This window comes from Mustela lutreola, chromosome 8, assembly GCF_030435805.1.
Source record: "Mustela lutreola isolate mMusLut2 chromosome 8, mMusLut2.pri, whole genome shotgun sequence".
NCBI lineage: Eukaryota > Metazoa > Chordata > Mammalia > Carnivora > Mustelidae > Mustela > Mustela lutreola.
Genome location: NC_081297.1, coordinates 32,482,038 through 33,605,605, shown reverse-complemented (window position 1 = coordinate 33,605,605; position 1,123,568 = coordinate 32,482,038). Strand labels below are relative to the sequence as shown.

The following is a 1,123,568-nucleotide window of genomic DNA, read 5'->3' as shown; positions in this document are numbered from 1 at the left end:
AATACCATTAGGCACTTCTTAGAACATGATGCTAGTTTTAATGAGTTCAAATAAAAATGCACCAAAACTGGTGGAGGAGGGGCAGGACATTGACATCAAGTCTGAAGTTAATGGCAGCCCCTGGAGCTGTGCAGCCTAGAGTCTATGAAGTTCCACACCCAGGCCTTGAATGTGTCAAAGTGACAGAGAGAGTAGGACCATTAGGAAGTTGCTCTACTGTTTCTTTTTCACCCTGAATCCTGGAACCTGCACTCAGTGGTTCTGAAGAGGAGTAGGAGGAGAGTTGCCCCCTTGGGGAAATTATACTTGGCAATTACATTTGTGGTGTCATGACTGGGGGTGGGAAGACGCTACCTGCACCTACTGGGCAGAGTCAGGGACACTGCTAATCATCCTGCATGGACAGTGCAGCCCCCACCATCAACAAAGAATTATCCCACCCAAAGTATCAATAATGCCAAGGTTGTGAAACCCTGGCACAGCTTCAGAACTCTGCTTTACTGAAAAGGTTCCAGAATTTTATGCTAAGAAGTTAGGCTCAAGTGAATATACTTTCACACGTGAATGTGGCTAAACAAGACAAAAACCCATTTATGAATGCTACTTTGAGGAATAAAAAACTAAAAACTATACAGGCAATTTACAGACTATTCTTCTTGACAGGACTTCAGTATTGTGGTTTGACATCACATTTCAAACCATGTTAAAGTCAGATACAGAGAGCAAGGGGAAAACACTCATTTGATGCCTTGAACTTCAACCTCCCATGTCCAAAGTGAATGCACAGATCTAGTCTGAGGACACAGAAGACTAGGGCAGCAAGGACAAGGCTGCACTAAGCCATGCCTAAGAGGAGGTAGCTGGCTGCCATCTAGCAGACTAATGTCCACACTCACCCACATGAGCCCTTTGCTCTCAAACTTTCACTTCGGCCCAACACTCCTTCCCACAATCCCCTTCATTCCTTCCTTCTAGTCCTGTCACAGTGTTGTCTTAGAAATATCCAGGAACAAGAATAAATTTTATTGTCAAAAAACCCCACAAATGGTCCTCAGAATATTTACTACTTAAAGATTTTATTTATTTATTTATTTATTTATTTGTCAGAGAGAGAGAGAGAGCGAGCGAGTGCAGGCACAAGCAGGCAGAGTGGCAGGCAGAGGCGGAGAGAGAAGCAGGCTCCCTGCCGAGCAAGGAGCCCGATGAGGGACTCGATTCTAGGATCCTGGGATCATGACCTAAGCCGAAGGCAACAGTTTCACCGACTGAGCCACCCAGGCGTCCCAGAATACTCACTACTTAAATGAGAGAAGAAAATATTGTCTGGATAGCCAGTCTCCTGGTTTCATGTCAGAATTCCACAGGACCTCTCCCAGCAGAACATCTCTATCAACTCTGAAAGTCACTGCCATGCTTGCTATCCACCCCAAATCGTTCTCAGGCATGCAGAGGTGCCCAGACATCACCCAATATAAAAGCAACCAATCCACTACGGAGGCCTATTCTTTATCACTCAGGGCCTTGCTGGGCTGTTGCAGTGCATGCCATGTTGTCTTGTATCTGGGTGCCCCCTGACTTGTCCCACCTTAACAATGCTATCACAGCTCCTCCTCACCTCCTCTCTTCATGTACTTCACTTCCAAACGCCCAGGGGCTGCCAACAGCTTCATAACATGAATTACCAAGTAACCCTCCTACTGCAGAAGAGAGCTCTACACACAGCCAAGTGTGCTCGCAGAGCTTGCACGGCGCTTCAGATACATGGCCTGGCAGAAAAAGCCATCTTCCACTGAAGCAAATGGTTTGCAAAGCAAGAATATGCTCCCCACCCCTTAAATTTATCCCTGAGTGGTTAATAATTAAAGTCACACTTTGAATACTGGCTTTACCAGGCTTTCTCTGCACTTCCTACAAAACATAAGAAATGGAAAAATCAGATATTAGATTTATTTTATAGAAAAGATATGCTAAAATTAAAGTGAATAAACAATTTCTATCTCTTCAGTAACCTCCCAAGAGAGGGATGACTGGGCGGCTCAGTCAAGTCCAACTCTTGATTTTAGCTCATGTTATGATCCCAGGGTGCTGGGATCAAGCCCCACATCTGGTTTCCTGCTCAATGGAGAGCCTACTTCTCCCTCTCCCTCTGTTACTGCCCCCCACTTGTGCTTGCTCTCTCTCTTTCACTCTCTCTATCTCAAATTAATAAATGAAATCTTAAAAAAAAAAAAAAAGAAAAGAAAAGAAAAAAAGGAATTATGTAGAAACAACAATAATGAAAAACCAGTAGGACAGATCAATGAAACTAGGAGCTGGTTCTTTGAAAGAATTAATAGAATTGATAAACCCCTAGGTACACTTATCAAAAAGAAAGAGAAAGGATGCAATTAAGGAAAGTTAATTCATTAATGAAAGAGGAGAGGTCACAACCAACACCAGAGAAATACAAAGAATTATAAGAGAATATTATAAAAAACTGTATGCCAGCAAATCGGGAAATAAATTCTTAGAAACATAAAAACTACCAAACTGAAAGAGGAAGATACAGGAAATTTTAATAGACCCATAACTAACCAGCAAAGAAACTGAATCAGTAATCAAAAATCTCTCAACAAACAAAAGCCCAGGGCCAGATGGCTTCCCAGCAGAAATCTACCAAACATTTAAAGAAGAGTTAGTACCTATTGTTCCCAAACTGTTCCAAAAAATAGAAATGGAAAGAAAACTTCCAAACTCATTTTGTGAAGCCAGCATTACCTTGATTCCAAAACCAGACAAAAATCTCAATAAAAAATTAAAAGGATACAACAGTATCCTTATTAAAAGAATTATTCACCACAATCAAGTTGGATTTATTCCTGGGCCACAGGGGTGGTTCAATATTCACAAATCAACCAATGTGATATACCACATTAATAAAAAAAAGGGTAAGAACCATATGATCCTTTCAATAGGTGCAGAAAAAGCATTTGACAAAAGCATTCGACAAAGTACAATATCCATCCTTGATAAAAACCCGCAACAAGTTAAGGATAGAGAGAACATACCTCTGCATGGTAAAGGCCAGACATGAGCGACCCACAACTCATATCATCATCAATGGAAAAAAATTGGGAATTGTTCCTGTAAGGTCAGGAACAAGACAGAGATGTCCACTCTCACCATTGTTACTTAATATAGTACTGAAAGTCTTAGACACAACAATCAGACAACATGAACAAATAAAAAGCATCTAAAATGGTAAGGAAGGGGTCAAATTTTCACTACTCGCAGATGACATGATAATCTATGTAGAAAACCCAAAAGACTCCACCAAAAAAATTGCTGGAACTGATACATCAATTCAGCAAAGTTGCAGGATATGAAGTCAATGTAGAGAAATCTGTTGTATTTCTATACACCAATAATGAAGTAGCAGAAAGAGAAATCAAGGAATCAATCCCATTTATGATTGCTCAAAAACCATAAGATATTCCTAGGAATAAACCTAACCAAGGTGGTAAAAGATTTATACTCTGAGAATTATAGAACAATTATGAAACAAATTTAAGAGTACAAAAACAAATGGGAAAATATTCCATGTTCATGGATTGGAAGATAAAATATTGTTAAAATGTCTATACTATCCAAAACAATCTATACATATAATGCAATCCCTATCAAAATGTCACTAGCATTTTCACAGAGCTAAAACAGCAATTCTAAAATTTGTGTAGAACCACAAGACCCTGAATAACCAAAGTAGCACTGAAAAAGAAAAGCAAAGCTGAAGGCATCACAATTCCAGACTTCAAGCTATATTACAAAACCTTAGTCATTAAGACAGTATGGTATTGGCACAAAAACAAATACATAAATCACTGGAACAGAATAGAGAACTCAGAAATGTACACTCAACTCTATGGTCAACTAATCTTCAACAAAGCTATCCACTGGAGAGAATATCCAATGGAAAATAGTCTCTTCAACAAATGGTGTTGGGAAAACTGGACAGCAACATGCAGAAGAGTGAAACTGGACCACTTTCTTATACCACACTCAAAAATAAATTCAAAATGGATGAAAGACCTCAGTGTGAGACAGGAATCCATCAAAATCCTAGGGGAGAACACAGGCAGCAACCTTTTTGACCTTGGCCACAGACACTTCTTACTAGATATGTCTCTGGAGGTGAGGGAAACAAAAGCAGAAAGAACTATTGGGACCTCATCAAGATAAAAAGCTTCCACACAACAAAGGAAACGATCAACAAAACTAAAAGGCAGCGTATGGGATGGGAGCAGATATTTACAAATGACATATCTGATAAAGGGTTAGTACCCAAAATCTATAAAGAACTTATTTTGATACGTTCTCAACACCCCGAAACTAAATAATCCAGTTAAGAAATGGGCAGAAGATATGAAGACATTTTTCTAAAGAAGACATCCAAATGGCTAACAGACAAGTGAAAAGATCCTTAACATCACTCATCATTAGGGAAATACAAATCAAAACTATGATGAGATACCACCTCACACCTATCAGAATGGCTAAAAGTAACAACAAAAGAAACAACAGATGGTGATGATGAGGAGAAAGGGGAACACTTTTACACTGTTGGTGGAAGTGCAGACTGGTGCGGCCACTCTGGAAAACAGCATGGAGGTTCCTGAAAAAGTTAAAAATAGAACTACCCTAGGACCCAGCAGTTATACTACTAGGTATTTACCAAAGGATACAAAAATACAGATTCGAAGGGATACATGCACACTGATGTTTATAGCAGCACTATCAACAGTAGCCCAGCAAGCTGTGGAGAGAGTCCAAATGTCCATTGACTGATGAATGGGTAAAAAAGATGTGGGATAGGGGTGCCTGGGTGGCTCAGTCAGTTAAGTGTCCAACTCTTGATTTTGGCTCAGGTCATGATCTCAGGGTTGTGAGATTGAGCACCATTTTGGGCTATGTGCTGGGCATGGAGTCTCTTTAAGATTTTCTCTATATCTACAATGGATAGCCACCAAAAAGAATGAAATCTTGCCATTTGCAACAGTGTGGATGGAACTAAAATGTATTATGCTAAGCAAAATAAATCAGCCAGAGAAAGACAAATACCATATGATTTTACTCATATGTGGAATTGAAGAAACAAAACAGATGAACACAGGGGAAAGGAAAAAAATAGAAGGAGGCAAACCATAAGAGACTCTTAACCATGGAGAGCAAATAGAGTGTTGATGGAGAGAGGTGGGCAGGGGATGGGCTAAATGGGTGATGTTATGGAGAGTGTTATGGAGGGCACTTGTGATGAGCACTGGGTGTTATATATAAGTGATGAATCACTAAATTCTACTCCTGAAACCAATACTACATTATCTGTTAACTAACTACAATTTAAATAAAACCTTAAAAAGAAAGTATGGAACAATGATGGCTAAAAGTAGCTAGAGGCTGCAGGGAGGAATACTAATAAGAAACAATTTGAGGAATTTCAAAGAGTCTCAGAATAACTAGGTACCAGGTACTTCAGAAGATGGGATCTGAAAGTAGGATTCAGTTGAGAATTTGTAGGATGAAGTATGCCTTTGGATTCCTCTTCACACAGACATCCTTATGCATTTGAGTGAATGGATCCCCTCTTACTATAAGTTCAACTTCTAGATAGGAGATGAAGTTTGTACTCTGCTGAAAGTGAATCTGAAAATTTAAAAAAATTGGGGGGAACAGTATAGTATCTGAAACACTGATGATTCCCAAATGAATCAATATATAGCTTTAGTTCCTGGGCTTCAGGCACACCTGTATAGCTTTCTATTTAACATCTCTATTCAAATGCCTAATAGAGATTGCCATGTAACATGTTCGAAATAGAATTCTTGATTCTTGTTTTCCCAGCAGATTTGTTCCTTCCTCAGTCTTCTTTATCTCAGCAAATGGCAACCTGGCTCCTTAGGCCAAAAACCTGGTAATAATTTTGGATAATTTCTTTCTCTTACTTAGAGGTAGCAAACTCATTTATGCTACTTCTAAAATAATTTCCCAATCCAACACCTCCTCACTATTTCCTATGCTAAAAACCCTAATCCAAGCCACTAGCATCTTTAACTAAAACATCGCAATAGTATCACAACCAGTCTGTTTCCATTCTTGCTCCCCATTACGGACAGAATTGTGTTCCTCTCAAATTCATAGGTTGAAGTCCCAACCCCAGTCTGTAATCATATTTGGAGATAGGGTCTTTGAATTAAAGTGAGGCTATTAAGGTGAGGCCCTAATCCAATAAACTTATGTTCTTATAAGTAGAGGGAGAGATACCAGGGGTGTGTGCATAGAGGAAAGATCATTTGAAGAGACAGCAAGCTATCTGCAAGCCAAGGAGAGAAGCTTGGGAAAGATTCTTCTCTTATGGCCCTCAGAGGAAACCAATCCTGCTAGCACATCCATCCTGAATTCCAGTCTCCAGAACTGGGGGGAAATAAGTTTCTCTTATTTAAGCCAACTCAACCTATTGTATTTTTGTTGTGGCAGCCCTAGAAGACATGCCCCTTAGCTCTAGGGAATTTTTAAAATATGGTAAACCAGATCACCTGATTGCCCATACTTAAAAACTTCCAGTGACTTCCTAAGTGGTTAAAATGAAATTTAACCTTTTACTATGGTTTATAAATTCCTAGAAGATCTGATATTTGTCTCACTTTTCAGTTTCATGCTGCAATACTCTCCTCTTTGCTATGTTCTGGTCATACTGGGCATCTTTCTATTCCACAAATGTACCAAACTTATCTATTCTTCCGGCTTTTTTCACTTGCTGCTCCCTCTGCAGTTATGTTCTGCACATCATTGTGTGGCCACTTCTTGCCATTGAAGTTCAAATGTCACCACCTCAAAGTGGCCTTTACTAATTGCCTTAGCTAAGCTATCACCTCTTTCTCACCATATTCTATTACTATGTTTAATATTTTCTTTAGAGTATGAATTACTAGATTGAATTATCTTTTTCATCTGTTTACCGAGTTTTTATGTCTCTTCCCATTAGAATGTACAGTAATTGAGGCCAGGACCCTGTGAATGCTGTGCTCAACACCTAGAACATTGCATGGCACATTATAGACATACTATAATGATTCAGTGAACCAATGAATGAAAAAAATGGGTACATAGATTTATAATTTTACCTGCTTGAAATGTTTGGTTATTTTTTAATGTTAGTTCAGTAAACACTGAATACCTGTATGACAGCAGACATGTTATGAGAAGACTCAGGCAGTCCTTTGGAGAGTACTGCATGGACCACATGGAACTGAGGCCTCCTCCCAACAGTCTCTGAGAAATTGTTGTGCTCTGCCAGCACCAATGCAAGTGAGCTTGGAAGCACATCCTTCAGCTATGGTTAGTCCGTTAGATAACTCCTGCCCAGGCCAATATCTTGACTGAAACCTGGTGAGAAACCCTGATGAAGAACAATTTAGCTAAGCCATTCTGAAATTCCCAACCCACAGAATCTGTAGAAAATAAATGGGGATAATTTGGGCTTGGGGATAATTTGTTGCCCAGCAATAGCTAACTAATATGCTCACAGATCTGGAAACTAGGATTCATCCTTGACAGCTTTCTTCTCCCTCAATTCCAATATTGAAGCCATCTCAGTACCTCCCAAATCTTCCATTTCTCCCTGTCTTTCCCACCACTCTCCCATTCCAAACTGCTGTCAGTTCTTCATTAGGCAAATGCAATAATCTCTTACCTGGTCAGCCTGCATCCATTTTGGCTTCCCTTTAATCTGTTCTCCACTCTGAGGCTAACATGTTCTTTGCCAAACATATAAATCTCAAGAATTCCTCATTTCCTCTAAATAAATTACAATGAACTATGAAAAATTCTAAGGTAGAGATAATCTCAGAGACTATAAGTCAACAGAAAAGGAGCAACAAACTTATTAAGAGTAGGAACAAATTCTTCTACCTGTTTTATGAACAGTTTTTAGTAGATGGGGCACCTGGGGGGCTCAATCATTAAGTGTCTGCCTTCGGCTCAGGTCTTGATCCCAGGGTCATAGGATCGAGCCCCACACAGGGCTCCCTTCTCATCAGGAACTTTGCTTCTCCCTCTCCCACTCCTCCTTGCTTATGTTCCCTCTCTTGCTGTGTCTCTCTCTATCAAATAAATAAATAAAAATCTTTAAAAAAAATTTTTTTTTACTAGATAACACATAACTTTGGGACAAAATTCAGATCCCACGAAAGAGTACACAGTGAAGATACAACTCTCTCCTATTTCTGTGTGCCTAGGTCTCTCCAAAGGCAGCACTTAGGCAGCTTTTCTAAATAGACTCTATACATACTGGTTTATTGGCAATTATGGGAAGTGCTTAAAGTTAAATCTACCCTTGTCTCTAAAATCTTGGCCTCCACCCTGCTTTCAGACACACTGCCTATAATCCCCTTTTAACCACTCTGCTTTCAAAACCAGATAAGGTCGATGCAGACACAATTTATCTTTTTTGTTGTTGTTGCCAAAGGAGTTTTAATGATAACACAAGATCTACACATTTTGATTTAGCCTCCAACTCTCTAACCCATTAATCCTTTGTGTCAGGAAGTGTCATCTTTCATAGCTATCTACATGCACAATACATTGTCCTGTGCCAATAGCTCATTTTTTGTAGGTGAAGTTTTTTTCTTACAGTGTTTATTGACATTTGTTGACCTTTTCGCAGATTTTTTTTTTTTTTTTTTAAGGAGGCTGCCTCTTTCTGGATGGAGGTTTGTGGTTTTTATTAAAGCTTGTGGCTAGGGGGATGCCTGGGTGGCTCAGTGGGTGAAGCCTCTGCCTTTGGCTTAGGTCATGGTCTCAGGGTCCTGAGATCAAGACCCTCGAGCTCTCTGCTCAGCAAGGAGCCTGCTTCCCTTTCTCTCTCTGCCTCCTCTCTGCCTACTTGTAATCTCTCTCTCTGTCAAATAAATAAATAAATAATCTTTAAAAAAGGGGGGGGGCAAAAAAAAAGCTTGTGACTAGGGATGGCTGAGTGGCTCAGTTGGCTGGGCATCTCCTTTTGGCTTGGGCCATGATTGAATCCGGCACCAGGCTCTCTGCTCAGTAGGGAGTCTGGTTCTCCCCTCTGCCTGCAGCTCTGTCTGCTTGTGATCCCTCCCTCCCTCTCTCCATGTATAATAAATAAAATCTTAAAAAAAAAAAAAAAAAAAAGCTTGGGGCGCCTTGGTGGCTCAGTGGGTTAAGGCTCTGCCTTCAGCTCAGGTCATGGTCTCAGGGTCCTGGCATTGAGCCCCACATCAGTCTCTCTGCTCAGCAGGGAGCCTACCCCTCTCTCTCTCTGCCTGCCTCTATGCCAACTTGTTCTCGCTCTGTCAAATAAATAAATAAATAAATAAATAAAAATAAAGCTTGTGACTAACATTAATTGTATTCTCTCTGTTGTGTGCAATTACTTAATTTTTTTGAACTTTTTAATCTTTAATCTTTTAATTACTTTTAATCTTTCCTAAATGTCATACTGTTTGTTTCAACCCATTTCTGGAGCCTGAGTATATCTTTAAGAATCTTGATTCTGTGTTGACCTATAAATTGAATTAATTTGACGTTGATTTATTGAGTGCCTAGTGTTTGCCTTTCCTAAAATTTCACCTATCTTTAACACAAGAACCAGAAAAGAGAGCCAGCAATCTCTTCCCTCCTACCACATCTAGTTTCTAGGAAGCACAATAAAGAGAAGAAAAGCCTGATTTGGTGAAGAGGGAGGGGAGAAAAGAGAAGGAGACCAGAAAATCAAGTGGTAAAACTTGGTGGGAAAAGTAAAGAAATCAGAGTAGGGGTGGGGGTTGCCGGCTGGCTCATTCGGTAGAGTATATGATTCTTAATCTTAAGATTTTGAGTTTGTGTCCTACACTCCGAATAGTTTACCCCCCCCAAAAAAAAAAAAAAAAAAAAAGTAAAGAAATATCTGACGCCATCTTCTGGATTTGTATATCCATGGGAGTGTGTGTGTCTCATAGAAACATTGTTTTCTCACAGCTAATGGACTGTACTTAAGCTCTTCTAAATGTTAGGGACAGAAGTGGTTTACTATGAAGCTAATGAAGCCTAAATTTCCTTCCAAGACCCTCCTTCTTGCCCTAATGTTATTATCTGTGATTTTGTATTCTTTTTCTTAAAGAGGAGTTTTCAAGTCCTGGATTTGGTGGAATTTCATTTCATTGTGAAACTTTAAACACAGTCAGGGAATGGTGAATAAGGGGCAGAATATGAGAATATTAGTATAAACAGGCTGGAGAAAACCATGCACTGATACATATATTTTGGGGCAAGTAGAGTTGGGGTTGAATACCTGGAAATCTTGGTTTCTGGCTTAGGTTATGTACAAAGAGCCAGCAGCTTAGACACCAAATGAAAAAAAATATATTAGAGAGCTTTTCATACTGATTTTATAGCTATATTTTCCCCATAATAGATAGTGTTATTAAACTTAGATTTTATAGAATTTCAACAGTTTGGGTTGGAACTAACACTGAAAATACTAGTTCAAGTTTCTTATTACCAAGGCACAGACCTTTAAATGACTTGTGTGATGTCAGAGCTACAACATAGATCTCCTGTTTCTCGTGGTCTGTTATTACTACTCCCTCTAATTAGACACCATTCCCCTCTGCTGTGCCAGAATTAGCGCAGTGAGCTGAGCACAAGCCATGCTACTACCAATGTCAAAAGCAGCTGCTCTATGTCTGGACTTACCACATCTTCCAATCATGCTTCTGTCACCAGAGTAGAACTGAGTTACGCAAAAGATTGGTTTGGAGTCGAGGTATTATAGGGTAAGTAGGAGTTGATTCAGAGGAAACAGGAGTGTTTCTGAGAGTAGTGATGACTGGGCTGTAAGAAGATCCTGCATGCTTTTACCTGAGGGGCTGAAATCTTGGTCTCAGAGTTTCTACACTGGGAATTAGTTGGCACGAATCTATTGTTGATGTTTCCATCACTTAACTCTTCATTCTAACCTGCAGAATAGCAGCAATCATTACCGGCCCTAAAAATCAAATCAGTGACTTTGACTGAGTTAATCTAATAATATTTAAAACAATTTCTTGGGGCGCCTGGGTGGCTCAGTGGGTTAAAGCCTCTGCCTTCAGCTCAGGTCATGATCCCAGGGTCCTAGGATCAAGCCCCACGTCAAGCTCTCTGCTTGGCAGGGAGCCTGCTTCCCTTCTTCTCTCTCTGCCTGTGATCTCTGTCTGTCAAATAAATAAATAAAATCTTAAAAAAAAAAACAAAAAAACCACACCAATTTCTCACGTATGGCTAGACATGGTACTAAGGAGGTCAAAATTTGATCTTTGTTTACACCAGTTAACTCCATGCTGTGAGCAACTGGTTCTAGAGCACTGGGCTGTCTTTCCCACAATTTTAAGCCACCATTGCCAAGAGAGATGAGATGAAGGAATATCTGTTGATGGCTTGATACCTCTGATCTTTTTTTTTTTTTTAAAGATTTTATTTTTATTTGACGGACAGAGATCACAAGTAGGCAGAGAGGCAGGCAGAGAAAGGAAGAAGCAGGCTCCCTGCTCACAGAGTCCGATGCGGAGCTCTATCTATCCCAGGACCTTGAGATCATGACCTGAGCCGAAGGCAGAGACTTAACCCACTGAGCCACCCAGGCACACCATACCTCTCATCTTTACTGGGAAAAAAGAAAGGTCACAGTACATGCCCAATTAATTAGTCATCCAAAAATGCTTTTTTGATATTGTAATAGTGACCCAGGAACAGACTTTTGAAAGATGGTGAGGTAGAGAATTTAAGATTCTAGGTTAGTACCAAGGTTCTCATCTCTGATGAAGTTAAGTCTTTTAGTCTCCCTAGACTCAATTTTCTCTTTTTAAAAATGGGATAATAATACTTGTCCTGCCTACTTCAGAGGGCTGAGCAACAAAACTGGAAAACATGAACTCATACTTTTTCTTTACATATTAACTCATACTTCTTTGTTCTTTGTAGCAGGGTAGGGAAGATTAACATTCAAAAATAATTAGCATGGGTCCTTCTTTTCTTTTTTTTTTTTTTTTTTTTTCTTATTTTCTTTCCCTGCTTTCGGAGGTCTTCAGCCCTTCATTGGAGGGAACTGGAGTAAAATTGGAAGGGAACATTTTTCTGAATAGAATAAAAATACCTTTTTGTGTGTGTGCTGGTGATTTGGGTTTGATTTCCCAGAAGGTGATCAGGAATTTTATCAGGGAAATGAAAGAAAATAGAAATTTAGGAGGAGAGAGTAAAAGAGGGTGGGGGTTAGAGTTAATGGCCATGGGAAGCTATAGAAGAATATTTAAAATTTGTGATACTCCCTATTAGGAAAATGTGGACGAGGAAAGTCTCCCAAGTCCAGAAGGTGTCTAAGCCTGGAAGTGACAGGTGGCTGTTGAGATACTGCTCAAGTGCCTGCAAACTATGGGATCAGAGTGTTGACGAACTGACTGCTAAGCTTATAAACTGATAAGCATCAGCTTCTTCTATGTATATACAGTCCAGCAATACCCCAAAGAAATCTGGAAATCTAAAGAATCCCATTTTATTAGCACAATCGTTTATGAACCTCTACCATTTGTTGAAAAGACTATCTTCCAAGAAATAGACTCTTTTTTTTAAAGATTTTTTTCTTTTTTTTTTTGTCAGAAAGAGATCACAAGTAGGTGGGGGCCTCGGGGAAATAGGCTCCCTGCTGAGCAGAGAGCCCGATGGGGGGCTCGATTCCAGGACCCTGAGATCATGACCTGAGCCGAAGGCTTTAATCCACTGAGCCCCCCAGGTGCCCCTAGACTATTATCTAGAGAACAAACTGATGGTTACCAGAGGAGATGTGGATGGGGGATGGGTGAAATAGGTGGTGGGGATTAAGGAGTGCACTTGTGGTGAGCGCTGGGTGATATATGGAGGTATTGAATCGGTATACACCTGAAACTAATACTACACTGCATGCTAAATAACTGGACTTTAAATAAAAACTTAAAAAGATGGAGACACTATAAGGGGCACCTGGATGGCACAGTTGGTTAAGTGTCTTGAGTTTTGATCTCTGTTCAGGTCTTGATCTCAGGGTTGTGAAACTGAACCCTGTGTTGGGCTCCATGCTGGGTATGGAGCCTACTTCAAAAAAGTGGGCGGGGGGGTGCCTGGGTGGCAGGTGCTAGAGCCTCCAATTCTTGATTTCTGCTCAGGTCAGGACCTCAGGGTCCTGGGATCAAGCCTGGATCACATTGTCACAGATGGCAGGAGTTCTTTCTTTTTAGAGTCTGAATAATATTCCATTGTATGCATATAAAATACTTTCTTTACCTGTTCATCCATCAGTGAACATTTAGGTTGTTTCCATATCTTGCCCATTATGAATAATATGGTAATGAACGTGGGAGTCTTCAAAATCCTGATTTCAATTCATTTGGATAAATATCCAGAAGTGGGATTTCTGTATCATATGGTAGCTCAATTGTTTATTTTTAGAGGTATGTCCATATTAGTTTCCTTAGTGGCTATCCCAATTTGCATTCCCACCAACAATGTGCCAGGGGTTCCTTTCCTCCACATTCTCACCAATGCTTGTTATTTTCTGATTTTTTGGTAATGTGCATCCTAACAGGTGTGGGTGATATCTCCTTGTGGTTTTGATTTGCATTTCCCTGATGATCAGTGACAAAACCTTTTCCAGTACTTATTGGCCATTTGCTTTTTATTTGGAAAAAATGGCTATTCAAGTCTTCTGACCATTTTTAAATTGCATTCTTTTTTACTGTTGAATTGTACAAATTCCTTATATATATTGGTTATTAACCCTTTATCTGATATATGGTTTTCAAGTACTTTCTCATATTCTATAGGTTCCTTTTTCATTTTGTTGACTGTTTCTTTTTATTTGTAGAAGTTTTTTAGTTTAATGTACTCTCATTTGTTTATTTTTGCTTTTCCTGCATGGGCTTTTGGGGTCATATCTAAAAAATTCATTGCTAAGACCAATGTTATGATTTTCCCCTTATGTTTTCTTCTAAAATTTTTATGGTTTAGGTCTTCTATCTATTTTGAGTTGTTTTTGTTTGTGGTATAAGATACGAGTCCAGTTTCACTCTTTGGTATGTGGATATCCAGTCTTCCCAGCACCATTTATTTAAAGACCATCCTTTCCTCATTTTGTATTCTTGGTGTCCTTGTCAAAAATTAGTTGACCATATATGAATGGACTCTCTATACTCTTCTGCTGTTCTCTGTATGTTTTTATGCCAGTTATCATACTGTTTTGATTGCCACACCTTTGTAAAATAGTTAGAAATCAGGAAGTATGATCACTCCAGCTTTGTCCTCCAGATTTCTTTGGCTATTTGGGGGGCTTTAGTGCCACTAGAATTCTGACAGGAACTTGTATTGAATATATAGGTCGCTTTGGGTAGTCTGCACATTCAACAATAATTATTAATTCTTTCATTCCATGAACATGGAATATCTTTCCATTTATTTGTATGATCTTCAGTTTCTTTATTTTTTATTTTGTTTATTTGTTTAAATGGAAGTATCATTGGCATACAAAATTACATTAGTTTCAGGTGTATAACAGTGCTTAATATGTATTTACATGATGAAACGATCACTATGATTACTATACTTACCATTTGTCACCATACGAAGTTATAACAGTACTATTGATCATATTTCCTATGCTATGATTTACGATCCTGTGACTTATTTATTTTATGACTGTCAGTTTGTACCTATTAATCCCCCTCACCTATTTCACCCATCCCTCCACCCCTCTCCTATCTAACAGGCAACTACCAGTTTGTTCTTTGTTTTTGGGTCTGTTTCTGTTTTGTTTTATATTTTTTAGATTCCACATATAAATGAAATCATATGATATTTGCCTTTCTCTGTGTTATTTCACTTATCATAATGCACTCTCGGTACATTCATGTTGTTGCAAATGGCAAGATTTCATTACTTTTTATGGATGAGTAATATTCTATTTCCTGTGTGTGTGTGTATTATATATATATATATGTATGTATGTATATAGCACATACATACACTATATGTGTGTATGTATATACACACACACCACATCTTCTTTTTTTTTTTTTAAAGATTTTATTTATTTATCAGAGAGAGAGGGAGAGAGCGAGCACAGGCAGACAGAATGGCAGACAGAGACAGAGGGAGAAGCAGGCTCCCTGCTGAGCAAGGAGCCCAATGTGGGACTCGATCCCAGGATGCTGGGATCATGACCTGAGCCGAAGGCAGCTGCTTAACCAACTGAGCCACCCAGGTGTCCCCACATCTTCTTTTTTGATTCTTCTATTTATGGACACTTATGTCACTTCCCTGTCTTGGTCATTGTAAATAGCAATGAACACAGGGATGCATATATCTTTTAGAATTAGTGTTTTTGTTTTCTTTATATAAATACCCATTGCTGGATCATATGATATTATCTATTTTTGAGTTTTTGAGGAGTCTCTATACTGTGTTCCATAGTGTCTGCACCAATTTACGTTCCCACCAACAGTACTTGAGGATTTCCTTTCTCTACATCCTTACCAACATATGTTATTTTTTGGCTTTTTGATACTAGCCATTCTGACTAGTATCACTAGTCAGAAGTATCACTATTGTGAGGTGATACTTCATTGTGGTTTTGATTTTCATTTTCCTGATGATTCATGATGTTTAGCATCTGTTCATATTGGCCATCTGTATGTCTTCTTCAGCAAAATGTCTTTTCAGGTCATCTGCCCATTTTTTTAAACTGGTTTGTTTGGTTTTTTGGTGTTGAGTTGTTTGAATTCTTCATATATTTTAGATATTAACCTCTTTTTTTTTTTTTTTTTTAAAGATTTTTATTTATTTATTTGACAGAGAGAAATCACAAGTAGACGGAGAGGCAGGTAGAGAGAGAGGAAGGGAAGCAGGCTCCCTGCTGAGCAGAGAGCCCGATGCGGGACTCGATCCCATGACCCTGAGATCATGACCTGAGCCGAAGGCAGCGGCTTAACCCACTGAGCCACCCAGGCGCCCAGATATTAACCTCTTATCAGATATATTATTTGGAAATATCTTCTTGCATTCAGTAGGTTGCCTTTTCATTTGTTAATGGTTTACTTTGCTGTGCAAAGCTGTTTATTTTGATATAGCTCCAATTGTTTATTTTTGCTTTCATGACCTTGCCTAAGGAGACAGATCCAAAAAAATATTGCTAACACTGATGTTCAAGGAAGCCTATGTTTTCTTTTCTTTCTTTCTTTTTTTTTTTTTTAAAGATGTCTTATTTATTCATTTGAGAGAAAGAGAGTGAGCAACAGCATGAGCAAGAGGGAGGGTCAGAGGAACAGGGAGAAGCAGACTCCCTGCTGAATAGGGAGCCCAATGGAAGGCTCCATCCCAGGACCCTGGGATCACTACCTGATTGGAAGTAGATGCTTAATTGACTGAACTACTCAGATGCCCCAGCCTATGTTTTCTTTTAGGGGTTTAGTGGTTTCAGATGTTACATTTAGGTCCTTAATCCATTTTGAGTATGTTTTTATTTATGGTATAAGAATGTGGTCCAGGTTTGTTTTTTACAGGAAGCGGTATGATTTTTTCCAAAACCATTTATTAGAGAGATTCTCTTTTTTCCTGTTGTATATTCTTGTCTCCTTTGTTGTAGATTAATTGACCATATGAGTGTGAGTTCATTTCTGGGCTCTTTATTCTGGTCTATTAATCGATGTGTCTATTTTTGTGTCAGTAGCTTACTGTTTTGATTACTATAGTTTTGTAGTATAGTTTAAAATCTGGGATTGTGATACCTCCAGCTTTGTTTGTTCTCAACTTTGCTTTGGCTATTCAAAGTTTTTTTGTGACTCCATACAAATTTTGGAATTGTTTATCTAGTTCTATGAAAAATGTTATTGGTATTTCAATAGGGATTGCATTAAATCTGTAGATTGTTTTGGATAGTATGGACATTTTAAGAATTTTTTTCCAGTTTATGAGCATAAACATTCCATTTGTGTCATCTTCAATTTCTTTCATCAGTGTTTTATAGTTTTCAGAGTCTTTTACTCTTCAGGTATTTTACCTCTTTGGCTAAGTTTATTCCTAGATATTTTATTCTCTTTTGTGTAATTTAAAATGGGATTGTTTTCTTAATTTCTCTTTCTGCTACTTCATTATTAGTATATAGAAATGCAAAAGGTTTCTGTACATTGATTTTGTATCTTGCAACTTTACTGAATTTGTATAAGTTTGAGTAGTTTTTTGGTGGAGTCTTTAGTGTTTTCTATATATAGTATCTTGTCATCTGCTAATAGTGACAGTTTCACTTCTTCCTTATTAACTTGGATGCCTTTTATTTATTTTTCTTATGTAATTGCTTTGGCTAAGACTTCTACTACCATGTTGAATCAAAATGGTGAGAGTGGACATCTTTGTCTTGTTCCATATTTTTGATATTTGAAGTAATTTTTTCATTTTTTCACCATTTCACTCAGTTTTTCACCATTGAGTATGATGTGGGCTGTGAGTTGTTTTAATACAGTTTTTATTACGTGAAGATATGTTTCCTATAAACCTACTTTATTGAGGGTTTTTATCATCAGTGGATATTGTACTTTGTCAAATGCTTTTTCTGTATCAATTGAAATGATCATATGGTTTTTATTTTCTTTTATTGATGTATCACATTGATTGATTTGTGAGTATTGAACCACCTTGCATCAGGAATAAATGCCACTTGATCGTGGTGAATGACCTTTTAAATATATTTTTGGATCTGGTTTGGTAATATTTGTTGGTGATTTGTGCATCTGCCTTCATCAGAGACCCATAGTTTTCTTTTTTTGTGGTATCTTTATATGGTTTTGGTATCAGGGTAATGCTGGCCTCATAGAATGAATTTGGAACCTTTCCTTCCTCTTCTATTTTTTGGAGTAGTTGGAGAATCATAGGTATTAACTCTTCTTTAAATTTTTGGTAGAATTCACCTGTGAAGCTAACTGGTCCTAGATTTTTGTTTTTGGATTTTTTAAAATTACTGATTCTAATTCATAGCTATTACTTGGTCTGTTCAAATTTTCTATTTTTTCCTGATTTCTATTTCTTCCCAGTGTGGGGAGACTGTATGTTTTTAGGAATTTAACCTTTTTGTCTAGGTTGTCCAATTTGTTGGCATATAATCTTCCCTTTATATTTCTATGATGTTGGCAATTATTTCTCTTCTTTTATTTCTGATTTTATTTAGTTGAGTCCTCTCTTTTCTTTCCTTTCTTTCTTTTGTTTTGTGTTTTTGTTTTTTGTTTGGATGAATCTATTTAAAGGTTTACCAATTTTGTTATCTTTTCAAATAATCAGCTCCTGGTTTCATTGATCTGTTCTATTGTTTTTTTCTAGTTCATTTATTTCTGCTGTAGTCTTTATTTTCTTCCTTCTACTGGTTTTGGGCTTTGTTTGTTTGTTCTTTCAATAGTTCCTTTAGGTATATTTATTGGTTAAGTTACTTATTGGAGATTTTTCTGACTTCTTGATGTTGGCTTGTATAGCTATAATCTTCCCTCTTAGAATGGCTTTGCAGCATCTCAAAGATTTTGGCGAATTGTGTCTTCATTTTTATTTGTCTCCATATATTTCTTTTTTTTTAAGATTTTATTTATTTTATTTGACAGACAGAGATCACAAGCAGGCAGAGGCAGGCAGAGAGAGAGGAAGGGAAAGCAGGGCTCGATCCCAGGACCCTGGGATCTCAACCTGAGCCCAAGGCAGAGGCCTTAACCCACTGAGCCACCCAGGCGCCCCTCCATGTATTTTTTTATTTCTTCATTGATTTCTTGGTTGACCCATTTATTATCTAGTGACATGACATTTTATTTAATCTCCATGTGTCTTTCCAGATTTTTTTCTTGTGGTTGCAAAAGATGCATGATATTATTTCAAACTTTTTGCATTTGTTCAGACTTGAAAAAACTGTGTTGTTTTTTTTTTCTACTGATGTAAGGAAGAGAGAGGGAAGAGTGAAAATGGCAGCTCTATGGTATATTTCAGTTGCTAGAAGACATTCACAAATTGGAGGGTATAAAATATTCAAGGACAATGAAAAGCAGAGACTTCCCCCCACAAAGCAGATAAATAAGAAAAATGTGCTATAAATAATAACTGGTTTTCCTTTGAAACAAGATTTTTCCCTGTAATTGCTCATCTTGTGATCAAAACAATCTTAAAATAAAAATTATTGTTTATCACAAAATAAGGCCAGTTTTATTAGTTTTGGCCTGATTGTATAGGTATAGTTTACATGTTATTTTACCATATAGGCCTTTTAAAATTGCTTAATTGTGCATTTACTTATTTTTATTCAGTATGTGTGTCCAAATCTAAAAACCGTCTATGTGTTGTATTTATATTTAAATTTATATTTATCTCTCCCTGCATATTATTTGTGCTCTATGTGTAATATATTTATATAAAATTGTACCCTTTATCATTGTATAATTTGGTCTTTATCTTGCTAGTGTTTTATATACCCATTATTTTATCCAGTAAGATGCACTATTTCACCCATGGAGGAGTCTCCTTTACCCCAATAAAATGAAGTCCATAGAGTACCTTCATTCTCCCATGTACTATTTTTCCCTCTGCCCACTGCTCTTTCTATTTTTCCTTTTCATTCTATATTTCAAGTCATGTAATCCAATCACTCACTGTTAGGTTGTAGAGTAGTTGTATGTTCAGTTTTTAAAGAAACCTCCAAATTGTTTTCCAGAGTGACTGATTCCATTTTTTATTCCAACCAACCAGTGATGTATGAATAATTGATCAAGTTTTTCTGCATTCTCACCAGCAGTTGGTTTATCACTATTTTTTATTTTAGTCATTCCAAAAGATGTATAGTGATAGCATATTCTGGTTTTAATTTGCATTTTCCTGAGAGCTAATGCAGCTGAACAACTCTTTTGAGTGTTTATTTTTCATATGTATATCCTCTTCAGTGAAATGTTTCTTCACATCTTTGTCTGCTTCCTATTGAGATTTTTTGGTTTTCTACTATTGAGTTTTGAGAACTCTTTGTATATTCTAGGTATGAATGCTGTCTCGGTTTATTCAGACTGCAATAACAAAGTACCACAGACTGGGTATCTTAAATATAAGAGAAATTTAGCTTACCTCTCACAGTCCTGGAAGCTGGAAGTCTGTGATCAGGATGCCAACATATTTGGATGAAGGCCCCCTTTTGTGTTGCAGATTTCTCATTGTATTATCACGTTATGGTGGCGGGGGTGGGGGGGGGACACTCTAGGGGCCTCCATGGAGCCTTTTTATAAGGAACTCATCCCAATCATGATGATGGAAAGTTCATGACTTTATCACCTCCCAATGCTCCCACCTACTAATACCATTTCTGGGGATTAGGGTTTGAACATACGAATTTTGAGAGACCACAAACATTCAGACCATAGCAAGCCCCTTGTCATATGTATGGTATGCAAGATCCCACACTGTAGCTTGTCTTTTCATCCTCTTTACAGAATCTTATGCAGAATAAGTTTTTAAGTTTGATGAGACACATTTATCAATTTTTTCCTTTCATAGGTCATGTTTTCATTGTCAAGTTTAAGAACTCCTTGATTAAACATAGATCTTGAAGACTTTCTCCTTTGTTTCTTTCTAAAAGTTCCATATTTAAGTCTGTTACTCATTTTTGTGTTAGTTTTTATATAATGTATGAGACTTATATTAAGAATCTTTTTTTTTCTTTTGTCTATAGATGTCCAGTTGCTTCAGCACCATTATGGAAAATGGTCTGCTGCACTTCTTCTTCTTTTTTTTTTTTAAGTATTTATTTGAGAGGGATGGAAAGGGAGAGCAGGCAAGTGGGGGGAGGTGCAGAGGGAGAAGAACAAGCAGGTTTCACACTGAAAACGGGGCTCAACATGGGGCTCAATTCCACCACCCTGAGATCATGACCTGAGCCAAAATCAAGAGTCCAAAGTTCAATTGACTGAGCCACCCTGGTGCCCTTGGTTGGCTGAAATTTTTTTTTTAAGATTATATTTTAATTATTTGAGAGAGAGAGAGATTGGGAGAGACCACGAGAAGGGGAGGGCCAAGAAGCAGACTCCCCACTAAGCAGGAAGCCCGATGCAGGGCTTGATTCTGGGACTCCAGGCAGTCGCTTAACTGACTGAGTCACCCGGGTGCTCTGCTGAACTTTTTAATTAAAAAATTATTTATAGGGGCACCTGGGTGGCTCAGTGGGTTAAAGCCTCTGCCTTCAGCTCAGGTCATGATCCCAGGGGTCTGGGATCAAGCCCTGCATTAGGCTCTCGGCTCAGCAGGGAGCCCGCTTCTTCCTCTCTCTCTGCCTGCCTCTCTGCCTACTTGTGATCTCTGTCTGTCAAATAAATAAATAAATCTAAAAAAAATTATTTTTAAGTGTTGCACTTGAATCCCTTTAGGTACTTTTGTTGTTTTTCCATTTTTTTAAAATCAGATTTTTATCTGTCCTTTCCAGCATTTTAGTTTAATCATTATTGAAAACTCCTTGTGCTGCCTGGCCCTTTCTCACCCTGGGAGCTAGAATGACTATCGTTTCTCTTTATTTTATCATTGAGCTTCAGGTCTGCTTATCTAGATATACGAATGAGGAGAAAGGGTCGAGGAGGTGAAAGACAAAGAAGTGTTTAGCCTGTGGTAGTGCCCAGGCAGGCTAGCAGTTCCTTGCTAGGATACCCGAGAGAAGTTTCACTTTTCCCCATATCCCCTGGGTTTTTCTAGCCTCTGAGATGGGGGAATAAAATGTCTACTGAAATAGTAGCTCTTTTTTAGCACACTAATATTGGTATTCACCAGGGAGTTCTGAGCTCTTAACATGAGTCATCACTCCCAATAAAGATGAACAGCTCACCCAGCTGCTTTTGATCCCAGGAACTATTTGGCGTGGGAGAAGAAAATAGGCTGCAGTTGGAAATGCAGGGGAAGGAAGGTCTATTTAGTTCCCAAGAATATGCGCTTCACGAAGTGTCTTTTACCTTATTGTTTTTAACAGCTGCATAGTATTTCTCACGTGGGAAATACTATGTTTCTAGTTTTGTCACTGAAGTGTCTTTGCAGTGGTGTTATCCTGTGTTCCACCCGTGTTTGACTAGAACAGTCTCACATATATCCCTAATACTCAAATTTTAGTCTCTAATACTATTCAGTCCTATAGGGAACCAGTATTCCTTGTAAAGTTTTTTGATTTCTCATCTCCATACAGGGAACTTTTAAATGGGCAAAGAAGATCTTATTACCAGAATCAAAATTCTGGAGTACTAGTGAACAGGCATAAGAACAACTAAGATCTCTCTGGCCCAACCATGATAATTTGAACATTCAAAGAATGATAATTATGCTTTATTGGAATAATTTTAATCTATAAAAAGCTATGAGTACATAAAGTTACTCCAAAGGAAAAGCATTAAGAACAATGTGCCAGACTAAAATGGCAGCATAGCAGATCCTTGCCTCTGTCCCCCTATAATGATCAACAGTTAAATAGTTATCTATGACCAAAAACAGCTCTGGGAGAGATGTGGAGTTCACTTAAAAATTCTAACAACACAGTGGAACAAGAAGCTCAAGAATTACTACACAAAAAGAGAAGGAAAACAGCTTCATTTTCCTGCATCATTCCATTTTCCAAGTGGGCATTACTTAATGCCCACCGGGAACTCCCAAGCTAGAAGTAGTTCCCTTCATTGAGAAAGGGAGAGCAGAGCGAACAGCTTCCCCATCCTTTCAAGGCATGTGCCCCCTACTGCCCACGAAGGACCTGCTTTGGTTTCATCCCATGCAGAGACAGGCAAAGCTGAGATGTATAGAGATTTCTAGGAACAAGGAATAAAAACAGGAACTACCAACATCAGGTTCTCAGTGGGATCAACCTTGGTTCCCAGCAACCAGTACTACAGGGTATTCTAGTAGGCTCACCACAAAAGAAACCAATGACCAGAGCAGCTGCCATAGACCTCCTGCAGATTTTACCAGCTTTCCATCTTGGAGGTATTCCCATTCCCAGATACAAGATACCTGAGTCTCTCCTAGCTCCCTAAACATTCTCCCTACCCCTACACTACCGACTACCCTGTGCCTGCTGTAGTGTAGGCCTCTACAGCTAACAAATGCACAATGTCAGCCAAGACCCCCACAGCTGTCTCCCACCAATGTGTGCGCCCTTGAGGTTAGTCCTTCCAGGTGTACGCTGCATGCCAGTGGCCGAATGCCTGTCACTGGCCGCCGCTGAGGTGTACGAGCACATGGCAAGATACTGTGGCCAAGGAAGTGCATGCTGGCAGCCAAGACCCTCATAGCAGTTTATGGGTCTTGATTCAGCCCTTTCTCCTATTACTGGCTGGCACACTACTGGGCTCACCTATAGCCAACCCAGCCCTGCTGTGCACCTGAACGTTCCTGCTTTGACACATCACTGGCCTCCATTTCCACACACCTGTGGAGAGACTATGAAGCCATAGGAGTGCATGCCCACAGCCAGGGGCCCCACAGCTTCTTGTGGTTGCAGACTGGCGCTGTCTCCTGCCACTGGCCTGTGCAGTAGCCAGCTCTTCCAGCTGTATACCTGCATGACTCCAACCTGACTCCCAGCACAATCCTCCTTTGCTGTGCGTCTGTGGCAAGGCCCAGCAGCCATGGAAATACACGATGACAGCCAGCACCCCTCTAGCTACCAGTGTCCCCACAGTTGGCTCCAGCCTTTGCTGCTTGCCCTACAACTACATTTGTATCTGCAACTGGCTCTTGCCACTTCACAGACACCTACAGCTACCAATACTCAATCATTAATTAATAGAAAATCAGAATAGACCAATAACAAATAAGGGGATTGACTAGTAACCAACAATCTCCCACAAAAGAAACCCCCAGGACCAGATGGCTTTATGGGTGATTATACCACACACTAAATGAAGAACTAATACCCAAACACTTCCAAAAAAATTGAAGAAACAGGAGCACTTTCAACCTCATTTTATGAGGCCAGCCAGACAAGGACCATGTAAGAAAAAGAAATTACAGGCCAACTTCCCAGATGAATATAGAGGCAAAAAACCTCAAGAAAATACTAGCAAACTGAGCTCAACAGTACATTAAAAGGCTCACACACCATAATCAAATGGATTTACTCCAAGGAGGCAAAGATGGTTCCACATATGGAAATCAATAACAGTGATGCACCACATTAATAGAATGAAAGACAAAAACCCTATGACATCTCAACAGTTGCAGAAAAAGCACTTAACAAAATTCAACATGCATTTATGATAAAAACTCTGAACAAATTGGGAATAAAAGGAATGTGCTACAATTTAATAAGTGCCATATATCACAAAGCCACAGCTATATTGTACTCGCTGGTGAAAGGTCAGAAGTTTTCTCTCTAAGGATCAGAAACAAGACACTCTCAGTCTCATGAGTCCTTTTCAACATGGTACTGGAGGTCCTGACCAGAGCAATTAGGCAGAAGAAGAAAAAAGGCACCCAAATAAGAAAGGAAGCAGTAAAATTGTGTCGCTTAGCTGATGATATGATATATATATATATACATATGTATATATATATGTATACAAAATCCTGAAAGAACTATAGCAAAAACCCATTAGAACTAATAAATGAACTAGTCAAGTTTCAGGATACAAAATCAATATACAGAAATCAATTGCATTTTTTAAAAGATTTATTTATTTGAGAGGGAGAGAGAGAGAGAGCACAAACATGGGGAGAGGCAGAATGAACAGAAAAGGGAGAAAGTCTCCGGCAGACTCCCTGCTGAGTACAGAGCTGGACCAGGCTCAACCCACAACCCTGAGGTCATGACCTGAGCCAAAACCAAGAGTTGGGTGCTCAACTGACTGAGGCACCCAAGCACCCCAGCTGCATTTTTTTACATTAGCAATAAATATCTGAAAAAGAAACAAACAAACAACAACAACAATAACAACAAACCCAACCATCCCTTTTACAATAGCATCAAAAACTACCGAATACTTGGGAATAATAAATCAAGGAAGGAAGGATTTAGACATTTTAAACTATAAGACATTTCTGAAACACACTGAAGGCACATAAATGGAAAAGTGTTCCATGTTCATCGATCAGAAGAGTTAATATTATTAAAATGTCCATACTTTTCAAAGACATCTACAGATTCAAAAATCCCTATCAAAATTCTAATGGCATTTCTTTACAGAAATAGAAAGAGCAATCCTCAAATCTATGTGGAATCACAAAAGACCATGTATAACCAGAGCATTCTTTTTTTTTAATTTTTTATTTTTTTTAATTTTTTAAAGATTTTATTTATTTATTTGACAGACAGAGATCACAAGCAGGCAGACAGTCAGGCAGAGAGAGGGAGAGGAGGAAGCAGGCTACCTGCAGAGCAGAGAGCCTGATGTGGGACTCGATCCCAGGACCCTGAGATCATGACCTGAGCCGAAGGCAGCGGCTTAACCCACTGAGCCACCCAGGCACCCTAACCAGAGCATTCTTGAGAAAGAACAAGGCTAGAGGTATCACACTTCCTGATTCCAAACTATGTTACAAAACTATAGTAATCAACACAGCATAGTACTTGCGTAAAAACAAGCAGAGAGACAATGGAACAGAATCAAGAGCCCAGAAATAAACCGTGCATATATGATCAATTAATATTTGATAAGAGAACCAGGAGTTCATGCATGCAAAAGAATTTAAATGGACCTCTGTCTTATAGCACTCACAAACGTTACCTCAAAAAGGATTAAGTACTTAATTAAAAACTGGAAACCAGGGGGTGCTCCGGTGGCTCAGTGGGTCAAAGTCCCGGGATCAAGCCCCACATCAGGCTCTCTGCTCCATGGGGAGCCTGCTTCCTTCTCTCTCTCTGCCTGCCTCTCTGCCTACTTGTGATCTCTGCCAAATAAATAAAATATTTTAAAAAATAAATAAAACTGGAAACCATAAACTTCTAGAAGAAAATGTAAATGATAAGCTCCTGACATCAGTCTTGGCAATGATTTTTTTGTATATGACACCAAAAGCACAAGGAATAAAAGCAAAAAAAGAACAAAAAAGAATAAGTGGGACTACATCAAACTGAAAATCTTCTGCATGGCAAAAGAGACAATAAACAAAATGAACAAGCAACATATGGATCAGGAGAAAATATCAGCAGATCATGTATATGATAAGGGGTTAATATTCAAATGTATAAAGAACTTCTATAACTCAAAGCAAAAAAATCCAATTACAAAGTGGGCAGAGACCTTGAATAGGAATTTTTTTTTTCCAAAGAAGACATTTAAAATAGCTCATAAATACACGAAAAGGTGTTCAACATGACTAACCATCAGGGAAATACAAATCAAAACCACCATGAAATATCACCTCACACCTGTTAAAATGGTTATTATCAGACAGAGAAGAGAGCAAATGCTGGCAAAAATGTAAAGGAAAGAAACCCCTGTGGGCTGCTGGTGGAAGAGTCACTGCGGAAAATGGCATGGAGGTTCCTCAAAAGGTTAAAAGTAGGTTTTAAAAATTAAAACTACCGGGGTGCCTGGGTGGCTCAGTGGGTTAAAGCCTCTGCTTTCAGCTCAGGTCATGATCCCAGGGTCCTGGGATCAAGCCCCACATTGGGCTCTCTGCTCAGCGAGGAGCCTGCTTCCCCCTCTCTCTCTGCCTACTTGTAATCTCTGTCTGTCAAATAAATAAATAAAATCTTAAAAAAAAATTAAAACTACCATATGACTCAGCAACCCCAGCTCTAATTATGTATCTGGAGGAAATAAAATCACTGTCTTAAAGAGGTATCTGTACCCCCATGTTCATTGCATCATTATACACAATACCCAAGACATGGAAACAACCTAAATGTTCACCAATGGATGAATAGATAAATAAATCTTGATACATACATACAACAGAATATTATTCAGCTATGAGAAAGAAGGAAATCCTCCCACTATAGCAAAATGGATAAATGGACCTTGAGGGCATTATGCTGAGTGAAATAACCTTAAAGACAAATATTGTGTGATTTCAGTTATATGTGAAATCCAAAAATATTAAATCCTAGAAACAGAGTAGAACGGTGGTTGTCAATGGCTGAATATTGGGACAAACCTCTGGTGTTAAGATGAGTAAGTTCTGGGGCTGTATCATACAGCTTGGTAACTATAGTTAACAATACTGTACTGTGTACTTGGAAGCTGCAAGGAGAGTAGAGCTTTAATGTTCTCATTATAACAACAAAAACAAAATGATAATTGATGTAGTTTTTGGAAAGTTTGGTTGGTGGGGTCTGGAGCCGATGGCAAAGAAAGAATTCTTGAGATGTCTTTGGTGCAAAATGGTGGTTTTATTAAATCTGGGAGACAGGACCCGGGGCAGAAGGAACTACTGCCACAGCTGCCTGCTGTCTCCTGCTGCCCCAAGGCTGTGAGAAGCGAGTGATTATATTCCTTGGGACTGGGAGAAGTAAAGATAAGGGCATTTCCAAAAGAACTCTCATTTTTTAAAAATTTTATTTATTTATTTGACAGAGAGACAGCAAGAAAGAGAACACAGGCAAGGAGAGTGGGAGAGGGAGAAGGAGACCCATGTGTGGCTGGTGGGGGACTCTGGGGTCACGATCTGAGCGGAGCAGACACCTGACTGGCCCTGCCAAAGGACTTTCATATGTTAAAGAAGGTTTAGGATCCTGAAGAAATGTCATAATTTGCCTATCTCAAGTATTTATCAAAGGGCTGCAAGTTATAAAGACATTTAATTTTATCTACATTTCCTTCTACCTTTGTTTCCCACATCAGTAATTATGTTAGGTGAATGACGTGTTAACTAACCTTATTGTGGGAAACATTGCACAGCACATACATGTAGCAAGTTACTACACTGTACACCTTAAACTCACACAATGACAAGAAAGCTAGAAAAAGAAAGGAATAAGTAAGTAAATAAAATCCTCTCCAACCCCCACCCCGAAAATCAATGTGCCAAAATGTAGTTGTAAAATTAGAACACAAAGAAAGTGACTCTGTTAGGATATAGTAACATTAAATCTTTTAAAAAATTAATCCTAAAATTTATATGGAACCAGGAAAGCCCCCAAATATCCAGAGGAATTGAAAAGGAAAGCCCAAGTTGGTGGCATCCCAATTCTAGACTTCAAGCTCTATAACAAAGCTGTCATCATCAAGACAGTATGGTACTGGCACTAAATCAGACACATGGATCAATGGAACAGAATAGAGAGCCCAGAAATATACCCTCAACTCCATGGTCAACTAATCTTCAACAAAGCAGGAAAGAATGTCCAATGGGAAAAAAGACACAGTGTCTTCTACAAATGGTGTTGGGAAAATAGGACAGCTACATGCAGAAGAATGAAATTGGACCATTTCCTTACACCACACACAAAAATTGACTCCAAATGAATCAAAGACCTCAATGTGAGACAGGAATCTATCAAAATCCTTGAGGAGAACATGGCAGCAACCTCTTCAACCTAGCCACAGCAAATTCTTCCTAGAAACATTGCCAAAGGCAAGGGAAGCAAGAGCAAAAATGAACTACTGGGACTCATAAAGATCAAAAGCTTTTGCGTAGCAAAGGAAACAGTCAACAATACCAAAAGACAACTGACAGAATGGGAGAAGATATTCACAAATGACCTATCAGATAAAGGGCTAGTATCCAAAATCTATAAAGAACTTATCAAACTCAACATCCAAAAAACAAATAATCCAATCAAGAAATGGGCAGACATGAACAGACATTTCTGTAAAGAAGACATCCAGATGACCAACAGACACATGAAAAAGTGCTCCACATCACTCGGCATCAGGGAAATACAAATCAAAACCACAATGAGATCAATGTCCACAACAGTAACATTAAATCTTGTTATCTACCTTGTTTTTATTGATTAGTATTAGTGTTTGTTTTGCTGCTTTATGCTTATTATAGATGAACAATACTGATTATTATGTTAATTTTTGCTTTAAAAGTCCAAATTTGAAATCAAAGGACAATAGGAGCAGAATTATCAATAAAATAGTGATGAAATGATGGTTGATGAGATCTCTAGGGAACATGTAAAGAAGTCACAATGTGTCTTCAACATAAATCAGGCATGCAGATACACATTGTAATTCAGATAAGAATGCTAATCTGATCCAATTTAATCATGTCATATGAAATTGTATAGCAAACTGAAGTAAGAAAATGAGTAAGGTTGAAACTTTAGATATACCCAGAGGACACACAAAAGTTATACAAAATCCAAACCTACCCTAAAATCCTCACTGGGAGTCAGGGGCTTGGGTGGGATCCTTTGTTACCAAAGCAGGTAGATGATAACAACAAGAAGGGATGGTGTGTTACTGTGAACTAAAGCAGAATCATCCTGGAAGTAGCCTTCTGAACCCATGAATCCAGAGTCTACTGACTATAAACTAACTCTCCACCTGTGGTACAATTCTGAATCACAGACAGGGTGACCTTAGCAAGACTGACAATGCTGCTACTCTTCTAAGCTGAGAAAGTGACTTTGGAAGCCCAGGAAGAGGTAGAAATAAAGATAGAAATGTAGAAAAAGTAAAAGTAAATTAATGCCATGGTGTTAATATTTTATTGCTTGGTTTAAGAATAAGCTTTATTACAATTGTAACTTGTCTGTGTAATTTTTGTACTTTAAAATATTTAAAACTGAGGGAATATAGTTTTAATTTGACATATTGAAGAGAATGTGAGTATGAGGCTCTGATTTAGTTAACTGCTATGTTTAGAATAGGTTTGTAAAAGTATTCATGTCCTAATGAAGATCTGTCATTATTGCTGTAAAGTTGGCATTGCTTTCGTTACTGTGTGAAATGCCTGAACAATTTTGATATATGGAATTTGTGATGGTGGCTTAAAAAGTTAATAAACTATTAAGAGAAATTGTTTATTATAAATAATTATTTTTAAGAGAAATAAATTATTTATTAAGAGAAGTTACTTAATAAAACTTGTATGTGTTTGGGGGCGCCTGGCTGGCTCAGTGGGTTAAGCCGCTGCCTTCGGCTCAGGTCATGATCTCAGGGTCCTGGGATCAAGCCCCACATCGGGCTCTCTCCTCAGCAGGGAGCCTGCTTCCCTTCCTCTCTCTCTGCCTGCCTCTCTGCCTACTTGTGATCTCTGTCTGTCAAATAAATAAATAAAAATAATCTTAAAAAAAAAAAAAACTTGTATGTGTTTGGGAAAGATTTAGAGAACTTTAGTCTGTCAAAATTATCAACTAATTGAGCATTAATAACAAGAAGTGAGGGTGGGTATTTTTTAAATTTTAATACAAAGTATACTTGATTTATAAATGAACTAAAATTTGTAAGTTGAGCATAAAGCCTTCTGACAAAGTCTGCTATTGATTTCAAGGTTAGTAAATGAAATTAGAATATGAAGTTAAACACAAATAGCATATTGTCTTCTCCCTTTGCCTGGTTAATGTCTATTTAGTTTTTTGCTTTCAGGTTATGTATTTTTCCATAAGGAAAGCATCTGTGTTGGTTAGAAATGCATTTGGCTGGGAGTAAAATAAAATCAACAGGAACTTAAGATGTAATTGTTTTATTTGTCTCACAAAATAACAAATACAGGGATGGTATAGTTACTTAAAGATATTTATAAGGACCCTGGGTTCTTCTATCTTTCTGCTCTGCCATCCTTAGGGTGTGCCTTTTGTCCTTAAAATCACTAGTCGAAGCTGCAACGGTGTCTAAAAGCATTGTGCCCCACTTCAGGCAGAAAGAAAATGATAAGAGACAAAGGGCAAAGAACAAAAGCCTCTTGTGAGACATTTGTCTTTTTTATTCAGGAAAGATCATGTTTCCCTTGGGACTTTTGTCTGCCTCCTCATTGGCCAGAAATGTGTCACATGGTCTTCCCAAGCTGCTAGAAGAAGGCAAAGGGGGAAGAGATTTGGAATGGATGCTGACTGACTTTGTATCTCTGATCTCTGAGACTGGCTTAGATGCCTCCTTTTTTATTTTCTTCATAGCACTCAGTAAACAAAGAGACCAATTAGAATACCTTTGAATGCAATAATTAGTGCAGATTTGAAGAGTGGTGGATAAAAAAAATGCAAAGAGTATGTTCTATTATATTTTTATCAACTTAGGTGCTCTTCCTATATATTAATAAGTGACCAGATTGAAAACTCCTCGAGAGCAATATATTGCATATATGATGGTTGCCTAGCCCCCTTTTCTTTTTTGTTGCATTTTTTGAGGTATAACTGACATATAACATTATATCAGTTTCAGAATGATTTGATTTTTTTTTTCTTGTGATGAGAGGATTTCAAAGATTTACTTTCTTCGTGACTTTCCCAGGACCTTTCCTTTTCTTTCCTTTCCTTTCCTATCTTGTTTGTTTGAGAGAGAGGGTACATGCTTGAGCCAGAGGTGCAAAGGGAGAGGGAGAATCTCAACCAGCCTTCTCTGGAACCCGCACTGGGCAGGAGTCCAACACGGGGCTCCATCATCTGACCCTCCAGTCACGACCTGAGCCAAAATCAAGAGTCAGATGCTTAACTGACTGAGCTGCCCAGCACCCTTTCCAGCACCTTTTTTTTTTTTTTTAAGGTTTTATCTATTTATTTGACAGAGAGATAGAACCAGAGAGCACAAAGGAGAAAATGGTAGAGGGAGAAGGAGAAGCAGGCTTCCCGTTGAGCAGGAAGCCGGATATGGGGACCAGTACCACGACCCTGAACTCATGACCTGAGCCCAAAGGCAGATGCCCAAAGTACTGAGCCACCCAAGGGCCCTACACCTTTTTTTTTTTTTTTTTAAATAAAGACTTTATTTATTTATTGGAGAGAGAGAGTGTGAGTGAGCACAAGCAGGGGGAGAGGGTGAGGGAGAAACAGACTCCCCTGCTGAGAAGGGAGCTTGACATGGTGCTCAATCCCAGGACTGTAGTATCATGACCCAAGCCAGAGGCTGCCGTTAACTGACTGAGCTACCCCACCACTCCTCTAGCACCTTTTCTTTTTCTTTTTTTTTTTTTTTAAGATTTTATTTATTTATTTGACAGAGAGAAATTACAAGTAAGCAGAGAGGCAGGCAGAGAGAGAGGAGGAAGCAGGCTCCCCGCTGAGCAGAGAGCCCGATGCGGGACTCGATCCCAGGACCCTGAGATCATGACCTGAGCCGAAGGCAGCGGCTTAACCCACTGAGCCACCCAGGCACCCTCTAGCACCTTTTCTTGAGGAGCTTGCTACTCAAAGTGTGGTCATGGACCAGTAGTGTCAATATCAGGGGCTTGTTAGAAATGAGGGGACTGTTGGAAATGTAGAATATCTGGCCCTTCTCACATCTATAAATCAAAATCTGTATTTTAAAAGATCTCTAGGTCATTTGTTTGGACATTTGCTCCCTGGACTTCCAGTTACATAAGCCAATACATTTCTTTTGTTCTTAAACTTGTTTCTACCATTTGCAGTTGAAAGAATCTTGAGTGATCTAGACAGTTACCATACACCATTAGGTGCTTTATTCTTTACTGTGATTCATACATTATTATTGATTTGGATTTATAATGGAATCAATCATTTGTATGCTCTTGGATCACAAAACAGATACGTAAGGAATAGCAAACACGGGGCGCCTGGGTGGCTCAGTGGTTTAAGCCACTGCCTTCGGCTCAGGTCATGATCTCAGGGTCCTGGGATCGGGTCCCGCATCGGGTCTCTGCTCGGCAGAGAGCCTGCTTCCCTCTCTCTCTCTCTGCCTGCCTCTCCATCTACTTGTGATTTCTCTCTGTCAAATAAATAAATAAAATCTTTAAAAAAAAAAAAAAAAGAATAGCAAACACATTTTAACACTCATGATAACCTTGGTCAATAGTTCATGGCTCCCTGGCCACACTCATTGTGTTTGCATAGGGGACATTGATGCCACCTTTTTTTTTTTTAATGTTTTATTTTTATTTATTTGACAGAGCACAAGCAGGCAGAGCAGCAGGCGGAGGGAGAGGGAGAAGCAGGCTCTCTGCTGAGCAGGGAGCCCGAGGTGGGGCTCAATTCCAGAACCCTAGGATCATGACCTGAGCCGAAGGCAGTTATCTAACTGACTGAGCCACCTAGGTGCCCCGATTCCACCCTTTATCTCAGGGGCAGATTCACATTTCATAGTGTAGTGAGGGGTGGTAGTGATAGGTCAGCTTCAGTGTTGCTCCTCATTCATGGATTCAACAGTTCATATATTCTCGTCCTGGACAGACAGGTAAAGCCTGTGCGTAGAATTGTAAAATGTGAAATCTGGAAGTAAACTTAGGACTCTTCTAGTTTAGTATTCTTCTGCTACCTGGACTTAAGTATTCTACCACTAAAGGTAAAAAATAATTGTCATAATAAAAAGCTTTAAGCTAGTAGTCATCATCTTTCAATTTTATATTTTTCTTCCTCCAAATGTTTACACAATTTGTGCTTCCTATTTTAAAAAATAGAATCTAGATAAGAGAACATCTGAATTAGAATAAAATTACATATTAACTTAAAATTATAAAAGAATTCTTTTATGGTGTATGGTAGGAACATCTTGAATTCCAGGTGCTGTGTCTCTTACATAAGTTTTAGCTCTCAACTCCTTAATTTCATGGGTAGGGAGGCTGAGACTTCCTTGGTTATGGAACTTGTCCAGATGGAAGCCTGTAAACTGTGTTCTGAATATGTTTCCTGCTTTTCCACTACCCAGAGGGCTTCCTCTCCAACCCTCTTTTTCTTTCTTTTTACTGCCAGATACACATCCCCAGATAAAGACATTGTCCTTTACCATTTTCTTTGCTAAGGTCAACTGGTCAGAAAACACAGATGAGAGAAAAACTTAATTGAGAAAAGACTTGGATGAGAACCCAAGATGACATGGAAAGAAAACAAAGTGATATAAAGGAATAACATGAAAGAGCTTGTTGGGGGTGATGAAACTCTTCTGAGTTCCAATTGTGTTGTGGCTACACAGATACTACAGGTGCTAAAATTATTAGAACTATATATCCCTCCCCCAGTTTTACTGTGGTAATTTAAGATAAAAATAAATAAATGAAATCAGAAAACAAAGTGTTGGGGCACCTGGGTTGCTCAGTTGGTTAAGCATCGGTCTCTTGTTTTCATGAGATGGAACCTGCTTAAGATTCTCTCTCTCCCTCTTCTTCTCCCCCTACCCAACTCTCTCTCTAAAAACAAAAAAGAAAAGGAAACAAAGTGTCAAACAGTGCATAGAGGCCGTGCCTTCAGTCTTTCCTATCTTCCTAAATAGTCATAAAGGAAATGTGATGAGGATCTAGGCTACAAGATGAGTAACTAATTATAAATAGTATAGGTTACAAGATCTACTAAGTTTACACACATGCTGATTTCTAAGACTATATATTGTGAATGTTTCACTTTTTTAAAAAAAATTTTATTTATTTATTTGGCAGAGTGACAGAGAGAGAGCATGGGAGAGAAGAAGGTCAGAGGGAGAAGCAGACTTCCTGCTGAGCAGGGAGCCGGAAGTGGGACTGGATCCCAGAACTCCGGGATCATGACCTGAGCCAAAGGCAGTTGCTTCACCAACTGAGCCACCCAGGCGCCCTGTTTCACTTTGTCTTTTTCTTTTTATACTATATCTTTTTGTACCCAAAGCACATCTTTTTGGTAGAGAGAGGTTGGTAACTTTTTTTTAGTTTGGTGTGATATATGAATTGTTTTTACAGTATGTTTTATTAAATAGTAAACTATTTTGCAATTCTTATTATAGTGTTAGTCTTATTTGCTTTCCACAGAGATCTGGCCAAGTAAATCATATGTTAATAAGGGTGTTTTTTTGTTTGTTTGTTTCTTTGCTTACTTGACTCATGTATGCTATTTATTGGAAAAGGCATTGATGCCCAGCTAAGGCTCTTAATCTTGCCGTACCTCAATACTCTATTTTAGAAATCTGGTTGCATAATCTTGCATAGTTCCTTTTTCCGACATTGATGCTGAGCATGCTTAAACATTTAGGACCCACTTGCACAAATTAACACTACTGATAGACCACCTTCCTTTGCCTGAAGGCTGTGTCGTTTAGCCCATCTACGCTTTCTCTAAATTAGCTTGCTTCCAGACTTGCCACATTTGATGTTCTCTGCTTTCTTTGTCCCTTTGTCCTCAAATGGGATGGCCTACATTACTTATTTTTATTACGTTGCAAGTTCTCTCATCTTCATCACACCTTTTTGGGGCGGATCATGATTCATGTTCTACTCTTAGTGACATATGTATTTTTGATATGAGCTAACACTTGAGGAAAATGTCACCTCTCCTTCTTTCACCTATCACATATTATTTATTGTAATCCATTACTCAGATTCACTCTCCGATTCTGAGAAATCACCTTCTTTTTTTTTTTTTAAGATTTTATTTATTTATTTGACAGAGAGATCACAAGTAGGCAGAGAGGCAGGCAGAGAGAGAGAGGAAGAAGCAAGCTCCCTGCTGAGCAGAGAGCCCGATGCTGGACTCGATCCCAGGACCCTGAGATCATGACCTGAGCCGAAGGCAACGGCTTAACCCACTGAGCCACCCAGGCGCCCCGAGAAATCACCTTCTTAAATATACTATCTCAAATCATGAAATTGAGTATTTCTGTAAAATGAGCTCTCTTTTAACACAGCTTTGTTCCTGTTAAATTACTTGTCCTAATGTGACTGCAAAGAAAATATAAAGGATTTACAGGCATTTTCTTTTTAAATTTAAGAGAATGCTTTTTCTTTTGATAGCTTTCAACCACAATTGTCTAAGAGAGACAAAGATATAACCTGTTCATCTGGATCCATCCTCCCATACAGGGATCTTACAGGCTCCTAGATTTTCTGATTAGAAACCCCGTACCTTTTTTTTTTTTTTTTTTAGTGTACAGTTGTGAGAGTTTTTTTTTTTTTTTTCAATTGATAGGCTTTTTATTTATTTTTATTTTTATTTTTTTTAAAGATTTTATTTATTTATTTGACAGATCACAACTAGGCAGAGAGAGAGAGAGAGAGAGGAGGAGGAGGAAGCAGGCTCCCTGCTGAGCAGAGAGCCTGATGCGGGGGCTCCATCCCAGGACCCTGGGATCATGACCTGAGCCGAAGGCAGAGGCTTTAACCCACTGAGCCACCCAGGCACCCCTTGATAGGCTTTTTAGAAAAAGATTTTATTTATTTAACAGAGTGAGAGCGCACAAGCAGGGGGAGAGGCAGAGGGAGAGAAAGAACCAGGCTCCCCGCAAAGCAGGAGAAGCCCGATATGATCCCAGGACTCTGAGATCACAACCGTGAAATGCCAATTGAATATTACCCCCACCTTAAAAGACCACCAGCCAGCCTCCTGCTCCTTCAACCGGAGCCGAAGACAGTGGCTCAACCAACTGAGCCACCTCAGCACCCCATGGGCTTTTTTTCTTTTTTAAGAATAGTTTTAGATTTACAGAGAAACTGAGCAGATAATAGAGAATGCCTATATAACCTCTTCCCCACACCACCCCCCTTCAGTGTTCCCTGTGAACATTTTACATTGGTATGGTATGTTTGTGACAATTAATGGATCTATTCTGATAGACTGTAATTAACTAGAAATCCACATGATTCTGATTTCCTTAGATTTTCCCTAATGTATTCTTCTGTTTGAGGATCCTCTGCACGATACCACATTACCTTCAGTGGTCATGTCAACTCTCGGCTGACAATTTCTCAGCCTTAACTTTTTTTGATAACCTTAACAGTTTTGAGGAGTACTGGTCAGGTATCTTGCAGAGTGCCCCTCTAATGAAATTTCTGATAATTTTTTCATGATTAGACTAGAACTGTGCATTTTGTGAAAGAAAATCACAGAAGTGTAGTGCCATTCTCATTACTTCACTCCAAGGGAACATACTACCCACAATGAGTTATCTTGTTAATGTTGACTTTAATCATGTGGCTATGTGACATTTGTCAGGTTTCTCTACTGTGAAGTCATTCTTTATTTTTTGGAAGGAAGTCACTTTCATGGTACACAGCCAAAAAGTGGGGAGTCATGCTCTCTTTCTTTTAGGTGGAGTATCTGCAAAATTTATTTGGAATTCCTGCATGAAGTAAGATAATTTCTTCTCCCGCATTTATTACTTTATTCCATAATTTTTTATATTAGTATGAATCCATGGATATTTATTTTATACTTTGTGTTATAATCCACTAATACTTTACTTTCTTTCTCAAATCGTTCAGGCTTTGGCCATTGGAAATTCTTTCACTTGGCTCTTGTGCCTTTGACATACTCCAGTCAATGTGGATGTTTTATTTTTGAGTACTTCCTTCCTTTCTGACATGACAAGGTGCTCCAGGCTCATCTTGTGCATTTTCTGCCCCAGTCCTCCAGTCAGATATTTCTCCAAAGAAGAGCTTTGCACTTTGTAAGCACAAAGTAGCTCCTTAATCAGCCACTCCAAACATGAAAACTGTTCTCCAAGATCTCATGTTTTCTTATTTGCTAAAAACAAAAGGTGTAAAAATATTTAATAAATTATATAACCAGGAAATGCATATTCCCAGTAAAGATTTAAGGAGGGATGATTCAGATTGAGTATATAGAATGTAAAAATGAGACAAATTGTTTGAAATAATAAATGTCCAGGAATAATAAGGCCTCTTCGGGTTTTATGTTATAAAGGAAGCTTATAAAGATAGAAGATGATTCTGGTTGGGCTCCTCAAATACTAGGTGCAGAGGGATTAGGAGATGAACTTGGAAAATTTTTTTTTAAAGATTTTATTTATTTATTAGAGAGAGAGGGAGAGCACAAGCAGGTAGAGCAGTAGGCAGAGGGAGAGGGAGACTCAGTCTCTTCACCAAGCAGAGAGCCCAATGTGGATTTGATCCCAGGACCCTGGGATCATGACCTGAGCCTAAGGCAGCAGCTTAACCGACTGGGCCACCCAGATGTCCCAGAACTTGGGAAATTTTGAAAGAAAAAATTATGTGCACTCACAATTGGGAATTGAAATAGACATACTTTTTTTTAAAAAAACCTGATTTATGCAATGACATTTTAAGATATTCTACCTAAAATATTATTCATTGATTTTCCTCTTTAAATACTAATTTATAAATCACTTTATCTAAGAATTATTTAATGTTCTCAGACCAAAATCAGAAAGATTTTGAAGTGAAATAACTGCCTACAAAATAGCACATCTATAATATGATCTGATTTGCATAAACATTTTTAATTATATTCATGGAAAGCATTTTGAAGAGTATTTGTCAGCTTAAATAGGGTACTCTATTTCTGCAGTATTGGTAGGGCTTTTTCCTTTCTCTCTCTCTTTTTAAACATTTTCTAAAAATTTTTTGAAATCAAGAAAAAAATAAATGAAATCAACAAACATTTTACAAAGCCAAAACACATTTTTAGTGGTATATGTAATTTCTGTTAAAAATTAAAACAGAGAAAGGATTCACAGATGAACTAGGGTTTGAGTTAGGTTTGAGAGTAAAGACCAACCATTGGTTGGCCAGAAACAATATCTTTTTTTCTGGAAGGAAGAACTAATCTCAATTTAGTATTAAAAGGCTTAGATACTATAAGTTTTTTTTAAATGTATTTCCCTATTATATAGGTTGGATAGCTCTAAAGGGTTGAGGGGTCTCTGGAATTTAGAAATTGGGGGTGTTAGGGGTGCCTGGGTTACTCATTTGGCTAAGCGTCTGCCTTCAGCTCAGGTCATGATCCAAGAGTACTGGGATCAAGCCCTGCAGGGGAGCCTGTTCTCCCTCTCCTTCTGCGGCTCCCTCTGCTTCTGTTCTCTCTCTCTCTCTCTCTCTCTCTCTCTCTCTCTGTAAAAAAAAAAAAAAAAAGAAATAGGGGGTGTTATAGTGATTCATGTTTGGCACCCTTCATGATAATTCCTATCTCCAGCTAGAGTTTAAAAGGAAAGTGGAAGGACGGGGAAGTTCATGACTTAGGGCATCTGTTCTCAATCTTCTTGGTCTCTGGACCTCTTAACACTCTTCCAAATTATTGAGGGACTCAAAAAGCTTATACTTATGTGGTTTATATCTAGCACTAGTTACCATGTTAGAAGTAAGAAGAAATTTTAAAACCCCAATTATTAACTTAAAAAGTAGTAAATGCAAACAGTTTAACATACATCACATGTTTATATGAAAAATAACCATTTTGGGGCACTGGGTGGCTCAGTCATTAAGCATCTGCCTTCAGTTCAGGTCATGATCCCAGGATCCTGGGATTGAGCCCCACATGGGGCTCCCTGCTCCATGGGAAGCCTGCTTCCCCCTCTCCCACTTCCCTTGCTTGTGTTCCCTCTCTTGCTGTGTATCTCTCTGTCAAATAAATAAATTAAATCTTAAAAAAAAAAAACAGAAAAAGAACTATTTTAAGATATTCTACTTATCTTGACATGGCTTTACATTTTTTGCATATGTCTTTAATATCTGACTTAATAAAAACTTCCCTATGATTCAAGAATATGAAAAAAGTAGGAGACCTTTAATAGTCTTTCCCGTTAAATGTGGATATTCTTCTCTGATGTTACAGAACATTTGTTAAGTGGTAATTTCTTAAAGGTAATTTGCAATGAAGAATCTGAAATCATATAAGGGAATCTTTTGTACTTTGTTTCTATGTGTGTGCAACACGCATACACACATGCATATATTGATCTATCCATTGGTCTACCTGGCACTTTGAATGGATCCTTTATCCATGCATGACTTTTTAATGGCCTGCATTGGTCATTTGGAAAATATTGGTCCACTGTGTCATTGTAGACCTTTCATATGGTGACATCTCATCATACATTATCAAAAAGTCCCATTTATTAATAGAACTAAAGTCTTTAAGCGATTGTTAATCTTACAACTCAAACCGCCAGTTATTTTACCAGCAAAAGATAGGTTTATTTGAGAATATCAGAGAGATGCAGTCATGGGCAAGCAAGCAAACAGGATTTTTAATGGACCTTAAAGGGTTGGTACAAATAGTTTTGAAAAAGAGGGTTGGAAGGGAGAAAGTTTGAATAGCAAGACTCTAAGATCTTGTGGATGTGAAAGCAAATAAGGAATAAATCCAGGCTTTTGTTCTCTGTGGCTCTGTGTATATGAGGAGGAGATAGGTGAACCTACATTTTTTTGAACATTACTTGTTAAAATTAAGGAATTAACACCTTTTAGACTGATGTGGTAGTGGCTTTGGGGAGGTGGGGACTCAGTGGTGAAGACTGTGAAGAGAAGTTCCTTTATTTAAAATATAGTTATGTCTCAGTATTTATCTATAGACAGACCCACTAGAAAAGATGTATATCAGAGGGGAACATAGTTTTGCTAACATATTTTTGACAATTTGTTGGCTAGGAGGTTGTAGATCTCAGAATATTCACATGGATTTCAAACAACTCAAAGGGAACGCGCTTTTGTTGAAAACACCTTTCTGGTATATGGTTACTAGTAGTGCCAAAACTTGGTAGGTATTGAGTCTCTTGGGCTCAGCGAACCGTGATTGTCTCCTTAACCGGGAATACCGCAAGAAGTCACTTTGAATACTGATTTCCGCGGCCCTTCGCAATTGCACTAAATCGGGCCCCAGCGCTTGCCGTAACGCGGACTCTACCATTGCTTTCTGAGGGGGGATTTGGAGGTAGCGGAAGAAGGAGCCCGAAGGGTGTGTTGGGGGGGGAAAGCCGGGTCCAGAGGCCGGTTGTTTTACGGATCCCGTAACCAGCGCGTCCTACTCCCCTTTTCCCTCTCCCCGCCGCCCCTGTCCCGTCCGGGAGCGGCGGCGGCCTTGAGCTTTGCTGTGTTCCCGCTGTGGCAGGTGAGCGCCCGGCGCGCGGGCTCCCCAGGCTTCGCTCCCCACCCCCCGTGTCTCCTGGGCCGGTGGCGGCGGCCGGCCGGGGAGGCGGCCTCGGCGCACAGTAATGGCAGCGCTGTGAGCAGGGGAACGCGAGCTGACAGCCGCCGCCGCCGCCGCCCACCTTCCTCGCCGGGGGCTTCGTCCTTCACTCCTTCGGGCTGCCTCCCCCTCCCCTTATCCCCTGTCCCTTGTCCCGCTTCTGCAGAAGGTAACCCCGCTGAGGGTCGGGGAGCCGGGCTGCAGGCTCCGGGAAACTTCCCTTCCCGGTTAATGGGTGGCGGGGATGGGGCGGAGGAAAGGAGTTGGGGGCGAAGAGGGGGGGAGGGGAGAGGGATGGAAGGGGGGCGGCGGGGGAAGATGGTGTCCCGTAAGTGACCCCGGCTCCCCGGAGCGCTGACCCGTAAGCCCGGCACCCCCTGGACTGGATCCCGGGCCTCCCCTACCCGGCCTTGGCCGCCCCTCCCTCGGCCCCATTTTCTTCCGAAGGAGGGAAGGTGAGAGTGCGTGTACTCTTCTGCTTGTTTACGAGCTCACACGCATACACAACTCTGTGTTTGGGGGTGTGTGTGGGGGCATCAGTCTCTTACATCCTTGCCACGAGTATTTTCACTTTTGTTTCCGCAGACAGCGAAGATTGATAGCTATGGGGAGGAGTAACCTACGTGCACTCCAGACCTGTCTCTACACTTAGGGTCTAGTGAAATAAGATCCTTAGACTTCTCAGAGCACTTACACACTAGGGAGTCTGGACCATTCCCTTCAACCCCACCGATATGTGCATGTAAATAAAACATCCGTGAATTGCACACTGTTATTGTCAAATCATCTCCCTTTCCTTCAGGGATTACTATTGCCAGTAATAAACTTACTGGTGGTACCGTGTAAGTTTACATTTTGAACATAATTAGATTAGTAACTAGAATAGATAAGATTTGAAGATATTAACATTCACTGTAGGAGCTTTGACTTGACAGTATAAAATTCTTTGAACTACATCTTTCCCAAATGTACATTCAGAGTAAAATATGGGAAATAATCACTTTGTTCTCATTGACTACTGACTGCCTAATAGGTATTTAAAACACTCAAAAGGCTATACCCTATCCTTTAGAATCTCAGATTCCTTTCCAAGGCAGACAGATTGATTATACTTTGCCTCTCTTACCCAAATACGGTGTTTGAAAGACCCTTCCGAAAGACTCAGAGGTGAAATTACAGATGTACACAGTGTTTTGAGTTACCCTTTTTTTCTTTTCAGATGCTGTGTATAATTTAGTTTCCCTGTAGCAGTGTCACAGTGTGCATGCACATAGTGTGTGAAAAATACCTTTTCTATGTATTTGAATGTTCAGAAGCATCTGAAATAATCTTATTTCACTCTCCAGCCTCTGTTGATTTTCGGTATTTTATGGAAGTTAAGATGGTTTATCCATGTCTTTTATCCTCACCAGTTTGTTATTAAATTAAATATTGTGGACCTTCTTTAAAGTCAGTTTGCCTTCTCTATCAGTTAAATATTTAAGTACCTGGTTCATATATCAAGTATTATTGTGGGCATTAGGGATACAACAATAAGCCAGACAGGTGAAGTTTCTGTCCTTCTAGAGCTTCAGTTCTGGTGGGGGAGGAGAGACTGATAAGACATAAGGAATAAAAATAATTTCAGAGAATTATTAAGTGCAATAAAGGAAATAAAATGGAAAGTTGTGGTAGTGACTGAGAGAAGACTACTTCAGATGCTGTGGTTGGGAAAAAGACCTCTCTGAGGTGAGCTTTGACCTAATACCTGACAAGTAAGTCAGAAGGGTTTAGCCTTTTGAAGTCTGAGGGGAGAGTATTCCTTTCTGAGAGAACAGCACAGGGAAGTTCTCAGAGGTGTTGTCAAGCTTGGGGTCAGTAAACTGAAGAAGCTCAGTGCATGTGGACCCTAGTGGGGGATAAGAAGTTAGGTTATAGCCAAGGGCCAGATCTGGTGAGGTCTTTTTGTCCAGAGGAGTTTGGATTTTATTCTTAAAGTACATGGAAAAGCTATTGGAATTTTTGTGAAACTGAAATTGCTCTGGTCAGATTGACAATCTGACTGCAGGGAAGACTGGATAAGAGGAGAAAAGAAGCAGAGAGACCAGTTAGAAGGCTATGGTAGCTTAGTGACTAGCATGTTAGATCAGGTTAAAGATTTTTGAGCTTCATTTTGGAGCTAACGGCATTGATTGAACTTGAGGCTTGCATGAAAGTGTAGTTGGTTGGGACAGGGGTGATTCCTGGTGTTTGGACTTCAGCTAGAGGGTGGTGATGCTGGTATGGAGATGAGAAAGTGGTGAGGGAAGCATGTTATATGGGGAAAAGGTTAGATAAGACATGTTAAGTAGGACATGTTAGATGTTCAAGTGGAGTTAAGAAGTAGGCAGTTGGATATACCATCTGGAGTTTACTGAAGTGATTAAGAAGTCATTCATTCAACAAATGTTTTTCAAGCACCAGCAGTGGACCTGGCAGTGGGAATGTAGTAGTGAAAACATAGATAAAATCTCTGTCTTCATGGGACTTAAATTCTGGTGAGGAAAGAAAAAAGAGATCGGGCATCATCAGCACTTATCTGTTGGTTTATTTATGTTTTGAATAAAAACTACATTCACATGATTCAAGACTTAAAATGTTTGATGAGGTACAGAGTGAAAATCTCCCCTATTTCTTGTATCCTGTAACACCCAATTTTTGTGGTGCTAAAAAGGGTTCATGATTTCTTACATACCTTTCCAAAGATATATTTTATGCACATATAAAGAAAATATGTATATATTCTCCCCACTTTGTCAAAATGGTAGCATACTTCACCTGCCTTGACTCCTTGTATTTTTTTTAGAGTATGAAATGGTGTTTAAGTTATGAAACAGGTTGAGACCAACTAAGGAAAGAATATAGAGAGAAGTGGAGAAAGCCCTGGAATACTGCAGCATTTTCTCAGTTGGTCCCTGCTGAGTTTTGGACCTACAGATGTGGTGTTGTTTAAAGAGCTGTTACTTTTTATGAGACTTTTTACAAAAGTTTGCACTGTTTCTTTTGTGTTTCACCTTTCTTAGCGGCCTGTTCTCTTTATATATCGGAAAATGTCTGATTATAATTGAAGGCAGTGTTTTCATGTATCTACTGTCAAGTAAATTCAAGAAAATTGATGACAGGATCAGCCCTGGAATCTTAATATTATAAAGACTTTTAACTGGTTGTTGTTATGTTTAGGAAAAACAGGCAGAAATTTAGAATGTTAGAGATTTATAACAAGTTATTGATACTTGAGATGTGTGACTGAATCCTTGCTCAGTAATCAGCTAATCAGTGTATCTGTTCAGAGTGATCTGGCTCTTTGCCTGGGTTTGAATCTTAACAGTAATGTTTCTATTATATTGCAGATGTTAGCATAATCCTTGTATTATTATCTTTAAGAATATTTAGAGTCATCCTCTGTTACCACTTTGTGTTTGGGAAGGCTTATTGGAGAGACTAGAACAGTGTAGGTCTTTTGATCCTTAGAAGTTTTGAGACTGAGTAGGGTTAAGATCATTAGCATCTGCTATAACTTTTGGGGTGCAGTTGAACCCTGTTGATTGACCTACCCAGAGGAGGAGAGAGGGAATATTTTTTAATGAATATATAATTATAATGCTTTATATGTTCGTTGACATTTTTATTTTCAGTTAGCTGTCTTTATTAGCCAGTCACTTGGTATATAAATATATCTGTTTTTTTCTGAGATTGTTTTTTTTTTAAAGATTTTCTTTATTTACTTGAGAGAGAAAGAGCACAGAGAGGGAGGGAGAAGCAGGCTCCCCTTTGAGCAGGGACCTGTTCATGCAGGGCTTGATCCCAGGACCCTGGGATTATGACCTGAGTCAAAGGCAGGTGCTTAGCTGACTGAGTCACCCAGGCGCCCCTGAGATTGTACTTGATTTAAGAATTGTTTCGTTCAGTTTGATTTTTGAGGTCATTTTTGTTATCCTTACTTCTCTCTCTTTTTTTTTTTCTTTTTTGCTGGAGATTAAAGTAAGCTACTAGCTTTTTAGGTTGAAGAAATAGAATCTTTAATGGAAAATATTTAATAGTACTTTTTGAAGCATTAGACACTAATTACTTATAAGACTACCATTTGAAATATGTGTAGTGAGTGTTAGGCTAACTTAAATTCTGTAAATGTATAGGTGTTAATGTTTTATTTGAAGATTTTAGTTATCTAAATGATTTTCATTTATATACTTTAATATCATAAATGATGTTACTCTTGTTATTTAATCATTGGATTGTAGCCTGATTGTGTGTCAGAATTTTTTTATCAACGAAGTTGACAATTTATTGTTTTTGTTTCTCTTACCAGCTATAAGTTTCTTGAAGATAGCATCTCTAGCACCTATAAATACATAAGTATCTCTTAATGACTAAAGTCTTGTTTCAACATAGGTTGCTTTTCATATATTGAAATGTTGGATTTACTTACTCTATGTAAATACTTATTGAGTTTCTCAACTTTGTTTTAACTCACTTGAGGGAGAAAATGTATAGGATACTTCAACAATTTTTTTTAAAAATTTTGAAATCTGTACCTTCACCCAGGTACTTTTCACCCAGCTTTCCCTAATGTTAATAACTTATGCAACCAGAGTACAGTGATTAAAACTGGAAATTAACATTCAGACAATACTGTTAACTAAACTACAGACCTTATTTGAATTTTACTAGTTTTTCCAATAATGTCCTTTTTCTGTTTCAGGATTCAGTCCAAAATCTTACATTGCATTTAGTTATTGTGTCTCCTTAGTCTTATCTATAATAGTCTTTTTTTCTTCTATGACCTTCACACTTGTGATGAGTGTGTGGTTGTTTATTTTGTAGAATGTCTCTCAGTTTGGTTTTGTCTGATGTTTTCCTGATTTATTGAAGTTTTGCATTTTTGACAAAAATGCTATAGAAGTAATGTGCAGTGTAATGTTGAGTCTTACATTCAACATTATTGATGTTGAGTGCAGGATGTCAGTATATCCTGTTTGAGGTGATGTTAATTCTCATATGGTGGATGCCATGTCTGTCAGATTTCTCTACTTGTAAAGTCACCATTTTTGTCTTTGTAATTACAAGGAATCTTGGGGAGATTCTTTGAAACTGTGCGTTTATCCCTTTTCTCCTCAAACCTTTGCCCATTTGTTTTCAGTATTCTTTGGTAGATCTTGCCTGTAACAATTACTATAATGGTGTTCACCTGATAGTGATCTTGTTTTTCTCATTTCCTTCTACATTTATTAATTGAAATTTTTCTGTAGGGAAGACCTGCCCCTTCTTGTTTATTTAGTAATTTGTTTATGTTAGTATTGAGTCATGGATACTTGTTTTATTCTATGGTTTATAATTTAATGCTGTCATTATTTTGTTGTCAGATGGTTCCAGGTATGGTCTTCAGATTGACTCTTTGTTTTTTCACTGTGCCCCCTTTCTTTAGGAAAGCTTTTTTTTTTTTTTTTTTTTTTTTTTTTTCTGACATGATAACATTTTCTAGGTTTATCTTCCATTTTTCTGCTGAGACCTAGAATCAGTCATTAATCCTAGGAGCTCTGGTTCTTGCTATTGGAGATGATATTTAGAAACCAAGATCTGGATGTGATGTGTGCATATATTGCTACTGAGGTGTCATTGCTCCCTATTAGGCCTTCTTAGCAGACAGAGCTAGAAATATATGTGTATATATACACATTAACTCACACATACACAAACATCCATGTTTATTTGTGTATCTTTTTAATCCATGTGTGCATTTGTTAAAAACTATGAGTTCATACCGATAACTCTGATTCCAAACACTATAGAGTTTATGCTAGCTGTCCCCTTTTGTTTATAATTACTATTTTCTGACATTGAGAAATAGAGCATACTTTGGTATGAAGTTACTAGAATAATGAATTATAGTGATGTTCAGGAAGATCCCCAAATAGTCCTGAACCTTAAAAAACATGCTAAGCTAGCTTTCAGAATACTTCTTTTATTTGGTAAAAGTCTGTATAAACCAAAATTAATCATATTTTATCTTTGTAGTTCTAAGTATTGTTTAATTACATTTAAAAAATTTTTAGAAATCACTTTGCACTGAGATTTAGATATTTCTTTTGCATCAGAACTTTGTTGTCCGTATGATCTGGATTTTAAACACTGAGAAGGACAGTACCTTTTTTTTTTTTTTTTTAAGATTTTATTTCTTTATTTGACAGAGAGAGAGATCCCAAGTAGGCAGAGAGGCAGCCAGAGAGAGTGGGGGAAGCAGGCTCCCCGCTGAGCAGAAAGCCCAAAGGCAGAGGCTTAACCCACTGAGCCACCCAGGGGCCCCAGGACAGTACCTTTTTTTGTATTTATTTATTTTTTTAATTGTGGTAAGATGTACATAAGAAAATTTCCCATTTTAACCATTTTTAAGTGTACAGTTCACTAGCAGTAATTTTACTTACAGTGTCTTCACAATGATCACCACTATCTGTTTCCAAAACTTTTTTATTATCCCAAATAGAAACTGCAACCATTGAGCAATAACTCACCATTGTCTCTCCTGCCAGCACCTAGTAATCTGTTGTCTACTTTTTGTCTTTATGAATTTGTCTCCTTTGTTACCATATAAAAGGAAGATCATATTATATTTGTTCTTTTTTGTTTGGTTTATCTTATTTGACATACTGTTTTTGGGGTTTATCCATGCTGTACCTTGTATCAGAATTTACTCCTTTATTATGAATTATTAGTATTCCTTTTATGTGTATTGCATTTTGCTTATCCATTCGTCTGTTAATGGGCATTTGAGTCCTGTCCACCTTTGACTATTGTGAATAATGCTGCCGCGAATGTTGTAACAGAAGTATCTTTCCCATTCCCTGCTTTTCGTTTCCTTTGGGTAAATACCTGGAAGAGCGATTGGTGCTCTCATATGGTAATTCTGTAGTTGGTTTTTTGAGAGCATACTGAAATGTTTTCTATGGTGGCTGCACCATTTTACATTTCCTACCAGCATTACACGAGGATTCCAATTTCTCCACATCCTCACCAACATTAGTTACTTTCCATTTTTGGCTTGTTTGAGTGCTGTGATAATAGACATCTTACTAGGTGTGAAGTGGCATCTCATTGTATTTTGGATTTACATTTCGCTAATGACTTGTGACGTTAAAGATCTTTTTATGTGCTAGTTGGCTATTTGTGTATCTTTGGGGGGGTGTCTATTCAGGATCTTTGCCCATTTCAAAATTTGTTATTGTTGTTAAGGTATTCTTTATATAGGATATTTATACATATTAAAAAAATGTAAATGTTTTCTCTCATTCTGTGGATTTTCTCACTCTTGATAGTGTCCTCTGATGCATGAAAGTTAAATTTTGATGAAGACCAATTATCTGTGTTTTCTTTTGTTTGTGTTTTTGGTATCATATCCAAGAAATCATTCCCAAATCCGATGCCAAAGCTTTCCTGCTGTGTTTTCTTCTGTGAATTTTCTATTTTTATATGTTTAGATCTTAAGTATAGGCCTTTCTTCCATTTTGAGTTAAGGTTTGCATGTAAGTAAGGACAGAGTATTTTGTGTGGATTATCAATAGATGGCTTTATGTTGGCACTTAGATATGCCCAAACTTTGGCTAGTTTGGAAGTTAAATTTTAGAGGGCTAAAAACTAGTTATAAAGAAGGTAATCAAGGATTAAGGAAATGGTGTGGCATTATGATGAAAGGAATTGCATTTTTCCCTATCTGAAATAGGTAAACATTAAAATGAACTGCTTATAAGAAAAATGGAATGAAAGAAAGCCTGTTTAATTGATATATGGGAATAAAGTATGAGAAAGAGTAAAGGCATAAAGATTTCAGTAATGGTACAGTTTTGGTCTTCATTAGAGTCAAAAACATGGATGGAAAACTTAAATTACAGAAAATGGTAGAGAATAATACTACCTAAACTTAGCATTACCCAGCAAACTTGGAAAGTATTTATAAACATTGCCTTTTTATGTTGTGCAGATGGAGAAAATGAAATAGCAACTAGCCTGGGATCACACTGTCATTGACAGAGCCAGTTTAGCATACTAGTTTCTTGATTCACACTTTTTCATTTTTGAGACCAGTGTTTTCCTTCCTTCTTTCCTCTCTTTCTTTCTCATGGATGGCGTGTTTGTTTTGTTTTGTTTTTTAAGTAAACTCTATTCCCAATGTGGGGCTTAAACTCTCAACCTGAGATCATGAGTTCACTCTGAGATCAAGAGTCACATGCTCTACTGACTGAGCCACCCAGGTGCCCCTCTTTCTTAATGTTTTGACATCTGGCAGAAACTTCCTCCACCATCTTAAGATATTCAGCCTTTTAGGTGGGACTTGTCTGCTTCTAGAAGGCTGAACTGTCATCTCATCCACTTCCTCTGAGCCAACTCTAGTTTTTACAATGGCAAATAATAAATGCAGTAGAGAACAGGGGTAAGAGCTTCATCTTAAAGCCAGATGGATCTGGATTCAGATTCAAGGGTTGCTAGTTAACAGTTATGTATGTATTTTACCCAAATTTTCTAAATCTCTGTCTCTTCATCTTTAAAACATTATTATCTTTAAAATAGTCATTTTAGAGTTATTCTATGGAATTGATGAGATAATGTATAAAATGTGTTTAGCATGGTTTCTGGAATATATGCAAGCCAATAAAAATTTGCTATTATTATTATTAACAACTCTGTAGTTAGATGCTGTTATGATGATTATAAGTCATGGGCAAAGTACATCCTGTTTCAGGTCTCTCCTGTAGGAGAATTGGTATCATTTTTATTTCTTTTTTATAACTTGTGTGTTGGATTGTCTTTATTTTTTTTTAAATATTTATTTATTTGAGAGAGAGAGAGAGTGCGCGTGCAAGCATGAGCAGGGGGAGGGGCAGTGGGAGAGGGATTGCCTTTATTCTTTACCTTAATGGACACTTAAGTGAAAGAATGGGATTGTAAGAGGTTGTGTTGTCCATGCTGTTTTTGAAATTTTAAACAGGAGGTAGTCAGCAAAGTTGTTGTATACCCACTGTAGCCATATCCCCTTTTCTTATTCTCTCATGTCTGTGTCTTCTAGAGCTTTGTCAGGATTTAAGTGGGAATTAATATATAGCAGCTCCCAGGTATATTAATTTGAATGGAAAAAAGGACCAGTTGAGAAATAGTGATAAAGTTGGTAGGAATTGGAAGAGAAGCAAGGAATCTGAATTTTATTACAGCCAATAATAAACCAGTAGAAGCTGATTAGTATGTGATTCCATCATCCATAAAAACTATGTAACCCATAACAAACAACTCAGAAAAGCAAATTACTATTAATCTTAACATCTTAGCCTATATTTGTGAGAAAAGATTTAAATCCAAGATTTTTAAATATATGTGATTTAATTTAGCTCTCAAAGAATAGGATAACAAATACTGCAATTCTTTGGGTAGTGCAAAGACAGAATGATTAGGGTAACCCTTTTTAATGTTTGGGTAGAAGATCAGGCCTAGGAAAAATTGTGCCCTGGATCATGTAATTATTTGTGAAAAGGCTTGTTGGTCACAGCTTTGTCTAGCATGCATGGCAGTGTGTGAGCTTTCCTGCCTTTGAGGGAATTAGACAAACTTAAGTTTTATAACTTATTTGAGATAGGTATATGAGAATGGTTTTCTTTTCTTTTCTTTTTTAAAGGCTGGTTGGTGTCTTAAATTCTTTGCCTAAATATTAAGAAAAAAAGAGAAAGCAAGTAAAAGGGACATTAAACTGCATACTAATGAGAGCAGTGTGAAAACTTGAGAAGTACAGTCTGTAGAGACTTGGGAGAGAATCTCAAGTTTGAAGAGAAAATGGACTTTAATTCTGGTCAGATGGGTTTATTTTGGAAGCATTTGCCTTCTACAACTTACATATTGTAGTATAAATACATTACTTACTCCCCATTATCCTTCTTTTTCTTTGAGACTTAAGGGTTTTCTTCCTGCAATATACTTTTTGCCAACTGAGGTTGATGAAAGTCTACTGTATTTCTCTTTACTCTTTTTCCCCTACTTCTGTCTTGTCTTTTTTTTTTTTAAACAGATGATGGAAATGATATTTGTGGAGTACTAATAGCTCCATGGATCAAATCTTGTTGCAACAAAAAGCATTGTACCCCATGCCTCATCAGATAACAAAGATATCTTTTGACTCTATTGGCTCACTCATTTGAATACAGTAAGATGAAATTGTTTAGATGCAACCTTGGAGCTTTTTTTTTTTTTTTTTAAGATTTTATTTATTTGACAGAGAGAGAGATCACAAGTAGGCAGAGAGGTGAGCAGAGAGAGAGGGAAGAGGAAGCAGGGTCCCTACCTAGCAGAGCGCGCGATGCGAGACTCAATCCCAGGACCCTGAGATCATGACCTGGGCTGAAGGCAGAGGCTAACCCCCTGAGCCACCCAGGCAGCCTCATGGAGCCCCGGAGCTTATTTTAATATGAAACGACAGAAGCATTTTTAGTCAGTGTGTAGTAGAGGTAGCATTTTCTATGCAAATGAAAAATACTGCAAGTTAATAATGTCCTGTATGGGGCCTCAAGTATTTGCTTTCAAATTATATTAATTATAATGATATTAATTAGAATATAACCTGCTCTAAGCCCACTAAATATCATTTGAAAAGCTAATTATGGTATATTGAGTACCTGAAATTAATTGAGGTCCCAGTATTGTAATTTTTGGACTGGCCAAATTTTTGGCAGTAGTAATTAATACTGAAGTAAAAAGTCATTATTTGGTAGTTTTGTTTTTCTCTCTCTATCTCTTTTTTTTTTTTTTTTTTTTTGCTGAAAAGAGAGTTACAGAGTGCCTTCGTGACTTAGTTGGTTAAGCATCAACTGTTGCTTTTCATTCAGGTCATGATCTGAAGATGGTGAGCTGGAGTCCTGCATGGAGCTCTACTCTCAGTGCAGAGTCTGCTTGAGACTCTCTACCTCTCCCTTGCCCCTTTCCCACCATGTATGTGTGCATGCACATGTGGACTCTCTCTCAAATATATCTTTAAAAAAGAATCACAATATTAAGTTTCTAGCCTTTTACATTGTTCGTAAATCATACTTTTGGAAGTCAACTGAACTGTGGCATACTAAAGCATTTATCAGTAATTAAAGTGTAGTCACTTTCATCAACATGTTAAACATGGTTATATGTTTTACTAAAATAGTTTATACTTCAGGTAAAATATTTATCCAATTGTGTATATCAGTTCTCTACCTAAAATGGAAAGTTTTGAGAATCTTTTACTGCTTTATCTGCTGAAATGTAATTATCCAAATCAGTTCTTTATATGAAAAATGTTCATGGGTGCCTGAGTGGCTTGGTTAAGTGTCTGTTTGGCTCAGGTCATGATCCCAGAGTCTTGGCATCAAGCCCCACATCAGGCTTTCTGCTCAGTGGGGAGCTTACTTCTCTCTCTTCCTCTGCCTGACGCTCTGTCTACTTGTGCTCTCTCTCATCAAATAAATAAGTAAAATCTTTAAAAAAAAAAAAAAAAAGAAAGAAAAATATCCAAATGAAGAACAATATTGCTTCAAATTAAGATCCACCCATCTTGGCAAAGTTATGTTTTTTATTTCTGCTATTATTTGTAAATTTGTTTTTAAAACAGTTTCGTCAGGCTGTGTTAACACATCGTACTTCTGGTAGTAACATGTTCTTTTGGAGCTCTCTTTCAGCCTCAGAAACCTAAAACTCACTGGAAAGTTAAGTGACAGGTCAGCTTTTAGTGTTCTGAGGAATGAGGTACGTGTAGTGAGGAGAAAAACTTAAAAGAGATTTTAGAACATTGTTTTTACTTTTAAGATTTTATTTATCTGGGACGCCTGGGTGGCTCAGTGGGTTAAAGCCTCTGCCTTCGGCTCAGGTCGTGATCCCAGGGTCCTGGGATCGAGTCCCGCATCGGGCTCTCTGCTCAGCGGAGAGCCTGCTTCCTCCTCTCTCTCTGCCTGCCTCTCTGCCTACTTGTGATCTCTGTCTGTCAAATAAATAAATAAAAATCTTTAAAAAAAAAAAGATTTTATTTATCTGACAGAGAGATGGAGAGTGAGCACAAGTAGGCACAGAGGCCGGGAGAGGGAGAAGCAGGCTCTCCGCTGAGCAGGGAGCCCGATGCGGGGCTCCATCCCAGGATCCTGGGATCATGACCCAAGCCGAAGGCAGACACTTAACTGACTGAGCCACCCAGGTGCCCCAAGATTTTAGAACATTTCTATTGGAAATCTAAATAGATTAACAGTTTGATTTTCCTGATTACTTTTTTATTCTCATCTTTACCGTAGGCTACTTAGCTTTTCTCTTAAAACTGATAACTTGTTTTAAAATCTTTGTCACCAGAATATTATTAAAATATTTACCAACTTTTATGGGAAAGATGTCAGAGTGATAAATTAGAGAATTTTTTTTTATTAAACAATAAAATATAAGATACCTGCTAAAGATTGTAAGTTAGAGTCTTTGAAGGATTTTAAGCCGAGTGTATGAAATAATCAGATTTGTGTTTTGGAAAGTTTACATTGGTCGTGGTATGTGACATGTATCAAGGGGTCAAAGGAGGATACAGGCAGTCACTTAGGAAGCTATGGCAGTGATCAGGTAAGAGGTGGTGGGTTGGATTAGGGTGATGTCAGTGAATTCAAGAATTGGCTAGAAGATAAAGACAGGACTTATTGATTGGATTGATTTGTAGAGGAGAGTCAGATATCAAGAAAGAATAAAATTTCTGGCTTGAGGAACTCTGGATGTTGATATTTGCTGAGATGTGGGATACTGCGGAAGGATGAACATCTTGAGTTTGAGGGTTTGGGTTTATGGAAGAATAACAGACATGGAAAAATGTTCTTTGAATTTTTTGTGTGTGTTCTTTGAATTTTGACAAATTTTTATGGTCCTGTAAGTACCACCACAATTAATATCACCCCAGAAGTTTTCTGTTGCTCTTCCATAGTCTTTCCTGAGCCTCTGACAATCGGTGATCTGATGTATGTCCATGTGTTTTTGCCTTTCCCAGAATGTAATGTAAATTGAAGCAAATATATTTAGTCAAATGAATCCTCCTTTCACTTAGCTAAAGCTTTTGAGAATCATCTATTGTCCATATAAAAGTAATTTATACCATTTTATTGGTGAATAGTACATCACAGCGTGGAGGTACCATTCACCAGTTGATGGGCAGTTGGGTTGTTTACAGTTTTGCGCAGTTACTAAGGTGCTATAAAAATTTGTGTTTAGTTTTTTTTTTTTTTTTTTTTTGTAAATCTGTATCTTTATTTCTAATGTATAAATACTCAGAAAGGGGATTACTGGTTAAACGAAAGGTGTATATTTAAAAGAAACTGCCTAAGTCATTATTTTATTTTAAATTTCCATTTGCACAAATGAGAGTTTTTGTTGCTCCACGTCCTCATCAGCATTTGATTCTGTCGGATTTTTGATCCATTCCAATAGGTGTGTAGTGGTATCTTGTTGAAGTTTTAATATGCATTTTTCTAATGACTAATGAAGTTTAACATCTTTTTTTTTTTTTTTAAAGATTTTATTTATTTATTTGAGAGAGAGAGATCACAAGTAGTCAGAGAGGGCAGGCAGAGAGAGAGGAAGGGAAGCAGGCTCCCTGCTGAGCAGAGAGCCCGATGTGGGGCTCGATCCCAGGACCCTGAGATCATCACCTGAGCCGAAGGCAGCGGCTTAACCCACCGAGGCACCCAGGCGCCCCAGTTGAACATCTTTTATGTACTCATTTGCTATCAGTATTTCTCAACTCTTTGGGCCTTTCGGCTTTTTATTTGGATTGCGTGTTTTATTATTAGTGAGCTTTGAGCATTCTTGATAGAGTTCTTTGAGAGTTCTGGGTAGTAATCCTCTGTGTGTGTATTGTGTATCTGTCCTATATCAATGTCCTATATCATACACCATAGTGCCAAGTGACTATCACAGTATGTATAGTTAACATCTGTTATGTAATCAGAAAAATTTGTTTTCTTGTGATGAGAACTTTAAGATTTACTCTCTTAGCAACTTTCAAATACATAACATTTAGTATTATTAACTGTGGTCCTCATGCTACACATCACATCCCCAGGACTTATTTATATTGTAACTGGAAGGTTGTACGTTTTGACCCCTGTCACTCATTTGGTCACTCTTTACTCCCCATTTCTAGTAGCCCCCAGTCTTTTTCTGTATCTATGAGTTTGTGTTATTTTGTTCCATACAGATTTTAGCATTGTTTTTCCTATTTCTTTTTTTTTTAAAAGATTTTATTTATTTATTTGACAGAGAGAGATCACAAATAGGCAGAGAGGCAGGCAGAGAGAGAGAGAGGAGGAAGCAGGCTCCCTGCTGAGCAGAGTCCAATGCGGGACTCGATCCCAGGACCCTGAGATCATGACCTGAGCCGAAGGCAGCGGCTTAACCCACTGAGCCACCCAGGCGCCCCTGTTTTTCCTATTTCTGTAGGAAAATAAATGCTGTTGGAATTTTGATAGGGATTACATCAACTCAGTAGAGTGCGTTAGGTAGTATGGACATTTTAATACAATTTTTTATTTTTTTAAGATTTTATTTATTTGACAGAGAGAGACACAGTGTGAGAGGTTAGTAAGGGGAGTGGGAGGGAAGAGCAGGCTTCCCGCTGAGCAGGGGGCATGGTGCGGTGCCATGCGGGGCTATGCGGGGCTGGATCCAGGGACGCTGGGATCATGACCCAGGCCAAAGGCAGATGCTTAATGACTAAGCCACCCAGGTGCCCAACACAGAATATCTTTAGCACGGAATATCTTTTCATTTGTGTTTTCTTCAATCACTGTCTTAAAGTACAGGTTCTCCCAACTTTGTGGTTATTTATTTCTAGGTTTGGATTTTTGTTTTTTTTTTTTTAATTTTTTTTTTTTTTTTTAATTTGACTGAGAGCGATGGAGAGAGAGGGAATACAAGCAGGGGGAAGTGGGAGAGGAAAAAGCAGGCTTCCCACTAAGCAGGGAGCCTGTTGCAGGTCTCCATCCCAGCACCCTGTTGCAGGGCTCCATCCCAGGACCCTGGGATCATGATCCTATCTGAAGGCAGACACTTAAGGACTGAACCACCCAGTCACCCTTATTCCTAGGTGTTCTTTTTAATTCAGTTGTAAATGGGATTGTTTTCTTAATTTCGATTTCTGGTAGTTAGTTATTAGTGTATAGAAATACAACAGATTTTTGTATACTGATTTTGTGTCCTACAACACTACTGAATTAGTTTATTCCTTCAAATAGGTTTTTGGTGGAGCCTTTAGGATTTTCTGCATATAATATTGTTACCTGCAAATACTGACAGTTTTTCTTCTTTTCTAATTTGGTTGCTTTTTACTTATTTTTCTTGCTTAATTGCTGTAGCTCAAATTTTCAATAGTATGTTGAATAAAAGTAATAAGAGTAGATATCCTTGTCTTAAAGCTTTTAGCTTTTCACTATTGGTTACAATGTTAGCCATAGGCTTTTAGTATATGGCTTTTATTGTGCTGAGGTACATTCCCTTTAAGCCACTTTGTTGAGAGTTTTTTTTTATCATAAATGGATGTTAAATTTTGTCATGCTTTTTCTGCATCTATTTTGATGATCATATAATATTTATCTTTGATTTTGTTAATGTGGTTTATCACACTGAGTTGAGGATGTTGAATAAATTTCACTTGATCTTGCTGTATGATCCTTTTGTATTGTTGAATTTGGCTTGCTAATATTCTGTTGAGGATTTTTGCATCTATGTTCATCAGGGATATCAGTTATAATTTTCTCTTCTTGTGGCATCCTTGTCTCATTTTGGTATCAGAATAATAATGGTCATATAAAATGAGTTTGGAAGGTTTCCTTCCTCTTTTGTTTTTTGAAAGAGTTTGAGAACAATTGGTATTCATTATTTGAATGTTTAGTAGAATTCACCAGTGAAGCTGTTTGGTCCTGGACATTTGTTTGCTGGGAGGTTTTTGATTACTCGTGCTACCTCTTAACTAGTAATCAGTCTGGTTAAATTTTCTATTTCCTCATAATGCAGTTTGGGTAAGTTTTATGTTTCTAGGAATTTATCCATTTTTTTATATGTTAAATTTGTTTATATGTTATTTATTCATAATCATTTCTTTAAAATCCTTTGTGTGTCCATGGTATCAGTTGTAATGTCTTCTCTTTCATTTCTGATTTTGAGTTCTTTTTTTCTTCTTGGTGAATCTAGCTAAAGATTTGTCACTTTAGTTTATTTTTTCCAAGAATCAGGTCTTAGTTTCATTGATCTTTTCTATTATCCTTTTAGTCTTTATTTCACTTTTTTCCACTCTGATTTTTGCTGTTCCCTTTCTTCCACTAACTTTGGGCTTCCTTTGCTCTTTTTTTCTTAGTTCCTTGAGGTGTGAAGCTAGTGTTTGAGATTTTTCTTGTCTCTTGGGGTAGGCATTTGTTGCAGACTTCCATCTTAGAATTGCTTTTGCTGTATCCCACAAGTTCTGGTTTGTTGTATGTTCTGTTTTCCATACTTTTCAGTCTCTTTTTATTTCTCTTTTGATTTCTTCTTTGACTCTGGTTGTTCAATAGTATGTTGTTAAATTTGTGAATTTTCCAGTTTTCTTCCTGTTATTGATCTCTAGTTTTATGCCATTGTGGTCAGAAATAATGCTTGATAGGATTTCAGTCTTCTTAAATTTATTAAGATTTATTTTTTGGCCTACTATATGATCTGTCCTGGAGAATGTTCCATGTGCACTTCAGAAGAATGGGTTCTGTTGTGTTTGGGTGGAATGTTACGTATATAACTATTAAGTCCACCTGGCCCAACATGTTTAAGGTTGATATTTGCTTATTGATTTTTTTCTAAATTTAACTATCCTAGCTTTCTTTCTGTTTCCATTTGCAAGGAGTACCTTCCATCCCTTCACCGTCAGTTTGTGTATATCCTTAAATCTGAAGTGAGACTCTTGAAGGTAGCATATAGATGGGTTTTGTTTTTAAATCCATTTTGTCACTCTTTGTCTTTTGGTTGGAGAGTTGTGTCCATTTACGTTGATAGGTATACATTTAACTGCCTTTTTTTTGGTAAATTGTTATTCTGGCTGTTCGCAGCTCCTCTTTGTTCCTTTCTTTCCTTGCTCTCTCCATTTGTGGCTTGAGAATTTATTTACTGGTGCACTTAAATTCCTTTTTCTTTATCTTTGTGTATCTTTACCATTTGTGTATCTTTTTTTTGCTTTGTGGTTACCATGAGGCTTACATATAACAACTGTATTTGTAACTGTTTAAGTTGATAACAGCTTAAGGTTGAGTGCATTCTAAAAAGCTTTATATTTTTACTCTCCCTCACATTTTATATTTTTGAAGTCATGTTTTACATCCTTTTGTGTATTGCTTAACTAATTATTATATTTATAGTTATTTTTACTACTTTTGTTTTCTACCCTTTATAACTAGGTTTATATATATTTATTATATATTTACCATTTTCTTGCCAGCATTATTCCAAGACCAGATGTTAATTTTGAGGAAGTCCAGTTTTTTCTTTTATGATTCAGGCTTTTTGTGTTATAACTAGGAAATATTTTCTTAAACTTTTCTTAGTTTTTAATTTAATCTACCTAAGTTATCCCCTGATTCTCCACCAGAGCTGCTAATTCCTTGCAGTGTCCAAATATGTTATGCAATGAGAGGAGGGGTGAGAAAGGAAGGAGTCCAGGCAAAATATGGCCCAGGGGCCAAATCCTTTCCTCTCCCTGTTTTTGTAAGTAAAGTTTTATTGGAACACAACCATGCTCATTCATTTGCTATTGTCTGTGGCTGCTCTTGTGTTCCAATGGCAGAATTGAGTTAGTTGTAACAGAGGCTGAATGGCTTTCAAAGCCTAAAGTATATATTATCTACTCCTTTACAAGAAAAGTTGATTGCCACCGGAGACAATCTATTAGTTCCTCCTTCCCCTTTTCTTGGGGCAACTCTCCTGCAGCCCTTTATTCTTAAGTGTCTTTCTGGACAAATTGTTTTTAGCTCTGTATAGTAGCTATTCTGAAAAATTCCTATTTCTCCTTTGTTAGATCCTTCTGTTTCTGGGATCCCAAGTCTTTCTTAATTTGTTTCATTCCCTCCTGATAGAATATATCTTCTATTTCCCTGTTTAAAAAGGCTGCATGGGAAGTAAATTGATATCACTCTTAATAGAGAATTCTAGGTGGTTAGTCGGTTTCCTTGAGAATTTTGAAGGCATAGCTTTATATTACCTTCCACCTTCCAGTGTTGCTCTTGATAAATCTAAAGATTTCCAACTTAGGGTTTGCTGTAACCTGTTCTTCTTTTCTTGAAACTTTTGGAATCTTTTCTTTTTCCTCAATGTTTTAATATGGCAAAAAGAGGCGCCTGTTATTTATTTAGTTATTTAATTGATTTTTTAGTACAGGATTTTTATTTATTTATTTGACAGAGAGAGACCACAAGTGGGCAGAGAGGCAGACAGAGAGAGAGACGGTGGAAGCAGGCTCCCTCCCCGCTGAGCAGAGAGCCCGATGTGGGGCTCGATCCCAGGACCCTGGGATCATGACCTGAGCTGAAGGCACTAAGCCACTAAGCCACCCAGGCGCCGCTTGTGCTGATTTTCTTAGGATGCATATTGATTGCATGTTGGATCTCTTAGATTAGTATCTCTCAGAAACTGAGTTTTCTTAATTCTTTTATGTACTCCCCTCAACCCATGTTTATGATGAGGAGGAGAAGGATTTTTATCCCATTCCTTTGGAAAATTGCAAATATATACAGAAAAATGAATAGTATAATAAACTTGCTTGTACTTGTCACTCATCCTAAATATTCATAACCAAGCTGTTAATTTTTTAATTTTTTATTTAAAATTTTTTTTTGTTTGTTTAAAGATTTTATTTCTTGTCAGAAGGTACCTGCATAAGCAGGGCAAGTGGCAGGCAGAGGAAGAAGCAGACTCCCCCTTTGAGCAAGTATCCTGATGTGGAACTCCATCCCAGGACCCTGGGATCATGACATGAGCTGAAGGCAAATGCTCAATCAGGCAAGCCACCCAAGTGTCCCACAAGCTGTTAATTTTGAAGCCTATCTCAGATAGCATTTCATTATATTCATAAATATTTTGGAATATGACCTAATAGACAGGACTCTCAATTTAAAAAACCTCATTTTATAATTATCATTATAAAAAGTTAAAAATTACTTATTTAAGGTTATCAAATACCCCATCATTGTCCCAAGTGTCCAGGGGTGTCATAATTTAATACAAAAGATCGTCTGCATCCAAACAAGTTCATTCATATTGTTAATTGATTAATGTGCTTTTTAGTCTGATTTAAATTCCTCCTCTATATCTCTTTCCCTCTCTTCATTTCTTTTCTTTCTTACATGTGTGCATATTTATTGATGAAATCTGATTATCCAGTAGTTTCCTACAGTCTGGATTTTGCTGACTTGTAGATTGAATAATGCTTGAATATATAATATATACAGCATAGAATGCATTCAGATGACCTCTTTTTTTTTTGAGCAACTTCATTCACTAAGTCTGGTTTTTATGTTCATCCATTTGTAACATCTATTAGTACTTCATTCTCTAACATTGTGGAATAATAATCCATTGTGTGGATATACTTTATTTATCCATTTATCTGTTGATAGACATTTGAGTTAATTTCTTCTTTTTGGCCTTTATGAATAATGTTGCTGTGGACATTTGTGTACAAGTTTTTGTGTGACCATGTTTTCTCTTGGGTATATATGTGGGAGTGGAATTTCTGGGTCAAATGATAACTCTTTTTATGTAAATTACTTTTGTAATTATTTAATTTACTGTTGATAATCATACATATTTACAAATGGTTCTGAGAAAATCTAGTCTAAATTGTTTTCATATATAATGAAAATTTTGTAGGTATTAAAATTAATGTTGACATAATGTTTTTTGGAAATGTAATGACACATGAATATTTTTGCAATGCTTGCTTTTCTTTCTTTCTTTCTTCCTTTTTTTCTTTCTTTCTTTCTTTTTAGTATTTAGAGCCTGTGATTTGTTTTTAGGGTTCATAACACTCATGCGCCTTAGGCATAGTACTTGTGTACTGCCTAAGTGTTAAAAGTCCTAACATTGGGGTGCCTGGGGAGCTTACTCGTTAAGACATCTGCCTTCAACTCAGGTCATGATCTCAGTTCTGGGATCGAGTCCCACATCAGGCTCTTTGCTTAGTGGGGACCTTCTTCTCCCTCTGCCTGCCACTTACCCTGCTTGTGTTCTCTCTCCTTTATCTCTCAAATAGATAAACAAAATCTTTAAAACAAAACAAAACCCCAGATCCCTAATGTTGCCTGGGTGAAACTCAGGAAAAAGCTAAGGTGGTAATATGAGAACTTTGTGGACACTCACAGGGATGTAATCTAAGTGGGAATGGAAATTGTCTTGGCAGAATGTCAGGCATAGGACCATGATGGGGTCTTTAGTAAAGCACAGGGAAGAAGAAGACTCATTTATTTTTACGAATTACCAGACAGCTTGGGAGATGTAGAATAGTGAGGTGATCATGGTCCTATTTCTTTACATGCTCTGTATCATTTTTATATAAATTCCTCATGAATAATTACATGTAAACAATTTTAATAAGACAAAAACTTAGATTTTTAATTATATGGGCTTTCTATTGTGTAAGCAGAGAATTGAGGAGACAGTTTCAACATACTTTTAGCTATTGGTTCATTAAATTCTAGTATGTTTCACTAAGCTAGTGTTTTTCTCACCTTGACTTCCATATTTTCCATCCATCTAAAAATGGATTATCACTGCATATATACCCACTCTACTATAAACCTCTACCAAACCAAAATTTAAATAAAGATAAAAGGTAATCATGTAGCCATTAAAATAATTTACAGGTAGTGGGCATAATACCATTTTTATAAAGGGAAAAAACTATTATAAAGGGGACATTGACAACTTTTTAGTATACAGTAACAAAATAGGCCTTATCTTTAAGAAACACTCCAGTAGGGGTACCTGGGTGGCTCAGTGGGTTAAAGCCTCTGCCTTCGGCTCAGGTCATGATCTCAGTGTCCTGGGATTGAGCCTGCATTGGGCTCTCTGCTCAGCGGGGAGCCTGCTCCCCCCCCCCCCCCGCCTACGTGTTCTCTCTCTCTGTCAATAAATAAAATCTTTAAAAAATAAAAATAAAAAATAAAAACACTTAAACAATTACAGTTCAGGTTGGGTAATGCTCTAGGAGTGTGGTAAATCAGAATTTTCTCAAGTACTACATAAAATAGGGCACCTAACGTGGTTTAACTGGGCCTAGGGGAAGTTTTTATTTATTTATTTATATATTTAAGAGAGTGATAGAGAGTTGAGCACAGAGGGAGAGTGAGAACGAGAAGCAGCCAAGCGGAGTGCTGATATGGGGCTCGATCCCAGGATCCTGAGATCATGACCTGAGCTGAAGGCAGATGCCTAACCTACTGAGCCACCCACTTGCCCCCCCAGGGAAAGTTTTTTAACGGCAGGTATACTACACCAAGGCTGTGATATCAGTAAGTTAGGTGAATGGGTAGAAAGAGGGAGGAAGAAAAAGAAGAATTTTAGGTAAAGAAAACAAAGAGTAAAGGCTGGGTGTGTGAATCAGCCTGCCGAGTTCACTAACCTCAAAGCAGAGAGAAGTTACTGGTTTATGATGTCAAGGAAAGGAGTCCCATGAGAAGAGGAAGCTGAAAAGATGCTTATACTAATAAGGTCAAATCATAGAAGCTTAGTATGCCAGGTTGTCAGTGAGTTTAAACTTTGTGCTATCTATAGTGGAAAATACCAAATGGCTTTTAAGTATGAGTGACCGGTTAACTTTTTGGTTTAGGTAGGTTATTTTTGTCTTTGAGTGTCTGTTCTGAGATTATAACTTTGAAGGTCACGAATTTTATTTATTGACCGCTGTATCCTCAGAGGCTAGAATAGTGCCTTGCAAGTATTTAAGATTCACCAAAGATGCTAGTAAGGCACTATAGTTGCAGATAGCAATTAAGAGGAAGGGATCCAGCACAGGTGTAAATCCTTTTGAGGCCACCATTAAATAGTGCTGTGACCTTAAGCAGGTTCCTTAATCACCCTGTGACTCAGTTTTCTTACCTGGAAAATGGAGAGAATAGTTGGATCTACCTAATCAGATAGTTCTGAGAATTAAATGAGTTTGTATAAAGTACTTAGACTGATGCTTGGCTCATAGCACTACATAAATATTATAGGAATAGATAAATTTAAGAAGTAATTCAGGAACACAGTTGGATAGGATGTAGTAAATAAGGGTGTGAAGTGGTTAACATTGATTCTTTGTAGAGCTAGTGCTTTAGGTCCTCCCTGTTTCTCCCCTACACTACTCACAACATACATGCACTCAAACTCACCCACTCACAGGTAACTGCTCATCCATTCTAGTTAGTACTGGAAGTTTAAATAAATCCTGGTGGTTAGTCTATGGTATGTTGAGGAAAGGGAGGAAAGGATGGCACATCCTCCTGGATTTTGTTTGGTTTCTCTCTGATTCCTTTTCTTTCTCTTTCTTGAAATCTCTTCCTTGGACTCCTTGAGTTCTTTACTTCTCAGAACAAAAATGTAAGCAGGGCTTCGAGCCACTTCCAGTTGGTGGGCTGGTGGTATGTAGCCACTTTCTTCCCCTTGTCTCCTTTTTCTCTTTATGCTTCTTCCCCTTCTGCCCATTGTTTACCTACTCCTTATTTTCCTACACAGTAGGAGACAAGAGAAAGGATTTCCTCCTTACTTGGCTTTGCCTACAAGGCTAGCTTGGTGTTCACAGTTCTGGTAATTATGGAAAGCTTTGGGGAGAATGTTAAAACACATGTCAGAAAAGTACTCCCTTCTTCAATTAAATTTAACTTTAAAAGAGTTCTCTTTTAATCTGTTTTTCTGATGTGATATTGCGAAGCATTTGGAATCTAGACTTAAGCCAAGTTTCTCTACCCTTTTGTTTCAGAAACTGGCTGACTTCTAGAATATAGCTTGTCTGCTAGGCAAAGAAATCTTTTAGCTCACTTCTGGGCTGGTCAAGGTCACCAGAATCAGAGGTTTCATGCTAGAGCCATGCTTTCATTAGGTGTGTGGGACTGGATACTCTGAGAATCTAAGGTGGAGCCTTAGCTCTCTGCTGCAACCCTGATGGTCTTTGAAATCTGTACATTTTTAAAATCTTTTTAGGTTCCTGTGGATTTTGTGTTCTATTCTGTGGTTCATTTGTTTTGATAGAAATGTAAATTTTCTCCCTAATCTTTTACTTAACTAAGGCTCTGGGAAGATAAACCCTTTTACTTTCTTATGTCTTTTCATATTCCCACCTATCTCATTCCCTAGTTTTAAGAGTACATACAAGGATTTGGAGCCAAAACCTTTTTATTGAGTGTCTCTTGCATATTTCTTATGATGGAAGTTGTGTTTTGGCTAATGGGGCCTCAGCTTTTTTCCCTCAACACACTGAGTCTTCTAAATCCTTGGAACAACACTCTTGATTTTAAATAACTTGTAGTAAAAACTTTCCATTTCCTAGAGTTTGTAATGAATGTAAATATTCTGTGTAGTTCCTTGTCTGGATAGTCATGAGAAGATAGTGGCCAGTGTCTATTGTGTTTTTACTGTGCGCCAGGTTCTGTTCTCACCCCTTTTGTCTATTGTGCTGGAGAATTTTGTGATGCTTTAAAAACAAGTAACTTGTTTGTAGAATTCTTGCTAACGTTACTGTTGTTTTAATTAACAGATTTCAACACTAAACTTGCACAATGTCTTTGAAACCAAGAGTAGTAGATTTTGATGAAACATGGAACAAACTTTTAACGACAATCAAAGCTGTTGTCATGTTGGAATATGTGGAAAGAGCAACATGGAACGATCGCTTCTCGTATCCTTTTAGTGGCACTGATAAATGTTCTTGTATTGATAGTGATATTGTATTAGTAACTCTGTCAGTGAACATTGGTAAATGCCCTAAAACTGATAAAAAGTTTTCACTTGTTGAAAAGTGAAAACAGGTTTATGCTTATGTAAATGGAAGAGAATGCCGTGTGACTGCTTTCACATATATTGTTTACATTTCCAAGTTCACCTATATGTGTCAGTCAACAATCTGAGAACCTTTCATTTGACCGTACTAATTGAGCACTTAATGTATATGTCAGGTACTACGTGAGGCTTTGGGAATACAGTGTATACAAAACTACTTTTCTTTCATTCTACTAAGGGAAACAGACAATAAACAGGTATTTTAAAAAAATCTAATGCCAGTGCTTCTACTAGCAGGTAGCGATGGACTCTCCAGGGAAAAATAAAGCAGGTAAGGGCATGGAGAATGGTTAGAGTATGTATGTATGCAACTCTCTTAGGTGGGATGGTCATGGAAGATTTTTCTGAGGAAGGTGGTGATATTTGAACAGAGACTGGACCAAAGCGAGGGAGCAAATCCTACAAATATCTGGGGGAAGAATGTTTCAGGTAGAGAGTGAGTGGCAAGTTTAATGACTTGACAGCTAGAAATGTGTTTTTTAGTTAAGTTTTCTATATTTGTGAATTAGCAGTTTTATATGAAAATACATTTGTGGTTTCTCTAGAACAATCTGAATCATGGTGTTCTGCATTCCCACATGACAGCAACCCTTTTTAAAATATATACATACTGTATATATTAATTACATATAAAAAACACTGTAACCAGGGCATTATGGATATAAACTCTGGCACCAAGAAAAAGCCCCCCAATATTAAAATACTTCTGCTTCTTAGTATTTGGGAAGTTAAAGGGGATTTCTAGGAACCCTCGGCCATAGGTACCTGGGGCAAATTCATGGATGGCAGTCTTACCAATTCTGCCATTGTATTCCAGGGACCAAGGCTGGGTGGGCATGGGGACAGTATAGGTACATTGGCACATGTTCACTGGCAGACTTCTGAACTGTCTCAGTCTGCCACAGGACACACCATACATGTCCTTTCTTAGGGTAAATAAAGGGGATAGGATTGAGGCCTGGTATCTCTGGGTCCAAATGGCAAGGTAGTGCCAGGGCCTTGCAGGAGGCCTTCAGTACTAGCTGGACACTGTAGGAACCAGAAATTCTTTCTCCAGAAAGGGAAGTTAAGATGTGAAGGTATTAACCAAAATGTGTGTGGAGATTCAGTTTTTTCCAACTCTGTGCTGCCCTCTAGCAGTCTTCTGGGATTAAGGGATGGCTACCCTCATCATGTGGGCATAAAAGCTTGGATTTTGGCATTGGTCACTTGTAAGTGACCCAACTTGTTCTTAATGCCTAATTCAGGCTTTTTTTTTTTTTTTAAGATTTTATTTATTTATTTGACAGAGAGATCACAAGTAGGCAAAGAGGCAGGCAGAGAGAGAAGGGGAAGGAGGCTCCCTGCTGAGCAGAGAGCCCCATGCAGGGCTCAATCCCAGGATGCTGGGATCATGACCTGAGCTGAAGGCGGAGGCTTTAACCCGCTGAGCCACCCAGGCACCCTGCCTAATTCAGTTTTTAATATTAAGCTGACTGTTGATGTAAGAATGGTGAGGTTCTTTTAGACCAACAGCAAACCGTCTCATTCATTACATTTGCAGTCATTACTAAGAAACATATTAGGCTACCTATGTTCTAGCCACTAAAGATAAAATGATAGTAACATTTCTGGAAGCCTTCATAGTTTGCAAGGGTGTTTTATATTTTTTTATATTGTTTAGTACCTCAAATAAGCCTATAAGATTGGTGGGGCAGATACAATTGTCTTTATTTAACAAAGGAGGAAATTGATACCCACACCATGCAGGTAGTAATTGAAGTAGCACAGACTTGAATATGAGATTTCTAACATCTAATTCCCAATACTTGCCAGTGTATCTAGAGGATAATTGATATAGATTCTGCCTTTGAAGAACTTATTATTGAGTTAGTCTAATTCTTTTTTATAGAGCATCATTGATTATTTTTGCAAAGGACTCTTTTTCTTTTTTGCATAGTAATCTCGATAAAATGGAAAATGTTAAGTTTACTTGTGTGTTAATGAGGTTTCACTAAACAAGTACATAGGTAGTTTTAAGGCTATTTCAACTGAAATATGAACAGAGAAAGGAGTCGGTCGTAGAAATACCTTCCTTGGAAAGTGTTGCTTCAGTCACTGTTATTTCTAAGATGTTTATTGTTTGATTTGTCTGAGATGGTCCAGTATAATACCTGCTCACGTATTTTTTCTTCCCTTTAAAATAAAGAATATCTGCAAAAACAATAAAATTAAGAATGGAATTTCTTACTTTAAATTCTATTTTGGGTGAAAAATAAAGTACTGGTTACTAATTATTCTGAAGTAAAATTTTTTTCCATGTTAATTTGTCCAAGAATATGAGGTTGACTTCTGAGCCTTAGGTATCGTAGATAGAAATTTTAGAGGCTACAAAACTTTAATCTTTTTTTTTTTTTTTAAAGATTTTATTTGTTTATTTGACAGACAGAGATCACAAATAGGCAGAGAGGCAGGCAGAGAGAGAGGAGGAAGCAGGCCTCCGGCTGAGCAGAGAGCCCGATGCGGGGCTCGATCCCAGGACCTGGGATCATGACCTGAGACGAAGGCAGAGGCTTTAACCCCTGAGCCACTCAGGCGCCCCAAAACTTTAATCTTTTGAAAATGAAAAGAAGCCCCTCCCATTGTGTATCACCGTATGTGAGAGTCATTGATTTTTTTTTTTTTAAAGATTTTATTTATTTATTTGACAGAAATCACAAGTAGGCAGAGAGGCAGGCAGAGAGAGGGGGAAGCAGGCTCCCTGCTGAGCAGAGAGCCCCTTGCCAGGCTGGATCCCAGGATTCTGAGATCATGACCTGGGCTGAAGGCAGAAACTTAAAGCACTGAGCCACCCAGGCACCCCAGTAATTGATCTTTTATAAAGCATTTTTTTTTTTGGGTGTGTGAAATGTAATGAATGTGGTTGACCCTTGAACACAGTTGTGAACTATGTGTATATAAAAAAGGTGTTTTGGGAGTGCCTGGGTGACTCGGGGTTAAGCCTCTGCCTTCGGCTCAGGTCATGATCTCAGGTTCCTGGGTTTTCTGCTTGGCGGGGAGCCTGCCCCCCTCCCCCGCGTGCCTCTCTGCCTACTTGTGAGCTCTCGCTCTGTCAAATAAATAAATAAAATCTTTTTTTTTAAAAAGGTTTTGTTTGGAAAGATTTATTTTATCTATTTTAGACATTTTAGGGAGCGAGAACTGGGGTGGGGAGGGACAGAGGCAGAAGGAGAGTAGAGAATCTCAAGCAGATTGCCCACTGAACATGGATCCTGACATGGGGCGCTATATCAGGACCCATGAGATCATGAACAGAACCAAAATGAAGAGCCAGATGTCTGACCAACTGAGCCACCCAGGCACCCTTTTTTTCATAAATTCAGTACTGAAAATATATTTTCTCTTTCTGATGACTTTAATAAGATTGTCTTTTCTCTAGCTTACTTTATTGTAAGAATACATTATCTAATATAATATACAGAAATGTGTTAACTATTTATGTTTCAGGTAAGGTAAAGTCAACCCTAGGCTATTAGTAGTTCAGTTTTAGAATAGTCAAGTTATACGTGGATTTCCTTCTGCTGGGGGTTTGGCACCCCTCACTCCTTTGTTGTTCAAGGGTTAACTGGTACATATGTGGAAAAGTTGGTGAGGTGTACATATGGGGTTAAACAGATAATTATTTTTTTTTTAATTTTTAAATTTTTTTATAAACACATAATGTATTTTTATCCCCAGGGGTACAGGTCTGTGAATCGCCAGGTTTGTACACTTCACAGCACTCACCATAGCACATACCCTCCCCAATGTCTATAACCCCATCCCCCTCTCCCAACACCCCTCCTCCCAGCAACCCTCAGTTTGTTTTGTGAGATTAAGAGTCACATATGGTTTGTCTCCCTCCCAATCTCATCTTGTTTCATTTATTCTTTTCCTACCCCCCAAAACCCCCCATTGCATCTCCACTTCCTCATATCAGGGAGATCATATGATAATTGTCTTTCTCCAATTGACTTATTTCGCTAAGCATAATACCCTTTAGTTCCATCCATGTCGCAAATGGCAAGATTTCATTTCTTTTGATGGTTGCATAGTATTCCATTGTATATATATACCACATCTTCTTTATCCATTCATCTAAACAGATAATTATAAAGCAGACACCTGTATAATCAGCACAGGTTGAGAACCAGAACACTGCGAGGATCCACCAACTCTCCCCTCACTACATGTCCTTCTCAGTTCACAAGCCCACTCCTTATCTTGGGAAGGAGCTACTATTGTGACTTTTTTTTTTTTTTAAGATTTTATTTATTTATTTGACAGAGATCACAAGTAGGGAGAGAGGCAGGCAGAGAGTGAGAGGGAAGCAGGCTCCCTGCTGCGCAGAGAGCCCGATGCGGAACTTGATCCCAGGACCCTGAGATTATGACCTGAGCCGAAGGCAGCGGCTTAACCCACTGAGCCACCAGGTGCCCCTACTATTGTGACTTTTGCATCTATTATTTCCTTGTATGTTTTTTTTTTCTTTAATAGTATAACTGCTTATGTATACGCAATTACTGGTTCTTTCTGTTTTTGGAACTTTATATCAATTGAATCATGCTGTGTATATATTTCTGTCGTAATTTTTTCTTTCAACATATATATGTGATTATAACTAGTGACTGTAAAATATGTATTACTAGTCCCATTTTATAGCTGAGGATGTCATGGCTTATTGATGGTATAAGATGACTTACCCTAGTAGGACTGAATGCTGAAGTAAAATGCTCAAGTCTGCTTATACTCTTGAAGTGGACATTAAGAAAGCTTGTTCTATCATTTGAAGTGTTTAACGTGTGTAAGTACAGAATTTATGGAACCCTGTCTGCAACATTTTTTACTAAATATAAACTCCGTAAGGGGCAAGACTTCTTACCCATTTTGTTCACTGCTGTATTCTAGCATCTAGCACATGTAGGTATTCAGCAAATACTTGGGGAGTGAATAGCTACTATCAACTAAATGTCATTAAGCATATTGTACAGATGGAATAAATAACATTAATATTTAGCTAGTTCTCTTGTGTTGATAAGCAGGTTTCTTAACACTGATCCTTCATAAATGTACTGCATCCAGGTACAATGCAGGGCATTCTGGTTGATAGGTAATGTAAATAAAAGACATCAGTTTTTTAATACATAAAAAATTACCACAAATTTTTGAGAGATATCCTTTTATTATCTCACAGTTCTATGGATCAGAGTTCCATGATATGACTGCATTCTCTCTTCAGGATCTCATAAAGCTGAAATTAAGGAGTTGGCTGGCTAACTCATCTAGAGCTCAGGGTCCTCTTCAAAGCCCGTTGCTGTTAATTGGGAAAATTTAATTCATTGCAGTTACAGGTCTTAGGTCTCCATTTTCTTGTCTCTCTCTTGGTGACTTGATACACCTCATTTGTTGCATGTGACTCCCTTCCATCTTCAGTGCCAGCTGTGGCATGGCAAATCATCCTGTGTTATCTCAGACCTCCCCCTCTGCGATTAGCCACAGAGGGCTAGGAGCAGATGGGGATCTGCTTTAAGAGGCTCATTCGATTGAATTAGGCCCACCTGGAAAGTCCAGGCTACTTTCCCTCTTGCGGTCAGCTGATGAGTAATCATAATTCTGACTTTTTGCTCTGAGTTCCTTTTGTCACATAAAGTAGCAGTTGCAGGTATTAGGGTGGAAAATCTTAGCAGGCCATTTTTAGAATTCTGCCTAACACAGGTAATAATATTTCTAACAAAAGCTTTACAACAGCTTAGCATGGTTTGGGATTTGCCCTTTACTAAGGATTTCTATCAAGTGCCATGAGGTTTGGTGTAGATTAGATTTACTGTTGTTTTTTTTTTTTCTGGGTTGGAGTTTTTTGGCTGTTTTGGTTTACTTTTATTCATGGTTTTCTGCTTTTTGGTGGCTGTTAGGATAATTCCCAAACCCTGCAGTATAATATAGATGCTCTCCTACTTAAGGGCAAGTTAGATTCTTAATAGTTTTATGCAAGTCCAAAGTGATTAAGTGAGGGGAAATCTAAAATGCCTTCATGAATGTAAAACCAGGTTTTAAAACCAGTTGTACCATTGTCCTCACTTCTAATATATATTCTGTTAGGCATCTTTTCAAACATAGACCAGTTTTGACTACATTGAAAAATATTGAAGTAAGTCATCTCCATCCCTGACGATCCTCACAGATGTTAGTAGAACTTATTAACCTTGGCGCCTGCATTAGTAGCCCATCATTTTTTCTTTGATTGTATAGATTGAGAAAGGCTTTATCTGTAGTTTTCTCTGCTTGAAGCATCAGTAACATTTTCACTCTGCTCCAAATTAAATCAGACAAATATTTGATTATTGTAATTCTGTAGCTATACACTTTAAAGTTTTTCCATTTAACCAATAATTTGTACCCTTGCTTACTAGTTGATGATTTCATAGATTCTGCATCTTTTACATGTTGCATGTTTATTCTTTTTCTTCAGAAATGTCAATAAAGATCTGTATTTTTTTATTGTCGATACTTTTTTGGACATTGTACCATTTTCAATTTTAAGATAAGCTTTCCTTTTCTTTTTTTTTTTTAAACTTACCAGCACTGTTTAAAATTTGTTTCCTCTTAGATGTAATATACATAACTTAAAAGCACATCCATATAAATCTCCTGCAAGCTATACCTTCATAATAAGAACCCATAAACATACAATGTATACTTCTTTTCCCATGGCTTGGTTTTCTGCCCCTGTCCCCCCCCCCCCCACCTTTTTTTTCCTTTTTGCTTGTAAAGATTTTATTTTTAGGAAATTTCTACACCCAACATTGGGCTTGAATGCACAACCCTGAGATCAGGAGTCTCATATTCCACTGACTGAGCCAGCCAGGTCCCCCTCTTTTTCTTGTTTCTAATGAGAGGCATCTGCAGTGACCCTCAGCAGGACCAGTACACACAGGATGAAGGCCTCGGGTAGTGGAGGGGAAGATGAGAGCCCAGACAGAAAAAGACTAGACAGGAAGAGTTGAGGGACAGCAGAGACAGAAGAAAAGAAGGTGGATTTTGCAGCCTGGTGTCAAGACACCCAAAATAATAATACTACGTTACTTCTCATTTCTGAAGGGGGAGATTTCTTAGAAAATGGTTGATGGTGTGTGTCCCGCTGCTGTGAATAATCTTTACATCCCCATTGTAGAACTCATTGTTTTAGAACCACTATACAATAAAATTGATAGTGTTAATATTCAAAATTAAACCCAAGCATAGGTAACACCTTTATTTATTTTTAAAAAAGATTTTGACAGAAGGAGATCACAAGTAGGCAGAGAAGCAGGCAGGGAGTGAGGAGGAAGCAGGCTCCGGGCTGTTGCAGAGAGCCTGATGTGGGGCTCCATCCCAGGACCCTGGGATCATGACCCGAGCCAAAGGCAGAGACCTCAACCCACTGAGCCACCCAGGCACCCCTAGGTAACACCTTTAATAGAGAAAATAAAGTAAATGATTTTTCTTCTGGCCAACACTGTCTTTTGGTTGTAACAAAGTAGAAAACTTTTGCTCTGGAACAGTTTTGTTTTTTGGCTGTGAGAGTTTTTATAAGGGGAAAGTTCATAATAGAGGAATTTTTATATCCTGGCTCCCTAAAGAGTAACATAAGGAAAAGAGGACTTTGGAAAAGAGAGCGTTTAAATCTAAAACTGGCCTTCTCCAGTTATTTCCCATTTTTTGTTTTTTAAAGTGCCTTCTCTAAAACCAAATCATAATTGGATCGTAGAGGGTTGGGTGCTCTTCTCAAGGCTTAAGTATTTCCAAGGTGGTTAGATATTTGAATAGATTAGAGAAAAATAGCACATTTAGGAATATGTTTTAGATAGTTAAATGACATTATACAGTGGTTAACTGAGACCCCAAACTATGGTGAATTAAAAAATTGAAAGATTTATTAAGGCACACTCTATTAAAAAAGACACAAGTACATCCTCATTGAGGATGTCAAACAGTATATAAATCCTGTATATGGATTGAAATGGGGAAGTCTCCTTGTATTCCCTGCCCTGCACAGATCCATTTTCCCTAGGTGGAAGGAAGGTAAGTCCTGTAGCCTGAGTCCTTTTAGCCAATTTTGTTTACATGTGCATGCAGTGGATATTTTGAGATACTAGGTTTGGTGATACAGAACTTTTGGGCACATAATTTAGCATATCATACTGAAATTATGGTACTGAATCATGTTATTTTTCAAAATCAAGTTGTGTATTTTAGAAAAGTGTATTGTGGCTTTAGGGGAAAAAAAAAGGTAGAGCAAATATGATAGATGAAAACTTGAAGTAGGTATTCAGAACTTAAATATCTTTTTTTTTTTTTTTAAAGATTTTATTTATTCATTTGACAGAGAGAGACCACAAGTAGGCAGAGAGGTAGTCAGTGAGAGAGAGGGAAGCAGGATCATGACCTGAGCCAAAGGCAGAGGCTTTAACCCACTGAGCCACCCAGGCGCCCAGAACTTAAATATCTTAAGTGCATCACACCTTTGCCAAAGGAATTGATCTAGATCCTGTCTAAGTTTAGTCTTTATTGAAAAAAAAATACATTTAAGTGTAGTATACACACTGACACAGTAACATATAGGTGGATTTTCATAACATGAACATACCCATGTACCCAATAAATAGCACTCTTAGCATCCCAGAAGTACTCCACATTCCCCCTCAGTCACTAGGGGTAACTACTCTCTTCTAATATGTTTAATTCTGACAGCACTTTTATATCTATTTTCACTAAGGTAAGATTATGATGAGTAATTGACATTGAGTATAAATGTATGATAAAACTCTTATGTGGTGCATTAGGCCTTTTTCCCCCCCTGAGGACTTTATAGCTAAAACCTCCAAGCTGGATCCAGGAGCTCATTTAGCTCATTTATAGCTAAAACCTCCAAGCTGGATCCAGGAGCTCATTTAGCTCATTATTTTGGAGCACCTTTCTTTATTCATACCTTGCTCCTTCTCCTCTCCCCAAACTATTGTCAGTTCTCTACAGAATTTCTGTCCGGATAAATTTCTAAATTTTTTCTTAGATGTATGTTAAAAAATTCTATTTTCTTTGTAATATAGGTTAATGTTTTTATGTTATTATTAGTAAATAGTTCTTATGTACTATTTTACTTAATCTGTTTTATAGAGGTTCATGATATCTTGACTGATTTAAAGTAATCGTAATAGTGTGTTTCTTTACTATATATTTTTTTCTACAAAAATACCTGGCACAGGAGCACGTGGGTGGCTTAGTTGGTTAAGCATCTGCCTTCAGCTCAGGTCATGGTGTCATGGCCCTGGGGTTGAGCCCCAAGTCAGGCTCCCTGTTGAACTGGGAGTCTGTTTCTCCCTCCCTTCTGTCCCCCACTTCATACTCTCTGTCTCTGTCTCTCAAATAAATAAATAAATCTTCAAAAAACAAAAAACCTGGCACAGCAACATTATACTTTATGGATATTTTTGCTTCTTTGTGTTTTTTAACTGTAAAAAGTTTTTTTGTTTATATTTAGCAGTAGTATATTGAAGAATGTATACATATATACATTAAGATTTTATTACTTACTAATTATGTATAATGAAAACAAATAAAAGGATTTAGAAGGAACCTGGAAAAGTCTGGCCAAAATCTACCCATCCATGACCTCATAATGGAGAGGGCTGCTTGTTCTTTCTGGAGTAAATTCTAGGTAAATACTAGGTAAATGGAGCACATGATGTTGATTCCCTACCTCATCACCAAGTGTTTAATAAGTGCCTCTTATGTGTTAGGAATTGTGCCTTGGATCTATGAATCTAAAGATGATTTAAGAACAGGCTAGTGTTCTTATTATTAATACCTTTGTTATTAATAATTTCTATTGTATAAAAGAACTATAGAAAAAGAATATATAAAATGTTATGGAGATACAGAAGAGGAACAGTCTTCATCCTACCTCTATATCTTTTTATAATGAAAGTTTGGTTCTTAAAATTTTTTATTTACTATTTTCTTTTAAGATTTTTACTTACTTACTTGACAGACAGAGATCACAAGTAGGCAGAGAGGCAGGCAGAGGGAGAGGAGGAAGCAGGTTCCCCGCTGAGCAGAGAGACGGACGTGGGGCTCGATCCCAAGACTCTGGGATCATGACCTGAGCTGAAGGCAGAGACTTTAACCCACTGAGCCACTCAGGCACCCCACTATTATTATTTTTAGTAATCTCTACACCCAAGGTGGGGTTTGAACTCACAACTCTGAGATCGAGAGTCATATGCTCTTCCAACTGAGCCAGCCTGGCGCCCCCGCATCTCCATATTTTTAAGCAAAATTTTTATTTTGAAATACATCCCAATTCTTATATTAAGTATGCTGAATATATTTATAATATAAATAAAAATATATTAGGTATATTAAATACTTGACTCCATCCCAAATAATCAACCTTATTTTCAGTTTTTATCTGCATCTCTAATTAAGCTGTTCTCATATTGCTTCATGTATGCTTCATCTTCAACATCTGGTCAGTGATGCACAGTTTATGCACTTTAACATTCATGAACTTAATTTGGGTCTTAAAGGATTCTGTAGAGATATCAAAAGAGGATTTATTATCTTTAACTTAGAGATGAGGAAATGGCAACGCAGAAGGGTTCAGAGGCTTGGTCAAGATCACTGGCTAGTAAAACTCAAGTCTCAATCAGATCCCATTTCCTTTGACGTCTGTTTAAGGACTGTCTGCTACAGCACATCTCCCACTTGTGATACTTAGCAAGGTGGTACTCAAAAACTTAATTGATTAATTGATATTTCTATTCATAGAATAATTCTTCTTACGGAGTAAATACCAAAGGATAGTGTGTGGGTTATAGGATGTTCTGATGAGTGCTGTGGTGTGGGAAACTGTGTCAAATAAGTAATTTCTGTAATTGTTTTGTTTCTCACAATTGCATAGACATACCTGCTTGTGATATCCCAGAGCCCTTTGTTGATATTATGCTTATGTCCATTCTTACATAAGCCTTATTTTGTAGGTTTCTGGGTAATTTGATTTTATAGAATGCTGCCCTGAATTTTAAGCTCTTTGAGAAGAACCATTTTCCTTACAATGCTGCCTAATTCTCAAGTAATATTTGCTGAATGAGTATGTGAATAACACAGGGCTTTTTAAAGTAAGCTTGGCTATATATATTTTACTTTTTCTATATCTGTATAATCTTAAATTGCCTGAAAAACCTTAAATTGCAAACTTGAGTTAAATCTCTTGTTTTAAAGTAGTATCTCCAATATAGAATATGAAAACCTTAACAATTTAACTAGAGATATCTATGCTTTATGTGTGGCCTATCCTGAACCCCTTGGAGAAAGACTTTATACAGAAACTAAGATTTTTTTGGAAAATCACGTACGGCATTTGCACAAGGTAAGAAGTAGTACATACATGACATAAATGTGTTTGTAGCTGGGTAGTTACTATTAGGCTAGTTTACTGTTTTCCAGTGCATAACTTATATCAGGTTAAGGTTATTTGCTTTGTTTCCTAAATAGAATTTTTTTTTATTATATAGATTTAAGGTTTGTGAGTTAAGCATTATATTAGATTCTTCAAGGGAAATCAGTTTAGTTATTCAGGATCATATAACTAGTAACTGAAATAGTGGAGTTTCAAATCAAGGTTTGTTCAACTTTAAAATTTGCTTATATGTCCTCTGGATGGTGTTTATTAGAACCGTTTTCTCTTACTCTTGCTTCCCACCTCTTGGTAAATCTCTGTCTTTATTATTTTCAGCCATTTAGCTGCCTCTATATATCCTACATAAAGTCTTACAAAAACCTAAAATGAAAAAGGGAAATGGTAAATTAAAAAGCATGATAGAGAAGAATGAATGAAACAAGATGGGATTGGGAGTGAGACAAACCATAAGTGACTCTTAATCTCACAAAACAAACTGAGGGTTGCTGGGAGGAGGGGTGTCGGAAGAGGGGGGTGGGGTTATGGACATTGGGGAGGGTATGTGCTGTGGTGAGTGCTGTGAAGTGTGTAAACCTGGCGATTCACAGACCTGTACCCCTGGGGATAAAAATACATTATATGTTTATAAAAAATTTTAAAAAATGAAAAAAAGAAATAAAAAGCATGATAGAAACTGTTCCTGTGACCCCTTATTTTAGTTAGTATGCCATATGTACAAGGGCAACATCATGGGCTTGATCTGTGTATGAACAAAGAATTTGTGGCATTTGGCTATAGACAGTATTTCTTATTTTGGACTACTGGTCTGATCAGGAAGAGATCACTTATTGTCTGGGTTAGAAACGACTCTAACCTTCATTAGCTGTGTGACCATGGGCAACTCAATCTTCCTATGGATTGAAATTTAAGTTTCTTTATCTTTAAAATGGAGACACACTAGAGGATATTATGCTAAGCAAAATAAGTCAGAAAGATAGTTATCATATGGCTTCACTCACATGTGGAATTTATGAAACAAAATAGAGGATCATAGGGGAAGGGAGGGAAAAATAAGATGAAATTAGAGAGGTAGGTAAACAATAAGAGGCTGTTCTAACTCTAGGAAACAGGGTTGTTGGGGGGAAGGGTGGGGGAATGGGGTAACTAGGTGATCATTAAGAAGGGTACTTCATGCACTGGGTATTGTATGCAACTGATAAATCCCTGAACTCTACCTCTAAAACTAATAATGTTAATTAATTGAATTTAAATAAAATAAAATAAAAATTAAATGGAGATACATTAACACTGTATAATATTGTGTCTAACCTTGAATTTGGCTAGGTGCAGATAAATTTTAAAGTAGTGATAACCCCAGAGCACAATTGATCATGTGATGTTTCCCTTTTAAAACTTTAGAAGGAAATGCTCTACTTTTTATTATACATGGCGGATACATTTTAGTGTTCTAATATGTGCTATAATTTATCAGCTCATGAAAGCACTTTTGATAATAGATACTTGAAATTGTTCTTACAATGTTTCATAACTTAAAGTTCTGTTATGATAATCTAGTGAACTTTGGCTATCCCATAATTGTTACCTGTGTAAGGCACTTACAAATTATTCAAGTTTTATATTTTAGCATGGGTTGTGTTTTTTTAAAAAATGTTTTATTTTGAAATACTTTCAGACTTACAGGAAAGTTGTAAAAGTAATACAAATTTCCTATATCCTTTTTACCAGCTTTTTAAGGTTAACATCTCATATAACAGTGGTACAGTTATTAACACTAGGAAATTAACATTGGTGTAATTACATTTTAAAGTAATGTGAAATAGTTTTATGAAAGTTTAGAATACTTACATAATTGTATAACATATGTTTTCTCAGATCCTGTGACAAAAAAGAAGTTGGCTAATAGTTGATGACAAAGTAAACTATTAACATAGCCAACAGATTTGAAGCAGTTTCACCTGTGAGAAGAAAATTTTGTTTGATTGGGGGAGGGAACTTTTTAAATTACTAACGTAATTGCCGTTTTCAGAATTAACTACTGTGAATATTTTTGAATATCTATACTTAAATACATCTGTTTTGGCATATGTTGATAATATATATAATTTGATATTTGTCCTTTGCCTATTTTTGCTTTGTGTAGACTTCCATTGTTATTAGAAAATGGAATCATATTATACACTTTATAATCTTTTTGATTTTAATATTATTATAATACTCTTTGTCATTAAATGGACTTTTATAATTCTGGCAATGATTGTAAAATTTTTCATTGTGTAGAGATAATACAATTTGTTTAAATATTCTCATACTGCTGGGCATGTGGATTATTTGCAATATATATAATTTGTTTTTATAAGCAGTACTTCTGTGAATATCTTGGTAGCTAAATTATTTTTGTGTAGCCGAGTTTTTTATAGGATAAATTCGTGGACATAGAATTATTAAGTCATAGGTCATGAACATTTTTTTATTGTTTTGACAAACAGTAACAAATTGTTCTCATATTTATTCACCCAGCAGCAGCAGTTTCTAAGTGTGCTTTTCCCCCCAGTGTTATTAATAATAGTTGCTATTTTTAATTAATTTATTAAAATGACAGGCAAAAAAATACTATTTATAAGTTATTTTTTTCTCCTGAGCCTTAATTATTAAAATTCCACATTTAAAAGCATTGCATTTCAGCAGAGAATTAATTAGATGGAAATTAAGGTCATGGGTTGCTTAAAGTCCTAGGTACAGTTTATGAAAGAACTGAGATAAAAGAACCTGGTATCTTTTGAATGTCAGTCCAGTGTATTTTTACTGAGACTAGATTTCCTTCAAAAATAACTTTTAAAAAATTAGATCTCAGGTTTAAGTTTGATATTTTTATTTTTCAAAAAGTAATAGATTTCTGTTAAGTAAATATAAAACAACTTATTTGGGGAATATAGAAAAGGTGTAAATTTTCATGAATAGCCTTATTAACATAAGTGAGTAATTCAGAGTGATGATATATTTATATAACTAGCAGGATGACCAAAAGTGAGGGATTTGAGGAAGCACACAGATACATGGCAGTAGAATTATATCCTCTTTTAAATTGATCTTAGTATAATATTGTAGCCTAAAGATACCTCACACTATTACATTTTATCTTTTTAGAGAATGGAACTGTTAACTCTCTAGTATGGATGCTTTATTTTCATATCTAAGACACATTTTTTCCTGGTCATTTAAGTTTTACTAAAAGTAGTTAAATTAGAATGTAACTGTAAATATAATATAGAATACTTTTAAAAATAATTTTTGATAAATTTCATAGCTTACAAATGAAAATGATTAGCGCTTTCCAAGTAAAAATGTATTTCTTCTTTATATAGAGAGTTCTGGAGTCTGAAGAGCAAGTACTTGTTATGTATCATAGGTATTGGGAGGAATATAGCAAAGGTGCAGACTATATGGACTGCTTGTATAGGTAAGTACACCTTTAAACTTTTGACAACCCAAGCAGTGTTGCGGGTATTCAGTAATTGAAGGACTTTTGGGTTTTGGCTTTTTGTTTTTAAATTTTTAAATAAATGAACAAAACTAAAGCATTCTCTGCTCAATGGGCTTTGTCTGCTATGGAGAAAGGTCTGTAGTCTGGGTCATGTGGGTCTTTGGAAGCCAGGCAGGGTATGGAAAGTTACTCTCTGAAAACTAAAACTATATTTAATTTCATAGTTCTATTTTTCTTTTTTTCATATTGTCTGGGACTCTTTTTCTCTCTATATATAGTACATGTTAAATCTTGACAGAGTTCCAAAGTGCAACTTCAGCTTGGATGAAACTTGGTGAAATAAATCCAAGCCCATGTTCCTCTCCAGTATGTTCTTATTTGACTGTAAGATCCAGTATTTTATGTTTCATGGAAAGACTGGTAGTTAAAGCATTCAGCCGTTGTTCTCTTGAAGTTCTACCTTATCCTTTAGGCATTGTATTAAATTACCTACAGTGTCTTAATGCCTTCTCTCACATTTTCCTGTCTCTCCTTGTACTCCTGTATCTGTCTGGATTGCTTGTCTGAATTGCTTGTCTTCCTTTCTCTAAGTGACTAATTCTGATGTGTTTTTCTGCCATTCCTGTCTCTGAACTTCCCTCTTCCTTGTTCTACCCAGTCTTCTACTTAGATCTTTTGTGTTAACTGTTGCTCTGGCATATTTCTGTGGTGCTCTGTGCTAATCCTCTCTAACCCATTCACAGAGACAATGGAAATAATTTCCTGGGTACATAAGGAAGAAACCTGTTTATTGAAGAAAAGTGGATAAATAAGGAATAGTATTGTTAAGTCACCTGGGCTTTTTACCTTTGGAATGAGAGTGACTACTCTTGAAATGGTTGTGGCTTATGATGAAGGCGATAATTTTGGCCTATGCATTGTGGCCTGGGCAGAGATGGACCCCTGCCTCAGTTTCTCACTGGGGAGAAACTCCTCAGTTCTCCCCAGTGAGAAACTCAGGAATGAAGCTGGCTGGCAGAGCATTTTCTGTATAGTTACTCCATGCATTGCTGGAGTACCACACTGAGGCTAGGGCTTGGTTCTCTTGGCGTGAAATGGAAGGAAGAGAGGTAAATGTTTGTCCTTTTTCAGTGGTTCCTGTTCCTGTAGGTTTTTATAACAACACCGAAGTTTACTTAAAGTTGCCTCTGTTGAAAACTGGAGTTTATTTCAACCGCCATTAGCTTTTTTTTTCTTCTTAGAAGAGCCAAATGTAATGAAATCAGAAGCTAGAAGTTTCTGACAAGCACAAGGTTTACTGTGGCTTTGGCTTTTATAAAACAGTGTTTACCATACATTAAACATATTGACATTTCATGGGTTTTTTTTCCCCCCCTTTTCATCCATCAAAGTAAGATAGTCATAAATAGAACTTTTAGGACTACCCTAGATAAATTGTGGAGGAGAATTAGAGGAATCTTAAGGATAAGAGTGAGAACACATGCATGCCTTTGGCATTGCTGAGAAGCTTGGGCCACTGGTATATAGATGTCTAAGAGAGTAGTTAGACTGTATGCCAGTGCAGTATGCTATGTGCAGTGTGTTCCCTCTTGAGCTGAGACATTTTCATAAAGATTTAAATTGTTTTTCTTGTTTCATTTTGTTTCCTAGGTTCTCCTTGCATCTGTCTGTATCTCTTATTTGCCAAAATCAATAACTTGGTACTATTTAAATCAATACTAATATTAATAATAAATTGGTACTGTTACTGAGCTTTTATTAAATACATATGATATATACACGAATGTATGTATGTATATAAACCATATGAGGTAGTTGGTGTCACCAGATTTGCAGCGGAGCAAACTAGGCTCAAAGAGGTTAAATGACTTTGCTTAGCGTTACTCAGCTACCAAAAAAAAAAAAAAAAAAAAAAATCACAATTTAAACCCAGATCAGTCCAATTAAGCCTATTTAACTTCTTCATTTTACTTTAGTCTCATTCTAAATACACTCTTTCAGTCATTTAGGTAGATTCTGTTCTCATAACTTAGCTTAAACTATGCATTCTTTCTAGAATGATTTCAATTTCTCCTGGTTTTAGCTATGACCTATATACTGCTAACCACCAAAATATGGGCTTATCCCAGGTGGCCCAAGTTTCAGAGTATTTTTTACCTAGCCTGCCTGTTCCTTTAGGGTATTCCATGGGTACGTTGTAGAACTGCAGATTTCAAAACTGAGCTTATTATCTTTTACATCCACACTGTTCCCAGTATTATTAATTTTATTATTTATTATTATTACTTTTTAAGTAGGCTCCATGCCCAGCGTGGAGCCCAATACAAGGCTTGAACTCATGACCCTGAGATCAGTACCTGAGCTGAGATCAGGAGTTAAGACATTTAACCAATTGAGCCACTCAGGTGCCCCAGTATTACTAACTTTAATTGGAAATAATACTGTATATTATTATATGTACTGTATATCCAGACGTAGATGCTGGAAGCCTCAGTTATCCTTTCTTCATTTATGATTCATTATGATTATCCTCTCTACCTATTGGTCAGGTCCTCCAAATGTCTCTTAAATTCATTATTTCCTTTGCATTGTAAGCATTTTGTTGTTTCTCTTGTTAATGATAAGTCCCTATAAGCAGTCTTCCAGCCTTTGATTTCAAATTTTTTCTGTTTACTGAACTCATGTTATTTTTTTTAACATGCAGATCGGATCACTCTGAAATCACCTAGTAACCTTCCATTGTCTTTATCAAAGACTTAGAACTAATGGCTCCTGGGGTTCACTTATAGAGAATTTTATTTGACCACTGTGGCTGATCATCATTTATTTAATTATATTGGTAGTATAGATGGTAAGATCCTTTTCATAGAGGATATAGTTGGCAGTAATTAGATGAAAACTGCTTAATGATAGTTTTTAATTGTGGGGTACTGAGGTTATCAAGGCTAGCTATCATTTTTAATCATACTCTGTAAGGAAATAAATAAAAAATAAATCAAGAAATAAAAAGGAAAAATTCATTTTTGTTTCAAAAGTATTTTTAAATTTTTTTATCAAGTAATTTCTAGCCTCTTCGTTATTCTGACTGATTTATAAAATGGATATGCATTAGCATAGGTAGTTTAAGGATTCTGACTTTAAAGAAAATAATGATATTCCTGCCTCAACGTTTCCCAGTACTCCATACCTCTTTAGATCCTGCTGGCTCTTGAAGTGGAGTACATAAGATATTAACTGGAGAACTAACAACTCTTGAAATCCAGTAGGTATTAGCATGAGAACAATTTTGTAATGGAATTTCCTAAGACAGATTGAAATGCTTGGTTTCTCTGAGGCTTCAAAGTTACTTTTGGCTATTCCTTATTATCAAGTACTATTTAATTTTGTCAGTGCTAATGTTCCAGGAAAGCAAAGGATACTTACTAAATACTTTGTTGATGAAATAAATTATAAAAACATTTATAAAAATTATAAAAACTACTGCATTATATGTGAGCAGAACAGCAAGATATTGCCTGTGTGGTAGAGTATAAAATATTTTAAGAAATTATTGGAACCTGATTTCTTTTATGATTTCCTAGAATGTATGTCTTAATTTAAAAACAGATGTGTGATGAGTAAAATTGACTGTAAAATACTCCAATGACAGAAATTAAGAATTGTATCCACACATCAAAATGAAAAAATTGTGCTGTTTACATTTTAAGTTAAATCTTTAAATTATTTTAAAAGCTTATCTATCAAGCTTAAACTTAACATCAAGAGTAGAAATCTGGAATGAGAAAGATAGAGTTAATTGTAAGTTTGTTTTATTCCATGAGGTAAAGAGAATAGTGACTTATCCTGTCAGATATCAGACATAAAGCTCCACTAAAGCAGTATGCTGGCTCAAGAATATGCATACAGATCTTTGAAACGGAATAGTGATTCCTGACCTCTGCAGATCTAGCAGCTGGTCGTTCAGCATTAACAAACCGCTATCCTAAGAAGTTTATACTTACTCTGTAGGTATAAAGGAGCTACTCAGGATTCTGAATAGGTGAGTAATTTTTAGATGAATTGGAGATGGCAGAAACAGGAAGTAGAGACCAGTCATGGGAGTGTTGCACATGATCCAAGCAGAGAGGCATTGGAAGAGAGAAGGAAAGTAATGGGAGAGTGTGAGTAGCAGTTTCAGAGGACATGAAAAGCAGCTGATTAAAGGAGTGAAATGGAAGGAAGAGAGGTAAATGTTTCTAATCTCTTAGTGAGATTACTGGAATGGCATGGTACCACAGACCAAAAAAGAAACTTTTTTGGTGTTGGTTTGGTGCGACAAACTTGGTTTGGTGCGAAGGATGCATAAAGGAAGGTACATATAAATGGTAAAGATATGACAAAGTCCCACTACTCAGGGAACACATGTCACTGTTGAAATATTATATTTGTTTACGTTTGTATATTCTACCAGATGTGTAAACTCTGTGCAGGAAGCCCACATTTTTGTTTTTCATCTTTCTGTCCCTGGGGCCTGGCACACTACCTGATTTAGAATTCATGCTTGGTCATTACTTGTTGAATGAGTGAGGGAGAACTTGTGAAATTTCTGTGCCAGCTCTGCCACTTGCTAGCAGATTTACCATCGGCAAGTTCTTTAAGCTTTCTAAGCTGCAGTTTTCTTACATATAAAAGGAGGATCTTATGATAATACCACACTTTATCTAGCTCATAGTATGCAGCCATATAAAATGCTTATGGGTATGCCTGACATGTGACACGAGCTCAGTAAATGTTAGTGATTACTTTTATTTCCTGGCATTTGTGTTTTTATGATCTGGCTCCAGGCTGCTTTTCTAAGTTTGTATTCTAATATTAGCTTTTATTATCCCTGCTGTCTGGAATTTTGTCCATTTATGTATTCAGTAATTCATCAAGGAAGTATTTTTTGAGGACTTCATATTTACCTGCCACTGGTTCTGGATGCTGTGTAAGCAAGGTCTTTGCTTTGTAGTTCTTATATTCTGGAGAGGCGACAGATGTACAGAGCAAGTAAGCAAATGAAAGAATTGGATTTATTTCACAAAGTAGTAAGTACCGTGAAGAATATAAAACAGTTATATATAGTTATTTAAATCGGAGTAGAAGTTAAAGTTCATTTGGCTTGGTTTCAGGTCAGGCCTGAGAGAAGTGTGTCTGAGCTGAGACCTGAATGACAGAGGTCAGAGGTTAAAATATCTCTTCAATTTATATATTCCTGTTTGAGGCCAGGTAGCCCAGATGTTCTCTCTTTAGCTCTTATTTCTGTCTCATTCCTGTTCCCTTTCTTCAGATGAAAGGCATGGTTGAAAACCCAACATGAAATTAGGAGGATGTACTACTGGAGAGGATGGGAGGAAGGATGAATTGGCATTTTGGAGGAAAAATGTAATAGGACATTGTAACATGGGTAGAAGAGACTAAGATGTCCAAGGGAGTTACCAGGGTTTTAAGCCTTGGAGTTTAGAGGCTTGTAGTCAGTTGGTGTCGGAATGCAACTTGTGTAAGTGGTTGTATCTATACAGCTTTGGCGTTAATTCCAGGAATTGTGTTTTTCATTGTCTCCTAGAGTTGTTTGTGAAGTTATGCAGTTGAAACTTTTGTTGTCTTTGTTTCCAGTTTCATTTGTCTGCAGACATGAAGTAGACTTCTCATTTTGATGCAGTGAAAGCTAGAAAGTGTTTCACTTTAGAGAGTTTGTGGTTATTGCCTATTTGTGTTGTCTATAGCTATTTACACATGGCAGAACCTTTCAAATCAGTATTTTTAGGTGGTGAGCATTATAGGCATTATAGTGAAATCTAAGATTGCGAAAAGTGAGTGCAATAACATTTTGAGCCCTTTCTACACATTTTATTTCCTATAAAGAACTCTATATTCAACTCAATAATTTGTGGAGTTCAATACAGCTATTAGTCTTAGAATGTGTTGAGACATTATAAAGCTGTTTTCCTCTGGGTGGACGAAGTGATTTTACATTTGTCAGTTTTGCCCATACTTCTTACTGTATATAACAGTCTATTTTATTTTCTTACCTACTAATTGTGATCTCTTTTTGTTGTTGTTTAAAAATGAAAAGTTACATCTTTTCCTGGTGATAGATATAAATTGAAGAACGGACTTGAGTTTTACCTTTAACTATTTCTTTGTTTAATTCCTTGCGAAGTGAACTATCCTGACTTACCAAGAAGAATCTGGGAATGTGAAAATTATATGCAGAAGGATTGTAGAAGCACCTTGGGTACTAGCTGTTGGGTTATATGAGTACTGGAAATTTTTAGAGCAAAACCCTTGAGTTTTTAAAAGTGAGACTGAAGTAATAGGCTTTTCCTCTACTACTCTAGAGGTTATTCTTTTGCTCTTAGCCTTTGGCTGATACTTTTGATCCTTTTAAATTGTATTTCTTACTTCTGCATAATTTCTTTGGATATGTTACCACACTCTTCTATAGTTGATTTATATAACCCTAAAATTGCTATTTTCAAGTTGCAAGTTAATTGTTTTCCTCCTGATTTTAATATAATGTCCATGGTACTATATTTGTTTTTCAGGTATCTCAACACACAGTTTATTAAAAAGAATAAATTGACAGAAGCTGACCTTCAGTATGGCTATGGTGGTGTAGATATGAATGAACCACTTATGGAAATAGGAGAGGTAGGAAATTCTTTACCTGAATGGCAGATGTGAGAGTGTTTTAATATATATATTGCGGGAATTTGATTTTCCTTTATTTTAAGGATACAATGTTGACTGTCTTAAAATTGTCAAGATTTAAAACATCATAAATGTTAATAAAATACTGCAACGATTTCCTAAGAATCTTTACATGGATGAGAACGGAAGAGATATAATTAGTATTATTTTAAAAATTAAAAATAGATGAATAAATGACAGTTTAATAGTTTCACTATGTGAAAAATTCATAAAAAGTCTTTAAGAAAATATTTTCCAAGAGTATTTAGAACATACTCTTGAGATTGTTGTAGTTAAAAAGTGTGAAGGTCAAGGCGTCTGGATGGTTTAGTTGGTTGAGCATCTGACTCTTGATTTTAGCTCAGGTCATGATCTCAGGGTTGTGGAGTTGAGCCCTGTGTCAGGCTCCATGCTGGATGTGGAGCCTGCATAGGATTTTCTCTCTCTCTCCCCCTCTTCTTTTGGCCCTCCCCCCATTTCATGTCCTGCATGCTCCCTCTCTTTAAAAAAAAAGTGCAGGGACGCCTGGGTGGCTCAGTTGGTTGGACGACTGCCTTCAGCTCAGGTCATGATCCTGGAGTCCCGGGATCGAGTCCCACATCGGGCTCCCAGCTCCACGGGGAGTCTGCTTCTCTCTCTGACCTTCTCCTCGCTCATGCTCTCTCACTGTCTCTCTCTCTCAAATAAATAAATAAATAAATAAATCTTTTAAATAAATAAATAAATAAATAAATAAATAAATAAAAAGTGCAAAGGTCCTAGGCTTAAAAGAGATCCTAAAAGAGAAGAAATACAGATTTATGGATATAACATATTTATTTTAATTTAAAAAGTAATTAAAGAAGTTCAGAATAAAACAATGAAGCATGGAGGTCAGGTATTTCTTTCAGATTCTTGAGGTAAAATGTAAATTTAAATGTGGAAAGTTACAGAAAACATACATTGGTTGTAAAAGAAATACTCCAGTACAGTATTTGTTTATTCATCAGTCAGTAAATCATCATCAATCAATAAAGATGTATTTATTGAGTAGTCACACACTGATGATGCAGTGGTGAACAGGCAGAAGGTCTCTGTCCTCATGTACTTATCATGCCAGATAAGTACAGAAATTAATGTGAAATTGTGGTGAGTTAATGAAAGAAATAAACAGCTAAGATGTGGCATTAGTACAAATTTTACTTAGAATAATCATGTTGGAAAGAAATTCGTCATTATCTTTTTTTAAAAGATTTTATTTATTTATTTATTTGTTTGTTTGTTTATTTGACAGAGAGAGAGAGAGAGAGAGAGGGAGGGAGACACAGTGAGAGAGGGAACACAAGCAAGGGGAGTGGGAGAAGAAGGAGAAAACTTCTTGCTGAGCAGGGAACCCAATGTGGGGCTCGATCCCAGAACCCTGGGATCATGACCTGAGTTGAAGGCAGACCCTTAACGACTGAGCCACCCATGCACCCCTGTCATTGTCTTTCAGTAGACTTTAAAATGTGCAGTACTGTTAACCAGATAGTCCCATATCTGGTAATCTGTACTGTGAAAATAATAAATAATGGGGGAAAAAGTTTGAATACTTAGGAGTATTCCTTGTGGGGCACCTGGATGGCTCAGTTGGTTAAGCATCTGCCTTCAGGTCAGGTCATGATCCCAAGGTTCTGGGATCGAGCCCTGCATCTGCTCTCAGGGAGCCTGCTTCTCCCTCTCCCTCTACCTGCTGCTCCCCCTGCTTATGCTCACACACTTTCTCTCTCTGTCAAATAAATAAATAAATAAAATCTTTTAAAAAAAAGTATTCCTTGCGATCATTGTTAATAATAAGGGTGACTAATGGATAGGCAGTCTAAATGTCTAATATCCAATAGTAAAAACCATACATAGATGAATACGTACAGTACAATTTTGTTATGAAGGCAAAAAATAGTTCATAGGAACTTAATAAAGGCGAAAATATTTAATGAAAAAATTTGGACACAGTACATTAATAGGAATAAAACTATAAGGGAAAAAGGATGTAGAGTAACAGTTCAGTGGGAAATAATAATTGCTTTAGTTTGTAGGATTATAAGTGAATATTTTAATAATTGTCCCTTATCACCAACACTATCAAGCTCACTCTTCAGAGGAAATCACCATAAACAATGTCTTCCCTGAATTTTGCTTGTGCATTTATATATAAAAACTTATACTATGCATGTAATGGTTTAATTTTGTATTTTAAACATTAATGGTATCATATCCTATGTACCCTAATGATAGCATACCATATATCTTGCAACTTGTATTTCTTGCCTGTTTTGTTTTGTTTTTTGGTTAATGTGTCTAGTTCTTTGCACATAAGTTTATTTTTCTGAGAGTTCAGTATTCTATAGTAGGGATATAGAATAATTTCTTAATCATTTATTAAACTATTTTTCTTAGTGTTCAGTTCTTTGTTGTAATAAACAATACTGCTGTGAATATCATTGTTCATTTATTCATTTATTAAATATATTTTTAATCCCTCTGTGTCCTAGGCACTTTTCTGTATGCTGAGAATACAGTAGTGAACAAAGTAGACACAAATCTTCATGCTTAAGGAGTTAACATTTATATATAAATCTTTGTACATGAGCAGAAATTTTCTTAGAGTGAGTACCCAAAGTGGATTTTCTGGGTCCAAGCACACACTGAATTTTGATAGCCCCTCAGTTTGCTTTCAAAAGGTTTCTTAGTTTGTTCTCCTACTGTAGCTATAACATCTCATTTTCTTTTGTATCACCTTTTTCCCTGTTTGTGCAATTTAAAAAACAAAAAATAAGGGAAAACTTGAAGAATGGACCCTGTGGGATGGCAGATGCTTTTACTTATTTGAAATGGAATTACCAATTGATCAGAATAAGGTTACCCCAGGGAAATAGAATAAAGAGGCTAAAACCAGACTAATAGCTGTATAGATGCAATTATGTTGGAAACAGAGGAGCAATCAATTTTTGATACAGGAATAATTTATACTCTTTATGGGAAAAATATATTGAAGTTCAAATATGAAAGGCAAAACATAAAAACTTTTGGAAGGAAATATAAGAGCACACACATCCCTGACATTAGGGTAAGGAGGTTCTTAAAAGACAAGAAAAATACAGACAATAAAGGAAAAGATTGATAACTTTGAGACATTAAAATATAATTTATTTTTACTCAAAAAAACACTGTAAAGGAACTCAAATCAAGTCACAAACTATGTCTGTAATATATAAAACTGTGAAGGGTTTAATTTCTATAATAGATGAAGAACTCCTAGTTTTTATTAAGAACAAGATAAATACAACTGAATGATGGGCAAAAGAGATGAATTGGCATTTCACAGAAAAAAACTAAGATATACAATAAACGTATGAAAAGATACCCAGCCTCAAACAAGAAGATGCCAGTTAAAAACACAAGGATATACCAAAACAATCTATAAATTCATTGTAATCCCTATCAAAATACAAATAGCATTTTTCACAGACCTTGAATTTGTATGGAACCACTGAAGACCTGAAATAGCCTAATCTGTCCTGAGAAAGAAGAACAAAACTGAAGGTATTACAATTCTGGATGTCAAACTACCTCACAAGCTGTAGTAATCAAAACAGAATGTTACTAACACAGAAATAGACACATAGATCAGTGGAACAAGATAAAGTACCATGCATACAAACCCATGCTTTTATGGTCAGTTAATGTATGAGAAAGGAGGCTAGAATATGCAATGCAGAACACTCTATTCAGCAAATGGGGTTGGGAAAACTGCGCAACTACGTGCAAATGAATGGAACAACTCCTTTCTTATATCATACACAAAAATCAACTTAAAGTGGGTTAAAGATCTAAAAGTGAGACATGAAACCATAAAATGTCTAAAAGAAAATGTAGGTAGTATTCTTTTGGACATCATCCTTAGCAACATATTTATGAATGTATTTCCTCAGACAAGGGAAGCAAAAGCAATATTAAACTATTGGGACTACGCCAACATTAAAAAGCCTTTCCTCAGCAATGGAGACCATCAATAAAACAAGGCAACCCAGTGAATGGGAGAAAATATTTGCAAATGGCATCAAATAAGGGGTTAGTATCCAGAATGTAAAGAATTTATACAATCAACATTAAAAAACCCAAATGATTGGATTAAGAAATGAGCCGAGGACCCGAATAGACATTTTTCTTTTTCCAAAGAAGAGATACAAATGACCAACAGACACATGAAGAGATGCTCAAATCACTAATAATCAGGGAAATGCAAGTCAAAACCACAATGAGATATCACCTCACACTAGTCAGAATGGCTAGTAGCCAAAAGACAAGAAATAGCAAGTTTTGATGAGGATGTGGAAGGGAACCCTCATGGGCTGTTGGTGGGAATGTAAATTGATGGCCACTACTATGGAAAACAGAATGGATATTACTCAAAAAATGAAAAATAGAAATATCCTATAATGCAGTAATTCTACTACTGGGTATTTACTCAAAGAAAATGAAAACATGAATTTGTAAAAACATATGCACCCCTGTGTATATTGTACCAAATTATTTACATAATTTACAATATAAATTATGCAGGTAGCCCAGGTGTCCATTGATAGATGTATGAATAAAGAGGATGTAGTCTATATCTACAAAGGGATATTACTCAGCCATAGAAGAAACGAATCTTGTCATTTGCAACAACATGGATCTAGAGTATATAATGCCATGTTAAGTCAGAGAAAAAAAACAAAAGCAAAAAAAAACCAGATTTAATTATAGGGAATGAACTAATGTTCATTCACTCCCCAGAGGGGAAGTGGGTGAGGGGATGGGTGAAATAGGTTAAGGGTATTAAAAATACATTTATCTTGATGAGCACTGAGTAATATTTAGAATTGTTGAATCACAATGTTGTACACCTGAAATTAGTGCTGTGTGTTAACTATACGGGACTTAAAATTTTAAAAAATTGTGGGGATATGTACACATTTGGTAGAATTATAGGCAAGGGAATGATTTTACATAATATTCTGGGTTGTGGGAACATCTGAGGGGAAGGTAGGAGGACATTCAGAGCACTGGTAATAGGGAAGTTGTGTTTCTTAAACTGGGTTGTGAGTACAGGAATGTATTTTATTATTCTTTTAATTGACTTACCCTTTATGTTTGTATGAGAGGTTTTATAATTTTAAAAATCAGCCAACATGGGACGCCTGGGTGGCTCAGTTGGTTAGGCAGCTGCCTTCGGCTCAGGTCATCATGATCCCAGCGTCCTGGGATCAAGTCCCACGTTGGGCTCCTTGCTCGGCAGGGAGCCTGCTTCTCCCTCTGCCTCTGCCTGCCTCTCTGTCTGCCTGTGCTCGCTCTTGCTCTCTCCCTCTATCCCTGACCAAAAAAAAAAAAAAAAAACATCAGCCAACAGCCAAATTACTTTAACATAATTCCTTCGTTTCTCTTAATCTTAGCATTTTTACAACCTTTCCATAATATCAGGCATTTAACAATCAATAAATTATGATTTATAAAAATCAAATCAAGTATTTCTTTAAGATTTTCAGTTAATTCAGTTAAATTCAATTCAGATTCAGTTAGTTCAAACCTTAATTCTGTTTTTTGTACAAGTTTGATACTCATTTTTAGTTTAAATTAGAAATTTGTTTTTTATGTATATTCAATTTTCATTTGACTTTTGAAATATTAGTTTTAAATACTTGATGTGTCTTTTTGCTTTAAAAAGTCTTGCAACATTTTAGTAAATGTTAAAAACAAATGATAGGTAATTCATCCTTGATTATTTTTCCTGGCAGCTAGCATTGGATATGTGGAGAAAATTGATGGTTGAACCACTTCAGACCATCCTTATCCGAATGTTGCTCCGAGAAATAAAAAAGTGAGTACTGACATTTGTCTTCTTGAGTCAATTCTATTTTCCTTTTTGAAACGGTTTTATATAGTGTACACTTGCATGGCAGTTAACTAGACGCAGGCCTTGGTTTACTTAAAGAAGCCTCATTTTCCATCTTAATGCCAATATTTTAAAATTGTTTTATAATCTTTTTTTTTGACAGGTCTTTGGTCATTAGCCCAAAATGCTTAGTAAATAAGTAAGTCCCTGAAAGAAAGTGACATGTTATTTGTTGTTGAAGAAAGTGACATGTCCTTTGTTGTTGATCTACCTCTTAGATCTTCTAGGGCATAGCTGAATTGTTTTGACATATTCTTTCAGTTTAACTCTTAATAAGGATAACCTATTTGGGAAAACAGATTACCTCTTAGTTCCAGTGTTAAATTAGTAACTTGCCTGTATGTGAGGTTTGTTTGTGGGAAAATGGCTTTGCATTCTATTCATGGCCCAGCATGGTGGACTCTTTACCTAATTTCTGTGTGAATAGAATTTAAGAGAGTAAGTTTTCCTGCAGAGTCCAGAGTAGAACATCCTAAAAAATTCTTACTGGACTTCACTTTTGGGTAATTAGAAGAACTAAAAGTCAGTCATACAGGTGTGTGTAAAATAAATGTCATTTTACTGGAACTGATGTTATAGGAGTTATCTAGACCAGTGAATTGCAGTATGATAATGGCCACTCCATCTGAAAATGCTTTCCTTAATACGAGTTTTTTATGTGAGGGAAAACAAGGAAATCATTGTTTTTTCTATGGGCTCCTCATAGGACATTAAAAAAACCAAACAAACAGAAACAAAAAAACAAGCCACCAAAGAGGATAGGGGAATATTTTAAAATTTAATGTTAATACTAAATAGTAGAAAGTAGATGATAGCAATTAGTAACTTGGTTTTAAAAAACTGTTACTTGTCCTTTTAATGATTCCATTTTATCCAAAGATAGGGAGATGGAGAAAAAAGGATAGTGAAGCAGTAGGGTGGGACATTTTTTATTTTTCTCTTTTCTTTACTAAACCATAATTAACTGAAAGAACACTCCCAGTAATATTTGTAGGTTCTAATGTATTTATTTTGTTGTGAAGTAGTAACTTGTTTCTTGACTTGGAATTCAGCTATTTTACATTAAGTTTATTGAAAATACTGTTAAAATTTTCTAAATGCAGTTTTTTGAAATGTCTCTTTTAATATGTTTGATATGTATGATAATGGCCACTCCATCTGAAAATGCTTTCCTTAATACGAGTTTTTTATGTGAGGGAAAACAAGGAAATCATTGTTTTTTCTATGGGCTCCTCCCATAGAAAACCTAGTAAATTTGCCCAACCTAGTAAATTTTCTGAAGTGTGATTGTTAGTTTGTTAAAAATGAATTTGATGAAAAATGAAAGAAAATCTGTGTATGAAAAATAATAGAAGAGTAATAAAATAATAATAAAATTAAAGTTAAAAAATAATACAACAATACAGGATGTTCTGGAAAAGACAGATTATTTGATTAGAGATATTAGGACAACGTGTCTTAATTTTGTTGTTATAGTCAGCTTCCATGAAAGTATTATTTGAATGCCCTACTAATATTTTATTTATTTTTCTTGTATACTCTATTAAGTAGGTATTACCCCACATTTTACAGCTAAGGAAACTAAGGCATAACAATAACAACAATAATAATAAAATATGGGAGCTATGTGTCAAGAAGTGTTCTAAAAGCTTTACCTGCATTATCCTATTTGATCCTTACAACTCTGGGATGTTGGTGCTACTTCCATGACCATTTTACAAATGAAGATGTCGGTGGTGCCCTAACAAAGCTAATTTGACTCCAGCCCCATCTTCTTACTTCCAGGGATTCAAATATGGCTTCAGCTAATTCTAAAGTGTCTGTTAGTTTTTTCTTTCTTAAATTTTTAAATTATTTTTTATTTATTTATTTTTAAAAAGATTTTATTTATTTGACAGAGAGAGAGAGTACAAGTATGCAGAGCAGCAGGCAGAAGGAGGGGGAGAAGCAGACTCTCCACCGAGCAGGGAGACCAATATGAGGGTCCATCACAGGACCCTGGGATCATGACCTGAGCCAAAGGCAGCCGCTTAACTGACTGAGCCACCCAGGCGCCCCTTTTTTTTTATTTCTTAAAGATTTTATTTATTTATTTGACAGAGAGAGACAGCAAGAGAGGGAACACAAGCAGGGGGACTGGGAGAGGGAGAAGCAGGCTTCTCCTTGAGCAGGGAGCTTGATGTGGGGCTTGATCCTAGGAATCTGGATCCATGACCTGAGTTGAAGGCAGATGCTTAATGACTGAGCCACCACGCACCCCTATGCCTGTCTTTTAAATTCACAGAACATTTCTTCCATTCCTAGTTCTAGTACTTTGGCTTTTATATACATTTTAGTTTTATAATGCTTTGAATATTCTCGTAATTTCACACATAGTTCTTTATTTGATCATAAGAAAGCAGGGCAAGTTTTATTTATAAGTAAATAAATTGAACTTCAATAAGTAGAAATGACTTGCTGAATTTGAAATACCTAAGGAAAAAGATTCCATGTCTACAAACTTCCAATTTGGGTATTTTCACTGCATTGCTTTAGTATCTATTTATCCATTATCGTTAAAGATAATAAGGCTTATAACTTCCATTACACGGACAAGTGGTTCTGGTAGGTATTCCCCATTGGTAAAACTGGCTGACCCTTGTAATGATGGTGAATATTGTCATAGGCTCATTTTACAAATGGGGAAATTGAGGCTTGAAGAAAATAGTTAGCTTACTCAGGTCACATATCTAGTATATGGCTTAATGAGAATCAGAAGACCGGTAATTCTGATCCTTGAGTTGTGGTCTTACCCATATATTACATATTCTTAGCAGTGGTTTGTTGAAGTTGCATCTCATTGCCACTGCTGCTAACAGAGAAGTATTTTACTATGTGTACCTATAACGTCTTTGTGGAAAGAGGTCCACCAAACTTACAGAATAAAATCTGGGATCTAGCAGAGCATATTACAAATTTGATTTCCTGTCAGTTCATTCACAATTTCCTTTCCCTGCTTTCATCCCTAGGTTGCTAGATATTCTCTACAAGTGTCTAAAGGGCATTACTGTGAACTTGTGGTTTCTCAAATCTGGCCACTGAAAATCAAGCTTACACAAAGGATGTTTAAAAGCATTATCTTTCGGGCGCCTGGGTGACTCAGTGGGTTAAGCCGCTGCCTTCAGCTCAGGTCATGATCTCAGGGTCCTGGGATCGAGGCCCACATCGGGCTCTCTGCTCAGCAGGGAGCCTGCTTCCCTCTCTCTCTCTCTCTGCCTGCCTCTCTGTCTACTTGTGATCTCTCTCCGTCAAATAAATAAATAAAATCTTAAAAAAAAAAAAACATTATCTTTCTACAAAAAAAAAAAATTATAAAAGTAAAATGTGTTGATTGTATACAATTAAAAATGTATAGAAGGTTAAAAAGAGGAATTAAAAGACTTTTACTTTTCCCTTGATGCCTTCAGTTCTGTTATTTGAAGCAAATCCCTATTAAGGATTTAAAGTATTTTCTAATAGAAATTATCTGTGCATTTAAGATTGTATATATGCACATATATATGTGTGTACATATATTTATATGGATGTGTGTATGTATATACACATATATTACATATAATATACACATATGTACATGCACTTAGGGAGTTTATGTAAATATTAAGAATACTTAAAAATATGTTTTTCTTAAAAACTAGAACAGATTAGTGGTTGGTGTGAGACTATAATGTGGTAGTATGAGGGAGTTGTGTTATGGTTATAAAGTAGTTGTGTATCTTGAATATAGTGGCAGTATTAGGTATGTGATAAAATTGCATAGAATTACATATATACAAACAAATGACTGTGTATAAAAAAAACAAATGATTGTGTATAAAAACTAAATAAGGTAAAAAATCTGAGTAAGGTCTATAGGTTGTATCCATGTTGATTTCCTGTGATTGATGTATCATAATCATGAAGGATGTTACCACTGGAGAAAACTGGATGAATGTTTTCAGGACCACTCTGTATTATGTTGGCAACTTCCTATGAATCTATAATTATTTCAGAATTTAAAAATATATTTTTAAAGTTTAATTGGCACATAAAATGTGAATATCCGTTTTCTTCCTTTTAGCTGAAACTTTTTTCTCTTCCCAAGTATCTACTGATGATAATTTATTATACCTAAATATTTGTTTACTTAACTATAGTGGTTTTTATTTATTTGTGTGTGCGTGTGTGTGGAATCTTTATGGTCCTTTAGGAAGATAATGCAAACTCTGGAGCCTCCCCACATAAAAATACTTAATATGTATATGCACTCAGAACTTTACATTCTTTTTGTACTTTTATTTGTATTTTTGTAAAGATTTTATTTATTTGACAGAGCAAGAGCACAGGCAGGGGGAACAGTAGAGGGAGAGAGAGAAGCAGACTCCCCGCCAAGCAGGGAGCCCGATGTGGGGCTCAATCCCAGGACCTTGGGATTATGATCTGAGTCGAAGGCAGATGCTCAACCAGCTGAGCCACCCAGGCACCCTTTATATACTTTTTAGAAGGTTTATGGATTCCTAGGATCAGAAGAGCTGCTTTAGCATTTATATGGTAGACTCCTTTATCCCCAAGAAAACCATTTAGCAAATTATAATCTGAAATAAGTTTCTATGCTTAGTATTTGTTGAATCGGAAAAGTTTTTATTTATTCTGAAATTACAACTCAGCAGCAAAGCAGTCATGACTTTTTAGCATCCACTCTCTGTTGTATAATCATAAACAAAGACAAGTGACAAATGGAAAAAAAATTTTTTAACTTCATAGCTCCTGGTTTTTTGTTTTTTAAATTCTTCCTACTTTAACCATTATTCTAACATCATGCCCTATTAGATACCAAAGTTTCCTACAAGTGTGGCTCCCTATCATGGTTCTTCTCTATTCCACTTGTTTGTTTGTCTGTCCTTGGGCCCACACCTCACTGTGTTTATTATTACAGCATAATAAATCTTGATATCTGGTAAGACAAATTTGCCCTCCATAAGCCAGAAGTGTTCTTGCTTTTAGTTGGTCCTTTACTCTTTCATATATAGGTTGTAATCATCTTTTTTTAAAGGTGATTATAAGTTACCTAGAAGAAATTTTCTGTAGGATTGAAATTCAGTTGAAGATATAAGTTAGTTTGGAGAGAATTTACATCTTTTTTTTTTTTTTTTTTAAGATTTTAGTTATTTATTTGACAGGCAGAGAGGAGGAAGCAGGCTCCCCGCTGAGCAGAGAGCTCTATGCGGGGCTTGATCCCAGGACCCTGGGATCATGACCCGAATCAAAGGCAGAGGCTTAACCCACTGAGCCACTGAGGTGCCCCGAGAATTTACATCTTCATTAAATCTTCCTATTAAGTTATCCCTATTAAATCTTCCTATTACCTCCTAAATAGCTTTTTTAAAAAGATTTTATTTATTTATTTGACAGAGATCACAAGTAGGCAGAGAGGCAGACAGAGAGGAGGAAGCAGGCTCCCTACAGAGCAGAGAGCCCAATATGGGGCTTGATCCCAGGACCCTGGGACCTGAGCTGAAGGCAGAGGCTTTACCCCACTGAGCCACCCACCCACTCAGTTTTAGCCACTGAGCTAAAAACTATTTAGCACCCCCTAAATAGTTTTTATATATTTGTAAAGATTCTTCATGCTTTTTGTTTGATTTCAAGATACTTCATATTCTCTGATACTGTTACAAAAAGTTTATCTGTATAATTAGCCATTCTATTTGTTTTCTGCTAGTGTTTTGAAATACAACACTCAATATATAAATCTTATAGTCAGCCACCTTGTTAAATTCCATCGTTTCTAGCTTCATTTCCAAGAAAAAAAAAAGTGTCATTTCTAATAATTTGTGCTTATTTTTGTGCTTTCCATGTAAGCAGTCATAATCTGTTAATGATAGTTATATTTCTTGTGTGTGTGTATGTGCATGTGTGTGTGTGTGCGTGCACATGCTTCCTGTGCACATACACACACCCCCAATGACCAGGACCTCCACAGCAGTGTTGAAGAGGGGTGATGGGTAATGAGCATCTTTGTCTCATTCCTAATTTTAAAGATTACACATGTAACATTTCCTTTTTTAAAATGATGCTTCCTCTGATTTTTTTTATTAGATACTCTTTATCAGAATGATTAAATTAATTTGAATTTGGTATTGAGTTTTATAAAATGATTTCTATTTGTATTGAGCAGTCATGTTTTTTTCTATTAATCTGTTAGAGTGGTGGGTTACATTTATGGATTTTTTAATATTAAACTATCCTCATATAACTAGAATAAAACCCAGGTTGGTGGTTGTTTATAATAACTTTTATAACATTTTTGCATTTGATTTGCTAAATAATATTTTATTTAGAATTTTGAATGTATATCCATGAATGGAATGAGCCTATAACTATTCTTTCTCATATGTCTTTGGGTTTGGTATCAGGCTCATCCTTGTAGGATGGATTGGGGCTGTTTCTCTTTTTCTTTTGAGGAAAAGAGTGTTTTAAGAGTTGTAACTGGGGGGACGCCTGGTGGCTCAGTTGGTTAAGCAGCTGCCTTCCGGCTCAGGTCAGGATTTCAGCGTCCTGGGATCGAGTCCCACATCGGGCTCCTTGCTCAGCAGGGAGCCTGCTTCTCCCTCTGCCTCTGCCTGCAATTCTGTCTGCCTGTGCTCGTGCTCTCTCCCTCTCTCTCTCTGACAAATAAATAAATAAAATCTTAAAAAAAAAAAAAAAAGAGTTGTAACTGGGGTAATCTTTTTTAAAAATTTTCTTTAAATTCGTTAATTAACATACAGTGTATTATTAGTTTCATAGGTAGGGTTCAGTGACTCATCAGTCTTATATATAACACCCAGCGCTCATTACATCACGTGCCCTCTTTAATGACCATGGGGTGATCATTTTTTGGTGTTTAGTAAACTCCCTGCAAAACCATCTGGGTCTAGAGTTTCTTTGTAAGAAGAATTTTTTTTTTTCACATTTACAGATTAACCTTTGTCTTTGTTTTCTCTTACTGAAGTATAGGTGACATACTTTGTTATATTTGTTTCTGGTGTACAACATAGTGATCTGGCAATATTATACATCTGCTCACCACAAGTATAGTCACCATCTGTAACACCATCATATGTTATTAATATTATAGACTATATTTCCTATGCTGTACTTTTCATCTCTGTGACTTATTTATTTTACAACTGGAAGTTTATAGCTCTTAATACCCTTCACCTATGCCCCCCAACCACATCCCTGCCAGTAGCCACCGGTTTGTTCTGTTTTTTTGTTGAGTCTGAGTCTGTTTTTTTTGTTGTTGTTGTTATTTGCTTTGTTTTATAGATTATACGTCTAAGTGAAATCATGTGGCATTTGTCTTTTTCTGTTTGACTTATTTCACTTAGCATAATACCCTCTAGGTCCATCCGTGTTGTTGCAGATGACAAGATTTCATTCTTTTTTATGGCTGAGTAGTATCTATTGTGTATGTTTACTGCATCTTTATCCATTCATTCTATCAGTAGATGCTTTGGTTGGTTCCCTCTTTGGGCTATAGTAAATAATGTTGCAGTAAATACAGGGGTGCATATATCTTTGTGAATTCATCTTTGCATTTTCTCTAGATAAGTATCCAGTAGTGAAATTACTGGATTATAGGATATTTCTCTTTTTCATTTTCTAAGTAACATCCATTCTGTTTTCTGCAGTGGCTGCCATCAATTTGCATTCCCATCAACAGCCCATAGGACTTCCACATCCTGACCAATGGTTACTATTTTCTTGTCTTTTGGATACTAGCCATTCTGACTAGTGTGAGGTGATACCTCATTGTGGTTTTGATTTGCTTCTCCCTGATGATTAGTGATTTGAACATCTCTTTATGTGTCTGTTGGCCATTTGTATCTCTTTGGAAAAATGTCTATTCAGGTCCTCAGTCCATTTCTTAATTAAATTGTTTGGGTATTTTCTTTTATGTTGATTGTATCAATTCTTTTTTTTTTTTTTTTAAGATTTTATTTATTTATTTGACAGAGAGAAATCACAAGTAGGCAGAGAGACAGGCAGAGAGAGAGAGAGAGTGAAGCAGGCTCCCTGCTGAGCAGAGAGCCCGATACGGGACTCGATCCCAGGACCCTGAGATCATGACCTGAGCCGAAGGCAGCGGCTTAACCCACTGAGCCACCCAGGCGCCCTGATTGTATAAATTCTTTATGTATTCTGGATATTAGCCCCTTTATTGGATATATCATTTGCAAATACTCCCATTCACTGGGTTGCCTTTTTTGTTTTATTTATGGTCTCCTTTGCTGTGTAAAAGCTTTTTATTTTGGTACAGTCCCAGTAGTTTATTATTGCTTTTGTTTCCCTTGCCTGAGGACATATCCATAAATCTGTTGCTAAGGCTGATCCTGCCAGTATTTTCTTCTAGGTGTTTTGTGGTTTTGGGTCTCACATTTAGATCTTTAATCCAGTCTGAGTTTATTTTTATATATGGTGTAAGAAACTGATCCAGTTTCATTAATTTGCATATAGCTGTCGAGTTTTCCCAGCACCATTTATTGAAGAGACTGTCTTTTCCCCATTGTGTCTTCTAGCTTCCTTTGACATAGATTAATTGACCATAGAAGTGTGGGCTCTTTATTGTGTTCTGTAGATCTATGTGTTTTGTGCCGGTACCATACTGTTTTGGTTTCTACTGCTTTTTAAAAAAATTTTATTTATTTATTTTAGAGAGAGAGTATGTGCAAGTGGGGGAAAGGGTAGAGGGAAAGGGAAATAACCAGACTCCCTGTTGAGTGGGGGACCTGATGTGGGGTTCAATCCTAGGACCCTGAGATCATGACCTGAGTTGAAATCAAGAGTTGGATGCTTAACTGACTGAGCCACCCAGACACCTTGAATACTGCAACTTTTTCGTTTATCTTGAAATCTGGGACTGTGATACCTTCAGCTTTGTTCTTTCTCAAGATTGCTTTGGCTATTCAAGGTCTTTTGTGGTTCCATACAAATTTTAGGATTATTTGTTCTGTGAAAAATGCTATTGGTATTTTGCCATTAAATTGAATTGGTAGATTCCTTTGGGCAATATGGACATTTTAACGATAGTGATGTTTCTAATCCACAAGCATTTTTTGTGTCATTTTCAGTTCATCAATGTTTTATAGTTTTCAGAGTGTAGAAGGTCTTTCTCCTCCTTGTTTACATTATTCCTAGGCATTTTATTCTTTTTGGTACAGTTGTAAGTGGGATTTTAAAAAAATTTCTCTTTCTGTTCCTTTATTATTAGTATATAGAAACATTACATTTCTGTATATTAACTTTGTATCCAGCAAGCTTACTGAATTCATTTATTCTAATAGTTTGTGGTGGAGTCTTTAGTTTTTTTTCTATATATAGTATCATGTCATATACAATAGTGATAGTTTTACTTCTTACCAATTTGGATGCCTTTTCTTTCTTTATTATGTTTGATTGCTACAGCTAGGACTTCCAGTACTATGCTGAATGAAAGTTGTAAGAGTGGACATTTTTGTCTTGTTCCTGATCTTAGAGGAAACGCTTTCAGTTTTTCATCACTGAATATGGTATTAGCTGTTGGTTTTTCATATATGGCCTTTATTATACTGAGGTATGTTTCTCTAAACCCACTTTGTTGGGAGTTTTTATTATGAATGGATGCTGTATTTTGTTGGATGCTTTTTCTGCATCTATTGAGATGATCAGATGGTTTTTTCTTTTCTCTTGTTATTGCAAGGTATCATTGATTTGTGAATACTGAACCGCTCATGCATCCCTGAAGTAAATCCCACTTGATTGTGGTGATTGTGGTGAATGATCCTTTTAATGCATTGTTGGATGTGGTTTGATAATATTTTTGTTGATGAAATTTGCATCTGTGTTCATCAGGGATATTGGCCTGTGGTTTTGTTTGCGTGCGTGAGTCGTGCTTGTGTGTGTCTTGGTTTGATATCAGGGTAATGCTGGTTTTGTAGAATGAATTTGGAAGTTTCCCTCCTCTTCTAAGTTTCTTGGAATAGTTTGAGAAGGGTCAATATTAAGTCTTCTTTACATGTTTGATAGAATTCACCTATGAAGCCATCTAGTCCTGGGCTTTTTTTTGTTGGGAATTTTTGATTACCTGTTCATTTTCAATACTAGTAAGCAGTGTGTTCAAATACTCTATTTCTTCCTGATTCAATTTTAGAAGATTACATGTTTCTGGAAATTTATCTATTTCTTCTAGGTTGTCCAGTTTGTGAGCATGTAATTATTATTAATAGTTTCTCATCCTTTGTATTTCTGTGAGGTGGGTTGTTATTTCTCCTCCTTCATTTCTGATTTTATTTATTTGAGTTCCTTTTTTTGTTTGTTTCTTGTTTTGGGTAAGTTTGTCTAAATGTTAGTCAGTTTTATCTTTGAAAGAACCAGCTCTTGGTTTCATTGTTTTCTTTCTTTCCTTTTTTAAGTCTTTAGTTCATTTGTTTCTGCTGTAATCATTATTATTTTCTTCTCTTAACATTAGGTTTTGTTTGTTCCTGTTTTTCTAGTTCCTTTTGGTGTAAGGTTTTGTTTTTGTTTTTGGTAAGGTTTAATCATTTCTGATTTTTCTTGTTTTTTTGAGGTAGGTATCAATATCTACTTCTCTCTTCGAACTGCTTTTTTCTGTGTGCCAAAGATTTTGGACTGTTTCATATTTTCATTTTCATTTGTCTCCACTTATTTTTTTTAGTTCTTCTTTGATTTCTTTGTTCACCTATTGGTTGTTTAATAGCTGTTTTTTAGCCTCCATGTGTTTGTGGGGTTTTTTTCTCGTTTTTTTTTTTTCCTTGTAATTGATTTCTAGTTTCTTACTATTGAGATTTAAAAAGATGCTTGGTATGACTTCAATCTTAAATTTATTGAGACTTGCTTTGTAGCCTTACATGTGATCTGTCTGATAAAATGTTCCATAGGCATGTGAAAAGAATGTGTGTTCTATTTGTGGATGGAATGTTCTATATATATCTGTTAGGTCCATCTGGTCTAATGTGTTCTTCAAAGCCATTGTTTCCTTATTGATTTTCTGTTTGGATTATCTGTTTATCCGCTGATATAAGTGGGGTATTAAAATTCCTTATTACTAATGTATTACTGTGAATATCTCACTTTATGTCTGTTAATTTTTGCTTTATATATTTAAGTGCTCCTATGTTGGGTGCATAGATACTTATAATTGTTCTATTCTCCTTTTGGATTGACCCTTTTATTATTTTGTAATGATCTTTGTCTCTTGCTACAGTCTTTTAAAGTCTGTTTTATCTGATGTTTATATTTCTATTCCAGGTTTTATTTTCACTTCCATTTGCGTGGAATATTTTTTTCTGTCCCTTCGCTTATAGTTGGTATGGGTCTTTTGGTCTGAGGCGAGTCACTTGTAAGCAGCATATAGATTGGTCTTCTTTTTTTATCCACATCACCCTATGTCTTTTGCATTTAGTCTTTGAAAATTTAAAGTAATTACTGATAAGTATATACTTATTACATATTATTTTGTTCATTGTTTTCTGGTTGCTTTTGTAGCTCTCTGTTCTTTTTTGTTCTCTTTCCTTATGGTTTTATGGCCTTCTTTAGTGTTATGCTTAGATTCTTTTGTCTTTATTTTTTGTGTATCTAGTGTAGGTGTTTGATTTGTGGTTGCCATTGGGCTCATATATAACATCCAACATGTATAGCAGGCTATATTAAATTGATGGTTGCTCAAGTTCAGGTACATTCTGAAAGCATTAAATTTCTACTCCCTCCACATTTTACATATATGATGTCACATTTTACATCTTTTTAATTGTCTATCTCTTGACTGATTTTTATAGATATAACTGATTTTACTACTTTTTTGTGTTTTAACCTCGTTGTGTTTTTTAAGTAATTAATCTATTATGTTTACTATATGTTTGTTTTTATTTATGTAATTAGATACCTTTTATTATTTTCTTCTAGTTATGCCCGTTCTTTCCATTTAACTAATTTCCTTTAACATTTCTTATAAGGCTGGGTTAGTGGTGATAAACTCCTTTAACTTTTGTCTAGGAATCTCTCTCTCCTTCAGTTCCGAATGATAACCTTGTCAGGTAGGATATTGTTGGTTGTAGTTTTTTCCCTGTCAGTACTTTGAACATGCTGTGCCACTTTCTTCTGGCTTGCAAAGTTTCTACTGAAGAATCAGCTCATAGTCTTGAAGTATTTCCCTTGTATATAGGTATTTCCTCTTGCTGCTTTTATTTATTTATTTTTTAAGATGTATTTGAGAGAGAGAATGTGTGAGTTGAGGAGAGGGGGAGAGGGAGAGAATATTCAAGCAGACTCTCCACTGAATACAGAACCTGACCCAGGACTTGATTTCATGACTCATGAGATTGTGACCTGAGCCAAAACCAGTAGTCAGACAGTTAACTGACTGAGCAATCCAGGTGCTGTTACTCTTACTTTTTAAAAAATTCTCTATTATTACTTTTGCCATTTTAGTTATGTATCTTGGTGTGTGGATCTCCTTAGATTCATCTTGTTAAGGGTTGTCTGTGCTTCCTAGACCTATATGTATGCTTGCTTTCTCAGATAAGGGGAATATTCATCTACTGATTTTTCAAATAAATTTTCCAGCCCCTTCTCTTTCCTTTTTCAGGGATCCCTATCATATGAATGTTGTTAACTATTGATGATGTTGCAGAGTTCTTTTAGCCTATTATTTTTTGTTTTTCTTTTTGTTCCTTTTTTTTTTTTTTTTCTGTTCAGCTTGGTTACTTTCCATTACCCTGTCTTCCAGATCACTGATCCATTCTTCTGTGGTTTCTAATCTGCTGTTGATTCATTCTAGTATTTTTTTTCATTTCAGTTATTGTGTTCTTCAACACTTTTAAAATTATTTTGTATCTCTTTTTTGACGTTTTCACTGAATTCATTCACTCTTCTCTCAAGTATCTTTATGGCCATATCATTATGACCGTTACTTAGAACTCTATGAGAAATATTGTTGATCTCCATTTTTACTTGGCTCTTTTTCTTGTCTTGTTCTTTCATTTGGGTTGTATTCCTCTGCTTTCTCATTTTGTTTAACTCTCTTTGTTTCTTTGTCTTAGTTAGGTTAGCTGTATCGTGGTCTTGAAAGTGGTAGCCTTGTGTAGAAGTCATGTGTTACCCTGTAGCACAGTCTCCCCTGGTAACCAGAACCATGTACTTCATTGGTGGTCCCTGTGTGAGCTGCATGTGCCTTCCTGTTGTGGCTCAGCCACAGTTGCTTTGGGCTTGATGGTGGGTGGAGTTGACTTTCAGCCCAGCTGGCTGTTGTTGGGATACTGGGAAGAATATACTCCCTACACTGTTGAGAGGCCCAGCTGCAACTGGTGGTTGTTGGGGCTAGCACTCAGCCTAGTTGCCTACAGTTAGCCTCTGCCACCGCTGCAAGTGCACTGAAGGGCAGGGGCTTGCTATGTGTGCAGCCAGCTAAGAGGCCTGGCTGTAGAAACTGTGGGTGGGTTGATGTATGGTGTTGTCTCCCCAACTTCTCAGGGCAGGAGTTACTTTGGAGTGGTACCAGTTTTGGCAGGGGCAGCCTGATTGGGGAACACTGGGGTGGGTAGCAGTGTAGATGGGAGAATGTTACAGTTCGTATCCAGTTATCTAGACCAGAGAGTGGGAAAGAAATGGCACCTACCAACAGTATAGTTCCTTAAGAAATCTCCTATAGCTCCAGACCCCCTCTAAGATTAGTCAGTAAATCTTCATGTACACCCCAAGTGCTTTTCAAACTGCTGCTTCTCTGCTATGTGTCTACCAAGTTATTTAGTGTGCTGGTTCTTTAAGGGCAGGGACTCAGTTTCTTATTGCCTTCCAGCACTCCAGGGATTAAGCTCTGGTGATTTTTAATGCTCTGGAAGTTAAGTTGGGTAATTTTCAAAGCCATACATTATGGGGACCCATCTTCCAATGTGAGTCCCCAGCGCCGGGAGTTCCTTATAAGGTCTCATCCCCTCACTCCTCTTTGCTTGTTATGTCCCTCCCACATTTTTTGTTGGGGTTTCCTCTACAACTAGGTGTGGAAGATTTATTCTGCCAGTCTTCAGATTATTTTCAGAGTTAGTTGTGTAGATGTAGTTGTTTCCTTGGTGTGTCTGTCCATGGGATGAGGTGAGCTCATGATCCTCCTACTCTGCCATCTTTCCAGTCTCTAACCTTTTGCCATATTTTAGAGCGCTAGATTCCAAAGCAGAATCTTTTGTCTCAGAGGTTTTTTTTTTTTTAAAGATTTTATTTATTTATTTGACAGAGAGAAATCACAAGTAGGCAGAGAGACAGGCAGAGAGAGAGAGAGAGAGAGAGAGAGTGAAGCAGGCTCCCTGCTGAGCAGAGAGCCCGATATGGGACTCGATCCCAGGACCCTGAGATCATGACCTGAGCCGAAGGCAGCGGCTTAACCCACTGAGCCACCCAGGCGCCCTGTCTCAGAGTTTTTTAAATAAGATTTTTACACTGCCAGTAGTTTTTTTGGTAAGATATTTATTTCTTCTAAATCAGTTGTGGATTATTTTTTCAAAATTATTGGAAGTAGCTACTGACAGTATTTTCTTTTAAAAACGTGTTTGAAAGAACTTTAAGTTTACAGAAGAGTTGCAAAACTAGTACAGAAAGTTCCTGTATTATACTCCTGTTTTCCTACTGTTATCATCTGATAACCCATGGTGTATTTATCAACATTAGTACAGAACTGTTAACTAAACTACAGATTGTATTTGCATTTCCCCAGTTTTTTCACTGATGTGTTCATTCTGTCCCAAGATTCAGTCAAAAACCACAGCATTGCACTTAGCTCTCATGTCTCTTTTGGTCTCCTCTACTTGCTGGAGAATTTTTTTCATTGTTTTTGTCTCTCATAAGTTGACACTTTTTAAAAAAATTAGTGATCAAGTATTCTGCAATATGTCAACTTTGATTTCTCTGATACTTTGTCATGATTATACTGAAATTACGGCTTAGGGGAGGGATTCCACATGGTGATATATATGCCCTTGTCATCATATAATATCAAAGAGTAGAGAATATCTATAATACTTTTTAAATTGTGGTAAACTTTAATAATTTGGTTAATGTATTATTTTCTTTTTAATCCCCATCTGGAATAGTTTCTTTCATAATATTACTTATGTGCATCTTTTCTTGATGACTTTTGTGAGAGGTTTGTGTATTTTCTTGCATTTTTTTCAGAGAATCAATTGTATCTTATTGATCTTCCCTGTTGTATCTTTTTTTCTCTTTTACTATTCCGTTCTTATATTTTTTTCTTTTCTCTTCTGGGAGACAAGAGTGTTTTTAGATTGGTCTGAAATGGACGTGACTTCAAAGTCTTTTACCAGAGTATTTTTTTTACCTTGTAATCTGTAGTATTCATTTAGTTGAGATATGAGTATATAGTATGGAGGTTGAAGAGGGGTACTTTTTTTTTTTTTAAGATTTTGTTTATTTATTTGACAGAGAAAGATAACAAGTAGGCAGAGAGAGAGAGAGAGAGAGGGAAGCAGGCTCCCTGCTGAGCGGAGAGCCCAATGCGGGACTCAATCCCAGGACCCTGAGATCATGACCTGAGCCAAAGGCAGCGGCCCAACCCACTGAGCCACCCAGGCGCCCCTATTTCAGCCTTTAAAGAATTAAAGTTACCTGTCAGGCTAATGGAGGATTTTTCCTTTTGAAATCAGTATCTTCCACTATCGCCCTCGACCCGCAAGGATGACAAGAAGCCCCAGTTCGGAAGCATCTTCTCTCTCTTTATTTCCACAAGTCTACACACTTATATACGCTTACATGACCAATCAGCGAGCAGGGTACAGGAGGGAGCGAATCAGGCTCTGCACCTAAACGAACAACTTCGCTAGCAACCAATGCTGTTTACTTCCTTTGGGCGTTCTGCTTAGTCTCATGAGGCAATCTTAACCTGGCAACTAGCCAGGCACCATCTTTTAATGGCGGAGGCCGCCCTGGCCAGGGGCCTGCCTCCAACATCTCCCCCTTTTTTCTTTTATGGCAGGGATCGTGCCTGTCTTAGGTTGTCAGTGGCGGGGAATATCCTTACCCGTCATCAGACGGCAGATATCAATGATCTGCGTCCTGTCTTAGGTTGGTATATTTCCCCCACCAATCTTACCCATCATTGACTACCGATCCAGCATACTTAGCCACACTTGGGGGGATGTTCCAGCCTCAATGGCTAACAAGGCCTGCACCATGGCTTGCTGTTGCCTATGTTGCTGTCGCCTCCAAATTTGCAGTTTCCTTACTAGCAGAATCAAGCCCACTACGAGGATTATCATCAGACCAATTATGCTAGCCCACTGTTTCGTAAAGGTTAACACATCTTGCAATGCTTTGATTATCTCTGGGAGGGTTGCAAGCTCAACTCTGGTGTTATTTATCCTTGTTATGCCTAGTAGCAGGTGCTGAGTACAGCTTTGGAATTCTGCGGACTAATTCCCCCGCAAGTATTGGGAGAGCTGTCGGGAGACATTCTGTAAGTCACTCATATTAGTATAGGCTATGGGAGTTACACAAATTGCCGGGAAGGGTGCTATACATCCCAGTCCCACAGGGCCCCCCATATGTCCACTTGTTCTTGAACCAAATCCACTCTCTGGTTGACTATCAGGATTCCTGCTTGCAGATGTGTATTGATCTGAGTCTGTGTTTGAAGGGCAGCCGCCGTTCCTTCTGCAAGGGTGTTCACAGCTTCCGCAGTGGGTATAGTTGCAGCAAGCGAGACTGCTGCTGCCGTGGCAGCTGCTGCAGATATAGCCAATGCTGTCACAACGGTGGCTGTGATACCAAAATCTCTCTTCTTTCTGGATAGCACCCCCGGTAACTTGTCCTCTGGAATGGAAACTGGGATAGGAACATGGGTAGGGATGCGCATAATCACAGCCAGCTTGAAGGCCGTAACATTCCAGCACTGGGAAAGATAGCAGTTCTTAGTGCAATTCAACGTATCATTCAGCTCCCTAGCATTTGTTACGAGGAAAAGGAACGGTGGCCAGATGCATATGGGAGTGGGCTGATAAGTAATATTATTGGGACAAGACACATTAACTGTTGTCTCAAAGGTACTAGAGTCATTTTGTTTATAAGAACAGTTGAGTAATTTGCCACCATTTAACATGGACACTGCTGAGATAACAGTACATGCTCCTAGCAAGTTACAGACCTGCCATGCATCAAAGGGAGAGGAGGGAATATGAGAGAAGAGTTAGTCACTGGTAAAGGATATGGCCATGCTTTAACCACTGCCCACAGCTCTCTGGCTTGAGTCTGCCGCAGGAGGTGTAGCATCCCCAGAGTTATCATCAGCATCTTCAGCATCATGACTGGTGTTTGGAGGCAAGGCTGCACGCACCAGCCGCTCTGGGATCCAAATTGGAGCCTCCTTTTCCTGCGGAGCTTTACTCCCCGCTTCCCTGCGGATTACCTTGCAAGATTCCTTTATTTAGTTCCCGGGTGCCGGCGCCATTTATCGTTCTCGGCCCTCAAGAACGACATTCCACTAAGTGATAATTCTTGTGGAACATGAATGCTGAAATACTTAGTAAACTACAGTTAGGATTTCATGTCTTTTGGAGAAAAGTTGTAATTGGGTGCAGTGGGATTTCTGCAGGAAAGACAAGAAGAAGTCCTAAAAGAACACAGAAGAAACAGCAATGTAAAATGATGTAAAGGGAGAAAAGGAGGAGGTCATTGTTAGCTTAAAGATCATGGATCATCTGCTTTTAAGCTATAAACTAGGACTGGTCTCTTTTTGCTTAATTATGTTCTTGTAAAAGATGGCTTCTCTTGATAAACACTATAGAAATAATCCCAGTTTCATGCATTTTGGAAAAAAGTGTTTTAGAGAAATAATAGATTTACAAGTAGAATGTATGTTGTAATTTTTTTGTTGTTTTTGTTAAGAGGTTCAGTGTAACAGTGGTTAATTTTTTTCATGGTAACACAAAATCTGTACACACAAAATATAATTGATATTCCTTAAGTAAAAGGCTCTTATATAAGGAAGAAAACACCTGATGTAACCATAGATTGTCTATCTGCGTATTTTTCAATGTTTATTTCACTTGGAGAGATAAAAGTAATTTTGGGGCCTGGGTGGCTCAGTGGGTTAAGCCGCTGCCTTCGGCTCAGGTCATGATCCCAGGGCCCTGGGATCGAGTCCCACATCGGGCTCTCTGCTTGGTGGGAAGCCTGCTTCCTCCTCTCTCTCTCTCTGCCTGCCTCTCTGCCTACTTGTGATCTCGCTCTGTCAAATAAATAAATAAAGTCTTTAAGAAAATAAAATAAAAATTAAAAAAAGAAGATAAAATAATTTTATTCATATGCTAACTTACATTAATATAGTAGAATTGCCAACTGGGACTTTTGGTGCAGTAACAATCTAAAGTTGTTTATAATTTTAATAAATAAAAATTGTAACTTCATGTATCTAAATGTCACAATGTAAGATTTGAGTATTTTCAGTGGTATATAAAAAGGCAAGCATAACCAAATAATTGGAAACATAAATATTGTGGTATAAATTTTGTGCAAGAACTTTAATTTTACTTAAAATTAAAATTGGAGGGGCACCTGGGTGGCTCAGTCCATCCGGTTTCCAACTCTTGATTTCGGCTCAAGTCATGATCTCAGGGTCGTGGGCTCAAGCCCGATGTGGGGCTCTGTGCTCAGCGTGAAGTCTGCTTGAGAGTCCCTTTCCCACTTTCTCTCCCCTCCCGTACCTCACCTGCTCATAGTCCCCCTCCCTTTCTCAAATAAAATAAATCTTTAAAATTAAAACTGGATATATGAAATTATAAAAATGAACAAAATAGATATATTTTTAAATGCTGGTAAAAGGCATTGATTAGATACTTAAGGATACTATTGAAAACACTGCATTTTTAATGTTAAAAGGATTCAAAATTATGCTTTCCAGTAATTCTGTAGTTAACTTTCTAGTTTGAGTACTCTTTGACCAAAAAGAGAAATTAAATTGAAATTATTTCTTCCTCTTTGAATTTGGAACACTCCGTAACATAGGCTGCTGTGGCTGATTTGTGTTTTCTCTGACATATCCATGTGTTTGTTATTCTGTTTCTAAATTGTATAGATGTTGGAGATTTCATGAGATTTCATTTCATTCTACAGTCTTAGATTAAGTCTAGTTTCGTAGTCTTTGCTCTTCTATCTCTCAATTCCTGAGAGAGATGTTTTAAAATTTCCCAGCTTATTTTTAGATTTATTAACTTTTTTCTTTGCAGTTTTTGTTTTTTGTGTCACATCTCTGTTGTTGAATAAATATCAAGATTGGCATTTCCATAGTTATTTTTACTGCATTTTAGTATTTTTGTCCATCTTGTACTTTTTTTTTTTTAATTGTAGCACATACTAATATTGTTATATCAGTTTTCTTTGTACTTTTGGAGATTTTTGTGTATGTGTTTAACTTTTTAGTGTAAAATATAAAATAGAGAAAAACGATACAGCATAGTTGTACAACACAATTGTACGACCCAATGAATTATTATAAGGTAAATATTCTTGATCTTACACCCAAGTCAAGTAATAGAACCATGTCAGCCACCCCTGAAATCTTTGCCTGTGTCCCATCCCTTTCCTTTCTCCAAAAGTTTACCACTATCCTGACTTTTAAGGCCATACCTTTTTTCTTTTTCTTAGGGTTTTATCACGTATGTGTATATTCCCAGATTCTGTACGAGTTTTTAGTCTTGTCTATCCAAAAGAACTTTGTATGTCTTTTAATCAACAGGTTATAAGTCTTTTAATCAACAGGTTGCTTTTCTGTCCTTTTTCCCTCCTTTTACTTTGTTGGTGAACCCTGGCCCTTTGATCTTTTGGACTTTCCCATCCTCTGGATTTTGCTGATTTGCATGAGACAAATTTAAATATGTTCCTTTGTCCTCTCTATTTCCTGCAAATTGGTAGCCCAGAGGCTTACTCAGACTCAGACTCATTGGTTCCCTCTGGCAAAGCTGTAGATATTCTTCCATATTATCTGTTTTTTCACTTTTTTGGATGTAAGCAGTCGCTGATGTTGAATACCAAGATCTTTTTGTTTATTGTGGTTTGTACTATCATTTTAATTTTGCCATTTAATTTTCACTTTTACCTGGAATAATCTTATAAAGACATGCTTCCCTCTCATCTACTATTTGGTGACCCATTGGTTATATAGGAAGGATAAAATAACTACTTGTTTCTTTCCTTTACTTACTTGTTAAGGTAACGAGTTGGTTTGCTGTTATCCTCAGAAAATGACTAACTAGCTTTTTTTCTCCATTACATTCTGATGAACTTAGAGATTTAAATACATTAGATTCATTTCTATTCATTGTTTTATCAAAGTTTAAATCGCCTTTCTTTGTTTAGTTGGCTCATGGTCTTTTTTCATATGACTTTAGTCATACTTGCTATCTTCCTTGCTGTCTAGTGTGTCAGGATGTTCCAGACTTATCTTGTACATTTTCTTCCCCAGACCTTATTATTAGCTACTTAATGAAAAACTTAGTTTTAAATACACAAGTGACACGTAAATGCTTTCTTGAAAAACTTTGAATGAACCAGATTCTTTCCTCAGTCCTTCTCTATCCAGAGGTAATCCCTGTTACTATTTGGTTAGCTGTCTTTACAAACCCTTTCCTATGAATTTTTATGTTTACATACAGATATAAGTACAATACAGATATCATATTCTTTTTTCATGTGACTTTTTTGTAACTTCAGACAATCATAAATGATACTTACACTTACTTCTTTGTTTATTCAATTATGTATCTTGATAATTTTTCTGTTAGTACATAGTACATTCTTTTTAAATTGTTACTTAATATTTGATATGGTTCCACCTCATTTGATTAAGCTCTTCTCAGAGTATATTTGTTTGTTTACAGTTTTACCACTAATATAACTCTTGCTTTTTTTGTGCACAAAATGCAGATGTTTGTTTGGAGTTATAAAGTATGTGCATTTAGAATTTTGCCAATTTGCCCTCTGAAGTGCTCGTTCTTCCACAAACAGAGTCTGAGAACGCCTGTTTCTCTACCACTCAGTAATCTTGCTCTTATGCAGTCTTGCCAGTCTAAAGGGAAACCATTCCCTTGATTTCCCAGTGCCTTCCTGGCATGGGAACAGGAATGAGTAGGAGGTATTCTCCAGTGAGGACTGCTGCAAGTGGTCTGGTAGCAGAGGTCTCCCTTCTCTTGGGCTTCACTATCTCTCAGGCGCGCCACTTACTGCTCCAGTGGGGATGCAGACACAGCTGCTGCTGGGTGCCTCACTTCACAGCCTGGCTGGTGCTCCTGATGACCTAGTGGGTTTGATCATCCGTTGTGTGCCATCCAGCTTGTCAGCTCAGCCACTTCTCTGCCTGTCTGCCTCCACTCTCTTCCCACCCTCTCCTTGTCACATACTCTTGTGTATTTTGGTGTGTCGTTTTATTTTCTTACATTATTCAGTCTTTTTTCTATCTTTTTCAGTTTCTTGAAGTCCAAGGGCTACTGCCAACATTGGGGTGTTAAAAAGTATCCTTCTTGTCATTTCTCAGATTTAGAGTGGGAGCAGGAGACTGCATTTAGTTTGCTGGAACCCTAGTCTCATTTTAAACATAAGGGGAAAGGAAGGTTTCACTAAAAGGTTAAGTTGCCCATTGTCATATACCAGTATCAGGACTTTTCAGAGTTCCAGCCTAACTTTTGATGACTATCACAAATCCAGTCTGCTATTTGAATTAACAGCTCATTTAGTTTTCTTTAAAAGCCTTGATTTTAAAGTCCCAATCAGTGATTGTAATATATTAAAAGTGGTTCCATTTTTCTCCTGTCGGTACTTAAAATAATAGGTGCTGTTTATTGTTTACTCAGGTACCCGGGACTGTGTTACATGCTTTCTTGGATTATGCTTAGTCTTCACTACATCCTTGCAACCATGAGGTTTAGGTACTTTTGTTATCCCCATTTTACAGAAGAGGAAATCTGAGTACCAAGGTGACATATTAATGCAGCCAGAGCTCAGACCCACGCAGTCTGACTCCAAAATCCTGGCCTTAAGGTCTATGCTAAATATTCCTGTTAGTCCCCATCATCCCAGCTGAGTGGTTTCATTATATTGGCAATTTCATTATGATTGCTCTAGGCATTTTCCACACAGTCCTATTAGGATCAAATAATAAACCATATTTCTAAAAATTCTTTATATTCTTTTCTCAAGGTTTATCTCTTGGGACCTCTGTTCTTAGATGATATTAGAGTTTATTCAGATGACCAATTTAGTCAGTGCTTTTGTATATTTCTAACAACATCATTTGACGGTTTATTTTCATTATCAGTCAGTCCAGTAGAAACCCTGTATATTTATAATGCTTTTATGCAGTTATAAAAATATGTAGTGATTGAATAATTATGCCGCAGAACTTCTGCAGTTGTTAACTTTTTAGGGAGGACAGCTTAGTTATTAAACACTGGGAATATCATTGTTTCTTTTAGACAGTATGTTCCCTGATTCCAGCTTATCTGGGCCTTTTGGGATCAGAAGCAAATGGCAGGTGTGTTGAGAATATCAGGAATGGAAGTTATCCTGGTGCTGAGCAAGAAGAATAGGATTTGTTAATGAAACGAATTCTAGGGGTACCTGGGTGGCTCAGTCATTGGGTATCTGCCTTCGGGTCAGTTCATGGTCCTGGGGTCCTGGGGTTGAGCCCTGTGTTGGGCTTCCTCTTTGGTGGGGGGCCTACTCCCCCTCTTTGTGTTCCCTCTTTCGCCATGTCTCTCTCTGTCAAGTAAATAAAATTAAAAAAAAAAAAAAAGAATTCTAGGTAATCTGATTTTCCAAATATTCACTTTTCTCATTCTTGACTGATATTTATTGATCCTGCAAAGTTGAAAGGGGAAAAAAAAACCCAGTGTGTTTCAAATAGATAAGATCGGTTAGATCATTATTTCACCAGATTTAATTTGGGTTTAGGAAGGTACTAACCGAAGATGAGTAGAGGAAATGAGTTTACTCTATGTGGCCTTAGGGAAACTCATTGTTTTTATTAGTAATATAATGTAGACTTTGTATCTGAGATTCTGTGTATAGAATTACTATACCCATATTAATTCATGTACAAAAAACTTTCTCCAGGCTATCCAGATAATTGAGGAATGATCCGGAAGCAAGGAGGGACAATGTTAGAAAGTCTATAGCCTACCTATAAAGAACAAGAAGTTTTTACTATGAAATAGTGATAATATACTTCTTGTTGCTCTCTTTGTAAAATAATCATTAATTCAGAGGAAAAAAACATTTTAAAGTGAGATGAAAGATTGCCAGTAGGAAGGTTAACAACTGCATAGTGGTTTGATTAGAGTATTAGTACTGGAGTCAGAAATTCCCAGCTTGGGGCCAGACAGTAGCTTTAGGCAAACTTTTTCTCTATTTCATTTTCCTCTTTCTGTAATTAGAAAGCCTGATACTCAGATACATTTCTTATAGTGATTAAAACTTGTGTTACTCATAGTGCCTTTGCTAAGTAGGACTTACCAAATGTCACATGAATAACTGAGATGACTTTAGGTTCCTTTGCAATACAGAAACATATCATTAAATTTCTAAAAAGAAAAATACCTTCAGTGTGAGTGGGAAGCAGCTCAGTGGCTCTAGTAGATCTCTTAAAGAACACGGTATTAGTCCCTTCAGTGAGTGGTAATATATAAAGTGTACCTTTGAGGAATATGTACTGTTAGATTATAGTGAACTGGTTCAGACTGAATTCTCAGACCAAATCATCTAATAATAGAGTTTTGGTAAATGAAATTCAGATATTCTTAACTTACTGGACTCGTGTCTACTCTAAAATCAAGTAGGTATCATTCTAGTGTCAATATAACCAAATATATCAGTGTAACAATCAAAGCTATTATTTATTGAAAAGACATATAATGAGTATGTTAACTATCATAAGTATTAATTCAGCTCTGATATGAAAAATTATTTTTAAGCATCAAGCATGCATTGACCTTTAAAATGCTTTGTAATTTGATTAGATTAGTAGAATAAGCAGCCGTATTTTGGCATACTTTGGTATTTTTCCATAGATAGTTTGTATTCTCAATATTTTTTTTGTTATATCTTGTTCTAGTGATCGTGGTGGAGAAGACCCAAACCAGAAAGTAATCCATGGGGTTATTAACTCCTTTGTTCATGTTGAACAGTATAAGAAAAAATTCCCCTTAAAGGTAAAAAGCCTCCTTTAAAAACATAATCAGACCTTTAATTTCTTAAACTACCTGTTCTAATTTTTTAAATGTGATTTTAATTGATTTATTTAGTTTTATCAGGAAATCTTTGAGTCTCCCTTTCTGACTGAAACAGGAGAGTATTACAAACAAGAAGCTTCAAATTTATTACAAGAATCAAACTGTTCACAGTATATGGAAAAGGTAAAGAACACATTATGCTAACTGCATCATCTCATATTTAAGACATGTATTTTATTTAACATTTATTTTCTTAGGTAATACATTTATTTGGTGGAAAAGGTTTCTTTTATTTGATCATTATTCTGAATTATAGTTAATATGCAATACCTATTGATAAGTCATTGTTCTTGCTATGGCATTCTCCATGGGAAAAAGTTCTATCCAATTTTGAAAATGGTTGATGCTTCTTGATAAATCCTGATTACTTGATTAGCTTGTCTTTAAAATTAATACTCACATTCTTGGCAAAAGAATAAATTATATCTGTGTTTAGCATAGAGGCTAGGTGTTTGGGTTTTTACCTTTCCTCCCCCCCCCCCCCCGCCAAGATTTTTATTTATTTATTTATTTGACAGACGGATCACAAGTAGGCAGAGAGGCAGGCAGAGAGAGAGGAGGAAGCAGGCTCCCCACTGAGCAGAGAGCCCAATGCGGGGCTCAATCCCAGGACCCTGAGACCATGACCTGAGCTGAAGGCAGAGGCTTTAACCCACTGAGCCACCCAGGTGCCCCTCTTTCCTTCTTTAAAATGGAAGGAAAAATTTAATAATTCTGAATACTTGGTAGGTTACTGTTTTGGTCTGTTCAGTTTTTGGAAGACTGAGAAAAACTCCACAAGATATTTTAATTACTCCTTAAACCAACACATATTGATTACTATTTAAAAATTCCATGTATACTTTTTTTAGTAAAGAAATAATTGTGTTATAAAGTCAGTCATCGTAAAGATGTATTAAATTTTTAGCCAAGTTTTTTAATTTACAATATTGAATTCCAGGCATTTTATTATACAATGATTTTTGTTACTTTGTTTAGCCAAGAAGATAAATGTGTTTCAAGTGGAATAGCTGTAGAGTGGCCTCCATAGATGACAGGTCAAGAGATAACAGTACGTTGTTACATATTCCACAAAACCCAGATCTAGAAGTCTGAGTTGTTTTAATTCTTTTCTGCTATTGTCACTGATTAGCTCTAGGACCTCAAGTTAAGCCCTCTAGGACATTTTTCTCCATCTACTAAGTACAGGTTACACCAGGTCAGTGACTCTTAGCTTTAAGCCTTTTTGCTTCTTAGACTCTCATTAAAGGTTCTAGATCCAGTCCTGAAAAGTGCACATGGATTATCAGTTATACACACACACACACACACACACACTCCTTGTTATATTTGGCTCTCAAAAAGAGGCCCTTGACAAAAGTATTATATATTCCACTTACATGGAATTTCTCTCTAGAATATGGAATATCTAGAATAGGTAAAGACAAGAAGTTATTGGGAGGAGAGAATGAGGAATTATTGTGTAATGGTTACAGAGTTCTTGTTGGGTGTGGTGAAAAAGTTTTAGAAATAGACAGTTGCACAACATTATGAGTATAATTAATGCAATTGACTCACACACTCAAAAATGGTTAATATGGTATATTTTATGTTACATATATTTTATCGTAATTTTAAAAACACTCATAATGTAATATACCCCAAACCATTGAATTATATTTTTAAGGGGGTAAATTCTACAATAAATAAATTATATCTCAAACTGTTAAAATGAAGGCCACTGGAAATTGTGTTTGGGAAGTAGCATTTGTAAGCGTAGTTCATTTAATTAACAGACTAATGTAGTCTTCCTACTTCTGTTTCTCTATTTTACCTGTAGTTTCGGCCTTTTCTCCCCAGCTGTAAGTGCTTTTATAGCCCTTTGAAGCCCCACATTGAGACACTCCACTCTTGTCTACCTTTCTTTTGATATGCATCCATCCCCTTCCATTATCATTAATTTTTTTCCTTTTCTCATCCTCCATCACCTTCCCACTCTAATTCCTGTTGCATTTAGTTAATCCATAAACATTAAATCTGTAAATGACTAATAGGCATAATCCTTTTAAGGGATGTTTTTCTTTTAAAAGCAAAAGTTTTTGACAAAAATTACTTTCTTAGTTGATTAAATATGCACTGAACATATTTTAGTCCAGATAGCTTTCTTGCCTGCCTTTGGTTTTTGTGACTTTGTCCTAGACTACTGGCTCCACAGGGGAGCGTAGTAGGAAAGATAGGATGGTGAGTCTCTCTTCAGTCTTTGCCTCATTTTCATCAAAAGGTATCTGAGAGGTAACCAGGAATGATGTATTATTTCCCCTTTCAACATCACCTTCCTTTCCAGTATTACCTTCTCAGGCCCTCGCAAACTCAGCAGTATTCTCCAAGGCTTAACTGTGCATAGTTCTCTGGGACCATTTGAGTTCAGAAAGTCTAGTTACATAGCTTCAAGTTGCAGAACGTTTTCCAAGTCTAAACATTTGTATGTGTATGTGCTATACTAGCTGGTTTTTATTGTGAATGTTGTTTTGTTTTGAGGTAGAAATTAGCCAGATTCTCTAGCTCTTATCTTCATTAGCGCGTTCTTGTTAATATTAATCAGTGTATTATTGGTAGCCCAGTGTTTCTTATGTAGGATAAGCTTTACTAAAGCTCTTAGTTGACATATTTAAATATGACTAAATATGACTTTAAAAAATGTTAATGAAATCTTTAATTTGATAATTATCATGTATATACTATTTACATTTACATTTTATGAGACAAGGAACCAACATAAAATAATTAGATCAATCTACTTAATCCAGTTGATGTAAACTGTTTTTTAGTTTGATAGTTAAATATTCATAAAGTGACCACCTGTTCTGGTTTTTTAATAACTTTTACCCACTTTTCCTGTTGCATGTTAGGTTACCTATATAATAGCATGATCAGGGTTATTAAATGAAGACAAAATGCAGGCCACTTAACTTGAGTTCATGTTCATGAGATTTTGGTAAAATGTAGGTGATAACTAATGCCTAAATAAAATTTAAAATGATTTATGGAATGTGAGTTTAAATTGGTTATATAATCCATATTTGTTACCTGGCCATCTTTAATTGAACCATTAAAATTAGGCTATCTTACTGGTATTACAGGTTTTTCCTCATAGTAGTTCATGACTGTAAAAATATATTTCTAAAGGTTCTAGGTAGATTAAAAGATGAAGAAATTCGATGTCGAAAATACTTGCATCCAAGTTCATATACTAAAGTGATTCATGAATGTCAGCAACGAATGGTAGCAGACCACTTACAGTTCTTACATGCAGAATGTCATAATATCATCCGACAAGAGAAAAAAAATGGTAAGTGATATGAAACAGTGAGTATGAATAGAAACTAAATTATAAATCCACTTTCTACACATCTCCAAGCTTTCTTAGATTTCAAAAATAGTCTAGTCTAAAATATTCAATATGCCTTTTATCAATTCTTAATAATCTGTTTTAAAAGACTGTTTTGGAAAGGTATGTTTTCAAAGTGTATTCCAAAGTCAAAAGAAAAACTAGGAAAAAGTGTTTGTACATTTTTACATACACAAGGCCTAATTTCCTTAATATATTAAGAGTTTCTACTAAATAGCAGGAAAACAAAGATGAAAAGGAAATAATACATTTTAACCAGCTGAGCCACCCAGGCACCCTTGAAAAGGAAATAAACATTTTAAATATGTGCAGATACTCAATCTCATTCAGAATAGAAGAAAATACAAGTGAGATACTAGTTATAAGTAGTAAAAGAATGGAGCTTGTTTTTTTAAAGATTTTATTTATTTGTCAGAGAGAGCATAGGTGGTGGTGCAGCAGGCAGAAGGAGAAGCAGTCTCCCTGCTGAGCAAGGAGCCGGATGCGGGGCTCTACCTGGGATCATGGCCTGAGCCTAAGGTAGACACTTAACCTGCTGAGCCACCCAGCTTTCCAAAGTGGATTTTTTTTTTAAGATTTTATTTATTTATTTATTTGACACAGAGAGATCGATCACAAGTAGGCAGAGAGAGATTGGCGGGAGGGGGGGGGGGCAAGGGGGGTAGTAGGCTCCCTGCCGAGCAGAGAGCCCAAGGTGGGACTCAATCCCAGGACCCTGAGACCATGACATGCACCGAAAGCAGAGGTTTAACCCACTGAACCAACCAGGCGCCTGAAATTTTTTTTTTTTTTTTTTTTTTTAAGGAGAAAATAGCACTAAAAGTTTTCAAATAACAGGGAATAAATGTAACAAGATACTTGCAAGACCTACACAGAAAATGAAACATTGTTGAATTGAAGGTAGCATTGATATATAGATCCAGGAGAATCTACTCAAAACTAAATGATTTTTCATTTGTTTTAATTCTGAAAGTTAAACTCTTAGACTAAGAAAAATCAAGACAGTCTTGAAGACTATCATGGGAAGACCTTGCAGGATGGCATGACTTACGATAAAACCACAGTAATTAGGACAATGAGACATTGGTGCAGGGTAAACAAACAGACCAATGGAATAAAATAGCCTAGAAATAATCCGTGCATAATAGGTACTTGATTTGAGACCAAGGTGACACAGTAGAGCAGTGGGTGAAAGATAAGTCTTTTTAGTATAATGCTGAGTCTATTGGATGTTCTCTGGGTAGAAAATAAAATCTGATCTCTACCTCAGACACCATATACAGAATCAATCAATACATTGTTGGCTTTTTACCTACATGTAAAATAGTAACACTTTGAGAAGATAATATAGGAGAGTAACTTCATGACCTTGAAGTAAGGAAAGATATTTTAAATGAGACACAAAAAGCACTGGCCACAAAGGGAAAGATTGATCAAGTGGACTGCATTAAAAAAAAAAAAAAAAAAAAAAAAAAAACACAACTTTTGGATCATTAAAAGACCATTGAGACCATCAGAAGACAATCATAGGGTAATATATTTGCAATCACTGAAAAAGATTTATGTCCAAAATACAAAATGGTCAAGAAATTTGAATAGGTACTGCAGAGAAGAGGATATCCAAGTGGCCAGTAAACATATACAAAGGCCCTCAATCTTATTAAAATAGGAGAATGTGAATTAAAAGCCGCACTAAGATACCAGTACTCACATTTTGATATAAAATTTAAAAGACCAAAAATAATTAGTGTTGTGAAGTGTGTAGACTAGTAAGAAGTTGTTATATACTGTGGACTCAGAGTATAAATTAATGCAACTACTTTGAAAACTGACATTAACTCTTAAGGTTGAATGTATACATATCTTCTGATCTAGCCATTCCAATCCCGATACATAATGCCCTGCCCAAACTACATGCAAATATATACAAAAAGGTACAAGAGTGTTTATAGCAGTATTATTTGTATTAGTTCCAAACCAGAAAGAACTCAAATATCCAATAACAGTAGAATAAAGTACAGTATACTTCTATAATGGAATACTATTAGAGAACTGAAAATGAACAATTACAGCGACATACAGAATGCAGGTGAGCCTTATAAACATGTTCAACGAAAGAAACCAAACATGAAGGAATTGTACAGTTGATTCCATTTTTATAAGTAGTTCAAAACAGGCAAAACTAATCTGTGGGTTGGTAATCATTATAGTGATTACCTGTGTAGAAGAGCAAGAGGAATAGGGATTGGGAGGAGGTATGAAAGGAGCATTTAGGTGTGGGAATTGTCTCTTTCTTACTCTGTGTGGTGATGACGTGGGTTATGTATGTGTTCACTTGTGATAATTCATTGAGATATATACTTATAGTTTGTACACTTTTTGTGTATGTGTTATATTTCAATAAAAAGTTTAAAAAGCATTGCACTGAGACATCATTTTCATTTCTCAATGGGAAAGAGCAAAATGTTTGATTACATGTTGTTGGCAAGAGAACTTCCTATTATTGGGAGCTGTTTTATAAGGATCTGTCTATAAGATGAAGCTCTTGACACAATACTCCCACTTCCAGGAATTTATACCACAGATATCTTTGTCCATATACAGGATTATTAATTGTAATATTGTATTACCAAGGATTGGAAAAAAGCAAATTTGCATCAATTTTAAAGAAATTTTAATATAGCCATATAATGGGGGTGCTAATGCAGTTGGAAAATTACCTTTATATGATGACATAAAAAGATCTGTAAATGTTCTGTTCTGCAGTTGCAAATAATACATAAAATATGCTACACTATTTGTGTAAAAAGGCAGAGGGAAGACTATTTGTTTGAATGTGTGTGAAACATCTTTGAAATGTTAACTGTAATATTGCTTTCCTATTGATGGTCAGGAGATGGGTGTAGAGCCCTTTCTTTGCATTCTCTTGTAATTCTGCATTTTGAACCAAATATTACCAAATACATTAAAATATTTTTTGAACTCTTTGGAAATTTGATAATCAAACTTCTTTTTCTCTTCAGACATGGCAAATATGTATGTGTTACTTCGTGCTGTGTCCACTGGTTTACCTCATATGATTCAGGAGCTGCAAAATCATATCCATGATGAGGGCCTTAGAGCAACCAGTAATCTTACTCAGGAAAATGTGAGTGATATAAGGAACTGGATATTTTTCTCTTAATCAGATTATAATGGACTTTTTCTTGACTTTACTGTTTTCAACAATGCCAGAGAAAAATCCTACCATGATAGCAAATGAAACATCTTTTTTTGTTTGTTTGTTTGTTTTAAGGTTTTGTTTATTTATTTGACAGACAGAGATCACAAGTAGGCAGAGAGGCAGGCAGAGACAGAGAGAAGGGGAAGCAGGCTCCCAGCTGAGCAGAGAGTTGATGTGGGGCTTGATCCCACAATCCTGGGATCATGACCTGAGCCAAAGGCAGAGGCTTTAACTCACTGAGCCACCCAGGCACCCCAGCAAATGAAGTATCTTTATTAAAATGTTTTAAACCTGTAGTTGAAAAAAAAAATTAAACCTGTAGTTGGCTTCATTCTGGAATTACCACATTATTAGGAAATCATTGAATGAAATAGGTTTTCTCTTAGTCATATTGATGTGTTCATTGGGCAGTTGTTAAGTAACTTCTCACAGAAAAATATGTTTGCTGCTTCTAAGTGATTGTGTTTCTATGTAATTGGCATTAATAATTGTAGTGCTAATGGTATTAATCAGGGGCAATACAGGCAAGTTACAATTTGCTTTCTTTATATATGCTCCAAATTTGGTAGCCCAGGAAACAATTTAGATTAAAACAATCTTCCCTAAATATATGCTTGCTACCCAAAATTTCCAGCAGTGATCCTCATGTCCCTCTTACTCATCTTTCTGAAGAGTGCCCTACCACTTAAATGACTGTTTACAGCAAAGTGTCTTTCCTCTCGAATTGTGTTAACTATTGTCAAGTCTTGCTGTATCACCTTCTTTGTTAATACTTTAGTGATGGCTTAACCAGTAAGATAGACATGATGTGAAATGTTACTTCTCTTCCTGAAGTAGAGCTTTGGCTCTTCATTTCAGTAATTTCTATATGGACATCATTGTTCAGGAGCATTTATTAAATGCTGATCACTTCAGTGATTTTATGTTCTGCCAGTAATGCATAAATAAAACCGTTAGTTTATGTTATTAGTCTTTTAGGTTTAGGGTGCTGAATGATACTGAGCAAAGAGGCATAGGGCGTGGTGTCAAGGACGGGGTGGATGTGTAAGAGAATACATCTGTAATAGATTCAAATAATTTTATGACATAGTTCTCTCCATTAAGTTCAAAAACTCACTTTTGCACTGCTAGATACTTCTTACCTCTGAGGTGTGGGAGAATTGTACTGCTTAGGTCAGGGATCTCTCTCTGTTTTCTCAGACTCCGGCCTTTTAACTCTTCTTTCACTCTCAGCCTTCAGTAGCTTTGAAGGCAGTTTTGGTTTATATAATCCTCTATGAAAGTGGTAGGCCTGGTAGTTCGTTCAGAGGCTGTATCTTGTTACCCTGAAGATACGGTGTTCCAGTAGAGAGGAGTGCTTTTAGTGGGTTCTTCTGGCAGAACTCTAGTCCTACATTTCTCATGTTGAATGACAGGTTAATTTCAATATCAAAGTTTTAGACTTTTCAGGTCATCTTAGCTAAAAACATTTTTGAGGGTTTGTGTGTGTGTGTAACATTAATTTGGGGAAAACTTTACACATAAACAATTTCTTAGTAAGCCTCATTTTATCCTTGAACTTCTTAAAAGGTGATCTTATACTCTGTATTTCATATTTTTAGATGCCAACACTATTTGTGGAGTCAGTTTTGGAAGTACATGGTAAATTTGTTCAACTTATCAACACTGTTTTAAATGGTGATCAGCACTTTATGAGTGCATTGGATAAGGTAATTTTTAATACATAAATACATACAATTTTCTTTAGGCAGTTTCAGAATGAGAGCTCCTAATTGTGTATATGATTTCTAATCTAGACAAAGTCAAAATAGAAATACAACTTTTAGATTAAAAACTGAGTGATTAAATTGAATGCTTGAATTATATGGGAATTGAATTTCCCATGAGTATGCTACGTAGGGGGACATTGCTAATAAATTAGTATCTTCTAAAAAAATGCTTGTATAATTTTAATATTCCTTAGTGCTGGTTTTTCCTTTTTTAAATATAATACTAAGGTATTATACTGAATAATATTTGAAAAAAAATAAGTATGTTTTCTAAATTTTTGGATTTTGGTATACTTTAAAATAAAGTTTTTACATAGTTATTGTAAGATTTTTAAAAATGTAGTCTTATTTTATCTGTGTTCAGATACCAGTAATGAATTATAGAGACTGTCTTTCGGTAGGAAAAATATATACAGTTTTTTATATATAATTATTATGAGGGATACAGTTAGAAATTTAACCTGCATTAAATATGAAAACAGGAGCACACTACCATCAGAATGCTGTGTTTTGTGTAAGACAGTAACTTTTTTAGATATACAGATTATAGCATACTGTATTGAACCAGCTGCACTTTTACCCCATTACTGGGGGCTAATTACTGGTCTGTTTTCTTATTTAGGCCCTCACATCAGTTGTAAATTACAGAGAACCCAAGTCTGTTTGCAAAGCACCTGAACTGGTAAGTTTTGATGGTTGCTTAAAAGTAATTTTATGGAAAATCAGTATTAGAAAAAAAAAACTGAGGAGAGCATCAAATTAATTTGGCTTTGTGTATCTTTCAGAAAAATAGATGAAATTAAATTATTAAAAATAAAAATGATTGTGTACCTTGTGTATAATTTGGCATTTATTTAAGGAATGCAATCGACCGTGTACTAAAGGAATAACTGACAAGGAAAATACTTCATTTCACAGTGTTTGGCATTTAAAATATGTGTGCTTTGGAATAATTTGCATTACTTCTCCTAGGGATTTTACTGATTTTATCTGAAATCTAAAGGAAATTGTGCAGTAAATTTTTGATAGCCTTTACAGGAAACTGACATACCAAGGTTTTTGTAAGATTTTTAAAAAGTACTTATTTAATATAAGAAACTATCAGAGCCTCTCAAAACTCATCTGGGTGTTCTTTTGAAACTTTTATTATATCAGTGCTTTATTGGGCTTTACACGTTGATTAGTTTTTTTTACTTATTTCTAGTTTTTTGTTTTGTTTAGTTTTGTTTTGTTTTTACCTTATAAAATATATTTTAAGTTCTTTGGGGCATGTTCATAATTTTTAAAACAGCTTTAGGATGGCAAAGAACCTATCCATTGATCTTACTCTGTATTGTTGCCACTTTGCCTCCTTTGAGGCATGATATGTACAGAAGGGCCTTTTCTAAAATTTACTGTCAATTTCTACTTGAGCTTGCTAAGTACTGTGACAACTTATTAAAGAAGTCAGCGAAGGGGATGACTGAGAATGAAGTGGAGGACAAACTCACGAGCTTCATTACTGTTTTCAAGTATATTGACGATAAAGATGTTTTTCAAAAGGTAAGTTGTTAATAGAAAGCTTTAATTGTGTTTTAATCAGCTTTGACTTACTTTTGAACTTTAAATCATCAGAAAGAAAGTAATCTTGAACAAAATTTTTTAATGCAGTTCTACGCAAGAATGCTGGCAAAACGTTTAATTCACGGGTTATCTATGTCTATGGATTCTGAAGAAGCCATGATCAATAAATTAAAGGTAATTTAAGCCTTTGATCTGATCATGTCCTAGAAATTATTCCATGAGCACATAAAGATATTTATTGCAGCATTATATGTAGTAAAGAAATATTTCATTACTAGGTGACTGGTTAAAAAATACAGAATGTATATTTGCATGGTGGGATTGCAAATACTGAATTGAAAAGACAAAATCTCTCTATATATATTGATTTAGAATCATCCACAAGATACAAACCTGCTAACTTTATAAGAGACTTGTATTTACTTAATGAATGAATACACCTATATTATTCCGTTCACAAGTTTTAGAGTGCAGTTGAATTTCAGGTCATTTTTACATCATTTTAGTGTACACACTGATGAGAGAAATAGTAATCGATTCATATTTATCCTGAGTTACTTAGTAGTTGATAATTCCTACATAGTAGTCATTGAATATACTATGTGGCCCTTTTTAAATATACCATTCAGTAGTTACCTTTTGATTTTTAAAAAATAATCTAAACACAAAACATTTTCTATCCCAAGATTAAAGATCCAGATTTTCTGACCTGCTGATGATACAGTTTTGAAAAATTTCAAGGAAGTGGATTTCTTCATTATTCAGTAGATGGTATTAAAAATATGCCTAAGTACCCTCCTGAAACTGACTAGTGATTCAAATATGCCTAGTCATCTTTCTAGGTATTTGATACTATAATACTTCATAAGGTATCTTACTTAGAGTAAATGGAGCATTTTGTAGTGTTGAAATAAGAAACATGAATTTATAGAAAAGTTTTTGTTTTAAAGGGAAATTTACTGTTTTATAAATCTGTGTTTTCATTTAGTCTGCATTGAAGAAGAAAAAAATCTTTGTAAGATTTTGTTTTGAATAGCTGCTTTGGATTATGAATAATATAGGCTTTTGGAGTAAGTACATAAGCAGGACCTTTGACCATAGGCCTATCAGTAGAAACACATTCTTAATAATCGATATGATTTTTTATTTTTCTTTTTTAATCATATATTTTTGAAAACTTTTTTCTTTTACAGCAAGCCTGTGGTTATGAGTTTACCAGCAAGCTACATCGGATGTATACAGATATGAGTGTCAGTGCTGATCTCAACAATAAGTTCAACAATTTTATCAAAAATCAAGACACAGTAATAGATTTGGGAATTAGTTTTCAAATATATGTTCTACAGGTATGAGTATGTGTTCCATTCTGGGCATTTATTAACCATTTCAAATACTCTGATGCAGAGAATTAATGAATAGATGACTGATTACATTTCTTTCAATCAGTGGATGGTAGCTTCTAAAGTTAAGTGTTATATTGAATTGGAATGAAATGTGTCATGTTAGAAATATTGATGGGTTTTATCAACATTTCGAGGAAGGTTAAAAAAAAAGGTGCTTTAGTCACTTAAATAATTTTACAAATTTTTACTTTTAATTTAGATATTTATCTGTTGAACTTTTTTCCTTCTAGGCTGGTGCATGGCCTCTTACTCAGGCTCCTTCGTCTACATTTGCAATTCCCCAAGAATTGGAAAAAAGTGTACAGATGGTAAGTTTGCAGGAAATATGTTGGAAGACCAAAGAAACTTTAATAATAGTCTTCATGTTATATTACTTTAAGTATAGTTCCAAAGTCTTAAGGGCTCATATTATATTAAAGTATATGCACAAATGATAGTTTGTCTGCTTGTAGGAAGAATGTATATTGTAGTTATTTAATACTAAAACTACAATGCTAAGGGTGTCATACAGTTCTTTGTCAAAGTGTGTCTCTTATTTTTATTAAATCTGCTCTTAAGCAGTTTTAAACTACAGAAATTATTAGAAGAAAGTTTAGAACTCAGTACTTAAAACAGTCATTTTCTAATTTTTCATTTGAATTTGGAGACATTTTTATGCCTCCACATTTATCCCTTATAATAGTTATTTTTATTTCTGGCCTGTAATTTAGGTAAGTATATATGGAATGTGAAATAATCTAGAAAAAACGCTTTAAAGTGCAACTGAATATAAGCCTTACAATGCCTACTATAAAACTTTTAAAGAGACTGTATCTTTACAGTTTTATTGGGATATGATTAAGGTATCAGATGTCCTAGTCTGTTCGGGTTGCTCTAATAAAATACCACAGACTGGGCAGCTTATAAACAACAGAAATCTATTTCTCACAGTTCTGGAGCTGGAAACCTGAGATCAGGATGCTAGCATGGTGAGGAGAAGGCCCTCTCCACGTCACAGACTTCTTGTGTCCTCACATGGTAGAAGGAGCTGTGGGGTCTCTTTTATAGTAAGCACTAATCTCATTTATGAGGGCTCCACCCTCATAATCTGAGACCTCCCAAAGGCCTCACCTCCTACTACTAACATATTGGGCATTAGGATTTTAGCATATGAATTTGGGAGGGACACAAACGTTCAAACCATAGCATTATATAACTAATTCATTTAAAGTATAGTTTCAGTAGTTTTTTAGTATATTCACAGTTGTACAACCACGAGACACACACGCAATATCAGAACATTCTTATTGCCCCAGAATTGCCCCTCCAAAACCCCTACCCATTAATAGTCATTCTCTGTTTTCCCCCAACACCCTTCCCCACCCCTCTCAGTCCTAGGCAATCTACTTTCTTTCTCTGTAGATTTGCCTATTCTGGACACCTCACATAGAGTCTTAACATTTGTAACTAACTTAATTCACTTAGCATAATGTCAAGGTTCATCCCATGTTGTCGCATGTATCAGTAGTTCCAGTGCATAGATGTACCACATTTTATTTGTCCATTCATTGGTTGATGGACATTTGGGTTGTTTCCACCTTTTTGGTATATGAAAATGCTACTATGAACATTCATGTACAGGTTTTTGAGTGGACATTTTTCATTTCTCTTGAAACTGACCCTTGATTTTCTAACTCACCAAAAGAGGTTTCTTATTTCTTGACTCGATGGAAGTTTGAATAGCAGTTTTTCTAGAGAAATCTTCATTATCGTTTTTGGGCAGTAACTTGAGGTTGTGATCCAGTGAATTATGCATACATTATGAAGTTTAAAATGAAAATGGTATTTCATTATTCTGTTCCCTAGAGATGTTTGCAGTTATTTGAGTCGTTTTTTTAAAGTGTGTTTTTTGTTCCTTTTAAAATAAGGATTATAAAGAAAATAACACAGTGTAGACTCTGAGTCATCATTTCTGGTTTCCTGTGTCTATTCTGCCATTTTCTATGCTCTGTGACTTTGGGCAAATACCTTTCTGATATTTCTGATGATAGGACTACTCAGTGTTGATACAAAAATAAAATGAAATAATGTAAAGCACTTAGCCTGGTATATAGTAAGTACTCAATAAATGGTAGCTGATAGAGAGGAAGTAATAGTTATAGTAGTAGTGGTAATAGGAGAGTAGAGAAGTATAACAACCAGGTAGATTTCAAGATACCAAGCATTAGACTTTCAGACCAGAGAGTCTAACTTAAGGACTTATTGGGTCTTCTTTAGAAAGGCATAATAGCGTGACCATCTTAAAAACTATATGAAGAAAAGCACTCTGTTAAGTGGGCAGGTTATTATGGGTTTTGCAAAAAGAATAGATGCAAGCTAGTGGTAGGAGATGGGGTAGCCAGGTAAGGCATTTTGATGTACTCACCTTTAACAGTACTAAAACTTACTTCTTAAGAAGTAAGAATTGCAATTAAGGCAGAGAATAGTTGCTGTCAGAAATAGTTTCCTTCTGACTTTATGTTGTTGTTCTCTCCCCCCTTGAAATAATCATTTCCAATAACACTTTTATTAACCCCTTCAACTTTTATTAATGTATAAACCTTCATCAGGATTCAGTTTCCTCATTTGCAAACAAATAGTGGGTTCTTTTCTGACTATGAAATTATGATTCTAAGAGTATTATCCTCTCCATCTGGATTTTCTCTAATTACCAGTAGAGGGAGTTTGTCCTTCTATTTTTTCCTACTAAATCCAAGTGTTTAGTTACCTAGGACTCAGAATCCATTGGTGTACTTAACAGAGTACATTTCCACACATAAATTAATTCATCTTGCCTTAATGATCATTTGTATATCTTGTATCTTAAATATAGCTGTGTATTAAAAATTACTTCATTTTACACATATGAATCTTAAAACTGTGGAAATTAAGCTTTAATTAAAAGTAATTTATTTTGCATATTAGACCAATAAATCTTCATTGTTGTACTTCCTTTGTACCTGGTCTACAAATCTGAATAATATCGAAGAAATATAAAGTATTATGTATTAATGCAGCTCTTTATTAGAAGTGAATTGAATTCTTTACTTTTTAAGGCCGTTTGAGTTTTTTTTTTTTTTTTTTTTTTTAGATTTTGTTTGTTTATTTGACAGAGAGAGAGAGACAGCAAGAGAGGGAACACAAGCAGGGGGAGTGGGAGAGGGAGAAGCAGGCTTCCTGCCAAGCAGGGAGCCCAATGTGGGGCTCGATCCCAGTACCCTGGGATCATGATCTGAGCTGAAGGCAGATGCTTAACCACTGAGCCACCCAGGCGCCCCCAAGGCCTTTTGAGTTCTAATTAATACCCTCACATGGTATTTAAAGGATGGTGTCCTAGCCTGACAATTATTTATTTTAAAATGAGAAGTTTAGGCAAGGTATATATTTTACTAATAAACTTTGGTAACATAATTGTTTAATGATAGAATGAAGCAAGGTTTTATAGCGTTTGTCTTTGAATACCAGATGAATTTATGTTTCCATTTGGTGCTCAGTCTTTTGTTCTTGGGTAGTTATAGACATGAAAATCTTTGTAATCAGATTTAAAATTTAATGGTAAAGGAATGTTTTCTGCTGGCTTATCTATGTCATTATCATTAAAACTTTATTGATAGTACTAGTTGCTAGGAGTAGAAAGAAGCAAAACATTGCTTTCAGAGCTTGGAATATACATCGCGCCACAGGGCTTGATCCGTGAAATATACATCCTTGCGCTTAAATAATTTAGAAAATTTGGTTTTCTCAATTTCAAAATGTTTTATTTGCTTTTGTCCATAATTAAATTAGGAGTTGTGGGGCGCCTGGGTGCCTCAGTGGGTTAAAGCCCCTGCCTTCAGCTCAGGTCATGATTCTAGAGTCCTGAGATCGAGTCCCTCATCGGGCTCTCTGCTCAGCAGGTAGCCTGCTTCCTCCTCTCTCTCTGCCTGCCTCTCTGCCTACTTGTGATCTCTATCTGTCAAATAAATAAATAAATAAATAAAATCTTTAAATATATATATGTGTGTGTGTGTATATATATATATGTATATAAATAAATGAATTAAGAGTTGCATAGTAGTAATTGAATTTTATTGACACCTGTGGAGGTTGTTAATTAGAGCCAACTTCTGGGTTACTTTTATGACATAATTTTGACTTTCATTTGTCTAGATTAGAACCATGCATAAAATCCTAAGTATTTCAGGTGTCAGTCATTTCCTGTTTATCATGCAAGGGGGTTGGTGGATTTGCACCACTGGAGGGAAAGCATGCTCAGCAAGTTTCAGCTTATGAGGACTAAGCAAATGTGGAATGGACTGCTGAAAAAATTCACTAATTATTTTGGCTGGCAGGTCAAACATTGCTGATTGAAATTTTGTTATGGGAGTACAGGAGGTTAGGTTTGATATACAATTAAAAGCTTTAGTTGTAAATATTACATGAGGCACATCATTCTGAAAGTATGCCCACAATTTTGAATTGTGACATGATGTGTTTGCTTATTTTTCGGCTTTACAATGATATTGAGTGTTTTGGTTTTTTGTTTGTTGTTGTTGTTATTTTACATTTCAGTATCATTTTCTCACTATATATTTATGTACTGACTCTTTGAAAGATATGTTTTGAATTGATGTCCTACAATTACACATTCAATTCAAGGAAGGAGTTTTTTAATTTCAAAGCAACATTAATAGAATGTTAAATTTTTTTACAGTAATATCAACAAAAGATGATACAAAGATGAGTACTTTGAAGCTTTGTTTGTATTAGTGTTTGGCTGGATGTGGAAATTAAATTGTAGTTATCACCTTATAGGTAATCACAGAAATATTAACCTGTCACTTCAGCAAGGGCATATGTTGGCAAATAGGAAAATAAAAATGAAGGTATGATTTGCATTTTCATATTGAAATTTATATGATGGTGTTTTGGGTCAGTAATTAGTATTTATAAAGTCCAAATTGCTGTCATTTGAAACTGATAATTAAGCATTGACTGTCCTTTCTGAATTTATACATAAAGTCAAATGTGGAGGGTTGTAGTTTAAGGGAGAGTACCCTGGACAAAATTGTAAGTGAAAAGAGCTGCACTAATATTTGTGTGATCTTGGTCAGGGACTTGCATGGATAGTTTTCTCATCTATAAAATGAGTAAGTACACCAGATGGGTTATAATATCTTTTCTAACATCAACTTTTTTGTGTAGTAATAGCTAAATAAGTTATGTTACAGTAGCTGAAAATAATTGATTATTTTTCTTTTTTACAGTTTGAATTATTTTACAGCCAGCATTTCAGTGGAAGGAAACTTACGTGGTTACATTATCTCTGTACAGGTAATACACATTTCATTATATCTAGTGAAATTTACTGATATAAATATCTTAATAATATAGGAAAGGATTTCTTATAGCCTAATGATAGTTTTTTTCCCTAATGATGGCTTTTCATCTCTTTTCCTCTGTCTACCCTGCTGGTTATCATTAAAGCAACTATTAATGAAGTTTAAGTTCAGCACTTTTTTTTTTTTTTTTAAGATTTTTATTTATTTATTTGAGAGAGAGCATAAGCAGAGGGAGGGGCAGAGGGAGAGGGAGAAGCAGACTCCCCACAGAGCAGGATGCCCAAAGCAAGGCTCAATCCCAGGACTCCAGGATCATGACCCAAGTTGAAGGCAGATGCTTAAATGACTGAGTCACCTAGGCACCCCAAGTGAAGCACTTTTTAGTAGTGCCTTATAAATTTATGCTGCTTATATTTTATTACTGCTTATTAAGAAAGTTTCTGAATTTTATAATAGTTTGTTACATTTCTGTAACACACCAGTTTATCTAGACATTAGAAATTTTATCTAGAAACCAAGACTTGACAAGTCAGATACTCCTAAAAAAAACGTTTCCCTAAATATGTCAGAAAACCTCAGAAAAAAAAATTTTTTGTCATCATTAATCACCTTTATTCTTGGCTCAGATTTTTTACCCTCAAAATAGTGTACATTTTTCCACTCACTTTTTTTTTCCTCACCATAGCACATACCCTCCCCAATGTCCATCACCCAGCCACCCCATCCTTCCACCTCCCTCCCTTCCAACAACCCTCGGTTTGTTTCCTGAGATTAAGAGTCTCTTATGGTTTGTCTCCCTCTCTGGTTTTGCCTTGTTTCATTTTGCATTACCTTCCCCTGTGATCCTCTGTCTTGTTTCTCAAATTCCTCATATCAGAGAGATACGATAATTGACTTATTTCACTAAGCATAACACCTTCTAGTTCCATCCATGTCGTTGCAAATGGCAAGATTTTATTTCTTTTGATGGCTGCATAGTATTCCATTATATTATATATATATATATCCCATCTTTTTTATCCATTCAAATGTTGATGGATATCTAGGCTCTTTCCATAGTTTGACTATTGTGGACTTTGCTGTTATAAACATTGGGGTACACGTGCCTCTTCAGATCACTACATTTGTATCTTTAAGGTAAATACCCTGTAATGCAATTGCTGGGTCAATAGGGTAGCTCTATTTTCAACTTTTTGAAGAACCTCCATACTATTTTTCAGTGTGGCAGCACCAGGGAAATTTCTGTAACCATTATAGCATTGTAAGGATATCTAACCATTTGATTTTTATTTGTGGTGCTGTTGTGCACTGCAATAGCAAATGCTTTTTCCAAAATGTCACAATTAATTTCCAGTAGTTTCTAATTTTAGAAAAGTTTAGTTAGAATCCAGTCCTTTGCTTCTTTCTGGAACCGTAATCCAGTCCTTTGCTTCTTTTTGGAACCGTTGTACACTTATGTGATAGTAGGATTACTACCTGAATGATTGTAGACTGTGTGCAGTTGCTCTGAGTTGCCTGAAGATGTTAACCAAAGCAAACCCTCAAATTCTCTTTCCTTTTGTTAAAACTATGCTTTGAAAATGCATTGAATCAACTTACCTTTTGTATAAGGAAAGGAGGGTATGTGTATCTCTTAGAAATGATGTAAGAAAATTTGATCAGTCAAGTGCCATTAACCTTTATTAGGAAATTCTGTACACTTACATAAGAGAAATTTCATTACGAGAAACTTAATTTCTTTTAAGTGCCATTTATTTGACCAATTTATATTTGTAATATAATGTGTCATTATGTTGGTAATACGTATTAGTACATAATTGGTACATGGTAATACATACTTATACAAGTTTATCTGTATTAAGCAAGTTGGGCTTTTACCTTTTTTCAGCAGTTTGTGAAATAGAGAGATATGATATTCTTAATAAGCGGGTCAGTTTGTACTTGACCTTTCATTTTACATCTGTTGTGAATTTTTTCTACTCTCATTTATTAAACATAATTGGTTTTAAGGAAAAAAATTGCTCAACCAGTTTTATTTGTATTTATTTATTTTTAAAGATCTGTTTATTTTAGAGAGAGGGAGAGTGCACAAGTGGGAAGGAGAGAGGAAGAGAGAATCTCAAGCAGATTCCCTGATAAGCAGGAAGCCCAATACAGGGTTCAATCTCACAGCCCTGAGGTCACGATCTGATCTGAAACCAAGAGTTGGACGCTTAACTGACTGCACCACCCAAGCACCTCACTCACCCTGTGTTTTAGATAACTAAAAGAATTTCTCATACATCTTAATGTATTTGTATTTAATTAATGTATTTGTATTTAATTTAGTTTTACTTCCCCTGAATGTCTTGCGGAGTTTAAACTCTCCTTTTTTCTCTAATTATCTCAGCAATAATCAGCCTGTCTCCTAAAGTATTTTGTGAGGGGCTCACTTTTTTGGTGTTCAGCAATTAATTGTATATAGAAATAAAGAAAAGACTATGTATATAGTTTTTGCCATTGGAATTTGACCTGAAGAGTATTACCATTAACACCTAAATAGGAAAGAAATCAACATTCTTTTCCTGTTTTTGAATAGTACTAAATTCCTAAGCTGGTCCATAATAACCAGATTTTTGGAACTTGTCGTTTGTTCCTTTTTTGGGTTTTACTTTACTGTTGTGTATGTGTGTCTTAATTAAAGCCAAAGAGTTTATTCCTTTGCAAGAGAGATGTTAGCCTTGTATATTCATCAGTTATTTAGTGTATCTAGTTTAGTTATTTAGTTTTGTTTCTCACCGTCCATCTAGTTTAGTTATTTAGTTTTGTTTCTCACCGTCCACCTTTAAGCTTCTTGTTCTGGTGTCTTCACATTTATCATAAGGTTCCAGGGCTCCTTTAATCCTTTGGCTCTGTTTCTGGACTGATTACTTAGAATTCTGTTTCTTTGAATGATCAGTTTATTGTTACAATTTTGTTTTAATTGTAGGTGAAGTTAAAATGAACTATTTGGGCAAACCATATGTAGCCATGGTTACTACATACCAAATGGCAGTTCTTCTTGCCTTTAACAACAGTGAAACTGTCAGCTATAAAGAGCTTCAGGACAGCACTCAGATGAATGAAAAAGAACTGACAAAAACAATCAAATCATTACTTGATGTGAAAATGATTAACCATGATTCGGAAAAGGTATGGGGTGGTATTTCAAGGAATTTAAGCATTATTAACATTATATCTTTTTCACGAGATGTTCTGAGTTTTTAAAGTGAGGTTATAATTGGTAATGCCCTTTGTACTTTGGAAAGCGCTTGAGTCAGCTAACAATGCTGCAGGTTCCTTATAGCTATGAGTTTCTGGAATCACAGAGAAGTTGGTGCCTGTGTGCACTTTATAGTTTGATTTCATTTGTCCTATACTGTGACAGTGTACTGAAAATTGTGAAAGAATTGCTATCAGGTGGATTCTGATTAACTGATGTTAAAAACTGTAGTGTTTCACTTTTTCATGTATTTAATTGATATTTAATTACATACTTCTGTAATAGGGAATGACCACTATTGATATTTGTATGCATAGTTAGCTTGTGTGACCATCCTAAATGCTCTCACTCTCCTGTCCCTTCATTCCAGGATTTAACTAATAACCACCATATATTTGTACTGCCTGTCACAAGAATAGCAAGCTAGTAATATACTTCTTTTCTTTTTAGCTTTTTTTCCTGATAACAAGTTTTTGTTATTGTTATAGTATATCTTGGATATTTAAGTGGTTCAGAAGCAACAGATGTGAGTTAAATCTTCTAAACCAAATTATGCCTATAAGAAAAAATTCTTGTAAATGAGGTGTCATTTTTATTTTGGTGAAGTTAATAGCCTACTATTTCTGTCCTCAGTTCATTTAATTGATGATATATTTTTTTAAGATTGATTTATTTGAAGGGGGTGGGAGGGGTAGAGGGAGAAGAGAATCCTAAGCAGACTCCCTGCTGAGTATAAAGCCCAACTTGGGGCTCAGTCTCATGACTCTGAGATCATGACCTGAGTGAAACCAAGAGTCAGACACTTAACTGCTTCATCCAGGTGCTCTTAATTGATGGTATTTTGTAGCCTATAACTGAACAGCTTTAAATGGCGTATATTCTGAAATTCAAATCAAGCTTTTCTTAATACTGAGAAATGATTTTTCTGACTTCAGAATCCTAACAAAATACTAAATTCCTAATATTTTAATTAAGTCAAGTAATTATAAGTTAAGCATGATTTTTTTAAAACCTGAAGTTTGTTAAATTTGTAAGCTAAATTAAGTATCTAAGAAGCTGTATAGTTTTCTAAAATGTATTACTTTAGCTGCCCAGAAATGTACAAAATATAGATTCTTGTTTGCACATTAAATTTTAATTATGAATCTGCCATTCCTTAACAGAACTTGTAGCTTATTATTGAGCGTGAGTTCATTTGCCAGGTGCTTTTTGATCCTGCTGATAAGAAAACTCACTGTATGATCAGAGTGGTGATCAGAGTTGTGATTATAAAAATTAGCTTAACAACTTTAACTTGAGAAAAGGCCACTTGCTTCAGGTAGATTGAATAAAACATGAGTTCAAGGGTAAGCTTTCATCAGAACCACACAGGGTCACGTGTGCCACTGGAAACTACTTTCTTCTGTCATCCGGTTATTTATAATCTGTATTTTGTTATTACAATACTTTAAAAGACATTTGGTTGCTCACTTTTTCAAAATGGGGTGATAGAAAAACTATGAGCCTAGTAGTTCATAAGAATTAAAATGTTAAATTCTGTTTAAACCAATGAGCTATGACTGTTTATCCAATGCTTATTTATAATAGTCGGGCCAAGAAATAGCTTATTTCTAAATCTAAACAGATTAAAATTCAAGTGTAAAATTAGAATTGATTTTAGCCTCTTTTCTTTCCTTGACAGAAGAAAGCTACTATTCTCTTAAATAATTCTTTATAATGTGAAATTAGTCTTTTTTAGTCATTTAAGTTTATGGCACATTATTTACAGCAACTCTAATTATTTTAATTTTTATAAATATAAATTAATTATTTTTAATTGTAGGAAGACATTGATGCAGAATCTTCATTTTCATTAAATATGAACTTTAGCAGTAAAAGAACAAAATTTAAAATTACTACATCAATGCAAAAAGACACACCACAGGTAAGTGATTTTTAATGTCATTTCTTTTGGAAAGATTTGAGCATTGGACTTCACAAGTGGTAACTGAAATAATGCAAAACTTTGCACATCAAAATTAATAATGCAATGCATTTTTCTGGTTTATTCTCTGAATTTACTAATTTTGCAAACAAAACTGCTGCCAGTATCTTAGATTATAAAAACAGTAATATAATGGGTATCTAAGGAAAAAGGTATTACACTATACGCATACTTACTTTCAGACTATATTAAAATGTGGAGTGTTGCTTGGATTCTTCACAAAAATTTTTACCTTGAGTAGTAATATAATGTCGCATATCTTTTATTTGTAAAATAAGGGAAAGCTTTATCACATTTTTTCAAAGAAGTCTTTAGAAGTGTTTCTCAGAATTCATGTGCAAATGAACCACTTGGGATCTTGTTAATGCTCAGAGTGTGATCTAGTAATGTCCAGAGTAGGATTCAAACTACCAGATGAGCTGGTTTGCAAGGTGAACATCTACTGTTGATCTTTTTTTTTTTTTTAAGATTTTATTTATTTATTTGACAGATAGAGATGACAAGTAGGCAGAGAGGCAGGCAGAGCGAGAGGAGGAAGCAGGCACCCCGCTGAGCAGAGAGCCCGATGCGGGGCTCGATCCCAGGACCCTGGGATCATGACCCGAGCCGAAGGCAGAGGCTTTAACCCACTGAGCCACCCAGGCGCCCCTCTTTTTTAACTCAGTAATGATTATTGCTTTGTTATGGGATAGCCTGGTAATGTCACTTAAGTTTCTCGATTCCCTTCTATGTGCCACCCTATCCTTGGTCAGGATGTAAAGTTACATAAGATGTCAGTCACTCTTCAGGAGCTTACTCCCTCACGGGGAGACCAGTGTCAACTAATCGTTAATTAAATTTGAACACAAAAATGTTTGCAATCCCATTATTCTCTACACTAGTGAATACTAATTTGTAATTTGTGGATTGTATTTTATCTTTTATTTTTTAAAAAGATTTTATTTATTTATTTACTTATTTGAGGGGAGAGCAGCAGAGGAAGATTGAGAGAGAATCTCAAGGAGAAATCTTTTTTTTTTTTTTTAAAGATTTTATCTTTTTATTTGACAGACAGAGATCACAAGTAGGCAGAGAGGTAGGCAGAGAGAGACAGAGAAGCAGGCTCCCTGCCGAGCAGAGAGCCTGATGTGGGGCTCGATCTCAGGACCCTGGGATCATGACCTGAGCCGAAGGCAGAGGCTTTAACCCACTGAGCCACCCAGGTGCCCCTCAAGGAGAAATCTTGAAAATTAACTGTTCTATGTCATTTAGGTTCTACTTTATTGCTTGTTTACTTGAAATACATTTTACAAGAGTGTTAATTTTTTTTTATAACCTTCCAACTTTAACCCAAGAAATTATAAATAACTCACTGTAGATACTCATTTGGTAATGGTTATGTGATAATGGGCATATGATAACTGTATTAATTTGATGCTCAGTATTGATGGGAAGTTTATGTAAACTCACTGATAAAATGAATTATGAAAGATTCAGTGACTTAATGTCTCATTTGCTTCCTCCCCCACCCCTGTGAAACAGGAAATGGAGCAGACTAGAAGTGCTGTAGATGAGGACCGGAAAATGTATCTCCAGGCTGCTATAGTTCGTATCATGAAAGCACGAAAAGTACTTCGGCATAATGCCCTTATTCAAGAGGTAAAAGGAGGGGAAGCCCTCAAGGCTTTTTGAGATAACCAGTATTATCAATGAATGGATTAGGAATGCTTCTTTGTCAAATGGTACATAAATAATAGGATTCCAAAAGAGCATAAAGAAATGCCTCATCACTTAATGAAAACAGTACTTACTTATAATTTCAGTATTAAGTTCAAGTTTGCTTTGGCTCAGATATAGAGGCCTGAAGTTCACCAATATTTTGAGCCTTTTGTCCAGTTATTGGAGGAAATTGATGATTTCAAATAATCATTCATTCCATAAATATATGAGTGTCTACATGTGATATAGTGCTGTGCTAGTCATTAGGAATGTGATGCAGAGTAACCCAAGATGTGGTTCCTGCCTTTTTGAAGTTCACCTTCTAATAGGGAAGAACTACATTATTGAAATAGTATGCAAGCAAAATAAAAAATTACATTAACATGCACTGAAAAAGAGCTACAGTAGTATAAGAATGTATACAAAAGTATTGACTCAGGGGATGTTGGGGAAAGCTTTCTTGAGAAAGTGTTTAGTTCAGCTAGGACCTGGAAGGTAAGTGAGGTTAAGTAGGAGCTGGAGCATGTGGGTGTGTATTTAGATAGATGAAGTAATTTATAGTTTAATTTAGTTATGGATGAATATTACTGGATTTTGCTCTGTGTTCTGCTTTGTAATTCCTTCACAACAGAAACATTAGACTTTTTTCTTATTTTGCATTAAATTTTTTTGTCATCAAACCTTGAGCTCATTGTTTCCTCTCTCCTTGTGCACTGCCATCCGAGCTTAAAAAATTCAGGACTGTTCATGGGATTCATTTGCTTGATGTATCACATCCATCCATTTAGGATGATTTTATTCATTTTAATCAGTATGATTTCATAACTACTTTAAGTACATTTTTCCCATATGGGTTAGGTCTGTTTGATGGGACCTCAGTACATCTGAGGCACTTTCACAGCTGATTGGTTAAAAGTAATTATTTATAGCTTACTAATTAGCAGTACTTTGACATCCATGTCTCTCTTACACAGGTGATTAGCCAGTCAAGAGCTAGGTTTAATCCTAGCATCAGCATGATTAAGAAATGTATTGAAGTTCTGATAGACAAACAGTACATCGAGCGCAGTCAAGCATCAGCAGATGAATACAGTTACGTAGCGTGATGTCGCTCTCCTCTAGTGTGAGTGTGAGAAGATCATTGCCATCACCATTTGGTGTGTTCCTGTGGGAAAAAGCAGGCCTGTGCCTCCATAATTTGGTCATTTGGCAGCCCCTGTTTTTCTGCTGTTTACAACATCACCAGTGCCACGTCATGAGCGTCAGAGAAAATGCCTAGAGATATTTCAAGCTCATGTCATTATGACATTTCTTAAAACTTTATTAAAAGAATGAGTGAAGTATTGCTGAAATGTGGGAATTTGGTTGGGTACCATGCTTTTTCTCCCCTTCACGTTTGCAGTTGATGTGTTTTTTTTTTAATGTATCTTAAAGAACATAAAATAAAAAACTTAAATATTGTAATATGACAGATAACATAATAATTGTATCTACATTAAAATGACAAACATGATATTGCTGCTTGTCAAATAAAAAAAATAAAGAAATAGAATGCCTTTTTTATGTGGATGGAGTATCACATATAATAGTATATGTATAAATGTTCTCATGAGTCATCAAAGCAGCTAATACAGCTTTAGTTGCATTTTTATCTGAATGATTTAATTCACTTTTACTCCTACTTGAGTCCTACATGAAAAATGTCTAGATTGTTGTACTTGAATGCATAAAAATGCATTCAACATAAAGAATGTTTTATTTTCATGGATTGGAACTGCGTTGGATATGAGTGTTTTGGATGTTGAAGATTTTATTCTATCGAGAGTTTCTGGTGATGCGCTAACACCACAGAAATAAAGGATGAGGAGAATATGTGGTGGCCTCAGGTCTGGCATAGAAAGAGTTTCTCGCTCAAAATTTGTCTTCTGTTTTCATAATACCTTAATTCTAATATAAGCAAATACCACAGCTCTCTTACCTCCCTATCTTTCTCTGAGTTGTAGGAGATCCTGGGATACCGGTGTATTCTTTCCATTTTCCTATCTATATATTACCCATACAACCCTAACATTTTGACACTAGATTGACTCTCACAAGTCACAGGTGTGCTTAGCAGTGCATAACCTAAGTGCTGTTTGGGGGGGGGTTGTTTTTGTTTTTGTTTTTGTTTTTTGGTCTGTATGGTGCATTACACCAGGTGCCACTTATATAGAGACATGAAATTCCACTATTTTGTTTATTATATATATATTAACAGCAGTATTAGAATACTCTGGTCTATTATATTTATTACCTCTCTACCCCACACCACTACGACACACATAATGTGATTTTTTTAAGCTGAAATATTTTAATGCATTTCCACATGAATCATTTTACTTATAATACTTAAGTTTGTGTCTCTGACCAATAAGATCTTTTTTAAAAACAACAAAAACACAACTATAATGGCGTTTTTATACCTAACAAAAATAATAATTACTTAATATCATCTAATATGTGGTCCATATTCAAATTTGTTGCAAAATGGCTTCTGCAGTTGGTTTGTTGGATTGCACTTTTTCTGACTCGTGTCTCTTTAAGTGTTGAAAAAAACTACCAACTCCCAACGACTTACTTCTATACTGTATTTCTCATTTTATCTTTCTTCCTAGAGAGGAAGTAATGGCAAACCATAGAATATTGTACATGCAATGTCAAAAAACAAACCTTTGTTTTGATAACTTGTTGGTAAAGTTTCCAAATTGATTCTTTTTTTCCTTAAATATTTATAAATGTTAAATTTAAGTCTTATCTTGGTATCTAAATTGTCAAGAAAATATATTATATTGAAAAATTGACAAAATAGTTGTGCTGAGGTCTACAGAAATGACTGACAAGAGCTTTCTTCACATCTTTTGCTCATTTTACTTGAAAGAAACAGTAAAGGTATGCTTGTGCATGAGGCGGAAGAGGCCAGATACATTTGACCAAGTCACCATCTGAAAGGGGCAGTGTTTCAAATCAATTATAGCACACAACTTCCGCTGAGGAGAATGAAGGGAAGGTTGCAGTTTGGTCAAGTTAGGTCAAGTATTTGAAGTCATTACTGCTGAAGACCCTTGCACACAGCCCAGAGCACTAACCTGGCAGACCCTGTGTGTGGTCCCTAGTGCTCTCATAGGCAGAGAGGGTCAGAGCTACAAAAGGGAAAGAGGAGGAAAGAGAGGAAAAGCTTCTCTGTGCTTGATCTTGGAAAACAAAAATAATGTGAGCAAAACTTTCAGGAGCTTTTAAAAAATTAGTATTAACACTGAGATAGTTAACACAGATGAGTCCGTGATAACCTTTTCAGCCAGAGAGCATGCAGCTTTTGTGCGCACTCATCCTCCTTGAAGCCAGATTATTTTACTTCCTGCTGTAGGTTTATTCTAGGGTTTGGGCCAAGATTTTATGACAGTTTGCTTTAATATAAACAAGAGATACTCTAGGATTTGTGTTTTATTTATAAATTAACTACCTTTATAGAATTTTATAACCCGTATATGCTACAATGCTATAAAGTTTCTGTTAATTTTTTTAACCTTTACCAAATACAGACTGTGACTGGTGCTTCCTTATATGTTACTTTGTTTGAAATTCAGATAGTCCTGTTAACCAGGCAATGCTCCTCTCTCCTAGATGAGGAAACTAAATGAGTTTTCTAGAGGTCATTGCCAGAAACTGCAGAACCTGAATTTAAATCCCAGTCAAAATTGTGGGCCTAATAAATACAGTGTCTCTCTCTCTTTATCTCTCTCTCTCTCTCTCTCTCTCTATATATATATATATATATATAATAGCCTGTAAGATAGAAGTAACTTCAGTTTTTACATAAAGAATAGTTTCTCCTGGCTTTAAAGAATAAAAATTTGTTTCTAGGTGATTGTGAGAATCAGTGCTTCATGTTTTAGTTTCTTAAGATACTTATTTAAGAAGTATATATACATTGTTAAAAACTCGGCTTATAGCTGATCCATGGCAAAGGATACTTGTAAATTCAATATTTTACATTCAAATTTACAGCTATAGAATATTTACTTAAAGTATATATACTTAATACAAACCTGTGTTCAGTTAAAATTTCTCCAACTATATAGTAGCAACAGATAATTTATTGAGCTCTTAATTTTGGTTCCCAGTACACCTTCTTGGTTGAGCGAGGTCAAAGTAAAGATGTGAACTTTTAAAGCGCTAGTCCTAAGGGCAGTTGTGCATAGACTATAGCTAAATGAATAGAGATAATACGGAGAGGCCCACTGGTTGAAGTTCATGAAGCATGTCTAAAGCTGATGCAATCAAATTAGGCAATTCTTATGATACATATACTACCCCGTGGGCTAGAATTCATTAAAAGTAGGATTCACTGATGGGGAGAAGCCCCTTTCACATGAAATGACTCTACCACACAGGAAATTCTAAGGATTTTTCCTTTCCCTGTTCTCCGCCCATAGTTCAACCAATTCACCTTTCATCGTCTAACAAACATTTACTGGTGCCAGTGTATTACGTGGGTACAATCGTTGCAATGACAAAAAAGATTCAGTCTGTGCCAACACAGAGCTTTAGACTTGTAACAATCAGTCATAAATATGCCATTTCTAGTGTAAGTGCTTGTGAAGGAAAACCCTGGGTACCCTGGGGAGAGTTGTGTTAGAGAAGTTAGGAGGGCAGAAAATGAAAGCAGTAGAGCATATTTAAGTAGTAACATCGAAGATCTTCAGGTAAGAAGTGGCAGCCATAACCTAAGAACCAAAATACCTCTGTGGATGAATTACTTGGATTTTATGCAGGGGAGTTACATTTGCTCCCCCCACCCTCAAAATGTAGGTGCATGAGTAAAATGGAAATACTCATTTTATTATGCTTTATAGTGTATGCATTTATTTTTTTTCTTGGGTGTTTGCGAACTATTTCAAAGTACTGTTTGCAAATTTGAGTGGAAAGTGAATAACCTGCATTAATGTGAAGAATAGACTCTAGAGGACTGTTGATGGTTAGTGTGGATACTTAGGAGACTATGGTGAGGTTAGCAGTTGTTTTGGTGGCAGTGGCCATCTCCAGAGTAATGAAGTAGATAAAACTGATATGACTTGATAATGGGTTGGGCTAGGATGAATGAGGAAAGGGTTGAGTCAAAGATCGCTTGTAGATTTTTGGCTTTCACAACTAACACCATTTAGTGAGTTAGAGGAAGCCTGGAACAGGATGAGGATGGAGGAGGAACATGATGAACTTGGTTATAACACCTTGCATTCGATGTGCTTTTGAGATAACCAAATGGAACAGGTAGTTGGTTCTACTGTCTGAAACCGCTTTGTAGAGGCTCCTGCCCTGAATCTTAGAAACTATTCCCTAGAGGTTTTTTGATGCATTCTCATTTCATTGACTCTTTTGCCATGAATTAACAGTGTCCAGGTTAAATGTGATTAGAGGTAAACATTTATTACCACACGAATGTATACATACATTTTGAGTCATAAAAACAAGAATGAAAAGAGTTGAGAATATTTAGTAGTTTATACCCATTCTAGGGTTTGTCTTTCTATACTTTGGTGGGTGATCTTTGTTACCCACTTTGAGGCAAGGGCATATTTATGGAAGTGGGGTAACGGAGCCAGAAGTGAATCTGTATGATTATTTCTTATATTCACAAATCTTTGTCAGCTACTAGTTACACACTTCCCTTTAGGAAGAAATATATCAGTGTTTTGCATTCTCCTGACAAGCTTAATGATACAATTTTTCAGCAAGAATTAGGAACCTATGGGAACGAATTTGTAGAAAAGAACTTGAGCATGAAAGGAAGGGTTTTTCCATTTTTATTTATTTTCTTTTTCTCCATTGTTAGTGACTTACTATTTATAGTTACAATAGTTGAGGAATTAGAGGTTGTGTTGAAGTTAGCAGTCCTGGGAGCAGGTAAAGTTAGCAGGTTAACCAGATTGATATTTTCCTTGGAAGAATTTTGGTGTTATAGGGAAGAGATGAATAATGTCTGGTTTTATCAACTAGCTCATGAGACTCTCCCTAGCACTGCACTCAGCCATCTGTTGAGAACCTCAACTTCTTCAAGTAGGCAGGTTTTACCTATTCGTTTGTCTCTTAGGGAGGAAAGGACAGACATGATAAGCAAAGATCTTCTTTCAGTAGAAATAAACTGGGTTAGCATAAATTGTACCTAATATTTGGCCCAAGGAGGCAACTGATGCAGCAGAAGTATTCTGACATTAAAGGAAAAGTTGATGCTGAAAAGAAAAAAAAAAAAGCTGTTTTAGTATTTTAGTTTATATAGTGCTGAAGTGACAGAATTCAAATCTATGCTATGAGGTAAATATCTGGGATTCCTTGTTTGGATTGTGTATTTCAAAATAACCATGTCTACATGTTGACAGCCAAGATGAAGATCTCCAGCCACTTGGTAAACTGGAAATACAGGGTATAAGAAGACATCAGAAAGGAGCATGCTCTCCCACTTGTAAACTATGTGCTTGATCCTGGTTGGGGGCACCCTGCCCACTGCTCCACATAACAGGGAAGAGTGGCACTCAGAGTAAGGAAGAGGTATCCATGACCTAACACCTAACTTTTTGTGCTTTCACTTGCATTGACCCATGTTTGAATGGAGGGAGCCAGTTTGCATTCCATAGGAGATTGTCCCTTTAGGAGGCCAAGCATAGCTCTGAAGAAGTTAGGCTCACTGCTATCCAAGCTGATTAGATCCAAAAGTTCAGAGACCAGGGGAAGAGCTTGAGGCAACTAATCTGGGATTCTGTGTGAAGCAGAGATAAAGGAAGAAACAGAAAGCTACCTGATTCATTTTTGGCCCTAGTAGACTATCAAACCTATCAGGGATGACTTACAAAAGGGCAAGCAAGTGGCCAACTAAGGAATCTATGAAACACAGTGGAGCACAGTAGAAGAGTGCTATAGTTTCTGAAAATACACTAGAGAAATACAGTGAAGTGTGATATGAACTGGGAATTAGGGTAAATCCTCTTGTGTGTTTACTTTGTTAACTGTTCTGCTGTGGGCATATGTGCTCATCTTTATGAGAATGATATATTGTATTTTGGCTACATATTGAGTAAATTCAATTCACTCTTACTCTACTGGGTTGGATAGTGTCCGCCCCCGCCCCCCCGCCAATTCCTATCTCCCCAGAATCCAGAATCTGTGAATGTGACTCTTTTTGGCAGTAGGGCTTTGCAGTTGTAATCAAGTTAAGATGAGGCCATCCTGGGTTAGTGTGGGCCCTAATATTTTGACTGGTGTCCTTCTAAGTAAATGGAAATCTGGACACAGACACACAGGAAATAAGACCACATGAAGACAGAGGCAGAGATTGGAAGGTAAAGCAACAAGCCAAGAGCCAAGAACATCAGGGATTGCTGGGGACCACCAGAAACTGAAAAGACAAGGAAGAGCGCACCAACACCTTGGTTTGGACTTCCTGCCTCTAGAATTGTGAGTGAATAAATTTTGTTGTTTTAAGCCACCAAGTTTATGGTGCTCTGATTCCCTTTTATACATTTTTTCAAATGGGTTTGTTTAAGATTGTTTTCTGGGCTTTTAATATTTTAAATAGTTTACATTTTAGCTAGGAGATGATACTTATAAAAGCTAACTAAACACAATTTTTTTCAATTTTTCCTTAAAAAGAGAGAAAATAGTTCCCAAAGAATCACCATTTACCAGGTGATGAATCTATATACACAAAAAGCCAAATGCTCAACTGCAGATATGATTGATTAGCATATTTGGGTAGAAAGTTGTTCTTAAACCTTTTATTCCATCGGATGGGACCCTATAAAACTGCACTGCTCTCTAGACAGAGCTTCACTTCTTCTGCTGCTGCATGTTCATGGAAATCACAGTACTGATCCCACACATACCAGGAGAAAATAAAGAGGACTTGGAGCAAATCCAAGTCCATGGTAAGAACTATATAAAAAAGGCCTCCACCAGTGGTATGTAGCATCCTATTTGTGTGTAAAGTGAGGCACATTCTGTGAAGAAACAGAGGAAGAACTCTGGTTAGATCCCAGCATGCATCTATGGTCATGTTTATTAATTATTTGCTGGAAAAGAGCAACCAGTTTTCCAGAAAGCAGTCTTTTTTGATTCTTCCTCTTCTCAATTTCTAATGTAGGAGTGTCTTTTGGTTCAGTTCTTGGACTTTCTATCTACATCAACCTTTTTAGGTGATCTCACCCAGTGCAATGGCTTAAATGCTGGCTACATACTAGTGACATCCAAAATAATAACCTCCAGTCCAGGCCTCTCTCCCACATTCCAGAAATGTATGTCCAGTGACCAACTCAGTCTCTGTAGCTGGATAGCCAATGAACATCTCTGTGTCAGCATATCCAAAACTGAACTTCTGGTCTTCCTCCTGCAACGCCATGCATGTTCTACTTACAGCCCTTCCCGTCTCCACTGATGGCAACTCCCTCCTTCTAGTTTCTCAGGCCAAACCTTAGAGTTTTCTTTACTCTTTCTCTCATGTCCCACTTGTTTGTCTCTACGTTCAGAGCATACTCCGAATCTGGCAGATGGGTTGCACTAGAGACTAACAGTATGCCAGCAGAGCAGCAGGTATATGTATCAAGGAGTAGGCTGCGTATCAGCATGGCTGGAGGCAAGGGACACTCAGCAGTATGGAAAGCAGAACCTGCATCAGCAAAGGAGTCAGCAGATATCAGGGCCCAGCTATGGAGACTGGAATGTGCAAGCCAAGTCCTAGCTTTTTTTTTTTTTTTTTTTAAGGTTTTATTTATTTATTTGACAGAGATCACAAGTAGGCAGAGAGACAGGCAGAGAGGGAGGAGGAAGCAGGCTCCCTGCTGAACAGAGAGCACAATGTGGGGCTCAATCCCAGGACCCTGAGGTCATGACCTGAGCCGAAGGCAGAGGCTTAACCCACTAAGCCACCCAGGCACCCCAAGTCCTAGCATTTTTATAACAGAGATTGTGTACAGGAAGCAAGAGAAAACCTCAGTTAACCCAAATGGAGCCAGCCTAAAAGTCTCAGAAATAGGAAGAAATTCACTCATCAGATATGGGCACCAGCCTGAACTAGCAGTGCTGGACTATAGATCTTTTCTACCACAGGGATTTGGTTTGGAGGCTGGAATGGGGCTACATCTGCAAAGAAAGTCAAGAGGCCCCAGTTTGGAGAGACAGATAGTGGGGTGATAGTAAAGCTGGTCTAACACATTCTAACAAGATCACCAAGGAAATTTGTGTCTGATATGCTCTGATTCCAAACAAGGAGGACAGATATTTGAGTGTATGTACTGAGGACCTCGAGATAGTAGTTCCCAGGCTTATATCGTGTGAGCCTTAGTAGGCTTAATGCACAGTTAGATTGGCCTTAACAGTAAAATAGTTAAAACTCATACTGAAAAATCCCCTTCCATACGTTTTTGGCTTAAATGAAATAGCTTTGTCTCTTATGTGCAGAAGAAATACCCAAGGAGACACCTCCAGTTCTCCAGGTTAGACTGTAAACATTCTAGATGTTCCTTTTGTAAGCCAAATGAAAGGAACCTCCAGAATCTCTAGAAGAATTGGTAACATGAGAGACAACAAGGTCTGCCTAGTTTGGTTTCTTTTTCCTAGAAGGAAAAAGATGGAGAGCATCTTTTTCTTGACACCAGGCTGAAATTTGGTTGCTTGGACAACCAAAAATCTGTTTTTCTAGAACTAAAGAAGTGTTACAGTTTCTATGCCACTGAATTGAGGGGTCTGGAAAAATCTCTGGCCAAAAACACTTCAAAACATCACCCTCACTTCAGTGTCTAAAATTTCTCTATTCAAGTCTCCTTTGAATTTGAGTAAAAATTCCTGGTTATTGTACAAACTGGTTTTCAGGGAGGGCTCATGTATTTCAGAATGCCTCTGCTTTTCCACCAGATGAACACAGCAAGCTATATTTCTGTCTGCATAAAGGAGTCCGGTCACAAATCTTGAGCTCTGGTGGAAGTAGACCATCTGAAGCATTCTAGAGGTGGGGGGAGACTGTCAAGAGACTGTCAGAAAAAGGCAGGGACACTGGGAGAAAGCAGGAATTGGGGAAACAAATGTTTCCCAGAAATGCTGTTTGGGAGCAAAATGAATTATGGGCATCTGTGGCAGGAGGGAACTAGGGTCGCAGTGAAGGGCAAGAAACAGACTGTCACACTGGGGAGCCACATGGGGAAGATGAATCCCCATAACATTTAGCTTTGATAGTGAGAAGGGCTGAATTTTGTGAGTTCTTACAACGAGCAGGACTTAAAGCCTGGAATTTTAAAAAATGTGTGTACTCAATCTAGGAGAGTCTGGAGGGCATTAAGAAGTGGAGTCCTGCCCTTAAAAAAGACAGCATGATACAGAGTCAGCAGAGATAAAGAGATGCAGTGTAGAAGCAGCAATTTGAAAAACGCCTGGGTCACACAGGAGAGAGAGTGATTTTCTTATCTCAGGGGATGTCCCAGAGAGACAGGACCATGAGACTGCCTCTCCAGGAACAAAGGATCTGACAGGTATCATTCCCCACCCCCTACGGCATAAACATATGGCCACCTGCAAGAATCACTGCAGTGCCCACACTGCTACCTAACTTGCTTACACCAAGTCCCATGCCCCTATGCTTCACTGAGTTCTCCCTTCCCAGTCATGCTCACCTCTGCTGTGGTACCCTGGGGCCCTTCTCATAGAAGACTGATGCAAACCTCACCAGCAATAAGTGTCCTGATCCATAACTTTTGTGGGACCTCAGTTCCAGCAGTGGTGGCATCAGGTCTTACTTAGCAAACAGACCAGTTAAAATTTGTTAAAATTTCTCCCACTCAGCTGGGTACCAAACACTGCCCAAAATAGGCAGAAAGAGCTTCTGCAGATGAATGGACTGAAGGAAAAATCAGCCAGAACTCAACAGCAAGGCACATACAACACACATAGGAGACACTTCCTGAAGTGCCAGGTCCTAGGGAATGGGACACTGCACTGCAGAGTACTACAGGACATCTTCATAAGGACATTCAAGAGCTGGAGGCTTAGCTGACATTTCTAACACACAGAAATGAACACAGAGTGTTGGACAAAATGAGGAGACAGAGGAATATGTTCCAAATGAAAGAACAGGACCACACCATAACAAAAGACCTAAGTGAAATGAATATAAGTAATACACATGATAGAAATTCAAAGTAATGATCATAAAGATACCAGACTTGAGAAGAGTAGAGGACATCAGTGATACCCTCAGCAAAGAGATAAAAAGAAACCAATCAGAAATTAAGAACACAATAAATGAAATTAAAAATACACTTGATGGAATAAATAACAACTTAGAGAAATAATGAATTAATGACCTGGAAGAATGAGTAATGGAAATTAATCAAGCAGAACAAATGGGAGAAAGAATTACAGAAAATGAGAATAGACTCAGGGAACTCAGTGACTTCATCAAGCATAAGAACATTTGCATGATAAGGGGCAAAGAAGAAGAAGGAGAGAAAAGGGAGGGGGAAAATTATTTGATGAGTTAATAGTTGAAAAATGTCCTAATCTGAAAAAGGGAACAGATATCCAGACCCAGGAGGCACAGAGATCCCCCAAAAAATCAACCCAAGGAGGTCCACACCAAAACACACATTAACTAAAATGGCAAAAAGAAGTGATAAAGAAAAAATAAAAATAAAAGCAACAAGAGAAAAGAAGTCAGTTACATAAAAGGGAAACTCCATAAGGCTATCAGCAATTTTTCAATAGAAACTTTGCAGGTCAGAAGGGAGGGGCATGATCTAGTCAAAGTGCTGAAAGGGAAAAGTCTGCAGCCCAAAAAACTATCCAGCATGGATATCATTCAGAATAGAAGGAAAGAGAAAGAGTTTCCCAAACAAAAGTTTAAGTTCATGACCACTAAACTAGTCCTACAAGAAATATTAAAAGTAACTCTTTGAGTGGAAAGGAAAGACTATAAATGAGAGTATGAAAAGTAAAAACCACAAAAGCAGTAATAGTATTTCTGTTAAAAAAAAAAAGTCAAGGGATTCTTAAAATAAAAGACATAATATAGAACACCATATACCTAAAACATTAGAGTGGGGAGTAAAGAATGGGTTCAAATTTAAGTGACCATTAACTTAATATAGACTGCTGTATGCAGAAGATATTATATACAAACTGAAAAGTAACTACAAATCAAAAGCCAGTAATAGATATGCAAAGAATAAAGTGAAAGGAATCCAACTATACCACTTAAAAAAAGCCAGCAAACCATGAAAGAGAGTGAGAAAAAAAGATCAGAGAAAAACTACAAAAACAACTGCAAAACAAGTAACAAAATGGCAATAAGTACATACCAGTAATTACTGTGAATGTGAATGGACTAAATGCTTCAATCAAAAGGCATAAAGGAGATGCTTGGGTTGCTCAGTCAGTTAAATGTCTGCCTTTGGTGCAGTCATGATCCCAGGGGCATGGGATCAAGTCCCTCACCGGGCCCCTTGCTCAGCTCTGTCTGCTCCTCCCCCTACTTGTGTGCTCACTCTCTCTCTCTCTGTCAAATAAATAAAATCTTAAAAAAAAAAAAAAAGACTTAAGGTGACAGATACAAAAACAAGAACCATCAATCTGCAGGTGTCTGCAGACATTGTTCTAAGGGGGAATTTTATAGCAACACAGACCCACCTCAAGAAGCGAGAAAAATCTCCAATAAACAACTGAAGGTTACACCTAAGGGAGAAAGAAGGAAATAATAAAGATTGGAACAGAAATAAATAATATAGAAACTAAAAAACAAGGAATGAAAAATTGATGAAACCAGGAGCTGTTTCTTTCAAAAGATCAACTTCTAGCCAGACTCATAAAAAGAAAGGGAGAGAGAGGATCCAAATAAACAAAATCACTAATGAAAGAGGAGAAATAACAACCAACACCACAGAAATACAAATAATTGTAAGAAACTATAAATGAAAAATTATATGCCAGCAAGTTGGACAACCTAGAAGAAATGGATAAATTCCTAGAAACATATAAACTACCAAAACTGAAGCAGGAAGAAATAGGAAATTTGAACAGACCAATAACCAGCAAAGAAATTAAATCAGTAATAAAAAAAAACAAAAGTCCAAGACAGGATGGCTTCTCAGGTGAATTCTACCAAACATTTAAAGAATAATTAATGCCCATTCTTTTCAAAGTTGTCAAAAAAATAGAAAGAAAAATTCCAAATTCATTCTATGAACTTGGTATCCTGATACCAAACCAGGAAAGACACACACAAAAGGAAAACTACAGGACGGTATCTCTGCTGAACACAGATGCAAAAATCCTCAACAACATACCAGCAAACCGAACCCAAAAACACATTGAAAAATCATCCACCACAATTAACTAGGACTTATTCCTGGGATGTAAGGGTGTTCATCATTCACAAATCAATCAACACAATACATACCATTAATAAGAGAAAAGATTAAAAACATATTATCATTTCAATGGAAGCAGAAAAAGCATTTGACAAAATACAATGTCTATTCATGATTAAAAACCTGCAACAAAGTAGTGCTAGAGGGAAAGTACCTCAACACAATAAAGGCCTCATGTGAAAAACCCACAGTGAACCTCATGCTCATTGGAGAAAATAACCATTGAGAGAGCTGAGAGCTTTTCCCCTGAGGTCAGGAACAAGACAAGGATGTCCACTCCCACCACTTTTATCCAACATAATATTGGAAATCCCAGCCATAGCAATTAGACAACAAAAAGAAATAAAAGGTATCCACATTGGTAAGGAAGAAGTAAAATTTTCACTGTGTGCAAATAACATGATACTTTATATAGAGAACCCTAACCTCTCCACCAAAAACTACTAGAACTAATAAATCAATTCAGTAAAGTCACAGGATACAAATTCAATGCACAGAAATCTGTTGCATTCCTATACACTAAAAATGAAGAAGCAGAAAGCAAAGTTAAGAAAACAATCCCACTTATAATTGTACCAAAAAAGATACCTAGGAATAAACTTAACCAAAGAGGTGAAAGACCTGTTTTACTCTGAAAACTAGAAAACACTGATGAAAGAAATTGAAGATGATACCAAGAAATAGACATTCCATGCTCATGGATTGGAAGAATAAATATTTTTTAAAAGTCTATGAAACTCAGTATCTTACCAATTTAATGCAATCCCTATCCCTATCAAAAGACCCCAAATACCCAAAGCAATTTTGAAAAATAAAAACAAAATTGGAGCTATCATAATTTCAGGCTTCAAGTTATATAACAAAGCTGTAGTAATCAAAACAGTATGGTCCTCATATCAGGGAGATCATATGATAGTTGTCTTTCTCTGCTTGACATGTTTTGCTCCCTGATATGAGGTGATGCAACATGGGGGCTTAAGTGGGTAGAAGAAGAATCAATGAAACAAGATGGAATTGGGAGGGAGACAAACCATAAGTGACTCTTAATCTCACAAAACAAACTGAGGGTTGCTGGGGGGAGGGGGTTTGGGAGAAGGGGGCGTGATTATGGACATTGGGGAGGGTATGTGCTTTGGTGAGTGCTGTGAAGTGTGTAAACCTGGCGATTCACAGACCTGTACCCCTGGGGATAAAAATATATGTTTATAAAAAATAAAAAATTAAACAAAACAAAACAAAACAAAAAACAGTATGGTCCTGGCATTAAAGACAGACACCTAGATCAATTGAACAGAGTAGAAAATCCAGAATAGAATATAAACTCACAGTTGTATGGTCAATTAATCTTTGACAAAAGAATAAAGAACATACAATGAGAAAAATTCTTTTCAACAACTGGTGCTGGGAAAACTGGACGGCTACATGTAAAAGAATGAAATTGAACCACTTTCTTCCACTGTACCCAAAAATAAACTAAAAAGTGGATTGAAGACCTAAATGTAAGACCTGAAAATCATAAAAATCCTTGAAGATAGCACAGGCAGTAATGTCTCTGACATTGGTCGTAGCAACCTTTTTTCTAGATGTGTCTCCTGAGGCAAGGCAAATAAAAGCAAAAGTAAACTATTGGGACGACATCAAAATAAAAAGTTTCTGCACAGTGAAGGAAACCATCAACAGAACTAAAAGGCAACCTATGGAATGGGAGATGATAATTACAAAGGACATATACAGTAAAGGGCTAGTGTCCAAAATATAGAAAGAACTTACACAATACTCAAAAAACTAATAATACAACTAAATATGAGTAGAAGACATGAACAGACATCTCTCCAAAGAAGACATTCAGATGGCCAACAGACACATGAAAAGATGTTCCACATCATTCAACATCACAGAATGCAAATTAAAGTATAAGGAGATACCATCTCACACCTGCCAGAATGGCTAAAATAAATTTATAAGTAAAATAAAATTTAAAAAAACACAGCAAGTGTTGGCAAGGATATGGAGGGAAAAAAAGGAACCTTCATGTGTGGTTGGTGGGTGCAGCCTCTGTGGAAAACAGCATGGAGTTTCCTTAAAAAGTTAAAAATAGAACTACCATATGATCCAGTAATTGCACCACTGGGTATTTACCCCAAAATACAAAAACACTAATTCAGATGGGTATATGCACCCCTATGCTTATTGTAGCACTATTTACAATAGCCAAATTATGGAAGCAGCCCAAGTGTCCATCGATAGATGAATAGATAAAGAAGTGGTATATATAAAAAAAAGAAGTGATAAATATATACAAAATATTATTCAGTCATAAAAAAGAATAAAATCTTGCTATTGGCAACAACATGAATGGAGCTAAAGAGTATAATGGTAAGCAAAATAAGTCAGTCAGAGAAAGACAACTACTGTATGATTTCACTCATATGTGGAATTTAAGAAACAAAACAAATGAGCAAAGGAAAATAAAATAGAGAACAAATGGATGGTTACCGAGGAGAGGTGAAGATGGGGGTGAAGTGGGTGAAGTGGGTGAAGGAGACTGAGAGTACACTTAGCATGATGAGTGCTGAGTAATGTATAGAATTGTTGAATCACTACATTGTACACTTGAAATTAATATAACACTATATGTTAACAATACGGGGATTAAAATTTTAAAACTTAGTTAAAAAGTGTAGGGTTTTATCACAGAATGAGAAAAAATACTTGTGGACTCATACATCAGATAAGAGTCTACTATAAAAAAAAATATATATATATATTATATGTAAAGAACTCTTACAACTCAATAATTAAAAGTCTACTAGCCCAATTTAAAAAGGGCACAATATTTGAACAGACATTTCTCCAAAGAAAATATACAAATGGCCAATAAGTACATGAGAAGATGCTCAATATCATTAGTTAGTAGGTAAATGCAAATCAGTGAGATGGGAGACATCCTCTACTCACTAGGATGGCTATGATAACCAATGTTAGTGAAGATGTGGAGAAACAGGAACCCTTCACATGATGAAATGTAAACTGGTGTGGCTGTTCTGGAATATTTATCAGGTCCACAATAGTGTAAAGACGGAATCCCCATGTGATCCAGCAATTCCCTTCTAGGCATATACTCAAGAGAACTGAAAGCTTATATTCATACAATAACTTGTACACAAATGTGCATAGCAGCAGTATTGTGAATTAACACTTCATAAAAGAACAACCCAAACATCCACTAACTGAAAAACAGATAAATAAAATGTAATATATCTATACAATAGAGTGTTATTCAGTCACACAAAGGAATGAAATTCTAGCACAAGGTACCATGTGGATAAAACTTGAAAACATTATGCTAAGTGAAAACAGTCACAAAAAAACACATTAAGTGAAATGTCCATAATAAACACATCCATTGTGACAGAAAGTAGATTAGTAGTTATCATGGGCTAGACGAAGGGGGAATGTGGGGCAATTGCTAATGGGTTTGGAGGTATTTTTTTTGAGAGGTAAAGACTTCACTTCATAGGTAAGGGTGATAGTTGCACAACATTATGAATATATTAAAAACCATTTAATTATATACTTTATGGTATAGGAAACATATCTCAATAAAAAGTTAAATATGTATATATGAGAAAGAACAATAATAGAGAAAGGCTTAACTAAAAATATCACCGTTTATAGCATTGTATGGTGACAGATAACAGCTACACCCATGGTGAGCACAGCGTAGCACAGAACCTGTTGAATTGTGATGTTGTACATCTGAAACTAAGGTAACAGTGTATGTGAACTATATTCAAATAAAAGAATTTTTTTTTAAAGATTTTATTTATTTTCTTGACAGAGATCACAAGTAGGCAGAGAAGCAGGCAGAGAGAGAGGGAGGAAGCAGGCTTCCTGCTGAGCAGAGAGCCTGATGTGGGGCTTCGATCCCAGGATCCTGGGATCATGACCTGAGCCGAAGGCAGAGGCTTAACCCACTGAGCCACCCAGGTGCCCCATAAAAGAATTTTTTCATAGAAAGTTTCCTGGCTATGTTATCTAACCATAACAATTCAATTTAGATAATAATAAAAATAGATAATACAAAGATGTCTAAAGGCACCTTAAAAACTTGGAAACTAAGAAACACTTTCCACCATAGTGATCAAACAGTACTAAATGCTGGCGAACATGCAGAGCTGCTGGAACTCTCCTACATTGCTGGTGGGAACATCAGCCGGCACAGACATTATGGAAAAATTTTTGGCAGTTTCTTATAAAGTTGAACAAATACTGGCCACATGAGCTACTTCTGGATATTTACCTAAGTGAAATGAAAACCTATGTTCACAGAGACCGCTATGGGAATATTTCTGACTGCTTTATTAATAATTGCCAAAACCTGGAAAAAAATTAATTGCCAAAACCTGGAAACAACCCAAATGTCCACCAACTGCTGAGTGAATAAACAAACTGTGGTACATCCATGCAACAGAATACTATTCAGCAACAAAAATAAATGAACTATTGATACAAGCAAGCGGCAATGTGGATGAATCTGGAATGTATTATGTAAAGTGAAAGAAGCCAAACTCAAAGGCCACATACTGTATGATTCCATTTAAATGACATTCTGGAAAAGGCAAAACTACAGGGATGGAGAACAGATCAGTGATTGCAAGGGTTTAAGACTTGGGGGGCGGGGTTTGACTACAAAGTGGTAACACAAGGGAATTACCTGGGGAGACCGGGTAGTGCGATGAGCTGTTCTGTATCTGCATTATGGTGATTATTAGTGGCACTTGTCAAAATGCATAGAAAAAGAGTGTATATGAAAAAGAGTGAATTTTACTAGGTAAATTAAAAAATGAAGAGAAACATCCTCCAAAATAACCCTTGGATCAAAAAGAAATAAAAATCAAAATTAAAGATTCTAGAACACTTTGTGCCAAAATACATAGGACAGAGTTAAAACTTTTCTTTGTATCCCAAAGAAAGATTATAACCTTAAATGCCTTCATTATTGAAGAATAAAAAACAAAGAAATAACTTAACACTCATTCTTATAAGTTAAATGAGAACAATAAAATTAAAAGAAAGTACAAGGAAGGAATTAAAAGCATTAAAGCTTAAATCAATAAAATAGAAAACCAAATTTTTTTTTACAAAGACAACTAAATCCTAGGGCTATTTGAATAGCTCAATATGGAGAAATCCTTCACAAGCCTGACTACAAGCTGAGAAAGGAAAAAGACATAACCACATATACACAGATATTAAAATAATTTGAAGAAACTGTTGCTTGCAATTCTTTGACAAAAATTGAAAACTTAGAGGTAATGGCTGTTTTCTTAGGAAAAATACAATTGTCAAAATTGACACACGAATAATGGAACAATTACTATAGAAAAAATCAGAGAGGCAATTGACAATCTGCCAGTCACACAACATGATTTCAGAGTTGAGTTCTATCTAATCTTTAAAGAAGAGTCCATTCCAATGTTATTTAAATTATTCCAGGCCATAAAAGCTAGTTCATCCACTTATTTATGAATCTTGCATAATTCATATCAAAGCCTGATAGACAAATCAAAGAATGAAATTACAGATCAGTCTCCTTTAGCAATACAGATGCAAAAATTACTGAGTAAAATATTAGCAAATTCATTCAAAAAGCATATCAAGGGACACCTGGGTGGCTCAGTCGGTTAAGTGTCTGCCTTCAACTCAGGTCATGATCCCAGGGTCCTGGGATTGAGTCCCACATCTGGCTCCCAGCTCAGTGGAGTCTGTTTCTTCCTTTCTCTCTCCCTCTAATACATAAATAAGAAAAAAAAAAAAGCATATCAAAAATAATAAATTCTGCCTAGTAATGCAAGTTTGATTCAATATCAGAATCTCTATTGATAAAATCCAATCACAAGTAAAGAATAAAAAATCTCTATAATCATGTCAGTAGTTGTTGACAGTCATTTGATAATAATCAGTATTTATTGTTTTAAAAACTCTAAATAAAATACGAATAGAATGAAAGAAACTACTTGAATGTAATGATACCAAATTTATCTGAGCTAAAAACAAAAATCAAAACAAAACCTAACAAAAAGTCTATTTCTATTATTGATACCTTATACTTTTGTGGTCCTACATTCTTTTCAAATCTCTTTCCAAAACATCTCGCTTTGTTCTCATATCTCCGTGAAGCCAGTTGAAGCACAAACTTCAACTATGCTGCTCCTTAGTGTTCATGTTTGTGAAAAGAATGTGGTCTCTGAGATCCCCGCAGACCCACACAGTGATTAAGGTCCCACTTCTGGCTGAATTACCAAGCTGGCAAGCAGCAGGGCAACACGGAAACTTGGTCAAAGATTCCAGCTCTTTTCTCTTCCTTGAATCCGGCAGAGAAACCATCACCCTGAATCCTCCTCATTCCAGGGAAGAAAAGACTCTGGGGCTCTAACTGCTGAGTTATATTTTTGTTGTGATCTAACTCCCTTTGAAGGAAGAAAATTGGAAAAAAAAAAAAAAAAAAAAAAGATCATTTGTTCAAGTTTATCCTTTTTCAGTGAATTTTCATCTTCTCGTAATTTCAAACATACAAAAATGTTGTGAGCGTAGCATAGGGAACATCGTGATGCCCCTCTCTCAGATACGCCAATTATTTACATTTTGCCCAATTTCCTTTATTATTTTCCCTATGTAAACATTTTCCTCCTAAACAGATTGAGAATAAGTTGCTGACGTTATCCCCCCTCCCTAAATACTTCAGTGTGTTCTCTCTCAAGGAACAATAATCAGAAGCCAGAAATGTAACATTTATATACTACTATCTAATCAAAAAAACCCATATTCGAATTTCATACTTTTCTTACCCAGAATCAAAGCCCAGGTCATGTATTATCTTTTCTGTTGAGTCTATTTTAATCTGGACACCTGTCTCAATCTTCCTTTGTCTTTCTTGACAGTTTGGAGGGGGTCTCTGAGAAGGAGAAACGGAGCCCGTGCTAGCCAGGGGCCGGCTGGTGACTCTCTGTGAGACCCGGGTGCTGTTCGGAGCCAGCAGCACGCTCACAGGAAGGTCTTGGTGTTCTCCTGTCGAACACCAGCAACCTCCCAAAACACCCGCAGCCCCGAGGCCACTCTGTGACCGTGCTGGATTACGACAAAAACAAAACCAGCCTATAATCATGTCCAAACACAGACAAAACATGACCATTGCCAAAACCACAAAGCACCAAGCACTTCATTCTCCGGCCAGCATGAAGGACTGCTGCCTGGCCCATTACAGCGTTAGCCTGCCCTCCTTCGAGAGAAGATTGTTGAGATGCCCAGTTATAACTCACCCCTGCTTCTTGACAGTGCGCAATCCAAAGCAAGGCCTTGCTTCCTTGAGCCCTCCTCCAAGCTTCCCTAGGAGGTTCAAATCCCAGAAGCCCTCTCTGACACCCCCTGACTGAGATCCCTGCATCCCAGGGTGTGTGTTCTCTGTCGACCGGACTATGAGGAAAGCCAGCTCATTCCATCACAGACGTGCTCCTGTCAATCTCTGATGCAGGGCATTGACCGCCCCCCCTCAACTGCTCGACTGGGGCTTGGTTGATGTTCCCTCATGATTGGATTCAGGTTCAAGTGGGGTCTGCCAGGCTTCTCTACTCTAGTTATTATTTTTCCCTTTGTAATGAATTAAGAAGCAGTTTGTGGGGATCTACTCTGAGAACATGTCAAATACCCTGTTACTCATTAAACTGTCGTCCACGGGTAGGCTTGATTCCTCGCAGTCGAGACCCTGGGTGCAGGCTCCGCCGAACGCATAGCGTTATCTGCTGAGTTTCTCTGTTGCAGCAATATTGCTGTCCCCGGTGCGGTGATTGATTCAAATTTTGGATTCTTATAAAGGTGTAAGGTCTGACTTCTGAAAGGAACTGTGTGGTCTTAGGCCCAGGAGCCCCAGACTTGTGTGTGCAGTTTCCAGTCAGGATGAAACTCATCTTAAAGAGAGTATTTGGTGTAGATTGTGTTTTCAGGGACTCGAGAGTCTGAAAGAAACCTCTTCTCGAATCTTCTTCCCTTTAGCAGGAGAAGAAAACGGTGTGCACTGCCCGGCAAAGGTTCCTAGACAGCCGGGCACGGAGATCCACCCAGTGCCCCACCCTGAGTAAGGGGAAGTTTCAAGAAATGAGTTTTACCAGGATGGGTATATCACTTGGGGTGGGCCCAAAGCAGAGGGTCTCCCCAGGCCCAGCATCAGGTTTCCCGGCTGGTCGGTCTGTTGCTTCACTCAGCCCTCCAAGCCCTTGTTTGCAAAGGCAGCTGATGAGAAGGGGGAGGTGGTGCAGATCTCAACTGGCGATTCTTTTGTCCCCCCTCTTTCCAGCTAGGCAGGAACTGCTAGACTCCCACAGCTGACAGCTGGGAACTGCTGGAAAGTGCAGGGAAGAGCCATTCCAGGGGACAGCTGGGCCTGGGCAGAGCCAGCAGCCCCCACCCATGCAGGCTTAGGAACCCTCCCCCAGCCCCAGCTGCCCCAGTCCAAGCCCAGCGACCCTTGACCCCGCCACTGGAAGAACTTGTCGCTCTTTGCTGTAAGTCCCATCAATTCCCAGGTGGGGTCCCAGGAATTAGGAACATTTCTTCCTCCATTCTCATCTGTCAGTCATCTGGAGCTGTTAGCCCTCTGCTTTTACTCCTGTGGTGACTGCTAGAAGATGAACAGAATAAGGAGGGGACTGACCCTCAGTGGTCCCTTTAGTTAATGTCACACCTTGGCTTAAAATGTGAGTCAAAACACGGTGATAACAAATTATATGCTAGGCGTGCTGTGTGGACATGTTTTCCTTTTTGTTCCTCGTTCCCTTCACGGGGGCAGAGCATTGTCATCCGTCTGGCTTTCTTTCTTCCTTCCTTTCTTTTTTTCTTTTTCATTTATTTGAAACAATCTCAAATTTACGGGAAAGCTGAAAACAGTACAGAAACCTCTTTTTTTTTCCTCAATAATTTGTGTTGCTGACCTGATACTCCATTATCTCTAAACACGTTAACATGTGTTCTTACGAAGGGAGATATTTCCCTACATAACCTCAATAATCCCCTGGAAAATAGGAAATTGACATTACATATTCCTACCATCTAATCCTCAGCCTCCATGTAAGCATGACCTGTTGTTCCAGTACGTCCTTCACAGCGGAAAGATCTACCTGGGATCACCTGGGGCATGTAGTTGCCACGTCTTTATAGCGCTCTTTCAGTATGAAATAGCTTCTCAGTCTTTCCTTGCCTTTTAAAACCTTGACGCTTTTGAAGATTAATAGACCAGCTATTCAGTTCCTGAATGCTCTTCAGACTGGGTGTGTCTGATGTCTCCTCATTTGTTGTATCTTTGGTTACTATGTATCTTTGGCAGGAACGTTGCACAAGTGACGCCATGTTTTCTTCATGGCAACCCATCAGGTGGACCATGATTCTGGTTTTTAGCAGGGGATGTGGCCTTTGGTCACTATGTTAGCATGGTGTTATGGATTGAATACCCTGCCTGGCTCCCCAGGATTATGTTGAACCCTACTTCCAATGTGATAGTATTAGGAGTTGGGGCCTTTGGGAGTTTATTAGGATTAAATGAGGTCATGAAGGTGGAGCCCTCATGAATGGGACTGGTGCCTTCATAAGAGTCTCAAGAGACTTTACTTCATCTCTTTGCTCTCCTCTAAGTAAGGAAACAATGAGAAATTGGCAGCCTGCAACCCAGAAGAGGTTTCTCATCAGAACCTGACTGTACTAGCACCTTGATCTTAGACCCCCAGCCTCCAGAACCGTGACAAATGAGTTTCTGTTGTTTATAAGGCACCTTGTTTATGGTGTTTTGTCCTGGCAGCCTGAGCTGAGAGTGGCCATTTACTTCTTTCCCTTTGGAATTAAAAAGCATGTTATGGGAAAGTATTTTGAAACTATGTGAATATCCTGTTTCTCACTAAACTTCTATTTATTCCCTTACTTATATCAGCATGGACTTGTGGTTTCCTATTCCATTCAAAGAATTATAATTCACTCTTAGCGTTTATTTGGATGCTCAAATTGTCCCAGATTTGGCCAGAGTGAATTCCTCCAAACTGGTCTCTGTGTCTTTTTGACGTGTTCCCATCATTTTTAGAGCACTTCTTTATTTTCTGGGACAAGAAGACATTTCAATCTCAGCTGTACTTTTTCCTAATCATTACACTGGGCCTTAAACTCTCATGCTGGCTTTGAGGTTTCCAGTTCTATTTGAAGAGAACAAAGAGAAAGCCGAGGGTAAAGCCTAGTCTGATACGCCCAAGTGGAGGTAGTGTTAAGACACAGCTGTAGAGAAAGAGCTGAGTCAACAGATCCATAAACGACTCAGAATCATCCTGTAGGCACCTTCCTAATGTGTGGAATACACAAGCTGGCCGATCTAGGAGGCTTTGATTTAATTTTAGAAGATAATTTGGCTTGGGGTGACTTTTCAACAACCAGTGGAATACGCCAATACGTCCAAGAGCTCTCCTGGGCCTGAACCTTGGACTAGAGGGACCCTAGAGTCAGTTTGGTCATTCTTGGACCAGACCATCCTTCTACTGAGAAAACTGGTGTAATCTGGCCCCAAGGAGACAGGCTCCTGGGCAGGGGAAAATAGCAGACACCACCCTGGAGCGCTCTCAGGCATCGGCTGCAGCATCCTGGAAGCCACAGGAACAAGACCTGCTTTGCAGAAGTTGTTGCCTCTAAGACTGTCTCCTCGGTCACAAGTCAGTGTCCTGTGGGAGCAGAGCCTCTGCCTGAAGATCCACCCCCTTCCAGGAAGCCTGGCCCGGGAAGCTATACTCAAATGTTCCATCTCAAACAGATTTTTATATTTTAATATGTCTATGAAATGTTCTATTTCAGGGACCTGTTTTAGAAATTGGGGCTAGGGATTTCGTTTTGACAAGGAAGCTCTTCCTCCTGAGAGTCTAGAATGTTTTCCCAGGCCTGCACTAGGAATGCCAGTTCCTTGTTCATGATGACTCCCACGTGTTTCCTTCTCTCTGGAATGCCTGTTCTTACCCTTTGCCTATTGGGTTGGGTTTTCTTTACTTGTTGGTTTTTAGGAGATCTTTATGTATATTTGGTAGTAATCTTTTGTCAGTGATGTGTACTGCAAATACGTTCTTCCAGTTTGTAATTTGTCATGTTTTTATTTTCTTAAGGAAATTTTTCACTTTCTTAAGGAGATCTTTTTTGTTTTTTAATTGTGTGATTTTATTTTTTTATTATGAAAAATTTAAACACATGAAAGTCTAAAGTATAATATAATGACTCCCCAGATACCCAATGTTTAATAATACTCCACTTGTTAACAGTCATCAATGAGTGATTTGAAGTATTTTGGATAAAAAAAGAAAGGCATTATGTTTATTGACATCAAGTTGGCCAATATTTTGTTTTATCGTTAGAGATTTTGGGGTCTTCTTTATTTTTAAAATAGAATTTTTCTTTTTTGATAATTTTAGATTTATAGAAAAGTTTCAGGGATAATGAGTAGTGATTTCCCGTATACCCCTCACCAATGTCCATTTTCCCTACCATGATCATACATTACGATATTACCATGTTTAACTCGGAGAAACCAACACAGGAATGTCACTATTAACTAAGCTCCAGACTTTATATAGATTTTGCCAGTTTTCCCATTAATGCCCTTTTCCTATTCCAGGATCTTAGACAGGAAACCACAATGCATTTAGTTGTCATGTCTCCCTAGTCTGTGGTATAGGACAGTGTTTTAAGTCTGTCTTTGCTCTTCACACCCTGACAGTTGTGAGGAATACTGGTCAAGTATTTCATAGAGTAGGGCTTACTTTAAAATCATCCTTTACTCTGAGGTTCAGAAAAGTCACCTATGGTTTCTTCTAAATGTCACATTTTTTTTTTTTCTATTGACATTCACGTTCTTAATCTGGTCAGGATTGATTTTTACGGTAGGGATCCGTGTTTCTTTTTTTTTTTCCAGATGGATAACCTGTTTTCTGTCACTGAGTCGTCTTCCTTTCCCCTGAGGATTTTCCATGACCTCCTGGTCATATGTTAATATCCCTCATATGTACAGATCTGGTTTTGAGCGCTATTCCATTCTCTTGGTTGTTTTGTCTCTGTGCCAATGACATCCTGGTCTTGATTACTGCAGCTTTTTCGTAAGTCTTTATATTGGCAGAGCTAAGCTCTTCTCTTTCCTCTTCTTTTCAGAGGTGTCATGGATATTCTTCCCTATACATTGTAGAATATACATTTGCGCTTCCTCACATAGTTGTCATGTTTTATAAAAGCAAACACGTAAACTCTGTTTTGGATTTTGATTGGAGTTGAGTTAAATCCATGGATCAGTGTGTGAAGTATGACTTTTTCAGGTTAAACTTTCCTGCCCGTAAAGATGCTACCATTCTCCTTATTTGGGTCTTTTTTAAAGATTTCAATAAAGTTGTACAATTTACTCTGGATAGGGTTCGCATATCTTTCATTAGACTTATTTCTAGGTTTTTGTTACTATGAAACGGCGGCTTCTTAAAAGTGCAATTTCCTAATTGGTTGTTGCCAGTGAATAAAATGGGACGACAGTGTATGCGCAGTTATCGGTCAGCTTGCCAAACCTTCTCCTGTTTATTCTAGTAATTTGTTAATTGCTTTCAGTTTTCTATAAAGACAATGATATCACCATAAAATATTCTAATTTTCTTTCCTCCCTTTCAGTGCTTATGACTTGAATTTCTTTATTGTGCTGGCTGGGACATGTTGAATAGACCTGGTGATCATGGGCATCTTTGTCTCCTTTCTGACCTTAAAGGATACTATTCCTACTATTTTTTTTTTTAATTCAAAGCTCTGCTTGTCTTATGAAGTGAGTTGGAGAGTAAGCTTTCTTCTTTGTTCTCTAAAAAAGTCTTTATAAATTAGAATGATCTATTCTTCAAATACGCAGACTTGCCTATAGAACAAACTGAGCTTGAAATTTTCTTTGTGGGGAAAGAACCCACTTCTGACATCCATCTTACTATTTATTTTGTTTTATTATTATTATTATTTGTTAAAGTAAGCTCTATGCCAACATGAGGCTTGAATTCATGATCCAAAATCAAGAGTCACATGGTCTACTGACTGAGCCAGCCACACACTCCCATCATCTTTTTACAATTTTACAAATGAATACCTATTTATGACATTCATTTTTGTAGTAAAAAAAGACTCTCTTATTGATCAAGATATATACACACAGACACACACACAGAAAAAACTACAGAGAGAATGCATATATGTGTGGTGAAGGTTTTGTAGTAGTTGACTGTGTTGTGTGGCTCTGAGGTTAAATGTTAATTGACCACTTTTTGTTTTTTTTTTTTTTAAAGATTTTTATTTATTTATCAGAGAGAGAGGGAGAAAGCGAGAATGGGAATGGCAGGCAGAGGCAGAGGGAGAAGCGGGCTCCCTGCTGAGCAAGGAGCCCGATGTGGGACTCAGGACGCTGGGATCATGACCGGAGCCCAAGGCAGCTGCTTAACCAACTGAGCCACCCAGGCGTCCCAATTGACCACTTTTGAAGAGCAAGTTTCCTGATTAAAGAAACTGACTTCTGTTTACGTGTGTCTTAAACCCCACCCACGACTCACACACATTTACATATTGTCCTTGCCAAAATACCTTAAAGAAGATTATGACATTTTAAAGAAAATTCATTCTCTGTGTGTGAATTTTTTAAAAAATCCACTTCGGGATCCCAGGCTGCTTTCTTTTTGACGCCAAGTTAATGTCTAATCATTTGCTTTCTGACTTGCTCAAACATGAATACCTGGAAAGAAAAGCTCTCGGTGGAGCAGAGATTAGCTCTATGAGAAAAAGGAAGAAAGACAGGAGTCTACAGCAAGCCTGAGCAAGTTTCTTAGCTCTTCTTTAATATTCAGTTGTTGGAGAACAGATTGAACTCTTGCTCCCAAAGATAAGATCAGTACTTTGGAGGAAATGTCAAAAACTTAAGAAATCAGAACAAAGCCATTATTAATCATTCTTTCACTCCCGTAACAGTTGCTGAGCGCCTCCCATGCGCAAGGCATCATGACAGACACCAAGGATATGAAGAATAAATATGAAACTGTTCTTGCCTTCAAATAACTTGTAGCCTGATAGGATTAAATGGGTAATTAAGAATGCACAGGTTGTTATGGAAGGTGAAGGGGGGGGGATTTCCTCTGGGGAAATGATGATTTGAGTGTGAACTAAGCCTGAAGATGGAACTAAAAAAAGGAACTAAAAAAATAGTGGAAAGTTACAAAGATAAGATCCAAGATGAGATAGGAATCCAGAGAATTAAGTCTAGCATTTGGGACTGTTTTTGCTGAGGAGACATTTGCTGGGCCAGAAGAGGTGGCTGGGTATCTGAACAGCATTGCAACAGCCTTCCAGGGCTGGAAGAACAAACACCAGACTTAAGTGATGATCAACAGTGAGGACTTCATGTAACTCCCTGTACTTAGCACTGGGCTTTTAAAAGCTGCATCTTTAGAGTAAAGGAAAATCGAAACTAACCCTGATATTACCTGCAGTCTGCTCTTACGTCCTTTGGATTGTCTAGAAAATGTCAGTTGTTATTATATTCAGGTAATTTTGTCAGTATGTTTAAGACCCTGGCAGAAACTTAAATAAAACATGCCTGAAGGAAAGTAACATCTTTGCTTTGTCACAACTTATTCCTATAAATAGTTGTAAAATTGTAATCATCAACACAAAATCAAATATAATGAGGGGATGAGGCAAATAAACAAAAATCAGCACAAAAAACAGACACTAGGAAGAGACTCACAGATGCTCCAGAGGCGGTTACTAGATGCAAACTATGAAATAACCGTGCCTGTTATGTTCATGGAGATAAAAGCCAAACTTAACATTTTCAGCAAGGGGGGGGGGAATTTCAGCAAGAAACTATAATTATAAGAAGTGACATTGCCTGATTGAAATGAGTTGTATCTGTCAGGCTCCAAATAGGAGAAAGAAACCACACAGTAATTTCTTTCTTTCTTTCTTTTTTTTTTTTTTTAATTTTCTTCATTTATTTGACAGACAGAGATCACAAGTAGGCAGAGAGGCAGGCAGAGAGAGAAGGACAAGCAGGCTCCCTGCTGAGCAGAGAGCCCAATGCGGGGCTCAATCCCAGGACCCTGAGACCATGAGACCATGACCTGAGCTGAAGGCAGAGGCTTAACCCACTGAGCCACTCAGGTGCCCCACCACACAGTAATTTAAACAATGAAGAATCCAATATAAAGAATTATGTACTATAACAAAGGATCAGAGTAATGAGAGATTGGCTTATAAGAAATAATAAGAACTCTAATAATATTGAAATAGCAGATTAAGGAGAAATCACTAACCCTAGGGCTGAGATAGAACACCCAAAGAAGGGTCTTCTCCTGCTCCAAGACTAAGATTCTGAACTTTTTGAGAGGCATTGGCGAAATGTGGCTCAATGGATAACAGAAATCCCTGTGGTGTTGCATTGGTGGGACTTGTTGGAATTATGCCCTCTGAAACTTGCCAGAAATCTGTTCTTTAGGGTGTTGGGGAAAGCCGTCCTCAGGAAAGGGTCCCACTAGAGATGCTCTATTACAAAACTGCCAGGATGGGGAGGACTGGACACACTGCAGGAGCCAAGTGCTAGGGAAGCTACAGTCATGGTAGAATCCTAGAACTGGAAAAGCTGTGTGCTCTACCAGAGCTTGCTTATTAGCCTAGTACACTGGAGGCAGGAAGAAAAATCCTTTCCCTGCAGTGTCTCTCTAGCACCCTCCACTAAGAAAAGCTCAGCGCCAACTGACATGAAAAAAAAAAAAAAGTTAAAGGGACAAGATCTATTTTCACAGAGCAGCCCAAAAGAATAAATCTGGAGTTGAGTGGTAATGAAATAATCAATAACCAGAGTAAGAAACAAGAAGAAATTTTATAACTGGAAAAGAAAATATCCAAAGCTAAGAAAATAGATGTGTGTAATAGTGCATTAAGTACAACTGAAGAAAGAATTAGGGAACTGGAGGACAGATCAGAAACATGTAATATACAGACAGTAAGAGACATTTATGATAGAGTTGAAGGGTTCTAAATACATGCCGTCCAATATGATGGCCAATAGCCAAACATGGATGTTTAAATTGAAATGGATTACAAGTAAACAAAAATCTAAAATTCATTTCCTCTATCACAATAGCCACACTTCAAATGCCCACGAGCTCCAGCACAGATATAGAAAAGTACCATTATTGCAGCAGGTTTTATTAGTGCTGGATTAAATATTGTCTTAATTAAAACCTCATATAGGAGAATAATGGAGCAGAAACTATATTTGAGGAGGGTTGGCTGAATAATTTCCAAAACGAAAAATAGACATCAAGCCACAGGTTTTAGAAGGCCAACAAATCATAATCAGGGTAAGTAAAAAAGAAACCCCTTACTCAGACCAAGAAAATCTTTAAGAAAACCAAAGCCTTAATGGTAAAGACTTGAAAGCTTTCCCTTTGATGTAAGGAACAAGGCAGGAATGACTGTTCCCACTACTTCTAGGTGACATTTCTTGGCCAGTGCTGTAAATCAAGAAAAGGAAATCAGAAATATAAGAACTAGAAGGAAGGCCAAGGGGTCACTTTTGGAGGCCACATTATTACGTACTTAGAAAATCAAAGAGAATTTATAAACTACTAGAATTGGTAAATTCGTGAATGTAAAGTCAGCATTCAAAGATTGAAAATTAAATTTTAATTTAATTTAAATATTACAGAAGATATGTAAGATCTCTAAATAGAAACTATAAAATTGTATTACAAGTAACTAAAAAGAGCTAAATAAATGGAGAGATGTGCCATATTAAATGAATTAGAAAACCCAGCTATCATAAAGCTATCACATCTCCCTAAACTGATATGTAGATTCAGTTTGATTCCCTCTCAAGAGATATTTTTGACAATCTGGTCTTAAAATTGATATGGAAATACAAAGGACCCACAATAATCAACACTCTGCCCTGAAGAATAACTTGTGGGGAAGGTTTGCTCTTCCAACTATTAAGACTTATTATAAAATTATACATTAAGTCAATGTTGTATAGATATTTAGTAGTAGAATAGACTAGAGATCCCAGAAACAGATCCTGGAATACACACAAACACAGGTTTTGACCAAATGTCAATACAAAACAGTGGGAAAAGATTCACTTACAGATAAATGATCCCAGGACAACTGGTCACCCGTAAGGAAAAAATGGAACTCAACTCTTACCCCAAACTGTACATGAAAGTCCATCCCATTGAGGTTGTCAGCTAAATGTGAAAAGCAAAGCAATGAAACTTTTAGAATAAAACATAGTAGAATATCTTCATGACCTTGCCTTAACACTAAAATTCTTTTAAAATATTGATACATCTGTGTACCTTAAAATTCAGAACTTCTGGGGCGCCTGGGTGGCTCAGTGGATTAAGCCGCTGCCTTCGGCTCAGGCCATGATCTCGGTGTCCTGGGATCGAGCCCCACATCAGGCCCTCTGCTCAGCAGGGAGCCTGCTTCCCCCTCTGTCTCTGCCTGCCTCTCTGCCTACTTGTGATCTCTCTCTCTGTCAAATAAAATAAATAAAATCTTTAAAAAAAAAAAAATTCAGAACTTCTGTTCATGAAAATATACTATAAGAAAAGTACAAAAGGCTAGCCACAGACCAGGAGGACTACACTTGCATCTGACAAAGGGGCTTAAATCTAGAATATTGAAAGAAGTACTGAGTCAATAAGAAAAGGACAGATACGGGCACCTGGGTGGCTCAGTGGGTTAAGCCTCTGCCTTTGGCTGGGATATTGATCTCAGGGTCCTGGGATCGAGCCCCGCATTGGGTTCTCTGCTCAGTGGGGAGCCTGCCTCCCCCCATCTCTCTGCCTGCCTCTCTGCCTACTTGTGATCTTTGTCTGTCAAATAAATACATAAAATCTTAAAAAAAAAAAAAAGGAAGAAAGAAAGAAAAGAAAAGGACAGATAACCCAGCAGAAAAATTGGCAAGAGATTGAACTTTACAAAAGCAGAAATCCAGATGGTCAATAAACATTTGAGATGATGTCCAACCTCATTAGTAATTAGGAAAATGAAAACTTAAATGACAACGATATACCACTACTCACTCACCAGAATGGCTAACATTTTAGAAACCGACTAGTCCAGGATGACAATGTTATGCATTATTGGTGGGAATAAATTGCAACAATCACTTTGGGAAACTGTGGCATAGTCTCCTAAAATTGAAAATCCTCATATTCTGTGACTCAGCAATTCTACTTCAAGATATATACCCTGCCCTGAAAAATGCTCATACAGATGAAAAAGATGTATATGAACATACATAGCATTATTTGAAATCACCCAAGACTAGAAGGAACCCACATGTCCATGGACACAGAATGGGTGAGTGGTATATTCGTGGAAGGAATGCGGTGGGAGTTGTATTCACGGAAAGCAATCAGTGATCCCACGATGGTCACTGTATGCAGCAACGTGGATGAATGGGCTCCAGTAGCAACCAAGTGACGAAGAGGAACTTCGCCTGAGCTGGAGAAAGGTGACCACTGGGAGCAGAGAAGCCAGCCGATGGGGGCGCCCTCAGTCCCTGGGGCCCCAACCCGCACCTCAGTGCTGCCACATCGGCTACTGCTTCTCTATCTTGCAGTGAAGACCATGTTCCTTTTCACATCTGTCCTACGCTCTGGATCCCCTCTCATTTCTGAATCTTCAACTCACTTTCTGGATGGGAGCCCGCTTCTCTCCCAGTGTTCCTTAGCACCGCAGTTATTTGTTTGCAATTAAGTCTCCTTGCCAAAGTGTGAGATCCTTCGAGGCAGAAAGCCCATCTGTCGGGACCATCCTGCATGGCCAGAGCTTCAGAGGGCTCAGCACTTGGAAACGGTTCAATGACCACAGCCATTTGCTTGATGCAAAGGCCCACTCTGCCTCGAGGCAATGCGGCACTTAGTAAGGATCTTACTCTTTCCCGGGTTCCCATCTCTTCACCGGTGAAGGAGCTCTCCCTTCCAGGATTCCAGGATTCTCTGGTCTCTGGGACTGGCCCCGGTGCATACTACCCAGAATGCTAAGTACCTCCTTTCTTCAGGAGGTACTGAGAATATCTGAAGCAGAGAAGGAAGAGGGAGCAAGCTCAATTTAACTGAGTATCTACTATGCACCAGGATCTGTGATAGGCTACCTGTGTTTTTTCTCCTGAATTAAAAAAATAATAATGTAAATCTCAAAACAACCTTTTTTTTTTTTAAATGATTTTATTTATTTATTTGACAAAGAGAGATCACAAGTAGGCAGAGAGGCAGGCAGAGAGAGAGAGAGGAGGAAGCGGGCTCCTTTTCAAGCAGAGAGCCCGATGTGGGGCTCGATCCCAGGACTCTGAGATCATGACCTGAGCAGAAGTCAGAGGCTTTAACCCACTGAGCCACACAGGTGTCCTCAAAACAACCTTTTGAGGTGGATGTCATTATCCCTTTTCTGCAAGTGCTTGAACTGAGGTTTAGGACTGGTGAGTAATTTGCATAAGGTGACCAGCACGTTGGCAGACCCTAGAATTGAGCGAGGGCAGAGTTGCTGTCCTTCCGCTCCCCCTGTTTGCCTCTCCTAGTCTGATCAGAAGATGAAGGATATGTGGAAAGACTATCAACTAGGTCATCAGAGTCTAGCTTGAGTTCGAAACTGACTTCTACTTCCTACAAGCTGTGCGGCCTTGAGCAGCTAAACTAAAATCTCTGGGCCAACCTGGCTGGGTATTCACACGGCGTTGGGGAGGTGGGGCTGTGGACTAAGTCTGGGGGCAGGTTTCCCAGGGCTGGGGGTTCAGGTGTGTTTCAGCTCTGCCCTCTGCCCTGTCCTGTCTCCCAGTCTGAGAGGGAACAGAACGAGGGAGGATCTTGCCTGCACAGAAAACCCCAGGAGCAGAGAATAGAGTCCGCAGGTTTCTGGTTGTTTCCCAACCCCCGAACCGCCCCCACTGGACAGGTGCGATATGCTGCTTACAAGACACCCCTGCAGTGTATCAGACACCACAAAATCCCTGTCCTCTGACTCTTGGGGTCCACTGCCACTGTCTCCTCAAGTTCTACGACAGGCAGCACCCATCTCTTGAGTCTTGCTTGGATGTCTTGGTTTAGAAAAGGCTGAAGTTTTCCCAAAACAAACTCTGTGTCCCCTCCTTTCTACTCTTCCTGCTTTAATACTGTAACCTCTTTTGTAGATGGTTGCTATGGCTTCCTTCCGATCTCTTCATATTGGCCTCCCAGACTCTTCAGATCAAAAGTTTGCTCCGTCTTCAAAGCTCAGCCATGACGTGGTCTTCTCTGATCTCTTCTACCCGAGTTAAAAAGCTCTTGACGGGAAATCCTGACGTGGACTTTCCCACCTTTGGGACGGGGTTTATCTTATAGCTCCAGGGGTTTCTCCTTTCCCACAGAGCTGACAGGAAGCTCCAGTGTTGTGTGCATGCCCTCCGATGCCTGTCCCTCACTTAGTGCTTGAGTAGGTGAATAAATGAGAGACTAAGGAACTGGTCATTCTCTCAGTGGTCTTGCTTCCTCTTCTCCACTCCTGAGCAACTCCAAACTGCACTGAAGACCCTTCCTGCGCTTTGCTTCTTTCTCTCAAGTTTTCTATTAACCACTCCCCTCCTTTCCTCTCCTGTTCTTCTCACAGCCCAGCACAGCACACATAGAGTGAGGGGTTCCAGCCAGGGAGCCTCTGGATGGAAGGTTCCAAAATTCTCTAGCTGGTCTATGGTTCCTTAGACCTCCAGAGGTGGAGTTCCTGGAACCAATGAGACTTCTTATCTAGAATGCACTTAGTCTTAAGAATGGGGCTCCCGAACCTGCCTTCTCCTCTTGGATTTTAGAGATAATCTTATGGAACTTCTTTTTTCTCCTGTTTGATCCTTTATTGTTTCAGTCAGAAGCTGCAGTCTGGGGAGAACTTACATACACATTGGTCTCTGAGGACTCACACATAAGGCGGCATTCAAAGCCGTCTTATGCATTCAAAGCATCTTGCTCAAGCCAGGAATGTCCTCAGGACACTTCCTCTCCCCCAACCTCCACCCTGATTTTTAAAAAGAAATGATGAACTGGAAGAGTTGCTTTGAGGCTGAGTTATGGGAGAACCTGGCCGCGGCAGTCTGGTCTACGGTCTCTGCAGGCTCCCCTAAGTCATAGAAGTTGACAGTAAGGTCTCAAGGGAAGTAAAAGAAAAAAACATGTTCTTATTCTGAGAAGGGGATGGCAGGGTATGGAATGACAGAAGAACGTTTCATGAAACCACAGGGCTGGGGTCTGACTCCAACCCCCTCCCAAAGACCTTGTCCCCTAGTCCTATTCAGAGTCTACTAACATTTGTGAGTTTCTGCTTCTTGATGGAATGAGGAAAACTGAAACCAGGCCATCAACGTCTGTCCAGGGCCTGAGGTCAAGGCCTTCACATTAACTATGCTCTTGCCTCTTCTGCCTGTGTCTGGGCCTTCTTATACATTTGACTCTATTTACCCAAATGGATCCCCTGTGCCTGAATGATTCTCCTTTATTTTGCAAGTCTTCACTCTGAACTTTCCCAGTGAGTGTTCACTTCAGTTGAACAGACATTCCTTGAGCTTCCAAGAGGGTTGTGGTCCCTGCCTTCAAGATGCTTTTAACTTTGGGAGCACCTGGGTGGCTCAATCCATTAAGTATCTGCCTTCAACTCAGGTCATGATCCCAGGGGCCTGGGATGGAGCCATCATTCTGCTACGGCTCAGGTACAAGTTGAGAGAATGACAGAGAAAGAATTAGAAAAGAAGGTTGAAATGATGTCACTGAGGGTCTGCATGCCAAGCTCAGAAGCCTAAATATTTTTTGTATAAAAGTGTTGAGCCAGAGCAAAATTTTGAGTTAAGAAATGTCCAAGTCTTGGGGCACCTGGGTGGCTTAGTCGGTTAAGCATCTGCCTTCGGCTCAGGTCATGATCCTGGGGTCCTGGGATTGAGCCCGCCACTGGGCTCCTTACTCAGCAAGGAGTCTGCTTCTCCCTCTCCCTTCCCCTGCTGGTGTTCCTCCTCTTTCTCTCTCTCTCAAGTAAATAATTAAAATATTTTTTTAAAAAAAGAAAGAAAGGGAGAGAGAGAAAAAGAAAGAGAGAAAGGAATGCCCAAATCTCAGTCTGTGGGCCATTTAATCCCCAGTCAGTCACCGAATCTACATCCGTAGCCTCTGGCATCAAGTCTCTCCATCCTTAGGGTCACCACAGTCCTTGTTCATGCCACCACCTTCTCTTACCTGGGTGTGTGCCGTGGTGCCCTAACTGGTTTTCCATTCTCCAGACTCCCCACTGTTGTGGCTGCTCCTGAGTGACTCCCCACCAGCAGCCAGACTTGGCCTCTGTCAGAGCACAAATCCAATTTTGTCAGTTTCCTGTTTTGAGACTTTCGAGAGCTTCATGTTACCCTCAAGATGAAGCCAAAATTCCTTTCATATTCCACACCTGTCCCTTCCTGTCTCTTGCCATTCCTGTCGCAATCTCTAATTCTGCAATCCCTTTCTCCGTGAGAATGCCCCTTTTGCTCTTCACCTGGCCTGATCCTACAGGTGGTGGGTCAAGGTTTGGCTCAGGTGTTACCTCCTGGGGAGCCGGCTCTGACACCCATCCTATCCTCTGGCTTCTTTAGCTCCCCAGGCTTCCTGTTGTTTTAACTCTTACCACACAGTGTTGAAATAGTCTGTTGATTTATTTCCCCCCAACTCTCTGTTTTATTATAGGATCTGTGTTCCCACACAGTAGGTACTTGGAACTCAAAACGGAAAAAGTTTCCTCAAAGGGAAGAGTAAGTGTTCACTTCCTCTCTGGACTGACGTCTCCTGGCCCCCAGAGCCCCCACACACTCTGGAAGAGTTATGTGCTCCTGTTTCTTCTTCCCATTGTCTTCCTGACCCTAAATCTGTCCAAAGAGGTGACTGCCATGGTCCAACAGCTATGGGAAAGCCTGGACTAAGGTACCAGACCACTAGCAGCAGTGGCCTCTGGGAAGTAGGACAAGAGTCGGTATCGTATTCTTTCCATTTAGCTTCAGTTTATTAAATGTAGTGTATTTTATAAGGGGATTTTTTTTTTTTTTAGCAAGAAATATCAGTAGATGGGGACTGAAAGAGCTTGATTTCAGTCAGAAAAACAGAATAATGTATACAGTAAACTATCATCTGTCTAAAAAAGAAAAGCAAAAGACATATTTATAAAAGCCTCTAGGAGGCCATATAAGAAACGGACAGTACCAGCCACCTCCTTGGAGGGGAGCTGGAAGCCTGGGACCTGGGAAGATAGAATTTTCACTCCATCCCCAAGCATATTTTGGATTTTGAACCACATGAATGTATTATCTATACCAAAAAGAAGAAGAAGAAGAAGAAGAAGAAGAAGAAGAAGAAGAAGAAGAAGAAGAAGAAGTGTTGGGGCACCTGGGTGGCTCAGTTGGTTAAGCCTCTGCCTTCGGCTCAGGTCATGATCTCAGGGTCCTGGGATTGAGCCCCACATTGGGCTCTCTGCTCAGCGGGGAGCCTGCTTCCTCCCCTCTCTCTCTGCCTGGTTGTGATCTCTCTCTCTGTGTCAAATAAATAAATTTAATTTAATTTAATTTAATTTTAAAAAAAGAAGTGTAAATTGAAAACAGCTGAGCTTAACGTCTACCCCACCAGATAACTTCGGAAACCTCCTTTTCCCTACCTGGAAAATGGAGAAAATACGTGGACGTCACGGGGTTGTTGCAAGGAGTGGCAGGCGAGGGAGTGTGGCCAGGGCCGGGAAGCTTCGAGGCACCCCACCCAGACCAGACCAGGCCGCGCCTTCTCATTCCATGCCTCCTTCCGACGGTTCACCCCTTCTCGTCCTCCAAATGAAGCTGTCAAGGCCAAGCCCTGTGTCTGCCAACATCCCCACCACCCCCACTGCCCCGCCAATAGAAGTGCCTAACTTGGCCCTCGGCCCATTGGAACCCAGCTAATAACATGAAGGCAAAGCCACACTCTGAGGATCGGGGCATTTCAAAGCAGCGAACAGTGCTTTTTGTTCTCTTAGGCTCTCAGCCTGCCAGCGAGTTCCACACATTAGAAATATTTTGGGTCAGCACTGCAGTTTTTCAACCATAGATTCATTTAGTTTCATGACTACTTCCTTATAATAGCTCTGGGAAAAACTGCACTGGGCTGGGACCCAAACCACGTTCCTGGCTTCGCAAGCTACGTTCAAGATGGTGTCTTCGGTTAGTAGTCATAAAAGACATTGAAATCTCCTGCAACTGACTAGGAATTGGTCTGGAAAGAAAGGACTGTTTGGGTTGAGTTTCTAAAGGGCAGTCAGCACCGTGACCTTCAAGCTGCTGGAGGCAGGAAGAGGAACATAACTTACCATGTTTCTGCCTGTTGAAAGAGCCCTGCTTTTCTCAGCAGCCCCGTGGATTTTTTTTTTCTTCTGGATGTGGATATTTATTGAGTATCGATGAGACTTGTGATGCCACAGGGAGTACTTTCTTTGTTGCCTGGGATAGGGTTACCAGATTTGGCAAAATAGAAATACAAGATACCAGTTAAGTCAAAATTCCAGATAAATAATGAACATATCTTCAGCCTAAGTAGGTCCCATGCTATATCTGCATACTTACACTGAAAATCATTCCATGTGGATTTAAAGTTCAGCTTTAACTGAGTGTTTATCTGGCGTCCTTGCCTGTGAAGGACACAGGGAGAATTCTCGTTAGCTCTGCAGAGGAGACAAGAGGCCCATTTCTCTTGCCGTCTGGCCTGGTCCTCTTTCTTGAAACCAGTCCTCCACCCCTGGGCCACAAGATCAGAACCCAAAAGGGCCAAGACCCCAGCATGCTTGCTTTGCTACACCTTCTCTCTTGAGCACCCTGTCCTGTGTCCTGCTTTCAGAGTAATATCTGCTCCCTTGGTTCCTGCCTTTGCCCATTTTCTCCTATAGGCTCTTGCTTTGCCTAGACCTTGTCACAGTCCCATACAGCTCCCCTGGGTGGCCTTACTCCCTCTTCAGCAAAAGACTCACATGTCTGCACAAATATATTCTGTGTCGACACTGAGGAATGGTTCGGCCTGATTCACAGCAGCTCTGAGAACCCGCTCTGGCTCCAGGTCCTTTGACTTGGACTCTCACCAGATTTGTCCCGCCCTTTTAAGAGGAGTCTCCCTGGATCCAGCTCAGGGAGGAATTTGCTTTGACATGGTCCTGTGCTCCCTTTCTTTCTCTTTTTTAGAGATTTTATTTATTTGACAGAGAGAGACACAGCAAGAGAGGGAACACAAGCAGGGGGAGCGGGAGAGGGAGAAGCAGGCTTCCTGCAGAGCAGGAGGTGGATTCGGGGCTCAATCCCAGGACCCTGGGATCATGACCCAAGTCAAAGGACTGAGCCACCCAGGCGCCCCTTGTGCTCCTTTTCAATGAGCGGCCACGTGATTAGGGCCATCTTACCAGCTGGTGGTCACCAACATGCTGTGCAAAGATGCCCCCTGGGTCTTAGTGATGTCTATCGAACATTGCGCTTCAGAGGACATGAAATATCAGAATCTATGTTGGATTGCTAGGACTGCTGTAATGAGGTACCACAAATTTACTGACTCACAGTTCTAGAAGATGGAAGCCAGAAAACTTCTGAAACTGTAGGGAGGGATCCTTCCGTGCCTTTCTCTGACTTCTGGCAGACTGTTGGCCATCTTCCTTGGTTTCCAGACGTATCACTCCAATCTTCCATCTGTGCGTCGCCTTCCCCCTGTGTCCTGTCAGCCAAAGGCTGTCTGTGGACACGGATTTTAACATAAATTCGTTGGTTGCTAATAAATAAAAATTGGAAAAGCCGACACAAAAATCTGGACTTCTGTAGGCCTTTGTAATTAAGACCACACCATAGGCTTTGTTGGAGAGCAGGTGACAGACTTGTCATACACGAGTGCAAATGGGTTTTCCATGTCCTTTCCCAAGAAGAAGCACAGAAAAAGGCCGGAAGAAACAGGCTCTGGGAGGACATATGGGGAGGCTGAGGAAGGGCTGAGCGGCAGGCACTGAAGCCGGTTTGGGGCCGGGCGTTTTCACATGCGGAGCTGCACCTCAGACTCTTTTCCTCTGTGGCACTGGGCAGCGGTCCCGACCCTCGAGTCAGCTGTCCTCACTCCTTCCGGACCTCTGCACCACTAGGGGTCCAGCTCCTGAAGGATTTCCTATTTCTCCGGCAATTTCCTCAGACATGAGAAAAGGATCTTTGAAGGATATTTTTGGACACTTTGATAATCTATACAAGTTTTGGCTAAGGAAGTGTTTGTTGCGATTCCTGGCTATGCATATTTCCATCTGGTTCCACATGGTTTCTGTGTCTCTCCTCACCCTGCAAGTTAATTAGAGTCCTAATTTTCAGTAATATTTCTCACATGTGCAAGTTTTGTACTACTTAGAGCCTTTGCTGAGAAGAGTTCCACAAACCGCCATCCGTGTTTATTTTTCTGTTGACAGAGCGGAGTGTGCTCATCCTTGCACCAAAGGCAACATGGTAGCTAAAACTCTACTCCTTCGTTTACTCACAATTTTTCTTTTCCTGGTTAAGAACCATCACCTTCTTAAAATTTTTTTTTGAACTTCCACTACTGACACACAACATTTGGCTTTTTTAGGGCTATTTTCTATAAAGCTACTCATCTTTTTCAAATAAATTTAAGTATATTACCTCCACAAAGTTATAATCCCTTCATGAGAGAGTTGGAATGAGAAGACACGCTGAGTTCCGGCTGCTGGCTGGCCAGCAGGGCAGAGTTTCTGGGAGTCCCCAAGTTCTGGGTTTATGATGTGGCCAGATGCACTCAGGTGACACCACGAGGTAGACATCACAATCATCCACGTGCTGGAGGTGGGAAGGCCAGAGCTCTGAGCCCAAGGAGCTTGCCCAAGGTCACTTAGCTACAGGATAGCAAAGCCAGACTTTGAACTCAGTTCTTTTTCACATCAAAGCTTAATACTTCCACAGGCGTGCTCCCCCACCTTCTGGCCAGATGACCACCTACCATGCATCTAACCACCCGGGAAGATCTCGGAGAGAGCACACTCTTTTGTGGGGAAGGTTGGTGGTGGCAGTGGTGAGTTAAGAAGACACATTTTTTACTTTATTTGCTCATGTTTTTATTTGACTTTGATCCAGTACCAGTTTATTACCTTGGTAATTTTTAAGAAGCGATAAGATATAAAAGTCAATCAATCAATAAAAATAGAGATTTGAAGCCTAAAAGAAAATTAAAGAAATGGAGGCTCAGCAAAACCACATTCCTCTATGTCATCGGCCTTTAGAATTCTTCTACAAATTTTTGAGAATAGTTGCAAGTGCTCTTGTAAATCAGTGGACATTAAGAGTCTGGTATTAACTTAGTTAGATTTTGTCTCATGTATATGATTGCTCAGCTCATGACTTTTTGGGGTGAATTTTATAAATATGAATACAAAAAGGATGGCAAGCCCCTTTGGAATGCTGAAACTCTGTTCTGATTGCAGCTTTTGCCAACTGTTCTTTGTGATATCTTGTGCAAACTGCATAAACATCCTCGTCCTGGGTAGGCATTTTTGGATCTGTTGGGACACTGGGAATCAGAACAGTAGATCTCTCTCTCTCTTTTTTCCTTCCTTTTTTTCTTAGACAACTAAGCAACAGAAAAACAATTAGGTAATAAAAGTTATACGAGAAAGGAAACATACAGTGCACTGCTTAACTCAACGGTAAACATTTACATAGTTAGTATAAAATAGACTGTTAATGAGAATGAAATATATGAGTCTATAAAATAGACTGTTAATGAGAATGAAAGGGGAAAAAGGAATAGGTGGTTGTGTTAAATGCACAAAATCCTGTCAAAACATTGGATCCGAAGTTAACATATATCAGAAGTATCAGCTAACATGGGGACGGGCTGCTGGTTTTCGCTGGAAGCCGGTAATCCATTACTGTCAGGGTCCTTGGTCGAGACAGCGGAACCCACTGGAGCATTTTTTCTCAAGAAGAGAGCAAGCAGCTCCAAGTAGCTCCAAGAACCATGGGAAGACTGAAGACAGAGACTCTAGGCTGTGTTTCTGCTGTGGCTGGCAGAGCCGAACTGCTGAAGCAGCCCCAAAGGGAGCCACGGCCTCTACCACGCACAGGGGCCGCCACCCTGATGCCCACGGCCCCAGCTGTGAGCAGCAGGTCGAGCCTCCTCGCCACAGCCTCACTGGCAAAATGCATCCCCGCGCCCTCCCGCTTTCCCCACTCGCTCATTTCCAAATCAAAGGTATGGAAGGGCCCAGGTGACAGGCAGAAGCCACCTCACGCACCCTCAAGGTGTAAACAGCCTGGGAAGGCAGGTTTACACGACATGGAACTGTTCAAAAAATGTTATGTTTTGAAGCCAAGTATACATATTGCTCTGATGAAAATAAAAAGAATTAAAAAAAAAAAAAAAGCCTTTGTGATCCTTAAATAGAGGACTTCTAGCATTGTCAAGTCCTTTTGTTTTAAAGGATGAGCTGGCGTTTTCATGGGAGGCAGGTGGAAAATTACCTGAAGGTTTGGTTTTCATCTTGCTCCTTTATTTGAAGGGATTCGGGGCAGCCATCTTGCTGGCTCAAGGGAAGTCAAGGGCGGGAAATGACTATGTCTTTACTCAGGAAAAGCAGGGAGTCTTCTCTGGAGACTCCCTGCTTCTCCAGACCCCTTAACAGGCAGGTCTATGTCGACATTTGAAGCTTGCTAGTCCTAGCAGCAGTCATTAGGAATTGCACTGTCTCAGACAGATAGCGGAGAGCCCTGCCAGGGACAGCTGCCCGTGGAAGAAGGAACAAGTTGCACATGCTAAGGGGCGTATTTATAGCAGCTGGAGCTAAACCAGACTACAACCAGCCCAGTCCTAAAGCTCAGCCAAACACAACGGTGTAGGAACCTCTGATGAGTGAAGCCTTAACACAAAGGAATGGAAGTGGGGTGGGAAGAGAGGCGCCTTGGTCATAGAAATCGCAGAGACAGAGTCACCCTGATGCTCTGTGTGGCCTGCAGAGATGGACACACAGGGGACAACTGGCCACGGGCAGCTACCACAGGTGTCCTCACATGGCTGGCTCCCATACCAGCTCCCATACCGCAGAGACTGTGGAACAGAGAGGAGAAGTCAGAAGGAGCTCCAGAAATGCTTTTCCTGAAATCTGCAGGAGAATGGAGGACCTTATTAAGCAACTTCATGTTTAGTTAAGGTGTTTTTCCCCCGGTTTTAATGAGCTATGATTGATGTATAACATTGCATTCATTTTGGGTGTGCAACACCATGATTTGATATTTGTACATATTGTGAAACGATCTCCACAATAAGTTTCGCTATTATCCACCACCTCACACAGTTACTCTTGTATTCAAATTGAATTGTTGGCAAGTTTGCCTTTCATGTGCACCCCGTTTTACCTGTTGAAGGGCACTTCTGGACACAGATGAACATTGGGGAAACCTGCTCCCATAGAGGAAACATTGTTGCAAATGATGAAAAGCACTTTGTGGAGAAAGAAATAAGCAGGGAGGAGAGACAGTCCGGGAGCGTCTCTGCCCCACTGCCTTGGACCCAGCACAGAGTGGGTACCGGGCTGTGGCCAGAAGCCCAGACACCGGATTTAGGAAGCTCTTTCAGCCAGACCTGGACTCCATGAATGCACACAGCCAGAGAGGCTCTGGAGAGACATGGGCTCCTTGCCTCCCACTATCACCCACCATGGAGGGACCGAGACTGGGGAGCCCGAGTCATGTCCCTTACCGAACTGCCCACCAAGAGGGAAAACCTGCAGCAAGGAAGACCCACCAAGTGGTGCCCAGTGTGACCCCTATTTGAAATCAATAAAGAGTTGGTTTTTTTTTTTTTTTTCCTGAGACAGTTTAAAAGAAGTATGCTGAGACTTGAGTATAACCAGATTATGTTCCTTGTTCCTGGATCCTGCACATTTTGTTGGTTGATTACTCACCATGGCTGTGTTGGGGAATTTAGGCTTTTTTCCCTGTGGAGTTGGGCAATCACAGTCTGAGGGTTAAAATAAATAAAGAAGCACGGCGCCCATGGGTACCTCTGGGTGGCTCAAAGGGAAAGGAGAAGAAAGCAGGGTCCTCCTTGTCAAGCTGACAATGGACTAGGAAAAAACCTTGCCTACAGAGACCCTGACTGAAGGGGGGATTACACGTATCAAACCTCCAGTGTCCTTTCCTTTATTTCTCTCCACCCCTACCTTGCTCAGGTGCCCAAAGCAAAAACAACACCGGAGTGACAACGTGGTTATCTTACAGAGGGAGTGATGAACACAAATTCAAACAAGATTTTCAAGTCCACCTGGACCCAGCCCTAGTTAAGCTACTTTCCAAGTGGTTAAATCCATGATTCCTAGCCCTGGTTGGAGGACACCTCCAGGTGTCTATTTCAAGGGCGATTGTGAAATACTAAAAATAAAGTGATTCGAAGTCCCTGCAGTTAAAAACAAGCTCACACCCTTGCGTTCTCTAAACGCACCCACTTTGGGAAGGGAAAGAGATTGAGAAATCTGGTAGACAAAACTCTTCTGTCCAACTCCAATCAGCTGCTCCAGCAATCAAAATACCACTTTGTATTTGGGTAACGCTTTGTGGCATTGAGGGCACTTTTCGATTACTGGGTTAGTGGCTAAATGTGTAAATTAATACAAAAGATGACTGTTCCAGCCTCAACACTGCTCTGAGGTAGAACTAGAGATGTGGCCTTCCTCCAGCTCAGAGCCATTGCTATGTACTATCTCACCTGTGACATTTCAGTCTGACAGCAGCTGGCCAAGGTGAGACTAGGAAAGAGGCCTGGACAGCGAACAGTCGAGCAGTTGGGGTGGCGACCCCCTGCCAAGGACAGTGCAGCAGGCAGCCCTTGTCAGCCAGAAGAAGGGGAGATAGCTCCGGGCTGGCTTTCCCGCTGGGTAGAGCTCCTCCATAGCTTAAAATCCCAGGGTAGCAGCACGAGCAGTTGGCCAGGTCCTGAGAAAAGAGCCCTCTTCCAGTACTTTCCTTGGCCAACAATGCAAATTTGGATGATTACCATTTTTGTTTCACAATGGGAAAGGGAAGTCATTAAGTCCCATATAATTATGCCTTTTCAAGGACTGTGCCTGCAAATACATTCAACTTTATGGTTGTTTGTCTGGATGTGTCTCCCCTGTACAGTGTTCCCAGGGTGGGGGGTGTGGTTTCTTGGGCAGCCTGGGCGTGAGCAGTCCTCTCTGTAGCCCCCAAGGAGATGGCGGGTGGACTCGAATCTGCACGGGACCAGAAGCCAGTGCAGCGAAGTCAGCTCTTCTGAGTAGCTGCTCTGGGGGTTCGCCTCAAGGCATGCCAAGCGCTCCACATTCCTCCCACTCAACTGCGGGGCCTTCTGTCATTTTTTAAATTTGAGATGAAGACACCGAGCCTCAGAGCATCAGGTAAGAAGGCAAAGGACCCCACATCCTAGGCCACTGTCTCCAGAGCTGCTCCCCTCGCTGCTGACCACCCCGGTTAACAACCTGTACTGGGGAGAGGGAGTCATTTTCTGGGAGTGACGTGGCACTTGGGGATTGAGAGAGAATTTACCTGTGCTAGACTCTTCCACGGCACGTACGCCCCAGCAGGCCCACTAAGTAGCTGATATAAAGTTGCTGTAGGACTTCACAGGTTACAAAATGCTTCGCGGTGATTATCAGTCCTCCAAGTGGCCCCGTGAGGCAACAACGTGCTACTCAGGGTACTTACCCTGTGGTGGCAACTACTGAAGTACCTCAGTTACTCCTCACAGCAGTGGGGCGGGTACTCATTTGCCTATATCGCAGCTAAGGAAATGTGAGGTCAAGTGAGGACTGAAGCTCATGAACAGCAAGGCCCAGGCTGAAATCTTCTGTTTGTTCCAAAGTCCACCCTCCTACCAGCCTGGAGCACTGGCCCCCTGGAAAGTCCCTAGAACGGAGCGGAGCGGTGCTCACAGAAACACGGACTCCTGTGGAGACATCCGTACCCATGATGCGTTGGTATTTATTTTAAGACAATAACATAGAAATGGGAGAATGGAAAGCAAACTTGGTGTTTTTTGTTTTTTTGTTTTTAAAGATTTTACTTATTTATTTGAGAGAGGAGAGAGAGTGTGAGAGAGAGCAAGCATGGGCCCGGCGGCGGGGCAGGGAGGAGGGACAGAGGCAGAGGGAGAAGCAGACTCCCCACTGAGCAGGGGACTCGATCCAGGACCCCTGGGATCATGACCTAAGCCAAAGGCAGACCCTTAACTGACTGAGTCATCCAGGGGCCCCCCAAACTTAGTTTTAAAGGCCATAAATACAACACAGAAACAGTGTTTGTAATGGAGACCCAACTTGGCAAGGTTCAGGGAGGCCTTCAACTTCATCGGGCAGAGCTTCATTCCCCGTTCCTGCCCCTGGCTTCACCCTGCTCAGCTCTGGGTCCACCTTGTTCCCTCCTCGCAGAAGGCCGGGGCGGGTGTTCTGCTTGTGGCTGTGATGCACCAGGCCGGATGGTTCGGGGTCCTCACGGGAATGTCACAGAGCACGTGGCCAAGGGCAGAGGGATGGCTGCAGGGGCTGATGGGGCCAGCCAGAAAAGAGAGTGTAAGACATCATTAATGAGAATTTGGCTATTTGTCTCCAGAAGTCTAGCCCAAAGGGTATACAGAGTTTTTAAAGAATGAGTTAGAATTGAAAACACCAAAACGTGTTTTACAACAGTCTGTGTAACTACAGGTCTGACATTCACACGCACTAGGTACCATTGTACTGAATACAGTTGCACAATCCATAGGTGATATTAGGCAAAGTAATTATTTTGACCATCAGATCAGCTGTATTCAAACAACAGATAAAGCCACAGATGTTCCTAGAGTTTGGCATAGTTTATTTGTATTTGGGGGTTACGGCTAAAGCCACAGAAACACATCAGGATTCGCTTTACCAACTCAGGGACCGAGTGCTGAATTCTTTTATATTTTACTCCAAAAAACTAAAATTAAAAAAATTTAAAATAGAAAAGCACATTTTAGAGTAATCCTTATATCTGTTATTTCCTCTTTAAATTGACCATATCTGGCTATATACTTTTTTTTTTTTTTTTTTAAGATTTTACCCATTTATTTGACACAGAGAGAGAGATACACAGCAAGAGAGGGAACACAAGCAGGGGAAGTAGGAGAGGGAGAAGCAGGCTTCCTGTCAAACAGGGAGCCTGCTGCAGGGCTCGATCCCAGGACTCTGAGATCATGACCTGAGCCGAAGGCAGATACTCAAAGACTGAACCACCCAGGTACCCCTGGCTGTATACGCTTACCTTATTTCAGTGTTTTCCGTATGTGGTTGGATCTGGGGGGAAAAAAAATTCCTCAGGGCACACTATACATTATAGAAAATTACTGTCATTCTGTATTCACACTGACTGAGAATTACAAAAAGGAAAACCTGGGATCTAGAGTCAACTTCATTTTCCACATTGGTCATAAAAGGCAAATGTCTATTTCCATTTTGGAAAAGGGTTACTTTTTATTTTTGTTTTTTTGGGAGGGAAATGGGTTACATTTTAAAAATTGGATTAAAAGATGCAAATAGTTTTCCCTGTTTATATGTAACTTCACATACTGAAGAGTGTTCTTAATGTTATTTTTTATCTCCTACTCATTTATTAGCTTCTGTTACCAGCTTTAGGTGGAAAGAAAATTTCTGGAAATGACTTCATCAAAAATCATGTACCACTTCCTCTTAAGTATAAACTTTCAATAGTCAGGAAAGGTCTTTAGATGTCAATTTTCTACCTAGGTTCTGGCAATTTGGTACGAGTATGTGGTGTTGGTTCAAACTATATATACTGTTTTATGATGACTCAGGCAAATTCAGGTTACCAGCATCTTTAGGAGACTTGCAACCTTTGTCACTAAAGAAATAGACAAGGCTGCGCAGATCATTTCTGACACCACAGTTAACCGAAATGAATGGCAGCAATATACTGCCCCTAGTATCAGATTAAAAACTTTGCAAGCATTCTTGACTCCTGTCTTTGTCTCACCTTCTACGTCCAAATCCACCAGGAAGTGGTTTTGACTCACCCAGCGGATATATCCAGAATCTTACTTCTGCTCGCCTTTCCCCCGCCATCTGGATTCAGGCATTGCGCCTCTCTGGTCCACCTGCCCCTGTGCTGGTCCTCTTTCAGCCCATTTTTCACATGGCGGCCAGAGTGTTCCTTTCCGAACATGAGTCAGGTAGTGCTGCTATCTTGCTCCAAGCCCTCCCACGGCCGCACTTCTCCCAGGATAAAAGCTAAGGTTCTGCAATGGCCCTGGGGTCCACACAAGGCAACCCGTTGCCTCTTGTCCTGCAATTTCTGCCACACTCCCCTCTGTCCCTCTGCTCCAGCTGCAGGGACCTCCTTTGTCCTCACATCTGGGCACACTCCTGCCTCGGGCCTTTGCTCTAGCCCTTCCAGGATATTCATTTGGCTAGTTCCTTCAACCCTTTCAAATGTTTGCCTAAATCTACCTTCTCTGTGAAACCTGTCCCGAATATTCGCATTTAAGATGGCAAACCTCTGTCCACAAACCCTCTCCCTGAAACAGTGTCACATCTCCCCTATCCCACTCTCCTTCTCTTTCCAAGATCCTATCACCTTTGGGCACACTACACAATTTGCCTTTATACTTGTTTTCTCCCTTTGCTGTAGTCTACATTCCTTGAAGGCAGAGGTCTTTGTTCTGTTCACTGATGCATCTGAAAACTCTAGTATAGTTCCTCGTCCATAGCTGACACTTGGCAAATATATGTTGGTGGGATCAATGTGATGCCTCCATCTGCCTAATGGAGCAACCTCATATGGCTGGGAGGGTGACGGCCCCAGCGCACCCCCAGCGCTGGCCATGGCTCAGTCACACTGACGCCCCGTGTTCCAAGCTCCTCTTGGTGGAGTCTGTTATCTTTTGGATGCATTTATGGAGTGCCTGTTAGCCTTTTGTTTTTCTTTTCCTTTTTAGCACCTTTAATTCTCACCATCTCTACCTTTAAAATCCTTAAAAACAATTTCAGTGTGATGATAAATTAAAACATCTGTTCTAACATGGGTAATTTATTCTGATGTATGTGCTTTTCTAGGTTTGCAAGTGGGCCCAGCCTCATGGGTAGGCCACACATGAAGTCTTACGCAGTTTGAAGGGACTGCGGAGGGCCCCAGGTATCTTCCTTCCGGTGGTATGGTCCACCATGAAGTTCAATGGGGGTGGAGAGATTGTTATTGAGGTTCGTGATGGCTTCCAACAGGGACAGGAACATCCTGACCATTCACTTATTTAGATACAACCTAAATGGTAAGACACTGGAAACACATTAAAGAACGACAAAGTCGAGAACCTAAAAATGCACATTATAGCAATAGTTCATTGCCAACAGGTGTGACAGTCATACATACTATGTACAATTGTGCTGAGTACCATGTTCCTCTAGATGTCCTCTAGAATGGAACATCAGTGTCTAGTCAGGGGAGGAAAGGGGAAGAGTATATATGCCAAAGACCAAAGTGCTGGAGGCTGCTGGTGTGGGCTCCCCCTGCCAACCTTCCCGTGTTCCTGGAGGAAGGCCGACTCTGGCTCCTTCCCTGACTAGAGGTAAGGCTCAGTTTAAGAGAATGAATTTAAGAACGGCAATCAGTTACTAGAGAAATAGAAAAAGCTCTGTTCACATTTTTAAGATTTTATTTATTTATTTAATTGACAGAGATCACAAGTAGGCAGAGAGGCAAGCGGGGGTGGGGGGATGGGAAGCAGGCTCCCTGCAGGGAGCCTGATGTGGGTCTTGATCCCAAGACCCTAGGATCATGACCTGAGCCAAGGCAGAGGCTTTAACCCACTGAGCCACCCAGACACCCCTCACATTCTTAAAAATCACTTCATAACAAAGGTGAGTACAAGAAGGTTTTTGTTTTTGGTGTTTTGTATATATATATTTTGTTAAGATTTTATTTATATATTTGAGACAGAGAGAAAAAGAGAGAGCATGAGCAGGGGGAGGGGCAGAGAGAGAAGCAGACTCCCCACTAAGCAGGACCCTGAGAGCATAACCTGAGCCAAAGGCAGATCCTCAACAGACTGGGCCGCCCAGGCACCCTAAGAGTTTTTGTTTTCCCCCATCTGTCTGAACTGGGAAGTTAATGTGAAGGGATTTTCTGACCAGCAGTCTGGGATCAGTGTGGTCCTTCAGCCTTTAGCCTTCCTTCCAGCACCGCTGGGGCTGGCAGCTTTCTAAAAAATTAACATATAATGTATGATTTGCTTCAGGGATGCAGGTCTGTGATTCAGTCTTACACAACTCACAGCCCTCACCATAGCACAGACCCTCCCCAGTTTCCATCCCCCAGCCGCTCCATCTGTCCCACTCCCCGCCCCTCCAGCAACCCTCAGTTTGTTTCCTGAAATTCAGAGTCTCTTGTGGTTTGTCTCCCTCTCTGGTTTTGTCTTGTTTCATTTTTCCCTCCCTTCCCCTAAGATCCTCTGTCTTTATTTTCAAATTCCTCATATCAGTGAGGTCATATGATAATTGCCCTTCCCTTACTGACTTATTTCACTTAGCATAACACCCTCTAGTTCCACCCCAGTCATTGCAAATGGCAAGAGTTCATTTTTTTGTTGGCTGCATAATATTCCATTGTATATATAGACCTCATCTTCTTTATCCATGCATCTGTTGATGGACATCTGGACTGTTTCCATAGTTTGGCTGTTGTGGACATTGCTGCTATGAACATTGGGGTGTGCATGCCCGTTCGGATCACTACATTTGTATCTTTGGGGTAAATACTAGTAGTGCAATTGCTGGGTCATAGAGTGGTTCTACTTTTAACTGTTGGATGACTCTCCACACTGTTTTCCAGAGTGGCTGCACCAGCTTGCATTCCCACCAACAGCGTAGGAGGGTTGCCTTTTCTTCACATCCTTGCTAACACCTGTCATTTCCTGAGTTGTTAATTTTAGCCATTCTGACTGGTATGAGGGGGTATCTCATTGAGGTTTCCATCTGTATTTCCCTGATGCGCCTGGTGGCTTTCTTAAAAGGCACAGGCAAGGGCGCCTGGGTGGCTCAGTGGGTTAAGCCGCTGCCTTCGGCTCAGGTCATGATCTCAGGGTCCTGGGATCGAGTCCCGCATCGGGCTCTCTGCTCAGCAGGGAGCCTGCTTCCCTCTCTCTCTCTCTGCCTGCCTCTCCATCTACTTGTGATTTCTCTCTGTCAAATAAATAAATAAAATCTTTAAAAAAAAAAAAAAAAAAAAAGGCACAGGCAATAGACTCCTGTACAAAGGAGGAAAGGAACGGCTTTGGGCCTAGATGCTGCCCTAACTCAGACACACAGATTAGGACGCAGTAGGTGAGGGAAAGATTTCCCTGCACACATGTGGTCCTAGCACTCAGAGCATAACCTCCTTCTCTCCCCTCTGAATCAGGAACTGCAGAGACCAAAGTGCACACAAGGAAGGGGCAAACTCTGTATCTCTGTACATCCGGGGTCCTAAGGGGCAGGCTCCTCAAGTATAACCTCCGTGATACAAAAGGAAAAGTCTTCTTGTTGTCTCTCCCCGCTCACATTTAGGGTTCCTGGGAGGTGCGTCCACCGGGTCTTCACCGCCGTCTCAGCACGGCTCAGGGGGCACACTTTGCTTAGAAGTCACCAAGGCATGGGGTGCCTGGGTGGCCCAGTGGGTTAAAGCCTCTGCCTTCAGCTCAGGTCATGATCTCAGGATCCTGAGATCGAGCCCCACATGGGGCTTTCTGCTCAGCTGGGAGCCTGCTTCCCCCTCTCTCTCTGCCTGCCTCTCTGCCTACTTGTGCGCTCTCTCTCTCTCTGTGTCAAATAAATAAATAACATCTTAAAAAAAAAAAAAAAGTCACCAAGGAGCAAGGCAGGCGGTGGCTCTTCCCAGGCCTGCACCACTCAGTTTCTTGAGGCTGTTACCTCCTTTTCCTGCTTCCTGGTGCGCACTGAGCCCAAGGCTGGACAACGTTAGGGTGCCCGGGGTTGAATCTGCCAGGGTAGGTGAGGGGGGCTGGGGTCCTCATTTGTCATCCTTATCCGATCTGGCGTCCGTTGCTGCCTTCGGCGGGGCTTCCCTGGACGCCTAAAGGTTTGGAAATGTGGGACCCCGTGTCTTCAAAAGCTTTACAAACAACGTCGTGCTCGTGGGTAAGCCCGATTCCTTCCATCTTCGCTGAACTCTGGAGAGCGAGCCGCAACTTGCTGTCTGTGGAGGAACCTCTGTCGTGGCAGCCCCAAGAGTCCGCTGACTGGACTCAGGAGTTCTCTCCAAGGGCGCTGTCAGGATTCGCACCCGGACACAGCGCGAGGGTCCCAAGGCTCCCAGAGCCAGCCCGCCTAGACTCCGTGGGGAGGGGTCTGGGGAGGGGCGGAGCTTGGACTCCCGGGCGAGCGGGGTCAACGAGGCTGGGGCGGGGCAAACGAGGCCGGGGCGGGGCCAATGAGGCCGGGGCGGGGCGGGGCGAGGCGGGACGATTGACCCCAGCTAGGATCTGGTCTGATTGCAGGAAAGATGGCGCGCAGCATCCTGTGTTTAATCCCATCCCTCCCCCGACACACAGATAAGCTAATTGGTTCAAACCAAGTGGTTCCAGGCTTCCTTCCCCGTTCCCGACCAAGAGAGCCCGTGAGACAGACCCAGGCCTGATAGGAATAAGCTGTTGTACAGGTAAAATGAACTTTACCCTCCACTTTTCACTGTTTTTTGTGGTTGAAAAAAATCACAGCAGTAATAGAAGATTATTGCTTTTTTTTTTTTTTTTAAAGATTTTATTTATTTATTTGACAGACAGAGATCACAAGTAGGCAGAGAGGCAGGCAGAGAGAGAGGGAGAAGCAGGCTCCCTGCTGAGCAGAGAGCCCAGTGCAGGGCTCAATCCCAGGACCCCGGGACCATGACCTGAGCCGAAGGCAGAGGCTTAACCCTTTGAGCCACCCAGGAGCCCAAGATTATTGCTTTTAATAAAAACTGCAATAGGGCTCCTGGGTAGATCAGTTGTTAAGCATCTGCCTTCGACTTGGGTCATGATCCCAGCGTCTTGGGATCAAGCACCACATCGGATTCCCTGCTTCATGAGAAGCCTGCTTCTCCCTCTCCTACTCCCCTTGTTTGCATTCCTCTCTTGCTGTGTCTTTCTCTGTCAAATAAGTAAATAAAATCTTTTAAAATATTAAAAATAAATAAAAAATAAAAATAAATAAAAATCACAATAATGCTGAGGTATATGGGATAACAAAGACAACTAACTCTTTGCTCTTCACTTCCACTTTCCACAGCCAAGCACTATTGAAAGTTTGGGATCTCTTTCCAGAGGTTTTCCTGTCTGTTAAGTGTGAGTGCCCACACAGTATACATTAAACATATACATGCTATCTTTATCTTACACAAATAAGACTATATTTTACATACTCAAAACAAAAACAAAAGCACAGGCATCAGGAGAGTTTTCCTGGCAGTAGATTTGATCCATGTCATTCTTTTTAACATGGCATACCATTCCATAGTAGGGAGGCAACCATGAACTGCTGTAACAAATTATCACAAACTTGGTGGCTTAAAACAACAGAAACCTATTCTCTCGCAGTTCTGGGGGCTAGAAGTCCAATATCAAGTCATTGGTAGGCCGTAACATCTCTGAAGGCTCTAGGGGAGGGTCTTTCTTTTCATCTTCCAGCTCTGGTGGCTCCAAGAAATCTTTGGTGCTCCTTGGCTTGTATATGCATCACTCCAATTTCTGCCTCCATGGTCTTAGGTGGTCTTCTCTCTCGGTCTTCTTGTCTTCTTATATAGACATCAGTCTCTGGGGGCTCCTGGGTGGCTTAGTCATTGACTGTCTGCCTTTGGCTCAGGTTATAATCTCAGGGTTCTGGGATCCAGCCCTGCATAGGGCTCCCAGCTCAGCAGGAAGCCTGCTTCTCCCTCTCCCACTCCCCATGCTTGTGTTCTGTCTCTCACTGTCTCTCTCTGTCAGATAAATAAATAAAATCTTAAAAAAAAAAAAAAAGACATCAGTCATTAGATTTAGGGCCAATCTTCTTAACTAATTGCATCTGGAAAGACCCTATTTCTACATAAAGGCACATTCTGAGGTTCTGGGGGACAGGAATTTGGGGGGACCACTGTTCAACTCACTACAGTAATCATAGGTTTTGATTATTTCATTTTACTGCACATTATCCGTGTCCTAGACCCCACCCAGATGGAAGAGTCATAACAGCACATTCCTGAAGAACTTTCCACATTCTATCAACAAATATGTACTGAGCCACCTACTATGTGCTAGGCATCTAGATCGTAATAAACTGGGGACGAGATTGCCGTGTCTCCTGCCTCACACAGTACAGTTGCTCTGTGAGACAAAGGCTATGCTCATCACCAGAAAATTGCTAGTGCCTAGCACGGTGTCTGGCCCTTCATAAGAATGTGTTCAGGAAATGACTGAGTGAACAGATAAATGAGAGATACAGACAAGCAGGTATTAACTATATGTAGGTGATAGGATGCTGTGATAGGGGGAGGTTACAGGGAAGACAGTGTTTTGGGAACAAACAAAAGAGCAGCCATAATGTAGACATTTAGGGGGGAGGAATGCTTTCTTGGAGGACATAACTCCTCAGTTGAGATCTTGCTGGAGTTGGTTGGGCAAAGAGTGTGGGTGGGAAAGGATGGAATGGATCTAGACAGAGGAAATGTTGGCTTGGCAACTGGAGATGAAGCAGATTATGAAGAATCATAAGCCTGTAGGAAGGTCAGAACAGCCCCTGAGCCATATCCATGGGAGATCAACAAAGACAAAACTGTTGGGCCATCTAGAACGGTGTTGTCTGCTAAAGCCTTCTGCACTGATGGACATATTCTAGATGTGATCCGTCTGAGGAGGGAGCCATGAACCACATGTGGCTAGTGAGCACTTAAAATGAAGCTAACGTAACTGAGGACCTGATCATTTAATTGCATTTAATTTTATTAAATATTTAATCATTTAAGTTTAAGTAGCCACATGTGTTTTAGTAGTTTTATAGTGAACAATGCAGCTTTCGATCCTGATATCCTAACTTAATTTAAAATCACAGTTTTGTCCATTTATTCAGCTTCTTCGTCAGCCAAATCGTTTGTCAGATCTACTTCAGGAAGCCAAATGGGCCTAAGCTCTGCCTGCTGTCCGGGTTAACAGAGGTTCTCACAGATGGTTGCAGAGGCCAAGAGCTGGCTGACAGAGGCAGGGTAAGGGCTTAGATAGGAAATGGATTAACATTTAGTAAATGTCTGCGGTAATCTAGACACACATTATCTTTTTTCTTATTTTGAAATATACACTGTTACTTTTAATTTTAAAAAGCAAAATGTAAATAAGCACCAGCAGTGGAAGAGACCCATTGCCTCTGGGAAGAGTCAACAGAGGGTCAGAGGTCAGGAGGTCAGATGGGAGGAGAACTGCTTTTCACAAAATGCCCTTTTCTACTGTTTCATGTAATATGAGCACACACCATCATTAAAAATGAACCCAAAACCAAGACCAAGAACGATGGCTGTTAGTGGTAAACAGTGGCCGCCACAGACCAAAGGAAATTAGATTGCCCATTGGCCGCGGGAGCCCGCCAAGCAAAGTCCAAGGTCGTTGAGATTTACTTGGATGCATTTGCTGCAAATGAGATTTAAAAAGCTCACCATTTCCCAGAGAAAATGCTTCCCAGCTGTTGTCTGGGGATGTGCAAGGAGGCTCCCGAGATCCTATTAAGAACTGGGCAGCTAAGATGTCCCCAATGCCAAGCAAATAAGCCATGAGTTGTAACTTGTTTAAAATGTAACAGAACTCAGGAAGCTGAATCACAGCTGTAAAAACGTGGTCCCAAGGGAGAAGCAGTTGGGTGTAAGGGTTGGCAGGGTGACTGCCCTGACACGTCAGGGCGGTGGGTCCACAGGCTGGCCCGTGTCCTCCAGAGAGGCCACCTCAGAGCCCTACACACAGCATGCTGGTTCCCCGCTGCCCACCTGATAAGGCTCACCTTTTAAGGCTAAAGGCTATCGAATTCCTTTTGTTCTTTTATTGAGTAAGTAGCTTTTTCATCTTAATTTGCATTTCCAGTGAGGGTTCCCACTGGGAAACTTGTTTTAAAACAAGCAGAGTCCTGAAGCATGGCCCCCATAGAAAGGAAGGCGTTAATGCTCACCCATGCCCACATTCAGTCTGGAGTGAACCTGGATTTAGGGAGCCAGCGCCAAGTATGGAACCAACACAGGCTCGGAAGGAGAGAACCCAGCCCCCACTCTCAGCTTCCCTACTCATTAAGGTGGGATCTTGACCTTGTTACTTAACCTCTGAGCTTCAGCTCCCTCCTGTGTGAAATGGAAATGATGAAACTTGGCAGGGCTTGGGTGAGAACTGAGAAAATATAGGCAAAGCACTTGAGATAATGTAATGTGACACACATTTGATAAATGGTTCTCTCAATATATATTGTATGTATTGTATCTCTCTCTATTTATATAAACCATGAAAAACAATATGTATGGTGAGCTGACTATGCAAGCGACCTGGCTCTGGGGGGACCCCCCCCACCCCGGCATATGCATCAACCTCTAAGCCCCTCAAGAATCCACCTGCCCACTCCCCATCAAGTTTATTTAGGTTTAAGACATCAGATAAAGCCCTGAAGACAGGAGCCTGGATCTAGGCCTGGTTCTACCACAAGCTGGCCCAGTGACAGAGCAAGTGATAGAAGCTGCTGGGCCTCAGGCTCCTCAAGTGTTAGATGGGAGGGAACTGATCCAGATTAAACTTACACTGAGACAACTAGCTGGGCCAGATGCTCTCTAAACCTTTTATGCTCTCTGATTAAAAGTATGTTCTTTGCTGTCCATGGAAGAGGTTTAAAAAGGTATATGCTTCATGCTCCCAGAGAGCGCATCCTTCTCTGATTTGGGAAGGGGACGATGTATGACTCGGTAGGAAGAACCAGGTCCACACATGTCTTCCTTTTCATCTGCTGGACTTCCTGGCGCTCCTCCCACCTGCACCTGGAGACAGGCCAGGTGGAAGGCCAGCCTTTCTCCCACGTTTCCTTGGGCATATCCTAGGTGACTGGTCCTCAGTCTTCTGTGTGTATCTGAATCACCAGGGAGCTTTCTAGAATTGAGATTCTGATCCTTTTCCCTTTCCATTCTGCTTCTGTGAGCCCAGGGTGGGGTCCCAGGTTGGAATCAGGATTCACCCTAGGCACTTCTAAGGTGGACGGTCTATGGACCACCTTGGCCTACTCGCGGTTCCTCATGCTGCTCCCACTCTGATTCGGGTATGAGACAGGAGGGAACAGGGGGCCCTTGCCGACTTATGATGAATGAAATCTTGTTCGCTGGAGAGAACCGTGTCTGAATCAATGCCAGTAGCATTTCATGATTTGTCAGCTGGGACACCTGAGAGAGAGCGAACAGCCCTGTAAACCACAAAGAACAAAAGGTGGGAGTCATGGTGGAGCAAAAGGAATCAAGTCAAAGACAGTCAAATGACAGGTTCCATTTCCAGCGTGCCCCATCTTCTCCTGGGATTCTGCTTGTTTGAATCATGCTAACTGATGACACCTGCAGCCGTGGTGGCATCAGAGCAAGGGCCCTCAGTGTGGGAAAGGAGAGGGCCTCCTTGGAGACGTGCGGTCAACCTGTGTTCAGGGCCCAGTTTGCGCCCCGACTCTGAAGTCTGTCAGATAGCAAGTGCCTTTCAAGTTGTCTGCTGTCATGTTTGAAGATGTCTTTCCCTGACTGGCCCTTAAAGAAAAGGTCTTCTGGCATTTACTGAAATTTTTGCAGCTGGTTATTTTGTGTCAGAAGCAAGTGTGACACATTCAAACAGCCCAGCAAGGAGAGCACAGCAGGAAAAGTTCGCACGGATGTGATTTAGGCCTCTTTCCCCCAAAAGGGTAAGCGATGAGCACACTCTGGAATGGACAGCAGGCATAGGGCACATAAGGGGGGTGCAGAGCTGCTGCGAGGAGAAAACAGGATGCTCTGATATGGGAGGGGGGCCTGAAAGGGTGGGGGGAGGGGGCGGCGAGCTGCCGACAGCATTTGTACAGAGAAAGGTCGGAAAAATAAAGGCCATTGCTTTTCCCTGAATCAGTAAAGATTAAGACCGTGAGATTCCGAAACTACTTCCTCAGGCTGAGCCCCAGCTTCTACACCAATCTAGACTGTTACCGAAACTTGGTTCTCCTGCAGGTGCCCCTGTCATGCAGGATAGCAGTGTTCGCGTTTTCTTAGGGTTGTTCTGAGCATTAAATCAGTCAGCAGACGCAGAGGCTGGCAGATGGCACTCCCGGAGGGTTAGCTGGCTGTCAGTCAGCAGTGGCAGGACACGTGGGAAAAGTTATAAGCAGGATGGGCGTTCCAGCCGCAAAGCCGGGCTTTTGAGCAAGCCCAGGTATTGTGGTTGAAAGAGAACGACTTCTGTCTTTAAATGGAGAAGGGAAAGCTTAATCAGTAACCAGCCAGTGAGAGAATGAAAAATGTAAGTTTTCATCACCTTTTCTCCATCTCTCCAACATATAAATGCAATGTAAAATGTCCCCCAACAAGAGGATCCCTCTTTGGCCCTCAAGTCCCTTGGGTTAGCTCACTTTGTCTCTCTTCCATTTCCAGCACAGCTTCCCAGAACGGCTGCCAAATACACCATATCTGGTGTGCTTCCTACCACGCTCTTACGAGCCTGCTCCAGCCAGGCTTTGTCTGTGAACACTGCCATTGTCAAGGTCTCTGATGACCATCCAACACTCAGGTCTTAGTCTTCTCTTGACTAATCTGTAGCTCTTGGCATAGTCAATCACTTCCTCTTCATTACACAATTTTCAGTTGGCTTTGGGGACATTACACCCCCTGATTTTCCTCCTATGTCCCTGGATTCTCCTTTTGAGTCTCCTATACTGTTCCTCCTCACCCCCAAACTCTGTAGATGGGGTGCTCAGGCCTAGTCTTTGGTCCTCCATCACTTCCAGAAGCTGATGTCTCCTAATTTTATGTCTCTACCGGAGACCTGTCCCCTGAATTCCAAACTTTATGACCAACTGCTCAGGTGGACAGGCATCCCAAGCCTGACATCTTTGAAACTTAACTCTTGCTCTTTCCCCCCAAACTCAGTATGTAGCCCAACTTCTCATTTTGGTAAATGATAGCTCCATCCTTTCAGTTGCTGCTATGGACTTAATTGCATTCCCCTCCACCCAAAATCCACATGTTGAGGCCCTAAGCCCCTATGTGACTATATTGGAGACAGGGCTTTAAGGTCATTAAGTTTAAATGGATTCATAAGGCTGGAGCCCTGAGCCAATAAAATTGGTGTCCTTATAAAAGAAGAGACACCAGAGCTTTTCCCATGGTTGAGGCCACAGAGAGAAGGGAGTGCTCTATGAGCCAGATGGAGAGCTCTTACCAGAAACCCACCACGCTGGCACCTTGATCTTGGACTTCCCGGCCTTCAGAACTGTGAGCAATAAATTTCTGTTGTTTAAACCACCCAGTCTGTAGTATTTGGTTACGACAGACCAAGCAGAGGAATACAATTGCTCAGATCCAAGCACTTAGCATCATCCTTGACTCCTTTCTTTCTTCCACATCCTGCATTCAATCTGTCAGCAAATCTTATCAAGTCTATCTTCACAATGCAGCCAGGCTTTACCTACTACTTATCACCAGCATGACTGAGGCCGCTGGATTATTGCCGTATCCTTAGCTGACCTCCCTGCCCACCTCGCCCCCATCTACTCTCAGAACGGCAGCGAGAGCAATGCTTTTAATGCTAGAACAGTGTGTATTTTCTGTGCGGGAACACCTTTGGTGACTGGCTTCTCCACTTGCTCACGCAAAAGCTGTCATCCTTTAAGACAGTCCACAGGGGGGCGCCTGGGTGGTGCAGTCGGTTAAGTGTCTGACTCTGGGTCTCAGTGCAGGATGTGATCTAGAGTTGTGAGGCCCAGCCCCATGTTGGGCTCCATGCTTGGGCAGTGGAGTCTGCTTGAGAGTCCCTCTCCCTCTCTCTGCCCCTCACATTCATGCTCTCTTTCTCTCTCTAAAGTGAATAAATAAATCTAAAAAAAAACCACAAAACATAATTTAATAAAATGGCCCACAAGCCCCGCACAACATCTATGTTCCCCTCCTGGCCATATCCCAAGCTCCCACATCCCTTTCTGACTTCATCTGCCCTCACCCTAGTACATGGATTTGCACAGGCCTGTGTTCTACTCAAGGCTCCGCACGACTTTCAGGTCTTGCTGGAACGTCGGCCTCTCTGCGAGGCTTCCCCTGGCCCTCCATTTGGAGCAGCAGCCTCCCCAGCCCCCAACACATACCCTATCCTTTTCCCCGCCTTATTTTCTTCACGGCACTGTCACCATCTAACACCATATATGGTTGGCTTGTTTGCTTGTTTCTTGTCTGTCTTCTGCCACGAGAAGATGAGAACACAAGTTTCAGGAGGGTAGGAACGGTTTTCTGAGTTGTTCATTAATGTGCCACCCTGAGACTAGGCCTGCCGTGGAGTGCCGCCCCATAAAATATTCATTGAATAAATGCATAAAGGAATGAGTCTTCACATTTTCTTTCAGAAAACTCAACCTTTTGAAATAAAGCAGTTTTTATTTATATAACTGCCTCTAAGCAAAGATTTTTACTTTAAAAATTAGCCCCATACATAATTAGACCCACAACTGGCTGAATCCAGGCAGTCCGAGCCCCAGGGTCACCCAGGAGCACAGAATCTTCCTGGCAGGCCAAGTCCTACAAGGAAGAAAACAGCCTTGAATGCTGTATTTATAAATCTTAAGGGAAAATAACATTGGAATGGTATTTTTTAAGAGCATAGGTTGGGAGCATTAAAGGATACTTTAAAAAATATATATTTTATTTGTTTGTTTGTTTGTTTATCAGAGACAGAGATTGAGAACAAGCAGGCAGAGCAGCACAAAGAGAGAGAGAGAGAGGGAGAAAAGCAGGCTCCCGGCTGAGCAGGAACCCAATATGGGATACCAGGACCCTGGGACTATGACCTGAGACCGAGACTCCATCCCAAGACCTGGAGGGAAAGGCAGACTCTCAACCAACTGAGCCACGCAGGTGCTCCGAAAGGATACTTTGAAAGACAAATTTGTTGGGCATCTTTAGTTCACTTGGAAAAAAACTCAGGCTTTTTACCTTCCACCTGGTACCAGGGAAGTGTTCTTTGGAACGTGGGAAATTTCCATTCTTCCGGTGTTGGAATACCTCTTGGAAACACCATAGGTGGGGATCCAACAGTCTCCTTGGTCTCCTTGGGTCTCACCTGTAAGGAAAAAGGAAAACGACCCAGCGAGTGACTGTTTCTCTGTCCTTTGAGGCCCCGCCGCGGGCCTGCTGAGCACCCTTTCCCCGGACGCCCTTCCGGGACGCCCTTCCCGTCGCAGGCCCTAGGGCGTCCCCGCTACTTCATCGTCCCCGCCGTGCCCCCTGCAGCCCCCCCAGCCCCAAGACGCCTGACAGCTCAGGGCTGGGGCCAGGAGCTCTTACGGGAACACAACGTTCCCGTGTTTCTTGCAGAGACCACGCACACTTTCTGCTTCAGAATCCTCCCTCCCAGGAAAAGCTTCTACAAAGCAGACTGAAATTTGTGTAAGGTCACAAAACATACTCTTTCTGACAAGAAATGGCAAGAGCCTGACCTCTGCTGAGCCGCCTGACCTTCAGCAGGGAGGGTCCGCCGCCCCGCGCCCCCCTTGTCTAGCAGGGCGGGGGGAGGGGGAAGGGGGTGCTGCGCCTCCTTCCTTCAGCTCAGGAATAAACCCCGACGGCGTCTTCGTCTCAGGCGGGAGGGCCCAGTGCGCCCAGTGCCCTAAGCCATGCTGCCTCCCGCGTTCCCGATTGGAACTGGTTATGGAGAGGCCCGACCCGAGCCTGCTTTCTGCCAGACTCCAGGGCTCGTTGACACCAGTTCTCCCCTTCAAACATGGTGCTCTGGACGAATGCCTGGACGCACTTTTTAAAAAAAGATGTATTTGAGAGAGTGAGAGACTGCACAGGCACATTCAAGAGGCACCGGTGGGGGCAGAGGCAGAGAGAGAAGCAGACTCCCAGTGAGCAGGAAGCCCAACAGGGACTCCATCCCAAGACCTGGAGATCCTGACCTGAGCTGAAGGCAGAGGCCTCACTGACTGAGCCACCCAGGCGCCCCGCCTCTACCCATTTTTAAAATAGGTTGTTAAGTAATTGGTGATCTCAAAACTTCAGTGAAAGGGAATAAGAGAAAAGCATAATGGATGCTTACATTGTCTCTGTCTGTGAGAAACAGAAAGCACTTCACATTTAGACTTTTTGAATACCCCCACCAGACTCTGCTTTCTGTCCCTTCACATGCGACACTGGGTGGATATAAATGATTTGTTTCACGTCTTTGCTATATTACTTAAATTTGTCACATGCATTTTTAAAAAGATTTTATTTATTTATTTGACAGAGAGAGACAGAGAGAACACAACCCCGGGGAGTGGGAGAGGGAGAAGCCGGCTTCCTGCTGAGCAGGGAGCCCGATGCAGGGCTGGATGGCAGGACCCTGGGATCGTGACCTGAGCCGAATTCGGGAAGACGCTTAAACCAGCTGAGCCACCCAGGTGTCCCTGTCACATGCATTTGGTTTAAAAATCCCAACAGCACGGAGGGGCTTCATGAAAAGGCGCAGGGCTTTCTTCCACCTCTCTCGACCCTACCCTCCACTGCCTCTCCCCTCTAGGCTTTTGTTTTCATTTTATGTAGTCATGCTTCACATCCATGTTCCATTCTAGAAACACAATGAAATCTGCCGTGCTCCATCTGCAGATGGATTACAAACATTTAAAACAAATAAACATTGTCCGACGGGTTCTTATTCCAGCCTTTGAAGATCCTTCGGTTCTCACTCTCTGAGGGCTCCGTCCATGTGTGACTGGCAAACACAGCTCCGGGGCCGTGGATCCAGTTATCTGCAATCATCCCCTTTGGGGTGGCGGGACTCATGCAGGCCGTGGCAGATCCCATCATGCAAAGACTCTTCCTTCTGCACGTATCTACATGGCTCGAGACCAGGTCTGCAAGGCACACACACATTGTGCAATTATCTGTGGAGTAATTAAAAATTACACCTTGCTTGCTGCTTTGCCATCAACATCAGCGAGAGGGACTTCAGGGCTCAGCCTTGTTCAGCCCACCAGAAAGCTCACTGTAGACTTCTGAGCGGGACTTTTAGGACAGGAGAGCTGCAAAGATGGAAATGCAGGCTTCTGTGGAAATCCCCCAAAGCCTTTGATAGAAAAGATACTTTTTTGAACAGAGGCAGAAATCCTTCTCATCAAACAACATGGCGGGAAAGCCAGCGGGTTTTCAGTTTCAGGGGTTGTGGACTCAGACAGACCCAGGTTTGACTCTTGACTTTGTCCCTACTGAGCAGTCAGCTTCCATCAACTTAATCTCTGTAAGTCTGTCACCTAAGACTTAAAGGGTGCCTGTTTTACGTTTCTTGGGGGGTAGTGAAACAAACACACCCAGTATGCTGTGCTTTATGGACGGATTCAATATCTAGCCCCTTCTCCTTGTCTACTCTCCCTTCTGTTCTATGTAGATATTCATGTTTTTGACTCCAGTCAATGCTATTTCAGGCAGGGCTGGGCCAACAGCTGCAGACTGACCTTGCCTTCAAGCGCATTTTTTTCAACTAAAGTTTCTGGAAAGAATACCAGCTGTCTCTCCACTCTGCTTTTACTGACTGGAATTTTTAAGTATCAAGATACTGTACCTTTCCCAGGTGAGTTAAACATAAACTCAAACTTTTTAATTTCATGGCATGCAATACTGTAAGCATTGATTTAATCTCAGCCAGTGCAAGCTTGGTGAGCTGGAAGGAGATTGAGTTGATAAAGTATTTTATGATTACCTAATAAGATGGAGATCCCAGAATGTATGTATGTATGGGTTCTACATGAGGAAGCATAATATCTGCACGGGCCTCATTTTTGTGTGAGGGTTAATTTCTCAGCCAAATATATATACATATGTATATACATATATATATTTTTTTAAACAATTGATTTATTTGAGAGAGAGAAACAGAGAGAGAGAGAGAGAGAGAGAGCATGAGTAGGGGAGAAGGAGAAGAGGCAGAGGGAGAACCAGGCTCCCCTCTGAGCAGGAAGCCTGATGTGGGACTCAATCCCAGGACCCTGGGATCATGACCTGAGCTGAAGGCAGACGCTTAAGTGACTAAGCCATCCAGGTGCCCCTCTTAGCCAAGTTTTTAAAAGATGTCCATAAATAAGAAAATCTTCATATGCCCCTTCCAGTTTCTACTAAGCATGGATACACAGAAGTGATACCAGAGATGATGTAGATCTATGCCATCCATTACACTAAATGTGTGTGCACATGAGTATACACATTTCCATTTAAAACCTAGTGACAGGGGCACCTGGCTGGCTCAGTGGGTTAAGCTGCTGCCTTCGGCTCAGGTCATAATCTCGGGGTCCTGGGATCAAGTCCCGCAACCGGCTCTCTGCTCAGCGGGGAGCCTGCTTCCCTCTCTCTCTGCCTGCCTCTCTGCCTACTTGTGATCTCTCTCCATCAAATAAATAAATAAAATCTTTTTTAAAAAAATAAATAAATAAAAATAAAATTTAAAAAATAAATAAAAAATAAGATCAAAAAAATAAATAAATAAAAATAAAATTTAAAAAATAAATAAATAAAACCTAGTGACAGGGATGCCTGGGAGGCTCAGTTGGTTAAATGTCTGCCTTCAGCTCAGGTCATGATCCCAGGGTTGTGGGATGGAGTCCCGAATCAGGCTCCCTGCTCAGTGGGAAGCCTGCTTCTCCTCTCTCACTCCCCCTTGCTTGTGTTCCCTCTCTCACTGTGTCTCTCTCTGTCAAGTAAGTAAATAAATAAAATCTTAAAAATAAATAAATAAAAACAATAATAAATAAAGCCTAGTGACAGTAATCGAAATAAAGGAACATCATTGATAGGTACTGATACAGATAAAGAGTACACTGGAATGTGCCAGCATCACTAAGTCAATGGTGCATCCAGAATTAGTGAGCAATGAAACTACACTTTTGCTTTTTAACTCTCTTGATGTTTTCAAGGCATCTTCAAGCTTGCCGTTGACATAACAATTCAATGAAAATAATAGCCAGTTGCTCAGAGTTTGAACATCCTGGCACTGGCTTATTCTGGCCTCTTTAGTAAAGCTTCCTTTTATGACAATAGCTTTAAATCTCTCTCTTTTTTCTTCTCAATAAACCTTTTATTGAGAAAGTTTTCAATTTATAGAACTGTTGCGAGGATAGCACCTAGGGTTCTGGGCACTGTATGCCTAGTTTCCTCTATAATTAACATCTTACATTAATATGCTGTTTTTTTCACAAATGACATATTGATATTGATATGTAATTCTTAACTAAAGTCCACACATCATTTTAAAACAATGTCTTTTTTTCTGTTCCAGGACCCAATCCAGATACCCTATGATATTTACTGTCATGTCTTCTTAGGTTTCTTTGGCTGAGCCAGTTTCTCTGAGCTTCTTGCTTTTCATGGTCTTGACAAGTTTTAAGGAGTATTGGCCTGGCATTTTGTAGAATGCCCTTCTATTGGGATTTGTCTAATAGTTTTCTTGTGATTAACCTGGGGTTACAGGCTTTGGGAGGAAGGTCAAGGGCCATTCTCATCACATCACATCAAGGGTACATACCACCGACATGAATTATGGCTGTTGGTGTGGACCTTTGATCATATGGCAGAGGGTGGTTTGTGAGTAGCAGGTTACTCCACTGTAAAATTACTCCTCCTCCTCTTTCTAGCCTCCTTTCAGAAGAAAAACATCTCTCTTCTCACTAAACTCATCCACACCCAGTTTTCTGGTGGACAACGGATATTTATTCTGCTGAGGTTCTCTTACGGAGTTAAGAGCATTGTCTCAAGTGTCTTTTAGCTTCTTCTGCCTAAGGTTTGCTGGGTAGTGATGGTCATATGTTGGGAGGAACATAGCGAGAAAAGATTTTTCAACATAAATATTCAGCAAGTATAGAAAGTATTCCTGTGGCTCTTAAGATTATCATTATCATATTTTTTTCTTCCTCTGCTACAAATAAATTTTCCCATTAAAAAACAAATAAACAGGGAGGAGTCAAGATGGCGGAGAAGTAGCAAGCTGAGACTGCTTCAGCTAGCCGGAGATCAGCTAGATAGCTTATCTAAAGATTGCAAACACCTGAAAATCCATCGGCAGATCGAAGAGAAGAAGAACAGCAATTCTGGAAACAGAAAAACAACCACTTTCTGAAAGGTAGGACCGGCGGAGAAGTGAATCCAAAGCGACGGGAAGATAGACCCCGGGGGGAGGGGCCGGCTCCCGGCAAGCAGCGGAGCAACCGTGCACAAAATCAGGACTTTTAAAAGTCTGTTCCGCTGAGGGACATGGCTCCAGAGGCTAAACCGGGGCGAAACCCACGCGGGGTCAGCGTGGCCTCAGGTCCCGCAGGGTCACAGAAGGATCGGGGGTGTCTGAGTGTCGCAGAGCTTGCGGGTATTGGAACGGGAAAGCCGGCTACAGAGACAGAGGCGACAGTAAGCTCGCAGCTCGGTGTTACCTTGAACCGGTTGCAGGCTCGGTGAGCTCGGAGCGCGGCCGGAGGTCAGGCAGACGGGAGTAACTGGGCGCTGTTCTCTGAGGGCGCACTGAGGAGTGGGGCCCTGGGCTCTCGGCTCCTCCGGGCCGGAGACCAGGAGGCCGCCATTTGTATTCCCGTCCTCCGGAACTCTACGGAAAGCGCTCAGGTAACAAAAGCTCCTGAAAGCAAACCCGAGCGGATTACTCACCCCGGCCCCGGGTAAGGGCGGTGTAATTCCGCCTGGGGCAAAGACACTTGAGAATCACTACACCAGGCCCCTCCCCCAGAAGATCAACAAGAAATCCAGCCGAGACCAAGTTCACCTACCAAGGAGTGCGGTTTCAATACCAAGGAGAGCAGCAGAATTCCAGAGGAGGAGAAAGCCAAACACGGAACTCATGGCTTTTTTCCTGGGATTTTTTTTAGTCTTGCAGTTAATTTGATTTTTTCTTTTTCATTTTTTTTTTTTCTTGCCTTCGGGTAAAATTTTTTTTTTAACCGTTACCTTTTTCTTTTTTAACGATTTTTTACTAGTTTATCTAATATATATATTTTTCTTTTTTACATTTTTCTTAGGTGTTTTCTTTTTTTAAAAATTCTTTTCTTTTCTTTTCTTTTTTTTTCTTTCTTTTCTTTTTGTTTTTTTTTTTTCTTTCTTTCTTTTTGAACCTCTTTTTATCCCCTTTCTCCCCACTCACGATTTTGGATCTCTTCTAATTTGGTTAAAGCATATTTTCCTGGGGTTGTTGCCACCCTTTTAGTATTTTACTTGCCCCTTCATTTACTCTTATCTGGACAAAATGACAAGACATAAAAATTCAACACAAAAAAAAGAACAAGAGGCAGTACCGAAGGCTAGGGACCTAATCAATACAGACATCGGTAATATGTCAGATCTAGAGTTCAGAATGACAATTCTCAAGGTTCTAGCCGGGCTCGAAAAAGGCATGGAAGATATTAGAGAAACCCTCTCGAGAGATATAAAAGCCCTTTCTGGAGAAATAAAAGAACTAAAATCTAACCAAGGTGAAATCAAAAAAGCTATTAATGAGGTGCAATCAAAAATGGAGGCTCTAACTGCTAGGATAAATGAGGCAGAAGAAAGAATTAGTGATATAGAAGACCAAATGACAGAGAATAAAGAAGCTGAGCAAAAGAGGGACAAACAGCTACTGGACCACGAGGGGAGAATTCGAGAGATAAGTGACACCATAAGACGAAACAACATTAGAATAATTGGGATTCCAGAAGAAGAAGAAAGTGAGAGGGGAGCAGAAGGTATACTGGAGAGAATTATTGGGGAGAATTTCCCCAATATGGCAAAGGGAACGAGCATCAAAATTCAGGAGGTTCAGAGAACGCCCCTCAAAATCAATAAGAATAGGCCCACACCCCGTCACCTAATAGTAAAATTTACAAGTCTCAATGACAAAGAGAAAATCCTGAAAGCAGCCCGGGAAAAGAAGTCTGTAACATACAATGGAAAAAATATTAGATTGGCAGCTGACTTATCCACAGAGACCTGGCAGGCCAGAAAGAGCTGGCATGATATTTTCAGAGCACTAAACGAGAAAAACATGCAGCCAAGAATACTATATCCAGCTAGGCTATCATTGAAAATAGAAGGAGAGATTAAAAGCTTTCAGGACAAACAACAACTGAAAGAATTTGCAAACACCAAACCAGCTCTACAGGAAATCTTGAAAGGGGTCCTCTAAGCAAAGAGAGAGCCTACAAGTGGTAGATCAGAAAGGAACAGAGACCATATACAGTAACAGTCACCTTACAGGCAATACAATGGCACTAAATTCATATCTCTCAATAGTTACCCTGAATGTGAATGGGCTAAATGCCCCTGTCAAAAGACACAGGGTATCAGAATGGATAAAAAAACAAAGCCCATCTATATGTTGCCTCCAAGAAACACATTTTAAGCCCGAAGACACCTCCAGATTTAAAGTGAGGGGGTGGAAAAGAATTTACCATGCTAATGGACATCAGAAGAAAGCAGGAGTGGCAATCCTTATATCAGATCAATTAGATTTTAAGCCAAAGACTATAATAAGAGATGAGGAAGGACACTATATCATACTCAAAGGGTCTGTCCAACAAGAAGATTTAACAATTTTAAATATCTATGCCCCCAATGTGGGAGCAGCCAACTATATAAACCAATTAATAACAAAATCAAAGAAACACATCAACAATAATACAATAATAGTAGGGGACTTTAACACTCCCCTCACTGAAATGGACAGGTCATCCAAGCAAAAGATCAGCAAGGAAATAAAGGCCTTAAACGACACACTGGACCAGATGGACATCACAGATATATTCAGAACATTTCATCCCAAAGCAACAGAATACACATTCTTCTCTAGTGCACATGGAACATTCTCCAGAATAGATCACATCCTCGGTCCTAAATCAGGACTCAACCGGTATCAAAAGATTGGGATCATTCCCTGCATATTTTCAGACCACAATGCTCTAAAGCTAGAACTCAACCACAAAAGGAAGTTTGAAAAGAACCCAAATACATGGAGACTAAACAGTATCCTTCTAAAGAATGAATGGGTCAACCGGGAAATTAAAGAAGAATTGAAAAAAATCATGGAAACAAATGATAATGAAAATACAACGGTTCAAAATCTGTGGGACACAACAAAGGCAGTCCTGAGAGGAAAATATATAGCGGTACAAGCCTTTCTCAAGAAACAAGAAAGGTCTCAGGTACACAACCTAACCCTACACCTAAAGGAGCTGGAGAAAGAACAAGAAAGAAACCCTAAGCCCAGCAGGAGAAGAGAAATCATAAAGATCAGAGCAGAAATCAATGAAATAGAAACCAAAAAAACAATAGAACAAATCAACGAAACTAGGAGCTGGTTCTTTGAAAGAATTAATAAAATTGATAAACCCCTGGCCCGACTTATCAAAAAGAAAAGAGAAAGGACCCAAATAAATAAAATCATGAATGAAAGAGGAGAGATCACAACTAACACCAAAGAAATACAAACTATTATAAGAACATACTATGAGCAACTCTACGGCAATAAATTTGACAATCTGGAAGAAATGGATGCATTCCTAGAAACATATAAACTACCACAACTGAGCCAGGAAGAAATAGAAAGCCTGAACAGACCCATAACCAGTAAAGAGATTGAAACAGTCATTAAAAATCTCCAAACAAACAAAAGCCCAGGGCCAGACGGCTTCCCGGGGGAATTCTACCAAACATTTAAAGAAGAACTAATTCCTATTCTCCTGAAACTGTTCCAAAAAATAGAAATGGAAGGAAAACTTCCAAACTCATTTTATGAGGCCAGCATCACCTTGATCCCAAAACCAGACAAGGATCCCACCAAAAAAGAGAGCTATAGACCGATATCCTTGATGAACACAGATGCGAAAATACTCAACAAAATACTAGCCAATAGGATTCAACAGTACATTAAAAGGATTATTCACCACGACCAAGTGGGATTTATTCCAGGGCTGCAAGGTTGGTTCAACATCCGCAAATCAGTCAATGTGATACAACACATCAATAAAAGAAAGAACAAGAACCATATGATACTCTCAATAGATGCTGAAAAAGCATTTGACAAAGTACAACATCCCTTCCTGATCAAAACTCTTCAAAGTGTAGGGATAGAGGGCGCATACCTCAATATCATCAAAGCCATCTATGAAAAACCCACCGCAAATATCATTCTCAATGGAGAAAAACTGAAAGCTTTTCCACTAAGGTCAGGAACACGGCAGGGATGTCCATTATCACCACTGCTATTCAACATCGTACTAGAGGTCCTAGCCTCAGCAATCAGACAACAAAAGGAAATTAAAGGCATCCAAATCGGCAAAGAAGAAGTCAAATTATCACTCTTCACAGATGATATGATACTATATGTGGAAAACCCAAAAGACTCCACTCTAAAACTGCTAGAACTTATACAGGAATTCAGTAAAGTGTCAGGATATAAAATCAATGCACAGAAATCAGTTGCATTTCTCTACACCAACAGCAAGACAGAAGAAAGAGATATTAAGGAGTCAATCCCATTTACAATTGCATCCAAAACCATAAGATACCTAGGAATAAACCTAACCAAAGAGACACAGAATCTATACTCAGAAAACTATAAAGTACTCATGAAAGAAATTGAGGAAGACACAAAGAAATGGAAAAATGTGCCATGCTCCTGGATTGGAAGAATAAATATTGTGAAAATGTCTATGCTACCTAAAGCAATTTACACATTTAATGCAATTCCTATCAAAGTACCATCCATCTTTTTCAAAGAAATGGAACAAATAATGCTAAAATTTATATGGAACCAGAAAAGACCTCGAATAGCCAAAGGGATATTGAAAAAGAAAGCCAACGTTGGTGGCATCACAATTCCGGACTTCAGGCTCTATTACAAAGCTGTCATCATCAAGACAGCATGGTACTGGCACAAAAACAGACACATAGATCAATGGAACAGAATAGAGAGCCCAGAAATAGACCCTCAAATCTATGGTCAACTAATCTTCGACAAAGCAGGAAAGAATGTCCAATGGAAAAAAGACAGCCTTTTCAATAAATGGTGCTGGGAAAATTGGACAGCCACATGCAGAAAAATGAAATTGGACCATTTCCTTACACCACACACAAAAATAGACTCAAAATGGATGAAGGACCTCAATGTACGAAAGGAATCCATCAAAATCCTTGAGGAGAACACGGGCAGCAACCTCTTCGACCTCTGCCGCAGCAACATCTTCCTAGGAACAACGCAAAAGGCAAGGGAAGCAAGGGAAAAAATGAACTACTGGGATTTCATCAAGATCAAAAGCTTTTGCACAGCAAAGGAAACAGTTCACAAAATCAAAAGACAACTGACAGAATGGGAGAAGATATTTGCAAACGACATATCAGAGAAAGGACTAGTGTCCAGAATCTATAAAGAACTTAGCAAACTCAACACCCAAAGAACAAATAATCCAATCAAGAAATGGGCAGAGGACATGAACAGACATTTCTGCAAAGAAGACATCCAGATGGCGAACAGACACATGAAAAAGTGCTCCATATCACTCGGCATCAGGGAAATACAAATCAAAACCACAATGAGATATCACCTCACACCAGTCAGAATGGCTAAAATCAACAAGTCAGGAAATGACAGATGCTGGCGAGGATGCGGAGAAAGGGGAACCCTCCTACACTGTTGGTGGGAATGCAAGCTGGTGCAGCCACTCTGGAAAACAGCATGGAGGTTCCTCAAAATGTTGAAAATAGAACTGCCCTATGACCCAGCAATTGCACTATTGGGTATTTACCCTAAAGATACAAATGTAGTGATCCAAAGGAGCACATGCACCCGAATGTTTATAGCAGCAATGTCCACAATAGCCAAACTATGGAAAGAACCTAGATGTCCATCAACAGATGAATGGATCAAGAAGATGTGGTATATATACACAATGGAATACTATGCAGCCATCAAAAGAAATGAAATCTTGCCATTTGCAACAACATGGATGGAACTAGAGCGTATCATGCTTAGCGAAATAAGTCAAGCAGAGAAAGACAACTATCATATGATCTCCCTGATATGAGGAAGTGGTGATGCAACATGGAGGCTTAAGTGGGTAGAAGAAGAATAAATGAAACAAGATGGGATTGGGAGGGAGACAAACCATAAGTGACTCTTAATCTCACAAAACAAACTGAGGGTTGCCGAGGGGAGGGGGTTTGGGAGAAGGGGTTGGGATTATGGACATTGGGGAGGGCATGTGATTTGGTGAGTGCTGTGAAGTGTGTAAACCTGGTGATTCACAGACCTGTACCCCTGGGGATAAAAATATATGTTTATAAAAAATAAAAAAAGTATAAAAAAAAAAACAAATAAACAATGATTTCTCTACAGTGATCAAAATAAGTTATCTAAATAGCCTTCTGTGTTCTATCCTCTGGCTACTGGCTGCCAAAGACTTACCATATTTCCTTCCCCACCTATGATAACGAGGCTGCCCGATGTGGCCCAGCACTTTCACTTTTTATAATCTAATAATTTCGGAGTGGAGCCAGATCAGAGGGAAGAACCAACAGGAAGATGATTGAGAGGTATCCCATGCCTGTACCTTGCTTCCATCATGTGCAGTTGGGGGTGAAGCAGAAGGGATTTATTATAGAATATCATAGAAGCAGACTCTATTTATTATAGAATATTATAGAAGCAGACTCTAAACTGAGCTTTTAGTTCCAAGGCTGGCTCAGCTAACCCCAGCCAGGGGCCATTGTCACTCCCCACCAGGAAGCCATCTGCTCTGGGGGACTTGCCCCCTCCTCCACCCCCAGGTAACTCCATTCTTAATTCAAGTCTTGCTAGAGTGCATCTAATCAGCAGAACGTAAATCCCATCTAAAACCCTAGCTCCTAGGAAGCATGGGAAATGTCCTTTCTTGTTCTGGCTTCCGGTAAAGGAGGCGCAGTAGAATGAAGCTGGAATGCCTGGAGAGTGAGCAAATTCCCAGCGTCGGCCACACCACACAGCCCTGGTCACGTTGCCCCTCTGAGGAGAAGGGCAACACCAGCACAGGATTTCTCAGGGACAGTGCGGGGAAGAGGCTGGTGTGCTCCGGAAGTCAAGCCCAGAAAATTCCTCTTGAGAAATGGAAGGGGTGGAGCTACTAAGTGAAGTAAATTACACAGTTGAGGCCTTAGGTCTGGTTGCAAGGGTAAAGCACTAAGTGGAGGACTGAGTGTCTGAAGTACCATGTGCTGGGAATTTTATTTTATTTTTTTAAAATTTTATTTATTTGATAGAGAGAGATCATAAGTAGGCAGAGAAGCAGGCAGAGAGAGAGAAGGAAGCTGGCTCCCTGCTGAGCAGAGAGCCCGATGCAGGGCTCGATCCCAGGACCCTAAGACCATGACCTGAGCTGAAGGCAGAGGCTTTAACCCACTGAGCCACCCAGGCGCCCCCCATGTGCTGGGAATTTTAATCAAGTGAAGAGCAGATATTAAGTTTTCCTTTCTGTATCTCCTGGTATTAATTGGCGATGGCCTCTTGAAGCACTACATTAAGAATTTCTAGGTTCGGGGAAGAAGAAAGTTGTGACTTATTGGTACTATCTGCTATAGGCTATACTGACAGATGGGGTGACATGAGTGTAAAGTATTTATCATCTTTTTCTTCATGGCCCGGGGACATCAGCAATAGACTTGAGCTTGTCATCATCAAGCTCCTTGCTGGTGTCTGAGAAGAAAGAGAATGGAGATCGAATGAACTGAGAGCTGGAAGTAGTTGGAGATGACTCCCTCAGAGTGACAGAGCAAGAGGCAAGGGACGGGCAGTATTGCCGGCCGTCTGTGCATCCTAACTTTAAGGAACACTGTATGTGTATCATAAACAATATGCAACCATTCATCTGAAAGTCAACAATTCCAAGTATTTTGGGTTTGCCAGTGGGACAACTAAACTATTTATGTAAAAGCACACAGGAAAGGGGAACAGTAGTAATTAACCTAAATAATGGAAATATCCATCCTGACCTGATGCATCCTCTCCAGTGACATCAGCAAACAATGAAACTGTGTTGGCTTCATTCTCAAACTTCCAATGGCAGCTCTAGTCTCGCGTCTTCCTAAACAATTTTATAGTGCAAGGAGTTCAGAATTTTGCATGCGCAAATCTCACTTTTCAGTTGAATGAAGTGAAGGAACAATGTGACTTAAAATTTTTTAGACCTTCTATTAGCGCCAAATGACTAAAACGAAAGTAGCCTAGAAATGGCTCTATAGAAATTAGCTCTAAATAATTGCTGAGGACAACCTGTAACTGAATAAATATCCACATTGTTTAGGATGCTCAGAAAGGTGTTCTCTCAAGTTGCTCAAACAACCTACTCTTAACCTTTTTACTTTATATTTTCTCTTTTTTGCCTTAGTTCTCTTCACGTGTTCTGTCTTACACTCCTATAATATATGACCACCATTTATGAGAGAAATATCATATCTGTCTCAAAACACCATTTTTATTTCAAAATTTACAAGTACAATGCCATTTTTAAATACCTGCTTGGGGCAAAAAAATTAAACTTTGAAAGTATATCTAAAGGAATATATGAAGAAGCATATAGCAGTAACCATAGTTAATAAAAGTATATATGTATTTTTAAATCTTATCTACAGTGAATTAAGCTTTATATTCCTTCAGATGGATATAGCCTTTACAATATTTTTCTCAAAGACAAATTTCCTCAATCTGTTTGTTACAGTAACCAAGAACAACCCAGCAAGTAAAAGACTTTTTAGGGGTGCCTGGGTGGCTCAGTCATTAAGCATCTGCCTTCGGCTCAGGTCATGATCCAGGGTCCTGGGATTGAGTCTCGCATCAGGATCCCCATTCTGCAAGTAGCCTAGTTCTCCCTCTGCCTCTGCCTATCTCTCATGAATTAAAAAACAAAACAAAAAAAACTTAAAAAAAAACACAGAAAAAAGGAGACTTTTTTAAAAAAAATTAAATTTGCTTACTTTTTTTTTTTTTTTAAGATTTTATTTATTTATTTGAGAGAGAGAGAGCGAGCGCATGAGAGGAGAGAGGTCAGCAGGAAAAGCAGACTGCGTGCCAAGCAGGGAGCCCGATGCGGGACTCTATCCCGGGACTCCAGGATCATGACCCGAGCGAAGGCAGTCGCTCAACCAACTGAACCACCCAGGCGCCCCTAAATTTACTTTCATCTACTTACCTACCTGCTGGCATACACACACACACACACACACACACACACACACAACACACACTGGAAAGTATAATACCACATTTAAAATTCACTAATTTAAACCCTTTTTGTGAAGAGAGAAGAAATGATTAAATCATGGCATGTTTATACCAGTCTCCTTCACGCACAGAATCGCCATCGCTCATGTCCCTAACGGAGCATGTGTCTGCTCAAGCTGCTGAAGGAGGCTTTTCCTATTGCTCGATGACGTTGTTATTGCTACCTACTCTCAGACCTATCTCTCGATCAAGTGTTCATTACTTAATCAAGTAATGACTTAAATTAGGTGAAAAATTATCTCTTGGATTACACTTTAAAGAAGACTCCAGTGTGTGAATGATGGTGTCGTAAGTCCTGTTTCACGCATTATCCTGGACAAGCCCCAAGCCTCCGGGGGGCCGTTAGGAAGGAAAGCCCTGTGTGGCATCACTCATAGCCTAGAGGCTTGTCTGTCTTTTATAAAATTCCAAGCACGTTTCCAAAGCCCTAAAAATGAAAAACAGCATACAGCTCAATCTTTGAAAATCTTCTCCAGATCGCAAATTGAATTAGAGTCTTGGGATGGTGTGCCAGTCCCGAGCGGGGACCTCTGGAGGCTGCTGCCGCCCCAGGCCCTGACCTCCCTGCATTTGCTCACCTCCTCCAGCAGACTCGAGTTAGGCTGGAGGAAGCCCGTGCTTCAATAGCAGAGTGGTTTTGAAAGATTGAAAGATTTCAACGGAAATTGGTCTGTTCAGCCTAGTATTTTATTAAAACATTTGTTCCTACCTACGTGTTTTTTTTTTTTATAATTTTTTTTTTAAAGATTTTATTTATTCATTTGACAGAGAGAAATCACAAGTAGATGGAGAGGCAGGCAGAGAGAGAGAGAGAGAGGGAAGCAGGCTCCCTGCCGAGCAGAGAGCCCAATGCGGGACTCGATCCCAGGACTCCGAGATCACGACCTGAGCCGAAGGCAGCGGCCCAACCCACTGAGCCACCCAGGCGCCCCTACCTACGTGTTTTAAGAGAAGTCTCCTCTCCCCTCCAAAATGTTTGATTTGTGGCTAATGCGCATAGCTGAAGTGAGAGGTCAGTTTTGGCCTTTGTCTCTGTCTGCCTCTGCGCATGCCCAGGGGAGCCTGGAGGGCACTCCGCTCCTTGTCTTGGAAGCTGTCTACACCCAGCGGGCGGGCTCTGAGGAGGCGGTGGTGAGCCTCAGTCAGAATATCATCTCGGCTTGCTCTGGGCCCACGTTCAGTGCTGGTGTTAGAGAAAGGGCAGAATAAGAAATGGATCTATGGCGCAAGGGAAAGATCTGGATGTTTCGCTTAAAGCAAAAGAAGTTTGGATAGAAATGAATTCAGATTTTCTTCTGAAGGTTTCAAGAACATAGTTTAGAATCTCTTAGAACAGGTCTTCCAACAGTTTCTTGTAAGCTCTCATTTTCTACCTTTGACCACGTATTAGCCTCTAAAAAGTCAGGATTCTTGGGGATATCCTTTTTCTAAGAGACTCCATTGATTTTTTTCTTTCAACAAAGTAAAGGGTCGCCAGTCTCCTTTGCTGTTAGTAGATACCACAATGTATTATAGTTCAAAACTGTCTGTAGGACTCAGAATTTCTGTGAAAGTACCTTGCCATTCTTGCCAACTGAGGAATTCGGCCACATGAGTGTGCTTTCCTCTGAGCGCTGGAGCCAAGCTGAGAGCTGAGCTGGGCACGGTCAGCAGGAAGGGGAGTCTGGAGTCTCCATGGGTGCTCACCTTACCCAGGCACTGATCATGGCGGGGACTAGAGAAAAGTGAAACGTTGAAAATGGAGCTGACAGCGTCTAGCAGCTGACAGGGCAGAGGGGGTGGAACATAAAAGTCAGATGTGCGGCCACGGCCTTGGTGACCAGAGCACCTGCCACAGCACCAAACCCCAGGACCATGATGGTGCTTTAATCAGATTCCGTCCTGCTGGCAAGATGTCACGCCCTACGGTACAGACAAGGCTGGGATTAGACCAGGCTTCTCCAGACAAGCCAAGCCCGCATCCCAGTCTTAAGCGCATCCTTGAGAAGTCCCTCAACATGGCAAGCGCGCAGTCTTATCTCCCACCCTTTAGAGACTCTCCCTCCAGCTCCCTCCTTCACCCCTTTACAAACAAATGTTTCTGGAGGCGGCTGTCCCCCTTTCCTCATAGTCTAGAGCTTCCCACACCGGCCCCATGACAGGGACGCCTGAATACACTCACCAGAGACCACCACATGGCTCAACGCAATGGACACTTTTCCAGGTTCCTCTTGAGTGACTGTGTCACTCGGTGGGGGTGTCCCCTCCTTGCTGGATTTCCGCTCCCTCCCCCTCCCTCCTTCTGTGTCTGAGGCAGTGGCCTTCTGTGGCTCTGCCCACTCCCACCCCGCTGATTCTCGGCAGCCGCTTCCCACAACCGGGCCCCAGGCCTTTGCGCGTGCCCTTGCACTCTCATCCCCCAGTGAACGGATCTGCTCCTTTGGCTTCGGACACCATCCGTGTACTGTCAAGACACAAATGGGTGTCCCCCAGATCTCTTCTTTAAGGCCCAGGGTCACACAACCAGCTGCCCCCTCCACTCTCTACTTGCACATCTCGTAGACGTTTCCAACTTGGCATGTTCCACATTTTGCTCCTTGTCTCTCCCTCACCCGGCAGGCTGCTCCCCATTTCTCATGACATCGGCGAAGGAGCTGTTCTTAACATTTTCCTTTCCCTCTTATCCAGTTCATTCACAAGTCCTGCAGATTCCACCTCCAAAATCCATGTTACACCCATTTCCACTGCCACCATGGACTCCAAGAAACCATGTTTGGCCTGGACTACAGCATTAGCATCCTAACTCAGTCCCCTCCTGGTCTCTCTTCCCAACTTCATTCGCCATCTACTCTCATTCACAAAGTAACCAGAGAAATGACTTGGGAAGCACATCTAATCATGCCACACCCCTTAAGACCTTAAGAGATCCCCATTGCGTTAGAAATGAAACACCAGGGGCACCTGGGTGGCTCAGTGGGTTAAAGCCTCTGCCTTCGGCTCAGGTCATGATCCCAGTGTCCTGGGATGGAGCCCCGCATGGGGCTCCCTGCTCAGCGGGGACCCTGCTTCCTCCTCTCTCTCTCTGCCTGCCTCTGTACCTACTTGTGATCTCTGTCTGTCAAATAAAAAGATAAAATCTTAAAAAAAAAAAAAAAAGAAATGAAACACCAAATTCTTCATTAGTATCTCATGAACTGAATGTCTTCTCTTCCTGTGTATGCAGCCTCTCTCTTAGCCACTTTCTCATGCTCAAGGCATACCTGGTTCCTCAACACACTCAACACACCCTAAGGACTTTGCATAGGCCTGGGGCTCTCATCTCTACATTCTGTGCCTGGCCAGTGGCTGCTCATCCTTCAGGTTTCAACTTAAATGTCCGGAACTGTTCCTAACTCCTCTGCTAAGCCCCACACCCAAAACCCATCTAATCTCTAGCATATCTTTTGCTTTTTTTTTTTTTTTTTGATAGCCCTTATCATATTTTGCAATTCTAATTTATGTAACTTTTGTTTAATATCTGTTCCTCTGATTACTCTGTGTACTTTGTTCGTGTCCTGGGTCACTTGCATATTCTGGAACATTACAGGGACTAAAAATGGTTTAATAAATAAAAGAATAAACGCTTACAAGTGTAACTTCTGCTTCATCCCAAGGCTCTAGAAATAAGCTCATTTGTCTGAATAGGGGGCAAAGCGCTCTAAAGTCAGTTTTGTTGGAAGAACTAAACCTAATTGACCGACATGTGGTGCTCTGCAATTTCAGAGATGTGTTCCTCCCAAATTGCAGATTCACATTTATGTCCAACTGGTTGTTCTCTTGTCCCAATCACTCTTCTTAATCTGGACACCTAGGGGATGAAAGTAGACTCAAAGTGTCACTATGATTACATTGCAGCAAGATTACCTACCTGTGAGACCCTTCTTGTTGTTTCTAGTTTTCCCTTTAGAGCCAAACTAATTCTTGTAGTTCTCTAGTTCTCAGCTGAAAAAATAAAAATAAATAAAAATTTCACAAGAAGGGTTAAAAAAAACAAACCTCCCCACAACAATAGAATGCTTACTTGGATCATGATAACTGACTTGAGTCCCTCTTGGCGACATATCTTTTAAGGACACACTCACCCTTTACTCCCTGCAGGGGTGCTGAGTGCCTCTGTGTACAGGGACTGATGGGCAGGGACAGATGGACAGCCTGCCTTTATAAAGCCTTACACCAGTCATCTAAACTAACACCTTCAGTTTAAAATTGGACTGAAACTAGAGGGATGAGAAGGCCCCAGCTAAATGGGGATCTCAGCATAGAGGGGGGAAAGCTTATTTCATTACCAGGGAGGACACTCACATTCATGGAAGTCATGGGCCCATTATAGGGAAGGTTACACTTCTCTGCAAAGTATGGCTCTCTTGAGAGCTTATCCTCACCTCCATTTTTAAGGCAGTTGAACAAAAGAAGGACATCAGGACCTCAGATCAGGAAGCTCCTAACTTTATCCACCTCTGCAGCCACTGTTTCCTCCCCAACAACTTATCAGGGTCCTAGGCTTTGCCCTGGGCTGGGTCCTAGGAGCTTATCCTGGCCTGACCCTGCAGTGCAGGAAATGAAGAAAAAAGGCAGCACCTAAGAACAAGAATAATAAAGCAGCTAAAGGAGCCTTCAAAAATTGACAAATAAGGCTTGCGTGTTCAAGAGGTTTGTGGGGGCAGAGCTGGAGGAGACGCTGAGGCGTTGGGGCAGAAGTAGAGCCTGTGTCTCTAGGACACCTATGGCCAGAAGTCACCCGTCCCTCAAAGGAATTTTTGCTATTTGTCATCATTGTCACCCCCACCAGTGCCCTCTCTGCCTACCGCAGTTTCCCCAGCTGTAAAAGGAGGGCAGTAGATCTACTTTGTTCTTTGGGCGGCTATCCCTATGCTGGGTTTCCAGGCATTCTGAAAGGTCTGTATAAGTTCTAGACTGTGTCCCTGGTGCTAGAAGTGCAGCCCAAGGAAGGAGGAGCTCAGTCTTGGTGTCGTCTGCAAGCATCACCGGACGTTAGGATATACCTTTCGACTCTGGTGCTGCGGGCTGCTCCGAGCTCCCACAATCACCCCACAGGCCGCATCTGTTGGGGCCAAGGAAGGAAAAATGGCCTCATCTGCCCTTGCCTGCCTTATCTGTACGGAACTGAAAACAGCTGCAGTGAGTTAAGGTGTGACCGGCTTTGTGCCATGCCCACGCGGACAATCCATATCATTAGGACTGGTCCACAGGACAGCCTAGAGACCAAGAACTATGAAAAGCGCAGTTACCACAAATGTGTGCCTCCAGTGCATGCATTGAAAAGGGGAAGGTTGCAAACCTATTGAACTTGGAAACTGCTCAGGGGAAAGGCCAGTCCTCCCAGATACAGCTGTCTCGCTGTCTACTTCCCGGGGATGGCTGATGGAATTTTTAGAAAGGGGCAGCTTCATCACCATCAGGTCTGCTCTGAGGAGCTAGCGGAATAGCAAATGTCTTTTCTGGCTGGTTCGACTGTTTCAAATGAATCCTAGCAGAAAACTGAAAAGCAAGTGCCCTCTGTCCCTTTTCCAGGCCTCTCCACCGTCTGTCAAGCCTTCCCGCCTCAATGCTCTTCAGCACCGCAGGACAAGGCCGCTCTCCAGATTTCAGCGGCTTCCAAGCCTACCTGTCCCTTATCCCCTAGCCATACTCCCATCAAGTGTGGAGACTTCCATTGAAAGTCTTTCTCTGAGGTGATGTGAAACAGGCAGCTTTTGTTAGTCCTAGATTCAGAGATGACATTCTCCAGCTGTCACCCGGAGAAGCGGGGAAGGGAGCAGGAAATGCCCACTGGCTGGTGGGGGTTGGGGAAAGCCGTCTGTCTCCACATGAAGTGCAGTAATAGGGAGACAAGTTAATTGTTGGGTGGGGCAAGACACCCTGGAAGACCTCACTGGGGCGGGGGGTCTTCCTAAGGATAATTTCCTTGCTTGATTTTGCCTAGCGTCTCTGCAACGTCAAACACAGGACTGGAAAATTCCTAGAAAGGCTGCTGTTCCTGTGATGTAACTCACTGTTTGAAAGAGTCTGTCGGTTCTAGTTCAGTCTGAGCAGAATCCAGCCGCTCGTCTGTTTGCTCTTAAAAGTGTCATCTCCATCTTGATCTTCTTCAGCTTGAAGGAAATAAATTCTGGGTACTGAAGACAGAAAAGCAGGGGTGGTTCAGTACAATTGCCTTGGCTCACGTTCTAGGATATTATGATTCTGCCTAATAAAACCTGCGGGCTGTTTTCAGCTACTATAATAAGATATTGGTTTTCCACTTAATCTCCTATAAAGAAATTTAGACATACGACCCCTATTTCCTTCAGAATTTATATATAAAGTCTAATTGCATGGTGCCTGCCATATTTTAAAAAACTATCCACTCTCATTGTGTCTAGCTGTTGGATTCTCCCAAGCGTAGAAATAAATAGGGTCAGTATTATTTGCCTTAACCTGATGGCTCTTTGGCCAGTGGCGGTTTCTTGAGTGACAATAATGACCCTGCTCTGCTGATCTGAAACACACAACAGGAAAATAAACAGGGAAGAATCTTGGCTTTGACACATGGCACCTAGAGGATGATGATTAATTTTTTTTAACTCCTGTATCCCTTTTTAAGTTTTTTATTTTTATTTTTTAAAGATTTTATTTATTTGACAGAGAGACACAGAGAGGGTACACAAGCAGGGGGCGTGGGAGAGGGAGAAGCAGGCTTTCCACTGAGCAGGGAACACAACGTGGGGCTCAATCCCAGGATCCTGGGATCATGACCTGAGCTGAAGGCAGGTGCTTAACGATTGAGCCCCCCAGACACCCCTTTATCCTTTCTTTTCTTTTCTTTTTTAAGATTCTATTTATTTGTGTATCAAAGAGGCATACCCAGAGAGAGAGGACAAGCAGGAAGAATGGCAGGCAGAGGAAGAGGAAGAAGCAGGCTCCTAGTGGAGCCAGGATCCTGATGCAAGACTCCATCCCAGGACCCTGGGATCATGATCTGAGCCAAAGGCAGATGCTTAACTGACCGAGCCACCCAGGAGTCCCATTCTCTACCCTTTCTTTAAAACACTTTTTAAAAGCTTTACAGGATCCTGGGTGGCTCAGTCGTCAAGCATCTGCCTTTGGCTCAGGTCATGATCCCAGGGTCCTGGGATTCAGCCCTGCATTGGGCTCCCTGCTCAGCAGGAAACCTGCTTCTCCCTCTCCCATTACCCCTGCTTGTGTTTCCTCTCTTGCTGTCTCCCTCTCTCTGTCAATTAAATAAATAGAATCTTTAAAAACAAAAACAAAAAAGACAGTTTTGCAAAGCAAGTTGTCTCTGCAATGAGGCTTTTCCTGCAGAGGACAGTGCTTCTCAGCTGGTGAACTCAGTGCCTTTCTCCAGTGGCTCCCACCAAGACTTCAGGGGGCTGGTTGGGTCATCCTAGGAGCTCCCAGCAGGCCGGTTCTGATTCCCATGAGTGTGTGTCACGTTCAGTACAATCAGCATCATGTGTAGTGTTCAGACATGTAAGGATACAGGCAGCAGAGTGTATGCTCAGTGGGCAGTGAGTTCATGAACCTGAAGTTTCATTTGTTCATAGGACATTTACTCCTGAGTGTCCACTTATAGAGTGCCAGGACTTTCTAGGTACGAGGAATAAGGCTGTGAACTAAAGAGAATGTTCTCACCCTTTCGAAGCTTACCTACAGTTTAGGGGAAAGAAGACCTATTTCTGAGTTCGATCAATCTAGATATCTCATAAAAGTGGAATCACACAGTATTTGTCTTTTTTGTGATGACTTATCTCAATTAGCAAAATGTCCTCAAAATTCCTCCATGAGGTAGCATGCGACAGGGTTTCCTTCCTTTTTAAGGCTGAATAATATTCCGTTGTACGTATAGGCTACATTTTTCTATCCATTCATCTACAGATGGACATTTGGGTTGCTTCCACCTTTCAGCTATTGTGAATAATATTGTTATTAGCATGGATGTAAAATACCTTTTCCAGATCCTGCTTTCAATTCTCTTGGATACTCAGAGGTGGAATTGCTGGATCTTATATTTTTATTTTTATTTTCTGGAGCTGTCATACACTTTTCCGCAGCACCCACACCATTTCACATCCTCACCCACAGTGCACAAAGGTTTCAATTTCCACATCCTCTCCCATACTTAGTATTTTCTAATTTTTGGATAGCAGACATGTTAATAGGCACAAGGTGAAATCTCTTTGTGTTTTTTGACCTGTATTTCCCTAATCATTAGTGATGTTGAGCATCTTTTTATGTGTTTGCTGGTCATTTGTTTATTTTCTTTGGAGAAATGGCTACTTAAATCCTTTGTATTTGGGGAGCCTGGGTAGCTCAGTGGGTTAAAGCATCTGCCTTCAGCTTAGGTCATGATCTCAGGGTCCTGGGATCGAGCCCCACATCAGGCTCTCTGCTCAGCAGGGAGCCTGCTTCCCCCTCCCTCTCTGCCTGCTTCTCTGCCTACTTGTGATCTCTGTCTGTCAAATAAATAAATAAAATCTTTTAAAAAATTCATTTGTATTTTTGAATTGGGTTATTTGGTTTTGTTGTTGTTGTTGTTGTTGTTGAGCTATATGGTTCTTTACATATTCTAGATATCAATCTCACGTCAGATATATGTTTGCACATGTTTTCCCCCATTTCACAGGCTGGCTTCGCACTCTTGAGTGTGTCCCTTGAGGCACAGGAGTTTTAAATTTTGCTGTAGTACAATTTATCTATTTTTGCTTTTGTAACCTGTGGGGTTACATCCAAGAAATCATTGCCACAGTCATTGCTATCAAATGCTTCCCCATAAGTGTTTTTTCTAATAGTTTTCTAGTTTTAGTCTTAGATCCATTTTCTTAATGGATCTAATTTTTGCATATGGTGCAAAATTTTTGCATATGGTGTAAGGTAAGTGTCCAACCTCATTCTTTTGCAGGTGGAGACCCACTTTTCCCAATATCACTTCTTGAAAAAATCATTCTTTTCCCACGGAATGACACTCTTACCAAAAGTCACTGGATATGTTTGCAAGGGTTTATTTCTGGGCTATTTTATTCCGTTGGCCTATATGCCTATCTTTATGCTAGTACTATACTGTTTTAATTACTGTAACTTTGTAGTAAGTTTTGAAATCAGGAAGTATGAGACCTCCAACTTGGTTCTTCTTTTTCAAGATTGTTTTGGCTATTCAGGAACCCCTGAGTTTGAATTTTAGGATAAATGTTGCTATTAAAAAATGTCATTGGGATTTTGATATCGAATCTATAGATTGCTTCCGGTAATATTAACATTTTAGCAATATTGAAATTTCCAATCATGAACAAAGGATGTCTTTTCACCCATTTGTGTCATTTTTAAATTTCTTTCAGCAAAATTTTGTAGTTTTCAGCATCTAAGCCTCTTTGGGTAAATTTATTCCTAAGTATTTTATTCTTAAGATAGATTGAGAATGGAATTGTTTTCTTAATTTTCTTTTTGAATTATTCATGTTCCTGTACAGAAACACCACTGATTTTGGGGTTTTGGTTTTGTATCCTGCAACTTTTTTGAATTCATTTACTAGTTCTAACAGGGTGTGTGTGTGTGTGTGTGTGTGTGTGTACACATACATACATTTGGAATCTTTAGGGTTTTCTATATATAAAATCATGTCATCTGTGGACAGATGATAATCCAATTTGGATGCTTTTGTTTTCTTGCCTAATTGCACTGGTTATGACTTCTAGCACTGTGTTGAATATAAGTGCTGAGAATGGTCATCTATGTTCCTGATCTTACAGGAAATGCTTTTGGTCTTCCACTATGGAATTTACTTGCTGTAAGCTTTTCATAAATTGCCTTCATTATGTTGAGATAATTTTGTTTTGTTTTATTGAGTATCTTTGTCATGAAAGAGTGTTGAGTTTTGTCAAAGGCTTGTTTTGCATCAATATAGATAATCACATTTTTTCCTCCTTCATTCTGTTAGGGTGATGTATCATGTTAAGTGATTTTCATATGGAGAGAGATTCTTGTATTGGGGACAAATTCCATCTGGTCATAATCCTTTTAATGTGGATATTTAATTCTATTTGCTGCATTTTGTTGATGATTTCTACATCTGGATTCATCAGGAATATTGGTCTATAGTTTTCTTTCTTTTTTTTTTTTAAAGATTTTATTTATTTACTTGACAGAATGTGCCCGCACAAGCAGGTGGAGGGAGAAAGAGAAGTAGGCTCCCTGAGCAAGGAGCCTAATGTGGGACTCGATCCCAGGGCTGGGATCATGACCTGAGTTGAAGGCAGATGCTCTAGCCACTGAGTCACCCAGGCGTCCATAGTTTTCTTGTTTTCTAGTATGTTTGCTTTCATTGTCAGGGCAATGCTGGCTTTATAGAATAAATTTCTTCTCCTTCCATTTTTTTTTTTTTACTTAATTCAAGTTTATATAAATTAACTTGAAATAAAGTCTGTGTATAAGCAATCAGTTTGCAAAATTCCTGAAAACTTAGCGATAGCCTCTCCTGAGCAAGGATGAGTGCATCTTGTGCATCTCTGAACATAGTTATGCCTGAGGTGCCCTAAAGTAGTTGTTTTTGTGTTAAATAGGATCCGGTACAGAAAAAGAAGAAGAGACTGATTTTAAATGAGAGAAAGAGGAGAGGCTAATCTCTTACTTGCTGAAAAAAAATTTTTCCTACTGAGTTTGTATGCATAACAAGAGACAAATACAGGAATGTTCATTGCAACTATATTTATATTTATAATGGTTAAAAATGAAAAAACTCAAGTCTCCATATGGAGTAGAATAGATAAGTAAATTGTGGTACACATACACAATGGAATACTAACCCAACAGTGGAAATAAATGAACTTTAGCTACATGCAAATGGACCTCATATGCATTATCTTGAGTGAAAAGAGCAATACATATAAAAAATTCACATTCCATTTGTATGAAGTTCAAAAACAGACAAAAAAAACTAATCCATGATGTTAGAACAGGATAGTGGTAATCTCTGGGGAGTTGTTGATTGGGACAGTGCATGATGGGATTTCTGGTTTACCAGTAATGTTCTGCATCTTGATCTGGGTGGTGGTTACATGACTGTGTACATTTGGAAAAATTCATTGTGCTGTATACTTAAGATTTGTGTGCTTCACTGAAACCATGTTATACTTCAGTAAAAAGCTAACATGTCTTTTCTCTTGATTTTTCAATTGTACTTTTCAGTTCCCCAAAAGACAACCTTGTCCCAAGAGGCTAAAAACCAGAGGTGTTCAAAGAGAAACAATGATCCTTGATCTTCTTTCCAGTGTTTACAATTTATTGTCTTCCTTCCACTCACTCTTGATGCTCATGAAGACTGGTACAAACATGGTTCTGTGCAATTCAATCCTCAGAAAAAGACTCTGAATCCAGCTTCTTCTCCACTGGTGTGACCATGGTCTGAGCATGGTCATCTTTTGTTGGCATTACTTTAGTCACTTCCTTTGTACCTTCTCAAAACGCGAATGTGGAAACCCTAAACCCCAAGGTGACTGTCCTTGGAGAAAGGGCATTTAAAGAAAAGGTTGAATTAAGATTAAATGAGGTCATATGTATGAGGTCCTAATACAATATGACTGCTGTCCTTATAAGAGGAGGAAGAGACACCAGAGATGGGAGCACAGAAGACTGGCCATGTGAGGACACAGTGAGAAGGTGCGCATCTGCAAGCCAGTGAGAGGCGTGAGGAGAAACCAGGTCTGCGGACACCTCGATCTAGTACTTCTAGCCTACAGAACTGTAAGAAAATAAATTGCTGTTGTTTAAGCCATCAGGACTGTGGTATTGTGATGGCAGCCCTAGCAAACCACCTGATTGGTCTCCCAGCTTCTGCCCTCACCTTTGCAACATTGCAACAGCACATAAGACGTGACCATGGCATTCCTCTCCTTTCCTTAGGACCCTGCTGGTCTCTTGTGAGGCTCAGGCCATAGCATAGCCCAATAGATTTCAGCCCATGTTGGCTGAAATCTATTATTTGGTCCCTGTTCGCTCTTCGACCTCATCTCCTCAGTCTCCCTCCCCGTTTTCACATACCTCTGACCACCACGGCCTCTTTGCTCTTGCCCAGACATGCCAAGCATGTTTCTGTCTTGGGACCCTTGTGATGGTCCTTCTGTCCTGAAGCTCTTCCTCCAGGTATCAGTGTGAGTCACTGGGCATCTCTCCCTGTCCTGCAAAGAGTGCTTCTCAAGGCCAGCCTTTTGATCAGGTCTTCTGACCAAGTAACAGAAAAGAGCAAATTCTACCCTCAGTCCAACGTTCTCTATCCCTTATCCAAAGTTATGTCTTTTCATGATTTTTGCTACCTTTGGACATTCTAGGCATTACTTTCTTTATTGTTTGTTGTCTGAATCTGTTTATTGAATGAGCAAAAGAATGAAGTTTGGTGATATTCCTTCTACGTGTCAGTTTCCTGCAGTGATCTGACTTTATCCCCAAGGACTACTGATGCAAATCTAAGGTGCTGGTTTATGCAAAACATTAAGAACAACCTCAGGAGATCAGGCTCTGTGAGGTTCAATAGGCTTTGAGGAAAGCTTGGGGTCTCAGGACCCGGAGAGTAGCAAGAGATAACAGATCATGAAGACTGGGGCCCTTGTTACTACCTTCCTTGTGTTCAGGTCAGCCCTACACAAGCCAATTGATCTACCATGCTCCCGTCTTTGAAGAAGGAAGAAATATATGTGAATTGCATCACATTAACAAAAAGTTGGTGCTGTGAATAGGGGTACCAGCTGCCACTGGCCATAATTAAAATGGAGTGTTATGGCATTATAATTCTGTTAAATGCAAAACCTTCTTGCAGCGCGTGGGAACACATGAAGAATGAATCTCATTAGATGCAAGCACTTCCGACCGACCGCTCCATCAAACTCCCTCAAATGCCACTTACTGTGCGCCTGGGAGAAGCGGTGGAATTGCGCCGTCTTTGATGTGTTTGCAGAGAGGCAGCTGCGCTGAGCAGAGCAAAGCACCCCCCCACCCTCTACCCCACTCCTTCATATTCAGTGCTGATGGCACATGAGGGAGGACACACGGAAGACAGAGCCCTGTTTCTGAGCAGTCGGCATTTAGTAACATCTAAGAGGACTTTCTTGCCTCTAAAATTCATTTGGATCCTGGTAAGACTGATGATGCAATGATTAGTGGGTGGATCTGACTTCTCAGCAGAATGGAATGAGAAGAAAGAGTAAAGGGGGGTGCTCCTTCCTGGAGCAGCTGTGAAGTCCTGTCAGGAGGCAATAAACCCCAGAGGACAGCTGATTACACAAGAGGGGAGCAGCTGACAGGGAGCCTCCGGGGGTCACCGTCCCGGATAGCCTCCCCACTGGCAGGTCCAGAAAGGCAGGGCTCCCCGGCGGAGCTGCCAGGTGACAGCAGCAGCTGCAGCCCAGCGCACCCACACAGGGTCCCTTCCCGGGGCCAGAAGCTGGAAAAGGGGGGACGGCCGTCCTGAGTCAGCTGTTTGGGTAATTCCGAGCATTTGGCATCACATCTGGTGTCAGCGATTTGGTTACTGTTTTACATATTTCATTTCAGGACGAGTATTAAGGGATGAAACCTGTCGCCCACAGAGGCCAGGAGTGTGGAGAAAGAACCCACTTCTGAGCGAGTCCGTGGGTCACAAGGTTAATACGCTTCTGTGGCTCCTGTAAAAACTCTGCTAATTGAAGCCTGGCTCAAGGCCAGGGAGGTGGGAAGCGTCCTTCTTCTGATCATCCTGGTATGGTGTGGACATTTCATTTCACTCTTCCTGGCGGTGACTCCCTCACCCTGACCGCCTTGCCACCCAGGCTACCAAGGACCAGGAGGGCTTTTTCTCGGCAGTGCTCGTCTGTTGGAACATGAAGTTCTTCATGTCGCACGCCTGTAATTTGGTATTGGCTCATTGGAAAGAGAACATCTCAAATGTGTAAGTCACATCTAAGTCATAGACGTGGCGCCATATCATAAAAGTACACACTCGATGTGCTTGGGGTGCTGTCATCACTATGAGTGGGTTCCACGCGGGCCAGGGCAATCGGCAGTCTCCTTCAGCAGGACCTCCATGTGAAGAACTTGGGATTTGGACGTGGGTTTGTGTCCAGATTCTGCCTCTTCCCATCCATGGAATTGTGGATGAGTCTTACAGCTCAGCGTCCTCACCTGTAACGGGGACAGCGATGTGCCCACGATGGTGGGTGTGGGGTCCGATAATTAGCACGGGCTCCGCAGACGTGCTCTGATGTTCGTCCGTCAGTGCAAATGGCAGGTGGCCTTCTCGGCTGGGAGGACTTGGAGGCTCTCTGCCACATGGGTGCGTGTCCCTGTTCTCCCTCAGACAGCGCTCCTCCCCCACGTGACCCTTCCTTCCCATCTCCACATCCGTCCTCACGTTGTCCTTGTGCCCATCTCCCTACCGGCTTCCAGATCCTACTCTTCCTGTTCCAGCTACAATCTGTTACTCCAGGAGAGATCTCCCTGATGTCCTCTGAATTTATTGTCTCGGCGGGCCACTTGACACTCAGGAGTGACAGCGCCCCCTTCTCTAACTGCCCCTGCGGGTCAGCCCAAGGCTCACAGAGTAGACTCTTGAGCCCAGAATGGCAGAAACTATGCTTGATACGCTCATCTTGCTGCAGTAGCCAGTAGGGAGACTCGGCTGATACCAAAGCACCTACTTCTCCAACCACACGATTGAAATGCTGTTGTTGACGTGATGTAATAGTTTGCCAGGGTTTCCTCTTATTTGGGTAAGAATACCCAAGCTAGAAGTAAAGTGGCTTCCTTTGTGAAGGAGGTAGGACTATGATTCCCTGGAGAAAAGGGCAGGAGAACCCCGGGCTGGCCAGTGCAGGGAGCCTGGCACGAGACAGTGGTGTCCATGTGTGTCTCGGCATTGCAGAGCCCCGTCCGAGCTGGGCAGTGTGGACAGTAAGAGCCAGAGAGTGCTTTTGTTTCCAGAAACAAGGGACTTATTATGACTTTTCTTCTAATTCTAAAATATCTATTAAGCTTTCACTATGAGCCAAATACTATTTATAGGATATCTAATAAGATGGTTCTTGCTCTCAGAGTTAGTTTTGAAAGCACAGTAATCATAGCTTCTAGATAGTTGAGGAGATTTGTTTTCCTGAGTTCCAGAAGGCTGAGCCCCACCCCTGCCGCAGTGTTCAGCTGGGTGGGCTGGCAGGGGCTGCTTGGCCAAGCAGGGGAAGTGAAGAGTGTGGGTGTCTCCCCTACAAAACCACCCTCCCCCCAACCCTGGACCCCCTGGTCTAGCTGTCGGGTGTCCTCCTCTAGGAGTTAGAGGCCTGAGACTTCATGGGTCATAGTCTAAATGATGAAGCTTTTCCCTACTAGGATAAACCAGACAAAATGTAGGGCAAAAATGGTCCAGCATCAGCAAGCTCATATAGTTGACCTAACAGACGTCATTTTGAGTGAAACAGATAAACTTATGCTAGTTAATAGCTTACGGGAATTTAGAAGTAATTAGGAATTGTGGCTCAGCTGGATAGGCCTGAGATCCAACCCTGTGCTGCAGCTCCAGGGCTGTGCAACAGGGACTCATTGTCTCCCCTCAGTTAGCAAATGGAGATAAGAAAATTTGCAACCTTGAACAATGCTCTTAGCTGATAAGCATGACCACTGGTAGGTCTCCCAAAGTTGGTAATGGAACCAATGCTGCCACAGTGTCTTCCTCTGTCTGGGAGGCATGCTGAATGCTGAATGTATGCTCTGTGCCCAGCACTCTTCTGCGTAGGTGATGTGTACTAATGTGCGTAACTTTCATAACAAGCTCCAAGGTACATACTCCTACTACTGGTTCCATTTTACAGATAAGGAAATGGAGGCACAGATAGGCAAGGTAATTTGCCCAAAGTACATAGCTGGACAGGGGCAGATCTGGGACTCAGATCCAGGCAGTCTGCCTCCAGAGTCTCCCCACGTAAGTACTTACTAAAGAAGCACTTTGCTTCTCTCTGGCACCTATAATCTATTAGGATAAGAACTGAATTTCAAAAGACTGAATTTCAAAGAACTGAACTGAACTGAATTTCAAAAGTCTTATTAAAAGGTCACCTGGGTGACTCAGTGGCTTAAGCCTCTGCCTTCTACTCTGGTAGTGATCTCGGGCGGGGGTCGTGGGATTGAGTCCCGCATCAGGCTCTCTGCTCAGCAGGGAACCTGCTTTCCTGTGTGTGTGTGTGTGTGTGTGTGTGTGTGTGTGTGCGCGCGCGCGCGCGCGCGCGCGTGCGCGCCCGAGCCTTCTTGTGATCTCTCTCTGTCAAATAAATAAATAAAATTTAAGAAAAAAGTCTTATTAAAAAATGGGCAAAAGGCTGACAGATACCTCACTTAAAAAGATCTATAGAGGGCAAATACGTCTACGAGAAGATGCCAAACAGCTTACGTTATTAAGGGAATGGAAATTAAAACGGGATACCACTACATCTCTATTAGAATGGCTAAAATTCAAAACACTGACAGCACCAAGTGCTGACAAGGATGTGGAATAGCAGGAGCTCTCTTTCACTGCTGGCGGGACTACAAAATGGATCGGCCACTGGATCGGCCAACCAAGCATACTGTTACCATACAATCCAGCAATCGTACTCCTTAATATTGATGTAAATAAATTGAAAACTTACATCCACACAAAAACCTGTACAGATGTTCATAGCAGCTTTATTCATAATTGCCCACACGTGGAAGCAATCAACTTGCCCTTCGGTAGGTGGATGGATAAATAAATGGTGGTCCATCCAGACAATGGAATATTATTCAGAGCTAAAAAGAAAGGAGCTGTGAAGCCATGAAAAGACATGGAGGAAAGTTAAGTGCAGATCACTAAGGCGATCTTCAGAAGCCGCACACTGTGTGATTCCGATTATGTGGCATTTTAGAAAAGGCAAATCTATGAAAACAGGGCACAGATCAGTGGTTGCCAGGGGTTAAGGGCAGAGAGGGAAGAACAGGCAGCTCACAGAGGGTTGTTAGGGCAGTGAAACTACTCGATATGATCCTGCCATGGTCTGGATCTGTCCCCATGCAGCTGTCGAAACCAAGATATAGCGCAGAATGTCAGGAGTGAGAGTAAATATAAACCCTGGACTTCAGGTGATAGTGAGGTGTCAGGGTAGGTCCATCAACTGTAACACACATAACATCTGGTGGGGGTGTTGACACTGGGGAGGCCGTGCTTATGGGAGGACAGGGGTGAATGGGCAATTTCTGTACTTTCTGACCAGTTTGGCTATGAACCTAAAACTGCTCTAAAAAAATAAAATCCATTGGAACAAAAAAGGCTATCTTCAGGGGAGAAGAAGACTTTGGGATAATCCTCCCTAGGACCTGTCTCCAGCTCTCGGGGGGAAAAAAAAAAAAAATCCCTAACATTAACTCAGAGTTCACCACACAAACATGACAACTTGCCGAAACTTCTCGCATGTTTGTAAGGGAGGATTCCAGCTGGTATTAAAACATAGAGCTGAGAGATGGGGAAGTTTCTAAGTATCAGAGTGGCCAGAATGGCTTCCTGGTAATCCAGGCCCAGGCTTTTCAGGACAAGGCGCTTGGTGTTTTCGGTCTTTGACATACTTGTGAGCAAATGGTGTGTGGGCACATGTCAGGCAACCATATGGCAGTGAGTCAGAAGCACTATTAAAAAATCCAAGCTGTTAGTGAAATCAAGAAATTAAACACACCCAGAAACAGCCACCCTGTGCCACTCAGAGGCAATCTTTAGGCACATCTGAAGTGGAACGAATAAATGCAGAGTCTGAGCCTGAGATATTCATCCTGTCCTTCTTTTCTCTCTTGCATGAGGGTATCAAAACTCAGAGCATGTTAAGTCTGCTCCACAAACTGATTTTGACTAACAATTTCAGGGCCGGAACAGAACTGGACCAAGCTTAAAAGAGCTCCGATGTGGATAAAAATGGAAAATGCCCCTTGGTTTTAGGTAGGCCGGCAGGTAGTTTCCACGGATCCCCTCCCTTTGCTATCAAACGCTGCTTCTGCTCTACCTGTGTTGCAGAAGGGGAGAAGTGGCTGCAGGTGTATGAACTAGAGTCTTCAGGTTCTGTCTTTAAGAATCTGGGAGTACCTTCCATCGTGATCTGTGTGGGAATCCTGGTATTCAATTAGAGTAGAGAATAACTTGTCTTATTATCTTCTGGATTTCTATTTTCTTTAAAGGTTACTCCTTCCAGGGGTGCCTGGGTGGTTCACTCCTTAAGCATCTGCCTTTGGCTCAGGTCATGATCTCAGGGTCCTGGGACAGGAGGCTGCTCAGCAGGAAGCCTGCTTCTCCCTCTCCTGCTACCTCTGCTTGTGTTCCCTATCTCACTGTCTCTGTCAAATAAATAAATAAAATCTTAAAAAGAAAAAAAGGATAATCCTTCCAGATCCCTCTCCCCTTGTGAGGTGGTCAAACCTTTGCTTTTGGTGTAGAACTAATAAAAGGGGAATCCCTTCCAAATTCTGAGGGTTTTTTTTTTTTCCTGATTTTACAATTGCTTTAGATGTGAATTACTTGGGAACAACTTTTGCTTCCATTATTCTCCACACTTCACTACACAGTTGTTCCTGCTGATATGTTTGTTTTTCCCGAGAACAAGTTATATCCTGTATCCATAAATAACTAGTTTTTGGAATGGAAGAGAATGTGTGGAAATAACTCATTATCTTTTAACTTCTTCAAGAAGTACTTATGGTCTGTGAGATCTGCCTTCTTCTGGATACAGAGAGTCGTTTGCTTCTTCAAGTGTTCATGGCAGGAAGGGCAAGAACACCCCATTTGCACATGAAGGAGACTTTCCCTGCATATTCTATGACAGGAAAAGTAAAACAAGTCTTCAGTTTGGCATAAAGAGACAAGGAGACATCATCAAGGTGACTTTCTGATTTTTGTGCTATTTCTCTACATATTACATTACTTTCTCTATGCCTCTGCTTAAGAGATGCTCAAGGAAACATGATCTACTCAAAATGATAAACAACATTGATTTTTTTTTTTTAGGAGGCCAGGTAATATTTTCCATACACATTTCTTTATATGCAGACGGAGGCTAATGCGAAAATATATTGTGACAGAACTACAAAATGATCATTTTTTCAGCAACAGGGGCAATAAATTGTGCCTTTCACCCTTCCAAATGATCCCAGAGGCCGAACCCTCTCACAGGAGGCCAGGTGGTCCGCCATCAGTTAGTCAAAACCATGGTCCACCATCTTGCACTAACAAGAAGCTAAAGGTCCAGGTTTCTGGTGGTGGTTAGCAACGACAATGCCTGAACACTGTCCCAATGAGTCCAGTCGGAGGACTTACTGAAATGTTAGCCAAACCATCTCTGTTAGTCGTTGGAATGAAGTTTTTAAAGTTGACACCTCAAGACCATCTTGTCAACTGTCACTTTTCCTAGATGCTCGGGGGCAATGCCTCTTTGCCGGGCTTCATGCCTAGATAATCATGTGGGTCCTACTATGTGGCAGGGGGCAGAGCCTCCCACATCCGCTCTAGCCAGGGAAGGCCTGGAATTGGGGCTGGGGCTCCACTGGTGAGAGGAGGAGGGGTGCTCCCTGCCCTGCCCAGTACAGAAGGAGCCCTCTGGAACCCCACCCTACTCATTCCAGGATGGGGCTGCCCCTGACACACTGTGCTCACTCACCCTTCTTCTCCTCTGAACAGAATGCCTTTCCCAGAACGTCTTCTTCACATTGTGCTCTTCTGGGTTATTTTTAAATTAGGCTGTTGGCCCTAAGTCAGCAGATCCTGTTTGGGTGTTGCAGTGATGCTGTAGACCTTTCTTTGTGCTCACTCATCTTCTATCTCCAGAGATGTATTTCGAGAGCAAGTGTTGGGCACTCGGCAGATGCTTAGTAAACACAGATTGACCAGTTGATGGATTCCCTGGCTAACTGGTTGACGGACTGGAGGTCCCTGCTCTTTGCTTAGGTATCACCAGGATGCCTCCCTGTAAGGAGGAGATGAGGTGTGGTGAGAAACTGAGGAATGGGCTATGCTAAACCTGGCTTAGTTTAGATTCTTCTTCATCCGAAAGTTCCATCTCAGACAGACTCACATTTGCATGAGTGAACACAGAGCGACAGTCAAACCCTCAGAATCAGGATTAGGAAGACAGGAGGAGCATTTACATGGGGCAGGCCCAGGGCCCTCTGCAATCTTCTTCCATGGCTTGGGGCCATGCACAGCCCAACCACAACAAGGGTTATAGGCCTTCTGGTTTCTGGTACTAGCTAGTCAGAAGCAGGGTCATCTTTTTTTTTCCTATGGGCTTCATGGTCTCCCACTACAAAGGAGCTAGCAAATATTTGAACAATGCCAAGAAAGTATAACTTCATTGAAATTCTTGAATTTACAATGTTTACCTTTGTCTTCAGGTTTAATGTTGAACATTGAGGGTCTGAATTTCATCACGTGTCGAGATGTTTTTAGCTGCCATCCCTAGGTTTGGAGCTGACTCAGCAAATGTATGGTTTTTGATTTTTGTATTTCCCGCATTTTGCAAAAATAATTATATGAGGAATGTTCTTTAAGATAAGCTTTTCTTAAACAATAAAAGATAATATGGTCAGACTAATTGCTAACTTAAGCTTGCCCCTAATAAGCTCAGCTGATTAATTTTAAAGGTTATTGACAATTGATATTTTTAGGAGAGTTTCATCAGACTAATAAGGACTCTCAAAATAGAAATCTTATGATAACCACATTCTAAGCCTGATAAGTAAAAATATGCAATGTAAAGCTCTACCCATTATTCACAGAAGGAAAAATTACAGCCTATGTATATAGGCTGAAATCTTTTTAGCAAAATGCTATAATTTATTGTATATGATTATAGAATAAGAACAAATAAGGAAATGGTTTAAGTTCTGATGAAGCTTTAGCAATAAAAAATGTTAGGAATGGTCTGTAACATATTTAAAGAAAGATTAAAAGAAAATCCCCCTACCCTAATGGGTAATCGACGCAGATACACACACACTCTATTTTGCTCTGTTTTTAAATGAATAAAATTCAGATGTGCAGAACTTTGCCTCTAATAGCCAAGGTCTTCTTTAGCTATAAAAATATAGTCCTTTTGCCAAGAGATTTCAAAATCCATGTCACATACCCTTGAACAACATGAACACTCAACTGGCTGAGTTTCTTTATGTGATGATAAAATGATCTGTTCTCTAACCTCTCATTTTTATCGTTGGCAGGAATAGGACTGTAGTCTAACCAAAGAGACATCTGTTAGCAATTTGCAGTCACCGAGTGGCCCTGTGTTTTTATAGGAGCTTGATCTGAAACTCTGATTCATTTGTTAAAAAGTGAGCTAATGAAGTGGGGGTAGGGGCAGTTGTCTCCCCACTGTGGGTCTGGGAAGGAGAGCTTTTTTCAGAGCCTGGTCAGAGCTCTGGACTCTGCCAGGCAGCATCTGCTCGAGATGCTCAAGTCCCTGGGCTCCCAGGAGCAGGCGGTGGGAGGTGGTGACCTGCCCATGTTGGGCCTGAGATTTGAAGCGAAGAATTTGGTCCCTTGCCTTGTCCTCCTACTTTTCTTTAATCTTGCCTCCTCTCACAGAGGGTATATTCTGACTTGACACAAGACTGTGTCTCAAGTCATCAGATCAGAAAATACACACAGGCACGTGCGCACTGGAGCTAAATGCAGAAGCCCAACCGTTGGAGGCACACAGTCGTGGCCTCAGATCTAGATTCAGTGGCTCATAGCTCTGTGACCTTAGGGAAGTTCATGAACTTTATTTATAAGATGAACATAATAATGCCCACCCCAGTGGAGAGGATATGATATATGGAACAGAAAAGCATTCTTTTATAAGGTCAGGCTACCCCGCCCCCCACTGCCCTGCCCACCCCCAACACACACATACTCATTGTGCTGCCATTTATGAGAAGATCTATTTCAAGCACTGGTGTTTGTACAAACCCATACCCTAGATTCAGAAAGTAGAGTTGAGCGTTCTGGTTAGTTCTTCCCGATGCTAGAAGCAAAACAGACAGTAAGCCTGGTTTGAGTGTTGTTAATGGCCCAGTTTCCTCTCCACCACCTCGGTGGGTTGGAGAGAATCGCTGGGCTCCTGGGATCTTCAGTTTGTTCACACGCAAACTGCAGAGATGAACATCTAATTTGCAGGATCACTTCCCTATGATGAATATTACACAGAACAGGAATGGTTGCTGCTATTTTTACTCTCATGTTGCTTCGTACTTCCAAGGACAGTCAGCAATGCCTCAGAGGAGGCTGTCTCCGAAGGGAGGACAGCCTAATTATGTGAACCAGGGACAACCTCAACAAGGAAGAGAAATACATGGTAGTTTTCCAGGAACAAATATTTTCCAATCCTGGCCTGGCTTGATACACTTTTTTTTTTTTAATCTACTCTATGAGGAACAGGAAATTTAACTTCTGAGCCAATCACCTGCTTCCTGAGGAAATTCAAATATTTTATTAAGCAGATCGTTACAGCAATAAAGATACCTCCCAAGGCCAGTCCATGTTGTCTTAGGGTTATATGATTTTGTTGACTGTAGTTTTACCTTCTCTCTGATAGGATGGGTTTTATAACGTAAGGTTCTTTCTTAGGAGTCAGTGGGGCTCAGGAGAAAGTTGGGGAGAAGTGATTTTCAGCACAGTCAGTCTTGTCCAGGCACGGTGGCCCCTGGCAGCCCCTGTCCACTCAGAACCAGACTGCCCTCCCCGCATGGGTCTGCTGAGACCTGTGTGTGCCCACTGGTGACACCCTATTCCACCTCAAGCCCGGGGGTACCCAGGCCTCCCACGACCAGAGACTGTGACAGCCAAGTCTGCACCTAAAGTTACAAGTGACTCCCAGCTCATTCTCTCCCCATTCAGCCATTTGCCTGACTTGGCGTGTGACCCTCCTAGAGAAGATCCCAAGTTAAGCTCCTATAGAGGGAGATCTGCACATTCTCAGTATCACTGTAAGGGAAATACGTTCTTACATCTGTTGTCCTTTTAGAGGAAAGCCATAAGATATTCAATGTCGATGAACATTATTTTTCATTTTTATCTCGACTTGGTCCTCAACGCTTTCTCCCTCTCTGCCCCGCCCCACCCCACCCGATCCTCACTTCTGTTTGATTTCCCCTTCTCATTCTGCTCTCTTCTATTCTGAAATATTGAAATGCTGTGGGGGAGCCAGCTGCCCACCGGCTGCGGTCGCCGCGCCCCGTGTGTGCCCAGCATACCTAAGCCGGGCACAGCCGCTCACCCGGTGACAGTAGCACTGTCGGCCAGCCTACTCCCCAGACTGAATGCTTCAGGAGTTTCTTCTAGCCCTTCCTTCTGGTATTTACCTTTGTATTTCTCCACAGTGCCCTCACTGCAGTAGGTTTTGGTTCACCAAGTTTGGACATTTTCTGTGGACTCCTGATTCCAGTAGCTGAGTATTTAACCGAGGATCACAGCCCTTGCTTTCCCACTCTCCCATGCGTCCGTATCTTAGAGAAGGCTGCATGAATAGCGTTGGCGTGGTTAGGACCCTTTAGTAACTGTTCACTGCTGAGCCATAGAGCGTTCTGTAACTGGGCTTTTTTCCTTCATGACTTTGCCATTTTTCCAAAAAATATAATCACTTTTTGCCTTTTTTTGTTTTGCCTTTGTTTGTTTGTTTGTTTTTATAAACTTCACCTTAATTTGACCCACAAGCTTCGTCTTAAGATACTATAAACATCTTGGTATTATTTTCCAAGTAGTTCAAAGAAACCAGTTAATCTTTCGATGCCATTCCTCCCACCTTTCCCACCGTAAGCCAGGAGAAGATCTTTCTCCCAGAGCCCTACATTCTCCTGTTGCAGAGGGTACTGGCCCAGGCAAAGCTGTCTTCATAAAGTTACCTTTGCTGCTTAAAGCTGTTGTATGTGGAATCCCCTTTCCTGGGTTGCATGCTGTTCTTCATCTATGATCTTGACTTGGAAAAGAAAATACTTCATTCTTGAGAAGAACATAAGGGAGGTAAGTTTGAGTCCTTGCAACACTTGTGTCAAAGCTTCTCCGGGAATGCTATGGCACTGCTTGCCCGTCCATTCATATCTGAGAGTAAGACACGAAAACATTCTTTAGAAACTCTCTGCTGGTGGGGTGCCTGGGTGGCTCAGTGGGTTAAGCCTGTGCCTTCAGCTCAGGTCATGGTCTCAGGGTCCTGGGATCAAGCCCCGCATCAGGCTCTCTGCTCAGTGGGGAGCCTGCTTCCCCCTTTCTCTCTCTGCTGGCAATGTCCACAATAGCCAAACTATGGAAAGAACCTAGATGCCCATCAACAGAGGAATGGAGAAAGAAGATGTGAGAAAGAGAGAGAGAGAGATAATGGAATACTATGCAGCCTTCAAAAAGCCCACAAAATCTTGCCATTTGCAATGATGTATGCTGAGGATAGTATGCTGACAATCAAAGAAAGACAATTATATGATCTCTCTGATATGAGGAATTTGAGACACAGGACAGGGGATCATGGGGGGCAGGGAGGGAAAAAATGAAACAAGATCAGACCAGGGAGGGAGACAAACCATAAGAGACGTTTAATCTTGGGAAACAAATTGAGGCTTCTTGGGGGTACTATGGTGAGTGCTGTGAAGTGTGTAAGCCTGATGATTCATAGACCTGTACCCCTGGGGCAAGTAATACATTATACGTTAATTTAAAAAAGAAACAAAGAAACTCTCTGCTGGACAGGCTTGTCAACTGAAGAGATTTTTGTTGAGTGAATAGGTGGCCTTTCTTTGGAGAGGCCCCCAAATGTCGGCAGGTTCAGTGCATTAGAAGAATCCTGCAATATCTCTCCCTGCTTCCTTTCCAGGGGGCCAGAGGTCATACTGTTGGTATTCTGGAAGCAGATTAGGAAAGAAGGAAGTCTACTGAAGAATCTCACTCAATAGTCCCTATGTTCAAACCCAAGGCTCGCCTCTGTTCTCTTTCTAATTATCTCCTCCAAAGAATAAATTTCTGCTCTCTCGACATTTGGGGAGGTGACAGTCGTGCCTTGGTGGAGGATGGGGCAGACATCGGATTCCTCGGTTCCTCGGGGCGGAGAAGTGAACTCCACCTCCTGCCTCCTTGTCTTCAGGTTTGGAGGCTTTCTGGGGTCTAGTGGAAAGAACTGGGGCTCTCTTTGGTATCTCCTCTGCAAACAATCCAGTTTCTCTTCCTCCATTCTGCTAAACTGGCTGCAGCCCCTCCATTAGCTTTCAAACACGTGTTCAAATCTATTTTTCCTGGTGTCTCCTTTACCGAAATCTTTGTCCTTTTGTGTTTTTTATTCCAAAGGGAAAATAAATAAACGTATGGGGCCAATTCATCACCTTTAACCAGAAGTCAGTGTTGCTGAAGACATTCTATTGACACTGGTAACGGGAGGGAAGAGGCAGAGGTCCCCCTCTCTGGCATGGCGAACCGTGTGTACCCAGCAACCTGGTGAGCTGGAGGGGCTATTCTCCCAATTGAAGTAGGACAAAGTTTTGTTTTGGGAACTTCTTTTTATTTTTTTTAAACCCCCCCCCCCCCCAGTTTGGTCAGTTACAGTCATGGCTTTGAGCAAGATTATTCAGCAGGGAGGTAGAGAAAAGTCTTTTTTTTTTTTAAGATTTTATTTATTTATTTATTTGTCAGAGAGAGAGAGAGAGAGAGCGAGTGAACACAAGCAGGCAAAGAGGCAAGCAGAGACGGAGAGCGAAGCAGGCAGCCTGCAGAGCAGAAAGCCCAGTGTGGGACTCGATCCCAGGACCCTGGGATCATGACCTGAGCCAAAGGCAGCGGCTTACTTGACTGGGCCACCCAGGCGTCCCCAAAAGTCTTTAGGCTCATATTTTTTTCATCTGGGGTCCTTGGACCAGTTAGAAGGGTTTGTGGAAAGAATTAAAATTAGTTGGGAAAAACATCAGATCTGTATCTTCAATAGCTTCTAACTGAAATTTAGCATTTCCTTCAATTGCAACAAACCCCAGAAGTAATGATAATATCTCTGACTTGATTACCATTAGAGATCACAGATGTTTTTACCTCGCAAGACAGTAGTTGCAGACATCTCTAATAATCATTTATACTCATTAGAAGTTATGGTAGTCATTAGACTTTTTTGCCAGATCAGATTACTTAATGGGTTAAAAAAGAAGCATTTTGTAACAATTTAAAAATATTTTGATAAATATATTTCTATTTATTTATCTTATTTTGTAATCCTATGCATTTTGTTTTTGTATGTAAAGACATTTTCTGAGAAAAGGTCCATGGGCTTCACCAGACCCTCAACTCTGCTTCAGAGTTTCAAACTTAGCATTTAGGGTGGGCTCAAAGCCCACAGAATGTACAATGATATCTGATGGGGGACTCCAATCAGAAATTATGTGTCTATCGTCAAATAATTAATTATAAAAATATAAAAAGTGTTAACATTTCTTATATACCTGAGTTAGCAAATTCTATTCATGTCTGATACATGTGATTAGTGACCTTGTTTCAAACTACACAGGTTTGAATCCTGTCCAAAATGCAGACAGGAAGGCTTGTGAGAGTGTCTTTTTGCAAACAACTCAGTTTTACTTTTTTGTTTTTCTTTCCAGTGAACAAAATGCCAAGATCCAAGTTGGCAGGCAGAAGACCTGGGTTCTGAGGTAGGTGACCCAACGGGATCATCTCACCTCAAATGGGAAGTTGGACTGGGGGCTAACTTCTAAAGTCCCTTTCATTTCTTTGGGTCTGTGAGACTCTAAAATAGTTTCCCTGTCTGGGTTTTATAATCTTCTGAGAAATAGAAAAATAATGCTTAAAAAACCTGTGAGGATACCGTGGACCTCAAAGTTGATTCTTAAAAAGAAATGTGTTGGAGTTTCTTGATGGTTTTTCAGAGAGAATAGTTCTTGATCTCCTTTGATATTGCTCCCCTAGCTGAGTGCAGACAATTTGGCCAATGATTAGGTATCGATACACTGAGAAGGAAAAATTTCTGGGAAGATGTTAATTTCGTTTATATTAGTTTGCTCTAGTGTCTACAGGAGATGTACTTCGGAGGTAGGTGTGTGGATGTAGTGAGGTGGGGAGCAGGTTTCCATTTCCCGCATTACTGGACTGAAATTTTTGCCTTACATGGTCTGGACCATTACCTACAGGTCCAGCAAGCATTTCTGCTTAGGTACCCATCCTTCCATTTTTTCCTTCATTCTTTCCTTCCCTGCTTGATTTTCCCTCCCTTTCTTTCTTATCAGTTTAGAATGTTTTTGGATACAAGTCACAGAAAACCCCAAATTCACTATCTAAAATAATCAGAGAATATATTATGCAACAAAGCAAGAGGTCTAGAGGAGGGTGACTCTGGGGTTGCTTAATGCAGCTGCTCAACGCCGTCATCAGGGGGCCCCATTCTTTCCATCTCTCTCCTCTTCCAGTTTCAGTGTGAATTCTGGCCACTTCCCTTCATGCTCAAAAGATAATGGCCCAGCCTCACGTCCAGATATGGCAACTTGGGTGGAAGAAAAATGATTGTTCCCTTGCTCATGACTCTTTTTATAAACAAAATATTTCCTTCGAAGTCTCTCCTCTTCCCCAGACCTCCCTTTAATGCACATGTGGCCAGAAATGGGCACAGGGACATTTCTAGATAAATCACTGCTGAGGGGAATAGAACCATTAGGGTTGGTCTAAAACAATGACGTTTATCTACAAGTCACTGAGGAGATGTGCAGACATCGTGACAAAATTAGGATTCTCCTGCCAAATAAGAAACAGGGAGTAGCAGGCGTTAGCCAAGCAGGGGTGTATGCTACCCTGGGTGCCGTTTCTCCAATTTGCTTTGGAAGCCTTTCTGTTCTTAAGATGGTTTCAGTGGACTTGAACTGTTCCACTCCCACAGGAGTGTGGGTGTCTCTACCCCCGTTATTTCACACATCCCACAAGGAACTTGCTGAATTGCCCGTGTCAATCCCGGGGACAAGAGGTGTGCCTTTGAGGGCTCCCTCGGGCCCACTGGCCATACTGTGTTGTTTCTCTGATGTCAGCTTCCTCTTTGTGGACCTGCTGTGTGCACTTGACACGATTGTGGTTGCAGTATAGAACTTCTGCTTCCACTCGAGCGTGACAGGTCAGCTCCAAAGACCATTAGAGTGTGGAGTCCACCACCAGCTAAGGATGCCAAAACCCTTCATAAACGTGCCTCCTGGGGACAAGGCTTATTGTAAACAAGGTGTCCTCTATGTTTATGAATTGAACTTGGGGCATTCCAGTGGAATGAAATCAATTTTAGTCATATTTGTTCTTATGGCTGAAATTCAGATGAACATTTCTTTATCTCAAGTTTGTTGGCGAGCTGAAAATAGTAGGGCTCATGGTACATATCCACCAATCCTAAAGTGTCTTTGGCTTTTTTAAGAGGGGGGAGGGGCAGAGGGAGAGGGAGAGAGAATCTAAAGCAGGCTCCACACCCAGCATGGAGTCTGATGTGGGGCTCCGTCTCACAACCCTGAGATCAGGACCTGAGTCCTGATCAAGAGTCAAACGTTTAACTGACCGAGCAAGCCAGGTGCCCCTGGATTTTGTTGTTAAGGTGGTGAAGCAACTCTTCTGCTGTTTTTTTTTTTTTTTTTTAAGATTTTATTTATTTATTTGACAGACAGAGATCACAAGTAGGCAGAGAGGCAGGCAGGGGGCGGGGGGCAGGAAACAGGCTCCCTGCTGAGCAGAAGGACTGATGCGGGGCTCGATCCCAGGACCCTGAGGTCATGACCTGAGCCGAAGGCAGAGGCTTCACCCACGGAGCCAGCCAGGCGCCCCACTCTCCTGCTGTTTTAAAAATGGAATTGGCTTCCTTTCACAGGCATCGATGTTCTGATGGGACAAGATCTCCAGTTCATGCTTGCCCAAATTTTGAATATTGATCTTCTAGAACGAGCTCCTGTTTTTCTAATTTGCATGTCTTCTTTCTTCTACTCAGAGTGGCAGATGCTGTGGTAGTCTGCCAGCCCCATCTGAGGGAAGGCCTGGGCGAGTCTGAGCTTGCCCTCTGCAAGCTGGCTTTCATTCTGGGTCCTGGCTGGCGTGATTGAGGTGTGCCTTCTCCCCTCTAATCCTGGTATAGATGCCATCTAAGAGAGGCTGAGGTCCTTATAATGTTCATTATAATGAAAATCTCCTAATTCTTTGCTTTCTGCCTTACTTCTGTCTATAAACCTGAATTTTTCCCCCTGAAAACTTCTCTGAAACCAAATTCTACCCTCCCCCCTTTTTAACACAAGTAACTCTTTGCCTGTGTACTGTCCTGGTGAGAGGAAAGATGAGCAGAATAATGTAAACACAAACCAACCAACAAATCTAAACATCGTTTGGTGGTGAGCGTTTGAGCATTCATCCTTGTCCACACCCAGGCCTGGTAGAGGGTGACGCTCTGGGACGACCGCACTTCCTCAAAGCTGGATCTGAGCCAGATCAAGTCCTTCTGAACAGGAGAACTGCTTGAGGAGAGTGACCGCTAGTTCTGTCTCCCGATTCCCTTTTAAGCCCACGGGACATACTCTGTTCAGGTACAGGCAGGGAGAGGGCTGTGGGTTACCCAGTAATTCTTGGCACCAAGACCTATGCTCACAAGCATGTATTCAACCAGGTACAGCTGAAAAGGGGAGAAATCCTTGAAATACTGGATAGTCAAGTATGTACCGAGAACCTGGCAGTCGCGATTTAGATGAGAGGCTCCTAGGAATATGCTGGTTTTACAACTCTCCCAACAAGCTGTAGTAGATATTAGGGACGACGTGATCCCTGGCCCCATTCCCCAGCCCCAGGGCTGACACCACAGGCTGCCTCCTAAAGCTGTAGAAAATCACTCATGCTATGTAATAAGAGGGACAGCAGATGCTGTACTAGTCCCCCAAGTGTCCTTCTTAACAGGTCCCAGTACCTCAAATGCCAGAATCATTTCCTGCTTGAAATATGCCCAGAGCATTTTGTTCTCCTTAATAAGACCTTCCTTAGATGGAAACTATTTTTACTAGAGCCTAATCAACCTGGAAGATGGAAAATATCCAAGTCCAGCCTTCGAAGTAGAGAGCTGATACTCCTCACAAAAATTAAATAAAAAATGTATCATGGGGCGCCTGCATGACTCAGTCGGTTATGCGTCTGACTCTTGATCTCAGCTGGGGTCTTGATCTCAGGGTTGTGAGTTCAAGCTCTGTGTTAGGCTCCACGCCCAGTGTGGAGCGTACTTTTTTAAAAAATGGATCATACACTCAATTTACAGCACAAAACTCTAAAATTCCTAGAAGATAATGGGAGACAATCTTAGATGACCTTGGGTTTGGTCACGAGTGTTCAAGATTTAACACCAAAAGCACAACATCTGGAGGAAAAAAATCATTAAGTTGGCCCTCATCAAAATTAAAAAAACTTCTGTTTTGTAAAAGACACTATTAGGAGAATGAAAAGACCAGCCACATTCTGGGAGAAAATATTTACAAAACACAAGGGAGCCGTATCCAAAACACACAAACACTGAAAACTGAACAAGAGGGGCAACTGGGTGGTTCAGTCAGTTAAGTGTCTGACTCTTGATTTCAGCTCAGGTCATGATCTCGGGGTTGTGAGAATGAATCCCACACTGGGCCCTGCACTGGGTTTCGCGCTGGGTATGGAGCTTCTCCCTTTGCCCCTCCCTGACCTCTCTCTCTCAAAACAAAACAAAATAGCAATAAGAAAGCACATAACCTAATTTAAAAGATTCAGAAGATTTGAACAGACACCTCACCAAAGAAGATATAAGGAAAGGATGGTAAACACGCATATGAAAAGATGCTGAACATGATATGTCTTTAGGGAATTGTAAATTAAAACAACAATGATATATCACTACACGCCCACTAGAATGGCCAAAACCCAAAACACTGACAACACCAAATGCTGGCAAGCATGTGAAACAACAGGAGCTCTCATTCGTTGCTGATAGGAATGCAAAATGGTATAGCCACTTGGAAGATAGTCTGGAAGTTTCTAAAAACAACCATACACTCTTATCATACAATCCTGCAGTCATGCTTGTTGGTATTTACCCAAAAGGGCTGAAAACTTATGTTCACACCCAAACCTGCACATGGATGCTTATATATAGCAGCTTCATTCATAATTGCAAAAATGTGGAAGCAATCAAGATGTCACTGAAGTAGGTAAATGGATAAACCGTGGTATATCCCGGCAAGGGAATACTCAGGGCTAAAAGGAAATGAGCTATGGACCCATGAAAAGACATAGAGGAAAGTTAAATGCATATTACTAAGTGATAGAAGCCAATCTGAAAAGGCTATATATTGCGTGATTCCAACTAGATGACATTCTGGGAAGGGCAAAACTATGGCGACAGGAAAAATATTGGTGGTTGCCAGAGGGAAGGGAGGGAGGAAGAAATAGGTCAGCACTGGGGATTTGGGGAGCAGTGAAGTTTTTCTGTATATTATGAAATGTGTATATATCATACATTTGTCAAAACCCATAGAATGTAGAACATAAAAAGTGAAACTTAAAGTATGGACTTCAGTTAATAATCATGTGTAAGGGTGCCTGGGTGGCTCATCTGGTTAAGCATCTGACTCTGAATTTTAGCTTAGGTCATGACCACAGGGTCATGAGATCCAGCCCTGTGTCAGGCTCTGAGCTCAGTGGGGAGTCTGCTTGAGGTTCTCTCTCTCCCTCTTCCTCTGCCCCTCCCCCATGCACACCCTCTCTCTCTCTCTCAAATAAATAAATCTTTAAACAATAATAAAATAGTGTATCAATACACTATTTTAGCAAATGTAGCACTATGTAGCAAATATACCACACTATTACAAGATTCAAATAATAGGGAAAACTATGTGTTGGGGGGAGAAAGAGTTTGTGGCAATTCTCTGTACTTTACAATAAACTTTTTGTAAGCATAAAGATGGTTTAAAAAATAAAGTATACTACTCTCTTGGTGTCAAATAAAATACAATAAAATCTTTTAAAAAATAAAGTATACTAATTAAAAAAAATAAATTGACCATATATGTGCAGGTTCATTTATCTACAAGTCTATCCTTATTGAAATACCACACTTTCTTGATTCCTTAGCTGTACACTGAGTCTTGAAATCAGATAGTGTTGTTAAGTCAGAAACCGTAAATCTGAGATGTCACCTTACATCCAAAGCTTTATATTGATAGGTATAGTGTAGATAGATAGATCCATTGATAATGACAGAAGCACCAAGACTCTGAGTCAGAAATCACACCATTCTTTACTCACGATTTAATAGTGTCCATAGTATCACTGTCTCATAGATGGTGTGATGACAGTCCAATGTGTCCTGCACTTACAGTGAGATCATACCATAGGAAAGGCCCCCTGAGATTAAGAATTTGAGGGAAGAAGGGAGGAGTCCCTGCTCCAGAATGTAGGCATCCAGATTCAGAGAGGATAGGATGCTCCTTTGAATGGGAGCAGATAGCTCTACCATGAGGAGACATATGGGTCAGGTTCAACATGCACAACATGTGAAGAACAAATGTCTCCAGGGTTCAAGAATAGACATTCCCTCTATTTATAGCACATCTGTTTCTGTGGTTCAGAAAGTTTGGACTGTACAGGAACACTGAGAAATCCGGGAAGTATTGCCTTGGTACAAGTATAACTTCTCTAACCTTGTTTTTCTTTTTCAAAATTATTTTGGCTGTTCTTATCCTTGGCATTTCTTTAGGAATTTTATTTTATTTTTTTTAAATTTTATTTATTTATTTGACAGACAGATCACAAGTAGGCAGAGAGGCAGGCAGAGAGAGAGGGGGAAGCAGACTCCCCACCGAGCAGAGAGCCTGATGCGGGGCTTGATCCCAGGACCTCAGAACCATGACCTGAGCCAAGGGTGGAGGCTTTAACCCACTGAGCCACCCAGGCGCCCCTCCATAGGAATTGTAAAATCATCTTGTCAATTTCCTCAAAAAAGTATATTAGGATTTTAAATGGGATGGCACTTAATCTATAGATCCATTTAGGGAGGATTAGCATTTTTACAGTATTGAGATTTCCAATATATGAACAGGGTATATTTCTCCATTTACATAGCTCTTAATTAATTTCTCATTGTCATGTTTTGCATGTTTCAATATACATGCCTTTTATATATTTATTTAATTTTATTCTTAAGTAGTTTCTGATGTTACTTTACAGCTACAAAGATTTGGCATTCTACTACTGGGTGTTTACTTGCTGAATTCAAAAACACTAACTTGAAGGGATACATGCACCCCTATGTTTATAACAGCATTATGTACAAGAGCCAAATTATAGAAGCAGTCCATGTGCCCACTGATGAATGGATAAAGAGTGTGTGTGGGGGGGGGAATATATATATATACACACATATATATGTATATATTCATGTGTGTGTGTGTATATATTTCATCCATAAATGGAATGAAATCTTTCCATTTGCAAAAATATAGATGGAGCTAGAGAACAGAATGCTAAGCAAAATTAGTCAATTGGAGAAAGACAAGTACCATATGACTTCACTCATATGTGGAATTTAAGAAATAAAACAAAGAAAGAAAAATAAAGAAACAAACCAAGAAACAAACTCTTAACTGTAGAGAACAAACTGCTGGTTACCAGAGAGGAAGTGGGAGGGGGGATGGGTGAAATAGATAATGAGGTCAAGGAGGCAATTGTGATGAGCACCAGGTGTTTCATGGGAGTGTTGAATCACTATATATTGTACTGAAACTATTATTACACAGTATGTTGAGCAGATTGGAACTAAAGTAAAAGCTCAATTAAAAAAAGGTTCATGTTTGGGGCGCCTGGGTGGCTCAGTGGGTTAAGCCGCTGCCTTCGGCTCAGGTCATGATCTCAGAGTCCTGGGATCGAGTCCCGCATCGGGCTCTCTGCTCAGCAGAGAGCCTGCTTTCCTCTCTCTCTCTGCCTGCCTCTCCATCTACTTGTGATTTCTCTCTGTCAAATAAATAAATAAAAATCTTTAAAAAAAAAAAAAAAAGGTTCATGTTCTAATTCATGGTCAATAATAGTAATACAATTGATTTTTGGAAAGTTACTTTGTATCTTTCAACCTTGATAAATTCACTTATTAATCTAGTTGATTTTTTTTATAGATTTCTTAGAGTTTCCCTCCTTTTTAATCTCTATGCTTTCATTTCTTTTTTTTTTTTTTTTGTACCTTATTGCACTAGCTAGGATCTTCAATATAATGCAGAAGGGGTGAGAATGAACATCCTTGCTGTTTTTCACTGTTGAGTATAATATTAACTATAGGTTTGCTACAGATGCCCTTAATCATGGTGAACCTTAATTAGGTTTTCTTCTATTCCTAATTCGCTGAAAGTTTTGATTTCTTATTTTTTAAAATAACAAGTTGTTGTTGAATTTAATCAAATGTTTTTTCTGCATCTATTGAAATGATTATGTGCTTTCATCCTCTATTCTATTAAAATGATGAATGATATTGAAGAATTTTGGGGTATTAACCAAACATGAATTCAAACTCCAAGCACAAACACCACTTGGGCATGATGTATTATCCTTTTTACATATTGTTGAATTCAATTTGTGAATATTTTGTTAAGAATATTTCTGTCAATATTCATGGATATCAATCTGTAGTTTTCTTTGTTTATAATGTTTTTGTCGATTTCAGGATCCAAACTTTTGTGTATACCCAAGGACTAACCAATAGATACAATTTCCACTGCTCTTCATTTCATTTCTCTTCAGTCTAAAAACTTTTTTTTTAGCATTTCTTAATAGTGTAGGTTTCATGGTGACGGATCCCCTTTGTTTTACACTATTTGGAAAAGATTTTATTTCATCTGTATTCTTAAAGGATGTTTTCACTGAGTATAGAATTCTTGATTGACAATTTTGTCTTTCAGCACTCTAAAGATGTTCTTCCGTTTTCTCTTGGCCTCCATGTTTTCTAAGAAGTCAGTGGGAAATGGGATTGCTATTCCTGGTATGTAATATGTTGTTTTTCTCTTGCTGCTTTTAAAATACCCTTTATTTTTGGCTTTCAACACATTGACTTGGATGCATCTCAGGAGATCTTTGTGTTTATTCTATGTGGTATTTTTTTTTATCATCTTGTATCTGCAGAGTTCTGTGTTTAATCAAGTTTAGGAAAATTTGGGGGGGGTGGGAGATCAGGGTACCAGGTGGTGGGTATTATAGAGGGCACGGATTGCATGGAGCACTGGGTGTGGTGAAAAAATAATGATACTGTTGTGCTGAAAATAAATAAATTATAAATAAATAAATAAATAAATAAATTTGTCTATATATGACAAAAAAAAAGTTTAGGAAAATTTGGGCCTTGGTTTCTTCAAATTTTTTTTTCTCCTCATTATTTCTCTTTCCTTCTTTCATATTCCAATTACACAAACATTGGACCTTTGTATATCATTTAACTGGCACTTGAATTTCTGCTTAAATGTTTCAAAATTTTGTTTTCTCTGTGTTCTTCATTTTAGATCATTTGTATTGTCCTATCTTGCATGCTATTTAGTCTTTTCTCTGGTGCATCTATTTGGCTATATTTTTTATTTCAGAAAGGTATTTTTTTGTTCTGGAATTTCAATTTAGTTTTTTTTTTTTTTTTTAATGTGTCTATATCTCTGGTGAGATTTCCTGTTTGCTGAGATTTTCATTTGTTCAAAGCATATTTCATTCACTTCATTGACAATAATTATGATACCCACATCAAAATCTCTGAGTTCCAATTTGGGCTCAAGTTGGGATATGGCTTAGCTGATTTTCTTTTCTTGAGTCTTATTTTCTTGATTCTTCATGTGACTGGTCATTTTAGATTGATCCTAGACATTATAAGTGTTAAGTTGTAGAAATTCTGCATCCTGTTATTTTTCGCCAATGACTACTTTTTTCCATGTGTTTGCAGCAAAGTTGTGTGTGAAAACTCCACTTTTAGATGATAGCTCTGATCTCAGTTCAGTTCTTGTTTTTTTAAGCTGAGCTACTTTAAGCTTGTTTCATATACATGTGGCAGAGTTGTGTGGCAGAGATGTGTGTCAGAGTTATGGGTACACAGAGTTTGAGCATCCTGTCTCTGAATTTCTCCTATCTATGACCCTCCCACTCTCCTCAGCATTCATTGTTTCGTGGCATCATCTTTCCAGTTCATTGGATTCATCCTTCTTGTTTCCTGGGTCAGAAAACCTGGGGTTTTGTCCACGTAAGCCACCACTGGTGCTTATGCATGCTACGTGGACTGCCCTTAGCCATAGGTGAAAGGCCACAGAGATGGGAATTTTTACTCATTCATTCATTCATTCATTCATTTGACAGAGACACAGTAAGAGAAGGAACACAAGCATGGGAGTTGGAGAGGGGGAAGCAGGCTTCCCACTGAGCATGGAGCCCAATGTGGGACTCAATCCCAGGACCCTGGGATCATAACCTGGGCCGAGGGCAATGCTTAACAACTCCGAGATCCCAAGAGCTGGGAATTTTCTTCTGTGGCTTCCCATTTCACCTTCCCCAGCAAGCCGGTACTCCCCGTCAGAGTCTGTCAGATTCTCTTCACTCTCCAGTACTTTCAGTAATTACTGTTTGTGTCATGTTCAGGTTTTATAATTGCTTTTTGCATAGGGGAAGGGCTTGTCTGATTGTGTTCTAGTTCATCATACCCAGAAAGAGGATCTTTTTTTTTTTTTTAGATCCTTTCGTTGAGATTTTGCCATATAAATAGCTGTAGAACGCTGGGAGGGCTGGAGGGAATGGCTGCTGTCTCCCTCTGCACAGGCCACTAATGATGTCATGAGCGAGGGGGCTTGAGAGGGAGCCTGAGAATGACTAGAAGGAGAGAGAACCCTGAATGCTAACTGCCATGAGCAATCTGATAAGAGAGGAAGAGAGAGAAAGAAGGAAGGAAGAAAGGAAAGAAAAAAAAGGAGGGAAGGAGGAAGGAAGAAAAGCAGAATCTTGATTGCAGTTTTGATATCAGAATGGACATGATTAGACTTTAACACCCAAAAAGCAGACTTCCTGTTATTACCTGAAAGTAACTATGGGATCTGTGTGATATTCTTTTCATGGGTAGGGAAAAATACTTCAAATAGAATGTATTTGAAAAAAGGGCAGTGTTTTTTTTTTTTTTTAAGATTTTATTTATTTGACAGAGAGAAATCACAAGTAAGCAGAGAGGCAGGCAGAGAGAGGAGGAAGCAGGCTCCCCACAGAGCAGAGAACCTGATGCGGGGCTCGATCCCAGGACCCTGGGATCATGACCTGAGCTGAAGGCAGAGGCTTTAACCCACTGAGCCACCCAGGCGTCCCAAGGGCAGTGTTTAGATAAAGATAAAGAAGAAGTTTCAAGTGGGCCAAGTGGAGGAAAAAGATTTCATTATTTTTCCATTCCACAAATCACTTTATACCACTTATACCATAAATCACTATATATCACTTTCTACCCCCATTCCCATCTAATCAGTATGGCTATATCACAATTTTTGGTTAAAGTCATATTAATTATCTTTTTCATCATATGCAATATCGTTGATAATACAGCCACAGAGTATATTGTGAATACATTTCTTTCTTGTACTGTTTTCTGCCTAGAGGTAGTAATTGACTTGGATTTGTTTGTTCATTTGCACATATGAGTTTTTGTTCACTTTGTTCTGCAATTACCTATCACTAATTTACCTTCTGGCTTTCTTGATAGCACAATAAATCTCTCAATACATTCAGAATCATTAAGTGATTTGTTGATTTTTTGTTTATTTCCCCCTTAAAGACAGATCTTCTAGAATTCTCCACCTTCGGCTCTCTCCTGTCCATCTGCTCTCTGTATAGTTGCCACTCTGTGACATCCTTCTTCATTGTCCAAAGGAATTCCTCTCACCTGCTGTGTTAGCCTTCCTGTTCCCTGGACCCATCTCTTCTTCTCTTTGCTCTATTCTGTCATTCAAATGAAGCATATTCTTGAGGATATTCCTGAAAAGTAGTGCACAAGAAGTACATTTTTTGAGATGTCATGTGTCTACAGATGCCTTTATTCTGCCTCACAAATTATTGACAGTTTGGTTGTGTAGATCCTTAACCACTGAGTCTGTACTGCTTTTATTATGGAATGATATTTATAATTAATAAACACAAACAATTATATTAAGAAACAAAGTTAGGGAAACAAGAAAGTTCTAGCTGATTTCTCTGTCCATTCAAGCAATGGTCTTAATGTCTCCTTTCATTGAAGCAGGGGTTTGGGGTCTGGAGTGACCATGTTGTAATCACCTGAAAGCATTCCTTCCCTCATTCCTTCACTCACTTCCTTCCTTTAATACGCTTCTAGAAGAAAACATAGTGGAAAATCCATGCTCAGTAGGGGTAGGTAAAATTCCTTAGGTAGGAATAGTACAAACTACAAAAGAAAGGAATTGATAAATTATATTTCATCAATACTAAAAAATGTCTTCCCACAAAAATTTAATAAAAAATGAAATGGCAATCTATAGAGAGGAGAAAATGTTTGCAATCCATAGATCTGGCAAAGAACACATATCCAGAAGATGTAAAGGATTCTTACACCTCAATAATGGAAGTGGGGAAAAGCCTTATTTTAAAATGGGCAAAAGACTTGAACTGACACTTCACCAAAAAGATACAGGGATGGTCAATATGTACATGAAAAGATGCCCAATATCAGTAGTCATCAGAGAAATGTAAATGAGACCACAATGAAATACTCCTACACACCCACCAGGAGGGCTAAAATTAAGAGGACTGCCCAGATCAAATGTTGTTAAGGATGCAGACCCACGGGAGCTCTCCTGTACACCTGCTGGAAATGTGCCATATGCTATGATCACTTTGGAAAAGAGTTCACAGATTCTTACAAAGTTAAAAATATACTTCTATGACCTAGTCATTCCAGTCCTAGGCAGTTACCCAAGAAAAACAAAAACTTAGGTTCATAGAGACTTTCACATGAATTGTCCCAGCAACTTCATTCATAATAACCAAAACCTGGAAGCAATTCCAGTATCTGTCAACTGGTGAATAGATACACAAATTGTGGTATATCCATATGATGCAATAGTACTCAGCAATAGATATAAAAAAACTAGAGAGAGAGAGAGACAGAGAACAAGAACAAGCAAGGGGAGTGGCAAGCAGAGGGAGAAGCAGAGCAAGGAGCCCCATGCAGGGCTCAATCCCAGGACCCTGGAACCATGACCTGAGCTGAAGGCAGATGGTTAAATGAAGGGAGCCACCCAGGTGCCCCATAAATAAAATCTTTTTTAAAAATGGGGGTGCCTTCGGTTCAGGTTATGATCCTGGGGTTCCGAGATCGAGTCCCGCTTCAGGCTCCCAACTCCATGGGGACTCTGCTTCTCCCTCTCACCTTCTTCCCTCTCATGCTCTCTCGCACTCTGTCTCTCTCAAATAAATAAAGAAAATCTTAAAAAAAAAAAGACTTAAAAAACTACTTATAACACAACAACATGGATTAATGTCTCAAAAATACACTGAGCAAAAGCACAAGACACAAAGAGTTCATATGATACTACATTTAGAAGAAATAGTGGGAGAGGCAAACTAATCTATAGTTGCTGTCTGGGTGTATGTTGGGGGGGGTTCTGTGATGGGATTCGAGGAAACTTCTTGGAGTAAAGGAAATATTCTGTATCTTAATTGTTGTGGTGCAGAAATTTGTCAAAACTCATCTATCTTCGGGGCACCTGGTTGGCTCAGTCAGTAGAACATGTGACTCTTGATCTTGGGGTTGTGAGTTTGAGCCCCATGTTGGGTGTAGGGATTACTTAAAAATAAAATATATTTGTTAAAGATTTTATTTATTTGAGAAAGAGAGAGAGAGCACAAGTCAGGGAGAGGAAGAGACAGAGGGAGAAGCAGATTCCCTGCTGAACAGGGAGGCCCCCCAACACTGGGAGAATCAATCCCAGGTCCCCAGAATCATGACCTGAACCAAAGGGAGGTGCTCAACCCACTAAGTCACCCAGGCGCCCTTAAAAATAAAATCTTAAAACAAAACCAAAAACACCTTATCTATGCATACTTTAAATGGTCGTGTTTCATTATAGTTGATTTAAAGATGACCAGGTCATGGACACTATAGCCTTGAAGCTATGGCGGGTGGGAGAGGTTGTGGTCTTTCAACTCTCTGATTAGAAGAGTAAGTCTGTCTCAGTAGGGGGGAACTGTAGAAGGTTAGCTCCGATTGCTGATTTAAGGCACATTTTCTCAAAATCAGTAATAAAGGAGATATTTCTTAAGCACAATATAACTTACCGACTTAACCATTCACTTATTTGTGCTCCCATGCCTCACCAACCTCACCCATGCTGAGATGTAAGCTTTCTGAAGCTTGTGTTCATTGTAGGTATCAGCAAGATATCCATACAGTAGGTATCAGTAAGATAAAATAGATACCCATCTGTTATCTTCTACGTCTTATTTCTCCATTGGTTCCAAACTCAGGAGGAGAAGATAAGAGTTGTTATTTGTCTCCTAAGACTCCAACAGCCTTCTTCCTCCTACTGAAAACAGTGATAACAATAGCACAATAATAAACCATAAATCGGCTAACATTTATGGGGTGTTTACTATGTGTCAGAATTACTATGTGTGAAAATGCTTATAAAATGTTATGTCTTTCAATCCTCATAATAATCCAATAAAATGGGCACCATGTTTATTTGCATTTTGGAGTTGATAAAGCCAAGGCATAGAGAAGTTAAGTAGTTCACCCATGGCCATACAGTTAGTAGGTAGTAGACCTGAGTTTTGAATCCAGGCAATCTGATTCTTGAATGCTGACCTTATTTACAAAACAGCCTGAGCAAAGGTAGATTTTATTAGGTCAGTTCTCTGCTGTAATTCTTTCAAGGGATCGTCAAAATCCTTAGGGGAAAACAACAGTGATAAATCTTGCTATCATACAGAAAGCAAGGGCTCTAGAGGACCTGGTCCCTTAGGAAGCAGTTTCTCCTCACTTGCTATTCCAGGGCCATCCCCACTTTATTTTGGGTTCCCAGGTACAGTAAACGATGCCCTGCCCCCCGACTTTTGCACATGCCTTTGCATCATACAAAGGTAGAAGCCTCCCCTCTACCAAATTTCCCTCCAACCCACACCATTGCTTTCTTCCGGCTTTGTTGAAATATCACATTTTCAGAGAAGCTTCTACCCCTTCTTCTCCAAGTCCAACTGTAACTCCCCTTTATTCTCTCTCATTTTAACCTGTGTTATATAGCCATAGCCCTGATCACAATCTGAAATTATTTTCCTATTTTGATGTGTAACTGGTACGACCTGCTTCACCAGCTTGGGGTGAAAATTAAGTCACAGCTTTATGCTTCATGTCAGCACTGGCTCTAGTTTCCACTTGCCAGACTTCCAGGAAGCTTACTCCCTTCCTGGGGTGGTGGGAAGGCTCTTACCCCAGCAAACTGTCCAATAACCTCAGGGATTTACTCAACTTGAAGAGGCTAGTCCTAATCCCAGATACCTCGACGAGAATCATCTGGAGTTTCTGGGCTGCTTTTGTAGTTGGCTCTGTTGTTGTTTTCCTCAGTTGTTAAAAACGGAGTCCGTACTCTGTGCTCGATCATTGTGCACTATCTTCGGCTCACTTGGTCCGTCTGGGTAGACCTCACTCGGGTTCAGTGTGTCAGGATGTGCGCACCCCGCCCAGCTCCTCGGCTTGGCCCCAGGCTGGGCCAAGATTAGCTCCCAGACCCCAAGTGCCTACACCCACCCTGTGACCACACCAGTCCCAGCACCACACCCCACTCACCAGCCAGCCCTACCCTTTTGTGGTGTTTAATGACAGGGTGCTGCTGAGATCCATTAGGACCCCTCCCTCCCACTTCAGTGTAGACAGCTTTCACTCCAGAGTGCCTTGTGGGATCCCCCTGAAACTACTCCCTGGAAGCACTGCCTGGGAGCACATGCACCCTGCTCTGCTCAGCCTCCCTCCCTTCTCCTCTCCCCTGGCCCTGCCTGCTTAGCAAACCACTTACTGATCATCTGCCTCATCATCTGCCCCTCCTGAAGCTCTCTCCTGAAGCCATCCTGATGGGACAGTTTCTGAAACATAACAACCATGGCCAAAGCCTCCTTCACTTTCATCCCAGGAAGTTCTGGGTCCCCTTGGGGGACGCTTGGGTTAGCCCACCTCCCCAGCTGGCCCAGAGGAATTAGGAAAAGCAGTTTCCATCCAGTACACACACACAGGCACTTCTTTATTTCTTTGCCCCAGAGCCACAGGGCCACTTGCCCTCCATTACCAAGAAGGGCCACTGGAGTGATTCTTCCTGACACAGACAATTTTCTCCCGAATAACTGGAATTTTCCTAGATAGAAACTGTGGGACACTTATACATAGACATTCATTTCAGAATTTTTTAAAAATAGAATTCCATTCCAAGTGTTGCCTAGCTGCATCAAGCTCCCTGTTTCCGCCTCAGGTCCTCTGTTTTTTTCTGGAAACCCAGGGGTTCCCACCACTCCTGGCTTATGGTGGGCATTCAATCCACATTGGTTGAATGAATGAAAGAATCACCAACTCCTGAATAAACCTGTGTCTATCCATAAACTAGGACAAGAATTTGAGAACCAAAAGATTAACAGGAAATTATCCAATAATCTTATTAAAGACTATGTACGTGTTTATATAAATGTAATTTTATACATTTCTTATTTTGAAACTTTCAAAAAGATTTCAGACATTCAAAATTGTATAAAAAGTAATATATTAGGGGCACCTGGGTGGCTCAGTTGATTAAACATCTGCCTTCTCTTCAGGTCATGATCCCAGGGTCCTTGGATTGAGCCCCGCATAAGGCTGCGTGCTCAGTGGGGAGCCTGCTTCTCCTTCTTCCTCTGCCTGCCACTCTGCCTACTTGAGCTCTCTACCCCATAAAAAAATCAAATATTTTTAAAAAGTACACACACACACACACACATATATATATAAACTCCAGGAAACCCACCACAGAGTTTAAGAAAGAAACCAAAACTGGAGTAGTTGAAGCCACCTGGGCATCCCTTCCCCCTTTCCTTCCCACTGGAGGTAACCATTGTTCTAAAGGTTAGGAAACTTCCACAGTCTTCCAAAGGGCAGCACATCACACTGCAGGATCTCGCCCCTCCCCCTCCAGTCGCAGGTGATTAAAGGTGAGCCCCTGATGCACCTGAGCCAATCAGCTGCTGCTCCTCAGGAATGTGCGATGGAGGGCCCGAGTTAATTTGCTGTGATGAGCAAAACTGACAGGTTATGCTAATTTATGGCTTAGCCCTTTTTCGGGTGTGGTCATGTGAGCAAGAACAACAAGAAGGGATAAAACAGGCAGAGCACTTGCACCTGAGAAAAAGGGCGGAGGAGGAGGGGAGGGAGGAGGAGGGACGAGGGAGGGGGAAGGGAGAGGGGAAGTGACTTTGACCTTATTACCAAATAGTTTTCCACTTCACTGTCCCACCCCTCTAAAGCCTCCCTGCTTTTGGACTTTTAATTTGTGAGAGTCTTTTATAAAACCTTCCCGTGATCTCCATTTTACTTGGACGGGTTCTATTACTTTAAACTAAATTATTCTTTTCTTTTTTTTTAAGATTTTATTTATTCATTTGACAGAGATCACAAGTAGGCAGAGAGTCAGGCAGAGAGAGAGGAAGGGAAGCAGGCTTCCTGCTGAGCAGAGAGCAGGGCTCTATGCCAGGACCCTGAGCTCATGACCTGAGCTGAAGGCAAAGGCTTTAACCAACTGAGCCACCCAGGCGCCCCATAAAATAAATAATTCTTAAGATAAGCTTTCCCTACAAAAAAAGAAATTTTATTCCCTAATTACAAGTGGACAAAATTCCTAGAATCCTAGAACTTGATTCACTTGACAGGTATTTACTGAGCACCTGCTAAGTACCAGGTTTTGGTACAAATCTTTGGTTCAGCTTTCTAGTCAAGGGGACCAACCAGCTCTGGTTTGGGGGACTTTGCCAATCCCTGCATCCTGACACCCACCTCAGTGCCAGTAAATGGGGCCCTGGGTTACCCTATTTCCACCCAAAGTAGAAACCCTCCCACAACAAACCCTTGTTGTCTTCCAGTAGCTGATAACACACAAATATTTGCCTAGACTAACAGAAAATTCTTTGTGCTGAGTTTGATTCCATCTTTATATAGTTTCTACTGCCATATTCTGCTTCCGGTTCTTCTCACAAAACATATTTTTCGTCAGTTGTTAAAATGTATTCCTTTCTGACCAGCCATGTGCGATAATTTAAACCTGGAGTGGTTTTCTATTGTCTACCCGGAGCAGGCACGAACTGGAGTCCTCCCCAGCTCCGACCGTCCCCCAAGGCTGCGCTTACTCCATTCTCTTCCTTGGGAGGGACTTCTGGGAACCCCTCTCTCACTTGGGCCAAGTGATCCCAAGGGGTGACCGATACACATGAAGTCCTTCATGCATTCGCCCGAGTCCTCCATCCATTCGCCAAACACATCCACGGAACCTCAGGCACCTATGGGAAAATTGGGGAGATGGGTCCTGAATTCCAGGAAATCTACAGCCTTGTGAATGCTCCATTCTATGAGATGCTCAGACGCTAATGCGCATGCGAGAGAAGAGGAATGACCGGCAGCTGTAAGAATCAGTAGTTACTTGAGATGAAAGCACAGTCTGAAAAGCAAGCGCAGAAGTGCGGCTTTCCCAAGCGCACAGGCATCACGAATGTGTTCACGGTCATTATCATATTAACAGGCGTATTCATCAGCTTTCTAACCGGGACCGAGTCCCTGAGGAAATGGGACGGAAGCCTGCTCTTCCATCTTCCCCATCTCAGGTTATGGCCTCTCTGTCCTTTGTGGGTCTCACCTATGGCTGCACATTGGAATCGCCCAGAGAGCTTTAAAAATTGATGCCAGGGGCCCCTGGTGGCTCAGTTGGTTGGGCTGTCAGCTCTTGATTTGGACTCAGGTCATGATTTTGGGGTCGTGGGATGAAGCCTGGTGTCAGTCTCTGAGCTCAGTGGGGAGTGTGCTCAAGCATTCTCTCTCTTCCTCTGCCCTTCCCTCTGCTCATGCTCTCTCTCTGAAATAAATAAATAGATAAATCTTAAAAAACAAATAAACAAACAAACAAACAACCGGGACGCCTGGTCTCACCTCAGAGTTTCTAGTTGATGTGTGGCATGGTGTAGACATAAGATTTCTGAATCTCTCCCAAGCAATCCAATGGGCGGCTAAGGTTGAGCCAAGACCTCCTTGACCTCTCTTTCCACGCCCGCCTCCTATTCAGTAGCAGTGCTGTTGGCTCTGCTTTCCAAGGAAACACCTCTCCCACCAGTTCTCCAGCCCTGACTGCCCACCAGCTCCCAACCCTGAGTCTGTCAGGGGCCCTCTGACTACCAGCAGCTGCCCACCTGCAGTTGGCTTTCAGCCTGACCATCAGAGAGGTTTTTAAGCCCAGGTTAGGTGACTGCCCCCTTTGTTCTAAACTCCTCCATACCTCTTAGAGGGGATTGGGGGGTCTTTTTTTTTTTTTTTTTTTTTTTTAAAGATTTTATTTATTTATCAGAGAGAGAGAGGGGGGAGAGAGCGAGCACAGGCAGACAGAATGGCAGGCAGAGGCAGAGGGAGAAGCAGGCTCCCTGCTGAGCAAGGAGCCCGATGTGGGACTCGATCCCAGGACGCTGGATCATGACCTGAGCTGAAGGCAGCTGCTTAACCAACTGAGCCACCCAGGCATCCCTGGGGGGTCTTTATCTAGCTGGATTCCTGGTTATCACTTTGACCTCCTCTCCTGCCATTGTCCCCCATCCCCCTCCTGGGCCTTCAACCCTGTGGCCGCCCCTGATGTTTCCGAACACCCTCAAGGTTTTCGTACCGGGAGACCTCTGCCTGAACTGCCTTCTTCAGGTGGTTGCATGACCTCCTCCCTAATTTAGCCAGGTCTCTGCTGGGATATCACCCTCACCGAGGCCTTCTCAGGGCATCCCGTCTAACATCGCACCCCCGGCCATTACTCTCTATGCCTGTATCATCCTTTGGTTTTCTTCTTAGAGTGTATCACCTATTACCTATTTCTGTTTGTCTGATCTCTTCCCCACCCCATTAGAATGAGAACTCCAGGGAACACATTCTCTCTGCTCTCTGTTCTGCTGCATCTGCAGAACCTAGAACAATAGAAGTTGCTCGATAAATGCTATTAGAAAGAACAAAGGAAGACAGGTACATTTTAATGGGAGAGGAAAGGTCTGGCGTTGCCAAAGTAGAGCAAGTCAATGCAGGGTCCGTTTCTTCTGCCCCTTATTGGCTGAGCGACCCTGAACAAGTTACTTCACCTCTCTGAACCTTGATGTCTTCATCTATCCATGGTGATACTAACAGTACCTGTAGGTCTCAAAAAGTTGTTGGATTACATGGAGTCCTGTATGAGTAGCAGAGCAAAGTGCCTACAAGTGGGAGAACATGACCGAGAAACCATAGCTGTGATGATTGTGTATAGTATTAGCAGGGCCGGGCAGAGGAGCCAAAACCCAGAGCCGTGGATACTCTAGGAAAGATGATCTTCCTGTGGGAAGGAAGGGAGGGCATCTTGGACAAAGCACAGAGCTGGGAGGCAGGGAATTCAGGCTGGTGAAACAGGTTGGTGGCTGATGATGGTTGGTGACCCAAGTCAAGTCTTTGCTCTGAAAACCCATTTTTTTATACCTCTAGACCTCACAGGGTTTTTTGAGGATCAAAAGAAATATTGTGTACCATTCTTCGTTTGAAACACATACATTTGAAAAGAGCCACGTAGAGAAATACTGTGTACACTTCTTTTCAAAACATAAATTGCTACATAAAGGCCCTTATTATGATCTCCCAACTTTGTCCAAGGCTGTCTATATAAACACATGCTTGTCTTGTCCTTCTCATCTGAGGCTGTCCTATCCTCCAGGGACTGGCATTCTTAGGGACTGGCCAAGTGAGAACATGGCTGGTTAGCTGCACCCATCTCTGCTCAAAGGCTCTGTTTCTCCCCAGATTTATTTTGTATTTTAGTCTATTTTAATATGGGCTCTTGGCAAGACACATGTAGTTTTTTATTATTCTACTTCATCATGTTATAATTTCTTTAGGAGATACTATTTGACTTTGAAAAATATCTAGTCTTCCTGGGGTGGCTCAGTGGGTTAAGCCTCTGCCTTTGGCTCAGGTCATGATCTCAGTGTCCTGGGATCAAGCCCTGTGTCAGGCTCTCTGCTCAGTGGGGAGCCTTCTTCCTCCTCTTTCTCTCTGCCTGCCTCTCTGCCTACTTGTGATCTCTCTCTGTCAAATAAATAAACAAAATCTTAAAAAAAAGGAAAAAATCTAGTCTTCCTAATGTACATATGATACTCATCTTTGTTGATGTAATCCCTTTGTTGTGTTTAAAAATATATACATAAGTTACATATGCATATTATATGTAATATGACATCTAATTTGTGAAGTATATTATTTATACTTAGGCTCACTTTTACTCCTTTAATCCTTTCCTTATTTTAATCTCCACAGTTCAGTCATGTATGTCTTAGGAATACTTTTCCTTTATTTGCCTTTATTCGTGAATTCATTTAGTCATTTAGTCACTCAATAAATATGTGTGGAGTGCCTATTATGTGCTACTGTTGTATTGAAGGTAATGCAGCAGAACAGATTTAAAATGAAGAACTATGGTGAGGGGAATAAAACAGGGAGGAAGATAAGGGATTTCACTGAAAAGAGTTTCAACATTACGGAGGGATGGCCAGGGAGGGCTGACTGAGAGAGTGACATTTTTGTTAGACTGAGGGAGTGAGGGACAGTTCTAGCACCGTGCAGAATAATGCCCCAGGAAGAGGGAATGATAAGTGCAAAGGCCCCGGGGTATGAGTCAAGTCAGAGAAAGAGAGAAGAAGCAGCATGAGGAGGGGGAGTGGTAAGAGGTGGGGTCATGCACAGGTCTGATCTTGCAATAGGTGAACTCTGGATGTACATGAAGACTAGCCCCTTACTACTGTTTAGGAATTGCTAGTGAGATCACTAGCTGGCAGTGTGACTTCATTGGTATGACATCACATCAATTAACTTCAATAATTTCATTTCATTTAAAGGACCCAGGATGCTAGAATTCCCTGAGGACCACTTTTCTAACATGTCATCCTAGATTCCACCCCACTAGGTCAGCGAAGTCACCTTTTCCTACACTCATCCTCACTGGTTCTCCTTTTTGAGTCCACAGACCCCACTCCTCTTCAATGCCTTTCCTTTCTTGAAGACCGAGGCAGGGCTCCTGCTTCCCAAAGGATGCACTTCCCAGTGTCCCACAACCTCTGGCTCCTATGCTTTTTTGATTTTGTTAACATTACACATGCATTTGCTTTGATGTAAAAAGGAAACAAAAATATTCTCCACTCTCTTTCTGAAAGTTCTACTTGTTAAAGTTGGTCAAATTTGAAAGTGGCATTTTATAGAGTCATTGACCTAAATAGGCAACCTAAATTATGCCATCTGCTACACGAGTGGAGTTTATGTAACACCACAGTAGAGGGGAGAGCTGGAAGCTGTTTAAGGTTGTCCATCAATACCACTGCCTTCCGGGGACTGAGTCCCTTAGGACACCACCTGTCATGTTCTTCTTGGTAGTTTTAAATATCCTTCGTGACTGGTCTAGCATTCCAACTACACGAATAATTTTGCTGTTTTCTTTTACAGTTCTTTGGAATAGGAGTGCTTTTCACCCTAACAATGTTTACAGAACCTCATTTTGGGGCTCTTTCCTGTACTGCATACATTAGCTGTTGTTCTTATTATTTTAAACACCTAAAAACAGAATAAAGAGGGGGCGTCTGGATGGCTTAGTTGTTGGGCTTCTGCCTTTGGCTCCAGTCATGGTCCCGGGGTCCTGGGATTGAGCCCCACATGGGGCTCCCTGCTCAGCAGGAGGCCTGCTTCTCCCTCTTCCACTCCCCCTGCTTGTGCTCCCTCTCTCGCTGTGTCTCTCTCTATCAAATAAATAAATAAAATCTTAAAAAAATAAAAAGGCAGAATAAAGAGATCTAATGATTGTAAATACACGGCCATAAAACCATCCACGACCCTGAGTGTGGGTAACGGTATTTCTACAAATTATGAATTTGATTACATATCACTAAATCTTGTCAACTTTCTGATACTCCTTACATTTCACCTGGGCATGTTCCTTGAATAGAATCAGGACATTCTGAAAATCCAGCTCAAACATCATTCGCTTCCTGGCTCAAACCAAACTGAGCCCACTCTCCCTCTTCCCCAGAGGGGAAGATGAACTAGTCAAACAGCCCTAAAACTTACATGGTTTTAAGAGGTCTGGGGACGGGAAAAAATGACAATCTTTTTCTCTTTTCAGTTTTGCTTTGCCATCTTCATAGTCTTTTATTCTTGCTTTTGCTTATGGCGAACAAGCAACATCTGAGAAAAGACAGTCACCCACAACCTTCCCCCCACCCCCGCCCTGTGTGAGGGGGACGCTGAGTGCTCCTTTCCAATTCCACTTCATTGCTTGATAACTTTTGAACTCGGCCAAATCACATAAAGTCTCTGAAGCCCAATTTCTTTTTTCATAAATAAAACTTTGGTTCCTCCCTCTCCCTGTACACCCAGGGAGACCAGTGACCCTGGCAGAGAGAGGACTGTCCTTCCATGGTCTGTCCTGATGACCACGTCTCTGCTTACATTACACCCCTCTCTAGAGTATCTTCTTATCTTGCTTATCCTTGTCATGCTTCAAGAAATAGTATCACCTCCTTGTGAAGGCTCTGTGCAAACTACAAAGAGAACTAGGAGTGTCAGGGATCATTAACACCATATTGGGGTTTTTTTCTTTTACTTTCTTGAATCGCATTAATTTTTTACCATTTTCATCTCCCATTTTCCAAAACTTATAAAAATATTCAGTATTACTTGGGAAAGAACTACTGCATGCTAATTACGTTGGGAAAAAAAATCTTTTTTCTTTCTTATTTATTTATTTATTTATTTGACAGAGAGAGATCACAAGTAGGCAAAGGCAGGCAGAGAGAGAGAGAGAGGAGGAAGCAGGCTCCCTGCTGAGCAGAGAGCCCGATGTGGGACTCGATCCCAGGACCCTGGGATCATGACCTGAGCCGAAGGCAGCGGCTTAACCCACTGAGCCACCCAGGCACCCAAAAAAAATCTTTTTTCAAACAGCACACTAACATCTGCCTGCTGCTACCATGATCACATTGTAAATACAATTTTAAAACCTGCAGAATAATCAAAGGTATAAAATAACACCTGTACATGGGCAGATATTTTAGCAAGCTAAGAAGTGGATCACGTCCTAGGGGGAGCAATATAGTTTGGGAATTTGCTGTATCTTAATGGCACATTAGTCCTGTAATCCTAGGGAATTTTCTAGACAAAAATCTCCTAGTTATCAAATCCTTCAGTCTATGCCTTATCATTACCTGTATTTATAAACTTCATTGTCTGTAAATACAGAATATGGTGACAGAAAGCGCTTGGGACAAGACCTATGCTGATCCAGGAAAAATAACCAACTTTAGGCATTTTACTGGAAATGAGGATTGAACACACTTAGAAAAACGTAAGAAAGGGTATTTGTTTGGGTTCGGGTTTTGTTTTTTGAAATGTCATTCTGTCCTGCTCCAAACTCAAAAATCCTCCCGTGGAGCACTTTTATGAGGCAGAAAAACAAGAACAGACCTGAGTGAACGCTTCTTCTCAGCACTCTGCCCTTTCTCTCTTCCTCTCTCTTCAAAATTCAAGGTGCTTCTGAAGTGTAGAATATTCAGCTTTTTAAAAAAGGTCCAAAGAACCAGTGAATGCTTTGCTGTTCAGAATTGAGCTTTTTGAAAGTGAGTCGGTTCTACCAGCTTTTACATAACTGCTATACTTAACTGCATGGGCCTCTTCCTGTTGTATTTTTGCTGACACATTTTGAATTGACTTATATATGAGCTGATCCCTGTTCTCGAAGTTTTACCAACTGCCAATTGTAAGGTGAGATTTTCACGGTGAAAGACTTCATAGTACTGAGCACTCCTACAGGATATGCTGGGCATGATACAGCTTTTGGACACATAGCTGGGCTGTTTTCTTAATAGTTCCTGACAGAGGGTAGGCTTAACTTCCAGATGAAGTGAATGGAGATGTAAAGATACACCACTCATTACATTCCCAAGTATTTTTTCTCAAGGAAATTCTTCATTTAGATAACAATGCATGAGCTGCCTTACACTTATGAATGCCCAAACTACCCAGTTAAAGCACACGTTGAGAGAAAACACTAACGAACCATTCACTGTAGTATCTTGACGCTCACCCGTATTAAAGCTCTTTCTTCCACCTACAGACGATCTCAGGCTATTTTTATGGTTTCTGAAACCATCTGTTCTAACCTGTACTCGCTGCTCCTTAAAATACAGATGTTAATTACCTTTTTAACATTTCCCTGCTCCTTGTTCTGAGCCTCAAATGCCCCCAAGCATTCATGAGTTTCTCAACACCCAGTCCTTTTCTCTGGTTTTCCACAAGCAGCACACCTCAGGACTCTGCTCTCCCCAAATCATCTTTCGTTAGAGGGATACTGATTTGCCCTCTAGGGAGAAGTACAGAAATGACACTGCCCTTAAATTTCCACTAACGCAGACCTTCTCCCTCCCAGACTTCAGGATGAAGTCTGAATTCTAACCATCTTAAACCTCTTCTTAACAGGATGAGTCCAAACACGTCAGAGAGGTTCCTTCCCTGTCCAGTTCTTGCTTTGGAAACGACGGCTTCCCTCCCTGGCGAGTACGTGCGTGGCTGGGTTCGTTCCTAAACCGAGGCCATTCTGCAGTGAAGTGTGGCACTTCATTATTGTTTGTTTTCATCCGCGGATCCTATTATAATAAATTCCCTAAGAGGCCCGAAAATGGATTCTGCCGTAGTCACTGGTTTATCCACTGATTTTGTCCTTGTTTCTTGTTTAAGGGTCAGGACATTGCTTTTGTAGTGAATGAAATGCAGTTTCTAAAGGGCTGCTGAGAGCAAATAGAAACCCCATTTAGAACGCAAGCATCAGTCTAAGTGGTTGTTGAGGATGACTCCACCCTGCCCCTGCCAAGTAACTCATTTCAATAGAAATTAAGAATTTGTAATTTGATAAGTCCTATAGGTCTTTTTGCTAATTATAATTCATCTTTGTATTCTATTACCGGAAGCTGCAGAGGGAGGGCTATCTTGCAGTTGCAAAGAATGGACTTTTGCTCAGTCGCAGGAGTGCTTGAATTCTGTCACTTTACTCAGTCCTGGCAGGTGATAATTGAACTAAAAAGAGAGTAAGTCAGACAACAGTGGAAAATGAAGAGAGCCCGGCACCAGGCAAGAGATTTTCCACAAACATTTGCCGAATAAATGAATGAAAAGGAGAAAAGGAACCCTGAAAAATTTTTAAGGGAGAGTCACCGTAGGCAGGATCTCAGAATTTCTGGGATCAGAATCAATTAGAAACATTCAGTCCATCCCATTCTGAGCCTGACTGTAATTTTGCCATGAAGAAAACATGTGTTTCTTCTTTGAGTAAAATTCTGGAGAATAAAAAGGGAGGGGGGGGCAGATAAATGTGGAGAGAAGCTGAGTGGGATGAGCAGAGGATAAAAGCAAAGAGGGAAACCCAGACTAGAGCCCGTTAGGAAGAAAGCTAGCAGAAATGACGCAAATCTGCTCCTTCCTCCGTCCACTCTTCTAATTCCCATTCCTTCCTTCTAGTATTTATACTCAGAATTCCAAAGGGAGATTTAAGAGCAATTTGGAAATATGTTAAGTAAGACAACACCAGGTGGCAAATAGCAATTTAATTCTCCTTGCCAGCAGAGCTAAAGACTTGGAATGCTTTTCATCAGCAAAGCTGAGTGGGAGGAGGAGGGAGGGAGGAAAGAGCCATTCAAGTGTTTCTCTGACGAAGGCAGCTCAGCCACGGATCAGCTCTTCTACGAAATCTTTTAATTCGTGCATTAATTCTCCTTTTCATCTTACCGCCTGCTAGAAAATTAGTTGTAGAGGTATTTCAGACGTGTTCTCTGGAGCAAATATTTACACAGGAGTAGTGTGTTGACACTGTGCGGCTTTGGGTTTCTGGGAGCAGGCTGGTGCCTCTCGGGACATGTAAGCGCAGAAGGCAGGCGAGGCCACACCCGTGAGAAGCTGGCTGGTTTCAGAGAGTCGTGTCTGCCCTCCACAACAAGTCAAGTGTGGCGCTTTTTGTTTTGAAAATAGGATAAGGGGTCGGCTGATGAAGTCTTTCCTGTATTGATGCCCCATTTGGTTTTTCTCCAATGGGGAAATTGGATTTTCTAAGACCGTAAACACACGCTTTGTAGACAGTAATAAATACATAGCACTGAAGGGAAATTAGAGTAACCTGCCATTGACCTTGTAGTTCTTTTGGCTTCTATACCCATTAGCACCTTCTCGGGCCCCTCGTCTACTTCAGAGGCCCAAGACCAAGGATGTGGGAGCCCTGAGGCTCCTGAACTGAATTATAATGGTTCCCCTTTCTCCCTTTTTCTTTTTTGCCTTTAAGTTATGGACTCTTCTTTTGTGTGAAGATCGTAGGTACAAAGAAGCAGGTAGAAAGTTTCTCCCCTGAAGGGAACTGAATATCACGAGAGAAACGTGCAGCTGCAATGAGGTGAGCTTCAGAGGACTTGGGCAGTGGGTTCTCGGGCGTCCTGTCTGACCAGACCCCGCTCATGAAACAGGAAGTGCCCAGAGTGGTCCTTGGGCCTGTTCAGCAACGCTGGCTGGGCTCTTCCTCTCCTACTCTGCCAGGCTGACAGATGGGCTTGTATTGCTGGGGTTATGGGGTGGCACCCCTCAGGTCTGAGGACATCGTGTATGCGGGGGCTCCCACTGCCTGTCTCCCTCCGTGCACACACGCCCAGGCGAGGCCAGTCCTGTCAGACGTTAGGGACACAAATTCTAGGTCCCAAGATCTCACACTATTTGGAATTTTCCCTTTAACACACTTGATAAGCTGATATAGCATCATATGTTAAGTGAACTGGCAGAGAGTAAATAAAAACAAAACAAAACAAAAAACAATGCTGTAGTAGACAATAGTAAGACAGTTTTTAATGTTTTCAAAATGCTCTCTCCTGAGGAATGATTCCCTCTTTGTTGTTTTTGTTTATTTGTTTGTATAAGGTTAAGGGCTGGGGCCTAAGAATCAGATTTAGGCCCCAGCTGATTTTGCGCTGACGGCCTCAGTTAACTTGTCTGTGAGTGGGGTTAATAATAGAATTTAAGTCATGAAGGCTAAATGAGTTAGTGTATATAATAAAGTACTTTCCATGTTTGTCTCCTGGTGAGCATTAAACTTAGCACTAACCTGTTATTAAATAGATCGAATAATGATAGTAATCATTAATTAACTGATGTGAAGTTTAAACCTCTTTCTCTGCAGCATCTTACTGCACTCTGTTGAAGAAGGGCCACAGCTAGAAATTACTCTCCATTTCCCCAGAGATTTGTTCTCAAGGCTTCAGCGTGTTTCACTAAAGTTCCAAAAGAGCAGGCACTTTTGCATTTTATTGAGTTGGTCCAGAGGTCTAGATTCACATTATATGATGACCTTCCAAAGCAGCAAGAGCTGACCCTTCTTGTCAGATGCCCAAGGACCTGGTCCCCACACACAAAACCAAACAAAGAATTAGTCAGGTAATCAATATGAGATTTATCTGAAAAATTGTTTCCTGTCTTGGGAATTCGCCTGTGGAAAAGAACTATTTTCTACTTTCCCTGAATACTAGGTCTTGGATCTGTAACTTATCCATAAGGGGAGCATAAAAATCCCAGCTTTCCTTCATTTAGCTTTTCATCATATATTTATGGAGAACTTAGTGTAACATTGGCTAGGAATTGGATGTTGAAGGTGAACAAGACATAATTGGTATGGAGGAATTTAGTTAGGGGAACTGTATGCACATCCATATATGGTGATGGGCGCTCTAAGCAGATCTGGGGAGGCTAAAAAGACTTCACTGAGTGGGTGGTATTATTTCTCGAAGGGTGAAGAGAAGCTTGCCAAGATGAAAACAGTAGAGAAGGCCTTTCTAGAAAAATGGTGCATCATGTGCAAAGGGCCAACAGTCAGCAAAGGCCCTTGGTTATGGAGCAGATGAGTGAGAAATTTGGAGTGACTTGGGCATGGGATCCTCTCTTCTCAGCTGGGTAAGTGTGCCTGCCAAGACATACTCTTCAGGGCTGAGTGGTTGGTGAGAGCAGTGATTACCTCCAACTCTGGTGCTCAGACCCGCAGGGAGGCTGCTAACTCATTTCCAAAAGAACCATCAAAGACCAGGCCCCAGAAGCTTATGAAATGGGTCGCCTGAGCAAAGGGTCACAGCAGAACTCCACAGAGCCAGAAGGGATGGTGAGCCCGAGGGGCCAGGCTTGCAGGAGCCCTGGGGATTCGTGGAAAGGCCTGGGACAGTGCAGATGCACGTAAACAAGGAGATTTGGGGGCGGAGAGCTGCAGGCTCGGGATTGTGAAGTGCCTTTTATGTCTTTCCAAGGTGTAGAGTTTTGTCTCTTCCTGCATGCGAAGGTGAACTGGTAGACTGTCTTTACACCTTTGTGGTGTGGAGTAGGTTTAGGAAGGAAAGGGGCCCAGACAGGAATTCACATTTAGTGAGGATGCCCTTGCAGGGCTTCCAGGGCCCCTGCTACTGTCCGAGGAAGACTGGTATTGAAGAGGGAAAGGAGGGATAGGTAGAATGTGGAGGCATTTCTGGACTGGAGATGGCAGGTCCTTCGGGACTGGATGAGGGTGAGGAAGGAGGAGCGGTTTTGCAGAGGACAGTCCTTGAGGGGAATCTGGTTGCAGCTGGACAATGTCAGACCCGGGATCTCAGTGTGCAGCCCGGAAGAGCGGCAAACAGGCAACACAGAGCTGGCGTTTCCCCTGGCAGTGAGCTGACTGTTTCACAAGGCTTAGTGTACTCGAGCCTTACTGCACCCCTGCAAGGGCGTGTGACTCCTCCCAATTAAGATGTGGGAACTGAGGCACAGGGAGGTGAAGGAGCGGCCTGTGTTCAAACAATCGTACTGTCCAAGCTCAGTCTGGCACCCATGGCCACCTTGCTCTTCACCTCTGTTCCTGCCTTCCCAGAGTACTGAGAGGCCATCACAGTTTAAAGTTTGGATTGGGGGGCGTCTGAGTGGCTCAGTCAGTTAGGCATCTGCCTCCAGCTCAGGTCATGATCTCAGAGTCCTAGGATCGAGTCCCACATCAGGCTCTCTGCTCAGCCAGGAACCTGCTTCTCCTTCTGCCTGCTGCTCCCCCTGCTTATGCTCGCTCTCGCTCACGCTCTCTTTCTCTCTCAAATAAATAAATAAATAAATTTGGTGGGAAAAAAGAAAGTTTGAATTATTTCCAGATTTTGGAGGACAGCTTGAGCAGATCCACCAGGGCCTATCTGCATAAGTGGCTAAGGAATCCTAGCCAAGTAACTCATAGGAGGGAAGACACCAAGTGAGAGAAAAAGCCCCCCGGCAGCAGAGGGAGGATATGCTCCTGAAGGCCACCCACATTTCCCCAGGGACGTGTGCCGGCGCACCGAGTACAGCAGGTAAAGAAATGAAAGGCCTGTCTCACATGTTTCCTTAGGACACAGTAAAAAAGGCCATTGAAGGTGGTCTCGGGAGGACTGGAGGCCTGAGGCCCAGGGGGGTTAGATGGTACAGCCCTTGTCAGAGCATTGGTGGACTTAGCCAATGGACTTAGTCATCCAAGATGGCTCCAGAGGCTAGAGGAAGGAAAATGACATCTCTTCTGTAGCAGCCTCAAACAGATCCATGACACTCCTAGGGGCTTCTCTGAACCCTGGAAAATAATCTACAAAAAGCTGAGGTTCTTACAACTCTGCCAGTGATCAGAGTCACGGACAGTGTTTTGCTGTCTTAACCCTATTTGCCCCTCAGGCAAGAGCACCGAGCAGAGGCATGTGATGAAGAACAGTAATAGCCAACCCGGGTCGAATGTTCACTCCATCCCAGGTGTGGCACTAAGTGTTAACCTATATTCTCTTATTTAGCCTCGAAATAATATCAAGAGGTAAATGCTATTATTGCCCCATCCTACGCAAGAGAGATGGGACCAGAAGAGACATCCCTGAGTTCTGCCCCGAGTTAAAAGTTTATGACCTGAGGACCCTATAAGCCTATTGTGATCATCACTTTTTTCATATCGAATCAAAAAGTCCAATTTGAATACACAAATTCTAAGGCTACTTTGAAGATGGCCAACATCTTCTTTAATTTGAAGTTTGTTTTCCCAGCTGACTGGATTTGTCTCCAGCAGCCTGGAGGTGTGAAATGACATCACCATCTGATCAGCATCTCAAAACAGTTTGGCTAATTTAAAAAAAATAGAGATCTTGAATGCGCTCTCTTAATTATATTTGACCATTTGAGCATGCTGGGCGAAAACCCCCGGTAGGCAGCCTGTTCTGCAATTTGTTTCTGAAACAAGCTTTTGAGTCTCATGGGCTGAGAGGATTCTGTTTAAAGGGTGTACACTGTGAATCACAGTTTCAAAGGAAGACGGCAAATACAAAACTCAGCCAAGCAATTTGTAAAACTGGATTGCTGACAGGAATCCAGGAAGCAGCAGAAAAACAACCAAACACAAAAACATCGTCAAGTGCCTGGATGTAATCTGAAGTAACGAAGTGGAATGAGCCCGGGATGACACGATGACACAAGGGAACAGGCGGTCTTGTTTCGGGAAGCGAGGAGCACCCCGATCTGAGCCCTGAGAACATTCCACAGACCCAGGGTGGTGAGCTCTCCTGCATTTGGCATACAAGCTGCCTTCACCTGCCCCTAGTGGATGTTGGGTTCACCACGGGGACAGGGAACTGAATGTTTCCTCCATTAGATTCAGATGCTTTATTACATTCATTAGGCTCAAGCAATACAAAGCTCTTTTAGTGATTACTTTTATCATCATCACAGCTAACACGTACGAAGCGTTCTCCTTTCTTTCTTTTTTTTTTTTTTTAAAGATTTTATTTATTTATTTGACAGAGAGAGATCACAAGCAGGCAGAGAGAGGAGGAAGCAGGCTCCCTGCTGAGCAGAGAGCCCGATGCGGGCCTCGATCCCAGGACCCTGAGATCATGACCTGAGCCGAAGGCAGCGGCTTAACCCACTGAGCCACCCAGGCACCCAAAGCGTTCTCCTTTCAAAATGGATCCTCTCTGGTCCTCACTGGAATGTAAGCCCCTCCAGGGCAGGAATTTTCACTTATTCTGTTCACTGATGTAACTCACAGGACCTAGAACCGTGCCCACCACGCAGCAGATGCTCCTTAATGTTTGATGAATGAATGGATGGATGAACAACCTTGTGCTCGGACTTGCGCAGGCAGCAGTCTAAGTGCTTTACCGATGCATGCCATCTCAATCACAATCCTGTGATGCTGGCATTTAATCAGTATTCCTGTGTTACAGATGAGCCGACGGAGTCCCATAGAAGTTAATTAGCTTGTGCGGGATTGTGGCCGAGGCAGGCTCAAACCCAGGCAGTCGGATTCCAGAATCTACCTCTCCGTACTGTCACTCTTTCATGCCTGTTTCCACTGTTGGTTTTTCCTTAGTCTCACTCCATTTACTTCCCTACAATGTTCTTCCAACACATCACCCTATTTTATCAAACTTCTTTACATGCAAAAGAAGCTTTTTTATTTTGTTCTTCTTAAAGCACAAATTATACCTCGTTCTTAGGGCTTATGCAAAAGGGCTTTGAATTCATTTACATGTAGGAAACAATTAAGACGGGAGAATAGAAATACTACCTTAGGGAGGAGCCTAAATTTATATTTTTCTTTTAAGGACAACTTAAGCTATTATGATTTTTAAATAAAAAAGTGTTTATACTCATTTTTTTTTCCCTGTGGCACAGCATAAAAATAGTTTTTTTTTTTTTTTTTTTTTAGAAGTAAGTAATATAGCACAGAATACCCAGGCTCGGGGCACTTCAGTGGCTCAGTGGGGAAAGCCTCTGCCTTTGGCTCAGGTCATGATCCCAGAGTCCTGGGATGGAGCCCTGCATTGAGCTCTCTGCTCAGCGGGGAGCCTGCTTCCTCCTCTCTCTCTGCCTGCTTCTCTGCCTACTTGTGATTACCCAGGCCATAAAATTATAAATCTAAGGGTTGTTTTTTTTTTAAGATTTTATTTATTTATTTGACAGAAATCACAAGTAGGCAGAGAGGCAGACAGAGAGAGAGGAGGAAGCAGGCTCCCTGCTGAGAAATCTAAGTTTTTAATCTTTAATTTTTATGTAGCCTTCTTAATTCTTCAGAGCAATTTTATCTCTCTAAAGCAATCAGATATGTGTAAATGATACTGTGTTTAGAGAGGTACAGACTTACCGCTGGGGAGATAAACACATGTTAGGTAACTACAAATTGCAGCCTGTGCTGAGCTATCCTTTTTTTTCATAAGACTTCTTTTAAATTGGAATAGTCTAAGTGTTCTTGCTCAGGCAAAGGAAAATTGAGGGCATCTTCTGGTTTGCCACTGTATTCTGTGGTGTTTGCTTAAGGAATTTTATCAGTTCAATTTTGAACATTCTAATTTACAGCATTAAAGCTCCCTATGTGATCAAGTTCTACCTTCCACATTTTCTATCAGATTTCCTGCCATCTCCTGCCCCTCATGCCCTCCCAGCTAAAGAAAATCATGTTCCTGCTATCACCATTCCCACAGATTGGTCAGTACCTGCAGAGTCCCCTTTGGCAAGAGGAGGTAGTAAAACTTTGCTGAGTATGTGACCATCTCCCTTTTGTTTTGGGGGTCTTCAGATGTAATTTAGTAGCATGTGAAGAAGGATGTAACATTAAACAGAGCCCTTTAGTGTAGTAATTTTTATAAGTTACAGCAATTCCTTACAGAAAGCTCAGTTTCAGAGCCATAAGACTCTTAAGAGAGACCTTAAATAATCATCTCATACAAGCTCTCAGGTAACTCAGACATTGTGTATTTGCTAACTCATTTCTGAATTATATTAGTAGAAAATCAAAGTTACAATTACATTCTTCAAAAAATATTATTTTTCCGGGTTTCCCGGGTGGCTCAGTCAGTTAAGCTTCCGACTCTGGATTTCATTTCAGGTCATGATCTCGGGGTCATGAGATCAAGACCTGCAATGTGTTCTGTGATGTGTTTGGAGCCTGTTTAAGATGCTCTTTTCCCTCTCGCCCTCCCCCAACCTCTCCTACTCTCCCCACCCTCACTCAGAACTTTCACTCCTGCTCTCTCTCTCTCAAAAAAAAAAAAAAATTTTTTTTTCCTATTAGAAAATGTTTTATAATAAACACAGGAAAATACTTCTATGTAATTTGCGTCTATCTCAAATTTAGCTGAGTTAGTAGAAACAATTCTTACGGAATTAAACAAAGTCCCTTTTCTTTAGGACAACTTCTCCATTTGACTACGCTTCTCCGACAAAGCAAATGTGACATCTGAATGTTATTTCAATGTGTGGAAAAATATGCCATGAAACCGTCATACCCTAAGACCCATTGTTATCCTGCAAACTAATTTAGAAGGATCTCTTCCAAGAGAAAAGCAGATCAACTACTTTGATTTTTCAAACAATGGTCTTGGTTGAATATTTCTGTCTAAATTTAATAGAAAGTTCTTAGGCAGTTTTCTTTTTTGCAGTTATAAATGAGTCTTTAAAAAAAGATTTTATCTTGCCATTTGTGACGACATGGATGGAACTAGAGGGTATTAGGCTTAGCAAGATAAGTCAATCGGAGAAAGACAATTATCATATGATCTCCCTGATAATGAGGAAGTGGAGATGCAACGTGGGGGGTTTGGGGGGTAGGAAAAGAATAAATGAAACAAGATGGGATTGGGAGGGAGACAAACCATAAGAGACTCTTAATCTCACAAAACAAACTGAACGTTGCTGGGGGGAGGGGGTAGGGAGAAGGGGGTGGGGTTATGGACATTGGGGAGGGTATGTGCTATGGTGAGTGCTGTGAAGTGTGTAAACCTGGTGATTCACAGACCTGTACCCCTGGAGATAAAAATACATTATATGTTTATTAAAAAAATTTAAAAATTTTAAATCAGAAAAAAAAAAGATTTTATTTATTTATTTGTTGGGGGGGGAGAGAGAGAGAGAGAGCACAACTCTCTCTCTCCCCAACAAATAAATAAATAAAATCTTTTTTTTTCTGATTTAAAATTTTTTAATTTTTTTTAAATAGGGGGAGCAGGGGGAGCAGGCAGAGGGAGAAGCAAGCTCCTGCTGAGCAAGGAGGCCAATGTGGGACTCAACCCCAGGACTCTGGGATGATGACCTGAGCCATGGCAGATGCTTAACTGACTGAGCCACCCAGGCATCCCCGTAATAAATTCTTTGTAAATGTAGATATTTTGGGGGAAGAAAAAAAAAACAAGAATATATTTTCTTACTGGATAATTTTTACAAATTTTAGTTCTGTCAAGTTTTTTTGTTAAAAACATTAAGTATTTATCTTTGATTTATTTTATGTTCCTTTGATTGGATCTAAGGATCTCTAAGTGCAGGTAGATCTCAGATTTTCTTTTTCTTTTTCTTTTTTTAAGATTTTATTTTTCAGTAATCTCTATACCAAACATGGGGCTCAAATTTACAGCCCCAAGACCAAGAGTCACAAGTTCCCCTGACTGAGCCAGTGAGGCACCCCAAACCTCAGATTTTCTAATCCAGATCTCCACATCTTTAATTTTTAGGGGGAAAGACCATGTTCCACTTCTGCATTTCCCTAATTAACTAGACAAATCGTGCTCTGCTCTAAGGAACATTTCCAAATATCAGCTAAGAACTTTTCCCCTCCACATCCCTAGAGTCCTCCCAAGGGCAGTCTCCTCCCTCTCGACAGCATATAGCCACTAACCGAAGATTGATGCCCTTTCCTGACCCCCATTAACCTTTCAGTTTTTCTTCAGGGGTAATTTTTGACCACTGAAAATTAAATAACTCCAAATATGTATAATCTCAGTACTGAATATATTACAACACTGTAAGTCATAATTTTTAAGCTGACTGAAGTGATTTGCAAAGTTTTAAAAAGGAGACCTATAGGTAATGCGATGATGATAATATATTTATTTTCCAAAGAACCTAGGGAAATCTACACCGTTATATTTTATAGATGTCGTTCTGTGTAATCACATAATGCAGCATGTTGACTCCATCAATATCATTCACAAAAGCTGATGATGGTAAAAGCTAAGAACATAATTCCATTCTATACAGGTTCTTAATTCTGTATCTGGTAAAACAAATCGAATCACTGGTTTTTATGGAATTTGTTTTTCTTTGTATGTAATTTGTTTTTCTTTAATTTAAGGTGTTTTTCTTTTTGTAGCCTTCAAGGTAGAGACACTATCTGCCACCATGCATAGGATCTGGGAAAGGAAATATTCTTGATTCTTCCCTTTCTGGCCTCCTTTAAACCCAATAAATCTCCAGGTTTTCTGATACAACCCCAAGTATTTTTCATTTGTGTTTCCCACATGAAGATTAGAAAGGAAAAAATAAACCTCTTATTATTTATTGATGATACAGTTGTCTTCATAGAAAACCCAAAAGAATCTATAGAAAAATTATGAAAATCACTGAGAGAGTTTGGCTAGGTTGCTGAATACAAAATCAATGCACAAATAGCAGTTGTGTTTTTATACATCAGTAGAAGTAGCTAGAAAATACAATTTTGAAAAAAGATGTCATTTATAATAGTGGCAAAAATATAAAGGAACAAGAGAATCTTTTATGATAAACAAGTTTTTATGAAAACATTTTAGGACTTTGTGGAATAAAGAAGGGCTAAATAAATGGAAAGATGTTTTGTGTTTGTAAACTGAAAGATTCATCACCCATTGCTCCTATATAGACTATTTTATTTTATTTTATTATTGCTTAATGTTTATTTTTAAAATTTTAATCCTAGTATGGTTAATCAATGTTATATTAGTTTACAGGTGTACAATATATTGATTTAATAACTCAATGCATTTCTCAGTGTTCCTCAAGATTAGTGTACTCTTGGGGCTCCTGAGTGGCTCAGTGGGTTAAGCCTCTGCCTTCGGCTCAGGTCATGAGCCCACGTTACTTTATTATGGCAGCTCTATAAAACTCATACATCTCGTTTGAATTGTTTTCTGTTACTTGTGGGGTTCTGTTCGTGCACCTGCTATGTTCTTCAAGTCTCAGGCGCTTGGCCTTGCCCCTCCATGGCCTGGCACACCCCTCGCTCCTGGTGCCTCTCCCAGCTCTCCTGCCTGTTTCTAGGGTTCCAGGGAGTACTTTAGATCGGAAGCCTCTGCTTTTGTGTCTCTCTGTCCCTTAGCGAGCTCTCTGAAGGCAGACAGAGTAACATTCGTCTGTGCCTCCCCCATAGGTAAGTGCCAGGTACACAGGAGTAGCCCAGCGGCCCTTGTGGGTCACACACACTAGAGGAGCACAGACCACACCCGGAGAAGGTAGTTTGGGGAAACACTAATAAGGACCATCTAAAATGGTAAACTCCTGTGTTACTCATTTTATTTGTGTTTATTTCATTTTGCATTGAAATAGTATATAAATTCTGAAGAGGGGAGGGCGAGGGACATCGAATTCTAAAATTACTTGGCATCTTTTGGTGTAGATTTTCCCTTCAGATGAAAAGCACATGTCACCACCAATATGCCTATTTCAGTTCCCAAAAGCAAGCACAGGAGTAAAATCCTAAGCTGATATTGCTAATGACTGTATCTGCACACTGGTGTCTTACAACTGAGTGGTAGGTGACATTTTCATCCAGTAGAACTTACCAGGTGCCTTATCCATGCTGGTCACTGGGGATGGTGGGCAAGACGTTCCCTGTGAGGCCAGCATTCTGATGAGAGGAGGCAACGGGCAAGAAAATGCCAGGTAGTCATACATGCATGCAAAGCAAATACATTGTATAGGTTATGGGATAGAGAATAATGGGGGTTCTTTTTAGTTGGGTGGTCAGGGAAGCCCTGTCTAAGGAGCTGGCATTTGAGAAAGACCAAGATTCCGGATGGAGGAAGTAGAAAAGCAGAGCTCCAGGGCAGAACAGAGGAGCAGAAGGGAGGCAGGCCAGTACTGCCGGGTGTAGTGGGTGGTAGGGAGTAATGTTGGGAGGTGGTAGGCAGGGTCCAGATCATAAAGGGTGTCATAGCATCAAGCGTTAGTAGAAGGTCACTGAAGGGTTTAAGAAGGGGAGGGGAGTGGCACAATGTGACTCACATTTTTCAAAAGATCACTTGGCTTCTGTTTGAGAGATGGATGGGGTGTATCAGAGTCAAAGTCGTGGATGCTGTGTAAGCCCACGGAACTGATAAGATTATCTGGGCAGCCAGAATAGAGTGAGAAGATAATCGGCTGATCCTTGTGGTACTCCAAAATTTAGAGACATCCAGCCAAGGCGATGGAAAAGGAGTCCCCAGAAAGCATGGCAGCTAAGATAAATGCTTCAAGAGGAAGAAAAAGTGTGAAGTGTTGCCGAAGGATCGAGCGAAAAAAGGCCATTGGGTTTGGAAACAAGGAAATTTCACGTACACTGACAAGAGGAATTTGGGTGGAATTGAGATTTGAGAAGGTTTATGAGAAAATGAAAAGTGAGAGTGAAGATGGAAAGACCAAACGAGCCCTTCTCAAAGTCATGCTCTAAGGAGGAGCGGAAAATGGGAGCACTTTCTGGAGGGAACACTTTCTGTGGGCACAAGAGAAAGTGTGGAGACTCTGGAACTTGTGTGTATGCTAATACAAAAATAGATATTATGATGAACAATTTGGGGCATCACAATTCTTGAGACAAGAAGAGGTAGGAAGAAAAATGAAGGTAGGAAACATAGAAATTTGGGTTGTTATCAACAAGACAATACTAAAATTCAACTTAGTAACTTCAGTTTGCTAAAAGTTCACTTCGAAAAAATAATCAAAGTTATTCCGTAACTCTGGGCTATAAAATAAATACTACTACTAATAATAATGAAGATGCCAAGGGAACTATTTTTACTGAGTACTTTCTATAAATCAGGTATCCAGCTGCTTTATTTAGTTTATCACTCAGACAACATCTGGATGAAAAATGTATTTTTTTTTTTACAAATGAGGAAATTGGGGCTCAAAGAGTTTCATGTTTCACGATGAATAGGTGGCAGATCTAGGATCTAAATCCAGACCAACTGCCCAAAGATGCTCAGACCCAGCCTCGCCTCCCAATGCCCCTCTACTCTGTGCTTCCCTGGAACCCCAAGGGCCCTGAACTCCTACAATAGAACATCCCGCCTTAGCTATGTATGTGGCAAGGTACTGGGAATCTGTCACACTGTTCCGTTTAGAAGCAACTTCACTTTTTTCCTTTTGAAATTATTAAATACTGTCTCCCATGACTGAAACGGTTACCACTGTGAATGCGAGAGCTGTTTTTCCATACCAGCCGTTGCCTGAAAACAAAACGTCCTCTAGGAATAAATTTCTGTTCCCGGACAAGTTCTAGCAAGCTGTTGTTTCAGGTTGTTTATATTTTCTAAAGGCTCTTTATTTGGAGTTTATAAATACATGTGTATGTTTACAGCACAATCTGCTTGAGAACAAGAATTGTGTATTTGTGTTTATTTGTTTTTACTACTTTACATTTCCTTTATGCTTCTCTTAGAGCTTGGTATGCAGAAAAGATGTTCAGTAGGAGAACGCTGCTGGGTTGAAAGGAAGTGTTTGTGGAAAGCTAAGACTCTTACTGAGCTCCTCCTATTTAGGTCATGAAAACTCCAGGGAATGAGAATTTTATTAGATTGGACCCCTGATTGAAAAAGCCCTCCTTCCATTTTTAGCAACCTGGGGAATGATCAGTTCCTAAAAGCTGAAAATATGCTGTTCTTTGTGCATGTGCGCCATATGAGAGGCCCTCATTCTCTGAGCCGTAAGAGCTGCTTCAACGCAATCCGCTTCTAATGGGGAACAAAATTTCATACTAGCTAATTTTTTTAATGGTTTGAGATTTGTGTGGAAAAATGAAACTAGATAATGTGAAAAACTCCACCAAATCTTTAATTTATATTACGAAGGTTCAGGTCCCTATTATATGATAATATGGCCCCAGTGTCAGAATAAACCATGAATGTGTGAATCATTTACCTGGGGAAGGGGTGGACTTTTGTATATTACAGTGTCCTTTGCTTCCTGGCTGATTTTACAGTCTGGTCAGACAAAGAACTGTTTTTACAGAAAATAACCCCTAGGGTTACCAGTTTTCCCAACTGCCTTTTCTCAATCCTTTGGCTTTCAAATCATCCTTTTTTTGAAGCAACTGTCTTGCATCCCCTTGCAGATTCCCTCTTTAGTTTTAAACACCTAACCCTGGCGGATCCTGCCTGGGGAACAGCTCTATCTCAGAAGCGGTTCTCCAACATCGTTGCCATGAAAACCGCCCCTTCCATGAGATTGCATCTCCACTCTGCACATCTGTGCTGGGCGTTTGCCCCTTCTGACAACCAGAGAGTTAATGACTTACGCCCTGGATGAACTGCATGGTGGAAGAGGAATGAACATTACAGAGGAGATGTGATAATGGTCAAGCGTGAGGCTTCGTTAGTGGTCTATTTTCCGTTTGCTTGTGTCTCTAAGCTGTGTAATTTGGGAGCTAAGATAAAAACTTTCTCCCTATCCCTATTTGAAGTAGTGGGGCAGAGGGAGAAAAGGGAAGAAAACACTAGAATGATGTAAAGTATTAACCCTTGCTTTCTCTCCCTTCACCCCATTTGTTTTGTTTGTTTGCTCGTTTTTTTTTTTTAAGGCCCTGAGATCAAGACCTGAGCTGAGATCAAGAGTCAGACACTTAACTGACTGAGTCACCCAAGTGCTCCCCATTCCAGTGTCCTGATATTCCCTATTTCTCCTGAGTAACATCCTCCCTCCTGCTTCAGCGTTAACCCCAGTTACTAACATTCCCTACTTACCCCCTCTTCCCCCCAATCCAGGCATGGAGGGAGGGGAAAGAAAGGCAGACTAGCAGGGCCTGGAGGATAAAAGTGCTTTTCCAAGATGTGTTTGGACCATTAAACAATGATGAGATGGATCTAGGACCTGAGAAAAGGTAGGAGGACTGCACCCTTCGTCCCACCCCATCATTTAAATTCTCAGGGCACCGTGGAGCAGCTCCTCTAATTACAGCCCTTCAGGGAATGCTGTTCTGCTGCCTCCAACCTCCTTCCCCACCACCTACTGCCCACCACTCTTTATCCACCGACTCACAGCAGCCCAGCCCAGGCCCCCTGCCACACCCCACTGCCCTGCCAACGTCTAAACCTGGCTTAGATGACCATTCTTTATTATTATTATTATTTTAAAGATTTATTTATCTATTTGACAGACAGAGATCACAAGTAGGCAGAAAGGCAGGCAGAGAGAGAGGAGGAAGCAGGCTCTCTGCCAAGCAGAGAGCCCCGATGCAGGGCTAGATCCCAGGACTCTGGGATCATGACCTGAGCTGAAGGCAGAGGCTTCAGCTGGGCGCCCCTTAGATGACCATTCTGTCATCAACCACAATGGAATTGATTGACATCTAGAAGCTCTATGCTATCTGGACTACACCAATCTACTACTGTATGCTAATGAGGTGGCACTACTTGTGCTGACATGAAAAAAATTGCAAAAGTATGTCCATTAGATGATAACATTGTGCTAAAAATTACATTTACATATATATTAATACAGGGAACTGGGCTGTACCATTATAAGTCTCATCCCAATCATCAAGGTATGGAGGACATCACACACTGAAAGGAAGGTGGAGTGGGCTGCCCCGAACGAAGTTTCAAAGTCAATGCTGAGAACGGGTGCTGGGATCCTCTTTCTCATCTTGACACTGTAAGAAAAGTGGAGATAGAGGGCTTTGTGAGGAAATGCAGTAGAAGAGTTCTGCTACTGAATGCCAGGAGTGGGGAAGTGCTGGTTCCTGCATCTGGGGCTCCAGGAACATGGGCTTCAGAAGACACTAGCAGAGCTGTGTGTTCTCTGAGTTGGAGGCCCTATAAACTGGCGCCGAGAGAGCTCATGAGGCTTGTGGCAGGAAGAATGGAGGCTATGCCTGAGAAGCAACTGTGCCCACTTTGATCGAGGTTCACGGACAGGGAATTCAAGGCTGTTTCTCACAGACCCTGGGCCAAGAGGCATAGAGAGCCAGTCAGCAGCCACTAAGCCATTTTGAGTCCAAAAGGAATGCTAGGGAGGGTGGGGGCCCCCATCAGCAAGAATCCGAGTGAGGAGTAGATCTTCAGAGACCTGAGGAGTGAAGCGGGCTCCAGCCATTTGAAGAAGCATCACCCAGGCTTGAAGGGCCCAGCAGGGGCCCTCCAAGATGTCTCAGAAACACCCTGGAGAGAAGGTCTTGGCTCTAAGCCAAGCTCAGAGAGCCCCGGTCAACAGCCAAGGAAGGAGGTCTGTCTTTTTTGCCTCTCTTCCCAACCCCCTGGCTTTGCCAAGTGAGCAAGTAGGAAAGAAGAGAAGAGAGAAAGAAAACCAGACCCACCACCTTCAAGAAAGGGAAAGTCTTTCCTTTGAACAAAGGCTGAATGAATTGAATAAAATCTTGGGCTGGGTGCCTAATTTCTGATTGAATCCTGTACTCTGTGATGGTTTGACAGGCTGGTACCTAAAAACCAAGTAAGAAAATTGAGGAGCCTGCCAACTTCTCAGCCAGTGGCAGAGAAAAGTTTTTCCCTGAAAACATAGGGAAATAAAACTATAAAACATAGGAAAATTAAAAAAAAACAAAACCAAGGGGTTTCTCTTACATTCCTTTGGTTTGCTCTGTGGAAAGAGGAGTTTCATAAATAGGGTAAGCTTTCCCAAAAGAGGATGTGTCTACTCTTGTTATCTCTGGCGGTGGGACCTGGAAATTGCTCACTTTTTCTCTTATCTATTTCCATTATGGTTGAATTATATAAGCAGAGCATGGTTGCTTCTGTAATCAGAGAAGCCACTGTGATAAATGTGCCCCACTAAAATATCAGAGGAAAAAATCATCTCCATGACTAAAATATTGGTGGGAAAGAGAGCAAGCTGGAAAATGACACAGCCATCATCATAGCTAACATTTGTAGAATGCATTACATCTTGCAAAACACTGTCATTTTAATGATCTCATTTGATTGTTACAGCAAGCCTAGAGTTATGCATTTGAATTATTTACATTGTGCAGATGGAGAAGCAGAGTGTTATAATTGTTGGTTATTTAGCTTGGCCAACAACACTGCTAGTAAAGAGAAGGCTCGAATTCAAGTCTTCTGGATTTAAGTCCCATATTCTTCCCATTTCACAGCGCTGAGTGCTGTACGGCAAGGATATTTCACAGGCAGGAGATCCTGTATTCCCCTGGTCTGCCCCCAGCGGACTGCACCTGCTGTCCTGCGGGACAAGGCAGGATGCCGCCTGCCATGACAACAGTCTGTTGAACTACATTCCACTTTCCTCTCTAATCACTGGAATCTCTATGTATTTGACACCTCATCTTTTCACCATCTTTACAAAGACGTTTCTGCTGAATTCCATACCTGTCAACGACCCCATCTTTTTCCATCATCACTGCCCCAAACTTCACCTTGCTTTGATTTATCTTTCTCATTTTATTCTACATTGGGTCATTTTAAAGTCTTTTTGTTTGTCTCCTGGAGGAACTCATAGATCTGTCCATAATCCATTTCAGTGGGTTGGGCCCACTGCACGTGGGGGCCCCGTCATTTTCTAAGCGTCTCTTTGCCAATCATCCATTTTTAAAATTACCCTTTTCTGGAAGCTTTGTCTGACTGCATCTGACCACAGAAATTTCTAGCCTTTGTGTTCTCATGGGAAGCTGCACACTGTGTTGTAATGGCCTATTTACGTCACTCTCCAGTCCCCTCCTTTTCAAGAAAAGGACATCTTTGAGGGCAGAGAGTATGCCTTACCTTTTTACTATCATTTAGCATTGTGCTTGGCAAATTACTAATTTCCCAATAAAAGCTGAGAGAGTGGATAGGTAATTTTTTCACGAAAGACTCAAAGATCTACAAGGACGCCTTTGGAGCTTGTGAAATCTGGTTGTGCAGAAGTGGGTAAAGTGATACTAGCTGTCAGGAGAGGGAGGGAGGTGGCTCTGGCAGCAGTGGGCCACAGGGCTACGGGTTTGGATATGAGAGTGCAGAAGAAAGGAGGGAGCATGAGTATCGCTCCAGGGCTGGTGAGGTTCTACTTGGGAAAAACTAGCCTGCTGGAGTGCTACAGCTACCTAGCCCCCACTCACTCCTGCTCTGGCCAACTTTAGGTCCACTGGGAATTTTCTCATGGACCTCAGAGAAAGCACGCCTGTCCCAGCGTCTAGCTGTGGCAAGTGAGGTAGGCGAGCAAACTACAGGCTCACCCCAGGCCTTGGGAAGCATCAGGATGTCCCAGCAAGGAGCAGGTGGGGTGAGCTGCCGCAGTGCCGTGGAGACATTGTGGACGCAGCCAGAAGTCGTGACCATGATGGAGTGGTCACACCTGGGAGGGCCCCAGGATGAATCAGAGGCCCAAGCAGTGGATGGTGGTGTAGTCCTGGGGAGGGAGACACTTTCCATTTGGGCTGGGGGTATTTTCCTAAGTCCTAACTGTGGGGGAGAGAGGGGTCCCAAATAACTTCTTGCGACCATTTGGCATGATGGTGAGGCTGGAGGCGATCTCATCCGATCCCAGTCCTTGGCCCACCAGACACTTTCACTGGGCCACTCTTATACTTCAAACGCTTCTAAGATTCCTCACTCACTACTGAACAAATGTGAAATTTTAGCATGAAAGGTATACCTTTAGTGGGTCCCCCAAAATGCATTTTATTCTTTACCTCCAGCCAGTCATGTCCAAGATCCTCCACTTCCACAAGGCCTGTCTGCTTAGCAGTGCTTCGCAAAAAGGCCCGAGTCATCCTGCCTCTGCTCTTGCTCAGTGGGTCCTCCTGGTCTGAATGATCTCAGGCTGAACCGCCCCAAGGGTGCAGGGAACAATGTTCCACACTTAGCTGGGCTGAGCAGAGGCCCAGAGCAGCAAAGGGAGATTGTGCACACGTGCACACACATGTCCTCACAGGCACGCACACACCACACAGGCATGCACACACAGTGCACACACGCACAGATGCACACATAGCGCACACACGCACAGATGAATGCACAAACAGTGCACATACACACACAGATGCACATACATTGCACACACGCACAGATGCACACACATGCACAGATGCACGTACACACAGTGCATACACATGCACAGATGCGTGAACATCGCACATACATGCACAGATGCACACACAGCGCACACACACGCACAGATGCACACAGTACACACATGCACAGATACACACACAGTGCATACACATGCACAGATGCATGAACATCGCACATACATGCACAGATGCACACACACATGCACAGATGCACACAGCACACACATGCACAGATACACGCACACACAGTGCACATACGTGCACAGATGCACACACATTGAACACACAGATACATGCACACGCAGTGCACATACATGCATAGATGCACACACATTGCACCTACATGCACAGATGCACACGGTGCACACACACATCAGAACAGCCTCTTGTGTGTCCAAGGCAAGGAAGGAGGTCCACACTTTGCACTTCCCACAGCCACTTCTTAGGTTGCAATTCAGGGTTCTTTTTTTTTTTTTTTTTAAGATTTTATTTACTTATTTGACAGACACAGATCACAAGCAGGCAGAGAGGCAGGCAGAGAGAGAGAGAGGAGGAAGCACGCTCCCCACTGAGCAGAGATCCCGATGCGGGTCTTGATCCCAGGACCTTGGGATCATGAACTGAGTCAAAGGCAGAGGCTTTAACCCACTGAACCACCCAGGCGCCCCCAGAGTTCATTTTAAAGCTTTTGACACGCTTTACTCTGCATCAAGTGATCTTTCGACATTAATTTTAACTTGACTTCAATAATATAAAACTGGGGGGGAGGATGTATAAATTATTTTGAGTTAGTTCTCCAATACTTTGGGCCCCAGATCACTCTAAGGATGACTGTAAGTTCGGTCATCCATTGTACAATTTCTTCAACACATGAATTAAGAACATTTTCTCTGGCAGTTTCTAGAGGCTAGAATGGTGAATGGGATACCAGAATACTGTGGAAGACCTAGGCCTAACTGGGAGACAGATCTGTTAACTAGTGGTTCTCAAATTTTAGTGTGCATCAAAATGCAAAGGAGGGTTTTTAAAAATGCAGAAGGCTAGGTGCTATCCTGATGGAGTCTGATTCAGTGGGTTTGGGATGGGGCCTGAAAGTCTGCCTTTCTAGCTGGTTCCTGTGCAATGGTGATGCTACTGGTCCGGGGAACCACACCTTGAGAACCAATGCCAAAAACTAACATTCATTCTAAGAGCACAGTTTGAGATCCTGGATTGTAAGCAGAGTAAGGGGAGGGATTTGTATTCTGTTTGCTCATGGCTCTGTTCCTAGCGCCTAGAATAGCACTTGGCACATAGTAGACACTCAATGAACACCAGCTGAATGAAAAAAGCCTTGTATGCAAATATAATGGGAGCCCAGAAGTGGGAGAAGCGGCCTTCAAAGGGATTTTGATGACAGCTTCGAGGAGGTATGTTAGAGAATTAACAGGAATTTTTAATCAGACGTGAGTGGTCCAACCTGAGACCCCAGCATTTGGGTGGCACGGAAGTGCACGAACAACATTGTTTAAATGTCTCCACTCATACTCCGTTCTTCAATGTCACATCAGTTCTGACCACTGCAGCCCAAGGTGACTTTTCCTCTTCCATTTTTCTTTCTTTCTTTCTTGTGTTTTTTTTTTTTTTTGAGATTTTTATTTATTTATTTGAGAGAGAGAAAGAGAGAGAGAGAGAGAAAGCACACAAGCAGGGGGAGCTGTAGGCAGAGGTAGGGGAGAAGCAGGCTCCCCGCTGAGTAGGGAGCCGGCTGATGGGCTCTATCCTGGGACCCTGGGATCATGACCTGAGCAGAAGGCAGACACTTAACCGACTGAACCACCCAGGCACCCCTCTCTTTCATTTTTTGACAACAAAGTCAGGGCTTTCTCAATTTAACTGGTGACAAGAGTTAACAAGGACACCGATTAGAAGTACAGATTCTGAGGTCCCACCCAATGCCTACTGAATCAGAATCTCAAGGGGAAGCCATGAGACTAGTATATTAATATGGATCCTATGTGATTCTCAGCATCAGGCTACAGGGCTTTAAGAGGATCCTTATGATTTCAAAGTATTTTAAAATACAATTCAAAGACTTTATTGAATAGATATATTAGTTTTCTATTGTTATGTGACAAATTGTCACAACCTTAGCAGGCTTAAATCAGATCTATTTGTTATTTCACAGTTTCTGGGGTCAGGAGTCCAGGCATAGCTTGGCTTGGTCCTCACAGGCTGCTGTCACAGGGCACAGAGAAGGACAGGGAAAAGCTATTGTTACTTTGTCTTAGGTGGTCAGGAAATGCAGCAATGACATTGGATAAAGGCCTGAGGGAAGTGAGAGAGGAAGCCATGCAGATACTGGGATGAAAAGCATTCTAGGCTGAAGGAAGAGCAAGTGCAAAGGCCCTGAGGAGAGAGGCTACTCAGCCTGTTTGAGTATCAGCAGTGAGATGGGACCTCTGAGACGGAGTGAACAGGGAAAGCAGTAGAAAAAGTTTGGGGATGGAGGGTGGATCATGCAGACCTTTCTAAACTAATATAAGGACTTTGGTTTTGTTTTGAAAGAGGTGGCGCTGGAGGGCTCTGAAGAGGGAAATGACACGGTCTGGCTCAAAAGATCACCAATGGAGGGAAGGCTGGGCGAGGGCAAGGGAGTCTGTTGTTTTGTCAGGAAAAGGTGTTTGACATCTGTGAGCTCTGGGTCCTGGGTGGGGGCCATGGCATCATGCTTACCTAGGAAACCTCCCCAGCTGAAACAAGCGTGCAGCATTGGCTTAGATACTGAGCAGATGAAATTCCAAAGCACCAGAAAGAGCTTTTCAGATTGAATGCCTAGCTTAAGAGAGAGTGACTTGACAGAGGAGGGAAGGATGAGTCAGCCATTTAAAATCAGGTAGAGAAGATCAGCAGGGCTGGATGTGCACTGGTCCAGCATACCTGAATTATTGCACACAGTGCCAGGGGTCCTGTGGGCTTCGTGGCAGAGCAGCCTCAGCTCCACTCATGTCCTTCTGACATGAGCAGGTCTGGCTCTGGGACAAGAGTACATGCCTCCTTCTGCTGGCAGGGTGTGAGGGGAAGGGAGAGATAAAAGGGTCTCTCACTGGTAACCCAGATATCCCAGACCTGGACACAGTCTGAGAAGGCCCTACATGGTTGGTTGACTCCAGTTAAAGCTTTTCCTTTACTCATCCTCATTGTTTCATGATTTGAGAATTTCAGCCGTTTAAACTTGACTGGGTCAAGGAAAAGCATGTTGTTCCAATTATCAATCTCAATGCATTTGCTTTTCTTTCTCTCTCTACTGAATGAAACTGCTTAGTCACATTTGTTAAATAGTCTTTAAAACCTTGTACCTATCCCCTTACCAGAAGACTTTCAGAGCTGAGATTTAACTAGGCATTGGCGTGAGGTTTTAGGTGACGTCATTTCATCCCCTTTTCTTCAGCTGTCACACATTAAGTGTCTCCTGGGTGAGGAGAATTTTACTTCTTAAGGAATGTTTAAAATCATTCCCTTGATCTGCCTCCATTCCCACCTCATTTTCTCTGAATTTTTAAGGTTAAAAACAAGTAAACAAACAAACATAAAGGCTTACGGTACTTTGTGTTCCTGGTAGAACCCTGCCCACATTGAAGAGAAGGCAGAATGGTCTCCTACCCAGCAGAGAATCCCAGTTCAGATTCTGAAACTCCATAGATAGTAGCAATCTTGTTACCTACATCTCTGACTTCCCTGGCAATTTACAAGGTCAGCATTCTAGGCCTTGCTAGAGAATTTGACCCTGAACTTTGCTTTAAAAGATTTAGCCGAAAAGAGTGGCATTTATCAAGCATCATGTGGAAACGCCTGTCCAGCCCTTGGATGCTCAGAATCCAATGTGCCTTAGGTCACGCTGGACCTCCAGGAAATAAACGGCTAAGACTCCTTTGCTTGGTTTTTCTACACATCTGTCTTTACTGTAGTTGAGTTTAATATCACCATCTGGTCCAGCCTCGCCCCTGCTCTGTGCCCTGGTGGGTATGTCTTCGTTGACTTCATCAACAAATTCCCTTGTTTTTTGACATTGGAGCCTGGGAAGGACAGAGGCATTTGATTAGGGAACCTGGGCTCTGAGTGTTGGGCCATGACAGCTGTCAAAAAGATGGTGGGCCACTCAGGTCCTTCTAGGTCTCTGAGGTTTCTGCAGGTGACCCAGGCCTTTTCTGAGTCTCTGACGCTGGGTGAGTGACACCGGGGACATCCAGAAGTGGTGAACTCAGCCTGGATGCCAGCTTTTTCAACATGGGCTGTATCAACAGAGCAATGCTGACACACTTCCAGTTGTTTCTGCAAACTGGAACAGGAAAGCAAGAATGTGGGAACTAGAGCTGATGGATTGGTGGAGGGCAACCCTGCAATATTTTGAAGGTGAGGGCTTGGATATGTGTGGTCAGGGCATAAAAGTAAATACTACTCCATTCTGTAATCACAAGCTGGTGAGTCAGGTGTCCTTTGGAGCCATTTGGATCATACTAGCCTCTAGGGTGAAGACGCAGCGTTGGATGTGAGAGGGAAAGGAGATAGCCTGAGGAAGCCTGGCAGGGCCAATCCTGTCCTATACAATTTACTTTTGTTGTGAACCGAGTCACTCCCTGTACTTTTCGTGTCTGATGACTGCTTTCAGCAGGTCGGGGATCATTAAGGCTCCTCTCCTCTCTTACTCTTTTCCTTTCTTGCTTTTTTTTTTTTTTCCTTTTTTCATTGGCCATTTCTCTCACCCATCCAATTCATACAAGCTCCTGTTTCATTAGAAAAACCACGGTTACTAGACTTATGTTTAATGTTGCACATCAGGGAGGCTCAACTGAGCCCACGTGCAGCTCTGATTTCCCCCAGTCTTTGTACTTTTTTTCTTAAACACCACGGTACTATTACACGATTCATATCTATGTCGAGAAGTCCTCTTTTCCCCCACCCTAGAGCAGTTCTGGGGAAGTTCTGTGAAGAGTATAGTCTCTGCCCCCAGGGAGCTGGATCCATGTGTATGTTCCCTGATGGTGCCCGTGGCTTCCAGCCATCAGTGGTCCCGTCCTCCGCAGCGGTGCTGTCCAGTACGGTAGCCACCAGCCTCACGCAGCCACTGAACCCTCCAGAGATTGGACACATGCTAGTTAAACAGTGTTTGATGAATGAGTCACGCATGAGTGGATGAATATGGAGGGCTGGTTCAAACCGAGATATACTCTAAGGATAAACTACACATGGAGGTCATGAGGAATTCATAGTCAAAGGTGTACGAAAAATATCATTAGTATTTTTGAAAAGCTGATTACATGTGGAAATGATAATATTTAGGATCTACTAGGTTAAATAAGAGATATCATTAAACTCAATTTCTTCTGCAGCTACATGAAGATTTGAAGTGACAAAGGAGGTTTGCTTTATGCTTCTCTTGACTGCTTTCTTCTAGATGGCCTGCTTCCACCTTTCTCCCTTTCTTCCCAGAAGGAGTTCACATTTTCTCTGGAGGCCTCCACCTATCACATTCTCCAGTGGCTACCTGTCCACATCTGAAGCTCTTACTAGACTGAGCATCTCATGAGAGAGGAACTTATAGGGGCACCTGGGTGGCTCAGTGGATTAAAGCCTCTGCCTTTGGCTCAGGTCATGATCTCAGGGTCCTGGATTGGGCTCTCTGCTCAGCAGGGAGCCTGCTCCCCCCACCCCCACGCCCCGCCTGCCTCTCTATCTACTTGTGATCTCTGTCAAATAAATAAATAAATCTTAATAAAAAATGAGAGGAACTTACACACCTAGCCTACAGTGCAATGCTTGGTACAAAGAGGTTAGACAAAAATTATTTGGTGAATACTGATCTGATTCTTCTATTAGACTGTGCTTGTGCAAGTGTTAACACGATCTTAAATTTAATACTTATGGAGAGGCACTCAATATGTGGGTGAAATATCCCAGAGATAACTTCAATTTTCAATGTATGACCGAATTTCAGAAACTCTTGTAAATGTCTTCTTAATTCTTAATTACTACCTTTCTAAGGGGAAGATGCCAGGTAATAGGATACTCTTTGTGCCCATGTGGTATATGTATTTCACAGGGCACGTGAGTGCTGATGGATATAATTGAGATTACAGTCCAGGTGGTCACACCTGCCCATTTTCATTTGCAGATAGGCACAAAACCCAGGTGGATCCCAATTAATTCTCAAAATTCTCTGAGGTTTTTAAAACCAGTCAAATCAATCAACTGTAAAGGAGAAGTACAAATAGGATAAGGGCTACAATTTTTTTCCACCTGATATATGCTGAATTTAAGAGAGTAAACACACCAGAAAATATTTATATAACATTCCACCCTTGACTTTGAGGATTTGGGTTCTCATTAGGATGGGGTTTCCTTTTTTGTCCATTTAGGCCGGAACCGATTAGGTAGCCTGGCTCTAATGGATCTTCATGGTTAGATGTTAGTGAAGCACATTGGTGAGAGTAGATTCACTATTTGTGAGGCAATTTTATGAATTTGACTCAAGATACCCAAGAATCTGGTATCAAAAATTAACACAGTATTAGTTTTTTATCATTTATTAACATAAAGGGAATCACTATATCTAGAAAAACTAGGTTGATTTAAATAAAACTTTAAGTTTCTTAAGCTAGTTAAGTAGACTTAAAAACATTTTTTAAAAAAGATTTTATTGATTTATTTGACACAGAGAGACACAGCAAGAGAGGGAACACAAGCAGGGGGAGTGGGAGAGGGAGAGGCAGGCTTTCTGCTGAGCAGGAAGCCTAATGCACCATCAATCCTAGGACCCTGGGATCATGATCTGAGCCAAAGGCAGATGCTTAACGACTGAGCCACCCAGACACCCCACTTTATTTTATTTAATCCATATAATTGATGAGACAGAGACCATCAGTCCACTTTTCAGTTGATAAAACTGAGGCTAGAGAGAGACTGTGTGTCATGTCTAAGGTGCTGGTAAATTGGTAGAGTCAGGATCTGAATCTAGAGACTTCTGGTGTCTGATGTGCTCTGCAACTTATTTTTCAATCAATTATTTTGAGAAAGCCCCACTCTAAACTAGTATACTCCTCCCTCCCCCATGCATTAAAACAGAAACAACATCTACAATTATGGGTAATTGTGTGGACCCAACTATTAGTACAAGAAGCAAGAAGACCTCAGCATGAGTTGTTATCATAGTTACAAACTATCACAAACTTAATTATTGGTTAGAAATGTGGAACGTTCCAGCCAAATAGGAGTATAATGAGCCTTTCCCACGAATGTGTGGAAGGAAACGGGGACTCTATTTCTGGGTCTGCCTCAAGCTTTCTCTGTGGCCTTGGGCAAGGGACTTCAACACTCAGTGGATATCCTGAGGTAAGATGGTGATGATGACACCCAGCACCTGCTTAATGCACTGGTTTGCCAGAACCGATGAGTACATTGGTCTAGGACTGTAGATGAGAGGAAGTATAATTTTTTTTTTTAAGTGACAAATTGTACTATACCTGGGGCAGTGTGGGGCAGGGGAAAGTGCTAGGGAGTCTGGAAAGCAGATGATCTGTTTCCTTATTTTTAAAATGGGAGGTGTGTTGGGATGGAAGGGTGATCACCTGCTCTTCCTGCTGTAAATGCTGACGTTCTATGTCAGCTCAAGGCAGCTGTTAATTCACGTATTCTAGGAATAACTGGAAAAAATGAATTTACTACCATTTAGGACAGACATGAACAAAAGACTCTTTGCTGACCTTTGTCATTCTGTAAACACAGTGACATACCGTTATTAAGGAATCGTAGCTCATAACTAAGACAGAGAGGAGCGCCGGTTGCTTTTCTTGATACCATCCACTTTTTAAAAAAATGTCTCAGGTCCCGCATGCATGTAACTCATTACAGAGTTGCTTTCTCTTTCTGGGGTTTAAGTGCCCGAGTTAAGCGCCAGCGCATCGTGGGGATCCCCTTGCACAGCTTCCCTACAGGCATTCTAAATGTATTGTTCATGAATTTGCGTTAGGATTGCTTGTGTTGCGGAATTTTAAGAAATAAAATTATGGGACTTGCAGATGTTTAAATCTACATGTTGAAGTGGGTGGGTCATCACCCGGTCACAGGAAACTTCAGGGTAAATAGTACGGCTTCTAGAGAATGGCCGGGTCGAGTCAGAGCTTCACCAACCTCTCCCCAGAGCAGACGATTAATTTTTGCTTTTAACGCGTAACAGCCTCCGCCCGGCCTTGCAGCCCAGCAAGCCAGCCAGTGCAAAAACCCTGCCAAGATGCGGGCCCGAGGTGGGGGGAGAGATGTCCGCGGCGCGAGGGCCCCCGCGGGAGAAGAAACCTCCGCCGGAACATCCCGGCCCAGTCCCGTCCCTATCCTTCGGTGGTAACGTGGGGACGGCTCCTCTCCAGGAGTCCCTGTGCATTGAGTCCGCGGCGCCAAGAGTAAAGTGCTTTCTCCAGAAACGATTTCTCCCGAACCCCCTAGCCTGAGGAAGGGGATTAAAAGTGACAAAGAAAGGGGGTGGGCTCTGGAGAGACCTCGGGGATGGGGGGTGTGTGGAGCGGCGCCCCGGAGGAGGGGCTCAGCGCGACGAGCGCAGCCCCGCAGCGCGTCGGAGCGCTTGAGGGGGGCGGGTGGGGGCCGCGGTGCCCAGCGCGGGGGTCGGCGAGGCGAGGGGAGGGGTGCCGCGGCCTCCACCTCCGCGGCGGCGCTCGGGAAAGGGCTGGCCCAAGCGGAAGACAGCCGGCCGGGGCGGGCCGTGCGGTCGGGGTCCCGCGGCCGCCCGCGCCCCAGGGAGGGAGTCGGCGGGGGCGTGGGCCCGCGGGCGTGCGCTCCGCCCCGCGCGGGGAGCGGGCCGCGCCTCCCCCTGCCGCATGTGCGCGGTGTTGTGTGCCCGGCCCTGCTCCTCCTCCTCCCCTCCCCTCGCCGCCGCCCCTCCCCCAGCGGCCCCGAGTGAGCGCGAGCGCCACACAGCCCCGGGCCGCCGCCGTCAAGCGCGCCGAGACGCCGAACAGGTGGCCGGAGGCTGCGGGCGCTGCAGCGGGGGAGAGGCGAGGCGAGCTCCGGGCCAGGCGAGGGCGGCCGGGCCGGGCCGGGCATGCTAGCCGAGCGGCCCCCCGGCGCCGCCGCTTGCCCGCGCCCCTAGCCTCCCGCGCGCCCGTGCAGCGGCCCCGCCGCTCCCAGCGTCCAGCCGCCCCTGCCCGGGGCCGCTCCCGCCGCGGTCAGCGAGGGGCGCGGGCCGGCCCGCGACGGCGGCGGCGGCGGCATGAAAGTGACCGTGTGCTTCGGGAGGACCCGGGTGGTCGTGCCGTGCGGAGACGGCCACATGAAAGTTTTCAGCCTCATCCAGCAAGCCGTGACCCGCTACCGGAAGGCCATCGCCAAGGTGAGGGGCCGGGGGCGCACGGGGCGCCGGGGGTGGGGGCGGGGGAAGGGGGGAGGAGGAGAGGGAGGAGGAAGAGGAGGAGGGGGAAGGCGCCGGGATCAATATGGCGCTTCCTGGAAAGGGGAGGAGGGAGACGGAGGGGAGGCGGGGAAAGGGAAAGTGCGGCGGCCGGGCCGGGGCCTCGCGGGCGCCCCCGGCCCGGAGCTGCGGGCGGCAAAGTTCTCCGCGCGGGCCTGGCCGGTGGGGCGGGCGCGGGTGCAGCCCCGGGTGAGCGCGCCGGACCCCGCGGCTCCTCCTGGTCGAGCGCAGGCCGCCTCTCCCTCGGGGCTCCGGCCGCGGGGCGGGCGTCGGCCACCGGAGCCCCTTCGGAGCCTGTTAGGGGCCGAGCCCGAACCCAGCCCTCCGGAGCGCGGGCGAAGCCTGGCCGGACGCCTCTCCCCCGGCTGCAGGGGGTGGAAATCCAGCCTCAGGCCTTTCCCCGCTCCCAGGCCCCGCGGCAAAGGCTGGGGAAAGGGAACTTTTTTGGTTGGAGGAGAGTTTAATTATTCCCCACACGGCGGAGAGCCGGGCGTTTGTGCTCCAGCACTGCCTACGTCCGGGCGGGGGAAGGAGCCGAAGCCACGAGCCCTTCGCTCCCGGTTGCCCGCGGGCAGGGCCGCCCCAGCGCGGTTCGGGGGCAGCTGGTGGGGGACAGTAGCCGGCAGCCCCGAGAGGGACGCCTGCTCCCACGGGCTCGCGGACATTGGTTGGGGACGGAATCTCGGTGCTTGGGAGGCTCCCGTGCAGGAGGACTCCTTTAAAAGGCACAGCCCTGATCAGTCACTGAATTAAAAGTTTTCCTGCCGAGGACCTCAGCGTATACCTATCTGGAACTAGTTTCATATGGTGCTGAGGCTGCGGAGCTGGGGCCTGATTTCGGAGTGGAGTAGATTTCCCTTTTTCTTCGTGGAGTGATAACATTGTCTCCACTTAACTGCATTCCTCTACAATGTGTCAGAAGTGAAAAGGCATTTTGTTAAATTGTTTTATCTGCTGTCTGTTTGACAACAGCCCACGCCTCCGAAGTTTCTGTCAAGCACCTGAGGATATTTCCTTTGCTGTAGAGTAACATTTGGTGGAAAGCGTGTTCACTTAAAAAATTTCTCATGTTTTCGGTGGTGGAGTGGCCTAGCTCCTGTGCAGGCTGAGGGGCAGCAGACAAGAGGGACCGGTGGCATTGCCCACTTCGGTGTATACAGGCTGCATAATCCAATTTTCTCCGAAATTAAGGGAGAAAAACTTTCTACACTGTTGTTTGGTTTATAGTATATATTGAATAGAATAGCATAAATTTGGCCTTTTGAAGATCATCTGGGGAAACGTTTAGAAACCTGACAGAAAGATGGAAGATGTTGACTATATTTAACAGCTCTAAAATGCTTCTTACAGTTGGTTTAACTGTTATTGAAAATCAAATACAATTAGTGGAAATTGGGCACCCGTTTATCTTACAGTGCTGACAAGGGAAAACAGAACTCTAAAACCTACATTTAACATTTTAAAAAATTGTTTATGAATGGCAGTTTATGATCTAAATGTTCTAAATCAATAATCAGATTGCATATGCATTTTGGAGACCAAAATAAGTTGTGAAAGGGAAGAGAAATACAATAATACAACCTAGGCAGTGTGCCTGTGTTACTGAACAGAGAGGACATTTCGTTTCATTTTACATGGTTAAAATTAGTTCTCTTTCACTATGCACACCATGGACTTTGGTTGAAAAGCCCGTTTGGGAGATAAAACTGTAGTCGTTGATTTGATCGAATCATTCATTCCTTCTACAGAAATTCTTAAGCATTTACTGTGTTAAAGGCATCATTCTGGGTGCTGGAAATCTAGGGAGCCCACTGGCTGCTTTGTGAAAGTTGGGAGTGTCAGGGTCTAGGACAAGAGGCTCCGTTGTCCTTAAGTGAAGGTGACCGTGCTGTAGACTATCATGCTGTGGTGCCTGGAGAAGGGACTGTGTCTGTGGTGTTGGTAGATGTACCTGAAGACTCTTAGTGATAGATCTGGACCTTGGTTTTAAATATTAGTGTAGTTGTTTCCCAGTGACCTGGGAAGATGGAAAAGGGAGTGCAGTTTTCTTAAGAGTCTGGGGAGGCATGCCTAAGAGAAGGGTTATATGAGCTAGTTTTTATACTATTTGTATTTTTTAAAAAGATTTTATTTATTTGAGAGAGAGAGAGAGAGCGATCGAGCACGAGAGGGGGGAAAGTTAGAGAAAGAACAGACTCCCTGCTGAGCAGGGAGCCCAAGGGACTTGGTCCCAGGACTCCAGGATCATGACCTGAGCCAAAGAGGATAGTTGATAGTTGCTTAACCAATTGAGCCACCCAGGTGCCCCTTGAGCTGAGTTTTTAGAGGGTAAATGTGAGATCACCAGGTGTAGATGGAAGGAAGGGTGATTCTCAGGGTGATGGTAGCATTGGAGTTGGATATAAATGAGGGGGAGGAGTCAGAGATGAGTCAGGGCGTTCTAAAATTGTTTAAAGGCTCTTTCAGTGCAATTCACAGTTCAGTGGGTGAATTTTAAGATGGACTTTGTAGTACACAAAGTTTAATCATTGAATCACAAGACTGTTGAGCTCAGATGTTGTCAGAGGCTGAGTGTCTTCATTGGTGTTTTTTCTTCTTAAATTGTTAGGTAACGGTTAAGATTAAAGTTTAGTCTTCCTTCCCTTTTCTTCCACCTCATTTAAGGTGATTATGAAGCAAACACATATTAACACTTGCTTTAACTCTTATTCTCTCTTCTTTACCGCTTATTGTTTAATAGGACAAAGTAAGTTTTGTATGAAGAATTGGGTAGCTGGCTAGCTGCAGAGTGGTGTTTAAGTTGCTAGGTGACCTGTGGCTTGACAGACTCCCATCTGGTGGGGAAAAATGTGGAAAGATCATGTTTATAGCGTTGTATAAAAATCAGCTAAAATTTCCCCCCACCTCCACCCGCTCCCCCAATAAGAAGAAAGGAAAAGGGAAGGAAAGATCCCAGGTCACTAAAGTTTTCTCTGCAATAAGCATTTTGTAGTGTCATGGGGCTATTTTATTTGGCATTGTATTTGAGCTTTTTTCAGGTTAAACAAATCAATTTTTTTGGACAGTGGAGTGATGTGACAATACCAGAAATGCCCTCAATAAGCAGATATTTAAAGGCTTACACTTAGTCATGATTTTTTTTTTTCCTCTAGTGGAAAAATGTTTTTCTGCTTATGATCACTGATGGGTGAAAATGTTTTGACTGTTCCATCTCCATCCACCCATCCTCATCCAGACCCTGTTTAAGGAGGGTGTTCTGCTAGACATCGAGAATTCTGTTGGAGGAACTAGTCTTGAGTGCTTAGACTTGGAGGACTGTCTGCTGTATATGGGTCTGTTCGTTCTTCTCATGCCTGCAGCCTGACTCATCCTTGAATCCTGATGGACACAGGGTGCAGAGCACCAACTGCAGTGACTTTTAAGTGTGGTGCCCTTGGTTTCTGAGGTTTTCTTTGCGGGCCACTCCTTAATTTTGAGTGAATCAAGTCTGGCCCCGAGGCTTCCCTTTTTTCCTGCTGTACATCCTAAATCTGGCTAGGAGAAAGATAAGAAAGTCTTCGTGTTTGTTTAAAAAAAAAAAGTTGCTATTTTGGAGGGCTGCTGTGTACAAAATGTTATGCTCTATGGAGAAGTATTAGATGAAATTGTTGCACTTGAGAAGAATATCTAGGAGACCAGATGAGTACATACAATAGTAATAGTAGGTGGGAGCACTGCTTGGCAACAGGGTGGTGCAGACAGTAATTGCTTCTGGAGTTCAGAGATGTGAGTGGTCATTAGGCATTGGGTGGGGGAGGGGAAATCCTCTTTTGTCCCTAGAGTTGTTATTGGGCTTAGTGAGCCCTACTAGAGGGTAGTGCTTCCTAACTGGCTAGTGGAGCGATCTCAGAAAGCACCTCCCTGCCTAAGATGTCCTGCTTCTGCAGGTCTGCAGTGGGGTCCAGGCATGAGCCTCTGGAGGCATCTCCTGTGTCTGCAAGCTGGGAAGGAAGGGATTGCATGAAGGAGAACAGTGTGAACACAGTTGATTCGGGCTTTCTGGGTTGCTGTGGCTCCTGAGGGGCATTCATGCCAGGTGGTGGGTCAGGATCAGGAGGACTGTGGATGAGGGGGCATGACACTGGGACTTTATATGGTTGGATGGTATGGGAGGGAGTCGGGTATTTGGCCAGGGCAGCAGTATGGACTCCTGGTCCTCTGGGAGAACATCTGGAGCAGCTGTTTGGATGAGATCTGCCTTCTGTCCAAAGTGCTGCTGAATGCTGAGAAGGAATAGGAGTAGGGTAAAGTGAGGGAGGGAAGTTGCTGGAACCTGTTAATTCCCTGCCTTCCCCCATAGCCCTCTTCTCTTAGGGGACAGTGAGAATTTTGGATTGGGTTTGGAGACCTAGGTTTATTTATTATTGGTAGGTATTACTGTTCTGTATTACCAGTTAACCTTGGGGCAAACTAACCCTATAGAAACTCATTTTTCCTCTGTCTAAAGTGGGTTACTCCCTTGGCAGGGTTAATGTGAGTACTGAACAGATGATGAATGGGAGAGTCTTTAGTGCTAGAGCTGAATCACTGGTGTTTTACTCACCAGTTTTACTTGCTGGGAAACTTTCCCAAGTATCCTATCATTCCTGCTTGTTTTTTCCTCTTTACTAAAGAAGGTAGTATGTCATTTAATTAAAGAATAGGTAAAAATGTTAATATTTACCTAAGCAGCACAGCAGTCAGAGGAGCAAAGTGTGTGCCTCTGTGTGTGTGTGTGTGTGTGTGTGTGTGCACCCACACGCATGTGTGTATGTGTATCAGGGAACATAAATGCAGCCAATATTGGCTTTACTCTAGCTTGATCATCTGGGCCTCTGGCCTGTGGGCCACTGCTTTTGTCCCTGAAGCATGGAAACCTGAGTTGTTTAATAGTGATTCGTTGTTATTAAAACAAACTTGAGTTTACCGACAGTAACTTTTGAAAATGTGCTTTTTTTGGGGGGGGGTACTGCTGATTACTAAAAACATGATAAGTCATTTTTTAAAAAAGATTTTATTTATTTGTCAGAGAGAGCGAGAGAGCGTGAGAAAGGAAGCACACAAGTAGTCAGAGTGGGAGGCGGAGGCAGATAGAGAAGCAGACTCCCTGCCAAGCAAGGAGCCCAATGCAGGACTCGATCCCAGGACCCTGGGATGATGACCTGAGCCGAAGGCAGCGGCTTAACCCACTGAGTCACCCAGACATCCCTAAGTCATGGTTTTTTATGAAAAGTCTTAACAGTTGGTATGAGCTTTTCCTGCAAATACATATATAACTGCTTGTTGTTACACTCTTACAAGCTTATTGAAACTTGGGGAAATAGTTACATTGTGGCAGAGTTTGAATGACAATAGGGACAAGCAAACAAATAGTGAAGTGAAATAAATGTTGTTTTATGAACATTTTCTGTCTTTCCTCTCAAAGTGAAAAAGAAATGCAACCTGTCTGAAAGGCTGATCTTTCTAAAAACGCAAATCTCATTGTAGTCTTTTGTGTAAGTGCCTCTGCATGTCACCTCAGCACAACCTGTCCCTTGTGGGACCCCTCCTGCCTCTAGCCACTCCCTCACCGGGCTTCCCCATCCCATATTCTACCCACAGGCACTTGCTCGCACGTTTCTGCCTCTGCCGTAGTGTTGTCTGTTCTTCTGTATGCTGCCCCCATGCCCACTGTCTGTGTCTGCTCATCTTTTGAGCCTCGTCTCAAACCAGCATCTTTGGGAGGCTGGCCCTGCATCTCAGGATGTTTGAGGCTCTCCAGTCTGTGCTTCTCCTGGGGCCTTAGCTCCTGGACTGACCTGGGTGAATGAGCATTACTGTGCCCTCTGTTAACAGTGCTTATCTGCAGAACACAACTGAGCTCCGTCTCCTTCTGGGGACATGCTTGAGGGCGGTAGTCCTGCCTCAGTCTTACTTGGAGAGCCAACATCTGCTGCAGAGGAATCTTAACCGGTTGAGTAAATAAAAAGCTCAGGATAAACACATCGCATGCATTATTACACAAAAAGTATACTTTTACTTGGAAGACTGTATGACTAGCCCTTTAGGGTTTGATGTGTCTGGCATATTGGTACAAACAGATTATAATTGACAGTAAGATTTAGTGTGATTTGGAGTCCCTGGAAGTTACTCTTTTTGTCTCAGCTCTTTTGAAGGAGTTCAGTCTGTTTTCAGACCAAGCAGAGGGATAGTCATAGGGTTTGCATTGGGCCTGGTTCAAGGCAGGTGGCCAGAGCAGTGTGGGAATCTGGCCCGGAAACATACCTATGTTGGGTCTGGCGCCTCTAATTCTGTCAGTTGAGATCCTTGGGTAAGTGCCAGCAGTAAATAGAAATGTTTAGGATCTGAGATTCACAGAGAGAGTCTGGCTGACGTGAGGTGCTTCTTGGCTCATGGCAGACCTGGATGAGTTGGTCACGGAGGCAGCGCTCAGTATCACTTGTACCCCTAACCCATAGCTCATCCTTCTGTCCTGGGAGCTTTGTACTTCCCTGTAGAATTGGAGGCAGCTTAGTGATGTTGGACACATAATAGATGTTTGGAGCCTTATGCATTTTTTTCGGGGATGGAAAGAAATGTGTAAAACTGGTCCAGGGAGGTATTTCCTCAGTTCATTTTCCACAGGGTAAAATAGTTGGTTCAGCCCACACAGTGTGCTTTCCTCCTCCCATGTGGCCACTCATACACCAGGTCTAGCCAGAACCAAGGTTAGTGGCCATACAGAGAGTTGGGGAATCAGAAATTTATATAATTTTACCTATTTTTGGTATCTTTTCTGTTTTACATAGAAAAGAGAAAGCTTTATGAAAAGCAATGCAGAGCTGTGTGAACATGGTAGAAAGGTGATCTTTGTTTGCTTTTTAGTCATTTTATCTTTAAGATTTCTTTCACTTGGAAGGAGTATGTACATGTGACTTTTTTTTTTTTTCATAGCTTTGCATCTTCTTGGGTCTGCCTTGCCATCTTCAGGTGGCTTATGACATTAAATATTACTTTTGCTTATCTTTTTCTTCTATCCATTGATATTGGAACTTAGAAATAAAATTGAAATCTCCAAATCCACATGAAATGTCAATTATTTAATTTTTTTCTCTTAAAAACAGACTGTAAAATATAGAATAGAAATAAAAACATGTTCACCCAAAAATCATGTACATGAGTCTTCATAGCAGCATTCTCCATAACAGCTACCAATTGGAAACAACCCAGATGTCCAACAGAACAATATATGGTCTATCCATACATTAGAATATTATATTACTCAGCCATAAGAATGAGTGAAATACTGATTCATGCTGCAACGTGAATGAACCTTGCAAACACTGTGCCAGGCACAGAAGCCCATGTATATTACATGATTCCGTATATACAAAATGACCTGACACAGGCACATCTGTAGGTAGAGAAAGTAGAGTAGTGGTTATAGAGGACTGGGTTTGGGAGTGAGTAATGGAGAATGGCTGCTCGTGGGTTTGCTTTGGGGGTAATGAGAATATTCTAAATTTAGATAGTGAGTGATTGTATGACTCTGTGAATATGATAAAAATCTTTGAGTTGTACAGTTTAAATGGGTGAATTTTATGGTTTGTGATTTTGTCTCAGCAAAGACGTTAAAAAATAGACTCCATAGGTTACTGTGAATAAAGCTCACTTTTTAGGTGTTTTATAGTTCTGAGAGTCCCATAAACATGTATTACTGCATCAGAGATGCTCAGAAATCTCAAGTGAAAACTGGCTATTTTTAGGAGTTTTGTATACAGTGTGTAAACCCTGCTTTCTTGGGCCTCTCACTCTGACCTGTTGCTGTCTGGTAAGCTGTTCGCTGCTAAGACTCCAAGCCCCTGGGCTCGCCTTTGTTAACTTCTCTCCTTCCTTGCAGGCTTCCCTGGCAGTTCACCTGCTCACGGTCAGCCAGGGATTTCTTCCTGCCTAGCTCACCAGCTGCCTTTATTGAGTGAAGGCTGATTAAGAGGTTCCAAAGATGTCCATTGTGGAAGAGCTTTTCCAGTTTTTGGTTTTGATCCTCAGTCATTTTGAGCTTTGGCAAATCTCACAAGTTCGTGAGGCTTCGTTTCGCCATCTTCATCTTCCCGTATTCAGAAGTTCTGGGCTGGGCTCCCGATGCCAGTCCCCAGAGCTAGAGATGCTCCGACCTAGTCTATATTGTTGGTTATGGTGCTCATGGAACCATGAGGTATGGGTGATGTAGAGTGACTTTTCAGAGCAGGCAGGGTGCAGGATCCCTGACCCACCCACCTCCCTGCGAAAGTATTTTGCTTCCCTTACTTTGAAATGATGGGAGTTGACCGTGGGGTCAAACACACGCTGTTGGAAGTTAGGATGTATTTTGCCTGGAGTGTCCTTCAGAATTCCTTACCATCTCAAGAGAAGTGTCTTTTAGGATAAATTACATGCTTAGAAGTGACTTAATGACACTATCCCTTTGTGAAGTATAACTGAGTATGTGATAGTGCCTGATACTAAATGTAGGATATGTGTATACACGTACATACACATATGTAGTCTTGAAGTTGTTATTTTGATAGTAGTATAAATTTAAGTGGTTTTATTTTTTTTTTATTTTATTATTATTATTTTTTAATTTATTTATTTGACAGAGAGAAATCACAAGTAGATGGAGAGGCAGGCAGAGAGAGAGAGGGAAGCAGGCTCCCCGCCGAGCAGAGAGCCCGATGCGGGACTCGATCCCAGGACCCTGAGATCATGACCTGAGCCGAAGGCAGCGGCTTAACCCACTGAGCCACCCAGGCGCCCAATTTAAGTGGTTTTAGACATGGCAGTAATATTCTTCCCTTTTGATTATCTTTAATATTCAAATTCTGTATGACCTAATTTTTGGAACCCAGACATTTTTTCTGGTGTGTGGTTTTTCTTGTTCGTTATTTCTATCATATCCCTTGAGAGTAGAAAACTAATTTATATGAAAGGGTTTATATTTTGGGAAAGGCCTGTTTGAGATATTCCACAATAAAAATCAATAAAAATTCATACAGTAAAATTCATACAATAAAAATGCCTTCTCTAGCACTTCAGAAAATAATTTGCTACATATCTCAGAAACCTAAGATTACTAAATACCAAAACTATGTTGTATTAACAGATTAAAAATATAAAGAGATAATACCATTTTTATGTAGGTTGCTGATATGAGACTGAGTTTTCTGTTTCTTTAACGTATACAGTAAATTCTGGAAGATTTTTTAGTCTGTTTTAATTTTCTGAGTGCAATATTAGATCTAGAATTAAAAAGTAAACTATTTTCCAGGGAACAAACTTTGTTCTACTACAAAGGCATTTAAGATGCATAATTTATAATTCTGAAACCCAGTGTGCAAAGTCATGTGTGAATAGTTAGCTGGGTTCCTGCCCAGCAGGGTTATACTCTAAACTGAAATTTCTCTTATTACAGCCAGCAGCACCTGCAAAAGAGGGAAGTAAAATGTACAGGATATTGGTTCCCGAGGTACCACCACACAGGATATGACAAATCACTGAATCCATTAAAGTTGAATGTAGGATTTGGTACTTTTACCACTCTGTTAGAGACCTGGGGAAAAAACCTTTCAGGCAAATCAAGAGGACCTATTAGTGAAAGTGCATCAGTTGGATTGATAATGCTTCAGCAACTGCATCTGGCGGATGGTGAAATATTTGAGCATTTGTACTGTCTGAGAACTATGAAAGGAGTATATTTTAGATTTTGAAGACACATACTGTCAGGATTTTTTTCCCCCCCCAAGAAAACTTGGAAGAGTGATAAAACCCTGAACGTTCTATGGTGGGGTCAGTTTTATCTTTTGTATTTTATGAGCCACTTTTTAAAACACAGATGTTTGGAAAAACACAGTTGGCTGACGGTGGAAAGTTTGGTTATGGGTGTTTTTGTCTCCTAGGAGGCAGCATATCAGATTGACACACTCTGGACCAGGATTCAGAAGAGTAGATTGCAGATTCTGCATTTGTGTGTCTGAGAGCAAGAAGGGTAACCTCCGTAAGCCCAGGATCCTTGGCTTTTAGTGACACTTACTTCATGGGATTGTTGTTAGGGCTTGAAGAGAGAATGTAAAAAAAATGCATCGTATGGGTAAAATGGAGTAGATGTTAGCTGTACTGTTCTTTCATTTGTGCAATGAGTGGTTGTCAGTGATTGTCTCACTTGAATCAACTCTTCTAAATTGTTTCTTTTCATCCTCATTAGAACTGTGCTGGATGTGGGAAATTGAATTTGTGGTAAAACTGTTCTTCCTTAAAAAACCATGGAAACATTTTTCTGCAATTTAAGAAGTTAAATCCCAGTGACACCCATTTAGATTTTCCCAGGATGTCCACAGTTTTTCCAGTTTTGGTTTTGGTTTCCAGTAGTTTTGAACTTTGGCAAGTCCCACAAACTTTGTGTGCCTCAGTTTTCCCATCTGTAACTTGGGGATGCTATCCTTTGGTTGGAGGAATGAACAGTAAGTGACTTAATGTAGGTAATGCTTCTTCATATAACAGACTCTTAGGTCTTTTTCTTCAAGTTTTAAATACAGATTAAACACAATTTTAATGGCTTATTCATAAAGTTGATTTTTATTTGATTTGTGATACCAAATGGTCATTTTTCAGGATGATTTGTTAAGGGGTCACTTTTTCCTTCTAAAGAACTATAGAGGGGCACCTGGGTGGCTCAGGGGATTGCCTCTGCTTTCGACTCAGGTCATGATCTCAGGGTCCTGGGATCGAGTCCCACAACGGGCTGTGTGCTCAACAGAAAGTCTGCTTTCCCCTCTCTCTCTCTCTGCCTCCTTGTGATCTGTCTGTCGAATAAATGAATAAAATCTTAAAAAAAAAAAAGAACTATAGAAATTCCAGTATTAGTATTTACTAGTGAATTAGTTGAAAATAGAGGAAAGCAAATGTTCTGATCACTTAGTGGTTAAAGCTGATTCTTTTACAGATCAAGGAGAAATGTGTTTGTCCAACTATCTTAGCCTGTGTCACTTTTTACTTGTTTTTACTATTAGCCCTTGTAACTTTCTAAAATTGCAGCTGTCATTCTGCTGCATCAACGGAAATTATGTAAAATTTCTTTGTTGTATTTTAAAAAACTTTGGTTATACATTTCCATTTAAAAATATCTTTTGAAACTTGGAAAGAATAAAACTAAGAAATTATAAATAGTATTTATACTTATAAAATACAGAAATGCTTTTAAAAACTTCAGAATTTACTAACTAGTACTAGTTCCAAGAATACCCGGGGGTTCAAAGAGATTATCTCAGTTGTAAAATAAAATGGAAAAGCTGACATAAAAATGTGACCTCTGTAATCCTTTATTCTATAGGCCTCTATAATTCATGTACCCATCCTATTCTTTACCCTTCTCTGGATCTTAAGAAGGTGATTTTGGGGAGCTAAATCATCAATAAATGAACACAAAACATCTTTTGTTTAGGTAGGTAAGTGTAAGGATTGACAGATTGATGCAACTTTTAATGCTTTAGTTCAGCTAAAGGCACCTGGTGCCAGTCACCTGAGGACTTCACCCAAGAGCTGACCTGTTTATCATACTACGTAGGGAGTGGCGTCTTGAAGACTTGCTCAGCTCCTGGGCACGGCAGCGTTACCGTGTTAGACTTGCCAAGCTGTCAACAGTGGACTGTCTTCCTATTCAAGTGGATCACCTTTTCTCATTTATCTTTCCACACCACACTATTGACGATTATCTTTCTCTGTTTGAGGGCCTTAAACATCTTATTAAAATAATGTTTCTCCCTCTCTCCATATGTGTTTCGGGCAGTTGCTAGGTAGTGATTAAAGTAATGAAACTTTATCTCTTTGTGCAGTGTTCATATTTTGGCTTGGATCCCTTCCAGTGTGTGTTTGTAAACATGGTTTCACATGAGTGCATTTGAAATTGAAAGTTTTTGTTTCATACAGGATACAAAAAAGAGATGTGGCCACATGGGAGATGGGAATTTCTCTCTCTCTCTTCCCTTCACAACTTCCTGAGTTTTTGTGCTTGGCTAATGAAAGTGTGGGATGGTACTTTCAAAAACTTTCCAGAATAACTTTCTGTAAAACTGTAGAGAAACAAGCTCTGGAGTATTCTTTGTCGTCATTGTTCTAGCTTTATTGACAGATAACATTTAAAGTGTACAGTGTGATGATCTGATACACATTGTGAAGATTTTCTGTAATACATTGCATTCATCACCTCACATACCCCCCCCCCCCCCTTTTGGTAAGAACTTTTTTAATTTCGGGGAATTTGAGACAGCTCATAGTCTGTTTTGAAAGGTGAATGGTGTGCTTCAGATCTTTAAGCTGAACCGGTAAAGCTCTTCTTTTTGGGTTGTTTTTCCTACATATTAGGAGGGAAACTGCTTTCTTTTTAGATTTCAGGGGAGTGATATTCTCAGTATAGTCTTTGCTTTTGGTGTTATTAAGATTTTTAGGTCAGCACTGATGATCGAAAGCTCTTACACAGGATGTGCTGTATTGAGGCATTATTTACTTGCCTGTCAGGTTGGGTAGATGTTGAGAAAGGACCTTTAACTGGGATACCTATCAAGTTTTCTCAGCCCCAAGTCATTGAGGAGTTTCATAGGGGTGGGGGGAGAATCAGGAATATTGGTGGGTGTACCATTATCAGCAGTAATGGTTAGCATTTATGGGGCATCTTGTGTGTCAGGCCCTAAGTACTGGGCCCAGTGCTTTGTGTGTATATGTTAATAAGTAGGGTGGAGGGCGGTGTTGATTCAATCCCAAGTTTACGGGTAAGGACACTGAGGCTACAGAGGATGAGAAAGTTGCAAAAGGTTGCACATCTGATGCCTGATGGCTTGGCCGTCTTAGGTGGACCCCTCTGACTACAAAGCCTGCACCATGACTTACTACACTGTGACAGACTGCTGTGGCCCTTGCATTTTAGGGTGTCACAGTAAATAATGCCCACAGGCACACTTTCAAAGCCAGTAGTGGGTTCCTTTTACACACTTTTCATACTCTGCTTCTTAGAATATTCTCATGCACCCTTTCCCATTCCCACACCAGAGTGCCGAGGGTGGCCTGGCTAATGCTGGCAAATATGTGCTTCTGGTCTGAGGCTTTGACCACGATCAGTTCTTGTATCTTCAATATGGCATTGCTATTTCTGTCAATATGTCTCCTTATGTCCTATGTTTTTATATGTTTTCTGTTTTATTGAAGGTAGGGAAAAGTGGACAGATAACTAAGCTTTTCTTTTTTCTTTTAAGTTTTTATTTTAATTTCACTTAGTTAACAGTGTTATGTTAGTTTCAGGTGTACAATATAAGTGATTCAGCCCTTCCATACATCACCTGGTGCTCATCGTGACAAGTCCACTCTTTAATCCCCATCGCCTATTTCACCACTGGACCCCCCCCCCCCCCCCCCCGTAAGCATCACTTTGTGCTCTAATTTTCCCAACACCATTTGTTGAAGAGGCTATCTTTTTTCCCTTGGATATTCTTTCCTTCTTTATTGAAGATTAGTTGGTCATATAATGTGGGTTTATGTCTGGGTTTTCTGTTCAATTCCATCACTCTATGTGACCAATTTTTTGTGCCAGTACCGTACTGTTTTGATTGCTACAGCTTTGTAATATAACTTGAAGTCTGGAATTGTGTTCCCTCCTGAGCTGCTGTTCTTCACATAGATTTTGCCAGCTTCCTTGAAATCATTTGAAGTTCTTTTCCAGTGCCAGTGAAGTGCTGTGCCCTTAGCAAGCCAAGAGCCTAACACTGTGCTTCAAGTGTTTGTGGCATGACTAGTGAGAGGTGACCTCAACAGGAAGTCATTTCCTTAAGGTGTTTTCAGAGCTGCAAAGTATAGTTCTTTGTAATATTCGAAACGTTGCCTTCAAATACACTGTAGCTGTGAGAACTTGCTAGTACTGAATTTTATAGCCCTGATAGCGATGCCTATGTAAGAATTTTTTTATCTTATTCAGCAGTGTCACATAACACCTTACCATAAGTTGACCAGCAAAAACGTTGTTTGAAAGTTAATGTATATTTGGGTATTGTTGCATAACCAAATACCCAAAACTTAAGGGTGTAAATCAACAACTATTTAATTATTTCTCATTTTGTGGGTTGAGAATTTGGACCGGGCTCAACAGAGTGAGTCTTCTCCATTGGGGTTAGGTGGGGCTGTCCAGCTGCTAGATGATGTGGTCTGGAGGCTCCTAGATGGCTTCATTCACAAGTGTGGTGCTTGGTCGGGGTAGCGGGAAGCCTGGGCTCAGCTGCCACTCAGCCAGGAAGCAGAAGTGGGATACAGTGGAGGGATGCTTCTACAGCCCTCTGCAGGGACTTTGCACATGCTCCCAAGAACATTGCGTGTATTTGAGTGTTTGTGACCCTGAAGGATTTGTGTGGCGCCTTGATTTGTAAGTTGCTATAGGCAAATTTTCAATCCCAATCTAAAAATGTATGTACCCTGTCTTTCCCAAACCTACCTTCCACGCCCCTCAGCCCTTTTGATGTAAAGATCATTTTAAATCTCATTGAAGCCAGTATTTCTCCGTGTTTATCCCATGACATGTATAATAAACAGTATATGGAAAAAAGAAAAAAAAAAGAAAAAAAGAGCACCTACACATAGCAGCTCTAGAATGGAGGTCTCAGGGTAGCTGGACTTCTTATGCTGTGGTTCAAGGGCTCCTACAGAGACAGGAGGAGGACACTCTTAAGACCTAGTCCTGGAAGTCAGCACAGCATCATTAACCCCTCTCTTCTATGCACCAAACCAGTCATTAAGAGGCCTGGATTACAGAGCAGAGGACATCTACTCCACTTACTAATGCAAAGAGGTCAACTCTTAATTTAAGTTGTGGCCATCTTTGTTCTGCTATAGGAATGTGTGAATGCAGTGTGTGTGTGTGTGTGTGTGTGTATTGCACGTAACATTAAACAGGTAGTCTTTTTATTGTTTTGTGTCATGTTTTAAAGTTGTCCTGTTCTTGGCCATAAAATGTGTATTCTGAACTTTTGAAGCCGACAAACCTAAGAAGTACTTTGTGTTCATAATTCATGAGTTCAAAGATCTGACAGCTTTCCCAGGCTACTCAGTAGAAAGAGATAATGGTAATAACACCTTGAGTTTATGTGGCATCTTCTCTGAGAGGTTCAAAGTGTTTGTGCCACTCATGATTCCTTTATTGGAATGTCCTCTGAGGTAAATAAGCTGTAGTACCCCTCACGCTAGTACACAGATGAGGAAATGAAGTCGTTTCAGCAGCCTGCTAGGGCGTAGTGTTCAGAAGGCTGTCTTCTGCAGGTCTGCGTACTGATCAGAACTTGAGCATGAATTTACCTTCCTTAGATACGATTCTGGGCAATGGTGGAGATTGACTTTTGTCCACTGATAATGTTTTAAATTATATACCATTTGCCAGAGAAGCGCCATGTTGAAAGGAGAGCTCATTACTTTTTCAATGTGTTTTGTTTGTTTCGGTAGAAGTTTATGGGTATTGTAGCACAGGGATATTTCACTTTAATGGATTACATTCTACATGCTCAGCAGAGACAAAGTGGAAAAGGTAAAGGCAGTTATAGGATTGCCCACTTAGTGAATGTGTGGCGTGTGGCCTGACGGTGACATTGGAGGTGAGAAAACCTGTATCTTTACCCAACCCCCCCTCCCCCCAACACCCCGCCAACACCCTGTTGGGGGAGCACCTCCTAGTGCCTGTGCTTATGGTGATTAAATGGAGTTTTAAAGGATAATTTAATTGTGTGTTAAGTTTACTCTACCCCTGCCAGTTAGAACCTAAACTTTGAGTAAGATGGAGCTCCATTGTAATGTTCTAAATGTGATTATTGCTTACATTTGTCCAGTTTTGCTTAGAATGAAGCACTTCGCATATGATTGGTGTGCTTTAGGTTTTGGGAAGAAACAGCTCCTCAGCCAGAATTTGTATTGGCTATCTCCTGGGTCACAAACTTCTGACCCGTGTGAAATGATCTATGCTATGTATTTCCAGCAAGGTAAACTTCATCACAGCGCTCTGGTACAGAGAAGTCCATGGGTTCTGCATGGCTTTGCAAGTAAAATTCAAATTTGTCAGCCTGAAAACAGACCCCAGCCTGGCTTTCCCCCTTTAGCTCCCTGCACCTGCTTCCGTCGGCCCCGTCGGTGACAGAGCTGACTCTTGGGTTTCCCCGAGGTTGTGCCGAGTTTCCCAATTCCTTTGATGATGAACGTGTCTCCTGGCCTGGGATTCTCTTTCTTCTTCTCCTTCTTACTTTGTCCTTCGTTCTCCTGTCACTGCTGCCAGCACTATGCTCCTTTGCTCAGAAAACTTAAGAGGCTTCCTGTTGCTGTCAGGACAGCATCCCCGCTCCCTTGGGTGGCATTCTGGGCTCTCTGACCGGCCCTGGGCTTCCTTTCCTCTGGGCACCGTGTGCGTGGGGGGGCCATGCTGGCCCACAGCGCTAGGCACACCCCAAATGGTCCCTTCCCTGACTCCCCGCCCACAGCCCAGAGAGATTGAAAATTCAGTAAGTCAAGTTAAAAGGGATACAAAGAATAATTACCAGAACATGTGCTTTTTGAAAGGAAGTTATTAAGTGTTTTATTACTTGTAAATAATTAAAGTGGATGAGCTTTTAAGAGAAAATAAGCAGATACCATCAGGAGGGATTTCTTCAGTGTGTCTTTCAGTGTGGTGCTCTTCTGAGCTGCCTGTCTCCCGTGAAGAATTCGTAGTGCTCTCTGCCTCATGCTGCTGACAAGTGTGGCTTGACACGCTGGATTTACTGTGCTCAGAGGTCCCCATGAAGATTATGGGTGGATATGCAAGTTCCAGGTGGTGGGTGGCTTGTCCATAAAGTGGATAAAAGAGGGTAAAATGTATTCTTTATGGAAAAAAGACTGCAGGGCAGCTCTGACCAATGCTGTAGTTGATAAAGAAATGCTTCTTTGGCTGCGTAGGGCCAAAAGTTTTTTTTTTTTTTTTAATCTTTTATAATTAAGTCTGAATGAATATTAAAGTGTGTTTCTTTGCATTAGCTGTTCTGTGAGGAGTGGCATCTCTGAGACGTGATAATGGCAGAACAGGTGCTGCTGTGCTAATGAAAACGTTTTTGAATTGAGTTAGCGAAGTGAACTGGTGGCTTGAACTGGGTGTTTGAAACATGGTCATCGCTTCCCTTCTGTTTCAATTGGGAGGACCGTTTGGACTCCATTCTGTTGTCGCAGATCTTCCCACTCCCAGCGTCCGGCAAAGGAAGAGATCCGTGCGGAGTCTGTGGACGGGGGGCAGTTGTGCCTTCTGTGGGGACTGACCCCATCCATCCTGGAGGCACCCGAGAGGTCAGGCAGGGGAAATTAGACGAAGCTGGCAAAGGAGAAACACAAGGGCCAGTACACATGAAGCCGCAGATGGTGTCTTAGAGTTCCCAGACCCTTGACCGAGGAGGCACTAGGGGGCTCACCGGTGTGAAGTGGTGCTGGCCTGGCTCTCGCTTTCCCACCAACCATGGTCCCTCATTCTTGTCTCTTCCAAGAAGGCGGAAACAGTCCTTCTGAAGAACTAACTGGTCTTTTAAATCAGATAGAGCATTGGCTTGGATCCCAATTGCCTGAGGCAAAATGCTGGCCTGAGTAGGGCCACTGGGGCACCGTCGTGCCTCTGAGGGTGTCACGCGGGGTGGCAATAGGATTGGGAGCTCTGCAAGCCCTAGTCTGGTATTCCACAGTAGCACAGTGGAGCTCAAGGGATGCTCAAGTCATGGAGCCTCAGGCCAGCGGCTTCCACTGGTGACTGACTGTGGGGCCCCCAGACTTAACTTAGGGTGGTCTGAGCTGGCTGTGGCCTCCTGCAGAGCCAATGCTCTGTGGTGATCGGTAGGGCCTTCTGCATCTTTTAGAATGGCCTAGGACATTAGAATGTGGTAATGCTTGCCTGGCCAGAGCATGTCCTATAATGTTCTTATAGAAAAAAATATATTTTGTTTTGCCGCACTGGATAGAGGAAGAAACACTTCAAAATAGTCTGTCAGTTGTATTTGTTTCTTTCAGTGGAATTCTCTTATATTTTATGATAGTCTGAGATTATCAACCGAAGTGTGTATGTCCATGTATGTGTCCTCTGAGTGTGCTCACTTGTATGGATGTCTGTGTGCACCACATCGGTGTGTATATGTGTGTGTGTGTGTATGTGTGTGTGTGTGGGCACGTGCATGTGGGGGGCTGGGATAGAAGGGGTTTTTGTAACTGTTTGAGTTTTCCAGTAAAAGACTTGGGATTATTTTATACTTATAGGCTGTCTTCCAAGTAATAAATGATTTTCTTATATAATTCCATGAATTATAGAAATGCAGTCAGTTTTTATATGGTTCAGTAAACGATCATTGCTGGCATGTTTAGGAAAAAAACCTTTTCTTTTTTTTCTTTTTTTTTTTTTTTTTTGGTGTTAATTCAGCTATAACTTGAATTTTCCTGCTTCGTTTTAAAGAGGATATTCACGATTCCTCCCCCCCACTCCTTTCCCCCTCGTTTTCTTATAAACTGTATTGCCTGAATGCTGGCTCATTATCAGGCCTGGCTGTGAGAGAATTCAGTGCTCCAGTGGGGTGGGGGGAGAAATCAGGGCGATGCAGAGTTGCTCCCCTTATCATGGGGGAGGGCAGAGGCCCCAGGTTTCCATTCTCTGTCACTTTCGGCTAATCTGTTGTTGCTGCTCTGTGGTGTTGCCTGCAAAATAATCCCCCCCCCCCCCCTTGTTTGTGTATCAGCATCATTACTGTGCATGTGTCCTTGGGGATCTGACTGATTGCTAAGTTAGTGCTGGCAGAGGAAGTGGAAGACAATATGTGAGTGTTTTCTTTAAACAAACACATTCTACAATTTATTTTATTGGATTTTGTCCTTTGAATGAGAACACCACAAGTAATCCTATTACCATCTAGAAACTGCTTACTCACACCAGATTACAGGCTTCAGTGTGTGCCTGTTGCCTTGGAAAGCACATAAGTCTTTAATAAATGAGGCAACTTCCAGATTCATCAATAATTAACAAGGAATATGACAAGTTTTTATCCCAGCCCAGAGCTGCACAGTGTTTCAGACAATCTGCTTCTGCAGATGAAATCTCTTTGTACTTCCTGATTCAGCACTGGGGGCACATGATGCCTCCACAGAGACACGGGTTTGAGGGAGCAGAATGAATGCTTTCTTGACAAATGTTAAGTATTGATTGTTTCCCGTAAGATAAATACATACTAATAGAGAACTTGGAATGTACAGTTGATTGTACAGAAGACCGTGTCACCCATCATTTTACCATCCAGAATAATCTAAAATTTTAGTATTTATTTTCAGTCTTTTTGTCTGTATATGTAAACACAGATGCTTTTTTAAACGGTGGAGATCATGATTCATCTATAATTATTCCTACTTATTTTACTTGATATATTTGCGTTTTCCTATGTCTTTAAAAATTGTCATCATAAATTTAAGGGTGCATAGTATTTTTGTTTCCCTATTTTTCGCCATATAAAAATAGCATAATCTCAGTGCATAAAATTTGGTGCAGAGTTTGGATCATTTGTTTAAGTTAGGGGTCTGATTATTGGGTGGGAAGTCAGGGACATTTTGAAGGCTCTCAGTTTATATATTTTGTTACTTTGCTCTCAGAGAAGTTATGCCACCATGTCCCTGTCAGGCATGGGAAGTCGCTTCCTGCCTCTGCAGCGGGGAGCCTCCTGGGTCAGTGTTGTAGCGGTGAGTCCCTGGTCCCAGGAAGGAGGGCTCCAGCCTCATTTGGTTCATCTGTTAGCCAGGCTGTAACTCCTGTATCTTCTCTTTGTAGATTAAATGAGAGGTAGATAGATGAGGGGCCTGATGTCAAGTTTGGCCCAAGGTAGGCAGTTGGTGCATAGTAGTTGTGGTGGTGAACGATCTTACGTCTAGCGTCTGGGTTCTTCCATATTAATGGAGTGGAGTGAAGAAGTGGGACATAAAAAGTAACTACATCAACGTGTTCTGTGCTTTCACGGAGTCATGACATCCTTGAAATGGGGATTCTACATAAGATAGTTCAAAAACCAGTGTTTAATATTAAAAAAAAAAAGCAAGCTATTTCCTGAAAATTTCATGTAGGGTGGAGTACAAACGTTTCCTGGTGTCTAGAATATTTTCCATCCGTCCACATGGCTCAGCTCTGTCTTACCGGACCCTTGCATGAGTCTGGTCTGTTGGGGGCTTTGTTGGTGCATGTCAGGTGCCTCTTTGGCTATGTGCTTTGGGTGTGGGATGACACTTTTCACAACTTTTCTGCTAGTCTGACTGGATTATGGCTATGAAGTCTGTCTTTTGTCTGCATTTCCTTTGCCTCTTTGGTCTTCATTTAATACATGCATTTCCTTTGCCTCTTTGGTCTTCAAGGATTCCTTCCATCTTTAAGAGACACAGAAATGCTGGGACGCCTGGGTGGCTCAGTTGGTTGGGCAGCTGCCTTCGGCTCGGGTCATGATCCCGGAGTCCTGGGATCGAGTCCCGCGTCGGACTCCGTGCTCGGCGGGGAGCCTGCTTCTCCCTCTGCCTCTCCCTGCCATTCTGTCTGCCTGTGCTCGCTCTCTTTCCCTCTCTCTCTCTGACAAATGAATAAAATCTTTAAAAAAGAACAAAAAAAAAAAAAAAGAGAGACACAGAAATGCTGACTAACTGCAGTGTTGTCTATGTAGCTGCTGAAATGCTCTGGAACCTAATTCAACCAGTTGTAAAGTAAATCTACTCTTAGCAGTTTCCTTGGACAACTCTTACTTGGCTACTCATCTTATGAGTGAGGAAAATTACTTCATCTGCTTATCTGATCAACACTGGTCTTTTGTTAAGATTCTGACATTTTGGAATTATTATTACTTTGTCCTTTTCTTTTGCGTCTATGGCACTTTCCCCCATTATATGTGAGGAATTTGTCCTTGTTATGTATTGTGTTTGGGTTATTCTGTACTCGTTTAGTACTATTCATATGAACTGGGTTTAACCTTTGTATTCTTGAGGGACATACTAGATTTATTGGGACTTCTATTCAGTCTCCCAGAGATTGAGAAAAGCTGTAAAAGACCTAGTAGTTTTCCAGTTATGTGACTCAGTTGGAGATGGTGCTGCTTTTTTAGACTAATTGTTTCAGAGAACTTTTTTTTAAAGATTTTATTTCTTTATTTGTTTGTTTGTTTCACAGAGAGATCACAAGCAGGCAGAGAGGCAGGCAGAGGCAGGCAGAGAGAGACATGGGGAAGAGGCTCCCCGCTGAGCAGAGAACCCCAATGTGGGGCTCGATCCAGGACCCTGGGATCATCACCAGAGGCGAAGGCAGAGGCTTTAACCCACTGAGCCACCCAGGCGCCCCTAGAGAACTTTTTAAAAGCTTTGCAGCTGTGTGTACCTGTTTTTGGTGTGTGATCTACTTAAAATAAATGATGCCTATTAACTGCTTTTTCTGTCTCATCTGCATGACATTTTTGGACTTCTGACATCACAGCAATATATACGTATTGGCAAAGAAAGAATCACAAAACTCATTTTTAAGTTTTAAAATTGTCCGAAGTAAGCAGTAAGTATCAGGAATGGATACTTTTTAGGTGGATCTTTAGAGCATGTTATTTAAATAGGAACATTAACTGGATAGGTGTGTGGATCTCATAAGCTGTTCCTCGTCGTACACTGGCAGGCCTCTCCATTCCTTTCTAATCCCCCGATGGAATGAGATGCCTCTGACTGTACTTACTTTCAGTTGCCATTCATAAAATTGTTGTCAGTCTTCTCAGGTGGCAGTGGTATTTACAAATGCCTTTAAGAATGTCAGAGGGTTGGGGCGCCTGGGTGGCTCAGTGGGTTAAACCCTCTGCCTTCGGCTCAGGTCATGATCCCAGGGTCCTGGGTTCGAGCCCCACATCAGGCTCTCTGCTTAGCGGGGAGCCTGCTTCTCCCTCTCTCCCCTCTCTGCCTGCCTCTCTGCCTACTTGTGATCTCTGTCTGTCATATAAATAAATAAATAAATAAATAAAATCTTTAATAATAAAAAAAAAAAGTCAGAGGGTTTCTAATAGACTACTTGCCCTTTCCCTTACAAGGCTGTACTGCTGGAAAACGTCTGTTTTCACCTGGGCTAGTCCGGCATTGGGTGATATGCCTTCAGTTGGCTACTTTTAGTCAGTAATTATGGGCCGGAGCTTTGACCAGAACACAAAATAGTTCACAGAGAGAGTCATGTGGGTTATCCTGAGCTTCTCCAGGGGATGGATTTCAAAGTGCAAAATTAAGGAAATAAGGGCAAAACTGTTGAAGTCGTGGATTTAGATTTCTGGGGTTTCAGAAGCATAATTCTGTGATAGTTGTGCAAGTTTTTGGTGATTGTGGTCATTTCAGATTGGAAGAACCGTTCATTTTAAAAAGGATAAAATCATTTCTCATTTGTGTAAGTAAAAACAAAACCTAACATCCCATCGCATAGCTTCCCTGTGTGGACTGAAATAAATCTCTGCTATCTAATTTAACCATTTCTAGCAGTTCTGAGGCAATGGGGAAACTTAGTTGGTGATTAGATTTCTGGTATCAACTTTCCAAAGAGGAATTGAGATGAATGAGTACTAGAAATGCTAGTATTGGGATGCAGGTAAGAGTGTCTTCATGCCCATGACAGTTGTGTCCCCCCTTGACAGAATGGGAGAGTTTAAGGTACTTTCCCAAAGTTTCACAAGGTTATATAGAAGAGAGCGGAAAAGAAAAGGGAAGAAAATCTAGAGAAACTTTAGAAAGTTTATCTGAAAATACGAGGAGAAAGCTGATCTCCACTGAGACTTGCCCTTTTGTTAATATCCAGCTCTTCACATCCTAAAACATGTGGGTCCTTTTTTCCCTCTCATCTTACAAAGGACTGGATTTTTCTTTCTGTAATTTTAATCTATTGCTGTTTATTTTGTATGATTTAGATGACTATTAACTTTTTGGAATACTTAGACTTTTAAGTGTTAAAATGATAGTTATAAAACTGGCAGTTTCATAAATCACCTAGGAGATGGGCATTTTATAGGTAGTATGCTTCCAGATAGTTAAAGGGATGCATTAAGTAATTTGGAAGCATATTAAACCAATCATAATGTTTGTTTTAGAATGATGGATATGGTGGTTACCCACTTTTTGTTTCTAAAGTTTTTATAATGTGATTGGTTATATTTTTGTGATAAAATTAAAACTGCATAATCTCCTGCTTTTATTTTAAATGTGTTACAGGATTTGTTATAATCTTAAATAATCATACACACACCCTAGGGCAATTATTACAAATTAAAATTGAAGTCAGAAATATTTAAAAGTTTATGAAAATGTACTTTGAAGAGAATAGTTAGAAGCAAAAGTTCTATATGGAAGTTATGTCATTCACTATGTTAAACTTCCAAATTAATGCTTTTTACCTGTTGTCCCTTGAATTAAAATAAATTCGGCTTGGCCAAATCATAACTTTTAGTACATTAACAAAGAGTATTCTTTTTTTAATTTTTAATTCAATTTTATTTTTTATTTCTGGGTTATCTCTGAGTGTCCATTTCTGGGGTCTTTATTCTGGGTCATATTAAGATATGATGTATTATTTGTTTTAGGGATACATGTCTGTGATTCATTAGTCTTAAATAATTCAGAGCGCTTACCATAGCACATACCTTCCCCAGTGTCCATCAGCCAGCCACCCCATCCCCCCCCCACCCCTCCCCTTCAGCAACCCTCATTTTGTTTCCTGAGATTAAGAGTTCCTTATGGTTTGTCTCCCTCTCTGGTTTCATCTTGTTTCATTTTTCCCTCCCTTCCCCTATGATCCTCAGTCTTGTTTCTCAAGTTCCTCATATAGTGAGAACATATGATAATTGTCTTTCTCTGATTGACTTATTTTGCTCAGCACAATACCATCTGGTTCCATCCACATCATCTCAAGTGGCAAGATTTCTTTTTTTGATGGCTGCATAATATTCCATTGTGTATATATACCTCATCTTCTTTATCCATTCATCTGTTGATAGACATCTAGGCTTTTTCCATTGTTTGGCTGTTTTAAAAATATTATTTATTTATTTATATGTATATTTAAAAGATTTTATTTAATTGAAGACAGAGATCACAAGTAGGCAGAGAGGCAGGCAGTGAGAGAGAGAGGAAGAAGCAGGCTCCCTGAGAGCAGAAAGCCCGATGCGGGGCTCGATCCCAGGATCCTGAGATCATGACCTGAGCCAAAGGCAGAGGCTTTAACCCACTGAGCCACCCAGGTGCCCCCATAGTTTGGCTGTTGTGGACATTGCTGCTATAAACATTCGGGTGCACATGCCCCTTTGGATCACAACATTTGTATCTTTAGGGTAAATACCCAGTAGTGCGATTGCTGGGTCATAGAGTAGCTCTATTTTCAACTTTTTGAGGAACCTCCATATCATTTTTCAGAGTGGCTGCCCAGCTTGCATTCCCATCGACAGTATAGGAGGGTTCTCCTTTCTCTGCAACCTCCTCAACATCTGTCCTTTTCCTGACTTGCTAATTTTAGCCATTTGACTGGTGTGAGGTGGTATGTCATTGTGGTTTTGATTTGTATTTCCCTGATGCCAAGTGTTGTTGAGCACTTTTACTTGTGTCTGTTGGCCATCTGATGTCTTCTTTGCAGAAATGTCGATGTCTCCTGCCCATTTCTTGATTGGATCATTTGTTCTTCAGGTATTGAGTTTGATAAGTTCTTCATAGATTTTGGATACTAGCCCTTTTTCTGATAGTCATTTCCAAGTATCTTTTGGCATTCTGTCTGTTGTCTTTTGGTATTGTTGACTGTTTCCTTTGCTGTGCAAAAGCTTCTTATCTTTATGAGGTCCCAGTAGTTCTTGTTTGCCCTTGTTTCCCTTGCCTTTGGAGATGTTTCTAGGAAGAAGTTGCTGCGGCTGAGGTGGAAGAGGTTGCTGCCTGTGTTCTCCTCAAGGATTTGGATGGATTCCTTTCTCACATTGAGGTCTTTCATCCATTTTCAGTCAATTTTTGTGTGTGGTGTAAGGAAGTGGTCCAATTTTGTTCTTCTGCATGTGGCTGTCCAATTTTCCCAACACCATTTGTTTTTTCCATTTGACATTCTTTCCTGCTTTGTCGAAGATTAGTTGACCATAGAGTTGAGGGTCCATTTCTGGGGTCTTTATTCTGTTCCATTGATCTGTGTGTCTGTTTTTGTGCCGGTACCATACTGTCTTGATGATTACAACTTTTTAATAGAGCTTGGAGTCTGAAATGGTGATGCCACCATCAGCTTTGGTTTCCTTTTTCAACATTCCTGTGGCTATTCGCGGTCTTTTCTGGTTCCATACAAATTTTAGGATCATTTTTCCATTTCTTTGAAAAAAAGTTGATGGTATTTTGATAGGGATTGCATTGAATGTGTAGATTGCTTGAGGTAGTATAGACATTTTCACCATATTTGTTCTTCCAGTTCATGAGTATGGAACATTTTTCCATTTCTGGCAAAGAGGATATTCTTAAAAATGTTTTAAACTAAATAAGGTTTAAATGCTCACTGTAAGTCCTTCTTGGAATAAAGCTGGCAAATAGAGGGAAAATAAATTAACTTTTGTAAGTTGGTTTAGGGTAACAACATTTTATGGTAGGGAAAATAATTGTTAATATTGCAAATCTTCAGATCAGCCAGAAGTAGAGTGGTAAGCTCTTAAAATGTTTTGATGTCATTGTGAGAATGGTGGTTATTTAAACAGAATGTGTGTAGAGCTAATTGAGCTTATGAAACATGGAGGGATTCTCAGAGAAGATTTTTCTGTGTGTTCCATGATGGGTTGAGCACACCTGGTTCCTTCTGAGGTCCTTCTTCAGGTGCCCCTTTTGGGGGCACCGCCTCCGCTCCTGCCCGCGCCCCGGCCCAGTTCCCCACCTAGGGCCCCTGGCCCAGCCTGGGCTGACAGGTGAGGGGCGGGGAGGGGCTGCCGCACAGTCCATCCCCCTTTCCTAATGACAAGGTCCTCGAGCTGAGGATTGAAGCCAGGGCTGGAGGGCAAAGGTCGTGACCTCACCAGCCACCTCTGAGGTCACCAAACCTGGGAGCCGAAGCCCCAGTCCCCGCAAGATCGAGCATCAGATGGACCTTGGGGTCACTGGGAGGGCAGAGGTCACAAGCCTCTAGAGAAAGGGGTGTGTGTGAGTGTGTGAGTGTGTGTATGTGTCTGCGTGTGTGTATGAGAGGTGAGAGTGGGGGTTGTGTCAGGGGTCATTGCTCATGACCCCCTGAGGTACACCATCGCTCCCCCTGAGGGCCCCTAGGCCCTTGGCCTGCCTCCCCAAGGGCTCAGTAAGCCAGAGGCCAAAGTGCCCCCCCTGCACCTGCCACCCTTCTCAGGGCTGGGGGAGGAGGGGCTGACGGAAGGGGGCTCCATGTACATATTTATCTCCCCTTCCACATAGCCCCCCAGACCTTTTGTACATTTTTACAGGGGTGCCCCTCCCCATAATCCCCCTTCCTGGTTAATTAAATCCTCAGACTGGTAAAAAAAAAAAAAAAAAAAAAAAAGGGGGGCAGCTGTGGTCCTTCTTCAAGATTCTATAGGAAGCCTTTCTAAAACTCGACTCTAGCGTTTAATGGTGGAGGCTGGATGCGGCCTCTGCTTTCCTAGAGCTTCTCCAAATCTGTGACGAGTAGAAAAGCAGCTCTTCTCACACTACTTGTTAAAAATGTGTTTGGGTTACATCCTGTCCTTGAATCAGGCCTCCATGATTTGTTTCTGTCTTCCTTTGCTAGATGCGGTTTGATCCAGAAGCCAGCTGGGATGATATTTGAAGGAAAATTATGTGGCAATAGTTGAGTCAAGATGTATTCCCTTTCTTTGATCTCTTTACAAGTTAAAAATATCTAAAGATTATAGCAACTGTGTCATAATTTCTCAGTAGGTGCCAGATTTAGATGTCACCTTTTAGAGTGCTTAAGCACCGGGAAGAGAAAATTCAATTAATTATGCAGTTACATTTTTCTAAAAAGTTCAGGAAACATCTCTAGTGTTACCTTGTGGTTGCTCAATCCATATAGTTCAGTTTTGGGTTATTTAGTATAGCTTGGTGTTCTCTCAGTAGTTCACACACTGGCTTTTTTACTACATAGAACTGTGAACGCTAGGTCCGTGGTGATATTTTGTATCTTTTACACTCTATGTGGAGGTATAGTGCTGAGAACTGCAGTTCAAATTGTTCATTTCTGTTCTATTCCCCTCCCCCAACTTTTCCTCCCAGAAGCCCGTTTTTATTGGGGAACAAATAATTGAAGTTAAATGTCTTATAGGAAAAGGCATGGTATATTTAGAGAATCAGATCCAACCTGGTTTTAACATTCTATCATAAAATCATACTAACCTTTTCTGAGGTCAGACTCTTGGTTTTATAAATTTTCTCTTGTTAATTTCCCCTTTGAATCAAATATTAGCTGTGAAAGAAAGCTGAAATCTGGTGGTCCTCTTGATTCTGCTCTCTTTTCTGAGTGTGGAAACCAGTAGATAGATACCAATAAAAAGAATGGGAAGTGACTGAAGAAGAGACAGGAAATACCAGTTCCCCTGGCCAAGCATCACAGCTCCCGGTTGGAGGGGCGAGGGAAATCCCACAGCTGTCTTCTGCAAAGTGTGTCTCTCCTCCCAAGCTAGTGTCATTCTGCAGCTGCGCAGGCTATCAGAAATGCTGGGTGTCATCCAGATTCCCTGATTTATGCACATGTGAGCCCGTGGTGTGGGGGTGCTCCCACAGGGCTAGGTGGGGAGGAATGCTCTAAGCCCCCAAAGGTACAGAGTTTTATTTGGATGCTGAGCTGGAACTGAGAAGCGTGGGATGGAAGAGTGATCTGCCCCAAGTTCAAGAAAAGTACAAAGTAAGCGGAAGTACATCCCTTCAAATATAGGAAATCTCAGGTTGCTTTTATGCTCCCCTCACAGCTGTGTGAAATAATATCTTGCAATTTAGCCTTAACATTGAGTTTCAGCTCCTTTTTATGTGTGGCATTGTGAATGTTAGTTTTCAGTATTTCCTATTACAGTGTATTGTATCTTGCATCTGCACTGATTATTGTTCTTTGTTAGTTTAGAAGTCTTGTTTTACCCAGAGGAACAGAACAGAAAAATAATAGCAATTTTGAACTGTAGCTCTCCCCCTTTTTATTTTAAAAAACACAGCTTCTGTAAACACCATGGCAGGAGATAAGAAGGGGCGTACTGTTGTCCCTGGGGATAAAATAGGCACGAGACCAAAGAAGACTGAATTTCTACTTAGCAATGATTTTATTAATGAATCCCAGTAGAGTTTTAACAGCAGAGCAGGATTTCCTCCTATTGTGATTCTCGATAACCTCCAAGAAATAATTCCTTAGGATTGTACTCATATGACATCTTTCTGATTATAGGCTTATAATAATTAGTTGTTTATCCCCAGAAAAAATTGCCATAAAAATTTATTATTAGTGTGAGGGAAGTGCTTATGTGCACCTTATTATGTAAATTGTTATTTTATAGTCTACATCATTTCAAAAATTGTTTTTTTGTGTTTGTTTTTTAGATTTTATTTATTTATTTGACAGAGATCACAAGTAGGCAAGAGAGGCAGGCAGAGAGAGAAGAGGGAAGCAGGCTCCCTGCTGAGCAGAGAGCCGTTGTGGGGCTTGATCCCAGGACCCTGAGATCATGACCTGAACCGGAGGCAGAGGCTTAACCCACTGAGCCACCCAGGTACCCCATGGTGGTTAGTTTTTGAGGTTAGGGTAGGTCAACGGCAAAATGAAGGGGTGCCTGGGTGGTTCAGTTGTTAGGCATCTGCCTTTGGCTTAGGTCCTGAGATGGAGTCAGGATCCCTGGCCAGTGGGAGGCTTGCTTCTCTGTCTCCTACTACGCCTGCTTGTGATCCCTCTCTGGCTGTGTCTCTCTCTGTCAGATAAATAAATAAAATCTTAAAAAAAGAGGGCAAAAAGAATATTTTATAAATATGTATCAGCAACTTTTAAAACCATTCAAATGAACTTCCTTATGTATCCGAGGAGATCACCAACAGGTGCAAGGCATCTACCGTGGTGATGATGATGATGATGAAGATGTTGGTGGAGAGAAGTAGGAGAATGTGATGGCAAATGTTGATTTCACATGTCATTCAGTGGCTTTAATGTCATTGTTCATTTCTGAGCATCTGAATCAGCTAGAAGGGAACCAAAGAAGACAGGGATCCATGAATACTGTAGAAGAATTTGCCTGTATGCAGGAATTTCTCTGAAATGGGAATATTCTTCCTGAAAGTGCCAATAGCAAGAGAGTCACGTTGGATTTTTTTTATGTGTATTTATAGTTTCATGTTATGCATGGTTAAAATTTTATAGCAAATGAGTGTCTTCTGCTTGCACTTTTGCACCTCACCTCCTAAGAATAGTTGATTCAGTGGGTTTCTAGTAGTAATTTCAGAAACTGGTGATTTCTGCATAGTTGCTTTATGTTATTTGAAGGGTGACTGTAATTTATGCATATTAATGCTGACTGATTACATATACTGTATATGCTATAGGATGCTAGCTGTTTCTAAGTCGGACTCTGACAGCTCTATCAGTTAGCTGTTTTTTGGCTGTCCTGTGAACAAAAATACTGGTTTTCCTCACTTTGAGGTGACTCAATGGATGAAATGGAGATGGATTTTTAAAAAAACGTTCACTAAGGAGAAAATCAGATTAGGTCTTTTAAAAAAGAACAAACTCTTTATTAAAGATATGATTTCTCATTTATATTGGTGCAGCATCCATATAATTCATAAAATAGGATTTAGGGTAGTAAGGAACCTAAGAAGTTATTTCTAAACATGTAGACCTTCTGAGCAGGGTAGACATTTTCTCCACGGCGTCTTCGCTGGGGAATAATGCCTGTGGTAATGTGCTCAGCACCATTTCGAGGAGCCAGTTCAAAAGGTTAACAGTTTTTATTGGAAAATGCTCTGTTGGCCTGATAGTTGCTTCATTTATACTGTTGCTAACTCATGTTGTTGGCCACTTAACAACCCAGATCTAGTCTCTTCTCTTTACTTTATGATTACCAGTTCTTGAAGCTCAGAGCCACACAGGGCTATTGCTGGCTTCTTGCCAGCGGGTAGATTTGAACCAGCTGTTGTCTGATGTCTGTTCTTGGCCCAAGGGGTCTAGAATGAAACAGATGAGAAGCAGACCTGGAGATTACCTGACCACCTCCCCACTCCTTTGCCCATTACAGATGAACACCTTGAAAATCCACAAGTTTAAATATATTGCTTGAAGCCACACATGCTGGCTTTGAGTTTAGTAACTTCTGTTTCAGGTCTGGATTCAATAGTGAAAAGGTACTTGGAAGTCCAAGTGGTAAAGTTGCTAGTTCTTGTTTGTGAATATGGTTTTGACCTGGTTGAATGCTCAGGAATGTATTTACCATTCATTCATTGTTACCACTTGATATGTAATAGATATTTGGGAAATCGTAAAAAGTGCTTTCTGACATTTGGTAACCGTATTATACAAAAGAAGAGGCTAGTTTTCTGAATCTGGCCCTAATGATCCCAGGTAGGGAACAGTGTCCTTACTCTTTGAGAATGCTCACAGGATTCGTTGGAATCTGCTTCTGGAATAAGTTTTGGAGGCTTATGGACATGGAGTTTGGAACCATTACTTACCTGTGGGTCCTTAGCCAAGTTATTCAACCACTGAATGGAAGTTTCATTCATTCATTCATTCATTCATTCATTCATTCATTCATTTATTTATTTTTAAGGGCCTGGCACTGCTTACCTCTGAAGGGTGTTGGAGAATAAGGCTCTAACTCGGAGCCACACAGATGGTAGTCACCCAGTAGAGTTCTACATCCTTGGGAGAGACAGTACTCTTGATTTTCTCCTATTCTCATGATCCTGACTCAGGAAATCAGTCATTAGTTAATTAACAAATGCACATCTCCTCCTGTGTTCCTGGTACCAGGATGTGACATGCCCCCGTCCCCCAGGCCAGTGAGGAAAAATCACAGCAAAGGGGCAAAATGAGACAGGAGATGCACGAGGGTGATCTCCTGCAAAGGCCTTCTTCCAGGCTGGTGGTGAAGAAGGGACCTGCCAGAGAAGTCGACATTGGAGGAGGATTTGGAGGAGAAGGGGGTTGGTGGCGCAGGGAAACCGTTTGGAAAAGGGTCTTAATGTCAAGCTGAAGAATTGATAATTGCTTTCCACTGGGGAGTTTTTGAAGGTTTTAAAGTAAGGGAATGACAGAAGTTCACTGAAAATGTCTTGGAAATTTTCTCCTTAAAAAAAAAAATAATTTTTTTTAAGGGTCAGGAGAAGCTACTAATTTTCTGTTCATACTGTTATTCTGTTTCTAGCTTCAAGTTCTTCTGTTATAAAGGACCAAAAGAAAATATGATTGGTTAATAATAGCCTACATTCTCCACACTGCTGCTTATCTCTTCCTTCCTCCAAATATAGCTTAGAACCCTACTTTCCTCTACTTAATAAAAAATTGCTCCTGCACTTCAACTAAATCTGGGGTTTATCTTCCTGACAAAGTCCTTTGTGGTTCATACCACATTTTCGTTTCCTTCTTGGCTATGTGCCTGCCTCTCCCAAGTTTTAGATAGTTTTAAAAACTGAGCTACCCAGTTAAATTAATTGGTCTGCGTGATGCTGTCTTGTGTTTCTCATCTTGCCATATTTTAGTGTCTCCTGGGCTACGAAAGCAGCAGTCTATTCTAGGAGTATAATAAATATTTTTTAGGCTTCTCAGAATTTGTTCTCTAGAGTCTAGAGATGGTGTCTGCTGTGTTTATCATTCTCTTGTCTTGTTATTAGCTTCAAAATTGTGTTCTCACTTTTTTCCAGGTTTCTTGACTACTTGACTGCTTATTTCTTTTTGGTCAGAATTACGAATGAATTTTATTTTATTTGTACTTTTCCAGAATTTCTCCTGTGAACCTATATTTTGTTAAAATATAGGTTTTTTTTGTTAAAGAGTAAAGTATTATTGGGGTGCCTAGGTGGCTCAGTGGGTTAAAGCCTCTGCCTTCGGCTCAGGTCATGATCCCAGGGTCCTGGGATCGAGTCCCACATCTGGCTCTCTGCTCAGTGGGGAGCCTGCTTCTTCCTCTCTCTCTCTGCCTGCCTCTCTGCCTACTTATGATCTCTGTTTGTCAAATAAATAAATAAATAAATCTTTTTTTTTTTTTAAAAAAAGGAAAGTATTATTAAAAACAATGAAGGGGCACCTGGGTGACTCAGTTGGTTAAGCCTCTGCCTTTGGCTCAGGTCATGATCTCAGGGTCCTGGGATTGAGCCTCACATGGGGCTCTCTGCTCAGCGGGAGCCTGCTTTGAGGCCCCCGCCTGCTTCTCTGCCTACTTGTGATCTCTGTCAAGTAAATAAATAAAATAAATTAAAAAAAAAGAATGAAGTTGAGAATGGTAACTTTTCTTACTGTTTCTTCAGAGACAAGTTGAGAATTCTTAAGACATGCTTTTTAAAAATTTTAAAATGATACTGTAAGGGCCTATTTAGCCAGAGCAGCCCGGTTGAACTGCCATTTTTCTGTAAAGCTTAAATTGACACCCCCCCCCAGGGGAACTTATTTAAAAGCAAGTCCGGGAAACCAGTCCCACGTAACAAAGTCCAAATACAAGGGTGGGTCAGGCCAGGTGGAGGTATTCAATCTGTGAGGGAGCAGACTGTATCCTAGCTACCAAGGAGTATGGTCCCCCACCCTTTAGGAGCCTTTTGGCGCCAATCTTAACCAAGGTGTGATAGGCTAAATCAAATGTTTACTAGGGTAAATTGTAATTCAGTTGGTCGCCTAGCATCACTGTGGCGTCTCCTCTGTGTGTGTTATAATCTCATTGGCCACCTGTGTGTGGCCAGGCCCAACCACATGGCCTTTGCTCTATAAATGTTAGTCTGGAAAGCAGGGAGGGGTCGTCCTCTCCGTAGGGGCTGTCCTTTCCATAGGGGCAGCCTCGACCGGTGTGTTTGGCGGTCGGTCTGATTCCTGACGCTTGTCGAAGAATAAAGCTTTGCTTGACCTTTGCTTTGTATCAGTCTCGACCCATTATTGGGGTACCTAATTTTGGGGGGACCCAACAAATACCTAGAGGTTTCCTCCTTACATCTTGATTCTATTTGCACATTTGTGGTTAAATATTAAAGTTATGTATCTCTCTTTGATTTCTCTGGACAGTAAGTGCCAAACTCTTAATGCGGGTGTTTGTTTTGCTCCCCTCTTATCTGTACCCCAATTCTGTACTCCCACAAGTACGTATAGCATTTCCTCTCATAATACATATTTTGAACATAGGGTCACTTTTTAATCAGCAGCCTGGCATTCCACTTCCCTGTCCAGTCTTGGTCTCATGAAGAAATTAGTTCTTTTTGGTGGTCAGTCTTGATCTAATGGCTCATGGAAGTTAGAGAACTACTGTATATGGAGCTGGTTTTCTGCCACATTAATCTTGAGCTAGTGGGTGCTCTACTACTACTTTCTGTGTTGTACAAGTCTCCAGGATAAAAGGGTTTTGGAATTAAAAATAAATCCTTCACTTTTTCCTCAAATAACATTTCCTTTCTCTGGTTGGCTTTTGTCTTCAAAGCAGTGATTTTCAAAGTGTAATTACTGACAGGCCTTAAATGTCAATGCAGAAACCTCTCGAATGCTTCTATTTTATAACTATACTTTCATTTTTAAAAAATGAAGTAAAAAGTTTTAAGAGTTACTGGAATTTGTATCTATATATAAAAAATGTGTGTGAGATTTAAGTTCAGTATTCTTAAGTCTGGGTGTCATTTAGCAAGTTTGCAAAACAATGACAGGTATGTACATGCAGAGTTTTAATTCAGGTTGATTCTGAGAAGGATGTTTTAGCTGTATTCCATCAGTGTGGTCTTGACTTGGTTGTTGGTGGTTTTCAGTTACTGCTTTTGTTTTGCTTTTAAATTATAAATTCATTTGGTTTCATCATTATCGCTTTACAGTGACATTGATTCATGTGCATTTAACTTATGCTAATTCCACTGTCAGTGTTTGCTGAAAAATAATTAGCCTTTTTTTTCTTTTTCTCGTGCAACATTCCCTTAAATACAAGCCAGACCCATTTCTTCTGGGTTTCAACCAAAGAAACAGCAATCTGTTCCAAGAGTGCAGGAAAAGCTGGCAGCATTGGGCTTCATGGAGAGAATGCAGTGCTCGGAAAACCACATGTGCTGTACTGTGTGGTCTACTTAAATAATTTTCAGGGCTCGTTTTATCATAGCCTTAAGCCTTGATTTTAGAAGCCAGACGTTTTGTGAAAGTTGATGTCATGCAATTTGTTGTGAAATCTTTGACCAGATCTACAGGATGTAGTGATGTACTCTATTATCAACAGTATTGGGGGTTATAATTTTCTAATGATGAAAAATTAAGCCAGGTATGGTTTGCTATTAACATATGACTCATCCGTGACTTATTCCTGATAGATGTATGTTTTTCACCAATTTTTTATTCAGTGGTGGTCTTTTTTGTAATTTCAGTTTGTTTGCTATTTGAAAGTAATAGTGGTTGAGAAATGTGGGCTGTGTTAAATAAAGAGCCTCTGGTTTAAAGTAAAGCACATTTTATTTCCCAGAAGTGGGAGTCCTTGGGAGTAGTGACATGTTTACTTCTGAACATTTACTCAACCGATCAGTGATAAAATGAAGTCTCTATTATTCTTCTTCTAATATGAAAGCTTCTAATTGAAAATGCAAGGCACTTATGGGGCACTTTGACTCCATCAAACTAATGAGAAGAACGTTAAGAGCCCAATAGATGCTTATCCAAAGGACCCACATAGGCAGCTCATAAAGGAGGGAATTAACCAGTAAAAAGCTATGGGAAAACATTGAATAAACGTAGTATTCAAAGACTGACAAATTAAAATATTATCCTTTTTTTCTGTTAAATTGACAACACAAAAAATGCCCGATACACATGGTGCAAAGTCTGCTTTGGGACATTGTTGAGCGCTGTGCAGAAGTGTTCGTATCTTTCGGAAAGTACTTTGGCAGGATTATCAAGATCCACAAACTTGTTTATAACCTTTCACTCAGTCCTCTGGTATACTGTCCTCTGGGCTACTGTTAATCCCTCAGAAATTGAAATTATGGGTAAAGCTCTTGGCCAGTATTATTTAAATTCTGAAAACATCAGAATGATTTCGAAGATCCCATAACAGGCAAAGGGTATGCAAGCCACAGTTTGTCTTCTAGAAGAAATAATATGTAGCCATTAAATGGATTTAACAACTGTATAGCAAAGTGGCAAAAGGTTATGTTAGGTTGAGTGAAAAAAGGTACAAAATTAAGCATAGGCTATAATTAGAACAATGTTAAACATGGTATAGCTAAGGTAATGCCCAAACGTTATTTGTTGAGGGGTAGAGGGCTTATAAGTGTATTTTCTGTTTCTTTTGTTTATAATCATCAAGGTAAAGAGAACATTAAAGAATTAGATAAGGCTATGGTAGGATGAAAATGAGATGTTGGGCTGACTTTATTCTTAATCCAAGGGGATGTGTCAGTGCCCTTTGGTGTGCCGCTGACTTCTCGCAGTTCATTTGCTGAGTAAATGGTTACAGATTTTCTAGATGCCCTAGTATAAAGAGAAGTAATTTTGATAGTTAATTAACATGTTAAGATCATATTTTAAAGCTCAAAATCCATCTGGTGAGTGTGTGTGTATTTGCAAAGGGATTTATTGCAGCTTGCTTGCTATGTTGAGAATATAAGTGCCGGAGCTGTGCAGAGACAGACCTTTTTTCTTTAAGTATTTTAGAGTAAATATTTGAATCATATGTTTTTGGGTCTTACTTCTTATTTCAAGGTTTCGGATTATTTTTATTTACTTTGTATGCAAACGTACTGACTTACCTTTGATATTGTCCGTTGATATCAACATGTTAAAGATTTGTAGTTTGTAATTAATGGCTCATGCTTTTTAGGAAATACATAGTATGTGCTTCCTTTTTCTATAGTACACATCTCTCAAAGATATCTAGTCCCTGTTAAATACAAAGATCACACATAATGAAGGTTGAAATTTTCACAAATGCTTATTTGGACAGTACAGGTGGATTTTAGCTAATAAAGAGGCATATTCACTCCATACATTAGTGACTCCCACTTACATATTTATTTGTACATATTTTCCTTCTTGTTCTAGAAGAAACTTAAAATGACTTTATAGAGAAAATGTGACTTTGATAAAACTTTATGGAAACTTCTACTGGCTGTGTGTGTGTTTTTTTTTCTTTAGTGGAGACAGAAGAGCCCCATCTGCTGATTCAGTAAACGTGTGTTCTAGATGGTAGTAATTGGCATATTATAAGACCTAAGTTTTAAAAATTAGTGGGGGACACACTGCTCTTATTAGTATAACATTTGATGTAGAAAAAAAAAATCTCAGTAAGAGATCCTTTTCTCCCTTTCCAGGAAAGAAACAGTCTACCTATCATTACTGAGTTGGTTGAGTTTTGGTACCCATCAAAAAGGGATTCCTTTTGTTACAGGCTCAGCAGTGAGCCATTACTTACCCCTGAGTTTATTTATTGATACCCTAGTGGGCTTGTTCTTTAAAAGGATTCAAAATAGAGTCATTATCCTGATGTTTTTATGGCGGCTAACAGCAGAAGACAGGAAGGTGAAATGAAAGGTGAAAGTGAAAACGAACTCTCTCAGTGTGTTTTGGGACCCAGCTCTGTAGCTCTGGCTTTGTGGAGGACATGGGACTTGGCCTTGAAGAGTATGCATTATTTGAGTAACAAATTTCAGGTCAGAAATTGAGTCTGAGCAACTTGGAATCTCTAAGGTGCAATGAGCTATCGCTTGCAGACCAGAGGCACAGACTGCGGTTAGTGGTGGTCATGGAAGGTAAGGTAGGGATGAATGTGGCAGATCTCATAAGGAGACTTTGAAATATTTCCCTTCTCTAAGAATGGGGATCTAGTGAAGCTCTTTTTTTTTTTTTTTTAAGATTTTATTTATTTATTTGACTGACAGAGATCACAAGGAGGTGGAGAGACAGAGAGAGGGGGAGAAGCAGGCTCCCTGCTGCGCAGAGAGCCCAATGCAGGGCTTGATCCCAGGACCCTGGAATCATGACCTGAGCTGAAGGCAGAGGCTTTAACTCCCTGAGCCACCCAGGCGCCCCGTTTTGCTTTTTAATTGAGATCTCATTGACATACAGCATTAGTTTCAGGTATACAATGGCACCATTCGATATTGTGTGTTTGTGTGTATAGTGAAATGATGACCACAGTAAGTATGATTAACATTCATCACACGTGGGGCACTTGGGTGGCTCAGTGGGTTAAAGCCTCTACCTTCGGCTCAGGTCATGATCCCAGGGTCCTGGGATCAAGCCCCGCATCAGGCTCTCTGCTCAGCATGGAGCCTGCTTCCCTTCCTCTCTCTCTCTCTCTCTGCCTGCCTCTCTGCCTACTTGTGATCTCTGTCAAATGAATAAAATCCTAAAAAACCCCCCCAAAACATTCATCACACATAGTTACAATTTTTTCCCTTGTGATGAGGTCTATTTTCTTAGCAACTTTTATATATACAATATTATTAGTTGTAGTCACTGTGCTGTACATTACACCTCCAGGACTTATTTATCTTATAACTGGAAGTTTTGGCCACATTTCACCATTTGCCTACTCGTCATCCTCTGCCTTTGGCAGTCACGAATTGGTTCTCTGTTCATTTTCTTTTAAATTCATTTTTTTTTTTTTAATGCCATAGTTTCTGGAACACTGGTTCTTAAACGTCAGTGTGTACACCGGGGAATCTTATCAAAATGCAGAGTCATCCCGCCTAGGATGGGGATTGAGAATCTGTATTTCAGACAAGTTCCCAGGGGATGCTGATGCCCCTGGACCTTTAATGATCAGGGTACGTAGTTTGAATGATCAAAGTACGTAGTTTGAAAATTAATTCATTTTTTGGTGGTTGAGAGGGGTATCATTGTTCCAGATTTTTAGTGTTATTTTAATATTGCTGTGAAGGCAGATTTTGTTTGCTCTGTGCTTTCCTTTTTGCTGAACATCAAAAAAGATACCTTCCTCCCCCTCTTTCTTGTGCTTGCACTACAGAAATAGTAATATTTAGGAAAAGTTTTACCTATTAAAATAATTTCGACATTTGCATAGTAATACTTTCCTGAGTTGAAGAAACTAACATTGTTTAATAATAGCTTTTAATACAAAGACAGTATGCTTCCAAATGATTCTTGGCAAGCTGTAAATCAGAGTATATCCAAGAAAAAAATTAGAGTTTATTTTAATAGTTTCAACTAAAATGACTTTCTTTTATTTCAGATAAAATGATACTTCACAGGAATAAAATATCCTCTAAAAAATACTGGAATTAGATTAGTGAATCTTTTAAAAAGATTTGAATTGTCTGAGAGAGAGAGAGAGAGAGCACACACACAAGTGGGGGGCTGATAGAGGGAGAAGCCACTGAACAGGGAGCCCAACGTGGGGCTCAGTGGCAGGACCCCGCCATCATGAGTTGAGCTGAAGACAGCCACTTTTAACGGATTGAGCTGCCCAGGCGCCCCGGGTTAGTGAATTTTTAAACATTAGTATTATCTGTCATATTTTGGTGCCAAATGATTTGAAGCAAAAGTGATTGTAGCTGCTTAAGAAAGTATCATGGGTAGAGAATGAAATTTTTCTTTTCTTGAGAGGTTCCTAAGTATATCTCTTTAGAGAAATATCTGTAAGTAGGAATTTTAAATAAGGGAAAATATAGAAAAATTGATTTTTAAAAAGTCAAGAAATCATTAAACTAGTCCAGCTTTCCATATCCATTTTCATGGAGTTACTTGTACGTTTTGGAGGGATTTATTCTGTTTATTGCCTTGTCACTTACATTTAAGTTGCTTTAGATACAAAGTATTGGTAGGGTACCTTAAAAAGGCTGACCAAATTAAATTGATGTTTGCTTTTTATTATATTTAGAGTTCTTTAGAATGTGAAGGTCAAAACTTGAACTCTGTCTTTGACATGTGTAGCTGTGGGTCCATTTCTGAGTATTAAATCAAGTTTTAAAATTCTGGTAAAATATACACTTGGATTATTTTCCATTTACATTTTTAATATAATTGAATCTCAGGGAACAGTTTGATTTTTGGCAACTTTATTGTAATTTCTTTGTTCAAACATCAAGTATAGTTCTCTTTGTCCTGGATATTATAAAAAGTTACACACTCAAGGTATTAGTGCGGTCCATCCTTAGTGGCAACAACGAAACCATATGTATACAAATGAAGTCAACTGTTTAATGTGATGAACATATTTTTTGCACCGTGGCTCAGTTCGCACTGACGGCTGCTGGGGGACCAGACTGCTTGCCAACTGCTTTAGCAACTGCTTCTGTAGCAAATATGGGAAATGTTGCTCCAACACAGAGGGTTTAGGGGAGACTGGCTGCTTTGTGAGGATGGGCTTCCACCTGATAACATGCATTGTGTAAGATCTGTTTATATCACTTGATCCTGTTTAGATCCAACCACATTTACTTAGTTTATTCATTTAATTTGAATGGGCTTGAGTGTTGTCTTGTGCAGGTTTTATAATCCTATGTGAGTTGAGCTTGGACTTTAACATATTTCTGCTGTAGAACTGACCCAGGGATCATGGAGTCATTAGAAAAAGCAGAAACCCTTAAGGGCATGTCCTTGAACTTTGCTGGTCAGGATGAATGTGGGTGGTCCTGCCTTCCATCCTGAAGAACTTCCCTGGTGTTCTCCTTTGTGGCAGGATTCCTGCTTTTCTTAACCAACTGCCAAGGGCTGACCTGAAGATGTTTCCAGGTGTGACTGACCTTCGAGGCTTATCCCATGAGCTGTTAGGAAATAGTGTCATTTAAATTGCTGTATTTCTGTGAATCTCCATTAAACAAAGTATGAGCTCATGCTGTGGAAAAATTTTTCTACCTAAAAGGACAGGATGTTCATTTCTCTCAGATCAGTTCTTTTAAATATACCAGCCTGGACATGCGTGTGGATTTGCCTAAGCATCTGTTGCTTCAGAAGATATACCACAAAATTGAAAAGAGGGAGTGAAAACTATTCTTGGCTGGCACCAAGACCAGACACCAAAGAAAAGCCAGCAAGTTGTAAGACTTAGATGGTTAGGACTAGCTGATGTTATTTTTGTCAGTCTTGTTTATTTTTTGTTTAAAAAAATTGTTTTGTGGGGCACCTGTGTGGCTCGGTGGGTTAAGCCTCTGCCTTTGGCTCAGGTCATGATCTCAGGGTCCTGGGATTGAGCCCCCGAATAGGGCTCTCTGCTCGCAGGAAGCGTGCCACCCCCTTCCCCTCTCTTTGCCTGCTTATGATTTCTCTCTCTGTCAAATAAATAAATAAAGTCTTTAAAAAAAATGTTCTCTGTTAACAACATTGTGGACAGAAGTACCCTAATTGGTAATGATTTTGATAATGGTGATTGTAGTCGCAGTGAACATTAATTGTGCATGCTCTGTGTGCCAGGCACTGTGTTCTTTGAGACCCTTGTGATCTCACTGTGATCCTGTCTGTGGGTATAATCCTGCTGTTGTCCTCTGAATGGGAACCCAGGAGGCTGAGTGATGGGATGGGCTGAGCCAGGCAGTGGCTATTTCTGTGTTGTGATTGCTTTTGGAGGGGTTCCTGGGTGGTCATGATCCCGGGGTCCTGGGATCAAGCCCTGTATCAGGTTCCCCCACTCAGTTGGGAGTTCGCTTTTCCCTCTCCCCACCTCATGGCTTACCACTGTCTCTCTCTTTCTCAAATAAATAAATACAAATTAAAAAAAAAAAATTGCCTTGGGAATAGCTTCAGCTTCTGCAGTTTTTTTTTCTTTGACTTGCTTTGAAAGGGTTAGAACATTTGATCAAGGGAATGTAAGCTTTTAAAAATATTATAAGTTTACTTTTGTGCAGTTTCCTGATTAAAATCATGAATGCTTGTGTATTTTAAAATGACAGATTTTAATACCAGGTCCTTCTCGCTTCCATTCTTCCCCCCCCCTTCCCTGCCTTCCCCGCCCCTCCTTTTACTTCCCTTTCACTTCCCTTCTGTCCCCTTCCATTCCTTCCCCCTTTCCTTCTGTCTTTCTTTCCTTCCCTCTTTTCTCTTGTCCCAGAGTTACAGTTAGACTTTATTTCAGAACAACCACGTAAACTTTTAGAGTTTTGAGTATTAGGGGAACATCACAAGCCTCCCCAAACCCAATGACACTAGACCTTATAAAGATCATACGGGGTCTGGGGATGGCAAGTCCACGCCCTCATGTTGCTGCGGTGGATCCAGAGAACGGGCAGCATATTCTTTGCCGGGCGTCTTTGTGAAACTTTATTTCATTGTGGGCAGTCACCACCAGGAGATTGGATCTGGAGCTTGAGATACAATTTATTTGTCCTCTCTAATTTACTCTGAGAGCAAAAGTTTTAGATAAGGTTCCTTTGGTCGAGGGTGGGGTGTGGGGTGTGTGTGAGCCATCTGTCCCAAGTTACATACTTATTATAATAGCCAGTCAGTTTTGACTCTAGGTTTGCTGCCTTCCGTCTGGCAGTCACCTTGTTCCTCTGAGAACTGCAGCTCTGGTCACAGGGTTCACCTCAGAAATCTTCATGGCTCCCTTTGACCTACAGACTGTTCCTCCTGACACTCAGGGCTGTTACAATGAAAACTTGGGGTGAGAGTTACTTTATCAAATCGAGATAACCTCTGTGTGCAGGGTATTTAGTAGGGGTTGATGGGACGAGTCACATTTCAAAGCTGTGTGCTTCAAGGTGTTTATGAGCTAGCCAAGGGCTAGAGGTACAGTATTAGTTCAGAAATAACATTGAATAGCAGGCAAAAAGTGATACTTTTAATCAAAGGTAGAAAGTGCTTTTGCAGTTAAAAGGCATGAGGGATGATCATTGGTTGGTCATAACCATGAAAAGCTTTGGAGGGAGATGGCATCGAATTGATCTTAACAGAAGCACAGAGGTGCGGGCATGTTGGCTGGGATAATAGGGAAGCGAGCCAGAGAAATGAAGGGATGGCTTATGTCTGAAGTGCAGGGAAGATTTGGCTGGGTAATTCAGCTGCCCCTGGAAGGTGAGGTGAAAAGTGGCTGGGCTCATGTAATAGAAGGGTTTTGAATATAGTATAGGATCATCAGCTGATACTTAATTTAGGAAGGGATTGGGAACCATTGAAATTATTGAGCAGGGGAGTTAAAGTAATAGGGGTTGTATTTTAATAGGATAAGCTGGCTTTTGTGGTAGGCATGGACTAGACCAGGAGAGCAGTGGGAGACACCCCCCCCCCCCCCCGGTCATTCTGAATTAATGTCATTTAGGAAAAGAGCCTCAGAAACTCAGCAGCTGGAGGTTTAGGTAGAGAGGCACTTAGGGCTCACAACCAATTTCAGACACAAATGGATGTTGTCAATCTAGAAGTGGATGTTCTGGAGCAGAACGAGTGCTCTTTGAACATAAATGATGGCAATTGCGACTGCTCAAGCTGGCATCTACCAAGTTAATTAGAAGGTACATTAAAGGAAATGATCGGGGCACCTGGGTGGCTCAGTGGGTTAGGCCGCTGCCTTCGGCTCAGGTCATGATCTCAGGGTCCTGGGATCGAGTCCCGCGTCGGGCTCTCTGCTCATCAGGGAGCCTGCTTCCTTCTCTCTCTCTCTGCCTGCCTCTCTGCCTACTTGTGATCTCTCTCTGTCAAATAAATAAATAAAAATCTTAAAAGAAAAAAAAAAGGAAATGATCATTCTTGTAAGTATGGAATGGTTATGGGTGTGTGTGTGAATTTCATATAAGTGTATACCTTAAGAATACTAGATGTGGTTTCATACAGAGAAGAAATTTACACGGAAGATTTTGTTCAATGTAATTCTTTAAAATTCTCATTAATCAGTCTGTTAAGGTTAATGACTATGCTGGTTTATAACCTATTTTTTTTTAAGACCTTTGAGTTATTTGTAGTATTTTGGTTGATTTTTTTCCCCTGGTATGCAAGGTGCTAAAATATTGTTCTATTTTTTAAAATGAGAGAACTGAGAAAAATTGAGGCCAGCTCATTTGTATAATTCTTTTAGAGTTGAAGTAACTTAATGGAGAAGAGATCATTTCTGTATTCTGTTATTGCTATCTTCCCTATTACTTTCCATAATTGCTTGGTTATGAAGTCTTTTTTGACCTCACCGGCCTTCCCGAATGCCCTCTTCCGTCCCCTTCTCTTTTCCTTTCTCCCTGTCATTCCCCCAGCCCTGCTGTTCTCTAGAGATCCCATAACATCTCTGCGTGCTTATGTGATAAGGTGTTGTTAGACACATTTTTACCCAAATATATCCTGTCAGACCATAAACTCCTTGAGCGCCAGGTTCCTGTTCATGTTGTACCCCAGTGTGTACGTGCTCCGCAGATGTCACATGAATGGATGAACTAATACCTATCTACAGTGAAGTTGGGGTGAGATTTTGGGAGTAAAATGGAAACTATTATATTATAATTGCCCTAATATATGCAAAACAACCAGAACATGAAGAAGGTGGATACTGTTGTTGTAGCCTTTCCCTTTTTTTCACAGATTAGAAATGTTAGGCTCAGGGACGCCTGGGTGGCTCAGTTGGTTGGACGACTGCCTTCGGCTCAGGTCATGATCCCGGAGTCCCGGGATCGAGTCCCGCATCGGGCTCCCAGCTCCACGGGGAGTCTGCTTCTCCCTCTGACCTTCTCCTCGCTCATGCTCTCTCTCACTGTCTCTCTCTCAAATAAATAAATAAAATCTTTAAAAAAAAAAAAAGAAATGTTAGGCTCAGAGCTATAAAGTGGCCCACATTTACCCAGAAAAATGGCAGAGCACTATGGAAGGGCATCTAAAAAAGCCCTCAGGTAGATTATTTCAAAGCACTCACAGAGTATGCAGTGCTAAATGAAGCACTTGAGGGTACACAGTGAAGGTCAGTCACGTGCGGGACCTCAAGGGGGCTTTCGTTGGAATGGCAGCAGAATTTACAAGGGCAGAGCTCATAATAATTATAAGTGTCCATGGTTGAGGCAACATCTAATTGAAAAGCTGTTGAAGAAATTTTGGAGGGCAGGGAAAAGGTGGACTTAGTTCTCATGCCCCATTTTAGAGAAGAGAGGCTTGTGCAGAATGGAGGCTGTGACCGCGAGTGTGGGGGCAGGCAGAGTGAATGCAGGGCGGACTGCCTTCTGTGCTGATGCTAAATTTGGCATTCAGTTTTCAAGAGGCTTTTGGTTAAGCAGGTTGGAGGTAGTATTTTGGGGGAGAAGTTGGCTATAGAGGTGGATAAATAGTGGTGACAGTTTGGTCAGAGTGGTGGTCCGGGAGCTATGGTGTCCTTCAGAGTCCCCCCGCATCCTGCCTGGTGGAGTCCTGAGACCCCACCGTGCTCTCCACGCCTATGCAGAGAGCTGGCAGAGCGTGACTCTGAGCACAATGTGGGCCGGAGGCATGGTTCTGTGGGGAGGAAGGTGTGTGGACAGTGACCTCTGTGTGAGGTGGAGATAAATGGTGGGATAATGGAATTCATTCAGTTTTGGCAGGGGGCCAAAAGGAATTTATTGATGGGAACCTTCAAAGGGGAGGTGATGGGTATGTGTACTCCCAGGGGTGTTGAGCAGTAAAGCCTGTACCCTGAGACTGGTGGAGGACTAGGATTCAGTGCTGGGGACCAGATACCTACCTGCTTACCCTCAGAGTAATGGCACCCATCAGAGCTCTATCTCTGTGCCCCGGGTGGGGCCACACCCTGATTATGCTGGGGAGGTGGGGGCATGTGTATAGGGCTTTGGCCAGGGCTGGGAGCCAGGGACCCAGTCAGTTACCTGGCTCTCCTCCATTCTCTGTGCAGAGGGGCAAGGTGGGCCACAGCCCAGTTAGGGCTTGTGCCCTTTTTCATCCCGTCTGTGACACTCTCAGAGTCACAGTGCTGTAGCTCTTTCTGGAAAACTTAGACCTTAGAGGATCCTGAGAGCACGCAGTATCGTGGAGTGATTGCACTGACACTGGAAGAAGGCTAAATTGGTGAAAAATTACAGAGAAGAGGGGTGCCTGGGTGGCTCAGTGGATTAAGCCTCTGCCCTCAGCTTGGGTCAGATCTCAGTGTCATGGTCTCAGGGTCCTGGGATTGAGCCCCACATCAGGCTCTATGTTCAGTGGGGAGCACCCCCCTGCCTCTCTGCCTACCTGTGATCTCTCTTACTGTCAAATGAATAAATAAAATCTTTAAAAAAATTACAGAGAAGAAAAAAAGGCACATGTGTTTTAAAAGACAATTCATACTTAGGTATAGAGGTTGGAATCTCATCACTAGCCTTTTGCATTTTTATCTTTTCTTTCTCTCCCATTCTTACAAATTTGAAGGTCACACTAAGTATGGTCATTTCCTGTTTTAAAGAAATATATTAATGTTTTCTTATATTAGTGTTTTAAACATTCTTAATGGCTTACACATTTCTTTGTATGGTTATAATTTTTTTTTTAAAGAGTTTATTATTTGACAGAGATCACAAGTAGGCAGAGAGGCTGGCAGAGAGAGACAGGGAAGCAGTCTCCCTGGGATCATGAGCCGAAGGCAGAGGCTTTAACCCACTGAGCCACCCAGGTGCCCCTGTATGGGTATAATTTTTATATAACTTTTCTTCTTATTTTGTTTGTATAAACCTGCATGAAACATATTTATATGTAAATACTAATCTGAATATCCAGCACTATTTTCAGTTCCAAAAGAGGAGTTATTGGGCTCAGGAAAATAAACTTTATATATATTGCCATATAAATGCTTTTTTGGAAGGCTGCAATTTTATGACCCCACCAGCATACCATCGTTGTATCAAAGTACACATTTCATTCCATCTTTACCTATTTAATAATATAATATAAAAAGTTTTGCCACAGATGTTCAAAAATTATAGTAATTAAAAAAAAAAAAAAAAAAGAAGGCCTCCTTCTGCCCTCTGCTTTCTCAGACTTTTCCTGAGGGACAGGGTCGCCTGCTCACCTTGTTTGGAGCAGTGTTTTGGATTGCAGCAATAACAGGATTGGAACTCTTGGTCAGCCAAAACCCCAAAGAGAGCTTGATGCCATTTTTCAGAGTGCTTCTTGTATTAACAAGAAGCCATTATTGAAACAGCCTCTCATTAGCTCAGTTAATGAGGTTGAATCAGAAAGACATGGAGTCAGCTGAGTCTTCTCAAGCTGCATGGGGGCTCTGGAACATTCTGCAAGGGCCTGTTCATATGACCTACACGTCCAGAGCCATGTTTCTTCTTCTCATCCCAGTGCCCTGGAAGCTCCTTTCAGGGAAGTGAGATATGGCATTAACCAGGCACTGGGATAGTGAAGGTAGCCTTCTGCCTGTCTCTACCTTTTTACCCTGTTTTTCTTTGTTAGTGCACTTCTTACCAGTGAAAATTATCTTACATCTTTGATTCCATCTTGTTCCCCTAGAATCCAAGCTCTAGTATAACAAGCTCTCAGTTTTTGTGGTATGTGCTAAATCCCCAGGATTCTGGCCCATAATAGTGGCTGAATGTATGTTCACTGAATGACCTCCAGAGGCTTTCTATTGCCTTGGAAACAAGTGCAGAGTTTCACCCCTATGTCCAACTTGCCCCAAGCTGCTTTCTCAGACCATCTGCCTGAATTGACATCTCCAAATCCCAGTTCCCACTCCCTGCTTACTCGTGTGCTGCTGCTGTTTTCCTGGAGTGCCTCCTTTTGCATTCAGTCTTGGTCAGGGAAGTGTTAAGTCTTTTGGACCCAACTCAATACTTGGTAACCATCCCACTCAAAGTGTTGAGTCTTTTGGACCCAACTTTTTTGCTTGTGCTCTCCATGAAACTTTTCCTAACACCCTAACTGGCTCTAGTGCTCACTTTTATGAGCCCCTGAAAGTCATTTTAAACATCTTAAAAATTCCTTGTGATAGTGCATGTGGTCCCTGTCCCTTCCAGTCAGGGACTCTTAGCTCACACACTGTTCGTGGCCCAACTCCTCATGCTAAGACTGTGGAATCTTTCATTCAAACATCTTTGTTTCCCATTCTCTATTCCTTCCTCTGAAAAATTTTCCTATATTTCTTAAGTTGTGTATTTTGTTGGTCAATTAAATACTTAAAAAGTTAGAGCTGGTAGGCATCTTGGCCAGTATCTAGTTTCATTAGAAGGTGTACTTGTACTGTGGTTTTCCCATTAACTTTTGCCCCAGGGTTTCAGGTCAGCTCTGGGGCCTAGTAGCAAATGTAGATAATTGTTTCCTGATTAGGAGTCAGGTTTGACACTTCCTATTGAAATGTTTTGCTGTCTGGGATATGAAGCAGATGGTCGCTTATGGCAGAACAGATGTCTCTGTTGAATCAGAGCATTTTAATCTGCTCTTGTACCTTGAAGTGTTTCCCTTGGCAAATACTCACTTCTGACCTGCTTGTATCAGCTTAGGGTGATTTCCCCTTACTAAATGGCTACATAGATTCTTACAAAGAAGTCTGGTAAAATAGAACTAATAAAACATGAGTAACTCAATGTTGGTTAATTCGCATGCTTATTCCAACACAAGGACAATGTCTTGATTGACTCGGTCAGCAGCGATTCATTACTGAACTCACAGTTAACATGACCTATTGATTAGAACACTAAAGATGGAAGCACAGCTCAGCGTGGCTGGGTTTTTTGGATTGTTGAGTGGTGCTGCCAGGAGCTGGAGCACAGACCGCAGGGGATCCTGCCTGGGTTCGAAACTCGGTTCTCTCCCTTAAGACCCATGTAACTTCAGGCAAATGACCGCATACTGCTGTGTTTGAGTTTCCTTACCTGCGACGTGGAGTCGGGGCGGTTGCCTGGGGACAGTGCTCACTCTGAGGATTGACTGAGGATTACACGGTTTATAAGTGATAAGTGCTGAGATTGCTTCCTGCTCATAACCCCTGCAAGGGACCTCTGCCTCTCCTGTTAGTATCATTAAGGCAGCATCCTCGTGTGCAAAAGAAGGGCCCTCGCTGCCCATGTGCAAAGAACAAAGGCTGGAAGGAGTGCCAGATCTCCACAGAAGTGCTCTGCTGAAACCTGCATGTGGCCCACCTGAGCCGGCTTTGTTTCCCCTCCTGTGGCATGGGTGGATCGAGCTGTTTCCTGGGGGGCTTGTCATGTCTAGGGACTGCTTTGGTCGGAAGGGTGGGTGTTTCGACATCCCGTTTAGGTTTGAGCTTCACCCTGCAGTTTCATCTATACTTTTTGAGGATAGACATGTTGAATAAAGATGTTAGGAAGCCAGTGTGTGGAAGTTGAGCTGTACTTTCTTGGGGGCAGATACGTGTCTTTTCTCAGTACTAGGTACTGCTTTTGGCCTGTATGCTACCAGACAGGGGGAGGATGTGCGAGCCTGCTAATCGGCAAGTAGGTGTTCTTCATGCTGTGAACATTAATCCCACTTTCTCAGACTTCTCAGCCCGATTGGAAGGAGAAGAGTGTTACTGCCAATGCGGTGTATTTATGATGATAAATTTGTTTTTATCTGATCATGCCTTGATTGAGTGCTGCATGCTGGGCTCAGAAAAATCTCAACAGCAAAGTCCTCATCTTGCTGTCCTAGCTCAGAAAAACGTGGCATGGAGTCAGCACCAAGAAGGAATCCTGTCTTTTCCCACTCACTGGGGCCCTCGCTTCCTTCCCAGCGGGCTCCCCGCATTTACCTCTTCCCACCGTGTGCTCAGCATGCCCCAAGCTGTCTGTGTGTGTGTGTGTGTGTGTGTGTGTGTGGCGGGGGAGGCGGTACCTTTTCATTATGGGCATTTTCGAACATGAGTAAGTGGAGACTGGAATAATGAGCCCTCGGGTGTCCTTCAGCCAGCTTCGACAGCTGTCATCACATGCCTGTCTCATCTTATTTGCAACTCCCTTCCCCTGCTGGATTATTGCAAGGTAAATCCCAGAAATATATCACCCCCCCCCATAAATTCTTCTGTATGTGTCACTCAAAGATAAGGACTCCTACAAAGTTTTTATTGTAAACTGTATTTTCCAGCCATCATTTTTCATTCACGGAGATTGCATTCACTGGTGGAAATAGGGGGGCTGGCCGTAATTATATAATTAGGAGATCTTGTCTTTACTGAGCAACCCAGGATTAGGTGAAGTTTCAAAGCAGTCCCGGGTTGCTCATTCTCCTGAAGGTCTTGTGGACGGATGCCTATTGATAAAGAAGTTCCTGTTAGGTCTCTTGAGTATTCTAAACCTGTGATGATATATGGCCAATGCCTGGGGTAGCCCAGAACTTCCCAGAGTATAGGATGGCCGTGTTCCTCAGTCTTCAGGAAGGCAGGAGGAGTAGCTTCAGGGTGTTAGACAGATTCCATTTTCTTTATGAGCAAATGGACTGAAAAGGGTTGGCGACCACAGCTAATTGGTGATGGGTGCATGAATTGAAAATGAAAATTCAGGAAGATGACTCTGTTTACATTTTGTTATTTACTTTTTTATTTATTAAATATGTGCTAGAAAGAGATGAAGTCAGTGGTTATTTAAACTAATAATAACTACTAAAAGTTATTTAAAATTTGAGACAAAAAGCTGTACCTGAAACTTAGAGTTTTGGAGTAATTCTGCACACTAAATATGGTGGCGCAGAAGCACATGGTCTATTCTAGCACAAGTGTTGAATCGGGAGCTAGGAAATGTAGTTTGGAATACTCATGTTTCATGCCCTGAATACTTTGGTGGTCTTCGGCTAGACAGGGCTTTAGGTTTCCATTTTCTCATCTGGAGGAGATGGATTAGGAATGGGCTATAAATGAGGTGAAGATTGCTTTGGCCTTGGTGAGGTGCAGTGGAGTGGATGGAGTCCCTTACCTTAAGGCAGATGGATTCAGAGTGGTGGATCCCAACCCTATGTGGCTCTACAGCTCTCTTTTTTTATCTTCTTACTTTTAATTTTGAAATAATGATAGATTCATAGGAAGTTGTACTAATAGTAACCCAGCCTTCCTGCGGTGGTCACAGGAATGCAGTGGCCGGCTGATGACTAATGAAAGTGTGTGGCCATTGGCTGCTCAGTGTCACAAACAGCGCTGCTGCAGTCATAGGCTCTTCCAAAATGGTGACTAGCTTTCGGAAAGTTCTAGGCAGTCTCCCCTCAGTTTACATGGTAACCGCATTCCTGAAATAGTGAGTGCTGCTAAACCTGGGCAAAAATGCGTATGTGTAGAACAGATTTCAGTTCAAGTCTTGGAAAATTATAAACAGCTGGTTACTTACCTGAGTGTCTGGTGGGACCTTCAGACCTTAGAAGTTGGAGAGAATTTATTTTTCCTGGGAGACTGCCCACACATTGCAGATTGTTTGGTAGTCCCTGGCCTCTACGACTAAATTACAGTAGTACCCTCCAATCATTGTCACGACAAAATTTCCAAAATGCCCATAGAGGGTAGTACCACCCTTTAAGAACTACTAAGATAGGGAACACACATGACTTCTCATGATGGAATCTATTCCTTAGTCCCCAGGCTGGGGAAAAAATTCTCCGTGTATAGAGTATTGGTTTGAACCAACATATCAGTACCTAATATTGATATGATGTACTGTGTTACTTATTGTTGACAATGTAACAGGCCCTACATGTATATTGTTTACTGCAAGGAAACAAATTGAGTGCTTTGAGTGGTAGCTGGAAGATTTACTAGTTAATAAATGCAAGAGCTATAGAACTCCTCTTTAGGGCTTGCTTCTCTGTTGAGTGTAGAGCCCTGCCAGTCCCAGAGTGAATAGCAAGGGTTTCTTCACCAGCAACAAAAATCATTCTTTCTTGCCCCAGGGCTCCAAAATGTCAAAGCCACTTTGTGAAACAGGAGATTTTTTTGGTCAAGTAGTTAGCGTCATACATATAGAAAGAAACCTTAAACAATTCTAAAATGTTTAGTAAAATATGTTGCTGATTGTTATAGGGTTTTGGGACCTGAATCTGTTATAGGGCCGGACTGGATAACCGTCAGGGTTGGAAGCAGAAGTTGAGGTTTCTGTTTAAAAACAGAAATTAATATATTCTCTTTTTTTTTTTTTTTTTTAAAAGATTTTATTTATTTATTTGTCAGAGAGAGAGCGAGCGAGAGCGAGCGCAGGCAGACAGAGTGGAAGGCAGAGTCAGGGGGAGAAGCAGGCTCCCTGCGGAGCAAGGAGCCCGACGTGGGACTCGATCCCAGGACGCTGGGATCATGACCCGAGCTGAAGGCAGCTGCTTAACCAACTGAGCCACCCAGGCGTCCCTAATATATTCTCTTTTAAAGATGAACTTGTTTCAGTGCCATTAATGTATGAGTCCAAATTAAGATATCAAAATAGCCTTGTTAAGTGAAATGGAATTCTCTTTTGGGGGGTGTGTACATATGTTTTGTAAGTAAGTTTCATGGGTTCTCAAGCAGCACATACAAAGCTCCTTATATGTGTGGAGGCACTTTTTCAAACCCTGTCCTTGGGATGTCTCCTCCCTGGCTCCTTTATTATGACATACATTGTGCTTTTAGCGACAATGCTTTGTTGCTTTAGCACTCATCTTTTTTCTTAAATAGAAAGCAATAGCCTTGGGGCGCTTGGGTGGCTCAGTTGTTAAGCAGTCTGCTGTCTTCAGTGCAAGTCCTGATCCGAGGGTTCTGGGATGGAGCCCCGCAACCAGCTCCCTGCTCCCTGCTCCCTGCTCCCTGGGAAGCCTGCTTTTACCTCTCCCACTTCACCTGCTTGTGTTCTCTCTCTTGCTGTGTCTCTCTGACAAATAAATAAAATATTTAAAAAAAAAAAAAAAGCAATAGTCTTTCTTTGGAGAAGAACAATGCACGACAGCATAAAATGCTACAAAGATACAGTAGGAGAGCATTTGTCTTTGCTTAACATTGATTTCTTCAGGGAAGTTTTCCTCATTTAAGTGTCATGGGAGAAATGCTGGACTCATTTCATGTGAATTAGTAGAACTGTGCCATTAGTTTACCTTTGGAAATTTCCCAGGGTTTAAAAAAAAAAAATCTATCTATTTATCTATTTATTTATTTGACAGACAGATCACAAGCAGGCAGAGAGGCAGGCAGATGCTGAGCAGAGAGCCTGACCCGGGGCTCGATCCCAGGACCCTGAGATCATGACCTGAGCTGAAGGCAGAGACTTAACCCACTGAGCCACCCAGGTGCCCCATGAAATCTAGGATTTTATAATTTGGCTTTATTTCTAAAATGTTTCACTGATCATTTTTTTTTAGAGTTGAAATATAATAACTGCAAATTGTTTAATTTTAAACTACCAGAAGATATACATCTGATCTTTTTGTTCGTTTCTTTGAAAAATTATAAATCTAAATAGGGTTCTTTTTGTTTTCAGTAAGGCTAGCTACTTGAATGCATTTATATCTTTTCTTTTAAGGGTTGGTTGAACCTTGTGCCCAAATGTTGTATCTTTCATGACAGACTGTTATGTAAAAATGAGTATTGCAATATAGAGGTTATTCCAAAACTTAGTTTTTTGTTTTTACAAAACTTTTTCTTATATTGACACACCTGAACACTTCTTTTATTATTATTGTTGTTGTTATTATTATTATTTATTTTTATTTTATTATTTTTTTTACAAACCCATGTACTTATTAACTTATAGTTTTGGTGGGCGCGGGCTTCAGGTGTTGCTTGGCTGGGAGTCTCTGGCTCACTGTGTTACGAGTTTGCATTCATCTGAAGGCTCAAGTGGGGTTTGGGGACTCTGCTTGCAAGCCCACTTCTGTGGCTGTTGGCAGGAGGCCTCTGTTCCTCCTCATAATCTGGGAGAGCCACTGAGTCCCCCAGATAGAAACCACAGAGTTTCTTTAATGTAATTTGAAAGTGGTATCTCATCACTTCTGCTGTATAGTACTCATTAGGCGTAGATCAAGGGGACTGGGTTACACAGGGGCCTGAAAACCAGAAAATGGAGATCATGGGGGACATTTTAAACGTTGCCTACCACATTAAATTTACCTATATAGTTTACTAAAATTTGGAAGTATAGTAAACTGGTTGAGACCTGAATACCTCATGGCTGCATATAGGATTTTGATAGCTGAAGCTGTGCTTGTGAAACTGAATAAAAAATTCTTGCTCTAAAGAAAATGAAGAATTTTCTAAATTTATTAATGTTCTGAGCCGATCTTTAAAGGGGAAGCAGAAAGCTCAGTGGTATATGCAGAGCGTCTTGCTATATTAAAACATTAAACCATATATTTGTTCTCTCTTTTATTTCTTATGCACATAAAGGACTTGTGAATTGCCTCTGTGGGTGAGCCTTCATGCTGTAATTCTCTTCTCTCTCTCTCTCTCTCTTTTTTTAGTTTATTTACAGAGAGAGTGTGCATGCATGCCTCAGGAAGGGGCAGACTAGAGAGAGAACCTCAAGCAGACTCCCCACTCAGTGCGGAGCCCGATATGGGGCTCAATCCTGTGACACTTAGATCATGACCTGAGCCAAAATCAAGAGTCAGGTGCTCAAACCACTGAGTCACCTGGGTACCCCTGCCATAATCCTATTTAATGTTAGTTTTTACTTCCAGCATTGTTATGCTGGCTGACATTTTGTGCTTACAGTGTTGCTTACTCAGGAGAGTTTTGCCTTGGTCTTGGGTGAGGAGTGTTAGGCTGCCCCTAAATCAACTTCTTTCAATTCTTTTTTAATACTGATAATTTTTCTTGACAGATTTTTCACTTACTTTAAATTGGAATGTATTATTGCTAAGTGTATCACCCTTAAGTGGAATGTTTGAGGCAGAAAGTTCTAGAAGTTTATTTTCCCTTTTTTTCCGAGATGCTGACAAATGACAATTGCTTATGAAAATAATCTGGACAATTCTAACTGTGATGTGATACTCTTCATCGGTGTGCTTCATGAAATAGTTCTGGTATCTGGTAGTATCTGGTAGACAATTAATATTTATTGATTAAATTTATATACAGTTTTTCTTTGATGGTGATAGGACCCTTTAGGTCCTAAGTTCAGAGATTTATAAGTGCAACTAAAATCCTCTGCCAAACCTATGCTGTAGTACTTTCCTATGTAGTAGTATATTTCTTTGGTTTCCTATGAAAAAAGAATAGTTACATTTTTAATATTCAGTTACATTTTTAATAAATTTTAATAGTTACATTTTCTATTTTCTGTATTGAGTTTTGGTTAATGAAAGCAGTAATGCTTTCTCTTCTTTTTCTGAATTTTTTAAAATTTAAATTCAGTGAATTAAACTCTTCATTTATTTTAGTTTTCCTTTATCATCAGTGCCTACGATTCTGTAGCTTTTTTTTCTTTTTTTTCCCTTTCTGCTCTTCTTGGGCAACATTGACTATCAAAAATCGTCTTCAGTTTGTCCTTTGTTTGCATAACCTATTCTGTCTGACACAGCCTTCTATCATGACTTGATGTAGCTGTTTCGGTCACACCCATTACAATTTGTACAATGGGGAATTTCCACCATTGTTAAGCCACCTTTGTCACCCAACTTAAATTCCCCAAGGTTCAAGGTGTGCCTTTCCAGGGGGTGGGTCTGGACTCTCCAGTTCTTGCTAGAAGAGAAGCTATTTTTAGGTAGAAACTGTTCCTACATATATATATATATATATATATTTTTTTTTTTTTTTTTTTTTTTGTCTTTCTGTGAATGAGTAACAGTGAAATTAATCCAGACTCGATGCTCCCAGCATTATAGCAGGTCCCTAGTGCTTGACTGCCCCAGCTAGAACATGACTCATAATGAGGTGTAGTTGTGTAGAGACCATGACATGATAGAGGAAAAAGGAAATTGCAGGTAAAACAGTGACTCTTCTTACAATTCACCGGGCTCCCCTAATGGTTTTATTTCAGCGGGACACTCCTGCAGCCTTATGAGATGTAGACGTGCCATGTGGTGGAGAGGGCTTGGGAGGATGCTCTGCCACTTTCCAGCTGTAGAAACTGTAGTACTTGGAGGAATTACTTCATCTCTCTGAACCTGGGCTTTCTGCTCTGTCAAATGGGGGAGAATACTGCTTTTCTTGAAGAGATTTGCTGCAGGTTAATAAGAACATAGGAAATAGCATCTAGCACAGGGTAGGGTAATTGGTAGATACTCAGAAACAGTCGGTGGGGTGTAAGAATTTTATTCAGATATTTCCAAGCTGAGCTTTTCCCACATTCATGCTGAGCCCTCATTGTATGAGAGTCTGTCAAGTGGCCCAGGTAGGTACTTGTAGAATTTTCCAGCATTTCATAGTTTAGGTAAATTTTGGGCAATAGAGAAACAGCGAGTGCTTTTGAGGGGGTCAGGATGGATGCAGCTTAGAAGTAAAGATCAAAGGTGGGCTTATCACTGAGTTGCCAATAAGGAGGCTAGTTCAGGAAATTAAATTTCATGTCTCAAAATTTCATGTCTGAATAGACAGCTTCTTCTTAAAAGGGAGTGTTTTATCTATCTATCTATCTATCTATCTGTTTATTTATTTTTAAGATTTTATTTATTTATTTGAGAGAGAGAGAGGCTGAGAGAGAGAGCATGAGAAGGGGGAGGGTCAGAGGGAGAAGCAGACTCCCAACCAAGCAGGGAGCCTGATGCAGGGCTCAATCCCAAGACTCCAGGATCATGACCTGAGCCGAAGGCAGTTGCTTAACCAACTGAGCCACCCAGGTGGCCCAAAAGGGAGTATTTTAGAACAACATCATGAAGCACCACAGCAGTGAAGTTCACTCTTCCAGTGGGAGGGCAAAATGAGTCATCATTTATTTGGTATTTTACAATAGTTGTCAGAAAAATGTGTCTCTTAACAAGGTTAACTGGGGATATGTATCTTGGGCATGGTCCTAGTTTGTCTGGAGGGAGGAGTTTGCAGTGATTTTCAGGAGATACTGTTTTCTTAGAGATGATTTCATTGTTTCAGCTAGTGGATGAGGAGACAGGTAGATGTGTGTGTATGTGTGTGCTCACTGCTTTTGTGAATTTAGTTCACCAGGTATTGTGTTACATGAGGTATTGTGTTACAAAACAACAAAAAAAATTTGTTTCAAAGATTTTTTAAAAATTTATTTGACAGAGAGAGAGAGAGCACAAATAGGCAGAGTGGCAGGCAGAGGGAGAGAGAGAAGCAGGCTCTCCACGGAGCAGGGAGCCCGATGTAGGGCTCCATCCCAGGACCCTGGGATCATGACCTGAGCCAAAGGCAGCTGTTTAACCAACTGAGCCATTTGGGTGCCCCCCCCAACCCTTTTTAAAAGATTTTATTTAGTGCAAACTGTAATTTTTTTTTTTTTTTTTTAGTTGTGACTGGTAATTAACTATAAAGTTCATTCGTGATCACTGTATTTGAATCGATCATGCAGATATCTTGGAAATACGTATTTTAGAACTGAGGAAGTTTTAATACAAACAAAAGCTTAAAAGTAAAGGATTCAGAATAATACCACAGACTTCAGAAATGGCTTTTGTCCACACACACACACACACACACACACACACACACACAGAAATTCTGTACACTAAAGGAATTAAAGAGATATTTTCTTTTACAGATATTTAAGAAATTATGTCATTGTCTTCCTTTTGGGAGAATTGCAGTACCTTTTTGTGCCTTGGGTCTAAAACTTGGAAGATTCATGCAGAAAGTTAAGTAGAAGAATAAATTTTTTTTAAAGATTTTATTTATTTATTTGATAGAGATCGCAAGTGGGCAGAGAGACAGGCAGAGACAGAGGAGGAAGCAGGCTCACGCTGAGCAGAGAGCCCGATGCAGGGCTTAATCCCAGGCCCCTGGGATCATGACCTGAGCCGAAGGCAGAGGCTCTAACCCACTGAGCCACCCAGGCGCCCCAGTAAAGAATAGAATTTTGAGAGGAGAAAGAAATAGAGAATCTACTAGAACTGTTCCATCTACCTTTTTAGCTTGACAGCTCTCCAGAAACTAACAGCTTTGCCCTATGAACATTTTATTGGTTTGAAAGGATAGAAATTATCTTAAAAAGTGGATTTGGTGGTGGTTGGTGGGGACAGTAAGAAGAGTAGGAATACTTCCTGCCTGAACAGAGCCATCGGTCCAGGTGAGAGCTTTGTCCCTCTGGCAGTTTAATGTAACATCTTATTGTGAATTAGGTGCTCCCCTCTGAGCCCACGGTGACCCGGATCATCTCCGTAATGTGGGGAAGCTTGCAGTCTCCAGGACTAGAGCAGGAGGAGCCAGTGAATGTAATTCTGACTCGTCTTTTTGAGGCAGGTGAACACAGCCGGTCTCCAGTCTTGAGATTCATGACTGTTGGATCTCTGCATTGTCATCATTTTTTTCTGTTCTGTAATTAGGTAATTGGGACAGAAAGGGAAAAATGCAAGAAAGCATGTTGTACATGTTTAGGGTGGAATGTTTGTTTTTTCTCATCCTTCGTCTCTGTTTTTTTTTTTTTTTTTCTTTTAAAGATTTCATTTATTTATTTGACAGAGATCACAAGTAGGCAGGCCGAGAGAGAGGGGGAAGCAGGCTCCCCGCTGAGCAGGGAGCCTGATTCAGGGCTCGATCCCATGACCCTGGGATCATGACCCGAGCTGAAGGCAGAGGCCTTAACCCACTGAGCCACCCAGGTGCCCCTCTGTTCTCATTTTAATGCCAATTCTTATTCACCTCCTTGAGGAAGGACTATTCTCAGGAATCATTTGTTTAGAAAATTGCTAAGATACTCACAGATTCTAACCTCAGAGGTCATATTAGGTTGTCTGTTATCACCAAAGATGCAGGTCTGGATCATAGTACCGATTTCCCAATCATGGCCTCACCAATTGCCAGGTGCACCTCACGAAGGGAGGACTTCCTGTGTCAGGTGCCCAGGCACCTGGCCTGTCGTGCTGGGCCCAGCAGTTATTACCGAAGCAGTCAGTCCCTTCTTTCCCTCTGAAAACTTTTGCTTTTGGCCTAGTGTGCTTGTTTGAAGGACCTTGGGGAATTGACAGTGCCACCTTGATTGACATTCTCAGTTGGTTCATGAGCTTGAGGGATGTCCTGCATGGGGTCCCGCCATGTCTGCAGTTGACGGTGGGGGTATTTGCTCCCACAACCCAGGTTCTCCTCCCTGTTGATAGCTTTGACATATTTGAAGTATGTCTTCCTGCTCTTAGTGACTCGTGAGTGTCATTTATTAAAAGGAGGTAGGTTCTTTCTGTGAGTATTTGTAGTGAGATGTTTGGGTGTAGTTTAAGTCGGGGTACTGTCTGTTACCTACCACAATCGGAAATAACTTTTGGAAGTTGGTGTGGTTTACGTTTGGCCTGTTTAATTTGTTCAGAGAAGTCTAGTAGGAGATGAAAAAAGAAAGTTTGCTGGATTTTGAAATCAATGTCTTTTAACATGGGTGTATGTGATATGAAAAGGACAGATTCATTGTAATAAAATATACTTTATTACAAAGAAGGTATTTGAGTATGTCATGTGTACGTACATGTATGTCATGTGTATGTACAGTATGTACACACTTCATGTGTATCCATGTAGATGCATAGAAAATAGGTAGCTACAAAGTATGGTCTTTGTTTTAAGGAACTTGGCTTATTTTGGGAGGTAAGGAACAAGATATGAGATGTCATCTAAGGCAGGGATTGTAGAAACAACCATTATAAATTGGAAGAGTTTTTATTGGTCCCCTGAACAGATGCTCATTATTTCTCAATAGATTGATGACCCAGCAACATTAAAAAAAAAACAAACAAAAAACCAACCTATATGCTCTCTTTCCTACAACAACTTTTTATTTTTTTACTACAATATCATAAAAAAACACAGAGTGTGATTGAGAAGCCACCTTCAAAGGTTTTCATTATAAATGTGACCATGTTTGTTTTTGTTAACATGCTATAAACCCAACAAGCGCTCCTGTTTCCAGACACTTTCTGATGCATCCTAGATTAGGAATATTTGCTCTTTAAGTCTGTTTTTACTCCTTTCCCACACCCCTCCCCCGCCAATCTTCCCCTGACACTTTCAGATCCCTTTTGTAGCCCTGCTTTCCCGCAGCTCGCTCTCCTGTGATTCTCTGCTTCTCTCGGTACTGGATTTGCTGGTCTAGAGATAGGTAAGGATTCTGAGGGAATGTCCTCCGGGATATTATGAATCAGGCATTGGAATGCCCAGAGTGTCTGCCACTGTCTTCCACATCCCGGGAGGATGAGCTGGGAAGGCATTCTCTCTTTTGGGGCAGCAGTCAGGGGTCTCAGGAACCAAAACTAAGATAATGGTTGTGGAAACAAGTAGGCACACTGAGAAGGGATGGATGAAATAATCTTGTGTTTGCATGCAGGGTTCTGCCAAGGAGTTCAGCCCAGATCACACTGATTAGCAGAGCGTGCTGTAGGTTGGAAACTAAAAGTGCCCATGTAGGGGTGTCCACATGGTTTAAAAGAATGCTTTAACCATTTTCAAGAAAGCTTGTATTTTATGGTGTGAAATAACTGGTGTGTGTGTTTCATTCGAATGGGTTAAGTTTAAGGGAGGGGGAGGAGAGAAAACTTACTACCAGCTAATGGGAAATAAAAAATTTCTTTTTAGCCTTTCAGTCTTGGTCTAAAACTTTGCTTCAGGTCCTCTGCTAAAAATTCATCATGCTCTGACTGGTATCCTATTGCAAGTATTTTAAATAGTGAAATATTTACTTTTATCGCAGTTGGCATTTTGACAGGCAGCAGTGAAATATAAAGTTGTATTATTTAGCCAGAGAATGAGTTACTTTCTGTGTTCCTTACGACTCCATTTGGTAAGGTCTTAGAACTATTCGTTTGTGCTTTTGACATTTTAGATGGCTATGTTCCAAGGCTCTCCTTGTGGTGATCTGGTCTTATATCAGAGGACTTTAAAGGTAAAACGCCCTGGTGTGTTTAGTTAGCTGAGGCACCCGGTGGGTTCACGGTTGGCACCGATTCACCCATTCTTCGAGGTTTGCCTGGAGGTTGGCCGCCAGCTTCTCCCAGGGTGTCTTGGACTTTTGGTTTGTTTTTTCCATGTGTCCGTCCAAGTGCTCTTGGGTCGTGGGTAGTGTGTCATCCGGTTCCACTCCTCAGTTGGGTGTGTGTGAAGAGGAGAGAATTCGTCTGTACACTTAGTTCTGGTAAACTGGGCTGGATTCTGAGAGGGCTGGCCCTGGGGAGGTACCCCCCTTGGTTAGAGACCCTGGCGGGCTGACCCAGTGCACCGAGGAGGGGCTTATGTGCTGTTCTGGCTGTTTTCAGAGACATCCCGTAATGGAACATTTGCAAAAATAGGGAGCGTTAGAAGAATTTCCACTCTGACTGGAGACCAATCCCTGTTAATACTTTGGGATAGTAAGGATAATCTTCCAGACAAAAGAGTTTGGCTGAGGTGTTCTCTGAGCCCCTGGCTTTGGCAAATGGAGAGAGCAACTGCTGTCTTTTGGCAGTTACTGAATACCAGTCTTCGTAGTTTCAGTTGTGTGACGGATAAGAGCATCCCTGTTCTGATTAAGGACAGCTGTCTGTTGTAAGTCGTTGTATGCTTGATCTGGCACTTGCATTTTGTTTACTATTTTGTAAAGAGATTCCACTGATTTGAGGTGCAGTAAGTTTTTGATTATATGATAGAGGTGATTACACTGATCACATGAAAATGCTCTCAGTTTTCACGATTGGTCTTATCAGTCAGCTTCAACTTAGCCTCTCTCTCTCTCTCTCTCTCTCACACACACACACACACACGTTATTATTATTACTCCCCCCCCCCCCCCAAGAGTTTCTTAGCTTTTGCTGTGGTTTCAGGGGGCATTTAAATGACTTTTCCTAAAAGCCTACCACATAAATTATAAAAAGGGCTCATTTATGTTAACCTGTGCTTACTGCCAAGCTGGGAATGCTGACAAGATGCTGACTTGAATGTTTTTTTCAAGTTGCCTTATTTGAATTTGGGATGGAAGGGAGATGGCCTTTATGCTAACTGTGATTAGAAGATTTTGGTGTTCTGTACTGGTTAGCTCATCCCCACTGGTATGTTCTAATTTACAGGCACCTTAAGAGCTGGATTTTTCTTGTCCCACAGAAAAATCTTTCACAAAAATAAATTGTTGTTCTCTAAGAAAATAAGACTAAAATGTAGTCTGTTGGGAACAGTATAGATAAACAGATTAGGAGAACTGCATGTCTCCAGTGTATGACCAACTTCACTTCTTGTCTTACACATGGATTAGAGGTGGCGTTGCTGTTTTTACTGTAGGTATCATCAACACAGCAACCACTTCCATTTATTAGGTAATCACGCGCCAGATGCAAGGCTGAGTATTTTTCTTGCCCTTAATACTTAACCAACAACTGAGTGAAGGTATCATCCTCGTTTTGCAGATGAAGGGATGGATTTATGGGAGACAAACAACTTCTCCAAGATCATGTCAACAATGCACAGAAGCTATGGGTTTTGAGCCTGTTTTTGTCTGATGGCAAAGTCTATGCTTCTCTGTGTGTGCCTCCCACCTCTAGTTTACAGTACAAATGAATGTAAATAAGAAAAATGATTCTTAACATCAGTCACTCTCAGAAGTAATCCATATTGACATAAAAAGTGTATAAACATTTAGATAACTTTATCAGTGTAGACAAGACATAAAGGCTCCTTGCCCCCAGCTCCTCTCCTCCAAGTGTAAACATGGAAGCTGTCTTCTGCATAGCCTTCCTTCTAGGCTTTTAGGTAAGGTAGGGGTGTGTGTGTGTGTGTGTGTGTGTGTGAGAGAGAGAGAGAGAGAGAGAGAAGAGAGGATAGAGAGATTGAGAGATAATTCCAATTTTGGTGATACTACAAGTATGACTGTAGCTTTGTAGAATGGAGTTGCTGGGCCATTTTTCTTTTAATAATCACTCCTTTATGCTTTTGCTTGAAATGCCAAATATTTCATAAATTAAGATTTGTTGGACTCTTTCTGTGTTCCATTAATCTGTTGACATACTTTTGGGCTCTATCCACATTTTGGCTATTGTGGACATTGCTGCTATAAACATTGAGGTGCACATGCCCCTGGAGATCGCTACATTTGTATCTTTGGGATAGATACCCAGTAGTGCCATTGCAGGGTCATATGGGGTAGCTCTATTTTCAACTTTTTGAGGAACCTCCATAATATTTTCCAGAGTGGTTGCCCCAGCTTGCATTCCCACCAATAGCCCCCTTTCTCTGCATCCTCGCCAGCATCTGTCGGTTCCTGACTTGTTAATTTTATCCGTTCCGACTGGTGTGAGGTGATATCTCATTGAGGTTTTGATTTGTATTTCCCTGATGCCAGCTGACATTGAGCACTTTTTTCATGTGTCTGTTGGCCATTTGGATGTCTTCGCAGAAATGTCTGTTTTGTCTTCTGCCCATTTCTTCATTGGATTATTTGTTCTTTGGGTGTTGAGTTTGATAAGTTCTTTATTGATTTTGGATACTAGCACTTTATCGGCTGTCATTTACAAACATTTTCTCCCATTCTGTTGGTTGTCTTTTGGTTTTGTTGACTATTCTCCTTTGCTATGCAAAAGGTTTTTATCCTGATGAGGTCCCAATAGTTCATTTTTGCTTTTGTGTCCCTTGCCTTTAGAGACATGTCTACTAAGTTGTGTGGCCAAGGTCAAAGAGGTTGCTGCCTGTGTTCTCCTCTAGGATTTTGATGAATTTCTGTCTTACATGGTCTTTCATCCATTTTGAGTTTATTTTTGTGTGTGGTGAAAGAGAATGGTTCAGTTTCATTCTTCTGCATGTTGCTGCCCAGTTTTCCCAACACCTTTTGTTGAAGAGACTGTCTTTTTTCCATTGGACATTCTCCCTTCCTTTGTAAAATATTAGTTGACCGTAGAATTAAGGGTCCATTTCTGGGTTCTCTGTTCTGTTTCATTGATCCATGTGTCTGTTTTTGCGTCAGTACCATACTGTCTTGATGACTGTATCTTTATAATAGAGCTTGAAGTCTGTAATTGTGTTGACTCCAGCTTTGGTTTTCTTTTTCAACATTTCTTTGCTATTTGAAGTTTTCCGTAGTTCCACACAAATTTTAGGATTATTTGTTCCAGCTCTTAGAAGAATGCTAGTGGTATTTTGATAGGGGTTGTATTGAATTCCACGTGTAGATTGCCCTGGGTTGCATAGACATTTTAATAATATTTGTTATTCCAATCCATGAACAGGGAAGGAACCAACCAACCAACCTACCAGCCAATCTTCCTCCCTCCCTTCCTTCCTTCTTTTCTTCCTGTTCTGTAGTTTTTAGAGTACAGATTCATTACCTGTTTGGTTAGGTTTATTCCTAGGTATCTGATGGTTTTTGGTGCAATTGTAGATGGGATTGATTCCTTGATTTCTCTTTCTTCTGCCTCATTACTAATGTATAGAAATGCACTACTTCTCTGCGTTGATTTTGTATCCTGCAACTTTGCTGACTTCCATACAGGACTGACACACAGTTCTAGCAAGTTTTTGGCACAGTCTTTGGGTTTTCTGTGTAGAGTATCCTGTCATCTCTGAAGAGTGAAAATTTGACTTCTTGGCGATTTGGATGTCTTTTTTTTTCTTTTTGTTGTCTGCTGAAGCTAGGACTTCCAATGTGGCTAGGACTTACCACTGTGTTGAACAACAGTGGTGAGAGTGGACATCCTGTCATGTTCCTGACCTTACGGGAAAAGGTTTTTTTCTGTTGAGGATGATATTCACTCTGGGTTTTTGTATATGGCTTTTATGATATTGAGGTATCATAATATCATATGTTCCCTCTGTCCTCATATAGCAGAGAGTTTTAATCAAGCAAGGATGCTCTATTTTGTCAAATTCTGTTTCTGCATCTGTTGAGAGGATCATATAGTTCTTATCCTTTTTAAAAATTAATGTTATATATCACATGATTGATTTGTAGATATTTAACCATGCCTGCAGCCCAGGAATAAATCCCACTTGGTCATGGTGGTTTTTTTGTTTTTGTTTGTTTGTTTTAAGAAGTATTTATTTGAGAGAGAGAGGAGGAGGGGCAGAGGGACAGAGTCCCAAGCAGACTCCCCACTGAGTGTGGAACCCAGTGCAGGACTCAATTCCATGACCCTGAGTCATGACCTAAGCTGAAACCAAGAGTTGGATGCTTAACTGACTGAGCCACCCAGGCGCCCCTGAAGTTTTATAGTAATGCAAGTTGTTCTGTTGCATTTGCCAGGTGTACAATTTTGTCATATGCAAATAATGATCAGTTTGTCTCCTTTCTGTGTTTATGGCAGATATTTACTTACTTCTCTGTTTAGTTGCACTGGCTGGCACTTCCAGAAAAATGTTAATTAATAGTGGTATTAATGAGAATCTAGCTAACTATGTGCTAGACTACATAATAATGTTTTTGGTATAAGGAGTTCAAAGTCTACCACAAAAAACATGTAACTGTTATAATTTTGGAGATAGAGAAAGAGAAAATAAATTAAAAACAAAAGTACATGGGAGGAAGAAGAGAACAGGACTAGAGTTTGTGAGGGGTAAATAATGGGAAAATCTAATGGACGAAAATTAATGGGCTACAGCTGATGTTGTGGGGCTCTCTGGTGATTTAGGTAGTGTTAAATGATCATTTTGTGTCAGGCCCAGTGTTCTGACAGATGCCATGAAGACAAGGAGTTAAACATTCTTTCATGATTGGCCTGTGACATGTTCTCTGTAAATTATGGAAGGGAAAACCCTCAGTGATCAACGCTGTAGAAGCCTGCATGATATCACTGTGTCACAGAGGCACAAATTATCAAAGGATTTAGAAGAAGGCTACTTGGTCCACCTTCACTACTGCATTCCCTGTTCCTATAACAGTGCCTGGCCCTGAGCAGGTACTTAGGTACGTATTAATGGATGAAAGAAGTCACTGCTCATTGTGGCTTTGGCCAGTATTGTGGAGGAGCTGAGCTGGGTTCTGTTGTTAGAGAAGGAGGAGAAGCTTCTCAACTACTTGAAGGAAGTTTGATACATGTCAGCTACTACAAGTGGGATGCAGGACAGGTCTGTTCTGTTCGAGGTGTGGAGTATTTGCAGAGGAGGAAGAGGGAGTAATTTTGAGGGGAGGGCACAGCGGTGGCAGAGAGCAGAGCTTTCTAACTTGGGCAGCGTGGAGGGGTTCTGGTGGCTGAGATGTGGCTCACACCCTTTGTATGTCTGGCTGCCTTAGGCGCCTTAGCCCACATGGTCTGCGTTTCCCATGATGTGCAAGACAGGAAATGGATACAGAGGTGGTCCCCTGTATCTGTTCCTGTCCTCTGCCCGCTGCTCTTCCATGCCCAGGCCCAGGGGATCCCGGAACAGTGAGTATGAGATGTTAGCTTGTCCAGCCACCTTTGGTAAAGCCAGCAAAGGACAGAGGGCTTTAGGAATAGATGCTGAGGCAGTCCACTGCAAAGCCATCCTGTAAAAGCTGATTTTGTAACTTATGTTCTTTCACCCACTGCGTTACGGACGTGTTCCAACATCTTCCCCAAGTGGCTTTTCAGTCATTGTTAGTCATGGAAGCTTTGATTAAGTGAGCTCTTGTGGGGAGGCCTGGTAATGATGAACATATGATGACAGTAACTGCTTTGGGTATGGGGAAGGTGTTCTGAGAAGAGCCAGGGCCACCTGTTTGAGCCCCGCACTCCTTACCCTAATGCCACCTTTCTGGAACTCAGTTTGAAGGAGTTGGCCAGGTATCATTCCCTCAGTGAGAATCTTAGGAGGAATCACGACATGAACATTTTCACTTTTAGTTGAGTGATGGAGGAGGCAGTGAAGTTACTACTAGGAGCATTCGTAGCTCCCAGTGTTTAGCTTTTGGGCTTTTAAAGGAGGAAATACCTCTGAAAACCATGTAAGCTTTGGATTAGCGATAGATCCTGAAGAAAAAACGTCCACGTTGAAAAGGAATTGGCACCCAAGTTGTCCCCAGAGAGTGTCTTTTTCTGGCGTCTTCTCTGCCCTCTGTAGCCACAGCCACACCCAGTTGCTGGAGCTGCTTTAGAATCTTGGCTCAGGTGATATTCTTGTCCCCTTTCCTATTTTTTAAAGGGAAATGCCCCCAACCTAGTCAGAGAATGTAAACAGTGGAAACACCAATTTCCAGTGAATAGATTGTCATAATATTAGTGAAAGCTAAGGATTATTCTCCTTCTATCTAAAGTAGGATATAGTTCCTATTGAGTGAAAATGTCAGAAACTTATTGTTTCGTAAGTTAATTTTCATTGACTCATTGATAAAAGTAAATAAATTCCTGTTTTTTAGAGGAGATTCCTGAAGACCTAATGCTTAACATAGAAAGGAAATTGGGTATGTTAGATAGCTGGTTTTCTGAGTTTCTTTCATAATCTGCTGACTTTTTAATAGTTCAGTCAGTAAAGTTTGCAGTTTTTTTTTTTTTTTAAGTTTGCAGTTTTTATTTGAGATGTTTGTAATTTTTTTCTAGTTTGTATAAAGCCAGCTAAAATTTGGGCTACTTTTGGGCATATTTGCAAATGTTTTTAGAAATCTAAATTTCATGGGGCACCTGGGTAGCTCAGTCATTTAAGCCTCTGCCTTCGGCTCAGGTCGTGATCCCAGCGTCCTGGGATCAAGCCCTGCATCTGGCTCTCTGCTCAGCGGAAAGCCTGCTTCTCCCTCTCCCTCTGCCTGCTGCTCTGCCTACTTGTACTTTCGCTTTCTCTCTCTATGTCAAATAGATAAATCAAAATTTTTATAATAAAAAGATAGAAAAAAATTAGAAACATAAATTTGAGACATTTGACTTCCATGGATTTAGAGGTCAATTACATTGTCAGTAATTCTGTCAATTTTGAAAATAGTATTAAGAAAATGACTGGGTGACTCAGTTAGATATTCATCTGCCTTTCAGGGACCTGGGATTGAGTTCTGCTTTGGGCTTTCTGCTTAGCGTGCAGCCTGCTTCTCTGTTGGCCTGCCACTCCCCCTGCTCGTGATCTCTCTCTCTCTCTTTCTGACAAATCAATAAATAAAATCTTTTAAAAAATGTTTTTGATAGTGGATTTTTTCTTAGAGGCTCCTGTGCTATTTCCTTTGCAAAACACAGGGTCACTAAGTTCATTGGTGGCGGTTATGTGGAAGATTGTTTTATCACTGTAGGGAAAAAAGGAACCTCTCTCCAGTATTCTTTTTAAGTCTGAAGAAACAGTGAAAGGAATTGTGTGTTTCACCATGAATTTTATTGAATTTGGTACAAGGTGGTTTTAGAATCCTTAATCTTGGGGCACCTGGATGGCTCAGTTGGTTAAGCATCTGCCTTCTTGAGTCCCACACTGGGCTCCCTGCTCAGTGGGGAGTCTGCTTCTCTTTCTCCTGTTCTCCCTCCTTGTGCGTGCAGTCTCTCTCTGTCAAATAAATAACAAAGTCTTAAAAAAAAAAAAGAAAATAAGAATCCTTAATTCTTAAGTGCTTATAAAATGCTCATGGTCCTGTGCCTGTATCACAGGACTGTGTGCTCCTTGGAGAAGTACCTCTAATGGACAGACTTTTGAAGGGTTGCTATGGGATGGACGCTGATATTTATTGCCTAGTTTCATTACATTTCAGGGGTTTTGTGTCATTATTTGATTACATCTGCACACTAATTCTACGATGTAGGCAGTATTATCCCCATTTTGATAGAAGAGTAAAGTGAGAAGGCTAATTGGCACAGTCTCACAGAGCCTGTAGGTCAGAGAGGCAGGCTTCAACCCCAAGATGTCCGACCCCAGAGTTCTTGGCTCAGTTGGAGGAATGCAGGTCTTTGGGCTGTGTGGTGATGGGGCACCACTTATCGGCGAGCACATTTTGTGTGGGAATCTCTAGCCTTGAGGGGGAGGAAGAGCCTGGGCTTTCTCCTTAGTCTGAGAATTCAAGGCTCTATTTCTTGTCTCCCCAAATGAGATGCTTGTATGCTTAAGGTAACATTTATGGGAGCTTATTAGAGGAATTATAGACCACACATGACCACAGCCCATGCTATAAAAGACAACTTTAGCAAAGACTTCTGTGTTGGAACTTGCAAATCTTTGTAAAATGTGAATATCAATTGCTAACTCCAATGTGATTTAAAAAACAAAACAAAACAAAACACCCTAATAATGCATTTTATAGTTATTTCTTATAATGGGAAACAGAAAGGGAGAAACATTGGTACTTGAAGAAAAATGTTTTGGTCACTTCATGGTCATATTGGGATAGAGAGCATTTGTGGATTTTTGTGCTAAATACCGATGTTTGCAAACTGTTGGGCATATTTGCTGACATACTGTGAAACTGTAATCTGCTTTTTAAAAAAGATGTGAAGATTTAGTTCTGTAGTTTTTGAACTGAAAGTATAATACAGGATGATTGTTAAACATGACTTCTGTTATGTTAACGTATTAGGAAAATACGTTATTTGGGAAAGTTAAATTTTATGACGTTGCATATGAATTCCCAATGTTATTCCTATTAAATCAGGGCAAATAATTCTGTTAGAAATTCTGTTATAGTAGAGAGGACTGTTTTATTACTCCTAGTTTTTATTTTTGAAGAACAATAATCATGAGGCGATAAATGAGGAGAGTAATTTATTTTTTTAAAAGATTTTATTTATTTATTTGACAGACAGATCACAAGTGAAGAGAGGCAGACAGAGAGTGGGGGAAGCAGGCTCCCCACTGAGCAGAAAGCCCAATGCGAGACCCCATCCCAGGACCCTGAGATCATGACCCGAGCTGAAGGCAGAGGCTTAACCCACGAGACACCTGGGCACCCAATGAGGAGAGTTTTTTACTTAGAAAAATTTAAACATTAATAACTATCCCACAGTTACATAGTAAAGTTTGTTTTAGATGTAGAAATGGAAGGTGGGCGCGTCCACGATCGCTGAGCCCCCTTTTCCTGCATAATTCATCCCAGGATTGCTGGGTGTGCTTACTGCCCTGGGTGGGACTTAGAGGCCTTTTCACCAATAATTGTTGGGTTCAGAGCACATGCATTAATTCATTTCTGAAGTTTACCTCTTGAGTCCCATTTCTTTCCCTCATTTGTGTATGACAAGGTTGGTCTGTTGGTTATTGTTAATTTTCTGGAATCAGGATGGAGACTGGGTGCTTGGGAGGACACCAAGGGTCCTTCTCACCACTGCTTCCTCTGGTTCTCCGGTCCCTCATTATGGGGAGGGCGGGGGGAGTGAGAGGGGCAGCAGCCCTTAGCGGAAGTTTGCAGTGAAGAGGCAAACTGGGAAGTGGCTGAGTCTCCTGGGGGATACACTTACTTCTTGAAGCCCACTGACCCTCTTCTGACCCCTGTGGGGAGCCGGGTGGCCTGTGATTATGATGGAACATTTGTTGAGAAAGTTTCTAAATTTCTTATCAGTTAAGACCCTCAAGTGATCCTCTTTTTGTTTAAAATGTTGACACTGTATTTATCATGGATTTTTAGCATTAACTTTGAGTTTTTAAAAAAATTAAAAAATATTTTTCTTGATGAGGAAGGTTTTGGCACCCCTTTAAATTTTGTCTCAGGGGCAGATAGCCCTGGCCTCATCCCAAGTCCTCGCCTTATTCTGACCATTGCCTTGAAAGACTGTAATTCTTTGTCATATGTCATTAAAAGTGGTTATCAAAGCCAAGTAATTAGAGGTTCAAACAAGAGATTCCAGTGATATTCTGGTAAACAACTGCTTATTCATGCCGACCTCGTGGCTGGGCTGGGCCAGTTGTAAGGACCCGACAGAAACAGCTGTAAGGCAGGCTGTGAGACAGCTTCCAGTCTCTTCTCTCGGGGTTGGGGGGAGAAGCCTGTTAGTCTTTCAGTCCTGGTAGTTTAGTTATCAACAGCCAAATATTAGATGAACTTTTAAAAATTTGTATGACTTTCGAGGTGGTTCGTGTAATATCCTCGTTCTTGAATTCCTCTTCGTGGTGAAGCCATTTTAAAGCTGGGATTTCTCCTGGTAAACATGACCAGATTGACATGGAACATGCAAGTCTTCCCCAGATGTGGGACACGTTAGGAGACATAGAGCTGTCTCATTGCCTTTTAACTCTGAGATCACTGGGCTGTATTTCTTACTATTTCTAAGGGACACCTGGGTGATCCATTAGACCAGGGTGAGAGGTGAGAGCCGGCCTTGCGTTGACTCGTCTGAGCAGCTGAGATTTCTGGACTGGCCCAGGCCTGGCTGTTTGTTGTTTCCTCCACAGGCTCAAAGTGTCTGGGGATCTCTTGGACTAGCAGGGACATGCTTGCACCCTGAGCAATTTTGCAGGCGGCCATGAGCGCACGTGGTGTCTTGCCAGCTGCTATATATGGCAGCGAAAGGGCCGCAGTGGGAGGGCCTGCCATGCCCCTCGCAGGCCGCAGAGCCATCGTGGGCATTCATGAGTCTTCCCAGGGCTCTCAGATCAGCTCCGTTTTCCTGTTCCCTCCCTCGACCTTGGCATTGATTTTTGACAGCTGATACGCAGGTCGAATCTTCATGTTAAATGGAACAAGTCACTTCAACTTCAGAAACTCATTTGTCAGGCAGTGGTGGACGTTAAGATCTGTCAAGGCTAGTTGTGAAGTCTGTGTGGCTCCGGGAGAGTAGATTTTAGATAGGGGAGGACTTGGCTCCTTGCCTGTGTGGCACCGTGCTCTGCGTTAATTGGCAGGAGAGCTCGGGGTCTGAAACAGTGTAGATTTCTATGCGTTTGGACAGGCAGGTGTGAGGTGTGTCCTTGTGTGTGGCAGGTGCTGGTGAAGTCAGGGTCCTCTCAGTTGTGTGTTCACCAGGCCTGTTCCAGAGGCTGGTTTGGAGTTGTGCCACTGCCGTCTCTTCTGAGATGACAGAGCTGAATCGGGTTACTGGTCTGAGCCATGCAGACAGGAGGACTAAAGCTATCAACAACTTGTGGTGTGCGGTTCCTTGGAGAACCGCTCACTCGGTGCGGGTGCCGGGGGGAGGGCCACCGCAGACACGCGCACGGCCTGCCCTGGGCTCCTACCAGGACTTTGGTCCTTTCTGCGAGCACGTGGTCATGGAACCCAGAAGTTCCCAGAGGTGTCCCAGTTAGGACACATAATGGAAAAATAACCATGGAAAGATGTTAATAAAATTTAATTGAAGACCCATGAAGTCCATCGCATTCTCTAGGGCCTTCAGCATGAGAATTTATGACCCCGTGACTTAGGTGTTCCCTTCCTTTCACACAAGGGGACATTTCAGCTGATGATATTAGTAAATGGCTGAGAGCGGCTTGGATGGAGCCCGAGACTGTATGACTTCAAAGCTTTCGCTTTCAGTGAAGAGCCTGTGGCAGGAACGCGTGGGCCACAGTTTCTGTGGTTGCAAGTGGCTTTTCCCTGTTGTTGGTTCTCGACTCTTTGCTATGAATACAGGCCGGCCTATACGTATATATTTTTTAAAACTGAAAGCAATATGGAAGGGGATGCACTCTGCCTTCACCAGTTTCACTCCTTGGTGGTTGTAAGAAGCCTGGGAGTTCCCTGTGCTCCACTCTGTTCGTACAGTGAGAGAGGGCAGTGGAGACACCGCTCTGCCCTGGTGGGACATGGTTTATTTAGCACAAGCTTCTCTGTGAGTTTTACACCAGAGTAATGACCCTGGATCTTCTGATAATAGTTTACTCATAACGTGCCTAGACATTTTAAGGACAGGGAGAGTGAAAATGAGTAGGGAATTTGGTCTGTAGGATCTGTGAGATGAAGACCGCCCATGGAGGTGTGATGTTGTTTAGGGACCGTCAGACCAAGAACTGGGAAGCAGGAGATCGAGTGTAGCAGCAGATGAAGCGAATCCCTGTGTAGCAGTGACATGGGTGTCACGTGCGTTTCCTTCCTGCTGAGGTGGTTACGGGACGTTTGGATAGCAGAAGGTAAAACCTCTCGAAAACTAAAAAAGGCAGTTCTTGCTTGTGCTAGATGGTGTGGTGGGAAGGCTTTGTGGCTACTAAGTAGGGTAGCTGAACCTGCTTGTTAGAAATCTGCCATTCTGTTATATGCTTTAATAAGTTTTGTAAACTTCTATATTCCTAATGGTTTAGAAATCTGAAGAATTGTCTTGTGAGTTTTAAAACAAAAACCAGTCTTTATTGTTTGGACGAAAGCATTTCAGTCAACTTTGGTCCACTTCCCTGTGTTGAACGTGCTACATTGGCTTCTGTGAAACTAGAATAGATTTCTTAGTGACATGTACAGCATACTGATTTCCAGTGTGATGCAGGATGATAGCCAAGAATCTTCACCCCAGGGTCATGTATACCACGAGAAGAGTTTCTGTGCTGACAGTTGGCTGTTCTGTCTGGTTTCTGGCCCGTTTATGGATGGCTATACTCTTCTGCACGGGGACTGTCACTAACACACAGATCTGAAGGCATGTTTAGGGCCATTCAAAACTACAGAATTTTTGGTGTCCAAAAAATGATGCAGATAGGAATTAGCCATTTTTGTTAATCCAAAATTTTCTTTTAGGAGCAGATGGGCAACTCAGTCAGTTGGCTTGGGCTTGGGTCATGAGCCTGGTGTCCTGGGATGGAGTTGGACTCCCAGCCCAAGAGGGGAGTCTGCTTCTCCCTCTCCCTCTGCTCCTACCCCTGCTTGTGCTCTCTCTCTTGCTTACTCTTTCTCTCTCAAATAAACAAAATCTTTAAAAACTCTTTTCTTTTAGAATAAAAATTATAATCTGCCCTGTGAAAACAGCAGTAGGCTCTTCCACGGGCAATAACCTTATTTCTAAGTTCAGCACTTTTTTCTGTGTGTTTGGAGATCTGGTATTGGGGTAGGCTACTGCATGTTGGTCGGCCCATCTGCAAACAGGCCAGGTCCATTAAGCCATAAAATTCATTTTTGGGAAAAAAATTCTGTGCAAATAAATTCTTTTCATTTGTATTTCCATGTGTTTTGTTAAAAAGTTGGACTCAGGAGTCTGATTTGAGACGTCTGTGTTATGGACCTACTAGATTATTGACGTAGTGATGTTTCAACAGAAATGTGACTTTTAAAGTCGAGTTTTGTATTTCCAATGTTTTAAAGCACTATTTACCTATTATACTTGGTATAATTGGTTGACTTAATTGATTTTCGTATTCTGTGATGTCTATATCTAAAAAAAGAAAATCAATGTCAATTTATTTATTTTTGGTTCAGAATAAAGATTCAGGCTTTGAATCATTAGGAGGAGAGGGAAAGGAGCATAATTTGTTGTTCTTACAATGTAAAAGAGGCTGGTGAGGGAGACATTTTGAAGTTTGAAAACAGATTGATAAGAAAGTGGAGACCCGGAGAGATGACAGTGGAAGGAGTGGGAGGTGTGGGGGGCGCGGCACACAAGAACAATTCAGCTCTGAGCATCCTTTTTTACAGTCCTGTCAGGAACAATGAGAACTCTCCCTTTTGTCATAATTGACAAAGGAAGTTGTCTAGTGCCGCTGACTCCAAAGGGTGATGATTTTGAGATACTTGGGTTGTGAAAGAAGCTGAATCCTAATGGTGAATTTGTTTATAGGGAGACCAGATCCACTGATATGTTTTTTATCATTTTGCATTCAGAGCATCTGTGTCTCCTTGAATTAACTGTTATCTCAGAATCTAGGAGAGCTCTTAGAGTCCTCTCCTGCCACTCAGCTTAGAGTTTTTTCCTGTCTGATGCATCTGCCTCCCAGTCCTGACTTGCACTGGGGGTAAACTTGGAAGAGGCAGCAAGAGGACGGGAACCCCCTCTCTTTCCTCTTGCAGTGGTTTCATATTTCCTTCTCTTTTCCTCTTGGGGAGGGAGGGGGAGGAGCTGGCTCTCCCTAGCTGTCCTTTTTATGTTCTCTCTCTCTCTTTAGCTGAAGTCATCTGGCTTCTTTCCTCCTTTCCATTTGCTTCTCTAGGAGTGTGCCTGCAGTGCCCGTGTGTGAGAGGTGAGTGAGCCCTGGTGGTGGCCAGTGGGCCCACTTCTTCTAGTGCTTATCATTTGCTCATTCTGAGGCCTTGGTCCACTCTCCTTGTGACTTAACATTTTCCAATTTCTCTGAAAGAACAAAGAGTGTATTTTCCACCAAGGGTCTTGAAAATATTCTATATGTCCAGAGACCTTGTATGTATAGAATTTGTGTTTGGTTATAGGGTTTAAGTTATGAGAACACTGTATAGTAGACTTCCTGGTCCTTGCTCTCACTTGAGTAAACATCCTAGTACTAGTATAATAAATAATTTAGGATGCATTCCTAAATTCAGGAAAAGCTGTCAGAATCTTCTGGTTCACTCTTTTTTTTTTTTTTTTTTTTAAGATTTTATATATTTATTTGACAGGCAGAGAGAAATAGAGGAGGAAGCAGGCTCCCTGCTAAGCAGAGAGCCCGATGTGGGGGGCTCGATCCCAGGACCCTGGGATCATGACCTGAACTGAAGGGAGAGCCTTTAACCAACTGAGCCACCCAGGTGGCCCTTTCTGGTTCACTCTTGAGTCTTCTGGAATACGGCTGCAGTTAGACTTGGTGATTGGTAACCCTGAAAGGTGATACTTGGAGGGCACCCTGAGGGGGGAGTGGTCCGCCACAAGAGGAGGGGTTGTCATGTTGACTGGAGTTGTAGGACAGACTTCTGAGGCCGTACATTGCTCCCAGTGCAGTTCTGCTGTTTTTCCCTTCTCCCCTTCTCTCACAACACCTGTGGGATTTTAGCATTTAATTAATAGGAGGCCATCAGACCCTTAGTTGACTAATCTCTCAGCAGTACTTAAGTCAGGTTCATTACTTCCTCTTTTCTTGAACAACCTTTGGTCCAGTATTTATTAACTCCATTTTAAAAATGTTTTATTTTGAAATAATTTTAGAGATGTAGGAAAGTTGCAAAGATAACAGAGTTCCTTTATACCCTCACCCAGTCCCCTTTGCTAACATCTTACCTTACCGTGGTTCATTTGTCTGGTTCATTTGTTCAAAATAAGAAACCAACCTAAACTGCGGAATTTCATTTGGTTTTCACCAGCTTTCCCACTAATGTCCTCTTTCTATTTCAGGATCCAAAGGGGGAACTACAATACATTTAATTGCCAGCTGTGTTTTAATATCAATTTCTGTATGTATCAGTGATCGGTAATTTTGTTTAAGGGAATGGAAGGAGAGTGAGTTACCTTCTTCTGGCTCTGGCGTTTTCTTCCATTCGAAAATATTTCATTCAGACATATCAAACCTAACCATTTACTGAATATCCCCATTTGTACTTATTCTGGTTTGATGTTTTGTAAGTACTGTGTTCTTCAAGTGTTTGTATTTACAAGTAAAATTAGCAGTACTTTGAATGAAGTGGCAGTAGGTTTCCTTCCACTTTAATGAGGTTTTGAATAACATAGTTTCGACGTGCCATGGAGCTGCTTAAAAATGGGATTCTACTTGTATGACTAGATAAGTCTAGTACCAGCTTTCCCAGGACCAGCGGTACTTGTAAAAGCCTGATCATTCCTTCTAGCTATCTTATAAAAGTATTTTCCTTAAAATTATAGTGTGTGTGTGTGCGTGGGCATATGTGCACGTGCTTTTGAAGGGGGGGATTGTTTTTTAGTGTGTTAAAACTGGCATTCGAAAGAATAAAATAGAAAATATTTGGTAGTTGGGATGTAGTAATCCCACAGGCTTTGCTTCTTCAGCAAGATGTCCACAGCTGGTATCGCCTTCCTCCGGGGCCCTCGCTGACCTGTACCATCCCGTACCGCGAGAGCTCAGCCTGGATCCCTGTCCTCTGAGCCACCTGCTGTGTGTTCCAGACCTCCTCTTTTTACTCATGTATCCAGGCTGCCTTGCTCTGGCTTTGCCTCCCCACAGATAAGCTGGTTGAGGAAGAGGATAGGCCTTGCACTTCTCTGGCTTTGGTGTAAGTGCTGCTCAGTAATGTTTGTGGTAGGGATCTTTTCAGTCCCTGGTGGGGCTAAGGTGAACCATATGCCTCCATCTGTCCTTGATGGCAAAATGTAACCAAGTACCTTGAGAAGAGCTTTCTGCTTTTGACTGTGGTGAGCATGGAAATAGGAAATCCTCTTTGCCTGGCCACATAATCACAAAATAAACTTTGGCTTCTGTTAAAAAGTGAAAGGCAGATTGTCTGAGTGAGATACCTTTGACCTCACGACTATTAAATAGAATAAACACAGTGTAGAATGAATTACTAGGACCAGGTCAGCATCAACCCCTGCTTATCTGTGTGCCTTTTGCCATTCACATTTCTGTGACTAGATCTTGATCTTGATGCTCTCAGTTGGGAAAGTGGGGGGTCTCAGTGGCTTAAAAGGGGAGGGAAACATGAGACTTGTTGCTTTGAACCTTCTGGAATGTCTAAAGTAACCTTTTACAACATTTCCGAAATAATCCTTAAACTTCCTTGTTTGTTGTTGTCACTTTTTAATGAATATATACAGTAGTGCAGAATTACTTATTTAAGCAGTTTATTTCTATCTCATCTTTTTATCACTCTATTAATGAGAAAAATCAATTCTGAATCGAGTTGAACCGAGCATGTATTGTAAACACATAGGGGTGCAAGAAAGGTGAGCTCACCTTTAGAGGAAACCATTTCTCTGTTCATTCACTCATCCTGCCACAGACATTTACAAAGCATGTACTCTGTGCTAAGTCCCATACTGGGTAGAGGGCTGTGGCAATGAGTAGGAAACCCAGGCCCCGATCTCATGCAGTTGGCTTACAGGTTTAATTGTGTGGATGGCGGTGTCCATTGCTGAGATAGGGACATCTGGGGAGGGGCAGGTTTGGAGGGATTTCAGAGAGCTGCATTTGGCCATGTTGAGTTTTAGATACCAGCAGTCTGTTTTTGTTTTTGTAAAGGCAGAAATTCAGTATCCATTTACCATTACATCCTCCTAATTTTCTGTTTTATGACTTCTAAAATTTTGATGTTTTGTTGACATTATAATGGTCATTTTTGCCCCCCAGTCGTCATGTAGGCATTAATTAAAAATGAGCATTCTGTTGTAATCATTACCTCTTCCCTTCCATTGTTGTTGGTGGTGGGGGTGGATTCTTGCCCTAGGGTTGTGGGGATGGCCAAACACATGACACCTGGCACTGGACCGCTGAGCTTGATGACAGTAGATTTTGTGTAACTGGATATCAGGTACACTCCCAGCCCAGGGACAAACAGTGCAGGCCTGTCAGGGGTTGTGCTCAGGAGCAGAGAGATCTAGCGGGACTGTGGGAAGCAGACTTTGCAGGATCAAGAGGGTAGGGTGGTCCATGGTTTCCTGAAGAGGATGTGACTAGTTGTGTGGATAGTTCTGTGTGGTGGCAGGCTCCTCAGGAGAAGCAGGAACTGTGCTTCGCCCTGTGATGGGGAGGGGTGTCTGGTTTGGGTAGGGGACCTTGTCTATGAGGTCTCAGTGGGGAGGGGCACTTGCAGTTAGGCCATTGGAGACCTTCCTGGTTTTCCAAATGTCAGGGCAGCACGTAATATTGGACCTGCCTTACTTTTAGGTCTTATAGCACATATTTGAATTAAAACCACGCTTTATACTTATTAAATGCTGCAGAGAGGGTTCTTTCATTTTAGAAGGCAATAAAATATTTGAGAAGAAATGAAGAGATAATTATAATATCAGAAATTAGGTACCTATGATGGGAATGATTTAAGCTAGCCATGAGCTGCATGAGGTCCATCTAACATCTTCATATGCCATGCGTTGGCTGGGGTCCAGGGGACTGATTGATTGCTTGCCAGCAGCTCCATGTGGCTGGATGGGAGGCCAGGGCTGAGGGGCTCTCTGGGGAGCAGCCCTTCAGTGTGCATGGTTGGCTCTAGATCTCCAAGCCTGCAGTCTATTTTGGTTTTCCCCGTGGAGAGGACATCCTCCCAGTGGAGGGGACTGCTAGGGGCTTTTCTTTCTCTTCTTTCTGCATTAAATTTTAACCTCTGCTGCTTGCTGCCTTGCTAAAAGGAAGAAAATGTGCCTGAATAGAAAACTCTTTCAAATGTTGATCTCTAGTTATTGATATGCATGATGAAGTGATTAGGAGAAAAGTGTACGGATGTCTGCAGTTTACTTTGAAATGCATCACAAAATTAGATGGACTAACGGGTAGAAGGATGGATAGATAGATTTGTGAAAAAGCAACTGTGGGAAGCTGTTAATTGTAGCATCTAAGTAAGGTACACAGCTGTTTATAGTATAATTCTGTCAACTTTTTGTGTTTGGATAGTTTCATAATACAATAGTGAGAGAAAAAAAGTTCCAAAGTAAATGGGATGCGTTTCATCAGTGGATAAAACTAGCGTTAAAAAAAGAGTTGGAAGTATTCGTGTGCACAGATAGATAGTAAGATCATTCAGTAGGGTTTGTTTTTTTTTTTTAAATTTGTGTTTATGGGTAATGTAGGGTTTTGTTTTAAAAAAAAAAAAAAAAAAGATGTATTTTACAGTTTGAAAACACTGGCCTGGGGTGTTTTGTGTGTAATGTAGAGCGCAGTGGCGGTAGGAGGCCCTGGAGAGATGACAGCGTTCTGCAGAGCTCCTGCAGGTGGCCAGGGGAAGCTCGCATAAATACGTGAGATTCCAAGTGTCTAACTTAACAATGAATGTTTGTTCAAGGGTTTAATGTTGTTGAGGAACTTAGCATAAGAATTATATCATATCATCAGCACAGGCTACTTTTTGTCTTGTTCTGTTTTCAGTTTTAGGCAAAAGAAAGGGAAAGCTTTCACTGATGGGTCAAAACCATGAATGTGTATATATTCCGTTGTAAATATTGCGTTTTCTTTGCACAGTGTATTTTTGTAAGGGGATGAAAGCAACTCTTGGATTATTTATGTTTAGGACTTCTCTCTCAAAATTATTCATTTTGGGGTATGATTTTTAAAAAAGTCTTCATTGCTTATGTAAAGTATCTGGGAAAAAAACACACACAAGGGAAACATTCTGATCTTAGCACTCCAAGAAGAATGTTTATTACACAAATGGCACATAAAATATATGAATACCATATATATTTATACAAATACCATATACAAAATATTTCACTTAAAAATTGGGATTATACTACATGTATTGCCTTGCTGAAGGGATTATAGGCAAAGTTTATTGCCATTTGCCACTTATTTTGAAATGAATAAGAAAAAATTGGATTCTTTTGCTTTTTTCCTATGATGAAGGATCTGCTGAGACACTTTCTGAATAATTAATTGCATACTTGTACTTTATTTTCTTAGGCACAGTCTCTGAAGCCTATTTGATGAGGTTAGGTGACACTTTCTTAGACATCGCTGCTGAAGTTAGGGAGATGGAGTGCTTGAAGTAGAAGCCAGATTTGGAAGCTGGTGAGAGAATCCATTGGATTGGAACAGATCATTTGAAAAGGAAGAAGAGTAGGGGAGATAGGGTGGAGAATTTAGATTGTGGTTAGTTACGCTGGGGTTTAATCGTTACCACGTATCTCATAATCTCTCCTAACATGGAGGTACCATAATTTATGTAACCATTTCTTAATGATTAATATTTTCTCCAGTATTCTGTTACAGATAACAACTGTGTGACAGCATCTTTATAGATCCATTCTCTGTGTGGGAGTTTTTCCTTTAGGATATAAGTTGAGTTGCTTGGAGAAAAGGAAGTACACATCTTATGTTTTATTAGATATTGACAAATTGCACTAAATTTATACCTGCCTCTTGTGAAGACTGTTACCTATTTATTAATTTTTTTTGTTAATTTGTTAGTCAAAATTGGTGTATTATATTTATTTTAATTTCCCTTAGTTTGTATCTATTAATCACAATTTTCTGTTTATCCATTTCAGTTTGAGGTTGTTTTTCTTTGAGCCCTTTATAATAGTAACTTTTTGTGATAGATGTTGAAAATACACTTTCTGGTCTCTTCTCCAATGTTTAACCTTTTTAAATGGTGTATACCACACTCTACAGAAATTTTTAAGCTTCTGGTTTTGGTGTTTGCAGAAGCATATTACCTAAACGCTTTCATGAAGTACATTGTAGACATACCATGTATTTATTTTTTGGATTGAAGAAGACTGGTACATTACAATAAATTTTTTTAAAGGGTATTATTTTTTGAACTTGAGAATAAGTGTCCTAAATCATAAAGTGGGATTAGGGCATACTTTGCAGTTCATTCTTTGTGATTTTTGAAAGTACATGGTTTGCATACATACTCTTTATACTATTTTTCCTGAATAAGTAGTAGTTTTGCTATTTATGGGATTCATTTAGTCGGTGGGAAATAAGTGGAAAACAACTTTGACTTTATCTTTGCAGAAACATAATTTGTTCCTTTTGTGGATTGCAGTTGGCTTGCTATTAGAGGTTTTGAGAAAGATCATTTTATTAAGTTTGAATCTGCTTACCAGAACAAATAACCTAATAAAAACTGTGATCATGCTTGTCACTAGTTTCTTGGTGTGTGTGTGTGTGTGTTTTTAAAGTTGGATACTTTTGCTTATTAGTGACACATGGAAGTAAGTATGTTTACATTAAAATCTTAATTTGTAGTAAAGAAAATTTTTCTTGTAAAATTTTGTCTTAAATAGAAAGAACCCATTGAGGAGTGATAGTGATGGGATTTTAAATAAGAGGAGTTGCTGGCAGTGATACTGGGGAAGTTCACCTTCCGTAAGCAAGCAGGAAATGACTGGGTAGTAATGACTTGATTAGTCATGCTTTCGTGCATGATTAATGGTGTTATCTTTGAACTTTGGTATAAAGTCTGAGAGGGAAGCAAATGTTTCATTGTAATAGTGAGCCTTTTATGTTTGTAGTTGATAGAGATGTATTGCCCAACACCTCTGTTTTTCTTGAGAAACTTCATGTTTCATTGATTCTTCCCAGCCAACTCCTTCCTTGAAGTGTCATCTCATTACTGCAAGGGGGCAAGGGCTAGGGAGAGCCAAAGAGTGGGTGGGAGTTGGGGAAGAGATGCTGGACTAGGGTCTTCACAGAGGACTCCTCCTTGGAGTCTCTTGTCCACCTGGTACTCAGGCACCTTGTGCTGTTTGTACTGGCCTGGCGGTATGTGTCCTGTTGGCTGTGAGCATGGCGTGGGGAGGTGTGAGTTTGTCAGTGATGCTTATTGGAAGGCTCAGGTTTCTTTTATTAACACAAATAGATATTATGGAATAGGTTGTAAATTTCATATGCAAGCATTTTTAAAGATAAAATCAAGATACCCCAATGAAAGAGACTTGAAAGACATTTTGTACTGGAGGAAGAGGAGCGAAGCTTTTGCGGCTCCCATCAGACCTTCAGCCATAGAATGTTCTCTGTTTTACTGCCTTTACTTTTTCTCGAGAAGAAAAATTTGAACTACGTTGCAGGCTTGACTGTGTACTTAACTCCACTGATGACTATTCTGTGGTTTAACTTTTCATAAGCTTGCAGATCTCAGTGGTGGCGTGCTTCCTCCTCCATAGAAACAGGGAAAATACCCTGCTGTCTAGTTTTCGAGGAAGGATTAATAGCTATGGTTAATTTTGCAAAAAGCTGTTTTTGAGATTTAGTCTTGCACATTTTTTCCCTTCATTTTTAACCTATCCATTCTGAGAAGCTGAGAAAAGTGAGCCATAGGAATAGTTCCCATTATACTTGTCTTGTTGAATTTAGTAGGCTTACTTCTTTTGCCTCCCCTCTTGTAAATATTTGCAAATTCATTACAGTATTTACTTTCCCTGTGGTTTAACTTAAAAATAAAGATTTTGGCAAAACATGTGGCATGCTGAAAAATAATGGACCAGTAGTTAGGAGATGGAAGGTTTAGATTTTGCTATCCATTTGCTATTTGATTTTGATTTGTAACGTTTCTCAATTGTTATTTACTACCTCTAAAGTCTTTGTATTCATGTCAAGTTTAGTGATTTTAATGGCAAATAATTCTTTATATTCTTTTATACTTTTTATGGCTTAAAAAGTGTTTAATGAAGAACATATAACTATAGTTTTTGGGTTGCTTCTGAATAAACTTGGTACAGTAGCTCAAGCATTTACTCCCAGCATTAGGGAGTAAATGTACCTTTTTCAAATATCAGTGTCAGCAATTAGTGTAAAGGATTAATAGAAGGACTAAGGTAAAAGACTGGTGTAAGAGAACAGCTCTCCATGTAAAAGTAGTGAAATTTATCAGGTAACTGGGACTCTCCTACAAGAACACATTTTCTTGGGGTGCCTGGGTGGCTCAGTTGGTTAGGTGTCTGGCTTTTGGTTTCAATAAGATATTTGGTACAATAAGATACTTTGAGAGATACAACATTCACATAACTTTTATTACAGTATATTTTTATAATTGTTCTATATTATTATGCTTTCTAGCTTCTTGCTGTGCCTGATTTATAAACTTTATCAGAGGTATGCATGTATAGGAAACAACATTGCATATATAGGATTTAGTACTATCTTCAGTTACAGGTATCCATACACTGCTAGAATCTTCACAGCCCATCTGCAGACCTCATGGAATGCATTTTGAATATTGATTTCACCTTATTTTTTCTAAATTTCTCTGCTCTTGATTTTGGATTATTATTAAATAATCATGCATTATGCAAATTTGTAGTTGTATAGTACAATATAATGTTAGTCAGAAGTTTTCAGTCTGCAGACTCATTAATTCATTTAATTGATCCTTTAAAAAACAGGTTTGTATTTTGAGGAGTAGATGGAGAGGCACTTCAGTGTTGTGGCTGTGGAAAGAATGACTTTGTGTCCCTGACTGCTCTTTTTTATATGTTGCTGGATTTAATTTGTTAATGTTTTGTTAACATTTTTTGTGTTTGTGTTCATGGGGGAGATAATATGTATATTTTAATGTCTTCCCTTGATTTTTAAATTTTTAAATCTGATTTTTAAACAGGCATATGCTGGCCTTTCAAAATGAGTTTAGTTCTTGAAAGAGTTTACATGAAATTGGCATTAATTCTTCCTTTAATGTTTATAAGAGAATTCAACAATGAAGCCATCTGAGCTTGGAGTTTTCTTTGTGGGAGAGTTTTGATTATGAATCTATATTTAAAACAGATACAGGGTTATTCAATCCTAAATCTTCTTGTATCAAGTTTGGTCATTTGTGTCTTTCAAGGAATTGGTCATTTCATCTGAGTTGTCAGATTTATTTGCATAAAGTTGCTCACCATCTTCCATTATTTTTTAAATATCTGTATGATTTATGGTGATATTCCTGTTGCATTCCTTAATGTGTGATTTCTCTTTATTCTTGATTAGTATTGCTTAGGGGTTTATCAACTTTATTTTCAAAGGCCTTATTTTTGGTTTTGCTCATATTCTAGATTAATCCATTTACTAGTTCCTCAGTGTCTCACTGAGCTTTAGTATTTCCTTTCTTCTTTGGTTTAATTAATTAATTAATTTTTTTTTTAAGGTTCTTAAGTTGGAAACTTAGGTAATTGTTTTTAAATTATTTTTTCTTTTCTAATATAAACATTTAGAGCTATAAATTCCCCATCAAGCTTTAGCTGCAATTCACAATTTGGGATATGTTGAGTTTTTATTTGGTTAAAATAGTTTCTAATTTCACTTGTGAGTTCTTTTACGCATGGGTTATTTAAGTGTCCTCCTTAATTTTCAAATGCCCAGACATTTGGAGATTTTTCCAAATATCTTTATTATTGATTTATAATTTCATTTTGTGGCTAGGGAACATATGGCTGTGTTATTTCGGTTCTTTGAAATTAACTGAGACTTCCTTTGTGACTCAGCTTCTGGTTATCTGAGTGAGTATTCCATGGGCACTTGAAACCCTTTCTGTTTCTTATTCCAGCCAGAAAAAGAAAGACAAGTTGGATTGAGGACAAAATGGCCCCTCTTTTCAGGCTGAGATGTGGGAGTGATGCAGGCTGATGTGTTCACAGTGACTTTGGTGGTGTATTTTGTATGGAAGGGGGTCAGAAGGTCCCTTCTATGTATGAGTGACTACAAAACTGTAATGAAATAGGAGGCAATTTTAGTGTATCGCAGGAAGATTGAGTGCTTTAAGTGGTTCTTTCCTCAAATTGCAAATTCACTTTTTTTTTTTTTTTAGCAACTCAGAAAATAATAGAAATATGATTTGTCCTACTGAAATTTCTTCTTTCATCAGTAGGCCTTTTATGGAATATGTGTACATATTCTAAAGATGATAATTTCATAAGTGGGTGAACTCAGACTGTTTTGTGAAATGACAGTGTATTTGCTCTGCATTTTCTTATTAGGATAAATACTGAAATTTGATGTGTTGAGCCTTTTCTGTCTTAGAATATTGAAGCTGGAGTGAGGTAGAATAAAACACCTTGGGGTAGTGAGGAAAAGATTATCATCACATTCTCTTAAAGAATTTAGATCCACAAGGGACTCTATCTAATAAATAAAAGGATTTGGCAGCATAAATTTTAACTCCAAGGAATATTGACCCAACTGAAATTCACTAATCCCTAGACATTGGATTTTTTAAAAAGTACTTAACTTTTACTGGATTGTGGTAGATACAAAATCATGACAGAACACAACTGCAACCAAAAATTAGACAATTAATTCAATACTAGTAATACTAATACATTGTTCACACATGAGGGCAAAAGAGGCACTTCCATGAAAATTTGATTTCATCTATTGGCTTATTAACTAGTTGAAAGTTTTGTAATAGTTATCATATTTTTTTGAAAGCTTGCTAGGTTAAATTTTTAATTATCTTTTGACATAGTTTAATGTAATTTCCAGCCTCAGAAATTCTCACTTTCAACAGTCTGCATCTGTACATTTATTTGTCTAGAAGGGCAAAATTTCTAAAAGATGAGTTAATAGATTAGAGCTGACAGATGTCATAAGTATTGCACATTTTATAAGACAAATGATGTATTTTCTTTATAAGATACTTCATGAATGATAACACTTAGGAGATAGCCCTGATAAATTATTTTATTGAGCATTTTACTTTATTTCTGATTTAGATTAGAAAACCTATTAAAATTCTCTAAAACACATATGGGTTGCTCTGTTGGTTAAGTGTCTGTCTTGAGTTCATTCAGGTCATGACCCCGGGGTCCTGGGATTGAGCCCCACTTTGGGCTCCTTGCTTAGCAGGGAGCCTGCTTCTCCCTCTCCCCCTGCTCTCCCCCCTGCTCATCCTCTCTCTGTCTCCCTATCTCTTTGTCTCAAATAAATAAATAAATAAAATAAAAAAAAAACCCATATATGGAAAAGCCCTTGATTTTTGGCAAAAGGAGGTAAGGGAAATGTTGGATATTGGTTTTATCAGAAAGTGTCTTTCCTTCTTTTCCCCATCCTTCTAAATTTAATCTCTCCCTGGGGATGGATCACAGCTGGTGTCATATAGCCAGGAGCAAAGCACAATGATCTACTTGGTCTGCTGTCAGATTACTTTCAGGTTCCTATAGAGATTTTTTCATTGTGTAATGAAGTTAATTTGTTGTGTGTAACTTCCTTAGTGTATTTTTTGTTAAGTGGGAATTACTTTGTGCATGCACTTGTTGATTTACTTTTTGTAGCAGACCCTTCTATATTAAATCAAGTTATACTATATCAAGATGTTTAACTTCCATTTCACATGTGGAATGTGAAATGTACTATCTAAAAACTTGGAATCTTCACTGTTTCTAGGTAGTGAGAGTGAAAAGGCAAGTATTCAAGTGGTTTATATTCTGCTGGGCAATAAAAATACATTACTGGAGCCTATAGTGACATTATCTGATTTGGGAGCACTTAAAAATAGGCAACAATGTGACATATGTACTATCAACTGGTTAGCTAAGCATTAGCACAAATGAAAGCGAATCATTTTTTTTTTAAAGATTTTATTTATTTATTTGACAGAGAGAGATCACAAGTAGGCAGAGAGGCAGGCAGAGAGAGAGAGGAGGAAGCAGGCTCCCCGATGAGCAGAGATCCCGATGCGGGACTTGATCCCAGGACCCTGAGATCGTGACCTGAGCCGAAGGCAGTGGCTTAACCCACTGAACCACCCAGGTGCCCTGAAAGCGAATCATTTTAAGGTGGGAAGGCACCAGTTCTCAGTGGGAATATGGTGGTAGAGTAGGAGATCCTTAGACTTGCCTTGTCCCATGAATACAACTAGATAACTATCACATCATCCTAAATACCTCAGAAGTTGGACCTGACGGCTGGCAGAACAACTCCATAACTAAAGGTAGAGAGAAGAGGCTACATTGAAGAAGGTAGGAGGTATGGAAACATGATTTGGGAGAAACTGAGATTTGAGAAAAGCTGATCGTGGCTGTTACCATGGAGAGGGAGCTGTTGTTGTAGAAAAGGGTGAGAGACAGGTCAGCACACAGGGGAGTACATAGGGAAAATGAATCCCCATACCAATTGGCTTGGAAAGTGAGATGGACTGAATTTTGACTTCTGGCAACCATTGAGGCTTAAAGCCTGGAATTTTAAAGGTCAGTGGGCTAGGCTGGGATAGATCCCCAAAGGCATTGTACTGCTCTTGGAGAGAAGGCAGGTAAACAGCCTGTGAATATATAGTATGAAAACTGATCTGAAAAGTTCTGTAGGGCACACATTGGGGAGGTAATTTGCTTGTTTGGAACATGTTCCAGAGAGAGAGCATTCATGGAGAGACCCTTCTCCCTGGCCATCAGCAGAAGTCAGGGCTACCTACAGGGACCAGTCCAGTGCCAGTACTCCCTACCTAACTTGCTTACACCAAACCCTGTTCTTTCTCACTTCCTATGCTCTGGTAGAACAACCCTTCCCTATTTCACTTGCCTCAGTCCCAGTGCTGTGGTATCCCCTCCCCCAGAAGATTAGACCAAACCCTGGCTCACATTGCATCTTTCCACTCAACAGTGTTACAGAGCCTCAGTTTGGCAGCAGTGGCAACTGTGTCATTTCACAAGCAGAGCAGAGCATACTTAGTTAAAATGTGCCACATTCAGGCCAGGGACCAAATACTGCCCACAACAGGTAAAGAGATCCACTGCAGATGACTGCCTTGCAGGATAAGGCAGCCAGAACAAAACAGAGCACTTGTAGCACACTTCAGAGATACTCCAGAAGTGCCAGGCACTGTCCCCAGGAATAGGGCACACTACACAGCAGGGCATTATAGACCTCTTCTTCATAAGGCCATTTCCCTCAAGATGTAGCTGACCTTCCTAACTCACAGAAACAGGCACAGATACGTAGACAAAGTGAGAAGACAGAGAAGTTTATCCCAAATGAAAAAACAGGAACAGCCCTGGCCAGAGATCTAAGTAAAACAGATATACATAATATGTCTGATACAGTATTTAAAACAGTGATCATAAGGATGCTCACTGGTCTTAAGAAAAAAAAGTAGAAGACATGAGTGAGACCCTTACCACAGAAATAAGGAATAACCTAGAGATAAAGGGTTTAATAAATGAAATGAGAAAGACACTTGATGGAATGTACAGCAGGCTGGAAGGAGAGGAACGAATTAATGACCAAAGAAGAGTAATAGAAAGAAATCAAGGTTAGGAAGAGAGAAAAAATTATGCAAAACAAGAATAGGCTTAGGGAACTTGAAGAAATATTAGCTGAAAACTTCGCTAATCTGGAGAAGGAACCAGATATCCAGGTCCAGGAGGCACAGAGAACCCCCAACCAAATCAACAAAAGTAGATCTACACCAGGACATCTTGTAATTAAATTGGTAAAATATAGTGATCAAGGAAAAATTTTAAAAGCAGCAAGACAAGAGACAGTAACATATAAGGGAAAGCTCACAAGGCTAGCAGGGGATTTTTCAGCAGAAATTTTCCAAGCTGGAAGGGAGTCACATGATCTATTCAAAGAACTGAAGGGGGAAAATCTACAGCCAAGAATTTTCTATCCAGCAAGGATATCATTTGGAGGAGAAGGAGAGAAAAAGTTGGCCAGATAAACAAAAGCTAAAGGAGTTCATGACATTAAACTAGCCCTGCAAGAAATATTAGAGGGGACTCTGAGTGGAAAGGAGATATCAAAAGTGGTAGTATAGAGGTAGAAAACACAAAAGCAGTAACAATGAAGATTTCCTTAAAAATATCAGTCAAGGAACTCATAAGATAAAATGATGTAAAATAAGACAACATATACCTAAGACATGGGGAGGAAAGGGGAAAGGATTGGACTCAAACTTAAACAGTCATCAACTTAATATGGACTGCTATATGCAGAAGAGGTTATATATAAACCTAATGGTAACCATATATCAAAACCACTAATAAATATGCAAAAAATAAAAAGAAAGAAATACAAATATATCACTAAAGAAAATCAGCAAACCATGAGAGAGAGAGAGAGACAAACGATTAGAGAAAATATTTAGAAACAATCACAAAATAAATAATGAAATGATAATACATTTCTATCAGTAAATACTTTGAATTTAAATGGATTAACTGCTCTAGTCAAAAGTCATAGGGTGACAAAAATGGATGAAAAAACAAGACCCATCTATATGCTGCCTACAAGAGACTCATTTTAGACTTAAAGACACCTGCAGATTGAAAGTGAGGGAATGGAGAAATACCCATCATGCAAATGAATGTCAGCAGGAAGTCAGAGTAACAGTACTTACATCAGACAAAGTGGACTTTGAAACAAAGATGGTTACAAGAGACAAAGAAGGACACTGTATTATAATAAAGGGACAATCCAACAAGAAAATATAACAGTTGTAAATATTTAGGCACCCAACATTGGAGCACCAGAATGCATGAAACAGTTAATAACAAATATAAAGGAACTAATTGATAATTGTACAATAATAGAAGGGAACTTGAATATCCCAAATATATAAATGGACAGATCATCTGAACAGAAAATCAACAAGGAAATAATGGCATTGGATGATATAATGGAAGAGGTGTATTTATTTATTTATTACTATTTTTAAAGATTTTATTTATTGGAGAGAAAGTGCACAAATGAATATGAGTGGGGGGGAGGGGAAGAGGGAGAAGCAGACTTCCTGCTGAGCAGGGAACCCAGTGTGGGACTTGATCCCATGACACTGGGATCATGACCTAAGCCTAAGGCAGATGCCTAACCAGCTGAGCCACCCCGGTGGGGTTTCCCTCCACCCCCCATCTAACCTCTTTTAAAGAGGAAGAGGTGTTTTTAACAGATATATTCAGAACATTCCATCCTAACACAGCAGAATACACATTTTTTTTCAAGTGCAGACAGAACATTCTGTAGCATAGATCACATATTAGCTTGTAAAACAAACCTCAAAAATTCAAGAAGATCGAAGTCATATTATGCATCTTTTCTGACCACAATGTTATGGATTTGGGAATCAATCACAAAAAATTTGGGAAGACAAGACATAAATGGAGGATAAATAACATGCTCCTAAAGAATGAATGGGTCAACCAGGAAATCACAGAAGAAATAAAAAAGCACATGGAAACAAATGAAAATGAAAACACAATGGTTCAAAACCTTTGGAACACAAGAAAAATGGTTTTAAGAGGGAAGTTACAGCAATACAAGCCTACCTCAAGAAGCAAGAAAAATCTCAAATAAACAACTTAACCTTACACCTAAACAAAACCTAAAACCAACAGAAGAAAGGAAGTAGTAAAGATTAGAGCAGAAATAAAATGATATGGAAACTAATAAAAGCAATAGAATGGATCAATAAAACCAGGAGCTGGACCTTTGAAAAAATGAATAAAATTGATGGTAAACCTCTAGCCAGACTTAGCAAGAAAAAAAAGAGAAACGACTCAATCACAAATGAGAAACAACTAATACCACAGAAATATGAATAATTGGAAAAAATATTATGAAAAATGATACACCAGCAAATTGGACAATGTGGAAGAAATGGATAAATTCCTAGATACATATAACCCACCAAAACTGAAACAGGAAGAAATATAGAGTTTAATCAGACTGATAACCATCAAAGCTATGAGTCAGTAATAAAAAAAACTCTCAAAAATAAAAATCTAGGACCAGATCACAGGCAAATTCTGTCAAACTTTTGAAGGAGCATTCATACCTGTTCTAAAAAAATAGACAAAGAAGGAAAAAAAAAAGCTTCCAGATTTATTCTATGAGACCAGGATTACCCTAATATCAAAATGTGTTAAAGACACCGCTAAAAAAGAGAACTACAGGTCAATGTCCTTGATGAGAAAATAGGTACAAAAATTCTCAACAAAATACCAGCAAACTGAATCCAACAATACATTAAAGCCATTCACTATGATCAAGTGTGATTTATTCCTGGGTTGCCAGGGTGGTCAGTATTCACAAATCAATCAAGCTGATAATATCACATCAATAAGAGAAAGGATAAGGGTCATTCAGTTATTTCAGTAGATGCAGAAAAAGCACAGTACAGTGTGCAACATCCATTCATAATAAAAAGCCTCAACAGAGTAGGTTTAGAGGGAATATGCCTCAACATAATAAAGGCCAAATATGACAAACCAACAGCTATCATCATCCTTAATGGGGCAGAAACAGAGAGCTTTTGCCCTAAGGTCAGAAACAAGTCAAGGATGTCTATTCACCGCTTTCATTTTACTGGAAGTCCTAGTTACAGTAGTCAGACAACAAAAGGAGATAAAAGGAATAGATTTGTAGGGAAGAATTAAAACTTCCACTATTTGCAGATGACATGGTACTATATATAGAAAATCCAAAAGACTCCACTAAAATACTTCTAGAATTGGTAAACGAATTCAGCAAAACCACAGGACACAAAATCAATGTATAGAAAGCTGTTGTATTTCTATACACCGATAATGAAACAGCAGAAAGAGTAATTAAGAAAACAGTCCTGGGGTGCCTGGGTGGCTCAGTTGGTTAAGCATCTGGCTTTGGCTCAGGTCTCAAAATTCTGGGATCCAGCCTGGCATCCTTGCTCAGTGGGGATCCTGCTTCTCTCTCTCTTTCTCTGCCTGCTGTGCTCTCCCTGCTTGTGCTTTCTCTCTCTCAGATAAATAAAATCTTAAAAAACAAACAAACAAACCAGTCCCATTTACAGTCACACCAAAACCCATAAGATACCTAGGAATAAACCTATCTAAAATGGTGAAAGATCTGTACTCTGAAAACTATAAAACAATGATGAGAGAAATTGAAGAAGACACAAAGAAATGGAAAGACATTCCATGCCTATGGATGGAAGAACAAATATTGTGAAAAATTCTTCTACTACCCAAAGCAGTCTCCAGATTTAATGCAATCCTCGTCAAAATACCAACAGCATTTTCCACAGAACTATTCCTATAATTTGTATGGAGCCACAAAAGACCCCAGACAGTCAAAGCAATCTTGAAAAAAGAAAAACAAAGCTGGAGGCATCACCATTCCTTCTCCAAGTTATATTACAAAGCTGTAGTAATCAAAACAGTATGGTCCTGGCACGAAAATAGACACATGGAAAACCCAGAAATAGACCCACAACTATATGGTCAGATAATCTTTGACAAAGCAGGAAAGAATATCCAGTGGGAAGAGACAATCTTTTCAATGGTACTGGGAAAACTGGACCTTTTTTTTTTTTTTTTTTTTTACATCATACATGAAGGAAAAAAAAAAAAAGATTTGGGGCACCTGGGTGGCTCAGTTGTTAAGCGTCTGGCTCTGGCTCAGGTCATGATCCCAGGGTCCTGGGACTGAGCTGCACATCAGGCTCCCTGCTTGGCAGGAAGCTTGCATTCCCTCTCCCCCTGCTTGTGTTCCTGCTCTAGCTGTCTCTCTCTGTCAAATAAGTAAGTAAAATCTAAAAGAAAATAGATTAAAGGCCTAGATGTGAGACCTGAAACTGTAAAAATCCTAGAAGAGAACACAGGCAGTGATTTCTTTGATATAGGCCATAGCAACTTTTTTCTAGGTATGTGTCCTGAGTCAGAGGAGATAAAAGCAAAAATAAACTATTGGGACTAGATCGAAATAAAAAGGTTCTGCACAGTGCAGGAAACAGTAAGCAAAACTAAAAGGCAACCTATGTAATGGGAAAAGATATCCAATAAAGGGTCAGTATCCAAAATAGATAAAGAACTTACACAACTCTACATCCAAAAAACAATCCAATTAAGAAATGGTCAGAAGACACAGTCATTTCTCCCAAGAAATCCAGATGGCAGACAGACACATGAAAAGATGTTCATCACTGACCTTCAGGGAGATGCAAATCAAGACTACAGTGAGATACCATGTCACCTCTGTTAGAATGACTAAAGTCAGCAACACCAGAAATAACAGGTATTGGAGAGAATTTGGAGCAAAAGGAACCCTTGTGCACTGTTGGTGGGAATGAAAACTGGTGTAGCCACTGTGGAAAACAGTATGGCGGTTCCTCAAACACTGAAAAATAGAACTACCCTCCAATCTAGTAACTGCACTACTGGGTATTTACCTAAAGAATATAAAACACTAACATGAAGGGTACTTGCACCCCTGTGTTTACAGCAGCATTATTCACAATAGCCAAATTATGGAAACAGTCCCAAGTGTCCATCAGCTGATGAATGGATAAAGATATAGTCTGTATACACAATGGGATATTACTCAACCATAAAAAAAGGATGAAATTTTGCCATTTGCAAGACATGGACGGCATGGATGGAGCTAGAGTATACTGTCCACTGAAATAGAGGAAGACAGCACATGATTTCGCTCATATGTGGAATTAAGAAACAAATGAGCAAAGGGAAGAAAGATAAATCAAGAAACAGACTCTCAACTATAGAGAACAAACTGATGGTTTCCAGAGGGGAGGTGGGGGGATGGGGGAGTGCCAGGTGCTGTGTGGGAATGTTTCATTACTGTATTGTACACTTGAAACTAATACAACACTGTTAAAAAGTGGAGAGGCACCTTTAGGTGCATATTTTCCATTCATTTAACATTTATCTTTTAGGTTGTGTTTCAGGGTTGAAGAGAATTTTGCTGCTTTTATTCGTGACGTGCTCTATGCCATTACCATCTTGGAAATACTTAAGACTGGGGGTCAGTTGGCTGCTAATGCGACTTTTTCTAATTGGTGAAAACGTTCAGAAATCACAGTATCAGAGTCTTTTAGAAGTTTTATTTGTTGCATTTTAATGCACAGGTTTCCTAAAGCATATTTGTATATACTTAAAATAGTACGTATGTATTTGAGAACTGAAGTTTTTCTAAAAACTGTTTTATTAATTATTACAAGTTCTTGACCAAGGATAATGGAGAATAGAGGGCTTTTGTCCTGCTTTGCTCACACAGCATCCATCATATGTACTAGTAAGCTTCAAAACACTTAGATTCTAATAAAAGAGACTGAATAAACTTGGTCTTTGATCTGGAATCCATTGCAAGGGTCTTATGTCATCTCAGTGTTCACATTGCTGAACATTTCTTGTTAGATACTAGGTTCCCGCAGGCTGTACCCAATAAATGGTAGTGAAAGAGTGTGGACAGAACGGATGGAGTGGCATGTGCGTGGGGGTGGGGGTGGGTTGAATACTTTCGTTACACACAATAGGGAAACCCACTTTTAATTCTCAAACAAGAGAGTGTTTAATAACAGGGCTGGAGGAATTTTATTCTGGCAACAGTGCATAGGGTTGGGAATGGAGAAAGAGGAGACCAGGGACAGAAAGAAAATCTAAAAGGCTTCAAAGTGCTCGTAAATCATCAGGCTTAGAAACTTGGATAGCTATTGATTAAAAAAACAAACAGCAGTCTCATTGCTGTGGTCAGATTTGCTTCAGTTAAATGAATTTCACCCTCTTTAGGAAGTGCAGGGTGGTAGTTCTTTGCACTTTCAGGCTTAAGCTATCTGGGAGGAAGGACCTACTTGGGGTCCCCTGGGGCTTACCTTGCCTGCAGAGGGAGGTGGTTAGGACAGCAGACGGATGCTGTCCATCATAACCAGCCTGAAGATGCCACATAAAACATCAGAGTGTGCAGCTTTTTTCCCGAGACCTGGAGCTTCTGGGCAGGAGTGAGCTCACACGCTTGCACGCCTGCAGCAGCTGGTCCTTCAATGTGGTTTTGGCTCTCCACCATGTGGGAACCCACCCATCCCGCCCCTTTCATTTATTCTCATTTCCCGTAGGCATGTGAGCTTGGGACTTGTGCACTGAAGTATTTAAAACTTGACTTCTTGGAATGATGGCATAGCCCACGACAGTGTGTGAAGTGGGAATGGATGGTCTGGTTTTTGCAGGCTCAAAGGACAATATAATGTTAAGGGTAGGGGGGTTGGGAAATCTTGTATTGCCCCTTTCTTATTGCAGACGGGGAAATGGTCGGAGCTCCGAATGGCTTGAGCTCACACAACTAGGTATTGGCAACGCGGGGACTAGAGTTGATTTCCAGTCTGCAGAAACTAGTGGACAGCTGCCAGCCACCGAGGGCTCAGACACACTGTGTGGTTGTAGAAGTCCCTCTTAGGTCCATGCCCAGGGAGGAGGGTGTAAAGACATAATGCTAGCCTTTCCACTACATGTAAGAGAGAAAGGCTTTTGTTTTAGGAAACCACTAACTCCAGAGTATAAAAATAATCCCGAGAGGTATAGAAGTTTAGGAAGTTGTACTGCATCTGTCTCATTTCTGAATAGTTGACTGTTGATGGATATATTTCGGGAGAATTCCATGAGGTGCTAATGGGTTACCTATGCTGACCCTTAAACCTGGGAAGAACTTTGACCAAATCTCAGTCTAGAGAAATTTATGCTTGCATACTGCACTTAGCTGCTGCATGGCTGAGAACAAAGTTGTTGTTGTTGTTTTTAAAAACAACACAAAACAAACCATGAGCTTACTCACTCAAGATAGAGTCAGTCTTCATCAGGCACATTATATTTTAGGTGTGCTGGAGAACTGGCCCATTCGCAGAGCGACATGATACTGAGTGATGACCCTGGCGTGAGTTGTGGTGTTCCCAGGGCTAGTTGCACATTAGTGTTACTTTGGTTTCTCAATTGCTTCCTCTGGGTTAGGATGGGTGAGTGATAGCTAGTTAAGAAAGCTGTCCAGGTGTTTCTGATGAATCAAGATTGAGAACCGCTGGTGTTTCCTGCTGTTCCCTTTGAGACAGACTGACACTAGGTACTTGTGCCTCTCAGAGAGTAGGTTTTACAGTGTGTAATTAGCTTATATGGTTGGGGGAGGGACTTTTTTTTTTTTTTTTTTAAATTCTGGCCAGTAATAATAGTAACTAATACTGAGCAGTAACTAAATGTCTTGAGTTGTTTTAACTGCTTTAAATGTTTTGATTCATTTAATCCTTTTATCTCTGTGAGTTGGGTGCTCCTGTTACTCAGATTTCTTGGATAAGGAAACTGAGGCAGAGAGAGGTTAGGTCATTTGCTCCCATGAGGTCCAGGTCTTTCTCCTTCTGAGCTCTATACCTTGTGCCTAAGGGGCTCATGTTTCCTTTGTATTTATGATTAACAAGACTTAGAGCTCAAGAAGTGGATTGTAAAGGTGTTGGCCTTATACTGCCTGCATGTTCACGGGCAGCCTTTGTCCCCTGGATTACGGCATTCAGTAGACCGCGGATATGTAGTTCTCATGGGAACCTCTGCCGCCACTGGTCATACAGCAAGGCTGATTGATCCCCAGAGCTCTTCCCCACCCCTGCCACCCACCTTCTGTATAGTGGTACAGAAGGTACAATAACACAGCATAGCAGTAAAGAGGAAAAAAAAATACCTTAGGTCTGGTCAGTTTTCTGATTTATGGCCCATTTAGTATTTTTACTCGTATGTCCTGGGGCCCTGTGTGCTGTGTTTACTGTGGTGATAATAAAATTATTTTAAATAATTTATTGAGATCAGGAACAGGGCAGTTTGCTAGTGAAAAATTGAAATATAGGCAGTAAAGTTGGAAATTTGCTAACAAATAGAATTACTTTACTAGCAGATCTAGAAATATATGAGGCTTTGGAAAAAAGTAGTCATGAAGGAGAAGTGAAGGGAAATAAGCAGTAGTACTGTGCCCACCATTACAAAAGAGTAGATGCTCATACAGGCTTTTAAAAAATGGGCATGGTTTGGGGGCACCTGGGTGGCTCAGGTGGTTAAGCCTCCAACACTTGGTTTCAGTTCAGGTCATAATCCCAGGGTCATGAGGTTAAGCCCTGCCTTTGGCTCTGTGCTGGGCATGGAGCCTATTTAAGGTTCTCTCTCCCTTGGCCTCCCCTCCCCCAGCTCTCTCTTTCTCTCTCTCTCTTAAAAAAGAAAAAAATTGGGGGTGGCACCTGGGTGGCTTCGTCAGTTAAGCATCTGATTCTTGATTTCGGTTCATGTCATGATCTTAGTGTTGTGAGATTGAGCCCTGCTTTGGGCTCTGTTCTGGGTATGGAGTCTGCTTAAGATTCTCTCTCCCTTTGCCCCCACCTCCCATATAAAATAAATAAAAATGGGCATGATTTGGAAGGCCATTTTAATTGCCTGGAGAAAGGCATAGATCATGATGCAGTGTTCAGTTGCACTGCATCCGTACCCCCCCCCCCCCAAGCGTTTTAGGTAGAGAAATATTTTAAGCAATATAAGATTAGTTTTTTTTTTTTAAACTATGTTAACTCTTTGAGCCAGCCCATGCTAATTGACCTTACTCTGCTTTTTAAATTTAATTTATTTAATAAAGAGAGAGAGAGATCACAAGTAGGCAGGGAGGCAGGCAGAGAAAGAGGGGGAAGCAGGCTCCCTGCTGAGCAGAGAGCCTGATGTGGGGCTCGATCCCAGGACCCTGAGATCATGACCTGAGCTGAAGGCAGAGGCTTAATCCACTGAGCCACCCAGGTGCCCCAATATAAGATTAGTTTTGTGGCATTCTCAGATCGCCTATTTATTTTCTCATGAACATGATTTTTTTCTGATTTTGGATTAAACTGTCGCCATGCTAACTGTGAAGTTTCCATTAAGATGCATTTTTGCCTTGGGGCACCTGGGTGGTTCAGTGGGTTAAGCTGCTGCTTCGGCTCAGGTCATGATCTCAGGGTCCTGGGATGGAGCCCCACATCTGGCTCTCTGCTCGGCGGGGAGCCTGCCCCCCCCCCCCACCTCTGCCTGCCTCTGCCTACTTGTGATCGATCTTTCTCTGTCAAATAAATAAATAAAATCTTAAAAAAAAAAAGATGCATTTTTGCCTTGATGGGATGAACTGTTTCCATCCCGGGAGAACAGGGAACCTCTGTGCTCGTAGAGTGCTCTCTGCTGGCAGTTTTGGATTTTAATAGTAGTCACAGACCCATCACCAAGTACAGAAGTGGGAAACATGAACTTGAGAGTCAGAGGAGCTCTAAAGCCTGGCTCCCAGCTCGGTACCCCTCTGCTTTGGGAATTAGAACATAAGACAGCCCCTGTGGAAGAAGCCAGACCCCATTCTTGGTCCTGCCTCCCTGCTGAGTTGCCAAGCCCAAGGCCCTTCAGTGCCCCTGCTGCATCACTGTGATCAATGCTTGAGCATATTTTAAAATAATGTACAAGGATAATGCAAAATTTATGAGGTTGTTAGGTTTTTTTCCCCTAAGCAGGGAACTAGCTGTGGAAAAGAGGGAGTTTAAAAGTTTTCTGCCATAATAAAGCTGGGATTAATTACTCTGATCTGATTAATACCTATTAAATTTGGGTTTTTAAAAGATTGAGATATACAGTAATCTAACTGAAAGGAGTTTATAATTTTATCTGTGACAAGACACCGACTTTAAAATTTGAGGAGTCATGAAGGTACAGTGTTCCTTTAAGGGGGAACTGCCCCCCACCCCCAGCATAAGCATAATGACTTTGCTGGAGTGTGTGTGTGTGTTTCAGCTGTAATTGATTACTTTTCATCTTCAGATTTCATTCCCTTCTTCAAGTCAATATATGCATTTGGCAAATGGGGATATTAACACACTATTCTCAGGTTTTAAAGACAATTCTGTGTTCCAGAAGGGGGTTTTAAAAATGCTATGCTCTATCCCAAATACAGAGGCAAACAATGTGGAGTTAAACGTTTTTGAGACTTAGGCCTTAAACCGCATTGAGAGCTTGGGCAAGAGACTTGTGCAGTGAGCGTGCACAGAAGCGTGAGGTTTGCTGTGTCCCAACGTGAGCAGGGAGGTGGAATGACCACGGGGCACCATGTTGAAATACCAAGTCCAAGTTATCCTGCTCCCACTTGAGAGTAAGCAGCCAGGCCTGTTCTTCAGCCCTCACAAGTCATTGCACTTCCGGGGATGTTTCCTCTGATTGTAGTTTGCAGTGACCCTGGGCGAAATCACTGAGCCAGTTTAATATTAAAACTGGGAGTAGGTACACTGTAATTTGTGTGCTGGGTAGGTGATGTCCAGTGGAAAGTGCAAAGCTGGATGACAGGATGGTGGTGGCTGAGATCTCATTTATTACTATTTGGAAAATAATACAGCTGATGTTTTTCTCGGCTGTGGACAACGGGCACTCCCTGGGACAGCACCTCCTCACAGTCTCCTCTTCTCGGTCCAGCTTGGAGCATTCGTGGGGTGCCTGCTGCTGTGATGGGGGTGGAGGAAAAGGGTCAGATTCTTTCACTGTCTTCCCTCCCTGTCCGCAGATCTGCCGTGCTGGTGAAGCATTCCTGGAGTATTAGCCGCTACTCTTTTCATGTTGTTTACTTTATACTCTGTTCTTTCCAAGAAAGAACAGAGCCGGAGCCTTTTCAAAGGCAGCATGGAGATACAGGAAAGAAATAATTAAATTTGAAGATTAGAATTTTGTTATTTTTACAATGCAATCATCTTAACTCTGGAATTGGTTTCTTGTGGTTGCCATTGGCCTTTGTAAAGGGTATGATGTTGCCTAAGATTTATATACAACCAAATCAACTCTGCTTCAGTATCATATTCATTTAGGTAAACTTATTCAGCGGTACTTAGACTACTTGTTGTAGATTTAGAATGAACTGATCAGCCACCTAGAAATACTTCTATTGCCTTTCTGGTATTATGCCGCACAGTTTTATGAAATGTCTTCTAATTAGTCTGAAAGTGTTTTCTTTTACTTCCAAGGCAAGTTATTTAAATTATGACAGATTTTGCCTTACTAAATAATTAGGAACATTCCTATGACTTTAGTGGTGTATACTTACAGATCTATACGTTTTATTTCAGGTGAATTGAGAAAAATTCTTGACATAATACAAAATGGTATTATCTCCAAGGCAGTTTTTTTTTTTTTTTCTTTCAAAGTAAGGAAAAAAAAACAAAAAAACAACACAACCCATGAGTGTCAGCCATCCACATGATTTATTTACTCAAGGGAGAAGTTTTCTAGCATACCTTGCACCATGAACTGAAATTTTGGTGCCAGCCCTTGTTTGCATGTCTATCTAAGGCTAAGATAAGTTTTTGCAGGAATGTCAGCTGACTGTGAGACAGACCCATACAAGAATGAAACTGGAGGCTTTGCAGTAAAATAAATACTCACTTTGACCATATGGGCTTTGCTTCTCTTTTGGCACTATAAGCTTTCAGTAAATATGGGCCCTGGTATTATATTTCACATATGTGGATGTGCTAAATGTATGCTAATTAAATCCTATATGTGATATTCATTACTTAACTATGATGTGAAAATTGAAAGTCTTGAATTTGACATTAAATTCTTGGTCCAAATCTCAGATTGGCCTGAAACGTCAGTGGTGAGAAGGTAAGAAGGGCCTGATTACTGGACCTGAAAAGGTGGGTTCTCTTGCACCCATATGAACACATTGGTGGCTTCAGCTGTCTAACGAGTTTTGTGTTTTCCTTGTCTGGTCTTGTTGACCTGCTATTTATTTTAGTCTTTTGATAAACAGAAGAAGCTTCTCCAGTACTCGGAGGGAATGTTTGAAGGAACTGTTGCTGTGAGGAATGAGAATTTCATCCAGGAAGGATCTAACTTTAAAAAATGCAGAGACGGGAGGAGATTGTAGGATCACAGAAATCCTTAAAATTTTAGAATTAAAAAATTTGGGATCTTTTGAAATGCTTTTGTCTCTTCAAATCTCAAATTGTAGGTTCACATTTGCTGCTTCTGTTGGTAATATATCACCATTAAAAAAAAAATTACATTGTTTTAATAGTTGTTTAGTACATGACGCTTGAGGTGACATCAAGTTTGGGGCTCAAGCGAGCCATTTCTCTGTGGGTCTGAAAAGTCTCTGCAGTGGCCCAGCCCTGGTAGGGATCTCGTGGGGCCAGCTGGGCTCAGGATTCCCAGTCCCAGGGGAAAAGAAGAAAGTAAAAGATAAGTGTTGACTGTTGATGTCATGTCCAGGCCTCGTTCCCCATTGCTCAAACATGCCACGTATGTTTTGGCCTTCCCACCTTTGTCTTAAGATTTATCCTGATTGAAACGAAATAATTCCTTCATGAAGGGTTCTTTGTCTTCAGTGTTTTCTGAATTTTTGTAATTCCTGTACTGCTTGGTTGGCATTTAATTTTGATAATTGGGTATTGTTAGTGAACTTTCTACATACCTATGGCTTGCCTCCCCAAATTGATATTAAAGTCTTGGAGAACAGGGACATTACCACAGACTTGGCTGTTATTCCAAAACGCAACCACTTCGAGACTGAATGTTCTTAATTGATGGATAGTATGTAACATGCCTTCCACAGGCTGTTTAAGTCTGTGGTTGGTGTAGAAATGCTTTCAGTCACAGGGAGCCTCCATGTGGGTATCCTTCCATGTCCTTGACCAGTCCCACGGCAGGACTCTTCCGTGGTCTGGATGGGCCTGTGGCTTTGCTTCCCGCAGCATGCCGTGTTAGTCTGGGTGGCTCCGAGTTGTGGTTCCCGCACTGTTGGGAAGCTGTTCCAGGAAGATGGGATCTGTGGGGCTTAGTACTCTGCTGCTTCAAGGACACGCATTTATAAACATGTCTGATGGAGAATGTTGTAGGGAAGGTTAGGGAGTTTTAATTCTGTGAGTTGTTTTCAATATCAGGTGATGGTGGTCATGGGAATGGTTATCCTATATCCGCTCAGGGAAGGAAAGCTGCTCTGAGTGTGTTTGGTTCTGATACAGCGCCATAGACTGGGTGAACAAGAGGCGAACCTCAGGGATAACTCGTCCCTTTGTTTTTACACACGAGATCTCGGGTGCCCACAAAGAGGAAGTGACTTGTGCAATGCAGTCCACTTAGCCTGTCAAGCCGTTTTATTGCCCTTCTTTGTGGCCGCGGATAGACCGGATATGTGCCCGCTCAATGGCTTCGTCATCAAACCTGGCGTTCTCATGGCAGCCACTCTATCAGCATCCTCAGAGTTTCAGTCGCCTGCTTCGTGTCCGTTTGTCGTCCCCCCGCGTTGGTCTGAGACGATTATCTGGACAGCTCTCATTGTTGGAGGTAGTCCATTTCACACTTTAATTACTACTTGTGTAATTGTGTTTTGCCCTAGTTTCCATAGAGCTAATTTGTTTCTTTGCTTCCATGCAGGAATTTTTTTTTTTTAAATCAGGAACTCTACTTTTAAGTATGCTAGAGAATAGCGATTAGACAGATGAGCTGTGTGACGTTAACCCTTATCCACAGGGGTCGAGATCCAAGACCTCCAGGGGATGCCCAAAACCTCAGGCGGTGCTGAACTAACACTAGGTTTTCCTTATACATGGATGCCTGTAATACAGTTTAATTTGTGAATTAGAGGCACAGTAAGAGTTAACAGCAATAACTAATAATAAAATGGAATAATTTATCTAACAGTATACCGTCGGAAAAATTCTGGGGATGTGGTCTCTCTCACTTTCTCAAAATACCTCCTTGGATTGTCCTCACCTTTCCTGTGATGATGTGAGATCATAAAATGCCTATGAGATGACATGAAGTGAGGTGAGTGGGCTAATTCTAACCTGACAGTGTATCAGAAAGAGGATCATCTGCTGTTGGATTGTGGTTGATGGCGGTATCTGAAACTATGGAAAGGGAAACTGTAGGGGGACTACTTATTAGTGCTTGCTGTTTTCTTTTTTAGTGCTTGGATTGTGCATTTTTTTTCCTCTTAGATGGTATGTACCATATGTACCATAATTTTTTAAGAGGAATAAATTGAAGGCACAAGTACCTAACTTTCAAATACCTCATAAGGAAAAAACTTTATAAACTATATAAGGACAGAAAACTAACCATGTATTTAAGGAAACTAAGAAATTATATGGCATTAATATAATTTCCTTTACATATATTTCAAAGGTATCTTGGAGTCCTTATTTAAAAACGTCCGCATTTCAGTTGTATTTGAAATGGACCAGATGGGCCCAGATAAGGTCTTGAGTCTTTAGGGTTTTCCTGGAAAGACCTAAGTGCCAACATATTTTCAAATAAACAGGTTAGTAAAGAGATGCACATGGGTCCTTGGTTTGAGATAACTAGTAACATGTATCAGTGAAGGTTCTGGGGTAGGAGGGTTGTGTTTAAGTATGCTACAGAATAGCGATTAGACAGATGAGCTGTGTGATGTTAACCCTTATCCACAGGGGTCGAGATCCAAGACCTCCAGGGGATACCCGAAACCTCAGGCGGTGATACAAAATCTGTTGTTTTGTATGCTAGACTAGAGATTCTAGGAGGGTAGGGAACATTTACTGCTGTAACTCCTGTACCTAGTTCAGTGCCTGCCATATAATAGATGCTCCATAAATACTTGAATGAGTGGATAACGTCCACAGATTCAGTATGGTGGTAAATTATAAAACATGCACATCTATGAGACATTGTGTACTGTGGAGGGATAGGGCAGAAGATGAAGTGGGCTTGAAGACTGATGTTGGGAAGAGATATTAGCCAGGATTTGAAATTTGAGTAAGGTTTACACAAGTGAGGAGTTGGTATGGCTTTCTAGGATGGTACAATTGAGGTCTATCAAGTTTGAGTGACCAGGAAGTCCCATGGGCTGACTAGCTTCTATCTTGGGATTTGAGGTGTGTGTGTGTGTGTGTGCGCGCGTGTGTAAATACCCTTTGTCTGTTTGTATTGCTCCCTTCTTTACTCAAAATCTTTCCAAAAAGCTGACACACGTTCCTCGCCTCCATCGCCTGCAGAGATGTCTGTGGTAATAAGAGTCAAGAGCATCTCTGGTCTTGAGCAAATCTTTTGAAGATACCATCATGGATCCCTCCCTTGACTGATGATAGGGGAATCCTGGGAGGAGAAGGAAGCCCCACCTCTGACATCAGCAGTCCTGAGGAGACACTGGGAATAGGCCCCTCCACCCTCCCAAGTGGCTGTGGTCTGAGCACGTTCTGAGTGCTGTGGTCTGGTGTCCATTGCCTTGGGGGCCATACTTGTGATGTTGTGGTGCTGTGCAGCTCTGACCCAGACCCCACACAGTGTGGGGTGTGCTGGTCTGGAGTGCAGGGGCCACAGGGCACAGCTGGGTAACTGTTTGTCTTGCCTTCCGAGGAGGAGATTGAAGGTAGGTGCAAGTTCGCTGTCAAAATTCAGTTTCCGTAGAGTCTCCTCTCCTGTATTTGCTGGGGACTGTTTTTTCTGATTCACTCCTGTTTAGTGCTGCCAGACGTGAGGAATTAGTCATGTACCTTAAAGTGATTTGAGATAATTTCTTTAAGAAAAATGGGGCGGTGGCTTTTGGGTTAAGTAATATGAGGGGCTCGTGGAGAGCTACTTCAGGGTCAAGTTTTTGTTTTTGTTTTTGTTTTATAGAATTCTGAGCTACTTAGAGTTACCATGTTGCCGTGAGGCTTTCTTTCTAGGTTAGAGAAATTCTGGTCTGAGTCAGCCTCTCTTGTTTGCTGGTTGGATAGTAAATACACGAGGGTAGGTTTTTCTTTTGTTAGGCTGGGTGAGTGACCTTAAGGTTTTTTAGGTTGGTTATTTCTTTTGTAAGCACTAAAAAAAAAAAAATTTGACATTTTCAATTAGCTTTAAAAGCTCTCACACTGTATAGTATTGTCATTAACTGCACATGTGTTGTGGGCCACTGTGGTTGTCACACAGTGGGTCTCCACCTTGAGGTATCCTAGGCCCTATTTTAATGTTTATGGATTTTTTTTTTTTTTCAGTTTTTATTTCAGGACTGCCTGGTGCATGACTGACTTCTTAAATCTGTATATTTTTAATAGGTCACACAGTATGAAGCACTACTTTCTAGTATCGAAGAGAGTCAGGTGTATTAACCGGTGGGGGATATAGTTTTTTCATTATTCATTTCTTCTATTCTGAGAAAAAGAGAAAGAAAAGAGGACTTGCGGGGCACCTGAGTGCCCTCAACTGAGTAACCTCAGTTGCTTAAACATCCCACTCTTAGTTTTGGCTCAGGTTGTGATCTCATGGGTTGTGGGATCAAGCCCTGTTTTGGGGCTCTGTGCTCAGTGGGAAGTCTGCTTGAGACTCTCCCTCCTGCTCTGCCTTTCCCTGCACATGTTCTCTCTCTCTCAAATAAACAAATAAATCTTTTAAAAAGAAGAAGAAGAAAAGAGAATTTTATTTTGGTCAAGTTTTCCCTTCCGGATTTGTACCCCTGACGAACCTATTTGATCCTTCTCAAGAGACAGTTGTGCAAAAAAGGGCAAGCAGGTATTAAAAAGTCAGAGTAATATTTGAGCTCTCTTTCCCCTTCAGCTTTAATTACATGTGTGATAGCTCAAGCAAGTTTCCTGTTCTTTTTTTTTTTTTTAAGATTTTGTTTATTTATGTGACAGGTCACAAGTAGGCAGAGAGAGGAAGGGAAGCAGGCTCCTCGCTGAGCAGAGAGCCCGATGCAGTGCTCCATCCCAGGACCCTGAGATCATGACCTGAGCCCAAGGCAGAGGCTTTAACCCACTGAGCCACCCAGACATCCACGTTTCCTGTTCATTAGTCATCTCATCACTAGGAAGTGCTCAGTACCTGGTTGCCCCACACTGGCCCTTTGTACCGTAAGGGTGAAGGAGCAGAGTGCATATGGAGGGGAGCCCAGAGCCAGGCACCTGCTTCCATAGTGCTGATGATTGTACAGCTTATAAACAGATGTTTTCAGTTCTGGAGCAATATCCTATAGATCTGTATTGTCCTTTAGGGACTTAGGCTTGGATCTGTTGCACCTTTCCCCTTCCTTTAGAAAAGCCTTCTGTTCACCCCCTACCAGCTCATCAGGTAACAATACTGCCCCCCTCCAAGCCCTTGCATGTTCTTATGTTCGCTGGGACTAGAGTGGGGAGAACTTGATTGGCCAAGTGGAGCAGAAGGTGAGCTTTTTGTCTTATCCTCCTTTCCTTGGGTTCTAGGCACGTTTATCTAGGCTTCAGCTCACTTCTTTTAGGCATTTTAGGCTGGGGTTGCTGGGGACTCACCTGTGTGGGTGAGGATGATGGTGTTTCTACTGGAATTTGGGTTCCTTTATACTGCCAGGGAAAAGTACCTGGATGTCTTCTTTCTCCACATCTGAGATGTTGCCTGGGATGTCAGCTGGAACAACCTCACAGCCTTTCTAGAGCCAGCTCTGGGAGTCAGAAGATACAGTGTGAATGTGTAGAGCCAGCTCTGGGAGTCAGAAGATACAGTGTGAATGTCTAGAGCCAGCTCTGGGAGTTGGAAGATACAGTGTGAATGGGGGCTCTTGGTCCTGACATGGCACGGCATGCCCGTGGCATTTCTTTTGGCAGTTAGGAGAGTACAAGTCTGTGTTTGTTGACTGTAGTCTCTGAGGAGCTCTTGTTTAAATTTTTTCTCTTATCTAACAGGGTTATTACCTTTATTTTTTATACATTACTTACACAACATGGTGCATTGTTCTTTGTTCCATGCAAAAAGAAAAAAAAAAAGATGATGGTTCCTGCCGTCAAGGAACTTAACTAGAGATAAACAAACAGCACAAATATGTGGTCTAGATAAATACTTGGAGGTTGGAGTGCATTTCCCAGAGGAGGTGGTTTCTGATCTCGATTTGAGAGGACAAATACAAGTCTCGTAGTTGGAGCTGTGGGGATGAAAGTGTTCCAGGTGTGAAATTGAATGAAAAAAAAACTTAAGGGTTAACTAATTCACAGAACTGATATTTATTGAGTCTTTACTCTGTCTCAGGCACTGATCCTAGTGATTGGGTTTCTCAGTGAGGAGAGCAGTTGAAGGCCCAGATGTGGTGTTGAGAACTGTCTGGAAGGACTGACAGACTGCGATGGGAGCCAAGGGAAGTCTGGAAATGCAGGCTTGGGAGGAGTGGGTGCTTGGACAGGGATGTTGGATTTTAACCTTTTGGAATGTCATGAGTCAGTGCAAATGACTCCTGTCACAAGACAGGGACATGATGAAATGGGTATTTCGTGAAGATAGTTATGCAGCAAGATGCAGGACAGGAATGAAAAGATTGGAGTCTAGAAGCAGTAAGATGAGTTGGAAAGTAATTAGATTATTTAGGACAAGAGATGAAAGGAAGAAGTACATTTATATGGTTATCATAGGAAAAGAGAGAGAGAGAGAGAGAGTGTGTGTGTGTGTGTGTGTGTGGTAACCATTTTTTTTTTTTAAGAGTTTATTTATTTATTTGACAGACAGGGATCACAAGTAGACAGAGAGGCAGGCAGAGAGACAGGGAAGCAGGCTCCCTGCTGAGCAGAGAGCCCTATGTGGGGCTCGATCCCAGGACCCTGGGATCATGACCTGAGCTGAAGGCAGAGGCTTAACCCACTAAGCCACTCAGGTGCCCCCCATTTTTAAGATATAGTAATAACTTCTGATTTAAGAAGTGTAGGTGAGGGACACGTAAGTGGCTCAGTTAAGCATCTACCTTTGCTCAGGTCATGATCTCAGGGTCCTGGGATCGAGTCCCGCATTGGGCTCCTTGCTCAGTGGGGAGCCTGCTTTTCTCTCTGCCTGCTTCACCCTGCTCATGCTCTGTCTCTCTGACCGATCAATAGAATCTTAAAAAAAAAAAGAGTGGGTGAAAACATTAAATCCATGAATTTATGAGCTAAACATGATATGTAATAATACGTAAAAGAAATTCAAAGTATTTCAGCCCCTATGCAGCCTCAATTCTAAACCACAAATTTTGAGTTCTCAGACTCTGGTGTGCATTTGGATCACCTGCAGGGCCTGTTAAGACACAGGTTGCTGGGCCCTGCCCCTGCCTTGAGAGATTCTGATTCAGTAGGGCCAGGTGGAGCTCCCAAATGTTAGCATTTCTGGCTAGTTCCCAGGTGATAATGCGGGAATGAACTACTTTAAGAACCTCAGCTTTAAATCATAGATGAGATTAGAACATGTAATATAATATTTAGGTGGGTGGCTTTTCAAACTTTTTTTTTTAACAGTCAAAAACTTTTTATTAGAGGAAATATGTTGTATACCTCTCCATTATGCAAAATATAAAGAGGTTGGGAAGAGGGGCTGTAACCAGAGGACAGTCACTCTGATGCTCCTGTTTGAAAAGAATCCATGTGGGTCTGAGAAAGGCTGGGACATGAATCAGTGGAAGCCGCCTGGGGTCCTGGCCAACGGCAGTTACTCACTGTGACCTCTTTTCAGTAGCTTAGGCTTTCTGCGGCTCAGTTTTCTCATCGAAAGCAAGGATCATAATCCCTCTTACCACATGGGATAATGCACAAGTGCGAGTGTGTTTTTTAGAATTGTAATGCATAATGCAAATATACTGGTGGTGACTGCCTTCTTGTCCTTGTCCGGGTGCCTGCCCAAGCCAGCCCCCGATCCTTCCCCCCTTTCCTCTGTTTCTGTGGAGTAGTGCAGAACTGGGGGAGCAGCTGTGACTCAGGCGATGTTGTGGAAGTTGTGTCAGAGTTAGAGGTCAGTAATGGGCAGGCCCATATGGCTGGGCTACGGTATAACTCCGTAAGAGATTGTGTGCAGTTCTAATGAAACAAAATGCCAGAAAGTTACTTACATGTGGTTGGAATTCACCTTTGGTTTCATGCTGCTGTTTTCTTTTTTGACTGACACTGTAAATGAAGCCAGTCACCTTCAGGGAAGGCATCAGGGTTGTGGCTGCTCTGTGTTAGGTGTGGAGGTGCAGTGGTGGTACGTGTGTTGGGTGTGGTTTGGGATGGAAAAGTGGAAAGCAGAAGAGTGCACTTGCCATGAAATAATAGATATTCCCTTATTGTGATGGAGGTCACTGTTTTATCGTTGAACATCAGCTGTGCTTTCTGACCACCTGTATTTTCAGGCTTTGTTAAGAAAGCAACAGAAAAATCTGTTTAATGTCAACGTTGTTACAACAAAATTGAAAATAGGTCCTTTGGTTTGAATTTATACTAAAAGCTAGGCATTTTTGGAATGGAGCTGATTAGACAAATTCAAAACTGTGTATACTCCATCTTGAAATTCCAATGATTCATTTAAAAAAAAATATTTTATTTATTTATTTGACAGAGAGAGATCACAAGTAGGCAGAGAGGCAGGCAAAGAGTGAGAGAGAGGGAAGCAGGCTCCCCACTGAGCAGAGAGCCCGATGCAGGACTTGATCCCAGGACCCTGAGATCATGACCTGAGCCGAAGGCAGCAGCTTAACCCACTGAGCCACACAGGTGCCCCCCAATGATTCATTTTTTAACCCATTGAGCCATGCAGGCACCCCCAAATGATTCATTTTTTTAAAAAGAGAACTATAAAATGTATTCTAAAAAATGTTTCATTTTGGGTTTAAGTAAATTAGATACTTAACCAAGGGAATCGAGAATGTGGCCTAATTTCTATCCATTGTGCTCTTCTTTTGACTTTAAAAGCAAAATGTTTTTGTTTGTTGTATCATGGACTGACCTCCTTTGTCTTGGCTGCGTAATTATCCCCTGGCTAAATAGGACTGATGGATGCTCACTTCAAGCTGTGTGCTGTGCATGTTATTTTCAGGAACCTTTTGTGCCGTTTTTCCAACATTATGGATGTGCATAGTCAGATTTTTAGGAAGAGAGCCATACTTGCTCCCTGAGAGATGGCCTTTTTCAATTCTTGCACTTGATTCTTTTGGTACTACCTTTGTATTTCTGTGTCAACTGCTTATATTGCTTTTTGTTGCTCTTGTCATGTTTTTTATTTAATATGGACGATTTAAGCCTGTTTCACTGCCCCACATGTGCCTTTCCCCTCTCTTGCAGCCACTTCTTGGATCTCTGTTTCTGTCTGGAGAGAGAGGTTTCTCTCTCTCAGTCTCTCTCTTTCTCTCTCACACACATACATGTACATGCATGCACACACACTTTCTTCCCTCCAAAGCAATTGTAAATTTGATTAAGTATTTGATGTACCCATTATTTTCATTATTAAAAGCTGCTCAGAGCTGAACTGTGTGTGATAGATACATTGGTGACATTTTCCTGTAACTTGTGTGGTTTCCCTGGAACGAAGAATACTTTTTCCTTTGTTTGGTCTTCTGTGAATTTACAGCCAATTCTAATCCAGCTCAGCCAGTTGTTAAAAAGTAACATCTTGGCATGTTTATTTTTTATTTTTTATTTTTTTTAAAGATTTTATTTATTTACTTGAGAGAGAGACAGTGAGAGAGAGCATGAACGAGGAGAAGGTCAGAGAGAGAAGCAGACTCCCCATGGAGCTGGGAGCCCGATGCGGGACTCGATCCCGGGACTCCAGGATCATGACCTGAGCCGAAGGCAGTCGTCCAACCAACTGAGCCACCCAGGCGTCCCTTGGCATGTTTAGTTACAGTGGGTACTCTCAGCTTCTTGAAGACCTCTCCTTTGGAGCTTCTGGCCCACTTCCTGGAGGACCAGTCACCTTCCGCCCCTGGTGCCCCGCTGATATCCGGGCTCAGCCTCACATTATTCTGGGAATTCTCTTATATGTTATGTCCCCTATTCTCATATGCCATGCCATCTTCATTCATGGTTTATTTCCTTGGAACACATCTTCCAGCACTTTCCTGAGAAAGGTGCAGAGAGAGTAATTTTTGTAGAAATAGCATTTCTAAAACATTTTTTTTCTGCCTTTGCACTTTACTGATGGCTGTCGGGTGAAGTATAGTATTCTTGCCTGAGGACCATTTCTCTTAAGCATTTTGAAGACAGTGTACCATTGTCATTTGGATTCTAGTGTTGCTTTCCAGAAAGCCAAACTCATTCTGATTCCTTTTCCATTCATTATATAGTATTTGTATTTTACTTTCTGGAATGTTTTTGTTTGTTTTACCTTCTGCTTATCTCTTCTGTTCTGATATGCCTTGGTGTGTGCCTGTTTTTTGTTTTTGTTTTTGTTTTTGGTGTATGCCTGTTTTCATAATTTGTGTTGGGTTCTCTACAGGCCTTTTTAATGTGGAAACTCTTGTCATTCTGGGGAACTAACTTGATCCCCCCACCCACCCCCGTTTTCCCAGTTTTCTTTTTCTAGAGCTTCTATGATTCAACCGCTTGACTTACTTGATTCATCTTCTGTTTCATTACCTGCTTTTATCTTCTTTTTTTCCTTTACTTTCTGGGGCGATTTCTTCACTTCCTCTCCAATCTTCTAATGATTTTTCACTTGATGTGATTTTAACTTCTAGGAGGCTTTTGTTTGGCTTTCCTCTCTGTTTTTTTCCTTTCCTCTTTCCCTGTCTTTTCATTTTCCTTTGCTACCTGGATTACCATCATCTGAACTCTCCTGGGTATCAGTGATGGGTTTTTTACAACCATCTTCTTTTTATACAGCCTGTTTTTCTCGGTATCTTTTCTATTTGTTTTGGCCTTTGCTCCATCCTTGGGTTTTCCTCAGGGTCTGTTCCTTGCCTGCTGGCTGAGTAAGGGGTGTTAACTCGAACACAGACCCTAGAGTGTAGGCAAGGGCTCAGAAGCTGAGGTGCACAGGAGGGGCACCTGGCTGGCTAGATTCCTCTGGCCCTTTGCTCTTCAGGTGGTCAGATGCCCAGGGAGAGATCGTCCAGGCTCTTGTCTAGGTGGCTTGACTCCAGCTGCCTGTGTTCCGGGAACACACGGAAGCAGAGAGCTGGATTCTCTACTCAGTGTGAAAATGTTCACTTATCCCCGCATCCCACCTGGTTTTCAGAGATCTCTGCAGTATAAGCCTCCAGGAAGCTGCTGGGGCCGTCCCAGTGCTGTGTGCAGCACTTCAAAATATCTTTACTGCTTAAAGAGAATTTCAGCCGATCCTGCGGTTTTTCTTCCCATGTTCATTCCTGTCTTCTGAGGTACTTGGTTTCCCCAATTCCAGAGCAGCTTAGGGCTCTCCCGAGGAGGTCACGTTGCTGCCTGGTTTCCCACGCAGTCCGGCGCGGGGTTCACTTTCTTGAGTCTGCTCCACGTGTGATCATCAGCCCGGCTTCCCAGCCTCCTGCTGCTCTGTTACTCTTGTTTCTCTCTGTTCTCTTTGCTTTTGTGGCGATACACCTTGAAAAATACATAACGACTGTAGTTTCGGGAGGGTTCCAGGACGGGGGAGGCCGAGTACACGTGGGTCTCTTGGGTAGGATGTTTTTACCTTCCGTTTCTGTTGTGTGGCCCATTTTGTGCTCCCAGTTTAATGAATAAACCGTGCCCCTCCTCCCTGCCTGTTCGTACCTGTCCTTCAGCTCAGAATGATCTCTGCGTTCTTCCTTCCTCCAGCCTGCTCATTAGAAGCCTTTCCTGAATCTTTCCAAGCAAAAGTAATCTTTCCTTCCTCTGAACTCAAAGCATTTTTATGTCTGTTTTTCTTATGACGCATGGTCTACCTCCTTTGACTTTTTGTTTATGTCTTATCTGATACATTTTAATTTCTCACAGAGGGCAGCGGTGGTTGTTTTTGCTCTCATCCTGTTTTTTGCAAGTAGTAATTTATTTTCAAATTATCACGAGTTTTCAGTTATCTTTTTGTAGTCTTATATTTACATATATATTCTCATTTGAAAATCTGAGAGGATATAGACCATTGCAGTATGCATGGTCACTGCAAAGAGCAGGCTACCACCGTTTCCAGTGGCAGATACTTTTCTTGAAGCTTACGTGGGTGTAAGATAGGCAGAGGCTGTGTGTTCCACAGGTCACAGCTCACGGAAGCTCATGGCTTTTTGCATAATGGGATGATGCTCTCTGTAGAGCTGGAAGGATTTCTTTGCGGGGCCAGTCTTTCATTAGGATTTCCCCCATACTGTTTGTTCTTACTGTGTCCTGGAATAGAGTGGGCAACACCTTTCATTGCAGCTTGCATTTTTTCAAATTACACACCTGTGCTTTCATTCTCAGCTGGTCTTAGAAATGGTTCCTCTACTTCTTTGTCTCCAGCCTTAGGCCAGGTCCTGGCTCTTATTCTTAGCCTGAGTGAGAAGCAGTGATTCTTTCTGTGGTTTTGTCCCTGGATTTCTTCTTGGTGTTTGGGGACCCTTGTCTGGCCTGGGCATTTGCTTCTTGGTAGCTCTGTCTTCATCGCTTGATGAACGTCATTCCTTGTTTCTTGCTCGTGTGTGAGGGATTTTTGGTTGTCAGAACATAAAACTATTGTTCGGTGTTTAGATCTTTGGTTATTTTAAATGAACTAATCCTGAGTGAGACAGATTCTTATTTTTTAAAATTGAGTGTTATGTCATGTTGGTTTTTAAATCTCATAACAGGTGTATTTATTGTAGAATTAGTGTTTATTAGTATTTTTAAAAGTGCCTTATCACAACTTTTTGTTCAGTTACATTTCTACGTTTCTATAGCTGGGACAACAATGGTTTCTGCTATTAACATTTCAAAGTTTTTAGGGTGAACTACCAAGGTAGAATCAACAAACATACTCTGACTTTTTAAGAAAAGTTTTCCTTAGAGGTTCTTCACTATTCCATTGAAAATATAGCAGATCCTCTGTTTATTGAGAGAGAATTGTATTGATGAAAGCTACCAGTTAAAATCTGAGAGAGGCTACTGTTTGAAGGAGCTGTATTTCTCAGTGGCAAAAATGTCCTTCCTGGATTTTATACTCTTGTGGGAAGAGGTCATTTCTATGTGTCCTGTTTAGATCTGTGGTGTGTGTGTGTGTGTGTGTGTGTGTGTGTGTGTGTGTGTTATACTCTCTTGGGATTAGTGCTGATTTCCTTCTCGGTTTTTTCTGTCCAGACAGTTTCTGTTCAGCACGTATTATGGAGTGGCATTTAATAAGTGCTATCCTGATAAATGTTCTGACATGGTGTTGTCATGGCTACTTGGCATAGTTGACCGTAGAATCAGGACCCTTCTGGAGAGAGGAGACAACCGAATCTCAGTAATTCTGAGATTACTGATCTTGTCTAATTACAGGCCTTGATCAGATTGTTGAAAGATTATAAGCCAGGTTTACAGAGTATTTGAAAGGGCAGGAGAATGATTAGTATATAACATTCTGCTGATAGACCAAGGCCGATGAGTCTTGAGAATGGACCATTGAATTAAACAATATGGAGACTGTTGGTAACTTGAATGGACATTTTTGAGCATGTGGTGGGGAGGAAACTTCATTGGAACAGGATTATGAGAGAAGAATGTAAAACAACAAATCTATTAATAATTTTGCTGTAAAGAGAGTTAGAGAGTTGGTAGAGTGACTAAAGAGTAAAGTAGGGTCAATGGAAAGTTTTATACAATTATTTTAGCATGTGAAAAAAAAATACAGTATCAACAGCTTTTAAAGACTCAGCATTTACATCCGAGTACCATTTTCCAAAGTACTATGGTTTTTAGAAACATTAACAGTAAGACTGGAGATAGACTTCTAAACTGTTTTGGGGGCTTTCTGGTCGGGAAGAAAGGTGATGACTGACTGAGGTGTGTCATGAGGGGTGGGAAGGGTTAGCCTGGATGATAAGGTGAGGCCCTGTGTAGAGGAGGCACTGGGCCTCCACGGTGGGCAGGGGGGACAGTTCTGCAGGACTTTAATACAGGCAGGCTGTGAAAGGGGAACTAACTGTGGTGGAGAAAGGCTAGAACATAGCAGGTCCTGAAATAGAAAAGTCAAGGGGTTGAGAAAATTGTTAGGAGGAAATTTATTTCAGAGGAGTAGCTCCAAATGTTACAGAAAAGCTGTTAGGTTATGATCTCATAAGGAGAGTGTGGGGAGAACAGGGAAGGAAGAAGAGGTTTTTATAAACCACATTTTAGAGGTCAGTCTGCTTCATTGTGTACTAAAAGGGTTTTAGAAATGAAAGTTAATATTTTAGTTGATTAGATCATCCTACAGTTTTCTTGGGGGGGGGGTGAAGAGCAGAGGGCAGGATGACTCTGTTCTAACTTGCTAGGGAATGATGGTTGGTACAGCTTTCTTTATTCTCCCCCAGGATATTAATTATACCTGATTACCCTTGGAGGATTAATACCTTTTGGTAAGGAAGAGTAAGAGTGTGGTTTGTTTGGGGAATTTGTTCTTTGATGGCTCACTGGAGCACTGTTGGAACCATAGCAACAGGTGTCCTAAGGACTCTGGACAACATTGTAATCTGGGAATCATGCTGCATAAGGCTCTAGAATGAAGACAGATGCCATGGCATGTGTGTGTGTGCATGTGCGTGAGAGAGAGAGAGATGTGTTTTTACAAACCTAGTCTCTGTGGATGACCAATTTGAGTACTGACTTTCCTTTGAAAGAAGTCCGGATGAATGTGGGTGCAGAGTAACTATATGCTATTTGCATTAGTAGTGTTTTATGATAGTGTTTAATAGTTTTGAGAAGTAGTGTCTGAGCTGCATTTTGAGCACTGAGAAAGTGAAAAGATGGGTAATTCAGCATTTTTTAAACAAGCGTTTTTAGTAAGTGTTCCGTTTTAGTGATTCTCAGGTGTTAGAGATTCTTTTGGTGATGTAACTACCTACATTCAATGTTTCTGTTCTCTACAGGATCCAAACTACTGGATACAGGTGCACCGACTTGAACACGGAGATGGAGGAATACTAGACCTTGACGATACCCTCTGTGATGTAGCAGACGATAAAGACAGAGTGAGTTCAAATCCAGGGAAGCCATGCAGGATGCATTTAGTGAAGGGGGGTGGTTAGGTGGGAGTACTTCCCTTTCTAATTAGAAACTTACTTTAAAGAACATTTGGGTCACTCCCTTTGTTTTTTTTTTTTTTTTAAACAAGTATTGTGAGTCTTCACTATACTGAATTTTACGGTATAATGTTTTTCTTGACACCTGGGCTTTATTAAGATTACTATGTTATAGAATTTTAAATTTCCAACTTTTTGAATAGAATTCTTTTTAAAAGTTTCTCCTGCCATATTTTCCTTTGTCTTAACCAAACTGATCCCCTTTCTTGACAACTGAGGTCTGTTTCCGTGTGTGATATGCAAGGTCTCTGAGTTCTGACCGGAGCACTGGCCTGTCCCAGAGTGGGCATGGGCAGTGTTCTATCTGGCTCCCCAGGGAGTGGGTGCATCTCAGGGAACAGGGACGTCCCAGGGAGCAGAGGCGTCTCAGGGAGCAGGTGCATCCCAGGGAGCAGAGGCTTTTCTGTGTTCCAAAAGCCATGCTTTTCTTGGTGTTGCTCTTGGGGAGATTTTGGACTGTAGGACCATCCTCAGTGTCCTCTGATTTCGGCATCACCAACGGGACCACCCCCAGGCACATCAGTGTTCACTTGCTTTCACTCTTTTGTCCTGCTCTTTGAGGGAATGAGGAGAAGTGACACTCAGTACTTTAAGAATCTGTGACAGGATATTTGCATGTAGAAGTCAGATGATTATTGTCAGGGGGTGATGGGGCTGAAGCAGACTTTGGCCACAGCCTCGTTTGTGTTCTGGTCGTGATGAAGTTACCGAAGGGCTGCCAGCTGCACACGCCGTGTATCATCACACGTGTCACAGCACAGGATGGGTTAAGCCAGCGGTCACATCATGGGGTTGGGGGGTGGTGAAGCTGTCTCATACTCAACTCTGGTTCTCTCCGGGGAGCGCTCTCCCTCCCTGTCTCTGCCTTCCTCCCGCTGCCCACCTTCCTCCTCTCCCCCCAACCCAATTCTCTTTCTCCCCCTTCCCCTCCACTCGTGTTGCTGACCCTTGGCTTCACCCTCCCTCCATGCCTGTACTTGGCTGGGAGATGGCCGAGCACGGCTGTCTTGTCTTCTTGGCTTCTGCTTTCCTGACAGCGCAGTGCCTCATTCCAAACTGGCAGATATCCTCTATGTTTTCTTGAAATCTTGAGGAAAATGAAAAATCCCAGGTATGAAATAGTGTGTAAATTCTGGGAGATTTGATTCACTAGCACATACCATTGTGGGGTTTGTCCCGTGTAGCTCCTGCATCGATCAAAAATACAGAACTGTTCTGCCCGTTTCTGACTTGCTGCTCTTTCTCTTGGTGTCACTTCTTCTTTTTGGGCTTTTCAGTGAGCTGGGTGTAAGGTGACTCTCAGATCCTTTTCCTGCCATCCACTTACCTAGAAACTTAAATTTACAGTCAAATTAATGTGTGGTTCAACTTCAAAGCTTAAAGCAACTCTCGATGTTTATGAAGAATTCAAACAGGTGCCCTTGCCCAGCTGTAATATTACAAAGAGATGAACTCATGTCATATTAATCTTTCAGTATTTTCCCTTCCCCTTCCTTGTTTTCTTTCTTTCCTATTTTTTGGTTGCTTTTTCTAATATAAAAATATTGTAGCTCCTGGTGAAGAAAAAGAAGCACATAAAGAAGGAAATAATCACCTGATGCTGCTGCCCAGAGCTCATTCCTGGTGTTGCTTGAGTGGGTTTGGCGGCCTGACTCTTCTCTTTGCTCAAATACTGACACATATTTTCTTTAAAGTAGAAAGGATTGAACAGTGGCCTGCTTTTTCTCTTTGAGTTGATTATCAATATATTTCCATGCCAATTAACTGTGACCGTGCCAGCCTAGCTGCGCACGGCGTTTCGTTTTATGGTGTACTCGTTGCTGTTCTTACTTTGGATACTGAGATTACCGTGGAGAAAGCAGAGGTGGCCATCAGTGTACTTTCATCTTTGGCTTTATTGCATTCTGAGCAGCATTAATGAGCGTGCCCGGATTTCTCCACCTGTGTTTCCTTTTTGACTGTGTACAGACAGGCTTTGCCCCAGATGGGTACCATCCTGTTCATATGTTGTGCCTTTCGATAGAGTGAATCAGAGTGTTTTAAAGATTGTCTCTGTGGTCGGCCGAGCTCTGGTGTGTTGCTTGGGATAGCCTGCTGTGGACTTTGGTTTGCTGGGTGGGTAGGATGGGGGGCTGTTCCCTGTCTCAGTGCTCGAGAACATGGAGCTCAGAGGACTCATGTGCACACGGCACCTGCAGTCCTGCTCTGTGGGTTCACGGAGTACAGATTACAGTTTTTCACCATCCATCCTAGCGCCTCAACTATTAACCTAATAGTTAATTGTGTTTAAAGAAGATTATTATTTTCAGTTGCTGAGTAACAAATTATCCCAAAGACCTAAACAATAGTATCAACCACCTTAACAGTGTGCATGTTTTAGCTAGGTAGAATACTGAGATGTAGATGTTCAGCTGTAGGATTTAAAAAAAAATCTTTGGAAATGCACTATTATTTTAGGCTCAGTATATGGCATTTTGGGTGGATGTTCCATGTGTATTTGAAAATAATGTATATTCTGCAGTTGTTGGGTTGTGTGTTCTGTACAGATCAGTTAGGTTAAGGTGGTTGATACTATTGTTTAGGTCTTTGGGGGTAATTTGTTATGCAGCAACTGAAAATAATAATCTTCTTTAAACACAATAACTATTAGGTTACACATATAAATGGAGGAAGAAGCAAATTATGATCTTCTAAAATAGTTGCCATTTAAATCAGAGGTATTTTTTCCCATTTTTAAAGATTTATTTATTTGAGAGACAGAGAGAGAGAACGAGGTGGGGAAGGACAGAAACAAGAGGGAGAGAATCTCAAGCAGACTCCTACCGAGCGTGGAGCCCCACGTGGGGCTTGATCTCATGACCCGGAGATCTTGACCTGAGCTGAAATCAGGAGTCAGATGCTTAACTGACTCTGCCACCGAGGCACGCCTGAAGGAGAATGTTTTAAATATTAATAAATGAAGTAAGTTTTCAGGTAGTTTTATATCATGCAGATTAAATTCAGTTTCCAAATAGAAAAATGTTAGAGAATGCCATGTATTGCAGACTGAAAGAACTTTTAAATCATTGTTTGATTTGTTCAGAGATACTTATTTATTTTTTATTTTTTGTGTTTATGTTCTCCATATATACATATATATATATATATATATATATGTATATATGATCAATTTAACTTTTTGAATGAGCTTCTTAGAGGACCCATTGAAGTTGTAACTCTAAAAATATATATATGATTAAGAATCCAGACTCTCCACAATCACATTCATGGTATTGTCAGATGCATTATTGAGACCGAAGGGTTGCATGTAGTCAGTTGTATGGCTCCTTTCCATGGCTTTGAAATTTGACTCCGATTTAATCATCCTGGAGTGTTTTCAAGTATTTTTGGCAGCTACTCTTGAGTAAGGATTTTGACACCTGTTTTTCTTTTAGATTAAAAAAGACATTACAGTTCTCTTACACAATAAAATTGCTCTAAAAAGTGTCCTGTTTATGTTTAATGAAAATCCCCCGGTCATGTTTAAAATACAGATAGATACTTAGCCTGGGGAAATAAGGTCTCCATTAGCCAGGCCTGGGCATCTGCATTTTACAAACAGTCCAGGTGGTATTTGGGCTCACTGAACTTTGAAACCATGGTTTAGTGGCCCTGCCATCAGTCTCTGTAATGGGGTAATTTCTTTCAAAGATGTAAATTTCAGGGGAACCTGGGTAGCTCAGTCGGTTAAGCATCTACCTTTGGCTCAGGCATGATACCAGGGTCCTGGGATCGAGCCCCGCACGGGCTCCCTGCTCAGTGAAGAGCTTGCTTCTCCCTCTCCCTCTGCTGCTCCCCCTGCTTGTGTTCTCTCTCTGTCTGTCAAATACATAAAAAAATAAAAAATAAAGAAAAATTAAAAAGGTGTAAATTATATACCAGATCACTATGAATTTGTGAAGTTTTGAAAAATTATTTTCATAGAGAGATATTAGGATTAAGAGGCAACAATTTAAATGATAGTAAGAGAAGATTGAAGTACCTAATTAGTACCTAATTTTGCTCATTATCCTTTAATTATTAGAGTTTCATGCACAGCACTGAGGAAGTTTTGTTTTGGTGCCTACACGATTCCAATGGCCAGGATTTACCCAAGTTTATTCAGAATGGTATTAGCATGTGTTGTCTTAGGTTCTTGGAGTAGGTTTGATTTTATAAGATAGAATATTCTAGATCTACTTTGTGTATATAAATGTGCCTTGTTTTGTTTGTCCCTACTCTGCATTGCTGCTTTCGAGTAAAAGGGAACAGAGAATCCTAGTGTGCATACGGTCATCGTGTTTTATTTACTCTTAGTGTCTCATTCTCAGTTTTCTCCATTGACATTTTGCCAAATGATGAAAAACTGAAATGGTTACCATGTTATCTGTAGGACCTCTTAGAACAGCTGTTGGAATGTGTTTGTCTGTATGTGCTTTCCCGAGTGTCAAGCAGTTTCTTGTCTCAATTTCTTCCTGGTTTGGTCTTTGTTATCTTTTATTTATTATTTTAGTGAACCTTCCCTCGGTTCTCCTCAAATAGGTCTAGGTCATTCCTGCTATTCCTCTGTGTACTGCAGTAAAATTTGAAAATTCCAAATAGATTACAGTAGAAAAATGTTTTGTATTCACTTCTCTTTGCATGCCAGTCACTTGAGAACGTTGTAAGAACATTAAAACTGATTTTAGGTGGACTGACCAAGAACTTAAAGCTGGGGGAAGTGTGCTTTTTTGTGTGTGATCAGCAAGAAGAAAGCCATTTCCATATGTTACCGTCTTCCTTTTCATACCTTTGGTGCTCAGGGTGCTTAGTTGCAAGCATTTTCTTTGTCATTCTTGGATGTGATTTTGTTTTGACCAGGAAAGATGTCGTGTGTGCTATTTTTGTGTTGACCTTGGGAAATACTTTTTTTTTTTTTTTTAGATTTTATTTATTAGAGAGGGCGATGAGCATGGACAGTAGGGAGGGTTAGAGGGAGAGGCAGACTCCCAGATGACCAGAGAGCCCCACATGAGGCTTGGTCCCAGGGCTGACCCCCAGATCATGACCTGAGCCGATGGCAGATGCTTAACCGACTGAGCCACCCAGGCGCCCAGGGAATGTCTTCTACCATCTGCTCCTTGCTATTTGTGGAAGAAGGGTTGAAGGGAATAGTAATTTAAACTTTTTGGAAGTTTATATGAGCTTGAGGTGTGGGAGCTGGAGGCCAGGTGCTGCGGAGGATTGTTGTGGAGACTGCTGGCTGCTGCTTTTTGGGAAGAACCCAGGGTTTCCTGGGGGACAGTTAGGCCAGTATCCTCAGTTGGAAGCATGTTGAGAAAAAGAGACTTAAAAAATTTATTGACCTCATGGGCAAGCATTAATTTCTGCATGTTGGCTGAAGCTAGTGCTGAGGTGTAGATCACACATTTTCATCGTTCTCCTAACTTAGAAACTGATGTAGTTTTTTGTTTGCTCTTGTGTTCACAATATGTCTGCCCCACCAGATGTCTGATGTTAGTATCATTGAAATGTGTTGTAATAAATTTTGCTTTTGAAATACATGTCTGGTACAACTTTCAGGCAAGGGACATGGTTTAGTTTTAAAAGTTCATTGTTTTCTACTGTTTTGGGTGTTATTTTTTTTGCTACCTAGGTATAACTTGTTAATTTACTTGTTTTGGCATCAAGTTACTGAAAAATAATCAGGGTCCAGGGAGGTGACGGTAGGAGCGTATCGTGCTTCTCTGTGGAGAGCGTGTGTACACATGTCCTTTAAAGGGGGCGTTATGCATTCTGTGCCATAGCTATTGATAATGTGGAGAGAAGCACTCTTTTGTTTTTATTTTTGCTGAAGACAGTCACATCTCTAGTTTTTAGATGAGAATGAAGAACGTATTTTTGGATCTGGAATAGTTTCTAAAACGTGAATAAGCCTGAAGAATGAGCTCTGAAGAAATGGCTTGTTGCTTAAATTACAGCAAGAGCTCACAGCTCATAATTGAAACAAATCTAATTTTAATTTCTTTAAAGACTCCATCCTTCTCCTTACATAACCCATCGCCAGGCATGTGCCTGATAAAAGAGAGTTTTGAGATTTAAATTCCTTTGTTGTCAAGACTAGAACACTAAATTGCCGCAGGAGGTCAGTTAGTTTTTAGAATGTCTGTATCCTGGAGGTAGGAGTGGGCTGAGGGGTTCCTAATAACTTCCTTTTTACTCTTTCCCCCTGCCCCCCCCCCCCGAATTTCTTGTTGACTTGGCCCATGAATACAGTCCTTTAGTTATCCCTAAACATGTGAGAGAATTTTTACAGACTAATATTTCTGAATAATGATGATGATGACAATAATAATAATTTTAAAAGGCAGCACATATAATAATTTCCTTTGAAAGATAATAAGACTTTTAGTTATTTTAACTAATTCACTGAGCACCTATTCTGTGCCAGCTGTTATGCTCCGTGTTGTAATACAGTGTCAAACAAAAGGAGACACAGTTTGTCCTTTCGAGGTCCTCATGGTGTATCATGAGAGTCAGAATTAAACAATCATAGAAATTAAATGTAGAATTACCAACAAATAATGGTCTGAAGATAAGGAGTCATGCCACAAAAGGTGGCACCAAAGCATTCTGACCAAGTCAGGATGAAGCAAGACTTGCCTAAAAGATATAGTCAGGCTGAATCCGCAGGACGGGTACGTGAAAATTCAGAGTGGTGGGTGATGAGAGTCCGTTTGAGAACTGTCTCTCTGGCTGCAGTGGGAGGGTGGGCATGGATAGGAGCAGGGCAGACGCAGGGATCCTAGTGAGCAGGTGTTACCAAGGGAGGTGTGTTAGCAGTGGAAGTGGAGTATGTGATTAACTGGGGATTTTCTTATTTTGTTTTTAAATTTCCCCATAATTTTGTGACTTCCTAGTTCCAGAATGAAGAAAGCATTAGGCAGTGTTACATATAACTGAGAATAGAGTCATCTTTTTAAACTGTGATGTGAATTGGCAGAGGGAAGGACTGATATAAAAGAGTTTGATGACTTGGAATTGAAATGATTCGTATTAAACAGACTTCATTAACTAGATGATTTCATTAATTTCCTCCTAAATGGATTTATTTTAGTTAGACTCTAAAGAAAATATTTAAATTAAATGCTGAGTAGAGCACCACATGTCTCATTAATTAATTCAGAGAGATGATTTCCCAACATTTAGATATTTTATGGGTACTGGTTTGCCCACAGCTCTTCAGTTTGTGGGTGGATGGGTTGGGGAGTGCAGGGCCAGGTGTAGCAGAGGTGTTGGTGGTGAGGAGTGCTTGTGGAAGGGAACAAAAAAGGGTGATTGGCCTCCTACATGGTCCACCAATTGGAAAGGCTTCTCATAAGCATTTGGAGTTTTGAAGTTGGGAACAGCCTGTACAGTGTTGGCTGCTCATAGCTTTCCTAGGAAAAGCAGTCCAGACTTTGTTTGTCTGGGGCCACCCATAGTTCGGGAAGGTGGGGGACAATGTCTCACTCTTCTAGTTACCATATTAATTGTAGGCCAGGGCTTGGTTCTTGCTTTGTTGTACCTTTTGTTGCTTCACCAAAGATGGGCATCTTGTTTGGGGGGATGAGAAGCCACATGGCCTGTATTTGGATCCCAGCTTCATGATTACTTCACAAGCTTCAGAAATGACTTAAATCTCTCTAACCTCAGTTTTCCCATTTCTAAATGGAGGATAGCAATTTTACTTACTTTGTGAGGTTGTGTTACATTTGAGTTTAAACCTGGGGATTTGTGTTAAGGATTCAGCATTCTTTAGCAAAAATAACACCCCAGTAAATGGTAACTACCGTCATCATTGTTGGTCACATCCCTACCACCATCATCATTGAATTATGTTAACACCCATTCTTTATTTTTTCTTTAATATTTTAAATTATTTTTATTAACATGTAATGTGTTATTTGCCCCAGGGGTACAGGTTTGTGAATCATCAGGTTTACACACTTCACAGCACTCACCATAGCACATGCCCTCCACAATGTCCATAACCCAACCACCCTCTCCCTACCCGCCCCCCCCCCCCCCCCCCGGCAACCCTCAGTCTGTTTCGTGAGATTGAGTCTCTTATGGTTTGTCTCCCTTTGGAGCCCATCTTACTTCATTTTTTCCTTCCCTACCCCCTACGGCCCCCCCTCCCCCCGCTCTTCCTCTCAAATTCCTCATATCAGAGAGAGCATATGATAATTGACTTATTTCACTCAGCATAATACCCTCGAGTTCTATCCACGTCACTGCAAATGGCAAGATTTCATTTCTTTTGATGGCTGCATAGTATTCCATTATATATATATGTGTGTGTGTGTATATATCTGTATATATATACACATACATACATACCCCACATCTTCTTTATCCATTCATCTGTTGATGGACATCAAGGTTCTTTCCATAATTTGGCTATTGTGGACGTTGCTGCTATAAACATTCGGGTACACGTGCCCCTTCGGATCACTGCATTTGTATCTTTAGGATAAATACCCAGTAATGTGATTGCTGGGTCATAGGGTATCTCTATTTTCAACTTTTTGAGGAAACTCCATGCTGTTTTCCAGAGTGGCTGTACCAGTTTGCATTCCCACCAGTAGTGCAGGAGGGTTCGCCTTTCTCCACATCCTCGCCAACACTCATTCTTTTAATACTAGTTTCTAATGATTTAAAAAAACAAATAAGCCCTGTTACTTTGGGTATTTTGTAATGAAAAATATTCTATATTCTATAATGTTTACTTGCATTTATGGTTTTTTTGTTTTGTTTTTTTTTTTTTTTACATTTCTATCAATTTGAAAAGAGCTTGGTAATTATTACTCAGTAATAGTTGTTGGAAGAAATACATTATTTTTTAATCCTTGACATTAGAGGATTTCTACTATACTGTCAATATGCATATTCTTCTGAACAGAAAAAAGTGACCCTGGTTTCAATTTTTAGTGTTTCGGAGCCAACAAGGGCTATGTCATTAAAAAAAATAAAGCACAAATAGACTTGGCATCAAAAGCAAAGGCGATAAGAAAAGTGGGAACACATCAAGTAAGAAAGCTTCTGCTCATCAGAAACATGAAAAGGCAGCCTATGGAATGGGAAGAAATATTTGCAAAACATTTATCTGATAAGGGGTTAATATCCAAAATACATAAAGAACTCAAATCATTCAATAGCAGAATACCAAAGAATCCAATTTAAAAATGGACAGAGGAACTGAATAAACATTTTTCCAAAAACGTCATATAAATGGCTAGCAGATATATGAGGAAGAGCTGCTCAACACATCAAGGAAATGCCAGTTAAAAGCACAGTAAGATATCACCTCATACCTGTCTGAATAGCTATCCTCAAAAGACAAGAGATAACTAGCGTTGGTGAGGATGTGGAGCAAAGGGAGCGCTGGTGCACTGTTGGTGGCACTGTGAACTGGTGCAGCCACTGTGAAACCAGTATTGGGGGGGTCCCTCAAAAAGTGAAAACTGGAACTACTGTATTATCCAGCAACCCCACTTCTGAGTATATTTCTAAAGAGGATCAGAGGTATCTGCACTCCCAGGTTCATTGCAGTATTGTTCATAGTAGCCAAGGTATGGAAACAATCTAAGTGTCCATCAACAGATGAATGGATCGGGAAGATCTCACGTGTGTGTGTGTGTGTGTGTGTGTGTGTGTGTGTGTGTGTGTATAAAATGGAGTATTATTCAGCCATTAAAAGGGCATTTTGCCATTGGATGAATCTCTTTGAGGGCATTATGTTAAATGAAATAAGTCAGACAGAGAAAGACAATATACATGTGTGACCTCACATATAGAATCTAAAAAAGGTGACCTCCTAGAAAGAAAGCCAGAATTATGTTTACCAGGTCCTGGGAACTGGTAACAGAGGAGTGGTATTGGTCAAAGGGTACAAACTTAAGATGAATAAATTCTGGGCACCTAGTATACAGCATAGTGATTATAGGAAGATTGGTAGCTGTTGATTTCTTCTTCTTCATTAAAAATTTCGAAGTAATTTTGGAGAAGTAATTATATATGATAAAGGAGATTATCCCATTCATTTATTCATTCACACAAGGATAGAAATCACGTGGAAAGTAGCAGATTTTTTTTTTCTCCTGGATTTTATATCAGAAGCAGAAGAAAATTGGCATGGCTTATACCCTTTGATTCTAATGTAATTCCAGAATAAATCAACTAATAAAGCTAAAATTTTTTTTGGAACATCAAAATAAAAAGCTTCTGCATATATGTGGTAAGAGTTTAACATCCAAAATAAATGAAGAACTCCTACAACTCAATAGCAAAAGAACACCCCCCCCAACAAAAACAATGAAAAAAAAAAAAAAAAGAAACCACCAAAAAACCAGTCAGATTAAAAAATGGGCAGAAGATCTAAATAGACATTTTCCAGAGAAAGACAACAGGTACATGAAAAGATGCTCAGTCTTATTGATCATCAGGGAAATGTAAATCAAAACCACAATAAGAAGTCATTTCACATTTGTTAGAATGATGATTATTTAAAAAAGATAACTAACAGGGTTGTTGAGGGTGTGGAGAAAAGGGAACCCCTGTGCACTCTTTGTGGGGATGTAAATTGGTGCACTATGGACAAGATATGGGAGTTCCTTAAAAAATGAAAATAGAACTACCTTGTGATCCAGCCATTCTACTTCTGGGTATTTATCTGAGGAAAACAAAAACAGTAATTCAAAAGCAGATATGTGACATGTTCGTTGCAGCATTATTTACAGTAACCAAGGCATGGGACCAGCCTAAAGTGTGCACTGGTGGATGGATAGATAAAGAATTTGTGGCATATATATATATACACATATATATGTATATATACATATAGGTGATATATATGTGTATATATACATATATATATGTGTGTGTGTGTGTGTGTGTGTGTGTGTGTATAGGGGAATGTTACCCAACCCTAAAAATAGTGAAATTTTGCCATTTGTGCCAACATGGATGGACCTCAAAGGCATTATGCTAAGTTAGAAAAGGACAAATAGCGTGTGATCTCTCTTTATATGTGGAATCTAGAAAAGAAAAAAAAAAAAACAACCCCTTACCCCTAGCTTACAGATACAGAGAATAGATTGGTGGATTGGTGGTTAGAAGGAGGGCAAGTGAGAATGGGTACTTTTTTTTTTTTTTTTAGTTAAAATAAATAAAACCAATTTTTAAAAAACCGAGTTCAACCTAATTGTAGTACACACTGTGGCAGGATATGGTTACACCTTTGTATAAATATGTATGTATCACTATTGATATGTATGAGCATTGGATCAATATACATATTAATATAGATACAAACACCTTTGTATCAATATGTATCAATATACCTTTGATAGATATGGTAGTGTCCTCATAGGCTCTCAGGCTGTGAAGAATGAGGGCAAAGAAGGTATTAAGGGTGACTTTTAGAGTTTTAACTGGAGCAAGTAGGGTAGGGGTTATAGAGGTTCATTTAAGTAGATGACTTAGGAATGGAATAAAGATACAGGGTTAGGGGCAGTCAAATCTCTTTCCTATTGGGACATTTAAGTGATTTTGTAATGCCTTTGAGACTTCCAAGCAGGGGTGTCACGTAGGTGGTTAGACATAGATGTCTGGAGCTCAAGGGAAAGATCAGAGTTGGAAACACGAATTTGGAAGTTACCACTGTATAGAATAAATGGTATTTAAATAACATTTCCATGTGACAAAAATTTGTAATAATAACCTCATAACCTTTATTGGTTTCTTCTTTGATACACACCCTTGACTTAATACTTGCCTTGATTATGATGGAAAATACTAGTAAATTTTAGTTAGGAAATTAATGTAAAATGTGGGAAAGGAACTCAAGTTCCCCTGAATTAACACAGTTGAATGAAAATAAGGTAAAATTTAGATTTTGAGAAAAACAGTGGTGTTTAAAAGGCTCTGAAGTGTGCAGGGAGGCTGCTCCTTAGATACAAGACAGTGGTAATATCACATCCAAGATATGTACAGAAAATTACACTCTGAAAGCCACTACAAATTTGTGAATTTTATAACCAGCCTTTAATGTTGGAAGGCATTCACATGACTGCCAGCCTGAAAAGTGCATATTTAATATAATTTAAAAAAGCACATAGTATAAAACTAGAGAGTCACCTGGAATGTGGGAATTACAGACTCTGCATCCCGGGTTTCACAATTCTGATACTCCTTGCACTGGAATATCTGGTATATTGCTTGACCTCTTTACTTAGCGAAAAATTGATCAGCAACACTTCTTTTTAAGGGGATAGTCAAACGGTGACTGTTTGTTCTCAGGCATTATTAGCAGCAACGTGTAGAGATTTCTGTTGTATGAACTCGAGACTGAAACAAAACTGCACTTACCATTTTCTGTAACAGCATCATTTTCTTTGATTTAGTCCAGACATATTTATTGAACATCTCTTCCATTCCACACAAAACTTGAGAGATTGAAATGAATAGGGAATGGGTTACCTTTAGGGAATCCCATTGTGAAATAGGAAGATGAAAACACTTAACAAGGGAGGAGTCAAGATGGCGGAGAAGTAGCAAGCTGAGACTACTTCAGCTAGCCGGAGATCAGCTAGATAGCTTATCTAAAGATTGCAAACACCTGAAAATCCATCGGCAGATCGAAGAGAAGAAGAACAGCAATTCTGGAAACAGAAAAACAACCACTTTCTGAAAGGTAGGACCGGCGGAGAAGTGAATCCAAAGTGACGGGAAGATAGACCCCGGGGGGAGGGGCCGGCTCCCGGCAAGCAGCGGAGCAACCGTGCACAAAATCAGGACTTTTAAAAGTCTGTTCCGCTGAGGGACATGGCTCCAGAGGCTAAACCGGGGCGAAGCCCACGCGGGGTCAGCGTGGCCTCAGGTCCCGCAGGGTCACGGAAGGACCGGGGGTGTCTGAGTGTCGCAGAGCTTGCGGGTATTGGAACGGGAAAGCCGGCTACAGAGACAGAGGCGACAGTAAGCTCGCAGCTCGGTGTTACCTTGAACCGGTTGCAGGCTCGGTGAGCTCGGAGCGCGGCCGGAGGTCAGGCAGACGGGAGTAACTGCGCGCTGTTCTCTGAGGGCGCACTGAGGAGTGGGGCCCTGGGCTCTCGGCTCCTCCGGGCCGGAGACCAGGAGGCCGCCATTTGTATTCCCGTCCTCCAGAACTCTACGGAAAGCGCTCAGGTAACAAAAGCTCCTGAAAGCAAACCCGAGCGGATTACTCACCCCGGCCCCGGGTAAGGGCGGTGTAATTCCGCCTGGGGCAAAGACACTTGAGAATCACTACACCAGGCCCCTCCCCCAGAAGATCAACAAGAAATCCAGCCGAGACCAAGTTCACCTACCAAGGAGTGCGGTTTCAATACCAAGGAGAGCAGCAGAATTCCAGAGGAGGAGAAAGCCAAACACGGAACTCATGGCTTTTTTCCTGTGATTTTTTTTAGTCTTGCAGTTAATTTAATTTTTTCTTTTTCATTTTTTTTTTTTCTCGCCTTCGGGTAAAATTTTTTTTTTAACTGTTACCTTTTTCTTTTTTAACGATTTTTTACTAGTTTATCTAATATATATATTTTTTCTTTTTTACATTTTTCTTAGGTGTTTTCTTTTTTTTTCTTTTCTTTTTTTTTTTTTTTTTTTCTTTCTTCCTTTTTGAACCTCTTTTTATCCCCTTTCTCTCCACTCACGATTTTGGATCTCTTCTAATTTGGTTAAAGCATATTTTCCTGGGGTTGTTGCCACCCTTTTAGTATTTTACTTGCCCCTTCATTTACACTTATCTGGACAAAATGACAAGACATAAAAATTCAACACAAAAAAAAGAACAAGAGGCAGTACCGAAGGCTAGGGACCTAATCAATACAGACATCGGTAATATGTCAGATCTAGAGTTCAGAATGACAATTCTCAAGGTTCTAGCCGGGCTCGAAAAAGGCATGGAAGATATTAGAGAAACCCTCTCGAGAGATATAAAAGCCCTTTCTGGAGAAATAAAAGAACTAAAATCTAACCAAGGTGAAATCAAAAAAGCTATTAATGAGGTGCAATCAAAAATGGAGGCTCTCACTGCTAGGATAAATGAGGCAGAAGAAAGAATTAGTGATATAGAAGACCAAATGACAGAGAATAAAGAAGCTGAGCAAAAGAGGGACAAACAGCTACTGGACCACGAGGGGAGAATTCGAGAGATAAGTGACACCATAAGACGAAACAACATTAGAATAATTGGGATTCCAGAAGAAGAAGAAAATGAGAGGGGAGCAGAAGGTATACTGGAGAGAATTATTGGGGAGAATTTCCCCAATATGGCAAAGGGAACGAGCATCAAAATTCAGGAGGTTCAGAGAACGCCCCTCAAAATCAATAAGAATAGGCCCACACCCCGTCACCTAATAGTAAAATTTACAAGTCTCAATGACAAAGAGAAAATCCTGAAAGCAGCCCGGGAAAAGAAGTCTGTAACATACAATGGTAAAAATATTAGATTGGCAGCTGACTTATCCACAGAGACCTGGCAGGCCAGAAAGAGCTGGCATGATATTTTCAGAGCACTAAACGAGAAAAACATGCAGCCAAGAATACTATATCCAGCTAGGTTATCATTGAAAATAGAAGGAGAGATTAAAAGCTTCCAGGACAAACAACAACTGAAAGAATTTGCAAATACCAAACCAGCTCTACAGGAAATATTGAAAGGGGTCCTCTAAGCAAAGAGAGAGCCTACAAGTGGTAGATCAGAAAGGAACAGAGACCATATACAGTAACAGTCACCTTACAGGCAATACAATGGCACTAAATTCATATCTCTCAATACTTACCCTGAATGTGAATGGGCTAAATGCCCCTGTCAAAAGACACAGGGTATCAGAATGGATAAAAAAACAAAACCCATCTATATGTTGCCTCCAAGAAACACATTTTAAGCCCGAAGACACCTCCAGATTTAAAGTGAGGGGGTGGAAAAGAATTTACCATGCTAATGGACATCAGAAGAAAGCAGGAGTGGCAATCCTTATATCAGATCAATTAGATTTTAAGCCAAAGACTATAATAAGAGATGAGGAAGGACACTATATCATACTCAAAGGGTCTGTCCAACAAGAAGATTTAACAATTTTAAATATCTATGCCCCCAATGTGGGAGCAGCCAACTATATAAACCAATTAATAACAAAATCAAAGAAACACATCAACAATAATACAATAATAGTAGGGGACTTTAACACTCCCCTCACTGAAATAGACAGGTCATCCAAGCAAAAGATCAGCAAGGAAATAAAGGCCTTAAACGACACACTGGACCAGATGGACATCACAGATATATTCAGAGCATTTCATCCCAAAGCAACAGAATACACATTCTTCTCTAGTGCACATGGAACATTCTCCAGAATAGATCACATCCTCGGTCCTAAATCAGGACTCAACCGGTATCAAAAGATTGGGATCATTCCCTGCATATTTTCAGACCACAATGCTCTAAAGCTAGAACTCAACCACAAAAGGAAGTTTGGAAAGAACCCAAATACATGGAGACTAAACAGTATCCTTCTAAAGAATGAATGGGTCAACCGGGAAATTAAAGAAGAATTGAAAAAAATCATGGAAACAAATGATAATGAAAATACAACGGTTCAAAATCTGTGGGACACAACAAAGGCAGTCCTGAGAGGAAAATATATAGCGGTACAAGCCTTTCTCAAGAAACAAGAAAGGTCTCAGGTACACAACCTAACCCTATACCTAAAGGAGCTGGAGAAAGAACAAGAAAGAAACCCTAAGCCCAGCAGGAGAAGAGAAATCATAAAGATCAGAGCAGAAATCAATGAAATAGAAACCAAAAAAACAATAGAACAAATCAACGAAACTAGGAGCTGGTTCTTTGAAAGAATTAATAAAATTGATAAACCCCTGGCCCGACTTATCAAAAAGAAAAGAGAAAGGACCCAAATAAATAAAATCATGAATGAAAGAGGAGAGATCACAACTAACACCAAAGAAATACAAACTATTATAAGAACATACTATGAGCAACTCTACGGCAATAAATTTGACAATCTGGAAGAAATGGATGCATTCCTAGAAACATATAAACTACCACAACTGAACCAGGAAGAAATAGAAAGCCTGAACAGACCCATAACCAGTAAGGAGATTGAAACAGTCATTAAAAATCTCCAAACAAACAAAAGCCCAGGGCCAGACAGCTTCCCGGGGGAATTCTACCAAACATTTAAAGAAGAACTAATTCCTATTCTCCTGAAACTGTTCCAAAAAATAGAAATGGAAGGAAAACTTCCAAACTCATTTTATGAGGCCAGCATCACCTTGATCCCAAAACCAGACAAGGATCCCACCAAAAAAGAGAGCTATAGACCGATATCCTTGATGAACACAGATGCGAAAATACTCAACAAAATACTAGCCAATAGGATTCAACAGTACATTAAAAGGATTATTCACCACGACCAAGTGGGATTTATTCCAGGGCTGCAAGGTTGGTTCAACATCCGCAAATCAGTCAATGTGATACAACACATCAATAAAAGAAAGAACAAGAACCATATGATACTCTCAATAGATGCTGAAAAAGCATTTGACAAAGTACAACATCCCTTCCTGATCAAAACTCTTCAAAGTGTAGGGATAGAGGGCGCATACCTCAATATCATCAAAGCCATCTATGAAAAACCCACCGCAAATATCATTCTCAATGGAGAAAAACTGAAAGCTTTTCCACTAAGGTCAGGAACACGGCAGGGATGTCCATTATCACCACTGCTATTCAACATCGTACTAGAGGTCCTAGCCTCAGCAATCAGACAACAAAAGGAAATTAAAGGCATCCAAATCGGCAAAGAAGAAGTCAAATTATCACTCTTCACAGATGATATGATACTATATGTGGAAAACCCAAAAGACTCCACTCCAAAACTGCTAGAACTTATACAGGAATTCAGTAAAGTGTCAGGATATAAAATCAATGCACAGAAATCAGTTGCATTTCTCTACACCAACAGCAAGACAGAAGAAAGAGATATTAAGGAGTCAATCCCATTTACAATTGCATCCAAAACCATAAGATACCTAGGAATAAACCTAACCAAAGAGACACAGAATCTATACTCAGAAAACTATAAAGTACTCATGAAAGAAATTGAGGAAGACACAAAGAAATGGAAAAATGTGCCATGCTCCTGGATTGGAAGAATAAATATTGTGAAAATGTCTATGCTACCTAAAGCAATCTACACATTTAATGCAATTCCTATCAAAGTACCATCCATCTTTTTCAAAGAAATGGAACAAATAATGCTAAAATTTATATGGAACCAGAAAAGACCTCGAATAGCCAAAGGGATATTGAAAAAGAAAGCCAACGTTGGTGGCATCACAATTCCGGACTTCAAGCTCTATTACAAAGCTGTCATCATCAAGACAGCATGGTACTGGCACAAAAACAGACACATAGATCAATGGAACAGAATAGAGAGCCCAGAAATAGACCCTCAAATCTATGGTCAACTAATCTTCGACAAAGCAGGAAAGAATGTCCAATGGAAAAAAGACAGCCTTTTCAATAAATGGTGCTGGGAAAATTGGACAGCCACATGCAGAAAAATGAAATTGGACCATTTCCTTACACCACACACAAAAATAGACTCAAAATGGATGAAGGACCTCAATGTACGAAAGGAATCCATCAAAATCCTTGAGGAGAACACGGGCAGCAACCTCTTCGACCTCTGCCGCAGCAACATCTTCCTAGGAACAACGCAAAAGGCAAGGGAAGCAAGGGAAAAAATGAACTACTGGGATTTCATCAAGATCAAAAGCTTTTGCACAGCAAAGGAAACAGTTAACAAAATCAAAAGACAACTGACAGAATGGGAGAAGATATTTGCAAACGACATATCAGATAAAGGACTAGTGTCCAGAATCTATAAAGAACTGAGCAAACTCAACACCCAAAGAACAAATAATCCAATCAAGAAATGGGCAGAGGACATGAACAGACATTTCTGTAAAGAAGACATCCAGATGGCCAACAGACACATGAAAAAGTGCTCCATATCACTCGGCATCAGGGAAATACAAATCAAAACCACAATGAGATATCACCTCACACCAGTCAGAATGGCTAAAATCAACAAGTCAGGAAATGACAGATGCTGGCGAGGATGCGGAGAAAGGGGAACCCTCCTACACTGTTGGTGGGAATGCAAGCTGGTGCAGCCACTCTGGAAAACAGCATGGAGGTTCCTCAAAATGTTGAAAATAGAACTGCCCTATGACCCAGCAATTGCACTATTGGGTATTTACCCTAAAGATACAAATGTAGTGATCCAAAGGGGCACATGCACCCGAATGTTTATAGCAGCAATGTCCACAATAGCCAAACTATGGAAAGAACCTAGATGTCCATCAACAGATGAATGGATCAAGAAGATGTGGTATATATACACAATGGAATACTATGCAGCCATCAAAAGAAATGAAATCTTGCCATTTGCAACAACATGGATGGAACTAGAGCGTATTATGCTTAGCGAAATAAGTCAAGCAGAGAAAGACAACTATCATATGATCTCCCTGATATGAGGAAGTGGTGATGCAACATGGAGGCTTAAGTGGGTAGAAGAAGAATAAATGAAACAAGATGGGATTGGGAGGGAGACAAACCATAAGTGACTCTTAATCTCACAAAACAAACTGAGGGTTGCCGGGGGGAGGGGGTTTGGGAGAAGGGGTTGGGATTATGGACATTGGGGAGGGCATGTGATTTGGTGAGTGCTGTGAAGTGTGTAAACCTGGTGATTCACAGACCTGTACCCCTGGGGATAAAAATATATGTTTATAAAAAATAAAAAAATTAAAAAAAAAAAAAGAAAACACTTAACAAAATTTTTTCCATTAAGACCATTTTCTGTAATTTGGTTGTGTCTTTTTCTCCTTGTATAAATTAAAATAATTGTGAGTACTATTATAGTAGGAAATATTTCATATATAGGTGGGGATATTCAGCTAGCATGAGTAGGGAGGCATGTTCTCGTCAGCCTACAGAGTAGAAATGCTTCCTTAAATCCCCATTGCAGTTCTGATTTTTCCCTCTCTGCCAGAAAATCAGCCTTCTCTTCAGGTTGTCTCCCTTCTACAGTTGTTAACACAACAGATCTCTCTGCCCCTCACACTGTCTTGGTGGAGGATTGGATTTGTTTTCTTTTTGCATTCCAGTACTTTTATAAAATACAATGTAGATTAATTACAAGGAAAAATTATCTTGTGTTTTGCTTGCTTCTGTTTCATCTGTGATTAGAGTTAACGGACATAAAAGAATTCTGTCAAATTGCTCAAGAGTTTCCAAAAAGCTTACTCTATTTCTGTACTTCCCTGGAGGCTGGGGTGACGCTTTCAACAGCACCATAGTATGTAACTCGTTGTTAAATAGTGTTGCCTTTAAAATTCCTGTGTTTGCATTATTTATCAGTGAGGTATTCTGGTATAGGCTAATGTTTGCTTCTGCAGTTTCTTTAATAATTGGTCTGTATGTGTTTTTAAAAACAATGCATACTTCTTAAAAAATAGTAAACTCCTAAGATTGTGGCTAAATTAAAAAATATGACCTTGAAAGTAAACCCTTGGTTAGGCTTGTGTGTGTCCTGAAGCGTTGAGTTTTGTGAGACTCTGGTATTTATAGTAATGAGTATTAATTGTGTTGCAGATATTTGTAATGTCCAGTACTCACTGGAAACCTAGTTCTTTTTTTTCGTGGGTATCTTACTTTCGTGATCTCTCCTCACACTCAGCCTCTGTTCAATTAGACCTGAGATAAAGTGAAGAAAAGATGCTCTTGATGCCTTTGGAAAGGACATAAGAGCACCTTTCCTCTCCTTCCTGGGACACAGGAGAGGTATTCCAGACAACTAACTCATTTTTCCCTGTGCATATTTTGTCCTGTATTTTTCAGAGTAAAAGGTGTATATTTGGGGGGAAAAGGTGGATATTTAAGACTTGATCACTTCATTTCTTTTTCACTGGAAGAAGAGAATGTTCCAGGAGATTGACAGATAGTGCTAGGAGGGCTCTTGTTTTGAAGTAGGAGCTGTGTTTTCATCCTATCCTGCTGTGGGTTTTGGCAAGGAATGAGTTAAGGAGACTTCTTTGAACCTGGTGCGTTTACTCACACCCTGCTGACTTGAAGATGTGTTGCTACACCCTGTTTTACTCCTGACAGACTACCTGTGGCCTGTTTAACTGGTGATGGTTGTTTTCATTTGGGGTGGTGGAGCTCCTTGCTGATCTCCCTGGTGAGCCCGGAACCAATGCTGCCATATGCAAAGCTTGTGTCTCCATTGAGGGTCACCTAAGTGGAACGATTCTGTCCTATATTGCCCACCTGTTTTCAATTAGTTACCCTTCCTAGAGAACGGAGCAAAACACAGATCATGTGTCTGGGTTTTGGCGACTATTTATTTGGGAATCCTTTTATTCTGTAGTTAGTTTTGGAATCTGAGTCACTGTGGATTTTGCCTTTCTAATGGATTGAGATGGCAGACAGATTGAAGAGGAAACCTGCAAAGAGGTACTACACTTTTTCTGGTACCTTTCGGAAGGATTCAGTGAAAGCGCTGAGGTTTTCAAGGTCTTCAAACCTCAAAAGAGCTACATCAGAAGTCAGCAAAAGGCAGGTTGGTACAGAAATTTCTGATCCCTTTATATCTCCTTTGAGGTTAAAATTAACATTCCTTGTGTTTGTTTCTTAATATTCTTTTGAAAAAGTTTCTTGATTTCTTTGAACATTGCTCTATAGCTACAAATCATATCGGTGTTTTCTGTGCCTTCAGTGCATTTGTAGATGTTTATTATTTGTGTGTATGTTTATTGATTTACCGTGTGGGTTTAAATTGCTTATCGTGTGTTACAACACAAGGTTGTGATGTTATCGGATGATTGATTACTAATATGAAATCTCCTACTAAACACTGTTCTGGGAGGACCCTCATGTTACCCAACATCTCACTGACTTTTATGCATAAACAAAATATTAGAATATAAGCAAATTAATATTTATACAAATTCATAGGAATATTATTCCAGAAGACTGTTTGGAATGAAACTTATTTTTCCTAAAAAATACTTTGAAGCTACTGAATGGAAATAGAAATGTTAGGAAGAGATTCTGGCTGTGTGCTTTCTTGATATGTTGTTTTACTGTTTATGTGCTGAATATATAACTTGTCCAAATAATGCTTAGCATGTCTTTTAAAAGTACTGTGTTAGAAATGGAAAGATTCCCTTCTTTAATGTTACTATGTTTGGAGCTATTTTTCAATTACCAAACTATAATAATTGAGAAGAATTAGACATAATCACACACCACACACAAAATACAATTTTTTTCCTTTATAATTTATTGTTGGACTAGAGCCATAGATTACATTCTCCAACCCCCCCAACCCCCATGGCCTTTTGGTGGAATGGTTCTTCTTGAGCTCAATTAAATAATATCCATGTCTCTACTGGTGAAAAATTGTTTTTTCAACATTACAGTTAAATGCTTCAGAACTAATTCCTTCTTTTATAGCTCAAAATCAGCCCAATATTTATCTGGGAAGTTTATGATTGGTTGTGTTTTAGAAAATCTCTCAGTGGTCTATAGAGATGGACATTGGAAATTATTTTGTATCATCCATTCTATACTTTGGTCCTCAGATTTCTTAATTTAAAGATTTGCTAAATCTTGAGTAGTTTAAGTTCTGTCTTTTCCCTTGCTTTTCCTTATTATTATGGTGAATACTGACTTGTTAGAAGCAGATCAAGCCCTGAGACATTCCAAATCTCTGCAATGTATTTCCTCCAGCAGAAATCACAACCATAATAGATGTTTGTTGGTTAAGAATTCTGAACAATCCTGAATCATTTCAGTATGGCATTGTTTATGTTCAGATCAATATAGTTTGAGTTAAGGACACAGAGTAAAGCCTGTTTTTAAGAAAGGAAACTTTCTATGTAGAGTATACAGAAACCAATACCAGCAAGGAATGAGGAAATGAAGGATACTAATTCAGTTGGCAGAATCCTTTCTCTTCCCTTTTGAAGAAGCTTCGAATTTAAAACTCTGCTTGAACTCAAGGGTGGGGGGCCTATGTGTTGGCATTTGATACTTGAGAATTTAAATATGAGTGCCTTGCATTGCCATTAAGGATTCTGTGGCATTGTTTATAGAAGTAGGGTGTAGTTCTCTGCCAAAATCCAATTTGTTTAATTAAATTCTGCTGAGCATTTCTAACTTCCTGTCCTAAACTACTTCTAATTACTTGTAGTTTCAGTGGTGGTGATAGTAGGCATGGTATTCTGCTCTTATAAACATGCTTTTTAAATGATTAACATCTGAGCTGTCTGGTGAAATGTGTTACTTTTTTCTTTTAAAGACGCAATGTGGTCTTTTGGAGGGGGCATGGGGACATTGGCAGTGTAGATAAAGAGCTCTGTTAGGCCTCCTGCACAAAGTTTCGGGGTCAATTTATGGATGAGAGTGTATAACACTAATGAAGATAAAGACGGGTTTTTTCCCCCCTCAAGCAAGATACATCCTCTCTTTAGAACATCATTTCTTTGCTGGATGCCAGTATGTGACATTTAAGCAACCGTATAATTTCAATTTTGTGTATCGCTTAGCTTGAGCAAAGGTTTCTGTGGAAATTATAAGCATCAAAATCATTGTTCTGTATATTTTGGGGGGGGGGAGGTGGGAGGTTACATTTAGAACAAGAGTATAATGATACCTCTGAGAGTTGTCGCGAAAATCGTGATCTTGTGTTAAATGGAAAAAGAAAAGTAAGAGAAGCTGAAGTGTTGTATATTGGACAGTTTGCTGGGCTCACAAGGCAAGGGGTTGAATTTCAAGCACGTATGATTGAAAAATCTGCCTCAGCCAAAGCAGAGGCTGGTTTTGAAGGAAATTGTTGAAATCCGTGCGTCAAGATGTGTGCATGACCCGTGTGTGTGGATTAGTTATTTACTTCACTACCAGTACAGAGGTTATTTACCTGTAGATCTGTATGTGCTGACTTCTAGATCTTGATCATATATAAAATTACAATCTAGATGTAGAAGTAGCAGAATGATGCATTCTGACAAAGATGCTTAATGGTGGGAAAACTAACTCAAAGTTAGATGATCTTTAAAAAACTCAAGAAGAAAGCTTAAGAGCTTTAAGTTAGATATACAGTTTACACTTTATTAAAAAGCCTTCCTTGGTCAGTAGAATACCCAGAACTATAAGGAATGCTGCCTTGATCTTCTAGGGCCTAAAGGTGATTATTTTGAACCCCTTGGTACTTCTGCACAAGTAAACAGCAAAGGAAATTGGGTGGGTTTTCTGTTAAACTTTCTAGAAATGGGGCACCTGGGTGGCTCAGTGGGTTAAAGCCTCTGCCTTTGGCTCAGGTCCTGGTCCCAGGGTCCTGGGATCAAGCCCCGCATCGTACTCTGTGCTCAGCAGGGAGCCTGCTTCCCCCTCTCTCTCTGCCTGCCTCTCTGCCTCTTTGCCTACTTGTGATCTCTCTGTCAAATAAACAAATAAAATCTTAAAAAAAAACTTTCTAGAAATGTGCACTGTCTAGTGTGTGTATGAGAAGATAACATACCAGTTTTCCATGTTAAGAGCCACCTGTGGAAAATTGACAGCTAATCGGAATCTAGCGCTGTACACAAAGTTGCATTTTTATGCTAGTTATTCTCTCCATTATAGATGTGCCCCATATTGTCCACGAGAAAATGCAGGTTTGTCTGGCGTAATACAACCCTGTTGATCATAAGACACTAATAAAACATCTGTTCTCAGTAAGTGCCAATAGGAAACTGCTTTAGAATATTTAATGAGTTAGGAATCTATAACAATTCTTTTTTATAAAGTGGTTACTATACAGGTGGTTGTTTTTCTTCTTAGAGTGACTTAGATTGCTAAATGGAAAGTAGAATGTGTATCTGTGGACAACTTTGAAGGGTGGTCTTTTTTTTTTTCCTCCCCTGCTTCCTTACCAGAATAGTTTCCTAATCATAGCTGTAAAGATAGTTTTGGCTCCTATTGTTACCCAGATGTAAAGGAGAAATGGGTTTTGTTTTTAATCGAGGTTGAGTTGACACACATTGTTACATTAGTTTCAGGTGTATGACGTGTAGTGGTTCAGCAACTCTGTTCTTTACGCTGTGCTCACCCCAGGTGTAGCTGCCACCTGTCCCTGCACCCCGCCATTGCACAGTCATCGACTGCATTCCCTCTGCTCTACCTCTCCTGTATGTGACTTCGTCTGTAACCAGAAGCCTGGATCTGCCCGTACCCCTAATCCATTTTGCTTATCACCCCCACCCCTCTGGAGGGAAATGTGTTCTTGGTACATTTTGGGACGTTGCTGTGTGGATATTAAAAGATTATCGAATTTGACCTATTATTACTCTTACTTTGTGAAGTTGTATATTCTTGCTTTTCTCACCTCAGTTAATACAATTCATATTTTCTAAGCTTAAATATAATTCATATTTTCAAGAGTAGCATGTAATTTTTAAAATATTAACTTTAACTTTACCCATGCAATTAGGTGCATATCATTGTACTCAAAATATTAGTTAAAAAAAATACAAACTTTAAGTATTTCCTACCCTACGATTATCCTAGGGCGGGTAAATTTTCTTTCCAAAAACACACTATCCCAGTTTGAGAGATTTCTGATTTGCATGGAAGCAGGCTCTCCTTAGTTATTCTTAGGGAAATGTTGTGTCGGCCACTAGGTGTTAATTGTAGTCCACAATTCTCCACTGACATTTCTTTAATTAAGAGGGTTTGTTCTGAAATGGCAGCCAAGTTAAAAGGAGGCTGGAGTAATCATGGATTTGAAAAGAGATGAATTCAGAGCATCTAAGACCTAAATATACAGGGAAGTGAAGTGCACGTCGGTGAAGTACACGTTGGTGATAAATTCTGTGATGGAATTTATTATCCTCATGGTATTTTTAGAAAAGACTGTTGAATACAGTTTTCTGGAAAGAATGAAGTGAAGTGAAGCTTTCTCTACAGCCCTTCCTTCAGATAGTAGGCTCGCTACATCCCCATATAACCAGGACAGGCTTTTGAATAAAGAACTTAGGTAGTTGGAGGATCAGTATATATTTTCTGAAAAGCAACAGTTGTTCCACAGGGAGCACACATAAAATGGGGTGGATACAGTGCAGTTGATCAGGGAGAGCGCATAACGTATATTCTAAACTAATGGATACATGACCACAGAGAGGACCTGTCTCTCTCAGATTGAAAAAAAGATGATTGTGTCTGCCACGTGGGAACATGTAGCTGCTCCGTGAGAGTGGGTGCTCAGCTGATGGTAAATTTTGTTTCCCATTCTGGGCTGGGAACTAAGTGTGCTGTAATTTTTGTTGATTTGTGCTTTAAAAACCTTCAGTTTTGTTCTTGATCATGAGGGTGGGTGAGAAAAATAAAAACGTTTGCATAAATAATAAGTGTAAGTGGTGAAAGGGAGAGCAAGAGCAGTTAACCTTGGGAACAAAAGCCATCTGTAGCTAATCTCAGGATTTCCACCCCCACCTCCATATGTCGATTTTAGAGTTGTATCTTTAAAACCGTAAAACATGTTTTTGAAGCTTATGACCCACTTCTCCTTCCCCTTAGGAATGCTGCTTCTGGATTCTAACTGCAGTCATAGCTCAGCGAACGCTGATCTTCCTAATGGTTGGAAGGATTGACATTACGGCTTAAAAAATCAATTCTCTTTGATTTGGAAATACATATAATCATATTTTGGCAGGGATTTTACCCTTTTCAATTTCTACTAACCCAAGTGTTTAAGTATATCTTGCAGCATTATATGGTAACATCAGCCTTTTGGTATTTCTACTTTTCTTGAATTTAATGTTCTTTAGGAGTTTGAAATACAATATTGTATGTCAGTTATAAAAAAAAGTTGAAAAAAAGAATCTCTGTCCCTGTAACACAAAGCATGACTTTATTAATAACAGTCATTCTTTGGTTATCTGGCTTTGGATAGCTTTTCAGTGTAATCTTTTGGTAGGATACATAAGTAGCTTTGTTGTAGAGTATATATTTTAGTTTTTCATAGTAGACTTTTATCTTCATTATAGGATATAAAGCCAATTTTTTTTAATTTTTAAGTTTTTATTAACATATAATATATTATTAGCCCCAGGGGTACAGGTCTGTGAATTGCCAGGTTTACACACTTGACAGCACTCACCATAGCACATACCCTCCCCAGTGTCCATAACCCAACCACCCTCTCCCTAGCCCCCTCACCCCGGAAAGCCAAATTTTAATAACTGGAATATGTTTTTTACCTATATTTTGAAGAGCATCTGAGGAACTTGGTACCTTGGATAAAATTTTTTTATTTTTTTATTTTTTTTTAAAGATTTTTATTTATTTATTTGACAGAGAGAGATCACAAGTAGGCAGAGAGGCAGGCAGAGAGAGAGAGGAGGAAGCAGGCTCCCTGCTGAGCAGAGAGCCTGATGTGGGACTCGATCCCAGGACCCCGAGATCATGACCTGAGCCGAAGGCAGCGGCTTAACCCACTGAGCCACCCAGGCGCCCTAAAATATTTTTTAAAATTCACTTTTTGATGCCGATGCTGTGACGATTCATCAAAATGTGGGAAAACAGGTCTCCTATCAAAGGTCCTGTTTCTTTTCAGTAGTTCTAAGCCAATTATTACGTTTTCCACCTGACCACGCATCGTTTTGTTAATAGTCAGAGGTATACCTCTCCTCCCCCTAACTCTGTCTCCCGTTTTCATCTGCTGGATTCACAGCTATGTCCCTGACACCTAGAACAGTTTCCCCAGGATGGAAGAAGCTCTCAGTATTTTTTGAAACTAATAGAAATGAGTTAATACAAAGTGTCTTTGCCTTGAGAAGGCCCTTTTGGGCAAATAGGATTTTTCTTCTTCTCTTGATTTCCATGAAAACGAAATATTCGTTTTTACATGTAAGTATAGCTTTACACAGAAGGGTTTATAAACAGTGGTCCCTTCTACCTGGATTTGAAGACATTTATATTGTTAGTCATAATAATGAAATCCTTTAAAGCTAGGTTTGGAGGAAGAGAATTTTGTCTTTTTCCTTTCTCTCAGCTCTAATAGGATTTTGAAGTGACTCAAATAAATGTGAACTGTGAGAGAGACTTTCTAGTTCACACCTTCCGTGGACTTAGTGGAGTGTGGGGGCCATAAAGTGTGACCTGGGCTGAGCACGTTGTGTTGGGTAGAGAGCGCTTATAGAATCCCACCGCAGACCTACGCTCACCAACTAGGAAGGATTCTGTGTAACAGGGTGGAACCTGAACTTTCTTGATCTGGCCAAGAAGTCTGGCTGAGCTGTGATTATCAAGCACAGTCTCAGAGCCCTTGCTGTTTGCGTTTGCAGTTGTGGCCGAGGACAGCTGTCCGTCGCTCAGCTGTTTCATTGCTTTTGATCTATGGGCAAGTGGCAATTACTCTTTCCACCTTGACTGCCGCAGGCTGCCTGGGGAAGATCTGTATCCCTCAACAGTCCGCCCAGGATGTGGAGGGATGAAGGAGAAAATGTGGCAGCATCAGTGTGCTGCTTTTCCTTCCTTCCTTGATTTTCAGAAAATCTCTGTTTCTCACTCCCCTTTTCCTTTGTTTCTTTCTTTTTTTTCTCACTCCCTTTTATGTGACCTGAGAACGTGAAAACAGCAGGTATTTTTTTTTCCTTCAGGCCCCACAAATGAGAACAGAGCTTATTATGATGTTTTTCTTTTAACAAAATCATCACAGTATAATGAGTATTTCCTATGGAATTTAAGACTCAACATGGGTACAGTAGTTGACATTACCATGCTGCTTCATTTATCAGGACCAAGTCCACGGGGCTGGGGATTGGGCTGTCAGTCTTTGGGTTTGTCTGGTTGGCTACACTGGAAAGGTGGGTACCCTCGGTTGGTCCCCTGACACCCATATATGAGTCCTTCAGTGTTTCCAAACCATCTACTGCGGATGTATCTCAAATAGAGCGAGGTACAGAATCTTCTTAAATCATGCATTTTTCGGTGCCAGAAAGTGTCAAATAAAACTCTTTTTATATAATGTTCCATGGCCCAGTGATGACTACAAGGACAACAAGGCAGCTTTAAATCACTGTGCTGCTTTTGAAGTAGCCGTAGTGAATGCCATCGCAGAGCAACACACCTTTGGTCTTCTCACCGCTGGCTTCCGGTGCCTTGGCTGTGGTAAATGTGTTTCCTGAAACTCTGGAGCAAAGTCACTCTTTCTTAGAAATGGAGTTCTTACTACTTTAACAGGAAGATTGTTCCTTCCAGCTTGCCTTGCCCTTGTTAATGTGTTCATTTTAATGTTTAGATTTTGTTCTTGGATTTCCAAACCAGTTTCTCAATCTGTATCAATAATCATATCAATAATCACTAGCTATTTATAATTAAGTTTAGGATGTTTCTGAGAGAGCTGGAATAGACAGTTGTTGACGGTGGAGAAGTTCGGTATCTAAATCAAAGTCTGGCTTCAAATTTGGTCCACACAAGATTTAAAACTTCCATTTTTAGTTTTTGGAGCCATCCGTTCCATGTTAACGTGTGTGTGCCTTGCCTCCCGGGGTCCTGCCTTGAAGGATAAGGGAAAGAGGAGCAAGCTCATAAGGAGATGCGCAAATGTTGCACCCTCTAGTGGACATTAGGGGGATAGACCTAGGAGTGGATTCAGTCCTGTTGAGTTATTCCTCGAGTGCCATCTAGAGTCTAACAGTAAGACTGAATTAACCTTTGAGCTTTGACAAAGAGCGGGGAAGAAAAGGAGTTTCTTAGATACTTTGTTTTGTATTGGGAATCTATAGTGATTGAAGTCAGTAGCCATTTCTTGCTACTTGATTAGCCATATGATTAGTAAATATTGCATGAATACACATATGAGGATTTAAAAATCATTAATGCTTCAGTAGTGTACCTTTCATACTTTAATTTTTTTTCTTTGAGGATTGGACTTTATCTAGAGATAATTTATGTGGTTTGTGAGAATTTCTTTTTTAGTATGATTATGCTCTAGTTTATTCGAATCACTGGACTTACTTTGATAAATGCTTTCTGGAATCTTCATTATTAATGACTTTCACAGATGATATTAAGTATAGGAAAATTTTCTGGATTTTCTTTCTATGGAAAGTTTTTTTTTTTCGGGGGGGGGGTAATTGTGGTTTTATTAGGGGCCTTTCTTGAAAGTTCCTCATTTTCTCTTTTGGACATTCTCTCTGTCTCTGTGTATATTTACATATCATACACATAAGCAAGTGTACAGTTCGTGAAGCAGTACTGTACTACCTGCGAATTGTGTGTCAGCCATTATAGAAGAGTAGGTCAGAGCATGCTTAAGAGCTCCGAAGTGAATAAGAAGAAGTCTTTCACACAGAAAGACTTGCTTCGAATGTATCTCTTCATGGTCTTGTTGGGACTGACAGACTTTAACACCCACTAATTTGGCTAAGAAAAAAGTTCTGATTGCATTTGTTATATATTGAAATAACTCAATATAGGGAAAGAATTCTTTTTGGAAAAAGGGAACATCAGAAGTTCTGTGGATAAAAAATGACAAAAGCTCTTTAAAATGTTCCATACACGGGGAACTTCTGAGGCAGGGGCGGCTCCCAAGCTGTGAGCTGATCCCCTGTGGTCAGTGTGTCTGTCTGTCGCGCCCAGATTTGCCCACATCCAGGTGTTTGCAGGTAGAGGAGCCTTTTGAGAAAGAGGAAAACTGCTTATGCAGAGAAGGGGGCCCCACAGTTCATTTCCTTCACTTTGAGAGGGGAGCGGAGAGGTCTGAGCACAAAGCAGCAACCTCATCCCCCTCTCAGGTGTGTCTCCAGTAACGTGTGGCAGGTGGCGCTGTGCCTGGCACTAGACTGCACGTTTTCGGTGCTGCCATGGTGAAAGCAACAGCATACGGCTCTACTTGGGGGCTCTGGATCTTGAAGCAGGACCTTGAGGACGCTCAGGCGTGCCTCTGTCTTTGACTGTACTGCTCCATGTTCAGGAACTTCATGCAATGCTAATTGCACAAAATGCTCCACCTTCCACTCTGAAGGGTGTATTTGAAGGGCAAAGCCTCTTGTCTCTGCTGCCTCCTTTCACCAACAGGAAAGCCCCTTCTTTGACGGAGAGGTGGAGCTGTCAGGCATCCCAGATGCTTTCATTCTCCATCACTGCACCTTGATGAAGGCCTGGGCATCACCATCCCTGCCCAGTTTTGGCGGGAGATGAAGAGCTAGATCATGTCTGTTGTCTTTTCTTTCCCCTTTATCCTGTGCAAAGATTATGCTTTATTATTATTTTTTAAGATTTTATTTATTCGTGGGGCGCCTGGGTGGCTTAGTGGGTTAAGCCGCTGCCTTCGGCTCAGGTCATGATCTCAGAGTCCTGGGATCGAGTCCCGCATCGGGCTCTCTGCTCAGCAGAGAGCCTGCTTTCCTTTCTCTCTCTGCCTGCCTCTCCATCTACTTGTGATTTCTCTCTGTCAAATAAATAAATAAAATCTTTAAAAAAAAAAAAAGATTTTATTTATTCGACACAGAGAGAGAAAGCACAAGCAGGGGGAGAGGCAGAGGGAGAGAGAGAAGCAGGCTCCCTGCAGAACAGGGGAATCCCGATGTGGGACTTGATCCCAGGACTCTAGGATCATGATCTGAGCCGAAGGCAGTGGCTTAACCAGCTGAGCCACCCAGGTGTCCCCAAAGATTATGCTTTAATAACTTTGTTTCTAAGCTCCAGAGCAAATAGCTTACCCCCTGTTTCTCTCCTCCTTCAGGCCACTCAAGTGTTTAAGCCAAGTCATTTTCCTTCCATCAAATGCTAGCAGTTTGGGGGAGAAAATACAGAACCTTAATCAAAGCTGTCAATAAAAGAGTTGACATTTGCACTGTATGAATGTCTCGAGTTGTCTTATTTGTACATTTGTTTTAGGATATTGGAAAGTGGTTTTATTTTGTCATAAACTGTTCCTTTATTAGTTATAAATGAATTAGCTTTGCCAGCATATTGGGTACAGAAATGCATCTTTTTGTCTCTTGTTTCTCAGGTAGAATAATTATAGCTTCAGTTAAGAAGCAGGTTTTTCACTTGAGATTCCCAGTGTCTTGAAGGGCTATGTCATGTAAAAAGATGAAAACGTCTTTGTTATACACAATCCTATTACCAGTTCAGTTAGTCATAATCATAGCCCTTTCTGCTACATGTAAATGGTGATTTTTGGCAGGTAATTTAATGTGTGAAAGAATATCTGTTGTCAGTTCAGTTTTAAAAGTTACATTTTTAAAATTGCTAGTTCATTAGATTAGCAGATTTCAGTTCCTCAATGCTGGTATCAGATAGAGGCCAATTGGGACACAATAACCACAGAAAATGGTTTGACAGTATTGTAATAGAACATACTACTTCTCTGTCAGGTTTTAAAAGAGGTTTCCAGTCTGGAAATAACTGGGCGTAGCTTGTCAGTTGAGTGACTTCTCTCTGTGCATTCTTGCTGAGCGCGAATCGCGCTCGTGCTTGGTGCTGACTGGCTTTGGTGTTGGCATTTTCAGCCAAGGTATGCCTAATGGTTGCTGAACCTGTGCTTCATCGCCCCAAGGCTCTCTGGCCATGTGTTCGTTGGTGTGCACTTGGGTCAGTGAGGGAGTGGTCAGTACACGTTCTTACCACACGCATCTTCATTTTGGCCAGTTTATGCATTTCAGCAGCTTTGTGTTTGGGGCCACTGTCCTTGGCCACGCCGGCCTGCCCTGCACAGCTCCATGGCAGCCTCCCCATAAGCCACTACGCAACGTGGCGTGCCTGTTCTAGATCTTCTCTTCTTTACCTGGAACAAACTCCATGCTTAAAATGTACTTTATGTTCTAAAATTTTGTTCTAAGTTTTTAAACTGTCCATGTTTAGGGAAGAATCACGTAGGCATTTATGTTGATATTATGTGTGTTTGGACCAAAGTTTTCTCCCTCTGACAAATCTTAATGAAAATCAAGGACTTTTAGAAATTAGTCTTAAAATTAAATTGAAAAGCATTTTTATAATTACAAAAATTTTCAGTACTGGAAGGAACCTCAGAAATCATTTTTGTCTGGCTTCCTCTTTCAATGGAAGGAACACAGGCCAGGTGGCAGGTGTTGATTTGCTTTTGGAGGCGGAGCCTTCTGTGGGGCCCAGGTCTCCTGGCTCCTCGCTCTTAATATCTGCCATTTAGGATCAGGTTCCTTAGGGTGTAGACCAAGCCAGTGCTTATGTGTGCTCTCATATTGCACTGATACTTTCTATTAAGATGGATTCTATGGATAAATTCTAATAATAAAGTAGTAGAAATTAAATAAATCTTTGAAAATAATATCATGTATCACTTTAGTGTTTATTCTGTGCCAGATACAATTATAAGTATTTGATGCATTTTAACAAACGGGACGGTAACCACTCTGTGAAGGGTTCTGGTGTTTTCTCCATTCCAGGGATGAGGGGATGAAGGCACCATGCTAAGATGCCAGCAGTAAGCTGTTAATTCTTCACCCAATCCTGCCCTGATGCTCTGCTCTGCTCCGGCATCATCTGCCTTACCAGTTGCTCCCTCTCGGTGGGCACGGGAAGGAAGGAGGGGGAGGTGGCACTTGTTTTTTTCTTGCTTGTTTGCTATTCCTGTCTGCATGGCCCAACTTTGGTCACTGAGTGCCAGCTGATTCAGGTTTTCAGCTTTTTTCCTGGCAGCCCCCATACCAGCTTCATCAGGCCTCTAGGAGCTCCAGCCTGAGCACCCCCAGTTCGACCTCCAGCACACCAGCTCTGCTCAGCCCCTCTGGGCGCCTAGGGGACTAGCATGGCCTGGCAAGTCCCCCTAAGGCAGCGCCCCAGCTCCATGAAATCCTTCCATTAACCTCCCCACTTCCCAGCTCCAGTGTAGCTGCCCTCAGAGGGCCAGGTAGTTGCCCAGGACCTCCCACCCCTACCCCAAGGTTCCAGGTCCCACCCACCCCAGTCTCCTCCTCTGTTTCTCTAGCTTTAAGGGTGTAGCTGCTTCCGGTAGTTCACCTGTTTACCTGATTCCTTATATTAAATTCTCTTATATTAAATTCCTTATATTAAAATCTTTGCCTCACTGGATCCTGACTGGTGTATATTAAATGATACTCAGGATTAAGCAAATTGGATAATAAAATATATTTTTTTAAGTTTATTCTAAGTAATACTCTAACTAGTATCTAGGTATTAATTAGTACTGGTACATATTTTTGGAAATTTACTAAAGGGTATAAAACCTAAACACTCTTTTAAAAAAAAAAATGGAATGATGCCACTTTCTTCATTGATCTCCAGAATTGCTAAATAAAGCTGAAAGTAGAAGGTAGCCATAGTATGTCAGTGAAATCTTGGGGCTTTGGGGGAAGATGCTGATCTAATTAGAATAATAGATACCAGTTGATTTTAATGAGGTGTAAGTGAACTTATTTGTTATTTTTCTCTGGACAAAAGCTCTTCTTGCACTCCATGAATTTCATGCTTCCTAAACCTTTCTCTCCCTGTCTCCTCACCCCTAAACGTAAGGAACCAGGAATATAGTGCTTAAAAGTGTGCAAGTTCTTGCTCTGGCCTTTCTTATTTGTGCTGTTGTCAAGGATCTAACAGACCTGGTCATTATTTGCAAAACTTCAGGGTCAAAGTTAGCATCAGCACGTAATTCCTTACGGAGTGAAATGTAGAAACGTGACAGCTTGGCTCTTCTCCCCCTTGGGCACCGTTCTGAATGTTTAATAAAAGGCTGTTTCCTCACAACATGTTTACACCCGGCTTGTATGCATGCCTTAGCTTGGTGCTTCTGCAGTTTTTACGTGGCATCTGTTCCCAAATCCAAGAGCGCTAACAAGGCCTTAATACAGATAGCAGCCAGGACAGCGGGGAGCTGCTCCTGTGGGTTTCTGACTACTCCTGCGGTCTGGAGTTATTATTCATAATGTAAATTCTCTCTCCGTTCCCAGCATGTACATAATTAATGGCAAAGAGTATCCAAGGAAGTTCAGCAGCCGCAAGTAGGTCACCATTACCAGATGTTTAATTATTGTCATTAGGAAGCGTTTGGAAATACCTGGTGAGCTTTCTAAAAGCATGACAATAAGCAAATCCCTTTGGATTTTGACGGATTGGTTCTTTTGTATTGAATGATGATTAAAGTGATTACAGGCACAGCACTAGTGCCTTCTCTCTGGAACATCTTTATCAAAAGGAGGTAATAATTATGCGACGCTCAATATGAAATACACGTCAGCTCCCTTTTCATTTGTTCCCTGATTTCCTTCAACTGTGCCAAATTTTAATTGATGTGCTTCAGTAGTATGAAAACTTGAGCATCTATAATTACATCTTTAGTAGCAATATTTAAATCTTTACTGACAATATATTTATCATTGAACAGTTCCCGGAATTAAGGTCAGTTATCTGGAACCTCAAGAAGATATTGGAAAGAAATGTCTTCCAGATGGTTTTTAAAAACAACAACAACAACAAGAAAACATTTTGGAGGTTAAAAATAAAATATATAAACAAACAAACAACAACAACAAAACAAAACCCACCACCAACAGACCCGCCCAAAAATACTTCTTGTGGCATATGAGGAGGCAGTGGTGGTAAATAAATCTGACAAAGGAGGGGAGTTTTAAGTTTTTATTTTTTCTTCAAGCTCAGATGTATAGGTCATGAAGATTTTTGATATTGTACTACTGTGTGGGAGAGCTATTTCCATGTCATCATTTCAAATGTTTGTTTTTGAGCTCTCATTGAAGATGACATGAAAAAATCTTTATGGTATTTGAATTCAGTTCTGAGGAGCATAGAGAATCTGTATCTAACTCTTTACTTCTTTCTCACACTGCTTCTCTTGTTAAACTTTGCCCATTCCTGTTTTTGTGGCTTAATAGAATTCAAAGTTTCTCTTAAGTGAACATTTTGGTTTTTAAAGCCAATTTCCTAGACTCCAGTTAACTTTACAACGGACCTGCTGGCTCCCCCTTGTGCCCACTCTCTGTATTGTCCTTCCCAGGGCTCTTTGTAAAACCCTACGTAATGCCAACCAAGTTCATTACTGTCTCTAAAAAGTGAGAATGGCCATATTCTCCAGAGTTTCATTCCCTTATTTGCTCTGCCTTCTGCTCTCTTTCGCAGGCTTTTTGATTATATCCTGCGTATGATCCCCTGCTCCACTGGGCCCTAGGTGATCAGGAGAAACACAGGCTAAGGACATGCCGTTGGCTTTCAGAGATAAAGCACATAAAGTCGTTGATGTGAACTGATATGTTAGAAAGGTTTATAGATAAACACTGTACAGTGTGAGAAAGTTAAGCAGGTGGCTCTAGAAGAGAAATTTATATAGAGTCTTCATGTCATGTACAATTCAAACTCCCGTTTTTAGGGATTTGGAATGGCTTGATAAGCTGAATTTACCTGTTCTTTTGAACAGTGTAACACAGGTAAGATTGCAGAGGGAGTACGCTAAGGCACACATAAATCCCTTGTTCATATAAGAGAATTGTCTGTTTTCTTAACAACAGGTTTGAATTGCAAATGTGCTCAGCAAATGCTGGGTGGAGTGCTGGGCTCAGAAAAAACATTTGTCATGTGCTCTTCTATTTTCATACCAGGAAAGAATACAGAGTAATTTTTAAGCACTTAATTTTATGGTTCTCACTAGAAGGCAGTTGGGGTGTAGATGGGGGAAATGGATACAGTCGTGAGCAATCAGGGACAGATTGTGATTTGACAAAGAAGAGGTCAGGGTCAGCAAATGTTTTGCACATCAGCCTGAAGGGAAGCAGAGATGTGGAAATGCGCATCATGTGTCCTTGTAACGGCAGAGTGTCTGCCTTAGAGACTAGCTCAGCACAAGTCGTCAAATGGAAGGTCTTGAAAGCTAGGCATCAGGGTAGAGTTTTGGAGTACTCTGTGTTGGGAAGGTGGATGGGAGAAGGAAATGGAGAAAGAAGAACTTAAATAGGCTTTGTGATTGCCCTTGGTTTGCGATTCGGTATGACTGAGCTGTTTAGGGTTCTCGTGCAACTGTGGAACTCCATTTTTGTTTTCCATCAGCAGAACATTGGCTTTTCTGTTGAGAGTCATGGATATTTTCCCACAGAGAGGCAAGCAGTCTGTCCTGGGTTCTGGAGCACAGTCTGGATTCAAGTGGCTTGATTTCAAATTCAGCCCAGCTCCTTATTGGCCGTGTGACCCTGGACAAGTTAATTAACTTTTCAGTGCATCTGCAGAATGGTGATAATAGTACCTGTATCAGAAGGGGGTTGTTGTGAAGGTGAAGGCAGTATGTGGTAGACAGTATCATTAGCTATCATTATTGTTAGCTATCATTATTGTCATTTGTTTGGATTTGCATATCCCTTCCCAGAAACCAGTGGGGGGGGGTTATCTTTACCATACTTCTTTGAACTTTTTTTTTTTTTTTTTTTTTACAATTTTATGGGCATCGAATGTGTTGTCCTTACATAATTCCTATTAGAGCCATGTAGTCACATTCATATTTTTATAAAGGTTGTCAGTTTTAATATTAGAGCAAGGGATAAAGACAAGGTGTGAATTGTTCTGTTAACTCATGCCTCTGTGTTAATGGGAAGCAATTTAGAAGAATTCTACCGTGATTGAGTGTACACAGGCACAAACGTCTCTCTACTCATCCTTCCGCCCTGGCATACCATACCACCCTGTCTCCAAGTGGTATGTCACAGAGAGCAGAATCTTCTTTCCCGAACCAGGCGCCCCTGGGGACGCACACAGCGAGTGCTGCTATTCCAGGGTCCTCTGTCAGGGATTGCCAAGGCCAGAAATTCAGAAATTGTGTGTTTTTATATAGAGGTTGTTGATCGGAGTGTTTTCCTGTGTCCTTCCAAACTTAGGTTTGCTGTCTCATGCTACACATGCTGTTTTTATGTTCCTTGGTGGAAGCCTTTTTGCCCCCAGGGGGAGGAAAGTTTGTGGAAATGGGAGAAAATGAAAAGATATGATTTTTCAGGTCTTAAACACGATGAACATATCTCTGGGGGGGGGTGCTGAGGAGAAGCTGGTAGGGAATGGGTAAAGGAAACGGCCAGTGGGGTCCATCTGTGCTGACTAGGGGCCACAAGTGGAACCAGAAAATGAGGCTTTTTTTTTGCTTAAGTGGTTCTACATCCAAGTGTTGTCTCCTTTTTAATGCTTGACCATAATTTGTTTCCTCCTAAGAATGAAGCCCTTGTAACTTAGCCTCAAATAAAATTTTTCTGATTATTAGTCTTTATATAAGATCCTCGAAGTTCTCTTCCTTAAAAGTGATTTTGGTTAACAGAGTTTTTTCCCTCTTAAATGTGTGTGTGTGTGTGTGTGTGTGTGTGTGTGTGTGTGTTGCCACGTACTGCCCAGCTTCAGAGCTGTACAGTTTATCACTGAAATGAGCACTTCTGTTTTAATGCTACCCCAGCTCTTCATTCCATTTGCTTTACTTAGCAGCTTTTTATTTGTAATGTACATCTGTATAACAAGCTAGAGGCAACCCACTTACACGCTGGTTACTTTGTATTTAAGCTCCTTGTTACCACTGAAGAATTTGCCCAGTTGAGGGGCATCAGTTGCAGTAAGCCTTGCATGCCAGTATATCTCATTCTCTAGGGTTTATGTCGGTCTTTTCCAGGCGGGATCTTCTGGTAAAGCCACAGGCTCGGCGAGGTCTGTGTGCCAGGCAGTGAGACAATCCGTCCTGCGCATGACCCGTAGCTCAGTCCATGTGCTGTTCTTAGGCCAGCTTGTCCTCTAGCTTCTTCTGTTTTTGTACTTTTGTCTATAACTTGAAGGATTTGTGCCATTTTGGAATCTTCCTTTTCCTATCATATCTTCACTTCTGGCCTTAACATCCGTATGGTTATTCAGCAGAATGTTTTAAACTGGGTGCGTTCTCTGTTCTCTGGAATCTGGTGCTTGTTTTCGGGGGAAAAGCGAAGAGAGATCTCTTCCTCATGTCCCCTAAGGATTTAGGGCAGGAAGAGGCATGAAAGCTTTTCAGGCCAACATCTCGTTCTTGTCAGCCATCAGCCAACATCACAGGTGCTGATATGCTCCCTGATGGCCAGCAGCAGGCTGGCAAAGTGGCGTGGATGTCCTGAAATCATGCACGTGTCCGCACAACTCACTGCCAGCCAGCCTGCTTGGGAACTCAGTGAGAACCGGGAGGAGGAAAAGCTGCTGGCATGGGCCAGGCACATAGACCATGGGGATTGTCTGTTAAGCAAGAATGGATACCGTGTCTGCTTCGTGGAACTTGCCTCTACTTTGGGCCAGCCATTAATCAAGTGATTACACTTTGAAGTATAAAATTGGCCAGGAGTAAGATGGTGTGTGCTAAAAATCTCAGTTGTGCCCAGGAGATAAGCAACTGGTCAGTCCACTGTGTTCTGCCCCCACCCCCCAACCAGTAATCTTGGTTTTCCAGAACAAAAAGGGGCTAAAATAATTAGTACAGATTTTCTAAGATCCACATCTCTTACAAGCATACGGTATTAAAATTGCTCACCAAAGTCAACCTCCACGACTTCACCGTGAGTGACCCCACAACAGTGTTTATAGTCTTAGTCACGGACCATCATTTGGCTCTAGAAGATACGGCTGTTGGTGTCCTCATTTCACATGTGCCTGGCAGAAGGGTAATCTCAGTGTCATGCCGGCCTCAGAATTGGAGAGTTATATCTAGGCGTTGTGGAAAGGACACGTGCCGAAGAAGGGCTTATTATTGTGTCCGCTATATGGACAGGTTCTCCGGGGTGCCTTGGACGCTGTCCCTGAGGAGAGCTCGAGGCTCAGGCAGAATGGAGTCTCGGTCGGCATGTGTCCCCTCCTTGGGGAGCGCCTTGGCGTCCACCTTCCCTGATCCCTGGTGTAAGCCGTCCTGCCTTTGTGTGCAGCCTGCTGCTCTCTGGGTAGTTCCTTGTGTGTGGGTGGTAGAACCGTATTTGTGAGAGGATTTTCTCTGATGTTCCCTTTTACAAAGACGATCCAGGGATTGTTACGCTCAGGATGTAAAGAAAAGATTTTGATTTTGGGAGAAAGTATGTGTTGCTCTCTGCTTGGACCGACAAAGTAATACATGGGAAGTCTTGGACTATATTGATTCTTGAGCTTTGGAGCAAAAACCTCATTCTTGTGCAAGTTATGCCAGGGGCGTGTTATCTGTATTCCATGGCTCTTTGCACACTGATAGACACAATTACTCACACACTCGGGGGTAGGACTGAGCCTACCTAGCCACTGTAAGGTTGAATCGATCCAAGGTGTGATCAAGTGTGCTAATTTTTACCCTTTTTATTTTTCACTTGTGTTGCTTTGTGCTTTCTGACCTGAGTGCTTGTGACTCCTACGTTAATCGGTGCATTGACTGTGGAGACAATTTCCAGCAGCCCACCCTAGAGACTCTTCGTGTTTGCTAGCCTTTCTCTGATAATTAAGCGACTAAAAAAAAAAAAAAAAATCCATTTCATCTCTAGGGTTCCTCCTCTGCCCAGATGCCCAGCCCCACTGCACTTGACTTCATCAGCCACAAGACACTTTTGGTCTTCTGGGCTTCAGAACTCATGTACAGTCACAAATGCTCACGTGATGCCTTTGTATGCTATGTGTGCAGTTCTCTGTCAGGTGTGACTGTTGGGGACTATTAATCCTGATGTTCAGGGAGCGGCTGAACGCCATCCACTTAATGTTTGGCACAGAGAGCTCCATGGCCATATTTAAAAATGGTGCTCCTAGTTGCCTGTTCTGGGGTGTCCGTGAGTGCAGTGATTTTATTCTGACCACTTCCCAAAGGGCAGAGGGACTCTTCGTCCATCTAGAAGTGGCCAGCAGCCGTCTGAGAGAGCTGGGCCGCTTGAAGGGTATCACTTGGAGGAGCAAGTGATTTCTCAGCTTTCCTATTCTTTCTTACATCTTGCAGCGTCACACCATGTTCTCGGTCCTATCAAAGACCCCTCGCGGCGTCACCGACATGAAAAGAGGAGCATTCACAACAGCTCTTGGCATTTGTTTTAAGATGAAATACATCAATATTAAAAATACACTATAAAACATTCATGAATGTTTTTGGAGCTCCTTTTATGAATTTCTTTGAAGCTGACTTAACATGGTTGCATTTATTACAGTTGCTCTGCGGTTCAACTTGCCTTTATAGGTTTTTAATCTCGGGTTCACATGTGCGTTTTAAGATGATAGAGCGTTACACACGGTTGTGGTCTGTTTATGAAATTCAGATCCAGCCCTCAGACGCATGTGCACGCCACATGGCAACACGAGGAGGAAGACCGTGTTTCTCTTCATGAACAAGTATATTCGTGAGTATTTGAGATGGGATTTGCACATTTGGTTCTGTCTGGAATTGGTATGTCTCTGCACGCACAGGGGGAATGACGGAGCACCAGCAGGCTCGTCGCACTGTCCTCTGCCCCTCATCACCTAGGCTTCCCTCTGAGACCCTGCAGCCCTGCGTCCACGCTTCACCCCTGCCTGCCAGGTTCAGGATGTACTGAGCTAGGGGTCCCAGTGTGGTGCTCACTTCGATCGAAAATTCAATCGAATTTTCCCCAAAGCTGACGCGTCCTCTGAATTCTCTCAGAGGTGTTAGCAAAAACCTCTCCTCTGGATTGGAAGACAAGCAGGTCAGCTGTGCGATGCTGAAGAATGACAATGGCATAAATGCTACTCCTCCATCTGGGATGCTGACTGTGTCCAGAGAAGAGGACTTTTCAGATCTTTCGGGTTTCCTGTCAGGCATAGATCTGTTCCTGTAAGCTTGAAGAGAGCTCTGTAGAGGGTCTGTGTTTCCTGCCCGGTACTGTTTACGTACAGAGCACACGGTGGTGTGCAGCTCGTGGACGGCAGTGGGTCGGAGTGCTGTCCTCATGAGAGCTGTGCCCGCGGATGCTTCGGAGCGGCCGGATCTCCCTCCATCCCGTCTTCCTGTGCCGCTGTAGCTTGAGCCCTTCAGGGCGCTGTTCCGAGGCTGGCCACCGCGGGGGGCTCAGGCAGACCCCTGCCCGCACGAGGGGCGCTGGGGCCCCTTGCTCACCCTCCGACGTGGACGGTGGGACGGTGTTCACGGGAAGGGACGAGTAATGGATTGCTCGAGCCGTGATTTGGGTTGGGTGCAGCCCACCCAGGCTTCCGCGCACACAAAGCTCTCTTTCCCAAGAGCAACTTAGGCTCCCGTCCTTTCTCGTACAAGGTGTGTGATAGCAGACAAGGAGAGAGTAATTAAATACAGTTCTTTACTCAAATAAAATAAAAGCAGATACTTTCACATTTCCACAAAACAGACACCTAAGTGGGCGGTGTATGGCCCTGGTGTCGAAGGGGACCATGACCATGACAAGTGTGTGGAGATTTGGAGAGGGGGACAGCAATGACCTATAAGAACATGTGATTATGAAATCAGAGATGGTGCATGGGCAATGTTCTCATCTCAGTGGTGACCAGAAGGTGCTCATGTGAAGAATATTCCACGGTAGACATAACGTCCTAGCAGGACTCCCCTCTCAGATTACTAGTGGTTGATGATCGAACTTTGTTCTATTGCCAAGTTACTGTTGTGCTCTCTGAGGTATGGAGTCATATTAATGACCATTTTCAATGGGAAATAACACTTTATAACACTGCTGTCATTTAAACACATTAAAATATGTTGTAATGCAGAGCACCATAGGGGAGAGAGATGAAAACTTTAATTTGAAAGGCAGTTGGGAAATTATTTGGACAGCAGAGAAGGCATTAGGGCAAAATTTCAATAAAAAAGTACATTTAAAAAAAAACCTATTCATGAAGGAAGATAGTCTGTTGTTCCTGTACCTGGATTTACTTCTGATTACCAAAAAAGAAGAAGTTTGGCTTATGATAGGCACTCATCTGTCACTAATCTAAAAACAAAAATGGAAAGTTTTTGATGATAGTTTTGGGAAAAGCATGATTTATTTTTGACTATAAATATTTAGATATTATAACCATATTCTTGCCTCTTTCATAAAAACTTTTATTTTTGTTTTGCACTGTTACTGTGTTTTGGGATTAGTTATACTTAGTCACTATATTGTATACTTTTATGAGGGTTTGATTCTATCCGAGTGATTCTCCAGAAAGCTAATCCATTAATTCCTTTCCATTTTAGGTTTTAGCCTCTAGTTTTATTCTTAGTAGCAAAATGGTTTATGACAAATAACAGCATCAGAACAGGTCAGATGTAAATAATGCATTTTTATAGTTTGCTCTAAAAATCTGTCATTTGGTAACCTCCATTTGCATTTCTATGTTTTTTTTTTTTCCCTTTTCCATTTCTTAGGAAAGTTTTATTCATCCATTGATGCAATATTTACAGGGTTTGGAGGGTTCAGCCTGTGCTCAGTGCAGAGAGGGGCAGCTGCCACGCCTGCCAGCTGTCCCCACCCCCGTCACTGTGTACAGATAAGGGGACTGTTTGGATCACCTTCAAAGCCATCTGGCAGAGGCCATGGGGCTGTGTGTGTAGCCTGAGCTCTAGAGGCAGTGTTGGGCCTGTTGTCCCTTGGCACTAGGCCCTCTGGGAACAGGAGGACTCTAACTGGTTGTCTTGGTCCTGCTGTTCCCCATCCCCCTGCCAGTCCCTCGCAGGGGCTGAGGAAGCTGGCTGTCGGGGCGAGCTGAGTGGTGCCAGGTTCCTGTGAGCAGTTCTGCCTCTGCTTTCATGGCATGGTAACACGGAGGGACTGGACAGAGGCTCCTCAGCTCCAGAGACAGAGACCAGGAGCCCGACGCAGGCCTGTTGTCAGGGCCACGATTTCTACTTTCTAAACGCTGGCTTTCTTCATGTCCTACTGAAAACACATGCCCACAAAAAATTCTTAGTTGCTTTTAGTGGCAGCACTGAGTCTGGAATCCTGTTGTTTTGCTTTTTCATTTAATGCCATTTTCTTTAAACTGCATTCCCTTGCTGGTCCGATCCTAACAGATGTCCCTCTTAGAAAATTAGGTGACTATCCCAGTACTGCAAGGAAATGTATTTTATTGTACTCATTTAAAATGTGTATTTTTACTCTCACTCCGCAAACAGATTTCTTAAAATTCATAAACTGTGGAAGAACTAGAATTCCAGTTTCCTTGTCATGGAGCAAGAGCTCTGAGGCCGAATGAATGCCTCCTGCCCAACACATGCAAAGACTGCGTGGTTATTTCTGTCCCCCCGAAGCAACGTTCTCCAGAAACTGGGGTCGCACAGTCAAAAGGTGCATCTTTTTATCCTTATTCTATTGATTTGTTGTTGAAACGAGCTGCCAGGAGGAATTCCGGGATTCTGTGGGCACCAGGCATGTGTGAAGCAGACTGGGTGCCTGGACCCTTGAAGACGACGCCCTTCTTCAGCTGCCATGCCAGTGGCCATGACAGCCCAGCAACCTGCATTCATGTCCCCGCAGTCAGCTGTCGTAGTGCAGAACTGGGCCCTCAGGACTCAGCCGCTGCCTGTCTGAAGCAGTTTTGAAAATAGGAAGCTTGGAAAGCTCCCGCGGAGCAGGGTAAAGTCTTCATGTCCTTTGGGTCTCCCTGCGAGTCTTACCGGCGTCCGGCTGCAGGGCATCCGTCTCTGCTGGGCTGACGTCTGAGCTGCGAGCCTGGGTGGCTGTTGGCTCGCACTTGGAAAGCCCCCAGAGGCACAGAGAAATGGTTTTGAATTTTGTTTGTCTCAGAATTCCATATCCAGTCACCGTGGACAGCTTTGTGGTGTTCGCAGCCTAAAAAGGTATGCAAAGAGTAAATCGAATAAAAACCTGAACCACACACCCAGCACCTACGTATCTTGTCCTCACGGTGTCTTAAGCCTTTTCTGTGTTTCATCATTCCGTTTGACATCTGCCTGAGAAATGATGTTTTTTAAAAATACAGAACCCTGAATTTAGGGGCTTGTAGTGCTGCTGTATTTATGAACGTTGAAGCACAAACTAACAGAATCGGGGAGGGCCTTTTTGCCTGTTTACTTTTATTTCACTTAGTGGTGGACACTTACAGATTTAGACTCTGTAAAACTGTCAGGTGCCTAGACTGTCTTATTCACTCACTGTACAGATGTCCCTTGACCTCTTTTTTCCCAGCTTTATTGAGATATAATGGATGTTTAGCACTGTGTAAGTTTAAGGTGCAGAGCCTGATGATCTGATACATTGTGTATTGTGTAATGATTATACTAACCGCAGTAGCATATCTGTCACCCTACAGAGTGACATGTTGTGTGTGTGTTTGATGAGAACATTTAAAATCCGCTCACCGAACTACTTTCGGGGATACACAGTGGCATTGCTAACTGTAGTCAGCATGCTGTACGTGAGATCCCCAGCACTTACTCGTCTTATAATGGGGAGTTTGTACCCTTTAACCATCTTCACTCATTTCCTCTCTCCCTAGCTTCTGACAACCACCAGTCAGCTCTCTGTTTTAGAGTTTTGCTATTTTAGATTCCCACATATAGGTGAGATCCTACAGTATGCGACTTTCTCTGACTTAACTTCATTTATAATGCCTTCAAGGTTTACCCATTTTTTTTTTAAGGGGCAGGATTTCCTTTCACATGGTTGACCAATACTTCATGGCACATATACACACTGTTTTCTTTCTTCATTCATCCATTAATGGACACTCAGGTTGTTTCCGTGTCTTGGCTCTCGTGAATAATGCCGCAGTGAACAGGGGAGTGCAGGAATCCTTCTGAGATAGTAACATCATTTCCTGTGGATCTATGTCCAAGAAAGGAATTACTGCGTTGTATGGTAGTTCTGTTTTTAATTTTTTGAGAAACCTCCATACTGTTTTCCATAATAACTGCGCCAATTGACATTACCGCCAGTAGGACACTTTCTCCTCATTCTTACCAGCATTTGTTACCGCTTGTCCCTTTGTTGATGGCCATGCTAACAGGCATGAAGTGATACCACACTGTGGTTTTAATTTGCATTTTCCTGATGGTTATTGATATTGAGTGCCTTTTCATATACCGGTTGACTGTATATCTTCTTTGGAAAAATGTCTGTTCAGGCATTGTTTTATGTCATATGAATTCCTTTATATGTTTGATATTAATCCCTTGTCATATGTATGGTTTGCAAATATTTTTTCCCATTCTGTACATTGTTTTCCTTTTACTGATTGTTTCTTTTGCTGTGCAGTAGATTTTTAGTTTGATGTAGTCCCACTTGTTGATATTTTATTTTGTTGCTTGTACTTATATATTATGCCCAAAAGATCATCACCAAGACCAGTATCAAGGAGCTCTTTTCTTGTGTTTTCTTCTAGGGGGTTAATGATTTCAGGCCTTAACATTTAAGTCTTAAACCTCCTACAAGTTAATTTTTGTGAATGGTATAAGAGAGGGGTCCAGTTTCATTCTTTTGCATTGAATATCCAGATTTCCCAGCATGATCTATTAAAGAACCTGTCCTTACCCCTTGACTGTTCATGGCTCCCTTGTCAGATGTTAGTTGACTGTGTATGTGCGGGTTTGTTTCTGGGCTCTCAATTTTATTTCATTGTTTTATGTGTCTGTTTTTATTCTGGTGCCATAATGTTTTGCTTACTATGGTTTTGTAGTATAGTTTGAAATTGGGATGTGTGATGCCTCTAGCTTTTCTCAAGATTGCTTTGGCTATTTGGGATTTTTTGTGGTTCCATATGAATTTTAGGATTGTTTTTTCCTGTTTCTGTGAAAAGTGCCATTGGAATTTTGGTAGAGATCGCACTGAATCTATAGGTGGGTTTTGTTTTGTTTTGTTTTTTAAAGATTTTATTTAGAGATTGCACTGAGTCTATAGGTGGGTTTTTAAAAAAAAATATTTTATTTATTTATTTGACAGACAGAAATCACAAGTAGGCAGAGAGGCAGGCAGAGAGGAAGCAGGCTCCCTGCTGAGCAGAGAGCCTGATGCGGGGCTCGATCTCAGGACCCTGAGATCATGACCTGAGCCAAAGGCAGAGCCTAAACCCACTGAGCCACCCAGGTGCCCCTGTATGTTGATTTTATATTCTGCAACTTTACTAGATTTGTTTATTCTGCTTATTTGAGTGGAGTCGTTAGGGTTTTCTATAGAAAAATCATGCTATTTTCAAAAGAGACAGTTTTATTTTTTCTTTTCCAATTTGGATGCTTTTTATTTCTTTTTCTTGACTGGTTGCTTTGAGCTCTTTCTATATATGAACTTGGATCAGGGAGGGGGCTACGACTAGGCAGATACCAGTGTGAAGGACGCATGTGGTATCTGCCACAATCGTGTTCCCACCTGGACTGTTGCAGAGCTGAATCTTGCTGTTCTGGAGCTGAAGGCCTGCCATTAGGGCAGGTAAAGGCCTACTTGGCTTCATCCTGGGAGAGATGATTGGGGAAGCCGTCCATGCCATGGCTGCTTTTCAACCAAAGATAAATGGACAGGAGTCACCAGGTAGAAGGATTAAGGAAGGGAGACCTGGGAAGGGGAGATGAGCGTGGGAAGGTGAGGAGTCTGTCCTTCTGGGGGTGCAAAGGACCCCTCAGAGTTGGAGGCAGTGGAGAGGGCTCAGTGGGAGGTAATGAGGGTGGTGGGCCCATCCGTCCACTCAGCAGGCTTCCAGGTTTGGCAAAAAAGGCAAGGTTCTGTGCTTGTGGTCTTCATGTTGTGGAGGCTGGCAGTGGACAGTTAATAGTAATAAAGTATGTCCGGAGGGCGTAAGTGCTGTTAGTGTGAGAAAATGGGTTGGGACCAAGTGACCCAGGGTGTGGAGTGCTGTTTTACATAGTCCTTTTTCCCCCCTTCTCTGATGGGGCAACATTGCAACAAAGCCCTTTCTAAGCATATTAAGGTTTCTGGATCAATTTTAAGAGTGGGGAAGTTATTGAGCGGGGAATAAGCAGATGAGTGTTCTAAAAAGGCAGTTTGGCTCCACTGTGGGTCACGAAGCCGGTTTAGAGCTTTTAGAGTCTAGGGGAGAGAAGAAGGTGGCTCTGTCCAGAATGGAGAGGGGAGGGCGTACAGATTTGAGCAGGACTGTGTTTAGGAGATAGGTTGACATGTTGATGCATGTAGTGAACAGCTTACTGTGTGGTGTGGGCGAGTAGGGTGACAGGGTTTCTGGCAAGTGCAGCAGAGAAGGGGACCAAGTTTGGGCAGGAGCGGGGTGATCATTGGGGAAATTTCAGATACCTCGAGTGGATCTGGAGTGTGGCACTGAAATTGGGGTATTGTGCAAGCCTCCAGCATTAAGGCCAGTGAGGAGGAAGGATGGGGGGTGGGAAATGAGCCACGGCTGTGGAGCAGAACCTGGGACCCCACGGCTGTCTCTGGGGGCAGGGATTGAGGCCTGTGGACAACTGGATGCACAGGCTGGGGCGGGGGAGGGTTCCCAGTGAGCAGAGGGGAGGAACCTGAGATCCCAGGAGTGGGGCGGGTGGTGAAGGGCTGCTCGGGCTGTGGCTGCGGATCCCGGATCCCGGGAGAGGTTCTTTAGGGAGGGGTCAGAAAGCAAAAGGACATTTTTCGGAAGAATGGTGACAACTGTGCACGCAAATGGGGTGGTCGGACCGATCGGTGGAGGAAAGGTAGAGGATACCCAAATGGCAAAAGGTAAGGCAACGTGCAAGGTGTAGAGGAGTCAGGAGGGCCTGGGCCTGCGTGGGGGCTGGGGTGGGGTGGGGGGAGGGGCCTCAGCACAGGGGGCCTGGTCCTTCGCCACCCCCTACCCCCTAGCTGACCTTTCCTATTTGTATGGGCTATCACTTAATCCTTTTTGAGGCTCCGTGGAAAAGGTGTGTGTACACTGGACAGCTCGAACTGTTGTTCTTGGAGACATCCACTCCGCTGCAGCTGGTTGGTGGGGCCTCTTTCCCTTGAAGCACTCCAGGGGTACATCTCCCTCCTCTGCCTTCTTGACACACCATGTACATACAGTTAGTGTTATGTTGCTGAATATTGCCGTTAGCAGGCACCTGCTGAGCTGATCTCACCAGGCACCTACTACCAGCTGGTGAATTATTGCTGCATTGCACAGACGAGGGGTGGGCTTAGAGGTGAAGAACTGCGTCCTGGTTTGCTCAGGGCTCCTCATGGCCACGCACCCATTGGCTTGTGAGACCCCGGGGCCATTGGGAGCATGAAGGGGGGGCTGTAGCCGGGAGTGGGGAGAGGGCAGGGTCCTGGACTGAATAGCCCTATTGGTGCTTCCTTCTTTCTTTACATTGTATGTGCTGTGTCTCCAGGATGTGTCCCTCGAGGATGGCCCAGAGCCCAGGAGACTTGGATGTAGTACACAATCCAGTAAATTTTTTTTAATAAAGATTTTATTTATTTATTGGACAGAGATCACAAGTAGGCAGAGAGGCAGGCAGAGAGAGAGAGAAAAGCAGGCTCCCTGCTTAGCATAGAGTCCAATGCCGGGCTTGATCCCAGGACCCTGGGATCATGACCTGAGCTGAAGGCAGACTTTAAATCACTGAGCCACCCAGGGGCCCCGTCAGTAACTGTTAAGTGAAAGATTTCAGTTAAGTGACAGATTGGACTAAATCACAGAACTCAGAACTCAGATTTTCCTAGGTTCCACCTCTGCAGAAGGTAGTGTGGGTAGGACCATGTCTTCTTGCTTAGAAGCAAAGATAGGCCCAAACCAACCCCTTAGGCTTTCCAGGATTTCCTCTGATTCTCAGAGTGCTGGCAGGTGCCTGCAGGAAGACCTGCTTGATTGAATTGCTCTGCAGCTCTGGCCTTTGTGGTTTCCTCATTGGCCTCAGATGTGTGTTTAACGTAAGTAAGAATTCAATATCGGCATTCATTTAATTATAAAATATAGCATGCTCATGGTAGGGAAGTCATACCTCATAGAATAATGATAAGAAAAACCAGAAATACCCTATCATTGCTACCCACATTTCACTCCCCAGAATTAATCACGAATAATTTTTTTTTTTTTTTTTTTTTTTGGTATTTGGGCAGATACCTCCAGAAATTTTAAATTTTAAATGTACAGAGAAGCCTACAAAAGTATTGTCTAATGCAGTTTTCCTTTTTAAACATAATGTGTCATTTGGGTCTTTTTCTTGACAAGTACATGTTAGACACATTCTGTCCTTTTTAATGATTGCAAAATATTCCGTATTTATTAATATATCATAGTTTCTGTCTTCATCTCCCGCCTTCCCTTCTTTATAAAAACAACAACATTGTGGTGAACCCTTTAGAATATATACCACAGAGTATATGTCTGGCAATGCAATTGCTAGGTCAGAGGGAGTGCACATTTAAAATTTAGATAGGAAAAAAATGCCTTTTTAAAGGTGAGGTTCAGTTCTGGCTTCAGAGAACATTGAAATCTTTCAAAGGATGGGACTAGGGAGGGTGCAAGGGTGCGGCTTAGCTTTTGTGGGACCCTCACTGCTCATTGTGTGGCCCTCCTTGTTCTTTTCTGACCCAAACAAGAGGCAGGAAGATGCTGACCCAAGGAGTTGGGGTTTTCTTCTGCCCTTAATATAGAACCTCATACAGTTTTGTGGAAGGAAGTGGAGGGAGTGACTGTTTTCTTCTGCATGTGTGTTCATATAAAAGCCAGTGTTTATTGAGTCTGTGTGGTAGGTACATACAGTACCTGGGTTCTCCTGAGAACCTTGCTGGGTTGGCTGCTTGGAAGCTGAAGTTCCAGACCCCTCACCTGCTCCCCGGTCGAGCTGAGATCTGGTTCTCTTTCTGGTCCCTCTGCACCGTCCTGAGAGGAGACATGCTGCAGAGGCTGCTTCAGTCCTTTTTTTTTTTTTTTAAATAAAAAAACCTCGCATGTGTTCTTTTTTATTTTTTCCTACAAGGAAAAAAAAATGTGCTATGTGCTTTAAAACGGGGGGTTGTCATATAAATACGGTATTTTTCCCATGCACACCTTTCCACGATGAGGTTTTGTATCATCTTTATCTGTCTACCTTCATGCCTGATCATATCTTGTTTCACAGATGAGGATGAATTTGAAACGGGAGACAATTTTAAGTATTATGCTAATGGCACGAAGACTCTAGGCTTAGTAAGAAATATTCTTTGAAATAACCTCACATAGCCTTAGTTCATATTTTATCTTGCTCTCCCAAGCATTGTGAAAGAATTTAATTTTATTTTCCCTATAGGGAGAACTATAAATCATAAATACTAACAAAGACAAAGATGTTTGTAGATGATTGAACTCAAGTTATAACTAATTTCCAAATCATAACACACCCGCTGAACATGTAAGCTTTTAAAGTGCTTTGTAAAGCCAGGTTAGGGGACTGTTTTTAAGACCAAATAGTTGAGCTCTTTTGTGATATTTTTTATTTCAAAATACCCAGAAATGAAAGCCAAGACTTTTGCTTTTTGGGGTGTGATTCCCAGACTTGCCAGCAGAGGTCACTGCCAGTTTGTCATTAAATGCTCTTGCTGGCAGCTGAGCCTGCAGTGCTTTCCAGAGGAAATAGGTCTGAGTGTGATGTGAAAATAGTTAGATTTTATTTTAGAATGTTGTCATGAAAATTATTATAGGTGTCATAATAGCATTTTTAAGGTATCTCAGAAGATGTAACGGTTCTTGCTACCTAGATGTACTGAATATTTTTACAGTTAGCTACTTAGCGTAGTTTAACATACTGTGGGGACTATTATGAAAATGTGACTTGATTTCCACTTTGCCCCTCCCCCCTTTGCTTTTGTTTTATAAGGGAAATCTTACTAGTTATGAATTTAAGAGACATTTAATTTTGGGTGATTTTAATATGTAGCAAAAAAGAAGGCATGATTTTTTTTTTTTTTTTTTTTAAACTGGTGGCTTCATGACTCCCTGATGATTGGTAATTGTTCTTAAATTTTAAGTATTTCTTTTTCTGCTCTGAATCCTGGCAAATGATTGCACCTTAAGTGCAGACTCACACAGCCTCGTTAAGTCCACTCTCCCATCTTCCCTCCTTCCCACAGTGTCTGAATTATATTTCTGTATTCTTTGTCTACCAGACTAACATAGCCAGTATATCCTATGGACATTGAATTGTCTCTGTTTGGTTCAGTGTGAGATTGGTAAGGTGCAGTAAATGTATGTGTGTTTGCGTGTATTATCTATGTATGTACATGTATAGATACAGATACACTTTGCGTAAGTTTTTCAGTATATAAAATTTTAAAGTCATGCGTAGACCTATCTATACATTTCTGAGTTTGAGTACAATTCTTGCCTGCAGACATGATTATTCAATGCCCATCGAATACCGTTGAATTTTTAGGAGAGATCACTATATATTTTCATAGGTTAACTTTTGTATCCACTGGTTTTCTTATACTCTTGCTGCGGTCGCCCCCTCACCCTGTCCATTTTTAGAAATGCTGTGCCCGCAGGATCCACTAGAGGGCAGCACGACTGCGCACTGTCCAGCAAAAGTCTCTATGGCTTTCTTTTCAGTTGGCAGGTGCGAGGGGCACTTGTGAGAACAAAGCACATTATTACTGAACACAGAAACCCCCAGTGACAAAGCATTGTAGTGAATTCAAATACACGATCCGGGAAATTCTCAGAATCCTGGTGACTGGTCTCCACGGCGAGGCCTGCTGCACTGGATCACTTGTATAAGACTAACACTTGTGAATGGCGGTGAGCTATAATGTTAATGGATGCCTCATTGTAGAACTTTCACATTCTGTCAGGCCTTTGATAGCAGGCTTTTTTTTTTTTTTTTTTTTTTTTTAAATCCCCTGAAGACTTTTGAGGCCTAAAAATAAGATAGTTGGGAGAAAACTTGCTCTCTGGCTTCATTTTTGTTTTTGAATATAGTGGAAAATACGTGCAAATAAAGGCATGTGGATTACTTTATCCATCGTGGAAGAAACTCTGCTCACAGTACCTGACTGAGTCCTTGCTAACAGGTTTATTTTACTAATTGATTTCTGGAGATAAAGCAGACACAGAATTGGACTATATTAAATCCTCGCAAACTAGTGCATTACTGCAGATCTGAATGGTCTTAGAGTTGTTTTCATATCATTTGTGTGACTTGTGTCTTGATTGCCATCTTGATTTTAAGTCCTTTTCTTTTGGCCTTCATGCCTTTTTTCAACTTTCTTATTGCCCAAGTTTGAGTTTTGAATGCGATAAGGCTTGGCAAACATTTTGTCTGATAAGTTTTTATATTGTGAGCAACTGCAAAATTCCTCCACTCTCCTTGGTTTTCACATTTAACGTACCTTTCCCAAACCGTGCATGGATGCGCCCTTCTTGCTGCTCCTGTGTGTCCGTCACAGCGAGCAGGACCTGTTGGATTAGCCATGCCACCGAGCCCTACCTTTCCTTTACATACTAACCCTCCATCACAGCATCAGGCGGGTTACCGTGGAGACATAGCCTGTTAGGAGAGGAATTAAGTTATTCTCTAGCTGGTTGACAGCATCGGGCTTGATGGGAACGAGCACAGTATCTTCAGCATTCCTCTTACTTTGATTCTCAGTGAGATTACTTGAGGTACCATTTGGTTTTTCTTTTTCCTTCTTCCTGGCAGAAGCGCTTGTGCAGGAAGCATCTCCGTTACTTGTCTGATCTTTCCGAGCTTCTCACCAGCTGGAGGGCGAGGTCAGGTGAAGTGGCAGTGGTGCAGGGGTGCCCGAGGATGGACGGCCAGGGAGCGTCGGCAAGGGAGGAGGGGCTGGCCAGGGGCCCTGGTGGAGAAGGTGGAGCTCACGTGGCGTGGTATGCAGGCCGATGTGGCCCTGGACCCCTGAGGCAAGGTGGAGATGAGGGGAGAGTAGGTCACATAAGTGCTCAGAGGTCTTGCTGGAGAGGACGGGAGAGGTTGTGTGTCCATGTCCTGGCAGTTCAGGCTCATCATCGCTTTGGCTTAAGCTGATGAAGCAATGTCCTTTATCACATGCAAACTTAAGTTTATCCTTTAGGCCGAGTAAGAACAACCACTGGAGCAGGAATTACAGAGAGACAGGCAGAGAGTGTGTGTGTGTGTGTGTGTGTGTGTGTGTGAGAGAGAGAGAGAGAGAGAGAACAACAGTAAATTGAGAAAAGCAATCCTGATCCTCACTAGAACCAAACATCCACTGTTGGAGTGTGATGTGGTGGGTGTGTATGGGCTCTGGGAGTCCAGTCTGTTACATGCCAGCACCACAGCGATCTTGGGTGGTTCCAGAACCTTCCCAGATTTTGTCTACTGATCTGAGTGCTGCTCACAGAGCTCATGGGAAGGTCGTTTCACTGGATTTCTAAAAGTCCTGCACAGTGTCTGGTACATCCCAGCAGGTGCTCACTCGTTTGCTTCCCTTTCCACACCCCGTCCATTCGGTCATCCCTTACGGTTGAATTACTAGCAAAGAGAAGTATTTTCTGCCTGCTAGTTAACCTCAAGGAATGAGCAGATTAGGAGACCTGGCTGATGTCTTCAGAGGATACGTAACATAATTTTGAGTCTTGACTCTATCCAATCATGTTCTAAATGCTTTTATTATCTTACTTAGACCTTGAACAACCCTCTCAAGTTGGAACTCCCTCCAGCTGTTCTCCTCAGTTCACCCCGAGGTCGCTCAGGACAGACGGGGAGGTTAAGAAACTTTCCCATGTTGGGAAAAGGAGGAGTCAGGACTCATATGTCCCCTGGGCAGCCCCAGGGCCCAGGCCCTCAGCAGCCAGCGTGGCTTGTTCAGAAACGTAGCCTGGAGCAGACCTAAGCTGAAATAGACTCATGGATACTTTCTGGCTGTCACACCTTGAAGTTCTGTGCCTTTCACGTTTTTCAACGAGTGTAATCTGAGAATTGGCCGTATGGGTGAGAGCAGGCACCCACAGGGGAGAAACCTTTATCTAGTCCGTGGGGCTTCAGCAAGTCCTTCCCTTCTGTGGGCTTCAGTTCTCCTTCTCCTGTTTGGAGCAGCATTTTAAATAGGGACATTGTGAAAGTCCCCGAGCGTGCTCAGGAGCTGCAATTAGGAGTTAGGATTTGGGCACCCAGTGGAGGAACCAATTCTTCAAGCTGGGCGTGAGACATTAAAGCACCTTTGTGTTCCCGGGCGCATACCGTTGCCTTTAGTGATGCCCTCTTAGTGCTGCCCTCACCTCATTCATATTCAGGATGTCACCTCCTTGCTTTTTGATGGCTTTTGTTCCCAGCTCTACAGCTTCAATCTTAACTAGAAATCACCCAACCTATTGAAAAAGCTCCCAATCCTGGAATGGTGTTTGGCGGCTTTCATTCACTCCGTCATGTATTTGAAAGCACCAACTTTAGGGTTTCTGCAAACAATGGGGCTGTCTCCATGTTTCATTTGGAGATGTTTTTGTTTTCGGTTATTTATTGTGCATGTGAAGAGACTTTTAGCCATGTTTTTGTTTCTTGCCTTCTTATTAAACAGAACAATTCTTGAATATCTTGCACCTGCCTTACTGTCAAATCTTTCTGTTCCTTTAAAGTCTGAGGTTTTTAAAAAAATTTAATAGAAAAGTAGTACATACTCATGGAAGAAGAAAGTAGAGAAGTGTATAAAGTGGAAAAATAAATAAAAGTGCCCTGAATACCACACCCTTTCTCTCCCCTGGAGGGAAAACACAATTATCTTTTTTTGGGGGGTGGGGGGGATTCTGCATACTTCCAGAAATTGTCTGCACATATATGAGCATTTTAAACACACCCACACACACAAATGGTTTCCTGCTGTACATATCATTCTGCCAGTATATCTTGAATATGTTTATGCATCAGCAAATATAGATTGACTTCATCTGTTAACAGCTCCTTAGTAATTAGGGGATAATTTCTTAAAATGCCCTTATTTTCTTGGTTACAAAAAGGATCCTTTGGATATATTCCCGTGGTTCTCCCCCACGCCACTTCCTCTCTGCCGAGCTCTTCCAGGTCTGTTTTGGTGCGGGAAAGAGTTTCATTTGCTTACTACCTCCACTTACAACATTTTGTCGATTTCCTGTTGTGTTACCAGTGACGTTTTTAATGAGAAAAGGGCAGGCCACAGAATTCAGCCTGGAACAAGAGAGGCCAGTGTGGTTGAATTTGGAATTGGGGGTGACGATATACAGTAATAACTTTATTTTTTAAATTTTTTATGTAAAATATTTTTAAATATTTTTTAAAAAAGTTATCTCTGTGGGGCTCAAACTCCCGACCCCAAGACCCAGAGTCATGTGTCCCGCTGACTGAGCCAGCCGGGCACCCCAGGTATGTGGTAATAATCTTCTATTCAGGATCTTGAAGCTCCGTCTCAGGACTGCTGAGGATGAGGGTGCTGCCCAGTTACTTTGCCAACGACCCAGACTCCCCTCTTGTCCCTCCGTCTTGCCGCCTCGAGCTGTCTTCCGTGGAGCCACCTTCCGTGGAGCCACCTCTGCATGTAATAGGAAGTAAAAAGGCACTCAAACAATGCGTTAGAAAATTCACAAAATTATAATTGGCTCCTTAGATTTGAATCAGTGTAAATACCCTAAATGTTTTTATGACACGATAGCCTGCTAGGTTTATCTTCTAGAACTGGAGGCTATCAGCGGTTTGTATTTGTGTGTAATCGGTGTAATTAGCTTTTGACGGCTTAAGATTCTCATTTTTAAAATATGCATTTTTGGCTGACCCATTTCTAATTTTCTCTACAAGCACCATTTCTGAGTTTCATCTACCTGGCGTAAGTGCTGGAGAAGCTAATGTTTTTCTGCGGTTGTCTGTGTGAAACTATTCATACCCTCCCCCCTTTCAATACCGCTTCCTGGTGTGTCTTGTACTTGCCCTTGAAACTAAAGTTGGTCCCCTCATTCGAAGCCAGCCGCAAGCACCTTAGACTCCTAACAGACGTGCAGACCGTGCTGGCCCCCATGGCCTGGACTGTGGGATTGGAGTCTGGCATGGGTGAGCGGGGGCAGGAGGAGGAGACTTGGGACATGGGATAGGGAACCTCAGTGAGGAGACAGTTGCCGAGGTCTTACTGACGTTACTGTGTTTGCTTTTTTTAACTGAGCATTGTGAATGTTTAAGTGTCTCGTACCTACATGTGCCCAGTATTCCCAGACACGTACCAGCCCCGCGTCATGGGAAGTCAGAGCAGCAGATGTGTTTTCTGCCTTCCTGTGATGCTGTGGGTATCAGTGACCTGGGCGGGCAGTGGGTGGACACGTGGGGCCAGGTCCCTCCCTGCCGCTGCAAGGTGCAGAATGGAGCTCTCAGACCACCTTTCCCGCTGGCCCCGCTCAGGGTGCAGGCTCATCATTGGTCCCAGAATGTTTTCTCTGCACCTGCCCCTTGCCTCTCGCCACAGCCCGGTCCATATACTTGCCTTGCCATCATTTGCCTTTTCAGGCCACGTAGGATTGGGTTTTGGTGCCAAAGTTAGAAGAAAAAGTGTTGGATGGGTGGTTGGAGGGCGGCAGAGGAGAGGCTGAGCGAGTACATTTGGAAAGTTGATCCCAAGGGCATTTTGCCTCAGATTTTCAGCCAGTTATTGGGATATTGGATGGAGAAGGTTTTCATTTGCTCACTGTAATGGGCCCTTGCAGAGAGAGGCTGAGCGTGGGCCGTGATGGCTCCTGGCTGTCCTTGGCCATGTGTTTGGAGGTTAGGACTGGACCTGAGAGAGAGGCGCCTTCTTGCCGCGGGGCCCAGGCTTCGGGCAGGCTGCTGTGACTGGGGCTTAAACTTAACTCCGTGAAGTAGAAAAGGCCTGGAGCACATGCAGATGGAAGTCTGTTTCTCTGGTTCTGGGGATCAGTTCCGTACCGTCTAAGCTCAGGACCCACAATGCTTTTAATTTCTAAAATCCTGGGTTGTCGTTGCTGTGCCTGCCAGTGTGGATCTCTCGCCCGTCCCCTCCCTCCCCACCCTCGTCCAGCTCGATAGGCTCGTCGGTTAGGGAGCTCGGGTGCGAGCTGCGCATTTGCATGGGGAATGCGTCATGTACCGCTGACCGCAGTGGGAACGGCTGCACGTTCTCCTGTGGATTTGTTTTCAATGATCTCATGCATTAGGTATTTACATCTAAATATCCTCTGTCTGTAGTATTTGGTGAGTGTGTACGTACTCTGGACTGTGGACCTAGGGAAAACAAGTTGTTCAAAAAATAGTCTTCAAACTCCTAAGGAAAGCTGGGGGTCTTGCATATTTTGGCACTTGTAGTTTTAAATAAGTCACTAAGCAGAAGGTTATGACAACCATATGAGGTGTTTTATCTCAAACATTTGAGCTACTGGGTGGTCTCTTTTTAATGGGTCTAAAATAATGCAATGCAGTATTAATTTTGATCAGTCTGTGCATGAAATATGTGCAGCTTGGGGGGTCTCTCTGTGACATTTTCCTGTAGCAGATTGGAGGTGATGTTCTTTCTGACCAGTGGAGCATGTTCCCAAATACAGGGTTTGTGGACCTTAACCTGTGTGTGTATGTGCATGTGAGTGCGTGTGCATGTGTGTGTATGTGTAAATGAAGGGAGAAATCCCCCTTCGTGCTTTCCTATGACTCCTTTGGTACATGTTGGCCAAAGGACTTCCTCTTTTCTTTAGCAAGGGCTATAAAGAGAGATCACATTAGTATAACCTTTGCTTCTGAGGTGTGGATGAGTGCATTGCGGTTGGAATTTAATTTTAACAGATTTTATCAAACTGCTAAAAGATATTGAAAATGTTTAATACGAGAATCAGGGGCAGTAAATCACACACAGCCGTGTTAAAATAGATGTCCACGGTGCCCAGGTGCAGGGAGTGTGTGTTTCTGCCCGGGGACTTTTCATTACAGCATCAATCACGCACAGTACTCTCACCTCGTAACTCGGCCATGTTCGATGGTTGGTAGGGATTGTGGTGAGGGAGGGATTTAGCACCTTGCTCTAACCCTTTTGGGGGAAGGTTTAAAGACCTCTTCTTTTACACATTTGTAGTTCATTTGGCTCTTCATGGGGATTTTTAAAAAGCACATTTGAAATATAGAGGCAAGTGATGTCAGTTTCCTGTGACATTGAATGCTGTCTCTTGACTCCCTCTCATCTGTGGTGCATTTTTTTTTCTTTATGGCTCTTCGTTTTTCCTCTCCTTTCTGTTTCACTTTTCGTTTTTGTTGGCCTCCAGTTTTTCCCTTACCAAAATTAAAAGTTTAGGACCCTCTCTTTCATTGGCAAGATGCCTGTGAATGTTGGGTAGCGGGACTGTCAAAGCCCTTTGCTTGCCTAGTCCGTGTCTCTCAGGCTGGATAGAGCCTCCTGAGGGCAGGGCTGCCTTGTACCTCCATCGTCTAAACTGACTTGGCAGATGGTGGCGCATATGCCAGATCTGGCCACTATTGGAACACAGCCACTCCCATCTCCATATGGACCGTCCATGCCTGCTTCTCGTTGCATCCGCCATGGGTGTTGTTGAGTACTTGTGACAGAGGCTGCATGGTTTAAAAAGCTCAAGATACTATTGTCTGGCCCTTTACAAGAAGAGTTTGTTGACCCCTGCCCCACATCGTAGCAGGTACTCAATAAATGTTGAATGAATTAACATAGTAAGGGTTTCCCACCCAGGTTTTACTTAATATACACACAAAACCAATGGTCCCTGCTGCTTGGGCTACTTGTACACCCTGGAGTGAAGATGCATCAGAGGATGAAATTGACTTTAGTCCATAGGATGTATTATTCGGTCACATTCAGTACCTGCAAATATTGTGTCAGCATCTGTGCAGTACCTCTCCAGAGGAAGGGGGAAGGATTGGGGAAAAAGTTGCTGGACTTTGGAAAAGATTCCCAAATTGCATGGATGAACACGCCATGTTCCTTAAGAATGAGTCCCCGACTCTTGGCTGTGCGGGTCCCAGGAGAGCCAGGCAGATGAGGGCAGAGAATGTGACCAGCACCCTTTTCTGTCTGGGCTACAGATTGAAAGGCAGCCCACCCCTACCGCCACTGAGAGCCGGCTAATGTGTGTACATGCTGCTTCCGATGTTTCAAAGGACTGCACTAGCAGCCCGTGTGGGCCGACGCGTGCCCCTCATTTTCTCCTGAGATCAGTTATTTCCCACATGAAACTTAGAAACCTATTTTGGTCATAGTGCTTCTGGATGGCTGGTTAGTTTTGTTGGGATGCTGTCACAGAGGACCAAGAACTGGGTGGCTTCACACAACAAATCTCAGAGCTCTGGAAGCCAGAGGCCTGAAATCGGTGTCAGTGGGGCACTGAAGGCTCCAAGGAGGGATCATTCCTTCTGGTAGCCCCAGGGGTCCCTGAGCTGTGGCTGTGTCTCTAGCCCTCCAGTGGCACGGGGGGTCCTCCTTGTGTATCTCACATCCTCTTTCCTCTGTTCATGTACTGCACATTTGCCCTTCTTATAAGGATACCAGTTATGGCAGGTCAGGGCCAACTCTAATGACCACATTTGACTTAATTTCCTCTTTGTAAAGAACCTGTCTCCATATAAGGCCACTTTCTGAGGTGCTGGGGGCTTGGACGTCAGCATGTCTTTTTGGGGTCTACAATTCAGTCCATAATAAATAGGCAGTAGAATTTAGAAGGATACTTGGCTCAAGAAGTGAAATCTATTTATAAACTATGGCCAAGGTCAGGCAACATGTCATTATCTGAGCCTATAAAGTCTTGCACATGATTACTTGGGCTTCGTACATGGGCGTTAAGTGTTGATTACAAGAGTTGTGATGACTTTTTCTGGATATGAACTTTTAGTCATTTATTTTTTTGGATGTGGTTAGAAGGAAGAGACTGTTGGAAAAAGTGTGCTCTGAAATGACAGTATACACCAGTGTGTTAGATAATGAGGATCATGGCCACATTCTTCTCGTGCGTTTGTCATTTCCTTGGCTAATTTTCAGATGTTTGTATATAGGATTCAGGGCCCTCTGACCAGTCAGAATTTTCTTCTTAATTTTACATTTTAGTCATAACATAGAATGCATGCTCTGTGAGTGGTTTGTGAGACTGTGCCCTGCCAAGATGTAGAGTTACGAGTTAATCACAGAATAATGTCTTGTTATTCTGTGTGTTTCCTTGGTTTCTGTTTCCTTCCTTTGTCTTCCTTAGAAAGAAAGAGAGATTAAAAAGGAAAGCTTTATGTCCATGAGAGTCAGAGACAGACAAACAAACAGGTGCACAGAGAGGACACTTTCCCACATGGAGGAGGAGAAGGAGGAGAGAGAAAGGAAGCAATGCACAGAGAGAGTGATTTCAAAAGGTTTGCCAGGTGCACCTGCCATTCCCCTCAATGAACACATCTGAAAATGAGTATTTAGTGGAACTGTGGGTCTGCTCTTGCTTTGGTCCCAGCTCCTCTTGGCTGCCCAAGGGTGTGCACCTTGCTGCATTGAAAGTAATTTCAATATTTACATCGCTGCCTTCTTCCCTTTTTTTGGTGGGGGAGGGAGTGGTCTGTTATTGGTCCTTAGCAACCAAACTAAAAGCGATCTGTCCCACTACTGGGCAGTTTGAAGAGATTTTGAAACATAGTAGTAAATAGAAAAAATCTTAGCCATCTGTTCTCTTAGGCTTAAGAACTTACCCCAAATTCAGATAGAGTTCTGGTGAAGTTGACTTTTAATTTTACTTTGAATCTCTTCATTATTTTCAAAATTTGAAGTTGACTAACCCTTCCATTCAGGTCTCATTAATGTGATACAACTAAATGTGGATTTCTCCAGCTACATCATGTTAACTGGGGTATTAGACCAAAAAAGCCACGCGTGTGTGAGTCTGCAAGACAGTGAGCACAGACACCTGTTATGGGCCTGTGCCTAGGAAAGGGCTCTCCCTGACTTGGGTTTCACTAGTAAGCAAGGCTTTCACTGAGAAGTAGGCCAGGTATGTAGTTGGTGCTCAGTAGATACGTTCTATAAACTCGATGTCGACCTTCAGTTCCACTGTCATGTTACGTGAAAAGAATAATGCCTACTCGTAAGAGACACTAGGAGCCTTCATGAGAATGGTCAAATATCAGATGTGTATGAATCACTCCCCAAATTCAGAAATACGTGGCAGGTTCTCTCAGTGGAGTCTTAATGGCTCAGCATGGTCAGGGCTGTGGACCCCATGAGGGGTCACCCCTCGTGGCTCTTGTATGGCTTTGCAGCCCAGAGCTTAGAGCTGTTGAGATGTGTTTGTTAAAGGCTAGTGACCCACACCCCTGGCCTGAGCCCCGAGAAGCTGACCGCCCCCAGCAGGGTGCTGTGGGCCTCCGCCTGGGTTGTGTCTAATGTAGTACCGTGCGGGAGGCTTTACCCCAGCTTGGCTGGCGTGTTGCCTCACTGCAGTAGGGGTGGAGCTCAGGAAGATGTGGAACCCTCACAGCCGCCACTTAGTGCGGTGGAGTGGGGTCTCTCTGGGTGCCTCCTTCCTGCACAGGGTGAGGTGTCAACATGCTAGCCTCTTGACCATCTTTCTTTTCTCTGGCTCCCCTGGCCAACCTCTTGGGGCAGGGTGGGGGCTGATTCCTTCTGGGCACAATGCGGATCATCAGCATCTGGGTCTTGCTGATGCCGTTGGCCTCTGGGGCACCTTTCTGGCCTCCAGAAAGTCTCACCTTGCCCAGGGGTGACGTGGCTTACTCTGTTTCTGCTTTGGGTATCCAAACTGGGATTGTTTATTCTCATTTTGTGGCTTTGAGCAGAAATAAATCCATGTGAGAAGACTCTGCCCCCAGTCCCCACAGACCTTCTTTGTGGTTTCTACCCAGTTTCTTTTAAAAAAATTCTTCTTTGCTCACATTTGTGAGGCAGGGGTCAAAATATCATGCTTATTATATAAAAGCTGTGGCTTAGGGGCACCTGGGTGGCTTAGTCGGTTAAGCTTCAGACTCTTGATCTCAGCTGGGGTCGTGATCTCAGGGTCATGAATTCAAGCCATGCGCTGGGTTCCATGCTGGGTGGGCAAGGAGCCTGCTTTAAAAAAATTAAAAAAATTTTTTAAAAAAGGCAGTGGCTTATATTCCAACTGCTGCTTTTCCAGCAGAGAGGCTTTTACCTTTTTTTCATACCTTTTCCCACCTACACCAAGAGGGCACAAACATGACAGTAGATGGCACTGGAAGTTGGGAGACAGTCTGCCACTAAAGGATGGTGGGTCCCTGGGCACTGGTGGCAGTGGGCACACGGTCCTATGTGGGTTTTGTGGGCCAGACAGTGCATGGCTTTCAATGCAGAAAGGACGGCTGGGTAGGGGCCAGGGTTGCCCTGCAGGCCTGTGCGAGGAGGCGGGCATGGAGTTGGGGGGTGGAGGGTGGGTTGCTGAGAAGGGCCCCGTGAAAATGTTTGTTTTCTCTCTCCTTTTGGTTGACCTTGGGAAGCAGAGTCTCTTAATCCCCCTTCCAACCACCTATTTTGTAAGATGGTAAAACACTCTTGTCCCAGAGTTTTTAAATTCAGATGCCCGGTTTCTGGCTAAAGTTGAAGATTTAAGTCATTTAAAATGGGACATCACTATTTGGGGGAAAAACTCGGATAACCTATGAAAAGATGCCTCTTTTGGTTCTGCACACTGTTCAGTAATGCATACCTAACGTGCATTCGTAATCTTGTGTCTGGAGAAGGGGGGTCCGCTATAAATAGCTGTCGTCAGACGGGGGTGAAATGCGGTTCCTTCACTTGTGGGAACAGCCTCGGGGGGCGTTGTGTGGCAGCCTGTGTTAACAACACAGCTGCCTGCACGTCTCAGTTTTCCCTCTCGGGCTGTTGAAGCCCCAGTCCTGTTCCCATATGCTTATGTGAGTCTGTGTTCCTGGGGTAGAGTTCTCCTCTTTCATTCTTTTCCCTAGTCTGCCTTCGGGGCTAGACGCCCTGAAGTTTCCTACGTGAGCCGCGGACGCTGAAGCTGCTTCCCCACGGCTGGTGGCGGGAAGGAGGGACACACCGCGGTCCGTCCGTTTGTCAGGGGAGAAAAATAGATCAGATGAATGACAGCGTTTCTGAAAGAGCAGAATTCACACTCCTCGCCAGGGATTACTTCAGGAGGATTGTAAGATGCGACATTAGTATGTCAGTGTCCTGTGCACTGAAAACACGAAACAAAACAAAGCAGGCACAGCCCGTGCAGGACTAGTGCTGGCATTTTGTCCTAGCAGAATGATCTTGTTTTCCAGAAGCTGCTTGTTTTTGTAAAGCCAGCTAAAAACAACGAACTGAAGTTTATCCAATAAATTCATTTAACCATCGCGTATTCAGCGTTTTTATGTAGCCCATCGGGGCTAATGTAGTTGATAGCTTGCTTACAGAGACAGACTAATTTTTATCTCTGATGTGACTTTTTCTTCTGCACCGTAGAAAGGGGAAAATACCTTTTCTTTTGGTAGGTAGAATGTAATTCATCCTTTTTTTTTTTTTTTTTTAATTGCAATGGCTAGCTTTTTAGGTGAGAGAGTGTAGAGGTGTTTTCAGAAATTTCAAACAAGGAAACACATTATTTCCTTTCAAACATATAATTTTCTTATTTGCTATCCTTTTTATATGTTAATTCATGGTATCTGGAGACTCTGGGTTTTAATTTAAACAGTATTGGTCTGCAATTCCAAATTTGATACTTATATACAATGTATACAAAATGTATAAATTGGAAAAAATGAAGTTCTTCAGAATAAGTGATTTCTGTTCTTGGAGTGTTTTCCCAATTAAGTTCCATAGTATATCTTTCGTTATATCTCTTTCTAATAGATTTGTAATGCTGCCTTGTTTAGAGGATTTCTATTTGTTTTTAGTAAGGAGTTGTGGTCAGATGTAATATGAGCTTGGATTGGGTTAAGTAAAATTCTCTTAACTGAAAAGAAGAGGAATGGCCACCACTAGAGGTACATGGATCTTCTAGTGAATTTTACGAACTGTATGAAAAGTAAGTAATGATTAAATAAATGATTGAGATTCACTTGCTAATTGAGAAGTCTTTCTTCAACGTGCACAGAATGTGATGGAAACCTGAGCATTATGGTCTGGATACTTACTTTATGAACATGCATCTTAAACAAGAGTATATTTAGGTACAAAATCTTTATTAAGCTTTGGTACTGGCAAGTAGGTTTATTTTTTAATTCTTTAAAATTTTATTTATTTATTTATTTGAGACAGACAGACAGACAGAGGAAAAGCAGTTAGGAAGATCAGATAGAGAGGAGAGGCAGACTCCCGGCTGAGCAGAAGCCCGCATGGGGCTCAGTCCCAGGACCCTGAGATCTGACCTGAGCTGAAGGCAGATGCTTAACCGACTGAGCCACCCAGGCATCCCCTCGGAACTAGGTTTAGTAAGAAAAAAATCTGACATTAATTTTTTTTTATTTCTGTACATTATAGGATTGTATTCGTCCTTATCGGAATAGTCTGCCACCAAAGGCTTCTAGAGAGTAGGAACATAGTGCATGTACCTCTTTAGAATGTACAGTATTTAAGTAAAAAATCAGTTTAATGATGATTGTGAACGGGTGTGACGGTAAAGCTGCTTATTATTTCCAGTCATATTGTATACCAGGTGTTGGGATACTGTCACTGTTGTCAAGGGTGTGTGTGAATATGTCATGCTCCATTGTTACGTGTTGGAAACAACTCATTCTTCATCTTCATTGTGTTCCACTAGTTTTGATCTTTGTGTTCAAACCTTAGAAGAGAGGGGCTTTCCTGCCATCTTTGTTCAAAAGGTTTTCCTTAGTGTATCATTGCTGAGGGAAGGCTGAGGTCATGCCCCAGCGCCCTCTGGTACCCATGTACTGTTCCCTATGTTGTGGTCGCACACATACCTCAGGTAAGTCTAGGGATGGTTCAGGTGATTCTGTATGGGGATGTGGTTGGGGGTGTTTTTTGTTTGTTTGCTTTTTTTTAAATAAGGAATGAGAGCTGGTTCATTGTTAGTGAACCAGAAATTTCTCACTTATCTCTCAGGCTTTTGAGTTACTTTAATTAAAGAGTGTCCCGAAATTGTTAAAAGAACTTTCATCTGTTTATCTGTGAGAGTTTTGAGCTGATAATGTGTAAGCTGAATAGAAATGCAGAAATGAATTGGATTTCAAGGTTGATACAATGCTCCATCCCAATTTCGACTTAACTGTTTTAGTCCTCAGACAGCCTCACTGTTCTCTTCAGTTGTCTTTCTAATAGGAAATGATATATATTCCAGAATGATGAGATCCATTTATGCTAATACTGATTTTGGTTTATATATGGTGAGTCTGTGAAAGGTTTTGTTTATAAAATGGGTTCTCCTCCTGGTTCATATTGAATGGAGGAAGAGTGAGAGCTGCTTTACCAAAATCTCTTGCTTTCTAGTGACAGCAAGTTCGGAATAAAGTAAATCAGGGAAAGAACCAGGAGCATAGAAATGGAATCTGAGATTACAGATGGACACAAGGTTAGCTGCTTGGGTTGTTGATGGAGTTAAAAGAGTCATCCGTTGGTTGTTGGGGATGCAGGCGGTGTTTCCTGCAAAAATATTTTTGATGATAAATTGGTAGCATTTGAGAGCAAGGAGTCAAGTTGATCGAAGGGAGGCAAGACCATATTGTGTGCCAGTGGTAGATGAACTGGGGATGTATTTCATGGGTGGGTTTCTGAACAGTGTCCATGTTTTCTACTTGTGTTTAACTCCATGTGAGCGAGGACCATGGTAGTGGTAACAGAGGTGGTGTATGTGTGTATGTTATACTTCTGGTGCCTGGCGTGAGGGGGTTGTTCATAGTAGGTACTCAGTAAGTATTTGTTGAATGAATAAATGAAGTGATAAACTAGAAGTTCATTCTATAATGCGGAAGCAGAGATAAGCATGTTCAGTACAGTGGCAAGGAGGAGGCCAGGATCCTGTGTCAGGAAAAGCTTCCTAAAGTCAGAGCTCCCAAAGATTGCTGGAGGAAGCAGGGGGAGGGAGATCAAGCAGAGGGTGTGGTGGAAATCCTGGAGGGGGCACTCTGATACGTTTAATGGGTGGTTAAACTGGATGATTCTAAAATGCTATTTATATTCTGAGATTCCATTAAATAGTTGAGCATCTACCGTTTTTGTAACAATGTATGAGTCATGGGAGGATGGGTAGTGGGTGGAACATGATTAAAAAACAAAAGCAAAATTCAACTGAGTAAATTTTAAAAATCTTACTGGCTTTATTCAGTGATTCATGAATTGGGCAGTATCCCATCTAACTGATGCAAACTAAATGAAGATATTAAGTCTTGTTCTGGCACAAGTGACTCCATTTTGAGCCTGTTGTCTCCCTCTCTGTCTTTCTCCACAATTGAGATACCTACATATGCTTGATCATTTTGGTGGTAAAATAAAAAAATTTGGAAAATAACAGACTATAAATACATAATGAAATTCACAATATTCAAGCCATTTGTTCATTCAGTAAATATTCAAGTGCCAATAAACATTGTAGGTGCCGGCGTTGTCTTTGTAGCTGGAGAGAACAGCAAAACCGTGGAGGGGTTGGGGTACAGTCACACCATAAAGTGTTTATGGAAACACAGTGAGGGGCTTGGAGTGGGAGGAGCTAGGTTACGGGACTGGTGGGGCATGCTGCTGGATAGTAGCAGACCTTGGGGGAAGTGGTAGTAGGTGAAAACAGAAAGGAGGCTGGAGTCCTACTGTGGTTGACCTGCAGTATTTGCTTCCTTTTGAGGTGTGAACGGTGTAATTGAGTTTGGAGGGAGAGGTGTGTATGGCTTTACTGAGTCTGAAAACGAATGCCTCTGTCAGACAAATGTTGAGTAGGTAAAAAATGATGTACTCTTGGACATGTGGAGTTGGATATTTTGGAGATCCAATTGGAAATAACCAGTCATGGAGATATCATATCTAAAAGGACATTTGAAATTTTGAAACGTTACCTGTTTTGAAATGGCTCATCTGTTTGCTGATTTAAACATGCATTTGGTTCATTTGGTCTGTTCTGTTCTGGGTTCGTTTTCTTTTAAAATGGATTCGTAGGCATTTACCAGAGTGTGATTCTTCCTTTTCTGAGATGTCACTTTCTCATTTCTACATGAATTGTGACTACTTTGTCACCGTTATGGAAGTGTTCTCACATGCTGGCTTCACTGGTGCAAAATGTCACTTGATGTCACCAAGAGTTGTGAAAAGCTATTTTAAGTGGGGTGGAAAATTTTCAGTTTTTAAAGGATTCACTGGATTTTCAGAAATGCGAAGGATTTCTGTAGAGCTTGGACATTTGTGTGTTCTCTAATGTTGGGAGGTCATAGGTTAAATGGCTTTGGATTTTATTCTCTTCTTTGTTAATCACTGAACACTTAGTAAGCAAATAAAATTGTCTGTTAAGTTCGTTACATTTTAGAATAAAGACTAGGAAGCCTGAGTATTAAAGGAACTGATAGAGGAGCTGTGTTTATTGATTGACAGATGATTGTTCCAGGATTATGAGTTACAGAGGTCATGGTTTTGAGGATCCTCTGTTGTAATAATATAATTTTCGCACAAGAAAATGTAGCTGAGTACCAATGTTTGTAGAGGAGGCGTAGCTAATACTTTAAAATGTTTTCCCTTTGAATTAATGACTTAAAAAATATATTTTTGAATTAACTCTCAGCCATGCGTAGGGCTTGAACTCACGACCCTGTGATCAAGAGTTGCAGGCTCTATCGACAGAGCCAGGCTGGCACCCCTAAAATGTTTTCCTTTTTAGAAAATTTAAAACCAAATCACATTTCTTTTCATTCTACCCTTTTACATTTTACATCTTTTGCATTTTTACACATTTTACCCTTCATGTCATCTAAACTAAGAAATTAGTGTCTAAAAATAATTATTTATAAGTGTAATTTTGATCTCTCCAGGCTCTCAGAGTCCCTGCAGTATAGCCGGGATGTCTTCGAAGGTGGCTGCCCTGTTTGTGAATTTACATTTCTAAAGCCCATCCTATTAAAACTCCTCCTGCAGACCCACTTTTGTGGTCTTTCAGTTTGTGAAACAATTAATTTGGTCTGTGGGTTACATTACTAGTTTATTTATAGACAAATTGAAATATACTTAAGATAATTTCTTTTTTAAAAAGTTACATAAAATATCAGCCATATTACAGTGTTTTAAATATTTGTTTGACATTTAGATAATCTGTTAATAAATTCTGTCATTCTGAGTTTATTACCCTTGAACACTAAGCTTTTTTTGCAGGGGTTGGGGAGAGGTCTCACCCTGGTTTTCTTTGAACCTTAGAATATTTTTCTTTCTTTTTCTCTTAGTCTTCTGGATACTCATAGAGAACTTCTGGGTATTCTTAAATTTGCAATCTCCAGAGTTTCAGCTCTTATTAGCTCTTCTTCAGAGCCAGTTCTGAAATAATTTCCCAGAGGTTCCTTCCCCTTCCTCAGAGAGAATTAGTCCTTTTGTCCCAGGCAGTGGAGCAAAAGGAGAGAGGTCATAGACTCAAATGACTTAGTCGGTTGACTTAAAATATCAGGAGCACTGTTTCCAAGAAGAAGCAATTTTTATTTTTATCTTTTTTTTTTTTTTAAAGAATTTATTTATTTGACAGACAGAGATCACAAGTAGGCAGAGAGGCAGGCAGAGAGGGGGGGGGGGGGGGAGAAGCAGGCTTCCCGCCCAGCAGAGAGCCTGATGCGGGGACTCCATCCCAGGACCCTGAGATCATGACCTGAGCCAAAGGCAGAGGCTTCACCCACTGAGTCAGCCAGGCGCTCCAAGAAACAATTTTTAAAGGGGGAAGAATGTTTTTTGTTTTTTCTTGTCTCCCAAATTAGCTGTTTGCCTTTGAAACCGAGATGAGGCTCGCAAACACACACATATGCGGGTGTGTGTGTGAGTGTGCGTGTTCTCACGTTCCTGTGCATATCACCTTTTCCTGTAAGGATGGCCTAGCAGTGTATTGTTAGTGCTTGCTGTAGTTTCAGTAACTTGTATAAATTGGTTAATAAAAGGGTCCGCTTGGCATTATAAACCTGCAGCTTGTGATGCCACATAATTTTAAAAAGCAAATTTAAAATAAAAATTAACAAAGCTTAAAAAAAGAAAGATGCAAAATGGTTGTTGCACATTGACCTGAAATGATTTCCTCCATAAACTCAGAAACTTGGAAGCTGAGCCTGTAGAATACTGGACAGAACACTATTTTTTAAACCTTTTCTTTATTCTACAGGAAATGAAGCTGTTTGCCCTTTTCCTGTGGTGCCATATTGTCTGAATTTTCTTTCTGTCTTATAACAGGCAGAAAGAATAAGAAGGCCACACATTTGCTAATCCTCCTGATGCTATGTGGTGCTGTGTTGTGGGGTTGAATAATTATGATTAATTGTAAGCCGGACCATGTGCATTTCAGGGAGTGGATTGTAATGAAATAAAACTTACTGATTTTAACATTGTGCTACTGGTATGTATTTGTGATACAGAGCTCTGGTCCTACAAGATAATACTTTGTTATTGCACAGATGTTGTTGAGCTCAAATTTCAAGTCATAAAAGTTTTGTGACTGTTTTTTAATGAAAATAAGATTTTATTTATCTTGGTACTTCACAAATTAGACCTAAGAAAGGTGGAGACTAAGAGCCAATCACAAAGAAAGCAGGGGGTCAGTAGCACACATGTACACACACATTAATCAGGAAACACTTTTGCTTTCCTGTATATTGTTCACTTTACTGTGTTTTTATACTGTTTTACAAAAGTGCAAAAATAATTATAAATTAATTTAAAATGCTTGGAGTGGTGGCGCAATTATGGGTTTATTCTGAGCATGCCTTTAAGTTTAGGGGAAAAAAAGTCACCTTGTGTGTTGGACATGAGGTACACATGCATGTTTACTAACGTTTGTACTACAGGTAGCTTTGGTCGGTGTATTGTCATCTGTGTGGGCTTAGGTTTTGTATAGCTGCTTGGAGAATTATGTACATTACCTTAAAAGCTTAATTTCACTTTTATTTAGGATGAATTAGAATCGTTTCTTTGATTGTCTGGTCAAATACTTTCACCTCCCCTTCAGCTGTTCCCCAACTCACCATTGCCTGTGTCTCGTTCTCTTACTGTTCCCAGGAGAAGAATGATACCCACCTTGCTGGGTTGCTGTGATGATTAGCCGTAATTGTTTCCATTCCTCACGTCTAGTGCTGGACACCGGAATTAAAAAGCTTTCTGTATCCGTTATCTGATTCCTGCCCTTTGGGGTAGAAATGCTTGGCCCAGTTTTCCAGATTAGGAAATGAATCATCATGTTCCATGGCTTGTCCCAGGTTGCACACAGCTCTTAAAAAGTTGAGTTAGGACAGTGCGAACAGAGCACCCAGCATCCCTCTCATGGTGTTTTCATTGTTCTAGATCCATAATGATCATTTGGGGGAAGTCCAGAAAGAGCCAAAACCCATTTTTTAAAAAACATTACATTGTCTTAGGCTGGATTTTTTTGTTTGTTTTGTTTTTGTTTGTTTCAGAATCATGGCTGTCCTCTTCCTAAGGGATAATATCACTGACTGATAGGGAGGATGTATCTATATTTAAGGATTTTGGAAAAAGGATTTTCTATATTGAATAATTTCTGATTTTTGCATTTTTAATGCATTTTCAATGTAGCTTTGGAATACTTGGGCATATACACACATTTCTAGCTTACGCCTATGTTTAGATATTGCTTACACACTATGTTTATACACACACACACACACATATTTTTTAAGATTTTATTTATTTTTTGTCAGAGAGAGAGATTGATCATAAGCAGGGGGAGTGTCACGCAGAGGGAGAAGCAAGTTCCCCGCTAAGCAAGGAGCTGGATGTGGGACTCCATCCTAGGACCCTGGGATCATGACCTGAGTCAAAGGCAGATGCCTAACTGACTAAGCCACTCAGGCATCCCACACGCTATGTTTATGGATACATACCATCTTTGAGCCTCTTTATTTTAAATGTCAGACATCAAATTTATTTTCCATCCTCATGGACATGAATTAAAATAAATTTGTAAGTTTTCAACAGCCCCCTCCCCCCCCCAACACACACATGATTTCCTTGTGAAAAATTGTATGTTGAACCTCAGGAGTGGTAGAATTCTTGAGATTGGCCCAAGATCCAGTTTTTTCTCTGGATTTCCTATAATTTTATTCTGACTTGTTCTATTAGAAGTTTATGAAGAAGGAATTTTGAAAATGGAATTAATTTTGTGATTTGCCTAGTTAATTTTTCTGGCGGCATTTGAGCTTCAGTTGAAAGACTTTTAGGAAAGCCTAAAATTCCTCCCTTTTGCTTCTTTCCTTAGCTTTCCTCTGTGTGTGACTTCTCTATGCTTCTTTTGGTGGCATGGTATTTAATCTGCTCCCCCTTTCAGTTTTGTTCAGATAATGCTCCCTTAGATAATGTTTCTTATAAAATATTTTGTATTTCCAGGAAATTTTTACATTTTGACTAGCTTATTTTTAGTTTGAGGACTGTGGTTATTTAACTGTGAAGGAACTCAGCTGCTAGGCATGGTTATGACACTGACATGTCTACTATAAGGTACAGAGTTGGGATGGAGAGCATTCAAATTTGTACTGCCTTGTATTTTACAGATAAATAGCAAACACTGAACACCTCTGAAAGCTATACTTTATTTTCCCCGCGCACCTCAGAATTTAACTTTACGTAGGCATTTAAGCATTAATGAATGTAAGAATAAACTGGTCCTTATTTTGCCCATTTCCAGATTCATGTTTTTTTTTTTTTTTTCCAGTTTTAGGACTGAGTTTGGCAATATGAAAATGGACTGTTTTCAAGTCTCTTAAGTTGTTGAGGGAATAGGATGTTTTTAGCATTGAGGACGTTAAAAAGAAAAAGAAAAAAAGAGGCTCCTGGGTGGCTCAGTGGGTTAAAGCCTCTGCCTTCGGCTCAGATCACGATCCCAGGATCCTCGGATCAAGCCCCACATCAGGCTCTCTGCTGAGCAGGGAGCCTGCTTCCCCCTCTCTCTCTGCCTGCCTCTCTGCCTGCTTGTGATCTCTCTCTCTTTCTAATAAATAAATAAAATCTTCACAAAAAGAAAAGAAAATTACCCATTTTTTCCTGTTATGGCATGAATGTATTTCAGTGGGTGCTGCTTACTTTCTAAGATCATAGAAGTGTTGGAAATTTTCAAGTTTGCTACACATACACACACATAGTTTAGTCAACTCAACTTGCAAATATAAATGAATTTTGTATATATTTTCAGTAATCAAAAGCAGTGAGTATTTTTTAAAAAGATTTATTTATTTACTTATTCGAAAGAGAGAGAGAAGGAGTGAGTGCAGGGTGGGGAGGGCCTGAGGGAGAGGAAAAGAGAGAATCCCAAGCAGTCTCCCCTCTGAGTATGGAGCCCAAAGCCGGACTAGATCCCAGGACCCTGTGATCTTAACCTGAGCTGAAATCAAGAGTCAGATGCTTAACTGACTGAACCACTAAAAGCTATGAGTATTTGCTCATTGTCCTGTTGGGTACCACACTTTATAAAACCTGGAGTTAATCATGTAAGTGTTTGGCAGTTTTATTTTACTCAGAATCAGTAAAGGTTATGGACCGAAACAAAACAAAATGCCAGCACCACCAGCATTGTCAAACAACAACAACAAAGCAGTTTCTGACCTGTCTGGTATATTCTGGGAACGCCATAAATACTCTTTAGCGAATGAATGTAGTTCGGCCGTGATCATTATATTCCTTATTAGTTTCCTCGTATTTACTCTTTGTACGCACGCGCCTTTTTCTCACGAATGTTGATGGTAGTCTGTGCGTGACGCTTGGCTTAGCTGGGCATATTCCTCGCCGTCCTCTCAGGGTGGATTTCTGTTAATACTGTCTGTGGGAAGGTTCTGTTGTTTGAAGAGTGTCCTGTTCCTGCAGTGCTCAGCCAGGGTTTGATGCAGATGGCCTTTTTCTGTTGTTTTTTGGAGCAGAGACCCAAAGTGCCCTACCCGCATGCATGGCAGCTCCCAAGTAGCAGCCAGTGAGACCAGGGAGCACCCACAGACAAACCAGATTCTTCCTCAGGACTGGCTGCATCACTTGCCAGGCACGGTGCAGAAGGACTGTGCAGGATACTTTGTTTAAAAAAAAAGTGATTTGGAATTTGAAGATGTTGACAACAACTATTTAATCAAGTGTGAGGCTCTGTGCTAATGCACGAGTGGGTTTCTCCCAGGAAGCCTGCCATGCTCCTACTCTCAATGCGCTGTCTTGATTCTAATACTAGAGAGCAGAGCAGGGTAGGATTGACCTAGCTTTGTGCGTCCTACGTCTTCGAATTGGAAGCTTCCTTGCTGGTTAACCCTCGGCCCTTTCATGAACTGCAGAATGAGCTCTGAGGGGTGCCACAGAACACAAACAGAAATGTCTGGTAGGTGTCGAAAACTGCACTTCGCTTTTCTCTATGTTCTCAACATACTTGGAACCGAAACAGGATTATAAAAACACAGGTATCACCTAGGTTCAGAATTTGTGTAATTCTTACAATTTGTGTACCACACAGAGTATCTGTTTCTTTTAATCTGTTGATTTTCCACTTGTATTTTTTTCTCTCTCCTAATATCCCAGGAAGTTACTTAATTATTCAACTGTTCTTCTAGCTGTTACGCATTAAGAATTCCTGTTGTTGGCACAAAACCCATCACTTAAGCCTCATCTTGGGAATGCTCTCATCTATTATTTCTGATATGACTATGAAGCGTTGCGGTTTTTAGCACATTTGTGTGTACCCCAGAGGGTTGTTTGCAAATTGGGATTGCATGTGTTGTGAATTTATCTGAAAAAGATGGAATATTTTTATGGTTTTAATGTATCTGGAGTAATGACTTTGTGGTTGGGATGGAGCGAAGCTGTCAGTTTTGAAATCTGTAAAATGCAGAAAATTTGGTCAGCCTTCTGAGGAACTTAGATTGGCCCCCAAAGATTATGATGTGTGCTGAAGTACATTTTTCAAGTTTGCCTTTTTACCACAGAAATAATGCATCTATCTATAAATCTGGACAACTCCCTACAAGTCCCAGCTGTGGTAGGGCTGTCCTACTGATAATGTTAACATTTATAGAAATGTAGCTTCTTTACCCCCTTGGCCCATAAAAAAACAGTAAGCTGAAAGAAATCCTGGGAAATCCCATTCCACAGTATGCTACCTTGATGAAGGACACTGTACCAGGCGTGCATTTCTACTCCAGCCTCATCTATCTCCTGCTCTCCTTTCTCGTGGTTACTCTGCCTGGGTTTGGGGGAGCCATGCTCCCCTGTATCTTCTGCTCCCACCACCTTTAGACACCCACCCACACGCTTATCCGTACATAATCTCCTTTGAAAACTGGCAAGACTAACGAGAAATTACTTGCCCTTACTGACTAGGAACAGCTTCATAACCCTCAGAAGTATATTGCATTTGGACATTTGACCTTTGCTTTTGGGGTCCTTTTTGTGAAATGAGGGAATCAACCCTTTTGATAAGATTTCAAGGTAGCAAGTTTGTGGGGAAGATGAGATAGTTTTTGAATTTCTTATTCTTGAATGTGTCTCGGACCTTTGAATGTTAGCACCCTCCTCCAGGATTTGGGTCTTGAAGGGACTGAGGGTGTGTGGATGGTTTTCTCTGTGTAGCATGCTTTTGGTTGTTGTCTTCTTTGAAGTCCAAGCAATGGTTACAGGGGCTGAGCGTCTGTACGCCTTTCTCTTTCCCCCATAACAGCTACATGTATGTTTTATATTTTCCTGTTTCTGTCTTGTCCTCACTTTCCCCTTCTCCTACTTTCTGTTCTGGAATATAAATTACGTCTCACATGGCTTCTGGTCATGAAGTCTTTGGCAGAGCAGTGAGCTGTTGGAGTTCTTTGTCTTTGCTAATTGCTTTGGTAATTGTGGTTCTGTTCTGAGTTCTGAACTCTGATAGAATGGGAGGTCCTTTCCCTAAAGACAGAGGGAAGTGATCCATCCTGAACAGAGTATCCACTTTTCAGTGTGTTCCTTTACTGTTTGTATTCCTTTTGCATTATTTTGGAGGCAACTAGGCAGAAGGGACAGTCTTTGCAGATTTGTCATTGGGCAAAGAGTATTAACCCCCGGGACTCTTGGAATGTGCCAGATCTTCTCTGCCAAGGGCACAGTGCCATCATGGACAAAGATGAGCTCTTCAGGGAGACAAGAATGCAACTTTATTAATACCAGAGCTGCAAAATACTAGGTAGGCGGTCCTTTCTAATTTGAATTTACAGCCCACCAAGGCACCATTGCCTCACTCCGGGACACTTTGACAAGCTGCCAGCAAAGAATAATTTTCAAAGCACATTTATTTTTCTGATACACTCTCTCAAGTCCTATACACTCCGCTTAATTTTGATAGCCATTTGCTGCTCTGGTATATTGACTGCTTTCTCCTTTGCATTAACCTCTCACTACCAAACTGTCCTTCACATTAAAGGACACAATGTTTTGAAATTAAAAAACCACAGCATACTATTTGTCAACTACTTTTAACTATAGATGACAGTTTTTTAAGTACTAATGATCTTGATACATGTTTTACATTTTTTGAACCTTAGTGTCTCTTTCTGTTAATTATAGGCACATATGGACAGTAGAGAAGATCTTTAAAAAAAAAGAAAAGAAAAGAAAAGAATGTATATATAGTGTAGATTGAACAGTTTTCATGTAGGTTTTAAACCTGTATAACTGCCACCCAGATTAAGATACAGAACATTACCTGTGCCCAGAAGACTCCTTGTGCCCATTTTGCCAAAAGTTGGTCCCCTCGCTATCACTATGGAGTAGATGGGAAAATATGTTGTACACGCCCCTGTTTCCGACTCCATTTGCTCGTTATTATGTCTGTAAGATTTATCTAGGTGGTTTGATATGGCAGGAGTTACTTTTGTTTAGCATTCTATATGATTATGGCACTTCTTTTAAAACCAGTCTAGTGCTGGTGGACATTTGAATTATTTCCATTTTGGGGTTCCTTCACATCAGTGGTGTGCCTAATGTATGTGACCCCGCAGGCCAGTTTCACACCACCTACTAGACAACCAAATTATTCTCATTAATATTCATGACATGGGACACATAATAATAACTGCCAGGAAAGAAATGAGGTGAAAATTTTCCGTTAGTAAATTTCCAGTATTTAATCATGGCAGTTAAAAAAAAGACTACAATACCAAAAAGGAAAAAAAGAGAGAAATAGATGAGTAGGTTTTACTTACATTTAAGTATTTTTTCCAAAAAGTGCACCTTGGATACCTGCCCCTGTATGGTCCATCACAGCACTGAGGAGCACAGTGCCTGTTGCTGTTTTTGCCTTCGTCCCTTTTACGGGATTTAGGCCCCATTTTTGTGTTCAGTAGTTAGCCTAGCCAGATTTGTTGATCTGTCTTTGTAGGAGGTTCAACAAAAAATACGTCTTATAATTTTTAATTTTGAAAATTTTCTTCCACAGAAAGCACCAACCTCTATATAATAAGTATTTAGGAAAAATTTTAAACAGAGGTATACATTTGGCACAGAGTCATAAGAATCCCATTTTGTGATAAATTCCAAGAATTACAGTGTCTTTGTTTCTTGGGGAATTGTTCTAGTGAGTTTCACATGATGTTCCCACAGTTGAAAAATGTTAAGCACCAAGAAAAAGTCCAAGGGCCTGCGCAGAATGACAGAACTGAAATAACTACCATATTTGTTACTGCAGCCACTCTGCTGTCATTTTAAACATTCAGATCCATGTAAAACCACAGGGGTTGGAGAAACACAGTGTGCCTGGTGCAAGGTGGGATGATTTCACACTGTTAGGAACTTACTCAAAACGGGTCTGTGTAGCAGAATTGCGTGTGGTGGCAGGCCACGGGAGTCAGTGGGACAACTCTGTGAGGAGAGGTCCCTGGTTTAACCTCCAGGTGAAAATCAGTGTTTATATTAAGGCATAAGCAACAAAAATATGCTAATTTCTATATGAAAAAACTTAACAGTAACTATAACAATGATTTAGAACTTTGACCAATAAAAGGATTCTTCAGGCGAGGAGGTTTTATTGTTGATACTGTTTGAAATTGTTAGTAATTGGTGATACTAAAAAGGAGCCTAATTTTTAGAGTTTTTTTTGTTTTTTGTTTTTTGTTTTTTTAAAGTTGTTTTGGGTTGCTTGGCTGCCTGAGTTGGTAGAGCACGTGATTCTTAATCTCAGGGTTGGGAGTTCAAAGCCCCATGTTGGGTGTGGAGCCTACTTTAAAAAAAAAAAAAAATGTTTCAAAATTCTCTTGCTTCTACTCCTTATTGCCAATACCTGGGGTAGTCTGTCTCCCTCCTCTTCACCGGAACCGGAACCTCAGTGCTCTTCTGAATACATGTCCCATAAGAATGTTCACATTCTTATACATGCCTCCTGGTGAATATATAGCTGTTTCTTTCTTATTATCTCCTCAGCACTCAGTACTGTTTTTTAAATTTAGACATTCCACATGTTTTCTGTAAAGAGTTTTCCCCTTCCTTTCCAGTCCTTATACCTTTTATTTCTTCTTTATGCTTTGTCCCCCTCATTAGGACCTCAGCACAGTGTTGAACACCATGATGGTAGCCACTTAGTCGTGTCCACAAAGGGCTTGATCCCAGGACCCTGGGACCGTGACCTGAGCCAAAGGCAGATGCTTAACCGACTGAGCCACCCAGGCACCTGGTAGTTTAGACTTTAGTTATAAATGCCTGTTTTGGTATAATCGGCTGAGGAGTATTAACTGCTAATATATGTCATATTGACTTATGTCCATGGTTAGGTTCATAAGTAACTTTGCTGACAGGCCATGTGGTAACTGGAAGTGGATCATGGTGTGAACAGTGGATTCAGATGTGGCCTGAATGCAGATGAGCCATTATTCACTCACCCCTAATGTGTCAGACACTAGACTCAGACCTGGGTGTATAGTTTAGGCTAAGACAGAGCTTTAGGATTTAGTGGGGGTTAGTTACAGCTGTGATCATTCCCAACCGTACTTGGGCTGGGAGTATTGATGGAGTCGTGCTCAGAGCGTGGTGATGGTGACCGTAAAGGAGTATGTAGTACAGTGGTTTTGTGGGACTTGTTTGTTTGGGGTCCTGTGGAAGGAGGGGAGAGGTTGGTGATGATGGTGTGTGAGGAAGACTTCAAACTTGACCGCTGACTATGGACCGAGTCAGTTTTGCTGTAGGAGGAGGAGCGGGGATTTTGCTGGTGAAGGGAGAAGCTGTGACATGGTTTTGTGTGGGAAACCGGTGAGTCAGTGTGCGGTTCTGGTTGTGAAGGGCAGACGGGCTGGCTGGATCCTGGAAGCCTGCCCTCCGAGCTGCTCTGAGGAGCTTGGGCTTCCATGCTGGGCATTCTGGGGAGTGTTTAGAGCATCATGGCCACGGCATGGTGCCCTCTCTTAGAAGCTCTTCATAACACTTGACTTAGTAACCCCAGGGCTTAGTGACAGCTTGCTGTCTCAGCCCTAGGGTTTTTTTTTTTTTTTAATTTGTTTTTATTTATTTATTTATTTTATTAGTTATTATTATTATTATTATTTTTTTTACAATTTTCAAATGTTTTTGGTGCTGGGGTATAACTCGATTTATTCCTGAAGTTCTTTTGTAGACTGAAGCATGCCTCATAACGGTTCAGTTAAAATACACATTTTGGAAAAAGAGCCCCCATGAATGAACATTCTTTCTTCCCTCACTTCAGTTTTTTTTTTTTTTTTTTAAACCTCATATTATTGAGAAAGTGGTTTGGACACTTACAATGTTCCATGAATTGAGTGTTCTACTTTTTACTTTTGTTTGTTTTTAAAGATTTTATTTATTTATTTGAGAAAGAGTGAGGGTGAGAGAAATCACAGAGGGAAGAGGAGGAGCAGACTCACTGCTGAGCAGAGAGCCTGATTCGGGGCTTGATCCCAGGACCCCGGGATCATGACCTGAGCTGAAGGCAGACGCTTCACGGACCAGCCACCCAGGCGTCCCGCTATTTACTTTTGAATACTAAAATACATTTTTCCAGGGTGGACAATTCCTTGTAAAACAGCTGAAAATTTAATTTCAGTCTGACATCTGGTGCTGATTTCATGTTCCAATGTTTTATTCGTATTTAAAATTCCAATTTCCCTACATTTGTGATGTGTGTTTTTCATAATTGTATTTTTTTTTTTTTAAAGATTTTATTTATTTAACAGACAGAGATTACAAGTAGGCAGAGGTAGGCAGAGAGTCAGGAGGGAAGCAGGCTCCCCGCTGAGCAGAGAGCCTGATGCGGGTCTCAATCCCAGGTCCTGGGATCATGACCTGAGCCGAAGGCAGAGGCTTTAACCCATTGAGCCACCCAGGCGCCCCTCAAGAGCAATTATTTAAGATTAATTGCTTATGAAGGTACAGTCAGCTTCCATGCTTCCAGAGACAGTGATTTCCCAGCTTGGCTCACCACAGAATCAACTATGGGACAGGGTGACTGGGGAGAGTTCCTTTCCCGGTCCCTATGCCCAGAGACTGTTTTCTGCTTTTCTGATCGCCACATGTGTACTCCAACTCGCCTCAACTGTATCTTCCCCACCCTTAGAAAATTAAATTATTTCTTACACTGATTTTCCCTGAGAATCAGAGTTTTAAAGAAGAGCATAGTGAAAATTTGTTTTTCTAAACAAAGTGTTTGTCTCATTAAAACTTTAGGATAATTTTAAGAAAAACCAACAAACAAACCCCAAAACATACAAACAAATAATATGTTACATAGTATATAGCAATATTATAAAAATATAAGCAAAACTAAAAAATTATTAGGAAATTATAAACACAGTTGTGCCTCTGAGGGTCTCGGTTCTTGTAGCCCCTTCTGCCGCCCTGTCCTGCTGTCACCACATATCCAGAGCTACTGAGAAGACCAAGTCTTCCCCAGCTGTTCTTCTGTTAGTATGATCTTGAATGCTAATCAGCTACTAACTTATCCTTACTCGAGCTTAATACTCCAAGACTTTTCCCCTGATCATCCCATTAGGAACCTAGAGACTTCGGGGGTTTTCAGTGTTTCTCTGATAAAGCACATTCTTGGAATTTCTTTGGCTCCAGGGGTGTAAAATTTGTACTCTCTTTATTTAAACTCTACAGCTGGGAATGATTTCTTATTTATGTGTTTAAAGCTAGTTAAGTCCCTACTCTCTTTAGCAGTCTCTCTCTAGATTTAAGATTGAGATAATATTTTAAAGATTGCACGGCAAGCGGCTGGAGCTCTTGGAGATTGCTGGGTGGAAGGGATCCACGACGTGCCCTTCCCTTGCCCTCTCCTCTGTCATTTCCCAGCTCTGGAATTGGGCTAGGCACCTGTGGGGGGAGTTCGCATATTCTACAGGGTTTTGTCAATTTGTGTATATGTAAGAGAAGGAAAGTCTGCATCCAGTTAGTTCACATGAGCACATTTTCCAAAAAAGGGGTTGTTAAAGACTAGGGTTAGATGAACGTTGCACGCAAACTTGAGTGTCCCTGAGGTCATCTGCACTGATGGGCCTAATCTCACCTGAGCTGTGGTGACTCTATGGTATTGAACTTGTATTAGATACTGGGAACAAGAGCAATAATTGGAAGAAAATTTTGTTCTTAAAAGGTTAATGTGGTATGTGTTTCCACTTATAAATTGTTTTTTTATGGGAAGAATTAGTATGCATCATAAGGGTAAAATAAAGTTTTTATCCTCATCAGTTCTTTGACATTTGAACAAGATAGGAAAAAGAAAACCAAGATAGGTCTAATGTATAAACTGAGACAGAATATTTTTAATTTAAATATTGAGCTCTTTTTATTTGAAATAACTAAGTGAGGGTCACCTGGGTGGCTCAGTCTGTTCAGTGTTTGCCTTTGGCTCAGGTCATCATTGTTGGGTCTTCCCCAGGGTCTTGGAATGGAACCCTGCATGGGGGCTCCCCAAATGCTTCTCCCTCTTCCTCTCCCCCTCCCTCTTCCCCTTCCCTTGTTTTTCTCTCTCTCTCTCGTTCTCAAATAAATAAAATCTTAAAAAAAATGAAATAACTAAGTGAAAAATAAAGTTTTATTTTGTGTCTGTTTCATTGCAAAACATCAATTTATTACACTACAGCATACATAAATTAATTTTTCTCCTAAAAGGTGACTAAGTTGTGGTATCAACCTCCCTTCTTTCTTGAAATAGTTTAGATGGACAAGACTGAAAAGCATTACTGTAATTGGCATTTGGAATGCCATTACATACATATGAACAAAAGTAAGAAATTGTAGGGGCGCCTGAGTGGCTTAGTGGGTTAAAGCCTTTGCCTTCTGCGCAGGTCATGATCCCAGGGTTCTGGGATGGAGCCCCGCATCCGGCTCTCTGCTCAGCAGGGAGCCTGCTTCCTCCTCTCTCTCTGCCTGCCTCTCTGCCCACTTGTGATCTGTCTGTCAAATAAATAAATTAAATCTTAAAAAAAAAAAAAAAGTAAGAAAATGTAGTGAAATCAACTTGAAATTTAACCAAACTGGAGACATCATGTTTTGTAGGGTGCCATGTGGAGTGTAGTCATAGTTTGTAGTAGATTTAAGAATTCTAGTTGCAAGCAAAAAAATTTTTATTTTTAGGTTTCCAAAGGATTTCTTTAAAACTCTGAACGGACATTTAGTGAATACTTATGCCAGTATTTTGCAAGAGAAATTTCTATTAGTATTTTCAATTTATTAATCTTTGCCATGCTGAGAGAAAAATAAATCTCTTACCTCTCTCCTCGATCCCACAAGAATGAGCTTTTCAAATTTAATCAGAGGCCCTTTTGAGTTCCCTAAAGCTAGAACAGAGAAACAGAATTTCATAAACTGTGGTATGAGTCTGACATCTTGGTGTGTGTGTGTGTGTGTGTGTGTGTGTGTGTGTGTATTTATTTATTTTAAAGATTTTATTTATTTATTTGACAGACAGAGATCACAATTAGCAGAGAGGCAGGCAGAAAGAGAGGAGGAAGCAGGCTCCCCGCTGATCAGAGAGCTTGATGTGGGGCTCGATCCCAGGACCCTGAGATCATGACCTGAGCCGAAGGCAGAGGCTTTAACCCACTGAGCCACCCAAGTGCCCCACATTCTGATATTTTTAAGGAATAGTTTGATTTTTACGCCTTAAGAAGTTCTTGTAAATTCCTGAATTGTAGAACTCTAACTTCAAGTTTAGTGTTTTTGATAAGCAAATTAATAGTAACAATAATGATCATATCCTTTGCTGTTTGGATCATATCCTACTACCTTTGGATCATAGTAGAGGATCATATCCTCTACTATTTGTATGTCTCTTTCCTAGATATTTTAAACACTGCTCTCTTTTTCAAGAGAGAGACAGCTCACTGGTGCTGAAACTAAAATAAAGAAACTAAAACCCAAGAGAGTCACTTTGCCAAGATGCCCCACATCCAAGTGGATAAAAGAGTATATCTGACTTGTTTTAAAGCCCATCATCCTTTTACTGTCCCCTTCTGCCTTCAGGATTTTGGGATAGGCGAATCCTATCTTCATCACACCTGAGATTACTTAGTCTACATTCTTGAGTTTTTCTGGTCTCTAGGAAAGCCAGAGAGTGAAGAGCTTTTTATACAGGCTACAGTGATATGTATATTTGTATAAATGGGTCATGAAGTTAAGACACATCTCAGAGAAGCCCTAAGTTAATTTTTGTGTAACAGAAATGACTGCATACAGTATTATCCAGGCTTTCTAGAAGTTGGAAATATGAGTTTAAATGTAATAGTCATTAAATTAAGTGTAAATTGTGGGTCATTTCAAAGACACTGTTTTTACAAATTGATTACATGCATATTAGGTCCTTCAAATAGCATGCTTTGATTGAACAGAAAGTCTTTACTAACAAAACATGTCCCTGTGCTCTGTATTGTCCTTAGGGCATAGGGTTGACTGTTAAAGCAATAAACCTTTTCTTTGCTCTCCATGAGGTAGAAAAGAAAGCTATAGTTGGAGGGTTTGGGAAGAGGTGTAAGTCATAATTGAAGGCAGTAATAAATGTAAATCCATGAAGAATGGCTTAGCTTCAAACAGTTGAGTCTCAGAAGCTTGTGAAACCATGCCCTAATATTCCTTTCTGGAGCTCAGATCATAGAATTATCTACCTATTTTAGCCTTGAGATTTCTAAGACTTCTCAAAATCTTCATCTCTTGGCTTTTAGCAAAAAAAACCCCACAGCAATACCAAGTCTTAAGTGACAGAAATGAATTCCTAAATAAGTTAAAGTTTTTCAAGTTTTTACTAAATTTGAATAATAATGCTCGTACAAATGATAGCTCAGGTCTTTACTTCATCAGTGGTACTGAACTAACATCCTAAATTCGAGATGGCAGGCTCTCTGTTCCCCTGTCTGGGTAATCGCTGATAAAACATTAATCATCTCAAGGTTCTATTCAAGCCCATTGATGGAAATTGTGAAATGTAATTTAGCTTGAGGAATTGAATTAATGTTTTCTAATAGCTCTGAGGTATTCAGTGATTTATAGGTTCCAGTGCTGGAAGGTGTATGTGTGTGTGCACGTGCTAGTTAATCTAAAAAGCTGATTACAAGTGATACACATTCTATATCATAACAGTGTATATTAACTCTATGGTGACTCTCAGTATGGCATATTTGTGTCTGTCATTGTAACATTTATTTACACAACCAATAAGAAAGGTAGTGATTGATTAAGAACTACTTGTTGAATTTAAAAAAAACTTCAAATATATATGCACATATATCTGTATGCACGTAATGTTTTTTGAAGCAGGTTCAGAATTTATTCTAATTTGATTACTTAGGCTATGAACCTCCATCATGCAAACATTAGTTTCCCCATCCATCATTTCCCTGCTTTACTATCTTGCTTTTTTCTCATCATCCAACCCCTGCTCTCTACCCCATAGCATTTTGCCTCAAACCCACATTAATACCATAATCATGTCTTTCTTTCTGCACATTTCTTTTTAAAAGATACAGTAGAATGCAACTCCCATTTGTCTTTCCTTTTATTCCCTTTTGAATCTACAGGATCAGAGCAGTTTCTGGCCCGGAGTAGGTATTCAATAACCACTTATTGAATGAGTATGATGGGAATGGGGAGAAATAGTGTCCATGATCCTAGGGAAGTCTACTTCTGGCACTGTCTTTTTTGTGTTACTTTGGACCAGTTTTATCTCTTGAAACTTAGTTCATCATTTGCAGAATATGCATTTTTACACTTAGGTCATTGAATCGACAAAGTTAAATATGATTACATTCCTTATGTGTTGCCTAGAACATGGTAGGCTTTCATAGTAGGCTTTGCATAGGAAGCTCTATTTGAATGTTATGTGGAGCATTCTCATAGAATGCTAGTGGAATGGAATGCATCCTAGTATTCTAGCTGAAGGGGTATTACTTCTAGTCTGTGTTTAACTTTTATCCTCACCTTAGTTGCCACCCAAAGAGATAAAATTGATGTCCCAGGTGATTTAAGGTAGGAAGGTTGTGTCACTTCTCTTTTAGGTAACAGAATATAGGCAAGTTCTAAGTAGTATGCAGGAAGGGTGGGTGTATAATGCTTCGCTGGGAGTAGTGCATTATGGATCTGGAACAGTAAGTTGGGTCTATTTTGTGGAGAGCCTTGAATTAAGGATAAGGAGTTTTCTTCTTAACTTGGTGGATAGTCTGGGGTTCCTAAAGGTTGGGTCTGTGGTAGGACTAAAGGTTAGGATGAGAAAGTTTGGAATCTGGGAGTGAAGAACTTAATCATGATGTTTCTAACTGGAGTATATTGGAAATCTTGGTCAGTGTGTGCTCCAGGTCATTGTTAATCTTTCCCTTAGCGCAGTGACCCTATGACTTTTCTGCTTGCGTTTCCATCCATTTCATCTTATGCCTGCTGTAGCATAGAGTACAGTTTCTTATACTTGTGACTATATTGTCTTATCCCCGAAGCAGGCCCATTCAGATTTTTAAGCTTGGCCACATTGAGTTCAGAGTCTCCTAATCCTGGCCAGAATCCCTCAGCTTACCTTACTCACCCACACGTTAGCCACAGGGGTTATTTTTCTGCTCTTCGAGCCTATCATGTTCATTTCTAGAGTAGGGTCTTGCACTGGTTTATCTCCCTGCTGGGAATTCTGTTCCTTTGACTTGAGAACCATGGGCTCTTCCTTGTCTTGGGGCTTGTCTTAGGCTCGACACTCAGATCTTTTCTGATCAAGTCATTCTTCATCACATCCTCTTTTTTAAAGTCTTACTTTACGACACTGACTCCTGAGTGTCATGTAAACTCAAGGGAGTAGCGTCTTTGTCTGGCTTGCTGTTGTATCCCCCGTGTGTAGAATGGTGTTTGACATATAGTAGATACTCACATGTTGGTTGGATGAGAGTGAAAGAAGACATGTATACTTGTTTTTCTTTGTCTCCTTCCTTTTACTCATTCCATTTATATTTAATAAAAAATCCCAGAAAGAAGACATTAATAATTATAAACATTTGGTAATAGAGAACTGTTGGGTACACAGAGATAAAGTAAGATTTATTTATTCTTTGAAAGAAGGTCCAGGCTCACAATGGTTGTTTCATTACTGGAGGTGGATGACAAAAGGTAGAATGTGGTAGGTAGGGGTTTGGGGACAAGCTGGTCCTCATGACTGGAGCTGCTGGGGGCCTCTGGAATGGTGTGTGGGGCTTATTTTCTTCTCCTTTCTGTCCCTGTTTTACAGCAATCCTACCAATGCCCACCAGTCTCTGGGCCAGGAGCAGAGGGAGGAAGGGCTGGGAGAGATTTATTAAATGACCACAATAATGACAAAGAGATTTTTTACTCTGAAGTGTCTTCTCCCAGTCCAGCTGCTCTTAAACACAGGGTTTAAAGATTAGCTCATGTATGTTTTAAAGAGGCTGGATTTCTATGGGAGAGACCATAAGGGACACATCTAGACTCTGTGGACATTCCCATCTATAGTTTCTTCTTTTAGGAACCATTTTAGGAATGATTCTCTTTGCAAACTAGGGTGAGTGTCTAAACTTGATCCTTACTGGCCAGGGATGTTTATTGGTGTTCTTGATGATGACTATTTCTTTGTTAATAGGAAAAATGAAAGTTAGTGTTTTCCTTGCTCTTATTTAGTTGAATTTCCAACTACCCACCCCCCCCCCCCAAATGCCCTGGTTTTAAAATTATAAGTAACAATTATACTGTGAGTCAGTGAAAATGTAGTCTACTATGGGTAACTTATGATCACAATTTTCAAATAAAGAATCGTGTCTTTCCTTTCTTCTGCTCTGCAAGGAGAAAATTGGAAATGAGGGGAAAACAGAGAAGCCATCCAGGCAGCACTTTATGTATTCTAGAAAGAAATAGATACAAAGTAACATTAGATTTCTTGCAATTTCTAGGTCCTTCTGAATGAATGTTCTGAGCCTTGTTCCCTCTTTAGCACTAATTTTAAATTAGATTTCGTGAATGGTTGGTCATTAGACCCAGTTGCCATGAGCATATGACAGCCCCCACCCCCCCACTAATGTTACCCACTGCTGTCTGCAGTGATGGAGAAAAGATTAACAGAAGATTGAGAAGGGCGTTCTGCTGAGATCGTTTTTCATATAAGCCATTATTATCTCTATGTTAGTAAAACCCAGAGTGGGAACAGCCGTTGGCTTTTCATGGACAACTAAGTGTATGAAATTTCCTAAGTTTGTGCATACATTTTATAAGTGAAGGGATTCTGGTTGGGTGATGTTTACAATCTGTCTAAACGGCAGAAGTAGAGGTTACTATTAGGCCATCTTAAGATGACTTGTCGTTTTCCTGTTTCCTTCTGCTTACAGTTTCTAGGTGTTCAGCCATTAGGAATTAGGAGGAAATAATCTGTATTGCTGTATCGACACATGACTCCTGTGCATGGACTTATTTGGGGATTCTGATATGTAGGCCAGTTGCGAATTTTGAAAAACAGCACTTGGATATATGATTTCTCCGTTAATGAAATTATGAATTGAAAGTTGATAGTTCATGGACTTTGTCAGAAAGAGAAAGAAACTATATTTTGACATGCGCCCCCCCCCCCCCCCAATGTATTAGTTTGTTAGATCAACCACAACAAAGTACCACAGGCTGAGTGACTTAAACAGCAGAAACCTACTTCCTTATAGTTCTGGAGTGTGGAAGTCTGAGATCAGGTTTTGGTATGGTTGTTGCTTCTGAGGCCTCTCTCTTTGGCCATCTTCCTTCTGTGGGTGTCTATGTCACAGTTTCCTCTTCCTGTTAGTGCTGACCTAACATATTGGATTAAGGCTCATCCTGAAAGCCTCTGTTAACTAATTTCATCTTTAAAGACCCTCTCTCCAAATGAACCATATTCAGAAACCCTGGAAGAAGACTTCATCGTATGAATTTTGGGGGAGAACAAATAGCTTTTAACAGTACTATACTTCTTAAGTGATTCGAAACGCTTGTTAAATGAATTTAAGGGAAGGATGCTTAAATTAAGGGAATAGACCAAACATTTTATATTGATTTTTTTTTTTAAGATTTTATTTTTAAGTGATTTTTATACCCAGTGTGGGGCCTGAACTCACAACCCTGAGATCAAGAGTCGCATGCTGTACTGACTGAGCCAGCCAGCTGCCCCTGTATCAATTTCTGTAAAACAAAATACTTCACTTCGTTAGTTACTGTTTAATATCACAGGTTGGTTGATTTTTGTCATGTACCCTGCACAGCATGGTATTTTTGAAAGTTTTTTGTGTCTTAATGTAGAATTACTTCCAGTAGAACAGTATTCCTCCTGCTCTCACCTGGGTGTTAATATTGTCAAGATCCCTTCAAGATACAGATGTCAATTCAGTAGGTTTTGAATGGAGCCTGAGAACCAGAGTCTAACAGTTCTCCAGGTGATACTGATACTTTTGATTCTCATATCATACCTTAAGAAGCAGGAACAGGATGGCTGCACAATTTGCAGGTCACAGTGTAGAATGAAAACGTGGATCCCTTGCTCAAAAATGATTAAGAATTTTCAGACTACACAGCAGAACACTGAGCCAAGTGTAGGGAGCCCTGTTGGAAAATTCCAGTGGCAAGCCCATGGAGTCAGCGCTGAGCTGGTGTCAGAGTGCTAAAGGAAATCATCCTGGGGCACTTATTCACACTGGCTTGTCAAATGATTGATTAGTTTTATGGGCCAGTGATAAAATCCTTCTACTTCTAACTAATCATGGTTTTACATAGTGTTTGCACAAAGCTTCCTCTCAGAACATGGGGAAGTGTTAGTATGCAGGCGCTATAAATAAAGTGAGTTGCTCCTGTCACTCTGATTATCTTTGTGTATAAAACAGAATATTACCAGCCACGGTGGTTATTATATATAACTTGTCCTTCCTTTGGAAAGTTTCAAAGGAATCTGGGCCATGACACGTGAATTCCTCTGCCAAATGATGACGCTTCTTTGTCATTGAGATAACACTGTATTTGCTCTTTAATGGTAGTATTTAACTCTGGGAGCAAAATTCATTCCATATTTCTTAAGTGAAGGTCATTATAATACTACTAATAATACAGAAATGGATTTTAAAATGCTTGGGTTACACAGACACACGTATTTGTCAGTTTTTCTCTGTAGGAGACAAGTATACCTCAGTGCCGAGTCATCTATCACTGAACTTGTTTCCCCATGTTCCTGCTTCCTTCCTCCCTCCCTTCCCTACCTTAGGGGAACTGTGCAGGTGTATAATTCTGGAAGCCAAGGAAATATTTTTCATTTAGATTAGCCCAAGGAGAAATTTGAGGTATGATGAAAGTGGTCTGAGGTTTATTCCCACTCATCCTACTAGACTGATTGCCTCTTGGTGCTTTTCCAGATCCTTGATATTGAATTCCTTTAATCAAGTAATTATATCAAAGAAAATGATCAGGTTTCCATAGAGTCATTACTTCCTCTATAGTCTTGGTTCCCTTCTACCTTATTTCTCCTAGCTTCATTTCCAGGTATCCTATTTCTGTATCCTTCAGTTGGAGCTGAAAACAAATCTGCATTATGGGAGTAGTTGTTACTTGATGATGATAATCTATTTTCCTCTCATGAATATTTGAATATCATGGGATTTTAGGGAACATGGGTTTTTGTTGTTGTTGTTGTTTTGATAAACATCTTGTGGAGGATTCTGATTCTTGGTCTGGAATTTTTTATAAATAATGTATTAACACAGCTCAAAATTTAAAAGTTATAGGTAGTATCTCTAAGCTATTCATCTCTTTACGTAGAGGGACTGTGTTTGTGTGTGTTGGTGTGTGTGTGCACCCGCACGCACGCTTATGTCCCCTTGAGTTAGTTTAGGCTTAAATGAACAAAGGCAAGCACCTCTCCTTCATTTTATACAAACAATAAACAATTTTCATAGTTAAACACCTTATAAAAATTATGTAATGTTACGGGATTTTACAAAAGGCAAAAACTGTCAAGACTGTAAACAATGAAAGCAGAACAATTTGAATGATAGGTAGTATATGTGGTCAGTGAACTGAAATCATACCCATAGGCCATGGTCATTTTTTCCATCTTCCAGTAGAGTTGGTGCTATCTGTAGTCTTTCAGAGTTTTGCAGACTGCACCCCCCCGCCCCCAAGAAACATTAGGAAAAAGTGTTGGGTTTTAGTACTAGAAATAATGAAGAATTAGCAGGGGAAATTTAGTGTATTGTTTTTAAAAAGAAAAATTAGCATCCAGTTAGTTTAATTGCAATTCCTAATAGACTGATGAAATAACATTATTAAGAATGTGTAAACATCTATAAGATAATGGAAGCAGGACCAAAGATTTAAAGTAGTAATCATCATACAAAAACTGATTGCTTTCCTTGATAGCTTTATAGAATTAACTTGATTAAAAAAAGGCTATAGATGTTAAATATCATGATTTTGAGAAAGCATTTTTTTTGAATTCTCACATACCAAATTAACTGAATTGGATAAAGAAATTATGAATGTTTAATAAACTGTCCAAAGACATAATGATTATTGAAAACATATCAAATTAAAGAGAACCACAAGATAATGTGTATATATTTTTTAATGATCTGAAAGAATTAGCTAAGCAGCATATTAATGACATCTACAGATAATGGTGAATTGGGTACCTTTTGTTTGTCTTTTTTTAGGAGTGCTCTGGGGTCAAACATGCAAATTTAATGTAACAGCAAAAGTTGTAATAGACTTCTTTGCAAAAAGCTAACTGTTGTATCTGGAGAGAACTCATAAAATCCATGGGATTGGGGAGGGGAAAATCTAGTGACTAGATGACTGTTTTAGGAAATGGGCAGTAAAATGACCATTGATTATTATGTGAATTAGATATGATCTTAAAGTACAGTTAACCCAAGTTTTTTAGTTTATATGATAAAAATCAAGTAGTAATTTGGGAATACTGTTACATATTTTTTCAGCTTTGTTACCCAGCCATCTGTCATTAGATGTCATTGTGATTGAGCAAACCAAGAATTTCTACTGCAATAAAAAGGAAAAAAGAAAAAGGAGATATACACTGTAGAGATACACATGAAAATTTGTGGAGCTAGATGACATTTGTTTTCATATAAATTACTAGGATACTCAACTTTAGATGACCTCGGCACCATGTATCTCTTTTAAGTTGAGCACAGCTGCTCAGAAGAGATGAAGTGGACCAAGGAACTAGCATCTGAGTGAACCTCGCAACAGACAGTGTCCCTGTTTTTACATGTAGTTAGGCTTAAGCTTCGATAAGTTGCAATTTCTTAAAAATGTATCATGGATAGTAAGTGGCTGAAATGGAATTGAAACCCATGGGTCTTTGCTTTTCCATCCTTATTACACTGGAAAAAACCTTGCATTGGAATATTCTGAGACATTCTTCATTTTTGGAAGCTAATAAGGGGTATTATGTCTCCATGGACAACGAGGAGGATAAGATTTCAGTCTCTATAAAGAATAATGGGTTGCCTTTTTGACTTAAAGAGCCTCACATCAGCAAATGCATGTCCACTTTAGATCAAGAAGAAATAATAGCTTGAAAGATAATAGAAAAGTGAGTAGGCATGCCAGGCATCTTTACATCTTTAAATTTGTTTTATCAAGCATAGATTTTATAACCTGAGTAATATTAAGATTGTCATAATGTATGATTTATGTACGGTAAAGGCTCTAATCAGTAAAATATCTAGAAATGGTAGTGTTATTGATAAGAATTAAAGAGGTGGAGATAAAGGAACTAAAATTATCCCCTAATTTGCATGGTTTGTTTTTAAAAAAACATCAATTTTATAGAAACCTGTGAAGAATTAAAGTGATAGAAAATTGCAAAGTGTGTTCTCCTGGTAGGGAAATGCTCTGTTTTCCCTTCTTGATTATTTTAACAGAAAATCAATACTAATATCCTTTGTATTGTACTTTAGTGTTTACAAAGTGGATTCACATATATCCTCATATTTCATCTCTGAATGACCTCTGGAAGGTAAGGTTTCCTAATTATGCTTTTTAAGGTCTATTTCTTAACTTTAAGAGCAGATTGATTGAGCACTATTTCCTCAATTTAGAAGGTTTGACTGATTAACTGTTTGGTGGAACATTCAAGAATGCAGAGGGGAAGAAGTGACGAGGATTCTAAATAATAAAAACTACTCCTGACATAATTTAATGAATAGCAATCTCATTCATTTTTCAAAAGGCTGAAAACAGAACAAAAACCACAGATAACAATTGAAGCAGGGAGCATGTGTGTCTCTGATTCCATCACTTAGAGTAGCAGCTTTCTTTCTTTCTTTTTCCTTTTTTTTTTTTTTTTAAGATTTTATTTATTTATTTGACAGAGAGAGAGATCACAAGTAGGCAGAGAGAGAGGGAGAGAGAGGAGGAAGCAGGCTCCCTGCTGATCAGAGAGCCCAATGTGGGGCTCGATCTTAGGACCCTGGGATCATGATCTGAGCTGAAGGCAGGGCTTTAACCCACTGAACCACCCAGTCGCTTTGAGTAGTAGCTTTCTTGACTAACTTTTGAGAGCAGAATACTTTGAATATCTCTTTCACAAGAACAGCTTTATACTTTCTTCTTAGTTTTGTTGCTTTACTGGCATGTCCCTAAACTTGATTTATTATTTTTTTAATTTATTTTTTATTTTTTTATTTTTTTTAAAGATTTTATTTATTTATTTGATAGAGAGAGAGATCAGAAATAGGCAGAGCAGCAGGCAGAAACAGAGGAGCAAGCAGGCTCCCTACTGAGCAGAGAGCTGGATGTGGGGCTCGATCCCAGGACCCTGAGATCATGACCTGAGCCGAAGGCAACAGCTTAACCCACTGAGCCACCCAGGTGCCCCCCTAAACTTGATTTAAATCTAATAGCATTAAAACAAAAACTCTGGTCTCTTTCTTGTTATAAATATTTTTTGGTAAATCTTTTACCTTATTGGTTAGGATGAAGTATGGCAGTGTGTAACCCCAAATCCCCCAAATAAAAATAATAGTGGCTGAAACAGGCTAAAAGTTCATTTGTCTCTTATGTAAAAGGAACCAAGCAGTCAACAGTCCGTGCTGGTATGAATGATAGTCTCCGTGTTGGAGAACCAAATACCTCCATCACGTCAGTGTCATCCTTAATACATCGTCTGATGGTCCAAGGTGGCTGCGGGAGCATCAGCCATCATGTTCACATTCCAGGCAGCATAAAGGAGGGAAGAAAAAGGGCACCTGGTTTGCCTTTTAAGGATGGTTTTGTGAAGTGCCACATAGCATTCTTAGTTTTATCATGTTCTAGTTGTAGGGCAGCTTGTTGTAAGGCAAGTGCATGACTCCTCAGCTAAAAATCAGGGTTTCTTTAGCACTGAGGAAGAGAAGAATAGATGTTGGTATAAGCATGCCTCAGTCTCTGTCACATGTACAGTATGACACAACAGGTTAGTTAGTAGTGAGGATGCGTCAGTAAGATTTTGTGACTGACTACTCTTCATGTATAGATGCAGATATATTTAGATATGTGTATATATATTAGATATGTATATATCTACATAAATTTATGTATGTCTTTATTTAAACGAGTTTGTTTTCACAAGCGTGTCTTCATTCTTTCCTACCTTCCTTCCTTCTTATTTTCTTTAGGATTTTGTTTATTTATTTGAGAGAGAGCACAAGCAGCGGGGGCAGCAGGCAGAGGGAGAAGCAGGCTTCCAGGACCCTGAGATCATGACCTGAGCCGAAGGCAGACACTTAACCATCTGAGCCACCCAGGCGCCCCTCACAATCCCTCTTTCTAACCAATAACCCTAACAGTAGATTTCTGGATTGCTTCTGACTACCACACTAAATTTCCAAAGTCTTCAGGAGGAGATGTAAGCAACTTGATGCTATTGTAGTTTCTATATGATCCCCACCCCCCCTTATTCCTTAAACAAACTAAAAATTGCCTAGAGAAGAATGGGCAAAGTACCAGCTTACCATTTCTTTAAGGGTCTAAGATTTGGCTTTAGAGAGTAAAAGAAAATTCCAGAAACCCTCTTAAGAAAGTTATTTCTTTCAAATGTGATCTGGAACAGCAAAGGACAATATGTTTTATAGCACAACTTTTAAGACAATTGAATTGGCAATAATTTCACATAATGAAACATCCAGCAAGTCTTTATATTTCTATTGGGGGAATTCCATGGTTCTTGGAGTAAATTTTTAAATAGTTAATATCAGCTTTGTATTCTTTATATTCCTTTAGTTGTAGAGCTAATGAGAAAACAGCTTGCTGTGTTACAAAGAACGCCTTCTAGTGAGCCAATGAATCAACTCTGTGCTTGTTTCGGTTGTCAGGCATGCTAAATAGTAGTTTTTAGGCACTTGAGGGATTGCCCATAATGTTATTGTGAGATTCTATTTCTCATCCATAACCAGTAAAATCCCTCCTTTCCACCACTGCCTCTTACAGACCCCCAGCATGTCCCGTTCTTTCCCACAATCTGTTCTTATTTGGTTCATCTGTACATCAGGGGTAAGCAAGTCCTGTTTTCTCAAAACCCTGGATCTTCACTCTAGATTTCCTATGAAATTTGACAAAACGATGTGTCTTTTGAGGCCTCAGTATCTTTATATTTAAAATAAGAGGTTGAGCTAAAATACTGTTTTCTTCTACTTCTGAAATTCAAAACTTCTGTGCAATGGCTTTTTTTTTTTTTTAAAGATTTTATTTATTTATTTGACAGAGATCACAAGTAGACAGAGAGGCAGGCAGAGAGAGAGATAGAGGGAAGCAGGTTCCCTGCTGAGCAGAGAGCCCGATGTGGGACTCGATCCCAGGACCCTGAGATCATGACCTGAGCCGAAGGCAGCGGCTTAACCCACTGAGCCACCCAGGCGCCCTGTGCAATGGCTTTTTAAAATAAGCTTAAAAAAAATTCTAGAGAGCATATTTTCTCAAGAATCCCACCTAAGTGTTAGTTTACATTTAAGAATGCTATCTTTGGGGTGCCTGGGTGGCTCAGTGGCTTCAGCCTCTGTTTTTGGCTCAGGTCATGATCACAGGGTCCTGGATCGAGTCCAGCGTTGGGCTCTTTGCTCAGTGGCGAGTCTGCTTCCTCCTCTCTCTCTGCCTGTATCTCTATCTACTTGTGATTGCGCGCTCTCTCTCTCTGTCAAATAAATAAATAAAATCTTAAAAAAAAGAGAATGCTATCTTTAAGAAGTGTTTGCTTATTAGTTTTTTAAAAGGAATCTAAGTCAAGAAATGTTGATATTAGGTATATTATCAGATACATAAGCGAATTTTTAACATGATACTTAGATTTTACGAGGGGGAGAAAGCTGAAAGAGAAAAATGTTCCTTTTACTATAGAACCATGTTCTACATTTTCCTTTAGAAATTAAACGGTAAGTGTGTTAGATCACTTAAGCTAGACAAGAAGGGGTGATGGAGTCACCTTTTGAGTCAGCATGTAATCATGTCAACCTTTTCGATAATATTCCATTTTATTTATATTCAAATAGTATGTGTATCATTATATTGGCAGCTGCCACTGTTCTGAAGTTATGGAAAGTGTCCTGAACACATTGTATCCGTAAGTGGCTCCACTACTGTAATCTTTGTTTACTCTTTGAATTAAGGTGTAAATATGTGCCCACACTTGATCAGGATTTCAAACTTAAGGAATTTAAGTATGGCAGAACCCAGGTTTTTAGAATAGGTTTTAAAGATAATAGCCAGGATTAGAAACTGGAAGGGGACTAGATACAACTTTTTGTTTATTTATTTTATTTTTGAGAAGATTTTACTTATTTATTTGAGAGAGAGCAAGAGAGAGAGCACAAGCAGGAAGAGTGGGGGAGGGAGAAGTATGTGGGACTTGATTGCAGAACTCTGGGATCATGACCTGAGCTGAAGGTAAACGCTTAACCAACTGAGCCACCCAGGTGTCCCCTCCATACAGTTTTTTTTTTTTTTTTTTTTTTGGAAAATTAATGTTTCCTTTTAATTGAACATACAGAGAGACAATACATAAATAGGTGTTTTGCACTATTTCTTGAAGGCACTTTTGGTTTCTTGCATGACCACAAATTACAGAAAATGTTATAGCTTACATTAAATTATCACTGCATAACCTTTAAAGTTAAATTCGGACAGGAAGCTCAAGTATATGAAGAGCTAAATCTTTTTAGAAGAGGTGTTGTGAAATTCATCAACTGTAAATGTACTATAATTTATACTTCAAGATAACTTATCAGAAATACATCCCAGTATTGTCACAGTCTATAAAATACTCTTAACAGTTCATCAATGGAAATAGTCTTCTCAAAATTAAAAATTATTAAAAATTAGTTGCAGTCTTGGGTTTGCCAAGAGCAACTCATTTTGCTTTCAGTTATATTAATTTGATAATGAAGTTACTAGAAGTATGAACTTTGAAGACATAAAGCCAAGCCAAAAATATCTGTTCAATCAAGTTATCACATAATAAAGGGTTTTATCCCTTATTTTATATAATCATGATGCCAAAATATTTTTCACAATTTTAAAATTTATATTCTGATACATAACTACTATCTCTATTATATTTATAAGTAGTAAAATATTTTTAAAGATAATATCTATATATTTTAGTATCCTTAGTAGTCCTTTCTTTTAGATTTTTGAACAAGGGTCCCCATATGTTCATTTTGTAGTGGGCCCTCACATAATACAATATATGTTGTACACACTCCTATTTACTCAATAATTTTTGTTTTATGATAAGAATTTTTCATTTGTAGGACAAATATGATTTGCTTTGATAGTCTTTCAGTTAGTTTTTATGTTGATGCATTTTATGAAATCATATACCCTTAAGAGAATTTTGATATTTAACATGACGCTCGGAGGGCCCTGAAGTTGTATCTCATCTGTACTTCAAAGAACACAAATAGTGATTTCTGTTATATGAGAATATAACAGAAGTAGCAGGAGTTCCAATCACTAGCCTAGTTTTGATCACACAGCTCCAGCTACTCTGGTCTCATTGCTCTTCCTGGAAATATCCCAAAAGCTTAGAACAAGGTCTGTCACAGAGTAGGTATCCTGTAAATACTTGCTCAGTGAGTTGAATAAAAAATGTCTTGACTCTGTGACCCTCCATACAGTTTTAAAAAAAGAGATTTCATTTTACAGTTCTTAGTAAATAGACTGAAGCTTTTTTTTTTTTTTTTTTTTTTTTTTGAGATTTTATTAAGAAGGCTTAATTGAGAGAGATAAAATTGACTTCTTTGGTGAAAATGGTAACTGCTACTTAGTGGCTACTGTCTGGCAATTAACTAGCCTCTTCACGTTTATTTTTTTCCTTTCATCTTTACAAAGACTTTGAAGTAGAATACCTCTTTCACAGGTGAGGAAGCCGAGGTCATCCAGGGTAAGTTGTGGAAAGGCAAAGTTGCACGTGGCTTCCAGGGACCCTAGAGCTGGTTTGACTTACACCCTTTCAAGAGAGTACTGAGGGATATCAGGGGTAATTAGAAAGGATGTTGCTAAAGTAGTTTAATAATTTGCTTTCCTGATTAATCAGAGCTCTTGAAACTGTATATGCTTAGCACATTTCCCCCTTTCTATCTACCTCAGAACCTTTCCCCATGAATATATAAATTCACCCTAAACTGATTCAGAGAAATCAGAAAATAAAAATTGTGCTCACATAATAGCCTGATTAGCATATGTAATTCAGTACCTCCTGATACTCTTAGGAATGTAAGGCATGTGTGTTACCTCAGGGATTGAGTGTGTTTGGAAAGTTGGAAACATTGAGTGTGAGTGGGTAAAGGCACAGGCTTTGTAGACATAGAATCTGGATTTGAATCCTGGCTCCACCAAGTACTTGATATGTGAGCCCTGGAGTCTTGGTTCCTTCATATGTTAAATGGGCTGTTGGGACTCCCCTTCTTTGTCAGGTTAAAAGGAGATCCTGTATCTGGATGACAAGCTTAGTGCTTCGTAAAGTGTTGGTTGCTCTTGTTTTTAAAAATGTATTCTTTGATAATTTTATTGTTCTTTGCCAAGGGAATACCTTCTCATTTGATTTAAGAAAAATGGCATGTTTTAAGAATTTTTAAATAATAAAAATTTACACAATACTGGGAGAATTTTTATAGCTTGTTTTTAAAAAAAAAAAAAATCTGCCGAATTCTTCTCAATAGATTTTTTTGGGGGTGTCCCTAGAATGATTAGTTAAAACATTTTTCTTTAAAATTATTCTTTTCAGGAATTTCTGTGGTATTTTTATTGCACAATAGTTGAAGTATTTTGAAGAGATGTTCTGCTTTTTAAAAGTTAATTCTGATATCAATGACACATTAAGTAATGATTTCTATCTCTGAACAGCATAATACTCTGATTTTAAAAACTTTAAAGAAATACGTATATATGTTTATTCATTTTTTCCCTAGTAGCTCAATGGAGTTTTTATTGGGAAAAATTATTTCTCATTCCTGTTCTATAGACAGGGAAGATGAGTCAGATGAGTCATGATACTCATCTTATACAACAGTGATGGATTTGGGCAGAGAAGGAAAAGGGTGTAAGAAGAAAAACATCCTTGATTCTCACTCGAATTGGATTCATTCTGCTGCGCTCTGTGGTGTTCAGCAGCATGGCCAGCCGTGGAAATGTTTTTAATTTTGATTCTGGGTTGTCTTATAGTTCAGTGCATGGGACTAGAAAGGTCTCTTGGGCAAAGATGCTAATTTAAGAATGTTGTCAGTCTAAATGCTCCTAAGAGGATTAAACAAATTCCACAGCAAATAAATGGACATGTTTGGAAGGTTTTTCCTCCAAGTAATTTCCAGAAAACACACACGAATCATTTGCTAAACTGAAAATACAAGCGTATTAATGAGCCCAACTCACATGAATGGCCAGTCAGTGAAGGAACTTCCTCTGCAGGCTTGGGTTCAGCTGTACGAGCTGCACACCAAGTTTAATTAGAATTTATTTACAGCTAGAAGCTGCTCCTGTTTTCCTCTCCAACGTCAGTAATGAAGCATTCCTCCTTGCCTCGTCATTAGTATTCAGAGCTCCATCAGCCTGCAGTTCAAACTCTTTCCCTTGTTTTTGTCAGAGAAGATGATGAAGCAAGGTTGCTTAGGAACATTTAGCCACACTCGCAACGGGAATTATCAATCTGTTCTGTACGTTCACCTCCACACGCAGGGGAGAAAATTGAGTTTTGCTGCTGACAACATTAATTGATTGCGGGTTGTTTTAGTGGGAGTATGATGTTGAAAACTAGATTTCCTTTCATTTTTATGCATTAGATGCAGAGAAACTATACAGTAACACGTTCTGCTGTAACTAAAATTATCATAGAGGTATCTAAATTTGGATTTGTAGGTTTTAATATTCAGATCTTGACACTGGTCAGTTTACAGGATTATCTTTGGTTTGGGAGACTGTTTCTGTAGTGATTTCTTTGGTTTCTAATAAATGCACATAGCCATCTCCTTCAATAGAGTTCTGATTAGTGCAGTCAGGGGGTGACCCATGTTGTTGGGGGTGGACAGAGGGGTGAAATGGGAACCAGCACCATCTGGTTACCTCCAATTTGATATGGTCCAAAAGATGCTTTTGTCTGTTTTTCCCTCCCCTGCCTCGCACCTTCTTGTCAGATAGATGTCTTCCAAGATGTCTTGCCCTAAAATATAAAGTAATGAATGCAGTATGTGTCTGTGGATGGTTTCATTTGACTTGGATTCGTTTTTAGAGATGCTGTGATTTGGCTCTTAGGAACTCTGAAAAACTGAAACAAACGAGAACGTGGCTGACGAGAAAAAGTTAGACAAGCAAACAAACAAAACACCTCTCTGAGGGTAGGGGTGGGTCGAAGTGGGGTAAGAAAGAGAGGCCAGAGCAAGCAGGCGGTGCTGTCTCATTCTGGATCCGGAGCTCCGGTCCTCTGCAGCGCCTAAGCCAGCTTGGGTATTTAGGGCATCTCCTGCCATAATATATTTTATCCAGGACTCTTGTTGAAATTAAGATTTGGCAGGGAGACCTTACCTTTTACTCTTGTCAAACATCCTTAATTCTCGTTCTTATTTATTCAAGATGACACATGAAAGTCACCTGTGGAGCTTGAAAAAGCAGTGCTCGGGCACCTGGGTGGCTCCGATGGTTAAGTGACTGCCTTCGGCTCAGGTCGTGATCCTGGAGTCCTGGGATCGAGTCCCACATCGGCCTCCGAGAGTCTGCTTCTCCTGCTGACCTCTCTCCTCTCATGCGCTCTCTCTTTTGTTCTCTCTCTCTCTGTCTCCCAAATAAAATACAAAATCTGAAAGAGAAAAAGAAAAAGAAAAAGCAGTGCTCATTCCTTGGCTTGCACTCTGCAAGGTCTGATTTAGTGGAAAAGGAAGCTGTCTCATAAAATTAATATTCTGGGAGGTTGAATTTGACTTGTTAAGAATTTGTGCATTCTCAGAATTTTGTTTCTTTAAAAATGCATTTAGGGGGGCGCCTGGGTGGCTCAGTGGGTTAAGCCGCTGCCTTCGGCTCAGGTCATGATCTCAGGGTCCTGGGATCGAGCCCCACATCGGGTTCTCTGCTCAGCAGGGAGCCTGCTTCCCCCTCTCTCTCTGCCTGCCTCTCTGCCTACTTGTGATCTGTCTATCGAATAAATAAAATCTTTAAAAAAATAATGCATTTAGGGCACCTGGGTGGCTCAGTGGGTTAAAGCCTGGGTCCCGGGATTGAGTTCTGCATCAGGCTCTCTGCTCAGCAGGGAGCCTGCTTCCTCCTCTCTCTCTGCCTGCCTCTCTGTCTGCTTGTGATGTGTCTGTCAAATAAATAAAATCTTTTTAAAAATGCATTTAAGTAATCCTTTTTGTGTTATGAACATGTTCTTATGTAAGGAGTCATGTAGAAACTGTTGTGGATAAAATGATTAGTGCCAGTGGTATCAGAATGGCCGATGGCTCTGCGTGGGTTCTCTAGGAACTTGACTCTTGGTTGCCGATAGTCTTTGAAAATGTTTTATTCCAAAGTTCATAGTGATCCTCTAGGCTTATCACTTTTGTGTTTTGAGAGAATAATTACCTGACAGGAAGGGAGAGGGAACATTCAGATTCAGGAGTAGACAGGTTCTTTTATTCCTTGTCTAAAGGTAGCACTGGTATAAGTACTTTATTCATAGAGTCATAGTTTAATAAAGGTCAAAAAAGTCTTAGAGCTAATTGGACTGAACTCCCTCACTTCTCATTTGAGGAAACAGAGTCTCAAAGCCTATTTTAATGAGCTTGCAGCCACATTATACCATCTTCCACCCAACCCAAAAATAGGGTAGGTCCCCGTTTTGGAGTTACATAATGTTGAATTTTGCATGCGTGTTTGATCCTTGGAAAATGCTCAGGACTTCCTGTTTCCTCTGTGTAGAGGGGAAACTGATGAGTGGATCATGTGGTATTGTGTTCTCAAGGACCCAGAGGACACATAGGAATTATGGACAAACATCTTGTTCTGATGATGATATGGTTAGAAGCTTGGAAGAACAGATGTGTCCATTATTGTAACTGAATTTGAAGGAGGAATCTAGGAGGGTTTGACATAATTGAGATCTTGAGGAACACATGATTTTTTATTATTTAGAGTAGTTTTAACTCTCAGACTCAGTATCCCCACCTTTTTTTAAAACAGAGGTTTCTTTCTTTCTTTTTTTTTAAAATTTTATTTATTTATTTGACAGAGAGATCACAAGTAGGCAGAGAGGCAGGCAGAGAAAGGGGGAAGCAGGCTCCCTGCTGAGCAGAGAGCCTGATGTGGGGCTTGATCCCAGGACCCCAAGATCATGACCTGAGCTGAAGGCAGAGACTTTAACCCATTGAGCCACCCAGGAGCCCCGTCAGTATCCCCTTTTTATAATAACTGTTCTATAACTTTTCCTTTTGGTATCCTGAGATGAAATTCATTAGAAAATAGAACCTAATTATAATTATAATAAATAAATAGAAAAATTAAATACCTCAATTATTATATATTGATTTATAAATGTTAACATTTATAGGATATATTTGAGGCTGATTGGTGACCTATCAAAATAAAAGTTAAGTATAAAGGAAATGACTTATAATAAAACTATCATTTCAAACTGTAGACGTCAAGCTTGACCTAACTGGAAAACAGATGCCTTCATGATCTCACAACAACCCCCCTTTCCCCCAGGATGTGGCACAGCTCCTCTTGAAGCACCCTTTGTTTAAAGTTATACTTCCTGATGGCGTTTTATGGAAAGTATATGCATGAAGCAGATGCAATTCAGAAACCGTGTGGAGGCTGACTTGGTGAATTCTTTCCAAGCCACAAGTATAACAGAGCCTTGAATTCCTGATTTTAACTATGGGGGCTATTTTAAACGGCTGAAATTTTAATACCAGTATATGATATGATGTACCCTCACAAAATATGTTAAATAAGGTAAAAGACTTTAGATGATTCCTTTGGGATATTAGTAGAATAGAAAACAAATGATTATTTTAAAAAATTCTGGCACCTGGGGGGCCTTGGTGCTCAGTGGATTAAAGCCTCTGCCTTCGGCTCATGTCATGGTCCCAGGGCCCCGGGATTGAGCCCCACATCGGGCTCTATGCTCAGTGGGGAGCCTGCTTACCACCACCCCTCCCCCACCTGCCTCTCTGCCTACTTGTGATCTCTGTTTGCCAAATAAATAAATAAATAAATAAATAAAATATTTAAAAAAAATTCTGCCACCCAAATAAATGTGATATTACATTGCATCATTAGCTTAAACAGTTTCATTGCTGCTTACTATTAATACAACTGGTAGTTTGATCTTGTCTCTTTTTTTTTTAAAGAAAGAAAATAATTTTTAAAGATCTTGTATAAGGGATTACAGGCAGGAGGGTAAGAGTAACAATGAGATGTGATGCTAGTCAGTTTCTACTTAATAATTCATCCTTACGTACTGTATTGTATTTTTTCAAATCACATTCTTTGAAAAAATCCCTGTATCAGTTAGTTTTATTAGTAAAACATATATTTTTCTTACTCAGAATATCAGTGATATTTTCAAGATACCCCAAAATTGGTAGAAGGTATTGAGAGTTAATTGGGGGCATCCGGGAGGCTCAGTTGGAAAAGTGTCAGACTCTTGATTTTGGCTCAGGTCACCATCTCAGGGTCCTGGGAGAGAGCCAAATGTCAGGCTCCACACTCAGTGGGGAGCCAGTTGGAGGGTTTTCTGTTTCTTTTTCCCTCCTCCCCTTGCTTGCAGGGCACACTTATACTCTCTCTCTCTTTCTCAAAAGACAAACAAACAAAAACCAACCAACCAAAAAGGCCTTTAGAGTTAAGAGTTCCTTGCCCTAGTAATTCATAGTTCTACATACTCAGATTATCACAACTGAGAACTGTTTTTTCTTTGTAGAAATTGTAATTTGCTTGGGTTAATGGAAGGACAGATAATTTCTTACTGGATCGAATATAATGGTATTTGTTTGCATTCTCTCACTCAATCTAGAGTCTTGTATTATTTTTCCTAATAGGTAACTTAGAAAAACCCAATGCAAATATTCTTGTTTACCTAAATAGCTAGCCTTGTGTAAATGGTGCACGTTGAGTCGGTCTCAAGCTGAATTCCTACATCAAACAGGAGAGTGATTTCCCAAGCCAGTGTTCCAAAAAGTTGACTTGATGGTTCAATTATACCAAGGACATTAGCATTCTTAATTGACTCGATCACTGCTTTCTGTAACAAAAGTTTCAATTCCATCTGTTCTTTTGGTTTATTATTCTTTGGAGCATCATTTTGCTTTATTTCCCAAATACATAAGATTTTTGCTTGTCATTTAGAATTATTGCTAGTGTTGCTACCTCATGCTGAAGAGGAAGCCTTGCGACTGTTTGATGGCAGCTGATTTACAGTGTTTAATGCTACCTTACAGGGTTGTAAAGACCAAATGAATTGGATACATAAAGACTGGGAACAATGTTTGGCTTGTACTGGGCACAGTATCAAGACTGTCAGCAGGTCATATCGTCACCATCATCAACCTGTTAAGATCGTCATCTTATCATTATTATCTTTCTAGTCAAGAAGAAGAAATTTCAGATTCTCAGTAAATCTTTACAGAATTTTTAATAAGTTCAGATACTTTTTAAAAACCTTGGTTATTAACGGGACTAGAGGCGCTTTGCCCGTCTCCTGCTGGGCCACCTGTTGGTGCAGGAGGGTGATTCTGTATGTCTTCTGAGCGGCAAAGTATTGCAGTTCTTCGTGTGGTCTGGGCACAACCGGGGGCTTCAGACCCCTTTTAGGGGTCCTTTGGGTCACAGCTGTTTTCATAGTAATGCTAAAATGTTATTTGCGTTTTCACTCTACTTCTCTCTAGAGTGCAGGGTGCATTTTTCTAGAAGCCACATGCATGTGGTGACATCGTTGCCCCAAGTGTGCTTGTGATGATGTGGGTTTGTCCTGTTTAAAGATTTTCTGGGTTTTAGTTTCTGAAATAGGCCGTATGGACAGAGATAATCCATAGGAACAAAACCTCCATGGAGGGGTGGCTCAGTGGGTTAAGCCTCTGCCTTCAGCTCAGGTCACGGTCTTGGGGTCCTGGGATCAAGCCCCACATCGGGCTCTCTGCTCAGCAGGGAGCCTGGCTTCCCTCTCTCTGCCTGCCTCTCTGCCTGCTTGTGATCTCTCTGTCAAATAAATAAATACAATCTTTAAAAAAAAAAAAAAAGCTCCATGGAGTTTTTAGTAATTTTTAAGGATATAAACATTACTGGAGCTTGCTTCTAAGCTTGAGTCTAACCTCATGAGGAGCAAATCACTACTATGAGGACCAAGTCCTACGCCCCATGTGGCAGGCCGAGCTTTACAATCTGGTTTGCTCACTGAGGCGTGAGGATAAAAAATTATAAACCTGTTTTTGTGTTGTTACCCACCATTAGATTCCCAGATTTCATATCTAAAGAGGAGTGCCAATTTTAATTCCTGTTCATTTAGTTGTAAGAATAAGTGTCTGTGCCCCCTCATAATGTGGGACTTACTAAGCAATTGGAATTTTGAATGGAAACAGAAACAGTTGATTGTATCTTAAATTTTCTTGAGTAATTCTTTGTACCCCATCTTCACCAGTGAGAAGAAAAACACTGCTAGGCAGTGTTGTGACCCAACATAGTTCACAGTACTGTATTTATGAAATGACACAGGTAGAAATTTGAATAGAGTTTTCTCCTGTAAGCAAGTTGTGGAATTCAAAACTGAACATTCTTTTCCCTTTTTTTTTTTTTTTAAGATTTTATCTATTTATTTATCTGTCAGAGAGAGAGAGAGAGAGAGAGAGAGAGAGAGAATGAGAACAAGCAGAGGGAGAAGGAGAAGCAGGCTCCCCACTGAGCAGGGACCCTGATTCGGGGCTCCATCCCCAGGGCCCTGGGGTCATGACCTGAGCTGAAGGCAGATGCCCAACTCACTGAGTCACCCCAGCATCCCAAAATTGAACGTTCTTTAATTACAACAGGATTAGATTCATATGTTTTATTTCGTTTTCTTATTTTTAGAAAATTTTATCTGATCCTATTGTCTCTTTTTGAGGGCAAGTAAAAAAAACCATTTGTGGCATTGATATCACCTATTCCTATTTTTATTGTAGTGAGGTCTTCAGTAAAGATGTGGAAAAGATTTATTATCTCACCTATTGTCCCTCGTTTTTGAGTAGGAAGGAAGGGCTTTCTTAACCAGTGGCCAGTTAATCCTCATTTAAACAGCTATGTATGACCTTAGTTTTACCATTTTTTCTGATAGTATCAGTTTTTTTAGAAGTTCTGATGGCATGCAGTGATGTTGGCTTGTGTTGACCTTCTTGAAACAGCTCACTTATAACACAGTATGATATGTAATCATGGCAAATTTGTTTTGTCCTTTTCTCCCTCATAATTTAAAAATATTTAAAAATAAAAACCAAATTAAATGTCTTTTGTAAATTTTATTGTGGTAATAAGATCAGCCCCTCCCCAAATCCCCATTTTTATAAAGAATGATTTTGCATTTCTCTACAGCTTTCTATATGCTGGTGTTTAAACCTTAATACAATAAAGTTTTTATTCTTATTTGCATTTGGTTTCATGTGGTATCTTTGCTTACTCTACAATGATTTTTTTTAGAACTCTACAAATGATTTTTTTTTTAAAGGAAAAGGTAGTTACTCTTCAGATATTATTTATAAAATACTATTTATCTGGCATTCAGAGGTTTTGTATATATATTTTAGGTAGTATGAAGAGAACTTTGGAATAGTGTGGTGAGTTTAGATTTGAATATTAATACCTATTAATTATTAACCACACATAGGAGTGATTCTTTGTTTTTTTGGATGACTGTATTAACATTTTTATTTGGAGATAATACACACTGTAAATGTAATTAAGTCTGTGTCAGTCAAAGCATTTCCTTTTTTATACTATTAGACAAAAAAGTTAAGAAAGGGAATTGGGCAATTGACATCTGAGTGTGTCCTTTTAACAGTTAAGGGAATTGAAGTTCAGAGAGGTTAATTTGCCTGAAGTCACACAGGGAGCAAGTTCGGGAGCTGGAGTTCAGCTCTCCCCTGTCTGGCTCTAGTGTCTCTGTTCTTTAACTTGCAAATTGCTGCATCTGGGAACAGAGTGGGTCATCCCGTGGCTCTGCCACCCCTTAGTTCCGTGACTGTTATTAAATTATTAATTATTATAATGGTCTCAGTCTTAGACCCGAGAGTTTTGTTATTTATGAAAAGCTGAACAGTTTTTTAAAAAATTCCTTTTATTTTTGTCTTTCCTTTCTCTAAAATCTTGTCCTTCTTTAAAATCTTACAAATATGATTTGTGGCTTTTCTGTGTAATTATCAGAGACCAGTTTTCTTCCTTATTGTAGAGGCACTCTCAAAATGAACAAGGTTTTGAGTCCTAAGAAAAGTTATTTTAAAATCATAATGAATTAAAGCCTCTTCAAAGGCGGTCTCATTTACCAATAATGGAAGCATTACTATAAGACTGGTTGAATATAAAAGTGTGATCATCAGAATAGGGAACATTATTCACATTTATAATGCTAACTTCCATTCAGTGAATTTTGATTCAACTGTCGTGTCCAGTGGATTTCTCAAAGGCAGTTACTAACTGCCTACGAAGACTCTTCTGTTCTCTAGGAACCAGAGATAACTGACTTGAGTTTTGCTCAGGGTGGCTACAGATGGAGTGTGGAAGGGAAAGGTGAGAGCAGGCGTATTTGATTACCCCACAGAAAGAAAAATGCAAAGTGGATGGAAAACAGTTGGTTTCCCTCCTTAACTAGCTATCAGTAATTCTCCAGTGGACAGAACTCCATTATATTTTGTTGGATATAGAACTCTGTAACATGTGCCTTTAGTAGACTAATCATGCTCGCTAGCTATATCCTCCAACAATCACACCCATCGCACAATTCTGAGGACAGATGGCTAGAGCATAAATCTGGAAATGGTAGTGTCAAGTCTATTGTATGACGCTTCTTGGTAAAATATTGATAGCTTAGTGTCCAGCTGCAATTGCTGGTTTCTGGTCTTCCTATTTAACCTTATTGTTTAAATGAATAATGCTAGTACTGCTTTTAAAGTCACTGAAAAATTTTAAATTAGATGAAGTTGTCAAAGCACATAACGGATGTTTGTGTCTCTCTGTACTCGTGTTAATTAATGATTTGTGAGAAGTGCTCTGTGGATGAATTTAACCTCTGAATGTTTGGAATTCCAACCAGACCAGCTGTTTAATGTTAAGTCATATCAGTGTAAGAAGAAAATGCTGCCAGAGGAAAGTTTTCTCAACATTTTAAAGTATTTCAGAAATGACTTGGTGATTTATAATTTTGTAGTAGCAGTAATATTCATTAAACCCAAGCAAGCATTCATATATGTTTGTATCTATACAGAATATATATCTTCAATATTTTAATTTAAAAGTGTCCTGATTTGTTATCATTTATTTTTATTTAATTTTTTATATTTCAGGTTTTCATTTAAATTCCAGTTAGTTGACATGTAGTGTAATAGTAGTTTCAGGAGTAGAATTTAAGGATTCATCACTTACATACAACACCCAAGTGCTCATCACACAACAAGCACCTCCTCCATGCCCATCTCCCATTTTCTTTATCATTCTTTTAAAGTGAGTGCTTCTCTATATTGACATTGTTTTTAAAGAAATATTTCAGTGGATGGATATTTCATTTCCAGAACATATTTTAACTCAGTACACAGTGTAATAGAAATGTTATAGACATTCATACTTAGACTTCGTTGATGTCCTTTTCCTCTCCTGTGCACGAACTTGTAATCCGCCCAATCTCCACGAAGTCCCATTCACTTCGCTTGTTTTTGAGTGGGCCTCTGTCCTCACAGCGTTGGTGCTGTTACTAGTTTCCTGTGTAGCGATTGTTCTGGACTAGTTAGTGGGGGAAGTGATGATAAATGGAAAAGTTAAATTTTATCCTAAGACACATTTTATTTTATTTATTTTTATTTTTTTTTAAAGATTTTATTTATTTACTTGACAGAGAGAGATCACAAGCAGGCAGAGAGGCAGGCAGAGAGAGAGGAGGAAGCAGGCTCCCTGCTGAGCAGAGAGCCCTATGCGGGCCTCGATCCCAGGACCCTGAGATCATGACCTGAGCCGAAGGCAGCGGCTTAACCCACTGTGCCACCCAGGCGCCCCTAAAACACATTTCAAAAAAATCCTGGAAGTATCTCACTTTAGAGTTTATCCCTTAAACTAGCACATGCAAAAAAGTTTCATTTTTATTTTTATTTATTTTAAAAGATTTTATTTATTCATGAGGGATAGAGAGAGAGAGGGAGAGGTAGAGGGAGAAGCAGGTTTCCCATTGAGCAGGGAGCCTGATGCGGGACTCAATCCCAGGACCCCAGGATCCCAGGATCATGACCTGAGCAAAGACAGACGCTTACCCATCTGAGCCACCCAAGTGCCCACAGAAAAGAATTTTAATAATAACACTTAAAGATATATTCTTAAAGCAATATTGGCCTTCTCAGCAATCGGTTCAGCCTCTTGTGCTTTATTTGGCCAGCTGCAGGAATGGGAAGTGCCAGCTGTAGAAATACTTGTATTCATTTGTTTGATTACTGTCTACATAGAATACTATAGATGAACTACTGCGGAACTTTTATGCAGTATTTTCCAGTTAAAAGCAAAGGTGCATTTAGGAAAGTGAAGATACATACCTGGTTTAAAACCTGCTTTTTCCTTTTTTGGTGACAGGTAAAGTCTGCATTATGATCATTTTTATACCACTTTTCTCCACCACTTTTGAGGAGACGTACTTATTACAGTTCCTTAGTAATGTATTCATGAAATGTTTTATTCCGTATTTCTTGGAGTCCCCACCCTGAACCCCACCACCCCCAGGATATCTGTGTACTTGCCTGTCAGAAAGTGCCAAGTCACGACCATGGCCTGGTTTTTAAGGATTTTAATCTGTTATTGGAGTTAGTAAAAAATCTGTGTTTGCTATAAGATTAAGCCTCTGAGGGGATGTGTGTGTTCCCCTTTACAGAGGCTTCTAATGACCTGTTGTAGAAATGGTACACAGACCTGCTTCATGTTGTTTTCATGTCACTTTCAGGAATGCATGTGCTCTGTCTGTCTCTGGGAAGAAAAAGTTCAAAGCTTTTTGCAAAATAGAAAATTTCATTATGTGCTATGGTATTGATAGAGCTGGGTATTATTCCTGCCCCCAACCTCCTGCTGTTGACTAAGCCTTGGACCCCATGTAGTAAAAATAACCCCCTTTGCTTCTCCTTGGGGTGACCCCTGAATCCGTGGAATGTGTTGAGTTGGATTGTCAACGGTCAGTTAATTGGGTTATGTTTAATCGCTGAAAACCAAGACTGCTATTTTCTTTTTGGTAAGATGGAAAAACATTTGAATCACGACTTTCTGTTTTTCTTTTTGTGATTAGAATTTTGACGAATTATGAAAATCTAATTATCATAATAATTTGAATCGTGCCTTTTTTGGGAGGTAATTACCCACCTTTCTCCTTCAGCCCCAAACCTGGTGATGCGATTAGTGTCTGTTGTAAGCTTACATGTGATCTTAAAGGAAAGGGTTGCTGTCCTTCTGTGTTTGAAAAGTGAATGCCAAATACTTAATTATCTAAAGCGGAGGTTCTCAGGCATACTGTGCATCAAAGTCACTTTTTAAAAACCCAGATTTTAAGAACTGAGAATAAATGGTCTAAAACATAAAGTTGCTAAAGATCAAGTTGTTTATTGAGTGGTGATTTAAAAAGTGATTAAATCTTTTAATATTATGTCTTTTATCTGGCCATATGGTCTTCAGTAGTGACCAGATGAAGAACTGTCTTGATATAATTAAACTAGCTCTCATAATTGGGTCTAATTGGACAATAAATTGTCTTAGGTTTCTGGCCAGCACTTAATATTACTGATGGTCTAAATTTAATGCTACGTATTTGGTAGACAGTATTGCTTAACATTCTGAGAGCGGGCTTGAGAGCCATTCTGCCAGAGCCTGATCTTGGCTCCCTATGGTAATAGTTCCGTGTGCATGGAAAAGTTACCTGGCTTTTCTGGGCCTCAGTTGACATGTCTCCAAAGTAGGGTAAGAGATGTTTCTACTTCATAAGTTTGTTGTAAGAAATGAATTACAGGGAGTATTTGAGAAGTGTTGCTTATTTTTATTCCATAAATACATGAAAATTATCATATTGATAGCTTGCAATTACAGACTGAGATAATAAAATGTGTTTACATATGCTCACAAAATATAAGCATCCCAAATGTCTATTCAATCAAAATATACATTTAATAGAAAATTCACTTAAGAGATTCAAACAATAGGGAATCTATACTTTGCATAATTACATATCTCCACATGGGTGTGAGGTTTTATTAGTTATATAATTTGATAACGTTGTCGGAGACCTAGTTCCTTCCTTTTTTTTTTTTTTTGTTCCTGTCCTTCTCAGCATGTAGGCTTATTCTCAGAATCACAAGAGAATTATAGCAGTTCCATCTTACACGTTTCAGCTTTGTGAGTTGGAAACCTACCCCAAAACCCTCAGAAGATTTCAGCTGATGACTTGTGGGCTATAATTGAGTCCCTTGCCCTTTCCTAAGCAAATCCTAACATGAAATGAAATTGCAGTGTCACATAGCCATGCAGAGAAAAATAGTTCCCTGGAAAAAAATGAAGAATCTATTAGTGAGGAAGGAGGGTGGAATGGATATTCAATTAAGTAACATTTTCTGTTGTTGTATTTTAATAGATAATAACATTTTAATAGATACATGACATTTGTGTATCAATAAAAAGCCTATATTTGCGTCTATATAACTTATCTACCAGAAGGTGTATTAATTGCTGGATATAGTATATATTTTCTCCTCATAAAAAGCCTTTGAAATAGAAATTATTAACTTCATTTCAGGGATGGAGAGGGTCAGTAGTCCAAGGTGATAGAACCAGTAATTGCTGAAAGATTTGTGATCCTGCAAAGTTTCAGCTCTTTCCATTACAACATGTGATTTCTTATTCCCATTGGGCATCAGGATATTAGATGCTGTTCTTAATCTTTATTATAACACTGATTTACCTTAATTATTATTATTATTTTTAAAGATTTTATTTATTTATTTGAAATAGAGAGAGATCACAAGTAGGCAGAGAGGCAGGCAGAGAGAGGGAGAAGCGGACTCCCTGCTGAGCAGAGAGCCTGATGCGGGCCTCCATCCCAGGACTCTGAGATCATGACCTGAGCCGAAGGCAGAGGCTTAACCCACTGAGCCACCCAGGCGCCCAACCTTAATTATTTTTGAAGACAGGTATGAACAGACTCTATGTAAGACGCAGTGTTCTGTTTTTATATTAGCAAAATTTTTAATCAACTCTCTCATTAAATATAAATTTGATATAAGAATTTGCAAAATGCTTCATAATACCTTATGCAGTAATGTTTAATTATTTCTGTTTCCCTGTGACTCTAGCAGCTCCTTCCGAAACACCTGTTTTGAACTCTATAATTTTCAAGAGGCTAGAATAAAAATCCCAAAAGCTCCTTGTTTGTCTAAACTTATATATTACTAGGTTTGTAAGCTGGGTGAGTGGAAGAGTGGTGGTACAAAGTATGATTGTATTTAGAAGGGCGAATGGTTGTAGTGTGAGGTTAGCATAGAATAGAATTAACTGGTGTTCGTGGAAAGGTGGACTTTCCCTTTTTTGAATTAAATAAACATCATGACTTTTCATAGCCCATAAAGACCATATTCCTCTTTGTACCTCTCCTCCCTCCACAAGATGATGATTCGTTTGGTTGAAATTATTTACTTTCTGCTTGGCTTAACAGAAGTGGTATTCAGGTTTGTAGGAATGGTAGACTTTTAAAAAAATTAAATTGGTAATCCTCCCGTAGAGTTTCTGACAAGAGACTTGGAAGACAGAAAACAGAGTACACACAAAGAGTAAACACTTGTGTGAAGGGTGGCGCTGACGCCATGGGGAAGGTATTTGAGGCCCTTGATGCCTGGCCTTGAGACACCCGTCAATGGTCTTTACTGTACTTCACTGATTACTAGAACGTCTGGTGAGGAAAATGATTTTAACGTGGCTTCTGCACTGTACCTGGTTTTAATGAATACAGTTTAGGATAAGGATAAATGGGAATTAAAAGTGCCAAATTAAATCTAGTTTGGGATTCAAGGACAAATGCAAAGCAGTTGGTCAGCCTTAGCGAGGTAAGGTTCCCATCATTGCACCTTTGTGATTGTCATGGTGCTACTTTACTCCAGTAGCACATTATTCGGCGTGTGGTGAAGGGGATTTTTTGGGTCATCATTCCTCCTTCCAGCTCTCCACCCCCGAGATTGCAGGGACGTGTAATCTGCACCAGAATCTGGAATAATTGGAATAGTATTTCCTGGCCCCTCGTCCCTTCGTAGGGTTGGCACCTCAGCTGTTGTGTGCTTGAAGCTGAGGAGCAGTGGCACCACCAAGACTTTTTTTTTTTTTTTTTTTTTTGCTTTAAAATCTTACCCCAAATAGTGGTTTCAGGGAGCCTTCACCTGAGTACATGCCCAGAGGGAAAGGACAAAGACTAATTTGATTTAGAATTCTGTTATTTTGGCATGAGAATGCTATATTCGTTCCAGATACTCCCGCAGTCGAAATGAGGTGCTGACACTTGGTTCCCCTAGCTGTCCTTAGCAACTCATGAAAACGTGATCATAATTTATCACCATCGTCTCCAAAGAAAAAGCCTTAAAAATAACTTAGTGGATATGTTGTGCTCCTGTTTGTTCTCCCATGCTCCCTCTCCCACACCAGATTATATAGAATGTAGGCCCTTATGCTTGAAGGCCTCTGTCTCCCCAGAATTTTTCAAATAAAGATCTTGCATCTGTTCACGCTAATTTTCAAACATCGGAATTGCTGTTATTGCTAGAGGCATTATCAAAGTAAAATTGTGAAGATGTGTAACATGGAGGAAACAAAAAAACGAACGTATTTGCATCTAGTAGATGGTTTTGATTTTCTTTTCTTTCTTTCTTTTTAAAATATTTTATTTATTTATTTGGCAGGGCGAGACACAGTGAGAGAGGGAACACAAATAGGGAGGGTGGGAGAGGGAGAAGCAGGCTTCCCACTGAGCAGGGAGCCCCGTGTGGGGCTCAGTCCCAGGACCCTGGGATCATGACTTGAGCCAAAGGCAGATGCTTAATGACTGAGCCATCCAGGCGCCCCTGTGGTTTTGGTTTTGTGAGACATCGTCTGTACTAGGCTGATGTCCTTTTTTCATTACCAAGTACTAAGCAAATAACAGCCCCATAAACTCTTGAAGCATTAGAATGAGAACACACATAAAAGTATCTGCTTTTGACAAGTATCTATGGCATCTAACATTCTGAATGGCTTAGTTTTAAACAACAGCCATTCTCAGTTTGAGAAATAGCAGTAGGTACCAGGACCCCAGTATAGAGCCTACTGAGAAAAATATTCAGAGCATGGTAAAGTCTGCATTGTATGGTCAAGGAAACCCTTCCCCAGATGCTGTTTTTGGATGCTGATTCCTTCTTGAGGAATTGTGATTAGCTATGGTTTCTCATACTTAAGCCTTCAAATTTAATTAACTCATTTTTCTTGGGAAGCCAAAAACTTACCAGGATTTTGAATTACTCTGACGTTATATGCTTGGGAGGATGTCCTGGTTTTTATGATGCTGATAATTAAGGCACAGGACCCAAGTCCGCTTCTAATTCAAACTTTCAAAATCATTTACTTTATGAAAGATACTCTGTTAGGAAAGGAAACTTCTCTCTTCACAGACTCATTTTAGATGCTTGGTTCCATATAACATAAACAATCTGAGTTCAGCTCCCAAGATCATTTAAAATGACATCCATTGTGCCCTTCTTCACTTTGACAAGTGGGAGCTGCAGAACCCTCGGAAGTGCATTTTTGTTGTTATAGTCACTTCTGTTCTCATCAAGTAAGGAAGGTCAGACTTTATTGCTGTCCTGGGAGTCATCGTTTTTGTCAGTTATTATGCGTCTTTCTGTTGGGTGAGTACCTCTATTTATTAAACTGTGAAATAATGATTTACAGAGGAAATTGTGGCATTGACGAGTGGCATTCACCTGAGGAATCTTGATTTGCTGGCATGTTAAAAAGGTAGCAATCTTGTTTTCTCTTTTGTTGATACATGTCTTCTTCTGACTGGTAACTAACTGAGCAAAATCGACTCTGGTCGATTTCATATCTCATTGTTGCACTTTTCTTTCAGAAAGTATTGTGAAAGCTCTAGAGGCTTACAGTTTAAAATGAAATTGGACTTGAAAAACATCTCTGGCTAATTCTGTAGAGTTCATAACCCTTGCCTAAAAATGCATGGGTAATTCCAGGTACTTAGCAGTTCCAGTCATCAGCCAAGGCATTCCACCTAGGGCATGGGTTATCAAAAGTGTAACAGTTTTGTATTAACCTGCAAGTCCTTTCATCTCGGATCAATGAAAAATACTAATTTGCCAGTAAGATCAGTTCAGTCAAACCGAGCTGTTTTAAGATGTGTATGAGTAACTGAAATAGAAGGCAGAGTATGGTACCGACACTAAAAAGACAAGGAGCACAACAGAGGAATTAGAAAGAGGGAGTGCTTTGGCATTGGGGCTCAAGAATACTTAAGACTTTGATAAAGAAAAGGAAAAGATGTTTTTAATTGTTTTTTAGAAAGAGTTTATTTATTTATTCAACAGAGGGAGAAAGAGAGAGGGCTCAAGCAGGGAGAATCAGGCTCCCCTCTGAGCAGACAGCCTGACGTGGGGGTTGATCCCAGGACTCTGGGATCATGAGCCAAGCTGAAGGCAGACACATAACCAACTGAGCTACCCAGGTGCCCCAAAGATGCTTTTAATTCTAAGGGAGGAGTTTATCCCAGGCAAAGGGAATAGCAACTGTGTGGGTTTTGAAGCAGCATACCTTTTAAATTAATCATTAGTTTATCATAATTGGAATAAAATGCATTTCAGGGGGTGGAGACATTATGTAATGGAAGCTAAGGCAGACCCTTTCTTTGTAGTAGGTTAGCTTTACCCCATTGCAGTGTGGTATTTTGGAGTCAGAGGGGCTATCTGAAAGGAGATAGAACCCATTCCCAAATTATGTATGACTTAACACTTGGAGGAAATGAGTTTGTAGGAGTGCTAACTCTTTTATCGGTTGTTCTAGAGACCTGTGCAATTTTGACAGTTTGCTGTGTGATTCTTGCTTATAATTCATATGGCTAATACAATGAAGCCGAATTTCCATTAAGACCTATAGCTGTGGGGGCGCCTGGGTGGCTCAGTGGATTAAGCCGCTGCCTTCGGCTCAGGTCATGATCTCAGTGTCCTGGGATCGAGCCCCGCATCAGGCTCTTTGCTCAGCGGGAGCCTGCTTCTCTCTCTCTCTCTCTCTGCCTGACTCTCCGCCGACTTGTGATCTCTCTCTCTGTCAAATAAATAAATAAAATCTTTAAAAAAAAAAAAAAAGACCTATAGCTGTGAAAAACTTCATAACAACATCCACTCCAATTGGTTTTCGAATGAGCCAGTATTAATGAGCCTCTGAAATGGCAGTGCTAGATCATGTGGGGGTTATAGCACTGAGAGATACAATGGCTCACTTAATATTTTTGAGTAAAGAGACGTGTAGATGTGTAGTCCACACGCAGAATTAAGAAGGAGCTAAGGAATGTTTGGCAGCTTGTACAGGGATGCGGGTTTGGAAGGCCTTATTACTTTCTCCCTACATATTATAAATAGCCAGCTACACTGCAGTCCTCTACATTGTGGATTGTGCAGCAGCCCTGGCAACGTAATAACCATGCTTCCCTCATACCTTTTATATTTTCTAGTTAATTCTGATTGCTGATTATTCTCTGTGCATGTACTCTACCCTGTATGATGTGTTGAGCACTTGGGATACAAAACTGAATAAAGCATAATCCCTCTTTTTCAAGGAACTTACTAGACCCTTGACTTACTTTTCGCCCTCAAACTACTCAGATAAATACACATTTTTAAAAAGATTTTTATTTATTTATTTGACAGAGAGAGACACTGTGAGAGAGGAAATACAAGCAGGGAGAGTTGGAGAGGGTGAAGCTGGCTTCCCGCTGAGCAGAGAGCCTGATGTGGGGCTCTATCCCAGGGTCCTGGAATCATGACCTGAGCCAAATATGAACACTGACTCACTTTGGAAAGAGTGGAGAGAAGGATACCATAAGAGTTATCATCATTTGTTTATAGATATTCCTCTGTCCGGGTTGAACCACTGGATCCATTGGTTGTTGCTGTACTCATGGTTGAGAGAGAAATTTAAGGCAATACTATAACCTTCCTTAACCACCAGTGCTTAGTGGTTAGTTGTGATCAGATATATCTTTGTGCCCAGAGAGTTTTTGTATGAAATAGAATTTGTGAGCCAGAAGTATCCTATTATAGATATTTAAGGAGTTGAACTTAGCACAGTATGGTGGACTACTGGAAGGGAAGGAGTGCAAGGGGAGGGTTAGTTAATAATCCTTGAAGTTCATGATTAAAATAGTTATGGATAGGGGCACCTGGGTGGCTCAGTGGGTTAAGCCGCTGCCTTCGGCTCAGGTCATGATCTCAGGATCCTGGGATCGAGTCCCGCATCAGGCTCTCTGCTCAGTGGGGAGCCTGCTTCCCTCTCTCTCTCTCTGCCTGCCTCTCTGCCTACTTGTGATCTCTCTCTGTCAAATAAATAAATAAAATCTTAAAAAAAATAGTTATGGATAGAACACAAATAAACCCTATAATTTTGTTAATCTAAATTACTACAAGCCAAGGGATCGAAGAGTTGTAGCACAGTTGTATATATTAAATCTTTGTTGCACATAGGATGTTAGGGTATATTCAGTCTATGTCCATGTAACAGTAGCCAAATCAAGTTAGCCAAGTAGAGAAGAATGAAGTTGTAGTTCATACTACAGGGGTTCTTCATGGCCTCAACTAGCATAGGAAATCAATGGGAATCAGAATTAAAAAGGTGTTATGTTAGGAACTACAGAAGTACCTCTGCTCAGTCCCTGATTTCTTGCTTTCTTTTGGAATTCTGTTTATTCTTCCTCGCAGAGAGCAGCTTTCTTTGCCTCTGTTTCCATATTCTAATTTGTCTAGCTCACAACATGAATATTTCCTTATGAAGTTCTAGCCTCCCTGCGCTTTTGGTCCTATTTGCAGATTCTCTATGGAGATATTGCAGTCGGTCCAGTTTGGATCAGAGGTCCAGCCTGGATCTCAGCAGTTGTGGCTGGAAGGGGATGGTGCAGGGGGGTGGCAGTGATGATGGCAGTGGTTGGGGATCATGACATAGTCACTCAGAACACCTGTGTTGACTGAGGGCCTGCCCCTTCGGATGGATGGGACAAAGGTAGGTGTGCAGATGAGTGGACGCATTTCTCAGAGAATGGGGAGGGCACCTGAATTTGGATGAATTGGACTTATAAGGTGCATATAAGTACAAAAGATGAACATATTAAGAGTATTAGGATAGATAAAGTGAAATAATTTTGTAAGATACACATTCAGACATGGAAGTTACATGATTCCCTTCCTCGGTTCAACATTTTCAAATAGTTAAAACAAAAATTGAATATTTATTATTCTGTGATCCTAAAATGTTGTTTCTTGGTTATTTTTTATTTAAGTTTTTCCTGAGATCCTTTTCCCAAATACGCAAAGTACAAGGTTTTGCCTTCTAACTGAATTTGAAAGTAGAACTAAAACTTTCCCATATTTTCTTTACGTAGCTTAGTGCCACTGCTGTTCTGTTTGAATGGATTGGGACCACACTGTTCATGTCTTGAAAGCTAACGTTCGAGTTACTGTTTTTAAAAGACTGTATCCATTTTCAGCCAATTCGTAGATTCTCAAATACTTTACTCAGTGCCATCTAACTATTTTACTATTAGTTTCCTAGACTTACCCCATGAATGAATGCTTTGGGTTACTTTTCTCATTTTGGACAGTTGGTGTGGTCTTAATAAGAATATATCAATTCCTGCTATTAATGGCCTTTGTTCCAGTTTTAAAGCTCACTAATTTTAAAAAATGGCCCTAATAGTGTGAGGCTCTGATTCCTCAGAAAAGCTGTTGTCATTGGCCGTAATTATAACTTGGTAACTTGGTCTATTAAGTTTCCTTGAGTTTATATTAAAATTCTTTTTTTTTGACTGTTAGGATTATTCTGCTTAGAATGGCAAGTCTTTAAACTATGAGAACTTTATATTCTTCTTTTTAGATGACTGAAGAATAAAGCTTGACTTTAAACCAAGCTAGTCACTTTAACTTTTCCTATTGTTTAAAACCGCAGACATCGGAAAGTTAGTACAAGGAGCGATCCTAAGCTGCGTTTAATCAGAATTTTTCATATTCTTAGTTCACTGGAAACCTTTGTCAACACTTTATTACTAACACAGAGTATAAGTTAATGATGCACAGAGCTTAAAACCTCTTATATTCAATTAGAGGACCTATTAGCTTTGAAAGCAGTAAATAATAATTGGCATTTGCTGAGTTTTAAATAGATCTACATGATCTACATTTTTGGTTTAGAGTGCACACAGCATTTGTGTTTTGCTCTGAAACTTGTTTTTTTCTGAGAATGCAGTTACCTTTTAGTATTTAACCTAAAGTCTCTTCCTGATTTTAATGTAGAATATTTCCTCCCTTTAATTGCTAGCATGTTTTTCAAATATTTATACATGATTTTTAAGGTGCTAATTGGCACGAGAAGGGCTGAGGGATGGTAAACCGTTGGAATCAACGTTAACGTAAAGCACACCCACAATAAATTTTTGTATCCTGGCCTGGAAGGGCTGGCATTTGTGTGTTAAATGCATCAATAGTCTCGCAGTAAAATACAGAAAACAGCAGTAGGCGGGTTAAGTGATCACCTCACCAGAGCCAGAGGATGCCAGCCTCTGGGGCTGCCTTCACAGAATTTGATGGAGTCTTTTGTCGTGTTGTAAATGTTACAGCGAGGGTCTTACTTCTCTTTTGTACAAAACATTGCCTGTTCATGTGCTACAGCTCTTTTGGCCCTAGTGGGGTTAAAAAAAAAACACAAAAAAACAAAAAAAACACCCAGACTTTTTTTCTAAACCCCAAATACTTGATTAATATCAGCTTTTGTGTCTTTTGCTTATTGTTCGTTTTTCTTTCTCTTCCTTTTGTAGTAATTTGCTATCATTAGCATGTTCCATAAAATCACGCTTGCTGGCACGCGGAGCCGGGCCCCTGAGCCAGGTGTCCTTTACAGTCATCCATTTACCCTTTTTTACCTCTTTGTAGTTAGCCTGAGATTCCCCATTTATCCAATACACCATTTTTGCAGTTATTCTGTTGTTCGGGGGCATTAAAGGCCTGATTTTCTCTGAATGTAAAGCCTGGCTGGGAAGCACAGTCACCAGGCCGTGCTTTTGTTGGGCTCCTTGGAATCCCACTCTGGGGACGCAGGTTCAGTGGACTGGAGAGGAGGCCCATCCGCGTGGCCCTGCATTGGCCATGCACCAGCAGTGGCTCTGGCCCAGGAACCCTGTCTGGCCACCAGTGTGGCACACGGCCTGTCATTTTCTGGCTCTGGACCTGGTTGCAGGTAAGGGTTGGAAGGTTGATTAGGGATGATTTGCCGCCGTTCTCCTAAATTCTCACTGGATCACCCAACCTCGGTTTCCATCTCTTTTAAAGGGCAGTCACATACTAGAGTTGTTCAGTTGTGTTTTGTGGCATTGTTTGATAGTGGGTTTGAGTATTTGAAGTGCTGTTTTAGCTAAGGGCAAGGAGTCCCTTCAAGTCATCACTGACCCAAACTTTCATTAGGCTTTACTGTTCTATTCTACTGATAGTTATTTGAACATTTTAAATGCTTCCTCAGTCCATTTATTTAAGCTCCTTTAAAGCTTTAAACTTAAAATATTTGATTCCTGAAAACTAAGATTTTTTAAAAAAATATTTTTATTTATTTATTTGACAGAGATCACAAGAAGGCAGAGAAGCAGGCTGAGAGAGAGGAGGAAGCAGGCTCCCTCCTGAGGAGAGAGCCCGATGTGGGGGGGCTGGATCCCAGGACCCTGGGATCATGACCTGAGCTGAAAGCAGAGGCTTAACCCACTGAGCCACCCAGGCGCCCCTTAAAACTAAGATTTAAATGGTAATTTGCTTCAGTATTATTTCTGGGTCTTTTTTTTTTTTTTTTTTGAAATTTATTTTTGAAACACTAGGTCTGAAATGTGGTTATAGGTGTTTTTAGAGACATGGTTGCCCAAGATACAGTTTTTTTTTTTTTTAAAGATTTTATTTTTTTTATTTGACAGACAGAGATCACAAGTAGGCAGAGAGGCAGGAGGAAGCAGGCTTCCCGCTGAGCAGAGAACCCGATGCGGGGCTCGATCCCAGGACCCCGAGATCATGACCTGAGCCGAAGGCAGAGGCTCCAACCCACTGAGCCACCCAGGCACCCCACCCCGCCAAGATACAGTTTTGGTTATAAGGTGTCTTTCTCCTACCTCCGGTTTTGCATAGTTCTTTTTTGTAGCAAGGCCAAAGACAAGAAAAACAAAACAAAACAAAAAAACAACCTTCGGGGGTGACGATAAAATTCTCTTGCTGCTCTGCTGTTCTCTCCCAAATGCGTCAAAAAGTCCTGGTGAGGTCACAGTTCCTCCTGCCTGTGGTGGTTTTGCTTTACTTCCGGAAGGCCTTAGGGAGCAGACTGGTTTGGCCTCTCTCCTCATTTATGGCTGATTTTACTGATGCCCATCATCCCTAGCTGACCAAAGCCATAGCTGTAATATTGCCACTTTTTAAAATAATTAAATTTAACTTCTTTTAAAGATTTTTATTTATTTGTGAGGGAAAGAGAGAGAGGGAGTGAGCGAGCTTGTACAAGGGGGGTAATGACAGGCAGAGGGAGAAGAGGCCTCCTGCTGAGCAAAGACCCTCATGTGGGATTCAATCCCAGGACCCTGGGATCATGACCTGAGCCAAAGGCAGATGCTTAACTGACTGAAACAACCAGGTGTCCCAGTATTTGCTGGTTTGTGGGGAAGCTTCTGCCCCTGCCTTAGCTGTTGTGGATTCTCCTGCCTCGACTAATTCCTGTTGGGGTCAGGGTCTTGGTCCAGAGCTGGTGTGGTTGGGCATCCGACTTTATCAAGCCTTACTTCTAGCCCTGCTACTTGGAATCTGGCTTTAAAATACATACGTAGATGTAATTGGGGCAATCTTCTTAGCTGTCTTGGTATTCCTCAAGCCTAGGGCTAGAGGGAGGGGCAGAAGTCCCAGGCTCTTCTTTCATACTAAAGTAGCCTGTTAGATTCTGTTACCTGCATATATTTGAGTAAGTGAATAAATTAAGCGGGTTAGAAAAATTATCATTTATGCATGATAGCTGTCACTTGTAAGATATTTTGATTGATTGATTATTAAAGACAGTGGAGCTCCCAGGGTGGGGTTGCTGATATTGGTGGCCAAGCCTACTGCCTTCCTGCCTTGCTTCTAGGAGAACCAAACCAGTCAGCTGTGTGCGTCAGAACAGGAATATTGTGGGGTACCTGGGTGGCTCAGTGGGTTAAGCATCTCCCTTTGGCTCAGGTCATGATCTCAGGGTCCTGGAATCAAGCCCCGCATCTAGATTTCTGCTCAGAAGGGAGCCTGCTCCCCCCTCTACCCCCTGCCTGCCTCTCTACTTGTGATCTCTCAAATAAATAAATAAAATCTTAAAAAAAAAAAAAAAAAAGAACAGGAATATTGCTTACCTCCTCTTGGGTATATTTATGCAAACTTTTGTGACTTAGCTTGGCTGTAAATACTTGGCTATAAAATTTCAATGTGGGTTACATAATTTATATGGGACTTTTAAAAATATCTTCAGTTGATTTAGGAGCACTCTTTTTTTGCATGCATTTTGAAGAAGACTTTCAATTCTAACATATTTTTATAGGTGGGGCTCTGGAGAGCTAGATAATCTTGAGAGAATTTCTCTAGTACTCATGGCATTGAATTGACAGACATGAGTAGAGTTCTTGTCCTGAAGTGAAGGGGTGTGTAATACAATACTTTGTCCTTAGGATGTTTTAGATTGTAGTTGTGTGGACATGTTTTCTTTAAGAGTAATGAATAGGTAAAAAATTAGTAGATTATTTAATGAAAAAAACTGTTTTTGAAGTGAAAACTTTTAATATTGTACTCCTGCTGTTTTATTTTTAGACTTAGAGTTAAAAGGACACAATAAAGATTTCCTTTTTGTGAGTTGAAAAAAAAATCCCAATTATCTCCAAATATGGAGTGATTGTAAAATATATAAGCCCCAAGGAGAGACATTTGTTTTTCTTAAGCCTCTGTGGACATGATTTCCTTGAAATTTTTCATGTTTTACCATAATGTATTCTTTTAAAGGAAAGATTCAGTTTCTCTATGATTTCTGATACATTAAAGAGGGCGAGTGCTCAGCAAAGATCTGCATGTCATACAGAGATAGGCATGGACTGTGTCTTCCAGCCTTGGCACAGACAGGTACGCCAACTCTTTGTGTAAGGGATCAGCAAATGAACCACGGCTTATTTCACAGCGCTCCCAGGATTTTATTTTTACTAAGTTGGCGTAAATGTGAGAAGGTCCAGCAAAGTTCTTGCCTTATTACTAGATCATTGGCAGCACTGATTGAAGACGGTGTCATTTGTGTTGATGGGGTGTACTTTTGAATATCATGTGATATCTGCTTATTGAACTCTTTGGGGATCATCACCCAGAAGGAGCAGAAGTTTTGACTGGCTCAGGCTTGAGCTGTCCAGTCAGTGTCACTAGAACCTTCTTATAGAGAGGTCAAAGTACCACAGGCTTCTTTATTTACAGAAGGACTGAGTGGAAGAACATTACCGAACCAAAGATAGATACACAGTGATCTTACTTCTTGAAATAAAATTTCCGTCTATGGTATTTCAGTGAAATGTTTTCCTGTTTTCAAAATTACAAAACCTTCTAAGCACAACTCTAGTGCTTAAGTTCAGTGTGTTTTTAAGGAGATATTTTTTGTTAAAATAGCAGCCAACGTAACATAAAGGCAGAATTCTATCAGTGGATTTCAAGGATTGGCTAGCTTTTTGACATAATGCGGAAAATCAACTTAACAAAAAAGCTCATTGCACTGTGAATCATTTTATATTGTGGATTGTGGACTGTTTTAAGGATTCAGAAGAGAAGAGATCTCAGTTGTGTAAAGCTAAGGCAGGAGCTATATGGCTAAGAGAAGTTTTAATTTATTTTGAATGTTAGGCAGTGGGTTGTATCATAAAATCTAAGACCTTCAGAGGAGAAAATTATTTAGAGCGGACTTTGTTTATTATTTAAATAAGACTTTGTTATCAAGTGCTGCAAGTCAGAGGCAACTATGAAAGACCTGTTGAGACACAAAACCATAGCACATCCCCCAGGGCTCCTAGTTCAGAGGATTTCTTGTGTGGGAATCTATACTGTGGCAAGCAGTGTCCAACATACTGGATTTTAAAAGGTATAACAATTAATGATGGAAAAACGCATTGGTTTGAAATTTCTGTTGTTGAAAGATAAAAGCTAAAACATTAAAAGAAGTAACCATTGAGATCTGAGTTATCTGATGGTTGCTAGAGTTTAGTTTTCCTGCTCCTGCTCTTCCTCTGTAGAGATGCTTGGGTAGTTAAGTTAGTTGGGCCTAACAGAAGCAAGGTCCAAGAATGGGTACACCTGGGTTATCCAATAATACTCTTGCGGCAGTTGAATGTTGACTGCTTCATATCACTTAACTTTCGTGAGTGATGAACAGGAAATTGGATTTGGGATGCAATAGAGACCAAAGAAGGAACTGTGGGAAGTGACAGACATTTTGTTCAAAGTATTTACAAAGGAAAGCCAGTCAAAGGCTGCCCCCTTCTTCAGTTCTTGCCATTGGTTTAGGAATATGAGAGAAGAATGGCACTTCCTATTTAGAAGACTGGAATGTGGAGGGAGATTGTTCACAAATCACGTTCATTGAGTGAGTGACTGCTGTGTTCAGGGTAAACTTCTAATTCTATTTGGATAATGAATTTCATGATATTTTAAATAGTGGAACTACTTCTATAGGAAATGAATTATAAATATGCAGAGTTAAAGTGCATTTTGATTTACAGAACACTGAGTTTCCCAGGTTAATACATGTTACTGTTTTCAAACAAGTTCTTCAAGCACAGGTTGGCTAAACCGAAACATCAAATGGAAAGTCTGTGTGCTTATTCAGTAGAAACTGAGCTGCCTGAGGACGCCGGCTCTTTTGTGTAACTTGTCTGCCACCATCTCGTTAGCTTTAGAACCATAGAAGTACAACATTTATCAAGTCACGGGAAATTTTTTATTTAACGTAGGCTAAGTTTTGACCTAATGGTCAAAATTTACTGGTTTATTAGCATTTTTAAGCATAGTCATTGCCTGCAATACGTTTTTCCGTCTGCACAGTGTCTTTTTTTTTCTTTCTTTTCTTCCTCATCATTAATTTGAGTCTCCAATTGAGCCATAAATGTCTGGTTATACTGTAAGAAGAAAGTTCTAAGTCCTAACCCATGTGATAGCAGACTCCCCCAGGTGCTTACTATCCCCTCCCCCAGTCTTTATTATCGTTTCTAGGTAATATTAAGAGCTAAACATGTGATTTCCTTACAGAGCTTAAAAGCTGTATGTCTTGATGTAATAAATCTCTAGACAAATTCTTGGCAATGATGCATACGTTTTATGTGTGCTGTGATTATCTCTAGTCATAATTATTTAATACATACGGTATGTGTAGCATTTATAATCTTCCCAAGGAGAAAAATGATGTGGCATAATTCTGGCAGATTATTTATGTTGTTTATGCTTTAAATGTATGGTAAAAAATGCTATGCATCTCTGACTTTGAAATCCCCACTATTCTATTTTTTAAATGGTTGCATGAAAATAAAGAAACTAAGCAGAGTACTTTGCTTAGAGTCCTCTAAGTCTTGTTTCTATGTATTTGTTTCTTGTTTTCTATGTATTTCCTTGTTTCTGTATATTTCCTCTTGTAAATTACTATTAGTTCCTCATGTTCATTAACTGACCTGCTAAAGGGAGGTGGCTGGCAATGGGAATGTCCCTCCAACTTTTTGATGAACTGTTCAATAATAGCCATTCTAGTAGGAAATTTATGTGTGATTATCAAACACTGAAGAGCAAAATTTCACAAAAATAACTTTTTAGAGTAAGTCTAAAATAAACCCTATTTCTTGCTTTTGTGTGTTTGAAAACTAGACAGCAGGCTAATAATTCTTTGCCTTTTCAGATTATTTCATTTGTGTTCTGACAGTAATAACTGTGTTTTATCTGGCTGTCAGGGGTCCTTCTAGGATGGTCTTAAATTCTAATGTATTCATTCATTGTGTTGAGCCGCAAGAATAAATTAAATCTCTAAAACAATATGAAAGAAGAGGAAAGCAGCTCAGTTAATTCCAGTAAAAATAAAAGCTATGTATTTATTCCCAGGGGAACCCTGAAACTTGTTGATGAGATGGGTATTGGTAATTGCTATAATCTGCAAAGTACTTATTTTTCTTCTTTGTATGAAAATGTATTTATCTGCTATATTCAGTGTTTTCCAATAGTGAGTTTCATTAAAGTGTGCCACATTTTGACTGTTAATATAAATTGCTAACTGCAAACTTAAGACAGCTTTTCATCATTACTTTAATATTAATGTATGTGCTGATAATTTGCTAGCTTCTAAAAGTATAGAATATATTTATTGTATTTATTTCTAATTTAAATGTACTATAAATATGCTTTTGCTTTACAAACATGCTTATATTGTGGGGTGGAGAAAAAAATAGTGCAAAGCAGAAAATATATCCCCTCTAATTCTACAGTATTAAATATTTAATATAATATGTTAATATTTTGGTGTGTATTGTTTGATTTTCTTTCCATGCCTTTAGATATACATTTAAAATACTGTAGTTTTACAGTGATTTATTGTGGCTCCTATTGTATACAGTTAAGGGTTGTTTTTTTTTTTTTTTTCCCCAAGTTTTCTAATAGAACCATTATAAATATTTTTCCTTTCAACATCCATGTGGATAGATTCTTACTGCCCCCTTGTCTGTGTGTTTTTCCCTGTCGACAAGAACAGACGGTGATGTTTGGGCCTTAAGGTCTCTCATTCCCAGGATATGAGAGGATGCCACTGTAAAAGATTTATTCTTGGAGTGCTTGTTAAGGTCTTTCTCTCCCACGTGGTCCCATTAGATGGGGAAAATTGGGATTTTGTTTAGGGATGGGCCAACCATGGGCACTTTGCCTGGCTTTGGGAAGGGGCGCTTTGCTGGCAAAGATGGCCAGCAAGGTGGGCTGTGTGGCAGATTGTACCTCAGTGAGGCAGTTACTAAAAAGTTTGAACTGATTGAGAGAGAGACCAAGGGGCCATCTAGAGTAAACATCCTACCTATTTTTTGTGGAGGGGAGTGCCATCAACACAGGTGGGCTTTTGGCGCCCCTGTAATCAAGACTGAAATGAAATTCTGACGGAATCTGTTCATTTCCTAAAATTTTCGGTAATTGATGAAGCAGGTGAACTCAGTGCTTTGAGGGCAGGAAGGGAGAGAGGGCTCCTTGTCTGGGGCCATGTGTTCGTGGATCAGCTCTACACTGACTCTCAGAGTTTGGACTTAGTTCCTTAGTCTCACCAAGCCAGTGTTGCTGCAGTGTACATGAGAATAATAGGTCCTGTATCATAAAACTGTTATTACGGTTAAATGAAATAAATCATGGATGTTGATTAGTCCAATATGTCTTATGAAACTCCAGTTCCTCTTTGTTCTTATTCTTTAGTCTCATTTTACCATCTCTAGAAGGTTAGGGCAGTGTTTCTCAAACCTGAGTTTGTATTAGAATTTCCTGGTGAGTTTGTGAAAACACTGGTTTCTGGGCCTCAGCCCCAGAGTTTCTGACTTAATAGGTTTGGGGCAGAACTGAATATTTGTCTTAATAACAAGTTTCCAGGAGCTGAGGATACTGGTAGGGACTGCACTTGGAAAACCTCTGGGTTAGGCCACTAGAAGGACAGGGGTTATTTGCAACCAGTACATATATCGCCCTTTCTTTTTACCCACCTGCATGGATAACATTGAAATAATTTCTTGGAAAAAGTTGGTATCCTCTAGTTCCCTTTCCTCCAAGTAGTCAATCTTAATTGTTTTGGATTATTACAGAAATTTAAAGCTAGAATTAGCTAGTTGTTTTAGAGTTAGAGTGACCTGAACTTTTGAGGAGTTTGATAGCGTTTCGGTATACGTGTATTACATTGGCTTACTTTTAATGAAAATTGTTTGATAAAGGTGGTTTTCCTTTGAGGATTCTCTGCATGTGTTTCTAGTGGATCTAGTAGTTCATTTGAGCATGGATTTGTTTTCAGAACTGTAAAATACAAAATTTTATATAATGTCAGGCTGAGAGCTTTAGTCAATATCTCTTTTTAGCTTACTTGCGAAAGATCAGGGGCTGAGGTCCTTTTAATGGCATTATTTCGACCAGATGTTTAAAACAACTGGAATTGTCAACCAGGTATTGTGAGTTGCCAGTGATTGGCCATCAAGATGATGGCATCGAGATGATGGGAATGGAGTGTCAGTCATGTAATTTTCTTGCTGAGTGCAAGACAGGGAAAGGCACCGAATATATGGTGTTGACACACTTAATTTAGTACTTCTTCCACAAAGCTATTAAATTGACTATTAATTGGCCTCTGATAAAATTTCTGCTTAATGCAAATGGTGAAAAAAATGCATGCTAGGATACTAGCGGCTGCTTCTGGAATAATTCACATGCTCTGAGATCTCATTAGTGACAGCAAGCATATCCACTTTTTGTCTGGATGTAATTAGGATTCTCTTAAATACAATGACTAAAATTTGTCAGACTGTGATTTAAAAAAAAACAAAACACCAGTTTTTGACAAAATCCTTAACTTAGAACTTTACAGTTTGTTGTTTTACTGTGTGGTCTCTCTTCCTCAGCAGTTTGAAAAGCAGACGACAGCTTATCTGTGTCCAGTTCTTAACCAGGCTGAGGTTCTCTATAGTAATGCCTCTGCCTGCAAATGGCTTGCAGGTGGGGTGCTTCGCAGTTTCCAACAAAAAATGTCCCAGGTTGCTTTGTGGCTTGAAAAGCGTGCATGGTGAATAGAAGTAGGTTTCTGCTCATGTTTTCCTGTTTTGGTCTTTTTCCTTCTTTACTTTTCCTGGCCTTCCCCTGCTCACTTAACCATCTTTTGTTTTAAGATTTTTTTCTTAAAGTCAACTCTAACATCTGTCGCTGGCATTTTCTGATGATAGGAGCAAGAATGGTCTCATCGCTAAAGTTCCTGTGTGAAGACTTGTAAAGTTTAAACAAAATCTGAAAATGAACATTTTATGCGTAATCCACATATATTGGGGAGCTTTTGCTTTGTGGCAAAAAATTTATAGATGGTGAGCTTGTCTTGTTTTGCTCTATCTTTTCATAAATTTGCCACAAAATACTTTATTCTTTTTTGGTTTCACTATTTTCTGCAGTGAGTATTCAGCATTTTTATATTTAGAAAAAAATACTGGTCTCCGACATGTAACAGTGTCCTTTGAGAGGCAGTTGTTAATTTGCTTTTTTAAATATTAGCAGACTCCACTTAAGGTAATGCACATTTAAAGTTATATATGTTTTATAGGAGTGACTGCTCAATAGGGTGAAGTATAGGATCAGTTAGTGGCCTTTAAACTTTGTCTCCTAAAACAGGGTTTCTCAATGTTAGCATAATGACACTTTTTTCCCTCTTTTTTCTTTTGCCCTATTTTATTTAAATTCCATTAATTAACATAGAGTGTACCATTAATTTCAGATGTAGAGTCCAGTTATTTATCAGTTGCATAAACCTAGTACTCACTGTTTCATGTATATATATAGCTAATGAGTGATGAGCTAATGAGTGATAACTCACTAGATATATATATACATAGCTAATATATATGTAAATATATATAATATATTAGCATAATACTCTTCAGTTTTATCCACATGAATATAATATTCTATTGTGTGTGTTATCTATCTTTCTCTGTGTGTATATATATATATATATGTATATGTACGTATATACATACATATATATATAGATACACATACATACATATATACATACATATCACATCTTCCTTATCCATTCATCTGTTGAAGGACATTTGGGCTCTTTGCATAGTTTGGCTATTGTGGACGTATAAATATAGGAGTGCAGGTGCCCCCTTGGATCACAATGTTTGTATCCTTTGGGTAAATCCCTTGTAGTGCAATTGCTGGTCATAGGGTAGCTCTATTTTCAACTTTTTGAGGAACCTCCATACTGTTTTCCAGAGTGGCTGTACTAGCTTGCATTCCTACCAACAGTGTAAGAGGGTTCCCCTTTCTCCACATCCTTGCCAACACCTGTCATTTCCTGACTGGTTAATTTTAGCCATTCTGACTGGTGTGAGGTTGTTTCTCATTGTGGTTTTGATTTGTATTTCACTGATGGCCAAGTGATGTTGGGCATTTTTCATGTGTCTGTTGGCCATTTGTATATCTTCTTTGGAGAAATGTCTGTTCATGTCTTCTGCCCATTTCTTGACTGGGTTATTTATTTAATTATTTATTTATTGGCTGTTGAGTTTTGATAAAATTCTTTATAGAACTTGGATACTAGCCTTTTATCTGATAGGACATTTGCAGTTATCTTCTCCCATTTTGCCCCATAGCTTCTTTTGGTTTTGTTTTTGTTGACTATTTCCTTTGCTGTGTGAAAGCTTTTTATCTTAGTGAAGTCCCAATAGCTCATTTTCCCTTTCATTTCCTTTACCTTTGGAGACATGTCTAGCAAGAACTTGCTGTGGCCAAGGTCACAGAGGTTGCTGCCTTTCTTCTTCTCTAGGATTTTGATGGATTCCTGTCTCATATTTATTTATATAAGCTTGCATCCATTTTGAGCTTATTTTTGTGTACCGTGTAAGAAAATGGTCCAGTTTCATTCTTTTACATGTGGTTCTCTAGCTCTCTGAACACTATTTGTTGAAGAGACTATCTTTTTTCCATTGGACATTCTTTCTTGCTTTGTCAAAGATTAGTTGACCATAGAGTTGAGGGTCTATTTCTGAGCTCTCTGTTCTGTTCCATTGATCTATGTTCTGTTTTTGCACCAGTACCATACAGTCTAGATGATTATAGCTTTGTAACAGAGCTTGAAAGTCTGGAATTGTGATGCCACCAGCTTTGGTTTTCTTTTTCAACATTCCTCTGGCTATTCAGGGTCTTTTCCATACACATTTGAGGATATTTGTTCCAGCTCTATGAAAAATGTTGATGGTATTTTATAGGGATTGCATTGAATATGTAGATTGTTCTGGGCAGCATAGATGTTTCAAAAATATTTATTCTCCCAAACCATAAGTATGGAATATTTTTCCATTTCTTTGTGTCTTCCTCAATTTCTTTCATAAGTGTTCTATAGTTTTCTGCGTACAGATCCTTTACCTCTTTGGTTAGGTTTATTCCTGGGTATCTTAGGGTTTTTGGTGTAAATGTAAATGGGGTTGATTCCTTAATTTCCCTTTCTTCTGTCTCATTGTTAGTGCTTAGAAATGGAACTGATTTCAGTGCATTAATTTTATATCCTGCCACGTTGCTGAATTCCTGTATGACATCTACAGTTTTTTTGGTGGAGTCTTTTAGTTTTTCCATATAAAGTACATGTCATCTGTGAAGAATGAGTTTGACTTCTTTAGCATCCTGTGTATTACAGCATGATTAGCAGTTTGCTTTAGCGGTACCAATTAGATGTCAATAGCACTCTCCCCCAGCTGTGACAACCAAGTGTCTCTAGACATTGCCAGTGTTCCCTGGGGCAGACTTGCCTTCATTGAAGACCACTGCCCTATAGTAAGAAGTACATTTGACTTGGTGGCCCAGTGAACAAATTCATGCATGCACACACACACACACACACACACACACGCACTCAAACAGCTTCAGTGCTTGAAATGTACATTGATATTTTCTATTCTCATTTGTTCGATTTTGTTCATTTTATAACTTAAGTTTATTTTTAAAATATTGTAAGGACGTTTTTCTGGGTAGAGTAGGTGCCTATGGCACTTGGTAGTCACCCAGAACTGTATGTGGGGTAAAGATTTATTGTCTCCTTTATGTGGATTTTCTTAAAGTGAGGCTCACTAAGGCAGAGGAACATTATTTATCCCAGGCTTCCTGTAGACGCCATATGTAGCAGTGATTCTGGAAAACAGCGCAGGTGAGGCACCAGGATTATCTTGTGGCCCTTCTTCCAGTTACCTGACACTGTGCACACTGGACAGATTGTCAGGGGTGTGGTCTAAACGTATGGTTTCCTTTGTTTAGGAGACAGAGGTTGTGCTGTCTGCACGAGAAGGTTGTGCCACCTTGGGCTCTAGGGGTTTGTATGAGATGCGATTTGAAAGTTGCCTGTAAATTTGGAATTTGCCTGTAGAGGATTGAGAGAGTGAGAGAATTCCGTTATTCTTTTAGGAATATAGATTGGATCTTGAAGTGGAAGGCTTTTTGAGTCTCCTACCACAGATTAGAGAGATTTAAGTTTTTATTTTCTCCAAAAGAAGCATTTATAATGTTAGGTGCTTAAGCACTGGAAGCCCTTCACTTCTCTTTGCATTTGTATTTCTTATGCAAATACCATGTGTGAAATATCAATTAAACTGCAGTTATGTGCAGGATGAAGTTTCTCCTGGGCAATAAATAAGAAATCTTCCAAGTGCCTTATAAATAATGTGTTCAGATTAAAAGAAACATTATCTTCTAAAAGTAAGCTTTTGCATTTTCCATATTATTTTGAATACGTGTTTTTGGGATTTTTGGATTGTTTTGAATAGTCGTGTTTTTGGTTTTTTGGTTGGGTTTTTTTGGGGTGGGCTTAAAATTTTATTTATTTTTATTTTTATTTTTTTTTTTGCTTTAAAATTTTACCTCTGTTTAAAATTAAGGCTATGTGAGCTTTTAGGAAAAAGTTGCTATGGTGACTGTAAATGTATGGTTGATGTCTCCAACTTAGGAATGGATTTGTGCTTTAACACTTCATTTTAAAATAAACTATTTGGAGCGTTATTTTTCATAGAAGTAGTATTGCAAATGATGGATTTCAGATTCAATCAAAAAACCTTATTTAAACCAGAAAGTAAAAGAAATATTATATACTTCTGTCTTTATGAAATAATGGAGTACTCATCCTCTTTACCTACCCTTACCCCCTACCCCCACCCTCAATGAGTTCTTGTACTAGAAAAGTTAAGCAGATGGTCTCTTTGACTGGCAGTTTTTCTTACCTTATGGGACTTGAAATATAATGTGTATTGAACCACATGGTGCTTTGGAGAATTAATACATTCCTTCAGTAAATATTTACTCTGTATCTACATGTATACTATCTAGGCCCTTGGGATAGAGCACTGAATAAAACAGACAACAGGGGTGCTTGGGGGGCTCAGTTGGTTAAGTTTCTGCTTTAGGCTCAGGTCATGATCTTGGAATGCTGGGATTGTGCTCTGCATTGGGCTCCTTGCTTGGCAGGGAGTCTGCTTCTTCCTCTCCCTCTCTGTCTCAAATAAATAAAAATCTTAAAAAAAATAAATAAAATGGACAACAGTCCCTGTTCTCGTGCATACTCATAGTGGTTGGGAAGTTAACCTCTACCTTAATGTACTGCGACTAGGGTAGAAGACCCTAGCATGCAGCAGTCTACCTGTGTGGCTTGTTGCCCAATGGCAAACCAAACAACCGGAAAGGGGTGCCGTGGTTCTTGAAGCTTCTGCTCTGTGGACTCTAGCTCCCAAATTTTGACCTCTGTCTATCTGTTGTGCCCTTGGAACACCCCTTCTAAACAGAAGATCCTGAAGGTAGTTGTGAATTCATCTTTGTTTTCATAGTTTCAGGAGAGCCTTCAGCATTGATGTATTTTCAAATGTTTAACAACACACTGATAATGCAGTGTTTGGCAGTTTTGTGGTGTAAATACTCTGCTGGGTTCTATTGCAAGAAGCCAGTGGGACATCACTGAGTGTCGAGTTGGGAAACACAGTCACATATCCTCCTGGAGTATTTCTACTGTACAGAAGCAATGGATATAAAGAACTTTAAGACCATGCACATATGAGACTGCAGTAGCATAATGAAGATGTGAGTTTGAAGGATTTCCCGCATTTGATTTTAATCTCGTTCATTTAATTACAAATTTGCACAGTTTAATTTTTAATGATGACTTTGTTAACAGGGGACTTACAGAAGTCCTGGGAATTTAACAATCTGTTTTCCAGAGCCAGAGTATTTGTCAGCTCCTGCTGTGACCACAGCAGCACCACAGTACCTTGCCTGAAATTTCTATGGCCAGGTTTTAGAGTCAAGATTTTTTTCTAATTTTTAAAAAAGTAATCTGGAAGGTGTACCGTAATCTATAATACCTCCTCTGATGTCTGAGGCACAACTCTGTAATCAGATCATTGCTATTTCTGTAGCAAAACATGTGACTGTTCACCAATAGGTGAATAAATACATACTACAAATTTGTATTAGTTCAGGTTTGGTTTTGCTTTCTTACAAACTTAGGAAGAAAAGGGTTGTTTCTGGAGCTGTTTGATTTTGGAATTGTGGACAAGGCATTGTGATGCTGTATTTTTGTTTGCAAATCAAGATTTGTTATTTCAGGTCTGGTTTTACTTTCTCAATATGAAAGAGAATGAACTCAGTGTGCTGTTCTGTGGGATCATGGCTGCCGTGCAGGAGATGCCCAGAGTCCCTGCATTTGTGTGGCTGCTCTTCTTTCTAGAAGCCTCTTGCCATGTGACTCCCCCACCTTTCCACACTCATCTTGGGCTTCATTCTTTCTTCCCAGTTTCCTGGCCCCATCTCTCCTTAGTGTTTCACCCCAGTGGATCCTGATTCTTCCTTTTGCTACCCAACCTTCTGTTGCTGCTCTTTTTACCCTGTGTTTGCTGTATCCTGCCATGCAGTCATGATACAGAGGCCACAAATTTTCAAGTCCAGCTTCATTAACTCATATTCCAGGAAGTGGAATGGGACTTAAGCTAAGCGATTTCTGAATAGCGATTTCTAGCAGTGGAGATGCATTTTCACATAGTGTTTGGGATGTTGATGTTTGTGTCTTTGCAAAGCTCCTTCCCCCTATCCAGTACTTCAGGTACATTATAATCAGTCAGTCATTGCCCATTTCTTTGCACACCTCTTGTGTCTGTGTTATTAGTGAGCATATATCTGAGGGACTTCAGCTGGTGCTAGTATCCAGAAATAAAAGCCACATTAGGGAACAAGAGGCAATGAGCCAGTTTTCCTGGAGTGCCCAAACATGCTGGGCACACAGATTTCCTGATTCTCTGGTAGTTTTTAAGGTTCCACTGGGACTATTTGATACCAGGACCTCTGAATCACTAATTTCAGGGATTTCCACTAATAATACCTTTTTATGAGGGGAGACTATGGAGTGAATTTAACTCATATTTTGATATTACATAGACATTTAATTCAGCCTTTCTGCATGAATATCGTTAAAGATTTCACAGTTTTGTTGTGTGGTATTCTATTTTACTCATTTATTATACTTGGAAACATGTCACAGTTTGTGAAGTGACTTTTTTCCCTCATAAATTACCACTTGCCTAAGTGTATTTCACTGTCTGACAGTACCAAATCAGGTCAGTTTTTAGGTGGCAGCAATTTATAAATAATATTCTTTTTCCAAAGATAAAGCAACAGTCTATTAATTATTTGTTTACAAGAGGTTTGTTTTTATTTCTGGCAATTTTGATGTTAATTGTCTAATCAGATTTCTGTTTTAAAATAAATACTAATTTGACCATTTTTTGAGTTTCTGTTGTTCTCTCTTGCAGGCTAGTATATAAAGATAAAAGAACTGTTTTTAAATGTCCCAGCAGTAGTCTTTCCTGCTTTGCTATTGTGCCTCTGGTAAGGTCTGTGGGGTCTCTTTTGTGTGAGAGTGATTTTTATTGTCTGAGCAGTTCCCAGCTTCTGGGTCATTTAGACATTGCCAGCATTTTTTATGGTTTCAGAGATAAAATTGTTGATGAGGAGTGTGGACCCCACAGCAGGGGAAGTCTGGGTTGGTCTTCCATCGAGGATGTGAATACCCAGTGTCTCCTTGGCTTGCCTTATAGTTTCCTGTGGTAACTCTTCTGGTATTATTCTTAATTATTGCATTGTGGTCTCTCTTACCTTTTCTTTCAGTCCTTTGGCCATCATACTGTTACGTTTTAAATTTCCTGTGTCCTCTTCAAGGGATTGACTATGTTGACTTCCTCAGAAGAGAGCAGGGTGATATTCTGAGACCTCTGTGCCCTCCCAGAGGGATCAGAAGTGTCGCTGCAAAGGTTCAACCACAAACAGTGGGATCCAGAATTCAGGATTCCACAAGTGGTGTTTGGTTTTCTGGTGTGGACACTGTTCTTCCAAAAGATGCTGGGAGGTCTTCGGGATCTTGTCCAAGGAAATGTGGTGATTAGTCGGAAATAATGGTTCTGTCCTATATTTCCTTGCCATGTCTCTATGTAGTTTTTCTGATAATATCGTTAGGGGACGCCTGGGTGGCTCAGTTGGTTAAGCATCTGCCATCGGCTCAGGTCATGATCCTGGGGTCCTGGGATCGAGTCCTCTGTCCGGATCCCTGCTCAGCGGGGAACCTGCTTTTCCCTCACCCTGCCCTCCTGCTTGTACGTGCGCACGCTCCCTCTCTCTCTCTCAGATAAATAAATAAATAAGTAAAATCTTTAAGAAAGTCTTTAGAAAGTTGAATGCTTGACCATTTAAAGAGCTAAGTCTTTATTCCTTATGTCTCCTTGATAGGCTAATGGTGTTTGAGACGCTGGCAGTGGGAAGACCTACAGTACCACTCTGTTACTCCTTCCATAGATTGTGGGGTGGAAGTGGGGTGGGGTGGTTAATGCAGCTTTACTTGTCGCCAGATTTGCTTATGCTTAGTAAATTTATGAGTCACTGTAGACTTGAAAATGATAACGCAGCAATTTAAATACCTTTTAATATATATTTATATACTTGAGGAGGGCAGTGAAAACTCTCTGAATATTTTAAATATTTTTCGGCTATACCAAAGATCTAGTCATTGGCTCTGATTTATGGAATCGTAGGTTTTAACTAGGGATTGAACTAAATGTTGTGATAGACACCAAATTGAATTAGTGTTGAAGAAACTAGGATGGGTTATTTTTGGAATGTTTCATTGTCCTTTTGTCTTCAGAATGCCCTACACTTCATTGTCACATTGTTTTCACACACTTAGCAACAACACTAATGTGATTCATGAACCAAAAACTAACCAGTTTAAAATTTAAAATTTAACATTTAAATTTGTAAATTTAAATGTTAAATATACCCCTAACCAGGATAATTGTCCAGCAGGTTTAGTTTCTGTAAATGAAAACCATTTTTGTTTCAATATCAAGAAAATATTGCGCATTTTGAATTAATTTTGGTCAGATTTGGCTTTTTAAAACCTAAATATATTTTCAAGACATTGCAAATTGATTATTAGCTTTTTAAAATTTCCTTTTCTTTTTCCTTTCTTTTTAAAGTACGCTTCACACCCAGTGTGGAGCCTGGTGTGGGGCTTGAACTCATAACCCTGAGGTCAAGAACAGAGCTGAAATCAAGAGTCATGTGCTTAAAATGGTTTTACTTTAACTCTGCTGCTCTCTAATATCTGTTGCTATTGCTGTCCTTGGTCATGTAAGATACTGAGAGAAACTTTCATTGCATGGACTGTCTCATAGCTCTTTTTGTAGCCCTGTTACAGGAAATAGCTAGTCTTTTTTGTCCTGTAGGCTCTGGATTTGGCATGTACTGAGGCAGCATTCTCTGATAAACTGCCTGGCTCCTTTCCCAGCCCCTCACATTTTTTGTTTCCATATTAGAAACTGTTCTTTTTCTTGTCATTCTCCCAATCTTTACCTGTTTCTACTCATGCCATTAGATTTCCTCAAGACTTGCAAAGAAGAAATGCAGGAATGTGTTCAAAGCAGCTAGTAATATATCATTTTTCTAAATTGTTAAATAATATTTGTGCTGAACTTCATATTATTGTAGGCCTTGAGTATGTTGCTGGGTAATGCACTTTGTCTTCAAAATAAACAGAATCTGGGGATCCTAATGAAGCCAGTCCTTTCCACTCCCACCACTCCCACTACTCTGCTGCCCCTGGTTCGTGTCCTCATTGGGTTTGGGCTGCTTGTTTTGCTCAGCGTGTGCACATATGAGCTCAGGTTTGCTCATGACAGCCTCATGAGGTTTAATGACTTCACAAGACCGGCATTACTATCCTCTCTGCCTCTCTGCCTATGGAGGCATAGAGAGGTAACTCGCTCAGGGCCACCCAGGTGGTTGGTGGTAGTTTGTATTTGAACCAATGGCTCCCAGGCTTCAAGGGCTGCCCTCTTAGCTTTCTTCTGCCACTCTTCAGTGGAAAAAGCTCTCTCATCCTTGATGGCTACTCTTCCTTCTGGTATACCTACACTGAGTCCTTTCCAGATTCTCACAGCTTTCATTCCACTTTGGTATTTCGATACCTCTGAACACTGGTGTTGTTGCTGTCTAGGGAAATCATCCTCTGAAAGTTACCTTGTAGGCTTGGTTGAAATTGAAATGCGGTTTCTCATAGAATTTGGGGTGTTTTCCATCTCATGACAGCCTGCGGAGTGCCTTCTGAAGCTGAGCGTTTGTACAGAGAAGTAATGTCATAAATGGCTATTTTGTTATTCTCTTGGGTTTACATGTTTAGGGAAGCCTGAGTTTATCTGAGAAGTGACACACTTTGGGTAGACTGTGTCTCTTGGCACTTCTCTTTTAGGTTTCCTTTACAGGAGGACTTGTGGCTCTCCTTTTCCTTGACTCAGCCTTCCTTGAATGACCCCTCTGCTTGTTGGCCACGGTGGAGGTTGTATGCTGGACAGCGTCATGCAGTTATTCTGGGCAAAGCCATTGACTTCAAGTACACGTGCACAGTTCTACCACTTAGACGTAGTGGTAGACCATGGCCAATTACCTTAGCCCTCTGCGTTTCCAGTTTCCCTGGGTATTAAATGGATATGATGGTAGTAGTCTTTATATTATGAGGATTAAAAAAGATAATGTGTAAAAGGTCTAAACACAGGAGTGGTAAGAAATGTTAGCTACTCCCATTTGTATTACTCAACTGCTATTGCTATGCTGTTTTCATAATCACATTTGTAAATAGGATTTTTGTTTTAGGCCTCTTCCTTTTCTTCTAATTGATATAGAGGGATTCATTGTTTCTAGGTTTTTTTCTTTTTTCTTTTTTATGAATGATTTTATTTATTTGACAGAGATCACAAGTAGGCAGAGAGGCAGGCAGAGAGAGAGAGGAGGAAGCAGGCTCCCTGCTGAGCAGAGAGCCCGACGCAGGGCTCCATCCCAGGACCCTGGAATCATGACCCACGCTGAAGGCAGAGGCTTTAGCCCACTGAGCCACCCAGGCACCCCGGTTTCTAGGTTTTAACATTGAATATTTATATAGTAAAATAAGAAGACAGAGCAGAAAAACTAACAGGAATACTTTAAGGTAAAAAAGAATTTGAGGATATTTGGAAGAGATTTATAGTTGGCTGATAGAAAGACTTTGTGGTAACAGAGTGATGTAAAAGAATTTAAGAAATGTGTATTGATATTTAATTGAATATCAGAAAATGTGTTCTTAATTCCCTCTACATTTTCTTAGAGCAGGGCTTTGTGAAACTGCTGAAACTATGTCCAGAATTTAGTGCCTCTGTGCTTTTTTTCTGTGAAGGTTTATGCCATTATTAAAGTTACAAAGTGGTCTAAAGCCAGTATGTCACACAATTCTTGGCACTTACTTGGCATAGGGTATGAAAGGATGTAAATGAAAGAGGTCATGAACTGTAGCCTTCTAAGCAGGTGTAGAATTATCTAATCAGAAACGAAAGCTGTGCCACCGCAGGGAAAAGTGGAAACCAGAGGCCAGAGATGTCAAGGACTGCAGGAATTTGAGCTGGCTCTTATTTTGCATTGATGTGCTATTTCCTAGGCTCAGCCTCTTTTAAGCATACTTTTGGCTTGAGAGAATAATAAGATCTGGATCATAGAGTGTTGAGAAGTGGGAGGATTATGATGTGGGTAATTGGTATCATTCCTTGAACTGAGGTACGAGCCACAATCTCTTTCTCTCTTTTTGTGGGCTGTGAAAAGAGCTTGATTTTCTGGGTATAAGCACAGGGGTGAGGTGAGGGAATGGTGCCCAGAGGACTTGTAGTATATTAGCTACTTGTGTTCACTTGCCTACACTTTTCAGAGGGACTGCAAAATAGATACAATAAGTGATAGTAATTCACCATGTATTTGTCAGGGCACCTATTAGGCAGAAGCAGAAAATTAATGAAATAGACCCTTTCACAGGAGAATCAAGAATTGTTTATGGAATCCTCATCTGTGAAGATAAGCCTACCATTGTGAAGATGAATTTATCTTGTTAGTGCTCCTGGAACAGATATTTGTGTGTCTATTCACACACATATCAGTGAACTAAAATTTAAGTTTATTCATATATTAAAATATTAAAATATCCTTATTATTGAAATTAGTTTAGTACTGGTGTAAAATAACTAGGTCCTATTTGTTGAAGTTATGTATTGATGTAACCTTCCTGAAAATGTTTTAATATTCCTCCTTTATAGTATTTAAATCCTACGTCCCTACTCGTGATACTTTTACTTTACTAGTTTCTATGAAACCATGTTGCCTTGAGTTTGCTTAACATTGTTTTCTCAGTTCTTCTTAAGTATCTTCAGAAGTAGAGTTGGAGGGAAGGAAGAAAAAGCTGCCATCTCAGCTTCATTCCGGTTTTGATCCCCAGTTTTGTACCTGCTGCACTTTCAGACTGGGGTCCTTAACTAAACTTGTGGCTTCAACTACCACCGACATACTGACATGGCTCTGTTATATTTCTTTAGCCATGAACTCCCCTTTGCATGATAGATGCCTATTTCCAGTTCTCTATCATACTTAATATATGATAGTTTGACCTCAAAGTCAATGTATCATTTTTTGGTCCCCAACTTCTTTTCTTTGTGCTTGCTCTCAGCCCAACCACCCAAACCACAAACCTAGACATTTTGGATTGATCCCTTTCTTCATAGTACCAGCCCTAACCATGTACCAAATCCATTTAAATAAGTCTCAGTTCTCCATTTTAATGCTTATACACTTTACATCTCTTTTCACTCTGTAGCTTTTCTTTCGGTCTAGGGCCTCATGACTTCTTCCTTGTTGGATTAAGGAGCTGTGTTTAACCTTCTAGTCCTTTCTTCATAGTCCTTGAAACCTGCAGAATACATGCAAATTAAACCAGTATGCCTTCAAGGATGCCTCACAGTTTTTAGGATTAAAGTTCATAGGATTTAACTTAATCCCTATGCCCTTCATCTTCCTCTGTTGATAACCTCTTGATAGGTTGATAGTCTTTTGAAACTCCCAGATAATAATAATAGTTGACATTTATTGAGTACTTGCTGTTTGTAGGGCTGTTGTGTGCCATCTGTCAGGATTAAGGCAGATGTGCAACAAAGCACCAGTACTGAGACCCAGAATGTTGGAGCTGTCCCTGGTCATGCAACTGGTGAATCCTCTCTGAGCTGGACTCACTTGGGGAGACCAGTTCAACATTGGCAGCCTCGTGGTAACAGAATGGGTGGAATGCAGTACAGACACCGGCGCACCCGGGACTCCATGGCCACTGTTCCACTTCACGGACGGGCTCGTTTCTTGTGTGTGAGAAGTACCTGAAAGGGCAGAGGCTTTGGCTTTCCTCAGAATATATTTTCATCAAAATTAAGGTTTCCAAACTCTTTGGGCTTGGCTACCTAAACCCGTTAAATGGTACTAGATTTCAAAAGATTTGCAGTAAGTTTCCGTATTAAAGCTATTTGTGGATTGGGGACAATGTTTAACTTGCTCGTTCTTTTACCTGTCAAATATGAGGGAGAAAGGATTGACACACAATTAGTATTTATTCTGTGTTCACTAAAAAAAAAAAAAAAAAAAAAAAAAACATTGCTAAGACAGGTTATACTAATGAAGAGTTGTTATAAAGTATTTCATTATTTAGTTACTTTCTGAATAAACCTGCCAGGTGATTAAAATGAGCGTAATTTAATCAGCATTGTGTTGCATACTGAAGATAATTTAGGCTAATGTCAAGGACACCTTTATCTCTCCTTTGTAGAAAGTATTGAAATAATGAATGCAGCAAAAAGGAGTCAGAAAATGTTTGAAATTTTTCATCTCTGCCTCTGGGTGGATATTTAAAAATCACACTTATCCTTTTTGCATGCAAATTAAACTGAAAGGCATTTTGTAATGTAACATTATCCTTATATTTTACAAAACAAATTTATTGAGCTTTGATCTTTTGCTAATATTGGCTTGTGGTTGTCAGAAGGAATGGTGACTTTTTATTATGCCTCAGTATAAACCGAACTTTCATTCAGAACTTGGAGTGAACAGAAGTATTAGGTTTTTATGCACCTTCATAGGAAAAGAAATCACTGTTAAAAAATAACTCACATTTCTTCCAGGGTGCTTTTCTTAGGATACTTTTTTCTCCTATATCCCCTTCCACTCCCCAAAGTCTTAATAGAGTCATCTGAATTCCTTTATTCTTTTGTAGCAGTTAAACTCTCGTTTTTTCTGATGATGCTCTTAGATGGAAGCTAAGGTGTCAGTGGGGGTCTGGTTCAAATCGTGAAGTCAGCAGTTAAGGGTTTACTAACTCCCTAGTGAGTTCCCTGTACAAATGCCAAGTTGCCTTGGAAACAAGGCTAGTTATTTGAGTTGGAAATATTATCTTGTCTTTAAATGCCAGAGAGGATGATTTGCTTACCTCTGTTGCATCCTCTGTAGGTCTAACATTGTGTTGAGATGTTTTCTGCTTCACTACTTCTAGTACTGATTGATTGACTGGAGCCACAGCCAAGTTTTCTTTTCTCGTGCTTTTAATTTTAAACATGATTTGCAACATTTAGAAGTAAGGAAGCAGTCCTTCTAATTTCTATTTTAGGATGGGAAGTTTTCCACTACTGATTGCCAAAAAAATAAAGTGCTATATATAGTTCACCAGATTTGACTGGCAAGAAATTTTAGTGATGAGTCATTTGTCATATGCTCAACAATGGAGTCAGTGATGGGTTGATTAGGCAAAGGAGGTGATTGTCTAAGTTCTGTGAGATGGTGTTACTTGATGAGAGACTGACTGGGCCTGATTGCTTCTGTGTGCCTGAAAGCCCCCTGGTACCAACGTAGCAAGTTGGTAGGAGAATGCGGTAGCAGCTGGAGGCTTACATTGGACTGCTCCTTTTCTCTGATGTAAACATGGTAATTTGCTAGTTGGATGGTAGAAGGTGGAGCTGGGGGTGCTGTGGGCATCTTGAGACAAGGTTTTCAGGTCAGTGGAGCAGGCCCTGGCTTAATTTACCTGGCTTGCTGAGGAAGTAAACTAAAAGGCACCTTCCTAAGCACAGGGCTCAACCCTGCTTTGGAGGACTCACCAAATGGAGGCAGAAATGCAGATGCACACGAGGACAGGGCAGGAGCCTTTAAGACTCTGTGATCTTTTGCAGTGTAACGATGGTGCTGTGTTTCTGGGCTGAGGAATCCCAATGGCAGCTTCTGACCCTTGGGCCTTTGGGTCAGGAGTTAGGGAGATTGGAGCATGGTGACAGACTTGTGAGTGAGGGTGGCAATGGCATGTCTTTGTGTGGGACATTTGTGGGACAAATGTCTTTGTCTGAGTAAAGTTCAAGTAACATCATGATTGGTGCTGTGGGTTTTGGTTACAGTTTAGAGCAAGACATTGAAAGGCTACCTGTGTATGGTTTTGGCTTGTCTCGTTATTGCCTGTTTCCTACATGATGTTGGACTTTGATTAATAAAACTTTTTTTTTTTTTTCCAAATTTAGATCCCTAATTCCCAGATTATGGCATTCATAGAAGAAGTTATTCTTGAGGGTCTATGCCTGAGTGTTATTCCTGAAAAGCTATCTGTGAATCAATATGTAACACATATTAATAGTTAAGCATGAAATTGTCTGCAGATTGAAATACCTTGCTGTTGAATCATATTTCCACATTTTACTTGCTTTTAGGTAGGTTTTGTTGGAGGGTTGGCAGAGTGACAAGGTGGGGAGGGCAGCATAGATGAGGAACAGCTCCCTCTCCACTCTTAAGCTGGGGAGCCTGCAGTTGGGCTGGATTTGAGATCCATTCTCATGGAGCAGGGCAGGGTAAGGCCTCCAGGCACAGCCAGTAGGAAAGGTGGCTAGCTTTCCATGTGCTCATGTCATTTTAGAGTTCCTGCTAAGCTTTGGGTCTTTTTTTGGGTGGGGTGATGGTCAGACAAAATATATATAATTCTTGAAATGCTGAGGAGGCACAGAATTAATCTAGTGAATGTGACATTTAAGGGTTTTCAACGGCAAGTTTGAGATGCTCCTTCTGTAGTGAGTGAGTTTTCATTGGTATAGCTTGTATTACTACTATTACAAAACATCACTGGCTCAAATATATTCTTCTGCTATTGTTCTGCTTACTCATCCAGTAAAACAGTAGCTCTGTTTAAATGAGTTTTTAATGAACCATGATTGCAAGTAAGGCTCAGAGAATGACTAAGGATTTAGTATTGTCTCTATGTCATTAGCATAGAAACAGTCATCAGAAAGCTTACAAATTGATTTAATAGTTTCTTCACCCATGTCTGTATAATAGTTGTTACATCATTACATTTGATTCTGAGGTTCATATTGCTTCTCTCCCAGTTTTATCTACTGTCATCTCTTTGAGAGAAAGCTGCATGTGTTCATGATAAAATCATAAGAAATGCTGCCTTCTCCAGTTTGGAGTCCGCCTATCTCTATGTGATTAGCCAATTTCAGAGTTATTTTGCTTTATCTGACTTTGTGGTCTTACTTTTTATTAACATTTAAACAGTAGTGTAATATAGTCGTAACTTCATGGATAGGTACAAATGAAACAGTGGCTCTTGGTGATGGGGATGGGAGGAAGAGGGGTTTACATTGTATCTGACAAGTGGGTCAGCTAGTTTATGGCTGCAGCATTTGCATATTATGGATTGTGGATGACATATTCAGAGCTGTTAGCTGAACATTACTCTTCAGTTGGGAATCTAATTAGTCTGAAGGCTCAGTGGGTGATCGAGTGTATCATCCTGAGGGACCGCAGAATGAAATCCCAGCTCTGTAGTGTAAGCTGGGGAGCATAGCTGAATATGTTTCACTGCGATTTCCAGATGATGCATAATACCTTTTTAGGTATCTGTGACTTTTTAAAAGGATGTTTATTAGCTCTTAGGGGACAGATGACCTTTGACTGTTGACAGGTAGGGGTGTGTTATGGTGTTGGTCTCCTTGGTTGTGCAGGTAGCAATGGGAATGTCTTGCTCTTTACTACATGATATACTACATTGAAATAGCACTATTAAATATTTACCTCATTAGATTCCTTTGCATATGTGTAGATTATATACTATGTTAATCCATATAATCATGCTACTATCTGGTAATTTTCCTTTTATAGATGTGCTATTGGTTATTAGGTGAGCTATATGGGAGACCACTATAAATGAAAGGTTTTGTTTTGTTTTTGTTTTTCAAGAGACGAATGAAGAGGAATTCAGGGACCCAAGTACTTGATGTACTTTGACAAGTTTTAAAAAGTATATCCCTGAGTGAAAGGCGGTGGGGGGGGGAATGGAGTCTGTTGTAGAAGTCTGTCAAGGGTCTCAATGGGCCAGAATCAAGGTGTGAGCAGAGTCTATACTTTCTGGAGGTCCTAGGAGAGAACCCATTTCTTTGCCTTCCAGAGCCGCCTAATGTTCCTTAGCTGATGGCTTCCTTTTCTTCATTTTCAAAGCCAGCAACATAATATCTCTCTAACCATTGTCACATTTCTCTCTGACTGCAGCTGGGAAATGTTCTCTACTTTTCCAGATTTGGATGATCAGATGTCCTCCTCCCCAGGGTAATCTGAGATAATCTCTGTAGTTTAAGGTCTTTAATCTGAATCATAGTGTAAAGTCCCTTTTGCCATGAAGGTTAACACCACCGGTTCCAGCGGTTTGGGGAATAGACAACAAGGAGCATTATTCTGCCCACCACAGCCATCATCCTCTTTTTTTGTGATGAGGACTGTAAGGCTAAGAGATGGTAGAGAGGCCAGTGGATTTACCAACACCCATCCATGAAGTAAGATCAGAGCTATTTTTGATTGGAGATCTGTTTGATTCTGAATCTTGGGCTCTTAGACACTTTGCTACACACAGTTCTGGGCTTTAAGCACATAATTTTAACCATTAAAAGGGCTACCCTCTATCCCAGTGGTTTGTAAGTGTTTGCATGTAATGTTTTAAAAATAACTTGGAAAAGAAAATAAAAGCAGTTCGGAGGGTTCTGATATCTCAGAAAGTTAAAATGATTTCTCCCGAGGTAGGTGAGGAATGGTATGGCCAAGTTTGGAGTTTATTTGAATGTGGGTTTATCTTAAATTGTGGGTGTTACCCTAAATTCAACATATCTGTTTTCATGGAGATTTGATGGATAAATGAATCAGAAGAGAGATTAAGTCATAACTATTGAAAGTAAAAATGAACTTTCAGAAATGATCTGCTTCACGGACAGCAGTGAAGATTCCATCTGTTAAAGCATGGATATGAGTCACGTTTCACAAATTTTAAAAGCAGACATTTCCTTTATTTTTTTGAAGGGCATGATAGAGATTTTTAATATGTGATGTTTTTGTGAAGGTTTCGTTTTCTTTTGCTGTGCTACTATATGCATTCTTGTAGAGTAGATTTTCTAAAATTATATACCCTTCCCAATTTAACACAAAATTACTTCATATCTGCACCTGGCAGTTAAATTTTGGTTTAAAAGAAAGCTGTGGAAATTGTATGTTATTGGCATATTGCAAATCACCAACTGTGATTCTGCCACTGAAATTCAAACAGCATTTGTTCATGACACAGTCCAGATTTCATACTTGTGTTTTCTAAAAATGCTGGAGATAATTATTGAAACTAATATACATGTATAAGTTCTTCCATGTGTGGCATTTAAAGACACGATCTCTGTAATTTGCAGTCTCCATTTTCAGTTTGCAGAAAGGACTTGATTCTTGAGAGAACACACCATTGTAAAAAGTTAATAACAAAACTTGCCTTTCATTTTCTTCCAATTAAAGACCAAATGTCAGAACTTAATATCTTCAAAATCCATATTAGGCTGCATACCTTGTGAGAAGTTTGATAATATTAAAATCAAGTAGGGAAATTCAAAATCTCAGTGAAGAGCTTGAAATGGATATTGGTATTTATCAGGGTTACCAAGGTGCCTAGACTCTTCATTTTATTTCCCAAGTTGAAGATTGTAAATTGGATGTTACTGGGTGGATGAGCATTCTATAGCCGGATTATCAAACTATGGCCTATGGGCCAAATTTGGTCCATCACCTGCTTTGTAAATAAAGTTTTATTTAAACCTCGTTGTGGTATTTATTTGTGTATCGCCAGCGGCTGTTTTTGTGCCATAGTGGCCGAGTAGAATAGTTGTGACAGAGGCTGCATGGATTGCACAGCTCCAAAAATACTTACTAGTTGGAACTTCCAGAGGTTTACTGACCCCTCGTCTAGCAGAATGTCTGTGTTATGAATTCCGGGAGATTCTTGCCAGTCGATGTCAGATAAACAGACTGATTTTTTTTCTGTTTATGGGAACTTCAGTGTATACATACAAACACCTTTCTGTTATTTATAACTGCTGGGGATTTCTTATCCCACTTATGTTGCTTATTATAAGGTTGAGTGGCCCAGCTATCCATCCTACGTTAATTTCTCCTTACCACTTAACCTCCTTCCACGTTGTTTAATCAGCTAATTATAGATGATGCCACAGCAGGGTTCTGAGCTTCCTGTTTGTCTACATGTCTCTATGACCTTATGATGGTTTTTGTTTTTGTCTTACGAATTGATTGCCCACACACACACACACACACACACACACACACACACACTCGTGAAAATAGCATTTGTTCAAAATGACAAAACCAACTATGAAATGAGAATTGTAATTATAAGTGCTTCTCATGTTCTGTAAATTTATCAGAGCATCCTTTAACTGATAGGACTCAAGCTTGGAGAAGCTTGAATTGGAGGTAGGTAGGAATGTTAGGGTTAGTCATGGTTCTACCTTCCTTGGAATGCCACGCTTAGTTTACCAGGCATAGGGTTGTAGGGTGAATGATCAAGGTGGTGCTGGCCCTTAGCACTTTATTACTCTGAGATTTTAAAGTGCTTCCACTGTTTAGTTATTGGAATAAATAGATTGCATCTTAATTTTCATGGCCTTTTGTAATGCTATATTATGAAAGTATAATTTTGAAATAATTTTATACTTGAGAAAAGTTGCAAAAATAGTTGCATATATTCTTCATCCATCCCTAATGTAAAATCTCATACAGCTGTAGCACAGTTATCAAACATAGAAGAACTAGTAACATTGAGTCAATACTGTTAACTAATCTACCGCAATCTTTTGAATGTTGCCTCCTTTCTACTGATGTCCTTTTTCTAGCCCAGGATCCAGGCAAGGACCTCACGCTGCATGTCGTTCTCGTTTCTCCTCTGTCTCTTCCAATTTACACGACTTCATCAGCCTTTCTTTTGCTTTCATCACTTTAATATTTTTAAAGAGTGAGTTATTTTATAGATTGCCCCTCAACTTGGATTTATCTGATGTTTTCTCATGATTAGATCAAAGATACACATTTTTAGCAGGAATACCACTGAAGTAATTTTATGTCCTTCTCCGTGCATTTTATCTGAGGGTGTTATGACTCATTACGGGTGATGTTAACCTTGGTAAAGTGTTTTCTGCCAAGTTTCTCCCCTGCAAAGATACTATTTTTCTCTTTTTAATGAAAAGGTATTGTGTGGGGAGATACTTGGAGATTTGCAAGTATCCTGTTTCTCGTGATATTCTCACTCAGTGATTTCCGCTTCCATTGGTGATCTCACCTGCGGCAGTTCTAACTGTCATGATGGCCTGTGATGACTTCTGTTTCCATCATTTCTTCTCTTTTTATTAATTGGAATGCTACAGTATGGAAGAGCTGTCCATTTCTACCATTAATTATTTCTTTAACTATTTACTTGTATCATTATGGACTTACAGATATTTAGTTTGTTTGTTTTGGGGTTAAAATCCCATTGTGTCATTATTGACTTGTTTATGAATTGTCCCAGCTTTGGCCATTGAGAGCTCCTTTGGTCAACACTGATTCCCTTTGATGTGCCTCTTTCACTTTTGAGTACTCTTTCCTTTTTGGCATCAAGGGTGTTCCAGGCCCATCATGTATTTTCTCTGCCCCAACCCTGGAATTAACTTTTTTTTTTAAGGAGCCCTTGTTCATTCGTTGGAAAATGGTAACAGAAACCAAGATCCAGGTGCTTATGTTCCTTCATACTGTGTGTGGTTGCTTCTAGGACCACTCAGTGGGGGGAGCTAAGAACCACACATGCATTGACTTTCGTTCCTGTCTGTCTGCCTACCTACCCATTCATTAAAAAAACAAAAACAAAAACAAAAAACAACCAACCGCATATTCATATTGACGCCTCTGATTTTAATCTGATATCACAGAGTTTATTTCTTTATTTGTAACTTCTCTTTCTGACAGGGAGAATTTTGACTCTCATTATCCAAGATATTTTTCTTTTTCATTCATTCCTGGTATGTGTGTGTGTCGTGGTGTGAGGATTTCTAAACCATACGCTTGTGAGAAACAAATTTATATGACAGGTTTTTTGTTTGTTTGTTTGTTTTTTGGTCTCTAGTCTTACATTGAATGGTGAAAATAGTTTTCCAAAGTTCTTAAGTCTTTTCCTCCCCACCAGCCTCATTGCTCCCATTTTTTTTTCTTTCATTCCATTCTTACCAACAGCTAGGAGACAACCTTATCTTTTATCCTTCTTATGCACAAATGGGCAGACATATGTATAGTTTTAAATACTCCTTCCTCCTATGTGAAAGGTACCTTGTGTGTTTTGCTAAATATGTAGTACTACAGATCACATATATGCATTATATATAGAAATGCATTTTCTCTTCCACTTAATGTATTATTTACAAAAAGATTTATATCTGCCCCATCTCTCTTAATGTTCTGTGATATAAAACCAATTTATTATTTTTTACCAATAGAATTTTGGATTTAAATGTACAACTTAGAAATATAAAAGTAAAGCATCAAAGCTTGGGGGCAAGATTAGGTCTTTGAAGCTTTGCTTCCTAGAACATAATATTCCTGGGTGCTTAAATGTCAGTTTTTTTCCTCTGTAGATTTATGTCAAATGTGGTGTAACTTTGGTAGCAGTTTTATTTTACTTTAATTTTATTTAGATTCAACTAACTAACATATAATGTGTATTAGGTACAGAGGTAGAGAGTTCAGTGATTCACCTATTGTTTGTAAATGCAGATTTACCTTTCGTTTCTAGCTGGTAGCTGTGTTTGATGAGCAGGATCCACATCATGGAGGTGATGGCACCAGTGCCAGCTCCACGGGTACCCAGAGCCCGGAGATATTTGGCAGTGAACTTGGCACCAACAATGTTTCAGCCTTTCAGCCTTATCAAGCAACAAGTGAAATTGAGGTCACACCTTCCGTCCTTCGTGCAAGTAAGTGAAAGCTCTTTCTTCTCTGCGTGTTTCATCTTAATTTACAGGGATGCCAACTCCTGTTATCCAGCCATGCTCCTGTGAATAGAATTCATTATCTGTTTTTATCAAAAATTGATTAAGTTTAGAACCTGGGCAAATGTCTTTTGCTGGAGAAGTAGGCAAGAGTCTTCACATTTTAATACATTGGGCTTACTTCATTTTAGACTGGTAGACTTTTAAATTGCTCCCTAAAGGTAAACAAGGATGACAGTTAAAGTTATATTCCCAGACTTTTCTTTTCATGTTTTTTATTTGAATGCTAGATCAAATAGGAAATAGTTAATGACCTTAATACCAAACCCAAACTTAGTATCTTTGATTGATAATCAACTTGGATACAATCATTACTTGAACTTTATCTGAGAGAGAGAGTGGTGAAGAGACCTCGGGGCCAGAATTATCGTCAGAGATCCGGAAGAGCTGCTATTCAAATACCCTCTGAAGGAGAGAAAATATAGGGCTTAGTGAGTTTATATTAGGAATCCAGGGACTTAGAATACTCAAATTCTAGGACACTTGCCTGAAGAATTCTGTTGGCTGTTCATGGGAGGTTTACACAGAAAAGTGAAGTACTTTTGCAAAAATAAATTTAGTGTTTGGGGCGCCTGGGTGGCTCAGTGGTTTGAGCTGCTGCCTTCGGCTCGGGTCATGATCTCAGGGTCCTGGGATCAAGCCCCGCATCGGGCTCCCTGCTCCGCAGGAAGCCTGCTTCTCTCTCTCTCTCTCTCTCTCTCTGCCTGCCTCTCTGCCTACTTGTGATCTCTGTCAAATAAATAAATAAATAATCTTTAAAAAAAAAATAAATAAATTTAGTGTTTGTAATGATCTAATCTTATAATTAAGCACTTTTTAAGAATAAGAAGGTCCATTTCAAGAAATTTGTAAGTCAGAAATCATTTATTTTTTAGTCACCTTTATTTAGAAACGTTGCAGTTTTTCCAGTGTTGTGTGGTAGTTGTTTTTTTTTTAAATATTTTTATTTACTTACGTGACACAGAGAGAGAAAGTGCACAAGTAGGGAAGCAGCAGGCAGAGGGAGAGGGAGAAGCAGGCTCCCTGCCGAGCAAGGAGCCTGATGCTGGGCTCTATCCCAGGACCCTGAGATCATGACCTGTGATGAAGGCAAATGCTTAACTGACTGAGCCACCAGGGCTCCCCTAATTTTACTGGTAGTCTTGTGTGGTTTTATTGGTAATTATCAGAAGATCTTCTTCATATAAATAGGTAATAGTGTATAATAATGTATGAAATTCTCTATAAGTATAGTTAGATAATATTTAGACTATAGTTAATTCTCACAAAACATCGGTTTGTTCACATGTACAAACATATTTTAAACTAATTTTGTGGAAATAGCATTTGATTATTACATGGATATGCTCTTTTAAAAATCTTATCTTGGATTTGCCTCAGGCAATGTTTTTCCAAATGTGAGGTGTGTACCATGTATGGTATGCAAGGTAATACGTAAGTGGGTACACTAGTTACTTTACTTTCTTTTATTGTATACCAGCTCATTAAGCCCATGCCTTTTCTGCTTGGAATAATCTCATTTATAAATGTAGATTGCCTAAATTTGATTTTTTTTTGAAGTTTCTGATGAAGTGTTCAATAATTTATCAGTTTCTTCTAACACCCAAGGCTCATCACATCAAGTACCCTTATTAACGCCCATCACCCACCTCCTCTCCAGCAACCCTCAGTTTTTTTCCCATAGTTAGAGTCTCTCATGGTTTTTTGATGTCTTCCCATTCTGTTTTCCTTCCCTTTCCCTATGGTCCTCTGCCCTGTTTCTTACGCTCCATGAGTTTTACAAGTGAAATCATATACCTATCTTTCTCTGATTGACTTACTTCTAAATGTGATTTACAGTAAATTTTAATGAAATAAGAGTACAGATATTCAGGTGCCTGATATTTGGGAAATAGTATCTTTATATGAATAATTACCCTCTAAGGTATAGAATTAAATACAGAGCTTTTTTTATGTCTTATTGTTGTAGTTTTAAGTTCATGTTTTATAAAGGATGTACTTTTAATTTAGCTGCACCTTAAAAAATTGTTCGAGGAAAGGTAAATGCTGTCTTTATGTTAAGAAGAATTTGAATGGTGTACTTTCCATCAAGTTTTGTCTTTTGTTCTGGATGCAACATTTCTTCATCACCACCACCCATATTTGGCTGGTCCTGTGTGTTTAAATTTAAGTGCTGTTTTTAACACAAAAGATCTCTTTTACCTTGTTTATCATGAGCAGGGGAACTTATATTGGAAGCTTTGGCAATGTCTTGTAGCCATCAGTGGGAGAATACATAAATATTACTTTCTAGTTCTAAATTTTATATGCTAGGTTTATTTAGATTTCATGGCTTTGGCAGCCGTTGGGTAAGTGTATGGTAAGCATCTAATAAACGCAAGGTTTGGTAGCTGTGTAAAAGTTACGTGTTGTATACGACTCCCCTAACTATTAGGATGGTTTTTCATACTGTTTTAATACCACTGATTCAAACATAATACAGGAGTTGGACAGTGCTGGGCCAGGCATTGCGATATGTGATGAGTCCAGAGTTGATGTCATAAGGCCTAGTCCTTGTCCAAAAGGGGTTTATGGTTAGTGGTCTTTCTGGTTTACCAATAGGAAAATAAAGAAGCCAACAGTATGTAGAAATTTGCTGAATTGACGGATAATCAACTCTAATTAGGGGCATGGTTCATAAGAGATTTTAGGTAAACTCCTGAAGCTTTCCTTGAAGAAAGAAAGTTAACTTTGCTGTGTTTTCCAAGTCTTGCTGTGTTTGAATTCACTCCTCTCCTTTTTTGCATGAAGAATTGATGGAAGCTAAGAAAAGTGTGCAATTTATTTTGTCAATAGAACAGTGGATATTAATTCTGAGAATTAAGATAAAGCCTAGGTGAACTTAATACACAGAATTCTCATCTTAAAAGCTTTTTATGCTTTTTTAGAAGTTACTGTGAATTTGCCCTTGTAGTGCATATAAACTGAGAACCTTGATTTAGTTGAATTATTGGTTCTCATATATAAGTGATATTTTCCCATGAGGGACAATAGACAATATCTGGAGATATTTTTGGTTGTCACAACTGGTAAAGATGTGGATACTATGAGTGTCTGATTAAGGCCAAGAATGTTACCAAACATCTTATAAGTCATAGGACTGTTGTCCGTATCAGTTCTCCATCCCCAAATATCAATAGTGCTGAGGTAGAGAAACCCTGAATTAATGAATCATTGTCCTTATGGTCAAAAATAGTAGTTATGTGAGAGAAGCTTAAACTGATACTTGAGAAATATTTTCTTGAGCCCTGTGTGTTGAACAACGTTCTGAATAATACCCTTAAAGGATGAGACATCACAACCAGCTAATAATGATCTTGCTCATAGAAGGTAATCAGTAGACCATAATAATAAAAATGGGGGAATTATGGGCAGTTTTACATAGACATACTGGTGTAAATATAATTATTTGAAAAAAAAATACATATTTTCTTAAATTCCAAAAAACGTGCTTTAAAAAAATGAGAAAGTGAATAAAATAGGCCACACAGTGAGAGATCATTTATGTAAAGCTTCTTATGTTGAAGAAATAAAACAAAAAAGAATAACTATAAAAAATAGGTACCTATGGGGAACAGAGAGAATAGGATGGATGAAGTGGGGTAGAAGTGAGACTCACAACCTCTTGTTTTGTATATTTGGCATTCAAACCATATTATGTTTTATATAATTATAATAAAATCTTAATTAAAAAACTGTAAGATTATTAGTAGTTAAATAGTAATTCTCAAAATAAAAAATCATATAACAGAACTACATATAAATTATATATCCAATTGGTAGCTCATGCATCCAAGAGTAGCTATTTTGTGTTACTGTAAAGTCTAGTAATTTGTACCATGAAAGAAAGATGGGGGGGAGGGGAAGAACTGCAGTTTGTTTGTTGGTAATACTGGTCCTGTTATTCTTGGACTGTTCGGTGGATATTATGAGATGGAGCGAATGAAGAATTATAGTAATATTCTAATTCTCTTATTCCTTGTGCCATCAAGGATCTGGGATTCAGAATATAGAAGGAAAGGTCTACAGACTTAAGTTAGAAGAGAATAAAGAAAACTTCCATGGTCCTCAGTTTGCACAGAACATACAATGACTCTGTGGGATGTTCTATTTCACACACACAAAGGAAGGTGGGAGGAAAGGCAAATCCTGTATATGTTCACTGACTGTGTCTTGAATTAACGCTCCAGCCCAGTAACTGAGCATTCCCGATATCCAGACTGTGATTTGGAAATCGCATTTTCCATCAAAAGGGATCAGAGCTTTCTGGAGAAATGGCTGAATTCTGGTCCAGGGAGGAAATGTATCAGAGGATTCTGGGTCATCCTGCCATATCAGAAAATAAGGGAAACTGTGAAAGGTCACTGGAGTTGTGTCAGCAGGGCCCAGGAGTCATGTCGAAGCTCCCACTGGCCCAAGGAGGACGATTAGAACATCAGGGAGGGGAGTGAAAGGAGTGTGTTCATGAGTTCATAATGACAATGAATAAGTAAGCAAGCAAGATAAGGGATGCTAGTGAACCAGCTTACTATTTGGAAAACTGGTAGAAGAATTAAATAATTAGGTATCTTTCCTGTATTTTGTGTATGAATGATATTACTGGGTAACTAAATAGATGAAGGGGAAGTTCTTTTTATTGAGGTATCCTGGCTAATAAATGATAGAAGTAATGCTAGAGTAAGAATATTGCTTTTTTTTGGTCATTCCTGATGAAATAATAGATCTATGCATTTATCATCAATCACTGGTAATATAAAAAGATAATAGTAAATTGAGAGTTCACTAAGTATTGAGATCTTTCTGATGGAAGAATATAACACTATGAAGTAGTCTTGCAAAAGAAATTAAACCCAAATCCAATCAAGTATCTAGATCCAACTGTCAATTTATAAGAAATCCTGAATGCTGGAAAGCATGTTAACACCGTAGATGTGCAGTCAGTCAAGTCAAGATGATGGGAGACTATATAAGACAAGTGACCCAGGTTCTTCGATACGTCAAGTGCAAGGTAGGGGAAAGAGGTGAAGAGGGAACACAGATTAATAGAGCCTTAAGAGATGTAACATCCAATCATAATCTGTGAATCTTGTATAAATCCTGATTTAAATGAAACAACAACAACTAAAGAATAGCAGTCATATGCAGATTGGTGAGTTGAACACCGTTTGAATATTTGATATTAAGGAATTATTTCATTTTAGGTGGACGTTGTTATTGAAATTATTTTCTAAGATTTTTATCTTTCTGCAATACATAACAAAGTAGGTGTGGTTGGAAATCATCTATCTGGAATTTGCTTCAAAGTACACAGGCGGAGATAGTAGCTGAGTGGCTGTGTGGGGAGGCAGTATGCTATTCTGCTTCTTTTTGTATTTAAAATTACTCTAAAAATGTATGTGTGTGTTTGTGTACGTGTGTGTTTTTGAAGGAAACACTTTTTAAAGGCACTTACTTAACATTTCAAAGTTTACTTAATTCCTGTTTTTCTTGAACATTGTTTCATTTAATATAACTCAAGTTTTAACCTAATACATTTATAAGCTTGAGTATCTTTCATTGGTCATCTTTTCCCATTTCTGTGAAACAAAATACATCCAAATGTTAACTCTTGAATTTTTATATAATGCAAATATACTGGTGATTATTATTAATACATAATTTATCAACATAGTGTAAATATGCACTATAAAAATTTTTGCCTATTAATGTGGAAATAACCGAGAGCATTCAAATGAGAGTAAGCTATTTATTCAGGGGCCCTTCCGCCATCACTTGTATTTGGCAAGCAGGGAAGTGGGAAAGCTTTATAGTAAAACAAGGGGGAGGCTTTAGATGTGCCCTCATTGGTAGCTGTTGGCGTAGAGTAGCTGCCGGTGGGCTACCTAGAAGCAGAGTGTCCTTTGTAATTGGCTAAAGGTGTGCAGGGACGGTCTCTGGCTCCTCATAAATTGAAAGCAGAGTCAGAAATTAGGGAAGCTGTCAATTTCTAATCAGATGCTGTCTATATTGAGCCTACTGTTAAAGGGATTATTGCTTGGCTTCCTGAACTGGTTGCTGCAGATAGTAGTCTAATTTCCTGGACTGGTTACTCTAAGTAGCAGACTGGCTTATTAGGTTGGTTTCTACAGATTGTGGATTAGATTTTCATTTTTATGTATACTCTGGTCATTGTCCATTTTTATTATTTTTTTGAGAGGGCATGTGTGCATGAGTGGGGTGAGGGAGGGGCAGTGGCAGAGGGGGAATCTTGACTTGAGTCTCAATTTCATGACCCCAAGATCATGACCTGAGCTGAAATCAAGAGTCAGATGCTTGACTGACAGAGAGCCACCCAGGTGCTCCAGAAATTATTTTTATTATAAGTGTATCTCTTTAAATGGGATTTTCTCCCCAGCTAGTTCACTCTAATTGTTGAAAAATACTAAATTTTTCTAGAATGAGAAATTGTTATCTTTAAATCTTGTTCACAGAAGTGAGTAGAAGGGTATAGATGGAGTTTGTTACGGTTACGGTACTGTTATCAGCCCTTCGACCTTCCGTCAAGTTAAACACCAAACATGAGTTAGTGATCCTTCATCAAGATTTTTATTGATGTATCATTGGAAAGACAACTGGCTTGTGTCTTCCTTTCATTTTGTTAAAAGGAATGAACTAGAAACTCATTGAGTGGCAAAAGGATTTGTTACCTGGAATCATTTACTTTCTCAACATCAAGACCATTATTTCAAAATGTCCCACTGTCTGGCATTCTGGAGGTTTAGTGTTTGTTTTTTGTTTTGTTTTGTTTTTTCCTTTTTGAGATTTTCTTTCTTTTCTTTCTTTCTTTCATCTATCTATCTATCTATCTATCTATTTACTTAGAATCTCAAGCAGATTCCATGCTAAGTGTGGAACCCCACATGGGGCTTGATCTCATGACGTGAGCCAAACTAATTGTCGGGTGCTTCACCACCAGCTGAGCCATCCAGGTGCCCCATCCTGGAAGTTTTTATGTGTAGTGGTATATATCATCAGTTGTAAGATTCAGGATAGGTGATGGTTAGTTTTTACTTTATAATTTTTTAAGAGAGAGAGAGAGAGAGAGAGAGAGAGTGAGAGAGAGAGAGAGAGTGTGTGTGTGTGTGTGTGTGTGGTGTTTCACCTGTTTTGTGAGGTAGAAAAGCTGTTCAGAGCATATGTAGGACTTCCTAGACTCTAGGCACTTTCACCTTCATGGACCCCTCCTACCATAATAATATTAATAATAAAAATTAATTTCATATAACTAAATATTTCAGTATTTTATTGTTTCTGTCATGCAAAATTTCATAGTTTTCAATGGCTCTAAAAGTATTATTTTCATATGATGTGAGAAAAAAATATTTACTGTGTCTCTCAAAGTTCATTTTGTTTTCCTTCTGATTTTAAAAGAAATTAAGTGTCTGACTCTTGCAAACAGAGAAAGTCAATTATGTGGTTTCATTTACTTGTGGAATAACATGGAGGACGTTAGGAGAAGGAAAGGAAAAGTGAACTGGAGGAATCGGGGTGGGGTGGGGAGATGAACCATGAGAAACTCTGGACTGTGAAACAAACTGAGGGTTTTAGAGGGGAGGGAGGTGGGGGGTTGGGTGAGCCTGGTGGTGGGTATTAAGGAGGAGGGCACGGATTGCATGGAGCACTGGGTGTGGTGCATACACAATGACTCTTGGAACACTGCATCAGAAACCAATGATGTGTTTTATGATGACTAACATAACACAATAACGATTTTAGAAAAAGTGTCTGACTCTTGGTTTCAGCTCAGGTCATGATCTCAGGATCCTAAGAGAGAGCCCCACATCACTCAGCGAGGAATCTGCTCAAAATTCTCTCTCTCCCTCTGCGTCTGTCCTTCCCCCTGCTCGCACACACTCTCTTTCTCTCCAGAGAAGGAAATATTTTTTTAAATATTTTAAAAAAATATTTTTTTAAAAAGAAATTAAATATTTGAGCCTCCTGAAAGCACTGTGGGTCCCAGGCACTGGGACTCCTCTGCCTCCTGGGTATACATCAGCCCTTAGGGCTGTTGACAAGGGCAAAAAGGGGTTCAAAAAGCAAGCATTTCACCTTGACCACTTTAAGGACAATGTAGCCATTTTGGGAAAAATGTGAAGACCTAGACTTCAGGTCCCTGAAATTTTTGGTGTCCCGGCATCGCGTGGATGGTCTTTGTGTCTTCTCAGGCACTGTTCCTTTTGAAGATTTGGGCAAGATTAGTAATCTCCCTCAGCCTCAATTTCTCAGTCTCTAAGTGCCTGCCCTAGGATTGTTGTGAGTAGTAAATGAGGTCTTTAAGTCCTAATAGAGTGCTGGGTACATGATAAGCACAGATAACAGAAGATTATAGAATGGTGATGATGATAAAAGATGTCTCTTGAGTGTAGACTTTATGGATGTTTTAAAGGGTTGAAAAGTTACAGAACCTAAGTAAATAGGACACATACTCTTTTCTTTTCTTTCTTTCTTTCTTTCTTTCTTTCTTTCTTTCTTTCTTTCTTTCTTTCTTTCTTTCTTCTTTTTTTCTTTTCTTTTTTTTAAAGATTTTCATTTTAAGTACTCTATATACCCAATATGGGGCTTGAACTCACAGCCATGAAATCAGGAGTCACTTGCTCCATTGACTAAGTCAGCCAGGCGCCCTGATGGGACGTACATTCTTGAGTGGGACACGCTACCTCTTTTCAATACCCAGTTAGACTGCAACTGTTTTCTCTCACCTTCATAATTCTTTGATACATGTTTAAGTGTCTTTATTTTTAGTGGTCACAAATCCAGGTTTTGAGAGACCTAATGTGCTCAGGGACACACATTTCCTATGCAAATAAATCATTGAGTTCAAATCTAGTGATTTTTTTTTTTACTCTGAGTTTTTTTCTTTATTTTTTAATTCTCAAAGACTTTTTTTTTTTTTTAGAGGTCAGACATTCCAGGGTAGCCTGATCTTAGAATGGTGGCAGGATTCTTCTCTGCCCCAGAAATCTAATTTTTGAATATTTCTTCTGGAAGATCCAGACTAGAGAATCAGGATTCTTTTGGAACTGCCACCTGCCCTAGTAATTGCAAAATTTCTGGAAATAATATTGCTGTAGGAATGTTGAGAAAGTGTCTGATTTGTTCGATATTGTGTGTGTGTGTGTGTATGTTTACTGTGTTTTAAATCTTGTAACATTTTTAACATTTCTAAGCAATGTTAATCTTACAGGTTTTATCCATTGCTGGCAACATTTTATTAAATACTGCTGTTTGATTAATTGATAAGGTTTTACTAGCTTTCTAACTTTTAGAAGTAAAAGAGATAGTAATAATTATTACAGAAGGATTGTGTCCTAAGTTAGCACCCACTCCCCTATCTTAATCTCTTAATTTTTTTCTTACCCCTAAGCACTTAGAGATTGCTTTTGCCTTGATAAGAGATCCAAGATCTTTGCTTTAGAGATCTATCCTCTTAACATTAACTCGTACTAGAGTACTATTTTCTGAGTTTGATTTAAATATATATTGAAAAACAGAAATAATATTCCTATTGTATTTTCTTTTAACTTGTGAAGTGGAGCATGGCATACAAATGGTATTCTCAGTATTTCAAATAATTACCTTCTTACTGTGCAAGTTCTATTCAGCATATAAAACTCATCCAGTTTTGTTGTAGATGCAATCTGATTATTACATGTTGACAAGGTCATATATCTATTAATTGGATTGGAGATGGGATACAAAATTGCTGTAATTATTGTAATTTTCTAGCTAATTGCAGGGTTGGTGGTGAATATTTTACTTCTGCAAAATGAAAAACAGTGTTCCATCAGAAGTTGTTTTATGGGGTTTCAGACATTTTGTTTTATATCTTTGTTGCTTTTTGCCCACAAAGTATCTCTTTTGTATTTTTTGTGTATTGATCTGCCTCTGAATGTCAGATAGCTCATTGGAAGGGATCAGTGGAAGCAGGCACAGGCAGAGAGCCGAGTAGTACTCTCAGCTACCTCTTTGTTCTGGTTGCCACGTTACGTCTATTGTTTATTTATAAATTGGAGTAGTCTCCTTTCAGACCTATAATAAAGGTTGGATGGGTCAGAACCAATTGGAAGAAGGATCGTCTTCACTGCTCTCTTTTCACCTGTGCCACATTCAGAAGTATTCCCTGAAATAAGCATTTTTTAAATTAAATTGAGATTGTGCATCCTTTTTTTTGTATTAAAAATATGTGAATTATTTGTTAGCCCACTTAGTATTGTAATATGGAGCTTATTTTGCATGTTCTCTCTCATACTTTTGCTTTATTTAAGCTGAGCTAGCTTCCAAAGCTGGAAGCCAAATCGACATTTTAAAAATAATGGTATGTACACAAGGTGAGTGTGTTTGGAGGATTGCAGATGGATGGGGACTGTGCTACTGAGGGGGAGTTGGGAGCTCACTGCAGAGGATGGTAAAAGCAGACTGATGTTTATTCCCTGCTGAAAAATAAACTGGAGGCGCAGGTGAAAATTGCCAAACCTAATGAGCAATTTGGCAGATAAGACGGGCTGTCAGGCGACCGCAGATCAACAGCAGGCACACTGTCTGCGAACCAACTTTTTTGTTCCAGAGCACTACATTTAAATACCATAAATACAATCTTTTTTTTTTTTTTTTTTCATTGATATTTGGTATCACAAAGATTCTTCTTTCGCCCTTCAGGTTTCCAATTAAAGAGCCAGTAATTAACATATGGTGATTTTGGTTGTAAAAGTATGTTAAACTTGTGAAATGTTTCCTCCATTAAAAAAAAACAACAACACAAAAAACACACAACAAACGAACAAAATGTATCTTCCACACATCAGAACAGGAGTAGTATGAGGTCTTAAAATATACTCATAAAATATAAGTGATCACTTGCTTCATTGGGCTGAAACATTTCATCTGTGGTTTGTTTGTTGGAACATTCCAAAGTAACTTTGTTGTCTTTTCAGTGTTCTCTGTCATTTATATCTGCTTACTTTACCAGAGAATCCTTTCTTTCCATGGAGGGCATGAACATTTAGACAGGTGCATGGCTTTTCCCCCATTGAGGCTGTCAGTATATTACATTGTGTAAGGGGCATTTGAAAAAGATACTTGTGTCTTTGTAGAATTGTAGCTGTCAGTCGGTCCCTAAACTTTGGGGTCTGCTTCCTCTCTTTTTACCACAGGGAACCTTAGTCTCAAGTAAAGGAATATAGTCTGTGGTTATGGCATGGCAATGGCTCAGGACTTCATGATCAACGAGCTGACTTACTGACCAAAATGTCTGAAACTGTACTGTAAGCTCCCTTTGTGGCATTTCCAATGCCTGACTTGGAGTCCGAGCATCTTTGTACTTCCTCTGTGGCATCAGTATTTCTGAGCTGCCTCTAAGCAGAATAAATATTTGTTCCTAATATTCTTTAACTATATCTGTATGAAGCACTTAATTTTTAACAAATCCCTACACATATGGAATATAATATTTTACAGTTAGTAATAGTGACTGTCCGTCCATTAGTCAGAGGAGTATTCGTTTTTAGAAGTTCTCTGCCCCGTGTAATCACGTGGACTTTTAGCCTGTAGTTAGCAGGTGATCCTTGGACAGGGCTTTCGTCTGAAAAAGCTTGCCTGTAGGGGGGTTCACAGTGCTGCCTCGGCAGGATCTCCACACCTCTGACATGTGGCACGTTGGGAGGGGGTGAGTTACACACTCTACCAGAAGTTGCCTTTGAAATGAGACCCAAAGCATGTGGAACTGGACCCCTCTTGTGTGAAGCTCTGGGTATCTGTCAAAATTTGCTGCAGTTGTAAGAGAAGAATACTTCTTACAGATTTGTCCCCCGCCCCTGTTTTCTGCATTGCCTGAACACTGCTTCCTTCCTCCCTTCTTTTTGCCCTTGGCTCTTAACGTTTTACTTGACCCTGAGGTCTTGCCTTGTACTCTTGCTTTTGTATAGGAATCTACCTTATTTGTCCAAATATATTATCTGTTTATCAAATACAGAAATAGTTAGTGATACTTAAAAATTTGTGAAGGTAATGTAGCTATGGATATATTAAGAAAGTACAGTTCAGGGGCACCTGGGTGGCTCAGTCCTTAAGCGTCTACCTTCGACTCAGGTCCCTGCTGCTCATCTTTTTCTTAAATAGAAACCAATAGCCTTGGGACGCTTGGGTGGCTCAGTCATTAAGCGTCTGCCTTCGGCTCAGGTCCTGATCTCAGGGTCCTGGGATCGAACTCCACATCAGGCTCCCCACTCAGCAGGGAGCCTGCTTATCCCTCTCCCACTCCCCCTGCTTGTGTTCCCTCTCTCACTGTCTCTCTCTGTCAAGTAAATAAATAAAATCTGGAAAAAAAAAAAGTTTTAAATCAAAGCAAGAAAGCCCATGTCCAAATGGCAGTCAGAAGTGTAATACATGGAGAATATAATTGTATGAAAATGTTTTAGTAGACAGGATGAGATTGGAAACAAGAGTTGTCTTTCATTTTCCCATTCTAACCAGGTATGTAGGTTCTCTTTTCTGTTAGCGCATGTCACAGAGAGACCCATGTTGCGGATTATTTTGTCAGCATGAAAGCCTGCCACATTAAGTCTTTTCTTCTCTTCTTGCTGCACTTGATACAGATCTCTTGTTTACTTCTTGAGACTGTGTTTGCTTACTTATTTTTTCATTGCTTTTAATGTCAGAAGTGGCTTTGCATTCCCGGTTGTGTTTGTTCCTGTGCCCGGCTGGAGATGGGCTTCATATCTCCGAACCATTGTGTCAGCCCCAAGTAGTGAAAGACCAAGAGGAAGCTACACAAAAGGCACAAGGCGCTTGGTAAATGCACCTGTGATATTTTAACCCCTTCTGATTTTTTTCTTGGAACGCACAGATAGTAGTCTCTGTGAGGGCCACACTTGAAAGAAAAAAAAGCTTAGGTCTGTCTCACTGTGTGGATTCATTATGTAATTTTGTATTTACTGTGTTCACTTACATTGACTTCTAAATTAATCCTATATTAATTTTCAGCGATCAGTTTATTCCTACATTTCAGCAGATAGTGTTTCTCCTTTATACAGGTCTGCTCCCTGCAGAGTGTGCCCCTTGTATGGCTCAAGATGTGTGAGGGCATGTAAGGGTATTTGTGCTCAAGTAGCAGGTCTGAGAGGGGATCAGTAGGGCCTTCTCACAGAGATCTTTCTTCTTCAGCTCTTTCCAGTCTTACGTTGGGGGCTTCCTTTAAATCTTTCCCCCGTATTGGCAATTGATAGCACGTAAGTCTAGAATTTTCATAACTCCAAAAAAGGGGATAACGCTCTCATTACCTCCTCTACTTTCTCTCCTTGGTCTCATGGATCCAAACCACTGACCGTGCTTCTCCTTAAATACTGTCACACTGTGTGTTCCTGGCCCCATCGCTTTTCTATTTGTATTCTCTCCCAGAGTTGTAGAACGTTTTCTGTCAGTCCTGGGGATGAAGCAACCACCATTTTCAGCCCTTTCTTACAGACTGACAGAGAAATGCAGCAGCTGTGTTTCCACCAAATCATACGGCAGCGTTTTCTTGTTTGCCGAATGGGACCCTGGTAATAATAAGAAACTTACATATATACCTATGTTTGAGTACATGTATACGTATACACAACTGATATCTAGCGAGCTTATATGTGGAAGAAGTATAAGAGTAACTTCAGGAAAATGTAGCATTTATTAGGATGATTCCCATGTTTACAGATGGGAGATTATAATGGGATCAGTCTAGAAAGCCTCAGACCAACTATAATATGGGAAAAGGCATTTCAAAAGATAGGTATACTCAGCCTATCATCAATTTAATTAAAATGTAGTTTGTACCATGGCTGTTCTATTAGTTAATTTGTTATTTAAAGCAGCTTGAGAAGTATTTATTTTAAATATAGAATTTGTGTTAATGAGTTGGAAAAGAGTATTCCATTGCTTGGCAGAGATGTTACAGCATAAAGATTTATGACAGTACAACAAAAACCAGCTAGCAGGGGCGCCTGGGTGGCTCAGTGGGTTAAGCCGCTGCCTTTGGCTCAGGTCATGATCTCAGGGTCCTGGGATCGAGTCCCGCGTCGGGTTCTCTGCTCAGCGGGGAGCCTGCTTCCCTCTCTCTCTGCCTGCCTCTATGCCTACTTGTGATCTCTCTCTGTCAAATAAATAAATAAAATCTTAAAAAAAAAAAAAAACCAGCTAGCAGTCAGCTTGCATAAGAATATATGGTACACACAGATATTGATAATAGCCATTCTTTGTAGCCAGAGTACGGGGGTTGGGAGTGGGAGGCATAAACAAGGTCACTGATGAATCAAAGATCCTGGGAGGAAACTGTACTGAATTCTGAGTGCAGGTCTGGGATGCATGGTTAAAGCTTGAGAGGTAATGCATCCGCTCCAAGGAGGTAAGGGAGAGCCAAGTGGGCAGGGGTACGCACGGGCCTGCGTCTGTGTCTCTGCTTCAGCCAGAAAAGTTACCAGTCCACCATATTCATTGCTCTTCCTCCCCTGAAATTTGCCACCTCTTCTCTTCAAAAATGGGACATTAACTTCAATGGAATTACTATATAATTTTTCTGGTGTGTGTGAGTCTGTGTGTATGGACATGACTGTTGCATATACATGATTCCTGCTATAACAAGTTTCTATAAACTTAGTGCTTAAAACAACACAGATTTATTACAGCGCCGTATGTCAGAGTGCTGTGGGGGATCTCGCTGAGCTAAAACCCAGGGCTTGTGAGGGCTGTGCTTCCCCTGGAGGTTCTAGGGGAGAATCCATGTTCCTGCCTTTTCCAGCATCTGGAGGCTGCCTGCTTTCCTTGGCTTGGGCAGCCCTTATCCCAGCATTAATATCCTTGCATCTCTTTGACCCTGGCTCTTCTACAGTCATTTCTGCCGGTATGCTTCCGCCCTTCCCTCCCATTTCTAAGGACTCGTAATTATATTAGGCCCACTTGGATAATGCAGGATAATCTCTTTAAGTCAGAGCCTTTACCTTCATCACAGACAAAAGCCTTTTTGCCATGTAAGGTAACATAGCAGGTTCTAGAGATTAGGAGTGGACATCTTTGGAGGCCATTATGTTGCCTACCACAATATGTGTATATTTATTAGATATAGATATATTAGAGTAGAGTGAAAAAATACTACTGCCGTTGGTTTCAGTATGAAGGCATCATCTGTCCTGATCAGGTTACTTTGGGTATGACTGAGCATTTGGTCTAAAAACATCCATGGGCTGGTCATTTTGATTTAAGTACATAGGGAAGGAAAGTAAGGAATAGAGGGGCAAACCACCTCATTAGAATTCTTTTTTTGAGACCATTTTTTACTTAGTTAAGCCAAATGGCTCAGTATTTGCAAAAATATAACTCTAGCCATGGTTATGTTATTGTTTGATCAAAATAATCTATAGTAACAAATTTGCTTAATATTTATCTCTTTTGCATACTTAAAAGAACTTTTCATAATGATTATTGACATGCTGTGTGAAGTTTTGATCGGAAATATTATGTACAATTTATGAATGCTGAAAACCGTAGACAGTGTCATTGTCTACCTGTGCTCTCTCTTACTTGCTCAGACTTTCCTCTTCCCTTCCTTACGTCTTATTTTCTTAAGCCTTTAAAGTCACATAGATGTTTATTATTTATTTATTTATTTATTTATTTACTGTGAGAGAGGGGGTGAGAGGGAGAGAACGCGGGTGGGGAGGGGCGGAGTGGGAGGGAGAAAAGATCCAAAGCCGACTCTGTACTGAGCCTGGAGCCCCACATGGGGCTTGATCCCATGATCTTGAGATCATGATCCGCGTCGAAACCAAGAGTTGGACACTTATCTGACCAAGCCACCCAGGCGCTCCATGTTGATGTTTATTTTAGTTACATTCTAGACCTTTCCATAAAGGATCCAAAGGATGGCTTTGGGGATTATTGCATACATTGGTGTCATTTCACATACGAGGTGTCATTTTCATTGTTTAACCTCCATATCAGGTTCCATTTCTTTCTTTCTTTCTTTTTTTTTTTTTAAGATTTTATTTATCAGGTTCCATTCTTGAGTGGTTTTACAAGTTGCTAATAATTCTGTTTTGAACAGAGGCTTTGAAATGACTGAAGACTAGTTCTAATGATTCTTCATGAGTGCATTTACCTAAAGGCCCCCCCCCCCCCCGCTTTTTGCATTATTTCACCTTGTTTTCTTCTATTGATTATAAAGAAGTGGATTCTTGGCCATTTACCAGTCTTTTAAAGAATCAAAATTTTCTTAAACCTAGCATCCTTTTTCTCTTTTTGTGTTTCCTTATCTTCTGCTCATTTTTGTGGCCACTCTGTACCTCTCTAGCCTGTAAGTTTTATAAAGCAAAGAATACTATCTTCATCATCACTCTGCAGAAACTGGCTCAGTGCTTTGCATTCAAGAAGTATACACCCTTTCCTCTCAGCCCCAAGAGCATGGCGGTGGTATCAAGGAAGGGTGTAAGCATAGACTTGGTCACAGTTGGTTTAAAGGGGTAGACAGTCTATTCATTTCAATTTCTAAGTAATCCAGTGTGATGAAAGACTTTGTATTTTCGAATATAAAATCTCTCTATGTCCAAGTTCAAATGTGTTCTTGATCTTACAATTTTATTTACAATTGTTCTAGCATTCCTTTATTTTTTTTTAAAAGATTTTATGTATGTGTTTGGCAGAAAGAGAGAGAGTGAGAGAGGGAACACAGGCAGGGGGAGTGGGAGAGGGAGAAGCAGATTTCCTGCTGTGCAGGGAGCCTGATACAATAAGGGGCTCGATCTGAGGACTCTGGGATCATGACCTGAGCTGAAGGCAGATGCTTGCTTAATTGACTGAGCTACCCAGGTGTCCCCTGTGCTGGCATTCCTTTAACAGAATTTTTTTTTTTTACACTGAAGAAGTGTTTTATAGTACTTTCTATTCATTATAATTTTATATGTATTTTAATTTTTGTACCTTCTCCAAGATTGTAAATGTATATGGAGACACCACAAATAACTTTCTCTATCTATATCCTCAATTGGATATGCGTGATTAGTGGCCAGTGTAAAACTCTATTAGTGTAGAAAATTGAGATTCTTAATTAGAAAAAATATCTACTGAAAGCACAACTAAAATGATTGCTGTCTGCTTTTAGTTACGTCATCCATCTTTTTTCGCTTCCTTAATTTGAAGACATACTAAATGGCTGCATTTTTGTTAAACTTGTAGTATAAGGCTTAATTGCTTCAGGAGAGAAGTTTGATTTAGCTGTAGATAATTTTATAGTTGTGTTTACTTTCCCTTACTAACTTTAAAGACAGAGTATATACTTAGAGAAAAAAAATAAAAATAAAACAACAATTTTGATCTTAATCCATTAAGTAACTACTAGGGCACAACTGTATTCTCCAGAACTTGATTTTTGTAGATCTTGATTCTGCTTTACTCATCTGCAGTAAATGATGCTTTGCCATCGTTAGTGATGCAAAATCTTGATGTGTGTGGTCTGTTTTCTTTTGCAAGAGTCACAACTGCCATTACAGCAGTCCTGAAGTGTCTGTAAAAGGTGTGTGTGTGTGTGTGTGTGTGTGTTTGTTGCAGTGATTCTTAGCCTTTATATATTCACAAGTATTTACCCCTTTTTATTGACTGAAGCCTGAGTTTTGATAAAGGCTTTTTTTTTTTTTAAACTTCAAGGAAGTATTTATATTAAAGAGTATAATTGTGATATCAAAAGACACTATCTGAGATGAAGGCATTGTTTATAAAACTAATTGGACAGTTTTTTTCTGTATGATGAAAATGTTTTTAAATAAATGAAATGTTGTATTTCCTAGTTTTTTGCCTACTCACCCACTAATCTTACTGGTAATGCTGTCTTTGCGAGTACTTCTAATAATATAGTTTAAAAACATCAAAATAATGTAAGAATATTTTTTGTATTTCTTCATCATTACTTACTATGTGTCACTCCAGTGTTCCTTGAAAAGATCTACTAAGTATATGTGGGAAAATACAGTTACTTTGTCTCTGTAACTTGATTATGATCAAATGTGCTTCATCTTTCTGAAAAATGTAAGAAATCAGATTATAGTAGTATTTGTTGCTTGCCTTTTCATAGTCAAGACACATCTAATTTAAATGGGGTATAGGCCACATCTATAACCACTAATTATGTTGTTAAATTAATTGAAGTAATTTCTTGTTGCTTCTTAAAAGTCATTTAATTTTTGAAAAACAGCATTTAGGAGACTTGAATTAGGAAATCTTTTCAGTGAAATTGAGCCACTTCTGAATGAATGTTCTGTAAAGTTGGCACAGTCTGTTCTGAAGAGATTGATTCAACTGTAGCACAGTAAATATTATAGAAATCGTGATGAATGCAACTTTAGACAGCTTTCCTTTTTTTTTTAAAATTTAACCCTAATCAGAAAAAAGGCTATTATTCAATATTGTTACATTGCATATTTCACCCTTGTCTTTATAATTTTCTATTTGCGAGATCATTTATCTTTTAAGTTTTTTATTAAAGAAAACTTGAAACATATGCAAAACTGAAGAAAGCGGTGTACTGAAATTCCATACCCACCTCTCAAGTCCAACTATTATTAGTTTATGACCAATCTTGCCTCATGTTTACTACACCAGGTGGGATTATTTCAAAGTAAATTCCATACCTCAGATAATTTCTTCTGAAAATGCTTCAGTATGTATTTCTAAAAGATAAAAACTTTTTAATGTAATCCCATATTGTTTCAGAAAAGACAGTATTTCCAATGGTAATGGTATTAAAATCACTGTTTTATACATATGGTTTCATATTAGGCTGCTTTAAATCAGGATCCAAAGAAAATTCACACATTGCATTTGACACACAAGCATACATTATGATTTATTCATTGAAATTGGATTTTTTTTTTCCTGTGGTTTTTCTCTCTCTGAACTTTGCTGAATCAATCGCTGTGGTGTCAGCCGTGTTTCTGTGTCCCCTGTATGAGATATAGAGTCTTGGTTTGTATCAACAGTGGTATCTCTAGGTGGTGGCTTGTGCTTCCATCAGGAGATGAGTACTCTGGTGGTTTCTCATTTTGCAGCATTAGCAGCATTGGTGATTACTGCATGTACACATTATTTGTTTCTATATTTGCAACATGTTAATTGTCTTTCACTTACTAGCTAGAATATTTCTATAAAGAGAAATTTTTCCTTGACATCTAGTATATTACCCTGTGGTATCTTCTGCACAGGAAAAGACAGACCAGATGCTTAATTCCATTTGTTTCTTTACCAATTTTCAGAATAATGAGTTGGTTTTCTCGGCTAACATCCTCTTGGTTTCTCTTTCCTTTCCCCACCTTTAAAAATTGTGTCATTAAGAACTTAAAAACATTGCATATTGTTTCAACCTATTACATTATTATTCTTACTTGTGCTCAAATTGCCATATTTGTAGTAGTGACACCTGTCTAGTTTGGCTCCTGAATGCTTTTGATACGAGCATCTTGCTTTTTGCAGTGGCAGTGTATTCCATGCTCATCTTAGACATTTTCTGCCTCATACCTGGAATCAGTCATTTCTTTAAGCATTTTTTGTCCTGTTATTAGGAAAGCATATTCAGAAGTCACTGTGTGGGTACATTGTTTTTATTTTGCTAAGCTTAATAGTAAGTTAAAATCAAGAGCATCATGGTCAAATGACAATTTTCAAAGTCATGCCAGAGAGTGTAGTGAATCTATTCATGATTATTTGAGAGTTCCGTTTTCTTAAAAAATTTCTTTTTCCTAGATTTATTGAGAAATAAGTGACATATGTCACTGTTTAAGTTGAAAGGCATACAGTGTGATGGTTTGATTTACATATGTTACAGAATGATTACAACAGGTTCGGCTAACATCCATTTCCTCATATGGGTATAATACTAAGTAAGTAAAGAAAAGGGAAAAAGAGAAATGTTGTGCTTGTGATGAGAACTATTAGAATTTACTCCTCACAAACTTCCCTGTATATTCCACAGTGGTGAGCAGTAGTCGTGCTGTATATCACGTCCCCAGTACTTGTTTGTCTTGTAGCTGGACATGTGTGCCTTTCGGCAATCTTCCTCTGATTACCCCTCCTTGAGGTTTTCAGTTTTTGCATATGTTGCTTTTCTTTTTTAAAATTGAAGTCTCCTTGGCATATAGTGTTAGATTAGTTCAGGTGTCCAGTGTCATGATTTCAGAGAAGTACATACCTTAGGCTGTGGCCACCACGAGGGTAGCTGCTGTCACCACACAACACTGTCACACCGCTGATTATATTCCCTGGGCTGTACCTTTTATCCCTGTGACTTACTCATTCCATAACTAGAGAGAGATGAATCTTTTTAAGGGCACTGATCAATCAAATGTGTTCTCCATGCCAATTCCAATTTGCCTGTATTTGGATTCTGATGAACGTTTTAGTAACTGTAAGACTAATGTTCCCATGGGCACTAAGGACCGTGCATTTGATGAGCTCATACTTGGCAGGTGTCAGGTGTCAGAAGCACTGATGGGCTGTTCTGCTTGGCCTTCAGGAGGATGGCAGAACGCACTTCTACCGCTGTGCGGGTGTTGGGAGGAGCTCCGCAAAGGAATCCAGACATTTTGACAATGACTGGTAGCCAGTGTTTTAAGATTCTGTTTCCTTGCTTTGGTCTTCCCCTCCCCCAATAATGAAGAAGAAATGGTGTATCAGTTAATGAGATATTTGTCCCTGGTGAAACTGAGTGGCCAGAAAATTGTTCCAAACTATTATGTCTTTGGAAGGCACCGTGTTAGGGAAATTGGCCATAGTCTGGATTGCTGAGTTTTGGAGAGATTTTTCCTAGTCCGGTATGTTTTAGCATAAGCTTTCTCATCCCTAAGAGTGGCATATGGCTCCCACTCCCACAGTCTTCACCACATCCTGGTGATCCTATATTCTACATTTCATCTTCCAAGGGCGCCCTCATGGGTGGTGTCTGAAGTGGGACATACAATCATAGAACTGTGGAAACAGAAGATTCTATCTTAACATACACTTTCAATTTATTATCTCATATTTTAAAAATTATACTTTCTTTTATGTGTTTAATAATATTTATATTAATGGAGTTGAGAATGCATTTAGATGGTAAATAAATAAAATAAAACCACTATAGTTCTGCATGCTTAAGAAGTGGTTTTATTTATTTATTTATTTTTCTAATTATGCTGTATTGTCAAGACATGGAGCTACCAGACCTGTCTCCTCTCTGAACTCTCAAAGCAGCCCTTCTGTCCAGTCCATTTGCTTAAAAAGCTACCTCTCTTCTTTTGCCCCAGCACTTTAAAAACTTTCAAAAGCTTCTCAGCACTTTTTAACAAAGTTAAAACTATTAGTGTGTTTCATTAAGGTTTGTGAGAACTGTTTTGTGTCTGTCTTCTTCTTTTTTTTTTTTTTTTTTAAAGATTTTATTTATTTATTTGACAGTCCGATCACAAGTAGGCAGAGACACAGGCAGAGAGGAGGAAGCAGGCCCCCTGCCGAGCAGAGAGCCCAATGTGGGGCTCCATCCCAGGACCCTGAGATCATGACCCAAGCCGAAGGCAGAGGATTAACCCACTGAGCCACCGAGGCACCCCGTTTTGTGTCTGTCTTTTCAACTGCCTCTCTTTGTATCCTGTAACTAGCGCCCTTTGATGAGTTTCTTGTTTGGGTCCAGGCCTCCTTAGCTCCAAGCACCCTATTTTCTCCTTGTGTGGTAAAGCTGCTTCTCTGTCCTTATTGCACACCCGGCTAACCCCATCTTATACTTCAGGATTCTGCTGAAGTCCCAGTTTCTCTGATAGGTCTGCCCTGATTCCATAGATTTGCTGTGTGGTCCTGGAGTGCCTTGTAATCTAAGTCCAGGAGCATAGGGAATTTATCTGGTTCCACGACCGCTGTGCTGGTAAACGTTTTACAGCTGAATCTGTGAAAAGTAAAGAAGACGTGACTTTGTAGCATTTGTCCATGTAAATGCTCTTATTGTGGCCAATTTCAAGTTAGTCATGTTCCTGAATAGAATCCTTAAGAGAGGCTTGGTGGCACACCATTACAGGGGATTTCTACCAGACAGAGGCAGTGGGTGCATCATGAGCATAGGTAATGATAAAATGTAAAATAATTGGGAAGTGGAGTGTTTGAGCGTTTGTTATCTTTGTTTTTAATATAATTTATTTGATTGTAAGTTTCTGTAATTTTTAATAATGACTCTAATAAGCAACTCTCAGAAATTTAAAATGTAATCTTTTCTCGTGAGATGGTGTGAGCCATCTCTAGAAATCCTTTGTATCCGGCACATTTTTTGAGTTGATTAGAAACTGTGGAATAAAGTAAGTATGATAAGTAGTTATTGGAGACAATTCTGATTGAAAGACGCTTGGAGCAGATGTGAGATAGATCCGTGGAGGAAGGAGAGAGAAGTTAAAAGGTGGATAGATCTCTAGAGTTCCTGTATTTAGACACTGACTAGATTGGGTAAAGGGGGTCAGAGAGCATATTCAGATTCTGACCAAGATTGTATTAAAAACATATATAACCACGCCCTCCCTTTGGGCTTTTTATTTTCATGTCATTCTTGGCATTTATTTTCACATCACATCTATGCTTGTGTATGTGTGAAAAGGTAAAGAGAAACACGAGCTGTGACTTCCTAGCTTCCTAAGCCTTTCTGATGGTCATCCTTTGCAGGACTCCCAGTAACAGAGCTAGCTGACAATGTGCTCTGCATCCTGTGGTCCCAGTGGTGCACTTCAGCATCTCAGATTTTAACCTGATGAGAAGTAAAGGAGGCATTCTTTCTCTGTTTGGGCTTTTCCAGTGACTTAGCTGTCATATAAAAATATTTAATGTGTATTTTTGGTATTTTAACTCAGTAAATGTGTTTTTGAGATCAAGCCAGCCTCTGATAGGCAGTATGTTCTTAATGAGTCCTATGATTAATTCATAAAGATACTGAATACTATTTCTTCTTAAAAGGAATTTCTGTTTTTTTCCTTTTAGAAGTACAAGTACAAAAAGAGTATGGTTTGTCAAATCATCATTTAATCCTCTGTAAAGATCTTCCACTTAGGTCATGATAACTTTTACCCATAATTTTCTCTCAAGTATGTGAGATTTTTTGGACATTGGAGGTTTCAAAGGTTTGAAAGATTTGACGTCTCTCTTTATTTTTTTTACCCCTTGATAAAGGAAGACCAGTGTTTAGTCCCAAGCCTGTTATGGAATGCATGGTACATAGTTGGAAGACTTGCTTAGAATAAATAAATTCCAGTTAGTTAATTTTTTCAACATACACCGAGCAGTTTTAAGTTCTAGACATTGTTAGAATAAGTCACCTGTGTATACCCTGTTAATTTTGGTATTTTAAAGCTCATTTCTTTTTGTATAAATATGTAGTCGATACTGTGTAGACCCAGTAACATACATACTCTGTTATCTAGTAGATAAGGGTTTATGTTGATCTCTAAAATAACAACAGTAGTTAATAAAAATGGGGGATTATGTAAAAGGAAAATAAGTTGAAGTTGAAAAAATGAAGACAAAGGTAAAGGAAATTTATGTACGTGCTCTCTGTGTCTGTTCCATTTATCACATAGTATTCCGGTGCACAAAATTTCGCATTTGCTTCCTGGCAGCTAATGTGTAAAGGGAAATAAGAAATATCTTTTAATGTTTCCTTCTTTACCGACTCTCCTGACCAACACAAGCTCTGACAGACTCCTGGCAGATGTACACAATGTTAGTCCATCTACCCATGAGATTCTTTATGATTGGCTCTTCTTATTTTTCTCTGATTGCCCATACTGCTTAAATTTCTTTGAGCTGATTACATGTCATGCAAGAAAGAGCTCATTTCTGTGGAAGCATGTTGATGTCCACTGTTCTGAATAGTTTAACAGGCAGAGAATCTAGAGAGGAAGATAAAGAGCAAAAAAGAAAAATGTAAGTGAATCGAAACTAATTTCACAAGAATGAACTTACCATCATATGTGCTGCTATTTCTGGGCATTTACTTTGCTTTTGAATTATCACCTTATTCTGTTATAACTTGTATGCTTGCATTATAATAGCTTTTATATGAGAACAAGTGTATATAAAAAAGAGGAAACATGCAAGTGCATGTAGATATCCAAGACCACTCCAGTGGGGGCCCCTGATTCATGAAGATGTTAGTTAGCATGGATCTGCTGGAGCTCAGGGGTGGGTGAATGGGGAATATGAATGATAATAGATTAATCTTGCTTGTTGGAGAGACAAGATAGAGAAAAAAAAAATGAACGTATTCTTTCTTGGAAGTCCCATTTTGCTGTTTATACCTTTTATTTACCGATCGTTGAGATGTGAATTATCAGAAAAACACTTCACTGATGTTTGCTACTGAAGCTACTAAATTGGTAGTTTTGCCTGAATTACTTGATCAATTCAGCCCAAGTTCCTAAATTGACTAAAGCATTTGACAAGACAGTTTTGGAGAAAATATAGACTATTTCACAAGATTGTAGTAACACGTTGTATGAAAGTATAGATTAAGGGCATCCAACACATTTCTGTTAATTCTAATATATGTTCCTGACACAGATATAAGAACAAATGTCATCATAGTTACAAAAGCTGAGGTAAAACTCAGACATTGTAATAGCCACGAAGTAGGACATTTCCAATATTATTTTCTAAAGTTTAACTGTCAGGGTTTAGGTCCTCTAAAGAAAAAGTTTTAAAATGGCCTAGGATAGAGTATTTATTTTATAGGCAATGTTTCTAGACAGTATAGTCTTTCTTTCAGTATTTTATTTCTGAGAATCAAAAGCTGTTAGAGCTGAAGAGGTTTTTAAGATCAAATCCATATCCTTCTTGTTCTAGATGAGGAAACCCAGTGCTCTTTTGAATTATCACCTTATTCTGTTATAACTTGTATGCTTGCATTATAATAGCTTTTATATGAGAACAAGTGTATATGTTAATATACACTTAATGTGTTTTGAAGTATTTCCTGTTTGAATTAAAACCTAAGCATGTATGAGCTTTGCAACAGTGGTGGCCCAGGGACACACTTTCTCCTGCTACCCCCCACCCCACCTCTGGGTGACCCTTTTTTGTATGTTGAATCAGTGTAGGGTCACATTTGCAGAGAAAACTAAGGAGACATATTAGAAATCTGTACTAATGCAGATAAATTTTGTAAAATCAAACAAGATTGATTACCATCCCTACTTAATTCAGAGCAAAGGAAGGGAATCTAATTTTTCTATTTTTCCACACCTCGTTTGCTGTAATGAAAATGGCATTCTGCTTTGAATCACTTTCAATGAAATGATTTTCAATATTGTTGTCTCTGTGACATTTTGACAATTAAAATGTATTTCTCAAGCCTACTGGAAGTGCTGCAGTGCTTTTTCTTGTTTTCATTTTTTCCCACTGGCCTGTATCTGTGCTCGTTGCCTAGGAAACTACTACTGGGTTGGATTTTGTTTGCTTGGTTGTCAGGCTGTCAGAGTTATGGGTAAAGTTCTTGGCGTTATATTTGTAAAAGTGGAATAACTATTAGAAATGTTTTATCTATGTTAAAGTGCTTTATCTCCTCAATTAAAAAGCAGCCAAGCAGTTGTTTGGTTTTCTTAAAATAATAGAGGATTTTTCCCCTTGATTATTACTGGAATTTTCTGTTTTGTGGACACATTTGTAGTAGGATTTGAATTGCCACAGTGGGTTAGATCCAAATATAGCACTTCAATAAAAAAATTCTTTTGTAAATATTTATTTACTTTGGGGACTTGTGGACATATATTATGATTCCTAAAATGTGCAAATATAAACATTAAAATACTACATTAAACATCCAGTGAGATCTTACAAAATGCAGGTCATTTGCCCTGTGTCTGATAAGTTACAAAAGTATTCTCTCTATATCAACTGAAGTTAGAAAGAAGTTCAAGTTACAAAGAAGTAGGATAGGGACACCTGGGTGACTCAGATGGTTAGGCTACTGCCTTAAGCTTAGGTCATGATGTGAGACATAGGGATGTCGCTACTTCACAGAATCATCTGGGAACTTGATGGAATGCAAAATCTCAGGCCCCACCCTCACATCTACTGAATCGGAATCTGCATTTTTAACAAATCTCTTAGGGTTGTTAGGCAGTACTCTCCAGTCTGGCTAGAGCAGCAACTCCTTTCTTGGCTGCATATTTGAATTGCCCAGAGAGCTTGTCAAAGTCTCCAGGCTTTATCCTGGACCTAATTTTCAGTATTTCTGCATGGGGGCCTGGGAACCAGCCTTACTCTCAGATTATTTTTTTTTTCCTTTTTTTAAAAAATTAATTTCTTTTCAGCATAACAGAATTCATTGTTTATGTTCTCAGATTATTTTAATGAACAGTGGAGATTTAGAAACTCAAAGGGTGTACACATAATGTGAGATGAGGATGGGGAGATCTTTTCGTACTGACCTGGATTTTGGACCTTTGGTTAAGGTCGGATATAGGAGGGGTATTGGTGGAGAAAGAGAGTTAGTTCTTAATGAGTGCTTAGCATATGCGACATAGTGTTATCCTGAATTGTCTACATATTAGAAAAGACTGTTTTTGGTGAACATACAGTCTCTTTCACTCCCAAGAATGTAGTGGCACATTGTGTGAAGATATAGATTGAACCCTTACTGCGAAGCATTTCTGTTTAATCCAGATAGTTGTTCCCTACATAGAAATGGAATATGAAGCATTTAATTTCTCTCTCTCTCTCTATCTCTCTCCATGATGTACCTTCCTTCAGTGTGCTACTGCCCAACTCCTTCCCATAAATCTCCTAAAAATAAAATAAGTTGTGATGATGTTAAAAGCCTCGGTTGTTTGCCAGTCTTAGTGAAAGGGAACTTGTCTCCTTCTCATGAGCTTTCTTTTTACCTGTGGAGAATGATTGCAAAGATCCCAGCATCTGATGAGTCACTGACTGCTTACCAGTGACTAGCCTCCCAGCTCCGAGGTTCCTTGTGAGTGAATTCAGCTAATGGACATTTTACTACTGGCCCTTGGTGAGATGACCATGATGGTAGATGTTGGTGAGAAAATTGCAAATACATCAGAGCCCCTGTCTTTAAGTTCTTGGTCTTTAAGGATTTCATCCTTTCTGGAGAGGAGCATGATCTCTGTGGCCTGATTATTGTGGCTTGGATTTTGTCATTACCCCTTATTAACAGGTTAACTTCAGGGATCCTGGGGGCCTTAGTTGGTTGGGCGTCTACCTTGAGCTCTGGTTTTGATCTCAGGGTCCTGGGATCAAGTCCCATGTCCGGCTCCCTGCCCAGTGGGGAATCTGCTTCTCCCTCTTCCTCTGCCTCTTCCCCCTGCTTGTGTGCGTGCTCTCTCTTTTTCTCTCAAATAAATAAATAAATAAATAAATAAATAGGTAGGTAGGTAGGTAGGTAGGTAGGTAAACTTTAGCCAGTATATCTTGCCCATGCAACACCAGTTTCCCTACCAAAAAAATGGAAATAATAATAGAACCTATTCTGTAGCTTGTTCTGAGATATGATCACTTAATATATTAAGGTTCTTAGCACATGCATGACCCCTAGTAAATGCTCAATATATGTTAGTGGTTACAGAGTTAATTGGTTTATTATAAATGATCAGGATGTATTTACTTTTACATTACTCTTTCCTTGAATGGATTAGATTAGCTACAAAGATCTCTGCACTTTGAAGGTAATATAAACAGACATGTAGCCATATGTTCCAGAGCCATGAAGTCTTATTGCCCCCTTGGAGCAACCAGTTGGTGCCAAATGCCTTTATTAATAACCAGTATGTACGAGGCTCTATGGTAAGAAATTAATCTGAAACTGGAACACATAAGATAGAGAAGTGGATAATGAGCTATTTGAATACTTTTGAAGTGTTTCTGTCATACTCCCCAGTATCAGATAGCATTTCTTCAACATACAGCAGTCTCTAATCCTGTGCTCTGTTTCATTTGTCTTCATAATGCTGATTGCCTTGTGAGTCCTCTGTAATTACTTACCCATTGCTCTTCTTTTACCACGAAATCTCACATCGTTGAGGGGTTATTTGATGCCAGCAGCTAGAAGAATGCCTAGCATATATGAGGAGGGGCTCAAGAGACCCTTGTCTTGAATGAATGACTTCTGGTACATGCTTATATAATGTCTTTTAGTACCATGAAGATTCAAGTTCAAGAGGAAAACTCTGTTTATGATGAAAATTAAGCATAGAGACTCCAGTGGAGGTTTAATGCCTGAGAATTAAGAAGAGGATTGCCTTTGTGAGGTAGTTGGTGATGGCTAATGAGCTAGCATAGTTAAGTCTAAAAATGTGGTAAAATAGGGGAGAGTCAAGTTTACATCCTTAAGTCACAGAAAACAGATTAATGAAATAAATGAATCTCCAGTCCCCTGTGAAGGGGGGAATATGACACTTCTGTATAGTATTGTGGGATAAAGGTTAGAACAATAAAGGAATGGGAGAATAATGCTTATCAAAAGCTAACTTGACAGTTCTTGAGAAACTTAAATCCTTAATAAAATAATAGAAGACAAATGCCCAAGGAGAAGGGCATTTAGAGACAATCTTCAATGCAATCAATAATCAACATCCATTTTTGAAAGATAAATTACTTGTCAGATGAAGTTGATAATTTCAAAATTTAATTACATGATGGCTGACCTAGATTGGTAAAGTGAAAGGGATATGAAGGATTTGATACAGATATACATATAAAATTGTGTGTGAAAAATTAATTTAGATTTGCTTGGACTCACATACTCCTAGGGCCATGATAGTAAACAAACAAACAAAAAAACCCAGAAGAAAACTCTAAAATGTCAGTGGGATTTCTAGCTGCAGTGTTCTTTACCGATATGAAGCAGCAATTCTTTGAACTTTCTGAGCAAAAAACTTTTTTTTTTTGGTCTTCTCTGGCCATCCAGTATTTGTTTTTCTTTACTAAAAAGATTGCCTGTTTAATATTTAAGACAATTAAGGTGAAAAGGGTAGAGATGCAGTAACAGTTTAACAGACATTTCCTAAGTGCCTTTTGCTGGGCTGGGAAGTAGGGGTGGAAGCTCTAAAATTAACGAGGTCCCTGTGTTGGTTCATCCAGGTCTCCCTGCCTTGCTTTATCTTTCCTGTGTCACATCTTTAACTTTACACTCTAGCCATGCTGATTTTTTTCCAGTCCTTTTAATTCTCTAGAATTTAGGTGTTTGGCCTTTGCCTCTGCAGTTTTCTCTGAGTCCGTGTCTTCCTTTTTCCTCTTCATCCCACTGGCCAGACATCAACACCGTCACTCCAAAACAAAACCGCACACTGACAAACCAAAAACTTCATCTTTGATGTCCTCTTCCTTCATGTCTTGGTTGATTCCACAAATGTCTGTTTTAGGGTTGTGTCCGCAAAGGGTGCAGTAGTGTTCTCTGGGAGCTCTGTGCTATTGGGGAGGCAGATCCTAAAACTTCTGATGAAACAGTGTGGCAAGTGTGAGGGTAGGAACCGGAAGGCCATAAAAGAAACACCTCACTCCTGAAGAATTGGTCAGACGCTTTCTAAGAGAGGAGAAACAAAGAGAATCTAAAAGGATAACAGGAACAATGGAGCTGTGGCTTCTCTTCTGAAGTCTTTGCTGATGCTCTTAGGAAAGATTCCCCTCTTAGGTGTTTTGGTAGAGCTCTGTTCCTGCAGCCCCGGGAGCATGCTCTAAAGGGCTGGATAATTTGCCTTCTCTGGTGCATGGCAGAGGCCATCTCCGGGCTGTACACCGTGAGCCCCCTGGGGAGGCATTGATAAAGAGGAGGGGGTTTCTGGTGCTCTCTGTCAAAAGCTGTATTACTGGATTGGTGGGGAGGAAGCTAGTAATAGTGCATTAAAGGAAAAGGGAGAGATGAAGCAGCTGGCTCTTTCTCAAGGATTGCTTGTTAAGGGCCCTCCTGGAACTCAGCCTCTAGTTGGGGCTATTGGATGTAGGACAATAGAGGGCACAACACTCCTCTGCACACTACTGCGAGGGAGAACATTATCTGTAACGATAACCTAGAAGCCCCCCCTCCCCCTTTTTTTTAATCATCTCTAAATATCTTGTTCATGCTTGAAGGAAGGCAGCTCAGCTAGCTCTTGCCCCTGTGCGTGCTTCTGGGTGCACACTCCTGCTCTCTGTCTTTTTCTTTCTCTCATTGTTTCTTTCTAGCTCATTCTCATGTTCCCGACTCCAGTCCCCTCGTTGCTCATTGAGGTATTTTTCTGAAAGTGCAAAAAGAAGCCCCAAATGGAAGGAAGCCACACTGTTCTCCCAAAGAAAGTCTTTGGTGCCTGCTGTTCACATAGTTTCCTACCCCCTGTGGTTATTTTCATCCGGGCACCTTGTTGTGTAGATCACCTTTCTTACCTTGACTTTCCTCCTCTTACTAGCGTCTTTTTATCACAGGGCAGGTGGTGGTCTGCTAGAGTATTTGTTCCCTTTTGAATGTTCAGAGTGGGATTCACTTGGAGTGATTTTTCCACAATAAATGACTCTCAAAAACCCCTTAGCTCCATAGTCATTATTTTTCAGAATCTCTAGAAGAGTAGTGTCTGGTAGAGGCTCACACGTGTTTGTTGATTGAAGTAGCCAGACATTACACCTGCCAAAGCAAAACGAGAAAGGGACACCAAAATTAGATAAAAGGGAAAAGATCACCCAGTGAAGCTTTGCTTTTTCTCTGCTCTTTGGGCTGGCCTGAACATTCCCCGATGGGCTCCTGGCAGGTGCTCAGGATTCTGGCATCAACTGACCATTTTCCCTGAGCTGTAACTGCTTTAGCAAAGGGTCTGGGGCACGAAGTCTTTATATACAGGACTCAGTAGCCTGTGTGTATTTTTATAAGCTGCTGGTTATTTACTGCTGGCTAGGCCCTACCATCTCCATCAGGATGCAGAAAGGTAAATGTGAAAGGCCTTTTACTTCTGACCCGTTTCTTACACGCCGCTCCTACTATGGGGGTCAGGTTCCAGGCTCTCTGGCTCGTGCCTCAGGGGTTCAGGTGGGGTTGCACCTTCTGGGCACTGACCGGAGTGCGGGAAGAGAGGGGACAGGCCTCTCACCTGGGCTTCTTCCCCGCCCAGCTGTGTGGTTTGCTGGGAGCTGTGTCCTCGGAGTGAAAGCTACATCTCCCCATGCCTTGGGGAGCTAAAAGCCTCACAGTTACTTGACCCCCTTGCTGCTCTTCCTTAGTTCTGCCATATATTTGTAAACAGTCCATCCTTTAGATTTTCCTCACTGACCCTTTTCTGAATCAGCCAACTGTTTTGCTGCTGGGCCACCGACCCTGGATGTGATGGATTTGAGGAGTTAGGACACTGAGCAGTGGGGACGTGGCTGGGATTGAGGGCAGATGCTGGGCAGTCTAAGTTAGTGACATTGGTAAGGGACAGAGGTATCGCACGTGTTGGATGAGCTGTCCGTGTGGGGTGGCCGATAGGGTGTGTGGGGTGTGTGTGGTGGCTGAGCCCTGGGGCGAGAAGAGTATTCTTGGAAATAGTGTTAGGAAGATTCTTAAGTCCCGATTGCTGTAGGCCTTGACACTGAGGCCTCTGTCCTGGGATTTTCTGCTTAACTCTTGGGAGGGCTGGCTGGCTGGCTGGCTGGCTTGTTTGCTTGTGTATGTATGTATGTTTGTATCATTTAATATGGATAATTGCAGAAGCACATGCAGTTGTGAGAAGTAATACAGAGATTCTTTGTGTCTCTCCCTCTGTAGTAGGATTTTGAAGAACTGTAGTATAGCATCACACCGATACGACATTGATACGACCCACCTTCCTGACTCTGATTTCTCCGTTTGTGCTCCTATGAGTATTTGGAGGGTGTTTGAATTATCAGTTGTATTATCAGTTTCCAAGTGAGAATTCTGATGTTACGAATTCAGTATGCCTCGGAAAATTCTTGGTTTTTCTTTGGAAACATTCATATGACATTGACATACTTTTCCCTTCTTGTATGTGTCTAAGATTCAGTGGGACCATTGAAAACATGCTGTTCTCTATAGAAATGTGCTTTAAACTCAACCTCCCCCCAGAATCACCTGTTATCTCTAGTGAAGTGTAAGCATATTGTGGATTTGACGTGCCTCAGTTCTCCCAGGAGAGCAGCGTGGTCATAGCCAAAGTGCAGAGAAAAGGGAGTCCGTTAACAAGCACTGGAGGTATAGCTGGGTCACCCAGGAGTAGGGTGACCTTTGACCCAACCCTTAAACTACCTCGCTGGGCCTCCGTGCACTCATCTGTGAATGTGATGCTTCAATTTATTTTCTAGGGCACCTTCCAGCTATGGTAGTCTTTATTTATTGCTTGTATATATAAAAAGATAGTTAATAGCAGGGTGATAAAGCTCATTTTATATCCTTGTGAGTTATTCACTGTTTTTTTAGAGCTTATTTTGTGCCTTGCCTTCTACACATTTCTTCCAGGGATTTCACCTCAGTCTGTGAAACACTGAGAAGCACCTTTATAAAAAGGGCAACATATATTGGAAGGTCAGCTTTGCAATATTGATGACAGGTTTTTATTCCCGTGGCATGTGTTAATAACTTGATTCTCTTCCCTGTGAGACGTGTCTTTAGAAAATGTGTAATTGCCCTGAAGATCGGGGAGACTGTCTTCATTTTGCATCAAGAGTAATTATGCTGTTTGCATCATAAGTTCTAATAGAACTTGTGTAACCGCATAGTATTTTTAGATTTGATGAAATACCTTGATGGCTTATGCCCATCTTCTTGGAAAAGGTTTATTCATTGCCGTGAGTGGTTAAATAATTTAGAAATCACTAGAAGAATAAAAGAAGAGAAGCAAATGGGAAAACTGATTAGGAGTGGGTAGGGGTGATATTTAATAGTTAAAAATGTATATATCTGCCCTTTTAGTATTTGCTCTAATTCATTATTAGATTTGCCATTTTCCACTTATTTAAAAGGCACCTTACCTAGAGAGGCAAATCAATATTTACAGTGCATTAGTGACACAGGGAATTTGAAATCTTGTGATGAGGGTTTATTGCTGTTTTATCCACTCTTCAAAGGAATGCACACATCAAACAGTCTCCACTCTCGTCCTGGACCCAGCGACATCGCACCAGTCCCCGTGCGCTCCAACCAGCAGCTTAATTATTGAAGATCCTCGTCTTTGAATTTTCTTTTTAATATTTCAGAGGATGTACTTAGCAAATCTATATATTAAATAAATCAGAAGATTATGGAGAAAGTTTTATTCTCGTGTTTTTAAATGCATTGATTTTCCTAAAATTGAGGATGAGGAATTGTAATAATAATGACCGAATTACCTTAAACAAGAAGCTTCTATTATTTCTAATTACTGTAAAGAACACAGATCACATCAGCGCATTAGAATGCTGAAATAGGCCATGGGCCACCCATGGAGGAAAAGGCTCTATTTGTATTATTTTCCTCGGAGGCCAAGACAGAATTGTATTCTTTTTACAGTATATATCTTATCAGGACTGTGAAAGGTGGGAAACCTGTCTGAGGAGCCAGGCAGTTGTATTTTATGATGGTTTCTGTTGATAAGGCCAGACATTTATAGTGATCTCCTTTAAAGTCAGGTGCAACTTGTCAAAAGACCGCATGCCGTTTGTGGCTGCTTCCCCACCATTCCCTACAACTCAGGTATTTTCCTTCCCCCGTGTTGCTTGTTATACTTTGAACTGCTTAAAAAATAAATAAATAAATAAACTGTTTAGAGGCACCTGACGATGGCTTTTGATACTTCTCTGAAACACTTTCATATTTTCTCTAATTCATTTTTCATAAATTATTATGAGTTCTGTTAGGATGAGGCTTGGGCTTGGTAGGGGGTCATGGATACAGGTAAACATATGTAGAATCACACATTTTTTTAGCATCAGAAAAATTTCTGACCCCATCAGTGCCACCTGTCTTGCTAGATCAGGAGCCTGAGGCCTGGAGAGGGCAGTGACCCGCCAGGCTGCCTACTGGTCTAGGCCAGTGTTTTTTTTTTTTTTTTTTTTAATGTCCTGGGCCCTTGGGAATCACTCAGATCATATCAAGGAGGCTGTTAGGGCAAGACTTTTCAGAATATTACCAAATACATGCTGTGTTTTTCACTGGGTTGATCATCTGCACCAGTGGTGCTTAGGCACTGATGGGTAAAATGCAGGCCCCGTGCACCAGTGAGGACATTGGCACCAAATGTATTCTTTACCCAGCACTTTCCTCATACTTTGAAACACAAGCCATTTCCATCTGTTGTCCTTGATAAAGCAGCAAAAATGATTGCTTTTATTACATACTGGCCTTTGAGTATCCGGTTTAGTATTTTGTGTGATTAAAGTGGCAGGTAGGCGTAAAGTATTTGTACGTATTGAAGAGCAGAGATTGTCTTGAGAAAAACTACGTGACGGGTGTGCGTTGTAAGTGAGCCAGCCCTTTTTTTAGTGGAACACCACGTGTTATTTTTCCTCTTTGTTTTTTTGTGAAAAAGGACAGAAAACCGTGGTTCGTCAGACTTTGGTGTATGGCAGAGTTTCCAGAAAATGAATGAAGTGAGCCTGTTGCTACATGGCAAATAATGGATAGTATTTATTGCCAAAGAAAACACGCAAGGCTTCTAGTGAAAATTAGATTTTGGAAAACATAAACTCTCCCACCACTTAATGACTTGGTCATGAAATGGGTAGTGATATTCACATATGTGGTTTTCTGATATGAAGAAATAGATCAGCCTTTGTAAGAGTGGTATAAGCCAATAATATATTCCAAGTAGCTAATGTTACAGAATTTTTTCGTGAATAAAAGATCCAAAGTGTAAGACCGACAAGGAGATTTTAATATACAAAGAATGAGAAGTTTACATTCCATCTTGCAAGCTAACCTTTGAGAAACTCTCATCTGTCAAGTTTTGGTGTGGTATCAAAGAAGACTATCTACAGTTTGGGAAAGATTCTTAAAATATTATTGCAGCTAAATATTTGTGGAGTGCTTTTTTTCTTTGTATGCTTGTCATGCGGCAGCACGTTGAAATCAGAAGCAGGGATGAGAATCCAGATGTCATCTATCAAGCAAAATGGAAAACAGTGCTGCTCTCCCAGCAAATAAACTTTGTTTTGTAAAATAGAGTTTTCTAAAATTCTGTTGTTTATGTTAACATGTAAATGGGTTTATTATTGTTAAGTTAAAAATGAATTAAGGTATAAATATTTAAATTATTTTCATTTCCACTTCCAATACGGTAAACAGCCCTAGCTATAAGCCACACAAACAAAAAGCTCTTTGGGGTCCTCAGTAAATTTTAGAGTCAAAGAGTCCTGAGATCAAAATTTGACAAGCACTGGTCTAGGCTGGTCTCTTTTGGGGTATTTTTTATTATCTTATATATTGTACTTAAACTTAACCAGGAGGTTTTTCTTTCTTTCACACTTCTCAAATAGGGATGACTGTTGTTTCAATCTATATGCATAACTAACATAATATTTCTTTAACTCTCTAAAATCGAATGTTGCTATTTGTTAAAATCAGTGTATGACTTCTCAGTGTATATAATCCTGCTTAGGAAACAACAAACATTTTTCCTTTTATAAAAATGAGACTCACATTTCTGTCTCCAAGTAGCTAGAAATGGAATTTGTTTTCCAATGACCTGCTAATTAAAAGAACTAATTTCATGATTTGAGTAGTGAGTCGGCACTGACCCAGGTGCCAGGAAATTGTCCCTGAGCTTCTGTCATCTCGCTGAGCCTCAGCTTACTTATCTGTGAGATGAGTCACATGTTCCTCTGTTGTGATGTGATGCAGAGACTCAAAAAAAGACTACAATCATTCCAGGTTAAATCAGTGGTTCTGATCCAAGATTACTTAGGTGTGTGTATAAACTGGATAAAAATGTCTTACAGTTTTTATGTAAGTTTCATAAAACCAAGAAGGAATTATAAACCAATACAAATGCCCATCTCACACCATTGTTGTGTTGCTGAGTCTGAATCACACGCACCATGAACGTAGACCGACACTGTGTGGCCTGGAGACTTTGTGTTGGGACCTAGCAAGGCTGCTGGTGTGCACTAGAATTCAGTTCTTCCAGTTCAGTGAATTGCAAGAAAACCTTGATTTCAAGATCATCATGATATCATTTGGCATTCTTTTATGAAGACTGCATTGTTTACTTTTAAAATTGAGTTCTGTTATTTTCTCATTAGCCTGGGACTCAAATCACCTTCCTGAATGTGACTGTGGACAGAAGTATAATTGTGGGACCTTGAAATTGCATCAGGGTACTTGGTTACTAGGTACTACAAGCGAAAGATCCAGACTGTAGTGTTTCCTTTAATGGACATCCCTCAAATGAAAACAGAATGAAATGAAAATGGAAAGTGTAATGTGTAAAGAACTGGCAGGAAGGGCCAGCTGATAGTGCCTCTTCTGGGACATCTGTTACACCTCAGTTCCTGTACACAGTTCCCTGGGCAGTGCCCCACATCTAGCCAGAAGGCTCCGGCCACAGAGTCTGCAGTCTTGGCTGCACCATAGTCCCTTTCTAATCCCTTCTCCCCTCCCACATCTGCAGTTTCAAGTTACAGATACAAGAGGTAAAAGGCTAATTATTTTTGTCTGTTTCTGATGAACAGATTAACACAGTGACCATGTCCCATCAGAAGATGCATCCTGGATGCAATTTATTTCTTGTGGGAAAATTTTTCAAAAGCAAGCATCTTTTGTCTAAGCAAATTCAGTGAAATTTTAGAGTTCCTGGATTTATTTTGGGGTTGAAGTACTTTTATCTGATTGTTTATTGTGGTCAGTACTTCTGTACCACTTTTTAGAGACCATCTCTTGTGAGTAGTGCTTCTTTTAGATTTGCACGCAGATGCACACATACGTGCTTACACATGTGTGCACGCACACACACACATACACGCAGATGCATACACACATACACAGAAACTGAAGTGTGCATAGTTCCTTAACCACTAAATAATTAACAGCCCAGTAATTGGAAAGCAACCGAACTCATATCCAAGAAGCAGTATTATAATTGGCCGGAACGGTTTTATTCTTCCCCTCCTTTTTTTTGGTTTTCTGCTAACATTTTTGATTTGATGAATCTGGGAACAATATTATTATTTGGGAGGGAAGTCTTTTTTATAGCAAGAGCATTGAAGTGTTAACACACATAGATGTATATTTTTGTGAACTTGTTTTGAGAGTGACTAGTTGTTCTTGGTGTGTTTTATTTTTGGGTGCAGTGTATAAGTGGTAAGGGCCATCACGAGTTTTTTTTTTTTTTTAAGATTTAATTTATTTATTTGACACAGAGAGATCACAGGTATGCAGAGAGGCAGGCAGAGACAGAGGGGGAAGTGGGCTCCCTGCTGAGCAGAGAGCCTAGATGCAGGGCTCAGTTGCAGGACCCTGAGATCATAACCAGGTGCCCCATGAGTTTTTTGCTTACACTTAAAAATTGGCAATGATTCTTCTGTATAATTTTCATATGTGTGTTTCTCCCAGGAAATTAAGATAACTACTAACAGTATTAAATGTTCAGCGTATTTTTTTTCTGGTAGTATTTCTCAGGTTCTCTTACTATCAAATCCTTATGATGTAGAAGCACATGTTAAAAGAAATATTATATTTATATGCTTCTGTTTCCTCTGATCATTTCTAATTTGCTTTAACATCTTTCTGACTATTGAAGTAGCAGTGGTTTAAATATCACCTTCAGTGTGTAGAGTCTGTTTTCAGTTGAGCGTCCTCTAGGATCTGTATGCCCATACCGTTAATGCTTCAGTGTTCCAAAAATGTTTTTCATGGAGTAAGTGATGGATTTATTTCACCCTGAAAACTGTTTTGTTAGAGACTATTTATTCATTTATTTATTAGAGAGAGAGAGAGAGTTGGGGGGAGGGGCTGAGGGAGAGAGAATTTTAAGCAGGCTCCTCGCCCAGGGCAGAGCCCCACTGGGGGTTAGTCTCATGACCCTGAAATCGTGACCTGAGCCAAAACCAGAAGTCTGATGCTTAACCGACTAAGCCACTCAGGTACCCCTGTTAGAGATTTTTTAAAGAAATGCATACCTTACATTCTGGTTTTTAAAAACAGGCTGTCTAACATAATTTAAATTTTTCATCTTATATTTATTACATTTTTGAGTGATGAGTTAGTTGATGAGTGGAGTTTTGGGTTTTTGATTTTCAGTGTTAACAGACTCATGTACTTTTGTTCTTAGGTCTGGTTTTATAGTTCTGTTCCTTCTCTCCTTTACCAATGATTGTATCTGTTTAGATATGCTCAGGGCTATTGATACAAATATTCACCTGAGTTTGTTAATGATTATGTGAGAGTAGTTGCAAACAGATTCCTCTTTTATGTGAATACAGTTGCTGAAACACTGTCTTTCATGAATCCTATATGTGAATATATGCCAGATACTACCTGCATATTAACATATCACTTTCAAGATTTCTATTCTCTTAAAGATAAGAAATGTGATTGTGCTTTGCGTTTTTTTCTTTGAACAAAATAATTATCTTATTTAGCAGAATTCCTTACTAGATGAGCCAGGAAGTTTAGATTGTGTATTTTTAATCCCAGTACGGTTAAAAGTTAGATAGAATTTGTTCCATGGCTCACATTGTTATTTACATTTTAGAATATGTACAATATGTATTATTAGAGAGCATGCGTGTGTGCGTGAGCACGAGGGGCAGAGGGAGAGAGGGAGAGATAATCTCAAGCAGACTTGTCGCTCAGAGAAGTGGGGCTCGATCTCATAATGCGGAGATCACAACCTGAGCCAAAACCAAATCTGAGTCCAACGCTGTCTGCTGTACCACCCAGGTGCCCCTGTATGATATTTTATTTAAGAATACTGGGATAATAGACTGGTGACCCACTGTCACCTTAAGTGTTACTCTGATTTTTGGTTTCACTGCCTTTATTCTAATATGTAGTTTTCAGACACGAGTTACATTTAAAAAAATATAATGCTTTTTTGTATTTATAGATATGCCTCTTCATGTCCGACGAAGCAGTGACCCAGCTTTAATTGGCCTTTCAACTTCCATTAGTGATAATAATTTTTCTTCTGAAGAGCCTTCACGGAAAAACCCCACACGCTGGTCAACAACAGCTGGCTTCCTTAAGCAAAACACTGCTGGTAGCCCTAAAACCTGTGACAGGAAGGTAACCATTTCTGTTTTGTGTCTTCTTCGTGTCAGTGGTGAATGTCAACTGCTGACTGGGTCCTTTGCTTCTAGCGTGTCTTCTCTGTGGCCCTTTGTGTGTGTGTGTGTGTGTGTGTGTGTGTGTGTGTGTGTCAACTTTTCCCTCAAAGTTTAGATGACTTCCTATTTTATATTGCCCTTGCATTTTATAGTAAAATTCATGTTATGTATTTATTTATTTATCCATTTTTAATAGATAATGTATTTATGATTAACAATGAAGACTCTTTTGACTTGAAATGTATACATGTAACATCCCTCACCTACTTTGTCTCCTAGTTGTCCTCTTTCTCTTTGGGGGCAATCCCCTTACTAGCCTTTTGCATGTCCTTGCAAAGATGTTTTACACATGTGTGAGCAGATATTCATATTGGTTCCTGAGGTACATTAAAGAAATTACAGCATTATGGACTTTTAAGGATAAAGGTAGAATCCATAGTCTAACTACTCTATTGATAATTTTTTCTTCCTAGAGAAAGGAAGTGTACTGCCTAGTCTTAATAACATTTTCTTCTTTGAGCCAATTTAGTTCAGTCCATGACCTAATTTATTTAGTCTAAAAGAATAAACTTTATTCTATTTTTTCAATTTGTTTCTTAATGCTCTTTGTCCTATATTCCTACAGAGCCCTTATAATCCCTTTCTGTTATATCTCTGTGCTTTCACTCAGTGAGCTTTAAGTTGTGTTTATTTTTATTGCTGATTCTGTTGAGTCTCAGTAAACATCTATTGAATGAGTTAATATTTTTTTCAATGCAGCAATAATAGAGCACCATGTGTTTGTTGAATTGTACTAATAACATGTTAATATGGAAGTGAGTATAGCTTGATGTTTGCTTGATTTATCCTTTGCATTTATTGGAAAGTGCCAGTTTTAAAATTTCCTTACTTGTTGCATTTCTACAAACACTCATTTGTAGTAGTTCATTTCTGGGGCGGGGCGGGGGGGGGGCGGATATAGAGAACACCTAGAGTACCTTAACTGAGAAGAATCTTCCAGGAAAGATTTCACTTTTCTGAAATACTTCATCATGTATTTGATGAGGAATCAAGTTGGAGTGTCTTCTCATTGAGACCAGCTTGGAATTTTAGCATGCTTGACCATGAAGTAAACCATCCAAAGAAGCAGTATCCAACTTATGAATAAGCCTCATGACATTTAATTTGTGTTCAGAATAGATTTTATTTACATTGATATTTAGAAGTGTATAAACAAGTAAAGTTGACAGTTTTAAAAAAGCACTATTAGAAAGGTTTTCGCATGGTTTACGGAGAGTAATCAGAAGTCATTGAGGTAATCAGGATTTTCTTTCTAATTCCTTCAACATCTTGGGTAGGTGAGTCAGCTTCAGTTGTACAAACAGAACTACAGTGGCTGTTTTAAACATAAACAAACGAACTTCATACTTAGAATTGGAGTCTCAGAAAATCATTGGAAGAGCTTGAAGAGCGGGCCGTAGGCTGGGCCTCTTCCAGGACTTCCTGAACCATGCAGTCCTGCACGTCTGCCTGGGAAGGAAGTGACCTGGGTCCGTCCCCTGCATCTGCCCACCGAATGCTAACAGCCTGTCTCCAGGTGTGCTCACCCTGCTGCTTGCCACTTGTGCAGCTGGGAACTGAACCCAGAAATGTCTCAGCAACCTCCATTCTCTCCATCAGCAGCCCGGGACAGTTCTTCCCTCTTCCACAACCACCACCTTCCACAACCGGCTCTTGAGTCCAGATGCGCAAAACGCTGTTTGCCTCTGGATCCTTACCTGCAGGGGAGGTTTAGGAAGTTGATTTTAGTCTTCCAGCTGTAGCAGAGGGAGGCAAGCTACCAGAGGACTGTAAGGCACCCTGCCAGTGAGTCCCCTCACTCAGGTCCTAGGATTGATGATGATCTCAGAGTCCTGGGGTTGAATCCCACATTGGGCTCCCCACTTGGCGGGGAGTCTGCTTCTCCTTCTCCCTCTGCCCACTGCTCCCCCTGTTTGTACTCTTCTCTCTCTGTCTCTCTCTTTCAAATAAATAAATAAAAATCTTAAAAAAAAACCCATATCTATCATTGTAAAAAATTTGGGAAACTAATGCAATACAAAGTTAAATTATTTATAATGCTAAAATGCAGCAACACCTAGTATTAAGATAATAAGGAATATGCACCCATGGCACATACACGTACTCACGTACACACATATATACCCACACAGAGTTGGAGTCATACTATGTCAACATACTTGGCATCTTTATTATTTCTACTTTGTTTCATATTAGGGATTTCTCCTGGTGTGAATTTTATTGGAAAATATATATGTTATAGTGGGGCAGGGGGCAGAGGGAGAGAAGGAATTTAAACATGCTCTATTCCCAGTGTGGAATCCAACTTGGGGCTTGGTCTCACAACCTTGAGATCATGATCTGAACCAAAATCAAGACTAAGACGCTTAACTGACTGAGCCACCCAGGTGCCCCCTGAAAAATATTTTTAATGGATGCAGACTATCTCATTGTAGAATATAATTTATCATTCTTATTGTTAGACATTTATTTATACTATTTTCATTTTTTTTCACATTATGAGTATAAGTGCTGTGAGACAAATTTGAATGTAGTTCTGTTTTTAAAAATGGTTATCCATTCGATAAGCTTTTTCCCACGTGAAACAGTATTTAATGTAGCCAAATGCCCACACTTTCTCACTGGAAAGATCTCAAATTCCATATACATCTTTAGATGAAATCATGTTCACATACAACGCACATAAAGGATAATACATAATGAATTTGTCCTTTGAATTATCTTTGGCTTTACTTTTCAAGTACCCATTTCCTAAGCTTGCTGTCAAAATTTTAAGCTGTTTGTATTAAGATCTGAGAGATTATCTTTTTTGTATGTGTATATCTATCTTATGTTCATTTATAAAATGATGTCCTGTATTTTTAGTATTCAAAATGGCTGATCAGTATTAACTTGATTTCCTTCTCTTGAGGCATGAGAGCTTGCCTATGCTGGATGATCTCAAGATGCTATACATTTTTATGAATATGTAGTGGTTTAGGTTTTCTATATAAATGCATGGAAATAGAGGAGTTAAGGATTCACAGTCTTGTAATGCATTGATTTTTAATATATAAAATAAGTTGACATTTTTCTATAACTCAACATGGTTAAGTGATCTCTGTTTTTTTTTTTTTTTTTTTTTTAAGATTTTATTTATTTATCGGGGTGGGGGGAGAGCGAGCACAGGCAGACAGAGTGGCAGCAGAGGCAGAGGGAGAAGCAGGCTCCCTGATGAGCAAGGAGCCCCATGTGGGACTCGATCCCAGGACGCTGGGATCATGACCCAAGCCGAAGGCAGCTGCTTAACCAGCTGAGCCACCCAGGCGTCCCAGTGATCTCTGTTTTTTTAAGTTGATGAGCAAAACACACAGTTTTGGAATGATGTCACCAGTCAGTTGAAATCTCTTATTTCTGAACGAGGCAGTTCCATTCAGGTGTGTTAAAGTGCTACCGTGTTGAACTCGCTCCTGTGGCTGAAAACCGAGGTGGGAGGTAGAGTCTTCCCAGTTCATGTAGTTATTACACTATTAAATTAGAGGGCAACATAGAATGATTTTGGTGCAACAAAACCAGATGAGAGCTTGGAGAGACCAAGGATTCTATGGGCTTCTGGATTTCTTACAGTTCTTCATTCTTTAATTTAGAAGTGACATGTAGAATAGAAGAGAGTCTTGGCTTTTTAAAAAAGTTCCTTGGAACACTGACTCACTCCTGTTGGCCAGCATTTTGTGGCTGACTGCCTTTTTCAACTCTTTTAGAGAACATTTTTTACTCATACTTAGCATGGAAAGTATATTGCTAGAAAATGTATTTTCATTTGAGATTTTGTTTAATATTTCATCTTAGGAAATAGTATTTCAATCAGTGTGAACACTTAAATCATTTTGCCACCTCTTTGGTCATCCTTATTAAGTCATTGTCCCTGCAAATAAAGTCTAAATAGTATGTGGAGAGCATTAGATTCATTCCATCAAGAACAATGTAATGAGGCACTTACAGAATCAGCCAGCCATGAAGTTTCAAGGATCAAGTCTGTGCATTATTTCATTGTGTACTCGTTGTAAGCCATTATTCCTTTCCCCCAAAGACTAAGAGCTGTTGCTTTCTAAGTAATCTGTCCCTTTCACCAACCCCCTTCCCTGCCTCACCAAAGAAAATTTACAAAGGTAGATGAAAACAAAGGTGGCATTAAGAATATATCTTGAGGGGCGCAGTGGGTTAAAACCTGTGCATTTGGCTCAGGTCATGATCCCAGGGTCCTGTGATCGAGCCCCACGTTGGTCTCTGTGCTCAGCAGGGAGCCTGCTTCCCTCCTCTCTCTGTCTGCCTCTCTGCCTACTTGTGATCTCTGTCAAATAAATGAATGAAATCTTAAAAAAAAAAAAAAAGAAAAAAACATATCTTGATGTAAGGGGAAGAAAGTTGTAAGACAACATTTTATATTAGCATCAGTGTCTTGTAAATTTTTATTTTTAAAGTTCTTAAGAGACTTTAGAAGATTTCTGACACCCTGGATTTATTATTTCTTAGTTGCTTGACATGTTTGGTATCTGTCCAGTACTCCTCATATACACAAGCTCCTGGAAGAGTTGCTGTCTTAATTGTCTTTGTCATCTTTTTTTCTGTTCATTAGAAGAGTTAGGAGATATTTCTTTTAACTTTAGAAAAATACTTACAGAAACATTTCTGTAGTATATTTTAAGATTTCCCCATAGTCTTTTTCTTATAATACTACTGTTTGCTCTTTGCATTTATAAAGTAATGAAAAGTATAAAGAAGCAAGTAAGTAATTTGGAATGGTGTAGATAAGTGTTATTGACAGTCTGGTGTATTGACTTGGGACCCTGGAGCAGAGCTCTGTATAGTTGGTGGCTGTCCCTATTACCAGTGGGGAATCATCCAGTGAACATGGTTTAATTTCTTGACTTTTTTTTTTTCTAATTTTGTCTTATATTGAGAGCATTTTCCCATGTCATAAATATAGATAGCTTGCATAATGTTCTTTTATGTACTGATTTTTTTTTTTTTTTTGTAGTTGGTGTCTATTGTTTTATTTGGTGACTTTCCTGTTGCTTGACATTTATACTTCGCCAATTTTTTTTTCTCTCTAATAAGTAACCTTTAGAAGTACCCTTCAAAAAAGATCCTAATATATTAATTTATATTGACATCTCTTATTATTTTCTTAGAACAGATTCCTGAAGTAGGCTTATTTGACCAAAGGAATGGATATTTTTAAAGCTACTGATAATTGTTTCTCATACATTCATGACTAATAAAGTGTGAAGTACTTATGTTGTATAAAGCACTGCGAGGAGGCCCAGATGGAGTGAGCGATAGAGGATAAAGAAAAAGAAGCAAGTGGTACTGTTCCTGAGTTCTGGAACTTACTATCGTACTATAGATGTTAATGGCTCCCATTTGGCTCTGCATCAGAATCACCTGTGAACTTTAAAAAGATGAAATACACTTGTAGTGATGGATTCATTTACCTATTTCAGGAGATTTGTGTGTTTACTTAAAGCTGCTTTACTGACTTCAGGGCACAGTCTTTTTTTTTTTTTTGAGAACTGAAGTTCAGCTGAAAAGGAAGTGTGTTTGTTTGCCTGTTAGGAGAGGGTAAATAAGAGTATTATGTCTATTTTGAGATGTCTTCTTTTAGGCTAATTTTCCTATCATAGCAGAATAGAGTCTGGAACATTTACCGCATTTGGTTTTGTGATATTTCACTTCTCATACTTAGATTGCTCAAATTTATCATTTTTAATCAAAAGTCCATTAAAATGAAAAATTTTTTTGAGTTTTAAATAAAAGTAATCTAACAACTTGCTGCGATGTTGGGTCCTATCCTGTCCGTGCCCACCTAGAATCGGACTTATCTTTTCTAAATAGAAGCTCTGATACAAGTAGTGTACCTGTCTCTCCTTCCTTGGCATATTGTCCTCCACCCCCAATCTTAGTTGAAAGTGCATTTCAATACATCGGGTCAAGGCACCGTGTTCCCATTATCATGTGTGAAGTCACCAATGCTAATTCAGACACAAGGGACTTCCAGAAAGTGCCCACTCCTTGTTTTATTCAGAGTCTATTGGCGGTTTCTATGCTGACAGTGTACTAGTTAACATTGGCTCCTACCTCATGATACTCTAAAATAGCCGCTTGCTTGCTCATTCATTCATTCATCTTTTACAGAGTTGTAGTCTGTGTTTACCTCTTTATTTGCTGCCTCATCCCTCTTCTCAACCATTTGGCTTCGGAGTCGCTGCTTCTCCTTTCTGCTTTCTAACGCAGAAGTCCAGTCATATTGGTACATTTGAGTATGCTCTTTCATTTTTAAGCTAGTACGTTTGACCAGGTGGCTATTGAAAAACATTGTCTGTCTTTTGTCATTTGTGAGCCAATCGTAGAGGTTAGCTAGTTACAGTAATCATCTAAAAACCTCAAAGGATGAGCTGAGATCATCCCCTAAAACCACATGTTTCCTCTGCGAGAGACCTATAGCTATGTTTAATTTTCTGGGGCATTAGCTTCAAGGGAGATCCAACTGAGACTTAAATGTTAGACCGTTCTGCTGCAACATTTGTATTTCCCGTTAAAGGCCTCTGAAACTATAAATTTCACCCTCCTATTTTGCATATTAAAAGATCTTCATTTGATTGCAGTACAGTTGTGTGCTTTTAGTAAGTGATGGTTATAATCATTTCTACAATAGGCTGGCTTCAACTGCCAAGAGCACCTAGTAAGAGTTGTTAATAACCTGGTCTCATCTATTTCTGTGTCACCGGTAGGGATATAATCTATCTTCACTTGCTTTGAATATTATAATTTGTGTTCAAAGTTATAAAATCCTAAGGTGCTATTGAGAAAATTTTTGAGCCTGGATGTGGTATTTTTAGAGTTCACAAACCATTCCAGAAATGTGAAAATCTTTATTGAGTACCCTCAAAGTTACATAGGATAGAGGGGGAAATGAATGCGTTACACCTGTTTTTCTTGATTTGGGGGGAGAGAACTGAGAAATGACATTGATTGACTTATATTGAACAAACATTTGCATGGCTTTTATACACTTAAAAATATTTTGGCCTTATTTCATCTTTTTTTTTTTTTATAAGATATGTGTTTTTTTTTTTTAAGATTTTATTTATTTATCAGAGAGAGAGAGAGGGGGAGAGAGCGAGCACAGGCAGACAGACTGGCAGGCAGAGGCAGAGGGAGAAGCAGGCTCCCTGCTGAGCAAGGAGCCCGATGTGGGACTCGATCCCAGGACACTGGGATCATGACCTGAGCCGAAGGCAGCTGCTTAACCAACTGAGCCACCCAGGCGTCCCCTTATTTCATCTTTTTAACTTGGTTTTTGTTTTTAATCTTTGATACTTTGGCTTATAAGCCTAGTTCCTTCAAGTCACAAAGTTAGATGTAGTCACTTCAGGTCCTGCTGTTAACAGAAAAAGTAGAGGATGGGACCGCTCAGGGCCAGAGCCCTCTGCCACTTGCATTCTAGCTGCTCTGGCAAACTTGGTTTTAATTTGCACGGATTCCAGGTGCCCTTGTGTTCCCATCTGCCTTTAGAGAAGTGCATTTCAGTCAAGGTTTTTTGCAGTGTGGGGGTAGAAGTGGTTTCCATCGATCTCATCCCTAAACTGTATCCATTTTTGAGGTTTTTGATATTTTCACATAATCATAGCCACGTTGTCTTGAGTACTTCTTGTCAGAGAATGTGATTGGTGTGTTACATGATATATCTCATTTAATCCTCCTCTACTGTATAAGTGTGGTTGGTGTTCCCATTTTATTGATGAAGAGGTAAAGCCAAGAGGTTAAATAGGTCACCTAATAGTTAAGCCAGCTGTTCAGTGATAAAGTTGTGATGTGAATCTCGATTTTGCAGTTTCAGATTCTGCTTTTGACAAGTATCTTCCCACATCTCAACATGCTTACAGACTTTATACACTGCCCAGTTATTTAATTTTTAAATTTTTTAATTAAGATTTACTTATTTATTTAGAGAGTGTATGTGCATGCCTGCATGAGCAGGGAGGTGCAGAGGGAGAGGAAGAGAGAATCCCCATGCTGAGTGCAGAGCCTGACTCCCCACTGATCCCACGACCCTAAAATCATGACCTAAGCCCAAATCAGAAAGTTGGACTATTAACTGACTGAGCCACCCAGGGGTCCCTGCCAATGTTCATTTAGTTGAACAATTTAAACTGTAAAATATTTCACAATAACCTTTTTATTTTTATCTCCTTTAAGTCTTTCTGTTATACATGAATATAAGAATAATGAGCATGTGTTTATTATTAGATCTGGCATATTTTGGTAAAACCTCACCAAGTCTGTATTATATCTTAACATCTTAGTCTTAAGTAAAAGTATGCTGGCTTCATGAATATCTGTACTAATAATGTGATTATGTTAACTGATCTCCATTTCTGCCCCCTTTTTGAGGAATTCTTTGTGTTCGTCTATTTTCTCTAATCCTTGTGTTTGATATTATTATTATTGAGAATTTATATATTTGGCCTTCTTCTTGATATTTTATGTGCATTAGTGACAGCAGAGAAAATAAAGATATAGTTGGACTGTAATCCAAAGACCAAAATAAATATCCATAAGACTATACTGATACTAATAAATGACTAAATAAAAAGTGAATGGGAAAAAAGGGGACAAATTTTCTTACAGAAGAATTCTAAATAGTAGAAGTAATATGTCCCCCTCCAGAAGGTGGGGATCTTAATTCCCCTCTTTTTGAGAATTGGCTGTACTTAATACTTGTTTCCTAAGAAGAGAGGAAGGAATGTGAAAAATACTAACTTTATAGTGGAGAAGTGACAGACTTACCTTAACCAGGTGACCAAGGTTAATATCACTAATGATAAGTCATGGTGATATTGTGAACCCTTGAAATGGTACAATGGCATGGACATTTCACCTCAGTGGAGTTTTCCCCAGACCTCATAACTCCAGTTTAATTGTAAGGAATCTCAGGACAAACCAAAAACCGAGGGCCATTCTATGAGATACCTCACCAGTATTCTTCAAGAATATTGTGGTCATAAAAAAAATTAGGAAGGACTGAAAAACTGTCCCAGGTCAGAGGAGATTAAGGGGATGTGAGGATTTAATACAATTTGGGATCCTGGCATGAAACAAGGGCATTAGTGGGGGTTGGGGGGAACAGATGGATTGCAAATACATCTGTTAGTGTAGTTAATAGTATTGTATCAGTGTTGATTTCTTAGTTTGGACAACTATACCAAGGTTATGTAAGATGTTAACATTGGAGGAAGTTGGGTGAAGAGTGGGTAGGGACTCTACTATTTTCACAACTTTTCAGGAAATCTAAATTTTTTTCCATCCCAAGAAGTCTTTAAAACCCAGTTTTCCAAGGCATATGGTGTCACCCACATTTTGGGCTGAGAATTAGAGATAGCAGTTCAGGCACAGGTACCTGGCATGTGTGGAACCAGGACTCAGCCACAGATCTCTGTGAACCCTTGAACACACCTGGTCATTGTCAGAGATGTATTTTTCTCTTTGGAAATGAGTTCTTTTTTTAAAAAAAAAAAAAGGTTTTATGTATTTATTTGACAGAGATCACAAGTAGGCAGAGAGGCAGGCAGAGAGAGGGGGAAGCAGGCTCCCTGCTGAGCAGAGAATGCAATTTGGGGCTCAGTCCCAGGACCTTGAGATCATTACCTGAGCCAAAGGCAGAGGCTTAACCAACTGAGCCACCCAAGTGCCCATGGAAATGAGTTCTAATGAAAGCTTTTCAACTGATTTTATTACTAGGGATTGATGGTTGGTAGCCTTCCCTATGACAGGACTGAATTTGAGAAATGCTTACCAGTCTTACACCTGCTGCATTCTTATGGCTGGGTACTCCCACTTGTGTCTTTAATTTTTGTCGAGTCATTCTGCTACAACAGCTGTTTTGTTGTCCCTTTATTCAAATTGTTAAGGTTTTGAGGGGGAGACAGAAGGGGGTTTCAATAAGAAGTACTCCAAATTTTCTGGAATCATGTTTTTTAAAGTTGGGATTTTCAGTTATCATTCAGGAAGAAAAATAGATTCCTTGAAAATTAATATCCAGCTTAGAGAACACGATTTTTCTGCTGATAGATAGGAGAGAAGGACTTAATTCTTTAGAAGTTTGAGCTCTCAATTTCTTTATGATAAATGCTTTTTGTGTGGAGATGGAATTCTCCAGAAAAGTCATTATGATTGTATGAGGAGCATAAATAGGATGGGATTTTGATAAGTGAAAATATTTTTTCTTCGTTTTAAAAAATCTGTGGAGATATTTACCTGAGGAGGCAATTTCACAAGTAAGGGAAAAACGTTAAGAAAGTCAAATCGTCAACTGTACCTAGGGATTTGCACAGAAATTACTCAGTTGTTTGTTAATCTGCTCAGTTCATTGAAGTTATGATTGTACACTGAAAAAAATAAGAAGGGAGTGCTAATATTTACATTGGCAGGCTAGTTATGTAGCTAGTTATCTTGATTTTCCAAGTTTTAGTGATTTCTTTGAATATATATATATATTGCTTTTAAATTAACATGAAGAACATTTAGGTAAATAAAAAAAATTCATGTTGCACATTTAGATAATGTGTAAGATTGTAGATATTTTGGGATTAGGCAACTACTCTAAGTATTTTACTTTCTCCCTTTCATTCCCTGGCATCTGTTCCCTTCATCTCTTGGTGTTGTGCAAATTGCTCCTGATGCAAAATGCTATTGTTATTTATAATTTTAGCATGGCAATACAAACGTTTAGAGGTACATGTTTTTGAAAGAAAATGAAATGTGGATAGGTATTTCTTGCTGTCAAAATAAGAAATATGTAGCACTTTCTAAAATGTTTTAAAATTGTTTCAGATTTAAATGTGTTTTTCAGAGTCAAGCAGCATTAGTCAAATGTTGCTCTTCATTTTTATTGTAGTTTTGGAAAATGAGCCAGGCTCTTCAAAATGTAACCTGACCTGAAATACTTATATTTATTTTGTTTGTATACACTTGCCTTTGTTGAAAGAGCAGGGTAGGGACACCTGGGTGGCTCCATCTTCAACTTGGGTCATGATCCCTGGATCCTGGGATCGAGCCCTGTATAGGGCTCCCTGCTTGGCAGGAAGCCTGCTTCTCTCTCTCCCACTCCCCCTCCTTGTGTTCCCTCTCTCACTGAGTCTCTCTCTGTCAAAGAAATAAAAAATAAAAAAAAAAAATCTTAAAAAAAAAAAAAAGAACAGGGTAAAAAATGGTGGTCTCTTTTCTCCATTCATTATACTTTCTGATTGTGGAATGCCTGTGGCCATATGGCAATTGGGTGACATTTTTGTTTTGTTTTTTGTCTTTGAGAGAGACAGAGGGAAAGAGAATATGAATCCTAAGCAGGTTTCACAGCCAGGGTAGAGCTGGATGGGGCTCTATGCCACAATCCTGAGATCATGAGTTGAGATCAAGAGTCTGGTGCTTAACCGACTGAGCCGCCGAGGTGCCCTAGTCATGTTGGTTTTTATGAAGTACTGGGCAAGAAATAAAATGGCAGCGCCTATTATCACTGCTTCCCTTGAAGTTATTTCCCTTAGTTCCTCAGAATCCAGATGGGGATAATGTTTTTGTAATTTGAAAAATACTAAACTATCCTTCCAGGCTACCTTCTCCTTATGTTCTTACTGATGTTTTCAAAGGATAAAGGAGATAATCCCAGTTATACCTGGAAAGAGATTGTTTTAAAACCATTTAAATAAATAAATAAAAAAAATTTATTTGAGAGAGAGAGAGAGAGAGAAGGAGGGCATGTATACGAGCACACATGGGCACGCCTGAGTATGTAGGGGCAGGGGTGGAGAGGGAGAGAATCCTCAGACTGACTCCCTGTGGAGCATGGAGCCCGGTATGAGGCTCTGTCTTGAAATCTGTGGGATCACAGCCTGGGCTGAAACGAAAAGTTGGTCACTTAGGGATTGAGCCACCCAGGTGCCCCAATTTAAAACCATTTTAAAGCAAACATTTTACTCCTAATTATTCCTGAGACTAGGCAGTGTTTATCAGGGAGCCAACCATCTCTCTTGTAAATATAATTTGTGATACAAGATTATATATTGGCTTTGCCCTAGTTTATGTACAAGAACTCAAGGGATACTTTTCTGTTGGGAGAGGGTCATTTTGTGGGAATGGCTGGATCTCAGAAATTACCATCGTTACCCAGGTAAACCACGGTTCCTGGTTTATCGCATGAGAGTTAGAATTCATTGCTCAGACATTGGACATTGAAATGGGTAGATAAAACCCTGGGAACTGGTTACTCACCCTCATCTCCACAGAACATTTGTTGCAACTTCTCTCAGCCTCTGTTTCTGCTTTTTAGATGGTAAGAGGTTAAGCTGAATAGTCTCTCACTTTTCTCCTTCCAGATTTAAAAATCTGGATCTAAAGTTTTTCACGGTATTCTGAACTGTTGAGATGGATTAAAAACAACGGAAGAAAGAGGTTCAAATAAATAGCCTGAATGAGGCTGAGTTTTGCTGATCTCTTTCCTCTTAGATATCCTTGTCTGCTCCATGACCAGTTCTGGTGGCTTCAGAGAAATCTGTGCCCTCATGGTCACCTCTGGAAATGTCACGGCCTTTGTAAGTTGGCCTGCATCTCTGTGAGATATTTGGCCGACTGGTTTTCATAACGGATCCCTTAATGTTGATACCCAGTGCAGGTCGGTGCTCTGGGGGGTTATTTTTCTTATCTGATGTTACAGCAGTTACTGAGTTACTGGTTAGTTGCAAGTTGTGAGTAAAACTAAAATGTTATACTTCTGGTTTTGTCAGCATACCAACCAGAAGGATTTGGTCCGTGACAGGAAACTTACTTGCAAATTAATCATGATTTTCAAATGTGTACTTTCTGTAGAGTTCCAAACAAGAATTTTTTCCCCTGGCATATTCAGCATTCTTGAGTGTCCCACTGATCTAAATGGAATTCTGTGATCTAGAAGCTACTGAACACATGTTGTAAAGACTGCAAAGACAGATTTTTCAGGTCAGAATGAATTTTAAGAACTTTGTACGTTTAATATTTCAAAGGGAAAAAAACTAGTAAAATTTGATGTACATTATCGGAGTTTTGATTTTGCACAATAATAAAAATAAAATCTGCTTGGATAAGTCATTTTCAATTTTTGCTGCTAATTCTTCAAAATTTAAACTCAGTTTAGAATGGAAAAATAGAGGTGTAAAAATAAATTATGTGTTAATGAAATTTGAGCTACAGAGGTACTCTAATAAATGTTTTGGCATTCAGAAATATCTGCATTTTGGTGTTTTTTCATTTTTAAAAAGTTACAGTATCAGTATAATCAATGTCTCATCACAAATTGTACCACACCTTAGTAGACTATCACTAATGATATGTAGCCTACTAATAGAATTTTGACAGAAACATATGGATGTTTGAATTTCCTCTTTGTCTTGTCATAATTCTGTTCCAGAGTAAGAACAGATTTGTAGGTACAGACTCCTTCTTTTATCTCTTTAGCCCTTTCATTAATGAATAAGAATGTGGTGGGGTGCCTGGGTGGCTCAGTGGGTTAAAGCCTCTGCTTTCAGCTCAGGTCATGATCCCGGGGTCCTGGGTTCGAGCCCCACATCAGGCGCTCTGCTCAGCAGGGAGCCTGCTTCCCTTCCTCTCTCTGCCTGCCTCTCTGCCTACTTGTGATCTCTTTCTGCCAAATAATAATTTTTAAAAAATGATTAAGAATGTGGAAGAAATCAATTACCTAAAAGGAGAGTAGGAGATACCTATCTGTCTACCCACCAAAAAAGTGATTATACTTTTTTATATATGCAGGAATTACAGAGAATATGGGCTTAGCTAATATGGAGATGAATTTCCTTGACCTCAGATCAGTAACACAGGGGGCATTTCATGTAGGATATTGGTCACCGTGGATTTCAAATAAAGTTCATTATACAGCCATGTGTCTGGGATAAGTGGTGATAATACTGTGTTTGGAATAAAACCCTATGTTTCTTTATTTAAAAAAGTATATTAATAGGCATGTAGTTGGTTTAAATGGACAGTGATGGCCAAACCTTCTGCCTTCATTTACAGGTTGTTTATTGAATCTATTATTTTTTGTGTGAGTCAGTTTATTCCCAATCCCATGTCTCTCTCTCTCTCTTTTTTTTTTTTTTTCTTTCTCATTTATTAACTAGAGGACGATTTGAAGGTCAGAAAAGTACATTGATAAAAATCCTATTTACAGACCATTTTATGGTTGCTTTCTTCTGCTACGCGTTAGCCTTGGCCTTGCTTCCAAGGTCATGCTCTGATATAGCTATCAGGAAGCACACAAGGTAAACTCTGGGCATAGAGACCAGAATGGGTCTGTTATATTGACCCAACAATGTGATTACTGGTAATTGGTACAAACTTTATGTAATTAAAAAAAAAATTCTAAACCATCATTACTAATTTCACTTCAGTCTTATAATTTCAGGTTAGACATTCTGAAAATAGTTTCTTTGGTGTTTGTGTATCATTTCTTAGGGAAATGATAACACAGAAAATTGAGTTCTAGGATTGCTGAGTTGAAAAATAGTTATAAACTTAAAATCTGAAAACTGCATGGGGATATTTGAAACCATAGGATGCTTATATAGAGGGTACAAAAGTTAAATTTATATGCACTGAACGTTCGGCATGTCAAAATGACACAATTCCTAATGGTTTTTAAAAAGGTGTTTGGAATTTTTGCATTGAAAAAAAGTAGAGCTGTAGTTGGGTTTCTTAAACTAACATAGAAATATCTGGTACTTCTGTAACGTTCTTGAAATATTCCTATATTTCTGCAACATAAGGATGTAGGCTTGCCAAGGAATCTGACCATCAGCTAAGTAGCTGTTTCTGAGAGATAAAGCTTTGGAGTTTCAGCTTAGTATGAAAGGAATAAGCTCCTATCCCAAGGCCCTGGGTGGGTTCTGTGTGGTTTCTTTTTATTGAATTGTAATTGGCTTGGGGAGGAGTGATGGGGGAGAGAGGACAGTTCCTTTCCCTATCCTGAAAGAGATTTACTGCATAACTAGGGTACTGCTACCAGGGAGCAGAAAATTAATATGCATTTCTCAGCCTGGGTGGCTTTTTGACACCTGATGATATGGCAGTACATTTAGATGATAAGGAAAATCCCTGATCACAGCAGGAACATCTGTTTTTTTCTGGCAAGAGGGAAAGTAAAGCTGAATGGCTGTTTGGGACAGCCTCATGAGTGAAGGATTAAAATTGTAATTAAAAAATAAAGGAGAGTAATTCCTTATGGTATTTTTCTTATAAAAATCGTTAGATAAAGTAGTAGTGGCTTTACTATAATAGATTATTTTTTGTCATTAGCAAATTTAATAATTATTTGGATTTTGCATATTGGTACTACTGACAGATTTTTCTAAGTCTAATGAAAAAGATTTCTGTTTTTATTTTGGAAAACAGAAATATACAGAACGGAGGCATTAATTTGATCATAGAATGAAATAGATTTAAAGTCACATTCTCCAGTTTTTTTTTTTTAAATAAATGCAGCTCTGACTTGTTACAAAAATATTAATGGCAAAGATTTTTGTTGTTTTTTTTTTTTTTCCTTTAGGTTAGAAAGTACAGGTTTTTAAAATACATTTAACTTAAAAATGTTCACTTTTTTGGTAGCTGATGATAGTCTGATCCATTAAATATGTAGATAATCTGCATAGACATATTAAGACTACTATTTTTTTTGTCGTTGTTGTTTATACATCTACGACATTCCTTTCTTTCAAAAACAAATGAAGGAAATGCCTTCATACTTCGTCTTTAAAATTTTTTTAACTTTTATTTTTTATTTAAAAATGGGAACATAGGAATGCAAACTCACAAATAAACTAAGAGAAAATTCTTTTCAAAAATAAATTAACATATATAATTTGGAAGAAGAAAGCAGTATGTTTATCAATATGTCCTGTCAGGCACTCCTACTCAAAGTTCACATAGGTAGTGAGTTTAGGTTCATTGCTAATCAGAATCAATGAGTTCGGGAATGTTTTGAGAAATGCTCATCAGATCTTTCGGAGTTCAAATATTTCAATGTCAGTGCAATGCTTATAATGAGTTTTTTTTTTAAATTCTTTTTTGTGTTTATTATTATGATCTCTCATAGCTGCTTCTTCTGTTAAGTACATTAAATATTTGCTGTATACCTACTTTCCGAAAGGCTCAGTGCTGGACATCATGGGTAGGGGTAGGAAGATGGTCCTTTCTCCAAAGCTTACAATGTAGTTGGGTTTGCTAGAGGATATGGCATTTATTTATTTAAAAAACTTTATTTTCATTTAAATTAATTAACATATGATATATTATTGGTTTCAGAGGTGGAGGTCAGTGATTCATCAGTCTTATATAATTCCCAGTGCTCATTACATCACATGTCCTGCTTAATGTCTGTCACCCAGTTACCCCTCCCTCCCCCACCTCCCTCCTCTCCAGTTTGTTTCCCATGATTAAGAGTCTCTTACATTTTATCTCCCTCTCTGATTTCATCTCGTTTTATTTTTTCCTCTCTTGCCCCTACAATCCTTTGTTATATTTCTTAAATTCCACCTGTAAGTGAGATCATATGATAATTTTCTTTTTCTGATTGACTTATCTCGCTTGTCGCTTGTCATAATACCCTCCAGTTCCATCCATGTCATTGCAAATGGTGAGATTTCCTTTTTGATGGCTTAGTAATATTCCATTATCTCTCTCACACACACACACCCCCCACCCACAACCCACATCATCTTTATCCATTTATCTCTTGGTGGACATCTGGGCTCTTTCCGTAGTTTGGCTGTTGTGGACATTGCTGTGTAAATATTGGGGTGCAGGTGCCTCTTCAGATCACCAAATTTAAGACTACTAGGTTTCTAAAATCATTTACACCAAAATAAATATTTTTAAGCTGAAAATAGTATGTACTTTATACATTTCAATTGGAAATCATGAATATCCAAGCATGTATTGTAAAGGAGAAATCATATTGCATGTTATGCTGTTTGCTGATATACCCATAAATACAGAATCACAACTTTCTAGGACTCCAGTCTTTGTATGAACTTTGGATCAAGCTCAGGATTGTGAAGAAGAACATGAGTGCAATGCGAGTAGTGCCTACATGTTGCTATCCACAAACTAAAGTATATATTGCATAGTGATTCCTAATACATTTTAGAAATTCTTTGCTTTCTTGACAGAGACTAAGATACTTCAGCTGGGCTTCTCATACCTTATAAATTAATGCATGAATTCATTATTGACATTACCATAACAGTATTGAATTAGGAAAACTTTTTTGATATGAGGGGTTAATTTTATTTTTGTTATCTATTAACTACTCAAAGTTGATTCTGTAAATATAAAATTGAGTTTTTCGGGTGGAGTTCAAGAGGACAATTTTTTTTTTTAAAATCTATAGCTCTTATCTCCTTTAATCTGATTACTTTGTGATGGCCTGAAACATGAATTACATGTCATAATTGATGAAAATGGAGAGATGTCACACTGCCTTTTGGATGCAATTGGAAGTAATCACATTATCCACAGACATTGTATATTGTAGGTGTGACATTAAATTGAAATGGGCATAAAACAGAGTTACACATCTTGTATAAATCTACAAGTACAATCATTATATTTCAGTGAAAATGCATTTCACTGATGCTTATCATGATGCCTTTTGAAAGCATTCACTTATTAATTTTTAGAACAACTTATAGAAGTGTTCTTTGAAAATTCTGGGCATCTGAACCATGTGAAAATAGGAAATACAATGCGTATTGAAGAAAAAGCCCTTCATGTTGGTATAGGCCACTGAGCTAAGTGCTTGAGTTTAGAGGTGAATGGTGATCTTCTCCCTCGGTTTTGCTGGAATAGTGGAAATAGCAATTTTAAAAATTAACTAAATTATAAGTCAGAACTGTAATTAGAAGTAAAATTAGAAGATAGTGGTAACAAAAAGCATGACATGCCAATGTCTGTTGAAAGTCCAAGAATCTTTCTTAGAGAAAATAGTGATTGCATTGGGTGTTGAAAAATGGGAAATGATCTTACAAGAAGAAATGGTATTGGAGTCTAGGCTCCAAAAGAGCTTAAGTGAAGGCAAAGAGGCGTGTGGCACCTTGAGCATGATTGTGCGCAGGTTCCTCCAGGCTAGCTGTGGTGTCTGCCCCACAGCTCCAGCATACTTTTTTTTTTTTAAGATTTTACTTATATATTTGACAGAGAAACAGTGAGAGAGGGAACACAAGCAGGGGGAGTGGGCGAGGGAAAGCAGGCTTTCTGCCTAGCAGGGAGCTCGATGCGGGGCTCGACCCCAGAACCCTGGTATCATGACCCAAGTAGAAGGCAGATGGTTCACGATTGAGCCTCCAGGCGCCCCTCCAGCGCACATTTTAGTACAGTCGTCTGTGGGAGGTGGCAGAGAACATTGCTGGAGAGGTTAAGGCGGGGATCAGCCTCGGGTTCGAAGGCTGCTGTACTGGCTTCAGATGAGAGATTGGGTCGAAAGAGGTACAGAGCATGATGGTTATTTTTCAGGAGGGCACCGGAATTGATAGTGTAAGCAAGTTTCATTTTGAATCTGTTGATTTGGAGGTATTTTTGGGGATGGCCGATTGGAAATTTAGATCCTGAATTCAGTGCCTAGAAGTTGTCGGGAGGGAGGAGTTGGCTGAGGAGACAGGAGTGAGCAGGCCATAGATAAGCTATTAAGGGCCATTGCAGGCAAGAAAAAGAATGGTGGAGATTCAAAAGGAATAAAAAGAATGTACCATTAACAGCCTGGATTAGTAGATACCAAGGAAAGTGAGCATTTTGTGTCTTCTGGTTTCTTCGTTTTCAAGATCCGCTTTTCCCTTTGTAAGTTGTATTTTGTCTTTGAACACCCAGCTCACTGTCCACTCTTCACTAACAGCTCCAGCGTCCGTTGGTTATCTTTGCCTGAATGAGTTATTTCATTAGGAGCTGAAGATGGTGATTTTTCTAAATCTCTTCATTATTCTGTTGGCTCTACGTGGCGTTCTTCTGAAAAGACGTGCTTCCCCTCATCCACTGGCACTGTTGGTTTCCCAGAAATACAGTTCCTAGTGAAAAGGCAGAATAGATTTTTAATGCCTTGTGTTCAGTTATTCCTTTTTCAAAGTAGAGCTGATGCAGTAATCACCTCTAATGGTGGAAAATGAATAGAGAAGCCAGGTTGTCAGCCACTGGGAGCAGCCCCAAGATCGTGGCATAAAAACTGTACTTGTGTGTCTCCGTGCTCCTAGTCCCTCCTCCATGGACATTGAAGATTCTGCCCTTAATACATTTATCTACCCTTTATGACTAATTTGAATTTCTTGGCAGTAAGTCAGCTCATTTTGCTTTGTTCTCAAGTTACCACGCAGCAGTTTTAAGGCAGAGCTCCTAGTATTTTGAGATACAGTGGGCTTTGGTTTCTTCTGTTGCTTTATTCTTTTCCTTTGTCTGTGTCCTTTGCTTATGGTTCCCATTTCCATGTTCCTGCAACCAAGGTCAGTCCCTAATTCCTGGGTATGGAGCAGCATCGTAATCTTCGTGGTTTCCTTGTGCTGGAGGTCATGTGCTCTGTTAACAGCTTTCTGAGCTGCGGTAATCGGACATGTGTAGAGGTTTCCTAGTAAAAATATTTGCTGCTGATGTTTAATTCTGTTGAGGTTTTAGTTTATTATCTAGGTATACTAAGAAGAAAACTTTTATTAAAGTTTCATACTGAAGTTTACACTGATAAATATTTATAGATCTAAAAATATTTTCTGTGCACCACAATAGTGGCATAGGTTCAGGACTATCGATCCATTTTGAAGCTTTTTTCTCTCTGATGGAATTCGTGAAGGAGCAGAAAACAGAATCTTGGTCTATTGCTATGGTCTATGCAATGCAAACCTATTACATGATACTTTTTTGTTTCTCTGTATATGCTGCTCAGATGGATTAAGAATTGAAGAATAAGAAGCAGTCATGTGTATAATGTATACAACCGGATTATCCTTAACAAAGTTATTAAGGAGAATGTTTTGGTCCTTCACTTAAGTGGGGAACTGATGGTAGCATTTTAAATTTGTCCTTGTAGAAAATATTTAGATTTACATGTTGAGCTAGAATGTTTGACTTCTCTGCCTTATCCTAGCCTTCTCATTTCTCTTCAGGACATTGAAATTAGGTTTTGCAGCCCAAAAGCCAAAGCAGATTGTTGTACGTTATTATTTCAAAGATACATCCAGTAACATTTGGTGGCTTTGGGATGTATTTTTTTTTTTTAAGATTTTATTTATTTATTTGACAGAGATCACAAGTAGGCAGAGAGGCAGGCAGAGAGAGGGGAAGAGAAACAGGTTCCCTACTGAGCAGAGAGCCCAATGCAGGGCTCAATCCCAGGACCCTGGGATCATGACCGGAGCTGAAGGCAGCAGCTTAACCCACTGAGCCACCTGGGCTCCCCGGGATGTATTTCTTTTTAAAAGGTTTTATTTATTTCTTTGAGAGGGATTGGAGAATGAGTAGAAGGAGAAGTAGATAGACGGAGTAGTAGACTCCCTTTAGAGCAGGGAGCCCAACACGGAGCTCGATCTCAGGACCCTGAGATCATGACATGAGCCAAAGGCAAACTTGCTTAAGCAACTGAGCCACCCAGGTGCCCGCTTTGGAACATACTAAATAAATATTTATCAACTAACTAGGTTTTTATTTAAAGACTTCACTTGCTATAAGCATGTTGGGGCAAGCAATTATGCATCTATTATGTACCCTGTATTGGGATAGATTGATTTTTTTCTTTATTTGATATTTGAATTAATGCTTCAACTAACCCATGAAGTAGCTAACAGAACAGTCTAAAGGATCTTAAGTCGCTTGCCCAAAATCACACAACTACAAAGTTGTAAATAAAGAGTAAGTTCCTTAATCTTTCTTATTTTAAACATTTTTGGTGAATTGTAGAAAATATCTCACAATATTATTATAAGACTAGAAAGAAGAGGAAAAGAGAACATCCCTTGATTGAGAGAGAACAACAGTCTTGTAGAGAAATACTTTTCTTTTTCTGGTGCATGTAACTGGCCTGCGGAGATTGGTTTGGGAGGGAGTGCAGGGAAAATGGTTTCGTCTCCTGTACGCATATGCGCGTGTCTGCCTTCCTGCTCCCGCCATTATATCCCCTTCCCCTAGACGGATGACTGCATTCATGAGGCCTAATCTGGGTGAAATGTCCTCAGTCAGCTATTTTGTATAGATTTGGGGAAAATATTTTAAGTCTGCAAAATCATTTTTCTGCTACTTTTGAAAGACCAAGTGCATCGTTCATTTGCAAGGTCTGTTTTTTGACAAGACGCCTTTTTGTTTCTTTTTGAATAGAAAGATGAAAACTACAGAAGCCTTCCACGGGATGCTAGTAACTGGTCTCACCAGTTTCAGAGAGACAATGCTCGCTCATCTCTGAGTGCCAGTCACCCAATGGTGGACAGGTGGCTGGAGAAGCAAGAACAGGTAACATAAATTAATCCTTCTACACGTGTCATTGGTGTAACTTCTAGCTCATACCCTGAAACATGTTTCTCTCCATCACTGTGATGATTAAAGGTCAATTATTCTAACAGACTTCAGGTAAGTACCAGGCTTTCTGTCAGTTTGTCTAATATGAGTACAGACAGTTTCTGCAGCGGTCCCAGATCAAAGGTTTCTCATAAGCAGTTATGAATATTTGCTGTAGATTCTGGAGCATCCTGCCTTAAGAGCTTGTTACATTGCCGAAGCACAGACATTTGGAAGTGAACAGTACAGTTTATGAGTAGACTTTCAAGACCACTTATAGGTTCTCTATTGATGGGGAACAAGTCAGAGGACCTGAAGAGGCAAATTATAATGTTCTATCTTACCTGACTTCACTCTGCAGGAGAAATCCATGCGATAGTGTTATTTCAGAATTTACCTGATTTTGTAGGGTTTGGGGACTTCCCCTTTCATAAATGTCGAGGAACTGTTAGAGGTTTGTTAAGTTTTTAGAGGTGCTTAGTTTACTCCACAGGGTTGGCCATTCATGAAACCAGAATCGTTTACCACTCAGTGTAAGTAACTGGTTTGTGTCCTGGGAAAAACAACTGTTTGCAAACTTGTTACATCACTGGTAGAGAAGCCTTCGCTGCATGAAGACTAAGGATTTATTCGGTAAGTTTTGATATATAAAAAACAAATTCTTCCAGTGGTGTTGTTTAAAGTCTGAATTGTTTATTGTTAGTCACAGTGTTTTCTTTGTAGTGGAAATTCTAGGATTTTCTTTGTAGTTTTAAACAGTTTTTGTATTAAAAACACACTTCTCTCCTTACTTTGTCACTTATTTGCTAAAAAAGCTCATTTAAAATGGAAGGCTAACAAGTGTACTCAAGAGAATGTTTTTGTTTTCTGTTCTGGTAATTTCTAAAATTATCAGCAAATCTATTGCCTGGATATTGGGATAGTTGTTTTTCAATTTAGATTCATGATGTCAGTGAAAAGAAATCCTAAATGTTTTACTTAATTCATCTTAGTTTGTATTTTATAGCATAAACCTCCAAAAACAATTTTGTGTGTCGGGGGTGTTAGAATATGAAACAATAAAAAAGGACAGTTTGCCTTTGATACCATGGATGGTATCACAAACATACTGATTTTTATCATATCATAAATGTTAGAATACATTATCATATCATAAATGTTAGAATACATTAGAAGCATTGTGTGATGGAAATAATTTTAAATAATTAAAAAACCATGGAGTCCTACCTAGGAAAAACATTTTCTAAAAATAATACAGATTTTAAACTCTTTGGTGGTATTATTACCATTTTGAAGTGAATATTTTGAAGAGTTAGTTTAGCAGGGGCCTGTAGTCGGACTGGCTGCATAGAACCTGCTCGTACAATAACTCTATCCAGTGATGGGATGCCTGCCAAGGGGTTAGTAGAATCATGTATGGTACCTAGGAAAACTGTGTATCTTAGTATATTTGTTAGAAAAAAAAAATTGGCTGCCACGAACAGAAATTCTAGATTGTGGAAGAAGATTCTAGATTGTTACCCATTTAACAAGATACCTGGAGAGAGGGACGATTGGCGGTGGTGGCCTCAGCCCAGCAGATCTCACTGAGGATCCAGACCCTTCCTTTGCTGGGAGCCCAACACAGGGCCTCCGTGGCTGTGTGCCCCCAAGTTGTCAGAGCCTTGGACATCACGGCTTGGCACAGAAGAAGAGGAATCATGCCTTTATCTTCTGCAGGGCTCATCTTGAAAGCAGATAAATGTTTCCTCACAAGCAGCCCCCCCCCCCCCCCAGAGGTGCCCTTCATACCGTGTTGTGTGACTTGCCTGCCACTTTGTCAAAGGGAGTTGTTGGTTTAGACTGGTTGAGCTTGATCTCCTAGAGCTAGGGGTGTGGGTGTGGTGGTTTGTCTTCCCTGGAACACAGCTGCTCATCACTGAACACAGTCAGGGTTCTGTTAAAACAAGGGGGGGGAAGTACGATTAGCTAACTCTGCTAAATATGATTATTGTTATTACAAGATTAGGAGGAAAAATTGGCAGTCCAGAGTTTCCAAAGTATGATATATTTAATTGTATCCTAAAAATACACTTTCTTTTTCCTAACTTTTGTGGCTGTAGATGTGCCTTTAAGGAGGTAGTATAGTTTTTCTTTGTAGTTTTGGTATAAAATAGTTTTTTTACACAAAAGGAATTGCATTGAGAAGCCACATACTTTTTTTTCCTTTTCAAAAGACTCAAGCTTGATTTGCTTCTGCTGAAGTTATTTGAAGCATTTATTCCATGATAAGCAGGTTTTTAAAGAATAAGTACTTCCTTGGTCTATGTAGCCTAATGTAAATGGCATTAGTTAATTGATTCCTGAGCCTGAAAACATCTTCCTTGGCTTAAGTTTAAAAAATGATGATCCATTCACTAAATTTGATGATTTCACATCAGCAGGATAATGAACCAAACTGAAATCTACTTAACTCAACAAGAACAGCAAAAACAACACAAAATCCGTATTAAAACTTTGCCTAAAAGTAGGCACAATTGTTTGGGCAGAAGAGGAGAAGAGGTTATGTTGGAGATCCTGTAAATCTGGTCCAGATACTCTCATTTAATTGTGCATTTATTCTTTTAACTGTTTCCCGTGAGTCATCTGACTATAAGGGCCTAATGGCTCTTCTGTGGCTTTTTTTTCCTTCTTAGTTTTTGCCATTAAAAATGTAACAACAGACGAGCATCACATAGATACAAATAATGTTTTATATGTAAAAAACAAAAAATCACCCCCTTGCCTTTACAGTTTGGGATCACTAGGGCAGAACTGTGTTCTGTGAGTTATGCCATCTGGATTGAAGAGGTCAACAGAGTTCTAGATTTTATATGCCTTCGGTGGCTTTGTTTTTGCTCTATTTCTTGCAAGATAGCTCATCTCATTATCTCTGCCTCTTGAAGGCAATTAATGACCACATCAGTCTTGCAGGTGGGAATAAACAGCAGGAATGAAAAGGACAAGAGAGTGTGTTAGAGCAAGCACTGAGCTTGTAGGAAGCTGAAGGTGGCTTGCGCTTCTTTGGCGGGTTGGTCCCCTATAAAGGGATAGTGACTCTTTCCCTCTCTTAGAATATTCACAAGGTACACACTCATATCATCAAAGGTAGGGGATATATTTCATTAGAACTTTGTACCAGGAAGCACTTGGGTTCAAGCTCAACATGATTTTCGAAATACAAGTCCTGCCATTCAGTGACTAATTCTTGCTCAGAATAGCCTGTAGCTGAATCCTACATCAGGGTCCTCTCAGAAGATAGAGGACTGTGTATCTTTCAAAGAGCATCCTTTTCTTGTGACTTCCTTTTTCTGAGCTCTCAGAGGAGGCACAAAGAATTCAGTAGAAAATGGTTTGTTGTATTGCCTTGAAAAAGTTTTCATGCTTCTGAAATTCTGACTCTGAGACCCAGGAAACAACAACAACAAAAAAATCAGCAAAAGGCTTGGTTTTGATGTGTGGCAATGCTTTAAGAAATCTGAATTCCTTTTAACCATCACCATTTCCCTGACTCTGTATAGACTATAATTTAATATTGGTAGATAATAGATCATAAGCTGACTTTGTTCTTATGTCCCTACAGTTTATTGCAACTAATAAATTCCACAAAAGGGGAGGCAGGAACTTTACAATATGTTATTGGAGGAATTTAAGGCCTGAAAGTAGAGGGACCTTCAGGGAAATTTAAGCTAATTGGGAGCCTGCCATTTTCACTACCTTGACTTGGTGAACAGGCCTGAAGCCAATTAACAGAAATAGCCAGGAGGTGCAAGGCACATTCCAGCCCCCACTTAAGTTCTTATAGGGGAATGACTGCCCTGACCTTTAGAGAAAAGTCCATGTTTTAGGGTTTTTTTTTCCATCAGGCAAGAACTTTGTCTAATTGGCAGATTATACTGGGAGAGGCACACTGTGAGGAAAACTACCTTAAATGCTTGGTGATGGCACAGTTCAAGTGTGACAGTGGATGTGCGCTGTCCTCACCTTTGTCCCCTGGCCTTCTGGTCCCCAGCGTTTGGTGTTGTCTCACAGCTGTGAGTTTAAGGAACAAGGACAGTGCCTTTTCTTCTTATTTTATGAAAAAAAAATATTTTTTTTTAAAGATTTTATTTATTTATTTGACAGGCAGAGAGGGAGAGCACAAGCAGGAAGAGTGGCAGGCAGAGGGAGGGAGAGAAGCAGGCTCCCTGCTGAGCAAGGAGCCTGATGGGGGACTCAATCCCAGGACCCTGGGATCATGACCTGAGCCAAAGGCAGATCCTTAATGACTGAGCCACCCGGGCATCCCTATTTTATGAACTTTTGTCACTGTCTGCAGTTATGATGTTTCTGCTTCAGATATTTTCATGTGGTGCGGAACGTTCCTGACTTTCTCTATTTATTCCTTCTGAGATGAAGATGGCTAATACAGGGATAATATCTGTTTTTACATTAGCCCGAGTCAGGTCCTAAATCTTAGAAGTGGGAAATATCTGAATGTTAAATAGAAGGCACATTTCTTCATATTTTAAAATTTTAATTAATTAATTAATTAATTAATTATTAAATTAGCTCACACTCAGTGTGGGTCTTGAACTCACAGCCCTGAGATCAAGAGTTTGTATGCTCTATGGACTGAGCCAGCTGGGTGCTTCTCAGTGGAAATCATATTGAAACAAAATGATGCTTGAGAATAAATTTCTTTCATTTGTCCTCTTCTTTAAAAAGACTTATGCAACTGGCTTATTCTGATACTTTTTAAACTTGTGAAAATATTTATGCTTTATAACTATTCACGTGATATACAATGAATACATTTCACATGTTATGGAAAAGATTAAGATTCTGTGACGGGATTTCATTTTTACTTTCGTTATAATTTGATTAAGTCCAAATCTTTGAAGATCTGGGGCAACAATAAATTTTTAAAAATTAGAGACTATTTTGGATGTGTTAAACATACTGTAGTGAAAAAACATTTTTTTTTTTAAAGATTTTATTTATTTATTTGACAGAGAGAAATCACAAGTAGATGGAGAGGCAGGCAGAGAGAGAGAGGAAAGAAGGCTCTCTGCTGAGCAGAGAGCCCGATGCGGGACTCGATCCCAGGACTCTGAGATCATGACCTGAGCTGAAGGCAGCAGCTTAACCCACTGAGCCACCCAGGCGCCCCTGAAAAAACATTTTTAAGCTTATCCAGATTTTATATAGAAATGGTTTAAAAAAGAATAAGTAAGCCAGGTGATAAGTAATTGTGGTATTTATTGGGTGTTGCCTGTTTTACCTTGTAGTGATAGGCCGATGGGGGTCCAGGATGATCAGGTCCTGTTTCCGCACCACTCATTGAGATCCGTTTTCTCCTCTGACCTGCCTGCCTCTGGGAGATCCTTTTCCTTTCCCAAGTATTTAAGAGCCTTTTCTAAGTGGAAAAACAAAACAAAACCCTTCTCATTTCACTGATACCTAGAACCATCCTGATGACGTAAGTAGTCAGTTTCTGAATAGGAAATGATCATACTTTTTAAATTACAAAGTTAGGAGATAGCTTCCTTAGCAATCTGTTTACAACAGCTGCAGACCAGTCAGTGAACTGACCATGGGGTCATCTTGTTAAGACATGGAAGGGCTATAGAAATTCTGATGTGGGCAGAGGCCAGGCCTCATGGCATCTGCCTCGTTAATGGGACATAAGGTTAGGTTCTGGGGCTGCCAAATGGTACCTGGGATGCGTGTGTTTGTTTATACTTTAATTCCTTAGCCCGTGAACACTGGGAAACTAAATGACTGCTAGGGTTATCTGGATAAAAATAATCAAAACCTTCTGCCTCCAAATCCTAAAATTCTACTGTTTTCTGTTAAAAGGAAGAGGATTTATTCATATTAGTTCCGAATTGGTAAACTTTTGCTGAACTTGGGCGGAAGCAAACATTATTGTGTTTTACCTCAGCAAGAGCCCGTATAGAAACTAAGAACATCAAGATTGTTTTAAAATTAAATTTAGTTTTCATTATAAAATGCTAGAGATTTTCTTTAAGCAGAAACCTTTTATAATCCCAATAACATTAAAAATAAAACCAAAACAACCTTTGAAAAGAATTTTCATGTCACCTGGATATATTAATGCCAGTAGATTTTGTTGTGCTCTAATAAGATGACTATTGTAATACACATCTTAAAATTATTTGTGTTTTCAAATACCACGCATGCATCCTGTATGTCTGTGCCGTGTTCTTTTCCACCAGCGCTACATGTTTTCTACTTTTATTATCGGAGAACTGTGGGCAGGAAGCATCAGGCAGAAGAAGGGGACTAGAGCATAGGGACCCTGCTAGAGCTTCATCTGAGGACACGGTAATTTCCTGAGGACCCTTGCCAGCCACTACAGGGCCACTTGGGAGGCTCTTCCGTTAGGGCAACAAGAAGCATTTTACTCTTCCATTTAGTGGCAAAAAGACACCATGAGCCTGCAGAGTGTGTGTGGGACTGGAAACCTGTCCTTCCCATGCGTGGGTCCTTTTGTCTGATCCATAACTCACCAGTTGTGTGGCCTTATCTAGGTATAAACTCTGCAGACGTCATTTGCACTGTGTACAAAATGGGGACAATAATACCCTTTCGGCAGATAGTGACGTGCGTGAGGATTAAGTGATCTAGAAGATGTGAAATGCGGATCCAGGTTCTGGTGTCTTAGAGACACTTGTCCATGATGGCTGCTTTCTCTGCTTTCTTTATTTTAGGTGAGGATAGACTTACTTGTAGACGCCTCCGCAGCTCCCTCTAGGAGGGAGGACCTCTTTTATTTTCTTACATGTTCTCTTCTCCTTGCATATCGGAGGTGCTATTTGGTATGCGGGGCTGGTTCGTTTTTTCTTCCCTGGTGTACTTCTAATGCCCTCATCATCCTTTCCGAATTGGATTCTTGCTTCTGTGGCATCTTATCAGAATTAGAATAAACTTTAATCTTTTTAAATCATCTCTGGTTCTTTTCTGAAGAACATAATCTGACACAAAAATGACATTAGTGTTAATCTCTGTGTCTGTGTCCATTTTTTATGTTCCCTTTTGTTTTTGGCAAGCCTGCGTGGCTTAAATGCGATTAAATCTTAAGAATAGCATTTAAGAATGCCAAGTGTCTTACAAGGGCTTCTGCTCAGCCACTGGCTAAGCATCTGGGTCCCTCTGTGATGTGAGCGGAGTCAAGGAGCCACCATTCGACTCACCGGCTTTTGGAGTGGGTTGTGCAGTTTAGGGGGTCCTCATCAATTCTCCTGGTCCTTTATGACTGGCCCTGTTTATTGCTTGTTTGGCCTATGGAGCTAAAAGCCCGCAAGCAGCAGGGAAGTGAGACAGAAATTCTACCCAGTGAAAAATCTTCTGTGGTATGTGGATTAACCTTCACGAGGAATCTGTTAGTAGCTGATGATTTTCTTGCCTGTGAATACAGCTGCAAGAATGAGACGTTTAGAGCATGCACTGTGGATAAAGATGCATTTTCATTTTTAGCTATGACCCTCAGGTGCCTTTTCATATTTTCATCGTAGGCAGTCTTAAAGATTTTTGTTGTGAGCTGTGCGATTAACTATGACAATGAAAAGAATGCACGCTTTATACTCTAACTCTCTTTATTCCCACCAATCTGTATGTCATTTGCTTTTGAAAATTTGTTATTTCTGTGTTCGGTGAACAGTGGAACTGCTACTCTTTAAAAAATACTGGTTAAGAAATTACATTAACATTTTCGGCTTAACGGTATGTTGTTTTCACTAGCCATATCCTGAAACCCGCCTATACAAATAGAATCACTCAAAAGCCATTTGTAATTTTGGAATGTTATGATTTAGGTACCTGTGTCTTTTTCTTTTTCTTTCTTTTTTTTTTTTTTTTTTAATTCAGTCCTCCACAGGCTTTTTCTGGTTACCTACAGCATGGATCTGACATGGTCCTGAAAAATGGGCTGTTTAAACTGCTAAGCCATTTTGCCCAATGGTTTTATGTTTTTCTCCCCCCCCACTGATGTCTGTGCCCCATAGTGTTTTCACTGGGTCTGTTGTAAATCTGTGATCCTTTTTTTCCCTCTGCCTGTGTGCCTGAAAAAAGGCTGTTGTGAGCTTTCTTTAATATCCAGTAAATTCTAAAGAAATTAAAAGTACTGAAAAGAAACATGTAGGTTCCATAACATACCGCTGGTGTTATGGAAGGGGAGTTAGGATAGGCTTTTGGGTTTCATTTCATGCTTTGTGTTATTTATACTCTTCAATAGTAAACGCATACAACTTTGGAAATATTTTTATTTTTGGTAAATCAGACTTCATAAGACTGTAAAACTGAGCACCTTTTTCTCTTTTTCTGCAAATATTATACTTTCCAAATTTTAAGATAAAGTTGCAATGTCGATAGCCATTGGAATCTAGGTAAACCCTTTGAGAGGCATAATGTCTCTTCCTATCTTGGGCAATCCCTTTAATTCTCTGAAGTAATCCATTAGCTGGTCCTCCTGTGATTTAACATCACAGCCCCCTGAGCAAAAGAAGCAGGATTAGTAGTATCCTTGTGTCCTCACCACCCTTTATAAACTTGGGAGAAGCTTCCCAGGCCTCTCAGAGGCTAACCACCATCACCTCTCCTCTGTCTGCCATCCCTTCTCAGTCTTAGGACTTTCCTCTTTTATTCAACTCCTGTTTCCCCAGTCCTGTGTGTGTGTCTCTCTGTACTAGATCTATGAGTTCACAACTCCCCCTCCCCACAAGGCTCTGCCTTCCTGTCACCTCTGCCTGGCTTGCTGCGCCTCCCAATTCACGGCTTTGGTTCTTTCTTACCTTTCATGTGTTGGTCACATCCTCTCCTTCAGGGGACCTTTCCTAGTCCTCATTTTTGAAAGAGGATGACATCCCTGTTGCCTTCATTATCACCTCCTCTCTCACCGTTCTTTTTTTTTTTTAAAGATTTTATTTATTTGACAGACGGAGATCACAAGGAGGCAGAGAGGCAGGCAGAGAGAGGAGGAAGCAAGGCTCCCTGTCGAGCAGTGAGCCTGATGCGGGGCTTGATTCCAGGACCCTGGGATCATGAGCTGAACCGAAGGCAGAGGCTTTAACCCACTGAGCCACCCAGGCGTCCCTCTCTCACCGTTCTTGATAATGTTCATGTCTGTCTCCAGGCACTGATATGGCATAGGCGTGTTTTGTTTACTTTTGCTTGGAGCTCTTAGTAAGCCTCAATGAATTTTTAGGTGAATAAGTGTTACAATAAATTGAAAGGAAAAAGTTCAAAATGTCCTCACTTTGCGGGTTTCCTGTATTATGGGTAGATTCCTTGTTTGGTGGACGAGATTTTATGATCTTGTGATATTCACTAATTATGAACTAAAAATTGCAGATTATAAATAAAGCAGAGAAAATCTGTTAAATATTAAGACACATACCTACAGAAACCTGAGAAACAGTCATACTTCTGAGTCACTGATGTTTGATTCATCACTGCTTGTCACTTAGCATCTGCTCATGGCAAAAAGACTGGAAAATTGTTTCAGACTAAAGGACCAAGGAAGGGGGAGAAAAATGAAAGTAAAGCAGTGTTCCCACTTCAGAGAGCTTGATGATACGAGGGAGAGCACAGGCTTCCTATGCCCGAGTTGATCTTTCTCTGAGAATGTCTTGTAATGGAACATGGATTTAAGTGTTAAAAGGTGAACACTATCAGTCTGTTACCAACAGGCTGTCTGTGTTGTGTCCTAATGATTTCTGCTGGACTACAGTTGAGCCCAGCAGCCCAGGGAAGCCACCTGAGTGTGTAAAGGCTTTGTAGAGGAGGTGACGGTGTCGAGGCCAAGAGCTGCTGTGACTTCAGTGAGCCTTAGTGAGACACAAGAAAGAATGGGCTTCCCAGAATGTTGTTGTGTTATGGGCTCCGCATAGCCATCAGTTCTGTTATAGTTCCAAAAATATGTAATTATCAGAAAATAGTAAGTTTGCTCATAACTGAAATGACAAATACAGTTTCCACTTAATTGGAAAAATAATACTTGAACAAACCATTTGATTATATTTAATAATTTATAGGCAGTTGAATGTAATATGGTTAGTATTCTCTTCTGAGTAGGTTTATTTCATTTGAGAGCTGGTTTTTTGCTGTTTTAGATTTTTTTTCTCCAGAGAGTTCTGAGGGTTCATTTTCATTAGAATGACTAAGAATTATACCATTACTCTGCGACCTCAAGCTGGTAAAATTTTATTTTCTTTTAGAGATGAATTTTCTTTTTTCAGGAAAAATGGAGTTTTGGTACTCATGTATTCAATATATAAAATATGAATATGATGAATTCTGATCTGCCATTAATTAGCATATTATGCCTAGTCTGTAGCTTTTTGATATTATTTTGTTCATTCAGTTCTCCGAGTAAAGCTTCTCTTCTTATAAAATGAATATTTGATAGAATTAGATATTTGATATGAAATTGAGTTTTAGAAATTATCTTCAAAGAGAGAAGAAATATCTTTTATTTCTGATGGAACTGTATAATAAGTTTTTTAGTTAAAGGAATTGATTCTGACAAGAAGATGACACCACACAAGCTTGTAGAGAATTTAAATTTTTTTGAGTTAAGGGTGAGAGGTTTCCCTGTTTATTCCTTCCTGTCCCCAGGGCCTGTTAGATATCTAAATGAGACGAGTGTTTAGAACCTTCTGTGTTATGTTGGATGACAGTTTAACTCATAGACTATATGGGGATGAAGTTGATAATGTGATTTTTTCTTTTTACTTTTTAGAAAATGTTATTGATTTTTGCAAATAGCATATACTCAGTTCCAAAATCAAATGTTTCACATGAATCTTGCAAAATGCTGCCTTCCACTTGCTAGCTCCCCTCCTCATATGTAACCACTGGTACTAGTTTCTTGAGAATCCTTTCAAATACTACCATTCTTTTATGAGAAAATGTAAAAATTTATCTTCTTTTCATGTACTTATGTAAATACTATCTACCATGTTCTGTGCATTTAATTAATTAATTAATTAATTTTGCTTAATAGGGCTTGGCAGACTTGCCATGGTAGAACATAAAAAATGTCTCCTTTTGAAAGAATTTAATAATTTTCCTTTGTTTAGATGGGCCATTGTCTGCTGATGATGAGCATTTGGATTGTTTACTGTCTTTCCTGTTATAAAATGAATAAACTCTGTACAGACGCCATTTTGCATTGAGTATTACTTGGATAGATACCTAAAGATGAAATAGTGCATTTGTAGATTTGTACAAGAATATTTGTAACTTGGATGTATATTTCCAAAGTAACCTCAGTAGATGTTGGGCCAAGTTATACTCCCACCAGTAAAGAGGGATTGTTGACAATTTAAATCCTCTTATTCTTTTCTCACTTATTAGGACCAGGCATCCATCCACTCAACCTTCCTTCCTTCCTTCCTTCCTTTCTCCCATTATTTTACCATTTAATGGTGTCCTGATTGATTAGAACTGTCTCTGTTTATGTTCACTTTGCAAAGCAACTGGTTTAGATGATTCTTGTTATTTCCAAACTTTTCTCCCTCTGGCGTTCAGAAAGTTGAGATGGTAAGGTGTTGGCCTCTGCAATTACAAGTGGAAGTACCAGACATAGCTATAAATGCAGTGATTTCCTAGTCACATTTTTTATCTGTAGTATCAATATGTAGATCAGAGTGGCTATGCACACAGTAAAATATCTTATTAATTATAGATACCAAATGTGAAATTTGTGAAATCACATTTAAGTGTTTAGAAAGGTGAATGTGTGCCCCTATTCCAAAGGCCTTTCACCATTTGTGACAGTTGGGTTTGGATACTTAGGTCAGTTTTTCTATCTTTTACACTTAAAGTTATGATTTATTAAATGCCATAGTTGACATAAATTAATAGAGAATCTAATTTTCTCCAAGAAAAGCCTTGTGTAAATATGAGAACGTGTTGCTCTGTGAATATGGTGGTTATTATTGAGACTATTTTCCCTAAAGAAAAGAGCCTGGGATCTTGTTGCTTGCATCATTGACCAGCCTGTGACATTTTGAGTATTAGTCCTCAGTTTTGCTATTTCTTTTCACTGTATCTCCTGTTGGGAGATTCTCTTTCTAAACGTCTCTCAGAAATTTACCCATTCCTCTCCACCCGCAGGCCCCTTCCCAAGTTCAGGCTGCCGTCCACGCTCTCCTGGGTCCCTGCAACAGCATCACAGCCATCCCCCGTCACCCCGTCACCCCTGTCTCCGCGGAGATCAGGGTGATGGGACAGGAAGAGCCGTGCTTAACACCATCCTCAGCATCGGTGAGGGATGAAGTGGTTAACAGCTTGCTGCTGGAAGTCAGAGTGACCTGGGTTGGAATTTCATAGCATGTGTCATGCTGAGAAAATTCCTGAAGTTTTTAAGCCTCAGATCAGATTTCATAACTTTGTAAGATGCATTTCAGAGGATCAGGAGGCATGGATGAGACAATTCATGTAAAACTTTTAAAACAGTACCTAACACACCGTAAACACTCCGTAAAGGCTAGTTTTGATGCCGAGATTTTGCTGGTGATGAGGTCTTCCTGGTGTTACTCTGCTGACCTGTGGAGCTGCTGCTCCCATCTGCTCCTTGGTTGGCCGGCTCCCCTCTGTGCGCATCACAGGCCCTGGGCGCGGGCTCGTTGGCTCTCCCCGTTCTCCTGCTAAGTCCTGTTCTGCACTCGCTGTGGGTGTCTCCCGGCTTGGGACACTTCTCCTGCCACCTTGCTTCCTGCAGCATTCCCTGGTCCACATGCCCGTCTGTGCCAAAACCGAAGTCAAGTGTGTGTAGTGCTTTCTTTTCCGTTTCCCTCTCGGCACTTTCACGTGTCGTTACAATCCTGTGTGTTCCTGTCTGTCTCTGTGAGAGTGTGGCCACTCTCTGTGGCTCGGGGCTTCCTTCTGGTCTTGCTCAGGAGGCATGAGTGCCCTGCAGGTGGCATTAGATCTTCATGGCGTTTGCATCCACATGCCCTACCCTTGTATTGAGTGTGTTCATAATTACAAGGAGCTATCTGCCTGTAATTTGTGTATCTAAAAGTGTACTTGTTCTAAAACATTTTTATAGCAAGCACTTGCGTGAAGAATATCTCGTTCCATAGATAGTATATCTTTCTTCACATACTGAATGTTTTACTTTTCATGAGTCTCTTCCAGATTAAGTTGGAGAAAGTTTGAGGGGAGGGCAAAGAATCTTAGATTATATCAGCAGAAATCTAGGCTTTTGGACTTACTCATATTTTAGGTCCCTGGAGGGACTAATTTGCCTGAGAACTTTGTATTTTAATCATAAACAGACCCGAATTCACTAATACTTTTATAAACCTTTGGCTGAGACTTTGGCATTAATGTTCTGAACTCTTAGAAGGAGAAACATACTTTTGTAGGTTGGCCAAGAAAAATAAGTCTCAATTCAAATAAAAATAATGTGTTTGTTATTTTAAAGAGATTTTTTTTCCATTGAGCTGTGTTTCAAACTTTTTTGCTAAGTTAGTTGTCTAATGTTGAACATGGCTTAAGCGGGGATTTGAGGTATTTTCTGTGCCTCAAGATAATGACTATTTGAATTTTAAAAATTTTACTTTTGACTAGAGAGTATGTTGTATTAGCATATACATTATTATTTAATTAATTTTGTTGTGGATTATAAAAAGATGAATCCTGGGTCTTATTTTCTTAAATATACTGGAAATCATAAAAATATATGAGGAATTTTTATTGATGGTTGAAAGTGTTTTCTTGAGGTACATGAGCAGTTTTCCTCCTGCTGTCCGTAAGTGGCTGAACTAGCACTTTGAATCTGTTGTATCCCTAGAAGACTTGCCTTTGGCTTCTCTGACATTCTGTTTCTAAGCTCACTGGTATTATTTACAGAAAAATGTCTGTCTTTTGCTCTGCCTGTGTGCATGCAGGTCATTTCTCTAGATGAGATTTTATGTGCTTTTCCTTGGTGTGATCATTTAGTTTCTGTTCCTGTCCCTCTAGCCTGTGCTTACCTATGAATACTGGCTGATTCCTTCTCTTCTGGATGTCTTTGAACTATCTTCATACTTTTTCCCAAGCAGAGGGGATGTGATCCCTAGTCCATAGGACAGGGGAGAGGAAACTCCTTATTCTAGAGCTGACTCTGCATCTAGCTCTGCCGTATTTCAGAGGCTCTGCACACCCCAGTGACCTGCATCCCCTGTGAAATTGCATGTTGCTCATTTCCAAAAAAGTTCCTCAACCTAGAGAATTCTGTAATTATCTATGACCTTCTCATTCCTTGTAATTTTGCCATGCATCTCCCACAATCCAAACTTATTTTGTTCTTCTCCTTCATGTTTTATCTGTTGCCAGGTATGCCATATTATACCTTTACTCTTGAATACATGCATATCTTTCTACTTTCGTAGCGCCTGTTCTCATCCCAGCCATATTCCTCTTGACCGGACTGATGTAATATGTATCTCCCTCTACCATCTGTTTCTTCTTTAGTGAATTCTGCGTGTTCCTATTTGCATTATCTTTCAAACCACCACTTACATTGCATCACCCTCCAGTTTAAAAGCACGACAAAACTCCCTCCTGCACTCTGATTTAAAATTAAACTCATTAGCTTGGTATGCTATGTACTCTGCAATCCAAAATCCAATTTAACTTTTTTAGGCCTCATCTCCTACCATGATCTCATGCCTATCTTGAACTCTGTTGGATTGTTCTTCCTTCCTTTCAAATAAATATTCCAATCCTTTTGGTCAGATGCCCCCCCCCACCACCTCTTGAATCAATATTGTGTCATTAATTAACTTAGTCTCTGATCATGTGTGCTTTGGGTGCTTGCTGTGAGACATCGCTGTGCTTGAAAATGGAAATGGTGGGACAGTTAGTCAAGTAGACCAAAATCGGATCCTAGTTCATCTTCTTAAATGGAAAATTGAATAAACCTCTTAATCTTCAGTTACTTGGAATAGCAGAACGTGGATTGAAATGGCCACTTATTGAAAAGTAATGTTCTAAAAGTATCTCTGGGGAAAAGGGAGTGTGGTAAAATTTTGAGGAAATCCAAATAATTTATTTCAGTTAATGATCTGTCCACAAAATACCAGTTTTTATCATGTGACTTGGATACAGTTTTCAGTACTTTCAAGTAAAAGATGTTCTGATGCTTCCTCTGTGGGCAAAACCCAGTGAGCATTGGTGTTGTGTGCCCATAATCACAAAGCTTAGAATTCATGCCCTCTTAGGCTGACCTCTGCGAGCGACTATTTCCGTATGTGGGCAACTGTGGGGAAATTCCCTCTTTCTTACGAGTATGATTGTTCAGAAGTTTTAATGACCATTCCATAGTGGTTTGCAGCTTATGCCCTGGACCCAGGAAAACTTAGATTTCTGTTGCCTTAGCTGTGTGACTTTGGTCATATGGATTTGATTCTTTCCTGTTTTAATTTTTTTATTTGTAAAAAAAAAATTAGGCAGTAGAACCTATCTGGTGCACTTCAGTAAAATAATGTAGCTCAGTATGCAGTAAATGTTATTTTAATGATGTAACATGCTAATCAAAACCTAATACAGAATTTATTGTTATTCTCTGCCACTCACCGTGTCCTAGTGATTGCTATAAATTTTTGGTAGTCATGTTCTGTCATTAGGAACTCAACTTGCTTCTCATCTTTAAATATAAGGCCTTGTTAGGTAGAATAATAAGAAAATTACATACAACAGTCTATTCCACTGTAAAAAATCTTAGATTATGCTTTTTGTATTTGAAACATTTTTGAACCTTATAATCAGTATTCTTTGTATTTTCTACATGTATTAGTGGTGATGCTTTTCATATAATTATATGTATGGTTAAAATCCCTTGACAATAAGAAAAAATGTAGCCAAGATATACATCAGCATGTTTTTCTGGTTGCAGTAGGACTGTAAACACTTTAAATAAGGTGTTTCTCAGTATTTTATGAAGAAGCACAAGATTATGTCTGTAGGTATAGCAGATTTTTATTTACTTATAAGTATTGATCTACTTGTAGCTATAATGCTTCTCATGTAGGTTGATCTTTTATTTAAATTCAAATAGGTGAAGTAAACATAACTACAGTCTCAATTCATGAATATATTCCAGTTACTTGAATTTATGGATATTTTATCCAGTGCTTATTCTGTATAAAAGTTTGGTCTCCCAGCTTCTGAGATTTGGCCATATATATATATATATATTTTTTCCCCCCCTCATTCAGACTAATAGTCTTTTTAGGTTCTACACTGTAACTCTTTTTGGCTCTAAAATATGAAGCCATTTTTTAATGACATTTTATATTTCAATATATATTTCAAATTTATTTAGAACTTTTACAAATTAAACTACATTTTTAAGCATTTTACTCTGATTATAGAAACGAAGACTATATCTTCTAAAAGAAAATTTCCATATATATCCTTTGATTTCTTAAAGATTTTATTTATTTATTTTACAGAGAGAGGTCACAAGTAGGCAGAGAGGCAGGCAGAGAGAGAGGAAGGGAAGCAGGCCCCCTGCTGAGCAAAGAGCCCGATGCAGGACTCGATCCCAGGACCCTGAGATCATGACCTGAGCCGAAGGCAGCAGCCCAACCCATTGAGCCACCCAGGTGCCCTATATCCTTTGATTTCTAAAGAAGTAATTTACTGTGTTCTTTTTCTTAACCACTTTTAGCCTGGGCTACTATTTTTAATTTCTTTGGTACAACATTTTGCACTGCTAACAAATTTTCATTGATTTTTCCATAGTTAACTGTGTGTGTGTGTGTGTGTGTGTGTGTGTTTGATGTAGAATAAACTAGTTTTTGTTCTTTCTAATCCCCCCTCCCCAACCGCCCACCGCCCACCCCATCTTTATGGTTTGAATCAGAGAGCCTCTGGCCCTGTATTCTTGCTTGGTCCTTTGTCCTGTTGGCTGGGCTCTAACCTTCCTACCTTATGACAGCCTCCCTTTTCCATCCCAAACAGTGAAGGACCACACCACTTCATCTTTATTTTGAATAATTTGTTTGTGCATTTCTGTCTTTCACTTCCAAACTAAACTGTTAGAAATAAAAGCAACTTATAGAATTTTAGGTATTTTTGACAATAAAACAATCACATGTATTTGTGAGTAGACAAGGAGAGTTGGTGACTTTGGGCTCTTTGCATTGTCCCTCATCTTACTAGGCCAATTCATAACAACAATCCTGTAAGTCACACTGACTTAAAAATTTCATAGTAACTGGGGTCAAGGAAGCTGGGAGAGGTTCTTTAATAAGTCTTCCTCTGTTGAAGGTTGGGGCAGCCATGGAGGTGGGCTAGGGGTGGTTTTATTGCCTAAAGCCATGTTTTTGACCGTTGCCCACCTTGCAGGATGCTGGTCTGCCTGTCCTTTTTCTCTCCTAGTTAGGTCTGGTTGATACAGTATATTCCAGCTCCTTCTCCAGCTCTCCCTCTTCCACATGCCAGTAGGGGGTGTTTGACTGTTTCTTCCTTCCTATGCCATACAACTGCCAACTCTTGCCCCACTGCCTCTTCCTAGCCTCTGTATGGCTTGGACCACTCTCATTTTCTTCCCCTTCATGGTGTGACTAGTCTTAGCTAGAACTTAATTACAGCCTCCTACATTCGTATTATTGTGAGTCAGGTACATTTGCAAAGAAGAGCATTCATTTGAGCAACATGAATATTTACCATTAAAATTTGGTTTCAAAACCAGCCTAATTCTACATTTGAAAATATAATACTAAATTTTCCCTTTTATTTTTGTTTAGTTAAATATCTCTGTAGTATTGAGTATAGACATCAGTACTGGTATGGACTAAAATAATTTACTCATAATCCACCCCTGCTGTCAGATAACTTACGATCTCGGAGGTCAAAGAGGACTAGAATCATCGTGCCTGTGATGAGGTCACAGAGGAGGGGTGAAAGGCGTTATGTGAACATTTCAGGTGGATGTGACATTTGGGCAGGTATTCAGGGACTCTGCTCCAAATCACTGGGACTGCTTTGGATAAATGGTATTCACTTTGGATATTGAAGGTGTATAGTGGGAACCTCGCAGAACAAAGTTACAGAAACATGAAAATCGAGGTGATTTTTGTTGGTGACTAATTGTGTTGAGGGTTTGGTGTTCCTCTGTAGACAGTTGGATAACAGAACTTGAGTCCAGGTTGTGAAAGTATCCAAATATGTAATCGGAGAAGACAGTATTGGTCATGAAGAAAAGGAGTTGATTTTGTTACACTGATTTAGAAAACAGTGTGAAGCCACTGATTTGGGAAGAGAGAGCCCCATTAGGACAATAAGAAAGAACATCCTAAACCCAGACTGTTGCAGTAGAGGAAGAAAGAATAAATCTGATAGAAACTAGGAGGTAGGGTCAGTTGGTCTTGGTAATAATCAAGATGTGGTTTCCTATGACTAAGACCTTAAAAGTGGCAAGTGATAATTTTTGGAGAATGAAGGGCCATGCACCAGATTTCTAGGAGGTTGAGGAATAAATAGGAGGTATAAAACATGGAATGCTAAGAGAAATGGGAAGGATGTGTTTTGTTTTGTTTTGTTCAGTTTTTAAATGATAGGAGGGGTTGTTGCCTAGTTTCCTGCTAATGGGAGGAAGCCATTGCTCCTTTGATAGGGCTGTTTGCTCAAAATTAGAGTTAAAGAGAACCTGGATTACCTTGCATTAATAAGCCAGATTTCATCATGTTTCATATTTGATTAGTTCCTTCTGGAGTCTTTCAAAGACCCTTCTGGTTTCTACTGACTAGGTTTTGTGTTACTGGAGTATATCTTGTGTCTCTTTCTTCCAACAGATATGCTGTAAATATATTAAATAGCATTGGGCACGATTCTTTTCCCAAGGATTCTGATTATTAAAATCCCTGTTCTTGTTAAGAACTTTTGTGACATGACTCATGACTTTATTTTTTTTTTTTTTTTTTTTTTTTTTATTTTTTATAAACATATATTTTTTATATACATATATTTTTATCCCCAGGTCTGTGAATCACCAGGTTTACACACTTCACAGCACTCACCAAATCACATACCCTCCCCAATGTCCATAATCCCACCCCCTTCTCCCCAACCCCCTCCCCCCGGCAACCCTCAGTTTGTTTTGTGAGATTAAGAGTCACTTATGGTTTGTCTCCCTCCCAATCCCATCTTGTTTCATTTATTCTTCTACCCACTTAAGCCTCCATGTTGCATCACCACTTCCTCATATCAGGGAGATCATTATTTTTACCTTGCACATGGATTGCTTGATGTAATGGGATGATAGAACTATTTATCAACAAATTTTCACTTTTCTCATCTGTTATTGTTTTTACTATTATGTAACACATTAATGTGTAAAGCATTAGATCTTATGGTATATAACATTTGAAAATATAGAAATATATGAGCTTTAAAATAAAGGAGAATTTAAAAATTAATCTTCAGTCTGTGTTGAGCTACTTTTTGCTAGACTAATACTGCTTAAGGACTTCCTGTAAATAAGAAGATAAAAATTGGACCAGTTATGTAGTTACTTTTCAATTTCCTTTGTGATTATAAATTTACCAGGTCATTAATATTTGCCCTATAATGATTCTGTGAATTAAAAAAAAAATCCTTGTGATTTTTAAGGTGATATGGAAAACCTTAGTAATTCTTACATAGTTTAACTTCTTAATACTTAAGTTCTCATAGAAACAATTTTAATAATAAAAACATGGGTTGGCTTTTTTTTTTTTAAACCCTGAGAGAGAGAGAGAGAGAGAGAGAGAGAGTATGTTATGATAGGATAATTTTTTGTTAAGAGCAATTACAAGATCTTCAGTATCTTGATTTTTACTCTGTTTAATTTTTTTTTAAGTAGGAGCTTGTTTATTCTATTTATTTTTATTGAGATATAATTGACATATAATTTTAGGAAGTACAAAGTATTAATATGATGCATTTATATTTCTCAGTGTGATCACCACCATGGTGTTAATTATAATAACTCTTCCATGTCACATAATTCATTTCTTTTTTGTGGTGGGAACAATTCAGTCTAATTTCTCAGGAACTTGGAAGTTGGAATACAGTGCTGTTGACTCTGATCCCTGTGCTGTGCGTTAGATCCCTAGTGCTGAGCCCTTCATATGCATTGTCCTTATGCAGAACCTATGAGACAGAGTTTCACATTATTATCCCCATTTTCTAGATGAGACACTTGGGTCTTAAAAGTCCTATAACTTGCTAAGGGTTATAAAACAAGTACAACAATTTGCATACAAATGTAGGTTTCTCTGGCTCTAAAACCCATGCCATTGTCTAGTGTACCGTAACTGCATAGGCAGCGACAGATTCTCTAGGAACTGACACTCCCAGGGTTGGGAGAAGGTGGGGTGTGTCCCTGGAGTGTTTTGGGAAGTCTGTGAGGTGTGTTCCTTGAATGCCTGTGCTCTGTTAGGGTCTTTGCTCTGGTCCTCTGCCTAGAATGATCTTTCCCCAGACACTCCATCCTTAACTGTCCGTCCTGTGGATCGTTGCTGGATTCTGCTCCCCTCAGTAAGCTGTCTCCTCACCTGCGTGTACAGCTCTGACTTTAACTGCTGCCTCTGCATTTCCCACCTTCTCCGTTCCCAGCTCCCCTTACTCTACTCCGTCTTTAATAACACTCTCTCACATTCATATAAGTTACTTATTACATTTTTTGTAATTTTTAATCACATTTTTTTGTCCTGCCTATTAAAATAAAAATTCCAGGAAGAAAGAAATCCTGTCTGTTTTATTCACTCATGTCTCAAATGCCTAGGACAGTGCCTGGCACATCATAGGCATTCAGTTGTTGAGTTGATAAGTGGTTAGATGGAGGAGAACTCCCCGAATTCGTAAGGAAAATACCTTGTTTGATGAGCTTATTCCTGGGGAAAGGGTTCATTGCTTTTATCAAGTTCTCAGTTTATCAGACTGCACCCAACGTCTACCCCAATGAGTTAGTGATTCATATGCTCGTAACCACCATGGAAATGAAAACAGTAATTTGAGAAAGATAATCTGTAATTCCCATATTCATTGTAGCATTATTTACTGTAGCCAAGATGTGGAAGCAGCCTAAGTATCCATCACCGGGTGATGGATGAACAAGATGTGGGTGTATGTGTGTGTGCACAATGGAATATTGTTCAGCCATAAAAAATAAGGACATTTTTCTATTTGCGGCAACATGGATGGACCTTGAGGGCATTATGTAAGTGAAACAAGTCCAGCCCAGAAAGGCAAATGTCATATGGTCACACCTATATGAGAAATCAAAAAGAAAAGCAAAAACCAGACTGCTAGATCCAAAGAACAGAGTAGTGGTCCAAGGGAGCGGGACTGGGGGTTGGGCAAAATGGGTGAAGGTGGTCAAAAGTTACATGTTTCCAGTTATAAAATAAATAAACCTGGGGATGCAGTGTATGGCATCATGAGTATAGTTAATAATACTATATCGTGTATTTGAAAGTTGGTAAAAGTAGTTCTTAAAAGTTCTCAGAAGAAAAAAATAATCTGTAACTATGTATTATGATGGAGCTTAACTAGACTTACTGTGCTGATCATTGCACAATATATATAAATACTGAATTATTCTCTTGTGCTCCTGAAACTAATACAGTGCTTTCTGCTCTGTCTCATCTGGGAAAAAAAGAAAAACAATGGACACCAGGTTTTCAGCTGTATATGAGTCATACAAATCAGTAATATAGAGAACTAGTATGTACTAGTTCAGTTTAAACTTTACCTTGGGATCACTTTGAAAAGATCAATTGTGTTTTGTATTTTAAAATTATAGATTGAAGAGTAACAAAATTTGTTTCCAAAGATAACCTTGTTCTAACACTGTGTATATCTTTGAGCGTCACCATTTGAGCCAGCAGGCCTATTGGTGGGAGTTAATACCACATGAAATGCTGTAAGTACACATTTTAAATGACCAGTTGTCATCTAATGTCTTCTTTCTGTGAATGTGCACATGGGATGTGTCTTGATTCAATTCCACAAGAACTATTGTACATGTAATATGTTATGAATGCTGGTAGGTACGGACCATCTCCTGGACAAAGAGAAGAGTCAAGTTCTAAGTCATGTAAATGGCCGTGATGCTATATAACAGCTAACAGGACTATATGCAGATGTGTCCTAGAGCTCAGGTCCACTGAGTCCTGGGCTCATGACCACCAGCCATTGGGTCATCTGCTTCATTCTCTTGACAGTCACATACTCTTGTTTTGCCCATCAGTCTTGCACATGTGACCTGGTTTGTTAAAACTTTGCTGTTGATCAGAGTACATCATTTAATAAAATGGGTAGGAATAAAAATTCCTCTTCACTTTACTGTATTGGCTTAATTAAGCCTTTTTATTAAAATTTTTTTTCATTTTCAAAGAAAATGTAAAAGTCTTCTTATGAATAGATGCTCGCCTTCACTAGGGATCATGGGAATGCAAATTAAGATACTGATTTTTTTTTTGGCTATCGTTTAGCAAATATTAAAAATATTTGTCATATCAGGACGCCTGAATGGTGACCTTGGTTATGCATCTGACTCTTGGTTTTGGCTCAGGTGGTGATCTCCGGGTGATGAGACAGTGCCTGTTGTCTGGCTTTGCGCACAGCACAGCACAGTATCTGCTTCTCCTTCTCCCTCTTCCCTGTCCACTGTGTGTGCTCTCTCTTTCTCTCTCTCTCAAAAAAATGAATACATCTTAAAAAAAATATTTTTCATGTCAGGTATTTGCAATGATGTGACCCTGTAGCTGCACTCATGTACTACAGATTGAAATGTAATTGACAAAGCCTTTCTGAAAGTGGATTTGGCAATATCTGCCTTTGATTTCAAAATTTTGCTAATGGGAATATTACCCACAGCAATGTTTGCACATGGATAAGTTTGTTATTGTTACAGTAGTAAAATACTGGAGACAAGTTATTGTCGCCCATTAATGGAGTGGTGGCCATATTAATTATTTTATATTTGTACTATAGAATACTCTACAGCCATTGAAACAATTAAGGTACTATTGGAAGATTTCTGAGACATGCTGTTAAGTGAAGAGAGTAAGTTTCACTGAGTATAGTAATGTTTCATTTCATACAAAGTTTATACCTGAGTATATGGACCTATTATGAATATAAAAAGGAAATTGAAGGAATTTTTTCTTTTAAATTGCAACTGTTATTAATTCTAAGGGAGCAACTTGGAATAGAATTATAGTGGTGAAATAGGATTTCTATATTTTATTCTGTATACTTTAGCACTAGTTTAATCCTTTATTAGATGACTTAATGATGGGGACATTCTGTTTATAACATTAAAAAAAAAATTGCCAGAGAAATACATACACTCCAAAGCCGAGGTGGGTTGATTTCCTTTGCTTTAAATAATGTTCCCTTGCATTACTTCTTTCCCATTTGTTCTTCAACATCCAACATCTTCTTTAAAGTTTGCTTGATTAATTTAAAATTAATAGTTTAATATTTAAAATGAATATATTTTTATATTTATTTTTATAAATGTGTAGTCTCTTTTATTAAAAAGTTGAATGCAGTCTTGCAGCAAGCTTGGAATCACTTGCTTTCAGAAAATTGGACATGACCAGATAAATGTCTTTGTGTCAAGTGCCATGATTTGAAGGTAGAAACTCAATAAAGACTAGCAAATTAAAGATTTCTAAAGCAGAGTAGTAGTTTTCTGAGGAATAGTAATGATAGATATTAAATGAGCCTTTAGTTTATTTGCTCCAACTTATGAAACAAAAGATTGTCTGGTAGAATAACTGTTATTTCACATGCCCATTAGGAATACGGATAGTGTTCAGAATAAAGCACATATAATAAGCACCGTCATGGTATTTTACTGTCTTGAAGAGTTTCCTGATAAACTCCAAAAATTTACTTGGGAAATCTGAAAGTTCATTATCTAGTCATCTAGCACATAGAACAAATATTTTTTTTAGAATCAGCACATCCAAATATTTGAAAAATGTACAATTATGAAATAGATTTATGTTTATAGACTTAAGAAAACTTAAGTAAACTATGCTTTTAGTAAACAAAAGTTATATATTCTTTAAAATTTGTTTTTGGGGGTACCTGTGTGGCTCAGTCCATTAAGCGTCTGCCTTCAGCTCAGGTCATGATCCTAGAATCCTGGGATCAAGGCCCACATTGGGCTTTCTGCTCAGTGGGGAGTCTGCTTCTCCCTCTGCCCTTCACCCTGCCTGTGCGCTCTCTCTCTTAAATAAAGAAAATCTTTTAAAAAAATTATTTTTAGGCTTGCCTCGCTACTTTTTCACCTACTCTGAAATCCAAATCTTCTCCTTTCTAGGTTGGTTCCTGGTCATTTCTCCATGTGGAAACGTCTCTAAAATCACATCATAATCTGTTAAACCAAGGATATTTTATTTGTACTATACTGAAAAGTACCTGTGGAATCTCTAGTCTTAAATTTCTAGTCTTTTGTATTTTAAACTTAATTTTTCTCCTTTTTTTCCCCCTGAAGATTCTATTTATTTATTTGACACACACACAGAGAGAGATGATCACAAGTAGGCAGAGGCAGGCAGAGAGAGAGGGGGAAGCAGGCTTCTCACTGAGCAGAGAGCCCGATGTGGGGCTCGATCCCAGGACCCTGAGATCATGACCTGAGCTGAAGGCAGAGGCTTAACCCACTGAGCCACCCAAGCGTCCCCCCTTTTTGTTTTTCTTTTGTAAAACATCAGAAAAGCTAAACAAAATAAATGCAGTTGGTAATTGAAAACCATTAAGACATATGCTCCTATCCGTTCCTTACAAAATTTTTCCAAATTAAAAAAAAAAAGACAACGTATTCTGTTTTCTGTTTTTGAAAATAATTCATTATCTTCAAGTCACCTTTAAGAATATCTATGGCAACTTAATCTTAATAGTTCAAAAATGAAAACCTATATGAGAAAGAAGATAAATATTAGTAATTAGTGAATTTAGATATAAGGTACATTGGGTTGAATATATTTATTCAGTTTTCTGTAGGATTGAAGTTTTCCAAAAAACCATTTTTTTAATATATAATCTAGGTTCTTAACATTTTCTTTAAAATGGCAAAATGAATTTACTGTTACCTGAATGTGGTCATTTCAGCTAATGAAGTAAAAATAGTTCACAGCCCCAATTAGGATCTCTGTTTAAGAAATAGAAGGTCACAGACCTTAGAGTAATTTCATGTGCAGCTGCTTCTCTGTGTTTATAGTCTCCCACATTCTGTCTCTGACACGTGGATGTTGATGTTAATACCTGGTGGGTTCTGGCTGTGTTTTCAAATTCATGTTGCTCTAAGTTGTTACTGTTAGTAATCTAGTGCCTTCCAGGAGAGCCAAGATTCACACTTAGAATCTTGGAATCTGGAATGGAGTTTGATGTTGAGAACACAAAGTCGCCTGAGGAAAACCTACTGTAGATTCATACTTTTTTTTTTTTTTTTTAAGATTTTATTTATTTATTTGACAGAGAGGGAAAGAGATCACAAGTGGGCAGAGAGGGGGAAGCAGTCTCCCTGCGTAGCAGAGAGCCTGTTGTGGGGCTCGATCCCAGGCCCTGCCCCTTCCCTGGGGTGAGAGCTTCACCAGGCAAACTCCATCTTGCATGTACACTTTGTGATGGTGCTGGTAATTGTGCGCGCGCGCGCACGTGTGTGTGTGTGTGTGTGTGTGTGTGTGTGTACAGGTCACCTGCCCTGCTCTCAAGATGCTCTCCCTCGACTGTGATGGATTTATATGCACACCGTTGATGGAGTGGGTTGGTAGCTGTGTGACAGAGGGTGGGTTACTTAACCAATCTGAGCTGCAATTCGAGTTGTAGAACAGGGACAGCACCTGTGTGTGGTTCCTGGCACATTCATGAAGGTGTTTAATGTTATTACCACTCTCCATATATGTTTTCTCTCTTTTTACCCATCTTCCTCCTGTGAGGTAATTATTCCCTATAACGTATTTTTCAGGGTTTATCTAAAATATCCGTTAGTTAAGAGGCTTTGTTCTGAATATATGCACTTAATGGGTGTAATTATTAAACACCAAAAATGAATATTACACTTGGGGCCCTTGCATTTAGGTAGGTGCTTTGCTGAAGGGAATAGTTGGGGTAAAATGCAGCCTGTGTCTGTACCCCAGCTTCACGAACCTTGTAAGGGGACCCCTTTTTTTGGTCTCATCAAGGTGCCACAGAGGGGACCAGAGACTCTACAGTGTCTAATCCCCTGATCACTGGCCTTTTATGCAGGTCCTCTTTGATTTTAGATAAGAATGGTTCTTTTGCTGTTAGAGTGGTTTGTTGGTATAAATTCATTGGTTAATAGTAATTCATTTGTTGATTCAAATAAGATCAAAACAAACAACAGATATTAAATATCCCTGTTAGGATGTAAAACAAAATGAAACAATAATCTGGCCAAGTATGGTTAAGTGTCAGAAGGAGCGCTGATATTTTATATTACTGATTTTCTTTATATATCTTCTGAGAACGCTACTTACTTTCTAGTCGTCCTCACAGCTACTTGGGTAGTCACTCCGGAGTTGTCTCCTTTGATGGTAGCCCCTTGCCATGATGACCCCATGTCAGTAGCTTGGAGTCCGCTGCAGGGTGTTGGCAAGTGCTACAAATTAGGACTTTTTTTCCCCCTTTGAGAGTTATTTGTTAGACACGGATCAGTGCACTCGTGGTTTTATCACATCTTCACAGCAACTGCTGGGACCTTTGGCCGTCCCTCCAGGTCACTACTTCGGCAGCCCCTCATTGCATTCGTCTGCGTCTTTAACTTGAGTGGCCAGACTTCTGCTTTCCCAGATGGATTTCCGCATGTGTGTGTCTACTGCTTTTACCAGCCTGCCCACCCTCTCTCCATGAGCCCCTGGAAGGTTTACCAGAAGGGTGCTGGGTCCGGTTCCAATTTCCCTGTGCTTTTGTAGTGGCATTGCTTTGATAGGAACCTTGGGATTTTGTCTGAGGTTATGATATAAAACTGACCCTTTTAAACTTTCCAGTTCTATTGGAGAAGCCAGGGAGGGCTGGGTGTTCTTTGGGGTGTTTGGGGTACCATAGAATTTTAAGTGCATTGGGAAGACACCTGCACCATGGCAAGCCTCTCCTTAGGCTTGTGGAGTACAGTATATGTGCTCCTATTTTAAAAATATGATTTGGATCTTGGTGGTATTTCTTTTAACTGGCAGAAGAAAGGAGGTCTGTAAGTGCATGTCTCTTTGACTTAGTCAATACGTGTGACTCAACTGCTTTGGCCTTGGCAACAGTATTACATAAATTTTCTCATGGTTTAATGATTCTTTTAAGAAGATGAGGGGCGCCTGGGTGGCTCAGTGGGTTAAGCCTCTGTTTTTGGCTCAGGTCATGATCTCAGGGACATGGGATCCAGCCCCAAATCGGGCTCTCTGCTCTGCTGGGAGCCTGCTTCCCCCCCTTCTCTCTCTGCCTACTTGTGATCTCTGTCAAATAAGTAAAATCTTTAAAGAAAGAATGAAATTATATTAATATCTGACGGCCTACCCTAAAGGATACTTCTAGCTCTCCCCCCCCCCCCCCCGCCAGTCCCCTGTAATTCGGTTTTTACAAAGAATTCTCATATGTAAAGGTGATTTTCACAGTGATGGAGAACAGAGACAAAGGGGTGTGGCCAGATGAGGAGTGGGTTTCACATTTTAAGGCCAAGACTTGGCCGGAGCCAGAGAAATGGAGCCTGCTGATACAGATCCTGGAATCAGGCAGCCAGGGATTGCAGAGAGAAGGAAGAATCAGGATGGAAGAGCCATGAGACTTATTTTAGAAATTGCCTAATGACAGATTCAGGGTTTTGAATAGGAAATAGTATTTGGTATTCAAAAGATTTCTCAAATAAGGGGGGAGAAAGGTATCTCTGGCCCTTGAAAAGCTAATCTGAATAACAAAGGCTGAGCTGACTTTACAGGAAAAGTGTGAAAGGCTTCTGAATGCACTTCCCTGTTCTTCGTCTTTGTCTGAAGCTGCTGCACATTGTTCAGGGGCATACACATGTCTGCGCTCTAGAGTCCTGGTATTAAATGGATAGACGTTGTGGCTTTTAGAAAGACACTTACTGTCGAATGTTTTAGAATTTATTTTAATCTGTTGTTAGTTACAAAGTCTGTTTCCTACTAATGGAAACTGATGAACTTTTTTCAGAGGGAACATTCCTATTGTGAGTAGCCCAGATCAACCTGCTCTATCATTTGGAGCACAGGTCAGTGGACAACTTGATCCTCTTTTACCAGAATGTTCCAAGAGTAAAACATAAAACAGTTTCTATCCCTGAGTGTGACCTAAATAAATATTTCAAACCTTTTATTTTTGTTAACTGAAAGTTGTGTCAGTTGTGTTTTATATTTTTTACTTGTCCTACATAATCATTTTTTCCATCATTTTATACTAAAAATTGTAATGAGGCTCTTTTTTCTGAAGGCATCTCTTTCTGGTAAATATTGATAAGGCCGTCTTTCATATAAAATGAGCTGAAGTTTTTTAGTCCATTTGCAAATCATGAATTCCGAATTTAATTATATCCCAAGGGAACAACCTGAGGAAACCAAAAGTACTGATATAATTGGATCAAATTGTGTAATCAAAAGCAAATGATATGGTTATTAAATCTAATGAAATGATCTCCCAGCATTTAATTCATTTCTCTGATTCAAGAAATTTTAGTAATAAGTGAATGTGTTGAAATGGACATCCTAGGCAGTCACCGCTCCTAAACAGATCTTTTCCTCTAGACCGTTTTTTTGCTTGGAAATATTTCTGAAGGCTACACCTTCAAGCGGAGGGTTGATTTGTTTTGGGACATGGGTAAGAGGAAAGGTGAAGGGAAGTGAAGTATAGGTCCTTATGAAAGGCAGAGGGAAAGCAGTGAAAGGAGAAAATCGCTGTTGAAAAGTACTGTTCCTTTGTATCACCACTTCGTTTCACATGAAGTGAACACGAACCGTAAGTCGGTCGTCTAGATGACATCTAAAGGAGTAATATTACTAGTCTATAAAGATTTTGTTAAAATTCTTGGAAAAGATAAGCTCCTGATAAATAAATGATTGAAATGAATAGCAAATCTACAGAGAGCCTGTGTGAGTGTTTCACAAAAATGGTGATATATTCAGTCTCGTTAGTAATACTGAATTCGAACTAGAATGACAGCAAGGCTTCTTGTTGATCAGATTAACTAAGGGGCGTGTGTGTGTATGTGTGTGTATTGGAGTAGCCAGTCAGGAATTGAAAAGGGATAAAATTTTACCCTGTTTACAAGCTACCTAGTTAGCCTGCTACAGTTGCATGGATGGTGATGGAGGATGAGTGTCCTGGATCAGAGATGAAAGATTTTGTTACTGTTAGCAGAGCCAGCAGCGTGAGCATCAGCATATTTGGATCAGTTCCTCTTATCCCCAAACCCGTGGAAATGTCACCACTGGCCCAGATATAAGATCTTCATGCTGTGTGGATTATGTTATAGAGGTTATGGTACCGCCCTTGGGAGGGAGATACTACCTATATTCTCAAGACTTACAGGTATGCCAGAGTTGAAGGAGAATTGTCTTCCAGTGCAGACCATAAAAGTTGTGAAATGGACAGCTTAATATCAGTCTGGTAGAAATATCTATTGATTTGGTCTTTTCAGAAAATAAGTGAGCACTAAGCTCTTTAAAATGATCATGTCATTTGAAGCATTCTGTTTTAGACTGCTTTCAAAGAACATAATCCTAAATATTGAAATGTTTTTATTTAGAAACCTGTGATGACTGGAGTTGAAAAGTATCCTGTGATGAGTGACTTGATAGAAATGAAATCTTTTGAAAATGTTTTCTGTACAATTTGAAATAAAATACTTCAGGTGAAACATTCATATTTTATTGCGATTCCTATGTAAGCAAAGAACACGTGTAAGATTTCAAAACACTAGAAAGAAATACCAAACGTAAGGTGGAAAAGCTGGGACTCATCTCAATCAGTGCGTTGTTTTCTTGGAGCGCATGATGTACTTCAATCATTACAACCCACTTTTGTATAGGATAGAAGACAGATTTATTTTTAAAATCAAATGATATTTTATAAATCAAGATTTAGTTTTACTTATGAACAGGGAAGTCTTAGTACTTAATCATCACAAGGCAGTGTTCCAGATAATCGGCATTAATGAACTCCTGTGATTCTCATAGAAATTCAGTAGACAGTACTCTTCCCAGCCTGTGAGTAACTGAGGCACAGAGAAGTTATATAATTTGTCGGGATCCTGCAGAATCCATGTTTCTAACCAACAGAATGAAGTGCTATACCAAATACAGCACATGTCTTATACTTTAGATGAGTGTATTTCTTTAATATCTTAATTTTTGTTTGGCATTTTTATCACATTCTGGGTATTAGAGACAGTGCAGTAATGCATAGCTAATTAGTTTTATTAATGTTAATTTCTAATGCTATTATAAGCTGTTGAACCATGATCTAAAATTGAGCATTCAGACTTACCATCATTGCTATGTACTTTGTGTCAAACATATAAGCGGTTTCGTTTTGTTCAAGAGAATACATTCTCTCAATCCCTAGGAAATCTACTGACTAGTTTTTGCTTCATTGAATTCAACTAGAAAATTGAGTGAAAGCACTTACTTTATTTAAGCTATTTATTGGTTTCAAGTAACTTAATGACTACATTTCATTTGTGAAATTATAATACTGCAGTGGGAAGTAATAAACCGGTACACATTCTAATGCATGTTTACCTGTGTGGATTTTGTTACAGGACCCATGTGTTACTCTTTACTTGCTTACTAGTAATTGAAAATAATACAAAACTTTGGGGACTGTTATATGTTTTCTTAGTAAGCCCTTCAAAATTATTAATGGTGAAATATGTGTTTATCATCTAGGAAAGCAGGATAAAAAATATATATGTTGGTCCCTATGGTCCCTATGGAAAGTCCTCTTAGGTGTTTGTGGACCACAGGACCCAGTGATGAACTTGCCTTACTGTGACTCTTCCTCACTAACTCCATTGATTCTGTTTAATTGAAATTTCTCCTAATTATTTAATTTATTTTATATGGCATGTTAAGTCTTTTTCTCATCTTAATCTTTTCTCCCATTTGGAGTGCTACACCCCAAAAATGGTTTTTAAAAATCTCTGCTTGGTTTTTAAGACGGCTTAAATATGATACATATCAATGAATAATCCCATGTTTGTACCTCTTTATAATGTTCTGTTTGATTTTTAAGCCCTTGATTCTTTGCAAAGTCACTTTTCAGAGAAATTATAATACAGTGATATTATGTAATAAAAATAGTTTATAAAAGTATGGTAAGGTTTTAAAAAATCAATAAAAATAGCCTTTATTGTAAGAAGATTTTATGCTCATGGTAAAAATACTTATTTCTATAAAGACACAATAAAAATCACTTTGTAATCTTGCCACCCAAATATAACCACAAGTTAAATTTCCTGATGTTTATTCTTTCTATGTTTCTCTTAAAATGACAGCCCCACCTCCATTTTAATAGTAAGTCTCACTCCATATGAAAGTTCATTTATTATCTGTTCAGAATTTAAGTTTTTTTCATTTATTCTTCTACCCACTTAAGCCTCCATGTTGCATCACCACTTCCTCATATCAGGGAGATCATATGATAGTTGTCTTTCTCTGCTTGACTTATTTCGCTAAGCATGATACGCTCTAGTTCCATCCATGTTGAAACAAGATGGGATTGGGAGGGAGACAAACCATAAGTGACTCTTAATCTCACAAAACAAACTGAGGGTTGCCGGGGGGAGGGGGTTGGGGAGAAGGGGGTGGGATTATGGACATTGGGGAGGGTATGTGATTTGGTGAGTGCTGTGAAGTGTGTAAACCTGGTGATTCACAGACCTGGGGATAAAAATATATGTATATAAAAAATATATGTTTATAAAAAATAAAAAATAAAAAAAAAAAAAAAAAAAAAAAAAAAAAAAAAAAACTTACCAAAAGATCTGAAACGATAAATCTCCTAAAAGAAAATATAGACAAAAACCTTCATGAAAAAAAAAAAAAAAAAAAAAAAAAAAAAAAAAAGAATTTAAGTTTTTCTCCAACATAAGTTTTATTATTATTTTCTCTTTTCACACATCCTGGCTCTCACACTCACTAGTTGACTAGGATCACATGCATTACTTACTAGGTTTGGTCACTCTTCCTTGAGTAAAAATATGGCAAAACTCAAGACCATGGGCCTTTTTGATGCTGTTTTCAAAATCCCAGCTCAACCACTGCAGGGAACAGTGAAATCTTTTCTAAGCTTTATTTCTCATGATGAGAATTCCCACTTTGTTGTGAGGATTAAATGACAGAGTGTATATGCAGTTTGTGTTGTGTTTTAGATGTGTAGTAAAATTGGTTCTTTCTCTTTTCTCTAAAAACTTTACTTTTATATGTAAGGCACTTTGCATGTAGTGGTATCCTTGAGTCCATCATAGCTTCCCAGACAGATCATCTTATTTCCTTTCTTTGGATTAGGAATGTAGGGCGTGGTGACATGGCTGAGGTGGGTCTTGTGCCCAGCTCTATCGTTCAGTGCACCGCTGCACATCTGGGCATGCCCAGTACATTTCTAGACATAATATCTCATACAGCGTTTAGTAAACCTTATTGACAAATACTTTGTGTGTCAGCAGCACACCTCTGTTATCCAAATCGCATTGTGAATCCATCACTGGGAACTTGTCATGTGGTTATGTTGCTAAATTATGTTTGGAAAAAAGTTTAACACATAATTCATTAAAAATCTCATATGTTTTGGGGCACCTGGGTGGCTCAGTTGCTTAAGTGTCTGACTCTTGATTTTGCCTCAGGTCAGGATCCTGGGTCTCAGGGTCCTGTGGTCAAGCCCCGTGTAGGGCTCTGCACTTCGTGCCAAGTTTGCTTGAGATTCTCTCTCTTTCTCTCCTGCTACCCCTCCCCCTTCTTGCATACTTATGCACTCTCTAGAATAAAATAAATCTTTAAAATAAAATTCTGTTGTTTTGTTTATTAAAATATGCTTAAGGGTTGTGCTGAGGATTAAACTGAGGTTGTATCGAAGACAAAAGCAGTAGATTCTCTACTAAATGGCACATCGTAGGTCTTCAGTATATATATTAGCAATTATCATTTTTATTTTTGTTATATATTATAAAATTTGCAGGTCTCTTGCCTCTTTAAGAAGTGATTTGCACTGATCACTGGCAAGAAATATTTGTTTCAATTTTTTGTTTATTGATCTAAATGAAAGTTCATTTTTAAATTATTTTAGTTCCTATCAAATATTAATTTTGAAACCATTTTTAAGCCAAGGAGAAAATGTTTTTTGACTGAAAATAGTTGTGTGTAAATATTTTTAAACATATGGTATTTTAATGTACCACTGAATAAGATTTCTTTTTTACTTACCCAGGTATTATTTACTTCACCCCCAAAATAAAACATTTTATTTATTTATTTATTTATTTATTTATTTATTTTTAAGGATTTTATTTATTCTTCAGAGAGAGAGGGAGAGAGAGCGAGCACAGGCAGACAGAATGGCAGGCAGTGGCTGAGGGAGAAGCAGGCTCCCTGCTGAGCAAGGAGCCTGATGTGGGAGTCGATCCCAGGACACTGGGATCATGACCTGAGCCGAAGGCAGCTGCTTAACCAACTGAGCCACCCAGGCGTCCCCAAAATAAAACATTTTAAAATATCACCTCGATAAGGTCTAGAAAGTTATTAGAAAGGCAGAATGGTCAGATGAAAAAATCCATATATTTCAACAATCCATAAATCCATAAATTAGGAATGTTCAAAAGAAAACAATTGGGTGTTATTCTCATACTCAAGGCCCCTATGAAACCAGATTGATAAGGCTGCCTGGCCATTCGTGTGTGGTGGGGGGACTGGACACCTCATGTGAAGCATGGCTTCAGTATTTTCAAAGTGGTGATAGATACTTTGGTCATGTGTTTGGCATAAATATGGGTAGGAGTGAGGCAGCTGATGCCGGGTGAGATGCAGGATTAGTTACTGAATTCAGTGTTCTTAGTAAGGATTAATATGTAAAGCTTCTTTTATGTATCATGGGGGCACAGGAAAAAATGGAAGAATTAAGTGAAGGAAGAGATTCTAGTATATGATTGGATCTTGGACCAGATGTCTTCCGGTATGATTCCTCCATGCCCTGAAATTCTAATAATTATGAGGAACCAACTTACATTTTGGAACTTAATTTTGAGATTCCACTCTGCATGTAACAGGTGCAAAGATACATACTTTTTGTTGTTCTCTGTAGTGAGATAGCGTTCATAAATCAGCACCATCTGTTCTCCTTCTAAAGACTCTTCTCTTGCCTTGGGTTGTGTGGAGTCATGTTGTGTATGTTCCAAGACAGGAAATGTTTCATTTCTGTGGTAAATGAAAATTTCATGGGCTGTGTTAAATACTGTGTTTGCCATTCCATTTGATCAGTATTAGCTTGAGCTGGGAATGTTTGGAATCCTGTTGGGGGGATGAAGCTCACATTTAATATTCTACATCACAAGTACTGAATCATTCCTAATATAAGCCCCAGTTATTTGGTGTTGAGCTCTGGGTTCTGTGGTGTTCAATTCATGTTATAATGAACTGCACTGCATTTAAAAGTATAACGGTTATTAATTTCCCAATACAGTACAAGAAAATACTTTTAAGAGGTCTTATTATCTAGTATTGTCTATCCTTCAAGGATTTGAATTAGGTTTTTTTTCATAAATGTTTTTACTCAAGCAGAATATAAAGACCATGAAGTAAAATTATATTACACATTTCCTGATTTTACTTGTTTAGAAGGTTGCTGCTATACATTTACCATTCTCAGTTGAGAAGGCCCCCTCCCCTAGATGTTTTCAATTGTTTTCCACGTGTGATGGGAACTTACTTTTCCCTGGTGATTGGGCCAATTAATCAAGTCGTGGCAACATTAACAGAAAAGCCTTCTGGAATCCTGTTTGTGATACTTAGGGGATATGGAAAGAGATTCCCCTTGGAATTATTTTTCTCTGAATGTGATCCCCCCCAAAAGTGATTTAATTCATGCTGTGAACATCCAAATAAATATTTTTTGGGGGAGATGGTGTAGCTCATTAGTAGTTAACATGTTTCTCATTAAGTTTGGAAGGTCTTGGAGGTACTCTAAAAAGTGTGAAAAAGACTTTTACTTAAGCATTTTTGTAGCAATATAATTGAACCATTAAAATTATTTTATTGTTAAGAATAATGAAAACACTTGAAAAATATCGTAAATTTAACAGGATACCATCAGAACTTTCACTTCCTTTTGCATTTCCTAAACATAAAGATCAAAGATAGGTGTGTAGGAAATTTTAAGGAGGCAAACAACTAATTTTTTATAAAATGTTTTTAAAATGATAAATTATTTCTTAACATTATAGGCATTTTTTCAAGTAATAACTTCACAGTATTTAATTCCTTGAAGCTTAGAGTTTAAATATAGATGTACAGGTGGTTGGTTTCTAGATAAAGTTTTATTGTGTTCCTATAAAGCAGAATGTGTGCTTTTCATTTCCTTGCTTTTATAAGGAAACCAGTTACAGATTTGTCCTCTTATTTCATATGGTGATTGATAGAGGCAGCATTCAATTTTTAAGTGTTCTAATTACAGATCCTTTTCTTCTTTGCAATGATACCTACTTATGTTTTTGGATATATATATATACATATATATATATGTATATATATATTTTAAAATCTGTGACTATAGAGAACATATTCATTACTCAAGCAAGAAAAAATATAACTAGGTAAGTTTTGAAATTAGAAAGGTAATTAGGAGTTTAGCCAAATTTAGTTTTCTTAAGCAGGTCATGTGAGTACATGTGATTTCAGAATGTGTCATCCCTTGGTTCTGTAAGGGCTTTTTAAGTTGAGGGTTAGCCTTGATAGTATTCATATTATGGAGGAGAATAAGATTACTTTTTCCTAGAAGCAAAGAACAAATAAATTCAATGTCTTTATCCCTACTTGTCTAATACACATTTCTAACCTGATCTAAAACTCATCGTCTCACCCAAGCTTATCATCTACTCATTTTCTCTTACTCTTTTTCTCACCTTTGACTAGAATTCTTCCATCTTTTTAAAAACTTACTTAGATCCATATAATATGGTAAACAAAGGGTTAACAAAATCTTTCCTCTCTTCTGCATGAGAGTTTAAGCTTTGGTTATTTTTTGGCTCTCTTTTTCTGAAAACCTGATTAAAAGCTTCCATCCACTATATTTGTATGGTACAAGTGACCTCTGATTAGTAAATTGCATGTGGGCTCAAAAAACGAAGTATGTGACAAGCAGCTCTGCCTGTGGTGTTTTGAGGTGCCTGCTTCTGTGAGGTGTGAGGGAGGCTTTGAAGCCAGAGGAGCTCTCGTAGCCTGCTGATGTGAGTCCTTTCCTGCACCTGAGCTGGGACACCCAGGAATCGCTCTGGGACAGTTATACAGCCTGCTTCTTCCAAGGATCCTGCCTTGCTGGCAGGTTGGGTTTCCAGTCTTAGGTCCTTCGGGAATTTCAAATATGTAGTCAGAATAAAAATACTACTGGATGGCTTTTAATGAAAAAAAAATGAGCACTCTGTTCTGCTCCTCCTGATTGTCCCAGTCCCTCTCCTCAGAGGGACTGTTTATGGATATATTTATTCTGGTACTTACTTCCATGTTTCTAAATAAAATGTTGGGTTGCTCATTCCTGGTTACTGGTTATTGATATCTGTTGACTTGCCACTGTGGAAGATGAAGGTTTTTTCTTTTCTGCCTTTTTTACTTGCCATGTTCCCATCTCTTTGCTCTTATCACATCCGAAGTCTAAGTGAAATCCGTAGCCTGTGCCACATTAGATGGCGGTTTGTGGCTCACTGCGTGACCAGGTAGGCACTCTGATTAACTTTTTTTTCCCCTTACACATTTTCCTTTGCTGTTCCTGGAGTCAATTGCTTTGACCTTTTAAAAATCTATTCTGTTTTATCTGTGTATTTCTGAAACTTTCCCCTACATGCTCCAACAGGTATGTCAAAATATTTCCCAAATGTTCAAAAATATCAGACCAGTTATTACTTTCTTTTTTTCTCAGGGAGATAGATTTTCCAGACTCCTCTGTTCTGTTGTTCTAATCTGACTTGGCTGCTGCTTCTCTGAGCTTTCTTTTCACCTTATTCTAGGACTTTCCTTGGGTTCTGTCCATTGCTTTATTGAATTTCTTGGATTTTGCGGGAGCACATCCAAAAATAGCTTAATATGAAAAGATTCATGAGAAGTGAAGACTTTGCCTATCTAAAGATTTTTTTTTCAGCTTTCATACTTGATTTTTCTTTGGTTGGTTGGTTGAACATAGAAATCCCCACTGAAAAATTTGGTTTAATATAGAAGGTATGACTCTAGTAGAATTTAATGTTACTTTAAAAGGCATGGTTATGATAGAGCATTTTGTTACTGATACTTCTAGTCTTCATTTGCTAGCAGTCATACAAATGCTACCATTTGGCAGTGCTTAGATTAAGCACTGTTGTTGAGAGATAATTCTCCATTGTTCTCTTCCATTTTTTTATGCCTTGTGAGCGGAAGCCTTTGTTGTAGACTATCCCTGCAAGGATGTATGTACAGCAAACAGCCTTGGAAGATAGATATAGTGTGTCCTGCCATAGCAGTGGGCAGACACACTTTTGCCTATGTAAGGTATTTGGGTTCCCTCAGCTCAGATTTATTCTGTGTGCACCAGCGTTCCTTACTTTGTAAGAATTTTAGCTGGAGAAATGTGCGAAGCCAAGAATGATACTTTGGCTATTGCTGTAGTAAACAGTCCTTTGTCTCTGACCTAGGGGTCTCGTTTTTTTCCTCTAACATCCATGGAACTGTGCAGGCTAAGTTTGGGATAAAATCATAGGTTCTTCAAAGTTGTTTTTTTTAAAGATTTTATTTATTTGTCAGAGAGAAAGAGAGCACATGAGTGCACAAGCAGGGGGAGCTGCAGGCAGAGGGAAAAGCAGGCTCCCCACGGAGCGAGGAGCCAGATACTGGACTCTGTGTCAGGTCTCTGATCCTGACTTGAGCCAAGGGCAGATGCTTAACAGACTGAGCCACCCAGGCATCGTTCTTGACATTTCTTTCTCCTCTGAAAATTTCCTCGACCAGTAACCCATAGTGTTTTCATCCTCGTGCCATGTATTTGACTGTATACAGCATTTAGTTGTTTGCACTTTTTAATGAGGATTCTCATTTCAAAGACATTTTACAATGAAGGTACTTTGTATATAGCAAAGCACAACAAATATCAGGTTTTTTGAAGGTTTCTAAAATGTAGATTTTATGTTTGAGTAGATAATATGCTTAATATTAGTAGGTGGGCAAATGCTTAATATTAAGTTGTCTCGTAAGGCACAAAGTATGAAAGGATGAATGTATTCTCTTAAAATATAATGGTGTAACACTACCGTAAATCGTTTATTTGCAGTATGTTTCATATGTCATGTATTTCTCTTTTCAGTACCAGCTAGCATTTACTGGGCAATTACTATGTGTCAGGCACCATGTTATACTTGTTTTACAGGTTACCTTATCCTTCTCAGTAGTCCTAGGAAGATGTTTTTATTGTTTGTATTTTACAAAAGAAGGGATAGAAATAGAAGGGGTATATAACTTGCCTAAGGATATAAAATTGGCAAATGGTAGAGTTGGTACTCACACCCAAGGCCATTTGATTCTTGAACCCGAGCTCTCCTATAAAATGCTATAAAATGGAGAGAAGGGAAAAGATTAAAAAGTGTGTTTTCTAGGGTGCCTAGGTGGCTCAGTGGGTTAAAGGTTCTGCCTTCGGCTCAGGTCATGTTCCCAGGGTCCTGGGATTCAGCCCCACATTGGGCTCTCTGCTCAGCGGCGAGCCTGCTTCCCCCTCTCTCTCTGCCTACTTGTGATCTCTCTCTGTCAAGTAAATAAATAAAATATATATATTTTAAAAAGTGTATTTTCTCATCTGGAAGTTTTTAACAGTGTATAGTTTAAATTAGTATTTTAGGCCTTTGTTATTGATTTGACATAAAAGCCAAGTTCCATTTTCCGTGTCTATAATGGAATTCAGTATATAACTTGTGCTAAAAGCTACCAGGTTCAGTCACAGCTTTTTAAAAGTACAAAACAACAAAGTAAAGTGACACAGGAGTTGATATTTACCCATCCAAAAGTTGGGAAATTTTCAGTTGTGGTTCCCACAGCAATTGCATCTCCGCCTCAGGGCAGTGAATGTTGCGATTTAAACTGAACACCATATGCAGCTGCATGAAATAATATTCTACATGCTCTCGGGGGCCTGATAATGGCCACTGTGGGAACAATGAATGTGTAAATTATCAGTTACTCTTTTATCACTGTAGTATGAGGCATTTCATTTATGTGGCTGTTTCGTAGTATAACTTAGGTGTTTTGCTGGTAATATATCATGGTGGCATTTCAGTGGTGCTTAAATTATTAATGAATCCTGAACTGAAATGTTTTTAACTTGAAAGATTATTTTTATGTTTTCCATCTGATTTATAAACAATCTCTTTGGCTCTCCTCCCTACCCCCACTGCCAATGGAAAAGCATAATTTTAGGAGTTCTTGTTTACATTTAAAGTGTGGTTCTTAGGCAGGTTCAAGATGCTGGTTAACCTTTGAAATGTATTGTGTGCTTGTGCTTAAAAGAGATAGATGACTAAGAAGTGCATATTAGAGCCTCTTAAATCATAGGATCATCAGTCTTCAAGTACCTTCACTTCATGCACTGCACCGCTATTGAAGACACATGGAACCTATCTACAACTCATAGAAAAACTTGGTGCATTCACCTTCTTATTTTGGTGGATTCTCAGAGGTATTGTCAGTTGGGTGTTACCAGTTGCTCTGTGTTGGCTTAATACTGCTTGAAGAATGTAAAATACTGCTTTAACAGTGCGCTGAACCTACGATCTTTGCTTATCATTTTGTTGATTGATGACTTTGTTGATGGCATATAAATTTCTGCTATGAGTCTCTCAAATACATGATTAAAAATACAAAATTTTTCTTCTTAGGGGTGCCTGGGTGGCTCAGTTGTTAAGCATCTGCCTTTGGCTCAGGTCGTGATCCCAGGGTCCTGGGATCAAGTCCTAGTCAGGCTCCCTGCTCAGTGGGGGCAGCCCTCTTCTCCCTCTCCCACTACCCCTGCTTGGGTTCCTGCTTTCACTGTCTCTCTCTGTCAAATAAATAAAATCTTTAAAATATTTTTTTCTTTTTTAAAGAAGACTTTTTCTTTAAAAGTTTTAAAACTTTTCTTTTCTGCAGTTTAATAAATTCACATAGAAAATCCCTGTTACTAAATTTATATAGTAGAAAGGGATGGACCTAACACATTATATGCTTATATAAGTTGTATGTATAAACTTCCAAGAAACAGATTAAATAAATTTTATTTATGTGTATTTGGAAACTTATTACCCCAAAGATTTCTCGGGATGATTTTGTTTTTATTAGCAAAATATATGGACTATCTGCTGGGTACCAGGCACTAAAGGATCCAAGATAAAGACGCTGAGCCTCTGAGCAACTATGATTAGAGATTTCAAGTCTTTGCTAAATATTCTAATTTGGTTAAAAAGGCCTTTGGTATCAGTCATTCATATTTATTATTATTCAAAGTATCCTGAAAAGCCATCCTAACTGTGAACTCTTTAATGAAAAGACAGTGACCAAGGTTATAAAATGAGGGATATTGTTGAGTGGCCATTTCATTTCTTTTTAGGCGCCGTCTCATTTATTCCACACACACCTTTTGCAGGACCAGTGTACTTACCTGGTTTCTACAACATGTTGAACATAATATTTTACAAAATTCTGCCTTCATTAAAGATACAAAAGTGAGGGTGGATTATTTTGCTCTTTGTGCCTGTTCCTATGCTTCAAGCTTCATAATAGACGTAAACAAGTGGTTCTTTATGGCTAAGATCTTAATGCCTTCAGAGATACTTCTAAATAACCAGTCAACTGGCTTAGGGTGTCTTTATGTGAAATTTCAGGGAATGAAGGATTTGAGTCTAGGGTGGTACTTCCTGCACACTTATTTTGATGAGCTGATTTAGAGGGAGCATTGATTTAGGAAGAACATGAAGATTTTGGTAGTCATTAAGGTTTCTAATGGTCTCAACTGTTGAGGTTAGTAAAAATTTTAAGCATGTATTGCCTGTGCCCTGTACATTTACTTATTAACATAACATCATAGTAATGTATAATTATTCCTGAAAACATACATGGAAAAGTGAAATAAAAATGATAAAGTTCCCGTAAGTAGAAGTTCTTTCCTTATTGCAGTGGTGTCTTGTCTACCTCCTGGATATGCTAACTCAGGGAACTGTGGCTCTAAAATACAGCTTGGCATATACACATAGCCACCTTATCACTAACACTGATACTCCCTAGAGGAAGGACCTAGTTAACACGATCAGAATGCCTACCAAACTCCAGTTTTATCCAGTTTCCTTTCACATGATGGAAGTAAACCTAACATGGAGTACACTTCTCTTCTTTGTGCTATGTGTCTCTAGGATGAGGATGGGACAGAAGAAGATAACAGTCGCGTTGAACCCGTTGGACATGCTGACACTGGTTTGGAGAACATACCCAGCTTTTCTCTGGAGTAAGTTATGGATGGTTTTAACTAATTTTGTAATATACGTGTAGCATCACTGATAGCAACAAGTATTCCAAAAGCATATGGCATGCGGAATGTTTGTGCTTAGTTAAAAACATGCCTTGCATTGGTTTGTTTTCCAAAAAGCATCTTTGATCTATTGCGTTAAGTACGTAACGTAAGAAGTACAGCGTGGAAATTCCCATGGACCTGTCCTGGTTTCATACCTTGGCAAATACTATTAAATGATAACACGAAATAGTATTTGATTGAAAATGTTTGTCATGTTAACAGCATTGTAACTGTTTTCAAATTGCTTTCTATGTCCGTGTTTTGGTCATTTGTTTGTTCTTCAACTTTGCTAAGTTAAAAAAAAATGTAGATATACTTTGCTTGAAAAGCCAGTTTGAGCATGTAAGCATTAGTCATTTTAGTATATATGTTTTCGATTTGAAGAAATGGACTTTCTCAAGATATCTGTTGAAGAATTAGAGTCATAGGTTAGGGATTTAAATGTGACTTTAGGTATAAAAGGACAAGGAAAACTTTACTATATTATCACAACTTTACAATTATCTTATGTATTGACATGTTTAAGTGGAAAGTGTTCTCAGGACTTCTTTGCTTGGTAGTTTAGACCGGGGAGGGCAATCATTCTGAAGTTTTGTTTGACTTTGGGTAAAGTTGAGGGAACCTAGATAATCGGCATTTCAACTCTTAATTCTGTCTTTCCTTGGTCTTCCAAGGGAGCTTTTTCAGTGAGATTAAACAGGGTCTAGAATCGGGGATGTTTAGATAGACAGCAACCAGTAGTCTCTATTAAAGTTAAGAAGTACTTGCCATGTCCTACTTCTTTTCAGAAAGAATGTGGAATAAAATAAATTTATTAAAGTTACCATTACTATTTTCATTTGATAAACTAATCCTTGAATAGATATTCAAATGATACATAACAGTATCTAAAATAAGAAGTTGTGAAATTCTATGAAAATACAAAAATTAATTCATTTAAATAGTATTCTGTAAATATTTTGGCAGTTTGGCAGAATTTTAATTTTTTCCTAGTTAACATATGTGATTACATCTATACACATATTCTTAATTTTGTTTTGATTTGTTTGATATCACTGTCTTTATTTTTCTTTTAGTCTTTGTATTATATAACGAGGACAGTTAATAGTATCTAGGATAACTTTAGGTTTTTATTTAAGAAATACAACTGAAGGATTGGTATTTCCTTTATGTAAGAACTAAACTGAGATCGTTGTCAAATCCATTGGTAATCATAGTTGTCCAGGTTGCTTCTACTAGATATTTAATTGAAATACTATTTTTAAAAATTGATTGTTAGATAAGACCTGCTTATATTTCTGTGCACAACACACACACACACATACACACACAGAAACCTATGAAGAAAATGAAATCTCATTGAAAAGAATTAGAATATTTACATTCTCCAAATTAACCAGTTTTCATTAAACTCAGGCTTAATAGTAAAGTACTTCCATTATGTAATAGAAGTAGCTTCATATTACTTATATCTCTCTTCACAACTTTAAAGTTTGGTTACAAACACTTAGAGAAATTATTTGATTTTTTAGCAGGTATCTACTGGCTTTGAGGAATGAGTTTCATTCCCGGCATTGTGGGACATTTCCGGAAGCTTAAGACTTTGCATTGTTGTGGGATAATGTGGGCAGGAAGGATCGCTGGATCACATCTGGCCTGTCCCTAACGGGGACAAAACACACTGGACTATTGGAAGGATTGATAATGTGACCTAGGCAGGAGCACTTTGTAAATTTTAAAGTGCTGTGTGGCCAAAAGCCCTTTATTCATTTACTCTTCCTTGTCCTTGAAATAAATACTGGGATGGAACGTTTTCAGTGGAAGTCTAGAGATCTGACTCACAAAATGTATACTTGTATTACACATACAAGAGTGTGGTCCAAGAGAGAGGGTTCTGTGTCATTTTAATGTCATTGTTCTGCTGCTTGCTCTCTCCCCATGCTGTCAGGCTAGTGTGCAGGTATGTACTGTTTACTGTCGCTCTCATCCTCACGCTTATGTTCCAGAATGTGTACGTGTATGCGTGTGCGCTTGGTGAGATTTTCGTTGTGTTCTCTTCTGTTGTTGATCGTGTGTCCGTGTTGTAGCAGGTTTTTTTTGTTTTGTTTTGTTTCGGTTTTGGTTTGTTTACAGTACATGTTCATGCTCCCTCATTCATCATTGTCTCACAGTGATATGGTAAAGCTCGTACGAGTCCCCAACGATGGAGGGCCTCTGGGAATCCATGTAGTGCCTTTCAGTGCTCGAGGCGGCAGGTAACGTATCCTGGAGGTTTTTAATTGAATCCTAATGTTGAGTGTTTTATCTTCATTTATGCCCATCTACAGAGTGGTGTTGATTTAGCATATGCTTAATAGGAACATTTTCATTTGGGGCCAACTGCTCGTTCATTCAGACGTATACATCATAATCACAGAAAGCACTTACGCTGATGAAGAAATCAAGCATTTAAATTATTCTAATAATGTTATTGGTCATCACACATCCCTGCAAACATTTTACTTCACTGTGTATTGATGAAACACTTTAGAGTCAGAACTCCAGCTGAATTTGCAAAATTAAGGGAGAGCTTAAAGCAGTTTTCTGGAAAAACTTACCTAATAAAAATGATCTGAGTAACTTAGGTAATGATTAATTTAAAATTCATTTTTAGGTTTAATTAGTTCTTAAATTTTTGTAAGATTTTTATGATTATGTGTGAAACCTAAATAAGCTATTGATTTATCTCCTATCGTGTGGTCTGTGGCTCCTTCTCGTCAATCTCTGCACACTCAAATGTTAGAGTTTTGTATCATTAATTACTTCATTACTTTTTAGAATGCATATCTTTTTTTTAATTAATTTTTTAATTTTTTATAAACATATATTTTTATCCCCAGGGGTACAGGTCTGTGAATCACCAGGTTTACACACTTCACAGCACTCACCAAAGCACATACCCTCCCCAATGTCATAATCCCACCCACTTCTCCCAAACCCCCTCCCCCCAGCAACCCTCAGTTTGTTTGGTGAGATTAAGAGTCACTTATGGTTTGTCTCCCTCCCAATCCCTTCTTGTTTCATTGATTCTTCTCTGATATGAGGAAGTGGTGATGCAACATGGGGGCTTAAGTGGGTAGAATGCATATCTTTAAAAACTTCGAATGTCGTATGAATTACTTTTACTCTGGTGCTGCGTTCTGTGAAAAAAGTATTACTGGATTTATTAAAAATTTTTGTTTTAATATCTTTAAATACTGTGAATTGATTTTGCGACTCATGGTTGACGGGCATCTGTCAATAACCCGTGAAGTGCTCACATCCTTGTCCTGGAGAAATGAGCTGTTCAGGGCCTGAGGTTTACTTGTATCCTCTCTTAAAGCCCCATTCAGTAGTTACCCAGTGAAATATACTTATGAACTATTTGGCTTATTTCGACCTTCTTTCTTCTATTGTTGCCATTATTACAATTTTTTTAAACTTCCTTTACACTGGGAGAAGGAAGAGGAAAGCTGGAAAGTGGACTTAGACCAGGGACTGAGGATGTGAAACACAGTTTACACCATTGCCAGTGAATTAGAAGTGTCTAGTATGTTGTAAAAAACAGGTGGGCTGTCACTGATTAGTGTGTGGTTAAATTATTTTATTTTTTAAATTGAGTATTTGAGCAATTGTACTACTTCCTGGTAAACGCTTCTAATGGTGATGACTCCAGGTTTCACTTCGTTGGCGAAGCACCTACTTTATGAGATGTCTGGAAGTTGAAACTTTGATTTACCTAGAACTCTGCTGGAGTAGGAGACTTGACAGTTAGTGTCCTATAACAAGCTTTGAAATTCACCTTGAATTTTGAGGTGGCATTGTATTCACAGGGCTGTGACTGCTTTCCCTTTTTTCCTTCTTCTCTTCTTTGTTTATTTTTAAACTCTGGAGAAGCATTGAAATTTCTTCAAGGTGATTTCATGTAAACATGCTTAGTTCTTTTTCAAAAATGTCCTTTGCCTTTATTTCCTTTAAAGGATACAATTTTAAACGATCTCAAAAGTTAAGCCCTTTTTCATTTTATTTCATGAGTAGAAAAATGATATGGTAAAGCACATGCATTGTAGCTTCCAAATATTAGTGTACATTTATCTCCCTGTGGGATATAACTTTTCACAAATGAGATTTAATTGTGTATACACCAGCTCTGAACCAGTGTTTCATTTTTTGTTATTATTGAAGTATAATTGATGTACAATATTCTATTAGTTTCAGATGTTCAACATAGTGATTTGACATTTGTATATATTATGAAATGATCACTGTAGTAAGTCTAGTTACCATCTGTCACCATACAAAGTTAATAATATTATTATCTGTATTCCCCATGCTGCACATTATATCCCCATGAATTATTTATTTTGTAACTGGAAGTTTGCTTCTCTTGATCCCCTTCACCCAGTTTACCCGCCCCCCAAACTCCCTCTCCTGTGGCAGCCACCAGTCTGTTTTCTATGAGTCTGGTTTTGCTTTGTTTTGTTTGCTCATCTGTTTTGTGTTTGAGATTCCACATGAAAGTGAAATCATGTGCTATTTGTCTTTCCTTGTTTGACTCATTTCACTTAGCTTAATAACTTCAGGGTCTATCCATGTTATCACAGATGGCGAGATTTCATCCTTTTTTATGGCTGAGTGGTATTCTGTTGTAGATATACCGCATATTTATCCAGTCATCTAGGGATGGACACTTAAGTAGTAGCTTCCATGTCTTGGCTATTGTAAACAATGCTGTAATGAATATGGGGTGTCTGTATCTTTTACAGTTAGTGTTTTGTTTTCTTTGGATAAATACCCAGAGGTGGATTTGCTGGATTATCTGATAGTTCTGTTTGTAATTTCCTGAGAAACCTCTGTACTGTTTTCCATAGTGGTGGCACTAATCATTCCTGCCAACAGTGAACGAAGGCTTCCTTTTCTCCACGTCCTCAAGAATACTTGTTATTTTAGTGTGTATGTGTGTGAGGGGGAAATTGATAATAGTCATTCTGACAAGGCTAAGGGGATCTTGCTGTGGTCTTAATTCCCATTTCCCTGATGATTAGTGATGTCAAGCATCTTTTCATATGCCCGTTGGCCTATTTGTATATCTTCTTTGGGAAAGAGGTCTACTCAGATCTTCTGCCCAATTTTTCTTTCTTTCTTTTTTTTTTAGATTTTATTTTATTTTTTATTTGACAGAGAGCGAGTGAGAGAGGGAACACAAGCAGAGAGAGTGGGAGAGGGGAGAAGTAGGCCTCCCACAGAGCAAGGAGCCGGGTGTGGGGCTTGATCCAATGACCCCAGGATTATGACCTAAGCCAAAGAGAGATGCTTAAGAATTCAGCCACCCAGGCGCCCCTCTTCTGCCCATTTTAATTTTTTTAATTTTTAGTATTTATTTATTTTTTTGCTTTTGGGTGGTGTGATGTTATTAGCTGCTTTTATAATGTATGAATCTCAAATATTATCTCCTATTTAGTACATTGCCTTTTCATTTTGGTGATAGTTTCCTTCACTTACAAAAAATGTGTTCATTGGATATACTCCCATTTTGTTGTTGTTGTTGTTTGTTTGTTTTGTTTTTAAAAGATGTACTTATTTTAGAGAGAGAAAATCCTCAAGCAGACTCCCTGCTGAGTCAGGAGCTCCATGCAGGGCTCCATTGCAGGACCCTGAGATCAAGACCTGAGCTGAAATTAAGAGTCAGATGCTCAGCTCATTGTGTCACCCAGGCATCCCACCCATTTATTTATTTTTGCTTTTATTTTCTTGCCTGTAAAGTCAGATCCAGAAAAAGGTATCTCACTAAGACTGGTATCAAGGAACTTAATCACCTGTGTTTTCTTTTTGGATTTTTATGGCTTCAGGTCTAACATTCAAATCTTTAATCCACCTTTAGTTAAATTTTGCATATACTTTAAGACGGTGGTCTGGTTTCATTCTTTTCATTCTTTTGCATGTAGCTGTCCAGGTTTCCCAACACCATTTGTTGATGAGACTGTCTTTGCCCCTTAACTGACTGTGCCACCCAGGCGCCCCTATCTTTAACTTTTGATATTTATTTACAACATGTCTTGGTGTTGATCTTTCTGGATCATCTCATTTGGGACTTTCTGTGCTTCTTGGATCTGGATATCTTTTTCCTTTTCCAGGTTCGGGAAATTTTCAGCCATTATTTCTTCAAATAGGTTTTCTGCCCCCTTCTTTCTCTCTTCTCCTTCTGGACTTGTATAATGTGAATGGAATATATTTGATATTTTCCCATAGATCCTTAAATCTATCCCCATTGAAATAACTTGCTTATCTTTTTTTGTTCTGTTTGGGTGATTTCCCCTCCCCTGACTTTCAGGTCACTGATTCATTTTTCTGTGTCATCTAGCCTCCTTTTGATTCTGTCTAGTGTACTTTTCACAGCAGTTACTCTATTCTTTTGCTTTGTGACTTGCGTTTGGTACTTACATTTTTCTGTCTCCTTGTTGAAGTTCTTGGTTTGTTCATCCATTTTCTTCTGACTTCCGTTAGCATCTTTACGACCATTACTTTGACATTTTTCTTGGATAAATTACTTCTGTTTCATTAAGGCTTTTTTCTGGGATTTTATTTTGTTACTTCATTTGTCTCTTGCCCAGTTGTATCAGTTCTGTGGAGTCAAAAAACCTAATCTCCCCCCACCCCTACCTGTGTCTGGCACTCACAGGATATGCCCTGTGTGCTCTACACATGGCTGTCCAACTAAGGCAGGGTTGCATGAGCAGCTAAGGGCAGAAGGCATCGTTCTACTCACCTGCTGCACTTGGAGGTGCTGGCAGTGGGGAGAAGGGGTTGGTTTCCCGTAGCTGTTAGCTAGCTAGAGTGAGGCACAAAAAATGGCACCCACAACACTATCACTAGCAATGTAGAAGTGACCTATAAAAATGGCACTTGCCAGCATTCTGTCCCTGGAGAGAATACCAAGAGACGTCTACCCCTCTGGTAGATCCTTTAAGTTTAGCAAGTGAAATTCCTTCATCTGTGGTCTAGACTTTTTTCAAACTGCTGCTTTTTGAGCTGGGTCCAATGTGTGAGCTCCCTGAGAGGGAAATCTTTATTCTTGATAGCCCTGTGGTTTTCCTTAATGTAATTCCTGTTGGCTTTCAAAGCCAGACATTTTGGGGGTTCCTCTCTCTGGTTCAGGCCCAGAGAGTTGTGCGTGTCTAGTGTGAAGTACAAACCCCTTGCTCCTCAGGAAGAAGATGTGTATATGTAGTGATTTATGTATGTATATATCTATTTATATTTGTGTTATATTTCAAGTTTTTTCCCAAGTGTGGGTCACTATGTTGGGGGATCTTGGCAAGAGCACATGTCCATGTGGTCTTTTCATCCTTTCTTACAGAGTAGCTGTTCAGCTGGTTCTCAAGTTCCTTTCTGGTGGAACAGTTCCATATGCAGCTATATGTGTGTTGTATCTGTAGGGGGACATAAGTTTAGGATCTTCCTACACTGCCCTCTTGATCTACTTTCTGCCCTCCCACTTAAATGAGACTTAACCTATTTCAATTACAAGCATGTCATTTTTACACATTTTCTGTCATTTATTATACATTTCCTCCCTCAATGTGAAAGGATATTAGGATAAAATAAATAGATGAAAAGCCTAGAGCAAAAGGAGAATAAGATAGAAAAGTAAATGCAGTATAGATTAATTCAGTGGAAGCAATTTCACAGAATCCATCAGACACTGGTTACCATGGTGTTTAGAGATACAGAACACATTCAAGAAGGCAAGTATCCCTTTGCAGAACTACAAGTTGTTTTATAACTGAGTCATTTTTAATCCCTGTTGATTTGGCATTTAAAGAAGAAAATCTTGTGTAGCTTTCTTATATAAGGGACAAGGCGATTAAGAAAATCAGATTCTTTATAAAATCTTTTTAGGCATTTCCCGTTTTCATATTGGGAAACAACAGAAATATTTGTTTGTTTGTTTGTTTTTTCTCACTATTTGTATTGCATTTTTAAGCTTCTGCATGGATTCGAGAGTCATGGTTCTTCAGAGTTAGGTTGTCATTGGGAGAGAAGAAAATAGGCACGCTGCTCAGAATCATAGAAGTCAAGACACCCTCATGGTCCTTGTTCTCAGAAATGCTTATAGGCAGATTCTTCTGATTCAAACAGAAACCTTCCCAAGTATTTACTGTGTGACGATTCCTGTGTTAGGTGCTAGGAAACAAAGATGAACAGGACATAGTCTTTCTCTAGAGATTTGCAGTCAAGATGCAGTGATGGCCAAGAAATCACACAATTATAACTATGTGATAAATGTTGATAGGTAATAGGTACTCTGTGAGTTGATAGAAGAATTGTCTGAATTATGTAACTGAAACTGGCCTGTTGCCAAAGATGATTTTAAATGTGATGACAGCTTATAAAGGGAGCTACATCAGCTCCGTGGTGGCTGCAAGGGCAAATTAAGCAATGGAGTATAGCAGAAAGGAAGAAATTAAGTGGAACTCGTGAAGAAATTGCATATATATCTAGTGGGAATAAAAGAATACATATTCATGGGATGTAAGTTGAAATTTCCAAGAATAACTTCTCTTTTACAAAATTCCAATCATACTTGGGCTTTCTCAATTTTGGAGATACGACTAATTGAATAACACTCACTGAATACTTATTTTTGTAAAAGTGACCCATATATGTTAGAATTGCTTTTTGATTTGGATTTCAAAGTCAAAAAGTCTAAGGAACCATGTGGGATGTGAATTATATATCATAAAGAGAAGACACACAATGCAGGATATCTCGAATACAAATACAATTCAGAAAAATAGGCAGAAATGTGAAGTCAGTGTGAGAGAAATTCTTAAAGCCACTTAAGTATTATTATGGCCTGAGGGATAATGAAATTTTTTGAATAAGAATCTTGCTGGGCCTACTTAAAAAGACTATTTTCTGGAGTACAGTTGGATGGTCTTTTTTGATTGGAGGCATCAGCGACAGCTGACATATGGTAGCTCATTCCCCAACCACTGCCTCACTACCTAGACACAGAGACGACAGATGCCTGGAAAAGACAGTGCCATCTTCCCCTTGTTGCTGTTTCTTTTTTTATTTTTTTTTAAAGATTTTATTTATTTATTTGACACAGAAAAAGAGCACAAGCAGGAGGAGTGGCAGGCAGAGGGAGAGGGAGAAGCAGGCTCCTCAAGGAGCAAGGAGCCCAATGCGAGGCTCAATGCCAGGATTCTGGGATCATGACCTGAGCTGAAGGCAGTCGATTAACCAACTGAGCCACCCAGGTGCCCCTAAGTTTTTGTTTGTTTGTTGTTTGTTTTTAATTCCAGTTAACATACAGTGTAATACTAGTTTTAAGTATATAATATAGTGATTGATCACTTCCATACATCACCTTGGGGATCACAGCAAGTGGGTCCTTCATTCCCATCAGCTGTTTACCCCATTCCCAGCCCATCTGCTTTCTGGGAACCATCAGTTTGTTCCCTGTAGTTAAGAGTCTGTTTCCTTGTTTGCCTCTCCTCTTCTGCTGTGTTTTTTCTTTTCTCTTTGCACGTTTGTTTTCTCTCTTAAATTCCACATATAAGTGAAATCATATGGCATTTATTTGTCTTCCTCTGACTTACTTTGCTTAGCATTGTACTCTCTAGTTCCATCCATGTCATTGCAAATGGCAAGATCTCATTTTTTTAATGGCTGAGTAATATTCCATTGTGTTTGTATACATGTATGTATGTGTGCATATACATATGTATGTGTTATATATATAAAATACATATGTGATATATATATCTCACATTTTCTTTATCCATTCATCAGTTGATGGACACTTCCACAATTCGTCTATTGTAGATAATGCTGCTACAAATATTGGGATGCATATGTCCCTTTTAATTAGTATTTTTGTATTCCTTGGGTAAATACCTACTAGTGTAATTGTTGGATCATAAGGTAGTTCTGTTTTTAACCTTCTGAGGAACCTTCAAACTGTTTTCCAGAGTAGAATGCACCAGTTTGCATTCCCACCAGTGAATGCCGGAAAGTTCCCCTTCTCCACCTCTTTGATGGTACCTGTTGTTTCTTGGGTTGTTGATTTTAGTCATTCTGACAGGTGTCAGGTGATATCTCATTATAGTTTTGAATAGATTTTCCCTGATAAGTGATGTTGAACATCTTTTCATGTTTCCGTTGGCTATCTGGATGTATTCTTTGGAAAAATGTCTGTTCATATCTTCTGCCCATTTTTAATTGGGATTATTAGTTTTTGGGGTGTTGAATTTTAAAATTTCTTTATATATTTTGGAACCTAACCCTCTATCATATATGTCATTTGCAAATATCTTCTCCTATTCCATAGGTTGCCATGTAGTTTTATTGTTTATTTCCTTTGCTGTGATGCTGTTTTACTTTAGTCGTCATCTTGTATTTCTTTTTTTTTTTAATTTTATTTTATTTTTTTCAGTGTTCCAAAATTCATTGTTTATGCATCACACCCAGTGCTCCATGCAATACATGCCCTCCTTAATACCCACCACCAGGCTCACTTCCCCCACCCCCCTCCACCCCCCTCCCTTCCAAAACCCTCAGTTTGTTGCTCAGAGTCCACAGTCTCTCAAGGTTCATCTTCCCCTCTGATTTCCCCCAACTCACTTCTATGTCCAGCTCCCAATGTCTTACATGTTATTCCTTATGCTCCACAAGTAAAACCATACAATAATTGACTCTCTCTGCTTGACTTATTTCACTCAGCATAATCTCCTCCAGTCGCGTCCATGTTGATACAAAAGTTGGATATTCATCATTTCTGATGGAGGCATAATACTCCATAGTATATATGGACCACATCTTCTTTATCCATTCGTCTGTTGAAGGGCATGTTGGTTCTTTCCACAGTTTGGCGTCTGGGGCCATTGCCGCTGTGAACATTGAGGTATAGATGGCCCTTCTTTTCACTACATCTGTATCTTAGGGGTAAATACCCAGTAGTGCAATTGCAGGGTCATAGGGAAGCTCTAATTTTAATTTCTTAAGGAAACTCCACACTGGTTTCCAAAGTAGTTGTACCACTTCTGTTCCCACCAACAGTGTAAGAGGGTTCCCTTTCTTCACATCCTCTCCAACACTTGTTGTTTACTGTTTTGTTAATTTTAGCCTTTCTAACTGGCATAAGGTGGTATCTCAATGTAGTTCTGATTTAAATCTCCCTGTGAAAAGGAACTTTTGGGATTTTATGAAGGTCAAAAGCTTCTGCACAGCAAAGGAAACAGTCAACAAAACAAAGAGGCAACCCATGGAATGGGAGAGGATATTCGCAAATGACACTACAGGCAAAGAGCTGATATCCAAGATCTATAAAGAACCCCTTAAACTCAACACACAAAAAACATAATCACATTAAAAAATGGGTAGAAGACATGAACAGATACATCTTGTATTTCAAAAATAAAGTTACCTAATTCCCATCCAGAAGTCTTTATTCACAGTTTCATTACCTTGAAATCAATTTTCACTTCATACATATAATTTGATTTCCTCCTGATGTAAATGTCAAACATACCCTTCTTATTTACATCACAAATGCTACAGGGAGGTTATGCCAAATAATTGTCATTTTCTTTGGTAGAGAAACTATGTTTTATATTTTATTTTTTATATTCCTAGGACTTAACCCATAGGTATTGCTCAGTAAAACTTACAAAATTGGGGTGCCTGGGTGGCTCAGTGGGTTAAAGCCTCTGCCTTTGGCTTACTTCATGATCCTGGGGTCCTGGGATTGAATCCCGCATTGGGTTCCCTGCTCAGTGGGAAGCCTGCTTCTCCCTTTCTCTCTGCCTGCCTCTCTGCCTACTTGTGATCTGTCAGATAAATAAATAAAAAATCTTAAAAAAAAATGTGTGGGCACCTGGGTGGCTCAGTTGTTAAGCATCTGCCTTTGGCTTGGGTCATGATCCCAGGGTCCTGGGATTGAGCCTCTGCATGGGGCTCCCTGCTCAACAGGGAGCCTTCTTCTCCCTCTCCCACTCCCCCTGCTTGTGTTCCCTCTCTCAGTGTGCCTGTCTCTGTCAAATAAGTAAATAAAATCTTTTAAGAACAAAAATAAGAAAAACAAAGTAGAAGTGTGAATGAACCTATGACCATCCATATTAGCTATGGCATTGCTGTGTTAGATATAGATAAATAAAGACATATCCTGGTTTGATAGTTAATGAGTTTTTCTGAGGTTTCTAATAACGTAATGTAATCTTATGTATTTAAAAAGCAAGAGAAAAATGTATACTGCAGACATTGGGTTTATGAAATTACAAGATTTAAATTGGGTTTTAAGGGACTTAAAAGTCCAATGGAAAAATATGTATAGAAAAAAATCCGTGTCATATGTCAGAAGAACCGCACACACAAGTGCCTTTGGGATTGAGCAGAAGGATGGGTGTCACGTGCTGTGGGGTACCCTCAGCAGAGCCGTGGAGCTTGGTCTGTTCTGTGAAGGAAATATGGGAGTCATGCTCATGACATTCTGGAGTGATATTCTTTCCTAGGAGGAGAATGTATGAAAGGAAGATGCCACATCTACGTGCGCATGATTTGGTAAGAAATAACGAGTCAGGGACTTGAGACAGAATTTATTATGAGATAGCGCTGGAGAGATGGTTACAAAGCTCTTTGTGAGTGACCAATGAGACTTCATTCAGTAAATAATGGAGAAATTGTTAAAGGTTTTCAAGAAATATGACTGTTTTTTTTTTTTTTTTTAAGTAATAGTTTTTCTTTTACCTGGATTCCACAGTATAACTTTCGGTGGATATTAGACATCCTTTTCCCTGTGGAAACCACAAGGAATATGGCTAAAGCAGATTCTTTATTTATTTTTTTTTTTTTTTGAAAATTTTATTTATTGAAGAGAGAGAGAGAGAGAGAGACAGAGAGCGATAGATAGCAGGAGTGGGGTGCCAGAGGGAAAAGCAGGCTCCCAGCTGAGCAGGAATTGTGACGTGGGGCTGGATACCAGGACCCTGAGATCATGACCTGAGCTAAAGGCAGATGCTTAACCCACAGAGCCACCCAGGCACCCCGAAGCATTATTATTCTTAACAAAGTACAGTCTATTTCTCTGGGTCTTTTCTGTAATGGACATTTCCCATTTATATATACATTCCTCTTTATTCTTAGATGTGTGGTCTTTGAACTCTTCTTTCACAGTACTTTTTCTTACACAAATAGTAGTTACATGCTTGTGTTTATTTTATCCAGGAAGTTTTTTGGGTTATTTTTTTGTTTGTTTGATTGTTTTTTGTTGTTGTTGTTGTTGTTGTTGTTGTTTTTAAAGATCTTGTATCTACCAGGGAGTACTCTTGTTTCTATGCATAGGGTATATCAGGGCTTGCCAAACTTTTTCCAGGGTCAGATATTCCATTTTGTTGCTTTGTGGGACATGGAGTTTCTGTTGCAAGTATGCCGTTCTGTCATTGTAGCCTGAAGGCAACCGTAGCAACGAGAACCAAATGAGTGTGGCCATGTTCCAGTAAAGCTACATTTAACAAAATGGGTGGCAGGCTGAAACTTGGCTTGTGGGCCGTAATTTGCCAGCCGTGCTCTAGAGAACCAAACAAATAAAAATGCCCGTCATCAGGGTGTTTCTATTCTAGTATTTTTTTATATCAAAAAATCCCTTCTCTGTTTCCTATTCATAATATTTGTCAGCGAGGAGGTGCTGTGGTGGCCGAGAGTCCAGAGTTTCGTTGTCACTTACTGGTTGATGAAAAGTCTCTCTGTTGTAACTGTATATTATTTCCCACCAACATTTCCCCCTAAATCTCAGGAATTCCCAGAAGGTGGCAAATTAAAAAACCAAACTCTTTCAACATCCTCCCATTAGTACTAAGTAGTCACAGAACTCTTCTTCCTATGTCTGATTGTCACTCATAAGAATTAAGGAAAAATCCTAAGTCTTTAACTGGGAAAGCAGCCCTTGGTATGAAAGGGAGGGTCTGAGGGTGTGTGTGTGTGTGTGTGTGTGTGTAGCTTTCTGCTAACGGTTCATGCTGGCTCTGACTTAATAATCCCATCTAAGCTCACTTTATATATATGAAGATATTTTCCTATTTAGAGTATCAAGTGAGGAGTCAGCACTACACTTTGAATTGCTATAGTAAAGTTTCTTTTCATGACTTCTTCCCCTTGACTTTTTGTTTTATAATAACAGTGAAAACAAAAAGTTCATTTTCTTTCCAGAACTTCTTGTTAGGAATGTTGTGTTACATTTCTGTCAGTCATTGACTAACTGGCCACATGTCAGCTTCATGTTCTTGGCAGAGGTGTTGTTCAGAACAGTTCAGATTTTAAGACCAGAGATCCCTGAGATGGAACCCAGCTCTGTCTTTTGTTAAAGTGTAGCCTAAACCACTTATCTTCACTTAGTCTCAGTCTTCTCATCTAAGGGATGGATACTCCTATGACTTCATGTGGCTTAAATAGGAAAATATATGTGGTTATAAATTACAGCATTTAGCGAAGTATTTGGCAGTGACAGCTAATAAGAATGATGTTTCAGGGGTGCCTGTGTGGCTCAGTGGGCTATGCCTCTGCCTTCGGCTCAGGTCATGATCCCAGGTCCTGGGATCAAGCCCCGTATCGGGCTCTCTACTCAACAGGGAGCCTGCTTCTCCCTGCTCCCCCAACCTCTCTGCCTGCCTCTTTGCCTACTTGTGATCTTTGTCTGTGAAATAAATAAAATCTTTAAAAAAAGAAATGATATTTCTTCATCTTCTGTTGTTTATCTTCCTGTAACGTGCCTTATAATTCCCTCCATGTTGTTTGTTGTTCTGGTTGTTAGGTAGGTGCGGATGAGTCTACATAATAGTGGAAAATGATGTTTTTTTTTTCCTTCTGTTTTGAATCCAAGATAAGAATTTATGGCTGTCTTAAGTTCAAGATTCACAAAAACAGTTGACCCTCGGACAATATGGGTTTGAATTTTGTGGGTCCGCTTGTAAATGGATTTTTCTCCTAGTACAGTACTGTAAATGTTTTTTTTTGTCTTTCTTATGATTTTCTTGTTAACACTCTCTTTTCTTCAGCTTACTTTAAGAATACAGTATACAGGGGCACCTGGGTGGCCCAGTTTGTTAAGCATCTGCCTTCAGCTCAGGTCATGATCGCAGGCTCTGGGATGGAGCCCTGCATTGGGCCCTTTTTGCTCATCGGGGAGTCTGCTTCTTTCTCTCCTGCTCCTCCCTACTTGTGTTTTCTGTCTCTGTCTACATGAAATAAATAAATAAAATATTTTTAAAAAAGTATACAGTGCACATAATATACAAAATATGTGTTAATTGACTTACATTATCAGGAGCAGTAGGCTATTAGTAGTTAAGTTTTTATAAAGTCAAAAAGTTATATGCAGATTTTTTACTACACTGAGGTCAGCACCCCTAACTCTGTGTTGTTCAGGGTCAACTGTATACACTACTTTAGTCTGTTGAATTTATGTGTTAATGAAGAATTATAGCCAGTTGGAATTTCATAGAACTAGTTCATTTCAGATCATTGTAGAGTTTTGAAATTGGTTATCACTTTTCAAAGAATGAATATGCTCTTTTGTGTTCCGTTTTAATTTACTTCTGAGAAAACACAATTTAACTTTATCAGCTGAATCTGTAACCTTTTGTCTGAAAGTTTTCAATTGTGCATTCTTAGCTGTAGACTTGTTTTAATAATGGACTACAATAAATACATAGGCTTTAGACAGAAAAATGTAGCTTACATTTAGATAAATCTTGCCTCTTTAAGTGTAGAAGTATGATGCCTGTCATTTCTGTCCTCAGCTGCAGGATTTCTCTATTTTTATTTACTTTTGGGTTGTGGTGGTTCTTCATCTTATCTATTAAAGATTTTAAAAACTTACGATTTTTTTCTTTTTTTTTTAATTTGGACCTTCTTTGAACTTTCTTCTGTTTGGGTCTGCTCTGATGGCGGCTGTGGTCCTCAGGGATCAAATGTAGGTAATTGTGGGCCCCTGTTAGTGTTGAGCGAGGTGAGAGGGTCTTGCTCTCGCCATCCTGTCCTTCCCACTCCTACTCTGCCTTCATGACAGTGGTGGTGTTTAGACTATGTCAGCTTTTATTAAGATGAATTATGATCATTTCCATACAGCTGGGTGGCAGTTGTGGGAGTTTACATTATCAAAGCAAAGCTCAGACTTGCTTAGCTAATTTAGATGTCAATAAAACATTTGTTACTTATTTTCAGTTTTATCATTGGTTGTAATTTATACTTAGAATTGAAAATGTTAACATGTATGACTGAGTTTGTTTTAATTAAGTGTATAATTAGGCTAATGAACCTTGTATAAATGTAGTGGTGCAATCCTTAATATAATCTAAGCAGTTAAATTTCTAATTACACATCCAAAATCATGTACAAAGATGCAGCATTTCAATGGCTTGCTTTCTGTGACTGTATTCTTCTTCTTTGCCCTCCTCCCCCACTTTTGGTGAGAAACATTACTCAAAAGCCCCAAGAAAGGGTTTAAAGAAATGTGTGTCGATTTGCATATTTTTATTGTAAGAAAATTATTCAGAAATGAGAATTGTACTTGGTGGATGTAGTGTTTTTTTCCCAAAATTTTGAAAAAATACAGGAAACAATAGAAACAGCTTAGGCTTGGGGATCCGATGTAGCAGAAAAAAAAAAATCTGTGTGCTCTAAAATCACGTGTGCTGAGAAGTTTACATTAGATTCACACAGAAGGTGAAGGAGGTTCTTTTCCTATACCCCCAGCCCTCCAAACAGACCTTCATAAATCAGACCCTCCACATTTCTTCTGTGTCTATCACCACTGCTCATTCCCTGGAGTTTTGCTCCCAGACTGTTCCCCTCACAGAGCTCACCCCACTGCCTCTTTTCCCTCTTCCTCTTCATAGCTTTTGCAGAGTGACTTCTAGTTCTTACGGAGAATCATTGTCCCTGATAAGGAATTCTGGTTCCTACTGCCTAGAAGAAAAACTAGTCTCTATCCTAACACGTGGACATGCCAGAATGTTTGGAACTTCATTATTTTCAATTATGTTTCTAATAAGTGTTAAAGACATAATAAATATGTCTTTAATAAAGTGTTCTAGGGACCACAACACCATGGGCATTCAGTTCTTTATTATTCCAGAACAAATACTAGTTGTGGGTTGAATTTGCAAAATATATACCTAAAATTTATTTTTAATTATACTGTTTATGATGGCTTTAAATTGAACGTGGGAAGTATGAAAATCAATCTGCTTGCACTCAAGTTTTTCAGGAAGATGAAAGTGTTATAACTAACTGTTGATTTCCCATCAGAGGGTATTTTTCATTCTCAGTCTCCCTGTTATCAGTTCAATTTTCTTGTGAAGTTTTTTTTTTGATAGTTCATTCCCATTCCTTTTGTAATCATTTTCACCTAGTGAAGCAAATGAGATAATTTTGCAGATTGTACCACTTTACTTTTAAATTAATCCATTCTTTTTGAGAGAATGATTCTAATAGTGTGGTCAAGTACTTAGAAATCAGCAGGCTACTAACTTCTCCTTAATTCAGTCTGTTCCGTTGATTCCCTGATCACTTGCTGTGTTACTCAGGGTGAAATTCTTCCTCCTCGCCCCCCGCCCCCCAATCAGTTCTCTAGTCCCTAGCACTGAGAAAAAGAACTTCAAGGTTTTTGCATCTATTTTAACAACTTTGGATGCTAAAAGCCTCATTTAATAAAATTCTGTTTATGTTCCATGTAAATGTGATGGTGTATTTATTTATGATTCGTAACATTTTTCACTGTGTATTGGGACTACTGAGGAATTAAGCTGTATGTGAGGACTTATTCAGAAAGACAAGCCATTGAATTAATGAAGCATAGCATGCTTTTTTACTTTGGATTATTATTCTAGAATGATTCCAAGGAGGAGGTAGATTATAAAAAAAAAATTGTTATCTAGATGAATATAAATCCATAGACTTATTCATCTGAAAATATTGATGCCACTTACAGATTTAAATTACATATTTTCAGGTTGTGTTATTTTAAACTGTGATAAATACTGAAAGGATCTATCTGGGGTAAATTTATAAATTTAAACAAATTTTCAGTACTAGTTAAGTGAGTAATTTTCATTAAACATAGTCTGTCTCTGTCTCTTATCTGTCTCTATATGCATGTATGTATGTATACATATATATATATGTCTCTCTCAAAGTATTCTGTAGGCTATTTTAGAATACATAAAATATTTCAGAATACATAAAATATTTCAGAATACATAAAAGCATAATCATTATTCATCACTTTAAGATTGCAGGGATAAGATTGTAATGTTACTGAGAAACTGCTCACGATTTCAGCAATTTAAAACTAGCTACTTAACTGGAGTGACTCTTAGTAACGCCTGCTTCTGCTGCCCATGGAATGCGTGCTCCAAAAAAGCACTCTTGGTCCGATGAGGTAGCTTTTAGCCACAGTCATGGTACCACGTGTCTGCTTGTGCTGTGAGTGCCTGTGGTTGGCCTGGCCATCGTCTCCTTGAATGTGGTCCTTCTATGCAGTTGCTTCAATGGTGAAGTGGCTAGATGCCTTCTGTTTCCCATACTGTCAATAACTATGATTTAATTTGCCTTCTCAGATTATTTTTTCTCATTCAGCAGAATCCTTGATGTTTCTTAATAATTCGATTCCTCTCACGGGACACTTAATCCATGACACGCAGAAACACACTTACACAATAGGGACGTGTAGGGAGAAGGTCGTGGGCATGATAACATTTTACCAGTAACTTAATTTTGGGTGTATTGTGTGGGATCGCTTTCTTTCACGTACGACTCTGACAGTGTGAAGTTGCTCATGCAACTGTGTTAGTGTACTTTGTTCTGACCTTTGAGCTGAGAGGATTTTTATGTTTGTTTAATTCCAATACATGGTAGTGGGTAACCAAAAATCACCTATGTTGTAATGTTTTTTTTACCAGTCACTAAGATGTATAGACTCTACAATACTATATACTATATATGTGTGTGTATGTGTGTATACACACACACACTATACATTAGTAGGTATTGATCCTCAAATGGCGTCATTTCAAAAGGTGATTTAAGTATTATCTCCTCTAATTATTTTTGCAAGTTGGTGGACTTGACCTTAGTAAAACGTGTTGTTCTATACTTAATACTAAAAATTAAAATGAAATTAAAAAATGATTCTCTTCGTGAAAGAAACAAATATAAGTTTACAGGAATACAAGTGAAAAAGACCCTCACTCTCAGGTTTGCTTATTTCAGTCCAATCATATATTTGGTATAATTAACATCTGTCTGAAAAAAAGGATCTGGATCTAAATTTCCTTTCACTTGTATTCTATTTTGCAAAAAAATCTTGTTAGAAACAAGAGATTTGTTTGCCTCAGCTAAAGTAAATCTGTGTTGGTCTGTTGAGACCTTGCTGCTAGTTACGGGCTTGAGTGTGCATTGGTGAATCCCATCTTCTCTTCTAGGAGCTTACAGTGCACTAGTAGAGAGAAGGTGTGTATATATGTAACAGTTACGGAGGAGTGAGATGAATGGCCCCAGAACTGTAAACATCTAAAAGAGGAAGCTATTTGGGTAGTTTTTTTTTTAAACCGGAAAGCCTGTTATAGGACACGGCAAAGTGTATTCTGTTGAAAGATGTATATCCATATCTGGGCTAAATAGGAAATATCTTCAACTTTAATTTTGACAGGATTCTAAATTTGAGTATCTATATGAATGTTATCTCTAAATATTAGGATTATGAAAGAAAAATCTAAGCTTTGGACAGGCCCAAAATAGATTCATAACAATTTTTAACAGGCTCATCATGTAGAATTTATGTTAGCTGTTAAGTTAGTCACAGCACCAGAACTAGGTAAAGATTCCTGTGGTCCCATAATGTTTGCTGCTTGTCCCAGGGTATCTAGAATATTCTTTCTCTCAGGCAAGACCTTAGTATTCTAGACCAGGTACATGGATAATTTTTGCCTTTTTTCTCCTTATTGGTCTCTAGAAGTTCATTGAGGCTTTCCTTTCGACCTTCATTTGGAGCACACATTGACAGGATATGAACCATTGACATTTGAACCTGTCCCTGGCTTTCTCCTGTTTGTCTTAAATTGGGAATAATGGCAACAATTTTTTTTACTTTTGGGAAACCTAACAAGTTTTGAAATTCAGAATATTAGGCACCATCAAATGCAGATGCCCAGATTGGAAACTTTGCTATTTTTCTTTGCCTGTGTACGGTGCGCTGAGGTTAACCTTTCCTGGTTACTTGCGCTCTTACGGGGAGATGGGGTTGTTGTCAGCTATGTCCCAGCTGGCTTAGAACAGAAAACTGCCAGAGCTGTCCACAACCACACGTTCAGCTCTGCTGCACACTGCGATGTCCACTGAACCATCAGACGAGCTCTGTCCGAAGCAGTTCAAAGCAGAGACCGAAGGACACGGTTTGTTTTGGAAACAGAATTCTGACCCCCAGAAACAATTTCTTTCATTTATTGTGGGGATCCCTTGCTGCAGTTTATTTATACTGTTGTGCTTTCGGTGTTGGTGTGATTTTCAAATGTATTAATAACAACTTAATGCGCTCCGTTATCAGGAAGTCTTTGTAAATATAATACCAGCATTAAAACAGGAGGGCATTGTGCATGGTGGAAATACTACGTGTGTAATGATTTGCATTCTTAATGTTCCAGAACCCTGGGGTTGTTAGTAAAGCGATTGGAGAAAGGTGGTAAAGCTGAACAAGAAAAACTCTTTCATGAGAATGATTGCATTGTCAGGATTAACGATGGCGACCTTCGAAACAGAAGATTTGAACAGTAAGTGCGTGTTGGCTGCACCGCTCTCTCTGGCTTTCGGTGTGAGAGAGTGAGGTCTGCTGAAATGCCCCAAACAACATGTCTGCGTCTCTGTCTTTATACCAGAGAGGAGTATTTTCTGTCATTACCTGGCTTTTAAAAATCTAATCAAACTCCAGGTAATTACTACCATTACACTGTATTTCAAAATGCCCTCCGACCGACAGAGCGCTTCTTAAAATATTATGGGCACAATTTTTAGACTTCACAGTTTGCTACTTCCTCACCTTTTGGAAAATATGCCAGTATACTAGGTTTTATTATACTTTGCCTCACATTTCCAACTTCATTGCACGTAATGACTCCCCATATGAATAAGCAGGGAAAGCTCCTTTGAACCATAGTGTGTGGTCTACTCAGATTTTCTTTGTCCTGATTCAAGTCCTTATGCAGTTGGAAAGAAGAAAGTTGTCCAGTGCCTATCAAACAAAGCAAGAATGAGCAGAAATCAGAAGGACTTTGTGTAGGATCTGAGTAGGGAACCCATGCGAGGTGCAGCAGGTTCTCAGGCTGCTCCTGGAAGTGCACCGGGACCAAAACTCTACACATTTTGAGTCCCTGAGACCATCCTGGTGTTCTTGAGAATTTTGCATATGCAGACTTGCGCTCATGTTGTTGATGATGGATAGCTGATTTCTCTAGTTTTCTAAGTATATTTATTTCTTTAAAAACTCAAGTGGTCCTGTGTAATAAAATGTAGTTACTTCTTAAATGTATTGAATGATGATGTGAAGAGAAGACTGTATTTAATTTCTCTTCCTGTTGTAATTATAGTACCTCTGTTGTACTTAAAACTATTACTTAATAATTTGTGATTGAGAGCACAATATTTTATCTGTAGTTACAGATAATTTTTTAATTTTTGTTAAGAGAACGAGAAATTTATATTTGGAGAAACAGCGATGCTTCTGTCAGAGCTCGCAAACTTGATTGATAAATGGGATATTATAATTTTGTTTTTCATTTTCAACAAAGTCTGTCAGTTCTCGTTGCTTAATTAGCATACGTCATTAAGCTCATAATATCTTCTAGGCTGCCAGTCTCAGTTTGCTAATTTTCCATTCTTTCTCGAACCCAGAGCACAACATATGTTTCGCCAAGCCATGTGTACACCCATCATTTGGTTCCATGTGGTTCCTGCAGCAAATAAAGAGCAGTACGAACAACTATCCCAAAGTGAGAAGAACAATTACTATTCAAGTCGCTTCAGTCCGGACAGCCAATATATTGACAACAGGAGCATGCATAGTGCAGGACTTTCGGCCCTGCAGAGAGCTCCTAGACCGAACCCCCCGTCCGAGCCCACAGACTCTCACCCCCGACTTCTACCTCAGAGTACACACCCATCCGGAAAACCACCATCAGCTCCGGCCCCAGTACCGCAAAATGTATTTAGTACAAATGTAAGCAGTGGTTATAACACCAAAAAAATAGGCAAGAGGCTTAATATCCAGCTGAAGAAAGGTATGACCCACCTTGTTTTGTTTTATGAAATTTTTAAATTTTATTTTATTATTTTAAAGATTTTAGTTATTTGAGAGAGAAAGAGCATAGAAGGGAAGAGAAAGAGGGAGAAGCAGACTCTCTGCTGAGCAGGGAGTCCGTTGTGGGAACTTAATCCCAGGACCCTGGGATCATGACCTCAGCTGAAGGCAGACGCTTAACCGATTAAGCCACCCAGGTGTCCCTATGGAATTTATTTTAAAAATCAAATAGCTATCCTGTTATTATAGGAAAGAACTGATACAATGATTTAAAGTATTTAAAATTGCAGTTTTTATGCTTTTCAGATTCATTTTGCTATGTGAGAATTAAAGTATGAAATTCAGAGTAAATAAGGCTTTAAAAATAAGTTTCTGTGAAGAAGGTAGCAGTTTCTACTGTGGTAAAAATTTTTGGTAAAAGGAAGAAATTGGTTTTAGGATATACTGTTAAACCCAAAACAAGAGCGAGGACTTGACTGTTTTGATCACACCACTTGATGTCCAGACATAGCTCTCAAAGAGGACATTAGCGCTTCTCCATTTTAACCCCATCATTTTGGTAAGGGCAAGTGATGGATTGATTTGAAGCTGTCAGTGGTTCATGGCAGAACGTAATTTCACCCAGCAGGTGGCTCCTTGTCTGCTACTTTCCCAGACTTTTATACTGCTTTCCTTCCTTAAGATGGCAAGGGAAATTCTGATGGACCTTGCTAAATCTTTACTATGTACACCTAATATCAATTTATTTATTTAAGTATCCTTTCAATAGACTGTGTACCAGAAGCATGCTTTTCCATCTTGTTCTTGACAACTCAAAGCAGACTGCTTGGCTTGATTTTCTGATTTCTGAACACTGTCCTCTCCAGGCACTGGGTTACACTTTTGCTGTTAATCATCCATTTTAGCTGGGATTCTGATACATATTTTAAAATCGTCTCTTTCAAAATGGTGTCATAAAGAATATTTCTCTTTTTATGAGCTCAGCCAACTCCTACAGTTAGGTGAAAATGCATCCAAGAGAGGTTGAGTGATTTCCTCAAGTCGCATGGCGTTGGCAGCAGATTGTTACGAGAACATTTTCCATATCCTGACATTTAGACCGTTCTTTCCATTTGGAGTAGGGTTTACAAGGTTGTAAACTCTGAGATTCCTATTTCCTTTCTAATCATATTCTTCCATTGAACTTTACATGAACCACAAACTCTTTATTTCTGGTTACTGACTTTTAAGCTCCAAATACTTGGTTGACATGATCAGGAATTGACAGCTTTACTCCATTTTTGAAACCTCTTACAAATGCAGAGTTATGTCAGCATAAACCCCTTTTAGCTTTGTTAATTCCTAAATGAGGTAAGTATCAGATCCTATCTTCTTTCCCTAATCAAATGACAGGCCCTTGTTTTTAAGCAAAAACACAGTAAGAACCACAAATGGAATTGTATGAAAAAATAAAATTCTGCTTGGGATCTCTCAGTGGAGGAAAAATATTTTACTTGGCCATTGTCATAAAGATATTAGTTCATAAATATCTTTGCCCTTTTACACTAACAGGCGTATTTATTTAGTTAATTACAGTTTTTTACACAATTCTATTTTAACAACTTAGGATACAATATGAAATTTTAAATGAAGTGAAATTTGACTTGCCATTAAGAGAGGAATTCTTTTAAATGCAGAAATTAGTTTATTTTAGTAGCCTTTTAAAAGATAGGTTACACTGACATAGCTAATTGAGAAAGACTGTGCTCAGTCATCAAGATCAGAAAAGTGGAAACTGGTTTTCTTTTAAACATTTTTTCTGACTTTTGAGTATCCTCATAGCTCTGTCTTGATTTTAATTTACTTTGAGAATGTGTGACGAAAGGTAGAAACCAACCCGTACATTCTGTCAATACTTACAAATACTTTATATGAAAAATAAGTTTATGATACATAAGAGTGAAGAATGCTGATTCTCTTTGATTAGTACTGAAGACAGTTATTTTAATAATAATGATTGTATGAGAATTGAACCAGCTTTCATTGTAGCTAACATAAGATTTTTACTAGTTACAGTTGTTACATGTAACATTTTTAATGAAGTACATGAAGAACATAGGGTGTGTCCATGTTGAACTTTAAGCAAAGTTCAGAGTGAGCTGACATGCTTTGAATGATAGTTCTTTCATAAACTGATAGCAGTTCTATGTGCTAAATGGAGAAGACTTCATGATAATGATTCTTAGGCATAGTTTAGAAAGCCTAATTTAGGAAACATGACAAAATAGAATAGCCCTTATGTACTTGCTTTCATAATTATGATTTCTTAATATTTATTGCCATTTTCCATTCTCAGATACCCTGCTCTTTTGTAGAAATTAGCTTTTTAATAAAGTCAGAAGAGAAGGTCAGTAATCTGTTTCAGTCAGTGCAAAATGTTTTGTTGGCTTTGCTAAATGAAAATTGATATCTATTTATCTTTCTTTTAAAGGTCATTGCCTGAACTTTTAGCTTACAGATTTAGGGGTTATTGCTGATATTTTAATAGTATTGAGGTTCATATAACAATCAGTCTTTGTAGTTCATAAAAATTAATATTGCAAAAGGAGAATAATTTAGAATTCTTTCTTAATAAATGTTATTGCAAGTCATTAGAGTTTCATGAAAGCACAGAGACATATGGAAAACTCCCAGCAGAATAATTAGGAAAATTTCATATAGACAAGATGCCATTCAAGTCCTCAGCACAGAAGACTCAAGAAATTAACAGTCTAGGCATATTAAACTGATTTCAGACTCAAAGTAAATGAATGTTTTGTTTGAACTTGAGAATATATATGGTAGGTTTTGCTACAGGTATATCAACTTTATACTTCTTCTTTAACCCAAATTTTCATTCAGTTACTTGCCCATATTTATTTGCTTACAGATTTATACTCTTGCTTCTAGTTTTATACTGAGTGCTGTATCAAATTAATGTATCCTTTCATAGATTTTTCACCTTTATGTAACCCTCTGTTCTTCCCACATGAACAAGTATTTCCTACTGTCATTTTGACTGAAATGGAACCTAAGATCCTAAAGAGTAATTTTTTAAAAAGCTCTGGTAGAAATTAATCATTATTAGAAGTGTTATAAAAATGCTGTGATTCATTAGAAATTTGTTATAGTCTTGACATTTTTTTCTTGGCTCATTTTGGCTTGTTGTGTGTCAGTTCTAATAACATGTAACTGTTTTCTATACTGCATCGCACTTATGAGTGCCTGTCAAGAAAGCTGCTGAAGAACCTAAAATTGAAATTATGCAGACCAGCACAGTGATCTGTAAATGCCTTATTGATTTTAGTATCTTTAAACATAATATCATGGTCCTTACACTTGGTAGCTATGATATGAGGTGGTGTCTTCCCTGGGTAATGTGCCTTTGTTTTTTAATTATTTATTTATTTTTTATTTTTACAATTGATTTATTGGTTGAGAAATATACATGTTAAGATTAAGGTAAATAGAAGAGAACTAGGCAAATATAATATGGTTCATCCTTTAAGTAAATCGTTCTAGTGCTCGCTTCGGCAGCACATATATTAAGTAAATTGTTCTAATTATAGTATTGGGAGGTTCTGTTATCTAGAAAAATCTCTTTTTTTACTATTTTTTTCTGTCTTCCTGACCATTTTCTCTTTCCTTGCTCCTTTTCCTACTTTTTAAATCTGGATACCATGATTACACAATATTAATTGATATTTGAGGTACTATGGGTTTTAACAGAATTTTTTTCCACATGGAGATATTAAGTTTATTTCACATCAAACATTTTGACCAATCTAAAAACTTTTGGCAGTCGTATTGGTATACTACCTTTCATCTGTCTTGGACTAGATTCCCATTTCTTCTTAAAGAATTTTGGAATATAGCCGTTTAAACCTTCCCTGATTTAGTCTGTCTTGGGAGAGCTGTTCAGACTTCAGAAGTATTGAAAGCAGTGTAGGCCATTGTGAAAATTACAAAATGTCAAGCCGAGGAAGAAAATAACAAAACCTTTCTGTACCATACACGTGAAATTCAAGATATCTCATTTTATTTACGTTTTCTGTTGTCATTCTCTGTGTAGGTACAGAAGGCTTGGGATTCAGCATCACTTCCCGAGATGTAACAATAGGTGGCTCAGCTCCAATTTATGTGAAAAACATCCTCCCAAGAGGGGCTGCCATCCAGGATGGCCGACTCAAGGCAGGAGATAGACTTATAGAGGTGAGTGCCTTCTCTAAGTTGAAAGTTCCATAGTTCTTAAGAACTTTCATTTTTAGGGGCCAGTTCTTTTTCACCTCTTCATAAATATGAAGTTAAATTATATATGTTAGAAGTGTGCATCTTAAAGCAGTGTATTTCTGCTTTACTTCGACTTGTTTCCATGTTATTTGATGAGAAATATCTTTTCATTGAGTGTACTCATAAATTTTTAGTTACTCAGACATTCGGTTTATGAGGTAACATAACATTTGTCATTATGTAAGTACAGTGTCTGTTAGGTTCTGTTTCTAGATGGCTTCAAATTTATGTCTGGCAATATAGAAATGATATCTACTTTGTAATCAGAACAGAGACAAACAAAGTAAATGAAAACAGTGTGTCTTGATGAGAGGAAATCTTGAAATGGCAGCATGGAGAATGAATTGAGACATAAAAATCAGATGTCAGAAAAAAAAATTTCCTTTCTGTACCTCATGAGTTTCGGTTCATTGGTCTTTGAGGCCATCTCAGACATACATAAACATACCTAGACATTTCTGTGTGTGTGATTGCTTATGTATATAGAAGTAAAAGGAAGAAAGATTGAGAAAAATAGATTAGTTGCTTTTCTTAGTGTTTTCTTCGGAAAAAAAGTGTCTGTATTTTTAGCAGCAGATACCGCCTTTCCTAATTATTAACTAGTATTCAAACACTGATGTTAAACTACATTTTTGTGGCATTACCCTTTCTTCTTTACTCGTAGCTTCATATGTGGTTTTGAATTCCCTAGATCGAGCTCTCCTAAAGATTTCTTGAGAAGTAATGGAGAAGGGGATTGCCTTCCAGATTTTTCTGTGGCTACATATTGGGCCTAGATTTCTTAAATCTTGCTCTTTTCCTTTGTGTCTTGTTCTTGTGATACCATTTTTTAAAGGGGCACTGGTAGAGGCTAACTAGAAGGAAAGATTCGGTATAAATTATGTTTAGAGCGTTGTTTCCAGAAAGGGCCACTTGTCCTTGGGGCATAAATTGAGTAGTATTGGGCCAAGTTTGCCGTTACAGCTTGTTTTATGTAGTAGGAGGCTCAGCTGGGACTTGAATGTCGTTGTCTTTGCCTCTGAGTCCAAAACATGTCTGTCGTCCTCTTTCTGGCACCAGCCCCACTTCCTCTTTCCTCCCATAATTGCTTTACTTTCAACACATTACAAAGGCTTTTGTTTTTCTTTTTGAGCAGTGGGAAGAGCCTAAAACCTCTGTTTCTTCAGAGTTAGGCTCTGTTTTCTGTAGCTATCTTCTTTATTTGAAACTACATTTTCACACATCTTTTAAACCTAACTTTCTAGTATCTGTAGTTGCATTGACACGTCAACAGTTTTATGGGCAGTTTTTCTGAACATCTATATATTTGGAAGCATACTTAAAGTATCAAGTCACTCTTTTTTTTAAATCTAGAAATTTTTCCTTTCTTTGAACCTGTTACTACTTATCAGTTTTGTGCAGTCACTTAAATAGTAGTACACTGAGCAGTAGAAGATGGTTTTTAGTGGAGAGGGAAAGGTCCCAAAACGTATTTTAACTAAGGGTAATTTTGATATCACAATTTAAATAATATACTTTATTGCCATGGACAAAATGTTATTTTTCTCTAAAATGAATACTACCAAATAGGTTTTAAAAGAAATTTGCACTCTTATTTTTTTTAAATATATAGTGCTTTCTGATAATGTTATTGTTCTTCCTAAAGGTAAAAATAATGAGATTCCCCAGAAATTGGTTATTTCAAATCTCTCTCTCTCTCTATCTTTTGTAGGATTCTCTTAAAAATATTGAAGAATATTGAGGTATTACTACCTCAAAATACTGCTACTCCTCCACAAATATTATTACTTTGCACCCTTCTTTAATGTGTGTCTTTAGGGATAAAAATTGTCTTTATAAGTTTCAGTAAAATTTCATTGAAAGTTTTACCAAAATACTTTTAGTGTGTTTCTTCTCTAACAGCAACACCTTTTGGTTTGGGTATAAGATCATCTATGATACATAAGGCCATCAAGATATCTCAGTCCAAAGCCATTAAGTTTTGTGTTAGCATAATAATTTAGATATATTTGTTTATTACTGGTTATTTGTTAATACTCTGGTGGCTGTGGCTTTTGGCTTACTAATAAGCACTAAAAGATTTTCCACTTCCTGTCTCATTTCTAGATACCTAGGCTATGTTTCCTTATTAGCTACAACAGCCTGATGGTTGCCAGATCATGGCAGAATTTCCCATGAAATGCACTGTGCTCTGTAGGAGACATGGTACATTCTAGGATGTGTGTCTTTTCTTCTGTCATATGTTTGCACAGCATTGCAGCTGAAAACTTTTTATTTGTTTTCAGGTAAATGGAGTAGATATAGCAGGCAAATCCCAAGAGGAAGTCGTTTCCCTGTTGCGAAGCACCAAGATGGAAGGGACTGTGAGCCTCCTGGTCTTTCGCCAAGAAGATGCCTTCCACCCAAGGGAACTGGTGTGTAAATTTAGAGCAGATGAAAGATTTCTGATGCACACAAGCCAGGGATCTGGGCTAGCCACCTGATGGCCAATGTTTATCAATACATTTTCGAAATAGTTTCTATATTTTATATTTTTTTTCAGCCTTAACTTAGCATAAGCATTCTTTTCTTACATTCGTTCAGTTTTGAAGATAGATATCCATAATCCAATTTGATTATAGAAATCAAATTGCAAGGATATTTTCTAGGACAGCAAATGTTTATTAGTGAACACTTTCAGATGGACTGATTGAATACAGAGACGTTGATTATTTCATAACTGTCACTTCAAAGGCTGTTGTTGAAAACTTGCCATCTTCTCCACTACATACGACAAATGTTCATATTTCAGATTTTCATAGTAATCTAGCTAAGCCAAGTAAAGCTTCTTGCTTAGTGTTGTATGAAAAGGAATACCTTAATTAGAGTATTACGATTGAAAGTAAGGAGACCTGAGTGGTAATAAGCCCCATGGCCATTAATTACTAATATTGACATTATTTGAAATGACAAAGATGAAATTAAAAGGCATTTGTTTGCAGTTCATTTTATTTTTTAAATGTGCATCAATATGTCTAAATATAAGAGGTATTTACATAGTATTGGTGTGAATGAAATATGTATACTAAGTTGACATAGTTTGAATGTTTTTCTGCAAGAAGTGCCAGGTTTCATTTATTATGTAAAAACAACATAATTGGAGGAATCACTTTTATCCTTTGATGTGGTAAGAAAATTGTTTTATTTCAGTACAAGTGGTATTTTAAATATTTCAAAACAGATTTTAGTTGGGCCATTTTAGAGCGTTTGACATCTCTTTCAGTCCGCTTTTAGCTTTAAGCAACAATTAATTCGTATATACTGGAGTGGCAAGGTTTTAGGGGCACCGTTCCCAGACTTGTCCTAGTGCCCTAAATCTCTTGCTAATATTTCAAGGTGGATGTTTTGTGGTTAATAAAATTTTCCTTTTGTTGTGAGCCAGATATGTTTCAGTGTAGGAATACCCTATCCCCTGGTTGCACAAATTTACTCCCATTTCATGGAATTTCCAATTGTGGTAGGAAAGCATTGCCGAATGCTTGTGTTTTAAGTAGATTTTGAAAATTATAAAAACGTCTTTATTTCTATTTTAAAACGTTGAATGCATTATTTCCCAATTTAAATTCGGTTTTCCCTTTTCCCCCCACTGTTATCCAATTTCGTGCTTCAAATGCCACCTGATCCTAAATCTGGAGATGTCTCTATTAAATTGTAAATGAGCCCTTAAAAAAAAATACTAAGCTTTAGATGTGATTTGATGAAGCTTTAATTCTTTCTCAGTATATCTTAGCCTGGGTAATAGTTAGCATCATCAGATTGCCAGAGCTTCGACACTGCTCGTCAGCAGCCCTTCCCAGACTCCGTGCCAGCATCTAGCCAGCTTAAGGTTATTCAGGTTCTTCTTGTCCAATTTTGATCTTCCAGGCTTCTGTTTTCCCCTTCTGCTGCCTAGTTTTTTTTCCCTTGGTTATTTAATTTATTGCTTGTGAGCTTTTCATTAAGGAGTGAGCCAGTAGCCCGTCAGTCTATTATTCATGTTGCAGCTGCTTTTTAAGATTTCAAAGACTAAAATTCTGAAAACTTAAAGGGGAGGGGGTGCATTTAAAATGATCTTTGAATCCAATTAACAAAACTCCTTTCCTCTGTTTGGGGTCTCTGTGTTTAAATTCTCTGTCTAAAACAAAATACTGTTACCAGTACATGCCTCTTTTATAAATCAGCCTTTTAAATATCTATGTAATTAAAGCAACTCTATAATATGTGATAAAAATTCACATTTCTGTGTAATATTTTAAAGTATAATGCTTGTGGTTCAGACTTATTATCTAGTGTAGTTATCAAATTATAATATACCTTATAACTTAGATGTAGTTGGGGAATTAAAAAAAAAAAAACAAAATTAGAAACAGTGCCATGAATAGAGAGCCTAGTCTGGTGACATTCGTTTTCCTCCAAATAATAAAGTCATGATATAGTGTGAGTGAGCAAGTAAAAATTTACATCAGAAACTTCTCTTAAAACACACACCGACACACATAGAAGATAATACAACCACATCAGTGAAAGTTTGGAAGACAGAGTCGTACATCATCCATAATATAATCACCCTCTATATATTTCGTGGGTTTTAAGAACCAACAAAATTTCCTTTAAAGTCAAGCTTTGTGTCCCTGTGTGTTGAAGATGGCTTTGGTCAGTCTGTATTTATATTTTTCTTCAATTCTTCTAGAATGCAGAGCCAAGCCAGATGCAGATTCCAAAAGAAACGGTAAGAGCTTTGTCTTTTGCAGAGTGCAGAGATGTTGGAAAGATAAATGGAACTAACTTCTGACTAATTAAATATGAAGTTACTAGTCCTCCCTTTTCCTGGATCATAATAGATACTACGTAGGTTCATTAAATTTCAAAGTGGTCTCATCTTAAGCTGACTTATTGCTATTACCACAGATGGAGAATGTTTTGTGATTACTTTTGGATAGACAGGGATGGAAGAGAGGGAGACATTAGAGTAGTTTCCTGTCACCTTCACAGTAAGAGAGACCGAAAGTTGGTAAGTGTAGTAGTTTGACATAAATATAAAAGGCTTTATGAGTTGTGAAATGTTATATTTTAAGTGGCTACAAAGGAAAAAAAAAGTAAAAAAGAAAATTTGATTCAGGCACAGGAAAATAGGGAGGCCTGAAAGCATAGTAACAGTGTATCATATGCAGGAAAAACAAAGTGATATGTCAGTAATTAGGCACAACATATTAGTTGTCATAATAACTTACAGTTATTATAAGTATTTTATTATGAGTTATTATAGCACATTCTAATGGAGTAATTTCTCTTAATAAAAGTAACTGTTCACAGCTTCAATTAAAATGCAAACCTAGTTGTGTCCTGTTAAAGAGACAAATTCTAATACAGACTAGAAATAAAGGAGTAAGTTGAGTTCTAACAGGCAGTGTTAATGTAATAAAAATAAGAATTGCCATGTTAGTGTATCAGTCTCTGAAAAATACGGTTTTAGTGTGGAGGCTCAGCATGGGGTGAAAAGAGAGGGTGTTTTATATTGACATATTATATCCAGTAGAAATTCTAATAGTTTCAATCCTTTATATATCAAACAACAAGGCATAAAAATATATCCCAGACTCTTATAAGTAGTGGGAAAATTTAACAACCATATCTACAGTGGGTGATGCTAGTATGTATTTTTCTAAAAATTGTCATATTAAGTGGACAAAATATTAGAATATGAAGAATTTGAATAACATACTTAATAGGTTTGGTTTCTCTTTCCACATTTATGGACAGCTCTGAACCTAATAAATAAAATATTATTTTAAAATATTCCATAATTATAAACATGGGTGACAAATCAGACCTCAGGAAAATCGGGTAAACAGTCTTGAGAATATTATTGTACATTCATAAGATGGGTTGTAGAAAATTTATGGTCTTAGTTTTTGTTCATTAAAAAAGTTGGGCAATGATAACTAATCAAAGTCAAAATGGTATTTGCATATGTGTATGGTGGATAGGTTGGAAGCAAAGGGGAAATTAGATCGATTTTTAGAGAATTTAAACTGGGCACAAGTGTGATTCATAGTATTTTATAGGTCATAATGATAGCAAAATATACTGTAAAATCAAAACACTTAAGGTAGCATGATATTTTTATGGGATAGATGAAGAGAACACTTGAACACATTAACAGTGATAGACCTGATGTATATATATGCATGCATGTTAAAGGCGGCATTTCCAAATAGAAGCATGGTTTATTTCATGTTTAAAATAATTAGCCATTCAGTTTAAAAAGTTAGATTTCTTTTTCTCACCATACACCAAAATAAATCCCAATTGGTTCTGGCATTAAACCTTAAAAATTATGAAAACATATTAAGAAAAAAGTATGCAAGAAATAAACAAAATAAATAAATAAATAAATAAATAATTTTTTTTTTTTAATGTGAAAAATCTCTGTTAACTTTGGATAGTGAATGCCTGGCCAAGCATGGCAAAACCAAGATGTTCATTCGATAAATAGATTTAGATTTGTCTATAGAAAGTTTTTGTATAGCAATAACCATACTATGATATAGTGAAAAGATAAATGCTAAATGGGGGAAGTATTCTGCACTGCGACCCTTGGTGAATAACTACCCCTTTATTGTTGGGATCTCATCCTATAGCTTTTAGGAAAACAGAATGATTTCCCACATAAAGTACAGTTGACCCTGAATAAGGGTTTGAACTGTGTGGGCCCACTTACATGTGGATTTTTATTTATTTATTTGTTTAGTTAGTTAGGATAGAAACAGTACCTTATTGTAAATGTAGTTTTCTCTTTGACTTTCCTCATAACGTTTTCTTTTCTTTAGCTTATTTTAATGTAAGAATACAACAAATAATATATTTAACATAGAAAATATGTGTTAATCAACTATTTATGTTATCAGTAAGGCTGTTAGTACAGTTTATGGGGAGTCAATTTTATATGAGGATTTTCTACTATGTGAGGGGTCAGTGCCCATAATTAGCACCTGTTGAAGTCAGGACAACGTGAGCTAGAAAATCATGCTATAAGCTCTAAAGTTAGGCATGTTCTTTCAAAACATTTAGGCTGTCCTGGTGAGGAAATTGATGATTAGCCCTGACCTTTTCAATCACTGAGGGTAAGAAGTGGCATTGGCTTTAAATGTCATATTCCACTGAGAATTCCAAGGTCCATTTCAGCCCACTACCTATACCCAGTAGCCTCCTGTGTTCATGAGAAAGTTTGTTCAGCAAATGACAATTCAGTCATCTTAACAAAAGAAGAAATATACATATGTATGTGTGTCTGATTTCTGATTACAAATGGAAATTTTTTCTGATGAGAGTTTTTCCAAGCTCAGTCAGAAATCAGTTTGGTTTTTTCCTAAATGTTTTCTTTTTTGTTGTTGTTTTTGTTTAACTGTTTTTAATATGTCCTCTCACATCTGCCTCTGTTTCTGCTCTTCCTCTGTATATAATAGAATACCGTTTGGGTTGTTAAAGGCTTCATGTTGGGCACCTGGGTGGCTCAGTCCTTAAGCGTCTGTCTTCCGTTCAGGTCATGATCCCAGGGTGCTGGGATAGAACCCTTGTCAGGCTCCATGCTGGGCGGGAAGACTGCCTTTCCCTTTCCCACTCTCCCTGCTTGTGTTCCCTCTCTTGTTGTCTCTCTGTCAAATAAATAAAATCTTTTTTTTTAAATAAATAAAATCTTAAAAAAAAATAAAGGCTTCATGTTACATTTATAATTTTAAAAATATGACTTCCTGGGTCTCTGCCTCTCATTGTACCTTTTGAGGGCAAGTCATTAAATTTATTCAAGTCTTGAAATTCTCTGATATTATTTAAACTTTTAGGTAATTGTAAGCACCTTGAGAATAGATATGTCATAAAAGTCAATTCATTTGTTTATTTGGTTGATTATTACAATGACTCATAACTGATTTAGTTTGAGAAATTGAAAACACATCATTAAGATACACAAATAAGTTCAATGACAAGTAGACCTCTTGAATATATTAGATGGAAGCTTCCTGTACATCTTCTAAATATTATCTTAATTAATAAGAGCAGGAGATTGTAGCTGGGGCAAAAGGGTGCCAGAGCACCTAGCTCTTGGGGTCCAAACAGACCAGTTTCAGCTACCTGCTGCTGACAGGATCCAGAGGCAGAGAAACAAGTGATAGGTAAACAAGAAAAGAATTTATTTCAGTGAGGCCAACACTGGAAAGACAGTGGACTAATAATATCTCAAAGACTGTCTTCAAAGTGCTGAAAATACTTCCAGGTTTATAGAAGGAGAATGTGGAGCAAAGGTTGGTACGCAAACATAACTGCCACGTGAGCTGGGGATACTTGGGCCCTGAGTCTTCAACCTAGTCTGTTCCAAAGATCACCCAAATCTTTAAGTCTCGTGATGAGAAAGAATTACAGGACAGACACAACACAGCAGGCCAGAGACAGAAGCTGGAATGTTCGTTCAAGTGAGAGTACACTCTACAGATGTGAGAAGGCCAGTGAGTGAGCTCATGACCCTAAGGGTAGGGTCCTTTATTGACAGTTATGGAATATTCACTACTTGGGTATGGATTTCTTGGAAGCTGGTTTTGAGCCTTTTCTTCCTTATTTGGGCAGGGGTTTCCAGCCTACTTTGTCAGCCATCTTGGGCCTGTCTAGTTTGACCTAGGTTCTTGTGATTCTGTTCTGGAGTGTTGCCAGGACATGCCTCTGACTTTCTCAATAGCTGGTCATGACTTTCTTTTGTCTGGCCTCGGGGCTTCCTGTTAGAACCTAACTGACCGCCTCTAGCACATACAGGCGGGCTATGAATGTCAGGTTGATCATTGTGTTGGACTCTTGGGTGACACAGGGGAGTCCTTATTGCCTGAGGTGGTAGTTTTAGCTCCCATCAGGGTGTGCTTTGCTGGCAGGGTCTTTTCCTGAGTTAAGAAGTAAACTGAAAAGAAGAACTTAATCCATTAGAAAATACAGATTGAGGTCAAAATGGAAATAGTTGAAGTCCTCTTTCAAGATTAGAGATTCTGGTTTCAAATTACCGATTCAAAATTGGACAGATAGCCAAATTATTTAGCACAGGCTCACCATCACTTGCTCCATGTCCTGAACAAGATCCTTTGCCTTTGAGAAGTTTATTCCCTTAATATAAAGCATCTTGCATGGGTGTCCTGGTAGGACAAGACAAATACATGGGTTACTAGTCAGTGGTGCCCAGAAAAACAGAACTAAAAGGATATGTGCATATACAAGAAGAGATTTAGTACAATAGTTGGGATCGCGTGATTGTTGAGGTCACCGAGTCCCCATCTGCGGTGTGGGTCAGCAGGCTGCAGACTCCAGAGAGCCAGTGTAGCAGATAAAGTCTGAAGTCGGTTAGCTGGAGAGTCTCCTCTTCCTCAGGGAGGTTGTCTTTCTCTTTTATTTGGCCTGTAACTGATTGAATGAGGCCTGCCCACGTTGTGGAGGGCAATCTGTTTATTCAGAGTTCATCAGTTTAAATATGAATCTCATTCAAAAACATCCTGTGAGTTGACATATCAAATTAGCATCACAGTGAGGTGTAGTGAATTTACCTGCTGGCTATAAGGCCTTGACTTACCAAAGTGCCATTTTCTTCCTTGGCTTCAAATAGGCCTAATGCAAACCTGCTTAGGAAGTCCCCAAAAGAACACTTGAGTAGGATCCATGTCAAAATACAATTTGATGTTAAATGTTTTTCGGGGTCATGACATGAAAGTAGGCCTTTGGAAAATAATATGGTTTAGAGTTGATAGGAGAGCACAGAGATAAGATAAGCTTAAATGTCATGAATTCAAATGCATTCCCAAAAGAGTTAGTGGATTCTCCCTATGGGAAATAGAGGGATACACTGGGGAGTCTTTGAGAACCTCCTGGAAGATCAGGAGGTATCTTGATAGGGTAACTTCAGTGTACTTAGTCTTGATTTAGAGATTTAATGAGCTAGGTAATAAGCATTGTCATTAAGAGGTTCATTTAACTAATGGTTATAGGAGACAAAGTAAATGATCCCATGGTAAAATGAGAAAACCATTGAAGAAATAAAGAGCGCAATTCTATTTGCAGTAGCATCAAAAAGAATAAAATACCTAGGAATAAATTTAACCAGGAAGGTGAAGATTTGAACATGGAATACCGTAAGGCATTGGTGAAAGAAGTTGAAGGTGATGCAAATAAATGGAAAGATACTCATGGGTTTAAAGAATTAATATTGTTAAAATGTCCATACTGCCCAAAGTCATCTACAGATTTTAATGCAATTCCTATCAAAATTCCAGTTACATTTTTTCACAGACATGGAAAAGTAAGACTAAAATTCACGGTGAACTACCAAAGACCCTGGCAGCTGAAGCCATACTAAGAAGGAACAACTGAGCTGGAGGCATCACACTTCCTGATTTCAAGCTATATTACAAAGCTACAGTTATCAAAACAGTATGGAACTGGCGATAAAACCAGACACATAGGTCAATGGAACAGCATAAAGAGACCAGAAATGAACCCATCTACATATGGTCAATTAATTTGTGACAAAGAACCCAGACTCTGCAATGGGGAAAGGATAGTCTTGTTGAGAAAACTTGATAGACACATGCAAAAGAATGAAACTAAACTCGTGTTTTACACGATACACACAAATCAACATAAAATGGATAAAGGATTTAAATGGATTTAGAAACTATAAAAAACTCCAAGGAAGAAAACACACTCCTTGACGTTGGACTTGCTGGTGATTTTCTGTATTTGACACCAAAAGCAAAGGTAACAAAAGCAAAAATAAACAATAGCAACTACATCAAATTAAAAAGCTTCTGCACAGCAAAGGAAATCCATAAAATGAAAAGACAACCTAGAGAATGGGAGAACATGTTGGCAAATCATTACATCTCGTAAGGGGTCAATATCCAGAGTACATAAAGAATTCATACAACTCCATAGCTAAAAAATCAACAATCTGATTAGAAAATAGGCAGAGGAGCTGAACAGAAGTTTTTCCAGAGAAGACTTACAAATGGCCAGGAGATAACATGAAAAAGTGCTAAATGTCAGTTAATCATCAGGGAAATGCGAATCAAAACCATAAGTCACCTCACAACTGTTAGAGTGACTACCCTCAAGATGGCAAGAGATAACAAGTGTTGGGACAAAGTGGGAAAGGGAACCCTTGTACATTGTTGGTGGGGATGTAAATTGGTACAGCCATAAGGCATGATAGTACGAAGCTTCCTCATAAAAATAGAGCTACCGTGTGATCTAGCAATCCCACTTTTGAGTATATGTATCCAAAGAATTGAAATCAGAATCTCAAAGAGATATCTGTACTCCCCTATTCATTGCAGCATAGCAAGTAACCTAAATGTTCATCAGTAGATTAATAGATAAAGAAGATACGATGTCTATATACAATGGAATGTTATTCAGTCACAAGAGGGAAGAACATCCTGCCATTTGCAACAAAATGGGTGAAACTTGAGGGCATTCTGCTCCAGACACATACTGTCTGGTATCCCTTACATGTGGAATCTAAAAAGCCAAACTTGTAGAAACAGACTAGAATGGTGTTTACCAGGGGATGGGGCATGGGAGGAAAGAGAAGATGTTGGTTAAAGAGGATAAGCTTCCATTTATAAGATTAATAAGGTCTGGGGATCTAGGGTATAGAATAGTGATTATAATTAATAGTACAATAGTATATACTTGAAAGTTGCTAAGAGAGTAGACCTTAACTGTTCTTACGGAAAGAATATATAATTATGGGATGTGATGGAGGTATTACTGTGGTGGTAATCATTTTTCAATCTGTCAGTATATCAAGTCAACCCATTGCACATCTTAGACTTATACAATGCTTTGTAGTAATTATATCTCAAAAAAGCTGGATAAAAACAGACAAAGGAAATAGAGAGCTTAGTGAGGGAGTGAATTTTGAGTCATTACATTTTTAGCAATGTCTTTGTACAAATTCTTTGGGTTAAATTCATAATGAAACACTTCTATAGGCCCTTTAATGTAAATTAATGTTGATACTGTAGAGAACACACTTTAAAGTGTTTTTTTGAGTTTTTGATGAAGAATTTTACTATGAGACAATAATCATATGTTGGTTTTAGTAGTTTGATTTTGAGTAGCAAATCTTGCCATTGTAATAAAACATTTTATATAATCTTGAGCTATTTTTAGTGCTTAAATGCTCGAACTTATTTTAAGCTATTTTTAAGTTTAAGTTAATTTAATTAAGTTTAAATTCAGATGATTCAAACTTATTTTCATTTTTTAAAGTGTGTTTGTTTGTTTATTATCTCTAAACCCAACATGAGGCTTGAACTTAAAACCCTGAGACCAGGAGTTTTTCTGACTGAGCTAGCCAAGGTGCCCTGATTCAAACTTAATGTTAATATGATCTTTCTCCAAATTAGGATAGAATAATATTTTCATGATATTATAAAAATAGTAGTGATTTTGTATAGTCAATCTCTTTGTCAGCTTTAAGGAATTCATTTGAAATTTTTTATTATTACCGTAGTAAGATGAGGCTTTCTTAGTGTTTGGTGTGCTTTTCCTTGAGAAACATATCTTGGTTATTGTTTATTGTCCTCCTTTTGTAGATAGTAATAAAATTGATATTTTAAAAAATTGATTTTTTTTTTGGCTACTGAACTCTTAGGTTATTTTTTATGTTGGTAGAAATACCTGTTTTAAAATGGAAACTGTTTTAGATATAGCAGAACTATTCTGGATAATTCTTTGTACCATTTTTTTTTCCTGAAATGTAAGACCTTTAAAAAAGTTTCAAAAACAGTACAGAGGACTCCAGTATGCCCTTCACCACACTCCCTGATTGTTAATATTTTACCGCATTTGATACCTAATTATCTTTCATCTTCCACTCCCCCTCTACTTTTTCCTCCTTTCCTTCCCACTATATGAATTTTTTTTTTTTTTTAAAGATTTATTTATTTATTTATTTATTTGACAGAGAGAAATCACAAGTAGGCAGAGAGGCAGGCAGAGAGAGAGAGAGGAGGAAGCAGGCTCCCTGCTGAGCAGAGAGCCCGATGCGGGACTCGATCCCAGGACCCTGAGATCATGACCTGAGCCGAAGGCAGCGGCTTAACCACTGAGCCACCCAGGCGCCCTGAATTTTTTTTCTGAATTGAGAATAAATTGCTGATGTAACTCTCTTTATCCGTAAATATTTCAGTGTATCCATCTTAAAAACAAGGGCCTTTCCTTATGCAACCACAGTATAGTTGCCAAAGATAATGAAATTAACATTGACTTGAAAATGAATGAATGGATGGATACATAAGAATCAAATCCTGGTTTGGTTTCCAATTCAGGACCATGTGAGGGATTTAGCTGTCATGTTTCTTCAGTCTAATGTAATCTGGAACATTTCCTCAGTTTATCTTTATTTTTCATTTTTGAAGAGCAGGTTACTATGAGAATGCACCTCAGTTTTGGTTTTTGTGGTATTTTTTTAATTTGATAAGGATTTTTCTAACAATATTACTGATTATTAACTGTATAAAACATTATCTGTTTTTATATTATCAAGCCAATAAATTCTTTAAATTTTATTTATTTTACATCTACCACTTGATTTAGCATAGAGCTCAATAAAGCCAGATATGATATTTTGACTTTGCTAATAAGAATAATTAACCTTAACATATCAGCATAGATAATGTATATAAACATTCATCTCACACATGGGATAAATTAAAATATATAACTTAAAGAAACTTTGACTAGAGGATCATTCTTCTGTGAAAAAAATAAAGTAAAACCAAGATAACTCATCTATTTAAAAAATCCTCCTGATAACTAAAAACATGAATGGTTGTTCCTATTTGTGATAACTGCATATTATTTAATCTCTTTGTGTTGAATGAATGTAATCTCCCTTCAACTTCTGTAAACCTTTTGTTAGCTTGAGAACATGATGTTCTGTCACCATGGTGTAATGGTTTTGTAAGAACTCTGGTGTCCCTTCTGAGTACCAGCCCCTGCCCAGCATTTATAACCATGGTCCTAGCCCTTCTTTCCTTCACTGGGTTTTTGAAGAGGAAAAAGAATTAAAGAAGTGGCATGCAATAGGATTTTTATGTTACAAAGCAGTAGTGTATAATGGATTTTACAAAAACCAGTCAAGTATAGAAGAAAAAATCATCTGCGATTATGTGACTTCAGTGCCACCATTTTGATGTGTATTTTTCATGATTTTCTCCTTTACCTATGCAGCCTATATATAAAAATATAAATATATATAAATTATAATTATATATAATATAAATTATACATATAAATTTTATATATCGTGTGTGTACACCATATATATATGGTGTACCAGGCACATATCCTGTAGCTAATAAATGTCATGTCCAAAGCAGAAGGACAGGTTGATATGTCCCTTTCTCCTAAAACTTTTACTGATACGAAAAGGCAGACATTAAACAATTTATTAAAATAGGATATCAGGGCTTATGATGGGTGACGTATTGGAAGTTAAGAGAGCTTACAGAATAAAACCCAATTTCTTAGTCATAAATGTTCTTCTGTCCCACCAAATGGGATACTGATTTAAGACATTTTAATAGCTGAATAGTATGACATTATCTACCTAATATCATTCACGTAGGTTTTTCTTATTTTTTAGCTGTCATATAAAGCAGTGAACGTCCTAACATTCATTCTTGATCATGGTGTTTTAGGACATATTACTAAAGTACTACTATTTTTGGGGTTAAAAATGTGAGGGCTCTTATTAAGTGATGTCAAATTGACTTCGATAAGTGTTGTATCTTTCTATATTTCACCAGAGTGCAAGGAAGTACCCATTTCACCATCCTTTCTGCATTCTTGGATAGCATTACTTAAAGCAGTTTTCTTCAGTAGTTTGATAACTTTTGTTGATTGCATGCTTTCGTTGCAAGTAGCTTATTTTACCTATTTTTTTTGGTTCATTCATCTTTCTTTAATGAATTGCTCATCCATCTCTCTTTCATATTTGTTGTGAGTGTTCATCTTTTTGTTACTAAGTCATCACGTTTGTGCAATAATGAAATTAACTCAGTGGAAAAGGGAGCGAGAGAGTGAGTCAGTAAATTGGAGTGGAGCAGGGAGCAGCAAAAACTTTGCCATTATTTCTCTGCTCATACTCACAACAGTTCTGACACCAAATGTGTGAATTTTCTAGACCATTTACTTTTTTTATACTGTCTGGAGTTAGTGTAGATCCCTCAGGTTATGGGCTTGGTCCCACAAGACTGCCCCCCACTCAGAGGCCATAAGGAAGTAGTGGGTCCTCAGGCCACTCACAACTTCTATCTAACTTGGCCACGAATCAAAGGTTTTTTTGAGCCTTTGAAGGACTATCTCCTTCAGTTTGATAATCTACTGGAGCAACTCACAGAACCCAGGATCTTGCCAGTTTCTTACAAAGGTATTTTATTTTTAAAAATATTTATTGGAGAGAGAATGAGCAACTGAGAGAGAGAGAGAGAGAGAGAGAGAGAGAAAGAGAATACATGAGCAGAGGGAGAGGGAGAAACACACTCCTCACTGAGCAGGGAATCTGAAGCCGGGCTTGATCCCAGGACCCTGGGTTATGACTTGAGCTGAAGGCAGACAGTTGACTAACTGAGCCACCCAGATGCCCCTACAGGGGATATTTTAAAGGGCACAAACAGAAAAACCAAATGAAGAGATATTCAGGGCAAAAATCTGCAAGTTCCCAAGCTCAGGAGTTATTGTCCCTTTGGAGTGGGGGTGTGCCCCCATTCTGGTAAATTGATACTTTATCAACCTGGAAACTCTCTGAATCTCATATTTTCACAGTTGTTATAGAGGCATCAGTATATAGGCGTGATCAGTTATTAAATCAGTTTTCAGCCCCTCTCCCGTCCTTGGAGAATGGGCTTGAGCTGAAGTTCTTAACTTCTAATCATGGCTTGCTCTTTCTGGTGGCCAGATCCCATCCGGGAGCCACCAAGGAATCCACCAAATGTCACCTCATTAGAACAAAAGATGCCCCTAACATCCAGAAAATCCCAAGGGATTTCGGAGCTCTGTGTCAGAAACAATCTTACTAGGAAATACAGGGGTTTTTTTGCCGTGTGTCAGGAACTGGGACAAAAGACCAATATAGTAGCAGGCATTGAAGGCAAATTTTATATATTTACATTTACTTCCTCAATTTCACAAATGAAATATGTCGAGTCATTTATTTCTTTGCAGACCCTGAAATCAGCTATTGTACTCACATCTGTGATTTTAGGGCCTCCTATGACCTGGATACATAACCATACCATGTCTTTCCAGTATTTTGTGCACTCATATTAAAATTGTAGTATATTGAGGCTCAGAGATGATTCTGCTCAATTTTTTTCCTCTACTTAAGATAACTTTTTTTCCCTCTCTCATTTGGATCGACCCATTTTCCAGATCAAGCAGGCTCAGAGGGACCTATGGGCCTGCTGTTTCCCGCAGCTGTTGGGACTCCTGTCTGAGGAAAAAGGACAGGTGTCCTGCTGGTGTTGCACACTTGTGGTTACTGTTCTGTCTGCAGATAGAAGTGTGCATCTTTCCCGCTGTTCTGAGGATAGTGGGAAAGCAGATAGCTTTCATACTGCCCATTCTGCAGGTTTCCTGCTTCTAGTATGCATATAGAGTATACTCTACAGGGGAGTAGTAGGCACTGTAAAAAATGCCAGGTTGCATCAATGCAAAAAATCACTTGGCTTGTCCCTACATGTGTCATGTGAGCTTGAATGACACGGTCATGTACAAATGGCATGAGAGATAAAGGAAGGACATTTGTTGTGTTTTTGTAGAAAGAAATTGACTCATGGGGCACCTGGGTGGCTCAGTCATTAAGTGTCTGCCTTCGGCTCAGGTCATGATCCCAGGGTTCTGGGATTGAGCCTCACATCGGGCTGCCAACCTAGTAGGAAACCTGTATTCCCTCTCTTACTCCCACTGCTTGTGTTCCTGCTCTCGCTATTTCTTTCTCTTTCAAATAAATACAAAATATCTTAAAAAAAATTTTTTTTGATTCATATAGTTGTAAATTACACAATCTGGATGGAAACCCTCAAGGTGATAGAAAATTAGCTTCTCCTTTATATCAGAGTGAAGAGATCTCCATACTAGAAGACAGTGTAAAAAGTTCTCTATAATGTGGCATTTAAAATGTTTTTTGAAGAGCAAATTTTTAAAAAAGATTTTGCTGCCAGAAAATTAAGTTCTAAAAGCTGGCATTAATTTCAGTCTTATGTCAAGAGCCAAATGGATTAATAATGAAATATCAAAGGAAAGTACAGTCTCTTACTTAAATGTTTTTCATGATAATAATGACTTAAGACTTGATAAGAAAGCTGAAAAAGAATATCATTCCCATCCTGCAGTTTTTCATAATAAATGAAACTTTCCTGTGGAGAAAATAGTCTCCTTTAAGACAGGTTCAGAGTAGGGCATGTCAGGAAATGATTCCAACTTGATTAAAATTTTTCTTCATATATTCAGTCAGCTCCTTATCTTGATTTTTCAAGTAGAAAAATAAATGAGAATTTTAAGCCTTAGTAAAACATTATGGAAATGTGAAAATCAGTAAACATTAAAAAGCCAAACTGAAGATCTAAATCAGTAAGTGACAATTAAGAACCTTACAGGCTTGCGGCAAACAAATGTGCTCAATGATCAGACCTAAATGTGCCCAGCTAAGAACTATCTTTGCTTTTTATACCTTTTTAAAAGCAACTTTTCCAGGAATATAAATACTGATTCTGATTAACAAAGTATGTTTTACCTTTAATGACTTCTGAATTTGAAATAATTCTGAAGGACACTATGGTGTGTTTTGATACTGTTTTGTATTTCAGACATAAAAATTTACTCATACATTATGTTTTCTATAACACTTTATATTGAGATAGCTGTATTAATTCACACAGTCATTACTTAGTATTTTTTAGTTGTTTTGAACCATATGAATAAAAGTTTATAGAATATAATATATACATTAGTATTAGCATAGTAAATATGAGCTATACCAATATTTTGATATGAGTATTTGATATTATTTCTCTCATACATTGCTTTTATTTGAGGTATGCTTTTATTTGAGGTATAATTATTCTCTGGGAATATTTTCAATATAAACATCTTTATAATGGGTAGACTTAGGCTTTTTTTTGACTTTGACACTGAAGTATATTTGCTTTGTATAGTAACATAGGAATTGCCGTGTATCTTTTCAAGTTGTTCTTATTTTGTATTCTTTATTATATAGTTTTCTTGTTTTTAACATATTAATGATTTTATTTTATTTTTTGAAACATACCTTGTCCTAATACCTATGAGGTTGTCTTTTGCAAAGATGGCACAAGGAATATCCTACCATAAAACGTTAAAGTGGATATTAGTAAATCAGAAACATCACTTCATGAATCACATAATTAGGGATTTGGAGATTTAAAAAAAAAACTTATCTTTTGCAGTACAAAATAATCTTTTATTGATAAATATTATACTTCCAAAAATTATTTCATCTCGTTGCGCTGTTATATCCCCAAATTTGTAAAAAACAAAAAAACCACGGCATTATTATGTTAATTTTGGTAGTTACTAGAAAAATTTAAACATTTGTTGGGACACAGAGAGGAAAACTGAAGTCTCCCCACATTGCTGCGTGATGGTCTCCTTTCCATATTTGTGATTGAACATTCTTTAAAAGCACACTTTTAAGGATGCATTATAGTCTCGCCTAATTATATGCCATTAGATGTTTAGCCATTTTTCAGTTACAATTTGATAAGTCCAGCTTGAGTGATTAGGTAGATGCTGGAGAAATATTCCAAAACTGGAGAAAGCAAAGGAGGAACGTGTAGTAGGGCTAGATGAGGGGCTGGCTGTGATTTGAAGTTTGTGCCACCTAGCTGTTATGTGGTTGGAAGTCCTAACTTCGAAAAAGAAGTCTGTGCTTGCCTGTTTGGAGATGACCAGGGTAGAGTCCTGGTCGTAGGTGGGGCTGCTGAAGAGAAGTCTGGGGGCCGGCTGCGTCTCCCCAGTGCCCAGTGTCCGAGTGGCAGAACATGTCCTCTTACTGGGGTTCATCAGGCTCTCCTTCCAGCATCCCATTCTTCCTCACTGTGTGAAGGGGGCTGGGCAGGAGCTGGGTGTCTTATATGTGTTGCAGTCTGAAGCAGTCTTCTCATGCGGTGACGACTACAGTTACGAAATCAAACCTTGTGCTCACCATGAATTCATGAAGCTTGGGGCATATCCCCCAAGCTGCCTGAGGCATGCGACAGAGTTGAGGAAATGTGTCCTCTACTGTGCTTTCTGCCTCACGATGTTGAAGGGTAAAGCTCTCTAGTGCCTCTCTGAAAATGGAAACCTGTTTCTACTGGCTTTGTATCCTCAGAACTTATTAATTGTGAAGAAAATGACAGACCGTTACTGAGCATTTAACTCTTAATGACATTAAAAATTCCTAATGACTAAAAGGACAAAGGTGTTCTATTTATTTATTTTGATTCCTGCTGTGACTGTTTTTCTCCTGTGGTTTAGGATATATAAACAGATTCCCCCGCCCCTCAAAAAAAAACCACACTAAACTCTAGGAGTCCACGTGTCTTCAGTCTTCAGCTGTACTTTTCCCTACATTTCTCAGAATCTGGTTTGAGTTTGTTTCAATATTGAAACAAGTGCCACATAAAAATATTAGCAGCTGGTTCCAGGAGTCATCTGGAGGGGGTGCAGATGCACTATTATCGTGGATCTTGTCACGGAACTTTGGTGGAAATACTGTGTCTGTTAGGATTAAACATTGCTCATTAGCAGTCTTTAAAAATAGCTGTGAGAAAGGAACATTGGAATATAACATGCCGTGCAATTTTGTTTCCTATTAGAAAGGAGAAGATGAGGATATTGTTCTCACACCTGACGGCACCAGGGAATTTCTGACATTTGAAGTTCCACTTAACGATTCAGGATCAGCCGGTCTTGGTGTCAGTGTCAAAGGTAACCGGTCAAAAGAGAACCATGCGGATTTGGGAATCTTCGTCAAGTCCATTATTAATGGAGGAGCGGCGTCTAAAGTAAGCAAATGTTAACTTTAATCAGCTTATGCCCATTAACAAAAATAGTTCATTACTACCCTATTCCTGTCTTGGGAACATATACACCGTGTGTGTGTGTGTGTGTGTGTGTGTGTGTGTGTGTGTGTAGGGGTACACACCTGTGAATTAAACTGGCAAAAGACCAGATGAACAGAACATGTTTACAAATTTTATTGACATTAATATTTAAAATTTTCCAGGTACAGGGGCTCTACAGAAAAGAAAGAAAAGCTAAAGAAAACTCAGAAGCTTAGATACCGTTTTAGCAAAGGGCAGTAAGTTGTGGAGCAGTAACTAGAGAAAAAAGCAAAAAGGAGGTTTGGGCTTCTCGGTGAGGTCAGGTGTGGTAAAGAGACGGCAGAAGCTGACGGTCAATCAGGTTTCTTGTGTCTGGTCTGTTCCGTCGCTGACTTACCTCCGTGCCATCCCTGTCTCTGGTGGTGAGGGTGGTTCTCTTTCTGGTTAGGGACAGGTGAGGGGCCATCTTTGTAAGAAGAACTCTCTCTTCAGCCAGCTGGGCGGGGAGCAAAGAGCTCCTCCTGCATCTGCCGGATCTTGGTTGCCTTCAGCTCCAAAGAGACCTTGTGCCAGGGTGGCGTGCTTACCCTGTAACACCTTTTGGTTTTCCTCATAATACCCCATTCGTGAGCAAGCGAATGGAAATCTCCGTGATTTCCCATTTCGGGATGGAATCCATAGCTTCGAGTCCCCATTTTTTTGGTCTCATATTTTTATAAACCTTAGTCCTTGCAGTTGAAAGAAGATAATCCATGCAGACTTAGTTCAGGTTTTGGGCACAGAGCTGCTCTACGGGAAGGCACGTCTTTCCGCTCTCCCCTGCCTGTGGGTCACTTAGCCTGTTGGCCAGTGAAGAGCAAGTTTCCTGCCTGTTTGTCAAGGGGGCACTTCTCTGTAATTGTGTCACAGCCTTGAGCTTGTTCTTGTCTTGGGTTCTAAATAACCTCTATGGGTGTCTCTGGAAGCAAGAAAGTAATCACTTTGTGTCCTTTAAATTAGTATGCTATTTTGGTAAACAGATTATGATAATGACTTGATTTACAAATGTATAAATGATTGAAATAGACACAGGCTGCCATGGCTGTTCAGACATTATTGTGCTCCTGTTCAATTGGGCATAATCCTTTAGGATTAAAGCCTTCTTTCTTTCCCCTTGTTTTTATTTTATTTTATTTTATTTAAACTAAAGAGAAAGAAGCTTCTTTCATAACAGACTATTTAATAGCACTTATTTTTACCTGTTTTCTTCCCAGGATGGAAGGCTTCGGGTGAATGATCAACTGATAGCAGTGAATGGGGAATCCCTGTTGGGCAAGACAAACCAAGACGCCATGGAAACCCTCAGAAGGTCTATGTCCACCGAAGGGAACAAGCGAGGAATGATCCAGCTCATTGTGGCGAGGCGAATAAGCAAGTGCAATGAGGTAAAGTGTAGGAAATAAAAACAAGACAGTTCCATTTGAAATTGTAATAAGACTAAGTTTTTGTCCTAATGGACAAAGAATGGCAGGCCCTGGCACTTTCCTTCCAAATATTATAAAATTATCTTTGCTCTTCTTATTGTCTGACTGTGGACTGCGATTTGTTCTTTTAGTTCTATGCTCAAAGAATTCCTAAGTGCACATGAGTATTTTTATGGCCAACTCAGCAGATAACACTGGAAATCTTAGAAGCACCTTTAGCTGGGTTCTCTTCTTGCAAACAGGAACACACTTTCCTTCTGGGAACCAACAGTTTCTCTTCTCTTCAGTAGTGTTGTACCTGGGACAGAGAAACAGTGAAACAATTGCTTGTTCATTTGTTTCTTTAAAATGTGATGCCTTTTCAAAGTCCCTGACAGGGAAGAGTCTGTTTCTCTTGTCACATTGTTAAAAGTTCAAGTCTCCCCTCTTGTGCCCTATGTCCCCTTTCTCCTTCACTGTGGGGTGGGGTATTTTCCTCTTGATGGCGTGCTTTGTGAGAGATAACTATTGCATGAGGCTGTGGTGGGTTCTAAATATTTGCAGCAGTGCATCATTAGCAGAGAGTTGCAAGAGTAGCCTCTCCTGAAGGTTGTGATCATCTCTTTTCCCAAGTTTTAAAAAACAGTAAGTGGAAACATACTTTCTGGCACAGTGGGGTATTTGAAAATTTAAAAGGAATTCTATATTGATTTGATAATGTTAGAACTTGAAAAAAAAAAAAAAGCAGGTTCATAGATCTGTTATAAATTATGTGCCGTCTATATGAAATAGGTGGGAGCTGAGAATTTAGAGAGCAAAGCTTGTTAAAAATGTAGAGTTTGTTTTTGTTTTTAATCAATGCTCAACTCCCCACATTTTCAAACCAGCTACAAGGAAATGACTAGGAAATCATACAAACTGAAAATTATATCTAAATCGTTTAAGTGTTTTTCTTAATTTAAAAAATCTATGTTATATATATAAAGCGAGCTATTCAGATTGTGTTCATCACTCATGCCATCCTGTAGGGCATTCATGTTTTGCAGTGAAAGTTGGGTGGTCAATCTACACGTGACCAATTTGGGAAAGGTTATTGATTATTGACTTATTCTTTACTATTTTTCAAATGGAGAACTTGTTAACAATAATTAATGCATTAATTTCCATAGCAATACGAGAACAGTGTAACCTTAACTAAAAATCTCAGAATGGAGAACACTGGGACATAAAAGAACTCATTTTCATAAGATAAATATAAATGCTGATTTCCTCAGAGTAGGCTACTGAAATGGTTTTCTTGAACAGTAGAGTTTTTATTCATTGCCAAAAATTATTAACTGACCTTTCTAATATAAGTCCTGTAAAGTGCTAGTTTAAAAATCTCCAAAGTTCACAAGTACATGTTCTTTAGTAGGTCTTTCTCTAAAACTGAATAATGTCACATTCGTAGGATGGTATTTGTTTGGCACATGTTTATTGAGCATCTACTATATTCAAGAAATGTGTTGGATCCTTGGGATATGGCAGTGAATAAAAACAGATGGGGCTCCTTCTCTTGCAAAACTTGTATTCTACTGGAGAATATGTCATATTCTCAGTCTCTTTAAAAATAAAATTACTAAACGCCTTCTCAAACTTTTCTTTCACAGAAAAGCATGGGATGTTCTGGGGGCACTTAAAACATTAAGAAGTGTACACTAAAGACCAGCATCCTGAATCTAGACATGCTTTCCTGTGATTCGGATGAGTCCCTATTACTCCCTGAACAGTAGCAAAGCAAACCTGTACCAGCCTGAAAATGTTTTGATAAAAGCACTGATTTTATTCCCTGTTGTCCTGTAAAACACATGAAATTGGAATCCCACTGAAATATCTCTGTGTCTCATTTACTTCTTCATATGAATTTATGTGAATGAAGTGATTTAAGTAAGGGAACAGCTGCAATAGACAGTAATAGACTTTAATATTCAATATTCCTTATGGTATCATTTTCATACATTGCTGGTTATTACTGTTTCTTAGGAGAATATAAGCTTATAAAACAATTATATAAAAAAAAATCGTATCACGAGTGCTGTGCTTTCTTTGTAATACTACCGAGAAGCCTTTTGTACTGACAGGGTTTAACTAAAGAATTATATGAAGACAGAAGAGCTCAGTTCAGCTTCCCATAAGGCATAAGACATGATTTTGCTGCTGTTGTACTTATATATTACCTTTGGAAAAGCGGCTCCCTGAATTACGAGAGAGTATGTGTAAATTATGTTACAGTAAATATTGATACAAGCATACAGTGTCTTGTCATGAATGAACCTCAAGCCAAAATAATGTGCTTGGGTTCCCTCCTTCTGGGTCTATTAGTCAGCCAGAGTCCGGCCTTTGACAATATCACAAAACTATATTTTACTAACTCATCTTTAAATCAGGGGTTTGCATATGTAATTTCAAACCAGAGGAGATGAGAATTTGCAGAAGGAAAATGGTTTGTACTTTGTCACATCTCTTTGTGCCCTTTTCTTTTATGTAGGAAGTGCTGTATATGATCTTAATTTTTTTTTCCCAAAAATTATTTGTCAACTCTCCACAGTAGGTATCGTCACCTTACCCAGCATTTCACTCTACAGCACATTTGAGACATTCTCTGGAAGATGTTTCTCAGTGTCTTTCGCTTGGCCTTTCAGGAATCTTGGAAGCAGCCATCTTGCAGCTCTTCTTACCTGCTCTCCTCATATTTCTCCTACTTCACTCTGGCTCTTCTCTCTCCTTTGAGGTTCCTTTATTTCTGTCTGCTCTGTTACTGTGAGTGTGCCTCAGAGCTCTCCCTGGACTGGGGCCTGTACTCTGTGCATGCTCCTTGGGAGGTCTTCAGGTACCCCCGATGTTAGGACCAGTCCCACAAACCCTAGCCTAGAATTCTGTTCTGGTTCCAGATACTCCCTGGTTTGTCACAAGGTGCCTAAGACTTCGTTTATGCTTTTCCTTCAAAACCAGTTCTCCCTGAGTTCTTCATCCACCCTGGTCTTGCCTCCTCCTCACAAACCTCCACTGCCACTCTGTGGTTTAGAAGCTGGAGATGTGAGTTCAATCTTGACATCTCCAATGCCTTCCCTAGTTTGGTAGCCTCTGCCTCCAGAACCTCTCTCTCCTTGAGCCACTTTACGCCATCCCCTTGCTGTGGCACCACCTTGTCCCACAGGATTGGCTGCTCTAGTCCGTCCTCACCCTGCAGGAAGGCAGGTTTTTGCTCACAACACTTTGTTCATGTCATTCCTGGCTGAAATCCCTTCAGGAGGTTTCCATCCTCTCCGGGATGGGCGTCAGTCTCCATCCCGTGGGCCCCTGGGCCATGCAGAAGCTGGCGTCTGTGCCCCTCCAGCCTGTCCCGTGCGGCCAGCGTGAGCTCCTCTGCACTGCTTGCAATTTCTCTGTCGCCTCTGGATTTGCCCCATGAGCCCATTCTGCTCCTTGCCCTCACAAAGACAGCTTTCAGCTTTTAGTTTGTTTCTCTCACCAGAGTATTCCATAGTCCCACTACTTACCTTCATCTAGCAGCAGTCATCTTGTCCTGGTTTTTCTTTTTAGTTTTCTTTTGTGGGAACTGTGAATTCTGAGATGGCTGGGACCTTGTCCATCTGCTGTGTTCCTACCTCTCCATCACTTGATGTCCAACCCAGAGCTGTCACCTAAACATGAAAGGAATGACTAGGGAAATAATCCTAGGGAGGCTGATGTTTTTAGAAGAAAAGATAACATAGTTATATTAAAGAAACTGAAGTTCTAAAAACAAAACAAAACCATCAGGCATGGTAACCAAACTAATATTTTGGCAGTGATTCTGGATTTCCTTTGCTTTCCTTACCTTTATTGTTAAGTACATTTAAAAACATCTCATTGACAATAATTGTTTCTTTAGGGGGGAAAAAAAGAGAGAGAGAGAAATGGCTTCCCCTTGTTTTGTGCTCCTGACCGATAGATTAACTTTTTTGGAGAAAAACTTCATAAGTCTTTTCCATTGGATATAACACATAAAGCAAGAGGCAGGAATGTTGGTTACCATCACAAAGAAAACTTTTGTTGAGGACTTTGAAGGAGAGTAGAGGGAACGGGAGTAAATACTTGACATTGTTCCTTGAGGATTGAAAATAACCTGTGTATGACAATTATGCTGATTGTAGATGTTCCAAGGAAATTAACGTTTGTAGAAATTACAGCACTTTAACACAGCTGGCAGTTATCTCATTGTATCTGTGTTAGACACGTAAAGCCTCGTCTTAGTACAAGTAGAGAATGTGGCCGGGTGAGCCTTGTCTTAGACCCCATACTGAAGGATTTAGTCATCAGGGACTACTTTAAAATGAGTCTCTGAAGTTTAATCCTCTTAGAATTAGAAAGCTATATGAGAATAGGAAGGGGCCTAAGGTATCATTTATGATTCTCTTCACTTTATGTATTAAGAAATAAATGTGGAGAGGTCGAATGATTTGCTTAATGGCTGCAAGGCCAGGGTAGTGGCAAAGTAATTTAGAAGCAAGGTGCCCATTCCTCTTACACATGCGAGTGCGCCTAATTGGCCGTGATTGTGTTGTTCAGGCAGTTTATATTCTGATTGTGTTAGGAAGTAGCATACAATAAAAGCATGGGTTTTAGCATCAGACAGTCTGTTACATTTTGGGTCTGCCATAGGTAGAGTGACTTGGGGAGGTTCCAGTACCTCTCTGATCCTTGGTGTAGCCCACGGGGGGTGGTGAGGGGGCGGGATCGAAGGAGATGAAGTGTTGTCCTGCCTGACAGCAGAACCTGAAACTGACCCGAACACTAGGACCACTCTTCAAAACTCAAGCCTGTCTTTTTTTTTTTTTTTTTTTAAAGATTTTATTTATTTGATAGAGAGAAATCACAAGTAGACGGAGAGGCAGACAGAGAGAGAGAGAGGGGAAGCAGGCTCCCTGCTGAGCAGAGAGCCCGATGCGGGACTCGACCCCAGGACCCCGAGATCTTGACCTGAGCCGAAGGCAGCGGCTTAACCCACTGAGCCACCCAGGTGCCCCTCAAGCCTGTCTTTTTATTCATTGTTTCGTTTCCACCCGTCCTTTGGATGTTAGTGCTTTCCACAAGATATCATTGTAATCTAGGCTATGTACTGTGCTGTGCTCTCAGCTTGAGGCCTGCTTCCAGTGGCCTAGTGTGTATAAGATCTCCAAACCATTTTGAGGAAAATCTGAGTCATTCAGTTGGAAATTAATTTATTCATACATTTAGTCACCTAGTACCTGCCCTGTGCCAGGTATTGGGGATAAAATAGAATAAGCCCATAAATATTGAAATTTCGAATAATAAGATTGTGACAGTTACTAACCAGAAGCCAGTCTGTAATTTGCTGTGGAGATCAGGGCCACATCTGTGCCAGGTTTTTGATGTTAATGTTGAGATGGTGGGATACAATTTCTCTATATTAAAGACATCATTTGACCCACTCATGCTTACTTACAACAACATGAGAATTTGCTAAACGCTGCAGAAAATATATTAGTTTTTTTAAAAGAAGCCAACATTTTAACTCTTCCTAAGAAAAGTAATCAAGTATATAATGGAAAGCATATTGATTGAATGGAATCCAGTTTCTTTGTTATTATATATCATTTGTTACTTTCTGATTATAAAAGCAACATAGGATCGTTTGAATATCTTTTCTAAGTATGAACTACATTTAACATTGTTTTCCAGTATTGGGGTAATTCCCAATTTTATACCTTTGTAGATAATGTTATGATAAAGAACTGATTCACGTGAATCTTATTCACATAGCTTATTATTTTGTGAGGGCAGTGACCACTACAAAGTGAAAGAAGTGGCCAGGTCAAGGAGTATCAGATGTTTGGGGACCTGTGATATACATTTCTGTATTACTTTAGAAAAGACTGGTACCCAGTACAACTGAGAGCTAATTTTTTTCTAACAGGTGGAAAAGCTTTCCTGTTTTTCCAGACGTGGAGCTGAGGAGGGCCTGAGCATAATTACTCCTCCCTGGAGGAGGAGTAAATTAACTAACTAGTTAGTAAACTAACTAAATTAAGTTAGACTGAAGAACACTTTTTGCACCTCAGGCAACAAGCCACAAAGTAAAAATTGTGATTCTTTTATTTTAGTATCTTCTTCTAATTAACTTTGACTTGGAGCAGGTTTTTATGTAAGGAGACTTACAGGACCTGGGACTACCCTGGGCCTCTTTCCAGGACCCCCTCATTCTGTCTCTTGCCTGTACCACCATAGTGCCCCGTGGCACGTTTCTTATTCTTAAAGTCCTTTTCTTGCAACAACAACAAAAAATCATCAATAGATTTAAAACAAAACTGTGCACCCCAATCAGGTTTGTTTTTTCTTTTTTTAAGAAATTAAAAGGCATTGTATCTTCTGTTAAATATTTATGTAGTAGGCTACTGATGTCTTCATTTAAATCTGTCTTTTGAGATGTAAATTAGATATGGTTAGGGAGGTAAGGGAGGTGTAGACTCATTCCCATGAAAACGTTCAAGTGTGAGGTTCTTTCTGAATAGGCACCTTACTGTTTTTTTCTCTAGAAAGCCTGCATCTGCTTTTTTTTTTTTTTTTTAATGGAATTTTTATTCGATTTTCTAAAATTCTAAAATAGCCTTTTAGACTATTTAGGGATTTCTCATGAATAGCTTTATAAGGATTTTATCATCTAGAAAATTGCAGTTCTGCAGTTCAATTAAATGTAATCTGTTAAGCAAATGTGAGGATGCATTGTTTGTCTTATAAAATAAATTGTACAGGAAGTAGGTCTCGTTTAGAGATCTGGATTGCAAGTTTCTTCAGTGTATGTGCTCATTTAAAATTTTTTCAGACATACATAGGGTATTGCTTTTGTTTGCTTTTGTTTTTACCTCCCCAAAGTACTTAGGAATTGAGGCATAGTATTTTTTCAGAAAATGTCCTTTTATTTTTTACATCAGAGACCTTGAATATTTAATTTACTTTTCTGTGAAGCTGTCAGTTGTAATCAGCAATTAAAAAAAAAAAACTAATAAAACAAATCTTCATTTCACAATTTAAACCTTATTGAGTCTAATTCACTAGCGCTGTGAGTTTATTATTCTCCTGCAGTTTGACGTGCCTCCAATTGTAATTGTGTTGACCCTTCAATGCATTAAATCTCCCCAGTGCTTATCAAACTGGGAGAGATAAGTCTACAATTCGGAACTTCATTAAATATCTCATTTATATTAAACAGATGATAGCTTCTAACAGAAATAATAATTTGTTCCAATGAAGGAGCCGGAGCCATTGTGGTTTCCTCTGTTTGGGATGTGCGGTCCTCTCTCCCACTTGGCGGTGCTGTGCTGCCTCCCCCCAGAGTCCCCCCACTACCAGCCCAGCCCTCCCTGCCAAGCCCTTTTTGTCTCTGGCTGAGCGTCATAAGATATTAGTCTATGGGGTTAACCTCAGAGCCCACATTTGGAGGATTGCTGTTAAGTGTGCTTTGTTCCTCCTCGAAGCTGATTTGTTTCAAGGCCTTATGAACATAGGTTCCTTATTCCTATTATTTTTGTGAAGAATCTGACCTATGAGGCACAGCCGTTTTAAAGAATGCCACATACTGTTTTAATCATGGTGATGGAAATTGACCCATTTTCTTTGCTTATTTTTTTAGATCATATATGTTTGTGACCAACACATATTTGCTTCATTAGAATATTTGGTCTTTACTTCTATATTGTTTGTGTACTATTAAAGTGGTTTTCTCAGGTACTCACTATCTTAAGATTGCAGTAAGAGAATAGGATGATTTTTTTTCTAATTTCTAGCAGAAGAAATATAGACTCAGTGAATTGTTCAAGACACCTGAGCTTACAAATGGTCTTTAGGTCTTATAGAGTAGGTAGTAATTCTACCAGCGCTTGTGAGGTATATCTGCTTATTATAGATACAAAAAGTATAGCTCAGTTCCGGCTTCCATTCTGATAAAGCACGCTTTATGCAGAGCAACAGCTCATAAAGAATTCCGAATTAAACCATAACTTAAATTGACTTCAGCAGATACTAACAGTCAAATTGAAAAAATAAGCAGCAAAATAAGTTAAAAAAAAAATAAAGCTTTTAATATACATATTTTTCCTCCAATGGCTGCAATCTGACAGAACTTCATGGGAGGCCCAGTGTAAAGTGGCAGAGAAAGTTGGTCATTAGGCAGAGCTGTCATCACAAATTATTTTGGTACAGGGTGAAAAGTTCTAGTTCATTTGGTACCCAGTTGGATGCAGGCCTTGGGCAAGTTGTTATAATTCCCCCATGCTGCTCGTGGGCCTCCAGGACTGACTTTCCCTTGCCTCCTTTTCTCCATAGCTGAAGTCACCTGGGAGCCCCTCTGGACCCGAGCTGCCCATTGAAACGGTATTGGATGATCGAGAACGAAGAATTTCCCATTCCCTCTACAGTGGGATCGAGGGGCTTGATGAATCCCCCACGAGAAATGCTGCCCTCAGCAGGATAATGGGTGAGTCAGGTAAAACTCTGTTTATCACATCTTATTTTTATGCTTTCCTGGTTCACTGGAAGGTTATTAATGTAATATTAATGTAAGGCAGGTCCGTGTTTTTAAGAGGAGAAAGAGCAGGTTCATTATAATCATCCAGGAAGTGTTAATAGTGGAGAGACTGAATCAATACATTGATCTTGTTAAGTGAATTTTAGATCCTGTAACATGTGGGGGGTTGGGGGGGGGGAAAGGAAGGGGTCACATGGAAATTCAGTCAGTGATCAAGATGTGTTTAGCTTATTTGAGAGTAGAAGTGAAGCCATGTTTTAGGAAAGTCAAAATTCAGTGGTTTATGACAAGGAGGTTTCAAAGTCACAGCAGCGCTGTGTGTAGGGAGAGGAACGAATGCATCTCCCCACATTTGCAGGTAGGCGAAATATTCACATTGATTTGGCTTGTACTCAGTAAGATGTTACCGTTTTTAAGTTGCATCTCTACTTTTTCAAAACTCTCATTTTAAAATCTGGAAGCTGGTGTTTTGCATCCTTTGTTTGGATTCAGCACCATACTGTCTGCTTGGCCCCCAGTGGGTAATGAGGTTATTAGCACGAGCTCCGTAGCCGTGCAGCTCTCTCCTAACAGATCCAGTTAATAAAGACTTGCTTTGCCACAGGAGTGGTTGGATTGACTGAGTTGCTCATCTTGGGATTAACTTGTGAGAGTTTTCAAATTTAAAGCATAAGAAGCTGTTTTGATTAAAACAGCACCTGACATAAAACACTTTTATTGCTGGTGTGTTTCGCAAGGCTCGAAAGTAAAACCCTGAATTTAATGCCATTTTGAAACATTTAATGAAGATTTAATACAATTCAAGTCTCTATTGCGAAGCTTCATTGGGACAGGAATTTATTTCCTTCATCAGTGGACATTTGTGGACAACTTTCTATTGACAGGACGTTTGTGTACAAACTTTGCTGTAGATACAAAAATGAGTGAGACACAATCTTTGCTTAAAAAGAACTCTCTCCTGGGCATGACAGGAAAAACACATAAAAATGACTAGTAGAATTTTCTGGTCTTCCTTTGGTCCTTCTAGCTTTCTAGTTTGGAAAAGTTGCTAAATTCTCAGTTCCTTATTTTGTTGCACATAGGACTTAGACCTGCCAACCCTTGCTTTGATTTTGTTGATAATTTTCTTTTTTTTCTTTTTCTTTTTTTTTTTTTTTTTTTGCCTGCTTGGCATAAATGGAAGTAGGGGAAGGATGCTGAAACCATTGTGCACCTGTTAGGAGGTACACAGTTCTCAGAGATCAGCACACGAATCTTCACTTCTTAATGATCGTTCTCTTCACTGGCGTTGCATTTCCCATACTTTCTTGGTTTTGGCGTGAAATTTATCTTTGTTAAATACTTTTTTCATTAATGAAAATTCAGACCCCTTGAGAGAGAGAGTGCATATGTCCCTGGATCTGTGTGCATACAAAGTGATACGCTGTTCCCCTTTATTATAGGAACGTAGGACTTGCCATACTGAATCAGACCATTGGTCCACCAGTTCCTGTAACCTGCGTCCTGCCTCCAATCCCTGATGCTTCAGAGGAAGGCTGAGAAACTAAAACTAAAAAAACCAAAAACCCCAAAATTCACCTAGTGACCTTTCGAAGTGCTGTCTATAAGGGGTTGAGGATTCCTTCATTTTCTTCATAGTCTGGTGCCCTGATTTTGTTAGCTGTGGCTTCATTAGGCCACTTCCGTTGGTGTTGCTGTTGTTCTTCCTTCCCTCCTGTGGAGATGTAATGGACTTTTAAGGCTCCCGATGCCTTCCGGGGGCAGCAGCTTCCCTCCCAGCTCTGTGCTTTGTGATCTTTGTGATGTATTGTGCCTGCCTTTTGGGTGGGGGGTGAAAAACTCTTTACCCTTTGTTGGTAGGCCAAGTTAATGTTGAACAATTTGGATATTTTCTTTACATCGTTTTTTACATATTCTACTGCCAACTAGGGATCCTCTATAGTTTTGCCCTGAGAAATGTATATGCTTAACCTGATCTGTCTTGAGTTTTAACAAATTTGAGAACTCAGTCTTCATCAGTCCATACTCCATTATCAGTGGCCCTAAGAAACAATTAGTTTGCTAAGTCCGTTTCCAGGTCCTGCAAGGGATGTTAGCTTACAACAAAATACCAGAACAGGTTACCAAATATCAGATAGTAGAGCACTGAATTTCTGTTAACCTAAATCAGTAGCACTAGTATGTATCTGATTTGCACAGAATCTAGGTACATGGAAATCTCTCAGGTAGATCTTGTTTGGTTACGGATTGTCTTCTGCATTTAGAATAGTTCGTATGTAGACACTAGTGGAGGTGATGATATTTACTTTATGATCTGCTTTGATTCAGATAGAGCTTTGTATTGAAATTCCAGCTGATTAAGAAATGACTGATTGTATGCAAACAGGGTGAATTTTTACCTAGAAAAATCATCATGTGAGACTCTAGACCAAAAGGAGCTTTGAGGCTCTCTAACTCATTTCTGTGGAAACATATCTCAAGAGAGAAGCTTCTAAAAAATAAATCAAAAAAGGAAGAGATGGAAAACTTGGCAGGGGTCGGGGTCATCCGCTGCATTCTCCCACTTAACAGATAAAGGACCACCGACACAAGATCCCATGGTGATTTTTTTGTTTTATGTTGTTTTTGGTTATTTCCTTTTTCTAAAAGTAGCCCTCTCTAGGGCATAGTTAGACCACACAATGAGGACTAGTGATGACCGTTCTTGATTAATATTAATTTATCCATATCTTTAAGCAAAAAGCATTAGACAGTCTCCAGAAGCTGTTCCATTCTGGCGGCCACTGTGTTCTGAAGATTAGAACAGCTCATCTCAAAACAGCCTTAGAAATCATCTACTCCAGCTGAATTATTTCATGTTCAGAGGAATTAGGGACCAGAGAAATTCAGTGACAAGTCTGAAGTCACAAGGTTTCTGTGTTCGTGAACCAGTGACGGTGTGTTTTCTCCCGATTCATGAGTCCCACATTACTTCAACCTGGATTGGTCAGATCAGCCAGAGTTGTGACCAAGGCAAGATTTCTGCTAATGTCTTCTGTGTGGGCTTACCTGCCACTAATCAGGGCTTTTAATCCTGGATATTCATTAAAAAGAAATCTCTAGAGATCCAGCCTAGGATCACTTCATGTTAAAAGACTTAAAAAAAAGTCTCCTAAATTGCTGGACTGCCTTAACTATAATAGTCTTTAAATAATAACAGGCATGGTTAATTTAACCAACATGTTCACTAAAATATATCTCAAGTTGACACTTGGAGTCATGGAACCTTAATTTTTTTTTTTTTTCCAAATTTTAATCTGAAGAAATTTTCTGTTTAAAGTAAGACCAAAATCTGGTATATTCGTTTTAGAGTTTAACCTCAGTAGTTTTTATAGTCATACATTTGTGGTGAGTTTAATAAATATTTGTGCTCAGCATATTTTTATCTTGTTAGAAATTCAACATTGAGAAATGGAACATTAAGGTTATTTTTATTGTGAGTCAAATCACTGGAAAAGTTTTCATCTGTTTCTAGTGTCATGAATGGTATTGTCTTCTGTGTAAATGTACCAATTAATAAATGTTTAGTAAACAATCATTTTGTATCCATTGTTTCACTCCTCTGTAAGATATTGATTGGTTTAAATTTTAGTTAGAAGGAATATTTATCCATCAAACAACAGATCAAAGGCTTCTCAGATCACCCTTGGAAGGTTTCATGTTTATGATGTACATACATCATTAAGAGGTATTGTCTAGGTGGAGTTGGTAGAACTTGGAGTGAAATAATTTAGTTGTCCATCGTTCCTAATATATTCCTGCATCCAGAATCAAAAACTAACTCTTGGCGAGTATGTTAAGAAGTTGGGAAGCTCATAAAAAATGTGAATTCTCAAATCTTTTGAAATATTAGCCCCTAGAATCATTTGTGAGAGGAAAAAAGCTAAATCGTTTTCTTATTATTAGGAAAATTTCTTACCATTTATGTATAAAATTTTGGATCACTTAAGGTACAATATTTTTACTCAACACAGCATATTATAAAAGGATTGTCATATGAAGAACCATTCAGTGTTCCATATTGCTTATTAGGCTGTCTCCCAGAATATATTGTGTAAACCCAAGAGTTTTAGTTTTTGTGTTTAAAAGGGAGTGCACTATAATTATATTGTAATTTTTCCTTCCAGTAAATTTTGCCTTTGTGAGGACTTGGCATTTAATGCTGTGACACGTGCCTTGTCAGTGGCGAGCTGTCAGGGATAACTCTGGTTTTGTCATTCTATACACTTTTTAGGCAAAAAAGTCTGTCTTGAGAAGGGAATATTTCTTCTGGTGATCGTCCTAGGATGCCCAACTTTATTTATGAATGATAATTTTTTAGACAGATTTTTTTTCTTTCTGTGTTGAAGTCCTAAAACTCAAGTAGTAGTAAATGAATAATTTGAATTCAGGAGAAAGAAACGATTATGTTAAATTTGATTTGCTTTATAATCATGAGCATTTATAAAAAGTTGCTAGTTTTCACAGTTTGTCAAAATGAGTGCATTTCAAATCAAAATAGAGTGTTTTTCTTGATAAAATGCTATGTTGCTGTTTCAGTAAACATAGAGTATTTCTATAATAAAGTAGTTGGTGCTAAATAATGAATGCGTTTGAAACGTCTAGCACATCCTCTTCTGTGGGTTGTCCTGAAAAGATACATATCAACTTAATTTTTGTTCCTTTGTTGAACGTCTAGAATAATATGTGTTTTAAAAATCCTTCAAGCCTATATATGCCATCCCATAATTGCCAAAATCGTGTTAAAATAAAAAGTCATCATTTGCACATTCTTATGAATGTTTGTTTTAAAAATTAGATCTTAAGCCTGATGTTAAAATGTTAAAATCTCTCCACATGTTGCTGTGGTGCTATTTTAAAAAGTGGCTCATAATAAAGGGAAAGAGCAAAAGTGTAAAATGGTGCCAGTGTTGGGAAAGGACAGCAGTCCGTTTCAGTTGGGTAGGAGCCAGTAGAGCTGGCTTACCAGATTGGAATATTGGACTTCAAATGAGACTTGGCCTATCCTGCTGTAAGGTGATGGGGAAATTGTCAATTCTTGTCCTTTTGGGAGAGGCAGTCATCGTACCCTGATGTGTGTTTCTGTGAGTATGAACTCTCTTGATGGGTCCACTTGGGCCAAAGGCTTGTCCAGCGAGGTCTTACCCAGAAGTATGGCATGAGATTTGAGGAGGAAGCCAGAACTGTGGATGTTTTGGGGAGGAAGATGCCTCATCAAAGATAAAGAAGCTTTATCTTTAGTGATTGAGGGCTTGAATCTTCATTTTGTCCCAAAAAATACATCTGTCATGCTGATCCACACGCCCGAGCAGATTTCCCCAAAAAACTCATCAGTAGAGACAGTTTGGAGTCTGTCCTTAGCAAGAACGTTACATCTGAATTGAATAAATAAAAATATACAGACCCCACTATCTTGGCCTGAAATCCTTTGGGCAGTGAGATCCTATCATTTCAGATCACTCCTGCCATCTCCCCGTGAGGCCTCGACTCTGCATGTACTCATCTTTGAAGTGCCCCCTTAGTGTACCGGGAGCCTTTCTCCTTCATGAATTTGATGATGTTGTTGCCAATGCGTTAAGTCAATGTCATCATTTCTCCTAGCAGAAAAGATCACATTCCTCATTCAGAGCCCAACTGTGAGGTTAACTTTTGTGAAGATCCCTGGCGTCCTCTGCCTCCAGCTGCCCAGGCAATTACCAGCCCTAGTGAAGGCCATAGTCCTTTTAGCACATCCTTCACACCACCAGTCCGTTATCCCTGTTTGTATGCCGGGCTCTTTCTCAGGGTGTGGGCTGTTTGGGGGCAGAGGTTTAAGTCTTTCTTCCATCCTTGCTACGTGGTATGTGCCCAGCGAATGAGAACGGGAGTGATTGATGTAAGTCTGCAGGGCTTCCCTATAAATTTCCTGGTAAAATTTTTCAAAGGACTTCCACAACCTAGAATCTGTGTCACATTTTCACATTAGAAGACGTTCTGGAGATCATCTGTGGCTTTAGGAAACCTGAATCCAGTGAAATTAAACTCTGTGCCAAGAGCTACAGAGCTGCCGAGTCAGAGAAGGGAGCAGACTCGAGGTCTCCACTGGCCATTTATTTGTGAAAAAATAAATTTCCTTCCTTCTGTTTTGTTCCACCAGGTTGAGCAGACATTTGGAAATTTAGCCTTTTTCTAATATTGTCATTCGTTTAGCTATATGCGTAGCCCTTAGATTGAGATCTAGAATTTCTCTTACTTTTCTTTCCACTGGGCAGGTAAATACCAGCTGTCCCCCACGGTGAACATGCCCCAGGATGACACTGTCATTATAGAAGATGACAGGCTGCCAGTGCTTCCCCCACATCTGTCTGACCAGTCATCTTCCAGCTCCCACGATGACGTGGGCTTCATGACAACGGACGCTGGCACGTGGGCGAAGGCTGCAATCAGTGATTCAGCAGACTGGTAAGACTGCACTCCAGGCTTGGAAAACATTACTTAATTGCAATCACCTTCATTTTATGTTTAAATGGTCTATCATTAAGCACAGTTAATCAATTTTGTTTTATGGCCGTGTTCTGTTTCCATGGTCTTAATACTCTTAATTATCACTCTTTTAATAAAAGATTCCCCTCCACCCCATAAACTTGCCCCATTGTTTTAGCGTGTCCAGAGCTGTACTGACTAACTCAGCCAGCTCTGTGACAGAGCTTCCACTCACCAAAAAGACCTGTTCGTTTCTGAAGTTCCGCTGTTGGTTATTTTAGATCTGTTTTAATTTGATGAATTGCTTTTTCATTAAATCAGTTCTAAGCAAAATCTCTGAGGTGGCTGAAAGTTTGTAACCATTAGATGACTTTGGTCAAATTAATAGCTGCTGTGCTGTAGGAGTGGGAGGAGACTTTTTTTTTTTTTAATTTATTTATTTGACAGAGATCACAAGTAGACAGAGAGGCCGGCAGAGAGAGAAGGGGAAGCAGACTCCCTGCTGAGCAGAGAGCCCAATGTGGGGCTCAATCCCAGGACCCTGAGATTGATGAAGTCCCAGAACCTAAGTCAGGTTCGGTGGGGTGAGGAGGTTCAGAGCCGACGACTAAAGAAAGAATTCTTAAGACGTCATTGGTGCAAAATGGTGGTTTATTAAAGCACGGGGACAGGACCCGTGGGCAGGAAGAGCTGCTGCCCCGGGTTGTGAGGGTGGGCATGTTATATACCCCACGGTTGGGGGAGGTGGTGAAGGAATGGGAGGTTTCAACAGAGTTCTCACATGTTAGGGAGGGCCTACAAGGTGCCGGGGGGGGGGGGGGGGGAGTCTTTGCCCTTATGGCTTGATCAATGTCGTCTTTAGGTCAGGCACTAACATCAAGATAATGGGGGATTCTTGGTGGGGCATTATGATCCGGCCATCATCTACATTCCTTTCTACCCCAATCTCCTCCAGTTTATGGTGGGAGGGGGACATTAGGGCTTCAGGAACCAAGAGTTATTTGCCTCTGGAAATCTGTGCTATTGATAAGGTAACCTCCCTGTTCAGGTCTCTAGGACATCTTGTAGAGCAAGGGAGATTCCTGTTCTGCAGGATTGCGATCCCTGCAAGTTAACCATTTATCGTTTTATGGCAGTCAGGGGTGCCTGAGGAATGCCACACATATGGAGGGGAGCGGGAGAAGAGGGGGTGCAAGGCGCCAGCTTTTGCTTTGTCCTCAGCCAGCCTCCTGCTCCCTCATCAAGATCATGACCTGAGCCGAAGGCAGAGGCTTTAACCCACTGAGCCACCCAGCCGCCCCAAGTGAGGAGACTTTTTAAAGGGTTGTTTTATTAGAGTGCTGTAACCCTTCCCTCTTGCTTCTAACATTGTGACTTTTGGGGCAGTCTAATGCCGTTTCTTTCTCCCGAATCTTCCAAAACAGAAGAAAGCATTTGATATTATCGAGCCGATGTGTGGCCCGTGAGTGTGGATGTGTGCCTTAATTTGCGTGCCTTGTAATTATACACATCCATAACCCGAAAGGCAAATACCTCCCAGGGATGACCTTGTGAGGTTGATGTAAAAATTAGCATAAGCTGCAAGCATTATACCAGAATTTTCTTATTGCCGTTTCTCTGGGGGTGTTCCATGAATACATCAGCAAAATAATACTTAAATGTTACAGCATTGTTCTTCACGACTTACCCATTTCTCTTCTCTACTCTTACCCAGACTTGTGTCAACAGTTGGTATTAGATCAGAGGGGTCTGGGGGATCATTGTTGATTTGTGTTAACATTTTTTAGAGGTGATTTTAGCAAAGTCACCCTCTCCCCAGTCCCCTTCCCCCACTCCTTACAAAACCACATGAACATCCAGCACATGTACCTGGGAATTCTGCAGATGTTCTCTTGGAATAGTCTCACCTGTTTGTTTGGATCCTTGAAAAGTCTGTCTCTGTCTTGTCTTGTCTTTCTTTCTTCAAGAAAAAAAAAAAAAAATTCTCTTCCTGAAAATACAGGATTTAAAAAGGAGCTATACTCCAGCTTGCATGATAATAGCGTATCCGTGAATGAGGTTTTTGGCTCAACATAGAAGGGGAAACCACAATATAAAGTAAAATCTCATTTGAAATCCACAGATGCTGTTCCATTCACTGCTGCAGTTTGTATCTGTTTTGGAGAGTGAAAGCAGCAACAGGGAAAGTAAGGGTTAGTTATTGGCAGTATTCAACTTGGGGACAAAAGCCCTCGAATTTCCACGGTGGTGAGGATTGTGAAGGTGGCCATAGGAATAGATCTGTTTGGGGCCTTCTAACGCACTGTATTGGTGAAAATAAATAAGGAACTAGCAGAAATTGATTGTGGCATTAATTTCCCTAAGGGCATTGATAAAATGGGGAGTACTTGCGTGATTTTGCTGTGGGGGACGTGGAGCAGGGGAAGGAATATGAATGAAGGGTTATCCAAACAAGAATGGCAGCTGTTCCGAATCACAGCAGAAACTGTAAGCTTTTCCAGCCTGACAATATCTCCCTAATCCTTGATGAAAATGTTATGAAAACAAAAGGGCAATAAGACAGGATTAATAACTGGAATTTTAATAACATTGAGGGTCAGGATATGGTTACATTCTTGAAAGAATCAGCTGTCAGTTTTGCAATCGAACTTGTTAAGTATTCTAGTATACTGTTTATTGTGTCTGAAATTAGTTTAATGGGTATATTGATAGGGAAGAATTAAGTATGTCATGGTTTAAGAGTATTTAGTTATTTTAAGACTCTTATTAGCTCACAAACTCATTTGACATTTTAAATTGTGTATGTTTACAGTTCACTGAGCCATCGTGGAAGGTGAATACGTCAAGTGGCTGAACTTTTGTTAACGAATAGGATATACTTTTTTCAATCCGTTAATTGATTTAGGGAATATCAGCAATGTTTTTAAGGAGAAACAAGGCAAAACAGCAGATTCTAATCTTAGTGGCAACATAATTCCAAGGATATGAGATCAGTTTAAAAAATATGCCAGTATGTGGTTTTCAGATAACATTGGCACCAACAATATTTATTTGAAAAGGCCCTTACCAAATTTCTATTAAGAATGTATTTCAGGAGTAGAATGATTGAAGGGATCAGCTTTCAACAGATGAAAGAATTATTCTTACTGAAAATATATAGAGTACGCTGTTGCAAAATTGGATCATAGTTCTTATCATATGGGTTTTTAGTTTTCACTTCTAGGACTGTCTTTTCCAATTGGGGTGTATGTGGAAACTACAAGAATAATGTAGTAAGCATAGTGGTATCTGAATACTACTACATATACATAATACTCAAGCATATATAAATTTAAGAAATATGTCTAAACAGTACATAATTATGTGCATACTGCAAGCTGTGGCTGTAAATACATGCATACATACACACGCACACATACATGCACACACATGCATACACACATCCATACATGCATATACACACGCACACACGTACATGCACACACACATACATGCACACACATACATATACGCACACACACATGCACGCACACATACATACACAATGCACACACACATGCATACACACATACATGCACAGATACATGCATACACAGTATGCAGGCATAGTAGTATCTGAAGGAGCCCCAAAGGTCTCAAAAATGTAGTCAAAATGTCATGGAAAAAAAGGTGGCATATTAAAGATGGAAAGATGTATTATAGAATGCAGAGAAAAGAACGTTTATTTGGACATAACATAGAACTTTACCAAATAAAGTTGTTCTTGCCCTGGGCTGAATTCCCAGTGCCCATGGAATACATCTTCTCTCTTCTCAGTACTGGGACCAGGACAAGGGCGAGGCAAGCCAGGTGCCCAGGATACAAACTACAGGCAGGCAATCACTCCCAGGTGTGCACTCTGACCTCGCACGACCGTGAGAGTGAGTGCTTTCTTGAATTTGGAGTCGTGGGCACCCACCTTGTCTCACCCTGGGGGCCCCACTCTGTGCTTGGTGGAACAGATTGGGAAGGATTGTGCAGTTCCCCTGTGTATTCCCCCTATCTATGTCTGTTATCATAATGTGTATTAAGTTGATTATTTGAGACAGACAGTCTTTGTGGGTGATAATAGCTTACTTTGTACTGTGGTTTGCAGTTTACAAAGGGCTTTCACATTATGTCCTTGAAGTCTCTCACTGGCCTTTCCAGACGGGTGGGGCCGCTCTCCTGTTTATTGAGCATATGAATACACGTGCACCCGACACATTTCAGGTCACTTAACCTGAGGGCGAAACATTTCCCTTGATGTCTTTCTTTTTACAATTTTTGCTTTAGCTCTTCTCTCAGAGCCAGCTATCATTTCATGCGCAGTAAACTGCAGCTACGTTTTTGATGGATATCCAAACCAGATCTCTCTGCTTTACCAGTATGGATGGTAATTATCTGCGGCCATAAAGGGTAGAGACGTTTGCTTCCATCAGAAGCATAAGGCAGGCTATCAGCCTATAAACTCAGTTCTGTAAACTGAGCTGATGGGGTAGACGCGGCCCCCTCACCTTCTAGTATGTTTAGCTCGCTGTGGAGGCATTTTCTCCTCACCGGCCAAATGGGGAGGTGGCTGGGTGCTAACACAGGAGAGTGGTGTGTGTACTCAGTGTGCCCAGCACAGAACAACCATTCTTACTGCATGAAACTATGCTCAGAACACTTAAGTACTTTTTTAAAGCGTTTACAGATTTTTACAAATAGGAGTGATTCTATGTCATCCCATGACACGTCCCCTGGGAAAACTCTTCCGGCGGTGTCCTGTTTCCAATGATCTGCCGTGGGTTTCACCATGTCTGTTTGAACTACTGTGTTGGTGTCGCCAAAATCAAATATCATCCGGGCTTAGTCGCGCTATTCCCGCCTCCCTCCAATACCAAACATTCCCCCATCTCTGCGTCCACAGCTTTGGCTTGGTGCGTCTGGTGTAGTATTTTTTCTGTAGGAACGTGCAGAGAACAGAGATGGTTTTGTTTTTATTTTTTTAACTTCGGTCCCCAGCACAACATGTTAATCAGAATAGGTTCTAATAAAGGTGTGTTGAGATGGTTTCTTCTTCGTTGAATAAATACTGCTGAGAAACTGCATTCTCATGAAACCACATACCACAATGGTGTTTTTTCCTTCTTTTCTGAAACACAGGATAATGGATATCAAAGAAGACCAGGATATCTAAAGGCTGTCTAAAAAAGACCATACTCTTTTTTAAAATTTTTACTTGATTGCAGTTCATACAGTCATTGTTTGCGGCCAGTATTTGTATTCATATATGAAAGTCTTCCTCAAATATCCAATCCTCCCCATGTCCCAAAGACTACCAGCCTTATTTTTTTTTTTTTTTTAAGATTTTTATTGTATTTATTTACTTTAGAGGGAGAGAGCCTGTGTGAGCAGGGGGGGAGATTGTTGGAGATCAGAGGGAGAAGAACAGGTGGATTCCCTGCTGAGCGCAGAGCCCAGTGCAGGGCTTGATCTCATGACCGTGAGACGGTGACCTGAGCCAAACCAAGAGTCGAGCGCCTAACTGCCAGAGCCACCCCAGCACCCCCATCTGCCTTCTTTTTGTTAATCACTTAGAAATAATGATGTATAGGGGAACAGTGCGGAAACTGAAGCAAATCAAGAAGGCGAGAGAACTCATGTGGAGAAAGAATTATTCTAAATGTAAATAGAATTTTGTATTTTCCCATCACTTCCTATTCAGCCACAGGTTTTTTGTTTTTGTTTTTGTTTTTAATGAACTGTATTTGTGTTAGTTTCAGCACACCTTCTTACGCACAAGCGTATATGTTCTTTCCTGATGTTGGATGTCCTCTATTTTTAGTAAATATTTTTATGTTTGTTTTTCTCTTCACACCAGCTCTTTGAGTCCAGATGTTGATCCAGTTCTTGCTTTTCAACGAGAAGGATTTGGACGCCAGAGTATGTCAGAAAAACGCACAAAGCAATTTTCAGATGCCAGTCAATTGGATTTCGTTAAAACGCGAAAATCAAAAAGCATGGATTTAGGTAGTGAGTACAATCTCCATGAATCTTTATCTAAATAAGGTTTAGATGCTTTCAGATTAAAATTGATAGTCCCAAACACATGTCTGTTTACTTTAAGCAATAGAGAAAATAAATGTGAAATGTGGCAATTTGGCAAAAATTAGTTTTTCTCTGAGTTTAAGATAACCATATTTATCATAAGTGGCATGTTTACATAATGTGCAATATGTTAACATATATGTTTCCTGATGATAAAAGAAACAAACACACGCATCTCATGCTATATTCCTGCATCTTTATTTGAAAAGATGAAATGTTTTAACATCTTGGTTGTCTAAAACCAATTTTTGGAAATAGTATTTGGTTGGCTGTGGGATTCTTGAACTAGAAGGAGAAGTATTGGAGAGAAACCATTATCTCAATCCATGTGTAGAATTTGGTTACTTCATGATATCTTTGTTTCACTCCTATTCTTTAAGGTTTATATAATAGAAACTCTTACGTGTTGATAATTAAGGCATGTAATTGAAGTAATAATTGGAGAGAATATTTGTTGTAGAAAGTATTTGGAAGCAAATGGGAGGAGGAAAATAACCGTAGTTGTTCAATCAAACACCAATCAGGTAGTGTCTCTTTTTGAATCAAAATCCACCAAAAAGCAAACAAACAAGTAAAATAATTAATTATATCTATAAACCGATCAAATGATTTACAGAACCTTTGTTAATCAACTGTAACTTATTTATGCTGTTCTCTGGTGGCTGTTTGTACTTCAAGACTAAAAGCATTAATTTATCACATGCATAAAAGAAAAATTTGGCGATGCATTGCCTTGGCTAATTATGATATGCTAACTTATAAATAACACACGTGTCTGTGAAATGAAATGACTGGCATTTTGCATGGAGACACTGCTTCCCCCCCCCTTTTTTGATTATGAATGTTTGCTTGATGTTTCATATTATTTGCATGAAATATTACCTAAGAATGATCACCTAACTGAAAAGATCCGGGAATGGTTGAAGCATGTTGGGCTGTGGGGACTAACTGTGCTAACCAATATACATTTACCTTTTAACAGTAGCTGACGAGACTAAACTCAATACAGTGGATGACCAGAAAGCAGGTAAGAATGGACAGTGAGACTGTTGCCATAGAAACTGTGGTCCAAGGAGCTGATCATAATTATAGAGCTGCCAATCATATTGCGTGTAAACATAAATATTCCAGACTTGCATGGATGCTTTCATTGTAGGAAATCAAATTGTACAGGAAAAGAAAAATTTTCTGTTAGAAGGAATACTAAGTGCAAATATAATTAGTGTTTCAAAAATGCTAAAACAACCTAGATTTTAATAGTATTTGTGTAGAAATGTTTTGTCACGATTAAATAAAAATCAAAATCCTGAAAACAGGATCTCTTCTAATAGACTCTTAAGTATCTAAGTCATGTATTAGATGACTAGCTTGATGTCCAGACAATGATCCTCAAAGTGGTGATTTTGATTTGAAAGATGATAGCATAAATATAAATATTTTTCACTGATGGACAGTGTCCAGTAATGCTGTCTTTAGTTGCTCGGAAAACCTTAGTTCTTCTTCAGGTGCAAGAATTAGCTCATAGTTGTCTGATATGGAGTTAGACTAGACAATGCACACAGCTCCTTGTCTTGACTTGACTTTGTGAACCTATTCTAAAATTTTCTTTTTTTTTTTAATTAACTCATTAGGACTGTTTCTCAAATGCTGTCTAGATCATTATGTAGCATCAATAATCAGATTATATTGAACTGGGTTTTTCATTGTATTAGAATTTATTTTTATGTTATTTTATAAAAATAATCATAGGAAAGTCATCACGTGTAATTAATGTGCTTTGTACAGTGGTGCATTTATGATTTATTATTATAAGTCTGGAATAGTGTTTTAATTATTCTAGATCCGGTATGAAGTACTCACATCACTTAGCACTAATTAGCTTCAATTCACCTTTTTAACCTGCAGTAGTAATTAGTTTTAGCCTGCTTGAAAAATGTATATCCATATACATATGTAAAGATTATTGTGGACAAGGTTGGAGTTTTTACATTCTGTAGAGTAAAAGATACATTCTAAAAATTACATCCAATAAATCATAAGATTAACTGTAGTGGAAGGCAATTAACTATAGCTTCAGCCATTATTATGTAGTTATTTCTCTGATCAAACATAAAATTCACTGAAATTCTGGAACAGGGCTAAAGAGAAACTATTTGATAGTTCATATATGTAAATTAGTAATTAGTTTTAGAGTTAACAGTATTCATTACTTTTAAAGAAGTAAGCCCTATCCAAGTTAATGTTCATAAAAACCAACTCGAACTTCTCAGGTTAAAGAACATGACTTCATATACTATGCCAGTCAGGTAAAGTCAGGAAAATATTTAATTTGACCAACTCACTTTTACTAAAAGGAAAAGAGCATTAGTGCAATTAAAAAAAATAATGATGATGATATCCAGAGTTTAATTGGACACATAAAATAACTTTCATGGAGAGGAGGCAGATTTTATAATCTAATTCAATCTAATTCAATTTTGTGTTTTTATTGTGGTTTAAAATGTTGGATCCTAGATAAAACCTTTTTCTTTTTTTCTTTTATTTTCCCCACTATGCACCATTGATCCTACCAAAGTAAACTAGAAAACCTTGGGAAACAAAATTATTACATAGACATCACAGTACCTATTTTTTGGTCTGTTGGTTTTAAATCTACATGAATAAAATGTCTAAAGTAGATCCTTTCCACCCTGAAATATTGGACAGTGAGCAGATTTTGTTATTTTTCTTTCTTCAGTTCACTTGAATTGCTAAGATGATCATGATTTTACAGTTCAGTCCAAAGGTTTTTGGTAGAGCCACAGTGGCATTTCAGCACAGATCATCTGTCTAGCCATAAGCCTTTCATAATGAAAATTGAATTCCATTCCCCTTTGCCCTTGCAAAAGACATCCTCTACTTTTTTTCGGCAAGAGAGGTATTAGTAAGTAGTTGAAAAATGGCCTAGGGAAAACAGTATGATTATGATTTTCCCCTTTATTTCAGATCTAAAGTTCTTTTTTGATATTTGGGGGTAAATTTTCTTTGTGAATGAAAAGAGAGAATAAGAGGAGAATTGTGTTTTTAACAGTTTAATCTTTGGATATAAAAAATAAGCAAAGTGTCCTAATGAGCTGACTTATAAAGAGCTTTAGAATATTATTTTAAAATTAAAAGATGTTGATTTGTGTGTGCTTGTGTGTGTAAATAAGACAAATTTTTGCCCATACTTTATATAGAGAAAGGCGTTTTTAATTTTCATCTCTAGGAAGTGCTAAGTGTATCATGTTGGGGTTCTCAGTAACCATCACTCAGGAATCTTAGCATTGCTCCTTAACAAAATCTTTGTTAACAGCTTCTTTGACAAATGTCATACTTAAATGTATCATATCCATGTTACAAATTAGAAGTCTCTTTCTGTAAAGGACCAGATAGTAAATAATGTGGGCCTTATAGACCAAACAGTTCCTGTAACAATTACTTCCATTCTGATGTAGCATGAGAGCAGCCATGGAATAGAATGGGCGTTCCAGATTAGGCCCATGGTTGGCTGATCCCTCTTATAGATTCACAAATTACAAATTATGACTTTTTGTATAACCTTTTACTTTAAGAATTTTCAACCATACCTAAATATAGAGGTAATAATTCATTGATTTCCTATATACATAATACCATGGCCAGAATGTTACATACTACAGTGTTACAGTTTCAGAAAGAAGAATAGGTAGGTAAGCCTTAAATTATTCTTACAAAATATCTGTTGCTTATTTATATTTTCATCATTGTTTTTTCCACCAGATTTGCCTTTGTTTATGTATTTTAATATATACATATATATATTCTTATATATGTACATAAATATTTATATGCATGTATATATAGACATACACCTATTGTAATATTCATGCTATTTCTAGATTTCATTATTAAAATGTTTAGTGCTGTGAGTATAATAAGTCAAATCTCAGCTAACTTTTCATAAAGAAAAACTTAATATACCTGAGTGATGTTTTTATGAAAATCTTTACTGGAAGCATGAAATCTTTATTGGAGAAATATAGATAGATACGAACACACACACACATACACACACAAACACACACGTCCTTTATGCTCACCAAAAAGTGCCAAATATTTGCCTGATAAGTGACTACAGAATTCAGGTGTAGCTGGTAGGTTATGAAAATTGATATGCATGAGTTATTCAGAAAAAGGGTTCCCCTGTGCTAATTCTAGGAAATATAAAATAAATGTCCCTGCCTACGAGTGATCTTCTCCTATTCTCTTTGACTTCTTGATTTCTTACTTTTTGTTTAATTCTAGAACAGAATTCATTTTCCTTCCCATGACATGACTTTTATGAGTATTTAGAACATGATCTTGTCAAAAATTATAGTGCTATCAAGAGAAAAAGTAAGATTGATCATCCTAGAAAGAAACATTTCATGGGAATTTTTGTTATAAAATAATCAAATATATACAATCCTGCACGGAGAAAGTTCAATAAATCATCTTTTTCTCCCAAACACAATAATTGAGGGACTATTATTTCTTCATTAGAATCATCTTTCTGCCTTTCTGCCTGTGTTACATTTTTGACGTATTTATTCTAACTTAAAAACTGCTACCCCATTGTGAAAATGAGGTGGGAGATGTAATGTAAATGGATCTTAAAAAGATAATTCTTGTTTTGACTCTCAGTTTAAACTTTTATTCTGAGCCATGCAAAGCCCGTGTCATAATTATTTGCCTTTTAGGTGATACCATATCAAGGCTCTGCCTTAATTATTGATTCACACGTGAGCTGGTGACCCCATGTACAGATAAACGACCTGCTCTGTTCTACCTTCCCATTTTTTCGTACCTGTCTTTTTAACAGCGTAAGTGACGAGCTAGTTCTGAAACCTGGGCTGACCAGTGGTGGTCCAAAGCTGGTATTTTAGTCATGGAGCGGCAGACTTCATCTGCCTCTGAGTGCCAGGTCAGGCAGTGATGGATGCGGCTGTCTTCCTCGCTCAAAGAAATTCATCTTGATTGCCTTCTAAAGCGTGGTGCTACTGGTACTCTCTCCGGGCCCCCTGCCCTATATCCTCCAGAAACAGCCCCATTGTTCATTCTCCCAATTCTCCCCTGCCATCCTCCTGAAATTTTCTTCGTTAATTGTTAAGTTTTCTTCCTCCTGTTCCTCAGTTGTTCCTCGAGAAGCTATTATTACTCCCGAGCCTGGAGACACACGTACTCATGTTCAGCTCCTGAGTCTCTCCTCCTTCACGGCTCCCTAGTGAGAGCCCTTATGTAATTTGTTTCTATTCAGATCTTGCATTGCTCTTTCCTGAGAACATGAATATTTCCCAGAATCAGGTTTCTGTCTGGTGCCAGGGTGCCCTAATTGACTCAGTGACGAGTAGTCTTTGTGCTCGTTTTACTGACTGAGCTGTGTGAAGCCGTGGTGTAATGAGGAAGAGAATTCGTGGAACTCACCGAGATGAAAGTTTAAATTCTGCTGTAAATAATTTTGAGCTGTCTATAAATGATTTCAGTTAAGTTACAAAGCTTACGTTTGGTTGCTTATCCTAGCCTTCTCATCATCCCTACTTTTCAAGTAAGCTTCTGGGTTATTCTAGCTGGTTTTGGTTATTTACATACTTGGAGCAAATGATTTGACCAGCAAATGATTTTAGCTCTCTTGGGCTAAAAATGGAGACTAATGAAAATAGAGAAAGTAGACTAAATTTAAAATATATTTGGAAAAAATTAAAATTGGTTACGATTAACTTTATTTTTATAACATTTCCATCCACACTTTAGAACTCAGAGAGTGAATAATTTATGTCCCTGATGTTTTCCACAGTCCATAGATATTCAGGTATGTAATTTTCACCACTAATTCTAACTAACATTTCATTTTTGTAAATCTCCAAGGCTCCCCCAGCAGAGATGTAGGCCCTTCCCTGGGTCTGAAAAAGTCAAGCTCATTAGAGAGTCTGCAGACGGCGGTCGCTGAAGTGACTTTGAATGGGGATATTCCTTTCCACCGCCCACGGCCGCGGATAATCAGAGGAAGGGGATGCAATGAGAGCTTCAGAGCTGCCATCGACAAGTCCTATGATAAACCAGCGGTGGATGATGATGATGAAGGCATGGAGACGTGTAAGTTTATAATGTCTGAAAGAATAGCAATTACAGACAGCTTGGTAGAGTAGCGGTTCTTAAAGTATGCTTCAGGGAACCCTAGGGGTTCCTGTTATCCTTCAGAGGGATCAGTGAGGTCCAAACTTTTCATAATAATAATAAGATGTCATTTATTATCTTTGTACCCTTGTTTTCTCACGAGGACACAGTTGGGTTTTCTAGAGACAACAAGTCATTTGATACTGCAGTAGATTGAAAGCAGAACAGATAGAAGAATCAGTCTTTTCAGCCAGATAGTAAAGAGATTTGCACTCACTGTTTTTTGAAAAAACAATGATCGTTTTATAAAAACAATTTCTCTTAATATAAATTTTGTTTTTTATAAAGTAATTAATATTTTTAGGTCTTCTCGGTTTCAATTCAGTAAATAATAATAGAGATAATCCACGTAAAAAATTATTTTTTTTCCTTAATAATTTTTAGGAATTTAAAGTTATCCTGAGACCAAAATGTTTGAAAATCGCCGCTATAATGTGATATCTCCAGTGAATATATATAATAATCTATGCTTTTGAAACCGTAGTTTTATTTTTATGAATTACTCTTGCTTTCCTTGATCTTAGCTGGCATATTTGTAGATGTGTGTATTTCAAAATTGCAAAATATTTTAAGCTAAGATTATTGAAAGTCAAAGGTTATTATGGGTGAGCAATATATTTTCTGTAGAATATTGAGAAAAAAGTATTATTTATAAGTATGTTCAGATGTTACAGAGCACTATCTTTATAGTTAAACAGTCATGGCATAAAAATAACCATTCTGTTGGTTTTAAAAATCAGAAAACAACCTTAGTATATTTACTTAAAAGAAAAAGGATTTAAGAGTCCGAATAGTAAAAACTATTGATTAACTTCTGTTGTTCATAATTACTGCTCTATACTTTTATAATTCTATTGGACTTGGAAGTTCAAACACTACTCTGTGCATCTAACTGTTGTTAGAGACACTATTGCTCAAAGTCCAGGCAGAAACCAGAGATAATTGAAGTGGATTGTAATTTACTTGCAATTTAACTTTTGGGTGAACTGCTCCTGTCACAAATACCTAAGGAAAATTGCAGTGGGGAAGAAAAGCTTTAGATAAAAATCATATTCTGTGGGGACTGAAAGAAAAATCATATAGTTTTTGCTTGTCGCACATACACTGGTTTTGGGAAGGCGAATACCACCGTCATCACGTAGCAAGCGAAACTTCGGGAGGGCACTGCTCTGCCCCACCCCCGCCTTCCTGCCCCTTCACCTCCTTCTCCATCTAAAGCTGGATGGAGCCTTTTCACTCTATCCAGCCAGTGATTTTCAAATGTATGCAACCTCTTCTTGCCAGATGAAGAACATATTTCCTATTTTTGCTGCCAAGTCTGGGCTCCAAGATCCTGAGTCATACGCGCTTTCAGCCTTCTTTTGAGTTTTTTCCCGCTCTATCAGTGGTTCCTCTCCAGCCTAAGCAGTATCTCTCATGCAGCCCTACTGTGGTAGCATCATGCTTCTGCCTGTCCTGGGTCTGTATTTAATGAGACGTATGGTACTTTGGCCCCTCACTCTTAGTTCTTTTTTAAGCTTCTACAGTTTCTGATGCTTTTGAATTTTTTTCTTGTTCTGGTTAAAATGTTATTTAAATTCACTCATAAAATGTAATTTTCTCATCTATAACACTCATTTCAAATGCATCAGGGGATGGAATGTATATCAGTACAAGGCACGTGTTTAATTCTGATAGGGACAGCTTTCAGAGTTTCTCAGCCGTGTGGATAGACAACTAAATTTGTCCCTATGTCAACTCAGTTTCCTTTTATAATTTGAAATAACTGGTTTAAGTACATCATGTTAAAACTTTTTCCTTCAGCTGCCATTGAGACAAAGACAAGCAAATAGACAAGTTACATTTTGTAAACCAAAGGGGACGTTCTGGACGAGAGATGGGGAAAGACCTGTGACATGGGCATTTGTAGCCATGAGCGCTATGTTGTCCAAAAGGCCTGATTTTATCATTTTTTTTTCCCCTCCCAGAGCAGTCTGTTGAACTCAGGTTACAAAAGAAAAAAAGAGAGAGAGAGAGAAAAACAGATATTGTACATTTCAGACTTCCACAGTCCGAGTCGTTGAGGCGGCATTAGTGGAGTGGAGTGAGCACTGAGCTGGGATTTGGGCGACTCGCGTCCTAGTCCACATCCTTCTGACGAATTTGGGATTCTGGTCAAGTTATCTAAAACCTTTGAGCTTTAAGTTCCTCGTTGGTGGAACTGAAGATTGGGACAACTGGATCATTGATTCTCAAAGTTGTGTATTGTGACCTCTGGTCAGGAGGGGGAGCCTCAAGGGGTTTGGGGGGAGTCCAGAAGTCAGGGAAAGGCTGAGTGGCCGGGACTCTGCTGTCACCCCTTGAGGGTTGTTTTTTTTTTAAGTTACTTTTAATACATTTTGGTTGTCTGTACATTTTAATTTTAGTAAAGGGTAGTTTACAGTTCTTTAGAACATTCTTGAAAAGCTCTGGTTTAGATGGTTTCTGAGGTCCTCTGTAGTTTGGCCATTCCATGATTCTGTATACCTGCTCACTTACCTGCCTCAGTCCTGCCCGTGAAGCTCTCTGACCTTCTGTAGGGCCCACGAAGGGAAACACCACCATGTCTGGTTTAGTCCTGCCTAACCAAGCATGGGGCCAGGCCGATCAGGGGATTCGGTGAATATTCATTGTATCAGTGAGTGAGCTCCTGCTTGACTAGTCCCTCTGCGTCCCTGTGTCTCTGCGAGAGAGAAGCGGGGCCGAGACTTTCACTCTGTGGGAAGAGGGGGATGGTTGTGTCACGTTGCCAACCCTCTTTGTGCTCCACGCGGAACCTGCACGCACCAGACCTCTGGTGCCTAAGCAAAGTCTTAAAAAAAAAAAAAATGCCCCTCCGACCCAGTGTTACTCCCGGTGAGCATTAGACTGTCCCCTTCACGTAGGACTGGATACAAAAAGGTGTTCTGTGGCTCCAGCAGCGAGGAAGGTCCAGCTCATTCCACTCTTCCTTTGGTTTCCTAAACAGCGTCCTTTTCAGAGTCTGGCTTCCGGATTCTCACGGCCTGGTCCACACACGTGCTGTCACTGTGGCTTCCCAGCATCCGGGTGCTTGTTTCTGGTTGTACTCCGCATCCCGCCTCCCAGGGCACCGTCCTTTGTGGCGAGCGCATCTCTCTCTTGCCCCTGTCTGTGCTCTGGGGGTCTCCGGCAGACCGTGCTTTCCTGTGCTGTGGTCTGACGCCCTTACAGCCACCGGTGGCAGGGAAAATGCCCTTTCGCTGCTGAACGGGGCTCTGAAGGGAGGAACACTGTCCTAGCAGACAGTCCTTTTGTTCCCCCACCAGTGTGCCCCAGACGTGTGGGCTCGGAGGGCGGGCTGTCGTCGGAAGGCCGTGAGGCCGTGAGCCGAGGCAGGGGACCCAGACAGACAGCCCCCGGTGCTGCTCCTGTCCCTGTTTCCTCCTCCCGCCTGAGCCCTGCAAGTAAGATGCTGAGGCATAGGCTCGCTTGATGGCTCTTGTCAGTTGGGCCGAGCATCTCCCTGGTGACTGTATTTCATGGCTCCGAACAGGCTTGCCTCTTCTCTGCGGTGTCGAAATCATGGCATGGGCACAACAATGGGGGCCAAGAGACCGGGGCGGGCTCCATGTGGTATCTGGTATCTGTCATCTTCTGTAACACTTACGTTCTTCCTGTGGAGATGGCAGAAGCCAGCATTTTTGTCTCTCATTTAATCCATCTGGCCTCTCCGTGTTGTGTGTGTCTGTCTGGATCAAGATGGAGCTTTGTATTCTGGGACCCATTATCTCCGAGGCCCTACCTGGGCTTGACAGGTCAGGGCATCCACAATCTGCTCCCTCTTCTATGCAAATTACAAACCCTGCCTGGCTCTCAGCACGTGGCTTCTACCTCTCCCAGAATAAATCAGTTTCTGTTGCTATGTGCAACAACATTGCTTTGTTTCCTTCTTGAAAAATATATGGCCCCATTTATTATTTTTTTTTCTGTTTAAAGTTGCCAAATTGTAAGTCTTCCTATCAACACAGAAACTGCTTTTTGTGGGGGTCAGGCGGTAAAGCATAATGAAACCAAATACACTCTTATTAATTGTACCTATGGATTTTAAGATCTAGTTTACAGTTTTAGATGTGAAAACTGTATGCCTTGGAAATAGAGACAACTTGCTTGCTTTTGAGTAGTTTGCCCACTTTTCTTGTAGTCTCTTATCAGGGTATAAGAAAAGACATAGTTCTATAAAATATACATAGCTTAGGTGAACCCTATGAGATTTGAAGAAGGTAAATTTATAGGAGTAAGTCAGCTCATATGAGGGATCCCTGGGTAATTTTTTTTGTTTATTAGTTATAAAACAGAATATCGCAGTTGATAGCTCAGATTTTCTGTGGTCGGCATTCTGCACACTCGTAGGCACTTTCGGCACTATGTATTCCAGCAGAATATGCAAACTAGGTCTAATTTTATCTAAGCAAAACCCATTAGATTATAGAAAATCTGCTGTGACAATTCAGGACATGGGTTTCAAAGTCAAAAGTACTTCAAAAGATTATGTAGTTGATTAATATCGATAATTGGATGTTGAGCTATAGAAATTTTTGTTCCAGAATTGTAGGAATAGCCTGTCCTGTGCTTTTAAGCCAATTTGAATACTTAAATATCACCTGCAGTTTAAGAAAAGGAGCTTTGATGAATTTTAGGAAGTTTCTCCATGCAATATGGGTGTAAGCGGGTAAAATAGCCCGAGGTGTTAGTTCCCCTTCTATTTGTGGGTGAATATTAACTTAAGTAAGCTAAAAGTACGATGAAAAGTCACATCTGAAGTGTTTGAATTATAGAATCCTCATTTTAACCACTTTTTGATAAGAAAGAAGTATTTAAATAGTTGACCAAGAGCACACTTGGGAAAAACTGAATCATGCTGAATGTATACTTTCTGATTCATAGTCCTGTGATTTTTCTAGAATACTAAACTTCCAAATGGGAAAGCCCCTACACTAAAACTACTTTAAAGTATGTGAGTGTGTGTTCACCCTGTAAGTTCCTGGGCGCCATGGGGTGGTTCAACCCACTGGATAAACCGATCCTTAAGAAGCAATGTGGTTAAGGGCCATTGTAGTGCATGGGTTATCATGGCACCAAAGGTCAGGGTACCCACTTAGCCTCTGTGGACTTAGAGCAGAAGGGGAGGTAGCGAGGAAAAGCCGCCCCAGAAGAGGTCTGAGTGGAGATGAGTGGTGTTGCCCGAGAGGTCTTCACCTGGACATGTAGGCAGCAAGTGCATCAGAAAGACTGTGGACCTTCTCTGGGTTGCCATAGATTGATTAAGATTGATGTGTGTAGTGTAGGTGACAGCGTAATGAGGAATACAGTTTAAGATGAAAGTAGAAGACAAATCACAGACAACCTTGTTTAAATTATTTCTGTTTTATATGAAGGGCCTTAAAGAACCATTGAAGAATTTCGAGTAAGTGTGATTGCTGGGGTGGTAGGACAGAGGATGGTTACCAGGAATGTCATGGTAAGTGAGCAGTACCGGTGGCAAGAAAATCAGTTATATGTTAGTAATGCGATCATCCAGGTTGAGTAATGATGCTTGGCAGTGCCAAAGAAAAGGAAGAAACTGCGTTTACATGCTTAGCATCTCACACATAAAGATGGATGATGATGATGTGATCTTTCTCATTAGCACTTCCAGGCTCTGAAACTTTGAATCATCATCGTACTGTGTAATCACTCCATTACCAAGCTTTCTTAATTTTTCCCCATGAAATCTACTAATTTCACTCCTTCTGTTCAATCTAGCCAAATCCTCATTATTTAATATCTAAAGTTATTGTTAGGATCTCCTAACTGATTCTGCTTTCTCTAGAAAACTCTGTAATCACGTTCTTATTCTCAGAGTCCGTCAAGCCTCCCAGCTCATTCTTGCCTGGAGTATGTAATCTCCATGAGCTGTGTCTTCTTCCTCCCCCTCAACCCTACCCTCTCATGGTACGTTAGACTATCTGCCTTCTTCAGGAAACTCCTTCCCAAGCACTCTAGTCTTTCCTTGACTTTCTCAAGCCCTAACTGATTATATAGGATGTATCTGAGACTTTATATTATAAAGCATTTTTTTTTTTTAACATCAAGAAGATTTTGTGGAGTCCCCAGTATGGACTAGCTTGATAGTTTAGAACACTGGCTTTTGGGGGATAGTGATTTTGATTTCTCAATAAATAGCAAAATAGAGCATTGCTAGCCATTCACTACTTTATCATATTTGCACATGGTAGTGTTGTTATTTATTTTTGTTTTTGTATTTTTTTCACTTAAAAGAGTCAGAGTAGTGACCTGGAATCTCTTTCCTTGACACTATAAATCATATTCTGTGTAGTGTTAGAACATAGATTCAACACCACGCTCATTCCATGATTAAAAGTAAAATTTTTAGTGATGTTCCAACAGTAGAGTGATGAGTGCCACCATTTTGGTTGTGTAACCAATCCATTCTGTCTGTCGAAAGGAACACTTCCAGCTTCACTACATTGTCCCCATGGACAGGAAGTAGTATCTATTGTAGACCATCATTTGAATGTAAAAATCAATTAGATGCCGAAAGTTAAAATGCAAGGGTTCAGAAAATTGAGGGTATGACCCTCATTGTACTTACGTGTTCTGTAGCATTCTCTTGGGAAGGGAAGGATAACGGAGATGACATTCTACCAGCATCTTCAGGAGCATTTTACCTATTTAATTTGGAGTGACGCTAGAATATAAAGTAGAAACAAAAAATGAGTTTTGTTAATAAGTCTTCAGTTCTTTGGAAGAGTGATCTTAATTGTTTGTGTCCACTCTTCAAACAGTTATTGTTGTTGGTTTTTTAAAATGAACTAAATATACTTTAGAGTGTTTTTGGAATCATCTACTTGACCTGTCTTCCAGTTGCTGAAACCACCTCTGTGATAGCATGTGGCAAATGTCACATGAATTCTTCTGTCTTTCTTTTCATAGTCAGACTCTTGGTTCTTCATCATATCAGTTATTATTCTCACCTCACATTTTAGGATGTTAGGGTAGAAGCTTCTTAATTCTTCATGTTTTACGTTTGGTGGCAGCTTTGTAATTTTTTTTTTTTTTTTTTTTTTTTTTTTTAGCATTTTGAAAAAGCTAAATTATCCCTTGCCAAGAGCTCATCATTCTAATGTTAAAAGTCAGAGTCCAGAAAAGCAGATCCTGTTATTCGACACCATCTGTATCACTAGCTGTTCATTTTCCACATCTTTCTTCCTTTTCAAAGTCAAAATACTCTACTAAAATAAGAAACAAAAAGAATATTTATATCCCCAAAGTTCTTGAATCCTGCATAGGACTTTGCAGTGCCCGGGAGTCTAGTCTTCATTAATTTTTATCACTTTTTTTTTTTTTAAACCTAAGATTAATCAGTAGAAATTGGTAGGGGTCAGTGGATTTGCTAAGTCTAGTGAGATTTTCCAATTACTCATGTCTCATTTGAACTTACTCATTTTAAGTTTTAAGAAGATAAATTCCAAAGACTTAGTCATCCTCTATACAATTACTCCATTTAATTCTTTGTCTTTTAAAATAAATTGTAAATTACTCAAGAATGTGTGGTTCCCTCATTAGGTATTTCTGATACCTAGGGTAGTCCTTCATAAGTAAGGAACAGTAAAGGATAGTTTTCCATGTGATTGACTATTTGTTCATTGTGTCGTTCACTCAAGAAATAATGATGCTTCTTTGAGCTGTGACCTCAAAGGAAAGGACTTGTTTACTGGTGATGAAGAAGTAATATTATCATTCTCATTTTGTGTTTCCCTGTTTATACCTGCTGAACAGTTCATTTAACTCTAGTAGCCAGTCTGAACAAATCATTTAATTCTAGCAAAGTTGTCACCACTATCCAGAATTACATTTAACTGCTAACTCTTACACTTGGGATAGACTGTGTATCTTTCATAGCTACTCTAAAGTTTGATTTACACAATGTACCTATTAGGATGCTTTCAGCTGCATTTAATAGAAAATCCAACTCAGAGCAACTAGAACCATAAGGAAATGCACTGTCTTATGTAGCTGAGCTCTGGAGTTGGGCAGCTTCAGAGACCATTGGGTTCATAGCCCAGCAGGGTTACCAAAGATCCCCCATCTTCCTGCCCTTTTGGCTCCATTATCCACAATTCAGCTTATCCAAAGGGTAATCACAGACCTCAGAGGCCTTCTGCTTTCTTGTGTATATCCAACAGTGGGGGGTGAGTGCGCTATCTCCCCAAGCATGGAGTGTTTCTATGCAGGTTGACGGGGCCATTCTCAGACTAGTAACACTGGAAATAGTAAATCAAGGGGCAGGCACCCATAGGTTGGTCTAATGCTGAATTAACATGTTGGAGCTAGACTGCGTTCCTGAACATGGTCAGAGTCCCAGTACGAAGAAGAAAGGGGAAAATGGATTGTGGATAAGCAACCAACAGAAATCATTAACAGTATCAACAGTAACAATGGGGAAGAAAATACTCTCAGGTCCATGTGGCTTAGAGTCAATTTTTGATTGGAAAATGTTTGTGATAACTAGATAGAAGTATTTGTTTATGTCAGGAGCTGCAGAACTTTTTCAGTTGAAACCTAACGTCATTTCCTCCATAGTCATTAACATATAAGTGCCCAATCTTTTCTGAACTTCTTGGTGACCCAGTCCTAACATGATACCTTGCAGAATTAAGTAGCTTAATTTGTAGCATGGACTAGAATTTTAATTGAGCTGCATTTGCATCTGTTGAAAACATGGTAATTAGGTATGTTTTAATTGCAGAATGACGGTGCTGCATTAAAAAGAAATGAGCAGCTTCGCGTTAAACCTTCTTCAGAAAGAGAAACTTAAAAGTATCTGCCTTCCTAGGTAATCATGTGGGAAAGTTCAGTGCATAGAGCAGGTTAAAATAGGCAGAAGTGTTAGTCAAAAATAGAAATTTCTATTTGTTTGGAAGGAAGTAATCATCTTTCTTTGTGTAGGCTATCTGCAAAAGGAAATCAAATAATGTGTCAAGATGAGCAGAAATAAGGAGAAAAAAATGTAAAACATAGCATTTAAATAGATCATCTAAGTGTAAGTTTAAGTTCTTGCATTGTAATTTATGGCGGGAACACAATCAATCAAACCATTTACTACTAATATATTGCCAGTACTTTTCTTACTTGAAAAATTGTTTATGTGAATTTTTTTGTATTTTTTTTAAGTTTGAGGGAATAAAAGTATTTTATGTACCTCATTATAAAGGTAGTATTAAGTGTACAAAGATTGGTTGTAAAACTTTAAAAAATAATCTGACTAGTATTATCAGTGACCTTGAATATACATATTTAAAACAATTATACATCTGTAACCCATTTATTTAAGCTTTTGATAACCACCATGATTCTGCATGGGGACAGGGTCAAGTGAGAGATCCTTACTTTTTTTTTTTTTCTATCAAATGTTTTTAGAGTTCGAAGTATATATACTATGATACTCTAAAAGAACATCTTATGTTTGTACATATGAAGCCACATATTGCTAAATATTTTTAATTAGTTGGCATTCAAAGGGATTACTTAAATCAGTACACCCCCAGAAGAGTTTCTGTGATAATGTATTATCTAAATTAGAATGTTCCGAATAAGCATAAAGAATTCTCAAATGTGCAAGTATCATTTTAAAAACAGTCCACTTGCTTGGGGCAGGAAACGGAGCTAGGATTTTTGATTTTATAAAATGAGGTTACAAAACCCGAAGTTAATAAATAATTTAATACTAATTTTCTCTGTTTCACCCAATTTAGAAAATAAGTTGTATTACATACACCAGAAAATTATTGTGAGCATGAAAAGAACTGGCAACAAATCTGACTTCAGCATATAGTCAGTTGTGAAGGCGCTGCCTTTATTCTGTTACTGAGCCAGGAGCAGACATATGCCCCTTGTACTTCTGCCAAAACTATTAGGCAGAAAACTAGCAGAACTGCTACTGATACTTCCATTCATGATTTATGATAATGGTTGCTGTGGAAGACTAAGTCACTTACATTTATTGAGCTCATTTTTTTGTTTATAGTTTCAGATATTGGAGAGGGCTCTAAAATCCATTAGACAACACGTGTAGCACTAACAATAATCACATGAAAAGGTACCAGCAACTGATGAGGGAGCAAAAACCAAGTACAGTGAGCCTTCCTGATGTTGTAGCTGGGGTGTGGCTAGTTTTGTCACTCTCGGTTAGAGGAAAGTAGGTATTGCTCTGAACCTCGGGGAACGGGGATACCCAGAGATTGGAGGAGAGTTTGGTTGGTTGGGATAAAGTCAAGCGTCAGGCTTAGCCACAGTCCTTCCTCTGCTGTCTGCGTCTGCCTGGCAGTCCTCATTTTAGAAGTTTAGAGAATGGGAGGCAGACATGTGGTCACACCACATGGGGAGTGCAGTAATAAAAGTTTATACCAAGAGTTATGGAAGGATGGGTAAAGGGAGGCTTGCATGTTGGGAATTTAAGAAGATTGACTAGCATCCATTTAGCTATCTTGAGTGGACCAATAGACCTAGTTTTTACAGTTTCCGAGAACCTCTGATTGCTATGTAACTATTTGCATGATTATCTCAAAGTTGAGGCCACACCTGATCCCCAAAGGGCTGAGACAGCAGTTGGTGACCTGGTGGAGAACAGGCATGTTTACAGGGTCAGACAAGGCACTTCAGACCCGCTAAAGCGATACTTACATTCTCCTGGGAGACTCACGTGTAAAAAGGCTACATTATACTTGGCACGTCTTTGGCCTAGTTGACCAGGATATTCTTTTTTTTTTTTTTTAAAGATTATTTATTTACTTATTTATCAGAGAGACATCACAAGTAGGGCAGGGAGGCAGGCAGAGAGAGAGGAGGAAGCAGGCTCCCCGCTGAGCAGAGAGCCCGATGTGGGGCTCGATCCCAGGACCCTGGGACCATGACCTGAACTGAAGGCAGAGGCTTAACCCAGGCCACCCAGGCACCCCTGACCAGGATATTCTTTCACTGCTCTGTGTAGACCACAAAAAAATGAGAGGAAAAAAAGCAAAATTTTAAAATCTACTACATCCTTTGGAGCAGGGGAGTGGTTCACGATTAGATCACCCAGTGCAGAGGGAGGCAGACCTTTCTAAAGGCATTTAAGTCACTGGTCGCACCTTTCTAAGTCATTAAAGTCTTTCATATACATTTTTGATCTGGCTTCTTGAGTGATTTCATCAATATGAGCCACAAGTCACAGCATTAAATGAATACATAGGATTGACAGTAGGTTTCTGAAATACAGTGCTGACCGCTGGAATTATCTTCTGGGCAGACTGTGTAATGGCTGGGTGATAGATTACCTCAGTGTGTGTTGTGTGAAGCATGGAATTGCGCAATCACAAACAGAGTTGATGAAAGAAACGCATGAAGGTCTTGCTGAAGTACAATCATATGGGACATAATTCTAAAAAGAGTCCTAGCCTGGGAGTATGCTGCCCTCAAACTTTACTGTTTCCTCAGCAAGAAATAGGAGTTGTTGGTCTGAATGACCTCTGAAGTACCTTCCAGATTTAGAAACGGTGGTGCTTTTATTCTTGAGCTGTACGAAGGCATGACCTGTTGGCGTGAGAAATATGTTGGCTCATGTTTTTAACCAAATGTGTCAACGAAAGGAATTGTACACTTTATTTTGGTATCATGCTAAGTAGCTGCATTTTTTTTAAACTGTATTACCTTGTAGTGGTCATGCCATTACTGATCATCTTTTCCTCAGATTTGGGAAGGTTTACAAGCAGAACACTAAGATACTGAGATTGTTTTAACTGGCCTTATTATACTTTGATATTGTGTATTACTAACTCAAGTGTCCCTTGGTGTTGGAGAGGCAAGACTGACTTTCACTTGAAGATATATTAACTTGACTTAGAGGTCAGTTCTTTGTGAAATATTGGGAAGAGGCTTAACTGTTCTATTTGGTTCTGTATAAGAGGAAGCTCAAAAACATTGATTCCTACTTTATTTGTTGATGCAGGAGAATAAAATGACCTCAGAAGTCAATGGAAAATCTGAAGCCCCAATAATTCTTATTCTATTGGGAAGAAAATCTTAGGCAACCAATCTCAAAAAAGATTTATGAGAGTGGCTCTTAATATGTATATGTATTGTTTCTTACTTAATATAGAAATTGTTCTAATTCTTTTGGTAGGTGGAAACCTACTCTAGTTACTTGTCATTCTTTCAGATCAAAAAGTTTGAGGTATTGAAGTGCCCTTGGACCATATGCTTGCTGAGTGTTGGTTCAAAGGACAGGATATTGTTATCACTAAGTAGATCTTTTATCTGCAGACTTCAAGGGAGTGTGAGGTTATTGATTTACACATTTTCATGGTTTTATCCATCTTTGTTTCCTTGTCATGGTGTAGATGGACATGCAGAATTATTTAGGATTAGAAGATACAGTAGCATATGCTTATGATGTTGGCTTTATGCAATGACAGCATGAGGAAAAGTAACAGGCTGTGAAGATCCAGTCTTCTGTTTGCATAAATCACAAATGGACATATTTGGGAGCCTGAAGAAAGAAGTCCTTGTGCTGGTGTTGGTGTGCTTACTAGTGAATGGTGTAGTCTCACAAATTAATGAGGGGCCAGAGTAGATCTACGTTATCCTTACCTGCGAGGAAAGGAAGCACCAGAGGAGGAGCTGCTTGTTTCCTTTGCATTTTGCAAGTACAGTACACAGGAGCCTTAGGGATCCACGCTGTGTGATAAGCGCCTACTAATCCCAGCCAGCCATGCATAGCCTGTATCAAGGAGGATATTACCCTAGTGAAGGAATCAACATCTGGCCAGGAAGCTGCTTGTCTCTTACCATTGGCACATGATCTTCACATAGGAATACCTATGTGCTTAGTAGTCATCCATACCACATGTTCAGTTCTCATTCTCTTCAAAAGTAAATAGCACAGGGGCGCCTGGCAGGCTCAGTCAGAGGAGCATGGGACTCTTGATCTCGGGGTCATGAGTTCAAGTCCCAGGTTGGGTGTAAAGATTACTAAAAAAGGAAAAACTTAAAAAAGCAAAAACTAAATTAACATTGCAATCCCCATTGATAGCAGGGTCAAACAACGGTAGAAAATGTAGGAAAGCAAAATCTGCATGTGTATATTTTAGCCTCTTTGACTTTGTTCTTTTGGTTCATTGTATTCCTCATCTGTTTGTGTTTGTTTCCCTTCCAAGTGGAGGAAGACACAGAAGAAAGTTCAAGATCAGGGAGAGAGTCTGTATCCACAGCCAGTGATCAGCCTTCACATTCTCTGGAGAGACACATGAATGGAAACCAAGAGAAAGGCGACAAGATGGATAGGAGAAAGGATAAAGCTGGCAAAGACAAGAAGAAAGACCGAGACAAGGAGAAGGACAAAATGAAAGCCAAGAAGGGAATGCTGAAGGGCTTGGGAGACATGTTCAGGTAAGTCTTTACCAACCCAGAGCAGATCATCCCTAGACATACTTAATCCAGAATTCCAGAAACACAGACTTGAAAACACTATCTTTGAGTTCAACCAGAAATGTTTTCTAATTTTCATTCTTCGCCGTTGCACTTGTAATTTCTCAGGGATTTCACTTGAGTCATTTCAGACCCTTGTAGGAGCCTTAAAGATGTTTTCTTGCCAACCATGTAAATAACGGTGAGAGGAAGGAAGGACATGTCTTCATGTTAGCTGTGCATAGAGTAAAAGCCCCGTGGAGACAAAGGGCTATTAAAGCGGTGTTTGTTCTTTTGTGTGTGTGAACAATGGTTCATTATTTAAATTTAACATAGAGCTCAAGTTAGTGGTAGCATTTAAAGGTTCATTAATAACAAGTCTAATAAAAAATGTTACAAATAGAGCTTCAATTAAGCTGTGTTGATTAATTTAATACTTATTACTTCAGTCTGTAAAGATTTCATTAAATGTAGTCTCTGGCTGTTTCCTGACAGTTGTTTTTGTGTCCCTAAATTATACTCCAGGATTACTTAGCATATCGTTTTTTACAAATCATTGCTCCACAGTAAAAGTGACAATTTGTTCAGAAGTTGCACTGAAACTCTCCCATAAATGTTCATCTTAAGTGATTTATAATATTCAGGCATTTAATGTTAAATATAAAGATTGCTCGATTGTTCCATAAATTAAACCCCTAAACATATCACAATCATGGTTTCAAATTGAAAACATACAGCATAGTCGCTTGACTCTTCAAAACGTAGTTACCCTGTATTAGGAATCCCTTCCTTTTAACTTTTTTTTAATTGCAAAATATGAATAAGAGTTTTTATTTTCATGGAATTTCTTGATTTATGATCCTCAGGTTGACCTCAATAACTCAGAGAGTTAAAGATATGTCAGGCCTGCAAAGTTGAGGACTCGGGGCACAGCCTACAGGCCGCACAATCCAACAGATGTGCTCTGTACATGTCTGAATAAGTCGAGTGCACAGAAGAAGTATACTACAGACCTAGATAAAACAAAGCCTGGTCTATTAGCGGCATTAGCTTCCATTTAAATATGAAGGGATTTTCATCTCTGATGCTTTAGAGTTTGGGGATTTTCCTACTTTGACATTAGAGTTTTTTTTGTTTATATACTCCCGAATGCTTTTTTCAGTATGTTTCGCCTTTCTTCATTATATGCTGTGTCCAGGAACACCTATGGGATGAAACTGCGCTAACGGCCACTTTATTTCAGTTTCTGTGTTAGCCAGGGGCTTTTCTCTCTGTCTATGTAGATGGGCAGCACATAAGCTGGCACTTGGTTACACATGACGTAAGGCTCTTGCCCATCAATTAAAATTTAAGGACCATGTACTGCTGTCTTCTTTAAATTAGAGAAGATGAGATGGGAGAATATCTTCCCTAGACATAACACATCCAACCGGTCGTACAGTCTTGTGTCCAGGTGCCCTCCTGGAGTCACATTGAAAGTCAATGGGCTGTTAGTTTTCCCCCTTCGTCAGCCAACATTTATTTGGCAGATAGTGTGCTCTGTCCTTCTCCTGGAATTAAAAAAAAAAAAAATAAGCAACATTCTGGTGTGTTTTTTTATAAAATATGTTATAAATTATTTTCCTTATAAATTTTTTTCTATAATTTACAGCTCCAGAATAAGAGAGGATTTATGGTAGAGTTGTTCCTTTGGGGGTCAGAAGAGTGGACAGTGTGGGGTCCATGGGAACATATATGTTTCAGAGGGATGCCGAATTGTAACCCGGCAAGCACCTTGTTGCTAAAAGTTCTGTAAAATACCACATGATGTTTTCTCTAGACAGATTCTGTAGATTATACCTGCATCCTTTAGTGAAAGCCAACTTTGTGAAAATTCTAATTTCAAAGGCCTGCGTGTTTTTGAAAACTTAACTTCCATGTTTAGGTGTAGGGGCCAAAGGGTCTGTGTGTGTGTGTGGTTTTTTTCCCCTAAAAAATTAGCTTGTGTTCTCCCAGTGTTTGAGAATAGCTATTAAAGAAAATCACCAATGTTCACACTTTTTCGGGAATACAGAGTCAGTGGTTTGCTAGAATTAGCCCACGTTGGCTTCTGAGAGCGGATTGCTCCCTGTTCAGACACACAGCCCAACGATTGTTAAACACGCCATTATAAAAATTAAGTCCGCTTTATAAAATCAAAAACAGTACTCAAAATTACCAGTTCCTGATTATTTTATCGCATTTTACCACGATCTCTGCTTTTGAGGTTATTTACCCCTCTCTCATCGGCACGTGCGGACATGTTACAAGGGTGGGCAGACACAGCTCTCGCCAGCGCTACCTTTCAAACATGTGCTGCTGGATGAGTATGAGCTGTGTTGGGAGAGCTTAGACCATGGAAGTGTCTGAGTTCCACAGAACAGAGCTGCTTACCCTAGGAGAACGACATGCCACCAAGTGACGAATGTAAATCTCTCTTTAGCAGAGTCTCGGTATCTCGTCTAGTTTTCTTGAGTGTGGCTGTCTTCCATCTGGGTGCAGACCTCTGGCTCAGCCCTTTGGGAAATGGTTGAAGCTTGCCAAGCACTTCTCCTTGAAAATGATCTGAGAATAATTTATTAAACAAAATACACTTTTTGTCTGATTGACTCTTGGCTCTTAATCCTTCCTTCACACCATTATTTTATGTTCTTCTTATTGGAGAAGACTCTTATTAAAGTGTTGTTAGATTTTTTCAAAACATTTCGTAACTACCTCTTATTCTGAATCTCACTGTTTGAGACCAATCCAGTCTCAGGTTGCTTCTTTTACGTTTTCTTTTTTTCTTTTTTTAATAATGTAGGGAATATAGTCCAATTTTAAAATTCGTCTCTTCCCTTCTTGTGCTCTTATGGAGAAGAGCATGTGATTTCCTTAGCAGTGTTGCTTTTAAATAGCTTAATCAAAATGTGTATGTGCATATACATTCTTAGATCAGTTTGTAAGGAAAGGAGTTCGAATGAGGCTGCCCAACAGAGACCTGAAGTACGAACCAAGGATGTGTGTGTGTGTGTGTCTGTGTGCAAGTGTGTGTATTTGTGCGTGTGTTTTTATGATTTTGTTTCTGTGTTTTGTTTCAGGTAACAGAATGATAAAACTAAGGGTCAGGGGCATTAGATATTGGTCTAGCTTTCTGGGCACATGAGCTTTTTCTGTTTAGTCACTGAAGGAGGTAATAATAAGTTTTCCTTTAAAAGCAGGCTCACAAGCTCTCTCTCCCACCATCTCCCTCCACAGCTCCCCGCAAACACATACACTCTCTTCCTACCCCTGTAGATTGTGATTTGGGGTTCAGTTTGAAGAGGGCCAAACATACGGACTCTGTTTTTAAAAGGGCACCAGAGGAAACCATGGCACCTTGCATAAGTATTTTTATTTATTGGTATAGTCAGAGGACATGGTTTTCTATTTCACACATTGAATGGTAGTCACAAAGATGATTTAATTATTGATAAACAGCTCTAGGAAAGAATGTGTTGAGTCCTATGAATCACTTCTCTGTTTATAAATTATGGAGTATATGAAGTGCAAAAGCTGTCTTAATGCAAGTTTTAAATCACAAATTCAAATCTATAAGAAATCAAATAACAAATGTAAAGTGTTTCATGTTTGTATGAATTTCTCATTGTATACACTACATCTTCTTTTGCACATAAGGAACTCCTGTTGCCTTAATTAAAATGGCTTTGTAGCTAAGAAACCAGAGTGCGCTTGCTGAATAGGTAAACATGACTTGTAAATGTAATCATTCTTTGTGCAAAGTGCAGAACAGAGGGAAGGTCTGGAATTTTGAGTCTTTGTTTATGTTTGATTCTCAGATGCTTGCCTATTCACATTTAATACTCCAGAATATTTTTGAGAATTCTGCAGTTCATGAAATTGTCCCTAAAGAGGGAAGGAACTAAATCTGCCCTTTAGAAGGAGAGAGATCTATTATTTAATGTTTTAAATGAGTTCATGTTTGAAGGAAAGCAATAGCATTATTCAGTAACATAACTTTTGCCTGGTGTCTGTCTTCAAATTGAAATAATCAATATGATAATAAAACCCTATATTAGGACAATAGTCTCCAATAGTAAGTGTTGAAAAAATTAGTGTTGCCCTCCTTTTCAGTCCTGGAGTAAGTACAATTTGATATTGCTTTGCCTAAAAGATTAGAATGGTTCTGTTTCGAATGCGGTAGAATTGTATCCACTCTCAAACTGAAGGTTTCTTAGAGGTGACCTCACTGTGCACATCTCGGGTTCATTTTGTGCTTTTGTCCATATGTGACAGCTGAGAACCTATCACTATGGAGAGCTAAAGCACAAGTAATGTTGCATTATTACCATTAAAATTGAATCCTCCAATTACACTTAAAATGATTACCTGGGTCCCTGCAGCATTGTTTTATTTAGTTCTGTAAGAGGAAATAGGTAATTTAGTTTGAAACCTTGTTTGGTTGAAATCAGATACACTGCTATCTTTCCCCTTTTAGAATATGATAGTTTTCAGACCACAGTGAACATGATCAGATTTTAAGACTTAATATTGTAGCTTGGATTATACGCTTTAGGCTTTGAGAGAATAACAAACAGGAATGACTGTTGCTTCCCTTACCTGTACTTACTAACTGTGTGTCTGTACCGTGTTTCTCATTTAGCCTTGCCAAACTGAAGCCTGAGAAGAGATGAACAACAAACCAGATTCAAAAAGGTCTCGAGAAGCACATATTTGCACAGTTGATTTTTAAAACAAACAATAAATTTACTTTCAATGAAGTCTTAGTGGCTGTTGACAAATTTTGTTTACGACATCAGCAGTTTCGATGGTTTGGTAATTTCCATATTAATCAATTTGGAACTTTTTCATCTTGATTTTGAGCTTGGGGGTTTAAATTACTGCTTGAAAAGGCAGAGAAGTGTTTTTTCCTATCATTTTTATTAGCCCCTTTTTAATAGTGGAAAACCATAGTCTAGCTGCTGGCGTATTCAGAAATCATCAGCACACATCAGTCCCATGTTAGAATCTGCTTTCGAGACGATGTAACGTACCCGTTTGGTTTGTGTGACACGGTGGCCAAGGACACAGGCAGGTGGCAGGGAGGCCTGTGGGTTGGGACTGTCACCCACTACTTGATAACCAAATCTGCCGGTTTGCAAGGTACTTTTGAACAAGGTTAAGTCCCTTCATAGTTATAGGGCTCAGACAAAAGATTGGGGTTAGGAAAAGAGATGTCTGTGCTTAGGGGGCATGGCTGACCCATCAGGTCCTTCCTGGGAAAAAGTAGAGTCACTCCAGCAAATAGTAATTCTAAGGTTTGCTGAGGCCCCAGGGAGTTAAGAGCATATACCCTTTTATAACAGTGTTTCCGGAAAGAGTCTCTCTGACCACGTTTCATAATCACTACTCTCTGAATGTATGGGTGGCTCTCAGCCTGTCCTTCCTTTAGGAGGAAGCCTTCTGCTCAGAAGAAGCCTTAACTCTCCATTCTGTGCGTCTTCAGAATTGCCGGCAGGACTCTATGTAGTTAGCTTCATTCCCGGAGAATGTTGGAATCGTATCGCTCTTGAAAATAAACGTGATGATGAAACAGAGAACCATTTCATAAAGGGTGTCTCGAAGCTGGCTTGTGCACCTGTGAGGACGGAACTCCACCCACCCCTGCCAGGCAACAGCCCTGACCTGGATCCCAGGAAGGAGGCTCCCATAAGCCTGTTTATTTGTTGATGTCGGAAATAGCGGGGCTTGTAGATTTTTATGGCTCAGGCCTAATTGCCCTGTGGGTGAATGTGACCGGTTGCACACTGGTAACGTTAAATGGCACTCAGTCTAAGCTGCTGCTGATTTAGGGAATGCAGTTAAGATAACATCTGTGGGAAAGTCTGCCCATCTGTATGAAGGACAGGCACAGTACTTCCTAACAGAAAAGAAAGGACTTCGGAGATCTTGTGTAATTTTACCTGGTTTCTTGTTTGTGAGCTGGACAGAGACCAGCCCCGTGGTGTGAGTACACAGGCGGGGGAGGATCCCTCGGAGTAAGTTTCAAATCTGTGCAACCGAGGACTTAACGTTTGCTTCTAATTCGAATGGGGACGAGGTTCCCGTTTTTAACGCAGGAAAATTGTCAGGCTGACCTGTTAGCAAAGGCAAGTTCGAGGGTAGCTGATATCATATTCTTCTCGAATTCTTCTCTTTCTTGTTAGCAGTTTTAAATAGAGAGCCCCTGACATCTACAGCGCAGAAGCTGACTGCGAGGAAGCCAGAGGAGGCACAAAGCATGACGGCGAGGCCTTTCCAAGACCTTTCCTGACGCTCCTTAGCGCTGCCTTTGCAGAGACCTGCGGCATGAATATAGAATGCCCGTGTCAAGGATGACACCTACTTTATAGTCTCTGTAAAGCAAACCTTTTCGTAAAAGAAATTTTTGACAGTTCTGAGATGCTAAGTCAATTTCAATTCCAGACGGTGTAGAAAATGGAATCTTTTTTCTGCAATTGATGTGAAAATTGAAGGCTAGTGACTATTCACTCTCTAATAACACAGGGTAAATAAATACGATCACACCATTGGAAAATGTCCTGGAAGACAGGCCAGGCTAATGACATTTACCACAACATGTATTGGGAATATTCCCTCTGAATGTTTTTATTTGTTATCATTAGAGGTTCTGTATCTTTCACATTAAATATAATGGATCCGAGTACCTGGTATTCCTAAATATATTTTTATCAAGCCACAAATTATTACATAAAGGTAATTGATTCTTGCAGATAGGCTTTTAAAGAATTCCCTGGTTAAGTGACCGCTTACATAATTGAGTGTTGGATGGTTTTCTTTTGACCTGTTTAATAATAGCCAATTTAGAGACAAAAGACTAAAATTGGCTTAAATTTCATATCCTAGTGAAATGACCATGTCTCCCGTTAACCTTTCTACTTCTCTGTTTTTAGCGTGGATGAGATTGAAGGTAAGGCCGGGACGCGTCAGGAAGGTCTGCCCTTCTCCACAGGGTCACTCCCTTTGTCCTACACGGTGCTGTTACTTCTCTAGCTTAGACGGAAGTCTGCCTTAACCTCCCTTCCCTTTCAACTACAACTTCATTTTCTCTCCTGCGCATCCCAGCACTTACCCTTTGATCAATTAGTATTCGTCCTCTTCATTTCTCCTGTTCTCTCTGAAACCGCCTTCGGTGACACCTCACTGCCCTGGGCTCTACGGCCTGTTCCCAATGCAGGTTATCAGGGACCTCTTCTATCATGCAGGTTATCAGGGACTTCTTCTGTCAGGGGGCGGTGTTCCCTGTGCCCCCTCAGCTCCCCTGGGTGGGCCCGTAGCACTTGGCACATTGACAGTTGCGCGTCTTCGAGATGAGCCTCGCCGGGGTCTCTGCCTTCCGTTCTAGCCTTTCCGTTTCATCTCCCCTTTCAGTCCTGGGCCATGTCTGTCCTTCAGGTCATGGTGCTCCCCCTCCCACACTCCCAGCTCCGTCCTCAGTGCTCTTCTCTTTTACCCTTCTCAGTAACACAGGGTTTTTCCGTTCTTAGGAAACAGCCTCTGGACTCTAAATACACCCGGGGGGCAGATGACTCCCAGGTTCACATCTCTGACCTGAGCATCTTCTTTGAACTCTAGATTGGTAGGTCCTCCGTCCGTTTCCCACGCTCACTTGACTGTCGACGCTTCATGTGCTTCCAGCTCAGTGCTGGATATTGCTTCCCTCTTCACCATTCTACCTTCTTCTTCTTCTGTTGTTTCCTCCTCCTTCTTCTTCAAATTATTTATTATTTGAGAGAGAGCACGCACACACACCCACGCAGGGAGAGGCAGGCCTAAGGGGGAAGCAGGCTCCCTGCTGAGCAGAGAGCCTGATGCGGGGCTCCATCCCAGGACCCTGGGCTCATGACCTGAGCCGAAGACAGAGGCTTACCCAGCTGAGCCAGCCAGGGGCCCCTGTTTCTTCCCTTCTTAGATATTGGCAACTCTGTTTTTTGTTTTTTTGTTTTTTTTTTTTTTTCAGTTGGTTAGAACCAAAACCTTCAAGTGATCCTTCCCTTTCAACTACGACCTCATTTTCTCTCCTGTAATGTTTCCCTTACATTCCACATCCAGTTTATTGGTGTACAAGAGCAAAGGCCCACTTGGTTTATAATTTCTGTAAAGCCCTGGTACTTTTCCGTACCCCCGTCCTCCGCCTCCTGGATGTCAGCAGGAATCCTCCAACCGCCCTTCCTGTTCCCACCTTGCCTCCACTCAGTACCTTCTGAACGCTGCACTAGAAGTCATGTCCTTTCCCTCTGCCCAACCCCCAGCCGCCTTCCAAGGCATTCAGAGGAGAGGTTCAAGGGTCAGCTGTGGGACACCTTCCCCCACCCCACCCGCCCAGCACTTGCCTCCTACCCGTAGCCCCTCTGACCTCTTCTCTTGCCTTTGCTGACTTCACTCTGGCTGCGCTGGCCTCTCCTTCCACACCTGCCAGGCCCACTAGAGCCTTTGTCCTTGCTTGTGTCTCTGCCTGGAATCATCCGTTCTCAGATACCCACAGGTTCGTGAGGGTCAGCTTTTCAGGGCTGACTCTCCAGCCTTACCAAATAGCACTCCCTCCCACTGTGACCCTTCCTGTCCCACTTTTTGGCACTGCTTTTCTCCTCCGCACTCACCACTGCCTAACATAGGATATATCACACTTGATTTAATATTCGGTTGACAGTGGCAGGGATCGTTGACCTTGGCCCTTGCCTGGTGCGTCATCAGTACCCAGGGAGTGTAACAGAGGTCAGGACGTCCATATGCGGTCAGTGTGTCCTCCAGCTTCCCACGGCCCATCTCCCCCTTGGTGCCCGAGACGTCACAGGCTGTGGAAGGAAGCTCTGCTTCTCATGCAGACAGCCGGAAGTGCCTTGGGATCCCCCCTCCTCAGAGCCGTGGGCAGCCGAGGACTCAAGAAAGCCCCCGTAAAAGGACTCCTGTCCGTACGGCCCAGAGGGTTTGAATGCTCAGGCATAAGTCTCCCTTCGTCCCGGAACTGTGGTCCTCAGACCAGGAGCACAGCAGGCCCTGGGAGCCTGTCAGACATGCAGAATCCTAGGCCCCTCTCCAGATCCACTGACATCAGAACCTGCAGCTTTACAGCCCTAGAGATTTCTGTGCACACCCCGTGGGGAGAGGCTGTGCAGCCCCATTCTGCCTGCTCCTGGAGTTTGTCTGCGGGATTGAGCTCCCCTTGCCACAGTGGCAGCAGGCTTGAGAACACTCCTTTTGGGCTGCTTTTCCTCCCTCCGCCCCATCATGTCTGCACTCCCCTGTCATTCCAGTAAACCACTGGCCTGAATCCTCATCTCAGGATCTACTGTGCTGAAATCCAGACCCAGATGTGTGTGTTGACTGACTGAATGAATACATCAGATTCCCAGAGTAAGCAGTGACAGTGTAGGTGAGGAATTTCTACCTGGAGTAATTCTGCAGTTTATGACAGGCTGTCACTCCGGGGCAGTGCTGTTGCATGCTCCCATCTTTGGAAGATGATGTCATTCGAAAGCGTGTCTGTGACTGACCAAGACAGTCCCCAGAGAGCAGGCCTTTTCACACTCCATAGGTCTACATCATGTCCTTTGGTTTATTGTTCAAGTTACCGTTTTCCGTGCTCTTAGTCGCCATAAATGATTTAGGTATTCTTCATTACGTCAGACTTTTAAAGAAAGATACAATTTCCAAATTAAAGTTCTTCATGCCATGCGGGCCCCAACCTTCAGGCTTTGGGTCGTATCGCTGAGGGGTCACAGATTCAGGCAAGGAGTCAATATTGAAATTGCCCTATTAATGCTTTCCTAAGCCTTAAAATGTCAGGCTCAGCAGATGGTGCAAGATTCTGTCCCTAAAAGAAGTCGGAACCTTGTTTTCCTCTTCACAAGCTTCCCCAAGCAGCAGAGAAAGAGCTGGTGAAACTGTCCCCTCCCTTCTGAAGACCACACCCACGGCCTTCACAGCCTGCGTCCTCTGCAGGTGCCACCACCCATAGATGGCGCCCTGGAGTTTTCCCCTTTTCTCGACCGCCCTGAAGGGAGGACGCTTAGCGGAGTACCTGGGGCCCAGCCTCCTGAGGCCTGGGATAGTCCTGATTTTTTTTTTTTTTTAAAGATTTTATTTATTTATTTGACAGAGATCACAAGTAGGCAGAAAGGCTGGCAGAGAGAGAAGGGGAAGCAGGCTCCCTGCCGAGCAGAGAACCCGATGGGGGCTCGATCCCAGGACCCTGAGATCATGACCTGAGCCGAAGGCAGAGGCTTTAACCCATTGAGTCACCCAGGCTCAGCCACCCTGGGATAGTCCTGATTCTTAAATGAGGTGTATCTTGGGGTAAAGGTAGCCGTACCTCCTTAGTTGCTCCTTCAATACCTTATTTAATATTTACATATTGTGTATTATTACATCCATCTCTCCTGTGTTAAAAAGACTGTCATTCTAGTTTATGTAACACTTTCAGTCTTTATAAAAAAAAGAATAAAAGAACAAGTTTACATTCTTTACCCAAACAAAGGAACAGGGACTTTGAAATGAACTGAACTGACACAAACTAACTACGTAACATCCCTACTGTCTGCATGAAGGCTTCTCTGTTTCTACTCTCCCAGTAATTTAGCCTGTTATCCATTATCACCTCTTGGTACCTGTTTCTGATTTCGTTGGGTGACATGCTGGTCGTGAGGACTTCCCGAAGGAGAGAAATCATCCCTCATGGATTGTGCTTCTGCTGGTACGGTAGCAAGCATTTAGCATTCATTGCGTGTTGATATTGATGGATGTCCGCTAAGAACATTGTTGCAATGACTCATTTAATCCTTATAATAACCCTGTAGGGTGGGTGCTCTTTCTAATCAGCTGTTACAGGTAAAGAACGTGAACACAAATGTTCAGGGGTTACTGATGACCGAGGTCACACAGCGGCCCCGTGGCAGAGCCACAGCGAATTTGAACACGGGTCTACCCCTAAGGCCATGTTCCTACCCACTCTGCTGAACCAACTGAACCTTCTTAGCCTCTTCCAATGTGTTGGGCTGCCGTGACTACCCGGATGAGAGCCAAGATGGCTAGTGGTTAATCACGTGACGTGCTGTTGCTATTGTGTGCTAGGAAAGAAGAGAGATCCCTGTTGCTAGCTGGGAAGTGTGGAAGTTAGTATCTTTTGAGCCAGACTTTTAACTTTTGTTCCTATTTGATTTCTTAGCTTCCTCTGTCTGTGGTCTTTCCCCTCCCAAAATAATTTTTAAGGACTCAGGAGTTTTATTGTTAATTTAAAAATTACTGATTGCCATATCCTTTCCCCCATACCTGACCCTCAAACCCATCTATACGGTACCCCAAATACTAGTGATGATTTAAAAAAAAGAGAACAAAGGTTAGCTCTATGCCTGCTCTCTTCTTCCAAGATGGCTATTGAGTCCTATAAATGCTTTAAGTGCTTTCCCGTTTTTACACCCCCTTTTCCCCTTACTGTGTACCTTTTTGTACCTCAGATCTTGCTCGACGGCTGCTCTTCCTTTCATCTTCCGCTGTTAAAACAGTCTTGAGGCCATGTGTGTTCGCAGTCTTGATTTCCTCCGTGAATCTCCTGATGTTCCCTATCTTCCTGTTTTCGCCCTTGCCCTGTCCGTGCCGCCTGGATTAGCAACCCTGCCGATCCTTGGATGTGCCCCAGAGACCACAGTTCAGCCTTTAGGGCTGTGCCCCTTGGAAGACCAGTGCAGCTCAGGGCTGCCTGCCTGTCAGCACTGCTCATTATGTCTGTCTGGATCCTCGTACCTGGCCAGGGCACCTTTCCACGGCTGCTTTGAGGGAAGTAATCTTTTATCGAATTCCTGCTTTTATAACCACTTCCGTCATTAGGAAAGCATCCTAAGTTTACTTTGGAATTCCTGGAATTTCAGGTTTTCTTTTTTACTTCATCTTTTTAGGCAAAGGTTAAAACTTTTTTTTTTTTTAATTGAGTAAGTGATAGTATCAATTTAATCTTAGTATAGGGTGATTCTGGAAGTTTAAGGAAGTAAACTTTGGACATTTTCCCTTGATGAACTTTCTAGAACAGAGCAACAGCCAGATGCTTAGAGCACAGCAGCAAAGCGCTGATAATCATTTATGCAGGAATTTTTCTGCTACACACCTGAGTTGTCCTAGCCAGACTGGGGAAAAGGGGATTGCCCTCAAATTAATTAAGTTTCCTGCATCTCAGCATTCAGGTACATATATTTGCAAATGAGCAGTAAATCTCCTGATGGGCAATCATATTTCAACACTTAATGATAAGTATCCTATTAAAGACTTTCACTGCTTCTTTGCACATTGGCTGGTGAGAGCCACAGATCTGGAGCCAAGGAAGTCTGCAGCCTGAGAAGTATGGCTTGATGCCTTCCATTTCCTCAATGGTTATTTCTGGCAGGAAGAGCCATTTTCCTGATGGAGGCGAGTGTGGGCTCCTGGCCCTGATCACTGCTCCAAAGGACGGCTTCATTCTCCTACCATATCCACTCCTGCTTACCCCTGCCAGCGGGAGCAGCCTGGACTCTGAGGCAGGCACAGAAAAACATGCATGCACGTGCCTTGTGCAAAGAACAGCTGGGGCAGGCAATGGCTTCTGAGCATTTTGCTGCTCACCTGGCAGAAACTGTTTCTGATGGTGAGCAAGTGGCTGGCTATGGAGTGGGTAGGATGTCTTAGTCATTTTCAGGTAAAGCCATTCGTACGTACATTCGACAACTGTTCCTTAGGGCCTGCTCTCTGCTGGGGACCATACTGGGGGCCAGGGATTCCCGTGTAACTGAGAGAAGACAGGCCCTGCCTCAGTGGCCCTTTGGAGGGGCTGGGGGACTTAGAGCAAGTGCATCCGGCCCACAGTAGGGGCCAGAGTCACCTCCCTCCAGAAGATGACATTAAAACTGAGATCCAAAAGATGTTTTCTCTTTTTCAAGGGTCTTCTGGGGGAAAGGAGTATTTGGCATCGGTGGGATTCAGACTCTTGATAACGTTCCTCAGTAAGAAATACATTTTGCCTTGCAAGCCAGTGGACCCCCACACACAAAGTCACTAAAACCAACATTTCCCGGGGTAAGACTGGCCCTTCCTCCGTGTGCTGTGCTCTGATGTACTGGTGAGAGCCGGCTGAGCAGAATGGTGAAGAGCTTGGACGCCGAGGTCCATCCCCTGGGTCCAAATCCCAGCTGTACACTCACCAGCCTTGCATTTGCAGCAAGTTAATGAAGCCCTTTGTGCTTCACTTTTCTTGCTTGTCAAGTATGCATAATAATGGTACCTGCCTCACCCCGTGGTTTGGAAGCTAAAATGAGTCACTGTATCCCAGGCACCTCAGAACCCCTCCTGCTACAAAGAAAGCAAGCTCTCTGTAAATGGTAGCTGCTCGTGATGTTACTGTTATTATGGTGTAACTCACTTGTTTGGAAAGCTAAAGGAGTCCTACCAAATTGATTTTACATTTTTAACAGGTTGCAACGTACAATCGAAAAATACTGTTTCGGTGCTGGAAGTCCTGTAGGTTTGCAGCAGGTGGGGAATGAGAGGCCATTCAAGAGAATGGCTTGATACATTGACATTTTTTAAGAAAATTAAAAGGACTGTAGCAACGGTGTGTGGGAGGAACTAAGGAGCTGGCCCAGAGCGTGGGACCGGGAGCTCTGCAGGGCAGCTGTTGTAAAAATGGTGGCCAGCCACGGGGTGGCCACCGGGACAGAGATACGATACGTATTTCTCAGGAGGCATCTAGAGGACCTGGGGATTTGATAGATGTAAAAAATGAGAGAGAAAAATGAGTAAGAAGTAATTTCTACGGTTTGGGCCTGAGAAAGTAGACTGATGGTGTTTACACTGATGGGAAACCCTGAAGGAATGTCTCTTCTGGAGGAGGAAGTGGGACCTGTTGAATCTGACTGGTTGGTGCTTGTGTGCGAAATACCCCAGTGGACGTTACCAGGGAGCAGATGAGCAGGAGGGGCTGTAGAGATTAGGAAGTCGGAGACCAAAAAGGTGAAGGCCAACGTGCTGGGGACCCTTCAAATATTGGGGGGCAGCTTAGCGTGCGGAGTGGGGCCGTGGAAGGTTTTGGTGACCGAGAGGCTGCTGCAGATAGAAAACCAGATTATGATTGTTAAAGCCAAGGCAAGGGTGTGTCTTTTATTAATTAGAAGGATATGGCCCACAGTGTTTCTGCTGAGAAGTCCGACGGACTCACGGGCCTGGCTGCATGGGAATTCTAGCATCATACATGTTACTGACCAGTTTTGAATGGTTACCCGTTTCAGGGTTTCTGTAGGATGGCAGTACACACAGAATCTCTGGATGCTAATGCTTGTTCCAAGTTAGGGATATAATATATTAATTCCTGTGGTAAGATGCAAGCTTTTTTTTTTTTTTTAAGATTTTATTTATTAATTTGACAGAGAGAAATCACAAGTAGAGAGAGAGAGAGAGGGAGGGAAGCAGGCTCCCTGCTGAGCAGAGAGCCCGATGCGGACTCGATCCCAGGACCCTGAGATCATGACCTGAGCCGAAGGCAGCGGCTTAACCCACTGAGCCACCTAGGCGCCCAGATGCAAGCTCTTTTTTTTTCCCAACACTGGCTACACAAACACAGAAACCTGTGCTGATTTCTGTATTTTTGAGCAATAGAAATTACATTTTAAGTGACATATTTATCCCCATTGTAGACGTTCACAAAGAATTACAGAAACTAGGATATGAGGGATTAATTTTAACAAATTTAATTATTGGTTTTGTTGACCATGAGGTCCGAGAGAATTTCTCATTCCCTCTCTCTGTGTTGTCTTCCTCCTCTGTCTGTCTTGGCAGGTGTCTTACTGCTGAGTCTGTGACCAGACTTGAGTGGGGATCAGGATGACACCAGCTGCTCTGAATTGTAATAGGACCTTAGTTCAATTTTCTCTCCTGTTTACAAAACAATAGAAGTACTTAGTTCAGATACAAAGCTTGTATCTGAACTCCTCACAGTTCCTGCTTTAAATTACATTTTTAAAAAATTTAATTAATTTTTTCAGCATTCCAAGATTCATTTTGAAACTTTTTTTTTTTCAAATTGTGACATTTAACCATTATAACACATAATAAGAGTCCTCACTGTATACTTATGTACATCTCAAACTGTTTCCCAGGATGTATTTTCTCAAGATTCGTGAGTGCTTCCATTCCTGTGGCTTCTAAAAGAGAACAAACCGATTTTACCATTTACAGATATCTTTGTGTTTCAAGGCCACCGTGTTCATCTTTTATGTTCTATCCAAGGGGATATAAAGTTTGGGATATAGTCACACTATTAATGCTTTATGTAAACTATTGAAATTGGTATATTGAGCGTGTGCCCATTATTTTTAGTTTGTTGCCTTTTCTGAAGGGCTCCTAGCTGTGCACTGCCTATCTGCATTATTTTAAGAAAACTTTTTACTATTTTTTTTACAGGTGTTTTTAATATGAATCATTCTGTATATTATGCACTTTATAGTCATGGTTGCATTCCGAAGCATTTCAACTAGGTTTCTTTCTGGAAATATATTTCCCATGAAAATAGAGAATTATGTGTATTTCCTGCTGTGACACGATTTTGATTTCTTTTATATCTTCAATAATAAAATACTATAAGCTAAGTATCATTTTTTAAAAAGTAGAAAACATAACTAGTTAGCTGTTGTTTGGTCATAGGTACCATTGCAGTCTTTAAATAATTTACTACTACGATTTTAGATCTGCCTTCACAATTTTCATGAACAAATAGAAAAAAGTGTATATAACATTTTCCCTATGGAGTTCTTTTTATATGGAAAGGTCGCATATTTAAATATAGTTTTATCCATACGGGTCTTATTATCTTTACTGTCGAAATTCCATGCTTTTACTCTTACGAGTAGATCCCTCTCTGTGGAGTCTAGCAGAATTCCTTTGAATGTTATTTTTCTTGTGAGATGGAAGTTCGGTAATTCACCAAAGCAGAATTTTCATACTATTTCCAGGTAGTCTGGTCAGCCATGGGAAATCCCCCTTTCATTTAGGAGCGTCCTCCGTTCTGTGTATATAGTGCGGCTGACAGGCAGCCAACTAAGTTAGAAAGAAGCCTTAATAGTGACCAAGGTAATAGAAAGTGTGTGAAGGAGTCTCTAGTCACCAACTGTCGAATATCCAAATAGCATCAGAAACAATGAGGAGAAAATGAAAATCATTTTTGACTCATGGAATGTTGTTTTCATCTCGATTTCATACTGAAAGTCTTTCAGTTGGAATTGCAGGGTTGGCCAAAAGAGATGAGGCTTTGTGCGGGTGATTATTTTCAGTTGTCGCCATTAATTCTGCTGTTACAGTCTTGGCTGGCGCCCTCCCACCCCCCACGTCAGCCACCTTGGGTTAACCTTGACGGTGACATCCCTAAGAGTAGATGAGTTGCCGGGAACCGTGGGCCTGAAGAGTGAGGTGCTGACGGGGGGGTGCGATCATTTACAAAGATGCTTCAAAGAATGTATTTTTCTTTTCTGTTTGGAAAGCCAAATATATGAAAGGAAACTGTCTTTCTTGCCTTCTTATCTCCATGCCTTTATCTGGGACAAATTGGTTTGGTTGCAGCACAGACCCAAGGAACTGTCGTTTAAATGAGACAAGGCTTATTTGTCTCTAATTTGCAAGAAGTCTGGAGAAAGGCAGTCCAGGGCTTCTGTTCTAGGCCCAGAGTGTCTGCAGTGTGACCCACTTCTGTTCATTTAGCCATCCTTACTACATGTGTCTTTATTTTTTAAATTGTGCTAAAATAGCCATAATGTTTACCATCTTAACCGTGTTTAAGTGTGCTGGCCAGGGGCATTAATATTCACGTTGCCGTGTGGCTGTCACTACCGTCTGTCCCAGAACTCTTTCTCTCACACATCCTGAAACCATGTGTCCTCTAAACACCAAACCCATTTCCCCGTCCCCCACCCATAACCACCACGGTTCTGTTTTCTTTCTCTCTGAACTTGACCATTCTGGATACTTCCAACAGTAGTTATGTCACTGGCTTATTTCGTTTAGCATAACGTCCTCCAGATCCGTCGTGCTGTAACCTGTGACAGGATTTCCTTCCTTTTTAAGGCTGAATAATATTCCACTCTACTTCTATCTCACATTTTGTTTATCCATTCGTCCATCGACAGACAGTTTGCATCCATCTTTTAGCTTGTGTGAGTCGTGTCACGATGAACACGAGTGTCTTAAACATGTATTTCTACCCTTGTGGTCCCTTCGTGGTTACAGCTGCAGCCATCTTATCAGAATTCTAAGCAAGAAGCAGCAGGAAGGGGGAAAGGGAACTTTCCGTGGAATTGGCCGCCTTTCTACAGATCATTCCCAGAAGTCCCATATCAATTTCTATGAGCCAGAATTTAACAATAAAAGTAATGATAAAACAGTTAGTACTTTTGGAGATCTTATTTGTGTCAGTGCAGAGTGCACTGAATTCTCATGTAAATCCATGAGGGTGGTTGCATTTTACTAAAGAGGAAATTGAGGCTCAGAGAGGCTCAGTGACTTGTCCAAGCAGAGTGAGTCGTATGGCTGTGCGTCATATAGCTGGTCGGGCAAAGCTGGGATTTTGACCCAGAAATCTGGCTCCAGTGTTGACACTCCTAACTGTCTTCTACAGTCTTCTGTTCCTGTTCTCAAAGGTGGCTGGGCAAAGTAGCTTGATCCCAGGGAGGCACATTTCCTCTCCCTACCAAATCAGGCGTCCTTTTCTGAGGAGATCAAGAAGGGGATACCTGACAGCTAGGAGCTGCTGTGGGGAGTCTGCGCTGGGAGCCACCTTTCTGAGTCACTGTTTCTGAAGACAGGTGGAGTCAGGCCTCTGAGATTGTAGCTGCTTTATAGCTCTGGGCTGCCGTTTGCCCTCATTCTACCCTGCTGGCCAAGACCTGCTATGACTAGCCAGAGCATTTTGGCTTAACCAGAAAGACAAGGTGTGGGCCACAAATACTGGAAAGCATTATAATATGCACCTCTTGAAAGGGTCGTGGTCTTCCCAGCTTAGCCTAGAGGATGCATACTGGATGAAGGAATCCAGTGAAGAAAGGAAGGAAGGAATATATAGATATTTTTGTTAGAAAATCATATCTATTATTTAATTGAGTGATTTCTGCCTTCAGAGTGCTACATGCTTTAGAACATGATTACATTTCATCTTTGCTACTATTTTTTATAGATAGTATTTTTATTAATAGTGCCAACTGTCATATATCAAGTAACTTATGTCTTTCTGATTTTGGAATACAGGCTGTTCATCAGTGTCCTCATGTTGATGATACTGACTGTGGTGCCTTTTTAACTTGATTGGTTTTTATGGATATATTCCCTAATATATTCTTGGGTTACAGCATGCTAGATCTTACCGTCTGGGACTTAGAGGGCCATCTACATTCAATCGTAACCATCTCAGTAGAAGGAGCTTCCTTCTTTAGTGTTGGGGAAGTAGGCCTATAATTGGGGCACTTGGGGGTGAGGATTTACCTTTTACTATACTAGGAGTTCTCTTCTTATTCTTTGTAAATAATAAAGATACCACATTGAGCTTTGTTGTTTATCTGAAACCCTGGCCCAGTGGTCCTCAGGCCCCAGGGTTTTGCCCTCAGGGCTTCTGGCAGTGTCTAATGACTCCTTGGTTGTCATCCACGGGGAGGAGTGCTAGCGGTAGGTACAGTTAGAGGCCACGGATGCTGCTGAACATCCCATGATGCATGAGAGAGCCCCCTCCCCCACCCCATGCAGTCTACTGCCCAGGATTGTCTCTGGGTCAAAATTTCAAGAATGCCAAGGCTGGAAAAACATTGCCCCTGCCCAGCCCCAGCCTCTATGTGACATGTCCTTGCGTTGTTGATTTTCAGACAAGCTACCCAAATGCTTCTGTGTCTTACGTCAGGTTGTCCTTGGATCCCCCTTGAGCAGCTCACTTCAGTTATTCTGTGGGGGGGAACCCTACACCGTGCATGTTGGTGGGTGTTTAAGAATTAGCATTACACTGGAAATGCTCAAGTATGTTGCAGTCTATCTGGTGTTTCACCCTCAAAGGTGCTTACGTAGTGATCTTCCTTAAAGTTTATATTTAATATGATCTCAGTGTCCTAAATAAAGATTTTACTTCATGAGTGACCAGTACATATAAAATAACACAAGGAACCTAAGAGGCATTCAGAGAGGCTGAGGTCAGTCTAAGGGGAGACGAGGATTCTGTGGTAGAAAGAATCGGGGTGTGGATTTGAAGCTCTGTCTTCCCAGCCCGGCCCCACCGCCCCTGCTGCCTCACCCGGCCACCTCGGGCTCCCGTCTACACGTCTCCCTCTCGTGTCTTCTAAGAACTAAATGAAAGAATATGGATGGAAAGCTTTTTGGAATTGTAAGGTGCTGTACATCTGTCAGCTCGTGTTATTTAAGTTCTTTTCTCATGGCCTTTTGTCCCTTAGATTATTTCTTTCTGCATTAGTTTCTTAGTTTCTAGATAGGTGTCCTGAGTGCCTTTGCTAAAAAGGATGTAAGGGTTATCTCGATCATTTGGGGTAGAAGTCTATTTATATTACAAACTATCCCCATAAAGTGACGTTGGCTAATACCCCCTGATTGTACACACTCGTTTCGGCCTGACAGCTTCAACTTCAGCCAAGGAAAAGCAGCATAATGATCTCCCGTCAAAGCAGCCGTCACTGGGGAGACTTGAGAATTTAAACTGAGACCCGTGGGCTTGGCTCTGGTTCCAGGACGGTTTCTTGGACAAACACGGCGCACTCTCGCCGAGCTCTGCTTTTTTGGCCCACGCCTGCCGCGGAGCTGGTGGGGCCGCAGACCACACAGCAGGCCGGGCAGATGAGACCCTGCTGGGGAGATGGAAATCCGCTGGGCGGAGAGGAATTCCAGGCCAGTGTGCAAATCAACAAGTTCTATATTTAAACGCTTGCTGAACTATTTTGTCAAATAAGGAAAAATGTGGTGGTTTGCTATTTGTCACATCTCATGTTCCCTGTTCCACGGGGGCTGTGCTGATTGGACATGAGACAGTAAACACGTCTCCCTACTCCGAGGCCTTGTCGCTCGAGACCCCGAGCCATCCGGACTTCAGACCCTCCCTGGCAGCTGTGCCCTGAGCCACAGTTGAGTCATAACTCTGAGGCGGTCCTGTGCGTCTGGGTGGAGTGAATCACAGTGTGGAAGAGGAGTGGAGCTTTTCTAGAAAACGGCCATGGCCATTCTCCCCGTCAGCCGGCCCTCATCTGTGTGTGTGAAACTCACCAGGACCGAGGCGTGCTGCAGGAACTCCGACTTGACCCAGATGTGGGACCATAAGGCCTTTGTTCCTTGAGCGGATGGTGCGACCCAGGGAGGTGGGGACAGCCAGTAGCCTCCAGCTCACGCCCCAAAGAACCCTTTGTTGGACCTTCTCAAACGTGTCAGCTCCCTACTATTAAATCTGAATATGCAAAAGATAAAAAATGAAAGTCGGTACCTCTTAATTTACTCTGTAGAGAGCGTTCTCTAAGAAATGTGAATCAACAGAAATTGTTTCTTCTCATCAACAGAAAAAAGTGCTGACTGACACCTTAACTTTACAGATAATGAGATCTTTGGGGAAGTTTTAATCTTTCAAAATTTCCAGGAGCTATACAAAAGGTCTCTCCCCTTCCCATCCTCCCGTCATCAATGATCATATTTTCTTTGTCACTTCCTTGCTCTGTAAACACAGTACAGAACATATTTGAGAGGGTTTCCGCTGTATCTATAACTAAATATCTCCTATCAGTAGTTAAAACTTGGACTTCGACTTGCAGTACGTATTTAATGGAGGGTGAATATTTCCAGCTCAAAAAAGATATTCCTAAAGGGTACATGTGTTTGCATTGCCACAGAAGCATTTATAACCTGGACGTCAATTTGAGTATCAGGCAGATGACAATGGAAATTATTAGGATTATCTCTGGTGCTAAATACTTCCGATTCTTTGTCCTAATAGGAAAAAAGGTGTAGGGTAACCTATCTTTCTACCTTTTACTTTTTATGTTTCTCAAGTGCCCTTTTGAATAGATGTGTTTCTTGACTTAGGTCTCATTAGCATTTCTTATAGGGACTGCCTTTGGGGCAGTACCACTTGCTAAATTGTTCTGATGCTTTAAGAAAAGGAAAACCATGGTAACCAGATGTAGGGTATGATTATTTGCCTCTGACCTGGCAAAGTGTTGGATTTAACAAAAGAAGCTTAATAGAAATGTTCAAATTGACCCTTCTCATCACTTGGGCTGCTCAGAGCTCAATCAATCTCTCATTATTATCCGAGTTATTCGAGCAAAGGCAGCAGTGATAGTATTTTTCATAATCACTTCTTGAGCCAAATGTAATTTGCAATTTGGAGTATTGTATTATGAAACAATAATGCATTAAAAGGAACAGTGCAAGAATTAGGAGTATAGTAGTAAAGAAAGGATCCAGAGAAGTAGTTGTGTGAAAGGCATTCTCAGAATCATTAGAAGTGGACATGACTGATTTCAATGCCAAATTAAGCATTTATAAAAAAAACAAAACAGAATTATGTGTTGTTTTTATTATGTTTAGGTGTGTGTGTGTATTTTATATATAAATAAATATTATATTTTATATTATATATTTATATTTAATAATATATATAAATATACACATATTTATATATAAATATATATTTTATATTATATATATACACATCATTTAATATAAAGTCAGTGTAGTTAAAGGGGAAACAAAAAATATACTTTTCATATTATTTGCATCTGCATGTTTGGTGTTATGGGTGTTAGGGGTTTGTGTGGTTTGATTACCTGTGTGGGTATATGTTGAAAAAAAAAATAAGGTGTATCAAGCCTTATAAAAATCTTGTATGGAATAGTAATTACTAATTGACCCCATTTTACAAAGGGAATTTATTTGCTACAGAAAATGTCATGTAGTCCATGAACTAGCTGATGCCTGAAAGGCTTTAACATCATAATTAAGATATACTTCCACTCATCTTCTGTCATTTTCCTTGAATGGCTCTTAGTACAAATTATAAATATTATTTCAGAGTTATTTATGTATTTATCTTGTGTTTTGGAGGATTACTGTGTCTGCTTGTTTTTGTTTTTTTTTTTCTTAAGTCTTTCTATCTAGATCCTGTGGGGGTGTGTGTGTGTGTGTGTGTGTGTGTGTGTGTTTGGGTTTGGTGTTGTTTTTAAGATATTTGGGATTTACAGTGATGTTTGTAAAATTAATATTGATATGTGCCAGGTTCAATTTCTTTACTGTTGTTTTAATATTTCCTTGTTCCATACATATCCTTCCAGGACTCCTGAAGTGCTGGGTTACTAGGCATCTCAGTTCATCCTTGATTAGATAACACAGGCTATGCCAAGGGAAGAGCGCACTTATAAGGACACTTAATGGGCGTCCTGAAAAGGGTGTGTTGTCCATTAAGGGTTCATATACTACATGTCTAAAGGCTGTTCTAGCTTGGTTAAATAGAAGCTATATTTTCTTTAAAAAAAAAAAAAAAGTTCTTTTTTCTTTTCTGGATATCAAGCATCCCAAATTTAGTTTATTAAATCTAATCAGACTAGCACTGATGAAAACTGTACACAATCAAATAATGGTTCTCAAGTTTGTGAATTTCCTTCTAAAGAGAACCCCTGCTAAACTCCGCCAAGTTAAAACGGCATCCCATTTTATAAAAGCACTATCAAGTTGTCATGTACCCTTTCTAAGCCTCCGTTCTCATCATTGTTGATTACCAGGTTGGTTTTTTTTTTTTTTTTTTTTGCCTAAATAGAAGCTTTCTGCTTTTCATAATCAGCCTTCTCTTCCCTGATTCACCCAGCATTGCCACAATCTACTGCTGAGCAAATCAGTGCACGATCATGGTAGCGAGTTCTTAAAATGTCACTAAAATATGTGAGATCCTGTATGGGAAGGACATGTTAGAAGTGACTTGTTTTTTATCTTATTTATAAAATGGAGGCTGAGCCACAAAAAAAAAAAAAAAAAAAAAAAAAAAAAAGAAGAAGAAGAGATGGGGGGAGGGCTAGCCAGAAACTATGAGTGTGTTATTATAAAAGATAAATGCACTCGTTGAATTCTTGCTGTTTTACCCTTGGATTGGGTTTGGACAGTTTGACACGCTTCTGCTGTTGCCTGGCAGTATTTGCATATGTCAGTACAGACAATTTTGACTTGTGGAGTATCATTGTATTTAGAAATATTGGCAGTGTCCTAGCAATGGGTATGTGGGTCGTTTTTAAGATCCTTCCCAATGTTGAGGATCAGTTCTTAACCTTGCATCCAGATTCATGGTCTTCACAGACAAGTTCCATTTGGGAACAATGTCCTTTTGGACCTCACTGCTGTAGGAAATACAAGATTTATTTCATTTATTTCCACAAAGATGGTTTAACAGCTGCTCTGAGCATAAAAGAATAAGTGTTAGACTGTCTTTGGTTCCTCAAGTTTGTTTTTTTCTTGGTTCCTCAAGCTTTTGAGGCTGGGTGTGGTGAAAAGAGTCTTGGGCCCATCTTGGGTAAAAAGAGTCTAATGTCCGGGTTTGCTACTTGCTCTATGGCCTGTGAAATCATTAAATCCCCTTGAGGTTCCCCCTAAAGAGGAGGATGATGGTAACACCCACCTCACAGGCTGGTTGTGGAAATCAATGAGATAAAGTACATAATAAAAATTCAATAAATTCTACTTAAATGTAATTAAATAATCAAAAGAGCATCCAACAGGTGTTCAATTATATGTCTCACTTAGGATTTACACGAAGTGAACTTCATAGGTCTGGGAATTTCAATTTCTCTAGGAGTATCCAAGTTTAGAATCACTGAGATCTCTTAAACTACATATGAGGTGACCTGAACTCTGTTCTTAGTTTGCAGTGTGACGTTGGGCAGCTCTGCATACTTCTTGAGCCTCAGTTTCTTTGTTTGTCAAATATGGACATTGAATGCGGTGACCAATCTTTAGACTCTGATTTTCAGAAATGTGCACATATACCTTCTGTGCATATGGGTAAGAGTGCAGTAGAATATTCTATAAAGATATATAGCTAGATTTTTTTTCCAAGTAAAATTTAGAACAGTTTAAGGCTTTAAGACAAAAATAAGTTCAATAGGGATGGCTGGGTGGCTCAGTCGGTTAAGCATCTACCTTCGGCTCAGGTCATGATCCCAGGGTCCTGGGTTTGAGTCCCATATCTTGCTCCTTGCTCAGTGGGGAGTCTGCTCCTCCCTCTGCCGGCTGTTCCTCCAGCTTGCACTGTCTCTCTCTGACAAATAAATAAAAATCTTTAAAAAAAAAAGTTCATAATTGTGTTAGAGACCATGGTGATGAATTGAGAGCATTGCTGACAGCAAGAATGTGGAAAAAGATTGAACCAGAATCAACTGAAAAGATTTTCTAGAGAAACTTGGATCAAAACCATTTAGGAAAAAGTATGACACAAAAGGAAAATAGAGAAATAGTGTTACAAGCTCATGGTTTTGCTTTGATTTGGGTGAACAGAGTGTTCCTGAGGCATTTCAGAGAATTTGATAGAACATCAGAATAACACAGGACAGGGTTTTCAGTTTTGCTGTAGAGTCTTGATTCCAGCTCATTGTACTGCTGGATCTCAAGGATCTTTAGGGCAAAGGGCAGCATTATCACAGCAGACAGTGGACGAGGACAGGTTAGCACAGTGGCTAAACTAACTGTGTCTATGAGAGACACCGGGAAGATTCCAGAAAGAGATAATGAGTTCCCAGAGAAAGGAAGTGATTAAACCATGTGATGGTGCAAATATATAAAGATGAGGGCCAAAAGACAGCATGGGGTATTGAGTTAAGTGCATGGTGGCCGCTCCAGTGGAGAAGTTGGTGTTGGGGGAGGACAGGGCTTCTAGTCACTGACACGAAATTCGTATTTGAGCCATTTCAGTTCTCTCCCCCAGGCAAGCGTTATCACTTAACCTACACATTGGTTAGGGTAAAAAGTAAGGCAAATATTATAGCAAACCCTCCTTAGAAATAAAGACCTTGGTGATTGGCAATGAGAAATACCAGCCTTCTAAGTGACATTTCAGTGATTTTCTTTATTGAAGAAAATCTTACTTCAAAAATTATTCCTCAAAGCTCGCAAGATAATTGGTGCTGGGTGTTCTGTTCATCTATTTTTAAGTATGGCAGAAGATTTTTAAGACTTCTACTATATCACATTTTCAAATACAATACTAGGAAGTTCCATTTATTACAAATCCAATTATATTTTTATTTTATTTTATTTATAGTAGGATGCTGTGTGTTCTATCACTCAGCATAATTTTTTCTGAAGAATTTAGTAGCAATATAATAGTAAGATATTTCACTGTTATTTATACTGCAGAGAGAATTAGGTTAATTTACTAAAAGCTGAAATGATGGCTCAATAGCATGAAACTCTTACCAGTAAATTTTTAATGACAGTTCTTTCTATAGAAAACAACAGAATTTTGTTGTAGTCCTTTGTTATTCTTTTTTTTTTTCCTCTTTCCCCTTTCATCAACAAGTGCATGGTTTTGCCCATTGTTCTTTACTATAGTAATAAATATGGCCGATCTGGCAGACGGCAGTGATCTCATTTGTAACGTGTCATAGTGAAACCCATTTAGCAGATTACTTGAAGATTACTTTAGCTGAATGAAAACATTGCTGTATTCCTTATGAAGAAAGCCATATGTTTAAGAAATGTTAGAATCAATTCTACTCTGGTAAGACAGGGCTCATCAGGCTGTATCTTATTGTGAAGGAGTCTTCGGTGGCTTGGCATTTTTTCCACAGCACCTTCTTCAGGTAGCAGTACCTCTGAAATTTTTCTCTATCAACTTCTTCTCAAGCTTCCTATTTTTCTTTTTGTCTCCATGCTTTTGTGTTTTGTTTTTGTTGTTGCTGTTATTGTTGTTTTTGTCTTTCTTGAGAGAGAGAAAGAGAGAGAGAGAGAGCATGAGCAGGGGAGGGGACAGGGGGAGGGGAGAGAGAATCTCAAGCAGATGCCATGCTGAGCGCAGGGTCTGTGTCTGGGCTGCACCCCAGGACCCTGAGATCATGGACCTGAGCTGAAATCAAGAGTCTGACACTTAACTGACTGCATCACCCCACCACCCCCATATTTGTGTTTTTCAAAGGTCATTTCCTTACGTTAATTTATCCTAAGATATGACTAGCAAATTCTTCCTGGAGTGGTAGGGTCCATGACTGCTTTCTAGTCTAGCGTCACACCCATTGGATGGTGGAGTTTTCTGTTTGAACATGTTGGGGGTAGGGGGAAGGTTAGTCAGAAGGCTGTTCCAAAACTGATCCTTTGCTGGAAATGGGTTTGGACCTACCATTATTAGTGCATGATTTTTTCAGCCTTGCTCTTCTTTGGAACATGACCCATTTGAAATTCATCCATGGCTTTTAAAAGATAATAAAATAAATGTAGTTGGTATTTTCCAAGTTTTAAGCTGCTTGGTATTAAATGATTGTCTTCATAGACTGATCACCGATTTTAGCTGTGAAACTGACTTTGAAAATACATGTGTAACTGAAAGTTTTCATGGACATCCTGTCCCGCCTCTTTGCAGGAAAAATTAAACACTGTAAGAGAACACTACAATATATTGTCAATGAGAATAAATGAGGGCATAGCTACGCTCTTGTTCTTTTTACACTCTAGAACAGTTGGTATATATTTTTTTCACCTATTGTCTTTATTTTATTCTGTCAAAAAATTACACTAAGGGATTCATTTTTACCCAATTATAAAGTAATATGCTGTGCTTTTATAGTATGTCTTAAAGAAATCACATAATTTATTAACTAAGGCAGGCATTAAGGGAAATGTCCAAATGCTAACCTAGAAACATTTTATCTGTGCTTTCTTTGCTTTTTAATATATCAATCTTGAATTTATAATGTCAAAAGGAAAGTATACTGTAACAGTTTGATAATAAATTTACATATAATAAAATAGTATATTTTATTCAGGGCTGGCCTAGGACACTAATATTTTTAATATCAAATAAATGAGGAAAAAAATTCACTTATTAAATCTGAATCAGGATTCACTCTTTTTTATTCTTTTTAATCATGTGTATTTAAGATGAAACTTGAAAGTTAATAGATTGAGATCTAAAACAGAAACCTCTTCAGCTTTCAGGCTGAGATCATTAAAAAAAAGATCTAACATAGCTGATTAAAACTCTATGTTAGGGGGTGCCTGGGTGGCTCAGTGGGCTACAGCTTCTGCCTTTGGCTCAGGTCATGATCCCAGGATCCTGGGATCGAGCCCCACATTGGGCTCTCTGCTCAGCAGGGAGCCTGCTTCCTCCTCTCTCTCTGCCTCTCTCTCTGCGTACTTGTGATCTCTATCTGTCAAATAAATAAATGAAATCTTTAAAAAAACAAAAACAAAAATAACTCTATGTTAGGTTTGGGACCAAGAATATCTTAACTGTTTTAAAACATGGCAAAGTCAACCAATCTCAGTTTTCCCTCATATTATTAACTCAAAGGAATGTTGTACATGATCTTCTTGTAAGATTAAACTGTACCTTTTGGTACAGATAGAGATACAATTGACCCTTAAAATACAGGGATTGGGGTGCCGATCCTATGTGCTTTTGAAAATTCATGGGTAACATTGGACTCCAAATAAAATTAAGTACTAATAACCAACTGTTGACCTTACTGATAATATAACTAGTTGACTAACACAAATTTTATGTATGTGTTATATATATCGTATTCTTAGAATAAAGTAAGCTAGAGAAAAGAGAATGTTAAGAAAAACTTGAGGAGAAAATACATTTACAGTACTGTACTATATTTATCAAAAAAACCAAAAAACAAAAAACCACAAACCTGGGTATAAGTGGATCCATGTTGTTTAAGCGTCAACTATGTATCTTGTGTCATGGTGTAGTGCTTCATAAATATGATACAGGTTTGAATGTATGTAATTTACAATGTGAACCAGCCCAGGCCTTTAAAAGCAAAACAAAACAAGTTTGCAGCCTTGTATCATTGGAGGGATATTTATGCACTGGAAAACTAAATGGTTAAAATGATTTACCTTTAGAAAGCCCTCATCTAAGTAAATATCATGTAAAGATTTGAACTTACACTTTTCTTGAAGTTGGAATTTAATACGTTTTCTATTTCCAGATGCCTCAGTGTTGCAGAATTTTCAGGATGGGAATTCATGGGGGCTTTAAATACCATCTACATGCTAATGATGCTCAGATTAATTTGTCCAGTTCTGTCCTCTTTCCTGAACCCCCTGTAGATGCTTAATAAATTTTTGTCAAATGAATGAACATTATGTTTTAGATGTTGGCTCCTACTGTGATGTATCAGTTTTTTATGTTCGCTTTTTCATTTGTTTATTAATTCATTCCATAAAGTCAGTCATTATGACTAACTCTTAGGCATTATTGATATATTGACAAAAATAAAGGCAAGAGAAAGTTTTTGTTTTTAATGCTTTGTGTTTGTTTTAAAAACGTAGTGCATATTTTATCCCTTGTGGGAAGTGGTCAGATTCTGGGCCTAACTTCTCAGGGAGTTTTTTTTCCTCTTTTTCTTTTTCCCTTTCTGCAGTTGCAGTGATTTTCCAGTTTCTAAATACCGTTACAATTTAAGGGTAGATTTGCTTTATAGAAGTTAATTTTATAGACAGTTTTGAATACTGTCTAATAATACACGTAACTTTTGAAGGATGAGTGATGGTAGTTATTTTAACTTTTTTCTATTTTAACATTTTAAGAATGTACTCCCTTATTTCTAAACCCCTTTGTAAACAGTGTTCCTTTAGTAAACGTGTAAGATATTCCCATGGACACTTCATGTATAAACCACTATTTGAAATCAGATTTGTGTTAATAGAAGAAAGACCTATGCTACCAACCAAGCCATTAATTAAAATATCTTTTTCTCTTTAATATCAGTTTTGGACCACTGTTTATTTATTTATTTATTTAACTCTTCTTTTCAATGTGATTAATTGTTCATCATAAACTAGATTTCTACTTTGTCCTCTGAAAGAAATATTCGATGTATTTTATATACTCATGAATGCTTAGTTGAGTAACTGTCTATAAAAGATTTTTTTTTTAAATATCTGGTGACAAAATCACTAAAAGGAGTATTATTTGAGGGTATGTAACGCATGCATTCCAGGCAACATGGTCTCTGTTAGAGGAAAGCAGCAGAACAGGACCAAGAATTGATAGCAAATCTAGGCTCCAGAGATATTTCGGATGATGCCAGCATGGAGTATTAGTGTTTTCGCAGAGAGCCTCCAGCTCCGTGGCCATCTGTGAAAGTTTGTGTGGACCGGTTTTGAATCATGTTTGTTTTTGATCAGATACAGATTTCAAAGGCAAAGATGCCATATTCAGCAATTGCTTTCCATCAGATTTCAGAATAGCATTTGAGGAGAATGCCTTAAAGCTTTCAATTTAATAAGCTCAAAGCATTGTAGCAGTGTAAATTATCCTTTGTACTTTAAACCTTGCAAACATGACCTTGTTTGTCAGTTTTTAAACTATGATGAATGTTTCCAATAAACCTGACTGTGAAAATAAGAATAGTTGTTTATGGAGAGATTATTAAGTAGATGATTGCGGATTACCATTCTTTAGTCATAAGAGCAACCTGTTCTAATGCAGATTTTTGGCCTCTAGCATTTAAAGTATTTAATTCCGTTCAGTAGGGATGAACTGCAGAGTTGTTTTTTATTTTTGTTTCTCCAAAGGAGAAAGGGGGGATTGAGGCCATTTTCAAAAGGGTTGTCTCTGGAAAGTTCTCATTAAAAATGAATCCAGTAATCTGATTGAAAATATTCATATTGGGCAAAAACTGGAGAATTACAGAATTTTTGACCCTCATTTTGAGGAAGGTCGCATTTCATTGAGTAGATATGTCTTTGTCACAAAAGAATGAAAACTCATTTTGTATATATTGACAAATTAGAATTTTTTGTTATCAACAGGTTTGGCAAACATCGAAAAGATGACAAGATTGAGAAAACGGGTAAAATAAAAATACAGGACTCCCTTACGTCAGAAGATGAGAGGATACGAATGAAGCAGGAGCAGGAGAGGTAGACTTCAGTCATTTGATTAAATCTCACCAGATAGAGTTTTTTGTCCTTTCTGCTCTTTTTTCTTTCTTTCTTTCTTTTTTTCTTGAATATGAAGAATCTATACTCAATGGGTTTTTAGTTTTTCTGTGTCAGTCTGAACACTGATGGTTGTGGGATAGATACAATGTAAAGGAAGATTCAAGGAAAAAACGTGTATTTATATGAGGCATTAAAGTGAATGTTAATGGTTGAGTTAAGATCTTTGCCTAGAAGAGAGTAGGGCATATTAGATGAATTAAATAAACATTAAGACTGAATTTATGATCACTCTTAAAATCATAAGGAAATAGTTACAATACCATTTCATTCATTTATGAATATATAGTATTTTGTGATAATTTTTAAGACTATTTCTCTGGCAATAAAACTGAATTTTTATATCTCTTTTAAAATATTTTGATTTATAATAAGACTCAAGAAGGCTTTCTTGCTATGTTGTTTTCCTCTCAAACCTGACATTTGTTTCTTTTTTTTCTCTTTTTATTTCCCTATCATATTTTATGAAATTATCACTTGAATTTGATTGCATCTCTTCCAGAAAGATTGTTATCTATTGTTGAGTCATTCTGTGGTAAGAACCCAAAGACCAGTGAAATGCATGAAAAGTTACTTTAGACAGATAATTGAAACTCATTTCTATAAGTGATTAGAGTTTCTCCTGCTGTAATTCCCAGGAGATGAGCAAACCACCGCCTTGCCTTGAACTTCTGTTACTCACAGGCTCACAGCCAACTCCTCTTTGTGGTTTCAGACCCCTATAGCAAGAGACACTATCTATACCTGTTGTACTTGGAATCATCCGGGAAATGAGGGTGCCTTGAGTGAGGCTAAAAGATTAAGTATTGTCCATAAATAAGATTAGAGCCCAGTGTCTACATCTCCAGATTCTTGCTAACAATTCTAGAGTCGGGGCACTTTCGAGTTTAATGAAAGAACTGAAAAGAATATTCTACCATGGTTTTCTTTAGAAGAGATTACTGTTTTGAACCGTTGTATTTTCATTATCATTTGTTTCCATGATTTTTTTTCAATTCTTCTTTAATTTCCCGGTTGACCCATTCATTCTTTAGAAGGATACTGTTTAGTCTCCATGTATTTGGGTTCTTTCCAAACTTCCTTTTGTGGTTGAGTTCTAGCTTTAGAGCATTGTGGTCTGAAAATATGCAGGGAATGATCCCAATCTTTTGATACCGGTTGAGTCCTGATTTAGGACCGAGGATGTGATCTATTCTGGAGAATGTTCCATGTGCACTAGAGAAGAATGTGTATTCTGTTGCTTTGGGATGAAATATTCTGAATATATCTGTGATGTCCATCTGGTCCAGTGTGTCATTTAAGGCCTTTATTTCCTTGCTGATCTTTTGCTTGGATGACCTGTCCATTTCAGTGAGGGGAGTGTTAAAGTCCCCTACTATTATTGTATTATTGTTGATGTGTTTCTTTGATTTTGTTATTAATTGGTTTATATAGTTGGCTGCTCCCACATTGGGGGCGTAGATATTTAAAATTGTTAAATCTTCTTGTTGGACAGACCCTTTGAGTATGATATAGTGTCCTTCCTCATCTCTTATTATAATCTGTGGGACACAACAAAGGCAGTCCTGAGAGGAAAATATATAGCGGTACAAGCCTTTCTCAAGAAACAAGAAAGGTCTCAGGTACACAACCTAACCCTACACCTAAAGGAGCTGGAGAAAGAACAAGAAAGAAACCCTAAGCCCAGCAGGAGAAGAGAAATCATAAAGATCAGAGCAGAAATCAATGAAATAGAAACCAAAAAAACAATAGAACAAATCAACGAAACTAGGAGCTGGTTCTTTGAAAGAATTAATAAAATTGATAAACCCCTGGCCCGACTTATCAAAAAGAAAAGAGAAAGGACCCAAATAAATAAAATCATGAATGAAAGAGGAGAGATCACAACTAACACCAAAGAAATACAAACTATTATAAGAACATACTATGAGCAACTCTACGGCAATAAATTTGACAATCTGGAAGAAATGGATGCATTCCTAGAAACATATAAACTACCACAACTGAACCAGGAAGAAATAGAAAGCCTGAACAGACCCATAACCAGTAAGGAGATTGAAACAGTCATTAAAAATCTCCAAACAAACAAAAGCCCAGGGCCAGACGGCTTCCCGGGGGAATTCTACCAAACATTTAAAGAAGAACTAATTCCTATTCTCCTGAAACTGTTCCAAAAAATAGAAATGGAAGGAAAACTTCCAAACTCATTTTATGAGGCCAGCATCACCTTGATCCCAAAACCAGACAAGGATCCCACCAAAAAAGAGAGCTATAGACCGATATCCTTGATGAACACAGATGCGAAAATACTCAACAAAATACTAGCCAATAGGATTCAACAGTACATTAAAAAGATTATTCACCACGACCAAGTGGGATTTATTCCAGGGCTGCAAGGTTGGTTCAACATCCGCAAATCAGTCAATGTGATACAACACATCAATAAAAGAAAGAACAAGAACCATATGATACTCTCAATAGATGCTGAAAAAGCATTTGACAAAGTACAACATCCCTTCCTGATCAAAACTCTTCAAAGTGTAGGGATAGAGGGCACATACCTCAATATCATCAAAGCCATCTATGAAAAACCCACCGCAAATATCATTCTCAATGGAGAAAAACTGAAAGCTTTTCCGCTAAGGTCAGGAACACGGCAGGGATGTCCATTATCACCACTGCTATTCAACATCGTACTAGAGGTCCTAGCCTCAGCAATCAGACAACAAAAGGAAATTAAAGGCATCCAAATCGGCAAAGAAGAAGTCAAATTATCACTCTTCGCAGATGATATGATACTTTATGTGGAAAACCCAAAAGACTCCACTCCAAAACTGCTAGAACTTATACAGGAATTCAGTAAAGTGTCAGGATATAAAATCAATGCACAGAAATCAGTTGCATTTCTCTACACCAACAGCAAGACAGAAGAAAGAGATATTAAGGAGTCAATCCCATTTACAATTGCATCCAAAACCATAAGATACCTAGGAATAAACCTAACCAAAGAGACACAGAATCTATACTCAGAAAACTATAAAGTACTCATGAAAGAAATTGAGGAAGACACAAAGAAATGGAAAAATGTTCCATGCTCCTGGATTGGAAGAATAAATATTGTGAAAATGTCTATGCTACCTAAAGCAATCTACACATTTAATGCAATTCCTATCAAAGTACCATCCATCTTTTTCAAAGAAATGGAACAAATAATGCTAAAATTTATATGGAACCAGAAAAGACCTCGAATAGCCAAAGGGATATTGAAAAAGAAAGCCAAAGTTGGTGGCATCACAATTCCGGACTTCAAGCTCTATTACAAAGCTGTCATCATCAAGACAGCATGGTACTGGCACAAAAACAGACACATAGATCAATGGAACAGAATAGAGAGCCCAGAAATAGACCCTCAACTCTATGGTCAACTAATCTTCGACAAAACAGGAAAGAATGTCCAATGGAAAAAAGACAGCCTTTTCAATAAATGGTGCTGGGAAAATTGGACAGCCACATGCAGAAAAATGAAATTGGACCATTTCCTTACACCACACACAAAAATAGACTCAAAATGGATGAAGGACCTCAATGTACGAAAGGAATCCATCAAAATCCTTGAGGAGAACACGGGCAGCAACCTCTTCGACCTCTGCCGCAGCAACATCTTCCTAGGAACAACGCAAAAGGCAAGGGAAGCAAGGGAAAAAATGAACTACTGGGATTTCATCAAGATCAAAAGCTTTTGCACAGCAAAGGAAACAGTTAACAAAATCAAAAGACAACTGACAGAATGGGAGAAGATATTTGCAAACGACATATCAGATAAAGGACTAGTGTCCAGAATCTATAAAGAACTTAGCAAACTCAACACCCAAAGAACAAATAATCCAATCAAGAAATGGGCAGAAGACATGAACAGACATTTCTGCAAAGAAGACATCCAGATGGCGAACAGACACATGAAAAAGTGCTCCATATCACTCGGCATCAGGGAAATACAAATCAAAACCACAATGAGATATCACCTCACACCAGTCAGAATGGCTAAAATCAACAAGTCAGGAAATGACAGATGCTGGCGAGGATGCGGAGAAAGGGGAACCCTCCTACACTGTTGGTGGGAATGCAAGCTGGTGCAGCCACTCTGGAAAACAGCATGGAGGTTCCTGAAAATGTTGAAAATAGAACTGCCCTATGACCCAGCAATTGCACTATTGGGTATTTACCCTAAAGATACAAATGTAGTGATCCAAAGGGACACAGGCACCCGAATGTTTATAGCAGCAATGTCCACAATAGCCAAACTATGGAAAGAACCTAGATGTCCATCAACAGATGAATGGATCAAGAAGATGTGGTATATATACACAATGGAATACTATGCAGCCATCAAAAGAAATGAAATCTTGCCATTTGCAACAACGTGGATGGAACTAGAGCATATCATGCTTAGCGAAATAAGTCAAGCAGAGAAAGACAACTATCATATGATCTCCCTGATATGAGGAAGTGGTGATGCAACATGGAGGCTTAAGTGGGTAGAAGAATAAATGAAACAAGATGGGATTGGGAGGGAGACAAACCATAAGTGACTCTTAATCTCACAAAACAAACTGAGGGTTGCCGGGGGGAGGGGGTTGGGGAGAAGGGGGTGGGATTATGGACATTGGGGAGGGTATGTGATTTGGTGAGTGCTGTGAAGTGTGTAAACCTGGTGATTCACAGACCTGGGGATAAAAATATATGTTTATAAAAAAATATATGTTTATAAAAAATAAAAAATTAAAAAAAAATAAGATTTTAAAATAATTTTTTAAAATACTGTTTAAAGTTACTCATCATCTAATAAAAATGTACACTCCAAAAAAAAAAAAAAAAAAAAAAAAGAGATTACTGTTTGTGTATTTTTCTACTCATCTTTCTCCCATGTCCGAGGCTTTAGGCTAGGATAGTTACTCTGATTTTCTATGCATAGCTTTTCAGAGTACTAAATACGTAACTGGGAAAAATAGGGACTTTTAATTTGTGATGCAAGACTGGATTTATTCTTTTGATTCTTCCCCAGTTTTTATTTATTTATTTTTTAAATCCTTCCATTTTCTTGCTTTCTGGGACCCTTTCTAATCCTCAGCAATTTTGAGACCCTCAAGCTTATTTTTTTAAAAATAAATAATAATAATAAAATAATAATTATAATATTTTTAAATTATTATATTATAATAAATTGTAATGAATAATATAAATATTATTAAAATTAAAAAATAAATAAATAAAATATTTATTTATTTGACAGAGAGATCACAAGTAGGCAGAGAGAGAAGGGGAAGCAGGCTCCCCAATGTGGGGCTTGAACCCAGGACCCTGAGACCATGACCCGAGCCGAAGGCAGAGGCTTAACCCAGTGAGCTACCTAGGCTCCCCGATCCTCAAGCTTATTAATAAGCTCACTGTTGTCAGGCCTGGACACACAATATTCCTTAGTCCATACAATATGGCATTTAATTGCTCAGTACTATAAACTTATATCCTAAGAGAGTGTAGGAAAGAGTGTATAGCAGCTGAACATATGTACTCAGATTTATCTACAGGCAAATAATGTGACTTAGCTAGAGAAAAATCTGAGCGGTAGTAACATTATATTTTTCCCCTATGTTGTTGCCAACCATAGCGGATAGCTTCATTAATCCAGTACCTTATCCATATTTGCAATATCCTTTTCTTGCAGTTTAAGGTGATCACTGTGTTTCAATGCAGAATTCTATCAACATTTTCCAAGATACTTGTTAAAATGCATAGTCAAGTTTTTGCAGCCAAACAATGATTTTTATATAATGGTTTCACTTGTATTATTAATTTGCCTAAGGCACAGTTCACTTGCAGTTTTGCTTTTAATCTCCGTCTCTGTACCTCTAATGATGCAATACTTCTGGGAACTAGGTTGGTCATAATGAATTTACAATGTACAGGAGGCCTAGAATAAAAATCTTTCAGGGTCAAGGAACAAGTAAATGGTCCATTAAAAAAAATCAATTAGCTTCATAATCTAAGAAAACTATTATACTCTGACTTCGTATTTCAGTAACAGTTTTTACAAGTATGTTTGTTATTTGGATAGGCGAAGCCTTTCTTTGTATGCCCTCCTTTCTATTCTGTCTGTTGGCATTGGCGATGCTTTGTTTGAGAAAGGAAATTGCAACTTCTTTGGGGAGAATTTGGGTGGAGGAGCAGATAAAAATAAATAAAGCACTGTTTATAATCTCATCATAGCTTTTGCTTCGCGCCGATTAGTAGCAAAACACCTCCTTTCACATTATTTACCACTGGAGCTGTTTGAGTTCCCAAAATTATTTTGGCTGATTTCGTATAAAAATAGAAAACTTGCTATTCCCTGGTTATTAATTATGACATGTCCATATACAAAAATATTTTTTGTCTGTATACATCCCTGAAGCCTGACTATGACTCAAGATAAAAATACGGAACAAGTGAGAAGACAAGTGAATAGAATTGAAAATGTGTTCGATAATGAACATGAACTAGATTCTTCTGAGCATGGGTCTGAGATTAGATTTGACTTCATCCTTGCTCACTTCTCCCCATCTCCTTCCACTTGCTGTCATCCCTGGGAGGTAGGGTCTTGAATAAAAAACTGTCCTTCTAGGAGAAATGAATGAGGAAGACCCCTGCCTGGAACTGTCCTCTGACTCTACTGGTCCTGCCCCACTAAACAGCCTGAGCCTGCACATCTAGGCTCTCTTTCTGAGAAGGGGGGAACAGAGGGCTAACACCAAGGGTAAAGTTAGCTGGTCCTGTGATGTGCTATTTGACTTCTAACGCCAAACCGAGGTACCTTTCAGAGATGCTATTGGCTACTTTAGGGCTAGGTGGGGAAACGAAGCAGGGTATGGGTATTTGGAGCTGAGGGATGAATTCACTGCTGTTACTGGATTGTCTTTCAGTTGTGCCTAGGGACAAAGCCCCTGTTGGCTGTTTTCCACCACACAGAAGGATTGGGCTCCAAACCCAAAATAGAACATACTTCATTAAATGATCTGTGTCAGTTCAGGCCCACTTAGCTACCATTACGTTGACTAAGTATCCAAATTAACGTTTGGCTCTCTGTTGTGTTTTTGCTCTAGTGGTATCTCTGCTTAGGCTCTTAAGGTTGGTGTATATAAGCAGTGTGGTGTGGGAATTTCCCAAACAGTGTTTAGCAGCCAAAAAAGAGTTCTGCATGCAGATATGTTTGAGAAACACTTGGTTAAACCAGTTTATGCATATTTCTTTACTCCATTATTCTCAAAACCCTCCCCTGGTTAATGTACCTTGTGAGTCACAAAGATATGAATAGAGAGTCATCATTTCCTAACTTATTTATTCACAGAACACCCCCTTTCACTTGTTTTCTGTGAAATACCAACATCTTACAGGATTCATTCACTGGGGAAATACTGGTGGAAAGCAAAGGCCATTAGCTCCTGAGTCAGCCATATCCAGCTCCCTCATGTGACTTGCTGTGGAACTCCGGGTTGGTTGTTTCATAGAATCATGAGCAAGTGTAGAGCCAGTATTTGTGACCGGCCTCTACATTATGGCCTCTGTTTTGTGTAGTTACGAATCTTATTCCTGAACATTCATTTTCCATTTTCTCTTACCCACATTTCTCACTTGTTTAAAACATATACATTTTTAAGGTCTAATTCTAATGTATTCTAGTCCTATATCTATAGAAAATTTGAAAGAAAAAAACATAAATTTAAAACTGGAAAATAAAAATTTATCTGTTGTAATACCACTATTAACCTACTGGTCTATGCCTTTCTAATTTATTTCCTATAAAATATATATTTCCACACAGGCATACCTTTAAAAAGTTAAATCTATTTTCATTTTTAAAAAAGATTTATCCATATTTTAGAGAGAGAGTGAGCATGAGCAGGGAGAGGGTGGAGAGAGGGAGAGAGAGAATCATAAGCAAGCTCCTTGGCCTGACTCAAGACTCGATCTCTTGACACTGAGATCATGACCTGAGCCGTAATCATCAGTTGTTGACATTGGTGCTTAACTGACTGAGCCACCAAGGTGCCCCACATCTATTTTCGTTTTTTTTTTTTTTTAAGATTTTATTTATTTATTTGACAGACAGAGATCACAAGTAGACAGAGAGAGAGAGGAGAAAGCAGGTTCCCTGCTGAGCAGAGAGCGCGATGCGGGGCTTGATCCCAGGACCCTGGGATCATGACCTGAGCCGAAGGCAGAGGCTTTACCCACTGAGCCACCCAGGCGCCCCTCTGTTTTCATTTTTACTTCATCTGCATTTTTATACATTCTTAGAAAACCATGTTAAACTTTCTGGGACAAGGCCAAGTGTGTATGAACAGACGGATGGATAGGAAGGAAGGATGGAAAGAATGAAAGAGGTCTGAAAGATGAAATCTTAGCTGCCGTATCTGGCAGATTCCCCAGCTGTCAAATATTTACCTCACATGTTATTCATTCTATTAAATGAGGTTTAGACATAACGTTAACTGGCTTGTGTTTTGTAGTTATTCAGCAAGGGATACCTATTCTGGTATTCTTAATCTGTTATCTATGTAGTAAGTTGTACTGGGAAGTATTTTTAAGGGGACTGAATGCTCCTAGTGGAGACATGAAAAAGGTAAATGAATGTCTTACGAAATTACCCCAGTATGTGAAGGACATTTATAAATCTGCTAAGGAAATGTATGGCTTGAAATGTTCCATTATTTAAAGTGATAATCTCTCTTACAGGCTTTGTGTCTTCAGTACTGGGCTGTTGAACTGTTTGTGCCCACAAGGGGTACTTCCCCTTCTTGGTGCCTCATTTGCAACTCTGTGGCATTTCTGTACATGGTTCCCATTTACTGGCATTTCTCTTTTTGGTTTTACCAATTGTTTCCAATATCTGCTTTGCGTAATTCCTTGAAATTTTGATAAAAACTTTTTTGTTATTTTTTTAGTTCTTTTTTAGATCTTTTTAAAAAGATGATATGTGTTTATTAGTCTTTGCAGAAATTAACATTTTAAAATATCATAATGTAGTAGTAAAGTGTGTTTAAAGTACATGAATAGAAAGTTTGTGAAATTACAGGGAGAACAATCAAGAAAGCAGTCGTAGGTCTGAAAAATAAAAGATATTTTCACTCATTTTGGCTTGAAACTTAGTGTTCAGCCTCCCTGAATTCTGACAGTAGAACCCAGACAACCTAGGTGATCTTTGCATTTAGATCCCATATTGTCATTTGAACAAAGCTTGACTTTTAAAAATTAACCTTTTGGTGGAAAATGTACATTTTTCTATTCTATAGCAGATTTTTTCATATTTTCTCTGACCTCTCAACTCCTTCAGAAAAGTCAACTCTAATCACTGAGACTAGTTCCAGCAGGCATTTTTTAGAAAAATTTATTGTTGCAGGTGAACAGAAATTTTAAAGAATCTATTAACTATGTGGAAGTTCAGTATTTCGACCAATATTTGGGCAAATTAAGCCGTGTGTGTGTGTGTGTGTGTGTGTGTGTGTGTGTGTGTTTGATGAATTTTGTTGATAGACTGTAACTGGAGTAGGAAAAGGTAATTTTATATTCGATGAGAGCTCTTTTAGACGTATTTAGCATTTCAACATCTCTTTGAGTTAGAAATAACTGTAGGTGCTTTGATACTCGTGAAAGTCAGAACATCATGTGAGTGAATGAGTATGTATGTGAGTGTGTGTGTGTGTGTGTGTTGGTTTGTGAAATATTATTCTAGTGTTCCATTAGTCAGTGTAAAAGAGAAGTTTCTGTTGTTTCACAATACATTAAGTCCACATCTGATGGTATGAATTCTGTGCTACGTTATTATACCCTCTCCCAGGGATCCCTTGCTTTTGTTAAGGGGGAGAAAAGATCTAAGCCTGTTAACATTATAAAATCGATATAAAGCAATATAATCAGTGTGAAAATAGGTAGCTGCGGAGCTTTGGGAAGGGACAGATTGACAGGTTGGAGTTAATAATGAACACTGCCCAGAGACGGTCATCTGGGGTCTCATTCCCAAGAACTTACATATTTAGCAAAGTGGACGGATTCTACACACATGCTCGGGCACGGGCGCTCACAGGGAGGAGGCATTCTTCTAACCCCTCAGATTCTGTACAGATTGTGGTTGTATCCGTCATTAGTTGTATCTGTATGAATACTTTGATCTCTTTTTCAACTTTTAGCCATTTTGTATTTTAAAACCATTATCATCTCACCTGAGCATTAAGGGATGAAGCTTAACTTTGCCCTACCGAGTGCACGTTTCTTCTGTGGAGCTCTAAACTTTAAGATTTGCCTTCTGGGGTGCCTGGGTGGCTCACTGGGTTAATGCCTCTGCCTTCAGTTCAGGTCATGATCCCAGGGTCCTGGGATCAAGCCCCGTCAGGCTCTCTGCTCAGCAGGGAGCCTGCTTCCCCCTCTCTCTGCCTGCCTCTCTGCCTACTTGTGACTTCTCTCTGTCAAATAAATAAATAAAATCTTAGATGGGAAATGTGCCTTCAAAAACAGTTGGTCCTCCTCATGAAAAAGTTTTCCTCAGAACCCATTTAGAATATGGAAGTTTTTTCTTCTCAACCAACTTTTAACTCAGTATCACAAAGAGGTTAAAATCCCACTTAAAATTATGACTGTTTTCAAAGTAGGAAATGTAGTGTTCTATTGTCCCTCTTTTGGGAATTCAGCACAGACGCCAAATTGGAAGCATGCTTATTGGGAGGTGGCAGTTAGCCTTACGTAGCAGGGTGAGCTGAAGGATTGATGAGTTGAGCCAAGCTACTTCCGAAGTCCGCCAGTTGCTGAGGTGTTTCTAGGGGCAAATACAGCATTCATTCAGTTGACACAAACTGCTATTACATTGAACTCTTCCTTCCAGTTATCTTGTAGTTTAAATTTCGTTCTGCCATGCCTTTAGATTTTATTTGTTGACTGTCTGTAATACTGATTTTTAGAGAGAGGAAATACTGAGGGGAAAAGATTCAAAAACTTTGTTCCCAGAATGAGGCTTCTAGATAACAGTGTGATAAGTTGGGTGTAAAATGTTTCCCAAAAGAGTTGTTGGCAAGGCCTTAAACATTGTTTTGAAAATATTTAACAACTATCTAAAATATACCAATCCAAAATTCATTTTAATTTTTTTCTGGTAAACTAGTATGAGTAGACATTTATAGCATTTTTTTAAATTTTTAAAAAATTAACATCTCTACAGGTCGATTTTAGTTTTTTAGAGGGTTCTGAAAAATGAACCATGGGTGTTCTATGTATTGAAGTTTTGTAACTTTGGAGGTGAAGTATTTGGGATATAACTAAGTACGTCATTGATTTCCATCCTCAGGAGTGGGTCACTCAGTAGCAATCCTCATGCTGTACCTTTTCTGGCTGTATGAAGACCATACTTCATAGCCATAAAAGTTATTTTCATCTTACTCTACTGCAATTAGTGCTAAAAGCCATTTATTATAAAAGCAAAAATCCAAATGAACAGAAATATTACAAGAACAGAAGTCTTGTGTGTTTTATCTTCATCACACATCATCCATTTTAATTAGCGAAAAGGGTGGTGAACACTGTGACAAGAGTCTAGAATTAAAATCATTAATTGATGTCAAGCTGAAGAGAGACTGTTAGCATGAATTTAGTGACAGCGGGAAGGAAATTAACCTTATTACTTTATTTAGTATATTACATTATTTTGTGTATTGTTGTCCATGCAGGTTCAAAGCAAGTTCGTTATCATCTTGGAAAATACTTCATTTTTTTAACAAAAAGAAAAAATGTGGATATTTATGCTTGTATATAACAAATTGATGTAAGTTCCTCACTTGTTAAAAGTCTTACAGAGTTTTTTAAGCTCTCATTTCTTTTCCTTTTTTTTTTAAATTTTCTTTCTTTCTTTCTTTCTTTTTTTTTTTTACATTTTAAGAATCAGGAAATCATTCATGATGATGTTGCCCGTCAGCCTCCGTCACTACAGCTGTCTGCCATCATTTAGGCCTCAGAATAGTTCTCTTGTTTATAACCACGAAGGACGGTCTGAAATGCTTAAAGCAATAGACATTTATTTCTTTGGCTAAGTTTTGGGCTAATCAGTTACTTCTGTGATTGCTGAGGTTTGGCCCAAGATAAATTGGATGGATAATGCTAAACAACAACCTGACTGTTCTGAAAAACGAATGGCTCTTACATCTTAGAGATAATTTGTGACCTCAGGGTCACGATAAAAGAATAGAGGGGGTGTCCTTTTATAGCACTGACCATCTGGAACTATTAAAGGCTGAACTGCAGTGTACTCACTGTCTTTTTTTTTTAAGTTTCCTTACTATTTTTCCTTACTATTTTTATTAAGACACCAAAAATGTTTTCTCCCCTGAGTCAAATATTTCTTTTCTAATTAAATCTTTCCAGAGAGAATGAAAATATGTCATATGTAAATATAACATGTTTGTGTTCCTAAGTCCCTTTCCTCACTTTAGATTACACAAGACATACATGCATAAAAGTATGTAATAAAGAAAATCGTTTGTGTTTTCTGTTAATTTGACTGTGAATTGTCATGAAAACTCACAAAAGCCATAGTGCGTTACTGGTTTTAAAAATTTACTATTCAGGGCCTTTTTCACAATAGCAAGCTCATTAGCAATAATTCTGCAGGGCACCTGGGCAGCTCAGTGGATTGGGTCTCTGCCTTCGGCTGGGGTCATGGTCTTGGGGTCCTGGGATTGAGTCCCTCCTTGGGCTCTCTGCTCCATGGGGAGCCTGCTTCCTCCCTCTCTCTGCCTACTTGTGATCTCTTTCTCTGTCAGATAAATAAATAAAAATCTTTAAAAAAATAAATAAAACGCATATCGGTCCAAGCTGATAATCAGACCGTTCACCTCTTAAAGCTCCACAGGTGCACTGGAGTTCTGAGGTTTTCAGCACGGGGTGAGCTGGAGGGAGGGAGGGGCACAGAGAGCTTTCATGGCTTTGGGGATGAATTCATTAGTGATGACAAGATAAACAATAAAAAAAATCTAAGTTCTTATGTTCTTGGAGCTTAGGAAAAAAACCTAATGCTTTTAGAAGGCGCTATAGATGTGACTGTAATGTTTATTGGATTCAGTGATTAGTGGCAATTAGTAATAGTGTACAAATTTGGGTAAAAGTAAGCAGATGAGAGCCAGGCTTTATGAATAGTAGCTTGTGCTACCAAGAGCTTCTTCTGAGCAATTGACTTGTTAGAAATTGACTCCCAAAATGAAGATGAGTTTCTGTGTAATTTGGAACAAAAGAACATTCAGTTTTGGGGCCCATCAATAATATATTGGAACTATTGTACAAGAAGTTTGGGGAGATGATTTAGGTTCATGCTTCTCTTGAGAAGAGAATGTTCATATTCTTTTTTTCCGATGGTTTCTGAACAGGGCTGCATTTTCCAACATAAGTAAGTTGGATTTTCTTTACTTTTAGTGAACTGAGGTTCAAGTACCTTAGGGCTCATTCATAAAACCATCTGTTACTCCCTTTGATTTCAGAGGGGTCTCCAAATTCAGAGATTTTTACTTCATTTCTGTTGTAGCCCTTCACATTCTACAGGTTCCCAAACTTCAAGACGTCTGCGAATGCCCAGCCACCTATAGTTAGGTGATTCTCTGATGGCGACCACGTAGAGTAGTAAAGTAGATTGTCAGTGGAGTGGTCATAATTGAGCTTCAAATTAATATCCCACTGAGTTGAAGAAAGAACTCATTTCTCTCTTCTGTAGTTTTTCTGACTGAATATGGAGTCAAAAAGATAGTATGATGCAAAGAATGAAAAGATCTCTGAACTTATATGAACTTTTCATCATGAATATCCAGTATTTAGTGGTAATCAGCTTTTATAATAACATCCTTGACTGTCATAATAGCTCCTAAGTGAATAAGTAGACTATAATAAGAAATTGAGTATAAATTTAGCTAAACTTGACATTAGAATTTGACTTGCTATTTTTCTTATGTGTATTCTCTTAGTGGGACTTATTAGAATCTAGGACCCTTCCTGATAAAAATTGCTAGCTTCCACTAATCTGTTATGAATTAAGACAATGATTGGTTCTCAGCTCAGGAGATAGGGTACTTCTTAGAAGGTTTGGGGAATATGTGAAGCATTTTTGCTTGCCCACATGGCTGGGGACACTACTTGCTGATATGTAGCTGGAACTAGTTACGCAGGAAGTTTTGCAACAATAGCGAATTACCCTTTCTCGGATATCACTGGACCCCTATTGAGGAGCACTAAGCTAGGCGAATTTAGGTAGTTCCATTTTATAGCTGGGAAATAAAGGAAGTTAGAAAAGATTGACTAGGCAGGTCCAAAATTTGGGTAAGCAGGACCCGCCTCATGATGATAGGCTCAATGTAAGAAGAAAACAAGGGAGAAAAGTGCACATTTTGCTTGCAGTGCTATCTGACAGTTTTCCAGCTTCCTATTTTGAAATAATTTTAGATTACAGGAAGTTGCAAAGATGGCACAGGGAAATCTTGTATACTGTTCATCCAGTTTCCCCTAGCTGCTAAAACGTCCATGTCTGTAGTACAATGTCAAAACCAGGAAATTGTCACTGCTTCCGTGTATGTACATAGTTCTGCGTCATCTGGTCACGTGTATGCTTCCTGTAACCAGCACTGCAGTCAAGAAGCAGAACGATTCCTTGGCAAAGACCTTCCTCGTGCTGTTCTTTATCATCACACCCGCCCCTCTGCTCCGACTGTTGCTAAATCCCAGCAACCGCTGGTCTCTTCACCTGGTCTTTAATTTTGTCACTTTGAGAACGCTATATAAATGAAATCTTATTTCAAAAGTACTTGAGCTTTTGAGATGGACTTTTTCTCCCCACAAAGCATAATGCCCCTGCGGTCGATTCCAGCTGCTGCGTTTATCACTAATCTGTCCTTTTGTATTGCCGAGTAGTACTCTGTGAGAAAGACGGACTTTGGTTGGTTTGGCTGTTCACCTGTTGTCACATGTTTTAGTTACCTCCAGTTTTTGAGTATTTGAAACAAAGAGTCTTTGAACAATTGCGTACAGGTCTTTGCATGGATGTAAGTTTCTAATTCTGTGGGATAAATGTCCAGAAGTGCAGTTGCTTGTGATATAGTAAGTGTATGTCTAATTTTGTGAGAAAGTGCCAGACTGTTTTCCACGGTGGCTGTACCACTTTACATTCCAACAGTAATGTATGACAGGTGGTTTCTTTACATCCTTGCAAGCATTTGATGTTGTCACTTTTTTATTTTAACTGATTAATAGATGTGCTCATCATAGTCCTAATTTACATCTTGTGATGTTGAACATCTTTTATGTGCTTATTATTAGTATATACTTAAATTTAAAAAAATTTTATTATGTTAAAATAATAATTATTTTATAATAATATATATTTTATATTATATATTTAATATATATTTATACAATATATATTTTATTTTATAACTAAGGATGCACCATACAGTACATCCTTAGTTTTTGGTGTAGTGTTCCATGATTCATTGTTTGCATATAATACCCAGTGCTCCATGCAATACATGCCCTCCTTAATACCCATCACTGGGCTCACCCATTCCCCCAACCCCTCCCCTCTAAAACCCTCAGTTTGTTTCATGTAGTCCATAGTCTCTCCTGGTTGGTGGGAATGCAAGTTGGTGCAGCCACTTTGGGAGACAGTGTGGAGGTTCCTCAAAAAATTAAAAATAGAGCTACCTTGTGACCCTGCACTTGCACTACTGGGCATTTACCCCAGAGATACAGATATAGTGAAAGGAAGGGCCAAGTGCACCCCAATGTTCATAGCAACAGTGTTCACAATAGCCAAACTGTGGAAGGAGCCAAGGTGCCCTTCAAAAGACAAACGGATAAAGAAGATGTGGTCCATATTACAATGGAATATTTTTGAGCCATCAGAAAGGATGAATACCCACCATTTGCATCAACATAGATGGAACTGGAGGGAATTATGCTGAGTGAAGTAAGTCAGACAGAGAAAGACAATTTTCATACGATTTCCCTTATATGTGGAACGTAAGGAATCACATGGAGGACATTATAAGAAGGAAGGAAAGAATGAAGAGACTGGATCAGAGGGAGAGTATATATTTTTCAAAGAAATATTGCTTCATGTCTTTTGCTCTTCTAATTGGATTGTATTTCTCTGTCTAGTTTTAAGTGTTCTTTACATATTCTGGACATGAAGTATTTGTCAGATATGTGTTTTACAAATATTTTCTCTCAGTCTGTACTTATCTTTTCACTCTATTAATAGAGTCTTTTGGAGAGGAAATGCTTTTAGTTTTGGTAATGTTCAGTTTGTATGCCTTTTCTTCATGAATGATGCTCTGGGTATCATTTCTAGGTATTATTCTCCAAGTGTTAGGTCCTAAGGATTTTCTCCTAATGTATTATAGTATTATATTTTTACATTTAAATCTGTAATTCATTTTGGATTAATTTTGTATAAGGTATGATGTGTAAATTCAGGGTGCTTTGTTTTGTAATGTTTTTGTTTTTGGCTAGGGACATTTAATTGTTCAAGCAGTATTTGTTGAAAAGAATGCTTTATTTCATTGAATTGCTTTTGCATAATTAAAAGGAATCAGTCGACCTTACTTGCTATTTCTGGGTTCTTTCTTCTGTTCTGTTGATGTGTCTGTCCCTCCATAGATTTCACATCGTCTTGATTATCATGGCTACATTCTAAGTCTTGGAATCAGGATGGGTGTTTTTTTCTCTGTTTATTATTACTTTTTACATTTGCTTAGGTATTCTATCCTTTGTCTTTCCATATAAATTTAAAAATAATCTTGTCTATGGGGTGTGAGGGTGGCTTAGTTGTTAAGTGTCTACCTTTAGCTCAGGTCATAATTCCAGAGTCCTGGGATCGAGCCCTGCATTGGGCTCCCTGCTCAATGGGAAGCCTACTTCTCCCTCTCCCACTCCCCCTGCTTGTGTTCCTTCTCTCACTGTGTCTCTGTCAAATAAAAAAATAAAATCTTTAAAAAATAAAAATAAAAATAATCTTGTCCATATCTACAGGAATCTTCCTGGAATTTTTATAGGAATCATATTAAACCTGGATATCAACTTGGGGAGACATCACTTCTTTACTATCTTGAGTCTTTGATTCATGATCACTGTAACTCTTTCCATTTTTTTAGATCTTCTGTTACTTTTCATCAGCATTGTATAATATTTAGCATATAAGTCTTGTACATGTTTTGTTAGATTGATAATCTCTCTACGTTTATACATATCTATAAACCAACCAAGTTTTTAATCTGTGTATCTATCTATTCCATTTTTTAGTGCTTATAAATGGCATTGTATTCTTAATTTCAGCATCCATGTTCATTGACAGCTTATATACAAAGATTTTTGGGTTTTTTGATGCTGTATGTTGTTACTTTGTTGAACTTGAGCTTTAGTTCTAGGAGACTTTTGTAGATTCCTTGGGATTTTCTCTGAATGCAGACCTGCAATGACATCATTATGTCATCTACAGACAAGAATGGTTTTATAACTTTTTTTCCAATCTGTTCTATATACCACCCATTTCTTTTCCTAGGCTCATTGCACTGTCTAGAATTTCCAGCCCTCTGGGGGAACAGCCATCCCTAGCCTTTTCCTAATCTTAAGATTCAGTCTTTCTCCATGATGTATAATGTGTGATGTTACTTACAGGTTTTTTGTAGTTTTATCAAGTTTAGGAAGTTAGTTATGCTCTATAACCAGTTTTTTTTTTTTTGAGAGATTCTGCCATGATGGGTATTGAATTTTGTCAGATGGTTTTTGCTGCATTACTTAATATGATGATGTGCTTTTTCCTCTTTAATCTGCTGATCTGTTAATAACATTGATTGATCTTTGAATATTGAACCAGCCTTGAATTCCTGCAATAAACATCACTTGGCTGTGATGTATAGTCTTGCTATAGAGTGCTAAATTCTATTTGGTGATATTTTTGTTAAAGATTTTTGCTTCTGTGTTCATGAAGGATATTGGCTCAGTTTTGTTTTGCTTTTTAATTTCTATACTATCTTTATCTGGCTTTTGTATCTTTTCTGTATTCTTTTCAATATATGCCTATATGTCATGTATGCTAGCATTGGTTTACTTCAGATATGAATAAAGCAAAGAACTTTGCAATAAAATGTTGAACTCAGTCGAACATATTGTTTTATATTCACAAGACTTCACTTTTAAGTTCGCAGCTAAATTTGTAAGTATATAGTGGAAATATTTTCCCCAACAAAAATCATTACAATTTGACTGAGGGTTGTTTAATTATTTTTAGGTAGCGAAGATCAACTTAGTATATGAAGTATACCAGTATAAGGTTGAAAAGTCCTTTCTACCAAGTAGCTCAATAAAATCTTAGGAAATATTTAAATGATCTTCAGTAAAAGTGGTTATTTAAGCTGTGTTTTTTAGTTATAACACAGATAAGTTTTATTTCAGAATTTGATTGGATACATGCCTTCTTGTCCTTAGTCTCAGGATTTGCTGATTCTGTATACACATAAATCAAAGCTGGTATCATTAAACTGAGATCTTCTTTTGCTGTTAATAGAGAATTATGGTGTGGATTCATGTTTAGGTTTCATAATGTATTGTAAGTGTAACATATTATATGTGTATGATAGGTTTATAGTGAGTAAGATGTATACATTATTTATAAATTTATACACATAAATTTATACATATATAGTCTCTGTGTGTGCATGTGTATGTGTGTGTGTGCATGTGTGTAACTTTAAAAAAAAAAAATCACTTCTTGCCTTAAAAAAAAAATTCATGAGTAAGACTCAGGTGGATGCCTAAAACTGTCCCTGGTGAATTTCTAAAACTAATTAATAAGTGGCAATTTAAGTTAAGATGTGAATCATGACTGTGTCTTATGGACATGAACATAACTTTTCTAAAGTCATCATTTTGGAGAGTCCCTATTACCTTGACAATCTAAAATGACTATAACATCATTTATGCCATCAGTCTTATAACTGCATGAAATAAAGTGTATTTTACAACATATTTTGATGAATGTTTCTGTATGCAGTTCTTAGAAAAGGCATCATTTCTGTTTTTTCAATTTTGTTCTAATTTTACAGGATTCAAGCCAAAACTCGTGAATTTAGAGAGCGACAAGCTCGAGAGCGTGACTATGCTGAAATCCAAGATTTTCATCGGACATTGGGTTGTAACGATGAGTTGATGTATGGGGGCATGTCTTCCTATGAAGCTTCTATGGCTCTCAACGCCAGACCCCAGAGCCCAAGAGGAGATATGATGGATGCTTTATATGCCCAAGTGAAGAAGCCACGGCATTCCAAACCTTCATCTGTAGACAGGTAGGCTCCGGGAGCAATCAAGGTATTGCTTCCAAATCAACTTTTATACAGTTTTTGACAAGGGAGTAGATTGTTCATCAGTCCTCGAACCTGGACTGTCTTTTATTAATGGCCTTTAGAAAGCTGTTGTGTCTAAAAGTATTGGGTTTATACAAATTGAAGCTTAATGGAAAGAGGAGCAGAGGTTTTGATAGCTTTTCTAATGATTCCAACGTATTTCATCTTGTCCTTAAATTGGTTTTAGACTGGAAAACTAACCTTTGAGTTTGTAACTCAAATAAAAAACAAACTTGAAATTTTGGCTCTTCTACTTAAGCTGTATTTCCTTTTGCTGCTAACAGAGCCTCTAGTTACAGTAATTAAACAGGTGGAGGTGGCCTGATTTGTTTGAATTATGAGTTACTTAAAGGGTCTCATTTTTTGGTGACATGATTTCCTATTACAGAAGAATTAGTGAATGAGATGTATAATATAGCCAGTCTCCAAATTGCTTGTTAATAGCCAGAGACCAAGGTCTGATTATGAATAACAATATAGCACAAAGGAGGGAAAGGTTGATTTTATATATTAGTGACTACGTATTTATTTCAAAATTTGACTGACTCTATGGTTATATATTTATTAGTGGCTCCATATTAATTTTAAATTCTGAACTATTTTAAAAACACATTTTTTCTACCTAGCCATTTATCAAACACCTTTAAAGTTTAGTTCACGAGGAAAATAATTCTCATTTATTCTTATCTGTACTATATATGTATGTTATTTTCATAAAAAATATACTAATTTCATCATATATTATAAGGCTTTCTTATAATCATTGCTCTCTAGGGGAGCTGGCTTTGAACATTCAAAGTAGGTTTCACTTAAAAGGTGTGGTTCTCAAGCTTTGACTTGTATCAGAATCACCTGGAGGGTTTCTTCAAACACAGATTGCTTAACCCTTCCCCGAATTTTGATTCAGCAGGCATGAAGGGAGTGGAGCTATCATTTGCATTTCTAACAAGTTGTTGAGTCTGAGGTTGCTCTCCCCTGCTGCACTTTACCAACCCTTGCAAGTCTAGGGATGAGATGAAATTAGTTCGTCTCTAGCACCCACCTGTGATTTGGCTGCTACATTTTGCAGGCGTTCTGTGTTTTAGTTATTTACTTCCAGCTTTGATAGAGGTTTGCAACCTTCAGGCAAACCCAGAAGGAAGCATTTTATAAAGAGTAGCAAAAGGAGAAGCAGGCCTTAAGGTAAAACTGTAGTCAGGTTGTTTTTCTGTTTTCTTTCTCTTTCTTCTCTCTTTCCTTCTTTCTTGGCTTTAGGTTTTCTTTATTATTTTATGAAAACCAATTTGATGTTGACTGTAATGAATAAGTAATGTAAGTTAACATAGAAGGGTTATGCTTTATTTAAACCCCTTTGGTGTGGTCATCTAGAAAGTTCAAAGTGCTTGTTAACCAATATCGATGTGTCAGGACTCAAAGAATAAGGTCATTATCAGTAACAGTGACATTTTTATACTGAACTTCTTACTTGGTTTTTGCTCTACTTGTGAAAGCTGCTTGTAGAAGGTCAAATAGCACTAGAAGGCCATGACTGTCCCATCAAAAGTGGTTTTCTGGGTGGAGAAAGGACAACAGAAACGTTGGCATGGCCTTTTAGTAACTTTGGGAAGAACTGAAAGAGAATTAATGTTGTATTGATCAATAATAAAAATATTAATCATTCCCAGCACCTCCCACATGAAGTTTGGAAATCTTGTAGGTGGTACATGTGCTTATAGGGGCTACCAAGTCCCAGCTGACAGGAGAGAGGGGAACCCCGGGGTGGGGGGGGGGAGTTGGTGTGCGGCGATCTCTCCAGTCCCTGAAGGCCGGAAGCAGTTGTTTCAACCCCCAGTTGAAAAACCCGTGCCCCGCAGCAGGAGTCTCTGTCTCCCCTGACAATTTCTGCACATTTTCAAAAGGACTAAGTGCTCAGAGCACCATCTGCTACTGGGCTCCAGCATCCCTGGCTGCCGTCTCAGCTCTGGACCAGGCTGACGCCCTACTGCAACTCAGCCTCCTCAACTCATTTCTGTCAAAAACCCACTTGGTGAGACGTTTCAGGAGAGACTTTTGTTTTGGGGACGAGTCATACCAGGCAGAAAACAGCTCAAAAATCACATCATGGATAGTGTTGTATCCAGAAGTCCCCCTCAGCCTCACTCAAGCATAGCCTAGGCAGCTGGGTACCACTGGGGACCTCAGACTCTACCCATTTGTGCCCCCAAAGGGTGATTGGACTAGAGGATTTCTAAGGCACTGCCAACTCAAGAGAGAGAGACTTTATTTTTTCTTTGAAAAGGATCACAGGAACTTCTTAGTGTTCTGTAATTCTTGTTTTTACGGAGAATAACATGTCTACCAAACAATACATTAGTAATAGGAAAAGTTGGGCGTCATCTCATCTGTAAAGTACTTCTTTACCAACCTATCATCGAATATGAATGTGGCTTGGAAATAACAGCATCCCCTCCATTGTCTATTCCCGTCAGAGAGAAAGTGGTGGAAAAGTGGTTCTCAGACTTGAGTGGTAATAGAGACTCTTTTTTAAAGGACAATCTCTTGATACTGCAGTATGGAATTAAATAGTTTTGATTATAATGTTACTTAAATATGTATAAAAATAAAATAGGGCTAAACTCCTTCTGTTTACAGCCATTATACAACTATAAAACCAAACGTCTTTACAAATTAAATACAAACAAAACAGCAAAACCATTACATTCAAATGAGCAACATTAATTTAATGTGGCCAGTAATGTGTTTTAAAATCTAAACTCTTGCACAAATCATTAATATGGTGGTGGCTGCGCCATGGAAGGTTCATTTGAGTTTGTGTGCCTGCCCTCACACGCCCAGCGCCGACTCCTTTCCCCACCCATTTTCTCTGCGAGACTTCTGCGGTTCTGCGAGCTCCCTCCTGTCTGCCGTGTCTCGGCGTCTTTACCTGTGAAGTCCAACTTGCTTCGGGTATCAGTAACTTGAGGCAGTGAAAATGCCATTTCTGGGTGCCTTCATGTTTGGAAACTTAAATTCAGACAGAGATGCCTTATGCCGAGATATAATCATTCAGATGAAAACAGAAAAAGCTTGCCACTCCTCAGAATATGTCACCTGAGGCATCTGGGTGAGTCAGTGGATTAAAGCCTCTGCCTTCAGCTCAGGTCATGATCCCAGGGTCCTGGGATCAAGCCCCTCTTTGCTCGGCGGAGAGTCTGCTTCCCCCTCTCCCTCTCTGCCTGCCTCTCTGCCTACTTATGATCTCTATCAAATAAATAAATAAACTCTTAAAAAAATGTGTTTCCTGTACAAAGAATATACCCAATAAAGAAACTCCCATCAGTTAATTAAATTTCACCAAGATTTGTAATTGGTGAACTGGTACAACTTTACGATTCAGATTTCTGGACTTCACAGGAGTGTAGGTACTCAGTGGACAATCTGAAGTATAGCCCGCATCTGTTTCTAGGGTTTTTCACTGTTCGCTGAGAAAGCGGCATTCGGAATTTCATCGCTTAATCATTTTGATTGATCGTATAGTCGGAAATGTGCATCTGTTAGCCCCACATGGAAATACCCAGGGTTAATTTGTTAACTGCTGTGAATTTGATGTCAAAATAGGATACTTTTTCCGTTTGCAAAGATTATTTGTAAAATGTTGTTTTTTTTTTTAAACAGGTACCTTCCTACTATATTTTCATCCCAATTTAGTTTGATTGACAAATGAACTCTTATCCGACTGTCTGTGTTGGTCACAGTGTTGTTACTATTCTCCATTAATGCCCTTGGTAACATTTTGACTTATCATTTTGGGTTGATGCTAACGAGAAGCCAACCCTACCCTTCTGTTTTATGTGAATAACAAGGCTTAAGCTCACAAAAATACGGGCGTACGTACATTTTATCCTGATTAGAACCAGAGACCTCAAAGATTTAGCTATGTAAATGATTCATAATCCTATACTTCTTTGGCAAGATTATATTTCCTGCTTGATAATTATATCTTCGGCTGGCTAGATACGTGAGAGGCTGATACGGTGCTCTCTGATGTATTTCTTCCTACCGTGGAAGACATCCCAGCTGCCTACCCAATACCTATTCTCTCCTTCCACTTAATAGTATCCCAGTTTTGTTCAGGCTGGCAAGGTGCCCAGATAAAAATTCAATTTCCCAGGCTCCTTTGCAGTGAAAGGTGCTTATGTGACATCATTCTGACTAATGAGTGAGAAGCGGATCTGGATAGAACTTTTTCTGTAAAGCTAGTTTTTTTCTGATGGGAAAAAATGGAGCCAACTCAGCTTTTTCCCTTTGCCATTTCCCCTCCTTCCCGTCTAGAACTTAGGTAGGTACTCCAAGGTGGGCTTTTGTCTGACACTCTTGAAGATGAAGGCTACATGGAGGAAGAGGAAAGCGGCCCATTCCCTTGGACAGCGAATGGCTCTAACTCCGGTATGCCCACCCTCTTTGCGACCTGTGCAACTGAGCCTCTTACTTGTTTAGGTTACTCTCCATCATTTCTGTTCCATGGAGCCAAATAGCGTTTGGAGCCCAAAGGGAATAATCATCCTTTGATCAAGACTGTCTGAAGAACTATCCCCTGGTCAAATCATGTCCACAGTATTTTGTATTAAGTAGTGGGCAAATTTATTTTCTAGTTTTGCTTACTTAGCTCTTCTACTTTTCACTTTATTTAGCCTGTACTTAAATAAATATTATCAGTCAGATGTCTGCTAGCATAACATCCTTCCTGACGCTGATACAGCACCATCTCCCGGCAACTCCTGCGTCTCTGAACAGTCCGGCTACAAAGTGTAACATACAAGAGCCCGAGCTATGGGGGATACTACCTGAGTTTGGTTCTGGGTTCTTACACCATCAGCTGTGTAAACTCTCTGCTTCATTTTCCCCATCTGTATAATAGGGATAATAATACACTTTATCAGGCTTGGGGGAGACTAAGTCTGTTAATACATATAAAGCTCTGGGGCACCTGGGTGACTCAGTCAGTTCGGCATCTGACTCTTGATTTCTGCTCAGGTCATGATCTCAGGGTCATGGGATCAAGCACCGCATGGGGGTAGCAATGGGACAGGGGCAGGTTCATGCTCAGCAGAGAGTCTGTTTCTCTCCCTCTCCCTATTCCCCCCACTCCCACATGTGTGCTCTCTCCTTCTCGCTGTATATAAAATACATAATAAAAAAAATACGTAAAAAGGACCAGCAATGTCTCTGGTCCACAGTAAACCCTGTTTAAGTGTTTGATGTTGCTGTAGTTTGTTAGGAAATGGGTATTTTTCCCTCAGGAAAGTGCAGCAGCCCCACCTGGGTGCAGAGACAAGCAAAGAACAGAACTGAAATGAATTAAGATAACTTTTTTTTTTTTTTTGTCAGAGAGAGAGCGAGCGAGAGCGAGCACAGGCAGACAGAGTGGAAGGCAGAGTCAGAGGGAGAAGCAGGCTCCCCACGGAGCAAGGAGCCCGATGCGGGACTCGATCCCAGGACGCTGGGATCATGACCTGAGCCGAAGGCAGCTGCTTAACCAACTGAGCCACCCAGGCATCCCGAATTAAGATAACTTTTATTCCATACACGTAAACATACTTGTAAAGGTGTGGGCATGCAACTCTGCTGATACCACTTTAGTCACTAAATAGCTTGGTCTCTAAGTATTCTTCATAAACCTCATCATTTGCTATTCACATTTCTCTTTAAATTAGGACATACTGGATTCGGTATGAGGCCTTGTGGAGGGCTTCCTCTGTGTAAATACTTGTAAGTGCTGGGTACTGTAAAATGGCTTACTTGAGAATAAGTAGGGGGGATAGTTGTGTAAGAATGTGATCTCTTAATTGATTTCAGTCCTTTGACAATTTGAAGGTCTTCATTTTGTACTTTCATGGAACTCTTTGAAGTTCTTCGTGTTCTACTTTCATGAAGTTCTGGTGGATTCCAAGCTAGCGAAATTCCTTGGAGGTATGGAGACTTGAACTTCTGCAACCTTTTCTAAAATTTTGACATTTCTATTTACATCAGGTTATCTCCAGGCAGGGTGGATGGGCAGGAATCACAATCTTGACTGTCCCAGACCACATTCTAGAATAGTGATTTTTCAAATTTTAGCATGTATACAAGGAACCTGGAATGCTTCTCACAAATGCAGGTTTGTTGACCTCCCCTCATATTCTGATACAGTAGGTCAGGTAGGGGACTCAACCCACATTTTCAGAAAGCATCTCAGTTGACTATAATGCAACGGGTCCATTCGCCCTTTGGGAAGCACTACCTTTGGACTAATGAAAACAAATAAACAAACAAACAAGATGAAATGGAACTTGGATGTAAGTTCATTTATTAAGATCTAACAGTGAAGCTATAAAGTAATTTATACTTTGTGTTTTGGGCACTGCTTTACTGTTCACCTATGGCTAGATAATCATTTTGTTTAAAAGGTCTGTACCGGTGTGGTATTCATAAGCTTTATTCAGTATTTCTTGACACTTAACTAAAAGTTTCTTTTCATGTAAGTTATACAGCTGCAATTTTAAAAGCTTCATATGCTTTGAATTCTAACAAAGAAATGATGAAATGTTGGTCGATCGTATTTTTATTTACTTGAGGATACCAAGCAATTCATATTTTTATATCCAGATACCAGAATCTGTACTTAAAAACTCTACAGAAAAACAGCTCTAATGGACATTTGCGGACTGTCACCATGCGATCATTTGCCACCAAGAGTGCATTGTCCTCAAATATAATTGAAATAAAATGGGTACTGTGCTGTTATAAATCTAAATAGCAGGAAAATAGTAGGCTAGACTCCCCCAGCTTGTTCAGGACACCTTAATGGAAACATAAATACCATAATCATAACGCTTTTTGCATGCGTTTTACCACTAAAAAGAAAATGTGGATTTTAAAAGAAAAGACCTTTGTGAACTTGTTTATTTCCCCCCATTAAAACTGAAATCCAGTTGTGTCAAAAGGAAGTGTGACAAAGAACAAAACTAATTTTCTTAGATACAGGTAGTTATTAAACAAGTGCTCTTCTTTTTTTTTTTTTTTTTTTTTTTTTTTTTTTTTTTTTATAATTTTTTATTTTTTATAAACATATATTTTTTATATACATATATTTTTATCCCCAGGTCTGTGAATCACCAGGTTTACACACTTCACAGCACTCACCAAATCACATACCCTCCCCAATGTCCATAATCCCACCCCCTTCTCCCCAACCCCCTCCCCCCGGCAACCCTCAGTTTGTTTTGTGAGATTAAGAGTCACTTATGGTTTGTCTCCCTCCCAATCCCATCTTGTTTCATTTATTCTTCTACCCACTTAAGCCTCCATGTTGCATCACCACTTCCTCATATCAGGGAGATCATATGATAGTTGTCTTTCTCTGCTTGACTTATTTCGCTAAGCATGATACGCTCTAGTTCCATCCATGTTGTTGCAAATGGCAAGATTTCATTTCTTTTGATGGCTGCATAGTATTCCATTGTGTATATATACCACATCTTCTTGATCCATTCATCTGTTGATGGACATCTAGGTTCTTTCCATAGTTTGGCTATTGTGGACATTGCTGCTATAAACATTCGGGTGCATGTGTCCCTTTGGATCACTACATTTGTATCTTTAGGGTAAATACCCAATAGTGCAATTGCTGGGTCATAGGGCAGTTCTATTTTCAACATTTTGAGGAACCTCCATGCTGTTTTCCAGAGTGGCTGCACCAGCTTGCATTCCCACCAACAGTGTAGGAGGGTTCCCCTTTCTCCGCATCCTCGCCAGCATCTGTCATTTCCTGACTTGTTGATTTTAGCCATTCTGACTGGTGTGAGGTGATATCTCATTGTGGTTTTGATTTGTATTTCCCTGATGCCGAGTGATATGGAGCACTTTTTCATGTGTCTGTTCGCCATCTGGATGTCTTCTTTGCAGAAATGTCTGTTCATGTCTTCTGCCCATTTCTTGATTGGATTATTTGTTCTTTGGGTGTTGAGTTTGCTAAGTTCTTTATAGATTCTGGACACTAGTCCTTTATCTGATATGTCGTTTGCAAATATCTTCTCCCATTCTGTCAGTTGTCTTTTGATTTTGTTAACTGTTTCCTTTGCTGTGCAAAAGCTTTTGATCTTGATGAAATCCCAGTAGTTCATTTTTTCCCTTGCTTCCCTTGCCTTTTGCGTTGTTCCTAGGAAGATGTTGCTGCGGCAGAGGTCGAAGAGGTTGCTGCCCGTGTTCTCCTCAAGGATTTTGATGGATTCCTTTCGTACATTGAGGTCCTTCATCCATTTTGAGTCTATTTTTGTGTGTGGTGTAAGGAAATGGTCCAATTTCATTTTTCTGCATGTGGCTGTCCAATTTTCCCAGCACCATTTATTGAAAAGGCTGTCTTTTTTCCAATGGACATTCTTTCCTGCTTTGTCGAAGATTAGTTGACCATAGAGTTGAGGGTCTATTTCTGGGCTCTCTATTCTGTTCCATTGATCTATGTGTCTGTTTTTGTGCCAGTACCATGCTGTCTTGATGATGACAGCTTTGTAATAGAGCTTGAAGTCCGGAATTGTGATGCCACCAACGTTGGCTTTCTTTTTCAATATCCCTTTGGCTATTCGAGGTCTTTTCTGGTTCCATATAAATTTTAGAATTATTTGTTCCATTTCTTTGAAAAAGATGGATGGTACTTTGATAGGAATTGCATTAAATGTGTAGATTGCTTTAGGTAGCATAGACATTTTCACAATATTTATTCTTCCAATCCAGGAGCATGGAACATTTTTCCATTTCTTTGTGTCTTCCTCAATTTCTTTCATGAGTACTTTATAGTTTTCTGAGTATAGATTCTGTGTCTCTTTGGTTAGGTTTATTCCTAGGTATCTTATGGTTTTGGATGCAATTGTAAATGGGATTGACTCCTTAATATCTCTAACAAGTGCTCTTCTTAAAATGTTGGGTCACATAACAAAGTTGCATTTGCTATTCAAAAAGTCAAATGCCATTTTATTTAGTTACAGTTACTCGGTATTAGTCATCCCTGCTTTTCTTGAAATGTGAGAAAGTCATTCTCGAAGGTAGTGAATCTCGTTGTCATGAAGAGTTTTGCAAGTTGGTGCCATTGCTAATTCATGTGCTCCACTCCGCCCTTCTCAGTGCCCTTAGCGATCCTTTCCTGACCCTGTCTGGCTCCATCCACCTCAGCAAATGTCCCAAACTGGGTTGTTCCTTCAACATGCCTCTCTTGTCCAAACCAACCACCCACCTCCGTCTTTTCTGGTTCCTTCCCTCTCCTTACGTGCCGCGGGTCAACTCTCCTTCTTCTAGGCCAGTTCTGTGTACACTCTGCCAGCCCCGTTCTGCAAGGAGCTGGCTCGCTCCATGAGTCCTTCTCAGCCCCTCCTTTAGCCTGTGTCTCTCTGCTCGCTCTTCCACAGAGGAGTAACTATATTGATGTCTTTATCATGCTATTAAAAAAAAAACCTTTTTTACCCTCTAGCTATTTTTACCCTCTAGCTATTTACTGCCCTATTTTCTGTCTTCACTTCTAATTCAGACTTCTTGAAAGATTAATCTAGATTTGATGTAAACTAGGTCTGGGTCTTCTTTCCCACATCTCATTCCTTCCACATGGCAGGCCCAATAACGGCCTCCACCCCCACACCTCTACCTCATTCCCAAGCCTGGAAACCACTGAATATGTTGCTCTATCTATCCAGCAAAAAGGACACGGAAGATCTGATTGAGTTAATGATCTTAAAATGGGGAGATTTTCCTAGATTATCCATCCAAGGGGGCTCAGGGGAATTACAAGAGTCATCATAAGTGAAGTAGGAGGACAGGAGAGTCAGTCAGAGAGAGATTTGAAGATGCTGGCCTGTTGACTTTGAAGACAAGAAGGGACCACAAGACAAGGAATGCAGGTAGATCCTAGGAGCTGGAAAAGGCAAGGAAATAGTCTCCCCTAGAGCCTCTAGAAGGGACATAACACTGCTGACAGCCTGATTTTAGCCCAGTGAAAACCATTTTGGACTCTGACCTCCAAAACTACAATATAATTAAAGTTTCCCATTGGTCTCCTAGTTTCCTGATCCGGTAAACACTTCAGTACTTTGATTTTGGATCCCTCTGTGGCATTCCTGGAACTCTGTCCTCTGTGTTTCTGTGAATGGAACCTACTGCCTTTTGCTTCCTACTTCCTATGGAACTGTTTTTTAACTGTCCTTTTAAGGATTCTCTTCTTGCCTGCTAAGTTTGAATTCTTCAGGGAGATAGCTCTGGACTACTGCTATTCCCTAATGTGGTTTTTTTGGCTGAAGTTTTAGCTACTGTGTGGCACTGGTGATGGATAACCCGTCCTAGCCCAGTCCTTTCTTTTAAGCTCCAGACCCTTGGAGCTAACTACCAGCTGGGGTGTCTGCTTCATGTGTCTGTCAGGAACTTAAACCCAACCTATCCAAAAGCCAAGGTCATCACTTTCATTCCAAGCCTCTTCTAGTTTCATGGGCCTAATCTCCAAGAATACTATCTCTAGATTTACTCAAGACACAAACCTTTCTTAGGCAGCCAGCCTCCCTTCCTCCACCTCATTCAGTGACAGAGGCCTACCAGTTTTACATGCTAAACAATTCCAAATCCTTTCTGTCCTTCCACACCATGACACATGGACTGGCAACAACAGTGTGCTAGCTCATCTCCTTGCTTGAGCTCCAGTCTTGTTTTCCCCAGATTCCTACTTTTACCAGTACCCTGAGTCTTCTACACAAAATAAAGATCTGATAGCCCATTCCCTTGGTTAAAATTACTCTGTCGCTGTTCATTGTCTCCATGACGCAGTCTGAGCCCTCAGCATGGTGTCTGTGGGCCTCCGAGACCTTCCATTTCAGCCTCCTTCCTAATTATATCAGACTGTGTCATATTGGTTCACGTCCTACTTTCCTAACAGAGGATATTCTAGAAGTATAAACCAATTTCATGAAATACGTGGGTGAATTAAGTGGTTCTTTGGTCGTTATATGTTGTGTAAATGTTACATTTTGGTGGGTTAAAACAAGCAATCACCGTTCATTAAGCTATTCTAATATAGTTAGAGATGCAGCAATTAAATTAAAGGCTGAGGTGACATAAACAACCCAACAAATGAAATCTTGAAAGTAATGAAGCCATAAATAAGGTCATGGCTAATTTTAAAGACTTCTTGTTTAATTCTTTTTGTTGATTAGCATTGCCTGAAACCACAATTTGTTTGTAGAAGTAACATGTAATGGGCGTTGTTTATTTATATATTTATTTATTTCAGCCTTGGAGGAGATTTAAATATTACACAGAAATATGAGGATAAGGGAAAACCATCTTAGACCTTGGTAGTCATCAGGCAAATAATTTTCCAGCACAGTGTGTTCGCTTTTGTTTTAATGTCTTTCCCTTTGCAGGGCACTGAACTTTTCGGCCTTTGATGGTGAGGTGGCCGCACTGCGTCGAATCTGCTTGAGCTGTTTGAGATTTCATTTGCTTTTAGCTTTCTAACAGAAGCTCCAAGATCCTGCTTTAAATGCAACTCAGCATGATAACTCATCTTTGTATTCTGTCCCAACCTCCTGGCCCTCCTGTCCTGTAGACAACAGGTTTCCTGTTGAAACCCATGGACTCAAGTGCCAATCTTACTGGTATATAGTGGTCTTAGGTTGGCATTATTTTCTTTCTTGCTCCTGAACAAAGCTGGGATATCAGTCAACTATTAATATAAATTCATGAGGATTTACGTGGAGCCCTGTTGTGAGATGCATTTTCAACTTTGGGGGAGACTTTATCAAGACCTGAATCCAAATCCATTTTTAAATTAACTTCCCAGATGTTCTAGAGCTTTTCCTTGGGCACCCCAGCCCTCGGTGTGAATAATTATCTGATTAGTCCTTATTGGCTGCTTCATTCCTTTTCTTTCCATCAGTTCCTTGTTGGTTGATTTTTGTAACTTAAGGAGAAGTAGTAGTTGACTGAAAAATGTTTGTTGCATATTCCAATCACGGAAGTGTTTGGAGAATCCTTAGTGTGTCTCCTACTAAAATAGATGAGTATATAGATATGTGGAAATTCTAAGCTTTCTGTATTGTTGCAGAATAGAAAATGACTAGATAATTCATATGTTCTATGAACATGTAGTAATTACATGTTATAGTTGAGATTGCATAAAAGGAACTCATGTTCATAGACTGAATGGATCAATGAATGAATGTTTATTGGTGTATATATACATTTCTGTAAAACTCACAAATATTTTTAAAAGTGAATTTTCTGTATCAGTTTTTGTCTTATATTATTAGTTCTACCTAATAGATTATAAAGGGGTTATAGGATCGAACCCCTGGGAATACAGAGTTTTTAAAATGTTTGTTCTCAAAAGAAAATATTTCGGGGCCAGGCAAGTATCTCGTAGGTGATTCTTTTTGGTGATGTGTCGGGATGGGTGGGGGGCTCTTTCAGTTTTTTTTTGTTTTTTTTTTTTACAAATGTATTTTAGAAGTTGAACAGATATTATTGGGCAAAAAATGAATCTTAATCTAAATTTGGACTTTTTAGTACCCTGGTTTAACTGAAATTCTTGGTTACCTCCAAGAGAGGCCCACCTGGCCCAGCCCCATGTGCTGTTAACCTTCCGGTGGGGAGGTGGGGGGTGGGGTGGGGAGAGTGGCAGGGGGTGTGGGCAGGTGCTGACTGCACCTGAAGCAAAGGGAAGACCAACAGGCCACTGAATGAACCCAGCTCACAGCGGAACTCAGATGATCTGAGCTGAAGTGAGCTGAAGAATACAGCGTTCAGGAATCTGGAGGATTTCCTGCGTGTACATGAATTCAGCCTAAAATCTTGTGACTTAGCATTGACTGGTAATGTCAATCTGAATTGAGGAAATAGTGTAACATCTGAATTAAAGTATATGTTCAAAGAGATCATGCTCAGAACTTTAAAGCATATCCGGCAGCTCAGATGAAGGGCTAGCAGTTTCAGTTAGAGAATCTTTATTTTGTAAACTTTACCATGGATTCTGGTTATTCTAATTTAGATATAAATCAAATTTGCCTAAATTTTATTTAGAGAAGACTTATTTGCTGATCTGAATGCAATCAGATTAGAAAATTATTCTTCTAAATTCCTTTCAGATAAGTCCCCCTAAAATTTCATTTCTGCTATAAATTTGTAAAGAAAAAAATTTGATAGTGAAAAGATAAATTCCTGTATAGATTTTCAAAGGTTATGAATAGTGGTATCTGAAATAATTATAAATCACCCCCATACAAAAAATACTGCTATCGTTTCATGTTGACCTCATATAATTCTGAATTGTGAAAATATATTTTAAAAAATAAAAAATTATTTTGTCTTTGTGAAGAAAAATGTGATTTAGAAGAAAAAGTTTGCCATATCAGAACTTACTCTTCACTATGACCAGAACACAATTCCCTCCAAATAAATCTGTTTAACAACCAAATAGCAGATATCTTTTGTCTCTCTTTTCTGGTCTCTGCTTTGCTACTTAATAGGTCATTTAATGCCGGGTACAAAGCAGTAGTCTTTTGAAGGTTATGTAATAAATTGGACCTGCATCAGGCACTTAGGCAGAGACATAGTCAAGTAAAATTTTAACTCCAAATATATTTTAAATTCTAATGGTGCTCAGAATTCCTGGGGGCACCTGGATGTCTCAGTCAGTTAAGTGTCCGGCCCTGGATCTCAGCTCAGGTCTTGCTATCAGGGTTGTGAGTTCAAGTGCCGCATTTTTTTTTTAAAGAATTCTTTAAAAAGATTGGGGGGGGGTGGGAGGAATGCAAATGGAACTGGGGAGTTTCGGAGGACATAGGTGAGGGAATTAAGGGCTGTTTAATCCCTAGGAGTGCCATAAAACCAGTCATTGTGGTTGTGGACAATTAATGGTGAATTTCTGGCAGTTGGTGGTCAGTGACATGAGGCATGAGGATTTTCTCTCAATTTCACAAAGTTACCATGTGGCCTGTGGGGGGGAGGTGGAGGACTTAGAAAAATGACTGAAATTCTGTGTAATTAGAATTCTGATACAGAAGAGTTTTGGTTTTGGGTTTGCAAGCTGCATTAGCATAACTTTAAAAACCCACCCCTTTTGTAACAGAAACTAACGCTGAGGATAAATACTTATTTCTAATTATTCTCTTTTTCTTCCATTTCCTTTTTCCCTTTAGTCTGTATGTTTAAGCTTTGTGAAATAGTCAAGGGCTTACAGTATTTGAATAAGCCCGAGGTTTTTGTACATTTCCATCTTACAGCCAGCCCCTGGGGGTGGTCATCCCCCTCCCTAGCAGTTATCCCCCGGGCTACTGGGTCCTGAAAATTGTGGAAACATCTGGGATATGGAAATGAGAGAGACCTCATTTACCTCCCAGGTTCCTCTTACTTGGTGTTACCTGAGAGACCATACACAATATATTGCACACAGAGTGAGAGGAATTAGGATGCTAAGGAGATTGACTCAGGTTGGGGAGGGAGGCTTCAAAGACATGATGTGCTTGCATCCAAAGTGGGTCAGAGCTTTTATATCTATATATCTATAAATATCTATAATATACAGTATCATATGCATATTACAGTATATAAATATATGTTTAGCATAATAAATATATATTATTTGTTATAATATGTAAATCTTATTTAACAAAATATATAAATATATCACATATATACACAATCTATATAAATATAAAAAATAAAAATTTGTAAGATGTTGATAAATAAAAATCTTTACATATATATTTACCTAGTTTTGACTGACAATGCAGTCTAGTTAAGGCACTCGATTTATATATGTGCTCCTGGTAAATATGAAATGTGGTCAACATTTCACTATGTAGATTCTTTAATACCTCCTGTGCCTAAAAGCCACTGGCAGTATTGCTGTGGCTTTTCTCTCCGAGCGGTCTGATGCTTTGGAAGGGTTTATGGATTTCAGCAAGTGAGGTTTGCCTAGCCTTTAGGGCCCTTGGTGTCTCCAGCTCTCAGTTAGGTGGGGCCTTGAGGCCTGCAGGATAATGAAGTAGAGCCTGGACAGGCAGAGATGCTCTGCCCTACCAGGCAGGTGGTTTCTACGAGAGTAGATCCAGGATTCAGGGGCTGTGAGTGAGAGCTGTGGTTGGGGATACTGACCTTATGGATCCAAAATAGGTTTGTGAGAATATTTATGTATTTCATATAGTATGGCTCAAAACACCTGAAGAATCTCAAAGTCTTGTTTCGGCTCTTCTTGGCCGTGAATGGCCTGTGGTTTGCAGTATCCCCAGGCCTGTAGGCTTTGCTGGATCAACAAGGGACATGGGACTCCGTTAGTTAGTGGCAGTTATCTGTTGAACACCTGCTAGACGCAGACTACCTTGCCAGGCCAGTTCAGAAATGCTGGCAGATCTCGTTTTCCCTCTGATATTATGTTTAAGGAATTTTATTTGCATCTGGGAGAGCCCCAGTAATCCGTCTTTGTGATAAATAAATCCAAAATGTGCTGCCCCAGTTTCTTTTAAAGTTTAGCACATCTTTTTCAAAAAATATTAAAAAAAATTTTTTTAAATTAATTTATTTATTTGAGAGTGGGAGAAAGAGATTGCAGCGGGGAGGAGCTGAGGGAGAGGGTCAAGCAGATTCCACCGTGAGCATGGATCCTGATGCGGGGCTCGATCTCACAACCCTGAGATCATGACCTGAGTTGAAATCAAGAGTCAGACGCGTAATTGACTGAGCCACCCATGTGCCCCAGGATCAGCACATCTTTGAATTGTCTTGCTTTTTCTGTTTCTAGCTTTTACACACAATTAGGGCAAACTGGAGATAGGTGTCGTGTTATCCCCGCTGACTGAGGGGTTTGTGATGATCAGCGGTCCCATTGGACTTAAAACTGGCTGATTTTTTTTTTTAATTTTATTTATTTGTTTGACAGATTACAAGTAGGCAGAGAGGCAGGCAGATAGAGAGAGAGGAGGAAGCAGGCTCCCCGCTGAGCAGGAAGCCTGATTCGGGGCTCAATCCCAGGACCCAGGGACCATGACCTGAGCTGAAGGTAGCAGCTTTAACCCACTGATCCACCCAGGTGCCCCCTGGCTGATTTTTTGAAGGGCAGGTGCTCTGGGTCTTACCGGAACATCCTTCGCAGCTATTGCACGAGACCGTGACTCTCCCACTTTTACTCTAGTACAGTCCTGAAAACATTTACAAGTCCAGTGACTATGCCAAGGCCACACATGTACATATATGCAGGGTTGGATACGATTGTGTTCTTAGAGAGCTGAAAATTCTGGTCATAAACTCCACTGTCTTGGGAGAACCCGGACCTGAGGCAAGTGCAAGCCAGGGCCTCTGCCATCACCCCATCGATGGAGAGCCAGGCGGCATCCCTACTCAGGCGCTGATGTCCTTCCTGAGGGCACTCTGGGCTCTCCCCAGGCTTGCACCGGCCACCAGGGCGAGTCTTCCCACGTGGCCTTTGGCTTGAACCTTCGCAGCCAACAGTGGGAAGGAGGGCGTCTGGGAAGATGGGAGTCAGGACAAGGAAGACAGGCTAGTTGACCACGAGTTGGTGTATCGTTCCAGGCAAATTCTGGGACCTCACAGGCGCCACAGGCCTGCAGCCCTGAGGAAGGAGTGAGTCGCAGGTGCTTCTGTGGCAGAAGGCCACACCCGGGAGCACTCCCCTGTGAAGGCCTCAGCTGCCTCTGAGGGGTCCTGGCTCTGGCCCCAAAGCAGCTAGGGCTCGGGGCCAGGAGCAGGCAGAGCCACCAGCAGTAATTAAAGGTGGTTAATGTGAAGAAATGCAAATAATTTAAAATTGCAACGCTCCCGCATCCTTTCCTAAACTCCCTAATTACCTTCTCTGCTTTAGTTTTCTGACTAGTGCTTATGCTGTTATCATAGGGCCTAGTCAGACTTTCAAAACACAGTTTATCCGCCATCTCCTACAACTAGACTGAAGTTCCCTTTCAGGTAGGAGTCTCTGTTTTGTCTACGGCTGTATTCCAAGGCCTGGCATATGGTCATTCGAATATTTTAAATGAATGAATAAACCAAGCTCTTAGTCAGCACAGGAAAGGCAGTATGTGGGGCGTGGTGTCTGAAAAGGACAACTCTAAGCTGTGCGCAAGTAGAGGGGCCTGCTTTAGAAAAGAAGAGTGGGAGTTCTAGCCTCAAAAGGAAGTTAAACATTTTAATTGTTAAAAATCACTTTTGCTCATGCTAGATCCGTTATCCTTCCGGGTTTCCTAAAGCATCTATAATTTTGAGGGAGAGATGTGATACAATATTATGCAGTGTGATACATTAAGGTAGATATGATCTAGGTAGGGTAAAGGGCACAGTCTGAGTTCTCATGCCAGCTCTGCCATTTAACCTTCTGTGCCTCACTTTCTGTACCTGTAAAATGGGGATATTGACATTACTGACCTCATTGGGATTTTTGTGTATGCATGTGAGGATTGAATGAATGATTACAGACGAGGCCCTTTGAATACTACCTGACCCATAGAAGATTCCGGTAAGTGTCAGTTGCTGTCATCAACGTCATCCTTATTATTATGCTATCACCACCATCACCATCTGTACTCTTGAGTTCTTAAGAGTACTTACTGATTTTTTATTTGAGAGAAAGAGTGAGCAGAGTTGGGAGAAAGGCAGGGGGAGAGAGAGAATCCCAAGCAGACTCCACACTGAGCAGGGGAGCCCAACATGGGGCTCAATCTCATGCTCTGAGACCATGACCTGAACTTAGATTAAGAGTCAGACGTTTGAGCCACCAAGGCGCCCCTGTATTCTTGCATTCTAAGGACTTTTAGAAGCTAAAAAGTTTGCCTCATAGATTGTTTCATCTGAACATGATCTATAATGATTCTGTATTTTTTAGCATATTTGTGCATAAGAATTTATTGTAGGTTTCTCAACTTCTTACTTTGATGCCACAGTTGGCATCTGCAGCTTTTTACAGTATATGCCGTGCTAAGATGTGCGTTGCCATGGACATTTGACTGATTTCTGTCATTAAGAAGCAACTTAATCTGCAGTAAGTTGGTGTAGTATTGAACTTGAAAAGCCACAGATTCATTTTCAAAAGAGAACACTAAAGTAAATGAGGGTTATGATATTTGAGGACAGGAATGAAAACAGCACAGGCCTGGGACTGGGGTCAGATCCTCCCACAGCTCGTGATGCATCCCATGGATGACTCCCCGCCTTCAGGAAGGCTGCTTACCTTACCATTTTCCTCCTGGAATGTGGGGTGGCATAATAGGGCCATTTTAAATAGCTCTGTGGTATATTTAAATAAAAACTACCGTGTAATTGCATAATATTAGTATTACAAATGCCTCGTATTCATTATATGATAATTAATTAAAATAAGGTTCAGTGTTAATAAATATGTAGTAGAGAATATTATTGATGTTTTATTTATGGTAAACAGGAAATGTCCCTTGTGATTTTTTTTTTATTCCCAGCCTGGAAACAATAAATCAGATATGAGAAGGGGCTAGATTGTTTTCTTTCATGACATGCCTTTTTCTGGCCCATTTTGTCCACTTACCTGGGATTAGCTACATACATACCTCACAAAATGAGGTCTCATTATACCCAAGGATAGCTAAATGCCCATCAAGGAATAAATGAATGCGTTTGAGTTGTTTTAATTAGCTAGGTGTGATTTAAAGGTTGCTGAAATCAAAAAGGCTTATTCATTTTTCATCAATAATCACTTACCTTAATATTTCATTAGAACCCGCTGATTTGCAGACCTCCTTCTGGGCTTTGATTCATTATGACTGCAGACATAATTTAACTTTCCCTCTTTTTCTCATTCTGTATTATACTCTTTCATCTCTGAGACACTGTTAAGATGTTTCCAACATTCTTCACAGGGCTGCTAATTGATCCAACTTTTTTTTTTTAACTGTACTTAAAGCTAAGAGTTCTAGGCTGTGGAAAGCTATATGTGGGCACACATGCTTTTTTGCACCGGGTTCTTGCCTCCTCTGAATATTTGATAATAATGTGCAGATTTTCTATTTCATATGTTCCAAGACTAAGGACTGAATTATCATATGCAGAAGTCAGGAAGTAAGTAACTGGGACGCACTCTTAGACTATGCCATCAATGGGAAAGAACGAAGCATCGTGTGTGCGGCATGGTCCGGGGCTGAGATCACTATCTCGGCATACACCTTATTCTCAGAACGTGTCTCCGGTTACTTTCAAGGTACACTTGCCCTCACCCTCCGATGCTCCGTGGGCCTGTGTCCTCGGGGGGTGGCCCTCTCCGAGGCTTCTGTGCTGCCACCTAGAGAGCGCTGCTCTGTCTCAGTGAAGCCAAGAGTTGGGCCCTCACGTTAATGTGATGCTTGTTCAGGGAAGAGCCATTCTTTATTCTTAAACTGTTCACTGGCTGCTTGTGACCGGTAGCAGCTAGACACAGCCCACGCAGGGTGTGGGAATCGGATCGGAACCTCTTAAAACCCCAAACTCCAAGTACCTCTCCTTAAATGCATCCATAGGCCCTAGGTTTTTGTTTTTGTGTTGGTTTTTTGTTTTGTTATTGTTGTTGTTGTTGTTGTTTTTGAATAACTAACCTAAAAGGTGGAAACATGCTTGGCACATACAGGTTCTGACAAGCTGATGCTAGCACTGAAAAAAAAAAAAAAGTAGATGGATAGATATTTTCTTTTTTCTTTTTTGAAATTGATTTTGAAGTAGTATATGTCTATTTTCCACAGCCATGTTAAGCAATTTTTGTGTATAGTACATATTATTAACTTTCACTTTTTCACAGCACTGAGTTTTCGTGCTGAGCAAAAATTGCTAAATGTTAAGAAATAAAAACTTGTGCTTAAAATTGGTAAATGTATATGTATACAGAATTGTAAATATTTTCATTGGATTGAAACCATTCTCCCCTCTTGACTGTTCTCAGAAAACTTAATGCTGACTTGCCTCATGTCCCTGATCTATTTTTCCCAGAAATATGTCTAAAAAATTAATGAGCCACCAGTAGATATATAAATATCTACTAATGGAGAATTAAAAGAATGCTTATATTTTAGGAGATATTATCTACCATTAAAAATTATTAATCCTTTCTTTACCCAGAGCTAGTCCTTACATTTTGCCTACCTTTGGAATGTTTGTTGATAACTCTTCATAATAAATACTTTATTCTTCTGTATTAGCATTACCATGACTTGTTTGGTGTGAGTATGCATATTTCAGTAATTCTAGTATTTGCATATGATACTCTCAAGATTCCAGGAAGAAGCTTAAGATAGATTTACTGGACTTCATCATTATGATCCTCTCAACTTACCTGTCCTGCTTCTCAGCCTTCAATGGACATGTGAATGCAGATGTAAGCTTCTATAGTAGGGTGACATAGTAGATCACTGTGGCTTTATTTTTTTTTAAGGATTTTATATATTTATTGACAGAGAGAGAGAGATCACCAGTAGGCAGAGAGAGAGGAGGAAGCAGGCTCCTCACTGAGCAGAGAGCCCCATGCGGGGCTGGATCCCAGGACCCTGAGATCATGACCTGAGCCGAAGGCAGATGCTTAACCCATTGAGCCACCCAGGCGCGCCCGCCCCCTTCACCGCCCCGTGGCTTTAGATTCAGATCTTGGCTCTGCCACTTACTTGGATGTTTGGCAAGTTACTTAACCTCTGTGAGCCTCGTTAAATTCATCTGTACTTTAAATTTTTTGTCCCATTGTTAGACCATATGTCAGCTGTGTCCCGGTTTTTATATTTAGAAAATATGTTCTTCATAACCATGCATCATGGTCCGTGTTAGAAGTTATTGGGGCTAAAAGAGAAATAGAGATCCAATCTCTGATGGTAATGCTCTCCTAGTCTTTTGGGAGAATAACAGACGGATTTAAATAACACAACCAGTTTTATTGACCATGCTGTTTATTTTAATAGCTAGACCAGAATGGTTTGATTGACTTTTTAAAAATCTGGTATGTTTTTTACCATATGGACAAGGCCATATCTAGAGTGCCAAGCTAATAAGCCTTCTTTTCTCTGCCAGTGAACCATGAAAGTTGTTAGCAAAATGTTTTATTTTGAATCGATCCATTTTCTAAGCTCTTGGTGATATAAACACCCTTCTTAAAAGATAGAGTACAGATTATCGTTCATCAGTCACTGGAAATTTGTTGCATCAAAGAACTGTAGGCAATGAGTATGTGAAATGATCTAGAACAGAACGTATACTGTGTGATTGGGGATGCCTAAAAACGTTATAAAACTACCCTAAATCAGTTGATTGTGGGTACACAGTTCCAGATTTTGAATGGTGTTGTAACACAAAGAACATAAAACATGGGAGTTGGGTAATACTTAGCAATAATGTATTGTTTTAAATAGTCAGGGTTTAAAGTAGCATGACTTTGTGCTTTTCTCATTGTGCAAATCATTCTAAATCGTGATACCACTTCTGTGAACAGCAGTGAAATCACAGTATTAGATTGTCTTCTCCCCTGATCAATTCTTAAATATTCATTGCATCCCTAGCTTCCTCGGTACCATCAAAACATTCATATCTTTCATTTCTCTCCTCGTCCAGTTTGTGTTTTCCTTTATGTCCTTTACCATACACACTATCTTTAAATTAGTTGCTGAATGCCCTTGTTCCTCTAATTCCACCATCACTGTATTTTCTGGATATGTTTCTATTGACTGACTTTCTCCTCGTTGTGAATTACATTTTCCTCCTTTTTATGTCTAATAAATATATATATTTTTTTATTTATTTGACAGACAGAGATCACAAGTAGGAGAGATGCAGGCAGAGAGAGAGAGGAGGAAGCAGGCTTCCCGCGGAAGCAGAGAGCCCGATGCGGGACCCGATCCCAGGACCCTGAGATCACGACCTGAGCCGAAAGCAGAGGCTTTAACCCACTGAGCCACCCAGGCGTCCCTATGTCTAATAAATATTTATCAGATGCCAGACATTTTGAATTTTATTATATTGAGGGCTGGGTTTTACTCTCTTTTGTAAGAGTGTTGGATCTTACTTGGCAAGCGATTAAATTAATGGCTGATCGTTTGTTATTTTTAGGCTGCTTTAAAATCTTTTTTTGGCCGGGGTGAGAGTAGCCTTCATGTTGAGACCCAACTTAGCCCCATTTCCAAGATGTGGCCCTTCTTGATGGACTACTTTGCGTGGTCAAAGAATTCCATGAGGTCTCTTCCTCCAGTTGGAGAAAAACTGCCCAATTCCTAGTACTTTAAGAGTGTCCCAAATTGTTCATCTTACTGCTGCCTGGGAATGAATTTCTCTTCTCCCAGAAAGTTGTTCCTGACCAGGCTTGTGGGGTTTTACCTGACCCAAGCATGGTTTGTCCACATGCAGATTTCTGGAGCTCTGTCTTCAGTGTAGATCTCTCCTCTCAGAGAATCTCTCCCAGAAATTCTGATGCCTCTGCCTCCCCCAATTCAGAATTGTCTGGGTGACGACAGTGCCCATTTGCGTTCCCCTCCCTGCATTGCAGTGTGGGAATCGCCACCAGACAGAAAGCCGGGGTATGGGTAGAGCTCATCGCATTGGGTTCCTTTTCTTGGAGATGACAGCGCTAGTCTTCCTCACACCCAATTTCTGAACATAGTTTTTTATGATTCTCCAGTTGCTTAAAATAAGATGGGAACTCGATACCACTTATATCCTCTTGTTGCCAGAAATGGAACTTCTTAAAATGTATTTAAAGAATTGTTCTTCCGAGGGCGTCTTCGTTCTACCCACACAGTCTTACTCCTAAACCACTCACAACTGGCTCCTGAAAGACTCTTTGCAGGGGCTCCTGGGTGGCTCAGTTGGTTAAGCATCTGATTCTTGATCTAAGGGTCATGAGTTCAGGCTCCTCTCTCCTATGGAAGGAGGGAAAGGGGAGGAAGGAAGAAAAAGAAGGGAGAGAAGGAAGGAAAGAAGGCAGGGAGAGAGGGAAGGGAAGGCACGCACGCCGGCACGCACGCAGGCACGCACGCACGCAGGCACGCACGCAGGCACGCACGCAGGCGCACTCTTTCCAAGTGATGAAATTGCCAGATCTTGAGACCGTAGCATTGTCTTTCGCCTCCTTGTTCTTTCTGAAATATTTAGTGTTGATGACCACTCCTTCACACCACCTTAAAAAGGCATTCATGTTGGGTTTACAGGACGCTCTTTTTCCTTTGTCTCTTACGCTTTAATTTGTGTCTTCATTGTTGACTACCACTTTTGGGGGGGTTGGCTCTTTTATCCCCTACCTGTCGTAATTCTCAAGTACCTGCTTTCTGATCTAGTTTCCTTCCTACTGTGCCTTCCCCTGTCACGTATGTGCAGCAGATTCCTGAGGTCACAGTGAGCAGAGCTGATCTATCTCTGAGTACCACCCCTGCTTCCCCGCCTCTCTCTCTGGGTATACTGACAGCAGCAAAACTCAACATAACCAATCTACCGTTATCTGTATTATCAATACCATAGCCACCACGGTTTCCCCTCTGTCTACTATTTTCACCATCACCCTCCCTGTGCTCTTCACACATCCCCTTCCTTCATCCTTGTATCTAATGATAAGGTTTTATTGATTGTTTCTGTACTGTTTGTTAAACCAGTCTCCCCCACCTGTTTCACTGTCTGGACTCAGAGATGTATTATCCCTTCTCTGGTGTAGTGAAGTAGCAGCACTTACACTTCTACGCCCCTTTCACCGATCTGTGATCCATCTTACACTGTGTCAGCATCACCTTTCTAAAGTCTAGTTTGGGTGGCATTGCTCCTGCTCAGAAAATCTCACTGCAGAATCGAGTCCAAACTTTTCTCGAGTGTGGTGTTCTCCTCCTGGTGAGCCACCACAGTCTTAATCCTCCGTGTTTGCCCTTGTCAAAACGAGTCACACTAGGCTATTTGCTATCCCAGAATGTGTCAAGCATTTTCCTACCATAGTCCCCGTCACATAAGCTTTTTTTTTTTTTTTTAAATCAGTCTGAAACTGACGCATATGGCTCTCTTCATCTCCATTGTTAAGAATCCTAATTTTCCAGATGCCATCTCTGCAAATTTAGTACATCTAGTTGGAATGAGTCTCTCATTTTTCTTGGATGCAAAACATTTTTGCATGCCTGCCTACTAAGGATTTCTATGTTTGTATGGGAGAGTTAGAAGCTATCTGCATCCCCTCCACTTTTTGCATGATTTGCATTTTTTCTCATTTTGTTCTAGATGTCTTCTTTAGTGATGGTGGGAAATCATTAAGGCATTCCCCAAGAGCTGCTTTTAGGACTCACACTGCAGCCAGAAAGCAATCTCATGTGTAGGGTTGTGATCACTCTGTATGTGGCTGACTTCTCTTATAAGAAAATAAGGCTCCGGGCCATGCCTTCTTCACTCATAACCTCTAGATGCTTTTGCATATTTTTGGAGAAATTGAAGGTGGGCATGAGGATGAATAAATGAAAAAAATTGGCTTAAAATTGTTGAATCATTTGATTGATTTAAGGAGATTATGTAGCATGTGACTTCAGCATCTAAGATGATTCCGTTTATAAAAATCAGTTACATATAACTTTGCGGTAACGTATCAGTGACATGGAACAGAATAAAACACTTTACAAATCCATTATTGCGGGGCGCCTGGGTGGTTCAGTGGGTTAAAGCCTCTGCCTTCGGCTCAGGGTCCTGGGATCAAGCCCCGCATCCGGCTCTCTGCTCAGCGGGGAGCCGGCTTCCTCCTCTCTCTCTCTGCCTTCCTCTCTGCCTACTTGTGATCTCTCTCTCTGTCAAATAAATAAATAAAATCTTTTTTAAAAAATCCATTATTGCACTGTATTTTGGGGGAGGGGCTAGGACAAAATAATTCAAATTCAGTATTGATAAAGGTGTGTGTGTTTGTGTGTGTATATTTATATATGCAAATTTTTCCCTGATACATTTCTTAAGCTCGTGACCATGATCTATCCTCCTCCTGATAATGCTGGATTCAAGGCTAGGCATCCCAAGGAAACAAAGAATACAGGTTATTTTGGGACCCGTCAACATCTCTCCTCTTGTGTCTCTTTCTTCCTGTGCAAATATTCTGGCAGTGTGGTGCACTATGCTTAACTAGGCACAACATTTTGCTGATTTCTTTTAAATGTTTCCTGAGTAAGAAACATATTATCCCTTAATCAGCTTCTTTTGAGATGTCTGTTTACACTAAACAAAGTCCTATTCCAATTAGTTTCAAATTCTGAGCTAAAGGCTGGTAATTAAACATTGTCTGAAGAAGCGTCCTGCTACCGTATTGCAATATTGAAGTTCAGGTGCAGGAGAAACAATGTTAAGCTTATTATCACGTTTATCAATTTAATTGATCATCCACAAAGAAAGACTATATATTGACATCAGTTTCAAACTTAAGCACTGTGAATTTGAGAAACTACCTCTATTCCTTCATCTGTACAGTGAAATATCCGCATACAGATAAATAGTAATGGTCACTATCTTGTAGAATTGTGTAGGAGAAATGAGATACTATAGATAGAACATTTGGCATAAAGCCTGCTTTCAGTGTTATAAATCTGTTTTATTGTGGTGCATGTCAAAAATCTGACAAAAATATGTTACGATAAAACAACCCTTTTAATAAGTAGACCTTGAAAACTTAATGAGAGGAACAATTACTTGAAGAAGCATTTAGTTTTAGTACATTATGAAATCTTAGACTTCATTTTAAATGGAATTTAATCTATAGAAACTACTGGCCAAGCTATGGAGTAAATAAAATGAGATAATCCCTGAATGTGACATATCGGGCAGCGTACTTAATATATGTTGCACATGTGTGATAACAATTTTGTAGCCAGTGTTTTCTGAGTAATGTGAATGTGGGCATCAGCTGGGATGAGAGCATTTCAAACTTGGACTGTCAGTAGATGAACCACTGTAACATTAATTGGCGATAGAATTTATTTCATAACGTGTGTGATCTGTTGCAGTGGTAAAATAGATTATTTTTAGATTCTCATATAAAATTGTTTTCTCACTAGATAATTATAATTGGCTCTGTGTGTAACACAAATTTTAAATATTTTATGTTATTAGTAACACCAGCGTAACACAGGAATTAACAAGATAGAAATGCAAATACATTTTCCTGTTTCTTAAACTGTGGCTGCAAACAGAGAATTGGTTCTGTAAATTATTTTTAATGTGCACACTTTTTAACAAGGTCCTTAAAGTGGTAATCATTTCTCAGTTTCCAACGTCGAGGGGTAGTCATGGTTTGACAGCTGTAATGTTGCTTTTGTTGGTGATGAAATACTGGTTTTCATTAAATTTTATGTTAAAATAGACTTTAGAATCATAGGTTTTTCTGGTTGCAGAGCTGGGAGGACCTGATTTTTTTTTTTTTTAAAGATTTTATTTATTTATTTGTGAGAGAGAGAAAGAGAGTGAACGAGCAGGGGCAGAAAGGAGAAGAGGGAGAGGGACAAGCAGATTCCACAGAGTGCAGAGCCCTACACCGGGCTGGACACGGGGCAGGACACAGGGCTGGACGTGGGGCTCGATCCCACAACCCTGCGCTGACATCAAGAGTCCAAAGCTCAACGGACTGAGCCACCCGGGTGCCCCTGGGAAGTCCTGATTTAACAGCCCCTTACTTCACTGAAGTGGGAACTGAGGGTTTGGGATGTCAACGAGGGTGGGTCCTGCCTGTCATTATCTTTCCTTTAAAGGTGGTGGTACCGTGGCAAAAGCAGCTGATGTGTAGTCAGGAAACCTGTGGGCTTGTGGGACCACTGCCCTCAGATAGGCGTGCTGGCTTGTGTGAGTCACTTCATTTGTGTTCTACAAATGTATAAAACAGACTCACACGTAGTCTGCCAGTTACGAAAAGGAAGTGTCTGTAAATATAGTATATATGTGAAAGTAGTAGTATACATGAAATAAAGTATATATGTGAAAGTGTACTTAAAAATATAAAGGTCTCCCTGTGTGTGTCACACTTTTATAATTACCGCTGCCTGGTGACTTCTTCCAGGAACTCTAGAATTTTACTGAGTAATGTATTCATTCAGAGGTGGAGATGTGGCAGCTTTGAAGAGTAGAGGACACCTTACCATACTAGTGGTGTATTGGAATGTTCCAGGACTTAGATACTTCTTTAATAAGCAATACCCAAGTAAGGGTCTAACTGGACTTTGAGTGAGAAAAAAAATTTTTTAAGAGCTTAATATGTAGGATGTAGTTATAACCCATGGACGCCATAGTAACAGTTACGTTACATTAATGTAACAGTTAATGGCACAGTTACATGAAGCAGAGGCAGCTCTGTGAATGGATGATGCCAGCACGAGTCCAGTGTGGACCAGCCTGTCTTAGAGCTTGAGAGGGATGCACTCATCTGGACAAATCGGTCTGTTTCCTCTGAATTCTGTGTCGTCCTTCTCACCCCCACTGGCCCCGGTGGTGGTGGCTCCCTGAGCTGTGTCTGTGGCCATTCTTCATTTCGTTGCAGAGTCTTGTTAAATATCACAATGTCCCCCCGTTGCAGTTATGACTGAGACACGTTGACCGCGCTCTGCATTAATCACTCATACCGTGTTCCTGCTTCCTTGGACCTGCATTGGTTCCAGGGCTGCTTTCCATCCTTCTCTTTTGCTTTCTTCTTTGTTTCTCCTGCTGTTGATCCAGCCTCGCCTTTTCACCTCTGTGCACTCTAGATCCTCTGTTCTCCTTCTCCTGTGTCTGCTGCCCGCGGCTCCTGCTCCCCAGCACTCCCGGGACCCAGCCACACCAGCCAACGAGTGTTCCCACGCTCACGCCCTTGCACCTGGCATTTCGTCTGCTCTGGCTCTTGACGTGACTGAATGCTTCTTGTCGTCCCGGCTCACTCTTCAGGGTGATCTTTTCTGATGCCCTATCTTTGTGCCACAGGCTGCCCCACCTCCCAACCCCTCTCTAGCCCGTTACCCTTCTTTGATGTTTGCATACACATATCCCTATCTCAGCCTGCCCTCTTCGCCCGTGTGTTTTCTTATTTCTAATTCTGCCTTCTTGAATCTATATTCAAGACCCCCCAAGTCCTGTCTGTTTGTCTGTCTGCAAGGTTCCTCTACAGTGGCTGGCCAGGGGTAGGTGCTAGCTGATTCTTGCTGTATGCATGCGTGTATGTGTGTATTTCGTATGCAGGTTTTGTGTGTGTATCTTTCTATGCATGTGTGGATATATGTGTGTTTGTGTGGGGGTGTGGCTTTCTTCCCCTTGCTGAGGAAGCGCTCTTACCTACTCTCAGAAAATCCTGCTGGGTGGCAGGTGCTGACCTCTGGGTATGCCACGAAGGTCCCCACCAGGAGCAAAAATGAGTCGTCTCCTTCTGGTGCTTTCTGTTTCGGGTTTTTAAAGCACCTCCTTTTCACCAAACTCAAAAACTCTGCCTTGTCTTAGCTGTATTTAAGAACCGATTTGTCAGAGATTTTGCTTTTAACCCTCCTTGCATGCCTCTTTGAGAATATAGAATGAAGAGCTTCTGGAAAGTGTTCTCGTTGAATTAACATACATTAATAGTATGATCCCTTTCACTGAACCTTAAAGTTATTTTAATATTAAAGTGATACTTTTGGGGCACCTGGATGGTTTAGTTGGTTGGGCAACTGCCTTCCGCTTGGGTCATGGTCCTGGAGTCCCGGGATCGAGTCCTGCATTGGCTTCCTGCTCGGCAGGGAGTCTGCTTCTCCCTCTCACCCTCCCCCTTCTCATGCTCTCTCTCTCTCTCTCAAATAAATAAATAAAATCTTAAAAAATAACTTAAAAAAAGTAATACCTTTTTTGTGTGTAAAACTTAGAAAATAGAAAAGGAAATAAAAAAAGAAAAAGATGATCTCACCCCAATATAATAATTATTAACATTTTAGAGTACATTCTTAGGCACACAGCCAGACATAGATCGATATTTACAGATGTATACTTATTCAAAACTAAATCATATTATACATAACTCTTTGGTGACCTGCCTTTTTACTTAGTATATCACAAACATCTTTCCGTGCCAGTCAGCGTTCTCCTACAAAAGTACTTTTTAAATGGCTACAGTATTTCATTTTTGGGGTTTATCTTGGTCAAACCAATTTGCGCTTAACAGTCTAAACCTCACTTTTCTCGTCTGTAAAAGACAACAACATTGCCTTAAATAGCGTAAGGAAATTAAATAAGAAGAGGCACAGAAAGCACCAAGACCGTCACATAGCAAGTACTCAGTGAATACTAGCTGCCCTTTAGTTTATATTTATCCGTTCCTACTATCATTTAAGAACTTAAAACGCATTCTGATCTGTCCTACTACTCTTTCTTACGAATTCAAGTACGTAATTTTATTTTATCAATAACACATTTTAAAGTCTAAAAATCCACATTGTCTCTATTTTCAAATAATATTATCAAAAGATAATAGGGCATTTCTAGTTCCTCCCAGAGGAAGAACACTTTAGTTTTATAAAAGAGGTTGCTTCAGGAGTTTCCACCTGGAAGTAAAAGTTGGTCCTACTTGCCTTCGTCTGTCTCATTCCTGGCCTCTGCCACCTCTTCGATCTGACCTTCGGCTAAAGGTTGATGCTCACCCGGGCTGTTTCAGGACGAGGGCCGGGAGCGGAAGCGCCTCCATCCTGGTTAGCCGTGCTCTTCTGCTTTCTCTCATCTTTATCGTCTCTCAGGGCTCATCGGGCTGCTAGCCTCGGGGTGGTAGGAAACGAAAGAAATTGTTTTCGGAGTGGAGTAGTTCACCAATATACTTGAAGAGGACATGTGGCCTTCAATAAAAGTTGTTCGATTTAATTTAAACTTTTCTTATTTTGAGTCTTTTTTTTTTCTTTCCCATGCAGTTAAGCATGTAGTAAACACATTTAGAAATGTGGAACTGTTTCTGTTATTTTGGATTAAAAAAGAAAACCCCATCTCTATTTCTAATGAATGTCTGTTTACTCCCCCTTTAAAATATGTCACAGTTAAGTGTCTGTTCTGAATTAAGTATATGAAAAACCTACATTTATTCACGGTCCTATCATGCATTTATTAAGAGCTGGAAAGAAAATGCTGTTTAGGTTCTACATTGATACAATGTATCTGTTCCTTGTTTTCTCCATTTTATGAGTTCATCTTTCTTACAGGGGAGGAGGTGGGTTAGAAAGGAATATATCCCTTCAAGGTAGAATCCATTTCAAAGTGGACATCTCCTCCCCTGACCGCTGTTTCTCAGACAGAGATTGAAAGTGTTCTGCCCTGCATAGTTTAAGCGTTTTCTCTGATTTTAAAAATATTTTCTTCCGTTTTTCTTTAAAATGCTATATCCCCCCCCCTTTTTTTTTGTTTGTTTTCCCCCCATTTTCTCTTTCTTAGAAGAATGCTATTATTGGCTGTCAGCTTCTTCATCCTGGGCCCATATGTGGGGGAGATATTAGAGACTGAAGGAGTTTGTTCACCCTACTGACATTTGTATTGTGTACGTAGAACTGGCTATTGAAAAATCCGAACACAAAACCTCAAGCCCTTCCTTTATTAATGCACTAAAGATCCTGACCAAATTTAAAAACCAGGAGAGCCTTGTTGAGCCTGAATCTGTTAGGCTATGAAATGCACCCTGGGTTTTGAGGAAGAAGTGAGCACATTTATAGCTTTAATTACTCATTTGGGATACTACAGTCTGTTGCCAAAGCCAGTTATCATCAGCTTTGATTAGAAATCAGGAAAGACAGCTGCTGAAATGCAGAGTGAAAAGAATTGTATTGGATTAGAAAGGCGTTCTTTTGAATCTGAAAGAGAAAGAAAGCATCTTTGGGAAACATCTGAATATGCATTTATTTTAATAATTGAATGGCTAGAGGTATAGTACAGTACATTGTACGTTGGAGTGGTTTTCATTATTAAATTAAGTGCCTTTGTTCAATTCATCTAGATTTTCCCATTGGCTGCTGTATTCTTTTTCGTCTTTTAGCTCCATTTTGATGCAGTGTTACATCCCTATTTGTGGGTTGAAATGTGTCAGTATTCATAAACTAAATTCATGAACCATCTTCCCAATCATTTGGGCTGATGAAACACCATTTACCAGTGTGAAGCCAAGCCAGGAGAGGCATATAAAATAATGCATTCAAATGCTAAGCTTAGAAAGACAGTACTCTTTATTCCTAATCCCATGTTCATGGAGAAGGACTGCTTTGAGCCTTATTATTTTAGCAATGTAATTTCAGGTTATAATGTATATCAGAATAGTATCATATGCAAATGCTCAGAAGTATCGAAATTTCAGAGTTAAATTTACATGCCTGTGTTCATAGTTTGTAAAATCAAAAGATGTGTCAGGAAGATTTACTTTTTACCTTTTGAAGGCTGTTTGAGATCTTGCACGGAAACTTCAATAAGACAATGGCCTCATATCTTTAAACTTCACAAAAAAGCAGCTTTTCTTCTTTCTACCAAAGATGATCACAGTTGCTTAAAAAAAAAAATACATAAATAAACAATATATAGAGAGGCATGCCCATCCCTTCAGTGACTGTGTAAGTACTAAGGATAGTTGTATTTACATTCATATTTGCAGGAGAGTAAACATTTATGCAAATATGCTAAGAAAAATTACCGAACACTTTGTTCCCATGTGCTCTAGCTTCAAAGTAAAGCTGAGAATTGTCACCCAGTTATTTAACTCTAGGTAGTGTAATGCTTAAACAAAACAAAGATAACATTCTGTACCTACACAATGGATCAAAACAGCTTCCTTCATCCTCACTTTGGACCATCTGTTTAAAAGAAACTAAAAACCCTCAGGAAGCGAGCCTCTAATCTGTGGTTAAGAGTTTAAAGACACATGCTCATTCTGACAACCAACACTGTGTACTGAGCGCTGTAATAGGTTTTGTATTAGCTGTAAAAGGCTACGTAGCTTGACCTCAGCATCTGTCAGCTAGAGCTTCTCCGTTCTTAGTAGGAATTCAAAAATTCTTTTCGTCGAGCATCTAATTCTACATTCTTTTAACATCAACTATGGTAAGTATTGGAAATACTGCTTCCCAGGAGCTAAATTATTATTAAAGTTTCCAAATATTTTAAGGATCCATATTCTCAGCTTGCCCCTATCACCCCCCACTCCTTGCTGCAAGGAGCCACAGACATGTGCCAATAACATGTTCGCATAATGGAAATCATTCAGACTTGTTGGAGAATAGACTTGATCAGGGCTAAGAGAACTGTGAAGGTCTATGCCACATTATTCCTTCTTGAATCCCACAAAAACTTGTGAATATTTTGTCTTGGTTCAGAAATGTTGGCATTTGTTAACAGGTTTAGGCTTTGAGCATCAAAATGGGTCTAGAGCCATTTTTTTCTCGTGAGCTAGTGTTGCAAGATAGTCAGAGTTCAAGACTTGTTTTTTTACGTAATGCCGAACAGAAAAAACCACCACCACAACAAAAAGGCTTTGACTTTACTCAAGGTGAGAGAATATTTTTTTTATAATTAAGCTACTAATTATCATATACTTGTTATAGGAAAGTGTCATTGTTTTTACTCTTTGTTTGACACAGTAAAATAAATGACCAGTTCGTTATTACAATTGAGAGGAAAAACTCTAATAAAAGTGATATTAAAACTAAAATGATCAGACAGCCCTGGAAATTGAAGAGGGGTAGGGAGTCCCAGTGAGTCCTAAAATAAATAGAGTATCTATTATTTGATACAATCTTCTTTGATTGATATTGTGTCATTGGACAGTAAGTTGTTAGACTGTGGAACTTAGTCATTAACCTTCCATTCCCTGTTCTCTCACCCTGTTTCCCTCAATCCTTAGCTGTAGATTCTTCCTATCATGGCCATCACACACCCTAAAACTGGCCTCAAACCTAGGTAGATGGTTGGATTGGGCATGATCTCCAAGATTATCTTCTACTGCTGATTCTAGCATTTCCTATATCACCAGCTGTGGAACAGATGACATTGTCCTACTACCAACCTTTGGTTGTGCAGGATTTTCTTGGTGTCTTCTGTCTCCATTAATATAAACACCGGTAAAAGTGTGTGAATGTTCTTACATGGTTGAATACTTCTAGAGGGAAAATACTGTGTTTGGAAACATTTCAGCTGGAAAATGCATCGAAGTGGATATTGTCAGACATTTTCTTAGAACAAATCAAAATCACTTAGTACGATGTAAAATACCCAAGACATGCAAATGCAAAAGCAATGACTGTAACCTTCACTCTTGTAAATATGCGTCACTGATTCAGATTGGGACCAATAAGATCACAAGTGAATATCATTAGTCAGAACTCTCTCGGCAAGATCTGATTTCATGCCAGTCACATTCACACACACACATTTGTTTGTTTATGTCAGTCATTAGGACTCAGTAACTAAATGGCAGTGGTAGTTAATGTGGCATTTCATAAACACATCGATGAATTGGAAAAAAGCAAATTATCCGCGAATAGTGACCAGTTGTAAATAATGTTATGTAAATACCCCAAAATGTAAATATCCATCACAAAAATATCCCTGAGTAGAAGAGAACATGACAAAGGCAAACGGTTTGAATGAGGTTATACCAGAAGTCAAAGTAGGAGGCTCTGGAGCACTGCCCAGAATCTTCCCAGCCCTTGAGCTGATTCTGACCCAAGTCATCTTTGTGCTTAGTGCAACATTGAGCTGACTTTGCGGCTCTCTTGTCTGCTTCTTCCCATTGTACCAAACAGTAAATTTGGTGTTATTAGGAAAATTTGTGATATTCCAACCAATGGGATTAAAAGAATTTTTGTACTTCTGTAACATAACAATCTTTAAAAAAAAAAAAAAAATGAATGCAGAAGATGCAGCAAAACTCACTAAATTCACATTAAGTAAGAGGAAGACCGAACTAAATCAGTGGCCTAAATTATAACTCTTTAAAAAAATTAATAGTTATTTAATTGCTTTCAGATTTATGAAGTTCCTTGCAGAAATTGCTTTGGTAAATAGTTAAGAAAAAAATTACAAATAGTACATCAGTGGGTAAATAAAGCAGTGTTTCTAAGGAATTCACCATGGGCTAGTATGTTTTAAGTGGTTTTTCTCCCTGAAGTGTATCTATGTTACTAATTTGCCTTACAAATCATCCTTTGTAAGAAATAGAGATATTTCTGATTTTTGAATTATTTGTGGAATTTGGAAGTTATTCATTTACAGAAACATAGAAGAAATGGTAATCTTTCATTTACTTTTTCATTCATGCATTCATTCATTGAACAGATATGTAGTGGGGCCATGGTACTGGGTGCAGACTGGTGAGTTCAACAAAGTCCCTGCCTTTTATGTCATGGGGATTAGAGTTAACTGGAAAAAAAAATAATGACTACATGTTTAATTACAGATTATGATAGGGACTTAGTCAGGGTGCTGAAATCCTTCAGGAGGAAGGAGGTTTTTTTTTTTTTTTTTTTTTTTTTGAGAAGATGCCATTTGAGCTGAATCCTGAAGGGCACAAGGAAGTCAGACATGGAGGAAAGAGGAGTCCAGGCAGAAGGAGCTGTATGAACCGAGTGAAAGTCAGGGAAAAGTTCAACCTGTTCCAGAAACTGGAAGGAAGCTAATTTGGTATGGGAGGAAATCAAAGCAGTATGTGGAAATCAAACCTCCCTAGGCAAAGCTTATAAGATAAGTTTTATTCAAGGTTCTCTAGGGAGCCATTATAGTGTTTTTGAGCTTGTGAGCATAGTCTGACTTACAATTTTAAAATTATGCTGTGTGGAAAATAGATTGTGCGGTGGGCATGTCACCTAGGAAGGCAGAAAGTATATTAGGGATGTCAAGCAGGTGGGATTTAGTAAAGGGGCTTGGTTACACGGGGGTTGGAAGAGGGAAAAGATAATGAAAGTATCTAGAAATAATAGGTGTGTAAAGCAGCTCTCAGAACACAGAGTGGAGGACAGGAAGGTGGGTCTGGAGCAGAGACAACAGATTAATACGTGGCACCATGGGCAGCAGCAGGCACAGGAAAGCTGCTATGCTGGTCTGGAGATGAAACAAATGGTTTAGCATAGGTGGTGGGATGGCAAATGCTTGGATTTGAGAGAGACTTTGGAGCTGGAACCAATAAGACCCGCCATTGTGGGTTGGTTTCACCAAATAGAAAGTCAAGATTAACTCCCAAGCTTCCTAATCGAATAACTGAGTGTACTCGGCTCCGCTCCTTGAGGAAGAGAGATCCAGAGGGGCAGGTGCAGGGAGAAATCTAAGTGAGTTTAGACCGCATTGAGTGTGGGAGGTCAAGTAAGCCATCAGATATGTGAGTATGGTGGTCAGAGGAGACCCAGATGTGGGAATCATCAACTTTCAGGTGGTCTTTACTATAGAAATGGATGGTACCAGCTAGGGAGAGGATAAAGAGAAAGAAGGGCTAGTTCTGAGCCCTGGGGATCTCCAGTATTGAGAGATCAGAGCAAGAGAGGGAGCAAAGGAAGCTGACACAGGACAGAACAAATACTAGAAGGGAAGTAAAGAGAGTGTGATGTGGAGAAGCTAAGACAGGAAGGAGGCAGTGGTCGGTTGTGTGCAGGGGTGCTTGGAAAATAAGTCGTGGACAGAGTAAGATGTGAAGAAGGCATTACTCAGGGATTTTCTAACCAGCTTCCTCCAGTCGTGCTGCTCAATAAATGAGGAACACTCCACTCATGTGTCTGAAAGTAATCTCATTTGAAAAAGAGGCTCAGAAGGTGTTTGTTCTTTTAGGAGCTAATGAAAGGCCTGCCTTTTCTAAGTGCCAGAAAGCGAGGCCCATGGTGCCGTGTTTAGCCTGTTTCTGAAGCCCCATGGGTCAGCGGGGTTACTCCAACCTTTCCCAGGTGCCCTCTGTAGCCGCCACATGGTCAAGCCACCTTCACGGAATGGCAAGGGCGATAAAACTGGATTGGAGTCGCTGGAAGCCAGCATATTCTGTCGGCTTTATCAGTCTGCAAATAAGCTATCTAGACTAAAATCACAATTTAGATGTTGCTTTGTCGATGTATAAGACGTTTTCTCAAGTAACGTTGTCTCAGCGACAGTAACATCTGCCTCTGCTCTTGGGCCAGGGCTGGAAAAAGGATCGTTTGCTAAGCGATTGATTAATATTGGGACCTTCGTTAAATTCTGTAAAATGTCTAACATAGCACTGAGCATTTCAGGTTATTATCTCTCCTCCTTACGTAAGTTGTCTTTCAGTTTGCTTTGCTACCATAATTAGAGAGACAAGAGCAGAAACTCTGTTTCTTGGTCAAAATGCTATTTTTATAGCAAGACAAAACATGCATTGTTTTACTTGACTTATCAACAGGCCACACTGCTGTTCAGTAAGGTTGTGTTTAGTAAGTATGTTCTTTGGGGCCAAAATGTCAGATATATCCCTAATGAGTTCAATGACATCACTGAGCATGCTTCTATTCCTTGCCAATAGTCAGCATTGTTGAAGCAGATCACATTAGCTGTCGTTTGAGCACAGATGCCAAGGTCAGGGCATTAACAAGCAAGAGAGCCTTGGGAAAAAAAAAAAAAAAAGATGAAGATTTAGAGCAAAGTCTGTCCATGTCCGAGAACAATGGGTGGCTGTTTCAGGAGAGGGGTGGAGACTTTCCGGAGGAGGCATTTGATACAGACAAGTTTTCTGTGCATCTCTGCCCTATGAAAATTGTGTAAGTCAGTGATGGACCTAAAAGATGATCATCTTTAAGCCACAGCTGCCACTTTGAATGCTGAGTTCTGGAATATGCCACAGAGAGCGCTGACATTCCAAAATTGATTGAAATTTTATGACCTTCAGAGGTAACTCGTACATTTCTAGCTAGTGTGACTTCTGGAAATAATAAAGTTCAGCAACCAAAAGTTGATTCTTCATAACAAATAGTTCCTGAATAAGTTCTTTTTTTCTTTCTTTCTGGGTTTTTTGTTTGTTTGGTTGGTTTTTTTTTTTTTTTTTTTTTTTTTTTGGTCTTTTAGGATCATACCACTAAATGCACATGTCATCAGATAAAAGGGAAAAAATCTCATGTAGTATATATATTTTTTTCCTGTAAGAGGAAATATAATTTCACTTCAAGAAATGGTGTGTGTGTGTGTGTGTGGATTTCTATATTGAGTTTGGCAAAGTGCAGTCTTTTCATGGCTGGGCCAAGTGTCTCCTTTTTAGATATAGGTAGAATAACCTTAGCATGAAGGGCAACCTTAGAGAAATTGGTCTGCATGTTTTGTTTTGTTTTGTTTTAAGTTATTGCTTGTGCACTTTCCCCTTTTTGCTTTCTAAACTTGTCATTTTAAGGAGAATAGAAGAAAAGAGCTCTTGTTTTCCAGGTGGCTGGTTTGCATTGAAACGTAAAAGGCCAAAATAGGGCATGACATCTCCAGTATGAAATTGGCTAAAAGAAGCATAATTTGGAGGTGATACAGATGTTCCAGGTCTATATTCAAGTGCCCAGAGGGAGTTGCTAGACAGGGAGAACTTCCAATCTGTTCTTCTCTAAGTAAACACCTTGATATTGGCTATATTATGTTTTTTGACAAACATAAACAGAAGGCTCAGCTTTACTAACGCGTCTAATAAAGAAATCAGTCTTCGTAGCTCAAGTGTGGGGCGGAGACAGAGAGCAAGATGGAGCAAGTGTGTAGCACTTCTGGCCCTAGCCGGTGTGGTCTGGACCAGATCGTGCCTCGTGCATTTCTCTCTGCTCAGGAAATGGCCAGATCGAGGCTTTCCTGGTCTCTATGGCTGGGTTGGTTTATGTCCTGTTGTGCATGTGTTTCCTTATACGTTGCAGTCTTTGATTTGTGGTTCCTCAATGTATTAAATAGAGCCAAAAGGCCAGACTGTTTCTGCAGCTCAGGGCCTACCCGGAGCCGGGCGGAGAAAGGTTATTGCTATTTCACGTCAATACATTTGCGTTTTCTGTCTCGCCCTGTAGCTGGCCAGATGCATAAATAGAAACTGAAACTATGGTCTTTTCAAACCACCCAACTGCGAGTAGGAATGAACACCAGAGTCCCTGGATAAGTAAGGGCAGTTCTTGCGTCACTGTTTGGTAGGTGACCAAGTTGTTCAAATGGGCCAACTGGACAAAATGAGAGAAATGTTTCTTTGTCATATTGGCACCTCGTTCCTTCCTACCTGTGGTCACTTGTGTATTGCCCAGCAACAAAAATAACACAAAGGTGGGTTCGGTGTGCTGAAAGCGTGAGACGTGTGGGGAGGACGTGGTGTGTGATCTAGAGTTTTCCGTCTGGTTGCAGACACACGTGCACACATTGCCGCCCCCTCCCCCCAACTTGAGAAGACTCGCAAAGGGACAGATGAATAAGCGCAAAGTAGTACCATTAAAGAGGTTTATCTCTAGGCCAGTTGTGGGATGTGTATAAGAGGATCGTGAAGCTACATTTTGAGGAACAGACATAAAGGGCATCTCACGCAGAGAGTCCTGAGGCTGGATGTGGGGTGCCCACTCCCCAGGTACAGAGTAGCTGTTCTGGGGGGTGAGGCATTAGACCGGAAGGCCCAGGGGTCTAGAGGCTTCGAGGCTGGGGACGATGGTTAGAAAACACAACTGGTAGACCCCTGCACCTTACCAGGTTCAAGAGAAACAGAGACAGGGGACTAGGGTAATTTGGATATAACAGGAAGAACAAGCAATCACAGGCAAGGTAAGGTAAACAGAGAAATGAAAAGCAGAAAGAAGAGAGTTTTAAAAAATTCCCAGGTTTACCCTCTAGCCACCACAGCCCACGTGGCTAACACAGGAACATGTGAAAAGAGTTTCACATGACGGAGAGCACTTATCCGCATGAATCAGGGGTGTGATGGTCATCCAGTCTTTCATTTTTTGTTCATTTATTTTAAAATGTTTGTCTCACACCAGACTATTCAACTGTTATGCTCCCTAAAAATCTTTTCCTCTGATTTTCATCCTAACCAGTAATTTTTAATAGTTTTACTGAGGGATAACTTATACCCCATAAAATTGACTGGTTTTAAGTCTACAGTTCAGTTATTTTTAGTAAATTTATAGAGTTGTACAGCCATCACTCTGATCCAGTTTTAGAATATTCCCATTCTCCCTAGAATATCCCTTGTGCCTATTGGAAGTTAATCCCTATTCTCACCCCTCCTCAATCCCAGCAACCACTTTCCTGCTTTCTGTCTTCTTAAAAAAAAAAAAAAAAAATTTAAGATTTCAAATTTCATATAAGTAGAACTATAGTGTTTCGTTTCTTTAACTTAGCGCAATATTTTTAGGTTCCTCCATATTATATAATATATCTGTAGTTTTTCCTCTTTATTGCTCTGTAATATTTCACCATGTGGATAGACCACATGTTGTTTATTCATTCACCAGCAAATGGGTATTTGGATCTTTCCGGTGTGGGGCTAATAAGAGTAATGCTCTTATGAACTTTTCCACACAAGTTTTTGTGTGCACGCGTTTCATTTCTCTTGGGCACATACCCAGGAGTGGGATTGTTGGGTTGTGTAGTGAGTTTACGTTTAACCTGTTAAGAAACTACCACACTGGTTTTCAAAGTGACCGTACCATTTCATGTTCCCACCACCAGCATAGGGGAGTTTTGGTTTATAGATATCCTCATCAACACTTTTATTGTCTTTTTTTGACTTACCGACATCCTAATGGATGTGAGATAGTATCTTGTGATTTTAATTATTTGCATTTTCCTAATGACTGATGATGTTGAATGTCTTTGCCTATTGGCCATTTGTATGCCTTTTCTTTTGTAAATTATTTATATATTTTTTTACTCTGATTTAATAAGGTTGGTTGAATTGGCTTCTTATTATCGAGTAGTTAAGAGTCTTTTATGTATTCATGATATATGTCATTTAACAGAGATGTGACTTGCCAATGTTTTTCCCATTCTGTGGTTTGTTGATTTTTAAAAAAATATCCTACAGTCTATAATGAACATTTTTTAAAAATTTGGTATGTAACTGACATATAACATTATATTAGTTTCAGGTGTACAACATACCAGTCCTATGTATGTATATATTGAAAAATGATCACCACATGTCTACTAACATCCATCACATAGTTTTTTTTCTTGTGGTGAGAATTTCTAAGATCTACTCTTCACAGTCTTAAGTGTAGTCATCGAGCTGTACATCATATCCCGTGACTTACTTCTATTTGGAAGTTTGTACCTTTGGACCACCTTCATCCATTTTCCAAGTCCCCATTCCACACTTTGGCACCGCGTGTCTGTTCTCTGTATCTATGAGTTCAGGTTTTTGTTTGCTTGTTTGTTTTGTATATTCCACATAAAAGCGAGATCATAGGTATTTGTCTTTCTCTGACTTATTTCACTAAGTATAATGCCCTCAAGGGCCCTCCGTGTAGTCAGGGCCAAATTTCCTTCTTTTTTGTGACTGAATAAATTCAATTGCGCGTGTATGTGTGTATGTGTGTATGTAAATCTTCTTTACCATTCATCCATTGATGGACCCGTGTCAGTTTCCTTAATGATGTCTTTTGAAATACAAAAGTCCTTAATTTTGATAATTCCAATTTATTAGTTTTGCTTTATAAGATTATGCTTATGGTGTCATAGCTAAGCACTCTTACCCCCAGCCAAGGCCATGAAGATTTCCTCTTGGGTTTCCTTTAGAGGTTTCACAGTTGCAGCTCTTACATTCAGGTCTGTGGTCCAAATTTTTTAGATGATTTTGTGTATGATGTGAGGAGAAAAGAGCTGAAGTGATCTCATGGACATGTGGATATCCTAGCTAATAATTAAGTCAAAATAGACAAGAGGCCGTGTGACAAAATTCCATTCATCCTATGGAACTCATCTTAGATATTTAAGTTTTTTGGGATGTTTTCCGTGTCCTCTCTTCTCTACTTTGATAGAACTTGTTCCTTACCTATTTCTTTGTACATTTGTCTGGTGTCAAATGTGGAACCCTCTATTGTCATGGTGTGTTTATGTCTGTCTCTCTCTCCAGAATGTGAGCCTCTTTTTCACTCTTTCCTCAGTGGAGAAATGTACTAGAACCTGAAGTACTTTGGGTTGAATTTGATTAAATATCTACCTCCATGAACCTTGAAAATCTCCCTCTCCTTTCCCACGCTGTGTGTGTGTGTGTGTGTGTCTTTCAAAATCTAAAACCTGCTAGCATTTGAAACAACAGCAACCATGAAAATAGTCCAGGGAACCAGCCTGTTCGGGAGAAGGAATAAATCATTCTAGCTGACAGTACCCAGATTTCTGCAGAGCTGCTTTGTAGCTTTTGGAGATAGACATATGAAAAGGGACAGTGATTTGATGGGACTTGAACAGGGTGATGGATAACGGCTACAGCCCTAATGAAATAGCATATCTAAGAAAACCTGGAAACCCTCAGACGACAGCAGACATGTGGCCAGTCCCATCTCTATTATTTACTTGCAGTCACTCTGTGCTCCAATTTGCTGAGGGCTTTCGTTGTCTCTGTTGATGTCCATCTCCCTGTCCCATACACTTCCTGCGGTGGCACCTGAGGCATGGTTTTCCTATGCTCCAGGTGAGACGATAACCCGTGCCTCGAGGATTTAGTCTAAATTTTCTGCAATAAAAGGTTGTTTGTATTTCTTTATAATCAGGTGAGAGAGATTCTAGTTTATTTTCTCCACAGATATTTACTGAGGATTTAGTATGTAATAAGCTCTGTGTCCTATGTCCTGTACAAGATACACACACATGCACATGAGTGGTCCTTCCCCCAAGGGGGGGTTTCAATATGTTTAAAACAGTGATGAAAGAGGGAGAAATACTGATAATATTACTCCAATTTCCCGCATGCCTCTGTAAAATCTTGTGAGATTTTCCCCAAATCCAGCTGAGAAATAATCTTTCCATATCGTCAACTTAAGCAGGTTTCAGTGAGCAATGTATTTGGGTATTGATCTTCTTAACTATGTCTTATGGAAAGCTTTTAAGTCAATCTCTTCAGGTTTGTTGTCTTGAGACAGGAATATAAGGGCAGTAATGATGCTAGGATTTGGCAAAGGCTCTCAGAATGAGACTTCTCCCTCCTGAGGCTGACCTGTTTGGAGGTTTGATCGTATCAAACTGTAAGGATCAAGTACATCCTCAGGGTTTCAGACCAAGTTCTTTAATATCCACCTTTAGTTTTTCACCTTTCATCTACTTGAAATGCAGTTCAGAATAATGATTAGGCTGGGATTTGGAGCCACAGAGACCTGGGTCGGAATCTTAGGCTGTGTGTCCCTAAGAATGTTACTCGATATTTCTGAGCCCATTTCCTGTTTTGTAAAAATGGGGTTCACATCTGTCTCAAAGAAGTTAGAAAGGCCAACTAAAGAATATAAAGAAGGTATGTAGATCTAAGCCTCACGTGCAATAAGCTAATTAATGGCTGTCATTGTTAATGTTTTTAACTATTTCTGTGCTGACCTGAACTTGATCATGTTAAGCTTGCAGGATCCCTCCATAGCATTCTGTGCCTCATATGGTGCCCCTTGCTTTGGTGTGTGTGTACTTTACATTTCTTATTAGAGATATCACATTACAGATATGGTCAGATGTGTCTCCCATTCCATTCTCCTTTCCACCTTAAGATATCTCCTGAAGTTGGTCTTTGTCCTCTGGTCCATTTTTCAAAACTAACCCCCAATAAATTGATGTTGATTTGATAGTATCAAATATATAATCCATATTCAAGTTTCCCCAATTGGTACAGTTTGTTTTTGATCCAAGATCCAGTTAAGTTTTATGCATATCATTGCAATGCCTTTTTCAGTTTCTTTTCATCTAGAATGTTCTTTCTCTCCCCGCTCCCTTTTTATATCTTTGGACGGTACCACACATGCAGAGTCTGGGCCAGTTGTCTCATAATGCTCCATATTGCGGATGTTCCCCGGGGGTTTCCTCATGACCTGGGAGCCTGGGATGTACTGGGAGTATGGTCTGCAGATGGTGCAGTTGCTGCTTGGCCCCTTTGTTCCCTTTGATGTCACGTGTGCCACTCCATCTCTTGGAACCTGCTTCTCATCTAAAATAGGGGACCTCTAGTATATACCACCAGGAGCAGTTAGGAGTTCCCAGTGAGATGATTTAGATAAAGGTCAGTAATTCCCGGCACATGTAGACCTCCAAAAAGGCTTACAGCAGCCAAACAGCAGAGAGGGCTGTTGGTCAGATACCGGAGAGGAGAGCCTGGTGGGCCCCACAGAGAACCGGAGGTGGGGAGCAGCCAAAATGAGAGCTGTCCAGGGTAGCACATTCTTTGGAGGGCTGGGTGTCTTGTTTCCCTTTCTCTGTCTTACCCTGTGTGATTTGGAGTCCAGAAGGAGCTATACAGCCGAGACCAAGGCAGCGGATTCTGAACAGACACACGAGCAGAAAATCTCTCTTTCAGGGCAGAAGTTAGGTAAGGGCATTGCTGGTGGCTTCTGTTCCCAGAGCTCAAATGCTGGTCCATCCTGGGCCTCTGGCAAGCCCCTTCTGGACCCAGCAGATGCTTGCAGACCTGATATAGCCTTGGGGAAGGTAAGAAGCAACTGTCTCCCTTCACCACCACCAGATGGATCTCTCCCTCTCTCAATTGTTATCATCCTGGTTAGGCCTGAAAGCCGCTGCTGGGACTGTTGCTTCTGTTCTCACATTTATTGCCAGAGCGGTAGAGCAGATAGCAGGTTCCAAGCCTTTACCGTGACTCCCCTGTTGGAGCCTGACGCTGTCAGTCCCCAGGAGGAGGGGCCTGGTGCTCTTCTTTCCACTGCTTTCACAGAGAAGGGCAGCTCCTGGTCCTTCCTGGGCCAGCCCTAGGTTTCCTAGGGCATTCCAAGGACAAAGATTCTCACTCAGATAACTGGTTCACGGTGAGTGTGAGCTCCGAACTTTGTGAGGCCCAATGCAAAATGAAAACTCCGGGTCCTTTGTTTAAAAGACAAGAGAAACGTGCAGTTAAAGGCACGAAAATAGAAAGCCTGTGCCTTTCTCTTATAGCTTCTTTTCCAGCTTCTCATGATGTTTTTAATTTGCTATTGAATGTTGTTCTAAGTAAAGAAACATTGCAGTTTTAAATTATTAGCACGGATTCTACCATTCATCTTGATAGCATTGTAATGCCATTCTTTTTTGTTGTGGTAAAAACCACGTAACATCAAATTTGCCATCTTAACCACTTTTAAGCTCAGTAGTGCTAAGCACATTCACATTGTTGGGATCGGTGCCAGTTTTAAATACAAATATAAGAGCATTTCCCTCGCATGCGGAATCGCTGAAGTTACATAATTCGTGTTTCACAGCTCATGCACACATACATATTGTGTTGTCAACCACGTGGGGAAACGCTGCAGAAATCTAACTCAACCTTTGATCTCTTTGCTTTCGAGAAGCCCACACTCCACTCACACGCTCTCCTTCCGACTTACTGACTGTAAGGAAGGACTGAAAGGATCTGTGGGCGGCTCCATCATTCCCTTTCCTTCCGTCCTTGACAGTGTTTTGGGGTAATCAGCTAAAGTAACACGAGTAAGAAAGGACAGGATAGGGTTCCCTGGTCATTTCTGTTTTCTCAGAACACCACTGCCTGCCTTCTGCATCCAAAGCCAGTTCTGGTTTGAACGGGGAGAGCAGCGTCTCGGGCACCTGCGCTGAACTCCCACACATTGAGCATTGACGGTCCGGTCCACCCGGATCCTGGGCTGGGGACCATGCGGGATGGTGCGCGCTCACGGGGCGGAGGAGCGGTGCATGCGCACTGCAGGATCGTCGCCCCCTCCCACGCGCCACCATCCGGTCGACTCCACTTAACACAAGTTCAGATAATTTAGGAAGGACTTCACCACTGCAACAGCAGAACCCTTCTGTCCAGGATGCACAGCCGGGGGCCTGGCCCTGTTCCTGGTATTTTCCCCAGCATTTTGGGAAAGGAGGCTACGGGAGACAGCGCTACTCTTGAGAAGCCCCTTCCGTCGGATTGCGTGGAGTCACGCAGTGTGACCCCAGAGTCTGGCCCAGCTTCCACTCTGCTCCATTCTTCCCTCCTCGGAGCTTCCTCTGGGGATCCCAGATGTAATGCGCTGGTGCCCCGGGCAGGATTGGACTTGCTTTATTAATCAGAATGCACTTAACGAATTCAGACGGTTTTGTGAAGCATAAAACCCTCCTTTCAGAAGATGTGTAAGGCATGACTTACCCACTGAATATTTTATTGAGTGTGTGCTCAGAGGTGAAAATAATATTCACAGCTAGGACCTAAGAAGAAAGCATCATCAGCCCATTTTACAGGCGAGGAGATGGAGGCTGCACGTAGATAGGTGGAACATGGCATTCCTCAGTGACATTCCAGCCCCCCTGGATCGTGATTTCAGAGCTTTGTCAGTCATCGCTAATCAGAGGAGGAAGAATACCCCATCCTCTGGCGCCAGTCACCAGCCCCCTTTGAAGCAACTCGTGTTTGAGCATCAAACCGTACAGGTGAAAAGCACTCTGGTGTGAGGTACCAGGTGCAAAGCAAGTGGAAGAAAGTACTCATTATTTTGAAGGTTGCAAATGGATTTCAAAAGCGGGACTGTCCCTTTTGCTCACTCCTGGAGATGAAAGTGCACAGTTTTCACAACATATTTCTTCTTCAAAAGCTATCAGAAGCTTCATATTTAAAAAAAAAATGCGGTGTGTCCCTCTCCATCATCTCTGTAGTTCCCCTGTGGTTGAACATTTTAATCAGCTGTTTTTGTGGTTTAAAGATTTTTCATTTGATTTACAACTTGTAGGAGTGGAGTTGCAGTGAGTAATCAGGGAGAACGCCATAAAGAGGACAAAAGGAAGGTGAAACACAGCGTTAATAATTTAATTTCAATAACCTTAAAAGGTTTACTGTTCACTTTTAACCTTGTATCCCAAAAAGCAAACTACTGCAGTGAATCATAAAAATGTTTCTTTTAATTTGCAAGTCATTTATTTAAGTATACTTACAAGGACTGATGTATTCCTTAAACAAAAAGGTCAAGAAGCGACAGCAGCTGCTCAAGTTGGTTCTGGCTATTTGAGGTTGCTGTGCCTTGGATGGGACAGATTGTAGGGTTAAAACTCTGTAGAAGCTTGTTTTCAAATGTATGGATTATTACAGTATCAAATTATTAATTCAGTAACATTTTAGGCAAAGCAAAAGAAACTCACAGTGGCATAGAGGCAAGAAGAGAATAGAAGTGATTTTTGGTGAGGACAAACCGAGGAAGAGATTTACAGGTGATATTTAAAACCTAATGTCAAAACTAGGGGGCAGACTGGGGTCATGCTTGGCGAGGAACTTTAAAACACCTGCAAACTAGAATTTTAACATCTCAGGAGGACTGCTAAATTAACAGAGAGATTTTCCACCCAGATCTCATTACCAGCCCTATTAAAACAATCCCCGTTGTACATTACACTACAGCATGGCACAGAAAATCACCAGGTGCATAAAGGTGCACTTTGTTTCATAATTAGGGGGGATGCATATTCCAGCTAAAGTGAAAGAGCTAATGGCATATTTCTTCAGGGTTCTTCCTCCTCTTTAATTAAGATTATGTACCATAAATAAGTGGAACCGGTTTCTTCTAGAATTCTTATTTTATTTCTGGTAATAGGATTTGTCATTACTTTGTTGCTCAGTTTCTCAGGAAGTGTTGTACAAAGCTTCCCCCTGCCTTGCCCTCCCACAGTGGGGAGATAAGCCTCCTAGTATTGCCTCGTATGATTAACCTTGAAGAACAAGAGAGGCTGAGATTATCTAGAAATCCAGAAGAAAGGTTACTAGATCTTTTCATTTTGACCTGTTTTAAATGAGCAAACCCAGCTGAGAAGGGGAACTAATCATTCCCAAATCCTGGATGGGTTCTGGGAACATTTAAAGTGGGTTCTTCCTCCTCCTCTAGGTCTGTGAATGCTGTAGCTACCTTATTTGGTAGCTACACACTTACATTTCCTGGTAGGGATTTAAATTGCTTATTCAGTGTTAGTTGGAGGACTTGGGAACACATGCTCAGGAGAGCCAAAATGGAGCAAGAACTTGGGCAGACAGCCAGAGCTTCCTGGTGTGTTACCTGGTCCAGTTCTGTTCTTTCACTTTCTGAACTGGATGCACCAGTAGTCAGGGCCTCCAGGAGCTAACTGCATAGGAAACCTGCAGTTTCCTAGAAAAGGCACCCCTTCCTCCAGATTTATTGTCTCCTCTCTCTGTGGCATTTTATTAAAAGAGGATACTTATTGCTGCTTGCCATAAAGTTGTCACCACAGTCACACATTGACATTGTCTGTGATGCAAATAGTGCCCATTTAACATGGCACATTTATGCAGTGTGCAGCATGGGCAGCTGTATGAGAAGAAGCTAAAGGAATTCTGAGAATGGCTTCAGAATAAAAATTCTGGCTCTGCTGAGAATAGAACTCCCCTGCCAGGTAGGTACGAGTGACACACACACACACACACACACACACACACACACACACACATTAGCTTCTGTCTTCTCTGTTGTGAGCGCTTTCAGTACTCACTGCATGAATACAGAATTTTGATACTTGTGTTATGAATTTTTCTACGAGGGTACTCTTGAGTGGCGAATCACCTCCGGTTGTGGTGGGCTCCACTGAAAATGACTTTTTTTCTCATATTTTTGCTGTTGATATTGTCTGCTTTTTGGGGTGTCATTCTGAGTGCTTACCAAGGCAGGAAAATTTGTCGTTGTTTGTCCTAGCTTGCCACCATTCTCTTTGAGATTAATAAAAGTGAGGTTTAACACATGCAATTTTGATAAATATCCATCTTAAAATACTGAAACTCAGGAACCCACCACTGAAGCAAACTCTTCTTTTGTCACCCATGGACTAGCACGTGTTACCCTGAGGGGTAGTGTTGTGTGGTAGCTTCAGCTCTGGAATAAGTTCCCTGGAGACTGGAAATTGGGATGCAGCTTGCCTGCCCAGGCTTCCCGGGCAGAAAGCGTTCCACACGTGGCCCTCAGTGTGTTATCAGGGACTCTCACTAGCCTCATGAATCCCTACTTTTCAGGGCTCTTACTCCTGGGCACCAGCACAGATTTGATTTCTTCCAGTCAGGCCCTCATCTCTTTTGACTGGAAATTTCTCGAATGCTTCACCACTTCTGTGAGCTTCCCTTTCAGCCCTTATTTGGCACAGCTTCCTCGCCGTCTGGGCATGGAAAATGTTGGGCTAGTTTAAGTTAAGTACGTGAGCCCTTGATGTCCACAAGCAGAGACTTGACCTTTATGATCTGATGCCACTGAGAACAAATCCATTTTTTCCCATGCCACCCTCTTTCTCCTTCTGCATCCCTGATCCCCCTGCCCCCCTCATCCTCCATGTCCTCCACACTCATCTCCGTCCTCCATGTCCTCTGCCCCCTCCTCCCCGTCCTCCTCGCCCTCCTCCCTCCTGTCCTCCACGCCCTCCTTCTCCGGGCCCAGCCTCCCTGCCCTCTCCATTCACAAGGTAGGATCATATCACCTGTCACACCTCTGTTAAAGGTCATTTTAAGGATGACAGTGATAATGAATTGTGATTTCCAAAGATTGACGAAAGTACTGAGTCTGGTACAAACAGTGTGGAAAATGATCGATAATTCGAGGCCAGCATGAACCAGCGCTGCAGGCAGTACAAGTACATAGCTAGCTCGCTGTCTTCCGAGGGATGATGTCTTCCTAGCTCTGCCGTCCTGGAGACGGGCACAGAACTTCCAGGGACAGGACAGCAGTGAGGTGGCTTACTCCCGCCGGAGAGGTGGATGTCTGGCGGAGGGCCAGAATTCATGGATTTCCGACTCTGATCGTCATGGCTGAACTAGTTCCTGCTTACCTATTCTGAGGAATAAGAACAGTGCTTTGATGGGTAATCATTTAAGGTTTCATCACTAAAGAAGCCATTTGTCCAAAATGTAGTTAAAGAAGAAACAAGTATTTACTTAAAACAAATAGTTACTTTTTCTCAGAAGAATGCTAGTGGTTGAGGTAAGGATGGAATTTAAAAAACACATTAGCCCAGAACACGTGAACCAAAGCAATTTCCTCTAAAGTGTAATTGACTGTAGTGTTAATCTCTGTGTCCATAGTCAAGGAAATCACCATTGTAGTTTTCACATGTGAGGGAAGTCAGAAGTGCCTTGTTTACATTACTGCCATTTATAAAACATTTAAAACAGCTATTCTGCTGAATAAACATTCAAGAGTCTGAAGGATAAGCATATCACTTAAACTTCTTAAGACTAAACTTTCCAAACCATTTCCTGCCAGAGGGACCCAACAGTAAAATTGCAAACTCTGTGCCCCGAGATGAGATAGGCTGAATTAGATTAAGCAGCTTACTGTTGACATGTCTATTGATCTGGGTTCAGTGCAGTTTCCTGTCTCTGCCAGCAGTCAGATTGCTGTATACAATAACACAGTGGCCTGGTTTATGTGAAATTGGGGACTCCAAGCATCAATTACTCCAGGAAGGCAGTGGCACTGGGAGATAAGGTTAAGCCGCTTGCAGTGTTTAAGACTGCTAAAATCCAAGCAACATATTTGCTGTCTAAAATGTTGCTTATAAATTTGACAGTGTTCCATTTATTAAATTTCTAAAGAGATCATCCAGTGTTATTCTCTGCAGGTAGTAGTACAAATAGCATTATGAATGCTTATTGTTAAAGCAGTGTAGCCCACTTGCTTAGTTTCATGCATGTTTCTTACATATCTGCATAAAGATACTGGGTTAGGTGGCAGGAGGTCAGGAATGGTGTGGAGCCGTTTTAGACCATCAGCTGGGCCCCAGTGAGAGAATGTAGTTAATGCAAGAAGTGTCAGCCATTTTACTTGGATACTGTGTTTTCTTTTTTCCTGAGGCCAGTTGAATAGATTAGTCAACTAATTTCCTATATATCTAATACTGTGCATAGGTTGTTAGAGAGCACCTACTTTCCCAATACTAAATACTATATCTTTAATGCAAAGAGCATGGAGAATACAGAAGGGCATAATGAAAAACACAGATGTCATCACCCAATGACAATTATTTTGTTTTTGGATACATGTGTTAAAGGTATTATTATAAAATATATGTCTCAGAGCACTTACCTGGATGGCATGGTCGGTTGGGGATCTGAGTCTTGGTTTCCGCTAGGGCCATGATTTCAGGTTAGTAAGATGGACCCTGCACTGGGTCAGCACATGCTCGAGGCAGAGTCTGCTTGAGGCTCTCTCTCCCACTCCTTCTGGCCCTCTCACTCGTGCTCTCTCTTTTGCTTTCTCAAATAAATAAATAAATGAATATTTGAAAAAAATTAAAATGTTTTCCCCTCCCCCACCACCACACACACGCATGCGCAGCGCACATCACCGAGCACTCATCTAGTTGTGAATACAATTTATTTTTATTTTCTTTCTTTATTCTTCTTGGTTAAAGGAAGTATCACTTTCCTTGGAAGATTTTTATCTCTTCCCTTGCTTCAAACATTATAGAAGGGATAGAAGACGAGCCTATGTTTACATACTTTTGTAGAGAGTAACAGAAAGGCATTTTTTCACCCATGGAGGTGGGAATCTTAGAAAAATTCTTGATGGGTCAGCTCTTTAGGTCTATTCATACAAGTTGTTAAGTTTCATACCTAACGTATAACTCCCTGTTCCTACAAGAGATGTTCAGAAAGCAAATTCCATGCTTTCTGGTGAGACATAGTGCTATGAATTGAATAAAAGGATAAATTTTTGAAAGTGACATTTCAGCTTTCCTATCATGACATTTTATGTATTTTTCAATACACGTTTATCCCAGAAATATCTCCCTTACTTTATTGCAGGTAGAAACAGGTTTTCCTATAAAACGTAGGAAATCCCTTCAATATAGTACTGATGAAAACCAGACTTGGAAATTTGACAAGGCAGAGCACATTTGACTAATTTAATTGTATTTTCCAGGTTGACCTCCTGAGATTGGCACTGTCCTCAATAAGGCTTTGCAACAGTTATACCACTCTTTTCCATTTTATATCTTCCACAAGTGATACAAAATGAATGTATTTAAAATGTATTTAGCATTTATTGGCATAGTTTTAGGTTATCTTTTAATGAGATTTTAATTGGCTTTATTGCAGGATTTATGCAAGGTGCGTGCCACGCCAATAGGCGAGAGGGACCTAATAAGTAAAATGGGCCATTACAGTTAATGCTAATATGACATCTGTTAGCAAAACTAGTGGGTTAACTTCCTGACTGGGTTCTGATACTTAAAGGAAACGAGGCCTGATCATTTTAGGTTTTTCAAGTCTCCTGGACTCTTGGAAATACTGAAAACTCATGGCATATTCTTCCTATATTGAAAAGTCCTGATTTTGTAAAGGTTTTTATTATCTTCAAAATACCACGTGCTGATACTGGACTTCTCCTGAGAAAGAGTTGTGGAAGACCCCTCCATATAGGATACTTTTAGACCTTCATTATATAACAGACAGTATAAATGAGCACATTTTCCCCCTGTTCATATAGTGGTGGTAGCAACTAGAAAAGAAGGGTAATGGGAGACCCCTGAGTTGTTCTCTCCTGTGCACCAAATAGGCAGCTCAACCCGTATTGCTTGAGACTGCAGATGTCTTTGTAGTGAGTTTCCCTTGTCACTGATGATATGGAAGGAAGAATTGCCAGATTTGTTCATAAGAATTGCATATATAGCCACATTAATAATGGCAGTGATTTTATGACAGTTCTCTGAAATTGCAAACACCCACCCGCTCCCAATTTGTGGACCCTGAAGAGCTATAAATTAAAGCACACCACTTAACCAAAAGAGTCTATATGTAAAAATCAGCATGAAAAGCTTCCCTGTAAGAAAATCAAAATAAGCTAGAAAATGTGTATCAAAGAGCCAATGGTTTCTCATCATCAAAAGAAATAGCCCTAAAATGTGGGGTTTCACTGGCTGCTTCACTTCTTGCCTTCTGAGCTGTCCAGGTGCTTGGACCTTGTCCCCATCCCCGTTGTTTACATAACCGTCTTCTCTCTACTCCGGGATGGTGAATTCTTGGAGGACCTCTGTGCATCCCCTACAGAACCAAACCAAATGGGAGGCCATACACTTAGAATCCTCAGTAAGCATTTACATCATCATTGACTTGAATCAAGTGAGGCTGAGATGTTTCCGTGAGGGACTAAAGGACATGCAAGGCATGTCTTGGTCGTGTCTGCCTTTTGTTCATAACATTTTATGATTTTACATTGGGAGTTACTTCCCTGTCTAAGTGAGGTTCGTTTCTGAATATCTTTGTAGTCCTCACAGCCTAGCAGAGTAGTTTGACTTCTAAATGATGGCAACAGAGCTGGAAAAAAGAAAGCAGAAAACAAAGTCATGATGCTCATTTGGGCTAAAGGAGATTGCCAGGAAGAGTCAGGCTAGAAGAGTGTAAAAAATGAAGGCTGCTTGGGCAAGTGTTGACAACCATAAGATCGAGAAGAAGAGGCTGAGATAATAGGACTTCAAAGTCCTAGAGTTTATTGAGATATTTTTAAAATGTATATTGGTGAAGTTGTGGGAATGTCAGGAAATGTAAGAAGGGAGAAGGAGTAATAATAATAAATGTCAGATTTCCCACTAGGGCTCACCGATAGTATTATAAATTCAGCTAGGATGAAAGTGATTTGAGCACCCTTAAGTAGTCCTAAGAACCGGTGGAACGGGCAGAAATATATATGGGAACAAAATACAGAGCAAAAATACATGGAAGCAAAAAAAGAAAGATGGTCTAGGCACTGTCAGATTCTAAATAACATACTATGTGATATGCCACAAAGTAGCCTTTCCCCTTGATGGAAAGGAGAAAATGAACATGTTCTCTCTTTTTTCTTATTTCTGCCTTTTTTTTTTTTTTTTTTGGATTTGCCATTGTCTTCCCTCCTGTCTGCTTAACATTCCCTCCCCAGATTCTGAGCATTTCTGAGTGTACAGTCATTTCCCAATTTCATGACTCTGAACTTAAAAAGGAAATGCACACTCTGCAGGAGATGTCTGGGCATGGAGGAAAGGGCCCACCCACACTTTGGGGTCAGATGGGCCAGACTGGGCCTAAATCTTTACACAGCCACTTCCTGTCTTTAGGACGCTAGACATGTTTCCATGTCTGTCGGTTGGGGACAAGTACACTGACCTTACAAAATATAAGAATTAAGGGTCAGGGGAAGAGAAGGAATATTTATCAGTATTTATAGTGTACCAGGCATAGGGCAGAGGCCGAAGAGCTGTGTATGCATTCTCTATTCTCATGACAACCCAGTGAAGTCGGCCTGAGTAAATGAGCTAATACACATAAAGACCTTGGTGCAGCAGTAGGAAACAATGCATTGTCACCTTCTCCTAGAATTGAGGGGAATGGGATCACGGCAGGGTAAGACACCATACCCCTTACCACCACACCGTGTTGAAAAATTAAGTCAAAAAGAATGGCATTGTGGGATAAATTGTAGTTTTCTTAGGGATCAGATGGTTGAGATCATCCCAGACCACCCCATGTCCTGGGAAATGAGTCTGGGCTGTGACCATAATGGCAATGAGGTAAGGGCACAGAGGGGAGGTCACTCCTGTGTCCCAATAATGGCATCTTCTCAGGCAGCAAGTTTTTGATCATTCGTGTCTATTATGTCAGTCAAGAGAGAATGGTGAACTATTTCCATTTTGTACCCCTGGGTATATCTTCCCTCCATGTATATACAACAACTTGAGCTGTTTCAGATGCTCTAGAAACCACAGGCTTCAATGCAGAGGTGGTATCCTACAAGAATTGTTTCCATCGCCACTGGTCTTATCAAATGTCCCATCCAACATTTACGCACAAAGTATGTGGGGCATTCCGCCCCTGAAAGAACGGTTCTGATTTATGTTCACATGTCACGGAGGAATTAGACCACAGCCTTGATAAACAGAAGAAAGAAAGAAAACCCCAATACAGATGACCCTTGAACAACACAGTTTGAACTGTATAGGTCCACTTATACACATGGATGTTTTTGTATACACTACTATAAATGTATTTTACTTATGTTATTCTTAATAACATTTTGTTTTCTCTAGCTTGCTTTATTTTAAGAATACCGTATATCGGGGAGGTGAACCATGAGAGACTACGGACTCTGAAAAACAATCTGAGGGTTTTGAAGGGGCGGGGGGGTGGGAGGTCGGGGTACCAGGTGGTGGGTATTATAGAGGGCACGGATTGCATGGAGTACTGGGTGTGGTGCAAAAAGAATGAATACTGTTATGCTGAAAATAAAAAATAAATAATTAAAAAAAAGAATACCGTATATCATACATACAACATCCAAAATGTGTGTTAATTGACTGTCTATGTTATCAGTAAGGCTTCTGGTCAATAGTAGGTTATTAGTAGTTAAGATTTGGGGGTATCCAAAGTTATATACAGATTTTCAAGCACACAGGGTCAGTGCCCCTAACCCCACATTGTTTAAGGGTCAGCTCTACTGGTATTCCTCCAATTTCTCTTCTCTCTCCCACTCACAACACACACGCATATATGCACACAACATGCACACGCATGTGTAACACATATGTGTGGGTGCACACACAACCCTTATTTACACTTATGGTTAGCACTTATTGTGGTAACAGAGGAAATATGGGAGACATTTTCTTATGTTATATGTTGGGACATCCTCTGTCCTGGCCTTGCATCGAGCACATATCATAAAAAGACAGTACCATGCAGATGCTCACAGTGGGACAAATTCTAAAAAAATCTTCCTATGCTTGCAATATGTGGATAATTTTAGAAAGATATATGTTCAAAATTCAAGGAATCCGATCTCCATTAAGTAGGATTTTTGGCAACTGAAGGTGAAGTTTATGCCTCATGGTAAACTGGGTGCCTGTCTGGGATTTCTGGCCATAAATATCTTACCTGATATGGTTCTAGCATTACAACTTTGCGATACAAAATAGCATGGTAATGATAACTAATAATTGCTAGCATTATATTAAGTGCTTTCTCTTGCAAGAATTTGCATACATTTCCTCCTTTAGTTTTCACAGCATCCCTGTGAAGTGGGCAGTTTTTCGGGAAACCACTTTATAGCATGTACAGTTTACCGAAACCGAGGAGCGACTCAGCCAGGCTCCCAGAGCTACTAAGTTAGCACTGGAACCCGTGTCTCTCTGACTCCCATGTGTGCATGTTTGTGGTTAAGGAAACCGGGCTGGGAAGTATTTCCCTATTTATAAAAGATGTTAAATTTGGACTCCCAAGGTCATTCTCCCCAGCTAGAATTTGACATTCATCTTAATATTATTTCACAAAGAAAAGACTCAGTGATGCTTTGCTTCTTGGCAAAGAGCCTACCCAGGCTCTGACACCAGTGCTGATAATGCTTCTGTGTGAGTTCTACCCTCTTTCATTTCCAGAATATTTCATAGCATGATGTTAAGGGAAGTAAGAGTGAATCCTCTGGGCTCCTGACAACCAAATAATCATCCAACTACATGTTCTGCTAGACTTTTTTTTTTTGTTTTAAAGATTTATTTATTGGTCAGAGAGAGAGAGAGAGCACACAAGCAGGGGGAGCAGCAGGCAGAGCAGGCAAAGGGAGAAGCAAGGAGCCCGATGTGGGACTTGATCCCAGGATCATGACCTGAGCCAAAGGCAGGTGCCCCAGGATCATGACCTGAGCCACCCAGGCGCCCCTCTGCTAGACTTCTTGATGAGAAGATGTTTCCTGTGAACTGAAGTTTTTTTCTCATTAAAAAGAACCAGTGGGTTTATATATTGTTCATCTCTTGACCCAGGAAATGGAGTTTAAAGGAACCAGGGTGGAATGCCCCACATGTTTTGTGTGTAAAGAAACTTAAAGAAGTGTCTGTTCATGTCTTACTGAAGTGGAAAGAAAATCCGAAGTCATTTTTCCTCCCCTCTAGTTAATTTTAAGTGACAGGATTAAGGTTTGTTTTGTTTTCCTTTATGTTGTGGTGGTGGTGGTTGTTCTGGATCAAAATATGTGAAAATTCAGTGTGCCTTAAATGAAGTGGTGGTTATCCTCATACAGTATTACTTTTCTCCTTTAGCCAAAATACTTGTGTATGTATGTATATATATATATATATGTATATATATATGCTTATTATTATACATATATATGCTTATTTCATTCAGCATACACACACACACACACATATATATATATGAGTATTTTGGCTAATATATATCAGGCCAGTACATTTCAGAATGTTTAAGGAACTTGAGATATTTAAATCCTTGGAGAAGTTGTAACAGGTCTGTTTTTTATTTTTTAATTTAATTTTATTTTATTTTCAGTGTCCCAAAATTCATTGTTTATGCACCATACCCAGTACTCCATGCAATATGTGCCCTCCATAATACCCACCACCAGGCTCATCCAACCCCCCACCCTCCTCTCTTCCAAAACCCTACGTTTGTTTCTCAGAGTCCACAGTCTCTCATGGTTTGTCTCCCCCTCCGATTTCCCCCAACTCACTTCTCTTCTCCATCTCCCACTGTCCTCCATGTTATTCATATGCTCCACAAGTAAGTGAAACCGTATGATAATTGACTCTCTCTGCTTGACTTATTTCACTCAGCATCATCTCTTCCAGTCCTGTCCATGTTGATACAAAAATTGGCTATTCATCCTTTCTGATGGAGGCATAATACTCCATAGTGTATATGGACCATATCTTCTTTATCCATTCATCTGTTGAAGGGCATCTTGGTTCTTTCCACAGTTTGGCGACCGTGGCCATTGCTGCTATGAACATTGGTGTACAGATGGCCCTTCTTTTCACTACATCTGTATCTTTGGGGTAAATACCCAGTAGTACAATTACAGAGTCATAGGTTAGCTCTATTTTTAATTTCTTAAGGAATCTCCACACTGTTTTCCAAAGTGGCTGCACCAATTTGCATTCCCACCAACAGTATAAGAGGGTTCCCCCTTTTCCACATCCTCTCCAACACTTGTTGTTTACTGTCTTGTTAATTTTGGCCATTCTAACTGGTATAAGGTGATATCCCAGTGTGGTATTGATTTGAATCTCCCTGATGGCTAATGATGATGAATATTTTTTTCATGTGTCTGTTAGCCATTTGTATGTCTTCTTTGGAGAAGTGTCTTTGCATGTCTTCTGCCCATTTTTTGATGTGATTATCTGTTTCACGTGTGTTGAGTTTAAGGAGTTCTTTATGGATCTTGGGTATCAGCCCTTTGTCTGTAGTGTCATTAGCAAATATCTTCTCCCATTCTGTGGGTTGCCTCTTTGTTTTGTTGAGTGTTTCCTTTGCTGTGCAGAAGCTTTTGATCTTGACAAAGCCCCAGAAGTTCATTTTCACTTTTGTTTCCTTTGCCTTTAGAGATATATCTTGAAAGAAGTTGGTGTGGCTGATGTCGAAGAGGTTACTGCCTATGTTCTCCTCTAGGATTTTGATAGATTCCTGCCTCACGTTGAGGTCTTTTACCCATTTCGGGTTTACCTTTGTGTATGGTCTAAGAGAATGGTCAAGTTTCATTCTTCTACACATGGCTGTCCAATTTTCCCAGCACTATTTATTGAAGAGACTGTCTTTTTTCCACTGTATATTTTTTTTCCTGCTTTGTCGAAGATTATTTGACCATAGAGTTGAGGGTCCATATCTGGGCTCTCTACTCTGTCCCACTGATCTATCTGTCTGTTTTTGTGACGGTACCATGCTGTCTTGGTGATCACAGCTTTGAAGTAAATACACCAGCTCTCTTTCCACCTTAAAGAACTGGAGAATCAGCAACAAATAAAGCCAACCACATACACAAGAAGGGAAATAATCAAGATTAGAGCAGAGATCAATGAGATAGAAACTAGAGATACAGTAGAACACATCATCGAAACTAGAAGCTGGTTTTTTGAAAGAATCAATAAGATCGATTAACCATTGACCAAACTAATCCAAAAGAAAAGAGAGAGGACCCAAATTAATAAAATTATGAATGAAAAGGGAGAGATCACGACTAACACCAAGGGAATAGAAACAATCATCGGAAATTACTATCAACAGTTATATGCCAATAAGTTAAGCAACCTAGACAAAATGGTTGCATTCCTGGAAACCTATAAACTTCCAAAACTGAATCAGGAAGAAACTGACAACCTGAATAGACAAGTATCTAGTAACAAGTTTGAAGCAGTGATCAAAAACCTCCCAAAAAACAAAAGCCCAGGACCTGACAGATTCCCTGGAGAATTCTACCAAACATTCAAAGAAGAAATAATACCTATTCTCCTGAAAGTGTTTCAAAAAATAGAAACAGAAGAAAAACTTTCAGACTCTTTCTATGAAGCCAACATCACCTTGATCCCCAAACCAGGCAAAGACCCCACCAAAAAAGGAGAATTTCAGACTAATATCCCTGATGATTATGGATGCCAAGATTCTCAACAAGATCCAACAGTACATTAAAAAGATTATCCACCATGATCAGGTGAGATTTATCCCTGGAATGCAAGGGTGGTTCAACATTCCTAAATCAATCAGTGGGATAGAACAAATTAATAAAACAAGAGAGAAGAACCACATGGTCCTCTTAATAGATGCAGAAAGAGCATTTGACAAAATACAGCATCCATTCCCAATTAAAACTCTTCAGAGGGGAGTGCCTGGGTGGCTCAGTGGGTTAAGCCACTGCCTTCGGCTCAGGTCATGATCTCAGGGTCCTGGGATTGAGTCCCATATCGGGCTCTCTGCTCAGCAGGGAGCCTGCTTCCCTCTCTCCCTGTCTGCCTGCCTCTCTACCTACTTGTGATCTCTGTCAAATAAATAAATAAAATCTTTAAAAAAAAAAAAAAACTCTTCAGAGGAACCTTTGCTCAACTTCATAAAATTCATCTGTGATAAACCCACAACAAATATCATTCTCAATGGGGAAAACCTGAGAGTCTTCCCATTGAGATCAGGAACATGATAAGGATGCCCACTCTCACCACTGTAACTCAACATAGTACTAGAAGTCCTAGCAACAGCTGTCATACAACAAAAAGAAATAAAAGGTATTCTGATTGGCAGAGAAGAAGTCAAACTCTCTTTGCAGATGACATGATACTTTATATGGAAAACCCAAAAGACTCCACCCCAAACTACTAGAACTCATACAGCAATTCAGTAATGTGGAAGGATACAAAATCAATGTACAGAAGTCAATTTCTTTCTTATACACTAACAATGAAAATACAGAAAGGGAAATGAGAGAGTCGATTCCATGTACTATGGCACCAGGAACGATAAGATAACCTGAGAATAAACCTAACCAAAGACGTAAAGGATCTGCACTCGAGGAACTACAGAACACTCATGAGAGAAATTGAAGAAGGCACATAAAGATGAGAGAGCATTCCATGCTCATGGATCAGAAGAATAAACATTGTTAGAATGTCTATACTGCCTAGAGCCATCTATACTTTCAATGCCATCCCGATCAAAATTCCACCAGCATTTTTCAAAGGGCTGGAACAAATACTCCTAAAATTTGTATGGAACCAGAAGAGAAAAAGAAAAACAAAACTGGGGGCATCACATTGTCTGATTTCAAGCTTTACTACAAAGCTGTGGTCACCGAGACAGGTCTGTTGTTTTAAAGAGGATTCAGACATTCAGTATTCGCTGAAAGATGGTGGAATCCCTTTACAATTTTCAAGATATCAGAACCTATGATTTTCACCATTTGAAAGGCCTTCAGGGAGCATGACTGAGCCACGGGGGTAGCTACGGAGCAGCCGGGTTCTGATGGCCTTTGGCTCCAGAGGTCCGTGTATGACGTTCCAGGGTGGTCCCTGATGAAACACTGTGTAGCTGAAGGCCTGATGGCTGGGGATGCAGCTCTTGCTCGCTGCTCCGTTGCCCTGGGAGAGGAGGACTAGGGAAGCAACGTGCCTTGCATCACACATGGCCATCGCTGCCTTTGCTGTGACTCTTCCCTGCCTTCTCCGTTGTTATCTTTAGCCCCGTGCACAATGAGCCTCCCGAGACATCGGCTGTAGATGCGCCTGTGCCATCAGGTGTGATCGATTAGTAAACAGCCTTGTTAAAACTGTATTTAAGGACCTTGGCATTACCCCCGTGGTGGTGTTGGCAAGGTTTCTGAGGCTAGAAGACAGAGGGATGTCATTAGTAACATTAGATGAGAACTCACTAATATTGCCGTTCCTGTCTTGAGCAACTGACTAAATGGTCACGCAGAACCTCCGTGATTCAGTTCCATGTCCCACACGGGGCCCACCTGCTGGCGTAACTTAGGCGGCATCCTTATTGTCTGCTCCTTTTCTTGGCTAAAATACGTCTTTAATGAATGCTGTTATTTGCACCTTGGAGAATGGCTCATGATTCCTGATTTGACTTGTGTCCATGACAGAGATGGAATAAAAAAATGATACATATAAGAAAAAAAGTAAATCTTATGTTCCTGGCTGTGTGTCTCTAAAAAATGAAATTCTGCTGACTTATAGCTAAAAGCAGCTCATTAATTAGCAAAAGTACTTACACCACTCTATGAAACAAACACTCTATGGTTTGTTTCACACCATAGAGAATATTTAAGCATTGAAAAATTGGAGAAGTATGTTGTTTGCATGAGAATCCCAGGCGTATTTTGTCCGGGGAGAGCTCATTACTTTTTCCTCTCTTATAAAAGTTATTTTATTGCCTCTTTTGACATAAACTTTCTATTTTCTGAAAAAGGATGGGAGGCACACGTTTTTTGTTTTTTTGTTTTTTAATTCAGCCATTCAGACTTTCCTAAAAAAGCTTCAGTGTTCACATTAAAGGGAAATTAAATCACCTTAAGAACTAGAATTATACTGGTTATTTTTATTTCAAGTTGGGAATGAGAAATTTCAAATGAAACCCTTTTGATAAATACCAATTGAGAATTCCCACAAGGTTTACTGCGTGTCTTTATTAGTGTGTATTTTGGGGGCTGGAGGGGGAGAAAAATTATCTCTTCTTGATAAAAGAAAGGTGGGATGTACATTTAACCCTTCCGTGACCATAGGCTTTATTTATGTAACTAGCTTTGTCCCGAGTAAGTGAAACTCAATCCATGGTGTCCCAGCAGCAGTGACCTCTGATAGTGCAGGGGGTGGGGGGCGGGGACAGGGAAGGTGTTCTCTGCCCACTTTGGAAATGATTCTACCAGGAACTCCACTGCTGGGGTTTCACTTTTGCTCCCCGCTGATTTGTTTACAATGAATTAGCCTGCAGGACCTCAGCTAGAGCCAGCGGTCAGTGGTAAGGTTGCTTATTGAAGAACACCTGTTTCTGTGCTTATTTTTATTTATTACTTTTTTTTTTTAATCCAAGAGTTGCAAAACAACCATTTGAATGGGAGATAATCAGAAGACTGAATCTTAATGAATCATGAGTCTCTCTATAAGCTAAAGAGGGAGTATATTTTAGGAGCAAATTTCGGGTATAGGATTAATGAATCTTGTTTATCCAACTCAGCTGTAAACAGGGAGGCATCATCCATCCCAGATTCACCAAATATACACACTAGCGTACCTGCAGGCAGGCACACACACCCTGACAGATGATGGCTTGATGCTGGGCACAAAGGGAGTGACGGGTAGATGCCTATAGCAGTGAGCCTTTTGAATTATAGGGTGGTACCACTAGTTTTTCTGACTATATCCAAGAGAACTTCCTCCAGAAACATACAAATGGGTCAAGGCCTGGATCCTGTAGGAACCTGACAAATCTCAGTAGCACAAGGAGGGGCATAAAGGGCCTCAAGGTGATCGTAAGCTATTTCCTATTTCCTGACAGTGCTGGGTTTGCTGGAGCAGTCACGGTAGCCCGGCGGTGAGATCTTTCCTTATCATTTCCTACCCTGGCACACGAGGTCTGCGATTCACAGTCAGTGGGCATGGGGCTCCTGGCCAGCCAGCTCACTGTTCTTTTTACTTGCCGTCTCTGTGCCCGCCATTGTATCTGTCACGGTGCTTGCTCCTTGTCCCCAGGCAGCCTGCTCTCGCACCTGCTTTTGGACCCCCCACCCCTCCTTCTGTCTCACGTGAGAATGAAGTAGGAGTAAGAGTCCAGTGAGGTATATATATGATTGACTGTCACTGTATACCTGAGCAGGGGTGTTCCAGCTCCGTTCTGCCCTGCCCACCTCCCCCACCCTCACATTGGTCCTCAGCCATGACCCTCTGGGGTTTGGTGACAGCAGCCCTCAGATTCCCAGCCCAGGGGGTAGGGGGACTCTCTGCAAAGCACACACCACAGTGTGCTGCCTCCTCCCACGCCAGATACCCATAACAGAAACAAGTCAGAGAAACCTGTTGCATTTCCTGCACCCCAGGTGAGGTTGAGAAAGTGGGGAACTCGAGGAACAGCTTCAGGAGGTGAGTCCTTGCATTTCTTCAAGGCCTAGTCTCTGTTTCCTTCCTTGCCCTTACTTTCACCTTCTGTCTCACTGTGCTGCTTTTCCCTGCCCTCTTGTCCCCTTCCTCAAGCCCATTGGCCTCTCTACATGTCTGATGCCTCACCAGAGTCATATATGATTACAGTTCGTGGGTTTACTTTTGAAAATGGATCAAGAGAATAAAGTTGGAAGAGTGTATTAAAAAAAATTAAACACAATATATTAAAACACAAGTATATTTTTTTTAAAAAAGCACTCAAGGATTTGAGTACTTTGTTAATTTCTTTTCTAATACATGGAGGAGTTTTTCCTCATACACATGGCCAGTGTAGAATTTGAAGAGACTTTAGGTCAGCATCAGAGTATTTTTAAATTGAGTTCAGATATCAGTATAACAGACTAAATATAGTCAAATCAGGCAAGTTCTACAAGCAGGTGTTAAAACTCTCAGCTCCTGCTGATTCTCACCTGAAAGTTCCAATAACTCCAGCATCAGATGTCTGCTTGTTGAGAAATACAAAATCTAAGATTTTTTCCATTGTTAAGTATATAACATATTTAATTGATTTCACCGGAGCCCTGAGGCTGCTATTGACGAAATGTGCTTATGATGCAAACGTTTAGGTGTCTTGTTTTTCTTTTTTCTTTTTTTTTTTTTTTGAAGATTATTGTCCCCAGACTCAAATTATGCCTTACATTTGTCGTAATGAAGCTGGTACAATTGTTTTGCTTAATTATGGTTGACTGTCTAAAGCTACCTTTCCCTTGAGTCATTGAAAGTTTTATTGGAGTTCTTTAATATGATCATAAAATTAATATGCTTGTAATTAAATATAAGAGAAGCAAATCCAAAGTTTGCTAAACAAACAGTTGTTCTACTTATGAAGAAAACTCTTATGCTGACTAATGTCCACATCAAAAAAGGTAATTGGAAAATTAATTAACATTCTCTTCTAACATTCACTGAAGAGATAACATGTTCTCATCATTGAAATTGATACGGTCAATAAATGTTGATATATTTTGCTTTCCACTTACCTTCCATTTTCTAAGTGAGATCTAGGCTTAGTCAATACATTTATTATTCAGAAACCTCTAATCAAGGGATGAACTAGAACTTCAACTCATGAGCATTCTGACTGTGATCCAGCTGCCGCTGACTTCATTCAGAACACAAGAGGCATCTTTAACTCATTCAAAACGTTCTTCAAAATAGATCAGACATCTCCCAAACTTCTCTTGCATATGAACACAGCACTTTCACACCGTCCCTATTTGATAACTTGTTTATATTTTCTACTGTAGCAAACCCAGCCATTGATCTATAGCAGACCTCAAGTGCGTGGATGGTGGATAGGTGGACAGTGATTTCGCAGATTCTGGGAACACTTGCTTCACATTGAAGTGTTTTGCTGTTCTGTCTCTCGGTAGAGACAGCAAGAAACAGAGCTCTCTTTTGCATTATATACACTCCAGAAATGACCTTCAAAATTAAACTGTCATGATGTCTTGGCAGAGGCAGAGGGAGAAACTGGAGATGTGTACCCTGGAGCTGATGCCAGCAGCAGGGACGGGTTGGGGAGAAGGTGACACGAGCAAGAGGTGGCCGTGCCCACTGGGTTGTATTCAAACGCAGACCTCAGTGGATTCAAGCTCTGGATGCTCAGAGTGCCAGACATGCCCAGTCACTGCCAGCTCAGATGGCCACTGTCACTGAGCAGATTTACTCATTTTATTTTTTTCTGGGTTTAAACCACTTGTCTTTCGTTTGTGAATAACATTAAGAGATAGATCGATGTATTGTGCCTTAAATATTACCAGGACAGTAACATTTAAATGTACATTTAGACCTATTTTTCTTTTTTCCTCTTTATGAAAGTGAGAATACATTCATAAAAAGAATGGATTCTACAGTGTGATTTGATCGCTATCAATGCATATAAGGAATGCCACCATATGCAAAAACATCACTTGAAATAAAAGGAACAGGAGGTTTGTCTTAATGAGTTTTCAGATATGTCCAGAAGTATTTTGGTCGCTGGCCCTGGTTCTGGATCTTCTGTGTGAAGTCCTTTAGCGTCTCTGTACCTCTGTTTTATGCTTCACTTATACAATGTGATGTTTGGACAAGAAGTAATGCTTTCTTCTTCCAAAGAGTGGATCTCAATCTTAGTAAGCCCTTCACACCTCTCTCTGGAAGATGCAGAAAGGATGTGTAAAGAATATGCTTGAAAAGTCTTTAAAGTAGTTTAGAAGATCTCTAACCCTTCTCTCCAAACACAACAATGTTCTGGGGCAGGGATCCTGTCCTTCACTTTTGTCTCCCTAGTACTCAGCACACTTATCAGCGTCAGTAAGCACTCGGCACTCAGTTGCTAAATGAAACCCCACTTCAGCCCCCTTTGGTTTCTAGGGTGATGAAAGCTCCATATTATGACTGTTAGGATACTTACATGAGTCTCTTACTATAGTAAATTTCATTCTTTAAAAGTTAATTCATTTTATTTTATTTTTTCAAGTAGGCTCCATGGCCAGCATGGAACCCAACACAGAGCTGAACCAAACCCCAGATTAGGAACTGAGCTGAACTCAAGAGTCAGACACTTAACCAACTGAGCCACCTAGGCGCCCCTATTTCATTATTCATTTTATTTTTAAATCAATTTTTGATGTATTAACATGCCTTTTCCTTTTAAAATTAGTGTTGAAATTAATTCATTTGATTTTTAAATTTTTAAATTTATCTTATTTTTATTTTTGCATTTTATTTTTGTTTAATCTCTTGGTGTATTAAAATTCATTTCATTTTATAATGATGCAGTTGACTTCTTTTGGTGTGTGACTCTATGGATTTTAACGTACAGAGTCTATAAAAACTCAGTATTACTCTATGTTAATTTACAATTTCAAAACAAACAAACAAAAAACCCCTTTCCTTTTAAAAGAGTCACTGCCAGCCCTCTGAAGAGATGAACTAGCAGCTGGAACTCTTCTCTCCAGAATATCTTAGCCCACTTAATAGAAGTGACTTTTCATTTCTTTCTAATCTTTAATTATATTTCTCTTTGGTCTTCTAATAATTTATTTAAACTTTTATGTATTCTGGGATAAGGATCTTCCTCTGTTATAAAATATTGTTTTTAAGTAATGAGAGAACACCTGTTTTCTTCCAAGAAGGTTCTCACAGTGGAAGTAAGATTTATCAGCGTTTCCTGAGAAGCCGCGAGGAACAAGAATATTAGCGAGTTGCATTCATGTAGCGTAGCATGTGCCAAACACTGCTAGCTGTTAACGCGGGGTCCTTTACTTCATCCTTCAAACTCCCCCAGTGTGTGCGTGTTATCTTTCTTTGACACAAGAAAGGAGAGACCTGGGGCAGTTGCCTAGTCCATGAGGACAGAGACGGGGCTCTATTGAATCCGACACCATTCCCATTCCAGACTGCCATCCCTGGGAATGGATACCGTTTGTAAAGATGACAAGGCAGGTGTGTGTGTGTGTGTGTCTGTTTTCCCAAATGAGCATGCACACATATACTGGAGGGAGGGACAGGGGAGATTTGCCAAGAAGCTGCCAGAAAGTTTGCTCCCCATCTACCCTGTTTATGAAGCAGCAGAGGCTGGTTCAGGGATAGCCACCCTCATCTTGATGCCTGGGTTGACCATGGCAGCCCCCCAAAACCATCTGCTATGGTAGCCCCGGTGTCCACGTGGGAGCTTTTGTTCTGTAACACAGCAATAGCCCTAGTGTTGAAGGAGCCAGTAGCCAAGGGACTGGTGCTTTGTTCCCTCCTTCCTATTGCCGTGACTTGGTATCTCTCAATGCTCTGTCCCCGGCTAGCCCTGGTCCTTTCTTATACATTGCACCGACCAGTCGGACCAGCACCAATGCGCCATTGATACCTTCTCAGAATTCAGTAAATACTAAGCCATGTGATGGATGGGCCAGAGGGCCGTGAACAGTTTCCTTCTTCTGATACAGACTAAGACTCCCCAACTAGAGCGGAACCCACAGGCAGCGCAATCCCATGTGGTGCAACTAGTGCATTTCCTGACACATTTCTTCTCTCTTGTGAGGTTTTTAAATCTCTCAGCGTCTGGCAAAAGTTCCACATCAGGAGCCATGTTCCTCCAACCTCGTCTCCCAGTTGGCAACTAGCACCCATCCCTCAAGAAACCATTGTGGGAAATGTGTGCTTTCCTCTTCTGGTGTTGGGAGGACTTGGAAGTCAGTTCTCACGGGGGGATGGTAGGCCAGTTCCTTAACCTCTCTAAGCTGTGCTTCTGTGAAGGAAGGGTCATGGTGCTCCCTGCCTTGTGGGCTTGGGGGACTATGTGAGACAAGGTACATAAGCTGATTAACAAAGCTGGAGGTCAAGAAGCTACCATTATCATCACTATTTATAACAAAGGTCCATATGATCAGAGTGTCAAGGATGGTTCATATACCCAATTCTGCTTTTTGGAGCAGGTTTTTACTGTCTGATTCCATTGCATGGCTGTCTCAATTATTTCTTTGCCTCAGCCAAATTCAGAACATATATGTCATCTCCTGGGGCCTCTGGACCATTTTTCATGGATATAATATTTTGCTTTTGTTGGGCTGTGCATTTCCTACCCACATTTGAAGAATGATCTTCGGTAAGGAGCCGGGAAGATGTCAGGTAGAACTAGGTTGTGTCTTGGAGCTCACACCTTTCTTTTGGCCTCGCCGATTCTCCTGTTCTGATTAGTAGCTCAGAAGAGAAAGGTTGTATCTTCTGTTCTCGAAAGTAGGAGTGAGGTGCTGTTGCTCTATTCACCTGGTTAGAAAGGTGCATTTTTCATACTCCGATGGCTTTATTTTACTCATGGTGTTGGTTATTCAGGTTTGCCCAACACAACAGGCCAGCATTCGCTCAGGTAACTGGAGTTAGGAGTGTGTGTCCTCAATGGCAGTAAAGGAGAGGAAAGCTCCGTGGTCACCTACTTGAAACCATGACTTTGGCTCTGTCTGCACTAACCAGCCACGGGGGACTGTCAGCTTGTAGCATTTGTCTCACAGCAGCACTTTTCTCTCCAATTTTGCATGTGGCTTCTCTGGGCTGAGGCTGGGCTTTATTAAAACAGCCCCCCGGCACAGAGCGCAGGGTGGCGGGCATATCAGGATGAGCTCATAGCTATCGAGCCCCTGCCCAGGTAAATTCAAAGCCTGGGATCTCATCTGGCAGTTTGCTTTTCCCTTTGTATTTGCCTATTTTATGACACCTTTTGAGGTAATTAACTGCTTTTGACAATTTTGTAATCTATAAAGGAATATCAGGATGCATTTGTCTTTCAGTTGACTGTCATAAAGCAAAATAACAGCCAGTGAAAATGCTCTAACAAAATAGAATAATTCTATTTTTTAAATAATAAGGAATAGTGTTCATCATAAAAATTTGAAATGCAGAAAAAAATAAAGATGGTGCCCTATTCTATCAAGATCCTTCTAGGGCAGCCCTTCCGGATAGCCCTTTATGTGTATATGCACATGCCAACCAGTGATTTCAAGTGGGCATTCTTCTAGATTTTAAATTAATTTTAGTTGAAAATCAGTATCTGGGTGGAATTTATTGAAATATGATAAATCTTTCATTGATTGAATGTTGATTAGAAGAAAAAAAGACCAAAACATTAAAATCATAATTGTCAGGATTGCCAGTGATTTTTATCTTCTTCTGTTTATTATCTGAGTTTATTAGGGTTCTTCGATAATCAAAAAATAAAACGATCTTAAAATTTAATTTGACCAGAAATTATGCTTATGGGATGTTTTCACAATTTTAATTATTGCATCATCTTCTAAAAACTTGCTGCTCTCATTATTAATGTGAAGAGCTCTAATGTGGACGTCAAGGTCCAAGAGCATTTCTCATCCATCTCATAACATAATAACAGCTTCACAGTCCTTTTTTTTTTTTTTTTTTTTTTAGAGAGAGAGCATGCACAGGAGCGAGCATGGGGGTTGGAAGGTTGGGGGAGTTGGTAAGGGCAGAGGGAGAGGGAGAGAGAGAATCTCAAGCAGGTTCCATGTCCAGTGCAGAGCCCGACACAGGGCTTGATCTCACTACCCTGAGATCATGACCTGAACTGAACTCAAGAGTTGGATGTTTAACCAGCTGAGCTACCCAGGTTACCCCCGATTCACATTCTTCTGTAGCAGGAGCTAAGGTTACACAGTAAACTGGGGGGGGGGGGGGGGGGAGAATTCAAGCAAATAACTAGATAATTCGTGTTAAAAATAAAATACTTTGATGTGTTAACCTGGGGTCCTGAGTTTGCTATTCACTCAGTAAGCACCTGGTCTAAGTAAGAGAGAAGGGATAGAGCAAACTTTGATGTCCTAAAATAATTAAACACAAACTAATGATGTTTGCATTGTTGAAGGTTTGACAAAAGAGTATGTATATACCAGGAACTTGGAGGTTGGTTTTGTTATTGTTGTGTTGTTTTTATTTGTTTGGAGGTGGACAGGTGGTCTATGTTTTTTCTTAAAGGAAAACAATGTATTGTCCTAAGAGTTCAGCCTGAACTGAGTGCCAGTGGGACAAAAACCAGGAGGTTGAGGTTTCATTCCAGTCCTGGGCCAATCAGTCCCTCAGACTGAGTAATTAAAACATTCAGACCATCTGTGAATACTCAGAAGCCAACTGAATCTTAAAAACAAGAAAGTGTTTTTCCTAAGAATACATACATAGTATTTGGTGACTGCAAGAAATTATTCAAGATTATGAGCTATATGTCTGTGTGTAGTATGTATGTGAGTGCACACATACACACATACACTTTAAATTTGGAATAGAAGACATTGTTTCAAGATATTGCACTATTCAGATTAATTTAACTTCGTTTGGAGCTGAATATCTTCTCATCTTGTGGGTGCAGATGGGAAAGCACAAGGTCATAAAGTGTAATGTCTACCTGTTTCCAAGACACAACCAGCCATTTCCTAAGATGGACGTATAAAGCTGACATTGCATGGTAACATCAAAAAATTGGCTGTAACATCATAGGATGTTACACAGATATTGGTTTTGGCTCTGGTCTTCCTCTTAACTTCATTAGTAATCAGAACAGGAAGAGTACAAAGAATTCAACTTAAGTATTACAAAGTATTAACTTAAAAGATACTAGAGGTCAAAGAAAGTAAGGAGAAATGCCAGGATCATGAAATTCTTTGTGACAAGAATGAGTTCAAAGCTTCCCTGGAGGGCCTGTTTATTTCACACAGTGATCAGCATAAGACAGGAGGTAGGACCATCCTGTGTTGTATCAAAAGTCGTCCTAAACGCCAGAACTAGCACACAATCTAAGGAGCTTCAGAGATACTGAGACGAAAGATGATTTTAAAGAGTGACTCTCAAATGATAGTGCTCCTTAATTAGATCTGTTAGGGTAGAGACCAGCACAATTCCATGTGCGCTATAAAAGGATTATGTCACAGAGCCCAGATGTAGTCACTACGTAATCTGTAACCCCGGGGAGCACCCCAACACTGAACTCTGTCTGGGTCACTTATTTCTAGAAAGTGTAGACCAGGGGACTGCCAGGCCAGCAACAAGACTGATTAAAGGGATGGGAAAAGTCATTATGAGAACAAATTAAATGACATAGGAATGAATAATTGGGCTAAGAGGAGGTGAGGTAAGTTTAATGTAAATCAGTTCTGTTATAGCTCATATTTCTCGAAAGCATTGTCTGTGCACTGAATACCACGTAAGCCCTTTGCGCGAATTCAGTCGGTTTTCACGACGTTTCTCTTTCACAGTGAGTTACTGCTGTCACCCACAGTTAAGAGATCGGGAAACTAAGGTTTTTAAAAGAGTTGGTTCATGAGCTTGGCCAAGGTTTTGTGGCTAACGAGTGGCAAGCTTTCTGCTTGTGAGTGCTGCAAGCATGTATTCTTTTCTGTGCATACGTGGACCCCACCAACCCCCACCCCACTCCACTCCGTTTTGCTGACATCATACACCTCTTCCTAAAATCCCTCTTGGGCTGTGTCTAAATACGTTTTCAAATGTTGCTTCTTACGCTACCTTCTGTCCCTTCTCATTTTTTATGTAACATATGATGCCTTATATTCTTAGTTTTATATAAATATATCCCGTTTCCTAACTGGAGCTAATTTCTAGAGGATGGTTAAATGTGTCTCCTGTCCCAACACATAAACACACTATAAATGTTTGCTTCTGATGTCTGTACTTCTCTATTTGTCTGTTTTAAAGAAGCTTTCTTTGACAAGCCCCTTGCATGTTGCTGTGTATTGTCAGTTAATATTCATGTTGTATGTTAATGTGTATGTGTGCGTATTTGTATTCGTAGCAGACATTCTATGAATGGGCTTATTATACATTATATTCACAGAGGGCCTGGTCCCAGTGCCAGACATTGCTTGAACAGAAAAGGAAAGAGCCGGTACCTTGCTCAGTGTGAGCAAGAAAGTCCACTGTAGTGCTGAGGTTCTTACTATGTGTCCAAGACTATAAATGGGCACATTTAAAAAAAAAAATCAAGTGTATCTTAAGATTGGGATTAAGCAAGATGAAAATTGAAGGTGGATCCCACAAACACTGGATTAATCATATTCAACTTTTTTGCAACTCTTCATTGGATTAATTATTGATATGCTTTTTCTAAAGGGACACTGTTCGGAATACTGTTTGTAAAATGAAGCAATTTGGAGTCTCCAGTTAACTTAGCATAAGAAACTGGGCACAACTTGAGATATTTGAAGACAATTTAGGATGTTACAAAACCAGGAATGAACATTACTTAATTCTTCAGTTATTCTGCTAGAGCAAAAAGAGCAAATCTGTTTTATAAATAAACATATGTTGGATTTTAGCTTTATAGATAAGTTCACCAAATTTCACTTTCTCTAATATATGTAATCACACCTCCTGTAAGATTTAAGTTTACAAAGAAAGGTTTTCATAATCACTTAGGTAAAAATGGTGTTTCTTTTTTCTTCTGCTACAGTTCCACTGGTACTCTTCAGGAACTGTGGGTCAAAATTTAGTATGTTTCATCTGTGACCCGCAATGCATCTTCTAACATCCACCTAACAGTGCCTTGAGAATAATGGAGAAAAGTGCTGGGGAAAAAAAAATAGCTTTGGCACGTTACAGGATATTCATAGTGATTTCTTGAATTATTTTAGGAAACTCAGTTCTCACTGATTTCCAGAGACCACAGTTGATGTATAAATTCCCTAATTTGTTTACTTTAGAGAGATCATCTCAAGTGCGGCATCTGTTTTTGCTTTTTCTGCAAGATCTTGGTTTTACATCAGGGGGACTGAGGCACAGGGAAGTCACGTGGCCAGTCCGAGCCCACCCAGGAAGCTGGAGCCTGCTGCATCAGGAGCTTCCATCAAACACTGTTGCTCCAGCCTCCCCTACTGCCCTGTAGAGGCAACTTCCGTGCCTAACCTTTCTACTGTTGTTCAAGGATAAACTCCATCTGCCAGATAACATTATTTTACAACTAGAAGAATGTCAAAACTCTAATTTTTGTCAAAGCATGTCTCATTTTGGACAGGCAGCTTTCTTTTATGAAGCTCAGATCGGTAACCTAAAATTACTTTCAATATGTAGAGGGGGGAGAGCCTTCTGGAAGTACAGTCGTTATTTATGAAGCTTGGGTGTGGAGCTCCCGGACATGTTCCAAAGAAATTAGGGAGATAAAATTTTAATGTCAAAAGCCCTTATATTTAAGTGTTTTCTACCATTTTCCTCCCTCTACAGCCCTTGCAGAAATAGCTGCTGTAGGAGATCTATTCCCAGAGCCCTTTCTGAGCCCATGCTCAAGGTCACAGGGAGAGGAACACCCCATATTTTGTGATATTAGTGTATACAAGGCTTTGCAAGCCTGGAAAGTATCAACAACTTCCATCTCCGAAAAATAAGCAACTGAATTTCCTGACAGAAAGAGTGGCCCAAACTGGTCCTCTAGCGGTTAGCATTTTTGTAAGGAAGGCGGAATTATTGTGAATATAAATTCAAGCTCAAGAGTGGAGAGGGATGTGGAGAAAATCCAATTAACTAGAGTGAAAGTCATACAGAATAAACTACCCATTGCTAAAAGAAATAGTTTTAAATTGGATGAATCTTTAGAGTAGAATTGATAAAATATGTCCTTATTGTATGAGAAGATGCACTTTGCAAATAATATTTTTTAGGAGGCATCCTCTGCTTGAGAATGTTTCATGTTCTTATTAAGAAGGCGATTAGAAGTTTGGAGCCTTTTTTATCATTGTTATTAACTTGTAGGGGAAAATCTTCCTATTCCAGTATTCATTAAATGGATCTCTTTGTGTGTACAAATATTAAAAGTAGTCTTGAAAGTACTATAGGTAAGCAAGGAAAAAATGCGCTGTTTGTTTCCTCATAGAACTGACATTTATATTTAGGGAAAAAAAATCCATGAATTTACAATCTCTCCCTTTCTAGGTTTTTCAACATTTCTTGCAAATTGTATGTAAATGAATGCAAATAAGCAATCCTCACTAGCAAGCTGCTTAGAAGTGTAAAATGCATAAAATTAAGATGCTGAGAGAAACGTGCATCTAATTAAGGTAGCATGTAAAGAAATGTTTAAATTCAAATTAGATACTTCAGTGGAAAGAATTACTTGTTTAATTCAAAAGGTGTTTTGTGTAATTCAGGGAAGGCTTGTCCTTAGTGGTGTTCCCATTTCCTTCAAAATCAGTTTTAGGGGCTCACACTGACTCAGTTATATTTTAAAACTGAGTTTAACTTAAAAGGAGGCTATAAAAAAATGTGTTCTAGGGACACCTGCGTGGCTCAGTAAATTAAGCATCCACCTTCAGTTCAGGTATGATCTCAGGGTCCTGGGATCGAATCCTGCATGGGCTCCTTGCTCAGTGGCGATCCTGCTTCTCTCCCCTACTTGTGTGCCCTCTCTCTCTCTCTCCTCTGACAAATGAATAAATAAAATCTTTTTTATTTTTTTTTAAGTGTTCTAGTTTTTAATGCCTTTACCTCTAATACAGATGGAGAGGCTGGAGTGATCCTTTTACAGTGAGGATGGTGGATGTGGGAGTCAGTGTTTCTGTCCCATTCACATGGAGCCCGCCTGATACTTTCACGTCATGGCTTCATAGAAAGCCTTGAGACACATAGAGAAGAGCCAGCTAGTTATTCCTGGATCCTAAAGCTTTCCGTGCAGACCTAAAGGATGCAGGCGCATGCCTTCAACAACCCCCCACCACGTTGTTGCCCCCGGGGGAGAGTAGGGACACAGCCTTGATTCTCTCTGGCAGAGGTCAGGCATCTCCCAGCACAGCTGAGGATGGAAGACAAGGAATTAGATCTCTGGTTAGAAGGCTTTGGTTTAAAAAATGGAAGAACTTTTTTGCGAAGCAGAAAGCAACAAGGAAATCCCTGAAAAGTTGAAGCTCTGTGTTGAGAAGATAGAAACTATCTTACAAGAGTAGCACTGTTCCTGCCCCAGACACAACAGCCTAAAGGGCAGACAGAGAGACAGGAAAGTAGTTCAGGCTGGGTTCTGAATGCTTGATTTGGAAGCATTCTGCTAAGTCCACTTCACATGGTAAGCTCTTAACTTTCCACCAGACTGTGTGCTTAGATCGAGTCCTTGGATTTCAAATGAGTCCGTGTTTTAGCCCAGAGTATCTGCTTCCTGGCTTTGGAGATAAAATTAGTTTATTGTTAGAAAACAGTTTTGATCACATGTAAGATACAAAACTCCCTCAGTCTTGGGTTCCCTCATCCAAAATTCCTCTGTCTGTATGTGACATGGGAACCAGGAGGCGACGCTCGTGCTGTCGCTGTTCATTTGGAAGGTTGGCTCTCTCTTTTCAGCAGGGACAGAAATCTTTCTGAATCAACACCAATCTGCTTTTACTCTTCCCTCCTCTTGTGTCTCAGTCCCCATGCTCACCACCACGAGGCTGAAGCTTATTCCGAGCCTCTGCGATTGTGAATTGGAAAGCATCTACTGGCTGGTCATGTCTGTTTTTGAATATCCAGCAAGTTCGTTCAAGTTCAGTAACTTGAATGAAGCGTCCCAGTGGTGTCTTCCTTGGGCCAGAGATTATTTCTATGCAGACCTTGGGCTGTACCTTTCCATCTGCTGGGGCCTTTCTCCTTCTCCCTCTGCCTCTCAGATCCCTTGGTACTCTGAGTGATGGAGTCTTGGCCCGTGAGGGGTTTGATGATGGCTCCACTCACCACATCCCATACACCTAGCTGCCTACTCGGCGTCTTTCCCAGGGGTCCCCCAGTCAGTACACCCTGGCTCAGCTCGAAAACTTTCCTCCTGACAGGCTCGTTCCCAATTCCAGATCTCTCCTGGATAACGGTGCCTTAACCCGTCGCATCTGCTCGCCCACTGCAGGTGCCTGGGTTCAGGCTTTATTTTTCACCTAAACGTATTCTGGTAGCCTCTTACCTCTCTCTCTTAGCTCTCTTCATCATGTGCCTCTTTCACTCTTTTCTTTTTAACAAGGTTGACACAACTTCTTTGCTTTAAATGCAGATCGTTTACATCCCTGATTAAAGGCTTTTTGATGGCCCATCATCAACTTTTCTGGTCTGGAATGCCCTGGGCTCTGCCAGCCGTCTCCCGCTCTCTTTCCCAGAGTCTCCACTCTGTGCGCTGACGGCTCACGTTGCAGGAGTCAGGATGCTCCATGCCATTGCTTTGTCTCTGCCTTTGCTTCTGCCCTTTCTCTGCCTGAAATGCTCCCTCCCCGCTGGCATCTTCCATGTCTGCCTGGGAGCCTCCTGCTCATTCTCCTGGTCCTCTGCCGGCACGGAGTCTCTCCTTCCTTCTCCAGGGCTGAATTTGTCCTGCTCTCTTGCACTCCGGGGACTCCCGTGACCACATTCAACACGGAGCATTCGAAACTCTTGTTTGCTGACATGTCTCTGGATTGGCGTACGAGCTCCTGAGGGCAGGAAGCGCACTGGGGAGAAGGTGCCCAGGACTAAGACCACAGCTGTGGTCCTCAAGCTCTTGGGTCTCAGGATCCCTTTACACTCGGAGAAATTACTAACGGCCTCCAAGAGGTTTTTGTTAATCTTGTGGGTAAATATCCATTGATATCTACCATGTTGGAAATTTAAACTGTTGTTAAAATTATTAATTCCTTTAAAATCAACACAAATAAACCCATTACCTGCTACTATAAGTGATACAATTTTATAGAAAATAACTCTTTTTCAGAATTAAAACAATACAGCAAGAAGGCCATCATTGTTTTGCATTTTTAGGATGCTCTTTTTTTAAAAATTGTGGTAATGTTATCTATTTATTTACTTAGTTACTTACTTATTTTTTGTCATTAACATATAATGTATTATTTGCCCCACAGGTACAGGTCTGTGAATCGTCAGGCTTACACGCTTCACAGCACTCACCATTTCACATACTTTCCCCGTATCTTTAGGGTAAATAGCCAGTAGTGCGATTGCTGGGCTGTAGGGTGGCTCTATTTTCAACTTTTTGAGGAACCTCCATGCTGTTTTCCAGAGTGGCTGCACCAGCTTGCATTCCCACCAACAGTTAAGACACTCTTTGAACGTCTGGCTCATTGTGAGTGGATAGCTGGATTCTCGTAACTGACCCTACATTCCATTCACATCAGTGGGATGGCTATGCAGACAGTCCGCCTTGATTATGGGTAGTTTTCTACACCAAAACTTGACAGGCCATTGTTTCTGGCATGCCATCATAGTGTGAAAACGGAAACTTAACAGGGACAAACTTTTTGTTCTGTTACTCAGAATGCTTGGTAAATCCCGAATTCTGAATAACAGGTTTTTGTCAGTTGTTCTTTTTAAGTAAAAATGGTGCTCGGGAAAAAGAAATGACGAGTTCGGCTTGCTGTTTGGTCTCAGTGTGCTCTTCTGTGAGACTGACCGCGTACTCAGGTGCAACATAAGAGCTTCAGGTGTACTTGTTTTTTTGTGATAGAATATTAGAAAGGTAGGGACACAGGGTCAAAATTTACTAAAACTAGTTTTACTGCTTCATCAAGGGTATGCCTAAGTGAACCTGGCATTTATCTTCCTTCCAGTGCCTGCAGGGGAGGGATACAGTGACCACCAGGACAGTGGGTGCTGTTACCTTGGGCCCCAGGTCAGCGGCTGTTTAATCACCCCCTTGTTAGCTGTCTGTATACTGTCTGGGCATATGTTAATCCAGTGGAGAAGGCAAATAATGTCTTATCATCATTATAAAATGGTTCTGGCCTCGGGGGCCTGTTGAAAGGCTCTTGGAGACCCCCAGGAATCCACAGAGCACGCTTCCAGCACCATGGGACTAGAGAGCCAGACCAAGGCCCCTTGATGGAGGCCGCAGAGTTCATTAGTGCTGGGCCGGGAAGGGCATGAGGGGACAAGTGACAGAGTCCTGTGGGGACTTTGGAGGCCCTGTGTGGAGTTAGGGAGTCAGAACTGGACATTAATGCCAAAAACTGGCTATGTATGTTTGAGTTGCTAATGAATGTGTCCGATTGAGTAAGCCCCCAATTTTTAAACACTTTTGGAGTGGTGTTGTTACTCAAATCACATTCAGTTGCACGGATGCACTAGGTTGAAGGTACTTCTGGGTGCTCTTATTTTTACTCTGTAGGAAGTGAACTTTGGGCGTATATGCACACGGACCTGATACGTACCACTTAGGTGCGCACACGTCCCCAGCTCCTTGGCCTGCCAGATCGTTACTTTCTGGGCCAGCGCGTCTTTGTGTTTTCTCATCAGCAGCACATTTCTTGGACCATACACGTCCATCCTCTATCATATGCGGAAAACATTTGTTTACCATGGAGACCTCCCACTCGGTGGCAGCATGGGAGACTCATTACTCAGTTACGAGGTCTAGGTCAATATGATGTTCAGAATAATCACAAATCATTCTAACCCGGCTAGCAGTGTTCGCTTGGGACTCCATTCAGGAGCCCTGCCTCTCTGTTGATCTCTTTAAAAAATACTGAGCAGAAGACAACGAATCTTCAAACTCAGCTGATTCCATTGTGATTGATCTGAGCCAATTTTTAAGGTAATTGATGATATTGCTTTAGTTGAGTCTGTTAGTGCAAATAATTATTAATCAATATGCTCTCAGCTCTTACTTCAGAAGATAATTCTAACACATGATTTATTCTGAACATTTCAATTGAGCTACCTTTACAAGAGGGAAATCAATTGGTGAGCGTCTAAAGCACTTTAATTATCTGCAGCTCTGTATTCCTTTCTCTGCCACATTTACCCAGGTAACTGGCTGTCCCAGTCTGGCGAGGGTGACAAAGTTTCTCATTGCCGTGCTACAAAGATCATATATGGTTCATCTCTGATTGGCCAAGTGGATTGAAAGTGATTTAGTTAAATGCCTTTAAAAAAAGCACGTGGCTTCACTTTGGAGAGTACAGTTAGCCCCGCCCTGGAAAAAGGAGGAACATACTGTGAATTTCCTTTCGGGGAGGCGGTTTACTGTTACAGACGGTGAATGTCGTTTAAGTCGGTTAAACCCAAGGAGACCAGAATCACTGAAAGGACATCAAGGTGTGAAGCATTTCAGGGGCTCAGCTTATATTACTCCCCAAATTGCTGCCATTGATGGATTTTTCATGGCTTCCTTCTGCTCGGACTTTCCAACCTGGGATCTGCCATTTTGCCCTTTTAGGCACTGTCCTGATGAATGTTGTGGTTTGATTTTTTTTTTTTTTTCCCTCTGAGAAGAGATACAGAAGAAAATAATCAGCACCAGGAATGAGCTTGCCTTTGTTCCCCAGTGGAGCTTCCAAGCATCTGTTTTTGTTGTACTTGTGGAGGGTACAGGAATGTGTGGGCCTTGGCCTGGGACTTTAGACATGATTGTAGCAGATGGGAATTTTAAACGGCAGTTCCCTGAATTGTCATCGTAGAAGCCCTTCAACTAACATTGAGATGCTGTGCTACGCTTCTTGCCCAACACTGTGCCTCTTGTGTTGTTGCAACATATCCAAATGGCAGAATGTTCAGGCTTTCAGCTTCTTTCAAGGCTAGTTCTTTTAACTGCCTCCTCTCTCAAGATCCCCAAAGCCTGGGCCCAAGACCTCACCTCCCAATAAACTGAAACCCCACCCCATTGTTAACAGCTGGCCCAGGGTCCTGTCTCCAGAAGGTAATGTTCTTAAGCATGGAATAGAGCTCACACTATCAGTTAAACAGTGGGAGAGAGGAAAGGGTTCTTTGAATAGGACATGGGGTATTTTCAGGAGCTAGTTCCACAGACATTCTTAGAATGTCTGACTTGAAATTAGCACTACAGGGGAAGACCAAGAAAAATGATGCCCTGCCTCTGTCCACAGGCAGTCTGTGCCCCATGGGGAAGGGTTGGAATGGAGACATGAGACATTGGATAGTAGGAATGTAGGGAGGGAAGAGGCTGGCCCCAGAATGGCTGAGGGGGGAGATGGAGGGTGGCGAGGTCTTGATGTCCAGGAAAGAGGAAGGAGAGGCCGAGGGGTCACCCCAGATCAGCACTGAGGACTGGTCGATCTGTAAGGACCCTTGAGGTGTTCTCTGTTTCTTCCCTCTTCCAGCCGCTTCCCTCAGTGCTCTCTGGGAGCACTGGCTCCTTCTAGACTTCTAGATTCAGGAGGAGAGGGAAACTGAGGTACTGGGGTCAGCCATGGTCTCTGTGATGGCTTTCAGAATGACTCCCAGAATAGCTGATGGAGTCCAGGGGCTCTTAGGACAGTGAGGTGTGACCGAGCAGTCCGAACAGTTACGGGAGAACTCATAGTCAACTTGAACATGCGCATCAGTGTTTGGAGACCTTTCTGAGTAGGGGCACTTTGCTGGCCAGTTTCTAGGAAAGTTGTGTCACCCATACTTTGAACCATCATCCCACCATCTTCTCCTGAATTTCTTCTCTTGCTTGTCTCATGCCCTACCCTCCTTCAGTGAGAGTATGCAAACTAACCCTTCTCCAGTTCTTGGCAATGGGCTCAAGTTCAGAATGTGCTCCTTGACTGGCTGTTTGATCCACCTCAGGTAGTCACTCAGCTCCTTGAGCTACAGTTTTCCTGTCTGTAAAAGGGGTATGATACTTGGGTGAGCTTTAAATGAGATAGTTGTTAAAGCCCTCTCTGAACCACAGAACTCTACAGTAGTAGATATACATGTGCACGTATGCACGTATGTAATAACATGTAAGGGACGGTTTGCCTGTCAGTTTTCTGATTCCTCCTTAGCTGCTGCCTTCTCAGGCCTTGTCCATACACCCTGTGACTAACTGGTCTAGTTCTAAGACAAACCCCTGAAGAGAAGTTATAGTCCTTGCCCACCTGTACTCTTCCTACCAAAATTATTTACGTTTCCTTGAGCAGAAATGGGAGAGGTAAAAAGTCCTAAAAATCAATGCCATGTCTGTTTTGCATATCCTAGCTCAGTAAGCATCCAGAAAATGAAGGAATTACTTGAAATGATTTGTTTCTTCTTCTCTTTTCCTTGTGCATTTTGTTTTTGTTTCCATTTTTAATATACAGGAAGAATAATTCAAAGCCATTTCTCCTTCCTCTAAGTGTGTTTGGAGATCTTTTTGACAGCTTTGCTCCTAACATTGTGTAATTCTAATGATGTGATATGAAAGACTGTGTTCTTTAGTACAAAGGAATGGAATGCTCCAAGACCAACAAAAGATATTTGGGGATCAGGACACCCAGGGTAATGCTTACATAACCTCTAACTGTTTTCCCAGGTTGAAAGTGAAAATAACAGAGATAAAGGAAGAAACTGACGTGTGTAAACATGATGTATTAATAGCTCATCCGATCTACATAACAAAATAAACCAGCATCCCAGGACCTCAAAGTGAGGACCTCAAAGTGATAGGTGTGGTGTCGAATGTCCTCTTGCCCTTTATTCCCTGGAATAGGGCTTTGACAGGTGAAATGCAGCATTTGTTGAAACAGAATGGGGGACGCCTGCAAAACATTCAAGGGCAGGAAGTGGCGATAACTGCTACACACAGTTGGAGCAGCAGGAGACCTTGAGGTGAGCAGAACATAATCACTCAATGTGGTATTCCCACCGAGGGACACAGTGAACTTTCTAAAAAGTCAAGACCTCTATCCTATCTCCTTCCAAAGATGAGAAAGTGAGATGTGAAACTGCTTTCTGGAGGTGAGATTTGTTTTAATGATAGGTTCTGAACTACTTTGCAGACTTTGAGCAGGAGAACCCAGGGTCCAAAAATAGCTCCTTGAGAGGGAGCGAAAAAAAAAAAAAAAAAAAAAAACACCAAAAAGCTCACTAAAAAACCCAAAGTCCTGGAACACAGGCTGGTGGTGCAGGCACAGTGATCTGGGGTTGTAAATCGACAGTCCCTTTAATGCAGGAAGACCTAGTTAAGGAGACTTTGGTTTTCTTATAAGGCATGAATAAGTGCTCTGGGCACTCTGCCCCATTGGAGAACAGAATAATGCTAATAATTTGCATTTATATAATACCCCTTGGCTTGTGGATCTACAAGCACTTTTGCAAACATTAATTAATTCTCTAAGCCCCCCTTGAGCCAGGGGGTGCCGTCGGTAACTAATCACGAAGGAGGGCCAGTGATTCTTGCCAGAGTGGATATGCAAGTTCGAGAACACTGCGGGCTTGGGAGCTGAGGAGGTGGAGTGGAATTTTTATGAGAAGGAACAACAAAGGTAGCATGTTGATCAGCCTGTGTGGGAGAAAAACCTGGATATTATGACCGTGGATGAAGGTCTGTCAACACTTTGGTTTCTGTCCTGTGATTCCACGCAGGCTCTGTGACCACTCTGCCTCTTGCTGTGTTCTCTTCATTTTCAGAGCTCTGCTTGTACTTGGTTTGAAAGTCCAGAGGAAAGATCGGGGCTCAGTTCCCCTGTGCCCAGTAAAGGAGAACATGCAACAAGAGGGCCAGACTGGAAATCAGTATTTCTGTAGCTGCCATAATAGTCCATTCAAAGATTCATCGATTGATTGATCCTCTCAATGACGACTTTATTTGAAAACACGGCTTTTTTGAATTTTTGCTCCTTGTGGCATTGGGATTATTCCCAAGCACTTGTAGGGGAGAAGAGTACCTCCTGCTCATGGTCTAGTGGCTCAATGCTATATTCTTTATTCTCTCCGTGTCATGTAAATATTTTCATTTCCCCAGTTTGCTTATCTGACATAGATGTTAGGATCATTGGAATGTTCCTGCAATTTGGATGTAATTTACCAATAAACATTATGTACTTGAATTTCTTATGAGAAAGACACACTATGCATAGAAGATAGTTATGATGTGGTGTAAAAGAACCATTTATGAGTATAGTTAAAGCTCACTCAGTGTGGCCTCTTAGAATGAGGACCCATTGGAAATTGTGAAAAGTTCAAATTTTAACTTTTTAAAAAAAATAAATGTAGTGGTTTGCTTTTCCTTTTTTTTTTTCTTTAAAGAAATATATTTTGAAGCTAGCTAACAAAGTGCTGCTCGCTGGTGATACTTAAGGAGTAGACTTGTCCCGAGTAGATAAAATTGGTTTGTGATCTTCCGGCCTGTATCAGCTGGAACAGATGGGTATTTTTGAAGGGCTAGAAAAGTGCTTATAGCTCTTGATTCCTATAATAGATTCCCATTGTGTGAGATTTGGAGAAAATTCAAATAATTTGTACTACAGCCCTTTCTATATTAGTACAGATGCCACCTTCAATCTCGCTCTTTGCAACTTATATGAGTTAGTGGTGTGTGGTTTGTTGCAAAGTATGTTCACACACGTGTATCTCCGCTAAGGTATGAGATGAAGTGGTGAAATCATTTTGAGGGGCGGTTAAATCGTTTTAGGGAGACTATTATTTGGGGTAAAAATGTATATATATTTTTTTCCAAGTAGTTTTGAACTCTAGGAAAAAAAATGACATCATGCTGTTGCTCCCAAAGTCCTTACTAGAACCGGCTGTCAGGACAGCGACACAGGAGTGGACTCAGGAAGGGGAGAACTCTGTTCGTTGTGTGTGAAAGATCAAACACTGCAGGGCTGGGATTTCTCCCAGCAAGACACACACTTTCTTTCAGGCTGTTGCCAGCTGGTTTTGGTGTGGGGTAGTGCTAAGCTTTCCAGATTGAAAACATCTGGCTTTTCATCAGCCGTGTGTACTGAGAAGGAGAGCAGTGTTCGCTGAAGTAAATTCACCAAATTCTTATCTGACACATTTAGTTGACCCTAATGGGATAAGTTGGGGTCTTTTCTGAGGATGCATCTTGTTTCCAACTGTGTGACTCTTCTCTCCTTACCCAGCTTTTGGAGGAATCCTGGGTTTGAAATTTGGAGGCTAGACCTTTTTGTGAGATTTTCAAACACAGTGTCAATAGTGATTCCTGAAAGTTCCCAGAGTCATTTGCATAGAGGTCAAGCACAATGTTTCCTGTAGGAACTTCCTGAATTATGAAGTTTTAGAGCAATCCCATGTCACCAGATGTCAGCAGGTTCCAGAAAGATGACTTGTTACCTGTTGCTGTTAAGAGCCGTAGACTTCTGGTGTTAACTGATTGCTGAGGCAATAAAGGAAAGAAAATCTGTAAATAGTAGAAGAGTCTATATTTATCTACTAGATATGTTCCGACAAGTACAAACGGAGGTGATGGGACTCTGAATGTATTTACCTTTTGAAAGCACCCTTTGTGGTTTTGTAGCTCATTTCTTCTGTAGCACTTCGCAGAAGTGGGGGGAAAATTGTGAGACCTATGCCCCAATTGGAATCTGTCTCTGAATTTTAGCAGACAAATGTTTTTTAACTTACTGAATGGACATTATACAGATTCGGATTTTTGAACAGCAATATACAAACCCAACGTTTGTTAATTGGATCATGGCTTCCCGCTGAGTTAAGACTTCAGAGCTGACTGATCAGTGTTTATAATTGGTCTGCTGTTGTCATTGGTCTTACTGCTTTAGCTTGAAGTGTCTCAAGAAGTTAATGACCTGTTAAGACAAAATCCACTAGAGAAAGTTCTTAAAAGAGACTAGGAAAAGCCAGAAATATTTATATTGTGTCAGGAGTAATTTTGTACACCAATTGTGTGCCAGCTGTATGTTCACACACACACACACACACACACACACACACATGCACAGGCACACTAATCCTATCAAGATGGTAGTAATTACCTCATCTGACGTGGAGGCTCAAAGAGGTGAAGTAGGTGGCCCAGGTCACACAGCTAGTAAGTTCCCATGTTAGTTGCCTCCCTGATGACCAGAAATATGTTAGAGCCTAGGTAATAATCTTGGATAATTCAGCCTAGCCCCTCCTCTAATTTTAAAGAGCTCAGAAGATGAAAATAAACCAATAATCATGAATCAACAGCATGGAATACCAGGCACTGAACACAGCCTTCCCTTTGCTAATGGTGCTTCTGCCACAGAGGCTTTTCTCCTGTTCATGTGCACATTTGTTATTGCCCCAGGGCCTTTGCATCTGCTGCTTCTTCTGTCTGCAGTTCTGTTTCCCCATATCACCATATAAAACAGATATACCTTTGGTCATTTAGAACTCACCTTTCTCCTCTTGTGAGAGCCCACACTGACCACACTGCTTCTGCAAAATCACATCTCGGACCCCTCAGGAAAGACTCAACTCTCCAGAGATGCTGAGAAGTAGCCTTTCTCATTTCTCTACCTACCTAAGTTACTGCCATTCTGAATTAGAGTGGAGTTTGAAGTGCATGCGGTCTGGCTTAAATGTGCCTGCTCCCCTGCACAGGCACCTGTTCTCCACTTTTACACATTCCTAAAGGAAACAGTTGAGAAACAGACCTTATTAAAAAATATACAGTGGTTCTGTTTGAGGGATATTGTGATTATTTTCATGGCTTTTTGCCTTGGACTTAGTCCTCCCCCTCATAAACTTTTGTGTAGGTTTGCTGGGTTCCATGTAGATACCAAATACAAGGGGCCCCTGCGTGGCTCAGTTGGTTAAGTCGGTCTGCCTTTGGGATGGAGCCTACATGGGGCTCCCTGCTCAGCAGGGAGTCTGCTTTTCCCTCTCCTCCCTACTCAAGCTCTCTCTCCCTATCTCTGCCTCTCTCTCTCAAATTAATAAAATCTTTTTTTAAAAGATATCATTTATTTATTTGACAGAGAGAGAGAGATCACAAGCAGGCAGAGAGGCAGGCGGAGAGAGGGGGAAACAGGCTCCTCGCCGAGCAGAGAGCCCGATGGCGGGGCTTGATCCCAGGACCCTGAGATCATAACCTGAGCCGAAAGCAGAGGCTTAACCCACTGAACCACCCAGGTGCCCCCAAATTAATAAAATCTTTAAAAAAAAATAGCAACTACAAGATCACTTTATTTAGAACTGAGGTAGCCAAGCATATGGTATTTGGTAAGAGGTAGCAAAGAAAGTCCAGAGATGTTATGAACAAATGAGTTCTGAGTTTCGTTTCAGTCTGGGGACATTTATTTATCTTGGATTGTTACAGAGATTTTCTGGATTGTTTTTCTATAATTACCTTGATTAATATTTAAGTGGTATGTTTACATTTTGAGTTGATTTATATGAAGCTTTGTGTTTCCTCCACTAAAACACTCTGGTTTCTCATGTTACCACAACGATAGAAACCATTCTCCCGGCTCTGTGCTTCCCGCTTTCCAAGGCTTTCTCAAGTTGAAGAATGGCAGTGTGTCCACACATATTTTGTGAAATGGTGGTGGTGACAGAGCCAGAATGTTCCACCAGAGGGTTATCCTTCCAGATCTCCGTGCTATTTATAGATACCTCTACTTAGGGCCTCGCTGACCTGCAGTAAATTTAAAAATACAGTCCCTAAACTCGGTGTGTGTATGTGTGCGTGCGTGCTTGAATGCTGTAAATGAATTTCCTATGTGCTATTTCTGTTAGAAGGCCACGGAGATATATCAACATCTTTTCTCTGTGTCTTGGTGTTCTTCCTCGGTTTTTCTCTCCTTCAATTCCTGGGGGAGGTGAAGCCTTGCAGGCAGGGTCCGTGTATTTGCCTGGCTGTCTGGGTAAACTTGGCAGAGGCCACGGGCCATTCATTGTCCCGTGTCACGAATCTGGCAGCAGGTCCTGCCTCCAGTGCTGCTTTCCTATCACATCCTAACCAAATCATTTGTCCTCTTTGAACCCCAATTCCATCATTGGCAAAATAGTTGTAGTCATGTAGCCTGTTCTTGTTAAAATTTCAAAAGTACCGTGTTAACTGACCACTGTGCAAATCGTGGGAAGTTAAAATTATAACCGTTATCACCAAACTGGTTTTCCCCTTCATTCCACCACTGAGTGTTCTTTTTTGAAGTTTGGCAAATGTCATCTCTTTATAAACCAGACCTCTACGCCTCAAGGTTCAGCATTTTGTGATGAGGCCAGATGAAGGTGGGGCCAGTCCAGTCTAAAGGGTGATTGCCAATAATTCAGTAGAAGTCCCTCAGTAAGGAGGATCCATGAGGTGTTTTTTAATTTATTTTTTTCTTTTCTTATTCCTGCTTTTCCTTAGGAGAGATCCTCACAGTAAAGGTCTGTTTGAAGCATGCTGTCTCTTGTGGATTTTTTTTTTCTTTCACAGAGAGATTCAAATTCATTATCTTAAAAGGAAAAAAAAATATTGGCGCTCATGTCTTCGTGGTCTGGTGGAAAGTGGGTTGTGGTCCGTGGACTGAGCTGCCTTATTCCCTGGAAGGCCTTCGGTGCGGTTACTGTCCCTTTTGCTACTGAATTCTTAGGATTTCCATTTGCTGAACTTGGGTTTATGAGTAAAAGAAACCAACTTTCCTGTAGGTAATTATGTTAGAGGAAAGTGTACTGGTGTCCCTGTCACTTGATAAGAGAAGGCTTGGCTTCTTCACGAAGCTGCTTTTCTCTCCTTGTCTCTGTAAATACACAGTTTACAGAGATTTGCAGCCAAAAATGTATTCTTCTAATTAGGTCGCTTTTGTCCAACATAAAAATTTTATTGATGTTATTTTTTATAGCAAAGTCAGTAGAAAATACTTTTGCTGTCATTGATGTGTATACCTTGGGTTATGTTTTATGATCATAGTACCTCCCAGGACCGGTGATAGTAATTCGTGTAAATAACTTGATAAGGCTGGAAGCACCTGAAGCCAGTGAAGGCGAGAGATCCCCACCAGGGAAAATCTGTGTGTAGCAGACAGGAGCGAGGGCCAAGGAAGCGGGGACTCCCTCTATCTGGTGTCGCTCTGTTAACTGCAGGGGCGGATGTCGCAGGGTCTTTAAAGCGGCTGTGATGTCGCCGGGACTGGTGTGTGCTTCCCGCCCTTTCAAGGGAACTCCTTGATCATGCATTCGACTAAATCGAGGAGGTTGGAAAGCGGTTCTTGTGTTCTAATTGCCCAGTGGGCTGAGGTCTGGGGACAATAAGTGGTTATCAGGGGAGGGTCAGGCTTGAAAGCTGGCAACCCAGTGAGCAGACCGAACTGGAGGGGATGAAGGATGGCGGTGGCTGCTGCTTCTTCTTTTTTAAATTATTTTATTTAAGAGAGAGGTTTTCTTTCTCAAACATTTTGAAATCTGATCGGTGAATACTTGTCAAATTGATTTGCAGTATTTGTCTTTCTTTTCTTATTCCATCGGATCATGAGTGAAAATCCCGACTCTAAAAGAGGTTGAGACCAAGTGTGCTCCCCCGTAAAGAATAACAGTGCCGAGCTGCATGGGGGAGGTAGGGGGAGTCGACAAGGCACAGGGTCAGGGCAGCCCAAGTCTCTGGTGGTATCACCTTCGATCTCGGCTCTGCTGGAGTGTGATTTTAAATATTTGCCATGTTTTTTAAATACTACAAGTCCTCTGCTACTCTCTTGCCTTCAGCATGCCTATATATACTAACCTTGGATTTTAAGACCAAAACCTTTATAATGATAGCAAATAGTGGCATAGGTTCCTTCAACGCCACTCCTCCTGAGATGCGTTTTTAAAGAGAAAACAACCTTGATTGTGCACAATTGCAAATCACTTCCCACTGCCAGTCTTGTAACCAGGGAAAGCCCTGAGAATTTAGTTCCTTTGTCATTTAGGGTTTGATGATCGGCTGACATTCATCCCTATATCAGGGTTTCCCCCTTTGCAAGCTCCTTTTTTTTTTTTTTTTTTAATTGCAGTCATTTTCGGATCTGATTGCACCAGCCTTTGCAACACCTAAGTCCCTTACCCCAGAAGTCTAGGCCCCTTCCGGGACTTCTTACGGTGTTAGAGAGAGTGATTGGCAAGCCCGAGATGGAGGTGGGGGTGGGGGTTGCAGTGACGGGTGCAGGTGGCAGAAGCTGCCCCAGAGACAAAACACAACACCACTGGGCCCATTATTTTGGTTGGAAATACGTAAGAAAACCTTTCCTCAAAGTGGAAACAATAAACAAATTATCCACTTCCACAATCAGCTAATTGAGGCTGTCTCTCAATAAACAAGTGGATTTCCTGCTAACAAGCACTTTTACGAATTTAATCTCCAGTGTTCTGCCCTTCCTCCCCCGTGTCATTTATGCTCACTAAAATTTTTCTTAATAATGTTACATATTAGTAATACTCGATGTCCCTGTTTTTGCATCCTCTTGGCATAAAAGTCTGCAGCTGCCATTTGATTGCCTGGCACATTTTTTTTTAATTGGAATTAAAATTAAATTGATCCAACTCTTTTTATTTTCCTGGTTCTAATAAATCCAGGTAGGGAGGTGGTAGCCACAGAAGTCCATGTGCGTACAAGACCTCGTCATCTTCAGTGCCTGGGAATAGGCCCCCTTTTTATAATAACACCTAATTTTAAAATCATGTCCAGTAGATCACTTTTGTCCACAAATATGAAATAAGGTTTTAGAGAAACGTATTTGTTAAATATTTGAATTACATCCTATTTATTTGTGGGTTGGTTTCAATCCGTGTCTGAAGGATCCTCAGTACCTGAAAGTACCTGTTTGAAAATTACCTTAATGCAGTGAGAGGAAGAGTAAGTATAAAGAATAAAGTATAAGAAATTCAACACCTGTTTTCTGTTTAACAATATAAGGGGATTTAAATGAATCGACACAGGGGATTTACCACTTAAATTGTTAATATAATTTTACTTTAAAATTCTCAATCATCCCATAAAATTGATTGTTTTAAGTTCCTTTTCTTATATCTCCTGTATTATTCCCTCTCTGTGACCGCCTCATACAAGGGAAAGTAGTAGCTTTATTAGGGTTTTTAAAATCCAGAACATTCATTTATTATAAATTGATACTTGAATGTCTAAATAAAATATCCCATTTCTTGCCTGAGGAATATTTTTCCCCAAGTGAAAATATATTTTATTTTATGTGATTGTGCTGATAAAATTGCTTAGTACACTTTTTGAATCAAGAATTCAGGTAGACAATTTCAGTGTGCAAGTTTATGATCCAGTCTCTGGGGCCCCTGCCCTGGCATATGGAAGCATATTTAAGTTTGTTTTTAATTTCCTTTACGGCTGGCATGCTTGCTTTTGGTTCAGATGCGTGTGTGCCTGCGTGCACACATGCACGCGCACACACACACACACACACACTAGCAGAAAGTGTCAACTGGGCTTTTCCAAGTTATTAGGGCAATCTTCTGAATGAGCTGCAAAACTGAAATTAATATCTTCGTTAGAGTCATCAAGGACCAAAGCCCATCATCTGCTGGCCCTGTTTGATGCTTAGCTCTCCATGAAGTTAATGTGGGTTTTGTATATACAAGGATGCATTGCTGCTTGGGCAGCGAGCAATTCTTTTGGACCGTGTGCTATTAAATCCCATAACGGCACACGCTCTGATCTATTAGTCCTCATCAGCTAATGCGATGCAGCCAGATTGATATTTTTAATAACGCTGTCGATAATAACTTTACCTTATGGATCCTTAGAACACCAAGTGTCAAATTAAGCATTTTTATTGTTTTTTAAATACAATGAATTTTAAACTAATTTTGAAGTGAATTTGCGTTATAAATAAAATAAGATGCTTTCAATTAAACAGTGCCATTCTTTTCTGTGATAACTCAAAAGGTAGCTCATGATTATCAAGGTCATTCTTCTTTTCTCGATAGAATTGTACACAGAATTTTAGTTTATAAAACTAATCAAAACAATTCTCTCTTTTTTTTTGGCATAAATGTAGTTTTAAGGGCAAAAGTGTTATATGCATTTGTTCTTAAAATCAACCACTGAGAATATTAAGTCATGTCTATAGACTCTGAGGATTCCGAGGAATATTGTCTGAAAAAATCCACCTACCGAATGGTATCCAAACTCGTTGATTTGATGATTTTTTTACTTTAACCATAACCTAAATTTCTACCTGATGTTCATTTTGCACCAGCCAGGTGGGTCGACGCACTGTGTCCCGCGCAGCAGAGTTTCATAACTGCACATCCCCGATCTGGACTCCTAGTCCACTCCTCCCTTCACACGTTGTTCTTGACCTTCAGGACACAGCTCAATCGCTTCTTTCTTATACCATTTCGTAACATGTCTTGCAATAATATTCTTGGCTCAAAAGCTGTTCAGCTGCTTATTTGTGTATGTCTTGTCTTCCCATCATGATTGCAAATTTTCTTTGGGTCAAAAGTATGAAAAAACCCCAGCACTCTCCCTACTCCTAACCTAGCATAGTGCTGGGAGTGTAGTTGCAGTTCAGCTCATACTAGGAGGAGGAATTTATGACAGTCCTATCTTACAAAAAATACATTTTGAGCTGTCCTCCTTGAAGAGACAGCACCCAGTTTATTTCAATTTGGGCCTGAGTGAGCTGGCCTTCATTTTCCTAGAGACCTCTATTATGCATGGTGGCAGACCTGATGCAGAGATCTAATGGTCCACCCAACCAACCAACCTCACTTATGACATTGCTTCCAGAACCAGCCATAGGTTATGTGCAGAGGAGAGGAAGTGTTTCCGATCCTAGCCGGAGAGTCAGCAGAACCTATGCTGCTCCCTTCATGATGGGGGCTTGTGGCCTTGGGACTTTGGCTGTGGAAGAACTCAGTGCAGGGGTGAGAGCTGGGAGCTAGGATTCTCTGGCCACACTTCGTCTGCTGTGAGAAAAGACCTTCCTATCTTTGGAGCCCAAGTGCTTTCATGTGGAAAATGAAGGGCAGTCCAGACTGAGCGGGCCTTTCAGTGGCAGGGTATGTGAATGGGTTTTCCAGAACCTGGGAATGACCTTGCCCTTAGAAAGGCAGTTAAATATGTGCCTTCTCACCAGGAGAGTGAGAAGAATGGTTTGGAAGTTGGAGGGTTTGATAAACACTTTTATTAGCTTTGCCATTGTGGTGGTGGTGTGTGTGGTGTACTCAAAAGGAAGCTGCTTCTCTGCTGAGTTTGCCCAAGAGGAAAATGATAACATTCTTCATCTTAACAAGTTTCCTGTAAAGCTGCATATATGAAAAATGGGCCCATTCAACCCCTGAGGGAGGAAAGGAGTTACAAATTTTTCATCAAGTTTTGTGAATTAGTATTGAATGTTTTCTCAAACATCAAATGTTTCCTTACCCACCTCCAGCATCTATCTCCTGCCTTCACCCCCTACCTTCAGGTGACAAATAGAACTGGATTTATTACAACCTGAGCAGCGTGAATTCTAACATTGTGAAGATGGGTACAGCTATTGGCCTTGAAAATCCGTAAGCCGAAGTCTGCCAGGACTCTAGATGGTTATAAAGGATGTGAGGCTCATTTCATCGTCAACTAAGGAAGCACGTTGAGGGACTCCTGGGTATTCAGGAAGGGAAAAGACAAGCCACACCCTCACAGAGATGAAAATCTCTTTGTGAAAATAAGGCATCCATATGTGCAAGATTAATGCGTGCAGAAGGGCTAGATGAGTCCTTCCTACTTAGTCACGTGGAAGACAACAACGTGCTCGAATTCCAAACAGGCCATATCTCCTGTGTCTGAAGTGAACTGGAAGATTTTGTGAAAGGATTCCCAGTTGGAATAGGGTATAAAGTAGTAGCAGAGCTGATAATGATGAATATTTACTGTTTCCTATTTGTTTTCTCATTGTTCATGTGTAATAATGAATACATTACTCATTACATCTAATCAGTGGATATTGTTATGTAAATTTCACAGTAATTTATCTATACCTTTTTAGCAGGGTATTTTAATTCCCATTTATGTAATTTTGCTTGAATATTTATTTATTTATTTATTTATCTACCATCAAACAAATAGGCATCTCCGGAAGCTCAGAGCCCTGTAACATAGTATGAAGTGACTTGTGTGGTGAGTGGTGACATGCAGCATGGGTGACCCGAGCCCTTGCGGCTCAGATGTGGGCTGTGCACCTGCAGCATTGGCGTCACCTGGGAGCTGTTAGAAGTGGGGGGTTTCGGGCCCCACATCAGACCTGCTGAGCCAGAATCTACATTTTCACAAGATCCCCACATAATACACATGCACATTCAGTGGTGGGAAGCACTTTTGTCAGTTTCGCTCCCTAAGCACCCCGTGTTCCATCCTGATCAGATTCTGTTGGAGCTCATAACAGAATGGGGAAGGTGGGTGTTTAATCACTCTCTCTGTAATTTCCTCCGAGCGTGACACATTATGTAACAGAACAAAGTTTTGTAGTATTACGGATGAATAATTCTGGCCATCGCTAAAAGTTAAGTGAATACCTAAACTATTTTCCCAGCGCTTGGAGTCTTTCAAAACTCAAACCATGTTTTGAAAAGCACCATTTTCCCTTTTATATCAAAGTCCATATGAATTCAATTTTGTGGGAAATTTAAGCCACATGTTTCTGATTCATTTACACTTAACCCTTGAGAAGGTTGTGTTACAACAGCAATTGCCTGTCCAAAAAATTCTCAGTCTTTTAGTAAATCCTTCATAAGGGTCGAGAGATGGGGAAAAGAGAAATGGGGAGAAGTCACTGGGAAGAGCCCAGAGCAGCTGGGGTTGGGGTTCAGCACCCTGAAGCTGGGGACGGTCTGTGCAGAGTCCATGTGTGGACAGCTTCTTTTTTACTCATCTTTGGCAGGGGCAGAAAGGGCTAGAAAAAAACAGGGGCACGTGGACCTCATGCAGTGCAGACAGACTCCATATTTTTTTACTACCCATACATTAACATCTCTCCCTTTCCTCTACCAATTGCATCCATATCTCTTCGTGAGATGGCTGTGTTGTGACCCCCATGAACCAACCTCTTGGTAACATTGATAAAGCATGAAGGGACAAAGCGCTGTCCCCATAGTCACTGGGAAAGCCTCCATGGGTGACAGGATGAAAGAAGCAACTTTGATCATCTCCACTTTGCATATTAATTCTAGTTTGAACAGACGTATAACCAGAGAATCTTAAAAATTCATTGAGCTTCTTTTTGCCTCTTGGTAGAGCTTGTGTTCTCGCTCGTGGAATCATATATTCACCGTGACAGCTTTTTTTTGATTGATGGATAGTATGTATAAATGCATGTGTACACACGAGAATATATGTCATGAATGAAGAGTGAGTGTTTATGGTGGGAGAAAACAATGATCAAATGAATCATGTTTTCTATTTAGACCTCTGTCCCTACGTTTAGCGAGTTTGTTTGGATAAGAGGACTTGGCTTGATTACAGTTCTTAGTAGCCATTGATAAACGAAAGGGCATTTGAATTCCATGTCTAACACATTATTCCAGGGAACCAGTAAATACATATTCATATGACAGATGCTCTAATCAAGGCTGAAGGTCTTACTTAAATATTTTAAAAAGCAACCTTGGCGCTAGAAGGCAAAGCAAATGCGAGCCAAGATTGTGATTTTGCCAGGTTTCCCCTTGCTGTAGGCATTCACATGATCATCTTTTGTTGTGGCATGTAATGCCTTCAAACATGCCATGCCCTTTTTCTCGAAAGAAAGCTTTTCTCCTCTGTCATCAGCTGCCTGACTCTTTCCTTCCAGGATCCCCTGATGTCAGTCTGTGAGCCTTCCCTTGCCCTCTGTCTTGGGGCAGCACCCACCATCTGTGCTTCCCACATATCCTAGGCTTACCTCTCTTCTAACATTCGTGATTCTGGTGTATAATTAACTGTTTCTGTGCTTGTCTTCCCTGTGGCAGGGACTCCACCTTCTGTACCTATAATGCCCACCACTAAATGCAAAGTAATTATGTGGTTGAATGAATAAATCTGTAACTTAATGAGGGTCCCAAACTAGCTCTTCAAAGCTAACCCCCTTTTGAGGATGCCCAACTTAAAATCCGAGCTCATGGATTCAGTTTGTGAAGGGCTCTACAGATATCTAGTGTTGTTGCTTTATGCTACATGGGATCCCAACCTTGCTTCTCTGAGTAGAGTCTGGGTTCCTCTCCGCTGGCCACTTTGGAGACACCCACATTGGGTCGAGGAGGCTCTGTCAAGGAATATGGCAGCTCACCTGGCCTTCATGACCAGAAAATGAATTTCAAGCAGATGTATCCAGAGAGCCTTTGTTCAGTTGTTGGAAGGTAAAGCTGCATGGTTTCCATTAGGCCAGCAAGCCCCATACCTCAATTGCTCCATTCTTTAGGTTGTTGAAAACGTGTCCCAGTTTTAAAGACTTTCACAGATGACATTTTCACAGTTTCCTTCTGTAACCTATTCCATTATTTGTTTAATAAGTCTCTCTGTCAGAAATGTATTCTTTTGCTCTAATCTAAATCCCAAAATGCCCATTTTCCTCCATTTCGTCCCCAGTAGAGAGGGGGAACAGCTGGCCACCTCAAAGTGTTCTCTCTCCATCCCTTGGATCATGTGTCATCTCCTTAGGGTTTCCAAAAGTTTCTCATTATATTTGTGAGTAAAAATAAAACTTGAACTTTCAACTCCTGAGTTTATCACCAGAATATCCAACTTCCTTGGTCGCCTCCTGCTCTCCTGTGAGTCTTCTCCCACGCTGTCTTCTGTGTCCTTTGGTTACCGTCGTGGGAAACTAAACTTACTCCTGTATTCCGTCCTGCGTTTGGTCTTCCTCTGAAATTGTAAGCTTCTTGAAAGCAGAGATTGCATGACTTTTCTTTGCATTGTCTGCAAGGCCTAGGACCTAGAAATTGAATTTTCAGCAGCTGTTCTTTACTTTGACATACCTTAGCCTGGTTTGTCTGAAATTGATCAAAAAAAAAAATGTAGCTGGTAAATTTCATTCCGACTTACAGGGAAAAGTCTGTATATAGCAGAGGCGTTTTAGAAAGAGAAGCTCAGTGCTGACATTTAATGTGAAAAGCACAATGCGGAACAGAGAAGATTCTGCAGTATGTATACATTTCAGAGTTCTTTAGTTATCAACAAGGCAGCGGACATTTCTAGGTAGCATTAAAGCACGTTCCGTTACGAGCATTTCCATGGTGCAGTCCAATAGAGAAGCTGGATTTGTCGGTATTACAGATAATTAGGATAACAGTAACACCAGTAACTACTGTGAAGGGATTTCTATATGGCATAATGAAGGCCCTCAAACTGTTTAGGAATTCTTGGATTAAAGAAGATACAGAAGCAAGAGTTTTGGTGTTGAAAAGACAAAAGCAAACTGCGTTTGAAATATGTTACCAAACGTCATGTTTTATGAGCACAGAGTGGCAAAAATCAGGACACAGCTGTTGATTTTAGATGCTCTTTTCGGAGCCAAGGAGCCCTGTGCAGAAAAGAGCCCGTCAGGATAATCAGAGTGAAACGCATCACCCTTGCGATGATTTACCAAATTGTATGCCTGTCCTGGAGATCTCCCCTGATGTCCTAGGAAGTGTTTGGCTAAATGGAACACAGAACTATGTGTGGGCTTGAATATTTAACAACAGAACCAGGCTTTGGCAAGATATGCTGGCACAGTCCAAAAACGTACTCTCAGTTCTCTGGATTAAAGGAAAACAAAACATCCCAAATCAGAAACTCATGTTAAAATTAGAGTTTACTATGACATGTTCTATACTAATACAATTTTGCAGGAAAAAAAAAAATGACTCCATTTTAAATCATAGTATGCAGTAAGACATACTTGCAGTTAGAACAGATAACTATCTGCTAAATTCCCATGATAAACACAAAGATATTGCTAAATAACTACTTCTGAAACTTAGTGTATCGTGTCATTATTAACTTTTCTGTTGGGGGAGACATCTTTTATTAAACATTTAAGCTATACATCTCAGAACTCTATTTTTGGGCAGTTGATATCAAAGCTATAAAAGGAAGATAGCTTCCATGTTATAGTTCTGTCAAATACTTAGCCTTTTCATTAGGGAAAAAAGAAGAAAAGAAAAACCCCATATCAAGCCATTACTAGTGGCATGACCTTTTCTCAAAAGATCCATGTTTCAACATAACACTCGTGCACCCCTGGGAGCAGTAAAGGCCAAAGGGCAGCCCTTTCTGTTAATGGTGGTACATGATTCTAGGACACAGGGTTAGTGGACATTTCAATTAGTACCAAGAGTCTATTATTGTACCAAAGGACACAAATAAGTAGCTATAAAAATAATCAGATTAGAAAACAAATTAGAAATTAATAAGTCTCATGAAACTGCCTTCCATGACTAGAGACATGTTTAGGTCTAAACAAGGTATTAGGTATTCTGTTTGAAGTTGATAGAAAAAGTTTAGAACATATCAAAGAAAAATGACCCATAAGACATTTTCCTAGTTTACTCAGTTCTGCTTGCTATGTACTTTCTAATTTTTTTTTTTTCATTTCAGAAGATGTGCTTCTTTCCATTTACCTGAATATGACTTTTTCCATTTTTCTGCAAACCATAGGAATCATTTCTTGAGTTGTTGGGTTTTTTGTTTTTTGTTTTTTGTTTTTTTTTAACAGTTCTTCAGAGAATGAAAATGTCTTGTCACTTTTGGAGCATCTTTCCATAAACACCCCTCAATACTGTTTCTAATGTAGACGGTCATAATGAAAAGGCATTCCTGGGAGCCTAATTGTGCAATGGCACACTGTGCATTGTAACCCATCACCCACCAAAATGCGCACACTGGCAGAGTCAAGCAATGATGGTGGGTGTCCACAATGACCCCGAGTTGTTTTTGGTTTTGTTTATGGTTTTGGGTGGTGGATACTTTATTATAGTCAGACATTTTGGAAGTAAGATATATAAATAATAACTAGTGAACAATATTAAATTGGCCATAATGGGTAAGTGGGAGATTTCTGCAGCCACCTGCCCCCAACAGGTTATTGTCTCCGACAGACACACAGACATGGACCCACTGGCAAACAGATTTAAAGACAGTGGAAAGACGAGCCAACACTCAGTGTTGTGTAAATTTTCAGCGGTACATCAGGTTTACATCATTACTGCCCAAATTGGTCATGCTTTTTTATTCTCACAAATCACTCTCTTAATTATCTTGACAGTTTTGTTTTGCAAATAGTGACCCAGCCAGAGTGTATCATTTCAGATGGAACATGCAGGATGTTGATAGGGAATGATACCAGCCATCCTTCCTTAACCAGAGATGCAGAAAAACAGAGGTTACCAAGATCTTTAAGGTCTACTTTTACTTTGTTTTTCTAAAAGAGAAGTATTTAAGGAGATTTAGAGGTCGGGTGTTATGGGGGTAGGGAAGGTATTTGCAGACTGTTTTCTGAGTGGCCTCTCATCTGTCCCAGCCATGGGCTTAAAGTTCTTGAGGCTTTCTGAGCTCTTTTTAATGCAAGTGAAATTTCTGGTGTTTCCATCTGCCAGGTTCAAAATGGAATTTAATCTTGAGACTCAGGGAAAGTATTGACATTCATCAGTACTTCTTAAGAAAGAGCACAGTCCATGCTTTGGTACACACCAAGCTTTATTACTAAATTTAATTTTGTTTTCCAATTAATTTTATCCACTAGAACAACTATTTTCAAAGCTAATATTTTATCAGCAATAAAGTAAAATCCCTTATTCCTACTTCACATCTTTGACTCCAGCTCATTGAATTTAAGGGAGGGATTAGGGAAAGAAAGAGAAAACTGGCGTATTTTTCTAGACAAAGTGAAAGCATTAACATAGGGCCAATAGAAGTAGGGAAGGCTTGGGGAGAACGATTATTTCATTTTTATATATAACAGGTTCAGATTGTTGTTGGCATATCCAGGTGAGATACCCAACAGGCAATTAGGTTAATGGATATGGTTTTTAAAAGAGAGGTCAGAGGGGCGCCTGGGTGGCTCAGTGGGTTGGGCCGCTGCCTTCGGCTCGGGTCATGATCTCGGGGTCCTGGGATCGAGTCCCGCATCGGGCTCTCTGCTCAGCAGGGAGCCTGCTTCCTTCTCTCTCTCTCTGCCTGCCTCTCAGTGTACTTGTGATTTCTCTCTGTCAAATAAATAAATAAAATCTTTAAAAAAAAAAAAAAAAAAAAAAGAGAGGTCAGAGCTGGAGAGGTAGAGTTCCCTGCATGAAAATGATTATTGATGTCATAAGATGGACCAGCCTATCGAGGCTGCAAACAGAGATAAAAAATGAGTCATAATTTGGGGTTCTCCCCCCCCCCCAAAATATGGAGAATCATATTTTATTATTCAAGAGGAAGAGATTGGCAGGGTCGATTTTTGCCAGAAACTCAAAAACCTAAAAGAAGCCATTCACAGCATTAAGCCTCTGGAAAATTGTTTGAGAGTCCAGTGGGAGCCACTGAAGCCACGTTGCTGGATGTTGAGAAGACAGTGTGAAGTGGGAGTGGAATGTCAGTGACCTTCGTGCAGTGTTGGGTAGAGAAGGGTAGAAATGGAACTTGGTATTTATGACTTAATTGAATAGGAAGGTCAAGGAAAGGTCATGAAGCGGAGATAAATCAGCCAGCAATGAAGGAGGCATTGATGATACCAGAGGAAAGTAACTCAGGCAGCGGAGTCCTAATTACTCATCCAGAATGAGCAGAAAGAGAGAGGGAGGTGTGCTGGCAGGTGGGCAGAGGGGACTGTGAATTATAGACACAAAGAGTTACCAGCCATAACAGTTTTGCCTCTTAGGCCATGATGAAGTTTGTCCCCACACAGCACCTTATAAGATATGTGATATTAAGTAAGATTTCAATGAACATGTGAGTCTGGCTTTTAAAATTTCTGATTTGCTGATTTAAATGTAAACATGTCCTAGCGTGCTGGAGGTATGAAGGAAGGCCAGAGCAAAATGTGGTGTCTGCATAGCCAAAGGGAACTGGAAGAGCTGGCACACTTAAGAGGGGTAGGAGAGAGGCTCCATGTAAAAGTGACAGAACTGAGATTTACTTAGCTTTTCAAAGAGAAGACTGGGAGGAGGCCTTGTTCTGATTCTCAGAAACACAAAGTTTTATGAGGATGAGTCTGGCCAGTTTTCCCCTACTCTTACAGAGGCCAAAATAAGAGGAAATGAGTTTAAATTAAAGGTGATTCTTGGGGCACCTGGTGGCTCAATCATTCGGCTCGAGTCGTGATCCCAGGGTCCTGGGATCGAGCCCCACGTCAGGCTCCCTGCTCAGCGGGAAGCCTGCTTCTCTCTCTCTCTCACTTCTCCTGCTTATGCTCCCTCTCTCACTGTGCCTCTCTGTCAAATAAATAAAATCTTTTTTAAAAAGGTGATTCTTTTGTCTGTGTCTTAGAAACTTGAAGAAATGTTAGGATGGGGTTCTAACGGGCTATGGAAAATCTTGAAGGGAAAAAAAAAACTTACCTGTTTTAAATAATGTACATTCAGTTGGCTGAAGTCAAGGATCAAAACGGGGTGGTTTCTTGAAAATGTTCCAGTTAGTGACTTGATAACTTCAGTGGGTGAGTTCAGTCTGTTTGAGAAATGTTACTATTTGCTTTTTTTAAACCCATACAAAAATTATGAAAATGAAGCACTCTGTGTGTGCCTGTCTGTGATGTCTCTGTCCAACTAGAAGGGATGTTAAAGTAGTACTTTATGAATTTTGGAAAAAGAACAACAACCTTTATATGTTAGTTTTAGATTTTTTGCATGCAGTGAAAATACAAGTCTTCTTTAGCAGTGGCTATAAACATGTCTACAGAAGTTGTCATTGGAATTTGCTTAAATGTTTCTCAGAGTGAAAAAAAAAGAAAAAAAATGGTCTGTAGTTCATTGAGACCTCTAGTTCTGACCTTGATTCTTTTCTCTTGCGTTGTCTTATTTTCTGGTCAGAGTAATTCAGCAGGTGTGATTCCTCATTAAAAGCTTTCAAATATTCAGACATTACAGACCATGTTGGGTACCAGCGTATTCTAATGATACTGAGTGACCTGTAATTATCCAGTGTGTGTTAATCCCTGGAGATAACAACAGTATAGCTCTTGCAGGCAGAAGTTGTAAGCACTTGCCCATCACGAAAGTTGACCGTGACCATGCTTCGATGTTCTTAAACCGTGTTAACAATTCAGCGGAAAGAGCCTGCGTTGCAGATAAACAGGAACTTTTCCACTAATCTCTCACAGGTTGGTCAGAAACAGAAGGCCTGTTTTTTTGTGGCCATCCCTTCTTTTTCTTCATTATTTGATTGCTCTGTGAGTACAGAGCTGTTTATGTCTCTGCTTCAGACAAAGGTCCTGTGAGTGATTTGCTCGTCCTCGCCTTCCCCAAGTTGACCAATGCATGATGCTTTAATTAGTCGATCCTCGCTCCACATTCATTTTTTTATATATTAAAAAAGTAATACTTATATGAAGTAACAAATAGAATAATACTCCAGGTTAATTACTTTGCTTATTATTACAGCTTTCCCTGGAGTATTTATTGTTTCTGGAACCCTTTGGTTTGAGACTAACAAGAAGCCACCACCCAGCGCTAACATGACTCACTGGACCCCCCTCCCAAGTGCTTACTGCTGCGCATGCGTGGTTCGCTGTCCCGCAGCAGCGCATGCGCAGGCCCCAGCTCTCCAAAGTCCTCAGACGCAGGGTCTGCAGACGACGGCCCGCGCACCGAATGACCCCTCACCCACCGCCCATCTGTTTAGGCTCTGTCAGTGGATGCTTTTACTCTACAGAAGTAGAGTTGAATACTTAAAACAGACTATTTGGCGCATAAGGCTGAAAATATTTATTTGGCCATCTGCAGAAAAAGTTTGCTAGTGGTTCTCCATCCCACTGTAAATTATTTGGGCTCTGTGTCTTTCTAGTTTTATCTCCCACTCTTGTCTTATTCTTCTTCAGTTGGGCATCTTGTGTCCCAGCCAAACTGACAGGACTTTCTTTCTTTCTTTCTTTTTTAAATGTATCCACGGCATCCTGCCTGTTTTCATCTCAGGCCCTTTCCTGACCTCTGCAAATTCTTCCCTTTTAAGATCCAACACACGTGCTTTCTCACCCAAGAAGTCATATCTGATTCCACCAGCATGGATTACTCTACTTGTAATCTAAGCGTCTATCCTGCATTTTCTGGGTTCTTCTTAACCCAGTCCAATAGCGTGTCCTCAAGCACAGGCCTCTCCCCAGATTTAACTTCCAAGATAAGGGCTCAGCCCTCTGGGTGTAGCTGCTCTGAGTCCCAGGGTGGGCTGTTGGACTTTAGTCCCCGTCATCATCAGCCTAGTGAGTGACAGATCACGTGTTGTTGATATCAAAGAATACCACATGAAATACCCTGATAATCACAATTTAAATTGCTCTATGCTAATGCAGTCCCTAGACGGTTCTAGCTTTCTCTGCCCTGCATTTCCTTAGAGCTCTACCTGCTGGTTTGGGCAAGTGTTTCCAGCTCTGAAATGAGGTGGGGTTTCAGATTCCCACATAGTCATGACCTCTGTTTGAGCAGCTCGTCCCAGAGTTTGGGGGTGGGGGGGTCTGAAATCTCACAGTCCTGCCAGTAGTCTTTGGTGGCCAGCCGATGGCTTTCAGCACTCATCAGTGGACACTTTTCATTGCTTATGGGATCCTTCCAGCCCATCAGATCAACTTTTTTTTTTTTTTTAAGGTTTTATTTATTTGACATAGAGATAGAGAGCACAAGTAGGCAGAGAGGCAGGCAGAGGAAGAAGGAGTAGCAGGCTCCCCACCGGGCAGGGAACCCGATGTGGGGCTCGATCCCAGGAACCTGGGATCATGACCGAAGCCGAAGGCAGATGCCTAACCGACTGAGCCATCCAGGTGCCCCCAATCAGATCAACTTTTACTAGTCGTTTCAACTTACCTTGTGAAGTCAGAATTCAGGTGAGTGTGGCAAGCTTAACTCAACCCAGATACACTTTGTCCTTCACCTTCCTAGCATACAACACAATTCTAGTTAATGTTTATGGGGCACCTGGGTGGCTCAGTGGGTTAAAGCCTCTGTCTTTGGCTTAGGTCATGATCCCAAGGTCCTTGGATCAAGCCCCGCATCGGGCTCTCTGTTCAGCAGGGAGCCTGCTTCACCTCCTCGCTCTCTGCCTACTTGTGATCTCTGTCTGTCAAATAAATAAATAAAACCTTAAAACAAAAAAGTTTACTATCAGCATATATATGTGTATACACATACACACACACACACACACACTCACACACATAAAACCTCCTATCTTTCCTACTCAAGTGACTGTGTCTTATTCATCTTTTTATCCCCTACGGGGTAACATACTGCCTTTTACTCACTGTACACTGTAGAAACATTTGAATGAATCCGTTCCTTACCCTCTTGGCACTGAACGTCAGCTTAGGGCTTCCCCTCAATTCATGCTAATGCTGTTCTCTCTTTTATGATGCATCTCCCTAGTTTGCACTGGCTAAAAAATGAACCTTGCCTGAGATGATTCAGTCTTCTTCCACATGCTCCCTCAGTTGGGCCTGTGTACTAGAAACAGGTGCCAAAGGCATTTTACTCCTTTTCTGACAAGTTTTGCAGTAAGTTAATGGCGTCCAACTGGTCAATAATGGCGTGCTGTGAGTGGTCAGAGTTTCCATGTCATCAAGATGTCTGGGGGTATGCACCTTTATTCTCTTGTGTTCTTTTACCATTGGAAAGCAATTGCTTTGAACACCAAAAAACGATTACAGAAGATTATACCTTTTAAAGGCAATCTCTGCATCTTGTTCAGTGTGAGAACACAGTCTGCAAAATGTAGTGTGACTTGCACAGCAATTACTCACCTTGTTAGATCTAATTTCAGAATGCCTCAATTGCCCATTATTTTAGCACATTTTTCTTTAATGTACCCAACAGCAGTGTTGAATCTTCAGTTCTCTTCAAGACTGTTGTGTTGGTGCCTACTGATTGCACCAAGCTGTACACACTTTTTTGATTTAAGCACTTAGAGGGCCCTGGGATCAATTTCTTTGTTTACTGAAGTCTTGTTTATTTCGTAGAACTATGTCATGCATTGAGTATGCTGAATCTTCCAAATAACCAAAGCTCACTATGTTTAGGAACCCAATTTTTTTTCTATTATCTTTAGTAGTTAGTAGGAATTTTTAAAAGATTTATTTATTTATTTATTTATTTATTTATTTATTTATTTATTTTAGAGAGAGTGAGAGCACAAAAGCAAGGGGCAGAGGCAAAGGGAGAGGGAAAAACAGACTCCCCGCTGACCAGGGAGCTCAACATGGTTGAGATGGAGGCAGATGCTTAGTCGACTGAGCCATCCAGGTGTCCCAGTATGAATTCTTTTAACCTATATTTAATGATTCTCTGTCTTCTTCAGCAGTGTACTTAGATGATAATTAACCCTTGATGGTTCTAGATCATCTATTTGCATTGATTATTTCATTGAGTTATTAAGATATAAAGAATTGATTGCTCTTATAGTAAATAACAGATTTAACAGATTGTTAAAATATTTTAATCTATTTTTATAGAACTTCATCTGTAGTCATATATTATTTTTTGCTTCTGATCTTGTGTCCTTGATGCTATTAATATGCTGTCTTATGTTACATCCAAGTTCCAGAGTGACTATGCTAAGATGATTGACTGCCATCCATCTAGAACCCACTCTTCATGTGCAGACATTACTATGTAGTGATTGCAAGTGTGCACTCTGTTTTAATCCCAGTTACAATAACTACTAGCTGTTAATTTTTAGCAAATTATTTAATCTTTGCATTTCTCTCCTCACTTACCTCGTCTATTAAATGGGCATAATACTAGAACTGTGAGGATTAGGTAAACAGGACAGTGTCTAGTGTATGGAAAGAGCTACATAGCTGTATTAGCTGTTTTTGTCATGGATAACAATGGATAAAGTACCTCAGAGACCTTCAGATTTTGGCCAGTCATATTCTAGGTCTGAGGATTACTAATAGTATAGATTGATTTTTCTGTCTCCCACAAGTTTTAGATTACCCTTTTCTAAAAGTCACACAAATATAGAATAATTAGAGTCAGCCTTGTATCTATCTATGTAATTTAATTGGTAGTTAGCCTAAACTAGAGTAAGAGTATTTGCGTATCTCCTTATGTGTACACACTGTTGAGTACTGCAAAGTCATCTAGCCTGAGCCATAGTACCGAGTGCTACACCGAATCACGACAGCTGAACAGCCCATCCCTAGCTTTGGAGACTAAAAAGCATATTTATAACTTGGGCCTTCTAAAACCATACAATGAACCAGGTTCTTGTCTCCCCTACCCCTCAAAGAACATTTAACGGTTTGTGTAACACCTATCACCATGGATCTAGTTGGAAGAGATTGCTTATCACCTATGACAGAATCCCACACAGGAAACTCTGTGGTGGTTTGGTTCCACATACTCCATTTCTCTTTCAAGATTCGAGAGTGCTAAATGCCATGATTCCATCCTTACTTTTGGAAATATCATATGGAATCATATAATCAGGATCAGTATCTCCAAGTTCTTACCTGCCCTTAAGCCTCCCAACTTCAACACTCTCTCCATCTTTTAGTTGGTCCAAGGGCTCCCTGTTCAGTATGGAAGCCACCAGCCACACTTGGCTCTTTATATTTCAATTAATTATAATTAAATGAAATTAGAAATCCAGATTTTCTTCTTAATTAGCTAAGTCAAGTGCTCAGTAGAAACAGGTAGCTAGTGATGACCATATTGCATCCATGTAGAACACTTTCATCGTGGCAGAAAGTTCTGTTGGCAGTGTTGTAGAGAGATATTCACAGGGACATGTGGTACATATATGGTATTATGAGCTAAGGTTTGGAATCTCTATCCTTGTTAGCCCACTGTTGTACCCAGGACAGGATCTCTGGGGAGCTTCTAGGTTTCCTCTTGCCTTTCAGAATGAAGCCTGGGCTGACAAGAGTCAAGCCTGAGTAGAGGCAACTTTTCTGTTTCTCCCAGATCCCACCTATGTCTTGCCTATTCTTAACCATGTGGACAGTATGAAATGGAAGAGAAAGGAAGCTGTCCAAGAGAACCACAGGAGGAGATGGGGTACCTGGGTGGCTCAGTGGGTTAATCCTCTGCCTTCGGCTCAGGTCATGATCTCAGGGTCCTGGGATCGAGCCTCGCATCGGGCTCTCTGCTTGGCGGGGGGCCTACTTCCTCCTCTCTGCCTGTGTCTCTGCCTACTTGTGATCCCTGTCTGTCAAATAAATAAATAAATAAATAAATAAATAAGAGAACCACAGGAAGAGAGATGGCAAAGAGAGAAGAGACCTAAGAGAGATTTCTGCAGAAGATTCTAGGGTTTTTAACTTCTTCCCTGAAAGTGATTATCTACTTTGGGGGTCTTAATGATCCTGTTTTGCTTTTGAATCATGCCCAAAACTTCTTTCTTAAAGGAAATGAGATATGGACAACTTTTAGGTTTAAACCATGAGTCACCTCCCGCTGTTGGGTTATAAAATCATCTTAATAGGTTGGCATCAGCCATTTTTAAGGAGAATGAGGTAGAATAGAATAGATACTATCAAGTATACTAGATATAGAAATTTTTTTCATAATCTCTACTTCAGTTATATATATTATATATTTATGTACATTTGTGCTGCTTGCTGTATAAAATATTATAGACTGTGGTCGAAGTCTGAATAATACTGAGTTAGAATTATAGGTAATAGAATAAATAGAGTTCTTTTTCTAATTTTCTAATGCCTAGTTCCATAATAGTGTTACACTTACTTTGCCATGTGTTTCATGTCATCCTTTCATGGATATCAGAACAGCAAAAAATCCTATATAGAAAGCAGATGGTGGTCCCCAATCCTTAAGTGTAGCCACAGGTTTGGAAATATATGATAGAAAGAGTTCTATTGTGAAATTTGCAGAGTTGAGTGGAAGGAGTCCTTTCTGGTTGGTTTTACAGGGCGAATATTTTTCATGTGCTCATAATGTTCTGTGTTGGGAGGTACACACACAGAGTATAACTACATGTGAAAGATAGTTAAAGAAAATGGAGCTAAGGTGGAGCATATCCCTGGAGGGTATAGATCAGAGGCTCTCATTCATTCAAGGAATTCATGGAGTACTTACTTAACTGGCATTGGGACCAGGGCTGAGGACACAAAGATGAATATGATGAGGTCCCTCCCTTTAAAAAGCTTGTTGTCTGATTCCAGAGAGACAAGTCCAGTAAACACCTGCAGTGCACACTAGTATAAGACGGCATAGGGGACTGGCAAGTGTAGATGCATCTTGCTCAGCCAGAAAAGGAGTATTTTCACCCTTGAGACTTTGCCTTGTCCAAACCAGAATTTTCTGCCCCGCATCACCCTCATCTTCCCCACAAAGTTGAAAATCTCTGCCCTTGACAGTGGATGTTCTTGTGTGAAGTTCAGTGAGATCAATGCCTAGCCATTCACAGGATTTATAAGTAGCTATAAAATGAGATTTTAAAATTCAGTTTGAGTCTTTTCATAGAATAATCATGTTCATGATTCAGCACAGGGTTTTTTCATGTTACATTCATAGTCAAGGGCTGCCTTTTTTTTTCCCCCTTCTTTTTTTCCCACTGAAAGAATGCTAACAGGAATAAATTGAGTGGGATGAACCTTCATTGTCACCTTTTTTCTTCGCTTAAGTATTTATAGTAAGAAGATTAAATGTGCAGAAGCTGTTCTTCCCATTCATGTAAACCAAAGATACAAAGAATTTAGTAAGTGCCTGGGCGGTGGTTTGCCCTAATGAGAAGAGCGTGGAGATGGCAGCCAGGCGAGCGGGAGCCCAGTGGAGCTTCCGGGATGCTGAGAACTGGAAGTGACCAGCCCCAGCAAATGGCTCCCGCTGGGGACCTGGGTGGGATCTAGGAGCAGGACCACTTCATGTCGGAACCTTGACTGGAAACTCTCACCCATCGCTTCTTAGTTTTCTTGAGGGAGCACTTACAATGAAGCCCTTTCTTTTTAACCCCTTACTTCCCATTGACCATGAGTTCTCATTTACAAATTAGGACATTTGGCACTTGGCATGAGCCATCTGTTTATGGCCATAGAGTATCTGAGGTTGTGGCCACTCCATCAAGATAGGAAGTGTAATCTTTCAGCTGAGCACCTATCTCTGGCATCTCTACCCTGTGCCTCACACAGTTATCAGAGTAGGAAGCCGGTCAGAGGTGTGAGCTGAAACCCTTTTGGACCACGCGGAACAGCTATGTTTTGCTATCCTGCTTTAGGAAAGCGATCACAGTGGATGGGCAGCCTGGCGTCTGCCTCCTACTTCTGAGTAGGATGGTCAGCACAGATTGCACCAGCATGTAGACAGACGCTCAGCTCCCAGAGGACCTTTCTGTCCACCCGTGGCCACCACTACTCCACTGGGCTCCTTCCGCTGGCTCTCTGTTGCTGTCATGGAAGTCGGAAACACGAGTATAAATATACACACACATATGTATACCCACACATATTTTTAAAGGGCTTGTGGTTTCTTAGAATGGTGAAAGGGAAAACTGTGTAAAGCAAAAACGCCCAAAGGATAGTGTATCCACCACCCATCTTCAGAGCTCCCTGGTGCCTCTGTGTCCGGGTCTTCCTGGGAAACTGCAGATCCAGTGCTTGACTCTGAGCATCTCCCCCTGACCTAGACCTAGACTTCTGTCCTTTCCAGCATGCTGTCTCACTAGCCTTCCAGCTCCTAAAATCTCATCTCTTTTATTTTTTTTTAGACATTTATTTATTTATTTGAGGGAGATAGAGAGGGAGCGCGTATGAGTGGGGGGGAGGGGCAAAGGGAGGGGGAGAGCCAGAATCTCAAGCAGACTCCATGCTGAGCGTGAAGCCTGGCTTGAGGCTTGATCCCACAACCCTGAGATCATGACCTGAGCTGAAATCAAAGGGTCAGATGCTTAACTGACTGAGCCATCCAGGTGCTCCCTCATTTCAATTATCGTGGTCCCCTCTTTATCCTTGGGGCTGTAAGACAGTTTGTTTCGTTTTGTCATTTTAGTGGGGTTTTAGAAGAGATCTGGCCTCATGTGTGACTTCAGTCTGTTGGGTTTGGGTGTTTCAGAAATCTCTTTTTAGGAAAAATTCCATCCAGGCAGGGACCCCAAACCACTTGCTGCCTCTTAAACTGGCCCGCACCAGTTCCTCCCTCCAAGCCCATCCCAAGTGCAGGGAGTCTGAAATGCAGCTGGCCCAGGCCTCAACTTCCCTTAAGAATTGGTCCACCCCTCTGGTTTTCACAAAAATTATACATTTACTTTCCTGTACAGCCTTATCTGTTGTTTTTAGATGTATTTATTTGAGAGAGAGAGAGCTAGCCAGAGCACAAGGAGTAGGGAGGGGCAGAGGGAGAAGGAAGCACAGGAAGAAAGGGAGAAGCAGATTCCCCCTGAGCAGGGAGCCTGAGGCAGGGCTTGATCCCAGGACCCTGAGATTATGACCTGAGGCCCACACTTCAGCGACTAAGGCCTCCAGGCACCGCACGCACGACCTTATCTATTCTTATATTACCCGACTGTTGAGTTTAGGAACCGTTTTGCACATCTGTGTATTGTCAACAATATAATGTGTATTACCCAGCATTTAAAAGGTGCTTAATAAATAACAATGGTAATTGTCACTACCAATTATGGAAACATGTTATAGCAGGTTTAAGTCTTACCTAATCTTCCTGTTTGAACTGGGAAGACATATTCTCAACCCAAAGCAATGAGGACCGATGGGGGCGGGGAGGGTCTGCTACACTGGCAGGCCTGGTGTCGTGGGTGGTGGATGTCCCCGCCTCCTCTCCCACACTGCCTCTCACGCATTAAAAATGAAAGGTGGCATGTGGAAAGATGGGGACACTGTCTGGAGTGAAACAAACTCTTGAGCAAATGTGCTTTAGTTTCTGGCAAGCATAGCCCAGACATTCAGCTCTTGGAAATAACCGTAACCGCTCACCTGACCACTGTGCTGCCTTCCCAATGGGGTGATGCCGTCGGGGATGGTCTGCTCCATCCGTGGCTCAGAATCCACGCTGTCTCCATTCTGGGCGTCACTAAATGAGTCCACTGCCAGCGAAGCTACCGTGCGTGTGTGCTGAGGGGAACTCAGAGTTTGTAGCATTTCTTTCCATTTCCACTCACCAAGAAGAGAGTTCCCCTTGAGTTTGCCCAATGCATGTTGTTATTATTTTACGGCTCCGCAGAGATTGTCATCACCGCCTCCCACGGCAGTTTCCATCTAGCAGACCGTCCCCACCACGGTGCCCACTGTCGTTTCTGCGGCGAGTCTGTTTGTCAGAAAACTCTAATTGCTTTATGTGTGAGAACATTAAACTGCAATAAATTTATGTACGCAGCGGCTCCATTACTAGAGAACAAGTTTTATCTCCTAATAAATTGATGTTTCTTTTTAGTGTCAACTAAAACCAAAATTTACATCCGAGGAAGTGAACCTTAACATTAAATAATTGCTTCAGTGCCACTAGTGGTAAGAAGGGGTACTCACCACCCAGCTCTAAAAAGGCTGGAGCGAGCGAGATGGTTTTTTCCTCGGTTAATTGTTTCTTGAAAGCATAATTGCACAATGGCTTTAATTGAAATAGGAATAGAAGCTATGCCCTTTTAAAGCAGATACTGTAAATAGTGTCATCATTTGGTATGAGTTATACCATCAGGGAAAAGACTAAAAAGCTTATTTATGTTGAAGGATAAGGGAGGAAAAAAGAGATTTGCTTTGGTGGTTTATCTGGGTGTTGCATTTAAGATAATGGAATGGACCCTTAAAATTCTCTGGACTTTGATTAATATTTAATTGATCTTTTCTATAAGACTTTGAGCTAAACTGATTGCTAATAAAAGACACAACTTGGACAAAGGATTTATACGAATTTGACTTACTTTTAGAAGGTCTGAATTAAATTGGCCCAAGGCTGGTTTTCTTATTTCTGTGTTTTTATACTGCAAATGTGGTACTCTTTCAGAAATGGTGTCCATTAAACACTTCAAGTGTCTGATCCCATGTGGAATAAATATGAGAAAGTATCATGTTACTTTATAGTCATATTAGGAACTGAACATGTATTATATATGTATGTGCATGAGAGGGAGAGAGAGGAAAGGAGAGGGAGAGAGATCTCTTAATCCAAGTGGGCACAGATGAGAAAGCTTTTTCCCAATTTCTTTGCATCATGCAGATTTGAGCAACAGAATGCTGGCATGGGAGCCAACCTGGAGTAGCCTTGGACTAAGAATGCGTTGTCCTCGGCCTGTCATCTCTGTCGTTCCGCCAGCCTGTCATTTTCTCTCTCTGGGCCTCAGTTCCCTCCTCATGAATTGGTTTCCATGAATTCAGAGCTACTTTATAATTTGAATGTTCTTTAATTCTAAAAGCAATGAATTTGTGACCACAGAGTATGGTTTATAGCATAAGATTTTGAGTGATCAGCCATTCCTTCTGTACCGTGTTAAGTAACACTTAAATTTTCTTTTTCTTTGCCTGAAATCTTCTATTCAGTGCTTTTCACAGCCATGTCTGAACTATAAGAACGGAAGGCAAATAGTCCAAGTACAGATTGTGTCAGTTATTTGGGAAAGGGTTAAATATTCCCTTTTTTTTTTTTAAAGTCAGGGGTTTTCCTTAATAGCATTTGAATAAAATAGTCAATGCCATGATAGAGACCAACAAACTCTCCAACATGTAGTTAAACAATTTGTGATTCCCTGGCTTTAGCATTTTGGAATAGTTCTGAAGTTCATGGGATGATTTTTTTTGGGGGGGTGCGGGGGGTAGTCTCTGTGAACACGGGGAAATTTTTTCAAAATAAAAGGAAAATCCTGTGAAAAATATAAAAAGCATGTTGGGTCTCCAGGGTAAAATTCAAAGGTTTAACTAGAAGATGACTCTCTTCCTCTTCAAAAAATCTGGACATCATCCTCCATAAAGCAATTTTAAGTTAAAAGGGGGGAAAAATCAAAGTTTGATGATATTTAGTTGGCTACTTCATTTCATGACAATTCCTAAAAATTTCTTAGTAATACACACACACACACACACACACACACGTATATGTATGCGTATATATATATATATGTATATATGCTAAGAATCTTGTATAAGTTACATGTAGACTATATTTAAACTCTTTATAGTAGTCACAGTCTACTTTTACAATCAACATTACTGTAAAGATTTAGTGTTGTTATGTCTTTGTTTATGGCATCCATTGTTGCTGTATCATGGAGTTATCTGGAGCCAACTCCTTGGTCAGAAACATAACCTCCAATTATAACATTGCTCCTCTGGGAAAATGTGATCTACTTTATGATGTGGTTTCACATCGTGGTGAAAAGTAGAGAATGCCTGCATTTTTTGAAGTTTAAGCTTTTCAACTCATTATACCATCAGTTATGACTTGGCAAGATGTGACTAGTGTGTCTTAGTTTGAAGTTCGCTCATGGATTCGATTTGAGTGGGAGTCCAGCCCCTCCCCCAAGTGCATACAGAAAGGATAGTAAATGTGTAAGTCAAACTTAAGCCTTAACTGGAAAATTTGCTACACATTTATGCACTCATGTTTTTGGAATGAGAATTTAATTTGAAATGTTATAAAATAAAAAGAGCTCTCTTCTCTGCAGTGCCAAACATCTTGATATTCCAAATGTAGACTAGAGTTACAGTTACTGATAAATCCTGGCTTTTCTCTTAAAAATCCAAAAGTTCATTGTCCTTTTGTGCTCCTTTTTGTCATTAATCAGACTTACATTGTTGGTGACATCTTTAGCTGAATATTTTAATTACTGCTAAGATCCTGCCGAGAATCATGGTTCTAAGTTTACAAGAACAAAAAATAAAGTTTCTCGAGTTTTTTTTGGTTGTTGTTAAATAATTGAAGGAGTCCAATCAGCTTTTTTTGAAAGATAATATCTCTTTCATAATAATACCCATTGGGACTTAGAAACTGCATAAGCCAAATAGCTCATCTACCAAAACATGCTGAGATTTACAGAGAACAGTAGTTTTGGCCAAGAGAGGGGTACGCCCTTTACTGTGGCTTCCATTCTTTTCATGAGAAAAGTTAGCCAAAGCATAGGTGAGATAAAGAGCATACTCAGTAACAATATTAATCTAACATCAGGAAAATGGGAAGATTAATCTCCGAGTGTTGGATTTAGAAAGGGGAATCATGACAGCAGCACATCGCAGCTGTCATACTTAGTTAATTTAACATTTTAATTTTCTGTAAAGTTTTCTCACTTAGTGAAACCTGAGCACTCATGAAAGGGATCAGAGCAACAACCCCTGAGGAGACTCATGTCACCCACAAAGCAGATGCCACTTGCCAGCAGCCCAGGTATCACAAGCCTGAGAGCCCAGCTGGAGGGAGCAAAGAAGTTTGTGTTGGGACCTTGAAGGGATTCCCTGCAGTCAGCCTTTAGCAGTGGAGCCCAAGAATCACTGGAGGTGCCGCTCTCTCTCCAACAGCACACTGTGATATTCCATGGGTCCCCACTTCATAAGCAACCCGGTCGACCTTTCTGCTTCTCTATCCCAATTACACAGCCACTGTGGAAAGTCAGAGCCGTTCTTTTGTAGTGGTATTAGTTCGAGTTCTCATACATGCCCGTCCCTCTTCTACATCCTTGCTGCGTGTGATCTGACCCACTCCTACCACTTGAATTATACCTCTGTATCTGTTGATGACCCCTGAAGCGCTATCTGCAATTTTTTAAAAGATTTTTTATCTATCTACCAGCTAGAGATCACAAGGAGGCAGAGAGGCAGGCAGAGAGAGAGGGGGAAGCAGGCTCCCCACTGAGCAGCGAGCCGCTGTGGAGCTCAATCCCAGGAGGCTGGGATCATGACCTGAGCGAAAGGCAGAGGCTTAACCCACTGAGCCACCCAGGTGCCCTGCTCTATGTGCACCTTTATTTTTCTCCTGAGCTGCAAGCCTGGATTTATAACAACTGATTCTGTGTCTCTATCAAGATGTCATTTTAATTCATCGGACTCAGAGGTGGGGAAGTGCCTGTTTTGTGCTCACCACTGGGTGAGGGGTGTTCTTAGGCCACATTCATACTATTTGCATATGCATGAGACAGATATTATTACTTCTGTTAAGAGAATCAGAAGAAATAACTGCTCAAAATACAAAGAGAAATTCTAGGCTTTATATTCCATATTCAGGAGAGTGGTTACTATGTCCCTCTAAAACATAAAGTTTATTCATATAGGACTTATGCTCATCTGATTTCCAAAAATTATTTGAAGCAGTTTGCAAAAATAGCTGTCAAAACAAAGTTTAAAAGGACTAAAGGAAAAAAAGATATACCAGGAAATTGGTGTGAGTAATTATACTTGAACATTATCTTGGAGATTCCTGGTAGCCAAGGCAAAAAGGACAATATAAAATCCTCACTCTGTAACTAAAGGAAACACATATTCAGCCGGAGAAATGCTTTCACTAGCACCAACTTTCAGGTCACTTTTAACATACTTGTAAAAGGGAAACTATGTAATGAAATGACAATTTTCTAGTGAAGGATTGTATAAGATCCATGAATGTTCTTATTACTATCAATTGTTTACACAATAGATGGAAATATAGGAGAACATCTATAGAAATACCTTCTCTGGCATTTTATATTAGGAGTAATGTTTTATATATATATGTTCCAAAATAAAAACTGTTCAACAAATTAAATAACGTTTATAAATATAGGTTGCCAAAAACACAGAAATATTCATATTGTAACCATTTGTCATATAGACTTCTGACCAAAGTTGAAGATTTATTATGTTGTAAAAATATTTCCCTGGGAATTTAAGTTGATATAACCTAGAAGTATTTAGTTTTCTGATCAATATTCTTGGCCTTATTATGAGTAGCAAAATGTTCATAAAGATTTTTGTAAATGCGGGACACCTGGGTGACTCAGCCAGCTGAGCGTCGGCCTTGGGCTCAGGTCACGATCTCAAGGTCCTGGGATCCAGCCCCACATTGGGCTCCCTGCTCCTCAGGGAGTCTGCTTCTCCTTCTCCCTCTGCCTCTCCCCCTGCTTGTGCTCTCTCGCTGTCTCGTGCTCTCTCAAAGAAATAAATAAAATCTTTAAAAAACTTTGTATTATTGGAAAGATGGAAAATCAACACCTTACCTGAATCCATGTTATAAAAAACCTTAGTAACTTTATGGAAACAATTTAGCACATTTATATTGTTTCATGTAAACGTGTGTTTATCAAAAACATTTTCAAGTTTATGAGATGTTCTGCATTGTATCCATCTATTCCATGGGCTCCATACCTCTTCATAAAGTTCTCTAGATAATGTCACCCCAAGACCGTGGAGATGACATTTTGATGTCAAAACAAAATAATGTAGCGGGAACCTATAGAAACAATGTTGCAGTGACAAAATGAAATGTCAGTGGAGGTCTATTGTAGCCTAATGTCAAAACAAAATGTCAGCCAAAATCCATGGAGACACTATTATGATATCAAAATGAAACAATATCAGAGGCAGTCTGCAGAGACATTACAATATGAGGAAAGACAAAACAAAATGATATCTACAGAGGCCTGTGACTTCTGAGTCTCAGGGAAGCTTTATGTCAGATAATAGGCTCATGACAAACACGGGTAATATTTCAGTACAGAGCTTGCTTTACTTACAATGCGGTTAGGTCCCAATAAGTCTATTGTAAGTTCAAAATATCCCAAGTCAAACATGTATTTAATACACCTAACCTACTGAACCTCCTAGCTTTGCCTAGCCTGCCTTCAGTGTGCTCAGGACATTTATATCAGCCTACAGTTGGGCAAAATCATCCAACACAAAGCCTATTTGATAATCAAGTGCTGAATAGCTCATGCATTTTACTGAATTCTGTAGTGAGGGCGAAGGACAGAATGGCTGGATCGGTGCATGACCATTGTTATCCGTTGTTTGTCCTCGTGAGATCCTGCTGCTGGCTGGGGCAGCAGGGAACGGAGTATCACTCTGTATGTGAGCTTGGAAAAAGATCTACATTCAAAATTCAAAGTACGGTTCCTACTGAATGCCGATCACTATCAGAGCATCATAAAGTGAAAAAAAAAAGAAAATCATTAAGTCAAACCATCATAAGTTGGGGATGGTCTGTATATATTTTCTAAATCTTTTTTTTTTTTTTTTTTTTTTTTTTTGCCACTCAGGAAAATATCCAGAACTGATTCTTCAGTATAAATGTCTTTTCGTGCTGATATTTATATCTACATCTCTGCCTGTGTCTAGATCTAAATCAATGTCTGTGTCTATCTCTGACTTCCTTCTGGGCTTCTGTTGCTACTGCACACATAATTAGTTCTATTTGGTCTTGGCTTAGCTTCCCCGCACACTAGTGTTTGGACATAGGTTGAATGCAAAAATACAGGGAAAGCAGTGTTGCAATCTGCTTGTAAGGGGTCGTACTGAGTTTTAACAGATGCCTTGCTCCATTCCTTTCTCCTCTGTGCTCAGGTATAAGCTGGCACTACCCCTTGCCTTGGTGAGTCTTTAGGCATCGAGGCTGGTTTGGAAATGTGCACCCAGATTCCTGTGACCTCTGCCCCTGCTGCTCATGATGCAGTAGAACCCTGGTTAGGTACTTACTCTGCCTATTTCCCAGCACTTTGATACTCGTTGAAAGATCAAAAATTCTATATTTATTGCAGAAAAACAAATCTTGATTACACTCTGTGATCATGTTGAGTTGTTTTCCCCCAAAGTTATTTAAGTTAGTAAAGTGCCTTTCCAATCCATGAGAATTTTCCATTTCTTTGTGCTGTCTTCAGGTTCTTTCATTAGTGTTTTATAGTTTTTGGAGTACAGGTCTTTCACCTCTCTGGTTAGGAAGGTATCTTATTATTTTTGGTGCAATTATAAATGGGATTGATTCCTTAATTTCTCTTTCTGCTGCTTCATTATTGGAGTATAGAAATGCAACAGATTTCTGTATATTGATTTCGTATCCAGCAACTTTACTGAATTCATTTATCAGTTCTAGCAGTTTTTTTGTGAAGTCTTGGGTTTTCTATATATAGAAAGTGTGAAAGTTTTTCTTCTTCTTTATTGATCTAGATGCCTTTTATTTCTTTTGGTTGTCTGATGGCTATAGCTAGGACTTCCAGGACTATGCTGAATAAAAATGGCGAGAATGGACACCCTGTCTTGTTCTTGACCACAGAGGGAGAGCTCTCAGTTTTTCCCATTTAAAGATGATATGAGATGTGATTTTTTCCCTCTATGGCCTTTTTTATGTTGATGTATGTTCCCCCTAAACCTACTTTGTTGAGGATTTTTATCATGAATGGATGTTGTAATTTATCAAATGCTTTTTCTGCATCTATTCGTATGATTCTTATTCTTTCTCGTGATGCATCATGCTGATTGGTTTGCAAATATTGAACACCCTTGCAGCCCAGGAATAAATCTCACTTAATTGTAGTGAATGATTTTTTTTTAATGTATTGTTGGATTTGGTTTGCTAGTATTTTGTTTAGATTTCATCAGATATTTTGGCCTGAAGTTCTCTATTTTTGTGGTGTCTTTATCTGGTTTTGGTATCGGGGTAATGCTGGCCTCATAGAATGAATTTGGAAGTTTCCCTTCCATTTCTTGGAATATTTTTTTTTTAAGATTTTATTTATTTATTTGACAGAGAGAAATCACAAGTAGATGGAGGGGCAGGCAGAGAGAGAGAGAGAGAGAGAGAAGCAGGCTCTCTTCTGAGTAGAGAGCCCGATGTGGGAATCGATCCCAGGACCCTGAGATCATGACCTGAGGTAGGATTTGCCTGTGAACCCATCTGGCCCTGGACTTGTTTGTTGAGAGCTTTCTGAATACCGATTCAGTTTCTTTGCTGGTTATCAGTTTATTCAAGTTTTGTATTTCTTCCTCTTTCAGTTTTGGTAGTTTAAATGTTTCTAGGAATTTATCCATTTCTTCCAGGTTGTCCAGTTTGTTGGCAGACAGTTTTTCATAATGATCTCTTATAATTGTGTTTCTGTGGTGTTGGTTTTTATTTCACATCTCTCATTTATGATTTTATTATTTGGATCCTTTCTCTTTTCTTTTTGATTAAGTATCACTAAAGGTGCATCAATTTTATTAATTTTTTAGAAGAACCGGATTTTAGTTTCATTGGTCTATTCTACTGGGGTGTTTCTGTTTTTCTTTAGTTCTGTATCATTCATTTCTGCTCTGATCTTTATTACTTCCTTCCTTCTGCTGGATTTAGGCTTTGTTTGTTGTTTTAAAAAATATTGTTAAAATGTCTGTACGATCCAAAATAATCTACATAGTGCAATCACTACTAAAATATCAAAAGCATTTTTCGCAGAATGAGAATAAATAATCCTAAAATTTGTACGGAACCACAAAAGAGCCCAAATAGCCAAAGCCATCTGAAAAAGAAAAACAAAGTGGGAGACATCATAATTCCAGACCTCAAGTCAAATTACAAAGCTGTAGTAATCAAGACAGTATGGTATTGGTACAAAAATAGACACACAGGGGCACCCGGGTGGCTCAGTGGGTTGGGCCGCTACCTTCGGCTCAGGTCATGATCTCAGGGTCCTGGGATCGAGTCCCGCATCGGGCTCTCTGCTTGGCGGGGAGCCTGCTTCCCTCTCTCTCTCTCTCTCTCTGTCTGCTGTGATCTCTCTCTCTGTCAAATAAATAAATAAATAATTTTAAAAAAAAATAGACACACAGATCAATGGAACAGAATAGAAAATCCAGAAGTGAACCCACAACTCCATGGTCAATTAATCTTGTACAAATCAGGAAAGAGTATCCAATGGGAAAAAGACAGTCTCTTCAACAAATGGTATTGGGTAAACTGGACAGCCACATGCATTCACAAAAATAAACTCAAAACGGATGAAAGACCTAAATGTCAGACCCAAAACTGTAAAACTCCTTGAAGAAAGCACAGACAGTAATTTCTCTGACATTGGCTGTAGCACCTTTGTTCTAGATAGGTTTCCTGAGCTAAAGGAAGATGGAAGCAAAAATAAACTATTGGGACTACATCAAAATAAAAAGCTTTACAGTGAAGGAAACAATCAACAGAACTAAAAGGCAGTCTATGGAATGGGAGAAGGTATTTGTAAGTGACATATGTGATAAAGGTTAGCACCCAAAATATATAAAGAACTTACAAAATTCAACACCCAAAATGTGAATAATCCAATTAAAATATGGGCAGAAGACATGAACAGACATTTCTCTAAAGAAGACATCCAAATAGCCAGATGTTCATCATCATTCATCATCAGGGAAATGCAGATCAAAACTACAATGAGCTATCATCTCACACCTGTCAGAATGGCTAAAATGAACAACACAAGAAACAACAGGTGTTGCAGAGGATGTGATAAAAGAGGAGCCCTCTCGTACTGTTGGTGGGAATGAAAACCGGTGCAGCCACTCCAGAGAACAGTATGGAAGCTCCTCAAAAAGTTAAACATAGAGCTGCCCTATGATCCAGGAATCACAGTACGAGGTATTTACCCAAAGAATACAAAAACACTAATTCAGACAGATACAAGCCCCCTGACATTTATAGCAGTTGTCATTTATAGTAGCCAGATTACGGAAGCAGTCCAGTGTCCATCAATAGATGAATGGATAAAGAAGATGTGTGAGATTATATATATGTATGTATATATATATATATATATATATATGTTATATATATATATATGTGATACAATATATAATATGTGTGTGTGTGTGTGCGCGCGCGCGTGTGTGTGTAAGGAATATTATTTGGCCATAAAAAAGAATGAAATCTTGCCATTTGCAATAACATGGACAAAGCTAAAGTGTACTATGCTAAGAGAAATAAGTCAGAGAAAGACAAATACCATATGATTTTACTCGGATGTGGAATTTAAGAAACAAAACAAATGAGCAAAGGAAAAAAAAGAGAGAGGCAAACCAAGAAACAGTCTTCACTATAGAGAACAAACTGATGGTTACCAGAGGGGAGGGGATGGGAGGATGGGTGAACTAGAGGAGGGGCATTAGGAGGGCACTTGTTATGAAAGCACCGGGTGATGTTGGATTACTTATTAAATAACTTGAATTAACACACAACCTTAAAAATTAAATTTAAAAAGAGAAAGCATTAAATTTGAAGCCTTTTATATTGAACACCTGAAACTAATATAACATGGCAGGTTAATTATACTTGAAAAAATTAAATTTTTTAAAAAGTCATAAAAAGACTTCTAAAAAGTCTTTGAACAACATTTTTGTCAGAAGTGAAAATTTGACTACACGAATCAACTTATAAAGGTCAAAAAGTTTCTTATCCACATTTTAAACACTTTGTGTCTGGAAGTCAGTATTATTGATTTTTTTCTTTCGAAATTCACAAATGCCTGAAATAGAGAAAAAGTCAAACAAGAAAAGGAAACCTCTTCTAGGAATCCTATGCCACAAAATAAGTAAGGATTTTCTCATTTGTTTCAGCTACAGTACAATTTTAAAGTCACGTGTAAGTAAAATGATACAGTGAAGTCTCAGTTATCTAGAAATCAACCAAGCAAACCTACAATTAGCCAATGTTTGCAAAAGTTTAGTTTTAGAAGAAAGAGGTAGATGCCTACGAAAGTACTGCTATTGGGAATTTGTCCAAAAACATCAATGAGAAAGCAAAAGGGCTTTTGGGTATTATCCCGTAGTTGATGGAATAAGGTTCAGCTCAAGTACTTCTTTTTCCTACTCAGATATTCAGTAATGAGAACTAAAGTTCATGAGAATCTTAAAGCTTTTTAAGAAACTCAAATGATATCCATTATTCCTTCTTTCCTAGATGGAAGAGACTTTAGTGCTTTCTAGAAAGATTTTCAAACTCGGGGATTGTAACAAACATACAAAAAGGACTTTTGTAAACTCTTATTTAGTCTGAGTAGCAATTGATTCTTCAAAGACTGTGATTATTCAGGATTTTATACCAGGTTTCATTTGCTTACATAAATTCACATGTACTAGCTACAGAACCAAATCTCTTAGAAAATGGCATCAGCTTTGTGTGTGGTGGGGTGTGCTGAGTCTTAGACTGTATTCTCAAAGCATGCTTCTGTGGCTAAGGTTCGGACTGCACTGTGGGAAAAGTCATGAAACATTCTACCATGAACACCAATGGGATAATTTTAAGAGATCCAAGTGGGAGCTGGTCACTATTTGGCAGGAGAATTAAGAGTAGACACCAGCAAATATTGAAACAGAGAGTTAAAAATTATAGATTGTAATTACCATTTTGAGCAGTGGGAGTAAACTTGCGTAATAAACATCTAAACCCAAACTGTGAATTTCATTACATGTCAAAGAAAAAGTCATTTGTAGTATAATGCCAGAACGTGTGTTTGTGGAAGAAAGGTTTGGAAGACTTGGCTAAGTCATAAAAATAAGATTTGCTTGTATTTGGAACTTGGTAGGTTACAGATTGAATGCTTTAAAAGTTTAGTCTCTGAGTCAATATATATGGAAATATTTTTTAAAGTATATATACACACACATAGATATTCACATATATTTACATATATTAACATATATAAACATATAGCATGTGTAAATATATAAATATTCTAAAAAGTAATTTATGTGCATAAAACATACATAATATAAAAGAATAGTATACAAATAATTCTAAAGCTTGCCAGGAAACATGAAACATAAGGTAAAGATCAATATAGTGGGAAAGAGAGAGAGGAAAAAAAGCAGAAGTTCATTCTGGAAGGTCCATCATATAATTAATATGTTTTCTAGAAAGAGCGAACAGAGGTAATGAACAGAGAGATTATTAGAAAAATAACACAAGAAATTTTTCCAGAGAACTTAAGATCCTAAACTGAAGAATTAACTAGTGCCCCCAAAACTCAAATTTAAAAGGAAACAGGATTGTGAAGTTTCAGAATAACAGAAACAAATAGATGATCCTTTAAAGAAAATATACAGTAGAGAGCTGGGAATCAGAATGTTAGAATTCTCAACAGCAACACTGGAAGCCAGAAGAACATGGAGCCATACCTTCAGATATTGAAGAGTCGTGTTTCCTAACCTGTGGTTCCATCCCTAACCAAACTGCCAATAAGTGGTGATGGTTTAAGCATGTAAAGATACAAGTTCTTGTTTTATTTCTTTTTCTTTTTTACTTCTAATACTTCCCCTTTTAGGAAGCTACATGATGTACTCTAAAAAAAAATCCCAGGATGATGATGAAGGGAGGTGCCAGGACTGCCACTATGCAGAAACCTGGAGAGCCCAGTGCAGCCTGGAGCATGTGGCAAGAACACTTGATTTGGAGGGCTCCAAGAAAAAACCCAGAATTGATAGGCTATGATAGGTTGGATCATGGGAAAATGTGTCTAAGGCTATAAAGAGGGAGAAGATATTTGCAAAAGACCTATCTGATAAAAGACTGTTATCCCAAATATACAGAGAACTCTTAAAACTCAACCATAAGAAAGCCAACTGCTGAATTTTATTTTTTTAAAATTTTATGTATTTATTTTAGAGAGACAGTGTAAGTGGGGGGAGGAGGAGAGGGAGAGAGTGTGGGAGGGGGAAACAGGCTCAAGCAGATTCTGCTGAGCATGGAGTCAATATGGGGCTTGATCTCATATCCCTGAGATCATGACCTGAACTGAAGCCAAGAGGCAGATGCCTAAATGACAGAGCTGCCCAGGTGCCCCTCAACAACCCATTTCAAAAAAGGATCAAGGGCTTCAAGACTTGAACAATCACCTCTCCAGAGACAATCCGCAAACAGCAGATAAGGATGTGAAGAGGTGTTTCACATCACATGTCATCAGGGAAATGCAAATTAAAACACCAGTGAAATACCATTACATATCTATGAGAATGGCCAAAATCTGACAACACCAAATGCTGGTAAGGATGTGGAGCCACAGGAACTCAGTCATTGCTTGTGGGAGTGCAAGAGTGGTACCAGAACTTTGGAAGACCAAGGTGTGGAAATTTCTTACAAAAACTAAACATACCTTACAAATCCAGTAATTGTGCTCCTTGGTATTTACCCAAAAGAACTAAAAATTTATGTCCACACAAAAACCTGCGCATGAATGTTTATAGTAGTCTTATTTGTATCTGCCAAAATTTGGAAGCAATAAAAATTTCCTTCAGTAGATGAATGGATAGAAACTGACATCCAGACAGTGGGATGGAATTTAGAGCTAAAAAGAAATGAGTTATCAAGCTGGGGAAACTTAAAGCATATTATTATTAAGTGAAAGGAACTAATCTGAAAAGGTTACATACTATGTGATTCCAACTCTTTGACATTCTGGAAAAGGCAGACTATGGAGACAGTTAAAAGATGAGTAGCTGCCAGGAAAGGTGGAAGAGGGATAGATGAACAGGTAGAGCACAGAGGACTTTAGGGCAAAAAGTATACTCTGTATGATGCTATAATAATAAATAAATGTCATTATACATTTGCTCAAACCCATAGAATTTACAACCCCACGAGCAGACCCTAATGTGAACTATGGACTTCGGCTAATAATGTGACAAGATAGGTTCTTGAGTTGTGACCTGTATACCACTCTGGTGGGAGATGTTCATAACGGGGGAGGCTACACACGTGTGGGGCAGGAGGTCTGTGGGAAATCTCTGTACCCTCCTCTCAGTTTTGCTCTGAACCTAAAAATCCTCTAAAAAATAAATCTTAAAAAAATAAAAAGACTACAGAGGGTGGAAAAAATTAGAGACAGGCTCTAAGAACACTAAGCCAAAGAAAAACCAAGAATGTCATAGAAAAAAGGAAATGTAATCACAGTGCTCCATTAGAATTAGTAATGAACAATATTTATATACGTAATATAAATACTAAAAAAAGCATTTAAAAGTTCTGCTAGAACTGCATCGAGAGGACGTGGGACATGAAAACAGGGAGTGAAGAATGGGATTGCCGTGTACAAGAGAGTTAGTGCTGCTTCTACCTTCACAGGAAATCAACAAATAATGTTTAAAATTATTCAGAAAAATGTAGTGAAATGCCAGAGGTATTTCGGGTAGATAGGGATTATTGTTAAATCTCTAGCTTTTGTTTTGTGTAATAAATCTTATTGATAATTTACTTTTAGTTATATTGAGTATAGTATTAAAAATCATTAATTATATGGAAGAAAGTGAGCTGAGAATCATCAACAAGAGTCTATCACAAACCAGGAATTGTGATTGATCCATTCTGCTATCTGAGGTTGAATTAAAAAGAAATGTTGTAGAAAACAGTGAAAAGCCTTAGAAGTATTTAGCTTGGGATTGGGTAGTCAGAGGGACACGAGGCAATGAAGTAGAAGATACTTTAAGACTTTTAGTTAGCAGTTAAAAATATCAAACCTACACATGCAAGTGTTGCTTTGAAAAAGTAATTTACAAAAAAATGATGCAGACCATTTTCAAAATCTATCAATAATTCCAAACCAATATGGTCACATTTTTTGTTTCTAATAATTTAATTGAACGTGAAAGGAGAAGTTAAACTGATCAATGTTTCTATCTCATTTATTTCCTTTATCCAGATAAATTATTTATAAGTTGGGACATGGCCAGATTGTAAATTAAAGGAAAGCCTAAAAAATTATTAGCTAATAATTATGAAGTTAATTAAGACATAAATAGACATTAAAAAAACTACCTGTCAACAGAAGTATTCCAATGATATTTAAAATGTTTATAAAGTAATATGTGCAAGTTCTTCATTTGGGCACATCCAGTGTTCTGTTTTCTTAGAAGACTAATAAATATGTTTCTGCTTTTATTCTAGTTCTCAGAAACCTTTCAGTTAGCCAGTCATGGAATCACAGGCCGTGTATCTCCTGTTACATTATTTTCCATTTTAAATCATTCCAGGAAAGCCATATAGAATTTATCCATAATTGGGAATTGACATGAGCATTAAACAGCGTATTGCACTGGAATTTTTATCTTAGGAAAAAAAAATAGCTTAGGTTCGTATAGTATTTTGCAATTATGCTGTCATTAAGGACAAAGAATACAAAAAAACAAAAAGAATGTTAGTCTTGAATTCTATGTAATCATTTCATGATTAAAGAATTAAAATAATGGTTCTATAATTAGTTTCTATGCTTGTATGATAAAACCTCTCTAATATGAAAAGGAACATGATAATCGTTTTATTTTGTCATCAAAACCCATCAGGTTTTGTAATTTAATTTCCATTGCTTTCTTATTTCAAATTTTCATAATGTACTCCTGATTTTCACTCTTCTTTTCACTCTCTAGAATTTTCACCTGTGCTCCCGAATTCCTTTGCTCTTTTTTCAGACACTGAAACGTATATTTTAGTTTGAAGCACCGACTTTAACTGTGGGTCACAACTGGCTAACCTTCATATCCCCAGTGGTTTTATTAAATGAAGAGCCTGATCCATAAACTTTCTTCAGCTCTCTAACCTAATAGAATACCTTCTATGTCCTTGCCATTTATTAGACGATTTATGAAAATCATACAGTCTATGAAAAGAAAGTGCACTTGGGGCATTATATCCAAATTATAACTGCGTCTTGCATCGTGGAAAGAGAAATGTCATATATGGTTTCTTAGAGGCAGTAACATTGTATTTTCAAGAATGAGTTTAAATTCATAGATATGCCTGGAAAACATTTTCTCTCCCATCATTTATTTGTTTAAAGCCCCAGAGTAGTCAACTTGGGAGTGAGGAAGACTTGAGACACACTGCTTCTCTCCCCCTGCCCCCTTGCCCATTTTCCTCTAAGGGCCTGGGGAGGTTCATTCTGGCTTCTCTCACCTTCTCTGGGGTCTTAAGCTCCAACACTCCATCTCACAACAGTCAAAGCTCACTTGTTGGAAAGTTTTATGAGAACATGATTTCTGAAGTGAACACTTTGATCAATCATTTTTCATTGATGGTCCTTTAAAGCTTGCTAAATAATGTTACTTTGTGCTAAGTTTTAAGTAAATGCCTCATCAGAGGTGTGACTGCAATAGATTTAGCAATCTTTCTGGGGAGAAAACAACTTGGATTATTTCTGTGAAATTTACTAGTCAGGAAAAACGACCTCAGGCTCATAATAGAATGTCTTTTCTCGTGTATTTATTGTTGGGTCCTGAAATTATGTATGTCCATGCACGTGTGTTTTCTTTGTAGCTGGACGAATTCTCCTCGAAAAAGTAAAGCTAAATTTTTCTCACTCCTGCCTGAGACCAGTGACAGGCTAATAAGGAAGAGTGATGATAGTAATAAAATGGGGTGAGGGGTACATTCCTGAGATTTTGCTGCTTATGAAATGATAGCCCTTTACCGAATGACCACACAGGGACCCAGGGTAAGATCTAGTCCCCAGTCTTTCTGATGGAGAGAGGTGACCCTCCCTGTGACTCATCACATCAGAAGCAAATGCAGTAATAACAGCTTTGGTGACTACCTTTTTAATCCAGAAAACGTAGCTGTATGTTTTTAATTTGTTATGATTTATTACACTGAAATTGGTGTGAAATGGACAACAAATCATGGGTGTCAAAAATCTGAAAATGAATTTTATCAGCTGAGGAAAGTGAGTGCCTTTGGGATTTGCATAAGTTTCTCATAATTCTTTTCATATTACAAGTGATGAGCAAAACTGTGAAAATAAACTGAAAATGACATGATATTTCCTAAGTAGCTAATTTCACATGTACATATAGACACATATAAATATAGCCATTTAGCCTCACGTTAGACTTTTTCTGTAATTCAAAGTAAAAACCTTAAATATTAACATCATTGTCACATCTCACAAAGGTATGAGATTGTCTATAGAAAAATTATACATTACAGCAAAGTATATACCAATTTTGCTTTTTCACTGTTCAAACTAGGAAAAGAGAATTTATACCTATTCACCAGTATAAAATTGTGATGATTAAAAAAAGATCTATCCCTAAATTTCGAATGTTATAAATATACCTATATAGTGTAATATATATATTATGTATGAATGTATAATGTCTAAATACCCTTCAGCATTGGGAAAAAAAAAAAAAAGTTCCCCATGTTAGGAACTAACTTTGCATGCATAATTAATTGGAGCACCATATTCCTACTTCACAACCAGAAGAGAAATTGAATTCAGGTGTTTGGTGAACATATGGGGGATTTACTATGAATTTATGACCTGTGGTTTGAGTGTAAAACCCCAAGATACTTGCTGATAAAACTTAATGAAGCTTGTGCAAAGGAGCTATTTTTATTTGTAGTTTGGTAATTGATACATTTCTTGGTTTAACCCTCCCAGCCTTTCCCCCATTTCTCATAAATCTTCCAGCCTGAGAGAGAGAGCCAGAGTAGAAAAAGCCATGGTCTTCTGAGCCAGAAGACTAGTGCTTACCTACAATGAAAATTCAGATATGCTTTTCCACAGCATTTCAGTCCATTCCTTCCTCCCTTCCCATTTAATCTAGCAATGTATGCATTTCCACCTGCACAGGTAACAGGAGGCAAATCCAAGTGCCACAGGAGGCAGCATTCCAGGTTCCTCTAAGAGAAGCAAAAACTTTCAAAGAGGCGTGACGTCACTTGACTCTGTCCTAAGAAAGCAAAGATGGAGGCACAGTGTAACTCCTCATTAAAATTTCGGCAACAAACGCATTGCCATTTCCAGGTTTTTCACCCAGGAATCAGCCTGTCGCACACACACCCTAGCAATACCACTCTGCATCTCTCTTCCTAGGTTTGTTCCACGAATGCTGTGAGTGCCAAGAAAGAAAACACATGCAAGGGCTCTGTTTTAACATACGGGGTGTAATGGGTTTAATGAGAAACCTGTGTTTGCTCACTAATTTACAGCAATTAGGAACTCAGTTCTGACATCTGTAGATTCTAACTATTTGTCTGGCAATTACAAGATCAGGAAGAGTTTATGCAGTTACTGCTCAGTGTAGAGAAACAGCTTGGTGAGAATAATGAGACATACCTTCAGTCTCTCGATGGCACTGGCCCCTAGGAGTTGTGTTGGTAACGCTTTTCAGTTCAGTGACATTTCCTCCTCCCAACACTGTAGTCATCACTGTTCAAGAACCTGTTTGTATCCACTTTATCATGCTGACAATCTGTCTGTTTTGAAAGGATTACAACTCTGTACATCGGTGCGTGACATCACAGTAAGACATTGCTTAATGATCTGAGACGCTTGTGGTCATTGCTGGCTGCCTGTTTCTAAAGTTGTGTGACAGGTCTGCCCTACATATGTTTCCTTGGGTGTCACTTTTTTACCTTCTCTGGTCCTAGTGTCTGTTTTAAGTGACATCCATGAAATAACTGAATTTTAGACTTGCCACTGGTACAAATGAAGGGACTAAAAGTTTTTCCTTCTCTGGGATGCAGGAAGAAGTAGTCATTGGACAAGGAAGGGAAAGGTGCTTTAGTTTTACTCTAATGAAATATCTTGAAAAGTAATAGTACCCAAGAAGGGTTGTTTACATAATGTACGAGATCTTTAGTCTTTTCATTTGTGGGCGACTACCAAGGAAGTCAAAAAAGAAACACATTTCCCTGAAATAAGTGGCCCTCCTGTGAAGGGCGGGTTATCTACAGACAGCACCGAGGTTCGGAAAAGCCGGAGTTCAGGAAAACAGGGTCTTTTGAGTGTCATGAACAGTGTCCTGGATGCTTTAAATTACTCTGGTCTTTGCCTTTGTCAGTGTGCTGGGATGCAGGTCATAATGGTGTTTCAGAAGGCTGGATGGCAAGATCCCAGAGTCTGGGAGATGGTTGGACTTTGAAACACTGGTGGCTGGAGAAGAAAGAGTTCCTTAAGGGGAGAAGTTGGCAGTCAGCAGAACTCCAAGAGCCCCCCTCGGGTGTAGCATTTCCCCAGCGGGGAATGCTAGAAATATGTCATAGGAATATGCGTCAAGCATGGAGTGCCATATCTGAGATCTCAGATAGAATGTGGAAATTAACTTTTGTGATTTTTTTTTAATTGGGAAAAGAATAATGTCCTTTTACATTTCCAGTAATTGGAAGCCAAGTGCAAGTGTAAAATCCAGTAGCATTTGGAATAGAGTTTTGTACTTAGGCCAAAAAGTAAATTGCTGGGGCTGAGGAGTGTAGAGCAAAAATGGAAAGGCCAAGGGTATAAGCTGATGTGGTTAACAAAATCTTTACTGTGTGTACCTGTGCTTTTTTTAATTTAATTTTTTTTTTTCAGTGTTCCAAGATCCATTGTTTATGCACCACACCCAGTGCTCCATGCAATACATGCCCTCCATAATACCCACCACCAGGCTCATCCAACCCATCCCACCAGGCCCCTCCAAAACCCTCAGTTTGTTTCTCAGGGTCCACAGTTTCTCATGGTTTATCTACCCCTCCGACTTAACCCAATCATTTCTCCTCTCCATCTCCCAATGTCTTCTGTGTCATTCCTAATGCTTCACAAGTAAGTGAAATCATATGATAATTGACTCTCTCTGCTTGACTTATTTCACTCAGCATAATCTCTTCCAGTCCCGTCCATGTTGATACAAAAGTTGGGTATTCATTCTTTCTGTTGGAGGCATAATACTCCATTGTACATATGGACTATATCTTCTTTATCCATTTGTCTGTTGAAGGGCATCTTGGCTCTTTCCACAGTTTGGCGACTGTGGCCACTGGTGCTATGAACATTGGGGACAGATGGTCCTTCTTTTCACTACATCTGTATCTTTGGGGTAAATACCCAGTGGTACAATTGCAGGGTTATAGGGTAGCTCTATTTTTAATTACTTAAGAAATCTCCACACTGTTTTCTGAAGTGACTGCACCAACTTGCATTCCCACCAAGAGTGTAAAAGGGTTCCCCTTTCTCCGCATCCTCTCCAACACTTGTTGTTTCCTGTCCTGTTAATTTTGGTCATTCTAATTGGTGTAAGGTGATATCGCAATGTGGTTTTGATTTGAATCTCCCTGATGGCTAATGATGATGAACATTTTTTCATGTGTCTATTAGCCATTTGTATGTCTTCTTTGGAGAAGTGTCTGTTCATGTCTTCTGCCCATTTTTTGATGTGATAATCTGTTTTGCATGTGTTAAGTTTGAGGAGTTCTTTATAGATCTTGGATATCAGCCCTTTGTCTGTAGTCTGTACTGTCATTTGCAAATATCTTCTCCATTCTGTGGGTTGCCTCTTTGTTTTGTTGACTGTTTCCTTTGCTGTGCAGAAGCTTTTGGATCTTGACGAAGTCCCAGAAGTTCATTTTCGCTTTTGTTTCCTTTGCCTTTGGAGACATATCTTGAAAGAAGTTGCTGTGGCCAATGTCAAAGAGGCTACTGCCTATGTTTTCCTCTAGGATTTTGATAGATTCCTGACTCATGTTGAGGTCTTTTATCCCTTTCGAGTTTATCATTTTGTATGGTGTAAGAAAATGGTCAAGTTTCAATCTTCCACACATAGCTGTCCCAATTTTCCCAGCACCAGTTATTGAAAAGACTGTCTTTTTTCCACTACATATTTTTTTTTCCTGCTTTGCCAAAGATTATTTGACCGTAGAGTTGGGGGTCCATATCTGGGCTCTCTACTCTGTTCCACCGGTCTGTGTATCAGTTTTTATGCCAGTACCATGCTGTCTTTGTGATCACAGCTTTGTAGTAAAGTTTGAAATCAGGCAATGTGATGGCCCCAGTTTTTTCTTTTTCAACATTTCCTTAGGAATTTGGAGTCTCTTCTGGTTTCATCCAAATTTTAGGATTGTTTGTTCAAGCTCTTTGAATAACGCCAGTGAAATTTTGATTGGGATGGCTCTGAAAGTATAGATGCTTCTAGGCAGTATAGACATTTTAACAATGTTTATTCTTCCGATCCATGAGCATGGAATGTTTTTCCATCTTTTTGTGTCTTGTTCAATTTCTTTCATTTGTGTTCTGTAGTTCCTCAAGTACAGATCCTTTACCTCTTTGGTTAGGTTTATTCCCAGGTATCTTATGGTTCTTGGTGCTATAGTAAATGGAATTGATTCTCTAATTTCCCTTTCTATATTTTCATTGTTAGTGTAAAAGAAAGCAACTGATTTCTGTACATTGTACCTGTTCTTTTGTAAATTGGGGATTTGAAGGACACATGTTAAGTTCCAGACTAAGTAAAACCAGTTTTAACCACAAATATCTGTGAGTTATGTCACAACCTGGCAGGTCACCCATCTCTGCCAGGAAGAGAAACTGGGAGTGAGCCCATGAGTTAGATTTTACTGAATGACCTGGCTGGCAGGTCTATTTTCACCACACATTGAGAAAACACTCACATGGTGGATTTGGTCTCATGAGGACTGATTTTCAGAGCTCACAGAACCAGAGGGGTACGTTGGGTGCAATGATGAGGAAATTGATTGAAGGAGTCACCCTAAACAATTGGGTAGATTTCCATGGAGTGTTCTTGGCAATATACTGGTGTTCAGAGGAAAGCTCATTTGATTGGTTTCTTGTGTTAAGATCTGGCAGTAACCATCTTTCAGGGACATCTTCTGCAATAGTATTTACTTTGTGTAATTTTTCTCAGAGACTGGAACTTTGGAGTGACTAACCATATAAATAACAGTGGTAAAATTCATTCATTCATTCCTCTCTTGATTCTGCTCTTTGAACCAGCAAGCATTTCCAACAGGCAATATTTGTTTGCAGCCATGGGCAGGGCTTAGGTCTTTGTGCTTCTAGGCAACTTTATTCCATTTAATACCTATTTATGGCCAGCCCACCCCCACCTCCACCCCCACCACTCTGCCAGCACTAACGTGATGTGGTGGTGGTTGTGGCAAGTGTTTGTGTCTATATGTAGGTGTGTGTGTTTAAAGGAAAGAGGTTTAGAGTGTCTATTATCTTTTGTTGCAATGGAGCACAAGAAAACAAACCCACTGTGCAATCACATTTCAAACCCCTATTTGCATCACATCCATGAACATCCTGTGGGTAAAATCAAGACACATGGCCAAGGCCAACATCAAAGGGTATTAGTGCTATTGCTGTATAACAAATCAGCACAGTCTTAACAGCTTCTTCGATCAGTTTCTGTGGATCTGGGGTCCAGTAACAGCTCAGCTGAATCCTCTGCTCAGGGTCTCATCCAAGTACAATCAAAGAGTCAGCCAGGCTGGGGTCTCCCTGGGAGGCTCCACTAGGGAAAGAAACATTTGATTCCCTGCTCCCGGAGATGTTGACAGCATTCTGTTCTCTGCAGCTGTAGGATTCAGGGCTGCTTTCTTCTTCAAAGCCAGAAGAGAGAGATACAGACCTGCAAGATGGACACTGCATACTTATATACTCACACAAATGTAATCATATCCATTTTTTGACTTTTATTCCATTTCATTGATAGAAGCAAGTCACAGGCCCTGCCCATACTCAGCAGCGGAGAGTTGTGCAAAGGTGTGAATATGTGGAAGGGGGATTGTGGGGCCACTGCCACTCTAAAGTCTGTCCATGACAAGTATTTATGTAACAGTTTACCCTGCCACAGGAACGTGACTTGCAGAATATAAATATAATATTATAATTATATATATAATATTATTATATATTATATATTAATATATGTATATATTAATATATATTGCAGAATATAAATATATTTATATATTATAAAATATAAATATAGAAAATATATTATCATTTATTTTTATTATATATTTATATATAATATATATTATATAAATAAATATATAAAATAAATATAAATATAAATTTATATAATATATTTATAATATTTAATTATTGTGATTAAGTCATGATCTTAAGAAAGAGAAACACATGCACATGTAAGTTATAAACACTGTAAAACAATATTTTCTGGTAGAATCAGAAGATGGAAGGAAAGGAGAGGATATTACAGAAAGAAAGATTCGAGTGAATATACCTTCCTCCCTTGTCTTGTGCTAGACATGGTAATCACCTCTCCATTCTGGGCACCATGGAAAGCCTGCCACAGTTCGTTCTTTCCCTTCTGTCTTCCCCATCCCATATCATGGTTTCCTTCCTTCTGTGGGAAAACTAGTGTATTCCAAGGTGGTGCTTCTTGCTCAAAAAAAAAAAAAAAAAAAACAACAACAGAGTGGTCGTTATCCCTTCCATTGAATTCTGGATCTTAAAGCTGTGCCCTCTGTTCCAGCTTTCCAGATTTCTTTTGCATAATTAAAAATGCAAATGTTAAGGTATTTTTAGTCCATAAAGAATTAATCAGTCACATCACAACCCCCTCTCTCTCAGCATATGTTGGTCTGAAAAGATAGGTCAGACCTCCAGCCTGCAGGGCAGTAGACCCAGCGTTAGATCAGAAGGAGCAGACAGCTTTGGAGAGGCAAGACTAGATGGAAATGCCTAGTTGTCTTTTTTTTTTAAAAAAATATTTTTGTTTCTTGGGTCTGTTACTGGGAGATCACTGGCCTTATCTTGGTGCAGTGGAAGTAAATAGCCTAGAAAAGCAACGTATGAAACAGGCAGCATCCGCAGAATACAAAATAGAGGTTGCAAGCTAGCTGCCCACAGACCTATTTGGTTTGGTTTTTTGTTTTGTCTCACCTTAGCTCAAAAAAAAAAAAAAAAAAAAAAAAGTAAGCCAGCATTTAAAATTCAGGGAATAGAGGAGAAAACTATAGTTCTGGTTTCTCTGTAAAGAAAAAGAAAATAGAAGGCAATGCTAGGCTCACATCCCTTCAGGACAACAATCTACTGAAACCAACTAAGGGACTTCCTTTCCTGATTAAGCATATTACTCCCATTTGTCACAGAACCCACGTGGGTGCTCCCAAGGCCATGGGCTTTCCTTCTGTCCTTAGTTAATTGCCCCACGGGCCTGGGAATTTGTCCCAACTATGACGTTTACAGGCTGAATTATTTCCTAAGTGGTGTCCATATGGCACCTGCAGTGCTTTTGAATACATACAGATACATAGGACCCGCCCACGACTCACTGACTCAGAATCTCTCCAGGTGAGTCTTTGTCAATCTGCATCTTTAAGCAAATGCCCTGCATGATTCTCATGGACACAAGAGAGCGCCTGTTGATGTTTCTTTTCTCACTCTCTGGACCTAAGGCCATGGGTCGGATAGCGTGCCTGCAGGGCTCAGGTACAGGACAGACTCCAGAGCTTACAGGCACATAAGATCTTTGCTACAGTTGGCTACTTTTGCAAAGCACGTTGCAGTGGTCCATTCTGAAGGCTATAAAGCCTAGCAGTCTGTGTGATCTTCCTCTGATAGGAGAGGGTACAAAGGCCATGTAATTATGAATGGAAAAGATTTGAGTTCCATATAATTAAGGGTTACACTGTTCATGCCAGACTAGGAATCTCCATAGTGGGTGAGCCAATGTATCCTTGTTTTAGTGCTGTCAGAAAGACTTCCAGATAATTACTGAACCATAATTAACCACCATCATTTAGTTGAAAATTTATATATACACACACATAAAAGTATAAAAGAAAGTTCCAATTGGACTAAAAAAAATGTATAAGGGAAGGCTGTGTTGGTGTTAGACTTAAATTGTCTTGTGTCTGTGGGAATTCTTATGAAAAAACTATCTCTGGTATGCCTGGGTGGCTCAGTCGGTTAAGAGTCTGCCTTCACCTCAGGTCATGATTCCAGAGTTCCAGGATCAAGTCCCATCTATGGTTCCCTAATCAGTGGGGAGTCTGCTTCTCCCTCTGCCTGCTGCTCCCCTGCTTGTGCGCTCTCTCTCTCTCTCTCTCTCTGGCAAATAAATAAATAAAATCTTTTTTAAGAAGGAAAAGAAAAACCATCTCTGTAATTGTCCTCTTCATCCCTCGTTTCTGTAGAAGTTATGATTTACTAGCTCGTCATTAAGAGTTGTATTGTCTCTCTCACCCATCTGCTAACTCCTGTGGCATCTTTGTTATTCCCCCACACATAAAATAATGAGCAACCTAAATTGTCAATGAATCTAAATATAAGTTGATTGGGATGTGTAGGCCTCAGCCACTAATGCTAATGAATATTTAAAATTTCCTTTGGCTTTCTTGGCAGAAGAGCCAACCAAGAACTTTAGAAGTCCAAATGTGAATTATTGGCCCGTTATAGACTGGCCTGAGAAACAGAGCAAGCAGTTGCAAGGGATTCATTCTTGAAGCCAGGATTTCACCTTCAGACTGCCAACTGTTGTCCCCAAGGATGCTTGATGGTCTTCCAGTCTTTGAAAGTCATCATCAATCATGAAAACCATTGCGGCCTGTTTTTCAATTTCAATCCTTAATGCGGCTTTGCTAGTCTTAGGCAAGTGGGTTGCCATTCTCTAGAGCAAAGGAGGAAAGGAAGCAAAGGAAAAGAAAGTGAAGCAGTGTCTCAACAGCTGCTGAGATTTGAAATAAGGGCAGAAGTGACTTCCAGAACTTGGCTGTTACTGTGAAAAACATTGAGGTCACCAGAATTTAAAATTAAGGACACTGGGTCAACTTCCTGTGTTGGGAGATTTGTACTTTCAATTAACCACAAATAGTAGGAGATCAGTTTTCATCAGTGGTTTGGACTTCATGAACCTGATAATTATGGGGTTAAAACTGTCTATGCTACATGAAAATAACAGGGAAATATTTCTAGTCAGACCTGTAAAATATTTTGTCAGTCAAGCCTCCTACGATCCCCATGTTAAAAGCTATGGAAAGTATTCCAGGAACAAAAAAGTCACAGTTGGAGAAACAGCAGTGAGATTAACGAATGCTCACTTCCTATCTCAGGAACTATCTTTGTGCCTGCATTATCACAGCTTCACATGGAGAGCAGGAGTTGCAGGGATTGGGTACTATGTTGGGAAGCCATTATTGAAAGTGCATGTGTTCAAAAATATAAGATGCTTTATATGTTTCTTGAAAACCAGTGGGAATAACAACCTGCTCAGCTCAAGAGTATGGAGGGGAAGTTTTAAGCAGTATCCAGACGTGGGCTGAAGCCTTGTCAAGTAGCACATTGTACAGACCCATTAGCCTTTAATGTTCTCAGGGCGATCTGTTCAAAATATTTGTCAGAATTAAGAAGGGAACACAGGGTTTTATTGACTGAAAAAATAATGAAACTGGGAGTATTGACAGAATGTTCCAGAAGCTCTAATAAAATTAATAGCAACAAAAAGATGATAGGGATCTACCCAGTAGATTAAATGATGAAAGACTGTCCCATATTCTTGGAAGATGTTCGTATTGTCCTATATATGAATATTTTCAATCTGAGATCCTTAAACCTTTAGAATTTTTCAAAACACATGGAATCATATGAAGATATATATTAGAGAATTTTATGTACTCCACTGTGGCAGACTTCCTCTTTCCAAGCTACCTCTGACAAATTACATGACCCAGGGCGGGTGTGCAGCTAGAGGAACTCAGAATCATACAGAGTAACCAGGGTAACATGTTTTCAGTGAAGAGACCCCGTCTTCTAGGAGCTTATAGCTCTCCTTTCTGTGAGCAGCTTGGAGGGTATAGTTGATAAATACAAGGCTTGATTCACACCCTCAAGGAGTCCGATGTGTCACTGGGGAGACAGCATGTACCTAATGTGCTTGAATAGCTCTCCTGATAGGACATGACTTCGTCCTCAGGGGATAACATAGACCAAAAGTGCCATGAGATTTAAGATTGTTTTAACTTGGCTATCTCTGCAACTCTTGCCAAAGACTGTTTTTAAAATCTGTATGATTTTATAAAGCAGGGGCTTTGGAGTCTGATATACGTTTTACTAAGGGACATAACACGGCACAGCAAAATCAGGGATGGACTGGGCTCCAGAAGAATCTGAATTCCAGCCTCCCCTCCCTGTTGATGGGGAGACTGCAGACAAGTCACGAAAGTCAGTTTCTATGTTTGTGTGTGTGTGTGTGTGTGTGTGTGTGTGTGTGTGTGTAGTGAGAGAGAGAGAAATACTACCATCTGTACCTATCTTAAAAGCTTTTTGTGAGAATTAAAATTTAATGCTATCAAAAAAGAAGGCATCATTATTATTAGCTAACTGGTGAAATCAAACTGCCACCCCAAGTTATTTTTTAAATGCTTGTCCTTTATGCTGTGAGACCTGCCTTTCGTATATAGATAACTCCTAAACAGAAACTTTATATGATGGCGTTATGAAAATAATACTGCACGTTCGTGAGTCTGTGTTGTTACTTGGTTGTTATTTGGTTGTTGCAACTAGGATATTTAGAGCAGAAATGATTATCATGTCCAATTCATATGTATATAAAACCCCACACCTCAGAGGTATTAAGTGCCTTAGTCTGAGAAGGCAGCGGGGGGAGGGGCGAGGATGGGACCCTGGTATTTCGGTCTCTTAATGCAATGTCCTTTCCAAAAAATTGTTGCTGCCAACACCTTGCCAGATTACAGAAAGGAAATGAAGCTTTTAAAGTACTGCATAAAACAGGAATGTCTAAAAATACTGCTTGCCCTCTGGAATATCTGAAGTAAGTCTTCAATAAGTCTTAATCATAAGAACAAAATGAAAGCCTTTTAAGTGCCCAGATACTGTTTTATAAACTCACTGCCTCTTAAACGGGGTCATTCCACAGCCGGCTGCCATTTTCTTCCCCTAGCAACTGCATATCACAGATTGTATCTCTGAAGGGTGTTCATTGCTGCCCCTTCTCTCTTTTAGCAACAGATCAACTCCTAGCAACCATGATCGGATACAGCGTCTACGGCAAGAATTTCAGCAAGCGAAGCAGGATGAAGACATAGAAGATCGGCGACGTACCTACAGCTTTGAGCAACCCTGGGTGAGTGTGCGGTTCAGCGGCACAGAGAACAGTCTGACAACTTGCCTGCAGTAAAGACCACTGAGCTCTGACCTTCGTCCTTTATGAAACAAGACAAGATGGAGCCAAATTCCTTTGACCTTTAACATATTGACCTTTTCCTCATTTCCATCTGGGTTTCATCATTGCTAATTTCATTTTATATCTTATTGCACCATCTGTCCATTGCATAATCAGTTGCATTTGCCTTATGACAAGACATAGCCAAGGGATTCTTGCTCTCAACTATGCACTTTTTTTTTTTAACTTTAGTAAATATTTTTCTATATATTCTCAGAATCAGAGCCAGAATAAATTAGTTCAACACATGGCTATTGTGTATCTACTATACAAGAAGTATAGTATTTAGGAATTCTTGATTCTTTATTTTCCCTCATCCCCTTTGTGTATTTGTGGAATCCCTCTGGTTTAGCTGCCCATATCCCTGTTCTAGTGTGTCCTGCTCACAGCCATCACAGTGATTTTTCTAAAGCAAAATTTTGAATGGCGTCTCAAGGCCCCAGAAGAGAGAGTCCAAATTCTACAGAGTGCTGTGCTAATCCCCCTAAGTCCAGCCCCAGACTTGCTCTCTGTTCTTATGTTTTGCCTTGGAGAAGATGGGATTGCTGGGAATGGGAGATACTGGGGGAGATTTGGTTGGGGGTGGGGGGTGGAGAGGTTCAAGATGACAGGAATTTTGAGGAATCCCTTTGGAAACTTGAGAGAGAATCTGTGAGAGGTGAACATACAAGCTGCTTGAGGTAGGAGGTTTTAGCTGAGAGTATTAGTAAGTCTAGCCAACATTGTACTGTGCCCATAGCCAACAGGGCTTAGAGGATTGGGAATAGAACAATGTTTGGATTAATTCAGTGTTGGGGATTGGCAAGACAGACATGACAGAAAATCAGGGAAGGCACTCTGGAGGCCTGGGAAGATGCTGGTGGAACATTGCCCAGGCTGGGTAAGTGCAGCTCAAGGAAGCTTTACCCCAGTTGCCTGGGAGGATGCGAGAAAGGTCAGTGGTCTACGGATTGGAAAGCATAGGGGGCTGCAGGCAAGAAGGTATATTTTTTAAGAGTCCAGGATCTTGGAGGTGGGACAGTTCTGGATAATTTGCGGTCAAAGGTATCCCATCCATGTGAGTTCCTAAAGTAGATGAGAGATTAAGGTCCAAAAAGCTCATGAGTTCAGTTCAATGTGCTGGAATTTTAATTACACTAGATACTTGGGGAAGTAGGACTAGGAGGACTAGTAATGTTAGAAAGGGCTTAAAGTGGTTTAAAGGGCTTAAAAAAAATCCTGTTTTATTTGGGAAAGGGTATGTACCCAGCTGACCCAGAATTGAGAGGTTGGTTATTTTGTAGGGAAGCAGAGATAAAGGTAGAAATGTAGTCGGAGGCTTCAAAGCTAGATTAGGAGTTTGAAGAAAGATAGTATCAGGACAGAGCACAGGCCTACTGGCCAGGCGATCTGGCTCCTCAGGCCTCTTTTCTGATGTTGTAAACCAAGAGAGTTAGAGTAGATGGTTGAGCGCCAGTTATTAAACCCTTTGTTATAAAATGAAAATTTAAGAGAAAGCTGAGTGCGTAAGTTAAAGCAGACAGAAGGGGAGCTTCTCTGAGTGTGGTCCACAGACCAGCACTTTGAACTGTCACTTTGAAACTTGTTATAATTGCACATTCTCTGGCCCTGCCTCAGACCTTCTGGATCTCAACCTCTCTGGGTGCTGCCCAGGAATCTATATTTTAACAAGGCCTGGTGGGGTCCTTCTGGAGCCTCTTCAACTTGGAGAAGCACCTTTCTAGACCTTCAGTCATCTCTGAGGTCCTTTTTGGTCCTAAAATCTGACACCCTCGATAGACTCTTCTCAACGCCAGAAACCTATAAACGTTTTGATTGTGGGGTTTAGGGGTCAAACTGGAGTCTGTGGAAGATAATTTTGAGATAGAAGAAGGAAAAATGGAAGAAGTGGTACTACCTCAGTTCAAGTGAGGAAGGTGGAACCTTAGAGCAGGCAATTGGCAAAATGAGACCAACATCCAAGAGTAAGACCTGATTGTGAAATCAAGCCCAGACTAACTTTGGGAGGTTATAAAACAAGTTCAGCAGATATTAACATCTAGGAAAATTTCTAATTGTGTTCCTGCAACAATATTACTATTAATGGCATTGTTTTTCTAAAACATTTATTTTTTAGTTGATCAAGTAAATTGAGTCATTCCCAGGTAGCAGCATGACTGAATTATGTTAATCTATTTATATTGTTTGGCATAATTGACTCAGTCTCTTTCTACTAGGTTTCCTAAAGCATGGTTCTTTCTTTTTTTTTTTTTTAAATTAAGTTTTTAATTTTAATTCCAGTATAGTTCACACAGTGTTAATGGTAGTTTCAGGTGTACAATATAGTGATTCAACAGTTTCATATAACACCAGGTGCTCATCACAACAGGTGTACTTCTTAATCCCTATCACCTATTCACCCATCCCCCTCACTTACCTCCCATCTGATAACCATCAGTTTGTTCTCTGTAGTTGAGAGTCTGTTTCTTGGTTTCTCTCTATTTTCCTTTGCTCATTTGTTTTGTTTCTTAAATTCCACATATGAGCAAAATCTTATGGTATTTATCTTTCTCTGATTTATTTTGCTTAACATTATACTCTCTAGCTCCATTCATGTCATTGCAAATGGCAAGATTTCATTCCTTTTGATGGCTGAGTAATATTCCATTGTGTGTATTCCACATCTCCTTTATCCATTCATGTATCAGCAGACACTTGGGCTGCTTCCATAACTTGCCAGTTGTAAATAATGTTGCAATAAACATAGGGCTGCATGTATCCCTTTGAATTCGTGTTTTTGTATTCTTTGGATAAATATCCAATAATGCAATTACTGGATTGTAAGGTAGTTCTATTTTTAACTTTTTGAGGAAACTCCATACTATTTTCCACAGTGGCTGCATCAGTTTGCATTCCCAACAACAGTGCATGAGCATCCTCAACAACACTTGCTTTTCATACTGTTGATTTTAGTCATTCTAATAGGTGTGAGGTGATGTCTCATTGTAGTTTTGATTTGCATTTCCCTGATGATAGGTGATGTTGAGCATCTTTTCGTGTGTCTGTTGGCCTTCTGAGTGTCTTCTTTGGACAAATGTCTGTTCAGGTCTTCTGGCCATTTTTTAATTGGGTTACTTGGTTTTGGGATATTGAGTTGTATCAGCTCTTTATATATTTTAGATACTAACCCTTTTCAGATATGTCATTTGCAAATATCTTCACCCATTTGGTAAGCTGCCTTTTAGTTTTGTTGATTGTTTCCTTTCTTGGGCAAAAGCTTTTTATTTTGATAAAATAGTTTTTATAGTCCCAATACTTTATTTTGCTTTTATTTCACTTGCCTCAGGAGACATATCTAGAAATATGTTGCTACAGCCAATGTCAGAGAAGTTACTGCCTGTGCTCTCTTTTCGGATTTTTATGGTTTCAGGTCTCACATTTAGGTCTTTAATCCATTTTGAGTTTCTTTTTGTGTACGGTGAAAGAAAAGCATGTGGCTGGGCTGTCAGGTTTAACCAACACCATTTGTTGGACAAAGAGACAGTCTTTTCCCCACTGGGTACTCTTTCCTGCTTCAATGAAGATTAATTGACCACATAATAGTGAATTCATTTCCGAGTTTTCTATTCTGTTCCATTATCTCTGTCTTTTTTTTTTTTTTTTTTTTTTTTTTTTTTTTGTGCTAGTACCATATTCTCTTGATCTCTTCAGCTTTGTAATAGAAGCTGATGTCTGGAATTTTGATGCCTTCAGTTTTGCTTTCTTTTTCAGGATTGCTTGGCTATTTGGAGTCTTTTGTGGTCCCATACAAATTTTAGGATTATTTGTTCTAGTTCTGTGAAAAAACGCTATTGTAAATTGCTTTGGGTAGTATAGACATTTTAACAATATCTGTTCTTCCAATCCATGAAAATGGAATGTCTTTACATTTCTTTGTGTCCTCTTCAGTTTCTTTCATCACCATTTTATAGTTTTGGAGTATAGACCTTTCACCTCTTTGGTTAATTAAGCTTATTCCTGAGTATTTTATTATTTTTGGTGCAATTGTAAATGGGATTTTTCTCTTCTTTTCTCTTTCTGTTGCTTTATTATTAGTGTATAGAAATACAGCAGATTTCTGTACATTGGTTTTGTATCCTGTGTCTTTTACTGAATTCATTTATCAGTTCTTGTAGTTTTTTGGTGGAGTCTTTTGGGTTTTCTATATGTAGTGTCATGTCACCTGGAAATAGCAAAAGTCTTACTTCTTCCTTTTTTTTTTTTTTTAAAAGATTTTTTCTTTATTTATCTGACAGAGATCACAAGTAGGCAGAGAGGCAGGCAGAGAGAGAGGAGGAAGCAGGTTACCTGCAGAGCAGAAAGCCCGATGTGGGGCTCGATCCCAGGACCCTGGGATCATGACCTGAGCCCAAGGCAGAGGCTTAACCCACTGAGCCACCCAAGTGCCCCCACTTCTTCCTTATTAATTGGGATGCCTTTTAATTCTTTTTGTTGTATGATTGCTTTGGGACTCTCAGCACTATACTGAATAAAAGTGGTGAGAAGAGTGAACATCCCATCTTGTGCCTGACCTTAGGGGAAGCTCTCAGTTTTTCCCCATTGAGTATGATGTTCTCTGTGGGTTTTTCATAGATGGCCTTTATGATATTGAAGTATATTCCCTCTGGGCCTACTTTTTTGAGGGTTTTTATTGTGAATGGATGTTGTACTTTGTCAGATGCTTTTTCTGCATCTATTGACATGATCAGATGGTTTTTACCCTTTCTCTTATTGTTGTGATGTATCATGTCAGTGGATTTGAAGCAGGATTCTCTTTTGAGGTGTGGTAAACATCCTTAGCTATGTATATTTGCACAGAAAGGCTGAAAAGAGGAAAGAGTACAGTGGCCACCTGAGGGAGAAGACCAATCCTATATGAAAATGGTTTTCAAACACAGAGTCCTAACCCAGCAAGAGCATGCCTGGGTTTCTTAGTCCCCATACCACACTGTGAGGAGCAGCAGAAATCCTCTTTACTTGGGAATGTGGATTTCAAACCACAATTAAATAATTAATTACTTAGTTGATCAGATGTATTGAGTGCTTACTGCTGTGTTCTAGTCAGTGTGTTTGGTGCAGGAGGACAAAGATGGGAAGGAAAGATTACCCTTAGAACTCCGCAGTCGAGCCGATCCACAAGAAAAGAATATTTTGTACAGTTTATGATACAGGTGCGCACAGAGTATTAAGCACAGAGGAACCATGGCCAGATCAGTGTGACTGGTTAGGAAAGGCTTGAAAGAAGACTTCGGTGTTCCCTTTGGGGGCCATAGTCGTCATCTCTGTATCATTTCGATTTCAAGTACATGTGCCAGCATGAACTTGAAAGAAAGAACACCTCACTGAAGTTGTAATATATTTTAAATATATAACTTTGAGAACGAGAAAAACATGTATTTGGGAACTCAGATTGATTGGACTTCTGGTTGCTGACATTGTATCCCCATGCAAATGTCCAAGTTTGTTTGAGGCTAAATGAGCATTTCTTACTTCTTAGCTGTAGATGTTTTTCATTGAAAGATGTGGAAATGATTTAATACCAATTTTGATTCATTTGTAAGGATTTTTTTTTCCTTAATGGTAGTGGGGAATATGTTGGCATAGATTTCTATTTATCTGCTTAATACAATCCTGTATTAAAAAAATGTTTGAGAAAATCTTACACATCCAGAAAGTCACCTACTGAAGGTCATAGGCCAAATTATTGTATAACAAAATGCCATCACAACTTTAGACTGACCACTTGGCTTGTATTATCATTTCCCGTAATGAGTGAGTGGGGAATTATTTGGATGACAAGCTGATTACTATAAGAATGGAATAATTTCCTAAATTGTGGGTCAGGAGTTAACCTTTTCTTTCTTTTTTTTTTTTTTTTTTAATTTTCAAACAATTGGGATCTTGCTGTGTACTCTCCTTTCTGCTGATCATATAAATGGGCTTCAAGTGACTGTAATTCTACCTAGTGTATTAATTTTCCTACCAATTCTCATTGTTGCCTTAATAAGAGCTGCTCAGTTGTTCAAAAGGTAGCTGGGTGTATGGTTTTTATTATGTTTTATAAAATGAGCTTTGAATGTCTTAGAGTCTTTTTTTTTCTTTTCCTGTATGTACTCTGACCTTGAAATGTCACTGTATTTGGAAAGGATGAGACTATGATCTCAACCATTAGAACGGTTTGCAATCATTTTTGTTCCAAGGAGTCACAAACTCATCTTCAAACTATGTGTCCGTCTTAGTCCACAGTAGTTGAAATTGCCATGCTTGTTGGAAATGCCACACACAAAGTGCAACCAGATGTATTACATAGAAAAAGATCCAGGCCAATTACTTTACATACAGAGAGCCATGCTGCAGAAAATTCATCCAAGTAGCCCTTTTCCATTCATCCATTTTCAAAATGTTCTCCCTAAACTCCACTAGTGTGGAATGCACCTGTTCCTGGGCTTTTGTTCAAAATAATGTTCGGGCCTAAGGGAGCTGATTTGTGGCACAAAAGGTCTTTAGATGAGCAGAGGCCCAGAAAATTTCCTTAGCTCCATAATTAAAGTGAATTCTCTCCCAAGTTGGGTAAAAAAAAGAAGAAGGAGAAGGAGAAAAAGCAACTTCTTCCCGGGTGTCATGCCAGGTACAACATAAATAAAGCAGCAAGTTGTTTTCAATCTTTCTTAAGATAATGGAACAATAGCTGAGGTTAGGGTTATTATCACAGAGCTCAGATATGGACAGGACTTAGTGTTGCTTTTAAAAGAATTAAATTGCAGGCTGCAGACAGAAGTACAGTATGCTGTTAAAACTTTGCAGATACCTGAGTGTTGCCCACAAGGAGACTTGCTGGCTGAGGCGGTTGATAGATGGGATAATGGAGCCTTTAATAGCTATATTGCTAAATCCTTTCCATCCCGGGTTGGTAGTGACTGAAAGTAGTTTAGTCCTTCAGATGGAAAATTGATCCTCTGTGATGTGAATACCCTCTTCTCCCCCAAGCTTTCTTCTAGCTATCTTTAAACAAATATTAAAAACAACAAAAAAAATCTTCCCTTTTCTCCATTTTTCTGTCTTACACTTTTAATGGCTCCTCTTCCCTTTTTAGGGTTTTGTCTGCTTTAATTAGCAAGCCAGTCAGTAGTACACAGCCACCCCACGCCCCCAGATTGCCTTCCCTGTACCTGGGGAATCAGAGCAAATGATGCTTTTGTTTTGGTTTTCATCTTTCTTAAGGCTTCAAGGGTATATGCTCTGATTTTCTTATAATGGGGCTCCATGCCTTGACTCAACAAATACCTTCTCTCAGCTGATGGCCTCTCAGTCCACATTGGGTGGAAATCACCTCCCTTAGAAGTCGACCTGGAGAAAGCCATTCCCACAGGAAAGGGAGGGCCCTTTACTCATGGCCAAAGCCTCCACGCTGCTGCAAAGCAGAGCCCTTTTTATAGCCCCAGGACCCGTCCCCTAGCCAAAGGCTCCATGACCAGTGGGCCGTGCCACCCACAGTGGTGTCAGGTAGTGGAAACGAGTGACGCTGCTTTGGGTTGCCATTAGCACATGCCACTAGAGAGCTCGCCTGTTCTGTAGAGCTACTCTGTATTTTCATCCTACCTGCTGTTTGAGGGCGGGGCGGCGGGGGAAGTAGATCCAGGCACTGGTTGGGAAAGAGGAGACAGAGACAAACGGTGTCTAAAAATCAAACATGTATTTATAAAAACTTTATGAGGGAAACTGGTATGCTCTGCAGATTTTTCAAGCATTAGTCACATCATTAGTAGCAATTAAGCTTTTCAACATTCAGAACCCACAAGAGTTAGATCGATAGTTGTAGAAGTACCTTGGGTGATGGGGTAGAGGTGGAGGGCCGCGAAGGCAGGATCAAGACAGAAGTTAACTTTGTCTTGATTAAAAGTTTTTGGTGGGTCTGCTTCAGAAAATAATTACCAAGATTAGTAGTTGCCCCTTTTTAAAAAGAATAAACGTTTTACATTCTTTACGTGATTCAGTGGCGTAGCTGTTCTTCCTGCCCGCTACCAAATGTGTAAATTACCATTTTTATCAGCACGTGGGATGCATATTAGGGTTGCAGCACATTTGAATTGCTGAAATGGGGACTCCAGATCTCAGGTGGGCGTGTGTTCTTTCAGTGATCGTGGCCGTCATCTTCACCACAGCTTTGCCTCCAAAGCAGACAAACTTCTTGTAGCTCATTTTTGCTTTCAATATGTGCCCTTTGAATGTATGGGAAAATTTGGGAATTTTGATCATTGATAATTTAAATAGGAAAGTCACTCAAAAGTATCATTTGGATGGGCTCCTGGGTGGCTCAGTCAGTTGAGCCTCCGACTCTTTTTTTTTTTTTTTTTTAAGATTTTATTTATTTATTTAACAGACAAGAGATCACAGGTAGGCAGAGAGGCAGAGAGAAAGACAGGAGGAACCAGGCTCCCCGCGGAGCAGAAAGCCTGATGCAGAGCTCAATCCCAGGACTCTGGGATCATGACCTGAGCCAAAGGCAGAGGCTTTAACCCACTGAGCCACCCAGGCAGGCGCCCAAGCCTCTGACTCTTGATATCAGCTCAGGTCATGATCCCAGGGTCATGAGATTGAGGCTCCATGCTAGCTGTGGAGCCTGCTTCAGATTCTCTCTCTTCCTCTCCTTGTTGCCCCTCTCAGCCCCCTCTCTCCCTCTCTATCATTTATAAGAATAGCATATACATGTGTGTATATGTAAACAGATACAGGTGCACACACATGTAGGCTTACATGCTGCTTTACATGAAGAAAAGAGTATCTAAAAGTTATTTTCTTTAAATGTTCATAAAACATTAATGAATTTTCTTTCCTATGTAACACATGCACTTGTGTATTAAGCTCTAAAAGTTTGACCAACATTGCCTAGTTCTAACTGCGCTGGAACATTGTATGGTGCATAATTTATTTTTTTTTCTTTCTTTAGCCCATGAACTGTTAACCATTTTGATTTTGTGTTTTTATTTTTTGTATTGATTATTTTCACTTCTGCAAAAGAATGATTTTTGTATAACTGAGGAAAATGCTTAGTTAATGACTTAATGTGATGAAAACACTTTGTAGATATTTTTAATATTTTGTTTTACACCAGTAAATAATGGGCAAGTTGTGTAGCTTTCCCAAAGCTTATATAGTTGTTTGTATGGTATAAATAATATCTCTCTATAATCATGATAAAGACCAGCACTTTGCAACTCACTTACAAAAGTAACATAGTTTTCACTGTGGTTTTAAACAGGAACCATGAAGAGATCCACATATCATGGCCCTCGAGTGTACTTGTACTATATCACCACGTATTTATTTCTATTTACAATCTCTACATTACCATCGCTGTGGCAACCTTGGCTATTTTTTTACTTGAAAGGTCATTGCTTGTCACAAATTTCATTTTGAACAAGGCCAGGTTATTTGTAATTTGCACTCTTAAAAACAGAGCTATTACCTTATTGGCTGGTGAATCTCCAGAATTATAACAACTGTAATTTACCCATGTGTTTCCCTGTATACTTGTTACTTTGTTGTGGTGTTTGTTGATACTGTTTTATTTGAAAACCTGCACTTCTCTCTGGGGTTACAAATTACCTTTCTTCATTTCTTTATTTTTGTGATTTCTGGCCTCCAGATACATTATTCTATTCCATTTAAAAGTTAGGATTGTCCATTATAATACTGTTCCCACAATTTACATTTTTATGCGCTCTTCATTGAAACCATGGGTCAGGTTATTTTTGATTTGGGCCAAGTATGAAACTTGCCAGGATGAACTTACCTAGGTGTTGCTCTGGGCTGCTCATGTATCTAAGCCTCCTGGAAATGGGCAGCTCAGTTAACGTTTCATCCTAAAGATAAGGGTGATTCTTTTTAAGAACTTACCCGTTTGCACACTTAGAAAAAGAGAAATGGAATAAAATATTCATGGTAAGGTTAAGGTGTATATTTCATCCTCGTGGGCAAACTAGGATGACATATGTCAGTTTGCCAATACCAAATTCATTCACTCATGTTAAGTTTTCCGATCCCGTGTGATGATAATTTTATTATTAGAATGCATCAAGATCCAACAAGATGCTCGCCACTGATAAGGTTTGAGGAGAATGGTATCAGAAACCACACACTGGAGGAAACAAAAGCCCTTCAACTTCTTCTTCTTCTTCTTTTTCTTTTTTTTCCTGTCAGAATCAAATTTTCAGGCCTCTGGGAGAAACAACTTAAAAATACACCTGAAACTTCTACAAGACCTTGCATTTTCTTTTCACATCTCCACAAGCAGTGTGTCACAGAACAGCATGAGCTTAAAAAGCTGGTGACTAAATCCTACTGGAGAATGCCAGATCTTTCAAGACTGCTTGACACATGTATACAGCTTATACTGAATGAAAGGGAAAGAGAAACGTGGTTCTTTTTTGAGGGTGTAAAGGCAATTGTGTAGTATTTTCTTGCTTTGCTTTCCCTCCGTCCAGTGGCTTGTTTCAAGCTTCCCATGCCTCACCATGAACAATAGAACCACTCAGTTCTCTTTTTGGCCAGCCTCATCAAGTGTAATGGAAGAAAATATCTGTCTTCCTTAATGGAGTTGATGAACAATTGGATGATGCTTTGTTTGCATAAGCAGAACTCACTCAGCAAAGTGTTTTCCTTGCTGAAGGCACCGCTGATGTGTTATTTGAACGGTGTTGTGGAGCGGGTCTCAGAACACACATTTGTTCCGGTGAGTGTGGTTATAAACATCCACTAGTAGAGACTGGGGTATTGTAAAGCCTAATCTCTTCACACATTATTTTTGTATCGGGATATTTTTAATATGCTCACTGACTATGCCCATATGCTTTGAAATTTTTGTCCCATATATTGCCTTATTATTGCTTACCAACAAATAAGATAATGCTGGCCAGGCAGAAAGAGAACAATAGACGATGCTTGCATTCTGTTCACACAAAAGCCAACCACAGGAGCCACTCCTTAAGTAGCAAGCCCACATGTTATCTTATGACTCTCGGAGCGAATGCGAAGACTCTGTTATTTTAGGAAATTAGTGTCGAGTCAAAGTCTGCCATTGGTTTTCAACTCCCTAAGAAAATCAATAGCTTGTTTTCAAGAGACATTCTTCACGCAGAATATGCCTGTTGCACAATGTTGCGTAACACAAAGGGGAACAGAGGTCCACAGTGCCCAGATGGGTTATTTAGTGTCACCGATGCTAAGATAAACCATTGGTGGGTGTTTTGTAAAATTAGAGGCACCACTGTCTATTTTGAGCAGAGTTACTTTGATTTAAAAGGGCAGATCCAGAAGGGAAGGGAAGCTGAAAACTGTCAGTGAGAAGTTGAAGCATCCACGGGGGCTTGGTCTGCAAGGAACAGTCTACACCCCCCCCCCCCCCCCCCGTATCTGATTTTGCTGAGACGCAGCAGTCAGTTAGATGACCTGCTGACCTGTGTTTAGCCAGAAGAAGTAAAAGTTTCTCCATAGAATTTAATTAACCCAGGTAAAAAAAACATGCCATTTCCTAATAAGAAGGCAACATGTATTATCTCATAACCCATTCAAGTACCTGTTAGCTTTTGGGTTTGTTCTTTTGATGAGTGTTTCCGTTCCCATGTGGTCGCCATCTGTGGGTTGGAGGAGACCTATGGCAAGCGTGACTAGTTTCAGCCAATCTTGATTCAAAATGTAACTGTCATCCTTTAATAAAAGGGGAATCCACTATATTGTCGTCTATTGCTAGGCTAAAATATGTAGCTGCTGAAACAATTCACCAGCTCAACCAATGTTCACGGACTCCCCCCACTTTTGTGAATTATTGTAGCAGATGTTTAGGGACTTGTTTATTTTTGGCATTGGTTTCCTCTGGTCTTCTGAGCAGACTCACTCCCCTATGTTTGCCAGAGAGACATGGGATACAAAGTGGTATCTAATGTTGGTATTTACCAAACCTCGTGAGGAAGACTAGAAAAGTTGACCTCTCAATTTCAGACCATCCTCCAGCCATAATCAAAATTTAAGATGCTTGAGTACTGCGCGCTCAGAAGAGCAAATAGAAAACACAGCCATGGGCTTTTTAAAAATTCACAGAATGTGTAATGTGTTTCCGAGGCAATCCTTATGCATCGGAGCGGGGTCAAGCTGTCCGGTGACATCCACCCTTCCCTTCTTGCTAACCGATGTGCGTTTCCCTCCCGCAGCCGAACTCCAGAGCGGCGGCGCAGAGCGGCAGGCACTCGGTGTCGGTGGAGGTGCAGATGCAGCGCCAGCGGCAGGAGGAGCGCGAAGGGTTCCAGCAGGCTCAGCGCCAGTACAGCTCCCTGCCCCGGTAGGAGCCCTCGCCCTGAGCTCACAGCCACCCTGGCTGTAGCAAACCCCTCCCTGCGACACATCGCACTGGCTTCTCCCACTCTTGCCCGTCCTCCGGGTGGTGGTGGGGTGGAGGGTAGGGGGTGAGAGGCGGGGGGAGGGGAGCATGGCTCAGCCTGCATGGCCATCTCCCCGTGCAGGGGATGCTGCTGGTCTCACCCCAAACTCCCCGACTGAGAGCAAGATGAGCTGACGTAGGAGGACTAGGCTGAGGGGTCACACCTCCCATCTGGTATTGGCTCTGCTACTTCCGAGGGGGCCGTGGACTAGACGGTCTCTTCCGCTGAGAAATGGAAAGCTAACTCTTCCTTTGCCTGGCTGGGTAGGCCAACTAGTGTGTCTGGTACGGTGTGGATCCAGGGCTCTGTGAAAGGGTAGGAGTGAAGGCTCTGTGGTCTGTGCTCAGGGGGCATCTTACTCTTCTTACTCTCCTGCCATCCTTGCTTTTGCTCAGTGCTGATCCAGAGAGTCCCAGGGATGCCTACCTCAATAGCTGACAAGCTGGTAGGGTCTCTTGGGTGACTGAGCCCTAATACTTTGAAATGATAGACCTTTTTCCATTTAGCTATTTCCTCCATGCACAGTAAAGAATAAAAGCATTTGGGGCACCTGGGTGGCTCAGTAGGTTAAAGCCTCTGCCTTCCACTCAGGTCATGATCCCAGGGTCCTGGGATCCAGCCCCACATCAGGCTCTCTGCTCAGCAGGGGGCCTGCTTCCCTTCCTCTCTCTCTGCCTCTCTGCCTACCTGAGATCTCTCTCTGTCAAATAAATAAATAAAATCTTTAAAAAAAAAAAAAAAGAATAAAATCACTTAAAAACGCTCGTCTTCCCAAACTTCTCAGGAGGCACTCCGATAATCACAATTCCTAACAGACATTTGTTCTGTTTCAAAAGCAGGTGACAAAAACATTTTGGGTGGGAAAGAAACTATGTTGACCATGTTTGTATCAGGTGGATCGCCTGGAATGCAAGCAGAGCCCTGGGGGCCGGGGGGTAAACTTGACCGACGGATACAAAAGTAGTCTTGATTTCCTTCAAATTTTTAAGAATGATGAGTCCCTTTAAATGTTAAATAATCACTATAATAACCATGAGGGACTTGGTTATCAGATCAGACAAGGGAATGAAGATATGAATGAAATTCTCTACCAGGCTGAATACTTTATTGTAGTTATCATGATCGTAGTATTATTAGTATTGTAGTATTGTTCATTCAGTTTTTCTTTTTTAATCTATAAAGCTGTATCTCCTTAGAAAACTAAATTACTTTTTCTTTTAAATAGGAGACTGGCTTTTTCTTTTAAATAGGAGAATATTTTTATTTAGCCCTGTCTAAGTAAGAGTCATTGAAGTTTAGGTCTAGACAGGACCTTGGAAATCATGTTGTCCACAAGGAAGCAGCTAGGTGAAATTAGGTAACCTCCCCTAAGGTCTCACAGCTGATTCTGCCAACATTCAGAACCCAAACCTGCCCATGCCCTAAACCCTAATTTCATAAGGCTCATTGCTACCAAAGGTTTTGGTTCTCAAGTCTGGAATTTTAATGGGAGTAGGTGTAAAGTTTCTCTGTGCTCTACTGCCCTTAGCATTTGGAAGAAGGCCACTGTATGAATCAGCTCAGTGCATCAAACGGAGAACACCTGAAGGATTCTACACAAAGGGGTTCTGTGTCAAAGCCCTCCACTCCGCCCGTGTGGCTTGCTTTGCATCAGAAAGATGAGTGCAGTTAGGTCAGGTAGACCTACCTGGTGGTCAGGAGCATGTCGTGGCCCATGGGAACAGCATTGCCTGTGCAGGGCTATGATCTGATTTTATTGGCCAATTGTTTGTGGTGTTCAAGAGTGTAACAGATGAAGGAAAAATATCAGAAAGCTTCTGTAAGGGGCGGAGTGAGTTGGGAAATGCATGCGGCTAAGGAAGGGAAGTGGGAGAGATGGTGGCCAAGGGCAAGGGCCTGGAAGGACACGTGGTAGAAGAAGAGCCTGTCAGGTCCCGGTGCTGGGCAAGAGGACAAGGACAGATGGGGTGTTTCTGCTGACTTTCTCCTGGTCGTGCTCCCAGGTAGCCCAGTATTCCAGACTGAGCCTCTGCTCTCGTCCCCACCTCCTCCTTCTCTGAGCTGCCTTTGCTTGCCATCCCTCTCCCTTCTGAAGAACCCAGAAGAAGGATCTGATTCATGGAAGGGGCTCCTTCTACCACTGCCAGTGGCGACAGAAAATCCCTCTGGGTTGACCAAAGCCCCATTAGGACCAGGCATTGTGTTCTGTATTAGTAGGAGAAAAGCAGAAATTCCAAAAAGAATGAGCTGTAGTTTCAGGCAAGAGGGCTGGTAGGCCTTGTACAGCCTGTTGTTCTCTTCCATCAGAGAACAGTTTCTCAATGGGAGTGGCGATTGTGAGGAAGATTCCGGAACCTTGCCCCCAGCTTGGCTCCCTGTAGAGCGGCACCACTTGACGAAGGCTGTGTGCAGAGATCTAGAGGAAGGTAGAGAGACCAAAGAGGAGCTCAGGGAGAGATTGCAACAGCCTCCATGGGCTTGAGTCAAACCCACATTTCTGACATGTGAGATTCTTTAAAGACACTTGACCTCTGCCTTTTGGATGTTGACAATTTGAGTTTTGTCTAAACAAGTTGGTGTGGCATTTGATATCAAAAAGACTTCACACACAGCAGAAATTCTCTTGCAAAGTGGAGCATAAAATCAAACAAATGGTCGTCTGTATCAGTAGCATTGGACAAGGTGGTTTGAATTAGAGGGCTGGATACAGAGGGAGCGGTTTGTAAATTCTAACTGTAATTAACAAACCTCTGGACAGAATTCGAGTTACATTTTGAAATGTCAGTAAGAAACTCAGGTAATAACACTCGTTTGGAAGGAGAGACCTGAGTGAACGCACACTTAATTCTCAACCAGACTAGGATTTCTTTTTAAATCTTTGAATTCCTAAATTAGTTATCTTTTTTTCTTTTTTACTTTCTTCTTTTTAATCCTTTTAACATTTCTAGATTAGTTTCTTAGTGTTCAAAAGGCAACTCTAAAACTGAGTAGAAGTATGTTCCCTTACAGTCACGGACAGAAAGATGGCTTTCCTGAAGCATTGGGTCTTTGGTGTAAGCCGTCTACAGGGTGGTGGTCTTTAGGCCATCTTGGAAGTGGTTGTAATCATTGAGTGGCAGGTACTGCCAAACCCGGGCATTTGCTTTGAGTGGATTCAGAAGACTCGAGTGGGCTCTTTCCAGGACCAAACAAACCTTTGTGTTGGTTATGAAGGAGTTCAGCGAAAGGAGATTGATATTTTGTTCCTGCTGTTGTTAATTTGTGGCTTTTGACTAAGAAATCCTGGGATAGTCAGAAACTCCTTTCCAGTCTCTGAGGAAGTGGGGTTGCTTTCACTTAGTGAAACCACCTCAGTTATTTGGTGTCTCTCCCGCTAAGATCTTGGTCTCGGCCCAGTCCTCCTGACAAAGGACAGATGCTTATTTTTGCTATTTTTTTCCCTGTTGGTCATAAAGATGCCCCCCAAACCCAGAGGCTCATCTTTAAGGGCAAAGTGACTTGGCCTTCAAACTATACTTCCAACACCCATTAGTTAACCATTCACTGTGTGCCATGCTTTTCGAAGCATTAGACACGTCCTCTTTCCTTGATTTCTCCCCATATCCTATGCCATTAGGTATCTAGCCTATTTCACAGATGAGACAATTTGGGCCCAAACAGTATAACCCTCCCAGGATCACACACCTGGTGAGTAGCAGACAGGATTGGAATCTCTGTCCACTTGATCCTGAGCCTAGTGTAGAAAACTCTCATTGTCTGCTCTATTCTGGAGTTTCTTTATGAGCTGCTCATTTCTCGTCCTCTCCTTAATCAAGGGCTTATTGGTACCAGTGGTTTCCTTACCAAGAGTGCGTGCACGGGCACGGGCCAGCACGGGTGTGTGTGCGTGTGCGCATGGGCACATATGCGTGCGTGTGTACCCATGTGCATGCGTGTGTACCCATACGTATGTACTTTCCCCACGTGTCTTACTTCATATCTCAGGCAGATCTGCTCTCTTCTCTCTGGCCTGCCTAATTTGAAGAATATTTTAGCTACCAGAAATCCTTTCTCTCACATCATAATGTCTGTCCCTAACAGACCTTTGGTGACTTCTCCGTGTGTGTTTAAATAAGAAAGACTCTGTCTTCCTGAAAGGATTCAGAATTCCACTTCTGGTGCATGAGTGCCATAGAGCAAAGCCTCGGGCTTTATAGAGTCTGGGGTTGGGGGGTGGAGACGGTTAGTGGATCTCAGTAGGCTAAGAATGGAAAAGAGCTGACATTTCTGCAGCCTATTTCTGGTTATCTTTAAATTGATAACTAACCCATGAAGGAATTCCACTTTTGTTGCTGGAACATCAGTAACAAGTTCGTTGTTTTAATTAAAGTTTCATGATTAATGTCAAATCCCTGGTTTCAAGCTGGCACTTTCCATCATTCATGTCCCTGGGCAGATTAATTTATGACTTTTTAAGTGAAGATAATCAGTGCTTTAGGCAAATAAACTATTCCATCAAATCTAAGGATTCTTGCCTGGGCTGATGGTACAAATGGTCCGATTCCCATTAAAAGAGAGCCAGATAGAGATACTGGGGACCGCTCAATTAATCTTAGTCATATCCAGAGATGATGCTGGACATTAGTTCATTTTCCTTATTGAAACTATCCCCAGCTGCATTTTAGGCCATGTGGAAAATGGGCAGATTTCATCCCAAACCATATTGGTAGCACTTCTGAATGTTCAAAAATGCAAATTTCTCCATGCCCTTGGGAGCCCTGTAGCTGCCTAGACCTTATTTTCCCTTCACACGAGTCTTCCTGAACATTCCGTCATGTCGTGTGTGTTGATGTGAAAGGCTGAGCACTACATACTGTCGCCAGATGATTTTCTTATTGATAAATGAAGCAATATATTTTGTTTTATTACTCAATTCTCTCTTCCTCTCTTCCATTTTTAAGGCGAAAAATTAGGACATGTCTTCCTTTCTGGCACCAAATTGTTTTACTTTATCATAGCCAATCTTATTGTAAATTCATAAAAGCATCTAGAGACTTGATAGTAAATTAAAGATGTTTCAGAACAATAATGTTTCCTGAAAATGATGTGCAACTTTATTGCAGAAGTGATAAGACTTCGAAATTTCTATATGACTCTGATTTATTTCCCTATCCTGGGATGACAGAAAATGAGTGAAGGAGACAGTCCCAGCCCTCGGAGAGGGTGCAGTGTGTGGGAAAATAGTGCTTACTCTCCAGCCTTCCAGGTTTCACCAGCTTGATGAGCATGTTTTCTGAAGAGTGTCAGTTGCTGACATACACATCTCGAAAGCCGGGGCTTTAAGGGACCGCCTGTTGCATTTTTCATCATATAGGAGTCTAGACTTAAATCTTTCATAACTGAACTCATACCGTAATCCATTACGGGCACTTCATATTAGCTTGAGACTCGGGCATTATGGTGGCAGCTGTGTAAAATATTTGTTTTGCTTGTTTAGGGTTGAATTGTAACGTTCTGAAACGAGCAATTACAGCTGGGGCCGAAGCTACCAGATCTCTAATACTCCTGTACAGCGTCTTGCCGGTGTGTCTATCTAAATGGCAGGACATACGGTTACCCTAAGCAGAACAGACAATGCCTACCCAGACGCAGTCAGAGGACCCTTTTTGCTGGATGCCACGGAGTCCCTTAGCTCTCTCCCCTGTCTGGCCACTGTTTGTTGACAGTCGTGTTTTAATCCTCCGGGGACCCCTCCCCCCATCACTCTGGGTGATGCATGATTGTAGCTCAGCACCTTTGGTCGAGAGATGCAAATGCATGTTCCACTTTCCCTGCCTCTCCACCCTGCTTTGTCCCCCCGCCCCCTCCCTCTCTCTCCTTGCTTCCTTTCTCTCTCTCCCCTTCTCCCAACCCTCCTGTACTAACCTTCGGGATTTGCTTTCTAGGCAAAGCAGGAAAAACGCCAGCTCCGTGTCCCAGGATTCCTGGGAGCAGAACTACTCCCCCGGGGAAGGCTTCCAGAGTGCCAAGGAGAACCCCAGGTACTCCAGCTACCAAGGCTCCAGGAACGGCTACCTGGGCGGGCACGGCTTCAACGCCAGGGTAATGCTGGAGACGCAGGAGCTCCTTCGCCAGGAGCAGAGGCGGAAAGAGCAGCAGATGAAGAAGCAGCCGCCTCCTCCAGAGGGGCTCAACAACTATGACTCATACAAGAAAGTCCAGGACCCCAGTTATACCCCTCCCAAGGGGCCCTTCCGGCAGGATGTGCCCCCCTCCCCTTCTCAGGTCGCTAGGCTGAACAGACTCCAGACTCCTGAGAAAGGGAAACCCTTCTATTCCTGAGCAGGAGAAGAGCGGAGGCTCCGTGTCAGGCAATAAAGGACATTTTCTTACGAAGACTTGTATTTTGGGAGTTTTTTTAAAACCTCGATGGTACTATGGAATATTTCTGTTGTTGGTATCAGTGCCTTTACGCAACGTGGGCAAAGAAGTAGAAGGCCTTAATGTCTTTGCCACCATGTCTCCAGTGTCTGTTTCATGGAAGGATTTCCCGCCTCCCAACAATCATCGGTTCAAGGCATCCATGTGCTCTGCGTCTCTCTGGAGTCCCAGGACTGTGCCCCGCCCCCGCCCCCACCCCCCATGGTGAGCTGTCCGTGGTACTGCATCTCGGCCCCTGACAACTTAGGGTGACAAATTACCTTGAAGTGAGGGTGATCCGGATCCTTCTTTTTCCCCTTTCAGTTTTCTTTGATGTGAGGCGACGTCCCAGTGTCTGGCGGATCTGCGTGGGTGACAGACACCAGAAATTGGGGCCTTATGGTACTTCACAGCACAGTCATTTATAGTACTTTGTAATCAGCATGGTTTTCCCTGTTCTCTCCTCAGCTCCTTGCCACAGCAACGTTCCTTCATCCCATGAAAGAAGCTAAGCCATATCCAACACTGTCTGGTTATCATGGGGGGTCCTTTTGCCACTGCCTTAGAACTCGACATTACCAATAAAGCGATCATTCTCGTCCGTGTTTATAAATACGCTTGTTCAGTCATGTTCCTGACACGTGTGTTGAGTCAGCGCAGCTCTGTGTGGGGGGCGTGGGAGAGGGACAGACTCCTGGTTGGGGACCGATAGAGCCAGCCCACCCGCCCTGTGTGTATCGTGATGTGGGAGGTGGGAGCTGAGAAAAGAATTCTCCCAGGATGAGCTTCTGGCCCACAACATCCCAGTAATTATTTTAATTAGTTTGCATTTGACAGGTTGGCAGGAAGGGCATAGAGTGGGACAAAGAGAAATCAGACAGTCATTTTGGGATTCTCAAAACTCATCTGCTCTCTATGGTGTTGAAAGTCAGTTGGAAATGACATTTGCCTAGTGCGTTATATTTCTGCCTGGTGATACCATCCAGGCTCCCAAATAATTCTGCCCGGAGACAAAGAAGACAAATGAGGGAAAAGCTGTTCTGTCACACGGCAAACCTTCTGGTGTCCCCAAACAGTGGAAACAATAGCCTGGGCTCTCGTGTCAATATTGTAAGGTGTGTGGGGGTCATGAGGACCTTGGTTGCTCCCGTTTTCAGCTGTCGGTCTGACCGTCCTGTACTGTAAACCATGGCTGGGTTGCTAAAGTGCCTGCAAATCCCGAGGTGCAAAGGCTTGAGGTGAAAGCTCGGCATACCATGTATTAACAAAAAAGAAAAGAAAAAAAAAGAAAACAACAAAAAAAAAGACATGTACTGATATACGTATTTTTTTTTTACTGGCACATTGTATTTTTGTGTCCACTTGTTTTTAGAAAATATGTGAAATGTCCACACGTACCTATTGTCTTTTTTGCATTTCTGTGTAATGGTTCTTTGTGTTCCTAATGTGTGGCGATACTCAGTGGTGTTACCAATGTCAGCACGGTGACCTTGGATGACAGTGGCTCTTTCTCACAGCCTTCCCGGAGCTGTGAGAAACAGCTTTCCCTGTACATATGAGACTTCTAATAAAAGGCATATTTCTTCCTGTTCTTTGTGGTGTCTGTAGTGTTCCTGTGGAAACTCCTAGCTGGGTGGTTTGGTTTTGTTTTTTTTTTTTTAAGTATATTAGCAGATGTGATTTTTTTCCCCCCACATTTGGAAAAAGTTGAAAGTTTCCTTCTGTCTGTCTGTGTGCAGATGCAGAGGTGGGTGATTGACCGCTTACTTGAACACCTGAGGAGAGAGAGGGCAGGAAAGAAAGAGGGACCGCCTTAGTGAGTTTACTGAAAGACCCAGGCTGCCGAAAGAAGCCTGGGGAGTGCAGAATGGAAGGAGTCAATACTCTAGAGCTACATAAGAGAAAAATTATGCAGGAAGTCACATCATATTCCCACTACTGTCCCTTGCTCCCTCTGGATTGCTTCAGCAGAGCCAAGCGTTTTGAGGGAATCCCACCTTGCATACTGTGAGCCCAGAGAAAGGTCCAGATTCTTTTCCACTTCTAATACCAACCAGTTCTTCTTTCCCAAATTACAAAATAAGGCTTCACTCTTTCTTTTAGATTCATTAACATGCATACGCTCCTCTGAAGACATAAAGGGCACCATATCCCTAGGTGTGTCTCGTGCATAAATACCCATGTGGCCCCCGCCCAGAGGGCAAGCTTTTTACACAGACCTGTTGAAAATTCCTTCCGTGTGGAGTGCCAGCTCCACAACCAGCATCAGCTGGTTGTCATAGTAGCCTTCAACCTGTCACTAAGTCCAATTCTGTCACCTCAGGATTAGTAACGAGAAGTGTATAGCAAGCCAAGAAAATAGCATGTCTTGGGTTCTTGTATGCATGCAAGGTGTGGGAAAGTAGCAAAGAGAAGGTGGGCAGATTGGTTAATTTTCTCACTGACCAGGAGGCCCATTGCAGATGCCAAAACTCGCAGGTTATTTGTCTCAACTGACAGAAGTGGAGCGGGAGAGGTAATAGTGAATATCGTGGGGGCCCAAATCACAAAGGGATTTGTAGATGAATACTGACTATTTGGGCCACACTGAGAGGAGAAGTAGGACTCGCAATGAGTCAGCACAGAAGTGGGAATACGCTCTACCAGCAGACTTGCCTAAATGACGGCCTTCTGGCTCCAGAGTACTTTCCAGGGACTCGCTGGGGTCACAGGAAGAGCGTATCTGTAGCAGGGAGCCAGGGTGGGTGTGGTCAGCACGTGCACTGGACGCTGCAGCCTCTGGGGGGTGGGGGGGGAGTTCCAACCCATGCCAGGGGACAGGCAGCCCCACCACAGCCCATACTCAAGTGAGGTTGGAAGTGGAGTGAGTCAGCCATCCCTCAGAAAAGATGGTCCCACAGTTACATCATCACCACTTTTGGTCCATTAAGACTATGGAAAGTCTTGCAAGTATAAATTATCCAATAATATTCTATAAGGTGTCTGTATCATATGTGCATTGAATGCCACCACCATCTTTTCTCCCTGTGGCTGGTTAGACCAAAGACTGCTCAGAAGTCAAACCACCCCACGGTTGACAGGGCTGTCCGCACAATAGGAAGGAAAATGAGGCTTCTCACATCTCCTGCCAAAGAAGTCAAATATATCAAATCAGAGACCATAAACCAAATGAATTTCCTGTTTTTTTGAGCGGAGGCTACGGATTTAACTGCAAACCCATGTTGAGGAAGGGCAGCAAATAAGGCAACAGAGCCGACCACTCTGCCAGCAGCGTGATTCTGAAAACAAGGCCAGAGGCAAGAGACCAGGCTCTTCTGTCCACATCACTGCTCACCATTTGCCCAAAGATGGCCACTGTCTTCCAGGCGGCTCGCCTTTCTCCAATAATTTTTCTTAGAAAGTACACACGTTTCCATGTAGATGGTGGAACAGGCCTAGGTAGCATGTGCACAATGCACACGTGTTTCTATATCTGTCTCCATTAGTCTGGTTAGTTTAACATGCTTCTAATTTCATCCTGTGAGTCCTTGACACGCACGCAGCTCTTGTCCTGGTTGAAGTCAAACCAAGACGAAGCAGAGAGTACTTTGTTTCTAGTTTTGTTCGCTAGTCATGGAAGAATAAGTCACTAAGGTCCGACTAACTACCTCTGAGTTTGTCCCGTCCTGGAGGGCTTCCTTGGGTAACAGTGCACCAGGAACTTCAATGGCTCTCTAACTCAGTTCTTTCTTCTTCTTCTTTTTCTTCTTTCTTTCTTTTTTTCTTTCTTTCTTTCTCTCTTTCTTTCTTTCTTTCTTTCTTTCTTTCTTTCCTTCCTTCCTTCCTTCTCTCTCTCTCTCTCTCTCTTTCTTTCTTTCTTTCTTTCTTCTTTATTTTTTAACAAAGATTATACTGACGACCTGTCAAGTAAGGAGATAATCTTCCTTTCTTACTTCAGAGACAGGATATCATCTTAATAAGGCAGCTAATAAGAATGTTCACAGGTCAGAAGCGTGAGAGACAGAGGTGCTTTAACCGGAAATCCCCGTCAGCTGAATAATGACAAGATCACAGAGCTGGTTAAGTTAAATTGACTTTTTAAAAAAACGTGTGGAGAATGAGGGTTATAATTTTGAGCATAAGCTTTTCTTTCTTCCTTTCTTCCTTCCTTCCTCTTTCTTTCTTTCTTTCACAAGAAACTGGTGTTTTACATTAGATCTCAAAGAGGGAAAGAGGGCCCTTGCACTCCACACAGAACGGACATATTTCCCATTAGATGGGTTCTTTCCTCCAAAATCCACCGTCTTCCCGCAGCACTCCTCTCCCCTGCTCTTCCTCTCCTTCCAGCTTCCACATCCCACGCAGCCAAGCCCAAAATATATGAGTGTCCTTTGTCCATACATTTTCTTTCTTTAGGTTAAGCCCCGCAGTACAGAATTTCATTTTTAAAGGATCCCATTATGAGTCCTATAAGATCAAGCATCTTTTGGGACAGACAGGTTGGTTGGTTTGTTTTTCCTTTCCGAATTCAGATGTAAGTGATCGGTTTTTGTTTTCTGACTTTGCATTTTTTAAAGCGTGCCCTAGGCGCAGCAGCCTGTCACTGCCCAGGTAGGTCTGTTGGGTGCCGGAAAGAGGGCGAAGCTCTCCCTCCAGTGAGTCTGAACAATGACTCGTCTTTCCTCCTCTGGGCTTATTTGCTCACAGGATCAATTAAATGTGTGAAAAACACGTTTTTCTGAATTGCTCAACTAACTGCTGAGTCACCTCACACTGTCGTTGGCTCAGAAAAGCCATTTGGAGTTTGTTCCCAGACAGTGTGGATGTCTCACGAAGAGACGACGCTCTTCCCAGGGTGTCATCAGCCTCCGCGGATCATCCGTGAGAAGGGGGTCCCGGTGGCAGGAGCCTTTCTCCTGTCTCTGAAGGCAAGTTTGCCACTTGCTACAAGTCTCCTCCTCAAGCTGAAGTTTGGCTTCCACGAGGGATTTTATGATGCAAATATTTTAAGTACAACTTTGAAGATTTTGCCATTAAAAACAGTCTCCATGGCTCAGGGCCCAGCCGACTGCAAACTACAAGGGGGAAAAGTGCCATATATTTCTGGCAAGTGACAGGAAGGGAAACAACACAAATTTCTAAACCAATCGTGACCTTGGCTAATGATCTGGTTTCAGGGTTCAGCTCCTATCTGACTTGCTTTCATGCAGTGGCATAAAACTTATCACAGTTGTTTATATTGGGACCAAATGGGTGAAAACATTAACCTAAGGACCCGGAGACAGGTCAGATTAGGGCTCGCCAATGAACGAGGGTTATTTCGGAATAATGAGAACCTTTGAACTTGCCTTGTGAAGCCTCAGAGTGAATTTGTCCTACACATGTCCCAACCTTCAACTCCATTTCCAAACTCTCCTTGGCCGGACTCCGATCTGAGCCAAAGGAGTCTCTGCTCTCTGGTTTGGGCAACCCAAGCATTTCTATAAAATCTGAACCTGGAATCAGAGTACACAAGCTGCTGCTGGCTCTCACTCTGTTTACTTGATCTATTTGTGTGGTAGTTCACAATAATCACAATATTCTCATCTTTTCTCTTTGAGTCTCCAAACCCCAGGAAGCAGGTTAGAGAAGTGATGGTCCAATTTTACAAATGAGGAAATAGAGCCTCCTTGGGTTTGTGTCTTACCAGCAGTGGCAGCTCCATCAGAACACAAAACCCATTGTCCTGGTTGCAGCCCACTGTTGCGGTATCAAGTTTTTATCAAAAGAGAAGCCTTTTGTTTTTAACAATGTAAAGTTCCTTATTTGACTATAACTCACCAATTGGGAGAAGAAACACAAAATAATGTCTAAGGAATTAAGAAGTTAGCAATGCCTTAAAAATAGATTTTGTTAATCACAATGCCATTTACATGCACTTGAAAATTACAACTGCGTATATTACCTATTATAAATATATTCGCTATATGATTTAAATGCAATGGTTTGTTCACACTTTAAGCCCAATGTTTACAGATTTCAAATACCTATTGAAATAGACAATGCCGGGTTTCCCTGTGGATTTGCAGACCCCACCATGTCCCTTGTTGGTAACCACTGTTTCATGCTTTGGATCCTTCGTTTCGCTATTTAAATCTCTTTGACCAGAAGGTATTCATGTCTAAGCCAGGTTTTCAAGTTCAGAAAAGAGTCACTTGAGATTGAAGACAGTGAAATTTAAAAAAACAAAAAACAAAAATATATAAAATGAATTGGATCTGAAACATGGAAAACAGGAGGCAGTAGAACACAGAGTGGTCACAACAAAAAGCCAATCCTAGCGGCCGGGTTTCTGAAGCAGATGCAGAAGAAACCCCAAATCCTGAAACAAAATAGAAAAGATGGCTGGGAGATCATGAAACAATCACAATTTGCATTAAATCATCAGCTGTTTTCAGCACAGATGGGAAGAGCCTGTTACAAAACGTCATAAGACATTTGCAGCGGGTTTCAAGCTGGACATGCATTAAAAACATTCTTAGCTTTTCGCACTGGGAACAAAAATGTAAATCATTTTCTGCGATGATTTTTTCTTTACATATCATTATTCTTTGTATTTTATTTTATTTTTGGTAAGGAGACGACATAGTAACAGCCAGGGGGAAATGATTCATTTATAGAGTTGGAGAGATAAAATTTATCTTCAAAGAGGTAGAATATTAATTAAGCATAGAAAGAAACTTTTAGCTCCAAAACGTTCCCAGTGAAACGAGCGGCTTATTTCACTCAAGATCCTAATCAAACACAGTTCGGTATCTCGGAGAGAAACACTGGCAGTTCTTGTGATGTCTCAGGGCAGCAGGCAGAGTCTGGGCAGCTCCCCAGGACCAGCCCCACCCGGGACACTCCCTGGGGTTCCGCCAGGAGGATCATGTCCACCCTCGATTCCTTGCTCCTCTAAATGAACTGCGGGGTCGTAGCTGATGCTCCAGGCCCCTCTCCTCTGATCCCCTGTCCCTAGAGAAGAGACATAGACAGCCACAGACTCAGTGTCTGGAAGAACTGGCTGGCCCAAGGAAACGAGTTTCCAATAACTAATCCAGCTGAACGAGGCACTTCCCTTGGCTCCGGCTCTCCTTCCCGTAAGCCAGGAAATGTTCTCTGCATTCAGTAGGGGATGGCTCATCAGGGACTTCTAATCTCTGATTGGTTACTTCATATACTATGCTAGTATATTCTGCTGCCTATCTTCAGTCCCCTCTGGATTAATTGAAAATCATGGATATCCTGTTTGTGTGATTTGTTCAAGGTAATTGTAAGGCCACAAGGAGGCCAATATTGATTTTTAAGGAAGATGCCACTTTATGTGGCCTGAAATGTACAATGTAGAACGTGGAGTCAATTTAGGAAAGAAAATTATCTCATAGTCACTCATTCATTCATTCATTTATGGCTCCCATTATATGCCAAGCGCTGTGCTAGATGCTGAGCATACGGCAGAGTGTTACAGTCATATTCCAGCAGGGAAGAGCTCTGTAACAGTCAGGGGGTGGTACTCAGCAGGAAGAAAATAAAGAGAGGTTATGGGATAGAAAATGAAAAGGAGTAGACAGAGATCTCAGAGCAGGGATCTGAGGAGGTGAGGGAACTGCATGGCTCTTTGAAGGAAGAGCAGGCTGAGGAGGAACCACAAGTGCAAACGGTCAGGGCAGTTGAGTGCCTGGGAAGCTCACCGTAAAGTATGGGGGCCGGGTTTGGTGTTCTCCCAGGGGAGGGTGGCTGAGGGAGACAGGAGCAGGAAAGTTTTTATGATCATGATCAGAGCCGGACAAGGAGAAAAGCAAGGACAAGAGTCAGGTTGAGATACACAGCAATGTTGGTCAATGAATCGATTCTGGTCAAGGAATGGTTGGAGTCGGGGAATTAGTCATGAGTGAGTGTGCAGTTTGAGCAGAGATTAGAGAGGGAGCGCTCATAGGTGGGACCATGAGGCAGAAGACAGGCTCAGTGGAAGTAAGGCAGTTAAGGAACAGAAAGACCCATATGTTAGGTCTTCTTTGTGGGTGTTGACATCAACAACAACAACAACAAATATGGTTGTGAGACACCGATTCAGGTGCTAAAATCTTCACAGAATGAAGATGGATAGAAAACCGCCACCAAGAGTGAAGTAAAACATATTGTACCAGATTAGAAGCTTCAAAGAAATGTGGGGGTGGGGTGGGGTGGGCGGTTAGGGAGAAAGGAGGACTTACGACCTGGAAGTGTCACTAAAGAGCGACAGAGACACCTATCCCATGTCCAAGCCCCAAGTGTGTGCTGTGTGAGCAAAAACCAACCACCCCTGGAAAGGCTGAGGATGTTGATTAAGGCAAAAAGCTGGTGGGGGATGGGCAAAATCCTTTAGAGACATCAGACCGCATAACAGGGGTCCCCTCGAGGCCTTGGGCTGCTTCTGATGTCTGAGGTAAAAGGGTTGCAGAGCAAGATCAAGTTCTTTGGTCTCTGAGGGGAGGTTGAAATTCAGTTCTAGTCACTGCCTACTTCTCAGGTGCTGAGAGGCAGGATTCTTGCAAGGACCATAGGGGCCCCTTGAGTCGGGGTAGAGTGCTGTAACTCCCCAAATCCCCAAACCTGCTTCACGCCTGTGTCTTGACAACAGACACATTCACACATTCATTCCCTTGTTCAGGAGCTGATGGATACCAGACAATGTGTGTCACTGTGCATTCACTGGTGAACTAAAGAGACGTTGATGTTCTCATAAAAACTGCGTTCAAAAGCAGAAGCCAAAAATTAACGAGTCAGGAAATGACAGATGCTGGCGAGGATGCAGAGAAAGGGGAACCCTCCTACACTGTTGGTGGGAATGCAAGCTGGTGCAACCACTCTGGAAAACAGCATGGAGGTTCTTCAAAATGTTGAAAATAGAACTGCCCTATGACCCAGCAATTGCACTACTGGGTATTTACCCTAAAGATACAAATGTAGTGATCTGAAGGGGCACATGCACCTGAATGTTTATAGCAGCAATGTCCACAATAGCCAAACTATGGAAAGAACCTAGATGTCCATTAACAGATGAATGGATAAAGAAGAGGTGGTATATATACACAATGGAATACTATGCAGCCATCAAAAGAAATGAAATCTTGCCATTTGCGACAACGTGGATGGAACTAGAACGTATCATGCTTAGCGAAATAAGTCAAGCAGAGAAAGACAACTATCATATGATCTCCCTGATATGAGGAAGTGGTAATGCAACATGGGGGCTTAAGTGGATAGGAGAAGAATAAATGAAACAAGATGGGATTGGGAGGGAGACAAACCATAAGTGACTCTTAATCTCACAAAACAAACTGAGGGTTGCTGGGGGGAGGGGGTTTGGGAGAAGGGGGGGTGGGGTTATGGACATTGAGGAGGGTATGTGCTTTGGTGAGTGCTGTGAAGTGTGTAAACTTGGCTATTCACAGACCTGTACCCCTGGGGATAAAAATATATGTTTATAAAAAATTAAAAATTTAAAAAAAGCAGAAGCCAGCATTAATTAAATAAACACATTAATAGATATAGTATGTTCAACTGTGACAAGATGTAGTATGTTCAACTATGACAAGGTCTCTCAAAACAAAGTTGTTATGAGCGAGGAGCAGGACAAGGGGATGTAATCAGGCTGAGGACGGTGAAAGGTAGGGAGGAGGGCTGTGTAAGGTGGGTCCTGAAGGATTCTGGAAACCCAACAAGAATTTGACAATATATCAAGTATCTGAAGACCTCATGCCCTTTGACAGTAAGGGTTCATTTTCTGGAATCTAGCTAATGAAACAACCCAAAAGGTGAACAGAGAGTTACACCCAAACCTGTTAAAAATACTAAAATAAAAACAAAAACATTGTTTATAAAAGGAAAATTGGAACCTAAACATGAGAACATAGGGAAATAGCTAAGCAAATTATGTATAAAATGCAGCACTCTTGTTACCTGAGCTGATAAATATATTTCATTGACAAAGAAATAAAATGGCAATATAATGTTCAATTAAAAAATTATGGCAGCAATGTCCACAATCACCAAAATGTGGAAAGAGCCCAGATGTCCTTGACAGATGAATGGGCAAAGAAGATGTGAGATACACACACACCCACACACACACACTGGAATATTATGCAGCCATCAAAATGAATGAACTCTTGCCATTTGCAATGCCATGGAGAAAAGTAAAGGGTATGAGGCTAAGTGAAATAAGTCAGTCAAAGACAAATACCATCTGACTTCATTCATATGTGGAATTTAAGAAACAAAACAGATGAACATAGGGGAAGGGAAGGACAAATAAAACAAGATAAAAACAGAGGGAGGCAAACCATAAGAGATGCTGAACTCAGAGGCTATCATATAATGAGCCCTGGATGTCATACACAACTGATGAATCACTAAATTCTAGCCCTGGAACTAATAACACACTACTGTTTACCACATTGAATTTAAATTAAAAATGCTTAAAAAAAGTGAACATTAGATTGTCCCCCAGCATGTGTGTATCTATGCACATGTGTGTACATGCATGTACATGTGAAGGAAGGGAACAAATACCCCTGATATTAATGAGAGTTTCCACTGAGTGTTTGCACTAGGATTTGCATTGACTTCTTTCTCTGTGTCTCCATTAAAATAAAGACAATCATTTTATTTAACATTTTTTCTTGAGTTAAAAAAATTTAAACTTTGTAGTTACCTTTTGCCTTTTCACTCCCATCTTGGCATTGGAGCCGGGCACACGGGATGGCAGTATTCAGTCAGCGAGGGTTTACTGAACACTCAGGGTGTTTACTGAACACCCAGGGTAGCCGGGCCTTCTGGCTGCTGTGGGAGAACATCTAAGGTCAGGACAGGGAAGCTCATTTAGCTCATGGTGATCCAGGGTGACTCAGGGACGAGCTGGCACGTGGGCTTGTGCCTTCATAAAAGGGTGGCACTGGGGAGGGGAGGGGAGGGAGGAGTCTTCCTGTGAGGAAAACTTCCACGTACAACTTGTAGAAGTGGGGCTTAACAACTTGTGTGAGTGAGAGCAGCTGTGTGGAGACAGGTGTGGGCGCCTGGGCTGGACGAGGCAGGGGGAGCCAGCTGCAGAGGCGTTTGGACACCACGGGCCCATGGCGGGGATGGGGGGAGAAGGCAGGTTCTTGAGCATTCGCTTACTCATTAATTTACCACATTCTTGTCAAGTGTGCCAGGCACTGTGAGCTTGGGATGCATGAGTGAACAGATCAGATAAAAACCCCTGCCCTCACCTGGCCGACATCTGAGTGTGTACTGGGGTGAGTGCAGTGGGCACTGGGGAGGGGGAGACCAAGTAAGCGACCAACTCAAGAAGTAAATGTTACAGCGTAGGAAGAGTGCTGCGTAGTCGGGAAGAAGCGAGCAGGCACATTTGTGGAGGGCGGGGTCCGGTTGCTGTACTGAATCAGGGTCACAGCGAGCCTCGTGAGGCCTCGCGCATGCAAAGGCTGGAAAACAGGGGTTCTGAGCCAAGGCAGAGACAGACGGAGGCCGGGTCGAAGTTGTTGGTAGTGGCGAGTCCTAGAGTGAGAGGTTAAGCCATGTGAATGATAATTGGAAGACCACTGCATAAGGGACAGATGTTGTCACCACAAAGGATGGCAGGAGCCACACCAGTGAAAGTGACAGTGAGGCCGGACGCGATGGGACCCATGTAGGGTGATCGGGGTGGGATGGAGTCTAATGGCATGAGATTCAAGGATGAGGGGAGTTTTGAGGAGAGAAGGTAAGATCAGAGCCATAATGGGGGTAAAGGGAGAGGCCGACTCACACTCCAGGCCCAGGACTGAGAGGTACAGGAGGCTAACTGCTCCCTTTTATGTAGGGGAAACCAGGCCTCAGTCAGCTGGGGCTCAGAGAGGTGGTTGGGAGCACAGACTTTGCATTCAATGAATTCCTGAAGCACTGGGAATGGGTCTGAAATAAAATCGGCAGAAATTGAGAACAAAATAGCCGCTGTAGAGAGCTTTCTAAGATTTAGAATGTGAGGGAAGAGGGGTGCCCTGGGAATCTGGGGCTTCTTGCAATGATGGTCATAAACAGCCAAAATGGGCTTCCTCGTGGCAAGGCCATGTCTAGGGGAGTCAGTGAAGAGATCTGGGGAAGCCATGACACACGCTGAGCCTAGGCCTCCCGTTCCCGCTCATCGAAGGAAAGAAAGCCTGGTCTTCACACAGGACAACAAGATCATTTTGACTCATGGGGAATGCCCAGGGCTTCCTCATGTGGCCTGTGGATTGATTTGGGGATGTCTGGGGAAACCATCCTGAATAACAAGCAAGGGACAGGTAGGCTAAGGACGACATTTCAGGAAAATTAACTGCACAACACATGTAGGTAGATGGTTAGAAAGGTTAGGAGGAAGGTGAAAGGCCGCATACGATCAGTAATGGCAGAGACCCAAAGAAATGTAACTGAATTTCTTGGAGATTAACTTGGTTTATCTCGAGATTTAATGAGTGACCCACTAAGATATTTGGTGGTGTACTTTATGGAGTAGTGTGTTCCTTTGAGGAGCCCTTCTGTGAGGAACTTTGAGAAACAGTCCCCAAGATGAGCTTGGTTGATTGATAAATGAATTGGGGGGAATGCCAGTGAGGGGTGAGAGGGAGGGAGCCAGAGGAACCTGGGAGAGCCATCTGACCATGATGCCGTTCCAAGTGCTGTGAGGAAGAGACGGGAGGAAGAAAGGCCATGTACTATGGTGAAGTTCTAGGAAAGTTTGTTAAAGCCTATGGGGAGTCCTTTTGCCAAAATCACCTGTCAGAGGAGAGCCATTAGCTCAAAATACCTACTTTTATTATAAATTTTATTATAAATTTTACAATATCTCAACAATATAATAAATGTACTTTGTGTATAGAAAGTTGATTTTTCCTCAATAAAATACCCCGTGCAGATCAGGAAAGTTCTAAGAAGTAAAGCTCTTTTCTTCTGATACTTTGAAATATATTGCTTATTTTTAAGAGTGAGAACTGAAGTTGGAGATAGCGTCTACGTTGAATGATAAAAAGTGCCACATTTCCAGCAGTCTTGTCACGAGAGTCCTTCCATCTCATGGTATGTTACAAGATGCCTCAGAGAAAGAAGTTGTGCTCTTACACCATTTCCAGCTGAAAGAACGTTGAGTGGCCCAGCCTAAAGACTGGGAGCAGCAAATAGTCTAATCTGTATCAGAAATAGCTGCTCCTGCCCATCCCCAGGTGATTGCCAACTTAAAGCCCTTCAATGCTTAGCTCGGCTCCTGTCTGAGAAGAACCATGTCTTCTCAAGTGGTAACCATTCCACATTCTGTGGGAAAGCGTAACTGATCAACATGACTTAGCAGCTCTCCAAACCCACCTGCTCACGCAGATTTGTTGGTATCAACCAGTGACCTGGACTGTGGGAGGAATAGGGAAATTATGGTCATTCAGCTTGTGCGGAGAGGTTTGGGAGAGGTTCCTTTCCCCCTTTTTTTGAAAAAAAGCTAAGTGCCAAAAAGAGGAGCCCCAGCGGGTTTTTAACCATGCTCAGGATGGTTCAGAAACAAAAGTCTTAACATCCTGTTCGCCCCTTTTCTTAATCATGGATTCAGTAGCCAGAACAAGTGGAAGTCCTCTTGCGATGATGAACTCTTGGCTTGATCTTTCCTGAGTGGCCTTTATCGAAAGATTTTAAAGTTTAATCAGAAAAAAAGAACTGTTTAAAGGCTCTGCTTTTGCAAATGCCAGAAATAAGAGCTCTCACTTAGCTGCTGAGTGATTTCCAGGACACAGACACAGTCCAGCAGAAGAGGACCTTGGAGTTTCCTGTGGTTTACGGATGTTCTCCACCAGGCAACATCACCCCCAGGATCTCTCGCCTCCTATTTATGGCCCAAATCACCACCTTTCCAGACTGTGTCCCCATGATGACTCTTTTTCATGAGAGCTCAAATGGAGAGTGAGTCAGAGTTACAGAGAACTCATGTAACACAATGGGCATTTGGGACAGAAGTTTCCCAAACCATCCCTAGAAGAGTAAGGGAGATGGGACAAAGAACAGGTACGTGACACTTTGAGTCCTGAGATAACAAGAAGCAGAGGGGTCTTGAGCCACATGATTACTATTTAATAATGTTGGCCATTGGGAGACCGTCAAAGATTCATGTTCTGGTCAGAAGTGCCAACTTTCCTCTTGAGTCTCAGAGAGACTGGCAAAAATGCTGGCTTTGGCAGATGGCTTCTTGGCATGGGTGGGAAGATTGATCACACTTGAATGGTAGGAAATGTGCCTCCCTCTCTGATTAAAAGTTTCTTACAAAGGAGAACAAAGGCCTAAGGTGGTTGGCATGCTTAATAGCCTACGTTAAAGAAATCTCTACATTAAGGAGTATCTGTTGCCGAGTCAACATTCTGATTGTTGCCACAGTGTAACTTTAATGATTTTTGTTGTTGTTGTTGTTTTTTTTTGGAGAGAGAGAGAGAGCGAGCGAGCAAGCACGGGGTGGGGGCAGAGGGTGAGAATCCTAAGCTCCATGCCTAGTGCGGAGCCCAATGCAGCACTTGATCTCACCACCCTGAGACTGTGACCTGAACTGAAATCAAGAGTCAGATGCTTAACCAGCTAAGCCACCCAAGAGCCTTCAAATGCTGTATTCTTCTTTAGTCTGACTTAAATATCATGCATCTTCTCTTTGCCCATTTTTTTTTTTAAGATAAGCTTTTCTTTACTAAGATATGTGGTTTTTCCTGTGAAAATGGGACCATAGCTGAAAAAACAAACAAACAAAAAACCATGAAAACCAGGATTTTTAGGGATCCACATGTTAAGTCCCATTTTGGTGAATCTGAAGGTGAAATTCCCAAAGACATGTAGCAACATCTTACGAAGCAATTCATCCATTGCCCACAAGACTCAGGTCCAACTAAATGCCAATACCTTGGACCATTGTGTTAGAAATAGTTGGAGCCCTTTGATACCCCATTAGCCCATCCTGTGTTCTTGATCTCAGGCTGGCCCTAAGACATGATTTTGATGCCTTGATCTCCATATTCTTTTCACCCAGTTAACCTCAGGATTTGATTAATCTTAATACCTGTTATAGGCTTATTTCTGGCTTTGGCTTTTCTTCTATCTTGAGCGGGTCCTTCTTTGGTGCTCGGCTATCTTTTGGTTTGACCAAATGGTTCAGAGTCTTTCCAAATGTACCCCAGGCTGGGATGACACTCTGCTCTCCCCAGATGGTACCCGGGGCACTACATCCATCACTTCTGATAGGTTGACTTTGGGAAATTAATTGACTGTGAAATTAACCTGGCTGCTCCCGGCTTTTTTCTCATAGTAGGCCCTCAATAAATGTTTGTCGAGTGAATGCTTTGTATGAAACTTTACTTAAAGTAATTAAAAAAATATTTTCCCTGTAGTGTCCTTTTTGCAACTAAAATGGTCATGCGGTGTTTCTGTAAACAATAGTAGAGAGGGAGAAGAAGTGTAAGAAAAGAGATATTGGTGTGACTCTAAAGAGAAACTAAAAAAGACAAATGCTCCTCAACTCGAGTGACTGTTTTTGGGAACTATCACTAATGAAATTTACCGTGTTTTCATAGAATTGGGTAGATGGAATTTTGACCTCTTCCTAAGTTTTGATTTTGAGATCTCTTTGTTCATTGGTGATGTATTGGTTCTCCTCTGGCGTCTGTCTAGGGCCCTCTTCTCATCTCTCACTCTGTTCCCTCCCTGTATAGTCTCTTCCTGCGCCATCTCATGTCAAGAGCTCCAAGCCTCAGTGTCTCTGGGACACTCAGCTCTTTCAGGGTCTGCACTTGGCCTGCTTTGCCCCTCACAGCCACACAGGGACATACTGCCTCTCCTGCTGGGGTCTTTCTGGTTTTACCAATGCCTATACCTGAGGTCTGCTTTCCTGACCTTCTCAATGCCCCACTGGGGCTCACTCTTCTCCTTCGATTGCTCCGTTGTGGGTGGAATTGTTCTCAACCCGGCTTGTGACACAGTTTACTGCAATGTCAAGGAGCACGGGCTTGAGTCAGCTGACCTGGGTTTGAATCCCAGCTTTGTCACTTACTCACTAGATCATCTTTGATTTTAACCCCTCCAAGCCTCAATATCTTCATCTGTGAAATGGGGACAATAAGAGAACTTACTTCGCAGTGTTGTTTAAAGGATTCACTGATAATATGACTCCTTTGTTCCATGCTTAGGACATAGTAAGCGCTCCCCAAATGTTCGTTTTTATTCTTCGCAGATTATTCCTTTGTGAAAGTACCTCCTTTGGTTTTTCCTAGGGTGGTCCCCTTCTGTCCAAGGAGCTCAAAAGGGATTTTTACAGGGATGCTCAGAAAGCGATATCTTGAACAAGTAATCTCTTTGCTCTTCACCCCCCAGCCACTGGACCCTCTTTCTTGTTCCCTTCTCTCCTCCAGCACAGAAGCTTTGGGTCTCCAGTTCTTCATGCACTCAGAGCGCCAGCCTAGGACCTGGTTCCCAATCATCTTTCCTGGATTAAGGATTTGACTTTTACTCTATGAACGGAAACACCACTCTCCTTTCCAGAAGAGCCTGCTCATCTTGCCAGACCTGCTGATGACTGATAACGTTGTTGCTTCCTAAGGATTAGGTGAATGAGTCCAGGATATTTACTCTGACTCCTTTTTGGGTTTGTTCTGCTTCTGAGGGAATTTCCCCACATGCTTATATGATGGTTGCATAAATAACTACAAAATTCTAATTTGTTTTTCCAAGCTGATTATTCTCTTTAAGTTTCTTCAATTATTAAGATGATCTGGTTTCTTGGGAAGTAGCTGTGTTTCAGAGTAATTTAATTCTATACTATGGGGAACAATTGGGTACTGTCTGGGGGGAGACACTAAAAAAAACCTATTAAGTCTACTCATTCTTTAATTTTCCTGATTCTGCAGCCCAGTGAGGATGTGGTCTCAGGTAGGAGAATATTTGTCCATTACCTAGCTTGCACAGATGTTGCAAGAATTCTCAAACGACCCCTTCTCGCTTTTGTTTTTGTTTTGTTTCTTCTGCAGCAAGAAGGGCTCTCTGCATGAAAACAGGCCAGCACACAGCAGTGATGCCCAACTGTGAGCAAGCAGTCTCAGCTTAGGTGGACTCAAAAGCACTGAGCGACACAGCATTCGGATCTGGAATAGTCCCTGGTGGTCAGGGTCAGGCTGACCAAGGAGAGACTTTCTAGACTATTCAGTCCCAGCTACACTTAGAGTTTCCAGTTTGAGCTGTACCTTGGAGCCAGACCATCATTCCTCAGAGCCAACATTATCAAGCCCTTCTGTGGCTCATGAAGCTGGTACATCCTCTGGTACATCCTCTGAGGCTATGACCCAGTCTTACCTTTCTAGCCTTTTCTCCCATTACATCCCATCTCTAAACCAGCCCTCCTGTCAGATCACATCTTGCATTCCTATCTGATTCTTGGGTCTACGACATCACTCCGGACCAGGAGATTTCCTACCCTCACTTTTTGCCAGCAGCCATTCTCCTTCCCAAATCTTCTTCACCCCTCAAAGTCCAACTGTTTCTGTCTCCTCCTATAAAACTCCCTCTCCCTGCTACAGCCACATGATTTCCCTCCACACGAAGAATTACATATTCGATTACATGTTCTATCAACTGAGCTCTTTTTATGTTTGGTACTTTGTTCTTGTTAATGCTTTTGTGTGCTTACTGCTTATTAGTCTCATTGGTCTATTGGCTTCCTGGAGGAGAAGACTAAATTTGTGTGTTTCTATATTCCCTGTGGTTCTTTCTTTGTGGTGGTTTTCCTAAAGCAGTCTTGATTCATTGATTAATTTAAAGCAAGTCGAGAGTCTTTGGGGGACGTGTCAGCTTGTCAGTCCCAGAATTCGTTGCCTAATACCAGTGCAGGAAGTCAGCATGATAGGATCAATTTCATTCTGATTGAGGGATAAGAAGTAGTTCAAGTCCATTCAGCAATCAGGCAGGTACCGTGGACTGAACATTGTGCCACATGTTAGCCAAAATATCTTGGGCACAGTCTCTACCTTCAAACAGCTGCCTGTTTAGGAGATGTCATTTCCAACAGGAAAGAATTAGGAAAAATTATTAGCCAAAAATAAAACGCTATATTTTATTCAAGTGTTGATTGATTAAACTCCAAAGTTGAGAGGTATGGAATATTTGGAAAGTGGTATGGGTTTCAAGATGAGGGGAGATCAGGGAGGGAGGCACAGGGGGCTCCCTCAGGGGGCTATAGGGGCCCAGAAAAGCTTTAGGGAAGAGGACAAAATGACAATATTTTCTCTCAGAGGGACAAGAAATACCTCAAAACACGTGTAAGGGAAATAAAATGGTTGAATACTGGTTGCTAATCAGGCATTATGTATTTGTCAACTTATTTATTCCTCATGATTTTGCAAGGCATAGCTTATCTTCCTATCACAGAGGAAGATTCACTAAGAGAAGTCAAGTGACTTGCCCACAGATGGTTCCCAGCCCAGCCCAAGCTCCATCTATTTCCAGGCTGGCTGGTGCACCAACGCAGAGAAGGCCTTCACTGGAGCAGCCCCGGGCAGCCAGGGACCACTTTTCCCTTCCCCTAAGAAGAAGTTTAGAAGGGAAGAAGTGGGGTTGCCTGGGTGGCCCTATCGGTTAAGCATCCAACTCTTGATTTTAGATCAGGCCATGATCTTGCGGTGATGGGATCGAGTCCGGCATCTGGTTCTGAGCCCAGTAGGGAGACTTGTTCAGATTCTCTCTCCCTCTCCCTCCTGCTCATTCTCTCTTTCTCTCTCTCTCTCACACTCTCTTTCTCAAATGAATAAATAAGATCTTAAGGAAAAAAAGGAAGGGAAGAAGCATTCAACTTAGAAAAGAGAGCTGTTGTAGGTGGCTTCTACAATGGCTTCCCATGATCCTCACCTACCTGTTTCCAGTGAATAAATTGCAGCAAAAGTGATGGGTTGTCGATTCTACCAGTGAGTTATCACAGTCTGTGACTTCCATCATCCCAGCACTCTCTCTCTGGCTGTCCTCACATGCTCTCTCTGAGAAGACAACCTACCATAAGGAGAGGCACGTCCAGCAAGGAAACAAGGGCCTCTGCTGTCTGGCACGTGAGGAGCTGAATCCTGCCAGCAACCATGAGAGGGAGAGGTCTTCCGCAGGCGAGCTTTCAGATGATATCCCAGCTCAGCTGCCATCCTGACTGCAGCCTTGAGAGAGCCTGAGACAGAGAGACCAGCTAAGTCTTCCCTAGATTCCTGACTCACAGAAGGTCTGAGACAATAAACATTATTTGGGGAGTAATTTGTTATGGAGCACTATTCAAATAATGTAAGACCCCTTTCAAAGCCAGTCTCTCCTATGACTGAAACCTGACCTGTCATTAGATGCCTCAAGCATTATTCACTTCAGGTGAATTAGACAGTTTAAAAAACATTACCTGACTGGCCCATCTATATTTGTAGGACCTCTTCAGCATGTTTGGTCCCCAGCAGGTACTTCAGTTCAGGAGGCTGGGAATTTTTTTTTTTAAGATTTTATTTATTTATTTGATATAGAGAGATACAACAAGAGAGGGAACACAAGCAGGGGCAGTGGGAGAGGGAGAAGCAGGCTTCCTGCGGACCAGGAAGCCCAATGCAGGGCTTGATTCCAGGACACTGGGATCATAACCTGAGCTGAAGAAGGTAGACACTTAACGAATGACTAAGCCACCCAGGTGCGCCCAGCCACCGCCCTCCTCCCCCCACCCCTCCGCTTTTTTTTTTTTTTAAAGATTTTATTTAAAGGCTGGGAATTCTAAGGTTATTCTCCACCGTTGGAAATTCTGGAAAACAGCTAGAAAGTCTGCATTTCTTTTCTTTTTTTTTTTTTTTTAAGATTTTATTTATTTATTTGACAGACAGAGATCACAAGTAGGCAGAGAGAGAGAGAGAGGGAAGCAGGCTCCCTGTGGAGCAGAGAGCCCGATGCGGGGCTCAATCCCAGGACCCTGAGATCATGACCTGAGCCGAAGGCAGCGGCCCAACCCACTGAGCCACCCAGGCGCCCCAGAAAGTCTGCATTTCTAAAAGCACATCACAGGCCACAATATTCTGTTTTGGTCTGGATGGTAGTTACTTCACGAACATGTAGTAAGCTGTATGGTTATCATTTTTGTGCTTTTCTGTAAGCACATCACATTTCAATAAAAAGTTTACTTAAAAACTGTTGCCAGTTGATGCAAGAGTATACCACACTTGAGATACATCAGTCTGTATAATTGTCTTTTGAAGGACTAGGTAATAATAATACCTTATATTTATTATTACACTGTTCTAAGTGCTTCAAGCACATGAACAAACAACCCCAAGAGGTATATGCGATTGTAGTACCCATTTTACAGATGTGAAAGGTTTATTATTTATGCAAGCTTATATAGCTCATGAGTGCTGGAGCCAAGATTCAGACCTATGAAGTGTAGCTTGATGGAAAGTCAATACTCTCTGCCATGACAGAATTAAATGGTAAGCAATGACCATCTGAAAGGTAGCTATGGGAAGTGGCTGGTGTGATCTAGTCACTGGCTCTGGTTGCTAAAATGCCCTCTCTTGTGGCTGTTCCACTGGGCCCTTCCTCTGCTGTCCTGCTGCCCCCACACAGCTCTCTGAATGGCCACTTTGAAGGGAGGGTCACATCTTTTCTCAGGCCTGTGCCTCTTGGCAGCACACACACCATCTGTTTTCTGTTGCTGGTGGAGGAGGGCTGGACAGGCCATCTCCAGCCAGTTTAATGTTCCTTGTCGGGGATCAGGCCCAGACAACAGTGCTGCGCCCACTCACTCCCCAACACCCAACCTCAGTGAAAGAAAACAACCCACTTCTTGCTGTGGTTTTCTCTCCAGCCATGGGTCCCAGACTCATAAATAGTTTCTCCCTCTTTTGCAGGTATGTTTTATGGACAGAAGCAGGTTCACAGGAGAGTTTACGAAGCTTACATTCCAGAGACACTCCCTAGCAAGGCCCCTTCTAAGGCCTTATGCCTTAAGGGATATTCATAATTTTTTATCCTTTTTATAAAGAGAACTCCCCTAATTGTATGAGTTTCATACTCCACCATCTAGACATTGTCTCCAAAAATGAAACCTCTCATCTTCCTCCTTAGCATGGCACATGGGGCCTCTGTGACAGGCCTTTAAGTACTATTCTCCCTGCCTTGGTTTCCTTCTGCTCACGGGGACTGCAGACTATGTACTAAATTGCCAAGCCTGCTTTTCCCACGTATCAAATGTCCTTTACTTCTAGCCTAGAACCAGAGGTAAGGCCAGCCTAGCCCCCCAGTTCCTAGGACCAGGGCTATTCTCAACCAGGTCCATATGCTGGCAAGGAAGCCAGCCAGCCAGATGTCCCTGGATACTCTGTACTCCCCACCCTTCGCCTTCCAGGGACCACAAGCTAATGTTTCTAGGATGCACCCCTGCTGACATCCCATACTTTAGGATGTAAAAGTCCTACCCGACTCACCTGCAGTTGATTTAAGTTCCCAGGTTATAGGCAAACTGTAGGGAACTCTGGAGGAAGGGAACATACTGTCATTATCTAGACCACTAATTATACTGGAATCTTGTGATAAAGGTATGGAGAAAATAATTTTTTCCCTGTCCTAGACTTCGAAAAGGAGAAGTATAGAGAAATTCTTTTGTGAATAACCATTCACAAATTTCAACAATTGTTCACTCTTGATTCTGAAAGTCTCTTTGCATGAATGATTTTCTCATCTTTATGCAGAATTTTTCCACATTTTTGTTGACTAAAATATTACTAATCTAATTTCCTATTAAAAAACTCATTTCCAGCATTGCAGAGCTGAAAGGTGCTACCAACCATTTAGTCTTCAATTTACATACAACAAATCCTGTAATCTGATGGGGGCTTTTACACAAGGGTGGCTGCAAGCAATTACATGGGCAAAGAAATATTTGAGTCCAGAGCCGTGTGCTGTGTTAATCTCATCTGTTGAACTCCCATTGAGATTGCTCCTATTGTTAAATTGTCTATTGATGTGGATTTAGAGAGGAAACTCCACCAAATACAGCAATTCAATGTTATAATTCTGTTTGTGCTCTAATATTTTCCTTTTAATTATAATTTGGGAAATTGGGGTTTATTAGAAAGAAAGGCATCAGACTGGAATAATTTATTCCATTTTCCCCCTACTCAGCACCACCGCAAAGTAGAACATTCTCCAGGTGAAGTATTGATTTGAAAAAGCCTGGAAAAAGTCTTGTTATCACGAAAGCGATTGAACCAAGGCTCTGGAGTAGACTGGATATACTGAAGTCTGATATGGAAGAAGCATGGACTCTGGGCTGCTGCCTGGGGGGGGGGGGCACTGTGTCTACTGAGGTTTCAAGGGGGGAATTTCAGAAGCTAACTCAAGGTGATGGGGAAATATAGCCTCGGATTCTAATGGATCAGGGGTCAACAGGTCAGTACTCACTCTATCCATCCATCCATCCATCCATCCATCCATTCAACCATCCACCCTTCCATCTGTTCTTTATTAAATGTTAAGTAGGATTATGTTCCAACTTTGATATTTAGTATTTTAGAAGATGCAAAGTAAATATTTTACATTCTTTTATTTATTCAGGATTCAACACTCACAAAATATCTCTGTGCCTGATATCATGGTAGGTGCCAAGGCCACAAATATGAAAGATAGAACCCTAACATCTAGTACCACACCAACCAATCAATCCTTCTTAAAAATATCCGAATGAGTGTTAGTGTAGAAAGATGGTGAGCACAGTGTAGACCTTGACAGATTGTGTGTGGGGAAGAGAGAAGGAGCGGTAGCCAAGAAACCTTCCTGGAGAAGTTGAGGGCTGCTGAAGATAAACATGAAGTGGTTACAGACAAGTAACAAGACATACACGTTTTTTAAAAAGCTTCATTGAGGTGTAATTGATATATAATACATTGCACGTACTAAAAGGATATAATTGATAAGTTTTGTCATGTGTATACATCTGTGAAACCACCATCATAGTAAAGATCATGACTATCCCCATCACCCCAAAAGTTTCCTTCCACCCTTTGCTAATGGCTTCCTGGCATCCACTCCATCCCCAGGCAACCACTGCCATACTTTCTGTCAATATAGATGAGTTTGCATTTTCTAAAATTTTTGTAAGTGAAATTATATAGTACACCTTCTTTTTTTGGTCTGGCTTCTTTCACTCATAATCTTCATTTTGTGTATGTGGGGCCGAAGCGAGCACAGCATCTTCATTTTGTGATTGATCCCTATTGTTGTATGTATAAATAGTTCTTTTTTTTTTTTGGCTGAGTACTATTCCATTGTATGGATTTACTATTTGTTTATTCCCCTGTTGATGGAAATTGGGGCTATTTCCAGGTTTTGACTATTTTAAATAGAACTGCTATGAACATTCGTGTACAGGTCTTGGCATGCAAGTAGCTTTCTTGTTCTCTTGGGTAAGTATTTGGGAGTGGAGGGGCAGGATGTTATGGTACGTGGGTGTTTAACTTTTTAAGAAACTGCCTATGTTTCTAGAGTGATTGCACCATTTTATGTCCCTGCCAGCAGTGGAGGAGAGTTCCAGTTCTACATCCTCATGAAAGGTATATATTTTTTGTCTGTCATTGAGTGTGAGGGACCCCAAGGTTTTGAGAGCTCAGAGACTGGAGCAGTCAGTCACAGAAGCCTCCGACCGCCGCCTCTGCCCAGCCAACCAGACGACCAGCTCAGCGTGGGCATGTTTTGCGTGAGAGCAGCCTTGATGGCTCATGCTGGGAAGCTTTGCTGGCCCACTGGCAGCAATGCCATCACGTAACGTGGGCGCCAGGCTGGTGCTTTTGTTAAACAGCTCTTCCTGGAAAAGCTGCGGAGCTATAGACACTGCTCTTTTATCATTTTTTCTCATGAGAGGTTTCAATTCTATCTACCTTGCAAGACCAAATCCTTCCCAAATGTATGCATCTGTCAGTGAGGAGGATTACAGAAACCAGCTCACACGACGTCCCAGAGCCTGCCTTGCATACATTTTCCCCTTCAAGCTGGCCAGCCACCCACCTTGCTTTGTCCTGAATCCGACTGCAGAATCACTCTCCAGTGGCCTGTCAGAGCAGACAGGCAAACAAAGAACTCCTGCTATTTCCCTTTGACCAGCCTTTACTTCTGAGACCTTTTTCACCTCATTTTTCCTGACATTTTCTAGAGGCATTTGAAAATGTGGTGATTGAGAGAGCAAACGTGTGCCCCACAACATGCCTCCATGACAGGGGAGATTGTCATGTCTAATCTCCCCCCCTCAGGCTTGGGCTCAAATGACAGGACCAGCCAACACCAAAGATTAGGAAGAAAACACTAGAATGCCAGGTGAGTCTGTCCAGAAAGTGCTGGGGTCTGATGTGCCAAGGAAATGGGCACAGGATTTCCAAGCACTGAGCCAGGAGCAGTATTCGGCTTTCTCTTTTTCACAACCATCCAGAGCAAGCTGAATTAGTTTCTTTGTTTTTCTCTCCACAGTTCCCTGGCTTCCTTCTTCTGGAGAATTCTGGTTCAATTTGTGTTTTTGTATTTGCACTCATGGGATTAGGTTTATGGGAAATATGCTAACAGAGGAAATCAGAAAATTAAAAGTTGATGTTTGCAATCACACATTCCCGTGGTGAGGTGTCCTTTTGAAATGTGGTATGTTGTCCCACAGCCCATGTTGGAGATGTTAAGAACAGTAACTCTAGCCATTGCTTTGTCGAGAAGAAAGCCTGAGACACGAGAGAAGGGTGGCTTGCAATGCTGGATCAAGACCAGAAGCTCAGGGGTGGGGAAGTTCAGGGAAGCCGAGGAAGAAAATAGTCTGGTTGATATTGGTGGGAATAGCTTTGATTTCTAAATGTTTTGTTTTTCATCAAGTTTCCCAATATCTGCCTTTTAAAGGATCACATCCTCCTGGAAGGTTTTCTGGTATTTTTTCACATGTAGGAATAGGAACAAAGGGGGAGAAAGAGATAAAGCAATGGTGAAAATCATGGTGACAGAATGTTAGCACTTGAACAGACCTCGGTGATCTATGTCCACACTTCCTATCTATGGATCTGAAAACCGAACCCCAGGGACAGGCTCAATCATTTTCTGTAGCTGGTTGATTCACGAATGATGTGCGTAAGACTTGGCCATATTCAATTCTGAGATAAAGGCAAATCTGTCACCAAGAGAAAAACATGACACATTTAGGGTTACCCTAAAGAACATACTGCCCTAAAGAAAGACAATGAAGGTTTCCAGCATAGTGTAAGGTGCAGCAACATTTTTGTCAGAGTACGGCATTTTGAGCTGACTTTGGAATGGGGCCGCCATGTTGTCCACCTGCTCTGAACATTTTAGTTCCTGCTTCTTCAGAACTAAGTTTCCCATTAGCCCAACTCTATCTCCCAGCTTTTTTCACCCTTTCAACAAATATGTAGAGCTCCCCTTGTTCTGGGAACTTTCTCTTTGTTTTTGCTGCTAACTTGATTCAGCTTCACAGTTTAGATTTCTCAGTCAAAAACACTGGTTAGCACATCCCATATTTTTTTGAGGTAAGCATCATTGATCAGCAGAGATGGTGCTTGTCTGTGGCTTGGTTGTCTACTGATGATCCCGTATAATGGGGCTGCGGAGAAAAGATGTGTTACTTAAAATGTGGTTGCTTATGGACATCCTTTCAGTGCTTATGGACATCCTTTCAGTGGGTGCCACAGGTGAGGTAGGTTCTGGGGCAGATAACTCTAGCACTGATGTCTGTGGTGATAGCAGGACAATATATTTGATGTCTTCCCCCAAACTTCCAAAATTCCCAACCTATTTGCGAAGACACTCTGTAGTCAACTCAGGGCAGAGGGACCAACCAAATTCTGGGTATAGTCATTGCAGAGGGATAAAATGGCACATTTCATTCTGTTGGTTGGCTTTGGTTGGTTCTCTTTGGCTCCCAAACATTGCCCAGATTTTCAATGAATTCTCCATTTTTCTCATAAAACAAAGGTACTTGAAGAAACCAGGAATCTTCATTCAACTACTGAGTACCAGCTATGCTCAAGACACTGTGAACTGCCCAGATGATCCTAAAGAGATGACAAAGAACTTTTTGCCATTCGATCTCAAAGGACAAATACTGAGTGATTCTTCTTTTTGTAGAGTCTGCATCTTTCTTTACAATAAGATTTGATTACAAAAGGTAAACTGTTGGATGCTATACAAACCAAATGGACACGCAAACTTTAAGAACTTAAAAGGGAAGCAAGATTAGCCATAATAAGTAATATGATTGCCCATTTCCCACATTTGGGGTCTCTATATTCTGCTAATATCCTAAGGGTAAGTGATAAAGGACAGAGAAGCAGACAGAGAATTATTCTTTCCGGGGCTGGGCAGTGATCCTGGGGGTTTATGTCGCTGTATCTGTTCCATCTCAGAGGATGCCCATCCCCTTCATCATGTCAGATTGACCAGGAAGGAGTGTGAGACTTGATTCTGGCCAATGAGACGTAAAGCAAAGTCCCTTGGGGGTAGAATCCCAAGAAAGAGTGAGTTTGCTCTTTGTGTTTCTGGACAGAGCCCTGTGAATGGGTTTGCTAGGACAGCCATAAAGTACAATGCTGAGTAGCCTAAACAACAGAAATCTATTGTCTCACAATTCTAGAGGCCAGAAGTCCAAGATCAAGGTGTCAGCAAATTTTTGTTGTGGTTGTTGTTTTCTGAGGACTCTCTCCTTGGTTTGTCACTGATCATGTTCTCTTCGTATCTTCACATGGTTTCCCTTCTGTGTCTTTGTCCCAGTCTCATTTTACATGGACACTAGTCTCTTTAGGGCCAACCCGGAATGACTTTGTTTTGCCTTAAGTACCTCTTTAAAGATCTATCTCCAAATATGGTCACATTCTGAGGTACTAGAAGAAAGGACTTCAACATTTGAGTGTGGGGACACAATTCAGCCAACACACCCTGTCTGATAGGAAGCGGGCAACTTCACCAGCCATTTGAAGCAGGCCAAGGTTGAGTCCAAGACTGAGAGGAAGAAGAGAAGAGCCATAGGGCCAGAGGTCTGAGGGGCCTGCACTGTTCTACCCCTTGCCAAGTGGAATGATAAACTTCCTCATTTGTTAATTCAGTTTGAATTGAGGTTTTCAAAACCATCCTGGGGAGAAAGACATAAAATGTCAGAAGTGAAAATTTAACCGATCAGTGTTTATAGGGCTCCTCTGGAGGGAAGAAAGGAACAGACTTTGTTTTACCCTCTTTTGAAGGCTTTGTTTCTTTTCCTCAACTGCGAGTACCTCCAAACAACGGCTCAGTGTCTCTGCCAACCCCGTTCTTCCTTGGTCTTGGCATCTCTGGCAACCCATGGTGGGTACCTGAGTCCTCACCTCTACACTCAGGCACAACCTCTTTGTCTTAGATGGCAAGTTCTTAGAGGGCAAGTACATCATTGTGTCCCCTCAACATAGCTGTACTGTGCTGTGTGTGATGTGAATTCTATTTCCTTCCTTCCTTTCTTTCTTTCTTCCTTCCTTTCTTCCTTTCTTTCTTTCCTTTTTTCTTCTCTTTCCTGACAGGCATTGATTGTATTATGCAGAGGGGATGGGCAGTGACTAAGACAAGTTCTCATTCTCATAAAGCAGAGATTCTGGGCATTTTCAATACCCAGAGATGCAGTTGGTGCTACCACAGTAAAAAATAACAAAAATAAGCACAGGTTATTGTCTGAAAACATGTGATAGGAGCTATCTCACCAAACCTGGGGTTCAGGGAAGGATCTGAGAGTGCCTCTATGTTATTTTGCCCCCTCCCTTGAGAATAGAGTGGCAGATGGTTGGAGGGATATGAGGACTACTTTCCATCCTTCCCCTATACCCAGAACCCACTCAGAGCCTCCACAGAGCCTCATGCAGAAGAATTCCAGTGGGCCAAGTCCCTCCTCCCAGACAGACTCTTTCCCAATTCAGTTCCAGCATATTTCCCTTGGGATAAGGGCAGCTGCCAGCTCCCCGGGGGTGGGATTCAAGCTGTGGAAAGAGCAGAGCTCTGAGGACATCATGTTACACCCACCAAAATGGTGTCAAGAAACACAAGAGGGAGGTGGCTCCAGAAATAGAAAGTACAAGGAGGCCTGGGATTGTGCTGGGACAATCTGGAGCTTGTAGCTTGCTCTGTGACAGTGAGTGTACTACAGGTCTTCCTGGGACAGTGACTTCTGGGCCACCTTCTCAACCGCCCCTGCTATCTGGTCACTTATGGGCCTTGGGCTCTTTTCCAGCATAGGTAACTGGTACCCCACTGGCACCCACCCACTTTGGAATGCCAGCCATGCTGTGGCAGGGGAAGAAAGCCTGGTGTGAAATGCTGGATAACTCTTTGCATCAAGGGCAGAACCTGTATTTGGTGGCAAGGGAAGTCCCGCTTCAGAATTTGAAATCTGGATTTTCTGCTAATCTGATGCTTTTCCTCTGGCTGCACAATAATATTGTTTTGGTTGCTAAGAAACCATCTCAACCATTGGGTTGAGTTTCTCTAGTGTGATAATAGACCATGCAGATGTCGGGAGGAGAGCACAGTGCCCAAGTGACAAGCAGACCATATCTCACGACGAGCGTGTCAAAATACACAAGCGTCTTTCCAGATTTTCCTCACAAGGTGCTGAGGCATTGATTTGTGAATGCAAATGGCAGATTCCCTCATAGTGTGGATGTGGCCTTGCTGCATCTGTGCCTATAACCAACCTTGGCTTTGTTTTATAGACTGGTATTTTGTGGGCTCTTAGTTGGAATAAACCGCTATCCTAATGATCAGATCATTATAATGGTGCATTAGTTTGATGCAGGGTAATGAAAAATTGTTACCTCGACAGGGCTGGTGGTCTATTGTGGACCTTATCTCATAATCCCTGCTTAACAGAGGCATCCTTGGTTCTTTTAGTAGTAGAATGAGTATCCAATTGAAGATCTCTTTGGAAAAAGGACTTTAGTGTCCTTTCAAAAGCGAAGATTAAAGTTTAATATTTCTAACAGTAATTGTTCTCTGTTTTGTTTTTCACAACTGAGAGACATTGTTTGGCCAAATCTCTAAGGGAAGGGGAAAGAAGCAGGCAAATAATACTGGCTCGGATCACCCTGATAAAATTAATGTGTTCTTTTCCTTCGGAGACAGAAGGAGTTTCATGCATTGTTTGCCAGGCAATTTCCTAGCACACGGTATAGTGGGCTGCAAGGTTGGGCACATATCTTTTTGCTAAGAAATCAGATATAATAAACACAATCAAGTTGAGGAGGTCGACTAGGACAGGACCTTAAGTAGATGTTTCAACTTCAAGGTTCTCACCTTGATGGGCTGATTTTAGTGATAAAGGTGTGGCCTGAATGACATGAAAGTAGTTCAAAAGTGGGCTTTTAAAAATCTTTTAGTGCTGGAACTAGAGTTTTTTTTTTTTGTTTGTTTTTTTAAATGAGAGTTCTATCCCCTCTGTTCTGGCTAGCAGGTGGTATCCCATCTGTAACAGTCAAGGTTCTTTATTGCAAGCAACAGCAACTCTGCTGACCTTCATCTGAAAAGGAGTTTACTGAAATGATACTGAGTGACTCATCTATGTTTAAAAAATGTCTGAACAACCAAGGATCCAGAAGAACAAGTGCTAAGGTACCTAAAGGACACCTAAGTCTGAATATAGTAACTTTGACCATTTGCTTAATTTTTATTTGTTCATTTGAGATTCAGACATTAGGAGAGAGTCATTTGTTCGATCACTATAAGGTGGCAGCTCCAGAATTTCTTTGTAGGAGAGACTTAAACGGGGTTGATATGGTCACAAGGTACTACGGACAAGCACATTTTGGAGGCCATTTTGTGGAGGGGGGATGCGAGGGGGTTGATGGAAGATTTTTTGAGTGACTTGTAACCCGTGAAGTCACTTTTAAGTGTTAAGACTACGTGCCCAGCTCTTGGCTAATGATAGCAGAGTGCACCTTGCTGGAGGAGTCCTTCAAGACAGGAACGAGGAAAACATCAGATTCTTTTTATCCCACCTTTTTAAAACATATTGGTAAATTCTGATGACTTGGGTCTCTGAACCGTTTCTCAGGCTCAAATTACAGCTGTTCCATTTTTCTAGAGCAGTACCTACTCTCCCCATGGGAATACCGTTGCTTATCTACTCAATATTCATCTCCAACCCCTCCTTTGCTGGCAGAAGCCACTTCTCACAAAAGGCTGAAAAAATGCCAAATATTTATTTTGACACTGTCTCCTGCAATCCCATCGTATGACCTAGTTCTGGCCAGTTAGATACAACCATAGTCTGAGAAAGACTCTAATACAAATATGATGCTACAAACTGTGGCAGCCATTTTGGGGCCATGGGGACAAGGCTGAGGTGGAGAGTCACTGAGATGGGCTTGAAGGACTTCAGTCCTTGGTGACTTACTGCCCTGATGAATCAATCAAACCCAAAATGAACGATTTCTGGGTCTTATTGTGAGTGAAGACACTTGTCATCTGTCTTCACATTGACCCTCACTCTAATCTCTGGACCAGTCCTGACTCCAGACAGGGGGATTTAAGAACTTGGCCTCAAATCCCTTTTGCTACTCATGCAGCTTTCACCATGGGCCACATCTGGTCCTGATAACTGTGCTTGTGTTTGTTCCGGGAACTCAGTCCTGGTTGTGTATACAAATTCTGGAAACTGGATGTTGTTTAGCCCCTTAGATTAAGTTGCTTCTGGCTTATGTGACCAGCAGCCCTGTTCCTTGGGAGCCTGAGGAGAGAGCCCTTCATTTCACAGAGGGTGGTGGTTGAAGCCCTGCTTCTTACTGACCTTCTTCTCTGCCATTTACAACCGCTGCCCTGCTTGAGCCTCTGAATTTCTTTGTCCTTTCGCTCCTTTTTATCCACAGTATGATTCAATCTTCATGGTTGCTGGGCTAACAGGGACCCAAATACATGACATAAGAAAATTAAGGGTTCATTCACTCACATAAAACAAACAAACGAAGAAAAAAACAGGAAACCACTTTGGAAGTAGGCAGTCCAGGACTCCTAGGATGGGTTCTAAGTCAATGAAGCTCCCTGAATCATTCCATGTGGCTTACTTTCAGGTGACTCTGAAATTTTCAGCTTTGAAAGATGGTTGCAAGAACTCCAGCCATTATGTCCATATTCTAAACAAGAAAGGAAAAGGAAAACAGCTATAGGGGGGCTCTCCCAGAAATCCAGTGGTCTCCATTTACATCTCCTTTACCCACTCTGAACAGCAAAAGAGGTAAGACCATGTAGACACCTAGGTCCGTGGCTGCACTGACCAGGGCAGGTGTGCCAGTACCAGGGATAGGGATCTGGGAGGCTGCTTGGCACCCAGCACCCTCTGCAGCATCTTACTCTTCTAACCTGTTGAGACAGGCTCACCCCTGGCTGGAGAACTCCGTGTGCTTTTTGCTGTAACCTTGTGGTCCCTGTGCCAGTCTGCTTTCCTTTCTCCTCCAAACTTGCAGCTGATAATGTAGCCCTGGAGCCTGCCACAATGCAGTGAGAAGAGCTAGTTCTAGAGCCCAGTTCCTCCTAAATGACCCCTCCAGTAACAGCTCCTTGGGCTATCCCAAACCATTTGACCAAGACAGAGCCCAGAGCATCCTAGAACTTAATAGTACCTGGTGGCAGAAGGTATGTCTGGGAATACTCCCAAGAGTGACATTTGGCTCTATTCAAGGAGGGTCTTGAGACTTGACCCGACTAGAAACAGCAAGTGGGTCTTAATTACCTAGCTAGGTTCCCAGAAAGGATCGTGCAAAAAGTCTGAAACCACAATAAGCGTTCATATGGGTCAAGCTGGAAAAATCAGAAACCATCTTTGCAATGGAAGCTTCCATGTAATTGACACCCTCCCAGTGTTCCACTCTGATCTGGCGTCAATAAACACAAGAGAAGCACTAGCTATAGCCCCTATTCTCACATAGCTGCTGATATTTCTTTTTTACAGTCATCAAGTGTTAATAATATTTTAGTTTCCTTTTTGAGGGAAGTAAGATGTTTTCAAGAAGCTGCAGGTCTTTGACTTTCCCTCTATCACCGAGAATCCTACCTGAGATTGTTTTCACAAGTTCCCCAAAATGTGTATTACACATCAGGTTGGGAAAAGTGGACCTACCTCAAAAAGAATGAGTAAATATTCTAAGTATCTGTTGGGAAAATTTAGTTTCTGGCTATCTAGAGTCCCAACTGTGTGAGGTTTGGTGGGAGGTAGAAACTCATTTCTAAGTAGGAGAGTTTCAAGGGCCACTTATTCCTGACAAATGGAGTGTAAGTAGAAGACCCAGGACTGGGAATCAGATTCCCTTGCCTAGATCCTGAACTTTGAGGGAGTGAATCAAAAATGGGCTGACAATTGAGACATTATCTATGGCAGCAGGAATCCAGTGGCGCCAGTCTCACTTGGGAGACAGCAATGGTGCCGAGTCCCCACCAGCGGCAGTGATGTGGTAGCGATGGTGGCATCCAATGAGATGACTTCATTGTCGATCTTAGCTCTGGTCCCCACTCTGCCTTCCAGCTCATTGGTCAAAAAGTGTTCTCTAGTTTTGTCCATAGATTCCAAGAGCTGCTTGATAGCTTTGTATCAGCTTTTTTTTTTTTTTTTTTTTTTTTTTTAATGGCTTGGGCACATACTACATTAGGCTTCTTAAATTTGGGCAATTTTTTTTTTCCAGCTACTTTTCTCCATGGATTTTTTTTCCTCCCTTAGTGTGTGTCTCTAACACTTCACGGGGGAAATGAAAGTTGCCCTGAGTCTTGGAGGAGAGAGAAAAAAGGTGTTAGGAGAAACAAGCAGTGTGAACAAAGCTGTGATGGTGGGAGCAAGCAAAGTACACATGTGACACAGGGAAGAGAGCGTCCGAGTCTAGCAGCAGGTATGTGCAGGGGAGGTGTGAGAGGGAGGGAGGGTATGTAAGACGCCAGGATCAAAATGGCAGAAACAGAGGAGCTGAGGAAGAGTTCTGAATGGGGAAATGATGTGAGGGAAGTAGAGCTAATAAAGATAGGTCAGGCAATAGGTCTTTAAAAACCCAATTCCCAAGTCTCAGCCTGGGAAACTAAATGGCAGAATGATGACCTGGTTAGATATCCACTGTTAATGGTGTGCTGTAGCGGGTCCTGGTGCAGAGTCTGTAAGATGAGCGACTTTTAGGTTGGCATTTTAGCCCAAGAGAAGGAAGAGATCTCTCATGGATTTGACTGTCACTGTGGAATTGGCCTCCTTACAAAGTGGAAATTCCTAATACTTAGAGTATTTGAGTCTGGCTGGACATCCTGTCTGTCATATGCATGATGTAAGGGCAAGGGCATCCTGGGAAGAAGGATGGACTTGACTTCAAAGGTCAACTTAATTTGGGGCACCTGGGTGGCTCAGTCGTCAAGTGTCTGCCTTTAGCTCAGGTCATGATCCCGGGATCCTGGGACTGAGTCCTGCACTGGGCTCCCTAAACAGCAGGGAGCCTTCTTCTCCCTCTCCCGCTCCCTCTACTTATGTTCCTTCCCTCGCTCTCTCTCTCTGTCAAATAAATCTTTTAAAAAATCTTTAAAAAAAAGTCAACTTAAATTTTGTGGATCTTTGAGTCAATGAAATAAGGAGCCATCCCGATTTTTAAAATATATAACACAACACTACTTTACCTGTAATAAAAATACCAGTACACAAAAAAAATGCATTTTGTAAGACTATATATTTTATAAGATTATACACACATGAAACACAACTGCATGGCTTTTTTTTTTTTTAGAAGATTTTATTTATTTATTTGACAAAGATCACAAGTAGGCAGAGAGAGAGAGAGAGAGAGAGAGAGAGAGAGAAGGAAGCAGGTTCTCCACTGAGCAGAGAGCCCAACGTGGGACTTGATCCCAGGACCCTGAGATCATGACCTGAACTGAAGGCAGAGGCTTAACCACTGAGCCACCCAGGCACCCCCAACTGCATGGCTTTAAGTGGGGAGTAGAAGGGAAGTGGGAGTGGTGTTTGAAGATAAAACAGAGTTAATTAATTAGTTGAGGCAGGGAAAAAAAAAAGATGAGATCCAAAATATGTGTTTTGGTACTCATATAAGACATGAATTAGTGGATCACAAGTTTCTGATTAAGTTGGTAGAATAAACTCCCCAGTAGTCCATAGTAGGAATCTTATTTTTAACCCTCATTATTTTGAAGTATACTGGACTTGGATTATAATGTTTCTTTTACATGCTGACATTATTATTTATTAAAACAATCAAAAGAGAAGCTTTTCTCCTGATCCAGCCATGCCCCAACCGGATCCCTACCTGAAGACTCCATAGCTTACAACCCGATAGCCACGGTTTATTTGAACTTGCTATTCATGACAGTATGAGAGAAAAATAAAGTTTATTTTAAAATTTGTTTTAGGAGGGTTTTCTGGAGTAATTTTCTCAAGAGGTTTTTTAGAATTACCTATATCATCAGGGAAATGTAATAATCCTTAAAAGACTGTGGATGATTATGCAGTGTATTTGATTTTAAATAGAGGAAGAAAATCTCCGCACCCCTTTCTCTTTGCAATGAAATTCACTCTTTCCTGCCATCTAGGAAAAGCAGGGTTGAAAACTGCTTTAATGAGCCACCTCAGATAGCTCAGCTCCATTTAACTTAAAAGGAGATGTAAAATTGTTCCCATGTAAAACTTGACATTCAGATTTCTTACCAGTGTGTCCTCAGCGGGATCAGTCACTTTCTTGGCTCTTTATTCTTTCTTGTATCTCAGACAACCCATATGGGAACATTTGCTTTCTGCCTACAGCTCATTCTTTAAAACTGTACTGCTGAAAGTGTGGTCCACAGGATGGTTGCCAGTCTGCAAACTGTTAGTTACCAGTCCACCACAAGACAAGTACAGAAAGTGGGAATCTAAAATTTGTATAACCATTTGACATTGCTGCAATAGCCAAGTGCATGACCAGTGTACTGGACTTTTTGAACAAGGTAGAAACCAAAGGGCCAAGTCCATGACAGATCAGAAATTTATTAAAAAAATACAACATAAAAAAAACCTGGTCCTTCACCATAAAAAACTTGAGAAGTACTGCTTTAGGATGTCCTTTAATGAAGGGATGCTGTTGACAAGATCTTCATTTTTATTTTACCTGCATATTTGGGAGATTGTTGCACTGGCTATAGAATTCTACATTGACAGTAATTTCTTTTAGTATATGGACATATTTTCCATTGGTTTTCAGGTTTTAATGTTACTTTTGAGAAGTCAGCTGTCAATCTGTCTTCTTTTCATTTTTTAATTGTTTTCAGATTTCTCTTTGCCTTTAATTTTCTGACGTTTTACTATAATGTATGTAGGTGTGAGTCTTTTTATTTACTCTACTTGGGATCTGTTGTTCTTCTTGAATGTGTAACTTGGCATCTTTTATTATTCTGGAAACCTTCTGGTTATTTTTTTTCTTCTAATATTGGTTCTTCCCCTTCTCTTGATTTTGCCCTTTTGAAATAACAAATAAGCAAATAAGCTAGATACTTAACCCTACTTCTGTTTTTTCCCCATCTTTTTATTTCCTTGTGTTGAAATCTAGATAATGTTTTCTGTTTTTTAATATAATTAATTCTATTTTCATAATTATGGTCTGATGATTCCAATATCCAAAGTCTCTGCTTCTCTTGGTTTCTGTTCATGGTGTCTTGCTCTACTGTTTCCCTTGTTATCTTTGACAGAGTGCTAATCATTGCCTATAGAAATTATTTTTTGAGGCATTTGAGGTTTAGTATGAAGGTATTTTCTTTCACAAAGAATTTATGTTTTCTTCTGCAAAAGGTTTTGGGGCATTACCTGTCTGACATTTAAAGCAAGGATAACACTTGAGGTATTATGAGCCTCTCCTCCTCACTCTGCACACTTGATGCAGGCCCCCAGCACAGCAGCTGCACGTGGGTCCCTGGGTTGTCCTGTGCTTCTTGCTCAAGCTGCTCTTCCTTTCTGGAGTGCCCTTCATCTCAGCCACCTCCCTTCATTTCCCAGGCTCCCTTTTATGTATTCCAACTGAACCCAGGCTTCTCCTCTTTTTCTTAGCATTTCCAGACCCCAGGTGGAGGTTGTTGTCCTTATGTCACCTGTCTCCAGAAAGGAGCCTGGGTCTCTGCTGAGCAGAAGTGGAATGATCTGATGCTTGACAACTCCAGTGGTCACTGAGAAATGGAAGCCTTAGACAACAGTTTTTTTTTAAGTAGGAGAGACACTGCAACATACCAATTACACAAAGAACTTTATAAAGCTGTGTAGAGATAGAAAGAAAGAAATGCATGCAAATCCTTAGGTTTTGTTTACTTCTGGTATGCTGTTATGCTAAGATCATACCTCTTTCAGCCACTACCATTTGGGGGCCACCACACCTTTTATGAACTTGGAACAATGATTTGTGTTCTCTTGTATCACAGACTTACTGAAATAAAAAGTATCTGCCCAGATTGGCAAATGCTCTCCAAGAAAAATGTGTGTCTGTGTTTATTTAGCTCTTTGGGCATATTTCTTTTTATCTTAACTGTTAGGAAGATAAGTTCTTTTATTTTAGTAAATTTTAGCAAATTTTGACTGGTTTAAGCAGAATGATTGACCCAAATAGCCTGCCTTACCATTCCTTGAAATAGGAATGCACCTCTGTTTCCACATTTTGGAGCAGGGAAATGACTACTGCAAGAAGTGCTTAAGGAACAGTTAGGAGGAGACAAACCATTGTAGTATGGCCAGAGGAAATCACATGAAAAAGAGATTTTTCTGAAACTTTGTTGCTCCATGACATAAAACAAATCCCATGTTTTGAATCTTTGAGTCACTTGGGCATACATGATGAGACAAATGTAATATGAGGTTGGGTAAAATTCAATCCATTAGTTATGGTCTATCCAGTAGAATTTATGGACATTTTTTGGTCTGTCCTGGAAAGTATTTTAAATGATAATTTAGAATTTCTATGCCAATTAAAATGAAAGCCTTAATTTTCTTTAGAAGAATCTATCTGAAAGGGGGCATGTGGGTTTTGTCTCCCACACTGGAGATTGTGAGCTGGAATTGCAAGCTACGTGGCCAGTTCATTTGTGCTTCCAGAATTGCTTCCTTAAACAAACAAATTTGTCTCACATGACAGTTGCCCAAATGTGTGTGTGTGTTTTTTTTTTAAGATTGATTTGTTTATTTTAGAAGGATGGGAGCAGAAGTAGAGGGGGAGAGAGAATCTCTAGCAGAGTCTCCACTGAGTGAGGAGCCTGATACAGGATTTGATCCCACAACCCTGAGATCATGACAGAGTCGCAATCAAGAGTTGGACACTTAACTAACTGAGACACACAGGTGTCCCAGGAAATGTTATATTACATAATCAGGGAGCACTATAGCACTATTTCTCAAAGACCATTGCATTTACCAATCACATGGAGAACTTGTTAACATGAAGGTTCTGATTCAGTATGTGTGGAGTGAGACCGGAGATTTTTATTGTTTATCAAGCTCCCTGATTGCCTCAGTGCTGCTGGTCCCCAAAGTACACTTTGAGTAGCAGGGTCGATAGCTCAGAACATTTCACAGTGAACACGGATCCGCTTTCTTTCTCCATATCAGGCTTTCTCACACATGGAAAAGTTTTTTGAATATAACAAGAACTAGAATATGAAGAGAGGAACCATCTCAACTAGCAGTGCAATTAAGTGTTTATAGGGGCACAGCAGGTCCATGTCCTCACAACTGGAATTATCTCTTTGATGCCCAGATATATGTGTAAAGCAAAAGACATCATGATCCCCTATAGAAGCAGAACCCCAAACCAAAAGCAGTCAGCAGTTTTGCATTTTTCATTGAACATGACTAACAAATTTTTCTTTTCTTTTCTTTTCTTTTCTTTTCTTTATTTCTCCTCCTTTCTTTTCTTTTTTCAATATCAGTCATTTTCCTTTTGTTTTGATCAATCTTCCTTATCTTAATCCTTGCTCCCTTTAAGAAAACACATTTATTTGAAAGGCTTCATCCTTTAGTTAGGTAAATTTTTAGATGGGGAGAAGAATCAGGGGTATGGGCGAAGAGCAGTTCCTTCCTGTATACAGTCAGACCTGCCATTTGCAGGCTTACCCAAGCAAAACCTGCAGGTCAGCAACATGTGCGGAACAGGAAAGATACTGGAAATCTTCAAACCAGAGATGCCAACAGTTTCAAGTCTTAGATGAGGACTTTTCATACAAGCCCCACTAAATAAAACAGGTGGGGTCCCTTCCTCAAAGCAGATCGGTTAAATGAAGAGTAAGGCAAGTCAGCCAGCTTATATTAGTGAAGAAAATCCCCAAAGACTTTAAATAGTAAAGGGAAGCCATATATGGGATCCCCTATCCTCTAGCAGCATGGATTTGAGCTACCCTGGATGGTATAGGAAAAGATGTTGGAAGAGATCCTGCTGGGGAGCAGGTGGCATATTGTTGGTGGACATCACTCATGAGAGGTTGGGAGAAGCCATGCTTAGGTTATATGCTCCAGGAAGCAGAGCACATTCTTTTTTCAGTCTGCTCAGTCTAATCACTCTGCTCTCCAGCACTGCATCTTCCCTCTAACTTTTGTCTCGGGGCCTCTTCTGAGTGAAATAGTACCAAGTTTTCACACTCACAGCCATTACCTAGAATCTTGCTACTCAAATTGTGGTCCGTGGATCAGCAGCATCAGCGTCATTTGGGGCTATTTATGAATGTAGGTTTTCAGGCCCCATCCCAGACCTCCTGAATCAAAATGTGAAATTTATCAGGATCCTTTTGTAGTTTAGATACACATTAATGTTTGAGAAAAGCTGACCCAGAAAGCAGATAGGTTGTTCTAACTGGAGATGCCCTTCCTCAGCCAAGTTTGGAGAAAAGATCCTGTGGCCTGGCCAGGAAGCAGACAGGGGTCCTTGGTAAATTCTTTCCTAAGATAGAAGGACCTCTCAAGGAAACACACAGCTCTGGATCAGCAGTGATCATATGAATTCATTCTCATGCTCCAACTTGTGAATTTGGAGTTGCCTGAATTTTTTACTTTGATATAATGAGATAAATATATGGTGTTGGATTCTCTTACTCTCTCTTCACTAGACCGTTCCAGAAATAGTCATCCATAAACCTAAGGGAGTTGAGATGAAAACTTTTGGAACATGAAATTTTGGTCCAAATGGGATTTTTGCTGGTGTTACTAATTAAGATTCTCTTCGAAACTAGGCCAACCCCATGCTCTCCAGTTGGCAGTATGTTTAGAATCCCTCTGTAAACACGCAGTAGCTTGTACAAATAGGGAGGCTTTACTTTCCCATCATAAAGAAGGTCTGAAATAAATCCCAGACAACTCTAGAAGTTTGTCTTTGCCATAAAAATAGTGGAATTCATTGAGAACTGCCTCACTGTGCCCAGACAGGATACAGGCTGGCCAGTTAATTGGCCATGGGAACCAGCTGGTGGTGAGTTTCACTCTATTCAAACTGCAGAAGGGAGTCCAATCTTAGCTTTGCTTACCAGAGCGTTAAAAGCTTTACACTTGGGTGATGCTAGTATCCATATAGAGTAAATGAGACTGCCTGATTTTCATAAGTGACCCTGCACAACTCCTCTGTCGTCGTTCTTCATGAAAGAAATCCTCGAAAGCTTTGCTTGACTGTGGCATCTGGTATCGCCATGCTTCTCTTCGAGTTAGAACTCAAGATTGTCGACTCCTGACTTCCGTATTATCCCTTCTGTGTTGTCACCACGGCACACAGTGGGAGGTGATCAATGGTGGCCAACACAGCCTAAGAAGCTAAGTAGCTGGCTGGACCTGCAGCTCGGGAGCCAGAAGGAAGCCAACTACGTTAGCCCAGGGCTTGGACTATAGTATGAGCAAATAGCCATTTGTTGAGTGAACGACCGAACGACTGATTCCCCGTAAGACAGAGATTTGGTTTGTCATGTTCATCCCTAGGTACACAGAAGCAAGACCAGTGCCTGATATGTGGCGGATTCTTGTTGAATATATGAATTGGACTATTCACCCCACTGGGAGGTAACTGCTGAAGCTGAATCCACTTTGCCCAATTAACCTTTCGTACTTCTTCCCGTTTCACATTGTCTACGAAGTCAGACAATATTTTCCTTATTTACTTGACGGGATCCTCTAAAACCTGAGCAGATCCAAGAACTGCCTTTTGAAGGGAAATTGCTTGTCCATCAAATGAGGTCAAGGATAGGGACCCAAATCCAGTTGTGCCTGGTTTACAAACTTCTTTTGAATAACAGCTATTGGGATTTTCCTTTGGGAATTTGCTGAGAGCTCATGTAAGTCTATCTCGTAAAACTGCAAAAAATTCAACCTGGCTAGTCAGCACTACGCAGGTGTTATAGAAAGACCTGATTCGTGAAGCCTTTAAAATGCTTGGTTATAGAAGCTCTATGAGAGTAAGTCCTTGGAATGTGTCCAGTCTTGTTTACTCTGAAGCCAAGCAGTGACTGGGGCTAGTGGTAGGAGTTAGAGGGAAAATACAGTAAATCCAGAATGGGCAGTGTGGACTAATGTGTCTTTTCCTATTGCACACAGGTTGGGAAGCAGAAAGATCTCAGCTTCCCACCCAGTGCTGTAGTGTGATTCCATTAGCAGGGAAGGGAAGAGCTATACCCTCAGTTCCTTTCCCAGGTTGGATAGCAGCAATGTGTCTTTTTTTTTTTTTTAAGATTTTATTTACTTATTTGATAGACAGAGATCACAAGTAGGCAGAGAGACAGGCAGAGGGAGGTGGGAAGCAGGCTCCCCACCGAGCAGACAGCTGAGGCGGGACTTGATCCCAGGACTCTGAGGTCATGATGTGAGCCAAAGGCAGAGGCTTTAAGCCACTGAGCCATCCAGGCTCCCAGCAATGTGTCTTGATACTGAAGTGACTTTACTCAATTCAGAGGTGTTCTGATGGGAGGAAGAATTTTTTTATGACCCTTGGGACACCGAGAATCCCTCTATATTTTTTCTCTAGGTCTTTCCTACCAAGAGAGTGGGGCTTGTCCAACGGAGTAAAGGCTGCCTGAGAGGGAGGGCAATCTGGCCTCAAACCAGGGTCAAGAAGAGAAAGTAATAAAGACATTCCTGATGTGTGGTATTGAGCAAAAGCCTCAGCCTCACTGAGCCTCAAGCAGACAGGTTATTCACATAGTGGTAATTATATTTCCTTTAATATATGCCTTGTTGTGTTGTGCAGAGTTGGGATAACAGCCTCTGGCATACAGTAAAGGTTATTGTTGCCATTTATTAAACACCTGCTATTTGCTGACCTAAACTTTGAGAATTAACCATGTAGATTACAAAATAAGTTATCATTCTTATGTGCTAATCTGGGCACCATATCAATAAGAAGATATAGTCATTGCGTTTCTTCACTGGCCCAAAAAGTTTTTGAACCCTTTATTTGTGTTACAAGAATAGACAGACATAACCATAGGCCAGTTCTTTGGTTCAGTATCAATGTCTCACTTAGCTAGGATCAGTGGCTAAATTTGAATGATTCTGTATGTGTGTCTATGTGTGTGTGTGCTTGTGTATACTTATGTATGTGTGTATATGTTTTGAAAAATTCCTTAGATAATTATGTTATGCTTATTGGCTTAGAATTGCTATTCAGAAAACCCCAGCACTGTATTAGTTGATGAGAAAATCCTTGTAGAACTTATTTTTCATACAATATTTTTAAAAAACATTTCTTAAAAAATAATCTCAAACAGAGGAAAGTTGCAAATGTCGAATTTTTTTTTTTCCTGGAACTATTTGAGATCAGGTTGCCAACTTAATATTCTCTCTTAATACTCTATCATTTCTAAATATTTTAGTGTGTGTTTTCTACAAAGAAAGACATTCTTCTGTATAACCACAACATAATTAAAATTAGCATATTAACAATAATACATTTCTACAATTTAATCCTTTGACCACATTCCAGTTTCATCAATTGTCCCAGTAATGGCCTGTGTAGCAAGAGAATCCAGCCCCAAATCACGTAGTACATTTAGTTGTCATGCCACATTAATCTCTCAGTCTCAAATAGTTTCTCAGTCTTTGCTTGACATTCAGGATCTTGACATTTTTGAAGACGACGGCCTCGTATAATGTAGACTGCCCCTCAATCTGGGTTTGTCTGACATGTCCTCATAATTAGATTTTGGTCATGCATTTTCGGCAGAAATATCAGAGGTGGTGCTGTTTTCTTCTCAATGCATTCTATCAAGAGGTACACAATGTGCCTTTGTTCCGTTAATGATACAATTCATTTAGATACTTGATTACGGTGTCTGCCAGTTTTCTCCACACCAAGTTTGTTCCTTTATTCTTTGTAATTAATACGTATTATGAAGGGAGCAATTTTAAACTATGTAAATATCTCGTTATTCTATAAACTTTCAGCTCATGCCTATTTGTATCAATATGGACTCATGTTTTGCTCTGCTATTTATTGGGATATGATCCATTACTAACATTATTTAACTTTGATTTTCTATTTTCTAATTATCCTGGACTTGGCCAGGAGATGTCCCTTCAAACTAATTTGTTATACTTTGATATACTTTGATGTGTCCCTAGTCATCATCTGAACACTTCCTTCTTTTCTAGCATAATTAGATGCTCCTGACTCATTATTACTTTTCCTTCCCTGGCCGTGGAATCATCTGTTTCTCCAAGAAGCTCTGGTTCCTTTGAGTGGAGAAGGGTATTCAGAAGCCAACCTCTGGGTTCTAGGTTTACTCATTGCTCCTGGAATATTTCTTTCTCAGTGGACAGAGATAGAGAATATACCTGTAGGAAATGTATGTATGTACACACACACATATGTATATAAAACTACATATATAGGTATAGATACTTTTACCTCTATAACGACATCTATGTCTTTACATGTATTTATCTATCCATATGTTTTGAGAACCTCAAGGAGTAGTAGCAATACCTCCAATTTCAAACCAACACTGCGGGGTTCATTCTAGTTTCCTTTCTTTCCTTATTTGTAACTGCCTTCTCAGGCAGTGAAAAACCTGAGTCTTATTGTCCTTAGCACATTTGCTTACTTGATCAATCTCTTTGAATGTATCTAGTCTCCACTGATGCCATCCCCACATGGGTACCCTTTACCTCCCTAGAGCTCTAATTCCCTAAGCTGGACCATTGTTGCTTCCCCCTCCAGTCCTTCCATATGGATAGCCTCCTGGTCCTGTTTGAGCTCTGACATCCCTTGCAGGTGACTCTTGTATACAATATGTATACTCTTGTATACAATATGTTCCTTGTCCTTTTTGGCTTCCTCCCCCACACTGGGCCACTGTGGTTCCTTCTTTCCACCTTTTGCTCTTTCTCATCTATTAGGTCTAAGACTGGATAGCTCAGGAAAAGGAAGGAATAGGAAGGACCAAATCCAAAGATTTGGAATACAAATCTTTCTTTAGTTTGAAAGATTGTCCCAATTAGTTTAAATAAGCCTCAGCTATGATCTGGCTTCAACACCATCCCTAGGATGAGGCAGAAACCCCAGAATAACACTAGGAAGCTGTTGCTTTGGTCCTAGTGGATGAGCACCCTCTGCGCTATTCTCTGAGTTGACCATCAGGGGCAAAGATTTCTTCCCCAGCTTCACATTGTTTATCAGTTGCATTGTTACTGCTTGTTACTGTTCTCTGGTCTTTGCTTACACTTCCCAAATCCAACAAACGAATAAAAATTTCACAACCTTCACTGCCTCCTGCTGATGCAGTGGGGAAGGATTATAACACTATAGTTTTTGATGAGAAAAACAAAGCAAGAACAAAGTCTGTGTTACCCAAAAGCCTTCCATTTCATTCAACCTCATTTTCACCTCCTGGTGTTTTCTGTGTCTTACTACAACCATCCCATCCTTGAGGGAACTTTCAGCCCTATTACTACTTAAAAGCTACGTATCCCCTTCCGGTGATTTATAAAGTCACCCAGGCTTGCCCCACGTTGTATATTAAATGAGAGTGAGGATGGCATCTTACAAAAGTCACTTTCCAGGGCGCCTGGTTGGCTCAGTGGGTTAAGCCTCTTCCTTTGGCTCAGGTCATGATCTCAGGGTCCTGGGATCGAGCCTTGTTTCGGGCTCTCTGCTCAGCAGGGAGCCTGCTTCCTCCCTCTCTCTGCCTACTTGTGATCTCTGTCTGTCAAATAAATAAATAAAATCTTAAAAAAAAAAAAAAGTCACTTTCCCAGGTCCCATTTGTGCTTCCCTGCTTACTAGTCTCTATTTCATGACAGTATTACTCATCCATGTCAGAACAGGGTTTCCACTTAAAAGTACAGTCATGGCTACTTGTGTTGGGAAGTGTGAAATCAAAGTAGATGTTTGGTAAAAGCTTCCTGAAGTCATAGGAACTTCTGACTGTTGTTTGCTTAATTCCTTTCAAAAGCTTTACTGATGTGTGGTAAGTGTTGATGTAGGCACCGCCACATGAAGTGGGAGGAAGGGTATTTACAAAATCCTCTTAGTTGTTGACGTTGGTTTCCTGGATTTTTTTTTTTTTTTCTTTGAAGCAAATCGTAATGGAACAAATGATAGGACAAAATACTCTGAAAGCATCTGAAACTCAAGATCCACCCACACACACCTCCAGATCTCATCTCAACAAGGCTGAGTGCTTGTTTTCAGCGGGTGGCTCCAGGGCTGACTCACTGCTTTCAAGCTCTGAGCTCAGGGTCTCAGCGCTCAGTCCCCGCACACTCTTTTCTCTCTCCTTGTCGCAGTTGGACAGGGCAAAGCAAGAGCCTTCTCAACTGTCCTGAGCCCCTGGAAATCCTCTCAGATGAACCCGGCTTTTGAATGATGCCTGGAGGGAAGAATTTCCCAGCACCAGATTTACATTATTTTCCTGCTGTGCTTCAGATATCATTTTTAAAATTCCATTCACACTATGAGAGGAAAGAGTTTCAAGAAAATAAAGGGGTTGAAAATCTATCTCCTCTGCACACCCGTAATTCCCAGTCTGCCTCACTGTCAACGAATCAAAGAATCGGACCAGCAGATGTTAGCTACAGTGACCTTCTCCAGAGGTATCAAAGATGATTTAAAAAAAAAAAAAAAAAAGAAAACCAAAAACGGTAGGAAGGGGATCTGGCTCCTTCAAATTGCTTCATTCTTTTTTTCTCTCTAGACAGGGAAGTTGCTTCTCAGTTGAATAGGATGTGTTGGTGTTGGTATGTGGTCTTAGGCAGCTGCTTGTCAAGAAGAGAAATCTGGGTGGCAAGACAGCATGGCTGATAGTGTGAGGAAAATGACAGCAATGCAGGGTTCACCTCAAAAGGAGGGGCAGACTTACCCAAATCCTTCCTTGAGCTGAGGAAATTCAAGACATCAGGAACATCAGCACTCAAAGCTCCTTGGGGAAGCCGGGTCCTTAATGTCATAATTTTCACAAAGCTAAGCTGATAGAATCTGTAGATAGCAAAGTGCTTAAATTAAATCCGGCTCAGTCAAGTGTGTCTAGAGAATCACTTGAAGAGATGCTTGGAGAAGTGATCAATATGGTCTGATCATGATTCTTAACAGGGCCGATTTTTGGATAGGTGTGGAGAGCAAACTCTTACTTTTGAAAATGGACAGCTCATGATGAAGTGCTCCTTCTTTGTGGATAAACCTGCTCCCTTTTGGTGGACAGGGTCAGTGGGCCAAGCTGCCCTAGTGAGGTAGTCTAGAAGGAAAGACTTGTCCTTGGCCATGTGACATGCCTACATTGCTAGATTGATAGACAGGAAGTCTGGGGATATTTTCTTATTGCTATTTTTGCCTACCTACTTGATGTACCTCCCAAAGACTTACTGTTCCTAATTGGGATGGAAAAATAATATAATGGGGAGGGACATTTGAAAAATCAATATCATGTTCCCTCTATAGCTTAAGAAAAAACACAAGAACCCACCAGACAGTTGATGGTCATCTACCATCATGATTGGAGGGTTTTAACTATTTCTTGCACTGACCAGCTTTTAATGGCCTACATTTCTATCATTACACATTTTTTTTATTGTTAAGATATTAAAGGTGTTAAGATACAACCTAGAGGGGCGCCTGGGTGGCTCAGTGGGTTGGACCTCTGCCTTTGGCTCAGGTCATGATCCCAGGGTCCTGGGATTGAGCCCTGCATTGGGCTCTCTGCTTGGCAGGGAGCCTGCTTCCTCCTCCTCCTCTCTCTCTCTCTGCCTGCCTCTCTGCCTACTTGTGATTTCTGTCAAATAAATAAATTAAAAAAAAATCTTTAAGATACAACCTGGATATTTTCTAATACTGTCAAGTCAGCCAAGCAGACCCCAAAAGAATGATGCAAGAGGCAGGTACTCTTTGGTCTGGGGAAAGGGAGGTAGGGCCCATAACTGGGTCATGGGAGGCCAACCCTCCACGGCAGTGTTTGGAAGTATCATCATCTTCTAAATAGTTGCCCTCCTGCCTGCTCTCATGCTCCTGGGAACTGCACATAGAGCCCCCTTCTGAGGTCATGTTGTGGAACAGACAGGCCAGTTTCCTAGAGTTTACCTGCTTCCCTGTCTTCTGCCCCATCCATCTCTCTGACTGTTTTTTTGGCTTGGAGTATGCATGCCTACTAGGAAAAGACAGAGTAAGTATATCATGAGAGTGCTCAGAGCAGTCCATGAACTTGAGGTTTCTAATCCTCAGCAGCAAATGAGAGCCGAAGAGAAGCGTGAAAGCTCCTTTGGAAGGGGGAACCATTACTGTGGCCGTCGTAGACCTGCCCAACTTGATGCCTTTTTCCAACACATACGTCAGGACTCGATAGTCACGCGTGACTCTGTGCTCAGGCCCAACTCCCACAGGAAAGTCTGTTATGGATCTGAGAGTAGGAGTTTGGTAAGATCTTGCCCTTGGAGGTTTGTGTAAAGGGAAAAAACATGCAAAGCCTTCTTCAGCTTTGACTTCTGTGATTCTATGGAAACAAGGCAACAGCGCTGAGAATCCAGTGAAAGACAGAACAGCTAAGACGGCGAAGCTGTTGAGGAGGAGGCATTATAGGAGTTATTTGGGACTGGACTTTTGTCTCGGAGATCTGAAGGAGGAAATTTTTTCAATAGGCTGTTGATCTGGATCTGAGAGAGAGTGTTAGTGGTTGTGTTTAGAGAACAGCTTTGGACAAGACAGGGAAAGGGTTTCTGGATGTCCTATTGTCTGGGCATTTTCAACCTTGTCTTTTTAATAGCACTTTGGCACTTCTCTGCCCATTCAGAACAATGAAACAGTAAGACAACATTTCATTTGAATTGTGCTCTCTGTTTATTGTTAATAGTGTGATGGGAAAACCTCAAAGGCTCAGAAATTCAGCTCTGGGATTGTCTGCGTGCTTGAGACTGGGGTAGAGATGCCCAGGGCTTACCCCACCTCCATCTGTGACCTTGACTGTAGAGTTGAGATACACACTGAATCTGGCAGTTGGCCAGACTGCTCTCAGAGTTCAGAGCGAGTATGTAGATATTTACATATACACAGACATGTCTGGAGCAGCTGTTTGTCCTTGTGTCTTCCTGGCAAAATGGGGAGACAGGGCCCCTAGGTTGGCAGCCCGGGCCACGGTCACTGTTTCCCCCACAATTCTTTGTGACAGCAACGTTCAAGGTTGATATCCTGCAAGGACCAGACTTGAAGGGCCAGGGAAGCCATCCTTCTCTCTGGGATCACACTAAATGGTGCAGCTGGGGAGACAGATTGAAGATAAGGAGGGCTGCTGAGAAAGTATAGTTACTGATCTGGGTGAATTTGAGACTCCCAAGAAGGTGACAATGTGCTCTATCCAACACCCTGGTTTGAACTTCAGAAGATCAACAGAAATGAGTGTGGTCTCCCTTCTACTCATCTTCTTTCTTCCACACCCATGTAGTTTGAAGTTAAATGATCTGATTAAAAAGTAATATGTAACAGGAAGCTGTGGAGAAAAGGGACCTTTATCTAGATTGAATATAAATGAGACAAATTGACAAGGATTTTACTTATGAATTTAATATCATCTATGTGGAACCTGTCCTAGGAAAGACTTTTAAGATGTTTAACAAGTCCTGGCTCATCAATGTCCTCATCAGAAAGCATCCCCGTACTTGAGTGACTGCCACCCTCCGTGCTGAACACGCCGGCTTAACAGCCAGAGGCCCTGCTAGGGGTCTAGCGCAGGAAAGCGATGACATTGGTATAGGTCTGCACGTCAGTAGCAGCATGCTAAAATCTGCACACCGCAATGAACACCCAACAGCTGTGGCGATGGCAGGACCCTTCTGCCCAGCCAGTATGAATGTAATTAGCACTCGTGTAACCCAGCACAGCTGCTTCTCTGCTCAGAAGGAAGTAGCTGCCACCCAGAAGAGTCCTGCCTTCTCTGGTGGAAGCTTCTTTTCTGTTGGTGAGGATTGTGGGGTGGAGACCCCAGCATGGATCCCTGATTATGCCTCACTGGAATATTCCATACTGATTGGGCTCTGAGACTGCCCCTTCCGTTCCTACATTCCCAGGCATTTGTTCTAGAATGCCGCACTGTGCTAGCCTCTTGGGTTGGAAGGGCCTTGAGTACTGGGCCCCTGCCTTGCTGGGATGAGTTATCGCCCTTGACCCTTAGCCCTTGACTGTGCTTCCCTCATCACCACAGACCCCCTCCCCTCTTGTAAACTTCCTGTTGGCATCCTTGGCTTCTGTTCTGGCCTCAGACAACAACCAGGGGCCCATAGCTGGTGTCAGCCAACTTCTCTGATTCCTGGAATTGAGAAACAAGGGCCTACGATCTCCTCAGAAAGTGGCGGGACCCTTTTGCAGAACCCTTCATCAGAGAGCTCCTGGGGATGCCTTCTTCCAGCCACACATGTCTCTTGAGGATTTTCCTCCTGCCAGGGGGTATCTGTTGGCTCTACAGTTGTTTAAGAGAAGCAGATAAAGTTGTTTCTCCCCAAAGAGTGAAAAGCAGCCCCATAGTTACCTGTTGGCTATACACAAAGAAAGGGAAGCAGCTGAGCATTGGTTTAAGCATGCTACCCTTCTCAGTGGCCTGCACTGACCGTGAAGAATAAAGCAGAAATAAAAGCATTTGGATTTGGAGTGTGGTGGGCATAAGCATGTCTACTGTCCCTAAGTGCCACCCATGGCAGACGGCTTGCCATTGTCTAAGTGGGCCCCAGATGTTCCCACGCCTTCCTTGTCCCTCTACCATCTGTCACAGTCTTGCCCAATTCCAGGGCCCATATAAATCACAGCCCTCCTGAAGCCTTTCATCTGCCCATGAACTGATCATATAGTACCTCACGCTGTCCTTCTTCTGGCTTTCTGCTGACTCTACACCATAAACGTCATTTCTCTTCTTATCTGGACACTCTAAAATAGAATTTCCTTGAGGAAGGGGCATTGTTTGGCTCATCCAAGGGCCTCTGTCCCCTGGCCCGGCCTGAATCATCCTCCTGGGTCATGCAGCTGGGGCTGGGCGAATGTCATCCCATGGCCCAGCCCTCGGTGAACTGAGGGCTGTCGGGGCAGCGGCTGAGGGCAGCCAGCAAAATGGATGGAAGTCGCGTTCAAAGGTGCTCCAAAGTAGTCCAAGGCAAGCCAAGACTCCTGAAATAGTGTCCTGTTCAGTGAGCCAGAATGCCATGGCCCAGGGACATGGGAGGCAGTCCTTCTGGCAATGAGCTCTGTGTGAGTGCCGGCGACTCACATCCTATTATTAATAACAACACTCTGGACAGATAGCACGTGAGGGCCTCTACCACCATAATCTGACTTCATACGCACTAGAAAGCTAGCCAGTAAGAAGTATTATGATTTCTGATTTTCAGATAAAAGAGAAGCTCTGAATTTGTAGCTGGTCACTGTGGAGCTAGGATTCAAACATACATGTCTCTGTTCTGTTTCTAGTATAGGGACTGTCTCTCACTGGTCTGTTTGGGGCCTTGCTGTTTAACAACCCTAAGACTCCCATCTTCCCCCATCCAGTTCCGGGATCCCATGATGAAGTGCTGTGGTCAGGTAGGAGCCGGAAAAGGAAGTGGGCTAAGCGGTCAGGATGGGGATCCCTAGATGAGAAGCTCTGATAGAGCTCTTGCCTCCTCAAGCGGCTGCTGGAGCCTGTCCACCTTGACTGCCATACTGGATAGGGTCAACACCCTCCAGATAGCTCTCTGTAGTCTATACCAATTCTTTTTTACTTTTTAAGATTTTATTTATTTGACAGTCAGAGATCACAAGTAGGCCGAGAGGCAGGCAGAGAGAGAAGAGGAAGCAGACTCCCTGCCCAGCAGAGAGCCCGATGTGGGGCTCAATCTCAGGACCCTGGGATCATGACCTGAACCCAAGGCAGAGGCTTAACCCACTGAGCCACTCAAGGACCATGTCTATACCAATTCTTGACAGAATTTCTTAATGCAGAATTTTATGAAGATCCAGAAAGTGGGAGCTAATGAGAAATACTGAAACTCTGCTGTGAAGTGAGAGCTGTGGTTTGCTCTTTGGCTGCCTTCAGCATTCCCACATAGACTAAACATCTGTGTGAATGATACATTAGCTTCTGGATGCCACCGTAACAGATTAACCACAAATTTATAGTCTTGGAGGTCAGAAATTGAAAATCAAGGTGTGAGCAGGGCTGGTTCCTTCTGGAGGCTCCAGCGGAGGATCTGTTCCTTGTTTCTTCCAGCTTCTAGAGGCTGCTGGCATTCCTTGGCCTGGGCTTGGGCCTGCAGCTCTGTGCCTTATGCTACCATCGTCACAGGGGTCTTCTCTCTCTCTTTTGATCTTCTTGCCTTTCTCTCAGAAGGACCCTTGTGTTCTTATTTAGGGCCCACCAAGATAGTCCAGAATAATCTTCCCATCTCAAGATCCTTGATTTTTAACATCTTCCAAGTCACTTCAGTCATGAAAAGTAATATTCACAGATTCTGGGGTATCTTTGGGTGCCAATTGTTCACACCACCACAGTTGGTTTCTGGCATTTATTTCTAAACTCCTCCTCACTAAGGAATCACAAAATGCCCCCAGTGGGACAGTGCAAGGCTATATCTGTTCTCCCAGGGGCAGTGTCTCTTTTAGGTTTTGTGTCTCATCTCAATTCTTGCTCCCTGGCCTCTTGTGGGGGCTCCCAGTCCCCCTTCCCCTGGCCCAACTCCTCCGGGGAAGTTCTCCATTGAGGGGTTGCTTTCTGGGGTCATACACATAGAGTTTATTTAACCACGGGGACACTTACCATGGTATTGCTAATGAGACTGGGCTTTGCTCCAATAAACTCCACAAAATTCTAGCTTCCTGCTTAATGGAATACCCCACAATGGCTGCTGGATGTGGCACCTCACTTATCCCTTGATTTTGGGGGCTCTGGGCCTGTTGTCCCTGAGATCTCTATACGGCTGCAGTTGACAGAGGCGAATGACAAGCCACTGCCTAGCATACTGTTGAACCGCCCCTCTCACCATTGGTGGAGGGGAAGTTATACTTAGTCATATCATGCTAAGGATTTCGTGAGCTAATTGAGGACAGAGGATGTACTAGAGAACAGTGGTTGGAGGAGACAAGATTTCAATGATGAGTAGGTTTGGTGGTAAATGGAAGCTATGTGTTCTGGAGAATTCTCATGGCCAGTCTAGACCAGAGGTACCAATGTGGCCTCTGTAATCAGGCCCAACAGGATCCTGGACTTTGTGCAGGATTTTAATTCTCCAGGCCCTTAAGACCTTCATATGCTCTGGAGTTCTTCAGTCAGCTGTTCGGTGGAGATTAAGTGATAAGCATACCCACACTTTAGTAGGTGGAGAATTTTACACTTTGGAATTTCTTGGGAAGAATATTAGAGTGAGAGCAGGTAAATATCCTTCGAGTTGCTTCCATATCTTGCAAGGGAGGCCTGGAAGGTATGGGGTTTGTAGTTTGGTGTGGTCGAAAGAGTGGTCATTGCGTCCGGGTGGAAGGTGGGCAGCGTGTGATAGGACATGGGAGGTGGGACAGAACAGCATGAAAAATAGAAGGAGATTTGTTTTTCCCCAAATTTAAATTTTGAAAAATTTTGAATTTACAAAATAGTTAGAAGGTAATATCATTACCCTGGATTAACCCCATCACTATTATTTGGTCATATGTGCTTTCACTCACACACACACACACACACACACACACACACGTGTACATATGCATATGTGTGTGTCTACATGCATTTATTTATGTGTGCATACACACAAATACATATATTTATACTTTTCTTTACAGAACCATTTGAAAGTAAGTTGAAGATGTCATGGTACCTCTGCTCTAAATACATCTCCTAAGACTACAGACATCAATTTACATCACCAGATTATTTCCACACCTAGCTAAACTAACAATTTTATAATAACATAATATAAGCGGCATAGAGCTCATGTTCATATTTCTTCAACTATCCAGAGATTTCTTTTGTAGCATTTGTTTTTCAGTGCATCAGAGGGAAAGATTTAAAAAAAAGTATTTTATTTATTTATTTGACAGAGAGATAGAGAGAGAGTACAAGTAGGCAGCAGCAGGCAGAGGGAATGGGAGAAGCAGGCTCTCCGATGAGCAGGGAGCCCGATGTCAGGCTTGATCCCAGGACACTGGGATCATGACTTGAGCCGAAGGCAGATGTTTAATGACTGAACCATCTAGATGCCCCAAGGGAAAGATATTTAATGGATATATATTGTTTTCGAGTGTAGAAAAATTGGAGGAAAGGGAGAAATGCCTGAAGAGGGTAGCTGGGAATGTTTCTGGTGTAAATTATTTTGTAAGACTCATACCCTGCTATTATCATGATATCTGTTGTAAGATATTTTTGTGGATTCTGGTATAAGACTATTTCTTCAAATGCCAAGTCCACATGAAGATTGAGTCTTGAGAGATCTCAGGATTTATTTTTATTTTATTTTATTTTTGTAGAGAGATTACATAGGCTAGGATTGGAATAACTATTCCTTTTTAAAAATCAATTAATTAACATATAGTATTATTAGTTTCAGAGGTAGAGTTCAGTGATTCATCAGATGCATATAACACCCAGTGTTCATTACTTCAAGTGTCCACCTTAATGCCCATCACCCAGTTAGGCCACCGCCTCCCCCCCAACCTCCTCCCCAGCAACCCTGAGTTTGTTTCCTAGAGTTAGGAGTCTCTTATGGTTTGTCATCTTCTCTGATTTTATCTTATTTTATTTTTCTTCCCTTCCCCTATGTTCATCTGTTTTGTTTCCACATATGAGTGGAATCATACATTTGTCTTTCTCTGACTGATTTACTTTGCTTAGCATAATACCCTTTAGTTCCATCCACATCATTACATATGGCAAGATTCATTCTTTTTGATGGCTGAGTAATAGTCCATTGTGTTTATATACCACATCTTCTTTATCCATTCATCTGTCATTGGACATCTGGGCTTTTTCTATATTTTGGCTATTGTGGACATTGCTGCTATAAACATAGGGGTGCATGTAACCCTTCAGATCACTGTGTTTGTATCCTTTGGATAAATACCCAGTAATGCAATTGCTGGGTCATAGGGTAGCTCTATCTTTAACTTTTTGAAGAACCTCCATGCTGTTTTCCAGAATGGCTGCACCAGCTTACATTCCCACCAGCAGTGTAAGAGGGTTCCCCTTTTTCCACATCCTCGCCAACATCTATTGTTTTCTGAGTTGTTAATTTTAGTTATGGAATAGCTATTCTTAATATTTAATTTAGTGATTCTCAGACTTTAGGGTTCTTAAAAATACTTAGAGTGTTTGTTAAAAGCACAGATTCTTGGCCTCTCCCACCAGACATTCTGCTTGTGCAGGCCTGATTAGGGCCTCAAAGCTGTAGTTTTTACTTTGGTTGGTTGTTTGTTTTCCTAAAGCTATAATTTTAAAGAATATTACAGGGAATTCTGAAACTTGGAGAAAGAATGACTTACTCAGGCCTATTAGAAGTATACTTAAAAAAATTTTCTTTCGCAGTCGAGAATATACATTTTTTAATTCCAAGTGAGTGATTTCTTAATGATGGGCTTTTAAGCAAAAAAAATTGCTCTCACACATACACACACACACATACACACACAGGCACTTACTCACTTGTGCATAAATAATGTTTTGAAGTGATTACGGGCTTTCTTACCTGTCATCATACGATGTGAATAACTACTCCACTTACATATCGTTTTGGAAAGACCACTGTAAGATGAAAATCAAGCATACTAACAAATAGAGAGAGATGTAGCATTTTTAAATTTCAATTAATGAAAAGAGGCCAAAGCAAGGGCATCTTTCTCAGACTATCCTCTTCATATTAAGAGAAAAAAAGAAAAAAAGCCTGGATCAGACAACCAGGCAAAAAGATAAGTTTTCAAAAATAGATATATTAGTTCTAGAAAAATAAAGCCAGGGCAAGACTCTTCAATGGATTACTTCACTGGCTCCCATCTACTCCTTGAAAAGTTTCTGAACCTGGAGAGGATGCAAAGTCTATCTAAAAATGATCTATCTAAAGATGAAAAAAATCCACCTCTGCCGTGCTGTGAATGCATTTGTGTCACTGCGGGGGGTGGGTTCCTGGGTGGACCACACTTAGCGTGATCCTGTTCAAACATTTTGGATCATGTCATTTAGCAGAATAGAAATAAAACCTTCTGGCACTTTTTCAGGGGGTGAAATATGGTGCGAGAACAGTATTATGGCATCCCAGAGACTTTACCAACAGATTTGGTTCCTTGGGGACGTGGCTTCCAGTGGTGGGGCCTTCAGTGTTGGTCGGAGTCCAGGCCAGGAATCACAAGACTAGGTATTATGCCAGGAGAAACATTTTTCAGAACTGAGCAATTTTTTGAAAGAAGAGATTAGAAAGCTTAAGGGGCCTACAGAGACTATTTAAAAGAGATGTGAATATGCTTAGACTGGATTAGGATTTACAGATGAGGGATGAAGAGAATTATCTCGGTATCTTGAGATCTTTTCTTTTTTAAAATGATTTGCTAAAATATTTTCTGTGCACAATTAGTCAGAGTAGTGATGGTGTTGAGGAGGAAGCAACCAGTTGGTTGAAGGATTATAATAGGCACTCTGAAGTTTTGTCTGTGTGAAAATATAACTATATTAATTAAGATTCACATGGATTTACTAGTATCTACTAGAGGTCTAGAAACTCCAGTATGCTCCAGTAACTTAGGTAAGTTCATAATCCTATAGGATGGTTTTTGATGCATTTCAAGAATTTTGCATTTCAGACATATAATATTTATAAATTAATATAAATATAATATGTAAACAAATCAATATAAATATAAATATAAAAGCTAACATTATAAGTGTCCCTTTGCTGTAGGATATTTTTGAGATGTGAAACAATGAAACAATTTTTCTCCAGTCTTTCCTTTTTCTATTTTGTCCTGTCCCCCTATTCAGGCTCTGGGACTATTCTGTGACCATTGGCTCTTAAAGGAGAAATAAAAGTAGAGTACAGAGGGCACCTGGGTAACTCAGTCTGTTAAACATCTGCCTTCTGCTTAGATGGTGATCCCAGGGTCCTGGGATCCCAAGGTCTCTGCTCAGCAGGAAGTCTGCTTCTCCCTCTCCTTCTGCCCCTCCCCCATGCGTGCTTTCTCTCTCCCTCTCTCTCTCTCTTTCTGGTGCATGTGCATGCAAAAATAAATAAAATGTTTTTAAAAAAGGAGAAAGCCGAGAAAAAAAAGAGGCTCTTTCTGGATTGTTTTTCTTTTAATGGGCAAAACAAGGAGGTGATCTAGACAAGATTGTGTGAGAACCTCATGAGTGAGGGCAAGATCCCTTCCTTGACCACCCTCTCCCTCAAACTTCCTGCACCAGAATAGATGTCCAGACCCAGAGCAAGGATGGATGGATGAAGGGCTGGAGGGCCCAGGAAGAGAAGGAGAGAGAAGGCAGACAGCAGTGAAAATAGCCCAAACATTCATGGCCCAGTGTCCTCCAGGACAAGCCCCAGCCAGCTGCCCTCCCACAGCTCTTTGGCTGATGGCAGGCTAACTTATGTCTCACCAGTGCCTTCCAGGATGATTGACCCCAGCTGGAGTATTTCCCTAAGATATTCCTGAATAAGTTGAAGAGAAAGATGTGGGGCTCTGGACACATAACTGGACAATGAAAGGGAAAAGGACCCTTCTTACATCTATACTTAGATGGGGGGTGCCCCCTGAGCCAAGACAGTGTACAACATACCCTCTTACATATGCACTCGAATTTTCCTTGTCACGATGCCATACATTGGTATTGGAGGTGAGAGTAGATAATCTCTTATAGTTCATTAATAGGGGAAATCAACTCCTTTGTTAGGGTTAGCTTTTTTGTAACACAGTTGTAATCAGGTCATTTCCAATGTAAAATCATTTAGGGGCCTCTAGGGTGTCTCCCAAGTGCAGAGTGCAGTGCCTTTTACTGTCCAACGCACTACAACACTTCTGCTCTTTTGGCCTCTCCTCACTGTCCACACACCCCACTGAAGGCATATTAGAATAACCACTGCTCTCCAACAGTTCATGTGTCTCAACCCTCCATGCCTTTGCCTGTGGTGTTCCTCTGCCAGGAGCACTGGTTCTTTCTTCCTCTCACTTACCCTACTCAGCCCCCACCAACCTCTACCCCAGCACCCCTAGCTATGGCATGTGCACACCCAAGAGTTAGGGAGATCTTAGCCTTCATTCAAGCCCAGGGAGCTTAAATCAACTTTGCCCCGCCTCCATCCACCAACCTCACCTCCATGGAGAATCATGGCGGTGGGCATTATTGTAACTGGGTCTCAACACATCTTTCTAACAGAGTTGGGCTTCGTGAGGTCAAACATTGTGTTTTACTCATTCTGGTGTTACACCTGGCACAGGGGGTTGTATGTGGTGGTGTGATGTTTGCTGAGTGTAATTGAAATAACAGGACAGTAATTCTGTGATGATTACTGACTTATGTGGATATATGTCCCATACAAGGCACTTATTGTAGTCTTTCACGTGGTTCGGGAGTAATCTAATTAATAAGGTTCCGGGAGGTATCTTGTAGGGAAGGTACTTTCCTGTCTTTCAGTGGTGCTTGAAAACCTATCACAGCTGGTGTTTTTGTGCCAAATACTTCACTAGCCATTTATAGAGTGTCTTCTATGTGCTAGATGCTGTCCGCGATTACCCTCGGTTCTACTTTCACTGTGCCAAAGAAGGGGATGTAGGAAGCTCAGCTACTTTGAGCCCTTCTTTTTGTTATCCCTATCCAGTTCCCAATGCCCAAAATATTCCAAGGTGAAAGGAAGTTTGGGATGCTCTCCAGGGAAAGAGAGGAGACACCATGGTGCAGAAATCTGTGACTATTGGCAAAGCTGAGCCCAAAGTGAGCTAGTGCCTTTGTGCTTCTGAAAGGAAGGTCATCTGAGAAAGAAAAGGAGATTTATGTTGTATAGAATAAGCAGTGGGCAGCAAGAGTAAGAAGTGAGTTTTTACATCCTGTGCTTGGCACGAGACCCCTAGAAGTGACAGACATTCCAGGTCTTTTGCTTAAGACCCGATTGAGTCATTTTTGGCCAGAGAGAAGCTCTGCAGCAGGGAAAATTTTGGCAAACTTTCACGCTCCTTTGCCACAGATGGAAGTCATATTTCTACACATAGAGGACAGTTAGGATGGGGAACTAGGCCTGAAAAGAGAATCAATGTCCATGTGTCCATCTTCAAACTCTTATGCCAATGCACAGCTTCTACCCTGCTCACCCCTCTACAGAGAGTCACCAGGGCTAGGACATGGTCCTTACCTTCAAGAGTCCATCTAAGTGATGCAGAGAAGAAGGCTGCTATGCAAGAGCAATTAATCAGTTATTGCAATCAGTAAAGTGAAGTGCCAGCATGAATGGCTGTCCCTTCTTCTGTTTTATCACCCAGTTGGCTTAAAGAATATACTGAAATGCAGGTCTGGGCCCAAGGTAGACAGAGCTCAAAGGAAGCCTTGATTCCTTAGGCATCACTAATCCCCTATCTGCCCACCAGACATGCTTGTCCTCTAGGCCAGACTAGAGGGTCAGGTCACTGGACACGGTCTGCAGAACATGGCTCTGCCTGGATCCAACCCAGTGGCTGAAGGCTGTGTGAGCAGGAAGAGGGGAGAGAGTCTCCACAGGGAAAGTCTGAATGAGCAGCCACAGGCCTAATGGGTTGGAACCTCTCCATGGACACTGCTTCTGCTTGTAGCCACGGAGGAGGAAAATCATTGGGAACTATTTTGATAGCATTTCTGACTTTACCATGATGGACTCAGATTCCAAGTTCAGCTGCCTGAAGGTCTACAGGTAGATGGGTTCTTGCAACCATAAGCCCAACAGGGTGCCCTTGGCCTGTGTTTTCCTGATTACGTAAAAGCACCAACTGGTCCTTTCAAGATTAATTCTTTCATTTCTTCCATTTATCCCAATCTTCACTCTTCTTTCCTCAAATAACTTTTTTTTTCCCCTTGTGAAGCCCTTCTGAATATTATTTTTGTTCCCAGTTCTTTCTAAAATGATGGAAATATTTTTTTGGAACTTGATACTTACACTCAAGGATGGAGAACAAAGGGAAAAAGATGGTTTTTATCTATGCATACAGATCCTCAAGGCAAGGTTGAGATAATCATTGGAGCAAAGCCAAATAAACATTTTTCTTTGTTCTAAATGCTAGGGCTGTGCTGAAGGGTGAGGCTCTGAGGTGAGGGAGTGGGGACTTATTCCAGTTCGTGGAACTGGTGGCATATTTATAAGTCCAAAAGCAGGGGAGTTTTCCCCTTCTGACATTTCCTCAGTTTTATCACTACCAGAGGCCTGAGCTATTCCCAGGGCAGGGGCAGCTGCTCTTGGATATTGTGCCAGAGTCTGGAAATTCCTTCCTTGCAGGGGAGCTCACAGTGGCACTCACATCCTTGTTACCTCCTTCTTCCCTGCTGATTGGGCCCTCAGTGGGGCAGGCCTCCATGAATGCATGCAGTGAGGCAGTCCCTCTGTAGGAGAGGGAGCACAGATTGCTCTGACTGACTCATGTCTACCACAGAGTCCACGAGAGCATGAGAGTTAGGTTAATCCCAAGACCTCAGAAGCAGATACATCACGCTTTGTGGTGGTTCTCTTCCTGTGAGTGCTGGGATGTTGGTGGGAGTGTGGAGAGTGAAGACGTGATATGTCAACCGACTCATCTTGTCCTTCCTGACAATGACACTGAGGGAACAAAGGATGGTGAACACCTTGGGAGAAGCCACCATGCTTATCATCCTGTGCACTCCCTGCAGCAATTGGAACAGGTCTCTGCTTACAGTAGATATTTTATGCATATTAGAAAACAATAGATATTTAATCCATGTGCTTAGTCTTTCATTGATTCCATAAACATGGTTCCATAAACACTGATTCCATAAACATGTGCTGAGGGCCTACCATGAACAAGGTCATCATGCTTTGGGTGGGATCGAGCACATTCACCTGGGGATTGGCAACATTATCAAGTAGGATAGGGACAGATTCCAGGACCAGATGGATCAAGGAGAGTATCTCCCCTGTGGAGGCTGACTGCTGAGAGACAGCTTGACAGCTGAAGAATAAATAGCCAGGTGGATGGTAGCTCAGCTATGAGGGCACACGGATCAGTTACCATTTCTTGACTACTCACTATGTATCATTCAATCTTTTTTTTTTTTTTTTTTAGATTTATTTATTTATTTGAGAGAGAAAGAGAAAGAGAAAGAGTATGCATGTGAACAGAGGGAGTGGCAGATGGGGAGGGAGGGACAATCTCAAGCAGGCTCACCGCTGAGTGCAGAGGCCGACACGGGGCTTGATCTCAGGACCCTGAGATCATGACCTGAGCTAAAATCAAGAGTTGGTCACTTAACTGACTGAGCCACCGAGACGCCCCCATTCAATACTTAATTACAAGTTTATGAAGTAAGTATTACACTTTTCCTTTTGTTTATTTTTTTAATTTAATTTTTAAAAAAGATCTGTTCATTTATTTTAGAAAAGAGGTGGGTAGGGGCAGAGAGAGAGAGAGAGGATCCTGAAGCAGACTCCCTGCTGAGCGTGGAGCCTGACCTGGGGCTCCATCTCAGGATGGTGAGATCATGACCTAAGCTGAAATCGAGAGCCAGCTGCACAACCAACTGAGCCACCCAGATGCTCCTATTTATTTATTTATTGAGAGTTAGAGTGTGTGCACGTGCATGAGCAAAGGTGGGGGGAGGAGCAGAGGGAAAGAGAGAGAGAATCCCAAGCAGGTTTCATGTTCAGAGTGGGGCTAACACAGGGCTCAATCTCATGACCCTGAGATCACAACCCGAACAAAAATCAGGAGATGCTTAACAGACCTTGCCACCCAGGTGCCCCTATACTTTTCACTTTGAAGATAAAACTACTGAAGCTTAGGTTTTTTTTCTCAAGGCCACATTCATTACTTTAAGTGTTGACATTAGGATTTGAACCCAGGTCTCCTGATTCCAAGGCTTTCAACTACGGTCTACACAGCAAGTAGTCATCTATGAAGGGGCTCTTATATGATGAGCGACACATGGCCATAGGAGTCAAGGTGGGAGGCAGGAAGTGGCACTGAGTCTCTTCCACTCATGGCAGCACTCAATTATACCCAAAGAAGAAGGAAATTTGCAAGAGTGTGACAGAGTATCCAGACATGGGTTTGAAGACCGAGCTCCAGTTCTAACAGGAATAAGGAATAACAGGCAAAGGAAGGAAGGGGACACCCAGTTGTGGAAACTCATTTGAATGGCCTGCTCATGCAGGTGGATGGAAAAATAGAACCTGGTACACATAGGCAAGGATGATTCAACATATTTAATTGTTCACGTACTTGGGGTCCAATACATCAGAATAGATACTAGATTTAGCCTTGAAACAAGGTCCTGGTAAGGCTTGCTAACCAGGTGAGTCAGGTGCTAATCCTTTAGTTGCTGTATAATAAGGTTATGGGGTAAGGTGGGGGGTAGAGGGGCATGAGGATCAGTCCTGTTCCCAGGAATGCCCCAGGCTCACTCCTACCACAGTGGCACCGAGGCCCTGTCATTTTGCTATGTCCCAGTGGCCATATCTTTGTCCTTAGTAATCTGACTGTATGGGAGAAAGCTCACTTCAAACTTGGCCTGGCCTCCGTGAGACCAAGTCAGCCAGTACCTTTCATGTCCTGGCAAGAGTAAGGGGTTTCCTGGGTAGGGGCTGCTTCCAAGAAGAAGGCAAGTACATGGCTGCCGTAAGGAACCAGGGAAGGAGGGCCAGACAAAAGCATCACTACTCATTAAATCGCCTTCAGTTCATGTCTCCAGCATCGATCACAGCTTCACATTTACATTGGAAAGCGAGTGGCCCTGGGTCTTGACTCCTAGAAACTTCAATTTGAGATGAAAACTTACTTGGAGATGCATTTGGATAGTACTTGTGATATAGGGAATAACATCTAGCTGCTCTCACAGAGACCAATGTAAAGTGGCTTAGACCAGACAGCATTATTTCTCTCTCCTACGTAACAGTCCAGGGCTGATATATGTTGGGCGCCCAGGATCGTCCTGTCTAGTTGGTCACTATCCCTAAGGGATTGGTCGCATCTGCCCTGTCCAAGATGGTTTACCACCCAGTTGGCATATCAGCTACCAGGAGTGAGTGTAAGAGGGAGAGGGGGCACGCTTCTCCCTTTTGGAGCATGATTCCCTAGGTGAGCACGTCACTTCAGCTCTATCCCATGAACCAGAACTTGGTCACAAGGCCATCCTAGCTGCATGGAGTCTGGGATATGCACTCTTTATTCTGCAATGGTCTACCCGGCTAAAAGCTGGATATTCTATTAAAAATGAGATATTTGGAACAATGAGCAGTCTCTGTCAACATACCCATTTTGGCCACTCAAATATCCATATGCATTCTTTGCTTCTCATAGAGCACCCCCACTCCGTGCCCAGGAGAGACCATCCTACTGGCCCATTGAGTCCCTGCATCCAGCTTAAGGTCTAGGATCTCTGGGGATGTGTCGTCATCTCTGTCACATCTAGATGAGGTTCCTCTCCCTAGTAAAAGCAAGTTGTCTGTTTCTTCCTCATACTCAGCAGACAGTGATAGTGCAGGATTAGATTAATGACAGTAAAAACTCCCACTCACAAGAGGGAAGAACAGGAAACATGCACGGTCACTGGTCCCTAACTATGATCAAATCCTGTCAGGTAGAAAGAGCAACAAATCCCCGCCCTGGCTGGGCAGTCATTTCCTTGGTCAGCACCCCTGGACAGAAAGAGCCTGGGCCCCTGCCAGATTGACAGAGCAGGCTGGCAAGCCAGCTTTGAAGTTTCACTTGTGAGTGAGAAACTGTTATTTCAGGTCTTTTTGACAGAAGAGAGACCGAAGTCCCCAGGAATACAGTGCTTTTAAAGTTTTCTTCAAAGACACCGAGGGCCTGAGAGATTAATTCATGGTGTTCTTGTCCATCGGGCATTTTTTATTTTAAGTGAGAGAATCCAACATCAAGTGGGCTCAGGTGTGAGGGGAAAGGAACAGCTCTTGGACTCAAACTATAGCAAGGGCAACACTGGGTCGAGGCCTTGGAATGATGGAATTGGAGCTGGACAGTTGCTGGGTGTTCTGATTCTTGTCTCTGAGGCTCTCAGTGCATCAGCCTCTCCCCACCCCCCATTTCCTGTCTACAGAACTTCTGCTTCCACGTGGAGGAAACAGGACCATGGGGGTATCCCAGATCCTGCCGCAGAGCACAGAGAGCCAACTTCTCTTAGTTCAACATAAGAAATCCAGGGGTAGAGCTCTGGTGGTTTGAGCAGTGAGTCTCTGTCCCCCAGCCCCACTGGAAGCACTTGGTGAGGTGGGAGACAGGAACATTTCCCAGCAGCAGCTGGAGAGGAGGCTGGGTAAGCACCATGGAGGTGCCTCCTGCAGACCTGGGCGTGGCCACGGAGCCGGAATTCAAGTTTTCTGATTCCGGATCCAGGACACTTCCCAAGTTCCATCTTGGGTCTTCTTGTTTGGCTTCATTGATCTTTATTTCCATGACCTCGACATCTGATGTAGTTAATTTTGGTTGGATTTGAGCTGTCGCGTTCCAAATTCAGTAAGGATACACAAGTGTCAGGTAATAATCCTTCTCAGTCTTGTGAACAAGTTAACACTGCTAACAGGCAGAACCATTAACATGCTGACTTACTTTCCTAACATAATAATCCTCTGGCAGCCTGAGCTTTGCTGATTGATATTCGACCTAATAAAGCTGATCTGGATAAGCTTCCCTGGTCTCCAAGGACATTATTCTAACTGTGGGGATTAAAAAAAATTTTTTTTTTTGGTTAAAGTGAGTTTAATATCTTTACAGAAATATACTTTCTAACCACCTTGCTGGGCCTGACTAATATGAGTATCCTCTGTTCCGGATTGTGGAAAGACAATCTGAAGCCTGAGGACCCTCTCCATCGGCTGGAGGGCAAAGGGTTGTTGGCCCTGTCCACTGATGTGGGAAGATTCAGTGGGTTAATTCAAGCATCAAGGAGGCTAACAAGGAAAGCAAGCAATAAAACTCCGGACAGAAGAAAGGAAGCTAGCAAACAATAAAAATGGCAGGAAGGTTCCCAACCCATCTGTAAGCCATTAGAATGCTGTGAACCATTTTCAGGATATTTTTCTGATGTTGTTTTCAGCTTTTGTGCTTGTTAGGAAGAGCATTTGGGAACAAAGTACAGTTGAGTAAATGAAGCTCTTTTAGGCACAAGGGTCCCTGGGAGTTTCTTTGAAGGGTCTTGCTGGTTCTGTAGTAAAATTAGAGATAAGGGCAACCAACTAATGTGTATGTACCCTTCCATAAAACAGATTTTCTAAAGATGCAGTGTGCTTAAAATTAGAAATGGAGCTCTCAGATCAATGAGGGAAATACATAAATTTTTTCGTGTGAAGCTTTCTAGTTCTCGTCCTGTTGATACGCCAAAAGTGCTAAATAGTTAGTTAATGGCATGCAGGAAATGTCTTTTAAATCTTTTTCTCGTGCAGAAGTAACTTCTATTTTGACTGGGAGATCCCACAATTCCTAGCCCCAAATTGGGAGATTAAATTTGCTAGCTGGGAATAGTTCTGTAAAATACTCCCAAGTCCCTTAAGTATTATAGAATTCAGCCAGAACAATTAAGAAATATTGGTTCAAAAATTTGGATCTAGTAACTTGAAAATAATTTTGTCTAAAAAAATCTTAGAAAATGGATGTATTAGTTATTTGAAGTTAAGAAAAAGGATTTCCATTTTGAAAAATGTTAAATTCTGAGAAAAGATCATTAAGCAAGCGGTTCTTAAGGGGAATGGGAAGGAACTACTTTATATTCCTGTTCAAAATTGTGTTTCCAATTAAATTTGTTCAAAGATACATCTTTTGGGAGGAAAAGGGATGTGTGTGGTCTTTTTAAAAATAAAAAGATTTGGAAATGCTTTTGAAACTTGTAAAGTTTGATACGAAACGTGTGTGTACACGCGCGGGTGCGGGCGCACGGGCGACATGGGCGGGGGTCCCTTCCCAGTGAGGAGTCAGACGGCTCTTGTGGGGTCCGTTGCCCTCTTACCCTGCGCCCCGGGTTCTATTATCTGGTTCAGGAAGAATACCTTCATAGGCAGAAGTTGAAAGGGCATAAGCTTTGGAATATGACACTCTAGTCACACTTTGGGACATTCTTCTATATGAGTGTGTGGTCCTGCTTATAGTGGGTGAGTTACTTACCCATAAGGACCACTAGATCCTCGCCTGGAAAGTGGGGAAACACCAGCATTGTTGGGGAACAAGACAAAGACACGTACCCCAAGTGTTTGGCCATAAGGAGATTTCAGCGTGTGTTGCTGCTATTCTTATCAGGACTATTCTAGGAGTTAGGATTTCATCTGGGTCTCCAACTCTCCTGCCCTCAGGGGCTGGCCACAGGTGTTTATGTGTCAGTTCTCAGCTGCGAAGGTCTGCTTCTCTCCCTCTAAGGTCTAGCTCAGCAGCCACTTCCCACTGCATGTGGAGATTTTGAAGGGATGGCATTGAGTTTGTTTTTCATCTTAGCTGTTTCCGTCCAACTCGGTTTGATTGGGAACATGCTCTTCTCTTGCCACCTGTTAGGGGAATGGTTTTGCCAGAGAAGAGGGTCTGCTCCCTGCTCCCTCACGCACTCGCCCGTTAGCTGTTTCCCATTCTTCTCACCTGCAGGGCTTTGGGCCAGGCTTACTGAGGATTGGTGTGACCAAAGCGAGAAGAGAATAAAAGCATCTGGTCTCAGGGGCAGTCTGCTGTCTTGGCATCAGAGTTACGTCTCACCTTGTGCTGTGTGTCCAGTTTCCAGCTAACCTCGCCTTTGCTTACCCTTGTAGGGATGTGGGCTGCTCACACTTTGTCTGCCATGTTTCTCCATGACCAACCCTGCTCAGCAATCCCTAATGATCTTGTTTGGATTCTGGATTTATTGTCTTGACTTGAATTTCCTAACTGCCATCTTGTTTGTTCAGTCTTAGACCCATTGCTGTCTGATCTTCTTTCCCCTTGACAGTCTCTTTTCCCCATTCAGAGAGAGCAAGTTAGAGCGAACAAGTTGAAGTTAATAAGTATTGTGTGGTAAGAGCACGAACTCTGCAATCCTGCAGACCTGGATTTGAGTCACCTCCTTGCCCTGGGGCACTAGATACATTACTTATCCCCATCTGAGCTCTTGTTCTTTCATAGGTAAAGTCACAAAAACCTTACCTCTGTAATAGTGTCATAGATGCATTTTACACTTAGTGAGCAACACATGACTGTGACTTTCCATCAGGGGACTGGATCAGTAACTGGTAATATGTCATTACAGGACTGAATCTATGAACCAACAGTGAAAAGATAACTGTGATGTTATTAAGTCAAGATTTCATAATAGCCATAAGGACCACTAGATCCTCACCTGGAAAATTGTTTGGATAGAAAATGCTACCATTTCCTAAATGTCCCATTTAGGAAAAGGATCAGTCTCTCTTTCTACAAACACAATGGAAGCAGACACTGATGCCGAGCATCAGGAAGGGTATGGCCATACTTGGCCTTTCCTTTTCTTTTTAGTTCTTTCTTCAAAATTGTAATTTTAAATTTCTTGTAATTTCCTTATGCATTGTAGTAGGCCAGTGAATCTCAGTTGAACATTTTGGCCTGTAAGATTACTTCTGTAAGGTAAGTTGAATTGTACTATACCAAAATTGGCATTACTTTAGAAGATTTACTTTAGAAGATTTTCTTTCTCAGAAAGAAAAGATTTCCAGCTTCTAAACCTAAGTCCTCTGTTACCTCCTAGCAGTTCCCCAAATTATGACAGAGCTCCATTAGAGTTATAGGGCTCTAGGGTCATGCTGAGTTAATTCCATCCAATTATTAGGAGCTGACCTCACGTCCCTTGCTTATACAGTGGTGTAGAGATTGTTTGGGATTCCCTTCTTCTTCTTCTTCTCCTTCTCCTTCTTTTCTTCTTCTTTTTTGCCTTGTATTCCTAGAAAGGGGATTTAGATTATATACTACAGCTGATTAGAAAGAACCCATTCAGTCAAGCATTTAATATTGAGTTATTATTCAAGCCTGACTCTTAGAAATAGACATTGATCCTGCCCCTAAATGGGTCCATGGAAAGAACAGTGGTATTTTCTGCTCAGAGAAAAGCAGGCAACATTTTCCAGTCCTCTGTGCTGCAGTGGCACAGAGGTGGCATCCTCATTAAGCTTCAGGCTACGCTCCTAGAGAGCTTACCACCCGGTCCTAAGAAATGAAAGGTGACGTCTCAAAACATACTTCTCATGATAATCTCTTTCAAAATTAACACAGATAAAGGTCTCCAAAAGCTCTCAAGGCAAGTTATGACAGAGATGAAAGTAGGCAATACCCTGTTAAGTATACCCATTAATCACTAGTTTTAAAAATTTTCTATAAGCAAAATTTTTTCTTTTATTTTTTAGTTATAGTTTGCCTTTGAACAAAGCCATTTGGTTAACTATTCAAATGAAAGTAGATGCCATTAACCTATTGTCTCCCATGGATTATACCTAAAGTGCTTAAGGGATTCAGCACATCTTGGAACACAAACCAGAAGACCTGCTATCTCTGCACTGATTGCATGATCCTTGGTTTCTCACCAGAATCACTAAAAGGCATTAATAGGCAACCACCTGCATATGGCTCTTTGTAGGACATGGCCACATAGGGAGCAGACAAGTGTTCACTTTCTGGGAATACATGTTTTTTTTATCACTATTGAAAATCTAGCAGAAGGTGAGGCTTACACTCCACTGGCAAGGTAGACTGGTGTAAAATTAATATTGCCGGATCATGATATGTGGGAATATTCTATTTCTAATGTCCCCTATTTATGTTTCTGTCAAGCTATGTAGTTGAGCCATATTTTGGTTTAGAGTACCAGGAAGTAAAAATGTATTGATGTGTGTGTGTGTGTGTGTGTGTGTGAGTGTGTGTTGTGTGTGTGCACGCATGCATGTGTGTGCGTGTGTGTCTTTCCATCTGTGTGTATGCAGGTGTATGGGGACCCATGAGAACATGTGCATATATACTGGCCATGACATATTTACCATTTTTCAGCTTTGGAAAAGTAATTGCTGTTTTCCCAACTAAGTTCTAAGAGACTTTAGACAACACATTGTATGACCAGGAATCTGCAAAGAAGGTCCTGAATCTGAGGGATGGTTTCCATTATGATGGGCCAGAATTGTTCTAGAGCTGTCACATTCTTCCTTTTTTTGGAAGACATATTCTTTAACTGCTCCCCTTAAACTCTGGTATACAATTGCTGTGGGTTTGGCTCCTGAAAAATACAGGAATCACACCTAAAGTTCCTGGCTGACTCAGAACTTTGCCTCCATATGCAGATCCATGTTGGTTCCTTGGGATGACTGTCAGGTCTGCATGCCATGTCTTATTCCAGAAAATGCTGTACTCTTGACCATCCCCTCACTCCATTCCTTAAGTTAATAGAAGGACAATAAAATACCATTAATGTTTCCTTCTTTGCTGACTGCCTTGCTTCTCTGAAACTTCTTTTCTATAGTCCCCTGCTTATGCTCCTTTTGGGCTACAGTTAGTTATCTTGTTTTTGTGAAGTGTCTTTTTCTGGGCCTTACTGAGTTGCATGTCCCATTATTTAACGTCTGATTTCTTGGAGTTCCCTCTTAGGCAGCAGATGCAACCTGAGTGATAGTGTATCTAAAGCCATTCTGAGTCTTCTTAGGCCCCAGCTTCATCGTTTATATACCATCATGTGCCTTGGCTATGAGGAGGACCAAGCAGTACAAGGATAGTGTAGGATTGCCACAGGCAATGGGAACAACACATTCTAGTTGGAATAATTCTATTCCTCTAAAATATTAAAATGACTTCAGGACCCTTGTTTCTAAAACATGCATGTGGGCTCTGGTTCAAAATGGAAACAGGAGGCTGCTGCCCCTCTTCCCATGAATACACCAAATCTATGGCCATACATGAAAGAATTTTCTCTGAAACAAATCCAGAAATCGCTAAGTGATTCCTACACATCAGCTGAGTGAAGGGGGAAACAAACAAACAAACAAACAAACACCCCAAGACATTGAAATGAATAGAAAAGCTGAAACGCAGCTCTCACCATAAACCCCACACTTGACATAGTGACATTATAGCTTGAAGCAAACTCACAATTCCCAGCTTCTCCCTAAAGACTGAAAGATTTGGACCCAGCATCTAGGACCTGTTTAGGCATTAGTTTTAAGACTTTCACCTGAGGGATAGGCCCCTAATGCACCTAGATGTGCAAGGCTTGCATCCAAGAAATCCACCAGACTATAGCAAACAAAGAACTAGCTCTTAATAGGCTTGCAAGTTCTTGCCATGGCTGTCTTTTCAGGATACAGTGTAGATGGAGCAGAAAGAAATGTCCATCTTGTAGTCTTTCCTTGAATGAGACCTATCTGTATACCCAAAATCCTAGGACCTGAAGGTCAGACTCCTATTTTCAGTACATATTTAGGGGCCAATTATGAAGGAGGCCAGTGAGAGCCATCTCCATGTTCTCCCTTTTCCTTGCTCCAGGTAGCTGGTAACTCTCTGCAAGGAGCTTGTGCACACATTTGGTGCCCTAGCTTTGAGGCTGTCACCCAAGGGACACAGCCCTTGAATACACGGTTCTTGTGACCAGTGGGACTTCTCTTCATGGGTTCCACAGGACTGTAACAAAGAACGAGTTCTTAACTGGATAATGGTACCCCAAGCAGGGCTTAATGCAGAGGGAGCAGACAAAACACTAATCTTCCAGACTGACAGAGGTATAAGTGCATATTTTAAATTCTATTGCCTGAGGGTCTGTTTTCTAACAAGCCTACATCCAAGTGCTGACTGAGAGTCTCCCCTTTGGGACACTGCCCTGTTTTGGCATACCCTCAGCTACTGGGAACCACAAAGAGGACAACCTGAACAATCACAAATGTGTAGAGACAAGTAAGAGCTAGGACTGGGCTGAAAAATAAGGTTCATCTGAGGAGATGAGTTAGGACTAGGAGAGGTGAATGTTTTATTTAATGTCCAAAGACTAACACAGAGAGTCAAAAAAAAGGAAGAAAAAGAGGAATATGTTCCAAACAAAAAACCAAGATAAAATACCAGAAATAGATCTTAATAAAATGGAGACAGGTGATTTACCTGATTAAAAAGTTCAAAATAATGGCTATAAAAATGCTCACTGATGTCAGGAAAACAATGCATGAACAAAGTGAGAATTTCAATAAAGTGAGAAAATATAAGAAAGTATCAAACAGAAATCACAAAGCTGAAGGTATAATAACTGAAATGAAAAATTCAATGGAGCAAATTTACAACAGAGTACATCAAATGGAAGAAAGGATTCATGAACTGGAATACAAGGCCATGGAATTTCTCCAATCAGAGGGGAGAAAAAGAAAGAAAGGAAGAAAGAAAAAAGGAACGAATGAATAAATGAAAGAAAAAGAAAGAGGAATGACAAAGAGCGAAGACAGCCTGAGGAACTTATGGGGCACTAGCATGTCAATCAATATTTGCATCTTCTCCAGAAGGAGAAGAGAGAGAGAGAAAGGGACAGAAAAAGACCGAGATCTTGTCATTTGCAACAACATGGATGGACCTAGAAAGTATAATACTAAGGGAATTAAGTCACTCAGAGAGAGACAAATATATACCATATGAGTTCCCTCACATGTGGAATTTAAGAAACAAAACAAACAAAAGCTTAAATACAGAGGACAAACTGGTGGTTGCCAGAAGGAAGGTGAGTGAGGAGGGGATGATTGAAATAAAGTTTCTTAAGAGTACACTTATCCTAATGAACACTGAGCAATGTATAGAATAGTTGAATCATTATATTGTACACCTGAAACTCAAATACCTTTGTTAATTTTACTTAAAAAAATAATGATTAAAAAAAGATGAATCCAGAGACCCAAACTGAGACACAATATAATTACATTGTCAAAAGTTTAAGACAAGGAGGGAATCTTAAAAGCAGCAAAAGAAAAACAACTTCTTAAGTACAAGGGAACGGTATATAACAGACTCACTTCAGATGCAAGGATACACACAGAAATTGTAGGTATCAAAAAGGATATTCCATACAAACGGAAATCAAAAGAAAACGGGAAGTCACTATACTTTATCAGATATAATAGACTTTAAAAGAAAGACTGTAGTAAGAGAGAAGACCAGGTCATTCCAATGATAAAGCAGTCATGACACTTGTAAATATTTAAGCACCCAACACAGGACCACCTAAACATAGGAAGTAAATATAAGCAGACCTGAAGGGAGAAACAGACTGCAATGCAGTAACAGTAGGGGACTTCTACACACTAGTTTCAATAATAGATCATCCAGACAGAAGATAAATAAGGAGACATTGGACTTAAAATGGATTTAACAGACCTTTACAGAACATTCTATCCAACTGCAGCAGCGTACACATTCTTCTGAAGTACATGTAAACATTCTCCAGAACAGGTCCTATGTTAGGCCATGAAACAACTCTTAATAAATCCAAGAAGACTGAAATCATATCAGGTACCTTTCTAACTACCCAGGTATAAAGTTAGAAATAAATTATAAGAAAAAAATGAAACAATTAACAATTATATAGACAATTAACAGCGTGCTTCTGAACAAGTGAGAATCAAAAAAGAAATTAAAAATAACAAGACAAATGCAGACAAATGAAGATGAAAATCCAACATACTGAAACTTATGGGATGTGGCAAGAGCAGTGCTAAGAGGGACTTTCATAGTGATAAGGACCTACATAAAGTAAAAGAAAGCTCAAATAAACAACGTTATACCTCAAAGAACTAGAAAAGAGAGGAGCAAAGTAAGCCTAAAGTTAGCAGAGGGAAGGAAATTGCAAAGATCACAGTGGAAAGAAATCAAATAAAGACGAAAATAATAACAGAAAAGGTCAATGAAACTAAAAGCTGATTCTTTGAAAATGAAACAAAATATACAGACTTTAAGTAGACTTGCCAAGCAAAAAGAGAGAGGACTCAGATAAACATAATTAGAAATGATGGAGGAGACATTATAACTAATACCTCACATATACAAAAGATCATATGAGGTTACTATGAGCAACTACATGCCAAAAGTTGGAACCTAGAAGAAATGGATAATGTCTAGAAACATACAACCTACAAAGACCAAATCATAAAGAAAAAGAAAATCTGAACAGACCAGTTACTGGTAAGGAGATTGAATCAGTAATCAATAATCTCCTGACAAAGGAAAGCTCAGGACCAGATATTAAACTTCTAAGGAATGAATACTAACTTTTCTTAAGCTCTTCCAAGAAACAGAAAAGGAAGGAACACTTCCTAACTCATTTTACAGGGCCAGCATTACTCTGATTCCAGAACCAGACAAGAAAACTACAAATGGAAAAAACTGCAAGTCAGTATCTTCATGAACATAGATGAAAAAATTCTCAATAAAATATTAGAAACTGCATTCAGTGATACATTAAAAAGATTGTATACAATCAAGTGGGGTTTATTTGAAGGATCCAAGGTTAGTACAACATCCACAAATCAATGTGATACACCACATCGCCAAAATGAAGAATAAAATCCTATGATCATTTTAATATGCACAGATAAATCATTTGACAAATTCAACATCCTTTCATGATTAAACCTCTCAAAAAACTCACTATAGAGGGAAGATACCGCAACATAATAAAGACCATATAAGACAAGTCCACAACTAATATATTCATTATTGAAAAGCTGAAAGCTTTTTTTCCCCCCTCAAATCAGCAACACTCTCACCACTTATATTCAGAATAGAACTGAAAGTCCTAGTCAGAGCAATTAACCAATAAAAACAAAAAAGGCATCCAAGGGGCACCTGGGTGGCTCAGTGGGTTAAAGCCTCTGCCTTCGGCTCAGGTCATGATCCCAGGGTCCTGGGATCCAGCCCCGCATCGGGCTCTCTGCTCAGCAGGGAGCCTGCTTTCCTCTCTCTCTCTGCCTGCCTCTCTGCCTACTTGTGGTCTCTGTCTGTCAAATAAATAAATTTAAAAAAAAAAAAAGCATCCAAGTTGAGTTAGAAGAAGTAAAACAGTTTCTATTTGCAGGTGACAAAGTATTATATATAGAAAACCCTAAAGTTTCTACCCAAAAACCCTGTTAGAACTAATAAACAAATTTAATTAAGTTGCAGGATACAAAATCAACATAAAAATTAGTTTATTTTTACATACTAAAAATGAACTATTAGAAAGAGAAATAGAGAAATTAAGAAAACAGTCCAATAATAAAATAACTGGCTCTGTCAGTTAAGTGTCTGATTCTTGATTTCAGCTCAGGTCATGATCTCAGGGTTGTGGGATTGAATCCTGTGTCAGGCTGTATGCTGGGCATAGGGCCTGCTTGGGATTCTCTCTCCTTTTCCCTATACCCCTCTCTACATGCCCCTGTCTCCCAGCTTCCACTCTCTTTCTCAAGTCTCTCTATCTCTCTCTTTTTAAAGATTTTATTTTATTTATTTGACAGAGAGAGGTCACAAGTAGGCAGAGAGGCAGGCAGAGAGAGAGAGAGGGAAGCAGGCTCCCGGCTGAGCAGAGAGCCAGATGCAGGGCTCGATGCCAGGACCCTGGGATCATGACCTGAGCCGAAGGCAGAAGCTTAACCCACTGAGCCCCCCAGGTGCCCCCGAGTGTTTTCTGTGTCATAAAAGACTTCAGACAGCCAAAGTATTCTTGAGGAAGAAGAAAGCTGGAGGTTGTCATACTTCTTGGTTTCAAACTATATTACAAAGCTATAGAAATCAAAACAGTATCATATTAGCATAAACAATATGCTAGATCAATGGAACAGAATCGAGACGCCAGAAGTAAACCCACATATATATGTGGGTTTACATATATATATATGTATATATACATATATATATATATAGTTGATTAGCTTATGACAAAGGAGCCAAGAATATACAATGGGGAAAGGACAGTCTCTTTAATAAATGGTATTGGGGTCACATCTTACACCACACACAAAAGTCAACTCCAAATGGACATGATACTTATACATAAGATCTGAAAACATAAAAATTCTAGAAGAAAACACAGAAGAAAGAAATATTTATATAAAAAATGGCAATATTATTCAGCCACAAACGGAAGGAAATCCTGTCATTTGTGATAGTATGAGTGGACCCTGAGGGTTTTCAGTCAGAAAAAACAGGTACTATATGATCTCACTAATATGTGGAATCTAAAAAAAACCCAACTCATAGAAACAGAGAACAGATTGGTGATTGCCCAAGGTGTGAGGTGGGGTGGGGGGAATGTGTAACAATGGTTAAAAACTACAAACTTTTAATTGTAAGTTAAATAAGTTCTAGGGATGTAAGGTGTAGCATGGTGACTATAGTTAATAATACTTACTGTATAATTGAAAGTTCCTAAGAGAGAAGATCTTAAAAGTTCTTATCACAAGGGGCACCTGGGTGGCTCAGTGGGTTAAGCCTCTGCCTTCGGCTCAGGTCATGATCCCAGGGTCCTGGGATTGAGCCCCGAATCAGGCCCTCTGTTCAGGGGGGATCCTACTCCCCACCGCCCCCAGCCCGTCTGCCTCTCTGCCTACTTATGATCTCTCTCTCTCTATGCCTAATAAATAAGTAAAATCTTTGAAAAAAAAAAAAAGTTCCCATCACAAGAAAAAAAAATTGTTAACTACTGAGGTGGATGTTAAGTAATTGGGGTTATCTTTTTGCAATATATATGTGTGTCATTATGCTGTGTAACACAATGTTACATGTCAGTTATACATCCATAAAAGGCCAGTGGGAACAAATTGTAGTCAACAAACAAACAATTCTGTGTACTTGTTGGTGCTCCTGGTGACATGCTCTTTCGCTGGCCCTCTGGCTGAGCTCTTTTCAGATCCGGGCCTGTCCATCTGGGCAGAAGCCTGGCAATACAACAGGGAAATGGTAGTGTCTTCAGGAACCGGTATTGGGAAAACAAGCAGTCTTGTGCAAAAAAAAAAAAAAAAAAAAAAAAAGGATCCGGACCCCCATCTCATACCATGTAGGTTATGTTAGGGAGGCCTGGTCTTGCTTCTCTGTCTGCAGGCCCACTCTCTGTAATAGCTGTCTGTTATAGATTCACAACCCCTGCATGGCCTGTCTAGTTTGTGGGTTCACACCTCTGAACCCCTGGTATCACAAAGGTAGAGGAGAGCTTCCAAGTGGATTATTTATTGACACAAAACTCAGGACCAGGCACCCAAAGATTGCAATTAGTGGCCTGATACTTCATGAGATGTTTGGAGGGCACATATCCCTGAGCATTTTATAGTTTTGTTGGCAGGAAGGAGCTTATGTCTAGTAAGCTAGACGTATGATAGAATGCTATGAGGTATGTTGTGGGGACTAAGGATAAGTTACTCGGTACAATAAAGCAGCGGAAATTGTACTGTTCTGGCATGTCATGTTGTTCAAATTCACCACATTATACATTCCTTTGCTCTGAGGCATTGATGTTCTCCATTAAAATGCAAATATATTATCTGAGAAGGATTATAGTATATGGACGAAAGCGTGCCAGACCAAGAATCAGCAGTTTGGCTTCAGCCCTTCCTAGCTAAGTGACCTTTACATGGAAGCCTAGAATACTAGCAATGAAAGGAATCTTAGAGGCTTGTAACCAGTGTATGAAATTTTCCTAAAACCTTGAATATTTCCAATAACTAGAATCACAAAGCGAGCAACGTTATTCATCTAAGTGTTCTTCTTTTATTGATTCCTGGTCAGCTTTCTCGTATCTTTTATATGATTACTGCCCCTTCTCTCTGCCGAGACACCCTCAATCCCCTGAACATTTCCTCTCATGCCCTGCTGTCTGTTTCTGACATACATATTTTTTTTCTGTTAAATAGAAGCAACGAGGATGTTTATAGGGCTCGTCACAGGTGTCCTGAGAAGCATGGAGAAGGCAGGCACATCACTACTCTTGATATATGAGTGTCCCGATTTGCACGAGATTTTGGGGAGCCACATCAAAATTTTATTTGTTTTGAGTTAAAATCAACTAAAGGCTCTAAATCTTTTCCTGATAAGATGATGTCATTCTCCTCCTTTCCTGCAGGGGAACTGATTGTGACAAATCCTCCTAGGACAGGATTTTAAATTTATCTCAAATACCTTTATCTTACTTTCTGTTGAACAAGCAACAAATTTCTTGGAATCAGTTTTTTTCTTTTTTAATCTCCAAAACGAACATGATGATACATACCTCTTCTGTCCACCACGCATTCCCGGTGTGCAAGTAAAGCTGTGATCTATGTGAAGGATGCAGGGTGCCTGTTTGAGTGCAGGCTCCCAGCTGTCAATGGCAGCTTCCTGAAGTGCTGTACTGACACAATTTCTGAGGGCTGTCTGGAATATCTGGAAAGAGAACTGTGATTTGTGATGTCTGCCAGGTGTGTGTATGTGTGCGCGTGCGCGCGTTGTGTATGCACTGTCTTTCTTGACATAGATTTGTCATACTTATATTATACTCATGCAGGAAATATCATTATTAATTCATTAACATTAATTCATTAACATTGGAACACATATTAATCATCCACCTTGCATTATAAAGCAAGTACATTTTGATGAGAAAGGATCATAACACATTACACAGAAGGGTTTTCCAGGTGGACACCCGAGGGCTTTGCATGGTATAGATGAGGGGGAGAGCTGTCACAGAAAGGAAAACGAAGGCCATGATTCTATTCATTTACCTCTCAAATCTGATTCCAGAAACAGTCCTCAACTAGAGACATGGGTCAGCATAGTTCTACAGATTGCCCTTGCAAGGGCTTTAGACCAGGAGTTGCAATCTCTAATGTCTATGTGGAACATATTGGTAACATCAATGAGGAGTTTGGACCAGGAAGTGCTGGGGAGAGAAATGAAGCAAGCCGTGTACACTCTGTCTGAAGGGAGCAAGCAGGCCCCTGTTTCTGTCGCTTCCTGTCAGATGTGAATATGGGTCCACTGTTGCCAGAATAGTCTACTTTCAGAGAAGCTGAAAATCTGGCATTTTATGCAAAATATTCCATTTAAAAATGTTGACTCAATTAAAAAAATAACTGTAGATTCAACAAAACACATCTGTGGGCCAGATTCAGCCTCCAGCTGCCAATTTGGGACCTCTGTTTTAGATGCTACTAGAAAAGGAAAAATTAACTCTTATTAACAAATGCTTACACATATGCAATGGAATCCCATTAATTACTGCCAACAGGCAGTCACTGGCCACCCAGAGCCCCAGGTTAGCAAACATGGATTTGACCTACAGGAACTTTGGGTTGAATAGAGGGTGATAATTTCAAGATAACAATGATTGTAATTAAGATAGAAATAGTGGGTGCCACAAAAAAATGTACAATAAGCATGCTATGAAGAATTTTTTTTGGTAGGGGAGGTTTTTTTTTTTAATTTTATTTATTAATTTGACAGAGAGAAATCACAAGTAGACGGAGAGGCAGCCAGAGAGAGAGAGAGGGAAGCAGGCTCCCTGCCGAGCAGAGAGCCCGATGCGGGACTCGATCCCAGGACCCTGAGATCATGACCTGAGCCGAAGGCAGCGGCTTAACCCACTGAGCCACCCAGGTGCCCCGGTAGGGGAGTTTTTTGAAGTGTTGTTGGAAGGGGGTTCATGGTGGATGGGGATAGCATTGGAGGTAGGCCTCATGGGGTGGAAGGATTTCTAGGGAGGAAGACAATGGACAGAAGCCAGGTGAGAAACGAGGGTTTAATTTGTTGAAGGGTGAGTAGTCTCATGGCTTGGGACTTACAGAGCAGGTAGCAGAACAGTAAATGGAAAGATAGGATATAAAATGTCAAGTTATGAAGGTCTCTGAAGGCACATCAGAGAAGTGTGTACTAAATTCAACAGGCAATGAGGAGGCATTAAGCTTCTAAGCAAGATAAACATGATTGGAGCTGGACATCAGGCCAAAATGTACAGCATATTCAAGAGGCAAAATGGAAAAAGACTGAATTGAAATCTATTTTGGTATTGGAAAGAGTAAGAATGGCCTGAACCAGAAGGGTTGATGTGTGACAAAAAGAGGGAAAAATGTGAGTAAAATTGGGAAGGTAAGGTAGATGTGATTTCTCAACAGATTGGATGCAAAGATCGAAAGTTAAGTTAAAAATGATTATCCTGTTTTGAAATGGAGAGAGTGGAGCATAGAGGAATTGGGAGGTGGGAAGAAGGCCAGTGAAGAGTTCAGTTGGGTTATCTTGAGTTTAAGATGCTTTCAGTTGATGAAGGTATGGGAGAGAAGTACACAGGTAGTTGTGATTGTGGTGTGGGACACAGACATTGGATCAGAGACAGACAGGGAGAGAGTGGAAGGGGAGGGAGCGGGGAAGGAAGAGCCAGGGGCTTAGACAGCAGCAATTGGAGATAAAATTTGGCCATGGAAGCCACACAGGTATGAAGATGCCTTTCCTGATTAGGGTTGAGGAAAGAAGAGGAAGGGTGGGGAAAAGAAGAATAGCCTGGTGCTAGATAGACTTTGAAGGGTGCTCATGCTCAATGGATGGGAGCAGAAGCAAAAGGATGGAAAAATAGATCCATGTGGGGTGGAGGAAGGAAGCCAGAAGAATGCCAGAACCCAGATGCCAATGGAAATCAGTAGGGGTGACAGTGGTTGGCCACTGCTAACACTGTGTAGAGGCCTGAAAAGTGAATGCTACAACCTGACCTTTAATCATCACTCTACTAAATTGTTCTCAGTCACGCTAGGCTGGCCATGATCTCTTTGTCCTGAGACCCAATGGTTGTATTTTAGTCTTCATCTATCAGTAACACTTAGCACTATCAATAGTTTTTTCCTTCTTGAAACATCCTTTTCATTTGCTTTTATGGGACAATACTTGCTTGGTTTTCCTTCTTCTGTTCTTCCTACTCAGTCCTCTTTCTGACTTCCTCTTCTTCAAACCATTACTAAATATTATTGTTAATTAGGTTTTTGTTTCTGTTATGTTCTACTCTTGTTTTCCTGTTTCTGTCCTCCAATGACTTCCACTGCCATTTATAAGTTAATGAACCCCAGATCCTTTCTCCAAGTCAGAGCTCTTGTCTGATCTGCACACACACACATGGTCAGTTGCTGGACATCTCAAATGGTTGTTCTACAAGTATATGAAACTTAACAACATGAAAACTCAACTTACTATCTCCTTTCCCTTCCTACTCATTCTCTTCAGGCCCCTATAAAGCCACCACCATCTCCTTTCTTCTCATTTAGTGGCTGCTGCTATTTGCTTAGTTACCCAAGTTCGAACCATGGGCATCATCTTCAACTTCTCCATCTGCTCATTCCCTAGTCAACCAATCACTGATGCCTGCAGATGTTTCTTCACTGTCTGGACTGTCTGACCATTTCTCTCTATTTTCATATCGGTTCTGGCCCAGGTCACCATCTTTTCATGCTCTAATTTCTCTCCTGATGCCAAGTCTTGACTGTCTTCCATTTGTTCTCCACACATGACTTTATACCATTTGATAATTTTATCTTAGTGGGTTTTCAATTACCCAGTAGACAAAGTCTAAGCTTCTTAATGAAGCTTACAAGATCTTGGCATGATCTTGCAACTGCTCATCTCTCTGGTTCATCTGTTTCCTTTTTCTCCTTTGCTTCCCCCCTTTCTATACCCTTGTACTGTAGGTTGACTTAAAACTTAAAACTGTTCCTCTAACAACATACTTTTTCTTAACTCCTCTCTTCTTTATGACCAGTTCCTTCTACCTAGAAAGTATGCCTATGTGACGAAACTATCACATCTTGCTAGATGCTACTACTCTTTCTGATTTCAGCTGGGATAGCTTCTCTCTCACCTTTTTAAAAGATTTTATTTATTTATTTGTCAGAGAGAGAGAGAGAGAGAGAGAGAGCACAAGCAGGGGGAGTGGCAGGCAGAGCAGGCAGAGGGAGAAGCAGGCTTCTGCTGAGCAAGGAGCCCAACATGGGACTCAATCCAGGACTCTGGGATCATAACCTGAACCGAAGGCAGACGTTTAACTGACTGAGCTGCTCAGGCATCCCTGGGATAGCTTCTCTTTTGGGAAATTTTCCTAAGGCCAGGAAAGCATTTTGCTCTTCTCTATCATGTGGCCACTGAGTCATAATTGCTTATATAATTCTGCCTAACTCTCTTGAATTGTTATCTAGATACTAATTTTTCTTGAATCTAGTGTGTTATATATTGCCTGAAAGATAATAACCTCTTAGTTATTATTTATTAAATTAGTTGTGAATGAACTATTGTATTTTACAGGTACAAAATGGTGACTTCAATAGCCAATTTGATGGGGTGGCTTGGATATTTTCCCCCTGGAGTATTTTTAAAAAGCTGTGGGTCGGGGCGCCTGGGTGGCTCAGTTGGTTAAGCAACCGCCTTCGGCTCAGGTCCCGGTCCCGGAGTCCCAGGATCGAGTCCCGCATCGGGCTCCCAGCTCCATGGGGAGTCTGCTTCTCCCTCTGACCTTCCCGCCTCTCATGCTCTCTCTCACTGTCTCTCTTTCAAATAAATAAATAAAAATCTTTAAAAAAAAAAAAAAAAAAGAAAAAGCTGTGGGTCTTGGGGAAATGAATCGATGACTGAAGCTTGACTTTGCCACTAATTAGGTGGGGTGAAATCCATTTCAAGAATCAAGACACAGAATCATAGATTATATTTTAAAAAGTATTATTTTATTGTTTCAAAGCATCATAGGAAACAATTGTCAGAGTGAATAAATAGGATTTATAATTAACTTATCAATTTGAACTGAATAGATGCACTTGAAGTACAAAAACAAAAACAAAAACTTCCACTTAATTATTTTCTGAGTGTTGTTTGTTAGATTCTGTTAGTGTGTCAGCAAACACTATTTTCTTACAGACTGTGCAACGATAAACCTTAGTATAATGTTTGATTGCAAATTAATGAATAAGAATCATAGACTGTTAAAAGTTCAAAAGGAATTTAAAGATCACTAAATTTAAATACCTGACTTCGTAGTTGAGAAAAGGACTTTTGCCCATATAACAAAATGCCTTTCTTACATCTACTTAATCAGCAGATATTTACTGATTCCTTACTATACGAGGTATTGTGCTGGGGGAGTTGAGGGAATGACATTAATCACTTGTGTTATCTCATTTTAATGGTTCCTGTGTCAACTAGTTTATTGTCCACACTGAAAGAATGATACGTTTACATAAGCAGACAACTATGTCTACCAGTTGGGGTAAGTACAAATGAAGATTAGAGATAAGAGCTAGTGGGAAGGAAGGAAGAGAGCAGTGACTTTGGGCTTGGCTGGTCAGGAAAGGGCTTGAAGATTATTAGGAGACCTCATTGTGTAGGATGTCAGACCCAGAATCCATCCCTCTGCTCCTTATCTTTCTTCCCTGAGCATCAAGTCAACAATCACATTCCCAGGAGGGACTGGAGTTAAGGCTGAGGCAGAAGTCAGATGGCAGGGACACAATGAGTCAGAAGAGGTCTTAATGGACACAGTGGGACAAAGTGCATGGAATAAGGTTTCCTGGGGCTGAGTCATTCGTAGAAAGCTTCATTCTGTCCAGGTATGTAGCAGGCAGTCAGTAAATGCAGAGAGAATAAATTGTTCTGTTTATAATAAAACAGAAAAAGCAATTCTAATTGCCTTTCTCATTTTCCTTGTTAAAGGAAATTTTTAAGTTGATTATTTGGAATAGGTCAGCACTCTCTTTTTGGCTGTTGACTTTTTCTCTCCTCATCAGAGGAGCTAGAAATATGTTCTCAAGGAAAGCAACTTGAAGAATATTCATCGATATATAAGGGTACCTTTTCTGGATTTCTCTGTTGGTTTTGCTTTCTGGGAGTCTCTCCTAAAGGTCTGAGTGATTTGGAAGTAGTGTTCTTCCCACTTGCTTCTGACCCTGATGCCATGAAATGGCCCAGGATTGAGAGAGGGGCCTGGGTTGTTTCCCTTAGTCCTGCACCTTGATCATAAAGGTTATGCCAGATATCTGAGAGTTTACTTGTAAGTCTGGAGATGGGGGTAATCCTGTAGGGAAATTGAGATTTGAATTATTGACTTTTTCACCCAACAGATTTCTCACACTTAGCTATCAAATCTCAGTCCCGTGCCCTTATATCCACTGCTTGTTTTCTGACTTTCCCACTAGTTGTCTGTTACATTTTTAAGAATGGCCTTTTGCTGGTAAATGTTGTCTTGGAGGAATGCTAGCGCTCAGGATATGACCTAAGTTTTTTAATGGCTCGCCAGCCAACTCTCCCCTTTCCATCTTCTCATTTTTTAAATGGAATTGAGGATTGTTTTTAGCACATCCAGCAGCCTGGCAGGAAGGCAGGGTCTAAACATATTTATAGAAAAGGGTTGAATTCTGGACTGGCGGTGATTCTTATCTGTCAGCTCTTTGATATTGCCACTGTTGGAATAATGTGTTTTCCAGGAGCTGACTCACCAAACTTCTATTTAGAAGTGGTAGTTAATCTTTAATTAGCAGTGATGCAAAAACAAAACTGAAAAAGAGGATAAGGAAGTGACTTTAGAATGTAATATTTATTCATAAATGTTCAGTTGTATGTTGAATTTCAGCTGTGCTTTAAACTTAGAATGCGTCACAGCCAGAAGGAAAGCGCCACGTCTCTTAAAATCATTTTACCCTGCAAGGTGGTGGTACGAGTCAGTAGTGGAGTGGGGCGACTGTGTTGAGGTTGTGGGGTTGGGGGATGGGCCCCTTCCAATGAACATTTCACTGAGGGTCTGGAGCCGTGAGAGTCTGGAGACTCTCCTTCCTTTGGAGCAAATCGTGTGGCACGCCGACCTCTCAAAATTGTTCTTCTTGTCCTCCCCTTTGGGATCATCTGTGATCATTCTATCATATTTTTATTTTCGAGAGACCCTTTTCCTAAAGCAATCAGCTTCTGGCCCTGGTTTTTCAATTTTCTTCTCTCTTCTCTCTTCTCTCTAATTTCTTCGATAAAATCACATCATTGTCCTGTCCTTTTGTATATTTTTGTTGACACGATTCTATCATGACCTGTGTCTTCCTTTCAGAGATCATACTCACTGGGCATATTTAGGTAGAGAGACATTTTGCTTTGAACTAAGTAGTTCAGTACTACTAGCTTTTCTTGTAGTACTGATGGATTGTGGTGAAGTCTTGGTGTTAGGACCCCCATTGGACCAGAGACATTTACTCATGAAGCCACCCTGGCCATGGAACATCGTTTCTCCTTCTCCAAAGACAATGGGCCCATATGGGGTTTGACCCTGCAACCCTGACATCGTTAGCATTGTTTTTGAAACATCTAAGCTAACCCAGCCACAGCATTCGTGATTTTGTTATGCTGGTTCAACTGCCCCAGAGAGGAAATAATTTCCGCTCAATTGCTTGTGAATTGCTATTCCTCTGTCCAGCAAAAGGGATCCTGGTGTCTTTTGGGGTCATTGACCTGCCTTCTAGGTCAGCTGTAACATGACAACTTTTGGGCTGGTTTTGCACCTGGTCTAGAAGAACTTGACTGTTAGGATTAGGAAGTTTTTTGAGCAGTACCCCTTCATCTGCATTTGGATCAATTGATATATTCACCATCACTATCGAATTCTTTTTGGAGATTGAGTTTATGCCTTTGATTAACCAGAGAATGCTCTCTAGGACCTAACATCAGAAATGAGAATGTGTACCTTGTTATATTTGGTGGAATTTAAGTCCTTTGTGTAACAGTCTTTCTTAACCAGACAATTCATATGATTTTGTTGAAAAATTACATTTGATGCTACTGTTGGAAATTCGTAAAGCAGTTGAATGTTTGAATGCTTGTTTGAGAAAGCAAGCTGCATATGTACCCCTCTTATCAACCATGGAAAGCTTTCTACACAAGACATGAATGCTCCATTTCAGAAAGAAAACCAAAGATGGGGCCGGGAGGAGGGAGTGATTGAAATATCAAGGATGCGGGCATGGCGGGGGAGGGGGGCTCTAGCCTTTCAGGATTTTCTGTGTGATTACAAACTGTTAAGGAGCAGAAACAGTTTCTGCTTCAATATCATGGTGGGAAGAGCTCGCATGAACCTTGAGAGGCTCATGCTCAACCTTGAGAGGTTCGGCTCAATTAAAACACTCTGGTCCCCATAATATATGGCATTAGGAGAAAAACAGTTTAATGCGGAGGCTCGCTCACTTCTCAAGGACAATGGGTAGCCCCCACTTGGCTGCGGTTAGAGGCCACTTCTCCAGGCCACTTTGACCTTGTACCTCCTGGTCCTCTTCATTTTGAGGAGAGTCTCTGGGCTCAGCGCTGCGCCATTCCCTGCCACACTACAGATGATCCTGACACTTTAGCCAAGCCCGGCTGATTTTTCTGGCTGGCCACATTCTCTTTATCTCGCCTGCTGATCGGAGTGGCAGCAATGTTCCTGTTTTATCATCTACTGTTCTGGGCTGTCATTTAGAAATACTCACAGGCTCACCCAGTGAATATTGATAAGATACCTTTGGAATGAGATAAAATGTGGTAAAGGAAGCCTATCTTTCCCATGTGATAAAGAACTTTAGAATATGTGATAAAATGTGATAAAAGCACGCTGCCAGGCCATTATTGAGAAGAGTCATCTGTGTGCCCTGCATTCAGGGCGGGGTGGCGGGGAGTGGGGAAGGAGGGACAAGGGACGATGCTTATTGTTTGGATCTTCTCTTTCAAAGGTTTGGGGGCCTTTCATTTGTGTTTCTGAGGGAAAAACTCTTTGAAGGTCATGTTTGCATTAAAAGCTGTATTTATTATCTGTTTTTCCGTGTTATCTATATTACAATTGTATATCGAATTTGGGAGCCCGGTATCTCCTGAAGGTAGGTGTTTTCTAATTCTGCTTTTATCCTACCCTCTGGTGTAGTATTTGTCAGCGCAGGTTTGCATCTGCTGGGGCTGATAAGGTGGAAACCGCTACCTGAGTACATTATTACAGTTCTCTCGTTCTCCCTCTCCTGGCTAGTTTGAAATGATTATTGCCTCTGGACTCTAGTCATCTGCTAAAAGATAACACAGTTGCCAACTACCACACTTTCCTCCTCACTTTGAAATCGTGGTGGCTCCAGGTATCACGGGGACATCCTTGTTACAGGGGGAGCAAGAAAAGAAAGGGTCTGTGGGCACAGCTAGAGAGGTATGAAAATGAACAGGGCCGGTAATGTTTATTTTTTTTCTTTTAAGATTTATTTATTGATTTTCGAGAGAGGTGGAACATGAGTAGGAGGGGGAGGGGGAGAGAATCTCAATCAGACTTTGCACTGAGCCTGAGCTCATGCGGGGCTCAATCTCACAACCCTGAGATCAGGACCTGAGCAGAAACCAAGAGTGGGTGGCTTACCCCACTCCTTGTTCAGATGTCAGAGAAGGCAACAGATCTCTCACTTGAAAGTAGTGCTAACCTGGCCGTTCTTCCCTAGGGCTTGTGCTGTGGGGGTCCAGGAATGGGGAGGCTTGGGGCCATGAGCAGCATCCTTGAAGTGACCTCATCACTGAAATATTTTTTCAAGTCTGTCTAATTTTTTAATTTAAGAGAGAAGGAATAATATTAATAAATAGCAGTCAATATTTATTGAAAGCCCATTATTTGCCAAGCATTGGAGTTTACATTACTCTTTGAATTAACCAATGAAGGGGATCCTGCTAAAATCACCATTTTATAGAGGATGAAGCAGAGGCTTGCTTAAAAAAATTAAGTGAAATGCCCAAGGCTGCAGAGATGTATGAAAGAGATGAGTGGAATGCCTGTAATCCTCGAACTTTTCTCGGTGGGTTTCTCTTAAGGTACCTTCCTTCTGTCACTCCCACCCACAGCCTTCCATAGACATTAGAGGAATCTGGAAGAATGACTCACAGGCTTCCTCCCACTCCCAGCTTTATTGACATGTAATTGACATATAATATTGTGTAGGTTTAAGGTATACATTCATACACTTTTTATTGTTAAATGATTACCACCATAGCATTATCTAACACCTTCACATCATATAATTGCCATTTCTTTTGTGTGGCTGGAACATTGAAGATCTACTCAATTTTCAAGTGCATTATCAACTGTAAACAATACAGTGTTTTTGTTGTTGTTGAAGTACCTTCAGCACACAATGTTACATTAGTTTCAGGTGTCCCACACAGTGATTGGACAACTTGCCGCTATGCTCAGCACTAGGGTGGCCACCGTCTGTCATCATACGATGCTACCACAATACCACTGGCTGTATTCTCTATGTGGTGCCTTTCATCCCCATCACTTGTTCATTCCATAACCGGAAGTCTGTACTTCCCACATCCCTTTCCTCATTTTGCCCATCCTCCTACTCCCTTCCGTCAGTTTGTTCTCTGTGTTTATGGGTCTGTGTCTGCTTTGTTTGTTCATTTTTGTTTTTTAGATTCCACATAAAAGTGAAATCGTATGGTAGTTATCTTATTTTGTCTGACTTTCAGTATTATTAATGAACTATAGTCACTATGCTGTACATTAGATCCCCAGGGCTCATTCATCTTATAACTAGAAGTTTGTACTCTTTGACTGACTGTCTCCCCACTCCCCTTACCATTTCTCCAACCCCTGGTAATCACCAGTTGGCTCTCTGTTTCTTTGAGTTTGGCTTTTTTAGATTCTACTTATAAGTTCTATCATATAGTATTTAACCTTCTTTGTCTGACTTAATTCACTTAGCATAATGCCCTCAAGGTCCATCCATGTTGTTACAAATGGCAAGATTTCCTTCTTTTTTTTTTTTTTTTTAAAGATTTTATTTATTTATTTGACACAGAGAGATCACAAGCAGGCAGAGAGGCAGGCAGAAAGAGAGAGGAGGAAGCAGGCTCCCCGCGGAGCAGAGAACCCGATGCGGGACTTGATCCCAGGACCCTGAGATCATGACCTGAGCCGAAGGCAGCAGCTTAACCCACTGAGCTACCCAGGCGCCCCAAGATTTCCTTCTTTAATCACCAAATAATATTCCATTGTTTGGTGTGTATACACACACACACACACACACACACACACACACACATAATATCTTCTTTATTTACTCATCTGTTGGTAGACACTTAGGTTGTTTCCATATCTTGACTATTATAAATAATATGGCAATGAATATGGGGGTGCGGATACCTCTTTGAGATCTTGTTTTCATTCTCTTTGGATATATACCCGGAAGTGGGATTGCTGAGTATATGTTAGTTCTATTTTTAACTCCTTGAAGAATATCCATACCACTTTCCATATGCCTATGTCAATTTGCATTCCCACCAATAGTGCATAAGGTTCCCTTTTCTCCACATCCTCACCAACACTTGTTATCGCCTCTTTCCAACAACCAGTCGAGCATGTAGAAGGTGATCTCTCATTGTGGGTTTGATTTGCCTTTTCCTGATGGTTAATGATGTTAAGCACCTTCTCACATGCCTACTGACCATTTGTATGTCTTTGGGAAAATGTTTATTCAGCTCCTCTGCCATTTTTAATTGTATTTTCTTTTTCTTTCTTTCTTTTTTTTTCTATTTTAGAAATTGAGTTGTATGAGTTCCTTTTGCGTTTTGGACATTAACCTCTTATCAGATATATGATTTGTAAATATTTTATCCCATTCTGTAGATTGCCTTTTCCTTTTGTTGATTGTTTCTTTTGCTGTGCAGAAGACTCGTAGGGTTTTGAGAATCTGGGGGAATTTGTAATGAGATCAAGAAAGCATTTGAATCTATGCCTGTTATCATGCCGTCTTTTCCTTGATACAGAAGTAGAATGACTGCATCTGGTTCCCTTTGAGCTGAGGGGTATCAACTATTCATTATAAAATGTAAACTTGTTGTGAGCTAACAACTGTTTCTAAGACAGGCTTGCCTCTTTACTACAAATACGTACCCCATTTCCTCCATTTTTTTCTTTCTCTTTAATAAAGTTTTAAATTTTGATTCCAGTGTAGTTAACATACGGTGTTCCCCCATTTTTCTTAATGATCACTGGCTAGGATTGATAATTAATATAGAACAGTTGTGGAGCACCGACTATGAGTCAGTCCACATTATGTATTTTAATTTCTATTTTAAATAGACAAGGAACTTGGAGTCTAGAGAAGAGCAGTGATTTTCCTAAGCTCACATGTGAGAAATCTGACCCTCACGTCTGAATTAGTGCCTGACAGACCTCTCAGCAGCAGCTGGAACCTGTGAGGCTGAGGCAGTGCTTTAGGACGGTGACAGAGCATGTGCCATATAAGGGAGGAATGCTCAAAAGTCAGCATTTACTTTTGTTTTGAGAACTGTTTTCTTAAAAATTTTTTTTCCCTTAAAATACCCTTCGATACCGAGAAGAATAGATAAAATTTCTACCATCTTGAATAAGGATTTTGAGATTTAAAAAAACCAAAAAAACAAAAACCAGATTCCTGTTTTGTTTTGCTTTTTAAATTAACCTGTTGTTGAGATTTTTCCAGACTTTCTAGTTTGTGGGAACAAGTGCAGCCACAATTTATTCTGGGAGTAAATGTACGTCTTGGCATATGGAGAGAAAATGCCACCAGAAGACTGGGTTGGTATAGAGTTACCACCTGGGACAGCCAATCAATGTTGTCCATTTTCAGATGCGCTTGGCATGGGTTTAAGTCATTTATGGGAGATTTCCAGAGGACTCATTGCTAGACGGAGAGATTTTAGTTCCTGCTTTCCCATTCTGTCTTTGCCTTCCACTCAGAAACACCATAGCAAGAGGAAAAATGACACAGAGCAAGAAAAGAGTATATTCCTTCCAAAATACACACACATTACCATCTTGGCCCCAACACACCAAGCCTATCTTACTCTGAGATCCAAGGGAGCTGGTAGGGTATAGAAAACCCACTGAGAGAAAAATATCTTCAAAGGAAACTCACTTCTCAGAAGAATGTTAAAGTTTGAAGAGTGCAGCAGAAAAAAAAAAAAAAAAGAATTCCTTGAATTTTTATTTTCTTTTTTGAGTCTATTTCCCTTTGTCAAAGGTTGGAGGGAATGCTATCTTCTTTTGCCTTTCTTCCTATGTATTATAAATATTTGTACATTTGCCTTTGATCCTTGGGGTTTCTAGATATAAGGTATTTTAGAAATGCAAAGTGTTTGTTATTGATGTTTATCATTGTTTATTTTTTTAGTTTTCAGAAGTCTTCATCTTGTTTATGTATTTCCTTCTGTTAGCTCATTTCTGCTTTAATGGCAATTTTATTTTATAGTTTAAATTATTTCCTCTGATCTTTAATACTGAATGGGTTACTTTAATGAAAAATGGAAATAATTACTGCCTCTACTGAAGGAAATGTCTTTATTTCACTCAGAGCTGTCACTTTTACTTGTAAGATAAGATTATTTTAAATGGAATGAAATTCTGGAAAGCTGACTGTACTCGGAAATACTGACATGCAGTGATGAGAGGAAACTTGTATTTCTGATTGAAATCAAAACATTGAGCATATATTTTACTAGCCTTACAAATAATTAAAAAAAACCCACAAAGCTGCCCATTAAATTCTTATTCTCTTCTCTCCTTACTGGAACTTTTTAGTCATTAAACTGATAATATTTATAACACCAAAATGGTTCATAGAGAATATTAACAGAATGCTGTCTAATATGCCCAGTAATTCAAAGAATAACAAATGTCATCAGGGATCTGAAGGATCTGTTATGACAACCTTGGTGGACAGAGGTTGTTAACTGAAATAGTAATTGCTTAAAGGTTTTGATTAGTCTGTTCTTGTTTACATGGTTTAGCGGTAAGTCTTGGTCTCGTAGATGGAAGACAAGGACCTGTAAAATACAGTGTATTGAGTTTTTGATCATAGAGAAAACTCATTCAAAATATTTGTAATGAAAATTAGAAAATGTGTTAGAGTGTGTTAATGGTCAAACGAATAATTCAAAGCCACTTTTAAGCAGTGTTACTCTGATCAACTTATTATAAGGCAAGATGGAATGGGAAATATACCTTTGGGATTAAAAACCTACCCTGAGACCTAAAACCAGTCACTTAAAAGATCCTATTAATGAATATACTAATGACGTTTATTTTACAGAGAAATATAAAGGTTTATTGGCTATTTTAGCATTGGATGGGAAGATACACTGATGATTTCCTAGATCTTTTGGATGTTTTATAGTTTAATTTGGCACGTTTTATACCTTTAACTGTAACAGTCATTAAAGAGGATAGCCTTAATTATACACACTTGTTTCTTCTGGTCATCTCTCTTCCACACACTCTGCATTCCTTCCCCCTTTTGCTCCTGCTGGCTCAGCCACTTGGGGTCTGTCCTTTCCTAGTGGAAAGAGGAACAACAGCAAACTGGAAGACAGCACACCCAGCCTCGGTTCCTTGGTGCTCTCTTAACCTTCTCCTGATGCCATCTTTCCCTACTTCTCTCCCTGGTCTGCCCGATACTCAGTAGACTTCGGGGTATAGGAGAGATTTTGTTCCCAGGAAGACATTTTGCCTCCTGGAAGTACTATACAGCTAATTTCTTGTTAACATTCTCCTGCTTTTCACTTCCCATTAAGATCAGAGGATGACCAAGAGAGTTTTTAAGAATGTCTTTGGAGTTACTGTTATTTGTAAATCTATAGCAGTATTCCTTCACTGATGAACATGAAAATTAAAATGACTCAATTTTCCTTCAGAGAATACAAAGAAAAAAAGAGAAAGAAAACCACTTCTAGTTTGATATATACCCACAGGTGAGAATATTATAAACTTACCTGCACTTTAGTCTAGCCATTCAAGCTTTTGTAAGTCATTATTCTTTTCTCAGAGGGAGTGACTAGTGGAAAAGTTGAATAACTAGTAAGAATGATAGGATGAAAGTGGAATGATCATTATTATAATGAAAATTATTATTGATTTTAATACTTTCATTAGGGAGCTTTATTTTTTGATAAACATTTATGAAACACTACTTATAATGGGACACTAAGGGGCAAATATGAAGAATAGTGTAATATGATCACTATCCTTGGAGTTTGCAGAAATGACACTCTACAAAACACAGTGTTATCAAATATTATCAGAAAGGCAGGTACAATGTATGATGGGAGTTTAGAGGAGAAAGAAATTATTTTCAATGTTGTGAATTTAATTGTACATTAAGGAAATGTAATTTGAGCTGTGTCTTTTATTGAGATGATTTATAATTGACATATAACAGTATATTAGTTTCAGGTGTACAACATAATGATTTGATAGGTGCATATATTGCAAAATAATCACCATAATAAGTCTAGTTAATATCCATCACCATACATAGTTGGATTTTTTTTCCTTGTGTGTGAGCTTGGTCAGGACAGATAATCTAGTGGACATTTATTCTTTTCCTTTCCAGCATCCATTTTCCTTTATTCCTGTAACATCTCTGAATTCTTGGGATGTCAACATTTTTCTACTCTTGGTCTTTGTGGTCTGGTCTTGGTGGCCTTCTGCCTCCTGTTCCACAGATGGAACATGTAACCCTAGCTAGAGCCATTCAGTGGTTTGCTTCCTCTTAGCTATTATTGGCTCCAGGGTAACATGTTACCTATGATGATCCAATTGAATGAATTCAAGAGTTTTTCAGGAACTTTGGGAAAAGACCTTCCACCTTTCCCTTGTCTGAGTATTGCAGTCATAGGACTGGAACTGTTACAGAACTTGGAGTTGGAGGGACCAAACTGAGTCCTAAGGATGTTGTATGAACCTCCACATCAAGCTTCACTCAAAGCCTGAAATCCTCCTAAATTTTTAAAACTATCTAAGCCAATAAATTATGTTATCATTTTGCCAGTCTGGGATGGATTCTGTGTCTCTTGCAACCAAAAAAATATCCTGGCTAATCTATTCAGTTAGGATTTGGACAGGAAGCAAAGGGGTGAGGATAATCTAACCAAGAGCCAACTCTAGAAAATGCAGGGATTGCTGGGGAAAGGTAGATGGTGTAATTTAGTGAAATTTTAGAAGACCTAAAGGATAATAGAAAATAGAGATCTTCTCGTTGGGATTTAGTCATGGAAAATTTTGAATTCTTTTTTTTTTTTAATATAATTTTTTATTTATTTTTTTTAAACATGTATTTTTATCCCCAGTGGTACAGGTCTGTGAATCACCAGGTTTACACACTTCACAGCACTCACCAAAGCACATACCCTCCCCAATGTCCATAATACCACCCCCTTCTCCCAAACCCCCTCCCCCCAGCAACCCTCAGTTTGTTTTGTGAGATTAAGAGTCACTTATGGTTTGTCTCCCTCCCAATCCCATCTTCCTTCATACAGAATGGGAGAAGATATTTGCAAACGACATATCAGATAAAGGACTAGTGTCCAGAATCTATAAAGAGCTTAGCAAACTCAACACCCAAAGAACAAATAACCCAATCAAGAAATGGGCAGAGGACATGAACAGACATTTCTGCAAAGAAGACATCCAGATGGCCAACAGACACATGAAAAAGTGCTCCATATGACTCGGCATCAGGGAAATACAAATCAAAACCACAATGCGATATCACCTCACACCAGTCAGAATGGCTAAAATCAACAAGTCAGGAAATGACAGATGCTGGCGAGGATGCGGAGAAAGGGGAACCCTCCTACACTGTTGGTGGGAATGCAAGCTGGTGCAACCTCTCTGGAAAACAGCATGGAGGTTCCTCAAAATGTTGAAAATAGAACTGCCCTATGACCCAGCAATTGCACTATTGGGTATTTACCCTAAAGATACAAACGTAGTGATCCAAAGGGGCACGTGTACTCGAATGTTTATAGCAGCAATGTCCACAATAGCCAAACTATGGAAAGAACCTAGATGTCCATCAACAGATGAATGGATCAAGAAGATGTGGTATATATACACAATGGAATACTATGCAGCCATCAAAAGAAATGAAATCTTGCCATTTGCGACAACATGGATGGAACTAGAGCGTATCATGCTTAAGTGGGTACGAGGAAAATTTTGAATTCTTGATCAAAAATTTTATTTTGGAGGCAATAGACAAAAGTGAAATGTTGTAAGTGAGAAGAAATAAAATATATCTGAGCTTCATGGAGAATGTTGGATGGATTTAATGAGGTAAAACTTAGGGGTGGGCAGTGTAATTACACATTTATAATGAGACATAGAAAGTTAATAAAGTAAATGTGACCACTCTGCAGAACCAGGATGGACCCTCACCCAAAATTTGGTTTTGATGTCAAGACTCACACACACACACACACACACACCAAAAAGTATAAGAGATTTCATTACTCACACAATGAGGCTTTATGAGGGAGAGCAGGGCAGCTCTAAAAGACATGTGAACATGGCCTGAAGTTTTTATGGTGATTCAGTGGTAGGACCATGGAAAGGATTTTTGCATGTGTTTGAACTTTTCGCCGGCACCAAAGGAGAAACATCTGGGCTTTCTTATCAGCTTTTCCAAATAAATAGATATATGAGTAAAGCTGTTGTATTTGTTGCGAATAAGTTTCTGGGACACCCCTGTGGATATGCCTCAGAGTCAGGAGCTTGGGTTTGAGTTTTTCCTCAACGATGTAGCAGAAGTAGATAAAATGGCCAAAGGAGATAAATAATAAAGAGAAGAGGAGCAAGAACAAAATTTTGGGAGATGGCCAAAAAATAGAAATCACCTAAGTGTAGACAGAGAAAATTGTGGAGAAAAAAGAAGCACCGTGGGAGCAAGGAGCAGAGAATGTTTCATGGAGGAAGTATATATATTTTCAAGTACTGCAGGGAAATCAAGGTGATAGAAATTGGAAGTCAGAGAACTCATGTCTCATTGATTAACTCTGAGATAAAAGGTGATTTGGGGATGGTAGGTGTAGACAGTTTTAGGAAGAGTAGAAGAATGAGTGATTGGTAGGTGATGATGGTAGATAAATAAAGTAGTCAGATGAGATAGTTTTTTAAACTTTTGAAAAGCTATGTAACAGGCAAATTTGACCATATTTTACAAAAAGTAAGAAAATTATTCTGGCTAGAAAAATAAATTATAGAATAGGGAAAGATAATAACAAATTTAGATAGAACCAACAACAAGCAGAAAGAATTGGTTAGGGTCATGAAAGATGGGGTTGGTTTTACAAAGAAGAAATACTTCTTTAAAAATAAGAAGCATTAAGGAAACGTGTGTGTGTGTATGTGCGTTAAGGAGAAGCCTAAGTATTTCTACAAACATTAGGACCAGAGTAGGGTTTGAGGACAACAGAAGGGACATGAATGGGAGTTTTGGGAAAGGTGATAAGAAACAAATTAAAGATAAATAAGAACATTGCCAAACAAAGCAGAGTACCAAATAAAGGACAATCAAATGCATTTTCAATGCTTCACTCAGTAGATTCCTCTGATCTGAAAAGAAAAAAAATAAAACAAAAAACAGGGTTATGAGCGGGTGTCTAGCTAAACTTAGGAATTCATAACATGAGAAGACAGAAGGACAAGTAAACAAGTGAGTTGAGGATTCTGCAAAGAAATTCATTGAAATGATGGAAGAGGGAAGAGGAGAAGGAGGTAAGGGAGAATAGAAGGAGCAGATGGCCAGGAAGGAAAGGGAGAAATCTTGATACTAGTACTCATGAGTAAAAGTCAATTTAGTGTAACTAAAGGAATGAGGTATATGGAAGGACAGGAAGATATAGGAATTTCATAATCAGAGACCTGAAGAAAATGGGAGGAGTTCAGCGTACTGATGTGGCCCTAATTTGGAGAGTGGAGTGTGAACAAATATTTATAGGGTTGAGAATGTTGAAGAACTGAGGAACTGTCACTTGCTGTGTTGGAGGAATAGAAGGGAGGATTCTGAACCAGAAGGTCAAAACTAGAAGTGCATCCTAGGGAGCCAATAAAGATGGAGTGAGCCTGCAGGTGATTAAAGCTGAGCATGATTGGGATTTAAGCACTAAAGGAGTTTAGTTCAAAGTAGGGTTTAAAGCTAGGGAGGGCATTGATGGTCATGGACCACAGAAGTGAGTTCAGCTGAGAAGTGTTGGCTTTATGGTATACCTATAAAGAAGGGCTCAGGTGAATCTAGTTGGAGGAACATATACAGTTAATGAACACCAAAGGTCCAATGGAAGAGACAGGGCTTGGACTACCAAGTTCTAATTACTTGACCATGAAGTAGCAGGAGGGAAGATGGGATGTTGGAGAGACACCAGGGGCAGACCAGGGAGCAGTGGGCCTCTGGAAACTTGATTCCAAACTTCACTTCATCAACATTTATTGAGTATCTACTTACCATGTACTACTACTAGCAATAGAGGTAGAAGCAGCAGTAATATGACATTTATGATGTTGCTTTTTGTAAGCCAGACATCATGCTGTATATTACCTTATTTAAGCCTCCTTACAATCCTAGGAAGAAGGACTATTATTATTCCATCTGATATAACAGGGACCTAAGATTTAGATAAGCTAAACCGCAGGACCAAACTAGTTCTGCATGGCTCCAAGCCCACGCTCTTACTCATCAGATGTTTTTGCTTTGCAAATGTTAAGTAGCAAGGAGAAAATGACAAATACGACAATTTCTGTTTTAAAGAAAGTTCTATCTAAGTGGTTGAGGGTTGGCTTTCTTCACATTAATCACCCATTTCAGAACATTTAGGAATATTTTGAGCAATATTTGCTTCGATATAATTAGCCTTTTTAAAAATTTCATTCCTTAAGTAATGGCATTCTAAAACATCCTTTGGTCTGAAAATCCAATTCACTCTGTAGACTGACTATAAACGCAAATAAAAGCATTGATTTCTTCATTTCATCACCTCTAGAGAACAATTCATAAAGCACGGAAGTTCTAACTAGTCAATCAATAGTCACTACTTAAATCAGAGACTCAAAGAGTAGTCTCTTATTAAAAAGTGTTCATCTGAAGATGATGTTAAATGAAAATAAAGGAACCAATCTGGCCTATGATCTGTATTCAACTTCAGGAAATAGTCTGAAGGAAAGGGTCCTGTTAACTGTATTTAGAGCTTTTCCTGTTTCTGGTTCCTGCCCAAGAAGAAGTGGGGAAAATCCAATTTCTCAAAAGCCACTTAAGTGTTATTAAGCAATTCATGGAAACAAGGCTAAGCAGTGCTGTTGGCAGGGCTTTCCCCCTCTCTGATGTACTAACCAAAATTGGTATTCAGTTATCTGTCTCATTTTGGCCTATATTTGACTACAGAATAAATACAGATCTGTATGAAATGTTCACTGCATAGACCAAGACATCCAGACTCATTAATTATTGGGAAATGGTATTATCTGACCCATTCTGTAATCCTATTTCTGAGTTCGTTACGTAATTTTACCCGACACAGAAAAGGAAACTTTGACCTGAATTACATTTAAAATGAAACTTTCACAAAATCAGGAAGAAAGATTTCTTCCCTTCTTAATGAATCATAATTGGAAGGCTGTATTGGGTACAAGTGTGAAAATGTAGAAGAGGAAGTCAGAAAGCCATTCATTATTTCAAGTAATTCAAATATTTAAAGTCATAATTTGCAACCCCACCTTGGGGTTTCAAATGGATTCTTATTCATGTTTGTCTATTACTGAGTTCTTAAATTCCAGATGCTCTCCAGTACTGGCAGGAATTTTTGAGATCTAGTCCTTTAACTAGATGAGAATCTAAGCTCAAGAAGATGTGATTTGCTCAATATCTTACAGGGGTGGTTCCATGACTTGAGCTGGTACTCTCCTTCTCAGTGCACACTTACTCCTTTCTACTGTCTTCTTTCTCCAGGAATGATTCTGAGAGTAGACAGTTGACTTGGCCATCAGGCCTGTGGAAATTGTATTGCTCATTCTCATCAAAGAGATATTTGTAGATAGGTGAGTAAGAGGCCAGTGAGATTGCAGTCTATGGTTTTGGTTTTTTTTTCCTCTTCCTTAGTTCATGGAAATTTCCTTTAAGATAAAGAACAAAATGTGGTAGGTGTTTTGTTTTTTGTATTTTGAAAAAAACATGGAGTACAGGAATGCACATTCATAGCCAGACCATGTAATATTTTTCAGAAGATATATTTATTTATTATATATAGAGAGAGAGCATGAGTAGGGAGAGGGGGAGAGAAAGAATCCTCAAGCAGGTTCCCCACTGAGTGTGGAGCCCAAAGTGGGGTTCTATCCCACGACCCCATGCTTATGACCTGAGCCCAAATCAAGAGTCAGATGCTTAACTGACTGAGCCACCCAGGGGCCCCCACATTGCATAACATTTTGCAAAGTGCTATTCTACAATGTTGAATTGAAATAATATAATATATACCTGTAAGTAATAGCTAGATTTATGCTTAAAATCGAGTGCTTTGCTATTTTTACAAGAGTCAGCCTTCATGGTGGACACTGAAATGTGTCCAAGGAGCTCTTTTGGACCAAATACCTCTCGTCTTGCTGGCCATTAGAACTTAACATCTCAAACCTATGGTCACCCCCCCCCACCAAGAATGTTAGAAATCTCTTATCAGTGTGCAAATATTCCCAGAAGAAGTAATTCTGAATATTTTGCTGCATTAGCTGTAAATACCTTAGTAAGTATGGGTCCAGCTTTCTTCACCAGGGGAAATATCTACTGAAGAAGAAGACACCAAAGATAAGTTTTGCCTACTTAACAATTTTGCCCAGAGCTAAACCTGAGTATTACTATGAATAATAAGTGAAAATAGCTTAAATTCCATTAGTAACATGATTCTAGCCAGTAGATTCTACACCGGGAGGGGATGCTATTATAAATCATTATTATTTTATGTTCAGAAAATGAATACACCGATGTTTACAGCAAGGGAAAATGCAAGCCAGCTTTCGCCTTTCCTCCTGAGGAAAGTGATGAACTAGTATGCATTTAGAAAATGCTGAATGTCTTCTGAGTCTAACCAGCTCCAGCCCCTCCTAAAATGTCCATATGTGAATTAGGTACTTCGCAGATTTTTTTTTTTTAACTCAGCATTTACTGATCTTAAAAAGAATCGCTCATGTAAAAATACACCTTACCTTTGAAAGAAACCTGTTACAAGGAAAGGTGTGAACAAAATGCATTATGTTTGTCTGACATATTGGAGGTGGCTTATTTCATTCAAAGGTGTTTATTTCGGTGGCAGGGAGTTATACCGTAAGCATCTGGGCCCACAAGCGTTTTTGCTGCAGACGTCTTTGCTGCAAAACTAATTGGCCGTACAGCAATCTTGCTGTAAAAGGTAAAATCAGGGAAAATAAAAGAGGGACATTCATTAAAAAGGACATAATGAAATGTGGGAAATGACTAACTAGACTTCACTATGAAGCATTTGAAGATATTCAAAATGTATAGTGCAGATTCATGACAATTTTGAGCAGATGACTGAATTCATTTTGTAGATTGTACATAAAGTCTTGTTTTCAGTCTTTCATCCTGGTATTATACTTTCTTTCTCTTTCTTTCTTTCTTTCTTTCATTTTTTCCTAGATTTGTCCCCTCATTCAGCATCACGCTTTTTCTTCTTTTGCTAACATTTTCTTCATGAAGGAAGGTATCAGTTCCCAAACACTAAGATGCATAATTGTAACCGTGTTTCATATTGTGTTGTGAAACACTTCTACACTGTTCTCGGCATGTTGTGGCATGTTTGTTGATGGATGTTCCAAAGTTCTTCGGAAATGTGGGCTCAGACCTCTGAGCCACTGTGTAGGCCATGGTGAGGGCTAGGATTTATATAATATAAAAATGGGAGTACTTCATCAATGGACAAATGGAACCAAAATGTCAACCACTTTGATGGAACCAACCTATCAAACCAAACTAACAACCAGTTATTTTTTATGTTTCACTGATTGGTGAAATAGAAAATTACTTATGTGGTGAAAATGTCTGTGGCAAAGATGCTTACAGCAAAAATACGAGACATGTTTTCCTTCTTTTTTTTCCCCTTCCCTCTTTCCCTTCCCTTCCCTTCTTCTCTTCTTTCTTTCCTTCCTTCCTCCCTTCCTCTCCTTTTTTTTTAAAAAGTTCACATGCAGTGCAATTTAGTAGGTGGAGAGCCAAAGATTCTCCCTGGCAGTGCCCATTTTTTACACATGACTTCTTTCTCAATGTTTCCTTTCCTGAAAAGACCCAGCTCACTAGATAGTGGAAATGGTATAAATAAGGGTTTTCTGTGATCTATTTGCCAAAATGTACAAAACTTGAAAACCACAAAGTAATTGTCTCTGGATTTATTTATCCATTTGGTTGGGGGGAAAGTGGCGAGCTGCTTTGTTTTTTACTCAGTAAATCAACTTTACTGGGTAAAATTAAGACAGAAATCAGGACACAAAGGAATATTTTATAAGGCATTTTTTTAAATGTCCTAAATATTTAGGTACATATCACTTTTCTCTCCTACATAAAATTCACAATTTGTCTTTGTAACATTGAGACACTTCCCAAGTTACATGTGATTGATGAATAATGTATGGTGTCATGCTTCAGTGATTCACATAGCGAAATTCAGATGAATGTTTGATGCAATAATTTGATTTTTTTGTTTTTTAACATATTAGGGTCTAAGTGGGAGGAAGAATCTTTAGATGGGTGTTTTGGAAGACGTTTTTAGCCAAGACACAAGTACATGGATTGCCTTAGAGCAGCAAGAATTAAAAAAGACCACCTTGTTTCATCTTATATGTTGAAGGCAAGATATTATTATGGGCATACTGATGCTGACAGTGTATGTAAAGTAAGGGGCCAGGTAACTGGATTGGGAGGAAGGGCCAGCTGGGAGGGCTGTTGATTCTAGAAGTAAATAGTTGATAAAGTCAACTAATTTTGTATCTGTTACTTGTACCCAGGGGCCAGATCCTGTTCGCCTTATAAATAATCATTATAATGTATCAAATATCAGAACACTTCATATTTCAGAGACCTAAGACACACGATTCGAGAAGGATAACATGCTTTTACTAACATTTTTCCGTGATTTTTATGTTAGGGCAAATGGAGCCAAGAACAGAGAATGTATTCCTTAAAAGGGATTCAACTCTAAAGTGAACCCCCCTCACGGTTTGGAATGGGAGGACAACAGTTTCTTATTCAGGGAATATTTATTCAACTGATGTCAGCTGAGATGGTTTGAAACTGCCCATCATTTTAAGCCAGGTTGTAGGAAATAGCCCCACTTCTTACTCTACCAAAGCCCACACACAAGTAAAGATGAGTAGAACTGTTGTAGCTTCGGGGTACCTTTGAAAACAAAGACCAAATATTGACCCAGTTGAAACGTGGCCTCTCCTTTTTCCCTGGAGTAGCTTCTCTGGGTCACAGATAAGGTGTGGTGGATTCTTTCTGTAGGGTTCCAGCTGTCTGTTGGAGGCAGCATTGGGCTGTAGCTTCCAGGGCCAGTCATCTGTCACTCTCCAGGATAACTCTGAGAGGCATGGTAGAGGGGCCAGGGAGGCAGCAAGGCCACCCGCTGTGGCCTGATGTCTGAGCCTGATGACAGTACTCCCTCCTGGCCAGGCTTTGACCCTGAAGTCCTGTGCTTGCTCGCGGCCATCTAGAAAGAAAAGCCAGAATGGTCTGCATCTTGATTTGCTCTATATCCTATTGAAGTCGTCCTTGGCTAGCGAGAGGTGATGGTGGGAGAACTGGGTATGGTGTGGCTAGAGTGGCATTGTATTTAAAAAGTAAAAGACAAACGTTTTGCCCATGGTCGAGTGCAGTCTTTCCCAAATTAAAAAAAAAAAAAGTTTCTAGTGTTCTTTGGCTTAATGATGCTTTTCACGCCACTTGTTTAATCGGCAGGTGTTTTGTGAAAACTATAGTTTCAGATGCGCATACCCACAGACACACATAAGTTAAAATTAATTTGTCCTGAGAGATCTGAGATAATTACGAAATTTGTGCAGAGCCAATGATGTTTCCATTTAGTTCAAGCATCATCGAATAGTTACAGTTGTTGTTTGATTGATTTTAAGTAGTATTTGTTACCCCAAAGTGAATGTTAATAGATACTGTTTTCTCCTTTAAGGGGATTTTAATGCCATATCCGCTTTGATTGGTTCCCATCAACTCACATATTTGCATTTTATAGTGAATTTCAACCTGTGGGATCTTCCTGTATCCATGAATTTTGCTGACAGTGAGATGTTTGGAGGAGCTGACAATGGGTCCTGTAATAGGAAAGAGAAGAGCAGCCCCATAACCATCCAACTGTACTGTATTTCTTGCTGGGACCCAGGATATAAGGACGTGGGCTGAGATATCCAAGTGCCTACATTAGCTTTTAACCAAAAATACTATCTTCCAGTGAGAACAAGGAAATGGGGTAATTTTTCAGAGTTGAATCAAATTAAAAGGTTTTTTTTTTTTTTTTTTTTTTTTTTTTAGGAAAGAGACTTTTTGGCTGGAAACGGTACAAAGGCATTTATTTTACCATAAAAACACAAATTTCATTCCTTTTTTGAGTTCATTACAGGCTCTATCTTTCATCAAAATGGATTAGACTACAGTGTGAACAGCAGAGCAAGCTGCTTTTCTGTCACTGGTGTGGCAAAGAGGGCCCAGATAACAAATTGCTTAAACAGTCCTTCCCACAACTTAAGATCGGGTGATTCCATTGCTCTTAATCAGATATCAGGAACCAGGAATAAACATAAAAATAAGATTTCCAGGAAAGAAATATCTGCCAATTACACTCAGTGAGGTGAAAATTGTCATCGTTTAAAGCCATCTTCATTCAAGTACCTATCACATTTCTCAAATGGTGCTTAAATTATCATTCCTGTTTAATACAGGCCTCCAAAGACTACTTTGAACCAGACTTTAATCATTGGTTCTTACCTCCAATCTTCTTCATTTGCTTAGACTGCCTCTGAAACTGGCTGAGCTGATACATGTCTGCTTGTTCTGGTCCTCACAGCGTTCCTAGGTACAGCTTCCTCCCAAACTTCTTCCTTGCTGTCTTTCGTACACATCTTTCCCAACTGTTCGCACATATATTCAGCTAGCCAATGCTTTTTAACTAAAGTGTCTTTAGAACATTTCTTGTACTCAGCAGATGGAATACAACTGTTGCCTTTAGCTTTCTCTGACAACCTCCATGTTTGGCGAGGGGGGATGCGTTGCTGAAGGAGCAGGGGTAGAGCGAGGGGGAGAAGTTTCTAGAATCATCCGCAACAGTGTTGGGATTTTTGGAAGTAGGGGGTGGGGAGGAAGAGGTAAAGTGTGAAGCAAAGCGGTTGGGTTAGTACATATTTAATAAGGCATTTTCTGTTTTAAGCAACAGACTCACTCTGGATGAATGTTGGCTCATCTCAAAGCTGTGGTAACAGAGATAGATGAGGTGCTCTCTTGAGCTATGCACAGTGTTTTTGTTATGATGTGTCTCCTTCCTGTTCTGTTCCACTATCCATACCCATTGAACATTTCCAATATGTCCAGCCCAAACAGCCCAAGCCAGGCTGGTGACCTATTTACCATAGACCCTGTTGGTCTGGGCTATTCATGACACCAAGCTGAAATCTGGATGGATTGTCTGTGGGATGCCCTCATTTGTCCTATCACTGGACATCTCTGGGTAAAAAGCCACTCAGTGCTGTACTGCTGAGCAGTACCAGAGGGCGGGGCAGTTAGTTGCAGGGGAAATATAGCCTTGATTGGCTTTCTCAATACTGCAACACTGTTCAGCTCCTTGTGGATGTTCAATGTATCACACAGACCAAAGAATGGAGAGAGTGCAGGCGTGGAGGTATTTTTGTCAAAGGAGCAAACACTGGAAGTTTGACAATGAAAGGTTGAGGAATTCTATTGAGACATATTCTGGAAGAGATCAAGAGAGTTGGATGGAATGGTTGAATCTCATTTTAGATTAGGGAAAGGGGAATTTAGACCATGCTGGGGAGGGGATTTGAGGGATGTTTTAGAGGCCAAGAAAAGAGAGGCACTTAGAGCAAGAAGGAGGCTTGGAGATCAGCAGCAAAGGAGGATGCCACCTCCTCTTGGAGTGCACATGGAGAAGTCCATACCAAAGTCCGTGTCATGAGTGCCTAAGAGACCAGGTGATTTCTTGCCTCGTAAAAATTTTCCACAGAAATATTAGAGAGATAATATTTTCCCTTCTAAGTATCTCAATACTTATATTATAATACTAAGTATCTCAATACAGTTTGCAGCTGTATTCTCTAAAGGAAATAGGGCAAGAGGCAGGAGAGATTTTATGGTTGGACCATTTTTACCATTTTCCTTTGTGTGGGGGATTGAGTCATTCCGTGGCCTTTCACCCATTGGGCCCTTCTCTAGGTTGAGGCTGTGATTCACATGAACTATCCTGACTTCCTCTCAAATGAGGACACATCTTTCATAATTAAGGTGTGCAAGAACTTTAACCAACCCACCACAGGTAACTAGAGATGTAACTGCTCACATAGTCATTCTATTAATATAAAGCCTTAAGATCTTTTTTTTTTTTTTTTTAAAGATTTTATTCATTTATTTGACAGAGAGAGAGGCAGAGGAGGCAGAGAGGCAGGCAGAGAGAGAGGGGGAAGCAGACTCCCTGCTGAGCAGAGAGCCCGATTCGGGACCTAGGACCCCGAGATCATGACCTGAGCCGAAGGCAGAGACTTAACCCACTGAGCTACCCAGGTGCCCCAAGCCCTAAGATCTTAATAGAAAAGTGCAGTCTGAGCTGCAAAAAATGGATGTGTCTGAATAGGATATGCCTTTTTGCCCCTTCAGGATATTCTGAGGATAATATTTTGGTAGGAAAAAGTAAAATATTTCATTAAAAATTCAGTTTGCATCTGAAAACGGAATTCCATGTGAATAAAATACGATCTTCACCTGGCATATTGTTTGCAGGCACGGCCATTTCAGTTTTCTCAGACACAGGTGAGCTTGGCTCAGCACTCTGGGCGGCCATATTGTGCAGCTGTGTTCTTCAGAGGTGTTCTTAGGTGAAGAACTCTTGCTTAACATGTAACTATATGCACTGACTGGCCTTCTTCATCTTCAAATGCAGAGTTGTAACATAGATACTCTTACTCCCTCTAAAGCAAACAGTAATTTGCTTAATACGGTCACATGTATAGTGATTTTTCTGGGCACCTTCAAAAGCTCGGTGCACCGTCTGGATCAAACCATGTACATGTAGGATGGAATGTGGGGGAAGAATCCTGGCATAGAGGTACTCAGATCATTTTATTTTTCTAATTTTGCATTTCTAAAATTCAGCACAACTGTTATAAGACCTATTTTTGTCTTATATGAAGCCAATTAAATTTTAAGCTGGACCAATTCAATAAAAATGAATTTTGAAAATATAATCAACTCAGAAAAACGCAGCTAAATGTGCATTCAGTCACAAAAAATTACACATTTGCTTGCTCGGCTGAGAGAGGATATTGGGGTGGGATATTCTTGGCATTTGTTCATTTAAAGATAAGGATAACTCCCTTCACACAGCCCTGCAAGCAGGACGCAATGAGAATTTCATCAAAGGCTGTGTAATTCTGTAAACATGTTCTTGGGAGTTATAGAAATTCTTACCCATCTTCCCATAATTTTGCATGCAACCTTCATGGACAAGTCTCCTAATTTGTGTTGGATGAATGATGTCTTTTTCTAATTAGGCAGATGCTTTCATTTTAGTTGAGGACTGGAAGACAATGTCTAATTGAGCTTTTTTTGTTTTGTTTTTGTTTTGGACAGTGCTAGAATTAGCTTTAGAATTTGGTCTCTTGATTGACTCGTGTCCTAATTAAAGCCCAGTTTGATCGATTCTGCTTGTGCTTTTCCATAGGAAACCCAGAACAACGTCCCACATTTGCAACAGGTTGGATTTGCTGACGGTCCCTGATCCCTTTGATACATTCTGACATTCACAGCTCTCGACCCAGAAGCCCAGTCTGCAGTGAAGTGTGTGTATTCCTTAGCTCCAACACTGACAGATCATCCCACCTTGCCTTTTATTATTCCTTTGTTATAATATGTATTCAAATAGTATTACAAGACAGGATCTTACAGAGTAAATACAGTGATATTGATAGTTTCCATTACCTTAATAGTTCACATAAGAGAGAACAATCACTTCCAGAATCTGAGCAAGTCTGAGATGGTCTTTTTTCCTCTTCTTGTCTTTAGCTTTGAAGGCTTGGAAAGTCCTATTATCCTAAAAATTAAATTGGCTTAGTTTAATGCATACAGATGGCAATGCCTTGTGCTAGGTACAGCTGTCATTTTCATCCTCAAAAGAGAAAAAGGGAAAGTACAGTCAGCTCACCTGCAGCATATAACTTACATTAGAAAGGTGAGCCAAAGGCAGATAGGAAGGAAGTCTGTCCCACGTAATGCATCTGCATAAAATAAGATCTGCTTTTCTTTTTTGGAAAAATGACTTTTCAGTGTAATTCACCGCTTGAGTTATTCCAAACATACTTGCAATTTTAGAAGAAAAAAAAAACCATACTTGTATCTCTGCTCCAGATACCATCATTTGAAAGCTTTCATGTTTGAATAAGGAAGGCATGACATTTATAGAGTCCCCTGATTAGGGTGACCTTTCCAACTTTTTACATTAAATATACGGAGAGTCCATCCAGTCTCTGGCCCAAGATAGAATTGGTCTCTTTGCTAAGAGAGCATCCATTTATCTGAGAGCATGTCTGGCCCTCCATTTCGCTCCAAGTTTATACCTTTTTACCAAAGCGTAAGGTCCTTCCCTTGACTTCTTAGTGTTTGTTATGTGTTTATTGGATAAATGCATAGACTTTTATAAGTAGATAAAGCATTTCCACATCTTCAAATAATGCGTGTGCTATGCTGTTTCATGTAACACGTATACGGTCGAACACTTCCCAGCCTGGGTCTAGCTTTTTGTTGCTCTGGCCTAATAAATTCGTAGCTTCGAATATAGTCCCATGTTGCGCATGTTTCATTAGATAATGCAAATGAGGTGAACAGAGAAATGATCACACTTCAGCTTACAGAGGGGAGAGATGCTCACTTCACAAGCACCTCCCCCCAGCAGATTGCTGAACATTCTCGGAGTTTATTTTATAGTATGCGTAGGCCCACTTTGCTGGAGGAAGGCAACTGAGACAAGCTTTGCCAGAAATCTGGAATAAGGCTTATATCGGTGCCATAGAGGAAAGCTTTCTTTTAGGGCATCGTGTAGATCTGTTTTGGCTATTTTTCAAGCCTGCATTTATGCCTGGGTCGATAACAGGAAAAAAAAAATCTGTTATTAATTACTATCATTTGAAAGGACGTTAAAATCGACCTCCAGCAATCGGACTTGGCAGCATCCAGAATTACTGCTCAAAATTTTGGAATTTGCCTCAGCACAAATATTATCTGTCGACCATCGTGGGAAGTTTTTGTATGGAGCCATATCCATCTCCATGTAATTTCGATGTTCTAGGAAAGGTGGCATAGAATAATCTTTTTCTCTTGTAAATGGAATCCTATTTTAGAATGTTTAAGAGATGTTCCTCTGCAAAGGAGTCAGTCCTATGGTATTGTAATAATTCATCTGCATGTAAACTTGGAATTCCTAATATCAATTTTACCTGAAATGACATGCTTCTGTACTTGAAGATAAATAACAATTTGGTTACAGACAGCGGAATTAAGTAATTTCGGGAAATGAATTACCATACTGACCTTGGGTAGACCTGGGATGACAGCTTGCCAAGATGGGGTTGCTGCCAAGTTCCTGTCTCGTTTACGTAATTTGGACTGTACCTATTCTTCTGATTTACGATCAACTTGCTTTGATAAAACAGATTGTTTGAGTTACACTTAATTGAATGTTCATTTCTTCTACTTCTCCTTTAAGTGTAGGTAAACTTCAAAAATCCAAGGATCTCCTGGAAGGCAGAGTTGAAAGGACACTTGTCCTTGAGCGCTGACATAGGCTCCAAGATTGAACAACCAAACAAATAATGATGTACGGAGGGGAAATTCGGAAGAGATGGACTGCAGCTTCTTTCCCTGTCCTATGGTGCAGATCTCATATATTCTAGAAGGACTAGAAAACCCACCCATCACCATAAATGGGAAGCCCATCTAGCCCCAGGTCTTGGGGATTCATAGGAGTTCTGAATTCAAATCACCCCCAAAGCTGCCATCTTCCCAGCAGTGTGGGCAAGGTGGTGAACATGCTTTGTGATGGCACAGATACTCAAACCTGTTAGTGAAACTGCTCCAGACTAAGTTGCCAGACAGACAAGCACGAGCAGAAACCTCCTTAAGGTAACATGATGTTCTCCTTGTAATCCTGTCTTATACTAAGTTACCCCAGTATTTTGTCTGGCCCTCTGCCACAGCGTTTCCCATAGATTGCCAGGAATTAGACCTCTCTGTGTGTAGGTCTGTCTACCCCTCTCTCGACGGCACTTTCATAGGGCAGGAGCCTGCTCTCACTCGTGTTTTTTATTCCTCACAGACTCTAGGGTGGTTTGACTACACTGGGGACTCTCTAAGTGCCTAACAGGTTTTCGTTCACTAGTATGTCCTTGTTTTTTTCTTCAACTTTCTTAAAAATTATTTGAAACAGGTTGTCATTATAATTAAAATTTTTAAGACAACATGTGAAGAACACAAGCAGATTTAATTTTGCTGCATATAAATCTATTCCTTATTTTAACTGCACAATAGGCTGCACCAGCAGAGACTACGCTTCTCTTGTTTCTATATTCTCCAGCACGACGCACAGTTTGTGGCACATGGTAGCTACTCAAGACCTATTAGTTAAATGAACCAAGGGACTTAGATGTGCTAGAGGCCAGACATTGTGCTAGGGCTGGAGATATACAGGAAATGGATCCTGCCCTAAAGGAATTCAGACTTGGCAGATAATGACCAGGGCATCACAGGTGAGGTTTGTGCAGAGCTTTACTTTGTATTTATGTAGTGCTTTTCATAAAAGTTGCTTTCAGTGGCGTGCTTTCATTTGATCTCATAATCTAGTGAGGTTGTCAGCACAGTAACTTAATTTTTTGTTTGTTTGCTTGTTAAAAGTTTTAGCTTCTCTCTCTTTTTCCCTTAAGTGCAGATGTTTTCTTATTATTTCCATGCATCTTTATTGTAGGAAACAAGGAATAGAAGCTAAGGCAAGGGGAGCCTGGGTAGCTCAGTGAGTTAAAGCCTCTGCCTTTGGCTCAGGTCATGATCCCAGAGTCCTGGGATCAAGACCTGCATCGGGCTCTCTGCTCAGCAGGGAGTCTGCTTCCCCCCTCTCTCTCTGCCTGTCTCTCTGCCTACTTATGATCTGTCTGTCAAATAAATAAATAAAATCTTAAAAAAAAAAGAAACTAAGGCAAGATATGGCAAGATTGTGTGAGTGTGTGTGTGTGTGTGTGTGTGTGTATGGTCTATATTTTACTTTCAGGACTCTGGTTTTGTTTTTTTTTTTTTTTTTCCTTTCTTTTCTTTCTTTCTTTCTTTTTTTTAAACAGAAACATGGACCAATACCCACAGAGTTCTAGATGTTGTCAGAAATTTTGGTATGCATAAAGTCAAATAAGGAAGTTTCAATTTCAAACTTACAACAAGGAGTCCAAATTGAATCAATAATTATAATTCAGACTTCCAGAGAAGAAAGAAAACTTTTTATAGAAACAATGAATTCACATTCATTGTGAGATAGGGTAGAAACTAGGGGAAAGCTAATGTTGAAAGCCAAAAGGAAAGAAAGTTCAAGACTGAGAGTGTCCAGATCAACTTTTATAAACATTAACTCAAAATGAATCAAAGCTCCAAATGTAAGAGCTAAAAGTATAAACTCTATGAAGAAAATAAGGAGGAAAATCTTTATGAGATAAGATGAATTAATAGTTTCTTAGGATACCAAAGCACAAACAACAAAACAAAACAAAACAAATACGTTGGACTTTGTCAAAGTTAGATACTTTTTTTAAAAATAAGATTTCATTTATTTATTTGTCAGAGACAGAGGGAGAGAGAGCAGGTGAGCACAGGCTGACAGAGAGGCAGGCAGAGGCAGAGGGAGAAGCAGGCTCCCTGCCGAGCAAGGAGCCCGATATGGGACTCGATCCCAGGACGCTGGGATCATGACCTGAGCCCAAGGCAGCCGCTTAACCAACTGAGCCACCCAGGCATCCCAAAGTTAGATACTTTTGCCCTTAAAATGATACTACAAAAACAGTGAAGACAGAAGCCATAGAACAGGAGAGGAAAATTGCAAATGATATATTTGATAGGATATTTGGTTCTAGAATGCATAAAGAATCTTGCAACTCAGTAATAAAATAATGTATCAAAAAAGGTACTCAGCGGGGCGCCTGGGTGGCTCAGTGGGTTAAGCCACTGCCTTCGGCTCAGGTCATGATCTCAGGGTCCTGGGATCGAGTCCCACATTGGGCTCTCTGCTCAGCAGGGGGCCTGCTTCCCTTCCTCTCTCTCTGTGATCTCTTCCCTTCCTCTCTCCTACTGTGATCTCTCTCTGTCAAATAAATAAATAAAATCTTAAAAAAAAAAAAAGGTACTCAGCATTCTTAGTCACTAGGGAAATGCAAACCAAAACGATGATGAAATACCACTTCAACTCCATTAGCATGGCTGTAACAAAAAAAATAATAGTGAGTGTTGGTGAAAATGTGGGGAAACTGGAAACTGGTATGCTTCAAATTAGAATATAAAATAGTGTAGCCACTTTGCAAAAGAGTCTAGGTTCTCCAAAGGTTGAACATAGAGTTACCACATGACTCAGCAATTACACTCCTAGGTATATAACCCAAGATACAAGAAAAAAAAGTCCACACAAAAACTTGCACACAAATGTTCATAGCAGCATTATTCATAATAGTTAAAAAGTGAAAACAACCCAAATGTATATCAACTAGTGAATGGATAAATAGAATCCAAGAATGTGGTATAGTTATGCAATGAAATATCACTTGGCCTTTAAAAAGCAAAGAAATAATGATTCATACTACTACATGGATGAATATAGGAAACCTTGGGTTAATGAAAGTAGCTAGTTACAAAAAAACTTACACATTGTATGAGTTATTGTTTCCTGTATGTGCAGTATCCAGAAAAGGCAAAACTATAGAGATGGGAAGTGGATTAATGGTTTCCTTGGGCTGAAGAGGAGGGACGAAGGGGAAAAAGGAGACAGCCACAGGGTCTGGGCCTTCTTTTGGGGATGATGAAAATGTCCCAAAATTGATTATGGTGATGGATTACACAACTCAGAGTTTTGTAAAGCCATTGAATTGTACACTTTAAATGGGCAAATTATATGATATTTGAATTATATCTCAATAAAGCTATTACCAAAAGGAACAAAGATAAACTCTAAATGGATGAAAGACTTCAATGTGAGACAGGAATCCATCAAAATCCTAGAGGAGAACATAGGCAGCAACCTCTTCAAAATTGGCCACAGCAACTTCTTTCAAGACACATCTCCAAAGCCAAGGGAAACAAAAGCAAAAATAAACTTTTGGGACTTCATCAGGATAAAAGCTTCTGCACAACAAAGGAAATAGTCAACAAAACAAAGAGGCAACCCATGGAATGGGAGATCTTTGCAAATGACACTACAGGTAAAGGGCTTATGTCCAGGATCTATAAGGAACTTCTTAAACTCAACACCCAAAAACCAAATAAGTCAAAAAATGGGCAGAAGACATGAATAGACACTTCTCTAAAGCAGACATAAGAATACCTACAACACATATGAAAAAATGTGCAACATCATTAGCCATCAGGGAAATTCAAATCAAAAGCACATTGAGATACCACCTTACACCAGTTAGAATGCCAAAAATTGATAAGGCAGGAACCAACAAATGTAGGCAAGGATGTGGAGAAAGAGGAACCCTCTTACACTGTTGGTGGGAAAACAAGTTGGTACAGCCACTTTGGAAAACAATGTGGAGATTCCTCAAAAAGTTAAAAATGGAGCTACCCTATGATCCAGCAATTGCACTACTAGGTATTATTTACCCCAAAGATACAGATGTAGTGAAAAGGAAGGGCACATGAACCCCAATGTCCATAGCAGCCATGTCCACAAAGCCAAACTGTGCAAGGAGCCGAGGTGCCCTTCAAAAGATAAATGGATAAAGATGTGGTCCATATACATAATGGAATATTACTCAGCCACGAGAAAGGATGAATACCCATCATTTGCCTTGACAGGGATGGAACTGGAGGGGATTAAGCTAAGTGAAATAAGTCAAGCAGAGAAAGATAATTATCATATGGATAAGGAATAGGATGGAGGACATTAGGAGAAGGAAGGGGAAAATGAAGGGGAGGAATCAGAGGAGGAGACAAACCATGATAGATTATGAACTACAGGAAACAAACTAAGGGTTTTAGGGGGAGGTATGTGGGGGTTGTGTTAGCCCGGTGATGAGTATTAAGGAGAGCAGATACTGCATGGAGCCCTGGGTGTTATACGCAAACAATGAATCATGGAATCTTGCATCAAAAACTAATGAGATACTGTATGGTGACTAACATAACAACAAAAAAATTAAATTAAAAATAATTGAAACAAATAAGTTTCAGGAAAAAAAAAAGAAACAAAAACAAAACAAGAAAACAACCAACCAAAAAATAATCCATGTCTACATGGTAGTCAATAAAATGAGACTTTTTGCATTGAGTTTAGGTAGTCACTTAGTCACCTTGGAAGAACAGTTTTTGGAGGGAAAAAAGCAGACTTGAGATGTTGATAAGCAAAAAAGGGGGTAAAAACTGGCACCAAATGTTGAGCATCCTTTTAAAAGTTTGGCTTTTAAAGGAAGCAAAGGATGGCAGCTGCAATGGACGGGAAATTAAAAAAAAACTTTGTTGAGATGGAAGAGATTTTTGATGGAAGAGTTTTGATGCCCACAAAAAAGGCAAAAGGTCCAAAAATAGGTAGTAATTGACAAAGAAGTGTCCCATGGAGTGGGGCAAGATGGCTCAAAGGAGGGAAAGATGAGCTTGAGACAGAGGAAGGACTCTGCTTCCAATGAAGCCAGCAAAGGAGGGGGAAAAGAGCACCAATAATGTAGGAGCTTTTTTTTTTTTTTTTCTGAGGAAATTATGAGTCGAAACATTTTGGAATGAACAGGGGTCACTGGGTCCAGGGGAGGTTGGAAACCATGAGTCAGTACAAGTCTGTATGGCTGGGCAGATCTCTGCAGTAGTACTTCAGAGCCCAGGGGTCGAATCAAAGGACTCATGTTTGGCTTAGTCCAAGGCTGGAGTTTCATATGGGAGAAGGGATGGTGGGCAAGGGATCAGAATCCTGAAGGGTCACTGTAGAATAATGGAGCTGGAGAGAAAAAAGAGATGACAGAAAAGAATTGATCAGGGGCTCAAATGGGACCATTTTAAGGGACCAGAGGAGAAATCAGTTTAAAGAATAGATGAGTGGGTAGTAAGATTATAAGAAAATCATAATAATAGGAGATTTTAGTCAAGCAGTGGGGTATCATATTTAGAAGACAAAAATCTCTAGTAAATATGATCCAGAGTGATGATTAGGGTAGGTTATTAAGTAGGATAGAGGGTCACTGGAAATTCACATTGGGAATTCCAATGACCCTCTGTCCTACTTAGCAACCTAAATTCCACATAGACCAGACTAGTGAGTATATGTTATTCTATGACAAGCATGCCACCCAGGAAGATTGAGCAGAATGAGGGGTGCCAACGTGTTCCATGAATGTGTGGGACTAGCTGAAAAATCAGCAGATAACAATGATGAGGATGGACAAAATCATCACGTTGCTTATGCCATCTGTATATTTCATTTTCTCCTAATTTTTTAAAAAGATTATTTATTTATTTATTTGTCACAGAGAGAGAGAGAGAGAGAGAGAGAGAGAGCACACACAAGCAGACAGAATGGCAGGCAGAGGCAGAGGGAGAAGCAGGTCCCCTGCTGAGCAAGGAGCCCAATGTGGGACTCGATGCCAGGATGCTGGGATCATGACCTGAGCCGAAGGCAGCGGCTTAACCAACTGAGCCACCCAGGCGTCCCCATTTTCTCCTAATATTACAAACATTATCCTTGTTATTATTATCTATTCTATAAACATCATGTCTATAACAGGTGGTGATATCCACGGCTGCAACATAATTTACTTATCCCTTTTCCAATTTCATTTCCAATTTTTCACTATTAAAACTAATGCTATGGTAAATATAATTTAGTACTTTTTCTAATTGCACACACATTTGCAAATAAATTTGAAGTGTCTTTGAATCGAAATAGTTGCTTTGCCTTTTGTTTCACAACTGGTCAAATTTGGTCCAATCGCTTTGTTGACTGGTTAAATTAATTTAATTTCAACCATTCAAGAACTAAATACTGCCCGGCTTATAGTTTCAGATCTCCAGTCCACTATGAGAAAGTTGTAGATAGATAGGTAGATGGATCTTTCAGACACAGTTAGTTATTTTTCTGGTTTCCAAATTGAGGAGAAAATTTTCTGACTTTCTTCTGACCAGGGAGTCTGTCAGATCTGATCTGTGAAGCAACCCAACTATAAATTAGAACTTCAGGCACAAATGTACCTGACTATGTGATAGCTTTTTGGAGCAACGTGTGATTAACGATTATGTCTTGATGAGAAATATTAAGTAAATTTTTGAGTTACTTGCTGGAAAATCAGAATTGGTTTTGTGTGTTTAAGAGAGGCGAGTTAGTCCAGAATTCCCAGTAAATCAATGGAAAGTGAGGCTTTAAGGAGGGAAGCAGAAAGTTGTGAGAGAAAGAGAAATTTATGTCAGAAGCTAGACCGCTGAGACTGCCAGCAAGAAATTCTCAACTGGAAGTCAGAGGAGGAGGAGGAGGAGGTCCTTGGTGGTTTCACAGTGGGGAGTGTGGGGGGAAGGGAAAAGGAGAGAGGGTCAGCAGAAGGTTAGCATGTTCCAGGAACAGAAACTGGATATTACTATATAAAAAAGGGCCTAACCTTTACTGAGAGCCTGCTATATGTCAGGTTTATTAATAAATTACTTTGTTTTAATCTTACAGTGACTATGTAATACAGGTACTCTCATCAGTTAGCATTAGGCTTGGCTGCCTATGAGAGAGCTTGAAACAATGCTGACTTAACCAAACTGGGCTTCGTCTCTCAGAAAAAGCATGTGAATGAGTTAGTCCAGGGCAGGTGTAGCAACTCCTTGGTATCCAAAGTGAGTCAGGCACCAGCTTTTCTTCTCCAATATTTTTAGAGTGTGGCTTCATTTTTAAGATTCCAGGATGATGCAGAGCACCTGGGTGGCCCTGCATTCAGCTCAGGTCATGATCTCAGGGTCCTGGGATCAAACGCCACATCAGGCTCTCTGCTTGGAGGGGGGCCTGCTTCCCTTTCTCTGCCTGCCCCTCTGCTTACTTGTGATCTTTCTTTTTCTTTCTGTCGAATAAATAAATAAAATCTTAAAAAAAAAAAAAAAGATTCCAGGATGACGGTTGGAGCTCCAGCCATCACATCTGAGTTCCAAGCATCAGAAAGAAGGGATGCAAAAGGGGTTTCCTCCAACTATTCCTGCTTTTAAGAAGTCTTTTGGGAATGTAATTTGGTATAGCCACTATGGGAAAAGGTATGGAGTTCCCTTAAAAAATTAGAAGTAGAGCTACCATACAATCCAACAACCCCACTTCTGGATATACAGTTGAAGGAAATGAAATCGCTATATCGAAGAGTTATCTGGGAGGTGGGGGGTGGGTGAAATGGGTGAAGGGAGTAAAAAGGTACAAACTTCTAGTTATAAAATATGTAAGTCATGGGGATATGATATACAGCATGGTAATGACAGTTAACAATAATATTGTGTTACAAATCCTAAAGTTGCTAAGAGAGTAGATCTTTACAATTATCACAAGAAAAAAAATAATTCTGTATGGTGACAGATGTTAACTAGACTTATTGTGATAGTCATTTCATAATATACAAAAATACCGAATAATTTGGTGTTATATCTGAAACTAATATAATGTTGTATGCTGATTATACCTCAACCAAAGAAACGAAAGAGAGAGAGAGACGTGCCTTCTCGTGTTCATTGCAGTATTATTTATGATAGCCATGACACAGAAGCAGTCTAAGTGTACATCCATGGATGAATGGATAAAGCGAAATATATACCTATATATATGTATATACATATATTACATATATAATTTATACAAATGCCACAATTGTGTGTACACACACACACACACACACACACACACACGGAAATATTATTCAGCCATTAAAAATATATTGCAGCATTATTCACAATAGCCAAGACATGGAAATAGCCTAAGTATACATCCACAGAGGAATGGATAAAAAAAAGGAAATCCTACCATGTACATGTTAAGTAAAATAAGTTAGATATAGAATGATAGACATGTCTGATATCACCGATGGTGGGACCTACCAATTCCAAACTCACTGACGTAGAGAACAGATTGGGGGTTGCCAGAGGTGGGGAGTAGAGGATGGGATGGGAAGAGGGATGTTGGTCAAAAGGCACAAACTCCCGTTTATCAGGTGAGTAATTTCTGGGGGTAGCACAGAAAGCATGGTGCCTATAGTTAAAATACTGTACTGTAGGGCTGAAAGTTGCTAAGAGAGTAGATCTTAGGGGCACCTGGAGGCTCAGTGGTTAAGCCTCTGCCTTCGGCTCAGGTCATGATCTCAGGGTCCTGGGATCGAGCCCCACATCAGGCTCTCTGCTCAGCAGGGAGCCTGCTTCCTCCTCTTTCTCTCTGCCTGCCTCTCTGCCTACTTGTGATCTCTCTCTCTCTGTCAAATAAATAAATAAAATCTTAAAAAAAAAGAGAGAGAGTAGATCTTAATTATTCTTACAACAAATTCGGAAAAAGGTAAGTGATGAATGTGTTAACTACTCTTATTGTGGTAATTATTTTACAGTAGATACCTGTATCAGATCATCAGTGTGTGCACCTTAAACTTATACAACGTTATAGGACAATTATATATCAATAAAGCTGGAAAAAAAAAAAAGAAGTCTTCTCAGGAATCCCCAAACAATTTTCCCTTACATCTTATGATTAAACACTAACATATAAAGCCACACCCACCAGCAAGGGAAATTTGTCATAAATTCATTAAAGTACAATGCAAGGCCCCCCCCCCAAAAAAAAAAAAACAGGGGTTTGACAGAAGAATGAAGGAGAAAACAAATATTGGGTAGATAACTAGCACTCTGAGTCTTCATTCTCAGTGCATTGGACAAATTCATGTGGTTAACAAATGGAGATAATCTGAATTAAGACGGAGGCGTGGCTGGGCTTCAGAGCCAAGTCTCTTCGTGGTCTTCTCAATAGAAGACAGTTTTCTCATAAAGTGGAAGACAGTAGGTCTATGAACCAAAAAAGTCAGGGTTCAAAGGGGTTGTGCCATGAGGCCAAGAGGTTGTTACCTGGTCCTTATCTCCGTAAATGGCTGATGTTAGATTCTGGACTGCATGTCATTTTTCATCTTCAAAATAGGCTTGCTTTTTGTCTTTGACTGAACAATTCCTCTTGCAGAAATTTCACGTATGGAAATAATTAAAATGGATGCAAAGATTTATGTACTAGGATGTTCACTGAAGCTTTATTTATAATGGTGGAAAATTAAAAACAACCAAAATACCTAACAAAGGAAATTGATTAAATTACAGAATACTGGAGCATCCATATGGTACAACACATTGCAAACATTAGAAATCACGTTCTTCAAGAATATTTAAGGGCATGCATGATAAAGCTCATAAGTTATGTTAAAAAGATTAAAAATAGTAATCCCTATGATCTCAGTTTTGTAATATATGTGTATAGAGGCATAATATTAAGAAACCTGGAAGAATAAGCATCAAAATGTTAATAGTGGTTCTTTTGTAGATGACAGGATTATTGATTATTTTACTTTTTATTTATGCTTTCCTGGATTTTCCAAATTTCTATAATGAATATGTATTACTTTTATAATCAGAAAAAAAAAACCCTCACAAGTGTCATTTGGAAATATGCTTCCTCCCTTGGAAAACAGTTTTGTTATTCTCAAAATGACTGGCTTAGATGTTTAGCACTGTCAAAGTGCTAGCATGAAGAAGGTTATGGCAGACTGAATTCAATAAATATTTATTGAGCGCCAGTCTTGTGGAAGCCACTGTTGTGGGAATTGGGGGAGTGGTCCGGGGGAGGAGGAGGGTATGAACTACAAAGATGAACAAGCCATGGTCTCTGCCCCCAGAGAGGCCTCTTTCTGAGAACTGTGCTTGGCATGTATGGTCATAGCAAAGGGCGTCAGACCCTTGTGTGATGACAGTGGAGGCAGAAAGGCCATGATCTAAGACTGTGTTTAAAAATGCAATAAACATGTAATGTAGTTATTAAAAATGCACATTTTCCATTTGTCTACATGTCAGGTGTAGAGCATGCAGACTAAAGTCAGCCTGGGCCATTCATCAGCAGGGATACCCACCTGGTCTCCCCCACTGGGGCCACAGAATCTCTGTTGTAAGAGCCAGCCCTCCCAAGAAAGATAGCCATCTTGACTTCAGACAACAATAGCAGCCACAATTGATGACTGAACCCACTAATGGAATGAGGATCCCATGCAGTTTCCATAGAGCTAAGCCAGTGTCATTATGCAACAAAAGGATTGGTCTGTGTTCCAATCCTGATACTACCATTTATCAGGATTTTTTGCTGCCTACCCATCCAATTTCTTCTTAGCTTGGGCTGTGGGAATACCGAGCCTAGTTTGGATATGAGAACAAGGTCTGTTGGAATCCAACCTATATTTCTCCTATTTGAGAACTCCCTTGCCCTGATTTTTTTTTTTTTCTGTGGATCTCTCACAATTCTGCTTTTGGCCCCCGGACTCATGCTTCGTATAACGGGGTCCTTAGAATCAGCTGGAGGAAATGCTCATCCTTTGCCTCTGCTCTTGCTCCAAGTTCATTTTAAGGACCAGATCTTCAACAAATACACTCTGAAGGAGGCTTTGTTTTTCCCATCCCCTCTCCATACACCTGCCATGAGTAATTATGGCCTGGGAACTTCTTTCTCTATTTTCTCCATCCTGCAGCTTACTCTCTTATCTGAGTGTTCTCTAGGTTTTTGCTCACAGATTTTTTTTTTTTTAAGATTTTATTTATTTGTCAGACAGAGATCACAAGTAGGCAGAGAGGCAGGAAGAGAGAGAGAGAGGAAGAAGCAGGCTCCCTGCTGAGCAGAGAGCCCGATGCGGAACTCGATCCCAGGACTCTGAGATCACGACCTGAGCCGAAGGCAGAGGTCCAACCCACTGAGCCAACCAGGCACCCCCAGATTTTGTTTTTATGTTAAGCTCTGGTAATGAGAAGGGTTTGAAAGATCATGCCTTTGGTGGATGGGAAGAAGTGTTCTTCATGTAGACCTCTGTCCCACCTCCTGCCTGGGTGTAGCAGCAAGGGATGGAGGAGGGTAAGGAACAGGAGGTGGTGAGGTGAACGGTTAACCTTATCGCTTCCAATGTCCAGGGAATGACACAGTGCCATGTAGTTCCTTTAAAAAAAAAAATTTAAGATGTGTTCTGCTTTTTGGAAACATTGCACCTGGACCAGCCCACCTGTCTTTTACAATTATTCTTTAAAACAATTTGGCCAACTCACTACCCTGTTCAATACATATTTCCTCTAAAAATAAATCGAGAACCCTTTGAACCCTTTCCTTCCATTCTTTCTTCCAGGAAATTAGACCATATGTTTTCTTGGCTTGGACTAGCTATCCTTGAGTTCTCTTTCGCAACAGATGAGCAGCTTCTAACTTCGCTTGAAGTGCAGGAAAGGTCCAGGCATTTGTAGGAGGCCAAGGGGCAGGGAGACAATATGGTGAGAATTGACGTGCAAATGTCACGCGTGCTCCTGCGAGTGCTCAGTGTACGGCCCCGGCTGACTGCGTCTCTGTGCTCTGTGGTCGGCGCCCATGAGCCGCAGGAGTGGGGTGCCATCTTGACAGGCTGCTCATTTGCTGCGAATGTTCCCAAGCTACAGGGCATTCAAGTGGGTGTCCTGCTTATCCTCAGACAGTGTTTTCATCGATTACATGGGCAAAATACCCTCCTGGGATGTCTCGATGATCTGCAGAATGGCACTTAGCAGGCACCGGTGTAGTGAAAGAGAGGCTTTGTCCACGTCAGGTGGAGGGCAAAGGCGTTTTTGTTTTTAAGATAAAATTCTGCTTTTAAACTATGAAATGTTGCAAATTTGACATCTAATGAAATCAATGGTTCATTGTTTTGTGATTGAAATATACTATTTTCTTATGCTCCAGTGAAACCTCGCTGTGAGCGGCCCTCAGGATTCCCAGTGGTGGAGCTGCACAGCTGGGGCTTTGGGGTGGCCTTAGGCCTCAGTCTTAGGCTTCCTTCCACCTGTGGGGGGCTGTGAGATCTCAGATGAGCGAAATCAACTTCACATCTCTGTTTCTTCCTCTGTAAAATGTGTTTTCATCATTCCATCCTTTTTCCCCAGGGGCCGGGTCTGTGCTGTCCCAAACCGCGTTTCCAGTAGGAAGTATCCCTAGGCTTCCCCGCTGGGCGGCCCCAGCAGCCCCAGGCAGCCCCAAGCAGCCTAAGCATTCGTACTGAGGCCTGGATCCCCACACCCAGGGCTCCCGGCAGCCACCAGGGCTTTCTGCCCTCAGGTGGGCACATAATCCTCCTGAAAATTAACTTTATACTGATTACGGCTAGTAGCTGGGTGGGTCTTCAATTGAACAGGTAAAATGTAGTCTTGATAGCTCAGGGATTCAAAATAAACCAGCTTTTTATATTTGATCGTAATCATTTTGCATTGTCCTTTATGCTTGGGTAAAGGATAAAGAGCATTCAAGTTTCTTGGAATGTGTTCTAAATCAGAGGGGGAAGGAAATAGGAGAGGGGGCCCTCAGGAGGAAATGTTCCAAGTTAATTTGGGTGGAAAAGGCAGCACATGGCATCCCAGAGTACCATGTGGCTCCAATCAGAGCATGGTGGCTGTTAGCACTTTGTTTTTTTAAGCTGAGTTGCCTTTCTGTTTGTGTGGGTAACGTTTGGCATGACACTGTTCCAAAGCATTTGTTTGAGACATTTCAAACACAGCAATTTAATGAGTGGCAATAAAAATATCTTTATTCAAGCAACGTCTTTGGTTATTCATATAGTATATATATATATATATGTATTCATATTTTGTGGCTTTCTGGATGCGAAACAATTTGAGTTCCGAGCGTAATTGCAGGAACACGCACCACGGGGAAGTCGCTAGGAGCTAGGAAAAAAAGACCAGGGCTGCTGTTGGAACACTGCTACAGATGGTTAATGTCTTAAAAAGCACACCCCTTTGTAGATGAAGGTTGCATTTTTGAAGCCCCATGGTTCCAGGTTCAGACCACTTACCTGTAGGTTTCCTCATCAGCCAGTGGCGGAGATATATAGTGTGTTTTTCTCCTAACACTTCCATTCAACTTGTGTTGCATTGGGTATTGTGAATGGATTGCTTTGATAGTAGATTTTTTAAATGCCATGTTAACTGAAGGATGATCATGTGTTTCTGTTTAATTCTAAAAGAGCAGGTTGGATTTTTGGAAAACTGTCATAAGTGGACAAGGACTATGCTAGGATTGTGCCATCACTAAAGAGACTAATATTTATTATTCCCACTTATGTAATTGTCACTCAGCCCAAAACATGTATCAAGTGGTTAGATAATGCTAAAGGCCTAGATCACTGGATGAAATGGAGGGTAAATTACTTCATCCTTAGTTTTTAAGTGTGTCTAATGATTTGGAGGTATGCAGGAGCATAAGCAGGTAATCCACTGGCGATTTTTTCTAGACATCTCTTCAGTAACTCTCACATGTCCACAACGGGAGGATGGAATATTGATAATTTGCCTGGTGGCCTGACCTCACAGAGTTTGGAGGACTGAGAATTGACCCTTCTCAATCTCAGGATGGGCTGTACGGGACAGGAGTATAAGACCTGTCCCAGGCCTGGGGATGAAGTGAATCCCTGGCCTTAGTTGGGCCAATAGTGGCCACGTCCCATGAATTTGGGACCAAGATATCTGTGTCCCATAAACTATGAGGACTGACAGATACTAAAAAGGGGAGAAAAGGAGAAAATTTGGGAACTGCTGTATACTAGGTTCTTTTTTTCGATATTTAAGAAGAACACTAACATCAGAAAGCTTCTGAGAAATCAGATGTTTATCAAAGAATCAGTTTTACTTTGCTCAAGATGTTATTTTTCAAGTTTATTTGACCTTGGAATCCTTTATTTGTGTAACCATACATTAGAGTTCTATGGAATGTTCTTTGGAAAGGACTGTGCTTTGTATTTCAATTAATACCAGGAATAAGACAAGAATATTTGCTATCCTCTCTAGAACTTCTTCTCTATGCAGTAAATTAGAGAAAGAGTTTGGCAGAAGGAGGGATAGCCACTGGAAAGGAGAAATTAAGTAATCATAATCTGCAGAAACCCAAAAATAATGAACTGGAAAAACATTAGATGTAATAGTGAACATTATTGTAAGGTGGTGAGTTATAATCTCCAGAGTCAAAATCCTCCTTGTACACCTAAGTGACAATCAGGTTAAAAGAAAAAAAAAAAAAAAACATTTGGAAAAAGATTCTAACCCATAACAGCAACAAGAACAAAAAGCTCAACTTCTAAAAGTTAGTCTTGCAAGAAATATGTGTGATTTACATGAAGAAGGCAAGCAAATATTGCGGAGAGAACAGAAAGACAGCTGTGAATCAATGAAAAAACAAGTCAGGTTCTTGGTAAGAGTTAAATATTATATAAAATTTCACCTTTCCATAATTCTATTTAAAGATTGCTCTCAGTCCTAATCCAAAGCCAATGAGTTCTGGATCCTGAATTGATCCAGGGGAATCCCATAACTTATCAAATCCAATTGATTTTCTGTCCTAAGTATTTTCTGGGTCTCTCCACATCACATCATGTCTTCAGCCACCAGCGCAACTGTTATTTTGTGGATTTCCTCCTAAATGGTCTACCTTTTGACTATCGCTGACCAGAGTCACCATTCTTTATTCTTTCTTAATAATATGAGAAATATCTGGTCTTGTATCTCTACTTATTACAATTCTTCCATAGCCTTTTATTACTATTAAAACAGAAGCTCTATGCTTGGGGGGCTGGAACAGGGCCCCGTCTGTCTCACCTCACCAGTCTCCTCTTGGCTCCTTTCCCTGACATATTGCACTCTCCAGGGATGGCAGTTTTAGTTTTCTGAACGCTACTGTGTTTGCACCTCAAGGTCTTTGTTATTCCTTTTGCTTGGATCTCTCCTTCTCTTCCTCTTCCCTTGGTTATGTCTTCTTTCTCCTCCAAGAACCACTTCAACATCATGTATTTCAAGGAAGAGTTCAGTATACTCCTTTTATTTAATTTTATGGCCGGATACTTCTTTTTGGGATGTATCAAAATCCCAATTAATAGTTTGGTGTAATTAACCATTTAAGGACTGCACATCCTGCTAGAATATGAGCCTCAAGTGTACAGACTCTCTTGTCTTACTCCTCTGTATGTTATTTTGCCTATCACAATTCCTTACATTTGCAGGTGCTCTAGTTTTGTGAAACATTGAATGACAATAAGGGAAAAAATTATTAAAGAGTAGCAGAAGACCCGTAGTAACAGATAAACACAGCAAAACTGGAAGGATTACAACTATCATGCTCGTATCAGAATCGAAAATAAGATCACTGAAATAGAATATGAACCATAGAAATCCTAGTATTGGGTAATTTTGGTGTCTAATAAAGTTAACATACTATTAGGTAAAGTGAAATTTATTTAACATATGATGCTAGAACAGTTGCTTAACTCTTTGAATTAAAAATATAGGTCTCTACATCCTGGATAACAAAATAAATTCCAAATAAGAGAAGATAGCATTTTCAAAGAAACACTCACCTGTGGGCTGTTAATAAGGTTAACATGAAAAAAATAGTTCTCTGGCTACATAAGTTTGGGAAGTGTCAAATTAAATGAAATTAAACTGGTTTCTTCACTGCAAAAATTCTAAAAATGATGTTAATGTTCATTGTGAATTCACAAGCTGTATTATAATGCAACATTTGGCATAATTATGTAGAACTATTTTTATTTTCAAATAAAGCACCGCTTTGGAAATTTGGCTTAATAATTCTCAAAAAAACTAGAATACAATTTCAGGAAACATTTTTATAATTTCTGTGGTAGGAAGGTCTTTCTGAACATCATATCAAAGCTAGAACTTTGAAATGTAACATGATTGGTTATAAACAGCAAGAAACCTCTCTGATGAACTGAGTAGAGCAGGCTGGAACTTTGTTTCCAAAGATTTGCTATCTCTCATTGGGGAAAGTTTGTACTTTTTTGCTTGTAACATTTGGGTTGACCATGGGACTTGCTTTGACCAATGAAAATGAAGAAAAACTTATGGTGGGCCACGTCCGAGCAGAGTATTTCAGAGGGGTTTAAGTTACCATTTTCCCTTCCCTGGAAATACAGATGAATATTTAAGTTCTGTCAGCTGGGGTCCCAAGTGGCTCTGAGAAACGAACTTTCTGGCCAGCAAAGAACTTGAGTGAGAAATGAACTGGGCAAGGTTTGTTACGTTGGCCATAGCCCTGCTAGGCTGACTGGTTCATTAAGGAATAAAGTAGTCATTGAATTGCTATTAGGAGCTTGCAAGAGTTGATTCTTGGTGGTAGGCTGGCTTGGTAGATGATGGTTATCATAAGAACTCTGGAGACTAGGAAATAAGTATCACAAGAATGATTTTGTACCGGGAAGAAGTACACTTGCGGCACTGGTGTTGGGTGAACTCTAGCCTTTCTCAGTTTCTTTGTTCTTCAGCTAAAAATTTAAGTTTCAATTCGCATATTTAAATTTAAATCAAATATCTACCATCTGGCTAAGAGAGGTGAAGCTTCTAATGACAGTTTCACTAGACTATGTCCATTGCGAGAGGAGAGAGGGAATTGGAGTGCTGCCAAACAAGGAAATGGGTGCTGGGAAGTCAAGATAGAAATATTTGCTAATCTAAAAACCAATAGATTTGGCCATTAAAAAATGAGTACATCAAAAAACACCTTTTTATACAATTAAAGAGAAAATTAAAATTATTTAGGACATGTGTGAGAGCAAAAAGCTGATACCCTAAAAATATAAATATACAAATGAAAAATGAAAGGAGACTATCAGTAGAGAAAGAACCGTACCAAAGCAAAAGATAGGAACAATAATTTCCAAAATATGAGTGTGCCTGGGTGGATCAGTTGGTTAAGCATCTGACTCTTGATTTCTCCTCAGGTCATGATCTCAGGGTTGTGAGATCCAGCCCCACAGGAGCTCCACCCTGGGGCCATGGAACCTGCTTAGGATTCTTTCTCTCACACTCCCTTTGCCGATCCCCTACCTCCCTCCCTTGGACACACATGCTCATTCTCCCAAAATTTTTTTTCCAAAATATAAATGGTGAACAGCCAGAAAATTTGAAAAAAAAAGTTAATTCACCAGCTTTCAAAGAAACACGAATTCAAACAATGAGGTATTTTTTTAGCTATCAGATTTTTCAAAATCAATACTGTTCTGCTTTTTTAAAGGAGGAAACTTTTTCTGACTATAATCAGATTATGGAGAAAACATTTTTTCTGTGAGAAAATATTTTTCTTATGCTCTGTGATGAGTGTAAATTACTCACTCTCTCTGTAGAACCATTTGCTAATATATGTATTCACTATATATAGTATATTTGCATAGATATGTAATGATGCTTAGACTATTCCACTGTGATGATTTAATCTGAGGAAATAGCCTCAGATTTGGGCAATTTATTCATAGAAATGTTTATTTCAGCATCATTTATAATAATGAAAAATTTGAAATAACATTAATGACCAATGATAGAGTATTTGTAAAACAAATTATGGTTTATCTATATACTGATGCAGCCATTAGAAATGGTGTTTTAGGAAACTATTTAATGACATGGAAGACCATTTAAATTATATTACTAATTATGTCAAAAAACTATGTTCTAAAACAAGTACTATAAAATCCCATGTAGATAGAAAATTATTTATTCTGATGATACAATAAAATTATAATGAATTAATTTTGAGATATGAATTCTGGATGATGATATAAAATTTCTTCTTTGTGTTTTGCCATATTTCTCAACTGTTCTATGGTGAATTGTAACTTTTGCCAACAAAGCAAAGCCTAATAAATGTTAATAAAATGTATCACTTTTAGTACATTTTAAGGAGCTATTGATTAACATAGTAATTTTTACTGTATAGTTTATTAATACAAATAGCACTGGTCACAGTTTTGCTTTAGCATGCACTCTCCAGTAATTAGGAACTGCAATCCATAAAAATATTTGTTATCGCTAGATTTTTATGTGAAAATTGCATTTAACAAGGGTATTTCAAGTGCTTTTATGTGCCTGATACCATGATATAAGATGGTATATAACTCCCTGGGGACACCCACAGCAGAGAGACAAGATCTACTATGCAGAGGAAGATCAACCTCATGGAAAAGAAGAGTTGATACAAGTTTTACCTCCAGTGGTATATCTGTGAAAACCTATAGGGTGCTGGCTAGTAGTGTGGGATTATATTTAACCTTTCATTGTTGATGTACATGCGCATCCACTTCTCTATGCAAGGTTTATAATGAAAAATCTATAATTCTAGCAATTTTGTTTTCTCGTTCTCTCTTCCCCAGGAAACATCTTTGGACCAATCTTTAAAACAAAGATACTCTTTTAAAAAATGATCTGATACTAGTTTGGGGAAATTTCCTCCTTCTCCTTTGAAGAATGTATATAGACTTGACATTTGTTTCTATGAGTCCAGGAGACTTATTTCTCCATGGACACATGCTTATATTTATTTTCTGATCTTATAACTATATGACAATGGAGGATTCTCCAGAAATTTCCTGGTTTTGCTTATTTTTAGCTTCAGTCATCATCACTAAAGCAGATATATATGCAAATGTGACCCATATTCCGCATTTAGTTATATTAATATATATAATATATATCATATATATTACACAAAAATGAAATAAACAATACAAGCTTCCAGTTGATAACGTGTGTGAAAAAAATGACATTTATGATAGGGACTATTAACATTCTGAGAAGATGGAGAGTCATCAAAGGGGATTTTGAAGACTATTGCTTCATAATAGAGAAAGATAATTTGGATTTCTGTTATAAGTGGAGCATAAGCTGTATAGTATATCTATATTTAAAAATCGGTTCTCAAAATCACTGTTCCACGGCTGGTTCCAGAAGTGAGCTATATTGTCTAGGAGTAATTTACTTTAGGCAATAGATGCATTCCTAAAAAAGTCAGGTGAAAGTGTTATTTGCTGAATTAAAATTATTTCCATAACATCTGCAATTTAGAATAACTCCAGGGCTATTCTAGTAGTCATATGTGAAACTTAAGAAAGAAGCCAATCTATTGTCATCATTAGAGAAGAATGAAAATATATAACTACATGATTAAACTTGCCCATCTGTCTTTCATTTTTATGGCTAAAGATTATGGAGGAACTGCCCTGATCTTTAGCTAAAGCCAACTGCGCCTCTTATCCCCTAGATCTTATCCTCTCTTAAACTAGGAAATTAAGAATTTTTGTTTCTCTTCTACAAGAAACCAAGAGTTTTCCATACACACTCCAATTTCCCTTCACTCATTCTCTCTTGTACCCTCTTCATCAGGCTTTTGTTCATACCATTTTACTGAAGTTTCCATTATCAAGGTCACCAATGACCTCCACATTGCTAATCCCAATGGTTACTTCTTGGTCATCATTTTATCTGACCAACTAACAGCATTTGATACAGTTGTCTATACTCTTTTCTTGATTTTTTAAAAAGATTTTATTTATATGACAGAGAAAGACACAGAAAGAGAGGGAACACAAGTAGGGGGAGTGGAAGAGGGAAAAGCAGGCTTCCCACCAAGCAGGGAGCCCAGTGTGGGGCTCAATCTTAGGTTCCTGGGATCATGACCTGAGCCAAAAGCAGACAGTTAAAGACTGAGCCACCCAGATGCCCCTCCTTGATGTTTTTTGTGACTAGCTTTTCATGTTCCACACTGGTTTTCCTCCTTTCTTACTAGTCAATTCTTTTCCTTTTTTTTTTTTTTTTAAAGATTTTATTTATTTGACAGACAGAGATCACAAGTAGGCAGAGAGGCAGACAGAGAGAGAGGGAGGAAAGCGGGCTCCTTGCAGAGCAGAGAGCCCGATGCGGGGCTCGATCCCAGGACCCTAAGATCATGTCCTGAGCCGAAGGCAGAGGCTTTAACCCACTTGAGCCACCCAGGCGCCCCAACTAGTCAATTCTTAATGGACTCTTTTGCTGTTTCCTTTTAGGTACAAACATTGTTTGTAACCTAAATGTTCAAGTATTTCTAGGCTCAGATCCCAGTTCATTCTTTTTCCTACCTGTGTACATTGCCTTTATACTCTCATTCAGTTACATAGCTTTAAGCATCATCTCTTCTCTGATCATTCCCAATTTATATCTTTGGCTGTAACCTCCACCCTGAATTTCAGACTCTTTATCTGGCTGTCTGTATAGCACTCTACTTAGATGTCTGCTGTGTACATAAAACCAAGCCAAGTGAAAAACAGAGTTCTCACCATTTCCCTTCAAACCTGTTCTCCTCAGAGTCTTAACATCCCAACCAATAGACACTGCTTCCTTCCAATTGCTCTTCTTTAATTTTTCTCTTCCTCTTTTATCCCCGATTTTATCTATAAGACAATCTTTTAAAAACATTTTATTTAAATATTAGTTAACATACAGTGCAATATTGGTTTCAGGAGTAGACTTCAGTGATTCATCACTTACGTACAACACCCAGTGCTCATCATAACAAATGCCCTCTTTAATACCCATCACCTGTCTAGCCCATCCACCAGCCACTTCATCCCTCACTTTATTTTCTATCTTTAAGAATCTCTTATGGTTTGTTTCCCTGTCTTCTTCCTCCACCCCTTCCATATGTTTTTCTGTTTTGTTTTTTAAATTCCACATAATACTGAAATCATATATTTGTCTTTCTTTGATTGACTTATTTTGCTCAGCATAATACATTCTAGCTTCATCCATGCCATTGCAAATGGCAAGATTTCATTCTTTTGGATGGCTGAGTAATATTGCATCATACATACCACATCTTCTTTGTCCATTCATCAGTCGATGGACATTTGAGCTCTCTCCATAGTTTGGCTATTGTTGGTAATGCTGCTGCAAACATCAAGGTACGTGTACCCCTTCGAATCCATATTTTTGTATCCTTTGAGTAAACACCTTAGTAGTGCAATTGCTGAACTGTAGAGTAGTTCTATTTTTAGTTCTTTGAGGAACCTCCATACTGTTTTCCAAATTGGCTGTACCAGTTCTGCAAGAAAATCTTACAGCTCTACTTTCATCATTGATTCTGGATGTGAATAGTTTTCATCAGCTCTATGATGGTCCAAGCCATCATTATCTCTTTTCTATCCAAGAAGAAGTAGCTTCTTAACTGATACCCTTTATACGCCTCCTCTACTTGCACCCCCCAACTACACTCAACATAGCAGCCAAAGTAATCAACAAAGCCACTCACACAGCCTCTCTGCTCAAGCTCCCCAATCTTTTCTGTTCATGCAGAGGAAAAGCCCTGGAAGACCACATGCCTTGCCCCTCATTCCCCTTATCTCTTTGACTTTATCTCCTGCCTCTCTCTGTGCTGCTTTCTCCATTTCAACCTACCAGTTTCTTCTCACTCCTTTAACACATCAATCAGACTCCTGGATCAGAGCTTTTGCATCTGCTTTCCCTCTGTAAAGTTTTCCCCTCATACATCAAAGTGGATAGCTCCCTTGCATTCTTTTCTTTATTTATATATCATATCCTCCTTGAGGCTTTCTTGGGCCCTTTTAATTAAAATTACAAATTTCATCCCAAGGTGTTTGTTTGTTTTTTTGTCTTTTTTTTTTTAACCCCTTCCATATCTTTTTTAAGCCTCTTTATTTGATTATATTCACAAAGGTAGAGCTACTAGGCTGCTTGTTCTTTTCATCAAGTCATTCATTCGTTTACTTATTGGTTTTAAATCACTCAATGAACTGAACATGGGATTCCAAAGATGAATAAGACACAATCCCTGCCTCCAGAAGCTTTACAGGCTACTGGAAAAGAGGAGCAAATAAATACAGAGAAGCAGGATCTCAATTCCCACATGCTACCCCTACTATCAGAACTTTACCTCAGATAAGATTTCCAAAATAGAAGTTAATATTATTGTGAATAAATTGATGTTGTTTTTGTCATTTGAATCTCTTTGTGAGGAATTCTCTTGTTAAGTACAATCATTCCCTAGCTCAATCATAAGGTCTTCTACTGGGTGGACCCTCAGGTATAGTCTCCTACTGCTATCTTAGGATATCTTAGGAATTTGCTGCCTAAAAATAATGCCTTAATAATAACAATGGGAGTGTCTGGGTGTCTCTGTCTATTAAGGGGGCTACTTTTGGTTTTGGCTTTGGTCTTTGGTTCAGGTCATGAAATCAAGGTCCTGGGATCAAGCCCAGTATAAGACTCTGTGCTTAGGGGAGTAAGATTCTCTCTCCCCACTTACACTCTCTCTAAAATGAATACATAAATAAATAAATAAATCTTAAAAATAATAACAGTGATGATGATACCAATTTTTTAGTGACTATTACTATCTACCAGATACCATGCTGACCATGTTGCATGCATTATTGCATGTAATATTTACAACAACCTCATCAGTGACTGTAAGAGACTATTGCTGTCTCTTTTTGATAGATGAAAGTACACTGAGGAAGTAATTTACTCAAGGTCACACAGGTGTAAGTGGTGGAGTCTCTCGTCAAACCAAGGCTTGTCTTATTAAGCCCACGTTGCTGAAAACTGAACATGCTATCCCTTGCCATAGAGTTTTGTAAGTAAGTGACAGATTGGGATCTTTTTATAATTTAAAGTCCAATGCCTTTCCACAGAAAATAAGTATTTTTGTTTCCAAAATTTGTTCCATCATGATTTTATATTTCTTTGTATATCGACAGTTACAGATTTAATAAGCCCTACAGGAAAACAACCATGCTGGTAAGTATACCACGGTCATCCTTCTTTATCCATTTTTTAATGATTTGAGAAAAAGAGAGCAAATTGAGACCGAGTCACTTCTTTATAACCATGTCAATAGCCTCTTTTGTTTATGTGCCATTAAGCCAACATTCTGCCCGACAGGAAGACATCTTCAACAATTCGATAGTAAAAGAGCAATGAAGTACCTCGACCACATCGATGTATATCGCACACGACTGTTTACATGCAAACACATACTGTACGCGTGGAACAGTTTGCTGTAGCTAGAGAAAATCATCCTGAAAGTTTTCCTTCCCTTGCATCACTCAAAAAACCGTTTACTCTTCTTAATGACAGAACAATCTGTGTATTTTTGCAATCACAGTAAGTAGCTCTAGAAAGCATCGTGATAACATCACTAGAAGCGCAGTATGGTAATGTAAAATTAATGAGCGAAATGGCAATCTCCTTTTTAGGCAAATCGTACTTCCTAACACAGCACACTCTCAATGAGTCTGTTCTCAGGAGCCAGAGAATGTGGGTATCCTGGTGAAGTGAGCATCGGAAGGGGTGGAAGTAGCTAGGGAAGATGGTTGTGATTGATACCGTGCGGTGGCTGAAGAACTGTCCTTTGGGGAGGAATAGGCAGTGACTCTTTCTTGACTTTATTTGTTGATTGTTTTCCCATGGTCAGCAGCAAGTTGAAGCTTAACCGACTTGTATTTAGTAACATAAATAACTAACTAAAGTAAACAAGTATGTAAATGTCGCCCCCCCAAGTGTTTCTGCTTTCCCAAAGTGGTATGTATTCAATGAGTAGTCTAACAAGCAAAATGCATAAAGATCTAGCCTTGCTTACCATAGTAATTAGCACTTTCATCACTGAGGCTGAGATTCCGAGTTCCCTGCCTCCTGTCGAGATCCAGATCTCTTAACACATACTGAACTGGAATTCCAAGGAGAAAGGCTGTGGCATACTTTCAGACTCATTGTTCCAGAGGGGTTGATTTGCAGGAAATCAGAAGCGATTGGGAGGAATGTTTAGAAAGTGAACGCTTGATAAACTCTGTGCAAACTGTGTGTTGGCTCCAAATAATCTGGGAGGAATGATCTGATTGAAGCACGAGGAGTAGTGGGATATGATATTCATTCAGGTTTGGTATGATTTCCAACAAAACACTGCTCTGTAGGGCTTGTCTTAATTGCCCCTTAATTTTCTTTCAATTATGGCCTGTGGACTGATAAAGAAAGATGCTGAAAACTATTAGTAAGCATAGTAAAGTAGCTTTAAAATGTTTGTTTTTAAAATTTTTATATGCCAGCCAGCAGTAGGAAATAGAAAAAAAAAAAGTGCATGTGTAAATACAATAGAAGCTTATTTGTAATGTTACCGCCCAGAGAAAAACACTCTTGGTATTTTGGTATAGAAATCTCCTAGTCATTTCACAAGGCATTTGCATTCCAGACAGTGAAGGGTTTTCTTCCCTCTTCATGTACTCAATCCTATATGGGCACTGACCCATCTAGATTATAAGTTACACACAAAAAGAAATCATCCATAAGGCCGAGAAAAATAAGACAATGACTCTTAGCTCATTGGATAGGTCGTAAAAGATGGTCCACTTCGTAACAGAAGGTTTTTGTTGTTGTTGTTTATTTTTTACCATGTAAATGTTTGCCTCTCAGGCTTGGCTGGAATGGGAAAACCCAAGTGGAAGGAAGAGCCTGGGGAATGGTGCCATGTTTCAATGACTCCCCAGGGGAGTGGGAGTCAGGGGTGTGGGGTGGGGGAGGAGAGGGAAGCCTGGCTTGTGCTCACATTCCCTGCCCCTAGGAGTTCTTTGTAGGGCCATGTAGGTGGTGAGGGGAAAATCCTGTGTGCCTCATTCTCTGAACTCTACCGTGTGCTTGCAAAGCTAATAATCAGAGCTATCTCTTAATGGGTTGTACCTTTAATTCATCCGCATGTTAAATGCTTAGTAAGGGAATACATATGTGTTGCTTAGAGGGTTGATTTGTTCATCAAATAATACTCATGCAGTGCTCACTCCACACGAGTCACTTGTCACTGACACACAAATGACACCCTACAGCATAGAGCTGGGTGTGGAATGAAAGAAGGGAGAGATAACAGAGCCAGTGAGAGCCATCGCTGGTCAATGGAGATCACGCTCTGCACACACAATCATGGGCTTCTTGTTTCTTAATTCAGCTTGATATCCTTGATATTTCTCTTGTCTTAAGCTCTTCCCAGACACTCTTTTAAGGAAAGGCTTATTTTCTGGATGTTGCAGTCACATTGCAGTCATAACCTAACCGTTGAACCCTAGAGTTTCTCCTTGTTGTTTTTTCTAATAAATAATTCCTCACTAGCAATCTTTTTGTTGCTGTCTTAGTCCATGAGCATTATTTTGAACATGGAAATTGCATTGTTGGGTCCAAGGAAATGAACCCCTCTTTTTGGGTTTCTGATCCACCTTGCCAGATTTCTTTCCTAAGTGGTTGTATGAAGGTGTCAGGCACAGCCAGAATTCTCCCTGTAAAGTAGACACAGCCTTCTGGCATCTCCACCGACAGAGCTGCTTCAGTTAACTCACACATTGTGCCTCTGCTCTGGAGTATATGGACACGGGCTCATGTCTTCTCCAGCAACCTTACGATTGCCCTAGACAGGAATAAATAAAGGTTATACTAGTGACTTGCCAGGTCAGAGTGAATCTATGTCTTTGTAGAGAACTGCTAGAGCTTTCTGGTTAAAACAACAACGGCGACAACAACAGCACAACTAATTAAACAATGAAACAACAAATTAAAAAAAAAAATCTCTTTATCTGGGAATATTACTATTTAAAAATTCTATATAAGTAAAATCCGTTCATTTGACATTACCAGTATACTAAACATGATTTAACTTTGGATGATTTAGAAACTACGCACTGAAGCGTTCTCTTGTTCTCCAGGCCTTACACATGCTAGTCACTTGGCCTGTAATAGCCTTCCTTTCATGGGACAACCCAGCTCTGTGCCCCCTCTCAGGAGAAGCAGTCTATAACTTCTCCTTCTTCTTCTCCTTTTCTCTCCCCCTGCTTCCCTGGCAGAGTCTGGGGTTACTTTCTTCGTGTCTTGCCATCACACCTGGAGCATGCCTCTGTGAAGCAACTCCCTCATGCTAAGAACTAGTTTAGATGTCTCTTCCTCAGCCTGGAATGAGAGTTGCCTTAAGGCCATGTCTCATCCATGTTTTTATTCTTTTTTTTTTTTTTTAAGATTTTGTTTATTTATTTGACAGACAGAGATCACCAGTAGGCAGAGAGGCAGGCAGAGAGAGAGAGGGGAAGCAGGCTCCCCGATGAGCAGAGAGCCTGATGCGGGCTCAATCCCAGGACCCTGGAATCATGCATGACTCGAGCCAAAGGCAGAGGCTTTAACCCACTGAGCCACCAAGGCACCCCTCATGTTTTTATTCTTAAAACTTACGGCGATATCCGGCAGTAGCCCGATATAGTATCAACTGCTTGGACAAATAACTGGTATCATTGCATAAACACTGGCAGGTTATGGCCTTGGCTGAATTGCTGCTGGAATGGCATTACCCGCAGTGTTGTTCCAGAACCTCAAGCAGTGTCATTGGTCTGTATGTCATTTGGGTCTTAAATATAGACACTTTTTGGTATTTTGAACCTACCAACTTTGATTGCCAGATAGATGGTTCTTTACTCATCAAGGACAAGTAGCATTTAATAAAATCTCTTTTCAAATTGATATTATCATTGTGGATAAACTTCCTTGTCTTTGAGACAGGGGGCAAGGAATCTTTCAGCTAGCAGCTACCACCTTTATCGGTATGCCAGAGCAAAACACTAAAAATGGTAAATCTTCTGAGAGTGGTGTGAAACTTACATGAGCATTTGTTAGAGTTGATTGTGGAGATCTTGTCTCATTTATATTTTATGTGTTTTCCTGTGTCTTTTTTTGTCTAGACTTCAGCTGACTTTTTAAACTTAGTAGTAGTGTAATAATTTTGTTGCACAGAAGCTTGCTAATTGCATCTAGAAATAATAGGATAGGAGTATACACATACAGCTACCCAGGTAACTCTAGATAATTTTGAATTAATTTATCCAAGGAAAACTTTGCTTTCACCCACTCTATGTAAGTACTGCACTTAAAAAAACAAAGAACTGTGCACTCACCATTGATATTAACTAATATTAATTATAATTATAATTAATTACTGCATCTCAACTCTATTTGTTTATGTATAGAAGTCTTTTGAAACCAAAATACTTGCCTCCCTCTAGGAATATTGAGAGAACAAAATTCGTAGCTATTTAGGAAAGATGTCTATTATTAGCAAGAGCTGTTGCCAGGGAAGATTTATTCATTCATTAATTTAGTTCACCAATGAAAGTTTCAGATGCCTACTGCGTGTGAGATACTATTTAATACTGTGATGTACACAAAGAAATACTAGTTAGAGCTCCAGGAAGTGAACTACTGGAAAAGCTAAGGTATGTGCAAAAATCTCACACAAATCTGGTAATTATAGTTCTGTGGGCATGTACTGTGGGCGTGAAATGCCATCACATACTTGATATAACCATCTTAGGAGATAAATAAAGAGGAAGGAACTATTTCTGATTGAAACTGGGGAAGAAGCTTAGAAAACAAAGATATATTTCGTTGGGTCTTTAAGAATGCACAGAATCTTTAACTGGAGGTAGCAACAGCCCTTCAATTCAGCGAGATGGATGGTGGCCAAGTCAGAGTGAGTGAAATCTCATGGTAGTCAGGAACCATGAAAGAAACTTCCCTAGGCAGAGAGTTTGTTGAAGAAAAGCCGTGGAAGATATTTTGGAGGGCTTTAACTAGGAGGTTTAAGATTTTGGACTCTATGCGATGAGAAAAGGGAAGTCATTCACTGAGCATTTCTGAGTTGAAAATAAGCACAAACACATAAATATTTTATGAAGATTAATCTGGTATCCGTGTACAGAATGGCTAAGAATTCCAAGAGACTGGAAGGCAGTTGCAGTATCCTAAGACTGAGATAAACAGTCTGGTAGGATAATGAGTGAAAACGGAATCTGATGTAGCATTTCATGTGTGGCTCCCAAGTACAATGAAAAGATCATCCCCTTTCTTCTGGTGAGAAGGGAAGCTGGATCTGGTTCAATATGTGAGAGGTTTGGGGATAGCAAGAGAAAGTTGAAGAGTTTAGTTTTCTTAGGGGGTAAACTTACCAAAGCAGACACTCTGAGACCAGGGAGGGGGCTCTGTAGACTCAGGGTCTAGTCTCTTACTCTGAACACAGAACAGCTGGCTGGGACTGAAGAGGGGCCATGAGCCCCCCTACCCCCTTGCTTTCCTTCCACATCTTTTCTCCCCCTTTTTAATTTTCATTTTATCCAAACTCACTCTGGAAGTCTTTACCTGCTGGTTAAAAAAAAATTGCCACAGAGGTTCTGGCCCCAGGGTCACCCCAGATTCAGCTCAAAGGCATCAGCTGCATCAACTTAATTTTGCTGCTACATGAAGCTGAGGTTGAGGAGAATGGAGAGTAGGGGAGATCCAACAAGATAGTGTAGAAGAATCAACAGAACTTGGCAATTAATTCCATGTGGGAGGAAAAGGAAAATAAGGCACAATGGTGATCCCATGATTTTGATTATGGGAGACCAGGAAAAGTTTCAAGAGGAGAAACTGGTTTGGAGAAAAAAGCAATAAATAATAGAATCTCATTGTTAATGGGACCTTAGCTAAAGGTTATTTAGTCCAATCTTCCTTCTAGTGTTCAGCGCTGCTCTATATCATCTTGGCAGAAGAATGTTCACATGAGCACAGACATCTCCAATAAGAGGGAACACTCTATCTCCTAAACAGTGTGTTCTACCTTTGAAGTTTTAGATTTCCTGAGTTCATGGTGAAGAGAGGCAGTGCAGATTATTGGAGCTGCAGGATTTTAAATCGGTAGTGATTAGAGTTGGAAACAAAGATTTGGAGCCAAGGAGACGAGATCACATTGTGACAAGTAGCTGGTGGAGGGGGAGTAGAGGTGGGGAGAAATCTATGGTGGGCCTTTGGAAGAGGGAAGGATGGAAAAAGAACTGTAAAGGAGGAAGAGACAAATGAAGAAAAACTTAATTACTGTATATAAAGTACAGTGTCATAGAAGTCAGGAAAGAAGAGTTTCAAGTGAGAGCTAATACTGGCAAGTCCTACAGAGGGCGAGCAGAAAGAACATGACCAGAAAACTCCTCCCAGATTCCTCTGGATCAGATCTCCAGAGTATGACTTGGTCATCTTGTCAGAAGTCATTTCCTAGAATATACCACACAACCATATTTAAATTTAAGGGTTAGATTATATTCCCAATGCAAGTATAAACCTAAATTCCCAATCCAAATTATAAATGAATCTTATTCTTTTAAATGGTTGGAAATTTTTGCATTTGCCAGATTCAATACACAGTATAGCTTCTTTCTTGTCTGAGATGAACATTTTAATATTAAAATCAGGAAACCCTATGATAAAAGTACATTGTATCCAATAAGGCCAATATTGAGGGTTTCAAAATACTCTGTATGTTTTTATAAGAACTTTTTCTCAAGCAGTTTTATGCTGTTTTAGTGGACTCCATAGTGAAGTGGTTTCAGTGATGAATGTACTTTTTGGGAGAGATGGTTCAAGTCTGTCATAGGTCATCAGTGTAAGGCCTTTGATGATTTCATTTTAATCTATACTGAACACCTCTCTGTATCACAGAATCACTGACCATGAAATTTGGCAGAAGTGGCAATTTTGTTCACTGCAGGGTTAGCCTTAACAGGATACAGGATATTACAGATCAGATGTGAAGTGTTTTATCACCACTGCCTGGGAAAGCCCTGTGGTACCTGAGGTTACTTTCTACAAACTGTTACCTAACCTATAAACCTGACAATCATGGCTATATCATTTATCTTGTATTATATGATATGTTGACTACAGGTGCACTATGGATAGGAGATATAATTCGAGGGATTCATAAATGATCCTTTGGGGGAAGAAAATTCACTTCATTGACCTATCTATAAAGCCTTGAAATTCACACATTATTCACTTTTTTTTGGAGGGAGGGGTCAAATTAAGGAATCGATTCATGAATGAGTTGACATGATTAGTTAACTTGGCAGGCGATACTTCCTCCCATGAATGGGATGTGGAATAGTGATATTTTGATGGAAAGAAGTTTGGGAAAGGTCCAGGGTTTGGGATGTCTTCTAGAAGGGCATGCTGTGGGCACCAAGGGGGGGGGGGACTGGAAGACAGAGAGGATACTGGGCTCCTGGAGACAGGGTGAATACCCAAGGACAGGAGCCTGCTGGCGAGGGGTTAGGGCAGCACTGCCATGCTATTTCAGTCGGCATACTTATCAACTCATTAGTTTTCCTCCTTCATGCTATTGAATAGGTTTGTCTCTCATGCTAAGAAGGGTCACGAAGTGGGTCTTCCTGAGCCTAAAGAGGATAACAGTGGGGGAAACCTGTGAGAGAAGCCAGGCCAGGCTTCAAATACAATCACTGTCACCTTCAAGTTGCACAATTGGGGAACGTTGTTGGTGTTCTTTGGATTCTTCTGTTAAAATGATATATCTTCTTCAGAATGTTGTTACAGAGTCAAATACAATAGTAGGTACTAAATACAACTACCGTGTATCAAGCCTGATGCTTATCAATGTTCTTCTCCTTTCCTTTGGGCCCCAAATAGCCTTCCCCATTAACAGAGAGGAGCACACGAGGAGGCTGAGGGAGAGTAATCACTCACTTTCTTTACTTCTGTTACCACCAAACAGCCTCTCCTTGACGGCCTTGACTGTGTGTTTCTTGAGGTTCCAGCCCCATATGACAGGGGCCTCCTCTGCTGGATTCAAGGTACACTTCACAAGTGTGTGACCTGAGTGGTCACCCAGTACCCTGTGCTGACATGAGCCCTGGGCTGGGTTTCATGCTCTATGGTTGTCACCTGGAAATTCTTACTAAGTTTTGAATTCAAGGCCTAGTATTTCAGTTTAGTTTGCCACCTCCCCCTCCCACCACATTATGTTCTGGCCAGAGAACATTCCCTTGGTGGCGTAGTCCTGTCTTCTATACGTGTGTGAGAACTTTCTGCCTTAGATTTCTAAAGACATGAGCCACTCAGAGGTGAGACTAGACTAGATGCCTGTTGTGGTGAAAATGAGAGACGAGGATGAGAAAGACTCTTGGGAAATCCATTTTCTGGTGTGAAAGAATTGAAAAAAATGGAAGAAACATACTTTCTATTAAGATTTACTTGGTCAGTGAAAGCATTGTGAGAAGTCAGGATGCATATTTAGGTATATTCCTTCTCTACTTCTTTATATTCCATATTTGTAGCCTCAAAATTACATATTCACATATCCTCAAACGCAAACCAAATAATACAGCTGCCAAAGGATGTAGATATTTTAGGACACGTTTGTTTCTCTTACATTTTGTTGATGTCTAAACACAGTCCTTCGTAGTGAAAATTCCCTCATCTAATTTAATTTATTCACATTTTTACACTGACTATTTGTGTGGTTTTTATGATGGGTGATGCTGAAGTTGTTTCCAATTTCTAAAAGCAAAGACCAAGGCTCTGTAATTTTCCTGAAGAGAAGAAGACACAGGTGATCTCACTACACTTGGCCATTTCTTTTGCCTTACCTCAGCCAGACTAATAGCAAAGTGTTTCCTGACTCATCTAACAGACATTGAAAAATCACAGTGATTTTGAAGTCCCAAGTCTAGCCCCTGACTTCGGAGCTGATGTGGAAGCCAACATGAAGGGAGTGTTGCTATGGAGAAGGGCCAGAGTCAAAAGTAAACCTCGTGAACCTGCAAACACAGCTGATGTGGCAGTGGCACGGGAAACAATTGTGCTCTGAAATATAGAGAGATGCTTTGTCAGAGTCTCTTTACTTTCTGTCTGGAGAAAATTTCAAAGACCTTGAATAGCTAGAAAAAGTCATCAAGATAAGTGCGAGCCCAGGAGCCTCTTCAGCTGGGCTGCTCTCCCTTAAGTTCCTGACATGGCTTCCCTGCAAAGACCCAGAGGGGTTGTGGCTGGAAGGAGAGAGAGAAATGGGGGCGGGGATGGCTTCTAAGCAAGGCTTATCACCTGTGAAAGGGGGCTCTGCATTGGAGGGAAAAAAGGAACAGATGAAAGATCTAATTTTGCTTTTCCTCTAGATTTTTGACCAGGCTGTGGATTTGAGAAACCGGAATTATGGGAAAGCCTAGTCACCAGATACTGTCTCCTCATGTGAAGCTAAACAACAAAAGGCAGCACCACAAACCTCTTGACCATAGTTCGAAGGATTTTGAGCCTGTTGTCATCAGCTAGAGAAGTTTGGATAAGCATCTAACATATTAATTAAATGAATTGGTGGACATGAAAGGACTTTACCGCGCATTAACTGCCATTTAATTGACTGGTGTGATTATTATTAATTAAAATAATTTAAACTTCTATTTGAGGCTTGTGTCCTTTCATGGGAAATAGGCGAATTGTTCTTAGGTATAGTACTTAATTGGAGAATTAGCAGTCCCTATCAGGGAGGGATCACAAATTAGGACCTCCTGAGAACCAGGAAATCGGGATTACTGTGAAATTCAGAAACAAGTCGTGATGGTGCAAGTCAATTCCCTGAGAACTAAAAAGCCAAACATTCCTTCCTAAATTTTAAAAAGGAGGGGAAAGTTTTACATTGGAAGGCTGACAAACCAACAGGAGGCTATCAACCAGTTTGGAAAATGGAAAGCAAAGTTAGTTCCGTGTTGCTAGGCAACAGACTTCTGAGCTGAGTTCTTCTCACTTCTTAAAGGACCGGTGCACTGTTTCGGTCTGACAAATACTAGCTATTTATTTACTTATTCATTGTGAATCAGAATGACTGCTCTCAGAATGAGACTGGCTAAGCCAGGAAGAGCACAAACGCAGACAATTCGAGCGTGACGAAGAAGCGCACTGTTGGGCATACGAGGCATTCGCTGTGGAGGTGGAATAATGGCTACCTAATGCTCTTCAGACAGGGAAAGCTTTACGTGGCCAAGATGATTCCTAATTAGAGCTTCGAGTCTGAGAGAATTATAGATGACCAATAAAAATTTATCACAAAAGATAAAATGACTCACTGAAGACAAATGGCAGAGAGGCGGACAGCCAAGAGAATGAAGGGTTGCCATGTGGTGAAAGGTCCCGGATGTGTGTTCCAGGGTCACATCCCACAGGAGGCTGTCCCTTGTAGGTCGTCTCTTCACAGACACACAAGGCTGGTCACTGCCCATTCCCAGGTGCTGGTTCCAAGCCCGCAGTGGAGGGGCTGGAAGGCGGCAGAGGAGGCGCAGCCTGACGTTCAGTAAGCGGGTCTGACTGAGGACGTGGGATCTGTGGTCTTCGAGATGAAAGGCCCTCTGGGTCTCCCTCACAACAGAGCCACTTCATCAACTTTCCTAATGTGGAATCAGACTTAAAGCTGGAGGGAGGGAAGAAAAACACTTTGGGCGCTTGAGAAAAGGGGAGGATTTGATTAATGTACAGCGAGGGAGTAAACCAGTTCTCAGGGAAAAGAATCTTTGATCAATGGTATGAAGAAGAATCTTTCAAACCCCCCAGATTCCAGTCACTTTAAAAGGAACAAAAAGAAGCTGATTCAGAGCGCAGCTGTTGTTATTAAAAACAAAACCAGAACAACAAGGCAAGGAAAAACTCTGCCAAACATCATTTCAAATGGCTTATCTGGAACAGCCGCAAATGAATAATGTTTCTCCTCAGAATTCACCTCAAAACTGGGGGGGCAAGATCTTTGGGCCCCTGTGTTGGAATAAATACATGCAGGTCTTCTGGGAGAGCTAAGGGAGATGTTGTTCTTGGTCATCTTTTTTTTCTTCCTGTAGAATAGGACCTGTGTGCGCTGGGTGGATATAAATAAGCAAGCCCCCCTATCCGGGATCAGGAAGGGAATGAATTTTGACCCATTGCTTACTGTGTGCAGGCCACTCTCCTATGGATTATCTAATTTAAACAGCATTTTTTTTTCCCCTGAGAGTTTAGATTGTATGAAATTGCTGAGGGAAATATGGCGTCTGTGTGCTTACGTTCACACCTGTGACAGGCACCTGCTCTAGACAGTCGTGATCATTTTGTCTCAGGTGCTCCCTGTCCGAGTCGGTCCGAATGGATGCTTTTGAATTCAAATGTTGGTTTTCCACGTCTGCTCTTCCTGGAGACATGTTTTGGCCCCCTAGTTATTTTCTTTGCGTGTAACAGCCCAGTCTTAATTGAAAGCTTTGGGATGTTTGGCTCACCTGTTCCTATCCTCGCTAAGAAGTTTTAGGCATATGTGGAGATTTGTAAAAACCATTCGTGGTTTCTCTTCAGAAGATGTAAAAGTCTAAGGCCAGGAACTCTGGTTCCTTCACTCTCTGGACCTGAGTGGGTCCTCCACGCCCAGCCGCTAAAATGTCACTGCCTGCTATTTTCTCTCACTCTTTCTTGGCCTAGTGCTGGCTAGGTATCTGCTTGATGGGCTCTCGCTCCTCGCAAAACTTGTAAAGGGCTTTACATTTTCCAGCAGAACGGCCCAATATTTGTCAAGCCGGTTCTCTTTGCTGTTCGGAAGAAGGACGTGTTGCTGTATTTATTCCCTACCTGTCTGGTGGAATAAAGTTGCTTCTTAGCCAGCAGAATTGTCACATCTGAGCGCTGCCTGTGATAAGGACCCGCCATCGATAATTCTCTGTTGTCACTTACCCTGCTAGGGGTTTGATCTGCAGGCTATCTTAGGCTGTGTCCAAAGACTTGAGAGGAGGGAGCTATAGTGAGTCTTCCCATCACAGCTGCCAGTTCAAGTGAGCTGGAGGGTGTGCGTAGGCAGTGCAAGGACCTTGCTTGATGAACACCACCACGATCCCGCCTCGGGAGCCAGCTCCTGGGCCTGAGTCCCAGAGAAGCTGAGGTTCACAGGAGCGCTTTGACTAGATGCTGTGTGCATATTCACATGGCGCCCGTGCCCTGCACCAGGGCACAGCTCTGTTGGCTTTTAGGGACAATTCATGGTCTGCGCTGGTCGGCATTTCCCCTAAGGACCCGTCTGTTGCTTCATATGGTTTTCTACTCTGTGTCCTAGGGCAGCGCTTGTCAGTGTCCTGCCGAGAGAGCATCAATCAGTGACAGCTCTCAGTCCTTTATCTCCCGCGAGGATCTCCAGCTGCACAGGGGCCTCTGGTTCATAACCAAATGTATTGATCAGGGCCTGCTGGAGTCTGGACTTAATGCGTATGCTGAAATGGAGTTTGCCATTAAGTGTGGAGCTAACTAGTTCATTTTCTTCTGCTGGATGGAATAAAATCACTCCAAGAAGTAGCTGGGATGGAAGATCACAATAGCTAGAAAGCTGTGGAAGAAAAAAAGAATGAAAATTTTCAGAACTGATTGCAATACTTCTGAAGATATTCTTTATCTTTCTGCAAAATCAAACTTTCTGGTAGCTTTGAGTAGAACCTATTTTTACGTTTCTTTTTGATTAACGGGAGGGAGTCGCTTTATTTTTCTTCACCATAATAAAAATCAAGCTGTCTTGCGGTGCCCTTCAAAATAGAAATCAAGAGATGATTTGAACAGAATATTAATATTGTTCCTTTAGACTTCCGGATTTTTTTTAAAAAATCTTGTTTTAATAAACTAAATTTCAAGCTGATCTCTTCAGAAGGCAAGTACGTTTTGTGAAAATATGAAACAGGCAAAAATTCACGACAGAACTCGATCACAACCTTTCGAACGTTCTTTCCTATTTACGGATAGCGGGGAGAAGTAAGGCTTTGACTTCTTCTTTTGTGTAGTGTGTGTGTTTGAATAGACCCGACAGGATGTGTGATTAGATGAATTTGGGTAGCTCAATCATTTTATTGTAGCTATTGTGATAGTTTTGAATTCATGGGGCATCATTTTTAATTCAAGAATACAGAATGGATTTCTCTCTTTTAAAAAATGATCTTTCCGCTTCCAGCGATAAGGCTTTTTAAGACCTTGATCTAACGGAGAATGCAACGGAGTATACTTAACCATGCATTGATTTAATTTAACCCCATCCTGCAGCTAATCTTGAGACGTTTGCCAATTATGATGTCTTCCAAAAGCTCTGAGGCCTTCCAGAATCTTTAGCGGGCATCAGTACTATTCTAATGTCTCTGCTTTAAAATCTCTTTCATCTGAACATCCTGAGCTTTTTCTCCTACCGAGTTAGCATCCGCTTAGTCCACTGAAATAGTGTTTCTCAACCTTTTTCTCATTAATTGCTTCTCTTCCCTCCCTTGAGCCTTTTTAGACATTTTTTTTCTTAATTGCACCTGTCTCTCATGAAATTGTAATGTCCCAGGTAGACTATATATCTGTTTTTACATAGTGGTCCTCTGTCTGACGTCAAGGACCATCATGGCTAAGATGGTTTTTCCTCCCAAGAATGAATTTTTATCACCTTAGGGCAATATCATCCCCCACTCCCCACATGTACAAAAATATACACTAAGAAGTAAAGACTACATTTTGTTTCCTTAAGGTGCTAGATGTGAGTAAAACCTTGTCAAAGGATGAGCGACTAATCAAAATGTGCTTTTTACCCTTAATGTGTATTTGCATTAAAAGATGATGCACACTGCGTGTGTGCCTCCTGCCGCTCATGCTGGTGCTGTGGCTGCTGGGATGCTAGTGACAGTGAGGATGTGGCTGGACTCGGGCCGGACATCAGAAAATTGCTCTGGGCCCAACGTGTATCATCAAGACTTAGCTCAGCCCACATGGAAGTGAGCACCTCCGTAAGTGCCAGCCTATCCCCGTCTGCACGTTGCACTCCTTTTTGTGTGATTTCACCATGATTCAAGGTGCTTTTCCGCCGTGCTTCAAGATTTTCTCCCGTGCAGTCCTCCTCCTGACACCCACAACCATAAAGATGTAATTTCCCTTTGGCTACTGCTCCGATGTTGAGTTTTGATGTCCAAGAGGGCAAAGCTGAAGATGAGGATACAAGAGGAACGAGGAGAGCAGGAGCAAGCCATAATAAAGTGTCTGATAAGTGGTAAAAGGAGAAAGGAAAAGTTTGGGTAGTATTCTACAAACCTTATTGACACAGAAATCTTCCAAATAAATCACGCTTGTCATCAAAACCCTCATTTTACAAGGAGGGGGGAATACAGATTATGAAGAAGGTGCTGATAGGGAGGTTAAGTCACGTGCCCAAGGTTATATAGCTAGTAACTTTGACCCAGGATTTAAGCCCATACTGGTCCCAGAGGTCCATGGATGAACCCTTTGTCTTTACAGCAAGATCCTGCCCAGGTTCCCCAGACAGTTCTCTTTCCCTAGGCCCCTCTTCTCTGAATTCTCTAGGGGATGGCATTACTGCTTGGAACAGTGTGTTTCAAATTGTTCTTAGCAGAGCTTTGGGTGATGTCACTCAACTTTTAGTATTCCAAGAATTGTCCCAAGGATCCAATTTAAAAAGTAGATTCTTAAGTTCTGTGCCTGAAGGGGAAGATCCAGAGGTTCTAAGTGAAGCCCAGAAATCTGTCATTTGAAGAAGTATTCCTTCTGTACCTCCTCGCCCTGGGTGCTTTGTCCTGCTTTATTCAAAACAACTCCTTGTTTTGTCTTTTTCACTATTTGGTTTCTGCCTAAGATTTATTTTAAGGAGAGGATTCTTCAGCCATAACAAGTCAGAATACCACTGGTTTCACTGGTTAAACACCTGTCCTAGTGTTCTTTTGGGGAACATGACAACAAATTTTTCTTGATTAATAAATCATCAACAGGGGTGCCAAGGTGGCTCAGTCATTAAGCATCTGCCTTCAACTCGGGTCATGATCCCGGAGTCCTGGGATCGAGCCCTGCATTGGGCTGCCTGCTTGGTCGGGTGCCTGTTTCTCCCTCTCCTGTTTGTGTTCCTTCTCTCTCTCTCTATCAAATAAATAAATAAATAAAATCTTAAAAAAAAATTAAATCATCAACAATTTCAAGTACAAAAATATGAGTATAATGTATATATTTTATTTGTATTATTTATTTGTACCCTGCCATAGTGGGCTAATGATCCAAACCTGTATAATATAATAATATTTTAAATGTGAAGAATGCAATATAAAGGGAAAAATGGGATAGGAAAATAAGGCAAATGTGGGATGGATTTACATAAAATATATGCTGTGCGATCCAATATTGCTCCATCTGAGCAAATTGGCCCATGAAATTTCTAGCAGCTAAAGAGAAAAATTTATCAGCATTATGATTCTTTTTGATAAGCCATTTGACCTTCGAAAGACTAGAGTCATTTCTCCGATCAGAACCCCAGAGAAATTGTATCCACTGTAACAGGACCTTGTAGGATGCTCTGGAGGACATCGTCTCACTAAACCCAAGTATGAAGTTCATCTGCTGTTTCTCACACTTTCCTTTGTGTTGTTTCTTGGAGCTACAGCAAAGCCAATTTAGTAAATGTCATCCATGGAAGGGCCAAATGAGGAAATCAGGTACACCATTCTCCAGTGGGGAGGAATGCATCTTAAATCAGCTAAACTTTAGGAAGAGCTTGGCAAACTATGGCCTGTGGGTCAAATATGAATTTTTTTTGGCATCTATTTCTTGACATGTGAAAATCATATAAAGTTTGAATTTCTATGTCCATAAATATGACTTTATTGGAACACATCCTACTCATTTACTGGAACACATCCTACTCATTTATTCACATACTGTATTTTCTAAGCTCATTTTTGTGCTACAACAGCAGAGTTCCATTGTTGTGACAGAGACTACATATCCCACAAAGCCTAAAATATTTACTAGCCAATCCTTTCCAGAGAGTTTGGCCCTGCTTTAGTTTCTTGAGAAAGAGATGGACTACCTATCCTTCAGTCTTGTTTTTCTCTGGTGACTTTAGCTCACCTCAGAGAGGCGATGAGTTCAAAGTCCAAGTCCCTGGTAAGTATGTAGAGTGTGCTTTTGCAGTTTTTCTTCCTATTAAAGTAGACCTCTATTTTTAAATGGTAGAGCTGTGGACAAAGACATCTTGTGACATCACCCCTCTTGTGGAAGTCAGAAGGCTTCATGGGAGCGTGTTGTACACTTGTGATAGAGAGCCACAATCATGAACATGCATACACTTGGGAAATGAAAGTGTTCAACCAGCAGCGTCAGCCATCATGGAGTTTCCCTCAGTCTATTTGCTCTTCGTCCGTCCATTTTTGTCAGCTGCCAATGTTTCCTAATGGACACCCGGGGAGCAAGCACCAAAGGGTGCAGAAAAATACAAGTAAGAAAACCTTGACTATCATTAACTCGACAATCATTCCGTACAATGTATTTCTAGGGGTTGTTTGGCGCGGACGTTATTACTTGTGGGATATTTACCCCAGCTTAGGGAGCACTATCATTTTATGGGAACAGCTTGAGAATGACGAGTCTAAAACAGAAGTGGATGTAACTCCTTTATTACAAGACTGGTATCTGAAATTTTACAGGGCAAGAAGAGTCGAGAAGCAACTCTGTCATCCTCTGTCATCCAAGAAACAACTACATAATTTTATCACCATGCGGCATTTATACAGTCTGGGTGACTGGTTTTATGCATGTTCCTGAAAGTGCAAAATGTAAACATTACTAAGAAGCCTGTTTGGGGTTCGCTAGAGTAAGCATACACCAGTCTTCTGAGTGTATGAGTCAGCGTGACAATAGAGTTTATAAGAAGTTCTTTATTTTAATATGGTAGATTAGAAAAGTTGGGTAGGGTATTTGCTCCCTGATCATGTTCCAAAGGTGTAGAGAAGACTGTCCTGGCTTCAGCTGTCAATCTGTGTTTAGAAATGTCACCAATAATTTGTAGCCTGGAAGTGCTTGACTTGTGGACCCCTGGTGCTAATTGGATCCAGTGATTTCTGTAAAATCCCCACCTGTCATCAGCTCAGCAGTAGGTATGATACTGAAGCTCTAATGAACCCTGGGAAAACTTTAAATAGCCAGTCTGATTCCTTTTGATTTTACTAGTAGGCAAAAAGTTTAGATTTCTAGGGAGGGAACTTTATTTTTATAGTCTCTTATAAGGTTTCATTAGGATCCACACTGTTTAAGGACATCAGGTTTTATCCTGAATGACACCCCATTCCCAGAGAAAAGTTGTTAGAATTGAAGAACTCTATCCAGTGGAACTTGGTTAGAACCTGCTGCATGGGAAGCGAATCCAGAATTCTTGTCAATGGGCAACTGACTTGTTTCGCAACAGCAGCAGAAAAATCCATTCTGGGGAGTGGAGAGCAGGTGACCTAAGGCTCAGGGTTGCTGTCTGTGTGGTTTTGCTTTGGTACCTATTTTCTTTGGTACTTCAGTTTCAAAGCAGAATTCACTTGCAGACCTGTTTTATAACGCTGTGGGAGTTCCCGGTCTCTAGAAGCAGGGGCTGTCCTGTCATAAAGTGCTGTCCTCTGGGGAAACAGAAATGCATTTGGAGGCGCTCCAGCACGCATCGCTGTTCTTTGATACCATGAATGAAGCTACCAGTGTTCTTTCACAGCAGGGCACTGCAGGAGCTGTGTGCACTGGAGGGGACTGGGGCTGCTCCGTCCCCCGACCATCACCCCCCTTCCCCAGCTGCACGGAGCTGTGGTCTTTGTCAGAGCAGCCTCCTTATGCTATCTAGCTTGAAAACTGCTATTTCTGTTTAGCTAGATGGATCGGATGTAACAGGCTTTCCTTCCCCAGACATACCCCTCACCCACTTGACTATCCCTCAAGGACCCAAGGGTTCTTAAGAAATTTGTCTTGGTTGTGAATACATGCTTTGCTTTTCCGGCAGCAAAGAACTCAAGTTCTGCCCGCCCACAAAATACACTCACATCTCAGGAGACTGTTTGCCCAAACTAGCAATTTCTTACCCCAGCCGCATGAATCAAGGTCCGATCTCTGTCAGCTGAAATGATTTCACTGACGTCGTTCTCATTCTTGGAGCTCGAGGACTCTCACAGGGGCTTTAATCTATGCACCGAAAGAGACGAACAAGAGAGTCTCGTTGAGTCACACAACCTGGTCATCTGACCTGTAACACATTCTCTTCTTGATTTCAGCATCCCCCCCCTCCACCCCACCATTTCTTGACTTTTTTCAATCATTCTTGGGAACGTCTGAGCTGGCGCTGTGCTTAGCACACCCTCATTCTTTCTCCTCTTGGTATTTTCAGAGATTCACAGATCAGGAAGATGTGGGCATCTTCTATTTCTGCTTCATAGCCAGGCTTTTGCTGGACGCTGTTTGTTTTGGATTCCTTTGTGACTCGAGCTCTCCTTCTCCCTCATTATTTCATTGCCGCGTGTCTGTAAATTACCTTTATTTTATTTATTTATTTTTTTCTGGGGTCCTTCAGTCATCATGCTGTTGAGATGTCAACATGAGCAGGAAGCAACACGAAAAGAAAGATGCAGTGTGGCGCAGCAGAGCCTCCGACTAAGGGCACAGGAGCGAAATGGTGGGTCTCGGGGCTGATTTGGAATCAGAGATGCCAACGTGGAGAAAAGACTAGAGCTGCTGCTGGCTTTCCAAAATCTGGGGTGGGAACTGGGAAGCTGAAAAACAGGCTCCTGCAATCTTACCGCCTGCCATTTGTTTGGATCAAATTGCTGGCCTGGGTTTTGAGCTTGAATGAATTTCCTTTCTGGCCACGGCCTCTTATCTTTGTTCTCTCTTCTCCCCATGGCTGTTTCTGTCCTCTAACCACAGAACAGAGTATTTGGACAGGGGTGGGGATTGAGATCATCCTGGGCAACCCTCTTAAATTAGATCTGAAGCATCAGGCCCTGGAGAAGAGATGACTTCTTCAAGGTCACACAGCAAGCTACTAGAGGAGCCCAGACTGGAAGCCTCTCCCCCGAATCGCAGGGCCAAAGCTGTCTTCTCTAATGGATAGCTGCTTCAATCTGTGGAATTCAGCAAAAGGTAGCTAGTGCTGAAGCAGCTGCCTCCAAGTGTGCTCAGAAAGTGATGGTATACAATGCATCCGTTTGCCAGAGAGAAACAGCAAGGGAAAGAACTCACAGCACGGAGGGAAGACATGTCAGATAAACCTTCAATTAGCCTTATTCTTCCGCAAGAAAACTGAAATTAGCTTAGCACATAACACCGAATTAAGTGATTTGACTTGGAAGCTAGTCATTAACATCTTCTGGGTTCTCTCCCCTTCATCATTGAAGCTACTTTTTTTCTCTTAAATTGTAAAAAGTAAAATTTTAAGACAAGCATTCTAGGGTTTTTTCATCATCCGCAGTTTCTTTGCTGATCATCCCTGAACCAGGTGATAAATAATTGGCTAATTATACTGTGGAATTTGGAATAAAGTCCTTGACGTGGATCCTCTGGTCAGCAGCAACATATAGGACTGATAATGAGGTGACGGCCCCTGGTTATAAATTCCTGTGCCTCTGTTAGTGTTTATGATTTGCCCTTGAGCTGTCCTGGGGTATGTTCCCCAGTTTCTGTTCTGTTTCACTGACCCATGTCTGTGAACTCTTATGGATATAGGGGGTTCCATCCATTGAGATTCCTCTCAACAATGAAAGTGGTTTCCTAGGATGTTGATTATACAATTTACTGATTCTTAACCCTAAAGTACTATCCACTAATGGCAGAGAGTCAAATAAAGGTGAGGAAAGGTACCTATCTTCTGTTTTGGTCCCGAACACTTGAAACAAAGAACCCAATCTAGCTCTCATTTTATAAAATATGGAAAGGAAGAAGAGAAAGCAACTAGCAGTTCTCCTCAGAGATCTAAGTGGCTTCATCCTCTAGCTTTGTTCCCGGTGGTATTGTAATACTACTTCTAAAGTAATGGGAGACTATCAAGGTCCTCTGCCTAAGAAGCCAGAGAACTATACTGAAGATTGAATCAAGCATCCAGCAAGAAAGTTGTCACAGTTATGGCGGGGTGGTGAAGAAGTGGTAGGATAGCATGATGGCTTCACCTGAAATGAAGAAGTTTATCTGAAACTTTCCAGAGACTTCCCGTGATTGGATATCAGTAGCTACCTGTGTGTCTTTTCTGACCTGTGTATGTCTCTGTGCCTAAACAACCATCTGTGTTCTCGTGGTTTGGGTTGCAGCCTTCCTGTAGTTGGAATAGATCCTTGTCGCTGAGCATGACCTCTTAACATCCTTGTTGTGGACAGGGCCTATTACCCTCCTCCAGGTCACATACTGTGTGCCTCCCCCTAAATGCATGGGACAGAGTTTTACCAAACAAAGATGTGAATAATGATAAATCTACGGGTTGGGTGTGGAAACTCATAACCCTGGTGAGCAGTCTGTGTTTTTAAAGGCCTGTCTCCCTCAGGGTCTCTGATCATTGAGGGTTTTTTCCTGCTTCGTGTCATTCTATTTTGCCAAGTGTGGTGTTTCTGGGTTTTAGGTTCCCACATTGGGAGGAGAACAGCTCAGCCCTTGCAAGACTGCCCTTGTGTACACACCCAGACACAAAGATGTTGAACCCCTCCAATGGACCTTTTGGACCATCATACTCGGTGGCTGTCCCCGAGATCCTTTTATCATACCCCTACTTCATCCCTCTGGGGCCAAGCCCCAAGCTGCAAGTTTCTTGTCTTTTCTGCCAATCCCATTTTTGGTTTACTAATTGGATTCCCATCCTAGGTGTTTCATGTACAACCGTTCGAGGAATGCCTCTTGACTCACAGTGCAAACCACACTCACCTGTGAACTGCTCTCATGAGAAGTCCTGGCACTCAGGCCAGGCCCCGCTCACAGGTAGGCCTGGACAGCTGAGTCACGTCTAGGTCTAGGTACATCCTTATTGTGAGATATGTTCAACTCACTCTTTGAACACAACCCCTAATAACACCCATTCTTAGACTTTCTCATCTGCCTGTGGCTCTCACCTCTCCACTCTGAGACTCTATCCAGCTTACCGCCCAGAGTTCTCCACCATGAGAACTTGACTTGCAATTCCTCTGTGGCAAACCCATGAATATCCTCAGGACCACCGTGATTACCTAAAAAGATGGTTTGGGGTTTTTTGTTTGTTTGTTTTTTAGAGGATTAGATGTGCTCAAATTAACAGAACCATAAGTGTGTAATTACAGGTCCCGAAATAACAATTTGTACCTCAGAACATGTTCCCAGCAATGAGTGGGCTCTGAAGTCACTCGGCTCAGCAGTAAGCGCCCAGCTGTGCCATGGAAGTGACCCTAGGCAAGCACTCAGCCTTTCCACCCCTCACCTACCTCATCTGTAAAATAAGAACTTACCACGTGGGGTTCTGAAGAGTAAATGAGACGATTCATGTGAGTCCTACTAGCACAGCGTTCCGTAAATATAATGCGTCATCACACATTTACTGTTACCCATTCCTGAAGCACAAAATACAGTAGCAGGCGGTGCCACTCCCTCACAGAGCCTGTCATTGAAGAGGGGAGCACACTGGCATGGCAGAGGCAGAAAGGCATAACCAAACCCCCAAATAGTAATATTAAATTAAATCGTTTTCATTTTCCCCCAAGGTAAATGGATGCCTTCTGTCAAGAAAGACAGCCCGTCTTGGGTTTCTGGTGCTCTAATACACTTTATCCCGCGCATATGACTGTAGGCGCTCTTTACCTGGGTCAGTTCTCAGGGTTGTGTTTGAGGCTAACAACCATTGGTCCTGAGGTCGCATCTGTCACCAGACACTGAGCAGGCTGTCTTACGGTTTGAATGCAGTGGGTTCTCCAAACTCAGTGTTCTTCAGCTGGGATAAACCTGCTCTGTGCGCAGTAGCCGTTGGGGGTCCACGAGACTGAGGGGGGTGGGCAAGGGAACCAATGAAACTACGTGGTACGAATGCTGCTTGTGGTGTTGTGAGTAATGAGGTTTGTTGTCTCTGACCCAGAAAAGTGTTTTCTGAGAACATCCATGGAAGAAGCTAATTAACTGGCTTGCAAGTAAGGTAGATCCTCCAATACCTCTCCTTTCACAAGGTATTGAGATTCTATCAAGAATATGTCTGCATTTGGTACCAACCCATATCATCTGATCCTCATTCTTTTGAGCGTCCTTCTGGAATGGTTTCATCAAAGGATGTGTCGGCACAGCCATGCTCAAGGGCAATCCATCCAGGTGCTCTCACACATGCCCTCGAGGACTGAGGCAGGAGTAGGCATGATGCGGCATTTAATGTGGATGATGCATGTTGATATGTCTGTTTCTGTAGATAATTCTTCATAGCTTCATGTTGCCTGTAGAAGGAACTACAGATTCTTTCCAAGAGATATGTAAGTCTGTCTCTGACCTTCCTATTACAAAACCTCATCCTTTAACACTCCCTGCTCCCTGACTCTGTTACAGGTGTATAGAACGATTCCATGATTCATCAGACGTTTATTCATTTGATAAGTGTCCATTGATGACATAGGATATGGCAGCCCTTGTTTGAAGTGGGGCAAAGCAGTGGACAAACTGGTCACATTGTTCTGTTCTCTCCAGAACGGGCACACTCCTTCTGATTGCTCTGTTAGCTGCTCTCTCTTCTCCGATGAAGACTTGCCTGTGTCCTACATGATTTCTCTGGAGATCCATCTGCTTCTGGAAATCCTCCCTGACTGAGTCTTAGGTTTCCTTCCATTGGGCTACTCCACCACCAGAGGCATATCTCTGGACAGTAAGTCTCCTTTACTGTACTGAGTTGCTGATTTCCTCTACCCTTCTGCTCCATTCAGCACTCCACTCATGTTCAATGTCCTTTGCAATTTTAAGGCACGATCCGTTTATTCACATTTTCATCTATAGGTCCATGTATAGTATCCTACATACAGTAAACATTCAATAAGTATGTTGTAGAATCAAAGAATGATTGATTTACCGAGTTTCCACTCTGATATTTGGTTCCCCCATAGACAGAGTCATAGACATATGCAGCTGGAGGGCTGAGAGAGTTTTGCAAGGCCTCTTCTCACTGCCCCTGTCACTAATGAGGCATTTCCTAGTTGAATCACAGAAAGGAACACAAATACCAGATGCCCACTATTTGGAGCTGCAGAAAATCTGTGAACAGAAGTAATAATAACTAAAGCAAAGCTTGATACTTCCGTTCGGCAGTTTGTCTAATTGCTAGTTAGTAGAACAGGTAGGACCTTCGTGTGAAGATGATTGTGTTGAAGCCTGTTCTACTTAATTGAGCTCAAGCTTCAGAGTTAAGAGTAAAACATTTGCTCGATTGTGATCTTGATGATGAATCATGTATTACTCATCTCACAAACCACATGTATGGAGATGTTCCACAAATGGCTACCAGGTGGGGTGAGAAGAATTTCTCAAGATCAGGGTAGAATGCCTGAGACACACCAAGTGGGGAGAAAAGCGGTGAGGAGTGGTTTTTATTAGGCAACTGGAAGTGGGACTAGAGTCTGTGGTCTGCAGAGGGGCCCATCCTGGTCCGGGCTGGGAGGCAAACAGGAAGGAAAGGACTGGGTTCCTCCAGAGGACATGAACATTTTTTATCCTCTGATGTATGCTCTCTTTCATTATTTCTTGCTTTTCCTTTTTCTTTTCTCCTTGTGTTTCTCCAATGGAAATTGCTGTTCGTCTTTGGCATCTGTTCCATTCTTGAAGATGTAGCCACCTGGGAGTGTTAGGGAGCATATGTTTTTAAACTTCTCACAAGTTGCATTTAGAGTGAGTTAAGTTCTACCAGAGTGGAATCTGCTCAAGAAGACATCCAACAACTTGTGCAATATGATCAAATTCCATGAAGACTGTTGTTGAACTGACAAGTGACTTTTCTCCTTAACAATTCATGATCAGGCCAGTTAGATGTTTGAAGCATGTCCTCGACCTGGTGACTCGCTTCTTTAACTGATGGTTACTCTCCTCAGGCCTTTTAGCCCATCAGCCAATAATTGTTAAAACTGCCCAAAAGGGAAAAGAAAACACCAATTTTGGGGTCTAATTTTTTTAAAAAAATTCTCTCTTGATACATGAAGACGTTGTTGAAACAGGACCATTAAAAAAAACACTTTCTAAGATAGAAAGTGACATGTTAATAGAGCTTCTAATATTTATAAATGCAAAGCACTAATTATAAGTTTAGATTTTATATCTTCAAATAAAATTTACAAACAAGTATTCACTGGACCCAGGTGTTCTTCTCACTTGGCTACAAGGTTCTGTTTGGCTGCTTAGGGGGTGACTGCATCCACAATCTATTTTATTGCAAACACTTGTGTATAGTCTTCGTTCTTCCACAAACTTACAAGTAATGCAAATGAAGGTCATTTTTGATACATAGATATTTATAGTTTGCTCCATAGAAATTCGGCAAACTATTTTTATTCTAGTGTTTGTATTCCAGTAAAACATTTTATCCCAGTAAGCATGCTCCTTTGTTCATGTGCAATTTCATTTCAAATGGTTTCTTTTCTCATTTTCCTAATTCTCCTTCCCTTGTTAGTTAGGCCAGAGTGTTTACTGACAAAAGCCTTCTAAATGATGGGTAGTCACAGGGTCTGAGCTACCCGATAGAGGAAACGTGACTTGCAGGTTTGTCTTTCCTGGTCAGGAAGCTGTCAGGAATTTTCTCTCAGCATTTCCTTGCCCAGCAAGGAAAATATCCTAATTCCTTTGTTTCTGTATTTCCGACTTCTTTTTAATGATCATTAGTTTTATCAGAAACTTCTAATTTCCTTTAAATATGTAATTTTAACAGGATTTGGCACATTCTTAAGTACCTCTACTCCATCTTCTACCAAGTATTTTTTCCTAAAGCTATGTCACAATTTATAATGGAGCCTGATATAATTTTAAATATTTGATGAATTTTTAATTTTTAATTTCTCAATAGTTTATATATTATGTAGTAAAATATTCAAAGCATATCAAGGATATATGGATATACATGAAGAATTAATCTTTCCCCATCGTTGGCCCTCAGTTGCCAGTTCTTCTGTCCATGGACAACCAGGATTCCTCATTCCTTGTGTATCCTTGCAGATAAACATACACATAAATTTTTATAACTGATGCTTGCTTCTCCCCTTCACACAAATAGTACTATGTTACACACTGATCTCTATTTGGTTTCCCTCACATATCTATATATCTCAACAGATGTTCCAAATCATTATATAAAGAAGCACAATCTTATTTTTATAGCTGCACTTTATTCCATAGAAATATAATAATTTATCCAACCAATTCCCTGCTGATGAGCATTGAGGCTGTTTCTAATATTCTGCTATTGTCCTCCATTCTGCAGTGACATCTTTGTCTTTATGTCTTTGTGCACACATATGGAATTATCTCTGGGATAAAGTCTCAGATTCAAATCTCTTGGTTAAAAGAAATAGAAGCACCCTTCGGTTTTGATAGGTTTTGCCAAATTGCCCTCCAAAGATGCTTCCCCAAGTTACATCCACAGAAACGTGATTTGAGAACTCGGGTTTCTTTTTAAAATGTGCACCGTCTAGAAAGAGAGGTAAACTGCTCAATATTTGCCACTATGTCTTGCAATCAGCAACTAAATGAATCTACCAGACACTAAATATAATTACGAGCCCATTACAGTTACTACTGAAATTAGGCAGTATAATGCTTCTTCTCACCTTCTCCAGCTGATTAAATGTATACTTAATATCCATGCCTCAACTTGCCGTCTTGGAAGTGTTTAGTGGTTGCACACAGAGCATTTGACAGCCATGCTCATCAACAGGAGAGAGAGCGTTTTATGTGTTTTAGACAAATAAAGGTCAATGTCTTAAGCCCGATGTTTCGTGAGACAAGTATTTAAGCTGTGATCTTATATCTCAAAATTCAGTACGATATTAAACATGATGGTGAGTTCAGCAGGTGTTTGCTATTCCTGCCTAGAACTGTCTACACTTTTGATGTTGGCTCATAATCAGATCATTTAGACACAGCCTGAAACAATTCTGTCTGCTTTTAACATGTCAATAAAAAATAAAAATGGTTTCAACTTCTGATTTTAGAATTAGGAATGTTAGCTTTGCTATTTATTTGTAAAGTAAGTATTTTATGATGAATTCTGATATGTAATTATTTTTACCTATTTGGAAGTTCTCACTTTATACCATAAGTTTCCTTTTTCCTCTTTGATGTGTTATGGCCAAGCCTACCATCTTCTCTGAATGCTGTGGTGAAATCTTGCACCTTGCTTTGTTAATCTGGCTCAGTGTTTTCCCCTCTCTGGACAACAGTCTGCCATCTACATTCGAAGTCAGTGTTTTCTTGATAGAATATAGCAGCTTATAACACAAAAACAAGGGTATGAATCAAGAATTTTAAATTATGGAAAAGTAGCAACATGCAAATAATTCATTATGAACTATCTCCATCAATAAACATATTTAAAATTCTTAATTCTAAAACCAGAAGTTGAAACCATTTGTATTTATTTTTTGACATATTAGAAGTAGTCAGTATTATCAGTGAAACTTCATGTTTTTAAGTGTCAAATGAGCGGCCCTTACAAATGAGCATAGAAATAATCCATAAAATCCCATAGAAAGGCATGATAATGATGGTTTTATTCTTCCATTTATATCCTTTATAACCTGGTTTCTTTCTTACAATTTCTTCTCCTAGCCTTATATTTTAATTAGTCCGTCATTACTTTGGCCATCACAATGAAGTTGGGCATCTCCCAAATTGATCTTGGCTCATCCTCTACTAGCTTCCCCTCCAGAGTTCCCTACATCAGTGAGTAGTGCCACCACATACCCAGAGGTACCTGGGAACACTTTCTTCTCCTTCCCCTGCCCTTCTTGCATGGCCCACCAGTCACCAAATACTGATGTTATACTTCCTAAATATCTCTCAAAACTATCCATTTCTTTCTATCTTTACTGCATCATCCTAGTCTTACTGGACATAGCCTCCTCAATGTTATTCCCACATTTACTCTTGTTAATTTCTAGTTACTTTTCTACATGAAGAATATATGAAGTAAAATTTTATGAGGAATTGGATGTCAGGCCACCAGACAATAAAAATAGAGACAACTGAGACACAGTAAACAAGAAAAGTGAGTCTCAGAATGACTTAGCTTATTAACATGATGCAGGGAGGGGAAGCCACATGGAGCCTAGAATTGTTTTTGAGGTAAGTAAAGGGGAGCTGGGATCACAGGAAGATCTAGGGGGTTGGATTTCATACGAGATGTCAGAGAAAAGAGAGCTGCAGAGAGAGAAAACTCTAGAGAGTTGTTGGGAGTCCTCCCCAAGTATTCAGCTGAATAGTGATGAGTGTATGTCTGCAAGGAAACTACCCATGCTTAGGAAAGATCTAGTCAAGAGGATAAGAATGAAAAATACCCAGAGCTCAATTAGGACCTACAATAATGCCCATTGCTTGTAGTCACAGTGGAAACCTCATAATTTATGCTTCACTGAATAGAGTACTAGAAGGGTCTAAGTAGTGAGAAAAATTCTCCCCGGGGAATAATGCTCCTATGAATCTGGTTTTGTAAGAACTGGTTCTGCCTAACAATGCTTAAAAGGAAGACCCAAGAGAATCAAATGATTTCTGAATAATTTAACCACATCCTGTACAGGATAATGTACAGGATCATAGAAAAATTAAGCAGCCAATAAGGTAAGAATCACAACGTCTGGTATCTAATCACAAATCATCAAGCATTAGGAAACAACAAAACAACAACAACAACACCAAACAGGGGAGTATACCACATAACAAGGATAAAATCAAAACAGACTTAGAACTGACACTGATGATAGAACTAGTAGACAAGGATATTAAAATACTATAACTGTACTTAATGTGATAAAAAAGTTAGAAAATGAACATGTTATGTAGGGGTACAGAAAATATTTAAGAAAAAAAAACCCAAATCAAACTTCTATAGATGAAACCTACAATGTCTGAGATGAAAAATACACAGGATGTGGCTAGCAGCAGATTAGACATTGCATAATAAAAGATTAGTGAACTTGGAAACATGGCAGTAGAAACTATCTGAAATGAAATAAAGAGAAAACAGTGAAAGGGAAAAAAATGAGAGCATCAGTGAGGTCTGGAAGAATTTTAGTAGGTCTAATATTGTGTAATTGGTGTAGCACAGAGAAGTTATTTGTAGAAATAATGGCCAAAATATTTCCAAATTAGATGAAAAATATAAACAAATGGATCCAAGCAACTTTAAAAACAGGAAACATGAAGAGAACTACATCAAGTGCCATTATAGTCATATTGTTTAAAACCAGTGAAAAAGAGACTATATTAAAAACAGCCAGGGTAAAAGACCACATTAAATGCAAAGAACAAAGGAAAGCAGTTGTCTTCCCAGAAACAAAGCCAGTAAGAAGACAGAGAGGCAACATCCTTAAAGATCTCAAAGACGAAAACTCAACATTGAGTCTTTACCAGTGAAAACACCATCGTTGAAAGATAAAGGCACATAAAAACTTAGTTAGACAGTTGAAGCTAAAAACATTTGTTACCAACACACCTACACTGGATGAAACAATGAAGAATGTTATTTCAGCAGAGGAAAGTGACTCCACATGGAGATTTGTATCCGTACAAAGATATGAGGAGTCTAGGAAATGGCAACTCTGTGGATACTATAAAGAGATTTTGCTTCTAATTTAAATCTCTTGAAAAGATAATCAACTGCTCAAAGCAATAACAGTGCATCGTGGAGAGTACATAATATATAGGAATAAAATGTATGATGGCAATAGCATGAAGTCCAGGAGAGAGAAATGGAAGTATACTGTTGAAGGTTCTTATACTATATGGGAAGGGAGATTTGATTCTGAAAAGGTAACGACATATGATGTATACTATGCTATAAACCCTAAAACAATTACAAAAATAATGCCATAGAGAATTATGGCCAATAAGAAAACTCAGGGAGTAAGTAGAATCAATAAAAAAATATTCAATCTGCGGACTTCTGCTTTGGGCAAATTGGTATAGACTCATTTGTCCCTGTTAGGTACAACTATAAACTTTGGAGATAAGGCAAGAGGCAACCAAAGGAGAACTCTGCATGTTAGAAAAAGGAAAACAACTGATTGGGGACCTCAGGACTACAGGAGAAACAGCATCAGGTTATCTTATAATCCTCCTGCCTAACAGAAGATGGTGACTCAGACTTGGCCTTTTCTGACCTTTAACCTCAGATAGGTAGGTTCATTTGCCTCCTGGACTGATTGAGACTCCTTTCAGGAACAAAAGGGAAGCTCAGCAACATTAGCAAAGGGGACTGATTGGAAGCCCTGTTAATGGTAAGTGTTTAGGGGAACCGTTCACTCTTTCTAGTGGGAACCCAAGACTCTTTTCTCTAACGAAAGAGACTGGAAGACACTAAGATGGGAGATCCTACTCCAAAAAGTGTGTGGCCCAGGAGGCACTCTCATTCTCTTCTAGACCTGAGACTCCCTCCCACCTTTCACCAAAGACAGTGAGTGGATAGGTGGCACTGAGAAAAGGGACACACCACAGTAAGGACTGTTTCAGGAAGTATCCTTGTCCTCCTGGACAGATAATCCCTTTCTCCACCCAGAAACACTAGATACCCTGGCTTGGGTAAACTATACCCCATCACAAAGCAGGGAAGTGGCAGTCAGAGAAAGAAGCAATCTCCCCACTGAGCAAGGAACCCCATGTGGGACTCAATCTCAGGACCCTGAGATCATAACCTGAGCTTGACTGACTGAGCCACCCAAACCTCCCATTAACATGTATTTTAGTCACTTGGTGATCTTGTTGCAATGCAAATTCTGATTGATTAGGTCTTACATGGGACCTAAAATTCTGTGTTCCAAAAAGCTACTGATCCAAGGACCATGTTTTCAATAGCAGGAATTTGCTTCAATCCCTTTTTCTAACACAGAAGGAATAGATGGCCCTTCTCCTGGCTTTTTAGAGCATTGCAATGACTCTAGAAGCACGGAAGCCACTGAACTTGAGTTCTACTGATAACAATCCCTCAAACACTTATCACAGAGATCTCTGGGCTAGCCTTGGTTGCCATCTTTACTGTGTCATAGTTTTTAATATTCTTCCAATTTTGAGATTGTACTGAAAAATCCCTTTCAATTAATTTCTCTCTTTTTTGGGGTAGCTATCCAGAGTCAGTTTCTGTTGTATGTAATCAAAACAATCTTCACTAAGAGGAGATGTGTGTTGGACTTGAGTACAAAGAAACATCTATATTTGCAATATGAGAATATGAATCCCCCCCCCCCCCCACGCATCCCACCCTGCCTCAGAATATAGCAATTGGGATATTTTCTTAAAAGTTTACACAAGCCCATGAGCAACTCGGAAAAATTCCTCTCCAGCATGACCTCCCCCCTCCTCTTCAAGGCTCCTATCCAACTTTCTACTTGATCTTTCCATTTGAATATCTAATAAACATCTCAAACTTCATATGTCCAAAACAAAACCTAATCTTCTTCAGCAAATGGCACCAGCTTTCATGTAGTTGCTCAGATAAAACTTTAGAAAATGCCTGATTTCTCTTCTTTCTTTCCCAAATCCAATTGCTGAGTAAGTTCTGTCATTTCTACCTTAAAAACAGCCAGAATCCAACCACTCACCATCTGAACCATTTTATACTCCTCGAAACCACCCTTCTCTCACCTTTGGAAAACTGCAATGACCTCCTAATCACACTTTTTGCTTCTAGTCTAGCTTTGCCACATGGCAGCCAGAGTGATTATTTTAAAATGTAAACCAGACCATTCCACTTTAATGCTCAAAACCCATCAGTAGCTTCTCATCACACCAAAATATGAAATCCAAACATGCTACCATGATCTATAAGGCCCAGTGTGATCTGACCCTTAACTGAACCTTTCACTTCAGTTTCATCCCCTCTACTCCCTGCACATCTTGTCCAGCCATGCTGGTCACCTTGTTATCTCTCCACCTGGAGGAGGGGCCTCACAGGGGGGATTTCTTCTGTTTTGTTCACTGCTATATTTTCAGTGTCTGCCTGACACAAAGTAGGTGTGAATTAATTGTTCTTAAATAAATGAGTAAAATTTAAAAATACTAACACCAAAGGAAAGCAGAGAAAAAGGGACAAGGGAAGAAGAAATAAATGGGACAAATAAAAATAATGAGATGGTAGTTATAATTTAACCATATTTATAATTATATTAAATCACAATGGACTAACACTCTAAGTAAAAGATAGAAATTGTTGGGTTGGAAAACAAACAGAAAATCAGAATCAATGCATGCTGTGTGCAAGAAATGCAGTTTAACTATATAAGTACAGTTATGTTAAAAGTAAAAGTATGGAAAAAGATATATCATGTTAACACTAATCATAAGAAAGTTTTAATGGCTATATTAATATCAGACAAAGCAATTTTAGAGCAGAGGATATTAGCAGTGATAGAGAAGTTCAGTTCATAATGATTAACAGAGCCAATTATAGAACATAACCATCATAAGTGTTAATCCATTGAATAACAGAACTTCAAAATATAGGAAGCAAAAACTAATAGAACTGCAAGGATAAAAAGATAAATTATGAAGTATCTATAAACAGACCCACATGTATATAGTCAATGAAGTTTTGACAAGGTTGCAAAGGCAATTCAGTGATAAAAAGGACAGTCTTTCAACGAATTTTACTGAAACAATTGGATAACCACATGTGCAAAAATGAATATCAGTTCACATCTTGCATCATGAACTCTAAATGCATCAAGTAACCTAAGTATAAAACATAAACCTATAAAACTTCTAGAAGAACATGATTATCTTCATAGAAGAAAATCTTTGTGAAGTTTGATTAGACAAAGATTTCTTGGGTCACCTGGGTGGCTCAGTCAGTTAAGTGTCCAACTCTTAGCTTAGGTCATGATTTCAGGGTTGTGATATCAAACTCTGTGTTGGGCTCCATACTGGATGTGGAGCCTGCTTACAATTCTTCCTCTCTCTCTGTCCCACCACTCTCCCTTTCTCTCTCAAAGAAAGAGAAAATTTCTTACATTAAAACATCAAAAATACAATCCATACAAGAAAGCAGTTTGATAGGTTAGATTTCATCAATTGAAGAACTCTGCTTTTTAAAAGAACTGCAAAGGGAATGAAAAGGTTATTGATGGGGAAAAATATTTGTAAATCACTTATCAGGATGCTTATATTTGGAGTATATAAAGAAGTTTCAAGACTCAATGATAAGAAGATTAAGAGCCAAAAAAGAAAAAAAAGAAAAAAAATGTGAATAGACATTTCACCAAAGGGAATGGGTGGTAGATAAGTTCATGGAAATACACTGGACACAGGAAAATGCAAATTAAAACCACAGTGATGTATCACTACACACTGATTAGAATGTCCTAAATGAAAAAGACTGATGATACCAATGTTGGCCCAATGTTGGAACTCTCACATTCTGCACGTGAGAATGTAGGTTTATATACCTTTGGAAAAAATTTATCAGTTTCTTAAAAAGGCAAAGATACACTTACTATATGATCTAGCCACTCTTCCTCTAAAAATGAAAATATGTCAGATATAGATTTATACACAAATGTTCCTGGCAGCTTTATTTATAATAATCTCAAACTGGAAACAACTGCAGTGTTCCTCAACAGGCGAATAAGTAAATAAACACTGATATCTCCATTCAATAGACTACTGCTCAGTAATAAAAAAATAAAAATAGTTTATCAATATTTGTGAGAACATGGATAACACTCAAATAATTATGCTGAAATATTTATATTGGACAAAATAGACTTTAAAACAAAGTGTAACAGGAGACAAAGAAGGCATTATCTAATAAAAAAGGAGACAATCCAATAAGAAGACATAACAATTGTAATTACTTATGCATGGAAGTATTCAATTACATAACAAAGTTAATAATGAGAATAAAGGAACTAATTTATAGCAATACAGTAATAGTAGGGACCTTTTGAAACTTCATTTATATCAATGGACAGATCATCCAAACAGAAAACCAAGAAGGTAACAGTGGCTTTTAGTGACACACTGGACCAGATGGAGTTAACATACATTCAGAACATTCCACCCTAAAATAGAAGAATACACATTCATTTCTAGTGCACATGGAACATTCTCCAGAATAGATCACATATTAGTCTCAACAAATTAAAAAAGATCAAAGTCATACCATGCATCTTTTCTGACCACAACTCTATGAAACTAGAAATCAACCACAAAAAAAAAAAAAACCAAAAACTGAAAAAACCCCACAAATACATGGAGGTTACATAACATGCTACTAAACAAAGAATGGGTCAACCAAGAAATCCAAGAAGAAAATGAAGAAATAAAAAATTACATGCAAACAAAGGAAAATGAAAATGCAATGATCCAAAATCTGTGGGATGCAACAAGAGCTGTTCTAAGAGGAAAGTTTATAGCAATACAGATGTACCTCAAGAAAAATTCAGATAAGGAACCTAATCTTATACCTAAAGGAGCCAGAAAAAGAAGAAGAAAATCTCCGATCAGTGGAAGGAAAAGAAAGCAATAAAGATTTGAGCAGAAATAAATGATACAGAAACTAAAACATAAACACAAAAACAAAACAAAACAAAAACCCAAAAAACCAGAGAACAGATCAATGAAACTAGGGGTTGGTTCTTTGAAAAGATCAATAAAATTGGGGCACCTGGGTGACTCAGTGGGTTAAGCCTCTGCCTTTGGCTCCGGTCATGATCTCAGGGTCCTGGGATCGAGCCCCGAGTTGGGCTCTCTGCTCGGCAGGGAGCTTGCTTCTCCCTCTCTCTCTGCCTGCCTCTCTGCCTACTTGTGGTCTCTCTCTCTCTGTCAAATAAATAAATAAAATCTTAAAAAACAAAGAAAAGTTCATTGAAATTGATAAGCCTCTAGCTTGACTCATCAAGAAAAAAAGAGAATGGACGCAAGGAAATAAAATCACAGGGGTGCCTATGTGGCTTTGTTGGTTGGATGTCTGCCTTTAGCTGAGGTTGTGATCCTGAGTCCTGGGATCAAGTCCCAAGTAGGGATCCCTGATCAGTGAGGAGACTGCTTCTCCCTCTGCCCCCACCCCTGCTCTCTCATTCTCTCTCTTTCTCAAATAAATAAATAAATAAATAATAAAATTTTTAAAATGATAAAATCACAAAAGGAAGAGGAGAAATAAAAACAAAGAAATACAAACAATTGTAAAAAAATATTATGAAAAATTATATGTCAATAATTGGGCAACCTAGAAGAAATGGACAAATTTCTAGAAATAAATAGCCTACCAAAACTGAAGAAAGAAGAAATAGAACATTTGAACAGACTGATAAACAGCAATGAAATTGAATGAGGATCAAAAGCTCCCAGCAAACAAAAGTCCAGGGCCAGATGGCTGCACAGGCAAATTCTACCAAACATTTAAGGAAGCGTTAATACCTATTCTCAAACAATTCCAAAAAATAGAAGAGGAAGTAAAACTTCCAAATTCACTCTATGAGGTCAGCATTACACTGATACCAAAACCAGATGAAGACACCACAAAAAAGAGAACTACGGGCCAGTATCTTGGATTAACATAGGTTTAAAAATACTCAACAAAATACTAGAAAACTGAATCAAACAATACATTAAGAAAAATCATTCACCACAATCAAGATTTATACCCAAGATGCAAGGGTGATTCAATATTTGCAAATCAATCAAGGTGATGAATTACATGAAGAAAAAGGATAAAATCCATATGATCATTTCAATAGATTCAGAAAAAGCATTTGACAGACTATAGTATCTGTTCAGGATAAAAACCCTCAACAAAGTAGGTTTTGAGGGAACATACCTTAACTTAATAAAGACCTAATATGAATAACCCACAACAAATATCATACTAAGCAATAAGACAAGGATGCCCACTTTCACTACTTTTATTCAACATAGTACTGTGAATCCTAGCCACAGCAATCGGCCAAGAAAAATTTAAAAAAAAAGGCTTTTAAATACTAAAGAAGAAGTAAAACTTTCACTATTTGTAGACAACATATTATTTATGTAAAAGCCTTAAAGCCCCAACCAAAAAAACTATCAGAATTGATGAAATGAATTTAGTAAAATCATGGGATATAAAATCAATGTATAGAAATCTGTTGCATTTCTATGTACTAATAATGAAGCAGCAGAAAGAGAAATTAAGAATCCAATGGACATTGGGGAAGGTATGTGCTATGGTGAGTGCTATGAATAGTTTAAGACTGTTGAATCACAAACCTGTACTCCTTAAACAAATAATATGTTAATTAAAAAATCCAATTCCACTTATAATTGCACCATTAAAATAAAAAAAATATATTGGAATGAACTTAAACAAGGAGGT

General features: G+C 40.1%; 2 protein-coding genes across 22 annotated transcripts; both read left to right on the top strand.

Annotated features, from left to right (window-relative positions):
* The first annotated feature begins 40,721 nt into the window (after positions 1-40,721).
* CUL2 (cullin 2) lies at positions 40,722-142,385 on the top strand. 3 transcript variants are annotated; one of them, XM_059184247.1, is made up of 21 exons: positions 40,722-40,891; positions 64,746-64,886; positions 76,370-76,472; positions 79,886-79,980; positions 86,571-86,676; positions 92,511-92,593; positions 116,832-116,928; positions 117,022-117,132; positions 120,175-120,337; positions 123,421-123,545; positions 125,222-125,329; positions 126,012-126,071; positions 126,803-126,931; positions 127,040-127,126; positions 128,146-128,298; positions 128,586-128,663; positions 133,620-133,686; positions 136,663-136,865; positions 138,758-138,859; positions 140,441-140,557; positions 141,592-142,385. In XM_059184247.1, the coding sequence occupies exons 2-21, from the start codon at positions 64,768-64,770 to the stop codon at positions 141,721-141,723; spliced, it is 2,238 nt and encodes a 745-aa protein (XP_059040230.1). In that variant the 5' UTR covers positions 40,722-40,891; positions 64,746-64,767; the 3' UTR covers positions 141,724-142,385. The 3 variants fall into 3 exon arrangements, with proteins under 3 accessions (XP_059040230.1, XP_059040229.1, XP_059040231.1); XM_059184246.1 differs by lacking the exon at positions 40,722-40,891 and adding an exon at positions 40,950-41,138; XM_059184248.1 differs by lacking the exon at positions 40,722-40,891 and adding an exon at positions 41,277-41,424.
* Positions 142,386-296,220: 153,835 nt separating this feature from the next.
* Positions 296,221-960,040, top strand: PARD3 (par-3 family cell polarity regulator). 19 transcript variants are annotated; one of them, XM_059184229.1, is made up of 25 exons: positions 296,221-296,445; positions 411,234-411,335; positions 561,240-561,420; positions 600,576-600,754; positions 622,276-622,407; positions 664,091-664,182; positions 666,420-666,503; positions 684,969-685,094; positions 686,212-686,597; positions 690,708-690,847; positions 693,211-693,339; positions 695,634-695,672; positions 710,878-711,066; positions 712,359-712,529; positions 720,912-721,062; positions 727,404-727,593; positions 733,499-733,647; positions 734,708-734,752; positions 739,630-739,857; positions 753,171-753,402; positions 783,478-783,588; positions 802,821-803,060; positions 939,379-939,499; positions 951,823-951,950; positions 957,975-960,040. In XM_059184229.1, exons 1-25 carry the CDS (start codon positions 296,326-296,328, stop codon positions 958,369-958,371), a joined length of 4,062 nt encoding a protein of 1,353 aa, XP_059040212.1. In that variant the 5' UTR covers positions 296,221-296,325; the 3' UTR covers positions 958,372-960,040. The 19 variants fall into 19 exon arrangements, with proteins under 19 accessions (XP_059040212.1, XP_059040220.1, XP_059040209.1 ...); XM_059184237.1 differs by having other exon boundaries at positions 720,912-721,071; positions 733,499-733,560; XM_059184226.1 differs by having other exon boundaries at positions 720,912-721,071.
* The last annotated feature ends 163,528 nt before the right edge of the window (positions 960,041-1,123,568 follow it).

Coding starts and splice junctions, on each gene's coding strand:
- CUL2 (XM_059184247.1), top strand. CDS start 64,768: ATGTCTTTGAAACCAAGAGTAGTAGATTTTGATGAAACATGGAACAAA. Junction 76,473..79,885: donor ACGTACGGCATTTGCACAAG/GTAAGAAGTAGT, acceptor TTCTTTATATAG/AGAGTTCTGGAGTCTGAAGA. Junction 120,338..123,420: donor CCGACAAGAGAAAAAAAATG/GTAAGTGATATG, acceptor TTTTCTCTTCAG/ACATGGCAAATATGTATGTG.
- PARD3 (XM_059184225.1), top strand. CDS start 296,326: ATGAAAGTGACCGTGTGCTTCGGGAGGACCCGGGTGGTCGTGCCGTGC. Junction 296,446..411,233: donor ACCGGAAGGCCATCGCCAAG/GTGAGGGGCCGG, acceptor TGTTCTCTACAG/GATCCAAACTACTGGATACA. Junction 695,673..710,877: donor TGCAGATTCCAAAAGAAACG/GTAAGAGCTTTG, acceptor GTTTCCTATTAG/AAAGGAGAAGATGAGGATAT.